The 1099062-nt window shown below is 46.9% G+C and overlaps 2 protein-coding genes across 2 annotated transcripts; both read right to left on the reverse strand.

Annotated features, from left to right (window-relative positions):
* Positions 1-329: 329 nt before the first annotated feature.
* Positions 330-194342, reverse strand: LOC147725882 (long-chain-fatty-acid--CoA ligase ACSBG2-like). The gene is made up of 6 exons (XM_086963382.1): positions 193812-194342; positions 95578-95864; positions 41878-41966; positions 27778-27898; positions 18865-18945; positions 330-524 (listed from the first exon to the last, which is right to left on the reverse strand). The coding sequence occupies exons 1-6, from the start codon at positions 193819-193821 to the stop codon at positions 330-332; spliced, it is 783 nt and encodes a 260-aa protein (XP_086819508.1). The 5' UTR covers positions 193822-194342.
* Positions 194343-233563: 39221 nt separating this feature from the next.
* On the reverse strand, positions 233564-895321 carry LOC147725883 (long-chain-fatty-acid--CoA ligase ACSBG2-like). Its single transcript, XM_086962812.1, has 13 exons — positions 894761-895321; positions 773843-774132; positions 738750-738838; positions 705136-705256; positions 672370-672450; positions 532300-532449; positions 493743-493907; positions 447938-448119; positions 351206-351439; positions 324343-324560; positions 314021-314160; positions 284393-284639; positions 233564-233939 (listed from the first exon to the last, which is right to left on the reverse strand). The coding sequence occupies exons 1-13, from the start codon at positions 894768-894770 to the stop codon at positions 233794-233796; spliced, it is 2073 nt and encodes a 690-aa protein (XP_086818938.1). The 5' UTR covers positions 894771-895321; the 3' UTR covers positions 233564-233793.
* Between the last annotated feature and the right edge of the window lie 203741 nt (positions 895322-1099062).

Here is a 1099062-nt window from a genome sequence, read left to right on the forward strand (position 1 = left end):
ATATGTGTGTGGCTTTTCTGTTTAAAACCCTGTAAAAGATGGTGATTTGAAGATTTGCTTAGAGTTTGCCTTTTTAATTGTTCAGACTCTACGCTAGTCTGTCATTTGATTCATATTTGAGTATTTTCTGGCTTTCTTTTGAAGGCAGACTCCCTAAAGCTGTCTGTCTTTGCTATTTAATAAAAAGATTCCTTGAATTAACATCTCACTCCGTTTTGATGATTGATAGCTCAGTGACCTAAATAGCCATGTAGGTATTCAGATATAGTCCTAATTATTAAGCAGCACACTCTGCATTGCATTCCATTTCTGCTTGCTACATTAGTGTTTTAAAATAATTCTCCAAGGACACATACTTCCAAATTGATACTCACACCATCATGACTCAGCATCACCCCCTTGGGTGGACCAGTTGTCCCTGAGGTGTAGACCAGAGTGCAGCATTGATTGACCCTCTGGGAGGCGATGACGTCATCGAGTTCAGAATCAGGAACTTCAGATCCCAGCTGCATGAACTCCGCCCACTGCAGACAGAAAGAGTCATTGTATCAGAAAAGATAAAGCCATATGCCACCACTGCTGTTGAGAATCCAAAGACAAACTTTGAACAGGATACTCAGAGGGATATGAGGCAAGAGTTCAAGTTATCAGCTTGATAGCTGTCTCAAGAGAGAGTAATACAGAAGGTACTCACTAGAATAAAATATAACACAGAGTGAGAAATCAAAGGGAAAGCACGGACCAAAACACTGACCATGGGGCTGCTGGACAGAGACAAAACCAAAGAGAGGAGTTGGCCTAACGGCTAGGGTGCTTGACCTCGGACCTGGAGAACCGGGTTCAAGTCTCGGTAATGACGCCAAAACATCCTGTGATTCTGGTCAAATCACTTAATCTCCCCTTGCCTAAAAAAGATGAATGTGTGTCCTCATGTAACGTAACTGGTGCTATTTAAAGCGCTCTGATACCTGATTCGGGTCAAGTTTGCGCTATACAAAACTCTGCAAAAAAAAAAAGAAGAACAAATATACAAATGACTGGGCTCTTATTGTGCACTGGTGGGGTAGCCCCCAGCAAATGTCCTGGATTTGGGCCAACAATTGGCATGATCTTGAGCCTGAAACTTTACTTTGGTTACTACTAGGTGAGCCTCTATTCTCAGAGGGTCACCAAACACAAACTTCATTGCAAGATGACCACCAACCATGAACACAATTTTAATATGACCAGCCTCTTCCTGTGAGGTAATTTCCTTTTCTGAGTCAAGCCCATTCCATTCAGGTGCGTCATGGTCAGGGGCCAGCCAATTCCCATCATGTGGTCCAAATCTGGGCCCAGTCCCTTGCTGTCATCTGGTTCCTGTTCTCAGAACACACGGTTCCTCTCAGTTGGATGATGTTTTGTCACTACACTGATCCTCAACCTGCTCAAAAGGACCCACATCACCCAGCCCCTGAGAAACTTCCACTGGCTCCTCATCTAGAAAAGATGCCAATTCAAACTCCTGACACATACCGACAAAGCCCTCCATCAACCATTGCCTGATCTTCCACCAACGATCCAGAAACCTTCGCTCTGCTTCGATCACCCAAAATTACGCATCCACCGTACCCCCAGTGGAGGATACTCCTTCTACCGCCTCGCCACCAAGTCCTGCAACACCCTCCCCCTCCGAACATAGGGCTTACTGACAGACTTTAGGAAGAAACTCAAAACCTGGCTCTTCGACTGAAACCAGCATCCGAGTGTAGTACTCACATCGCAGAAGTGCTAACAGCAATAGACACCATAAATCCCTGAATGGGAAGGATAATCTTCCTGGATGACTTAATAAACCTCTAGGAAAGAGAAGACTACCATTCCCAAGGGTATACACTTGACCTCAGAGTTGCACAAGAGTCAGAAGTAAAGATTCTCTTCCAAACCACCCCACCAATAGTTTACAAATGGCGGGCTGCGGCTCGCAGCATTCGTTATGTGATATACACATTCATCCAATTTCCACGCAGGGGCAATGAGCCCTGAAAACTCTGAAAAGGAAGGACTCCCAGACCAGGATCAGAGGCAATATGGAAGCTGTAGAGGCTTCATACTGGTAAGCTTCTATGCTCAAAATCATTACCTGACTTTACCATTAACGATCAGCTCATGTTTACACTACAATGCACTGATAGAATCAGGGAACTATAATTCCAACTTGATATCTGAGATGTGTTAGAGTCACCTAAAAATGGATTTACAGTTATACTACTCTAAAAAACATATCTAATTTTTTGTGCTTGGCATGTGTCGCAAGGAATGATAACTAACCTGTAACATAGTAATATGTCTTCCAACAATTTCACTTTACAACCGAACCATAATTGTGTCACATACTGAAATATGATGCTTTAACCTTTGTGGCAATCACAAACATTATCCAGTACCAACACCTGAGCTGAGGTGGTACCTGATTCGCAAAGGATAGCTTCTCCGTAGGGAAACCTTCCCCTGTGGAAATCGACTCCACAGGGGAAGAGCAGATATGCTGACTGTATGCTCTCCCAATGTCCTCCTAGCATATCAAGACATGTGGTGGACATGGGTGCTTTAAAAGCATATTCTTATTCTTTCATGCAAACTCAGTGCTAGAGACCTTCTGACCCTCAGCAAGCCCCATCCCTGCACTTACAGTGATTGGCTGCAAAATGTGGCCTACCTCATTAATATTCATGAGGCAGAAGGTTTTACAATCATCTGCAAATAAACATTTTGACTGGCACAGGTCACATCACAAAATACTAGACTGATCACAAAAAATCAGTACACAGTTTGCGCCCATTATTTGTGGCCTCAGCTCTTTGCATTCCTGCCCTCCATCCTACCGGGAGATGTCCTTGTATCCCCCAAGACCAGACCAGCCCTGGTCATCCACCAGTACAGATCATCAGCAATGAAATATCACATTGCAAAGCACCCAGTACCAGCGCTGATCCTTCCTTTGTGTACTCAGGGACCCAGAAGTACTTCTGTAATGCACTGTCATGCCAAGGGAAGCAGTACCTTTAGGCTCCTCAATGAGCTCGCCTCTACTGTAAATACTAAAGACTTTCCTAACAATGACAACAAAGTTAAACATATTCCAACAAAACTCCACTGCACATCAATCTGAAGGCAGCTCCTTAGCTCAAGGCTGGGTTTGTACCTGAATGATATCTGGAGAGATTGTGAATGATACATGGAGAGGGTTTTATCCGGGCAATCGAAACGTTGTGCATGTGATATGAATCAAAAGAGGTTTACATTCACACAGGCTGATTTCTTCTTTTATTTTTTCCGCAGGAATGGGAGGGAGTGCTTCATTTGGTCGCAGGTCCAGCTCGCCCTTGCTTTCTCCTGCTTTTGACTCGTTTTTTAACTGTTTTCTCCTTATTTTCCCCATTTTCTGAGTTCTTTCTCCTGCTTTTGCCTCCTTCTTTTACTGCTTTCTTCTTCCTTCCCCCTCGTTTTTGTGTGTTTTTCTTGCTTTTGTCTCGATTGTTACTGCTTTCTCCTTCCTTCCCCCCTCTTTACGAGTTCATTCTCCTTCTTTCCCGTGATGCAGCTCACAATCCCAGAGCCCTGAGACCCTCATGTTTTATTTGTCGTGCTTTATAAATCCTGATTGATTGATTGATTGATTGATTGATTTGTGTTGGAGGCCTGGCCAATCTGAATGTACAGCAATGTGTAATAGAATCCTTGAACCTATTTCTCATGGTACCGGTGCACAGCCTTGGGAGCCTACAGGGCCAGTTCAAGCATAGCCAGGGACTTCTTTCAGAAAGGTTTGACAGATTCTCAGAAAACACATAAACTAATAGTAAGTAAATACACCCAACCAACCTAAAGCATCGCAAGATATTTGACACTTCAGATGCCAGCTCCATGAAAAGAATATAAAAGTATGCCGTCGCCCTCACCCTGCCCCACGCCCCCATGAATCTTCCTTTTTTTAGCTGCTCAGCCCTCGGTTGAGGATCAAATTAATGGGATAAGCGATTGTGGATCATCGGTTGGGCTGTTGATTGATCTCTTTATCTACTGACTAATCTTCATATTAGATCAAAACCTAATCTACAGACCTAATCAACATCCTGAACATCCTAGATTTCTCAGTGTCACTATCCTCCTATTTTTGAGTGCTTTCTCCTGCTTTTGCCTCTTTTTTACTGCTTTCTCATTGCTTTCTCCCCGCTTTTGAGTGTTTTTTCCTACTTTTGTCCCAATTTTTACTGCTTTCTCCATCCCTTCTTCCCCTCTTTACGAGTGCATTCTCCTTCTAAAGAAAGTCTCCAAAGAAAGTCCCTAAAGTCTCCAAAGAAAGTTCCCAAAGTCTCTTGTCTGAAGATCACATCAGACTCAAAGTTCTTCAAGAGTCTCCATGCCAACACGCTAGACAAATCAGATATTTTGTACCTGTACGTCCTATCAAACTTGAACATTACCCCTCCCTCCCTGCACTTCTAACATCAGCAGCTCATGTCTCTTTAGTTTGACTTTGACAAGACCATCTTAGAAGTCCTCCCTTGTGCTGCCCCTGAAAACTGCTCTACTGCTAGAGCAAGGCTTGCTTCATCCATCATAAAATGGGACCACATTCTGCCCACCCTGTCTGAGATACAGTGGCGCTCCTTCGAAGAAGACTAAAGTTCAATTTAGAATATCCGGCTCACAAAGCTGTTCACCCCAACTTCCCACTCTATCTTGCTTCCACGCCTAAACAGTCAGAGGGCCCCAGAGAAACAAGAAAAGAAGACAGCTTGTTGTTCAATGTACCTGCTCTCAAAACCACACGCTCAGCGGCAAAGCTCCTGAGATGCTGCCTCACTCCAATGGAACTAACAACCAGCTGATCTAAGAGCAACACCACCCTGATTTCTTTCCACAAACACATAAAGTCTCCTCCATTCAAACTAGATCTGTCAAATATAGAATCTCTGCCACTGGCCTCCAGGATCAAATGTCTGCTGGTTGTCTCAGCTCTTTTAATAGACTCTTAAGAGACTTTAATAGACCGTCCTGATCTGATCAGAAGCGGTCGCTCCTCACACTGCTCCCAGCTCCCTGCTGATTGGTATCGTAGCGCCAGACTGCCAGATTAATACTTGCTAGCTCGCATTGCTCACGAAATGAGTAGCGCCTGACTGCTCATTATATTTGTATAATAGCGCTATACTGCGAAAGTGCGCTTTCACGATCATTGTACTGTGCTGTGCTGCCTTTGCCTAATTATATCTCTTGTGCCTGATTGTGCCGGTGCCATTGCCAATTTGATCGCGTTTTAAAGTTTGTGCCCCAATCCTCTTTTGCTTTTGGCTCGCAGCCATCCGTTTTGTTGTTTGTTGTTGTGCCTCCCTGCCCGGCTCTGCACCCCGCTCCCGCCTCCCAGGTGCTCCTCCCTCGCCCCTCCCCCCTCCACTAACCACATATGACAGATGCCTTTGCATGCAGCGTTCACGCGCAGCGGTCGCGCCCCATGTGCGCCAAAGGTGCGCCAAAGTTAAGCCCGTCTACGCCTGTCCGTGCCTGGCCCGCGCCCAGTGCCAGACCCCCTGGTCCTCGCAAAACCCACTCCACCCGCATAACGTATGACGCCGCTACCCTCTCAGCACTCAACCCCGGCCGTCTCAAAGACTGCTACCAAGCTGCCCCAGGACACACCCATGGACCCTTCGCCTGCCACTCCTGCAAGTTCGACTGCACCAAGACCCACACCAAATCCACAATCTCCAAACAGAGCTCCGACTCTAACCACCTAATGTGCATCCTGCTCAACACCCGCTCGGTCCACAGACACTCCATCGAACTCTGGAACCTACTCGACACTACATCGCTGGAAGTCGCCTTGCTTACAGAAACCTGGATGAACGCCTCATCAGCCCCCGACATCACCATAGCCATCCCGGACGGCTACAAAATCATCCAAAAGGACCGCACCAACCAAACGGGAGGAGGAATCGCCATTGTCCATAAGAACACCATCCACATCACGACCAGTACCGACGATAACCTCACATCTGCAGAACACCTTCACTTCCAGATCCACACCGACCCCAAGACCACACTCAGAGGCACCCTCATCTACAGGCCACCAGGACCCCGCACACAATTCAGCGAAGACATCGTTGACTTCATCACCCCACATGCCCTCCCCTCCGAGAACTACATTCTACTGAGAGACCTCAACTTCCACCTGGAAAAGAAAAACGACAACAACACCACCACCCTCCTGGACAACCTGGACAACCTTGGACTCGAACAACTTGTCAATACCCCCACCCACTATGCCGGACACACGCTCGACCCAATCTTCACCTCCAGCAAGCACATCTCCTTCGACAGACCACAGCTGCGTTCACTTCAACTACAAAAAAACCACGACCCTCAACCCCCCACAACCTATTCCCCGAAGAAACTGGAACAAAATTACCACCGACCACCTCTTCACTTCGCTTCACCAAAACCCTCCTGCCATATCATCGGACCCAAACCAAGCAGCCACCAACCTCACACAATGGATCACCCACAGCGCCGACGAACTAGCACCCTTGAAAAACCATCAAATTAAACAAGGTAGCAAAAAAGCCCCCTGGTTCAACGATGACCCTAAGAAATCCAAGAAGTTCTGTCGTACCCTTGAGAAAGCCTGGAGAAAAAACCCAACCACGGACAACCTGGCCACCTTCAAGAACGCCACCCGCAAACACCACCAGCTGATCCGATACACCAAGAAATCAGCATTCAAGGTTCGACTTGATAACAATGCCCAAAACAGCAAGGAACTATTCAACATCGTCAGAGAATTTACCAACCCCACCGCCGGCACCAACGACATCACTCCCTCCCAACACCTTTGCGACTCTCTATCATCATTCTTCCACAACAAAATCGTTGACATACATAACAGCTTCGAAAACCAGTCCGAAGACCTATCCACTCCACTCACCTCCGAACCAAAACCGCACTCTAACAACCTTAGCGCCTGGAACCCAATCACCACTGAAGACACCATCCGCCTGATGAACTCCATCCATTCAGGATCGCCTACCGACCCATGTCCCCACCACATTTTCAACAAAGCAGACTCCATTATCGCACCCCATCTCCGCGACGTCATCAACTGCTCCTTCAACTCCGCCACCTTCCCGGAAAGATGGAAACATGCCGAACTCAGCGCCCTTCTGAAGAAACCCACAGCAGACCCCACTGAACTTAAGAACTACCGCCCCATCTCGCTCCTCCCTTTTCCTGCTAAAGTCATTGAGAAGGCCGTCAATAATCAGCTCGCCGCCTTCCTTGAATCAATTCAATTTCAAAAGCTTTATTCGACAGCATTGTCATAAAAGCATTGACACCCTAACCTATACATCAGTAAATACTATTCTAGAATACAATCACATTTTAAAACACACATTAAATTCAAAACGCTGACGAATCATGACTAAAAGAAACGCATTTACTGCTAAAAACTCAAATTCACTAAACATGATTAATTAAATAATTAATCTACATAAGATCATGTTACATTTCCTCTAACTCCACTGGCTAAAGTGCGAGTGCGAATGATCCATGCCCATCCCAGATATTTTTCTACTGCAATTGCTAAAGGAGGGGAGCTGTTTGATTCCAAAATTCTAAGTGCTTCCTGGCACCTACGTGTCCCTAAATTCTGACACGCTGGTTTTAACCACCTCCTTCTTGGAGAAGCATAAAGAGGGCAGGCAAATAGAAAGTGCGAGATGTCCTCAACCAAGTCTTTGCAATGGTTGCATATATTAACATTACTAGGCGACCACTTTTGTGTGAAAGCGTTAAGGGGCAAACTACCAGCTCTAAATTGGAAGTACAATTTTCTGTCCATAGGTTTTGTAATAAAATTCCAGTATAGTTCACAAAATGGAGCAAATTTGATTTCCAAATATCGGGATGTTAATATGGAATGTGGGTTAGAGGTCAAAACAGATTGCAAAGTCATATCCCAGTACATTTTTTTCACAATCTCCTTTGATGGGAAGGCAGCTGGGTCAGTGTTAGTCCATAAATGGTCTAGATGGAGTTTTGTTAATAGGTTCCGGATCTCGTTGAGCCATGTTATTGTATGGAACCGGTCCTTCTTAATAATGTCAATGAGGGCGGAGGCATAATGACCTAGCTCCGGCGTTGACATTATTCGTCTCCAGAATAGTAATGGGCGCAGTCGAGCCAGTTCCTCAATCTTTTTCCTCCCCAAGTCATACAACAGGGGGATTGTTGGTGTGCTCTGTGGAACTCCAACCAGACGTCGCAGAAACTTGTTCTCAGCAGTGGACAAAATGCTCAAGTTGGCAAAACCCCACAACTCTGAACCATACAGACAGGCACATAGCACCTTCATACTATAAATCTTTAACACAGGATGGATAGGTTTGGTTAATGAAGATTTATGATTAAGTGCTAGGGCCCCTGTTAATTGATGGAACTTTAAAACTGCTGAGTCAATATGGGACTTCCATTTCATATTTCCCTGTAAGGAGATACCAAGATAAGTAAAAGCATCCACCTGTTCTAAGGCGGCCCCATTGAAAGTTATTGTGCCCCTAAATGGCTTAGCTGGATTCATACTCATTAACTTAGTCTTTGAAGTGTTTAACTCCAAGCCCCGGATCTGGCAGAAGTTCCCAAAAGCATTTATTGCCTTCTGAAGGCCACTAGGAGTTTGTGATACCAGCAACGTGTCATCAGCAAACATTAATACTGGTACGGGAGCCCCGTCAAGTATTGGGGCATCAGTAGGGGATTTCTTCAGGTAGTCCACAATGCCATTAATATATAATGAGAATAAGGTGGGAGCCAGGACGCATCCCTGTCTAACCCCACGCTCTACAGGGAAAGTAATCAGGCCCCCCACCTGATCCTAGCGTAGTTATTTTCATGCATGCGGACTAACAATGTCAGTAATTCGGGGCTGATACCAACGTCCGCGAGCACGCTCCACAATTTTTGTCGCGGGACTAAGTCGTATGCTGACTTCAAGTCAACAAATACGGCATACAATGGACCATTGATCAAGGTCACGTTTCTCCAGTATAAAGTTAGAAAGTAAAAGACCTGGTCAATAGAACTTGTTAGGGGGCGGAAACCGCCTTGGAAGGGGGGGAGAACATCCTTCTCATCAATCCAAGCTTGTAGTTTGTTTTGTATCAATCGGCCCATCAATTTTTGTGCAGAATCGATATGACTGATGGGTCTGTAATTGCTTGGGAGTGTCTTATCACCTTTTTTGAAGACTGGGATGATCTCCGCACCCTTCCATGAATTGGGTATGGAAGCTCCATGGGCGATGGAGCATACATCGGCCGGTATTCCGTCCATTCCTGGCGCTCTCCCCCCAAACACCCCATCCAACGCTATGTTTACATAACCCAGGGTAAACACTTCGCCTTTGAAAAAGACCATTGGGGGAGGTGAATAATGGCCTGGGTCCAGATTACATGCATATTGTGGCTTAAAGAAGTCTATCCATAAGTTCTTTGCAACGTTGTTTTGTGGACGCTCTGCTACCCCCCCTGTCCCATTTTACGATTGCCCAAAACTCTTTTTGCTTCTTAGCTGCACATGCTGATTTGAGGTCAAGCCAGTGATTTTCGTCCCAGAGCTTTTTCGCTTTGGTTTGTGCTTTTCTGTAGACATCCCTGGCCTTCCTCACTCCTTCTCTGTTTTGACTCCTTAGCTCAAGACTAAGTTTCTGACGTGCTCTTCTGCATGTTTGATCATACCACCCCTGTTTTGTGGGTGAATTTACCACCTTTTTTTGGCCTACTGGTTTTAGAAAGAAGCCCTGAATTTTAGAAAAAAAACTCAGAGTGTGCCTCCTCCATAAATCTGGAGAAGTTGGGTTTGGTACAATGTTCTTTCATAATGTTAATCTCAGAGACAACTAACTTCCTTAGATCTTCTAACATCTCTAGCTTCTCTATCAGTCTGCCCCCCCCTTACATGGCGTTGGTTATTTGTAGAGATAATATCCAAAGTCACTGTGCCCCTTCCCGGGCTTGGAGCTGGCACCCCCTGGTTAAATTGTATGATCAAGCATAGTGGATTATGGTCACTCTCTAATCTAGATGTGATGCTCATATCTACCAGCCTGTGCCAATCCCTCACATCCACTAGGATATAATCTATTCAACTTTTTATCAAATGTGTGGAGACCCCGTCGGTCAGACGGGGTGCGCCCATTAGCTGCTCTTAAGCCCCTTGCTAAGCACAAGCTCTTGATTTGAATTGCTACCTCAGACCATCTCTTGACCAATGGCAGGTCCAACTGGGGGATTCCCCATTTATTATCCTCTTCTAAGGACATTTCACCGTCCTCCCAGCCCAAAGGTTCGAAGGTCGTATTCATGTCTCCACCCACCAAGATAGAAAGATGAGATGGAAGGAGCTCAAGATCATTATCAAGTGCTGTTATTACCTCTGAGGTTTTTCCCCCTGCAACTCCCCTAGCATATATGTTATAGATGGCCATATCTTGGCCATTGACCCAGGTAATCGTAATTGACAGTATGTCACTATTATTGAGGGATCTTTCCTGGATATTACAATGCAAAGATTGGCGCACCCAGATAATCAATCCCCCTGATGGCCGCCCTTTGGGGTTCTGTTTTGCTGGGACATAAAAATTTAGGAAACCATGCCGATAGACTGGGTTCACTGCCCAGGTTTCCTGAAACATGATTATGTCATGGTGCTCTATGAACTCACACCATTCTGGGGAAATCATTTTGTTAGAAATTCCAGCAAGGTTCCATGATAGGAGGTTTAGACTTCTATTATCTGGTATAGCTATATCCTGGGACGGCACTACATTTTGCCTACTGAGTACTAGGCCAAAATTAGATAATAAACTGCGTGTCCTGTTACTACTGGGATTATTAGAAGTAGATTCGGGGATCCCATCTACGTTATCCGCAACTCTATACACAGAATGTACATTCGCGTGACGTTTCTCTTTGCTACCAAGCAAGACAGGCTCATTGGCCCTTTTCTCAACACTACTTGACTTGGTGTTTGTGAGGCTGGCTGAATTGTGATGAACAGCAACTTCTGTCCCATGAAGTCAGTCACACTCATTGAGATCTGATAGAGCTGAGAATCTATTTCCAAGGGACACACCCCAACTATTTTTTGGACCAATCGTATTTCCCTTTTTTGCCACAGTGTTCCATTTGGTTCTTAGGATTGTAGGATTCAAGATGTTACCTCGTCTGGCATAGAAAAAATCTAATGTTAAAGGGATAATCTCAGCGGTTCGGCGTTGGGGAGGATATATATTCAACAGAATGTTTGGCAGAACTTCCGGATCTCTAAAGTGCAGCACCACGCAATCCCCCCTGAATTTTATATGGCCACCCCCAATCCATTCCACTCTCCTTGCCTTCACTATCTCTTCTGCCAACTGATGCATACCCCCGGGTGAGAATGCCATGTTTTGAGATAACCAGTGCAGGGCCTTACTTACTAGGGAGGGTGTATTTTCTCTTTGACCAGGTTTCAAATGGGGGACATTGGCCAAGACCAACACTAAGGGGGAGGCCTCCACAATTAGCTCTACTGGGCCCTTCTCTGCCCTGGAATCTCCAATCTTGTCCCTTGGGCCTGATCCTGAGGGTGCCCCATTGTCTAGATCCTGACCCTTTCCCCCCGAATGACTAGTAATAGTTGGGAGGGAAGATACATTCTCAGATGACCCCGGCCGGGAAACTGTTGGAATCTTTTTGGTCTCTACTCTAGATACTACTTGAGTAGGGATATTTACCACCTCTTCTAATGTCTTCTGTAAAAGCCCCCCTAATCTATGCACCTCCTCTGTAAGATGGTCAATTTTTTCCAGGAGAGGTTTTGTAATGGTCTTAATCTTAGTATCTAGGATATTTACTAATTTCTTGAGCTGGTCTTCATCCAGGAGTATTTTTCCCCCATTTAGACCCCTTTCATCTTCTACATCCCTTTTGGGGGGTGGGGTATCTAGTCTTTTCTTGCTTGAGCGTAGCCCACCACGCTTGGGGTGGCCCTTGTCCCCCCCTCTAGCGCCTCTAGGTGCTGGGACCGGCACCGGGGGCTCGTCCTCTAATAACACTAACTCTTCTTCATGTGTACTCTCTGTGTCCGACTCTGCTGAGGCCACTATTAGCTGTGTTAATGTATTATTATCGTGCTGATCCTGCAAGAAAACCTCATTGCTATTATCTGGCTCGGGTGTTTCGACAGGCACGTTTTCTACCATAGACAATGACGGGGATAGGCTCAAGCCCAGTGAAGATCTTCTATCATTGTTAATTTTGGCAACCACCTGGACTAGATAGTTGTCGAGGGTGTTTACTGCTAGGGGGGTTTTTGACTTCGACATGCTACGCAAACACAGTAGATGACCTTTTCCCCAAGAGACACACTAGATAATAAACAAAAGAGAAAGTGGGACAGTGTGTCGCGCTAATGTTAGAGAACAATACTCAAAGGGTTACACAATAATAACTAATAACAACAAAGACAACTCACAGCTGGTATTTTGGGCAGCGTTCTTGGCCCAGTCCAGTCTCTGCCAGTCTCGGACTGTCGCAGACTGTCCCGCCCTTGTCCCGGGCTTCTCCCGGGCTTCTCCCGCGCGCTCCCGCGCAGCGGGGTACAGCAGTTCCTAATAACGGAAGGAGGTGGTTGGGGGCGGGGCAACCAAGGAGAGCGTCCAGGTGCAGGTAATGATCACGCAGGGACTCCTGGGAAATGGAGTCCCTGTCCTGGCGATCGCAGCCCTGCTGCTCTACTCTATGCCCTTAGTCGCCTGGTGATGTAGCCTCGGTCCAATGATCAATGCCCCAGCAAGATGAACAATGCGGGACCCGCGCATCGGGTACCGAGCCAGGTTCTGAGGATCTAAGGTTGTGGAAACGGGAAAACAGCAGCCAAATGGAACTACCCACAGCGTCTTTTAGCACAAACGGTAAGGCGTCTCCCAGCAATACAAGAGCAGGCAAGCACTTTTCACTCGGCGGTCGGGGGGCGGGGCAACCAGGGAGAGCGTCCAGGTGCAGGTAATGATCACAACAGGGACTCCTGGGAAATGGAGTCCCTGTCCTGGCGCTCGCAGCCCTGCTGCTTTACTCTATGCCCTTAGTCGCCTGGTGATGTAGCCTCGGTCCAATGATCAATGCCCCAGCAAGATGAGTGATGCGGGACCCGCGCAGCGGGTACCGCGAGGTTCTGAGGATCTAAGGTTGTGGAAACGGGAAAACAGCAGCCAAATGGAACTTTCCACAGCGTCTTTCAGCACAAACGGTAAGGCGTCTCCAAGCAATGCAAGAGCAGGCAAGCACTTTTCACTCGGCGGTCGGGGGCAGGGCAACCAGGGAGAGCGTCCAGGTGCAGGTAATGATCACGCAGGGACTCCTGGGAAATGGAGTCCCTTTCCTGGCGCTCGCAGCCCTGCTGCTCTACTCTATGCCCTTAGTCGCCTGGTGATGTAGCCTCGGTCCAATGATCAATGCCCCAGCAAGATGAGCGATGCGGGACCCGCGCAGCAGGTACTGCGAGGTTCTGAGGGTCTAGGGTTGTGGAAACGGGAAAACAGCAGCCAAATGGAACTCTCCACAGCGTCTTTCAGCACAAACGGTAAAGCGTCTCCCAGCAATGCAAGAGCAGGCAAGCACTTTTCACTCGGCGGTCGGGGGCGGGGCAACCAGGGAGCACGTCCAGGTGCAGGTAATGATCACGCAGGGACTCCTGGGAAATGGAGTCCCTGTCCTGGCGCTCGCAGCCCTGCTGCTCTACTCTATGCCCTTAGTCACCTGGTGATGTAGCCTCGGTCCAATGATCAATGCCCCAGCAAGATGAGCGATGTGGGACCCGCGCAGCGGGTACCGCGAGGTTCTGAGGATCTAAGGTTGTGGAAACGGGAAAACAGCAGCCAAATGGAACTCTCCACAACGTCTTTCAGCACAAACGGTAAGGCCTCTCCCAGCAATGCAAGAGCAGGCAAGCACTTTTCACTCGGCGGTCGGGGGGCGGGGCAACCAGGGAGAGCGTCCAGGTGCAGGTAATGATCACGCAGGGACTCCTGGGAAATGGAGTCCCTGTCCTGGCGCTCGCAGCCCTGCTGCTCTACTCTATGCCCTTAGTCGCCTGGTGATGTAGCCTCGGTCCAATGATCAATGCCCCAGCAAGATGAGCGATGCGGGACCCGCGCAGCGGGTACCGCGAGGTTCTGAGGATCTAAGGTTGTGAAAACGGGAAAACAGCAGCCAAATGGAACTCTCCACAGCGTCTTTCAGCACAAACGGTAAGGCGTCTCCCAGCAATGCAAGAGCAAGCAAGCACTTTTCACTCGGTGGTTGGGGGCGGGGCCACCAGGTAGAGCGTCCAGGTGCAGATAATGATCACGCAGGGACTCCTGGGAAATGGAGTCCCTGTCCTGGCGCTCGCAGCCCTGCTGCTCTACTCTATGCCCTTAGTCGCCTGGTGATGTAGCCTCGGTCCAATGATCAATGCCCCAGCAAGATGAGCGATGCGGGACCCGCGCAGCAGGTACCGCGAGGTTCAGAGGATCTAAGGTTGTGGAGACGGGAAAACAGCAGCCAAATGGAACTCTCCACAGCGTCTTTCAGCACAAACGGTAAGGCGTCTCCCAGCAATGCAAGAGCAGGCAAGCACTTTTCACTCGGCGGTCGGGGGCGGGGCAACCAGGGAGCACGTCCAGGTGCAGGTAATGATCACGCAGGGACTCCTGGGAAATGGAGTCCCTGTCCTGGCGCTCGCAGCCCTGCTGCTCTACTCTATGCCCTTAGTCGCCTGGTGATGTAGCCTCGGTCCAATGATCAATGCCCCAGCAAGATGAGCGATGCGGGACCCGCGCAGCGGGTACCGCGAGGTTCTGAGGATCTAAGGTTGTGGAAACGGGAAAACAACAGCCAAATGGAACTCTCCACCGCGTCTTTCAGCAAAAACGGTAAGGCGTCTCCCAGCAATGCAAGAGCAGGCAAGCACTTTTCACTCGGCGGTGGGGGGCGGGGCAACAAGGGAGAGCGTCCAGGTGCAGGTAATGATCACGCAGGGACTCCTGGGAAATGGAGTCCCTGTCCTGGCGCTCGCAGCCCTGCTGCTCTACTCTATGCCCTTAGTCGCCTAGTGATGTAGCCTCGGTCCAATGATCAATGCCCCAGCAAGATGAGCGATGCGGGACCCGCGCAGCGGGTACCGCGAGGTTCTGAGGATCTAAGGTTGTGGAAACGGGAAAACAGCAGCCAAATGGAACTCTCCACAGCTTCTTTCAGCACAAACGGTAAGGCGTCTCCCCTTGAATCCAACAGATCCCTCGACCCATCTCAGTCTGGCTTCCGAGCCAAACACAGCACCGAGACCGCCCTCATCGCAGCAACAGACGACATTCGAACTCTACTGGACAACGGAGAAACAGCCGCCCTCATCCTACTTGACCTCTCCGCAGCCTTTGACACAGTCTGTCATAGCACCCTCATACAACGCCTCAACAACGTCGGAATACAAGGAAAAGCATTAGACTGGATCATCTCGTTCCTCGCCGGAAGAACACAAAGAGTCTGCCTCCCCCCTTCAAATCAGAGGCCACCGAAGTCATCTGCGGCGTACTACAAGGTTCCTCACTCAGTCCCACCCTCTTCAACGTATACATGAGTCCCCTCGCATCCATCGCGCGCCAACACAACCTCAACATCATCTCCTACGCAGAGGACACCCAGCTGATCCTTTCACTCACCAAAGACCCAAACACCGCCAAAACCAACTTACACGACGGAATGAAAGAAGTAGCCGAGTGGATGAAGAACAGCCGTTTAAAACTAAACTCGGACAAGACGGAAGTCCTCATCCTTGGTTCATCCCCCTCTGCCTGGGACGACTCATGGTGGCCACCGGCCCTGGGAACCGCACCCATACCCATGGATCACGCACGTAACCTGAGCTTCATCCTGGACTCCTCCCTCTCGATGACCAGACAAGTCAACGCCGTTTCATCATCATGCTTCAACATCCTACGCATGCTCAAAAAAACTTCCGCTGGATCCCCACCGAAACAAGAAAGACGGTCACCCATGCACTGGTCACAAGCCGCCTGGATTACGGAAATACCCTTTACGCCGGAACCACAGCCAAACTACAGAAAAAACTCCAACGCATCCAAAACGCCTCAGCCAGAATCATCCTAGACATCCCCCGCCAAGCTCATATTTCCGATCACCTGAAAGACCTCCACTGGCTTCCCGTCAACAAGAGAATAACGTTTCGTCTCCTCACCCATGCACACAAAGCCCTTTACAACCTAGGATGCCTCAACACACGACTGTCCTTCTACACCCCCACCCGCTATCTACGATCATCCAATCAAGCCCTCTCCGATATTCCGCGCATCCATAAATCCACCATGGGGGGTAGATCCTTCTCCTACTTTGCGGCAAAAACCTGGAATTCAGTCTCCACCCACCTCCGCCTTACACAGAACTACCTCTCCTTCAGAAAGCAACTAAAAACTTGGATATTCGATAAGTAATTGTACCCCCCCTCCCTCAAGCGCCTTGAGACCCTCTGGGTGAGCAGTGCGCTATACAAATTTCTGAACTTGAACTTGAACTTGACCCTCTGCCTGTTATCATTAGCTTCAGAGGTTGCCTTTTTAGACTATTCTCTTTGTATTACTTAAAGTTACTATTTTATACTATCCTCAGAATACATTATTATTTGACTGTATATCTTGGTTTTTCCATGCAAAGTGCTCTTGTACCTTTCAGTGCTCAATCCATACTAATATAATAAAGAGAGAGCCCAAACCTTTGAGGCGGGACCACAGCACCAATCACAACACCCAATACAGCGTTGGAAAGAGCAGTTGCAGCAGAAGGACATAGGCTATGCAGGCGCCCACCATATACATTTAAAACGTAAAAGAAGCGTGCCAGCAAAGTAGTCCCTTGTGTGCGTGTCTGCGTTGTTCTGTGGGCGTGTGCTGGGGGCGTGACAAACGCTGGGGGCGTGTAGTACGTTCCTCCCTTCATGCAATGTCTCCTATTGGGTGCTAATCCCACCCTGCTCCATTTAAATACCCCTGCACCCCATAATCATAACCCACCCTTACCGCTTAAAATACCCCAACACCCTTGAACCCTAACCATCTTAACCCTATAAATATACCCTGTACCCCAAAACCCAAACCTATCCCTAAACCCTAAAAATACCCCTCTACCCCAAAACCCAAACCTAGCCCTGAACCCTAAAAATACCCCTGTACCTCAAAACCCAAACGAACCCCTGAACCCTAAAAATACCCCTGTACCCCAAAACCCAAACCTAGCCCTGAACCCTTAAAATACCCCTGTACCCCAAAAAACAAACCTACCCCATAACCCTAAAAATACCCCTGTACCCCTAAACCCAAACCTAGCCCTGAACCCTAAAAATAACCCTGTACCCCAAAACCCAAACCTACCCCTGAACCCTAAAAATACCCCTATACCCCAAAACCCAAACCTAGCCTTGAACCCTAAAAATACCCCTGTACCCCAAAACCCATACCTATCTCTAAACCCTAAAACTACCTCTGTACCCCATTACCCAAAACTATATCTGAACCCTTAAAATACCCAAACACCCTAAAACATATAGCTCAGTACCCCAAAACATATACCCCTATACCCATACTTACCTTATCCAAACATTAAAAAAACATGCTTTTACCATTCATGCATTTACAACGAATTTCGTTGTAAATGTATGCGTGGTAAAAGCATATAAAATGTAATGCCATGCGTTATAATGGCATTGCGGAGTCATGGTACTTTCGTAATGAAAGTATGCGGAGTGATGGTATGCGGAAAGAAGGTTGCAGAATAATGGGCGTTTACCCTCCCCCGGTAAGTACATTGGTGGCACGGCAGTCCACATCTCCAGCAACATACTCATATTTTTTCACCACCCATTTGAAAAATGCACAGGTCTCTCTCATTGATGGCCAGCACCGACATACACTTTTAGACACACCTCCCGCCACAAGTTCTAGAATTGCGAACTTTAGAGCTGGGGAGCTATGTTCGAATCTCGGCATCAGCTCAACATCCTGTGATTCCAGGCAAATCGCTTTGTCACCCTGTGCCTACCACAAATGAATGTGTTCTTCAGTAATGTAAATTGTGCTCCTTCCATGTTGTCGAGTTCGCGCTATATAATATTGCAAGGAAAAATAAAGTAGGGAAACTCGAGTTCACACACTACTGAACACGCACTCTTCAGTGCATCAGCAGTGCACTGTGAATCAGAGCATTTCACAGGCCTGTCACAGATAAGAAATGCTATCAAAACGAAATCTTACAAAACAATATACTACTGGCCGGCAGCAATTCATACCCGGACAACGTCGAGACGAGCTGCTAGTGTAAAATAAACCAGTATTTTAGATTATGAATGATAAGCACATCCAGTTTCCTATGCTAATGCACAAACATTATGAAGTAGCTTTTCATTTATTACTTAATAAGCTATACAAGTATTTATCCAGAATGTAGATTTGAGTCAGTTTGGGGGACAGGAAGAAATCTGAGGAAGATTCATTTTAAATGTATTTGGGGCGGTTGTATCATTTGTATTGAGTCCTATTTTACAATCACGTTTACCCTGTTGTGAAACAAATATTATTTATTAGTTTATTATATGTGCAAAACATTACGAAATATTCAAACATGCTCGTTGTGTTCTAACGAGGCAGGAACGTCTGGTGCAGGTCTTTTTAAAAGTTTATGATGAGTGACACTGAAAGAGAGGGAGACACAACCAAGTGCAGAGGGAGCTCCTTACCGTGTAGAGGTTGGGTCTTTTCTCCTTCAGATCATCGCTGTATTGTACGATGGCCTTCAGATGAGGGAGCTGGTCCTGAACCTACACACAATACAAGGGAAACATAACGCATTAATTATAACACATCCGGCGCATAAGTAAGATCAAGCACAAAAACAGATAATACTCTGAAAGAACTCCTGTGAAACGTAAAATACACATTTGACTACAAACAACAAAAGCACTTAAGGATCAAAGTGAGTTAGCCAAAAGATGAACTATATTAGTTATAGGACAAATGATATAAATTGACAAAACTTGTCATGCTGTTGTCCATATGGACAATATACTTCCTAATTACTATGGAACACGTGTGGTGGCATACTAGGGATCCCCCTCGAGTCAGATGCAGAGTCCTCAAACTTCTTTCACAAATCTGCAGGACTTCACTTGGTTACTTGATGTCCCTCTGGTGTCTGATGCCACAGGGTGGACATTCTGTCATGAAGCTGCAGTATCTCAAGTGGTTACTTGGTGTCCCTCTTGTGGGTAATTCCAAAGATTACAAATTCTTTCATGAAGCTGCAGTATCTCAAGTGGTTACTTGGTGTCCCTCTTATGGGTAATTCCAAAGATTGCAAATTCTTTCATGAAGCTGCAGTATCTCAAGTGGTTACGTGGTGTCCCTCTTGTGGGTAATTCCAAAGATTGGAAATTCTGTCATGAAGCTGCAGTATCTCAAGTGGTTACTTGGTGTCCCTCTTGTGGGTAATTCCAAAGATTGGAAATTCTTTCATGAAGCTGCAGTATCTCAAGTGGTTACTTGGTGTCCCTCTTATGGGTAATTCCAAAGATTGCAAATTCTGTCATGAAGCTGCAGTATCTCAAGTGGTTACCTGGTGTCCCTCTTGTGGGTAGTTCCAAAGATTGGAAATTCTTTCATGAAGCAGCAGTATCTCAAGTGGTTACTTGGTGTCCCTCTTATGGGTAATTCCAATGATTGCAAACTCTTTCATGAAGCTGCAGTATCTCAAGTGGTTACTTGGTGTCCCTCTTGTGGGTAATTCCAAAGATTGGAAATTCTGTCATGAAGCTGCAGTATCTCAAGTGGTTACTTGGTGTCCCTCTTGTGGGTAATTCCAAAGATTGGAAATTCTTTCATGAAGCTGCAGTATCTCAAGTGGTTACTTGGTGTCCCTTTTATGGGTAATTCCAAAGATTGCACATTCTTTCATGAAGCAGCAGTATCTCAAGTGGTTACTTGGTGTCCCTCTTATGGGTAATTTCAAAGATTGGAAATTCTTTCATGAAGCTGCAGTATCTCAAGTGATTACTTGGTGTCTCTCTTGTGGATAATTCCAAAGATTGGACATTCTTTCATGAAGCTGCAGTATCTCAAGTGGGTAATTGGTGTCCCTCTTGTGGGTAATTTCAAAGATTGGAAATTCTTTCATGAAGCTGCATTATCTCAAGTGGTTACTTGGTGTCCCTCTTGTGGGTAATTTCAAAGATTGGAAATTCTTTCATGAAGCTGCAGTATCTCAAGTGGTTACTTGGTGTACCTCTTATGGGTAATTTCAAAGATTGGAAATTCTTTCATGAAGCTGCAGTATCTCAAGTGGTTACTTGGTGTCCCTCTTATGGGTAATTTCAAAGATTGGAAATTCTTTCATGAACCTGCAGTATCTCAAGTGGTTACTTGATGTCCCTCTTGTGGGTATTTTCAAAGATTGGAAATTCTTTCATGAAGCTGCAGTATCTCAAGTGGTTACTTGGTGTCCCTCTTGTGGGTAATTCCAAAGATTGGAAATTCTTTCATGAAGCTGCAGTATCTCAAGTGGTTACTTGGTGTCCCTCTTATGGGTAATTTCAAAGATTTGAAATTCTTTCATGAAGCTGCAGTATCTCAAGTAGTTACTTGATGTCCCTCTTGTGGGTATTTTCAAAGATTGGAAATTCTTTCATGAAGCTGCAGTATCTCAAGTGGTTACTTGGTGTCCCTCTTGTGGGTAATTCCAAAGATTGGAAATTGTGTCCCTTTTGTGGGTAATTTCAAAGATTGGAAATTCTTTCATGAAGCTGCAGTATCTCAAGTGGTTACTTGGTGTACCTCTTATGGGTAATTTCAAAGATTGGAAATTCTTTCATGAAGCTGCAGTATCTCAAGTGGTTACTTGGTGTCCCTCTTATGGGTAATTTCAAAGATTGGAAATTCTTTCATGAACCTGCAGTATCTCAAGTGGTTAGTTGATGTCCCTCTTGTGGGTATTTTCAAAGAGTGGAAATTCTTTCATGAAGCTGCAGTATCTCAAGTGGTTACTTGGTGTCCCTCTTGTGGGTAATTCCAAAGATTGGAAATTCTTTCATGAAGCTGAAGTATCTCAAGTGGTTACTTGGTGTCCCTCTTATGGGTAATTTCAAAGATTGGAAATTCTTTCATGAAGCTGCAGTATCTCAAGTGGTTACTTGATGTCCCTCTTGTGGGTATTTTCAAAGATTGGAAATTCTTTCATGAAGCTGCAGTATCTCAAGTGGTTACTTGGTGTACCTCTTGTGGGTAATTCCAAAGATTGGAAATTGTGTCCCTCTTGTGGGTAATTTCAAAGATTGGAAATTCTTTCATGAAGCTGCAGTATGTCAAGTGGTTACTTGGCGTCCCTCTTGTGGGTAATTCCAAAGATTGGAAATTCTTTCATGAAGCTGCAGTATCTCAAGTGGTTACTTGGTGTCACTCTTGTGGGTAATTCCAAAGATTGGAAATTCTTTCATAAAGCTGCAGTATCTCAAGTGGTTACTTGGTGTCCCTATTGTGGGTAGTTCCAAAGATTGAAAATTCTTTCATGAAGCTGCAGTATCTCAAGTGGTTACTTGGTGTCCCACTTGTGGGTAATTCCAAAGATTGGAAATTCTTTCATGAAGCTGCAGTATCTCAAGTGGTTATTTGGTGTCCCTCTTATGGGTAATTCCAAAGATTGGAAATTGTTTCATGAAGCTGCAGTATCTCAAGTGGTTACTTGGTGTCCCTCTTGTGGGTAATTCCAAAGATTGGAAATTCTTTCATGAAGCTGCAGTATCTCAAGTGGTTACTTGGTGTCCCTTTTATAGGTAATTTCAAAGATTGGAAATTCTTTCATGAAGCTGCAGTATCTCAAGTGGTTACTTTGTGTCCCTCTTGTGGGTAATTCCAAAGATTGGAAATTCTCTCATGAAGCTGCAGTATCTCAAGTGGTTACCAGGTGTCTCCACACGTCAGACCCAACTGAAGTCTTCAAGCCTTTGTCAACCTGGATGTGGATCTATTTCAAATCAAACAAGCAGAATGGCAGTGAGTGAATTATTAGGAGAATGGGATTGCAAGCATGCACACATGGCATGTGAGAGTCAACAAGATGGATAAATGCAGGAAAGATATGAGACAGGGGTGGAGAGAGCACGCAGAAGAACAGCACATTGTTAGATTCCTAAAATAGGGAAATGCAGCCGCAGAATAAGAGAGCACAGGGTGAAGGAGCACAGGGTGAAGGAGCACAGGCTGAGGGCACAGGGGAGGGATGAGAACAGAGGATCAGAAAGAACTAGTGATGAGAGCGCAGAGGATGAAAGTGGGGTGCATGAAGGAGAGACAAATGAGCCAGGGGGGTGGAGAGTTGAATGCATATGACAAGAGAGATAAGGGTGAGAGAGTAAAGGGTGATAGAGCACTGGATGGAAGAGGGCTGGTTGGAAAAGAGCAAAAGAAGGATGAAGCACCTCAAATAAGAGAACACAATTAAAAGCCACAGGGTTGGTGAGTAAGGAATGAGGGAGCATGAGATGGAACAGATTGGGCTGGGAGAGAGATCAAAGAATATAAATGCCACACAATGCCATATAACACTAGATGAGAGAGCTCAGGGTGGGAGAATGCAAGATGGAATAGCGCAGGATGGGAAGGCACAAGACATAAGATGTTAGTATGGGATGGCGTGGGATGCAGTATTATGGTCCTAAATGGAGGACAGAATGGGAGAGACCACACAGCATGGTAAAGAGGAGAATGGGGTGGGAATGGGAGCAAACATGTTTTAGAAGACCAAAGAAGATGCAAGCGCACAGGGTGAGAGAGAACATGTGATGGGTGAGAACTGGGCTGGGCAGAGCCAAGCACATAACAGTAAAGAACAGTTGAAGATGGCACAAAGTGGTAAAATAGGATACAAGATACCCCATGATGGGGAGGGGATATAAGGTAGAAGAGCTCTAGATGAGAGTGTATGTGATAAGCAAGCCTGTGGACAATGCTGACACAAAAGTCACCATTAAAGAAAATGGGCCTGCACCCCTAATGCGAGGCATCTTTGGTATTCAAGGGAATTCCATCACCTCGAGCCAGGTACTGCAAAAGAAAAGGAGGTAGTAATAGAAGAGGGAGATGTATAAAAGGAGAAAGGAGAGCTAAAATGTAAAGATGACAAACAAAGAAAAGATATGTAAGCGATGGAATGAGAAAAAAAGAGTTTGTGGGAAGGTCAGACAGGGACAGCCAAAAGAGTGAGAGTGGCAAACTCAGCAATAGAAGGATAGACTACAGAGGGTGAGACAGAGGGTTGGGTATGCAAGTGAAATGCAGGCCTCAGATTCAAAGGATTTATTGTCATGCAGACCAAGAGAGTGAGGAACAGAGGCCAGTGGGGTGAGACATAAAGAGAGAAAGCAATTCTGAGAGAAACATCAAGGGGTGAGAAACCTTTGGAAATTATTTTCAGATAGGCCAGGACAGAATGACGAAAGAACACAAGTAGAGAAGGCACAGGAGAAGGGCGAAGGGCGAAGGGCGAAGGGGTGGGACGAATTGATGAGTGTCAGAGAGGAAAAGAGAAAAATGCTCAGAATAAATTAGCAGTAAGGTAATGAGTACCAGGGAGAAGGGCTGGAGTGTAATGGGGAGGCAGTGGATTAGGGAAAGGCTAGCTAACACAGGTAGAGAAGATATTGAGGGATGGTTGGAAGGAGAGAGAAAAGAAGACCGAACAAGAGAAACTTGATACACATTTGATAGGTCAGAGAGAAAAATCCAAATCTCTCTCTCTTTTGTTAAAAAAATAGGTTGGTTGAAAGATGTGTCTGCACCAGCACTAACTTGCCTCCCCCCTGTGTGCCCCACTGCTTCTACCCTACAGTCCTCTCCACAAATTCTGCACTGTGCCAGACCTTGACATTACTCACTCCCATGGTGACAGATGTGTCTGTCCTTGACTGGCTTCTTGTTCCTGAGCAGAAGCACCAGGCACTTGAGAGGGAGCACCAACATTAGCATATATGGGCGTAGTGTGAGGAGCTTGTCATTTCTCCAGGGTGACCAGGTAAGGGAGCTCAAAGACGGCCGTCTACACAATCAGGTTGCAGAAGCACAGGCTTTTGCTGATGCTTGGCGTGTGCCTGCACTTCAGTGGCCAAATGTGCAAAACAGTGTTTTCATGGCTGTCGCCTCTTCCCCAATTCCGGAGCCCACAAATGGCCACGCTACACACAGTGCTCTGTAACACACGTTTTTATTCTTTGGCATACAAGCGTTATCTGAACGCACTATGTCATAAACTTTATTGACCACACCCAGATACCTCCTGACTGATGATGTCATTTTGTAAGGAGTCCACTGTGGACCACAAGGGTCCTACTGTGCAGGATCACATGACTCTACATCTCCCCCTTTGTTGAATAAAATTCCAGGCAACATATATATATTAGACTTCCTCAATGAGTCGTGGAGGTGCTCGCATGTATTATGCCACCGCTGGGAAGCCTTCCAATATGGCACCACGTCTGCTACTGAAGCCTGGGTAAGGTGGTATAAGCACCCCTGACTAAGATATAGGTTACCTATATCTACCTTAAATAACAGACACATATAAACCTATAAGTCACTCCTATGGCAGGCCTTGACAATCCTGAAGGCAGAGTGTTGGGTTTTGTGTGAGAGGGTGCCCATGCATGAGCAGGACCCCTCTGCAGCTTTCAGAATCCATCCTCTGAGGCTGTTCTGTGATACAGTCATACCATATACTCTTTCAGCACCGCCCGCCGCAAAGTTAAAAATGCGGGATGCACCCACCACTGTGGCGGGTGCATCCTAATTCGAGGCACGGGACCTCCGCCCTTATGGCGGACGGTCCCTGCCCAGGACAGGATGGCGGACGGACAAAGTCCGTCCGCCATCCTAATGACCCCCTTGGTTTCTCTTTCGCTTGGCAAACCGTTATGAAATGTTTTTCGTTCCCCACAGCCTTTTCATGTCTGTCCAATGGCAGCACATTTACCTTCTTGTGGAAACAAGAGTCCACATCGGAAGCACAATTTCTTTCTTATCTGAGACATCGTCTTATGTGACTCCACTTTATGTTTCAGCTTACTTTTCATGATCAAAGCTGTTTCAGTCTGGGCTGTTCCAGGCTCCATGTCAGAAGCCTGCTGATCTGCACGTTCCTCAGCTCTCGCAGCCATGAGTACCATTTCTAGACTGAGCATCTCTCTCAGCATGCGTTGTCTGAAAGAATCATATAATGAAACATCAAAGATTATGAGACGCACGGTCTCTGTCATTTAATTCACGGAATTTGCAGTGCTTGTATCAAGTCTTTCAACAAAGGCGTATTGTTTCATCACCTTGCTGTCTTACCTGGTTGAAAATGTACCTTTCAGAGTCGACATTCGCCATTGGATTGAACTTGGCTTCCAAGGTTTTTTTTATTTGATGGTACACTACTTCATCAGCTAGTGGTATTTTCTTTCTTTCACTCCATCAGCTGCAAGGTTCTTTAAGTATTTGACAATCTTTTTGCCATCTATTTCTTTTAGAGTATCTATGAAATCCTCAATGTTTCAATCCTTGCAGTCCATCTGGCGCCAATATTCTGTTTCTTGGCGGTGTCGAGTGGTGGTTTCAGAACCTCTGCAGCATCAAAACTTGTGTTGGGACCTACTGCTGTTGAGAGTATCTGCTGTCCCGACGATGGATGCCACTCACTTGGACTTGCACCTTCTGTAAGCATCAGAGCTAAACTTACATCTTGGTTGCCGCACCCAGGCTAAAGTCATACCGTGCCACGGTTTTGTCTCTTGCATATGTTCATTACAACTCTCAACTTTGTGCATCGTATTTGATTGTCATTGCCTTTATCGTTTCTTCATACCTGGCTGTTGCTGCCAATAGAGTTTCTGCTTTGAATGGATGATGGCTGTGTTACACTGTGGCACAGTATCTCTTCTTTCGGCGTTACCAGTAGACTTTCTGACTGTGCTCCTCTGTAGGGCTGCCACTTCTTCGAGGGCCTTGCAAGAGTTAGAGTGGCACTTTTGACTCCACATACACCAACTGTAGACTACTTATTTGGGCGCATGTGGCACGCACAAACAGGTTGCTGGACCCTGGTAAACTCCTTGGGAGAGCAGTCTTATTACTTTGAGGCATGATTCTCCTTCTCGTCACCAGTTGTTGAGTCTTCCCCCGCTCTGGAGCACACAAATTACGACTCCACACAGGGAGTTCTGTAACAGACGTCTTTATTCTTCGGCATGCAAACGTCAACTGAATGCACTGTCATAAACTTTATTGACCACACTCAGATATACCCAGATACCTACCAACCGATTATGTAATTTTGTAAGGAGCTCACCAAGGACCACAAGGGTCCTACTGCGCATGATCATACATACCTACAATGGTCAGAAAGGGACATGGTGGCCTACCTTCTATTGTGAATACAGGATGGCTTACTCTCAGCACCAAAGAATTTCAGAGATGCAGTTTAATCATAGCTCCCTTGTCGACCTGCCTATTTCAGGCTGTTTCCCCCACAAATGCATTTATAGCCAAACAAATGTGCAACAAAGAAATAAAATTTTATTCTAGAGCAGAAGTCACTAAATCTGACTTTGCAGTATGCATTTGTTTATTCTCGCTCTTATGGTCGGACTGTCCTGAAGGGCAATCAGGCAAAGGGAAATCAGTCATTGGCTAGCAGGTTGAAGGAATTATTGCCATCGCTGATACATTTGCTTCTCATATAAGAACATCAGCACAAATAAATTGGCGAGTAAGGGATGACATGGACGAAAAATAGTTTCCTTGCTGCAGAGGAGGCCTTTGATTGGGTGGAATGAGATTATTTATTCAGATTATTAGACTCCATGACTGAAGGGCACAGTTAGAGCTGTGTGAGATCACAGTCCAGATGCTGGTGAGCATTGAGGTGCACTGTCTGAGCATGCTTACCTCTCAGTGTAGGGGATGACTGGATGTGCACTGTCAGAGCACATTTACATCTGTGTGCTGCTCAGAATCAAGGTGCGTTGAGGGAGTAGTAGCAGGTGTGAGTAGAGCCCTGGTCAAGGCCTAAGTGCATTGTACAGTTTCAATTCTGTGTGTTTGGATTGACTTAGAAGTAAAGTGCACTGCCAGAGCCGTATCAGATCAAATTAGTTCTAGGGACTGTTCGGAGTACTGGTTCTAATCACAACTGATAATAACCGGATGAGCTGTGCATAATCAGAGTACTCATGCTGGTCAGTATTCGGTGCACTATCAGAACTGTTTTAAATCTGAGATCTGGTTAGAACTGAGGTGCAATGTTTGAGCACTGTTAGATCTCAGTGCTGCGCAGTACTGAGGTGGGGTGTTGTGTCAGATTGGAGTACTGCTTTTGATCAGGACTAAGGTGCATGGTTAAAGTTTCAATCAAAGAAATGCTGAAGCTCATCAGATACACTTTTATATCTGAAGGTCATGGCAGCCAATTTGTCCTAAAGCTGCTCTGTAAATGTATTGTTCATTTTTGAGGTAAGATGATCTTGGGGTGACCATGCTGAAGGCCATTGAATATGCCTGCTAATAATTTCCATCTTAAGTGTTTTGTGAGATGTGTATAGGAAATGAGAGAGAATGGGTGAACATCTCACCTGCAGAATCTTCTTCAGTTGGTCGTCATCTTCCACTAAAAGGATGCTGGCTTCACTGTTGCTGGCCACGTACTGACAGGCGTCCGCCGAGCTTGTGGTGTAAATTCCAGCAGGAATACCACTGCAAACAAAGGAAGAGGAGAATTTAGAAATCCATGGCTATTGGTTTATGTTGGTGCTTACATATGTCATGAAGGACTGCATGGGTGATTCCAGAGCCCTCTTGAATGACTCCCCACACACAAGATGAAACCACTCGAAGGTCATCACAGTTTAATGGACAGGCTGGTGAAGAACGTGTTTGCTCTCACACCTTGTGTAGTTTGGTTTGCCCTGTTCCCATCATGCACTGGGACAGGAACAGACTAATTTGCATATAGCCATGTTCTGAGCTGGGATGGTGCAGTGAGCTAAAAAACGGTGTTGGATCTAGCCCTGATCTCTTGACTGGGTGAGAGTATTCTGCTTAATTCAGAGACTCTGTCCATCACCACCCCTTGTTGTTAAATATTTTGTCCACCCTAAGCGTGGAAGGGTATACTCAGATGTGAGTCCCTTGCTCATTGCACCATCAGGATTCAAGCAAGCCGGGCCGACGACGGCTGAAATGCCAGAAACTGGTCCCCGGAAGCTTGTTTCCTTCCCAGTGTAAGAATTGGCTTGGTAGTTTGGTTTGCCCTGTTCCCATCATGCACTGGGACAGGAACAGACTAATTTGCATATAGCCAGGTTCTCAGCTGGGATGGTGCAGTGAGCTAAAAAACGGTGTTGGATCTAGCCCTGATCTCTTGATTGGGTGAGAGTATTCTGCTTAATTCAGAGACTCTGTCCATCACCACCCCTTGTTGTTAAATATTTTGTCCACCCTAAGCGTGGAAGGGTATACTCAGATGTGAGTCCCTTGCTCATTGCACCATCTGGATTCAAGCAAGCCGGGCCGACGACGGCTGAAATGCCAGAAACCGGTCCCCGGAAGCTTGTTTCCTTCCCAGTGTAAGAATTGGCTTGGTAGTTTGGTTTGCCCTGTTCCCATCATGTACTGGGACAGGAACAGACTAATTTGCATATAGCCAGGTTCTGAGCTGGGATGGTGCAGTGAGCTAAAATACGGTGTTGGATCTAGCCCTGATCTCTTGACTGGGTGAGAGTATTCTGCTTAATTCAGAGACTCTGTCCATCACCACCCCTTGTTGTTAAATATTTTGTCCACCCTAAGTGTGGAAGGGTATACTCAGATGTGAGACCCTTGCTCATTGCACCATCAGGATTCAAGCAAGCCGGGACGACGACGGCTGAAATGCCAGAAACCGGTCCCCGGAAGCTTGTTTCCTTCCCAGTGTAAGAATTGGCTTGGTAGTTTGGTTTGCCCTGTTCCCATCATGCACTGGGACAGGAACAGACTAATTTGCATATAGCCAGGTTCTGAGCTGGGATGGTGCAGTGAGCTAAAAAACAGTGTTGGATCTAGCCCTGATCTCTTGACTGGGTGAGAGTATTCTGCTTAATTCAGAGACTCTGTCCATCACCACCCCTTGTTGGTAAATATTTTGTCCACCCTAAGCGTGGAAGGGTATACTCAGATGTGAGTCCCTTGCTCATTGCACCATCAGGATTCAAGCAAGCCGGGCCGACGACGGCTGAAATGCCAGAAACCGGTCCCCGGAAGCTTGTTTCCTTCCCAGTGTAAGAATTGGCTTGGTAGTTTGGTTTGCCCTGTTCCCATCATGCACTGGGACAGGAACAGACTAATTTGCATATAGCCAGGTTCTGAGCTGGGATGGTGCAGTGAGCTAAAAAACGGTGTTGGATCTAGCCCTGATCTCTTGACTGGGTGAGAGTATTCTGCTTAATTCAGAGACTCTGTCCATCACCACCCCTTGTTGTTAAATATTTTGTCCACCCTAAGCGTGGAAGGGTATACTCAGATGTGAGTCCCTTGCTCATTGCACCATCAGGATTCAAGCAAGCCGGGCCGACGACGGCTGAAATGCCAGAAACCGGTCCCCGGAAGCTTGTTTCCTTCCCAGTGTAAGAATTGGCTTGGTAGTTTGGTTTGCCCTGTTCCCATCATGTACTGGGACAGGAACAGACTAATTTGCATATAGCCAGGTTCTGAGCTGGGATGGTGCAGTGAGCTAAAAAACGGTGTTGGATCTAGCCCTGATCTCTTGACTGGGTGAGAGTATTCTGCTTAATTCAGAGACTCTGTCCATCACCACCCCTTGTTGTTAAATATTTTGTCCACCCTAAGCGTGGAAGGGTATACTCAGATGTGAGTCCCTTGCTCATTGCACCATCAGGATTCAAGCAAGCCGGGCCGACGACGGCTGAAATGCCAGAAACCGGTCCCCGGAAGCTTGTTTCCTTCCCAGTGTAAGAATTGGCTTGGTAGTTTGGTTTGCCCTGTTCCCATCATGTACTGGGACAGGAACAGACTAATTTGCATGTAGCCAGGTTCTGAGCTGGGATGGTGCAGTGAGCTAAAAAACGGTGTTGGATCTAGCCCTGATCTCTTGACTGGGTGAGAGTATTCTGCTTAATTCAGAGACTCTGTCCATCACCACCCCTTGTTGTTAAATATTTTGTCCACCCTAAGTGTGGAAGGGTATACTCAGATGTGAGACCCTTGCTCATTGCACCATCAGGATTCAAGCAAGCCGGGACGACGACGGCTGAAATGCCAGAAACCGGTCCCCGGAAGCTTGTTTCCTTCCCAGTGTAAGAATTGGCTTGGTAGTTTGGTTTGCCCTGTTCCCATCATGCACTGGGACAGGAACAGACTAATTTGCATATAGCCAGGTTCTGAGCTGGGATGGTGCAGTGAGCTAAAAAACGGTTTTGGATCTAGCCCTGATCTCTTGACTGGGTGAGAGTATTCTGCCTAATTCAGAGACTCTGTCCATTACCACCCCTTGTTGTTAAATATTTTGTCCACCCTAAGCGTGGAAGGGTATACTCAGATGTGAGTCCCTTGCTCATTGCACCATCAGGATTCAAGCAAGCCGGGCCGACGACGGCTGAAATGCCAGAAACCGGTCCCCGGAAGCTTGTTTCCTTCCCAGTGTAAGAATTGGCTTAGTAGTTTGGTTTGCCCTGTTCCCATCATGCACTGGGACAGGAACAGACTAATTTGCATATAGCCAGGTTCTGAGCTGGGATGGTGTAGTGAGCTAAAAAACGGTGTTGGATCTAGCCCTGATCTCTTGACTGGGTGAGAGTATTCTGCTTAATTCAGAGACTCTGTCCATCACCGACCCTTGTTGTTAAATATTTTGTCCACCCTAAGCGTGGAAGGGTATACTCAGATGTAAATCCCTTGCTCATTGCACCATCAGGATTCAAGCAATCCAGGCCGACGACGGCTGAAATGCCAGAAACTGATCCCCGGAAACTTGTTTCCTTCCCAGTGTAAGAATTGGCTTGGTAGTTTGGTTTGCCCTGTTCCCATCATGCACTGGGACACGAACAGACTAATTTGCATATAGCCAGGTTCTGAGCTGGGATGGTGCAGTGAGCTAAAAAACGGTGTTGGATCTAGCCCTGATCTCTTGACTGGGTGAGAGTATTCTGCTTAATTCAGAGACTCTGTCCATCACCACCCCTTGTTGGTAAATACTCACACCTTGTGATGGCATAAGGTGCATGCCACCTTCAAGGACAGCAACAAAGTTAGGAGCAGCTAAATATTTACAAGCAACCTTGTGGGTGTGAGTTCAATCAATCATTTCACTTGTAAAGCTCACTACTTACCCGTGAGGGTCTCAAGGCGATGGGGGAGGAGGGGGTGCTGCTACTGCTCGAAGAGCCAGGTCTTGAGGAGTTTTCTGAAGGTCAGCTGGTCTTGAGTCTGCCGTAGGCGGGGGGGATGGTGTTCCAGGTCTGGCCGGCAGTCGTTCTTTGGATGCGGGGAACTGTGGCGAGGCCAGTGGAGCGGAGCAGAGCTGGCGGGTGGGGGTGTAGAAGCTGAGTTGTTTGTTGAGGTTTGCTGGTCCGGTGTTGTGGAGTGCTTTGTGTGCGTGGATGAGGAGCTTGAAGGTTATCCTCTTGTTGATGAGGAGCCAGTGCAGGTCTCTCAGATGGGGTGATATGGCTGTGGTGGGGTATGTCGAGGATCAGATGTGCAGAGGTGTTCTGGATTCGTTGCAGCTGTCTCAGGAGCTTGACCGAAGTTCCTGCATGCTGGTGACGAGGGCCTGGGTGACTGTTCTTCTCGTTTCGGTGGGGATCCACTTGTAGATCCTGGGCAGCATGTGGAGGGTGTTGAAGCAGGAGGAGGAGATGGCGCTGGCCTGCTTTGTCATGGAGAGGGTGGAGTAGAGGTTGCGTGCGTGGTCGGTGGGTGTTGGGGCAGTTCCCAGGCTCAAGGGGTGGATCCGAGGATGAGGACCACCGTCTTGTCCGAGTTCAGCTTCAGCCGGCTGTTCCTCATCCATTCAGCGACGGCCTTCATTCCTTCATGGAGGTTGGTTTTGGCGATGTGAGGGTCCTTGGTGAGGGAGAGGATCAGCTGGGTGTCATCGGCATAGGACATGATGTTGAGGTCGTGCTGTTGGACGACGTGGGCGAGGGGTGCCATGTAGATGTTGAACAGCGTCGGGCTGAAGGATGAGCCCTGGGGTACGCCGCAGATGATCTCGGTGGCATTGGAGCCGAAGGGAGGGAGGCGATCGCTCTGTGTTCTGCTGGAGAGGAAGGATGTGGTCTAGTCCAGGGCCTTCACTTGGATCCCGGTGTCGTGTAGGCGTGTTTGTAGTGTGTGGTGGCAGACCGTGTCGAAGGCGGCTGACAGGTCCAGGAGGATGAGGGTTGCTGTTTCTCCGTTGTCTAGCAGGGTCCTGATATCATCGGTGGCGGTGATGAAGGCGGTTTTGGTGGTATGGTTGCTGCGGAACCCGGACTGGGAGGGGTCCAGGATGCTGTTCTCCTCGAGGTAGTGGGTCAGTTGTTTGTTGATGGTTTTCTCGATGACTTTCGCCGGGAACGGGAGCAGGGAGATGGGCCGGAAGTTCTTGTAGTCCTTGGGGTCTGCCTTGGTTTTCTTGAGTAAGGGGTTGATCTTGGCGAACTTCCAGCTTTCCGGGAAGGTTGCTGTCTCAAAGGAGATGTTGATTACTTTCCGGAGATGGGGTACGATGGCTGTGCTGGCTTTGTTGAAGATGTGGTGGGGGCATGGGTCTAACATTGATCCAGAGTGGACGGTGTTTATGATCTTGCTGGTGTCCTCGTCGTTGATGCTGGTCCAGGAGAGCAGGCGGTTGGTGTGGGTGGTGGTCGTGGGGGCGAAGGTCTCAGTGGTTGTCGGGGCGGTCATGACGTTGAAGCCGTCGTGAATGTCAGCGATCTTGTGGTGGAAGAAGGTGGCCAGCGAGTCGCACAGGTCTTGCAAAGGTGGGATGTTGTTGGTGTTGGAGCTGGTGTTGGAGAGTTCCTTCATGATGTTGAAGAGATCTTTGCTGTTGTGTGCATTGTTATCTAGGCAGTCTTTGAATGAGGCCCTTTTGGCGGATCTGATGAGGGGATGGTGTCTGCGGGTGGTGTTCTTGTGAGCTGCGTAGCTGTCCGGTGTTCGTTCGCGGAGCCAGTTCTTCTCCAGTTTTTGGCATGTTCGTTTGGAGGCCTGGAAGTCTTCGGTGAACCAGGTGGCTTTCTTGCTGGTGTGGCTGTTGGAGGGTGTCTTGATCGGGGCGAGGGTGTTGGTGCAGTCGTCGATCCACTGTCTGAGGTTGCGGGCGGCGTTGTCGGGTTTGGTGGGGTCAGTGGGTGGGCTCTGGGCGAGGGTGGTGGTTAGCTGGTCTTGGGTGACTTTGCTCCAGCAGCGACGGGGCATCTGTTGGGTGTGGTGGTGCGTGGTGGGCTTCCTGAAGGTGAAGTGGATACAGTGATGGTTGGTCCAGTGGGGTTCGGTGGTGTGATTGAAGGAAACGTGGGGGTTTTGTGTAGAAGATGGGTCAAGCGTGTGGCCCGCTGTGTGGTTGGGTGCTGTCACGAGCTGTCTGAGTCTGAGGTTGGCAAGGTTGTTGATCAGGGAGGGGGAGTTGGTGTCGTGGTTGTTCTCTTGTGGAAGTTCAGGTCCCCGAGGAGGATGTAGTCCATGGAGGTGAGGGCGTGTGTGCTGATGAACTCGGCGATGGAGTCGCTGAACTGTGGTCGAGGTCCGGGGGGTCTGTAGACGAGGGTTCCTCTGAGGGTGGTGTTGGGGTCGGTGTGGATCTGGAAGTGCAGGTGTTTGGCAATACTGAGGCTGTCATCGGTGTTGGTTGAGACTCTGAGGGTGTTCTTGTGGACGATGGTGATTCCTCCTCCTACTCCGTTGGTGCGGTCCCTGCGGGTGACCTTGTAGCCTTCCGGGATGGCTATGGAGATGTCGGGAGCCGAGGCGGGGTTCAGCCAGGCCTCCGTCAGGAAGGCAACGTCTGGGGAGGTTGAGTTGAGAAGGTCCTAGATTTCAACGGCGTGTTTGCGGGCGGAGCGGATGTTGAGGAGGATGCATCTGAGGTAGTTGAGTTCTTTCCTGGGCGGAGGGTTGGCGGGGCAGATACTGGTGAAGCTGCATTTCCGGCAGGTGAAGGGTCCTTGGGTGAGCTTCAGGGTGGCCCGGTAGCAGGCGTGTTCTCATCCGGGGTTGAGTGCGTGGAGGGTGCTGGCATCCTAGGGCAGTCGGGCGTCATGGTGTTCGCGGGGTCCAGGAGTTCTGACACTAGGTGCGGTCCAGGCGCAGACCCGCTTTCCTTCAGCACGCCAGCGGCACGGCCGCACAGCAGCCACCATAAGAAGGGGGGGTGGGAGGGAGGAGCAGCTGGGAGGGGGAGTGGATGTATGGGAGCGGGGCGGGGCTGCAGGGGACACAGCAGCGAAAAGCGGGACCGGCGAGGGAACACAAGGCAAAGCGGGCACAGAGGGACAACGAGGGAAATACAAGTACGGTAAATACAATATTAGACAACCAGAGGGGCACAAAAACAGGCCCAATAAAACGGGCAAAAAGCAAGTACAGAAGCGGAAAAGCAAACCTAAGGCCTACCACTGGCCACCAGGGATGAGGCGCAGGTGGTAGCCTGCGGGTGGAGGCGGGCCTCGAACTAAGCAACAGCTGGGCTGGAGCACAGGTGCAGTCCCGTGGAGCTACGCGGCGTGGAGAGGGACCTGCCTGGCAACAGGGTAAAGGGTCGCTCTCACTGCCGCCCAGCGTCCGCCATAAGAAGGGGAGGTGGGAGGGAGGAGCAGCTGGGAGGGGGGAGCGGATGTTTGGGAGCGGGGGGCGGGGACGCAGCGATGGGAAGCAGTACCGGCGAGGGATCACAAGGCATAGTGGGCACTGAGGGATAACAAGGGCAATACAAGAACCTTAAATAAAATATTAGACAACCAGAGGGCACAAAAACAGGCACAATAAAACAGGCAAAAAGCACGTACAGAAGCGGAAAAGCAAACCTAAGGCCTACCACTGGCCACCAGGGACGAGGCGCAGGTGGTAGTCTGCGGGTGGAGGCGGGCCTCGAACTAGGCAGCAGCTGGGCTGGAGCACGGGCACAATCCGGTGGAGCTACGCGACGTAGGGAGCGAGCTGTCTGGCAACAGGGTCAAGGGTCGCTTGTAGCAACTTGCAGGAACAAGTATGGAAGGCACGAATCAGTAGAGTAGAAGTATTCCTTTATTATGACAAGTAGAAGAAGGAACGAAGAAAACATGCAGCTCAAGTGGAGCTGACTGACCAAGAAATGAATCATAATATTCCTTAACAGTTTACACAGTCACAGAGATTACATGTACAAGATTCTACATATTACATTCTATTCTTACATACACAGTGTTCCTAAAGCATATTCCATAAAGGAATATGCCATTACTACACATCCCCTTTCCTTAATATTTAACACCTTGGCTGCTATGAGTTTTCCCCCTGGGTGCTGCAATTTAATAAATCCCACTTTACATGACAAAGCCAGCTCGTCATAAGCACAGGGCAGGTAAAGCCCATGACGAGCTGGCTTTGTCATCAGCACTGAAGGTGTTAATTGAACAACAAAATATAACAAAAAAACCAAAAGAACATGAAATAAACCTAACCTTAGAAACTGACAAAATCCTGAAATTTCTTTGGAGTGACAACACGTCTTCCACCCCTAGTGGACCTGTTAACAACATCACCATCTGGAACAACCATACCTTTTCCCTATGTAGACTCAACTCCTGGTAAATGAACCTGAGAATCAACACAATGAAACTCACTCCCAATATGGTTGTCCAAACATTTATCACTAGAGGAAGAATCCACAAATACACCACTCAGTGAAGAGTGAGGATCCACTGGACCTTCCAAAGGAATCAGAACTTGCCTTTGGAGCTCTAGATCTTGCCTTTGGAGCTCTACAGGAATTCTAGACTCATCCCCTTTCTCCAAATTTGGTAAAACTTCCAACCACCAGTGATTTCTTTCCCTGACAGGAGAATTCTTCTTTATAACACTATTATCACCAGCCAAAGCAATACGATTCATATGATGTATATTACCATCATCTAATTCGACTGTGTTCCTCATAACCTTGGCAATAACTCTGGGATCCGAAAACTTAGCCTGTAATTTTCCAGACTTCCTACTAGACTTGACTCTAACACACTGTCCAATTTTGAGATTCACCTCTTTAGTACCATGTTTAGTGTCGAAATACAATTTATTTTTACATTGAGATTTAACGATGGACTGTTTCACGTGATCAGGATCCCATTCATACTTTTTACTCCTACCAATACAACCTGGATTTAATCTACAGTGAGGCAATCTTCCCCTCATCAATCCAAAAGTACTCTCTCCACCTGTATCATGTACCGTGACCCTATATGACCAAATCAATCTGTTGAGTTCATCATCCCAATTCTTATTCACTTTCTTTGCCAATTGCAGGACACCTTTCAAAACTCTGTTCATTCTCTCCACCACTGAATTTCCCCTAGGGTGGTATAGAGCCGTAAATCTTTGTTCAATCCCAGTATTACACATACATTTTTTCATTAAATCAGATTTAAACTGCACACCATTATCAGTTAAAATGGAAGCTGGAAAGCCTTCCCTCAAAAAACACTTGTCCAAAAAATTGATCACCATCTGTGTATCCACACTTGTGACCACTTCAACTTCAATCCATCTTGAAAACAAATCAACAAGCACCAAAATGTACTTTGAAATGCCATCTTGCCAAACTACTGGACCCATTATATCCAACGCAATGTGCTCCCACGGTAAATTTGGACAAACCAAAGATGACATTGGTGGATTAAGAGTCTTTTGTGACTTGTCTGCACTCTCACAATGGATACAGTCACAAACATGTCTTTCAATTTCTCTTGGTGCGAGAGACGCCTGGATGTCCTTCATGACCCAAAGTTACTATAATATCTCTCACGCCAGCTGGAGGTATAATTTTCCCAACTCTACACAGAAATTCACCATCAACGCTTAATTAATCACGAACTTCCCAAAAAGGTCTAAGCCTAAAATCCACTTTACCATCTTTACTCCATCCCTGAATGACCTTATTTCTCACAACCTGCAATACCTCATCCTTTTTGTTCTCCTCATCCCACTTATCCTTAGATATACCTGTGGTGTCAGTAAACACTGCAGCAACACACACATCATTCCAATGATCAAATTCAACTTCCTTGAGAGGCAAAGGATGTCTAGTGAGGAAATCTGCAATTACATTTTTAGCTCCAGGAACATATTGCACTTCATGAACAAAATCTTGAATTCTCATTGACATTCTTGTAATTCTCGCAGAAGCTCTGGACAGACCCTCTGTGGTGAGCAATTTTGTTAATGGTTTATGGTCAGACCTCAATAAGAATTTCTTCCCCCATATGAATTTCCTAAAATGTTCCATGGCCCATACACACGCTAATGTCTCCCGCTATATAACCGAATACTTCGCTTCAGCAGGAGACAGCGAGCAGGATGCAAAAGCAATGACCACTTCATTTCCTTTTTCTGTGATCTGAGACAACACACCCCCCAAACCTGTTCCACTGGCATCAATTGTAACAATACTGTCCGCCAGAGGATCAAAACCCTGCAAAGCAGGTGCATTCGCAATGGCTTGCTTAATACATTCAAAAGACTTCTGACAACCCCCATTCCAGAACAAGAGAACCTTTGTTCTTCATAAGTAAACGCATCTCATAAATCTTTTGCGAAAAATTATAGACACATTTCACATAGAATTCTGCCAAGCCCAAGAACGAACGCAATTCATCCTTTGACTTGGGAGCAGGGGCATTCAATATAGCTTCCACTAAGGAACTTTTGGGTTTAATGCCATCGCCTCCAATTTCATGGCCCAAATACAACATATTACATTCTATTCTTACATACACAATGTTCCTAAAGCATATTCCACAAAGGAATATGCCATTACTACATCGCTCCATTCTGACCCACTGCCACTACACACACTTGGAGCTGTGTTTGAGGCTGCACCACCACAAGAACTCCCAGCCACCGGGTGTATACAACCGCAACGCTCTTTACAGTGGCATCTTTTGCAAAGATGCATATAATTTGTCATGCAACCAAAATGCTGGCTCTTCTAGCCATCTACAACACACACTTCTCCTGTGCCCAAATGTAGGCCTGCTAAAGAAATTCACCTACCTCTAAACCAAGAACTTCATGACATCCTTTCATTAAAAACCTATATTTGTTTTCCACATAACAGTCTTTGGGATTCGGAGATTGGCTCAGAAGAAGGACAATTATAGAGGCTGATGAAGCTACATTACTAGGACCTAGAGGCTGGAGGACCAACATACATGTTCCCTAATAACAGAAGTACATTGTTCATCTCTTTAGAGAAAACAGAGAATGGGAAATGTTTTCAGGGCAGATCAGCATAGGGCAGCATGGGCGTTGGAAATTTCCTGTGGTAGGAGATTAAGAGGGGATCCCACATGGGTCTGATCAACCGGTGTACTAGATCCACATACAAATTAACTAGCTGTTTATGGGCCTGTTATGCCTGCAGGTGTGCAGACAAATTGCTGATAAACAGCACTTTTAGGAAATACTATGAGAGGGTTGTGAAGTTTCAGCTGGCATGCACAGGAAAGGAAATACATAAAGGAAAAAAACTAAATAGTGGAAGACGCAGAGAGAGAGAAGCACATTGCAAAAGAATGAGCATAACAGAGAAGCACATCTAAGAAAAAGCAAGGATGAGAGAAAAAAGATGGGTAGATACGAAGGGAAAGAAGAACGGAAGGGAAAAGGAAAGAAGAAAGGAAACATGAATGTAAAGATAGAAGAAAGGTGAAACATACGATGAAACTGTGAAAGAATGATTGAATGGAAAAGTGAAAGCATTAACTGGTGAAATTGTGAATGGATGGAAGTATAGAAGAATGCACAGAAGAACAAAAGAGAAAAGCTGGATGGTTAAAACACAGATGGATACATGAAGATAGAAGATATGGATTGATGAATGAAAAGATGGAAGGATAAATGGATGGATAGATAAAAGGAAAGTAAAAGTAACTCTCTTTAGGAGGGTCACATTTGCTCGCTTCACAGGCTCGCGCTAATTAGAGGTATATTTCAAGTGCAGGGTATTTTAATTTTCTGGCTACTCCCTTGTCAGGCAGCGTCTAAGGGATCTGCTCTTGAGTATCACTCATCACAGCGTTCAAACATTCTGTCTTCGATGCATTTCACGGTCCACTACTGATTACCTTGTTTTTTTTATTTGAGTTTTTGTCTTCTTTGTGACTATTATTTTAACTCGCTATATTATTGTTAATCTTTTGAGGGTGATTACTACCTTGTGATGTTTTCTCTCTCTAGGACACCATTTTCCTTGTGCCTCTTACATTATTGGAGTGAGAATATATTTGGCGCCATACCTCGTGTCTCCCCCTGGTCCATTCAGACATTCTGGAGGACAGTAGTGTGGCTGTGGCACCCAGAGAAGGCTCAATCAATGATAAACATTCCCGCTTACCTTATCTACATTCCTAGATGGAATTTATCCAATATAGTCTGACTCTAATCCCTTAGTTGGTTTTGGATATTTTCCGACTCAGCAACATAGCATCAGGCTGAGGAAGAAGGGGCACAATCATTGCTGTCAATGTACTCAGGGATTCGAGAATTGTCATGTTGTGAAGGTCGACCAAATATTGGGACAACTTGTTATTGATTCCGCTCATTGTTATCTACTGGACAGGGGATGAGTCCATTGGGGATGTGGAAAAAATGCTACTCAAAACTCGCTATATAGTAGGGAGATAGGACCAACATATGTAAATTTACGCCACTTGTTCTATTGGATCAAGAAAAAAAAGCATGGGTAGTAGGTCCTGAAGAAGGTGGTTAAAAGAATTTAATATCCACCGAAACATGCATTGACCACGATCAATATTGTTTGAAGATCCCAGTTCAAGACACAACATTGGAAGATTAATGGGGAGTGGGCTCCTTGTTTGTTTGTTGAAGAATACTGTTTTGAGGGACATGGGAAATGAGTGTATGGAGTGCGCATGAGCATGGCGATGAAAGAGAGAGTGATATATGAGTGGTTGATTAGTCATTTTACTGTACTGGTTTGATTTCATTTTTATTGTTGTATTTATTTGTGGAAAAAATGAATGCTTTTCTGGGGTCTGGTTTAAGAAGAATTTGAAGACAAAAGGATGACTAAAAATAAAATATATGAAAATAAGGAAAATTGCTAAAAAAAAGTAATTTAGGAAGCATTAAATAAAACAAATTTGAATGAATTGTTTTAGGTCAGACAACAATGGATGAATTCCATCTATGAATGTAGACAGGGTAAATGGAATGTTTATTAATGGTTGATGTCTTTTGTACCCCTTGTTCCCAAACCTAATATGGTATATTTTGGGATACCCTTCTTCTTAGAAGCTAGAGAAGATCGCCTTTATCATTCTTTCTCCTGAAAGAGGATTATGAAAAGAGGCTACACCTCCGATCAACAGTGTGTAGGTGACTCCACATTGGACCACAAAACCTGCGAGCAGGGACCCCCACGGTGAGGTGGTGAGTGGAAAGGAGGAGGACGCTTTCCTCAGTTTTGATTTATATATGTTCTTTGTGTACCTAAAGATATGACATTGCATCACCCAACTGTGCATACAGTGATGACATACATTAATAGCTTATCAACAACTCTCTTAATTATCCAGAAAAAGCATTTGCCCAGGACCACTTAAATTATTCCTGAATTTTGAAAAATACTAAAGAAGAAAATGCAATACAGGGTTGCAGGTTTTAGTGGCAGCGATTTGTCGCTGAGTGATGATTTCTGAATAGCTTCTAACTGATGATACAAGGTTCCACCTTCTTCAGTCTGTTAAACCAAGCACACATGTCGCAGATGCTCCAGATTGCCCTCTGAAGAAGTCTAAAACAAAATGAGTGTAGTATCATGTGAAGAACTGCTCACCTAGCATAACATGACTAAATCACCAATTACTAATCATTGGCAGCTCATAGTCAATGACATAAACATGTTCAAGACAAAGCCAACCTTGCAAGCCTACTTTCTCTCACAACCTGGATGGCACCTTACACCCTTTCCCCAGCTTATAAAAGGCCTAAAGAAATTCAACCACATCACCCATACATTGACATACTTAATTTATTCCATATTTATCCTCACACCAAGTACAAAACTAGCAGCAGCATCTACAAGACCATCAGAAATGGAATCCATGCACAAGTGGCTAAGAGAAGAACCACTTCGGGTGGAGAGTGCCACTCCTGGAACCATAACATCAACAGGTGGTGGAGAAATATGATGAAAAACAAGAGGGGCAACCTGTACATCCGGGCACTGGAACAACATCCCCATGAACCTCAGACCTACTGACTCCCTGGAATTCAAAAAAAGTTAAGAAGCAAATAAAATGTGGCGATGTTTTATGTCCCAGGTGACTTACTGAGGCCTTGTATCCCAAGTGCCTTGAGTGATGATGAATGTGGCCTCTACATACAGTGTTGACATGCAGCAGGACTGAGATAATAGTGACTATCTGGGGTGTTAGCTGCAGCATTTATTAGGAGTAAGTACAGCAAAAGGAGGCACTTACCCAGCTATGATGGCTCCTAAGTGGCCAATGAACCACTCTGGGGAGTTCGAGCCCAGGATTCCCACGCCGTGGAAGCGCTCCAGACCGAGCTGCAGGGATGAGATTTAGAAGGTCTTGATCAGTACCAGCTTTTTTGCCATGATCCATAAGTGCAATATAATTATCAATGATTCTATTGGATTAACTTATAAAACTTGCTCTTACCAAGTTAGAATTAGAAAGCCCATTGTGGTCCAGTCACAGCTCAAACGAATGAAAGAAAGCAACAAGATTCTAAGTTCATGTAGTTTCTCACAGATGATGAAACATATTTGCTTGCACAATTTTGAGAACACAAGTTTCAATATATCTGTACAGGTGATCCTATGTATTCCATAAGTGATACGGTGCAGTGCTCAGGTGTATGGTCAAAGATTGTAACAAAACACACAAAATATATTCATATGGATAGAGAAAAAACTATCCAGCTTAGTGTATCCAATGTAGATGAAAATCTGCAACAAAAATCCTTAAATGTTTAGATTTTTTGTTTAAAGGTATGTCACCAGATCCAAACAATTATATGCAGTGGACTACAGGCCTGGATTACCACACGGGTGGCGGATCGGCCATAGGTGGTGACAACACTACGCACACACGTTACAGGAGGGTCTGTGCTGAATATGCTGCAGGGTGCGCAACATTCTGGGGAAGAACCCTTCTTGAGTAACACAGATATTGGTGCACAAGCAATACAGCCTCGCAGCACCGTGGTACTACCCTGCTCACTGCTTAGGGTTTGGAGGGGAGCTGTCGGGCGAACTGGTGGAAGCAGACTGATAGACTATGGGAAGGTACACTGTTTGTGGCTCTCCACCATGCGTCATTGAGGCCTAAAAGCGCGACCGGTGGTGTAGGGCGCATTATCCTGGCTGCAAGCTTGGCGACATGCCTAATCTGGAACCGCCTGCATACATCATACTTCCGCACGTGACAATAAGGAGGATAACCATCCTGTGGTCTGGGGGGACCCCCCTTCTACTACCGCCATACTCGCGGACCTCACTGCGTGCTCTCCATAACTAAGGGATCCAACATGGGGAAAGCAGATGCGCACCAACCTCGTCTCACATTTGACACAAAGAAAAGCACACAACTACAGACATCGGAGGTAGATACTGACGCAAGACCCACAGCCCATACAAGGCGACGATATGAAGGCTAGTAAGTCTAGGAAGTGCGGCAGAGGAAATTCCTATGCCTTTCTTTTGAGCTGGACAAAATCAGAGAGGCAATAACGCAGCTGAAAAACGGGAAGGCGCCCAGTTTAGACGGCAATCCCGCCGAATTTTATAAACATTATATAGATATTATGGCTCCAGTCCATAAGGAAATATACGAAGAATCCTTAGAACGGGGAGTGCTCCCTCCCTCAATGAGAGAAGCGCTGATCACATCCCTTTTGTAGTCTGGCAAGCACCCCGATTCCAGCGACTCTTATAGGCCACTATCGCTTATAAATTGTGACACGAAAATACTAGCTAAAATCTTGGTTCACCGGTTAACCCTTTTAATGGATAAGCTTATCCTCCCCGACCAGTCGGGAATTGTCCACAGACAAGCCACCACCCAAAACCTTCTCACCCTGTTCTCCCTGCTCCAGAATGTAGCGCCTGAATTCCCACTAGCTGCAGTTTATTTGGATGACACTAGGGCGTTTGATTCAGTAGAGTGGGATTATCTTTTCGGGGTATTACAGCGCTTGGGCTTTCCTCCTTTATTCAATTTCTGGATCAGTTTGTTATACCTACTGTGTTGGACTTGGCCCTTCTGGCAGGTTCACCCCTAATCTTTTTGCTTTTAGTTTGTGATCTGTGTTAGTGATTTTTGGACTCTGCGCACATAGGAATGCATGGGGAATGTGTGTGTCCATGTTAATTCCTGATGTGTGGGGAGTGCAGGCTCAAGTTTGGTATGTGCGAACTCGTGAGATAGAATGCTGCGCAATGATGTATGTGGCGTGTATGTGTCTAGTGTGGAAGTGCAACTTCTAGACATTGGTATGTGTGTGCAGTTAGGGTGCTGGCGTGTGATTGGCTGGAGCTGGCTGGTGAGCCTGGCTCAAGGAGTCTGGATGGGTCTGCCCGGTGGTGAGTGGAGAGATTAGCATGAGTGATGTGATGCAGGGGTGCACCTGGGTCCTGAATAGGGCTGGGCTTTCCCCAGACAATGCTGGCTCCGCCCTCTGTAGTGCGTCTAATGACCCTAGCCCTGCCAGTGAAAAGAGTGAGGGGCTGAGCACATCAAGAGTGCTCACAAACCAGCTGTGACTGGTTTTTCCCCTCACCCTGAAGCCAGACAAAGGATTTTACAGTATAAGAAGGGGCTGTGTCCCCCTACAATTTGTTCTCTCCCAGGATCCTATCTGGGGGGGGGGCTGCTGCTGGGAGCCAGGAGGAACGCCACTTGGACTGCCTCCCTGCCTGGAGGCCCAGTGAGCTGGCTCTGGGCCCAGCCTTGCCCCCCTGCCTGCCTCCAGAACTTTATTTTACTTATAGCGCTGAGAGCGCTTTTCTCTTGTCCTTCAGCGCTGGGGAGCGCTGTGTTTCCTTGCCTAGCGCTGAGAGCGCTTTTCTTTGTCCCTAGTGCTTGAGAGCGCTTCACTTGCTTCGCCGGTGCCCACCCGGCATTTGACCAGTTTGACAAAATTTGACAAAATGGCTTCAGGCCAGGATTCAGCACCGAATCCGCCCTGCTGACCACCATTGAAAACGTACAGAACATTTTGGACGCCGGTCAAAGTGCTGCGCTGATTTTACTCGATCTCAGCGCAGCCTTTGATACGGTCTCCCACTCCATCTTATTAAAACGTCTCGAAGCCATAGGTATTAAAGACCTTGCACTAAAGTGGTTCCGGTCATTCCTAACAGACAGATCTTGTCGGGTCTCTGCCCCCCCGTTTACATCAGAGCCTCACCCCACAGAGCAAGGCGTCCCCCAGGGATCGGCGCTCAGCCCGTCCCTATTCAATCTTTATGTCCAGCCTCTCGCCGAAATAGCAAAAGAATGGGACCTGACACTAGTGTCGTACGCCGACGACACCCAGCTTGTCATCTCCCTGACTGAGGGCCCCTCGATCTCAGCGGCGAGATTTAAGAACGGGTTAGAGGCAGTTGCTCGCTGGATGTCACACAACTGCCTCCAGCTGAACGCTGGCAAAACAGAGGTGTTGCTTTTGGGCAAAAACCCTGAATACTGGACTGATCACTGGTGGCCGTCCGCACTGGGCCCGACCCCCCCCCCAAAACAGTGGTAAAAAACCTTGGTGTCTGGGTGGATGCATCCCTTACCTTCCAGACCCACACTAAGAAACTGGCTGCCACCTGTGTGGGCCTGTTGAGGAACCTTCATCCTATTCTTGGCTTTTTTGATCACCATACGCGTCAACTGATAGTCCAATCCACCATCCTGGCTCGACTGGACTACGCCAATGTCCTTTTCCTCGGCCTTAATAAAGCTGAGATGGCGCGACTTCAACGTATTCAAAACTCTGCCGCCAGGGCAGTTGTAGGCCTCCCTCGAAGGTGTTCCGCAAGAAACACCATCCAGAAACTACACTGGCTACGCATGGAAGCCCGAATCCAGTTTAAAGCCCTCACTACGGTCTTCAAAATTCTCAAGACTGACTGTCCTGGTCTCCTGCGTCCACTCCTAGAGCCCTACACCCCTCAGCGGGCCCTACGCTCCCTGGGTCAAAACTTGGTTGTTACCCCACGTATAAGGCTAAGCAGAATGGGCGGTCGCTCTTTCAGAGTCCTGGGGGCAAGGCTCTGGAACTCCCTTCCATTTCACATTCGCTCCATAACTAATCTGCTCGCCTTTCGCAAAGCGATCAAAACATTCCTTTTCTCCCCATCCTAATCTCTTTTGCCCTCTCTGTTCCACCTCCCCCTTTTTGGTTTTGTTATAGTTTAGCGCCGGGACGCCTCGTTGCTGGGGCAGCTGTTCGCGCTCAATAAAACGTTATAACATAACATAACATAACATTGCCAGTTGTACTACTCGATTTATTATTTATTTAAAAAGAGCCGGTGCCCACCCGGCATTTGCCCCGGATTGTGCCTCCAGCTGCTGTCCTATCCGCCGGGCCACCCGCTGCTTGAGACGCCTCGGAAGCCGAAGGTGCCACCCGGAAGTCCCGCCCCCGCAGCACGAGAAGAAGAGAGGCGGCTGGGACTGAGCAGGTGAGGTCCGCGGGGCTCCCGTGCCCGGTAGAGCCCTGCCCAGTCCTGCCTGACACCACCAGAGAAGTCAGAGCAGCCGCCGCGAGACCCGGTGAGTGACCGCGGCTGCGGAGAGAGGCGTCGGAGTCCCCCGGAGTTGTCCATGGTGAGTGGGGCTCAGTTTCACAGTGCAGGGGGTGTTTGTTCATTCTGAGCCTGTCGAGGCTCCACCGGTGCAGGGAATTTTTCTCGAGCCCCGAGGCTCCAACATGTGGGACAGTTCTGCCGAGCCCTGAGAGGCTCCCACGGGACATTGTTGTTTTAGAAACTACAAGAGGCTCCTAGAGGCCATAATTTTGCGAGTCCCCCGAGCGGCACTCCCACGAGGAGCGCAGTTCTCCACGAGCCCCGAGAGGCTCATACCGGCCCAGCCCATTTGTGCAGCGAGGCCTGAGAAGCTCCAGGGGGCATTTGCAATATCGAGTCCCCCGAGGAGGGACTCCAATGTGTGGGGCATATTTGATTCAGAGCCTGCGAGGCTCCCAGGCGCATTCTTGTTCTCAGAGCCCACGAGGCTCCACGCCCGCATTTTGTTATTTAGAGCCCAGAGAGGCTCAGGCGCCACAGCTGTTGTTGAGGAGCCCAGAGAGTCTCCAGGCATACTGTGTTCGAGCCCAGAGAGGCTCAGGGGGCATTCTGTTTATTTTGAGCCACCAGGCTCTTGGGGGACACGAGTCAGTTGGTTAGAGCCCCAAGGCTCCCACGCTGTGTTTGGCCCCATTGTTGTTCTTGAGCCCACGAGACTCCAACGTTGGCCCCATCAGTGTTTTCAGCTGCCCAGCACTTAGTGGGCAGTTTCCACGTTTAGGTTTGTGTTCTTGGCTGCCTGCGCAGCCTGCCCTGACATTCTGGACTGAGGGCATTTCAGCCCTTGCGAGGCCAGTTGGCCTGAGGGAGAGTTCTAGTGTTGTGCCTATGTGCACCTTGCCCAATTTGTGATTTACTGGCTAATGTGATTTCTGCGCAATTGTTATTACCTACACCTCTGAATGTTTATATGCTTCATGTGTTTTGCTTCTTTCCCTTTGCTATGTGTTTGATGCTTAGGTGATTGTTTTTCCTTCTATAGGTCCTGCTAGTAAGATCCTAGGTCCCTGCGTTATTTTCCTAAGGTGGTTAGGGTGGCGTAGGAAGTACTTACCTTTACCAGTAATTACGGGTTGTGTGCTACATGTACTATTTTGATGCTACAGTTATAATAGGTTCTATGTGTTAAGTGTTATACCTACAAGTATTATTATTCCTACAAAGTGCTAATTACAACAAGTGCCAATTCTGAAAAGTGCATACCCCTGACAGTGGTCCATGTGGCCCTCTCCTGTACATAATCCCCTGTAAATTCTGCCTGTGCCTGTTGGCACATTGTAAAGTGTGTGTTTTTATCTAATTTGTTTTGCTATAATACAAAGGCTATTTGTATATATAACCTTGTGTGGAGTTTCCTTTGTGGTGGCCCTTGGGTGTTGTTGCTGGGTGCGCGCGCAAACGCTTTACACATCGCCTCCGAGTTTAGCCTTACTGCTTGTGTCACGTTACCAAGGAGGTGAGCAGGGGTTATCTTGGTGTGTAACTCCCTTGCCTTGACTTAGGAATGGTGATCTCTGACAGACTTTGGTGTGAGCCCTGGCCAGCCAGGGGTCCCGTTTCTAACATACCGCCAAAGTGTTTGATCAATGGTCATCTCTCTCCCGCTCTTTCCATCACAAGAGGCACACTTCAGGGGTGCCTGTTGTCTCTACTCCTTTTCGCTATGGCGGTTGAGCCACTGGCATCCAGGCTCCGACAGCATCATCAGGATAGGGCATTTCATTGCTGTTTGCGCCAAAATCCTGATATCCCTTTATGCAGATGACATTACTTTATAAATTAGGTATCCCCAACAAAACGTAAACCCTATATTACGGGAGTTCCTTGTTTTTGGTAGGCTTTCTGGGGTTAGTATCAACTGGGGGAAGTATCATTTTTTTCCGTTACCAGATTTGCGCATGATTTCCCACTTGAATGGTGTGACACTGACTTACACTACTTTGGTATACAGCTGACCAGAGACAGGGAAAACGTCATACGTCTTAACTATGGCACAGCCATCACACGCCTTGCCGGCAATGTCACTCGCTGAATCTCTCTGCCCCTCTCGTCCGCAGGCCATGCTTCCCTGATTAAAATGGTTGTTCTCCTGCAGTTTTTATATCTTTTCATGAACATACCTTACAATCCTGGTCCCTACTTTTTAAAACTCTACATACTGAGATACTACGACTACTTTGGGGAGATAAGCAGCTGAGGCTCAAATGGTCTATACTTATTAAACCCTATGCTCAAGGCGGCTTTGACATACCAGACTTTGAGGTTTATTTTTTAAGTGCGCTGGCACATTATGCTTATTATTGGATTGATCCCCCCCAGGTACATGCCACAGGTTGCTACAGAGGATTGGCTTGCTGACCCTATACTGTTAGCCGGTCTCATACATGCCCCTGTTCAGACTCACGCGCCACCACCTACCACGACCACGGGCACAGTAGATACATTGAACCGTATTAAAGACCTTCTCGATTCCCCCTTGATATACTCCTCGAGGCTTCCACTGTCCTATCATCCCTGCATGCCATTGTTGCAGGAAAAAGGCTTCCATAAATTGTGCGAAAGGATTCATGTCACTAAATGGGGCGATCTTTTTCACGAGGGCGTGGTCCGTTCTTCGAACCAATTTTTCCAAGGGATTCAGCTTTCGCCTTTAGATTTGTTCTTATATGTTGGACTTAGACAGGGAATACGCTTGGTTGTCCCAGATTTCCCACGGGAGCCCATGAATCTTGCCCCCTTGCACCAAATGTTGGGGTCCACGGATGGCAAACATCTAGTGTCTGGGCTATTTAACAACATACGCATACACCAAACAGACGATACTAGTCCGGCCCGAGGAGGTAACTGCCGAACAATGGACCTACTGTTGTCTCCAGACCTCATAAATTTCTGCCAGTTGAAGACTGCGGGTAATACACTATAAGTTTCTACACCGTCTGTACTACACCCTGGCCAAAAAGTTTAGATATCAACTGTCTGATAATGACCGATGCGAAAGGTGTGGGAAACCGGGAGCTGGATTTCTACATTTAACATGGGAATGCCCGAGGATGCAGGAGTTTTGGGAACAGGTTTACGTGGCACTTGAGAAAATGACGAATAGCACATTAGCGAGAGACCCCCTGATGGCGCTCTTAGGCTAGTCCGCACAGATATCTAAATCACACTGCAAGATCCTGGCCATACCATTCCTCAAGGCAAAGCGATGAGTGGCCTGACGATGGGGCTGGGGGAGGGGCCCAAAGTTCAAGGATTGGCTGCGAGATCTGATCTATTGTCAGGAGCAATTTACCATATATGCTGAAACACTCCCACAAGCCTCTAGGCCCAGGGACATATGGGGTCCTCTCCAAAGCTACATCCTAATGCGAGACCCGGGTGGGTCATATACCCCCCTCTGGAAACCGATACTTAACTGTGGTGTGAAGTTACCTTTTCATGCCTCCTATACTACCATCCTCTATATGACAGATATATGGTATACCTTCTAGTATTGTGGTGGCATGCTCCGGGATCTCCTGCTCCGCCACTATTGCCAGAGAAACCAGGGTGTGAGGCCTGGATGAGCAGTCTGTAGGAGCGTGCTGCCTGTCTGCTGAAATGTACCCCTGATATTCTAGAATACGCTTTTTTTACATGATTCCTCATTTATGGTCATTTGTTGTAATTGCATGGTACCCAAGATATACCCACCTGTTGTTTTTTGATGTTGCAAAGAGTACAAAGAGAACACAATGTAAGATGGAAGCCTGTAACATTTATGGTTATCAGAAGATGTAATGTTTGTTACATGTGATAAAAATAATTAAAAATACAAGTTAAAAAAATAAAATGAAATAAAGTCATCAAAGGCACTGAAAAAGAAGTACATGCTAACTTACCACTGAATTTGATTTACATGTCATTATATTGGTAAGCATGGGCTGCAGTGGTACCCTGGAAGAAGTTATGAAGCACAAGATTTAAGCAACAACAGGTCAGGACATTGACTCTCGCTTGATAATGAAATAGAATATCTACTCCCCAAGGCACCGCTAGGTAGTATCAGGGTCAACAGACATCCACACCTTTTAAGAATTGGTCATTGTTCCTTGTGAGGATACAACAAACAATTGAGAAGGACCCCTTGAGAAAAAGAGAAAAAGATGCTGATCCTGCGAAGAGCAGTCTGCAATGAACTGAGCTGAACCACAGGGACGCTTATCAGCCGGAGATTGAAACGCGAGCCGATGCCTCACATCAGTGTCGACGTGCTCCAGACCGAGCTGCAAGGATGAGATTCAGGGGGGTTTGATCAGCTCCAGCTTATCTGCAATGTTCTCTAAGCACAGCACTCACACTTAAAGCACACAGATCTTGTTACTGCCTCTGGCTAAAGAGTTACACATTGATTTCAACAAAGCTAAGGTGCTGCACATCACCAACACCTTGTACAGACACTTATTTAAAACTGGTAAGACATTCAAACCTGTCCAACTCAGCAGTAAACCAAACAGCAGCCCAAAAATGTACCACAAGGAAATTGGAGCATGTTAACATTTTCCATCAAACATCCCCTCCACAATATGGCACTCAACGCCTTCAGTATTCTTAATGTGTTAATAGCAAAGTCACCAACCTGCATTAACCGCTCTCCATTATCACTGGTGCTAAACCTCAGTAGCTAGTTTTTAACAGGTTACTTGGGTCCACATGAGAGAGTTCAGATCCATTTGGTAGGGGCAAGGAAGCAGAAGAGAGAAAGCTGTAAATGAAGAATCTGTGATCTATTTGATAAGATCCAGGAAGATCCTTGGCTGGTAGCAAAGCAGTGGAAACTTAGTTTGGATGGAAAGAGCTTCGCCTATTACTTTCAACGATGCAGTCCAGTGATTGGTTAATCAATTGAAGGTATAAAATACAAAAGATAAATTACATAATTGTATGAATAAATGTGTTATGATATTTGATTATCTCTTAATAATCAACATAGCACAGATGCTCAAAATGCTTTATTGATTGACGTTTTTTTTGTCCCATATGTACAAACAGGCAACCAACATGCATTTCATTGTATAAGTGGCCTGACGTCTTCACAGGAGAAAAGATGAAAGAACAGGAAATATATTTCAAGTCGAGGTTTCCTGAGTCTGAGTATAAATATAACAATAGACCATAATCTGACTATATCTCCAACACAACACATTTAACCACACTTTGGATCCGTAATAGATGTCTTCTCTCTTCAGCGCCAAGACGCCCTCGGGCAATCGCCCGCTATACAAATAGAAAAATCAAATCAAATCAAAAATCAAATTCTAGGACCACCTTCCGTACTCAAAGCCTTCCCTGGACATGCCCAAGTGTGAAAGAGCAGGAAGAGTAGTAGAGAGGACTTGAAAAGGGACCCGAGGTATGGGAAGGTGGCTCTGTATATACTATACCAAAATAAGTTATAGTGTGCACAGAGTCCAGGGAGTCCCCAGAGGTATAGCAGAGACTAAATTAGGTAAGTACTAACATCTCTCTTTGAGGTAGTGTGGGCAACCAGTTGGGATTATCCAGAGGGTGAGTTAAGCATTTATTGTATTAACTCAATCGAGGACTGATACACACACTCAGAGACAGAATCCAGACCAATTAGGTAAGTATAAAAAAAGTTATACTCACGTTTTATTTTTAGAACTAAGCAGGATTTGGCACAGGTAAGTAAAATACACTTCGCAAATGCAAGACTGTTCAAGGAAATGCAGTTGTGGTTGAATTTGTACTTGCTTCAGGTGTGTATTACTTTGTAATGCAGTTTAAATTACACAGTAATTACTCTTAGATTACTTTCGATTACTTTCTGATTACTTTGAGTACTGGGGTGGTATGCCTAGATACAACACCGTAAGTTTGTGCAATACAAGGGAAGTACAACTTTTTGTACTTTGCAATTGAGTTCACTTCTCTTCATACATATAACAGTGCCACACAGAACATTTTTAGGCACAAAATAACCTGGGTTCCTCTGGGAAAATGGTCATCGGTTTTGAAGGTAAGTACTCAACTTACAAGGGCGAGTATTGGGGGTTAGGACCAAGGTTTCCCAAGGTCTAGATGGGCACTCAAGTTGCACTACCTGTGGCAATGGAGTGGCCGGGTGCGGATCACTGACATAATATCGAATACACAAATATAGAATTACCAAAATATCGAAGAAAAAATATAGAATGCAAAAATATCGAATTCCTATCTACAAACAGGTAAGTACAAAAATATTGAATCAAAAATATCGTTAAAAAAATATAGTTAGTCAAAATATCGAATTTCTTTGAATGTCTTAAAAGTAATTTAACATGAATGAAATAATAAATATAACATTTACTATTACCACTCCAGTGAGTGCAGCAGTGGGGAAAGCGTTGGATAGCGTAGAGGTAAAAATTACTATTCCCACTCCAGAGAGTGCAACAGTAGGGAAAGCGTTGGATAGCGTAGGGGTAAAAATTACTATTCCCACTCCAGAGAGTGCAACAGTAGGGAAAGCGTTGGATAGCGTAGGGGTTAAAATTACTATTCCCACTCCAGAGAGTGCAACAGTAGGGAAAGCATTGGATAGCGTAGGAGTAAAAATTACTATTCCAACTCCAGACAGTGCAACAGTAGGGAAAGCGTTGGATAGCGTAGGGGTAAAAATAGCTATTCCCACTCCAGAGAGTGCAACAGTAGGGAAAGCGTTGGATAGCGTAGGGGTTAAAATTACTATTCCCACTCCAGAGAATGCAACAGTAGGGAAAGCGTTGGATAGCGTAGGGGTAAAAATTACTATTCCCACTGCAAAGAGTGCAATAGTAGGGAAAGTGTTGGATAGCGTAGGAGTAAAAGTTACTATTCCAACTCCAAGGAGTGCAACAGTAGGGAAAGTGTTGGAAAGCTTAGGGGTAAAAATTAATATTCCCACTCCAAAGAGTGCAACAGTAGGGAAAGTGTTGGATAACGTAGGGGTAAAAATTACTATTCCCCTCCAGAGAGTGCAACAGTAGGGAAAACATTGGAAAGCGTAGGGGTAAAAATTGCTATTCCAACTCCAGAGAGTGCAACTGTAGGGAAAGTGTTGGATAGCGTAGGGGTAAACATTACTATTCCCACTCCAGAGAGTGCAACAGTAGGGAAAGTGTTGGATAGCGGAGGTTTAAAAATTACTATTCGATATTAAATTACTCACCTTCAATTCGATATTTTTCACCACTATATTCTGTCCATTCGATATTTTGGTAATTCTATATTTTGAATTCAATATTTTGTCTTGTTACCCCGGGTGCAGAGTGCAGTGGCCCAATGTTAGCCAATAGGGCTAAGGGGGTTTCAGTTAGAGACTGCTGACAAGCAGGCCACTCGGTAGTGAGACCAAAACTCTTGGGTTTAAAGTCATCACTGCAGGGGCCAATAACCAACAGCGGAGTTGCACCAACAAAGGCACTAAGTGAACGGGTGCAGGGTGTAAGTCGGACGTCGAGGACCCTATGCTTTCAAATGGAGACCTTTGGTTTCACAAATCTGCTGCAGGCTCAGGTAGAGAGACATCCTGAAGGCGACCACTGGTTGGAGAGGTAAGTTGGTATCTTGGGAGATGCCTGGACACTGTCTGTTGGGCCACCCAAGGTCGTGGTGCGTCAGGTGCAGGGTGTCTTCTGGCGCCAGGTTTTCTTTCAAGCTCCAGTCACGGTCGGGGGAACCTTTCAGGTTGAGGCTGCAGGCGTCTTCTTGAGGCTTGAGGGAGGTCGGGGATCACCAGATTGCAGGTCAGGATTACTGTGGAGACCTCCTTTGGGTGTTGGGCCACTCGAACTCGGGGCATGGGCATCAGGTTCAGAGTGGTGCAGAATCGCAGAGACACCGGTATACGGATTCTGGAGGTGAGTCTTTTGTTGAGCAAATCCAGTGCTCACGGGTGACAAAGTTTGTGGGAAGGTCGCAGGGCTGGTCCTCCAGGCTCTGGGGGTTGCTGGCTGCTGGAATCGCTGGAGTTCCAACTGTAGTCAGGTTGTAGTCAGACCCGTAGGGCTGGGACCAAGGCAGTTGGTGTCCTCTTCTCTTTCCTGGGTCAGCACAGCTCTTCAGACCTTATTTCTTCCTCGAATCTGAATAGGCAAGGTTCAGGTTGCCCCTAAATACTATATTTAGGGGTGTTAAAGGGGTGTGCAGGGCCGGGACCAATAGGTCCCTTCCTTAGGGTTGGTACACCCCCTATTATGCCACTCTCCAATGGGAGGGGGAAAGAGCCTCTTCCTAATTGGCTGAGTCCCCTCATTTTCAAGATGGAGGGGACTGAGATGTGTGCATCACCTCACCTCCCCCACATGAGGGTTGGGATGGTTGGCAAAGGTGAGCACACCTCTCTTCCTACCTTGGATCTCCCGACAATTCTCCAGCCCAAAGTGAGAGCCAGAACCGGTGGGAATCAGTTGCTGGGGCAACAAAAGGCAAGGACAGCGTCCAAAGGTGGCAGGCCTTTGAAGCTTCCCATTTTTCGGACCCAGCACATCCTGGGGTAAGAGACATAATACATCTGCCCAGAATGGGCTTTGTTTCTGGAACCAGAGAGTAGGGGCTCTCTTCCCAGGTGTCCAGAAATCTGTCTGGTGGTGGCAAATGGCGGGCAGCCATTCAGGGACCACACCAGGGCTGGTTGACTTCCAGGGGGCATCTCTAAGATGCTCTCTGAGCGCATTTTACATTAAATCCCACATTGGCATCAGTGTGGGTTTAATGTGCTGAGATCTTTGCTACCAATCTTCCCAGTTTTTAGTAAAGCCATTATAGAGCTGTGGAGTTTGCAATGACCAACTCCCAGACCATATACTCGTTATGGCTTTACTACACTTACAATGTCTAAGAATGGACTTAGACACTGTAGGGTTACAGGACTCATGCCTCTGTATCCTCACCTTAGGGTAGTGTACCCTGCAAGAGGGGTGATTTACCTAGGCCTCAGGCAGTGGATTGAAGGCATGGCACATAGGGATGCCTGCCAGGTCCACTCTTCACTTTTCACTACACCAAAACACGCAGCCTTCAGTGGCAGTGTGTGTGCTAAAGTGCAAGACCTCTAAGGGGGGCACAATAGGTGCTCCAGCCCTTAGAGGACTTCCCTGGCCATAGTGTCCTTGGTACCCATGGTACCTTTTACAAAGGGCTTACCTGTGGCCAGGGATGTGCCAGTTATGGATACAAAAGTATAGTCTTGGGAAAGAACACAGGCACTGTGAACCTGATTTGCAGGGACCTAGGGCACATCAAGTCAGGTTGTATCAAATTTCAGGTAAAAAGTGGGGGGTAACCATGCAAAATGTAGCACTTTCCTACACAAGAGTAGTTATTTTTCAGTTCATGTGCTCTGAAAACAGACTGTTGAAACTCATTAGCATTACACGAACCTGCAGGCAATGTGTTTGGTGGCAGTCTGGGCGGCGGAGGGCATGAGACTAAGGTAAGAGGGCTGTTGGCAGGCACTACACAAAGTTTTGACTCAAGCACCCAAGACGATTTAGAACTAAGCCAACAGCCTGGATGGGGTAGCTTGTCCACCTCTAGTGGAAACAAATGTCAATAGGTATAAAAAATGCAACCTGCAAAGGGACCTCCAGTAAAGCAGACAATCAAATCCCTCTTTAGTATCCCTTTGTAGTATCAAGTCACCAGAGGCTGCGTGTTCCCACACCTACAAAATATTGCTGGTAGAATCACATTTAGTCAGGTAGCTGAAGTGCAGCTCAGTTCCCATCTGACCGCCTCCTATGGTGTGAGGGAGTATGGAGGCACTCCCATCTGTGGCACCTGCCTCTTTCCCGCTCCCCTAAAAGCCTACCCGCCAATGGCGTGGTGCTTCCCACCCCGATGCCCGGCAATTCCACCTGCTCCATTTACCAAAAGCAGGTGGTAAACGTGATTGTCAAAGATTAACAAAATTAGAAACTGCATACAGATGTGTAACTAATAAAACCAAGCCCATAAGTTATTCCTCATTACAAATGGGAACAACTTGGAGTCCCTTCTGTTCTGACAGGAAAAAAGCCTGCTCTGGGTGGATGTGTTCAGTTCACACCTTCGCCAAGCAGGATAGACGTTCCAGGGCAGGAAGATTCAAAAGCCCTGCTGCCTCTGATATGCAACACTGTGCCTCTGCGGATAGTAATAGGTGCCCACCCCCTTGTACTGACCCCACTTCTGGGCAGCAAGACAGATGGGAAAATTAATTAGGTTAGGAGGTGTGCTGACATTCAGCCAGCACCACTCTAAGGAGGGACAGCTGATCTGGACCCCACTTTTTAGAATCCTCCATCTCGTGTTGCTGAACGAGAAAACTAAGTGCCTGCCTCTGAGTTTTTTTGTTTTTTTAAATAAATGTTTTCTTGGGGTATACATTAGAAGATGTAAAAAACAACTAAGAGAGTAAGGGATTCTCCACTGGTGTGGAAGGGGGTACTCCTGGTCACCTAGACCTCAAGCTATATAAACAAAATGAGGAGTATCACCAATGGACCTGAAGAGGTCCTATTGGGAAAAGAAAATTGTTCTTTTGTTAGAAGACCCCTCACTCACCAACCTGGTTGGTGACATGCTTCATCATCGGGGTCCCACCCAGACGGCTGAATGCCATCTGGGTGTGCTGCGACACCTGATTACAGTGGAGCGGGTAGTTTGAGTGAGTGCAAAGTGAAAAAGTGAGTTAAAAACTGCCTAAGTATAACTTCAAAGAAAAACTTTATTCTGAAGCTACTTGACAGTATTAAAAACAGTATGATGATACTTCCGTTGGTTAGGTTTACAGATAGTATCTATGTGAATGGTCTACATGTTTCAACCTGTAATGGAAAGTGCCAAGTTTTCGCCAGGACCAGGTGGTGGGAGACCTGGGCGGTATACACTCGCTAAGGTGTATCCAACCCTCGGTCCCAGTGTCCTAACTGTGTACTTACAGTTAGTAGTCCTTGATCCAAAATATTAGACAAGGAAAAAAGCGAACCTGTCCTGACGAAAACCTGGCACTTTCCATTACAGGTTGGTGAGTGAGGGGTCTTTTAACAAAAGAACAATTTTCTTTTGGACTTTCCCCTTTTCCCAATAGTATACATTAGAAGTCCAGCACGGTTACAGTTTTCATCCTTATCTCCTCCAACAAACACAGTAATAGCTTTTAAACAAAAATTGATTATATAGCATTCCATATAAGATCTAAAAAAATGATACAAATTAACGCTCTAAAAGGGGGTCATTTATCATACAGCAGACTCATGATGGACAATAACAACAGCAAGATCATAAGACTTATTCTGTAAAAAAAAATACCTATGAGATTTCATGAGACATTAGAAGTTATACAAATTAATCAAAATACGAGATAAAAGCAGCTGCCAGGAAAGAGATAAAAAGAATAAATATATTTAAATATATTTGGGTAATTAATATAAAGTGCTAGTGCTGCGCCTAAATACATATAAAAACAGGAAAAAAAGATAACCAGGGTATAGAAGAGAATGCATATAGTTTGTGTGTTCTCTGTACCACAGGACACCAGAGAGCAAGTTTACGTACTTTACAAATCAGTTTTTATGGTTCGCCCTGATTCAGCTATTGAGAGACTGAGCTTCATATCCGGGGTCCCCATTTTTGCACCTTCCAACCCTTACACTCATAAAACTTAGGGCCAGATGTAGGTGGCCATTTACCGACTGGTAACAGCCGATTTCGGCCGTTACCGACCAGTAAATGGTCATTTGTGATGTAGGGGCCCTATTTTACTGATTCAGTAAATTTACCGATTCGGTAAAATACCGAATCGGTATTTTTACCGATTCGGTAACTTGCAGATGTAGGTGGGACTCTTCTGAGTCCCACAGGCCTTACAGAATCGGTATTTTACCACCCAATTGGATTGGGTGGTAAAATACCGAATACAGGTGTGCATGCACATCTGTGCATGCACACCTGTGCCATGTGACACACAGACATGCCCTTAGGGCATGTATGTGTGCCACATGGCACACAAGCCTGTAATTGGGGTGCTAGAGGGTGTCAAAGAGACACCCCCTGCACCCTTGCAAGAATAGGTAATTACCGAATCGGTAAATACCGATTCGGTATTCCACATTGATTCCTATGGGCTTCAAGGCCCATAGGAATCAATGGGGGATACCGATTCGGTATTTACAGAATCGGTAAATACCGAATCTTATAGATTCGGTATTTACCGAATCAGAATTACCTACATTTCCCCCCCTCTAATTTACCACTTCTTAAATACCGAATCGGTATGATTGGGTATTTTAGAAGTGGTAAATTAGATTTACCTACATCGGGCCCTTAGTTTCTAGAGTATACATTTCTATTCATAAAAAGTGGGGGCTCCGGATTAAGTGATTTTGTAGCAATACACATCCGTATTACTGCCATGGCAATAAATAAAAGATAGCCCTCTTTTTTCACTGGTCTGTTTCCTGCCAAGTTCTCTACTACTCCTAGGAGTACCATTAAAGGGTTGATTGTTATTTGGGTTCCAATCATCTCTTCTAAAAACTTCGCCATATCCAGATATAGGGACCCTAGCTTCGTGCAGCAAAAATACATCTTCCTCCAGCCTCCCCACAGCATGGACAGCAGTCATCCTGCTTCTTTCCCCATTTGAAAACCTTATCTGTCATATAATACAGATCAATTACAGTTTTAAAATGCTGACCCTTCAGGCAGGCCGTTAATAATACTCTATCGCTCATATCCAAATATTCTTGCAAAACCGTTGCCTCCATTTCTAGTCTCCTTTCCCACGTCTCATTCTGTGTATCTAAATCGTCTGTGAGACATTGCATCAGCAATTCATATACAGCACCAATCCGAGCTCTTTTACCCATTCTTTAGATGATAAGTATCTGACTTATTACACCCATGGTCTTCTCACGTCTATTTAAGAAATTGGGAGATATTTAAAGAATTGTTGCGTAAAAATCCCAAATTTCTCCCGTATCTCAGCAAATTACATCATATTATCATTAGATAAGAAAGGGAGACAGCGTTTACAACGCTGTGAGTACCACGCGCGTTGGTAACAACGTGGACGTTACATCGTCTGCGCTGGTGCCACGCATGGCATTACAACGCAAGTCGTTTCGACGACTTGCACTAGGTGCCGTGCAACACCAGGGAATGTGTTGGATTTTAAGTCTAACACATTCCCTGCTGTTGCGATAACCGGAGTAGGAATAGGAATTTATACTATTCCTAAATCCAGCGAGCCATCTAGTGCAAGTCGTAGTTGTAATGCCATGTGTGGTAACAACGCGGATGATGTAACGGCCGCGTTGTTACCTACCGCAATGAACACATAACGTAACGTCACATATTCGATAAGAAATCCTACAACCATTGAATACCTTCCATGCTCTCACTTATTGGATCGTAAAATATTCCTGGGAGGCTGAAAATCCTCCTCAGCAGTGTATAGTAGTTATGCTTTTATTTTTTTCATTACTTGTCACCATACTCTAAATGCCCCCATCAAGACCTTACATTTAGTGTTTTTATAGTAGCTTGGTTCAAGATTTTTCAAAAAAAGTCCTTTGGCTTCCTCTCCCATCATGGGCTCATAAATTGTCAATATTTTGTATATCAACACATGTCCAATAGTACATGGGTATATTAGGCACTCCCCATCCCCCTGATGTTTAGGCAGCGTCATATACTTGGAGGCTCTTCTTACCTTCTTGAACCCCCATAAAAGTCCATACCATATGCTTTCCAATTTCATTAGCCAGTTGCGTTCAATTTATAGAGGCAAGGATCTTAATAGATATATTAATTTAGGTAGAACTGTCATTTTAATCACATTCCCTCTTCCCACCAAAGAAAGATACCAATGGTTTAATTTTCGAAAATCTTGTTCCACCTTTTGTACCGAGGGACTGAGATTTAGTTTAACAATATCATCCAGTGCTGAAGTGATGTGTAATCCCAAATAGTGTAGTGTAGTTCCTATATTCCCAATAGACTCTGCGCATTGGAATAGTGTAGCCTATAGATTTGATGTAGGATTTAGGTCGACTAGGTCTCTATCGAATATACTAAACTTAATAGTGAGTGCCAGCTAACTCAGATGTCACTAGAAACTTTCTCGAATACACAAGAAGGGATTCGTTTCTGACAACCGCATAAACATGACAACTTTGTTTCCCAAGAATAAGAATATATCTCTCAGAGTCCCAGAAACAATAGATAAGTATTTCACCTAGTCAATTGTGCATGCTTAGTTTCTACAGAGTTGCAGAGAAATAGAGAGATGGGCGTTTTCAATAAAAAGGTTTATTGAACAGTCTTCTTTCTCATGCAAGAGAAGTGAACTGCTACAATCGTTAGGCAGACTGTAAAGTATAATGTGTACAGCATAAACAGTAATATGAAATAATACTGTAAGAACATTGTATGGTTTCTAAGTCATATAAAAATATATACATAAATACACAGGCTAAAATACAGAACTGGTGCATCTAAAATACGCCTACCCCAATGTACCTAACCTAAGTCTAGTACGCGGGAAGAAGTAAGTTATTGTGTAGCATAGGTTTAGTTGTTTTTGCCAAGAATCTACCAAAGGTTTCTCTAGGTTCTAATCAGCTCCATACCTTGGTTAGAATAATCGAGGTCTGGTATCTCAGTCTCGGGACTCGATTTCCCAACACCGGGCAAGGGGAGCTTGGAAACACTGGAGCTGGATTCTCGGTAGGAGAAGGGCAGCCTCTTGATCAGTGCGTCAGCTGGAGAGTCGGCTTCCTTCGGCACTTGCTGTAGTGAGCTCCGTCGGGCAAGTAGATAATCGAACTGCTCCGATTCACCGTAGTTTGCTAATGCAAGTGAAGGTATATTTATACCTTGAAGGTGTTTAGGAATGCCACAGTTTGACGTAAAGTCGGGCATATGAACGTCACAATGAACCCCTTGGAAATAGTTGCTGATTGTAAAGTAACTGAGTTCTTGGAGAAATCAATATTCAAGCAAGGGGAAGTTCCCTAACTGCTTAAGCTGGTTTTCCAAGAAATCGTTGTGACGTTTGGTACGGGTGGAAGTAGCCATGCCTGTATTTGGGTAGCATGGGCTATGCCTAAATAAGGGCTTGATTTCTATGCCTATATTAGGGCAATGTGAATTTTACCTATATAAGGGCATGAATCAGGAAAATTCACTCAGAGCCTAAAACGCCACACAACGATAGGTTGCCTCTTTCACTACCCAGGGGTCGAACTGCCCAATGTTACTAGTGCAAACTATTTGAGTTTTCTCCCGATTTAGCTTATACCCTGTTAGACCTGGCACCATTGGCGTGGGTCTCGCTTCCAATTTTACTGTTGCCTCATGTGTTTTTACTGGTGTTAGCTGCTCAGAGCCCTGTGCCACTGCCAATCAGCGCCACAGTGCAAGTGCTCCCTATGTAAAATTGCTCTGTTGATTGGATTCCATGTTTGGCTTATTTGGTTTACTGTTAGTCCCTAGTACAGTGCACCAGGAGTGCCCAGGGCTTGTAAATACAAATGCTGCTGGTGGGCTTGCAGCACTGGCTGTGCCACCCACAGAAGCGGCCTGGTAAAATGTGTCTAAGGTCTGCCATTGCAGAACCTGCGTGCAGTCTGGTACTGTCATGCTGACTGGGCAAGTGCACCTACTTGCCAGTCCCTAAACCTTCCCTTAACTTCATATTAGTCACCCCTATGGTAGGCCCAAGGGCAGGGTGCATTGTAAGCATTGTAGGACAAGCCCTGATGTGTTTGGCATGTCCTAATAGTGAATTACAGCCATTTTCGTTTTTCACTATTGTAAGGCTACCTGTTCTCCATAGGCCAGAATGGGCTGCTGGAATTATTACACTCTATAATCCTAACAGACTCAGAGAACATGGTAGAAATTCAAGTTTAGTATGCCTGAACTCAGAATAATGAAATACATCTTTTAGTAAAGTTTATTTTAATATCCTGTGTTTGCAAATACCACTTTTAGAAAGTTGGTCTTTGCTTCCCTAACCACTTCAGCCCGCCTCTGCTAGGATGTGTATCTGCTGTCTGGTTTCTGTGAGCGACAGGGCTGGGGAATTCCAGGAGACAGGCTAGGCAGCCAGGTGCTGAATAGAGAGATTACATCCAGATGGGTGAGAGGAGTGCACCTGGACTCTGAATAGGACTGTGCCTTTCCCCCACAATGCTGGCTCCACCCCCTGTGGAGCGTCTGATGTCTCTGCCCTGCACACTGAAAAGAAAAGCCAGAGTCCAGTAAACATAGTACTCCAGAACTGGGCTGAACTAGGCAAAGGCCCCCTGGCCTGCAATCACAAAAGAATGTCAGTATATGTATTGGGACTCTGAGCCCAAGAATTTAGATCCTGCTTGAACTAAGCAGAAACCTCTGCCTGAGGAGAAGGAACCGGGAAAGCTGAAGGAGGAGTATTGTCCCTGTCCTGGGGAATTGGACTGCAGTGGTTGCCTTGCTGCTGAAGGAGAGGAAAAGACTGCAAAATACTTTATTCAACTTGTGCTCAAAGATCTCCAAGGGCTTGGAAGCGAGCTTGCACCCTGAACGAAGTCCCAGGACCAGTGGACTTCATCCGCCTCGCACTCCGCTGCTAGAAATGCTGTTTTTAGCATTTACCGAGTCCGGGAGCTGTGTACGCCCCGTACAACCCCCAGCGCACCGTACTCCGCCCGTCCGCCTCAATCAACGCAACTATACACCTCGAACGAGCCGTACTTCGCACCGTGACTGGCCGACGCCGCCGTGTACAATGCTTTGCCGCATCGCATCATCCTGGTTGCAACGACCTGCACACTGCCGCCGAGTTCGAGTTACTGATCACACCTGGAAAGGGGAGTATGCTCCGGACGTCCGCCTCGCACAGCATCCGTGACTGAACTCCGCAGCTCCCACAGTACAGCTTGTACGCCGCACCGCAAGTGAACGCACCGCATCCTGCACCGTCCGCCTCGATCAACGCGGCTCACTGCTCTACGCCTAGTACAGACGACTTCAACGAGCTGGAGCTCGCACCGTGACTGGCCGACAACGCCGCCTGCATCGCCTTCGCTTACATCGCATCATCCGTGATGAACTCTTCAACTAAGGTACTGTGTATGGCTCGAACCCGATCCTCGTATGCACCGGACAGAAGCGTCCGCTGCGCACCATAGACTCTTTGTGATAATTTTTCATTGCCGAACGAGCTGAACCGAGAGAACGAGTCGCACAGAACTTGAAAAGTACGCATTTAACAAGAACTCTCGTTCCTAATTGTATGTGGTCATTTATGTCGTTATGATGATCTTGTGCTAAGCCTTATATAAAAATTACCTATTTTTGATAGAAAACCTGTGTTAGGTCCATTTGTAGTGTTGTCACTGAGTTACTGTATGTGTTCACAAATGCTTCACCTGTAACGCCTCTGAAAATAAGTCTTGTCTGCTCGCGCCAAGCTACCTAGCATGTGAGCAGGGGTTATTTTAAGAGGGTAATGCCCTTATCCTGACTAGAGGAGAGGGTCCCTTCTTGTCACAAGTACCTACCTGTGCCAACCAGAGATCCCCAATTCTAACATACCCCAATAAGGATCAAAATGATTTAGCTATTCCTTCAATATCTCTTAAAGCTTGTTATGGGATTGTGGCCACTACTGTTATGTCGTTCACATATGCACTTACTTTATACTGCCCAGCCACTACCAGATAAACCTGAGTGCTGGGTTCTAGTTCCAGAAATCAGAGGATTAGTATATAGAGCAAATAGTAATGGCGAGCATGGACACCCCTGCCTCGTATCCCTAGAGATATAGATCTCTTCAGACTCTCTTCCCATGTTTTGCAGATTGGCCCTAGGATTTTAATACAGTGATTTAATAGCCCTAATATATCCGGGGCGAAAACCATATTTCCATAGTACTGCCCAAAGCAAGGGCCAGGACACCTGGTTTAATGCCTTCTCGGCATCTATAAAAAAATCAGGCACATTTCCCTCTGGGTGTTATTTATAATGTCTAAAAGCGTGATCACTTTTTTAATGTGATCTGTGGTCCCACGACCAGGAATGAAGCTGTGCTGCCTTAGAGTTACCAGTTTCATGATTACTTTTGCTAGACGAGTTGGTAAAATTTTAGCATATAGATCTTAGTGTCACTATCAATTAGTGATATTGGTCTATAAGATCTGGGATTTAATGGGGGCTTGTTTATTATTTAACTATGTGGGGTTCACCCCATGACGCTGGTGTTTCCTCTGCCTGAGCTTTCCGAAAGACCGTCAACATCTCTTCCATTAATTCCTTCAGCAGTGCCTTATAAAATTCGAACTGAATTTTATCCGGTCCCGTAGCCTTACCAGCGGCGAGAGACCCTATTGCCACATTCAGTTCTTCTGCTGATATTGGTTGCTCAAGAGTCAGCTTATCTGAATCAAGCATCCCCCTTTCAATTAATAGTAATGTCTTGAGGTCCTCCGCTGCTGTAAGTTGCCTATCTTGAGTGTATAATTTGTCATTACACTCTTTAAACACTTTAATAATTTCCCTCATCCTTGATTCCCTCAATCCCCACAGCTACCTCCCTTTGCCAAGTCCGGAGGGCTAACGATGACCCTCATTTTCCTCATATTCATAACATTCCAGTTGCTTTAGGTGATAACTAATAGCATTCTCTTAGTTGACGAACTGTGTTATCTTAACTCTAATCCCTCCTATTTTCCTGTGAGTTTCAGGGTTACTAATATTCTGGTATATCTCTTGTGTCTGGTTTTCCTCAAGGAGGGATAGTTCCTTTAGATAATAACAAATCTCCTTGCGCTTCTTTCTTTCCTGATGTAGGGCAAAGTTTAGCGTCTTGCCCAAAATCCCTGCCTTTAATGCATCCCAAACTGTTGTCTTTTTAGTTGTGCCCTTATTAAGTTCTAAAAACATATGTTCTAGGTATTCCTCATTGCAGGGGAGTTGCCTATCGAAGGTCCACTTAGGTCATGGTTTACACACCCCTTTCAAGGAAAACTCGATGCTCAGAGGGTTGTGCTCAGAAAGTACCATAGGGTAACTTTGGATCCTAGCTTGGTTGGTCAGCACCCTAGATGCAAAAAAGTAATCCAACCGGACTAATTTATTGTGAGGATGTGACAAAAATGTATATCCCAGATTTGGGGCCTTAAGCTTCTCCCATACATCATCCAGCCTGTGGGTCTGCACTAGACGGGTGAGCGCCTTAAATAACATAGGTTTCTTTCCTGTATATGCCTGGGCTATTGGTCTTTTTCACGCTGTAGATGTATATTGAAATCCCCACATATTACCAGCAGGGTTGGCCACTTCAACAACTCAATATTTAAAACATCCAGCATGTTGGCCCTGTAAATTGAACACAATATAAACCATCCTCCTCCAATCTTACAATCTAATATTACCCACCTCCCCATTTTATCTGATAATTTTAGGAATACAGTACAACTAGAACGCTTCCCTAATATAGCTACCCCCCCTAAAGGTAAGGTCTTGCTGTGTATACCATAAAAGGTCAAAGCCAAGATAGGATAGCAACTTTCTTTTACACCAGGGAATGTGGGTCTCCTGAAGGCAGATAATATCGTTCTTACATAGTTTCAGCACTAATTTCACTTTCTGCCTTTTGGCTCTATCGTTTAGCCCACACACATTGAGTGTTACTATAGATGCTCTATCATCCCCAATTTTTGTGATTTTATATTCCTGCTCGAATAATTTTTGCTTAAATCCACCTTATCCTCTGACCTATTCTCATCTGGGCCTGTCCCTAACATTTCTCTCTTTACCAAAACTCTTCCCCCTTTAGAGCTAACAGCTGACAGTACATCCTTACGCCATGTAATTTCCTGCTTGCTGGATTCTGACTATATACCCCCTCTTCCATACCCCTTTACCCCCCCTTACCCATATTCCCTACCTGCCCTACCTTTCCACCCCCACCACCCAAGAAGAAGCAAACGGACCAGCCTGGTCCATCATTGAAGAAGGGCGATGTCTCTCCCCATCCCTCCACTGGAAATGCCCCAACACCACCACAGTGAACAGCAGTATCAGTGCCTGCCCTCTAATCCCAAAAAGAAGAACATTCTAATGACAGACTTCATGCAAAGCATACCCCGCAGGCTTTCCATTCCCCCCCTTTTTTTTAAGCCCAGCTGTGTCTCTACCCCTTATTCTCTATTTCCCCCTCCTTCCCTTTCTGTGTGTCTAGAACTTCTTTGGCCTTAATCCCTGGGGAAAAAATAGGTTTTTGTCTCACATTTGTTTGTTATTTCCCCTTTTACCTTCTTATTTCCCTTTCCTCCCCCTTTTAGAGCCCCAGCTATGTCTCTATCCCTTACTCTTTTTCCTCACCTTTCCTTTCAAAGTGTCTAGAAGTTCCTTAGCCTTAATCTCTGACGAGAAGAAGTAGGTTTGATCTTGTATTGTCACCTTTAGTGTTGCTGGACTAAGTAGGAAGACTTGAGCTCTCTTATTTTGGAAGGGTTGAATCATCAGCCTCAGTTGCCATCTTAGTTTTACAGTAGTGTGGCAATAATCAGGGCACACAAAAAAGGAGCAGTTGTTAAATATACGTTTCTTGTTGCGCCATGCCTTCTTGAATATCAATTGATGAAGCAGCAACTTTTCCAAAGAAAACCAGCATCCCCCTTGGTTTGCCACCTTTTTTCATATGCCATGTTTTTTTTGGGGGGGGGGGGAAACCTATGGACTCTTAGAATTTCAGTTTACCAAGACCAGGCAGACAGTCAGGAAAAGCACCTTTGGATAGCTCATTGATGAATCTCCATGAATCCCCTCCCTCTGCCCCCTGGGTTATACCCAGTACTCTCAAGTTGTTCCTCATGAGCCTGTTCTCTAATTCTTCCATCTTCCACTGGGTATTCGTCATCTGGGCTTCCAGAGATTTCACCACTTTCTTGTCATTCTGTGCTTCGTCTTCTAGGGTACTTAATCTTCCGTGTGCTTTCTGGGAATTCAGTATATGTTTTTGCTACTTTCCTGATTGCTGCCTGTATCTTTCTATTTGTGAGGTGAACTCTCTTGCTCTCCGAGCACGTCTCATACCAATGTGCCATAATGCTTTGGTCTATTATATCCAGGGTAGGAGCGTCCGATTCTCCTGGATCCCCTGGAATCCTACCAGAGGAGTTAGTTCCTTCTAGGTCTGGAGTGCCTGAGTAGTCCAATTGAAGTTCCTGGTGTATTTTCCTTCGCACAATTAAAGGTTCTCCCTGTTGTTTACTGGTTTCTGGGGGTGCTCTTTCATTACTAAGGGTACTCTCATACTAGCCTTGAGAACCTCTCCTACTCGAGTGATCCAGTAAATCTAGATCTTCTACATTTCCATCAGACTGATCGGAGAGTGAGAAGAACAGGTCTCCAGTATCAGCGTCGTAGCACCCCCCACACCCCCAATATTGTTGCTGAAGTCCTGGTTAGCAGATTTCTGCGCATTAGTAGCAACCATTATATGAGAGCCCTCCTTATAGAGGTCCTGCTGTGACCCAGCAATGGTAGTCCCTTTATGTGTGCTTTCCTCCACTTTCTCTAGTGCTGTTAGCCCGGGTGGATCAGTCCTCCCCTGCTCTCTCATTCCCTCTATATTCACAGTGGCTGGGGTACCATCAGTTTCTCCAGGTTGACCAGGTTGAAGTATATCCGGATTCTCAGGTTGGCCCCCTAGTGCTTCAGAAAAGCCAAGTGACTCCTTGGCCGATTGTTGCAGCACTCTTTCTTGAGGGTTTGCCTTTATAAATGTAAATGTAAATGTAGTAGTATTTGTGTGCCCATCTACCGCATTGCCTCCATCATCTAATTTTTCTAATGCAAATTGTGTGCCTGTTATGTGTGTTTTTTATGAATTTCCTGTAAATACTGCCATATAAACTTTGAGTCATACTAATATGAAATAGATCCAACTGTGTAAAAAACTGCTATATATAAAAACAAAAAATATATATTTTTGAAAAATAAAATTAAAGAATACATCCACATTATTGGTGATAAGTCCTTGTGTTGTGGGTTTTGAGTAGCAGTTGTATTTAATCATCTTGGTTTTTTATTTAGTATGTTTACTTGGCTATAGACCTTTTCTAACCTGTAGTATTTGTATAGCGCACCGAATCGACCCCCGAAGGGGTATCTCAGGCGCTTGTACGCATAACGCTGTGGAACCCTTCCTGGCATTTCCTTGTAAAGTGTCCACTCCTGGGCACCCCGAAGGTGAAGCCAGGCATCCTAGCGTTGTTGGGGCCGTTGTGGAGATTAAGCAAGCTATTGCCCAGAGTTGCAGAGTGGGACCCATGATTAGAATAGGCACCGAGGCGAGAATTATCAGGTCCGCGGAAATGGAGCCCAAGACCCACTGAGGCGGGAATTGAACCCTGGTCCCGTGCTAGATCTCTGCATCAGGGTCTGCCGCTCTAACCATTGAGCCACACTTCTCCACTTCCATTGTGGGTGGGTTATGTTCAGCATGCACTGTAGTTGCTGTTTTTTCTTTAAAGAAAACTCTGCCAGCGCTACTGTTTTTTTCTGTAAGTTAGCTGTCTCGTGACATGCCAGGTTCACTGGAGTGTTCTCCTCTGTCACTCGTCTCCCCAATCTGCCCTGTCTTGAAGCTGCCTTCTCGCTGGGGGCAGCTCTCGCTGCTCAGGCTTTGGCACCCCCAACCTCCTTGGGCGCCATGGACCAATATTACAAAACCGCATCTAGGCAGCCGCTCCACCTATGCAGGAGAGCGCCTTATCCTCTGTGCATATACCACACGCAAAGCGCCTGTCCCAGGTGAGCAGCACCAAACCCTTCCTGCGCTGTCCCCCGCAGACTCTCCGATATCCAACCGCAGGGAAACCCGGAGGACAAGCATTAGATTTCAGCAAACACTCGCTTTTCCTCCAACAATACCCAGGAGGTTATTTAGCTCCGTATTCACTCCATACACAAGTGGATTATTGGTATCGGGAGAGGTAGGGGAGACCAGCCGCTCCTGCAACTCACATGATCACCATCTTGCCTCGAGGCCCTACTTGACCACAAAAGTGCCAGCCTGCCTCTGAATTTTAGTGAGAACCCCTGACTGTTGCCTCAAGACTCAACAATCAAGGTGAACTGTCTCATCCTGCTGCTGTGTGCCCTCTGAGAACCTGAGATGACTACTAGCCCTTGCAAGCTGCCCAAGAACTCCCTTTGATAGGGGAGCTACTTTTCTGCAGACCGCAGTCGCCGAAACTGCAGAGTCTGGTCCACCGACTTGCAGCTCCCCAGCTCGACCGATGCAGCAACCGACCACGAATGGGTACTCATGCTCTGGAAGGTCAGTTCTGTCTCCCCACCTTGTGTGGAGGCAGAGCCATGCAGTACCAATTCCCAGGCTACAGGACACCCTGCAACCAAGATCAACATCAAAGAGTCCAATCGGGACTTCAACTGTACCAGAGCTCAGCAGCTGCCAAGGGACATCAGGACACCTGAGACCCACTACGAGAGTCGCTCAGCAGTCTTGAATATGCCGCTGCAGCTATTGGCCCCTGACCGCGGGGAGTATCTTTACGCACCAAAGCCAGCCAACCTACTAGCTTTGCACTCAGTCCACCCGGCCTATGTAACAACAAGCCGGCTGTGGTCCCTAGTCCCGAAGGCCCTTGTGACCCTAGCCCCCATTTGTGAGCTCTTGGACTTGCCTGCAGGTCCACTTGTGCAGCCTATGTTCTGAGGTACCGGGTTTTTAGGGAACCGGCGGTGCCAGGGGGGAACACCCAAAGACCTCTTGAGTCCTTCCTGTTTTGGACCACTGAAGCACAGAGTCTTCTAGGTGATGTCAAGGATCGAGTTTTATTGGCTGAAACCAAGTAACAAGCGTCCTAGAAGTACAACAGCACGGTGTGTATATTCTCACGAGACTGTTCGTTTTTACAGAGCCAGCCTTCTCTTTTTATACACAATATTACACTTCAGGCAAGAATTCCTAGTTTTACAGTTTGGTCATATACATATTTTCACAACAAAGGCAAAGCAGAGTCCTGATGGCAAGCCCATATTTTCGTTTGTCCAGTTCGTGATAGATTACCCAGCAAGGCCCAGAACTTCCATCAGATATCGATGAAACCTCAATAAAATCGGGCACCTCCTCCTTGTAAAACTAGCCATAAAGAAGAAACAGAGACAGGTGTGTGCGTGATTAGCCATTGCTTGTATGCGGTGGATGGTTTATGACATGTTGTGCCTTGATGCTAATCTCGCTCGGCCATTGGGTTGGGGCTTGCCCGAACAAGTTTGGCTGGAGGCATCAGAGTCAGCTCGCCCAGGTCACAGAGGAGTCAGCAAAGGTGTACGTGTCCTTTCAGATCGAATTCGGCCTTGGTCATTTTGACTATGTAAGGGCAACCACAAGATGGATGCCGCTCACAAAATGGAACCCGAGGGTTCAAGACGAAAACTACGATTTAAGGGTGATTTTGTCACTCAATCATGACGCAAATGCAAAGGTATAATGTCCCAATCATTACCGGTCTGCCGATACCAAATTCGTCATGGTATGATGATATTTTTGACACAAGTGTAGAGCCTCGGTACCACATTATAGCAGGGTCCAGAATTTTCAGTACCACAGACCCTCCTTTTGCCCTTATATAGGCAATAACCTATACTCATGCTAATCTGAGTCCAGGTCTGTGTGCATAAAGTCATTGAGATGGTGCTGTAGCATCATCCTGTTACTGAGTTTATCTCTCGATACAGGCTTCCTTACACATGATATAGCAGAGAGGCCACATTTTGCAGGAGCGCACTGTACACATAGGCAGAACATGAACAGAACGGCTAAGACCATCCCAATGAATATCAGAATTTTCCATCCCCAGGCAGATATCAGTTCCCAGAACCACCCCAGCAAGGACCAGTCTCCTTTGTCCAAATGAATGGACTCAGAGATCTTATGCAGTTTGGAGATGGCCTGGTATACTGTCGGAGCGTTATCTGGGATAAAAATGCAGCAACTGGATTGGATCACTTTACATACCCCACCACGGTCTGCAAGTATGACATCTAGGGCAACCCTGTTCTGAAGACTCATAAGGCGGTCCGACTGGAGCTCCGCAGTCAAGTTACTAAGGGCACCAGCCGTTTCAATCACGGCGGATTCAACTACCCTCGTCAATTGGCGAATGTTCCTGCTGTTCACCATAGGCCCCCAAAACGGCAGAAAACCTTTTGCGAAATCTCCAAACTCCTGTTCCGCAGTGTCGTCTTTACTCACAACACCCCTAACTGTCCTTGTTCGATGGTAATCTGCCTCGGCCGTGTAGGTGGGTGGCAACAGGAACGAGATAAAACATGTGCCCGAAAAGTCAGGGGGCAACCATGTGTATGCTCTATCATGGCAGACGAAGTAGGTACCCTTGGCTGCTAAGAATGAAGGAGATGTCTGAGACGAGAAGACATAAGTTTCGGTACAGACACTCTTCCCAAGCTGAGCTCTGGGGTTTTCCCATTTCCCTGCAGACATAGGTGACCTTGGTGGGGTACTATCCAGATTGGGGAGGATTTCTTTGCTCGCTGGCTCTCACTCAAGGAAATTCCATATTTAGTTATATTCCATCTACTGTATGCCTTAAATTCGTCTTTGGGGATCGTTCTATACGTGTCGATATCTCTGCTCATATTTCTGATTCCCGCCACTAATGCCTTGTTGCTCGAGTTTCTTCCTGTGGGACGCTGGGGATATGGTTCTATGGCAAATAGGAACATGGTTTGGAAAGCCCACAGAGAACCATAGTAGCTGAATGGCAGGACAAAATACGGGATACCCTTATCTGTCGTGTGTGGCATAAGTCCACATACCCAACAATTTGTTGTGTTCATTACAACCTGGTGCTGGTGTAGGAGCTGGACGAATGAGTTATTTATGAATTCTAATCTTCTGACAGACTCGTGTTCAGGCAGAGGGTGAAAAGAGTGCGGGGAAACAGTAGGAGGAGGTGTGGGCTGTGTAGTGTATGCAAATGAAACTCGAAAGGTGAATAAAGTATAGCCCACCAAAAACATTATTATACTACACAACATGAAAATGCATATTATTAAAAATCGTGTTTTTGCCATCACAGTGCATATTCTCGTTTCAAACTTCGTTGATCTGGCAGGTCTCTCCATCTTGGGAAACTCCATCCTCTAAGTTGCTGCCCGCGGTGGGAGATTGATTCTACTAAGGAGTGCTTCTGTCAGTTTAGGGCAACTCCCTTAGACCAACCAGAACTGTCGACCTAACCGTCTCCAGCTGCACTCCAAAGACTGTGGCAACCACGACCCTAGCAGCAGAACCGGATGGCGGTTCGAAAATCAAAAATTAGCAAGTTTCCTGGATGAAAGAGCTGCACAATCAAAAAGAAAAAACTTTTTTATTTGTCCATAGTCATAGGTCTTGGCCTCAAGTTATAGCGGTTTCGACCAGGAGCTGTGTGGTCTTGAAACAGGAGTTCAGGCTCAGTAGTGTCCAATTGCATTGACGGTGGCACAGATCCTTGCAGAATGTTATCGCTTTCCTTTTCAGAAGTAGTTCCTTTCAAACGTGCATCACTGAAGGGTAAGAAGCGAGGCACAGTCTCAGTTTCAGAGTCAGCAATTCCCTCCTGGACCCACCGGTCATAAGGCAGAGGTAACGGGACCCTCCTGCAGTAGGCGCCGTACACCCAGTTCTTCTTGCAGTGGACACGTACTGCAGAGCGGGTAGCCAGCAACACTTGGAAGGGTCCGGACCAGCGAGGCTGCTCGTTCTTGTTTCGCTGGAAGTTGCGCACCAGGACCCATGTGCCAGGTTCAATTGCGTGGCCCGGATCATCAGATGCTGGCGGGGAAGAACTGTGGGCCTGTTGGTGTAAAACAAGCAATTTAGTCGTCAATTCGTGCAAATAGTCAAGCAGTACAGGATGCTCAATTTCACCTTGGCACTCCCCATATGTTGGCCGGGCGGCCAAACACAATTTCATGCGGACTAAGTCCCACTCTAGAGTGAACAGTCATTCTTGTAGATAGGCGCGCCAAAGGCAGGGCGTCAGGCCATTTAAGACCTGTGCTTGCTTGAATCTTGGCCAGTTTCAACTTTAGAGTGCCGTTATAGCACTCTACTAATCCAGCTGATTGGGGGTGATTTGCAGCGTGGAACTTCTGGTGTATGCCTAGCCCCTCACACACTCTCTTCATCACTCGTCCCACGAATTCACTCCCATTATCACTCCAGACCATTCTAGGCATTCCAAACCTAGGGAAGAATTCTTTGACAAGGGCTTTAGCTGTGGACAGGGCAGTATTGTCCTTAAGGGGATACGCCTCCACCCGCCTGGAAAAGGCACAAACAACAACGAGTACGTATTTCAGATTGTTGCACCTTTCCATGTGGATGAAATCTAGCTGCAAAACCTGGAACGGATACGTTGGAGGCGCAAAATGACCAGCTGGAGTTGGAGTTCCCTTACCAGGATTGTACTTCAGATACACCATACAGTTCTTGACCACGTTGTCTGCACATTTAGGGATTCCACTATTCTGCCATACAGGAGCTAGCAACTTACAGATCCCTTTCACACTGATGTGAGCCATTCCATGAGCCATTGTCACCACTGCAAGCACATACGCATCGGGTAACAGCCATCTCTGATGCTCTGACAATTCAATCCAACAACCATTCGCATCCAATTTACCCTTGCTTTCTCTCCATTCATTCACCTCTTTCTCTGTGGCTTCGGATTGGATAGACTTCACACTCTCAATCGTGTCCTCACACATACCCACATCACCAATCCATCTTGCAGGACCTGCAACATACATTCGACTCATCACATTCCTTGCAGTTTCTTTTGCAACTTCATTTGCAAACGCATTCCCACGACCAACATCATCCGTCACCTTTTTCTGTGCACTGCATTTCACAATCGCAACTTGTAGTGGCAAGGTCAGTGACTCAAGAAGCTCATTTACTAACTGACCATGTTGGATCTTTGTACCATGCGAAGTCAGGAACCCACGTTCACGCCACAATCGTCCAAAACTGTGAGCCACGCCAAAGGCGTATTGGCTGTCCGTGTACACATTCACTCGCTTTCCTTTTGCCAACACACACGCTCTTGTAAGTGCAATCAATTCTGCTGCTTGCGCAGAATTGTGTGGGATACGTGCAGCTTCAACAATCGTGTGCAATGTTGTCACAGCATATGCTGCAGTCGTATCACCATTCAGCAACTTGAAAATTGAACCATCAACCCATAAAGCATCATTACATTCAGGAAGAGGAGTGTCCTGTAAATCTACTCTCCCTTTTGTCTCTTCTTCTGTCCTAAAACAGCAGTCATGTTTTTCGACCTCATCTGTCTCTGCTGGAATGGGCAATAGCGTGGCTGGGTTGAGTGTATCACACCTCTTTATGTGTACATGACTCGCTAGTAGTGTCAGCTCATAACTTGACAGTCGAGCACTAGTTAAGTGCTGTGTCCTTGTTCTGTTTAGCAAAATGTCTACTGCATGTGGGACCATGACTATTAGGGTTTTATTCATTACTAACCCAGCAGACTGTCGAATACAGACAGCTGCTGCCGCAGTGGCCCTCAAGCAACTTGGTAATGCCTTAGCTACCGGGTCTAAAGTCGCTGAAAAGTACGCGCATGGACGCTGTTTGCCCCCAAAAGACTGTGTCAGGACAGATAATGCACAACCTTCCTTCTCGTGGACATACAACGTAAAAGGCTTACTGTAGTCGGGGGTACCCAACACAGGAGCCGAACACAATGCATCACGCAATTCGTGAAAGCTTTTCTGACACTCTTCAGACCACGGAATGGGTTTCGGTGTATTCTTGCAAGTTAATGCCACCAAAGGTTTGGCCAACAATGAGAAATTTGGTATCCATTGTCTGCAATATGATGTAATGCCCAAGAAAGCACGCACTTCTCTCTGTGTCCTTGGGACACTCAATTTTGCAATTGCCTGTATTCTCTCTGGAGTCAGTTTCCTTCCCTCCTTCGAAAAGATGTGACCTAAGTAGGTCACTTCTTGTCGACAGAATTGTAATTGCCAAAGAGAGACTTTGTGCTTCATATCACATAAATGACGCAACAATGACAAAGTGGCTTGCTTGCAAATCTCCTCAGAATCTGCAGCGACCAGCAAATCATCTACATACTGAATAAGTATCGCGCCATCAAATAGAACAATCGTGTCAAGCTGTGATTTCAGAGCCTGACTGAATATCGATGGACTTTCACAGTAGCCCTGAGGAGCGCGTTTGAAGCGGAAACTTCGGCTTCCTAAATTGAAGCCAAAAATATCTCTGCTCTCCTCGGCAATCGGGATGCTGAAGAAAGCATTCTTCAAGTCTATCACCGAGAACCAAGTGGCTGATGCTGGAACCATAGTCAATAAGGCAGTGATATCAGGAACAACTGGAAACTGTGGCACAACAATCTTATTCACTTCTCTAAGATCAATCACGAACCTATAGGCAGGTGGTTGGGAAGGATCAGTGCGCTTCAAAACCGGCAGAAAAGGACTATTACAGATGTTCCCTCTCTTCAATGACATCTTTCTCAATCAGATCATAAATGATTGCTAACAACGCCTTTTCACCTTTGCTAGATATCTTGTATTGGGGAATACGTGGCGATCTAACATTGGCTCTCAATGTTATAACATATGGCGCTATTTCCAAAAGACCCACATCATTAGAACCAGTAGCCCAAAGTATATCTGGAAGAGAAGACAATTCCCTTGGAATATTTTCCCTTGACAAATACATTGGAGAAACCACTTTCTTACCTAGGGTAAGTTGTACTCCCGAAGGAGAACAGTACAAAGTCGCATATAGTCTCTTTAACAGATCCAATCCCAACAAGTTTTCACCACAACCTGTTGTAAGAATGAGGGGTGCTTCTAATTCACATGGCCCAACAGAAAGGGACATAGGACTAGAGATCGGGTTCCTAACTGGGGCGCCAGAAAAACCTACTGAAACGTTCATTTCGCCAGACAAAGGTGCGCCAGGAAGTTTTGAGTGCATAATAGAACTCTTTGTAGCACCAGTATCCAACAGAAAAGGATCTGACACACCTGATGTAATCACCTCAACATAAGGTCCATTCTGATCTACTGGAACTGAAACAACTCCCTCTCTTTGTCCATGGCTGTCCTAGCAATCATTACCTTCCATATTCTCGTTTTCTGCATAGTAGTCATCAGCATGGTACTGAGCTGTCCTCGAAGACGCATTATTCTGTTGGTCAATGCTGTTCATAGAATTCTGAGGCGGAAAGGGACGAGCGTTCTGGGGGAAATTTCCACTGACCCTACCTCTAGGAGCCTGTTGGACACCTCTACCTCTTGCACCAGTAACACCATTCATACGCCGTAACAAAGCCGGACAACTATTCTTGAAATGACCCTCTTCCTTGCAATACGCACACTGATTCGGACCATACGGTAAACGCTGTTGAGAAGACTCGCTTCTTTGCGAGTTTCTCGAATACTGCTGGTGTTGCTGATAATCGTGCTGACTAGCAGTACGAGGTGGATAAGCTTGCTGGAGAAGGACTTTAGTTTTCAATTCTTTAGTCTTTTATCTGCCTTCTCTAGCTCATCTTTGCGTCTATTCTCATAGTACTGGGCTGTAGCTAAAATCTGCGCTTACGTGGAAACAGCCCAAGCACTCTCTGAATCCTTCAATTTATTACATAGTTCAGGAAGCAAATTATGTACAAACTTGTCAACAAACAATCTCTGGCCACCCTCGGTAGCCATATCCTGACCACTATGATCGACAAACGTCTCTTCAAACCGCGTGAAGAAGTCAGACACATTCTCATCTTTCTTTTGCTTGCACGCAGACAACTTGTCCCAATTCACACGCAATTCGGGCATTAAAGTCTTCATATACGTGATAATTCTACCAGGAAGCTCTGCTACCAAAGGCTCGGGCTTAGAGCCACCAACTTGTCTAGCATCAGCAGCAGCAATATTAACCCATGTATCACCTAACTCTTGGTCATGATCTGCATGACGAATCTTTCCCCATAAAGGCTGTGGAACAACATTTCCAAACAACATGTCTATATCAGCTAGATTCATGATACAGGAGCTGGCAGTCTGTGATAATTCCTTATAATACCCTGCAGGATTTTTGCGGGGATCAGGCAATGTCTGCTTTAGAGCCAAAACCTCAGATCTTTTCCAAGGGACATGTACCCATACACGCTGGAAATGCGGTGGAATTGCAGGATTCGCATTTGCATCACTTTCCCTCCAAACTGGAGGAACCTCTCTCATGGGATACTGTCGCGCCTTTTTCCTACCTGGCATGTCATGCTCAGACAGTGATCGGGAATTGCTTCCCTTACTCCTATAAGACAATAACATCTCAATTGCTTGTTCAACAACGGCACCCACAATCATGCCTTCTGCGAACTTGAATCGCACACAGAATAATTCATTCATGTTGTACTCTCGATCATTTCCCTCCAAATCTTCAGAGAGGAATATACACATTTGTTCAAAAACATATCTCTGTGTGGATACTTCCCACTGACGGAAGACTTCCATGATGGACTGAACGTCATACTTTACAGTATTGGTAACCCATTTACGTGCTAACTCATTCAGTACTTCTCTCTCTTGATAGTCAGGCAGTCGACTCCGCAACTGTCTACGTTCTGTGTTAGGGGTCGTCTTAGGCGACCCAAAGAAAGGTGAGAAAATACCAGTGACAGTATTTGCCACTCTCTGTCGAACAGAAGGAGAAGCTGGCAGAAAGGCAGATGCGCCAGAAAAGACAGGCTGATGTAGAGTAGAAGTCGAGGCAGTAGCAGAAAGAGTATTAGGATAAACAGTTGGAGCAGTAGGCGAAGTCGTAGAAAAAGCAGATGGAGTATGTAGCAAAGGCGGCGGCCCTTGAGAGGGTAGCGCCGGAGGAGTAGAAACCAGCTGAAGAGGAGCTGGTGATTGTGGAAGAAATGGTGTTTGTGCGGTGGGGCGTGGTATAACAAAGCGTTGCGGGGGTGCAGTAGCATTTTGTGCATAGGGAGGTGGTGAACTCAGTAAATGGGACATTAAAGGATCCTTCTCAGGTGTCTCTTTTGATCCTTGTCCTTTATGTGGCAACACTGGGTAGCATTTGTCTACTGCTAACTTCCTACTTCTAAGCGTTTGTTCACTCTCCTCCTGGACCATATCTACAGTAACATAGACAGTCTAACGGTCGAGACTCCTATTCCTCTACCCTGGACCGATCATTTTTTAATACCTTTCACATGGTCCATAAGCTCCCCCTGCACTTCTCAAAATCTCAAAAAGCATTGGGGAAGGAAATGGGCCTCGCTTCCGCATCTGATTGGGAACTAGCTCTCACCAAAGACCCACCTAAGAGGGCGGCTAATCCCAATACTGCCACGACTAACTTTGATAACTGGATCTCCAGTACCCTTGATCAAGTTCTACCGAGGAACCCCCTGAAATCAATAACAAGACCCAAAGTCGCTCCTTGGTACACACCCGCCCTCAGAACAATAAAGAAAAGCCTGCCGCAAACTCGAGAGAGCTTGGAGGCAAGACTGCTCACAACTTAGGAAGACTGAGTACAGAGCCGCAATAAAGCTCCACAAAAATGAAACAAAAGCTGCACAAATCCACTTTTATGACTCAAAAATTAATTTGGCCGCTAACGCTCCTAAGGAAATCTTCAAAATAGTTAAATCCTTAATCTCTCCGTCCTCTGAGCGTCCGTCATCTGACGGCGCACAAACCCGCTGTAACGACCTTGCCACTTTTTTTTCACAGAAAATTCAGGTTATCTATTCCTCATTCAGCACTGTCAAGGATGACACAGAACCCACCATTCCCATAACTTCCGACTCCCCTGTCCCATGTATGTTGGACAAATTTCCACTCCTCGACCCCACTACATTAGATAGGTTGATTCCTAAGATCACCTCTGGATCTCCCAATGATCAAGCACCCCCTCAGACTCTCATTAAGGTCATTGACGTTATTCGTCCGGTCATCTTGGATGTCCTTAATGCTTCCATCACTTCTAAATCCGTCCCATCTCCATGGAAGTGTGCGATGGTTAAAGCTCTGCTGAAAAAGCCCACATTGGACCAGAACAACTTGGCTAACTATCGCCCCATTTCATTACTTCCATGGATGAGTAAACTGCTTGAGAGGCACGTCAACAACATCTTAGTGGACTATTTAGAGTCCAACAGTCTGCTCCGTGCCTCTCAGACAGGGTTCCGCCCGCAGCACGGAACTGAAACCGCTCTCTTAGCGGTGATGGAAGAAGCATGAGCTGTGCTGGACCGGGGAGGAAAAGCCGCCATCATTTTACTTGACCTCAGTGCCGCGTTTGACACGGTCAACCATGCCACATTATTACAACGATTGAGTGGCTTGGGTATGTCGGGCGCGGCACTGGAATGGCTGAGCTCCTTCCTGGATGAACGATTCTTCCAGGGGTTTGAGGGCGAGGCAGTCTCCCCCAAGCATCCACTCAGGTGTGGGGTTCCCCAGGGCTCCTCCCTGAGCCCCACTCTTTTTAATGCCTATATGGAACCCCTAGACAGGATAGTCCATCCCTTTGGTGTTCGTATCGTTACCTACGCCAACGATACCCAACTGGTGGTCTCTTTGGACCACTCTGAGGGATCGTCTACCACCCTAGGTCCCTGTCTAGAGGCTGTTGCCAGGTGGATGCAATCTTCCTGTCTTAAACTCAACGGGGAGAAGACAGACATTATGCTGTTGGGCAACCCCCCCCCCCCTGTCCGCCCTTGCATCCATCTGGCCTTCATGTCTTGGCCTGCCCCCCCCCCCCCCAAACCTCAGATAAAGAGCCTTGGAATCTGGCTTGACAAAGCGCTTGATTTCTCGGTCCAAGCCACCAAGACTGCCTCCACATGTATCGGGCTGATGAAAATGCTACGCAAAGTGCTCCCTTTGCTCCCTTCCCAGGCGAGGAGGATCATGGTCCAGGCCCTGATACTCTCCCGCCTGGATTATGGAAATGCCCTATACATAGGAGCCCCGGCAGCAGTGACCCATAGGCTTCAAGTTATACAAAACTGTGCTGCCCGACTATTGTATAGGAGTTTGAGTTTGAGTTTAAAAATTCTTATATAGCGCTCTTACACCAGCGGTTTCATGGCGCTGTAACTGGCAGATCTCCACAATAGACAAGGAAGGGAGGTCGGATAACAGAGGATTAAATGAAAATTTTGCTGAAGAAGTAGGCTTTAAGTTTCTTTCGAAACTGGGAATATGGGGTTAGGGATCTGAGATCAAGGGGTAATGAGTTCCAAAGGGTTGGGGCAAGGGTCGCAAATTTTGAGCCCCCCCACTTTTTCCGGCGAAACCGGGGAACTATCAGGAGGGATTGGGAAGAAGATCGGAGCTCCCTAGTTGGCAAGTAGGGGATAATCTCCGAAGAAATGAATGCAGGTGCCGTACCCAATTGAGCCTGGTAAGTGATTGATGCAAGCTTGAATTGGATACGTTCCCGAACCGGAAGCCAATGTAAAAGTTTCAGAAGGGGGGTGACATGTGAGGATTTAGGAAGGTTAAAGACCAGCCGAGCCGCCTGGTTTTGGATCATCTGCAACCGCCTGAGACTATATGCAGGTATACCTGCATATTGGGCGTTGCCATAATCCAGGCGGGAGATGACCATCGCAAGGACGATCAACTTCAAGGCCTCAAAGGTGAAAAATCGAGAGACCTTGCGGATGGTGCGAAGAGACAGAAAAGAGGAAGAAACCACAGAACTAACCTGGGAGTGAAGGGTAAGGTGAGAGTTGAGTTTAATACCAAGGGTTTTGACCGAAGTAGAGGGGACCGGAGAGGGGCCAAGGGAAGGGGGCCAAAAGAGTGAAGACCAGGGACTGGAGCAACCACCCGTCAACACCAACTCGGTCTTATCAGGGTTGAGTTTCAGGTGGTTGAAATCCATCCAGTCCCTGATGAAAATCATAGTGGACTGGAAATTAGAGATAGAGGCAGAAGAAGAGGACAGATTGAAGACAAGTTGGAGGTCATCCGCATAGTTGTATACGGAGACCTCCATTTGTTGTAAAGAAAAAATGAGGGGAGAAATGTAAAGATTAAACAGAAGAGGTGAAAGGTAGGAACCTTGGGGGACCCCGCACAGAACTTTCCGAAAGTCCGCAGTGAAGTCACCCAGGCGAACTGCCTGGGTGCGGTCCCTCAGGAAGGAGGACAACCAAACCAGGGCCGTACCCCCGATCCCCGCCGCCGCGACACGGGAAAGTAAGATGGTATGATCCACCGTGTCGAAGGCGGCAGAGAGATCGAGGAGGACCAGTGCCTGGAATTGATTGGTGTCCCTCCCCTCCCTGAGGTTGTCAAGGACCGAAAGGACTACGGACTCCGTAGAGTGTGCGGGGCGAAAACCGGCCTGGCGGGCAGCCAGTACCCCATTTTCTTCCACAAAGGTGCTCAGAGACCTGGTGACATGGCGCTCGAGCACCTTAGCCAAAAATGGTAGAAGAGAAATGGGGCGAAAGTTGGCTGGGATCGAGGGGTCTGCGCCAGGTTTTTTTAAAATGGGTAAAATGATAGCTGATTTCAAGGGGTTGGGAACAACCCCCTGAGAGAGTGAGCTGTTTAGTAAGTGAAGGGGAGGATCAGGGCAAGAGATGTAAATGTGACGAAGTATTTGAGCAGGACAGGTGTCAAGGGGAGAGCCAGATTTTACAAGGGGGATTAAGGATGTGAAAGATTCCTTGGTCAGAAGGGGGAGAGAGTTTAATTGTCCTTGGGAAAGAGGGCACTGAGGATCAACAAAAGACGGGGAAGGTGCAGGGATATTAGCTTTAATGGCAGCAATTTTATCAATGAAAAAGCTGTTCAGAGAGTGACAAAGGGCAAGGGAAGGAGAGGGCTTAAGAGAGGTACGATCTGAAAAGGCTAGGTTCTGAACAATCGAGAAAATTTCCCTAGATTGGTTCTCGGCTGTGAGGATCTTGGAGGAGAAATAGGCCGTTTTAGCGGCCAAGATGGCATTCTTATATTGAGCTAATAGAGTGGTAAAATCAGCTCTTAAGATGGGACAATAATTTCTCCTCCAGGCCCTCTCAGCACGGCGTACCGATAATTTGATGGATTTCAGGTCATCGGTAAACCACAGGTTGGCATCTTTCTCCCGCTTGGAAGTCAGACGTTTCAAGGGGGCAATGGACTCACTGGCTGAGGAGAGCCATTGTTCAATGCTGTTAACCTGAGCCGAGGTGGAAAGCCCGTGTAAGACGGGATAGGAAGCACTTAAAAGAGCTGATAAGTTCGCCGGGTCAACTCTACTCCACGAGCGGACCCAGACATTTTTAGGAAGGGGGGCCCTATCTGGAGGACTGATAGGAAGAACAAAAGAAATTAAGTGATGATCAGACCAAGTGCAAGGAGAAATAAGAAGGGAGTCGACAGGGCAGTTCAAGGACCAAATCTGGTCCAAGATATGCCCCTTGACGTGAGTTGGGGAAGATACGTGAGAAACAAAATTAAGAGATAAAAGTGTGTCTGAAAACTCTCTAGAAGATGAACACTCTGCTGGGTCGGAGGGCCAAAAATTAAAATCACCCAGTAGTAACACCGAAGAGTTATTGACCGAGAGGGTGGCTAACACCTCCTCTCATTTATCGACTGGGGAGGTCGATAAATGAGAAGACAGGTGAGAGGGGGGGATGTGGACGTGGTTCGAATAGCAAGATACTCTGTGGTGGCAATATCGGGGAGAGAGAGCAGTTGAAATGGAAGATCAGAACGGGCAATGACCGCGACGCCACCCCCCGTTCTGCCGGATGAACGATCGGCCCGAAGTGCATAGTAGGGGGCGGGCAATGTAGCTAGCAAGGTGGGTAGAGAGTCATCACAGAACCATGTCTCGGTTAAAAGGAGAAGATCTGGTGCATGATGATCTAACAGCACTGATAGTTCATGTGAATGAGCCACCGCCGATCTGGTATTCAGATAATACGCCTTAAGGGTCTTAACTGGGGCAGTATTGACGGCTTCTGTGGAAAGGGGGACCGGAATAGGAGAAGTGAATGAACAGGAACAGTGAGAAGGAGGGGATAAATCTAGCTGGGATATCCGTGAGTGTGTAAAGGCAGATAGAACCCACGGACCCTGTAGCCTGTGAAGCTGGAAAGGAGTGTAAGAAATGATTTGGGCAGGAAAAATTCCTTATGGGGTAACCCAGTATCCCTAAGAACCTGGGCAATACAACAATAGTTTCAACAATGGTTCCGTCGGGTATGAACACAATTACTTTAAATCATGTATTTATCTTCAACTGAAATCTAAGCATAACATTCCTACTTATTATGCTACCTCTGTTAGGCCATAGAAGTGCAAAACCAAATCCGACTATTGTATAACATCCCCTGCTGGCAGTCAGCCAAGAAAGCTCTAAAGGAACTTTACTGGCTCCCAGTAGCGGCCAGAGTGCAGTTCAAGGCCATGTGCATTTTGCACAAATCTTTTCACCGCACTGGCCCGGCAATCCTACACCCCATAGCTACGCCCTATGCCCCGTCCAGAGCCCTCCGTTCTTGCTCTTTACAGCTAGCAACTACAACTAAAATCAACAAAGCTCGTTGGGGCGGTCGCTCCTTTTCCCACACTGCGGCCAAGCTTTGGAACTCCCTCCCGCTCTCCCTTCGAGAGAACAATAACCGCATGTCCTTCAGAAAGGCCTTGAAAACTCACTTGTTCGCAAAAACTTGTTGATCTACCTTGAGCTCGCCACAAGCATTCAGTCAAAAGCGCTGCGAGGCCTTCGGGTAGTTATGCGCTATATAAGTGTAATTTTTTATTTCATTTAATTTCACTCTCTTGCTCTTCCCTGAATGCAATGGCAGCTTGTACCATTGACATACCTCGTTTATTCTTCTTTGCTAATTTCATTTCTTTCTGTTTGGCTTCTTTGCGCCACAGGCGAAAAAAGTAAAACATCGCCGTCTGGGCTTTCTTCTTGAAAAGTTTCACCTCTAGATTATCTAAAATCTCTGTGTCAAAGCTATGATATTGAGGCCATTTTAAAACACCATCATTTCTGGTGTATCGGATCCACACTTTATTATATATGATAGGGCCTACGCCATGCTTCACATAGAGCTCATATGTTGGAGTTCCAATCGGAGGAACCGGACACGAATCCTACAATCGGGAGTCCCTACTACAACCAAGACAAAACAAGTTTCCAAGTCTGCTAAGACCAGGCATCTTCGCTCTCTTGTCTAGCTTCAAACTTCAAAGGATTATCGAATACGATAGTCTCGTGAATACACAAGTCCCTCAGCTTTGGCGCTTGCAAGTTCCAAATCAAAGCGTATCTCAAGGATACCAAAACTAAGAATCAAACTAAGGACTGGGAGATGCTCCACTTATACTTAACTGAAGTATTGATGATCAATGACGTCACTAGAAGACTCGTCTATCGTTTCGCTCTACCAAGTATCAATGGGTCCAAAACAGGGCGATAGTCAGGGCAGCAGTCCTTCGTAGCCGTCGGGACGCGGGGAACCTCGCAGCAAAGACCTTTGGAACCACGTCGACATACTGGGGTCGCTGAAGTGGCTGGCCGTCCTCTGGAATTTTCACACGAAGCTCCTCACGAACATCTGGCTTGGACCGACACCGCTTGATGCCGCCCCGAGTTGGGCGCCAACTGAGGTACCGGGTTTTTAGGGACCCGGCGGTGCCAGGGGGGAACACCCAAAGACCTCTTGAGTCCTTCCTGTTTTGGACCACAGAAACACAGAGTCTTCTAGGTGATGTCAAGGATCAAGTTTTATTGGCTGCAACCAAGTAACAAGCGTCCTAGAAGTATAACAGCACGGTGTGTATATTCTCAGGAGACTGTTCGTTTTTACAGAGCCAGTCTTCTCTTTTTATACACAATATTACACTTCAGGCAAGAATTCCTAGTTTTACAGTTTGGTCATATACATATTTTCACAACAAAGGAAAAGCAGAGTCATGATGGCAAGCCCATATTTTCGTTTGTCCAGTTCGTGATAGATTACCCAGCAAGGCCCAGAACTTCCATCAGATATCGATGAAACCCCCATAAAATTGGGCCCCTCCTCCTTGTAAAACTAGCCATAAAGAAGAAACAGAGACAGGTGTGTGTGTGATTAGCCATTGCTTGTATGCGGTGGATGGTTTATGACATGTTGTGCCTTGATGCTAATCTCGCTCGCCCATTGGGTTGGGGACTGCCCGAACAGGTTTGGCTGGAGGCAGTGGAGTCAGCACGCCCAGGTCACAGAGGAGTCAGCAAAGGTGTACGTGTCCTTTCAGATCGAATTCGGCCTTGGTCATTTTGGCTATGTAAGGGCAACCACAAGATGGATGCCGCTCACAAAATGGAACCAGAGGGTTCAAGACGAAAACTACGATTTAAGGGTGATTTTGTCACTCGATCATGACGCAAATGCAAAGGTATAATGTCCCAATCATTACCGGTCTGCCGATACCAAATTCGTCATGGTATGATGATATTTTTGACACGAGTATAGAGCCTCGGTACCACATTATAGCAGGTTCCAGAATTTTCAGTACCACAGTTCAGAGGGCCCCCTTCTCAGTAGCGCGCCAGCTACCAACTCCATCAATCCAGGTGGAATTCGGGACACGCCTGACAAACTGTTGGTAGGACATTGGACCTTGACTTTCTGCTACCCTAAAGTCAGAAGGCGAGCCCCTACTACTGTCTGTGCTGTGTGCTTTACCTACTTGTTTTTTCCTTCCCAAGGATTGTATGGTGCGTAATTGTGCACAACTATCTTATCTTTGAAAATTCATAAGAAATACATCACTTACCTTAGAACGTAGTTCTTGGTTCGAAAATATATATAAAAAGAATTGTTATTTTTTTTATTGGTCTCACCTTTATTCTTTCAGTTTATGCTTCACTTCTTGCCTCTGTGAGTACAACAAATGCTTAGCACTACCCTCTGATAAGCATAACTGCTCGACCACACTACTACAAAAGAGAGCGTTAGTATTATCTACTTTAGCCTCTGTAAACCAATTGGGGACCCACTAGATTCTCTGCACATTGTCCTTCTTTTTAGTACACTATATAGAAAGCCAAATTCCTACAATAACCAATCAGGCAACAGCACCCTGCAGAATACTCCAAAGGGGAGGCTAAATCTTTCAGATTTTCTACTTCACATCGTGTAAAGGGAGTCTTCCTGAGCTCTGCTCACTTTTCTTCATCTAGAGACTGGAATGAATCATAAAAAACTACTACTATGTCCGACACATGGAAAAAAGGCTTCTTCAAATACTTCAAAACCTGTGGAAATAAAAGGCTTCCTGTGGAAGACCCACATGAGGACTGTCTCCACTGCCTCTAACCCCAGGACAGGGTAAATGAGTGTAAAATGTGCTGCACTTTTTTCTGCAAAACATTGAAGGACAGGGAGGGGAGGCTCCTTCTGTGGCTACATAAGGCCAAATCTCAGAAATCCACCTCTTCTGAGGAAGACAGTGATACCTCTGCAAGGTCTCACAAGGTCTCACAAGAGAGCTAGATCGTCTGACAAAGAGACATCTGAGGGGAGCAGGAAGGCCTTCAAAACTCATCAGGCCAAAGAACCTCTGAGAAAGAAGAAAACCATGCATATTTCCACAGAGGCTGCTCCTCTAAACCCCCCACACCATCTACTAAGGCTGGAGATCGCCCTCATACATCTTCTTCTGAACCATTGACAACAAGGCACAAGACTCCTCTTAGAGCACCATCGACATCACCATCACCGTCGACAGCAATATCGTTGATGACGGTCACCACTGTCTCCTCTACAAGACCGTTGACGGCAAAGACAACATCTGTAAGCACACCGATCCTGTCAATGAGAATCCCTTAGTCAGCGAAGGCACATCCTACACCCATATTGACGCTACCTCTGCCGACACCGTTGACGATGACTCTGCCGATCGGGGGTGTACCGATAATATCTAAACCCTCATGGCAACCTGACACCATGCCAGTGACCATCGCCTCCGTCAATGATAATAAAAATCACCAACATTTCAAGGACAACACTGAGCAGCTCACAGTCCATCAGAGGTCCAAGTCAAGTATCAGGATAATGATGATATGGAAGAGGAAGAGCAGTACTATGGAAGAACAAATGAGGAAGTCAGTCTGAGCCGTTTCCATCATTGAGTATGTCTGGCAGGAGGAACCCGGCTACAGTGGCTGTGGTTCTGTCTTGTGTGGACAAAAAATACAGGGCTACAGAAGATTTCCCTGCTTGCCTCACAGGACATCCAAGCTAGATTCTGTTAGTTTGTAAGCAGCGCAAAGTTGCTCCAAAAACCCCTCCGCCCCCACCTCTACGCCACCAGACAAAGAGGACATGCAATTGGACAATATAGGCAAGAGGATCTCCATCAGGTCCGCCATCTCCATTTGTGCAGCCAATTCACTGCGATTATGGGTCGTTATGATCAGCAGATGTGATCGGATATCAGCACACCCATCGACTTAGTGCCAGAGGAAAAGAAATCTGAAGCAAGAAAAATCTTGCAGGAAGGCGAGTGCACCTCATTTGAACTAATAAGACTGTACAACGGACATCACCTCCACTGGCTGTGACCAACTGGCAGGGGCAGCAATCTTAAGAAGGCAGGGATGGCTCAAAGCAACATCCTTCAGGCCGGAAGTGAGCCCAAGATCCTGGATATGGCCGATAATGGGTAAACCTTATTTGGAAAACACAGAGACGATGCTCTGCTAGCCATCGAAACAGACACAGATACGGCGAGATCCCTTGGCACGTCTCAGTTCAGAAATGTGCAATTTCGGGGGATGCATGGAAGTGGGTTTTCAACCTACAGAGTTGGATATCAGCGCTCCCAACAGTACCACCCCTTCCATTCTCAATAAAGTTCTTCTTACCAGAAACAACCGTACAGTCAAGCACTCACAGTGGCATATACAAAACAAGGCCCCCATAGCTGCCAAGTTCTCAGATTGCTTATGTGTGACATTTCCATAAATTAAGTGTAATTATGAGTGACAATTAATTACTGTGAGTGACACTTTCTCACAAGCAAAATCAAGCAATGAAGACGAAGGAAATATATATATATATATATATATATATAATGAAGAAAACATTGGTTTCAGGGGCGTTATAGTAAGTAAAATAGCATTTAAAATTTTTTAGAAATTCACTGAAAAATCCATGAGTTTCAGGGACGTTATAGTTGGATGGACATTTCACTCATACAAAACCAGAGAAATTCAGCCGTTATAGTTAGTTGAGCTAACTATATCTCGCACCCGCATAATGCTGATGACGCCACATATTACATCATTCATGACATGGTCAGTGACATCACTGATGACATCCCATATGACTTCACTGATTGACATCACTGATAACATCATCCAGTGACTGTGCGTTTCTGTAAAGTTTACATATGTTTTATATATATATATATATATATATATATATATATATATATATACATATATATATATATATATATATATATATATATATATATATATATATATATACCAAGGTGTGTTGAAGAATGAGTGGGTGTATACTTGTCTGAATGGATGATTTAGTAGGTGCTTGATTGACTGTACAAGTGAGTGATTACACGTGTCTTACTGATTGCATGGGTCAGTGACTAATCTGTGTGAATGTCTGTATCAGTCTGTCAGTTGGTGTGTAAGGGGCTGGCTGGGGTGATGAGTAGCTACATGAGTGTCTATATGGGTTATTGATTGGTTGTCGGAGTATCTGTATGGGTGCCTGAGTGTCTGTGTGGGTGGGTGGGGGTGTGACTCTGTGCATAGATGTGTGAGTGGGTGATTCACTGGGTGTATGGGTTCAAGAGTGCATCTGTGAAGGGCTGTATGTATGGGTTAGCATGTGTATCGGTGTGTTGGTTAGTGAATGGATGTCTCAGTGGTACATGTGTGAGTAACTACATATGTAAAAGGCAGTATATGTGAGTGTTGGCGTATATAAATGGCTATATGTGAGAGTGAGTGATTGTGAGAGGGCTGTATGGATGAGTGTGTGCTTGTATCAGTGATTGTATAAGAGAGTAAGTATGGGTTAGTATCTGTATGAATAAGTGAGGTGGTGTGTGTATAACTGTATAGGTGAGTAAATGGGAGTGTGAGTGATTCTATACATGACTGACTAGGTGTGTGAGTAACTCTATGGATGAGTGGCGGTGTGTGAGTGACTGTATAGGTGTATGAGTGCATATGATAGTGATATATTCATGAGTGACTGCATGTATGAGTGACTGTATGAGTGAATGTGTGGATGTGTTTATAGACCTAGGAATCAGTGAGTGGGTATGTAGTAACTGGTATTGGGGTGTCTATGGTTTTGAAAATGGTAGTCTGTATTTTAGAGTGGGGGTATCAAAGGGTATGTTAGGGTATGAGGAGGTGCATCAGATTATCACGTGGATTACGTCATCAGTGATGTTATTTGAGATGTCATCAGTGATGTCATTTGAGATGTCATCAGTGATGTCATCAGTGATGTCACTGACCATGTCATGAATGATGTGACTGATGTGACTTCATCAGCAGTGAATTCCAGGGGCACGAGTTATAGTTAGCTCAACTAACTAGAACGGCCGAATTTCTTTGGTTTTGTATGAGTGAAATGTCCAACTAACTATAACGTCCCTGAAACCTATGGTTTTTTCATTGAATTTCTATGGTTTTTTAAATGCTAATTTCTAACTATAAAGTCCCTCAAACCTATGTTTTTTCAGTGAATTTCTAAGGTTTTTTAAATGCTAATTCCTGACTATAACATCCTTGAAACCTATGTTTTTTTCAGTGAATTTCAAACGGTGTTTTAAATGCTAATTTCTAACTATGCCTACAGTGGTAGGACATGTGCAGAAAGAGGAAGAAAAGCGCAGAAAGAAGCAAGCGAAATGCAGAAAGAGGCAACAGAAGTCCAGAAAGATGAAGAAAGGTGCAGAAAGAAGCAAGAGATATGCAGAAACAACCAACAGAGGTGCAGAAAGAGACCTTGTTGCAAAGACATCCTGTGCCCCTAACTTTTTGCTGACTGGTATTGGTGGTTGACTCTGACTAACCAGGCCTAGAGCCGGTGCTATGCTGAAAGACACTTAGAATACAGTGAAAACACCTACATGCACTAGGGTACACTATGGGTTGGGATATCCCTGTGATTGGCAAGACCTCCCCTGTAACATAATAGGGCAGGGGGATTAAAGCTACCTCTAAGTTAGAGGTGCAGAAAGGGGCAAGAGAAGTGCAGAAAGAAGCAACAGAGGTACAGAAAGAGGCAGGAGGGGTGCAGAAAGAAGGAAGATGGATGCAGAAAGAGTTAAGAGAGGGGAAGAAAGAGGCAGGAGGGGTGCAGAAAGAAGGAAGAGAGGTACAGAAAGAAACAAAAGAAGTGCAGAAATAAGGAACAGAGGTGCATAAAGAGGCAGAAGGGATGCAAAAAGAATGAAGATGGGTGCAGAAAGAGGTAAGAGAGGTGCAGAAAGAGGCGAAAGGGGTGCACAAAGAAGCAAGTGGGATGCAGAAAGAGGCAATAGAAGTACAGAAAAAGAAAGAAAGGTACAGAAAGAAGCAACAGTAATGCACAGAGAGGAGTATAAAGAAGCAAGAGTGGCTTTGACACCATTAGTACCAATTTAACACCCACATTTAACAATAAGTAACAGGTGACCGTTCTAGGTTTACAAAGGACCTTCCACCATGCTGTAACACTTGTTGCTGCATGTTTGTAACTTTTGAGCCGTTTGAGCTAGAAACAAGGCTTTTTTTCTTCAAATCTGAAGATTAGGCAGCAGACAATGAATTATGTGTCTAATGCAAAAAATGTATAATTGTGCGAAAGTTGGTGCAGCCAAACAGTTGCATAATTGCAATGGCCATACCATACCTCTGACTAGGTCCAGAAGTGCTTCTGAGTGATTTCTTCTTTTTTTTGTCTCACTAAGTTCATAGTTTAGCTTCTATGGAAATGAAGAAGACTAAACCTGAGGTTACCACTCCACAACACAGACTACATACCACAAGATTACTCTCCATAACACATAATCCTACTCTACATAATTCCTATACACTAAATGCCACATACTTTCTATCCACATAATTACACTGCACAACATACCACATATTTCCACTACACACAACGTACATCCACTCGACTCCAAGAAACATTGGTAAAACACTTTTAGATTAACAACACTAATAGCTCTAACTCTTTCAAATGTGTGACCTATTACATTACAAATGCTTCTTTAACTTTTAGTCGTGTTTGCAGAGTGGTGGAGAAAGGGGGCTGGGCCTCCAACCAGAGCTCAAGAATTCTACTGCGTAGGACTTACAGGAGGTACCAGGAGGGTTACTTGGCCACCAAAGTCCCTCAGGAGTAAAGTGGACTTCATCCTCCAACCCGTAGTGTGCCAGGAGGCGCGTTTGCAGAGTGGTGGAGAAAGAGGGCGGTGGCCTCCGAAGACCTGTTTGCAATCCCACTGTGTGGGACTTACTGGAGGTAACGGGAGGGGTAGTCAGCCCCCAAGGACATCTTTGGGGGGCCAACTACCCCCTGTTATCTCCAGGAAGTCCCACACATTAGGATTGTTAAGTTCTCCTAGCAGGGAACACCCCCCTTTGCCCACCACTCTGAAAATGTGCCTCCTGGCACCCTCTTGGTTGGGGGATGAAGTCATTCAAATAACAAAGGAGCAAAGAGGGAAAAATTGGAAAGGGTCGCCCTCCACTCATAAACTATATATCAAACTAAAGACCCAGTCCAATCGCGTGCTATTATAATAGTGACAACCAGGGGGGTATATACTGGAAACCTTCTCCCCACTACACTCTCATAAGCTTTATAAGGAGGTACTGCACTGTAGCTACGCTCAAATTAAAACACCTGTTCTCCCGGGCAACACCTCAGAACATCCACTCACAATGAGCCAACAACAGGTTGGTCACAGACGTCCACTACAAAAATAGACGTTCCTCATAAACGTGAAAAAATATATGATGATGAGACAGGGGCCTGTCTGGAAATTTCATACCAGTTACCCCGATGGTGGTGTTTCCGTGAGGGGTCATTTGCTTCTCGCACATATTTTTTCACGTTTATGAGGAACGTCTATGTATGTAGTGGACGTCTGTGACCAACCTGTTGTTGGCTCATTGTGAGTGGATGTTCTGAGGTGTTGCCCGGGAGAACAGGTGTTTTAATTTCAGTGTAGCTACAGTGCAGTACCTCCTTATAAAGCTTATGAGAGTGTAGTGGGGAGAATGTTTCCAGTATAAACCCCCCTGGTTGTCACTATTATAATAGCACGCGATTGGACTGGGTCTTTAGTTTGATATATGGGGGATGAAGTCCCCATCACTTGTGGGGGTCCCTAAGGGCCAACTAGCCTACCTGTTACCTCCAGTAAGCCCCAACCAGTGGGATTACTGAGGTGGACACAGGCCATGCCCCATTTCTCCACCATTCTGCAAACGTGCTTCAAGGTGCGCCCTTGGCTGGGAGATGAAGTCACGTTGCCTCCTGAGGATGCTAGGGGGCCAACTAGTCCACCAGGTACCTCCAGTAAGCCCCACACAGTAGATTTCTGAGATGTGGTCCGAGACCACACACCCTTTTTACACCACTCTGCAAACGCACCAACTGGCGCACTTCTGCTCGGGGATGAAGTCCACTTGTGTCCTGAGGTTCTCTTGACACAGGAGGGCCTCATCATCCACCAGCAGTGCGCCAAGAGGCGCGTTTGCAGAGTGGTGTAAAAAGGGGCATGACCTCTGATCACCTCCCAGCAATTCCACTGTGTGGGGCTTACTGGAGGTACCTGGTGGGCTTGTTGGCCCCCAGGGACCCTCAGGAATGAAGGGGACATAATCCTCCAACATAGAACACATAAGGGGGCGTGTTTGGAAAGTGTTGCAGGGAGGGGCTGCTTTTTTCTTTGTAAAAAATATTTTTAGAAGGGGTCTGTGTGGCCTCCCTTCTTTTAGTATTTTTTGGGCCCTGGGGACCCCATCCTCCAGGGCCTGAGCCTTTTTTTTTTTTAAAGTGGGAAAGGGGCCACATGGCCTCCCTTCCCTGGGCCACTATTGGCACTGGGGACCTCGTCCCCTGGGGCTTGGCCTCGTTTTTATGAAAAAATAATAATTCCTGGGAGGGAGGCTGTGTGGCTCCCCCTCCCCTGGGCCGCTTTTGGCACCGGTGACCCCATCCCCAGGGGCCTGGCCAGCCTTGTTTAATTTTTTTTGGGTGGGGGGACACCATCCCCTAGGGCTTGGCTAATGCTTTTTTTTAATAGGGAGGGAGGCCGTGTCGCCCCCCTTCCCTGGCTCCTTCTGGCCATGGGGACCCCATCCCCGGGGCCAGCCTTCAAGTTGGGGACCGCGGGGGGAGCCCAAATGCCTGCCAGAGTCAGCATTGCTTTTGGGCAAGGGGAGCTGCTAACATGCAGCTTCCCTTTCCCAAAAGCAATTCTGCTTTGCTTCTTCGAAGGGAGAGCAGTTTTCCTGCCCTGCCCTGCCATAGCAAACGGCAATGTCCTGTGGGTGGGCAACCTGGTACATTGCAGGAGCCCGCCGTGGGAGGGGTGGCAGTCCCCAGGGCCATCGAGGGCTCCAGGGGGGGGGCACGTGGCCCCCCCTCCCATCATTTGCACAGCCTCATGGAGGTGGTGGTTCCCGGGGCAGGGGGTCCACAACGTGCCCTATATTCTAATTTGTGATTGACCCAGGGAAGTGGTGGTCCCTGAGACAATGTGGGGGAGGCAGGAGCCCCCCCACACTTCCTTTAAATTATGTTGCCCTGTCGAGGTGGTGGTCCCTGCGAATGACGATAAGACGGAGGTGCTGGTGGTGGGGCGGGCCCCAGGTGTGTGGTCGTCGACATGGTGGCCCCAAGATCTGGGGTGACACCTATGCCATGTGGTCAGGCAAAAAACCTGGGAGTCTGGTTGGACTCTAGCCTCTCTTTCGACTACCAAACCAGGCGGGTGGCAGAGACTTGCTTCGGGATTCTGAAGGTGCGAAAAACCTTGACCTATTACCTATGGCGGCTAGGAAGACGTTGGTCCATGCACTGGTGACATCGCGCCTAGATTATGGTAACATTCTGTATGTAGGCGCACCAGCAAGATGCCTGCTACGTTTGCAGGGAGTGCAGACTGCAGCCGCCCGCCTCATTTTGAGGCGTCCGAGACGGTCTTCTGCCAGAGCAGCACAAGCGGTGCTTCAACGGCTCCCGATTAGAGAAAGAGTCATCTTTAAAGCACTTTGTATCTGTCACAGGATTCTGCAGAGGAAAGCCCCTCTGTACCTAGCTGATCTTGTGACCTTGTACATTCCTTCACGTCAGCTGAGGTCAGGGGTGGTAGGCATGGTATGTGTTCCTGCTACTAAAAAGGCCAGGATGGGCGGTCGGTCCTTCCGTCTACTGGCGGCTAAACAATGGAATGGCCTCCCGATGGAACTCCGGATGGAGTCCCAGGAGAGATGCTTTAGGAAAAAACTAAAAACATTCCTCTTTCCACAAGGTTAGGTGGCATCTGGCTTGGGCCTTGCTCTCCGGTCGACTTTACCGCAGCGCGGGGACACACTGGCATTAGTGTAACCATTACGCTCTATAAATGGATATTATTATTATTATTATGACACACAAGCAGCAGAGCCCTATCTGGCCTCATCAGTGAGGTGCAGCTTGGATCCTATGACACACAAGAAAAGGAGCCCTCTCTGGCCTCATGAGCGGGGTGCAGATTTTATCCTATGACACACAAGCACAGGGTGCACGTTTGGCATCACATAACTATAACACTAATACCATTAGAAGCATTAGCCACTGGGAGCTGCTCTGACTCTTTTTGCCACTGCAGGTGGGGACTGATCGCCTCAGAGCAGAGCCACCCCCCACGCGGCACTGAATTCCTTGCTTTTGTAACACATCATCAACCAGGCTTCCCTTCTGTGTACATATGTAGATGTTATGTTGTGTTTTTTATTCCATATTAATTGTAATTAGAGTCTGAAACTATATCATCAAATGTACATTTTCTGAGAACTGCTCTTTCAAACTGCCAATAAAAAAATATATATATTGCCAAAAATATGTACAATTGTAAGATTTGACAGTTCCAAACATTGACCATCATGACGGTCCTATTATTTTGTCACTGTTTAATTGAGAACAACCATCTTCCTCTCTCAGTTCCCCACCTCTTAAGAACTGCTGGACTTGCTAGGACCCACCTTCAGGAAGCTCTTGGCTGCTGCCCGGCAGGCCTGGTAGTACTGGAGATAGGTGGTAGTTTGCCACTGCCCGTCTCTCTTGACGGCCAGTGCTGGGTGGTCACCAAAACGCTTGGCAGAATCCCATAACCTCTGGTGTGTTGTGACTGGAGGCTCTGCGGCTGGTCCTGTCTCTTCCATGCGCAGCCTCACCGCTCCATGCCTTACAGTGGTCCAGAAGCTGTCTGCTGGAGCCACATTAAGTTCTTTGGGGCACTTCTGCCCAATGGCACCTGAAGGCTTTTGTCCTGTAAGATATAGAAGGAAGAATGACATTCACTATGGTATGGAGTAAGCAGACAGGCTATGCTGCCACACCTGCTCTGCACCAATGAATTTCTCTTTTCATTGAGTAGTTACATCACCAAAAACTGTGGGATAAAAAAGTAGACAGGTTGTCTGGACTGATGAGCATCGCCAGCCCCTCATGCGAAGTTGAGACCCCTCCACCTCCCATCCACGCTGTAGTGCATGTCCAGTGATACCTTAAAATCAGCCATCGGAGGGGATGCAACGGCGTAGTCATCCGGAGATTATAATAACAATCTATTCTCTATAGTGCTTAAATTACGTTTCTGTGCGTTGTAAAAGTGAATGTTAATGTGTTGTAACTTAAACCTTCTCTTCCTGGCAAAACAGTCAGATAAAGAGAAACACACCAAGACCTTCAAACAGATGGATGAAGACAGCGATGAACTCCCGCTAGTGAGGAGTATGAACGGAACTTTTCAGTCTGCGGGGCTGCCGGGCTGTGTGCAGCTGCATGCATTCAATGAGCTACAAGCTGTGTATTTTTTCCTATGCATTAATATTTGAAAGGCGAGCTATCGTATAAAGGGAAGAGGCACATGAGGGGGGGACGGGGAAGAGCTAGGGGCACTTACTTCCGGAAACTTCCGGTTAGTGAGTACAGGGTTTTCCCAGGGGAGGTGGGGGGGTCTTGGAGGACACGGGGGGTGGTGGGGCACAAGGTAAATAGGAAAAAATACACACTATTGAATGAGCTCCAATCTTTCTACTTTTGCAAATTCTTGAATATAAGTTTTTTTACTCATCGTCGGCAAAATAATATGAACTCATATAAATTGTCAGTCTCACAAAGTAATCCATATTCTCAGCGCTATGAGTAGGCTCAAGTTATTATCCTGGAATGTTAATGGTCTCCGCACCAGGCCTCGTGCTAATAAAATCATGCAATATCTTCGAGATGCCGATGCGGGGATCATTATCCTCCAGGAGACACATTTAATCGAAAGCGAAATGCTTGAGTTAGTTAAAAGGGATAGATGGATAGAATCCTCGATCTCAACATCACAAACATCTAATACACGGGGGTTTCTATTCTCTTCAAGAAATCCGTTAGATTCAAAATAAAACAGCAGAAAGTAGACTCTGGAGGGAGATGGGCCATTGTAGCAATAGAGATAGGAGGAATGAAGCTAACACTAGTAGGCTATTACGGACCAAATATTGATGATCCGTCAGCATTGGAATCCCTATTTAAACACCTGTTGAGATTCCCAGACCCGGTGATCATATTGCAAATGCTACTTACCAGTATGCATCTGTTCTTGGCATGTAGGGCTGCTGACATTCATATCTGTGCATAGTCCGCCACCTAGTGTTGGGTCCGGATGATTGCACATTGTTGTCCTGGAAGAGTCTTCGAAGTATCACGAGATAGGTGGCTCCTCCCCTGGACTACAGTGCGCATGGGCATCGCCTCCATCCCCAGATTGTTTTTAGCCATAGGCAGAGATGGAGTGAAGAAGTGAGTGATGACCATGCTATGAGCATATGTTTGTATATGAATACATACTGCAGCTGCTACAGGCGCCGGGGAGGAGGGTGGGCGATATGAATGTCAGCAGCCCTACATGCCAAGAACAGATGCATACTGGTAAGTAGCATTTGCAGTTCGAGGCATGTGGGCTGCTGAATTCATATCTGTGCATAGAATACATAGCAGTCCCTCCATTAGCGGCGGCCGCCCGTGCCAGCTGCAGCAGTCTGAAAAAGCGTTTTTAGAACAGCCTGACCAACAGCTGCCTGTTGTTTTGAATGCACGTCTACACAGTAGTGCTTAGTGAAAGTATGAGTGGTAGACCATGTGGCTGCTCTACAGATGTCTTCTAAGGGAATGTTACCTAAGAACGCCATAGAGGCCCCCAACTTCCTAGTGGAGTGGGCCCTCGGTGGTATAGTGAGAGTGCGCTTTGCTTTAGCGTAGCAGATCTGAATGCACTTTACTATCCATCTAGCTATTCCTGCTTTGGAGATTGCATTTCCCTTGTGTTGTGTGGCAAAAGCAACAAAAAGTTGTTTGGTTTTGCGGAAATCTTTTGTCCTGTCCACATAATACATCAAGGCTCTCTTCACATCAAGGGTGTGGAGCATCCGCTCCGCCAGCGTCTCTGGGTTTTGGAAGAACACCGGCAATTCAATAGTCTGGTTTATGTGAAACTGCGAGACCACTTTGGGTAAGAACTTAGGGTTAGTGCGGAGCACCACCCTGTTGGCATGTACCTGGAAGAAGGGTTCTTGGATGGTGAGCGCCTGCAGTTCGCTAACCCTCCGTAGCGATGTGATTGCTACCAAGAACGCCACCTTCCAGGTCAGAAACTGCAGCTCGCAAGAGTGTAGTGGCTCAAAGGGAGGACCCATCAGCCTTGTAAGAACCACATTGAGGTTCCATTCCGGAGCTGGTGGAGTCCTTGGTGGAATGACTCTTTTGAGGCCTTCCAGAAAAGCCTTGATAGCAGGGACCTTAAAGAGTGACAGGTGTTGCCTATTTTGGAGGTATGCTGCCATAGCCGACAGGTGAACGCGGATGGAAGAGTAAGCTAGATTACACCGATACAGGTGAAAGAGGTAACATATGATGTTTTGAATGGAAGCGTCTAGCGGGTCAATGCTGTGCTCCCCACAGTAGACGACAAACCTCTTCCATTTAGCCGCATAACAAGCTCTAGTAGTGGGCTTTCTCGCCTCCCGAATGATGTCCATGCAATCGGGAGGAAGATTGAGGTAGCCAAACTCTAGGACTTCAGGAGCCAGATCGCCAGGTTGAGCTGTTGCGGATCTGGGTGCTGAATGTCGCCATGGCTCTGCGTCAAAAGGCTGGGAGTGAGATGAAGCCTTTGATGCGGTACCACGGAGAGTTCCAGAAACGTGGTGTACCATGGTTGGCGAGCCCACGTTGGAGCAACCAGGATGAGCGTCATCGAGTGTTGCCTGAGCTTGCGTGCCACCAGCGGTATCAGAGGTGCTGGGGGAAAAGCGTACGCAAATCTGCCTGACCAGTTCATCCACATCGCATTGCCCTGTGATTGGGGGTGTGGGAACCTGGCGGCGAAGCTTTGGCATTTTGCGTTCTCCTTTGTGGCGAACAGGTCTATCTCTGGATGACCCCACCTTTGGAAGTACGGTTGGAGTACTGATGGATGTAACTCCCACTCGTGCATCTGATGGCTGTGTCTGCTGAGCAGATCCGCCATCTGGTTGTCCTTGCCTGGGAGATGTTCTGCCATGAGGAAGATGTTCCTCTGAATGGCCCACTTCCACATGCTCTGAGCCAGATGAGACAGCTGTGGAGAGTGTGTTCCCCCCTGCTTCTGGATGTAGTACATGGCCGTCATGTTGTCCGTCCGGATCAACAAGACCTTGTTGCACAGATGTACTTTGAACGCCTTTAAGGCCATGAAGATTGCCATCAATTCCAACACATTGATGTGCATCTGCCTTTGCTGAAGTGTCCATAGTCCCTGCACCGTGTAATGGAGTACATGCGCTCCCCATCCCTGGAGAGAGGCGTCCGTTGTCAGGATGATCTGTGGGACAGGCTCTTGGAATGGTCGGCCCTTGCAAAGGTTCAGTGGATTCCACCAATGCAGAGAGTTGTACGCCCGACCGCTCACCAACACTAGGTCTGTCAGTTGCCCATGAGCCTGAGTCCACTGACGTGCCAGGCACTCCTGAAGCGGACGCATATGTAGTCTCGCGTGCGGGACAATGGAGATGCAGGAGGCCATCATGCCTATCAGCTGCATGAATACCTTCGCTGGAAGCGAGGTTTGGGGTCTGAATCTTTGGATCAGCGCCTGGATACTGGCGATTCTCACCGAACTCGGCTGCGCAGTGGCTGCCAGAGTGTCGATTGTCGCGCCCAGATACTGTCGCACGTGGGCGGGCTGGAGATGGGACTTTGGGTAGTTCAGAGAGAATCCCAGATCGTGCAGGAGGTGAATGGTGCGTGACACGTGGTCTACGCACTGCTGTTCCGTCTTTGCCTGAATAAGCCAGTCGTCTAGGTATGGAAAGACATGGACGTGCTGGCGACGGAGATGCGCTGCTACAGTCGCTAGGCATTTGGTGAAAACTCGTGGTGCCGTGGTGACCCCGAACGGCAGGACTCTGAACTGGTAATGCTGGTCTAAGATCTTGAATCTGAGATACTTCCTGTGTGATGGATGCAGGGGAATATGGAAATAGGCATCCTTCAGATCCAGCGTTGCTAGGAAGTCCCCTCGTTGAAGCAGGGGAAGCACCTGCTGCAATGTGAGCATATGGAAGTGCTCTGAGTTGATGTACCAGTTCAGGGGCCTGAGGTCCAGGATCGGCCTGAGTGATCCGTCCTTTTTGGGGATTAGAAAATACAGGGAGTAAACCCCTGTTCCCCGTTCTTGCAATGGAACGAGCTCTATCGCCCCTTTTTGCAGCATGATTAGTACTTCTTGCTGCAACAAGGTCAAGTGCTCTTCGGACATAGCACGGCCTCTTGGCGGTATGTCCGGTGGAATGGACGTAAGTTCTAGACAGTACCCGTACTGGATAAGGGACCTCACCCACCTGTCCGTGGTGATGGACCTCCACGCCGGCAGGAACTGCTGTAGTCGCCCCCCGACAGGTGTCGTGTGATCGGGGGGAAGTGACAAGACGTCACTGCTTGTTGGAGGCGGTGGACCTGGAGGCATTGTTTCCACGTCCTCTGCCTTTGATATTATTGCCTCTGTAGCCACCCCTGCCCTTGTTGTTGTTATACGAGGACTGGGTGTTACCCTTGTAATATTGCGTGGGCTGGGATGCCTGGCCTCTTGAGGTGCCTCTTGAATTGGAGCGGCGAAAGGAACCACCCCGAAACTGCTGACTTTGTAAAGCCCCCATAGACTTGGCAGTTTCGGTATCTTTCTTCATTTTTTCTAGGGAGGCATCCACCTCAGGGCCGAACAGATGGTCAGGATTCACCGGTTGACCCAGTAATGTGGTTTGTATATCGGGCTTGAACCCGGAAATTCGAAGCCAGGCATGGCGTCTAAGTAACACGCTTGTATTGATAGCCCTGGAGGCAGTGTCTGCTACATCTAGGGCACATTTGATGGATGCATTAGTAATGAGTTTACCCTCCTGAATGAGCATCTCCCCCGCCTCTTTGTAGTGGTCAGGCAAGTGTTGTAGGATGGCCTCTAAAGTGTCATAATGGGCCCTATCATAACGTGCAAGCAGGGCTTGGGTGTTAGAGATCCTCCAGATGTTTGCTGCCTGTGCAGCAATGCGTTTGCCTGATGCCTCAAAGATTTTTGACTCTTTGTCTGGGGGAGGAGCATCACCAGTAGACTGCGAATTCGCCCTCTTTCGTGCGTTGGACACCACCAGGGAGTCCAATGGCAAGTGTCCCTTAATATACGTGGGATCCGTGGGCGCCGCCTTATACTTCCTGTCGATGCGAGGATTGACCACCCGCGCCCGGGTGGGCTCCTTGAATACCTCCTGTGCATGCTTCAGCACTCCTTTGAGCATAGGTAGCGTCTTGACTTGCTTCTCGGCTACCGAGAAGGTGTCGACTAAGAAGTCCGCATCCACAGGGTCTGAGTGCAGTTCGACGTCATGGTTCGCTGCAGCTCTCTCTATTAATGCATTAAACGCCGCCGAGTCCTCCGTCGGGGACGTCTTCGCGGCGAAAAGTTGAGTGTCCTGGCCTGACTGCAGGTCATCCGTGTCGCCTCCTGCCGTCCAGGGCACCTGCTCCTCTTCCGGATCCGAGTACGCCGGATAGTTGTACTCGTCGTACTCCTCGTCCACATCAGGCACTGGGGAATGGGCCGGCGAGCGTTCCATGGCTTGTGGAGACAGAGGTTCCATCAGAGCCGGAGAGTCCGCAGAGTACTTTTTGCTCTTAAGTGGAATCCTAAAAGGTTCCAAAGGCGGCTCCGACGTAATCTTTCGCTTGAGGAGCGACAATTTTCCGGTGTTGGCGTCGATGGTCACCTCTCGACGTTCCTCCACCGCGAGCGGCTGGAGCCGAAGCTTCGACACCACCAAGGCAGCTTTCGGCGTCAACACTTCCTGAGAATGTCCGCCCTGCTTAGGCGCGAAGGCCTTCGGCGCCGACTTGGGAGGAAGGGTAAAACGGATGGGCGTTTGTTCCCTGGCAGGCTTCGGCGCCGGCCTAGGCACGACAGTGTCCTGGCTGGGAACCACAGTGGCCTGTTGGATCCGCTTCAAGGATTCTCCCACCTTCTTTGTAAGGGATGCCGAGGGCTGAACCATCTCGAGCGACTCTTCGTCTCCGAGAGCCCGGTCGCCGGCAGACCTCTTCTTCGGTGCCGACGCCCCCTGGCCTGTCGCCCCATCGGCGTGACGCTTCTTCGAAGCCGTTTTCGGGTCCGCGACCCCTTTCGGTGCCGACGCGGCCGCGTCGGAAGTCTTCACCTTCGGTGCCGACCCAGAGGACTTCGGGTCGGCCATTTTGGCGCGGCTCTTGTGGTCGGCCATCTTGGCGTGGCTCTTCGAGTCGGCCATTTTGGGTTTCGTGGAAGTTGACGCCTCCAGAACCTTCTTTACCAACGCCAGTTTCGGTTTCGGTTTCGCATCCGAGGGTGCGGGACCGGTTGGCTTCACTTTCGTTTTCTTGCCAGAAATGTCCGTGACCGGGCCCGGAGGCGGGGACGTAGGACTTAAAGTAAGATCTCGGGTAAGGCCCGAAGGCGATCCCTCGACCTGGGCCGTATGACGGGGGGAAACCCCGGAGTCCGGTTGGGGATGCTCTTCCTCTGAGCTATCTCCCATCGTGGCACAAATCAGTTCGTCGTCCCCTACCTCACCGGAGACTTCGTCGCAGGCCTCCTCGTCCGCGTCGTAGGTCTCTTCCTCGGACGCGGGGCCAGAGTCCGACTCTTGCACGTCGTCCTCCTCCTCGATCGATTCCTGAAAGATGTCATCAGGTGGGGGTGCCGAAGCCGACAACTGTGCCTGGAGTCGATTAGCACGGCGAATCTTCAAAGTTTTCTTACTCCTAAACTTTGAACACGCCATGCAGGTGTCTTCACGGTGATCCGGTGACAAGCATGTGTTGCACACGGGGTGCACGTCGAGGTGCGAATATTTCGAGTGACATAGCGGACACTTCTTGAATGGAGTCCGCTCCATAGCGAATGCGGTAGTGTAGGCCCGTCCGCGTCGAAGCACGTGGAAGGGCAGTAGGAGATTGGAGCTGAGAGTCAGTAAGAGAACCCGAACGCAACTATACCGACGCCCAGCCTAAAGACCTTTTGGTCTCAAGTATAATCGAACAACTATCGGTTCCGAAGGAGGGAACCGAAAACACATCCGAACCCTATGGCGGAAAAAAACAATCTGGGGATGGAGGCGATGCCCATGCGCACTGTAGTCCAGGGGAGGAGCCACCTATCTCGTGATACTTCGAAGACTCTTCCAGGACAACAATGTGCAATCATCCGGACCCAACACTAGGTGGCGGACTATGCACAGATATGAATTCAGCAGCCCACATGCCTCGAACCTGGGGATTTCAACATTACTCTGAACCCACTTCTGGACAAATCTCCTAGCAGTAGACAGAAAATTACCTCTAAATCCAGAAATTGTCTTATAGGCTTAATGAACCAGTATGGATATGTAGATATTTGGAGGTTTAGAGAGGGCCAGAGGCAAGACTTCTCATTTAGGAACCTTAAGTATAGACACAAATCTAGAATAGATTTTATCCTTACCAGTAGAGCTCTGGTCGATGATATCATCTCAGTATACTATATCCCATCACACCTTTCCGATCATTCAGCAATGAAGCTTGAATTAAAACTGGGTGCTATACCTCCTACAAGATTGTGGTCCTTTGATAGATCACTACTCACATCAACAGAGGATACAGAATTTCTACAATCAGAAGCACGTTATTTCTTCATCACTAATACGGGCACAGCCCCAGCAGGCATTGTATGGGACGCATTCAAGTGTACATTAAGAGGCATCGTAAAGAACAAGGCAGCCTATAGAAGAAGACAGTATATGGATGAAGTAACCTATATAGAGGATAGCATCTTAACTGTTCAGACTGACATTGACAGGGATGGGTTAGTAGATAACCATGACCTATCTTCTAAACTAGCAGAGATGGATAGATTAAAGAACACCCTATCAACAATCCTAGAGAAACGTGTCTTACAGAAATGGGAGGCAAGCAAACTCTCACATTTCCAATATGGGGAAGGGGCAGGGAAATTACTGGCCTGGAAAACTAAATCAGATCGGGTCCGAAACAACATCGCCTCCGTCACATCAGAGAGGGGCACCTCTTTCAGTGACGTAGAAATTAGAGAAACATTTAAAACCTTCTTTCAATCTATATATCAAGAAGACCTTAATGTTACCCATAATGACATTGTGAGTTGGTTGGAGGATATCTCCCTACCATCTTTAACACCAGAACAGAGCCGCTCCTTGGAAGAGGAAATAAGTATTGTTGAGGTAGAGAAGGCTATAAGGGGAGCAAAAGGGGGAAAGGCGGCAGGCACTGATGGTCTACCGAGCGAAATATATAAAAAATTGATTTCAGAGGTGTCCCCAATCTTAGTAACCTTATTTAATCAAATCCTGAGAGATGGCTCATTGCCACCTGCATCCTGGGATAATGCCTCTATAACCCTTATCTTGAAGCCAGGAAAACCCCCTTCGGATTGTGGCTCATATCGGCCTATTTCCATCTTAAATGCCGATTACAAAATCTTCGCCACAATACTGGCCAATCGGCTTGGCCGTGTAGCGCCTGATATAATATATCCCAATCAAAAAGGCTTTATAAAAGGGAGACAGCTATTCGAGCTTACTTACGAACTATTAGGTTCCATAGATATAGCTATAAAAGAGGCTATGCCTCTGTCTGTCCTCACGTTGGACGCTACCAAGGTTTTCGACAGGGTGAATTGGCTGTACCTGTCGGAGGCCTTGAGAAAGTTTAATGTTGGGGATAGATTCCGAAGAGCGATAAACCTGCTTTATCGAAGCCCTTCTTCTTCACTCCTGATAAATGGGGGTCTAACGGAGCCATTCAGAGTCACTAGAGGAACCAGGCAGGGGTGTCCCCTATCTCCCCTTCTTTTCGATGTATACATTGAACCCTTTGCCCAAACCTTAAGAGACAATGCACTCATTAAACCTTTTGTTTTCGGTGGCTGGGATAAAAAGGTGGCACTTTATGCTGATGACATCATGATTTTCCCTACAAACTTTGATGTAGCATATCCAGAGATAATTGACCTGGCTCTTAAATTTGGGAAAGTCTCAGGGTATGAGGTAAATGCCTCTAAGACAGAGTCAATGTCCTGGAATATCAATACAACTATTAATAACGAAACATCCAAACCTCAACTACGTTACCTGGGGATAAACATAGTTAAAGATATCAACTTGATTGCTTCATTAAACTTTGCCAAAACAGCAGCAGAGTGCCGAAAACTTATGAGAGACTGGACACATCTCCCGCTTACCATTTTAGACAAGGTTAACTTGGTGAAGATGAGTATCTTGCCGAAGATTTCTTTTTTGTTTAATTCAATTCCACTCTTTTTTGACTCTAAGTTAATTTCAAAGCTACAGAGCACGATTACTAGTTTTATTTGGAATAACAAGAGCCCTAGAATTTCTTGGAAAAAAATTAGACGCCGCAGGGAGAAGGAAGGGCTAGCTGGACCCGATTTTCAGGTCTACGCATGGGCGTTCCAGCTCTCGCATACACGCATGCTACTTAAAACTCCAACAGAGACAGGGATGGGCCGCTTGTTCTCTACCTTATTGGACTGTGAAGGAGTAGGCCAGGTCGGTTTTTTGTTTAAATTTGGAGACCCCAAATTCTTTAAAAAAATAAAATTGAAAGTTTTACAGGGAATCGCATCTACGTGGTACAAGTGAGGCAAGCGATCAAAGTGGGCTATTATTCAGGGAAGGCTCCGCATCTTTCCCCTTTACTGGATTTCAGGACATTGTGGGTTGGTGTACAGTGAGGGAAAAAAAAACGATCTGGAAATAGTCTTTTAAATACTTAAGTGTGCATGACACTGTTGTTACTTATTTAAATGGTATAGAGTCAAAATATCGAGTTTTTTTTATCGACTCGAATAATATCGAGTAAAAAATATAGAATAGACATAATATCGACTAGACATAATATAGACTACCAATATCGACTAGAAAATTTTAATATCGAATAAAATGGACATAATATCGAATCAAAAATATAGAATGGACATAATATCGACTAGACAGAATATAGACAACAAAAATATCGAATTTAAGGTAAGTTAAAATTAATTTTTAATTTTTGTGTAAAATAATACTGTAGCGGGTTGTGGGTTTATAGGGGAATAGGGTGGGAAGTAATTTAATTATAATTAATTAAATATGTTATTTTATTTATTGTTATTTATTTAGAATTAATTGTTAATTAATTATTAATTGGTAATTAATTAAAATATAATTGGTAATTAATTTTAAATGATTAATTGATAAATATGTTAATTTAAAAAAAAAAATTGAAAGTTTTACAGGGAATCGCATCTACGTGGTACAAAGTGAGGCAAGCGATCAAAGTGGGCTATTATTCAGGGAAGGCTCCAATATGGGACTTACCCGCTCCCCCTGCATGGACAATTGATGCACTTACTAATCCACTACGAGAAGCCGGAATCAGCACTTGGGAAGACCTGTTTATGGATGGATCTTTGCTTCCATGGGACTACTTAACCAATAAAGTCGGGCCAAGTCTGTCGAGATTCAAATACATCCAAATCTCAAGCTGGACTCAGACATATAAAGAGCAGTCAACCCAGATTAGTAGTCTACCCATAGACGGTAATAGTGATTTGGTGACTTGCCTATCAGATAGTCCCGTGGCAAAGAAAGAAATATCACGCTGGTATAATAAGATTATCGATGAAATGGATAGGAACTTTTGTTTTTTTTTTTATTCAAAAGATCTTTATTGACAGCAAAGCCATTGACATCACCAGCATTAACACATATGCATGAATGAACTCCGGGATCGGCGCCAGGTTCTCAGAAACTGCTAGATGTAAGTCGTACACAGCCTTAGTGCCAGCATCCCGGAGGCCTGGCGGCGAGGTAGTATAGTAGCAGCGCAATCATGCTAATCGAGGGCTCCCAACATAGTTAGCGTATTGTAGCGGTGTGACAACTGGCAATCAATCTGGCCATATGCTAGTCAGCGATCCAACAACATGTCCCCTATAAGAAATTAAACAGCGCCCAACAAACTGCCCCCCCACCCGCTCGTGTGTGTCTGTGTGTCTGCCTAACCCGTCCCGACTGAACCACCACCCGAGTGATCCTACCCCGTGTCCCCACCCCGTCCCCCCTATAAACCTGCCCCTACTCTACTGTCCTTCAGCAGTCCATCTCCAGGTACTCACAGCCACCCTCAGTCAACCAGAGGCCTCCCCATTCCCGCCTCCCCCGTGTCTCCGAGTTCAGTGCTGGCTACGATCTCCTCAACTCTATCTTGCAGTTCCACCTCCTCCGCGGTGTCAGAGCCGTCCTCCTCACTCCTCTGCTTGTACTCTTTGTAAAGGTCCCAAAAATTCTTGGGCCTGCTTCTGGGCGGAAAAAGGTCACTATACAGTTCTGTCTGGGTGCAGCAGTACTGCAGGTCCCTCAGCCATTTAGCTTTTGTGGGGAGGGGCCCCCTCATCCAGCAGGTCGCCACCACACGCCTTGCAAGGAGCAACGCCATGTCCACCAGACGACGCAGTCCCGGGGCTAGCGGTTTCGAATAAGCAAGTAGCGCCAAAGCCGGGGCACGAGGTAAAGGTTCCCTCAGTATTTGGTCGAGTTCCGCGAAGACCTCCCCCCAGAATGCCTGCACTCCTGGGCACTGCCATGCCAAATGGTAGAAATCAGCTGTCGGAGTCCGGCAGCGTTCGCATTCGGCCGAGGCGCGAAGGCCATATCTATGGAGGCGAGCAGGGGTGTAATACACTTGTTGTAAATATTTGAAATGCACCAAGCGGTGCCGTCCGTTTAGAGATATCTTGCGAGTGCTTGTGCAGCAGTAGCGCCACATTCCATCATCTATGGGGGATTGTAGGTCTGCCTGCCAGGCCTCTCTGGCCTTCGACGGTTGCAGACGCTGCTGTGCCACACCCAGCTTGTTAAGCTGTGTAACAAGTTTCGCTGCGGAGGTGGATTTCAGTATATATGTTAGTTCCGGGATCTCCTCAGGTTCTTCCAAACCCGGGCCCAGTAGTTCACGAAAGGCCGAGCGGAGCCTGTGGTAGTGAAATTTTTGTAAGAGAGTGTGGCCTGCCCCGGCAACTGGTAGCTGGTCCCAGGTTTTGAGTACCCCTCCCTCAAACAGGTCCTCCATTTTCGTTACCCCAAGAGAACTCAGCGCCTTGACTACACCCTTCTCACCGAGCGGGTCAAGCCATAAGGCCCACTCCACCGGTAACAGTGGGGAGTAAAGCAGAGTGCAGCCCCGAGAGCGCACTAGGCAATTCCAGGCGTGATTGGTCGCTTTCAGGGAAACCATCCGACCAGTTGCGCGGTCTGTGGGCAGGCAGACAGTAGCAGGTAGAGGGAGCGGGTCTGCAAACAACCGCTCCAGTATAAGGTGCGGGGTCCGAGGGTCACCATGCACCCATGAGTGTAAGTGCGACGCCTGGGCGACTCTATAATACCGTTCTAGGTCCGGCGCCCCCAGTCCCCCCATTTCGCAAGGTAGAATCAAAGTCTTCCACCCAACCCTGGGCTGTTTCCCCCCCCAAGCTAACCTCACCAACACCGAGGTGAGCTGCCGAAAGAAGGTCTTAGATAAAACCACAGGTAGGTTCAGGAAGAGGAACAGAAATCGGGGGAGTACCACCATTTTCATTAGCGCAATCCTACCCGAGAGGGAGAGTGGGAGACGGATCCACCTATCTACGTCATCCACTAGGTTGTTATAGGCCACTCCGTAGTTGTCTCGAACGAGGACTTCCGGGTCCGAGTGGAGTTGAATGCCCAGGTAGCGAACTGAGTCGGCGGACCAGTGCAATGGGTACTCCATGTCGAACTGCCGTGTCACCGGAGTGAGCGGGAACGCAATCGACTTGTCCCAGTTCACCTTCAGGCCCGATAGCGAGCCGAATCGGACCACTTCGCGGAGCACCGCAGGCAAATTAACTTCCGGCTCCCTGATGTACAACAGCGTGTCGTCAGCGTAAGTTGATATCCCTATCTTATATGTAGGGAAGCTAACCCCCTCTAGGCTGTGGTACTCCCGCATGGCGCACGCCAGGGGTTCCGCCACCAGTGCGTACAGCAACAGCGACAAAGGGCAGCCCTGTCGAGTGCCCCTGCTTATGTCAATCGGGTCTGTTACCCTGTCACCCAGGCGGAGCCTAGCGAAGGGTCGATGGTACAGCGCTCCAACCTGCTGAAGGAATTGTTCGCCCAATCCCAATTTGCGCAGCACCCGAACCATGAAGGGCCATTCGACCGAGTCGAACGCCTTCTCCATGTCAAGGAATATTGCTAATGCGCTATTCTCCTGTTTAATATGTTGCATCGCGCCTAACACAGTTCTGATATTGTAGGTTAAATTCCTGCACGGGACAAACCCGGACTGTTCTGGGGCGACCAACCCAGGTACCAACAGGGCCAGGCGGGTGGCCAGAACCTTGGCATAGATCTTGGCGTCTACATTAAGTAGACTAAGGGGTCTATACGAGCCGCAGAGATCGGGGGGTTTACCGGGCTTGGGTATGGTGATGAGTAGTGCCTCCCGCATGGTGGTCGGCATGTCACCATTCTCGCAGATGGCATCGAACAGGGTGATTAAGTGTGGCAGCAGCAGATCCTTAAATGCCTTATAAAAGCCAACCGTGAGGCCGTCTGAGCCCGGCGCACTGCCCGAGCGCATGCCTGCCAGTGCCTCTAATATTTCGTCCTGGTGGAAGGGGGCCATTAAGAATTCCCTATCCGAGTCCTTGAGGAACGGCATGGCTATATGGTCTAAATAGTCCTCCATCTCACCCTCCACTCCCCGTGTTTTAGCTCGGTATAGCTCCGCGTAATAACTCCTGAACGTCTGGAGTACCTGCTCCTCGTCCGTCACCGTGTCTCCCTCCGGAGTTCTCAGTTCCTCTATGACCAGCGGTCGTCTGGTGCTGCGAACGATGCGTGCAAGAAGTGCCCCAGGCCTCTCACCCTCCCCATATTGTCTCGCCGTGGCGTATTTGCCCATGTACAGGACCTCTCTGTCCGCCAGTGCCTGGAACTCGGACAGGAGTCGGGACATCTCCCCGTCTCCCGCCTCGCCGCCCAGCCGCAGCTGCTCTGCCTCAAGATCCGCCATCTTCGTTTCCAGAGTTGTTAGGTCCCTACGAATGGATCTTAGCACACTAGAATGTTTCGACATCGCCACCCCTCTGATGTATACCTTAAATGCCTCCCATACCGTAAAGAAGTCATCCACTGTGCCTACGTTTGTAGTGAAGAACTGCTCTATTTCCTCTGCCAGTTCCCCCCTGAAGGCCTCGTCAAGTAGTGCAAAAGGCGGGAACCGCCAAGTGAAGGCTGGGATCCCCCTCCTGGGTGTTGCGAGGCGGAGGAGAATAGGGGAGTGATCTGAAAGCGTGCGTGGGAGGACTGTGCATGTGCAGATGTTGTTAAGTACCAGGGGGGGTGCCAACCAGTAGTCTATCCTGGTGTGTACATCGTGAAATGCAGAATAGTGTGTAAACCCACCCGCCCTTGGATGCTTTTCCCTCCAGACATCCAGCAAGTCAGATTTGATCATCTCGGCCGCCATGTACGTGGCCGAGGCCACGGGCCTCCGGGCAGGGCCCGCAGATCGGTCTATTGATGGGTCAAACACAAAGTTAAAGTCCCCGCCCCACAACATCCAGGGCTGTGCGTGCGTCCTTGCAATAGCCGACAGGGTCTTATAGAATTCAGGGTGGTCATAGTTAGGGCCATAGACGTTCACTAGTAGTACGTCCATCCCCTTACCCACACATCTCGCCAGGACATATCTACCGTCCGGGTCTGAATGCACCGGAATGAGCCTCAACTGTGACTTTGGATTGGCCCAAATTAACACCCCTCGGGCATGTGTAGTGTAGCCCGCCGCCACAGTGTTCCCCGACAAACCTCTGGATTTGAGCATTCTGCTGGAGAGTGGTAGGTGTGTCTCCTGCAGCAGAGCTATGTCAACGTGGTGTCTGCTAAGATAGTTAAGGACTTTCCTCACTTTGCGGAAGTCGTTCAGGCCCCGCACATTCCAAGTCAGTAAATTCAGCTCATTCCGGGCGTGCGCATGCAATGTCGGTGTTGTATCAGCCATTGCTAAGTGGGTTCAGAGCATGGATCGAAAGGATGGATAGTGCAGGACACAGTAGGACCCCCCAACTCATTAACGCCCTCCGGCGCTCGCGAACAGGGACAGCAGAAAACCCAATTCACACACTACACAGGCAAACCCCGTCAACAACCCCAACCAAACATCCCCCCTCCCCTCCCCGAGTCTAGCTGCCACCCCGAGTACAGCAACCCACCCACAGCCGACCTCCCCCAACCTGGTCAGACAGACCCCACACTCCCCCCCCATGTACCCCCTACCGGTGCGGTGTCAAATAGTCCGACACCAACTCCTCAGTGAGAAAAAACAACCAAAAGCTCGAGGGCAGAGCGCACCAATGCAGTACACCCCTAACTGTTCCAAAACATTGCGAGTACCGCTCCCCTCTCAGCTCCATTCAAGAGTCAATGCTCAAGGCATGATGAAAAGTGTTACTCAGCACCACTCTGACTGGCTCCCCCGGCTCAGTGTATACTGCCACGAAGCACACACCCCCTTACCAGCACCATAGGGTAACCAAGTTGTCCGTCCCGAAATCGTGGATCATGTGCCATTGCGAGGCCGGGGCGCCCATATTGTCCGGGTCCGTGATCCGACCAGTGTGTAGAGGATCAATCCCCTCTTCAGCCGCCGATTAGTCCTGTTCCTCCATAGACACCTCCTCCTCGTCCTCCCGGCCACTCCGGTTCTCCTTCCTTTCCCGTGTCCAGGTCTTAAGGGACTTATGCAGTTCTTTCGGGTCCGTGAAGTAGTACGATTTCCCACCAGTATTGATTCGAAGTTTGGCCGGATACATCATGGCATAGTCCAGGCCTAGTGTTCTGAGCTGCTTCTTATATGGCGCGAATTGCCGCCGTTCCTCCTGCACCCTGGCGGTGAAGTCCGGGTAGAGGGAGATGTTCATGCCCTCATGTTGGAGTTTGCCCTTCTCTCTCGCCACCCTCAGAGCAGTGTCCCGGTCGCGATAGTTGAGCAGTTTCGCGATTATGGGGCGAGGTGGCAAGCCAGGCTGGGGCTGCGGGCCCAGTGTGCGGTGGGCACGTTCCACAATGAACATGGGGGAAAAAACTTCCTCTCCCAGGAGTGTTTTCAGGAGTTTCTCCACAAATAGTTCCATTTTCCCCGTTTGCGTGGATTCCGCCACTCCTGTGATACGGAGGTTGGATCTGCGAGAACGTGCTTCCAGGTCCTCTGTCTTGTCCCTGATGACTGTCAGGAGTCTGTCGAATTGCTTGCGTTCCTTGTCCCACTCCATCTGGGCTTCTTCGGCCTCAGTGAGCCGGCGCTCCGCCATGTCAAGGCGCTCCGCGTGTTTGTCCACACGCTCTGCCATACGGTCCATGCGGTACGACAGAGCATCTATCTTGGTGCCCACCGCCGCTATACTCTCCTGAATGCCTTTCTCCATGGCTGCCAACATGTCCCGGAGCTCCGTCGGAGCCTGGGTCGGCGCCGCTGCCGCACCCTTCGGCGAAGTGTCCGGTGCCGGGACCTCTGATCCTTTCAGACGGCGCCGTTCAAAGGAGATCTTCCCCTGGGTCGCCTCGTTCTTCCCCATGGTATTACGATGCGTGGCAGCACCGGGCAAAGAAGCTCGCCGCACTGGCCGGTCAGGCGTCTGCTCCTGTCCTCGATACCTCGTTGCCAGCGGTCAGGTATCCGATGCGTGGAAAATGGCGGCGGCAATGGCGGGTAGTACTTCCTTGTCCGCAGGTTCCAGATCGGCCCAGTGCCAGGTAGGGTCAGGTCCTTCTCAGCTGTCCCAGATAATCAGTCCCTCAGCAGAATAAGGGGAGATGGCAGAGCCTCATGCAATCTGTGCAAGCAAGCTGGGTTGCAGCGCCGGGCTCGGGGTCGCCCCACCACGTGGCGCGGCGCTTCAGGTGGTGTGCTCCACCGCTCCGCTGCTTCTCCAGTCCCCTGTCCCACCGGGGCAGTGTGGGGTAGGTGGTGGAGGGCTTTGCAATCCAGGGTCCGTTCCAATCGCGCCTTTGTTTGCACGGTGTGCGACAGCCGCCGGGATTGTGGCCGCACGCACAGTGACGTCGCCCGGCCTCTTTTCCAGGATAGCCCGCTGCTTTCGGCCTAGTCCGCCACAGGCGCGCCACCAGGCACAATGCCCCGGGATGTTCAGGAATTCACGCCCTGCAGCCGTCCAAAAAGATCATCGATCACTGCCCGGGGTGCCAGCCGATGGTTCCAGACAAGCTATAGCCAATTTGAGCACATCAAGGATAGTAAAGCAGGATAATTCTGGAGCTTTGCGAGGAGCCGAGGGCTCACGCGTCCGCCATCGACGCCGGCTAGCTCCGCCCCCCATAGGAACTTTTGTTTACCGACATCACTATGGGCCGACTCAATGCCAGGCATAGACGTGGATGAGCTTTGGACCGCCTCTTGTGCAGTACTCTGGGACCTAGTTAAACCTGTGTGGCTTCGTAGGAACCATCTTTTTACAATACATAGGGCATACTATTCCCCATAGAGGCTGACAAAGTTTTCTCTAACGGGCCCGATCCTATGCCCAAGGTGTGGGCTCACCGCAGCATCTGACATCCATATGTTTTACGAATGTCCAAACCTATCTACATTTTGGGACGCTATCGGTAATAAGCTATCCCAGTCCCTGGGTGAACACATCTCCATAGACCTTGTCCTTGTCATCTTTGGCCTGATAAGCAAAGCCCGCAACGCCGCTACTAATCTGCTATTCTATTCCATCCTGGCGGCACGTAGGGAGATATGCAGACATTGGAAAGATGCCCAACCGCCCACCATGCATGCATGGCGGTCATCGCTTCTTCAGATTTCCAAACTCGACCTGGCCAGGGGAGGGAATCCTAGTAGGAGAGCTTTCTGGACTATGCTAGGGTAGTAGCGATGAGCCTGGGGTTTTTTTTTTTTTTTTTCCCCAGGTCCTATGATTAATGCGGGCATTGCCTACCCTTGCATCCATGACAAATTGCCATGGCGCTATAGGGGCTTCGGTATCCCGGGCAATATCTACTAACTAACAGCCCTAAGCAAGATCTGGTATTGCCTGTGTGAATGTGCTGCTGGGAATTGGTCTCCCCCTCCTTAATAAAATCTCCCGCCAGCTATACGCTGAGATAGCACACAAACACTACCTACTTTTTTTTGCTCTGTGGCAGTTTTTAGTTTTGATAGATTGGAGCCATGCACGCAAATGAGGATAAAAAAAAAAAAAAAAAAAAAGCTGTATTCCCAGGCAGGATTCATTGTGCTGCTCGGTTGTCTCGGTACGGTTTAGGGTTGTCTGCCTTCCCTATGCTGCCGGTGCTGATCCGTTCTCAGCTCCTCCTTCGCTCGTTGTCTGCACAGACAGGGCAGATTGGGAACCAAAAACTGGCCCTGGCAAAGTGCTCGGCCGGCCCCTGAGCTCTTTGCCAAGGCCGGTTTTCGGCCATTTTTGTTACAGGACCTATTTTGCAGCTAAGCTGCAAAAACGGCCCTGTAACAAAAAAGGCCCCCAGGGGCCCAAAACCGGCCCCCTCCCCTTGCGGCACACGACGTATGCCATCCCCTACCTTCACGAACGTTGTCAACTTTCAATTCCTTCCTCAGCTGTACGCACTGAATATAAGGTGCTGTCAAGTAAAGTGCGGGCGGTGTCCATCCGACTACCCTCCGTGAACGCGCAGGAAGCGGAGTGAGCGCGCAACTCTCTTCGGGATTTTGGGAAGTCACCGGTGAGCACATTTTTATTTCTGTTGGCCAAGTTCAACATTTTTGGAACATTTCAAAGACTTTGTGCATTGTACTGTTTGTGTCCGCATCTTTCCCCTTTACTGGATTTCAGGACATTGTGGGTTGGTGTACAGTGAGGGAAAAAAAAAACGATCTGGAAATAGTCTTTTAAATACTTAAGTGTGCATGACACTGTTGTTACTTATTTAAATGGTATAGAGTCAAAATATCGAGTTTTTTTTATCGACTCGAATAATATCGAGTAAAAAATATAGAATAGACATAATATCGACTAGACATAATATAGACTGCCAAAATATCGACTAGAAAATTTTAATATCGAATAAAATGGACATAATATCGAATCAAAAATATAGAATGGACATAATATCGACTAGACACAATATAGACAACAAAAATATCGAATTTAAGGTAAGTTAAAATTAATTTTTAATTTTTGTGTAAAATAATACTGTAGCGGGTTGTGGGTTTATAGGGGAATAGGGTGGGAAGTAATTTAATTATAATTAATTAAATATGTTATTTTATTTATTGTTATTTATTTAGAATTAATTGTTAATTAATTATTAATTGGTAATTAATTAAAATATAATTGGTAATTAATTTTAAATGATGAATTGATAAATATGTTAATTTTAGTAATTTATTTTCTGTAGCGGGTTGTGGGTTTATAGGGGAATAGGGTGGAAAGTAATTTTTTTTTTTAAACAGAATTTATTAGTTTTGCAGAAAAAAAACATTTAAGCCATAATGAAAGGCCGTCATTGCGCAGAAGGCTCATGCCGCCACAGGATAAAAGCAAGCATCCAATACCCATCCCTCCCCCCAAACACCCTTCTCCCTCTCCCCGCCCTCACCCTCCCCGAGCCAGTGTGCCCCATTTTGGTCGATCATAAGTATAGCAGCGAACTACCCATCTATACAGCCGTGTAACCATCTAAAATCAGATGTGCCGACATGATAAAGTTCGTTCACAAGATAGTCAGAGCCCTGTAGCCCCATCCAAAATCGCAAACGCAATCAAACCTGGATCGTCGTTGGGCGCCCCACCAATTCACCCGCACCCCTCAGTCTCTCTCAACGCACTCTCCACCTGTCCGGCGCTGGCAGTGTCCCCCGACTAGCCTCAGTATTCTCCCCTCCATCCTCCTCCTCGGAATCTGCAAATGGGGTCTGCAGTTCGGTCACCAGTGCCTCCCACGCTCTCGCTGTCTCTAACGCCTTCTCATTAGTCGAGCGCCTAGCCAATTGCAGGCGAAGGGTGCCCTCGCTGCTCGCCCAGGTCAAGAAGCTCGTCCACCATCTCTGATAGCGTGGGCCCGTCCTAGACTTCCAATGCTTGGTGAGTTCCCTTTTTGCCATGATCAGCCCCAAGTCGTAGAATTTGCTAGTAACTTTGGTACGGGAGGTATGCGGAAACCAAAGCAGCAAACAAGTAGCCATCCCAGCCTCCAGTGCCCGCCCCGTCACACGATTCAGACACGTAACCACCTCTTCCCAAAAGGACCCCAATCCTGCACAGGTCCAGAACATGTGTCGGAAGTCGGCACCGTCTGCAGCGCATCTCGGGCACGTTGAGTGGGATACCCCAAAGTACCTCAGAATCTTGGCCGGAGTCAGGTACGTCCTATGAAGCGTGAAAAACTGTACCAACTGGAAACGGGGATTGCGCGTACCCTTCCAGGCTCGCCGCAATAGGTCGGGCCACGTCGCCTCCGGTATGAGTCTGCCGATGTCCGTCTCCCACTTACCTTTTAAGGCATCTAGTTGCGATAAGTGTTCAGTCGACAGGCGTCTGTAGAGGCAAGTGATGGCCTTAAAAGTTCCCGCCGCCATTGTGACATACTGGCAGCCCAGCAAGGTCGGAGGTTCCTGCAGCCCCTTCTTCCAGCGGCGCTGCAGTCCCACCACTAACGCAGCATGCAATAAATAGTCTCCTCGTGGCAACCCAAACATGTCTTGTAGATCCTGAAAGGACAGCAACACGCCATCTCTATACAGATCTCCCACCATATGGAGGCCCAGCTCCTCCCAAACTGCCAACGCAGTCCACTTACCCCCGTTGGGGAGGGCCGTACACTCGCCCAACGGTATCTCCGGGGCATACGGGGAGGAACAACCGACTTGTTTCGGACTCCGATTCCAGCCTAGGCGGAGAGTGCGCTCCTCAAGAGTGAGCTGGCTAAGTTCGATCTTTTGTTGGAGAACTATGAAAGACAAGCCGTGATGAGGGATCACTCTGCCACAGGGTCCCTCAGGTCCCTGGAACTCCCAAGCCACCGCCAGCGTAAGCCACTGAAGCTGTGCCGCTAGGTAGTACCATTCAAAATCAGGCACCGCCAGTCCCCCATAAGCCCGTGGACGCATCAGGGTGGTGATTGCGATACGCCGCCTACCCGTACCCCAGATGAAACCCGTAGTCATAGCCCGAATTGTCCGGAAGACCAAGGTCGGATTCCACACAGGCAATGTGCGGAAAAAGTAGAGCAAGTGCGGCAGCGCCACCATCTTTAAGAGTGTCACTTGGCCCGCAACCAACAGAGGGAGAGAGCTCCAAAAGTCCATACTGCCCTTCCGGCCCCTTATCACCTTGTGCATGTTACCGTCCAAGAGATCAGACTGTGTGTGACAAATACGGGTGCCCAGATAAGATAGGCAGCAGGGTTCCCACCTCAAGTCCTTCCCTGCAGAGGGCTGCCTCCCAATCGGGGTCACAGGGAATAGGCAGGTTTTTGTTCCAATTCACACACAGGCCCGACAGTCGGCCAAACTGCTGGAGCAGCGCTCTGGCACCCCGTATTGCCTCGTCTCCTCCGGACAAGAACATCAGTAGATCGTCGGCGTATAGAGAAATGTAATGGGCCTCTCCACGCAATGTCAGGCCCTCATATGACCTCCCCAAATCTAGCATGTGCAGTAAACGGCTCGATTGCGAGAGCATATAGTAGCGGGGGTAACGAGCAGCCCTGTCGGGTGCCCCTCCCCACCTGACAACCCGCCGATATGGTTGGCCCCGTTTTGACCCTGGCAGAGGCTGAGTTGTACAGTAACGTTGTCCACTGTACAAACTAATCTCCCAAGCCGAACTCTCTCAAGACCTGAAACATATAGTGCCATTCCACGCTATCAAAGGCCTTCTCAATATCTACTGAAAGCACAGCGGCATTCGGAACATCCTGGCAACCCCTTTCCATAACTCGGAGCAATCGACGTATACACATCGCCGTGTTCCTGGTAGGGATAAAGCCTGCCTGATCTGGGTGCATCAAGGTCGTCATGTGCTCCAAAAGCCAGGTCGCAAGGATTTTACTGAGTATTTTATAATCCACCGTAAGCATAGAGAGCAGACGGCACGCTGAGCGCAAGCTGGCATCTCCAACCTTCTTCAGCAGCGGTATAATAATCGCCTCTCTGGCAGATGCAGGTAGTCTTCCCAGATCCCAAGCTTCCCTATATACCAAGAACAGTCTTGGCGCTAGGAGATCCACATATTTAACGCAAAACTCCACCAGGAGACCATCAGCCCCTGGTGTCTTCCGCCGCGCCATGTGCTTGATCGCAGTTCGAATTTCACCCAGGGAAATGGCTTCCCCCAACTTGTCCCCCTGAACTGGATCCAAACCTGGGAGCTGGACCGCTAAAAGGAAGTCCTGGGTCTCCTCCGGCAGGTCTGGCATCGTGCTGCTGTAGAGCGCAGTGTAGTAGCTAAAGAACTGATCATTGGCCTCCGACTGCGAGTACCCAAGGTCCCCAGTCGGCGTGCCCAGGGACAGGATCGGAGTGCCCTGGGCCGCCGGATTCGCTAGCCATGCTAATAGAGAACCCACTTTGTCTCTTTCTGCATGGGCCCTCACCTGGGACTCCTTGTAGTCAAGACAACGCAGGCGCTCCACCTGAGGGGCCACCGCCTCACGCGCCTCCAACACTGCCGTCCGGCCAGCCGCATCAGTGTGGCTTGCCCTTTCAGCGCAACGCAGCCGGTCTTCCTCCCGTGTGATATCCCGCAGCAAAGTCTTGCGGGCTCCCGCCGTGGCCGAGATGCACACCCCTTTCATCACCACCTTAAACGTGTCCCCCTCATGGGCTCTACTGGATGCTGTACCTGCATTTTCTGTGAAATAATGTTCTATGCTATTGTTAAACTCAGCACTAAAAATAGGGACTTCGAAGGCCGTGGGATTCAATCACCACGTGGGAATCGCCTGGCACTGCCACGTCCACCGCACCGCAATTAAGTAAGGGTTGTGATCCGATAGTGTCTGCGCCAGATACTCACTGTGAGAGACCATGCCCTGGGCTTCCGGTGAGCACAGGATACTATCTATTCACACATGCAAATCATGCGGTACGGAGTAGAACGAGTAGTCCCTATCTATTGGGTGATGGGCTCGCCACGTGTCCACCAGGCCCCATGTGCTCTGCCATTCCCGCCGCACCTTCGCTATCCTATGCACCAATGACTGGGCCAGTGGAGGATGGGAGCGATCCAAGCCCACATCAGCGACCGAATTGAAATCACCCCCCAAAAACACCGTACCAGTCAGGAGGGTCGCAAGCTTTCCAGACAGGCGCGAGAAAAAAGCCGGCTGTTCCACATTCGGAGCATTCACACTGCACAGTGCCACATCTCTTCCATCCATACGCCCCTGCACCGCTACAAACCTCCCCTCTGGGTCAATCACCGTGGTCAAAGGCTGGAAAGGCACACCCGCACACACCCAGATCAATGCACCTCGCGCATACGCAGAATATGTAGTATAAAACAATTGACCCCGCCATCTACGCTGCAGTGCTCGGCCTTCAGATTGAACAATATGGGTCTCCTGCAGAAAAGCTACCTGGATCCTCCTACGCACTAGATACGCATGCAGCTTATATCGTTTCCTCATGAAGTTTAGCCCTCGTACGTTCCAGGAAATGCATTTCAATTCAAGGCGGGCCCCCATAGTGGAGTACATCAAGGCACAACTTGTCCCTCTCCCAAGATGGCACACTGGCAACACCCCAATACCCCAAACATCCCCAACCAACCCCCCTCCCTCCCTTCCCCAGAACAGGCTCTAAACTGCAGCTACCCATCCAAACTTGGTCCCAAAAGTGGGAACTCTCTGGCAACTACCAGAGTCTCACACCTAGCCTGAGTATGGGGGGTGTCTCCACACCTGAACGGGCTAGGCGGTAATAACACCCTACGCTATCAGCACTCCACCTCCAATGTAGATCCCCTGGGTCCTCAGCGCCCCGCCCCGGAGGGACCCCCCAGCAGATTCCAACAGCGGTTATCTCCTCTTAACACAAATAAACAGTAGGAATATGCACCCATCCCAATGACAGTCCCCCCCACTCTCATCCCAGCAGGGCAACCCAAAGCCAGGCCAACACCCCCTTACTGTACACAAGCTGGGAAGATAAGAGTCACTCGTCCATGAGACCATCAGCAGTTCTTGGCCTGACATGCTGCAGGGCCCGACTGTCCACATCAGAGCCCTCAGTTACTAGGTCCTCCGACCCCTGCTGGGAGCCCAATTCCACCACAGGATCTGCCTCCACTGCCCCCGAAATGTCGGAGACCGCCTGGAGGGCCGCCCGGCAGTCAAGTTCCGTCTGTGAATGTGATGACGTTTGGATGGATGCCATGCGACCCCTAGGCTGCCGCCTCCTACGTGGTTTCGGGCTGGTCTCCGCCGTCCTCTCCATCGCCTTCTCCGTCGCCTCTTCGCCATCCCTGCCAGCCCTATATGTTTCCAGCCAGCACCAAGCATCCTCAGGTGAGTCAAAAAAGTACGTTTTACCATCTACCAACAGTTTCAGTCGTGCAGGGAAAAGGAGAGAGTACTGTATGCCCTCCTCGCGAAAAGGGCACTCTTGACTGCCAGGAAAGTGGAGCGACTGCGCAGGACTTCATATGAATAGTCAGGGTAAATGGACACTGATGCATTATCCACCCGGTAGGGGCCCAGTGCTCGCGCCTTCTGCAGAATAACATCCCGGTCCTTAAAATGCAACAGCCGTGCCACCACAGGCGGGGAGGGCCGCCGACGGCTGGTGGGCGGGCAGGCACTCGGTGGGCTCGCTCCAGAGTGTAAAACTGCGACAGACCCTCAGGAGCCACCACCTCGCGCAGCCAGGTCTCCATATCGTTCCCTCGATTTTTTCAGTCAGGCCCACTACCCAAGCGTTGTTCCGCCTGTTGCGGCCTTCAACATCCTCCGCCCTCTTCTCCAGTTGTTGCACCCTGTGCAGCAGGTCCCCCACCGCTGCATCAGTCGCCTTGTGTGCTGGCTCCTGCACCTCCAAGGTCAGTTCCATGGCCTTAACTCTGTCAGCCAGTTTGCCATGATCCGCCCTCAGTAGGCCCAAGCTCGCGGACACCTGCGTGATGTCGTGATGCAACGCCTCTCTCGTGGCTGTGATGGCTTGTAGGATTTGCTCCAGCTGTTGTTGTTGTAGCCCCGGTGCCTGCGCTCCAGCAGAATCATGATCCTGGCCCACCGACATCTCCTCTACAGGATCGGGAGGTGGCCCCCCCTTTGGTGCCTTCGGCTTCCCCATGGTCCCACATGGTCCTCGCACTCCTCAAGGCCATTCGAGCGGTGGCCGCACAGTGCACTCTTATCCTTGGCAACAAGAGAAGCACGAGGTCAGATCTCCGCTCCACACCAGGCCAGAGTCATATGCCTGTGCAAGCCACCTCACCGCCAGACCGCCCTTTGGACATTTGGGTGTTACAGGTGCGAGGCGTGGTCCCCTGGTATCTGTCTCCCCCGATGGTGCCTCCGGTCCCAAATTGTTAAGTTACCGCTACCGTGCGGCAGCCGCCGTCGCTCCACGCAGTCCAGAGGGGGTGTCACCACCTCCTCAGGCGACCATAATCCGGGGCCGCTCCGCTACTCCAGGCCTCTCCTGCGTGGCCCCAGCTGGGTCGTGCTCCACGCCGTCGCCGTTCAGCACCAGGCAGCAGGGCTATCACTCCCACCAGGGTGTCCCTCACAGACCCCAGCGTGGGGTCCCCGTTTGCAGATGAAGCAAGGTCCGGGCACACCCGTGACGAATTACCGCCGCCGTTCGCCACCCGGTCACCGAGCTGGCCGTCAGGCAACCAGGGCCCAGCCTTAAAGCCCCAACGGCGGATGAATCCGTAGTTGGTGAGGTGCCTCCTGGTCAGGCTCTATCCACGACCACCATTTAGGGGCCCAGCACAATATCAGGCACAGGGATCCACCAGTGAGGCATGTGATCCTATCTCCAAGGCCCAGCCGGAGAGCTCTCTCTCCCCGATGTCACAGGGCCAGGTGGGGGGACCCACAGCCATCCGAGTCCGCCACCAATGAGGGCGATCCCCGCAGCAGCCCCGCTGTCTCTCTGCCGTGGCCGCCGGCTGCGGCAGGAAAAGTCCGATCCGGCCGCAAGATGGCTGCTCGCCTCCCCGCCGGCCTCCAGAATACGCGAGGCCGGGGATGATATGCTGAAACCAGGCCTCACCAATATGGCCGAGCGGCCGAGAACAGGCCAACGGAGCCCTCGCTCCGGCGGCGGCAGCGGGCCTTGCCGGCACACTCTGATCAGCACAGCGGCGTCCCCTGCAGCAAAGGGAGCCCCTCCAGGACCCAGGCGCCATCCCCCCGGCGAGGCAGGCGCGGAGCTCCGAGCTCAAGCAGCCATGCCCGTCTATGGTCAAGCCACGCCCCCTAGGGTGGGAAGTAATTTAATTATAATTAATTAAATATGTTATTTTATTTATTGGTATTTATTTAGAATTAATTGATAATTAATTATTAATTGGTAATTAATTAAAATGTAATTTGTAAATAATTTTAATTGATTAATTGATCAATATGTTAATTTTAGTAATTTATTTTCTGTAGCGGGTTGTGGGATTATAGGGGAATAGGGTGGGAAGTAATTTAATTATAATTAATTAACTATGTTATTTTATTTATTTAGAATTAATTGTTAATTAATTATTAATTGGTCATTAATGAAAATATAATTGGTAATTAATTTCAATTGATTAATTGATAAATATGGTAATTTTAGTAATTTATTTTCTGTAGCGGGTTGTGGGTTTATAGGGGAATTGGGTGGGAAGTAATTTAATTGTAAATAATTAAATATGTTATTTTATTTATTATTTATTTAGAATTAATTGTTAATTAATTATTAATTGGTAATTAATTAAAATATTATTTGTAATTTATTGTAATTGATTAATTGATAAATATGTTACTTTTATTACATTATTTTCTGTAGCGGGTTGTGTGTTTATAGGGGAATAGTTTGGGAAGTAATTTAATTGTGAGTAATTACATTTTAAAAAAATTTTTTTTGTGTCTAACTTTTATTTAAAATTATATTGTAAATTAATTTATTGGTAATTGGTAAATAATTAGTATTAGTAGGTAATTTTTGTTATTAGGTAATTTTTATTTATAATTTTAATTAATTAATTATTATATTTTATAAAATTATAAAATATTGTAATTATTTTGTAATTGGTATTAATATTTATGTTATTTATATTTAAATATGAAGTATTTACTTTCCCTACTATTGCACTCACTGGAGTGGGAATAGTAATTTTTACCCCTACGCTATCCAACGCTTTCCCTACTGTTACACTCTCTGGAGTTGGAATAGTAATTTTTACCATTAAGCTATCCAACGTTTTCCCTACTGTTGCACTCTCTGGAGTAGGAATAGTAATTTTTACCCCTACGCTATCCAACGCTTTCCCTACTGTTGCACCCTCTGGAGTGGGAATAGTAATTTTTACCCCTACGCTATCCAACGCTTTCCCTACTGTTACACTCTCTGGAGTTGGAATAGTAATTTTTACCCCTAAGCTATCCAACGTTTTCCCTACTGTTGCACTCTCTGGAGTAGGAATAGTAATTTTTACCCCTACGCTATCCAACGCTTTCCCTACTGTTGCACTCACTGGAGCGGGAATAGTAATTTTACCCCTACGCAATCCAACGCTTTCCCTACTGTTGCACTCTCTGGAGTTGGAATAGTAATTTTTATCCCTACACTATCCAACGCTTTCCCTACTGTTGCACTCACTGGAGTGGGAATAGTAATTTTTACTCCTACGCTATCCAACGCTTTCCCTACTGTTACACTCTCTGGAGTTGGAATAGTAATTTTTACCCCTAAGCTATCCAACGTTTTCCCTACTGTTGCACTCTCTGGAGTAGGAATAGTAATTTTTACCCCTACGCTATCCAACGCTTTCCCTACTGTTGCACTCACTGGAGCGGGAATAGTAATTTTACCCCTACGCAATCCAACGCTTTCCCTACTGTTGCACTCTCTGGAGTTGGAATAGTAATTTTGATCCCTACACTATCCAACGCTTTCCCTACTGTTGCACTCACTGGAGTGGGAATAGTAATTTTTACTCCTACGCTATCCAACACTTTCCCTACTGTTGCACTCACTGGAGTGGGAATAGTAATTTTTACCCCTACGCTATCCAACGCTTTCCCTACCGATGCACTCTCTGGAGTTGGAATAGTAATTTTTACCCCTACGCTATCCAACGCTTTTCCTACTGTTGCACTCACTGGAGTGGGAATAGTAATTTTTATCCCTACGCAATCCAACGTTTTCCCTACTGTTGCACTCTCTGGAGTAGGAATAGTAATTTTTATCCCTACGCTATCCAACGCTTTCCCTACTGTTGCACTCACTGGAGTGGGAATAGTAATTTTTACTCCTAGGCTATCCAACACTTTCCCTACTGTTGCACTCACTGGAGTGGGAATAGTAATTTTTACCCCAACGCTATCCTACGCTTTCCCTACTGATGCACTCTCTGGAGTTGGAATAGTAATTTTTACCCCTATGCTATCCAACGCTTTCCCTACTGGTGCACTCACTGGAGTGGGAATAGTAATTTTTATCCCTACTTATCCAACGTTTTCGCTACTGTTGTACACTCTGGAGTAGGGATAGTAATTTTTATCCCTAAGCTATCCAACGCTTTCCCTACAGTTGCACTCACTGGAGTGGGAATAGTAATTTTTACCCCTACGCTATCCAACGCTTTCTCTACTGTTGCACTCTCTGGAGTGGAAATAGTCATTTTTATCCCTATGCTATCCAACGCTTTACCTACTGTTGCACTCTCTGGAGTTGGAATAGTAATTTTTATCCCTACGCTATCCAACGTTTTTCCTACTGTTGCACTCTCTGGAGTAGGAATAGTAATTTTTACTCCTAAGATATCCAACGCTTTTCCTACTGTTGCACTCACTGGAGTGGGAATAGTAATTTTTACCCTTAAGCTATCCAACGCTTTCCCTAGTGTTGCACTCTCTGGAGTTGGAATAGTAATTTTTATCCCTACGCTATCCAACGTTTTCCCTACTGATGCACTCTCTGGAGTTGGAATAGTAATTTTTACCCCTATGCTATCCAACGCTTTCCTTACTGTTGCACTCACTGGAGTGGGAATAGTAACTTTTATCCCTACGCTATCCAACATTTTCCCTACTGTTGTACACTCTGGAGTAGGAATAGTAATTGTTAGCCCTACGCTATCCAACGCTTTCCCTACAGTTGCACTCACTGGAGTGGGAATAGTAATTTTTACCCCTACGCTATCCAACGCTTTCCCTACTGTTGCACTCTCTGGAGTGGGAATAGTAATTTTTACTCCTATGCTATCCAACGCTTTCCCTACTGTTGCACTCTCTGGAGTTGGAATAGTAATTTTTACCCCTACGCTATCCAACGTTTTCCCTACTGTTGCACTCTCTGGAGTAGGAATAGTACGTTTTTACTGCTAAGCTATCCAACGCTTTCCCTACTGTTGTACTCACTCGAGTGGGAATAGTAATTTTTACCCCTACGCTATCCAACGCTTTCCCTACTGTTGCACTCTCTGGAGTTGGAATACTAATTTTTATCCCTATGCTATCCAATGCTTTCCCTACTGTTGCACTCGCTGGAGTGGGAATAGTAATTTTTACTCCGACGCTATCCAACACTTTCGCTATTGTTGCACTCACTGGAGTGGGAATAGTAATTTTTACCCCTACGCTATCCAACGCTTTCCCTACTGATGCACTCTCTGGAGTTGGAATAGTAATTTTTACCCCTACGCTGTCCAACGCGTTCCCTTCTGTTGCACTCACTCGAGTGGGAATAGTAATTTTTATCCCTACGCTATCCAACGTTTTCCCTACTGTTGCACTCTCTGGAGTAGGAATAGTAATTTTTATCCCTACGCTATCCAACGCTTTGCCTACTGTTGCACTGACTGGAGTGGGAATAGTAATTTTTACTCCTACGCTATCCAACACTTTCCCTACTGTTGCACTCACTGGAGTGGGAATAGTAATTTGTACCCCTATGCTATCCAACGCTTTCCCTACTGATGCACTCTCTGGAATTGGAATAGTAATTTTTACCCCTACACTATCAAATGCTTTCCCTACTGTTGCACTCTCTGGAGTTGGAATAGTAATTTTTACCCCTACGCTATCCAACACGTTCCCTACTGTTGCACTCACTGGAGTGGGAATAGTAATTTTTATCCCTACGCTATCCAACGTTTTCCCTACTGTTGCACTCTCTGGAGTAGGAATAGTAATTTTTATCCCTACGCTATCCAACGCTTTCCCTACTGTTGCACTCACTGGAGTGGGAATAGTAATTTTTACTCCTACGCTATCCAACACTTTCCCTACTGTTGCACTCACTGGAGTGGGAATAGTAATTTTTACCCCTACGGTATCCAACGCTTTCCCTACTGATGCACTCTCTGGATTTGGAATAGTAATTTTTACCCCTACACTATCCAACGCTTTCCCTACTGTTGCACTCACTGGAGTAGGAATAGTAATTTTTATCCCTACGCTATCCAATGCTTTCCCTACTGTTGTACTCTCTGGAGTAGGAATAGTAATTTTTATCCCTACCCTATCCAACACTTTCCCTACTGTTGCACTCACTGGAGTGGGAATAGTAATTTTTACTCCTACGCTATCCAACACTTTCCCTACTGTTGCACTCTCTGGAGTGGGAATAGTAATTTTTACCCCTATGCTATCCAACGCTTTCCCTACTGTTGCACTCATTGGAGTGGGAATAGTAATTTTTATCCCTACGGTATCCAACGCTTTCCCTACAGTTGCACTCACTGGAATGGGAATAGTAATTTTTACCCCTACGCTATCCAACGCTTTCCCTACTGTTGCACTCTCTGGAGTGGGAATAGTAATTTTTACCCCTACGCTATCCAACGCTTTCCCTACTGTTGCACTCTCTGGAGTTGGAATAGTAATTTTTACCCCTACGCTTTCCCTACTGTTGCACTCTCTGGAGTAGGAATAGTTATTTTTACTCCTAAGCTATCCAACGCTTTCCCTACTGTTGCACTCTCTGGAGTGGGAATAGTAAAGTTTACCCCTACGCTATCCAACGCTTTCCCTACTGATGCACTCTCTGGAATTTGAATAGTAATTCTTACCCCTACACTATCCAACGCTTTCCCTACTGTTACACTCTCTGGAGTAGGAATAGTAATTTTTATCCCTAGCTATCCAACGCTTTCCCTACTGTTGTACTCTCTGGAGTAGGAATAGTAATTTTTATCCCTACGCTATCCAACACTTTCCCTACTGTTGCACTCACTGGAGTGGGAATAGTAATTTTTACTCCTACGCTATCCAACACTTTCCCTACTGTTGCACTCTCTGGAGTAGGAATAGTTATTTTTACCCCTACGCTATCCAATGTTTTCCCTACTGTTGAGCTTTCTGGAGTGGAAATAGTAATTTTTACCCCTATGCTATCCAACGTTTTCCCTACTGTTGCACTCACTTGAGTGGGAATAGTAATTTTTATCCCTATGCTATCCAACGTTTTCCCTACTGTTGTACACTCTGGAGTAGGAATAGTAATTTTTATCCCTACGCTATCCAACACTTTCCCTACAGTTGCACTCTCTGGAGTTGGAATAAAATTTTTATCCCTACGCTATCCAACGCTTTCCCTACTGTTGCAATCACTGGAGTGGGAATAGCAATTGTTACTCCTACCCTATCCAACACTTTCGCGACTGTTGCACTCACTGGAGTGGGAATAGTAATTTTTACCCCTACGCTATCCAACACTTTCCCTACTGATGCACTCTCTAGAGTTGGAATAGTAATTTTTACCCCTACGCTATCCAACGCGTTCCCTACTGTTGCACTCACTGGAATGGGAATAGTAATTTTTATCCCTATGCTATCCAACATTTTCCCTACTGATGCACTCTCTGGAGTAGGAATAGTAATTTATATCCCTGCGCTATCCAACGCTTTCCCTACTGTTGCACTCACTGGAGTGGGAATAGTAATTTTTACTCCTACGCTATCCAACACTTTCGCTACTGTTGCACTCACTGGAGTGGGAATAGTAATTTTTACCCCTACGCTATCCAACGCTTTCCCTACTGATGCAATCTCTGGAGTTGGAATAGTAATTTTTACCGCCAACACTATCCAACATGTTCCCTACTGTTGCACTCACTGGAGTGGGAATAGTAATTTTTATCCCTATGCTATCCAATGTTTTCCCTACTGTTGCACTCTCTGGAGTAGGAATAGTACGTTTTTATCCCTACGCTATACAACGCTTTCCCCACTGTTGCACTCACTGGAGTGGGAATAGTAATTTTTACTCCTACGCTATCCAACACTTTCCCTACTGCTGCACTGACTGGAGTGGGAATAGTAATTTTTAGCCCTATGCTATCCAAAGCTTTCCCTACTGATGCACTCTCTGGAATTGGAATAGTAATTTTTACCCCTACACTATCCAACGCTTTCCCTACTGTTGCACTCACTGGAGTGGGAATAGTAATTTTTATCCCTATGCTATCCAACGCTTTCCCTACTGTTGTACTCTCTGGAGTAGGAATAGTAATTTTTATCCCTACGCTATCCAACACTTTCCCCACTGTTGCACTCACTGGAGTGGGAATAGTAATTTTTACTACTACACTATCCAACACTTTCCCTACTGTTGCACTCTCTGGAGTGGGAATAGTTATTTTTCCCCCTACGCTATCCAATGTTTTCCCTACTGTTGCGCTTTCTGGAGTGGGAATAGTAATTTTTACCCCTACGCTATCCAACGCTTTCCCTACTGTTACTCTCTCTGGAGTGGTAATAGTAATTTTAACTCTCTCACTATCCAACGCTTGCCCTACTGTTGCACTCTCTGGAGTTGGAATAGTAATTTTTACCCCTACGCTATCCAACGCTTTCCCTACTGTTGCACTCACTGGAGTGGGAATAGTAATTTTTACCCCTACGCTATCCAACGCTTTCTCTACTGTTGGGCTCACTGGAGTGGGAATATTAATTTTTAATCTTACACTATCCAACGCTTTCCTTTCTGTTGCACTCTTTGGAGTGTGAATAGTAAATTTAACCCTCTCGCTATCCTAACGAAAAGATATTGTATATGTTTTGTTAACAATATGTATATATATATATATAAGGATTGTTTGATTATATGAACTGCCTACAACACTTACCCAGTTGAACAGCACTCTGGGAGCTGTAGTTGTGAGAGAACAGCAGCCGAGTTACACCATGTGACCTTGGGTCAGCGGATTTCCGCCTACGGCAGTGTTCCTGAACTATTGAAAGGTGAGGGTGGAGTCACTCTTTGCGCAGGCAGCAGCATCTGACGAAGGCAATGGAGCCGAAATGCATTATGCGCAGCTGCAACTGAATAAATTTCTTCCAAAGTTACCCCCTGAGTGGCCTTTCTCCTGTTCTTCGCGGAGTGGGACCAATTCGGATATATATATATATATATATATATATATATATATATATATATATATATATATATATATATATATATATATATATATATATATATATATATATATATATATATGTTTTAAAATTAGATATATATTTTTTAAAGTTACATCAATTATTTATTCATTTTAAGTTTATTTAAGTATTTTAAGTATTTTTAAATTAATTATATTAGTTTTAAGTTACTTTTAAGATATTTAAAAAATTCGATATTTTGACAGTCTATATTTTTTCCTATCAATATTTTTGAGTCAATTTTTTTGTACTTACCTGTTTGTAGATAGGTCAGTCGATATTCAGGCATTCTATATTTTTAACTCTATATTTTGGCAAGTCGATATTTTGACTGTCGATATTCTGTCAGTGATCCTATTTAAATAGGCATTGTCTGTTTTTTTCAACATTTAAAAAAAAAATAAAAGGGGTGGAAGTAATTTCATTCACGAAGTTGATGTTGGTGTATTTTAGTGTATTTACCATTGTACTGTTGCTGTCATTAATTTTGTGCATATACTTTTCTACCTTATTTTTTTTCTCGACATGCAAAGTGTACAGGTTCCTCCTCCTTTCTTACAGCTTCCAGGAGACCCACCTGTGAAGTATAAAGTATGATGTAGGGCCTTTACAGATTATTTAGGGGCCATGGGAGGGATCAGGTTCAGTGCAGAACGTAAAAAACATTTTTTGGAGCACACTCTTGGGCTTGAAGGGCAAGCCGTTCTGGAACATTTACCACCTTTCAAAGTCGTGGAAGGTGAAGAGCCTCTCCATGAGTTTGAACAAGCTGTTGTTATGCTAGAAAAGAATTTGATGTTGAGGTGAGTTTAGTAGTGGCTAGACACAAGTTCTTCACTAGAGAGCAAGTAGCAGACAAGAGTATTGTGTCTTATGTAACTGCTCTGCGTAGTTTGGCGTCCGAGTGTGAGTTTGAGCATTTCACCTCACAGTTGATCAGAGATCATGTTGTGGTACGTTGCAGGAATAGACCAGTCCAAGAAAAGCTTCTCATGTTGAAAAATCCCTCATTACAAGAAACAATTTATATTGTTAAAAGTATAGAATGATCACATAAAGCGTTTAGACAGTTGAAACCTGACAAAGCTGCGATTGGTGCAATAAAGGAGGAGAAACACCATGGGGAAAAACAACTCAGTGAACAAAAGGGGAATGAGTTTCCTATCTTTAGGCCTGAAAAAAATGGTTCAACAAAGGAATCTTCGTCCGAAGTGTGGATTCCCTTCCCATTTCTCCAACACTCGCTTGTGCCCAGCGAGGAATGCTTCTTTCCGAAAGTGTGGTAGACAAGGACATTTTGCCAAAGTGTGTAATTCCAGAGGAAATGCCACGCAGTCTGTGTTTATAAAGATAAGTGTGACATGTCAGTGGATGTTGTTAGTTCCATGAATGATGATTGTTAGGAATATGTTGATCCTAATGTGGATGTGACTGTTGATGGGAAATCCATTCAGTTACTAGTAGACTTAGGGCTCTTATGACAATGATCACTGAAGAATTGTTTGAGTGCAAGTGGAAGGATAAGTTACTGGGACTTCCTGACAGGAATCCTGTTCCGTATGAGGGCAGCAGGAATGAGTTGAAAGGTTTTTTGAAACCAAGTTGGTGTTCAAGGAGAGATGTATCAGTGGAAAGGTGTATGTCGCAAAAAAAGTTCGGCGAGTTCAGCGAGTTCATTTAGAGCACGAGTAACCATGAGGGCCATATCCTGCTTTCCAACATATGGACTTTAGATCCCCTGTTTGAACACTTTTTTCTGGCCCTCGGCTTCCAAAAAAAAGGGATACTATTTTAAGATTGAGAGTCCTTTCTGACACCCTCATCTGGAGTATTACCCTGAACATCCGAATACTTCGAGTTCCGTGTACCATCCCAGCAGAATCTCCGTATATATCCTCGTCATCATCACAAGGAACGAGAGCCTCTTACGATGCATATGATCTCTCTCTCATCTTGAGCTATTTTCTCACTGCCAAAGACAGGTCACCTGAAGGCTTCCAAAGCCGAAACACACATAGTGTGTCACCCACCGCTTTGCCTGTGTGCTACCTACCACGTTGCCTCCATCATTCTTTGTCACATGCTCATCCATGTGTTTGTTATGCAATTTTAGATGTGTTTGTCAACATTATTTGAAACATTAATTGATTATCAATGATATTATAATCTATCCATGAAATGTCTATTTATCTTCTTTAAAATTGTTTTAAAAAAAATGTGTACAAAAAATATATATCTGTGAAAAATAAAATAAATCAGAATACACCTATGCATCTGGTGATTTAGTGCTAGAGTTAGTGGAATTACACAATAGTAGTTTTCATTTATCTTTGGGTTTGTTTTACTAGTTATAGACTTTTTCAAAACGCAAAAAAAGTTTTGAACATTTTGGGGTGGTACCACCAGAGTTTGTTTGGCATTTCCCTTATGCCTGGGACAACGGAACCTGTGTCTGTTGTTGATGATTGTGTGTATGATGATGGCCTTTCTTATTGGGCTACTACGTTCAATAGTGTGTTTGCTGACAACTTAGGGCACATTAATGGGTTCAAACATCTCATCAAGGTGAAGAATCAAGCTGTACCTGTAAAACACAAGTTGTGCAAGGTACCCTTTAGTGTCAGAGATGATTTGGCAGAGGAGCTCAAGAGCATGTTTGAGTCGGGGTCATTGAGCCGGTGGAGTCATCCTTATGGTTATCCCCATTGGTCGTGGCCCCCCCAAAAATGGTAATCTTAGGGTCTGCATTGATTTGCGCAGTTTCAATAAGTAGATATGGGTTGATTTCCACCCCTTACCCCATTTTGATGACATTCTTTCCAAATTTGCAGGTTCTAAGTGGTTTTCTAAGATTGATTTATCCTCTGCGTACCATCAAATTGAGCAGGACACCTCTTGCAAGCATCTCAATGCTTTTGTTTCCCCCGTTGGAACTTTTCAGTTTAGAAGGATGCCTTTCAGGCTTGCCTCTGCAGCATCCGTGTTTCAGCGCATTATGGAAAAGGATTTGGAGGTAATTGAGGATACTGTTTTTTCCAGGATGATATCCTGGCAGCGGGAAAGTGTAAGGCTTCGCACAACAAGAATCTTACTGAAGTTTTGAACAGGTTGCATGAGAAGGGGATTGTTGTCAACAAACATAAGTGTGTTTTTGGTGGAGACTCCATTGAGCATCTGGGCCATTGCATCTCCGGTGAGGGAATTCTACAGAAAGAGGGGTTTATTGATGCTATCATTAAGGCTCCTTGTCCTAGGTCGAAGGAACAAGTGTCTTCGTTTTTGGGGGTTTGTGAGTTCTATACTAAATTTATCCCCAATTTTGCTGCCAAAACGGTTCATCTAAGTGAACCTCTCAAGAGGAGGGTCACCTTCTTGTGGGATCAGGCATGTCAAAGTGAATTTGTTCAGATCAAGCATGAGCTTGGTGTTTGCGAAATTCTAACCCCTTTTGATTCTCTGTTGCAGTGCATTGTCTCTGTCGATGCCAGTTTGGATGGTCTGGGTGGTATGATTACTCAAATCAAGCAGGGTGTGGAGCACACTGTTGGGTTTGTCTCCCGCTCATTGCGTCACAGTGAAACAAGCATTTACAATACAATAGGTCTCGCCATGACATTGTTTTGAGCTATTGTAAATGTTATTGTTTTTTTTCCTTCGTGAAGCATTAATTAAATGGTGTAATGCAAAGTGGCAATAGCTCATTTTGTTGTAATTGTGAAATCTACTGCATTGCATTTGTACTAGTGTGAGTTTTAAATTGTAAATGGTAGTGGCTTTTATTAATGTTTTTTATTTCTCTATTATTCTAATGCATTAAAAATGTTAATACCCACTCATTTTGGAATAAGGACTGTGAGTGGTTATTACATATACCTATGTATTGTTACTATGATTGCAGTTATAGGAGTGAGATCACTATCAGTGCAGATATAGGTGTGATTTTACTATCAGTGTTGATTTTTTGTGTAACGGCTGGCTGGGATAATTAGGTTAAGGGCTGGATCGGACATAGATTTGGCTGTGGGTGCTGGTTGGGTCCATGGATCAGATTAGAAACGGGGATGCATGGTTGGGGAGATTAGGGAACAATTAGGTTTTAGAGGGAGTTGTGTTTCAAATCGGGGCTAAATGCTATTCATGAATACCCGTACTTTATTAAATTTGTGACATGTGGGATAAATATTTAGTTTTGGGAACAGCGGATAGGGAAAACTGCTTGGGGGATTGGGTTCACGGCTGAACAGTCAGTCGACCCTTGGTCTGGTGTACAAAAGGGCACTGTTTTTCGAAGAATCTGCATGTTGATAGTAACTGGGCTGTGCAGAGGAGTGCAATGGGTAAGTGTGAGCGCAAAATCCGTTCCGCTCGCGGATTTCGCGGATTTTCGATAAATCCGCAATCCGCGAATTCCCGCGAATTTACCGAAAATCCGCGAATCCGCGAGCGGCGGATCCGGGGGGGGGCAAAAGTTCAAGCCTTCAAGCTTGAAGTTGTTGTAACTATTTTAGGATGGCGCCGGTAAGCTGCCAGCGCCATCCTAAAATAGTTACTAAGTTAGCTTCAACAGGAAGCACTAATAGATAAAATAAAGCAGGTGCTCGAGCACCTGCTTTATTTTATCTATTAGTGCTTCCTGATGAAGCTAATTTAGTAACTATTTTAGGATGGAGCTGGCAGCTTGCCGGCGCCATCCTAAAATAGTTACAGGATGACGGATGGACAGCTCACTCAAGGGACCCCTGCGCACATTGGTGTGCATAGTAACACACACATGGCCGCTGGAACTAGTGGAAGCTCAAATTCAGTGACTCATTCATCAGCCCAAAAACAATTGTGAGCGTCGTCGAGGCTGGGCAGGTGTGCCTTCTTCCCAAATCTACCGTCGAAAATCAGCTGTGATGCTGGATAGAGGCCTTTGTATCCTTGACTTTCACGAACGCAATCCTCGTGCTGTTCCTGTGACCAGGAGCTTCTTTCTCTTGATCTGCTGCTCTGATCAGTCTCTGACCTTTTATACACACAAGAGGCATGTGAACTCCCATGGAAGCCCCGCCCGTTTGGCCCCGCTCACACACTCGCGATGTGCACCGTCTTTCCGCCATTTGCCCATTATGATGGACAGCTCACTCAAGGGACCCCTGCGCCCTTCGGGGCGATTGCATAGTAACACACACATGGTCGCTGGAACTAGTTGAAGCTCAAATTCAGTGACTCATTCGTCAGCCCAAAAACAATCGTGAGCGTCGTCGAGGCTAGGCAGATTTGCCTTCTTCCCAAATCTACCGTCGAAAATCAGCTGTGATGCTGGATAGAGGCCTTTGTAACCTTGACTTTCACGAGCGCAATCCTCGTGCTGTTCCTGTGACCAGGAGCTTCTTTCTCTTCAATTGCTGCTCTGATCGGTCTCTGACCATTTATACACACAAGAGGCACTTGAACTCTCACAGAAGACCCCCCCATTTAAAAAACCGGCAAAATCCACGAATCCGCGGATTTTGCGGATCCGCGAATACGCAAATTCGCGGATCGTGGCTCCGCGAAATCCGCCCATGCTTAGTAATGGGTCTGCGAAGAAGATGAAAGCATGCTGGGGGTGAACCTATGGCCATAGTTAGGCGCTATAAAAAGGAGTGTTTATATAAAGGGTAATGGGTTGGGCATTGTTTACATTGAGAAGACAGGCAGGGACGGCAACCTCTGCTGTTGCTGCCTAATATAGAACAGGGGTAAGTTATAGACTAAGGGAATTGTGTCTATATTTTGGGGTACATTAGTGATAAAGGCCAACAACACATAATTGCTTTTTTGTTTACAGTACATGTCACGTAGGCGGTCTAAAGTAATACTGAGCACAAGGCATTTCGGGAGGTTCATGAGGAGTGAAAGGGGCTCCGATGTTGCTGAAGAATAAGCGATGTGGCTGAAGAATAAGGGAGGTCTCAAGAAGGGGCACAGTGCGTGAACTCACTGACTTGCTGGACATTCTCCACGCAGCCCGACTCCAGCAGGCGGCTGCCTCGGCGGAAGGGTAGCCAATACGCCAGCAGCGGGTGCTGCGGTAGTCCCTGTGGGGAAGCTGGAGTGGCTCCTGCGGCCCCCCCGAGGCACTGGGGCTGAGCCGGCTGTGCCCAGACCACTGGCGGCACACCTTCCTCGCCACCCAGGCACTGGAAGGAGAAATACATGCATATCTGGCACTCGGAGCGGGGGAAACTTCAGTAGACGATGCGGCACGGGACGGGCTCGGGATGTGGCTGAAGACTCCTCCACCCACTCAAAGGCCCAGCTCTTGGCCATGCGCTTGGCTGCGCAGTCCAGCAACGACTTGGACAGCTGTGGGGGCCTGGCGGCTGGCGAGGAGGAAAAGCCGTCCGGGGGCCCGCGGTGCGGAGCCGGGTACGGCCGCAAACAGAAGCGCTTGGCGGGGCACCGGCAGTTCGACCTCTACCATGGCGAATCCAGGACACAATTGAGGAGGATGGGCCAGTGAGAGTTTGGTGAGATACAGGGAGAAACTTTCACAACAGCCAGCCTTTCACGTGACCCGCAGAGCCACTTCAGGAGGAAAACAAGCTGTCTGAAACATGATCTGCCACTAGATGCCCCCTATAGATAAGAAATTGCTTCAACCCAGCTGAAAGGCAGACAATCCAGTCCAGATGGGCCGGATGAAAAGGAGAAAGGGATGAAACCAAAAAGCCTCTGTTTCAATTAGAGGCCACCGTTTTACATAAACGATGACGCCAGCCAATGAAAAAGCGGGGCGGGGCTTCAAGTCCCCTTCTGAAATCTCCTCATCCACAATATGTCTTGCAGAGCGAGCAGCACATGCGCGCTGCAAGGCTAAGCGAGACCTAAAAAACGACTCCGTTATTGAGAGTCAGCTTCTGGCTTGTTGTTGGGCTGTCGAAAGATTCAAGACCTTTTTGTGGAGGACTTTCAAGTTGTTGACTGATCACACGCCTTGTATCCCATTTTGAATGGTCTTGTGGTGAAAGAGCATAATGCCCCCAGAATTGCCAGATTAAGTTCTAAATTGCTTCAATACAATTTTTTGGTAGATTATATTCCTGGGGGAAGAAGTACTAGATCTGATTTTCTTTCTACATCACTGTTACCTTGCTGTGAGCTTGACTTACCCGGGGGTGACAATGACGAGAAGTATTTAATTGTAGCTGTGGATGTTGGCAGTGTAGATTGTTTCAATGAAAAGGAATGGTTTGATGCTTTGGATTCTGATTGTTTACTTAAGAAAGTTAAGGATTATATTGTTCACGGTTGGCCCAAGGATAAACATCTTGATGGTGAGCTGCAAACGTATTCCAAGATTGCTGATGAACTTTCACTGGAGGGTGGTGAAATGATTTTGCGTGGTGATAAGTTTGTGCCTCCTGTTTGTTTGAGGGCTTGCATTGTTAATGCCGGCCATGAGAGTCATCCTGGACAGATCAGCACCAAACACAGGATTTGTGCTGTCTATTGGTGGCCTTTCATGGATCGCCAAAATGATGATGCAGTCAGAAGTTGCGCTATTTGTTGCTCTTGTGACAAGGTGATCAAACGGTTACTCCTCCCACACAAGTTGTGGAACTTCCCAGTGGACCTTGGATGAAGTTTGCTGTTGATTTTGTTGGACCTTTCAATGCTCTAACTAACAGATACAAGTTTGCTTTCGTTGTTGCAGACTACTATAGCAAATGGTGAGAGGTACATTTTATGGTTGATCCCGACAGTCAAGAAGTTGTCAGAGTCTTTTTGCCCGAGAGGGTTTCCCTAAAGAATTAGTGTCCGATAATGGGGTGCAATTTGTTTAAAAGGAAATGTCTGATTTTCTTGGTCAGTCTGGTATTGTTCATCGTCGTGTCGCTCTTTATCGCCCTCAAGCTAATGGTTTTATTGAGTGCAATAATCGCATTTTGGTTGAGTGTGTTTAATGGGCTGGTTCCAACAGGGTGGAAGTTAGAGAAGTCGTACAGAGAATGTTGTGCGGTCATCGCACTACCCCTTGTTTGGCTGTTGAGAAGAGTCCTTTTGAATTTTTGCGTGGGAGAGTGGCCACTTTTGGTATGTGTCCTGCTTGGATGAGGCGATGGGGTTTGTGTTCTAGGTGTACCACATCTCTGTCAGGTGTGTGTGGGGTGAGCTGAGCAAGCCTCCTGTTGAGGTTTCCTCCAAGGGTGCCAAGGATGTGAAGGAATGGTGTTCTAAGGTTCAAGTGGGTGATTAAACAAAAATCAAACTTCCTCATAAGGTTCCTAAGTAGTTGTCTAAGTTTGGTCCTCATGTTTGTGTGGATGCAGCTTCTCGTTATGCAGTAAGCGTCAACAGAAAGAGTTGGTGGAATCTCTCAAGGATTTACAGGATTCCCAATCAAATTGTACGCCAAATGGGACTGGAAACTTTACTAAAACATTCTTCGGACAAGTCTGATCAAAGTGTTTCCAATTCCAGTGTCTCTGGGAGTTCTGTTCTATCTCCCTTTTTGCGGATAAGTGGTAGAAAGAGAGTTCCACCAAAATGCATGAATCTTTGAATATTATTCATGTTTCTTTCTATGGTTTTTGCATAAATAGATTGCATTATTTGTTGTTGTTTGCTATGAAAGGTTATTTGCCTTGTTTTGAGTTTTTCTTGCATCTTATCGCTTTTGCATCTTTCTTCTTTATTTTTTCTCGTGTTTCTTTGCTTTTTTCCTTGCAGATTGAATCTTTCATCTTCTCTTTTTCACTTGTGCGTTAAAGAAGAGAGATGTTGTAGTAATGATTTACTTGCTTATCACTTTGGTAGCCTGGCTCTATGGCTATGAAATGTTGATGCTCAAACTGCAAGGTACTGTTGTTCATTCCCTGGAAACTGAGGAGATGAACAGTCAATAAACATAAGTTTTCTCTACTTACCTTACTTGGCATGGTCACTTCAAATACTCTAATAAAGAACCATACAATAATCACTCCTCACAGTGAGTGAGACACTGAGATCAAGCCTGTGAGGGTGAAACACTGAACTCACCACTAACAGGGACAGTAATGCTGAAATACCCTACTAAAGAACCATTTAATAATCACTCCTCACAGTGAGTGAGCCACTGAGATCAACCCTGTCCAGGTGAAACACTGACATCACCTCTAACAGGGACAGGTATGCTGAATAACCCCGTCTAGGGCCCAGGTGTGGCAGAACAAACCAAGCAGTGGTTGGATTACGAACAATGCGTTAAGATAGCTTTAGTTAGTTAGTCAGAAGAAGATTTGCTGAATGCAGCAGATGGGGTCTTGCCAAATGCTGCAGATGAACTTGCTGAATGCTGGGGCGAGAAGCTGATGCTGTGAGATACTGATGAAGAATCGATTGCAGAACCTGGAGCAGAACTTTCTATCCTGATTTAATTTAGTTATATCAGAAGATTGTGGAAGAATCTTGAGGAGGAAGAGAGTGTCAGAGAGGGGTACGGAGCAACCGTAGGTATCTTAGAGAGGGTAACTATCCTGTCCTGATTTCTGTCCTGTCTCCTGAATCTATCTCAGGGGACCCCCACCAGCCCTTTGGCCAGGGGGTTGGTCTTCCACACCAACCTTAGTAATTATACATTTCTGTCATTTGCTAAGGTTTTTAATCTTTTCTCTCTGCCCTCTCCCTTTCCGGCATCAATTATTGTAGGAGTCATTGATGAATGCATTGAGTTTATTAACTGAATTTTCTCTTCTATGAATGATAGTGACTGCACTGTAGTTTTGAAATGGTTCACATGTGTTTATTTTACATAAAGATTTAAAACTTTCCTGAGTCTGTGGTGTATTTTATCACATTTAAAGTATAAGTAAGTTAGTTTTATGCTATTCTCACCATCAACTAGTTCAACTAATGGTCCATCGACCAGAGGAAAGAACTTTTTGATCTGTGAAGGGTTAGTTAGTTAAAGGTGAATAGTAGTATTAAATAACTAATCCTAAACATTGTGAAAAATTACAAACTTGACACCAGAGGTTTTACGCACTCTGAGTTTATGGGCCCAGGTGAATATGGTAGTGGAGTATCTGTTGTTGTTGAACCGCTGGATCAAAGGGATGAAGAAAAGAATAGAATTGGGGAGTTTGGTTTTACCCGGTCAACGCCGGAAGTAGCTTTTGGCGCTACAACAGTAGCCCCCTTGCTTAACTTTCTTTTTCTCTCTTTTTTGTGCTTCCCTCTGCCGATGGAATGCGTGACCGGATGAGGGTCTAGCGTCCCAGGTTCACAGGCTTCACCTTGATACATAGGTGAGAGACACTTCATGTGTCCCACTTCTACAGATTTGTGTCTGGATCCTTTTTTTGACTATATGCTAGCTTTGTGCCAGACAGGTCTGATTTACAGGAAGGATGGGGGATTGTGCTGAATAATGGATGGTCGAGACCTTGATTTGTTCTATTCTTATCAATTTCCCCAGCCGGCCCGTCTCTGAGGGCCTAATGGCAGCACCTGTATGCTGATGACAGCAATTCGACTGGTACTTAAAGAACCTGTACGTGAGCCCTGCCCCCTGTATGAATGAAAAGCAGTATAACCTGCAGGGTGCAGAACAAAAGATAGATTTGTGGTGCATTACAATGAAAACCGCTCACCTAGGGAATGTCTGACAAAATATCGACAGACAGAAAATCGACCTACAGAAATATCAACGCAAGAATATCTAAGTCAAGAATATCGACATCCTATCTACAATATGGTAAGTCCAAAAATATTGAGAAAAAAATATTGATGTCAAAAATATCATTGTTAAGAATATCGTTTTTTTTTTTAGTTAAAAACATTATGCAAAATAAAGTAAATAATACATATAATTAAAATAAACATAGTTAAAAATGTTTAAAAATGTGTAAGTGATATATATATATAATGTAAAAATAAATTAAACATATACATATAATATATAATATATAGGCCCATAGCACACAATATAGATGGGGATATAGTCCATGTCAGAAGGATTAACTGGCTGGGTAGCAGGCGAAAAGATATAGAGGGGGACCTAGTGGTGGTTAACTTTAGAGACCCTCGGGCAGTAGATTACATCTTAAACTGGCCACCTGGAAATGGGGACACTCAAATCATCCCTCGGGCCCTAACGTATTTCTATCCCAGGACAGAGGCCCTTCCTCCTAAATACCAAAATAAGTTCCACTCCTATAGGCCACCCCCTACTTTGCCTTACAGTAACATTTATACCCAGTATGGGCAGTACTTTGCCTTGGCGGCCGATCACTCTGCCTGGACCACAGTGCCCCGTAGACATACAATGAACCTCGACACCAGGATGGAACATCTAAGACCTTTTACCCCCTTGGACACTTATAATCGGTTTTCGCAGCTCTCTGGGCTGGAAGATTGTGATTGATGTTCGTTGTCCAGGGGGGAGAGAATTGGTCTGCCTGGTATGGAGGCTCTACGATCACGTGGCAGTATAGATATAGGGCAAGATAGATCCCATTTAACTCAAATTGCCATTACCAACATCACTATCGAGGCTTCTTCGGTAGCCGGGAGTATGGTCAGCACGGCTAGCTGCCCTGCAGACCCTAATCCCTTGGTTCAGGAGGTGAGTAGCTGCATGACCGCGGTGGGTAATAATGGGGGGAACAAGGGGGTCTACACCAAGGTGCCCAAGGGTCGACGGGTAATAAACCTGTTATCTTGGAATGTAGCGGGGTTGAAACGGAAGCTGGATATACCTGAATGGCACACATTCATCGAGAAGTTCGATGTTTGTTTGTTCCAGGAAACCTGGAGCCTACTACCCTTAAATAAATCGGGATACACCACTCACTTTTCGCCAGCAGTAAGTAGAGGGAAGGGTAGACCGGCGGGAGGCCTCACGGTCTGGATAAAAATAGATCTGGACTGGGAGGTCACACGCCATGAGATGGAGTGTAGTGACATACTTCACCTCTAATTTAGGGGACACGTAGAGGGAGGCAGGCTTGATCTATTTAACGTATATGCCAGAGGGGCACCTGGGGATATCGCCTCTTCAACTTTATCAGCTCTGGATTCAGCTTTAGCTAACTGCCCTCCAACAGCGAAAATCATTGTGGGGGGGGATTTCAATTGCACGTTTGAACCCCTCCTCGGAGACGATCCCTTGGGTATTGAAGATGAAGATTTAAAATGGTCCATTCCAACCCTGTCCCTGCCCCCTATTAGAAAATGGTCAGCTAGGGCAACCCAAATCAATGCACTAACTAGGGATCACAAGCTAAGAGCTCTTAACGGTAGGACCACGTCCGACCGGGCAGGTGCACTGACCTTTAATAGGCTCACTGGGCCGTCCCGAATCGACTACATCCTAATGGATGTTAGTTTGTGGGCAGACCTAATTGATATGGAGGGGTTCCCAAGTCAGGACAGCGACCATAACCCCCTGTGTAGCAAGTTTAACTGGGGCATCTCTAAAGACAGGAGGGTGAATGCCCCCACAAAAATAACTAAAGAGATTATCCCATACAATAACAACCACAGATTGAAATGGGACAAGGCAAACCTGAAGGAGGACGATCTAGGGACCATTAAATGCCTGGTGGAGGGCCTGTGCTTGGATCTGGAGGTCTGGGATTGTGAAAATCAGATTAGTATGAATCCGCACACCTCCCTTGACTCAGCTTATAAAGCCACAATAGAGCAAGTTAGTCACTTCTTTACCCCCAAAGGGAAAAGCCATAGGAAAAACACCACACCTCCCATCACAAATAAACCTTGGTATTCGGACCAGTGTAAGGTCAAAAGGAAGAATCTGACAAAAGCCCTACTTTCTAGGGAACCTTTGCTAGTTAGAGCGGCTAGGAAGGACTACTTGAAAGTACTATCGCTGGCTAAACGCGAATGGGAGGAACAGCATTGGCAAGACCTAACTAATGCTGTGAGCAGGAGGAACCCGAACCATTTTTGGGATCTGATTAACAGAGCCAGGCAGGGGAGATCGCAACCATTAGCAGCTCACATAACTAGCCAGCAATGGTTTAACCACTTTTTAGCCCTATATGGCGGTAATGAAGAGATAAACAGTCCCGGGGTAGCAATTTTTGGAGATGGGGATACCACAGGGGCGGACGACCTCCCATTCACGGCCTCTGAAGTAGCAATGGCTATCAGACATCTAACCCCCAAGAAGGCGGCTGGTCCGGATGGGATCCCTGGGGACCTGTTGATTGCGGATCCTCTGGCTTGGTCCAATCTAATCGCCATAATAATGAACTTGATTGCTAGGGGACACCCGGTGCCAGATTCTTGGAAGGGGGCCGAGGTGGTAACAGTGTTTAAGAAAGGGGCAAGGGATGACCCTGCCAACTACAGACCTATTAGTCTGATAGATATAATCCAGAAAGTGGTCGGCAGGGTCATCATCTCAAGGGTTGGCGATTGGATGGAGGAGGCTAGTATCCTCTCCCACCTTCAAGCGGGTTTCCGAAGAAAGGTAGGCACGATGGACCAGGTCTTTCGCTTTTTTGTTATCTATTGGAAGGCAGTTACCATCAAAAAAGGCAGTTTATATATGGCCTTCATAGATCTTAAAACAGCTTTTGACCTGGTCCCCCGGGCTAAATTGTGGGAGATCCTAGGAGGGATGGGATTCCCCAGTAGACTCCTGAGTTTAATCGTAAAACTCCATGAGGGGAATTATGCGAGGATCAGATGGGGTACCCAGGGCCAGTTAACGGATAGGGTCACTGTGAGGAGGGGAGTACGCCAGGGTTGTGTTATGGCCCCGACTCTTTTTTCCCTATTTGTGAATGGAGTGGTGGACCATCTGAAAGGGGAAGAGTCGGATGCCCCATCCCTGGCGGGGGAAAGAATCCCCACTTTACTCTTCGCCGACGACACCTTATTGATCTCCAAATCCCCAGTGGGTCTGCAAAAACTCTTGAATCGATTTAGTTCCTTCTGCACTAACAGAGGCTTAATCATCAATACCTCGAAAACTAAATTGATGGCATTCTCACCCTCCAAAAGATTTAAAAATAACTTTTCGCTTAATGGGGCTCCCCTGGAGATGGTCGATTCATTTGTCTATCTTGGAGTTCGGATAAATAGTCGTATGACCTGGAAGGACCATCTGGCCAAAATGTTGCTCAGCCACCAAAGAGTATCTGGGGTGACTCTGAGGGAGCTTCGTGAGTCAAGTAGTAAACCTGTCTCCCCGGCCATGGCGATTTATGAGGGCCAGATACTCCCGGCGGCATTATATGGCTCCGAGCTCTGGGGGTTCGAAAATGTATCAGATCTCTCCATAGCGGAAAATAACTTTTTGAGGAAGGTGGTGGCTCTTCCCGCTTCCACTCCGTTGATCCCCCTGAGATTAGATTTGGGCAGAAGAGCCCTTAAGGACTTGGTGAGGCTACGCCCATTGCTTTTCTGGACCCGCTTAAGAAGGACTGAGGAGCTTGCTAAATATGCTGAAGGGTTGGATGACCTTCTACTGCTCGACACTGGAAAAAAAATTGGATGGCTGAACAATGTGAGAGACCTGGTCCTTAAATTAGGACTAAGAGACGCATGGGAGTCTCAGATGCCGCCGCCCAAGGAAGTGATTAAAAAGCTTTACTGGGACTGGGTACAGGGCGAGGCACTGAGTGGTTCGGATGGGGGTTCACTTACGGATCGGTTTTTGGAATTTAAATGGGTGAAAAAACTAGAACCCTTCCTAGACCTGATAACCAAACCCCTAGATAGAGCGCTATATCTAAAACTGAGGTACGGAACGCTCCCGGTGCATGATTTCACCATGAGGTGGTCCAAGTCTGGTGCCCCCTTGCGTTCATGCCCAGGCTGTGCAGCACCAAAGGAAACTGTGGCCCACTTATTCTTTGCCTGTCCCGGCTATAAAGTGGCCCGGAAAATCTGGTTGAAACCTGTATGTAGGGAGCTGGGGTTGAGGTGTCATAGTCTGGCATTACGTGTACTTTCCACCGATTCATCATCCACTGTCATGATATGCGGGGTGGCAAAATTTTTGAGTAGCGTTTGGCTGACGCGCTCCCGGTTACTGAAATTGCATTCTAGGTTACCAACGGACTGATGCATGTAACCGAAGATACCTTCACTTAAATTAGTGACTCTGGAGCATTCCTTACCTCAGGATATGTTTTTATGCTGTATTATATTTTATTGTTTTAGCGGGGGAATTGAATATTTATTGTGCATATGTACTCTTTTATGGTGAACAATTTTGCCAAATAAAGATTATTACTACATATATAATATATATACTTACTAATAATTTTTAATAATTACTTTAATAACTTATAACATGCAACATGTTTTAAATATCATATAAATACATCTATACACATAAAAAATAATATAAATAAAAATTAAAGAAATATCTATAAAAAATATTAAAGTTTTTAAAAAGTACACTTTTTAATATTAATTGTATCCCACATAATTAAAATATTAAAACAAATATTACATAGCGGAGGTAATAATATTACTATTCCAACTCCAACAGTGCAACAGTAGGGAAAATGTTGGACAGTATAGGGGTAAAAATTACTATTCCCACTCCATGGAGTGCAACAGTAGGGAAAGTGTTGGATAGCATAGTGGTAAAAATTACTATTTCAACTCCTAAGAGTGCAACAGTAGGGAAAGTGTTGGATAGCGTTGGGGTAAAAATTACTATTCCAACTCCAGGGAGTGCAACAGTAGGGAAAGTGTTGGATAGTGTAGGGGTAAAAATTACGATTCCCACTCCAGTAAGTGCAACAGTAGGGAAAGTGTGGGATCGAGTAGGGGTTAAAATTACTATTCCCAACTCCTGAGAGTGCAACAGTAGGGAAAGTGTTGGATAGCGTAGGGGTAAAGATTACTATTCTCAGTCCAGGGAGTGCAACAGTAGGGAAAGTAATGGATAGCGTAGGGGTAAAAATGACTATTGCAACTCCAGGGAGCGCAACAGTAGGGAAAGTGTGGGATAGCGTAGAGGTAAAAATTACTATTCCCACTCCAGTGAATGTAACAGTGTTCGAAAATGTAGGATAGCGTAGGGGTTAAATTAACGTACTGATTAATTAAAAAAAAAATTGAAAACTAAATAACATATTACAATTTAATTAAATAAGAAATTATTAATAAATAACAATAAAAATACATTTATATTTACTTACATAAAATTAAATTACTTCCGACCCTATTCCCCCATAAACATACAACCCGCTACACATAAAAATAAACATAACTAATTTATTTATCAATTAATAAATAAATAATAATTAATTACCAATTAATAATAAATTATCAATACATTAATTAACAACAAAAACAAATAAAAAATATTACATTATTTATAATTAATATAATTCAGTCAAAATATTATTTTTTTATTCCTAAGAATCATAAAAGTTTACATGTGTACATATTATAAATCTTAATAAAAAAAATAAAAAAAATAGGATTTCAACACATATATCTTCCTCCAGCAACATTCTAACTCCCCATGCAAGAATGTCCTAATTAATAAAATTAATTCATCACATTAGTATTCCACACATAAATATTAAATAAATAATGCTATAAAATCATTTAAAAGCTTAGTTTCATATTTTGGTTCATACCGTTTCCTAATTGATAAGGCAGTTTGAGTAAAGTTAAGCACAGCAATACAAATAGCAGCAGTGGATAAAGAACGTAAGAAATTACAACCCTCCTGATAAGAACAGGGTCTAATATCAAGCAGAGCAGGTTTGATAAAACGTGCCCTTGGGTCTTTATAGAGATTGCAGAACAATACAAAGTGCATTGTGCTTTGTTGGGCTAAATTGTTGCACGGACAGGGAGTTAGTCTCTCACACCAACTCGGCTGAATTGAATTGAATTGAATAGAGATTTGTAAAAGCGCTACTTTCCCTGAAGGCGTCAAGGCACAAATGATGGAATAAAGCCAGTTACAAATAAAAATACACAAGAAATAGAGGCCTAAGAGTAGGCTTCAGTAAAGAGTAGAGTTTTAAGGCCCTTTCGGAAGAGCAGAAGAGATTCCTGGCCCCTGAGTTCCGAAGGGAGCTCGTTCCAGAATCTAGGGGCTAGAGAGAAGAAGGCCCTTCCCTGTTTAGGGAAAGCCACAAGAAGTGTAATGTGCAGAGTCTAAATCTGGTCGTAAAAGACAGATAAAATTTCGGATGGTTTGGGCGCCCATCTACGCAATTGCGTGTTTCACAATCCTGAATGGACATACTTAATTCAGCATAATAGGCATTTTTTATCGTCAATTTCATATTAGGTTGAATACAGTCGGGATTATCATAATAATGCCCTAACCCAATCTTATAAAGATTTTCTTTGACATATCGCAGCCAGGGAATCGCAAGAGCCTTTTCAAGGGACATACAGTCTCTAAGAACACTCCTTGAGAATGATAAGTCCTCTGATGTCCACACTTTTCCCCAAAGGCTCAGCAGTGCAATATTTATTCTATCCCTTACAAAGTCCAACCCCACTTCTTGGTGGCTAGAAGCATTGGAGGAAAGCAGGGATCATTACTAATTTTTTTTTAAATGTATTTTCCAGGGTTCGTAACTGGTTGCTTTTGTGATGTCCCCATAATCCTGCCCTGAAAGTGGCTACTGATAGACATTTAGATTTGTATACGGTTATCATCTCCGCTACTGGTTTATGTCCTAGTTTGTAAGCAAAGCGGAACAGTCCCTCCACTGTTCTGCTAGGGTGTTGGACTCTGGCCACAGTCAGTTGCTCCCAGTTTAATTTATTATTAAAAACATTCCCTAAATAAGTGAAATTGGACACCTTATCTATTATCTTATCCTTCACCACAAAGGTTCTTGTTTTCGTTTTTTTAGGGCCACACACCATAATAAAAGATTTACAAAAATGTACTTTCAAGTCTAATGCCAACATAAAGTCAGTAAAGGCATTCAAAGCTTTTAGAAGACTATTAGCCGTAAAGGTCTTCAGGACAGTGTCACCTGCGTATTGTATTGTATTGTATTGTATTGTATCGAGTATTTGTATAGCGCTAAACTGTCACCCAAAGGGTATCCTGGCGCTTAGACTCTTTAAGACCATACGCGATGTTACACTGCCACAATGTTTACATTTTCCTAGGAAAAAGATACGTTTTTAATCCTTTTTTAAAAGAGGAGAATTCTCCAACGCTTTTAAGAGACAAAGGTAAAGAATTCCACAGTTTGGCTGCAGTGAATCCAAAAGAGCGTCCGCCCATCCGAATCCTCAAAATCTTGGGAAGTACCACCAAGTATGCCGACGAGGATCGCAGAGGTCTGGCTGGCGTATACCAGGAGAACAGCTCCTGCAGCAGAACAGGCCCCTGACCATGGAGGGCCCTAAAAACTAAGCATAATGCTTTGAAATGGATGCGCTGGTGGATTGGCAACCAGTGAAGGTCCATGAGCGCCAAAGAAGAAGAATCAGATCGCAGCAGAGAGAGAGCCAGCTTAGCAGCCATATTCTGTATTCGCTGCAGCTTACCAATCAGGGTATCAGGCGCACCCAGAAGTAGTGCGTTGCAGTAATCAAGCCTGCTTAAGATAATACTATGCACTACCTCTGGTCGGGCACGGGCCGGAAGCATAGGAAGGATCTTGTGTAACGTGTGAAGCAGCATCATACAAGAAGCCACTGTTTTGTTCACAAACGCAACCAGCTGTAAGTTAGATCCAAACATGACACCCAGATTCCGAACAGAATCTGCCGTCACGGCGGTACCCTGAGAAGAGGAAGGCATGAAGTCCGTCGGCAGAGGCCGTGGGGTGCGGTCCGTGGAACAATGCAATACCTCAGTTTTTGAGCTATTGAATTGCAAGGAGTTCTGACGCAGCCATTCCGCAGTGGCCGTTATGCAGCAGTGGAAGGTCTCCTAAGACACAGCATCACTACCCTCAACAGAGAAGATAAGCTGTGTGTCATCAGCGTAATTGATGACCGCAATACCAAAAGACTTAATCAGCCTGACCAAGGGACGGAGATACAGATTAAATAAAATGGGGCTGATAGCCGACCCTTGGGGTACACCCTGCCCTACTTTCTTGATGGCAGTTCTGTAGGGCGGCAAGGCTACCACCTGGTGTCTGTCACCAAGATAGGAGACCAGCCAGTCCCGAGCCAGGCCGGCCACCCTGATTTCCTCCTGTCTGATGACCAAGATGGCATGACTGACCTATCGAACGCGGCCGACATATCGAGCAGCACTAAAAAGCCTACCCGGCCAGAGTCGACTCGCGAACGTAGGTCATCCAGAGCAACCACCAATGCGGACTCAGTGCCATGAGCTGGTCTGAAGCCAAACTGAGCCACATCTAGGCAAGTATTAATCTCCATGAAGCTGGACAGGTGTTTAGTGACCAGTTTCTCCAAGATCTTAATAGGAAAAGGAAGCAACGAAATAGGCCCATAGTTCGCCGCAAAGGTGGGATCCAGTGTTGCCTTCTTTAAAAGAGGGGAAACCACGGCCAATTTCCAGCATTCAGGGACTCTGGTGGTGCTGAGGGACTGCCAGCAGATAGTATAGAGAGGGGGAAAGAGCTCTTCCTGAAACATTTTCCAAAATTTGTGAGGTAGCGGGTCCAGGGGAGAACCTGACGACACACCGTTGGCCAAAGAGCAAAAATCATCAAAGGACGGGAGGGGAAAGCTATCCAGCCGTACCTGCCTTCCAGCTTCCCCACAGATCTCGGAGGTGGATACAAGTGCTAGATCAGGCAGACTATGAGGGCAGGAGGTCGCCGGAGCACAAAGATTGCTCAGAATAATGGCAATCTTGTCCTCAAAGGCCTTTGCCAGAGAATCGCATAAAGATTGAGAGGCCGGGATGTAATTGGTAGCACAGGCAGGACGGGAGAGATCCTTAATGATTTTAAACAGGGTCTGCGATTTATTCGCTGCTTGCAGTAGCGTCTCCTCGAGGAACCTGGCTTTGGCACACTTAATCTGTGCTTTATAGTCCAACAAGGTCTGTTTAAAGAGGACTTTATCTGACTCAAGGTACTGTTTCCTCCAGACTCGTTCCGCCCGCTTACACCGGAGTTTCAGCTGGAGAAGATCTTTTGAATACCAAGGCATGGCAATTTTGGACCTATCCCTAGATTTTCGCAAAGGTGCCATTTGATCCAAAGAATCTATGATTTTCCGACGAAGGATCTCGTAGCTCTCCTCTGCTCTTCCCCCTAGGGTGAATCTCTCTGAAAGCAGAGTTGGCAGGCTCGATTGTTTCAAGAGCCTGGACCAGTGCCTGCTGAGTTTGGTAATAGCTCCTGTGCTGCCACTCCTGACTGTCAGCAGGGAGAAATAGTGAGAAATGGACGAGAGCATGATCCGTCCAGCATTGGGGAATGATGTCCCGAATCGCAGCCTGATTAACATCCGCAAAAATCAGATCTAAGACATGGCCCTTTGAGTGAGTCTGGGAGAGCACCAGCTGCTGCAGATGGACATTGCAGCAGGCCTGGACCAAATCTTTGTAAGCTGTGTCTGCAGGCCCGTTCTGCCATAAGTTGAAGTCTCCCAGAACAATGAACCTGGTATGAGTATTGGAAAGATCGTAGATGAGATCCACCAACTCAGGTATGGCTGACAGTGCATTGGCCGGGGGTCTGTAGCACAGCAACCCAGAATGTCCTTTTAAGGAAAAACCCATTAGTTCACAGCCTGGGACTTCCTTAATCTTCAACTGAGAAAGGTCCAGTTCTTCCCTGAAAATAAAACCTATGCCGCCTCCTCTATTCCCTACACGAGGATTGTGCCTAATTTTATAGCCCAGGGGACAGGCTAAACCCAGTTCCACCATACTATCAGCTCTAGTCCAAGACTCAGTCAGGAAAAGCACATCTAACTCATACGACTCAATGAGGAGTGCAATTTCCACATGGTGCTTGCTAAGCGATCTAATGTTAAGCAAGCCACAGGACAGCATCTGTAACTGACTGGCGGTGGTGTACATCCGACAGCTTGCATTGGAGCGTGGATTCAGACTTATTAGCTCCTCTCTAGAATATACTAGGGGGATAAGAGTCAAAGAGGCAGCATTTCCAGCACCCGGCGCGGCCTTAGCACAAACGGGCACAAACGGGCTTACCTCTGGCACACCTCCGGCGCGCTTCCGCTGCGCGCCGGCGCTGCGCGCTTGAGTACTGGTCACCTTAAAAAACCGTAAGCGCGGGAGTCCTGCGAGGGAACCACTAAGCCCACAACAGTACCCCTGCGTATGACAGCAGGGGTACTGATTTGCCTCCTATGCTTGGAAAATCCAATTGTTGCTCCAGAAGAAAAGCATCCAGGCCATTTGTTTATAAAAGGAATAAAAAAGGAGCCAAGATACATCCTTGGTGAACGCTCTCCGTTGAGACTATTTACCTAGTCTTCTCTCCTCTGGACCATAACGGATAGAAACAGTAGTAGAGGCATGCAACCTCCGCAACAAGGTTATAAGGGGTTCCTCGCAGCTCATTTTTCCCATTAAGTTCCATAACTTCCCCCTGTCCACTGTATCAAATGCGCTGGATAAGTCCATGAAGGCAAGGTGGATTGACGCCCTCCTTCCCTTCATGTACTTGACCATGATAAGGGACAGGTTGAGGCACTGTTCGTTTGTTCCCATGCCCCTTCTGAAGACATATTGAGTGTTGGATATGAGACCAGAATCGTTAGCCCAGGATTCCAAACGTGCAAAAATAACCCTCCCCAATACTTTACACGTGGTATCAATTAGGGATATGGGCCTGTAGCATGCTGGATCATTTCTATTACCTTTTTTTGTAGATCGGCACCACTACAGCCACTACAGTGGAGAAGTGTGGCTCAATGATTAGAGCGGCAGACCCTGATGCAGAGGTCTAGCCCGGGACCAGGGTTCAATTCCCCGCCTCGGCGGGTCTTGGGCTCAAAATTCCACTGACCTGATAATTCTCGCTTCGGTGCCTATTCCAATCATGGAGTCCCACTCTGCAACTCTGGGCAATAGCTTGCTTAATCTCCACAACGGCCCCCACAACGCTAAGGATGCCTGGCCTCCACCATGGGGGTGCCCAGGAGTGGACGCCTCACAGGGAAAGCGAGGATGGGTTCCACAGCGATATTCGTACAAGCGCCTTGAGACCCTTGCGGGTGAGTAGTACGCTATATAAGTATCAATATACATTTACATTTCACAGCCTCTTTCCATGATGAGGGGATCTGTCCCACTAAAACAGCTTTAAAGACATTAACCAACACTGATGCCCATAATTCATGGTTACTTTTAAATAGGTTCAGGGGCGCCCCCTCCGGGCCTGGTTCTTTCGAGGAAATACCCTTTGTTAAGGTGTCTTTAACATTAGTAACAGTCAGGGAGGAGCTAAGGTGATATGCTGTATCTAATTTAATTACTAGTCCATCCCTTTGTTCATCAGGAGTGACGCAGTTTAGATTAAACAATTTTGTGAAATTAAGTTCCTAGGCTTCACCTAGTATTGTTGACTCCATGCTTTTCACGTCGTTTGTGAAAAGGGGGCGATTGATAACCTCCCAGAAACTTTTAGAATCCCTGAGAGCACTAGATCTATTGAGATCTTCCCATGCTTGTATTCTCAGTTCATCCTTTCTCTGTTTAATTACTCGTTTATAAGCTTGCCTTGCTCTATTGATTAAAGTTCGATCACGGGGATTTGCGTGCAAGGCATTCTTAAGATCTTTATGAGCCCCAGTGCACTCAGCATTAAACCATCTTGTTTCTTGAGGGGCCCTCATTTTCACTAGCTTGGTCAAGTCTTTAGCAACATTTTTACAGATTAATTCAAAATCCAGTATAACTACATCTGGGTGGGAATCATGAGACAAACATGACATAATTTTGACTTAAATTGATTTCAACAATGTTCGCCTCAAATTGAGAGGGGTTTATTTTACTCCATTTTAGTCTTACTCCCTGGTTACGGTTATACTTCAGTGGACACTTATCGCCTTTGCCCTCCTGAGCAGTTACATGCACAGAGATAGTAAGAGGATTGTGGTCACTAGCTGGGTTTGGTTCAACCGCAAACCTCGCTACGAGGCAGGCGAATTTTCTAGAAATTAACAGAAATTCAATTGTGCTAGCATTACCCATACCCTGTGGTAAGTTGGATATTGTATTAATGGGGTACTAACCAAAGTATCAGCTAGACATAACTCATTAACCACAATAATAGAGTTCAATGCTTCACCCTGCATGGTGTGTTAAAAATGTGGCACAGGCTGATTCTCAGTATCAGTGAGCCCGCAACCGTCGCTTGATCTATAGCCACATAATGTACAATTAAAATCACCTACCCAAAGTATTACGATTGTAGCAATTCAATTCTCTTGCATGAGAAAGAAGACTGCTCAATAAATAACCTTTTTATTGAAAATGCCCGTCTCTCTATTTCTCTGCACTTCTGGTGAAACTAAGCATGCACGATTGACTGAGTGAAATAGCCATTTATTGTTTGCGCGACTCTGGAGATATATTCCTTATTCTTGGGGAACAAAGTTGCCATGTTATATGGTTGTCAGAAACTAATCCCTTCTTGTGTATTCGAGAAAGTTTCTAGTGACCTCTGAGCTAGCTGGCATTCACAATTAAGTCTAACATATTCAATGGAGACCTAGTCGACTTCAGTCCTATGTCTAAACTATCGTTTATGTTATTCCAATGCGCAGAGCCTATTGGGAATATAGGAACTATACTACAAGGGGCCCAACGTTTGGTAAGGGGATAATTTAACGCTAGATACTAAAGTAACTCAGTCGTGCTTTTCACACAGACCCCTTTCTTGTAAAAGCTCCAATAGACGTCTGGAGTGGGTCAAAGGTTAGTATCCGCCAGAACTAAATAGGAGGAGAATCCTATGTATTAGTTTTTGGTTTGTTCAACGTTAAAGGATACAGTGTTCCACAATATTGTGCAACTAATTATTGTTTCCTTGAAACTTGCTCTGCAAACTTTCATAAAACAATGTCAACTTTCGGCGACAACAACGCAACCGGTGAAGCTGCAGTAGATGCGAATCAACCGGGTTTAGACGTTACAGGGTTTAATGAAAATGACCTGGATGCAATTACCATCCCGATAAATGTAAGAAAGAGTGTAACTTACAAACTAATAAATAGTGGAGTATCATCGAGAGGTGGTACAGTCATAGTTGTGATAGAGGCACATGAGTATCGGCAGACAGAGGTATTCTATTCATGGATAACTTTTCCAGCAGCAAATGCTGTAACACACGAGTTCCACTACTACAAAGCAGGGCAAACTCCAGCGGAATACGTTCCTTTTGAGGACGTTGAAATTCCACTAACTTAACAGGAGCATCAGCTCTGGTTTAATGGCGCCCTAAAACATCAAAATTACATTACTAGGCTCGGTCCACTAGATAGATCAGGAGCCACATGGCCGGTTCTAGCCAGCTATACACCACATCCGGACATTGAAGAAATGTCAGACAGAGAACTGTTAGTTCAATTAAAACAATTAATTAAAATACATAGACAATTAGTCCAATATGTCATGCGGACTTTAACAGTCCAACCAGCAATAAAAATTCCACAGCACACCCCTCACCAGGGGAACACAAATAAAATTACACCACAGACTATACAATCAGTCATTGGTAAATTACCTGCAAAACGGGAACAAATTCCGTTCTGGCTGGCTCAAAAGATTACTCAAATAGAGGAAGTATTCCCTGATAGTACACCTCATGAAAAACACAGAATTTGGACAATCTGTTTACCAATGGGGATCGCACCACATGTGGAGGACTGTGACACTTGGGGAACAGTCTTTGCTTCAATCTACACAAAAACGCATGGTGTTCCGTCTATGGCGGTTATACCAGACGTACTAAGACAGATTCAAAATAAATACGGTCCAGAGCCTGCTTTAAATCTAGGTATGAAATTACTGAAAGACTTTAAGCAAGTCTCGGCTATACTACTAGCCAACATAAAAGGAGAAGCAGCATCTGTGGCGATCCGCCAAAAATTAAAAGAAACAGAAATAGCAGACCAGCCTTTTGAACTTGCCAGAATAATTGAAAAATCCTATGAAGAATTAGGTAGAGATAGTTTGGGTGGGAAACCAATAAAACCTCAACTAACAGAAAATTCTGGAAAAAAAAAACTTTCATTAAAAATAATTTAATTACTCCTAAAAAGAGTAATAAACAGACCACTCCCAGAGAAAAACAGTTTCAGTCCAGAGGAAGGTCTCCCCAAAGGAGAGATAGATCTCCAGAACGAGGGGGTAGGTCTCCACAACGGGAGCCCTCTGAGAAAAGATATAACATTAGAAATAGGGATAATTTGAAAAAACCTGACAGAAGAGGACGGTTAGAACATAAAGAAGAGCGCTTCAAGTCCAAAGACAAAGAACCCGCTCACCAAAGTAAAAAACTCTCAATTTCCCAGAAAGAAGGTAGCAAGCATGAAGATAAAACATGCCGAGGATCCTGAGGATTTTTCGACAAAAAACAACCTAGGCAACTGTTGTTTTGAGACATAAAGTAATGTAGTATATATAAGGACAATTGGCTACAGATTATTACAAAAATACATGTTTTATTATAAGTTTATAAACATTTTAAGAAAACCAATGACACAAATGTAATTAAAAAGGAAAAATTAACAAAGTTTGAATCATATATCACACAATATCAATAGAATTCATACATTCAAAACATTTTAAATAAACAAAGATTTAAAAAGATTAAAAATCTAAGTGGCAGAATAGACCCATTCTGCCACTTAGATTTTTAATCTTTTTAAATCTTTGTTTATTTAAAATGTTTTGAATGTATGAATTCTATTGATATTGTGTGATATATGATTCAAACTTTGTTAATTTGTCCTTTTTAATTACATTTGTGTCATTGGTTTTCTTAAAATGTTTAAAAACTTATAATAAAACATGTATTTTTGTAATAATCTGTAGCCAATTGTCCTTATATATACTACATTACTTTATGTCTCAAAACAACAGTTGCCTAGGTTGTTTTTGTCGAAAGCTTTGTTTTCCCTGACCTAGGAACAATTATATCCACATTTTCAGGGGGTCCTTGTTGAATATACGTCGAGAATCCTGAGGACACAACTGAAGAACGGGGAGTGGGCCCAAACAATGCTAGACAGTGTAGCAGAAGTGACCATAGCTTGCAAGATCCTGATGAATCTTCTGGAGACAGTGGACACGAATGAGTACATTCAGGTGGAAACTGCAGACACCAGAGTTAGTGTACCCCATAAATTATATGAAATAACATTGTGTATAGAAGGGGACATACCTAGGAAAATAAGAACTGTCTTTTGGGAGAAGCTATCTAAAGGCTATGATATTCTTCTAGCTGAGAAAGACTGGCCTCCAGAATTTGCTAGGGAGTGCCCACATGGCGATGAAATGATTATGCCTGCCTTCTCAAATCATATTCCAATTCATAAAAAATACACATATGCAAGAAAATGGGCAGTGGCCCAGGCCCCTGCATTATATAAAAATCATGTAGGATGGGATGAGGAATCCCCTCACCATAAAATCCAGTTAAAAAATCAACCTACTGCACAAAGGCAGTATCCTGTTAAGCAAGAAACTAAAAAACAAGTCAGGGAGATCTTAGATCAACTTGAGCACCAGGGGGTGATTGAAACATGCACCTCACAGATGAACAATCCTTTGTTTCCTGTCTCCAAACCAGACAATTCATATTGTCTAGTATTGGACTACAGACACTTACACTCTTGTTGCAAAACATTTGCAGTACAAAATTCACACAGTGCAGCACTGATGAATAACATTGTGCGCAAAACATATAAAACAACATTAGATATTTCAAATGGTTTCTTCTGTCAAAACATAGCACCAGAAAGCAGGTATTTGACAGCTTTCTCAAGTATGGGGGCCCAGCGGCAATTTTGCCGTCTCCCCCAGGGATTCAAGAATAGCCCAGGATTATTTTCAGCCAGAGTAACAGAGTTACTACAAATGTATGATGATGAGGCATTATCTTATGTCGATGACATCTATCTAACAGACGATGATTTGGACAGGCACTTGAAAAGAGTGAACACCATTATACTTGGGTTCGCATCTGAAGGGTACAAATTCAACTTTAAAAAATCACGGATTGCCCACCTCACTGTCCTATTTCTAGGATATGAGTTATCAAGTGAAGGGAAAAGCCTTGCAGCCAATTTCTTAGAGAAATGTGTGCTGCTCCAAGCTCCAAAAACGCTGAAAAACTTACAATCAATTCTTGGTTTCCTGAATTTTGGAAGAACTTACGTTCTGAATTACGCAGAGAGGGTTAAACCTCTCTACGAATTAATAAAACCTGATTTCAAACAAACTAATTGGACTCAAACACACACAGAAATTTTACGTTCAGTACAAACAGACATGCTAGCAAAAACAAAGCTGCAAACACGCGTAAACGTACGCAACCTGGCAATCCGAGTCATCCCCGGAAGATGCGGATTCACGTACCTGACCTATAACGAAGGTGAATCGGTACCCATAGCTTACAAATCACACTTGTACACACAAGCTGAAATAAAATTCACATCCACTGAGAAAATTCTGACAGCTGTTCAAACTGCTATAGCAAAAGAAAGAGCCCTGGCACAGGGAAAACGCATATCAGTCGTTACACCTATACCTGCCCTAGAGGAAGTGACAAGAGCAAGCATTCCAAATGCTAAAGCTTTACATCCAAGATGGATACAATGGGTTGATTCTCTTGTTGCAACAGACGTTGAATACGTTTTCGACCCTAGCTTGAAAACACAAGAATTTCTCCAATACGAGTACGAATGTCCTCTACCGACCAGAATTCTGTCTCTTGAACATTACGGCTGTATAATATATACAGACGGATCAGCACAGCCCGCAATTGGGGGTAAACAAGCCTATAGTGCTGCGTGCGCGATTGTAAAAGGTCGCTGGCGCGAAGGTAAATTCCGACCTATGGAGCTGAACTACAGGCTTTCAAGATGGCGCTTGAGAATACCGATCGCGAATTCCCCACACTCATAGTGTGCAATTCGTATTACTGCGTCCATTCTTACAATGAACTGGGTTCAAAACGGTTTCAAAGATGCAAAAGGTGGCACAATCAAGCATAAAATGCTTTGGGAACAAGTAGTTCTTTTACAGAAAGAACTACAAAAGACTCACATGATCCATACACTGAGTCATCAACGTAAATGTAAATTGATACTTGTATAGCGCACTACTCACCCGCAAGGGTCTCAAGGCGCTTGTACGAATACCGCTGTGGAACCCATCCTGGCTTTCCCTGTGAGGCGTCCACTCCTGGGCATCTCCAAGGTGGAGGCCAGGCATCCTTAGCGTTGTGGGGGCCGTTGTGGAGATTAAGCAAGCTATTGTCCAGAGTTGCAGAGTGGGACTCCATGATTGGAATAGGCCCAAGGCAAGAATTATCAGGTCCGTGGAATTTTTGAGCCCAAGACGCGCCGAGGCGGGGAATTGAACCCTGGTCCCGGGCTAGACCTCTGCATCAGGGTCTGCCGCTCTAATCATTGAGCCACACTTCTCCACTGATGGCGTTTACATTGCAGGGAATTCATTGGCTGATGAAGCCGCAAAGGCAGCCGTCCACACAGCTTCCGTAGCTGCAATCACTCGTTCAAAAACAAAAATAGACAGCGAAATAATGCAAGCTGTCACTGCTTCAGTAGAAAACAGTGGTAAAACACTCCTGAAAGGCTTTCCAGTAAAGTACTCATATAAAACTGATGCAAACAATGTTCCTTTTGCTCAAATCCCTGGAGTGGGGGATAGGGCAATTCCAAACATAGAACATAGGTTAGGACTAATCTTAGCAGCGCACGAAGGGCTCGCCTCTGCACATGCAGGATTTTCCGCCACAGTATCTTTATTAAAACAGAGATATTGGTGGCCGCTCATGAGGAAACAGACTAGAAACTATGTTCTAGACTTTGAAATATGCCAAAAAATGAAAGTATCAACAGTAAAACATCCGGCGCAGACGCCCCTTCTGATCTCAGATAAACCATTAGCGTGTGTTTACCTGGACTACTGTGGTCCCTTACAAAGGGACTGTAACTATAAATATATCATGGTTGCAGTGGATTCCTGCACGAGATTTATTTGGATGTGGCCCCAGCGCTCGGCTGATGCCAGAACTGTTATAAAAGATTTGCGATACTTTATCGGCACATACGCAATCAGCACTCTACATTCTGACCAGGGTCCTGCATTTAGCTCTCGGGCTTACAAGGAGGCCATGGCCAGCTTGGGCGTTGCATTGCGGTACTCTAGTCCCTTCCATCCTGAGGGTAATGCGGTAGTGGAAAGAAAAAACTGTGACATAAAGCAATCTATAACAGCGAGGGTATTGGGTTCGGGTGATGGGTGGGTCAAACATCTAATAAGTGTCCAACGTAGTCTAAATAATCTGCCAAGAAATTCTCTGGGTGGAATCACTCCGTATGAACTTTTGTTTGGTACTAGAATGATAATCGAAGACCTTGATAGTCAAACTTCAGTGGTGGAACAAAAAACCTTTGATGTCAAAGATCGTTTGGCTGTTATACAGGACTTAAATGAAACAAGAAGAAGTCTGAGTAACACAAAGCTAAAGCCAATGGCCACTGAAGAAAAACCACCTGTCCCAGCAAGACCTGTCTGGATTCCAAAGATTGGGGATCTGGTCAGAGAAAAGATTGCGGTGAAGAAGGAATTTGGGCCTTCTAACAGAAAAGCAGTACCTGTCTTAGCAATCAACGGAAAAAGATCAGTAGTACTACCGCCCCTTTCTGGTAAAAAGGAGAACAGAGTTGTATCAATCGACCTGGTAAAACCACAACCACGTGGCCAATAATAAGTAGTAGGCCCAGTGGACTCCCAAGATGTAGCAGAAGACCAAACCTTGCTACAATTCAAGAGGTTCAAACTGAGAGACTAATCACATTTGATAAACCTGCAGTGAATAATGAAGGACTATGCAACAAAGCCATGGAACTTGTGCCTCTTGAAACCCAAATAACAGTTCGTCAGGAAACACCTGTCTACATGATGTAGCCTTTGACTATACTAATATGACAAAGGAAGAAGCAACTACAAAGATTAATAACAATCCTGATGCGATTCAAACAATTGACAGAACTGCCTCTGGCTATTTCATCAATTTTGATGACTTTTCTGAAGATCCCAGTGAACATGAAGAAAAGCCAGCAAACAAAACATTCAAAGAAAAAATAACAGAACTCTTTCATCAACTTGGAGAAATATATCTGATTTCACCGTGGATTGAATTGTGGATTGTGTGAGGTGTACTTTTCCTCCTGCTCTGGCTCATTTTAATTTTAAGCTTGGGAAGAATGATTAATGGAAAATACAGTACAATGGACACAGCAAGTCAGAACATCAACTTGGTGCTAAAACCTCACAAGTCATCTCATGTTGAAAAAAGAGACCTGTCATCAGTAAACATCACAGCCATTCCTATACCTGGTGGTGTAGCATGGGACGCTACTGATTACAACATCTATGGCCCGGTTGAACTCTTGAAATATCCATATCAGTTCAAGGTTTCATTAAGTGACTTTGTCTCACCAAGCAGTTTCTCTGATGATTGGGACTTTGAGACTATTAATAATATGATGTCTGATTTAGAAATGTCAGCAAAATTTACAAATCATGATTATTTAGAAGGTTCATCTGATTATGAAGAAATGTATTGCTTTAATAATTTTGGACACCACTATATGCATAAATCTGCAAAACCTAGAAATGTTTTAACTTATAATCAATGGGAACATTGTCCAACACAGCCAATAGGCAGCTCGAAAACATTTTATGAGAAATTTCCATACTTATCAGGGTTTAATGTCACAGATCCAGAAACGTTTTATTTCAAAAATGTGAATAAGACAGGAATGAAAAATATGTTGACCAATACAAAACAGATATATTCTGCAAAGTTTTATGAACAATTGTCTACATTTGGTTTTGAATTCTGGAAAAATAACATTGAAACAAAAACAATCTGGGGTTCAAAAGATTGGCAAGTACAGGGATAGAATCATTATTCAGAGCCTCCATGATCCCAGAACAAATAATGTTCCTGAATGACACCATTCAACAAACAACCAGTCTTGGCCTAGCTAAGATAAAAGATTTAAATAACCTGTCTATACCAAAGCCTATGCCTTATAGAAATAGCACTACAGATGAGGGGTTAGACGTGACCAATATTTTACACCAAAACAGAACTGATCCTGATTGGAAAAAATGGTTGATCTGGCCCACAGACACTAATAACTGTCAAGATAGATTCCTGAACAAAACACAGGGGTTCAAACAGAACAGGCCAGACCCAAGATATTCCCAGAGACAACATCCAGGGATAATAACAACATACAGTGTAGGAAAACTATGCCTCGATTGGCTACAGAAATCCCCACTACCTGAAATTAAGCAACACTTGACTTTACTTAAAGAAGGTGCTGACTTGCGAGATTTCTTATTGGGACCTCGCAAACAGCGTCAAAAACGTTTCATATATGCCAGTATATATGCTGCTTACAACAAAGCATGGAAAGTGATGCAACTTGAAACTGCTGGAAAAATACGAGAAATTGACCGTATTAATTTGGAAAAATCACTGTCTGTAGTGGACAATGGGTTAACGACTCTGTCCTCCAGAATTTATTCTTTGGACAGCATTGTATCATCTGCTATTGATATATTAGAACAGGATATGCTAATGTTACAACATGGCCAGTCCAAATTACGTTCTATTGCACAGTTAGGCTGGGCGCTACAAAATCTGCATTCAGGCTATGTGCCTTGGCGTCTAATCAACACACTGCCAATGTTTTCTATCTTTAACCTTACAGATAAACAAATCTCTTTGGCACAAAAAGGAGCAGACTATACGGTGCTGAGCATTGAAAAACTAGAAAGATTACCCTTAACAGTTTCCGAGAATTTATGTCTTACAGATTTAACCCTCTCACCATCACAGGTAACCAAAAGAGTAAAATAAGATTCCTTTTCCTTCTATTTTTTAGAATATGCAGTCATTTTTTTGACGCATGGTGATTTTTTCTTTCACAGATCATGAAAATATAGCTTATTCAAACCCAAAATTATGAGTTTTGTCCATAGAAAATAGGTAAGCTGATAAATACTCATTACCCAATATAAACATTCAGAACCAATCATGAAATACTCACTCCTTGCTTTTTGTTTTTCTTTCAGACCCCTGACGAAGGGGCTTTTTTACGCCCCGAAATGCATTGGGTTTTGTTGATTTATTTGTTATGATTTGATGCTATACTGTTGGTTGTGTATAATAATCAGTATTATTCATGTGAATTCCTTAAATGATTGTTAGAAGTAATGTAATTCTGCACATCATGTGATGGAAGTATTTGATTTATGATATTGAGTAAAAATAAACCAGAACGGTTAAAAGGAAAAGCATTCTGATTGTAGTGCGTGTCAGAGTCCTAGTGTTTCACACTAGGCCATATACATTGTATTACCAGTGAGCAGGCACTAATCTGACAGAGCACACTTATTGTAAGAATATTTCAAATATCAGATATACTTGAGTGCAATACCCTTTTCCATTCATATCTAAACTTACTGCACCCTAAGGGCACTTGCACCAAACCACACATCAAAATGTCATTCGATTCAATTGCCTCAATAACTGACAATCGAGCCAACACAAAAGTATACACGGCGGACGAAGCCAATATAATATACAAGCTTATCAGAGAAGTAAAGACCTTTGACACGCAAGGAGGATCTGTTGAACAGCAACTTAAACAGCTGGAATATCTCACTAGACGGGAATTAAATCAACGTCTGCATGCAACTACTTTGATACAATATCATCGTGTCAGAAGGATTCCTAGGGGACTTAGACTTGCAATTAGACCAATGTTATACAGACTCAACAACAACCCGAAATTCATGGAGAAATGGTTCGAAATACTCAATAAGTGTTCTTTGGACTTAATATTACTATTGGTCGAAGAGCTTGCCAAAACACTAAAGGATTTGGAAGAAGAAATACACAACATTAAGCAAGAGCTTTCAGAAAGACTAGAAGAAGCGCAATGGGAAAGGTTTTTAGAAGATATCAATACGCGTCTTGACAAATACGGGAAGGAATTACAAGAGACCAAGCTGCGCAAATTTAAACGCGACACCATCGACTACAAGTTAAACGAAACGTATACGTGGGCTGAGGTCTACGCAAAGAAAAGATTAACTGGTAGAAGACAGCAACCAACATCTTCTGATGAGAGCGTGGTCTCAGACAGTGAGTTAAACATCGCTAGACAACCCATTACAACTCAACCACCAAAAGCAGGACAGACCGCAGATGCATCATCCATCACACCAGGTACCTCATCTACTTTTTTAGAGAAGGACCAGCCACCCAGCAAACCACCAGATTTAACATTGGCTCAACAAGAAAAAAGACAAGAAGAGGACAAGGAGAAAGAAGCAAAAGAAAAGGAGAGAGAGAAAGAGAAGGACAAAGACTTGCAGAAAAAATCAGGGCTACGGAGTCAGACAAAAACCTTGTCATAAATATTTCCCAGTATCCACTGTCAAGTTTTGAAGAAAATCTGTTAAATAAAGGTATCTCTTTTGTCCGAACATACCAGTCTAACGAGTTTGAAACAGAGATATCTTTTTTCAAATTTATGAGAGTTCTCAGATTGAAATATTTCTTTACCACCTTGGGTCCAATGGAGAATTCGGAAGATCCTATCAGGCTATTCAAGCCTAAAAGCAATTTCGTTCCTCCCACATCACATAAAAGTCTGGATACTTTTGAGACTCTGGTTCGAGCAGACTTAAGTAAAATACATTACAAAAGGAAATTGAACAACTTGACAAGAGCAGAACAAAGCACAATACAACGTTTGGCTAAGAACACCACCATAACAATACAAAAGGCAGACAAGGGAGGTGGACTCGTAATCATGGATTCATCATTCTATAAACAAAAGGGCGATGAGCATGTTAAAGACAGGAATACCTACATGGAGCTACCACAAGATCCTACGAATAACATTGGAAAAGACTTGGATAACATTTTGAAAAAGGCGGAAGAACTAGAATGGATAGACAACTCTACAAAGAGATACCTTCAACAAATCTACCCAAGGAGACCTAAGATATACTTTTTACCTAAAGTACATAAAAATGTAAACAACCCACCCTTCAGACCTATAGTGTCGGGATGCTCCTCTATATTTGAGAACCCGGGAATCTTCATAGACACGCATATGCAGCCGTTCATACAGAAATGGCCTACTTATCTCCAAGACACTTCGGACTTTCTTAGAAGTCTATCAAACATCGACACGACAGGATGCGCTGAATGGACTCTATGTACTATAGATGTCACTGCATTATACACATCAATTCCGCACAAACAGGGCTTAGAAGCAATGGAGTGGGCTCTACTCAGGACTGACAAATCAAATGAAGAAAGAATTTTGATATTGCAACTATTGGAATTCTGCCTCACAAACAGCTATTTCATCTGGCAAAATAAGTACTACACCCAATTGACGGGTACAGCTATGGGTTTCCCCGGAGCCTGTATATACGCAAATATCTACATGGCTAAATTTGAGCTAGATTACATTTTAGAAGATCCATCATGGCAACAAGGACTCATCTACTATAAACGTTTCATTGATGACATCTTCATTATTTGGAAACAATCAACAACTGATTTACTCAAGGTTATCAAAAGTTTAAACCTAGCAGATTCAAGGATTCAATTCACACATAAAGTCAGCAACACAACATTACCATTCCTGGATGTACTAGTTGAAATCAAAGATAGCTCTATAACCACTAAACTGTACAAAAAACCAACAGACAAAAATACTGCACTACTTTACAGCAGTTTTCATCCAGCAAATTTGATCAACAATTTGCCTATATCCCAATTCATGAGGATCAAGCGGATATCAACTGATAATGAGCAGTGTGAAAAAAGCCTCAATGAACAAAAACAAAGATATTTGGAGAGAGGTTATCCCAAGAAATTACTGGAAGCACAATTGGAAAAAATCAAGACCACGTCAAGAACTGATCTTCTGACCAAAACATCTAAAACTCCCAGCACCAGAATGGTGTTTGTGTCTAAGTATTCAACCGCTTCTAGAGACATAAAGAGAACAATATTGAAAAGATGGGAAATCCTTCTAGCAGAAAAAGATTTCGAAACTCTATTTAAGGAACGTCCACTGTTCGCGTATAAGAGATCTCAGAATCTCAAAGAATTGCTTTGTAAATCTACACCGTCACAACAAGAACAACTTTACAAAGGCACAATGAAGTGCTACAATTGCAAGAATTGCAACAATGTAATAGTTGGTAACACACTATTACACCCACGGACTGGCGAAAAAATAGCATTGAGACATACCACAAATTGTGACTCAGAGCACGTTGTGTATTCAATTAAGTGCCCATGCGGCCTTTTGTATATTGGCAAAACAGACAGAAAATTGAAAATCAGACTTTCCGAACATAAAAGTCGAATACGCAACAAGAATTTAACATCTCCTTTAGCACAACATTGGACAGAGCAGAATCACGGTATTGCCCAAATTCGCTTTCAAGTGATAGAACTGGTGCCCCAAAGACTTGGAATGGACAATGCAAAAATATTGATTCAAAGAGAAACTTATTGGATTCGAAAACTGCAAACCCTGACCCCATTTGGATTAAATGACAAACTGGAAATGGCATGCTTTTTGTAAAATAGATAACATTTTCTAACATTTCACACATTTATACACACAGATAAGGCCTAAAAAAAACTCGAAAGTTTCAAAAGAGAAGATATTCGGACTGTTGCTTTAGATTGTATATAGGCAGGTTTGATTCTGATGAAATATTTGGCTTTGATTTATAGTATGCACTTGATGGTTTCTTAGCCACTTAATATAGTGATTTCTGAGTATTAAGTTCCAAGCACAACTTAAAATCAGCTGGCGCTATTTTTATTTGTATGTGACCCACTAAAAAGCGCATATTCTTAAATTCCTGACCACATGCCACGTATGATACACGTCAACGTTTTGATTATAACTGTAGTACTCGATCCAATCACCCTTCTGTCAAGACATAATCAAGGTACAACCATCCGATAAAATTGCTTAACACTAACTTAACTACACTGCGCCGAGATAGAAGAAGGACACTAATAATAGAATTCAATGCAAACACCACATACCATCGTGATTAAGAGATAAAAATATTTCTATCTAGTGTGGCATCCATGCCCGTATATTTATAGTTATGACTTCAGAGTTAAGTCGCCATGACCGAGATACGTGACATTACCCACGTTTAATAAATATATAAACGCGAGTTTAAAAACATGACAATATAAATAGGAACAGGTTTGTTGTCATGAAATAAGCTTAGATCAGCGAGCTCAATAAAGTTTGCACTACGAATACTCGTGTTGAAAAAAGACCGTCCTCCCAGGAAGACGGATGTTAAAATAAAAATAGGACTATCATACAAACATGTACACGGCATTCGTGCGGCTACTGCCATGGCGAGAACTCCGTTTTGAGCACCACGCTCATTGAAACAAGGTAACCGCTAACAACGGATTTATTTGCAACAAACATTTGGTTGTTTGTAACTCCAAAGTCACCATGACTAACGGGCGCTCCCTCCCCTTCTTTTTTAGTGCGGAAAGCGGACATTTCGGCGAGACCGATACTTAAACTACTAGGCTCGCAGGTAAATGTGTGTTTGGTACTATTTTCAAAAAAGAGAGTACATCTATCTTAAACAGCGCATTTACGTGAAACCGCTCTTTTACTACAGGTCCCCCGCGCTATCGACATAACGTCTAAAAATACAGGTGAGCCTGATTAACCATTGGTGTCCTTATCTCACCGAAAAAATAACTAGAAAATAACTAAGACAGTTTTTTCGGATTTATGTCTTACAGATTTAACCCTCTCACCATCACAGGTAACCAAAAGAGTAAAATAAGATTCCTTTTCCTTCTATTTTTTAGAATATGCAGTCATTTTTTTGACGCATGGTGATTTTTTCTTTCACAGATCATGAAAATATAGCTTATTCAAACCCAAAATTATGAGTTTTGTCCATAGAAAATAGGTAAGCTGATAAATACTCATTACCCAATATAAACATTCAGAACCAATCATGAAATACTCACTCCTTGCTTTTTGTTTTTCTTTCAGACCCCTGACGAAGGGGCTTTTTTACGCCCCGAAATGCATTGGGTTTTGTTGATTTATTTGTTATGATTTGATGCTATACTGTTGGTTGTGTATAATAATCAGTATTATTCATGTGAATTCCTTAAATGATTGTTAGAAGTAATGTAATTCTGCACATCATGTGATGGAAGTATTTGATTTATGATATTGAGTAAAAATAAACCAGAACGGTTAAAAGGAAAAGCATTCTGATTGTAGTGCGTGTCAGAGTCCTAGTGTTTCACACTAGGCCATATACATAATGTTACAACATGGCCAGTCCAAATTACGTTCTATTGCACAGTTAGGCTGGGCGCTACAAAATCTGCATTCAGGCTATGTGCCTTGGCGTCTAATCAACACACTGCCAATGTTTTCTATCTTTAACCTTACAGATAAACAAATCTCTTTGGCACAAAAAGGAGCAGACTATACGGTGCTGAGCATTGAAAAACTAGAAAGATTACCCTTAACAGTTTCCGAGAAACCTGTCATTGAATGGATAATACATGGTACCATAACAATACCAATAACGACATTCCAGTTTCAATACTACTTACAGCATATAACAGTGGGCCTGTATGAAAGGTTGGGTAAAGGATACATCAAGTCAACCTGGAATTTACCTTACACACATAGATGTTGGGGTGGGGGTAACAAAGAGGTATTTCTTAGTGGGAAAAATTGTGAAAAGTCACTAAGTGGTACACTTCTGTGTCAAGAAATTAATTTACATGGAGCCTGTGAGGGTTCATCTAATGATCTTTCTTGCCACTTGCACGGCACTCCAGCAACACAAATAGAACCTGTTTTCTGGCAGCTTTCCAACGATAGCTATGTTATGTAAGTGGCCACAGCTGTTGTGGGATGTTGCCAGGAACGCCTTATCTCGTCAGTGTTACATCCAGGGTCACTTGTTGTATGCAAGTATTGTATATAAACAGCAAGCCAGACAAGGAGGCAACAATTTGGCCTTCATTGAACATCTCTTCTATTCAAATTGATACATTAGGCAGAATGAAGGCCATTCTTTTACAAAAAACTGTGCCTCGTCTAGAGAAACGTATGATCTCCAAGTTGCAAGGACCTCAGCAGAGATACATACATTATTATCAACAAACTGCCCCGTACATTTCGTAGAAATGTTAGGTCAAATTTTAAACATGTCAGATACCAGTGGCATCGCATTTAAGACACTTTTTTCGGGACTGTTAGCACCCATCAAAATGCAGTCCTGAGCATTTTCCCGAATTTCGTGCACTCTGTGTTCGGCGGCCTGCCTCTCATTTTGGGAGTCGTAGCAGGAATTCTATTTTTGTTCCTTTTGCTCCGATATGGCAAGTCCAGCCACCAGCGATACCCAGATTACCATGGAACAAGCGATCCAGGCACTGCGGTACCGAAATAGGATAAGACAGGTTCTCGGCTTGGCTCGTCTAAGAGATCTGAATAGCACATGGTTTCTAATATTCAGACCAATCTGGCAAGATTCCATCTTACCTGTTCTACGATGCCTGCTCTATGGAGAAGAATGCGTGTTAGACATCTGTCTCTCACTCCCATCAGCAGTACCTATGGATGTCGATACTTTGCTTGGTTCGGTAACGGCTCATGCAACGTGTTGTCCCCAGCGGCTACCAATTCAGATGACAGCATTCGTTGAGACCTCCCCATTACAACTAGGTGGCGGTGAGGTACGAGATGAAAGCGGCACACAGGTACAACTTTCTGTGAACATTGCTGATCCAGATAACGCTGTAGGTAATGCATCTCACATATGCACTATTTCTACTTTTTCGGAAATGGCCCAACTTTCACCTACTGTGGTAGACAAATTCTTTGCCAGCCTATCTGAGTTAATGTTTTCCCCTAACAACGAGAATAACTCTTAAGAAACAAGCACACAGCGTTCCCTGAACTTTGATTTTGGCCATCAGTTTTGATAAACAGTACTTCTAAAAATTTTGAACTATTTTTTACTACAAAGAAATTATTTTTTTCACTTCCAAAATATTTACCTTTTTTTTGGGTGCAGAGTAATCTGCTTAATGTAGAACTATTCTTAGAGAACAAGATTTCTCATTTTTGATACCTAGAGACAATATTTAAATTTAGCCTCTAGCACATGTACAGTATTATATAAATCTGTGATGAAATGGTCTCGACCTTCTCTTCTGTATTAAGAGCCATTTCATAAATGTAATTTCATGAATCATTCATCCAGCATTTCAAATGTAAAACTATATGCATTGTTTGAATGATACCACTGCTTAGGAAACGTACAGTACAATTCTCATTTTTCGTGTACAAACCATTTCAAATGCATTTTATGTATTTTTGGGGTGGGATTGTAAACACATGCTTAGAAATGTTATAACTGCTTAGTATTTAGTAAAGATGGACATTATACGTGGAGTAGGTGTTGTAACGTATCTAGGGCTCTAGTGTAATTTTCCCGATTCATGCCCTTATATAGGTATAACTTATCATATCCTTATATAGGCATAAGGATCATAACCATATTTAGACACAGCCAATGCAGTCCAAATACAGCATGGCTACTTCCACTAAGCTCCTAGAGTACAACGAGTTCTTGAAGACAGCCAGCCTTCAGCAGTACGGGAATTCCCCCTGCTTCAGTATTGATTCGTCCCAGAACTCCTGAAGCGTGTAAAGAACTTCGAGTTCTTAGTGACGTTATTATGTCCACCCTTACTTCAAACTCGGCACCTTCCAGGTATAAATATGCCAGCATCTGCCCTAGCAAACACACAGTGGTTTTGGAGCAGATTGACTAACTACTTGCCCGACGCTCTGCTGTATGCAAGTGCCGAAGGAAGCCGACCCTCCCGCTGACGCACTGAGGGAGACGCTGTCTTTTCTCCTGCTGAGAAATCCAGCTCCAGTGTTTCCCTGCTACCCTTGCGGGTTACTGGGAGATCGAGTCCTGAGAGAGAGAGAGATACAAGACCTCCTTCATTCTATAACCAAGGTACAGAGCTGATTAGACCCTTAGAGAATCCTTGGATAGATTCTTGGCAGAAACTATTTAACTCAAAGCTACACCTCACTTACTTCTTCCCTTGTACTAGACTTAGGTTAAGTACACAGGGGTAGGCGTATTTTAGATGCACCAGTTGAGTACTTTTAGTCATTATTTATCATTGTATGTATTTTATCTATTTTATGTATCTTATGGCTTAGAAACCATATAAATGCTTTTACAGTATTATTTCATAATACTCCTTTTACTGTACGCACTTTACTTCATAGCAAGTATTACGATTGTAGCAATTCACTTCTCTTGCATGAGAAAGAAGACTGCTCAATAAATAACCTTTTTATTGAAAACGCATGTCTCTCTATTTCTCTGCACATCTGGTGGAACGAAGCATGCACGATTGACTGAGTGAAATAGCCATCTATTGTTTCCGCGACTCTGGAGATATATTTCTTATTCTTGGGGAACAAAGTTGTCATGTTATATGGTTGTCAGAAACTAGGGCCAGATGCAGGAGGCCATTTACCGACCGGTAACAGCCGATTTCTGCCCTTACCGACTGGTAAATGGGTATTTGTGATGTAGGTCGGCAATTTTACCGATTCGGTAAATTTACCGAATCGGTAAAATACAGAATCGGTATTTTTACCGATTCGGTAACTGCCAGATGTAGGTGGGACTCTTCTGAGTCCCAAAGGCCTTACAGATTCGGTATTTTACCACCCAACCCAAAATACCGAATCCAGGTGTGCATGCACATGTGTGCATGCACACCTATGCCATGTGACAGACAGACATGCCCTGTCACATGGCACACATGCCTGCATTTGGGGTGCTAGAGGGTGTTAAAGTGACACCCCCTGCACCCTTGCAGAATTCGGTATTTACCGAATCGGTAAATACCGATTCGGTAATGCCCATTGATTCCTATGGGCTTCAAGGCCCATAGGAATCAATGGGCATTACCGAATCGGTATTTACCGATTCGGTAAATACCGATTTTTACAGATTCGGTAATTCAATTACCGAATTTACCTAAATCTCCCTCCTTCAATTTTATCGATTCATAAATACCGAATCGGTAAAATTTGGTATTTATGAGTCGGTAAAATATACTTACCAACATCTGGCCCCAAATCCCATCTTGTGTATTCGAGAAAGTTTCTAGTGACCTCTGAGCTAGCTGGCATTCACAATTAAGTCTAACATATTCAATAGAGACCTAGTCGACTTCAGTCCTACGTCTAAACTATCGTTTATGTTATTCCAATGCGCAGAGCCTATTGGGAATATAGGAACTACTCTACAATGTCTTTACAAGTTAAAATCTGCCATAACGTGCTAACATGGGATACTTTTCTAGCTTACTAATTTACTAATGAGGGCACTTTTATTTTGGTGCCGGGCCTATATCCCGACCCAGTCTTGCACTGCATGTTAGGGTAATCCAAGGCTGCGATTTTGATTTTGTTCCTGTTTATATTTCACTTGCTTTACTTAATCTGGCATTCCCCAAGAGTGTTAGCTATGTCCAGGATGTGTGTTTCTGTATCTCATTTCACAGCTTATTACTCTTGTATGGGGCACACATTGTGGCAAGTCACCTCCAAGTGTTTATAACAGGGTATCATTGACTGTTTTGGAGTTGAGGCTGATGGCAGTATGACTTTCACACTGTGCCTCCCTGTGGGCCAAAACGGTGTCCAGAATACATGCTCATTCACTACATGGCCTCTCTGCAGAGCACACAGATCAACGGTCCCGTATTCCAGTTGCAGTTGGGATTCTGTGCAAATGTGTGTGAAGGAGGGACTCATCGGTCAAAACAGTAACAGGGTGAATGTACAATACTTTATTGTTGATATTCATTTATCATAAACATCTAAAAACCATTGACGAAACCAATACTCTTGGCTGTTTTCAGATTTAAGTCAATTGTTGTCTTATATTTCTGGATTCAATCACAGAAAGATGAGGGAAAGATGAGAAAAAGAGGAGAGCCTTGTGGGTGATGTCAGCATCAACAAGAAAAGATAAGAGGCTGCAGGAAGATGGAAGGGGAGAGGAAGATATACATGACGTAGAACAAGGAAAGACGTTATGAGGCAGGGGAAGAGATGAGAGTTGAAGGGGAGTTTATGGATAAGATGTGTGGATATAAGAGAGACAAAACCAGCAAGGGAACATAAGCACAGTGGAGAAAGATGTATTTGTGAGAGGTAGATGGAAGAAAGCAGGACCACTGAAAGATGTCAGAGGTTGCGTGGGATGAGACAGAAGACGTGGAAGTTAGAAGGGTCGGAACCAGCAAGAGAAATTTGAATCCTAGAAAAAAAAAAAGACAACCTCCAAAACTCTATCATAAAACTTAATTTACTCATTGACAATGTGCTGGCTTCTGACAATTCTAGGAGTTTGAAGTAGCATGTCTGCTGTGTCCGATGATTTGTGGATTATTCTTGATTGTAAAGTTAGAGCAGCCTTAATACTACAAAAGTCAAGCACCACATTTGACACTGTTTCCAAGTCAGTGCTTATAAATCAACTGGTACAACCTGGAATTTAAGTATCCCCCCTGGTATGGCTTACCTCGATACGAAACAATCCATTCACCACCTATTTCTATTATGTACTAAACCTCTGACTTGTGGAATTTATTGGGTCTCAACTGTTCTATCTATATCATTCCCAGTTAGCCTTACTCATGCAGTCCTTTGGTTTCTTGCTGATATCTTGTGCATTTTGATACCCAAATATCACTTCCCTTAGTGACAATCTGGTCTTTGCCCTAGAACATGTTTGGAATTGTATGCTAACAGTTGATTTCTGAATGAAGACAATTTCATTGAAGCCTTATATTGACAAATCAAGGGTTCTCATTATTAAAGGATCTCATACCATATGGTGTTCTCTTTGGTGGCTGGTGGAGCTGGGTCAATCCCCACATTGGTGGAGTCAAGAAAAAATCTTGGATTCATTTTCCAGCATCTTCTCTTTTTTATTTGGAACAGATTAACCATGTTTCATCCACTTGCTTTTACTACATCCATAAGCAACACAAAATCATCCCTTTTCTCCCCTCTCACTACTGTCAAGCTGTGGTGCAGTCAACTATCTTCTCACTAGATTATGCAAATGCTCTCACTCTAGAGCTTCCCGCCTTTTAAAATTAAGTACTCTTCAAATCATTCAGAACAGTGCTAGGCTCCTCATCTGAGACTGCTGCATCCCCATGCTATTTCTTCTCACCTTTCTGCTTTGTTTTTGGTTTGAAAGCCTACATCTGCAAGGCACTATCCATTTGTCATTGTGCACTGCAATAAAAAGGTTCTCTCTTTCTACAGCAGTACATACTGTTGATTTCAGAATCCTATACTCTGTGCCATCCAAACTCCTGTGCCATCCTAAAATTTAGAGGTCCCTCATTGGAGGCGGGAAACAACCATTACAACGCAGTCATTACAACACACTATCTTTACAACGCAGTCATTACAACGCAACTTCCTTTACATTGCATGCCATTACAAAACAGCCATTACAACGCATGTCACTACAATGCATGCCATTACAACCCATGCCACTACAACGCATGCCATTACAACGCATTCTAAGGTAAGTAGTCATAATTACCACTAAACTATACAACACCTACCCTACTGTTGCACTCACCGCGGTGGAAATAGTAATATTTACCCCTAAACTATCCAACACCTACCCTACTGTTGCACTCCCTGGAGTGGGAACAGTCAATTTTACCCCTACACTATCCAACACTTACACTACTGTTGCACAAAAAGTATTATACGCTGTAATGGTATGGGTTGTAATGGAATGCGTTGTAAGTGTAGTTTCTACAAATGCGTTGTGATGGCATGTGTTGTAAAATCATGCGTTCTAATGGATGTTGCGATGTAAAAAACGTGTTGTAAAGGCATGCGTTATAAAAGTTTGCGTTGTAACGTGTCCTATTCATTGGAGGCAGATCCTTCTACTTTCTAGATGTGCAAGACTGGGCCTCTCTCCCTCTTGAACTATGGTGTGACTCCAATCTTTTAGAAAAACACCTAAAACTGTCCTATCTCCACATTAGTAAAGTTTGCACCTCTCCCTTGGAGCTCTCTTAGCGTCAAAATGCCCGGTTTGCACATCATTTTCATTCATCTCATTCAAGAGAACAATAACTAAGTTCAATTCATTTATTGTATTTCCTCTTATTAAAGATGCAAAATGTATGTGTTTATTTTATTCCAATTATTAATGGTATTTTTAACCATTTTAGTTATATACAAACTAGGTAAGTAGCTTCTTGCAAAGCGGCTTCACAAAATGCCATACAATAAATGCCCAATTGATATTCCCTCCTATGAGTTCACTTCATGCTAGGTTAAATCGTATGCAAATTATAGGGGGCTCACATTCTCCTATTCTACCTGGGACCCCACAAATCAGGACCTAAGTGGATTACTCCAAAGAGGTAGAGTGTCCCGGATACTGGACATTGTTGGATGGCGCCATAAGGTTAGTCTCAGCAAAGCAAGATAATAGCTGGATGCCAGGATTACTAGTGTAACAGCGATGCCTGATTTCTGTAAGGTCTAACCCGTTCTAGATCTTTGGTCATTCTGCAATACATCAGGCATAGTTCTTTGCAGGATTGAGAAACACTGAACCATTTCTTACACAGCCGGCGTGCTAAGCACAGTCCAGCCTTCGCTTTGTGAACCAGGTGCTCTGCTCTTTAACCATAACATAGCTGATCAACATGCTATTTTTTTTCCAGACACAGGAAAACAACACAAGTTCACTCTGCACACAAGTTACATTGTCTGTATGTCTTGTTATACTTTGTGTGTCTCTATGTGTGCCTTTATGTCATTTTGTCTTTCTATTTACAAATAAACATATTTTATAACCTATTTTTTGTTTATATTGTATCTTTTGAAACACCTAATAAAGTATTAAGTTATTAAATTATAAACCACATCTGTCACTTTTATTATATCTGTACTTTTATTTTCACAAAAGCTGGTCAGGTTTGTATGGTTTCCACCTCAACGTGTTCTTCTTCTGTGTGTGTAAATGTATACTACATAACTGCTACATTTTACAAACTCAACACACTTTGCTGAAATAATATGTCTGGCTAATACCAAAGGTTCAAGGATGAAATACTAGAGATGGATGTCTGTCGCCATCTAAATATTTTCAGTATTTGGCATACATGGTGTTACCACCTATAAGGAAGCAGAGATGTGTTACCGGCATTAAACACCTGAAGGGCCTATTTTCGTAGGTTTGTGGGTGTGCTTGGCCAAAAAGCTGTATACCATTTTGCAAGCAGTTCAATGTTATGCCTTTTTTGACTTGCTTTTAATGTTTTCTTGATACTTGTGCTGTAAAATACCATGTTTGGATCTAATTTTTTTCAAGCATTTGTAGTAACTTTATGCTGTAAAATCCACAGTTTGAATCAGGTTTTAAAGCGACCCTTGACCTTGTTAGGTAGGTTGCTCCTCCTCCGCACAGCACCGCCGGTGCGTCCTGACCCTGCCCCAGCTGCCGCTGCTGAGGAAGTTGAGGCACTCCTCCACCCGCAGGCTACCACCTGGGCCTCATCCCTGGTGGCCAGTGGTAGGCCTTAGGTTTGGTTGTCATTTGTCATTTCATTGTATTGCCCTCTCTTGGCGTCTGTGACTGCTGTTGTGTGTCTCCCCCTTATGCCTGTATTCTCTCCTGTACCCTGTGTTTTCCTTCTGTCCTCTTCGTTGCCCCCGTGATTCTGTGCCTTTTTCTCCTTCTGTCCCCTTCATTGCCCCCGTGATTCTGTGCCTTTTTCTCCTTCTGTTCCCTTCATTGCCCCGTAATTCTGTGCCTTTTTCTCCTTATGTCCCCTTCATTGCCCCTGTGATTCTGTGCCTTTTTCTCCTCCTGTCCACTTCATTGCCCTGTGATTCTGTGCCTTTTCTCCTTCTGTCCCCTTCATTGCCCGTGATTCTGTGCCTTTTCTCCTTCTGTTCCCTTCATTGCCCCTGTGATTCTTTGCCCTTTCTCCTTCTGTCCCCTTCGCTGCCCCGTGATTCTGTGCCCTTGTTTCCATTCCCGCCGCTGCGTCCTCCGCAGCCCCGCCCCCCTGACTGCTCATTCGCTACCCCTGCCTGCTGCATCCAGCTTCTCCTCCCTCCCACCTCCCCATATATGGTGGCCGCACTGCTGGCACACCCAAGGCGTGCCCAAGGCAAGCCCGTCTACGCCCGTCCGCACCTGGACCGCGCCCAGCGCCAGACCACTGGCCCAGGGCCCGCCACGACGACCGCCGCCGCTACGATGGCAGCACACTGCACGCCCTCAACCCCAGACCTACCCACATCTGCATAAGCGGCCCCAAAACGCACACATGGTCCCTTCACCTGCCGGAACTGCAGCTACACAAGCCTCAGAGTCGCTGAACCACCCGCCAAGAAAGACCTCAACCGCCTCCGATGCATCCTACTGAACACCCGCTCCGCACTCAGGCATGCCGTTGAGCTGAGGGACCTGCTCGACACATCATCCCCGGACATCGCCTTCCTGACAGAGACCTGGATGAACGACTCCTCCGCACCCGACATTGCCATAGACATCCCAGACAGCTACAAGATCACCCGCAGAGACAGCACCAATGGAGACAGAGGAGGAATCGCCATTGTCCACCAGAACAGCATCAGGGTCTCGATCGGCACCGACGAGACTCTTATCACTGCCGAACACATGCAGTTCCAGATCCACACAGACCCCAATGCCACCCTCAGAGGCACCCTCATCTATAGACCCCCCGGACCCTGACCCCAGTTCAGCGACTCCATCGCCGACTTCATCAGCATGCACGCCCTGACCTCCACCAACTACATCCTCCTCAGAGACCTGAATTTTCACGTTGAAAACAACAATGACAGCAACTCTACCACCCTGATCGACAACCTCGCCAACCTCGGACTGATAATTCAAGAAAAAGGGGTGACCCTGTGTCCCTCAGAACCTGGGTAATTAATGATTAATATAAAAATGGTTCTGTCGGGTGAGAAACATGACTAATTCAGATTGCTGTTAATGTAATAGAAAAGAACAGCCCACTATTAGACAACACAATTCAGGAGCCTTGCAATTAATGAAAAAGGCCCAGCGTCTTATTCGTTGTATTTTTGTATTCATCAGAATTGAATTCACTCAATAAATATTTCAAACAATTCATACAGCGACTGTCAAAGTGAATATAAAGTGCAAAAATCGTGACAATAGTGAATAGTGGTCATATAGTGAAGTAATATGTGCAATGAAGAGTCAAAATCTATACAGTAAATCTATACAAACATATACAATTCTCTTTTCTTTGTCAGAGGCCATGTATTGATGGGTGTCTAGAGATTCACAAAGTTTCTTTAATTGTATGCGGAATCCTAGAGGTAATGGGCCTTTGCAGGATGTTGACGTTCCGACCCTTCTGCGCCTGTGTCTGAGGTCGCAGCGGGTCTTTATCAAGACAGGGATGTGTTGCACGACAGTCCAGAGTTTAACAGGTCGTGATAAATCGCGTGTTAGGATGGGGCACACATTGGCCTTGTAATCCGCTTCCTAGTAGTGGAGGGATTAAATCGCCGGCCGTAGTTCCTTTGATTCGCTGCCATCTGCTAGGTGTCGTGCAACACATCCCTGTCTTGATAAAGACCCACCGTGATTTACAAACTGGGGAGGCAAAACAACAGTAAGAGTCCCTAGGACCGAGGCTCAGCAGACACAGCAGCGCACATAACAAATTCACAGGTGCACTGTGGTCCCTGTGGTCCCAGGACTGAGGCTCAGTGGCTACAGCAGTGCACACACAGATTTACAGTTGCATTGTGGTCCCTGTGGTCCTCTGGAGGCTGGATATGAGCGCTTGGCATCGGGTTGAAAACCCAGATTACAGACAATATGGTGGTGAGCGTTTAAAATATAAATGTTTATAAGTGACGATATAACAATATATAATGATTGTATGATCTGCTGGATATTCTAAACATCGCGGTGGAGAGTACTCACAAAGGGCACTGCAGATTGAAACAAACTGAAACAACCTGAATACTTAAGTGTAAATCAGACTGATAATCATTGAAGGATACTGGGCAAGGAAAATAAACCATAAGACACTGAAAACAGCACGAGGTGGGAAGAGTAGAGGAATGACGGATACCCCACTGGGTAATCGGCTACAGGACCCTCAAATAGGTGGTAGCAGCAGGAAAAGAGCCCTGGAAGGGGGAGTTGGAGAGATGAACTCCTTGAACACTAAAATAGATTTGAATGAGGGGAAAAGCAAGAGAGTTCCTCAAATGTTTTCATCGAAGAAGGATAAGAATAAAACAGTGCAAGATGTGGAGAGCCTACAAAGTCGCACACCAGAAATTGCAACCCAATTAAAGAATGTGAAATTAACAGAGAAATGGCAAGTTGGGAGCCAAGCAGAAAAGTGGGGCTAGGTGACAAGGGCAATACTACAGTCTACGGAAACACCGAATTCTTGCAGTACGGAGAAAACAAGCGCTGGATTGACTGTAGAAAAAGGTACGAGAATAATTTGTGAGAGTGACTCAAGCAAACCCTTCCTCTAACGTCTCATACAGACACCTCAGAGGAGGAATATGATGAAGCACAAAAGGCGGAGTCATTAGATGGTTCATTAAATAGTCTGGCAAGTGAGCAGAATGATTCAGTTATGGACTCAACGTCCGAAGAGTGGACCCCAAATGCTACTATGGTACACAATAAAATGATGGCCCAAGAGACTCTGAGTTTAGATATGTCACAAGCTGGAACAAGCAAAAGCTTAGCCTAGGAAATATCTCTCTCTCCAGAGGCACGAAGTGATCCTGAAACCACCCCTAAGGCAGCAGAGGGAGCAGAGGTAGTAACAGAAGGAGCCTTGGCAGACACACTGACAGTATCTAGTAATCCCAACGAGATATCACTGAATACAATCTATCAACTAATAGTGGAACACATAGCAGAAACTCGCTCAGAAAGCCAGAAAACACAAACGGCCCGCCACAAATTACAGAATGCAGTGGGGAGAGTCGCTAAGACTTGCAGTGAATTTTCAGAAAGGATAAATGCAGCAGAAGAGCGGATATCAGTAATAGAAGATCAAATGACAACACAAAAAACTGACATAGATATGATCTTGGCTGACCATGTGGATATGCAACTAAAAATAGCTGACCTGGAAAATCAACTCCCGAGAAACAACCTCAGGATATTGTCAAGTCAAGTCAAAAATATGTTTATTTAGACCATTTGATCTATAAACCACAGTTCATCCTTTATAATTTAAAATCACATAACACAAATTCATATTCTTAACAGTAAAATTTATCCTAAAAACAACCTTTATACAATTTAAAACCAAATTTCATTTGGATTATAGGACTATTGGCTATTTTGGGTCTCCAGACAGATCAGGAACTTATATACCCCCTGCATATATTTCCCGATAGCTATCGCAATGTCAAGATTTTCCATGTCAACTAAAAGCTCCCGTGCTTTAGTGCGATCCCCAACCTCATATTTTAAAAATATCGGGCGGAGAAACTGTTTACGTAAATTTAAAAACATGTAACAATCCAGCAAGATGTGCAAAATATCACATTTCATTCCTAGTTTACACACACATTTACCATCAGGATGCATTAGGGCAGTTTTTATTGCACTATTTGTAAATATCGGATTAATACCTATTCGTAATTTAAGGACTTCTGTTCTTATCCAACGGTTTGGTAGCAAGTCTATATATGGAAAGTTAGAGTCTTTCTCCCATCCTGAGCTCATAAACTTTACAGAGTCTTTCTCTTTCAGATACATTTGGTCTATCGCCCTAGAAATTTCTTTACCATGCACTTTAAGAACATTCTTTATAACATTAATTTGGAGTGTCATAGGGTCGATGTTCACATTCAGGTAATCACAAATGGCCAGGAGTTTCCTTCTTGTTGCCTTCGCCCACTTTAACTCACTAGTCTGAATTTCTTTCATACACCATTGTGATACCTTAGTGACTTCCCCCTGACCCAAACGGTTCCAGAATCTGAGGAGACTCATCTGCACCTGAACATTCCATGCGGTTAGGCCCAATTCTACTCTAACTGCCTGGATCATTGCCGACCCAGGGAGGGACAGCAAGGCTTTTAAACATTTTCCCTCCTCTTTATCCCAGGTGCTTTTCCCATCGAAGCAGAGAACTTCAGCCCCATATTGGAATTGTGGCGGAACCATAGCTTTGAAGGCAGTCAAGAGAGGTTTATGTGACATATCGCCATAGCTATGGTTGAATCTTTTCAACCCGCATACCGCTAAATGCGCTTTTAGTTTCTGCGCTTCCAAATGGGAATCCCACTTCAGAGACCTTGTGAACCAAATCCCGAGGTATTTATATTCACTTACAGTTTCTAGCTTGGTTTGGCCCAAGTACCAGCTAAACTTCGTGCTCTTCTTCCCAAAACATAGAATTTTTGTCTTATCCATGTTTACTGTAAGTCGCTTTGCGATAGAATATTCATTGAATACATTTAACTTCCTCTGAAGCCCCACCTCTGTTTGATCCATTATTACAAGGTCATCTGCGTACAACAGACAGGACAGATGCTTACCATTTATTTTAGGGCTCGCTCCTCTGGCAGTACCCAGGAGAAGGGGCAAGTCTGCTAAAAATATGGCAAAAAGTAACGGGGCCAGAACACAGCCTTGCCTCAACCCATTATTTATCGGTATTTCCATTGTAAGGCCGCCAGAGGTATCTTAAATCACCCGTGCCCAGTTATGGCTATGCAATTCTTGGATAATTAACAAAAGATCCGCCGGAACATCATACTTTCTCAATGTCTCCCACAAACAGTCCCTATCCACCAAGTCAAAGGCTGCTCGAAAGTCCACGAAGCAACAAAACAATTTGCCCTGCTGCTCCATGGACTTCCTGGCTACAGCCCAAAGTGCGAAGCAGTGATCAATAGTGGAGTGCCCCTCCTTGAAGCCACCTTGCTCTATTGGAACTATTGACTGCCGCTCCACCCATTCTTTCAATTTTCCCAGGACTATTTTAGAGAATACCTTTTCCCCGATGTCTAATAGGTTAATTAACCTATAGTTCTTAGGGTCTTTCTTTTCTCCTTTTTTATGCAAGGGTCTAATTATGGCACCTCTCCAGGATTTAGGGAAATTACCCAAAGCCAGGATTGCCACAAACATGTGGGATAAAAATCCAGCCCACCAATCTATCTGGGTTTTAATTAGGATGGCGGGAAGATTATCTGGACCTGCTGCACGTGATAAGTTTAATTTTTTAATAGTTTCTCTCACTTTCTCTATAGAGAAGTCTGGTATTAAACCTTCTACATCCCTTATCCGAGTTGATCTATTCTTCTCGCTTTCCGAGGACTTTTTAGCATTATAAAGGTTACTTAAATAGTCTACCCATGCTGCCTCCTCCACAACGCAGCTCATAGTACCCGGTACCCTTCCTGCAGCATCCTGTATCAACCTCCAGAATCCTTTTATATTTTTATTTTCAATTGTTTCTAAAAGGTTTGCCCAGCATTCTTCTTTAAAAATCCTTTTCTGCTTCTTTACTAGGGATTTATACTCCTTCTTCAACCCAAGCAAGAGCTCCACATTCCCAAGGTCATAGCTGATCCTCTGGCGTCGCTCTAATTTTCGTATCACACTTTTTTTACTCTGACATTCCTGATTAAACCACTTGGACTTTCCTTTCTTGGGTTGTGCAATTGCCTTGACTTGTTTCTTATCATTTAGGTACACTCTTATACACTGCACCGCCTGTACTATTATATCCTCATACCATGCCACCTGATGCCCTTCGAACCTTTCCTTTGATAAGTTTTGTTGAAAACTTACCAGTTTCTCCACATACTCATCCGTCAGTCTTGTGGACATGCGTTTGGGATACTCCACACTTTGGGGGATTACCCTTTCACAAGTGCCCAATATCCCACCTACAATTTCACAAAACAATGCATTGTGGTCGCTATCTCTGCGCTTAATAACATAGAATTGTTTTACCAATACATAGTTCCACGCCTGGATAAAGATATAATCTATAGGGCAATGTTGGTTTCCCACTCTAAAGGTCTGTGTAGCAGGTCGATCAGTATCCTTCCTGCCGTTCAGGCATATTAAACACTTTGACCCCAAGAACTTCATCCTGGCTAGACGTTGGACATAATGGGAAATTTGCTGGATCTATGTTATAGGCACTCAACATATCCTCGAACCAATGATCCAACCTTCCAAAATTTAATTTGTGATTAAAATCGCCCATTATTACCAAAGTATCCTTCCCATACTTTTCTGTCAAGTCAATTATATCCTTTTTAAAGAGGCTTAATTCTCTCTCATATTCTTTTTGAGACCCCCATTGGATATATACGTTTATGATAATCAGATGGACATCCTTCCCATTGGACCCTAGATGACATACATTACACACCAACAGCCATTTACATAGTGAACTGATTAGTTTGGACTCTTTTACAAAACTGGTTGAAGCAAGTGTTACCATACCCCCTGAGGGGCGTCCAAATTTTTTATTTTTGCTAGCAGGTTTGTGAAAATGAACGAAACCTTCAACTACCTGGGTGTTGCCGCATAGCCATGTCTCCTGTAGACAAATAACATCAACACACTTTGCAAGCTGGTTTAGACTATCCGCCTTTGTTGTACCTCCCAGCCCGTTTATGTTCCATGAAATTAATTTCAGGCTATGCGGCAACTCAGTAACCTAATCGATCTCGCTGAGACACCCTGACTCGTTCAGGCCCCAAGAGCAGATACTGCTGTCCATGTCCCAGCTACCCCCAACTGTACTAGGCTTCACATTTTCCACCGCTATGGTGATATTAGCCATCTCCCCCTGTCCCCTGGTTACCCACCTCACCTGCCTTTCCCCTAAACCTGCATGGAATCTCAAGAAGCCTCCCTTTCGCTGTTTCCATGCATCTACTTCTTCTTCCGAGATCATCCTTATACCTTCTTTTAAGATTTCTTTCTCTGCTTTCTGAATTGCCGCTTTAACAAGGCCTGAGTAGACTAGCACCTTTGTGTATTCTGCACCATTGTTATCACTGCAGAACCCTATCTGTCTCAAGTCCTTCGTCCCAATTTCTTTTAGGGATGGGCATTTTGCAAATGAAAATAGGAGCTGGGAACGATTCAGTGGGACTAACTTTCTTTGTTTTTTCCCTCCAGACATTTGTTCTTTGGGTTTAAAGTAAATCCACATTTTATTATCATTGCTTTTATATGGGGTTTTTGCATCCCAGACACCTCTTCCCTCATGTATGTTCATTCTAGGGCGTGTGTCTGCTATGCTACCTCCAGTTGCTACGCTTCTTGTGGGTACTTTCCCTCCTAACTTGTTATTAATATTTATAGGTCTCACCACCTCCCTAAAGGGGTTATGTATAGTTTTCCGTCGTGCCCTTTTCCTTTCAGCATCAACTACCGCTCCTACAAAGGCTGATTGCCTCCCTATATTGCTACTTTCTCTTATCTTGTTTTTCCGCAAGGCATTTCCTTTAGATATTTCCCTATCATGCATTTGTTTGCCATTCACTTTATTTTGAGCCTTCAGCCTCCCCTGGGTCTGACAAGGCCTTTCATGGGAGTACCTATTATTCTGATGCCTTAAAGTCTCTCCTCGCCTCCTTACCAACGTAGGCCATCTAGAAATATAAACATTATTCTGTGGACCACCTTCCACTACTGGTTCAATGTTCTCTTCAATCTGGTCATCTGTCTCTGGGGCTTGTACTGTTCTAACCATTGTTGGCATCAGTTCCCTTATCCCCTGCAGTTCTTGTATCATTTTCTTAAACTGTAATTCGTGATTATTTAACAGGGTATTATTTAACACAGAAACCTCTAATAAGCCTTGGAGCATTTTTTGTAGCATCAACATAATGTCCAACATCGAGGCAGAGGATGAAGTTGTAGTATCCATACCCAATGTACCATTCCGTAAAATTTCATTTAGAGAGTCTAAGGGTTTTGGGCTTTGAAATTCGACTTCATCCAAACTTCTGTCAAAAATAGTTCTTTCCGAGGGGTTGGACAAATTGGAGCAATCCTCCTTATCTATGGTCCCGCAACCTGCCAAACCTTCCTCCTCTGCCCTTGGCGAAGAGAAAATCCTTGGCGAAGAAGAGAGTCTTGGTTCTATGGGTAACATCCTCTGGTTTAGGTCACTCTGTGTAAGGGAGGGGTCCACAATCTCCACAACCACTTCTACGCTTGGTAGCTCTTTATTAATCTCTTGGACTTCGACTTGGGCTTGAGCCAGGGTTTGGCCTTTGCCTGGAGTAAGTGTTCTCTTGAAGTGCTTACCCACAAAATCTATTATTGATTTAGACACAAGGCTACCATCTTTCTCACTGCCTTGTAATGTATTCTCCACTGTGGGCTTCTTCTTTTTGCTCTCCTTTTTATCATTTATTTCGGAGGGTTTCATTCTAGCCGCTTCAGGCCCTTCTGCGACTGTTATGGCGTCAAACTCGTCGGCTTTTTCCAATGGCTCTGGGTTTGTTTCCTTTTGTTTTACCCTTCTTGGTGCCATATTCAAGCTTCTTGCCTGTTCCGTGGATTTTACCTAAGCCACGTAGATCACACAGGGTAGCCTTTCCTTCCCTCTGACGGGGTCTACCGCCCTCGATTTTTGTAAGGCCCACTAATCCAAATACTTAAAACAAGAAAAAAAATGATTTAAAAAACACTTACCTTCCCTGTGAGCTAGTTTGCTGACTGTGGCAGACCTTGGATCCTCTTATTATCTTGACCCTGCCTGGACCTCAAGGGGCCCCTAGACGGGCGTCTCCCCGGACGTTTAGGCCACAGGCTATAAGTAACTCTGCCAGTACCGTCAAATAGCAGACTTCTCCGTTATCTCCAAAAGCTCCTCCGCGCCGTGTACCAAGGGCTCTGTGCACCCAAACGACCCCGTCCACACCTGCAAACAATGACACAGGCTCAGGGCAGGGGGCGGAGCCCTTTGCCGTGGTAATCACAGAGGCGGCGTTCTCAGCCGATTTCAGCCGGACAGCCCTCCGTCTTCAACACCCCCGGGCCAGCGCTTTCCTCCACAAACCCCCCTGGGGAGGGATTATGACCCGGTGTAAGTCCGGTGTAAGACTGGACTTCGCTCCTCGATCCGGCTTGCACTTTCACTCCGTCTCTCTCCAGTAGGCGTATTCCGTATCCCGCACACGTCCACACGTCAGCACGACCTGGTCACGTCAGCTCGCTACACAGGGAAGGTCAAATTATTAAGGAGAAAGTTCCTTGGGAATATTGGGAATACCCGAGGGGGCAGAAGGGTCATATATACGCAAATTTGTGCAGGAACTCTTTCAGGAGGCATTTCTGGAGCTAACAATGTGGAACTGGGTCAGTGAGTTACAGAGAGCCCATAGATTTCCTTTTAAGCTTTCAGAGGGGAAAAAAGGCTCAACAGCAAAATATCCCAGAGCCATATTGATGAACCTGAATAACTTTCTGGCACGGGAGGCCTTATATGATCTCGCAAGGCCCAATAAAAAGCGACAAGGGAAAGGATTCCAATTCTTCGTGAGACCTGATTTCTGCCACCAAACTGTGGAAAGGCGATTAATTACTCCTTTTCAAAATTAGGGTGCACAGGCTTTTTTACTGAAACCAGCAACCCTAAAAGTACTTTGCAAAGGTCGTATGCATTTTTTTGTATCAGAGATACAAACTCAAGACTATCTGGATACACTTTGAGGCATAAAAACGAATGCGCTCCGGATAGAGACATCTGAAAATACGAACATTGAATAAATAAGCTCCGTATATATTTAATAGGGGATAGGATAATGTGAAATCTATAGAAGATTATTATAATCAGGAACACAGCGATGCTGTGGAATTCTCTTCCTTTAAAATTGCGTGCTGAGACTTGCACACTGCGTTTTCGTAAATGTCTCAAAACACATCTGTTTCCTGCTTGATTGCACCTAACTGGCTGTTTTACTATCTGTTGGTCTCCGGATAAGCGCTGGGATGCCCGAGGGTAACTGCGCGCTATATAAAATTTTAAATAAATAAATAACAATGTTGTTGGTATTTGAATATGGTAATTAAGATTTAAATAACTAGAGTAGAGAGGGGATTGGAGTAAAGCCTCTTCCCATCGATAAGGGCCATAAGCCCTTTTTCCCTTAGTTGTAGGGTGGAGGGTGGGAGTGGGGAGGGGAGGGGGAGCACAAGTGGAGGTGGTGAGAAGGGAGGGGGGAGAGGTGGGGTCACGGAAGGGGGGAGGGAGGGCGGGCAATAGGGATAGCTGGGGTGGGGGGTGGATGGGTAGAAAGAAATAAAAAAAGACGAAAGTCAGACAGATGCAGATGGAGGTACAAGAGGGTATGTTATACCGAACAAAGATGGCATAAGCAGTGGCAGAGGAAATACAAGGTATCCCAAATAGAGAAATATGGCTAAATTCAGAATCTGTTCACCAAATGTTGGTGGTCTAAATGACAAGGCAAAACGTGCAAAGGTTTTTGAAATAATCAATAAATTGAACAACGAGAGGTGTGGCAACATACATTAAACACCGGAGGGGAGCAAAAAGGACTTGGAGCCTAAATGAGTGGCCCAGACCCCTGCCTTAGAGAGAGAGGAAGGGGAGTACGGGCAGCTGGACCCCTCCATTCCCACGGCCCAGGAGGAGGCAAACCCTGAGGGGGATGCCCCGGGACCTACAGGAGAACAGATCGCGGAACTGGGGGATATACCTGAGCTGACCCAGTGGTGGCAAAAGGGTGGGCCCTCCAGGGAAATATTCTGCCAGGAACAGAACACCTGCCCCTCTCTCGTGGGCGAGCGGCAGCAGGCGGCAGTCAGGGTCCCACTTGACCTACTGGGAGAATGGTCTCATATAGTGAGCTAGGTTCAGCCCGTGTGCTGGTGGTACCCCTATGCTTCAGAGACTTCCTACTGGGCCTGGCTCATGATGTACCTTTAGCTAGGCATCTGGGGAAGACAAGACCTACCACAGGCTTGTCAACCATTTCTATTGGCCCCGGATGCGCCAAAAATGTAGGAACCCAATGCAAATCCTGTCAGACTTGCCAGGCAAGTGGAAAGAGTGGGGGGAAGCCCAAGGCTCCCCTGCAGCCCTTCCGGGTGGTCAGTACCCCCTTTGAGCGAATGGGGATAGACATTGTGGGGCCTCTGGATCCCAAGACAGCCATGGGCAACAGGTTCATCCTGGTCTTGGTGGACCATGCCACCCGGTACTCTGAAGCCATCCCTCTCCGAACGGTGATGACCCCCGTGGTGGGGCGGGTCCTGATGGGGATCTTCTCCTGAGCGGGATTCCCCAGTGAGGTAGTGAGTGACAAAGGGACCAACTTCATCTCTAAATACATGAAATCCCTGTGGCAGGAGTATGGTGTCACCTACAAGTTCACCACCCCGTACTACCCCCAAGGCAATGGGCTGGTTGAAAGGTTCAACCGGAGCTTCAAGGGCATGATTATGAGCCTGGAGGAACCCCTGAGGCATAAGTGGGACATCCTCTTACCATGCCTACTGTTTGCCTACCGAGAGGTGCTACAGAACTCCTTAAGGTTCAGCCCCTTTGAACTGCTCTATGGCCACCCCGTCCGAGGACCTCTATGTCTGGTCAAAGAAGGCTGGGAGACAGCCCCAAGGAACCCTCCACAGGATGTATTTAGATGCATACTGGCCTTAAGGAATCAGATTCTGCAATTCAGGGAACTCGCTGAAGGGAACCTAGAAGCCAGCCAGGAAGAGATGATACGCTGGTACGACCAGAATGCCACTCTAGTAGAGTTTAAGCCTGGACAAAATGTATGGGTAATGGCACCTGTAGGTTCTTGTGCTCTCCAGGACAGGTGGACCGGTCCCTTCACGGTGGTAGAGCGCAAGAGCCAAGTCACCGACCTGGCGACGTGCAGTCTCCAAGGAACCCTTTAAGGGTCCTCCATGTCAACCGCCTCAAGCCCCACTTTGAGAGGTCTGAAGTAGGAATTCTCCTAGCAACCGATTATGGAGTGGAAGAGGATACAGAACCTCTACCAGATCTCCTGTGTGCAAAGGAGAAGGATGGATCAGTGGAAGGTGTTATTGTCTCCACCTCCCTGAACCCTGAACAGCACGAAGACTGTCGCCAGTTATTGAGACAGTTCTCTGATTTATTCTCTCTGGTCCCCAGTGTCACAGATTGGTGTGTCCATGATGTAGACACTGGGGACAGCACCCCTGTGCGGCACAAAGCCTACCGAGTCCCAGACTGAGTCAGGGCCTGCATTAAGGAGGAAGTCTCCAAAATGTTTGCTCTAGGGGTAATTGAGTCTTCTGACAGTCCTTGGGCCAGCCCAGTGGTTCTGGTCCCAAAGGCTGCCGTGCCTGGTACCACCCCTGAACTAAGGTTCTGGGTGGACTACCGTGGACTCAATGCCGTCACCAGGACGGACGCACACCCCATCCCCCGAGCATATTAACTCATTGACCGCCTGGGATCTGCCCAACACCTCAGTACTTTCGACCGTGCCTTGAGGTACTGGCAAGTCGCCCTAACAGAGGGGGCAAAGGAGAGATCAGCCTTTTCCACCCCAGATGGGCACTACCAATTCCGATGCCCTTTGGGATGAAGAATGCCCCTGCCACCTTCCTGGGACTGGTCAACCGGTACTGGCGGGGCTGGAGAAATTCAGCGCTGCCTACCTGGATGACATTGCAGTGTTCAGCACCACTTGGGGAGAACACCTGCAACACCTCTGGGAAGTGGTGCTGGCCCTGCGCCGAGCAGGCCTCACAATCAAGGCCAGTAAGTGCCAGATTGGGCAGGGCTCAGTGGTGTACTTAGGGCACCAGGTAGGGAGCGGCCACGTGGCGCCCCTCCAACCCAAGATCGACGCCATCCTGGCTTGGGAACACCCCAAGTCCCAGACAGAGGTAAGGGCCTTCCTAGGCCTTACTGGCTATTATAGGAGATTCGTCAAAGGGTATGGCAGCATTGTGGGGCCTTTGACAGAATTGACCTCCATGAAACAACCTAAGACAGTGAATTGGACCCCCACCTGTCAGAAAGGTATTGACACCTTGTAGACTGCCATGTGCATGACCCCGGTACTTCAGGCATCTAATTTGTTGTCCAGACAGACGCCTCAGAGCATGGCATAGGAGCTGTACTATCACAGCTGGATGAGGAGGGCCTAGACCAACCTGTAGCCTTCATTAGCAGGAAGTTACTACTCAGGGAACAAAGGTGGAGTACCATTGAGCGTGAGGCCTTTGCTGTGGTCTGGGGACTAAAGAAGTTGAGGCCATACCTGTTCGGGACTCACTTCCGGGTTCAAACAGACCACAGGCCCCTCAGATGGTTAATGCAGATGAGGGGGGAGAATCCAAAACTATTGAGGTGGTCCATTTCAGCAGTATTTCAACGCGGCTCATGCCCTACGAGCCTGACGGCAGGTACGCCTTGTACCATCGACAGCCCAGCGGTATTTGAACGCGGCTCGTGCACTACGAGCCGGACGCCAGGTACGCCTTGTACCACCACCTCTAGCCCAGCAGTATTTCAACGCGGCTCGCACGCTTCGAGCCGGACACCGAGTACGCCTCCTACCCACCCCCGCAGACCAGCATCTTCTCATAGCGGTTCCCCAGAACCGACTCGTACTCTCGTACCCCTCGTACCAGCTGATTTCATAACACCCCCGGTCGACTGTGAGTATCCGAGTCGCCCCAACGGCTCGAAATCAAACTGAACTGAACCTCGTGACAACGTACTTGGGGTCGCCTTTTTCTTCAGACTTATTGTAGAATTAATTTTTACTGTGATTAGCCTTGTGATAAATATTATATAAGGGACACTCTATTTTCATATACAACTGGTGTGGTGTCCGTCTGAAGTGTGGTAATATTTTACTGTAACTGGTCATAAATGCGTTACACCCTTACTCGAAGATCAGCCTAAGTGCTCTGCAACACTACTGAGGGGGGGTAACCTTCTACCCTCCCTAGAGGAATCGAGTCCCTGTTTGGTCAGAAGTACCTACCTCTGCCAACCAGAGACCGCCAAATCTAACAACATTTTAGAGTGGTCAGGTGAATCATCATTTTCTACCTTTAGAGCACAGCATTGATTTTAACTTATACCAGGAATACCTATTAATAAAGGAATTTTCTTTGGGTGTGCCCCGAGGCATTTTTCACTTTTTAATTGTTTTTATTCTTTTTTATTGCGAAACGCATACCAAGTATAGTACATTACATCATTATTCTTATAGGCGGTTTCCCCTTTTGATCTGAGCCTGTCCTGTGAAAAAAATACCTAAGAGCTCCCATTTTTATTTGTTTGAGCCCACTGGAGTGGAACTGTCCGACTCCAGTGTGACCTATGATAGGTCATGGTGAGGTGACCTCTCAAATATCTTAGAAGGACCTGTAGTCAGGATCGATGTCTAAACAGGTATAGGACACACCTTACTTGTTCCCTCCAGTACTCAAGTGCCCTCTGTGTTATGGTGTTCTAGTGTGTGGCCTGGTGTAACATCGGTAGAGCTGCCCCTTGCCACCTGCGGTTCAACAAAAACTCTGCAGCTTTAGATCTATTCTCCTAAAAGTGAAATATCCCTTTATAGATGCAACAATTAGCAAATGTGGATGATTCCTTTTTACCAAACGATATGTGAATGGAGGGTTACAATTATTTGTGTGCCTTTGTTTCTGTCCCTGTCTGACTCCCTTCACTCTGCACCACCTGACCAGTACCCTACTGCCCACAGCACTGCAGCTCCACACACACAGCACCAGGTGGCATTACCGTGGACTGCACCACATCACCTAGGTGGCGTTACCAGGCACTGAACCACATCACCTAGGTGGCGTTACCAGGCACTGAACCACAGCACCAGGTGGCATTACCAGGCACTGCACCACAGCATCAGGTGGCATTACAAGGCACCGCCCCACAGCAGCACCAGTTGGCATTACTGGGCACTGCACCACAGCACCCAGGTGGCATTACCGTGCACTGCACCACAGCACCATGTGGCATTAACGGGCACTGCAGCACAGCACCCAGGTGGCATTATCGGGCACTGCACCACAGCACCCAGGTGGCATTACCGGGCACTGCACCACAGCACCCAGGTGGCATTACCGGGCACTGCACCACAGCACCAGGTGGCCTTACCGTGCACTGCACCACAACACCCAGGTGGCATTACCGTGCACTGCATCACAGCACCAGGTGGCATTACCGTGCACTCCACCACAGCACCAGGTGGCATTACAATGCACTGCACACAGCACCAGGTGGCATTACCTTGCACTGCACCACAGCACCAGGTGGCATTACCGTGCACTCCACCACAGCACCAGGTGGCATTACAATGCACTGCACACAGCACCAGGTGGCATTACCTTGCACTGCACCACAGCACCCAGGTGGCATTACCGGGCACTGCACCACAGCACCCAGGTGGCATTACCGGGCACTGCACCACAGCACCAGGTGGCCTTACCGTGCACTGCACCACAACACCCAGGTCGCATTACTCTGCATTGCACCACAGCACCAGGTGGCATTACTGTGCACTGGCCACAACACCAAGGTGGCATTACCGTGCACTGCATCACAGCACCAGGTGGCATTACCGTGCACTCCACCACAGCACCAGGTGGCATTACAATGCACTGAACACAGCACCAGGTGGCATTACCTTGCACTGCACCACAGCACCAGGTGGCATTACCGTTCACTGCACCACAGCACCAGCTGGCATTACCGTGCACTGCACCACATCACCAGGTGGAATTACAATGCACTGCACACAGCACCAGATGGCATTACCGTGCACTGTACCACAGCACCAGGTGGCATTACCAGGCACTGCACCACAGCAGTACCCAGGTGGCATTACCGTGCACTGCACCACATCACCATGTGGCATTACTGTGCACTGCACCACAGCACCCAGGTGGCATTACCGTGCACTGCACCACAGCACCAGGTGGCATTACTGGGCACTTCACCACAGCACCCAGGTGGCATTACCAGGCACTGCACCACAGCACCCAGGTGGCATTACCGGACACTGCACCACAGCACCCAGGTGGCATTACCAGGCACTGCACCACAGCACCAGGTGGCATTACCGTGCACTGCAGCACAACACCCAGGTGGCATTACTCTGTATTGCACCACAGCACCAGGTGGCATTACCGTGCACTGCACCACAACACTCAGGTGGCATTACCATGTACTGCACCACAGCACCTGGTGGCATTACCGTGCACTGCACCACAGCACCAACCTGCAGCCACAGCCCCTACACTTCACAACATTCAGACTGCTCATAAGTACAGATAGACACCTTGATGCCACAGCTTGTCCCTGCAGGAAAGCCAGACCTACTGAGCTTGTCAGCGCGTGTTTGGGGGTCTGTTCTGTACGTCTCTCAGGTGCCGGTTACCTGGCGGGGGCTCCCCTCGAGCTCAGTAACTGGGACTCAGGACTCCCGGATGATGTCAGTGTTTTCATCTCCAGATGTTTCATCGTGTTCCACCTCCAGGCGTTCTCAGCTCTTGTTTCACTAACGTGCTTCCTGTTGTTGCTTGCCTCACATGTTTGCCTGAAGGATATTTTGTGGAGTTCACAATGAAAGGCGCCAGGGGCGCAGCTTCATCAGGGAGATTTAAGGGCCGAGGATTAGTAGTCTACTAAAAACATTCCGCGCCCAGGAGCTGTGAGGCTCACTGCCAGGCAGTGGGGGGGGGGGGGGGGGGGGGGGGGGGGGGGGGGGGGGGGGAGTTGAGGAGGGGGGGGGGGGGGGTTGTACAGGTGTTGACTACTAACTACCTCGAAGCCGCGAAGGGAAGGAGGGCGAGGTTCTGAAATGTAAAACACATTCCTCCGGCCCTTCGACCGTCTTTGAACTTCGCGTGCTCGAAGATTGGCAGCTGGGCTCATGCAATGGAATCTGTCGACTGGAAGGAAGCTGAGTCACCTGCAGGCTGCAGATTTCAATCCCGGCGAGATAGCGCATATGGTTATGTGCCTGCTGCAGCGATCTGTGTGTAAAAACGCCCAGGTTGTAGGCTCCAATGGTTCCAAGGATGAGCGGAGCGCTCTAAAGAGGACATTTGTACATCTTGGCTGCAGGCAGTTTACGTGTTTAGCGGGGCTCAGGGTCTGGGAGTTGTTTTGCCAGTGCCGGTGCTTGCTTCCCTTTGGCTCATATGCACTCACAGGGCAGACACGCGTCTCTCTAAACCTGTTAAGTGCTTGTTTACACCAGCTCCTCTTACTCCCTCTCGCACACACCAAAGAAAAACTATTGTTATGCTGCATCGAGACCGTGCATTTTTAAAATGATGCTTTGTTTTGAATAATACAGCAAATACACTATTTTTTTAACCTCGTCTACCTGCAACTCACTCACAAACTCCCTTATATTTCCCAATTTCTCATCTTTACATTAACACGCAGAGCTCCAAGAGCTTTCCTTTCACCTTCTAATGTTTTAAAGAAACACATAATGCCAAATGCTATCATTCCACACTGGGCTATAGAATACAGCATTATAAATAAAAATGGTCATGTCGCCATACCCAGGTGACCTACCAGGATCCATCACAGCGGCGACCTGGGGTCACAGCCACAGAGTCCTCTGAGGGTCTGTCTCCTTCTCCCCTCCTACAATGGCTGTTTGCGGATACGTCACACTCCCTTGTTGACCAATGGATGGTGAGTCTCAAGCGACAATCAATCCAGCAGCATTTGTATAGCGCAGCACCGGCACCCCTAGAGGTATCTGGGCGCTGTGAGTGCGACGTCTCTGTCGAAAGCCAGGGCTTGAGTTTCTTCCTGAAGTCCACCACGGCGGGTGCTGTTCGATGTAGAGTCAGCACTCTCTGCTCACCACAAGAGCTGTCTTCTTATCTTCTCTGACACCGGCTCCCAGGAGTTTGGCAGACTCACGCTAACGCCTCACCACAGAAAATCATTAAAATTGGCTTCTGGAGGCTCCTGCTGCTGCAGAGCAAATGGTACCTTTGAGCCCTGGAGCGATGTGGACAGGAGAGAGATGAGGGCACACTCCCTGCGCCCACTGCCTTCTTTTAGTTGTACCAAAGGCACAAGAACACCCGCATTCTGTCTATCAAAGCACAGTGTGCCAGCCTCAAGGTGCAGCAGCCAGGGAGTGTTGAGCAACTTCTCATATCCTATGTTGTCTTCTGGGTGTGTGCTTTCCCAGGTGATGTTTCTGACTCCCACGCCTGCGGCACAGGCTCGTGCCTCTCCTTAGAGTTAAAAAGCATCCTACTTCGTATGTTTTCTATTGTGGAATCTTTCGCTCACTTTCCCGTTAGTGGTAAGATGGTATTTGTATTTGTAAAGTGCGACATTCATCCCAAAGGGATATCACGGTTCTGAGAAGTAGGGGTGCAAGGGGTCGGCACTGATGTTGGATATGGCGTTAGTTTTTTGGAAAAAGGTGAGTTTTTTCCCAAAGGTGGAGTAGTCTTGGATCCGCCTAAGTTCTGCTGGAAGTCTGTTCCAGTGCAGTGCCGCGAGATACGAGGAGCTGCATCCCCTGCCCTGGTCTTTTCTATCCTTTAACTTTCAGCTAGAGCTTGCTGATGTGACCTTAGGCATCTGAGAGGGACGTAGAGTCAGACTTTGTTCTGGAGAACCTTGGGGCCAGCGTGATGGAGTGGTTTGTGGGTATGCCCTAAGAGTTTAAATTGTGCCCTTTGATGCATGGGCAGCCAGTGAAGTTGTTTCAGGCAGTCCGAGGCTGAGCTGTATTTACCCTTGTTGCACACCAGTTTGGCTGCAGAGTTTTGTACTACTTGCAAGCGTTTGTAGAGGTAGTCTGGCATGCCCACGAGAAGGGCATTTCCATAGTCCAGCCTGCTAACAAGCATGGCCTGTGAAACTGCTCGCCTGCTTTCCAGGGGGATCCAAGGGAAGAGCCTTTTTAGAAGCTTCAGTGTAGCGAAGCTCTTTCCGCACAGTATCTGTACATGGTCCTGCATAGAAAGTTGGTTGTCGATGTGAACCCCTACATTTTTTGCACACTGCTTAGGTGCTGGGGCATCGCCAGGTGAGTGGGGACACAATGATGCGTCCCAAATATGGTTGGCTCCAACAAGGAGCAGGATTTCAGATTTGTCTGCATTAAGCTTTAAACAGTGATCCACCATCCAGTTTGCCATTTCGGTGAGACAGTTGTTGAGTTTGGTCCTAGTGTCCTCTTGCCCGTCTCCTATGGCTATTGTTAGTTGTGTATCATCTGCATAGGAGCAAACTCCGAAGCCCCACTTCGTCCCAATTTTTGCCAGGGATGAGACATAGGCATTGAATAGAGTGGGGCTCAGGGATGCTCCCCGTGGGACGCCACAGCTCAACAATTTTGGGCTACATACAAGGGTTTAACATTTAAATTATAAACAAAATAAAACTGACGGGGGCCCACCGAAGATGGCCGCCGACTGGGACAGGTGCCAGGCAACTCCCTGCGACTAGTGCGCTACAAGGAACACAAAAGGAGCACAAATGGAGAAGTGAACACAAGCCACTCCAAAAAGTAGAGGCAGAACAGGTGTCTCAATGCACCTTGCGGTGTGAAATCCGCTGCCCCCATGTAGCTGCCATGTTTTTGTAGTCCGCCTACAGGAGAGCATGACTAAATTGCTGAGAGACGAGGGGGCAACTAAAAACAAACTGGAGCCCTAAAGCTCCAATCCTACCTGGCATACTACCCTCTCTGGTGAAGCTACAAGGAAATAAAAACAGAGATTAAAACAAAAATGGCAAAATAAGAGTGCTATAATAAAATCATAAATCAAATAAAACCGACGGGAAGCAACCTAAGATGGCTGCCAACCGGGGCAGGAGCCAGGCAACTCTCTGCGCCTAGTGCGCTACAAGGAATACAAAAGGAACACAAAAGGAGAAGTGAACACAAGCCACTCCCAAAAGTAGAGGCAGAGCGCGTGTCTCAACGTAACCTTGCGGTGTAAAATCCTTTCTGGCGTGCCTGAGGAGGCTTTATATACCTCTATGTTTAGCCTTTGGCCCACAGATGCACTGGGGAGGTACTGCGGCCATCTGCCAAGAGGATAATACGTGCCATTGAAATTGTTATTAGTGTGATTACTCATATAGAGATACTTTTTACATACAAGGGTTGAACAAAGTTAAAAAGAAAACAGCCTCAAATTTATAATTTCTCTTAAGCACCTGTGAAGCGATAACAAGCCCATTGCCTTTATTTCCCTCCAGACAGAGTCAGACTTCAAAATAGGAAGGCTGAGGACCATTTAAGTGAAAAAAGCAAAACCAAAGGGGAAGATTGACGGAGTGCTGAACATTGCAAGCACTCACCCCCAGTCAACTGATCTGGGTTTAATCCATCATCATTCTTTAGCTCACTCCTCCACCCCAGTTCAGACATGCAAATCAGTCTGACCCTGTGCCTCATGGGAACAGTCCAGCCCGAACTGCCAAGCTATGTCTTCCCTGGACCAGTAACAAGCATCCTGGGACGGGTTTCTGGCTAATCAGCCGTCATCCGTCAGGGTAGCTTGAATCCAGTGGCAAAGTGAGCAAGGGACCCACGACTGGCATACCCTGCCAACTTAGGGCGAACAAAGCAAAACCAAAGGGGATGATGGACGGAGTGTTGAACATTGCAAGCACTCACCCCAAGTCAACTGATCTGGGTTTAATCCATAATCATTCTTTAGCTCACTGCGCCACCCCACTTCAGACATGGCCATATGCAAATCAGTCTGACCCTGTGCATCATGGGAGCAGTCCAGCCCGAACTGCCAAGCCATGTCTTCCCTGGACCGGAAACAAGCATCCTGAGACCGGTTTCTGGCTAATCAACCGTCATCAGTCAGGTTAACTTGAATCCAGTGGCAAAGTGAACAAGGGACCCACCTCTGGGCATACCCTGCCAACTTAGGGCGAACAAAGCAAAACCAAAGGGGATGATGGACGGAGTGTTGAACATTGCAAGCACTCACCCCCAGTCCACTAATCTGGGTTTAATCCATCATCATTCTTTAGCTCACTCCGCCACCCCAGTTCAGACATGGCCATATGCAAATCAGTCTGACCCTGTGCCTCATGGGAACAGTCCAGCCCGAACTGCCAAGCCATGTCTTCACTGGACCGGAAACAAGCATCCTGGGACCGGTTTCTGGCTAATCAGCCGTCATCAGCCAGGTTAGCTTGAATCCAGTGGCAAAGTGAGCAAGGGACCCACCTCTGGGCATACCCTGCCAACTTAGGGCGAACAAAGCAAAACCAAAGGGATGATGGACGGAGTGTTGAACATTGGAAGCACTCACCCCCAGTCAACTGATCTGGGTTTAACCGCCATTTAAGTGAGACTTTCATGTTGGGCCCAGTGTAGGTTGCTGCTTTGAACAGAAAACAGACAACTTCTTGTCACTGCTGAATGGGTCTGCAAGTTACAACAGGGCAAATTCAGCATATAATGAGTATCCGAGAGTCCAACGCGTATACCTGAGTCAGATCAAGAATAGTTGCCAGATCTGGGATTCAGATGGAGCCCCCCATTTCCTGCACTGAGTGTGAATTTAGGCAAGGGTCTTCCATAGTGTTGCATGCTAACCCTAACTCTCCCGTTGCTGAATTGTGGGAATTTAGGCAAGGATCTCTTTAAAGTTTCTTGTCTAATCTCAATATTATCACTGACACATGAAGTGAGCTTTGACAATTGAGTCTTTTGAAGTTAACCCAATCCTTGAGGACACTGTTGCGAAATCTGTTTTCTAGAATTGCAATGGACAGAAGCCAGAGAAAGGTCAATCAGAAAAATGACAGCCCAAATAAGTGCTTTTAAACTCAGTAAAACGTGATCAGGGTAAAAGGAGACAAGACAAAGAAAATGAATTCAGTGATTGAGCCAAATTAGCAAGCATTGACAATGCCGATAGGTCTGGCTTTAAAGGAGTCTTGTAAGGTAGTGTGAAGAATTTCAAGCCACGACGAGCACTAACTGCAAGTAGTAACTTAAACAGCATGCTTTTAAATAAATCGGCACCACAAGTCACGTTACATATAGCGCTAAGCTGAAAAATAGGTGACTGTTGAAGACAAAAGGAAAAACAATCTCCCATTTCCTTGAAGGGAAGCCCAAGACCAATTTGAGAATCCAATCACAGCCCTGAAGAGAGCCCCCAAAAATAGAGTGGGAGTTGAAACGCATTGGCACTTCTAACCAACAGGGGAAGAATTTAAATCAGAATGTGTAGCAGCTTAGGGAATATATGTATTGAATACTGTACCCCTTTGTTACCTGAAATATTTTGTACCCCCGTTGTGTGATAACCCCAGTGCTTCTTGAAAATTTGATTAATAGGTTACCTGTTTTTTCTGTTTTAGGACTGGAAACCACCTAAAAAATGTTTTTGTTATGTGTTATTTGTCACTATGTCTCAATTTTGTTTGGTTTTATCTAATGTGAACGTTATGTGTATCTGACCTCTGTCTTGAGGATTTATAAAATGAAATGATTGAAAATGAATAAGTAAAAGTAATAGACCAACTGATTTGTGAATTTGGTCTGAGTCTGAGTAAGAGTTAGCAGCCATCAGCTAGATGTTTTGACTTTTCTAATATTTACTGGCCCAATCTAGCTGTGTGGTATAGGGCCCACCCCTTGCATTACTTTTAGAAAGATAGCATTGTCATGCCTATTTGGTGCCTTCAGCCTGATACTGGGTCACATGACTGGGTGTAGTTGGCTGTTGGACTTTGTTTATTCCTCCCAGACAGCCACACAATAAAGGAATTAGTGGTGTCTGGATGGGCCATCAACTGGCAGAATGGGGTGAGCTGGGCTCAGCCCCACTTGCAACTGAATAGATTGTGCCCTGCCTTCACACAAAAGACTGTTCACCACCACAATGTTCATCCAGCCAGTGTAGTGTAGTTCCTATATTCCCAATAGGCTCTGAGCATTGGAATAGTATATCCTATAGATATGACGTAGGACTGAGGTCGACTAGGTCTCTGTAGAATATACTAAACTTAATAGTGAGTGCCAGCTAGCTCAAAGGTCACTAGAAACGTTCTCGAATTCACAAGAAGGGATTAGTTTCTGACAACCGCATAAACATGACAACTTTGTTTCCCAAGAACAGGAATCGTATCGTATCGTAAGGGGTGCTTGTAAAGCGCACTGACACCATGGGTTTCCTGGCGCTGGTTGGAAGTAAAAGGGGACAGAGAGACTAACCAGGAATATATCTCTCAGAGTCGCGGAAACAATAGATAAGTATTTCACTCAGCCAATCGTGCATGCTTCTTTTCTACAGAGTTGCAGAGAGCTAGAGAGACGGGCGTTTTCAATAAAAAGGTTTATTGAACAGTCTTCTTTCTCATGCAAGAGAAGTGAACTGTTACAATCGTTAGGCAGACTGCAAAGTAAAATGCTTACAGCATAAACAGTAATATGAAATATTACTGTAAGAGCAGTGTATGGTTTCTAAGCCATATAAAAATACATACATAAATAACATAGACTAAAATACTCAACTGGTGCTTCTAAAATACGCCTACCCCAATGTACCTAACCTAACTCTAGTACGCGGGAAGAAGTAAGTATTGTGTAGCATATGTTTTAGTTTTCTTTGCCAAGAATCTACCAAAGTTTTTTCTAGGTTCTCATCAGCTCCATACCTTGGTTAGAATGAAGGAGGTCTGGTATCTCAGTCTCGGGACTCGATTTCCCAACACCCCGCAAGGGGAGCCTGAAACACTGGAGCTGGATTCTCGGCAGGAGAAGGGTAGCTTCTTGATCAGTGCGTCAGCTGGAGAGTCGGCTTCCTTTGGCACTTGCTGTAGCGACCTCCGTCGGGCAAGTAGATAGTCGAACTGCTCCGAAACACTGTAGTTTGCTATAGCAAGTGAAGGTATATTTATACCTTGAAGGTGTTTAGGAATGCCATAGTTTGACGTAAAGTCAGGCATTTGAACGTCATAATGAACCCCCTGGGAATAGTTGTTCATTGTAAAGTAACTGAGTTCTTGGAGAAATCAATATTCAAGCAAGGGGAAGTCCCTGACTGCTTCAGCTAGTTTTCCAAGAAATCGCTGTGACGTTTGGTATGGGTGGAAGTAGCCATGCCTGTATTTGGGTAGCATGCCTAAAAAAGGGCTAGATTTCTATGCCTATATAAGTGTAATGTGAATTGTACCTATATAAGGGCATGAATCGGGAAAATTCACTCGGAGCCTAAAACGCCACACAACACCAGCTTGGAGCCAGGTCAGGCAAGAAACCTCAAGAACTTCAAAGGGAATTCTCTAGAAACATTTACTTCAAAGGAGACACCAGGTATAATAAATAGGACCCTTGGACCCACTCTTCAGTTCACTTTTCGGACCTGTGGAAGGACTCTCATAGGACTGCCTGTTGCTGTGATGTGCTGTGTACTCCAAAAGACTGCTTTGCTGCAAGTGGAAGGACTGCTTGGCCGCCTGGAGCATGCCCATGAATCCTCCGAGGCCTGTCCGGCTGCTTGAGCCCTGCTTGGCTTGTAAAGAAGGACTGGATCCAGTCTAGGGCAGTTCCCTGTATGCCGGCGTCATGGAGTCTGGCGGCTAGCGTACAGTGGGAGAAAGTGTCGAAGGCTGCTGAGAAGTCTAGCAGAATGAGGGCTGCCGCGTGGCCTTTGTCGAGGAGAGTGCGGATGTCTTCCATGGTGGTTTGGAGGAAGCTCTTGGTTATGTTATGGTATTTTATTTTTTATATAGCGCAAATCACCACTGGTCTCTAAGCGCTTCAGAGAAGGAGCAGGTCACTGCATGTCTGCAGGGATGGAGCATTAGACAGATGTCAAAGTCACTCTAAACAGATGAGTTTTTAACAGCTTTCTAAAGGGGAGCAGGGCTGGTTCCTTACGCATGATCTCCGGTAAATCGTTCCAGATCCGTGGAAGGAGGACTGAGAACGCTCTGCCCCCTCCGGACCGCCACTGCTACCTCTAACCCACCGGAAGCAAGCAAGCCAAAACCCCTGAGCTTCATCCTCAGCGTACGCTTCCTACACAGACACGCAATAGAAACCTTGGACCGCCTCAACACCCTATTGTTCAACGTCACCTTCCTCACAGAGACCTGGCCCAAAGCCAGCTGCGCACCTGGCAATGCAACCGCCATCCCCCACAGGTACAAGATCCAGAGGAAGGACCACCCAAACCACCCAAGAGGTGGACTCACCATCATACACAAACACTCCCTCCGACTCACAACAGCCAGCACAAACGACTCCTCGTCCCCCATAGAACACCTTAGTTTCCAGATCCAAATCAAACCCAAGAATGACTGGAACCCTCACCTACGGACCTCCCGTACAGCACGCCACGTTCACCACAACCATCGCAGACCTCAATGCACCCCACGCCCTCGCTTCCACAGAATATGCACTGCTCGGAGACCTGAATTTTCATCTCAAAAACCTCAGTGCTTGTCATGATTCTCCAAAACCTTTCACATGATAGGGCCAGTGACATAAGAACTTATGTTCTTTAATTCTAAAAAATCCCGCCCCATTCCTCTGCACCAGCACCTCATATGAAGCATAAGTGTAAAATGTGCAGAAATGCTTAAACTGTAACTGTTCATTTCATAGTATTAGATGAGGATTTAATGTACGTTTATTTCTCAGTATGTGAAAATATGGCTGCATGTGAAAATATGGCTGCAATAGTTTACTGATGTCAGGGAGTTTGTTTTTATACCACATTTGTGCTTTAGTACAAAGAACTCTGAGAGCGCTAAGATGAAAGGAAACATCTGTGAACGCTGGAGTCTTTTGGTACATTGAAGCCGCTTTAAGCTCTCGGCTCGCAGCGGTTCAACGTGTGCGTGCGCACGTTTCTCCTGGGTGCGGTTCACTATTTAAACCGCACCCAGGCTTCTGGAAAACGCTTTGCCTTCTGCTACTGCTGAGAGAAGGTTCGCGTCTGGAGGCTTTCTTACCTGATTGAAGAATTCAACGCTGGAAACTCCTCTTGAGCATTTCTCAGATCCCAAGTCCTGTGAAGATAAAGAAAAACAAGAGTTAAGTACATTTTTAAGCTTCTAAGGAAAAGCGCCCATCACAAGAAAGATTTACATAATTTTTGGACATAACAGTTTTCTTCAGAAGAGGAAGACAGCTGGAACAAGATTTTGTTAATGTTTTAAAAGAATCTTTTGGACATGATAAAAGTCATTTTGTGCATTTTAATCAATTTCAATTTCAATTTCAAGCTTTATTCGACTATTAAAAACAATCACAAAAGCGTACAATAAAACACAATACAAACATTATAATAAAACAATAGCTCAGAAATGAAGAATTTAGGAAGATTTAAAACACCAAACTTTTCCTATGAGAAATGGCTTTAAGTAAAAAAGTAGCAGTAAAAAAACAGGTGTCTGCAGAGTCAAGTGCAAATAACAATTCCATGGCTTGGGTAATAGTATACACTGATAATCTTAAAAACATAGGTCTGAGATAGAGACGGCGAAGATGCATATAGAGTGGACAAATAAGCATAAAGTGCCGAGTACTTTGCCTAGTCTGACCATCGCAAGGACAGGGGGAATGGCTAGGAACTTTCATCTCAGGGAAGGCAACTAAATTATGTACTATACCAAGTCTAAGACGTGTCAGAACAAACTGATGAGACTGCTTTGTTATGAATTTTAAGTACATGGGCATGCCCTTTCCTTCAAATTTAGTGGTGTGATAAAATACATAGGTAGACATGGTAGAACACTTTACACTGCGCATATCAGACTTAGTTTGGATGAAAACATCTTTAAGTTCCTTTTTCGATACAGTAACGGCACAATAGGGGTCCTTAATGATGTCAAAATTAAATACCTTGTCATAAGTATAAGAGACATAACTTAGCCAGGGAATCTTAAGGACTTTGTCCAACTTCAAACAATCAGTAATAATCTTCCTGGAAAAAGTAGTCTCTTCTTTAGCCCATATTGACCTCCATACCATGAGGGGTCTTAAACCCGTAAGATCAGTCAGATAGTTTAAACAGACTTCGCTATGGCACAGTACAGTAGGAGCCGAGGGAGGTAGGCAAAGCAATCTTCTAAGGAACCCATTCTCGGTATTTTGCAGTGTCCTATGCTGACTGTAGCCCCATATACCGGAACCGTACAGAGCAATAGACGCACATCTATGCCTGTAAATGTCTACCATATCAGGTATACGGCGGCTTCCTAGCTTTGCAGCGAATCGAAAGATACCAGATGAGCTTTTGGCCATTCTACCATTAACATTTAAGATCTCCTGGGACCATGTCCCCTTGTTGTTAAAGGTAACACCGAGGTAGCAGAACCTATCCACTACCTCAATAGTATGATTGTTAAAATGGAACGGCATAACAGATTTCATCCGTTTACCACAGGCCATAATAAAAGTCTTGGTGTTATTTATTTTCAATTTCCTCGCATTAATAAAATCATAAAAAGTGTTCATAAGTTTCTGTAGCCCATTTGGAGTACGCGAAAGGAGCACCGTATCGTCGGCATAAAGCAGAACTGGTACGGGAAGTCCACCGACTTGAGGGGAATCCGCCTGGACCTTTTTGAGTTCAGATTCGATGGAATTGATAAAGAGGGAAAATAACAGGGGGGCCAGTACACAGCCCTGCCTTATGCCTGACTTAACCCTGATTTTCTCGGTACATTCACCCGACGGACCAAAACGTATCTGGGCCGACAGCTTATTATAGAGACGGGCCAGAAAGTGAATGATTGCCTGGGGGGCGCCCATGGCCAATAAAGTGCTCCACAAGAGTTCATGGTCCACAAGGTCGAAGGCGCTCGAAAGATCGGCAAAGCAGAGAAATAGGGACCCTTGTTTCGCTCTCGTATATTTCCCTATAAGGAGATCAAGGTTAAGGCACTGCTCGGTAGTCCCCAAGCCTTTGCGAAAACCAAATTGGGATTCAGCCATGATATTATTTTCTTCAACCCACTCCTCCAGCCTTATAAGGAGAACCCTACTCATAATCTTCAGGGAGGAATCAAGAAGGGAGATAGGGCGATAGTTCTTAGCCTCGCCTCTATCTCCCTTCTTGTAAATAGGTAGAATCAGGGATTCACTCCAAGTAGGAGGGGTGTTCTCCAGGACTGATGCATTAAACACCTGGGTCAGGAGTGGGCACCAGAGACTGGGGTTAGATTTGTACAGATCTACCGGTACCCCATCGGGTCCTGGTGCCTTTCCACCTTTACTCTGGCTTAGGGAGATAACCACCTCTGGTAGGGTAATATCCAAAGGTATCCTAGTCTCAGACATCGGGATATTAGGACCGTTAGAGTCTCTCCCGGGTGGATTAAAAATACCAGAAAAATGGGAGACCCAATTGGCTTCGCTAACCTGCGCTGATAGTTTGGGGGACTCTTCATTAGCAAGGAAAGGACTATTAACCGTAGACCAGAACAGCCTACTGTCCCATAGTACCGAAGCTTGGTTCAGGGCATCCCAGGCAAGTTCCCTTAGTTCCTGCTTCCTACGTACAAGATTGCTTTTATAGGTAAGCCTAAGTAATTTGACGGCCTCCCTATCTCTCGGGTGTTTTGTTAAGGCCAGCTTGAGTTCCCGCAGGGATTGAGTACCTAGGCTATCAAACCAGCCCACATTTTGGTTCCTAATTCGGGCTTTAGTAGTGGTAAGGCACCTTTTTACAGCATCACCGAGTGCCACAAAATTAGTTATAATACACCTGTTAGGGGCCTCAGGATTAAGGCAACTATAGATTTCAGCAAACCCCTCTTTAATAATTCTAGCTTGCAGTTTATCGGAGTTGTCCAATTTCCACTTTATACGGAACCCATTCTGTCTGCATGGGGTAGCATCTTCTAATACCAAATAATCACTCCTAGCACTAGGCCCCCATGCAGAAATAAGCATGGTGATTGCTTGGTGATCACTACCTCCCAGATCAGTAACGACGGGGACTGTACAGTGAGGAGTGAAATGCGTAGAAACCAGTATGTGATCAATGGCAGAGGACGAATTGGGTCCTACAAAAGTTGGAACAGGCATACCATCTACATCTAGGGCCGGGGAGTGGATCATAAGATCCAGGTTCAGCACAAGGGAATTAAAGGAGTCACCATGGGGGGAGTGTACAAAATGTGCTCTGTTTTCCCCGTTGTCTCCATCAAAACCACAGGTTCTAGAAAAGGAATGTGGGCAAGTACGAAGGTTAAAATCCCCACCCCAGATGATCTCAATTGGCTTACTAACATCGTTTCGTAGGTTCTTCAAAAAAGGACCCAGCTCCTCTGCCACCGAGGTATCTGAGGCATTAAACAAATTGTTATAGTGGTTGACCACCACTAGGACATGGCCCTTAGGATGTTCTAGTATTAAAATTTGGGAGTGGTGTCCCACAGGGAGGTAGGAAATCAAACATAGTGGAAGTTTGACTGAAGTAAAAATCACTAAACCCCCTTTAGCCCTACCCATACCTGTCCTTATTGCCTGGTTGTTGTAAGACACAAACCCATCGAGTTCAATATCAGCAGTTGCCCAGGTCTCTTGAAAGCATAAAATATCAAAATCCGAGAGGATCTCTTTCCACCCCAATGAGGCCGATTGCCTGCTCCACCCTGCAACATTCCAGGTAACAAACTTCAGCCCTGGGGAACAAATGGAGGGTTGAATGGACACTGGTACCGTGGTGATTAAAGCATTATTGGCAGGTAGAGGGTCCAGTAATATTGGATAAGTCACGGGGATTATCGGGGCAGATTGGGGCATTGTAAGGTATTGGATGTGAATAGGGCTACTGTCGGGCAATACCGTAGGCTCTTTATCAGAAGAAATAGTGGGGTCTACAGCAGTGGGCAGTCAATCAACACCATTAAGGCCACTCAAACAATTAAAACGATTATAATTATGGAAGGGTGTCATAGGTGGTTGAAAAACAGGTTGTGCTGGATACCCACAGAGTCTACCCCTCCGAGCAACCCTTGTCCATTTGTCCTGAACTTGATCACGATGCATTTGTACAGGAGGGAAGAAAAAAGATACGGGCAGGGTCCGGATGGTGGATTCAGATGATCTATTCGACCCCGAACAGATGTGATGAACAGTCCTTGGGTCTCTAAAGCTCACCAAAATACAGTCTCCAACTATTGACTTCCTGGTCTTGCCCAACCAGGGTACCCTCCTTACCATCACAATTTCATTATTAAAATATGCAGGAAGGGGTCTATTCCAGTTCAACCATTTAATTACTTGGTTTTTTAGTGAGAAAAAATTCTCGCCTTCCCCCATCTCCAGGGGAGGAACCCCGGCCATAACTACCATAAGATCGTTCGCTTCGGGGGGAAGGTCGGGTCTCCGAACTCTAGGGGCAGGTTTCTCCGGTAAAGGGGGTGGAATACCGTCACCATTTACAAGCCCATTGGGATTTATAACAGGGGGAGTAATACCTGCTGGTAGTAGTGGGGGAATAATAGTTTTACTATGGCATGGAGGAACTGGTATGGCCATGAGGGGTTGCAAAATAGGGGTGGCAGAAGTCACCACAGTTGGTTCTGGAATAGCTGGAGGGGGTTGTGAGGTGGGGGGTAAGGTGGGGAGGGACATAGTCTCTGGGGGTCTTCCAAGGGTATTGACCTGCGAATTCAAACTACTTAATGTAGCCTCAAGAATAGTTAGACGGATCTCCACTCTCTTAATACTCTCGGTGATAGGCTGCAGCAGAGATCTGAGTAAGAATTCTAGGTTCCCCTGGAGGGCAACTGGGGGCAGTAAAATAGGCAAGCTATTCATAGGGGGGGGAACAGTACCCGTATCTTCATTAGACTTACCGGGAACAGGAACAGACTTAGTAGGTTTTCCGAAATCGGTATGGGAAAGTTTGGATTTACCCTTACTTGCCCTCGACTTCCTTCTACGCTTATTAGGAGGAGGGCCGTGTAGCTCGGCCACAGTAACTAATTTGGGCTTAGCTTTCCTTGATTTAGAGGTCAGGGTAGGTTGGGATATAAGATCAATAGCCGTACAGCAGAGGCTAGGGGAGGAGCTGGGCACCGGTACCTGACTGGGACTAACAATACATTCCCTCAGCAAAAGAGGGACTCCTTCCTGTGAAAGAGATTCCTCACTAGCAATCAGCGATGTGCCACCATCGACAATATCTACCAGGGGTCTACGTTTCAGATTCTCAATAGAGCGTCGGCGCTCAGCCCTGCGTTCGGCAAGGGCAGTATCCAAATCTCCCTCGTCCTCCGCCATGGAGCGTGGAAAATATGTATCCAGGGTTCTAATCTTAGACCCCCCCAGTTTCACTATGGATTTGTCCAGAACTGGTGAAGGCATTATAGGTAAATGGTATATCTTGGGCAACAAAGGCTAAGTAGAAACCAGTACCAAAGAACAAAGGGGCAGGAAAGTAGGCCCGGCCCGGCCTACTCTGGCCTATGAGGGCCTAAGAGGGTCCGCCCTTAGTCCGGGCTTTGTCCCGGGTGATGTCCCGCACACGCGTCCCGCTGACGCGTAATGACTTCAGGTATTAAGCAAAATGAGGATAGAGGGGGCGGAGCCACGGGAAGAGGCGTCAGGTGTGCTGGCTGGTACACGCACAGCCTGCTGGCCCTCGCAGTCCCGTGCTCCTCATGAGCAGCTCCCCTCGTGATCAGAATGCCCGGCGGCGCTCCTGGCACAATGTAGAAATGCCCTACGGGGCTCCTGGCAACAGCAGCAACCAAGGATCAAGGACTCCTCCACGAGCGGCACCCGCGGAGCAGGGGCCGCGAGGAGTTTTCAAGCAGGCAGGCAGGCAGGGGGCGGAGCCACGGGAAGAGGCGTCAGGTGTGCTGGCTGGTACACGCACAGCCTGCTGGCCCTCGCAGTCCCGTGCTCCTCGTGAGCAGCTCCCCTCGTGATCAGAATGCCCGGCGGCGCTCCTGGCACAATGTAGAAATGCCCTACGGGGCTCCTGGCAACAGCAGCAACCAAGGATCAAGGACTCCTCCACGAGCGGCACCCGCGGAGCAGGGGCCGCGAGGAGTTTTCAAGCAGGCAGGCAGGCAGGGGGCGGAGCCACGGGAAGAGGCGTCAGGTGTGCTGGCTGGTACACGCACAGCCTGCTGGCCCTCGCAGTCCCGTGCTCCTCGTGAGCAGCTCCCCTCGTGATCAGAATGCCCGGCGGCGCTCCTGGCACAATGTAGAAATGCCCTACGGGGCTCCTGGCAACAGCAGCAACCAAGGATCAAGGACTCCTCCACGAGCGGCCCCCGCGGAGCGGGGGACCGCGAGGAGTTTTCAAGCAGGCAGGCAGGCAGGGGGCGGAGCCACGGGAAGAGGCGGCAGGTGTGCTGGCTGGTACACGCACAGCCTGCTGGCCCTCGCAGTCCCGTGCTCCTCGTGAGCAGCTCCCCTCGTGATCAGAATGCCCGGCGGCGCTCCTGGCACAATGTAGAAATGCCCTACGGGGCTCCTGGCAACAGCAGCAACCAAGGATCAAGGACTCCTCCACGAGCGGCATTTTAATCAGAAAGCATTGCAAGAAGATATATTGTGATGTAATTCTTTTGACTTAGATTTATAATTTAGAAGTCAAGTGTCTTGGATAGGGCTATGGAATAGGATGTATTTTCTTCTCATTGTGTTGCAACAGGTTTTGGACACAAGAGAGTTACAGAATCCCACATAATTCATCTTTGAGAATCTTTTGCAAGTAAGTCAAGGTGCTAAGGGAAAATCTAGAGAAAAATAATAATAGAATATTTATTAAAAAGCAACTTTCTTTGTTTTTTTTAGTATTTAATGCAAAGACACAGTTAATCATACACCCGACAAGAACATTTGACGACTTCACTTCATTACAAGACCAAGAAATACTGGACGAAGGACAGAACAACTCTGATCGCAGGTCGACAGCAAGAATCCTCCCACACCATCACGTCCAGTACCAGCCCTCCTCCCAAATGTCTAGTTTTATTCTTAGCTGTAAAATTAGAATCAGCAAGTTTATAGTTAGTTAATTGGGAAGTCGGTCCCTTGCGTCTCTGCGAAATCTTCTACGTCATCCAGAAAGAACTTCAGTACAGTTCAAGGTAAGGGACGACGTAGTTTGGCTTTGACAGAAGGCAAAGCCCACGAGAATTATTTCGCCAAGACGCAATGGATCAAGTAACCCTACAGGAAATAGCAGCTATCTTGAAGGATTTAAGAGATGAAAATGCATCTTTACGTAGGGACATGTCAGCTTTACAAAATACAATCCAGCAAAAACCAGTTTTGAAACCTGCAACTTTTCAAGGTTCATCATCTGAGTCTGGAGTACAAACTCAAATTCAAGTTGTTACTCCGGTTCCCACTCCTTTAGCTCAGCCGGAAAGATTTTATGGAGACTGTAATAAGTTTTCTATATTTATGCAACAGTGTAATTTACACTTTTTAGCTAAAAAATCTGCTTTCCCAGATGACTCTTCCAAAATAGCTTTTATGTTATCATACTTTGGAGGAGATGCTGCTCTTTGGTCTGTTCCTTTGGTAGAAAAGGATGATCCTATTTTATATAATTTTAAAAATTTCGAACGTGCTTTAAAAAAGATATTTGCTAAGCATGTTTTTGTACAGTCAGCTGATAATGAGCTACTTGGTTTAAAACAGGGATCTTCTGATTTACTTCATTACATTTCTCAATTTAATCGTTTGGTTCTTGAAGCTAAATGGCCTTATGATAAAAGGGTCTCTATTTTCTATAGAGGTTTAAGAGATGATTTAAAAGATATGGGGCCAGATGTAGGTAATTCCTATTTACCGACTCTTAAATACCGAATTTTACCGATTCGGTATTTAAGAGTCGGCAAATAGGAAGGGGGCAGATGTAGGTAATTCTAATTTTAGAATTACCAAATCGGTATGATTTGGTATTTACCGATTCGGTAAATACTGAATCGGTATTGCCCATTGATTCCTATGGGCCATGAAGCCCATAGGAATCAATGGGAAATACTGATTCGGTATTTACCGAATCGATAAATACAGAATCCTGCAAGGGTGCAGGGGGTGTCAGTTTGATTCCCTCTACCACCCCAAGTACAGGCTTGTGTGACATGTGGCACACAAACATGCCCTAAGGGCATGTCTGTGTGTCAAATGGCACATGTGTACATGCACAGATGTGCATGTACACCTGAATTCGGTATTTTACCACCCAATTGGATTGGGTGGTAAAATACTGAATCCTGAAGGCCTGTAGCACTGTAAACAGTGCTACCTACATCTGGGTTTTACCTCACCAGACACAGCAGCCCGTCCGGAAGGCACAGCAAAAGTCCCAGGATACAGCAGCACGGCAAGATGACACACCGGCTCACCAACGCCTCCAGAGGAGCACCGCAGCTCCGCAAATACACTGGAACCAAAACGGGACAACAGCCACAGCATCCCACCGTCATCGCCAGAAATGTAATGTAGGAAGTAAGCACAACCACACACAGGTTAGACTGTTCGTCGTCCTGGCCACACCAGGACGTTTTATTGCAAACCAAAACCCCACCCCCAATTAACTAATTACGATCCCTCCCTATATAACAAACAGGTGAGTCACAGCTACCCCTTCGGGTGCCAGAGACAAAAGGCAAGGACGATGACCACATCACACTTGGGTCGGCGCCAACCGGCGGCTGAACCTGGCTCTCATATAATTCAGCTCGGCAGAAATGAGACACTGCTGCCACACAAAATATTAACTCATCTTTTACTCTGGCGAAGCACGGGCCTGTGGGTGAGAAGAGACAATGTGGAATGGAATAGATTTGAATTAGAGTCCCGTGCCATATTTAGAAACAATGATGAAGCCGGTAGCTGTTCCTTTCATTGTGTTACTGAAGCACCGAGTGAGGCTGCAAGAGCCTGCAGGGAGGAGCTCCACTGTAAAAGTGTAGTATTTTATACTCAGGAGCAGGAATAGTAACTCTGCTGCAGGAGCACCAAGCAAAGCTGCCCACAAATCAAATACATTTCAGCAATTCACGTATTTAGCCAGCAGCAATAAGCATTGTAGGAGTTGTCGTTTTTAAACATATGCTAAGTAGTGCTGACAAAAAAAACAAGCGTGAGCGCCTCATGCTGAAAGGAGGCAGCTGGGGGAGGGTAGAGAGGAGGGCGCCTGCATCCCTTGCGGGAGCGAGCAGGAACCATCTGTTAATTACTAACTGATGGTTTTGAAAGCTTGCTCCCGCAAGGGAATCGCCAAACGTGCACGCGTTGCCATTGAAAGCAATGCAACACGTGCACATTTTTGCCTGCACAAGTGAAGCGATGGCTAAAGGACTTTTCCAAGGCAGCGCATGCGTGCTGCGTAGGCGTGACCTAAAAACTGGCAAACTGTCTCAAGCCATACCTTTCAGACTGAGTTTCTCACTAATGAAGTGCATGAAGTGGTACAGTGATGATAGCATTGTGCATTGCCTACTCATGGGTCCTAATTGTTCACACTGGCCAGGGTTCATGTTCTGTAAAGAGTATTGTCTGAGTTTATGGCTTACTTCTGTGGTGAGCAGAGACAATACCCTCTTTCCCCCCTTCCTTTACAGCTTGAGCAGGGGACGTGTCGCTGGGTAATTCTGCATAACATTATACATTCAAGTTCTCATTTATGGTTCTTTAACTGGGATATGATGCTCTGGTCTCCATGACGGTCTTGCAGTGGAATGATCAAAGGATGGAGAATGAAGAGATGGAGAGTAGGGTGGAGAGCGGATGGATGGATACAGAGATGGCTGGATAGAAAGGTGGATGTAGGGGGAATGCAGTTATGGAAGTATGTAGAGGTAGAAGGAAAGAGGGATAGATGTTGCTCCGGATGATGGGTGGAAAGAAGAATGACTAGGGAGAAGGGTGGATGGAAAGAAATGTGAGTGAATGATAGAAAAAGAAGGAAGGGAATATAGATGGATGGGTGGGAGGGTGGGTAGATAGAATGTGAGAAGGAAGGGTGATGGCTGAATAAGTAAGGAAAGAAAAATACATAAAATGGAGATAAGTAAAGAAGGGTGGAAAAGACTATAAGAAGGATGGATGGTTAAATTGATAGACGGATCAAGAGTTAGATAATGGAAAAAGTACAGAAATGATGGCACGATGGGGGTAAAATTAAAGAATTTCGCAATTCCCTTGGGGGGGGGGCACATACTCCTGAGTGATTTCCTGATTTGCTTGCTACAATGAGCCACAGGGGTGGTTCTTCGACCCAAATGTTGATTGCATCACATTCTCTGGCGGGGCACGGCTAGAGGCTATAATTAAAGGAGGTTTAGACAGCATGTGGTCCTTAGCCTTACTGTGGAACTTAGAGTGGTTTATTTAGGTTCACATTTGTGGTTGTAGCGTTGGCGCTGTCGAGCAGGTGGTTAGGTCCCCCTGCACATTGCTGACAAGGATAATACACCATTCCATGACTGTGTACTTCGCTGAAGTGTTAGTGGTGGCTGCAGGACAGCATTTCGATTGCCCCTCTAAGGCCGAGTGATGCAATACTGAAGTGAGGAGGAGGAGAGGAACAATGTGCGCTGGAAAAAAGGTGCTGCAGTCCCAACCAAGAGCAGGAATTTACATCTTTATGGTGCTGAATGTGGTACCCTCTACCCAGTTACATCTGTGAGTAGACATAAGGACGTGACTGAATGCAGAACTCTCAAATTTACAAGGCCCTGATTGTGCACAGTGCTAAATTTGAGCCAGGGGTTTCTGGTGCTCGGCCCCGGCACTTAGTTGTCAATACCGACGCTTGACACAGTCTGCCACAAGATGGCACTGTCTGGCTAATTCAGAGATGACAACAACAGTTAATTATTAATGCAGTTTACATCGTCGCAAGCCGTTATTATAACTTTTGGGGCCTGGAATAATCTTAATTGTTGCACTTGTGAGGGTGTCATGGTTAGTAGTGTGTTGTTACTGTCCTTGGCAGCATCGCATGGGCAAGGTGTCGTGCAACCTGCAGGGGACTCCTGGGGAGAGCCCTGGCACTCATCTTTTTACAAATCAAGCACTGTCTGAGCAGCTCGTGTTCAGTTTTTTTACTTGCATTCTCGAACTTTGAGTCCTACAAGTCAGCCCATTATAAAATTGGGAATACAAATCCCAGGATGCTAGGTAAATATCAGGTCTCAATAAGCTAATCATGCGTGAGGCAGCTGTGCTACCACGTGGAGGCAGATTTAGTATTTAGTTTTACACCCCCTCTCTTCGAAGTTTACCAGCCTCCACTGGTCCGTGCTATATACTGTAGTGTAGCGCTCTAGTGTTCCCGGTCTTGTTGTGAAAGGCAGCAAGTCTTCTTAGACCCTCAATGCTGCCCAGTGCAGGGTTCCACCTCTAATTCACTTTGGGTTTGCTATCAAAATAATGAGGCAAGCGCTGGAAACTGGAAGACAAGAAAAAGGTTTATTTCTCATGAGGAGACCATGTCAACTGCAGACACTGGGATGTCTGAGGGAGGTGTTCTGCCGATAACTCCTTTGGCTCTTCCTTGTATACAGGTTTGACACAATGCATTTGTCCCTGCCCCGGGCAGGTTGTCACACAACCAACAGTAATTCTCCTCCCACCCAGGTCAAACAGACAATCTTATCTTGCAGCTGGACCTTGCTTCAGGGTCTAAAACATGTGAGACTGGCCAGATCTAAGAGTCCATTCTGTTGATAAAAACAGGTCCCATTGTTGGTATAAACAAGTCTTGCTCTTTACAGTGCAATAAACCATGTTGCAAGAGTCTTTTTGGTGCTTGGAACCTGTTTGTGTAACCAGGTGCAGGGAGGGGTAGAGTGACCAAGGGTTTGCCTGTAAACAGAGATGAGAGGAAAAAAGAGTTCATGGCAGCAAGTGGCGCTGAGGTTTGTTGTTGCAATAGAGTTTATAGCCCCCAGCACACATACCAGGTCGGTCAGAGGGTCAGAGGGATGCTTGTAAGGGCAGGGTAAAACAAAGGTGACCAACAGAATACAAAATGGCTGCTGTAGATTAGAATGACTGCAGCTTATGTGCACGTAGGAACTTCCACCAGACAAGATGGCGCAGGTAATGTTCATGATTGTCGTTTTGCTTTAAACAACATGGGTGGCATGGAACGCTGGGAGCGCAGGGAGGAGTAGAGTTCGCGGGCAGCCGAGGGGGCAGGATGTTCTCCCTGCGCTCTCTGTTAGGACGAGAGAAGGTAACAAAGATAATTCCACCACCACCAGTTGTCTGCCTCTCCTTCACCCCCACGCCATATCTCTACAAATTGGCGATGAGGCTGGGGGGAGAGGCCGAGGCACATATCAGGAGTCCCGAGCGCCATTGTCGACACTGACAACGCGTCCTGGAGAGCGCGGCAGAGGGAACGCAAGTAAACCCGCAAAAAGGAGCAGTGGTTTCTGACAGGGAAGACGCCTCAGACCACGTGGCAGCAGGGGCATAGAGCACACTACGGACGGGCAGTAACGTGACCAGCATGCCTCCAGCCTGCATATCGGCAGGTGGAAGCCACACGCATGGGGCGTCACCACCGCAATAGAGGTGAGCAGGGAGCCCCCCCACGCTTTCCGCGCCTGCCCCAGCTAGTCCTGCACCATGCCAGCTGTACTGGAGCCCGGAGGGAGGTTACACAGGCCCCACAGGCAGAAAGCACACAAGCACCCAAGAGCAGGAGCTAGCACCAGAGTCACCTAAATGGGCAGCCCCAAGGCCAGTGACCTCCATCAAGCACAACCGGTCAGGAGCCCGGTACCGCCAAGCCCTCAGGCGGCCTCAGAGACCTTATCCATCTTGAGCAGCAAAGCACTGCACCTAGCAGCAACGCGGGACCCTGGCGCACCAAAATCCAGGTAGCGGTGGAGTAGAGCTCCCAGCACCAGAAGGAGCAACAAGCCCAAAAGGACAACGCGCCCTGGGGAGCCCCAGGGCACAGGAAGAAGCGCCACAACAACCGCCCGTCATGTGCGCAAAAACATTCTCACTCACCAACCCAGTTCCCTTCCTATGTAACCCAGGAGAACCCACCATGAAATGGGAAGACTGGAAGGTGTATTTTCTGAACTATTTATCGGTGTTGGAAAATGAAGGAGGCGCGGAATTTCGCAGTAAGCGGAAAAAGAAGATTCTCCTACACAACTTGGGCCCAGAAGGCATTCGAGTGTATCAGAACCTAGTACAAAAACCCAGACAGGATGGCGACGACGACGTGTTCCAACATGCCCTGGAGGACAGCCATTATCAACCGGTAGTCTGCACAGCCATTGACCTATTCAACTTTTATCACCAGAAGCAAAAGGCGGTAGAGTCCGTAGATGAATACGTAGCAGCCCTGAGGAGACTAGCGGTTACCTGCAAGTTCGGAGCGTTACACGACAACCTCATCAGAGATCAAATCATCATGCACACAGTGACTACATCGATATAAGAGAAACCGAGGGTCCGCGGGCAGGCCCCCCTCAAAGAAATAGTAGCCATGGTCAAAAAGGCGGAACTCTCGATGAGGTACGCAGAAGCCGCAAAAAAAGGAACACGCTAGTACTCCCATAGTGAGCAAAGTAACAGACAACTTGCCCAAGGATTGAGCGAACACAGAGATGAGGGGCTTGTGCCAGCAGAGGAAACACGCGCCCAGAAGGGCCATGACCCATAAAACCCAGAGTGAAGACAAGAACATGTGCTTCCGATGAGGAATCAAGGCGTGCATAGCCATCGACAGACGCTGCCCCGCGTTCAGAGCTAAGTGCCTATTCTGCGTTGTCATGGGACACTTTGAGAAGGTGTGCAGACGTAAACCCCGGACGACGGCGGTGAAATATGTCGCGCAGGAACACGAAACAGAAGAAGGGGCCACAGATGAAGAGGAGGACAATGTACTATGTATAGACGACCAGGTGCTGGGGATAGAATGTACCCGATCGCGCAAGCTGCAGTGCAACATATTCATTGGCGGTATCCAAGTCTCCATGGTGGCTGACTCGGGGTCACCATACACCATTATTCAATGCAGCATCTGGGACAAGGACTTTGCACCGGTCTTAAGGGCTCATCTTCGAACTGCAGACATTCCCCCCGTCACCTTTACAGGTGAACAGATTCCTATGGTGGGGTTTCATCCACTCCAATTCGAATTCAAGGGCCGCACAGCTGAGGGAAAATTGTATGTGGCGGAAAAAGGGCCCTCAGTATTGGGGTGGATGGACTAAGGAGAGCTGGGGATCCAACTAAATCCCGGGGGCAAGACACAAGTGCTGATGACGGATTCAGCACAGGAGCACGAAGCTAACAGATGGAAATCAGGATTCCCCACTGTCTTCGGAGGTTCTATAGGAAAACTGGCAAAGTTCATGCACCGGATACACCTCAAGGAGGGCACCAAGCCAGTGAGCCACAAGGTGCGGAATATCCAATTTCAGTGCAGAGAAGCGGTACAGCAAGAATTGCAGAGATTTGAAGACAATGGAATCATAGAATCAATTGAGAGTGCAGAGTGGCTGGCGCCCCTGGTCGTAGCCAGGAAGCCCAACGGTAAGGTACGCCTGTGCATAGATTTGAGAGAACTGAACAAGAACATCTTGATAGACAAGTTTCCCTTGCCAAGAATAAATGAGATGCAGGCCGTTTGGCTTGGCGTCCGCCGCAGCAGTGTTCCAAAAACCGATGCACGAATTATTCAAGGACACAGAAGGGGTGCAGTAGTTTTAGGACAACATCTTGATCATGGGGAAAACCAAAGTGGATCATGACATCAAGTTAGACACGGTACTACGTATACTAGCACGGAACGGCCTCACAGCGGAGTGGGACCAGTACAAATTTGGAGGGACCTCAGTCACGTACCTGGGCCTTGAGATACAGCAAGTTTGTTCCCCACTTCGCCACAAATCCCACAACCTAAGACAGCTCCTTAAGGAAAAGACCATCTTTACATGGTCAGACGCAGCGCAAGGCGAGTTCCAACAACTCAAAGAGGACATTTGGGAAGCAGTGCCACTACACGGTTTTGATCAACAGGCTTAGTCGATTCTCACGACGGACTCGAGTAACAGGGGATTGGGGGCAGTCCTCATGCAAAGAACAGAGGAAGGAACGACAACAACAGTTAGTTTTGCGTCGAGGTCTCTGACCCCAAACGAAGAGAAGTTCAGCGTGGTGGAGAAAGAGATGCTAGCTGCAGCATGGGCCATGGAGAAGTTCCGCAAATTCCTCTGTGGCTCCGGATTCCTTCTACAAACAGACCACAAGCCGTTAGCGAAGGTGCTTACGTCCAGCGGGCATGTGAGCGCCACGCCCAGAATAGCCAAGATGACGTTAAAACTTCTGGACTACGTGTACAACGTAGAATACATCCCTGGAGCAAAGAACAAAGAAGCGGACTACCTCAGTAGAGCGGCGGCTATGGAAGAAGCCCCAACGGAAGAAGAGGATGAGTCCTACATGGTGGCCTTTACAGAGGATCATGAAAAGGTAATCAGCGCACAGGAGTGGAAAACAGCATATGCCAAGGATGCCTGCCTCAAAGCCCTCAAACAACACATAGCCATGGGATGGCCAGAGAAGAGACACTTAAAGGCTGACCTAAGGAAATTCTATGAAGTCCGGGAAGAGCTATCAGTAGGAGACAAGGACACATTTATACTGCGAGAGGACAAAATAGTTCCCCCCAGCGAACTGACACAACGTATACACGCAATACTACATGAAGGACATCTGGGTATAGTAAAAACCAAACTGCGAGCCAAGCAAACGTACTGGTGGCCAAGGATGGACAGTTGCCTGGAGAGGCGCGTCAGAGAGTGCACACAGTGCAGCAATGCGGACAAGACGCAGAGCAGACTACGACCCCCGCTGGGAAAGTTTGCCAATCCTGCCAACCTGTGGAAAGAGTTGTTGGTGGACATTTTGGGACCCATCCTAGATGCGCAGAGCATACCCAAACACGTCATCGTACTAGTGGACTGGTATTCAAAATGGACTGAACTGATAATATATGCGAGACAGTGGACATGGACGCAGTACTGGCATTCCTCACCTCCACGTTCCTTCAAGAAGGAATTCCAAGAATCGTTACCTGCGTCATGGACCGCAGTTCACATCTGTCAAGTGGAATGCGTTCATGAACAGGAATGGCATACAGATAAGACACACCCCGGTATACCACCCAGCCGGAAATGGTCTGGCCAAAAAACTTAATAGGGTGATTATGGGATCGGTGCAAGCAGTCATCAGTGCAGTAAAAAAATGGGAGATGGAACTCAAAAAAGGGGGAGTGGATCAGAGTCAAACTGGCCCAACAGAGGAGGAAAGGTGACAGCAAATACAGTGGCCCTTCGCAAGTATAAGAAGTGTACAAACGTTCAGCTAAACTGAGTGACGGAAAAAATATGGTCACAATACAGAATGACTAAGTGTAATAAAGTCATAAACTGGGGCAAAGAAGCGGACAAGACATCAGCAAGGAAAGACAAAGTGAACACAGAGGAGGAGGAGAGGATTGCAGAAACTGAAACACTGAGAGCAGCACAGGAATCATAGCATCTGAAGAACCCTGCTTCCGAGGGACGTCGAAGGAGTTAGCGAGTGAGGGGCAAGGTGTGTGGCAGGAAGATCAAGAGGCGAGGGAATCAGAAAGGGAAAGAACAAAGCATGACTCAATCAGTGCCCCCCGCCGAGTACTGCAGGTGACGTAAGAGCGACTACGCCGCCAAGACACACCCGCTCGGGAAGAGTCGTAGTGGTACCAAGAAGATATCGGGAGTTCGAAATAGACACCTGAGTTCCTGCCCCGTGGGACATAGCTGGGTATCCTATGCAGCTGTTTATTGTTATTGTATTAGTGTGGGTAAAGGAGGGAGATATGTATTGTCACGCTCTAGTGTTCCCGGTCACGTGAGTGGCAGGGACCGTTGGGAGTACAGGGAGGAGTAGAGTTTGTGGGCAGCCGAGGGGACAGGACTATCTCCCGGCGCTCTCTGTTAGGACGATAGAAGTTAATAAAGATAATTCCACCGCCACCAGTTGTCTGCCTCTCCTTCACCCCCATGCCATATCTCTACATATACAACTGCAAAAATAGTAAAATACTTAGTCTAACTCCCAATACATTATACTTGGCATTGAAGCCTGTTGGGACTCTCCAGCAGCACGTGGGCAAAGAGGCAGAAGTGGCAGGGGACCTGACGTTGATAAAAGGAGGGCCTGTGAAACCCTACGTGAGTCATGGTGCAGCGCGGGCGTCGTCCCTGACTAGGCCTCCGAGGCCTCGCCTCACGAAGCCAGGTCGGATGAGACAACAGGCTGCCCCCTGCTCCCGCCGGAGCACACCGACCGAACCAATGCCGGACATGCCCACCCTCACCTGCCAGAGGGGACGCTCCGTGGCTCAGGGACTTACCTGTTCAGCGCATCTGGTAGTTGCCATGATGTCCCGCCCACGCGGTGCGTGGAGGGATACACCGCGCGCGGAAGGATCCAAACTCGCGCGTGCCCTTGCGATACCAGCGGAGAGGGTCTTTGACCTCCTCACGTGTGCACGCACGCACGCGCGCGCCCAAAGCGGGAAGACAGAGAGGAATCCACATACCCAAGGCACTTAAAGTTTGAAGAACCTCAGCAGCGGAAGTGCGTCCACAAACTCAAAGTACCTACCGTGCAGTGCAGTGCAGTGAAGACAGTCTCTGAGTAAAGTAATGTCCTCCATTCCGGCGGTATGGATCCCCTTTTGGGATACCTGACACACCAAAGGGTCCAGCTGGATGCTGTGTATGGACAGAATTGAGTCTATGGGTCTGTGGAATGTGCTTTTGCAAAGCCGCATAAAAATGTAGGATTTTCTAGAAGTGCAAATTAATTACTAGATTTAGTGCTAAATGCATTCTTCAATCTTTAACGTGAAGCATTTTCATTTAATAAGTTGTAAGAATCCCTACTTACCACAAACAGCTCCTGAGTTCTGGTTGTTTACATTCTTCGCGCCAAGATTTAGCAGGGAAATAGTAACGTAATTGTGAAGGCCAGGCCCTCAGCACCCTCGCCATGAAGACAATGTGACTGCTTCTCTCCAACCATCTCAGAACAGGTAAGAAGTCTAAAACAGTAGTAATAATAGTAATTATTTGGACTGAATGACACCGCATGGTCTGGCCTGAGGGAGGGTGGGAGGTTAGTGGGTTCATTTTCTTGGACTGTTTCACGAGCAGGACAGTAAGTGCAGGTCCAGATTACTCTCTAGTACTGCCCCAGCTATTTCCTGGCAGAGCTTCTCTATCTGCTACCCCGGTTTTAATATCTGTACTTCCACCCAGTGGCAGCTGCTGCAGTACAGAAGTGGTGAGTAACGGACAGAGGAGTAAAAAGGAAAACATTATTTACCTGCTGGCCACTGCCTCTCCTCAGTCCTCTTCTGTTCCTGTCAACTCCACGAAGTGCACAGGCCCCGGACTCCCCTAAGGCATTCACGGCACTGATTTGATGCTGGTAATACTATTACCAGCATGACAGCAGCGTCATGGGTGACCTGAGCCACCTGGTTTGCCTCTCAGACAGTGCCTGGGACAGTTCTTCACCCGGCTATGCTGCACCGCCGGGTGGAGAAATACTGAGTGCGCATGTCGGTTTGGCCGTTATAAGACGGCTGGCCAAACCAACATGCGCACTCATGGTGCACACCACTTCTCTTCCCTGCTCATCACGACAGCCTCGCCCTACCCTAGACTGGCTCAGACTCTGTACTGAAAAATAAAATGATGATGACTTTGTGTAATTATCATTTTGTTTTTCCTTTTTGCACTGCTGAGGGAGCAGTTGGGCGACGCTCCTTCGCCTTAACGGAGGAGTTGCTTCCACCTCATCCTGTTAGGGAATCATTCATTTCCTTTCTTGCTTAAACTATTTTCCTTGTCTGTACCACCTCCTCAGTACTAATTCACATTCTCAGGCCATTAGAACTGAGTTATGTGGTGAGCTGGCTCTCTCTACGAGTTCCACTTGGATTCTCCTGCTGTTCTGGCGAGCAGTGGAGCAGCTAAGTGGAACTAGTAGAGAGACTCAGAATATGACTTTATGACTTTCATGCTTTTTTATTCTTTTTATTGTTCTATCTCACTCAACAGACTTTGCTCACCGCCATTCACTGGCCTTGTGTGCTCTACTCAAGGCCTCTAATAACGTTCTGCTATCCTTTTTATTGTACAAGCACTAGGTGAAGAAAATAGTCTGTGTGACACTTGCACAGGTGATATGTGCCATTTTACCTGCTTCTCATCCTATACTCTGCCCTATGCACATGACTGTTCTGCTGTAGTCAGTCGCTGCAGTGTGATATTGGAATCTCTACTCTTCACACAACTTGTGTGTTTGAGTCAATAGATGTCACATTTGTCTGTAATCTTACCACGCCTATAGCCTGTGTTTATCATCCTGTAAAATCTTGCACCCTTGTTTTCTCGCACACCTGTACGGTCTCCGGTCTCTGTATTCTCTGACCAACCTTTACGCATGTCTCTCGTTATACTTACACTCCCCATCCTACAGTCTATCAGTGTACCACTTAAATAGCGTAAACAAATAAAAATAGAAATGTCACAAAAATATCAGCTGATCATAGTATTGTGGCATATATTTTGTGACTACAAAGATATTGTGGAATAAAATATTAAAGGTAAGTTTGATGTTATTTAATTGTTTCACTATTATTTCAAAGTTTAAAACACTGCTTACTTTAATATCATATTTATTAAAGTATTTTATTATATTGTTTTTATGTTTTTACTTTATTCTATATATTATGGAAGATATTATTCTTTAAACATTATTGTTATTTGTATTTTTTGTTGTTTTGATTACTGAGGGTTTGGCTGGTTAGTGCTTTTGAAATTTTATACCAATTTATCAATTGGGGAGAGGATGGTCGATATCAAAGCTGGGGAACCAGGTTCGAGTCTCAGCAACGACGCTCAGCATCCTGTGATTCTGAGCAAATCACTTCATCTCCCCGTGTCTGAAAAAAATGAATATGTAACGAAATTGATGCTACGTAAAGCGCTCTGATACCCAATATCTTCAGTCTAGTTCGGGCTATATAAATATAACTCTTTTAAAAAAAAAATAATACTGCATCATGGTGTAATTCTGAAATCTTGCAAAAGGAAATGGATAACATTAAGTAAATTAGGCATAATTAAAATTTTTCCCAGATCCAATTAAGATTTATTTTTATTTTATTGTTGTCCCAGAAGACTAGAGGAAAAGTCTAGCAGCCAAAAGAATTTATAAACTTGCTCACTTTGGTGCAGTAACTTGTCCACCATTTAGCTACTCTGTTTTAGTCACTATCCTAAATGCTGACTTTGCTCCACTTCCAACCTAGACTGATTTCCCTTATAACAAGTGTAGGAGGCTGGCTTAGTATATGGTGCTCACTTATGTAAGTGTAGCACCCTGCACTAATCCAGACAACCCTTATGGTGATTTTAGTGGTCTTAGTAGGCTCTCTAAGTGGTAGATGTGCAGAGCAGCCTTCAGGCTTAGTCCAGAACGAGTGTAATGCAGCTTGTTTTACCTGTACTTAATCTTATGTTATAGGTTAAGTGAAAATGAACATCAAGGTGTAGTTATAAAAAATATGTATTTATCATTAACACTCACTAACACAATATATTATCTCCTACACAGAAATATAATCACAACACACACAATACTTTGTAAATAGAACATGTAAGTAGGGCAATTACACAGTGGTCTCCGGGTTTAAATCAAACCATATATGAAAATAGTGAATTGTGAACCATGACCTAAGTGGAAAACGAACCAGAAGGCATTGAAGAGTCGGGACCCAAGAAACCACCCACGGTGAGTATCTAGGAACCCCACAGAGGTTCTGTTCAGAGTAGGAAGACTGCCATGTACTCCCAAGTCAATGGGTAAGTTTCAGTTGTAATTTTAAAGAAAGACCCTCCCAAGTAGACCCTGAAGAAACCCCATGAACGTTTGCAGAGCCATCCCACTAGTGGATACCATAGGAACCAGGACACTTACACCCGAGAAGATGGACGTATAGGTTGCGAAGTGATGTCGGAAACCGCCATACACCACAATAGAGGAATTCAGAAAAGATGCCGCTGGCGAAGGTGGTGAAAGTGTCCAGTGGAACCCAACGGTGGATTCGGAGAGGAGTTGGCCTAACGGCTAGGGCGCTCGACCTTGGACCTGGGATCTGGGTTCGAGTCTCTGTAACGACGCCAAACATCCTGTGATTCTGGCCAAATCACTTAATCTCCCCATGCCTAACAAAATGAATGTGTGTCCTCCTGTAAGGTAACTGGTGCTATGTAAAGCGCTCTGATACCCAATTCAAGTCAAGTTCGCGCTATATAAAACTCTGCAAAAAAAAAAAACATGAGAGGTACCTGCAAGCAGAGGGGAGTCTATGCCACTCAGGAGTGATCAAGAGGCACGGAAGACAAATGGCCACGGATGTCAGGGATGCAGGAGAGTTGACGGTGCCCTTGAAGCTGCAGCTGTATGGACCGGGCAATGCTGAGGAAGACCAGGAGCCGTACCCAAGCTATTGAAGCCAAGAGGTCAGTGTTTGGCTGGTGCACCAACAAGCTTTGGCAGCATCAACCAACCCAGTCATAGAAAAATGTGCAGTGTCTGGACCAGCAAGGTCCAAGTGACTCACCACGAGCAGGCCCAAGCAAGCAGGGGAGCCCACTGGAGCCAAAGACCCTCAAGAGGATCCACAGGCCGAAGGCGCAGGAATCGCAAAAGGACCATGAGCAGCTCACTAAAGGATGATGGCCCACGATGCAAAGGATGCGGTGCAGGAGAAGATATTGGCTGCATGAGATGCTGGAGCTTCTTGGACCCTGATGATCTCTGGAGGAGAGTCAACAATCCTTGGCAACTGTAAGCCAATGCAGTGCACAGTGGTACTGCTCCAGCAGTGACGACGAGTGATACTGACTTAAAACTTGCTGTGAAGATAGGGCAGGCCTTGAGGGAGTTGTAGAACCACCTCCTGTGTTGCTGGCATAAGAGCTCAGGAACAGCAGACTGGTCAGCTTTGTTGCAGTGCCTGCAGATGCAGGGGAGTGACTCCTTCACTTCATGAGATATTCCTTCAATTGTCTTTGATGCCCACAGGCCCTGTGAAGAACCTGTATGGAGCACAGGCACAGATGTTGCAGAAGACTGGCAAGACGACAAGCCCAGGAGCAGCTGGAGTCTTACCAGTTGCTGTCTCGGTTCCTAAAGCGAAGTCCAAAGTGCCCAGACGTTGAAGTGAAGTGGTTTTGGATCTGAATCTTGTCCCACGATGAATCTAGGGACTCTCCCACAGGTAAGCCCTTGAGTACCCTAAGGAAAGGTTTGGGACAATGATTCAGAGGTCCCTCCCAGAGGAGTGGCTGCACCGTGGGGAGGATACTCTCCTGCTCTTGGTCCAGTTTAGCTCCGGGGCATGGTTTGAACTAGAGTATGCAAGGAGGGCACCAAATGTGCCCTTCAAAACAGTATAGTAGCACTGGCAAGCACCCCCACCCTGTCCCTATACACTAAGTTCTGTCTGTGAGATGGTCACACCACCTTGTGACAGGAAACCTATTGTCCTGCCTGCCCCTGGTCGGCAGCAGCCATAGTTTGTTTTCCGGGTCTAGAATACTGGAACCGGGAGCACTGAGGGCCTCTTGGAGGAGCTTTACAGTGCATGGAATCATACCCCACGCTGTGTCTCATGTGGGGGTATGATTCCAACATTTTTTATACCAAACACGACAGGGTTCATTACAGCAGTTTAGAGTTATCCATCGCGTAGTGATGCATGGCCACTCTATATACCATAATGGCTGATGCACTTACAGCCCGGGAGAATGTACTCCGAGGATTGACGGGGTGTCCTGCTCATGCAGGGGCACTGTTAGAAATGGCGATTTCCGGTTGGCTAAGGCTTGCGACAAAGCCAGGCAGAAACCACCACTCTAGTCAGGGCAAGGAAGTCACCCACCAAGTTAACCCCTGCTCACCCCCTTGGTAGCTTGGCACGAGCAGTCAGGCTTATCTCGGAGGCAAGGTGTAAAGCTTTTGCGCGCGCACCCAGCAATAACACCCAAGGCCCACCACAAAAGAAACTCCACACAAGGTTATATATAAAAATAGCCTTTGTATTATACCAAACACATTAGATAATAAACACACACTTTACAATGTGCCATAGGCACGGGCAGATTTTACAGGGGATTATGTACACAGGACAGGGCCACATGGACCACTGTCAGGAATAGGCACTTTTAGAACTAGCACTTGGTAGAATTAGCACTTGGTATAATTAGCACTTTGTAGGACTAACGCTTAGCACATAGAACAATTGTGGCACCAAATAACAAATGTAGCACACAACCAGTAACTACTGGTAAAAGGGGAGTACCACCTACGCAATCCTAAACACCTTAGGCAAATATCAAGCAGGGAACCATGAACTCACTAGCATCTCCTATACTAGGAAAAACAACCTCCTAAGCATAAACATACATTTAGAGGTGTAGGCAACAAGCATTGCATATGATATAACATCACATTAGGCAGGTAATCACAATTCCGCAAAGATCACATTAGGCATAAACATGCACCCCTCGCAAGGGCACAACACATGGAACTGTCCCCCAGGCCAACTGACCTCTCAGGGGCTCAAACGACCTTTGTCCAAAATGTCAGGGCCGGCTGCGCAGGCAGCCAAAGCAGAAGGATGCGCAAGGGTTCCTGGCCTAAACGAAGCAGCTGCCCACTAAGGGCTGGGCAGCTGGAGGAACTGAGCCTGGCACCTAGCTCTCTTCTGGGGCCCTTAATAAACAATGTGGAAGCCTCCTGGGCTCTGGCACAGCTGTGCTCCAAACACGTGGGAGCCTCGCAGGCTCGAGAAAGAAAATGCCCCCTGGAGCCTCGTGGGCTCTGTATCAGTAACTGGGGCCTCAGGAGCCTTGTGGCTCTGTAATACTGTGCCCCACACTGGGGGAGCTGCCCGCTGCCACCCGGGGCCGCTCTACCCTCTGTAATGCCCCTGAGAATGTTGGAGTCCCTCTCGGGGGACTCAAGTTAACCAAATGCCCCCAAAGTCTGTGTAGCCTCGTGGGCTCGAAATAACAATGGGTCCGTCGTTGTAGTTCCCCCCCCCCCCCTGGGGACTTGGAATCACAAAATGCCCTGCGCAGGTGGAGCCTTGGGCTCTAACTAAAATAATGCCCCCCGGAGCCTCGTGGCTCCAAAACAACTAGGCTCTGGCGTTGGGGGGGGTGACTAAAGGGGGAGCGGCCCGCTGCCTTCCGGGGCCGCCCGAGGAATATGCCTGGGCCCCCACGGGGGCCTTTAAAGAACAATGGTGCCCCCGCCTCGAGACGCCCGCACTCACCGGGCCTCTGCTGGGGCTCCTCTCCACCCCGGCGCTGCTCCTGGGGCCGGGCTTCTACAATGGCGGCGGGCGGGGCTCTCTTCCTCGGGAGAGCCTTGCTGGGGAGGCAGAACGCTTCCGGTTTCTGCTCCGGGCCCGCCTTGCTTCCTGGGGAAGCCTTCGAACTGGGGAACAATCCCAGCGCGGCCCCACTATGATGCGTTGGGAGGCTCGGCAGGCGGGGGCCAATCACGGCGCGGTGCACCGAGGACGTGTCGGGACCCCGATTCTTGGTTCCTTTTGCGAACCCGTCTGGCTGCAGTGAACTCGGAGGGGGTCAAAACGAGGGGTTGGCTCTCTCCAAGTCAAGGTCCACGACGGGGTAGGCACCAGATGCAGGGTGGGCTCCTGCTATTTAAAATATACCAACACGGGCATAATGCAGGGTGGGCACCTGTGGTGAAGGGGGCTACGGGGAATCCCTGCGCTGGGGATTCTCCTTTTCAGGGTTACTAAGGAAATCAGCACAGAGCTACAGAAAACAAAGACCTAAGTCCAGGGCAAGTCCTTTAGAAAGGTAGGCGGGGGGCAAAGGCTCGGCCCAGGGTCCAGCTCACAGAGCCCTCCAGGCAGGGAGGCAGTCCCAGTGGCGGTATCCTCCTGGCGCCCAGCAGCCGCAGGCCCCCCCTCAAGATTGATCCAGGGAAAGAACATTTTGTAAGGGGTCACAGCCCCTTTTTATACACAATAATCCTTTGTCAAGGCTGCAGGGTTGGGGGAAAACCAGTCGCAGCTGGTTTTGAAGCACTCTGGTATGCTCAGCCCCTCTCACCATTCACTAGTCAGGCTAGGGTCATAAGTCACACCACAGGGGGCGGAGCCAGCATTGTGTGGGGAAAGCCCAGCCCTATTCAGGTCCCAGGTGCACTCCTCCCACCCATCTGGCTTTAAATCTCTCTATTCACCACCGGGGCAGACCCATCCTGACTCCTGGAGCCAGGCGCACCAGCCAGTTCCAGCCAATCACAAGCCAGACAATCAATTCACATAAGTTACACAGACATGCCAACTTTTAGAAGTGGCACTTCCGCACTAGACACATTTATGCTGCACACATCATCGCACAGCATTTAATCACATGAGTCCACACATACCAAACTCGACCCTGCACTCCCCATGCATCAGGAACTACCAGGGACACAAACATTCCCCATCCATTCCTATGGGAGGGCAGCCCACCCTCACTACACGCACGCACTTTACCCTGGGACACAGTGATAAAGTGCGCAGAAGCCAAAAATCACTAACACCAGGTCACAATTAAAAGCAAAAAGTTTAGGGGTGAACCTGCCAGAAGGGCCAAGTCCAACATTCACCCTCACACTTATAACCGAGTACCCAGCCTTTAGGATTGAATTAGGGGTGGCTTATAGGTTTTAAGTGTAGTGCCCTCCGATATAAGGAAACATATCTGTCGTAAGTGGTGCTTGCACTAGCTTACAAACGTTGCAGTGGCAGACCTGTAGTCACAATATGAGTGGTCTCCCATTGGTGGCATAATACATGCTTCAGCCCATGGAGGATCCCTGGTGTACCTATGCACTGGGTACCTTGTTACCGTATACTAGGGACTTACTAGGATATACCAGTAGCCAATGTGGAGTGTACCCAAGTACTTACCATGTCAAATTTAGGGACGAAGCACAGAGACTGGGGTACTGATTTGCAGGATCACAGTCAGACTAGTCAATCAATCAATCAATGTTTATTGTTTTAGTTAATTAAAACCGTCACAATTTGTCCCCTATATAAAAGGTTTGACAATAAAAAAATTATTTTCCTTAAAAACCATTAAAACCTTTTGTTATCAATTAAAAATATTCAAATATATACAAGAATGTGTAGTAAACGCTTACTGGGACCTAAGCGTTAGTCCATGTTCCACTGTAAAATTAAAAGGATACATTACTGACATAGTTCTAAATTGGCAGACAATCTCTCAAGTTCCACCCAGCCATTTTCCAGCATTACTGGGCCATGGCTAGATGTTCAATTTTTAAAGCCCGCTCCTGTGAGAAGAGGAACTTTATCAGTTGACAGTTCATTAAGGTGTCAGTCAGATCCAACCCAGCTGTAATAGTGGATCTACAGGTCCTTATTCTTCTGGTGTTTATTACATTCCTTAATGAAGTGACTCGTGCTTTTAAAAGTTTGGGACAGACACAGACACAGACAGATTCCACAACAGGTAACTGATGTGAGTACATTTCTTTTTAAAAAAGAACAAAAATGGATATATAAGTTGAACTCTGATAAAACAGGACTGAACGAAGACATCCTCTGGATGTCCCTATAATCCACGGACAGGGGATTCCCCTCTATATAATATCACGGTCCGAGAGGTTGACTCCAAAAATAAAAAATAAGAGTTCTCTACATCTATTTCTCAGTATATTGTCATGATTGTTCAAGCAAAATGCTATGTGAGTAGGACACAGTGGCTCTGTCCACATGGCACACAAAATCTATATTTTCAATTCATAACATCTAACCTATGAGGCAATCAGATGAACAGCATTCACACACATCCTGGTTGGTTGGCCCTTGATGATCTACTAACACTCGTGACCATGGGTTATATCATAACACTTAACGGCGCTCCAGCACTGAGCACATATGCCACACTAATAACTGATACTCATCTAGGAATTCGACCACATGTTCAATGAGGCTTAGGGACAGGCCGTAGTTTTGAGCTTCTGATAACCATGAGAATGGTCTGGTTAACATCTGATTTATATCAGGCTGTAGGACGGGTATCTTATCCCTGAGGTCTCGTACAGGTTGGCTAATAAGCGTGGAGCTATACGGCATGGCATTTTTAATAATGTAGCCCCTTTCATATTTCAACTGTTCATATTTTCATTTTTATACCACAATTTGAAGCCCCAGCAATATCGCTAAACATTAATAAGTAAAGTGGGGTTACACGTGCTTAGCATAACAAGGCACAATAGATTATTGCATACACATTTCATGAAATCTTCCAACGAATCTGTTTACACAACTACATGTCCCATGATCCTCCGGGACGGTCGCGCTATTATCGAAAGTGACATCATCAAACGGCGCCACAACACAGGATTTAACATCGAGTTTGCGACGGACCCGGTACCTTCCCGAGACGGCCCAGAGGGACTCCCGGAGTACCGACGGTCAGGTGAGCAAGCTGACAGGACTAATCTTAATAGCGCGGTAAGATCACGGTTGTAGGTTTAGGTGCACGAGCGATTCATGGGCACAGAAGGGTGTCAGCAGATGAGCGATCTAATGTTCCCGACATCATTTTACAATCATACAATCATGGCGGTAATATACAATTCCACAATACCGCTATGGTTTGTAGCCTTCTGTCATCGATCCTGAACAGTTCTTAATGGACGGCTAAATATTGCCACCATGCCGATATAAGAATTGTGCTCTCATGGATTGCGCTAATGCAGGGGCATGAGTGAACAATGACATGAATGGTATTCCTCCAAGCCCTATGTGGAGCACTATAACGGGATCAGCTCTACACCATCAGAGCGGCCATGGACATCAGATTAGCCCAGCGGGTTGGTTCTCGTGACTAGATGACCATTGTAATATTATTGATAGTATTACTAACTGATGGGTATCTTCGGGTAACCACGTGTAAAAACACCTGGGGACAAGTCAGTATAGGTGTACTGGCAGTGAGTGTGGATGTGTAGTCCGCAGCTACTAGTGAAATTGCCTAACACTCTCGTTTTTGATATCTTTTTATATATTTCTCTATTAGAGCGGTGCTCCATTTACCTGCGCCATAGCCAGGTGGGGTGGAGTTGTTCTCTCCTGCCAATTAGGTAAGTGAGAGGCCAATATTTGAATGATATATGGGTGTTAAATAATCAAACACCATGGGTGACCTAATAATTGGTTTATAGACACCCCCATTTTGGGAAGGAGTTGGAAACAGTCGCCATCCAAACGCTAATAATTATCTGTTTGTATTCTGTCTGTCTTTTTATGTATCTGACTTCACTCATCCTGCACTTCCGGATGAAACACCTTAAGGAAGGAGAATGGAAACATATGAAATACTCAGGTGATATTTATTTTAATTCCTTTTTTCACCTCTTTTGAGCAGTAGCGACTTATTTGGTCCTGAAGAAAGCAGCGGACACCGACTTGGGTCCACTTAACTGCAGAAAATGTTGACCTTGCACTATGCATAGTAGATATTTGCTTAAACTACTAGATTATCGCACTGGTTTTATTATCTTGGAAGCAGAGAGGTACTAATTAAACATATTTTACTCTTTTCTCTCCAATTTTAGCTTTATTCACTATTTTCCTCATTTTCACATTTTTTCACGCACTGCTGTATAGTTACTTCCACTTGCCCATAAATTGTCAGCTCACTGGGATACCCATTTCTACAACCAAAATCAATGTTTGAATGGGCATGAGCTATTACTCTTCCTGGTGAGAAGGATCCCATATGATGACAAGGGCGGTATCGGTCGTAAACTGATGGGTATTTTTCACAAACGGAAAGTATGCAGCTGATCTAGTGTCACATTCTCCTAAGTCAGGCACATTTCAAGTCGATAGAGTGTGTTTGTTTGACCCACAGCTACTTTGTATCTCCAGACCTGACACAATGTGTGCCTTGAACTGGCATTTACATAAGCATACCTGCAGAGAGGGAACCAATTAGTCATTCTCCTTGCCCTTATCTCTTGGACTGTGAAACTTGCACATATTGATCACCATGGAATTGTGCCAACAAAGATAGGGTTTCAATCCAAGGTCTGGTTCCCAGGGCAAGATCAAAATACAGAAGGAACATTTGGGAAACACATTCGCTATCAGGCTGACAAACATTGTTATGAGTCCTCAGCTCCCATCATATTAACCAAGGACATACCTGCCCGCAGGCCAGAGCATGTGCTGATTTTGGCTCACTGCTGATCGTCCGTTATGACTACTCAAAATCTCCTGTGAAAGAAATTGTACATTCTCCTGTTAGAAGCTCTTTTAGGGGGCCATGTGGCACACGGGCTACTAGACCTAACCCTGGTGGGTAAGGCTTTTTTACTTCTGATGTCCTGGGGCCTGACCTACTATGAGGCCTGACCGCCTAGAAGAGCATCAGGGAAGAAAGCCCTGGCGACGCTCCATTGGCTTCCCATTAAGGAGCGTATTAGGTTCAAAGCGTTATGCATTACACATCGCATTGCCCAAGGGAAAGGGCCGGCATATCTGCAAAAGCTTCTATCCATTCACTGCCCAAAACGCAATTTGAGATCACTAGGGAGCATGCTGTTCAGAGTGCCTCGCATCTACAAGGCAAGAATGGGAGGTCGCTCTTTCAGGTACTTGGCCGGGAACTACTGGAACGAACTCCCTATTGAACTCCGAATGGAACCATCGGAAGCATGATTCCGCCTCAAACTGAAAACTCATCTCTTTCCACGTATCTAAAATAAACAATAGTTGATTTTGGTCATGTCTCAGTGACTTTTTGCTGGTGGCATGCTCACGGGGTTACTGTATCCATAGCGCGGGGACACACCGTTTTGAGTGTAACCACGCGCTCTACAAATGGCTTTATTATTATTTATTATTATGAATCCTGAGCAACGGGGCCAAGTACCACTTCTTCACCTGACTCTCTGTGGTAGCTGTGGACAACCAGGCAAAGGTTGCCTGAGGAGGCAGAGGGGTGTAGATAAGTTCAGTGAGCACGACCCATAACTCAAAATGCACACAACAATGTCAATAAATCAATGTTCATCAAATACCTATTTTTATATCAAAAAGAAGCATTTTATTTCTAAGTGTACTCATTCAAGGAAGTATTATGCTATTCATAAGCAATACCACAATCTCCTTGAGGTCCGGGCTCAGGTGTTTCATTGGCAAATCCCTGTCCTACCCGCCCTTTGTAATGTGGTGGAGTTTATTCCCTATGCACTGTTTGCTGCATTTAGGAAATGCTCACTAGTACTCCTTACACAAAAGTCCTCTCCGACTCGTATAAAACTGTCAAAAGTGCGTATAGTTCTGCAGTACCTTTAGCATCAAGCCCCCAGGAACCGGCAAAGCCCCTAACTAGTCTTACCCACTTCAGCAGTGACAAAGCCTCCAACATCTTGCCCTAACCGCAGTGCTCCAGTCCTGCTTGGTCAGATCGGTCAGCGGGCATGATGCTCAGCATTATCTGGGAAGCTCAGGCTGAGCAACATGATTGACTCAAGCAGCTATTGTAGTTGCTGCTGGGCCTCCATCGACACAGTAAGTTCAGCATTTCCCAAAGACCTGGAACGAGCTTCCAGTCAACATCAGACGCTCCCCAACTCTGCACACCTTCAGGAAGAGCCTCAAGACCTGGCTCCTCGACAGATCTGGAGCTGCATTCCCCCGCGCCTCGAGACCCTCACAGGTGAGTAGCGTGCCTTATAAACCTCTGATTGATTGATAAGGGTACTCTAACCCACAGTGTACCCTAGTGTAAGTAGGTGTTTTCAGTGTATTCTAAGTGTGTTTAACCATAGCACTGGTCCTGAGCCTGCCTAGCAGAGCCCAGGGCACTCAGAGTCAGAAAACCAGCATCTCGGGTCCCAAATAGGGCAAATAGGAGGGGTGACAGAGAACACTGCAAACAGGTCCTGATTTCCAATAATAACGTTCCCAGATTTTAACACAGAATATACATGTATCTGATGGCAAAGATTTGACAGTGTGTTAGGCGGAAGTGGAATTAGAAAGTAACAACAAACAGAAACAGCCAAAAGAAATGAGTCGTGGCTGAAAGACAGAAATTCAATTGTGGGGTCAACTGGAAGAAGAGTGAGTAGTCGGGTTCGTGCACGCATTCTATTACTGAATGAATAATTGACTCCAATTACAAGTACACACTTGCAAAAACATCAAGCTTTATTTTATAGTAACAGAGCTAGTTACAGGAAAATATAATAATCAATGACTTGATGTTCAACCCAGTAGTACATCTCCAGATCTTTTTATACTTTGCTAGACACCAGAAGCAACCAGCAAGAAGATGTCCCGAACCTTAGCTTGATGATGGGCTTTGGGATTCAGCGATGTCCCTTTGAAATCCCAATTCCCCGGGAATCGAAAGACCGTCACAGTTTACTGTTTAATTCTTTATTTCTTTGTGATGCAGCCTTCTGTTTCTTTCCCTGGAGGGATCCTCCCACCTCGTAGAACTCGTCAACAATCGTCTCATACTTTTTTAAGATTACAGGACGCTTCATTTTCATGGTGGGGCCTGAATGTGGGAGAACGGAAGAGGAAAGTTAGGGAGTGGATGGGAAAGGAAAAGCAAAGTATTTCGAGAGCAAGAATACAATCTTTCAAAAATCTTTAAGTCTCAACTCTAGTCAACTAGCTTTTTTCGGTCCTTTAATATTGTGTAAATCTCAGGTAAACGTTTTCTTGCTTGCAAAAGAGGCCCTTGAACTGAACCGTCCTCTGTACGGATCCATTCTTGTTATGTATATTCGATATTCCATAATACCCACATATACTTCCTGACTGTTCATTACCAGGGCCTTCAAGTTCTTACTGAGCCGCTATTTATGGCTAATCCCTGCCCACGTGCCTCATTACAAGAGGCCCCTCTGGTCGACGGAGTGGGTGGGTGGGGAGTATTAACAGACGTTTGTAGATTTAGTGCTACAGCGCTCGTAAAAATATTGCTTCTGGTCACACAAAGATGTAAACCAAAAACTCTTTACAATAATCTTTGCTTCTCTTCTACATAACAAAGACCTAGGTACAGTGGAGCTTAAAGATCATCTGATAAATACAAATATTACAGGTAACAAAATGAGAAATATAGGACATGAGTATGCAAATAGTAACGTCAACAATCAATTTAGAAAAACGCAATGAAGCGAGGAAAATGTATAGACCTTTTCTCATGAAGGTCTAGAGAAGCTCAATATCGTCTCGTGCTGCGTTTATTGCTCAACACGTGGCTTATATAAAACTCTATACATCACAGGCAGCTGTGACATATAGAACATAAATGTATCTATTTGTTTACACATGTATTTATTAAGCACTCGTACCCAAAGCTTCAGGGTGCTGAAAATAACACATAGTAGCCAAGGATTACTTTTGTGACTCCAGCAAAGTTAGCAAAATATTGGGCAAATGCAGTAAATCCATAATTATTTGGTAATCGCTTTAGTTACAGTATGGCATACTTTTGCTGACCTCAGCATTGCCCACTGTTTTTCAAACAATTTATTCAGGAAAGGTAAGCAAAAACTAAGCCTTCTAATTCCAGTGAATGTACATTGCGAGCTGCACTTTAAAGAAACTAGATGGGCAATATGGTCCTATATTGACATCTCTGGGGTTGGACCCAACCCTCGGTGGCCACCCAACGCTCACTGCTCACAGCCTGTGGCTGTGTGCAACACAATTTGCCTGCAGGACCCGACTGTATGCCTTTTGCCCAACTCACACTGCGCATGGTCTTTGGGCATGTACAGGAGCAGTTAACTACAGGGTTTGGCCCGTGGACAGGCATTGCACCCAATGAACCGTGGCAACTCAACACACACTGCACACAACATTTGGCTGTATGCAGCTGGAGTTGACCGCAGTGCCCGGTTGGTGTCCAGGACCTGCTCTCGAAACCACGGAGGCTGCCCAACTCATATATGCATGGCCTTTGGGCATGTGCATCGGCGCTTGACCACTGAGCTTGTCTTGTTACCCGGCTCCGTGCCCAACCACCCTTGGCTACCCAACCCAAGCATCACAAAGCCTTCAGTCATATGCAGGGGGCTTGGCCCAGGCCCTGAACTTTACATCCTGCCTTCCAAGTAGATTCACTTACATCAGTGTGTAGGAGGCTGGTTTAGTGTAAGGTTCTCACTTAAATTTAAGTGAAGCACCCTGAACTAATCCAGATGACCCTTATGGTGATTTTAGTGGTCTTAGACAACCTTAGAAAGTTCTCTAAAGTGGTAGCTGTGGAGAGCAGCATTCAGGCTTAGTCCAGGGAGAGTGTTAAGCAGCTTGTTTTACCAGACCTATTCATATAATGTAGGTTAAACAAAAAAATAACACACAGTGTAGTTATAAAAATAAGTATATTTGTTAATCACACTCACTAACACATTGGTATATCGCCTACCCGGAGATATCAACACAATACACACAATACACACAATACTTCCAATGTAAACAGGTAAGTAAGCACAAATACACAGTGTTCTCCAGGGGGAGACCAAACCATATACTAAAGAAGTGGAATGCGAACTGCGTCCGAAGTTGGGACTTGGACCAGAAGACTCAGAAGAGCTGGGGACCCAAGGTAAATACCCAGGAACCCCACGGAGGTTGTGTGCAGTGTGGAAACACAGTTGTGTACTCAATGCAAGTTAGTGGGAAAGGCACAGTTGCAGTTTTCAAGAAGAAGGACCCTTCTCAGTGAACCCTTAAGCAACCCCTTGGAAGATGGAAGGTTGGAGAGCCACCCCACCCATGTATACCCCAGGAAACAGGATACTACACCAGGGGAGCAGAGTGCATAGGTGCGTAGTGACGTTGGAAACCGCCATAGGCCACAATGGAGGACTCGGAAAAGATGCGGCTGGCGAAGAAAGTGAAAGAGTCTGGGGAATCCAAGGATGGATTCTTGAAGAGGAGTACCTACAAGGGGGATGGAGTCAATGCAAGTTCAAGTTTCAAGCAGCACTTCATTTGTGCCAGTGGTTTCCAGTGCTCAGCACCGGCACTTAATTGTCAGCACCGGCTCTAGTGGCAGTCCACCACATGGTGGCGCTGTCTTTTTAGTTTGAGATGAGCTGAACAAAAGTGTTTATTAAGTCATCATACATTGAGAATGAATAATATGAGCCTTTCATGCCATTATTATAGCTTTGGTTGGCCTGGAATTGTCACACTTGTAGAAGTGTGATGTTTAGGTGTTATGTTGGTACTGTCATTGGCAGTGCTGGCAGGGGATGGGTTGGGCAGGCTGCAGTGGCTTTCGAGAAGGGCCCTAGTACTGAATTGTTTACAACTTAAGCACTGGCTTCAAGTTTATTTTATTTTGCTTGACTAATTAATGCCATCGCAAGTTAATAGAATATATAAAATGGTACAATTAAATATAGTTCCAAAGCATGCCATTAAAAATATATTTTGCTAAGATTTTTTTTTAAATATTGTTATAAATCCATATCGCATGTAAAAAAGTACTTACTTGTGATAAATCAATGATATTGGGCAACAGTAACAAGGAGTGACAATCGCTTGTGAATAAATGAACAATGATACATTATTAATTAAAACTACTAGTATTATGTCAGTTCTGTATAGGCTAACAATGTCCTGTATACATTCTGGTTTTTAAATATCAATCTTTTGCAGTGCAACTGGTCTATAAACATAAACAATCAGGATACAGATTATATTAAACAAGTATTCAGCAGATTAGCAGTTCTTAGCAGCTTGTCGGTTTTATTTAAGAATTTGAATATACTGCAAATAGCTTGAGGATGTGCGTCGTTGAGCAAAAAGTCTACTGCTGCTTGAATTGTTTGTGAACCTTGTATACTCTCAAGTTTCTCAAAGGAGTTTTTCCTGTGGTTTTCAATTAGGGCTGGGCAGATACAGAGAAAGTGAGGTATATTCTCCTGAGATTTACCACATAGCCGACGTTCGGTTGATACTGGACGTGTCGACCATGGCGGTAAAGGATCAAATCATGTAGTTTCCCATTCTTATAAGGCAGTACTTAATTTTATGGTGCACAGCAAAAGTGTCTGTAAGATATTTTTGTATCTTTCTTTCAATAAAACATTTTAGTATGAGAGTCCGACGATCTTGTGCAAATGATGCAACTTGGGTTAAACGGTATAGAACTTTTTCAAAGATATGGGGCCGGATGTAGGAAGCCTAATACCGGTCGGTAACGGACAAAATTACCGAATTTCGGCAGTTACCGACCGGTATTAGGCATTTGAGATGTAGGGGCCTAATTTAAGGAATCGGTAAATTACCGAATTCTTAAACACCGATTTGGTAAATTACCGAATCCTTAATGTAGTAAGCACTCAAGTGGGTGATTTTCACTTGTAAGGATTCGTTATTTACTACCAACTATAGTTGGTGGTAAATATCGAAAACCTTAGAAAAAGCAATTTTGGGCTTTTTTCAACTGTGCCATGTGGCAGACATACATGCCCTTAGCGCATGTATGTATGCCACATGTGCACCCATGCACTATGCAGGGGTGCAACAGGGTGTCAATGTGACACCCTGCCACCCTTGTAGGTCTACCCCCTATTACCGATTCGGTATTTACCAAATCTGTATTTCTCATTAATTCCTATGGGCCTCCAGGCCCATAGGAATGAATGGGGAATACCGAATCGGTAAATACCGATTTGGTAAAATTTACCAAATCATTAGCTACATATCATTTACCGATTCTAAAATACCGAATCAGTAAAATCCGGTATTTTAGAATCGGTAAATTATATTTACCTACATCTTGCCCCTGGTGAGGAAGATTTTGATTCCATAGAGTTGCAAATTTTTTAAGGGGCAGTGCTTCATTCAAAGTGACAGTCCATGAATTTTGGATCGTTGTTTGGTTTAGTAAGGTTACTTCCCTTAAAATTAAACTTTTCGGAGTCCCTTCATTTGCAGCGTGAGTAGCATGTAGATATTTGTGGGTACAAGCTTTGTGAGCCCAGATTTGATTGCATAATGTAAATTCCAATCTAATTTGAGCTGCTGCTAAATGATTCGGAAGTTTGAAAAATGTTCTGAACACTTAGAACTAAGAGATATTCATAAAAGAGCCCAGTTTCCCAGGAAAAGCTACAGAACCATATGCCAACATGGGGATTAATTTGGTGTTTACTATTTTCAGCAGAGGTTCTCAAGTGGGATTCCTGGTGTGTTTAAAAATAGATTGAAATTCAATGAGTAGTGATGCACACTTCAATTTAAGAGTCCATGGGTTAAGTGACTGCGCTTGTCATCCAACCAGCCTTCAAGGTACTTATATCTAGATGTGGTAGATAGACTGTGTTTATTGAAGTACCATGTTCCAGGCTTGTTCTTTTTTTTTTTTCGAAGAGCTCGACATTGGTCTTTTTAAAATTTACTGTCATACCATTTGCAGTACTATGTGTAAATAAAACATCAAGCAGCCTTTGTAATCCTCTGGCTGTTTGGCTCAAAAGAACTACATCATTAGCGTAGGGAAGCGATGCGAGATCTCCCCAGTTTTGGATCTGCGCTGACAACAGCATCCAGTGAGGTACTTGGATCGCTCATCAATAAATTGAAAAGGGTTGAGGCCAAGACTCATCCTTGTTTTACTCCTTGTTCAATTTAATCTTGTTAGAGATTGATAATGTATTTTTGTGTTTGACTTGAGCCTAGTTTTTGGAGTAGAGTAATTGAATGCCACGTAGTAGCGAATCCGGGATGTTCCAGTTCTTAAGTTTTGACCAGAGAAGACCCATGGTACGTGGTCAAAAGACATTGCTGTAATCTATAAAACATTTATAAAGTAGTTGATTTTTCTGTATCTATTTTGATACCAACATCCTGATAGCTACTAGGTTATCTGTTGTTTCCAACATGGGTCTGAAACCAGTTTGGTTAAATGAAATCAAATGATTTGAGCAGGCCCGTACCTCTAGGTCTTCCAGTAGTAAAGCTGTGAAGTATTTGGCTTCCACATCTTGAAGAGCGATGAGATGATAGCTCTCAGGGTTCGCCACTGGGCCTTTTATGTAGATTGAAGGCAAGATTGAACCTTGCCACGAGAGGGGAAAAGTATCAGTGATAAGACAGGTTCTAAATAAACGCTCCAACAAATGCAACCAAAATTCAATGTCCAGTTTATAGACAGAAGCGTGAATGCCATTCGGCCCAGGAGCACTGTCAGCTCTGCTTTTTTAATTGAGGTGGCAATCCTATTTGCCGCGACGTTCTGTGCTAAATCATAAGTTTGATCTTTAACATCCTCTGTACTTTATATAACTTGATCAAATTCAGGTAATAAAGGTTAGGTGGAGGCTCAATTTGGTACAGTGTGCTGATATAGTGAGACCAACTGTCAGCCGTCATGTTATTTTCTTCTAATTGTAAAGTGATGTTTTCATTATTTAGAAGATTTATTATAATCAAAATAGCTTTAGAATTTTTCGTTCGGCAGGCAAGAAATAAGTAACCCCAGCTTTAGCAATTCCTCATATTTCCTTTTAGCCTGCCAAATTTTATGACCCTCAAAGGTTTTTGATCTCTTCCAAGGGGGCAGCTTCTGGACCATTTAGTAGCCGCCTGATCTTATTTATGGCTCTTATAAGATCCTTTGTGAGCCATGGTCATGTTTGAACATAACTTACTAGACCTAAACTCCAATCGGAGATCTGGATAAGAGCTGAAAGGAGTTGTTTCATAATAGGTTCCCAGTCTTTCGATTGTATCAAATGCTGACAATATTTAGGTGTGGAGTGATTTTGTTCCACACCGGGTATTTCCCTGCTGTGTCAGATGACCATTTGATTTGTTTCCAGTGTTGATTTTGGCCTTGCAACCCAATTGTCTCCATTGACTTGTGGGATTTGGCATATGGTCTCTTTCACACAGTACGCATATAACAAAAGATTTTGCATGAGGTAGTAAAGAAATTGAGCAAAACGTATAGTCCAAAATTTCCTAACTATGACTTGTATAATGTGTGTAGTGTCAATATATGAAAAATGGGGAAGTAGAGGTGTTCTGGGAGCCCCACTCAGCTTACAAATACTTAGCACTAAATCAAAAAAGAGTGTAGCTAATAGGGCTCGAGGGATCTGGCAAAAAAATATATATGTAGAAGACCCTCAACAGCCATTTTCCGCCTTTGGTTTATTTATTGCCATTGTCATAATCTTGGTTGATAGCATCATCATCAGGTTTTTTCTTGGCCTCCACCAGGAGGTGATCCTCTCAAACTGCTTAGGATCTCGTTTGTGAAAAATATGAAATAAAAGTACCTCTTTATCATGAAGTGCAATGTATTCTAAAAAATGATAAGGGTAAGATTAAAAATAGTGGATGTAAAAAATGGTACATACAATGTGTCATTCACATCGGTATGTCAACATGTATCAGCCTGCATGTTCCCTTGCTGGGTCGGTGGCTTTCGTCAGGACCTTGTCAGCGAGAAATGATGATCCCCTTAAAATCTTTTACTCACATCAGGTGGAGTACTATCCCCTGGACTTGGTAATACCACTGGTTAGATTCATTCCGGTATGCGAAGGATACATTTCTCCTCTGCTGTGGATCAAGAAAGAAAATTTGTCTTCACTTTTTACCTGAAATCACATCCTATGTTTTATACACCCATTTGAAAATGTGAATTTCATGTCAGTTATAAACCCTAGATGACGATTGCATTTCGTTAAATGTGCTATTTGCCCTTGGATATGGCTAGATAAAAAATGTTGAATCACATGACTCATTTCTCTATTGTTATATTAAAACAAATTCAATCTCATGTTGTTGTCCTTAGATCATGGTATTTATATAGATATGCGGTCATAGTATATTAGTGTTTGTGGGAAATGTCAAGTTATATATCACAAGCAGCAGTTTTTACATACAGTGTCTCTAGAGGTGTGACTGAGTATGCAACCTCTTTTTCGTTGTTATTGTGCAGATCGAGACGCCCCCTTATGTCATATATCAATAAAAAAAAAATGTTCTCAATCTCATTTACAATTTGAAGTATTACGAGATTGTAAGTATTCAATAGTGCGGAATGTGTTGTGATGGTGTAAATAAATCGTTATCTTTTGAGGTGTTTAGGCGTTCTCCAGAGAGTCGTGGGAGAGCAGCCTAGGCTGCCCTCCTTTCGGTTTGGGGGAAATAACAAAAAACAAGCACACGAGGGATTTGCCTAAATATTTTATTAATACTAGGTCTTAGCAATAACATTCCTATCATTTAGATTACTTGTGATGTAGACACGAGCTTCCAGTGCGGTCTCCCAACTCCTGAATGTTACCCAGCTAAAGTGTGCGATCATTTTTATTTTACAGCTCCTCTGATTGGTCCTCGTGAATTCAATGGAAAGCAACGAAAGATCAAAATGTTGTATTGGTAGCTGACTGTTACGCCAAACGTATCCAACCTGGGAGGTCTTTCGTTGCTTTCCATTTAATTCACGAGAACCAATAGGAGGAGCTGTAAAATAAATATGATCGCACACTTCAGCCGGGGTAAAATTCAGGAGTGGGGAGACAGCACAGGAAGCTAGTGTCTGCATCACAAGTAAGTGACCTAAGCAATAGAAATGTTATCCCTAAGACCTAGTACTAATAAAATATTTGAGCAAATCCCTCACGCACTCGATTTTTGTTTTGTCCCCTGAACTCAAAGGAGGGCATCCTACGCCTCCCTCCCACAACTCTGTGGGGAACGCCTAAAAACCTCAAAAGGTAAATATTTATTTACAACAACACAACACATTGCGCACTATTGAATACTTATGATCTCGTAATATTTTAAATTGTAAATGAGATTGATAATGTTTTGTTTTAAAATTGTCATATAACAAAAGGGTATTTACAATAAGGGGTGGTGAGGGACAGAGTCTCTGAATGAAGCAGAAAACTCTCACCCAGTGAAGAGATCAGGGCTAGATCCAACACCGTTTTTTAGCTCACTGCACCATCCCAGTTTCAGAACCTGGCTGTATGCAAATTAGTCTGTTCCTGTCCCAGTGCATGATGGGAACAGGGCAAACCAAACTACAAAAGCCAATTCTTACACTGGGAAGGAAACAAGCTCCCGGGGACCGGTTTCTGGCATTACAGCCGTCTTCGGCCCGGTTTGCTTGAATCCTGATGGTGCAATGAGCAAGGGACTAATGTCTGAGTATACCCTTCCACGCTTAGGGTGGACAAAAATATTTACAATAAGGGGTGGTGAGGGACAGAGTCTCTGAATGAAGCAGAAAACTCTCACCCAGTCAAGAGATCAGGGCTAGATCCAACACCCTTTTCTGAATCATTTTTGTCCACCATAAGCGTGGAAGGGTATACTCAGATGTGAGTCCCTAGCTCATTGCACCATCAGGATTCAAGCAAGCCGGGCCGAAGACGGCTGAAATGCCAGAAACCGGTCCCCGGTAGCTTGTTTCCTTCCCAGTATAAGAATTGGCTTGGTAGTTTGGTCTGCCCTGTTCCCATGATGCACTGGGCCAGGGTCAGACTAATTTGCATATAGCCAAGTTCTGAGCTGGGATGGTGCAGTGAGCTAAAAAACGGTGATGGATCAAGCCCTGATCTTTGGACTGGGTAAGAATGGTCTGCTTAATTCAGACACTCTGTTCATCACCACCCCCTTTTCTGAATCATTTTTGTCCACCATAAGCGTGGAAGGGTATACTCAATTCAATTCAATAACGACTTTATTCGGTAGTTTTATAAAAACACCATAAAAGTTCAGGAAAAAAAAAAAACCAGTTACAAGTTTATCAGAAAAGTTAAAAACTGTTAAGTATGCATTTGTTTAAAAGAAAGCATATTAAAAATAGCAAGCGCTTCTCAATTCCGTTTGTGCAAGTTTTTTCGACATTTATGGTAACATGCAGTTTTCCTATTATCTCAGTTCCTTCGTTTACGCGAAGTAGCAATGTTATTCATACTTATAAATTTGTGCGATGGCGTATACAAAATTTAAGATAGAATACAATCGCTTTAGCATAGTTTTCATTTTCAAGGTACTGAAGTGCCAGATACGCTGGGCGACATTGACGAAGACCCCAGAACTTCAAAATAGGCAATATCCATTGTTTACGAGGCTCAGTAAAGAATTTGCAGAATAACATTGTGTGTATCGTTGATTGTGAGGACACTAGATCACAAGGGCACATAGGAAGTGTGGATGTCCTAACATTTTGCTCTGGGAATGCAACCAATAAATGGAACAGGTCAAGTCTAAAACGGGTGAGCAGCATTCTTTCAAACTGTGTTAATTTAAAATTCAAGTAGGGTTCGACGGTAAACACAGTCTGGACTAGTAAGGAGTGTTGGACAGATGGTTTATGGACCTCGGATAATAAGCGTAACTGACGTAGATGAATTAGGCACTCCCTTTTTAGGTTCTTTTTTGGGATTTCCTTTATCAGCGATGGATGATCAGGGGGGCGTGGCCAGCAGCCGATGAGGACGGTCGCTGCCTAGCGAGGCTCCCGACCCTATGCCCATCATCCGACACTAATCCTGCCTTAGACCCGGGATCCCCGTGGAAATCGGGTAGATCCCGGAGCCAACTTCCAGGTCCGTCCCGGTTGGGGAAACGCGCCGCAGAAATGCACACAAAGGGCGCTGGAGGGCGCGGAGCGCCCGCGACGTCCAGGAACAAGATGGCGGTATCCTGCCTGGCGGCCGCCGGAGTCTAGCGACGAACCTGCCCCTAAAGACCTACTGCCGCTGAGAGGGGAGCCGTGCAGCGCTGGACCGCTGGAGAACAGCTGAGGTTACCCGGAGCGGGAGCGGCGCGCTGGCGGAGCTCCGCCCACAGCCGCGAGAGGCTAACTCTGGACCCCGGCTTTGCGGCCCGTGATCCCCGTGAGTGTTACCGGGGCCTGAACCCAAGCGAAGCGCTCGTGCGTTGCCGGGTCATAGCCGGCCTCGCATTGGGAGATCCCCACGGAGGTACCGGGAGTGGGGGCTGCCCTGGGGAAGCCCAGCCCCGCCCGGACGTGGTATTCGACGGCCTGGCATCGGGGCCTGCGATCCGGTTGGGAGGCCGGCTGACCCTTGCCTGACACGAGTTGTGGCGCCATCACTGCAAGGGGCCCAGGGGCGCATTGAGTCTGGCCACAGTACCGTCCCTCTAGACCTGTGGGACGCGGAAGCGAGGAACCAGGATCAAGGAGTGGGGTGCGCCCGCTGTGGAATTGCGCCCCCTCCACTCCCCGCTCTAACTTTGGGACCGGGATCTGCTTCCTTAGCGAGGGGAAGCTCCAGACCGCCGTTACTGCTGCACGTTGAGGTGGGCTTGAGAGAGTGCTGATCGAGAGGAGTGGCGGCGGGGCCGGCCTGGCAGACCCCGGAGCGGACCCCTGACGCCCGGTTACCGAAGACACTGCGGAGCCCTAACAGGCCACTGGTGCCGTCCTTGATCCCCGCAGCACCACCCCCAAAGACTCGGCTCACCACCGGACGGCGGCTGGCGGCAGGACAACCTTCAGGCTGCCGCGCTGCCTATAGTGAGAGACACCGTCGCCACCGGTTCAATCCAGGGGATCCGGGATTGCTCAGAGGTGCAGGATGGGGAAGCCTAAAGGTCCCAGGGGGGAAGGGAGCCCGGCCGCGGAAACGCCAGGCGACTCCCCGCAACCCCCCACGGAGCTACAACTGATGCAGGACCGGATTCTAGACGCCATTGCTGCCACGAAGGAGGCGCTGCAGCACGATATTGGCCAAGTGGCGACGGGGCTTGGACACTTACGAGCAGATCACGCGAAGCTGCAGGACAGGGTCAAGGCCACTGAAGCTGCCCTACAGGATGTCGTGCCGGCCCAAAAATCAATGGTGGGACAGCTCACGGAAGCGATGGAGCGGATACAGGCCCTAGAGAAGAGGGCAGAGGACGCTGAAAACCGCAGTCGGCGGAATAACGTGCTCCTAGTGGGCCTGCCGGAAAAAATAGAAGGTACGGACATGGTGGGCTACCTGACCGGCTGGCTACAGACTGTGGTTGCCCCGGAGGGTCTATCTCCCTTCTTCACCCTGGAGCGGGCGCACCGCGTGCCTTCCCGACCCCCGCGCCTGGGTCTTCCAACGCGCCCGGTGCTCATCAAATTGCTCCACTATAAGGACAGAGACTGGCTCCTCCAGCGGGCCAGGGATGCGGGCCCTTTTCAGGTGGACAATAGTAAAGTCACACTATTCCCGGACTACACGTTCGAAACCCAGAAGCAGCGAGCTTCCTTCCTCCCTATCAAAAAAGAGCTGCGTACCGAGGGATTGCAATACTCCTTACTGTTTCCAGCCAAGCTGCGAGTGATAGTGGACGACAAGGCACTGTTCTTTGAAACTCCGGCGGACGCATGGACCTGGTGGGACTCCTACAAGGCGGGCACAGATGGAGCTCGATTTAGAGCCGAGGAGGAGCGCCAGAACCACACGATCAGGCGATCGAGAAGGCTCCGAGGGCGCAACCGGGGATCCAAGAAGCCGTCCACATCGCAAACTGAAGAGGAACGGAGAGCAGCGCTCCAGGCAGTTAAAGAGGTGTCGGGATCGGCGGCGGTCCAATCGGCAAGGGAATCTGCATCGGAGGCCCTGGCCACGGGCTCAGACACTGACTTCTCGGGGCTGGATGGGGCTAGGGGCCCGAAGGTCACCCCTCAGACTTCGGGGGAAATCCTTGAGGCCTAACAGCTGTCCGCGGTATCTGAGAGATAAGAACCTGAAGGCGGCGCCTCCATGAACACAGGAACGGACTAATGTGAGACTTTTCTTTTATGAGTCGCATGGTGTATTGTGGGGCGGAGGGGCACGGGAACAAGGCTTGAAAGGTTTAGTAGCCAACCCACGCGCCACAGGGCCCATAAGGCCTCCGTGGTGAAAACTACGGACTACAGGTTTACGTGAGCACGTTTGCTCGCCAGTTTGGATGGGAGCCACTACTTTGCGGTTGGGTCCTGTTCTGGGGGAGGGGGGACCTGGAGAAGTTGGGGTGACTCGAGGTACAATTGGGGACGGGGAGTTGGGGGGGATGTTGGGGGGGGGGAGGTGGTGGGAAGGTGTCTGGTGTCCGGGAGCACACGGTTATTGACTTAATCTGCACTTATTGGGGTGATGGCTAATATGGGTTCGTTGAAATGTGTGTCCTGGAACGTGCGGGGACTAAATTCCATGGCAAGGAGGCATAAGGTACACGCCTACCTTGTCCGCAGAGGGATTCACATTGCCTTTCTACAGGAAACCCATTTAACTAAAAAGGAGGGCGCCGCACTGCAGAGGAGGTGGAGGGGTCACCTGTTCCATACCACATACTCAGCGTTTGCCAGGGGGACATTGATTTGGATCCGGGCGGGGGTTCCTTTCCAGGTCACTAGGCACACTGTGGACCCAGAGGGGAGGTATATGGCAGTTGAGGGTTTGCTCAGGGGTCGTCAGTTAGCACTTTGCAGCGTTTATGCGCCAAATGTGGAACAGGCATCATACTTCACTAGACTGACCAAACAGTTAGCTTCTTATTTAACGGGACCGGTGCTGCTGGGGGGGGATTTCAACTCTGTGGAAGACGCCATTCTCGATAGGTCGCACCCACCCCTACACGCATCTCCAGTTCACAGACTGGCAAAACATAGATCACAATGGCAGGGGATGTGGGACCTGACGGATGCCTGGCGCATCCAACACCCAACTGACAGGGATTATTCCTTCTACTCGGGTATGCATGACCTCCACGTCCGCATAGACGCTTTCCTGTGCTCCCAGTCGGTGTTGCCAATGGTTGCCCGAACTGAGTACCTGGCACGCACGATCTCGGACCACAACCCCTTACTTCTCACATTAGCCTGGATGAACGAAGTTTCGCCAATCCCAACCTGGCGGCTTCACCCAGACACATTGGACGACCCGCCGTTCAGCGGAGCATTAGGAGATAGAATATCCCAATACTTTGCCGAGAATGAGGGAACTGCCTCTTCAAGGGCTGTGGAATGGGACGCGTTCAAGGTAGTGGTGAGGGGGCACTGTATAGGGAAGTTCGCGGGAGTGCGGCGAACGCTCGTAGAAGACGTGGACAAGGCCGAACAAGCCCTGAGGGAGGTAGAGAAACGCCGGCCCAATTGCCCCGACATGCAAGATAGGGTGTGTTCAGCGCGGGAAGCAGTGGCGGTGGAGGTGGAGCGCCTACGCTGTTTTGATCACAAGACATACTTAACCAAGGCACTCGCTGAGGGGGATAAGACAGGGACGCTCTTAGCCTGGTTGGCGAACCCCAGTAGGGGTGCTGCCTCAATACTGTCCCTGACCGACACGGAAGGCGACACGTATAACACCCAGCCGGACATATTGCAATGCTTTAAAGCGTATTACGAGCGGCTATATAGGGGAGGTCCAGAGGATCAAACCGAGAGGTTGGAGGCCTTGTTGTCTGAGATACAATTGCCATGCCTAGAGCAGGACCAAGCAGAGGCCCTCGGGGGCCCGATTGACGTAGCGGAAGTCAGGGGGGCCATAAAAAGAATGGCGCGCAGGAAAACACCGGGGGTAGACGGGCTGCCCGTCGAATTTTACAGTAAATACATAGATATACTTGCCCCACGGCTCCAAATACTATACAATGAAGCGAAAGAGGAGGGGGAGCTGCCCTGTTCAATGCGTGAGGCGATCATGATTCCCTTACTTAAACCGCGTAGGAACAGCTCTGACCCGGCGTCGTATAGACCATTATCGATGCTCACGACTGATTATAAAATCTTGAGCACTATCCTGGCCAATAGGCTGGTGGCCCATATGCAAGACTTGATCCACAGGGATCAGTCGGGCTTTATACCCACTAGAAATACGTCACATAACATTCGCAGGTTGCTGAGGCTGGTGGCGGACCCTCCGCCGTCCGCCAGAGCCCCTATGGTGATGGCAATTGACATAGAGAAGGCCTTCGACAGCCTAGGTTGGAGTTACTTGTCCAGGGTGCTGCGGGGTTTTGGCATCGGGGATGACTATGTGCGGTGGACGGAGGTTCTATATGCATCGGCGGGCGCTAGGGTGCGAGTGGGAGCGTTGATATCGGATAGGTATGCAGTGCATAGGGGTACTAGACAAGGGTGTGCACTCTCTCCCTTGCTATTTGCCCTTGCGATCGAGCCACTGGCGGCACTAGCTAGGAAGGGTGACTCCTACCAAGGGCTGGAGGTGAGCGGGATTCATCACCACATATCGTTATATGCGGACGATCTCCTGCTGTTCTTGGATAATGCAGAGGAGGCGGTGGAGGGGGCGGAAACCCTACTGGCACGTTTCGGAGATGTTTCGGGACTGAAAGTGAATTGGGCGAAGACCTGCCTTTTTCCCCTCCGGAGGGCGGAGAGGTGCCCCCTGACCCGTCCCGAACTCCGCTGGGAGCCGTCCTGTCTGCCCTACCTGGGGGTATATATTTACCACGATCCCGCAGACCTGCTAGAAGGCAACATAAACCGTTGTATCCGAACGCTGCAGGGCAACATGACCTTTTGGGCCACCCTCCCTTTGTCCATGACAGGCCGAGTGTCCCTGCTTAAAATGATCGCATTGCCGCGATTATTGTACTTCTTTCGGACCCTGCCTGTGTGGATACCGAGTGCCGTATTTCAACGACTAAAGTCTCAAGTGGTGTCCTTTCTGTGGGGACCTGGTAGACGGAGAATAGCCTTGGCGACCCTGACCCGCCCGAAGAACGAGGGCGGACTCGCAGTCCCTGATTTCGAGCTTTATTACTTGGCTGCCCAGCTGCAATTCCTCACACAGGAAGTGGCAAGGGTATACCGGGGCCCGGAGCAGGAGAGGGACATTGGCACCCCCCGCCATGTGCTGGCATATATCACCCTGCAGCAGAGGCTAGCACTCAGGGATCTGTCTCAGGAGGAACGAACACTGAGACTATGCTGGAATCGCGTGCAAAAGCGTGCTGGTCCCGGGCACCCGTACGCACCCGAAATCCCGTTGGGTATGCTTACTGCGTTGCCGCATGGCGGCGACTGGTCGAATCTCCAAGGTTGGGAGGAGGCTGGCCTGCAGGTGGTGGGGGACCTCTACACTGACGGAGTGCTCTCGCCGTACCAGTCCTTATGGGAACAATACGACCTCCCGAGAGGGGACTACCTACTGCACGCAGCGGTGGTTCGGGTGATCCAGGCGCACTGGGGTGAGGGACTGATTGAGCCTGCGACGTCGCCTCCGTGTCAGTACGTGATGATGGCCGCGGGAACAGTCAAAGCAGTCACGTGCCTGCACTCCAGAATACTTGCGAGCACCTTGCTGCCCCTAGCGCGCCTAAAGGCCCAATGGGAGACTGACCTGCAGCGAGAGATCCCGGATACGACATGGGCCCAATTGGTTCAGAGGCCCAGGAAGAGCACTAGAAACGCCCGATTCCAATTAATACAGCTCTATATACTACACAGAGCCTACCTTACCCCGAATAAAATAGCACGATACTTTGGAGCAGTGGACGCAGCGTGCCCTAGATGCGCGCAGATAGAGGCGGACTTGCTACACATGCTGAGGGACTGCCCGCACTTACAGGACTTCTGGAGAGAAGTGGGTGACACCCTGAACGAGGTCACGGACAGGGAAATACATTACGATGGCGTAACTACACTCTTACACTGGTTTCCACACACACGTAAGACTAACCTGACAAGCAAATTCATAGACATGGGCCTACTCCTTGCGAAGAGGGAACTCACCAGGGGATGGAAATCTAAGGTAGCGCCGACACACCGGAAATGGCTAGCTGAGTTTCAGAAATGGGCGGCAGCAGAGAGCACGATCAGGTATCAACTGGCACGACGTGGATCTGACGGGAAGGCTCAGGAAGCGGCACTAGCGTGGGAAATTCTAGTCCAGGCACTCAGGGATAGTACAGTGGAGAGTGAAGAGGAGGGGGACGCATCAGACCCGGGGGTTCCCGAGGTGACGGTGCCAATCCCAGCGCCTACCACGGACACACACACTCATTAACCCACTACAGACTCCGCAGGTCACCAACACACTTCAGAATACTGCAAACCGGGCACGGGACACCATAGAACACCAGAGGGATGGGGGGGTGTTGAGAGGCGGGGGGGGGGGTGCAGCATCCCATCGACATCGTATTTTGCAGATCACCCTGACCGGAGGCGGGATGGGGGGGGTAGGGGGAAAAAACTAAAAGCAGACAGCGGTAGATCACTGGATACGCCATTGAGTAATGGCGGCAATGATACACTATGTGAGACAATTGCCACCCGGCCCCAGGGATGCGGGTAATAAGGCTGTGTAAATAATTGTTAGCAGGAGTGTGAGACATTGGGATCCCGCATATACGTACTTGCATACTATCTGTACTACTTAACTTGGAATCTGCAATAAAAATTGTTTTACAAAAAAAAAAAAATCAGCGATGGATGATCAAAGTACTTCCTATATCCAAGATCTGTTAGAAACGCTTTGACATAGGACAGCCATTTGATCTTCTTAGAGTAGTCTAACGTTAAGATGTCTTGAATGATCGCCCTGGTCAAATGGCATTGCTCGGTAACCCATATTCTGCGCCACAGCATTATTGGCTGCAATTTTATAATGTCTGTGATGTAGTCAATGCCCAGCTCAGTATGGCAGGCATAGGTGGAACAAGTTTTTGGCACCGCCAACAAATATCTCAGGAAAAAGTTCTCTATTCTTTGAATTGAGTCCACGTTTGTAAAGCCCCAAATCCCGCCCCATATGTTGCCGTACTTACACATTTTGAGTTATATATTTGCAATAATTCTTTAATTGGTCGCTGCCCCAATCTCTGTGAGAAGGTTTTTAACAAGGATGTCTCTCGGAGGAATACCAATTTTCTTGCGTTGATAGCTGGGGTCCATTTAAATTTTTCGTCAATGACGATCCCTAAATAGAGATAGGTTTTGGTCCTATCCAGATGTTCACCCTGTACCAATAGCTTCCTGTATTTTACATTTCTTTTCTCCCCTGCGTGCATTGTGTAAGTTTTTTTTGCGTTTAATTTCAAATTCAGACTTGCCATAAAGGCACAGTATCTATTCAAGTCCGTCTGTAGTTCATTTGGTGTTCTTGCTAAAATAACAGCATCGTCGGCATATAGGAGTGCTGGTATCTGCCGACGAGCTATTAACGGGAGGTCCTTGCTGCCTTGTAGCATGGCAGCCTCCAAGCCGTTCGTATAAAGGGTAAATAGAAAGGGGGCCAGTACGCACCCCTGCCTGACCCCCTTTTCCACCCTAAAGGTGTTAGTGAGCTCACCCTTCGTCCCGAATCTTACCCTGCCTGTAGTGCCGGTGTACAATTCACGGAGAAAGTCCACAATTGGCGTGGGAACTCCCATTTTCAAGATAGTATTCCACAGCGTTGAGTGTGCCACGCAATCAAACGCTGCGGAGAGATCGACGTATGCCATATGGAAAGAAGACCCTTTGGCTTCCAGATATTTGCCCGCCAGTAGGGACAGGTTTAGGGCCTGATCAACTGTTCCTAGTCCCTCCCGGAAACCGTATTGTAGGTCTGAGATGATTTTGTGATCGGCAGCCCACTCCTGGAGGCGGTCGAGGAGTATTCGTCCTGCCATCTTGCCCAATGAATCCAGGAGGGAGATCGGCCTATAGCATGTTGGACTGTTTCGATCTCCTTTCTTAAAAATAGGTACCAAAGTTGATGTTTTCCAAGACTCCAAAATGCCCACTTCAATGGTGCCGTTCAGGACGTTAGTTAGTAGAGGGGTCCAAAGATCTGGGAGGTGTTTAAAAACGTCAACAGGAACACCATCCGGGCCCTGGGGCTTTAGCTGATTTTGAGGATTTTAAGGCTTTTTGGACCTCTTCGTGGGAAAAGTGAAAATTTAAAGGATAGGCGATGTGTGGCAGAAATTCAAGCTGATCTGTGTCTTCGGTCGGATCTTTCGCAAAGACTTTTGTGAAATGGCTCACCCATTCATGTTGACTTATAGCTACATCAATTGATGGAGAATTGTCTTTCTCTGTTAAAAATGGGGAACGAACTACCTGCCAGAACAAGGCACTATTATTTAGTTCCGAGCTTTGGATCAGTTTTGACCATAGTTCAGCTTTCACTTCTTTTTTCCTGTTGTTTAAGGCAGCTGTGTACTCCTTTCTAAGTCTGATGATTTCAACTCTGTCCCTATGATCACTATTCAGAGCTTCCTTTAAGCGTGTAGATGCTTTGGTGCATGCTGAGTTGAACCAACCTTTCTTTGGCTGGGGCCTTTGTTTGTGCCTCCTGGTTAGTTCTTTTTGTATACTTGTTGTGATTGTCAGGAAGCTTATTATAATTTCGCTTGATTGTGTGGTAGAGTCCAAGCAATTTATAATATCAGTTTGGTTATTTATGACTATTTTTTTAGTTGTTGCTTCTTTGTCAATATAACCCCACTTCAATGTAAAGCCATTCAAAGAGCCTAATTCTAAATCACTTTGATTTAGAGCGGTCAGGATGTCATATGGTTTGTTCGTTATTGTTTCAGCAAGAAACATAATGATGGGAAAATGGTCACTTAGAGGATTGCTAGGGACCTTGAAATCTTCTACGATGAATCCTATGGGTGGTGAAATCAGTATAAAATCAATTAGGCTTATTAGACCTCTTCCGTTGAATGTGGGCTGGAATTGAACAGGTAGAATCTTTATTTCATTAGCAAAACTTAGTTCTAGTTCAGCCATGATTTCGTTCATTGTTTCCCCCACATTAGAATGTGTAAAGTGCGTAAGGTTTGTATCAGCCTCATCACTGATACCGCACTTATTGTTATCGCTATTGCTACACAGATGAAGGTTAAAGTCTCCTCCCCAGATTATTGTGCATGTCTTTTTAATGTGTTTAGTTCGTTGCTCTTGTAATGTTGCAGAGATCTCTGGGAGTAGAGTACTCATATCAGAGTGAGAGAGGTTGTTATAAAAGTTTATAATAAAATAGAGTCTTTGTTTGGTGACCTTTACCACTATAATCTGGAAATTTGTATCTAATCTTAAGGGGATTATCTCATCCACGGGAAGGGTGTTTTTAATATAAGTAGCTAAGCCTCCGCTATTTCTGCCAGAGGTTGATTTCTTCGCAGGTGACCAGAAAGTTTTAAAGCCCAATATGTGTATTGGCCTTATGGCCCACGTCTCCTGAAGGCAGATACAACCGCTCAAATTGATCTGGCTCAGGAAATCGTGGTCACTCTTCTTTGCGGAAAGACCTGCGATGTTCCAAAAAGTAAAATGGATCTGCAAAGTATCTGCAATGGGATCAACGGAATTGCCTGTGTTAGCCAACCGTTCAGCGGCTTCCTGATTAATTGGGGCCGATGTTACAGTTGGCGTAGCATCGTGATTAGTTTTTGAACAGTTGGGATTACTGGGGGTTAGAGGCAGGTACGTTGGAGATGTTTCGAGGATAGGGCGTGAATTAGATAATAGGGTCAGCTCTGAATTAGATGGTAGTGAGAATTCCCTGGTGGAATAAGAATTGGGAAGTCAATCGTTAAAGTCTAAACCGGAGAGAGCATTAAATCTATTGAATGTTGGAATATTAAAAGGAGTAGCTAGTGGGGGGGCTGCTTGTCTCCATCGATTATCTCCATTCTCTTGATGAGGGGTTTCAGAGAGATAAGGATGCGTAGCTGGCGGTATGGGCGTTTGGCTCTGATGCCACTGTACCGAGCCTGTTGGGTATAGGAACTTAGAATTCTGGTAGGAAATGGGAGGGTAAGAAGTTGAGGGGTAGGATCTTTCTGAAAAAGGGTTCATAGAGGTAGGCGGAATATTGTTGTTTGTGTTTAGTAAGTGCCTATAGAAATAGCCCAATGGGAGAAGGGTTGTATTGAATTCCCATGTGGAGGGTGGGGGTGCCTTAGCTAGTGTCTTTTCGGCCCACTGGGGATTTCTAAAGGTAATAGCTACGCAGTCCCCCTCAAATATTTTACGTTGGGGGCCTATCCAGCCTACTCTTTGCGTGTGGGAAATTTCCCCAGCACATTCTATTGGGAAATTGCAGTTCAAACTTAACCAATGAAGTACCTTGTTTTTCAGGGATGATGTTGTTTCACTCTGTTCTTGTTTAAGTCTTGGTACGTTTACCAATACAAGGACATAGGCTCCACATTCGGGGGGAAGGGTGATGCGTGCCGGGATCTGTCTAGACCTATATGGTTGTTCATATGGTATCTTTGGCTGCTGGGACTTTGTGGTCGAATGGTTGGGTTGTGTGGGTTTCTGTGTGGATTTCTGTGGTCCTTTTTGAGATGATACGTGTATGTTCCCTGGTTGTGCGTTGGCTGATTGGGTGTTCGTTTTGGAAGTAAGTAATGTACTGTTAGACGTTGAAGGTTTGTTTGCAACGGTTGTACTGTTGCTATGGGGATTCTGTTTCGGGAGAGTTATTGGCGTAGGTATGGATTTCTTTACTGTGGCTGCCTTGGGATGGGTGGCAGTCATGGGAGCCAAAGAAGCTAGGGTGGTAGTGGGTGGTGTGAGATGACTAGTATTATTGATTAGTCTTGCCATCTGCTTTTCAATATTGTTTAGGGTTCGCTCTATTGGTATTAATTGAGTTTTTATAAGGTCCTTAATTATATCTAGCACTTGTGAGTTAAGCTCAAGATAGTTTGAGTTGGCAGCACCATGACCCCTATGAACGTCGTCAGATGGTACAACTGAAACAGAGGGGTCATCCACATTGACCGACGATGAGTGGCTTGCGTTATTCCGGTAGTTATTGCAGGGCGTTTTTTTGGACCTTGTGCGCTTCGGTAGACTTTTTTGCTTAGTCTTATTCTTAACTACTGGTCTTGTGCTGTCTTGGTTAAGAAAAGGACCCTCCCTTATCTCCTTGTCGGTTTTTGATGGAGAAACTGCTACTGGAGGTGGGGACTCAGTTAAAGATTGCGACCCGGTCAGGGTTAGCAGGGGAATTTGGGTGGTTTGGGTGGGACTAATCACCAAAGTAGGTGTTTTTTCAAGGTCATCCAAAGTGTCTTCCCCAAGTGATAAATGAGTGACAGATAGGTCAACGCTCGTTGGAATGGTGTGGAGTTCAGCACGGGTTTCTCGCAATAATGGGACATTTGTTTCCTGTTGAGTGGGTGTTTTGGCTAGGGCCAAAAGGCCCATTGAGGATCTTCGTGCTGCTGCGAGGTCCTGGGAGACACGTCTTTCTAGGAGTACGATCCCCTGATTGATCGCGTCATTAGCTTTGTTGATAAATTGGTCAATCGGCCCAATTATCGGACCCACTCCTTGTGCCGTCTTGTTCCTCATTGCCCTAGTTGTCATAGTGGCGCTGTAACACAGGTGTAATCTTAAGTGTTATGATCAAATCGGAACCAAGATGCAAATGGATAGCAATACGTAAATGGGGAAGAAAATGGGTTGGCCCAGACCAGACTTGCCCAGGCTTGAACGGGCTTAAACGGGCCCGCCCTTTGCCCGGGCTGCGGCCCGCGCGCGTCCCGCGATGCGCGTTGCTGGCCTCGTTTAAATCAGTAAGGAGTGAAAGGGGGCGTGGCACTGGGAGGGGGCGCGGCTCACGCGGGAAGAGGAAACAGCTGATGGACTTGACGCTGTTCCTCGCAGTCCCGGGGCCGCGCCTCTCACCTCCTCTGCGGCCTCGCGAAGGCTTCCTCCTCCCTCTGGTGGCACGATGGTTTAGGCAATTGAAGAGCTACTCCTTTAGCGTAATGCAGGTAGCAAGGGAACACTCGGTCAGAACCTCAATACGAGCGGCTCCCGCGCAGCGGGGCCGCGAGAGGTTTTAAAGTCCTTGATGGGGGCGGGCACTGGGAGGGGGCGCGGCTCACGCGGGAAGAGGAAACAGCTGATGGACTTGACGCTGTTCCTCGCAGTCCCGGGGCCACGCCTCTCACCTCCTCTGCGGCCTCGCGAAGGCTTCCTCCTCCCTCTGGTGGCACGATGGTTTAGGCAAATGAAGAGCTACTCCTGTAGCGTAATGCAGGTAGCAAGGGAACACTCGGTCAGAACCTCAATACGAGCGGCTCCCGCGCAGCGGGGCCGCGAGAGGTTTTAAAGTCCTTGATGGGGGCGGGCACTGGGAGGGTGCGCGGCTCACGCGGGAAGAGGAAACAGCTGATGGACTTGACGCTGTTCCTCGCAGTCCCGGGGCCGCGCCTCTCACCTCCTCTGCGGCCTCGCGAAGGCTTCCTCCTCCCTCTGGTGGCACGATGGTTTAGGCAAATGAAGAGCTACTCCTGTAGCGTAATGCAGGTAGCAAGGGAACACTCGGTCAGAACCTCAATACGAGCGGCTCCCGCGCAGCGGGGGCCGCAAGAGGTTTTAAAGTCCTCGATGGGGGCGGGCACTGGGAGGGGGCGCGGCTCACGCGGGAAGAGGAAACAGCTGATGGACTTGACGCTGTTCCCCGCAGTCCCGGGGCCGCGCCTCTCACCTCCTCTGCGGCCTCGCGAAGGCTTCCTCCTCCCTCTGGTGGCACGATGGTTTAGGCAAATGAAGAGCTACTCCTGTAGCGTAATGCAGGTAGCAAGGGAACACTCGGTCAGAACCTCAATACGAGCGGCTCCCGCGCAGCGGGGCCGCAAGAGGTTTTAAAGTCCTTGATGGGGGCGGGCACTGGGAGGGTGCGCGGCTAACGCGGGAAGAGGATACAGCTGATGGACTTGACGCTGTTCCTCGCAGTCCCGGGGCCGCGCCTCTCACCTCCTCTGCGGCCTCGCGAAGGCTTCCTCCTCCCTCTGGTGGCACGATGGTTTAGGCAAATGAAGAGCTACTCCTGTAGCGTAATGCAGGTAGCAAGGGAACACTCGGTCAGAACCTCAATACGAGCGGCTCCCGCGAGAGGTTTTAAAGTCCTTGATGGGGGCGGGCACTGGGAGGGGGCGCGGCTCACGCGGGAAGAGGAAACAGCTGATGGACTTGACGCTGTTCCTCGCAGTCCCGGGGCCGCGCCTCTCACCTCCTCTGCGGCCTCGCGAAGGCTTCCTCCTCCCTCTGGTGGCACGATGGTTTAGGCAAATGAAGAGCTACTCCTGTAGCGTAATGCAGGTAGCAAGGGAACACTCGGTCAGAACCTCAATACGAGCAGCACCCCGTGGAAGGGTATACTCAGATGTGAGTCCCTAGCTCATTGCACCATCAGGATTCAAGCAAGCTGGGCCGAAGACGGCTGAAATGCCAGAAACCGGTCCCCGGTAGCTTGTTTCCTTCCCAGTATAAGAATTGGCTTGGTAGTTTGGTCTGCCCTGTTCCCATCATGCACTGGGCCAGGGTCAGACTAATTTGCATATAGCCAAGTTCTGAGCTGGGATGGTGCAGTGAGCTAAAAAACGGTGATGGATCAAGCCCTGATCTTTGGACTGGGTAAGAGTGGTCTGCTTAATTCAGACACTCTGTTCATCACCACCCCCTTTTCTGAATCATATAACAAAAGGGGGCATCTCGATCCACACAATAACAACAAACAAGAGGTTGCGGACTCAGTCACATCGCTAGAGACATTGTATGTAAAACCTGTAGCGGGTGATAGCTAATTCAACATTTCCCACTAACACTAATATACTATGTTCTCATATCTATATATTTCTATAAATACCTTGATCTAAGGACAACATAATGAGATTTAATTTGTTTTAATTTAACAATAGGGAAATGGCAGTCATGTGTGATTCAAAAAAATTATCTAGCCATATCCAAGTGTAAATAGCACGTTTAACGAAATGCAATCATCTGGGGCATATAACTGACATGAAATTCACATTTCCAAATGGGAAGTATGAAACGTATGATGTGATGTCAGGTAAAAAGTGATGACTAATTTTCTTTTTTGATCTACAGCAGAGGAGAAATGCATCCTTCTCATACTGGAATGAATATAATCGGTAGTATTACCAAGTCCAGGGAATAGTACTCCACTTGAAGTGAGTAAAGAATTTAAAGGGGGGGGGGGGGGGGTATCAGTATTTCTCCCCAACAAGGTCCTGACGAAAGTCACTGAACCAGCAAGGGCGCATGCAGGCTGAAACATGTTGACATAGCTATGTGAAGGACACATTGTATGTCCCATTTATCACATCCACCGTTTGTAATCTTACCCTTATCATTTTTTAGAATAAATCGCACTTTATGATAAAACTGTAATTTTATTTCATATTTTTCACAAACGAGATCCTAGCCAGTTTCTGAGGATCACCTCCTGGTGGAGGCCAACAAAAGACCCAATGATGATGATATCAACCAAGATTACGCCAATGGCAATACACATACCAAAGGTGGAAAATGGCTGTTGAGGGTCTTCTATATTTATATTTTTGGGCCAGATCCCTCGAGGCTTCTTAGCTCCACTCTTTTTTGATTTAGTGCAAATGTGTGTAGTGGGCAGGCTGGTCTTCAGGATAATGTCGATTTAGGGCGCGCAGATGCATGTTCTCCAGGGCTGCTAACAGAGCTTGGCCTGTAAGCTGAGTGCTTTGAGGTTCTTTGATCTGTGAGGGAATCAGCCATTGAGAGTCCACGAAAGCAGAAGAAGGATTTAGTAAAGGATTCCCCATTAGGTTTACATTAAAATCGCCTGTTAATAAGAAATTATCTTTTTGATCAGTTAATCTAATATCTGTTGTCAGCATCTCTAAATCATTGATGCTATGCATCTTTTCCTGAAGTGTTGGATGAATGTAGACATTTAACAGTATTAAACTGGTTAGGAGGAGCGTTTGGCTCCAATTTTTAATTTTGATACATAAAAAGTTATGAAGAGTAGTTGGAACCAGCGTAATGATAAGTAGATGGATAGGCCACCCATCACATTGCCTTTAGTAGATCTGGTGGCTGGATTAAAAAATTCTCGGTAGCCTTCAAGTGAGGGTTTTCTTGTATCATTTTCTAACATACCGGCTCCAGGAGGGGTCGTTTCTCTGCACCAGCACAGCGCCACTGGGTCCCTGACGTTGTGGCCGCCCCCGCCGCTGTGCAGCGCCATCGCACGGCCGCGGAGCGGAGCGGACCACAACTCCCAGCGTGCCTTGCAGTTTCCACCGCCCACTTCCTGCTCAAGCGCCAGGAGGCGCAACAAAAGGCAACAGCCCCCTCCGCCTCGCGGACCCGCGCGGGCGGCGCCGGGCGGAGCCTGGGCAGAGGGCGGGCCGTCTGTGGCCGTCAGGGGACGACAGAGGACAGGACAGGCCGGTCCTCTAACACCTCAGTCCAGAAATGGGTAAGAGAAAACTCCAGACATCGCTTACAGGGGGAACTAGCAAAGTAAAAATTGCACGCAAAACCAGTGCTCCCGAAAGCATTTTGACTTACCTAACATCTGCCGTGGGGAAGCTCAATAAAGAAATCGCCCTGAAAGAACGTGAGCTTGGCTTAGAGGGAGCTACGATTGAGCACAACGAGTCAAGGGTACCCTTAGAACCCAATATTGTCGTTACTAGTGCTAGTGATAATATACCCAACGTTCAACATCCTGTGCATCATGAGCAGCCTACAGGGGTACCTGACTCCCCTGTGCCTGCCCAAACCCCGATGGGGGGCGCTAAAACATGTAAAAGTAGGAAAAGAATAAGATCTCATAAACCTCCTCCCTTTCAATACAGAGCCAACATTAAGCCGCGACAATCCTCAGCTAAGCTCGAAGGCTCAATCAAAGACATGATTGAAAGGGTATTAACAGACACTATCGAATCTACACTCATCAAGATCTCGAGTGACATAGTCGAAACCCTTAAAGACTGTGTAGCAGGCATTATGTCCCGTTGTGAGAGGATGAACTCCCTGTTGCTCCAAAAGGTGACAGAGCATCTAGCTTTAGATCCACCGCACGCCACAGGGCAATCAACCCAACCTATGGAGGTGACCAACAACGGAATTATAATGCCCAATCCAGCACCTCTGCCACAGATTCCATCAGTGATCCCAGCAAACAAACCTAAATCTGTCGGAAATATCCCACACCCTGCCAGACAGAATAACTTGGATCCCAACACAAATAATAGCGAGGCAAAGGACGAAGCTGCTGTTAAAACACCACACAATAGAACGGGGAATGGTTTGTATCCCAAGCCTATGGTAAATTTACCCCCTGAGGCTACTCCTTTCGTGGCAGTTCTGGTTAATGTCCCAAGACCAATCCCGGGAGTGTCTGAAACACAATTAACTCTCATGGAAAATGTCAAGAGCTGGTGCGACAAAAACTGCACAGGTCCTAGTGATGTTTCTGCACATATAAGTTTGGCGAGAAGAGTTTCTTGGCTGGGTCCGACGGCCAAACGCTTCCCTGACGATTGCGTCATTATCAATTTCAGGAATCCACACGTCTGTACAAGACTTTTTTGGGATGCAACTGACATTATCCAAGGACAAATACGTGCGGTCCCACTGGGCTTTTTCTATCCCTGCCCAACACAACAAGCCAACCGGGATATAACATTTAGGAATAATACCCCAAGACACAAAGTGCAACTAGCCAACTGGGCCACTCAACCACTTAGCTCCCAGCTGTCCCTAGAGTGCAATCTCCAAGTAGCTCAGACCCCTGGCCTGGAGCTTAGAAACCGTTTTGATGCCCTTACAAACCTTGATACTAACACCTGACTGGGCACCAAGATGGGGCTGCAGGAACCTCCCGGATCCAAAGGGGCTAACAGATCAGTTAAGCTAATGACATGGAACATTTCCGGCCTCCAAGCCAAAAGAGATGATAAAGAATGGCTCCAAATCATTAAGCAACAGGATGTTATTGCACTACAAGAGACTTGGGACACTGAATGTAACTTCTGGGTAGAAGGATATGTATCCTACTTTAAAGCTGCTCAAAAGTCTAATAGGGGCAGAAGTAAGGGAGGCCTAGCACTTTTAATCTCAGTAAGCCACATGGGGGCGATGAAAATTATAAATATCAATTCCCCTAACTGTCTTATTCTGGAGGTCTCGATGAGTATGGGGGAAAAAATCTTATATGTAAATTTTTATAATTCAATAGAAGGGCTACAAGGAAGTGAAAATATCCTAATGTTGGCTGATTTTTTAAATAATTATAAGATGAGTCAATCTACTTTGGTTTATTATATTGTTTTTGGTGATTTTAACACACACCTCTGTCAACTCAACTGTTATGTCGGCAGTTCCTATGATGATGACTATTTGACCCATTTGCACTTCGAACACTCTGCAAAAGGGGGCGCTTTAGAAGAACTGTTGATTGATATGGATATGTCTGAACCCGCCTTCGTGAACCCGAAAGACAGAGTGGTAACTTATAGTGCAAGAGGGAGCAATACCATCATTGATTATATTTTTGGGTCACCTAGTGTTCTCACAAATGTCATCTCATACAATGCCATTATAACGGCATTTAGCGACCATAATCCGGTCGTTATGGAACTGACTAATTCAAATCCAACCATAATAAATCATGACCAACAGTTAACCTACCCCAGTGTCATCCGGGCCCACGACCAAGGTAGACGAGTTAAATGGTCTAGGATTAACGTTGAGGAATTTTTTACTAATTTGTGTGATAAAGTAAGTGTGGAACTAAATATATGCAGGGACCCTTTGACCACAGGAGGAAATGTCACAAAAGCCTTTGAAACCATATGTAAAAATGTTGTTAAGGCCCTTACAAGCAATCCGGCTGATAAGCCACGAAGGGCTCAGGGATGGTTTAATGCCGATTGCTCAAAGGCACATAAAAAACTCTTAGATGCCCTAAAATGTAAGCCACGTAACTTAACTGAAGTGTCAAAACTAAGGAAAGAATATAGGAGTACGACCGAGGCCCGTAAAAGAGAAATAAAACACACAGCCTGGGAAGCACTTTATGACAATCTTACTATAAGGGATAGTGCAAAATTTTGGTCCATAGTGAACTCCCCTTTGTTTAGCGGCAAAGAGAATGAGCCATTAGAAGTTAATATCACTGAGAAGCAATGGCTAGATCACTTCGAAAACATCTACGGAAGTAAGACCATTACCACCCCTTTTACTCCTATAGATCCCTTACCTACAGACACTCCACTTAGGGTATCGGTAAAAGAAGTATTAAACGCAATTGAAAATACTGCCGGCGGGAAAGCCCCAGGCCCGGATGGGGTCCCCGCTGATATGTATAAAGCACATCCCTACATATGGTCTATAGTACTTGCGAATGTTTTTAATTTAGCATGTATGAATCTGTCTGACATTCCGACCACTTGGTCACATTCGGTCATCATTCCAATTTTTAAGAAGGGGCAAAGGGGTGATCCCAGGTGTTATAGACCAATATCGCTACTTGATTCCTCATTTAAAATTCTAGGTAAAGTCATTTTAAACAAAATTAATTTGTGGGAAAAGGAACATGCAATTTTATGCAACACGCAATATGGATTTAGAACAGGGAGGGGGACTGAGGAGCAGTGTCTTAATTTATACATGACTGTTTGTAAATACACTGTCGCATCCAGCGGGTCTATCCACCTAGCTTTTATGGACCTGTCCACAGCGTTCGACCTAGTAAATAGGTCGAAGCTGTGGACGATTCTTGCGGAGCTGGGGCTGGACCGTGCTCTGATTAACTTTCTAGCTTTTTTGCACAGCGACCTGACTGCATCAGTACGGATGACCACAGAAGGCAAGTGTACCACTGGGTTTAGATCAGTAAGAGGGGTTAGACAGGGGTGCATTCTGGCCCCCATGTTATTTTCCTTTAATATTAACTCTCTGTATTCTGTTCTTAAAACAGCTACCCCAGATATACCCAATATGGGAGGGTCACCGTTGCCGGTACTGATGTACGCCGATGACACGGTCCTCATTGCCAGAACCCCCAATGGTCTACAGTTGCTTCTTGACTCGTTTGGGGCCTTTATGAAAAATCTAGACTTGGTTGTAAATATGGAAAAATCGCACGTTATGTCCATTGGGAAAGGTAAAAACACCACAAAAACCCTACGATGCAATGGAGTGATTTTATCCAAAGTCAAAACATTTACATACCTTGGAGTCATCTTCGATGACATGGGTACCTGGACCCCGCAGGTTGCAAATAAAGCAATGGCCATACGGCGGTCATTTGCAGCGATATTGAGTTTTGCTAAGAGACTGGGGGGTAAACCAACTGAAGCCATCCTCAAACTGTATAGAGCCAAAACCCTGGCTCTGGCTAGATATGGGGCAGGGATTTGGGGATTCAGGGACTTGGCACTGATTCAGAAGGAAGAGAATAGGTCCCTGCGCTCACTATTAGGCTTACCACAGTCTACACCCGTCTTCTCTGTCTTAACTGAACTAGGGCAAGGTTACATTGAGGATGCCCTTAACCTGGCCCCACTACTTCTTTGGGTGAAAACGTGGCTGAACCCGAACCTGATGTTAAACCGTCAAATTATTGCTGACTGCATGGGGAGAGACAGAGTTAAAGATATAAAATGGTTAAGCTATATTAAGTCTGTTGCTACTCATTTGGGTCGTCCTGATTTGTATAGTAATCCCGAGAGGCTATGTAAAGAGGATGTTACATGGATTAAAACAAATTTTATAGAGTCTAGGAACATGCTTCGTGAAGCCCAAGAAATAGAGAAAACAACTGTTAGGGCTCACTACACTGTTGTCTCAACCATGACCATCCAGCCTTATTTGAGGGTAGTGAATAGGCCATACCACCGGTGGCTTCTCACAAAATTTCGTTTCAATCAGATGCACCTCCTTCTGGGTGATTATCCAAAATGGAACAAGCCAAGGGATCATGCCCCATGTAAATGCGATTCTTTCTCTGACCAAGACCTGATCCATTTTGTATTTTTTTGTCCTTTTTTTGCGGAGGGGAGAGAAAAATATTTACTACCGATTTTGAGAAACAGGGGATTTATGCAAGTGAAACCCGCATTGCTGTTTTTACAAATTATGGAGACACCTATTGTAATGTTTGGGGTTGCTAGTTTTTTGGTTGCAGCCATGAGAGCTAAACGACTTAGATCACTGAACACCTCATCAGCTGAATGAACCATGTAAATATTGAGATGTAGCATATTATAAAACATATTTCCTTATGATTTGCATAAATAATGTTGCTCCGTATAGTTTTAATTTGTTCTGAATATGGCAATGAACTACCTCTAGAATATAAAAGTGATGTTCTAATCGAGGGATTTGATCTATCCACAAAGTTAAAGTAACACCTGAACCCGATTCATCCTGCATATATGTCCTTTTTAATGTCCTGTTTTAACATCTTTTTTAAATGTATACTACATAATGTACTGTCTTGGTGAAAAATGAATGAAATGTACGCCTACCTTTTTGTTATATGTGTTTCTGTGTTTGTAGTATACTTTTATGATTTTAATTAATCGAATAAAGTATTTTTTGACTTGACTTGACTTGTATACATATGAGGTTGTGTAATAATAAGAAAGATTTTGAGTCCAAATCTGTTAAGATGTTATCCAGTCCGGCCACATTCCAGGATAACAGACGTATAGGTTTAGGCTGGTTCTTCATTTTGTATGATAACGGAACATGATTTTTATCAGTGAATCATTTTAACGGGGGACCAGCCATAGATGCTGCCAACCAACCCCAAAACTCTTGCTGATATTCCAATGTTGGTGGAGCAAGTGTGCAAGTTCTTTGGCCTTGATCGTTTATACACATAGGGGCACATGCATCAAGGTAGGATTTGACGAGTCCTTAATTGCGTTTATTAAGGAATCGCAATTAAGGACCCGCAAAAGTCTATGCATGTAGGAATCGCTATAAAAATAGCGATTCCTAAACATTCCTTAACTGCCACTCGCAAATTGCGAGTCGCCATTAAGAAATGTCTTCCCATTCATTCTATGGCCTTAGAGGCCGTAGTAAAGGGTCCAAAGGTGTCAAAAGCACACCCTGTGGCACCCCTGAAATTGCACTGTGCACCCATGTTGCTCACACACATGCCTCAAGGGCATTTATGTGTGTAACATGAAACTTAGAAAAATGCACTTTAGTGCATTTTTCAAAGTTTTTGCAAATTACCGACCGGTTTAATTTTTGGTAATTTGCTGCCCCAAATAGCCAAATCACTATTTCAAAGCGCTTCTTGCATTGCATTTAAGGAATCGCAATTTGTGATTCCTTAAATGCACTCGCAAATTGGGAAATCACAAAAAATGGTAATTACCGAAATTGCGCATCCCAGAGACTTTTGTGATTGCAAACGGCCAAATTTGTGAAACGCACTGTTTGCGATCGCAAAATCCCTTGATGCATGTGTCCCATAGTCAAGCTTTGTTTGAAAGTGGACGCTGCTTGGTGATGAGAGCCGATAGCATTTCTGAGAAATGTTACAGGGCGTAGACTTTCTTGCCACTTTTTACAATTTGTGTTGCTTCTTAGATTAGGGGGTCCTATTTTAAAGACCTCTCTAATTCTTGCTGCAAAAAGACACGTGGGTATCGAACCTTTGGAGGTAGCGTCAGAATTCCTCATTCCTCTAAGAGTACGATTTTCATAAACTGAATTGGCTGCTGATAAAGTAGTCACAGTCACAGCGGTTGCTTCTTTATGAGTAAATAGGGTGGAAGGAATAAACTGGATAGTCTCAATATCGCCTGAAGTTAGATGTTGAAATTTCATGTGAGAAGCTAAGAATTTAACTGGCACTCTTGTTCAAAACATCGTTTGGTCCTTGAGACATATACTCTGGATGCAGAATTATTGTTTGAATAACTGGTAATAATTGTGAATTGTTTTGAGTAGAAACATTTGACATTGATTTATCCAAAGGTATTTACTGTTTGGTAAGTGATTCGCCATTTTGTTGTTGGTTTGTAGATTGACATATGCCTTCGAGTTGCAGATTGATCCAGTTTAAAGAATGCCTAGATTCATTCTTTAAAGGTATCATTCTGTTTGGCGTTCAACTTAGTTTGTTTCTCTGAAAGAGAGTAGTCGAAGACTTTTTTGACGATTGGTTGTTGGTAGGCTCGAACACCTTGGTCAAAGGGTCTAGTCGAGTAACGGAGGTTTGAGCAATTGGCTCTGAGGTGTCCAGTAGATGTTTCTTTACAGACATGTGAGAAATGATCTTACTGCATGAGGGCATTGTCACTATTTGTGCTAATCAACATCTCTGGGATATTCCAGTATGTAAGTGGGTTCCTTTCTTAATGGACGGAACAAACTCTTTATTTTGGCCGCATAGACTGCTGCCTTCTGTATTTTATCCTGTTTTTTAATTGGTTTCCTTTGTCGCTTTCTCTTTTGCCTTGTTATTTTATAGACGGGGGAGCCAAGGGCCCTAATGGTTGTTTTTTTCCTCTTTAAAAAATACATTTGATCCTGGAGTTACTTGTCGACTTTCATCAGAAATTGACGTTCAGTTTCTGATTCTTAATTGGGGAGTCAAGGCACAAAGGGGCCTGATTGACTTGTGCTTTAAACTGTATTGTGTTCTTAGTCAATTGCTTTATTTGATGAGACGGTGAAGATATCAGCTTTGGACTTTGCAGTATTTGAGGTGAATAGGCTTTTGATGTCGTAGGTAGTTTGGGGCTCAATCCAGCGGTTTTATACTTGTTGATCAGTTTGACTTCTTGTAATAGATCACTTACTATTACAGGAAGAGTAAGTAATTTTTCTAACAAGATCTTACAACTGTGGCATTCAGTCGCTCAAATCGCAGGTCAATAGATGATGGATACTGGGCTAAAGCTTCTAACAAAGACATTTGGATATCAAATTTATTGGAGTGATATTCCAGTGCCCTAACTGTTGAGCCTAAAGTGATTATCAGATGTTGCCAAGGCCACATGCATCAAGCTAATTTGTGACCCGAAACATTGCGAATCGGTAAAAAATGCAGTTTCCGCTCGCAAAATAGCAAGTTCGGATACATTAAGAAAAATCGTAAAAATCTGTGAAATTCGCAATTTTAGCACTTCATAAAATACAGAATCGGTAATACCAATTCTGTATTTTATGAAGCGCTATTAATAAATAGCGCTTTTAATTTCTAATTGGGATGCATCACGTCTTCGCAAATACAGAACTAGCCAAAATTCGTTATTTGCATTGCTTAAACTAGAAGAAATCAAATCAGGTGGTAAAAACTACACATAAGCAAACACAGGTGGAAATCATCAGCAAACTACTTAAACAGTCCCAGAATGCATCACAATGACCCACAATGGCAGCGCTCTACGTTGTGGCGAGGAAGGATGAGGCTGAGAGCAGCAGCACACAGGAGAAAGAGGATCCCGGAGAGATTATTTAGAGTGCGTGTCACATTGCTAGGGCAGACGGAGGACGAGATCTATGACAAATATAGGCGGAATGCTGCAGCTATCTTAGATCTAATAGCTGAGTTAGACCCTATGCTGCAGCGGCAGACCCGTAGGATACATGCCATACCCACCCATATGCAGGTCCTGTGTTCGCTGCATCTCCAAGCTTCAGGGACCTTCCAGCGAGTAATTGCAGCAGCTGGAGGGGTCTCCCAAAGTGCCCTATCGCGCTTTTTTAACAGTTTCCTAAATGCCATGTTGCAGAGGATACACCACCACATCAGGTTCTCCACGACACCACAGGAATTGATGCAAACCAAATTATATTTTTATCTGTTGCACAGTTCCCACATGTGATTTGTTGTATCGATGGGACGCATATACCCATATGTCCCCCTGCAGTGAATGAGTTTATCTACCGCAACCAGAAATTGTACCATTCACTCAGCATACAGGTAACAATCAACTCCAAAACAATCATCACTGACATAGTGGCAAGTTATCCTGGCAGTGCACATGACGCCTACATCTTCCGGCACAGTGGTATACACAGACGTCTACTTGCAGGGGAGTTTGGAGAAGGAGATCTTCTACGTAAATATATGTAATGCTGTATTTCAAAACCGTTCGCCATAGTGACACATAGCAGTGACTAATGTATGTTCATCTCTCACATCCTGTAGGTGATAGCGCATACCCTGTGAGTTCCTACATACTCATCCCATACCTGAATCCGGCCTCACAAAGAGAGTGACGTTACAATCGTGCGCACATTGCAATGTGATAGAAAGGACATTTGGGGGGCTAAAATCACGATTCCGCATCCTACACAAGACCTGGGGTGCACTAAAGTATAGTCCGGAGAAATGGTGTAAGATTGTGGCAACGTGTGCTATGTTGCACAACATAGCCACTAATCAATCAATGAATCAGCAAATTTGTAGAGCGCGCTACTCAACCGCTAGGGTCTCAAGGCGCCTGGGGGGAGGGGGAGTCGCTACTGCTCAAACAGCTAGGCCTTGAGTTGTTTCCTGAAGGAGAGATGATCCTGGGTCAGCCGTATGACAATGACAGCAACACCGCCGCCCTCCTGGACAACCTCGCCAACCTCGGACTCCAGCAACTGGTGAACACCCCCACCCACTACGGCGGTCACACGCTAGACCCCATCTTCTCCTCCAGCAAGCACATCTCCCTCAGCCACTCCACCGGACTACGCTGGAGAGATCACAGCTGCGTTCACTTCAACTTCAGGAGAACCACGACCCACCACCACCCGCAACAGGTTCCCCGCAGAAGCTGGAGCAAGATCACTGCTGACCAACTCACCACCTCCCTCAACCAGAACCCTCACACAGTGGCTCACCAACTGCGCCGATGACCTCGCGCCACTGAAGAACCCTCCCAACAGACCCGGCAGCAAGAAAGCTTCGTTGTTCACCAATGACCTCAAAAACTCGAAGTAAACCTGCCGCACCCTCGAGAAAGCCTGGCGCCACGACCAGACATCGGAGAACATGACAGCCCTCAAGAACACCACCCGCAAACACCACCAGCTGATCCGCACCTCCAAAAAGACAACATTCACAGAACTTCCGGACAACAACACCCACAACAGCAAGAAACTCTTCAACATCGTTAAAGAGCTCTCCAACCCCAGTGCCTGCAACAACGACATCACACCCTCGCAAGACCTCTGCGACTCACTCGCCTCGTTCTTCCACCGCAAGATTGCCGACATACACAACAGCTTCGGCGCACAGACCACGCACCCAACAACCGAGCCAGCGCCCCCCACCACCACCCCCTGCAACTGGCCCCCGTTCAGCACCGAAGACACCACCCGCACGATGAACACCATCCACTCCGGCTCCCCCACCGACCCCTGTCCACACCACATCTTCAACAAAGCCGACGTCATCATCGCACCCCAACTCCGGGACATCATTAACAGCTCCTTCGCATCCGCCACCTTCCCGGAGAGCTGGAAACATGCCGAGCTCTGCGCCCTCTTGAAGAAACCCACCGCGGACCCCACGGACCTCAAGAACTTCCGCCCCATCTCGCTCCTCCCTTTTCCTGCCAAAGTCATCGAGAAGACTGTCAACAAACAACTCTCCACCTTCCTTGAGACTAACGGATCCCTCGACCCCTCGCAGTCCAGCTTCCAAGCAAACCACGGCACCGAGACCGCCCTCATCGCAGCTACCGACGACATCAGGTCCCTGCTCGACTACGGGGGAAACAGCTGCACTCATCCTCCTGGGCCTCTCAGCCGCCTTCGACACCGTATGTCACCGCACCCTGATACAACGCCTCAGCAACACCGGAATCCAAGGAACTGCCTTCGAGTGGATCGTCTCGTTCCTCACCGGAAGAACACAGAGTCCGCCTTCCCCCGTTCCGATCCGCAGCCACCGAAGTCATCTGCGGCGTTCTGCAAGGATCCTTGCTCAACCCCACCCTCTTCAACGTCTACATGAGCCCCCTTGCAGCCATCGCACGCCAACACAACCTTAACATCATCTCCTACGCCGACGACACCCAGCTAATCCTCTCCCTCACCAATGACCCCACCACTGCCAGAGCCAGCCTCCAGGAAGGAATGAAGGACGTCGCAGAGTGGATGAAGCTTAGCCGTCTGAAACTGAACTCCGACAAGACGGAAGTCCTCATCCTGGGACCATCTCCCTCGGCCTGGGACGACTCCTGGTGGCCCCCTGCCCTGGGCACCGCCCCCAAGCCGACGGACCTTGCTCGCAACCTGGGCTTCATCCTGGACTCCTCCCTCACGATGTCTAAGCAAGTCAACGCTGTCTCGTCATCCTGCTTTAACACCCTGCGCATGCTCCGAAAGATCTTCCGGTGGATCCCCACCGAAACCAGGAAGACGGTCACCCAGGACCTCGTCACCAGCCGACTGGACAACGGGAACACCTTCTACGCTGGAACCACAGCCAAACTCCAGAAAAGACATACAGAACGCTTCTGCACGACTCATCCTGGACATCCCTCGTCACAGCCACATCTCTGCCCATCTGAAGGACCTGCACTGGCTCCCCGTCAACCAGAGGATCACGATCAGACTCCTCAACCATGCACACAAGGCTCTCCACGACATGGGCCCTGAATACCTCAACAGCCGCCTCGCATTCTACACACCCACTCGCCAGCTCCGATCCGCCAGCCTCGCCCTCGCCACCGTCCCACAAATTCGCAGATCCACCGCTGAAGGAAGATCCTTCTCCTACCTGGCGGCCAAGACATGGAACTCCCTCCCCACCCACCTACAGTGGCATAGAGGCATACCCTTGGTGGACTCTGATAGCGAGCCAGAACAGGACATCCAGCCGACACAACCACCCCATGCGGCAGGCAGCCCAAATGCAGCAGAGGGCAGACAAAGAAGAGCAGAAATCACGCAACCTTACTTCTGAGGTGAGTAAGCACGTGACCACACAGTATTTGCTTGAAGGTTTAATGTGACAGTTGTGTGGTTGTGTTAATGCACACAATCCCATGTACAGACAATTACTTTCCATTGCCTTGGGACTGCAACTGCAGTGTGAATACGCAACGCAAATCTGGTTGCCTCACCTGATTGTTTGTATGTCCAAATGTCTAACTCCTCCTGTGACACACTCCTGTGGCCCTTGTAGTAGGCCCAGCTACTTCTGACTTGGTGCCTTCTGTGCCTGCCTGACTTCTGCTACTGCGCCTCCTGCTATCTGCCACAGGCTCAAGTAGGCTGCTAAGGCTGGAGGCCTCCTCACTGTCCCCCCCTCCATGCATGAGGTTCCCACTGGCTGCTGATGTCTGTAGCCTCAACAGCAGTGGTGACCTGGATTAAGCCCCCGGCCACATCCCCACAGCAGTGGGCCATCTCAACCTGCATGCCAACTGCACGCCTGTGAAGCTGAGCTGTTGTTGTACTCAGCCTGTTGATGGCCCTGGTGTATCCGCGCATGCCCCCCCATAGAATCTTGGCATTAGAGACCTGCTCAGCCTGGATGACCCTGCACATCTGTTCAATGGCTGTTGCTACACGGTCCAGTTTCTCACTGTGTGCCCTGAGCCCCTCAACAACTGCAGTTGTCTGCTCCTTCATGCAGTCATGTATACCACCCATGTATGTGAAATACTCATGTTCTTTTGTTACAGGCGCTGGACCCTCAGCATCTTGGACTCCAGCACACTGCAGGCAGCTTCACCATCGTCCAAAGCAGACCTCAGAAATGCACTTGGCCTACGCCTGCGGAACGGACTGTGATGTTGCGAGGTTGTTCCCTCTGGTGTTGGGGGTGGTGGTGTATGGGCAGTGCCCTGTGGCTGCGCTGCTGTCTGGGTGTCCTCATCACTATCCAAATCCGGCAGTGGTTGGACTCTTCTCCTGCGACGAGTGGAAACAGGTAGGGGTGAGGATGCTTGCATCTCTAGTTCCACATCTGGCTGTGCTGTATGTCCCTCAGAATCATGGACGTCTGACACGTTACTATCCCGTGCTGCATCTGTGAGGGGAACAGTGCAAGATCATTTTAGAAAAATGAAAATATTGTTTTGCACATGTTTGTTACATTGCGCTTACAGAGGTCTAATAAATTGACTTCTGTGATGTAGAAAGTCTACTGTTGTCAATGCCATGCTATACTCTGATTCAGTTGAGCTGTGCTACTCCCTCCATGCTTTGCCATTACATTTGTATGCATACAATGCCCACAATGCATTAGGGGGTTGCAGGTAAGAGATGGACTGGATTCATGTCTGCTACACTACGCAGGGTCTGCATTTGTGGCAGTTTGGGTTACATTTCTATGAAAATATGCTCTGTTGTGATCTTACCTTGGGAGGTCCCCGCATGTCCTGAGGTGTCAATCTGCATGATCCCGACAACTGCCTCTGGCTGCAGAGTGGATTCCACCAGGTCGTCCAGTGCTGTGTTTACAGACTGAGTACCAACAGTCTTCCTCCTCCTAAGTCTCTCCCTGTGTACAGGAGTGTGGAATCTGGGAATCACTTCCTGCTTGTGATGTCATCTACATGAGACGATTGGCGCTTTCGCATTTACCGATTCTCTAATAGCGAATTCCCAAATACAGATTCGGTAAATAAGTAATCAGTAAATATTTTAGCGTTTTCTTTTTTTTTTTTACAAATCGCTAATATTTACCAAATATTTTGGTGCATTCGGTTTAAGGATTCTTTAATAGCGATTTCTTATTTCTCGCTATTTCAGAATCACTAAATCAATGTTTGATGCATGTGGGCCCAAGTTCTTAAATCGAGAGCTGGAATTGCGCTATCTATTTGATTTGGTGATTCCATTCGGAAGCCACTGCGGAATAATAATTCATGTGGAAGGGAAATTAGAGAGGTTGGTACGGGATCGTTCTCAGTAATTTCATAAATTGACTCTATAACTGATGGTATGGGCTTTACTGTCAGTCATGTGCATTGGGCAAGTTATTTCCATCAAACAAGGGGGCTCAATTGTTTGAGTAAGATCTTGTGAGCTTGAATTATTGCATATTGTTTGGGTCGCAAAGGTTTCGAGAGACTTGTATCTTCATTTCACAAATGGTTCAGCTAATAGAGTAGGTTGGTGAACTGTTTTTTCTGATGACTGAAAAATTGAGAAGGGAGAGTTAGGCTGAGTCCACTTTATTGACTTTGGAGGGATTTGGTGCAAAGGTTGTAATTGTCATTTGTGATATTGATGTATTTCCTTGAATATTCTGTGATGTTATTTGTGATATTGCATTTGTAACTTGATTAACACAATTTTCCAAAACTGTCGAGTTGTGGAGTCAGTGACTGCTGAAGAATAGGAAGCACCTCTCTGATATCCTCTGCAGATGGGTAAAGGATAACATTTTGATCCTTCATAAAAGTACATTTTGATATTTTGCTTTTCTGAAATTTAGGTCATGAATCAAAGGAATTAGGCCCTAGTGAAAATTAACTTCCAAAGATTGCAGAGAGGGTTGTGCTAGGCCCTTAGCAAACAATCTCAGTAGAACTGCCTAATACTAGTGATGGTTTTCATTTAATACACTCCTAGTTTAGCTGGTAAAACAGTGCAGGCTTAAATCCTAACAGCTGCACACCAACGTAGGAGGCTGGCTTAGTATATGGTGCACACTTATTTAAGTGAAGCACCCCGCACTAATACAGATAACCCTTATGGTGATTTTTAGTGGTCTTAGACAACCATAGAAAGCTCTCTAAGTAGTAGCTGTGGGAGTAGTCTTCAGGCTTAGTCCAGAAGGTATGTTAAGCAGCTTGTTTTTCCAGATCTGATCATATAGTGTAGGTTAAGACAGTGTAGTTATAAAAACAATTATATTTATTATACACACTCTCCAACCCATTCCTACCTGGCAATATCAACACAATACATACAATACTTCAAGGGCCAGATGTAGGTAGGCCGTTACCGATCGGTAACGGCCGAAAATACCGATTTTGGGCCCTTACCGATCGGTATACAGCCATCGAGATGTAGGGCAAAGAAAAAAGTCAAAATCGGAGCGAAAACCGAATCGGAATGAGTACAGAATGGGAAAGAATCCGATACGTACATACCGAAAATCGGATATGTAACGAATCGGTAACACACCGAATCGGATCCAAACACCGATTCGGTCCATGTACCGAATCGGTAGTGACACCGAATCGGAAATTATCCGATTCGGTCCATGTACCGAATCAATAGATACACCGATTCGGACATAAGCCGAATCGGAGAACCTACCGATTCGTTTGAATCACCGATCGGGAAATTCCCCGAATCGGACAGATGGGGAGATGTAGGGTGGCACAGAAACACCGATTTCGGCTCAAAATCGGTAGAATTCACTCGGTATTTACCATGGATTACAATCAGGTGGTAACCAACTCCAACCCATAAAAACAGCCCCAAAATGCATTGCAACTTGCAGGATGGCAGCTTTTTAGGTCATTGCGAGGCGGCTACGGCTACAGCAGGAAGGACAGAGGGAATGGCAAAGAAATGAACAGGTCTACAGACAGAGGATAACCCTGTTCATGCTCACAGAAGCAGAGATCCTACAGAGATACAGGCTGGATCTGACACCATTCTTGAGCTCATCAGGGACCTCAAACCATTGTTGGACCACCCCACCCCAAGGGCACACGCCATCCCAGCACACGTCCAGGTGCTATGCAGCCTACACCTGCTTGCGTCTGGCAGCTATCAAAGTGGAGTTGCAGCGGCAGGAGGGGTGACCCAGAGCAGCCTGTCAAGGTTCTTCCACACATTTCTTGACGCCATGATACACAGGATGGACCAATACATCTCTTTCCCTGCAACCCACGCAGAACTGCTACAAACTAAAGCTGACTTCTACCAGATGGCACAATTTCCCCAAATCATTGGCTACATAGATGGCACGCACATTCCGATTTGCCCACCAGCGGACACAGAATACATATACCGCAATCGGAAGTCTACGCACACCATCAACGTGCAGGTGATCTGCAATGCGAAGTGCACCATCACAGACCTGGTAGCAAAATTCCGAGGGAGTACCCACGACTCCTATATTTTCCAACAGAGCGGCATCTATGCGCGGCTGATGGCTGGCGAATTTGGTGAAGGATACCTCCTAGGTGAGACACATCATCAGACCCCCATAACACAAAGTAGCTAGGTGTAATACATGTATGCATGTGTGTAATGTTACCCCTTTCCCTTCCAGGCGACAGTGCATATGCCCTCCGCTCATTCATACTCACCCCCTACCTCAACCCCTCCACACCCAGCCAAAGGAGGTATAACCGGGCCCACAAAAGCACAAGGAATGTTGTCGAACGGACCTTTGGCATCTGGAAAAGTAGATTCAGATGCCTGCACAAGAGTGGAGGTGCAAGGCAGTATACCCCCATCACCTGCTGCAAGATCATAGCTGTATGTGCAATGTTACACAACCTTGCGGTGAAGAAGGGCACTGAGGTGGAGTTGTCTGACTACGAGGACCATGACGACGACGAAGCTGTGCCACTAACACAGCCAGCTGGAGTGTCTACGCCAAGTGATGGCAGATACAGACGTGAGGAGATTACAGAAAACTATTTCTGAGTGAGTACAGATGCACAGACAGGTAAATGGTTGTGGTGAAAAGCACATTTTAATACTGTTGCAACACAGTTACTGCACTGATGTGCAACAAAAAAAAAGTGTAATAGCAAAGAAAACAAAAGTCTAAGGTCCAGGTTGCCTCACCCGCCCTTGCAAGCCTACTTCTTTGAGCGCTTGGCAGCCCCACTGGGGTGTCCCTCACCCCCTTCAGAATGTCCTGCGGCTTCTGCGGAGCGCCTGGTGCTCCTGCGTGGCTCTGACGCAGCGCTGGCCGGGCTGCTGCGGCTGCTCCTGTCCCCAGCATCCCCCAGGTCCAGGGCAGGATTTGCGGCAGTGTTTGAGATAATCATGGCCTCCATTGCTGTGGTGATGCGGGCCTTTCCCCTTGTTATCTCGGCGGTATTTTGGGTGAGACTTGACTCCATGTTGGCACCGCGCTGACAGAGTTGCGCCGTTGCAGCAGCAATGCGGCTTATGGAGCGGTTTTGCACGCGGGCATCCCGCCTGCGCGACAGCTCATGCTCCTCTAGTCTGCCGCATAACTGGGTAATGGCAGTGGTTAGCCTGCCTAGACCTGCTGCTACCTCCTTGTTGGTATCTACAAAGGCCTTGAAACCTTTCACCATCTCCCCCATCTGCAGGTTGTGCTGCAGGAGCTGGCGTTGGCAGGCCATGATGGACTTCGCCTGCTGCCTTTGGATTTTCACCATATTCCCTTCAAGGCCCAGGAAGACACTGCCCTCCGGTGCTGGCGCTGCAGTGCTGGGAATGGCACGGCGCCGGGTACTGCTGCTGCCGGCCTGCTGAGTGGGCTGTGGTGCCACTGGTGTGGGTGTGGTGCTGGCCGGGGCCTGAGCCCCTGCTCCCAGGATAGGGTTTACTGAAGCCACAGCCATAATCGTGGCAGGAGCTGGTGTGAGTGGATGGTGGTCCCTTGTCGGGGAGTTCTCTGGGGAGAACAGCAAGGGGGGTGTGCTCGACATTTGTGGGGAGTGAAGTAAATCATAGTCAAGTGCCAGGTCTCCCTCAATACCCAGCCCAATGGTGTTGTCCTCCTCCTCCTCGGCAGCCTGACTCGTGCTAGGCCCTGCGAGTGCACTGGTAGTTGGTGCTGCTGCCTCTGTTGCCTGTGGTCCTCTGCCTGATGGTGCCCCTAGGTATAAAGAAGCATTTGTAAATTGAGTGCCGATGTATTACAGTCAGTACAATTAAAGCATTGCACATGTCCTTGCATCTCCTTAGAATGTGTTCCACTGTTTCCTATCTTGTGATTCTGCACTGCCATATTTTGCTAACTTCTGCTGACTACATATACCATGATGCTTGTCTCTTGTATGTTGGTTACAGTACTGGGCTGGGGTTTGGCTGTGCATTGTGTCTAATGGGGAGGTGTCTGGTAGGGTGTGTCATGATGCGCATGCTTCTTACCTGTAGCTGTAGCTCTGGCTGAGCTGTCCAGGGTCCCAATTCCCGTCACGCTCTCCCTCTCAATGGTGCTGGACACCAGTTCCTCCAGCTCTGTGAGGGGTGGCGCCTGGTTCCTGCCTCCACCTGTGACTCCAGCTTGCCTCTGGATCTCAGCCATCTTACGTTTGGTCAGGCTGCGGATATCGTAGAAGCGCTTCTTCAGCTCATCAAGGGACCTGGGGGTGACACCTACAGCATTGACCTTTTCGGCGATTTCACTCCAGAGCCTCCTCTTGGTGCTGTCCGGCACAGTGAGGGACAGCTTCCCGAATAGCTGCCTGTGCACCCTCACCACCTCCTCAACCAACACCTGCAGCTCGATGCTGCTGAACTTTGGCTTCCTCTTCTGGCTGGACTTCTGGCTCTCACTCTGGTTTGCCATCTTGCTCTCAACAGTTCTCTACCTCCTACTCCCACTGCTGCTAACTGTGAGTGTTCAGCTCAGACTGGCTCTCCAGAAAGTTCTTAATTAGCTGCACCTGCCAGGGTTGCCACTCCCTGTTTGGGTGGGGGAGGGGGGATCCACCTCATTGGCTGAATCAGCTTTTACCGAATCGGCTTTTACCGAATCGGATTTTACCGAATCGGATTTTAACGAATCGGTAAAATCCGATTCGGATTTTACCGAATCGGTTTGTTCAATGTATTCCTATGGGCTTTTTGCCCATGGGTGTGTTTTCATACCTCCGATTCGGTAATTGCCGAATCGGCTTTTACCGATTCGGCTATTTCCGAATCGGTGGTAGCCGATTCGGCTATTTCCGAATCGGTGGTAGCCGATTCGGCTATTTCCGATTCGGTGGTAGCCGATTCGGTACTTTCCGATTCGGTGGTAGCCGATTCGGTACTTTCCGAATCGGTCCGTGCCGAATCGGTACGTAGCGATTCACATTACCGATGCCGACCGAATCGGTATTATTTAGCTGTTTTTTGCTACATCTCGTTTTCCGATTTCAGAATACCGATTCGGCCCGCCTCGGTATTTTGAATTCGGAAAATCCCTTTTACCTACATCGGGCCCCAAATGTAAACAGGTAAGTAAGCGTAACCAGGTAAGTAAGCACAAATACACAGTGGTCTCCAGGGGAGACCAAACCATATACTAAAAAAGTGGAATGCGAACTGTGACCGAAGTTGGAATTTTGACCAAAAGACTCAGAATAGCTGGAGACCCAAGGAACTCCCCTAGATATTTACCCAGGAACCCCACAGAGGATGTGTGGGAAAGTTTGGTTATAGTTTTCAAGAAGAAGGACACTTCTCAGTGGACCCTGAAGAAACCCAGTGGAAGACAGAAAGTTGGAGAGTCACTCCACCCGTGGATACCCCAAGAACCAGGATACTTACATCAGTGAAGCTGGGTAAATAGGTGTGAAGTGATGTCGGAAACTGCTGTAGACCACAATGGAGAACTTCATGAAAGATGCCGCTGGCAAAGGAGGTAAAAGAGTTGTTTGGAATCCAAGGATGCATTCTCGAAGAGGAGTACCTGCAAGCGGAGGGGACAGAGTCTATGCCACTTGGAGGTGACCAGGACGCATAAAAGAACAATGACAGCTAATGACTGAAGATGCAGGAGTGATGATGGTGACCTTGTCGCTGCAGATGTGAGGACAAGGCGGTGCTATGGAAGACTAGGAGTCATTCTCGAGCTGTCTCACATCGAAAGTCAAGAATCGGGGGGTTGGTGTCTGGTGGGAGCAACAAGCCTTGGCAGCAGCAATAGATGTGGTAAACAAGAAAGGTGCAATAATGGGACCAGCAAGGTCCGAGGGACTCACCAATTGCAGGAAAGTCAGAGCGTGCTCCGAGCAAGCAGGAGAGCCCACTTAAGCCAAAGAAAACCCTCACAAGGACCCACAGGCCAAAGACACAGGAGTCGCAAAAGGACCTCAATCGGCTCACCAAAGATGCAGGCCCACGGTGCAAAATCTTGGCATGAAGAGATACTGGAGTGTATTGCAACCCAAAGATCTCTGGAGTGCACAGTCAGCAAGCCTTGGCAATGGCAAGTCGACATGCACAGGGGTTCTGCTCCAGCTTTTCGGACGAGGGATACTGGCTTTGAACTTGCTGAGAGGATAGGTCAGGCCTCGATGGAGTTGCAGAACCACCACCTGTGTTGCTGAGCCTTACAGAATCTGTAGGACTTCACCAGCATCAAATCGGTCAGCTTCATTGCAGTGCCTGTGTAAGCAGGAGAGTGACTCCTTCACTCCAAGGGAGATTCCTTTGGGTGTCTTTGATGCCCACAGGCCTGGAAAGAAACCTGGATGAAGCACAGGCACAGATGACGAAGAAGACTTGTAAAGCTAGACCGGGAACAGCAGGAGTCTTCCTTGGTGTAGTCTCGGTCCCAGGTGAAGTCCAAAGTGCCCAGACGGTCAAAGTTGAAGTTGTTTCGGGTTTGAATCTTGTCCCACAACGAATCAGAAGAGCAGCCCACAGGTCAGCCCCAAGGTTCCCTAAGGAAAGGGTTTTGAAGATTCTAAGGTCCCTCCCAGAGGAGGGTCTGGACAAAGGGGAGGATACTCCCATATCCTTTGTCCAGTTTCACACCAGAGCGGGAACCAAGGGCTCCCTAAACTATTTCTAACTGGAGCATGCAAGGATGGCACCAAATGTGCCCATCAAAGCCGTCTGGTGGCGCTGGCAAGCGCCCCCACCCCAGCCCAATACACAAGGTCCAGTCTGGGAGGTGATCACACTGTGACAGGAAACCTATTGTTCTGCCTTCACCTGCTCGATCTCAGCCCAGAAGCAGGAGGGCAGAATTGTGTTTAGGGTTGGCAGCAGCACTAGCTTGCTGACAGACAATGAAAGGGTGTTACTGGGAGCACTGGGGGCATCCCGGAGGAGTCCCCTGGTGCATGGAATCATACCTCCAATACTGGTAACAGTATTGGGGTATGATTCCAACACGTTTGATACCAATGCCAATATATAGTTAGCCATCGTGTAATGACGCATGGCCACCTTTGTATCAAAATGGCTGACCGCATTTACAATCAACTCCGGTGTTTGTAGTGGGTGTCCTGCTCGTGCAGGGCATCTTCACACTTACAACCTAGCACCCTGCCTTCAGGGATCAAAAACCTACCTTAGGGGTGACTTATCGGTTTTAAGTGCAGTGACCTCCAATGTAAGGAAACGTATATCGGTCATAAGCGGTGCTGGCAACAAGTTACACAGGCTGCAATAGCAGGCCAGTAGTCACAGTTTGAGTGGTCTCTCATGGGTAGCACAACACATGCTGCAGCCCATGGGAGACCCCTGGTGTACCTATGCTCTGGGTACCTTAGTGCCTTAGAAGAATACACCAGTAGCCAATTGGGAAGGTACCAAAGTACTTACCACAGTCCAATTTAGGGAGAAAGCACAGCCACTCTGGTCCGGATTAGCAGGATCCCAATCAGACTAGTCATGAAACAGAGTAACACCAGCAAAAAGTGGTGGAACCCTTAAAGCAGATCCTACTTTGCTACACAGAGCTGCTTTCTTTACAGTGCCAAAAATTTACAAATCAAAATCCACTGAGATACCTGCAGTTGAGATTGGGTGTCAAGTTCCAAAAACTGCACTTTTTTCCAACTGTGCTCTGGATTTTTACACATCTGTTTACCTATGACCGCAAATATTCGGGGTTGTTCATTCACAGCTATATCAAAAACAATTTCTGATTGATACTTCTTACCATAGATACCTGTTCTGGTAAATATTACTCAGGCGTCAGACTGCATCAGGAAACCCCTAGAAGTACTCCTATGTGCCGGCAGGTGGTGTTGCGTAACTCCGCACCAAAGTCATTGTACTTCAAAAGTGAAGAGAAGTGCCACTTATAAGCATAACACATGCTCACTGACATCAGTCCATTTCTTACCGCTCCTTCAGACGCGGATCTTTTTAGACCCTTAGCAACTTTATTACCAATGTGCCAGGGAAAACGTCTGCCCCCCTAAAATTACAGGGTCTTAGACGTGTAGGGAGTGTCGCAAACATATGTCTGTGGCAGACCCCCATGAAGTATGCCTATGATGCCTGTATAGTAATATTACAGGGTGTGTGATGATTGTGCCCAGATGAACACGATACACAGTACAGCAAGGTAAAGTGTATGTTGCTAAACATTAAAAAACGACACTGGTCTAAGTCAAAATGGAGGTCTCCTCCTGAAGTCATTCCTGCAGCAGACATCATCGCTTTTAATGTGTTCAGGTAAGTCTAAGAAGGAGTATAAAAACTTTAAGCAGTAATCTGACAGTAAGTACGAAATAGCTCAGGAGATTAGGCATCCTTATTACCAGCACAGAAACAACTCCCTTAGTTGCTGGAAACAAGTGTTTTGTGCAACATTGACCCGGTAGAATACAGTCTACAGGTAGCATAGTTAGTATTATCAACCACAGCTATATGGGAAACTCTCATTGAGTAGTGTTCAATCTGTATGCTAGTGTTCAGAGAAAGCCAAAATAGCGAATGCTAATTCCAAAACAAATACCCTACTATGGAGACCTTTTATCTGTGTCAAACGCCTGGCACAATCCAAACCTATATTAAAAAAATAAGTTTATATCAGTAAAGAACTGAGTACTGTAAACAATGTTTACTCAATGGAGAGAGTTCATTTTAACCACACTGATTGCAAACAGTGAACCTCACATGAGATATGCACACCAGCATATTCAAATTAATTGACTAAGAACAGTGTATGTTCTATGCATTAGTTGTCAAATAAGACAGTATTTGCTCAAAAATAACCAAGAACTGGAAGTTTAAAACATCATACTACCTGCACTCTTCATACTATGTTGAAAGCTTTACAGATAGGAAATCTATGAAACAAGGAGTGGTATCTGTCACTAATAATACTTCAACACAAACAATGTTTCAATCACTACATCTTTGTCACATATTATCTGGCATCATCAAGTGATATTCATACTTTGCTACATTCGACAATTAAAGCAACCCTTTACATTTACGCGTTCAGATTTGTTATCCGATGTTAACGTGTTTTATCTGCTGTTAACTGAAACCTGGTAACATTGCAATTTAATCTCGCAGTCAGATTGGCTAGCGTCGCGCATTAACTAACAAACATTCGTTAGCGCTTTAAAACGATGTTCGAGGTTCTAATGCTGAAAAGGTTTAAGTTGCCTCGAGTGGGCTACAGGCATTAAACGTAGCGCGGTAACGTTACTATTTCAACTTACAGACAGGTTAAGTAGCGTAGCGCATTAGCCAGCAAGCGTTCGTAAGCGCTTTAAACAAATACTCGCGGATCCAATGTTAAATGTTAAGGAACCGCGAGTATTTGTTTACTGTAGTAGGCAAGTATTTTGGGGTTGGTGATTTACCCAAAGAAACCGTGGGGATAGAAATGCACTATAATAAGATTGATTAGGATCACTTAGGAGAGATAATATTTTGTTTTGCCATCTGTAATTTTATTTGTACTTTTATGACTATATGCCAGGTGGTTGTCTTGTGGAACCCTAATGCTCAGTGCAATGGGCATAAGATGGTCATGGTGACAGTCAATGATAAAGACTCCAGGCCTGATTGTTCATCGGGAACACTTTCAAGAAAGGCAGTGGACTTGACATTAGTCGTGGAAAGCATATATTAAAATGAATATTTATTGTATGGTGGTTTGTTAATACTCCCACTTAAAGCCTACCGATAGGTTGTTTGTTACATGGAATCCCGCAGATAGTAGGCAAGGGTTGGGGTGTTCGTCATCCACTCTGACAAAAAGTTGGAGTAGAATGTCAATTTGAGTAGTCTTGTTAGGCTTTATTGAGAGAACTGTATGCTGCTTTGTCAACTGTAATTCTGTACATATTAGTAATGTACGCCAGGTTATGCACACTTCTGTAGGGTTGGGTTGTATATAGTGGTGAAGCGTAGAAGCCTCATCAATTTGCTGGGAAGAGTTATATCATATTCCATTGGATGTGATGTGTTGATATTGAAAGTTATGACAAAGAACGTCAGCCTTATTTTCTCATTGTGAAAACTAACTTTAAAGGCAAAGGATTGTAAGGGTGGCTTGTTACACTGCGCTAAGTCTGTAGGCAGGAAGTCTGTTACACTGACTCTCGCAGAATCCTGTAATAGACAAGTGTTTTAGGGTTGGTGACCTGCCTGAAGAAACATGGGGTGAACAATGTACACAATGGTAATTTATATTGGGCTCTATTAGTGGGGATTTTGTAATGTTTTCACAATTGTATTTTGTATACATGTGTAATTTTATTATGGTGTACCTGGTGGATGCCGTGAAGGAAGGCTTATAAACCTACATCGTAGGCATGGGTTGCTTATGGTGACAAGCCAATGACTACAGCTAGAGGCCTTATAGGTTCACTCAGAAAATATTTCCAGTGACATAGGTCTGATCTGTTTACTACAAAAAGTTATGATAAAAGTAGTAGGCCTGAAATAGTGATTGGAAAAAGCATGTGTTAAAGTCAAATTAAATGCTACCAGTGGGTGTGCAGCACGTGTTATGCCACCCAATCAGGTAGCACCTTTCAACATGTCACTAAGTGTTAAATGCTTAAGGGACTGCACTTGGCACAGTTTGCTGATCCATATTAATATGTGCACTGGGACATCAAAAGCAAACAACCCAGGGCCTGCATTTGAGGCACAGCAGCCCCTGCTTGCCCCAGTGCCCCCGTCCGACAAAAACTATGACCCATCTGAACCCTTCAGTTTCATGATGGCATCATAGAGCATGGTTCAGTTTATTTATGCTTACTGATATATTTGCATTTTGTGTTATGACCATCTGCAGAGGAGCACTCTATAACGAATTTCTGTACCATCGTGTATTTTCCTGTGGATTCTCTTGGTGCTCACCTTTCTCTTCCCCATTCATGGAAAACTCAAAAAATGGTAATTCGCACAATGTATAAATATATATATATATATATATATATATATATATATATATATATATATATATATATATATATATATATATATATATATATATATATATATTCATTTGTGCCTTCTGTGGATACTGATCTAGCTCTCCCAATAAATAGAGTGTCATACAGCTAAATACTCTACCATTGTGAATATTCTAATTACGTACTTTGGGCATTCACCTACGGTTCCTAATCAATTATTTATGCTACAGTTGATCACTCTACCATGTGGGTACTCACCTAGTTCTCCGCCTTCTACAGTGAAGTCCTTCTCCAGTATGGCACATTTCTGCACCCTTTGGGCATTGGAAACCGCCCTCTTGTTAACTCGGTCCAAGCCCTCCTGGATGGCCTTGTAGATTGCTGGGTCCTTGGATTTCACCACCTCCGACACCCGCGTAGCCTTGCTGCCCAGCTGCTGGCAGAAACGGATGGCATCGGGGGTCAGATCATCCCCAGGCCCCTCTGTATTTGGATCTGTGGTACACTAAAAGCAGATAAAAAAAAGCACCATATCAAGCAAGAACTTGTTTCTGATAAATTTGTATTTGCTTTATTGCCATTAATTGTGTCTTTCAGAGCACAGTCTTTTCCTACCAGTTCTTGTCAGTTCTTCAAAACAGGACATGCTGCTGACATCTGGCGGGATGAACCTGCCGGCCCACTACCCAAAATCTGGCAATGGCACGGCTGTGATCTGGCTGAGACCCGCACAGATGACTACGCACTGCTGTGCCTGTGGGGGTTGAGGAGTGCTCTTCACCCGGGGGCAACTGGAGACGCTGCTGGCCGGAGAGTGCATGGTTATGAGGTGCTCCCTTGAGGGACATGTTGAGGCCTGAGTGGCAGCAGCAACCTCCCAGACCTGGAAGAGCCGGAAATAGGTAAAACTACCTCCAGGAGAACTGTGAAGGTGAGAGCACATTGCAAGGCCAAGGTGCTCTCCTAGAAATATCATGCTCGCGCCGAGTGGGGCTGATCCAGGGGCTGTGGCAAAGAGACCATATGATATGGCCTGTAGGAAGGTGGATATCTGACTATGGTTGCCCCCAACTTTTTGCCTAGTATTTTGCTGGTTTTTGACATAGTTGGCCTGGGATCCTGCTATCCAGGACCCCAGGCTTCCTGCTCTATCTGTTAAAATAGACTCCATGTACCTTAGGTACATATCTAATTGGTATTGGGTCACTCTTGTAAGTCCTTGTACAGTGTACCATAGGTACCCAGGGCATAAGTGCACCCAAGGCCTACCAGGGGCTGCAGCATGTATTATGCCACCCCTGGCTGGCCATCCAAAACTGACACAACTGGCTGGTAACACAGCTGGGGAAAGGTGGTGTAATCACCCTTTGCTTTAGATATAGTATACCTATATCTAACCCTAAAATGGACACACATACTCCTATAAGTCACTCCTATGGCAGGCCCTATCAATCCTGAAGGCAGAGTGCTTGGAATTGTTATGTTATTGGGCTCTTTTATAGCGCATGACTCACCCAGGGGCATCTCAGCGCTTACCAATAGAAGTCCAGTAAACAAGAACAGAACATGTTATACCATGGCCTGGTTAAAATAAGAACGTTTTGAATTGTTTCATGAAGATCATGTAGGTGTTAGATTGCCGTAAAGCAATCGGTAAAGAATTCCTATATTTGGGTGCAATGTAGGAAAAGGCTCTACAGCCTAATCCGTGGAGTCTTCAGGAGGGCTAGGTCATTAGATCTTAGGTTTCGTTCATGTACTTGTTTAAAAAGTTTGTTATGGAGGTATGCAGGTCCCGCACCTCTGAATGCTTTAAAGGCAAGGCAGCATACCTTAAAAACAGATCTCTTTTTGACAGGAAGCCAGTGTTACTGCCTGAGCAGGGGAAGGGAGGGGGATCCAGACGGCGCATTCAAAACCATTCTGGCCGCGCTGTCCTGTATGACTTGCAGTTTAGCTAGAGTGGTGGTGCCTATTTCTGCCAGCAAGGCATTGCCATAGTCTAACCTGCTCACTACCATGGCCTGTACCACAGTACGGTGATGTTTTAGAGGAAGATAGGGGATGATTCTACTTAACAGGCGCAGGTTATGGTAGCACGTCCCTGCTATGTGTTTAACATTATTTTTCATGTTTAGTGAGGCATTCAGATGGATTCCCAAACTTTTTACTGAGGTAGAGAGTGTAGGTGCTTCTCCTAACTCGGGAGGCCACCATTCCGACGTCCAGAATTGGACATCCTTCCCTAAGAGCATGAGCTCTGTCTTCCCAGGATTCAATTGAAGACCAGCCGAGAAACTAAGTTTCTCGTCCATAATGTTTTTCCTTATGGGAAATAGTAGCTGCGTGTCATCGGCATACGAGACTATCTCGAAGCCGAAGGATTGGACAATTTTTGCCAAGGGGGCTACATGCATGTTAAAAAGAGTAGGGCTCAGGCAGGAGCCCTGTGGTACCCCCTTGTCCAATAAGAATTTGTTTTTAGAAACAAATGCTCCAAGTGAGGTAGTCTGCCATCTGTCTACTAGGAAATTAGTCAGCCACTGAAAAGCTTTACCCCCGATACCACACTCAGTCAGTCTCTCCGCTAAGCGTTGATGAGATATCGTATCAAACGCAGCGGAGAGATCTAAAAGAATCAGGACCGCGGAACCCCCAGCATCGAGGGTACACCTCAGTGAGTCAGTAACAGCCAGGATTGCTGTTTCTGTACTGAAACCAGTACGAAATCCTGATTGGAGGGATCCAGTATGTTATTGACCTCCAGATATTGACTAAGCTGGGTGTTGATTGAGGATTCCAATAGTTTTCCTAATGGAAGTAGCAGAGATATAGGTCTGTAGGTATTCATCTCGTTGGGCTCTGCTGATGGTTTTTTCAGTATGAGGCGGACAGTGGCCTCCTTCCAGGCAGTTGGAATAAGACCTGTAGCGATGGAAGAATTAAAAATCTTTTGAATGATGGGGGCACAAATTGGGGATAGGAGGGCCATTACCCTCGGAGGACAGATATCCCTTGGTGAGCCAGATTTTGCATTTAGCAGTAGGTTGTCTCCTCCTATCGAGTTGTATACACTTATACTCTGAGGGTATAGCAAGGTTGATGGCTGGAATATTAGTGGTAGCCAAGTCTCTGTTAAAAAGCATATATCTGGGGAGAGAGTTGAAATCATATCCCAGATTTCAATGGAATGCTTCACCAAAGAGAGTACATTACATAAGATGAGTTTAAGTGTCAAATGATTTAGGATGGACTTGATAGAAGTATTACTTGTGTCGGGTTCCTCCTGAAGGCTTTGGAATTCTCAAGTAATACATGATATCGGACCCTCCAAATTGGCCGGAAAAGACGGCGTGAACGGGCGCAGACGGGCTCGCCTTTGGCGTACCAGCTGCGCGCGTCCGCTGCGCGGCCGTGTGGGTATGCTCATCATGTAGGGAAGTGAGAGGCCAGGTGTTGTCCCCACAACTAGCCCGCCGACCCTGATCCCACCCAAGATGGCGGCTCCAAAAGTGCCCGGTCCTTCCCCGTGTTCCAGCACCCCAAATCGGCTGTATGGAGGATCGGGAGAGTCGGGAATGGAGGCGAGCGCAGGAGGGTTTCTAGCGGTGTTATGGTGAGATGGTGCTCTAGCATGAGCTGAGCCTGTGTGCAGCTTTCGGAACCAAGTCCTTTAGCTGTTTTCATGATAACGCTATACCATATAGTCTTAAGTGCATTATAATCCTCGCGGTTATTGCTAACTTTGGCATAGCGTTATCAAAACATGTCGTAAGGTGTCATACGAATTGGAATACTTCCCCCTCGCCAGTTCTGGCGACGGGGGTAGCATTCCACCCTTTTAGAGGGACACGACATGTACCTAACTGTGAACCCCGGTTAAAGTTAACCCGAGCCTCAGCATCACAAAATGGATCAATCAATAAATCAATCAAAGCATTTATATAGCGCACTACTCACCCGGAGGGTCTCAAGGTGCTAGGGGAGGGGGGTCCGCTACTGCTCGAACAGCCAGGTCTTGAGCTGCTTCCTGAAGGCGAGGTGGTCCTGGGTCAGGTGGAGGTGGGTCGGGAGGAAGTTCCAAGTCTTGGCGGCGAGGTAGGAGAAGGACCTTCCCCCTGTGGTGGCTCTTCGGATGCGGGGGACGGCGGCGAGGGCGTGGCCGGTCGATCGAAGCTGGCGTTTGGGAGCGTAGAAGTTGAGGCGGCTGTTGAGGTATCCTGGGCCTTGGTTGTGTAGTGCTTTGTGTGCGTGGGTGAGGAGACGGAAGGTGATTCTCTTGTTGACCGGGAGCCAGTGCAGGTCTCTCAGGTGTCCGGAGATGTGGTTGCGGCGGGGGATGTCCAGGATGAGTCGTGCTGAGGCGTTCTGGATCCGCTGGAGTCTCTTCTGGATTTTGGCGGTGGTTCCGGCGTAGAGGGAGTTGCCCTAGTCCAGACGGCTGGTGACGAGGGCCTGGGTGACCGTCTTCCTGGTCTCAGTGGGGATCCACCGGAAGATCTTCCGTAGCATGCGCAGGATGTTGAAGCACGACGAGGAGACGGCGTTGACTTGTCTGGTCATGGAGAGGGAGGAGTCCAGGATGAAGCCCAGGTTGCGTGCGTGGTCTGTCGGTTTGGGTGCGGTGCCCAGGCGAGGGGCCACCAGGAGTCGTCCCAGGCGGGGGGCACCAGGAGTCGTCCCAGGCGGAGGGCGAGGAGCCCAGGATGAGGACTTCCGTCTTGTCTGAGTTCAGTTTCAGGCGGCTGTTCTTCATCCATTCGGCTACCTCTTTCATCCCTTCGTGTAGGTTGGCTCTGGCGGTGGCGGGGTCGTTGGTGAGGGAGAGGATCAGCTGAGTGTCGTCGGCGTAGCAGATGATGTTGAGGTTGTGCTGGCGTGCGATGGCTGCGAAGGGGCTCATGTAGACGTTGAAGAGGGTTGGGCTGAGCGAGGAGCCTTGAGGAACGCCGCAGATGACTTCGGTGGCTTCTGATCTGAACGGGGGGAGGCGGACTCTCTGTGTCCTTCCGGCGAGGAAGGAGATGATCCACTCCAGTGCCTTCTCCTGGATTCCGACGTCGCTGAGGCGCTGCACTAGGGTACGGTGGCAGACAGTGTCGAAGGCCGCGGAGAGGTCCAGGAGGATGAGGGCCGCTGTTTCTCCGTTGTCGAGCAGGGCTCGGATGTCATCGGTTGCTGCGATCAGGGCGGTCTCAGTGCTGTGGTTGGCCCGGAAGCCAGACTGCGAGAGGTCGAGGGATCCGTTCGTCTCGAGGAAGGCAGCCAGCTGTTGGTTGACGGTCTTCTCGATGACTTTTACAGGAAACGGGAGCAGCGAGATGGGGCGGTAGTTCTTGAGGTCGGTGGAGTCGACTGATGGCTTCTTTAGTAGAGCGCTGAGTTCGGCGTGCTTCCAGCTCTCCGGGAAGGTGGCGGTGTCAAAGGAGGTGTTGATGATGTCCCGCAGGTGGGGTGCGATGACAGCGTCGGCCTTGTTGAAGACGTGGTGAGGGCAGGGGTCGGTCGGAGATCCGGAGTGGATGGAGTTCATCGTGCGGACGGTGTCTTCGGTGCTGATCGGGGTCCAGGCGTGGATGGTGGTGGTGGGGGGCGGTGGTTCGGTCGTGGCGTGCGTCGGCTGAGTGCTGAAGCTGTTGTGTATTTCTGTGATCTTGTTGTGGAAGTAGGAGGCGAGGGAGTTGCAGAGGTCTTGCGAAGGGGTGATGTTGTTGTTTCCGGCATTGGGGTTGGAGAGCTCTTTAACGATGTTGAAGAGTTCCTTGCTGTTGTGTGCGTTGTTGTCCAGTCGATCCTTGAATGTAGTTTTCTTGGTGGCGTGGATCAGTTGGTGGTGTTTCCGGGTGGCGAGCTTGAGGGCAGTCATGTTGTCCAGTGTTGGGTCTCTGCGCCAGGCTTTCTCGAGGGCTCTGCAGTTCTTCTTGGAGCTCTTGAGTTCGTCGGTAAACCATGGGGCTTTCTTGCTGCCGGGTCTGCTGGGCGGGGTCTTCAGAGGGGCTAGGTCGTCTGCGCAGTCGCTGATCCACTTCGTGAGGTTGGTGGCCGCTTGGCTGGGGTTCGTCGCGCTGGTGGGTGGGTTATTGCTCAGGGAAGCCGCGAGTTGGTCGGCTGTGATCTTGTTCCAGCTTCTGCGTGCAACCTGTTGCTGGTGGTGGTGGATCGTGGACGCAGCTGTGGTCCGTCCAGTGTAGTCCGGTGGCGTGGCTGAAGGCGATTTCCTTGCTGGATGAGAAGACGCGGTCGAGTGTGTGTCCGGCGTAGTGGGTGGGGGTGGTCACCAGTTGCTTGAGTCCGAGGTTAGCGAGGTTGTTTAGCAGGGTGGTGGTGTTGCGGTCATTGTTGTTCTCCAGGTGGAAGTTGAGGTCCCAGAGGAGGATGTTGTCAGCGGAGGGGAGGGCGTGCGGGCTGATGAAGTCGGCGATGTCTTCGCTGAATTGTGAGCGTGGTCCCGGGTGTCTGTAGATGAGGGTGCCTCTGAGGGTCTTCTTGGGATTGATGTGGATCTGGAAGTGCAGGTGTTCGGCGGGTGCGAGGGTGTCGTCGGCGTTGGTCGTGATGCGGATGGTGTTCCTGTGGATGATGGCGATGCCTCCTCCAGTCTGGTTGATACGGTCCCTCCGGATGATCTTGTAGCCATCCGGGATGGCGATGTCGGGCGCTGAGGAGGCGTTCATCCAGGTTTCCGTGAGGAAGGCGACGTCTGGGGCTGTGGTGTCGAGCAGGTTCCAGAGCTCGACGGCGTGTCTGTGGACGGAGCGGGTGTTGAGCAGGATGCACTTCAGGTAGCTGCTGCTGTTGTTCGCCTTGGTCGGTGCTGGTGTAGTGCAGGTCCGGATGCAGGTGAACTTGCAGGAGTGGCAGCAGAAGGGTCCGTGGGTGCGTCTAGGGGTGGCTCGGTAGCAGCCTGGGGTTCGGCCGGCGTTGAGTGCGTTGAGTTCGGTGGCGAGGTAGGTCCGGCGGGTGGGCTGGTGTCGGCGGGAGCCAGGGGTCCTGGCACTGGGTGCGGTCCCGGCGCGGACGGGCACAGACGGGCTTACCTTTGGCGCACCTTCGGCGCTCAGTCGTCGCGCCCGCTGCGCGTCAACGCTGCGCGTGCGCACAGTCGCCATTTATGGCGAAGTGCAGGGAGGGAGGAGCAGCTGGGAGGCGGGAGCGGGGAGGAAGGGGACGTGTCCACACTCCCGGCGGCGGGGAGCGGGGCGGGTGGGTGCAGGGGGACAACAGCACAGGGGGGGGGACAGCAAAACTTAGCACAGGAAACAAAGTATATCACAAAATACAGTACAAAACGAACGAAGCAACAGGATGGCAGAAATGCGGCCAAACAACAAGCGGGGGCGTGGCCCGAGGACGGGAAGGCTCAGCGAGGCTGAGAGTAGCGGCAGGCGGGGGCACACGCGACAGCTGGTGGCCGTGCGGCGCGGGGGTGTCCTACGAGTAGGTCACACTCACCTGTGCTGCACGGTCGCCATTTATGGCCAAGTGCAGGGAGGGATGAGCAGCTGGGAGGCGGGAGCGGGGAGGAAGGGGGCGTGTCCACACTCCCGGCGGCGGGAAGAGGAAAGCGGGGAGTGGGGCGGGTGGGTGCAGGGGGACAACAGCACAGGGGGGGGACAGCAAAGCTTAGCACAGGAAACAAAGTATATCACAAAATACAGTACAAAACGAACGAAGCAACAGGATGGCAGAAATGCGGCCAAACAACGAGCGGGGGGCGTGGCCCGAGGGCGGGAAGGATCAGCGAGGCTGAGAGTAGCGGCAGGCGGGGGCACACTCGACAGCTGGTGGCCGTGCGGCGCGGGGGTGTCCTACGAGTAGGTCACACTCACCTGTGCCGCACGGTCGCCATTTATGGCCAAGTGCAGGGAGGGAGGAGCATCTGGGAGGCGGTAGTGGGGAGGAAGGGGGCGTATCCACACTCCCGGCAGCGGAAAGCGGGGAGCGGGGCAGGTGGGTGCAGGGGGACAACAGCACAGGGGGGGACAGCAAAACTTAGCACAGGAAACAAAGTATATCACAAAATACAGTACAAAACGAACGAAGCAACAGGATGGCAGAAATGTGGCCAAACAACGAGCGGGGGGCGTGGCCCGAGGGCGGGAAGGCTCAGTGAGGCTGAGAGTAGCGGCAGGCGGGGTCACACGCTACAGCTGGTGGCCGTGCGGCGCGGGGGTGTCCTACGAGTAGGTCACACTCACCTGTGCCTCACGGTCGCCATTTATGGCCAAGTGCAGGGAGGGAGGAGCAGCTGGGAGGCGGGAGCGGGGAGGAAGGGGGCGTGTCCACACTCCCGGCGGCGGGAAGCGGAAAGCGGGGAGCGGGGTGGGTGGGTGCAGGGGGACAACAGCACAGGGGGGACAGCAAAACTTAGCACAGGAAACAAAGTATATCACAAAATACAGTACAAAACGAACGAAGCAACAGGATGGCAGAAATGCGGCCAAACAACGAGCGGGGGGCGTGGCCCGAGGGCGGGAAGGCTCAGCGAGGCTGAGAGTAGCGGCAGGCGGGGGCACACGCGAAAGCTGGTGGCCGTGCGGCGCGGGGGTGTCCTACGAGTAGCTCCTGCTCCTTACCTGCTCCTTTGTCCCGCATCTCGCGTGTGAGTTCACACTCTGCACACGCGTCCCGTGGGCCTCCTGCTCCTTACCTAAGGTTAGGGTAGTGTAGTCCCAGCGATCCTACAGCCTCTGGACTCCTGCTCCTTACCTAAGGTTAGGGTAGTGTAGTCCCAGCGATCCTACAGCCTCTGGACATCTTCATTTCCTCTATCGATTTCCTTATACCATTTACTTAGTATATGGTTTGTCGTGCCCCTAGGGCACCATTGTAATTTGTGCAACTTATCGTATTTTTCTTAAGAGCCTTGTTATGTTCTTCGCCCTCTGATCTCATAAAGAGTTCAGAGGTGTTTGTTAGTAATAAATATATTGTTTATTTTCATAACAACCTGTGTGGTGTCCTTTCATCTGGTATTCGTGGGGTTATATGTGGTAAATGGATGCTGCCACCACAGACACAAGTCTGACCTCCTGCTGCTGGGAGTCCTTCCAGCGAGGGAGGCCTGGACAAAGGGTTTCCTGCCTTGGGAGGCGCTAGCACCACCCCAGACAGGATTTTGTGTATTGAGGTAGGACAGGCTGAAAGGAATGAGACATGCCTGGGGCACACAAGGTGTCCCTGTGCATACCCCGGTTCAAACCAGTTGCTGGGGCACTCCAGCCCCAGCTCTGGCGCGAAACCGGACAAAGGATAGGGGGTGTAACCACCCCCCTTCCTGGTCCCACCCATAGGAGGGACCTAGTCACAGTACAGCCCACTTTAGGAGAATAAAGGTAGGAGCTGGTCCCATTCCAAATTAGATTATCCTGATTTGAAACTCTACAAAGAAGAAACTCTGGACTTCGACGTTCTGCTCCACTGAAGAAAATCTCCATTGTGGCCAAGGAGTGACCACCCTGCACAAGCAGACACCATCAAGCGTCCTAGCGGTTCACTTTGTCGTCCTTCCCGGTGGAACCAGACTTCAGAGCCCGACGAGACCCGTACTTCCAGACCTCTCCGACCTCTACCTACATCTGCAGCACAGCTGAGATCCGTGGGTGCGACGAGACACGTGGGACCGGCCATCTTGGAGAAACTGCACTTCACTTCCAGCACGACTTCAGAGGCATCCTCGAGAAAGGGCTTTGGGGATTGAGAAGCCCCAGCCACGAGCAGCTCCTGCAAGGAAGATCAGCCCACCAGCATCCACGAGATCTGCGGGGGCCCTTTTGCTGGATTGGTGCTCGACGCCGGCTGGCTAGTGGCCTCCTAGACGGCGATCCGCGAAATCTACACCGCTGGTCTGGTTGCTCCAGACTTGCCCTTGCTTCCCTGCAAAAGAGAAGCACCCCGGACCCTCCTGGTCCCCACCAGACACCATCTCCACTCACCGCGTGGGTTGCCTTTGTCAAGGCCTGTTGACTCCGGATCCAACACCGCCGACAGCGAGAGCCTGGGTGGGACAGCTCGTGCCTCCATCCTGGTCGTCGAAGACCCCTCCTGGTCCACATGGCTGCAGAGTCAAGCGTCCATTTTTCACCTGATCGCGACGACAGCATCAGGTTATGCAGCACTCAGCTTCCAGGAGATGAGACAATTGTGTACCTCCAGGAAACTGAAACAGAGTTCTAACCCTACCCTTCCTTTTCTGTTAGGTCTCTTAGAGACATATGATGCTAGAAGGGCTTCTAATCCAGGCCCCTCAGATGCAGCAGATGGAAGCATGCCCCCCTTAGAAGGTGACCCTGAGTCTAACCTCCCTGAAACAGAAAATGTAGATGGTAGGGAAGGTGGGAGCTCATCTGAGGAAGAGGTAGACAATGGCCAAGCTTTAGTCAGCAGACTTACAAGGGCCAACTTAAGCCTACATGGGGATGGAACTGGGGGAGCCCCAGACCTATCCACAAGCAGGCCTAACCTTGGGAACAGAAGAGGTAGATCTCACTCCAGAGATTCTAACAAATCTGTTCACTCCCATGTCTCTCACACATCTTCTCAGAGAGGAATGACTTCCCCTCAGAGAAGAGAACATGAGGCAAAGATGAAGGAAGTTAATCTGAGGATCCAAAGGGAAGAACTTGCCCTTGCCAAGGAGAAACTTGCCTTTGCCAGAGAGATTGAAATTGAGTGGGTTAAACCCCACTGGTGGCAGCATTATCCCTAGAGATAAAGACAGGAGTTTTGATAATAGACACCTGAGTAAGATAGTGCCCTCCTATAAGGTAGGAGATGACATCCACAAATGGATGACTGCTTTTGAGAGGGCCTGCAAAGTACAGCAGGTACCCCAGAGTCAGCGGGCAGCTATCCTGTGGCTCTCCTTTGAAGGTAAAGGTAGAGATAAGCTCCTCACTGTTAGAGATGAGGATGCTAATGATTACCAAGTCCTGAAAAATGCACTGATTGATGGGTTTGGCTTAACAACTGAACAGTACAGGTTGATGTTCAGAGACACCCAGAAAACTCAGTCTCAGGATTGGACTGACTTTGTTGATTGTGCCACTAAGGCTTTGGAAGGCTGGCTACTAGGAAGTAAAGTTACTGATTATACAGGATTGTACAATCTTATTATGAGAGAGCAAGTCTTAAATAATTGTCAGAACCAGTTATTACACCAGCACCTGGTAGACTCTGATCTGACCTCTCCACAAGAATTGGGTAAGAGGGCAGACAAATGGGTCAGAACCAGGATTAGGCCTAAGAATCAGGGTGGTGACCTAAAGAAAGAATCAACCAAACATCAAGAGAAGGGTGGGAATAAATCAAAAGATCAAACCACATCAGGGCCCCAAAAATCCTCTGAAGGGGGTGGGTCCCAGAATCCTTTTAATTCCCAAAAGAAACCTTATTGCCATGCCTGCAAACAGGTAGGCCATTGGAAAACTGACAGCAATTGCCCCAAGGCCAACAATAAGGAAAATATTCCTCCAGGTAATACTCCAACACCTCCTGTTACTACTAGTAGTAATACCCCAGGTGGTTGGAGTGCCCCCAAGAATTTGGTTGGGTATACTTGGGGAAACCAGGTGGACTCTGGCCCAACCAGGTCCCCTACCACAGATACTCCTGTCTGTGAAAATGGCATGGGGTTTGCCAACTTCACTGCTTGTCCCAACACTTTGGACAAGTACAGACAGGAGCCCCTCATCAATGGTCTGAAAGTTGAGGCCTATAGAGACACATGGGCTAGCATCACTATGGTGACTGAGAGCCTAGTCCCCTCAAGGCAACATTTACCTGGAGCCACATACCAGGTGACCAACATTGATGGAGTGCAGAGAGATCATCCCATGGCAGTGGTAAATCTCAGCTGGGGAGGTGTCACTGGTCCCAAGAGAGTGGCAGTGTCATCAAACTTGCCTGTAGATTGTCTACTGGGGAATGATTTAGAGATCTCAGCCTGGGCTGAGGTAGAGCAAGAAACCCATTTTAAAATGGTAAATCTCCATGGAAAGGTTAGTGGGGCTGTGATGGCCACAGCCCCAGTCCAAGATGTCCTCCCTGAACAGGTCAGGAGGGCTGTGCCAGTCACAGCCCAATCTCAGACAGATTCCTTCCCTGAGCAGGTTGGCAGGGCTGTGATGGTAACAGCCCATACCCAAACTGAGTCCCTTCCTGAAAAGGTTGGTGGGGCTGTGATGGCCACAGCCCAAACTCAAACAGATAATAGTGTTGTGAAGCCTGAAACTATGGACCACTCCACTCAAACAGAGAGCATTGAGGAGGAAGAGAAATCTCCCTCCCACCAGACTTTAGGAAAGGATCAGCCTCCTCAGGGAACTGATCTTACCCCTTGTGAAGAAACTGCCCCAGAGGTAGTCAGTCCTAGCCTGGCAGAACCCCTGATGTCAGTGGACCCTTTCAAGGTGGGACCCAGTCTGGAGCAGGTAACCTGCCCCTCTCTAACCTGCCTCAGTCAGCCCAGGGCTGTAGAGGTCAGAGAGGCCAGTGGTGGACCCCAAAGGGCCCCCTGTCCAAAAGAATCTCCCAATCAGCAGATTAAGAACACCAAAGCTAGCAGTCCTAGCCAGGTGGAAATAAAACAAACTCCAGAGGGATCCCCCTTAAACTTAGTTAGGGACCTCCCACAGATGGACACAGTTGGGCACAGCCACACCTGGGACCTAAGGGCCCCAAACCTGACCTGTCCCTGCTGTAAGCCAAACAGAGGGACCCAGCCTCCAGCTTTAGGTAGCCAGAGGCTGACCCTGAGAGTACACTGCAACTCAGTCCTGGAAAGAAAGGCATATATGGTGGATAGTGATTGGAGGAAGTTGAGCCCAACATTAGTGGAGCCTCACTTCAGTACTCCATCCCAGCACCAGCCTTTTACTTTGCCAAAACACACCACGGGTAGAGATTCCCTATGGTGGAGACCCTCAGATACCCTTAGGGTGAGGGATTGCTTAGTGAACCATGAGATAGGGGGTAACCATGCCAGTGCTGTTACTTCCTTATATGGCCACTTAGGCAATAAAGGCTTGCCTGGACAAGGATAGCCTTATCTCCTTTCGTTTGGGGGGTTTATGTAGGAAGGTGGATATCTGACTATGGTTGCCCCCAACTTTTTGCCTAGTGTTTTGCTGGTTTTTGACATAGTTGGCCTGGGATCCTGCTGTCCAGGACCCCAGGCTTCCTGCTCTCTCTTTTAAAATGGACTCCATGTACCTTAGGTACATATCTAATTGGTATTGGGTCACTCTTGGAAGCGTACCATAGGTACCCAGGGCATAAGTGCGCCTGCGTGGGACAGCTCGTGCCTCCATCCTGGTCGTCAAAGACACATCCTGGTCCACGTGGCTGCAGAGTCAAGCGCCCACTCTTCACCTGATCGCAACAACAGCCTCTGGTTGCTCCCTGGTTCCACTCCGGTCACTGGCTAGTGACTGTGAACATTGTCCCCCCTGCTTTCAGGTCTCCACCCTCCTCGATCCACCCTTGGATCGCTCCGGACATCTTCCTCCTGGTCGCCTGCAGCATCTTTCTTCATGGCTCCATAGACTTCGACGCAGAAACCCGACACACTTTCACACTTATGCACCCGCAGCCCGTGGGTGAGGTAACGAGAGCATTTTGGTGCTCAAGAGTAGATTGACTCTCCTAATGTCCAGGTATCCTGTCGTTTTAGTCTTAACCAGTCAGAACTGTCTTTTACTTACCTTTTCGTAATTTGTATTGTCCATTGACTTTGTCCCGCATCTCGCGTGTGAGTTCACACTCTGCACACGCGTCCCGTGGGCCTCCTGCTCCTTACCTAAGGTTAGGGTAGTGTGGTCCCAGCGATCCTACAGCCTCTGGACATCTTCATTTCCTCTATCGATTTCCTTATACCATTTACTTAGTATATGGTTTGTCGTGCCCCTAGGGCACCATTGTAATTTGTGCAACTTATCGTATTTTTCTTAAGAGCCTTGTTATGTTCTTCGCCCTCTGATCTCATAAAGAGTTCAGAGGTGTTTGTTAGTAATAAATATATTGTTTATTTTCATAACAACCTGTGTGGTGTCCTTTCATCTGGTATTCGAGGGGTATATGTGGTAAAACAGCTGGCTTCACATGCCAAAAGAGTGTAGCCTAAGACTGCTTTGTCCATGCTACCATTAGGATAGCTGGTCTATAAGGTTGACTTACAATCAATCACCATAAGGGTTGTTTGGACTGAGACAAGGTGATCACTAGAACTAGTGAGCATCATATATCAGGCCAACTTCTCACATGGTCCATATCATTAACACACCTCGTGCTGAACAAGAACAATGAGGGCGCCCCTCGGCTGGTGTGCCTTCTGAGGCCGGTGGGACTGCCCAGCCCCTGATTCAGTCTGGCGCTGGTCCCATCCCTCAGTGCTCCGTGCGTGGAGCGGTATTGAGAGAAGTCTGCTGGAGCGAGGATACTGCTGTCCCCCCCCCCTCTTTCTCACCATAGAGGACACTGTATAGACTGGTGGGATAAGATTGGCAGAGACAGACACATAATACAAAATGGGCCAAATTAAAGGGCAGTCAACTGACCACGGCCCTGTAGTGTCGTCTGCCTGACCCTGTCTGCATACAGGGCAGGCGGAACAGGATAGGGAGGGACCGGGGGAAACAGGAAGTTAGTTAGGGATAGTAAGAGAAGGAATAAAGAAGCATGCAACCTAGCTCCCGACTCAGAGCGTCATTTGGGGGGCCAGAACAAGACACTGGCGACGAGGGTGGGATCCGCCAACCCACCGCTTGCCCCCCCACTGTGACCGCAGCGTGTAGCTGATCATACCAAGAATCGGCCCGAAAGAGCGCGAAAACGGCGTGAGTGTAATCGCGATAAAACGGCGCCACAGAAGAGCCAACAGCCAGGCATAGCAGCGTTCAGAGAGGGTCAGTCTGAGCAAGTGACTACCCCTGCCAAATAGCTGCCAGAAGTTAGAGCAGTCTGTGTGCAAGTGAAGCCCTGTGTCCCCATTGGCGGCCATTTTAAAGTCGGGCGCTGGCCATAGGATCACATTGGCTTTTATGCGGCGGCCATCTTGAGGTCAGGCAAGTGCCACTAACTCAGAGATAAGGCGCCCCAAGGTCAAGTGAACCCAGAGAGGCACTCAAGATGCCTGGTGAACCCGATACCTCGTGCCCAGAGGCCACTGGATCCATCCAGCAAGTCCTGCAACCACACCCGATGATGATGGGGGTGTCATATCTACGCCCGCCAGAGCCCCTAGAGCTCACGTTCGGAAACAGCATGGGGCCGAAATGGAAGAGCTGGGCAAAGGATTTTGAGGATTTTATGACTGGGTCCCAGGTGCGAGACCCCAAGCAGAAGCTCATAGCACTGCGGAACCTGATAGGAAAGGACATTGTGCAGATCATCAAAGAACTACCCGCTGCCACGACCCTTTCATATAAAGAAGTGAAAGGTTCCCTAGATCGGAAGTTCCTGCACAAACGGAACCTGGACTACGAACGGTACACGTTTAACCTCGCCTCCCAAGAAAAAGACGAACCAATGTGCGACTTCATTGCTCGCATTTGGTGCCTAGCACGGTATTGCGAATTCGACGCATTCAACACCGAAGACGCTCTACGACTGCGTATCATCGAGGGATGCCAATCAGAATCACTGCATCACAGATTGTAAAAGAAACATTACACACTTGAAGAGATCGAAGAACTCACGCGTATCAATGATCAGGCCGAAGACCATGCTAAGAGAATGGAAGCTAGCAAGTCCGAGAAGAAGGAGCAAGCCTTTCGGATGCAATCACACGTGGACCCGAAACGTCATTCACACCGCCGCAAGTCGGACAGGCCGACGCAGAAGACTCGAGCGACCTCATCAAACCATGGAGCTCGAAGCTATCACACGAGGAGACCCGCCTCAAAATGTTACAGATGCAGTTAAGACTACCCACACTCCGGACAATGTCCTGCCTTAAGACAACAATGCCACCGTTGTGGGGGAGAAAATCACTTCGAAGTAACCTGCCAAACGCGCCAGTCAGAAACAAGGACAGCCAAGTCAAGCTCAGAAATCCGACACCACGCCAGAGCAGTCAAAGGGAGGGAAAGTCGTTCCTCCAGCTCATCGAGGTCAAGCACTCGCTCAACTGTTTCACGGAGATCTCGGAGGTCAACGTCTCGAGAATCGTCCTCTCCCACGCCTGTGTCACAAGACAGTGACGAGTATGTTCTCATGGTATCAGACCCCGACAAGCTGAAAAAAATATCCACGACTGAACATTCGATTAGGAAGCCACCCGGCCAAATTTGTACTAGACTCGGGGAAGCATCTTTAAACTACATCTGTGCCATGGAATATAACAGCATGAAGTCTCAGCCAAAGTTAGAACCAACCGCTGTTCGAGTCTACACGTGGATGTCCAGGAAACCCTTACCCTGCCTCGGACGGTTCCACACGACTTTAACGTACAAAAATCGACTGATCCGAGCCTATGTTCATGTAATTGAAGGTCCAGAGACAGCAGACTGCCTCCTCAGTTTGCCGCCAGCGGAACGCCTCAAACTTGTCGAACTATTATACACTGTGGATATTTCCCCGTACATTGTAAACAAGTTCCCCAACTTATTCAAGGGTCTCGGGAAACTCAACCAATTTAAAGTCAAACTGCACATCAATGAGCGGGTGCCCCCAGTAGCACAACACCATAGGAAGGTACCATTTCATCTACAACAGGCAGTAGACGAGGAACTCCAAGACTTACTACGGACAGACATTATTGAAAGATCTACAGGGTCCACCCCATGGGTATCTCCAGTGGTAGTCGTACCTAAGAAAGGTCAAAACAACAAAGTGCACCTCTGTGTGGACATGCGCACCCCGAACACCGCCATCGAGAGGGAGTGACATCCTGGACCTCATATCTGTGATCTGATCGCCCGCCTTAATGGGGCCATGGTGTTCTCAAAGCTGGACCTCAATAAGGGATACCACCAATTGGAACTCCAAGAACAATCCCGGTATATCACCACCTTCACCACGCATCAAGGCCTGTTCCGATATAAACGCCTCAACTTCGGAATCTCCTCCGCAACAGAAATCTTTCAAGAGGCCATTCGGAGAGTCATCCAGGGCATCCCAAATGCCTTTAACTACAGCGACGATATCCGAGTGTTTGGAGAGAACACGACAAGGCCCTAGACCGTGTGTGCCACGCCCTACTTAATGCCAACCTCACACTCAATCCGGACAAGTGTGAATTCCACAAGTCCACGCTCAAATTCTATGGGCACATTTTCTCCAAAGATGGCATGAAACCAGATCCCGAAAAAGTATCTGCCCTCGCAGACACCCCACAACCACAAGACGTCAGCGACCTCAGCTCCTTTCTGGGAATGGCAAGCTACTGTGCCCGCTACATTAAAGACTATGCTACCATCAGCTATCCACTCCGGGAACTCACTCGTCAAGGTCAACAATTTCTGTGGTCATCCGCATGCGGACATGCTTTCAACACAATCAAGGACGCTGTGAGCACCGCCATCAACCTTGCCTATTTTGACACCAAATGGAAAACCGAGATCACAGTGGACGCCAGCCCCGTGGGGCTAGGTGCCATCCTGGCTCAGTATGACAGCGACGCAGATCAACGTCACGTGGTCGCCTACGCCAGCCGTAGTCTTACGGACACAGAGAAGGCATACTCTCAGCCAGAGAAAAAAAGCCTTGCGGTTGTCTGGGCTTGTGAACATTTCCACCTGTTCGTATACGGCAAGCACTTCACACTCATCACGGACCACCAAGCACTCATCACCATTTTTGGCAAACCGCGAGCAACGATGCCTCCACGGATAGAGAGATGGGGTCTCCGACTACAAGACTACATCTACACGATCATCCATAAGCCTGGGAAGGCTGAAAACCAAGCAGACTACATGTCAAGGCATCCACAATCTCACTCGCGTGAACGAGGCTCGGTGGCGGAGGAATACATTCATTTTGTCATCTACAGTGCACGCCCTCCAGCTGTACCCCTAGAAGCCATTCAAACATCCTCAGCCGAAGATCCTACCATCCGGCCATCATGGGTCAAATACATGCTAACTCCTGGAGACACCTTGACACCAGCCGCCACGATGCGGATGCCCAGGAACTGGTGGCATTCAAGCATGTTCAGGCAGAACTCTCCATCAGCACAGACGGTCTACTGTTAAAAGGAGGGAGGATAGTCATTCCCCAACGGCTTCATCACGGGATTATCAATCTCGCTCATGAAGGGCACGTGAGGAGTCGTGGCCACCAAGAAAGCACTTAGAGAACGTGTATGGTTCCCGCCCCTCGACCACATGGTGAAAGCCACACTCCAAGACTGTGCCTCATGTCAGCTCGTTAGTCGGGAGGAACCACCGGCTCCTTTGCAGATGTCTGCGTTACCCGACGGGGTGTGGCAGCAGGTGGCTATCGACTTCTTTGGGCCACTGAAATCAGGCAAATACATCCTTGTCATCATGGACGAATACTCCCGCTTCCCTATAGTGCAGCAAGTGTCCGCCACGAAAGCATCAGCTGTTATTCCCATCATTGATAAGGCGTTCGCAGCCTGGGGAATACCTGTAGGAGTAAAGACAGACAACGAACCACTGTTCAACAGTCACGAGTTCATGAATTTGCAAACCACCTCAATTTCAACCATCGGAAAATCACTCCCCTATGGCCCCAAGCCAACGGCATGGTTGAGCGATTTATGGGAACCCTTAAAAAGACAGTTCAGCAAGCGGAACTTGCTCACCGTGACATTCAGCAGGCACTAAACGAAGTGCTGCGAGAGTTCCCTGCACGAGATTGCCGACATCAAACACCGTCATGCAACCCGACTCGTGACCACCGATCATGACACCCTGGTAAAACTAGACCGTGCAAAGAAAGCCAAAATGAAAGATTACGCTGAACGGCGCCGGCACGCGCGACAGAGAGACATTCATGTAGGAGACTGGATGCTGGTAAGACAAGATCGCAACACCAAAGCAGACAGCCGATACCTTGCCCACCCGGTGCGAGTCTCTAGCCAAAAGGGGACTATGATCACCGCCGAATCAGAATGAAAAAGGATAACCCGGAACATCTCTCATTTCAAGAGATACCACTCGTCGGCCCACGTTCGTTCTCAAGACAGCGGGTCCAGCACGGATTCGGCGAACCATCGAGAAGACCGCGATGGAGCATGTCCCATGCCAGTGAGGCTAGAGGACGCTCAAGACAGGCTTACTCCCGATCAAACACGAAGCTGACACCCAAAGAGAGTAGTCAAGCGACCCACTCGACTCATTGAAGAACTCTGAGAGACAGTAAGCATTATTGTATAAAGGGGGGAGGTGTAGTGTTGTCTGCCTGACCCTGTCTGCATACAGGGCAGGCGGAACAGGATAGGGAGGGACCGGGGGAAAAAGGAAGTTAGTTAGGGATAGTAAGAGAAGGAATAAAGAAGTATGCAAACTAGCTCCCGACTCCGAGCGTCATTTGGGAGGCCAGAACAAGAAAGGCCCCTCAGGGGGAGGCACTAACTAGAGGAGTAGCTGACCATGGATCATCCTTCCCCTGACAAGTTGGGCATTTTCCTTAAAGAAATCAGGGAGACCTGGGAGATGCTGGAACTACTGGGGGCTCCTACCATTGATGTAAGCCTTCTCAGAGCCGACCATTAGAAATGAGCAGTAAATATTAAAATCAATACAATGACACTCTCCAATGTGGCTCCATGGCTTAAAGAACAAATAGAGGTTGTTGCGCAATATCAGAATTGGAAAGCGTAGCTGCAGGAACGAGTCGAAGATGCACAAGGAACAATGTGAGGATAATTGTTTTGCCTGAAAATTGTGAAATTAATAACCCCACCCAATTTATAGAACACTGATTGTGCACCGTGGTGTCCCCAGGAGGCCTTTCTGAGCTGTTTAGTCTGGAGATCGAGCACATGGAGTTCCCACCTGGGGTCGAACGCCAGGAGCGCCACCCGGACCAATCATGGCCCAGATCCTCACTTACAAAGTCACTTTCAAATTCAGGGTGAACCCGGTAATCCACAGGCATCTGGGTAAATAAAGTACTACATAAAGCAAAGTGGTGCCTGGGACACTATTAACGGAATTTATGGTAAATGGTGAGATAGTTCAATTATCTACCCCTACGACAAATAAATTGTCTGGAAACACTATTTTTATATTAGTATAAATAAAATTTCCCATCTCCACAGAGCGAGCACACCATATTTGTTCTCTTATTGATTTTTTATTTTAACTGGAAAGGAATTAGAATTAAATTGGGGCTTGTATGATTTATTGGCCCACTTCAAACAAACGAACACACACGTATATATATTTACACATTACTTTTTACATAAACATATATAAAACACATATATATATATATATATATATATATATACACACATAAATCAGAAGGATGTATTCAAACTATAGTAGCCCAATTTTTCTTTAAACAAAGGATGCTCGCTAAATGTACAGACTCCGCATTCCTCTCAAAGTAAGCTTCCCCAGACCTAACACAAGCAGTATAAATAGTCCATATTTCCTTAGACTATCTACAAAACTTTTTACTCCTTGTGAATAATATTTTTTCATTAATTCAAATAATTTGGCTGGGATCTTCTTCAAACAAAATGTCGACGCGTTTCAGCCATCGTCATTCTGGCCTCATCAGGACTAGGGCTAGTAAATACTTCTGTCTAAAGGATCAAGAAAATATATGTATAACTATACATTTAATCTCAAATAAATCAACATGTACAAACGGTCAGAGGTCTACATACAAAATTTACATATATACAATTATACAAATCTATATATACAATTATACAAATCCAGTTATAAATTAACTAGACATGGTCAGACTGCCAAAAAACACCCTGTGTGTCTTTGTAAAACATAAGTGCACTTTTAGATACTACCTTATAACCCATTCAAACTATGTGTATAAATAAATCAGACGACAACACCCTGTGTCGTGTAAGTCAAAAATAAAGAGTCGCCATCAAGATAACAGTCTTTATATATCTGTGGATAAACTAGTACCAACGACCCATGTGACCAAAGTCAAACACTACCTTCAGAGATAAATATATCCTCTCTTAACATATCTTCTTTAAACAATCCAGTCTGGAAAACACTGAATGCAATCGATTCAGATACTGAAAAGAAACCAGGGACACTCGTCATACCATGGAGTATGTCTCTTTAATCCACTCGTAGTGGTAAGAGCACTTTATACGGGGCTCACCTGTTTCACTTGGCGTGTTGGATTCCTATAAATTCACTATTTGACCAAATTTAAGCCATTCTTATTCGGGACCCTTTGATTCTATTCCCGGAGGTCCAAGTTTACTGCCTTTCTACAGAACCAGGGAAAAAGAGAGGGAGGGTCGGAAACCTGCAGGCTACCTTAGACATACGTACGATTACAAGAATGGCAAGGGCTACTGCCACTTCACTCAAAAGAGCATGCGGTTAAACAGAATAACCCGGGATATGGCCACTTACTCGATAAGTTCGGTGCAACGCCAAATGTGAAAGCACTCGTTCTGTTTGCCGTTTCGAAAATATACTGGACTATCGACGCTCACGTGACGCGGAGGTCACATGTCTTTTCTAAACACGGAGAGGACTATTATGCTCCGTGTTTACATGTAGGAGGACTACCTAATAGAAAAACACTAAAAAGGGACTCCTTATGTAGCGCGCTCACCCGTTCTAACTCACTGCATTGTGGACGTTCGTGAGGCTCATTCGGGAAGGCGGAAAAAGAGAGAGTGCACGTTCTATTATTATTATTAGAAACCAGTGAAAGAAACACCTAAATAAATGCAAATAAATAAAAATAAAATAAATAAAATAATGAAAAAGGTGCCAAATTAATAAAGGAATAATTAAACCAGTCTGCCATTCTTTACATTCTTGTTGTTACAATGTATCAATGCATTGCCAGGAAGTAACAATAAATTTATTCAATATGACAATAGCATCCAAAATTACATCAAAGGAACTGCATCAACAGACCAGAAACAACCTCTTTTTTATATATATAGCAAGGGTAATTTTTCAAATTAGAGCCCAGATTTCATCTCGATCATTTAGACCCATGCTAGCTGTCTTGTATTTCTCGATGAATCTTGCTTCCAACCTGTCTAGTTTAGACTTAATTTCTTCCTGTTTAGTTTTTTCCAATACATATAGGACTGTCCATAGTATGTCACTTTCTGTATGTTGAAGATTTTCATAATGGTGCACTAAAGGGGCTCCCTGAACTTTGCATTTGATCCTAGATTTGTGTTGGAGGATACGTTTCTTTACAGCTTGAGTCGTCTGTCCTATATAGAATTTATTGCATTGACATTTGATACAGTATTCTTTGTGTTGCAATTGGAAAAACTTTTTAGATGGTGTTTGAATCCATTAATTTCAAGTACCTTGGTATCTGTTGTTAAATTACACGCTACGCAATTTTGACACCTAAAGTGTCCTGTAATCGGGGGCAAATTCAGAAGTCTTCGTAAATCTTGTGGTGGAGACTCTACTTTTCTTGTGGCTCTTACCAAGGCTTGTCTGATGTTTTTACCTTTTTTAAAAGCAAACAGGGTTTTTTTTTATCCCTAGATGTTCAATAAGTTTCCAATGCTTTTGGATGACTTTTTGAACTTTATTCACTTTAGGATCATACGTGAGTACACATGTAAGTGGAGTCTCCTTTTCTTTTATTCGTGGTACCAAAAGGGCTTCTCCTAAAGTGTCCTGTAATCGGGGGCAAATTCAGAAGTCTTCGTAAATCTTGTGGTGGAGACTCTACTTTTCTTGTGGCTCTTACCAAGGCTTGTCTGATGTTTTTACCTTTTTTAAAAGCAAACAGGGTTTTTTTTATCCCTAGATGTTCAATAAGTTTCCAATGCTTTTGGATGACTTTTTTAACTTTATTCACTTTAGGATCATACGTGAGTACACATGTAAGTGGAGTCTCCTTTTCTTTTATTCGTGGTACCAAAAGGGCTTCTCTTGGGGTGAACCAAGCCCCTTTTAAGGCGACCTTGACTAACCGTTTGGGGTAGCCTCCGGCTATCAATTTGTTCTTCAAGACCTCTGCGTTTTTAAAGTATTCTTCTTTTTGGCTGCAATTTCTCCTAATACGGAGAAATTGCCCATAGGGCAAATTATCTTTAAGGTTACGGGGGTGACAGCTTGTGAAGTGTAGTAATGCATTGCGGTCTGTACTTTTAGTGTATAAGCCCACTTCTAGGTGGCCGTCCTCACTGAGGATATTGACATCCAGGATGTTAAGTTTCTGTTGATTATTGGACATGGTAAAGTTCAATTCCTGCGTTCTCGAATTCAACCAATTGTGGAATTCTTCTAATAGTGTCTCATTCCCGTGCCAAATCATGAAAATATCGTCAATATAGCGACAGCAAAAATTTACCTCGTTCTTAAAAGGATTGGTGTCGCTATATAACCACTTCTTTTCAAATTCTGCCATAACCAAATTAGCAATTTCGGGTGAAAAACTGCACCCCATGGCCACGCCAGAGATTTGTAAGTATAGCTGGCCTTTAAATTTGAAAAAGTTGTTTTTTAAACACATCGTAGCCAATGACACTAAGAAGTCTTTGGGCACTTGATGAGGACGTTCCCTCTGATCTAGTACATATCTCATCACTGCTATAGCCTCATCTTGGGGGATATTCGTATATAGTGATTCGATATTGAATGTCACTAATATTTGGTTGTCACTATTGAAAGGTCGCTCTTCAACTTTGGTTATAAAATCCATGGTGTCTCTTATGTATGATTGGGTTTCTTTAACTAAAGAAATAAGAAAAAAATCAATATATTTTGCCACAGGTTCTAACATCGAGCCACAGGCCGACACAATAGGCCTTCCGGGGGGCTCAGTTGTGGATTTGTGCACTTTTGGCAAAACATATATATTGGGTATTTTATTCTGTTCTGTGTTAAGGTAATCAAATTCTTTTTGGCATAACCATCCTTGTTCTAAACCATCCCTAGTTATGTTCAGAATTATTTCTTTTAACTTTTTTGTAGGGTCTTCATCTAGTTTTCTGTAATGTATTTCATTGGCTAGTTGTCTATTGACCTCTTCGTCATATTTATCAATATCCCAAAGGACAATTCCTCCACCCTTGTCCGCTGGTTTAACAACCAGGGACGGATTGTTAGAAAGATTTTAGAGAGATATCCTTTCAGCCTTATTACAATTGTAATTGTAATACATTTTCTTAGATTGTAATTCATCTAGTTCCCTAAGGACCACATCGTCAAAGACTAAAATTTCAGGGGGGAGTTGTATACTTTCTGGAACAAAACTGGACTTGTTTTTTAAGCCAATGATGTTTTTAGATTCATTCGATTTCTCTTTGTAAAAAGAAAGCTTTTAAACGAATCTTTCTCAGAAAGGTCAATATGTCTTTTTTACAAAGTCAGGCATACCCTTCTCCGAAAGGCGCCGGAAAATACTCCCATCAAACACGAAAATACCAGTCTCTCTCTATTTTTGGATTATACTATACACTTCAAGCGTCAGCGAGCCTCCTACCAATGGGTCAAGAAACACCTCCTGCTTCCTGCCTGGCTCAAAATCATTCATGAGAATACAAATAACTTCTTTGATAACTCGGAGGTGGCGTGCTCCTGTATGAGCATAGACTCCCACACACACACACACACACAATACACGGCGAAGGCATACTATATCCTTATAGCCCGCCATAGAGGGCTATACTGCCTATTAAAGGCCCTCTAAGGGAGAGGGACTTTAATAGCCGGTATGGCCCAACTACGAAGGGCTATAAGGCTATTAGAACATTCTGCCACAAGAGGGCAGAATGTTCTAACAAAACAAATACAAAGCCTCATGGGAGCGTTAGGGGATTGGAATCCCCTCATGCTCCCTGAAGCCTTTGTTCACAACCAGAGCTGTGAACAAAGAAACATTGGAATGTTGGAGCTCCAGGTTATACCAGCCATTATAAGCCCGGGGCACTCCATTGTTTTCAATGGAGCTACCAACATTCCAATGTTATAATAAACAATGACACACGGCGCGAACTCACCTAGACGGAGCAGATGCTGGAATGTTGACGTGTGGCGCTTCAGACCGCGGCCTCCCTACGGGACATGAGGATACCACTTGAAGACCAGACATAGTCGGGTGGCACAACTCATACAGACTCCATAACCCCGCAAACAGTCAAATAACTACTCAGCTGAAAAAGACACTAGGCTGAGGACTGTGTAAAGGTCTAAACGGGTGCTAACACCAAGTTCGCTTATTTTCCTCAATGATATGCAGGGCATATAGATGTGGCTGATGTACTTGGTGGTCGTCTAAATGTTCCGGGGACCATGACATGTCGTATGGTTAGACTTTGACACCTGTATACTAATGGAACATCAAGGGCAGGTTACGTGGAGAAGTGTGCCTCACTGGTTAGAGGAGGCATACCCTGAAGCAGAGGTCAGTACCGGGACCAGGGTTCAATTCCCGACGCGGCAGGGTCTTGAGCCAATTGTCCACGGACTCGATAATTCTCGCTTCGGTGCCCACTCTAATCACAGGTTCACACTCTGCAACTCTGGGCATTAGCTTGCTTAATCTCCACAACGGCCCCCCGCGGCGGGATGCCTGGCTTTCACCTTGGGGATGCCCGGTACGGGTTATCTCACAGGGAAAAGCCAGGACGGGTTCCCAAGGCAAGCGCCGAGATGCCCTAGGGTAAGTCGAGCGCTATATAAGAACACACATACATACATACATTCTATACGATACTCTTAGCCTACTCGTGGAGTGGGTGGGTGGGTCCTGGACCCGGAGGCCCCTTGGCATAGGATACGTCCAAAGGCCACACAAGATGATGCAGTTGCTCACTATGTCTACTACGACCCCCACAGGCAAACACTCATAGCTCACTACAGAATTACCTTGTTTTTGTTTGGTCGAACACAGTTTACAAGTTGGACTGTGTATTGGGGAGTTTGATGTTTCTTGTTTGGGGAAGCAAAACAGGTTTGCCTTCAGTACTTACATTTACACGTGTCCCGGTTACTACCACATGTGTACACTGCTCACTTTGTGTATGGTTCATATGACTATGTTACACCACTACAATTTCACAACCTGGAACGTAAGGGGGGTGGGCTCAGTCCATAAACACCATCGCATTTATGTCCAACTGCAGACGCAAGTCCCAAATAGTGTTTCTGCAAGAGACACACCTGACGTCTTCAGAGACCCACAAGCTCCGAAAGAAATGGCGTAGCAGACATTCCACACCTCAGACTCTGCGTTTGAAGGGGGCAGCAGTGTGGATAAAAGGAGGAGTTCCCTTTGAGGCACTAGACACACTCCATGATACAATTGGTAGGTACGCATTAATCAGGGGCAAGTTGGATGGTACACCGGTAGTGCTGGACAGCCTTTAGGCTCCAAGCACTGAACAGGACTCTTTCTTGACTCAGGTCAGTGCAGTGCTAGCTGACTGGACAATGTACCCATGGATGCTCGGAAGTATCTACAATGCAGTACTAGACATACACCTGGACCGGTCGCACCCTCCACTGCCAGGTGCAGCGACAGGCTAAGGCCCTCTTACCATGAGTGCCGGATTTGTCACTGGCAGATGCATGGCGCAGTAGAAATGCGGGAATACTCATTTTACTCCTTAACACACACACTACATACTCACTATGTCCTGAAGACGTGTACACCTGTCCCGACTTGAAAACGAAATCCCCTCTTATTGGAAAATGGAGCCTTTCGTGCCCCTATGGCCACCACTATTGATACATATTTCATTCACGATCAATACAAATAGAGCCTCCTGACCCCAAATAGAGTGGGAGGCCTTCCAGGTGGTAGGGACCAAGAGGGGGCGACAATTAGTTTAGTAGTTGGGGCACAACAAACAACACTCCATGACCTAAAAAGTGAGCCTGGGCGCTCTGAAACGGGACGCGGTGGCTAAGGAGGAGCATTTAGCAGACCTCAGGTATACAGAGCTGCTAGAGCGCCTTGGGTGGTGGATTACCGCACATATACTCTGAAGATACACAGGGAGGCGGTTAGAGCTGGCTTGCCTGATCAGACGCCACACCCCCTACTGCCCATACTTAAAATGAATACTCTGTTAGATACTCATGCAGATACACAAAACTGGCTGCGAATTGTCCAAGATGCCCTGAACAAGACGCCGACCTACTGTATGTTATGGTCCTGCCCTCTCCAAATACTATTTTTTTCTGCGGCCTCTGGGATAGGATATCCTCAGGGGCTCAGGGAGAAAGTTTGTTATTAATTTCCCTCCCTTGTTGCCAACACTCTAAATTTGAGGTCCCAGAGCTGTGCATACAGGCAGGAGATAACACACAAGTAGGGTATAGACAAATAGTTTTTTTTCTCCGCCTAAGTGCCTTTATTATTTTTGAGTCCAGGACTGGTGCCTTAAAGAAATGTGGAATAAATCACACGAGCTTGTGAATTCAATACATTGGCTCGTCATTTGAGTAACTTTGGAATTCAAGCTACTGGATACTTTTTTCATATACCAATTACTAGTGGTCCTATCCAGTTAGCTTTGGACTCAAGCCTTTCTTAGGTTCCAACTTTCCAAATACTGGACGCAGATTGCGACTGCATTTTTGCAGGAGGTGGTTAGGGGACGACGCACACGGCAGGGAGTTGTCTTCTGGGCCTGTATCCTCGCCCAAAAGGCTACAAAGTACAATGGATATTTGCAGACTTAGCGCTCATACTTGCGAACCGCCTTATTACTAGACACTGGAAGTAGGCTGCCCTTCCCACCTTGCTTGTCTGAAAGGAGGAGATGGAGAAGAGGGGTGTGGCGGAAAGTGGGGCACTGTGCAGGGTGGAACACCGCAGATTGAGAAAAAGCCCTTTGCCATGAACTGGGACCTTACTAGATATGGTCACAACCTAAGCAACAACAATTGAAAGGCAACGAGACGATTTTTGGCCCCTGTGCACATACTAGCCCTACACTGGACCAAGGCACAGACGACTTTACACAGTTGAGTTTGGACGGAGACTGATGCAATTGAACTTTCCTGCCCACCCCCAAAGCACTCCAATTTGGTAAACTTACGCACTTACACTCCATACTGGCAATAATTACAGACTGGATGGCTCACCCTTTTTCTCTCCTTTATTTTTCACTACAATAGGCGTACCCGTTGGTTGGGAGGGTAGGGGGTTTGATATGATTACTTAGTATGTAGCCCTATTTCTCTAATAATGCTTTGTTGTTCAGAAACATACTGCTAGATCCCCAAACTCCGCTTTGCATGATACCTTAATTTATAAACTAATGAACATGTGCACAAGAGTACTTTACAACTGAGTATCTTGCCATCTCATTCAGTATCGAAAATGTTTTGGACGCATTTCTTTGTGTCTTAATCTTTAGAAACCCCAAAAACATTTGTTAAAAATAAAACAGTAGTGGGTGGGTAGATGGGGTGGGCAAAAACTGTCAAAGATTATTTTGACTTCAGATTGGTATCACAGCCATAAGTGCATATGACTGATAATGTTTTATAATGATTCATTTTGGAAAATGAACTTATTTTATAAACATTTTACTGTGAAAATGAAAAAACTAAATTCAAGTGATATGGTGGAAGTAAAACTGATTTCAGGAAGACCAGTTTACCCTATACAAACGTCAGAGAAAGCACAGAGTGCGCATAAGAAATAACCCTCAAAAAAGAAAGTCGATTGGCCCAAAATGTTCTGGGAAGACACAGAACATAGATAGAAAATAAGCCACAGGAGTGTGTGGAACCTACCACATTTGATCCTAAGAATTACAGATCCAAATAAATGCATGTTTTGAAACTATAACGAATGAGCGGATAATAAAATGACAAACACAGATACAAAATGGGACCAGTAGTCAGCTTGACCTCCGGTAACACAGTGTACCATCAATTCCAGCGCATGGTGAGACATGAACCAGGACATGGGAAGTGCAAACAACATAAATAAAACTGCTTCTTGGGCAAAACCTGCAGCATAGAACTACATGGTAGTGGAACTGTGTGTTTAGGGGTGAAATATTGTTCAGGGGCTGTGTTGTTAGAAACAACCACAGCCTATCTGCCCTTTGGTATTTCTTGAAACACCCTCCTTGGCTTCACTGCTCTAATCATGGATCATCCCTCCACACCGGTTTCGGTGATCAGCATAGAATTGCCTTTTAATCTCATCTCTAGAGTGGTCAGCACAGACAGTGTTCTGATGCCATTTAGGCTTATCAGCCTAGACGAGTGTCTACATACCGATCGGCATGGGTGATCTTTACTCGACTGACCTTTAGAGGAATCACGATGGCCAAGCTGACAGTTTACATCTGCTTAAGTTTAGAGTCATCAACATGGAAGGGTTCTGTCCTTCCTTCTGAGAAGTGATAAGGATGTTTGAGGTTCATGTTCTTACTAGTAATCACCAAGGAGAAGATTGGTGCCACTACCTAAGGCATGATTACTTGGATACGCTCTATCCTCTTGCCTGATGAGTGATCAGCATGGATGAGCATTAAGAAATTCCACCTTCATAATCCTCAGCACCAACAACCTCTGTACTCTTATCTGAGGAGTCCTAAGAAGGCAACAGAGTGGATGAGCACTATCCTTCTACCAGAGGGGACTCAGCATGAACGCGCTGTTCCACCGTATTTGCAGACTGATCAGCATCTACAGGCTCTTTCCTTCTTCATAATGATCAGAATTGACTGCGTCTCCCAGTTTTCTTTCAGATTGATCCACGAGGGAGGAATCACATTGAAACCGTTCAGCATAGCCTCTCTGTACTTACCCTCAGAGTGACCAGTATAGACAAGAACCTCCTCTTGTCGCCTACTAACATGGCGTTACTGATGATGGGCACCTCCTTCTTCAGAGCGTTCTCAATTGGAACTGGGGGAATGTTCTCGCCTCCTGCTGTGATAACCAGTTCTGCAAGCAATCAGATACAAACCAATCATATTTGAGCTGCTACAGAAAGAAAGAAAGAAGCTTGTTCAACTACTCTCGGAACAAAATGGCTCACATAAAGGAAATAAGAGCTATCAGTCTGTGTATGCAACTATGTACATCTGACAGTTCAGTGTTGCAGCCTCAGTTTCTAGATGGTTTAACCCAAAGAGTGCATGATTTTTTGGAAACAATAGTTTTATCTGTGATTATTCCAAGTATAAGATTAGAGTAATAACATAGTAAGAAGCGTTGGCAAAGCCAATAGGTCTGGCATTGGCCAACAGTCTTTTGGCAATTTTGTTTTGCTGTGTAATTGTTTTTGCAAACCTATATTTTTCAACAAGCGAACTAACTCTTGTCAATGTAAAATAGACACTGACTGGGCACAACAATGTTTTTTGATCTACAAAAATCACACATTACATAGTACTCCCTGGCCCTGAAGGGTACTACTTTGTATGTGGACGTACTTCTTGTGAAAGGGCAGCATGTAGTGAAGTCAGCCAGTAGCTAAAGTGGGCTTATGTATTGCTTCATTGCAACCACAGACCAATGGATGACGTCTGGCTGATAACCTCTATAATTAACTCTGTTATATACATAATGTTAATAAAAAACAAAAGGTCTTAGTTATCACAGACTTATCAAAGCCAATCGGTCTGGCATTAGTTGCTTGCCTGTTTTGAGAAAGAAGTCATGAAAGAAAAAAAGAAGGAAAGGAAAAGAAGGAAAGAGAAAGAAGGCAAGAAGGAAAAAGTTAGAAAAATAGAAGGACATTAAAAAAAAAAAACAACGAAAGCAGGCCGAAAGAAACAAAGGAAGACAGAAGGCAGGGAAGAAAGAATGCAATAAAGAAGACAAAGAAAAAGGAATGTAATGAAGGCAAAGAAATACTGAATCAATCAAGAACGAAGGAGAAAGAAAGATGCCAAAAAGCAAGAAAGAATGAAAAAAGAAGGTAAGAAGGGAGAAAAGAAAGAAAGACCAAAGGAAAGGAAAGAAGGAAGGCAAGAAAACAATAAAGGCAAGACAGCAAGAAACACAGAAAAAGTATAGGAAGACAAGGAACAAAAGCAGGAAGGAAAAAATACAAAGTAAAGAAAAAAGTTTAGAAAGAAAGCAAAAAGGCAATCAAAAAGAATGCAAGCTAGAAAGAACAAAAGCAAGAAAATAGGAAGGAGAGCCAGAAATAAAAGTAAGAAAGAATGAAAGGAGAAAAAAACAAAAGAACAGGAGAAGGAAAGAGAAGAAAAGAAGGAACACATGAAATAAGGAATGAAGGAAGGCAAGAAAAAGAAAGCATAACTTAATACAGAACAGTTTCAAACTGACACAATTAGTGGGAAACAAAAGTGACTCCAAATGCAATTTACAATACTTTTGGCAGGAATGTGCCTTGGTAACATTGAAAGCATCCTGCTAAACATCAGGTTCTAAACCCAAAAGCAGCACTAAAGTAATACTAAATAAAACAAAAACATTGACACTGAATGGAACTACCTTGTGTGCAGATGTGCTCCTGTGACAGAGCAAAATCCAGTCACTGAAAGTGCATGTAACCAATGGTTTAATTAGGCTGACCCATCGCCCTAAGATGTATGCTGTAGTGCACAGCTTTCCAAACTGTGTGGCGCGACACATTACTGTGTCGCGCCCCAACCGTAGGTGTGTTGCGCAATGAGATGACTTTTGCCGGGAATCAGCAGAGTCGAGCTGCAGGGGCTCTTAGAAAGGGTGAAACAACAACAAAGCCCTATTATAGGACTTTGTTGTTGTTTCACCCCTTCTAAGAGCCCCTGCAGCTCGACTCTGCTGAGCACTTCACAGGTTTTTAAAGACCTTGCGCATGTTAATAGGGCCTATTAACATGCACAAGGTCTTTAAAAACCTGTGAAGTGCTCGGGTGCGGCTGTGAGCGGTCCCGGGCTGCCACACACGACGGGGGGGGGGGGGGGGGGGGCAGAGGGGAGGATGAGTGGGTGCTGAAGCCCTCTGATGCCAACGGAGGTGGGGGCTGAAACACACTTTACACTAAAGTTTAGTGTAAAATGTGCTTTGCAAATTACACGGAGTGGGAGCCCACAGGGCAGCGATCCAAATGCACCTCTGCGCTGTCCTTCTGTTTCCAGCTCTCCTTCGTGACCTGCATTTTCATGCCAGTCACTCCCCCTTCTGATGTCTGCTGCCTTTATATCCGTGGACGTTTAAATGCATGAATTCCTCTGCCTGGTAGCCAATTATTAAACTTTGCTCACGTGGACGGCTGCTAGCACGATTCACTCCTGTTTAAAACACTTGAGGCCCAGCTGGCTAAAAATAACAGAGCAATCAATCTTTCCCCAGATGAACGTTACCTGAGTATGGTTTGAGAAATCTGTCTGGAATCCGATCCAGAAACTTACACGCACTGCATCTGTAGAGCTGTAGAGCACGACTCTCAGTGGGATGTCCTTGATGCCCAAGATCGTGACGGGCTACTCAATTTTAGAGTTATGGGGCATCTTTATTGACTTTATGTCAAACAATGAACTTGGCAACATCGTCAAGTGATAGGATTAAATAAGTTTCATGGTTAAAGCACAAGTTTAATGACTTTTCCCTGTGGGACTGGTGCTGCCCTAGACTGACGATTCCATTACGAAATAAGCAACTCAGTAAAAAGGCACCAGAAGCAAGGCAAGTACAGCTAAACAAAGGTGCTCAGTGTGGAGGCTATAAAAACAAGCATTTGTGTGTGTGGGGGGGGTGGTGTGTCTGTGGGGTGGTGTGTGTGGGGTGGTGTGTGTGGGGTTGTGTGTGGGGCCTGAACCCACCATAAGTGGTTCGTGCTCGCTCGCTGCCCTTCCTCGCGTTACCGTGTCCCTGAATTTTTTTTCACAAAAAGGTGTGTCACCAACATGAAAAGTTTGGAAAGCTGTGCTGTAGTGGGGGATCACTGACATAATATCGAGGGACATAATATCGACTACCAAAAATATCGGCGACAAAATATCGACAGACAGAATATCGACTTTGTATCTACAAACAGGTAAGTACAAAAATATTGAGTAAAAAATATCGTTTAATAAAATCTAGTTTGTAAAAATATCGACTTTATTAAAAACAATGTTACATTACTAAAATATACTTAAAAATACTTAAATTACCGTATAATAATTAAATAATTAATTAAAGTTATATAAAAAAAGTTACAATCATATTTGTTAAAACATATATATATATAGTAACATAATATAATTAAAAAATATCTAATATTATTACCGTAGGATAGCGGAAGTGTAAAATTACTATTCCCACTCCAGAGAGTGCAACAGTAAATAAGGCGTTGGATAGCGTAGAGGTAAAAACTACTATTCCCACTCCAGAAAGTGCAACAGTAGGGAAAGCGTTGGATAGCGTAGGGGTAAAAATTACTCTTCCCACTCCAGAGAGTGCAACAGTAGGGAAAGGGTTGGATAGCGTAGGGGTAAAAATTACTATTCCCACTCCAGAAAGTGCAACAGTAGGGAAAGCGTTGGATAGCGTAGAGGTAAAAATTACTATTCCCACTCCAGAGAGTGCTACAGTAAGGAAAGCGTTGGATAGCGTAGGGGTAAAAATTACTATTCCCACTCCAAAGAGTGCAACAGTAGGGAAAGGGTTGGATAGCGTAGGGGTAAAAATTACTATTCCCACTCCAGAGAGTGCAACAGTAGGGAAAGCGTTGGATAGCGTAGGGGTAAAAATTACTATTCCCACTCCAAAGAGTGCAACAGTAGGGAAAGCGTTGAATAGCATAGGGGTTAAAATTACTATTCCCACTCCAGAACGTGAAACAGTAGGGAAAGGGTTGGATAGCGTAGGGGTAAAAATTACTATTCCCACTCCAGAAAGTGCAACAGTAGGGAAAGCGTTGGATAGCGTAGGGGTAAAAATTACTATTCCCACTCCGGAGAGTGCAACAGTAGGGAAAGCGTTGGATAGCGTAGGGGTAAAAATTACTATTCCCACTCCAAAGAGTGCAACAGTAGGGAAAGCGTTGGATAGCGTAGGGGTAAAATTACTATTCCCACTCCAGAGAGTGCAACAGTAGGGAAAGCGTTGGATAGCGTAGGGGTAAAAATTACTCTTCCCACTCCAGAAAGTGCAGCAGTAGGTAAGACGTTGGATAGCGTAGAGGTAAAATTACTATTCCCACTCCAGAGAGTGCAACAGTAGGGAAAGGGTTGGATAGCGTAGGAGTAAAAATTACTATTCCCACTCCAGAAAGTGCAACAGTAGGGAAAGCGTTGGATAGCGTAGGGGTAAAAATTACTATTCCCACTCCAGAGAGTGCAACAGTAGGGAAAGCGTTGGATAGCGTAGGGGTAAAAATTACTATTCCCACTCCACAGAGTGCAACAGTAGGGAAAGCGTTGGATAGCATAGGGGTAAAAATTACTATTCCCACTCCATAGAGTGCAACAGTAGGGAAAGCGTTGGATAGCGTAGGGGTAAAAATTACTATTCCCTCTCCAAAGAGTGCAACAGTAGGGAAAGTAGATACTTCATATATTATTTAAAAGTATATATATATTAATATCTATTAAAAAATTAATTAAAAGTAATTACCAAGTTAATATAATATACCAATTAATTCCAAATACTAATTTAATTTAATCATTACAATTAGTTATCTAGTAATACTAATTAATTACAAATTAACAATTAATTAATTTGTAATAAAAAACTTACTTAACAATTAAAATCCCCCAAAAATTAACATATGTAATTAGTTATAATTAAATTACTTCCCACCCTATCCCCCTATAAACCCACAACCCACTACATAAAATAAATTAATTAAATTAACATAATTATCAATTAATCAATTAAATAAAATTAATTGGCAATTAAAATGTAATTAATTACAAAATAAAAATTAATTAACAATTAAGTATATAAAATACCAATAAATAAATGTACACATTTAATTAATTATAATTAAATGACTTCCCATCCTATTCCCCTATAAACCCACAACCTGCTACAGAATTAAATTGCGCAAAATTTAAATAACATTAAATTCATTAATTAAATTACACTATAACATAAATAAAAACTTTTAACACAAAAAAATACACTATAAAAAATTCGATATTATTACATTTTCGATATTTATATTAACCTATATTATGTACTTCAATATTTTGACTATCTATATTTTAAATTTCGATATTACATTACTTACCTTCAAAACGATATTTTTGATGTCTATATATTCTGTCCATTCGATATTCTGTCCAGCCTATATTTTGTACTCAATATTATGTCCATTCGATATTTTGTAGTCGTTATTTTGTCTGTTTACCATTATATATATATATCATTTCAGTAAAAATCAAAACCTCTTCACTAAAGCCAGCCCTTAAAAGAAATGCTTCTAATGGCATCAGCGTGAGATGCATCCGGACATCATTAGATGCTGCGGGAGAGGACGGTCGAGGATGGCAGTGGAAGAGATTCTGCTGCCATCCCCAGTGGTGGTGGGGCGTGGGGGGGACCAGGGTAGCCGTCGGAAACACACGTTCACTGTGGCGTCGGATGGCTCCCGGCTGTCCGATGCACCGAAGGGCCTAATATACATGTTCACATTATTTGATGGGTGATACAATACGTAATACATACAAGGGCTGGGTGCAACAGTTTCCAACATGTATTCCCAAAGAAGATCGGTGCCAGTGTTTAAGATATAACATAATGCATGGTATTAGCAGGGCAAATAGTTGCAGCTTACACGCCATCAGTATTCCAGCATAATAGGTAAAATAAAAATAAGCAGGTAATAAGTACAAGTCCCATAGTGCACCAGGGATCCAGCAGACAATTCAGTAAATGATTGGCGCCAGGGTCTAAAGACAAGTTTAAGGAAAGATCATACGGTATGTATACAGATAGGTGTAGGAAGTTGGCTCTCTATATGTAATGCACTACAATTATTTACACTGTGCAGAGAGTCCAGTAAGTCCCAGATTGGTATACAGAGGCAAAAGTAGATAATAGTAATGCTCTATTTGTGGTACTGTGTGCGAGCAAGGCGGATTATCAGCAGGTAGTGCTAAGCATTTGTTGTACTCACAGAGGCTATACATCGAGCACACCCTCAAGAAAAAATCTGAGACAAATTCATAAAAAGAACACCAATTTTTATGTAATTATTTAAACTAAGAACTTGGTTCTACCATAAGTAGTTTTTAAGATAGCAATTCTCAAAGTTCACAAAAGGTATTACTTTTGTGCGCAATGATGCACCGTTGAAATCAATTGGAGAAAATAGAAACAAGCATATAAATCACACAGTTGGATTTCAAGGTTCACTTTCGGGATTTAGGAAAGTAGCAAGGCTAGGACCAATGACCTCCGATGATTCTTGGGAGCATCTTGGATTCGGCCGGGAGCAGGGTTCTGAGGTCGTTGGTAGCTGATGCGCTACGAAGAAGGGGGCCCACCGCATAGCTGGAGCATTGTTACTGGGGCCGGATGCAGAGCAGGTAAGTTAGCCAGGCGTTGTGCGACGAGATGTCCTCGCGGTCAGTAGCAGGCAGCTTGGAAAGACGATTTGGGGACAGCTGGGCCACTCACGAAGTGGATCTCAGGGGTCTCAACATCACTCAACGAGTGCTTGCTTCCTGGGTAGTTGGAGTCCAGACCAGACTCGTTGCCTCAATAAATGCTGAAGGAGGCTCTATACTATGGGTATTGGTGTGGCACAATTTCAGTAGCTTCTGGTGTCTCCAAACTTGGTGGGGAGACAGATAATCTTCCGAAGCTGTTGTACAACTTTTGGTGTGGGTGCTGTGTCAGAGTCACTGGGGAGCTGCAAGTCAACCAGCTTGACTTTATGGGATCCATGCCTTCGGTCTGCAAAGGAGCAGTACCTCTACTCCAGGAAATTGTGTGAGTTTTAGAAGGCTGGAGGAGCTCCAAGGTTCTTGGAAGCCTCACAGTTGCAGGACGAGACAGCACACCACGATTGTCTAGTCCTTAAGGCAGCAGGAAGGGTCTGTTGCCAGTTCTCTTCAGCACGGCTTCAGTCGTCGGGTTAGCAGCTCTTCTTAGTCCTTTTTTTCTCTTTGTTCATCAAATCTATTTTTGTTTGATTTGTTCATTTATAAAACGCAAACAAATTCCAGAAGGCGTCAAGGCTCTAAAATGTGCACATATAGAGATATAAAAGATTATAATAAGGCCGGAACGCAGAAGTACGCCTGATCACATGCCGCAAAGAGATGAGCATTCAGAGGAAAAGGGGTCAAATCTTTTGTCCCCGAGGGAAGACCCAGTGAGGGACAGGACAAACCAATAGCATGTAGGTCGCAGTGCTCAGGGTCTTAACGTGAAATTATGGAAACAAGAAAAATAAGCAGCTGATAGGAATGGTTTTACAGGAGTAAAATGAGACGCACAATAAGGAGAGTGGTAAACTCATTATGGGTCGGAAAGTGATAAGTAAAGACAGAAGGACTCCGAGGACTGGCAATTTCCGGGATATCCACCCCTTACCTAAGACACATCTTATAACAGTCTGACCAGCACTGAGGAACTTCCTTGAGCATTTAACCAACCACAAGGAGGATCACTTGCTTAAAGTGATGACAAAGGGTGAGAAGTATAGTGTATTGTGAGTTAGAGATGACGGCACCCTTTTGGTTCCTGACGGACTCTGTAGAACAGTGATATGAATGCTAGGGTGTTGTTGATAGAGTTGATGAACTAGAATGTTCATTTCACTGTTACAAGCTGAGGAATTAAGATGTTAAATACCAAGCTCCATCTGTGGCGTGATCATTTAGATACTCTGAGGTGAAGAGGACGTTTCAACTGATGATGATATAGGGGATACATAACCCAAAGAACTGACAGTGCTCTCCCAAAGAGATTGCTGCGGTCCAGCAAACTGCTTGTAAGTGTCAAAAGCGCCTCAGTCGAAGTGAAGATTGCCAGTTGACATATGTGGAGTCAAAGCTCCAGTCTAGTCAGTGCAAAGCTTTTGACGAAAACGAAGACCTTAACCTCTTCAATGCTCATGACGAGCTGAGCTCTTCATGAGCAACGGCGCTCCGGTGCTCATGACGAGCTCGTCATGGCCCGTGGAAAGCTCAGGTGCGGGGAGAATTCCCCCGCTGTGCTGAACGTTCCACGGAGCCAATGCACCTGTGACGAGCTGAGCTCGTCATGAGCACAGGAGCACTGTAGCTCATCACAAGCTCAGCTCGTCATGAGCATGCGGGCTCTGTGCATGCCCTCCTTCCCCCCAGCACAGCAGGGAATTAACCCCCGCAGCGAAGGGGTTAAAAATAAATGTGTGCATCATCGGCCAGGAACTTGCTGGTGAGGCTATAAAAGTTGTACTTCGCCACAACGCAACCCAGAGCCATAAGCCATAAACTGTAAAGCGCCAAGAAGCCGTCTCGGTGTACGTGCGCGGTATACATTTTTTAACATAACATAACATAAAGGCAGTGACCACCAAGTACAGAGAAGTGCAAGAAGGAAGTGATAGCCAGGTCCAAGGAAGCGCTAGAAGAGAAATAGCCAGATCCATAGAAACGCCAAAGGCAGTGGAAAACAATTGCAATGCTGAAGAATGAAATGGTGACAAACACATGCAAGAGATAAAGCAAATACTTACCATAAAAGAGAAGGATGTTGCTGTGCTTCCATTTAGTGAGCCAGACAACCCGAGTTCAAGTACTGGGCCAGTATTTCCAGAAGGTACAGAGTCAGGTACACATCACGCACTGTCTAAACAGCTCATACTCTTACAGTTAGTTAGTTCTACAACTGGTTATAATATAGCCATTTTCCTGAAACCACCGCTTCCGTTCAATGCTGCCTAAAAGCAGGATATTGGCGCAAGATGGACTGTCTGGATCAAAAGCTTTGAATATTTTATTGATGCATTTGAAAAAGCAGATAACAAAAGATAATCTCAATAATCTTGCAGGTGAAGGGGTGTATAGGAAGTAATAAAGGAAATATAACAAGCTGATGAAATCTCACACCATCAGATCAAAGAGGCACTAAATATCAAGTTCAATGCAATGCTAAATGTCAATTACGAAAGATACATTTTCAACCAAAAAAGGCAGAAAGCTGGTCAGACAATCAACAAGTTTGTCAAAAGAATTGATATGCCCAGCAAACATTATAAGTTCACGTCATAGATGGTTAAATTCATTAATACGATGAATGCTGAGAAAACGTTCAGTCCCGAATAAGTACTCATGGCTGTAAGAGCCGTGGAAGATGCAGAAAGACAGGCTGCCGACATGGAGACTGGAGGAGCCCAGAGTGAGTCAGCACTGCACATGGAAAGTAAGCCGAGATACAAGGTCAAGCGCTACAAAGTGATGTCTCCAAACAATAATAAACTGTGTTTCAGATCGAATTTTCTTTTCCACATGAAGGTAAATGTTTCCGCATTGGACAAGTATGCCACAGCTGTGCGAAAGAGAACCGTTTTGTAACGGTTTGCAAAGCGAAAGAACAACTAATTGCATCAGGTTGAGAAAGAAAAATGGACCCCCGAATGTTCCAGAAGCGGTCACCTCAGTTGAGGCAAATGGCAACTAAACAAAGTCGATTATCATCTAAATCTTCATTCAAAAGTTCTTTAACTTCTTTGTCAAGCGACAGTAAAGAATATTGATGTGCATTGTCAACTAAAGAGAAAAGTGCACATGTTGGATTGGCCACATGCCAGGAATAATGTAAGCCGAAGAAAGATAGTCAAGTGAAGTCATGAAATTCATGTAGATACTGTCCTAAAGTTTGGTGCTGACAGTAGTAACTGTGCTTGAACTGTCTTCTGATATATCCTTTTTGTGAAGACTACATATTGCATGTATTTTTTCATTGAAGACCTAATCTGTAGATTTTTTACAAATTTGGAACTTAAATGTATGTTGTATTCACAAGTTAGGTGCATGCATCTTTCTGACATGAGCGAGCAGTCCTTTTCCAGGACAGCAGCCAGCTTTGAGGCAAGTATATCTTTTCTGAGGCTCCTGCAATTAATCGATGCTACTACAGTGATTCAGATTATAACTCCTGGAACGGGTAACGGCAAAGAGCTCTGTTATGAAATATTAATCTGTTCTTCAATGAAACAAACAAATAATTGAATCATTCAGCACTCACCTTTGATTCTCCCAGTAATGTAGAGAAAGCCTTCCTGGTCAAACTTGCCAGTGTCGCCAGTGTGTAGCCATCCATCCCCATCCAAAGCCTCCATTGTTTTTTCAACCATGTTCAAGTAGCCCATAAAGACGTCTCTCCCGCCAAAGCAGATCTCACCATTGCCATCCTGATCTGGCATATGAATCCAGGTCTTGGATCCTGGAACTGTTTTACCACAGCTGTTGGCACATAATAGAGGAATATGATTGTGACAGAAAGAGCCAGTTGTAGTTAACTGTAAAGCCATGGTTAAAGACATTACTTCTAGGGGAGTACAACATTAGCGTAATTTTCTTAAATGCAAGTCCCTTATTTAGCACTATATTTTCCTCTTGTCAATTTTTGATGTGTGGACGCATTTTGCTCTAAAAACGCATGAAAAACATACTGCCATGAGAAACTGCTGTTAACGTTCTGGTTGTTCATATTGATCCAACACTCCAATGCTATTATTTTGCTGTGAACGGTGGCATAGTTAGGCAACATGCTGTAATGGCACATTTTCAGGAATTTGGGGGATTACGCTAGTATAATTAAAGTTTTTCTCAAACCTATTGCCAGTTCGGAGATCTGACTTGTCAACTCTGACTGTCTTTTAATATAGACTATTACTATGTTTTCACTAGCCCTTGCCTCACACTTGCTTCTTCTGCATCACACTTGTTTCCCGCCTCCTTCTCCCCACTTAACTCTTGCATGCTTGACCACCCACCTCTTTCTTACTTGACTCTTAGGTGCTTGAGCACACATCTTCTCCTCACTTCACTCTTAGATGCTTCTTCCCCACCTCCTTCTCCTCACTGGATTCTTAAATGCTTGTTCCCAACATCTTCCTTCTCACTTTACTCGTCGATGCTTCAGCATTTATTTATTTTTTATTTTGAAAGTTTTATATAGCGCGAACAAGATCCTTGCAGATATCAGAGCGCTTTATACATATATGGGAGCAGAAAAGCAAAAGAGTGATTAACAGACATTTTGTGCACAGAGGAGCAGAAGGCTATCAGTGGAGAGAAAAGTAAGGTAGCAAGGTACATAGTTGGTCAGTCCAAACAATGTAGAAAAAGGATAGATGATGAGTCTCGAGAGTTCCATAGCTTAAATTCATGTGAATTTAGCCATGAGGATCGATTAACTTCTTTTTTTAAAGATGCCGTGTAGGAGATAAGTCTGGTTTCTGGAGGGAGGGCATTCCAGATCCTGGGTGCCATCCCTGAGAAGGAGCGTTTATTCGTTTTTTCCTTGTGGAATCTCTGTGGTTTCAAAAGAAGATTTTCTGTGCTTCATGTGGCTCTTGAACCACCTGAAATTGTCACTTTCTGAGTGAGGTAGTTGGGCGAGTTGTGATGTATAGCCTTGTGTGTCATGCAAGCGATTCTCAGATGGATTCTAGCTTCGTAAGGCAGCCAGTTCAGGGATTTTAAGTCAGGAGAAATGTGCGAGCGCTTTTTTGATTCAGCGTTCATAAAGGCTCCTAGTGGTGCGGTTGTTGATATGGGGAGACCACAGAGGGCGACACTTCCATAGTCTATCCGAGGAATAACTAGGGCTTGTACTGCGGTCTGGAAGTCCTTGCTGGGAGGGAGGGTTTAAGCTTCCTCAAAGTATTGATTTGGAAGTTAGCTCCCTTAGTTGCTTTGCTGATATGATGTTGCATATTGCATATTGAGATTGGCGTCAAGGGTTATGCCTAAAGATTTCGCTGAATCCACGATGGTAGGTTGGACGTTGAGTGTAGTAAGGTGTTTAAGCCAAGCCTGAGTAATGGGGATTTTAGCGGGAGGTGCTATTAGAAGGAATTCCATTTTTAGAGCGGTAAGTTTGAGATGATTCTCGGCCAGCCTTGTCTGTGTGTTCCTAAGCGTTGTGTTGAGTAGTTTGATGTCCTCAGGGGATTGTATTTTGAGGTAGAGTTGGGTGTCGTCTGCGTACATCTGAAATTGTACATTAGATGCTTGCAGCAGTGCGGTGAGTGGTTCCATGACTAGATTGAACAATGTTGGGTATAGGGAGGATCCTTGTGGGACACCTAGTGTTACAGGAACGGGTGAGGACATTGTGTTGATCTTGAATCCTATTCTCATGCCTTCTACCCATCCGTTGTCTGTGATTTCTTGGAATGTTCATGCCCTCACCCATTACATAAAACGCAAGAAAGTTCTTTCCTATTTACATTCTAAGCATGTGGATGTTGCTCTCTTACAGGAGACTCATTTGGACGATATTGAGTCTAGTAAACTCAGCAGGGACTGGGTTGGTAAAGTCATACATAGTTCAGTCTCTAAACCTGATCCCGCAAATCCTAATCCTATTCGTAAATGCGGAGTAGCCATCCTTTTTCGGAAGTCACTTCCTTTCACAATTCTAAAGTCATGGTCTGATCCGGAAGGTCGATATGTATTTGTTAAACTGAAGCTTGGCAATTCCTTTATTTGTCTTGGTTCAGTTTACGCTCCACTAGGCTCCAAAAAACAATTTTTTCTTCGACTTAATCGTCTTCTTACGGAAATAAATGCTTCTCAATTTCTCATCGGTGGTGATTGGAATTTGGCACCGGATCCTGCTCTTGACAGAACAGGTTGCATTGACATTAACAACGCTTCGGACAGAGCCATTTTCTGTGACATCCTTACTGACACTGGTCTTGTTGACCATTGGAGATTAAGTCACCCACAGGATAAAGAGTACACTTTTTTTTCTTCTACTCATGGTACGTTTTCGCGCCTTGATTATTTTCTTCTTTCGCAACATTCAGTCCGATTGGTTACTGATTCCCAGATTTTAGAAGCAGCTATATCTGATCACTCCCCTGTTCTCTCTCTAGACTTGGGTCTTATGAGTCTGGGGCGCAAACCGTGGCATTTGAATATCAACAAATATAAAACGCCAGCGGGTAAACTTCTTTTGCAAACCCACTTTTAGATTATCTTCTCAATAATGAAGATTCGGTTTCCTCTAAACGAATGGGATATTCGTCACCTCTCTCAAATATATATTTCGAAACCGACTCTTCAAAATCGTAAGTTATCGGAACAAGCACGCATGGCCCTCAATACTCTTTTTACTTCTAAAGCAGAATATGCCTTGCAAAAGATGAAAGGCCGTCATTATGAACAAGGTGAGAAGGCTGGTCGATTATTGGCAGCGCAGCTACGTCAAAGAGAGGCCGCTATGGCAATTCCAGCGATTAAATCGAGTGGTGGCGATATCCTTACTCTGCCACAAGACATAGTTGAGGAGTTTGCCTCATTTTATAGATCTCTCTACTCTCCAGGCACTCGGGTAGATACGCTAGTGATGTCTACATTTCTAGATGCAGTACATCTTCCACGAGTCTCCGATGATGGAAGAGCTCTACTTGAAGGACCTATCACCTCAGCCGTGTCTGCCTTGCCGTGCCATAAAGCTCCGGGGGATGATGGTTTTCCTCCTGAATTTTTTAAATGGACTGGTCAGAGCATGATTGATACTCTTCATGCTGCCTTTGGGGAAGCCGTGGGGGAGTCTTCTCTTGGTTCTATCTCTAACAAAGCCATCATAGCGTTTCTGCCTAAACCTGGCAAGGATCTTCTCTTGTGTGGTAGCTATCGTCCTATATCGCTCTTGAATTCTGATGTTAAGATCCAGCTAGTATTCTTGCATTATGACTCCGCAAGATTTTACCTTCTTTAGTTCATAACTCCCAAGTAGGTTTTGTTCCTGGCCGTTCCTCTCGCAATCACTTGCGTACTCTCTCCCATGCCTTATGGTCAGCTAAGCATCTCACCGATGATGCCCTCCTTCTCTCTTTGGATGCTGAAAAAGCATTTGACCGCATCGAATGGGAATACCTTTTTACCGTCATGCGTAGATTTGAATTAGGTGATCAGTTCATAGCTAAAGTAAGACTACTTTATGACAGCCCATCTGCTCAAGTTAACTGTGACGGTTTTCTTTCTACTCCATTTCCTATACGACGGGGGACCCGCCAGGGTTTCCCTCTCTCCCCTCTTCTTTTCCTTTTGGCTATGGAACCTCTAGTTGCTGCAATTTGTCAATCGGCCGATGTAGTGGGCACTCCTCTTCCAATTGGTCACTCCAAAATGTATTTATATGCGGATGACATTCTTCTTACACTTACTGATCTTCCCCGCTCTCTCCCTGCTCTCCTCCGTGTCATTGATGATTTTTCTTCTTTCTCTGGCTATAAGATAAACTGGGACAAGAGCGAAGCATTACCTATGTCCATTGGTACTACGAAGAAAGCCATCTCTGGTTTTCCATTTCATTGGCAACCCTCTCGGCTTAAATACTTAGGTATACTCCTCAATAGGGGATTGGATAATGTTGTCACGGACAATTTGACTCCTTTAATTGTGCAAATGCAAAGAGACTTTGACAAATGGAAGGCCCTAGGTTTATTCCTTTTGGGACGGGTTCAGGCGATCAAGATGGTCACCCTACCACGTTTTCTCTATGTTCTGGGTATGCTCCCTTTGACAATTCCTTTGGCTACTCTTCAGTCCATTGATTCAAAAATTAAACTTTTTATATGGGGTACAGCTAAACCGCGTCTCACCCTAGCCAAATTAAAGTCCCTACAATTGCATAGAGGTTTAGGTCTTCCCTCTATCGAGCATTACTCTCTTGCCCTCCATCTTTCCCATCTTTCTTTCTTTTTACCTAAGTCTAATGACATCCCCCAGTGGGTTCCACTTGAACGTCACTTATTGGCTTCTGGCCCTGGTTTATCCCTTTTATATGGCAAGTGTTCCAGTTTTCTTGACCCCAAAAATCCTATATTATTCGCTATGTATAAATCTTGGCAAAGATGTCACAGTATCTTTAAGTCTAACACGCGGCTTCACTTTAATGCTCCTATATGGTCTAACTCGGCTATTCAAGTGCGGGGTCGTACTGTGTCCTGGCCTTTGTGTCTGACTGGGAAAACAAAAGGCAGCAGGAGAGCTCACGCCGTTTCGGCAGATGGCCCGACCGGTGCTGTCACACGGAGCTCATCAGACACAAAGCTCCTGCAGCAGAGGCAGAACAAAGTCAGAAGGAGAAACGAAAGGCAGCAGGATAGCTCGATTCATTTTGGCAGAAGGCCTGACCGGTGCGGTCATAGTGAACTAGGCAGACTCGGGCTGCTCTTGTGTTTTCAATGGTGCCTGTTAGCATATGGAGCTGGGGAATTTGCCTCACAGAAGCCAAGAACAGCCACACAATTTTGGTGCATGGAAGTATCTAGGATTAAACTCTGCTCCGGTCAGTTTTGACTATTTTACAAAGGTTCTTTCCGTAATGCCTGCTGCAATAGATTTACACTGCTAGTGCTACCATCATTGGGTCTCGATACCGCAGGGGTGGGCATTAGACTCCCCCATGGCGGTAGACAGGGCGGGTGGGCGCAGAAGCATCCTAGCCAGGTTTAGGTGCGGCTTGGTCCCCTCTCTTGTACTCTTCTTAAAGTGCTACGCTATGAGGATCATGGAGAGAATCTCCAGAGACAGCACTGCAAAAGACCGGCTAGTAGCAAACTCCACTTGGGGTACAAAGAATCATAGCTGGAATCCTTCTATTGAGGAAATGGAATTTAGGCTATTCAGCGGGTAACCCAAGAGTAACTCCTCCAGCGAGGCATGTGGGCTATAGAAATTCGGATGGACAACAGAGGATTAAAGATCCATCAGCTGCTTGGGGTCCTATCCTAGTTAGGGATGTCTGCAATACCATAGTAACTCCCCCACACGCAGCAAGTCCTGCCTCTCCCCTGTGAATGGTTGCAAGCATGATAGTACCAAATGAAGTTCCAACAACAAAGGTCCTCTCAGGAGACGAGCAGCAGGTAGCATTTCAATTATTTACAGGTCTCAATGAAAGGGATCAGCATAAATCGATCAGTCATAAAACACCAAAGTTAACTGCAAACCTTGACATCTAGGATGAGTGCTCTTCTGGGGAGACCACAGTGAGCTTAATTGCAGGCACCTCCCTGTTTACCACCACTGTGGAGGCTGCAACCGAAATTCCATCCACAATCGTATCCGCAAGTTTGCCGATTTCACAGACTACACCTGCGCCCGAAATTACAAGGAACGTGGATGGGCCGGAGGACTCCACACATACCCTGCTACAACACAATTTGCTAGAATTAAAAAGTATTAAATTGTCACAGGAAGAAGCTCAAAAGAAAACTGAATCACAGTTTTGTTTAGCTGAATCTCACTTTCAACAGCTTACATCACGCATCCCAGATGCAGAGCCGCGTATTCCAGATCTTGAAGACCGCGCACCACGGCAAACTGACCAAGTGACAAAACCACAACCTTAGTTAGCCAACTTGCAAATCAAGGTGGATGATGCGGAAAATCGGACACAAACATGCAACTAATGCATAACCAGAGTTCCTGAAGGTTGCGAAAATGACAAATCAGTAATAGAAGTAATTTATTATCTTATATCTAAATATGTGTGTCCAAAAGTAGCAGTACAGAAGATCGACCTTAGTATCACATGGTTTTTGCAGTGAAGAAATAGGGTCTGGAACAGGAATTTTCAAGATATTCATTTTTTAGATATTTGGGTGAGTGACCGTTGGCAATATATTTCTATATAGTAGGATATGCAAGGGTTTTAGATTTACTATGTTTATTGAATGAGGCTCTAAAGGATGAACTGTTTGATCACAATAGGTGAGATGATTGGAGAAGTCTACCCGAAGAATTGAAACATTTCAAGAAGGGGCATATCCGATGTGGACAATATTAGCTTATTTGCTCACAGGTACATTTATTCATGTTGAGATAGAATTTAGCAACAGCGATGTATTGGGAGTGATTAGAATAAACTTGTCATGGGCTATGTGTGTCTATATAAAATACTTGGGCACAGAGTAACAGAAATTGTAGAATGCATTTTAAAGGGGTTTTAGAGAGGATAAGCTCTCTTTGAAAGGTCACGCTCTACAGTTACTAGGAGTCAGGAAGCTGGCAGACTCCGATTGACTGAACCTTTTCTATTACTAATAAAGTATGGTATTACACTTTTAGATTGATGAAGGTGTATGATTGACCTTGGGAGCCTCCTACATTTAAGGAATTGAAACATTGCAGATTTGGAAGCATCGAAATAGTATTATTTTTAAGGTGAGCCCTATCGTGTTGATTATAATTGAATGTAACCCATATGGCATCATATTTGCCATTAAAGTTAATTCTTAAACAGGTTGCCCATACTATCCCGGTATGTCAAACACATGTAACAAAATAAATGTTTGGTATTTATACGGTACAGCTGTCTTTGTATATAAAAACTCCAGCAAAATCTCTTAATTCTTGAGCAAATGTCATAAAAATGTTTTGTAATATTGTTACCTTATTGGTACCAGGTTGTATGGTGTTGTAACAACACATGTAAATTTTCGTTTTTGTTCACAAATTTAATAAGATGTGTAACTTGACTTATACATATACATTTTGTGTTTACATTTACAGCCCTGATGACGTCCTATCTCCAGGACGAAATACGTCGGCTGTTGGCAGTATAAAGAAATATACTAAGAACACAAGAATTATATTGCTTTCTTGATGAACTGTTGCTTGATAATCATTGATTTGGTTGTGTCAATTGTGATTAAATATTCGTAATTTCTAAAAAAAAAATTGCACTCCCAGCTTATTGTTTGAGTAGCTAAAATTACAGTGTTTAATTACGATGGTGCATAGAGATCATAGAGCCAGGTGGCTTTGGGTACAGATGAGGATTTTCAAACAATTTTTCAATTTTGTGAGCTATTATGAACCCATTGAGGACTCTCCTGTAACACTGCAGTCTCTTTAGGATGTTGCAACTGTGCAATCTGGCTTCTTTGTAATAGGTGGCAATTTATATTGGTTGCTAGACCCAATTATTGACTCTTCACGGCCTCACCAAACGTTGAGAAAACCTAAGTCCGTACAGCTGTGTCAGAATCTAATACGTGATTTTGCTTGGGTCAATTGTTGGAGCGATGAATTCCCAGGTGAGAGGAAGTATACGTGTCACTCAGGGAGATTCCATTCTTTCTCTTGCATTGATTTGTTTCTTATTTCCCATACTTTGAGACTGTGACTTAGATATAGGAAAATCCTTTTTCTGACCACACAACAATTTCATTTAAGTTTAAAATTTAAAAAGCAAGCCAAAACTTGGTGTAGATGTGTATTTGATAAATCCCTTAACTGATGAGCAGTGGGTCACGCTTATGTGCCTGGCATTAGAGGACTTTTTTAAGCTAACTGTTAATACTGCTTTGGGATTTTTGGTATGGGGCGCTCTAAAGGCCTTTTTTAGAGGGGAAGTAATTTCCTATGGGATCTATAGAAGGAAGAAAGAGAATGGAGAAAGACTTAAGCTAGAAAAAGAACTTAATAGGGCAACGAAAACTTACTTAGCCTTACCTACTCAAAAAGGCAAAAATAAGCTCTCTAGAGTGAAATATAATCTTCTAGACCTATTTACATCAAAGAAAATTCTGAATTATAACTCAGCTCTGCAAAAAAGATACAAAGAAAATGAAGATATAGACAAATACTTGATTTGGTCACCGAAGTGTAGGTCTAATGCAAACTGTTTAAAAAAATAATTGAGGGAGGGCGTGGTCTTGCCAGCGATGCGGTGAGACGTGTTTCTGGGGAGCTCCAGCAGTCAGCCACCATTATTTGCAATTAAAGCAGAGCTGGGGTGCTGTGACTGCTGCCCTAGGGGTGGACGTTGACGTGACCACGGGCACCTGTTGAGATGCGGAATTTCAGCCAGCAGTGATTTCCCGGACAGACGACGGAGGGAAGTCGGAGGCCCAGTGGGTGGGACGCCATCTTGCGAGACCACTGGTGGAGCCCGCCCTGCAATTTGCCAGCCTCTTGGGGTCCCTATAGCTCTGGGCCAGTGAACGACGCTGCGTTTCGTGGACGCTGGGAAGCAGCTACAGAGGTCGGACCAGTGGCAGCTCGAGGGACCGCTAGCGGTGACTGGTGACCGAGCGGCATGGTGCAATATACCCTGCTGCACTCGCCTGGAAGTGGAGGCTGTCGCCCCAGGTGAGAGCGCTGCTCGGGGTGATCAGGGAAAACAGTATAGTGACTATGTGGCGCCCGGCAGTGGTTCACAGCGTGGAGTACAACCGGGGAGTGGCGGCCTGCCAGAGCTGATTGCCTCCGTGCGAGGTCTTTGGAAGCGGCCCCCCTGAGGCCTGATGACCCCCTGGGACCACTGAACGTAGGAGACCAAGCAGAGCGGTGGTGACAGGCGTAGCGGAGCTATTGCCCATAGGCGACTGGAGGTGGTTGAAGTGGACGAGCCGGCGATGGCTTGGAGGTTATATTGATAGGGCCCACGTTGGAGCTGACGGAGGGGACGTCTGAGTGGCCGGCAGAACCTACCCTGCAGAGCTTGACTGGAGGATATCAGCGGCAAGGCCCCGGACTGATTTGGCTGCGGACTCTGTCTCCCGGGGTCATCGGGGCCCATAGCAGGTGTAGAGCCCCTGAGACTGGGGACTGCAGGTAAGAGGCGAGGCCAGACGCGCGCTCCCCCGCCATTTTGTCTCTCCACATTGGGCGGTCCTGAGACATTGGGTTCCACGTGCTGCTGCCCCGGAGAACTTGTGCCATATACAGAGCCTCTGCCCCCGTATCACTGCTTGGGGGGGTTCGGAGAGAATCAGAAGGCAGCGACCGTTCACCGGCTGCTGGACGATGGCTGGGGGGGGGCACCTTGCACAGGGAGAGCCTGCCGCCATTTTGAGGCTGTTGAGCGGGGCGGCTTGGAGGCACTAGGCGGCATACCTCAGTGCTGCAGAGGCTTGAATATTACCCCGCGCTGGATGGAAGAGTGGAGGGGGAGCAGACTCTGCCCACTGGGACTATCAGGACAGGTGCTGTGTGGCTGAGACTGGAGGCGGCATGTGAAGGACGAGGCGGGGCGCGTGTGCCTCTGCCATTTTGGAACCCATCCCGCTGAGCAACCTTAAGACTTTGGTTCCTACGCGGTGCTGCACCCAGGGAGCCTGTGCCGTACACAATGCCTCTGCCCCCGGGCGACAGGGGAAGGGACACCTCGAACAGGGAGTGTATGGTGCCATTTTGGGACTGCTGAGCGTTGCGGACTGGGGGCATTGGGCGGTTCGCCACAGCATTGCAGAGGCCGCGAAGGCACAACACACTGATTAGGGAGGGGGAGGCCAGGGCAACTGTACCACGGCAGGGGAGAGGCGGGGAGGTGCGGCTGGGTGGCACGGTGTACTGGCTGGTCAGAGGGTGTTGCTGTAAATGTAAATGTAAATGTAAATGTATAGGCATTTATATAGCGCACTACTTACCCGTAGGGTCCCAAGGCGCTTCGACCGCTGCGAAACCCTTCCTGGCTTCCCTGAGAGATGGTCCCTTAATGGGTATCTCCAGGGTGAGACCAGGCATCCCCGGCGGTCTGGTGGGGCCGTTAGTGAAGATGAGGCAAGCTAATGCCCAGAGTTGCCGAGTGTGATCGCTGATCAGAGTGGGCACCGAGGCGAGAGAATTATCGAGTCCGCTGACCCTGGTCTAGAAACCTGACGCGCCGGGAATCGAACCCTGGTCCCGGGCCGTCCTCTGCTCTCGGGTCTGCCGCCTCTAACCGGTCTGCCGCCTCTAACCGGTGAGCCACACTACTGTTGCTGGCCCTAGAGGGCTTCCAGACTGCTTGTCGCAGGAGGGGAGCATTTCATATGCAGACTGTCTTGGAGTGGTGGACAATCCAGAAGCGGTCACTCGTTTTCACTGGACCGGGACAGTGGGCATTTCAACACCAGAAGCAACCTGCTCATTGGGCCAGTTCTCGAGAGGGTCACAGGTAGTGAACCTCAACAAGGCGTAACTCCCATCCTGGTGGGTTGGGATCTAGGTAGTGGCCCTTACGCATTATGCACCCTTGTGGAAATATCAGACTTTGCAGGAGAGGAATAATAGCGACACGGTTTGGGAGGTGGGCCAAACCGTGAGTGGGATACACTACAACTGTCTTGCAAGGGCCACGCTGCCCGGCTGTCAACGAAACGCTTAGGAACTGGCGATGACGCATTCCAGAGGGGGCAAGGCTGACCCGGCTGGGGCCCCCGGGGACAATTCTGTGGTGGCAATGTGGGGCAAGGCGGGGTCATCTGCTCCTACTGAGGTGACACCACAGGCCCCGGGGGACTGGATGCCGGTGACCCAGGCATTCATGAGCTCTTTCATGTCAGAACTCAAGATGGAAATTGGCTCTCTGCGCTCCGAGGTCCGCTCTTGTGTTAAAGCTGCAAGTAAAGCAGAAGGATTTGGAGAACCGGAGCCGCCGGAACAACCTTCGCATTCGGGGGGTCCCTCTCGGTGCAGAATGGAAGGACATTATGACCTATGTGGCGCAACTCCTCCACGAGGTCTGGGGGGACAAAGACGCTTCTCCGCCGGCTTTGGATCGAGCCCACCGGATCTCTGGGCCCGCGTGGAGGCCGGGGCTGCTCCTTTGACATCTTAACAAGGGTCCACTTTTTTACAGAGAATGAGGCTATCTTCAGGGTGGCACTTGCTAAGCCAAATCTCAGCTACGAGGGGCACAAGATTCAGATCTTTCAGGACTTGGCGCCCAACACCCTTTGATGACGCCGGTCTTTCAAGCCTGTGACCGAGAAGCTGCGGAACATGGGCATCTCCTACCAGTAGGGCCACCCATTTGCCCTCATTTTCCAATGGGAATCCAACCGCAGAGTGTGACGGTCCTACAGCACAGTTGCTTTGTTTGCCGTCGTCGCCGCCGACCAGCCCTTCCCGCTCGCAGCGCCAGAAGCGGGTGCTAGCCAAACCATCTTGGACCACTGTCCATCGCCATTGACGTTCGCTACCTATGGATGACCAATCTGCTTCGCAGACCACACAGGATATCATTCATCATCATTTATTCTTTATTTCTGCTATTTTTAGCCATAAAAGAAGCAATTAAAAAAGGAATACACATATTTTACATAACAAATCTTCCAACAGGTCAGGTACAATGGATTTAGTGGTAGAGATAGTCATACAATTTTTATTCACATGATCAGTTTACGCCATAAAATCTACCCTCTAGTATCATAAATACATTAAAATTATTTTAAAAAATGGGCATTTTATCAATTAAAAGAATTTTGATAGCTATAACTAGTCACATCTTCTAAAGTGCAAGTGTGAGAATTCCTAATCCCAGAGTTCATTAAATATAGGGGTAACTAGAGTTTTAATCCAACCTTCTTCCTAATCAAATACACATTGTGTAGAAATCTACTTGTACAAAATACCACCAATTGTGAGGTATTGGACTACAGTATATGTTCAGCTTCACTACAAGTCCTCACACCCAGATTCCTACACAGCGGTCTAATCCATCGATCCAGAGCAATTTTGTAGGATGGACAAAAGAAAAATAGATGGACATCATTCTCCTTAGCCTTCCGCATACACATAGTACATACATCATTTTCTTCTTTAGAACCCCCTCATCTAGACGTATCTGCTTTTATTTGCAGAATGCCATATCTAAATTTTAAAAATAAAGATTTAGCTAGTGGGGGGCCTATCTCGTCCATAAACCTTCATCTTTAAATGCGAGGAACTTCTGGGTGAGTAACCCCGTAGATGAGCTATGAAGTAATTCATTGTGCATACAGGACCAAAAGGTGGACTTTAAGATCTTCTTGCAGAAAGGTGTCAATCTTAAGGGCTCTTCCCAGTAGTGTGTTAGACCTAGCTTGTTCGCCCAAGATGAATTATGTTTTAGCCAGGGAATGTTCTTATACCCGTTAATCTGCATGATCTCTATCAGGCCATCTCTATAATTAATCAACTCAGGAGTGGTCCATATCCTTATCCAATATAATAAAGGTCTTAAATCTACTTGATGGTCAGTATGTTTAATATTAGTATCCAATAGTACTGGGATTAGCGGTGTTCTGGTTGGGATTTTCAATAATCTCCATATAAAGTTGTTTTCCTCCCGTTCAAAATTATTTTTGCCAAAAGGGCCCCAAATCTCTGCCCCATAAAGTGCCGCTGATTGGGCCTTAGCTTTGAACACTTCCAAGGCAGGTGAGATAGCCTTAGACTGGCTATCTCCAAGCCTTTTAAGTATTGGGAGTACATTTTGACGAAACGTTACCCTATTTTTCTCTAGGTGTCCCTTCCAGGATAATTTGCTATCTAGCATTATTCCCAGATAGTTAAAACATCCCACATGTTCTAATTTTTGATTGTTTAAAACTAGGTTCTTCCTAAACGATTTTTGAGGGTTTATAGACATGTATTTGGTCTTTGTTGAGTTAATTTCCAGACCTTTCTCCACGCAGTAATTATGGAATGAGTTCGCTAAATTTTGTAGACCCTAAGGCGTCTGGGAAATAAGAATAGTATCATCAGCAAATAATAATGCTGTGATACCTTCCCCCCAAGATTTGAGGAGTCATGGATACAATTACCCAGATAATTGGGAATATTATTTACATATAGTGAGAACAGCATGGATGCCAACACGCAACCTTGTTGTACACCCCGTCTCACTGGTATGGCCTTAGATGTTTCGCCCCTTGGTCCCCATCGTACTTTTGCATAATTCCCTGCAAGGAGTCTGGTCAGCTGGACAAGTATTTCACCTGGGACCCCTATATCTTTTAGTGTCTCCCATAGTAGGGTTTGAGGGACTAAATTGAAGGCAGCCCTCAAATCTATCAAAGCAACATACAGGCTGCCCTTCCTTAGAGTGATATACTTCCAGCAAATACATGTAAATCTAAAAACTTGGTCTGTACTACTTGTTCTTATTCTGAACCTAGCTAGATACTTAGATAATACGTGGGTCTCTTCCATCCATTCTAAAAAGTCTGTTTAAAATATTTCTGGCTAAACATTTTTGTAAAAGATCAATTAAACTGATCGGGCGATAATTTCCTGGATCATGCCGATTTCCTTTTTTTAAAATTGTGACCATCTCAGCCCCTTTCCATGAATCAGGAATTGGTGTACCTGCTGCTATTGAGTTACATAAAAAATGTATGTATGGTCCCCAGACTTCTAGGTCGTGTTTTAGTAGATCGCCAGGGATCCTATCAGGTCCTGGAGCTTTTCCTGCTTTAATGGCCTGTATAGTCTCCTCCAGATCAAAATATAGGATAGGTGCCCTTGGTGCTACTTCTATTTCTTGTTCCACTATATGTGATCCCCCTGTGGTATCTGAGTAGAGCTTGGAGAAATGGTCAACCCATGTTTTTTCATCTAGGAAAAGATCCTTTGAGGTCCTGCCTGTCCTGTTTCCCTTGGATATTAAGTTCCAAAGGGTGGCCTGGTCCCTGAGATTTGCTGCAGCAAGTAAATCAGACCAGATTTCCTCATCCCAGGCTTTCTTTGTTTCGATAAGAGTTTTATTACATGCATACCTTCTTTCTCTTATTTCTTGTATGTCCTTATTCTTTACTGCCTGGATTAGGAAGGTCTTAGCTGCTCGACACTCTTTTCTATACCAGGGAATGCCTAGTGCAGGTTGAATATCCTTAGGTCCCTTATCTTTCTCATAGAATATACTCAGGAGGGGTGTTAGTACATCCACCAAATTGAGATGCATGTCTAATGCACCACGTTCTCCTAAGGGGAGATCTTGAAAAGGTGCGACAATGTCAGCAAAGGTGTTATAAATACTTGACATTGTTGCATCGTTAGATAAAGTATATGGCCATTTTAAAGCTAGTCTGTTATTGTTTATTTGAAAATCACCATTGTTCAGATTATTCCCTAGATCCTCTGCTGGGGAAGTTTTAAAAGGCTGTTATTCAAGTGTTAATTGTAACAGAAATTGATCACACTCCGTCCTTGGGTCAATTTTAAAATCGACAATTAAGTGCCACAAACTAATGGAAACCAATATAAAGTCTATATAGCTCTTAGAGGTCCCTCTATAGAATGTGGGTGCTGTTGGGCGGTCTGACTGGAAGCGGCCATTGCATGCCCTTAGGTCATGGCCCACAGTTAGTTGTAAGATTTGGGCTGCTGCTGCCGTGCATTTTACCTCCCCACTACTATCTAGAGCAAGGAAATTGTTTGCCCTATCTTGTTCATCAAATATACTATCAAAACCCAATATTGGTTAAACTTACAATTGAAGTCACCACCAACTACTACTTGGGAACTGGGGCCTAGAGTGTTATGATAGGAGTCGAGCTGCTCTATTGTCTGGGATTCCTTATTGAGTGGATTTGTCCTATTATACACATTTATTAAATAAATGGTTTTTTTACCTCTTGTAATTATTTTAACACCCAATAGATCCTGGGATTGGATACAAAGCGGGATGCTTTGTATTTCTAAAGTTATCTTAATACAAATCACCAAGCCCCCAGATGGTCTCTCTCTTACTGAGGGGCTGGCATTCATACCAAAAGTTTTATAGCCAATTCTATACGGTGTTTCCAATGACCAAGTCTCCTGTAAAAGTATATGTCCCATTGGTCTATTTAGGTACACCAAATCGTGTCTTGGAGATTCTAGTTTAACCCTGATATATTCCAAGATATAAGTTTTACTTCCAGTTCCCCATTTATTAGTGACGCTATATGGTTAGTATAAAAGACAGGGCTCCCTATGCTGTAAGTAACGACCTTTGAACCCACTAATGAATCTTGGCTATTAGTATGTGTCAGTAATACCTGCTCTAGTACACCCTTTTCACTTGACTCTTTTGAGTCTAACTCATCCAACGTAGAAAGACCATCAAATCTATTTACCAAGGGGACAAGAGCAGTGTGCTGCCTGAGAGTACTGCCATACTGTGGCTTATAAAAATAGCCCAAGGGGAGGGCACTGATGGATGTATTTTGACCATGAGCTTCTTCCCTATGTTCTAGTATCCTCCTGACTTGATGTGGTCGTCTAAAATTGATGATCACACAGTCCCCTTGGATATTTTTAACTGATTCACCCAAACACCCAACTCTGCGGACCATCTATTCTCCCTATCTGCTGGGTGGAAATGTTTACATTTTCCCAACCAGTCCACTACTTTATTGTGTAAATTATGCCAGGATTCTTTTTTTTCTCTTTTTAAGGATGGCACCCCTGTTAGTACTAAAACATACGGTAAGGATGCCGGTGGTAGCTGCAGGACATCAGTGCTGGGGATTAGGTCTGTTCCTTTCAGGCTATGCACCATTTTCTACTTAAGATTTTATTCGGGCTTCCCTGGGTTGGTGATCTATGTGTACTCCCAACACTGCGGCTGTTGCTAATATGCATGTTATGTATATTTCCCTCACTTTGTCTATCAATCATCTGCGTATTGAATTTTCTACTTCCTGTCCTTTGGGCCTAGTTTGCAAAGGGACATTGCTCTCACTCAGGTTAATGTTTTGTTGGAGGAGAGTATTGTTCCGTTCCAGATTCCTCAGCTTCTTACACAGAAGCTCTGTCCTTAACCTGGGAGAGGCTAGCCATCAGATTATTTCCTAGCTTGTCCACTTTCTCATTTATTACGGTTTCTAATGAGAGTTTAAGGTTAGCTTCAAGGTTTTTAGTGATTTCCTCGATCGATGAGCTATGAGATGAGCTTTCGCACTCCGTTTGTGTGCTTATTGTTTTTGTTTTAATTCGTACCATTTTCCCCACCACCTCGGAGTTGGGCATATTCTTTTGCAATATTCCCCCAGTTTTCTTAGTATTATTATTGTTCCTCACTGAAGGGTTTACCGTTTTTTTCCTCGAGCAATATCCTTGGCCCCAAGGCTGGTCTTTGATTACGGAGCCATGATACGAAGGCCGGGCTAGTGTTAGGTATATCCTCCTCTGAAGAAGAAACCAGGGTTTTTTTGGGAGTGTTGGATAGACATGAGGCATCTGGTGTGACTGTTATTGGGCTTGAAGGAGTTGTTTGAGCCATGTCAGAAGAGGGCACTGTCAGTATAGGCGGTTGGTCATTGGACACATCTAAATTTGTGTTATCAACAACCACAGCCACATCATTAGCACTACCTGTCCTTTGCTCCTGCCCCTGTTTACTAATATAAACTAGAGGATATAGGTCTGTTACTGGAGATTTGGCTTTACTGATTGCTCCCAGTGATGACCTCCTATAACTCTCGGAGATGCCTAAAGATAATCTCTTTTCCGTCAGGATTATCTCCTTCTGTAGGACGGATTCTGCTCTAAGTAAAAAAGCATCCATTGACCCGACTACTCCTGCTCCCACTCTCTGTACATTTTTTCGATTGGCTGCCATAATGGCCACACAACATGGCCAACTATAAATTAATAATTAAGTCACTGACCAAAGTCTTGTTCTTCAAAGTGGCCTAGGTGACAGAGGGGTCGCCCAGCCCGGCCTAGTCCAGCCCCGGACGGCCACAGACAGTCCCGCCCTTGTCCCGGGCTTCTCCCGGGACGCTCCTGTGCACTCCTGCGGAGCAGGGGAGAACACTCACTTTTATGCGCCTCCTGGCGCGGATTTCCCTATTTGCAGGTTCCGGCCGCAAGGGCAGCCGGGTGTTGGAGTCCTGGCTTAGCGGTCCCCTCCCCCTCTGCGGCCGCGCTAAGTTTGGAAAAGGTGCGGCGGCAGGGGAAGACCGGATGTGGCGGCGGCGGTGCGGCGGTGAAGGGATAAGAACCCCGGGTCCAGATGTCTCCCCAGTAGGGACAAGGTGCAGGCACAAACGGCAAGGCAAGTTAGTTCCAGGATATCATCGCACATATTCGATCCCTCAAAGGGGACAGGGAAGAACCCGCCTCGCGCCCCTCGACTCCATGATAGGTTGAGCAGATACCTGCAACGGATTAGGGAGCACGCACTTGTTGAAATGTACTCTTATCCCTGGGTTTGCTGATTGTTGCGCTATCTTGATCTACACCCCAGCTCCCTGCCAGTCGGGTGGGCGATGCTGAGGCTTTCCCGCTAGATGACCTTGAGGATGACTGCAAACCTACCCCCAACTGTTCTGAGGGAGTGACATCTCTGGGTGTATCCGACTCCTTGGGTGTAGGATGCCCTGTGAAGGGGACAGAATAGTATGCCCCCATTGACCGTTGTTGGTCTCCACTGCTGCGTGGCCAGTTTGGCCACCTTTGGGTTTCTCTCCTTTCTCTCTCTCTCTCTTTCTGCTTCTTACTGGTTTCTTTCCCTTGTTTACTTACCTTTTCTGAGTGCTTCGGGTGGGGGGTCCTGCGGCTGCGGTGCTTTGCACGGGTTGGAGTGGATGGGCTCCTTCGCGCCTTTATGTTTCTGATGAGGCAGGCTGGTGGGCCGTGGATTGGCCCTTTGGACTCCATCATGACTATGACTCTGCCTAGTCCCTTGAAAGTCTTGACGCTTAACGTTGAGGGCCTTAACTCCTCCAACAAACGGAGGCAAACGTGGCGTTATCTCCTCCAGCATAGCCCCGACATCATATTTCTCCAGGAAACTCACCACTTCCAAGCTGACGAGAGGCGCAATGCACACCCAAAATACTCCTCTAATTTTGGGCTGCAGCAGATACCAAAACAGCGGGTGTAGCAATATTATGTAGGAATGGCATCAGGCGGGGGGAAGCTATATCCTTTGGGAGCAGGGGTGGGCACTTTCTTTGAGTAAGTGTGGGGATCGGGAGGCGCCTCCTTACACTGTGCAATATATATGCACCCAGCCATATGCAGGACGGATACCTCCGGACACTCCTGAGGGAGCATGTACCGCAAGGCGACACTTCGCTGATACTGGGGGGAGATTTTAATCTAGTATGGGACCCTGGAGTGGATCGCAGCGAGGCTCATTGGAACGGGGGCTATGTCATCAGCACTACGCACGCAGATAACCAACTTGGGGCTGTTGGACATGTGGCATTACCACTCCCCAGGGCTGAGGGATTACTCGCTCTATTCCCATGTCCACTGCGCATACTCCCGTATCGACTATTTATTTCTCATGCTCTGATACGAGACATGCTGGGAGCATCCATGCCTGATATATCGCTCTCTGATCATGCTCATGTTGAGCTGCTCCTGTAGGACCCGGCCGCTCGCCCCGCCCGCGACGTGAGGTGGCTCCTGCCGCCAAGTATTCTCTGGGACCCAGCCGACGTAGAAAGCATTCAGGCTGCTATTGACTCTTACTTTGCTAGTAATGATCAGCAAAATTAGATGCCTTTTTCATTACCGAAACATGGGGTGGGGAAGCAGCAGATCCAGATTTTGTGTTTGCTGTTCCCATAGGTATCGCTCTGTATAGACAAGACAGGTTACTGCAAAGAGTTGGAGGCCTTGCTTTATACACCGTAGTGAGATCAACGCACACTTCTTAGGGATTCCCACCACAGACTACGAGGCATTTCTTTTTAAACTGTCACTTCACAAACAAGAAACATTCACTGGAATACTTATCTATAGACCACCTGGCCCTAAAAATTATTTTCTAGCCAGTCTTCATTCATTACTAGAAAATGGCATATCTTTCTGGTCATACTGTAGATGGCTTTTTCCCAACAATCCTGCCATTTCTAATGTTAGAACACTGCCTCTGGTTTGGTCAGACCATTGAGCACACTTTTTGACTATACCCTATGTCTAGTAGGCCTTCGCATAAAATAGACCCAGAGGTATTAACGTCTCATCTTCTACACCGCCCCCCAGATATTGGCATGGACACTAATGCATCTGCCGATAATTATACCCTATGGCTCGAGTCTACTTTTGCAAAAACGGCTCCCTTCATCTACGTCCACAAGCATAGAGGGACACCTTCGGCTCCGTGGTTCTGTGAAGCGCTGAGACTTGAAAAGCTAGGAGGCAAGAGAAAATTAGGCGAAAACAATATGAAAAATCCGAAAAATATACATGTAAAATAGCTTTTGCAAATTACAAAAAAAGAGTTATCAATGGAAAAAGCCTCTATTATACACAACAAATTGAAAAAGCTAGCAATTATAATGAAGAATTATTCCTAGTTATTAAAAAACTGACCTCAGCTACAAAAAACAACTCTATTACTGACAATCAAGATTTCTGTGATACACTGGCCCGGTCATTTAAAAATAAGGTTGATATTATCTTTGACCAATTTGACACATCCGATATTGACATTGACCCTAATGACCTGGAAATACCCAATGATCGTTCGATAACAAAATTCACTACATCTCCCTCCCATATAGGACCTCTTCTTTTAGCTGCTAAATCCAGGTCTCCTGCCGATTATTTTCCCCCTAAGATCTTAAAGCTCGCAATTCAGCAAATTGTCTCTCATCTATCTTTAGTTTTCAATTAAATGTTTGTGCACAGGACATTTCCTGTTTGGAAACAAGCCAATATTCTTCTTCTTACAAAGAAACCCTCTCTTGACTCTAGTGTTCCGGCAAATTATCATCTCATTTTAAGACTTCCCGTGCCAACTAAAATGATGGAAAAAATAATTAATGTTGAGCTATCGAACTATATTCCAGACAATCAAATTTGGAACCCAGTCAGTTTGGGTTTAAAGGGAATCACAGTACAGAGACTACACTGAAGAGATAAGAATGGCAGTGGATGGCGGTGGGTCAGCAGCTCTCATCCTGCTTGACTTCACTGAGCTTTTGACACGGTGGACCAAAGATTATTGGTCTGCAGTTTGAATGCCACTGGGGTTAAAAATGAAGGGCTCACTTTACTAACCTCCTTTCTGTCTGAGAGGTCTCAAATTCTGAATTTTGGTCAGTTCAAATCATTCTTTTACTCTGCCATGTGGAGTCCCTCAAGGACCTGCACTAAGCCCAGTGTTCTTTAATATCTATGTTTCAGAACTTGTCCCTCTTATCAAAAGTTTTAATTTGATTCCAACATCCTATGCGGACCACACCAAATTGTTCATGTCTGCTGTGGATAATGTCAACTATTCCCTCATGATTGCATGATCGCCCTAAGCAACTGGATAAGTAGACACTGCTTATAATTAATCTTGAGTAAAACAGAGATTATTCTGTTTGGAAATCTCTCTCCAGTGTGGTCTCCAGCTTGGTGGGCGGACATTCCGGGCTCTCCTCCCGACTTGGTGGATAAAGCTAAAAATCTTGGCTTTATCATGGATGACAAGCTCAGATATGACGCACAGGTATCAAGAGTTGTATCTTCCTCTTTTTTTGTGATAAAAACTTTACGGAAAAGTTTTCCTTTTATTCCTAGAGATAGTAGAAAGACTGTTGTTTCCTCATTGATTTGAACTAAACTGGATTATTGTAATGGTCTGTAAATGAATATCCAGGTTAAATTACTTGATAAACTCCAAGTGATTGAAAATGTACTCGTTTCACGTCATGGGTCCGGTAGGGAGGATCGATGTGCTGATCGGATTTAAACAAGGGGGGCGATATAATGAGTGGTAGGAAGTGATAACACAGGGGGTAGCCAGGAATCCCATCCATAATCCCTGTTAACCTTACTTCTATGCTTGCATACTCCCGCTCCCCTCCTCAGACCGAATGTTGCCGCAAAGCGGCTATCACGGGTAGAAATGCCGACTAGCGGTCATGTGACACCAACGGAGAGCGTATGACGCGCTACGTTTGGGTCACAAGGTGTAAAACTACTACACCGTGCGGGACTGAGAACTTTAACAAACTTTATTGGTCAGCCCAAGGAGACATTGTGGAACAAAAGCAATGTCAAATTGTCAAAGAGAGAATGGTGCATTTGAAGCGATTGTACTTGATATCATTGTTTCCAGACGTGAAATATGAGCAGAGGTCAATACCAATGAAAACCAATCAGAAATTATAATAAAAAAAGGCACCCCAATTTTTTAGCGGGATTGATTGTGGTAAATCACTTCCAGTGCTGGCCAGATAATAGCCCTCCCAGCATATGTGCGAGTAACAATCTCACTCACACTACTACTTCAAGGAAAATATCATTGCTAATGTGAAGGGGAATGAAAACCACCAGTCTTGGTTAAAAACATTTCCTAAAAGGGTACGTTAATCAAAAAGAGACTGATTCATACAGTATAGACCAAGAGTCTAAGAGTCTATAAGTGGGTCAGTCTATGCCCAGAGGATTGGGCTTATGTACTGGATGGCACTGTTCAGAAAGGAGGTGGATGTTGGCATTTAAGAACTGAGCCCCATGGAATATTATTGTTGAGTCCCATGCGATGTGTAGACAAGTGGTAATTCCACTGTTGCTCCTTTTCAAAAAGCGTCTGTTGCGTGTTTGATCCTGCCTTTAGTTGCTTAATGTTAGTCCAACTCAGGTCGATCGTGGTGGGATTGAAAAGCAAGAAATGATCTGTGAATTTTTTGGTATTCTTGCGGCACTAAACGTTGCTATGGTGTTCGCATATTCGTTGTTTTATTTTGCGTGCCATCATGCCCGCATACCTGAGCCCACACGTGCAGGTGATCAGGTATACAACGTCTGTGGAATTGCAGTTCGTCTGGCACCTTTGTGACCATTGTTTTCTCGGTTCCAATGATAGATGTATAGGTAGAGGTTAGGTGGCATACACTACAGGACCCGCATGGAAAGTGTCCTATAACTGGAAGGAGGCCACATGCATTCAGAACTATCTGGTCAGCATCCTTGTCCAGTTTTCTGGGGCGTGTATGTACGAGAGTGTCCTTAATGCTCCTTGCTCTTTTATAGGAGAAAAGAGGTTTCTCCTATTTGTGATTATTGCTCTCCAGGATTCTCCAATGTTTCTTGATGGATTTGCTGACCGCATTGGAGGCTGCGTTATAAGTAGTCATGCAAGTGAGAGGTATGGTCTCCGTGGTTCTCCTCTAGGTGTGCTTCCCTATTCTGATTTCTAGCCCTCTTGCAACTCTTCTTTAGAATCCTGTCCGGATAGCCTTGATTTTTCAATTTTACAGTGAGTTCTTGTGCCTGGGACTTGAAATCTGTTACCTCACTGCAGTTGCGTCTGAGCCGTGGGTATTGGCCGAAGGGGAGATTCTCACGCAATGGGCGGGGGTGGTCGCTGGAGAAATGCAGAAGATTGTTTTTGGTATTTGTTTTATGGTGCGTCCTGGTCCGGAGTTGATTCCCAACTTGGGTAATGACCTCGTCGAGGCAAACCATCTCGTCTTCTTTGTAAGAGTACGTAAACTTCAGTTTGGGGTCACACGTGTTGATCCACCTGAAGAACTCCAAAAGGGTATTTCCGGTACCTTTCAAGATGTTGAGCACGTTGTCTATGTACCTTTTCCACAAGGATACATAGGACGCCTAGGGGTTCCGTGCCGAAAAAATGTGTTTGCAATCAAAGTCATATACGTACAGCCCGGCAACACTAGGGCCAAAAGTGCTGTACATAGAAGTGCTCGTCGGCTGTAGGTAGAGCTCTCCCTTGTATTTAAAAAAGTTTTTCTTAGGTGCAAGGGTTGCACATGATACTACATCTTCCTTGGGTGTGACAAAGTCCCATGCAGTTGTCTCCAATGTTGCCATGATGACTCCTATGGTATCGTCCTGCGGTATGCAGGTATAGAGGCTTTCTATATCTAATGTAACCAGGAATGAGGATTCTTCTGAGATTCCGATATCCTGTAATAGTGAAAGTAAGCTCTTGGTGTCCTTAAGGGAGGTGCTAGTCGCCTGGATCAGTGGCTTGAGAAAGAAATCTCAGTAACCCGACAGGGGGTCAAGCAAAGAGCCGATACCCGATAAAATTGGTCGGCCAGGCAGGGGTGTTCTGTTTTTATGTGTTTTTGGCAAGGTGTAGAAATATGGTATACTACCCTTGCTGGTAGTGAGGAAATCCGCCTCATGTTTTGTGATGTGGCCATGGGTTTCAGCCTCATTCAAAAGATTAAGAATCGTAGCCCAGAGTTCTGTCGGTGGGTGTTAGAAATGGGATCTCTGGCTGGCCAAGGCTTGCGCCAAAGTCAGTCAGAGACCACCACTCTAAGTCAGGGCAAGGGAGTTACACACCAAGATAATCCCTGCTTACCCCCTTGGTAACGTGACACGAGCAGTAAGGCTAAACTCGGAGGCTAAGTAAGTTGCTAAGTAAGTTAAGTGTTTGCGCACGCACCCCCAGCAACAACACCACAAAGGAAACTTCACAAGGTTATGTATACAAATAGCCTTTGTATTACACCAAACACATTAGATAGAAACACACACTTTACAATGTGCCAACAGGCACAGGCAGAATTTACAGGAGATATATGTACAGGACAGGGCCACATGGACCACGGTCAGGAATATGCACTTGTAGATTTCGAATACTTGTTAGAACATAGAATAATAATCACTTTAGCACAAAATAGAAAATAGAGCACACAACCAGTAACTACTGGTAAGAGGTAAGTACCACCTACTCAACCGTAACCACCTTAGAAAAATGTCACGCAGGGAACCAGGACCTCACTAGCCACACCTGTACTAGGAAGAAAAGCCACCCAAGTATCACTATACATCTAGGGGTATAAGCAAGAACATATTACACAAACAGCGCCAACTTGTTGGAGCCCACTGGCTCTAGAAATACCCATTAGGCACTTTTGGAGCCCTCTAGGCTCTGGAAGAACTGAATTGTCCCAGAGAGCCATCTGGCTCTCCAAACATAAAAAGGTAGGAGCCACGGGGCTCAGCACAGGCCCCTCTGGGGGCCTTTCAAACAAACATGGCCCCCCAAGCTCCTCACAGGGACTCTAGGATAAACAATGATCAAAACAGAGGAGCAGCCCGCTACCAGATGGGGCCGCTCTGCGTCTGCCTCTCCCCACCTGACTTCTCACATAACTCACCGGTGGGGGCGAAGGCGGGAAGCTATCTCCGGGGCTCTCCCTTCACTGGCGGCGGGGGCAGCTACGAGGCGGCACTCGCAGGGCTCTCTCCTCATGAGAACCCTGCCGTTGCAAGGTGCCTGTCTTTACCCGGTCCCCCATCTCGGGACCGGGACTTAGGGTGGAGCCGCAAGGCTCCGGAACAATTTACTCTCCGGGGCTCCCTCCTGGTCATGGGAGCCCCCAACATTTGGAGCTCTGTTTCCGTCAGCCCCGGGGCACTCCCCAGGTTACGGGAGCCCTGGGCAGTCATCTCTCGGCCGGCCTCTCTTCCCACCGCACTTCCTTATTGCCTGCGCCACTTCCGTCCGGCGGCCCCGCCCATAACCAGGCGGGCCGGGGACGGCATTTTAACGCAGCTCGGGCCGCGACAGAGATTCTCGGGGAGCAGAATGAGGGGTGGGCACCTTCGGTAAGCAAAATAAACGTAGAAGCGAGGTGGGCACTCTCTAAGGGGGCAGATAAACGGGGTGGCACCCACAAATTATAATAATTAAATAAGCAGGCATTGGGCACAATGCAGAGTAGGCACCTGCAACAAGGCACAAAAACAGCCGCAATGAGGGGCAAGCTCCCCCAATGAAAGGCCAATTAAGACAAGATCACTTCCCAGGCGCTAGGGGAAAAAGGAGACTCACTCCAACAGGGTAACAGGGTCCCAAGAAGTCCTGGACAGCAAAGATGGAGCAAGCAGCTCCCAACAAAGGAAAGTCCACCAGACATCCAGGGGCTGGGCAGGCCCCAGGGAGGCAAGCCTTCCCCTGGGCCCCAGCAGCAGCACGCCCCTGGTTGATTCCAGTCAGAAACTAGAACATTTTGTAAGGAGACACAGCCCCTTTTTATACAGTGAATTCCTTTGTCTCAGGGTGCAGGGTGGGGGAAAAACCAGCCGCAGCTGGTTTTGGAGCACTGTGATGTGCTCAATCACCCTTTCCTTTCACTGGCCAGGCTAGGGACATTAGACGCACCACAGGGGGCGAAGCCAGCATTGTGTAGGAAAAGCCCAGCCCTATTCAGGTCCCAGGTGCACCACTCCCTCACATCACACATGCTAATCTCAACACTCACCACTGGGGCAGACCCATCATGACTCATGGAGCCTGGCACACCAGCCAGGAGCCTGGCACACCAGCCAGCTCCAGCCAATCACACTCCAGCACATTCACTGCACAGACAGCCACACTTCTAGACACAAACACGCTGCACGCATCATTGCGCAGCATTCAATCACACGAGTTCGCACATACCAGACTCGAGCCTGCACACCCCGCACATCAGGAACTACCAGGGACACGTACATTCCCCATGCATTCCTATAGGTGGGCAGGCCTATCTCACCACACGCACTCAGAGTGCGCACGCACTTTCCACTGGGACACAGTGAAAGTGCGCAGAAACCAAGAATCACCATCCCTAGGTCACATGTAAAAAGCAAAAAGTTCAGGGGTGAACCTGCCAGAATGGCCAAGTCCAACAATTGGACAGTGGCAAGGCGGGTGTAACTGACCTGATCATTCAGAAGGCGTCTACATTCCATGTCGTAGGCCACTGCGTCTTGTATAACAATCCCCCCGCCGAGGAAGGAGTTTCATCAATAGCACTGCTAAGCTATGGAACTCCCTCACATTATATCTTAGGTCAGTACCCACTCTTCTTGCTTTAAGAAGGGAACTGAAGACTTGGCTGTTTAGGAATCAGTAATGCACTAGCTTAGTAACTCATTGTCTGCAAGCACCAAGACACCTTTGGGTAGAGGCACGCTATAGAAATGTATTCAACATAATATAACAAGATATAACCTGGCTATTCCAATAGGCTCCAGCAAGTCTGCTGGGTATCCCCCTGGATGATGTGTGCCATGCAAATACACATAACGTAACATAAGAAATTACATGAATATAAGCTGCATAGACTATTGATGGTAGGCTGTTTGGTCACAGATAGAAGCTATTCATCTTGAGGAGGACAGCACATAAAATATTCTTAGAGTTTTCGTCAATATCTTTGAAAAGTCAAATGAAGCAGATATGATCAAAGGTTTGTACTGACCTTGTTATGCGGAAATCACTTGTCACAGATATTGTATGAGGTCCAGAAGACTCACTCAAGCCATAAATATCCATAATAGGAAGATCCAAACCCATAAAAATATCCAAGGTCTCCTTTGCGATGGGAGCTGCTGCTGAGTAAAGCCGGACACATCGATCAAGGCCCACACCAGCCTGTATCTTTTTCAAAACTAGATAATCAGCCATCGAGTCCCCAAGGGGTGCTGCACAATTACTGTTATAAAAAAAGCAGACTGGTTAGAAAATGAAGCATTAGAAGGAGTAAGCATTCATAAATGGGTTGGGATGGACTGGCTCTAAAAACCAAGGCACTGACTAAGATTCATCCATCTTACGTGTCAGGGAAAGGAAACTAAGCAGCCAGGTGACCCATGACCATGTGGAGTTGAATTGAATGACAATAAGATTTATAAAGCACAAACGTATGCCGTGAGGCATCATGGCGTTTACCAAGGAAAACAAAAAGACAGACCAACCAAGCTTACAAGGAAAAGAAAGTGGTGGAAGGTCAAACCTACAGTTGTTGTATCACCTTATGCCAGTATGTTTTTTCTTTTTCAGGCTAATGTATGTTGCATTTTGATACTAATATTTTCTCATTTTTTAAGGGTTATTGACTAAAACAACAGAATGGCGTTTGGGTTATCACGCAAATGAAGAACACCAGCACTTACCAGCCCTAACCATATAGCTTACTTTCTAACTGCAGGAGAACAGTGAGTCACATCTGGGCCAAGAGCACCTCTCAGGGGTGGCCTGCCATCTGCGACTGCCAGTGAAGTAAACAGAAGTGCTCTACAGAAGTTGCACCAACAAAATCGGAAAATTGCATTTTTAACCCTTATATTCTCTTCCGGGGGATCCTCATCAACTTCCCCTGGACATTCGCACTTCTACTAACTATCTGTTCCTCCGAAAAAAACGGAAAACCTTTCTTTTTTAATCACTGCCTAACTTGCCTGCTACTCACTGCCTCCCTCCTAGTCTCGTCCTAACGTGGAGATACCCCACCTGGGGTGATTCTGGCACTTTAAAAATGACATAAATAAATAAAAACAAATAAGCACATGAACATTCACGCCCATGCACGGGGACCCCGGAAAACATATATATATATATATATATATATATATATATATATATATATATATATATATATATATATATATATATATATATATATCCAAAAACAAGGTTGCCCAAAGTGGAAAAGCCTCACATGAGGGGGTATACACACAGTTCGCTGCTGGTAGCAGAGCAACAGCCTGTCAAGACCCATTTCCTTCACGTGCCATACACGTTTCGGGCGTCATCCCGCCCTTGATCACTGGCTAAACAACGAAGGACTCTGCATATTCAAACACACCTGTTTTTATTTTGAAATCACGTCCCACCCAAATAGGTTGTAGCAAAGCATTATGGTCTCTGTAGTGAAAGCTACGGGACTACAGGGTGCCACAGTCCTTGATCGGTGCCAAAGTCCTTGCAATGTTCCAATGTCTATCCCAACTGGGTAAAATGAAGCAAAAAACATCACCATCACGCTGCCAATATATGCCAGCAGCTCAGGCTCCCCTCCTTCTGATCTCCTCTCTCGTTTCTTGAGCAGCGCAGATCCGCCAGAAGCAGCAGCAAGGCTTTTCCGCGAGCCGCTTTAATATCCAAAAACAAAGTTGGCCAAAGTGGAAAAGCCTCAAATGAGGGGGTATACACACAGCTCGCTGCTGGTAACAGAGCAACAGCCTGTCAAGCCCCATTTCCTTCAAGCCCCATTTCCTTCTCGTGCTGTACGCGTTTTGGACATCATGAAGGACTTAGCATATTCAAACACACCTGTTTTTATTTTGAAATCCCGTCCCACCCAAATAGGTTGTAGCAAATGCACTACGGAATCCAACACCCTATATGTGTAATGAGCTGGAAATCCAAAGATCCACTTCACTGACAATGCAGTGGGTAGTGTGCGTTTCACCTTTTTCATCTTCCACTCAATCAACACATCATCCACACATACACACAACTACTTGCTTCATTCCTTACCTATGATTATCAACTATTCTTCTATTTCATATTCCTATTCAAAGTGCAGGTGTTTATCAAGCCTTTTTATTGTAACAACTACCCCGGCCGAAGGCACTGTAAATTTGCACACTTGCTCCCTTTCTTGCCTGAGATTATCAATTATTCTTCAATTTCATATTCTGATTCAAACTCAAGGCCCTTTATCGAGCCTTTTTGTTGTAACTACTGGTCCAGGAATTCTACTCCTACACAGAACTGTGCATAAAGACTTAGGACCTCAGTGAATTACGGTGTACCAAAACCCACCTTAGTACCCAAACCCCCTACCAGACTAGCAATCAGTGACTTGTTGGTTCTTCGTCCTATAGCAAAAACACCAATGAATAGTCAACCCAGAACATGCGACTTAGATTACCGCAAGTAAGGTGGATAACAAGAGCACTCTTTCTTTATAGTCTTACACCAGTCCAAAACAAGCAGCAAGTAAAGACAAGTGCAAGTTTGAAATGTTTATTTCTAACGCCGTAATCTCATGCACAGTACCTTAGATAATACAACCGAACATATTATCAGAAACAAGGTTGTCAGCATTGTTACTATTCCATAAAATACAAAGGGAAAAAGCATCCTATAATGCTAAAGGTAAACAAATTTGGAATATACCTACATTTCACCCTCCCTACCTACCAGATTAGTTTATAACTACAGAAGGTCTCATAGGATTACATGGGCGGACTCATACCTCTGGTACTCAGCAGTAGTGGATCACATTGAGTTCTGCACAAACTGTCAGGATACGAATTTTCTCCAACTGCCTCCACAATGCATTATTAAATGGCCACAGCTGCATATGTGTTATGGGTCGAATGTGCGAGGATCATTCCGAATAACAGACACAGTATCCAAGATAACCTTGATGTTCCATACTCTCACTATACACACTAAACTAGCAAGGCAGTCTAGAAATGTAGCATAACAAATTATTCTCATATGAAGCAAAATAATCAGTCTACTCTAAACAATATCACAAGTGCATGTGGTGTGCACAGCAGAGCAGGAAAGAAAAAATGGCGTTTGAGCTTCTAATAAACCCATGCTAACTTAACACGGTGTGAGTGCAAGGCTCAGCCCACGACACCTTCCCTCGATCGAAGCACGTGATATAAACGTGGACGAATTAGGAACCTGAAAAGCAGAGTCAAGTTCAAATTTGCAAATAAAATGATTCGCTGTTTGATAGAAAACAGTAACTAAAAAATAAAGGGTAGGTAGAAAAATCAAAGCGTCTTAATCCAGCGTATAAGCACAGTATGTAGCAACAGCCTCCAAGAGGAAGTCATTGTTCTCATCTGAAAACATTTCAGTCATCCAATTCAATAGTGAGAATGAACATACATACATGTTCCTCAATGACCGGAGCCTCTATCACCATTGCAGGAAAGCTTGGGTCATCTTCAATGTAACTGCGTGCCAAGAAGTCAAGCACCACTGCAAAAACATTCCAACGTCCCAATATTCCATGTATCGCTGCTAAGGCCATTATCCCGCCACCAGAACAGAGAAAGTCATGAACCACTAAGGGCTTATCAGCTGGTCATAATCTGCGTTGTGAGACACTGTACTGCAGAGACACAAATCCATCGCCCAGTCGAAATCGCAGCTCAGGCAATGAAAGACAGGTTGAACGCATGTGAAAAGGGAGAATCGAAACGATAATCCATAAGCTGCACTCAATGTAGCCAGAGGCCGCGCTCAGTAATAACTAAGCATTCGGTTGTGTAGAAACAACAGCTGGGATATATTCTAGTGTGCTGCAGGATGTGCATCCATATTTAAGTAAACAAATTAATACAAGCACACCGGCAACTAATGCGAGTATTAAGAGAAATCCAACAAAGATGCTGGAAAAAATCAAATGAAAAAATACAGAAAAGACACCAAATATAGTTTGAAAAGAAGTCACATGGCCACGACTTCTAACTTTAAAAAAGTAAGGTAACCCCGTAGTCAAGGACGCATTAAAGCTACTCTGAATTAACTCCCCAAAATGCAGGGCCACGTCTGTATTTAATAAATCATGCACTTCTGTGCGGGTGTTTGCTAAATGAAAGACAAATGTTTCTCTGGCAGATGTAAGAGCGACCTCTTTTTGAGACAATAGGGCTCTTATACGGCTCATTTGATTGACTCTCCTTTCAAGGTCAGAATAGACGGTCAGATGGAAACATCCAGCTTCCCATGCAGAGGAGTAAACACAACTTTTTTATAGGAAACCACACGCTCAGTTACCGTAATCATGTAAGCGATGCCTGCTAACATTGCACAACAATCTGCATTATTTCAAATTAAATAAATCACGTTTCCAGTAAACTGAACGTTGGTATGATAACAGGTGTCGGAGGGCCTTTCAAAACTCGGGCCAAATAAGGCGCATCTTGATTACAAGAGCCGTGCAATTGTATGTGTCTGCAAATTAAGGAGTGATCTGTGCAATCCTCACCATTCAGATAGATTTCTTTTCCCTCCCTCAGGCACCTATATGTAAATGATAATAACCAAGCTTCATGGAGATGAGCGCTACCTAAACATCCATATCTGCCTATAGCAGAGTTCATGCACACCTCAAACTTAAACAGGCTAAAAAGTAACATTATGATACCGTGAATAACCCACATAGCTCTCATAGCGCACCCTGTGCTTTGATTTTACTGTGAGAGAGTGAACGCACCATAGTTTGTAGGCTAATCATTCTCAGCATGCGCTACGAATACGCTTTCACGTTAAGCGTCGCATCAAAGCTTCCGTGTGACGTCATCTACGGTGCCCCGTACGCAAAGACCCGAATGTTCTTAATTGTTTAAAAACATATATTTATGTATTTAATGAACATACTAACAGAAGACATTATCTAGGATAATTATGAAAACTTTTTTTTTAAGTTCCAATAATCCTATATTACTTTTAAAAGCAATTACACAAATCATGGTGGAACGTCATGTGTACTTGCATCATAATAGTACCATAAGCACAGCGTAAGCGTACGCAAAGCAAAATTGACTTTAAAAGAAGAGATTTGATTGGTTCATTACGCTTCCTATTACAACTGTTGAAACTTCTGTCCCATTTTCATAATTCTACTTTCACTTTCTAAGAAGAAGCATCTCTTCTGAGAATCTTGTCAAATAGAACGAAGTTTACCATAATAACAGCAATAGACTCATCTTCCAGCCATTCTTCAGATGGAGATTTCATTCCTGAAGAACGTCCAAAGAAGAGAAAAGAAGCTCTAATTTGGAAGCTTTTTACTTTTACTGAAGGGCAAAAAAAAAGTTATTGCTCCAAAAGTAACCTGTAAAATTTGCCAAAAAACTCTTTCAAGGGGTGATCATTCAAAAAATACTCCTTTGGCACAGCAAATATGGAGCGACACGTGAAGAACTTGCACCCCAACAACTTTGCTCGAGCTGCAACACGGAGGTTGAAGGACAACCCACCTGCTGCTGCACCAAGCACATCAACTGTTGCACCAGCTTTTTCAGCAAGCAGTGCACACCCACAAATTGTTTCTGATTTTGCTAAAGTTAAAATTCTATGCATTTATTGCAATAAACTTTCGTGTAATGGGTTACAGTCTATTGACCTGATAAAACTCAGGAAGCAGAAACATCCCTGTCCTTCACATTATTTTTTTTTCATTCTTTTGTTCCTGTTGGACACTTCCAAGCCCCCCATTATAGAAAAAAATTGCCCCCGGGATTACCCCCCTCCCCGCCCCCCCACCGGGAGTGCTAGTTTTTTTTTTCCTTTTCCACCTCGTACCAGTACCATATGCATACCACGTGTTTTTTTTATTTAAAAAATAAATGAAAAATGTGCGCCTAAAGATCCATGTGGGACCCCCTGAACAGGCCTAGAGGGTCAACGTGTTTCTACCCTGCTCCCTTATTTTTCAACTTTGTTTTACTGTTTTCTTGTGACTCAGTGCTACCGAGGCAAAAGATGGCTGCCAACACTTCCTGGTTTGGAGTGTTGACAGACAGTTGACATCTAATCAGCATGCAGCTCGTGCCCGTAATTGTACGGATTTCAGTACGCGTGCCGTACTTCGTCTCTAGATATCGCTATGATTTTACTTTTGATTTTCTCAGGAACTACTGAACGGATTTACACCATTTAACAAAAAGCACAAAGAACTGAACTCTACCTCTCTGCCAAATTTGGTGTAATTCCGTTCAGCCGTACAGGCTGTAGCCCTGGCTAAAGGTCCCTATGGAAAATTACATGGGGAAAACACGTATTGGGACCCCCTTTTTTCTCTGCCCCCACTTGACGAATCACCCCCAAACTTTCAGTGAAGAAGCGGAGCAGAGCAGGCCATTTTCTTGGAGAAAGTTATTCCAAATAGAATGTTGTGGATTTCCTATGGAAACTAGCTCCTAACTATAACTACCTACTGGCGACCGCCAGTAGGTAAGATATATATATATATATATATATATATATATATATATATATATATATATATATATATATATATATATATATATATATATATATATATATATATATATCCATCGAAGTTTGCCTGCAAGAAAGGAGGAGCCCACAAGCAAGGTTACATTCAGCCTTTTAATAACCTTGTTGGAAGCAGCAGTGAAATGGATGCAAATTTCAGCAACAGCATAGAAGTCCAGCCTGACGAGTTTCGTATCTCTAATTCATCAGAGGCTCGGGCTTGTGTTCAAAGGCAAACGATTTTTGGCAGCTACAAAGCATTATAACTCCCGCCTCAGAGGGCGAGGCCAGCCAAATGGCATCCTGGTATTTGTAGTTACCTGTCCTTCTCAGTGGGTAGCCTGCCCTTGAGCACACGAATTGTTAGAAATAAACCACAGTGGGGTGTGCTGCATCACATCGCAAGACGCAGCTGTCCTTTATCTACCAACAATGGCCATTTGCTTCCTCTCGGTGGCGCTGTTAAGGCGTCTCCCTGGTGGACTAGCACAGCCCCAGGGCTCACTCCGGGGCTCAGTCATGCCGCTCAAAATCCATCGAAGTTTGCCTGCAGGAAAGCAGGAGCCTACAAGCAAGGTAAATATATATATATATATATATATATATATATATATATATATATATATATATATATATATATATATATATATATATATATATATATATATATATATATATTTATTTTCAGCATCAAGGATCAAAAAGACCGCACTCCAGAAAACAGGAACTTTTGTGAAGCTTGTTTATTCAAGCATGATGAATTCTGCCACCATTCACCACCCACCAACGTTTTGAACAAGAGATCTTCTTTGTCACGTTGTAGTGAGTCTGTTTTTAGTATCACCCTTATGTAGTGCATTATAAAAACCAGAGAGATGCATTCTGGTTATTGTAGTCTCAGAATATTCAGCTTATTTACAATTTCAATTCAAACTATCAAATGGCAGTTCAATTTGTTTGAGCATATACTTAACACATAATATTAGTGCCTTGTGTTATTGGTCTTAGCTGTCCATTGCAAAATGTCTACGCATGTCTGAAAAAGTTACATTTGATCATCGTGATATTTTGTACATCAGACTACACATATCTCTCTATGGCATCATTTGTTGAGGTATAGTACCTCTAGTTGTTATCGCAGACTTTCGTTACACCACTAAATAATGTGTGTCATATGGAAAGGCAAATTGTGGCTCATAGACTTTATAGTACCCTTATTTTATTTCTGCCTTTGAGTTATAAGTGAACATACATTTCTTTATCCCCATTCAAACCGAATGGGGTCTTGGTTTTGAATCAAATTATGAGGCGCAATTCCAATTTTTCTCAGTTTCATTGTGCGATTTCCGCCTCTTTCATGTGCAGGTACAGTAGCAAAACCAAAGTATTGGATATTTTCCCAATTGGTCTTATGTTGCAGGTGAAGATGTTTAGAAATTGCATACGTCATGTCTTTATTGTGGATCGCTCGAAGATGTTCTAGTATTCGTTTTTTAAGCGGACAGGTGGTACTTCCAATATAGCGCATCCCAAAAGTGCATTCGATCATATAAACCACATATGGTGTTTCACATGTTATTCTTTCTGTGATTTCAAATGGTTTTCCTCTAAGGTCCTTGATGTTAGATACTGATTTGCCAATTTTGCAGACCTTACACTTCCCACAGTGTAAAAATCCTGTTTGTTTTGATGTTAGTTGTTGGTTTTGATACTGAGAAATGGCTTCTTACCAGTTTGTCCTTTAGAGAAGGAACTTTCAGATATGTTATTTGTGGTTGATCTCCAAGCAATTTTCCTATGTCGGGATCTTTTTCTAATACATTCCAATACTTTGAGAGAATTTTTCAGATCATGAAACTCTCTTTGCAGTAGGTTAAGATCAATCTTGTGGTTTCATCATTTGTTGGCTTTACTTTGTTAATGAGGTGAGATTCCAAAATATCATCTTTCTGCTGTACTTTATGCATAAATTTGTTTGCTGAAACATTTTGCAGATGTACACGTGTTTTCAATATATTGTTTTGTGCATAAAAAGTCCAGACAAATCAACAAAAGATGGAACAAATATGGAATACATTGTTGAAATCTTGGATTTTCTGCATATAACATTGATGTCTGGTATTCAGATGCAGGAATCTGCACAGGTTGGTCATCATATCGTCCTCTTTTTCGTGTGGGAAGGAACTGAGGGAAAGAATGATCTTCCAAGCTTTTTTTTTTTTTTGTTTGAAAATTCTTTATTGTCAGGAGTTTAGAAGAGATATTCATATCGGCATTTTGTAGTTGCAGCGACATAACAGTATTATGATCCCCCGGCGGGGAAAGGATTTCACACAGATTGTATCAGCATTTATCATTTCCATGTAGGGCCCAGTAGTTAAGAAGTGAATAAACAGACATTTGTATCACAAGGCCCAATTTCACCCCTCCTTCTTAACGCCCATCCCGCCCATACTTTTTCGATTCAGTAGGCTGACTTCCCCCACACATGGTATTAGCGGGGACATATAAGAATAAAGAAAACAAGTCTAAAAAACCCAACAACGGTCATCATTTTACCAATACTTGTGTACGTTCATATATACTATCCCACAGGCCTACACATTCAGCATTCTGTCTGCAGTAGCGGTGCACGCCCTCCGCCTCCCGGCCCCCCCCCTGTTTATGCTAGCACATCCATAGCCACTAGTCCTCATCTTCCTCCGATTCTGAGTCCTCACCCTCCGGCAATGCCTCACATGGGTCACCCCTATATGCGTTCCATGGCATCCACACCCGATTCCATTTGCGGGGGCAGGCTCTCAATACATATACTGCTCTCTCCTTTACCATGAGAAGGTCCATGTTTCTTATCCACCCTGCCACCGTCGGCAATTCTGGAGCGCCCCACCTCTGTGCAATGTCTCGTTTGGCCACTGTCACTGCTAGGGTGACCCACAGTTGTCCATACCTGTTTAAGTCCGTAGGGTCCCAAATGTTCAACAGGCATTTACGAGGTTCCGGTAGGACAGAAACATTGATGGCCTGAGAGACTGTGCGCATAATTTGACGCCATAGTTCCCTGATTTGTGGACATTCCCATAACGTGTGTAGGAGAGTCCCTTCCTCCCCGCATCCCCTGAGGCAGTATGGGTGTGGCGCTCTCTGTATTTTGTGGAGTAATGTGCGAGTGTAGTAGGTGCGGTGTAGCACCTTGAGCTGCACCAGGCGGAATCTGGCTGATATGCCCACTTCCCTCGGCGAGGCCAATGCCTCATTCCACTCCGTTTCATCCATGTCGCCCAGTTCGTCCACCCATTTCTCTTTAAGTTTGTGTGTGGGATCTGGCATGTTGTTAATCAATTTTTTGTACGTGAGTGAGGTCGCTTTTTGCTCCATGAATTCGGTGAGCAGCCTATCCTCAAGTGGCGAAGATTCTGGGAGTGTGGTGTCTGGTGGGATCGCTTGCAGTAGTGCATGCCGGATTTGTACATAGCGGTACGTTTCAGTGGGCCCCAGGCCGTATTGTTGCTGGAGGTGCTGGAGGGGAATAACCGTGCCCTTGTCCCAGAGGTCCCCCACTACCGAGATCCCTATGTCGTCCCACCTCGCAAATCCCCTACAGGTCCGTAGGTTACCCAGTGTTTTAGTGTCCCATAGCGGTGTGAGCCTGGTGATTTTACCCTTCCACCCTAGGCGTGATTGTGCCGTATACCAGATTGTCGCTGTGTGGAATGTTGGGCCTAGCAGGGTCTTTACCTGCGGGTAGTTGTACAGCACCGAGAGCATGCCATCAGTCCCCAGTTGCGAGCAGTCCGCCTTGTATGCGGGGTCGTCCCGTGAAACGTGAATCCAATGATTAATAACTTTAAGCTGTGACGCCCAGTAATATAGTTGGAGATTGGGTAATGCAATACCCCCCTCGTACCAGCTCTTCACCAGTTTTGCCTGCGCTATTCGCGCCGGACCATTACTCCACAACAGGTTGGAGACCAATGCCGCTACCCGTCTAAAATACTGTGGGTTAACCACATAAGGGGAGTTTTCTAGCACATACAGAAATCTCGGGAGAGCCATCATTTTATACAGCGCCGCGCGCCCTAGGAGGGTCAGCGGCAGCGTCGCCCAGTATCGGACATCAGCCCGCAATCTTTGCAGAGGCGGTTGCAGGTTTTCGATATAAAACTGTTTAGAGTCCTTCGTCACATAAATACCTAAGTACTTAAAGGAGGAGGTGGTTACTGTGAGAGGACAGTTAGCCGGCAGCACCGGAGCCGGGCCAGTAAGGACATAGAGTATAGACTTGGACCAGTTCAGGGTATATCCCGAGGCCCTGCCGTGTTCATCGCAGATTGCCAATAGGGCGGGGACCCCCTCAGTTGGGCCGGTCATGTATACTAACATGTCGTCGGCGTACAATGAGACTTTGTCCTCCCACCCGTCGCTCCAAGCGATTCCCCGAAACAACGGCGTCGATCTAAGCAGGATTGCCAGTGGTTCCAGTACTATCGCAAACAACATGGGCGACAGCGGGCAGCCCTGTCTAGTCCCCCTCCCCAGTGGAAAGGTCGAGGATATACGTCCATTTGCAACCACCTGTGCCATCGGTTGGGCGTAGAGCAGTCGCACCCATGCCATATATTGGGGCCCGAAGCCCATGCGGGTTAGGACAGCAAAAAGGTATTCCCACTCTACCAAATCAAATGCCATTTTAGCATCTAGGGAAAGTATCACAGCCTGCTCCGTAAGAAGATGCGCCTTCGCCAGTACCCCGTGGACCCTCCGTAGATTTAGCGCTGTGCTCCTGTGTGGCATAAAGCCCGATTGGTCAGGGTGTATTAGGGTACTCAGATGTTTGGTTAGGCGACTGGCCAGGAGCTTCGCCAGGACCTTTGCCTCTGCGTTGAGCAGTGAGATGGGTCGGTATGAGGCACTGTCTGTTGGTGGCTTGGTTGGTTTGGGGATGGCCACAATGGTGGCCGTGCGTTGATCGAGTGGAAGCAGCGCCTTTTTTGCGCTGTCGTTGTACATGTCTAAGAGGGGCTTGGCCAGCACAGAGTCCATCGTCTTATACCACTCCACAGGAATTCCGTTTGGGCCTAGGGCTTTGCCTGACTGCAACGCCTGTATTGCCAACTGGACCTCTCCCTCTGTCAGGTCTGCATCAAGTTCCTGCTGTGCTTCAGGTGTGAGTACAGGGACAGGGATGTGACCAAGTGATTCTGTGGCCTCCCGCTCAGTGACTGGCCGTGTCGGTGTGTAGATCCCCTGGAAGTGGCGAGCTAGAGTCTGGATTATTTGTTCCGGGTGAGTTTGCAGCACGCCGGCCGCATCGTAGAGCCCGTGTATCCCCTTGTTACTGCCACCTCGTTTATCCAGCCATGCCAGCATTTTCCCCGCCTTATCGCCCACATCATAGATTCTGTGCGCCGTGTTCGCGAGGTGTCCTTTGGTGATCACAGTGAGGTGTGCCTGGTGCTGCTGCTGACGGAGCTGTAGTTCATGAAGCGTCTCAGGGGTGGGGTCTGCCATATGCGCAGTATTCGCCGTGTGTAATGCTAATTCCAAATTGGCCAGTGTAGCCCTAGACTCCCTTTTATGCCCAGTAATGGCAGATATGGACGCCCCTCTGAGGACCGTCTTGTAAGCCTCCCACAGAACTGAGGGTGAGGTGACCGACCCTGTGTTCTCAGTGAAATAGTGTGTGGTGGTTAACTTGAGTTTTTTCCGAATGGTAGGGACCTGCAGATAATTGGGATAGATCGGGTACAGCCTAGCCCGTTTACAATCTTTGGTAGAAATGTGAAGGGAGACCGGGGAATGATCGGAGATTCCTGGTGGTAGGATATCAATACTATCCACAGAGCTCAGTCCAACCCCTAGAAAGAAGAAGTAGTCAATACGTGAGAGGCTGTTGTGGGGCGCAGAGTAGTGTGTGTATTGCTGCGCTGTAGGGTTCAGTTGACGCCAGATGTCCGTGAGGCCCATAGCTGACAAGAATCCCGGAAGTGTGGCAGACCCTCTCTGGCGATCCCGCTGGGGAAATGTGTCTAGTAGGGGGTCTGTGATGGCATTGAAGTCACCCCCCAGGATCATGTCCCCCTCTGGGAGATCAATAAGGAATCGGCTAAGTGCCGGCAAGGCTGCAGCATGCAGTGCTGGGGGGATGTATACAGATATCACATTCAAGGCCCTCCCCTCCCACTGGCCTGAGAGTGCTGCGAACCGTCCCTGGTCATCTGTCTTGTGGCCAGTGACCAAGAAGGGGGAATTGTTTCTGAGGAGTATCCCGGTGCCCCTGGAACCTGAGGTATACTCGGAGTGTACTGCCATGGTGTACCCACGCCTGTTCAGAGCCTTACAGGTGGTCCCTGCCAGATGTGTTTCTTGCAGCAGCACTAGGTCTGATCGATTACGTTTAACAGTTTGCAGCACCAGACCCCGTTTAATTTTGTCCCCCAACCCCCTGACATTCCATGTAAGGAGCTTCAGTGGGGGCACCATTGTCGTTACAGGGGTACCCAATGCGGGTGTAGCTCGATCATGTCGTGCCATTTGAGTGTATGAACCGTGTTCTCTATGTGCAGCAGGATAGGGACGCCAGAACGCGGAGGCGGCGCATGCCGCCCATAGTGAGTAGTGTTCCCGTGCCTTGTAAGATTGCAATGATGATGACCATAAAACTTAACTTTAACTTGAACCTCGTAACTCCCATCCCTCCACCCCCTCCCTGCTCCCCTGCACCACGGACGAATTCCCGCCCGCATCCCCAACTTGGCAGAGTGCTTTTGTCCCCCCCCTATCTAGTCTTACTTGCTTGTGGGGTTGGTGAGTCCCCTACAGGCTCCGGCCAAAACCCGCCCTACTCAGTTCCATCGGCCCAAGGTCCCAAGGGCTGTGTCCAGATCTTGGTGCTTCCAGTGTAGCCATTCAGCCCCTGCTAGGCTGACCTGAATCAAACGGGTCCCTCTCGAGATCAGATTCCAGGCCCCCGGCCGCGCCCTGCTCAGTGGCCGGGCTGGCCGCACTGTGTTCCGGCGTCTTCTCATTACGGCGGTCCTGGCGGTCTTTATGTGGGCGGTGAGGCTTGCCCGCCGGTCTCCAGCCATCCAGCCATTCTCGTGCCACCTCAGGATTGTCGAAGAACCATGTCCTCCCCTCGGCCACAATCCGCAGTTTGGCGGGGAAGAGCATTGAATAGGGTAGTTCCCTGTCTCGCAGCGTCTTCTTGACTTCATTGAAGGATTTTCGACGCCTGGCCACTTCGGCCGTGTAGTCTGGGAAGAACGCCAGCGTGGAGTTCAGGAGTTTCACCGGCGGCGCCACCCTGGCCGCCTGCAAAATGGCGTCCCTGTCCCTAAAGTTGAAGAGCCTGGCCAGCACCGGTCGCGGCGCGGCCCCTGGTTTGGGCGTACCCCCCGGGACCCGATGAGCCCTCTCGATGGAGAAGAAGGCGGACAGGCCTTTAGGTTGCAGTCTGGTCTTAATGAGGTCTTCGATGTACAGGTCCATGGCCCCCTTCCCCTCCGATTCCGGAAGGCCTACGATACGGACGTTATTTCTTCTCGAGCGTCCTTCCTGGTCATCCAATTTTTCTTGTAGTTGTTTAGTGGTCCTTTCTAGTCGCTCCATCGCCACCTGAAGGTCTGAAGTGTCTTCAATGAGGGATTTCGTGACCACCTCCACTTGCGACACCCTCTCCGACATTTTCTTAAAATCTGCTCGTAGCAGGTTCACTTCAGTGGAGATAGTGCCTACCGTCGCCTGGACGTCTGTGAGAGTTCTCATTATGGCTTCCAGTGTGACTTTTCCAGTGCCATTGGCGTCAGAGGAGGCACCGGCGGAGTGCCGTCCAGGTCCCTGTGAGTGGCCGTTCTGGGCATAGGCAAATTTATCAAGCTTTGCTTGCGTCGTTGTCATGCTCCTCGTGTTTTTGCCCGTCATGTTGGCTTTCTTGGGTTGACAGTGTCCGGTCCTTCAATTGGTCCCGGCCCGGCCACCCACCGTGTAGGCCTTCCCCTTGGTGGTCGCCGTCGAAGCGGTCGGTAAAGGAGCGGGAGCCGCAGGGCCCAGGTCGATCCCGGCCTGAAGTGTAGCCTTATTGTGGCTGCCGTTGGAGTCAGCAGAAGGGTTCTCGCGGTGCTGTTGGCGGCGTGTGCATCTCTCGCATACCGCACTGTTTCCCCGCTCCACGTGGATCGCGCCGCCGCCTTCTAGGGCTGCAATGGGTAGCCGGAGACTGGCGCCACTACGGTGTATTCGGCCCTTCTGCCCCACGGTGGTCCGGAGTAATGTTCAGTGCTGCGGGGGGACTGCGTCGACCCAGGCGTCCTACCTTGCCGTATTTGTCTGGGCGTCCGCCCGGCAGCGCAGATCCAGGACTGCTTCGACGTTGTGCGGGGCCTCGCTCGCCCTCGATATCTTGAAGTCTTGGGTCAGGGGGACCGGAGGTCGCTCCCAAGTGCAGCGTTATGAGATCGCTGTGGTAGAACTTGGCGCCAGGCGGGGAGGAGCAGGCGCCGGCCGAGGCTGACTTCTTCCGGCCGGGCAAGGTGCGTTTCCGGTCGGCCTGTCTCCGCACTTTAGGCCGGTGCTGCTGAGTGGTCGTAGGCCTCGTCTCGCTGTCGGCGGATGGAGCACTTCCCGGCGTCGGATTTGCGCCGAGAGCGGCTCGTTGTGCGCCGCTTGGTTCCCGGAGCCGATTTCACCCCTTCAGGCAGGTCAGTAGACGGATGTGCATGCGGATTATTGCGCGGGCCGGATTGCCTTGCGGAGCTCCCGAGTTAAGCTGCCGCCATGTTCGGCAGTTGGCCACGCCCCCTTCCAAGCTTTTTTTGCATACAGTAATGGGACTTCCCTTTGCTTCTTTCATTTGCAATAACTCTATAGTATTCCCCATCACTTCTTTAGAATAAAGTGGATGAATACTGTAATGTTCGTAGATTTCTTCAGTTATGGAAACATCCAGTTTTCAATTTGTCCAGATGGGAAGTCAGTATCTTCTACAGTTAATTATTCTTTTCCCACATACACATTTTTTGTAAATTATTTTTTTTATAGCAGATAGAACAGAATGTTGCGTTTTTCACTTTCCTAATATCTACTAATTTTTGCCATATTTTCTTACTCATAGTAGGAACGCCATTGACAAGAATAACTAAATGTTCATACTGTACATTTTCTACACTAATTGTCTGTGTTTTAAGTAAATCAAGATTGTATTGAATGTTTTCTGTAGTGCTAGTGCTCTTGGTGTCTAGTTGTGAACTGTACTGAGCGGAGAATTGATTGAAGGCACTTCTAAGCACACATAGTGAAGAGAAATGTACATTGAAAGCTGAATTAAAGATGTGAACCCCGCTGTCTGTAATGTAGATCGAAGGTACTAATTGATACAAATATTGATGAATGCTATTTTGTACAGTAAACAGAATCTGAGGACAGAGTACAATTGTCTCTACTTTAAGGAAAGCAAGGGTAGATCCAGTGGTGTCCTTAATGTACAAGGAAAGCTGAATTGAAGTTGTGAACCCGGCTGTCTGCAGTGTACATTTAATGGTGGACTGTATCATATGTAATCACGATTGAAATGAAAGATAGAATTTGTAAGGAATGCATTGTCAATATGTATGTTTCAGGGACATAATAGTTCAAATTGTGACCTGTGTTGTCTGTAGTGTAGACTGTCATTCAGTGTTATTTTGGACTTGCCAGACAAATTTTATTATTGTACGAAACCTATAACTGATATAAAAGAAAGTCATGAAATTCAAGAATAATTGATAACCCTAGGCAAGTAAGGTAGCAAGTGTGCAAATTTTTAACTGCGTATGGGTGGGGTAGTAGCTACATCAAAAAGGCTTGATAAAGGGCCTTAAGTGAGCGGAGAATTGATTGAAAGCACGTCTCAGGACACATAGTGAAGAGAAATTTACATTGAAAGCTGAATTGAATTTAACTGTGTTTGGTTGGGGTAGTAGCTACATCAAAAAGGCTCGATAAAGGGCCTCGAGTTTGAATCAGAATATGAAATTGAAGAATAGTTGATAACCACAGTGAAGAAAGGCAGCAAGTAGGTTTGTGTATGTGTGGATGATATGTTGATTTAGTGGAAGATGAATAAGGTGAAAAATAAGAAATGCTGAAGATGTGCAAGCTACCCATTTCCTTGCAAGGGAAGTGGGTGTTTGGTTTTCCAGTTGATTACACCGACGGGGTGTCGGATTCTGCAATGGGTGCCTGAGAAATGGGTACTATATATAAGGAGGCAAGCTAGTGCAGAAAGTACACACACTGTGCAGTAGAAAGGACGCCAGAAAGGACGTCAGTGTGCCAATTACCCACTGCTATTCATGGGTAGTAGTTAACAAGAAGGGTCAATGAATGGCCTGTAGTTTGAATTTCAATTTCAAGAAGAATAATTGATAACGCTAGCGAAGAAAGGCTGCAAATGTGCAAACTTCTACAACAAAAAGGCTTAATAAAGGGCCTTGACTTTTGAATCAGAATATGAAATTGAATAATAATTGATAATCCCAGTAAAGAAAGGCAGCAAGTGTTCACTTTTAGTACAATAAGTACATTAGTAGATAGTGCTCAAAGCTTTAATATTTTTCAACAATAAATTTATTCTATTAATATCTCATAATTTAACAGACATTCCAATGCAACTTCAGCAGATATGTCATTCAGATAAATTTCCTCGTTAGCAGTTTCTGATTTAATTTGTGCTAAAATTTCAACATAGTTTAAAACTGCAGTATCTATATGAAAAAGGCTTCGGACAGGGTAGTAGCTACAGCAAAAAGGCTCGATAAAGGGCCTGCACTTTGAACATGAATATGAAATAGAAAAATAGTTGTTAACCATAGCCAAGAAAGGCAGCAAGTAGGAATGTGTACGTGTAGATGATGATGATGATGTGTTGATTTAGTGGTAGATGAATAATGTAACAAATATGAAAGTTTCCAAATTACCTACTGCCATTCATGGGTAGTAGTTAGCAAGAAGGCTCAATCAAGGGCCTGTACTTTGAATTACAATAACAAACAGAAGATTTGATAACCTTAGACTGTACTGGCTCTTTTTTAATATTGTTAGACTTTTAAGCTTTTGTTTATACATGAACGGTAGGAAGTGCACAAATTACCCACTGCCATTCACGGGTAGTAGTTGCCAAGAAGGCTCAATAAAGGGCCTGTAGTTTGAATTTCAATAACAAACAGAAGATTTGATAACCATAGACTATACTGGCTCTTTTTTAATATCGTTAGACTTTTAAGCTTTTGTTTATACATGAACGGCAGGAAGTGCGCACATTACCCACTGCCATTCACTTTGAATTTGTATTATAAGAAGGATAATTGATAACCTCAGCCAACATTATATCGAGATCGACAAGACTTACAAAAGATTTCACTGATTGAGAGTCTCTTCTCGAGAAGGAAAATTGGTTATTTTTATGATATACTTATGACTTTTCTTCCGGATGATTTACCAATGATTCAACAAAAATGGGAAGTGAAACTGGGGAAAACTGTATTGTTTGAAGAATCAATTGAGTTAGCTAATTCTGTTATATTTACCGGTAGATCACGTCCACAACATTATATGATATTGTTTGATCTGTACTATACTCCAGCTAAGGTAATGAAATGGGGTGCCACAGCTGGTATTTCCTGTAATCGGTGTTCCTTGATTGGAGCAGACACTATTCACATATTTTCTTCTTGCCCCAAACTCACAATATTACTTTCAGAAATGCAGAAATTTATGCAGATTGTATTAGGATACACATTAAATTTAACTCCGGAACTGTTATTATTTGGATTTTCAACTGATACTGTAGGAAAAGAACACCAGTCTTTGATTTTTATTATGATGTCTGTATTTCGAGCATGTATTACACAAGATTGGATCAGTGCAGATTCTCATTCCTTTTCTATGTGGAGATCTCGGTTGTTGGCCAAATTTAATTTAGAATCTGCAATTTATGCAACAAAAGAATGGAAAAAGAAACAAATGGGGAGAAAAATGTGGGCGCCAATATATCAATGGACTCAAGGAGAAATTAATGGACAAATTTAAGACATTACTCATCCATTGAATGCAATTTTTATTTCCTATAATGTAAAATGGTTTCAAATTGTTTCCTTTTATTTTTATTCTCTTTTTTATTCTTTTATTTATTCTACAAATTGAATATGATCTTTAATGTAAATTGTTCATAACGAACATCTCATAGCAAAAAAAGCTAAATTGTTTATCTTTTCTTTTTCATGCTGGTTATCTGACTTATTTGCAATAAAAAGTTATATAAAAAAAAAAGAAGGATAATTGATAACCTCAGCCAAGAAAGGCAGCAAGAGTTTAAATTTCCTACTGCCTTGGGCCGGGGTAGTTGATAGAAAAAAAAGGGCTTGAAACAGGGACTGCAGTTTGAATAGGAATATGAAATTGAACAATAGTATAACCCCTGCGAAGAAATGCAGCAGGTGTGCAAATGTCCCACTGCTTTCGGCCGGGGTAGTAGGTACAACAAAAAGGCTCGATAAAGGGTCACGAATTTGAATCAGAATATCAAATTCAAGAATAATTGATAACCCCAGCCAAGAAAGGCAGTAAGTGTCCAAATTTACCACTGCCTTTGGCCGGGTTAGTAGGTACAACAAAAAGGCTCAATAAAGGGCCATGAGTTTGAATCGGAATATGAAATTCAAGAGTAATTGATAACCCCAGCCAAGAAAGGCAGCAAGTGTGCACATTTTCAACTGCCTTCGGACGGGGTAGTTTTTACAACAAAAAAGCTTGATAAATGTCTAATAACTAATGTTGAGGACAGCGCTGCTCCTGTTTCTTGTTTTTGATGAGGTTGATATAGTGTTTGCATAACGCAAAAGGTCATCACAATAAATGCATAGAAATTTAAGTTTATGAAACTCAAGATCAATATGCAAGTATGGACTGTTTGCTTAAAGATGGTGTTGCAGCTGTTGATGTGCTTGGTGTAGCAGCAAGTGGTTGTCCTGCAATTTCTATGTTACCGCTCAAGCAAAGTTGTTGGGGTGCAAGTAGTTTCTGTTTTGTACTATATTTGATGTGCCAAAGGAGTATTTTTTGGACTGATCACACCTTGAAAGAGTTGTTTGGCAAATTTTATAGGTTACTATTGGTCGGTGTGTTTCAGTTAGTATGTGTTTGGACTTCGCTTGAATGTTTAAGGGACACATTAGGGATTCCATAATACAGAAATACATTGTACTTGGTGACATCCAATTCTATTTTATGAAAAACGGTTGAATTCTACATCCACCTCTAGGACTAGTGGGAGGGTAGTATTTTAAAGTGTTGGACAGGTTACACTACATGTTTCTATGTAGCTAAACGAAAGTTAGCTTGGTTATGTATGGGCATGCTCTCATACAAAACTCAGCAGTCAGCATTCAGGATTGTTAAGGCTTACCATAGGTGTGACTGATGAGTTTACATATGTCAGTTTACAAAAGAAAAAACAAGTACGATTATTTTAAATTAGAGATATACAGACCTGATAGTCTATGTATGTAAATTCATGAAATCTTTTTTGAAGGTTTGGAAGAAAGCAGTGAAAGGGTGTTTAGAAGCAATACTGTCCAGCATAAAAAGTGCATAAGTATTTGGACACTCCTGCAGTCTAGTCAAATTATCTTAAAAAGTAATGTTGAGACACACTTTTTTTCACCTGCTACGATTAACAATGCTTTTAGAGTTGGAGCAGACTTTGTCTAACATTCCTACTTAATTTTTTTTTTGAAATTGAGTAATTATGTTGTTTATCTGTTGAAATATAAATTTAAATCTTCCTCTTTGAAGGTGAAAAAGCAACACTGCTTCTCTACACATTATTGTTGTCTAAAAAGTAGTGGTAATTCCACTATCACCAAGGTAGATCTCTGACAATAAAATTAATTATATTTTTATACCACTATTCCATAGTCCTAATCCAAAAGGTGTGTTTCGCCTCAAGAAAATTAATACATTTTTCCATATACAGTCAGAAAAAGGCAAGTATGATTTACATTTGCTTCTGTGAATTGAAGGTTCTGTCATCTGCTGCATTCGAAACATTGGGCCTGTTGAGAAGAAAGTGAAAAGTACGTTGTAATTAGTATTGCGTTGTTTAAAGGTGAATAGCTTTTTGAAATACAAACTTTATATGTGTTTACATGGTAAACATAGTTCCAGGGTCAGAATGGCCTTTAACTCTTCTCTAATCTTTTGTCATAGTGAAGAATGTTGGAAATTTCTTCCAGACAATGGCATATATCAACCTTCTTCCTGAGTTGGGAAAAAAGGTGCTGGAGGAAAAGTGAATTTGTAAACATTCAGATTTTCGCTTGAGCAAATCTAGACATGCAAATTTGCTCATGTTTAAACGTAGTTCACAAATATTTTGTAACAGTACTATTTCTTGTCCTACTTGTGTACATTTTTGGGAATTCACAAAAGCTGTATAGCTGCACTTAATGCTGGGACATATTCCACGGGTGCACTTTTGAGACTTTCTTGAATATTTGGGCCCCTAATTTGGTCTGGCATTAACCGTGACCTTTTGCTTTTATTACATCTCTCTCTCTCTCTCTCTCTCTCTCTCTCTCTCTCTCTCTCTCTCTCTCTCTCTCTCTCTCTCTCTCTATCTCTCTCTTCCCTCCACTCTCATCCACTCTGCTCTCTCTCTCTCTCTCTCTGCCTCCCCCTCCCTCCCTCCCTCTCTCTCTCTCTCTCTCTCTCTCTCTCTCTCTCTCTCTCTCTCTCTCTGTGTCTTTGTATCGGATGGCTTCACTGTGAGTCACAGCATTATGCTGTTTCACAAGGAGTATATCAGCTCACAAAGTAGTTTTGTTCAGTGCCAGTAACTACAGTGGAAGTTTGTGCTTTTTAAAACCAAAAATATTTTTAGCTTTTGCCAAAGTTTGTTATATTAGTGAGGGTGCAGCAGCTTACATGGCAAATAACGTTTTACAAACACGATGCCAAAACGAGCCACACAATGACAAAAGTAAAAAGGTAACCATCAATTTCAGACCTACTATGTTTGCCAATGCTTGTTGAATTGTGTTTCCCATAATCTTATTGAAAGTAGTTACAGAGATTTTCCTTAATTAATATTTTTGGGAAATACTAGCATGGATGAGCACGTCAATAAATGATGCTTTAAAAAATTGGTAACAGAAATTTTATAGTAGTTAGGCAAAATGTTTTTTTCCTGCTTTCTCTTTTTTATGAATATTTTATTTTGAAAGCAAAGTATTATCAAACTTGCTTTTAAGCTTCTGCAATTATTTGCGTCAAATCGCAGAGTATTCTGGGAGCAGCATACATAGCCTCATAGTGCTAAACTTTGGAAGTGTGTGTACACTTTTTTTTTACTACAGAAACTGTCAGTAGTGCAGTCTGAGTTTACTACATTTATTTGAAAGAGTCACTCACTAATAATAATGACTGCATCAATGTCGTACAAGTTTGAAGGTCTTTAACATATGGACACAAATATTAACTCCGCAGTAGACATTTCTGATAAGCATACGTGGGTCAGGCGTGTTTCAGAGCCGCACGCTTTTGTATACTGGAGCCACTGATAGTTGTGCACTCAAGAGGTTACAACATTTACTTAGAGTGCGCGCCCGAGTAATAAATGCATTCAATTAATGAACCATAAATACAGGTTTGAACAGTATTAATATATGGGCAAACATATTACGTTAACTAAAGACAGTGCCCTTCTCTGACCCAATATGTGGTACTGCTAACTGTCAGCCATAGGGTTTGTGCTGGTGGGAGTTGGGCCTACTTGTTCCAAGGAAAGAATACACATTAAAACTTGTTGCCCTTTACCTCAAACAATATGTGCTGTGCGTCGGGCTATGGGAATTACACATCCTTGATGGTGCATAGTCAGCTTTCAAATATGGTGCACGCAACTCAGAAAAGATTCTTACCATAAAGTTTTCTGTATAAGTTGCTGAAGCTTTTTGTTTGCAGACGCCACAATACTTTTCAATAAACTGTAAATGTAAAAAAGATGTATATTAGGGAATCATATTAGCAATGCTAACCATTGAAAAGGTAGTTTGCAAAATAAATGTTATCCTTGAAAACCCTCTTTGGTATTTACAAGTATTTTAAAGAAGTTGGATCAAGCAAAAAAACGGTCGCAAACAGGCAAATTCTCAGAATCTTTCCATTTGTGACCAGTATTTTTGCATTTGGGATGCATCATCTCAAATGCAAAAATCGCAATTAAGGAATCTCTAAATTGTGATTCCTTAAATTGAGATTACATTTAAGCAGCATGGCTCATGCAGGGCGTTACGCCTGGCGGTGACGTCAGGCAGAGGAGGGGCAGGGTAGGGGTTGTAAAATGCGGCATATGGACGATGTCAGGTAAGTACCAAAAAAATAAAATAAAACAAATTTCGTTACCTGCGCTGCATCGCCAAATGTGATGCAGCGCGGGCAACAAAATTTGTTGCCCGTGCTGCATGACAGCAGATTTTGCAGCCAAAACCGGCCCCCATCCTTGCGGCGCACCGGGGGATTGCTTGTGCCAGCAACGGCCAGTCCAGCCTGCCTGGGACGGCCTTGTGACGCAGAAAAAATAATATCATCATGGACGCACAATTAATAACGGTAGAGGCCTAAGCACATGGCGTAGTACAGAAATACGACACAGAAATTTATGGACGCATAATTTATGAAATTAGAGGTGTATAGGACCTCGTGACGCAGATAGAACTTTTATACTATGTGCATACAATTTAAAACCATTAAGGGTTAGGAGAGCCATATGATGTAGAAAAAAATAGCATCATGCATATACAATTTACAGCGGAGTCTGATGTTGTGATGGTTTCTCTTACCTTTGCTTCTGTCGTCTTTTGTCGTGTCTTCAAAGGCTGCGGTTTTGCTGGGTCTGGGGTGTTTTGGGTGCGGGCGCCGCCGCCTCCGCGCCTATGGTATTGTGGCTGGCCGGCCGCAGTAGTGATACCACGTCGAGTGTCAGAAGTCCTCCTCCGCTCGAGCTGTGAGTTTGTAGTAAAATCGATGACGACACTCTGTCTGTCAACGCAGCAATAGCAGGCAAAAGAGAGTGTGCTCACATCAGTGTTCAGATTATATGGGAACCGCGGGGGCTGAGCAAACCAAGCCCAGGAGCATCATTGGTATCGTTTTCGCGGTCTATAGGAATGATGGCCTTGGGGGACATCACATTGGCTAATGCATTGGTTTCCAGGCTTAGTGATAGCAAGCATGTTAGGTGGTGGCATGTGGGGAGTGTGGGCGGGCGTGCACCGCGCATGTGTGAGTGTGTGCACCAACAATTAACAACAGAGAGAGATGGGGGCGGTGTTATCATGTACGCAGAGGCAGGCCCAGAATCGGATCTCCAATGAGTGACCACTTCTAATCATTCTCGTTCGCGCGCCCTGTGCTCTGATTTGTCACTGAAAGGGTGATCGCACCTTACATGTACTGCTATCGTACTCAGTGTGTACCCGCGCACACAGTATGCATAAGGTTTGACGTTACGCGTCGCATCAAAAGTTACGTGTGACGTAATGAACGGCGCTCTGTACGCGAAAGGTGCCAATGTTTCTACATGCTTAAAAAGATATATTTATGTATTTAATGTACATACTAAGGGAAGATATTATTTGCGATAACTATGATTTTTTTTTACAGTTTTAACAATCATATATTGCTTTTAAAAACAATTACACAAATCGCGGTAGAACATCATGCGTACTGGTATCGAAACAGCTGCGTAAGCGCATCATAAGCGTACGTAAAGTCGTGTGACTTTAAAAGGAGAGATTTGATTAGTGCATAACTTTTTCTATTGCATTTGTTGAAAGTTCTGTCCCATTATAATCATTCGACTTTGACTTTCTAAGAAGAATCATTTCTTCCGAGAATTTTTCAAATAGAAGGAAGATCATTATAAGAGCAATGGACTCATCTTCCAGCAGTTCTTCAGAGGGAGGTTTCATTCCTGAAGAACCTCCAAAGAAGAGTAAAGAAGCTCTAAATTGGCAATTTTTTACTTTTCCAGAAGGCCAAAAAAAGGTAAATGCACCAAAAGTAACCTGTAACATTTGCCAAACAACTCTTTCAAGGGGGGATCTATCTAAAGAATACTCATTTGGCACAGCAAATATGTTGCGACATGTGAAGAACTTGCACCCCAATAACTTTGCTCGAGCTGCAATACGGAAGTTGCAGGAGAACCCACATGCTTCTGCACCAAGCACATCAACTACTACAGCAGAATTTTCAGCAAGCAGTCCACACCCACAAATTGATCCTGATTTTGCTGACATTAATATTGTATGCATTCTTTGGGATAGACTTTTGTGTTATAGGGAGCAGTCTATTGATCTGATGAAGCGCAGGATGCAGGAGCATCGCTGTCCTCAACATTAGTTTTTTTTTCTTCATTCTTTTGTTCCTGTTTGATATTTTTTGACAAAACACAAAAAGAATTGAAAAGTAAAAACAGAAAAAAAACCAGTTCCTTTTAGAACTACCTTCACCGGTCAAAGAAAGAACTATATTTCTATGTTAGTGTCAATAAGTTTGTCAGAATGAATGTGTAGTTTATAAATGAATGAATGAATATATTACTAGTGTATGGAGAATGTGAAAGTGCAGAACTATAAGGAAGTGCTACAGCATAAATCTATAAGGGGTTTACCTATAGTATACTCTAGTATTTCCGAAGCACTTGAATGTAACATATGTACATAAATATGTTACAAGTCTGTGCTTCAATTTGCGCTGCTGGTGAAACTGTCTGGGTGAATTTGTATGTGTGAGGGGCGGATTTACAATCCCCTTGTGCCTCTTTTATACAGCCGTTGCATCAATTTTATGATACAGCGGTGGTGCAAAAGATGTGCCATGGTGTGTTGTATTAAGAATGTGATACATCTGGAGGGTGTATTACATTGTAAAGCCCTGTGCCAGAAGGAGGCTTTCCCATGCAGGAGGGGGTGCAGCAACGCCTCCTAAAAGTGACTGAGTGAAATGTATAACATTTCATTCAGTTACTTTTGAGTTTATGCTGAGTCAAAACCTTGCATATGCTTGAAGCAGGTGTAAGGATTGATACAGCATTGTGAGCATACGGCCCGAGAGCATTGCTGGAGTTGTGTTATGCTTGCAACCGAAGTTAAGCAATAATTAATCCCAAAAATATTTTGCAATTTAGTTTTGTTAGTATTTTATAATGAGAATATGAAATATAATCTAAAAAATAAAATAAATATAAATATTTAGATAAAAAATATAAGACATTTGTATAAAAATAAAGACATATTAATTAATAGTTTTATAAATTATTATTTACAAAACCTTTGAAATTCACTGAAAAAACCATAGGTTTCAGGCACGTTATAGTGAGGAATTAGCATTTAAAAAACCTTATAAATTCACTGAAAAAAACATAGGTTTCAGCCGTTATATAGTTAGCTGGACATTTCTCTCATTCAAAATCATTGAAATTCCTCCGTTATAGTTAGTTCAGCTAACTATAACTCGTGCACCCTTTCTCCTCTGACGCGCAGGAAAGCCATTTGCTTCCTGCGCGTCGGAGGAGAAACAGGTAAGTTTGGGGGCTGGGGCGGGGGGATTAATCTAAAGAGGCATTGGGGGAAAGGAAAGGGTTTTCCTTTCCCTCGATGCCTCTTTAGAGCATTCCTGCTGCACGATCGTGCAATCGTGCAGCAGGAAGGCCCACTAGACATCAGGGACTTTTTTTTTTTTTAATTTGGCAGTGTTTGTGTATTCGGGGAGCGGTCCCTTGGGCAAGGGTCGCTTCCCCTTTTGGGGGCAAATACTTTTTCTTTCTCTGTCCCTCTGGGGGGGGGCAGAATCTTTTTATTTTTTTAATTCTAGGCATTATGGAGGCAATGAACAAGGGAGTGGCCCCTTGGGCAAGGGTCACTCTCATAATGGGGGCCATTTTGTGCAGCCCGACTGTTTTTTTTGTTTGTTTTGGGGAGTGACCCCTTGGACAAGGGTCGCTCCCCTTTTGGGGGCATTAGAATTTACATATTTTATTATTAGAAACCATGTACTGGGGCAAAGAGCAGGGGAGTGGCCCCTTGGGCAAGGGTCACTCTCCTTATGGGGGCCATTATGTGCAGACCTATTGTTTTTTGTTTGTTTTAGGGAGCGACCCCTTGGACAAGGGTCACTCCCTTTCGGGGGCAGTAGATTTTTAAATCTCTTATTATTAAAACCATACACTGGGGCAAAGAGCAGGGGAGTGGCCCCTTGGGCAAGGGTCACTCTCCTTTTAGAGGCCATTTTGATTAGCCCTAATGTTTTTTTTTGTGTTGGGGAGCGACCCCTTGGACAATGGTCGCTCCCCTTTAGGGGGCTAGTTGTAAGCCTTTGGCTGCCCCCCCCCCGAGGGGGATTAACATTTTAGAAAAACAACCATAATGGGACCAGTTACTGCCTAATCAGCCGTTATCAGCCAGGTTAGCTTGAGTCATATGGCACTCACCCTCACCCACCCTCACTCACCCTCACACCATCACCCCCTCACAACCCTCTCACCCTCACCCCCTCACAGCCCCACACCCTCACATCCTCTCCCCCCTCACCCTCCTATCCCCTCACCCACCCTCATCCTCCCACACCCCCTCACCCTCCCACACCCCCTCACCCTCACACACTCCCCCACCCTCACACACACCCTCACCCACCCTCTTACCCTCACATACCCTTTCACCCTCACACACCCCCTCACTCTCACACACACTCTCACCCACCCTCACCCCCCTCACCCTCATACCCCCTCACCCTCACACCACACACACACTCAGAATGCACACACCCTCACACACCCTCACATTCCGCACCCTCACACACCCTCACCCTCACTCACCTTCTCACCCTCATACACCCTCTCACTCACCCTCTCACCCTCACTCACCCTTTCACCCTCTCACCCCCACACCCTCACCCTCACACACCCTCACTCACCCTTACCCACCCTCACTCACCCTCACACCATCACCCCCTCACAACCCTCTCACCCTCACCCCCTCACAGACCCACACCCTCACATCCTCTCCCCCCTCACCCTCCTATCCCCTCACCCTCCGACACCCCCTCACCCTCCCACACTCCCCCACCCTCACACACACCCTCACCCACCCTCTTACCCTCACATACCATTTCACCCTCACACACCCTCTCACTCACACTCTCACCCACCCTCACCCTCACACCCCCTCACCCTCATACCCCCTCACCCTCATACCCCCTCACCCTCACACCACACACACACTCCGAATGCACACACCCTCACCCTCACATCCCGCACCCTCACCCTCTCACCCTCACACACCCTCACCCTCACACACCCTCACTCACCTTCTCACCCTCACACACCCTCTCACCCTCACTCACCCTTTCACCCTCTCACCCCCACACCCTCACACACCCTCACTCACCCTCACACACCCTCTCACCTTCACATACCTCACCCCCTCTCACCCTCACACACCCTCTCACCCTCACACACCCTCTCACCCTCACACCCCCTCGCCCTCACACCCCCTCACCTCATGCCTCACACTGCTGCATGCCTCACACTGCTGCACACCTCACACTGCTGCATGCCTCACACTGCTGCAATACTCATACTACTGCATGCCTCACACTGCTGCCTGCCTCACACTGCTGCACGCCTCACACTGCTGCGCACTGCTGCATTACGCAAACTGCTGCATGCTGCACACTGCTGCAAGCTACACACTGCTGCACGCCTCACACTGCTGCATTACTCATACTACTGCATGTCATAATACTGCATGCTGCACACTGCTGCACGCCTCGCACTGATGAATTACTCAGACTGCTGCATGCTGCACACTGCTGCACGCCACACACTGCTGCACGCCTCGCACTGATGAATTACTCAGACTGCTGCATGCTGCACACTGCTGCACGCCACACACTGCTGCACACTGCTGCATTACTCACACTGCTGCATGCTGCACACTACTGCACGCCTCACACTGCTGCATGCCTCACACTGCTGCATGCCTCACACTGCTGCACGCCTCACACTGCTGCACGCCACACACTGCTGCACGCCACACACTTCTGCACGCCTCACACTGCTGCACGCCTCACACTGTTGCACTCCTCACACTGCTGCACGCCTCACAATGCTGCATGCCTCACACTGCTCCACACTGCACACTGCTGCATTACTCATCCTACTGCATGCTGCACACTGCTGCCCGCCTCACACTACTGCCTGCCTCACACTGCTGCCCACCTCACACTGTTGCCTGCCTCACACTGCTGCACGCCTGACAGTGCTGCACGCCCCACACTGCTGCACGCCACACACTGCTGCACGCCACACACTGCTGCACGCCACACACTGCTGCACGCCTCACACTGCTGCACGCCACTCACTGCTGCACGCGGCACACTGCTGCACACTGCACACTGCTGCATTACTCACACTGCTGCACGCTGCACACTGCTGCATTACTCACACTGCTGCACATCTCACACTGCTGCACGCCTCACACTGCTGCATGCTGCATGCTGCACGCTGCTGCACGACACACTGCTTCATGCCTCAGACTGCTGCATGCGACACACGGCTGCACCCCTCACACTACTGCACGCCTCACACTGCTGCACGCCTCACACTGCAGCACGCCTCACACTGCTGCACGCCACACACTGCTGCACGCCGCACACTGCTGTACGCTGCAAACTACTGCATGCCTCACACTGCTGCATGCCTCACACTGCTGCACGCCTCACATTGCTGCACACCTCACACTGCTGCATGCCTCACACTGCTGCACGCCTCACACTGTTGCATGCCTCACACTGCTGCACGCTGTACACTGCTGCATTACTCATACTGCTGCATGCTGCACACTACTGCACGCCTCACACTGCTGCATGCCTCACACCACTGCACACTGCTGCATTGCTCACACTGCTTTCTGTACACTGCTGCACGCCCCACACTGCTACACGCCACACACTGCTGCACGCCACACACTGCTGCATGCCACACACTGCTGCACGTCTCACACTGCTGCACACCTCACACTGCTGCACACGTCTGCAATTACTCATACTGCTGCATGCCTCACACTGCTGCATGCCTCACACTGCTGCTCGCCTCACACTGCTGCACGCCACACACTGCTGCACACGTCACACTGCTGCACGCCTCACACTGCTGCACGCCTCACACTGCTGCACGCCTCACACTGCTGCACGCCTCACAATGCTGCATGCCTCACATTGCTTGGTGATCAAATCCGGCTCCCCTTTTAATCCCTGTCCAGCCCTGGTCCTCCATACGATGGTGGACATAGTCAACCCCACCATTAACAGCATCATAAACTCCTCATTCCAGCTAGCCTCAGTCCCCGACGAATGGAAGCTAGTAGCAGGAAAACCCCTACAGAAAAAACAGCTACCTAACCTAACAACCCTTTCAAATTTACGCCCCATCTCACTGCTCCCGGCCCTCTGTAAATTAACAGAGAAAGCCGTAAATAAACAGCTCACTACTTTTTTGCAGGCTAATAACATCTGGCACCCAAACCAAGCAGGTTTCAGGGCTCATCACTCGACGGAGTCAGACCTTATCTTTACCTCTGAAACCCTGCGAGCAGCTATGGACCAGGGAAAGAAGGCCATCCTGGTACTCTTGTACCTGTCCGCGGCGTTCGATACGGTCTCACATACCATTCTTGTGGACCGTCTAGCCGCGGCCGGGATAGCTGGAAACGTATTGGGTTGGGTAAAAAAAAATCTTAACTAACAGGCGACAAGTAATCCCATTTCAGGTCGGAAGAAAAATGGCTCTCCTCAGGAGTACCACAGGGCTCCTGTCTGAGCCCCACGCTTTTCAATGTATATATGGCCCCCCTGATATCATCCTTTAAAATTAACACCATCTCGTATGCGGATGATACACAGCTCATCCTGGTATTGGACGACTACACCAGCGAGGCTGAAATTAATCTCAAAAACTGCCTCAAAGCAACGTTTCAATGGATGAGCAATAACCATCTGAACTGTAATTCAGGGAAAACTGAGATCTTGCCATATGGGAAAGATAATCAGTTCAGCTCCACATTATGGTGGCCGGAAGATGCCTCCGTTCCCCCTAACACCATTAGGACAGCTACAAATCTAGGGATTAGATTTGATGCCACTTTGGCATTTAAACAGCAAGCATTAGCCGCGGCAGGAACCTGTTTTAGCATCATAAAAGGCCTAAGAAAATTCTTCGACCTGATACCGCTCTCAGCCCGGAAAATGGTGGCAGTAGCACTCATTACATCGCTACTTGACTACTGCAATAGCCTCTATGCAGGGACAAACAAAACGGTGTGTCATTAGCTACAAATGGTGCAGCATGCCGCTGCAAGACTGGTGTTGAGATGGCATAGGAGGACGTCAGCCACTGCGGCAATGGACGCCCTCCACTGGTTGCCGATACACAAGAGGGTACTTTTCAAAATCCTTTTAATTACTTTCAGGGCCTATCACGGAAGAGGACCCAGCTACATCCAGGGCATGTTTGAGCAGTACAATCCCACACGAAATCTGAGGTCTGCAAAAGCGAACCTCCTCACGATTCCCACTTTAAGATTAAAGACTAGGAGAGGAAAGGCCTTGGTGGTCCTGGGATCAAAGGCCTGGAACAAACTACCACTGCCTCTCCGACAAATTACATCTGAAGAGGCGTTCAGGAAGACCCTAAAAACCTGGATTTACAGTCTACCTGATGCCTTATGCAAAAGTTTTAGTATGATTTAATATGCTTGATCTGACGTACAAGTGACCCAGTGCCGATTGTTTTTCCATCCCTGCCAAGTTTCTCAAAGCGCCAAGATGCTCCATGGAGCAATATGATGAGCTATACAAGAACCCCATTACATTACATTACATAACTGCTCCATGCTGCACACTGCTGCATTACGCATACTACTGCATGCTGCACACTGCTGCCCGCCTCAGACTGCTGCCCGCCTCACACCGCTGCCCGCCTCACACTGCTGGACCACCGCACACTGCTGCACACCGCACACTGCTTCACACCACACACTGCTGCACGCCACACACTGCTGCACGCCTCCCACTGCTGCACGCCTCCCACTGCTGCACGCCTCCCACTGCTGCACGCCTCACACTGCTGCATGCCACACACAGCTGCACACTGCTGCATTACTCACACTGCTGCACGCTGCACACTGCTGCATTACTCACACTGCTGCACGCCTCACACAGCTGCATGCTGCACGACACACTGCTTCATGTCTCACACTGCTGCACGTGACACACTGCTGCACGCCTCACACTGCTGCACGCCTCACTCTGCTGCACGCCACACACTGATGCACGCTGCACACTGCTGCACGCTGCACACTGCTGCACGCTGCACACTGCTGCATTACTCACACTGCTGCATTACTCACACTGCTGCATGTCTCACACTGCAGCACACCTCACACTGCTGCATGCTGCACACTGCTGTATGACACACTGCTTCATGCCGCACACTCCTGCACGACACACTGCTGCATGCATGACACACACTGCTGCACGACACACACTGCTGCACGACACACACTGCTGCACGACACACACTGCTGCACAGAAATATAGTATCCTAACAGGTAGAAGTATAAGGAACAATTTTAGATTAGATATGTGAAAACATTATCTGTAGGAGGGAAAGGAAGGAAACTCAATACATCCGTGTAAAGTGCCAAAGGCATCATATTTATCAAATGAAACCAAGGTTTAGTACAGTTATGACAGCACTGTAGTAAAACAATTAATACAACCCAAATTTGTACTTGGTGCGTGAGCAGTGCAATAGGTGAGCAAGGTGGCAACGCAAGTGACAAACGGATCAGCGTGGACGGCGCAGTGACAGTGGTGTCAATAATGTACAATGTTATAGAAACAATAACAATATGGCTACAAATGATTTCCGAGAAGTATGTTCATGAAGTAGCTTAGGTCCATATTGTGAGTAGCGCCTATAGATGGGCTCAATAGTCAACGGCATTTCGATCCGTGTGAATGTGGATCATCTTCACAACTAGGTTGTGCGTAAAGGAACAGTGCTGTACAAAGAAAGGAAAAGGGAGGGGACTTAAAGGCAGCTGCGGGAGTGGAGGAGGAAAGCGCGGGGCGAGGGGGGGCAAGATCGCACTGGTGGGCACGTGAACCGGGGGACTGTCAGGACACAGTCCCGGAAAGGGATTGAAATATCCAAGATGGGCGAAGGCAGATTGGCACACTGCTGGGTGGAGGCAGTAACCGGGATGACCGGCCACTGGTTGCGCTGGAAGTCATGTCAGGACACAGTACCGGAAAGGGATTGAAATATCGAAGATGGGCGAAGGCAGATTGGCACACTGTCCAGAGCATCATTCGGCATCGAGGAAGGCAAGATCAACATCGAAGAAAAGATCTTTAGAGAGATGCTCATCAGTGCTGGTGACACATAGCCGCTCAATGTCTAGGTGCTCACCATCTACGTCACATCGTTCTTCAAGGCATCGTTCCACTTCCAAAGACCACCCAGAGCCTTCATTATAACCTAGGGGCTTTACTCACCTGAACTCGAAGTCAAGAAGCTCATCTTTTCCGTCTCCAGAACCGCAAGCGCAGGAATCTCAGAGAAGAACTTCACCAACATAAGGGCATAAATTGCCTTCTGTTCATCTTTCTCCAAGGTGGCTTCTTCCACCCCACCATTGGCAGAAAGAGCCTGCAGGAGCAGCGCAACAGCCTGAGGACTATTCCAGTCCACTACATAGATCCCCACTAGCACAGTTGCTGCAAGCTGTGGACAAATCACCTACTATTCTGCCCATAGATCGCCACAACAAATCTCCGGTGCATAGATCTTCTCATACTCACAGTAAAAGGCAAAGATCCCCTTCTTTGTCATCCTCCTCAGACATTCCACCTTCAAGAGTATCACCTATTAATGATATCAATACCTGCCACAATGTGTTTTCCAGAGGAGCGCAGAAACTGAATATAGGGATGTCCGCACCTCAATCATCAGCATCAGTTAGATTCGAAACTCAGCACCACGGTCTGTGTTTAGACCTTTGTTCCATTGGTCCCTGGTCTCCTTCAGCCAGTGATGGACATTTTCCTCACCCCTTCATCGATCAAATCTGCGCCTGCGAGAATCCAGAAGAAATACAAACCTGCTGATCAGGATCCCCCATTTCTAAAATCAAATCCTCCACCGGACTCAGTGATCATCGCAGCAGTGAAGAAAACACATGGAGGATTCCCTTCTTACTCAGTTCCTCCAGACAAGGAGAGAAGAGCCCAAGATTCTTGGGGAAGAAAAGAATGTGGTTCAGAGGTGGCCTCTTTAAAAGTGTCTAGTGATGCAGCCCTGGGCCAGGAGTGGGAAATGTTTCTAACTTTGAAAGGCAACGCAGGTCTTTGGAATTTTACCGGACATTTGTTTATTGAGGCCCACTGGTGGGATTGAAAAATTATTGAAAAGAGAGCAGCTGCGCAGACAACCCATCGAAGGGTGTAAGTTAAAAACTACAAACCGAGTCATGCATTGTTTAAAGATATTCACCTGCAACCCCCTAGAGGGTAATCATTTGTTAACATGTGAGTACAATAGAGGTTGCAGTTTGCCCGCACAGTTGTTTATCACCCATGAAGAAGGAGCTGGGGGCTCTGAAACGCGTTGGTGTTACTGTAATCAAGTTTGCTGGTCCCTCTGAATAAATTATTCTTGTGAATTTGACCTGCTGGTGAGTGCGTCTTTGCTAGCAGAACAACTTTGAGACATATATATATATATATATATATATATATATATATATATATATATATATATATATATATATATATATATATATATATATATATGAGTCAAACAAAAGCCCTCGAGCTCACTCCGCTCTCCCCATCATCCGATGTGCAAGCCTCGCAGTCACCTGCCTTTCTGTGACTTCACTGTTTAAACAACATGGTCCGACGCGTTTCAAGGCTAAGTACGCCTCTTCCTCATGGACAGGCACAGGAGGAAATGAAAACACCTCTCGCTTCATTCAATTATTTTATTAATGAAGAAACGCCCTAAGTGGGCGTGGCATCACATGACAGCCAGCAGCATGCTGGTAATTATAGTCCATGAGAGGTGGTGCTGTGTGTCCTTAAGTAGGTTCAGTCCCCCTGTTGATATGCCAATTGCAAATCCTTAAGTAGGCAGAGTCACTTTTTGGCAAGTCCGATCACCTTCGGGAAAGCAGGCTTCACAAAAAAGGAAAGTTCCCTTTTCAAAGCGTTCTCACCCTCAGACACGCAGCATGCTTCCAGTCTGAAGAGAGAATGGTGCTCCTTTCTACGGCCAAGGGTAGCCGTACGATTAATGAGTCAAACAAAAGCCCTCGAGCTCTGAAAGGGCACACTCCGCTCTCCCCATCATCCGATGTGCAAGCCTCGCAGTCACCTGCCTTTCTGTGACTTCACTGTTTAAACAACATGGTCCGACGCGTTTCAAGGCTAAGTACGCCTCTTCCTCATGGACAGGCACAACGCTGCAAACAATAAGGGGACTGAGCCCACTTAGGAGAATGCATTAAACTCGCCACAAAAGGACCGCAATTACCAGCATGCTGCTGGGTGTTTCAACTTGTGCCACGCCCACTGGGGGCGTCTCTTCCTTCAATAAAAGGTCGGAAAAGATGTGTTGTTGAGTTCCTCTATCCCCTTATGCGGAGTCCATGAAGAAGGGGCGTTCAAGCCCTGAAACGCGTCGGACATGGTTTGTGATCGAAAATGAAGGCCAGTAATGCGTGCTCTCAGGGCATAACAGACCGGATGGTTGGGAGCATGTGAGTAGCCCTCTCGGAGCTCAAGGGCTCATTTGCTTAAACATTGAATCGCACGGCTACCCTTGGCCGTGGAAGAGGAGCACCACTTCGGCATTCGACTGAAAGAAGTCGGAGCACGAAGGCACTTGTGAAAGGGAACTCCTTCCTTTTACTTGAAGTACATGCTGCCGAAGGACATATCAGCACTCATAATTGACTCTCGTCCTACTTAAGGAAATAAAATACAACGCTGCAAACAATAAGGGGACTGAGCCCACTTAGGAGAATGCATTAAACTCGCCACAAAAGGACCGCAATTACCAGCATGCTGCTGGGTGTTTCAACTTGTGCCACGCCCACTGGGGGCGTCTCTTCCTTCAATAAAAGGTCGGAAAAGATGTGTTGGTGAGTTCCTCTATCACCTTATGCGGAGTCCATGAAGAAGGGGCGTTCTAGCCCTGAAACGCGTCGGACATGGTTTGTGATCGAAAATGAAGGCCAGTAATGCGTGCTCTCAGGGCATAACAGACCGGATGGTTGGGAGCATGTGAGTAGCCCTCTCGGAGCTCAAGGGCTCATTTGCTTAATATATATATATATATATATATATATATATATATATATATATATATATATATATATATATATATATATATATATATATATATATATCCACACCACCACGTACTTCCAAAGTACAGCTGCACTCCAACAATGATCTCCGCCACAAAAATAAGTGGTTTTCAGGAAGTCTTTATTCCATATTCAGCCAAACTTTAGGACAAGAAACCCAACGCGTTTCGGCGACACACTCGCCTTGGTCACGGGTTAATTGGTTTGTTTTACAGCCGACATTAAATAAAGAGAAAAGTGCAAAAAAGTGTCAGGAAGTGCAAACATAAACATAGGACTGCTGACTACGTACAGCAACCTTGTCGGCCATCTTAGCATGGTACAATACAAACAAATTCAATGTCATATAATGCAGGTAACTTAATACAAAGAGAAAAATAATCACATTTCCATATTTTCAATTGAAAATATATGAATTCATATTAAATAGCATATGAAAACCAATTCGTTCTATCAAAAATGGTCATACGCATGATACTATAATAAGTATGCCAAATATTCCTAGCGCATTGAAAGCCAACCAGTCCCAAAATTACGTAAACAATCCCAAGTGGGTATTTCGTCACCAATCAGTTTACACCCGTAGTACACGGTGCAGACTCAGGGCAGAGAAGAAATGTTACATTCCCAAGTGGGTAAAGTAAAAATCGATTTGTCAACAAATTAATACGTGCAGAGTGTATACCCAAGTGGGTAATAGCACTCCCCACCAGGCTCACCATATATTTCTCTGTGCCCAATTTTTTGACTATACAGTCTCAATCCATGGAGCAAAAAAGTATTAATAGACCCATATAGTTGTCTTCCAATTAACTACTCTACAGGTGACAGTTCATCAAAATGTGGTCATCGGGGCTGTTGTTCATGCATTGATCAACGTTACAACATTTCTTTCATGACCTGCAAGAGAATGAAATGTCTAGTGATGGCTCAATTTATAAATGTCCACATTCCCAACTAAGTGAATTAAAATATGTGTTAAAAACAATTTAGTCTCAGGCAAGGAATAGCAAAGATAATCAAATTCAACTCTATGTTCCCTGCAAAGAAAAGGATATTGGAACATATGCGGGCCATTGCTAATAAAGATAAGTTGTCTCCAATAGCTCGACACTTTGAAGAGAAACACAATGCTAACCGCAATCTTTTGAGATTTTTGTAATTGACAGAGTCCCCCAATCCAACAGGGGTGGGGACCGTATACGCAAACTGCGACAAATGGAATCTAGACTAATTTTAGAGCTCAATTCCAAGATTCCAGAAGGATTGAATTCCGAAGAGGAAATGAGCTGGTTCCTGGGAGAATGATTGGGTCACCTTTTTCTGAATGTCGTTCATGTTGCTAATGTTGATGTTGCTTCTTAATTCTGATTAAGAGTTCAATTGAATTTGAGTATCTTTGCTATTCCTTGCCTGAGACTTCCATAAATTGTTTTTAACACATATTTTAATTCACTTAGTTGGGAATGTGGACATTTATAAATTGAGCCATCACTAGACATTTCATTCTCTTGCAGGTCATGAAAGAAATGTTGTAACGTTGATCAATGCATGAACAACAGCCCCGATGACCACATTTTGATGAACTGTCACCTGTGGAGTAGTTAATTGGAAGACAACTATATGGGTCTATTAATACTTTTTTGCTCCATGGATTGAGACTGTATAGTCAAAAAATTGGGCACAGAGAAATATATGGTGAGCCTGGTGGGGAGTGCTATTACCCACTTGGGTATACACTCTGAACGTATTAATTTGTTGACAAATCGATTTTTACTTTACCCACTTGGGAATGTAACATTTCTTCTCTGCCCTGAGTCTGCACCATGTACTACGGGTGTAAACTGATTGGTGACGAAATACCCACTTGGGATTGTTTACGTAATTTTGGGACTGGTTGGCTTTCAATGCGCTAGGAATATTTGGCATACTTATTATAGTATCATGCGTATGACCATTTTTGATAGAACGAATTGGTTTTCATATGCTATTTAATATGAATTCATATATTTTCAATTGAAAATATGGAAATGTGATTATTTTTCTCTTTGTATTAAGTTACCTGCATTATATGACATTGAATTTGTTTGTATTGTACCATGCTAAGATGGCCGACAAGGTTGCTGTACGTAGTCAGCAGTCCTATGTTTATGTTTGCACTTCCTGACACTTTTTTGCACTTTTCTCTTTATTTAATGTCGGCTGTAAAACAAACCAATTAACCCGTGACCAAGGCGAGTGTGTCGCCGAAACGCGTTGGGTTTCTTGTCCTAAAGTTTGGCTGAATATGGAATAAAGACTTCCTGAAAACCACTTATTTTTGTGGCGGAGATCATTGTTGGAGTGCAGCTGTACTTTGGAAGTACGTGGTGGTGTGGATGTGACAGGGTTACCTTGAGCCCTGACTTGCTGCACCGACGCGCAGAGTGTCCCGGTTTCCAGTCGAGGAAAGTGCAAAAGTATATATATATATATATATATATATATATTCTCCCAACACAAAGTCCCTTGATCCTCGGGACTAGTTTTCCAAAAAAGAGCACTCTGAGCCTCTCTCGCGTGGTTCGCCAAGATTTATTTACAGTTTTTTTGCAGTTTTAGCAAGGTTACAAACGCGTTTCGGCGTTGCCGCCTTCGTCGGTGTAAACCAGCATATTTTTTTGTGGTGATTTAAATGAAATTCATTGTGACTTCCTGTCACGTGCATAAGACATAAACATAAAAAACGGCACAATTCATGTAATTTAGACATTATTCATATATATAATCGCTCAGGAAGCACCAAACAAAACAGAGGAAATCCACAGGAAGCGCAGTTAAAAAGTGTTCTTTTATTTGAGCAACTTGCCAGCAGTCACCTCACTCAGAAACTGGCATCCCTTGTAGAGCCAGACGCGTTTCAGGAACATAAATCCTTTCATCAGTGGCAGCAAAAGAAATGAAAGTTCGTGCTGCACACGCACAGTTTAAATTGTAAACACCTGCCTCAGTGGGCGTGGCGCTCCTGCAGCCTTATGGTGCTTGTAGTCCGTATGCCCAATAGTCCCCAGTAGGGGTGTTTTCATTCTTAATAAACGCAACATATTAAAACCCATGTGGGTTGATGCCTTATTTCTGATGTTGTGGCCGCCCTCATTTGCAGAAGTCAAATCACACTGGTGCAAGCTCCAACCCTGAAATGGAACTTACACCTCTTCCTCCCGACAATTCCAGCTCCTGGCTGAAGCCAGAACAGGCCCGCATTCCAGCAGTGGGTTTCCCTCAGCGGCTGTGCAAGCCGTTAAACATCCATCGCTCAGAAAGCACCAAACAGAGGAAATCCACAGGAAGCGCAGATAAAAAGGTGTTCTTTTATTTGAGCAACTTGGTGTATTAGTGCCTAATCACGGAGTGCAGTGGCACCCATCTGGGACTATTAACACTCGTGGACTGCAAAGACCAAGGTGCAACAATGCACACGCCCACTGGGGCGACGCCTTACTAGGCGGGACTTTATTAAATGAAAGCAGAGATTCTATGGTGTCAGCTGCTACTCTTTCGACGTGCAAGGCCAGTAAACAAGAGCAGTGGAGTGCCCAAAACGCGTTTGGCTGATGTTATTCACTGCCATCATGAAAACAGAACCCGTCTGCAGTTCTCGAATAAAAGGTTTATAACCCACCGTCTGCTTTGTCTTCATTTGGAGGCAACTTCTTTGTTTAGATTTTGAGCAGCTGCCTCAGCCGCGAAGACGTGCCACCTCTGATTCAGCGGGTCCATAGCATCTGGCAACACGGGATGCTGTTGATGGAATGGTGGGCCCGGTTTGAGGACATCTGTATTGGCACAGATCCAGTTTTTCCAGATTCCAGTAACCCACTAAGGTAAGATTAGGCACTAATACACGGAGTGCAGTGGCACCCACTTGGGACCATTAACACTCGTGGACTGCAAAGACCAAGGTGCAACAGTGAACACGCCCACTCGGGCGATGCCTTACTAGGCGGGACTTTATTAAATCAAAGCAGGGATTCCATGGTGTCAGTTACTGCTCTTTCGACATGCAAGGCCAGTGAACAAGGGCAGTGGAGTGCCCCAAACGCTTTTGGCTGAAGTTATTCATTGCCTTTATGAAAATGGAACCCTTGTGCAGTTCTCGATTAAAAAGTTTATAATATATATATGATCAAGGGTAGTCCATACCCGAAACGCGTCATGCCAGAGGGAGAACTAGGGCGATAATAAACTGACCTGTGGTACTGGATGAACTGTGTGGTGGTCTTTGTGTCCTGCGTGCCGTGCCTGGAGAAGCAGGAAGGAGAGGAATATATATATATTCACAGAAAAAACCATAGGTTTTACACACGTTATAGTTAGGAAGTAGCATTTAAAAAACCTATGAAATTCACTGAAAAAACCATAGGTTTGACACATGTTATAGTTAGCTGGAAATTTTACTGATATAAAACCAATGAAATTCCACGTTATAGTTAGTTGGACTCACTATAACTTGCGCGTGCAATGCACTGCTGATGACGTCACATATTACATCACTCATGACATGGTCAGTGACATCACTCATGACATCACTGATGACACCATCCAGTGAATATGTGTCTTTCTGAAAAATAAATATTAGTGAGTAATGTTTAAATATTTAAATATATATATTAGTGTTTCACTTTGTGTATAAGTGGCTACATGTGTTGGTAAGTAGCTTCATGCGTATGTATATGGGTTATTAGATGTTTCTCTTAGTATCAGTATGAGTGTCTATATGGTTTGGTGGGGGTATTACTTAGCATATAGATGCATGAGTGACTGACTCTCTGTTTGTATGTGTTTTGAAGACAGCATATGTGCAGGACTGTATGGGTGGATGAGTGTGTATATGTGTTTGTTAGTGAGTGAATGACTGTCTCACTAGTGTCTTTATCAGTAACTACATATGTTTTAATCTAGTATATGTGAATATTGATGTATATAAGTGAGTATATGTGAGAGTAAGAGATTGTAAGAGTTCCTGTTTAAATAAGTATGCGTTTCTATAAGTGATTGTTTAAGAGAATAAATATGTGTAATTTTCAATAGAAGTAAGGTGGAAGTGTGTGTATAACTCTATATTCAAATAAATGGATGTTCAATAGTTTATTTGCACGTGTGAGTATGTGTGTGAGTAACTTTTGGATGACTGTCGGTGTGTAACAGGATGTATAGGTGTATCACTTCATATAATGAGTGAGTATATGTATGAGTGACTATATAAAACTGTTGGTGAATGAGTGGATGTGTATATAGATGGTGGAATTACTGAATTGCTTGCTGTAACTGATATGGGTATCTCCATTTTTTTTTTAAATTTCAGTTTCTATTTTTGAATATGTGTTTCAAGGGTTACATTACAGTGAAAGGAGGTCTGTCACTATGTCACAAGGATGGTGTTATCAGTGATGTCATGAGTGATGTCACTGACCATGTCATGAGTGATGTAATATGTGACGTCATCAGCAGTGCATTGCACGCGCAAGTTATAGTGAGTCCAACTAACTATAAGTGGAATTTCATTGGTTTTATATCAGTAAAATTTCCAGCTAACTATAACATGTGTCAAACCTATGGTTTTTTCAGTGAATTTCATAGGTTTTTTAAATGCTACTTCCTAACTATAACGTGTGTAAAACCTATGGTTTTTTCTGTGAATTTCATTGGTTTTTAAAATGCTAATTCAGAAATATGTCGTGTATGCAACCTATACTTTTGTCAATAAAGTTCTGGCAATATTTTTTTCGAAAACAAGCCGTTTTCTTCACTGTTCAAGTTGCATAGAGACTCCTTGTAAAGCGATACAGAATTCGAAAGTCTGTACCTTGCCTTTTTTTGAACGCATTAAAATTTGTCTGTAAATAAAAATAGCCTTACTAAACTTTCGTGCGCGACCCGGTGTGCGCACTCTCGGCAACAGTTGTCAATAAAATGGATATCGCATTTCCAGGCTTTCGTGCGCGACCGAGTGCGCGCACCTGCCTATATATTTCGTGAAAACTTTGCAATTTGAACTTATTGAATTTCTTCATACACCCCTCAAAGAACTTATAGTACGTCAAAGAGACTGTACCTAGACTTCTTTTTTATTCTTATGAAACTTTTCAGTAAATGGAGCCGAATGTCTTTTTAAACTTTCGTGCGTTACCGGATGTACACACCTTGGTATTTTTTTTAGAAATATAACACGTTTCATACTTTAACAATTGTGTGCTTAAATCCAGCTCAGAAGATATACAAAATCAGGATGGTAGTTGGTTCAACCCGGACCGTTTATTAGAGGTAGATCGTCCGACTCCACCGGAGGACACCCCTAATAAAAAGGACATATATATAAAATGCGGACTAGCCGCTGTATCGTGCTAGCAAACTATAACATATAAATCGTTAGAAAAAACAAAAGGAATCGAGCAAAATCAGTAGGCCACTGATGGGATATCTTTTTGACCTCGCTAAAATAGAAAAATTAGGAACAACCCCTCATGAGAAATATGAAACTAGTGAGAGGAACCGAGCTCGACGCCATGATGGCTGCAAGACAGCTCGGCTCCGCCGCCCACCCCACCCAAAATAACGACAAACACTATGCAAATATTATAAATATATACAACACACCAGCAAAGTAACAGGGTAAAACGTTTTATTAAATAACTATTTACATGGCAGCCTGCTGCAACATGAAAACAACACTTTCAATTGGTTCTTAATAGTTTCAATTCTGGAATTTACACGCAGCACTCCACCCACTTCCCTCACTATCTTTTCTACTCTCAAGAGAGAACAACGTCCTACATCTTTCGGAAGACTTTGGTGAAATGGCTACCGTATCTCATTCATCTTCCGAATCTGACCAAAATGATCGACTACCTTTAATAAGAAAAAATAAATCTTTCATCTGGCAATTTTTCACTTATCCTGAAGATCAAAAGAAAGTGAATGCACCAAAAGTAACCTGCACGATATGTGACTTGGTTCTCTCAATAAGAAATCCAGCAAAAAAATATTCCTTTTCCATACATACCATGGTGCGGCATGTCAAACAAGTGCACCCTGTGCAATTTGCAGAGGCAACGACAAGAGCCCTGGCCACGCTATTACCATTAGAGGTGGCCAGCACATCTTCTGATCGACGACCTGTATCTCCATCGAGTGCAGAGATGGACTTGAGATATTTAACTATATATGGTCTATAACCTATGGTTTTTTCAGTGATTTTTCAAGGTTTTTTAAATGCTAATTCCTAACTATATATGGTCTATAACCTATGGTTTTTTCAGTGAATTTCTTTGGTTTTTTAATAGCAAATATCAAAAGCTTTTTTGTGGAAAATGACTAAAATTAGGTATACATAAGCGGCGTTTATTTATGTTCACCACAGCCACTGTTAAAAGTAAAGTGAAAGTTGCGAAACAGTGGCCACCCCATCTAGTCCCTTTTAGGCCCCATCATGCACGTAAGTAACAGCCATTTTCTATGTCATGGCCTCTCTGCCCACTGCCAATAGCCTATGATTGTTCGAAATTGGTTCTCTTTGGGTCATTCTCTGTTCACAAATAAGCACAGAGTTGCAATACTCTGTTTAGTTTTTGCAGATAGTGAAGGATAGGTAGTGCACACTTTTGTCCCCTTTGTAACCCGTCATGCCTATCTCTGCCCCGTTTGTTGGTAGTTGGTTCAACCCGGACCGTTTATTAGAGGTAGATCGTCCGACTCCACCGGAGGACCCCCCTAATAAAAAGGACATATATATAAAATGCGGACTATCTGCTGTATCGTGCTAGCAAACTATAACATATAAATCGTTCGAAAAAACATGAAACTAGTGAGAGGAACGGAGCTCGACGCCATGATGGCTGCAAGACAGCTCGGCTCCGCCGCCCACCCCGCCCAAAATAACGACAAACACTATGCAAATATTATAAATATATACAACACACCAGCAAAGTAACAGGGTAAAACGTTTTATTAAATAACTATTTACATGGCAGCCTGCTGCAACATGAAAACAACACTTCTAATTGCTTCTTAGTAGTTTCAATTCTGGAATTGAACACCCAGTACATCCAGAGGTGATGTCCGACAAGTTGTGTGGGGGGATGCCTTGCTAATGCCGCCACCCCCACCACCTTCTGTAGGAAGGACTCTGGATATGCTTGGTCCCTGAGAGGCTTCGATGTCCCTGCCTTGCACAAATGTCATAAGTTCTGGATGTTGAGTGCCATACTTCAGGGTCCAAGAAACGGCGTGGGGTGCACTAGAAAGGAGAGGCGGCGCAAACGAGCCTCTCCCACCTCCCCAGGTGGAGGTTTCTTAGCTACACCCCAGCGCTTCACTCGACAAGCTGAGTTGCGCCCGCTCCTGCAGCACATTGCCTCGCTCGGCCAGCTGAATTACGCCTGCTCTTGCTATTACAGCGTCTCACCCGCCATCCAGCTGAATTGCACCCACTCTTGCTTGCCGGTGAGAACAACTGATCTGAAGAACGGCTGCCTGCGGTGCCTCCCTGAGCCGCTTGACGGAGGCCCCCGAGGGGCGGTGTGGTGGCACGGACTCGGAGGGGGCGCTTGGCTCCTGCCCCCTCCCCAAGTCTTGTTCCCCTGGTATGGCCTGAGATCGCCCCCGACATAGGCGGCCGGCTCCCGGGGTCAGGCGGAACTTGTTGCCTTTTGATGCCTCTTCCATTCTGGACCTTGTCCCACAATCCGTTTGACCTGAAGACACGTCCTGCGGTGCCCTGGTCCGACCATCACATATACCTGCGCCAGGAGACGGCGTGGGGTGCACTGGAAGGGAGAGGCGGCGCGAACGAGCCTCTCCCACCTCCCCAGGTGGAGGTTTCTTAGCTACACCCCAGCGCTTCACTCGGCCAGCTGAGTTGCGCCTGCTCCTGCGGCACAGTGCCTCGCTCGGCCAGCTGAATTACGCCTGCTCTTGCTATTACAGCGTCTCACCCGCCATCCGGCTGAATTGCACCCACTCTTGCGATACAGCGACAGGCGGCTGCCACGGAGCTCAGGAAATGGCGGTCGGCTCCACAGACTTGGGCCTGGCCTGCAAGGATGGCTCTGGGCAACCCTGGAACTCGGACGCTTGACTGCTAGGGCATGGGCCCCATTCCCAAAAGCGTCCCCTCAGCCTTGAAGATTCTACAAGAGTCACCGAGGCCCCCGACTCCTGCAGACTTCCGGTGGGGAGCGACTGCCATGAATGCTCGCGGAATGGCCACGACGTAGCCACGGGGTGCTCTCATGCTGACGCCAGCTTCAGTCTGAAACATCCAGAAACACTGTAGACTACCAATTCGATCAGTTCCGGTGGAGCCCCAACGACGTATCGCGTTGTTGCGTAATGCGTCATATGACGCGCCGCGTTAGCGCACCCGGAAGTGCTCCGGTGCGCGAGGCGCGAAGCGCAGCTTCCCGGAAGCAATCTGGGGCGCGGCGCGGAGCGCGTAACGTAAGCATTTACATTTCAGTTGGTTCTCCCTCACAATATTTTCAATGTCACATAAAAGTCACCCATCACCCACTGCCATCTCTGGCTGTTTCCATGGTAACACCTCATTCTGCACCTGGCTGAAGGCACGGGTCAAAAGTTCATATCTCAACGTTCTACAGCAAAGTAACAACACTGTTTTCCCTCCAGAAACACCTGCCTATCCACAGCTCTGTTACATGTCATTTTTTTCACACCCAATAGTACTTTTAGTTTTACATAACATTAACATGCAACGTAGTCTTCAATCTTCACGTATTAGAATCAACCAATCATTTTTTGTTTTTCAACCACACCAAGCCTCATCCATTTTTTTATCCTGACTTTCAGCTTCTAACTGCCATTCCACTTCCAGAACCCATCGGAGTACGAGTGCATCTGCCTTGAAAATGAAGGTTTGGCTTTTAGGACACAGCTATATTCACTGGACTGGAAAATATGCAGCAAGCAGACGAATTTCCAACCTTGATTTACCAAATGTGCAAATAACGTGGATTGGCCAAAGAGGATTGAGATGTCACCAATTAATCCCATTGGTGAAAACTTTTATGCATCTCCCAGAACCAGACCTTATAATTGTGCACTGTGGTGGGAACGATCTAGGCACATTGACTGGGGTAGGTCTGGAAATGCTTCTAAAAGACACCTTTCAACAATTGATGACACTTTTTCCTCGAACTGCCTTGGTATATTCCAATATATGCTAAAGACAGAAATGGAATTGGTCCAATCAACATTGTGCACAAATTGAGAAAGCAAGGAGACATGTAAATAAATCTGTTTCTGCATTCCTCAGAGATTATAGCATGGGTTCTATTTACCACAACAACTTGCGATACCACATGCAAGACGTCTATAGGAGAGACGGTGTTCATTTCACGAATGAGGGAAACAGAATCTTCCTCTGCAACATCAGGCTCTGCATCGGTACTTACTTATAAATGCAGAAAACACTCAATTAACACAAGGGCTCTTTTCAGAGCCACCTTATATCTAAGAACTCAAACTTCTGATTTATCTCCATTTTCACACTCTTGTAAATAGGTGTGCGCGACCGGGTGCGCGCACCCCGTATTTTTTTCCGGGGAAAAATTATATCTTTTTGCGTTTAAGGGCCTTACTGCACACCCCGAGAAAAGCTACGCAGCAAAACAATCTCTACCTTCTCCCCTTTCCATGTTTCAACGCTTTGAAATGAACAATATATTTACTCGCAGTGACAAAATGGCGGACAAAACTTCCTGATTTCCTTCGAATCGAACGTTAACAGACGTCACGCAGCCCAAAAAAAATTCCGCTCACGCGCAGCCGCTTGGGTGCGTTGGGTGCGCGCACGTGTGCGCGCCTATAGATATATAATTGGCTTTAACTTTAATTTTCTCAACAACTACTGAACGGATTTACACCATCCCAAAAAAAGCGTAATCTGCGAACAAGACTCTACAGTTTTGGCAAATTTCTTATAAATTCATTCAGCCGTTCGACCTGTAGCCGAGTCTAAAGGTCCTATGGAAAATAACATGGAGAAAACACGTTTTGGGACCCCCCTTATATCTCAGCCCCCACTTGACCAATCCCCCCCAAACTTTCAGGGAAGGAGCGCAGCGGACCTAGCCATCTTCTTTGAGAAATTCGCAAAGACTCATCCACCAGGGCCAAAGTTATTCCAAATAGAATGTTGAGGATTTCCTATGGAAAACAATCCTAACTATAACTACCTACTGGCGACCGCCAGTAGGTAATATATATATATAACCTGCTGGCGATAGCCATTAGGTATATATAGTTAGGACCTAGTTACCATAGGAAATTACGAACATTCTATTGGGAATAACTTTGGCGCAGATTGAGGGATCTGCCTGTAATTTTCCTTAAATTTGCCTCTCTGCGCTCCGCTCCTTCCCTGAAAGTTTCATGGGGATTCAAGGGGGAGCCGAGAAAAGAGGGGGGTCCCAAAACGTGTTTTCCCCATGTTAATTTCCATAGGGACAGTCTGACAAGGCTACAGCTCGAACGGCTCAACGGAATTACACCAGATTTGGCAAAATGGTAGGGACTGGTATGCAGCAGTGCCTTTTGTATGTTTGGTGAAAATCCCTCCAGTAGTTCTTGAGAAAATTGAATTTGAAATTTTTCAAATGGCATTTTCTATGGAACCTTTAGACACGGCTACAGCCAGAACGGATGAACGGAATTACACCAAACTTGGCAAAATGGTAGGGACAGGTATGCAGTAGTGCCTTTTCAAATATTTGGTAAAAATCCCTCCAGTAGTTGTTGAGAAATTGAATTTGAGCAAATTATATATCTATATGCGCTCAACATTCTATTGGAAATAACTTTGGCGGCGATTAAGGAATCTGTGTGTAATTTTCCAGAATTTTGTCCAGTTCCGCTCCGCTCCTTCCCTGAAAGTTTCGGGGGGATTCATCAAGCGGGGGCCGAAAGGGGGGTCCCAAAACGTGTTTTCCTCATGTTAATTTCCATAGGGACCTTTAGACACGGCTACAGCCCGAACGGCTGAATGGAATTACACCAAACTTGGCAAAATGGTAGGGGCTGGTATGCAGATGTGCCTTTTCTATATTTGGTGAAAATCCCTCCAGTAGTTCTTGAGAAAATTGAATTTGAAAATTTTCAAATGGCATTTTCTATGGGACCTTCAGACACGGCTACAGCCCGAACGGCTGACTGGAATTACAACAAACTTGGCAAAATGGTAGGGACAGGTATGCAGTAGTGCCTTTTCTATATTTGGTGAAAATCCCTACAGTAGTTGTTGAGAAAATTGAATTTGAGCAAATTATATATCTATATGCGCTCACCGTACGCTCACCGTACGCGTACGGTGCGCATACCGTACACATACGTGCGCGTACCCTTACGTGAACGAGCGAGTTTCTGATTGGCTGGAAGTCAACTGTCAACATTCCAAACTGTTCAAACGAGGAAGTGTTGGCCCCCATCTTGTTTTTCAGGAGAACTGAGGCACAAGAGAGCCCAAACAAGAGTAGAAAACACAAAAAGGGGGCAGGGTAGAGACCCCCCAACCCTCTAGCCCTTCTCAGGGGGTCCCAAAAGGACCCCCAAGGGCAAAAGAAAAAAGAAAATGCGAAAAAATCGCGGGGTACGCGCACCGTACGCGCACCGTACGCGTACCGTACGCGTACCCCGCGATTTAAAAATATATATTTTTTGTTTTGCACTTGGTGGTCCTTCTGTGACCCCCTGAGAAGGGCTAGGGGGTCAGGGGGTCTCAACCCTGCCCACTTTTCGCGTTTTCCACTCTTGTTTTGTGCTCTCTTGTGTCTCACTTCTCCTGAGAAACAAGATGGCTGCTCAGGTGGTCCCAGAAGGATAATAACATATATAAACATTATCCGCTAATAGAATTAGCATTTACAAAACCTTTAAAATTTATTGGAAAAAAATATAGGTTTCACGCCTGATAGTTAGGAATTAGCATTTAAAAAACCTTGCAAATTCACTGAAAAAACCATAGGTTTTTAAGCCTTATATAGTTAGGAATTAGCATTTAAAAAACCTCGCAAATTTACTTAAAAAACCATAGGTTTCAAGCCTTGTATAGTTAGGAATTAGCATTTAAAAAACCTTCAAATTCACTTAAAAAACATAGGTTTCAGGCCTTATATAGTTAGGAATTAGCATTTTAAAAACCTTGCAAATTCACTTAAAAACCATAGGTTTCAGGCCTTATATAGTTAGGAATTAGCATTTAAAAAACCATTGAAATTGCTTCTATATAGTTAGTTGTACTAACTATATTTTGCGCACCCGCAATCCACTGCTGATGATGTCACATATTACATCATTCATGACATGGTCAGTGACATCACTGATGGCGCTGGGTGTATTTTCTTTTTATAAAGAGAATCCTGTTTCGTGATTTTCTTTTCAAAAATAAAAAATAACTCACATTGGTGCAAGGCTCTGTGGTGTTGAAGGAGCCGTCCAGCAAACTTCAAAAAGCATTGACAGAAACCGCTGTTAAGGCAGTTCAGGCCAATGCTTTAAGAAATTACCTCCTGCTTGGTGGTCATTTCTCAAGATGGCACCTCCGTCAGGGTGATGGAGTAATTTACTCCATCGCCCGTATGGAGAAATGGGCCTCCTCTGCTAACATCAAAGAGAGAAATGTGTGTAAAGTATACAAGAAAGCCTGGGTAGGGAAAACTGGTGCAGACCAAACAAGGCGGGAGCCCAGGCTAGCGACGGAAGGCTGCGACCGTCCTGCCAGCCTGGGAGAGAACTGTGTACAAATGAAGGTATTGGATCCTACTACTAATCAGCCTGGATCTCAACAATTGAAAAACAGAACAAAATTGCTGATCAGGATTGTTTCAAGAGAATTCAAGGTCCACACAGCCAAATCGTACTGCGTAGCCAATGGTTTTATATTTCCAAACAAATTTATTGTTTTTTAGAATCAATTTGCATTAATCCATTGAAAGCATGACATCAAAGGAACTTTCTATCAAAACAGTCAGTTCAAAAACATGCAAGAATATGTACAATATATACAAATATACAGACATTTAAGGTGAAAAATCAAGATTTAGGTGACACCGACAAAAACCTTTGAAACAAATTACATTGCAAAGTAATTACAACATAAACAACCTTTACAGAAAAAACACAATTTATAGGTGGAGAAAACTAGTCCTTTGACTAGAAAACCAGTGGACGGGCGGATGAAGAATGGATTTGCCTGCCTGTCTCACAACACCTGTGGTAGGAAATTTTATAGATTGACAGAAAGGGCCCACACAAGTGGTATTGGGTAATCCCTAACTGCACCCTTCTTTCTTGACACAGGCTGGGGGTCAACGCGTTTCGAACCGTGATAAGTATAGGTTCTCCTCAGGACAGGGACTGGGTAAGCGTTTGCCTTGTCAGCAAGCACAGAGGCTGCACGAGGAATAGAAGTTGAACATCAGGTAAGTATTCTGTTGTGGTATCAGAGGTGTCTGGATACAGAGCGCCCAGGACGCGGTGCGCTGTTCAAGGGGCGGCTCGCATGCTCGTTTTCTTTTTGACTTTTTGATTTTTTGAAAAGGCTGAACCCAAGTTGTGCTCGTATGGAAACGGCCGAGCCGCGGAGAAATCCGGGCAGCGGGCGGGAATCAAACTGCCGCGTACCGTTGGAGCCCTCGAGGGAAGGAGTCTATTATTACACGCGTCTGGCAACAAAGCCTGGGAGAGAAAGCAGATGGCGTGAATGAAACATTGTGGCGCTAACATGATAAGAGGTTTGCTGATTGATGCAGGTAGGGAGAGCTGGGTTAAAAATGGATAGTGTAAGGGGCTGATATCAATCAAGGTTAGTTGAGAGCAGTGGGTATGGTCCGGAGCTACTGGGAGTCTAGTTTGGTTGTAGATTAGGTAAATAATGAATATCAGAATATCAGGAGCTTGATCGGCAAGCAAGCACTGTTTATTTGATGTTCATTCTGGAATCAGTACTTCAAGACTGGTGAGTGATAGCTGTGAGCAGTATTTATTTATTTATTTTATAGTATTTATAAGGCGCGCAGCTACCCACAAAGGGTTTCCCGGCGCCGAAAAGGAGGATCACGAGCCCAGCTAACCAGAGAGAGAATCCAGGGTACTTATAGGTCAAACAACCAGGTCTTTACACTTTTCCTGAAGATCCTGTAGTTTTCCTCTTTGCGTATTTGAATGGGCAGAGTGTTCCACAGGGTTGGACCCAGATGTGAGAATGATCTCCCGCCCATTTTGGCCCGTTTATACCTGGGAACCGCAAACTTTGCTAATGTGGCTGAGCGAAGATTGCGATTGGGAACGTGGAGTTTGGCAAGATCTAGGAGATACTTGGGGGCGGTCCCGGCTTTAATTTTAAACAAATAGCTCAGCGTTTTAAAACGAATCCTGTTTTTGACTCTGAGCCAGTGTAGATCCCTAAGATGTTTTGTGATCCTGGCATGTCTGGGTATTCTGCAGAGCATTCTGGCTGCGGCGTTTTGCACCAGTTGTAAGCGTCTTACTACTGCTTTATTTGCACCCAGGTACAAGATGTTACCGTAGTCAAGCCGAGAAGTTACTAAGGCATTGACTACGGTCTTCTGGGTGGGGAGTGGCAGCATCCAAACAATTTTACGGAGCCATCTAAGAATCGTAAAACAAATGCCCGCTACTTTATTAGCTTGCTGTGACATTGAGAGGTTGTCATCGATGATGACCCCAAGATTTCTGACCTGGGTGGCTGGAGGCGGTAGCTTCCCTAATGCTGTCGGCCAATGGGGATCACTCCATAGGTCCTTATTATTTCCTAGAAGGAGGACCTCTGTTTTGTCCCCATTCAATTTAAGTTGATTGGCCGACATCCAGCGGAATATCTCATGGAGGCCTATTTTGAGTGCAGAAGGAGCCGACGTATCCGACTTAGAAAGAGAAAACACAATCTGGGAATCGTCGGCATACGTCATCAAAATAAGACCAGAATTCTCAGCAAGGTTAGCTAGGGGACGGAGATACAAGTTAAACAATAGGGGACTCAGGATGGATCCCTGTGGTACGCCATGGGGAGAGCAGACGACATTGGAGCTGGCCTCAGCAGAGATGATCTGGAAGGTGCGTAGGGATAGGTATGATTTGATCCATTCTAACGCCCTGCCCTCGACACCACACTCTTCCAGCCTGACAAGCAGTCTGGTATGAGAGATGGTGTCGAAGGCCGCACTGAAGTCTAACAGGACCAGTGCTACCGTTTGTCCATCATCTCTGAGCTCTCTGATCTTTTCGGTTATCCCGAGCAGGGCTGTCTCAGTGGAGTAGCCACTCCTAAAACCCGACTGGGAAGGGTGAAGTAAATCATTTTTCTCCACGTATGAGGAAAGTGCCTCATGGATGTGCTTTTCTAGTATTTTAGAAAAAGCAGGGAGTAACGATATAGGCCGATAATTGGCCAGAATCGTTGGATCGGCAGTCGGCTTTTTTAGCAAAGGGCTGACTATGGCGTGTTTCCATAGAGCAGGAACTGAAGCATGTTCCATAGAGGCATTAAGTGTGTCAATAATAGGCACCATGGTGGAGTCCTCCAGTTGACTCAAAATGCTGATGGGAATAGGGTCGCGCGGGGAACCTGATTTAATGGTTTTTAGAAGTTTCCTCAGTTGGTCAGATGTGATGGGGGGCCAGGTATCGAGATGGCAGTTACTTTTATGGGTTAGAGGAGTGTCATTTTGGTTTTGGGCATTTGGACTGTTCATGTTTATATTTGAGACGATTTTCTCAATTTTGTCAGTAAAGAAAGCCGCCAGGTCCTGACACTGCTGGGGGTTAAGTGGAGCCGCCTCCGCTCTACAATTTTCTCCGGCCAGCTCCTTCACTGTATTGAAAAGCGTCTGGACTTTGTTGACAGCTGTGTTTATAGTAGTGGTCACATAGCTTGCCTTGGCTTTCATACATGATGAATGATAGCTGTTTCTGGCCTTTCGATAGCTCTCTTTTTGTTGCAGGTCATATTTCTTGCGCCACTGCCTCTCTAAGTTCTTGCAAGAAGATTTTTCTTTCTTGAGTGCCTCTGTAAACCAAGGGGCCGGGGGACGATGAACTTTCCCTTTACAGCGGGACAATGGCAGACTGGCGTTCACTGCATCGTTAAGCCATGTTTGTATAGCATCAGCTATATTTTCCATATCACCTTCGATGCTTGGATGGTCTTTATTCAATGCCCTATTGAGATTTTCTAGATTTAAATTTTTCCAATTTCTCCTAAAAGAATCCGAGGGTGTAATAGAAGAGCATTTGGTGGGTTTAAGAGAAATTGAAAAGAGAATGAGAAAATGATCAGACCAGCAGATGGGAGTGGTGTTCATCCATGACAATTCTTTCATATTTGAGATGATGGGATCGAGAAGGTGTCCCGCTTTATGGGTAGGGCCCTTATTTCGTAATGTCATATCTAAAGCCATGAGATCGTCCATGAGATTTTTACAACTCTTGTTGTCTTCGTCGTCCAGATGGAGATTCAAGTCCCCGAGTACTGTAAAGTTTTGAGCTTTTAAATGGTGAGGCAGAATGAAATTGGCTAAGTTTTCTGGCCAAGTAGGGTTATTAGTTGGAGGTCGGTAAATAAGTAGTCCAGAGAAGGTAAAGTTAGGACTAAGAGTAATTTTAAAAGATGCAGCTTCGCAATTCGGAATGTCTGCAGGTGCAAAATGGCATACAAAGTCCCTTTTAAAGATAATGGCAATGCCACCACCTATTTGGCCAACACGGTCCTTCCTTACAATGGCATAGCTCGGGGGAAGTGCCATGGCCACATCTGGGCCGGCACTATCATGAAGCCAAGTTTCTGTAAGAAAGATTGCGCAAGGCTTCTCTTCCAACAGAAGGTGGAAAATATCAAGTTTGTGTTGGGGTAGCGAACGACAGTTCACCAGATAAAAGGTAAAATTACTGGGGCGTTCTTGCTGCCGAGGTCTTATTTGGGAGGGGCCATGAGAAGCATCAGGGTACGGCTGATGATCTGACAAAGAGATAGTGCACTCAGGGCACGTTTTTGTACCACAGGAGGGAATCAATGTTATACATTTGTCATGTTTAGCGGGGCGAAGCGCTCTGAGAGCCTCCCCAGATAGCGCCATACCTGCAAGATGCAAGAGCAGAGGTTTGCGCCCTATGTCCCGGCCTGGCCCGGACGGGCACAGACGGGCTGACTCTGGCTGGACTCCGGCGAAGACGAGGCGCGACCGCTAAAACGCGTCCGCTATCGCGGAGACCAACTGTTTCCTTTTATGGCGGAGACTAGCGCTCTCTCACCGCGCTGTCCCGCACTAAGATGGCCGCCACAGTATTTCCTAATGCTCGGTGCCTTGCCCTAGATCGGCAGGTATCGAGCGAGTGAAACACAAACACTGAGAAGTCTGGGTTTGCTACAGTCTAGCGGTACGCTAGTAAGTGGGTATTTTAAAAAGATGAGATTTTAAAGGCAAATATGCAAACAATTCGATTCAATTTTAAAAACAAATTTCCAATAGGTACAGCTAGAATTAGTCTCTGGTAAGGCTGTGTAGCAGCGTAACAAGCTGCTCGTGTCACTTGGTGAAGTCTGCCAGACACTGTTTGGGGCTCCTTTTATGGCGGAGACTAGCGCTCTCTCACCGCGCTGTCCCGCACTAAGATGGCCGCCACAGTATTTCCTAATGCTCGGTGCCTTGCCCTAGATCGGCAGGTATCGAGCGAGTGAAACACAAACACTGAGAAGTCTGGGTTTGCTACAGTCTAGCGGTATGCTAGTAAGTGGGTATTTTAAAAAGATGAGATTTTAAAGGCAAATATGCAAACAATTCGATTCAATTTTAAAAACAAATTTCCAATAGGTACAGCTAGAATTAGTCTCTGGTAAGGCTGTGTAGCAGCGTAACAAGCTGCTCGTGTCACTTGGTGAAGTCTGCCAGACACTGTTTGGGGCTCCTTTTATGGCGGAGACTAGCGCTCTCTCACCGCGCTGTCCCGCACTAAGATGGCCGCCACAGTATTTCCTAATGCTCGGTGCCTTGCCCTAGATCGGCAGGTATCGAGCGAGTGAAACACAAACACTGAGAAGTCTGGGTTTGCTACAGTCTAGCGGTACGCTAGTAAGTGGGTATTTTAAAAAGATGAGATTTTAAAGGCAAATATGCAAACAATTCGATTCAATTTTAAAAACAAATTTCCAATAGGTACAGCTAGAATTAGTCTCTGGTAAGGCAGTGTAGCGGCGTAACAAGCTGCTCGTGTCACTTGGTGAAGTCTGCCAGACACTGTTTGGGGCTCCTTTTATGGCGGAGACTAGCGCTCTCTCACAGCGCTGTCCCGCACTAAGATGGCCGCCACAGTATTTCCTAATGCTCGGTGCCTTGCCCTAGATCGGCAGGTATCGAGCGAGTGAAACACAAACACTGAGAAGTCGGGGTTTGCTACAGTCTAGCGGTACGCTAGTAAGTGGGTATTTTAAAAAGATGAGATTTTAAAGGCAAATATGCAAACAATTCGATTCAATTTTAAAAACAAATTTCCAATAGGTACAGCTAGAATTAGTCTCTGGTAAGGCTGTGTAGCAGCGTAACAAGCTGCTCGTGTCACTTGGTCAGTAGACTCTATGGCTTGTACGTGCACTTTCTTTGGAGGCTGTGATGACTTTCGCTTCTCCAGGAACGACAGCCTGTAACTGTGATTGCACATCCATCTGGGTTTGCTACTCCTCACAGTAACTGGCATGGGACTATGGACTCTATCCAATTGGCATGAAGAGGGAGAGTCTAAATGCCCAACTTCCAATGCCTCCATCTATGATCCACAGCAATTTGTTTCATTCTTCCCACTTACCTTTCAATCAACAAATTTGGATTTCAACAGCCGTTAGTTGTTTCTTTTCAGATTGGGAAATACATTCTTCTCTAAAACACTGGATTTCAAACCTAATAGTAATTTACTCTCTTTTTTAGGTTTCGCCTGCACACGCTTGCACTGTGCTGGTGAAGTCTTTTGTAAGTAAAATAAAATCTTAAAAGGGGCTTACAGGCGCCCCTACTTGCCATTTGTTTTCCCTTTTGTCACTCTGTGTTCCTTGGCTTTTTTTGGGTTAGGCGTGTTATTTCCTCCTTTCGGTTTCTGGTGCGTTTGTTTCTTTTTCGTGTGTTTTCTATTCTGTGGAGCCTGGACCAAGTACTCCTTCCTTTAGCACATTTAATCCACCTTACTCAAACTACTTTTGTCTTTTTAACCCAGCTTGAGTCCCTACTGCATTAGTCTTGGGGGCTGAAGCTAGAAATCAAGCATGTTCCTTCACTGTGTATTTGTGGCTTTTTTGCAAGATATCCCTTCTGTAACATTGTATACAGATGTCCTCAATTTTTCAGAAAACATCTCTTGTTTTTTGGTCAGGGTATTAGGTGATGTGAAAGTGTGGTGGGTAGCGATGGAGATACTGGTAGGAATGTGATGGGTAGCGAAAGGCCGAGGTGATAGGTGGTGAAGATGAGATGCACAAGTGTGAATCAAAGCTAGGGATAAAGATGTGAGACTGTGCAGAGTACAGATGGTGAGGCTGATGAGTGATGATGAGAATGTCATTAGTAGCCATAGTGAGGCTGTAGCGACTTGCAAAAGAGTAGTCGGAGATGGATAGTGATGGTGAGCCTGTGGTGAATGATTAAAAGTGTCACTAGTAGTGATCTGTGCAGTGTTGGTAAAGTCAATAGCATTAAAGCATGGCCCCAGGCACAAGTAGTAGGTCAGAACCCACTGTGATTTAATTGAGGCTGAAGACACAGGGAATATGCCAGAACAAGGGGATCATAAACGTTTGAGGTTGGGGCAGGAGGGATCATGCTAATGGTTAGGCAGTTACTTCACAGTTGGTTGAGTTCATGAGGGGGGTTCTCAACAATATTTAAAGATGTTCTCACCATTTTGTTTTTATTTATGTGGCTGCAGCTTCACTATATAAGTCACATAACCAGTTCATTCCATGTGGAACAAACAAAGGTAGATTGCCCCTCCTGCTCTTTTAAACGCCACAAGATGTACTGTAATATAAGTAAATTGTTTACATACTGAACTCCCATTGAGGTTTTGGTAAAAGTTGTTAGAAAAAACAAAAATCAGAACAATGTAAAATACAATTTTCACATGAATAGAGATTTAGAAAAATAAGGAGGGATAGGCACTGGTATGTAACCCTCGTTGGATGCGAGCACGTTGATGCAGCTGGTTTATTATTTTATTTCCTAAAACGGCTTTATTACAAAGCTGTTAAGACATTGGCTTTCAGTGTCAATGCATGGGCGTTTATCCACCAAGTCTGCTACTAGGGGTACTAGGGGTAGCAGAAGTGACATCAGACATCCTTTGACCACAGTAACATCATAGGAAGTGATGTTATATGACCTTTGCCCCGAAGTTAAGAATCCTGTAATAAGTAGTACATTAAAGCAGTTACTAACACAAATATGTTTTTTTATACAGCTGTTCTGTAAATTAGGATGGTGACATGATATACTGGGACTGGGGAAACTTTGCACATTTCTTCTGAAATGGAGGATATTGACCTATAAAAAAAAAATGATTGGCTTACTGTATTCCTAGGATTGTTAAAACTAGGGTGGGCAATACATTTCACTTGCGGGTGGAGTTTTGGCCACTCGGTATTACCCTTGTAACGCAGAGTTCCGGACAAACTCTACCAACCGCCGCTGTTGCTCACTGACTGTAAGTTATCTCAACGCGGGCAGTTGCGACCGTTTGTGGTGAGAAAACCTTCACAAGTAGAAAATGTACTCGAGCTGCAGCAAAGAAGCAGCACCCTCTGGCGCACTGCGTGGTGTCATTTGCACTGATTTCCTTGGTGCTAAAAATCAGCGCAAGCAGCATGGTGTGCAGATTTCCATCCACTCGCGGAACTCTGTGGAATCTCACAGATGTTTCCTGAAAGTTCGCTGAATTCCACTGAGTTACCGCCTACCCCTTGTTAATTTTTTTTTTATTCATGATGACTCTAAGCACAAAGGACAAGGCATGGCTTTAACTTATTTTTCATGCTTACACAATAAAGGCATGAGATAAGGTGTTCATCAATGTGTGTTTCCATTTCAATGTTTTGGTTTATTCAGCAGAGTTAAATTCCTCTGCTAAATCTACCTATTTAAAAGAATTAGATTCCAGTGGCAGCGGCAGAAGTAATCCTAGCTCATCAGGAGATGGTTTACCATCTTTCCTGGGACTGCTTTTGTCACCTCACAGGCCAGGGGTTGCAAAGGAAGTACCAGAGGTACAAGGTGAACTCAAAAGGTGTCCAGGTCAATGCACAGACAGTGAATATGTGCTGAAGACACCTTCATTGAAGCACGTAAGGACCTGCGACCCTCGCAGTGCCATTAAAGAGGGCACCTATGTTTTCAATGAATTTTACGGGCATCAGCCTGGGCTTACAGTCTCCGCTTCTGCTTATAAACATGCAACTGAATCACATACTTTGGGGCGGCTCCACTGTGAAGGCAGAGTAGCATCGCCCAACTCTCTGCCAGGGGCCGCCACGAAAATATGTATCCATCCTCAGAGGATTATTATATTAAGGTTATATATTGGTGCGGTGGCCCCTGGGGTTTGGTGACCCTGTGCAGGTGTACAGCTTGCATATGCCTAAGGCCGCCCCTGATACAGGGAGTTGGATTAAACAGTTAAAAGTGGTCAAAGGCAGAGTAGGACTTGAGGCTGGGTATCTAGGTGTATGTTCTGTTAGTGCAGCAAAGGGACAGCAGTGCCTGTGCCATAAAACCATACCATGAGTAAAAATAGAACACTATAGTCGCTTTTGCAATCTCAGACCTTAAGTGTGAAAGTCACAATTAGTAGTTACAAATATTGATAGTTTATCCCCACTTTAAATGCGGAAGTGACCAATGATTATTGCCCTACTATATAGTTTTGAATTGATGAATATGTATATGTACTTCTAAATAGATACGTGGCCTCAGAGTAATGTCATTTTATGTCACCTAGTATATAACATAGGGATAAGTTAAAAGATGTCTTATCTTGTGAGGGATAGGAAATATGGAAATGCTATAAAAGAGAGAATGTGGCCTACAAACTTAGAGCAGCCGTACTCAAAGCTGGGGAACCGGGTTTGAGTCTCGGCAAAGAGGCTCAATGTTAGAAATGGGGTTTCTGTTTGGCTAGTGTATGCACCTAAGCCAGGCAGAACCCACCCCTCTAGTCAGAGGAAGGGAGTAAGACCCTGAAGATAACCCGTTCTCACCCCCTTGGTAGCTTGGCAGAGCGGTCAATATTGTCCCAGAGGCAATGTGTAAAGCATTTGCGCAACACAAACACACAACAGTGACGCACATGGCACACCTCAAAAGAAACTCCATACAAGGTTATATAAAAATATCTTTTGTATTATCCATAAAACACATTAGAACACAATCACATATTACTGTGCCACTAGGCACGGGTTACGACATTGCATAGGCCATAACTCACTTTGTCATGAGGCAATGGTCATAATGTCACATGGACAATAAAGCAATAGGTACAAGTGGCACAGGTCATAGAAACGTTAGGCACATCGTCCCAGTAGGTGCCTTTAAGTAAATACTCATTACTTGCACATTAGTCCACAAACTTTTTGCAGCACATCAGAGCATCAGAAAAAGGCAGCAGGTATTCGCTCCTGCCTATCACTAGATCTAATAGAGTCTCAATCACCACTTTGCACTCTAAATGTACAGCTGCTTCCTTTCCGCTGCCTTCACAGGGAATACGGTATCACCCATCCCAATCGGGACCTCATGCTTTCAAATGCAGAGTGGGCTCCTCCGTTGAGGTTTCTCTATGTCGTGCCATAAGAAAATGTACCCGGTGCCCAGCACACCAAATAAGGGGGCAAGGTGCAACACACACCCATTCTCTGGCTGACACGAGCAGACAATTGCCAGACATTTGAACAGAATCCCGATATTCCCTTTTCTGCCCTCCGGCGTTGCAGCCCGTCTGGAGAGTGGACATCTGTAAGCACTGAGCACGTGGGAAGCCTCACCTCTGTGCCCGGCCTGGAACAGTGAACTTCAAATAGGTGTCTTTGCGGCACGGAGAGAGAAGTGGTGCAGCTTCTCCCAGCCTGGAGAACTTCGTCCCTGCTCTGAGGCTCGACGTGGCGTCCTGTTGGCCAGGGCCGCGTCTCTCTCTCTCTCTCTCTCTCTCTCTCTCTCTCTCTCTCTCTCTCTCTCTCTCTCTCTCTCAGCTGTTTGTGGTTGCTAGACAATGCCTAGCGTCCTGCAATCTCAGCTCCGGACTCGAGCCACAGGCGGTGAGTGGGGCACTGACCCCGGTAGACTTGGTCTCCTCACCTGGTCAGCGCTTTCAGAAGGAAACACCATAGAACCACGCAGGCAGCGCTGATGGCACACAGGAGCACTCTTCACAAGCTTTGTCCTAGCACCAGGAAATAAAAGGTAGCGCTCCACGCGCGCCTTCACCCAGCTACAAGAGCGCTCACCAGGCATGTTATTTTTCCAAGACAAGGGGCGCCCCAGCCCGGCCCAGTTAGCAGGCAGGCACAAGGGTTTTTCAGGGCAGTCCTGTAGTCCTTCAGTCCTTCTTCTAGCCCAATAGGCAGCAGGTCAGCAGCCCAGAGGAATAAAGTCCCAAGGCGGTTCCCCCTGGCAATCGAGCATCCCACTGGGGTTCAGCAGAGCCAGCAGCCACTGGCTACCAGTCCCACGCAGCCTCTTTACTAGTACCCATGTCTTTGTATAACATATTTACAAGTGCACAACACCCCCCTATTCCCAGTGTAGGCCCCGGCCCCAGACACACCGCAGGGGGGCGGAGCCAGAATTGTTGAAGGCAGGAACAGCCCTATTCAGGTACAACTCCTCCCACCACTCCAAATGAAGACCAGGCCTTTTCAGGTGTAAGGGAAAAAATTCCACCACCTACTCTGAATTCAGCAAAGGTCTATTCAGCCTAGCTCTAAGCTACCCAGGCAGGGCAGGACTCACCTCAACTCCCCAGGAACTGACTGAAGTGAAGGCACATCCCCTCTCCCCTGTTAGCCAGAACAAGACGGTCAATACACATCCAAGCAGGGCACAAAGACAATCGGCACACAGAAATGCCCACTTCTAAAAGGGGCATTTCTAAAATAGTAATAATAAATCTACATTCACCAATAAGCATGATTTATTGCTACTATTCCAAACACACTAAACATGGTCATGCTACCCCTCTCATGTCAGGCATTACCACTGAAACACGTGTTGTATATGAATTTAGGACCCTAGTGTAATTTTCCTGATTCATGCTCATATATAGGTTTAAATCACCCTATCCTTATATAGTTATAGAAATCATAACCATATTTAGACTTAGCCTATGCAGTCCAAATACGGCATGGCTACTTCCACTAGTTCCGAAAATCCACAACGATTTCTTGGAAAAACCCGCCTTCAGCAGACGGGGACTTCCCCGTGCTTGAATATTGATTTATCCAAGAACTCATGGAGTTTTCAAAGAACTGAGTCTTTGATGACGTTATTATGTCCAACCTAGGTACCATCAAGGTATAAATATGCCCACACTGGCCCAGAAAAACACACGGTGGTTTGGAGCAGGAGGACTATCTACCTACACGACACAGCTCGCCGCAGCAAGTGCTGAAGGAAGCAAAACCTCCAGCAGACGCACTGAGAGAGACGCTGTCTTTTCTCTTGCCAAGAAATCCAGCTCCAGTGTTTCCAAGCTAACCTTGCGTGTTGTTGGGAAATAGAGTCCTGAGAGAGAGATATTGATATTGATACTGAGTGGTATTTATATAGCTACGCGAAGGCATTCCAGCGCTTTGTAGTAACCAGGGCAGGTGATCATGCGGAATTTAGGGGAACAGCCACGTCTTGAGAGATCTGCAGAAGTAGAGATGGTTGGATTTTGCCATAAGAAGGTGAGGAAGAGCCCTCCCTCATTCTAAAACCAAGGTACGGAGCTGATTAGACCCTTAGAGAATTCTTGGATAGCTTCTTGGCAAAGAGTACTGAAACTAAGCCACACCTCACTTACTTCTTCCCTTGTACTAGACTTAGGTTAGGTACAACCGGGTAGGCGTATTTTAGAAGCACCAGTTGAGTACTTTTAGTCTTTTTTTATTAATGTATGTATTCTATGTATTTTATGGCTTAGAAACCATATCATGCTTTTACAGTATTATTTTATAATACTCTTCGTACTGTACGCATTGTACTTTGCAACCAGTATTACGATTATAGCAGTTCATTTCTCCTGCATGAGACAGAAGACTGTTCAATAAATACTTTTTATTAAAAACGCCAGTCTCTCTATTTCTCTGCACCTCTGTTGAAACGAAGCATGCACGATTGACTGAGTGAAATAACTATCTATTGTTTCCGCAACTCTAGAGATATATTTCTTATTCTTGGGAAACAAAGTTGTCATGTTTATGCGGGTGTCAGAAACGAATCCCTTCTTGTTTATTCAAGAAAGTTTCTAGTGACCTCTGAGCTAGCTGGCACTCACAATCAAGTCTAATATATTCGATAGAGACCTAGTAGTCCTCAGTCCGACGTCAAATCTATAGTATATAATATTCCAATGCGTAGAGCCTATTGGGAATATAGGAACTACACTACATAGCGCCCAACATATGGTAAGGCACTAATTTAACGCTAGATACTAGAGTCACTCAGTCTTGCTTTTCACACAGACCCCTTTTTCCCGTAAAAATACTCCAATAGACGCCTGGAGTGGGTAAAAAGATATAATATCCGCCGTAACTGAGTAGGACGAAAATCCTATATATTAGTTTTTTGGTTTGTTCAACGTTGAAGGATACAGTGTTCCAAAAATATTGTGCACCTTATCTTTGTTTCCTTGAAACTTGCTCTGCAAACTTTTGGTCAACATAATAGACAATGAAAAGGAGAGAGCTGCGGCAGCAGCTCAGGCAGTTTTAGATGAAACAAGCCTCCAACAGAATGACCCGGATGCTATACTCATCCCGGTAAATATAAGGAAAACAATCACTATAAAGCTTATAAATAATGGAGTATTATCGAGAGGTGGTAACGTGATATTTATTATAGAGGCACATGAATATCAGCAGACAGAGGTATTCTATTCATGGATTCTGTGTTCCGCAGCAAATCCAGTAACACACGCGTTCCACTACTACAAAGTAGAGGAACCTTCAGTGGAATACGTTCCTTTCGAGGACGTTGAAATTCCACTAACTTAGCAAGAGCATCAGCTCTGGTTTAAAGGTGCCCTACAACATCAAAATCACATCCACTAGGTAGACCAGGAGCAACATGGCCGGTACTAGCCAGCTATACACCACATCCTGACATTGAACACATGACGGGTCCAGAACTGTTAGCTCAACTAAAACAGTTAATTAAAATATATAGACAGTTGGTTCAATATGTCATGCGGACTTTAACAGTCCAACCTGCTATAAGGATTTCACAGCACACCCCTCATCAGGGGAACACAAACAAAATTACACCACAGACTATACAATCAGTCATTGGTAAATTACCCGCAAAACGGGAAAAAATTCCGTTCTGGTTAGCTCAAAAAATTACTCAAATAGAGGCAGTATTTCCCGATAGTACACCTCATGAAAAACACAGAATTCTGTCAGGACCGGAGGCTTCGGATTATGCTTTTCCTTTCTTCGCTCTTTATTTTATACAAAACTCACAGCAGCTCAGAAAAGCACTACAAATGCTTATTATACCAAAAAAAGGGAAAAAGCATTAAACACTCAAAAAATTTGTTTTCCAAAGACCAAGGAACTACAACTCCCATCATTCCATACAATTATAGTCCAACGTTAGTCTCTCAACAGTATCCACAACATATAGATAGGCCATCCATCTTGATTCCTCTTCCTCTTTCTTCGCTGCTTCGCAGCCAGTTAAGTGCTCTGTGTTTCATCTTTTGTGGTGTATTCCTGCATGTCTTGATTTACGATTCTTAGCGAGTTTTGCGCTATAGGAGGCTCTGTGGGGCATTATCTGCTTGTTTTTATTATATGTTTGCCCCGACAGAGCCCATTATAATCGCGTGAACTTTCCGACGTTCCTCACGAGATTTGCCAGTAATGGCGGCCTGTGTGGCCACTAGAGGGTGCTGTGGCGTCTCGCTGCTCCTCGGCGTGACTTTTCCTCACGCTGAGGAGTGAGTCGCCCCGGAGCCTTGACCCCTGCCGTCTCACCTGAACGCCCAGCTTCTGGATCTGTGCTTGCAGCATATTTAAAAGAACGCCCCGTGTGGGCCCGTATCGTGGTTTCATTCCGGTTTTCAAATGGCCTAATTGTTGGGGGCCTCCGGCCTCCGCCTAATTTGTCTGCTTAGACATCCTTCCTCGACCCATTGTAGAGCTTGACATTCTTTTTTTCAGTTATCTGTGGCCTGGTCCTGCAGTGCACGCGCTGGCAGGCATGGAACAGGAGGGTTTTTATGAGGAGGAGTATCAGTATTTGAATGATGATGACTTCTACAATGCGGTGGACAGCTCCATCTACCGATGTGTCACGGAGATAGTGGGCCCTATGGAGGACCGCCTGTCCGCCGGCATTGTAGAAGAGTGCGCGAAGATGGCGCAGGGTCTCTCCGGTTCGCGGAGCACCAACCCTACTCCCGTGGGGGAAGAGTCCCCTGCCCCGAAGAGGCCCTGTAGGAAGGGGGTCTCTGTGGGGGTGCAGGGTGTGGACAGGGATGCCTTTGAACACCTGCACGATGCGTTTTTGGTCAAGGCAACCACCTCCACCCCTGCGCCACCGTCGGGCCCGGAACCCTCGGTTTCTTAGACGACAGCTCCCTCTTCGCCCTGAGGGGTGTAACCGGCGGACACAGACGACGACGAGCAGTCGGTACGTTCTTGGAGACCGTCCAACTCCGCCACCGCACTGCCCCAGGACAGTTCAGGTATGCTGGACCTGTATGAGATCATCCACCCGCGATCCGCAGCCTGGACCCACGGGACAAGGTGGCGAAGTTTGTGGCGGGACGCCTCCGCAAGCCCTTAGAGAAGGAGGCGAGGAGTTGTCTGAGAGGGGAGTGTCCTCGGCCTACGTTGGAGGGAAAGGTGGCTATGACACCGGAGCTAGATTCCAAGATGGCCACGTTCCTTGCAAAATTTGTAAAGGACCCCCGCAGGGAAATTGACCGTTCCTGTTGTTCCTATCAGGACAAGTTGCTGGACGCTATATGACCCATTACTAAAATTCTTGACATGGCAGAAGAGGCGAAGGAGACAGGGGCCACAATATCTCCGGACGTCCTGTTGAATTCGGCGCAGAGGGTGGTCATCATCCTGGGGAACGCCAACTGCGCCCTCTTGACTGAACACCGGGGGTCACTCCTGATTAAACTGGACCCGAAGTTGGGAGACTTGGCCTCATCCGAGGCCCGAGCTGTGGCCCAAGGAGGACTCTTTGGAGACCCTTTTATTAAAGAATTAGGCAAGTTCATGTCGACCTTTACCTCCCTGGACAAGGCCCAATCCAGCATTAAGAGGGTCTTTCAGCAACGTTTCTCTTGCGGGGCCGATCGCGGTAAGGGCCTCGCGAACGGCCGTGGCAGTCAGAACTTTACCAAGGGTCAAGGCTCCGGGCGGGGACAGTACAACACCTTTGCCAACTACAACAACTTTTATCCCACCAGGGGTCAATGCTTCAGGGGCTGAGGTGGCTTCAAGAACAACTCCGACAACACCAATTCCGGCGGTAAATGTTATTCCTACAGAGCAGGTGCGCATTGGCAGCCGGCTAGCGGCCTTTTCAGGGGCTTGGGCATTGATTACGGCAGACGCGTGGGTCTTGCAGACGATCCACGGTTTCCACATAGAATTTTACGATTGCCCCTACCAAACAAGGACCCCACGGTCTATAGTCTTCTCAGAGGCAGATGCGCAAGTGGTCAACAGAGAGGTCTCGGAACTGCTCCGCAAAGGGGCCATCTGTCGATCGGTTCAGCATCCCACTGGTTTCCTCAGCAACATTTTCCTGGTGGAAAAAACAGATGGAGGCAAACGGCCGGTTATCAGCCTCAAAGAATTCAACGGGTGGTTGGTCTACCCGCACTTCAAGATGGAGGGAATCCATCTACTTCGGGATGTCCTTCTCCCGAACGACTGGATGGTGCGCCTAGATCTCAAGGACACGTACTTGGTGGTTCCCACCCATTCTCCTCACTGCCGATTCCTACAATTCATCTGGAGGGATCAGGTGTTCGAGTTCACGGCCTTTCCATTCGGACTTTCCTCTGCCCCTTAGTGCTTCACCAAGCTGCTCCATCCGGCGGCGGAATTTCTACGGAGCCAGGGTATTCAGATGATTGTCTATCTGGACAACATCCTCTTGATGGCCCAGTGTCCAGTGTAGCTGGCCCTCATCTCCATCAGATAGTTTCCCTGCTTCAGGGATTGGGTTTCATCATCAACAAAGACAAATCTGTCCTTTCTCCCTCTCACAGGGTAGTCTTGGGGTTTGTGGTGGACTCACTCCAGGCAGTTCTATACGTCAACCATCTGGGCGGTCCACGATCCCGAGCTCTGACGGATTTGGCGGAAGAGTTTTGGGACTGTCTGGCTCACCACATCTCCGTGACTGCGGAGTACCTACCAGGTCAAGCGAACCAAGTCGCGGATTGGCACTCCAGACATTTGCGAGATTCCAGCCAGTGGAACCTGGATGTGGGAGTGTTCCAGTGGCTGAACAGCCTATGGGGTCCTTTCTCAGTGGACCTGTTTGCGTCCCGCTTGGATCATCAGCTTCCTCGGTTCTTCAGCTGGAGGGCGGACCCTCTAGCGGATGCCACGGATGCTTTCCTACAGGATTGGAGTCAGGAGGAGGAGGCATATGCGTTCCCTTCTTTTTCAATGGTGGTACGGACGGAAGCCCAGCTGCGCCATCAGAGGGCAGGACTGGCGGTGATCACGCCAGTAAGGAAGTCTCAAGGTTGGTTCCGCTTCTTCTGGAACTTTCTTGGTATTTTCCAACCCTACTCCCCCGATTTCCTAGTCTTCTTCTCAATCCGTACGAGGAGCCCCATCCCCTCATAACTCAGGGGTCTCTTCACCTCATACATGGTGACTTTCAGGCAACGCTGGTCCCTCCCGGGCCTTTCGAGACCAGCTGAGGACTTTATGTCCAATGCCTGGGCTATCAGTACCGCAAAGCGCTGCCGTTCCGCCTGGACTAGGTGGGTACGTTGGTGTCTTCGACGGGACTTTGATCCCCTGGTCGCGGGTGTCGTTCACGTCTTGAATTTTCTGGCCGAGTTTGCATCAGAAGGCCTGGCCTATCGCACCAATAACGCGGTGCGCTCGGCAATATCGGCTGCTCGTTACCCAGTTGAAGGAACTCCGGTTGGTGAGCATCTCCTTGTCTGTAGACTCCTACGAGGTATACGTCTTTCATTACCTTGGAACCACGTTACTCGGTTCTTTGGGACGTTAATGTTGTTTTGAATTTGTTTCTGTCTTGGCAGCCTAATAAATATCTTTTCTTGAAAGAATTGTCCGCTAAGCTAGCCTTGCTTTTGTGTTTGGTGTCTTGCCACAGGGTCTCCGATGTGCGGTCCCTAGATGTCTAGGCAAGGGTTTTTTCCCCGGATGGGGTTACGTTTACTGTAGGTCGTCGCACAAAATCTGCACCGAGGTCAATTTCTTACCCAGCATTTGTAGATACTCCCAAGCTGTGTGTTGTTCAATTCCTAAAGGCGTACGAAGATATGACCTTAGAAATTCGTCCTCCGGGCGAACGTCAATTACTCATTGCTTTACGAAAGCCACACAAGGCAATTTCTTCACCTACCATCACCAGATGGGTGAGATGGGTCATGCAAGAAGCAGGTATTGACACTAGCCTGTTTGGAGCACACTCAGCTAGGGGAGCTATGGCTTCCAAGGCGTTGGCTCTGGGAGCATGTTTGGAAGATTTGATTTGTGCTGCAGATTGGTCTTCGGATTCCACCTTGAAGAGGTTTTATTTTAAACCGGTGGTGGACATTGCGCATTTGGTGGTAAGTAATCTTTGAACTAGCATACTCCGAAGCCTCCATTCCTGACATAGAATCAAAATTTGCCTAGCTTCATAACGGTAAGTTTCAATTCTTTTAAGGACGCGGAGGCGAGGATTATCGCTCCCGAGTTGCCTTCGGAAGACATCCCACCCGAACTGCAGTAAGTAATTCATTCTTGTGATATCTCTGTTTGTGTTGGACTCAAAGTATAATGATGCAGTTTCAGTGTGTGCTTTTTTTACAAAGCTTACGCTGTTGTTTTTTCCCGTTAGGGAATGACGGTGCGAAACAGGATCAATAAGACTCACACGAAGAAAGAGGAAGAGGACTCAAGATGGATGGCCTATCTACATTTTGTGGACACTGTTGAGGGACTAACGTTGGACTCGATTTGTATGGAATGATGGGAGTTGTAGTTCCTTGGTCTTTGGAAAACTGTAATGTTTTGACTATTTAATGCTTTTTTCCCTTTGTTTTGGGTATATAAGCATTTGAAGTGCTTTTCGGAGCTGCTGTGAATTTTGTATAAAATAAAGAGTGAAGAAAGGAAAAGCATAATCCTCACCTCCACGCCCTTAATAGAATTGAAACTTACCGTTACGAAGCTAGGCAAATTTCGATTCTGACAATCTGTTTCCCAATGGGGATCGCACCACACGTGGAGGACTGTGACACTGTGACACTTGGGGTACAGTCTTTGCTTCAATCTACACAAAAACATATGGTGTTCAGTGTATGGCGGTAATAGCAGACGTCCTAAGACAGATTCAAAATGAATACAGACCAGAACCTCCCTTAAATCTTAGTATGAAGTTACTAAAAGATTTCAAACAGGTCTCAGCTATACTATTAGCTAACATCAAAGGTGAAGCAGCATGTTTCCCAATGGGGATCGCACCACACGTGGAGGACTGTGACACTGTGACACTTGGGGTACAGTCTTTGCTTCAATCTACACAAAAACATATGGTGTTCAGTATATGGCGGTAATAGCAGACGTCCTAAGACAGATTCAAAATGAATACAGACCAGAACCTCCCTTAAATCTTGGTATGAAGTTACTAAAAGATTTCAAACAGGTCTCAGCTATACTATTAGCTAACATCAAAGGTGAAGCAGCATCCGTGGCAATCCGCCAAAAACTAAAAGAGACAGATAACAGAGCAACCATATGAACTTGCAAGAATTATTGAAACATCCTGTGAAGAACTAGAAAGAGATAGTTTGGGGGGGAGCCAGTAAAACCCGAACTAACAGAAAATCCTGAAAACATTTTTATTAAAAATAATCTCACTACTCTTAAAAAGAAGTGGGAAAACACTAAACAGACTCTTCCTAAAAAGAAACACTCTCAGTCAAAAGGTGTCCTCTGAAAAAAGGTATAACCTCATAAATAGGGATAATTTGAGAAAACCTGATAGATATCAAGATACTGATACATGTTCCTCTTGCAGAAATCTGAAAGAAGAGGACGATCAGAACAAAATGAAGAACGTGTGAAGTCCAAAGACGAACAGCACGTTCCAAAAAATAAGAAAACTCAATTCACCAAAAAGAAGGTAGCAAGTGTAAAGATCAGTAATGCAGAGGATCTTGAGGACACAACTCAAGAACGGGTAGTGGGCCCAGACAATGCTAGACAGCGCAGCAGAAGTGACCATAGCTCGCAAGATCCTGACGGATCATCTAGAGACAGTGGACTTGAATGAATGCATTCAAGTTGAAACTGCCGACACCAGGGTTAGTGTACCCCATAAGTTATATGAAGTAACACTCTGGATGGAGGGGGACATAACTAGAAAAATAAAAGCACTCTTTTGGGAGAAGCTATCCACGGGTTATGACATTCTTCTAGCTGAACAAGACTGGCCACTTGATTTTGTCAGGGAGTGCTCACATGGCGTAGAGATAATTATGCCAGCCTTCTCAAATCACATGCCAATTCATACAAAATACACCTATGCCAGAAAATGGGCTGTAGCCCAGGCTCCAGCATTATACAAAAATCACATAGGATGTGATGAGGATTCTCCTCACCATAAAATCCAGTTAAAAACTCAACCAACAATGCAAAGGCAATATCCTGTTAAACAGGAAGCTAAAAAACAGGTCAGGGAGATTTTATATCAACTTGAATTCCAAGGGGTGATTGAAACATGCACCTCATCTATAAACAATCCTTTGTTTCCTGTCTACAAGCCAATCAATATATATCGTCTAGTTTTGGACTACAGACACTTAAACTCGTGTTGCAAAACTTTTGTAGTACAAAATGCTCACAGTGCAGCACTGATGAATAATATTGTGCGGAAAAAATATAAAACCACATTAGATATTTCTAACGGTTTCTTCTGTCAAAAAATTGCACCAGAAAGCAGGAACTTAACCGCTTACTCAATTATGGGGACACAGGGAAAATTTTGCTGTCTCCTCCAGGGATTCAAGAATAGTCCAGGTTATTTTCAGCCAGAGTAACAGAGTTACTATAAACGTACGATGATGAGGCATTATCTTATGTCGATGACATCTATCTTACAGACGATGATTTGGACGTGCACTTGAAAAGAGTAAACACCATAATACTTGGGTTCGCTTCTGAAGGGTGCAAATTCAATTTTAAGAAATCATGAATTTCCCACCTCAAAGTCCTATTTTTAGGATACAAACTTTCAAGTGAAGGCAAAAGCCTAGCAGCAAACTTTCTAGAGAAATGTGCGCTGCTCCAACCTCCAAAAATGCTGAAAAACTTAGTCAATTCTAGGTTTCCTGAATTTTGGAAGAACTTATGTTCTAAATTACGCAGAAAGGGTTAAACCTCTCTACAAACTAATAAAACCTGATTTCCTACCAACTAATTGGACTCAAAAACACACAGAAATTTTGCTTTCAGTGCAAACAGACATGTTAACAAAAACCAAGTCTAGACACACGACAACGTGCGCAACCTTGTGATTCAAATCATCCCAGGGAGATGCGGGTTCATATACCTAAACTCTAATGAAGGTGAAAAGGTACCAATAGCTTACAAATCACAGTTGTACACAAAAGCTGAAATGAAATTTACTTCAGCAGAAAAAATTCTGACAGCGGTTCAAACTGCAGCAGCAAAAGAGAGAGCTCTTGCGCAGGCTAAACGCATAATGATCGTTACACCTGTACCTGCCTTAGAGGCAGTGACAAAAGCGAGCATTCCCAATTCTAAGGCTTTATATCCGAGATGGATATAATGGGTTAATTCTCCTGCGGCAACAGACGTTGAATACGTTTTTGACCCCTACTTAAAAACACAAGAATTTCTACAATACGAACACGAATGTCTTCTGCCTACTGAGATTCTGCCTCTAGAACATTACGGATGTATAATTTATACAGACGGATCAGCACAGCCCGCAATTGGGGGTAAAAAAGCCTATAGTGCTGCGTGCGCGATTGTTAAAGGTCGCTGGCGCGAAGGTAAATTTTGACCTATGGTCACAAAAACTTAATCACTCAGAGACTATACAGCTCATTGAGCTGAACTACAGGCTTTCAAGATGGTGCTTAAAAATATCGATCGCGAATTCCACACAGTCATAGTGTGCGATTCGGATTACTGCGTCCAGTCTTACAATGAATATCTGCAGAACTGGGTTCAAACCGGTTTCAAAGACGCAAAAGGTGGTACAATTAAGCATAAAATGCCTTGGGAACAAATAGTTCTATTACAGAAAGAACTACAAAAGACTTACGTGATTAATACACTGAGTCCTCAGTGTGATGGCGTTCGCGTTGCAGGGAATTCATTGGCTGATGAAGCCGCAAAGGCAGCTGTGCAAACGGCTTCCGTAGCTGCAATCACTCGTTCAAAAACAAAAATAGACAGTGAAACAATGTTAGCTGTCAATGCCACAAGCAAAGGCAGCGGAGCTGTGTTACCTCTAAGCTATCCACTCGAGTATACATACATAATTGATGCCAACTCCGTTCCTTTTGCTCGAATCCCTGGAGTGGGGGATAGGGTTATTCCAAACAGGAATCAGAGAGGTGCTTTGATTAAAGAAGCAGATATGGGAGAGGGTCTGACACATCAAGGGATCTCAAAATCTCTAATGGAACTGAAAGAAATGTACTGGTGGCCAGGGATGAATGCCCATATTTATGAATTCGGAATTAACTGTGATACCTGTTACAGAGATCATAGCTTTAAAAGCCACCAGATACCTGACTATAGTGTAGCCAGCCCAGTACAGACACCACTGTTAGACAGAATTAGACTTTCTACACGCAGACGTCGCAATGGATGAATGCGGTCCCACAACTATTAGGACGATTCATTTGGATGTGGCCTCAGCGCTCGGCTGACGCCCGATCTGTTATAAAAGATTTGCGAGTCTTTATCCTCACATACGAAATCGGCACGCTACATTCTGACCAGGGTCCTGCGTTTAGCTCACAAGCTTACAAAGAGGCCATGGCCAGCTTGGGCGTTGCATTGCGGTACTCAAGTTCATTCCATCCTGAGGGAAATGCGGTAGTGGAAAGAAAAAACCGTGATATAAAGCAATCTATAACAGCTAGGGTATTAGGCTCGGGTGACGGGTGGGTCAAACATCTAATAAGTGTCCAACGTAGTCTTAATATTCTGCCAAGAAATTCTCTGAGTGGAATCACTCCATATGAACTACTGTTTGGCACTAGAATGATCATCCAGGATCTTGATCGTCACACTTCATTGGTGGAACAAAAACCTTTTGATATCAAAGACTGTTTTGATGTTTTACAGGACTTAAATGAAATAATAAGACTGAGCAACACAACACAAAAGACAACGACCACTGAAGAAAAACCACCTGTTCCAGCAAGACCTGTCTAGATTCCAAAGATTGGGGATCTAGTCAGGGAAAAGATCGCCATGAAGAAGGAAGTTGGGCCTTCTTACAGAAAACCAGTACCTGTCTTAGCAATCCACGGAACAAAATCAGTGTCACTACCGCCACTTGCTGGAAAAAGGGAGAACAGAGTCGTGTCAATCGTCCTTGTCAAAACCACATCATGTAGCCAATAATAAGTAGTAGGCCCAGTGGACTCCCAAGATGTAGCAGACAACCGAATCTTGATACAATCCAAGAGGTTCAAACTGAAATACTTATCACTGATAATGTAGTGTAGTTCCTATATTCCTAATACGGTCTGCACATTTGAATAATATATACTATAGATTTGACGTAGGACTGAGGTCTACTAGGTCTCTATCGAATATATTAGACTTCATTGTGAGTGTCAGCTAGCTCAGAGGTCACTAGAAACTTTCTCTAATAAACAAGAAGGGATTAGTTTCTGACACCTACATGAACATGTTAGCTTTGTTTCCCAAGAATAGGAAATAGATCTTTAGTCGCGGAAACAATAGATAGTTATTTCACTCAGTCAATCGTGCATGCTTCGATTCACCAGAGGTGCAGAGAAATAGAGAGACGGCCGTTTTCAATCAAAAGTATTTATTGAACAGTCTTCTGTCTCATGCAGGAGAAATGAACTGCTACAATCGTTATACTGGTTGCAAAGTACAATGCGTACAGTACGAAGAGTATTATAAAATAATACTGTAAAAGCATGATATGGTTTCTAAGCCATAAAATACAGAGAATACATACATTAATAAATAAAGACTAAAAGTACTCCACTGGTGCTTCTAAAATACGCCTGACCCGGTGTACCTAACCTAAGTCTAGTACGAGGGAAGAAGTAAGTGAGGTGTAGCTTAGTTTCAGTATTCTTTGCCAATAATCTATCCAAGAATTCTCTAAGGGTCTAATCAGCTACGTGCCTTGCATCTTTAAAAGAAAAGTTCAGGTATCACATGAGATATCTTTGAGATAGTTGTAACCACACATCTAAATTACTTCAACAAACGGCATCTCCTGAGCTGCTGGAAGCAGAAGCTAACCCAACAAATGCAAATACTTTGTGGGTCCTGAGGACTCCGAAGCCCATAATTAGCTCCAAGGTAGAGGGGAGGCCCTCTGTGCAGTGCTATTTAGCTCATTCTAGAGTCCCACTGCGTGGGACACGAAAAGGTTTCTGTGGGGATTGAGGACTCTAAAACCTGTGATCCAGCGTCAGGAGGTGGAGGCGGGGCACTGTGTGCAGCGCTATTTACCGCATTCTAGAGTCCAGTTGGGTGGGATACTCGTGGGGCGAGCCACGGCATGGCCTTGGTAATGACTGTGCCAAGTGTGGGCCTGTCCATGCTCCTCCACAGCCGTACAATGCTTGATTGGGACACCTCCTTTTGCACTACATGCAGGAAAAATAGATAAGCGCAAATTACCAAGAATTTGGCCTAACAATGTAAGACATACAACTATTGAAGGTTTTCTTGAATACACTCTGGGGGTAATATCAAAAGTAATGAAAATTGTGGATAGGGGATTATCTCTTTTCTTTCAAGCAAAGCTTCTGTATTACCCCTGTTCCACACCTCTTCGATGCAAGACATAACCTCAGCGGGGAGGCCCAAGCCCACAGCAATCCTAGTTATCCAGCTGATGAGACTGATGTTCTGCTAAACACAGAGAGGACTCTATTTCTAGCCTGCCCACCCTTGACTGGCATGGGGCCAGCAGCAACATGATTGAAAAGACTACCCAGATATCATAATAACAAGGATCAGGAGAAAGGTTTATTATGACAAGAGTTTTCAAAATCGCATGCAACCTTTGATGTGAGGTAGATCACAGAGATATGCCAAAATTAAAACTCTTCTGGACCCAAGTCCACAACCACTGTAGGCTGTCTAGGAATTTGAGATAATGCTTCTTTTTATCTGGTCATTCCCAAGGTTTTGGACTGATGCTGCTGTTTTTTTAATCTGGGAGTGCACTGAGGCCTGCTAACCAGACCTAAATGGCAATGCCCTGACAGTGAAACCCATCTGTTGAATTGGCTTTTACCCAATTGGCTTTTGCTAACTTACTTACAAGTCCCTATCATATGGTGCCCAGGGTACCCAGAGCCTGTAAGATAGTGGATCACCCCAAGGATTGCAGCACTGTTTTTTCCACCCTGGGTGTGTAAAAGGTAAAAAACATGTCTCCCAGTCTTCCACTGCAGACTCAGTGAACGTTGTGTCACTGCTAGACCAACTTGTCATTTAACAGAATAGCAAAGACCAAACCACCCTTTTTAATATGTGTAAGTAAACCCAGTGTCAGCCTAATAAGCCCTGAAGCAGGGTGCAACATATTTTAAAAGCAGAACATGTATTTTACATGTTCTGGCAGTAAAAACACCATAGCATCATATTTTCTGTGGAAAAGCTTGGTCGCCCAATTGCAGGGTTCCGCGCTGACCCCTCAGTTGTGCTAACTCATAGGCAGTGCGTCCAGAGTTGATACTCCAAGTTATCAAACAGCGCGTACACTAAGGCCGGATTGAATTTTAAGTCAAAATTAATGTAACTTGTAGTTTGCAACTTTTATGACGTTGCCACTTTGTTGCTTTTAGTCTCCTGTGCCCTTATCAAGGTTTGTTCCTGAGAGAGCTTTCGGCCCTCCTGGGTAGGTGTGAAATGACTCCCAGAAAAGTTGACAATAGAATACTTTATGGAAGAATAGTGTTACTTCTCACTTGCAAGAAGCTACACAGGTGTTAGCCCAAAAGGGTAGCTTCAAAGGAGAAGCTGCCTTTGAAAGGCAAAGGGCCAACACGTGGGAGAGGGGCAGCTCTATTGTCTAGGTAGACAGTCTGGCACTAGGGACAGGAAAGGGGAAACCAGTTACCAAACTGTTTTTTTAGGGGTATGTAGCTTCCTTGGTAGCCATAACTCTGGGTTAGGTTTAGGGAGCTCTGTATGCTGAGAGAGAAGTCCTGTCATCTTGAGAGTGGGCAGAATGGTGCATCCTGGGATAGCCAGATGCCACACTTCTCTTCCAGGGGATACTCATCAATAGTCATAAGCAATGAATAGTCCCGCCCACGTGCGGGACCCCGGAACAATAGCCAATAATATGCATATATCTACACATATATATATATATATATATATATATATATATATATATATATGAAAAAACCATAGGCTATAAACCATATATAATTAGGAATTAGCATTTACAAAACCTTGAAAATTCACTAAAAAACCATGGATTATAGACCATATATAGTTAGGAATTAGCATTTACAAAACCGTATTTTACTCACACAAAACCATTGAAATTTCATATATAGTTAGTTGCACTAACTATATATCGCGCACCCGCAATCCACTGCTGATCATGTCACATATTACATCATTCATGACATGATCAGTGACATCACTGATGACATCACTGATGACATCACTGATGACAACATCCAGTGACTGTATGTTTCTGAAAAGTCAAAATATGTCTTACATATTGAAGAATGAGTAGATGTATAAGTGTCTGGATGAAGGATTTAGTAGGTGCATGACTGACTGTATGAGTGAGTGATTAAATGTGTCTCACTGAGTGCATGGGTTAGTGACTAAACTGTCTTAATTTGTGCATCATTATATCTGTTGTTCTGTAAACTGCTGCATGTGTTGATCAGTAGCTTTATGATTAAGTATATGGGTTATTGATTGGTTGCCCAAGTATTTGTATGGGAGACTGAGTGTGTGTGTGGGTGGCTGGGAGGTGTATGACTCTGTGCATAGATGTGTGAGCAGTTGATTCACTAGATGTATGGGTTCAAAAGTACATGTGGAAACAGCTGTATGGGCGGTCGACTGTGTGCATGAGTGTATTGGTGAGTGAATGGATATCTCAGTGCTACATGTCAAAGTAAGTACATGTGTAAAACACAGTACATGTGAGAGTTGACATATATAAATAACTGCGCATAAGAGCCAGTGAATTTGTGAGTGGCTGTATGGATCATTGTGAACTTGTATCAGGGATTGTATAAGAGAGTAAATATGTGTTAGTATATGTTTGAATAAGTAAGGTGTGTATAACTGTATAGTTGAGGAAATGGAAGTGTGATTGATTCTTTGCATGACTGACTAGGTGTGTGAGTAACTCCATGGATGAGTGGCAGTCTGTGAGTGTCTATTTACTCTGAGTGTATGTAAGATTATATTAGAGTCTGAAGAGGTTCACCGTATTATCACATGAATGATGTCATCAGTGATGTGATCAGTAATGTCAAATGAGATGTCATCAGTGATGTCATCAGTGATGTCATTTGAGATGTCATCAGTGATGTCATCAGTGATGTCATCAGTGATGTCACTGATCATGTCATGAATGATGTAATATGTGACATGATCAGCAGTGGATTGCGGGTGCGCGATATATAGTTAGTGCAACTAACTATATATGAAATCTCAATGGTTTTGTGTGAGTAAAATAAGGTTTTGTAAATGCTAATTCCTAACTATATATGGTCTATAACCCATGGTTTTTTCTGTGAATTTTCAAGGTTTTGTAAATGCTAATTCCTAACTATATATGGTCTATAACCTATGGTTTTTTCAGTGAATTTCAATGGTTTTTTAATAGCAAATATCAAAAGCTTTAAAATGTCAAGTACGTGGTAGGTAAAAACATTTTCGTGTTTTAAAGATGGCTCTGGGCAACCGTGGAACTCGGACGCTTGACTGCTAGGGCATGGGCCCCATTCCCAAAAGAGTCCCCTCAGCCTTGAAGATTCTAAAACAGTCACCGGGACCCCCGACTCCCGTAGACTTCCGGTGGGGAGCGACTGCCATGATTGCTCGCGGAATGGCCACGACGTAGCCACGAGATGGTGGTGCTCTCATGCTGACGCCAGCTTCAGTCTGAAACATCCAGAAACACTGTAGACTACCAATTCGATCAGTTCCGGTGGAGCCCCAACGTGACCCGGTAGAGAAGAACTTGCCCTCCCCTCTTTGACTGATGGTTCTTGTTGCCTGTCCCTTCTGTTGTAATTTAACAGAATTTTTTGGACTGCTGAAAGGGGTTGTGTTCCGACCGCTGGTTGGTGGAGACATTTTGACTATATTCTGGATCTGCGTTTTCGCGTAATGCGTCATATGACGAGCCGCGTTAGCGCACCCGGAAGTGCTCCGGTGCGCGAGGCGCAGCTTCCTGGAAGCGATCCAGGGCGCGGCGCGCAGTGCGTAACGTAAGCATAACAGGTCATGTGACTTGTTAATAAAACTTTTCATTGGTTCATTTTACTTTTGTTTTTCTAATGATGGAAGGCTTGGTCATATGACCTAAAAATAACACTTTTCATTGCTTTCGAACATTTTTATTTCCTAAATGATGAAAGCCCCACCTTTTTTTTTCTCACTCTGACCCAGATGCATTTACAGTTTATCACTAACAATGTTCCAGGCTAATGTATTTTCCCGGGAAATTTACAACTGTCCTGCAAGTAAAATATTCCTATTTCGAGAAAAAGGGCGTTTCTTCATCCCATGAGGGAGCCGTTGAACAAAAGAGGCTCAGCCTGCTGTCTTAGTCGCTGATAGGCATGAATATCGGATTCTTATCGATCACTTTATGTTGCAGAAGTGGAAAACACAACAGCCCTTGACCATTTATCTTTACTGCGTTCCTGCGTATTATACCTTTTAACCGTCATGAAATCGGGCTGCTTTATTTCACTTGCCTTTTACTGATTCGAAAACAGTGGCTATTATTCAAAACTTTACCAATCTAGGTACTACTACCATGTTTTGTTTTAAAAACCTTTATTGTGAAAATGTCAGTATACAAATACGGGCCTATAACCACGTGGGCCGGCCACGGAGCAAACTGGAATCGTATATGATGAGGGGACATTTACACTGTAGAAGAACGTAACGGGCGGGCCATTAGGTTGCAAGAACTGAGGTGTCTAACAGTTGCGGAATCGGTGGACGTACATTTTATAATTAAAGTACGACAGGGCCAGTTACAATAAAATTATCTAGATATACATTTGCGGGCAAGTACCATGGGTGACGTTAATTCGAACTTTCAATAGTACAGTAATCAATAACACATCAGAACTTAATATCAATAGGGATGTCCAAATGTTCAATCAGTACTCGTCCCCGCCCGCCATGTGCTTCAAAACTGCATACGTATCTCGTGATATCAAGGTTGGGCAACCAGTACACAACAAGGAGTTACGAGTAAGCATGAGCGGATTTTGCGGATTGGCAATCCGCGAATTTGCGGATTTGCGAACTCGCAATCCGCAAAATCCGCGAATTCCCGCGAATTTGCGGATTTTTTTTTTTTTTTGTGTTCGCCCGTGTTTCTGCCAGTTCGCGAGGGTTTTTACAATTTCGCAATTTGCGAACTTACCTGTCGGGTCGCAAGTTTTGCGAACTTGTTGTTTCTACGTGTCCAACCTGTTTGGGACACTCTTCTTCATCACTGCCACTCTCTGTCACCACTGCCACTCTCTGACTACTCATGCCACCCTCTGGCCCACCCATGCCACCCTCTGTTTCATCACCACACCCTCTGGTTGTCCAGTGTACATTATTTTCGGCAAAGCAAAGCACACCTTCCCTGCCTCAAGTGACCTGAATTAATTTGGGGCTGATTAATGTGTCACAGAATATTTTTTTAGCTGGCACCTGCTTCCTTAGTGCGCCCTGATTAGTGATCTTTTGCACTTGCTAAGTGCTTTCATTGTTGCAAAATTAGTTACAACACCTGCCCTGCCCCAACTGACAATAATGAATTAGGGGCTGATTAATGGATTTTAACTTCCAGCCTGGCTCCTGCTTGTCTCCCTTAGCTGTAATTCATGACCTTTGTGGCATATGTGTAACTATTCTGAGGTTCAGAGCAGGGTCACATAATAGTTTCAACTGGCAACTGAACTCTGGAGGGGCCCCTCAGGAAGCACTACAGGAAATGGCTACTAATGATGTGCCTGAACTTTTGAACCTGGTAAGTAGTTACTTTCAGTTTTGCTTAAATCGTATTTCTGCAATTTCGCACTTATTCGCGGGGCGCGAACTCACGCGAACAGTGCGAGCAGTGCGAGCAAAATCCGCTGCTCGCGGATTTGCGGATTTTGCAGGAAATTCGCAAATCTCGCGGATTGCGGATTTCCCGAAAATCCGCAAAATCCGCGAGCGGAACGGATTTTCCGCCCATGCCTAGTTACGAGTCCCATTTATACCGGCGCCATTTTGGGCGAGGCCGGGCAGGTCCAGGATATAGTCAAAATGTCTCCACCAACCAGCGGTCGGAGGTCCAAAAAGGTTCCGTTAAATGACAACAGAAGAGATAGGCAACAAGAACAATCAGTCAAAAGAGGGGACGCTTTCGGGAATGGGGCCCATGCCCTAGCAGGCAAGTGTCTGAGTTCCAAGGTGTCCCAGGGCCATTTTAGTGGACCAGGCCCAAATCCAAAAAACCGGCCGCCATTTTGAGAGTCCTGTTGCAGCCGCCTATCGCTGCACAGCAAGAGTGGGCGCAATTCAGCTGGATGGTGGGCGAGACGCTGTAGCCGCAAGAGCGGGCACAACTCAGCTGGATGGCGGGTGAGGCACTGTGCCGCTAGAGCGGGCGGAACTCAACTGGATGGTGGGTGAGGCACTGTGCCGCAAGAGCGGGCGGAACTCAGCTGGACGGCGAGTGAAACGCTAAGAGGCGCCCCACTGCAGATGAGGTGCCTCCACCTGGGGAGGCGGGAGAGGCCCGTTTGCGCCGCCTCCCCACACCGTTTTTCGGCGCAGCAATGTAGGATGGCCACACCAGTGCGGCAACTTGCTGGACACCACCTCGAGGCCATCCGGATGTCGGCGCGTTGTGCTGCCTTCGGCCTACTGTAGCAGCAAGTGCGGGCGCAACTCAACTGGACGGCGAGTGAAACGGTAAGGGGCGCCGCACTGTGATGTCATTTGAGATGTCATCAGTGATGTCATTTGAGATGTCATCAGTGATGTCATCAGTGATGTCACTGACCATGTCATGAATGATGTAATATGTGACATCATCAGCAGTGGATTGCGGGTGCGCGATGTATAGTTATTGCAACTAACTATATATGCGAATTTCTATGGTTTTGTGCGAGTAAATTAAGGTTTTGTAAATGCTAATCCCTAACTATATATGGTCTATAACCAATGGTTTTTTCAGTGAATTTTCATGGTTTTGTAAATGCAAATTCCTAACTATATATGGTCTATAACCTATGGTTTTTTCAGTGAATATATATATACATGTATATAAATACCCATAAATACCCATATATATACATATATATATATATATATAAGTCACGAGTTGCCCCCAAATGAGAACGCCACACACAGAGGATGAACGCACACCACCTCGCAAGCGTCAGCAGTGAGACAGGTAGCTCGTGATCCCAAAGGCCATACGCGTTTCGAGCTCTGTTTAGCTCTTGTTCACTGGCAAAGAAGCAGGAAACTGCATTCGTAAGAACAACTGATTTTATTGGATCAAAGGTCCCGCCCCAATAGGCGCATGGCATGCTGGTTAAGGTAGTCCATATATTGCCATCCAGGACCCCAATGTTCATTAACCCAGTGGTTGCAGTCACGCTTCCTTAAAATAACATCCATAATGGGGTGGGAGCACGATGACAAACCTGCTCACCACTGCAAATCTCCAAGCAACTCGTGTTTTTCTATATTCAGCGGCTAGCCTGGCCGCTAGGATGTCCCACCGCTGTGTTGCGGGTCCTTGGCATTCGACATCGAGCGCTGTGAGGAGAGCAGGGGGCCTAACCGCCGGATTTTCATTGGCGGAATCACCAGCAGCCCTCCAAGAGCCCGTGCCCACTGGGGTTGACATTTAGTGAACTTTTCAATTTGAACTGCGGTGCCCAACCGGGTTTTTGAAGGAACTAATTGGTCTAAGCAGCGATGGGCAATACTACATAGACCATGATGCCTTGCTTTGCTGACGCCCATGGAGGCGGGACTAATATTTAAATAAAGGTGTGTTCCACTCTAAAACCGCTGTTCTTGCACAATTTGGGGAGAGCCAGTGATCAAGAGCGTTACCCGCTCGAAACGCGTTTGGCAGTCACATACGTACCTTGGATGGATGACTGGATGATTCTGCTACCGGTGGCTGTGTGCGGTAACCCCTGCTGGTGTGATGTTTTCATTTGGGGCAACTCGTGTTTTTATATATATATATATATATATATAGATAATATGCATATACATATACATATGCAGCCTGAAATAAACCATACGAGGCTGAAAAACTGCCATTATTGCATGTAAAACTTATTACATTTGCCAAATAAAGACATATAAATTACATTATATGATAATGTACAGAAAAAACACTGCCCTGAGTTTCTTTGAAACACACAACCTTTATTTTCAAAGGTAAAAAACAGGCAGGATCATAGAGGCAGATTTAGCCTAGATAGGCTGCATAGTAACAACTGAAAAATTGACGCCGTGCCTTTAAGACCTCCCTGAGCCTCCAGGCTCCCATCATGCACCACCGGTGACAGTTAGGTCAGTTCTTTTTTCCGGCACCTTCTGTGAGGATCCTGGAGCTTTGAGCTCGCCAGTTTGTGATATTTTATCACTTTCTTCTGGTATTTTTCTAAATTTTTCGTCTTTACTCGACGTCTTTAGTCATTGTTTGACTAATTCAACATTTTTTTCCTGGTTTTTGCCTATTTTTCCAGTCATAATGCTGGCCTTATTTAATAAGTGTCCGGTCTGTGGTAAAAAAATGGCCAAGACAGACCCTCATTCAGTCTGTATTGCTTGTTTACCATCTTCCCACAAGCCAGAACTCTGCTGTCACTGCAGTAAGTTTTCCAACAGAACCCTCAGGGAGAGGGAGAAGAGCAGGCTGCAGTCCCTGTATGACAGAGGAACAGTGAGTGGAAGAGAAGATTTTCACTCTAGGAAGACTTCTTCTCATCACAAAGAGCGCAAGGACAAAGGGGAGAAGAGAAAACATTGGTCTCCCACTACGTCGAGGGACAGATCTTCTTCCAAGGTACCTCTGTGCTCAAAATCGGCATCCAAATCACCGTCTAGGCGTCCGTCGACGTCAAAGCATCCCTCACCGTCGAAGAAGATCTCGCCGTCAAAAGAAGGTGAGAAAAGACAGAGGATGAGGTCTACTGCGCGTAGGCGGTCCAGGTCTGGCTCGCCTACGGCGGCAAGAGGTTGGGAGTCGACGTTGTCTTATCGACGTCGACGGTCACCGCCGAGAGGCTCGGAGTCAAGGTCTCCGTCGAGAGGTACCATGTTGTCGACGTCTAACCGGCCAGGAGAGGTTTTGACGTCAAAGAGCCCCAGCCATTTGGCGTTGAGACATAGGACGCAGAGAAAGCCATCGCCGTCGAGGCGCACGACATTGACGCCTAAGAGACCATCGCCATCGAGGAAGTTGTCGCCAAGGAAATCATCGGCGAGAAGGTCGCCGTCGAGGAGGTCATCACCTAGGAGGTCGGCGTCGAGGAGATCGTCGTCGAGGAGATCGCCGTCGGCTTCTCCTACAGCTAAGAGGCCTAGAACGGTGTCTAAAGACCGGTCTAACGTTCCTACTGTGTCCTCTGGGAGTTCCTATTCCTCCCCTGAGCTACAGATTGTGCAGGTCTCTCCAGATCCCTCGAGAGCACCTTCCCCTCTTCAGCCAACGACTAATATCTCGCCAAGGTGGCTGGGAGATATTAAAGAGTGGAAGATAAGGAGAATTAATCTTCCAAGGTCTTCTTCCAGGTCACCTGTTCCTACAAGACCTGCAACAAGATCAAGATCGCCCCCAAGACAGTTGGTGCACTCTCCAAGGGGACGTGAGCGTACTCCTCCGAGAAAATCTCCATCAGAGAGGAGGCGGCCTTCACCCTCTCCTCGATCATCACATTGCCACTCTTCGAGGAGGCGCACTCCTAGATCCTCAACAAAGTCTACGCATTCGAAGAGGAACTATTCTCCGACACTGTGCTTCCCATGGGCCTGTTACCCACTCCGGTGTGGGGAAGTGTTCGTTTTTGCCTGGAAGAGTGGACAAACATCACAATAGCCAAATGGGTTCTGAATATTGTAAGGAATGGATATACCATCAGATTCAATTCCCCCCCCCACCTTCCGTTCCTCCTCAAAAGACTGTGACCCATCGTATTCATCTGTTCAGACAAGAGGTGTCTGCCTTACTCCTAAAGAATGCCATCAAGGAGCATGAGCGAATTTTGCGGATCTCGCGTTCGCGAATTTTGCGGATTTGCGGATTCGCAATCCGCAAAATCCGCGAATTCCCGTGAATTTGCGGATTTTTTTTTTTTTTTTTTTTGTTCGCCCGTGTTTCTGCCAGTTCGCGAGGGTTTTTACAATTTCGCAATTTGCTAACTTACCTGTCGGGTCGCAAGTTTTGCGAACTTGTTGTTTCTACGTGTCCAGCCTGTTTGGGACACTCTTCTTCATCACTGCCACTTTCTGTCACCACTGCCACTCTCTGACTACTCATGCCACCCTCTGGCCCACCCATGCCACCCTCTGTTTCATCACCACACCCTCTGGTTGTCCAGTGTACATATTTTCGGCAAAGCAAAGCACACCTTCCCTGCCTCAAGTGACCTGAATTAATTTGGGGCTGATTAATGTGTCACAGAATATTTTTTTAGCTGGCACCTGCTTCCTTAGTGCGCCCTGATTAGTGATCTTTTGCACTTGCTAAGTGCTTTCATTGTTGCAAAATTAGTTACAACACCTGCCCTGCCCCAACTGACAATAATGAATTAGGGGCTGATTAATGGATTTTAACTTCCAGCCTGGCTCCTGCTTGTCTCCCTTAGCTGTAATTCAGGACCTTTGTGGCATATGTGTAACTATTCTGAGGTTCAGAGCAGGGTCACATAATAGTTTCAACTGGCAACTGAACTCTGGAGGGGCCCCTCAGGAAGCACTACAGGAAATGGCTACTAATGATGAGCCTGAACTTTTGAACCTGGTAAGTAGTTACTTTCAGTTTTGCTAAGATCGTATTTCTGCAATTTTTGCACTTATTCGCGGGGCGCAAACTCACGCGAACAGTGCGAGCAGTGCGAGCAAAATCCGCTGCTCGCGGATTTGCGGATTTTGCGGGAGATTCGCAAATCTCGCGGATTGCGGATTTCCCGAAAATCCGCAAAATCCGCGAGCGGAACGGATTTTCCGCCCATGCCTAGTCCCAAGAAACCAGCGTCGACAAGGCATTTACTCCCGATATTTTCTAGTTCCAAAGAAAGGTCCAAACAAGGAGTTCAGGCCCATACTAGATCTCAGACGTCTCAACAAATTCATTCGGCGAGAAAAGTTCAGAATGCTGGCGTTACATCAAATAATTCCACTTCTGCATCAAGGGGACTGGATGTGCTCCATAGATCTTCAAGATGCTTATTTTCACATTCCAATCGCCCCAAAGCATCGGAAGTTTCTAAGGTTTTGCATCCAAATAAGCCACTTCCAATTCACAGTTTTGTCCTGCTCTTTGATCTCTATCTGACCAGCTGCCTAACTAGGAACTGGCTCAACAAGGTCAGCTTCGGGCAATAGAGTCAGTTCGTTCAGGTCACACAGAAGTCAACTAAAGGTGTACGTGTCCCAAAGACTCGTTCGGCCGTAGTCATCGGCCTATGTGAGGGCAACCACAAAATGGCTGCCGTACACAAAATGGAACCCGGAGGTTCGAACGAAATCCCTGAATATGCAGTGTCCATCAATCGAACATGACAAAAACACTCGTACATACCGCACTCGTTATTTGCGGTCCGCTGATACCAAAATCGTCTTGACACGACGACCTTTATTGAACGGGTTCAGAATCACGGAACCTCAGATCCTGCCTGTTTTTTACCTTTGAAAATAAAGGTTGTGTGTTTCAAAGAAACCCAGGGCAGTGTTTCTTCTGTACATTATCATATAATGTAATTTATATGTCTTTATTTGGCAAATGTAAAAAGTTTTACATGCAATAATGGCAGTTTTTGAGCCTAGTATGGTGTATTTCAGGCTGCATATGTATATGTATATGCATAATATCTATATATATGGGTATTTATATTTATTTATATGTATTTATATACATGTATATATATATGTGTAGATATATGCATATTATTGGCTATTGCTCTGGGGTCCCGCACGTGGGCTGGACTATTCAGTGCTTATGACTTTGATGAGTATACCCCTGGAAGAGAACTAGGATTACAGGTAAGTATCTTATCCTTCAGAGGAAATTGTCATCAGGAGGGAGGGATCCAGGTAGGCTATTGGCCACCAACACATCCTACCCTAAGGGCATTTTCTGAACATAAAAAAAGACACTCCTGGCAACCAGAACTCAGATCTCGTTAGATTAGGGAACTGGACCAAAGAAGTACTGCACCGAGTGGCGTAGCGGGGGTCCACCTCGGGCAGCACGAGATTTTGGAGCGGCAGCATCCCCCTGCTCTTACCTGCCATCTCAGGGTGGCAATCGCTACCCCAGTGCTCTTTAATCGGCTGCCAAGGGTTAGTAAATTGAAAAAATCTCACCAGCTACCCGCCAGGGCGGCAAGCACAGTGACAACCCCGAGCGGCCAATGTGCGAGCTACTCCACTGACTTACCTGCTAAACCTGTTGTCTAGCAAAGGAGAGGGGATTGTGCCTTCTTTGTCCAGTTCAAGGAGAACTTGTTTCCCGAGCCCATCAGAAGCAAGACACTCCAAGGGTCAATTAGTTGACCACGTGTTGACAACAAAGGGTCACAACAGATGTGGAAGCCTGCTGGGGCAAGTTCGTAGCTACTTGCCACAGTGCAGCACCAGACTTGCCTCAGTTAGTCTTTTGACTCCAGAAGGAGCTGAATGGGACTAAAAAAATTGAGTAGATCCACAAATATGGATAGATAAGATTTAAGAGGTCAATTTTTTTCTCACCTCGGGGCTACATATACAAAGGTAATAGTTTATGATTACTAAGTAGCACATGATTGGTATTTTGCAAATCCCAGTGGGTCATAAATAGACCTACCTCATAAATATTGATGAGGTAGGTCTTCGTTTGCGACCCATTGGGAATTGCTAATATCACAATCACACAATTTGCAATTCAGTAATAGGTTACCAAATTAAAAAATAGGGCTTTGTACATGTAAAAAAGCATGTCTGTATTTGTAAACAGGCCGGTTCAGTGAGTCCACTCGTTTGCGACCACAAAAACCTTTGTACATGTGACCCTAAGTCCGTAAACTGATAAACATGATGCCACAAATGTGACTATAAAAGTTACATCAAGCATAAAATTAGATGTTGCTCGTCTCAATATGGTGATTGTATCATTATAAAACAATCCAATAAGAGTACTAGCAACGTTTGAAAGGATTAACAATATCTGAGGGAAATGACTAAAAAGTATGTGATGAATGTGATGTTGATTTAAATGTACTATAGCTCCTATTTGATCTAAAAGTTCATATTGCTATAGAAATCAATGAAAAATGGTCTGTTATTGGACTCTGAATTGAGATCTTGGTCAATTGTTTAACAACATTTGGAGATGAGATCCAGGTCCTTGTGTGGTGTACTAGAAAGGAATGAAGAAGAAGAAATAAACAAAGTGGTCTTTAAGGAATGCTCCACAAAAATTAGGTGGGGCCACCCAACCAGGTGAACTTTAAGGACAGTGATTTAAAAAATGGGTGGGACTGCAATTGAAATCTTATTGATTACCCCTTGTGTTATAGAAGTGACTCCCCATGAGGTTTATGAAGACTACTATGTATTAAATACTCTTTTTAGATGGGATGTAAGTATAACAAAAATAAAGTTGTTGCTATACAAATTGTGAGATTATGTAGTAATGTGCTTTATGAGAAATTGACCCCTTGCTTTTGGTATTTACTGATATGTGAGCCAGGTAGGTTACATGGCTCAGTTGATTTAAACAAGCGCAGGGCCATAAGATCAGAGTAACCAACCCTGTTTTGTTGGATGGAGTTGATTTCGGGAGAGTCAGGGAACGAGTGGAAAGATATCAGTAGGAAACAAAATCATATATGGATAAAAGGAAAGGGAACCCCACAGGTTGTGATTTCAAAATAGGAGAATGGTTCAAAATTAAGTTGCCCTTTGTGTTGGGAAATGCAGTGGTCTGATCCAGTCAAGGTCCTTGTAGCTTTCAATAAGACAATGAACCTTGGGAATGGCCGAATTTATAACCTGAAGAGGGTGTCTGTGTCTGATAAGACGATTCAGAAGAATGGTGGACTGGTTGTGAGAAGTAATGTATGTCAACGTTTTTCTTGATATTCCTTCTGGTAATATTGGGAGTGCAGAATTTGCATTTCTGTGAGGAGCCTGTTTCTGGGAGTTTTGCTAATCTTCCTGTCACTGGTCATCATATGTTTAGGCCCTGTGTCTATATAAGGCGTCCACGTAAAAGGCCAAGGAAATTTGTTCGCTTATGAAGCATTGTTAGTTATATTTATATTTTTGTTAATTAAGGTGGGAGTTTGTATACCCATTAATGGAGAGGTGTGGCGCTGTGGCCAGGGCGACTGACGCTGGAATCCTGGGATCACGGTTCGATCGCCGGCGGCAGATTAGCCCAGCACCATGTGACTCTGGGCAATAGCGTGCTTAATCTTTCCAACTGTCCCCAGCGCCTAAAAAACCTTACGGATGATTGTACACGCTTTACAAATGTGGATTATTATTATTATTAAAGCTATGGAGTCATGATGTTATTCGTAGGTCACTATTTTGTGTTCTCGCATGTATTCTTTCTTCAATTCTAAAATGTACAATGGAGTTAGCAGTCCCACCTGCAAGCTGTGTATTCCTCAGGTTGCTCCATTGTAACATTAAATTTCAGGAACCTGCCTACCTGAGTCGATTCATTTATCAACAAATCCCACATCCCCGAAGACTCACCACTACCAAAGAGAAAATCATGATCTTACCTTGCCCTGGTCTGTGCTCTAGTAGCACTGATATGCCAGTAAAATTAAAACGGTATGGGGAACAATTAATGGTCCTTTTTGGCCTTGGCTAGACAGTGCATTCGCTGTCTCAAAAAGAGGTGTTGTGCGTAACATTCAGCCCACCCACAGGCTACCCATTTGCTTGCTTCATCGCCTGTCTCTTATTCTTTGTCCCCATTTGTCCATGGCATGCATGGTCATGCCTTTTATGTAGCCGTCCCCTAGACCATGGACCAGGTACTTGTAAACATTCACTGCTCCCGTCTTTAGGACCATTGAGGACCTACCTTTTCCCCTGCACATGTGAAGGGACCATGACGGCGCTGCGCCGCTGCAACATGAATCAGATTTCAATGCATGTTCTTTAAATCTGATTTATGACCAAAGTACAATCACTTTCACAAATGATTACAAAACGACATGTTTTATTATGATTTTCTTATAAGTGTGTGCAGTAGAAAAGCTTCCCTGCTAGTCTGTTAAAAGCTCTTCTCTTTACCGTTCCCTTATGCCTTCTTTTATGAGCGGGTGAGGGGGGATGTGGCGTAACTGCTTGATCGGCCCGACTCTGAAGCCTGAGATCCTGGTTTGAATCTCGCGGGCAGGCTTAACATCCGGTGATTCTGTGTAGATCCTGTCTTGTTTTATTATTGCAATGTTTGCTGCTTGTCACCACCCATATTTATTATTTTCACCCTACGCATACAGTGGAGAAGCTTGACTTCAAATTTGTGAAAGGCTTTCCTCGTTACAGTCCCTTTTATGAACACGGGGAGAGGATGTAACGTAACTACTTGAGCCGCCACATTGAAGCTGGGGAAACGGGTTTGAGTCTTGGCATTTGCTCAGCATCCTGTGATTCTGGGCTAATCGCTTTCCCCGTTCCTAAATGTGAATTAATGCAACTGGTGCTCATGTGTAGCGTTCTGATACCTTTGTGTCAACTTTGTGCTTTATAAACTGCAAAAAAAAAAAAGGTGGGTTCTTTCTGAATACTCTGGAATGCATTTTAAAATTTGAAATTTGGCTCAATCTTTTTACTTGTAATGATTTTGCAATTAAAACATTATTACAAGTCCATTTAATTCATACGCTCACACCTACAGCCATTCTACATGACTCACACTTAGACTTAATGCTTTTTAGGGCGAGGTACTATCCGGTTCGTCAGAACCGGAAGTAGCGAGTCTTATGTTTCTTAGTAGGGCTTCTTCATCCCGCCCTCTCTATCATTGGCTGGCTTCTTAAATGGAGGCCAGCCATTGCAGGAGAGAGCCGTCACTCCAAATAGGCTCCGTCCTTTTCGGATTTGGAGGTGTGTTCGGTGTGCTTCTTTCCACTTTTTAGCCACGCCCACCGAACACGCCCCCAAATCCGAAAACACGGAGCTTGCCGGCGGCGCCATTTCGTCCCTCTGCCCTCCTCCGTCGCGCTCTCCGCCTCCCTCTCCCTCCCCCCTCCCTCCCCCTCCCTCCTCCCTCCCCCTGCTGCAGCTCTCCTCCGTCGTGTCCATTAACTTGCTAACTTAGCTGGTTTAATAAACTGTATCACGCGATCAACCTCGAAGCGGCCGCGCTGTGATTGGGTCGCCCTGGGGGGGCTCGACTGGAGGAGCCGCGCTATTATTGGTCCGCCACGAGCCCGGGAACCTCAGGGACATCCCATGACGTCACAGGCAGCGCCGCGCTGTGATTGGAGGAGGCTTTGCACACTGGTGTTCAGCGCTGGTGTTGCAAGCCGTGCCTGTGCGTAGGAGGTAGGCGTCTCCGACTGTTGCTCGCGGCCTGATCTCTCGTTATGTGATAATTAAAAAGTAACACATTGGCTGCAAGGTGAACGAGCTCCTTATGCATCGGAGGTGCAGGAGGCAGAGGCGGCTGTAAGATTTCAAAGGGAAGCATTCATGTCCCCGCGCGCTCCCCTCCTGGTCGCCAAGATGTTATTTCTAACTCACAGGTTAGCCTTTGTCTATCAGTGGGGGTAGCTGGGGTCGAGGGGCTCGCACCTCGTGTTCGAGCCGAGGCAGCATAGTGACATCGGCGACGATCATTCAACGCTTCGTCAGGAGTAGTAAGCGCTATATAAATTCAATTACAATTAAAAGAAGCGACCGAGATGCAGCGTTTTGAAGACCCACCTCTTCAACAAAGCAGTACGTAAGCATACAGCCGATCCCCATACCGGGATCTGTTTTCTACGGTCAACATGCAAGAGTGAGGAAAAAAGTTAGCACCGGAAGGTTACTCCACGGACAGTCGAGATACGGTTTTTGGTGCAAAATCAGACTGACTTCACCAGTTTTTAAGATACTAAGTGAATACACGATGTTCTGTAACCACAGAGGGAGTTTGCCCTGTATGGGTTTCATCAGTATGATGCGATAGAGCAGTGAAGCTGGATGGCTTATATGTAATGCCAGAAAAACTCCCCCGTGCAATGTGCAAGCTACCAACTGATCAGCAGCACAAACATACTGTCGATTACGTCTACGAAGTGTATTTTAAATAAAGTCGTTGAACATTAAGGCAGACTCCTCTGGTGGCTTTTTTTGAAAATGTGACACCAAGAATGTTAAAAGTATTGATTATTTTATTGTAATGATATTTATTAATCTCACATATATTTAAAAAGTAAAATGTGCACACTGCCGATGGCAATCTGAGGTCCACAAAGCATTCCAGTATCCGTTCACGTAAAAACATTCAGCCCAGATTAGAAACATGCAGCATTTGTATATATGAAAATCTGCAGGGCTCGAGTCGAAAACACTGTTTTGGTGAAGCGGGTATTGGCTATTTTGTGGTCATACGGGTTTTTGGTATACAAGGTCTGTCAGGGCGCAGGATCTTTAAACCTCATATTAAAAGCAGAACAGATGAGCGGGGCGGAGACGCACGCAGACTAAGTGATGCAAAGCGTGTTAATGTTCTCCCTGGCCTGTGATGTCTTCATCAGGCAGTCAAAGGAAGCGTCGGTGGCAGCAGCAGGCCCCCGGGAACCCTGTCAGATTCCGTTTCCATGGTTTCTCCTTGGGCAGCCCCACAGGCAGCCAGTGCAGAGCCGGACCTCTGCAACCTCTTCGGCAAGGCGCCTCTGAAGGGAGGCCCCAGAGCGGGCGTCAAGCGAGCAAGCGGCTGCATTCACATAACAGGGGTTCGTTTTTCACAGGTGAAAGGTGCAACTTCCGCTTTTATTTGCTGTCCGCAGGGGGCTGAACATCAGACGGAGCAGCCATCTGAGAAGGGCAGCCGCAGGGACACGCTCCCCTCCTCTGGAAGGTGGCTAATTGTTTTATCCCTCCTCTGATATAACGTGCTTAAGTTTTTTGTCAGCCCCCCCCTTATGCATTTTCATAAAAAAAATTGTAATTTTGTAACAGAACCCTTCCTTTATTGCCTACAATCTTCCTCTCTTCTTTCACCTTCAGGATCACTACAGCTGTAGATAGTTGGAGGAACCTTTCTGGGGGTGTAGTGCAGGTTTTTATCTGTAGACTTTTGCTTTATAAAATGTCAGTATGCTGTTCCAGCTGGTAGGAAGAGAGATGCTTTTTCGATGGAACAATGGACAGTATTTTAGGGGGCGTTGTTTACTTGTACATAGCAAAGACAGGCATAATTAGTATTCTTACAATGAAAAAAAAAAGGTTGTTTAGATTTTGTTTCTTTATTACAACCAAAATACCCATGCAAAGAAGCGTCAGTCACAATTACAGAGTAAAAGGCCACAAAGGCCTGGATTAAGAGTCCCCTGGTTGGCGAGTGCAAAACTTCACACCAGTTAAAATCTAGTAGTCCAAGGTTCAAATTTTAACCTGTGCAAAAAATGTGTATATGACAAGTGTTGTCCTTCAAAATGGGGCATAACATTCAGATGTTACAGCGAGCGAGAATATGTGTGTGTGTGTGTGTGTGTGTGTGCGCAGTGAGTGTGACTGCAGAGTGACAGTGACTGCAGAGTGACTGACTGCAGTGTGTGAGTGTGCAGGGTGAACAGTGTGAGTGTGCAGGGTGAGCAGTGTGTGAATGTGTAGGGGCAGTGTGTGAGTGTGTAGGATAGGAAACGAACACTCAAACTAAGTCCACCACATACATAAGACCACACACACACACATACACCACACACAGGCCTCCGTGGGACTCAGGGCACTCCACCGGGTCACTCCGGAACTGCTGGCTCAGGCTTGTGCGGACCATCCCTGTGTTTTAACTGGGGACTTAGAGGAGGATGTTGAGCGACTGCAGGCCTGGCTCTTAGAAAGGCTTAATGATCTTGCTCCTCTGAGACCCCCCCCCCGCAAACTTGACAAGGGTGCATCCGCCCCTTGGTTTACGGAAGCATTGGCGGCTTCTCGTCGGCAATGCAAGGTAGCGGAAAGAGCATGGCGCGTGAAATACGACTCAACAGCGAAACTCGCCTACAGGTCCTTGGCGAAAGCTTATCATCGGGACATCCTCTCGGAGAAGAAGGCTTATTTTGCGAGAAAAATTGAAGCTGCCTCCAATTCCTGTAAGGAGCTTTTCGCCATTGTACGGGAGTTTACAATTTCACGCGCGGCACCAACTCAGACCCCCCCTCCTGCGCCTTGGGTCAGGGCGATCGCGGACTTTTTCACCTCTAAGATCCAATGGATCCAGGACTCTTTCCCTGTGCAGGAGCCTGAGACGCCCGGTCGGGCGGAGAATGCCGCTGTTACCCTGCCCAGAGCAGGTGTGGACTTGGCAGTTTTTCCGCCTCTCTCCATGACCGCTTCATTTGATCTGATGGCCTGTCTTAAATCAGGTTCCCCCCGGGATGCCTGCCCCGCAAAATTTCTGGCAAAAATGGCAGCCATCATTAATCCATACGTGAACCCCCTGCTGAATTGTTCTCTTGCACAGGGTGTGGTTCCCCAGTCCTGGAAGCAAGCGATGATTATCCCCTTGCTCAAAAAGCCCGGTTTGGATGCGGAGGTGTTGGCGAATTATAGGCCTATCTCGCTCCTGCCTGCTTTTGCGAAGGTCATAGAAAAGCATGTACACAAGGTGCTTGCCGATTACCTGGAGTCCCACGACCTACTGCACCCCACCCAGTCGGGTTTCCGCACCAATCTTAGCACCGAAACAGCTCTCCTGGAAGTCTCGGAGGCGATTAAGGAGGTGCTGGATTCGGGTGGCAGGGCGATGCTGGTGATGTTAGATCTGTCGGCGGCCTTCGACACCGTCCCCCATGAGGGTCTTCTTGCAAGACTCTCAGAGATTGGTCTCCGGGGGACGGTGCTCCAGTGGTTTCGTTCGTTCCTGGCAGGTCGTCGACAAACGGTCTGGGCTTCTGCTTGCTCCGCCGAGATGTCGCCATTGGGTGTCGGAGTTCCTCAGGGCTCAGTATTGAGCCCAACTCTATTTAACATCTTCATGACCCCTCTGGCGGCTCTGGCGGAGTATTTCGGGGCTCAGATCGTTTCCTACGCCGATGACACCCAGCTCCTCTTCACCTGTGAGAGGGGTGCGGATTTCGATGGAGGTAGGATCCAGGGTTGCCTTGAGGCTGTGTTTCAGTGGTTCCAACATAACAGCCTCAAGTGCAACTCGGATAAATCCGAGGTCCTCTTTTTCGGGTGCGTTTCGGATCCGGACTGGAAAGTGTGGTGGCCTGAGAACATGTTTCCACCAGCAAGTTCGTCCCAGGTGGCTAAAAACCTTGGGATTAAGATCGACAATGGCCTCACACTGCGCTCACAGGTAATCGGTCTCACTGGCACCTGCTTTAGCCTGCTCCGGATGCTGCGTAAGTTTCTCCCCCTGTTATCGGAGGAACACAGGAAGATCACGGTGCAGGCGATCATAGGCTCGAGAATTTACTACTCTAACATTCTGTATCTCGGCCTGCCAGAATACCTGCTTCAACGGCTACAGGTGGTCCAGAATTCGGCGGCACGGTCCATCTTTGGATTATCTCGCCGTGCCAGAGCCTCGGGCCTCCTGGAAGCACTGCACTGGCTTCCTGTCCGGAAGCGGATAATTTTTAAGACCTTTACTCTGGCACACAAAGCCTTGCACGCCTCCGGAGCGAAATACCTCCAAAAAAGGCTGACCTTCTACCATCCAACCAGGTCGTTGAGGTCAGAATCCCTGTTTCTTGCGGCGGTGCCTCGTGTGAAGAGAGCACGTATTGGAGGCCGCTCTTTTAAATTATTGGCGCCCCAGTGGTGGAATAAGCTGCCTGTGGCCCTGCGCAGCACTTCAAACCTGTTGGCTTTTAGGAAGGGGCTCAAAACCTGGCTTTTTACTTCTTAGTTTTCTGGCCTTGTCTGCTTCCTTTTTCTCTGCCTTTTTCTGTTCTTCCTGTTATGTTATGAGTTTGGTGCGCAATTCAAAGCGTCGGGACACTCTTCCGAGTAGCCGTATGCTATACAAAACCCCGGTATAACATAACATAACATAACATAACATAACATAACACACATACACCACACACACACATACACCACACACACACCACACACACACTGTAGAGTGCTGTGTGCTGTAGAGTGCTGTGCTGTAGAGTGCTGTGTGCTATAGAGTGCAGAGTGTTGTTGTGTGCTGTAGAGTGCTGCAGAGTGCTGTGTACTGTAGAGTGCAGAGTGTTGTTGTGTGCTGTAGAGTGCAGAGTGCTGTGTAATTTTGAGTGCAGAGTGCTGTGTGCTGTAGAGTGCAGAGTGCTGTGTAATTTTGAGTGCAGAGTGCTGTGTGCTGTAGAGTGCTGTGTGCTGTAGAGTGTTGCGTGCTGTAGAGTGTTGCGTGCTGTAGAGTGTTGCGTGCTGTAGAGTGTTGCGTGCTGTAGAGTGTTGCGTGCTGTAGAGTGCTGTGTGCTGTAGAGTGTTGTGTGCTGTAGAGTGTTGTGTGCTGTAGAGTGTTGTGTGCTGTAGAGTGTTGTGTGCTGTAGAGTGCTGTGTGCTGTAGAGTTCTTTGTGCTGTCGAGTAATGTGTGCTGTAGAGTGCTGTGTGCTGTAGAGTGCTGTGTGCTGTCGAGCGCAGAGTGCTGTGTGCTGTCGAGCGCAGAGTGCTGTGTGCTGTCGAGCACAGAGTGTTGTGTGCTGTCGAGTGCAGAGTGTTGGGTGCTGTAGAGTGCTGCGTGCTGTAGAGTGCTGCGTGCTGTAGAGTGCTGCGTGCTGTAGAGTGCTGCGTGCTGTAGAGTGCAGAGTGCTGTTGAGTGTGTCTGTGTGAGGGTGGCTCTGTGTAGGGTGTAGCTATTGGCATTGTAAATGACAATGCCATTTGTTTAACTATTAAGCTATTGGCAATGTAAATGACAATGCCATTGATGATTTAAAAAAAAAAAAGAAATGTCATGAGCAATGCCAATAGCTCTACCTTTAATGATGCCGAGACCATTGCATTGTAAATGCTTGTTTACTTCCCTTTCAGCCATGCTGAACAGCACATGAGCTTCTATTCACACGGCTAAAAGACATTAACATTGACCTAGCCAATAGCTCCTGGATTTCCAAGTCCTACTGGCTTTGCCAATGCTTGCTTGGTTTACCAGTGCTTTTGACTTTGCCACATATATGTTCTGACTTGTCAAGCTCCTCCAATGCCTGCCTATTTTTGAAGTGGTCATATTTCAATAAATCGTCTCCCCACAACCCCACTTAATAGATGAATTGACAAATCGCTGTGCCTCAGGTCACATACCCATCCTTGTGGTTCAGGCTGGTTGCCGGTCTAGGCTCCCTGGCTGAGATGCTGATGGACCTCTGCATGGATGATGACTTGGATTCCATATCAACCAGCTCTGCTTGAATCTTTTCCCAAATTCTTGGCACCGCAAAAAATACAGTGGGTCGCACCTCCTTCAGCGTGTCAACCACAGAACCCTGCAAGTGGCAAAAGTACAGAATGAAATGTCTAGTATAAAGATGTTTACTTTTTATTAAATAGCTTTTCTTTCATTGGCATACCATTTCTATCTGCCCTGGATTTATAGCTAAAGCTGTTCTTATCTAATACTAGTTTTTTGACCCAGGATAAATGGGCTAGTATTGTGGCCAGTGATGTATAGCCATAAAAGCAAAAACTAAGGCACTAACAATAAATGAACTAAGTAAAGGTGGTAATGCAAAACTCTATCTTCACCAGCATTACTTTTTTTCCAAAAGTACAGAAACATGCCCAAAAGTCAAGCAAGACTGGAAGTTAATTTTCAACACCACTTCTGGAGAGGCCTAAAGTGATTTACATAGTATCCATAGCTTTACAGTTTTCAAACACATTCTCCTGTGGGCTGCATTATCAGGTATAGGTTTACAATCATGGTCTGTTCAATTTATTAGTGCTAAATAACAGAAAAATAATAATTCCGACACATAGATAGAAAAACAACCTGAGCGCTCAGTTTCCCAGAGGGCCAACATCTCTGATTCCTTCCAGTAACCTCACAATTAAGTCCAGTGATTACCTTGTATGTCTCCCTGAATAGGGAATAACGCACAGACCAAATGTGCCCGTCTTTCCCTTTCTGGGGATGTAACAGGCCCACGTGAAGCAGGTGGTAAATGTGTGCAGGGGCTTTTGTGAGGCCTGCGCTGTGGATGTCATGAACCAGAGAGCAGGTGAGGGAGGGGTATCAGTTGCTCTCCGAGTTGATGTTTACAGGGCAGGTGGGAGACCAGGTGCAGTAGCTGTCAGCAGTCCCAGCTCCACTGTGAATCAAGGTCTGGTGTTTCTGGCCCTGGATTTATTCAGTTTTGAGTTTGCAGATCCCATAATTTTGGCCTAGAGACAACATGAAACTTACATTAGTCAAAAGTGTCAGTTACTGTTCCCTGCTAGAGGGCATTGAGGGGGAAACCTGTAGGTATAGTGGAAGCGCTGATCTTCTGACAAATGTGTGACTATGAAGACTGCGCCCCCGCAATGTACCATAAATACCGTAGTATAGCATACCTCAGGTGCTGCGAATAGCACAAGGGGACTGGTAGGGGTTGAGTATTGCCTTGCATGCACAGAGTGTCTATAGCACTAACTATGATGTTTTTTACCCTGAAGAAGACCAGAGACCTTTTCTAGGCTAGCGTAGGGGTCGAAACATGTTGGTAACAAAATAATTTACCAGGGGTTTAGTGATTTATTCGGTTTTCATGCTATAACCCAACATTTGATATTTTAACCATACCTGAGGTTCTCTTTATTAAAGTAGGTTTTGAGTATACCTCTAGGTATTTTTAACAATTTGTTTTCATGCCAAATCCTCGCGACCCCAGACTTTGTCCTGGCAACAGATTTCTAAGAACTCCCATAATGTGCATCAATTGACATGGTAACCCCTGCAAATTATTTAACATAAATAGGTTTATTTTTCCTGAAACTCTGTCAGTCATACATATTTGTTTCCATATCATTCTCAATATTCAGAACACACTAAGACTAAGTCCCTGATATTACCACAAACCTTGGCAGCAGCAAGTAGTGTTTTAATTGAGTGCTGAAGAATACGATTTAGTTAGCCAATAATGCAGGTAGGAATTGGTGTGTGGGGTAAATACATACAGTGTAGGTGTTTAGGAGCTCTCCATATGCCTCATCAGGACATAGTCCTTTTGAAATAAGGAGGGAATGAATACCTTTTTCAAATGATGATTTGGGGTGAATATCTGAATCTAGGAACATAGATTGGTCACCATATGTAATCAAAGAAAGGTTAATAGATGCCCAGAACACATACAAAGCTTATTATAAGAAACAATGTTGTAAGAATGTTCAACTGGCTGTGGATGATGTCGTTAAGGTCAAGCTTCCCGGATTATTGAGGAAGGGTAACAATAGGTACACATACAGGCACATGCATCAAAGGATTTTGCGATCGCAAACGGTGCGAATCGCAAAAATCGGCCATTTTCGATCGCAAAATCTGCTTTTGGAATGCATGAAGGGTGAAGGCACTCACAATTTGAGAATTCTCAAATCTTTGCGAATTCTCAAATTGCGATTGCATTTAAGGAATCGCATTTTGCGATTCCTTAAATGCAATGCATGAAACTTTAAAAAATTGCGATTTCGCAATTAGGGGAAGCAAATTACCATGAGGTTGAACCTCATGGTAATTTGCGAAAACTTTGAAAAATGCACTTTTGTGCATTTTTCAAAGTTTCATGTTGTGCACACACATGCCCTAGGGACATGTGTGTGCACAACATATGTGCACAGATTGATTTCAGGGGTGCAACAGGGTGTCCCCTGCACTCTTGAAATCGCATTCTCAATTTGCGATTCGCTAATTGCTAATCGCAAATTGAGAATGTCTTCCCATTCATTCCTATGGGCCTCTAGGCCTATAGGAATGAATGGGGAGGTATTCCTTAATTGCGACTCGCAATTTGTGAGTCGCAATTAAGGAATATTAAGAAATCGCAATTTATTTAGCGATTTCTTGGTGCATTGAATTTTGCAATTCCTTAATTGCGATTCCTTAGGAGACGAATTAGGATTCCTATTCCAGGATTGAATCCGAAATGGTTAATGGAAGGGGATGAGAAGGTGAATCATAATATGAGTGATCGTTTGGATAATAATGAGAAAGATGGTGATTGATTCATAGGTAATTATATTAGAGAAAATAAGAATCTGGAAGGATGTACTTGAAGATTTGGTCGCATAATTAAAAAAAACTGTCAGATATGAGTGTTTCTTATGTAAAATGGATTAATTCTACAAATATACTCTTGTTGTTCTCATAATATCCTCTATACATCTGTGCATGGGTATTACCCATTATTTGAAAACTGCATATCAGCATTCTATATATATATTAATTGGGGGAGATGTGTTGTGATGAACATTTAATATTCCGGGAGAGGATGTGGCCTGACAGCTACAGCGGTTGACCTCGAAGCTGGGGAACCAGGTTTGAGTCTCAGCAGGGACGCTCAATATCCTGTGATTCTGGGTAAATCACTTAATCTCCATGTGACTAACAAAAATGAATGTGTTCATCTGTAATGTAACTGGTGCTCATGAAAAGTGCCCTAATACCTTTGGTTCAAGTTTGCCTTATATAAAACTCCCCATAATAAAATGTAGTGAATATTAATAGTTTTTCTCACTGTGGGTTGCCATTATATGAAAGCAGAGAGTGGAATGTGCATACTATGCTGTAAGGCAATGTCATGATGGAAAGGGGAGTTGGAAGGGAGAGCTTGAAGAAGAAGTTATTTCTCCTGGGAGGTGCTAGCATTTATTGAGGAATAAAACAATGAACTATCAACTTGCATGTGGAAGCATTATTACAGTAGGAGATTCTTGTTCTGCCACGAATGAGGGGTGCAGTTCACAACATACCACTTTGGGGCTGGCAGATTGACCAGAAGGCCAGGGCTCCTTCTTCGTGAACCTAGCGTGTTATCAACCAATGTCCTTGACTGTGGAGAAATACGTCTACCCCCTGGAGTGAAGATGAGTACCTCTCTTCTCAAGGGAACTGGTAGCACAGTACTTATGCGTTAGTTGTGTGATCAGCAAACCACAAAGGATGCGCTCCTTTAACATGAAACACGGGTGTTTCTTCACTCGTTCATTTTGGTGATGTTAATAATAACTTGTTGAACAGTATAATCAAAAATCCATTAGTCATAAGTTTGTTGGTTACATTTGTTCTTTAATTCGTTTGTTAATTCAAATTAATTTGCGTTGTAGATAATTTATTTTAATCATGAATGATCGTTTGTTTATATTGTGCCCAATGCATTTCAGGTTAAAGAACCCTTCTTCAGGGGCTTGTCAAAAGATAAATGAAAACATACAGGACCTTAAAATTCAGTAACAAACCAAATATATACATATTGGTAGCATTAATTAAAAAATAATAATAACATTGTTAAAGTGCTACATACTCAAAATAGATATAACATGTATGCAGTCAATGGGGTTGTTTAACCAAAAGATAAGTGGTGGCTAACAAGAGGATAGTGACCAGCCAGTGTAAGCGGGGCTTAGGACACAAGGGCGTGTTCGATAGCCTAAAAGAGGAAATTAGTGTGTCTATCCTGTTGGAGAAAACTGCGGAGTGACAAGCAAGTTCGTAGGGAAAGCTAGGAGCATTCGCAATGTGAAGAAAAACTACGAGAGAGAATAGCACTAAGCGTGGGAAAGATTGTCCCAAGCAGAGATCAGACTTAATAGAAGCAACACGTTCTCTTGATTCGTTTCCGGGTTCCGGGTTGGTGGAATAAACTTACAGCCAATCATGAGGCCTCTTGTATCGTGAGTCCGATCACGTGATCGGAGTATGATTTGGCGTGTTTTTAAAAAAAAACAGAAATCGTAACAGAGAAACACAATTAAGTAAAATTGCTGAAAGAACCTAGCAAAAATATGGTGTGTGGAAATCTGAAAGGCGTATCAAATTTACTAAAATTAGCGAAATTAATGCCGGGCGGTAGCCATGGAAACTAGAACGGTGTATAGCCATTGGATAAGAGTTCCGGTCACGTGTGTGTTGATGCTCGAGTGAAATAGAAATAGAGGAGTTTGAATGAAGTTTCAAGAGGTGCCAGACAAATAAAGTTTCGTGAGGCAGTGGAAGAATGTAGAAATGGGCGTGGTCTGTGTAATAGATTAGTGGCTTACTAAACCCCTGCAAGGAATGAAGGATAAGAACTTGGTATGATATCACAAGGAAAGGAAACAAATTAAGACACAGTGAATATTGGAAAGTTAAAAAAGCATCCTATAGGAGAATGAGACAGAATGTGATGATCTATAAACTAAAACAGTAAAAGTCTGTAAAATAGTGTGTGTGAAACAGGTTTGAAGTTAACATACTGGCTGGGTATCAAAGGGTGAAACAATGATAATGGGGGGAAGGAAGTACTCATAATCCTTCAGCTGTGAAATAGTCTGTAATATTTGTAAAATTTTTCATAGGAAACATGAAAGTTCAATTCTGTCATTCATCCCTGCCGGCTGCAGGGATTGTAATTTTTTAATCCAAAAAAATTCTGCCTGTAGACGTTGTTTAACAGGATCCATGTCGCAGCGTTGTGGGAGTATCTCAAGTATAGTAAATCTTAGTTGAGAAATTTGATGATTAGCTTCTAGCCAGTGCATAGCTATGGTAGATTTATTGTTCATAGTACGTATATTGCTCTTGTGTTCTGTCATTCTTACTTTGATTTTACGTTCAGTTTGACCGACGTATGTCTTGCCACAAGGACATTTGTTGGAGTAGATGACATTTTTGAGTCACATGTTCCGGTGTATTGCAAGTCAATCATGTATCCTTTGGTTGGGTGCATGAATGTACTGCCAGTTATAACTTTATTGCAGTGTATGCAATTGTGACATTTCACCATCCCTTTGTGTTGAATTTTAGTTTCTTTAGGAGCAGAAAGAATCTCTTTCAAATTTTTGGATCTTTTAAAGGCGAAAGTCACTTGTTCGCTGTATAAATTCTGAAGATCTGGTTCTGTTTTGATTAAGGACCAGTGGCGATTGATAACTTTTTTGATCCTGTGCGATGCACTGGAGAATTTTAGTACACACACTGTTTTTGCTTCTGTGGCTTGTTTTGAAGGCATCAGTAGACTTTCTCTCGGCAATTTAGCTACTTTTTTCAAAAATTCTTCAAGGATCCCTTTTGGATATCCTCTAGTTATATCTTGTTCTTGTTGTTCCAATAATGACTCTTTGAGAAGGTTTTCATCGGAAGTGATTCTTTTGAGGCGAATGAATTGCTAAGTTGGTAAATGCTTTTTTAAAGTGTCAGGGTGAAAGCTCTGGAACAGTAAACTTGAATTGCGATCTGTGGCTTTTTTGTATACTTTCGTTAGGATTTGTTGATTGACTATGTTGATTTGTACATCCAGAAAAGATATGGTTTCCTCATGTATAGTATGTGTAAATTTGATTTGAGGATTCACTTGATTTAACGCAGTTAGATTGTTGGTAAGTTGATCTTTTTTGCCTCTCCTGATCAGAAATATGGCATCAATGAATCTTTTGAAGGTAACCAGACTGAAGGTACAGTCTGTGTTGTTTAAGATGTGGTCAGACTCGAATTTGGTCATGTACAAATTGGCATACGAAGGTGCCCCCCCAAAACCCATAGAGGTACCATTACATTGATTGTAAAAATTACTTTTCCATTCAAAATAACTATGAAAAAGTGAAAAATGCATCAGTTCAATTAGAAATATCTTGTTCGCTTCACAATCATCTTCTTTTAGTAAGTTCCATTCAAGGGCGTCTAGGCCTTCATTGTGTGGGATTGACGTGTAGAGTGATACTACATCTACTGTGCATAGCCAATATTCTGTGTCATTTTCCAGTGGAATAGTTCTGAGTAAGTTGAGAAACGTCGTGGTATCTTTTATGTAAGTAGGACTTTTTTGTACGATGGGCTGGAGATAGTAATCAACGTATTTACCTATACTTTCAGGTATGGACCCACTGGCTGACACAATGGGTCTGAAGGGTGGTTTCAGTGCATTTTTATGCATCTTGGGTAACATCTAAAGTTTGGGTCTCCGTGGATATTTTATTTCAAGAAATTTGGACGTTTTTTCGTCTATCCATTTCATGTGCAATGCTTGATCAAGAATTGATGTCAAGGTTTTTTGGTATTCTTCAGTCGGATCTGAATCTAGTGGTAAGTATATGTCTTGGTCATTCACATGTTCATTGACGCTGTGTTCGTAGAAGGTAGTATCCATTACTATAAGAGCCTCTCCTTTGTCAGCTCTTTGAAAGGTTAGATCGTTGTCATTGGATAAATGTTGCAGTGTTCTCCATTCTATTTTGCTTAGATTCATTTTGTGAAATGTTTTTAAAATGATTTTTTGTATATCTGAGATAACAGATATTTCAAATGCTTCGATGGTTTTGTGCGAGTATGGTGAACAAAAAGTGCTTTTTGGTTTGAAAATTCTGATGCTAGCAAGAGTGGTTGTCGGTATGTCTTTAAAGAAGTATTTTAATTTGAGTGTCCTGAAAAATTTGAATAACGCAATTTCAGTTTCTGGTAAATTAGTATGATATGTCGGGACAAAAGGAGTTCCTTTATTGAGCACTGCAGTTTGTGCTTTGGTCAACGTCTTAGAAGAGATGTTAATCACTAATTCGTTTTTGTTGTTTTTTGGCTCCTGGTACTCTTTGCTATTTCTTCTTCTGTTTCTTCTGCCCCTCTTTTTGCGATGATTGGTGGTGAGTTGGCAGCCGGGCTTACATCTAAAAAAGCCTGTTTCTTTGATGTGCTGGGTTGTTGTGATTTTTCAATTGGCTGTCTGGATTGAGCGATGTCAGATTCTGAGACTACACATTCTTGTGATGAAGTAGTAGATGATTTGGGTTGTTGTCATTTCTTTTGATTGTAGATCTCTGCCCAGGTGTATACTTCATCATATTTATAGTCTATTGTATCTCTTTTATATTTTCTAACTTTGCGATCATTAACTTCTTTAGCGTATTTATCCAATTTTGCATTCACATCTTGCAAAATTGTTTGTAAATCTGGAAGTTTATCGAGATCTTTCTTCATACCTTCTAGGTCAGCCTCATTTCTTCAGTACCTTTGAAAGTTATTGTATTATCAAAAGAATCAGATCTAGAGAGCATTTGTTGAGGATTTGGTACCATTTTTCTACAAATGTTTTACTATTTTTGCACAGCATCGGTTTTAGGGCCATTCTTAACCCCCTGGGTATCCTTTTGTTTTTGTGGTAGTGAATTAGTGTTGTGGCATGCAATCTTTGGTTAATTTCCTTCCTACTTAGGAGTTGAAACTGTTGTATTAATTGAGCTGTAGTTGAAACGTTAGGACTGAATGTTCTGGTCTCCTGGATGAGTCCATACATTTCTTGCGCTGACTCTGGTGAAAATGCTAGGAGTTCAGCTTGTTTGGTGGTCATCTGGGCTATATATTCGAATTGCATTTTCGTGTCTTGGGTGCAAGGAAAGATTGGTTGGACTGGAGCAAGTAGAATATGATCAATGTTATCTTCGTGCGCGCCTTAGTTTTTAGCGTTGATTAGTAACAAAGTTCTTTTTGGCAGTATCCTTGTTACACTGTGTCCATCAGTGCCTCACATTGAATGCGTTAGTTGTGTGATCAGCAAACCACAAAGGATGTGCTCCTTTAACATGAAACACAGGTGTTTCTTCACTCGTTCATTTTGGTGATGTTAATAATAATTTGTTGAACAGCATAATCAAAAATCCATAAGTCATAAGTTTGTTGGTTACATTTGTTCTTTAACTAGTTTGTTAATTCAAATTCATTTGCGTTGTAGACAATTCATTTTAATCATGAATGATCGTTTGTTTATATTGTGCCCAATGCATTTCGGGTTAAAGAACCCTTCATCAGGGGCATGTCAAAAGATAAATGAAAACATACAGGACCTTAAGATTCAGTAACAAACGAAATATATACATATTGATAGCATTAATTAAAAAATAATAATAACATTGTTATAGTGCTACATACTCAAAATAGATATAACATGTATGCAGTTAATGGGGTTGTTTAACCAAAAGATCTGTGGTGGCTAACAAGAGGATAGTGACCAGCCAGTGTAAGCGGGGTTTAGGACACAAGGGCAAGTTCGATAGCCTAAAAGAGGAAATTAGTGTGTCTATCCTGTTGGAGAAAACTGCGGAGTGACAAGCAAGTTCGTAGGGAAAGCTAGGAGCATTCCCAATGTGAACAAAAACTACGAGGGAGAATAGCACTAGGTATGGCAAAGATTGTCCCAAGCAGGGATCAGACTTACTAGAAGCAACGCGTTCTCTTGATTCCTTTCCGGGTTCCGGGTCGGTGGAATAGACTTATAGCCAATCATGAGGCCTCTTGTATCGTGAGTCCGATCACCTGACCGGAGTAAGATTTGGCGTGTTTTTAAAAAAAAACAGAAATCGTAACCGAGAAACACAATTAAGTAAAAATGCTGGAAGAACCTAGCAAAAATGTGGTGTGTGGAAATCTGAAAGGCGTATCAAATTTACAAAAATTAGCGAAATAAATGCCGGGTTGTAGCCATGGAAACTAGAATGGTGTGTAGCCATTGTATAAGAGTTCCGGTCACGTGTATGTTGATGCTCGAGTGAAATAGAAATAGAGGAGTTTGAATAAAGTTTCAAGAGGCGCCAGACAAATAAAGTTTCGTGAGGCAGTGGAAGAATGTAGAAATGGGCGTGTTCTGTGTAATAGATTAGTGGCTTACTAACACCCTGCAAGGAATGAAGGATAAGAACTTGGTATGATATCACAAGGAAAGGAAACAAATTAAGACACAGTGAATATTGGAAAGTTACAAAAACATCCTATAAGAGAATGAGACAGAATGTGATGATCTATAAACTAAAAAAGTAAAAGTCTGTAAAATAGTGTGTGTGAAACAGGTTTGAAGTTAACATACTGGCTGGGTATCAAAGGGTGAACCAATGATAATGGGGGGAAGGAAGTACTCATAATCCTTCAGCTGTGAAATAGTCTGTATTGTTTGTAAAATTGTTCATAGAAAACATGCAAGTTCAATTCTGTTGTTCATCCCTGCCGGCTGCAGGGATTGTAATTTTTTAATCCAAAAAAATTCTGCCTGTAGACATTGTTTAACAGGATCCATGTCGCAGCGTTGTGGGAGTATCTCAAGTATAGTAAATCTTAGTTGAGAAATTTGCTGATTAGCTTCTAGCCAGTGCATAGCTATGGTAGATTTATTGTGCATAGTACGTATATTGCTCTTGTGTTCTGTCATTCTTACTTTGATTTTACGTTCAGTTTGACCGACGTATGCCGTGCCACAAGGACATTTGATGGCGTAGATGACATTTTTTGAGTCACATGTTCCTGTGTATTGCAAGTCAATCTTGTATCCTTTGGTTGGGTGCATGAATGTACTGCCAGTTATAACTTTATTGCAGTGTATGCAATTGTGACATTTCACCATCCCTTTGTGTTGAATTTTAGTTTCTTTAGGAGCAGAAAGAATCTCTTTCAAATTTTTAGATCTTTTAAAGGCAAAAGTCACTTGTTCACTGTATAAATTCTGAAGATCTGGTTCTGTTTTGATTAAGGACCAGTGGCGATTGATAACTTTTTTGATCCTGTGCGATGCCCTGGAGAATTTTAGTACACACACTGTTTTTGCTTCTGTGGCTTGTTTTGAAGGCATCAGAAGACTTTCTCTCTGCAATTTAGCTACTTTTTTTCAAAGATTCTTCTAGGATCCCTTTTGGATATCCTCTAGTTAAATATTGTCCTTGTTGTTCCAATAATGACTCTTTGAGAATGTTTTCATCTGAAGTGATTCTTTTGAGGCGAATAAATTGCGAAATTGGTAAATGCTTTTTTAAAGTGTCAGGGTGAAAGCTCTGGAACAGTAAACTTGAATTGCGATCTGTGGCTTTTTTGTATACTTTTGTAAGGATTTCTTGATTGACTATGGTGATTTGTACATCCAGAAAAGATATGGTTTCCTCATGTATAGTATGTGTAAATTTGATTCGAGGATTCACTTGATTTAACGCAGTTAGATTGTTGGTAAGTTGATCTTTTTTGCCTCTCCAGATCAGAAATATGTCATCAATGAATCTTTTGAAGGTAACCAGACTGGAGGTCCAGTCTGTGTTGTTTAAGATGTGGTCAGACTCGAATTTGGTCATGTACAAATTGGCATACGAGGGGGCCCCCCCGAAACCCATAGAGGTACCATAACATTGATTGTAAAAATTACTTTTCCATTCAAAATAACTATGAAAAAGTGAAAAATGCATCAGTTCAATTAGAAATATCTTGGTCGCTTCACAATCATCTTCTTTTAGTAAGTTCCATTTAAGAGCGTCTAGGCCTTCGTTGAGTGGGATTGACGTGTAGAGTGATACTACATCTACTGTGCGTAGCCAATATTCTGTGTCATTTTCCAGTTGAATAGTTCTGAGTAAGTTGAGAAACGTTGTGGTATCTTTTATGTAAGTAGGACTTTTTTGTACGATGGGCTGGAGATAGTAATCAATGTATTTACCTATAATTTCAGATATGGACCCACAGGCTGACACAATGGGTCTGAAGGGTGGTTTCAGTGCATTTTTATGTATCTTGGGTAACATCTAAAGTTTGGGTCTCCGTGGATATTTTGTTTCAAGAAATTTGTAGGTTTTTTCGTCTATCCATTTCCGTGGCTACGGGGACCTTCATTCTCAACAGAACCCCACCCCCCTTCCCGTAGGAAGTGACATTCCTGAGATCATCCAAACCCTCGGGTAGAGGATGTCCGGAACATGGGACACTGTGCTAGGGCCCTGTTGGCCCGTCGTGATTCCTATCTCTTCCTGTTCTCTTTGTTTTCCCACTCTGCCTACTTCTCCTACTTTTCTCCCGAACTGTCCCTTTGCTGTCCCCTCTTCTGCCCTCGGGTGGGGTGGCAGTCCCGAGACCCTTGCAGATGCATAACAGGAGCTGCAGCAGTGGTGGCGGAGGGGGGTGATTCTTCCCACCCATGCGGGGTGGAGGGTGCTGGGTGATAAGGCGGCAGTATCCCCCCTAGTGTTATGGCAGTGAATGTACCCAGGCCCCTAAAGATCCTATCGCTCAATGTCAAGGGGCTGAACTCCCCCAACAAAAGGAACCAGGTATGGCGCTACCTTCTCCATCACTCTCCAGACATCATATTTCTGCAGGAGACGCATCTCCTACGGGGGGACACTAAGCGCATGGCACACCCTAGATACCCCACACAATTCTGGGCATCGGCTGACACCAAGACGGCAGGGGTGGCGATCCTGTGTAGAGCGGGCTGTAGGCAGGGGCCCACCAAACCATACAAGAGCAGTGATGGGCGCTTCATCCGGGCTGCGGTGCAGATGGGGGGGTTACAATACACCCTGGGTAATGTATACGCACCCAACCAGTCGCAGGACAAATATCTCCAGTCACTCCTGAGGGCCCACTTCAAGTCTGACGAGCCGCGTACAATCCTGGGTGGCGACTTTAACCTAGTGTGGGACCCAGATATAGATCGCGGGGAAAACGCGGGTGGCGGCGCGGGAGCGATGTCCTCTGCGCTCAGGTCACAGTTCACTGACTTGGGACTGGTCGATGCGTGGCGCTACCACAACCCGGGGGTCCGAGACTACACCTTTTACTCCCACTCCCACCGGACATACTCACGCATTGACTACATTTTCACCTCCCTAGACCTTGCTCGGGACACGCTGCAAGCTGCCATTTCGGATATCTCGCTGTCGGACCACGCGCATGTGGAGCTTACGTTGCAGGACCCCCTGGCGTGCGGCCCTCGGGAGCGACGCTGGACCCTCCCACCGGGTGTCTTCCGAGATCCGGACAATGTGAATAGCATCCGCGAAGCCATAGACTCGTACTTCACCGTCAATGATCTGCCCGAGACACCCCTCCCGGTAGTATGGGACGCCTTTAAGGCCACCATACTGGGGCACATCACCTCCCCAGCGATCGCAAGACGACGGGAGACCCACAAGCTGGAATCTCAGCTTACGGGCGAAATCAAGCAGGCGGAGACACGGGACAGGACTAGATCTTCCCTAGCGTCCAGAAGGGAGCTAGCTAACCTCAGGGGACAATTGCGTCTCCTACGCACTAACAAGGCAGAGTACTCCTTATTAGCGTTGAAACAAAAATATTATGAGGGCGGAGACAAGGTAGGGCATATGTTGGCCAGACGGCTGAGAGCGAGAACAGCCAGAGCCCATATCGCTAAACTCCACTGTCAGGATGGCTCCACGGCCGTCACAGAGAAGACAAAACAGGACGCCTTCGTGGCTTACTACACCTCACTGTACGCGGGGGCACCCACATCGCAGGAGGCGCGAGCGGCGGTCCTTGACGATTACGAGGGGACTCCGTTACCGCCGGCTTGTGCTGCGGAACTGGAGGAGCCCATATTGGAAGAGGAGATTTCGGCGGCCATTAAGGACCTCCCCACCGGGAAAACCCCAGGCCCGGATGGCCTCCCGCTGATTTTTTATCAAGTGTTCCTAACCCAGCTCCGTCCCTATCTGCTCAGGCTTTACCACTCCTTCTCTGACACGTCCGGCCCGTCCTCCGACATGGGAATGGCGGAGATTGCGTTGATCCCGAAACCCGGAAAAGATCCTGCGCTTCCTACAGACCTATCGCCCTCTTAAACACGGATCTGAAGATCTATACCAAGATCCTGGCCAAGCGATTGGACCCCTACATGCCGGGGCTTGTGGACCCGGACCAGGTGGGTTTCATTAGGGACCGACAAGGGGCGGACAATGTACGCCGACTGGCACACCTGGTGGGCAAGGCACGACACTGGGACATTCCGGCTTGCCTTCTCTCGCTTGACACGGAGAAGGCCTTCGACCGGGTGGACTGGACCTTCTTGAGAGCGGTGCTCCGGAGGCTCGGTCTAGGTCCTAGAATGATAACTAGCATTATGGCCCCGTACCTTGGGCCGCAAGCCAGGGTCAGAGTAAACGGCCAACTAACACCGCCGCTTCAAATACATAGGGGTACGAGGCAGGGATGCCCGCTCTCGCCGCTCTTGTTCGCCCTCGCGGTGGAACCACTGGCGGCACTGATACGACGCGACCACAGAATACATGGAATAGCCCACGGGGGGAGGGACAACAAAGTGGCGCTATTTGCCGACGACTTGATCCTCACTCTCACACACCCCAGTGAACCCTTGCCTGCGCTTCACGAGGTACTGTGTCTATATGAACAGGCATCAGGCCTCAAAATAAACCACGACAAGTCCTGGGCGCTCAACCTCACTATACCCGCTGTCGAGCTTCAACCGCTGAAGGCGGCGGTGCCCTACCAGTGGGCGGAGGGCCAAATTAAATACCTGGGCCTCACGCTGACCCCCTATCTGGACTCCTGGTCTTCGGTAAACTGGACGGAGTGTCGTAAAGCGGTTCTGGAGGACCTCCGGAGATGGAGGCCTCTGATGATTTCCTAGCTGGGGCGCCTAAACGCGGTCAAAATGTCGATTCTGCCAAAAATCTTGTACGTTTTTCAGTGTCTGGCCACCCCGATTCCGCTTCACTGCATCCGGAGCCTCCAGCGCGAGATCACTTCCTTCATCTGGGGCGGGAAATGCCCCCAGTTCTCGCAGAAACTCCTTATGGAACCGAGGGAGAGGGGCGGCCTGGCATGCCCCAACTTGGTCCACTACTACTGGGCAGCACACCTGCGCTTCGTAGTAGAGTGGGGTGCTCGTGCAAGTGACAAGCACTGGTTCCACATGGACCGGGCGGTCACGGGACGCACTATATGGGACCTGCTGTGGCTTCCGCGGGCGGCGCGCTCCAGGAGCGCCTACATAGCAGTCCCTACAAAATAGGTCCTGGATATATGGGACAAGATTGCCGTGCCCAGGGGTCTCACGACGTTCCCATCTCCGCACACGCCGATAGTGGGTCACTCGCAATTCCCTCCGGCCCACAAAACACGTGCGTTTGAGGAGTGGACGCAGGGAGAATGCAGAGTCGTTGGGGACCTTTTCCTCGGGGGCCTGCCCAAGACCTGGGAGGACTGCAGGGAAGAGTTCAGACTCCCCCCGTCGGCTGGTTTTCAGCACACCCAGCTACGTCATTGGACCCCGGGTGATGAAGTATATCAGGCGGCCACCAGGGCTTTCACACCCTTCGAAAAGCTGGCGCGCTCTCTCGGGGGGCTGAAGAGACTAATCTCGCAAATATACCACATACTGCAGCACCCTAAGTCAACACCCGCACACCCGTACCAGAAGCAATGGCAGCTGACGGCAGGAGCGGACATCGAGCCCTCCCAATGGAGCAGGCTGTGGCGCGATATCCCCAAAATCCACCGCAGTGTCCCGCAGCAGGAAAATGCCTATAAATTACTCACCCAATGGTACTACACCCCGATGAGCCTTAGCAAAATGTTCTCTAAAACCTCGCCGATGTGCTGAAGATGTAGCTCTGCGACTGGTGACTTTGTGCATATATGGTGGGCGTGTCCAACCTTGACAGTCTTTTGGAAGGAGGTACTCAGCCATATCAGAGGGGTGCTGGGGTTCCCCATTCCTGAAGAAGTGTCCGCAATCCTACTCGGCATTTTCCCTAGCACACTCAAGGCACTTACCCGCAGCGACTGGGTACTCGCACTCCACATGCTAGGTGCGGCTAAGCAACTCATAGCCCTGTATTGGAAACGTACTGAAGCGCCGCCCATAGCATCCTGGTTTGTACGCCTTTGGCAGGTACTCGCGCTGGAACTGCTCACAGCTAGGCTACAGCTGAGAGACACACGCTTTACAGCAGTTTGGAAACCCATAGTGCGATACCTCTGTTCGATACAACATGCACGACACCTGCCCCCTAGACTCCGCACGCTACGCCTCTTTGAGGACGCCATTGCCCCTGCGGACCCTGCCAGGCTGTGTCCTTGAGTGTTAGACACGCTACGGTACCCCGCGCTGCAGAGCAAGCCCCCCCCACCTTGCCCCCAGACACGCCACCCACAGCCACTATCCCTTCCCCTCTCACTACTCTCTGACCTCAGATTCTCTTGCTCCTTATACTTTCTTTCTTCCTACTTGCCGCTCTGGCCTTCGTCTCGCTCGGAGACAGTTGTGCCCTGTTGGGCTGTTTACTACGGTTGGGCTCGTTGCCTGCTCTATACCTCCTATGACTAGTGGGCGTATGCCCGCGTGTGATGAGCCTCTGTCTACTCCTCCATAAGCCTCGCGGCCGGCTCTCCTGAGAGAGTTGTAGGCACGGCGCTGTGTTAAGGCTTTGAGCCGGCTCCAGTTGCTACGCAAGCATAAGAACTATTGCAAACGCGGCCAGCCTCTACAAGAGGTTGTAGGCTTAACGCTGTGTTTCAGATAAATAAATGTGGCCTGTATGGGCCTGAACACAAACTACCAAGTCATGTCTTTCCTAGACCGGAATCAAGCATCCAAGAACCGGTTTCTGGCTATCAGCCTTCCTCAGCCTGGATAGCTTGACTCCAGTGGTGTGGAGAGCCTGGGACTCACCTCTGAGTATACCCAGCACACTCGGGGTGAAAATTGCAAAAAACACAGTTGATGGACAGAATGTAGAACAATGTCATACATTCACCCCAGTACAAGGATCTGGGCCTACATCCATCGTTTTTTTGCACTCCACACCACCCTGGATTAGACACTGGCTATATGCAAATTAGCTCTGACCCTGTGCCTCATGGGAACAGTCCAGTCCGAACTACCAAGCCATGTCTTTCCCGGACCGGAATCAAGCACCCAAGGACCGGTTTCTGGCTATCAGCCTTCATCAGCCTGGATAGCTTGACTCCAGTGGTGTGGAGAGCCTGGGACTAACGTCTGAGTATTCCCAGCACACTCGGGGTGAAAATTGCAAAAAACACAGTTAATGGACAGAATGTAGAACAATGTCATACATTCACCCCAGTACAAGGATCTGGGCCTAAATCCATCATTTTTTTGCACTCCACACCACCCTGGATTAGACACTGGCTATATGCAAATCAGCTCTGACCCTGTGCTTCATGGGAACAGTCCAGTCCGAACTACCAAGCCATGTCTTTCCCAGACCGGAATCAAGCATCCAAGGACCGGTTTCTGGCTATCAGCCTTCATCAGCCTGGATAGCTTGACTCCAGTGGTGTGGAGAGCCTGGGACTCACGTCTGAGTATACCCAGCACACTCAGGGTGAAAATTGCAAAAAACACAGTTGATGGACAGAATGTAGAACAATGTCATACATTCACCCCAGAACAAGGATCTGGGCCTAAATCCATCGTTTTTTTGCACTCCACACCACCCTGGATTAGACACTGGCTATATGCAAATCAGCTCTGACCCTGTGCCTCATGGGAACAGTCCAGTCCGTACTACCAAGCCATGTCTTTCCCAGACCGGAATCAAGCATCCAAGGACCGGTTTCTGGCTATCAGCCTTCATCAGCCTGGATAGCTTGACTCCAGTGGTGTGGAGAGCCTGGGACTCACCTCTGAGTATACCCAGCACACTCGGGTGAAAATTGCAAAAAACACAGTTGATGGGCAGAATGTAGAACAATGGTGCAGCACTGGTTGTGCCATCCACAGAAGCCGCTTGTAAAGTGTGTCTCAGATTTGCCATTGCAAGGCTTGTGTTCAGTCTGTGCCTGCCATGTCAACTTGGCCAAGTTCACCCACTTGCCAGTCTTTAAACCTTCCCTTTGTTTCATATTAGAGACCCCTATGGTGGGCCATGGGCAGGGTGAATTGTTAGTATAAGGAAGGACATACTCTGGTGTGTGTAGCATGTCTTAATAGTGAACTACAGCCATTTTCGTTTTTCACTATTGCAAGGCTACCTGTTCTTCATAGGCTAGAATGGGCAGTTAGATTATTACATTCTTATAATCCTAACTGACTCATGGAATATGGCAGTAATTCAAATTTAATATGCCTGAACTCAGAATAATAAGATACATCTTTTAGTAAAGTTGTTTTTAATGTTCTGTGTTTGAAAATACCATGTTTAATAAAGTAGGTATTTTCTTGCCTAACTGTCCAGGCCTGCCTCTGCTAGGTTATGTATTCCTTGCCTAAATTTGTGAGTGACAGGGCTGGGGGATTCAAGGAGACAGTCTGGGGCAGCCCAGTGGTGAATAGAGAGATCTGCATCTAGATGGGATGGAGGAGTTGCACCTGGTACCTGAATAGGGCTGGGCTTGGGCCTTCCCTCTACTGTACTGGCTCCCCCTCCTGTGGCTTGTCTGATGTCTCTGCCCTGCACTGTGAAAGGAGAGAATGAATCATGTCAACAAAGTGCTCCAGAGCTGAGCCTTTGCTCCCCTTTACTGGCTCCACCTCCTGTGGGGTGGCTGATGTCTCTGCCCTGCACAGTGAAAGGAAGGACAGAGTCATGTAAACAAAGTGCTCAGGAACTGGTTTGGACTAGGCAGAGAACTTCAGAGAACAAAGGATTTTGGGGTATAAATATTGGGACCCTGATCCCAAGAACTTTAGCTCACTTCTGGAACAAGAAACTTTTTGCCAAGGGGAAGAACCAAGGAACCTGCAGGAGTTTTACTGCCCCTCTGCCAGTGTGCTGTTTGCTGGGTTGACCTGCAGCGGTTGCTTTATTGCAAAGGAAAGCAGAAGCATCTTTTTAAGGACTTTCATCATCTACAGAATATTCTCCAAGGGCTTGAACTGTGCTTGTCTCCTGCTGAAGTCTCAGGGACAAAAGAATTAATCTCCAGCTCCTGTGTGAATTTCCTTGCTGGGAATTCTATCTACAGACATTTGCGTGTCACCGCCGCAGCTGAAATCGTCGCATCGCTGGAGAAGCGAGCCTTCACCACATATCCCTGGAAGTGTGTGTTCATCGAAGCTGGCTGCTGTCGCATCACCGAAGAAGCGTGACACCATCGAGAGAGTCGCCACCGCATCACTGGAGAAACGTGTCGCAGGGCCTGTCGTGACTCCAAAGTACAGAGTTGTCGCAAGGCTGCCAGAGTGCCTACGCATCATCATCGCAGCATCATCGCATCGTCGCATCAATGGTGCCATCTTCTCGCATCCCAACCGGATCGTCGCATCGCATCAAGGCGCCATCTTACGCACCGCAACGGGTCCGCAGGCCGAGAACCTACGCATCCCCTCTGCACCGGTAAGTTTCATTATGCATCCCCTACTCTGTGCAAGCATTGAGGCATGACGCATCACTTCCCCCGGATCACGGAACCAACACATCTCCTCTTTTGGGAGCCTGTTGTTTACTTTGCGTTACGCATCCATGTACTTTGTTGAGAACTTTGTCGCATTTATCATCAACTTGAACTCTGTACCTTTGATCATCTTCAAAGCAATCTTAAGTGTAGTATTGTGGATTTTTGACGATTGTGGTCTTGTGTAAAGAATACTTCTTTTTATAAAACCTGTGTTGTGTCCATCCGTAGTGTTTTTCACTGTATTACTGTGTATATTCACAAATGCTTAACACACTGCCTCTGAGATTTTATTTATTTATTTATTTAAGGGTTTTGTAGAGCGCGTAGTAACCCTAGAGCATCCCAGCGCTAGACCTGAATCTCAAGGGGGGTTCAGCAATGGAGGGAATTATGGGTGAGGAAAGAGGAGGGTCTTTAGTGATTTCCTGAACTGGAGGAGATTGGGTTCTGTTCTCAGTATCGGTGGGAGGTTGTTCCAGTGTTTGGCCGTGTGGACCGAGAAGCGGCGGCCACCGGACCTGGCTTTTTTAACTCTGGGGACTGTGATGAGGTTTTCTCCGTTGGACCGGAGGGCCCTTTCCGCTTTGTAGGGGATGATGAATTCCTTGAGGAGGGGAGGGCCGTTGTTGTTGAGGGTTTTGTGGGCCAGACAGAGAGCCTTGAAGGCAACCCTTTCTCTGACTGGGAGCCAGTGGAGAGACTTGAGAGCTGGCTTTGCCGAAGATCTTGCAGGTGTGCCGGTGAGTAGGCGGGCGGCGGCGTTTTGAACTTTCTGCAAGGTGTTGAGGGTGGCTTCGGGAGCTCCCAGGTAGATTGCGTGGCAGTAGTCCAGTCTTGCCAGGATGAGGCCCTGAATCAGGAGTTTCTTGGCGTTCGCAGGGAGCAAGGGGAAGATCTTTCTGCAGGCTCTGAGGAGTCCGAAGCATATTCCTGCCGTCTTTTTTGCCTGTGTTCTGAAGCTCAGGTCGTTTTCAATCCATACGCCTAAGCTCTTGACCTCTTCCTTGGGAGCGGGGGGATCACCCAAGCAGTTGGGCCAGAGGTGAGGCGGCAGGGAGGGCCCTTTGTGTCCGAGCATCAGTATCTCGGTCTTTGAGCCGTTTAGTTTTAGTGAGGAGGAGTTCATCCAGCTGTGGACTTCAGTGAGACAACTGTGGAGGTCAGAGGGGGAATGGTGAGGGTGTGAGAGGGTTACCACCAGCTGGGTATCGTCGGCGTAGTTGATAATTGATACGCCGAACGGACTGACCAGTTTTTCCAGTGGGGCCATGTATACGTTAAATAACGTTGGGCTCAGGGATGAGCCCTGCGGTACTCCACAGCGGAGGGGGATAACGGGTGAGTGGGTGTCGTTCTCCCAGACTTGGAAGGAACGGCCGGCTAGAAAGGATTTTAGCCACTTCAGGGCTGTACCCCTTACTCCGATTTCTCCCAGTCGTTGGATTAGGGTGAGGTGGTCCACAGTGTCGAAGGCCGCACTGAGGTCCAGGAGGATCACTGCCACTGATCCTCCCGTGTCCAGAATGCTTCTGGCCTTCTCCACTGCTGCCAGGAGGGCGATGTCAGTGCCCTGGCCTGGACGGAACCCTGTCTGGGAGACCCCTAGTAGGTTGTTGCTCTCCAGGAATAGTGAAAGTTGTTTGTTCACTAACTTCTCCGTGATCTTACTATTTCCTGGGAGAAGGGAGATAGGTCTGTAATTGGAGAGGTCCTGTGGGTCTAAAGAAGGTTTTTTTAGTAGGCCTTTGACCGCTGCCGCTTTCCAGCTGGGGGGGACTAGGCCCTGCGAGAGGGAGGAGTTGATCAATGCCGTGAGGGGGGGGGGGTGATGGTGCTGGTCACTTTTTTCAGGAAGCGGAGGGGGGCGGGGTCGAGGGGGGACCCACTTTTGATTGAGGCCAGTGTTGCCGCAACCTCTTCTGTGGTGACTGGACCAAAGGCGTCCAGGGAAGGTGAGGGGCTGTCAGGCGGATGGGAGGGTTGGGTGGGATGAATAGCAGGATCCCGATCCATGTGACTAGGTTCGGAGGGGGGAATGGCCGAGAGAATTTTTTGTATTTTCTTGTCAAAGAAGGTAGCGAGATTAGTACATTTGCTTTCCGCTTCTTTGGGGTCCAGTGGTTTGACAGAGGGGTCAGGGGCGTGAAGGAGTTCCTTAAGAACAGCGAAGGTTTCGTGGGCCGAGCATGCAGCGTTTTTGATTCTGCTCTCATAGAATGCGATTTTGGTGTTGCGTAGCTCCCTTTTGTAGGCATTTACGGAGGTACGAAATGTGTCTTTTTTCTCTGCAGTTTTGTCCTTCCTCCAGAGGCGTTCGTTCCTCTTGCATTTCTTTCGCAGAAGGTTGAGTTCGGGGGTGTACCAGGGGGACGGGTTGACTCTCTTAATGCGTTTCAGAGTGCTGGTTTTCGGCAGGATGACATCCAGAGATTGGGTGACCCAAGTATTGAATTCCTTGTCCGCGGCTATGGTGTCTTGAGAGGGGAGGGGGACGTTTTCCCTTAATTTGGCTGCCCATTCGTCTGGGACCAGTTTATGCCATCTTCTTGTATGGGTTCTGATTTTGGGGGGTTGAGGGGGCGGAATGTTGATGGCCCATTCAAAGGGGACCAGAAAGTGGTCGGTCCAGGGGAGGGGGACGTGGTCGAGGGTTTTCAGGTCTTGGATGTTTGTGAATATGGGGTCGAGTAGTTGCCCTCTTTCATGAGTGGCCTGTGGGTTTTTTAGGTCCAGGCCGGTGGAGGTGATGTCCTGTAGCAGTTCTATCGCCTGCTTGTCGACCGGGTCCAGGAAGTGTACATTGAGGTCCCCCAATAGAAGGTAGTTGGAGGAAGACGTGCACTCAATAGTGATCTGATCGATGATTTTGCTAGGAAATTGGGCCAGGTGGCCAGGGGGGCGGTATACCAGCATTCCCGACAGCGAAGTCACTGGGGAGATTTGGATGGCAAAGTGACAGCTTTCACATCCCTTGATGTTGCCGTCCGAGGTTCTGCAGGTGAAGACGTCCTTGTAAATTATGGCTAGTCCACCTCCTCTACCCTCTGGTCTATTCAGCGAGCATATGAGGTATCCGGGAGGGAGTGCAAGGGCTATGTCAGGGCCGTTGTTGGAAGTGAGCCAAGTTTCAGTGAGAAACAGGATGTCTGTGATCTGGTTTGCGATCAGGAGGTTGATTTCATGCGCGTGCTTCACAAGCGACCTGCAGTTGAGTAGGCCTAGTTGTAGTCCACTAGGTGCCGGATCCGGGCCAGCAGGGTTGCAGAGGCTGCACCTGGTAAATGAGTTGTCGCCCGTCAGGGTGCGCGTGCAGGATGGGTGTTTCTGGGTTTTTAAGGCTAGAAGCTTGTCCCGGGAGTAAGTCAAGCATTTCCTGGCTGAAATGGGCATAGTGGGAGGGCCTGGGGCTGGCTGGGCCCGGACGGGCCCAGACAGGCTTGCCTTTGGCGTGCCTTCGGCGCGCCATCGTCGCGCCCGCTGCGCCCGTCCGCTGCGCTTCCGGTAAATGCACATGATGAAGAAGTCGTGTTGAGGGCGGAAGGGAGGGGGGTGTGGCCAGGGAGGTGGGCGGGGCTAAGTTGGTCCTTGGGAAGGCGATCGAGCGGGGACCCCGTTACAGCGTCAAGTCGGCTGTTCGGGGCTTTAAGGTGATCTGTCTGGCTTCAGTGCAGTAAGTAGGTTTAAAAGCACGAAATAAACACAGTAAAATGCAGTTTTTGAATACTAAATGCAATGTCTGGCGCTCTCCCGGCTTCCGCCTCAAGAGGATTGTTTGAGTGGGCTGCGCTAGTGATCAGCGCGCCCTTTTACCTTGCGGGGGCGTGGCCAGCGAGGTGGGCGGGGCTAAGTTGGTCCTTGGGAAGGCGATCGAGCGGGGACCCCGTTACAGCGTCAAGTCGGCTGTTCGGGGCTTTAAGGTGATCTGTCTGGCTTCAGTGCAGTAAGTAGGTTTAAAAGCACGAAATAAACACAGTAAAATGCAGTTTTTGAATACTAAATGCAATGTCTGGCGCTCTCCCGGCTTCCGCCTCAGGAGGATTGTTTGAGTGGGCTGCGCTAGTGATCAGCGCGCCCTTTTACCTTGCGGGGGGCGTGGCCAGTGAGGTGGGCGGGGCTAAGTTGGTCCCTGGGAAGGCGATCGAGCGGGGACCCCGTTACAGCGTCAAGTCGGCTGTTCGGGGCTTTAAGGTGATCTGTCTGGCTTCAGTGCAGTAAGTAGGTTTAAAAGCACGAAATAAACACAGTAAAATGCAGTTTTTGAATACTAAATGCAATGTCTGGCGCTCTCCCGGCTTCCGCCTCAGGAGGATTGTTTGAGTGGGCTGCGCTAGTGATCAGCGCGCCCTTTTACCTTGCGGGGGCGTGGCCAGCGAGGTGGGCGGGGCTAAGTTGGTCCCTGGGAAGGCGATCAAGCGGGGACCCCGTTACAGCGTCAAGTCGGCTGTTCGGGGCTTTAAGGTGATCTGTCTGGCTTCAGTGCAGTAAGTAGGTTTAAAAGCACAAAATAAACACAGTAAAATGCAGTTTTTGAATACTAAATGCAATGTCTGGCGCTCTCCCGGCTTCCGCCTCAGGAGGATTGTTTGAGTCAGATAAGCCTGTCTGGTCGTGCCAAGCCACCAAGGGGGTGAGCAGGGGTTATTAAGGAGTGTAATCCCCTTATCTAACACTATACTTAGGGAAGGGGAACTTCTTCATTCATTATGGACGTGCCAGTGAATGCTTCAAATACAAGTTTTTGAAAACCTCTAGTAGGAATAGTGCTAAGAATACAAGATTGGCTCAAGTCAACAGCCCTCTGTCCTGAGGTGCAAGATGTAATATGTTTTTCAGAAAGAAAGTCATAGTCCATTCTCCTCGGAGGGCATGTTCATATCCCCTGGTGCACATACAGGATAGGCAGGGCCATTGTATAACTCAGGTAATGCATGCCTATATTCATAAGCCCACATATATGATGGTTAAGGATTCATTTGCTCATCAGAGGCACTATTTGATTTAAAATCGACTTCGGAGGCCTTAAATGCTAACAGCGAACCTAACCATTGGTCGAGAGAGGCACCGAAGAGATCCACAGGCAAACCTGCTCTGTCATACATCATCTCCTATTGGGGAGACCAAAGCAGTGCTTAGCATCGTCTCTAGTGCTCATGTAATAAATACATTATGACTTCTGTAGCAAAACAAGCCACAGGCAGTTCAGGTAGTTGTTCCAGTGCTAAATTCAGGAGGATCTCAGTCGGACAATGTATGCACCAGAACACAGGTCTCACCTGTAAAGTGTCCGTTTTTCAGAAAGTTAGTATCCAGTGCTTACTTAGTTCAGAGAGCCAAGAAGGTCCGATGTAACAAGCAAGAATGCCTCTCCATTTTTGTCCAGCTGGATGCATTTGTATCATGATGTTGGTTGACTTGACGGAATAGAAGGAAGACTGTAATACCACGGCAGATGAGCAGTAAAAGTGTCCGGACTCCTCCAGAAATACTGGAGAACGGAGAATGAAAAAATGTTGGCAGCAGTCCAAATATTTCCTTGAACTCAATCTCCAGATGGAATTGACATTCTGAAAAAGATGCACAGTACCATTGGTCGCAGATTAATTAAATACTGTTTGCACAATAGCGACAAAGTGCTTGGGGCACTGCGTGTACAACTGCCTCTGTATTTGTGAAGCAGGTATCGCTGTCCGCAGAACATATATATCAGCCACTGAAGTCAAAGGGACTTCTTTTTGCAATAAAACTGACAATTGTTTATTTAGGTTAACAAACTCATGCCCTTCATACTAATACGAGGCCAAGAAACATTTCTTATTGCATGCTTTGGTAGGGGATACACAGTTATCCAGTATTATGGGTGTCTTTCATAGATTCACATGCCTGAATCATTCCCCATCGTCGAGATGGGAGTCCCCGGTACATAAGTAAAGAGAATAGTAGGCCTAAAGGCCTCACATTAGTAACATATCCATGTCCTTTTGTAAAAAGAACCAAACTCTAGAGCAGAGCCAATCAGCTGCCACCTCCCTCTAGAACCCTCCTGGCAGGAGCCTGGCAGGAGCCTCAGTCTCTCAGATTTTCTACCGCACGTTGTGCTAAGGGAGTCTCCCCTGAGTTTGTTTCTTCACAGCTTTTTCTTCAGCATTTGGAATATTTTCCTGTTTTTCCTCAAGTGACAGCTATATACTATGGCTGACAATCCAAAGAAGGGTCTCTTTAGAGCCTGTGGCTCTTGTGGGAAGAAAAAACTACACATTTATGACCAACATAAGGACTGCCTGTACTGCCCATACCCAGATCATTCTGCTAAGGACTGCAAGGTATGTCGAACCTTTTTAACTAAGACCCTCATAGATCGTGAAGGACGCCTTCTAATCTGGCTCCAAAGGCTTAAAGATAGAGATAACTTGGATTCCTCTGAGCAAAGTAAATGTTCTTCAATCTCCTCAAAATTATCGTTGAAAAGGCCAAGGGTAGCTTCCCCTAGCCCCTTGGACACTCCTCAAAAGAAAACATCAAAAAAGTCTTCAAAAGCTATGTCAAAAACAGCTTCTGAGAAAGAGATTCTCACCTTCAAGAAGCCTGCACCGTCGACGGCGACTATACCGTCGACGACATCTTCAGCGACGAAGAAAGCAGTGTATCCTGCTTATGTGTCTACGTCGACGACGACAGTCTCGACGACGACGGCATCGTCATCATTATCATCATCGACGACGATGACCCAATCGTCGACGGCGGGTAAGGCTTTATCGTCTACGATAGTGATCAAGAGATCATTGTCGACGCCCAACATCCCATCGACGATTGCCTCACCGACGACAGCGTCGACGACGAGATCACCGTGGACATCGACACCGTCGACGAAGGCCCCGTCAACGACGGCCTCGTCGTTGAAGACACCGTCGACGAAAGCACCGTCGATGAAGACATCGTCGATGAAGGCACCGTCAACGAAGGCGCCGTCGACGAAGACACCATTGACGAAGACACCGTCGACGAAGACACCGTCGACGGCACCATCCACGCAGTTGACAATGGCCCAGTCGACGACAGTTTCACCGGCTATGGCAACTGTCGACACTTCTCTGTCGACGATCTCACCGTCGACGGACCCGTTGACGGTGAGTGAATCTGGCTTCCAAACAGCTTCTGTGCATCTAAAGATCACGAGAAAGACGCTGATGCCGGAGTTAACTTCTCCTAGCCGTGTGCAACTATTGCCACCAGCATGTCTCCTTCAAGATAAGGATTCTGACGATGGGGAATGTTCCAGTTGGTAACTAGCCCCTCAGAGCTGCATGTTAAATGCCAGAGCTCAGATGAGGAGGATGTTGAGGAAGAGGTAGTTTGTCCACCACCTACACCTATGGTCTGTCTTCCAGCATCCCTAGTTACAGATCCGCAATACCTCATCCAAGATTACAAGCAGAGGTTTCCAGAATCTCCGACTCCTCCAGCTTCCACGGCAGCTCCATCACTAAGACCGCGATCCCCGCCCTTAACTATTCAAAAGGAACGGGTGGATTTGCCAGGTCCTCAATCTTCTGATGAAGAAGGAGAGGAGGGACAGCAAGAAGAAGGTGAATTGCAGGACGATCAATCTGTCCATGAAGACTGGGAGGTTTACGTCATCCCTTCGCCAGCATCTCCAGTGCCCGCAACCTCGGATTCTCCACCGGTTGACATCGGCGGTTTCCATAATGTGATGGAAAGGGCAGCTAAGCGCTTCCAAATTACTATGGATTTCCAGGAGCAGGACTGTTTCCTGTACGATTTTAAGAAACCTCTCAAAAAATCAACGAGGTCAATTCCTATTATTAATTATCTTTGGACACAGGGGGTTCAGGTTATGCAAAATCCCGCCTCTGTTTCGCCAGTGGTCCCTCGATTGGACAAAAAGTACAAAGCTCCAAATAGTGCCCCGGCCTGTCTAACAGGTCATCCTAAACCAGACTCGGTGGTGACGCAGGCCGCCCAAAAGAACTCCAGAAATCCGTCATCTCCTTTGTAGGCTCCGCCTGATAAAGACGGAAGAAAATTGGACAACATCGGGAAATGGTTTTCCTCAATGTTGGCAATGACCGTGAAGGCAGCAAATGCACTAGCGATTCTTGGGCGTTATAAAAGACAATTGTGGGCAGATATAGCCCCATACCTGTCTGAATTACCTGATGCGTCCAAAGAGGATGTAAAGAAAATACTACTAGAGGTTGAAACATCAGCATCGGAGATTATAGACTGTGTAATGGACGTCGCTATGACAGGATTCCAACAACTAGCTGGTGCACCGGTTTTGAGGCGCCAAGGATGGCTAAAAGCAACCTCATTCCGTCCTGAGGTGCAGACAAAGGTTTTGGATATGCCATATGACGGCCAACTATTATTTGGCTCCAAAATTGACGAGGCTCTTCAAAATATAAAAAAGAACACAGACACTGCAAGATCCTTGGGCACACTCCAATATAAAAATCATTCCTTTCAGGGAAACAGAGGAAGAGTTCAATCTTCCTGCAAAGGAGGTTTTCAATACAGGTCCTCTTACTCTTCCAACCAGAGTAGGCCACAGTACCAGCAACGCCAGCAGCAACAAGGCCAACATTGCTCGTATGGAAAGTCGTCCTTTCGGGGTAGAGGACAAAGGAGAAACAACGGACACAGACAATGACTTGTTTATTCAGCCAGTCCACACCTCCTCTCACTTATTAAAAATTGGAGGAAAAATTACCCATTTTCTGCAAAATTGGAAGTTAATTACTACGGACCTTTGGGTCCTTCAATTAATGCAATTCGGCCATTCTATGGAATTTATACGCACCCCTCCACAAACTCTGCCTCGCCCAATGCATCACAAAAACCTACGGCTGCTTCTATGAGAAATCTCTGTTATGCTACAGAAAGGAGCAATAGAGGAGGTATCACCATCTCAAAGGGGAAAAGGATTTTATTCCCGATTCTTTCTGATCCAGAAAAAAGTAAGAAAATGGAGGCCAAACCTCGACCTCAGGGCCCTCAACACATTTCTGAAGAAGCAGTCGTTTCGTATGGTAAGAATCCAGGAGGTCTTACATCTTCTGGAAGAGGGAGATTTCATGGCGTCACTAGACTTACAGGACGCTTACTTCCATATACCAATTCACAAGAATCACAAAAAGTACTTGAGATTTGCAGTAGCGGGCAGGCATTTCCAGTTCTGCGTCCTGCCCTTTGGGCTCAAGTCTGCGCCCCGCATCTTCACAAAATGTCTTTCCCCAGTGGCGGCATATCTCAGACAGCGCCGTCATCAAGTCTTTCCATTTCTGGACGACTGGCTGATCAAGGTACCATCCTTCGAAGACGCGTCCAGGTCTTCCAACGCCTGTCTGAGTCTCTTCAATTGCCTGGGTCTCACGCTAAACCAGGAAAAATCGACCCTACGACCTTCTCAAACCATCAACTTCCTGGGTGCAACCTTGGACACACGTTCTGGAAAAGCATTCCCATCTCAGGAGGAAAAACAAACTCCTAGCACTAGCGTCTGGAGTAGACTCGAAAATAGTGCTGACGGTCCGCCTCTTCAAATCTATTTTGGGGATGATGTCATTGTGCATCCTTTTGATTCCTCATTGCCGTCTGCGGATGCGTCCTCTGCAGGTGGCACTCTCGAGGCAGTGGGTCCAATATCGCAGGGTTCATTCGACGACCGCATAAAGATGACTTCTCAGATGGTCAAAGCTTTGTGATGGTGGATGTCTTCACGAAACCTGTCTCAAGGATTGACATTCCTGCTTCCAGCGGCTCCTCATGTCATAACGACAGACGCATCCCTAGAAGGGGAACCTTCCTACAGGAGCTGCAGATAAGCGGAAAATGGTCAGCTGCAGAGAAGAAACTCCATATCAATCTGCTCGAGCTGAGAGCGGTCTTCCTGGCCCTGCAGTCTTTCCTACCAAGGATAAAAAACTCCCTAGTGCTCGTCAGGACAGACAACACTACGACGATGCACTACCTCAACAAACAGGGAGGGACGCGCTCGCTGACACTCTCTCGCGAGTCGCAGAAAATCTGGAACTGGCTAATAACAAACAATGTAGCCCTACGGGCGGAATATGTCCCAGGCATGGACAATGTACTCGCTAACTCGTTGAGCAGGCAGAAAACATCATCTCACGAGTGGGAGCTAGATCAGAAGATGCTCAACCAAATCTTCTCCAGATGGGGAACGCCACAGATCGATCTCTCCGCTACAAGGATCAACGCCAAATGCCCACACTTCGCAAGTTGGCATCCCCAGTCAGGGTCTCTAGGGAATGCCTTTTCCATCGCATGGCACAACGTCTTTGCGTACGCCTTTCCGCCATTCCATTTGGTTCCCAGAGTCATCTGGAAGATGAGAGTGGAGCCTTGTACTCTCATTATAATAGCCCCAACTTGGCCAAGACAATATTGGTTCACAGAACTCCACCGTCTATCCCTGAAACTGCCGGTCCGCCTGAAGCAGTGTCCGTCTCTGCTCACAATGAACAACCGGCAAGTTCAACATCCGGATCTCAAATCTCTCAAGTTAGCCGCCTGGCTCCTGAGTTCCGAGAGTTTCGAAATTCGACTATTCCGCAGGACTGTAGAGACATCCTAGCCAGAGCACGAGCGAATAGCACCACCAAAACGTATTCCATGAAATGGAAGAGGTGTTGTGTTTGGTGTGCAGATCAAGGGATACACCCTTTCTCTTCCTCACCGGAACAAATTTTACCTTACCTGTTACATCTGGCAAAGTCAGGCCTAGCCCACTCTTCCATTAAAGTCCACTTGGCTGCAATATCCCTTTATAAGAGAACTTCAGCGGATCCATCCCTCTGGTCAAACAGGTTGATCAAACTATTTTTGAAGGGATTATATAGGTCTTTCCCCCCCAGTAAGGATGTTGCTATCTACCTGGCATCTGAATGCGGTTCTTAATCATCTCATGAAGTATCCATTCGAGCCAGTGCATAGAGCTGACCTGAAATACATGTCTTGGAAGACAGCACTTCTTCTTGCGCTCTCCTCTGCAAGGAGGGTGAGTTTGCAGGCATTTTCAATTCAGGATCCTTTTCTGCAATTTAAAAATGACAGGGTGATCCTGAGAACCAACCCGAAGTTTATCCCAAAAGTTCTGTCAGATTTCCACCTTAATGAATCTGTCGTTTTGCGTTTCTTCTTCCCAAATCCCAGTACAGCAGCAGAGAGATCATTGCATTCTTTGGATCTCAAGCGATGCTTAAAATTTTACATCAACAAAACAAAAGCGTTCAGTAAGTCGAACCAGCTATTTTTCGCTTACAGCAGACCTAGGAAGGGTCTCCCACTTACTAAACAGAGCATCTCACGCTGGATTTCTGCGGCCGTCTCTTTCTGCCATGAACAAGCAGGACAGCCACTACGCTCTAAGGTGCGAGCCCACTCCACGAGAGCTATGTCCACTTCTATGGCACTCTTTGCAGGGGCGGAGCTTATGAAAGATGAAGCGGTGGGACAAGCAGTACTACGCCATCTATTTCACTGAGGTGAGCCTTCTTTCGTCCCTCCATCCTTCTCTTGTATCCACATTGCTTTACTGATACTTGTTGTTGGCGTCTATTGGCTGTTACTAGTCGCTTAATATGTTATTATCTAATGACTTGTATATACTGTACCATCTGAAATGTGCACTCTGCATTGCTTGCTACTCTGATTCAGGCATTTGAATCTATGAAAGACACCCATAATACTGGATAAGAAATGCGTTACTTACCTGTAACTGCAGTTATCCAGTATTGGTGTCTTTCATAGATTCACATGCAACCCTCCCGCCTCCCCTGGAAGGACTCACCTGATTCTCTCAGTAACATGCCTACTTAGCTTAGTGCGTGTGAAAATCTGAGGGACTGAGGCTCCTGCCAGGAGGGTTCTAGAGGGAGGTGGCAGCTGATAGGCTCTGCTCTAGAGTTTGGTCCTTTTTACAAAAGGACATGGATATGTCACTAATGTGAGGCCTATAGGCCTACTATTCTCTATCTGTCTATAGGACATTACTTTATTTATGTACCGGGGACTCCCATCTCGACTACGGGGAGCGATTCAGGCATCTGAATCTATGAAAGACACCAATACTGGATAACTGCAGTTACAGGTAAGTAAAGCATTTCTTCTTCCACAGCAAAGTATTGTTATCAAAACTTTTATCAGGAAGTGTTGGTCTGGCTCCAAGCCACAGCAAGAACACGTAGTTAAAACCAAATAATAATCATTGTTCAGCTGTTTGTGATGTAGAAGTCTGGACATAGTTGGGTTTACAGATAAGATACAGTTCAACCCTGGCATTAAGCTACACATACCATGCAAGTTATGGAATCACACAGGGGGAGTGCCCCAAAGGATTTTTGCAATTAGTGGTTCTGATAAATACAGGTCATCCTTGTTTTCATTTAAACAAATGTGGGAAAAGGGAATCTTCAGTGAATGAAACAAAATGTGTATTATGCATCACTTGGCACCAGCCACAGATTTGCACTTCTGGCAGTTGTGAAAATGAAATATGGAAATAGGTACAGAAATAATACCATGTATCAACCAGGTGATAGATGGAATGTCTCTAACAATGAAAGGGGCCTCGTCTATTTGCTCTAAGTTTAACAATGTGTACGTGGACTCATCGTCTTTGTGCTTTGCATTGATGTCCAATCATAAGGTTCAAAGATGGCTATCGCACTAAGAAGTTTCCAATGCACAAAACCTAATCTAAGAGTTTGTAATTGCCAATTCAAATGTATATTGGCTCGCAATTGATTTAATTTAATTTGAATTTAAAAACATTTCTATAGCGCACTTTTACCATGCGGTTTCATGGCGCTGTTGGATTGTGAGAAGCAGGCAGGAGCAGAGGGGGATTAAGCATTGTAGGCTCGAGAGAAAAGAAAAGTTTTGAGACCCTTCCGGAACTCCATATAGGAAGATGACATGCGGAGTTCCGAGGGGAGGGAGTTCCAAAACGCAGGAGCAAGCACTGCAAATTTCGTACCACCAGTCTTTTTCTTACTGAAGCGGGGGATAGTTAACAGAGCCTGATGAGTGGACCTAAGCTCTCGTCCAGGTATGTAGGGGGTGATGGCAGAACAGATAAATTCCGGGGCGGTGCCTGTTTTAGCCTGGAAGGTGGTGCAACCAAGTTTAAACAGGGCACGCTCTTTCACCGGCAGCCAGTGCAAGGCCTGCAGTAAGGGAGTGGCTCGATGGTATTTAGGCAGGCCATGAATCAGGCGGGCAGCCTGATTCTGCACTAGCTGCAGACGGCGAATGGCGTAAGCTGGAGCGCCGTTGTAAATGATGTTCCCATAATCAAGGCGCGAGAGCACCATGGCCATCACTATAATCTTTAGGGCGGGTAAAGAAAAAAAACGAGAAATCTTTCTGATGATTCGAAGGGAAAAGAAACAGGAGGAAACAACTGAACTGACCTGGGAGTGAACAGAAAGTGAGGGATCCAGGAAGATGCCGAGGGTCTTGACCTTGGGGACTGGGAGCGGGGGAACACCAAGTGAAGAGGGCCAGTGAAAGGGGGACCAGGAACTGCAACCACCTCTGGTCAAGACTAACTCCGTCTTGTCCGGGTTGAGTTTGAGGTGGTTGCAGTTCATCCAATCCTGGATGAACAACATGACGGATTGGACATTTGAAGCAGAGGAGGAGGGGTGGGAAAGGTTGAAGATTAGCTGGAGGTCATCGGCGTAGTTGAACACCGTGACCTCGAGCTGCTGTAACATAAAAATGAGGGGGTAGATGTATAAATTAAACAAAAGAGGGGAGAGGGAAGAGCCTTGGGGAACTCCACATGCGACCTTACGAGAGGCAGCGGTGAAACCAGCAAGATGGACTGCCTGAGCCCTGTCACTCAGGAAGGACTTGAGCCAGGCGAGGGCCAGGCCCTCTATACCCGCCGCCTTGACACGGGTGAGAAGGATGGAGTGGTCCACCGTGTCAAATGCGGCGGATAGGTCTAAAAGAATGAGGGCCTGGGGGACGTTGGTATCAATGCCCTCGCCTAGGCTGTCCATCACTGAGATCACTACCTTCTCCGTCGAGTGGAGGGGGCGAAAGCCCGCCTGCCGGGGGGAGAGGCAGTGGTTGGCTTCCACGTAGGTACTCAGGGTGCTGGTTACGTGGGTCTCCAAGACTTTGGCCAAATAGGGTAGAAGGGAGATGGGACGGTAATTTGAAGGAGATGATGGGTCGGCACCAGGTTTTTTTAGAATGGGGATAACTGCCGCAAATTTATGGGCAGTGGGGACAACTCCAGATTTAAGTGAGTCATTTAAGAGTGTGAGGGGGGGGTAGGACAGTGTAGGAAGACTTCTCGCAAAATACGAGCGGGGGCAAAGTCTAGGGGGGAGCCAGACTTTACCTTTTGAAGCAGAGGAAAGAGTGTAGCTGTGGTCAGAGGGGGGAAGGAAGTGAGTTTGGAAGTGATGACCGGGGGGGAGGGATCTTGTCCGTGCTGTAACAAACCCAGATCTCTCCTCGAGAGGTGTAAAACTGAGTAAAATATATGATGTAATGAGTACTCCTTTGGAAACCATATGCATTCCATTGTCGATAACTTTAAAAACTGCTTGGAGATGTTCTTGGTCTATCTGCCTAATACGCTCTCCAGGCTCATTCTCTGAGTATTTATTTAATTCATTATGTATTGCATATATTCCTGTAACCAGAAATTGTTTCTTTCTGCTAGGACGGGGTCCAAAGAGGAAGTCCGAAAAATCCATGTTGTCTTTAATCAGAGAAAAGCATTCATTCACGGCCGGCAGACTTGAACCATCTTTGGCATAGTTGACCTACACTGTATGTGGTAATTACAGTTACCTGTGCATTATAACACGGATCAGGATAACTAGCATTAGGTCCAGGAGTGTGGGAAAGGAAACAATGAATGCAGACCTCGAAATCATAAGGCCAAACTCTCACTAGAATATTTAGTAGAATTGTAGGTTATTTTTTTAACCATTTCTTTTATGAGAGGCTCAGACTCTTTAAGTTGAAGTTATCATTCAGTGAACAGGGTTAGGTGAACTTTGGGGACAGAGGGTTTCTTTAAGTCCTTTCATAGTTCCAAATTCCAGATAGGTAGTCTGTTAGATAGTTTTGTTAAGAAGTATTACTTATTTGGACTTCTTTGCCCTGGATCTGCCAAAATTTGCTTCCAGAAATGCTTTTCTCGTCAATATTGTTTTTCCAGTTCTCATATCCCTGTATAGCCAAATTCTGACTAAACTCAGTGAAGTAAATCAGTTTGTAAGCGATAATTAAACATTTTTAAACTGTTGTGGCTTCTGTGAAAAATAGAAAGCCAAGGGGTTTGATCTGTCCTTACTTTGAAATTAGGGGAATTACTTCGCTAAGTTAGGGGGACTACCAGGCATGATGCCTCACAACGTTCTTTCTCATTGCTAGTCCGATGTATGTAATAATGTGCATAATGATAGTAGCAATTCATTTCTGGGTAACTATCTGAATTCAGATAAGCATAATTATCATTTACAGTAGAATATACCTGCAAATCAGACTATATTCGTTTAAGTTTCTGTGTCTCTGTCATCTGAAACGGAACGAAGAATCAAAATATCATTAATTGAAACCTTAGTTAAATATGGAAATTACAATGTCCCAGTGGTCCCATAATCTAAAAAAAATATATATACATAAGGGACCTTCTCTCAGGTTATGCCCTCAGGTACAGGACAGGCTGTAATGTTGCCAACATAGAGATCTCTGCTAACTCTGTGGGAGGAAGAATGTGGCTGTAGTTTAGGAACCACAGGTTAGGAAATTGTTCTTCGTAGGAAGAAATGTTCATTCAGTAATAGTAGAATATCTGAAAGAAACAGGTTAGTATTAGATTCCTTACCTTAGAATATCCCCAGGCGTCAGACTGGATCCAGAACATTTTGCGTAGCAGTACCCCTGCGCGTCGGTAGGCGTCGTCTGTGGCTCCTCGTCCGTCGTCGGCATCGTTGGCGCCGGGATGACGTAGCCGGAGTACTTAGACGCAGTTCTTCTTTTTTCCACGCCAGCTAGCGCAGGTCCGGAGAAAGCAGTACCGTAGTCACTTTTTGACTAAAACATTTTGATTTTTTTGATGTCTTCTCGAGTCTTCACGACTCTCGGTGCCGGATGGGAATGCCCGGGGTCAAGCCCTGTACCGACTGCAACCGACTGATGTTGGTTACCGATCCCCACTGCCAGTGCCTGTATTGCCTTGGGGACAACCAGTCGTGCCCCGACTGCCGGGCCTTGACGTCAAAGGCTAGGCGGGAGCGGTCCCGCAAAGCATCTCGAGCTCCAGCAGTCGGCCCGCGCCGCTCGAGGTCCCGGTCCAGAAGGGGGTTGAGGGACCGGTCGCGGGGCCACAGTCATCGAAGCTCGACGAGTCAAAACCATTCCTCAGGCTCCAAGTCTTCAGGTAAGAGGCACAAGAAGTCGAAGAGACGCCATCGCTCTTCTGACTCCCCCCGATGCTCGCGCGCCGCAGCCGAGGGTTCGGGCGACACCGACTTCGCGGCTCCACCGGAGCGGCATGCGCCGCGGCAAGCTCCATACCCGCCAGTCCCTGGGCTGAATGCGACGCCGTAGGAGATTGAGGCCTTCCTCATGGCCATGAGGTCACTCTCTCCTCCGTCAGGTCCCGCGGTGGCTCCGGGCTCCGCGGCCCCGACTGGGAGTTCAAGCGGACCGGGTGCTCCGGCCCCGGCGCCATTGGGTGCTTTGGCCCCGCCCCGGCGCCGTCGACGACTTCGGTCCCCTCGCCGCAAGCTCCCGCTGGATCCGGTAAACCCCACGACCCCGCCGGCGACGACCCCCAGGGTATCGCCCATGTCACCCTCCACGCACGACGCTGTCCCTGATCACTCTCTCGGTCCGGTTTCGGCGTCGGACTGGCATCGACCGACGCCGCATTCGACGCCAGTTGAAGGGCATTTCTTCTCAGATCCGGCTCCATCCTTTGACCCTGAGTTTCAGGAGATGGAGGACGAAGGTTATTGGGAGGGGTCTGAGGACCCTCTGGCATGTGAATGTCAGTCCTTCCAGGACTGGATTGAGGAGCTAGGGGAGGCCAGTGCTCTTGATACCTCCCATGACACTGGCTTTGTCTCCCCTCTTACCGTGGCTACGGAGGAGGGGACTGCTTATAGTGTGGTGCTGACGCGGGCCTCAATGTGCCGAAGTCTCACCTGTGTCCCACTCAGAAGCTCCTCTTCATCTGAGCGGTTCTAGACTCGGTGCAGTTTTGGGTTTATCCTCCCGAACAGCGGGTTCAGGATATTCAGGCTCTGATTCTGAACTTTCAGCCGTTATCCTGAGTCTCGTAAGGTTGACGCTGCAGGTTCTGGGACTGATGGCTTCCTGCATCCTTCTGGTGCATCACGCCCGGTGGCGGATGCGGGCTCTGCAGAGGGACCTAAAGTTTCAGTGGTCCCAGCATCAGGGCAACTTGTCTGACCATGTCTTGATCTCGGAGGGCACTGCAAGAGAGTTGCAGTGGAGGCTCACGGACCGCGATTGGGTCAGTGGCAGATCCCTCTCCCTACCCCAACCGGAGCACGTAGTTGTGATGGGCGCGTCCCTCCAGGGCTGGGGGGCCACATGGGAGAGGCAGAGATCAGAAGACTCTGGTCTTCGGCGGAGTCCCAGCTCCATATCAAAGTTCTGGAGCTGTGGGCGATCCGGCTTGCACTGAAGGCATTCCTCCTCTCTGTCTGGGGGAGTGTAGTTCAGGTGTTCGCGGACAACACCACCACCATGTGGTACTCCAACAAACAGAGCGGGCGGGGTCGTGGACCCTATGCCAGGAGGCGCTGCGCCTCTGACATTGGCTGGAACATCAGGGCGTGACCCTGGTGGTTCAACACCTGGCAGGTTCCCTGAACGCCAGGCGGACGAACTCAGCCGTCGGTGCATGATGGATCACGAATGGCAATGGAACTCGGACGTGGCGCAAGGACTCTTTCAGAAGTGGTAAGAGCCTTGGTTAGATCTATTCGCCACAGAAGAGAATGCGTAATGTCATCAGGTCTGCACGTTGGAATTTTCAAGGCAGCACTTGCTCGGAGACGCTGTTCGTCGCGAGTGGAGTTGCGGTCTGTTGTACGCCTTTCCGCCTATACCACTTCTGCCCAGAGTGCTGAAGAAGATCAGGCGCAACCGGGCCCAAGTCATCCTTGTGGCTCCGGACTGGGCACGAAGATACTGGTATCCCGAGCTTCTCAGCATGTCAGTCGATCCCCGATTCGTCTGCCTTTTCAGGAGGACCTTCTGTCGCAGCAGCAGGGGACGGTCCTCCACCCGAACCTGTCCAGCCTCCAGCTCCATGCATGGAGATTGAGCCATGACATTTGAGGCCATTTGACTTGCCTCCTGAAGTCTGTGATGTCATTCTGGCAGCCAGGCGTCCCTCCACAAAATTGGTATACGCCTGCAGGTGGAACAAATTTGTGGCATGGTGCACAGCAAAGGCTGTGGTTCCCTCTTGACCAGCAGGGCTCTGCTCTGGGCATTATCAAGGGCTACCTTTCTGCCATTTCCGCCTTCTTAAGGCTACCTGATCAGCCCTCTTTGTTCAAGTCTCCAGTTGTAAATAGGTTCTTGAAGGGCATCACTCATATGTTCCCTCCTGTTCCTTTCGTGATGCCTCAGTGGGACTTAAACTTTGTCCTGACTAATCTGATGTGCGCACCCTTCGAGCCACTTCATAACTGTCCTCTTCGTCTTCTTACCCTTAAGACTGCATTCCTGGTTGCCATCACCTCTACCAGGAGAGTGAGTGAGCTCCAGGCCTTTCTTCTAAACCTCCTTTCCTTTCTGTCCATCCGGACAAAGTTGTGTTACAGATGCGACCCTCTTTCCTGCCCAAGGTAGTCACAGCCTTCCACATCGGGCAGTCCATCACCTTACCCACCTTCTTTCGGCCTCCGCATCCCTCGAAAGAGGAAGAGAGGCTCCACCGTCTGGACCCAAAACGTGCGCTCTCATACTATCTGGATCGCACACGCCAGTTCCGGGTGGATGACCAACTCTTTGTTGGTTATGTGGGCGCTAAGAAGGGACGGGCGGTGCACAAACTGGCCATTTCCCGATGAGTCGTCTTGTGCATCAAGGCTTGTTATTCTTTGGCTAAAAAGGAGCCTCCTGTGGGGCTACGTGCCCATTCCACTCGGGCCACGGCGGCTACTACTGCCCTGGGTCGGGGAGTTCCCTTGCAGGACATTTGTCAGGCAGCTACGTGGGCCTCGCTGCACACGTTCGCAAGACACTACTGCCTGGACAGCCAAGTCCAGCTTTTTCGGCCGTTCGGTCCAGGACTTTCTGTTGTGATCATTGGTTCGCTGACCCACCACCGGGGCTGGTATTGCTGGGGTATCTATTCTAAGTTAAGGAATCTAATACTAACCTGTTTCTTTCAGATGCACAAGTTACTTACCTTCGGTAACGATATATCTGTAAGAAACAGTAGTTAGTATTAGATTCCTTACCGCCCCACCCATCCTCCCCGTTCTGCGAACCGATATCTAGGGTTGAGGTCATCCCCTTTCAGGGCCCTAGTTTCATGGCACCAGTGCTGGTTTTTATCATGGCTCTGCGTTGCTGGCTCTGAAAAGCTGTGTATAAGAACTGACGTCAGCGCGCGAGGGCGGCGTCTACAGTATTCCGGTGACGTCATCCCGGCGCCAACGACGCCCACGATGGACGCGGAGCCGCAGACGTAGTGGCAGTACTTTGTGTTGTGCAGTGTTGTTCCCTCATTGTTTAGTATGGGTGCTCTGTGGATGGAACACCCCATCTTTCATACCTTGCACCACTGTGCAGGCTGCAGAGTACTTGCATTTTGTTCCTACCAATGGTTGAGCAGAGCTATCCATTTAAATACACTCTGATAAGTCTCAATAAAATAGATAGATAGGGTAAAATAGATAAAGTAGGAGTGGCATGTAGGTCACATTGGAGAAAATAATTTGTGCAGGGAGTGGAATCATACTTGAACTTTACATCCACAGCACCTAAGGAAGAGGCCCACTCTATCCACCGTGGGTGTAGGGCACGAACATTCGAAATGTTTGCTTTGGTGCCTGCCTCTAGTGCCTGTATGGGAGAAACAAGCCACTATTTTTTTATCATACATTCCTTTACCACAAATTTTGCGGTAAAGGAATGTATGGTAAACCCACCCCCTAAAAACTAAATCAAACCCCTTCCACTCCCTAATACCTGCCTCATAACCCTTCTCCTCCCACCCCCTAAAAACTTACAGGAACCTCCAACCTCCTAAAAGCTACCCAGAACCCCTCTCACCCCTAAAAACTAACACGATCCCCTCCCACCCCATAAAAACTATCACAAACCCCTCCCACCTCCCAAAAAACTAACTCAAACCTCCCCACCACCAAATACTAGCACAAACCCTCCCACCCCCTAAAAACTAGCACGAACCTCCCACCCCCTAAAAACTAACCTGAGACCCCCACCCCCTAAAAACGAACACAAACCCTGCCAACCCCACAAACCCTTCCACCCCCAAAAAACTAACATAACCCGCCCTCCAACCCCGAAACCCTCTTACATGTTCATGTCTGATGCTCCTCTGAAATCCGCCCTGCACCAACACTAGACCAACTTCGACTTAACAACGCACACTTGTGGCTAAGGCTAAGTCGTTGTTCGTGAGGCCCACTGTACCCACCGTGGGTGTAGGGCACGAACATTCGAAATGCTTGCTTTGGTGCCTGCCTCTAGTGCCTGTATGGGAGAAACAAGCCACCATTTTTTTAATCATGCATTCCTTTACCACAAATTTTCACGGTAAAGGAATGCATGGTAAACCCACACCCTAAAAATGAAATCGAACCCCTTCCACTCCCTAATACCTACCTCATAACCCTCCTCCTCCCACCCCCTAAAAACTTACATGAACCCCCCAACCTCCTAAAAGCTACCCAGAACCCCTCCCACCCCCTAAAAACTAACATGAACTCTCCCACCCCCTAAAAACTAACCTGAGACCCTCACCCCCTAAAAACGAACACAAACCCCGCCAACCCCACGAACCCTTCCCACCCCCAAAAAACTAACACAACCCGCCCTCCAACCCCGAAACCCTCTTACCTGTTCCTGTCCGATGCTCCTCTGAAATCCGCCCTGCACCAACACTAGACCAACTTCGACTTAACAACGCACATTTGTGGCTAAGGCTAAGTCGTTGTTCAAGCAAGTCGTTGTTCGACTTGCGTGACTCCAAAATTCGTTGTTCTGGAGTCATTATTGAGGATGTTTCCCCGTTGTAAGATCTCCGTGATGCACATTGCGAATAGAAAAGACAGTTCTTATAGCAGTCAGTAAACGTCAAAATGAAAATTTTACTCCATCAGAACTAAAGGCGGTTAGATATTTACTCTCAGGTGCTATATTTTGACTAAAGAGTCGATTGGAATCATCCAGGGTTGTTTTATATTTTCTCCCAACCAGGTTCATCACTAAACCGGTGCTATGTGCATTTTGCATTGGGTATGCTCGCGTATGTGAATTCAAGTTCCTATAATCTAAGACTATCCTAAAGCCGCCGTCCGGTTTGGAGACGTGAAAAAGGAGCATGTTCATGGAAGAGAGTCTAGGTGTTGTTAGGCCTTTATACTATACTGATCCAGTATTGTTTTAATGTCATACTTGGCTTCTGGCATCAAAGGGTCTCAAGCCTGTGACTGCTTAAAGGAAGAACACATGGAATAGAATCTCTATCCCACCCACTTGGTTTCTGTTTAAGGCCTGCTTTACAGCTCATTCACTGGTGTAAATCTCTCTCTGATGTCTTCAGGCACTGTGGGAGAAAAGGCAACTCCGATGTCTTTCTCCCCCGGGGTGGTTCCCTAACAAAGACTGGAGGCCAGTCTTCTTCAGCTAATAAGATATCATAGTCATCCGATAGGTGTAACCAGAAGATTGATTTAATGGTGTGTGATAAGTTTCCCTCAATCTGTAGGTTTAAATCAAAAACTCTATCAGGAGGATTTACATGTTGGTGTGCAGTTTCAACTCATATATATTCATCAGTTGGATTTGCAGTCAAAACTTTCTGAAGCGTTTGACTTCTGCTGCACTGTCTAGTGCTCTTGACCGAGTCCTCATCCGTAGAACTCGTAGCTGTATCAGCATGTTTTTAAGACAGATCTGCTACTTTCTTCTTTTTTATTGGAGTCTTGGAGGTCGATCCTTTCCCCTCCCTTTTTAGGTCTCGTGACCTACAATGCGCGCAAGCGCATTGAGGGAATGAGAATTCAAGTGGCCAAAATCCTCGGGTTTTCAGCCGCGGTTTTCTTTAAGTTCACGTGAATCACGTGATTAAAAATGCACGCGCATCGGCAGCATTTCTCCTGCAGGCTCGCAAAAGGCTCTCCTCCCTCCCCACATCAAAAGCATCAATCACCCTCCCACAGGCTTCCCCAGTGCTGCCCCACCCCCTGCTTCACAGCCAGGCCATCTGTTCCCTGCCAGACCTCTCACACCTCCGTCACAGCATGCCAGTGTACTTCAAAGGCTTATCACTTCACACGGCCGGCCGCAGGCCGTGCAACCAGAGCACTTCAGTTGGTGCGCACCCCCCTCCCAGCACTGCCTTGTTACTCTCGGCAGCCGTGAGTCCCTAAACACTTTTTATATTTAATTAGCAGCAGCAGCATTTCTCCTGCGCCAGGCCACATCAAAGGCTCTGTGCCACTTTCACCCACACAGCAACACTTACAGACACGCAACGCCACTCACACCCACGCAAGCCCACTATCATCCACGCAACACCACACTCACCCACGCAACGCCACTCACCCAAGCAACACCACTCACACACGCAACCCCACTCACACACGCAACCCCACTCATCCATGCAACCCCACTCATCCACGCAACGCCACTCATCCACGCAACGCCACTCATCCACGCAACGCCACTCATCCACGCAACGCCCCTCACACATGCAACGCCACTCACCCACGCAACACCACTCACACATGCAACACCACTCACCCACGCAACGCCACTCACTCACTCACTCAAGCAAAGCCACTCACACCCACGCAGTGCCACTTTCACCCACACAGCACCACTTTCAGACACGCAACGCCACTCACACCCACGCAAGCGCACTATCACCCACGCAATGCCACACTCACACACGCAACACAACTCACCCAAGCAACACCACTCACACACGCAACACAACTCACCCATGCAACCCCACTCATCCACGCAATGCCACTCATCCACGCAACGCCACTCATCCACGCAACGCCACTCATCCATGCAACGCCACTCATCCACGCAACGCCACTCATCCACGCAACACCACTCATCCACGCAACGCCACTCATCCACGCAACGCCACTCATCCACGCAACGCCACTCATCCACACAACGCACTCATCCACGCAACGCCACTCACACATGCAACGCCACTCACCCAAGCAACACCACTCACACATGCAACGCCACTCACCCACGCAACGCCACTCACTCACTCACTCACGCAAAGCCACTCACACCCACACAGTGCCACTTTCACCCACACAGCACCACTTTCAGACACGCAAGGCCACTCACACCCACGCAATCCCACTATCACCCACGCAATGCCACACTCACCCAAGCAACGCCACTCACCCAAGCAACGCCACTCACCCAAGCAACGCCACTCATCCACGCAACGCCACTCATCCACGCAACGCCACTCATCCAAGCAATGCCACTCATCCACGCAACGCCACTCATCCACGCAACGCCACTCATCCATGCAACGCCACTCATCCACGCAACGCCACTCATCCACGCAACGCCACTCACACACGCAACGCCACTCACACATGCAACACCACTCACACACGCAACGCCACTCACACACGCAACGCCACTCACACACGCAACACCACTCACACATGCAACGCCACTCACACACGCAACGCCACTCACACATGCAACGCCACTCACACATGCAACGCCACTCACACATGCAACGCCACTCACACATGCAACGCCACTCACACACACGCAGTGCCACTTTCACCCACACTGTGCAGTGCACAATAGGTCTCGCAGTAGGAAAGTTGGAGCTATTGGTTTTGTAAATGACAAAGCCCTTTATGTTTTTAAAATGAAAACAAAAATAAAAGGCATTGTTATTTGCAATTGTAATAGCTCCAACTTTCCTACTGCGAGACCTATTGGCAACGCCAGTGCTTGTTATGCCTGATGTCATTCTCGCGTCTGGCTTCACATTTCCTGGTATTCTCTCCCTTTCTTCAATTCTTGGATCAGCTCCCTCTCTCGGTTTGTTTACCGTCAGTGTCCGGGAAAAAACGTGGAGAACGGCCATAAGAATGCTCATGTGTTCAGGCTTTTCCCTGTTGAAGAATGGGAAAGCTCATTGGCTCTCAGCCTGCATTGCTTTCTGTCACACCAAGGCCAAGCTTCCATTCCACTTTAGGGCGAGGGCACATTCCACCAGAGTCATGCTGTCAACCGTGCCACTCTATGTTGGTGTGCCCTTTAAGGACATCTGCCGTGCAGCCACTTGGAAGAGCAGGTATACATTCACAAAGCACTACTGTCTCAATGTGGACATAGAGGCTGATGCAGCCAAGGCACAGACTGGTCTCAGAAACCTGTTTCGTTAAAGGTGAGCCTGCTTGCCTCTTTTTCATATATTTATATATTATAATGTGTACTGCCGGCTATTCTGATTCAAGCAGGTGAATATATAAAATATTAAATGTTTGCGCAGAAATTACTTATTTTCAGTAACTCCAGTTCTCCAACATTGGTATCCTTTACATGTTCACATGCGACCCTCCCCCTTCCCGGTCAGAGGCTTATCCAGTTTTATTCTCACTCTTCTGCTTTGAAATCTGAGCTAATGTGGCCTCTAGGTGGAACTTCCACCTCATTGGTTGATGTTTGGGTTCTTTCAAATGAGATGTTTGTGCTACTAAATATAGAATGTTTGTTTAGGTCTATGGCCATTTTCACTATATACTATTTTTTAATGTACTGTGGATTCCCAGCCTGACAACAGGAAATGATTCAAGCATGTGAATATATAAAAGATACCAATGTTGGGGAACTGCAGTTACAATAATAACAATTGTTTTACAGTGCAATAGTCAACACACAGAGAATTGATTGTATGTGTGTCTCTCTGACCTCTCCCGCCCTCTCTCTTTTGCCCACTTGGTGGACATCCTAATGTGAGTGGAGCTTTTAGTATGTAATATTTGGGTACCTGGGCTATGTTTTAGAGAGCCAATGTTGTAGATCATCCTGGGAGTGCCTAGGTTTCACAGCAGTTGTGTGTTTGTCTCAATAAAAAGGTTTTCAAAACGTTAAATATTTTAGTAGCCATTACATTTCGTAACTCTAATAACTATCAAGATTTTCTGAATGGAGTATATTATGCAAGTTTCACAGAGATTTCCTCTGCTGGTCTCCAGTCTACACTGATGTGAACACCTGCCGATATCAACATATCAGGTACACATATAAGGGGTCGGAGTCTAATATAAACAAATAGGAAAAAACTCTCAAAGTAGTACTTGTTTTCTCAGTTAAAATGCTTTCATATTATCAAAGGCATCAATGTAGCTCAACAAACAAAGAAAGGATTCAATACATTCGGTGCATATTTATTTAGCACATCTTATGTTTATAAACTGCATGAATTTCAACCCAGAGGGTAGGTGATATTGCAATTAATGCATTGGCAATATAAGCTTAGAATCAACACATTTCTATGTCCTTAAATCAACTCAAAAACATGTCAATGCGCTCAAGGTGCATAGAGGAAAAGGGTTAATTAGAAGGGATGGGTAAGTGGGGGTGAAGGTGGGGACCGGGTAAAGGTGGTGTGACTGAGTAGAAATCACAGTGAAAAATGAAAAGCCTTTACAGCCTATATAGATCTGAAGGTTCCAAAAACAATCTCAAACATAGGTTCCGTAGTTATCCATTATTTAGTCCTATGTTTGGAAACATGAGGAGTAATGCTAGTCGACGTTTCGACCCCTGAAAGGTGCGGGTGATTCAGAACCTCAGGATGGGGTCTTCATCAGGACGTTGGATTATAACAGGAGCGCTTCGCATGAGGCCCGTTTGGGCCTACAGCCTGGGGACCTTCCAAGGTTCCTTAGTGATGCGTGAAGTTGGTAGCTTTTCTCAAAGTCGTTCAGACTTGTGGGGTTCTGTTGTTCACTGGACCGGCCGGTCCGTGGTGGAACGCCGTGTGTCTCTGATCGTAGCGCTAGTCTGTCTCTTTACTCTCCTCTGGCTGTCAGCAGTGAAGTGAGCCACCGCATATCAACATGGGCAGAGACCAGACGCTTCCAGAAATACCAGTGGCAGGGACTCTTTATGCAAATATCTGCTGGAAAGAGTGCCATATATTATATGAAAGGAAGCTACCAAGGGATGGGATGACGTAAAGGCTGTTCCTAAGGAATTATGGGCTAATGGATGCTAAGGAGGAAGGTTTATGATACCCAATATTATTTATCAAGCTTGAGCCTCCAATTCAGGCTGTTCAACATTATGAATACATTTAGCTGGTCTGGAGTGGTTTATAGTGGCGGGTACTGGGGTAGGGGTCTTTCAACATTTAGGTGCAAGTTCTGGTAGCAGTTGTTAAAGATACTAATTAATGAGCAAAGGTAGAGCATTAAACACACACAAATTAGACAGTACATTTCTATTCACTACACACACAAATACTGCTTATCATTGAGGTACCTTTAAGGCATCCTTATTTGCAAAATAGATGGTCCATCCATTGCATATTGGTAGCCAGATGTCGAAGAATTGTGCAGCAGCATGGCTCAGTGGCAGGAAACTGACATGAATCTCACATTCTTGCACGCCAGAATATGTGCCAAACATTTTCGCCAACCATGTGACCTGCATGCACAAACAAAGGAGAGAGAAAAATTGAGTAACAGAAAATTTCATAGGAAAAAAACCTGAAGCCTGTCAATAATGTCATTGAGCTGCACTGATAAGATATAGCTAAGCACTTTATCTGTTGTTTGGAAGGTTGAGAAAATATCACTTCCACACATCGCACTCACTCTCTTCCTATGTCTCTCTTCCTACCTCTCTCTCTTGCTATCATGACACCCCAAACAAAAACAAAACTAAGAGAAGATGAGACAAAGAAACTGAAAACAGAATTGGATGAAAACAAAGGAGCAGTACACGCAGGAGGCTAAACCTCTTCAATGTATGGACTGTAATGTTCCCTGTATGGTGTACAGGGGTGTCCTTTCCTCTGAGTGCTTGCCTGCTTGTATCTGTTATTCGGTTTTGATTTTTGGTATTGGCGTCTTTATAATCCAGGGTGTGCACTGAGGCCTAGGCCTGTCCCTGGCTTGAATAGGTCCTGCACTTGTCATGTGAGCTTGAAGGGTGCACCAAGCACGCCCTCATTGACCGATAGTAGACAGCTGTCCCTGTCATGGGTTTGGTATGTAGAGTGTTGGTGGGAGCCTATCGTGTTTTGAGATTCCGTAATGTGACTTGACATTTTTATCTGTGTTTCTGGAGCAGGGTCCTACTGGCCTTTTCATGTAAAGTTACAATGGACCTACCCAGTCCCTATCACTAGCATGCAGACTGCATGTGTGGAGAAGTGTGGCTCCCTGGTTAGAGGAGGCAGACCTGGAAGCAGAGGTCAGCCCGGGACCAGGGTTCAATTCCCGGCTCGGCGGGGTCTTGAGTCCTAAAATGTCCATGGACAATTCTCGCCCCGGTGCCTACTCGATTCACGGGTTCACACTCTGCGACTCTGGGCAATAGCTTACTTAATCTCCACAACGGCCCCTCGCGACGAGATGCCTGGCTTTCACCTTGCGGATACCCTGCCGGGGTTATCTCACAGGGGAATACCAGGACGGGTTCCCTAAGCAAGCGCTTAGAAACTGCTTGGTGATTTGCACTATATAAATTCCTGTACATTTACATTTACATGTTAATATATGCGGCCTGCATAGTACATGCATCATGTGGGAATGAGTCAGATTCTTAGGAGCCAGGGGACTGTAGTTTAGATACCCCAGGCCCAGCTTTACACAAGATAGAGGTGAGAGTTGTGTTTCCAACTTTGAAAGTATACTGCTCAAATATCTGAAGCAAGAAGGCGAGAACCTAGATGCTTTTGATGTCCAGTAATGTATCTTGCTTAGCAAGGAAACCCTATTTAGTCTTCCTGAACAATGCCATTTGATAGACTGTCAGGGTGTGGGGTGGTACTTTTGTAAAAGGTGAGAAACCCTTTAGGCCGCCATTTCGTCTGTTCATGAACTCTCCTTCAGTGGACTGACAACAGCCAGGTGCAGAAACCCCACACCTCTTTGTGCCTCTGTTGTCGATGCTCCAGATTGGAGACCATCCTGCTGTGAGGTAGGAGAGCCTTATGCCTCCTTTTCAGACACACTCCTTTAGCACAGGCGGTAGACAGGCAAGGAGTTGTTAGCTCCGAGGAAAGACGATTGTCCTGTATGGGCCAAGGTTTTTTGGCTAAAATATGTAGGCAAGAGAAGTTGAGTGGATACGAACCAACATGTGTTAAGGATACATCCAGCATTCATTTTAGGTGTGGTATGGGTAGCCACTGAATAAAGGATAATTTCTGGTTTTGCCCCTAGCCATTTTTACCTGGAACCCTGCCCTTGTCCAGAGCACTCAAGCTATTTCGAGCATCCAAAGTTAGTTTTGTCTGCTTGAAGCTCTCTAGGGTGGTAGTACACCTGCCCAGGTGAGGGGAGGTATCTATGATGAAGCACGCCGCCAAAAGACAGATGAAGTGTCTTCGTTAATATCTAAGATATGACTATCTTAAGTATAGTCTTCACACCCGTGTGTATTGCAACAACTACCCTGAGCATAATGCACGCATTCTTACACTCAGGGGGCCAGGTTGGCTGTATTTTGCAGACAGTGCTATTTCGACAGAAATATTGAGCAGTTCTGCTCTCTCTCTTTCACGCAGCTCAGCACTGCATTTTCACTTGCTACGCTGTGTTACTTGAAATGTTTATAAATCCAGGCCTAGAAGCTTTTGCATCTGACTCGAAGAACCTCTAGTCACACCTTGAGGAAATGCTGCTTCGTGAAAAAAATGTCGTTGCTTTTGCATCTGACTCAGGGGGGACCACCAGCATTGGTTTGAGGAACTGTAAGTCTGTGAAAGAATTTCCTAAGATTAAGCATCTGACTCAAGAGGAGTTTGACTTTTTTAATTCAACTCCCAAATCTCAATATATCTATAAATGTTGACCCTTAATTGCTGAAAAACTACTGAACGTATCTACACCAAATCAAAAAAAGTATGTGGGCGCAGGCATTAGTTTCGCTGCCCGAGCTCTTGTGGGTAGGGAAGCTCAGATTGCTCCCGCCAGGCAGGAGCTATGTTGGCTCCCGCTTCACTCGAGATAGGTGCATGCGGTGAGCCGGAGAGGCCACAGAATCCCTGGGGCTTCCTCCTTTGATCCCCAATGTCGTGTCTTGTGGATGCCCTAGGTAAGTAACAGGGCACTCATATTAGGCCACAGGGATAGGGTTTCTGGGACTGGAAAAGCATTGGAAGGTGGGGTCGAGTTTTCCCCTCCTATTAAGAAAAAAGACCCTGGGTAAGTGGTCCCTGAGGTGTCAGGAACCAACATGCAGCATTATCTTGTTCATTATGTCTATGGTCACAAGAGAGCAGATTTAATCATGTTAAACCCTTGGATGTTCCATACATCCTTTTTATAATGTCATAAAGAGTGTAACATTATTATGCGGATAAGGGGTTAAATATTAATTATTTCATGTCCTGGTTTTGTTTTCTCCTTTAAGAAATGTTCATAGATTCACAGATATAATCAACATAATTCTACAAGTATTTTAGGAATGTGCAATACTTTTTGAACAGTCTGTCGGGTTTTTAAATACGTGCTTGTTTTGAAAAACGTGTTCATGGTCCTGCTCAAAGCGCTCTGCAGCTTGATGTCACGTTGCAAGCAAGTTTTCCTTAGTGTGACTGACAATGCCTTGAGTCAAGCTATAAATAGGGGCCATGTCAAGATGCCGCACTTGACTTCGTTACCCTCCTGCTGAGCCTGCCGAGAAGACCGGTGTTTCAGATCCATCGCGTCACAAGGAGAACAGCGGTTCAGGCACGAGGCAACAAGGAGCTTTCATCCAGAAAAAGAAGTCGAGTTCTTTTTCAGGACAGGGCTACGAAAGAGTGACTCAAAAACTACCGCCCCATCTCGCTCCTCCCATTCCCAGCCAAAGTCATTGAGAAAGCCATCAACAATCAGCTCACCGCCTTCCTCGAAACCAACAAATCCCTCGACCCCTCACAGTCCGGCTTCAGAGCCAAACACAGCACCAAAACCGCCCTCATCGCAGCAACAGACGACATTCGAACACTACTGGACAACGGAGACACAGTCGCCCTCATCCTCCTTGACCTCTCTGCAGCCTTCGACACAGTCTGTCATAACACCCTTATACAACGCCTCAAAAACACCGGAATTCAAGGAAAAGCACTGGACTGGATCATCTCGTTCCTCGCCGGTAGAACTCAGAGAGTCCGCCTCCCACCTTTTATGTCAGAGGCCACCGAAGTCATCTGCAGCGTTCCACAAGGATCTTCTCTCAGCCCAACCCTCTTCAACGTATACATGAGCCCCCTCGCAACCATCGCACGTCAACACAACCTCAACATCATCTCCTACGCTGATGACACTCAACTGATCCTCTCACTCACCAAAGATCCAAACACCGCCAAAACCAACCTACATGAAGAGATGAAAGAAGTAGCCGAGTGGATGAAGCACAGCCGTCTTAAACTGAACTCGGACAAAACGGAAGTCCTCATCTTAGGTACTTCCCCTTCCGCCTGGGACGACTCTTGGTGGCCAACGGCCCTAGGAAAAGCACCCATACCGACGGACCACGCACGGAACTTGGGCGTCATCCTGGACTCTTCACTCTCGATGACCAGACAAGTCAACGCCGTCTCATCATCATGCTTCAACATCCTACGCATGCTCTGTAGGAAGGTGGATATCAGACTATGGTTACCCCCAACTTTTTGCCTGGTGTTTTGCTGGTTTTTCGTCTTAGTTGACCTGGGACCCTGCTATTCAGGACCCCAGGCCTACTGCTCTCTCTCTAAAATGGATTCCATGTACCTTAGGTGCATATGTAATTGGATACTGAGTCACCTTATCAGTCCCTGTACAATGTACCTTAGGTACCCAGGGCATAGGTGTACCCAGGGCCTACCTTGGTAGGTATTATGCCACCCCTGGCTGGCCATCTAAATCTGACACAACTGGCTGCACGACAGCTGGGGCAAGGTGGTGTAATCACCCTTTGCTTGAGATATAGTAAACCTATATCTAACCCTAAAATGGACACATGTATTCCTATCAGTCACTCCTATGGCAGGCCTTAACAATCCTGAAGGCAGAGTGTTTGGAATCATGTGAGATGGTGCTCTGGCATGAGCTGAGCCCGTTTGCTGCTTGCGGAACCAAGTCCTAATAGCTGTTCCATGATAACGCGTACCATATACTCTTAAGTGCATTATAATCCTCGCGGTTATTTGCCAACTTTGGTATCGCTTTATCAAAACATGTCGAGTAAGGTGTCATACGAATTGGAATACTAAACCCTCGCCAATTTTGGTGACGTGGTTAGCATTCCACCCTTCTAGAGGGACACAACATGTATGTAACTGAGAACCCCTGTTAAAGTTAACTCGAGCCTCAGCATCACAAAATGGATGCTGCCACCACAGACACAAGTCTGACCGCCTGCTGCTGGGAGTCCTTCCAGCGAGGAGAGCTTGGACAAAGGGTTTCCTGTCAGGGACGGTGCTAGCACCATCCCAGACAGGGTTTTGTGTATCCCAGGTAGGCAGGGCTGAGAGGAAGGTGACTGCAAGTGGCACCCCGGTGCTCACTGTGCATATGCCGGCTTGAACCAGTTCCAGGGGCACACCAGCCCCTGAGCTGGGGAAAGTCCGGACAGGGGAGAGGGGTGTAAACACCCCCCTTCCTGGTCCCACCCATGGGCAGGACCTAGTCGCGTGCCAGCCCCTTTCTTTAGTATAAAGGTAGGAGCGGGCCCCCTTCCCAAAATAGATAATTCTGAATCTTGATGACTTTCCACGAAAGAACTCTTGAACCTTTCTGAAGACTCTCCCTTGTGGCTAAGGAGTAGCCACCCTGCACCAGCGGGCACCATCTAAGCGCATGCGGTTTGCTGCAAGTCCATCCTCCGGATCAAGACTGCCCAGCTCGACGAGACCCGGATTCCCTGGCACCTCTGACCTCTACCTACATCATCAGCCCAGCTGAGATTCGTGGGTGTGACGAGACCTCGAGGGACTGGCCATCTTCAAAACTGCACGACGCTTATCCAGCACGACCACCGAGGGATCCTCGAGTGAGTGCTTTGGGGTTTGAGAAGCCCTAACCCTGAGCAGCTCCAGCACCGAAGTCCAGCCCCCCAGCATCCACGAGATCTGCGTGGGGCCCTTCTGCTCTTTGCTGCTCACCGCGTTGTCCGGCTACTTGCCTGCTGGCTTGTGGCCCTCCTGACGACGAACCACGACACTTCCATCTCTGGTCTGGTGGCTCCAGACTGGCCCTTGCTCCCCTCCAACAGAGGAGCACCCCGGACCCTCCTGGTCCACTCCAGACGCCATTTTGAATCTACCGCGTGGGCTTGCCTTTGCCAAGGTTTGTTGCCCCAATCCTGGGTCCAGCATCGCCGACAGCAGACATCTTCGTGGGACAGCTCGCACCTCCATCCTGGTCACCGACAACGCCTCCTGGTCCGAGAGACTGCAGAGCCCAGCGTCGCCCACTCACCTGGTCGAGGTGACTTCATCCGATGCCATCCTGGTGCCCATCTGATCACTGGCTAGTGATTAAGAACTGAGTCCCCTCTGCTTTCAGGTCGTCTCCATCATCGATCTAGGCTTGGATCACATCGAACTTCATCACTGGTCGCCTGCCAGCAACTTCTTCTTTCAGGCTCCATAGACTGTAACGAAGATTCCCGACGTCTTTTGAACCCTATGCAGCCGCAGCCCCTGGGCTAGGTAACTCGAGCATTTCGGTGCTCCAACGTAGGTTCACTATCTAAGTGTCCAGATCCTTTTTCGTTTTCAGCCTAACTAGTCGGATTCGTCCGATAACACTAACTTTACGAAATCTATCATCCATAGACTTTGTCCCGCATCCCGCGTGAGAGTGCACACTCTGCACCCGATCTCCCTAGGCCTCCTGCTCCTAAACTTAGGGTTCTGTAGTGTAGTCCTAGCGATCCTGAAGCCTCTGGATCCAGTTACTTACCTGCTAGTATTTCGCATTGCACTGTTGTAGTATATGGTTTTTCTTGCCCCTCGGGCATTTGTGTAAATTGTGCAACTTAAAGTATTTTCCTAAGAGTTTTGTTGTGTGCTTAGCTCCCTGACTCATAAAGAGATCAGGGTAGACTTGTTATAAATAAATATCCTTTTATTTTCATAACAACTTGTGTGGTGTCCTTTCACTTGGTGTTCAAGGGGTATATGTGATGGTATAACAGCTGGCTTAACACGCCCTCTAGAGTTTAGCCTAAAGACTGCTCTTGTCCATGCTACTAGGATAGCTGGTCTATAAGGTTGACTTACAACCAATCATCAATAAGGGTCGTTTGGAATGATACATAGTGATCACTAGAATAGTGAGCACTGCATAGCAGGCCAACTTCTCACATGCTCAAAAAAACATTTCGCTGGATCCCCACCGAAACTAGAAAAACGGTCACACACGCACTGGTCACAAGCCGAATGGACTACGGAAACACCCTGTACGCCGGTACCACCGCAAAACTTCAGAAAAAACTCCAACGCATCCAAAACACTTCAGCCAGACTCATACTAGACATCCCTCGCAAAGACCACATTTCCGGCCACCTGAAAGACCTCCACTGGCTCCCCGTCAATAAGAGGATAACGTTCCCTCTCCTCACCCATGCACACAAAGCCCTCTACGATCTTGGACCCGAATGCCTCAACACGCGCCTATCCTTCTACACCCCCACCCGCCAGCTGCGTTCGTCCAACCAAGCCCTCGCGCTGTTCCGTGCATCCACAAAACCACCATGGGGGGAAGATCCTTCTCCTACTTAGCGGCAAAAACCTGGAATTCCCTTCCCATCCACCTACGCCTTATTCAAAACCACCTAGCCTTCAAAAAACAACTTAAAACCTGGATATTCGATAAATAATTCTCCCCCCTTCCTCAAGCGCCTTGAGACCCTCTGGGTATGTAGTGCGCTATATAAATGTTGACTTGACTTGACTTGACTTGACTTTTTACCAACGCTTGTTTTCTTTTGACAACACTGGATTCTAAAAGGAACCGGGTCCAATTTTTATTGAGGTTGCAATTTGGCTTCAGATAGTTTTAAACACAGAAGCCAATCCTGTTTCAATATAAGACATTTGGGACAATGGTAGTAGAGTGTAAATCAAACTATTAGTGACAATTGGAATTCCTTTTGTTATTATTACAAAGGTGTTATTTATCATGATTCCTGTACTAGTGTTATAGATTAAGGGTTTTTTAATTGAAGCTTCTTCCTGACCAAGCATCAAATATCCAGAGCTGAGTTAAGCTAACATAGGTAAAGCACAAATTTCGAATTAAGAAATACTTGATGTAAAGGTTGACAATTCTCTTTGATATTCATTTGATTACCTTACCTTTGTTTTTAGTAATGCATATCAGAAAAACCATTGATGGTAAAAGAAAACAGAAGAGCTAGGTAGTTGCACAAGAATATTACCGCGCATTTAGACCTTTTGCACAACAAGGCAGGTGATAAGGTAAACATTCCTTGATATAGATATTGTACCCATAGTTGCATACTAAGAAGATCTTGACAATACATTGTCTTCCCTTCTACTAACACTTAGGAACAAACTGAAGTAGATTATTCAGTACCCCCCCCCCCCTGAATATTTGCCAGGACAACTGTTACCAAGCTAGTGTATCTAAGAGATATTCAGAGGGGGTTGAGGTACAGTCATCACCCTTGTCGACTTCCTAGATTTCAGGTGAGTGGAGGGATCATACCAACACAAGGCCCTAAATGCTCAAGGAAGGGGGAGTGCACTCCCTCCTCTTTGCAAATTATATGGCCCTGGGGGTTGGGGAACTTGGGGACTGTAAAGCTTCAGGGAGGGAGTCTGCAAACCCCCTCCTCATATTCATAAATAAAAGAAAGCAGTCTGTGTCATAATTCCCTTGGACATTATAATACAACATATTTATAAACACGCAATATAACATTTTATTATAACATATTTTAATGCCTATGGTGCCTCATTTTAATGTTGTGGGCTGGGCATGCCAGGAGGCCGTGTGCAGTATGGGGCTTGTCTGCCTGTCGGAGATTGGATGCAGGTCCTGGTCAAAGGCTAGGGCCTACAGGCAATCCCATGTCATGCTTGGCTGAATATTGTGCACAGCGTGAGGTTGGCTTTACATATGGTAATACAATATTACTTTATGTAAAAACAACTCTTGAAATTCATAAAAAAACAAAGGTTAAAGTGACGTTATATAGTTAAATGAAAATTTCAGTGACATTGTAATGTTTTAAACAAAATAAAACATTGAAATTCAGCAGTTATAGTTATCTCTAGTAACTATAACTCGTGCCCTAAAGTCACTGTAACTTGCACTTTCACCATATACTGCTAATTACCCCACTTATTAGATCACCCATGACATGAACTATGACATGATTGCATTACCTCGTCATACTACATAGATGTAGTTGACGCATGTGCAAAACAGATTTCCCGTTTAAAGCGGTATTAGTCCTTCTTCGATGTTATCTACGTTAGTACATCCATATGCAAGCTTCACTAACCCAAGAATGTTCGTGTGTATGCAGGTTAGTATCCACAAAAATCTTTGAATAACTTATTAGTGAGTTAAACGAGCGGATTGCATCCGAGCAAGTCTCATTTCTCCGAGACCTTGTTCCATCAATCCCTTCTCTGATGGCATTACAAGCAGATGCCAACAACAACAATTCTCAGTTTTTCTCCTTTCCTTTTATATTTTCATCTTTTCCTTTTTTTCCTTCTAATTTCTTCATTCTATTATATAACTTCCATTTTGTCTCTTCCAGCTGAATTTCCTCGTAGTCTGTCTTTCTCTTCTTTCCTTTTCCATCATGTATTCTAATTTTTCCCTTACCCTAGCAACACTTACATGTGATTATTATCATTAATACTATTGTCACCATTACAACTATTGGTATTAATATTTGTTCTATGAAACTTTTTCTAAAGTCAGAAAACCAATTGTTAAATGTTAAATGTTACAAGATTTCTAAAGCACATAGCTGCCCGTGAGCGTCCCAGCGCTGAACAAGTACAGATGGAATGAAGAGGGAGGGAAGCTCATGGGAACAGCCATGTCTTCAGAAATTTCCGGAATGTCAGAAGGTTGGGTTGTGCGCGGAGGTCAGAGGGGAGGGAGTTCCATAGTTTGGACGCGTTATACGAAAAACGTCGACCTCCTGAGCGTGCTCTCTTGATCTTGGGTAGCCGAGTGAGGTGGGCATTAGAAGATCGGAGAGGTCTGGAGGTGGTATAGGGAATCACCAGGTCTTTGAGGATAGGGGGGCTTTTCCATTGAGAATTTTGTGCGTTATGCAGAGCGCCTTAAACTGCACTTTTTCCATGACGGGTAGCCAATGCAGCGCTCGAATGGCTGGTTTGGCTGAACAGCGAATCTTAGTGTTGGTCAGAATCCTAGTGGCGGCGTTTTGAACTACCTGTAATTTAGTTGTAACTTTCCGCGGTGCGCCCAGGTACAGTGCGTTTCCGTAATCCAACCTTGACAAAATGAGGCCCTGGATCAAAAGTTTCCTCGATTGGAAAGGGAGCAGTGGTAGGATTTTTCGGGTAGAGCGCAAGAGACCAAAACAAACTCCAGCCGTTTTTCTTGCTTGGGTTTGCATGGTGAGATTTTGGTCTAGCCATAGACCGAGGCTTTCAATCTCGGGTTTGGGAGTTGGAGGTTTACCCATGCAAGGGGGCCAGAGAGAGTCTGGGTGGAAGTGGGCCTGATTCCCCATCACCATGATCTCCGCCTTGTCGCTATTAAGCTTCAAGTGAGATCTGTCCATCCAGCTGACGATGTCTCTCAGGCAGGAGTAGAGGTCGATGGTGGGATTTTCCTGCTGGGTGAGAGAAACAACCAGCTGCGTGTCATCTGCGTACGTCAGGAGTTTTATCCCATGTGGGGTGACTATCTTTTCCAGGGGGGACATATGTACGTTGAAGAGCGTGGGGCTTAAAGAAGAGCCCTGTGGCACTCCACAACGTATGGGGGTCTCTTTAGATGTGTAATTGCCCTCTATCACCTGGAATGATCGGTCCTGAAGAAACGATTTCAGCCATGACAGGGCGATGCCTGTGATCCCAAGATCGCTAAGTCGCTGGGCCAGGATCTGGTGGTTGACCGTGTCGAAGGCCGCGCTAAGGTCCAGGAGGATCACTGTCACTGATCCTCCTGTATCCATGATCTTCCTGGCCTCCTCGACCACCGTCACCATCGCTGTTTCAGTGCCCTGGCCCGGGCGAAAGCCTGTCTGTGAAGATTTGAGTAGTTCGTTAGTTTCTATTCCCTATTGCAGTCTTTCCCATACACTGTCAACCTCCAGTTTGGTCAAGTCTTCATTAATTCTTGTAATATTCTTAAAAAACCCTCTCATTTCTTTACTTTTATCAGGTATGTCCGTGCAACAATGTTGAACTTTCAACATTCCACAGACTTCTCCTTCTTTTGCTAATAAAATATCATATCAAGAGCAAGACTATTTGTAAAAGCAGAGATGTCATTGCAACCCTTACTGCATTAACCATCAAGAATCCTCCAGCAGTATCAGTTGATACTGCTCCCGGTCAACAAGAGAATCACCTTCCGCCTCCTTACCCACGCTCACAAAGCTCTCCACGATCAAGGCCCGAGCTACCTCAATGACCGCATCAACTTCTATGCTCCCAAACGCCACCTCTGATCTGCCAGCCACGCCCTCGCCGCCGTCCCACGCATCCGTAGAGCCACCACAGGAGGAAGGTCCTTCTCCTACCTGGCCGCCAAGACCTGGAACTCCCTCCCGGCCGACCTGCGCCTGACCCAAGACCACCTCTCCTTCAGGAAGAAGCTCAAGACCTGGCTGTTCGAGCAGTAACGGCACCCCCCCCCCCCAAGCGCCTTGAGACCCTACGGGTAGGTAGTGCGCTCTACAAATGTCTTGATTTATTGATTGATTGATTGATAGACGATCAACTACTGTTGACAATTTACGAATTTTGTGCGGATTCAGTACAACTCCAACTGAGGGTATCAGTGCATCAAATATATCACCCACTATTTCAGAAAAAACTTGCCCTCTTAATCCTTTTTAGTCCAATATATATTTTATTGATTCCATTGGTTCTGTCCACATGATACATTTTTGGAAATACTATCCCAACGTAACAACTACCATACCACCTGTCAGGTAGTCTATAATACGCATTATATATTTGCATACATAATAGATGCCTGGAAATACAGGATCAGTTCCCCCTTTTAGTCCCCATCCCCCTATGATTAGAAAGTTGTGTTTACAGTCACTGGAACCAATGAAAATGTTATTATAGTCTGTCCTTAACCTAATGAGACAAAATGTCCCCTTCTTCACAAAGTCTAGGGACAAGCAGCATGAGTCTCGCTCTTTCCATAAATTCCCTCTTTCCCAACCCATGGAGGTACTTGGGTTTTCTGTTCAACAGCTTTCTTGTTAAAATCCTGTCTCCTTTCATCAACTAAATTAAGAAACTCTTTCCCATGTTAGATTATTCTTGTGTGCCTGTACTATATCTATTGGGCTCATTGTTAAAAAGACTTCACCCATGAACTGTGCATCCTTACTACTAGATACTGGATTCATATTCTTTCAAATAGGTAGTTCTATAAATATGTTTATATTAGAATAACAATACTGTAACTTTCCAATTGCATAACATAAACTTGCTCATACACTACATGACACACCATATGTTAAAGGAATATGGTGATAAGTAACCCCTTCTGATACTGATGTGGGTAATTTCATACAGAGATAATAATCACTAATTTCCATTGTATCTACATATTGAAACAACAACTTAATAAACACATTTAAAGAAGAATCATTATTAGATTTATCATGAAGATACATACCTTAATCTACTTGTTCTAATTCTGTTTTAGTACTTTCCGTCTTACTATCTACTCTCTCATTAGTGACCGTATTGTTTTTATTATTAGCTACCATTATGAAAGGCACTACTACTATCAGACATAACCATGTTAATATTACTAATGATATACTACATAAACAGGCTCTAAAACATTTTCGTTTACAACCTTGGTTGTTCATTTTCAAACAAAGGAAATATCCTTTTCCTCTTTTCTTAATCGGTTTAAGGAAATTATGTGATCTTTATCTTAGGGTGGCTTTAATTTGCTTTCATCAATCTGACTGACAGAGGCTCGCTCTGATTCTTCACGTAAATCTAAATTTTCAAATGATATAGGTCCAATGACTTCTTGGGTCCGGTTTGACTTGAAACCTCATTTACTTGCTCTGAGTCCTTTCTTGTTTTTCTTAAGTAATATTTCAGTCTTTTAACTACACCTGTCCAATTGTCAGCTTTTGTTAATCTTTTGACTCGAACTGCACTTTTACCTACTCTGACTTTCTCCAAAGTTCTTTTGTTTTCATTTTGTCTAGGCACAATTTGCTCTTGTTCTCCCTCACCTTCTGATTGTCCTTGTTCTGTATTTTTTTGTATTTTGTCTTCAACTTCTAACTGATCCTGTTCAGGTCTTACTGTAATTTGATTTTTCTTCTGCCTGAACCTGTTCTTCTACCCCCATCTGGTCCTGTTCAGGTCTTATTTCTGTTTGCTCTTCTTCTGCCTGAACTTGTTCTTCTTCTATCTGTCCCTTCTCAGGATACTCAAAAGATTTGCTTATTTCTTCCTGAGTGTGTTCTTCTTTCCCTGTCTTTTCCTTTCAACTGTCCTGTCTCTCTAACTTACTGCTTCTTCTCATTTTGACAGCTACTTCAGGTATTTTACTCACTGGTATACAGTCTTCTTGGCTTTTACTTGGTTGCTCTTCATCTATTTGTCTATCAGAATTTATCTCTTTAGATTCTTCAGATTCACCACCTTCAGCTTCTGACATGTCAGCCTGTTCAGTCAGTTGCTGCTCTTGCTATTCAGGTGGACTTGGTACTCTTCTGGTATGGCTAGAATGAATCTAATTGGGTAAATCTGCACACTTCACTTCTGTTGTAGTGACTAGTGTGAGCTGTCGTGGTTTATCCCACGTGCGTGCTAGACAAGATGTTCTGGCGCGCTTCTTCACTAGCACCCAATCTTCAGGATTCAAGTCATGCGCTTGACTTGGCTGCCTTTCAACTGCGTCTTTTCCAACCTGATGAGAGACGGAGAACACCAGATCAGCCAATCCTTCGCAATAGTCCAATACCAGGTCAACAGTTATATTCATTAATGTGTTTCCAGGAATGTGTGATTGTCTCATTGCCCTTCGCATCAGGATTTTGTGTGACCTCAATCTTATTTTTCTGTCAGGGATGCTTCTGAGAGCCATCAGTACAAGTGGTAATGCTGCTGGCCATTTCAGCATTGTGGATGCACACCACTTCCCTAATCTTGATTTAATTGTGCCATTATACTGTTCAACTACTCCAGAAGCCTCTGGACGATAAGCACAGTGCAGTATTTGTTCAATTTTAAATGCAGCACAGATTAATATGAATATCTCATTATTAAATGAGGTCCAAAGTCACTTGAAAACCGAATCTCTGTATAACACTACTCTATTTGGTGGTTTATTGGTAACGTCACCATTCTCTACTTTATACCATAACTCCTTTGAGCATACAGTGCACCCAAGCATAGAACCTTTTTGAGAACTTGGTCACAGAATGTACCACTACTCAAGACAAGAATGTCACAGGGAGGATAACTTTTACCTTATTCACATCTAACATATTCTATTTCTAATAATTGTTTTTAACTTCACTAAAATACACTGTTTTAACCTTTATAGATCCCCTGAACACTACTGAACCTTCATTATACTTGTTGATTTTATTCTAAACAGATTAAAATTAATTTATCACAGGACATTAAGATTGTAATGAGAAATTGACAAAAGTGCAGATAACCATTGAAACGTATTCTATTGTATGTCCAATGCAGTGAAAGTTTAGACTGTGTCCTGACGAAGGCAACCTGCCGAAACGCGCATAGTTCAATCTACCTCCGACCCTCCTTTCTGTCTATATTGATCTGGACTCTGTTGTAAATAATAGAGAGAAAAAATATTATATCATTAGAGAACAGCATCCTTATGTTCTAATCTCTTATTCATGTGATTATGTCTTACATGAAGTAATATGTGTTGATGCTTTGTGATTGTAACGTATACAGGATTATATATTTTTGATACTGTGATAAAAATGACAAAACATTATGCAAAAGAAAAGAAAATATGTTTTCATAATAATTAAGCACTATGTCGAGGATATCCTGATATAATTCTAAACATTTATACTTGTTATTAGCTTGTGTTTTTTTCCCCTTGACATAGTTTTCCCTACTAGCTAACAAGTTTTCATTGTGTTATGTAGGGGTCCCCTTATTTTTTCAAACCATCACAATCTATTCACTTTGCTCTTGACTCACACAAGTAGCATCTACTGCTTTTAAGCAGCCAGGTAAAGCTGAAGCCACTGAATCCAAAGAGGCAGAGAATTAAGCCACTGAACGTCAGTTCAGTCCTTGACTCTGAGTCAAGACTGAAAGTGCACAACTCTCTCTTTCACAACAGGATAATGCAAATTCTTTTTTATAATCTGGCATTCCCAAGGCTGGCGCCTCACACAGACAATTTCGCAACTTTACAAATGCTTCCAAACATACATCATCCCAATCAATCGGATCCTTTGCTCTTTTCCGAGTCAGTTGTATCAATGGTTTTGCCAGCAGGGAGAATCCATTGATCCACTGCCTACACTACCCAACCACTCCTCAAAACATTCTCATCTACTTTTGCGTTTGGGGTACTTGCATCTGTATTGATTATTTTTATTCTTTCGGGGTCACTTTTCTAACTCCTCTTTCTATTTTATGCCCTAAATACTTAACATGTTGTTGACAAAATTGCAATTTCTCTGGAGACACCTTGTGTCCTCCTTCCGCCAAATGGTTCAGTAATGCAATTGTGTCCGTGACACAATCTTCACGAGTCTTTGATGCCACCAATAGGTCATCAATATATACTGAACCAGAACAGATTCTCTGGGCATTACTAATGACTCTAGACGCTTTTTCAAGATCTGATTAAAAATCGAGGGACTCTCTGTGTACCTTTGAGGAAATCTGCACCATGCCAACACACGTTCTTCAACCGGAAAGCAAATAAATGCTGACTATCGGATGCAAAGGTATAGAAAAGAATATCTGATAAAGAATCGCTGCTGGATTTGGTACTACTGGACAACAAGGCACTACAATTTTATTACTCTTACGCAAATCTTGCACTATTCTGTACTTGCCACTAGGCTTTTTAGGTCCCATAATTAGCGAATTACAAGGACTACCTACTGTTTCTTTCAGAATTCTTTGCTCAATCATTTGTTCAATCACTGGAGCAACTCCTGCTTGCACTTCTGGACTCATTATTTACAGCTTTGTGTTTGGATAAACTGCACCTTCTTTCACCACTATTTTCACTGGATCAACATTTGTGATTAACGCGATCTCTTTTCCTGAAAAATCACACACCTCTGGATTTACTGTGGTTTTCAATTCTTCTGGCAAGTCATTTTCAGTCAATAATGAATGCATCTCCTCTACTTCTGTCCCTTGCTTGGCTAGCAACATCTTGTAAACAATGTCTTCATCAGGTATTTGGAAAGCAACACCATCAGGAGTACAATAGATTGTGCAGTTCATCTTGCACAATAGATCTCTAGCTAGCAAATTCACTGGACTTGAACCACACACCACAATCTGATGCATGTCTTTAAAATTGTAACTGGGGTTCTAATCTATTTGTTTGATACTCCTACAACTTGGATAGTCTCTCCTGAGAGGGATAGGTTTGGGATGTCTGCTGTTCTCACAGTAGACCTGGTAGCACCAGTGTCCAATAGAAACGTAATGTCACTACCTTCAACTTTCCCATCAATAAATGGTCCTGTCTGATCTACCGGCAAGGATGTGCCAAGCACACACTATTCTTCCTCCCCCCTCAGGCACCGTCATTACACATAGTCTAAGTCATCTTCATCATTCAGTAAAAAATATTCTGAAACCACAGTTTTTTTTTTACCAATTTCTCCGTGAAATCTGGTGTTCGCACTGTATTTTTGAATGTCCACATGGTTTGGCATAGGAGCTTATGGCACCTGATACTGTAGAGTAACTACCTGTTGCTGCTGATGCTGGTTCACAACCACTTCTTTCTGCATCTGCAGATTTAAATTTTGATTTGCCCTATTATTATTCGAAAAATTCTTACACTCGTTCTTCCAATGTACATGCATTCCGCACGCATGAAAAGGACATTTCTTCCTTGCGTCTTCTTCCTTTACTACCATTCGACACTTGTTCACTCTGACTTGCTCTTTCATCTGATTTTTCGTTTGAGCCACTAAATGTGTTTCTTGCTTCTCTGATAACTTCGCTTGTGCCCACATCATTTTCTCTTTTAACTTTCTGTGTTTTACCCCAATGTCGTCACTGAAGTACTTCACATATTTCAATATCTCGTCTATTGATATTGTTTTGCTCTGCGTGTGCTGCTGAATCATCTGACTAATCTCCGGCTTCAAACCATACACAAACCGATACACGAAATGTCCCATATCCTTATTGTGAGAAGTTGGCCTGATATGTGATGCTCACTAATTCTAGTGATCACCTTGTATCATGCCAAGCAACCCTTATGATGATCGGTTGTAAGTCAACCTTATAGACCAGTTATCCTAGTGGTAACGTGGACAAAGCAGTCTTAGGCTAAACTATGAAATGCATGTGAAGCCAGCTGTATTACCATACACAACCCCCTTGAATACCAAATGAAAGGACACCACACAGATATATATTGAAAATATATATATATTTATTAACTACAAATATCCCCTGAACTCTTTTTGAGCACAGAAGCACAAGCGTTAAACAAAACACAGTTTAAAATACACAAAAGTTGCACAATATGGATGAGCCCTAGGGGCCACCTAAACCATATACTAAGAAAGTGGTATAAGAGATACCACTTTCTTAGGGAAACAGGCCTAGGGCCTTGGGAATAGCTGGAGCTGTTCGGGACTAGCAGTGACTAAGTCGGGAAAGGCCTGCGGGACTCGGATTGCAGTGTTTAAAGTGCACGCACTCACCAATACAAAGTCTATGGTGCGTAAAAGTTAGAAAGTTAGTTAGTTAGGAACCTTCCGAGTGACCTAGAAAGTTGAAACTTGAGACACGGGCCCTACCAGTGTGGGAACACCGGCGTTGCTGAGTTACCTCACCCACAGGAAGCGGGTGCATAGGGTCGAAGTAGTGTCGGGTTTCGTCACGCTGGTCGATGGTGCTTGGAGCTGAAGATGCTGCAGGCGACTCGATGTGAAGAGTTCCGGTGGATCCAAGGGTGGATCTGAAGATGTGAAGACCTGAAAGCAGAGGGGACAATGTTCAAAGTCACTAGCCAGTGACTACTGTGGAACCAGATTGGAACCAGGCGATGTCGGGTGCAAACAGGCGTCGAGGTGTAGCTTCTCTCTGCAGCCACGTGGACACCGGGGGTCAAGGACGTCCAGGAGTCAGTCACAAGCTGTCCCACGCAGGCTTCTCGCTGTTGGCGGTGTCGGCAACTTGATCGGAGGAAACATGCCTTGGCTAATGCAAGCCAAGCAGGAGTCAAAAAAGGCTTATCACTCAGACCAGCAAGGTCAGAGCGGGTGCTCCTTTTTACAGGAGCGAGGGCAAGTCTGGAGCAACCAGACTCGCAGTGTAGTTCTTTGGTTTCGTCGCCAAGATGGCCGCTGACCACGTGGCTAGTGGCCGGGATGGCGCGTCGAGTGGCACAATGCAAAAGGGCCCCACGCAGATCGTGGAGATGCTGGGGGGCTGATCTTCGGTGCAAGGGCTGCTCGGTGGTAGGGGGTTCTCAGTCCCCATAGCCCAACGTCGAGGGTGCCTCTGATGCTGCGCAGTCAGCTCTTCGGGTGTCTTCCAAGATGTCCGGTCCCACGTCTCTCGGTGCCTCCACGGGTCCCTTCTTTGCAGGGACTGTGGATCGGGCTGTGAGACATCTGGGAGTCTGGGTCTTGTCAGGCTCTGGGCTCGGGCTCCGGCGGGAGGCGGCGGCAAAGCAGACGTCGATTCGCTGGTTGGTGCCTGTGTTCACAGGGTGGCCACTCCTAGGCCACAAGGGACATGCTCTTCAGTCTTCTGTGCAGCAGAATCTCGAAGTCCAGTCATCTTCTTAGTTTCAAGTTGATTCAGGATGATCTGAGGTGCTCTGGCACTGCTCCCACTCTTATTCCCAATCTGAAGGGTGGATCACCTGCTAGGTCCCTCCTCTGGGTGGGACCAGGAAGGGGGGCGGTTACACCCCCTTTCCTTTGTCCAGCTCCTCGCCAGGCCTGGGTCTGGAAAGTCCCAGGACCGGTTTGGACTGGCTTATGCACGGGGACACCTTGTATGCCCCGGGCATGTCTCAATCTATTCAGCCCTGTCCTACCCAATACACAAACTCCTGTCTGGGGTGGTGCTCGCACCTCCCAAGGCAGGAAACCCTTTGTCCAAGCCTCCCTCGCTGGAAGGACTCCCAGCAGCAGGAGGTCAGACTTGTGTCTGTGGTGGCAGCATCCATTTTGTGATGCTGAGGCTCTGGTTAACTTTAACTAGGGTTAAGGCTACACACATGTTGTGTCCCTCTAGAAGGGTGGAATGCTATCCCCGTCGACAGAACTGTCGAGGAGATAGTATTCCAAATCGTATGACACCTTACTCGACATGTTTTGATAAAGCCAAACCAAAGTTAGCATATAACCGCGAGGATTATAATGCACTTAAGAGTATATGGTATGGCAATATCCCGGAACAGCTAAGGGAGTGGTTCCCGACAGCTGTAGACAGGCTCAGCTCATGCTAGAGCACCATCTCACATATTTCCAAGCACTCTGCCTCCAGGATTGATGAGGCCTTCCATAGGAGTGGCTGATAGGAACATATGTGTCCAGTTTAAGGTTAGATATAGGGATACTATATCTAAGTAAGAGGTGATTACACCAACTTACCCCAGCTGAGTGATCGGCCAGTTGTGTCAAATATGGAGGCCAGGCCAGGGGTGGCACAATACATGCTGCAGCCCCTGGTAGGCCTTGGAAACACCTATGCCCTAGGTACCTAGGGTACACTGTTACAGGGGCCAATAAGGTGAACCAGTTCCAATTATGTATGCACCTAAGGTACATGGAGTCCATTTTAAGGAGAGAGCAATCAGCCTGGGGCCCTGAATAGCAGGATCCCAGGCCAACTATGTCAAAAACCAGCTAAACACCAGGCAAAATGTTTGGGGGTAACCATAGTCAGATGTCCACCTTCCTACACTTATCACCGATGTTTTCAAAGCCACTATACTACTTAAACTCCTGTAACAACCTTAGGTTCTTGTGTTGTTCTATCTATTTTTACCTAAATCGTTTCTTTAGGAGGGATCTTCTCCTTTAAGAAAGTAATCACTTGGTGATACTTCTTCATCACCTCTTCTGATGGGGCTCCTGTTTTGGGATCTCTTGCATACTCCTCACTCGGCCAATCAATTTTAATCTTAAAATCGGTCGATAAATCGGATGGATTACAAAATCAAATAAAGCATCCAAATCTTTCAACAATACCTTTGAAAACTTCCCAAACCTTTGCACTTGCTTGTACTATTCAATAGGTTTCTCTCTCAACATGGGAAAATCATTTGTAAATGACAAAATATCCTGTCTGCTCCTTGGAACATGAACATATCCACCGCCAGGTATCTCCTTAATTGGACATACCCTCTCAATCTTTTCTGACTCCCTTATTGGAAATATAGACAAAGCTTCTTTACCTTGTGCTTCCTCTTTCTTTCCTATCCATCTAGTTCTCCATTTATCAATGTCTCCCCATTTTCTCAAAATGTTCATTAATTCTTTTATCTGCAATCTTTGACCAGAAATATTTATACTTTCTAAATACTTTTAAGTAAACTCCGCTCGATATGGTTTCTGCAACAGCTTTGATTTTGCTATATTTATTCCAATCACTGAAGCAACCTCTGTTAATCTTTGTTCTTCTAGTTCTGCTTTTACACAAAAACAACACTTCCTCTTCTCGATTAAATGTTCCATCTTTCTGTACTTACATTACCAGCTATCATTCTTCCAAGTCCACTTTCAATCTGCTAATATCTAAAACATTTGGTTGTGAATTTCGTTTTTCTATTTCTTGTGCCCTTCTCTCTAAATCCTCAGGAGTAACCATTGTTGAGCCTCCGGCTCCACTAGGACTTGTAGAAACCTTTTCTTTCGCCTTTTCAGGTGTAACTCTCTTTGGGGGTCTCAGTTAAGTGTTCCATAATTGGAAGATCCATTAATGAAATAACTGAATCACTCTCAATGACTTCATTATCAGACATCACTATTTCTTTTCTAAAATTACCTAAGGGTACTGTTACAGATTGTGGATTTGGACTACTCTTTATCTCACTACAATGTAATCACAGGACCAATTGTCACTGGCACTGTCAAAGCTTCAGTATTCAAAGCAACTGATTTATTTGATGTACTCATTCTTATCTAGTTTTGTTAAAAGCTTCTCTCTCGCTCTCTTGTAGCACCTTAACATTTGATGTATCATGAAGAATCTGTGGCACCAATGGTGTTCCCAACACTGGAGCACTCGGGGTGACTCTACTAGGTATCTCTTGATATGGTGGAGGGTTTTTTAATTAAAATATCCTCCAACAATTCATCATCTGATTCTCAATACCCTGAGGCATTCATGTGCTTTGTTTTCTCCTCACACTTGCCTCCGGACTGCTCTTCAACTTTTAACACTGGATATAAACCTTCTGATACAACAGCTCTTTTCCATTGCTTCATTTGATCCTCATATTACTCATATGGATACCTAGGTAAAAATCCTCTAACTCTCTTACCACTTATGAATTCTCCTTGTTCAAATGCCTCAGTTTCCCATTCTTCCAAAGCCTCATACTGAGTTAATCTAGGTCTTAGTTCTAAATCATTCATTCTCATTCTCAAGTTCTGAAGAATTCTCCCTTTAAACGTACCTTGTTCTGGGAAAGCTAGAACACCATCACCTTTTGTATACTCGATCCAATCTCCAACCATAGGCAAGTATGATATCCTCTTTGCATCATCATGAATGAAGCAGGCATTTTCGGTTTTGGAATAGGAAGTCCTTCTCTAGTCAACACAGGTTTATCTTTCTTGAAGAAATTCCTATTTTTGTTTATTAGCTTCCTCTTTTCTCCATACAGTTTGGACAAATGATATATGAAAGTGTCTTCCATAAACCCTCGAACTCTATTACCTATGTCTTGTACTATCTCAGCGCGACTCACACCAAAAATCAAAACAGAGTTCAACATACAATTTCCTTTTAAGCAATCCTAACAAAGTTTCTATCTAGCTACCAATCAAAGCTCCGGCTTGCGCTGCTCATCTAGCCAATACTAGCGCGGCCTTATGGATGTCATTATTGCTCCTTACAACTGACCCTCCCTTTATAATCTGCTCCCTTCTCATGCCCGCTGCTTCAACCAATCCCAGCGCAGCTCTTTGTGACGTCACTATAGCTCCTGCTACTGACCCTCCCTTCACAAGGTAATACAAAAACTTATTTCTTTAACTTTTCTTAATAAAATGTGTTAGTAACAACATAAAAACAGCACTACTCTGTCTGCTCCACTCGATAAAGAATAGATTAAACTTGTTCCGAAGTAAATGAGTACTTCTTTTCCCTGCAAGTAACACCACTGTTTACCCTTCCTTCAAGCTAGGGGAATACCCGTTTCTACTTAAGCAATACCCTTTTTGGGAAATAAGGCTTAGGTCCCTCTGGTAACACCCTCTGCTATCATTCACACTCTACACTTACACAATATAGGGTCATATGTAGGTAGCTAAATACCGGTCAGTAACAGCGAAATTCAGTAAATTTCCCGTTACCGACCGGTATTTAGGCTATTGAGATGTAGGAGTTCAAAAATAAGGATTCAGTAAATATGAATCGGTAAATACCGGTTCATCATTACCGAATCCAAAATTACTGATTCGGGATTACCAATTCCTTATTTACCGAATGGGTAAAAACTAGAAAAGAGATGTAGGTAAATTCGGTAATAACGAATTTCATGAAATTCGGTATTTTAGAGTCGGTAATTAACACTGACTGAATCAGGTGGTAATCAGCCACATGGTATATAAGCAATCCCAAAATGCAACAGTGTGATCACTATGGCGGCTTTCTATGTGATTGCAAGGCAGCTATGTCTACAAGCAGCAGGAGTGAGGATCTGGAGATGGGAGGGGCACATTTACAGACAGCGCATCACACTCTTCCAAAAGACTGAGGCTGAGACCAATGAAAGGTACAGGCTACACCCCCATAACATCTTGGACTTAATAAGTTACCTGCACCCACTCCTTGAGCACCAAACACCAAGGGCGCACACCATACCACCGCATGTGCAGGTGCTCTGTAGCCTACATCTCCTCGCATCTGGCAGTTACCAGGGGTGATAACTGCGGTAGGGGGGGTGTCTCAGAGTTGCCTGTCCCGTTTCTTCAGAAAGTTCCTGGATGCCATGATGCAGAGAATGCATCACTACATCAGCTTCCCACACACTCAAGCGGAACTGCTGAAAACCAAGACAGACTTGTACCAGATGGCACAGTTCCCACATGTCATAGGCTGTATTGATGGCACACACATTCCAATATGCCCACATGCAGCCACTGAGTATATCTACAGGAACAGAAAGTCCACCTACTCCATAAATGTGCAGGTAATCTGCGATGCTGGCAACATAATCACTGACATTGTGGCCAAATTTCCTGGGAACACCCACGATTCATACATCTTCCAGAACAGTGGGATCTACACACACCTGGCTGCAGGAGAATTTGGAGAAGGATACCTGCTAGGTAAATCATTGTGACACTCCCTTATACTAACTCCAGATGAATGTGTATTGGTATATGTGACTAATGGCACTGTCTTTCTCACCTAGGCGATATTGCATATGCCGTGCAGTCATTTATCCTCACCCCCTACCTAAACCCATCAACCCAAAGTGAGAGACGATACAATGTGGCACACAAATCAACGCGCAACGTTGTGGAGCGCATCTTTGGACTATTGAAAAGCAGGTTCCGCTGCCTCCACAAAAGCTGAGGTGCACGTCAGTACACACCCATCATCTGCTGCAAAATCATTGCAACTTGTGCAATGCTGCACAACCTTGCCAAAAAGAAAGGTACAGAATTGGAATTAACTGATTATGAGGACCATGATGATGAATTTGCACAGCCAGAGCCCAACGCAGCAGAAGTGCCACTAGCAACAGATGGGAGACAGAGACGGGCAGAGATCACATGCAACTATTTTTAAGTAAGTAAGGAGACACAGCCAGTTGTTGAATGTAATGACGTAGTTTAATTTCTGGGCACTACGCCACAACAAAATCCTCCAATTTGTCACATCCATAGAAGGAAGTAATTGGTTACTCCACCCAATACTGTCCTGAAAGTGTGGCTGCATCACCGTCTGCGCCCACGCACAACAGTGCTGGATGGCATTGACTGGCTTTCCTCACTGGCTGTGGTACCAGTGGCAGCCCCATGCCGTCTGCTGCTCCTCCAGGTTTCTGTAACAGGGGGGGTAATGCTGCTCCGACTGGTTGTGTCTTTGCTGTCTGCAACTTAGACAGCACCAGTGGTGGCAGAGTGACTCGTAAACAGCACTTCCAGAGCAGTGGTGACCTTTACCAGTCCCCTAGGCACATCAGTCCTGCAGTGCGCCAGCCCCTGCTGCATGGCCACGGAGCGCTGCATAGTAGTGAAGTGGCAGTTGCCACTGGTTCACTGCACTCGTATGTTGCCCCATTTTCTGCCTCTCCCTGAGCCTTGTAACTCTGTCCTCATCCATTTTGCTGCACATCGGCATCACAGAGTGAGATATGTCCTGCATGTCCGCTGCCATCTCCTTTTTTCCCTCTGCCATTGAGTCGATGCCTTTGTCAATGTTGGTCATGTTATCATTGAGGTGCCTCATTTGTCGTTGGACTGACAGTATTGCCTTTCCTTGTGGGCGCTGCACCTTGACCATGGTTGCATCCAGCCCGCCAAAAACACCATGGCTCTCATTCTGTCGAGGTGGACTTGTCACGCGAGCCCTGCTGTGGCGTCTGGCACCTGTGTGTGCTCCTTCAGTCATGACCACCAAACCAGCATTGCTGACATCCTGTGGCACAGTAGGAGTTTCCCCCCCCCAAGGACTCCTCAGAGGAGAACTCAAAATCCAGCAGTCTGGCAACAGCACATCTTCTAGGTCTCACCACTGCAAGTGCTGTTGATGTTGGTGAGGCTGGCTGTGGTGGTGAGGCTGGCTGTGGTGGTGAGGCGGGCTGTGGTGGTGAGGCTGGCTGTAGTGGTGATGCTAGCAATGGTGGTAAGGCTGGCTGTGGTGGTGCTGTGTGGCCTGTACTTGTAGTGGCCTTCTCTGTGGTGTCCTTCTGGGGTGCCCTCTCTCCCTTGTCCTGCGTAGTTCTGCGTGAGGTCTCGCCTGTGGACAGTCATTGTACATTAGCTCTGCAACACTATCTCATTGTCCTCTGCCTGCTTATCACTGATGTGTGTCACTGGCCTTGTTGTCCAGTGCTATTCCTGTCATGATGGGGGTTTCACTGACTACATTTCCCATCGCATTGCTGGTCTGAAGTAAAACCTGTACTGGAGTGGGATTCACATAGCCCCATTGAGGATTTGGGATAGGGGAAGGGGGGGAACAATGCTGTGAATGCTTCTTACATTGTTTTGAAGCAGCTCCGGCAGAGATGTCTGCATCCCCAATTCCACAGACACTTTCTGGCTCAATCGAGACTCCACAAGTCTCTCGAGTTCAGTTAGGGCAGGTGCCCTGTTCCTTCCTCCTCCGTCAGGCTGTCTTGTTTTTTGTGTTCAGCCAACTTCCTCTTGGTGATGAGCCAGAGGTCATACCACCGCTTCTTTAGCACATCAATGTCCCGGGGTTGCACTCCAATGGCCTACATCTGGGACTGGATTCCAAGCCAGATTTTGCGTTTCTCTGATTCTGCTACTTGCAGAGACTGTTTTCCAAAAAGCTTGGCGTGCTGCTTAACTACCTCCTCCACAATGACCTGCAGCTCCTCCTGGCTGAATTTGAGTTTCCTCTTCCTGTCCCCTCCTTCTGTGTCCTGGCTGGGCATTATGCAAGATTTTCAGAGTAAGTTCCGGCAGTGGCTCTTTTGCTCTTCTCTGCACTCCCAGCCTCTCCAGAAGGTTCTGATTGTGTGCACCTCCCTGGATGTGGCCACTTCCTGGTTGGGAGGGGTGGTGGTTGCACAGGATTGGCTGATTCCTCAATTGCTGTGTATTTGAATTTCCAATTCGGTATTTACCGAATCGGTATTTACCGATTCGAAAACACCGATCGGTATTGCGGATTCGGTAAATATTTACAGATTTTTACTGATTCGGTAATATTTACCGAATTATTACGTACATTGGAAATACCGATTTCTAAATACCGATTTAGTAATATTCGGTAATTAGGAATCGGTATTTCCAACTTACCTACATATGGCCCAAAGTCCCTAATGTAACACTGCTAGCCCTCCGTAACTTTTCAGTATTACGACAACAGACAAGTAACCGTCTGCAGTGTGGCTTCTGTCACCACCCGCTATTCAAAATTCCACTCCCGGGCTGACCAGGTATCTACTGTACCTGTGCTTCTAGACAACATAAAACAAGACGCTAACTCTTTTGTTAAACATAAATTGATTTGGGCAAGATGGCCGCCGACAGTCCGTAGGGGGTAGCTGCACTCGGCCACTCTCCTGCAAATCCAGCTTTCTTCATCATTATTAATCACCCTGGCATGGCTCAGTTTCTTGGAAGTAACCCTTTCACAATGACCGCGAGGATTCCCTAGATGGGGATAAGAAGGACAAGAAGGAGCTATGAGCTATGAGGTTGTTTGGTTGACTGCACTGGTGGAGAGAGACACATGCTGGCTGAAAAATTGAACGAGGTGGGCATATTAAGTGCATCCTCTGCAACATCTGCACCCACATCCACATCCACATCAAGAGACAGTTGGCATGCGGGGCTGACTAGGGCATTTTCTAAGGCGTTATCGAAGGTGATCTCAAACGCTAAAGAGCGGTGCCAAAAAGCTTGGAGGTCTGTCAAACGTGTAATGGCCCCTAAAGTGCCGAGGACTACCCAGAGGCAGAGAAGAGAAGAAGAAGAAGCGGAGCCATTCAGTGATCCTGGGACCCCAACTGCGAAGTTACAAACAAAGGCACAACAAAGGGCGCAGACACGAAGAGAGGCAGCTAAAAGAAGAGAAGAAGAGCGTCTCTTAGCAAGCTTGAAGCGAAAAGAGGAGAGACGCAGGGACTTGCCAGCGCTCGATACTGCAACAGAAGCCATACTGCGACAGCCTCTGATCTTCGAGTCGTTTCAGGCAAAAGGATCATCGCCATTTTCATCTCCACCTGCATCAACATTAACAGGCATAGCAAAACTACCTGCATTACCGATATTAGCATATCTCGAGGGCGCCGACATGGAGTCCGCGGCGCTGGAAACCGGGACTGCTGTAGGAGCAGGCTTGGAACAGAGGGGGCATGGGTCCGGTTACGTGGGGGCACAGGATGTTCCAGTAGAAGCAGATGCAGTTGTAGTTGCAGAGGCAGCCAGAGCCCTCGCGACCCAGCAGGTACTTGGCAGCGGATCGAGCGGAGCTGAGAGCGGACTGACTGAGATGCCTTCACTCGCTCTGACACAGGGGGCTGAGACTTCCGCTAATGCGTACACGGAGGCACAAACAGAGGCTGCAGAGAATATAGCAGATAAAGTGGACAAAGCGAGGAATAATCCTTCAGCGCTTGAAGTAGGGGAAGCATACTTAGCAGCGACATCGGCGCTCACTGGAGTCCCCACGCGGCGGGAGATGGAGGCAGAGGCAGAGGCAGAGGCTGGGGCTTGGGCTGGAGCGGAGGTGGGAAACAAGCACGACAATCCTGCTCCGACTGAGGTTACAGAGCATCTGAGCCGGGGAGCTTTTGTAGGCGGAGAGCCCGGCAGAGGAAGAGGCGGAGACCCTTGTGGGGGCGGGGCTAATTTTCCAGAAGCAAAGAATGCAAAGAATGTGGAGCTGGAGGTTATTCCTCACAAGGAAGGAGGCAGCGCCAGTATCGGAGGTGGTGGCGGATACAATGAGCGCAGAGCAACGCCAGGTAATGGGGGCGCAGATGGACTGGATGGGTTAAACAACAGACACATGGGGCACATTGAAGGAAATGAAACTGTAGTAGCAAGAGAGATTAACAAAGAAAATAACAAGGAAAATAAGGAAAAAGCGACGTCTGAAGGTGGTGCTAAATGTAATAAAAGGGATGCTACAAACTCTAGGAATAATAATTTAGAGGATCTCACTAAAGTGCCCAGAACAGCGCTAGAAGTTCCCGAGCCCACAAAAGCTACAAAAGGACAAGAAGGGTGCGAGACTCACGAGGCTACTATTAGCACCACAATAGGATTAAATGGTATCGGTATTGACACAAATAAATCGCAAATGTCACAAAAGGCAGAGGCAGAGGCAGCTAATCGAGGAGCAATTCCCAAGAAAAAGAAAAAGAGCAAGAACAAGATTAGATGTAACAGCCAAACAAAAAATGTATCTCTGCTAAAAACGCCACTGAATAACGAGGATAATGAGGGTAGTAACGATACTGACAATACCGAGTTGTTGGAGGAGGAGGAGGAGGAGGAGGAGGAGAGCGAGGAAGAGGAGGAGGGAGAAGGGTCAGACTCGTTTTCTACTACCTCTGCGGAGATGGAAGACTATGTAACGAGCGACTCACAAGAGACGGACGATCTTCTATGCTCGATGAAGGGGAAGGTAAAAAAAGATCCACAATTCAAAAATGAAAGCAAAACCCACAAGGACAAGGGTAAATACAGAGGCAGATTCCTAGGAAGTAAAAATAGTGAGAGCACAAGTAGGAGTATGAAGGGAAAGTCGCCGGCAAGAGAAATATCCAATACAATTGAGGGTGCTGAAGCTGACCCGAACAAGGACAGATTCGACATCCTACTTGCCACAATGAAACAAATTCAAGGAGAAGCACGACAGGAAAGTCAAAGAGCCAAGCGTGCTAATAAAAAAATACAGAGATCTCTTCATAATTTAAAGGACATGTACTCTGAAGTAACAGGTAGACTAGCGGAGGTAGAACAGAGAACTGGCAAAATGGAGGACGATATGGCAGAGATTCAGGAATTCAGACAGACCCAGGGAAAAACGGAATCTGATATTTTATGGAAACTGGAAGATTTTGAAAATCGCCAGAGGAGAAATAATATAAGACTTTTAGGAGTGGAAGAAGGCAAGGAAGGGAGTGACGCGAGAGCCTTTGTTGTAGAGCTGCTGAAAGGTGCGTTCCCAGAAATGGACACATGGGATTGGGATAAAGAAGTGCAACGGGCGCACCGCTTCCCACTAGTACAGAAAAAAGGCAATGCTGGTTCAAGATCAAGGGCAATTCTTGTCTATGTAGGAAATTATTTGCTAAGGGAGGAAGTGATTATGAAAGCTAAACCTACTAAGAAACGCACATACAAAGACACAACCTTCTTTGCTCGCCCAGACTTTTGCCACACAACAGTTGAGCGAAGATGGCGGATGCGGCAACTCATAGTCCCATTTCAGAATCTAGGCTGTGAAGTTTATTTACTGTTCCCGTCTCGCTTGAGGGTGGGGCTGAATGGACAGTTCAGAACTTTTTTCTCGGAAATTGTTGCTCAAGAATACCTGACTTACCTTCGAGAAGAAAGAAGACGTAGAGAACAAAATGGACAATTGGATCGCACGGATAGTACAAAACAAGTAGCTTCTATCTCAAAGAGATAACTGAGCCTTTTTCTATTTCTTTTTTTTCTCTTTTTCGATGTGATTATACTCAGAGAATGATCCAGCACGGGGGGTGGTCGGGTAAGACTCCCCTGGGAGGACACGGCTGTCACATATAGGTCAGGATTGACCTATTTGCCAGTAAGGGAAAGGGTGGGGTGGGAGGGGAAAGAGGAGGGGGAGGGGGGTGGGAACCACACGGGGAACAGGGCACGGCAGGGGAAAAAATAGAGGGGAAAAAGTTAAAAAAAAATATATTTCTTGGTCAAAGGGAACAGGCGGGGGTGAGAAAAATGAAGGGTAGTAATACAATATGCAACGCTGATCAAAAGTTAACAAAATGGTGGATCACTATGCAGATAATGTATAGCAGAGAGGACAGAAGGGAAGGAAAATGGAAGAACATCGATAATGGGGATTAGAATTGTAACATGGAATGTTTGTGGGTTAAACGACCCCCAAAAAAGAGTGAAAGTAGCATTAATGCTGAAGCAAATGAATCTAGACTTTGTATATATCCAGGAAACGCATATATTAACAACACAAGCTTATGTTCTGTCACAGTTAGGATTTAAGGTACTAGTTTACTCAAGCCAAGGGGTAAAAAAAAGAGGAGTAGCTATCCTAGCTAGGAACAATAACGTTCTAATTAGAAAAAAAGCACAAGATAAATGGGGGAGATGGGCTATGGTTGAGTGCTGGATAGATGGAGGGTGGAAAACACTGGTAAATGTATATGGATCAACAGAGGACGATCCTGATATATTTCAATTCCTTGATGTTGAATTAGCAACCTGGGCACCAAATATTATATTGGGAGGTGATCTTAATATTAATGGTGCAGATGGATTAGGACTGGGTTCTTTTGGAAAGTATGGCGGTAGGAAAAAAAAAGTATTTCAGGCGCTACACAGTCTGGTATTAAATAATGCTCTTTCAGACGTATGGGGGAAAAAAATATTGGATAATAAAGGGTACACATATTACTCTGCACCGCACCAAACATGTGCAAGACTAGACTATTTTTTTATCTCAAGTACAAGTATTTCCGACTCAAAGATTGAAAGGCTGCCACGGATCTTAAGCGACCATAATCCTCTAGTACTTACTATAACATCAAAAATAAGCACTAGACAACACACGAACTGGACTTTTGAAAGAGAGCTACTGAAAGATGAGAAATATATAGAATATATGAATAAATGGATTACTGAATTTTTCTCGTTCAACAAAGATACAGCAGAAATAGGAGTTGTCTGGGACACATTTAAGGCTGGAGTACGAGGCGAAACGATGAGTTATAATTCTCATAAAAGGAAACAAGCTCAGCTGAGGAATCTAGAATTAGCCTCGAATGTCTTGAAGGCAGAAGAAAATCTAGAAAAAGGTGTGGTGTCGGGGCGGGACATTGAAAAAGCATGGGTAGAACTAGTAAAAGCCAAAGGTGAGGCAGAGGGTGAAATTGCTAGTAAAGCGGCGAAAATGTACGACACAAAAAGGGAGAAGTGTTATGAGCTGAGTGAGTCAGTAGGCAGGATACTGGCTACTAGAGCAAGACAACAAGAATCTGTAGGCACAGTGAGGGAAATCAAGGATGCAGCGGGTATGATACATACAGACTCGACTAAAATAAGAGAAGTTTTTAGAATATTTTACGAGAAGCTATATGATGATGAATTACACGGTCGTGACCCGCTAAAAGATAAGGAAGAAATGAGGGAGTACCTCCAGGATATCTCTGTAGATCCAATAGAGGAAGAAGAAGCAAATGGGTTGGAAGTAGAATTGCAGCTAGAAGAAATAAAGCAGGCAATATGGAACCTACCCTCTGGTAAAGCAGCAGGCCCAGATCAAATTCCCATCGAATTTTATAAAGTATTCTGGGATTGCTTGAGAGAAGAAATGGTGAAGGTGATGCAAGGCGCACAACTGGGGATAACATCGCCTAAATCATGGGGGGGTGCAGAAGTGGTCGTAATATTAAAAAAGGATAAAAAACCGGAGGATCCAGGCTCCTATAGGCCTATAACCCTACTTAATGCAGACGCAAAAGTCTTCTCTAAAGCCTTAGCATCAAGGCTGGCAAGAATTATAGATAAAATCGTGAGCAGTTGTCAGCATGGTTTTATACCAGGGAGAGGAACCACCCATCATATACGGAAGGCAATAACCTTATTTGACGTTGCGGCAGTCACAGGGGATCCGATCGCTGTGATGTTACTCGATGCAGAAAAGGCATTCGATCGGGTCTCTTGGAGATACCTCTGGTACGCTCTAGCTAGAACGGGAATTAAACAGGGCTTTATCAAAGCCATACAAACTCTGTACTTAGAACCGGTAGCGACACTACGAGTGAACAGTGGGAACACAGGAAAATTTTTTATAAAAAGAGGTACCAGACAAGGGTGCCCTTGTTCACCCTTACTGTTCGCTATATATATGGACCCACTCATACGTAAAATAGAGGCATCAGCGATGATAACACCAGTTACAACGCTTATCGGGCAATGCAAAATTTTAGCCTACGCAGATGATATCGCTGTTATTTCTCCAAACCCATCTGAAGCTATAGAACATCTTGAGCTTGAGGCGACGAAATTTGGAAGTATCTCGGGATACAAGTTAAATACAACAAAAACACAGATAATTAAAAATTCGTATACTCCATGTTTAGATAATCGAGTAACACAAGAAGGTAAATATCTAGGGGTTATAATAATGGCAGACTTGGATAACTTAGTGGAAAGGAACATCTCCCCTTTAATGAAGAAAGTGGAAAAGGACCTGGATAGATGGGATAATTTGCATTTATCAATAGTGGGAAGATCTAATATAGTAAAAATGATTATCCTTCCAAAATTTCTATATCTTTTTAGGGCAATACCGCTTTTGTTCGAAAATAAAATATTTAAGAAATTAGAGAATATACTAAATAGATTTCTCTGGGCAAAAGGTAAAACGAGAAGGGCTCTCAGATATATGACACTGCCAAGAGAAAGGGGAGGCTGGGGGGTCCCAGATTTAAAATTCTATTACTGGGCGGCAGCTTTACAGAACATGGCTGGCCTAATGGGAGGTGAACAGGGCAGTGGAGGGGAGGAGTGGAGCGATTATGGATCATTAGCAATCTATGGCCTAACTCTGGGAACGGAAGTGAAGGATGTTCTTCTAAAATTCACAGAGCCTAGCTATTACAAGAGGACAAAGTTCAAGATAATAATTGCAGCATTTGAAATATGGAAAAGTTTTTCCAAAAAAATTGGCTTGGGAAAATTTAATTCTTATACGAGATTGTTACATAATCCAACCCTTCCACAAGATATTTTTTCGGGATCCGTAATGGTAGAGTGGGAAAATAGGGGAATCAGAAGTATTGGAGATATTAGGGGGGAACATTGTTTTCTACAATTTAAAGATCTGCAGGATAGATACAACCTAGAAACAAGGCAGTTCTTTAAATTTTTGCAGATCAGGAGTTTCCTCCTGGCAAAGAAAGGTGGTGTTTTGGGATTCAGGCGGAATGCTATAATGGAAATTATTCGGAAAGGAGAGGATTGCACAATTAAAAGATTGTATGCTGAATTGATGAAAGTAAAACAAGATGATCATCAAAAGTGGAGTGAAAAATGGAGGGATAATCTTACAATTAGTTATGAAAGCTTTGGAATCTCACTAGAAATGGGGAAATCATTATTATGTGCAGCACCATTACAGGCTCAGCACTATAAAACACTTTACCACCTGTACTATACACCGGCTAAAATAGCTCAATGGGGAGGCTTAGTGGGCATTACATGCTATAGGTGTGGGAGCTCGGATGCTGACTTGGAACATGTATTTGCTCTATGTCCCCGCTTAGATTGGTTTAAAAAAGAAATTGAAAGTTTCATAAGTAACATTGTAGAAAGCGAAGTTGTTCTAACTCCAGGAACTATCCTATTAGGAGTAAATCTTGAGGATACATGCTCTTTTCGTGGTAGGGAATTTTTGTTTGTTGCTATGGCTATTATGAGACTATGTATAGCCTCTGCATGGATAGATCCTGTACCACCTACCTTCCATAAATGGCTGGCTAAGTTACTAATAATGCATAAAATTGAGAGAGTGATATATGCAAGGAAGGGAAAAAAGGGTAGGAAGCTGGGCGATATAATATGGGATCCTATAACTCGATGGAAGGAAGTATAATAAGGAGAAATGTTGGATCGCCTGTGGATAAGAGATATTAACTTGGTGCAAATACAATCTTGAGGTTGATCAATATGAAAACACATGTTGCATCTATTAATGGTATTTTTTATGACCTAATTTGTGTTTGAATCTAACTTTTGTAATACTACCCTCACCCGTTGATGATTTAGTCATTGTTTTTCTTTTATTTTTGCTTATGAATTAGTGGCATATACTTTTCCTCCTCCAATTTATGGTTTGTATTAAGGATGCCGTGCTTTGTAAATAAATGCAAAAATATTTCAATAAAAAGATTTAAAAAAAAAAAAAAAAAAAACATAAATTGATCATCTATACTACTATTATAAAGAGAGAACACAAACCTTTTGGCAAGGTAAACTCAGGAACCACAGCGCCAATCCACACACCCGATACATTGTAGAAGTTGTCAGGGTGTGCAGATGGACATAGGATATAAAAAATAAAAATAAAACGTACATTTAAAAATATAACTTTAAAAAAAAAGTGGTGCCCTGAAAGTAGCGCCGGCCGCGACGCTGCTCTGGCCGTGACGTAGCGCTGGCCACATGCGTGATGACGAGGAGGAGAGACATGGAGCTGCGGTGAAGTGAGCATGGAGCTATGGTGAAGTGAGGAGCGCGGGCGCGTGATGGCGAAGAGGAGCAGCGGTGAAGTGAAGATCGCGGGAAGGCAGCTCAGGTAAAGTAAATGCTCATTAAAATCAGGGCGGGAGGGAGTCGGGCCGGGAGGGGGGCGGGGCGGGAGTGGGTGTACTGCCCCTGCCCCTTTCTGCCCCAGGCAATGCTGGGGCGGGCTGCTAGTTAATAATAAGTAGGAAAGAAATGGAGTGGTGCACTACCAGAGTATGGTAACGTTCAATGATGAAGCAAAATCAGTTCCTTCGTTGGTATCATCCTTTATTTTAATTTATCCAAAATGTACAAAAACAGAACATCAGCCAACGCGTTTCGTTCAGGAGAGGAACTTCGTCAGGGCAAGAGTATGACAGAATGTCGCATTCATGTAAGAAATGGGGTACGGTATCTTCCCAAATCATAAAGGATCATAGTGATGCAGCGTGTGCCTTCATATTAAGGGCCAATGTGAAGGAGCCTGGAGCAAATGTATACGTGTCCTGGTTCTCCTGGTAGTGATAATAAGTACTTATCACCATACTAGTCAATAATAACCATAGCTCTGCTACCAGAAAACTGATCCAGAGGTTCACCAACAACAGATACTCCACTACTATATACTCACCTGGGCTCATAAACTCACAACATGGATAAACCACTGGGTGGTGGGGGTTTCCAAGTTTTATTACTAATTTCACAGACTTCTTAGAATTAGTTTATTCAATACCTTAATTAAATTTTCAACTAACCCTTCACAGATCAACAAGTTCTTTCCTCTGGTCGATGGACCATTAGTTGAAACTAGTTGATGGCGATAATTAACATAAACTAACTTTTCTACACTTTAAGTAAATCACCACACATTCAAGAAGTTTTCAAATCTTTATCTAAAATTTTAATTGTATGTGAACAATCTCAATACCGTGCTGTCACCATCATTTGTAGGAGAGAAAAATCAATCAACAAACATTATGCATTTATCTCTGACTCAAACAATAATCAATAGCTTAAAGGTAGAGGACAGTGAGAAAAGATTAAAAGCATTTAGCAAATAACAGAAAAATTTATATTTACCAAGGATTTTGTGGAAGACCAACCCCCGGCTAAAGGGCTAGTTAGGGTCCCCTAAGATAGATTCAGGTGACAAAGACTTTAGGACAGGAATCAGGACAGGATAATTACCCTCTCTAAGATACCGATGGTTGCGCCGCACCCCTCTCTGACACTCTTCCTTCTCACGATTCTTCCACAATCTGTGTTAGTAACCTAATTACATTTGGATAGAAAGTTCTGCTTCATGTTCTGCAATCGATTCTTCTTCAGCTACACAGCATCATCTTCTCTCCCCAGCATTCAGCATGTCTCCGCTCACAGCAATCAGTTCTGTTCATTCAGCAAGACCCCATCTGACTCACTAACTAAAGCTATCTTAATTATACCTTTCGTTCTGTATGTCCCACCCATTAATGTTTCATCGGAAAATACTAAATTTAATTTGTCCCGCAAAGGGAGTCTTCATCAAACCATGCTTACATGTCCCAGAATTCAGTCAGACTATTGTTCGCAAACCCAACCCCTTACTGTTTATTCATAATTTTTATTCCCATATACTACATGTATCCATATGGTAACATTTAAACATTACAATGAATAGAACATTTCATTGCTGAACTCTGCACCATCCGTTCCCAGGCTGTGGCACTTGACTTTGGCTTCCGTTTAACTGCTCTGTCATTGACCTTCATGGCTTCATTCAGTGAGCATGCGCAGGCTTTGCGTTATTCAGCTCATTCAGTTATGCGAGAAAGGCCCAAATACGCACTAATGATTAAAGTCAACAGACAGATGTTAATTTTTCAAAATAAGTGTTTTCACTGTATATCACTCACCTCTACTCTATCCCATTTTATTTATTAGACTTATCCCTGCGTTAGCATTAGTAAAATAGCGTGCTCTAATTTCAGATAAGGAGGTGCCATGCATGCAAGTCTTCAAGCCGCCTTGTTAGTAGCTTCTGCTCATGTGCTAAAATTTCTGTCCAAGTGTTAACTCGTCATATTACGTAGATGTAGTTGACGCATACGCAAAACAGATTTCGTGTTTAATGCGGTATTAGTCTTTCTTCAATGTTATCTGCGTTAGTACATCAATACGCAAGCTTCACTAACCCAAGAATGTTTGTGCACATTTGTATTAGTATTAGTCTTTTAATAACTTATTAGTGAGTTAAACAAGCGGTTTGCAGCCAAGAAAGTCTCTTTCCTCCGAGACCTTGCTCCATCACTAGTTTCACATGCATTCGGCAACTGGGCAGGACGGATCAGACTTTGGAAAGATTGTAACTCATATCTCTGTGTGAGGCAAGTTGTACACGTGTTGAACTCAAAGTTTGTTGCCATGGTTTGGATAAAATGTGTTACTGGAGAGAAAGTTAAGGTTCAGGCGACTAAGGTTTAGGTGATCACACCCTGGTGAAGGCTGGATCACTTCATGGTTCTTAGGTTTGTTGAAATATAAAAGTGATTGGGCTGAAAAGGATCACGGTCCTAAAGAAGAGGATTCCTGGTTTGAGAGGCTGGCTGTGGTATTTTATGGGGTTTCAGTGTTACAGTGAAAAGCTAGAGAAATTTTCATTGATCTCTCTATCAATCTGAAATGGTAATATAACAAAGGGATCTGGGTGTATTTTTGGTAAACAGCTCTTCCATTGGCTAGCCAAGAAAGAGATGGAAAACACGCAGTGACATTTCTTTCAACTCCCATAATGCCATTTTGTGGGATCAGCCAGTCGTGTGAGCCATAACAAGTATCCAGGTTATGAAATTAGATTTGGACTACTGCAGTATTAACCGAAGGGTGGCGCTTTACTAGTGCATAATGTCCTGACTGGAGGATGCTCTGCACTGCTTACTTCTATACTGCATCTATGGAGTGTTTTTTTTAACCAAAAAGCTGCTCCTTCCAAGCACTTTTCCTGCACTCACCTTCTGACATGAAAACATTTTTTAAATGTGGAATCTATTACCTTTGTTTTCTCTTTGACAGGTGATATGCCATAGAGTTTTTCTTTCCGAATTGAACTGCCTCGTTTTAAAAAAACAAACATAATTTATTGTTTTTGCAGTTTAAACCAAACACAGGGCCCTTAAAGCCAACAATAGTCCAATTATGGACAACGAAAAAAATCAAAGAAACAAATAAATGTCCAAGCTTTGCCCAGACAGGTTCCAGTTCAATACCCATATAGTCGGCCGATGCCTGCTAAATTTTGGACTGTTTCTGGGGGCATCCTCTAGCTTTATATAGTGCCACTTCCATCCCCATACAATGGTCCATACCATTCTTTCATACCTCCAGCGATGGAGGAGCACATACTTCCACTCCTGTGCTTCGTCTCTCTTTGCCAGGGTCAGGCCTAAATACAAGACGGACAATCAATATTTATTGCTGCCTAAATTGTAGTGAGATGTTGCAGGGTGTGTTTAGGGTCTAAGGGGATCAACCAGGCGAGAACCCTGCCCAAGCAGGTCATCACAGGTCACAAATCCATGCCTATACTTCTGTAGAGCCGGACAGCTACATACTGTGTGTAAAAATGTGCCTTCCTCTGCGCCACACCTAAGAAAAGTTGGGGCCAACTGATTGTTTACATGTGAAGCGGTCTGTCTTTGCTGTTTAGTGAAAAAAATCTTGACTGAATATCTAGGTCCTTTTTGATGGTTGATAATCCAAGGACCTTGATACCCATTTCACTGATTTGGATATAATACTAAACACTAGACAGCACTCTCTGCTTTGTATTCCATTGCAAGCTTGTTGCCCTAAAACCACCTCAAGCCTCTTTAATTGACTACCAGGCACTGCTGCCCCTATATCTCTCTCTTGCAGGTTCCTGCTTTCTCCCTTTATGACACCTTTTCCGTCTTTTTCTTCCACTAAATTTCGGATCTTTGTGTTTGTCCCTCTCTTGCTCTCGGTAAAATATCTGATGTGGAAAGATGTGGAAATAAAGTGCCCCCACTGGCAACCACCTGCTCAAATTAAGCACTGGTATTAGTTTCCCAAGTACACATTATTCTGTGTTGATACTCACATTGTCATGACTCAGCATCACCCCCTTAGGTGGACCGGTTGTCCCTGAGGTGTAGAGCAGAGTGCAGCATTGATTAACCTTCTGGGCGGCGATGATGTCATCAAGTTCAGAATCAGGGATTTCTGATCCCAGTTGAATGAACTCCAACCACTGCAGACAGAAAGTGCCAGTCAGTACAAGCGTTCGGCTGAGATAATGGTAATACATAAACCAGGCCACTCAGTCTGTTGCTTCTCCTACAAGCCAATATCCCCCTTCAATGTGAAAACAAGCTGCAATCTTTTAGATGTGGCATTGCTGCACTTACTGTATGAAATTCACAATTTTCTTTTTCAGATACTGCTCCCATTTTTGGGCATATCAATTACATCCTAGAAACTTCCTATGGGATCAGAGATCTCCTAGAATAGCTCAAACAAATAATTTTAATCCACTTATGAAGGTGGAGTGGAAGCTGCCCTATTCTGTCTTACTACAGAGACTCCCAGTTAGTGATCCTGAATGAGTAGTGGCTTTACACACAAGGAGACTCGACTTTTGCATCCGAAAGTGGGCAATTCAGGGAGTTCAAATATTACATTTACTATACCTAGGAGCGATCAACCCCCCACACACTAAGCATGGGCGGAAAATCCGTTTCGCTCGCGGATTTTGCGGATTTTCGGTAAATTCGCAATCCGCGAGATTCGCGAATCTCCCGCAAATCCGCGAGCAGCGGATTTTGCTCGCACTGCTCGCACTGTTCGCGTGAGTTCGCGGCTTCCCAGTACAACTTCGCGCCCCGCGAATAAGTGCAAAATTGCAGAAATACGATCTTAGCAAAACTGAAACTACTTACCAGGTTCAAAAGTTCAGGCTCATCATTAGTAGCCATTTCCTGTAGTGCTTCCTGAGGGGCCCCTCCAGAGTTCAGTTGCCAGTTGCAACTATTATGTGACCCTGCTCTGAACCTCAGAATAGTTACACATATGCCACAAAGGTCCTGAATTACAGCTAAGGGAGACAAGCAGGAGCCAGGCTGGAAGTTCAAATCCATTAATCAGCCCCTAATTCATTATTGTCAGTTGGGGCAGGGCAGGTGTTGTAACTAATTTTGCAACAATGAAAGCACTTAGCAAGTGCAAAAGATCACTAATCAGGAAGCACTAAGGAAGCAGGTGCCAGCTAAAAAAATATTCTGTGACACATTAATCAGCCCCAAATTAATTCAGGTCACTTGAGGCAGGGAAGATGTGCTTGCGTTGCCACAATAATGTACACTGACTGGACAACCAGAGGGTGCTGTGATGAAACAGAGGGTGGCATGGGTGGGCCAGAGGGTGGCATGAGTAGTCAGAGAGTGGCAGTAGTGACAGAGAGTGGCAGTGATGAAGAAGAGTGTCCCAAACAGGCTGGACACGTAGAAACAACAAGTTTGCGAAACTTGCGACCCGACAGGTAAGTTCGCAATTTGCGAAATTGTACAAAACCCTCGCGAACTGGCAGAAACCCGCGCAAACACAAAAAAAAAAAAATCCGCGAGAATTCGCGGATTTTGCGGATTGCGAGTTCGCAAATCCGCAAAATTCGCGAACGCGAGATTCGCAAAATTCGCCCATGCTTACCACACACTCCCTCTGGACACCAGACTGATATTCAAGATCTGGAGGTACACAAGTAGACATTTTGGATGGGGACAGATGCTAGCTAATGAAACACTTTTGTGGATTATGGAGACTGAGCCATGCAGTGGTGTTAATGGGGCTCAAGCAGTGGGATACCATTGGGATCTCCCAACTTGGAGATGTGGTGATGTGAACGGTACTGAAATCAGTGTCTGATTGTAAATTGTTTGCTGTCTCCAAGATGAATATTCTCAACAGAAAGATGGACTTGGATTAAAATTGATATAAGATTACCTTGCTGTGGTTGGGGCCTCTCTTTGTGAAAAGAAACATAGCGCATCTATAGGGGGGCGAGGGGGCTGGAAGGACCACCCTACACTGGAGGGATGGAACTAAGGATGTAGATCATTGTATCCGCTTTACAATACCTGCTTATCTGGCTAGAGGGTGTCTGCAGAAATATAAAATTTGGAACTACTCTGATCCTTGTGAATCTAGGCTTTGGAAGGCAGAAAATGAAGTCTGTGACTAAAGAAGCACAATATAACAAAACTGGGACTGTTTTCATTGAATCCTCGATCCAATGTAAGACACAAGGGGCGGCACTTGTACAAACAACAGCAACACTCTAAATTTGCTCACCTCAAATGTCTGATTTTCTATCAAAGTCTTTAAGCGTAGGATTAGCACAGTGCCAACCACAATGAGATAGAAAGGACAAAGTATTTTACCATTTCAACAGCAAAGTATTTAAGAATAGGATTATCACAGTGCTATCCATGCCGAGCTGTAAGCTTTTTACCACTGTACAAAGCTATACCTCTCTGAAGGGCTCTAATATTAGTGAAACACGTGTCAGGGGTTGCTTTTATTCATTTCAGGTTGGCTTGGACGGTATTTTACCAATCCAAAGCTGTAATATTGTGCCTGGAGTGGCACCGTTTACCAGGGTCACCGTGTGTACCGCCAGTCTGCCCCACATCGCACAAAATCTGCCATGTGAGTCTTGCATAGCTACCAGCGGACAATACCCCACACTGGCCTTAACTAGGATCACTGTGCCTCTGGATCCTGCCTAGCCATGGCTTCTTAGTTGTTTACGGAGAGAAAGATGTGCATGAGCACTGTCATGTAGAGCCTGTGTAGAGTGTGTTACGTGCATTCTTAGCAGTCATTCCCTGCAATGCCTCTGCCTCCAACCATGGCAGCCCCATCCCACCCGCCTCCCACACCCACGGCCCAATCCTGCAGGTGAATAGTGTCACACATAAAGACCTACTGTTGGTCGAATTAAAAAAACATTTCAAATGTAAATGCAGGTGACATTCCGAACATATCTGCATTGGTAATAATAACCCATTGTGAATAGAGTACATTTTACAGATAACTACGATGAGGGAGCATGGCAACAAAAATAAAGCATCAAAAAATAAAGTTTGAGCAAGAAAGAACATTGTTAAGGGGGTGCCCTCTGGGAAGTGCCCTAGAGAGACCAATCCCGACAGTCAAGACATGCTGTAACAGAGATTGTTCACAGATTGACCTCAAGCCCATTCCTTGTCACTAGAGACCGCGGACGCGGCTTACAAGACGCAACTTGGAAATCACCCGATAAATTATCGTTAAATGGACATTGTTTACAATAATATAAATTGCTGATTAATGAACTGTATTTTTATCTGAAGAATAATTTCGTTGGAATAATCATTTTGAAAGGCCTAATAAATGACTGAAGTTCAATACATTGCTCAAGTCAATTTCCGCCTAGAAATGTATAATCATTAGATTATCTCTATTTAAATTTACTACCATGTATAATAAATAAAAATATTTTTGTCTTTTTCTATATATTAGTGTCACTATTTTCCATTTTTTAATTCATGTATTGTTTTGCTACTGTTGAGCTGTTTATTTGATTGAAGTTGCCCTAGCCCATTTACAGTATTGCCGTCCCTGATATAGAGCAGCCCACTGCAATAAGTCTCAATTTTATTTTTACAATTTACTATGATTTCGAGACCGCTCCACAACACAAACATTTCAACCGCCTCCTTTAAGCTGTTACAGCCTTTATTAGGTCGACTCTGACCCAGCATCCAACTGCACAGACCGCGGCCGCGGCTGTCTGCATCCTTTACTCTCCTTGTACTTGGACAGGACTTCTACTCGGTCTTCACCTGAAACAAACCTCCTCCAAGTCACTCTGACCTGGATGTGGGCAAAATGTATACAGACATACCATTGTTAATGTCCTGATGATGATCCTATATATTTTTTAAGGATCGAAACGCCGGCGACTTGTTGGACGCCATATGCAGCTCTTTATTTATTAGTTAATATGTGTAATGGTGTCTCAACTCTAATTTGTTTGTCCTACCAAAATGTGTCTCATACAAACAATTTACTCTGCCTCAGCCATTTTGTTTCATGTTGTACGTCCTTCTCACTAAGTTGGATACAGGCTTGTGTCCCACTTTATTTGTTTATTGCTGAATTTTGTGTATATTGAAGCAACTATATATTAAAAACACCTGTCCGGCTGGACAGCTGTAAACCATAGAACTGATTGTGTCTATATTTATTGTTTGCTCTCATTAATCCTTGTCTAGGGACCACTGTCTTTAGAAATACTAGAAAGACCATCAGCACACCTCGCAGATGCGAGGGAGCCCGGAAACACAATATTAAGTGGCAGGCTCACCAGTTCCAGCAATGCTGCCTCCACGGGTTTAGTCTGGGTTTGTAAGTGGCCGTGTCCACAAAGGTACTCGCTCTCCACTGGCGTGTAGTATAAAGGGAAACACAGTCTTACCATTTATGTGGGCAGTCAATAACATAAACCTTTCCATCTTTAGTCTTCTTCAGAATTCTGTGAGGATCGTCTTGAGTCAGGGACCAAATCACGCGTTGCGGGCGATCTCCTCCTAAGGTTTTTTAGGAAGTCTTGAGCTTGCTACGGGTTGTTGAAGATGTGTGGCTTCCACAATGGAGGATTCACAGCCTTGCAGACTAGAACTTAAAGTACTGTATGTTGGCTTGCTGGAGTTTCAGCTTGACAGGAAGAAACTTTTTGCATGCTTCCTGAACCGCCATGGTGAAATCCGTATAGATTGAGATACTGTTTCCTTTGTATACCAATTCTTGTTTTTCTTTGGCTAATCTCAGCACTGTATCGCGATATTTGTAATGGAGAAAACGTGCCAGTAAAGGGCGAGGCAGTTCACCTGGTGGCCGCATGTGTCCAGTGGGCCCTCTCCACTATTGAAGTCCAGTTAGTCGGCCATCATGCTTGTCCAATTTTTGGGTGATGAAGCCTGTTCGAACTGGTACCATTGGCGTGAGTCTCCCTTCCATTTTTTACTGATTGCCTCCTCTGTTTTTTACATGTTTTGCTGGTTTAGATGCTTTGGGCACTGTGACACTGCTATTCAGTGCCACAGTGCAAGTGCTCCCTATTGTAAATTCATGTATTGATTGGTGACTCCATGATTGACTTATTTGATTTACTTGTCAGACCTTAGTATAGTGCACCATGTGTGCCCAGGGCTTATAAATCAAATGCTGCTGGCTGGCTTGCAGCACTGATTGTGCCACCTACAGAAGCAGCCTGTGAAGTAAAACTCAGACCTGCCATTGCTGAGCCTGTGTGAAGCCTGGGGCTGCCATGTCGACTTGGCAAGTGCACACATGTGCCAGTCCCTAAACCTTCCCTTTTCTATATATCAGATACCCCTAAGTTAGGCCCAAGGGCAGGGTGCATTGTATGTAAAAGGTAGGACATGCCCTGATGTGTGTAGCATGTCCTGATAGTGAATTACAACCATTTTCGTTTTTCACTATTGCAAGTCTACCTGTCCCCATAGGCCAGAATGGGCAGTTTGATTATAACATCTTATAATCCTTACTATCCCAGGGAACATGGTATAAAAACAATTTAGTATGCCTGAACTCAGAATGAGAAAATACATCTTTTAGCGAAGTTAGTTTTAACATTCTGTGTTTGAAAATACCACTTTTAGAAAGTGGGTATTTTCTTACCTAACCATCCAGCCTGCCTCTGCTAGCTTGTGTATTGCATGTCTGGTGTGATAGTGACCGGGGCTAGGGAGGTTCCGGGAGGCAGGGTGAATCAGCACATGGCTGAATAGACCTATCTGCATGTAGAGTGGTGGGAGGAGTAGCACCTGGGTCTGAATATGGCTGTGCCTGTCTTCCACAATGCTGGCTCCACATCCTGTGGTGTGTCTGAGGACCCTGTCCCACCCTCGCACAATGCACCCAGAACTGGTTTGAACTAGGCATAGGACCCTCAGCCTTCAGAGGACAAAGGATTTACTGGTAGTAGTATTGGGGGCCAGACCACAGGACTTTAAAGCACTTCTGGGAAAACAAGATGAACATTTGCCAAGAAAAAGACTCCAAGGAAGCTGCAGAAGTTTGGACTGCCCCTCTGCCAGTGTGCTGCTTTGCTGGGGTTTCCTGCAGTGGTTTCTTTATTGCCAAGGAAAGGAGAAGGAACTTTTAAGGAACTTTCATCATCTTGCAGAATATTGAACTTGTGCGTGGCTCCTGCTGAAGTCTTAGGGCTACAAGACTTCACCATCAGCTCCCCCCTGAATTTCCTTGCTGGGAATTCTGTCTGCAGAAGCCTGCGTGTCACTGGGAGCTAGTAGCGCAACTCAACGAGAAGAAGCGTGTCGCTGCCGCATCGCTGGAGAAGTGTATCGCCGCCGCAGAGGCCGCCCCCGCATCACCAGAGAAGCGTGTCTTCATCGCAGCTGTTTGCCATCGCATTACCTGAGAAGCATGTCGCCACTGCAAGGGTTACCTGAGAAGCATGTTGCAGTGCCTATCGCGGCTCCAAAATTACGGAGTTCACCGCACAGCCGTCGGGCGTGCACGCATCGTTTTTACGTCGTCGCATCGCATCAAGGACCCCATCTTATCGCACCGGTTTGTCGCATTGCATCGAGGTGCAACCTTGCCGCATAGTTACCAGAATCCAGTACGAGAATCCACGCATCACTACCTCTTTGGTAAGGAACAGACGCATCCCCTACTCTGCGCAAGCATTGAGGCGTGACACATCACCTCCCCCTAAGCAAGGAACTGACGCATCACCCTGCATCACCCTCCCTGCGAACCTTTTGTTTGTTTTGCCTTATGCATCCAAGGTACTTATGTGAGAAACGTGTCACATTTATCATCAACTTGAATTAAGTTACTTCTACCAACTTTAAGTCTATTTTGAGTACAGTATTTGTGGTCTTGTGTTAGGTCTATATAGAGAATACTTATTTTTATAAAAACCTATGTGGTGTCCATCTGTAGTGTTTTCGCTGTATAACTGTATCTGTTCACAGATGCTTAACACACTACCTCTGAGATAAGCCTGTCTGCTCGTGCCAAGCTACTAAGGGGGTGAGCAGGAGTGTAATCTCCTTTCCCTGACTTAGAAGCAAGGGTCCCTATTTGGTCAAAGGTACCTACCTCTTCCAACTAGAGACCCCCAGTTCTAACATTGGTGGTCAGCGGTGAGGATTCTTGACTTGCATTTGTGCCTCATATACAGTGATTGGTGTACACTGCTAGTGAGTGCAGACCAAACTCAACAACATACTTTTTGGTAGTCTTTTTCTCTCCTTGGACTGTTATTCTTTCTGAGAACTGCCATTTCTTCCTGCCATGAGGAGACCAGCATCCATTGCATCTATGGATCTAGATTTTGAAGAAGAGAGGTTGGAAACCTACAATGTGAAACAGCTGAAGCACTTCTGAAAGAAATTTTAAGTTGCTACCCAACTCATTGCCAAAATGGATGAATACCAAAAGGCGCTGAGGGCCTGGGTGGAAGCAAGAAATGCCCCTGATCTGGTGATGGAGCCAGTAGGGGATGCAGATGGGCAGCTGGATAGGCCATTGATTCCAGCCAGGCAGGGGTACCATCCCCGCCTGGCAGTAGTGTCTCTTCCAAGGACCTGTCCCCAAGAGAGCTGGAAGACAGGGAGAGAAATAGGTCGCACAAGCTGGAGATGGCCATGCTCAAGAAGCAGGGTCAAAGGTACCTAGAAAATAGCAGGTTGTCTTTGGAGAGAGAGAGAATGAGATTGGAACATGAGAGAATGTTGAAAGAGATTGAGCTCAAAGGCAAAGGCTTAGAAATCAATCCCTCTGGTGGCAGTGCACCATCTGTACCTGCAGAAGGCAGAGTCTATATTACCAAGGATGTCATCAGAGAATTCCATATGCAGGAAGAAGTTGGGCAGTGGTTTTCAGCTTATGAGATAGCAATGTTGGCCCAGCGGGTCCCTGAGAAGGATTGGAAAGCGGGGTTGCGGGGCAACTTTGTGAGTGATGGGAGGGATACATTGTTAGACCTGCCCACTGAGAATAAGATGTCTTCTGCCCACATGATGGAAGCTCTGATGTCAAGGTATGGTTTAACCCCAGAACTCTATAGACAGAGGTTCAGGAATTGCCAGAAACTGGAGGCAACTACCTGGGTAGAGTGCAGCGACTCCGCAACGTCGGAATCCAGGAGAAGGCACTGGAGTGGATCATCTCCTTCCTCGCCGGAAGGACACAGAGAGCTCGCCTCCCCCCGTTCAGATCTGAAGCCACCGAAGTCATCTGCGGCGTTCCTCAAGGCTCCTCGCTCAGTCCAACCCTCTTCAACGTCTACATGAGCCCCCTCGCTGACATCGCACGCCAGCACAACCTCAACATCATCTCCTACGCCGACGACACCCAGCTGATCCTCTCACTCACCAACAACCCCGCCACTGCCAGAGCCAACCTCCACGAAGGGATGAAAGAGGTAGCCGAATGGATGAAGAACAGTCGCCTGAAACTGAACTCGGACAAGACGGAAGTCCTCATCCTGGGATCCTCACCCTCCGCCTGGGACGACACCTGGTGGCCCCCCGCCCTAGGCAGCGCACCCAAACCAACAGACCACGCACGCAACCTAGGCTTCATCCTGGACTCCTCCCTCTCCATGACCAGACAAGTCAACGCCGTCTCCTCGTCGTGTTTCAACATCCTGCGCATGCTATGTAAGATCTTCCGGTGGATCCCCACCGAGACCAGGAAGTCGGTCACCCAGGCCCTCGTCACCAGCCGTCTGGACTACGGCAACACTCCCTCTACGCAGGAACCACCACCAAACTACAGAAGAGACTTCAGCGGATCCAGAACGCCTCAGCACGACTCATCCTGGGCATCCCCCTTCACAGCCACATCTCCGAACACCTGAGAGACCTGCACTGGCTCCCGGTCAACAAGAGAATCACCTTCCGTCTCCTCACCCACGCTCACAAAGCCCTACACAACCAAGGACCAGGATACCTCAACAGCCGCCTCAACTTCTACGCTCCCAAACGCCAGCTTCGATCGACCGGCCACGCCCTCGCCGCCGTCCCACGAATCCGAAGAGCCACCACAGGGGGACGGTCCTTCTCCTACCTCGCCGCCAAGACATGGAACTCCCTCCCGACCCACCTCCGCCTGACCCAGGACCAGCTCGCCTTCAGGAAGCAGCTCAAGACCTGGCTGTTCGAGCAGTAGCGGACCCCCCTCTCCTAGCGCCTTGTGACCCTCTGGGTGAGTAGTGCGCTATATAAATGCTTTGATTGATTGATTGATTGACGCCCCCAGCGCCCAGAGATCCTTACGGGTGATTGTTCGCGCTTTACAAATGTGGATTATTATTATTATAGCGAGCCTAAGGTTGCTGAGCCTGGGTCAGCCTGTGTGCTGGTGGTACCCCAGCGCTTCAGAGCTATCTTACTGGGTTTGGCTCATGATGTGCTGTTAGCTGGACATATGGGGCAGGACAAGACCTTTGAAAGGCTTGTTACCCACATTTATTGGCCCAAGATTCTAAACAGTTCAGACACTCATTGGAGGACTTGTCAAGCTTGCCAGGCAAGTGGGAAAAGTGGAAGGAAGCACAAGGCCCCTTTCCAACCTTTCCCTATAGTCAGTACCCCCTTTGAACGGGTGGACATTGACATTGTGGGGCCACTGGACCCCAAGACAGCCATCGGCAACAGGTTTATCCTGGTCTTGGTGGACCATGCTACCTGGTACCCAGAAGCCATCCCCATCAGGTCAGTGACGTGCCCGTGGTGGGATGTGCACTGATGGGAATTTTTTCCCATGTGGAGTTCCCCATAGAGGTGGTGTCAGACCGTGATAAAACTTCATATCTAATTATATGAAGTCCCAGAGGCAGGAGTGCTGTGTTACATACAAGTTCACCACTCCTTACCACCCCCAAGGTAATGGGCTGGTTTAGAGATTCAGCCGTACCCTTAAAGGCATGATTATGGGTCTTGAGGAACCTATGAGGCATAAGTGTGACGTCCTCTTGCCATGCCTTCTGTTTGCTTACCGTGAGGTGGCACAGAAGTCCCTAGGATTCAGTCCCTTTGAACTGCTATATGGTCACCCATTAAGAGGACCTTCAAGTCTGGTCAAGGAAGACTGGGAGCAATCTCCCAGGAAACCTTCCCATGATGTATACAGTTACATGCTCGCCTTCAGGAACCAGACTAGGCAATTCAGACAGCTCGCTCAGGCAAATCTGAAAGCCATCCAGGAAGAGATGAAGTGGTGGTATGATCAGAATGCCACTCTGATTGAGCTTCAGCCTGGTAAGAAAGTTTGGGTCATGGCCCATGTAGAGCCCTCTGCGCTCCAGGACAGGTGGACCAGACTATTAGAGGTGGTGGAGCGCAACAGTGATGTCACCTACCTGGTGAACTTGCGGTCTCCTAGGAACCCTTTGCAGGTCCTGCATGTTATCCGCCTGAAGCCCCACTTAGAAAGGTCCGAAGTGGGCATGCTCCTAGCGACAGATGATGGAATGGCAGAGGTGACCGAGCCTCTTCCTGACCTACTGTCTGCAACAGAGCAAGATGGGTCAGTGGATGGTGTCAGCCTCTCTGTCACACTGACCCCTGAATAGCAGCAAGATTGTCGCCAACTGTTGGGACAATTCTCTGATTTGTGCTCCCTGATTCCTAATGTCACTGAGTGGTCGTCCATGATGTGGACACTGGGGACAGTCCTCCTGTTAAGCACAAGGCTTACAGAGTGACTGACAGGGTCAGAGCTTACATCAAGGAGGAGGTCTCCAATATGTTTGCCTTAGGGGTGATTGAGTCCTCTAACAGCCCTTGGGCCAGCCCAGTGGCCTTGGTCCCAAAGGCTGCCACACCTGGTGCCACATCCAAACTGCGGTTCTGTGTGGACTACCGAGGACTGGACTCGCTCCGGATCGGACGCTCCCCCTCAGCTCCCCGACCTCACGCTGCATTCATCTGCTGATCGCACCTTTGGAAGCAGCCTGCAATATCGCGCCACGCATTAGAAATCCAGTGGTATCGTTTTGGCATTTGTCATTGTGCTTGAATTGTGCTTTTGTGACTGGTATTAGATCTACATCGCGTCGCCTGCATTTTACAATATATAGCGCTACCATAGTGCCGCTTGCATCGTTGTTCGGAGAAGCGCGACATTGCTGAGTCTTAGAAGTGCCTGGTGAGACTTTAGCTGCACTCGGTATCACAGTTGTTTTGCTGCCCCTGCCTCGCCTCCCCTTTGACCTCCATTTTGTTTTGCTGCCTCTTCCCTGGCCCACCCCTCCTCCCCGCTAACGCCTCCCAGCTGCTGACCCTCCCACGCTCCGCCCCCTCCACTATCCATTTAAGGTTGATGACCCAACGCGCAGCGTCCACGCGCTACGGCCGCGCCGAAGGTGCACCAAAGGTAAGCCCGTCTACGCCCGTCCGCGCCGAGACCGCGCCCAGCGCCAGACCCCCTGGTTCCCGTAAGGCCCAGCCCACCCTCATTACATACGATTTTTTACATTTACATTTTATGTAGTTTATAGAGCGCGCAGCTACCCCCGAAGGGGTGTCCCGGCGCTAAAATCCTGAGTCACCAAGGGAAAGGGGAGTAAAGCAGGGAAAGCAATGGAGTGGCTAAAGTCCGGAGAAGAGCCAGGTTTTGAGTTTGGCTCGGAAGATGGATTCAGACGGACAGAATCTCAGCTCAATTGGAAGGGAGTTCCACAATTTGGCAGAAATGACACTGAACCCTCTGCCACCAGTTCTAGATAATCTAAAACGGGGCGAGATCAGGAGGCGGAGGTCATTAGATCTCAGGGATCTGGTGGAGCTGGATATCGAAACCCGTTTTTTCAGATAGTTAGGTCCACAGTCGTTGACGGCTCGATAGGTGAGGGTGAGGACCTTGAACTGAATGCGGCTAGCCACTGGAAGCCAGTGGAGTTCCCTCCGGTAAGCAGAAACAGATTGGCGATACTAGATGTTACCGATCAGTCTGGCTGCAGCATTCTGGACGATCTGCAGCCGGCCTATCAGGTACTGGGGGGCACCAGCATAGAGGCTATTGGCATAGTCCAAGTGGGACGTGATAAGGGCTTGGGTGACTGTGCGGCGGGAATCCAGGGGGAGGTAGGGGAGAATTTTTCTGATCATGCGCAACTTCAGGAAGCAGGCAGAGGTGACTTTGTTAACCTGGGTTTTGCATGACAGGGAGTCGTCAAACTGGAAACCTAGATTCCGAGCCGAGTGAACGGGGGAAGGGGCGGGATCAAGCGCCGTGGGCCACCACCACGAGGAGGGGATGGAGGTTCTCTGATTAAAAAACAGTACCTCCGTTTTGTCTGCATTCAATCTGAGGTGATTCGCGGTCATCCAGACACTGATGTTGTTAAGGCATTGGCGAAAATTGACGAATGCGGAGTCCGAGTGGTCCCTGAAAGAGAACACCAACTGTGTGTCGTCAGCGTAAGAGACCACCCTGACTCCGTAGGACTCCACAACGTCGGCCAAGGGGGCAAGATAGACGTTGAAGAACAGGGGGCTGAGAGCGGAGCCTTGCGGCACCCCGCATGACAGAGGTTTTTTCTCTGACTTGAAGGGACGCAACAGTACCCTCTGACTTCTGGACGAGAGGAAGGACTCGATCCAGCCGAAGGCAGTGCCACCAATGCCTATCTGCTTAAGTCGGTCAAGGAGGATAGGGTGAGAGACCGTATCGAAAGCTGCGGACAGGTCGAGGAGGACCAGCATGGCCTCCTCGCCCCTGTCCACACATTCTCGGATTGTTTCGGATACTTCCAGCAGGGCCGTCTCAGTACTGAATCCGGCTCTGAAACCGGATTGTGATCCATGCAGCAGAGAATGATTTTCTAGGTATTCCGTGAGTTGCAGCTGCACGGCTTTTTCCAGGACTTTGGCGGGTTTGGGGAGCAGGGAGATGGGACGATAGTTAGCAAAAACAGTGGGATCAGCGTCCGCTTTTTTTAAAATAGGGATCACCAGGGCCTCCTTCCAGGTGGTAGGGAAGAAGCCATGGTGAAGGGAAGCATTCCAGATGGAGAGGAAGGGGCAGGCAAGTGAAGGCGCTAGTTCTCCCATGATTTTTGCGGGGACAGGATCGGAGGGGGCGCCGGATTTGCAGTGAATAAGTAGTCTGATAGCCTCGTCCTGGTTAAGTTTGTTAAATGAAAGAAAGGACGGTGATTCTGGGGGACTAGTGGAAGGAGGCAAGGTGGCAAGCCCTGTGGGGAAGGAGACACAAAGTTTGTTAATCTTTTCGAGAAAGTAGTCTGAGAGTCCCTCGCACAGAGCCTGACTCGAGGTGTTCTGAGGAGCCCTGGCCGGAGGGTTAATAAAATCTTTAACAATGCTAAAGAGAGTTTTGGATGAGTTTTTGGCTTTATTAATTTGAGAGGCAAAGTGGTCTTTCATCGCGCTTTTTTTTTGTTTAAGGAATTTTCTCAGGGCAGTTCTATATAGGAGTTTGGCTTCGAGGTCGTAGTTTAATCTCCACTTGCGTTCGAGGGCCTTGCATCTGCTTTTCTCCTCACGGAGGGAGGTGGAAAACCAGGGAGCAGAGGGTCGCGACCTAGTGGAGGTGATGATTTTCTGGGGGGCGATAGAATTAATCGCATCAACGAGGGTAATATTCAGCCTAGAAACGTTATCGTCAATGTCCGAGGAAAGGTACTCCGACTGAAAATGGAATAACGGGTCCAAGGTGGCACATGTAACCTTGTGCCACTTTCTTCCCAACTCCTTCCTTGGGGCCAGAGGGGCAGGTTTTCGTCCCAGGGCAAGAGAGAAGGGGATGAGGTAATGATCAGTCCAAGTAAGAGGGAGGGGTGGGAGGACAGTGATATGTGGGAAATTGGCGAATATGAGGTCCAGAGTGTGACCAGCCACATGAGTGGGACCTACGACTAATTGCTTGAGATTGAGGCTATCCATAGTTTCCAACAGGTTGGTTGCCTTCACACAGAGCGGATTGTCTATGTGGAGGTTGAAATCGCCCAGGACAATGAAATATTGGTGTTTGAGAGATAGGTCAGCCAGTTGGTGGACGAGGGCAGTGAGAGAGGGGGAGGTGGCGGGAGGGGGATTATAGACTAATGTGCCAGCCAGAATAACTGCCGCAGAGTCAGAAATGGAGAAGTACATGGCTTTAATTATTCCAATGTTAGTGAGTTTGGTAAAAGTCAGCTGGAGAAGGGATTTAAAAATGACGGCTAGACCGCCTCCAGACTTACCACCAGCCCGGTTCAGGCATTTTATATCATATCCTGGGGGAATAGCCAGATAGATATCCGGAGAGGAGGAGTCTGTGATCCAAGACTCGGTGAGGAAGAGAATATCCCATTCATCGGAAGAGATGGACATCCAGATGTCATTGGCATGCCGGGGAAGAGAACGGCAATTGATCAAACCAGCTTTCAGGGTGCGCTGATTAGAGGAGGGTAGCTGTAACAGGGGACGAGGAGAGAGACAAGGTTGGCAGGGCGGAAGAGTGAAATTGCATTGCGGGCAATGGTAATGAGCGGCCTCCAGGTGGTTTGGGATGCAGCGAGTGCTGGTCAAGCAAGGGCGCGTATTAAGTAGGTGAAGTTGAGTATTGGACCAGCATGTGCGGACGGGGCTAGTGGAAGAGGCAGGGGAACTAGCCCTGGGCCCGGTCCAGGCCCGGACGGGCCCAGACGGGCTTGCCTTTGGCGCGCCTTCGGCGCGCTGACGGCGCGCCCGCTGCGCCCGTCCGCTGCGCTTCCTAGCAAGACACATATTTTTATGTCGGTGTGGAAGGATTCATGGGGGTGTGGCCAGCTGAGGTGGGCGTGTCCGCCGTGGCGCCTCGCCCTCAGTAATGGCGAAATGGAGCGTTCGTTGCAGCGCTAGGAGCGCTGTTTCAGTGCACAGGGAAGTGGTTTTAAAAGCACAGGTATCACACAACAATATTTTTAAAAAGCAGATTCACTCCCGGCTTCCGCCTCAGGAGACTCACGGATCAAAGTGACGCGCTTTCCAGCTGCGCGCACTTTATAGTGACAGAAGGGGGCGTGGCCAGCTGAGGTGGGTGTGTCCGCCGTGGCGCCTCGCCCTCAGTAATGGCGAAATGGAGCGTTCGTTGCAGCGCTAGGAGCGCTGTTTCAGTGCACAGGGAAGTGGTTTTAAAAGCACAGGTATCACACAACAATATTTTTAAAAAGCAGATTCACTCCCGGCTTCCGCCTCAGGAGACTCACGGATCAAAGTGACGCGCTTTCCAGCTGCGCGCACTTTATAGTGACAGAAGGGGGCGTGGCCAGCTGAGGTGGGCGTGTCCGCCGTGGCGCCTCGCCCTCAGTAATGGCGAAATGGAGCGTTCGTTGCAGCGCTAGGAGCGCTGTTTCAGTGCACAGGGAAGTGGTTTTAAAAGCACAGGTATCACACAACAATATTTTTAAAAAGCAGATTCACTCCCGGCTTCCGCCTCAGGAGACTCCCTCCTTGCACTTAACCCCGGCCGACTCCCCAACTGCGCCCAAGCCGCACCCGGACACACCCATGGACCCTTCACATGCAACTCCTGCAAGTTTGACGGCACAAAAACCAATTCCTCATCCACTAACACCAAACATAGATCTGACGCCAACTACCTAAAATGCATCTTACTCAACACCCGATCGGTCCACAGCCACGCCATCAACCTTTGGAATCTACTAGACACCATCTCTCCTGACGTCGCCTTCCTAACTGAGACTTGGATGAACGCCTCTTCAGCCCCAGACATCGCCATAGCCATCCCGGAAGGCTACAAGATCATCCGAAAAGATCGCACCAACCAAACAGGAGGAGGCATCGCCATCGTCCATAAGAACTCCTTCCGCATCACAACCAGCTCGGACGTCTACCTCTCTAGCGCCGAACACCTTCACTTCCAGATCCACACCGACCCCAAGACCACACTCAGAGGCACCCTCCTCTACAGGCCACCAGGACCCCGTGCACAATTCACTGAAGACATCACTGATTTTATCACCCAACACGCCCTCTCCTCCGAGGACTACATTCTATTGGGAGACCTCAATTTTCACTTGGAAAAGAGCAACGACAACAACACCACCACCCTTCTGGACAATCTCGCCAACCTCGGACTCAAACAACTTGTTAATACCCCCACACACCACGCAGGACACACCCTCGACCCTATCTTCACCTCCAGATGGCCACCGGGTAGGAGCTGCCTGAGGGAGCTCCCCGTGCCTGGGGTCCCTTGGCCGGGTATATCCCTGCTGGCAGCAGCCATCGATCGTCTCTGGGACAAGAAGATCAAGAGTGACTGGATGTGCTGGTTTCCACCCGGTGATCACCGTTGTGTCCGGCCGGGATCACAGCGGGAGCCCCGGAGCAGTCTCGGCAGCGTCGGAGAGCGGAGAGGGGCTGCGGATCACGGATCAGCGCGGTGTCCGGTCCGCACCACAACAGAGGAGCCCCATCGGCGTGGAGGGCTGTGGGAGGCTCGGGTCGGTGGTGGTGGATGCCCCGAGGCATCAACGGCCGACACCGGGACCAGGGCGAGACGAACACCGGACCCCTCCCCCCACCCCCAGTCGGAGCAGATGCTGCATCGGGACCGGGGGTCGAGGCAACGACAGCGGACCCCTGCCCATCGGCAGCGGAGTGCACTGGCTCCGGGACCAGGACGTGACGAACACCGGACCCCTCCCCCCACCCCCAGTCAAAGCAGATGCTACACCGGGACCGGGGGTCGAGGCAACGACAACGGACCCTTGCCCATCGGCAGCGGAGGGCACTGGCTGCAGCACCGGGACCTGCGCGGATAGTTGGGGGCATGGGAAGTCTCCCGCCCGCTACGCATCAGAGGCATAGAGGGCAGCCGGCATTGAAAACGAAGGCGAGACGAACACCGGACCCCTCCCCCACTCCCGATCAGCAACAGCTGCGGTTACTATCCCGGGACTGAAGTCAACAACCACAACGGGCTGCGTGAACAGCCTAGGAGCTCTGGCGGACGTGACTCCCGGTTTCCCCCCCCCCCCCCCTCTCATGCTGCTGCAAGGGCTCCAGGAGCAGTGCTACGGAGCAGACCGGCGGACCAACAGCCTTCTTGCGGTGCTGGCGGGGACCGAGGATCGGGCATGGGGACTAGCACGCAGCCTGCCAGTAATTCACCGCATCCTACCTCACCTCCTGAATAGTCCCTGCAAAATGTGATATCGGCAATACTACATCCTAAGCTCTAAGGCGCCACTGAGCTGAAAATAATCATAAGGTACTTTATTTACTCCACTCATTTCACATTTTTAAACCGCCATTGTTCACAAGGGCAGGGGTCACTAACTGAAACCATAAATCTCTGCCGGTACCTCCAGAGGCCCACGAGGCTCCTCGGCATATCTCCTCCACACAGGTCCAAAGCAATAACAACAAACAGAGGACTATGATTCCCCTTTTTGGCGGCCATATTAGACTGTTCTTTCGCAGTGGCGGCCATCATGGACTAGTTCAATCTCACTATTGGAGCAAGAGCTGAGACCAGACACATAGTCTAAGTTCTACTACCGCGCTCCTTACTTGCCTGTATCTTGTGATAGTGTCTGCCTTTTATTGCAGCCTTTCTACATCTACTTGTTTTTGCAACTGTCCTTACCTATAATGCACCGACTGCTACAACATATATTCTTGGATGCTTACAATGTACAACAATTTGTTTCTCTATGTACTGGCCCTATAACCTGTCATGAAATTGTTTCTTACCTGTAACGCACCGACTGCTTCCTCATATATTCCGGGGTGCCCACAGTTTACTCTATTTGGTCTTTCGTAGTGGTCCTATATCCTGTTTTTACCTGTAATGCACCGATTGATATGCTGGGATTGAGATTTCTGTCATGACTTCAAACTAATTAGTTGCAAAGGGGCAGCTGAAATTCCAGGAGCCTAGTCCCAACAGCTCGACGACTTCGGAGGGCTGGAAGTGGTCCCCCGCTACACGGCGGAGGAGGGCACTGGACATCGAATGCTGTCTTATGTAAAGCGCTTTGATAACCTAATAGGTTCAAGATCCTGAAATGTGCAACGTAACTGATTCTATGTAAACTGCTGTGATAACATGTAACGGAACTGGTGCTATGTAAAGCGCTCTGATAACCTAATCGGTTCAAGTTCGCGCTATAGAAAACTCTAAAAATAAAATAAATAAATAAATATTTCCTTCAGTCACACCACAGTTCTCCAATGGACGGACCACAGCTGCATTCACTTTGTTTACAATAAGACCATAACCCACAACCACCCTCCACCTACTCTGCGAAGAAACTGGAACAAAATCACCATTGACCAGATCTCCACATCGCTTCTTCATAACCCCCCTGCCCACTCATCGAACCCCAACCAAGCAGCCATTAACCTCTCTCAATGGCTAACCAACACCGCCGACAACCTAGCACCTTTGAAAAAACGTCAAATCAAACTAGGCAGCAAAAACGCCCCCTGGTTCAACGAGGATCTTAAGAAATCCAAGAAACTCTGTCGCTCCCTTGAGAAGGCCTGAAAAAAAGACCCTAACACCAACACCAGGGACGCCTTCAAAAACGCCACCCGCATACACCACCAATTGATCCGGACTGCCAAGAAAACCGCATTCAAAGACCGACTAGACAAAAACGCCCACAACAGCAAGGAATTATTCAACATTGTCAAAGAGTTTACCAACCCCACTGCCAACTCCAACGACATCACCCCCTCTCAAACCCTTTGCGACTCCCTAGCTTCGTTCTTTCACGACAAAATCGCTGACATCCACAACAGCTTTGGCAACCAACCCGAAGACCAACCCACCCAACCCTCAGCCGCACATTCACCCCCCTTGAACATCTTCAATGACTGGAACCCAATCTCCATTGAAGACACCATCCGCCTGATCAACTCCATCCACTCAGGATCCCCCACAGACCCATGCCCTCACCACATCTTCAACAAAGCAGACTCCATCATAGCACCACACCTCCGAGACGTCATCAACTGCTCCCTCAACTCCGGCACCTTCCCAGAAAGCTGGAAACACGCCGAACTCAGTGCCCTTCTGAAAAAACCCACAGCTGACCCCTCTGAACTCAAAAACTACCGCCCCATCTCGCTCCTTCCATTCCCGGCCAAAGTCATCGAGAAAGCTGTCAACGCCGCCTTCCTTGAAGCCAACAAATCCCTCGACTCCTCACAGTCCGGCTTCCGAGCCAAACACAGTACTGAGACCGCACTCATCGCAGCAACAGACGACATCCGAACTCTACTGGACAATGGAGACACAGTCGCCCTCATCCTCCTCGACCTCTCCGCAGCCTTCGACACAGTCTGTCATAACACCCTGTTACAACGACTCAGAAACATCGGAATCCAAGGAATAGCACTGGAATGGATCACCTCATTCCTTGCCGGAAGAACTCAGAGAGTACGCCTCCCACCATTCAAGTCAGAGGCCACTGAAGTCATCTGCGGCGTGCCACAAGGATCTTCACTCAGCCCCACCCTCTTCAACGTATACATGAGCCCCCTCGCGACCATCGCACGCCAACACAACCTCAACATCATCTCCTACGCCGATGACACTCAACTGATCCTCTCACTCACCAAAGACCCAAACACCGCCAAAACCAACCTTCATGAAGGAATGAAAGAGGTAGCCGAATGGATGAAGCATAGCCGTCTGAAACTGAATTCAGACAAAACAGAAGTCCTTATCTTAGGCACCTCCCCCTCCGCCTGGGACGACTCTTGGTGACCAGAAGCCCTTGGAAAAGCACCCATCCCGACGGATCACGCACGGAACCTAGGCGTCATCCTGGATTCCTCACTTTCGATGACCAGACAAGTCAACGCCGTCTCTTCATCTTGCTTCAACATTCTTCGCAAGCTCAAAAAAACATTTCGCTGGATCCCCACCGAAACTAGAAAAACGGTCACCCACGCACTGGTCACAAGCCGCCTGGACTACGGAAACACCCTTTACGCCGGTACCACCGCAAAACTTCAGAAAAAACTCCAACGCATCCAGAACACATCAGCCAGACTCATACTAGACATCCCGTGCAAAGAACACATTTCTGCTCACCCGAAAAACCTCCACTGGCTCCCCGTCAATAAGAGGATAACTTTCCGCCTCCTCACCCACGCACACAAAGCTCTCTACGAACTTGGACCCGATTGCCTCAATACACGTCTTTCCTTCTACACCCCCTCCCGCCAGCTGCGCTCTTCCAACCAAGCCCTCGCCGCTGTTCCCCGCGTCAACAAAACCACCATGGGAGGAAGATCATTCTCCTACCTAGCGGCCAAAACCTGGAACTCACTTCCCTTGCACCTTCGCCTCACTCAAAACCACCTAGCATTCAGAAAGCAACTTAAAACCTGGATATTCGAGAAGTAATTCCCCACCCCTCCTCAAGCGCCTTGAGATCCTCTGGGTATGTAGCGCGCTATATACATTTCTTGACTTGACTTGACTTGACTAATTCAGTCACCAAGACTGACGCGCACCCCATCCCCAGAGATGATGAGCGCATTTATCGGCATGGGGCTGCACGGTACCTCTGTATGTTCGCTTTAGCGTCTGGGTACTGGCCGATCGCCTTAACTGATGGGGTCAAAGAGAGGCCAGCATTCGACACACCAGATAGGCACTAACAATTCTGGGTTATGCCCTTTGGGATGAAGAATGCCCCTGCCACCTTTCAAAGGTTGGTCAACCAGGTGTTGCCTGGACTGGAGGATTTCAGTGCCACCTACCAGGATGTCATTGCAGTGTTCAGAGCCAGCTGGGAAGAACAACCAGGTGTTGCCTGGACTGGAGGATTTCATCATCATCATATTTCTTTATTTCGGCAATACATGCCATAAAAGACGAGCATACAATCATAAAAACAACATTTGTCATTTCATTAAAAACATTAAAAACAATGTTCAGTTTCAGCTGTCCAGGATCTGTAGGGCATAAATTACCAAACAGTCTATAGCATTTACAAAAATCAATTGGATAGATTTCTTTATAAAGTGCATATGCATTAGCAGTTTGGAATAATGTTCAGCACGCCCCTGCGTTTAAACCACACCGTCGCCAAATATTTAGCAACGGCAAAAACAACTACAGATGACAAATCCGTTTTCAGTATGCTTAGGGCTTGCGTACAATGTGTGATTCGCATGTTTCTACATAAGGGCACCAACCAATACCTTCTCGCTCTCCGATATGCAGGGCAAAAGAACATAATATATACTTCACTCTCAATATCACAACTGCAATTAGGACAGTTTTTCAAAGCAGATGGAAACCAATTGCATGTAAAAGCTCTGATTGGTAGTGTGCCATACTTCCACTGCAAATACAACTTCCTTGTAAAAGCCGGAAAGATAACATCTATGACAGTTTCAAAATAGTAAAAATCCTTCACCTTTAAAAAAGAGTCTGTTAAAGTGCCGCTATGAGTGCTAGATATCGAGACTGTTAATCTGCTTTCATAAAAAAGTTTAGACAGACTTTTTCGTGAGATTCTCGGGCAAGTGATTTCAGGTTTATACCACATTTACCCAACTTGATAAATTCATCTTTAATATAAGCTATCCAAGGAATTTTCCCCGTATTAGTTATATTTAAAATCTCTAATAATTCCTGTCTGTAAACAGAAAGCTCCGAGGTAATCCATAATCTCCTCCAAAACATTAAAGGCTTCAAGCCCACAACCTCATCAATCGGTTTAAGACCCATGTCCAGTCTAATGGGTACCAAGGGGGAGCTAATAGGGAGCGTCAACATTTGCCTAAGGAATGTATTTTCTGTGACAACAATCGCCACGGACGACAGGCGTGCCCCCAGAGCTCACCCCCGTAGGTGACAGCCCCTCTCACTCTTGTTGTATAGATCTCCACTACAGGTCGAATAGGTTTTATTGTGGAGCTGTTACAGAGTTTTAGGATGCCTCCTATGAGCTGGGATTGCCTAAGTTGGGACTTTATTTGGTGAGGGGCCCACGTCATATTTTCATTGAGAGTTATCCCTAAATTTTCAAAAATATGGACTCTTTCCAGCCTGATTGTTCCAATGCACGGGTTGGGTCTAGTCCGTGCAGGGGGATTAAAAATCATAAACTTGGTTTTCATGGCATTGATTTCCAACCATCTATCCTCACAAAATCCCACAAAGCCATCCAAAACCCTCTGAATCCCCATTGGGGATTTTGAAAGCAGCAGGGTGTCATCTGCGAACATTATGGACGGCACCCTGCTACCAGAGAGTTTGGGTGCATCAGTATGATTTATCCCATTTAGGTGGGAAATTACCCCGTTGACATAAAGGCAAAACAGAGTAGGTGCTAGCACACAACCCTGTCTCACCCCCCTGTCAACGGGGAATTTGGCTGAAAGGTGGCCATTTCTTCCACACCTAACCTGTGCGAAATTGTCCTGATGTAGGCCTATTAGAATGTGCAACAAATGATGAGGAACGCCCAATTCGGCAAGAACAACCCAAAGCTTATGTCTTGGGACCAAATCAAAAGCTGCTCGCAAATCTACGAACACAGAATAGAGGCTACCCCCCTCAGACTTAACCGACTTCCAGAATAACATATTCAACCGAATTATCTGGTCCATGGTGGATAATTTGTTTCTGAACCCTGCCTGATATGGGCTTAGTATGGAGTTTTCCTCCATCCAGTCCTGAAGACGGTCCAGTATTAGTCTTCCGAAGCTCTTTTGTGGGACGTCGATCAAACTGATCGGCCTGTAGTTGGCTGGGAGCAGAGGTGAACCCTTTTTGAATATAGGGACAATCATTGCGCCCAGCCAAGTACCAGGCACTGGGGTCCTTCTCTGGACTGTGTTGAATATGACTAGGAGGTATGGGGCCCAAATTGCGGGTTGATGTTTAAAAAGATCACCCGGTAGCTTGTCCAGCCCCGGGGCCTTCCCAGTTGCCAATTTGGATATAGCATTTTCGACCTCCTTTATCGTGAAGTCAATGATATCCGATTGCCGTATCTGATCTAACGGCATCTCCCCTAGGACTCCCTGTGAATGGCAGGTCCTGCTGCGTAGAGGGTACGAAAGTGTTCTTCCCAGACACCTACGGCTATGTTAGCCTCCACAGCTGCAGCTGGCTCTGCTGATCCATTGTTTACAATGGACCAGAATCTTCATAGGTCTCTAGTTGCAAGGGCATTAGATAAGCCAGTCCAATTATCATGGTCCCATTCCTCTCTTGCACACTTCATTGCGTGCTTGTAATTAGCTCTCAGGGTCTGGACTATTGACTTGCTAGCCTTGTTTTTAATGGAAGTAACAAGTGCGGTCTTAGCTCTTCTACAAGTTGAGTTATACCAATTAGGATTAATAACGTTTCGTGGCCGCTTAGCCGTGAAAGGGTGAAATACATCTGAAAAAATATTTATTAACTGTTCATGCAAGGTTCCTGCCTTACAAGAGTTGTCATAGATGGATCCATCATTAAGTGCAACACTAATTTCCTCCAAGATAGGGAGGATAAGAGCATAAAGCTCCGAGACTCGCTCTGGCCTTTCCACTATTTTTGTCCACTTTATTCTTCTCCTATCGTTGGTTAAGATCATTCTCGAGTCTGGGGAGCCATTCACATCCAGAGTCTCCCTTGCAACACCAGGCATAGTTATTTTTAAGCTTAGGGTGTTGTGATCACTGTCATCCCGTGGTATTTCAAAGAAGTCCCTTATTGTGGCCCATGATCTAGTTTCCACAAATATGTAATCCAACCGGGACTCATGGCCCTGCTTATTAAAAGTGCATTTGGGTGGTAGATCTGAGTTAACCCTGCCATTGCATGCCCTGATAGAGTGCTTAAATGTTAGGGACGTGATTTGTACTGCCAATGGTGTCCAAGGCATGGGAGGCAAGGACTCCAGAGTGGGTATAGCCCAGCAAGCATCCTCCTCAAGGAAACCTCCATCTGCAAGCCCTGCCAGCGGCTCGAATTCAGGTCACCCCCAATCACAAACTGGGTGCCGCTGGGTATGGAACTTATAAATGAAGAAAGTTCCTCCACTGTGTTTGACTCCGCGGTGACACTCACCGGTCTGGAGTATACATTTACCAGTGCAAGCTTGGTACCATTAGGCCATTCCAGGACCACACATTGCACATCATCTGATGATGTGTTCAGGGACTTGGCCTTGCACCCAGATTGCAAGGCCCCCCGAGGGGCGTCCCCTCCCACCCCATCTCGCTAGTACAGAATAGGCGGCATATCCAATGCGTGTCTTATCCTCTCTGGCCCATGTTTCTTCGAAAAGACTCACATCATTCCCGTCTATAAATGTTCCCCATTCTGGGCAATCGATCTTATTACCAAGGCCAGCCAAATTGCATGACAAGGTTGTTAAAGTGCCATGGCTGTCAGGATTAGAAGCACTCCTCCCTCCCCTATTACATTCTCCCATAGTGGGCTCCATAATCTCCTGTACCACATCGCAAGGAGAGGCCCCTTGCCTGATGTCTTTCAGAAAGGCTCTAAAAACCTGGCTTTTTACTAGTTAACTTCGCTGCTCCTTATGTTCTGCAGTTATGTCTCCTCGCCCTAAAGGACTTCTTCGCCAAAGCGCCGGGACACTCCTATTGGAGTAGCCGTTGCGCTATAGAAGAATCCGATAACATAACATAACATAACATAAGCTTCCCAGCACTGTGGAGTGGAGAGTTAAAATACAAGGAGGAGTGACTGTGCAATTTAGGGCTGCTGTATTAGTACTTGGGTCCATCCCTGTGGGTTCCTTGGTTGGACAGCAATCCTCGTCAAAATTCGTTATAGAGGGCCCATTATATCTTGTCAAGCTGGAACAGGCCAATGACTCAGCGCCCTCCCGGGACAAATATGGGGGGAGTCAATCAACCATATCCAGGGGGCTGAAACGATTATAGGTCAAACAAGGGCCCGGGGTATAGAAATTGGCCTTCCCTGACCCAGTCCCAATTCTCCCTCCCCTGGAACCCACCTTTGTCCAACCATCCTCCGGCTCCCCTTCGAAAGTCTGAGGGCCAGGCCGATAGAAAAAAGACAGAGGGAAAGACTGGATAGTAGTATCAAGGACTCGATAGGGCCAAGAACATGTATGCATAACTGATCTCGGGTCTCGAAAGTTTACCAGAACACAATCCCCATTGATACTTTTAGTGGTATTACCTATCCAGTGCACCCTTCGTACCATCAGAATCTCACTGAAACATTGGGGAGGGAGAGGCCTATTGCTATTCAACCAGCTAGTAACCTTATTTTTCAATGATTGAAAAGATTCCCGCACTGGGTCCTCCAGCACAGGTACCCCTGTTAATACAACGACAAAGGGGCTTGATTCTGGGGGGTAAGTTGATTACCAGCTTATTGTGCTGTCGGCCAACCGAGCTAGCCTTACTCTGCACGACTGGTGCAGAGTCAGTCTCTGTCCTGGTAACCTCTACTACTGAATGTCTCGGGGCAATAGTAGTGGTGTTACTAGGTAACATTTGTGCTGTGTCTCCCACGCTTCCTAGGGTATTAATGGTATCAGTGTGGCCCCCCCCCTGAGCTTCCTTGACACCATTTGCTCCCTCCCTCAACATCATTTTGACCCTATCCATACCATCTCCAACCAGGGCAGTAGCCTTCTCAATACTAGACAGCCTTAGCTCTATCTGGTCTAATCTAGCTACAAGGGGGTCTAACATGGCTTTACATACCATGCTTAATTTAGTAAACATTGGATCTTCCTCTTGAGTGAAAGAATTTTCACTATTCAGATCGACCATATTGCGAATAGGAGTTCAATCTCTGGGGGGATCTAAATCACCAGCTTGTTTAGCGATCTTGGCCTTACGGCCACATAATTTGTGGTCAGTGCGTTTCCTTTTAGGTATGGGCCCCTCTCGCTGTCCCCTTGTATTGTTACCATTCTATGTCCCCTGAATTGTATTTACAGAGTCAATAGTAACAATAGGCACAAGGTTGGGTTCCATAATGCTTCGGTCATTAGTATTACTGCACTGCGAGGGTGTCCCCCCCAAGTCACCTACCCCCTCATTTACCACATTATCCAACATTTCAATGCAGCTGCTAATTGTAACCACACCCTTGACTGGCGACTTAGCATTCCTAATATGTCCCAGTGACGATCTTTTAGTATTTAACAGTTCTTGAGATAAGCGCTTTTTCCAAGATAAAAATTTCATTGGATATAAGTGAGCTAGCTCTAATAATATAATTTTGCAGAGTTCCTGCTGTGTTGATAATCGCAGGTGTGGTTTTACTCCTGAGCTCACGACCAGCCATCTTGTAGTACAGGATCCCCCAGTCAAGAGAAAAGCTTTAACTTACAGTTCTTATTGCGTCCTCCTCAGATAGATGAATGCGGAAGCCAAGGGGTGTGGCCCGGTCCGGTCTCTGCCGGTCTCAAACGGGCTAAAACGGGCCCGCCCTTGGCCCGGGCTTCGCCCGGCGCAAGCCCGCACGCGTCTCGCGGAGCGGGATGCAAGCCCAATGATATAAGAAAATGGTGGTGGGGGCTTGAAGAGGACGGAACATTGCCACGCGGGCTGCCGGTCTTCGCAGTCCCGTCAGTGCTGGATTGATGCCCCAGAAAAAGTCTCTCCACAGAATAACCTCCGAGTGGCACCCGCAAAGCGGGTGTCGCGAGGCGCAGCCTTTATGGTCCCAGGTACAATGCGGTGGGGGCGGGAAGAGGACGGAACGTTGCCGCGTGGGCTGCCGGTCTTCGCAGTCCCGCCGGTGCTAGATTGATGCCCCAGAAAAAGTCTCTCCACAGAATATTCTCCGAGCGGATTTCAGTGCCGCCTACCAGGATGTCATTGCAGTGGTCAGAGCCAGCTGGGAAGAACATCTGCACCGCCTCTGGGAAGTGTTAATGGCACTGCGAAAGGCATGTTAAAATCTAGTTTGCAGCGTCAACATTATCGGCGCCATCTTGTCCCTTTTTGGGCCCATTCATGCGCGTAAGCGGCAGCCATTTTGAATGCCATGGCCTCTCTGCCCACCGCCGATAGCCAGCGCATCTCTCTCTCTCTCTCTCTCCTGACCTCGCAGGCATCCCCCGCGCGCTGACAGCCCCCGCTCTCACATGCTTGGGCCATAAACCCCTCTTCAGCGCAACCCTGCCTCGGAACCCCATCCTGTTCCCAGCTCAACACCTCCCTCCGTTCCTTTCATGATCCCGGGTCCTTTGATAAAACCCCCCTTTCCTCTGTGCCCGATTGTCCTGCTCATTCCCAGGCCGCCACCTGGCCCTGCGGATGCTGTTTATTGCCCCCATACAGTAGGAAGCTTCTCCCATCAAAGGATCCACGAGCTGATCAAAGCCCCCACCCCATGAGATCCGATCGACCACATGCATTCCGGGAATCGGCGGAATGCCCAGCTGCACGACAATCGTCACCTGTTGTGACCGGGGTGGGGACTTCTACTGTAAATGTGTGTGGGAACGGGTTTGAAGCGGGGATTCCGAGGATGCCTTTCCGTACTTCAAAGTGTTTGCAAGAATGTGCCACATGCAATAAACTGTAATAAAGACCATAAACCTGTGTATAAGATGCCAGGCCTCAGAGATGCGGTTAGAGCACCTCGAGAAGATACCCTGTTGTCTGAGTTGACGTGTTCTGCTCCGTCGGAATAAAACGTCTGTTTCCTGCCTTCCAGTCTCCAGCGCCTGCCACTTTGTTTGATAACTCGAGTGGTATTAGAGGCGGTTAGCGCCGGGCAACTCTGAAAAAGGTTTTTGATCAACATCGGCCCTACCTTTTTCCACAATTGGCGTCCCAAACGTGGGGCCCATCAGTGACTCGTGGATCCAGTGGGAGAGGTCCTGACGACAGAGTGAACGACTGCAACGATCGGGAGAGCTCCTGTCCGATAGACCCTCGTCTGACAGCCGATCATCCGAACTTCACTGGTTCCGAACAGCCCTCTCTCGAGTGATCTACGGTCCTGACTGGGAACCATCAGGAGTGCCGCGACAGTCACGAAGAATAGAGGATGATCGGGCGCTGGATTCGGAAGACAAGAAACTGTCCATGCGGTCTGGGTAAGGTCGTGTAACACGACAAATTGCAAAATGATTGTTTGATTGTTTGGAAAATACTAGTATTACTCTTCGAATTATTGGTTCTTTTGGAGATTCTCTGTCTGCAAACGGAGAAGAATAGATTCTCTCTTCCTTTGCAGGTAGTGAAGGGTAGGTAACGCAGACTTTTGTCCCCGTTGTAACCCGTCGTGCCTATCTTTCTCCCCCACTGATTGATTGTTTGCCCGAACATTGTTGTTCGCGGATTGTTCTCTGGAGATTCTCTGTCTGCAAACAGAGAAGAACAGGTTCTCTCTTTGCAGGTAGTCAAAGAGTAGGTAACACAGACTTTTGTCCCCGTTGTAACCCGTCGTGCCTATTTATTCTCCCCACTGATTGTTTGATTGACCGAACATTGACTGTTCGATATTGGTTCTTTTGAGGTATTCTCTGCTTGCAAATAACGAAGAATAGAAATATTCTCTCTAGTCTTTGCAAGCAGTGATAAGATAGGTAGTGCAGACTTTTGTCCCCGTTGTAATCCTTCATGCCTATCTACTCCCCACTGATTGGCAGTTGGTTCAGCCCGGACCGCTTATTAGAGATGAACCATCCGGCTCCACTGGAAGGCACCCCTAATAAGGACATGGTCATGAAGCATGGATTGATCGCCATAGCCTATAGCAAGCTGTGGCATAAATATGCGAAGAAGGATCAGAAAAGTCAGTGGCCACTGATAGGATCCTTCGATGAAGATAAAATAGGCACGCTAGAAACAGCCCTTGGGAACAATAAGACAACGCCCACTATGCTTGATAGTCTCGGCATGTGGTGCAAAGAAACAGAACAACGTAAAAAGACAAATGAAATTAGGTTAGAGAAAGAGCTACGGAAGGCAGCCCACCTAGCTGCTAGGAAATTAGAAGAAGAGATTAAGGAGAGAGAGGAAGCCAAACGGAAGCAAGAGTCAGAGACATCGAGTCAGTGTCCTGTTAGAACACCCTCTACGCTCTACCCTGAATTACCCTCGAAACAGCGAGCCAACGATGATCTTTTGTTAGATCCTCAGATCATCTACATGCCCCCTCCATATGCCCCTTCCCAACCTTTAGCACAGCACCCGTCGCCCCCAAGCACCAGCGAGAGTAGTATCAGAGCTTCGGTCCCCATGGCCTCCGCGCCGGCCGAACCTCTTGTACTAGATACAGCACAAGCGACAATGTTAGATGACCCTGAGGCCCGAAAGACAGATTCCGCAAGAACGAACAGGTTGAGCAAAGATGAGCGAGCAGGGATTGACAAGATAGTAAGGACACTGGTAGAAAGAAAGGAGAGTGAGGAGCACATCACGGATATGTTCAACTCATATGCTGGGAGCCACAGACGGCACTTTGTCGTACGATTATGTTACCATGCCCTAAATGCTTATGAGGATCGATATCGAGACATAGGTCCCGAGAGCCTAACGACTCTGTATAGAAAGGTTGATATCGGGGATGAGGGCGAGTGTGACGTGACGGACCTCCTTATGCGTACGCTTGAGGTTTTCCGCCACCTCACTGAACAAGAGTCGGAAGCTAAACCTACGACACCTGTAGCGACCAAACCACGAACTGAACAAGCGAGCACCATGATGCCAATAAGAGAGGCTGCCCCCTACTGGGTTCCCCCACGAGGTCTGGGAACACACAATGACGTCAACCACCAAGATGCAAGAGGGAGGGTAGTGTACAACTGGGTCTACCAGCTATGGGATCGGCAAGATATTCTGACGTTCCGGAAATCTCTGCCCGATTTACGTAAAAACCCCACTGCCTTCTACAGTGAATTAGATACAGGCCTAGGTTCAACGATTATCACCCTGGCTGACATCGACTTGTTTTTCGGGTTATGTCTGCCAGCTGATGTGTGGAAGCAAATCCGGAAAGTCGACCACCTTGAGCTGTTTGGACATACCTGGTCACAACTCGATGGCATAGATAGACAACCAGAACCTGGACAGAAGCCTTTGAAATCCATTTTAGAACTCCCAGACAAAATTGTGCAGAAACTAAAAACCCTGATCCCAGAAAAGAAAGTGGACTGGTCGATAGTAACGGCCTGTCGTCAGAAACCCCAGGAAGACGTATCGGAATATTTCTCCCGGTTTGAAACGGTGTTCTCCGATTACAGCGGCCAGGACATGACCATTGCAACCGGACACCATCTGTTTGTCCAGAACTATGTAAAAGGTCTGTCGCAGGAGGTCTCTCAGAAACTGCAGGCCAGCGAGAGTAGTTGGGCAGCCTCCAAACCTGCAGCTATCCTCCAGATGGCCCAATATTACGAGCACCAGAAAAATGAAAACAATAGAGCGACAGAGAAAAAGAAGAAAGACTTAAAAGAGAGGGTGATGATTGCGCAGTTGCAAGGGGCAACTATAGGACGAGAGCAATACAAAGGGAACTACCAGACAAATGCCCCTAGGAACCCACCCCCTAAAGACCGTACTCCGACACCCCATGTTGGACGTAGAGATATAAGCGAGGACCAGTGTGCATTCTGCAAGGGATTCGGCCATTGAAATCCCAGTGTCCGGTTCTGTTGGAGATGAACAGGAATAGGGACCCCAAAGACGTAGCGGGTGGACCGAGAAATAGAGGACAGTAGCGGGGGTCTGCGAATGATACGAATAACGACAGATCAAGCAGACCGAATACATTTGACCGTCCCCGACAGAACCAGTACCAGCAGTCTGACTGCAACGATGGCCGCGACTTCGCATAGGACTGCCTAGGGCAAGGGAGGGATCCAGTCGAGCTCTATGTTGACCAGCAAGGTCCTTATGTCACCGCTAAGGTCCTAGGTACGAAGTCTCCATTCCTGGTAGACACTGGCGCGACACGTAGTGCGTTATCTAAACAACTGATTCCAAGGGCACCCTTGTCTGGCTCGCTTGTAACATCGATAGGTTTCGATGGAACGCCCTCCACTAACCCTTTGTCCACACCGATCTCCTTTGACCTAGAGAACAACACCACTGACACGACGTTTTTGCTTTCCTCCAATACTACTGACGCCATTATGGGACTTGACTTGCTGAAACATTTCCGAGCTACTATTAGATGTTCACAAGATGGAGTTCGAGTTTTTCTGTACGACAACCCAGCTCTGCTCAGACATTGCCCTTCCTGACGCATGTTTTCCATCACTGACACTGACTCGTCCCTACTTGACACTCTGCCTCCGTATCTGTGGGCTAAGACTGATTCGGACGTAGGACGCATGATGATTGACCCAGTGCACATCACTGTTCGTCAGGACGCAATACTCCCGAAACTTCCACAATATCGGATATCGCCCGAGGGCGAGAAGGCATTGGTAAAGATTATTCAGTCCCTGATAGACGCAGGAGTGGTAGAGGAAGTGGTTAGCAATGTTTGCAACAGCCCTATCTTACCCATCATAAAGAAACAAGGAGAGGGAGATGAAAAAGTGTACCGCTTCATCATCGACCTTGGAGAGGTCAACAAAGTAGTTGTACCTCACTACCCCGTGGTCTCGGACATCACCACTATTCTGACTTTGATTCCTTCTACTGCCACCACCTTCACTTTCATTGACCTAAAAAATGCTTTCTTCTCTATCCCCGTCCATCCAGACAGCCGATACCTCTTTGGCTTCACCCTAAAAGCCCGCTCATATAGATTCTGTCGAGCACCCCAAGGCTACACAGAAAGTCCCAGCATCTACAGCCAGGCCCTCAAGAGACGATGGAGTGGTGTTGATACAATACGTCGATGACATCCTTTTGGCGGCCGATACCACTCCACTTGCAGTCACAGCCACCATCCAACTCCTGCACTTCCTTGCGGAAAATGGCCACAAGGTCTCCAAAAAGAAGCTGCAATTCTGCCAACCCCAGGTCACTTACTTAGGCCACCTCTTGTCCAAAGACGGAAGGAAACTTACTCCCGACCAAATCCAAACCATTCTAGAGACCCCTGTCCCTAAGACTCAGAAGCAAGTCCTCTCCCTACTAGGCCTCACTTCTTTCTGCCGACAGTGGTTACCGAATTTCAGCCTCATTGTGAAACCACTGCTTTCTCTGCTATCTAAAGATGTCCCCTTCCCACTCCCTTGGACCCCTGAATGCCAATCCTCCTTCATAGAACTACGAGATGCCCTTTGTTCGGCCCCTGTCCTAGGAACCCCCGATTACACGAAGCCCTTCTCCCTCTACACTCACGAAAGGGAGGGATGTGCTTTGTCTGTCTTGACCCAGTCCATTGGCCCAAAGCAACGACCATGCGCTTACTTCTCTGCCACTCTTGACCCAGTAGCCAGAGCCTTGCCTGCCTGCCTTCGAGCTGTAGCTGCCGCTGCTATCTCTATCCGACAGAGTGAGGGGATCGTGCTCTCGAATTCCCTCACGGTGTTAGTACCCCATGCGGTTGACACCCTCCTGAACCAAACTAAGACGCAACACCTGACGAGTGCACGACTGACTGGATACGAATTGACTCTGCTTGCACCCCACATCACCCTGAAAAGATGCACCACACTGAACCCGGCAACTTTGCTGCCCCTACCAGAGAACGATCCCAATGTGTCCCCTGTACATGACTGTGTGACCCTCACGGACGAACAGACCAGGAGTAGGGTTGACCTCAGAGACACGGCTTTTCCTGACCCTGACGGAGAGCTGTGGGTGGACGGCTCTTGCATCAAACTCCCCGATGGCACCACCTCAGCTGCTTATGCGGTCACCACAGCCCGAACTGTAGTAGAGACAGCCCGCATCACACAAAGATCTGCACAGGCAGCAGAACTAATTGCCCTCACACGAGCATGTATCCTGGCAGCAGGAACCACAGCAAACATTTACACCAACAGCCAGTATGCCTTCGGGGTGGTTCACCATTTTGGGCTCCTTTGGAAGGAGAGGGGATTTTTGACCTCATATGGCACCCCCATCTTGCACGGAGATCTAGTCTCCACCCTAACTGAAGCAGTCTTTCTTCCCAAACAACTTGCAGTAATAAAATGCCAAGCACACATAAAGGTGACAGACATCATTGGACAGGGGAATGCACTAGCCGACATGACTGCCCGAGCCACAGCTGAGAATAGGACGACAACACGCATGTACGTGACCAGGTCACAAGCCAAAAAATGGACAGACGCTAGGGAAACTATTAGGGACATCCAAATGGCCAGCTCACAACACGAATTGACTGAATGGGCACGGGTGGGACTGAAAGACGATGAAGGCTGCTGGCGAACAAAAGACACGAACAAATGGTTGCTACCTGACTCATACCTGATTCCCATACTGACTATGGCACACTCCCCTGCACACATAGGATCAGCCCCCATGATCGAACTTGTCTCCAGAGTTTGGCACAACGACAAAATCACAGACTCCGCCAAACGTCTGGTCCAACAATGCTTGATATGTTTGCAACATAACCCTGGGAAAGGAACTGTAGTACCCCGGGGAGGGTTTGGGGTTCCCAATCACCCATTTGAAGTCCTGCAGATGGACTACATCCAACTAGAAAGATGCCAAGGCCTGAAATACGTACTTGTTGTGGTGTGCGCATATAGCAAGTGGGTGGAAGCCTATCCAACCAGCGACAACACTGTTATGGCCACTGCAAAGGTACTACTAAAGGAATTCTTCCCTCGCTACGGCCTTTGCCAAATTTTATGGAGCGACAATGGCCCCCACTTCGTAGCCGAAGTTATCCAACTCATCTTGAAGGGGTTGGGTGTAAAACGGAAGTTCCACGCAGTCTTCCACCCCCAATCTGCCGGACTCGTTGAACGACACAATGCCACACTAAAACTAAAACTGGCTAAGATAGTGGCTACCACAGGACTGAAATGGCCAGACTCTCTCCCACTGGCATTGCTATTGATGCGTTGCACCCCCACCAAACACCACTTGACACCTTACGAGGTCGTTTTCGGCCGACCCATGAGCGTCTGGTCTGCACCAAAACCGACTTCCATTCATGACGTCCCGGACGTCCTAATGTCCGATTACTTGTATAAATTGACTGAGACACTGTCTGTTATCCACCAACAGGTGCTGCATGCCATTCCTGACGCTTCGAGGGGTCCCGGACACAACCTGCAACCCGGGGATTTCATCTTGATCCGGAATTTCCAGCGTGCCTAGAGTCTGGAACCCCGGTGGACGGGCCCCTGGCAAGTCCTACTCACCACCCGAACAGCTCTTCGAGTGGAAGGAAAGCGCAATTGGGTGCATGCACACCATTGCAAGAAGATCTCCTCGACCCTGACAACGACCGAAGACATGACCACCCAGGAAGAGCTCCTGAACAAAGACCGACCATCACTGAACTGCTATCCTGATACAGAGACACTTGAAGTAGCAAAATTTCCCGATCCTACTGTGCCGTCCAGAGAAGGGTATAACCTGCGACGAAAGGAGGGAGTTTCGGCTAAGCAGACCATTGACTAAGTCATAATTCTCAGATCGGTGGCCTAACACTACAAGGCTGTCAGGAGAGAAAGCCAGACGAAGTTTTTGGCCCGCTACCGAGCTCCCTTGAAGATGATGGAAGCGCCCGATAAGAAGATGATGGAAGCGCCCGATAAGAAGATGATGGAAGCAACCGGACCTCCGAAGATTCACTACAGAAACCCAAAGACTGACAAAATCCACAGTTCAAAGACCATTGCACTCTTTATTGCCCTCCTCTTTTGCCTCCTCCTCATGACCACCCTCTGGATTGTGGAAGAAAGCGCACCCGCTCATGAGACATTCCTGACCACTGCACAGCCTACCACCATGAAGGAACATTATCTGATTTCTCTTTCACCCCAACTCAGAGAAAGGCGAAAGGAGTTTTGGAACAACTCCTTCATGCAACTGCTGCACCAACACAATCTTGCTACCAATGCCACCAACTGCTGGATCCGTGGGTTGCTACCCCACGCCACTGGACATTCAATACCCTTCATCCCTTCACCCTTCTCAATTCACGGCTCCTGCCTTGCTTGGCTGATCCTCTTGTAAGAGAGCTATAGAGCGTAATGCCACCCCCAGCAAAACTATGACACATTTCTTTCATGAGGTCTGGCAGAACAAAACGAAGACACACTTCTGCCCACAGACCTCCAACGACTCTATCCACATGGACATCCCTGTCAAAGAACGAATTGAAATGCAGGTGTTTAACAATCCGACCAGACCCACCTTCTCCTACCTCCGGAAACGAACAGCTGCCACCCTGACTGTGGCCCTATCCATCATCAACGTCACAGGCCTTATGTGCATCGAAGGGCTTGGGACACAGCTGGTGGGCCGCAGCGCTTGCCGCATCACCAGAACTTTGGACTCCACTGATCCACCCTCTTTTGTCTCCTCTCCGAACATGTACTTTGTTTGTGGCACAAAGGCCTACACCTGGCTCCCCAAAGGCTGGGGGGGCATCTGTTTTATCTCCTTCATCCTTCCTCCGACCTATGTGGCCCCAGCGAATCACCATAGACAAAAACAAGCCAAGGACATTGAGCAAGCCGACTCCACCGGAGCACAGTTCCTCGATGCAATGAAGGGACTTGTTCCACTCTGGGGCCTGATGGCGAACAGCCGTGCCATCCGACATTTGACCGAGGCAGTCGAGACAACGATGAACATCACAGCTGGCATCCTTGCAAACAATACAGCTGAGCTTCAAGCGGTCCGCCTGGTGGCTCTCCAGAATCGCCTTGTTCTAGATGTGGTTCTAGCGGATCGTGGTGGAGCATGCCGCATCATTGGGTCCAGCTGCTGTACATATATACCGGACAATTCACCCTCAGTGTACAAAGCCATCGAACATCTCCACAGACTCTCCACAGAAGTTCACCAGGAGCAAGAAGAATGGTCGCTTGGTGGATGGTTCTGGAGTACTGTTAAGAACGGGGGGTGGAGATTGTTTACGATTATCCTGATTCCTGTTGTTGTAATATGTGGGTTCTGCTTAGGAATCCAATGCCTGCCGCTTCTGTGTTCACTATGTGCGAATTGTATCTGCCCTAAGACTGTGGACTTTGAAAAAGAATGCATGGGAGCACTGTATGATGTTGAGGTTAGGAATCTGATGAAGATAGACATCAATTAAACAAGCTGGCTAGATATGTTGAAAAGGGAGGACTGTTAAAATCTAGTTTGCAGCATCAACATTATCGGCGCCATCTTGTCCCTTTTTGGGCCCATTCATGCGCGTAAGCGGCAGCCATTTTGAATGCCATGGCCTCTCTGCCCACTGCCGATAGCCAGCGCGTCTCTCTCTCTCTCTCTCACCTGACCTCGCAGGCATCCCCCGCGCGCTGACAGCCCCCGCTCTCACATGCTTGGGCCATAAACCCCTCTTCAGCGCAACCCTGCCTCGGAACCCCATCCTGTTCCCAGCTCAACACCTCCCTCCGTTCCTTTCATGATCCCGGGTCCTTTGATAAAACCCCCCTTTCCTCTGTGCCCGATTGTCCTGCTCATTCCCAGGCCGCCACCTGGCCCTGCGGATGCTGTTTATTGCCCCATACAGTAGGAAGCTTCTCCCATCAAAGGATCCACGAGCTGATCAAAGCCCCCACCCCATGAGATCCGATCGACCACATGCATTCCGGGAATCGGCGGAATGCCCAGCTGCGCGACAATCGTCACCTGTTGTGACCGGGGTCGGGACTTCTACTGTAAATGTGTGTGGGAACGGGCTTGAAGCAGGGATTCCGAGGATGCCTTTCCGTACTTCAAAGTGTTTGCAAGAATGTGCCACATGCAATAAACTGTAATAAAGACCATAAACCTGTGTATAAGAGGCCAGGCCTCAGAGATGCGGTTAGAGCACCTCGAGAAGATACCCTGTTGTCTGAGTTGACGTGTTCTGCTCCGTCGGAATAAAACTTCTGTTTCCTGCCTTCCAGTCTCCAGCGCCTGCCTCTTTGTTTGATAACTCGAGTGGTATTAGAGGCGGTTAGCGCCGGGCAACTCTGAAAAAGGTTTTTGATCAACATCGGCCCTACCTTTTTCCACAGGCAGGCCTCATGATCAAGGAGAGAAAGTGCCAGATCGGGCAGGGTTCCGTGGAGTACTTGGGGCGACAGGTGAGAGCGGCAAGGTGGCGCCCCTAAAACACAAGATTGATAACATCCTGACATGGATCCCCCAAGACCCAGATGCAGGTGAGAGCCTTTTTAGGACTCAAGGGGTACTACAGAAGGTTTGTCAAGGGGTATGGCAACATTGTTGCACCCTTGACTGAGCTGACTTCCAGGAAGCAGCCCAAGAAAGTGAACTTATTTATTTATTTTTTATTTAGAGGTTTTTTATAGCGCTAGCCAGACCCGAGGGTATCGGAGCGCTTTACAACATGTAGCAGAGGAGACAAAATACAGAACAGTGTCAGGGATAGCAAATATAGAAGAGTTCAAATTTTACAGTTCTGCTGAGTGTCAAAGGTGTGTCGATGAGGTACAGAGGTCGAGGGATCCGAGTCGAAGCCATGAGGTAGAGGAGTCAAGAGGTAGTCTCAGAGCCAAGAGAAGGCAAGTCTTGTGCTGTAAAATTCTCTGTTAGCGGTGTCGGCCCAGTGGTTGAGAGTTTGGGGAGAGGGAATTGGGTAGGTAGTGGCTGAGCGATGTCTGATGGCTGCCGAGTGGGGGCACGATATCAGGTGTCTGCCTGGTGGAGGCGTGAGAGTCACGTGATTGCGTTCGGGAAGGCGCGGTTGAGGTAAAGGGTTTTCAGGAGGCTTTTGAATTTTGGAAAGGAGGGGGTGGTTCTGATGTCGACTGGGATGGTGTTCCAGATTTTGGAGCGTTTCCTGCAAAAGAGCGGGCTGCAGTCTTTTGTTTCCACGTTTTCAGGGGAATGAGTAAGAGGGAATTGGAGCTTCTGAGGTTTCTTGATTGACCGGCTTTCTTGAGTTTGGCAGCAAGATATTCCGGTTTCCCTGTGTGCAGGGCTTTGTGTGTAAGGCAGGCTGTTCTAAAGCTAGCCCGCATTTCCACTGAGAGCCATTTTAGATCTCTGAGTGAGGGAAATATGTAGTCAAATTTTTTGATTCCGGTGACCAATCTGGCAGCTGTATTGAGGGTGGTTTTGAGTGGGGCTAGGTGGGAGCGAGCTGAGCCAGAGAGAGCTGCGTTCCCATAGCCCAGGCTGGACAACACCAGGGATTGGGTGGCTTGTTTGAGGTTGGTAGGAGGGATGTTGGGTTTGATTTTGTTGAGGAGTTTCAGACTGAGGAAAGCGCTCTTGGCAGAGTTCTTGATGTGATTGGTCATGGATAGTTTGTGGTCCAGGGTGATTCCCAGTGATTTGACCGAGGTTGCAAGGGTGAGATTTCCGTTGAGGGCATCGATAGCTTTCAAACAATCAACAATTTGTGGGATTTCTTCCTTGTTGGAGATGAGGAGGATCTCAGTTTTTCCTTGATTGAGTTTGAGATGGTTCGTTGATAACCATTTTTGGACTTCTCTGAAAGTATTGTTGAATCTTCGGATGTCGTTAAAGTAGGAGGTTTCTAAGTAGATTTGGGTGTCATCAGCATATAGATGCAAAGAGATGTTCGCTTTTTTCAGAATGGAGGTGAGGGGTTCCATATATATGTTGAACAGTTGAGGGCAGAGAATGGATCCTTGAAGGACACCTCTGTTCACGAGGAGGAGATCGGAGGAAAAGGATTTGATTTTGACTCTTTGGGAGCGGTTTTGGAAGAAGGAGGAGAACCATTTGAGGACCACTTCGTCTGCACCTTCCCGCTCTTTGAGGTCTTCGATGAGAAGAATATGTCCTACAGTGTCAAAGGCTGCTGACAAGTCTAGGAGGATGAGTAGACAGCAGTGGTCTGAGTCGAGGGAGTTGAAGATGTCGTCCATGATGTTGAGGATTGAAGTTTCGGTGCTGTAGCCTTTTCTAAAGCCTGATTGGTGATGGTCTAGCGAATTGATATTGCCAATGTGATTGTTCAGTTGACGGAGAACACATTTTTCTAGGATTTTGGCAAGGAAGGGGAGGTTGGAGATGGGTCTAAAATTATTCAGGTCGGTTGAGTCTAAACCAGGTTTCTTCAGGAGTGGAGTGACTTGACCGACTTTAAGGCAGTCTGGTATGATGCCAGTTTTTAGGGAGCTGTTTATGATCTCGCACCAAAGTGGCGCCAGGGTGAGTTTCAGCTCTTTGACCATTTGAGAGGGAATGGGGTCAAGGATATGAGACGAAGGCTTGGGGGAGGAGATTAAATTGAGGATCCCAGATTCAGTGATGGGGACGAAGGAAGACCAGGTTGTTGTCGGTCGCCTTCTCGTGGTAGTTTCAATTATTGGGGAGCAGTCTTTGTCGAAGGGGATGAAGGTTAGAGGCTTCAGAGGGCTGGACGAGGGATGTCGCTGGCTTTGACGTTTGTTTTTTGATGATGTCAAAGAGTTCCCTTGGTCTGTTTTTGGCTTTGTCCAGTGCGGAGCAGAAAAGGTTGGATTTTTTATCATTGATATGTTGTTTGTACTTTCTTCCTGCTGCTTTGAGCTCATCGTAATGACTGGAGGAGGGATTCTTTCTCCAGAGATGTTCTGAGATTCTGACTTGCCTTCTTTCCACATTAATGGCCTTGTTAAACCAGGACCTGGAGGGTATGTTCCTGGGTTTTTTCAGTTTCAAGGGGGCTAGTTCATCTAGAATGGAGGACATGGTAACATTGTAATGGGATGTGCGTTCTTCCGTTGAGCGGCCTACCGGGGAGATGGGTAGGAGGGAGGATATTTTCTCTTCTAACTCATCTGTGTTGATCTGCACTATGTTTCTCGACCATGAGGGGGGGACTGAGATGGAGGGAAGAGACAAGATCTGTCGCGGGAGGTGAAATAGGATAAGGTGATGGCCTGTCCAGTCGACCAGAAGGATGTGATCTATAGTGTTTGCGTCATGTTTGGCGATGATGGCATCTAGGATTGCTCCTTTGTTGTGGGTTTCTTTTGAACAGTTTTCTTTTTGAATGAGGTTGTTGGAGTGGAGTAGGTCATTGAGGTTTTGAACTGGAACACTGTTCTTATCATTCAAGTGGAGGTCGCCTAGAATTATGTTGTTGGTATCTCGGAGAGAGCAGTGCGCGATTAGGTCTGATAGGTGTTCCATGAACGTGACGGTGTTGCCTGGGGGATGGTACCGGAGGTGGCAATGCACTACATTATTGTCGGAGGTTTTGATGTGGGCGGTAAGGCATTCAAACGAATTGTACGTGAAGTTATCGTTTTCGGACACCGATAGGTTATTGTTGTGGATAATTGCCACGCCTCCGCCTTTTTGGCCTTTTCTATCTTTATTGATGATGGAGAAACCCGGGGGTACGAGCTTATCCAGGATCGGAGGAGAGGTGTCATCGATTCAAGTCTCGGTTATGAAGGCTATGTCAATGTCATGGTAGAGAATACATTCTGCCAGCTCTATAGCATGTTTCGTGGCAGACCTGCAGTTAATGAGCAGGCAGTTTTGCAGGGTGTCTCTATTTTAGGTTTCGTAGGGATGGTGATGAGGGAGGTTGGGGGTCTGAGGGGTTTCTGGACAGAGCGGTCAGGTCTGATCCCCATGATAACCTGGATTGTGGATTGCAGGTCGTGGGGTGGAGGGGAGATGTAAGAGGAGGCTTGATTGCTTCCTCTGGGGACATGGCTTCCATAGCCCTCTTTGGTCTCGAGGCCTGGGAGTAGAGAGGGTTAACTGACTGATTCGCGATGGGGGTTTGGGGGGCTTAAGGGAGGTGTGGGGGGAGATGGGGCTGGTCTCGATGTTGGGAGGGGGTTGTGTAATGACGCGAGGTGGGTTAGGATAAGATTCAGGCCCTGTAATAAGATGGAGAGTTGGCTTTCAATGCGAGCAAGTCGGCAATCTCTTCTTGACGGGTTGTGGATTGCAGATGGGAGTGATCTCTTCAGCGTGGGGGAGTGCTGGCAGAGTTGTGTTGGCTTTTGTTGTTAGTGGATGTGCCAGTTTGGTTTATGGGGTGTGAAGTAGGATGTGAGGGAATGGTATGAGAAAGTCTATTTTTCTTGCTAGGGGGTAGAAGACGGGGAAGGGGAGGTTTGGGGAGTGGGTTGCGGACGCCTGGGATTGAATGTGGGTGGTTCTGCACCATGGGTTGCTCTGGAGGAAGAGGGAAAATGGGGACTGACACCTGTCAAACGGCTTTTGACGCCCTGAAGACTGCCATGTGGACAGCAACCGTGCTTCAGGTGCCCAACTTCTCAAAGGAATTTATTATCCAAACTAACGCTTCAGAGCATGGTGTGGGGGGCTGTTCTTTCACAGATTAATGAGGAGGTCCTAGACCAACCTGTAGCCTTCATCAGTAGAAGGCTACTTCCACAGGAACAGAGGTGGAGTATAATTGAACGTGAGGCATTTGCTGTGGTCTGAGCACTGAAGAAGTTGAGGCCATACCTGTTTTGTACTCATTTCTGGGTTCAGACTGACCACAGGCTCCTCAGATGGTTGATGCAGATGAGGGGTGAGAATACGAAGTTGTTGATGTGGTCCATTTCCCTACAGGGGATGGACTTCATGGTGGAACACCACCTTGGTACAGAACACGCCAGTGCTGATGGTCTGTCCAGATTTTTCCGCCTTAGTGAAGAGAACTCCCCAGGGGAAGTGTAGTTTTCCCCACATTTCAGATTCAGGGGACACGTGGTAGACCTGTTACCATTGGCGAGAGTCACCCTTCTCTTTTTAGCTGATTGCCTCCTCTGTTTTTGATATGTTTTGATGGTTTAGATGCTTTGGGTACTGTGCCACTGCTATTTAGTGCCACAGTGCAAGTGCTCCCTATTGTAAATTAATGCATTGATTAGTGACTCCATGATTGACTTATTTGATTTACTTGTCAGACCTTAGTATAGTGCACCATGTTTGCCCAGGGCCCATAAATCAAAAGCTGCTTGTGGGCTTGCAGCACTGATTGTGTTGTAGTATAGTTCCTATATTCCCAATAGGCTCTGCACATTGGAATAGTGTATCCTGTAGTGTAGACGTAGGACTGAAGTCGACTAGGTCTCTACCGAATATCCTAGACTTAATTATGGGTGTGCCAGCTAGCTCAGAGGTCACTAGAAACTTTCTCCAATGAACAAGAAGGGATTCGTTTCTGACAACCTCTTTAAACATGACAACTTTCCTTCCCAAGAATAAGATATCAATCTCTAGAGTCGCGGAAATAACAGATAGTTATTTCACTCAGGCAATCGTGCATGCTTCAATTCACCAGAGGTGCAGAGAAATAGAGAGACGGGCGTTTTCAATAAAAAGGTTTTAATTGAACAGTCTTCTTTCTCAAGCATAAGAAATGACCTGCTGTAATCGTAATACTTGTGGTAAAGTACAAAGCGTACAGTACGAAGAGTATTATAAAATAATATTGTAAAAGCATGATATAGTTTCTAAGTCATAAAATACCTAAGATGCATAAAATACATACAGTGATAAATAATGACTAAAAATGCTCAACTGGTGCTTCTAAAATACGCCTACCCCGGTGTACCTAACCTAGGTCTAGTACAAGGGAAGAAGTAAGTGAGGTGTAGCTTTAGGTTTAGTATTCTTTTGCCAAGAATCTATTCGAAGAATTCCCTTAGGGTCTAATCAGCTCTGTACCTTGGTTTAGAATGAAGGAGGTCTTGTATCTCTCTCTCAGGAGTCGATTTCCCAGCAACCCACAAGGGTAGCCTGGAAACACTGGAGCTGTATTTCTCAGCTGGAGAAAGTACAGCGTCTCTCAGTACGTCAGCTGGAGGGTCGGCTTCCTTCAGCACTTGCTGCAGCAGGGCGTCGGGCAAGTAGATAGTCGAACTGCTCCAAACCACTGTGTGTTTGTTTGGACAAGTGGGGGCATATTTAAACCTTGAAGGTGCCGAGTTTGACGTAAGATTGCACATAATAACATCATTAGAGACTTGATTCTCTGAAAACTTCATGAGATAAATTAATATTCATGCAGAGGGAAGTCCCTGGCTCCTGAAGGCGGATTTTCCAAGAAATCGTTGTAGATTTTTGGAACTAGTGGAAGTAGCCAAGCCGTATTAGGACTACTTGAGCTATGTCTTAATATGGTTATGATTCCTATGCCTATATTAGGATATGATATTTTATACCTATATAAGGGTATGAATCTGGAAAAGTACACTAGGGTCCTAAAACGCTATACAACACCCACTCCACGTATTATGTCTAATATTACTCAATCCATAAGCATAAAAACATAACTAAAGCATGTGTTCATAGTCCCACCCAAAATACATGAAATGCAATAAACATGGTTCATACACATACATGAGTATCTGTCCTGCACGCATTTTACAAGCAATAGCTGTTATTAAAAAACGCTATCTTTCAGTTCATGTCTTTATTTCGAATTTTTTCATCATAAAAGACGTGCTTAGTAAAATACAATTATTATAAAATATAAAAACAGGAATTAAGCTAAAAAACAACAAAATAAATATGTATATACACGAAGCCAATACATGGTTCCAGATTAATAAATAGAAAAATTATGAAATTACGTAGGGCGGTCAAGATAACAAGGCTACTTAAAAACCAGCCGGCTGGTTTACACTTTATTCCTGGTAATCCACACCCATACCAAAAACTTCGAAACGGTAATTACAATAGGTTCACTAGTCTCCGTCCTCGTAATCCTTAAAGCTTCCGGCAAGTAGGTTTGAGCCATTTTGCCCATGGTGCTACATACGCTGGGCATTCAAAAAATATAAGTCCGATGGATTCCACGCGGGTAGGGCACCAACGACAAAAAGCACCCTCATGGCCCCTCCATCTTTTGGTAAATAATCCAGTGGGGAGCGAACCGACCCTTAGCTGGTGGAACAGTTTCCTGTCGCTAGGCTTGATGATGGTATCCCAATAGTCCTCCAAGAAAGGGTCGAGTTTATGCTCCAGAAACAGACCGGACAAAGAAGTTGCAGGTGTTTGGCCGATCCGTTTCTGACGAACAGCCGACCAATACAGGCTCTTGAATACTTTCTTGGAAGGAAAATGGGCATTTGCGGGGTAAGTCCACAAATTGCTCAAGCCCATGGTCTCCAAGAGGAGTCTAACCTGTTTAAACCAGTTGATATTACCCGACCCCATAATGGACCTAACATCCAGAATAGATTTTGCAAAAAGAGCCAGTTCAGGGGTTGTCCAAATCCTCCTCCAGAGAGCCACTGGCTTAAAACGAGCTAAATCATCAATGGAATGACTACCCAAATCCATTAGCAGTGGAATAATGCGGCTAGAACTGGGAAGGCCAGTTAACTTCCTAAGGAATTTATTCTGGACTTTAACCAGGGGAGAAAGGTCTGCGAAACCCCAAAGGTTCGCTCCGTACAAGATCGCTGAACCTATCCAGAGGTTAAATTTTTTTAAAGCAGGACCAATCCTTTTCGTCTGCGAAGTTCTCTGCTCTTTAACCAGACACCCTGAGAGCTGGGCAAACTTGAGAGATAGGGTGTCAATCTGGGGTCTCCTCCTCGCTTTACTTTCTAGAACGATCCCCAGATAGGTCATAACATTGGTTTGTTCTAATTCAATGTTATTCATAGTGACATGGCCCACTACGGGTCTGCCTTTTGTAAGGACCATGAACTTTGTTTTAGTTACATTTACCTGGAGGTCATGATCGAGGCAGAATTCCTCAAATTTATTTAATGCCGCCTGCAGGCCCACCTGTGTCTGCGAAAGTAGGAGGGTGTCATCCGCAAAACATAAGTAACGGATATTTCGTGCCACCTGATGAGGGGGCATCTGTCGGAAAGGCTGAGAAGTAGTGCACGACCCTGTTTATGTATAACAGAAACAGGGTCGGCGCTAGAACGCAGCCCTGCGCGACACCACGGGACACCGGAAACCTATTAATGACCTGCCCTTGTTTGCCCAAGGGGACTTGTGCGAAATTCCCCTCATGTAGGTTGATTACAACAGACAGAAGCTCCAGGGGCATCCCCAAGTCACTGAGGATCCCCCACAACTTGCCCCTAGGTACGACATCGAATGCTGACTTAAGGTCAAAAAAGGCGGCATAGATGGTACCGCCACCCAGACTGACTACTTTCCAGTAGATCAGTAGAAACCTAAGGACCTGCTCGATCGTACTTATGCAGGATCTAAATGCAGCCTGCAGGGGCAAAAGTATGTTTTCAAGCTCTATCCAGCTCTGTATTCATGGCCAGGACAATTCTAGCGACTACTTTTTGAATGGAGTCGATCAAGCTGATCGGTCGATAGTTCCCCGGGATGGAACGATCCCCCTTCTTGTGGATGGGCAAAATCTCGGCACCACGCCACGAGTCCGGGATACTAGCCCCCCTAGCAATTGCATTTCCCAGAAACACAATATACGGAATCCAGTTGATTGGGTCGGATTTAAAAACATCTGCTGGAATGCAGTCCATACCCGGGGCCTTACCACATGGGATCTTTTCCAGGGCTGCCTCGACCTCCTTGCAATCAAAAGTAATTGCTTTGGTGTTAAACACAGGACCAAAGCCATGTGGGGGGTCAACGTTGTTTGAGACCATTCCAGAGAACTGAGACTCGTAGTGCTCCACCCAGATCTCACAGGGAACATGGTTAATGGGGACCTGAGATTGTTGGGAAGTACCCCATTTAACTATGTGCCAGAATTTGGTTTGATATTTCTGCTTACTGGCTACTAATAGATCAGACTAATGTTGGGTGTCCCAGTAAAGTTTAGCACGGAGCCGCACTTTGCGGTAGTTCAGCCTCGCTCTCCTAATATCAGGTATGTTTTTGGACTTAATTGCCAATGCCAGGATACCATATGAAACCCGGCAAGATTTTTTATACCATGAGGTGCTCGTAGAATGAGCAGTTGTTTGATGAGACTTACATGGTTTGGAAAAGAGCCCTTGAAGGTCCAGGGGTGGGAGATATCGCAGTACCCCCAAAGCCCTTGATACCATTAGCCTGATCTCTTCAGTTTCCCCGGTATCAATAGCAACTTTCGCCCAACGCACCCTACGTATGTCGTTTGTAAGCAATGTGTCGGCGGTAGCTATCTCCGTCGTAGGATTATATTTAGTACCGCCTTTTATGCGAAGACTCAGTGCAAAAGGGTTGTGATCGCTTTCCGGGCAATCCAAAATCTCCATGTCCTCCAATATGCCCCAATACTAAATTTTCATGAGGATGTAATCAATTCTACTATTATAGGGGCAATTTACAAAGGTGGACTTGCCCATTTTATCAGAGGGGGACTGACCATTCACCGCTCTAAAACCACGCTCTAGGCAGAAACCCATCCATTGTAAAGCTGTTTCCGTCCATTTCTTGACTGGCTGGAGGTCCAGCAGGAGAATATTCCACTGTACATCCTCCTCTGTCGTGAGGGTGTCTCCATCGCAACAAAGGGGCTCAAACGTACAGTTAATGTCGCCAGCAATTAAATCATTGCTGGCGTGCCCATCTAAATTCAAGAATGTATCAAGATCAGCAAAGGTTTTAGAGCCACGACCACCTGGCAGACCCCTGTTATACACATTTACAATGGTAATGTCTTTTTGATCGGGCAGATGCATATTTATAACAAGAAGGTCAGGGCTATCGACCACCAGTTCGGTTGGCCTGTAATTAGCAGACTGCCTAACCCACATGGTTAGGCCCACTGAAGGTCTGCCTTTTTTTCCTCTAACTGCAGGTTTACAGAAATGTAAGTACCCAGGACGGTATATAGGATCCACTGCCCACGTCTCCTGAAAAATCAAGATATCATACTGTTCTATCAAGGCTGACCATTCTACTGAGGGAATTTTACTCTTCAGGCCAGCAATGTTCCAAGAGATCAGCATGGTCAGGTTTAGATCAATAACTGTACTGAGCAGGATAGAAGGCAAGACCCTTTTTAGGACCGGGACACGGGTATTAGTCAACCTAGGGCAGCTGGTTTCTGTCTGAACAAGAGCCACGATCCCCAGCTCAAGATTAGCCAGCTTTTTTTCCGCATCAAGTAACTCACCCATACATGATTTGTGGTTCACACAAACTTGTTTTATCACAGGGGAACCCTCCAGATTGACTAACCCAGTAGCAGCACCATTATTATCTATACTTCCACTGGAGGGTGTAGATGGGTCCATACAAACTGCAACCGGTGGTACCCTCATAGGGCTAGTGTTTTGAATGAGCTCAGACAACAGCTCTATTTACATAACGCCCGACACAGCTGATGTCCCTACAGCCTAAACCCAGTCAGTCCACCCCCTCCAGACCGAGTAAAGACTCAAAACGATTCATCAGGGGGAGTTGAAACTCCTGCCTACTAGTTATGAATGGGCGTCTTTTAGACATCTCCGAAACATACCGCTGGGAGGAGCTTTGGCCAATAAAAGAGCTGGGATAAAAAAATCTCAGGTCGTCCGTTTGTATTTTACTAGTGCCCCTCTACCCAGAGTCAAGACATATGAACCGTACCAATCTGGGGTCCCTAAAATTCACAACTATGCAATCCCCCTGGATATCCTTAGTTCTATGCCGCAACCACCCCACCCTTCTAACATGCAAAATCTCTGCATTCATAAATGCTGGTTGTGATCTATTACAATTGAGCCAGTGAATAACCTCGTTTTTAAGTTCACTATGGGTCTCAAGTCTATCCGATTGGATCCCAGGAACACCAGTGAGAATGACTGTGTAGGGTATTGACTCCGGGGGTAGGTTTATACATGGGAGCTTCTGGGGCGAGCCTGTTTTCCGCATACTGCTTATCCCTCTACTATGTGGGTCTACACTGTGTTCAGGGGCTACCAACTTTGCACTAGTAACACAGTTGGTAGTCACAGATCCCACACTCATAACATTGGTTTTCCCTCAAGCAATCTCAATAGCAATGGGTGATTTGTTCACTTTTTGTTTGTTAGATGCGATCCGCTGGGACACTATCTGGGGATCAGAGAAAACAATAGCCGCTCTCGGAGAGGGCGGGGGCCCCAAACCCTGACTAAGCCCCGCAACATTATCCAGAGTAACTGAATTGGCTATCACAGCTCTTTCAAGTTTCCCCATATTCACATTCATTTGCTTAACCCTTTCAAGTAATGGAAGGAACAGGGATTTTAATAACTGCTCTAGTGTTTCTAAGAAACCCGTGGGAAGTTGGCTTTCAACTGACAAAGGACATTTTTGCACCTTTGGTATATTCCTGATAGTAGGTGTCGGGTTTTCAGGGTTCACCGAGTTGACCCTAGCAGGTATAGGTGAATGCGTTTTAGACACTTAAACACGCCCTCACTTTTGCAATCTTCCCCCTCGCTTTCTTTTGTCTGTGGCTGGTACAGATTTAATAGCAATTCCCGATTTAGGCGAAGCTGACACAGAAACCCGGGACTGGGAAGAAATGTCAAGAGTATTAGAGAGTCGTGGTCCTGTCCCTAATATGGAAATATTATCGGTGGAAGAGCTACTGGACTGGGACCCTACTGAACCAACTGGCCCCGCCTGCTCTGTATTAGATCCCCAGTACAGAATAACATTGACCGGGGGCTACGCAGGTGGGACAGCACCCATAATGGTACCCAAAGAGGATCTCTTCAAAGGAAGAAGCTCTAATGATAATCTTTTTCCGGTCAGTTCTATTTCCCGTTCCAAAACCACTTCTGCTCTAGTGATGAAGTTGTCAAGAGTTCCCGACCCAGACCCCCCAGTGGTACAAAATGAGAGCCTCTTGACGTTCCTTGGACGGATCGACATAACTACACACCAGGGAGTAAAATAACAATATAAAAGAATAAAGACAATATGACTTTTAAGAGTGCCCCGAGGCACGATATAAAATTCCACAAAACCAAAAATAATAATAAGTTTTAGGACATAAAAAGTCTCACTGCATTTAGTTCAAGACGAAAGGGGGGTGGCCCAGCCCAGCCTCCTCCCGCCTCGGACGGCCACAGATGGCCCGCCCTTTGCTCGGGCTTGGCCCGGCACCGCCCGCGCGCGTCCCGCGACGCGTAGGGAGTGCCGGCAGTACAATCCTGCTAGGGCTTGTGGGAAGTGTAGTCCCCCCGCTCGGCGGCCGCTGATGTTCCAATGAGTGGCGGTGGGGGGACTAGTAAGCGGCAGGTGAAGCTCTCCCGGCGTTAAGCAGCGTGACCCAGCAAGAGACAAGGTTCCTTTTGGCAGTGAGTTACTCTCCAGCGGCGTCTCCTATCTAAACATAACATGATAGTTATGAAATGGCTCTAAATTTACAGAAAAAAAAGGTCGAGACCATTCCATAGCATGATATATAAACTGTTATCATTTTCATGCGATAATGCCAAATATTTGTCTATAGGAAGTGTCAAATGAATTCTTGTTCTCTAAGAATAGTTCTACTTCAAGCAGATTACTTTGTGCCAAGGGAAAAAAGTTCTATTCTGAAAAAAGGAAAAAAGAGAAAAAATTCAAATGTAGATTGCCGAAACATACAGTTCCCAAGTTAGAGGGTTTGTTTTGAAAAACCAAAGGCCGAGTTCATGGAACGCTGTGTGCACTTTCAAAAGTTATTCTCGGTTTCGGGAGAAAACATCAAATCATCTAAGCTGGCAAAGAAGCTGTCTACCACAGTTGGTCAAAGTGGAACTACTTCATCAAGTAGATAAAATGTGCATAGATGTGAAGCATCGCCGTCAGCGTCATTCGCATTAGCAATGTTCGATGTTGATGGTACCTGTGTGCCTGTTGTTCCACGTACCTCACCAATAGCTGGATTCGCTGGTGAAATCTCAATGAATGCCGTCATCAGGATTGGCAGCTGTTGGGGGCAACACGATGTGTGAGTCGTAACAGGACCCAGCAAGGTGTCAACATCCGTTGGCCGTGCATATGTCCAACACGCATTCTTCTCCAAAAAGCAGGCATTGCAGAGCAGGTAAGATGCAATCTTGCCAGATTGGTCTGAATGAAAGGAACCAAGTGGTATTCAGATCTCTTAAATGAGCCAAGCCAAGAATCTGTGTAATTCTTTCACGATACCGCATAGCTAGGAGGGCTTGTTCCATGGTAGTCTGGGTATCGCTGGTGACTGGACTTGCCATATCGGAGCAGAAGGAACAAAAATAAAATTCCTGCTACGAGTCCCAAAATGAGAGGCAGGCCGCCGAACACAGAGTACCCGAAATTTGGAAAAATTAAGAGGACTGCTTCAAATGGTGTTAACAGTCCTGAAAAGATCGTCTTAAATACATGTGCGATGCCACTGGTATCAGACATGTTTAAGATTTGACCTAACATTTCTGCGAAATGTACTGGGCAGTTTGTTGATATATGATGATACTTGTAAAGCGCACTGTTACCCCATCTCGGGGTGTCCTGGCGCTGAAGACCGCTGGGGAACCCGTCCTGGCTTTCCCTGTGAGATGGTCCCTTATGGGTATCTCCAAGGTGAAACCAGGCATCCCTGGCGTCTGTGCGGGGCCGTTGTAGAGATGAGGCAAGCTTAATGCCCAGAGTTGCCGAGTGTGATCCCTGGTTAGAGTAGGCACCGAGGCAAGAATTATCAAGTCCGTTGACCCAGGTCCACGACCCTGCCGCGTCGGGAATTGAACCCTGGTCCCAGGCCGTTCGCTGCTTCCGGGTCTGCCGCCTCTAACCAGTGAGCCACACCACTCCAGATACATGCATATTAATGCATGTATCTCTGCAGAAGTCCTTGCAACTTGTAGATCATACGTTTCTCTAGACGAGGTCAGTGGAACAGTTTTTTGTAAAAGAATGGCTTTCATTCTGCTTAAAGTATCAATTCGTATAGAAGAGATATTCAGTGAAGGCCATAACGGCGACTCCCTGTCTGCATTACTTTTTGGATACAATACTTGCATACAATAAGTGACCCTGGCCGACACACTAACAGATAGGCTTTTCTTTGCAACATCCCACAACAGCTGTGATCATTGAGCATAACGCAGCTCCCATTGGAAAGCTGCCTGTCTATCACTGCCGCTGGAGTACCGTGCATGTGGCAAGAAAGGTTATGCAAAGAACCTTCGCAGGCTCCATGTAAATTAATACCTTCACATAAATGTGTACCCCTTAGTGAGTTTTTACAATTTTTGTACTAAGAAATACCTCCTTTCCCCCACTCCAACATCTGTGTGTGTATGGTAAAGTCCAGGTTGACTTAAGGTACCCTTTACCCAACCTTTCATACAGGCCTGCTGGGATATGCTGTAGACAATACTGAAATTTGAAAATAGTAATTCGTGATGGTGTCATGTATTATCCATTCAACGACAGCCTTCTCAGAAACAGTTAATGGTAATATTCCCAGTTTTTCAATGCTCAGCACTGTATAGTCTGCTCCTCTTTGTGCCAAAGAGATTTGTTTATCTGTAAGGTTAAAGGCAGTAAACAATGACGTGGTATTGATTAGACGCCACGGCACGTAGCCTGAACGGAGATTTAGTAACGTCCAGCCTAGCAGCATTATAGAACGTAATTGAGACTGGCCAAGTTGTAACATTCTTTAACTACCTAGAGTGATCCTTCGTGACCCTTCCATTTGGAGCTACATGCCGTAACTAGGAAGACTCATGAGATTTATTCCATTGGACTACAGGAGATTCAGACCCCTTGATCCCATAGAAACACACCAGGAGCCTTGTGAGAGCCCAGCAATGAACTGAACGTTCCCCGTCTCTTCTTATGTCAAGGGCTCTTTTTGTCCTGATGAAGACCACGTTGTGAGGCCATCACTCACCCTCCTCGTCACTGGGGTCGAAACGTAGACCGACGTACTTCTTCCCACATGCTCATAGTACAAAATGTTATAAATTACAGGATATATATGAGCAATGTATATCCATGAACTAATTGACCGACATTTGGCTGTAAAGGTCTACTTGTAAATAGTGTGTATTGTATATTATGGATTAAACACCTTTACCTTGTCCCCCACCTGCCAACTCACTTTCACTACTCCAGTACCTTTCCTCTTTCTCACACTCTTGAGCACTATCAATAAGTACTTGGTAACCAATTAACTAATGCTTTAAATATTAATTGCATCTAATGTTACAAGTATTAGGAAATTAAATATTTCCCTGTTCAAAACATTTTCTCAAATCTGTGGTGATCTTTCTCCTCCATGTTCTATTTTGTGTAAATGTTTCTCTTAAAAGCTTTAGCTACTCCGACCAACTTGTATAACGTACTGCTCTATTGACCCAGGCCGGGTAGTTTTTATTTGGGCTACACCCTGTAAAAACTCAATACATGTTGTAACATGACCAAGTCCTGCTCTATTATGTCAATGGCAGATGATACAATGCTGTCCAATGAATACATTCTGGAGGACAGAGTCGTTAACCCCTTGTCCACTACAGAGAGTGCATTCTCTAAATTATTACTATCAATTTCTCATATTTTTTCAGCAGTTTCCATTTGTGTTTTTTTTCAAGCTTCGTTGCTCGCAGTGTATATACCGGCGTATACGAAATGTTTTTGACATTGTTTACGAGGCCCAAGTAAGAAGTCTTGCAAGTCAACGCCTTCTTTAATTAAAGATAAGTGTTGTTTCATTTCTGGAAGTGTGGATTTCTGTGGCTAATCAAGGCCATAGTTTTTCTACACTGTATGTGGTGACTATCCCTGGATGTTGTCTCTATGAGTATCTTGGATCTGGCCTATTCATTTCGAACCCTTCTGTTTTGTTCATGAATCTATCTTGACAGTTATTCGTGTCTATGGGCCAGATTAACCATTGTTTCCAATCAATGACGGTTTGTTTACATTTTTTATCTTAGCCACGCCAAGACAGGATGTTTGTTGAACTGTGTCATTCAAAAATATAATTTGTTCTGGTATAATGCAGGCTCTGAACAAGGCTTCTAAACCCTGCACCTGCCATTCTTTTGTGCCCCAGACATTTTGTCTCAACGTTGTCTTTCCAAAAGTTATAGCCTAATGTAGACAGTTGAGCATAAAATTTTGCAGAATACATTTATTTAATGTTGGTCAACATTGTTTTCATTCCTGTCTTATTCACATTTTTTTAAATACAACTTCTGGATTTGTAACATTAAAACCTGAGAAGTATGGAAACTTTTTTCATAAAATGTTTTTGAGCTGCCCTTTGGCGGCGTTAAACAATGTTCCCATTGATTATAAGTAAAAACATTTCTAGGATTTATAGATTTGTACAAATAATGGTGACCAAAATGATTATAACAATACAGTTCTTCATAACTTGTTGAACCTTCTAGGTGTTCATGTTTTTGAAATTTTGCTGACATTTCTAAGTCTGACATCATCATATAGACACAATAGATTAATCGGGAGGTTTGGAGGGGTGGCGATTGTGGTCCGGAGATCTGCCTCATGTGTGGTTATCCCTATGGAGACCATTTCCGGCTGCGAATCCCTGGCTTTTTCTATAGCCCTATTATTATTATTATTATTATTATTATTATTATTATTATTATTATAAACCATTTTATAGCGCGCTCTGCTACTGGGGAGTATCCTGGCGCGTGGGAAATAAAAGAGGCAGAAAGCAGACCCTCACAGAGGTAAGGAACTCCTACATAGCACTGTTAAACAAATAAGTCTTCAGAAGTTTTTTAAATGCAGCTACAGTGGGTGTGGAGCGCAGGTGAAGAGGAAGAGCATTCCAGGCGCGAGCCACGACCACCGCAATCGACTGGCCACCAAGTCTGGCACGCTTGAAACGGGGGAGGAACAATTGAAACATAGTGGAGGATCTCAGAGTCCGTGCGGGAACGTAGCTGATGAATCTTTTTCTCAGATACTGGGGGCCTTGATCATGGATAGCACGAAACGCCAGAACCAGTGACTTAAACCGGATGCGCTGTGCAACCGGGAGCCAATGAAGTGTGCGCATCTCCGCACGAACGCTCTTCCATCTAGGAATGTTAAATAAAAGACGGACTGTCGCGTTCTGGATGATTTGCAGGCGTTTGACCAGGTAAGAGGGGATTCCACTGAACAATGCATTAGCATAGTCCAGCCTGGACAGTATAAGTGCTCGCGCAACAGACTCCTTCGCTTCTCTAGGAAGCAAGGGAAAGAATTTGCGAAGCATTTTTAGGGTCGCAAAACAAGTCTCCCCATCTATCTCCCCATCAATCCTTTTCTGGGCTCCTGGTCTACAGACCACCAGGTCAGCTGGGGTCCTATCATGAGGAGCTGCAGGTGCTAGCCTCGGGGCTTTGTCTGAAGACAGAACACTGTATTGTGCTAGGGGATTTTAACATACATATGGATGCAGAGATGGATGGTGACACAATTAAAATCAATGATATCACCGCCCCCCTGGGCCTCATTCCCTACCTGGCTGTTCTGACTCATAACAAGGGCCACACCCTTGATCAGGTGTTCTCCACCATTCTACTTGTTATGGCCAGCCCTGTCCCTGTCCTCTGGTCGGACCATTTTCTGATTAGATTTCAGATTCTGGGTACTAGTACATCCCCCTGCGCTACGTCGAGTCATCCTAGGCAGACTAGTCGGGCATATCTTCGGGTGACCCCTGAAAGTCTGGCCCAGTCCTGTTTGGATCATCCCTGCCCTCTATCAGGAGACCTAGAGAGGGATCTCGATTTTCTACAGAAGTGGCTAGTGGAGCGATTAGACGAATTAGCTCCGGCGATTGCTCCCCGGACAACCTCTAAGCGGACCTCTGCTCCTTGGTTCACGGAGGCTCTTGCGCTGTCCCGGCGCAATTGTAATTTAGCAGAGAGGCTCTCGCGCCAGCAGTATGATCCCGGGGCCAAGGCTGCCTATAGGGCTACCATCAAGGTCTATCATGCGGACATTCTGGTCGAAAAGAAGAACTATTTCTCTGCAAGAATTGAGACTGCTTCAAGTTCCTGCAGGGAAATCTTCACTTGTGAAGGAGTTTATAACTCCTAAGGCTAATGCGTCGCATCATGAGTTTTCTGAGCCGTGGGTGATCTCGCTAGCTAGCTTTTTCACCACAAAGATCAAGCGAATTCAAGACTCTTTTTCTTCTTTGGGCCCGAGTGTTGTCACCATCCCGGGGGACCAGCTGAATTTGACAGCTGGATCTGGACCCTTTCTCTTGGAGTTTCCATCTCTCTCTGACTCCGTTTCTCAGGATTTCCTGATCAAGCTCAAGTCAGGCTCACCCTCTGACCCTTGCCCTGCTAAATTTCTGGCTAGGGTAGAGGAGGTTCTGAACCCGCTGATTAATCCCATCCTTAACCTGTCACTGACTAGTTGTGTGGTCCCCGCGGTTTGGAAACAGGAGATGGTTGTCCCACTCCTTAAAAAGTCGGGCCTTGACCCTGAGCTCTATGCCAATTATAGGCCGATCTCCCTCCTGCCTGCTCTCGCAAAGATAGTAGAAAAGCATGTGCATACTGTGCTTTCTACTTTCCTTGAAACCCATAGCTTGCTGCACTCCACCCAGTCTGGCTTTCGATCCAACCTAAGTACCGAGACAGCACTTTTGGAGGTCAATGAGGCCATCAAAGAAGTGCTGGATGCAGGAGGAAGGGCCATGTTGGTAATGTTAGACCTGTCGGCGGCTTTCGACACCGTCCTTCATGAGGGTCTCCTCAGCAGAGATCGGTTTGAGAGGGACGGTGTTGAGCTGGTTTCGATCTTATTTAGCTGGTCGTCGGCAGGTGGTCTGGGCCCCCCCCATACTCATCCGAAGTACCGCCTCTGGAGGTCGGAGTCCCGCAGGGCTCGGTGCTGAGCCTGACTCTCTTTAATATCTTTATGACCCTTTGGCGGTGCTGGCGGAGTCCTTTGGGGCTCAGATCGTGTCATACGCCGATGACACCCAGCTCCTTTTCAACTGTGGGAAGGGGGCTGAGTTTGACGGAGAGAGCATCCGTGGATGTCTTGGGGCTGTTTTTGAATGGTTTCACCGAAACAGCCTCAAGTGCAACCCAGATAAATCAGAGGTGCTTTTCTTCGGGTGTCAGGCTGACCCAAGCTGGCAGGATTGGTGGCCGGTTAACATGTTCCCTCCCGCGTCTTCCTCTCTGGTTGCTAAGAACTTGGGGGTCAAAATTGACAACAGCTTGTCGCTTAAGTCCCAGATCCTTGGACTGACCGGTACTTGCTATGGCCTCCTTAAAATGCTACGTAAGTTCCTTCCCCTGCTTCCGCTAGCGCATAGGAAGACTACGGTCCAGGCTCTTATTTGTTCTAGGCTGGACTATTCGAATGTCTTATATTTGGGTCTTCCCGAATACCTACTTAAAAGACTCCAGGTGGTCCAAAACTCGACGGCACAGGCGATTTTTGGCCTACCTCGCCGAGTGAGAGCCTCGGATCTCTTACACTCCCTACACTGGCTGCCTATTCGGAAGCGGATTGTTTTCAAAACACTTACGCTGGCGCATAAGGCACTCCATGCTGTGGGAGCTGAATATATTCAGAAACGTCTTGCTTTCTACAAACCAACTAGATCCCTAAGATCGGAATCTCTTGGCCTTGCCATTGTCCCGGCTGTTAGGAAAGCAAGGGTGGGGGGACATTCCTTTAAACGCTTGGCGCACCAACTATGGAATACCCTTCCTCTGTCACTCCGCTGTACTTCGAACCTGCTGGCCTTCAGAAAGGGTCTGAAGACGTGGCTCTATGGACAGTAATTTGCTTGCCCTTTTTCCCCTTTTTGCCCGCCCTCTGTTGTCTGCTGTGGGTTAGAAAGCGCCGGGACACTCCTCGGAGTAGCCGAGCGCTATATAAGACACCCATAACATTAACATTAACATTAACATTATTAACAGTTTCAAAGTCCCAATCATCAGAAAATGTGCTGGCCGAATCCAAGTCATTCAAAGAAACCTTAAACTGGTGTGGAATCTTTAACAGTTCCACCGGGCCATAAATGCCATAATCAGTTGTGTCCCATGCTATACCACCAGGTATAAGAACGGCTGTGATGTTCACTGATGACAGGTCTCTTCGTTCACAAAGAGATGATTTGTAAGGTTGCAGGAGTAAGTTGATGTTCTGGCTTGCTGTGTCCATTGTACAGTATTTTCCATCTATCATTCTACTCAAACTTTAAACAAGAATGAGCCAGATCAGGAGAAAAAGTACACCTAACACAATCCAAAATTCAACCCATGGTGAAACCAGATACGTTTTTTCAAGTTGATGAAAGAGTTCTGTTATTTTTTCTTTGAAAGTTTTATTTACTGGCGTAGTCTCAGGTTCACTGGGATCCTCAGAAAAGTTATCGAAGTTGATAAAATAGCCAGAGGAAGTTCTGTCAATAGTCGGTATTGCATCCGGATTTATTGAGATCACTGGAGTATCTTCCTCTTTTGACATGTTTGCATAGTCAGATTCTACATCATTGTAGACAGGAGTTTGTTGACAAACTGATATTTGAGTATCAAGAGGGACGAGTTCCATGGCTGTGTTGTAGAGTCCTTCTTTTCTCACTGCAGGTTTATCAAAGGTGATAAGTCTTTCAGTTTGAACCTCTTGAATAGTAGCTAGATTTGGTTGTCTGCTACTTCTTGGGAGTCCACTGGGCCTACTACTTATTATCGGCCAGATGATGTGATTTTACCAGGTCAATTGATACTGTTCTGTTCTCCCTTTTTCCAGCAAGCGGCGGTAGTGATACTGATCTTGTCCCAAGAATAGCTATCACAGCTTCAGCTTTTCTATAAGAATGCCCAAATTCCTTCTTTACCTCAATCTTTTCCCTGACTAGATCCCCAATCTTTGGAATCCAGACAGGTCTTGCTGGGACAGGTGGTTTTTCTTCAGTGGTCGTTGGGATTTGTGTTTTGTTACTCAGACTTCTTCTTGTTTCATTTAAGTCCTGTAAAACAGCCAAACAGTCTTTGATATCAAAGGATTTCTGTTCCACCACTGAAGTTTGACAATCAAGGTCCTGGATAAGCATTCTAGTACCAAATAATAGTTCATATGGAGTGATTCCGCCCAGAGAATTTCTTGGCAGATTGTTAAGACTACGTTGGAAACTATTTAGATGTCTGACCCACCCGTCACCCGAACCTAATACCCTAGCTGTTATAGATTGCTTTATGTCACGGTCTTTTCTTTCCACTACCGCATTTCCCTCAGGATGGAAGGGACTCGAAAACCGCAATGCAACGCCCAAGCCAGCCATGGCCTCCTTGTAAGCTTTGGAGCTTTGGACCCTGGTTAGAATGAAGCGCGCCAATTGCGTATGTGCCAATAAAACTTGCAAATCTTTTATAACAGTTCTGGTGTCAGCTGAGCGCTGGGGCCACATCCAAACGAATCTTGTGCAGGAATCCACTGCGACCATGATATAATTATAGTTACCATCCCTCTGTAAGGGACCACAGTGGTCCGATAATTGTTTATCTGAAATCAAAAGGGGTGTCTGCGCAGGTCGTTTCACTGTAGAAACTTTAATTTTTTGGCAGATCTCACATTCTAGAACATAGTTTCTAGTTTGTTTCCTCATGCGTGGCCACCAGTATCTCTGTTTTAACAACGATACTGTGGCTGAAATTCCTGCGTGTGCAGAGGCGAGCCCTTCATGTGCTGCTAAGATTAGTCCTGACCTATGTTCCATGTTTGGGATTGCCCTATCCCCCACTCCAGGGATTCGAGCAAAAGGAACTTTGTTTGCATCAGTTGCATATGAGTACTTTACTGGAAAGCCTTTCGGGAGTGTCTTACCACTGTCTTTTACTGAAGCAGTGACAGCTTGCATTATTTTGCTGTCTATTTTCGTTTTTGAACAAGTGATTGCAGCTATGGAAGCCGTTTGCACAGCTGCCTTTGCGGCCTCATCAGCCAATGAATTCCCTTCAACGTGAACGCCATCACGCTGATGACTCAGTGTATGAATCACATGAGTCTTTTGTAGTTCTTTTTGCAAAAGAACTACTTGTTCCCATAGAAGTTTATGCTTAATTGTGCCTGCTTTAGCATCTTTGAAGCCGTTCTGAACCCAGCTCTGCAAGTATTCGTTGTAAGACTGGACGCAGTAATTCGAATCGCACACTATAAGTGTGGGAAATTCACGATCGGTATTTTCAAGTGCCATCTAAAAAAAGTCTGTAGTTCAGCATGGAAATGGGTGTGGTCATGACGAGATCAGCTCGTCATGAGCACAGGAGCACTGTGCCTCATGTCGAGCTGAGCTCGTCATGAGCACGGAAGGGGTTAACAATCGTGCACGCAGCACTAAAGGCTTGTTTACCCCCAATTGCGGGCTGTGCTTATCTGTCTGTATAATTATACAGCCATAATGTTCAAGTGGTAGAATTGCAGTCGGCAGAGGACATTCTGATTCGTATTGTAGGAATTCTTCTGTTTTTAAATACGGGTCAAAAATGTATTCAATATCTGTTGCAGAAAGAAAATTAACCCATCGTATCCATCTTGGATGTAGCGCTTTTGCATTTGGAATGCTTGCTTTTGATACTGCCTCTAAGGCAGGTACAGGTGTAACTATTTTAATGCGTTTACCCTGTGCTAGGGCTCTTTCTTTTGCTACAGCTGTCTGAACCACTGTCAGTATTTTTTCTGTTGAAGTGAATTTCATTTCAGCTTGTGTGTACAAGTGTGATTTGAATGCTATAGGTACCGTTTCTCCTTCTTTAAAGGTTAGGCATATGAATCCACATCTTCCTGGGATGATTCAGATTATGAGATTGCGCACGTTGTCGTGTGTTTGTAACTGTGTTTTTGCTAACATGTCTGTTTGCACTGAATGCAAAATTTCTGTGTCCAATTAGTAGGTTTTAAATCACGTTTGATGAGTTCGTAGAGAGGTTTAACCCTTTCTGCGTAGTTTAGAACATATGTTCTTGCAAAATTCAGGAAACGTAGAATTGACTGTAAGTTCTTCAGCGGTTTTGAAAGTTGGAGCAGCGCACATTTCTCTAAGAAGTTGCTGCCAGGCTTTTGCCTTCACTTGATAACTCATATCCCAAAAATAGGACATTGAGGCGGGCAATTCGTGATTTCTTAAAATTTAATTTATACCCTTGTTATGTTAGGTTCATTTATTAGGCGCACAGATGCTCCAGCGAAGGAGCGTCCTGGCGCCCGACAAGGTAGCAACACAACACAACTGGACAGAACAAAGCAGGGAAAATTTAAGGAAACAGAAAAGTTTTTAGGGCACGAATCGCAGGGGGAAGAGAGTTCCACAACTTTGCGGCACGAACTTGGAAAGAACGGCCCCCTGCCCTGCAACGCTGAAAGCGGGGAACAACCGCGAGTTCTAAGTCAGAAGATCTTAATGCCCGGGTCGGAACATAACGGGACAGAAGATTGGAGAGGATCATAGCAGGGGATCCCTTGAGGATTTTATAAGCTACACACAGGACCTTGAACTGAATCCTTTGCGCAATCGGCAGCCAGTGCAACATACGCAAGGTGTTAGCGGTTGGACAGAATCTCGGAAGTCCCACGACAGCTCTCGCTGCAGCGTTCTGGACACGCTGCAGGCGGGTGATTTCCGATTGATTTAATCCCGCTAGCAGAGAGCTGGCGTAGTCAAGCCGAGCGATCACGGTTGCTTGAACTACAAGTTGCCTGGTGGTGGCGTCGAAAAATTTAAGTACAGGCCGTAGTCCGCGTAAAATGCCAAAACAGCAGGCCGCCGTGCGTTTGGTGTGGCAGACAAAAGAGAGCGTTGGATCAAGCCAAACCCCAAGGTTTTTTAACTCAGCGACCGGGGTAGGCGTGGGTCCCAGATCTGACGGCCACCACCTGTCTCCCCAGAGTTTTGTTTGTTTGCCAAAGATCATAACCTCCGTCTTGCTGGCGTTCAGCTGGAGACAGTTGGAAGTCATCCAGCTGGCAACCGCCCGAAGTCCATTCTGGAATCTGGGGGCATCCACATCCGCATCCCCGCTGATCGTGACCGCTAGCTGGGTGTCATCAGTAGGAGTAGTAAAGGGGTAGACCCTGAGAACTCCAGGACCGGGGTCCAAATGTCAATACGAAAGAGCAATGGTCCGAGTTCATATGCAACTCATGTACTATATATAAACTGTATCATATAGATCTGACACTCACCACATAATCATTTATCAATAATGCATTCACATTGAAACAATAAATCATTTTTTGAGAATTTTTGAAAATTTTTCTTACTATGCATTTATTGGTGCATAGTCGGTATTGACGCAATAATATTATTTGCGAAGTGTTGACTTATATCATGTACTGTGAAACACACAGAGGTACTTTAAATGCAATTATATAAGCATTACATTTCAGAGTGCTCTCAATAGAAAGGGAAGGGAAAGTGTGAGAATTGTGAGGGACCGGGTAAAGGTGGTGTGACTGGTTTAGAACATCACGTTAAAATCCAAAACGCCTTTACAATCAGCATATCCAAGGTTCCAACATTGCATCAAACATAGGTTAAAACAATCAATTTCTTTGTATCCTATGGTGTGCTGGAGTGGCGTAGTCTACGTTTCGACCCCCGAAGTACGCTAGAAGGGTGATTGCTGCCTCATGTTGGGGTCTTCATCAGGACAATGTGGAATTATTGATAAATGATTATGTGGTGAGTGTCAGATCTATATGATACAGTTTATATATAGTACATGAGTTGCATATGAACTCGGACCAGAGCTGGGTGTCATCGGCATATGACACCATGGACATACCCCAGTGCCTGACCACCTCAGCTAGCGGTCTCACGTACAGATTGAAAAGCGTGGGACTCAGCGAGGAGCCCTGGGGGACCCCCAGATCCAGCTGATGGAATTTGGACTGATAGGGCGGGACGGCCACGCAGAAGGAGCGGTTGGCAAGAAAGTAACGGAACCACTGGAGAGCAGTCCCCGTGACACCAGCTTCCTCCAGACGAAGCAGAAGGATAGGGTGGGACACGGTGTCAAAGGCGGCGCTCAGGTCGAATAGCACAAGCGCCGCCGTTTGACCCGCATCCAGCACGGAGCGTAAGTGCTCCACCATATACAGTAGAGCAGTCTCCGTGCTGTGTTCAGCCCGAAATCCATTCTGCGTGCTGTCCAAGATGTTTTGCCTGGAGAAGATGGTCCGAGAGGCTAGAGTTGACATGCAACTCCGCCACTTTGGCTGGCCACGGGAGAAGTGAAATTGGACGGTAATTCTCGGGCTTACCGGCGTCCAGAGATGGTTTCTTAAGAATAGGCATGACCACTGCCTGTTTCCACTTCAACGGGACCTCGCCGGATGCTAATGAGGTGTTGAATAAAGAGCAAACCGGCGAGAGACCATGAGATGCTAGATCTTTGAACAAAGCTGGCCGTAAAGGATCAGCCGGTGACCCTGACTTGACCTGCTGGGCTGTTTTACTAAAAGTTTCCGGAGTAAGGCTCGGGAAGGATTGTAAAACTTCCAGGGTTAGGGGCTTAAGAGGTCTACCTACAGGAGGTGCAACCGAAGGAAAGGCTCTGTAGATTGTCTGGACCTTTTCCAAAAAGAAAGCCGCCAAAGTTTCACAGTGCGCGGTGGAGCTCAGATGGGTAGCATTCACCTTTTTAGCAATAAGGTCTTTTAGGGCCTTAAAAATAGTTTTGGAGGGGTTAGTGCTGGTACGAAATTGCAGGGGGTAAAAGGCCGCGCGGGTTCTGCAAACTGCACGGTGGTAAAGTTTTACAGTGGCCAAATACAGAACTTTTTTGTCGCTGTTATAGGTTTTGCGCCATTCTCGCTCAGCGCGCCTACAGGTGTTTTTGAGCGCCCGCAACGAATCATCGTACCACGGGCTCAGATCCCTTGACCCACATTTACAAGAGACTATCGGGATAAGGGAGTCAAGTGCCCGAGTAACCCACTCGCAAAAACGATCGTAGCCCACTTCCACGGTCTCGATTGAACCTAGCGGGTCGGTAGACAAGAGATGGAAGAAGTCATCAAGTGTCAATTTGTTCCAACGCCGTCTAGGAATGGAGTGCACCATGGGTTTGAGTTGCAGCTCATGCAGGGGGCACTGGATGCATACCAGATTGTGATCGGTCCAGGCCAGCGGAGATGGAGTAGAGATGCTGACTTCCGCTAGATTGGTGAAAAAAGGATCTAGGGTGTGACCCCCTACATGAGTAGGCTGCGACACCAACTGGACCAGCTGAAGAGCCTCAAGATCAGCGACAGAACTGTATACCGCTGGCATAGACAAGTTGTCATAATGGAAATTTAAATCTCCGAGGATGGAAAAATTGGAGCAGCCTGCTGCCAAGGTGCTGATAGCATCAGGGAGGGCCTTCCTGAAGGCCACGTCGCTACCAGGGGGGTGATAGATCAAAAGGCCCGAGAGAGCAAAGTTGGGCGTAATGGCAATCTTGAACAGCGCGCTTTCACAACCAGTAATTTTTTGCCCTTGCCAAATGCACGGGTAGCACGACTTAACTGCAAGCGCTATTCCCCCACCTCTAGAGGCTCGGTTAAGTGTGAACACCGAGTACTCGGGCGGGAAGGCCAGATTGATAACGGCCGTGTCCGTATCTTGTATCCAGGTCTCCGTCAGGCAAAAAGCATCCGGCGCCTCCTTACCTATCAGAGGCGAACCCAAGTATTATGGTGTTCACTCTTTTCAAGTGCACGTCCAAATCATCATCTGTAAGATAGATGTCATCGATATATGATAATGCCTCACCGTCGTACATTTGTAGTAACTCCGTTACTCTGACCGAAAATAACCCTAGACTATTCTTGAATCCCTAGGGGAGGTGGCAAAATTGTCCCCCATTATGGAAAAAGCGGTCAAATACCTGCTTTCTGGTGCCATGTTTTGACAAAAAAAAACATTTGAGATATCTAATGTAGTTTTATATTTTTTGCGTACAATGTTATTCATCAGTGCTGCACTATGTGCACTTTGAACTGCAAATGTTTTACAACATTTTACAACAAGAGTTTAGATGTCTGTAATCCAAAACTAGACGATATGAATTGTCTGGTTTGGAGACAGGAAACAAAGGATTGTTCATTGTTGAGGTGCATGTTTCAATCACCCCTTGGTATTCAAGTTGATTTAAAATTAAGCATGGGCGGAAAATCCGTTTCGCTAGCGGATTTTGCGGATTTTGGGAAATTCGCAATCCGCGAGATTTGCGAATTTCCCGCAAAATCCGCAAATTCGCACGCAGCGGATTTTTTTTGCGGCGCGCGGCGTTGGTGATACAATTTTTGCGGCGCGCGGCGTTTATCATCGTTTGCCGGGTTGGTTTTCTCGATAGTTTGCGAGTGCTGCGCCATTTTGGATCTTGCTGTGTGATCCCGCGGGAATTGGCGAGCGCGCAACGTCATCGCGGATTGCCAGCGAGAGTTTGTCAACGCGAGTACGGCGAGATCACGTCTCGCGGTACTTCGCAATTGCGAGATTTGAGATGCGGCGAGCGAAAATATAAAATTTGCAATTCTGCACAAGAAATCCACCAGCAAGCAGCATAAACCTTCTAGAAATGATGATTTTTATCTGAATAACTCCTTAGGTTGACATTTGCCTGCACTTTTTTAGCGAGGAGTCCATTTTGGGGAGGGGGGAGGGGGGTGGGAGGAAGGAAGTGCCCCACAGTCTTCAACTTCCTGTTCCTGTTCAGCAGGCTCCTCCCAGTGCTTTGTCCATCTCCTGGTCACTTTTCATTTGGATCTGGAGCTGGAAGGATTACTTTTTGTGGATGCTTCTGGATATTTGGATTTGAGGCCTTTTTGACTTTCTTTGGATCACTGTTGGATTAGAAATGTTACAAGTAAGTTTGTTTGGGGCATTACAGTTGCTGCAACTAAAATTTTGGAATTTTCGATTTTTGGGCTGTTTTGGGGCCTTTTGCCCAGGGGTACTCAGTGGTGGGTGGACTGAGTCTTTCTGTGGGTTGTCTTGAACTTAAACATCATGGAGGCCATGGATGGATTGGGATTGTGCTGATTTTTCAGTGATTTTCGTTTTTTGGGGCTGTACTTGTGGCCTTTTCACCAGGGGTATTTGAGTCTAGCATGGGCCTAGTCTTTCTGTAGGTTGTCTTGAATTTAAACATCATGGAGGCCATGGATGGAATGGGATTGTGCTGATTTTTCAGTCATTTTCGTTTTTTGGGCCTGTACTTGTGGCCTTTTCACCAGGGGTATTTGAGTCTAGCATGGGCCTAGTCTTTCTGTGGGCTAGTTTGAACTTAAACATCATGGATGGCATGGATGGAATGGGATTGTGCTGATTTTGCAGTGTTTTTCGATTTTTGGGGGTGTTCATGGGGAGGGACAGGCCATGTGGCTGGTGGCCATTTTGAGTGCAGCTACAGGCACTGGCCATGTGCTGGCAGGCAAGTGGCCATTTTGAATGCAGGCTTTGTTGTTAGGCCTGCAACCATTTTGCCTACTTTTCAACCTTTATTTATGCCCAGGGGTAGTGAGTCTTGCATGGGCCTAGTCTTTCTGTGGGTTGTCTTGAATTTAAACAACATGGAGGCCATGGATGGAATGGGATTGTGCTGATTTTTCAGTGATTTTCGTTTTTTGGGCCTGTACTTGTGGCCTTTTCACCAGGGGTATTTGAGTCTAGCATGGGCCTAGTCTTTCTGTGGGCTAGTTTGAACTTAAACATCATGGATGGCATGGATGGAATGGGATTGTGCTGATTTTGCAGTGTTTTTCGATTTTTGGGGGTGTTCATGGGGAGGGACAGGCCATGTGGCTGGTGGCCATTTTGAGTGCAGCTACAGGCACTGGCCATGTGCTGGCAGGCAAGTGGCCATTTTGAATGCAGGCTTTGTTGTTAGGCCTGCAACCATTTTGCCTACTTTTCAACCTTTATTTATGCCCAGGGGTAGTGAGTCTTGCATGGGCCTAGTCTTTCTGTGGGTTGTCTTGAATTTAAACATCATGGAGGCCATGGATGGAATGGGATTGTGCTGATTTTTCAGTGATTTCCGTTTTTTGGGCCTGTACATGTGGCCTTTTCACCAGGGGTATTTGACTCTAGCATGGGCCTAGTCTTTCTGTGGGCTGTCTTGAACTTAAACATCATGGACGCCATGGATGGAATGGGATTGTGCTGATTTTGCAGTGTTTTTCGATTTTTGGGGGTGTTCATGGGGAGGGACAGGCCATGTGGCTGGTGGCCATTTTGAGTGCAGCTACAGGCACTGGCCATGTGCTGGCAGGCAAGTGGCCATTTTGAATGCAGGCTTTGTTGTTAGGCCTGCAACCATTTTGCCTACTTTTCAACCTTTATTTATGCCCAGGGGTAGTGAGTCTTGCATGGGCCTAGTCTTTCTGTGGGTTGTCTTGAATTTAAACATCATGGAGGCCATGGATGGAATGGGATTGTGCTGATTTTTCAGTGATTTTCGTTTTTTGGGCCTGTACTTGTGGCCTTTTCACCAGGGGTATTTGAGTCTAGCATGGGCCTAGTCTTTCTGTGGGCTAGTTTGAACTTAAACATCATGGATGGCATGGATGGAATGGGATTGTGCTGATTTTGCAGTGTTTTTCGATTTTTGGGGGTGTTCATGGGGAGGGACAGGCCATGTGGCTGGTGGCCATTTTGAGTGCAGCTACAGGCACTGGCCATGTGCTGGCAGGCAAGTGGCCATTTTGAATGCAGGCTTTGTTGTTAGGCCTGCAACCATTTTGCCTACTTTTCAACCTTTATTTATGCCCAGGGGTAGTGAGTCTTGCATGGGCCTAGTCTTTCTGTGGGTTGTCTTGAATTTAAACATCATGGAGGCCATGGATGGAATGGGATTGTGCTGATTTTTCAGTGATTTTCGTTTTTTGGGCCTGTACTTGTGGCCTTTTCACCAGGGGTATTTGAGTCTAGCATGGGCCTAGTCTTTCTGTGGGCTGTCTTGAACTTAAACATCATGGAGGCCATGGATGGAATGGGATTGTGCTGATTTTTCAGTGATTTTCGTTTTTTGGGCCTGTACTTGTGGCCTTTTCACCAGGGGTATTTGAGTCTAGCATGGGCCTAGTCTTTCTGTGGGCTGTCTTGAACTTAAACATCATGGAGGCCATGGATGGAATGGGATTGTGCTGATTTTGCAGTGTTTTTCGATTTTTTTGTGCTGTATAACTGAACTGATGTTCCTCTGTCTTCCATTGTTTTTAGGTGCACAAGACTCAAGAGAACCACCAGTGCCAGGAAGAAGTCCTGCAGCGGTGTGTGTGTGCAGCATAACGTCACGCGACGTCACGTCTGGCCTCAGACAACTCTACAATTCGTGCAACTGCGGCCTGCTGTCTGACCTGCTCTGAAGAAGATGGCCCCAAAAAAAGGTCTCCGTAGCTCCTCTAGCAAGAAAGTTGCTAGTAAGGAGCAGAAGAAGCAAGTTACCAAGGAGGCTGGTGTGCCAACCGCCAAGTTTTTTGGGAGCAAAAAAAAAAGTACGCCTGCAGCAGCAGGATCTGCTGGGGACCAAGCTGGGAGCAGCACCCCTGCTCCATTGGGTTCAGTGCCTCCACCACCACGCCAACTTAAGTCAAAGCCCTTGAGTGCTTCAGAGGCAGTCAGTGTACTTCTCCAATCACCATCGACCAGTGATGTTGGCTCATCGCAAGAAAGTAGCAGCAATGTCCCTGAATCAACACAGGTTGTTGTAACTCATCCGACAAGTGTTGAACAACCACAGCAGCAACAACAACATGTGCAAGTAGTACAAGCCCAAGTACATGTGGAAGGAGAGGCAGCGCAAGGAGATGCGCAAGCAGAGGTGCATGGAGGGTCACAAGTGCCCACAATAGTTGTTCCTCCCGAAGTAGGGGCACATCAGGAAATTGACAATCAGACCGAGGTATCATTTGAGGAAGCCACTCCTCCTGCAAGGAAAAGATCAAGGGGGGTGTCTACATCTTCTTCAAGCTCACCTCCTACTGATGATCTGGATGACGAATGGGTACCACAACGGCAGCCTGAGAGTGAGGCACACCATGATCTGACAAAGATACCTAAGCGTAAAAGGAAGGTCGTCGAAAAACTCATACCTATGGAGTGTGATGAGGCTCAACAAGAAGTGACAGATACTGCTGGTGATGAAGCCTCTCACGATGACGACGAGCCAGTCATCACAAAGGTAACTGCAGCCCCACCGGGCATGCAGCAAAGAGACATTTTGACCCTATCCCGAGAAGCTGCTGAGCGTGATGATGATGTCGACGAGGAGGCAATGGAAATGGAAACACAACAATCATTAGATTTGGAGTTAAGTAGTACACCAACACCTACCGCTTCCATATTTCTTCCTCGCAAGAAGGTACCCACCTCGACCTCAATTCGTGGTGGTGAAAGTGCAAAACGTACTGAAGTTCGGCAATCCACATCCTCCACTTCATCTGGCATTAGCAGCAGGACCACCACCACCAGTATCGCCGCCTCCTCCGGCCCCCAAAGACATTTCAAGTCCACAGTTTGGGACTTCTTTAGTGTTTCCACAAAAAAGGAAAACCTCGCCATTTGTAGCATTTGTAAGTTGGCAGTTAGTCGTGGTAAGTTTGGTTCCAACTATGGTACCAGAGGCCAGAGAGGTCATCTTGAAAGAAAGCACGCTGTCCAATGGTTTGCGCACCTACAGGTGATCAAGGAAGCCCGAATTGCACGTAATGAAAACGTTGATTTTTCATCTGATGATGACGAGGAGGAAGAAGACGATTCAAACACTTCACTTACAACCAGTACCCCTGTCAGCAGCACACCCCATGTGAGGCACACTAAGAGTGTGGGAGAGAGTGAGACATCAATGCGGAAAAGTTCATCAGCGAGCGTAACTGGGTCGAAGATATCATCATCATCCCGTAAATCCTTGGTCCAGGGCAACATTAAAAAGATGTTGTTTACAGAAGCGCAATATGAACGCAACCACCCACTGACGCGTCTGTATAACACTAAGCTGGCTAAAATGCTAGCTCTGGACCTTCTCCCTTTTTCTTTTGTAGAAGGGGTTGGTTTTCTAGAATTAGTGGCAGCGCTCTGCCCTAAATGGAAGGTTCCTAGCCGGTTCTATTTTGCCCGAGTTGCGGTTCCAGCACTACATGAAGATGTTCTGAAGGTGATTGGGGCAGCTTTGCAGAAGAATGCTGTTCACACTATACATCTGACAACAGACATGTGGACCAGTGGCGCAGGCGCTGATTACATGTGCATCACTGCACACTGGGTCTCTTTTTCAGGGGCTAAAGCAAAGCTAAACACAGGTGTTGACACGGACATTGTTTTTAAAGCTGCTCGGAAACATGCAACACTAGCCATGTTTGGTTTGGAGAAACGTCACACAGCAGAAAACATTTTGGATGTCTTTAACACAAAGGTCCTTAACTGGCTGTCCCCACTAAAACGCCAGGTTGGTTATGTTTCCACGGACAATGGCGCCAATATAGTTAAGGCCATGAGGGACGGTTACTATTTCAGAGTGCCGTGTTTGGCGCACTGTATAAACCTGGTTGTCCAAAAATTCTTGGCTAATAAAGCCAGTGCAGCGTACAGTGTATTGGACACCTGCCGAAAAATGTGCAAGCATTTCAGCCATTCTTTTAAGGCCCGGAAGCAGCTGAGGAGCCTGCTATATCAACGTAAAATGCCAGTGAAAGCACTCATCCAGGAGGTGGTAACACGTTGGAACTCAACCTTCTACATGCTTGAGCGTCTGTATGAGCAGTATATGGAACTCGATCAATATTTCCTTACAGAGGGTACAGAGGAGCTGAGGATGGGTGGGCCGCAATGGAACATAGTTCAAGGCCTGACACGCATGCTTCGTCCTTTTGAGTTCTTCACGCGTGCAGTCAGCAAGGAGGACTCTAATTTGGGAAAAGCTATCCCATTGTTGTACATGCTGGAGGACCAACTGAAGGAGGTGTGTTCTGTGTTTGAAAAAGATGACAAAAACCAAGACTCTTTGCTTCTGGCTGAGCAATTATTAGAGCTCCTACAAGGTGATGAACGTCTTAAAAAGATCCACTCAGAACAGCATTACATTTGTGCTACTATTCTGGATCCACGCTACAAAAAGGCGCTGGCAGGCCAAGCATTCTTTCCTTTTGATGATGAACATGTTCCAAAGTACAAACGTTGGCTAGCCTTGTCAGCCAAGAGGTTTGAAACAGAACGGCTGAAAATTGAAGGAAATGGCAGTACATCAGCAGGCCATCCCCAGTCAAAACAATCTACTTCTGCACCTGTGGCTGTGGCACAAGTGACCTCTCAGCCGTTAAAGACACCGGCAACCGGATCATCTGCACGAGACACAACAGAAACATTGGAGGCTGAAGAGGATTGGCTAGCTCTGCGTGGGTTTGGTTCTCAAAAGGTCAGAGGCACAGCAAGAGCTAAGCAAAGTGGAGGAACCTTGGAAGAGGACCTTGAGTCGATGGTGAAGGACTATCTGAATGACTCAACAGAGGTCTATGTTAATTCTGACCCATTGGCGTATTGGCATGGGAAAAAAGAATTGTGGCCACAGCTCACCAACCTGGCTTTAAACTACTTGTCTTGCCCACTCGCAAGCGTGTCTTCTGAACGGGTTTTCAGTGCTGCTGGTGGCATTGTAACTCCCAAACGGAGCCGCCTCTCGCCCAAAAATGTGGAGAGGTTAACAATGATCTAGATGAATCAGCACCTCATACCACCAGATTTCAGAGTACGAGAAAGCGTGCCGGATGAAGAGGAGGTGGCCAGCAACATAGATGAGGGAATTTCTACTCTGTCAGGTGACACTGAGCTCACCCTGCCTGAATTCGCAGAGTATGATGACGAAGCCTTATTCTTATTCCTGGACCGTGATACCGAGCCCTGAAAATGAGACAACGAATCAATAACTTTCTTTTTCGTCCCTATTCACTTTTATTCCTGTCTGTCTGTCTTTCTTTGTTGTGCACAGTTAATATATTTCAAACTTTAATCAGATAATCACAAAATCAAGCCCATCAGCAGAACTGTCTTCACTGGTTTGCTAATTGATTTGAAGTTGCCGCAGTCTGCATTCCTCAGGTTCACAATTTCAGAAGAACATGCTCCTCTATCCTCCTCCTCCAGACTCCTATTTCCATCAAACCAGAGGGCTGGTTTACGCCCAATGAAGAAAGACTCAGCACTTGTGGGGGTGTTGTTGTACCTCTTTGCAGGTGAGTTGACGGCTCTGGGGCCATTGCTGGGAAGCTCTAATACCGGATAAAAGTGTTTTGGACCAAATCCCAGGCGGAAAATTATTTGTGTTTTTGATGACTTGCTTGCCTTTGAGGTGCTCTTAGGGGGGCTTCCTGGTGTTTGCGGGTGAGTTTCGTGGTCTGGGAGCACTGCTGGGACACTCTAATCTTGATTGCATTTGCTTTTCAGGAAATCCGTCGTGGCAACCCCGACTTATGGCCTAGCTACGCAGCGCGTTTGGACCGAAGGCCGAGAAATATTGCAAGTATGAGATTTTGCTTTTGGCCTGTTTGGGGGTGTTATGCTTCTTGGCGGGTGGGTTGGCGGGTCTTGGGGCATTCCTGGGAAGGTCTAATACCGGGTAGAAGTGGTTGGGACAAAATCCAGGCCGATTTTTTTTTTGGCTATTTCTGACATTTTGCTCAATGTAGCGTTTTCGGGGGCCTGTTTGGGGGGCTTCCTGGTGTTTGTGGGTGGGTTTCGGGGTCTGGGCGCACTGCTGGCTATATATACTTTACTTTGCAAGAGGTTTGAAGCAAATCCATGGTGGTAGAGGGGAGTTAGGGCCTAGCTGCAGAGCGCGCGCGGAGTGATTTGGGAAATTTGTGAAAAATTGACTAAGTCCCCATTTTTGTACTTTTGCTCTTTGGCTGTTTGGGGGTCTTCTACTCGTTTTCTCCTGGGTTGACGGCTCTGGGGCCATTGCTGGGAAGCTCTAATACCGGATAAAAGTGTTTTGGACCAAATCCCAGGCGGAAATTTTTTTGTGTTTTTGATGACTTGCTTGCCTTTGAGGTGCTCTTAGGGGGGGTTCCGTCTGTTTGTGGGTGAGTTTCGTGGTCTGGGAGCACTGCTGGGACACTCTAATCTTGATTGCATTTGCTTTTCAGGAAAACCGTCATGGCAACCCCGACTTATGGCCTAGCTACGCAGCGCGTTTGGACCGAAGGCCGAGAAATATTGCAAGTATGAGATTTTGCTTTTGGCCTGTTTGGGGGTGTTATGCTTCTTGGCGGGTGGGTTGGCGTGTCTTGGGGCATTCCTGGGAAGGTCTAATACCGGGTAGAAGTGGTTGGGACAAAATCCAGGCCGATTTTTTTTTTGGCTATTTCTGACATTTTGCTCAATGTAGCGTTTTCGGGGGCCTGTTTGGGGGGCTTCCCGGTGTTTGTGGGTGAGTTTCGTGGTCTGGGAGCACTGCTGGGACACTCTAATCTTGATTGCATTTGCTTTTCAGGAAATCCGTCGTGGCAACCCCGACTTATGGCCTAGCTACGCAGCGCGTTTGGACCGAAGGCCGAGAAATATTGCAAGTATGAGATTTTGCTTTTGGCCTGTTTGGGGGTGTTATGCTTCTTGGCAGGTGGGTTGGGTTGGTGGGTCTTGGGGCATTCCTGGGAAGGTCTAATACCGGGTAGAAGTGGTTGGGACAAAATCCTCGCGGAAAAGCCTTTTGGCACTTTTTGTAACTTAGGGTTCGTTAGGGTTAGCCCTAGCAGCAGGATTGCATGTGTTTCGGGGTGTTCTCTCTTAGAGCACTCGTGAGAATGTGTAATTTTGGTTGCAAGTCATTTGAAGAAAATCCATGGTGGGAAAGGGGGGATTTGGCATACTTAAAGAAAGCCTTTGCCACTATTCTTAACTTAGGGTTCGTTAGGGTTAGCAGTATTTCTATTGCATGTGTTTGAGTGGGGGGGATTTCGAGTCTTGGAGCGATGCTGGCTATGGCTAATTTTGCTTGGTTGCTTGCAAGTGGTTTGAATGCAATCCACGGTGGGTAAGGGGTAATTAGGAAGGGGGTACTTCGGCCTACTTTTACTTTCAAAGTAAGTTTTGTCACCAGTTTTCTGCTAGGCCTCGTTTTTTGAGATTTGATTGGGGGTCTTCTACATTTTTCCGACTGGCTTTAGTAAGGGTCTGGGTGGGAGCACTGCTAGGAAGATCTAATTTTGTTCTAAAACACAGTTTACAGTACACCTAGCTTGAGGGGAAAGATCCGCTACATTAATTTGCCCATACTTATTTATCCTTTAAAAGGTGACTCAGACAGAGTACGCACTTTCAAAAATATTGTACTGTCTACTAGGAAAATCAAATTGTGACTTTTTGCACTCCACAGCCTACATACCTTATATTTATTTATCAGTGGTGTTGTAATATTATATCACTTCCTGTTTTTCGTTGAATAATTACAGGCCGGGTTTCAGTCTCTGCAATGGGGAAAAAAGGATGGAGTCAGGCTTCACAGTAGCGAGCCACAATTCAGCATCAGGCAGGCAGTGGACAGGGTGTCTTCTGGTGACCAACATCGATGGACGAAGCGTCGGCTGCAATGGAGGAGTGCCGCTAATAAGAGGATTTTTTTTCTGCAGGCAACTTACTTACCACTTCCAACAGGACCACTACAACCACATAGATACAGTATCCCTTGCCTTTTTCTCTGACTGTGACTGCATTTCTTGGATCTCTCTCTGCTTCTAAATTGATCCCTTAACACATCACTTACTCCACTCCACTATCACATCTGCACCACACATAGTCATTTGTAAGTGCTCCTACGTAATTCGCAAGTCGCAGCACGCCCCAGGCCGTAGAGGACTGGGATGGCCCCAATGATGAAGCATGTCACCAAGGGGCAACCCTGGTGAGTGAGGGGACACCTAGAAAAAAAGCAATTTCTCCTTTTCTATCTACTATACCTTCCAGACCAACCCCACTGAGTGTTGTTGTGAATGGATTTATAGTGACCAGCAAGGCTCTCGGGTATCTGGCTACAGAGACCTTATGTTGAATATCGTTATCAATAATTCCACACAGGCCCTGTACTATCACATTCTTTCTTCCACAGTTGTCGAAAGTACTACTTACTTTTCACTGACATGCATGCAGTAGTGCATGCACTTTCAAAGATTGATGGATAGGTTTGTACCCAAAGAATTGTTTATGTTCAGTTGTTTGTCTATGCTGTGCTTTTTTTTACAGGGTGTCTTCTGGTGACCAACATCGATGGACGAAGCGTCGGCTGCAATGGAGGAGTGCCGCTAATAAGAGGATTTTTTTTCTGCAGGCAACTTACTTACCACTTCCAACAGGACCACTACAACCACATAGATACAGTATCCCTTGCCTTTTTCTCTGACTGTGACTGCATTTCTTGGATCTCTCTCTGCTTCTAAATTGATCCCTTAACACATCACTTACTCCACTCCACTATCACATCTGCACCACACATAGTCATTTGTAAGTGCTCCTACGTAATTCGCAAGTCGCAGCACGCCCCAGGCCGTAGAGGACTGGGATGGCCCCAATGATGAAGCATGTCACCAAGGGGCAACCCTGGTGAGTGAGGGGACACCTAGAAAAAAAGCAATTTCTCCTTTTCTATCTACTATACCTTCCAGACCAACCCCACTGAGTGTTGTTGTGAATGGATTTATAGTGACCAGCAAGGCTCTCGGGTATCTGGCTACAGAGACCTTATGTTGAATATCGTTATCAATAATTCCACACAGGCCCTGTACTGTCGCATTCTTTCTTCCACAGTTGTCGAAAGTACTACTTACTTTTCACTGACATGCATGCAGTAGTGCATGCACTTTCAAAGATTGATGGATAGGTTTGTACCCAAAGATTTGTTTATGTTCACAATTGTTTGTCTATGCTGTGCTATTTTTTCTTGTCTCCCAAAACCTTTCCCAAAAACCCCCGTACCCATCCATTTTTCAAACCCTAACCCTCTTCCCCCGGGCTGTGTGGTTTTGATTGATGTGTGACTAAATTACAGCAATAAATCCACACACTTGCTGGGGAGGATAAGGTGATAGCAACAGGCTGGTGAAGAAATCCGAGGATATATTCTTACTCTGCTTGACAAAGAACCATTGCTAATGTGAAAGAACTTCAACCGAATTAGTAGTTATACTTTACCATTTGTTAGGCTACAATGTGGCACTGTTCTACTGTACTTCTGTCACCTGCTATATTCTCAGTTGTACCGTTGAATTGGTCAGGAGGACAAACCAGATTTCATTTTCTTTTTTTTCATAGGCATGCAACTGCCACTGTGTCACACCACTAGTACCACCGCTATGAGGAAATTTTATCGGACCAAGATTGCCAACCTTATTCGCTTTTTCCCGTGGAGCCAGCCCTGGGTCTAGCCCTACTTTCAAACACAAATTACAGGTAAGATAAGCGTTTGGTGGTTTGGGGGTATAATGGAGTATTAGTAGGAGAGACGAGAGACTGAAGGTAGTACTACTAAAGTCCTAGGACTCTTGGATTCACTTCACTTAGTCTGTGAGAGGCACTTAGTGTTGAAAACATTTGGGCATTTACACTTAAAGGAAGAAAATGGAACTAAACTTTCAGGAAAACAAAGTCACTGTTAAACCCCCACCCACCAGGCAAGCAGTAAGAAACGGGTATGCTCAGATAAAGTTTGAAAAAGTATATTTATATCCCTAACAAAATAATCTCCCGCAAGACCCTCCCTAACCCCAACGATTGTCCTTCAAAAGTCCCCAAAAACCCAACTCCCAATTCCCACCCCCGAAAGTCTCTAAAAAAGGGGCAAGGGACACTATGGGTGGATGCTGTCAACTTTTTGGGCCAAGGCATCATGCTCCTGGCGGAGCAAGGCGTGCTCTACGCGGAGCCCCTCCAACTGGTTGGAAAAGTGGTGGAGCTCCTGCTGGAGGCGGGACACCATCAGGGTACTGCGGCGCAGGCGTGCCTTCAATGCCTTGTAGGTGCAACGGCTGTGAGAGGAAGCTGTAGCTGTTGTCCTTGCTACTCGGCGGTGGCGTTTGGCTTTTGCAGCCCGGCTCAGTCTGGGTGGACCACTGTGCTGGGTGGCACTGGCAGCCCGTGGGGGAACGGAGGCCGATGCAGACGACGTAGTTGTTGTGGTCGACTGCACACTTTCTTCGTCCTCCAGGGCCACCAGCCGCCGATATTCGGCCACAGTGGCATCGATCCTCCGTTGCCGGGCCGCTCTAGCCAGCTCCTTCCTCCTTGTTCGTTTGGAAGGAGAACCTATATGAAGAAAGAAAGACATAGTCTGTAACCAATGCTCTTTAAGATTAACTCAATCATTCAGCAGAAATTTGTGTTGCACTACAACTAGCAACTTGCAAACGCATTACATAACTATTGAGGCCAGTATCTATCTAACCTCACACTTCTTCATCCTTGCTCTAACATTAGTGGGAGTTTAAGGAACAAATTCTACGAGCACTATGGACTTCCATTGGAGTCGACTATGAAAGTCCACCAGTCTTATTCTTCTTCTTGTCTCTTGTTTTGGAAAATTGGTAAGTTATCTTCTGCAAGCCGGCATAATGCCAGCGCAGTAAACTTGCACCCGAGAAAAAGAGACGCCCGCCATGCGGAGTGACCTAGACTTGCGTTGCGTTACTGTACCCGTCCAGTACATGCAGGTGGTGAAGCTCTTACTTTTCTATTACGGGTGGCACTGAGAATACTCTGTTACAACTCAAGGGCTACTGCTTAATTAATTTAACTTTCACCCTACAGTGGAAATGAGTACTAGAAATGGAAAATTGAAGAAGATAAATAATCTGATTATCTATCACTTCACATGGGATGTTTTTGCTTATATATGGGATGACTTTAGGTGCTTTGCTTTTTATTGAGTGACCAGTGATACATCCACACATGAATGACTGAGTACTACTAAACTTATTAAGAGAGGTAGGGAGTGGCCACCGTAATAACCGGATCTATGCAGTGCTTGCAATACAAACTACTGCTACTATTGATGGTAGTATTTGGACAAAATTAAAAGTTCTTTTCCTTGCCTTTCCTACACTGGAACGGACGTGCGGGTGCAGTGTTACATGCTCTTCAAAGTTACACTTAGTTCATCCACTGACCGTCTACTCTCTCTAGATCATGGGTACTCACAAACTTTCTCTCAGGGGCTACATTTACAGTGTAGTTTGGGGCCGAGGGCCGCACTGGTGGGGGCGGAGTCAGAGGGGGCGGGGCTAAAGCAAAACGATAACTTGTGACCATGAGGTTGCACACAGGTCCCTGCAGCAGATGCCCTCATCCACTGAGCCACCAGACCCAGCATTTACATACATCTCTCTCCCTCCTGCTCTCCCTCCTGCCCTCCCTCTCCATCTCTCTCTCCCTCCTGCCCTCCCTCTCCCTCCCCCTCTGTCATCTCACTGTGTGTGTGTCTATCTGTGTCAGCCTTCAGCCCGGGTTGAGACCGCTTCCTCAACGCGCACACACAGACAACAACACCAAAGTACTTAACAGGTCTTTAAAAGACCATTAACATATTATTGAGGCTTTGTTTGTTGTAGCGCCCCTGCTTCTCCACCCTGACAATCACTGCTTGCCCGGCCCCACAGAGCAGAGGCTTTGTTCTATTTCACCTCTTTGTGGCCTTGCATCTCCACTCTGCTCTGTGGGGGCCGGGGGAGCAGTGATTGTCAGAGTGGAGATGCAGGGGCGCTAACAGGTGAAATACAAAAAAGCCTCTGCTCTGTGGGGGCCGGGGGAGCAGTGATTGTCTGCAAGGTCTGCGCACCGCCAAGGAAGGCTTGCCGGGCCACCACCGGCCCGCGGGCCGTACTATGAGTACCCCTGCTCTGGATACACATATGCTATCTAAGAGTCAGATAGTAGCATGATCCAGGTATATGGACACATACAGTTTCTGTGTCACCCACCCAGGCTGTTGTCCTTCCACCCATCATTGCTTCATCATTCACCCAGCCATGCATCTCATATTCTTGCCTTCCCAGCTAGTCTTCAATCTCAATAAGTAAGGAATATATAAGAGCTTACCTCTGGCCGCCACCACCACCGTCTCAACTCTCACAGCCGCCGCCTCCTCCCCTGAAGAATCGCCCTCCGCCTCCGTGTCGAGCACCACCACCTCCACACTGGCCCCGCCACCAGATGTTCCACCTACAAAGTACATTTAAGAATGTTAGAATAAAGCACTCACTAGTCTTTGGTCTAGGAATGAAGACATGTGAAAACAATGTAATTTGTGACTGTCTACGTTAAAGTTAAAAAAAATGTCCCTTTTTCCAGGGAAGGTTGTCTTGTTGCACTTTTTGGCACAACTGATGAAGGCTGTTTTTTTAACACGCACCATTTTTCTCCACACAGACAGAAGATGGACTTCTAACAACAAGATCAAGTTGAAACCAGGTGAGAGCTCGGCTCGACCACAAGAAATGTCTTCAATTAATCGTCAGCACTAACCACTTTTCCATTATCAGTTAAACGTTTAGTTTTATTATGACTTCATTTTAATAAATGTGTTTACTTTTAATAAAACTTTTAAACTTAAATACAATCTGTGTTTTTTGGTCCAGACTAGAGTGACTGAGCGAAAGGTTTTGCAATTTTTGCAAGCATGAGTCCAGATAGAACACTTCAAAAGACATTATGGACAATCCCAGATGACTGCACTAAGTTGATAGAGCTATTGCTGACTAGAATCATGGGAGTTTCGCCAACCGTGCAATCTTAGTTAGCTACACAGACAGACTAATAAGAATAATCTAGTAATACCACAGGGAGTCATAGTAGAGGCAGGATAAGAATTTAGATACAGTCTACAAGAAGAGCAAAGACAATTTTGAAAAAAGTCAAATGAGGAACGCTAGGAAAAATAGGTACTAGTCTAAAATGAAAACTTACTGGGGCCAGCAGAGGAGCCCTCGCCTGCCCGATCCTGGCCCTGTTGAACAGCATCCGCCGCCTGCTGCTCCTGTGTCCTCCTCTCGCCCCTGGGGGGAGCTGACGTACAACATGAAAGAAAGAACAGAAAACATGGATGATTGTTGCTTGTCAATGTCAACCAAATCAAACATTTCAAAAGAACAATAACAAAATATTTCCGCGAAATTATATTGATTAGGGTTAGTTTTCATTTATTTGCGGACCTGTGACTTCGAAAGTCACGTAACTCACTAAACAAAGTACTGAAACGTTCACCTAGGACTGGCAGGCAGCAGTCCGCAGGCAAGACGCAAAGTGACAGACAAACTCCATTGTGATTTCAGTCAGATCAGTGACAACACTAACAGTTGCCTGCTACATTACCAGTCATTTAAATAGTCAAACTATCAATCCACCGCCACTATTTTTCTTATTGTCAGGGGTACAAAGGAAGGGGCAGATTTAAGCCCCTTGCGGCTCTTTTGCGCCGTTCTTGCGTGACTTTTGTGACGCAGCAGCTAAACAAAAAAGGGCGCCATGGTGCGGCGTATAATATTATAACAACGTGACGCATTTGGGAGATGCATCCCGTTATAAAGCCCTGCGCCATCAGGGGGCGTTCCGGCGCAAGGGAGGGCATTCCTGCGCTGGAACACATCCTAAAAGTGGCTGAGGGAAATCTACAAAATTTCAATCAGTCACCTTTAGGACAATGATGCGTCACACAAACCCTGCACCTGCTTGAAGCAGACGTACGGCTTGACCCAGCATTGGGGAGATAGGGTACCCCAGAGCATTGCTGGAGCTGCGCCATCGTTGCGACGCAACTCCAGCAGTAAAGCTTCGGTGACGTTTTGGGCCCATGGTGCGCCGCATTGCAAATACGGCGCACCATGTTTGGTGGTGGTAGCGGGCCGCACAATTAATGGCGCATCCCTGCTACTTTGCAGGGATGCGACGGTAATTGCAATTCTGCCCCTTAGGGGCATACTTACTTACGCGTTCTGGCGCATCTCCAGAGATGCGCCAGATCAAATGCGTCACGCAAAACTACCCTTGCGACACGGCAGATGCGCCTCATTTAAAATGCGGCGCGCCCTGGCGCAAGGGTAGGCACTTGCGTGACGCATCTCGTCACGTAAGAGCGGCGCATCGCTGGAGTCACGTCGCCAACGCAATGCAACTCCAGTAATGCTCAGGGCCACCCAATACTTAACATGCTGTGTCAGTCCTTTCGCCTGCTTCGAGCAGACATAAGGAATTAAATTGACGTAGCAGCGTCGCAGAAGTGCCTGCGTTAAATCTTGTAGATTTCACGCGAGCAATTTTGCGAGGCGCACAGCCGCCGGACCGCCCACCCTGCGTACTAGGAACGCACCCATTGTGGTGCAGGCCCATGGCTTTATAACGTGACGCATCTCCCTAGATGCGTCATGCTGTAAATGACTCGCAGGGATGCGGCACGTTTACGCCGCTGTTGCGTCACGCAAGGCAACATAAACGTGGCGCAAGGGGCTTGTAAATGTAATCTGCCCCCTAGTGTCTAGCATTACGCAGTTCTGTAAAGTACACTCATACATAATAGTTACTCAGGCCAATGAGACCACGAAATAGAAAACAAATAAGCATAGTAGCAACGCCACTGAGAAGGAGAGCAGTGCACCTGAAATGCACAGAAGATTTTGAAATATAATTTAACTACAATGTAATAGTCATCAGCGGCATTATTGGCTTGCTCCATGTAAAAAACAAATATTTGCAATACAACAACACAGAGCAGGAGAAAACATCATAGTAGTGAGTGATTAAATGGCTACTACTACTCACCAAGCCCGGGGATCTCCAAGCCGAGCTGGTCCAGCAGGTCGCGCTCGCGGTCCAGGAGGTCCGTCCAGCGATGGGTGACCTGGCTGTAGGTGCGCTGGACCCCGTAGAGGTGGGATATGGCCCAGCACACCTTCTCCCACCGCTTCCGGCGCTCCCGCATGTTGTAGCCGCCGGCCGCGATCCTGCCGCCTCCCGCGATGGTCCTGGGCAGGCGGCGCTGGACGAAGTAGACCAGCGCGCCCACTTCCTCCGGGCTGAATATCTCCCGTCGCGTCACCTGCTCCCCCCTCAATCTCCCGCATGCTGTCCTGGCACTGGGTCCAGCACTACTCCCCGCCGCCGCTGCGGCCCTCAAGTGCCTGGGCAGCTTCACGGCGCCTGGCTTGACCATGGTCTGGGCAGGTAAGGTAGGAAGAAGTAGAAAATTAAGAAAGAATAGGATAGGGAAGAAGAAAAGAAAAGAGTTTAAAAAAGTAGTTTAAAAGTAAAGAAAAATAGCAGAAAAGACAAAAATATACAGCTAGGAAAAGAGAGGGATAGATAAGAAGCAAAATCGTAAAAAAAAAACTGAAAACAAGCAAAGGATGGCAAAGATACCAAGAGGATTAAACACCATGCCCAGACACAGGAAATGAATGAAAAACAAGATGGCCGGCGCCCGTTCACGAGCGCGAAAGTAAGTTCGCGCGAGATTTTCCTCGCGATCTCGTGCGAACCTCTAGATTTCCCGCGCGATCTCGTGCGAACCTCTACTCGCAATGCGCTTACTGCGCGAGATTATACATAGCGGGCGGAAACGGAAATACGTCACGCAAACAAAATGGCCGCGCCCGTACTCGACCTTGGGGTAAATTCGCGTGTTGCGCTGCAAGCGGCTCGCGAATACTGCAAAAAAACTCGCGAAACAACAAGCCGCAAAAAAATAAAATGCTCATTCGCACGAATTGGCGGCTTCCGCGGTCGGTTTCGCACGACGCCGCGCCCCGCGAATAGCGCGAAAAAACCGAAAAACGATTTCAGCAAAAGCAAAAGCAATGAGCAGGTGCAAAAGGTCAACCTCATGATTTGTAACGATTCTCTGTAGTGCTTCCTGAGGGGGCCCTCCAGAATTCGGTTGCCTGCTTGCAACTATTGTGTGACCCTGCTCTGACCTTAACTGTATGCCACAAAGGTCCTGATTTACAGCTAAAGGAGCAGACAAGCAGGTGCCAGGCTGGAACTTGAAATTCTTTCAGTGACACATTAATTAGCCCCTAATTCATTATTGTCAGTTGGGGCAGGGCAGGTGTTGTTAATAAACTAACCCCAAATTAATTCATGTCAGTTCAAGCAGGGCAGGTGGGCTTGCTTTTCCCCCCCCATCTTCTACAGTGATGATGAACCAGAGGGTGGCATTGATGTAACAGAGGGTGGCATGGGTCAAAGAGAGGGTGCCAGTGGTGAAACAGAGGGTGCTGGGAGGCTGTGATGATGAACCAGACGTAGAAACAACATAGTCACGACCGTTGAGAGCCGACAAGTAAGTTCGCAATTGCGAACTAGTACCAAATCCTCGCGAACTGGTAGAAACACTTGCGAACACAAAAAAAATCCGCAAATTCGCGAGAATTCGCGGATTTTGCGGATTGCGAATTCGCAAATCCGCAAAATTCGCGAACGCGAGATTCGCAAAATTCGCCCATGCTTATTTAAAATCTCCCTAACCTGTTTTTTAGCTTCCTGTTTTACAGGATATTGCCTTTGCATTGTTGGTTGAGTTTTCAACTGGGTATTATGGTAAGGGGAATCCTCATCGTATCCTACATGATTTTTGTATAATGCTGGGGCCTGGGCCACAGCCCATTTCCTGGCATATGTGTATTTTTTATGTATTGGAACGTGATTTGAGAAGGCTGGCATAATTATATCTTCGCCATGTGGGCACTCCCTGACAAATTTTCTTACTTTGTGGAACGTGTAGTTCGTCTTTGGACTTCACCCGTTCCTTTTGTTCTGAACGTCCTCTTCTTTCAGATTTCTGCAAGGAAGTCTGAAAGGTACGAGAGGAACGTGTATTAATATCTTGATATCTGTCAGGTTTTCTCAAATCCCTATTTCTAAGATTGTATCTTTTTTCAGAGGGCTCCTGTTGAGGAGATCTTCCTCTGAACTCGGGACGCTTCTGTCTAGGAAGTGTCTGTTTGCTGTTTTCCCACTTTTTCTTTGGAGTAGTGAGACTATTTTTAATAAAAACTTTTTCAGGATTTTCAGTTAGTTGGGGTTTTACTGGTTTCCCATCCAAACTATCTCTACCTAGTTCTTCATAAGATTTTTCAATAATTCTGGCAAGCTCATATGGTTGCTCAGTAATATCTGTTTCTTTTAGTTTTTGGCGGATTGCCACTGATGCTGCTTCACTTTGATGTTTGCTAATAAAATAGCTGAGACCTGTTTGAAATCTTTCAGTAATTTCATACCTAGATTTATGGCCAGTTCTGGACCGTATTCATTTTGAATCTGTCTCAGAACGCCTGGTATTACCGCCATAGATGGTACACCATGTGTTTTTGTGTAGATTGAAGCAAAGACTGTACCCCAAGTGTCACAATCCTCTATGTGTGGTGCAATCCCCATTAGTAAACAGATTGTTCAAATCCTGTGCTTCTCATGAGGTGTACTATCAGGGAATACTGGATCTATTTGAGTTATTTTTTGAGCTAACCAAAACTGAATTTGTTCTTGTTTTGCTGGTAATTTACCAATGACTGACTGTATAGTCTGTGGTGTAATTTTGTTTGTGTTCCCTTGGTGTGGTATGTGCAGTGGAATTCTTACAGCTGGTTGGACTGTTAAAGTCCTCATGACTTATTGAACCCATTGTCTATGTATTTTAATTAACTGTTTTAGCTGTGCTAACAGTTCTGGACCTGTCATGTTTTCAATGTCAGGGTGTAGTGTATAGCTGGCTTGTACTGGCCATGCTGCTCCTGGTCTACCTAGTGGACCGAGCCTGGTAATATGATTTTGATGTTAAACCAGAGCTGATGCTCTTGGTAAGTTAGTGGAATTTCAACGTCCTCGAAAGGAACGTATCCCGCTGGTGGTTCCTCTAATTTATAGTAGTGGAACTCGTGTGTTGCTGCATTTGCTGCAGGAAACAGAATCCATGAATAGAATACCTCTGTCTCCTGATATTCATGTGCCTCTATAACAAATATTACTTTACCGCCTCTTGGTGATACTCCATTTTCTATAAGTTTTGTAGTTATGGTTTTCCTTATATTTCCCGCAATTATTATTGCAGCTGGGTCATTTTGTTGAAGATTTGTGTCATCTAAGACTGCTTGAGCTGCTGCTGCAGCTTTCTCCCTCTCGTCGTCACTATCCGTCATTCTGTTGACCGAAAGTTTGCAGAGCAAGTTTCAAGGAAACAAAGATTAGGTGCACAATATTTTGGAACACTGTATCCTTCAACGTTGAACAAACTAAAAACTAATACATAGGAATTTTTCGTCCTACTTAGTTAAAAGCTGATATTTTATCCTTTAACCCACTCCAGACGTCTATTGGAGTATATTCCGGGAAAAAGGGGTCTGTGTGAAAAGCACGACTGAGTTACTCTAGTATCTAGCGTTAAATTATCGCCTTACCAAACGTTGGGCGCCATGTAGTGTAGTTCTTATATTCCCAATAGGCTCTGCGCATTGGAATAGTGTATCCTGTAGTGTAGACATAGGACTGAAGTCGATTAGGTCTCTACCGAATATACTAGACTTAAATGTGGATGTGCCAGCTAGCTCAGAGGTCACTAGAAACTTTCTAAAATGAACAAGAAGGGATTAGTTTCTGACAACCGCTTTAAACATGACAACTTTGTTTCCCAAGAATGAGAAATTAATCTCTAGAGTCGCGGAAACAATAGATAGTTATTTCCCTCAGTCAATCGTGCATGCTTCGTTTCAGCAGAGGTGCAGAGAAATAAAGAGAAGGGCGTTTTCAATAAAAAGGTTTTTATTGAACAGTCTTCTTTCTCAAACATAAGAAATGAACTGCTGCTATCATAATACTTATGGTAAAGTACAAAACGTGCAGTACGAAGAGTATTATAAAATAATTTTGTAAAAGCATGATATGGTTTCTAAGCCATAAAATACCTAAGATGCATAAAATACATACAGTGATAAATAATGACTAAAAATGCTCAACTGGTGCTTCTAAAATACGCCTACCCCGGTGTACCTAACCTAGGTCTAGTACAAGGGAAGGAGTAAGTGAGGTTTAGCTTTAAGTTTAGTATTCTTTTGCCAAGAATCTATGCGAAGAATTCTCTTAAGGTCTAATCAGCTCCGTACCTTGGTTTAGAATGAAGGAGGTCTTGTATCTCTCTCTCAGGACTCGATTTCCCAGCAACCCGCAAGGGTAGCCTGGAAACACTGGAGCTGGATTTCTCGGCTGGAGAAAGTACAGCGTCTCTCAGTGCGTCAGCTGGAGGGTCGGCTTCCTTCGGCACTTGCTGCAGCAGGGCGTCGGGCAAGTAGATAGTCGAACTGCTCCAAACCACTGTGTGTTTGTTTGGATAAGTGTGGGCATATTTTTACCTTGAAGGTGCCGAGTTTGACGTAAGATTGGACATAATAACGTCATTAGAGACTTGATTCTCTGCAAACTTCATGAGTTCTTGGATAAATTAATATCCATGCAGGGGGAAGTCCCTGACTGCTGAAGGCGGGTTTTTCCAAGAAATCGTTGTAGATTTTCAGAACTAGTGGAAGTAGCCAAGTATATTAGGACTACTTGAGCTAAGTCTTAATATGGTTATGATTCCTATGCCTATATCAAGATATGATATTTTATACCTATATAAGGGCATGAATCTGGAAAATTACACGAGGGTCCTAAATCGCTATACAACAGTGTCACCCACAGAAGCAGCCTGTAAAGTGTAACTCAGACCTGCCATTGCAGAGCCTATGTGCAGCCTTGGCAAGTGCACACACTTGCCAGTCCCTAAACCTTCCCTCTTCTATATATCACATACCCCTAAGGTACTGTTGCAAGGATCCAGGTCCTACACAGAACTGTGCACAGAGACCCAGTACATCAGTGAATTGTGGTGTACCAGAAACTCACCTGAGTACCTAGAAAATCCCAACCAGCTAGCATCAGTGTCACATTAGCTCTTCGTCCTACAGCAAAGTAACCAATGATTAGACAACCTAGAACATGCTACTTAGGAAAAACTCAGGAATGGTGGGAAAGGAGAACATTCCTTCGTTATACTCTCATACCAGTCCAAAACAGGAGTAAATAAGAGACATGGTTAAGGTTAAAATATTTATTTTAACGACGTGCTCTTAGGTGCAGTATATTTGCCAACATAAGCAGACATATGATTAGAAATAATATGATCAGCATTGTTACAATTCTATAAAATACAAAGGGAGAAAGCATCTTACAATGATGGTGAACACAGGTCTTATAGCGCCTAGTTGTAACACCCTCTCTATCTAGGAACTATGTTTTATAAACTAAAGAAGGTCTATTAGGCTTGTACGGGGGACCCCATTACCTCTCAGCTCAGCAAAAGTGAATCACATCAGGATCAGCAAAAGCTGTCTGCATCCCTGAAAACGGAAAATCTTCCAAGTGTGTGAAATTATGGCAACTGTGCAATAATAAAGGCACCAGATTCTCAGTTGGCTCGCAGCTGCCATTTGTTGTGTCTAAAAAGCGTTAGCCGATCAGTTCGACAACAGCTACCATGTTATGATAAGCTTGACGGCTTTAGCACTCACTGTGCAGAAGAGGGTCACAAAGTAAGTCTAGAGATGTTGAAAACAAACCTTTCTCATGCACAGCTTAACTTACAAAAACAGCTATATGCAGTGTCGTGTGCAAAAGCAGCAAAAGGTAAAATGGCGTTTAAGCTTCTAATAAGCCATGCTAACATAACATGTGTGCAAACCAGGCCTAGCCCACACTACAGTAGGCCCAGGTGCAGGGTGCAGTGTATGTAAAAGTTAGGACATGACCTGATGTGTGTGGCAGGTCCTGATAGTGAATTACCGCCATTTTCGTTTTTCACTATTGCAAGGCTACCTGTCCCCATAGGCCAGAATGGGCAGTTTGATTATAACATCTTATAATCCTAACTATCCCAGGGTACATGGCAGAAAAACGGATTTAGTATGCCTGAACTAAGAATAATGAAAATACATATTTTAGTGACGTTGGTTTTAACATTCTTTGTTTGTAAATACCACTTTTAGAAAGTGGATATTTTCTTACCTAACCATCCAGCCTGCTTCAGCTAACTTGTGTATTGCATGTCTGGTTTGTGAGTGACAGGGGCTGGGGAGGCTCCAGGAGACAGGGTGAGCCAGCACAGGGTTGAATAGACCTATCTGCATGTAGAGTGATGGGAGGAGTAGCGCCTAGACCTGTATAGGGCTTTGCCTGCCTTCCACAATGCTGGTTCCATCTCTTGTGGTGTGTCTGAGGACTCTGGCCCACCCTGACAAAGGAAGAAGGTGTACACTGGCATAATGCACCTAGAACTGGTTGGAACTAGGCAATCAACCCTCTGCCTTCAGAGGACAAAGGATTTACTGGTATAAATATTGAGGCCCAGACCCCAGGACTTTAGATCACTTTTGGGAAAACAAGACAAACCTTTGCTAAGGGGAAGAACCAAGGAGGCTGCAGGAGTTTGGACTGCTCCTCTGCCAGTGTGCTGTTTTGCTGTGATGACTTGCAGTGTTTTCTATATTGCCAAGGAAAGGAGAAAGAACTTTTAAGCACTTCATAATCTTGCAGAATATTTCTCCATGGGCTTGAACTTGTCCTTACCTCCTGAATTCTCAGGTCTACAAGACTTCACCACCAGCAACCCCTGAATTTCCTTGCTGGGAATTCTGTCAGTAGAAGCCGTCATGATGCTGGGAGCTGGAAGCGCAAGAAGAAGTGGGTCACCATCGCAGCTGTTGCCGTCGCTTCGCAGGAAATGCGTGTCGTCGCCGCAGAGGCCGCCGCTAAATCACCGGATCGGATTGTCGAACCGCATCAAGGCGCCATCTTGCCTCATCGTAACCTGAACGCAGTATGTGAATCAACGATTCACCTTCTCTTTGGTAAGGAACAGACGCATCCCCTATTTTGGGCAAACATTGAGGCGTGACGCATCGCCTCCCCCGAAGCAAGGAACCTATGCATCACCCTCCCTGCGAACCTTTTGTTTGCTTTACGTTATGCATCCAAGGTACTTTTGTGAGAAACATGTTGCATTTATCATCAACTTGAACTAAGTTACTTCTACCACCTTTAAGCCTATTTTGAGTACAGTATTGTGGGTTTTTGCCGTTTGTAGTCGTGTTAAGTCTATATAAAGAATGCTTATTTTTATAAAACCTGTCTGGTGTCCATCTGTAGTGTATTCACTGTATTACTGTTTGTATTCACAAATGCTTAACACACTGCCTCTGAGATAAGCATGTCGGCTTGTGCCAATCTACCAAGGGGGTGAGCAGGGGCAATTCATGAGTGTAATCCCCTTTCCCTGACTTAGAAGCAAGGGTCCCTATTTTGTCAAAGGTACCTACCTCTGCCAACTAGAGACCCCCAGTTCTTACAAAGGCCATGCGCATATTAATGGCATCCATTTTAGACTCAATGGATGTGAGAGTTTGGCGCATCGTAAGTGGTAATGATTTTATATCTGCGTCCCTTGGGGCAGATGAGTACGGGCACTCTTCCTCCCTTTGTGGATCAGTACCTTCTGCAGTGTTTGAAGTGCTTTTTTGTGCAGAGAAATGCAACTTGACCTGTTTTCCCTCTGTGCGGCCCATGGTGGGTTCTGTTGCGAGTGACTAGCAATCGTTTATCCCCACCTAGAGTTGGCTTGGTGCAATTGGTGGTGCTATTAGTCCTTTAGCATGCGCAGCTCACACCCCTCTGTTCCAGTGTCTGCCTACGCTGCCACGCCCCTGTTAAGACAGGCCCTGGGTTATTCTCTGGCATATGCCTCTGCACCCTTTTGGCGCCTTATCCGGATTTCTGGGCCTGTGTCTAATCTTTGCAGGGTAGCCAAAGGAAGGAGCACCAGTCAGTCACCGCAGCTCGTGATATCACGGCAAGCCCTCACCCAGGCAACCCCAGGCCGCAGGGCCATGGTGCCCCCACGCAGTTCTCTATCTCACAGCTGCCCCTGTGCAGACCGCACGGAGGCCTCCGCACCCACCGCCCAGTGCGCCTGAGCCAATGTCTCACCGCAAAATCCCCGTCTCCCCGTGGGTGCCGATGCTGTTCCTGACTTCCAGCGGCTCCCGTGGGTGGCAGTCCACTCTCCCAGTTTGTCCCGGCATTCTCCTGGGGGTTCTGCGCGGGCGTCTCCCGTCTCCCGGTTGGCTTCAGAAAGGGCACGTCCCAGCCAGTCCCTGCCCCGTACAGCAGCTTCCGATTTGTCAGAGCAGAGCTGCCCACCAGCCAAGAGCTGCGCAAGGTAGTGTCTTTTCTCTAATAGGGGCAACAGCGGGTGCCTTCCCTCGCCACTCATGAATGACTGCATCAGTGAATGCAGGTCCATCTAGGCCGATTCCGCTGCTGCCATCTTTCTCCAGGCACAGGCCGCTCTCAGGGTAATGCATTACAGGTTTATATTGTTGGCGATCCGCGACACAGTGCTCGCTTCCTAAGCACCCCAATAGTTTTCCAAGGGAGTGCTGTTGATCTGAGGTGATATTGCGACCTTAGAACAGAGGCTCATGCAGGATACTGTTCACAGGCTTATAGAGCCTCCCCCAGCCATCTTGTTCGCCGGCTCTCTAGCGCCCCCAAATAACATTAATATAATTGATTTTATCAGCCAGCAGATCAGAACTGCTATCATCTTGGGTGCTGGGCTGGGCTCAGCTGACTGTATTGTAAACAGCTGAGATCTGCCACAGCTGCCTCAGGGGCGATACCATTGTCACGAGGCCTGTCGTTCCTTGCATCATGTTTTATGGCTGTGATACAACTCTGTCAGATGACTCTAACATTGTAGTTGGACAGAACTTACTGAAAGAGCAGAAGTCCCTTGCATGAGGTGGAAGAGACTGCCTCCAGCACAACCCCAACAGCAGCATGAGGATTGCAGTGATTTAGCACAGCTGTTGCATAGTAATGCATTGTGAGACCTGTGGCAGCTATACCATTTACCCCACTTTGGTAATGTTTCTTCCTAGGAGATTGGTTGCAAGTACATCTGTGCGTATTCCTGAATTTGTAATTACAGCATAGGCTCTGCGCACCTCCAAAATATTCATGCTGGAGTTAAGAAGGTGCAGAAGAATAAGGATGCCTTTACATTTTGTATATATCTAGTCAGATTTGCTGCATGTTCAATGACAGAGGTCACATGTAAAGCTATGGCTTATGACAAACCCCTGCTTTTTTTCCTACAAGACAGTTAATTTTTTAACTGAAAAGTTAGAGGATTTTCTTAGTTGAGCGCGGCAATAATTTTGTTTGGTACAAAGAGTGGGAAATGAAACGCTGTAAAATGCCATATTCTCCCTAACACACAACAACATTCAAATACATGTAAATTAGCGTTATAATTTTAAAATAAAATAGAAAGGTACAAGTGAACTTCATTTTTAGAATACTTTTGAAGTGTAATTGAAATGCACATTTTAGTAAGAGCAAAACAAGCACATATTCTGGTATATTAGAATTTCACACATTATCGTTTGCACGCTACATAGGTATGTAATTAAAACTGTTTCTGCAAATTTAGTGTCGTTTACAATTGAAAATGTGCTGCTTGTAACTGACAGTGTGCTACCACACCGAGCTTTAGTAATATTTTTGCAAAGTTTTTTAATTCATTGGTTTTATTTACACGAGGAAGTTCCACACTAAGGGCCCGATTCCGGTCCCGGTCGAAGGTGCTCCTGAAGGCATCCGTCAGTAGCGACTTTGTCTCATACGAGTGATTTTCGGAAGACACCTACCGCTTTACGAGTGAGCAAGTATGATGCGAGGATAGCCTCGTGCTCCGACCGACTTGAACCAGTCAGCGACGCAGTCGGGACGACTCCGACTTCATTGACGCCCATCGCACAATGGGTCCGATTCCTGAGCAACCAAGTACGAGGAGCACGTCGAGCAGCCGGATCGACTCGGCCCCCCCAATCAAAAAAAACTCTGGGAAGTGGACTCTGAGGGTCCCTGGCGGACCCCTCTTCACTCAGGGCCCTACAACTCAGTCACTGGGGGGGCCTAAGGGTCCCCCCTACACATGCATGCATGGTGCAGGTGGGACTTAGGCGTCCCCGCGACAGGGGGCGCCCTTGTACGAGATGTTCGTTTTGTGTCTATTGGAGCCTATGTACGCAACGAACACCAGACTCCCATAGGCTTCAATGGGGCTCCGAGCGACCCGAGTCTGTCAGTGCCGCAGCGCGTCATATTCTGTCACTCGGAGCCCAGGAGCACGAGTCGGTTGGAAAGCTCCACGGGCGCGAGGCGGCCGTAGGGCTCTCGAAGTGAGATTGGAATCAGGCCCTAAATGTTCAATTTTTGGCATTAGATGGTCACTCATAAATATCTTGAAAGCTTGGAAATGTCACTCATAGGCAATCTGTACATTTGGTAGCACCTTTCGAACCCCTGTGCAGCCCTGACACTTTAAAGCAACATCACAGATCCTGAATGAATATGGAGGGACCCACCTCTCACATTTCCTCTCAGTAACATCTCCCCCTGAGGTCCGGATCATTCTATACATGCCATAACCAATTACTTGAAACCTGCCTGCATCTAACGCTGCCAGTAGCGTCCTCGCTGCCCTACATTGCCGCACCTGGTTGTTCTCTTAGGGCCAGCAGCAATCCGATCCCGATTCCTGTGTGGAGTCAGCTTGCCTTGTGACCCTGCCCAGACCTCGGCCGAGCCAATCAAAACAAAATTAATAACTGGCCTGCCCCTCTTGACCACATTGGTCCAGACACCTTGGGGGTAGGCCAGCAGCATGAATCAGGGCCCTCATAGGTAGCACTTTTGCGCTATCAACTAACTGACGGCCCAGCTAAACAATGCATGGGGCATGGGGAACCTTTCCCAAGTGTTGCCGCCCAATCCACACATTTCGACGGATACATCTACCTGTAGACTCCTCACCTTTTGAATTACCCCCAGGTGCTGCATTCCACTGAAACTTTTCCCCTTCGCACTCCCAAGTCGATGAGGACGTCCCAATGGAACGTCATCAGAGCCATAAGAAGACCTCGTTAGCGTGCTGACGTCAGTTCCCATTTTTCTGCGCCGTCAAGGTGTAACAGCGTTTTTTCCAGTGCAACCCTGGGGAAGTCCGGATTCAAGCCATGCTGGGAATGTGGGGTCACATGTCCATTGACCGCCATGAAGATTGTTTGTGGTGTTTCTCGTCCAACCACAATGTCCGTCATGCAGGCGCATAAACCCCAAGGCTTTAAAGGAGTGGGAGGCCAAGCTGCTTAAGGCTGAAGCAGAAAAGAGATTGAGGTCCCGGTCCAAGTAACCGACTCTACATGACTCAAAGATGTCGAAGAAGCATGAAAAAAGCAGCACCATGGATCTCGACTTTGTTTGTCAAAGGGTGAAACACTAAGATCAGGGTCTCCGGCTCCCTGGCGTCATCACAAAGACGACGTTTCTCCTTCTTTTGAGGTTACTCCGGCCCTGTCTCCTGCTCTGAGAGCCGTGACTTCACCGGCACCGCAAGAAACGACGCCTCCGCTGCCAGCTACTCCACCCCGGCTCCAGGGTCTCCAGCGCCGCAACCGAAGCTGATTCTGCTGCCTCCTCGAGCAGTCTCAGAACCCACAATACCAGATCTGGGGTGTTCTGCCTTCTCAACTCTGGGTACGAATCCTCCACCATTCCTCAATGCAATGTTTGGCTTGTTTGCCCGAGTGGCTAAGACTACTTGTGCGCCAGTTGGCCCCATGGGTCTGCTGGCATACTCCATGGGAAGCTTGCCATTTCACTTCCCTCAGGCACCTCTCATGCCTTTAATGCCAATGGCTCTGGGGAGTTGGCCTCTCCTGATGCCGAGGTTCTCAATGCCGGTGCAGTCTCTGGATGGGAGAATGCCGTTGGCGCGACCTCATCCACCGTCGTCTACTATCCCGATGGACCTCCCTTCGACTACGATCCCAAAGCCACTGGCACCAAGCCTGGCACTGCCAACGCCAGTCCAGAGAATGAGGTCTAGAAGGGAAGTGCAAAGGTTGATGGAAGAGAAGGATTATCGAGAGCAGCCTGAGGAGGGTGAGATTGTCGACCCTGATCAAGAATTAGAGGGCCTGCAGGAGACTAGTGGCCAGGATACATCGTCTGAATGAGAGCTCTCCTCTCCAAAATGTCTCCCATCGCAAGAGGTGACTTGGTATGACCCTGTCATTAGGAAGGCAGCTGATCTGCTAGATTTACCATTGTCTACTGCAGAACATCTTAACGGAGATGCTCCATTCCCCTTCTTCTGTCTCAGAGCCTTTGCTTCCTTTCAATGAGGCTATGACTGAGCCTATCATGGATATGTGGCAGAAACCGGTGACTGCTCCTGCGGTGATCAGGTCTGGGGCAAGGAAGAATAAGGTGGCTCTGGAGGATCTATTCACCCAACTGTTGCAGGAGTTTAGTGGTCCAAGCAGCATGCTCCTAAATCAATCTGCAGGGTCATTCCCGTCTACGCCTGTAGATAGGGAATTCAAACGTATTGAGAAATCCACTAAGAAAGTATTCTCTTTAGGTATTATGGCTCAGAAGTCGACAAATGCGACTTGCCTGTAGACGATTGAATCCATGCTCTGTTGGACTTGGCGAGGGAAGTTCTCCCGAAGCTTCTGAAGATGTTCATGACCATTTTTCTGAGGTACTTTCTGATACTCAAGCTGCGGCCCCCCAGGTCATATATTAGGGTTTAGACACTGTGGACTCTGTTGCCATGGTAATGGGTTCCTCTGTTGTGACCAGGAGGCACGCTTGACTACGGGGGTCTAGGTTCTCACCGGACATCCAAGCTACTCTGATGGACTTGCCTTTTGACGGAGCTCGTCAATTTGGTACCAACGTGGACTCGGCACTGCAGCACTTTAAAGCTAGCAGAGCCACGGCAAGATTGTTGGGTCTTCAGTCCCAGTCCAGGGGGTATGGATATCACAAGTTTTGTGGACTTTATCCTTTCTAGCCAAGCAGCAGCCGCAACAGCAGCAGCAGGTGAACCCCCTGTACATGTCATACAGGGGAAAAGGTAGATGTTGTCTTCAAAAGTTCAGCTCAGCAGCAAGTCTCCTGGTCCTCCAACTCCTCCTCTTCTACCCCGCCAACTGGTACAGCAGGGAAGCATCTCTAGCTCCTCCATCCTAGAGCATGCCTGTACCCTGGGAGGAAGGGTATCCCATGTTCTACAGAATTAGAGGTCTGTTACTTCAGATCTCTCTGGATGTTGAAACTTGTAGAGAATGGCTACGCCCTACTCTTCCGAGAGTTCCCCCCTCCTTTCCCACGCATCAGGGTTGGTGCTGAGAAGAGCAACTCCTGCTTCTCCAGAAGGAGGTCTGTCTTTACTACAAAAAGGTGCGATTGAGGTGGTTCCGGAGCGGGTAAGGTGTCAGGGATGCTGCTCCCGGTACTTCCTGATTCCCAAAAAGGAAGGTTGCTTGAGGTCGATCCTAGACCTCAGGTTCTTTTGGCATTGCAGGAGGAAGACTGGATGGTTTTGATTGATTTGCTGGATCCATAGTTTCACATTTCCATCCTGAATGTGCATTGGAAGTATCTCCGATTTACGTTGCGGTCTCAGCATTACCAGTTTGTGGTCCTTCCGTACGGTCTTACTTCCGCACCTCGAGTCTTCACAAAGGTGATGGCGGTAGTGGCAGCACATCTCAGAAGGTTGGGGATTCCTGCTTTTACCTATCTGGATTACTAGCTGCTCAAAGGAAAGTCGCCAATGATGGTGCTGCATCATTTGCATGTAACAACATGGCTGTTGTTCGACTTGGGGTTTTAGAGAAATGTACCCAAATCTAACCTGGTGACCTCTCCGCGCAACCTGTTCATAGGAGCAGTACTGGGCACTACTGTGAGTTGTGCCTTTCTGCCTCTGCAGAGCATTCAAGACATCCAGGGTATGATTTCACTTTTTCAGAATGGAGCGGTTGTTCCAGTCCTGAAGGTCTTGTTCTTGCTCGGTCTGCTTCCTGAATACTGTCAACCATGCACACTGGCACATGAGGGCCCTCTAGGGGTACCTCTGCAGGCAGTAGTTGCAACACAACGCAGATCTCAAGGAGGTGCTCAGGATCTCCAGAGACACTGCAGCGGATCTGTTATGGTGGAGTGTTTCGAGCAACCTGTCTCAAGGGAAGCTGTTTCAACCTCCTTCTCCGGTGGGGACAGTCATAACAAATGCCTCCACTCTAGGGTGGGGAGCTCATCTGTGGGATCTGGAGGTAAAAGGTCTTTGGTATCCAGAGTAACGATTGTTTCACATCAATCTTTTGGAATTGCAGTTGATACGTTTGGCTCTCAAGGCCTTTTGTCCCTCCCTTTGCTGTCAGTTGGTTCAGGCTCTGACGGACAACACTACCGCGATGTGGTACATCAACAAGCAGGGAGTAGTATTGTCCTATTGTCTCTGCAGAAAGGCCCTGCGACTCTGTTCCTGGTCCCAGGAGCATCAGATGTGCGTGATTGCGAAACATCTTGCCGGAGAACTGACTGTACATGCATGGTCTCAGTCAGCAGTACTTGGCTGATCACGAGTTGCGTTTCCATCCAGAGGTGGTTCATCACATTTTCAGGATGTGTGGGTTTCCTCAGTTGGACCTACTTGCCAATCACAACAGTGTGCACTGCTGTCGTTCTGTATTCTCCAGTATCCGATGCAGTGGGTGTTGAGGGGACACGTTTCAGTTAGATTGGGGCTCACAGCTTCTTTACGCGTTTCCTCCCATACCCTTGGTTCTTCGAGTTATGAGGAAGATTCACCATCACCAGACCCAAGTCATATTAATCGCCCCTCATTAGCCGCGAACGGTGTGGTACACAGATCTCTATTACCTCTCATCGCACCCTCTGCTCCATCTCCCTCTCAGGGCAGACCTCCTCTTGCTGTCGCAGGGGCAGGTTCTACATCCCCACCTCCAGAGCCTGCACCTTCATGCTTGGAGATTTAGCAGGGCAACCTGAGTTCTTCCTTTCTCAACCGGATGTAGTGGATATTATTTTATCAGCCAGGAGACTCTCTACCAAATCTGTCTATTCTGGTAGGTGGTACATGTTTGTTGCAGGCTCATTTGTCGGTCGGTCCTGGGTTTATGGGTACTAAGGTGGTAGGATGACTAAGTCCCTATACACCAAGGTCCTATAATCCTGCGCATAGATCTGGTTTTTGGGAAGAATCCCTGCAACATGGTGCCACCAACTTTTGGTCTAGTACTTATTCGCCAGACCCTGTAATAGTGGTTGTACTTGTCCATAATACTCTCTCACCGGTTTCCAGAGAGGTCTGTGGTGTGAGGGCTTAGCCTCTTATATTTGTATTTGATAGATTTTTCAAACTTGAAGTTTAAAAAGTTTTGTTTCTATCTTTCAACCCGGTTTCGCACTACTGTTCTTCTGGTTTATCCTTTTCCATTTTTATTATGGTATTCTTGACTCAACGTGGAGTCCCCAATTGGGGGCGTCCTTTATCTTTGCTGTTGAGGCATACGCAGCTCACCACAGTGGATGGATATGATAATCGGTGTCATGAATACAGCAGCCGAAGTGCTGCGGGCTTATCGCCCTTATGCATCACTTGAAGTTCTGTTGCCAGCTTGGAAGCATACTATCTGGTTTCATGGCGCCCTTCCTCACCTGTTTCTGTGGTCCATTTAGGCCCCTTATTGGTCGATGGGTCCACTTGGTCTGTTTAGGCAGGTTTTACACCGCCTCCAAATTATCTTAATGTTACACTCGCAGAGCTATGTCAGTTACATACATTGCTGATTCCCATACACAGAGGTTTCATACAATTTATGTTGCATGCAATTCAAGTGGCACTGGCTGGACCCGCACCTCCTTCACCAGGACACATCGGTGGCCTTTTCAAAAGCCCAGTCATTGTTAATTTAGTGATGAACAAAGGTCCTCAAAATAGAGTTGATTTGCCATATTGGCTTGCAAGGCTGTTTTTCAGAATACTACTCCTGTTGAGAAACATTGAGTTTACCAAGTGGTAATATTCCCCTTTAGCTGCTTGCACCACCTGGGGGTCGGTGTTTGCTTCAGTGCATACACTGTTCTTTGGCATCCCCTCTGGGGTTCTGCCGAGAGTTCTAAAGAAGGTAAAGGATAAACCAGCCCTTGAATTGGGTATGAGATTAGTGGGAATGTTCCCTATTGTCTCCGATCTGATTCTGGCCAACATCAAAGGTGAGGCAGTTTGCTTACAAGTGAGCAAACGCCTATCGGCTGTGGCGGACGTTGATCAGCAGCGGCAGTTGACGATTACTATTGGGGAAGTGTATACCTCATTGGGACGCAAAAGTTTGGAAGTAAGACCTTTTACTCAGGTACTGAACAAGCTTCTCCATTGAGAAGGAGGGATGCCCAGTCATTCCTAAAAATGGCTTGGAATAAAAATCAGTGGCGGCAACAACAGCCTGGTTCTCATGCAGGTTCACCTCCATTTGACGATTCTGAAAGTAGATATGATTTGCATGACTGCTCTAAAATTAAGATGCCCAAGAGTTTCCAAGTACCTGATCCTCATTCTCCTTGTTCCTTTTAGGAATCGCCGGATCAACAATTCGGCAGAAGAGGACGTCAGGATCGAAGAGAAGGCCATTCTGCTCAAGTAAGACCTGACCCGCAGCGCCAGTTTGATGTAGAATTCAACCAGGGGGAAGCACCTCAATATTGAGCCCCATTTCAGAAGAAAAATGTTGCCGCATTGGCTGCAAAGTATGCCTCGGATGGTGAAAACCCTGCTCCTCGACAGGAGGTGGGCGGTAACTCTCCTGGACAGTGTGGCGGAGGTTTTCATAGTTTAGCAGACACTCCACCAGCGTCAGGAGGCGAAAGCAACTGACACTTTTATTACAGTAGAGACAGTTGATACTCTAGTTGCTCCTGCAGATAGACTTTACTAAGTAACCCTCCACATTGAAGGTGATATTAAAGAAGCAATTAAAGCTGTGTTTTGGGAAAACCTCACTTTCTATGACATTTTATTGGCGGAGGTTGATTGGCCTCCCCCCTTTGTCTTAGCTTCGTATAGAGGTGAAGATATTATTTTTCCTAGTTTTTCGCAATATGTTCCTGATGATGACAAAATGTCGTAAGCCTCGAAGTGGGCGTTGGCCTTAACCCCAGGGTTATACCGCAATCAGGCAGGTTGGCATGAGGGTTCCTGGTTCATGTGATTCTGTTGCATTCTACACCTCTGCCCTAGCCACAGTATCCAATCAAACGAGACGCAAATGGGTCCCTGAGTGAAATCCATACATAATTGGAATATCAGGGTGTGATTGAACCCTGTGTTTCAACTATGAATAGTCCTCTTTTTCCGATATTGAAACCGGACGGTAGATATCGCATAGTTTTAGACTACAGACATTAAAACAGTCACGTTCAGACCTTTGCGGTTCAGAACACACACAGCTCTGCAGTAGTGAATAACATTGTTTGCAAAAATATAGAACCAGCTTGGACATTTCGAATGGATTTTTCAGCCATTCTTTGGCTCCTGAGAGCCGTGATTTGACCACATTCAGTGCGTTGGGCAATCAGCGCCAATATACGAGATTGCCTATGGGATATAAGAATAGCCCTGGAGTTTTTGTGGCATGCATTGTGTCCCTTTTGCATGAGATCGACCCAGATGCCTTCTCGTGCGTTGATGACATATACTTGACGGATGATGAATTACAGCTGCATCTCTTGTGTGTGGACCACATTATCACACATTTTGCAAACTTTGGTTACAAATTGCTAAGTCTCACATCTCCTTCTTGGCAGTACTTTTTTTTGGGTACAACTAAATAGGGGAGATAGGGGGCTGGCCCCCATTTTCTGGAGAAATGTGCTCAACTGCAACCTCCATCTACACTTAAAAAATGACAATTTTTGCTGGTTTTTTTTTATTTTGGGAGATCATAGATTCCTGATTATGCCCAGCGTATCACACCTCTTTACTCATTGATACAACCTTCTTTTTCGGCTTCCTGTTGGCCGAAAAATAAAAAATATGTATTTTTGAAGCATTAACATTGAGCAGGGTCTGCGCAATACATAAACTCCGGATGTGACACCACAGGAAGCAACAGAACACATTTTCATTGTGCTTAACACACAGATAATAATCCACCTTTTTGTTACTGTAAAAACAACCCCAAATAGTGACCTGTGCCAACTTCAATAGCAGGGTAAATAGCACCCCCCTTTTTTGACAACAACGTCTTCATTTTTTACTAATAACGTCTTCATTATTCCATCCCAGATATTTGATAAACACCATCTTTATTCTTATTATATTCCATCTCAGATATTTTGCTTTCTCAGTTTTTTACATTACTCCATCACAGTATGACTATCAGCCCGATTCATGAAACGAAATTGCGCTCGCAAAGGGCCAGATTCTGAGAATCTGGCCCTTTGCAAGTGCGATTTTTGCATTTGGGATTCATCATCCCAAATGCAAAAATCGCTATTTGCGAAATCGCATATTTGCGAGGAATTGGATTTAAGGAATCTCTAATAGAGATTCCTTAAGTGCAATTCATCACCCTATTTGAAATTGCGAATTCGCAATATTTGGTCGCAATTTACCACGAAATCTGACTTCGTGGTAAATTGCGAAAAACGAGTAAAAAGCACTTTAGTGCATTTTTTTCTTTTGCATGTTACGCACACACATGTCCTTTGGACATGTGTGTGCGTAACACCTGTTTGAATTTGCATTTAAGGGGTGCTACTGGGTGTCCTTTGGACACCCCTGGCACCCTTTAAATCGCTATCTTATTTGCGATTAGCAAATTGCTAATCGCAAATAAGGAATACTCCCCATTCATTCCTATGGGCCCTTTGGCCCATAGGAATGAATGGGGAGTAATTCCTTATTTGCGATCAGCAATTTGCTAATCGCAAATAAGGAATGTGTAGGAATCGCATTTAATTTTGCGATTCCTACATGAATCCCGTTTTGCGAGTCTATAATAGCGATTCCTTATGAATCGCTATTACAGACTCGCAAAACGGGTCTTTGATGAATCTACCTGTATGTCTGGTGTTGTCTATTGTTATTTGTTTCACTAACTAGAATCCCACCAGGGACACTCCATTAGCACATTTAGTTGCAGCCATTTTGAGAAGTCACAGCTCTAGTCATTCCAACATGACTAAGCTGTAGCACTTTCTTTTATACCAGCTCCCGTCAGTGAGACGCTAACATGCGATCTCGAGGGAACCCAAGCAGCCTGGAGAGAAGCTATTAAAGTAAGTCTGTTCCTTTTCAGGCACCCAGACCCGGGGCAAACTGTGTCTTCCCAAACACAGTACTGCCCGGGCTGACACTCGAGAGGAGCCCACTACCTATGGAATAGTAATCAAACTTTCTCTTCCGTTTAGAATTCTAGTGGAACTGTCTTGCCCCCTCGTTCGACCATGAGGCATAATACAGCCTTTTGAAAAGTATGTTTGTCATGTTTGTTAATGTCTTATATGTATTATGTGGCACTATCACGAGGATCGGTCTTTTGCTAAAAATGCTTTCTTTTTTAAAACCACTACTGGGACACTGTGCCCTGAATCACAGCGCTGTTTTCCTATTCAGGATTACAGGCGCATGATATTTTGTTTTCAACAGCCTAGTGCATGACACGTTCTTTGTCCTTTCTAGGCACTACAATTGGGGAACTGTAGTATTTGTTTAACGGACCTGCTAAAGGCAGGATGTTTATTCTTAACAGTGTTGTTTTCCTTCATTTGAGATACCTACTGAACATTATTATTTGTCGTATGTATGTTTTTTCAGCTAATGCTTATTAGTCAGCATTTGTAAATATCACTTTATCACGGTACGTTTGGAGTGGTACACGCAGGGCTGGTCCCTGCGGCGTCCTGAATAAGAGCTTTGGGGTAAGCTCGAAACTTGTTGACCCTCTACTAGGACCCATGACTCATTGCAAACCAGGCTTACCTACAGACCCACCCCATTTTTAATATATCAACTAGGAGCAGGAATAAAAGTAAATTCACCCACTAGTTAGGTATTTGTAAATCACTCCAGTCCACATACACCATTGCACTACACATAGTTCCTCACTACAGTGCTCCTTCGTATCCTTGCAAGTCGCAGCACGCCTCAACACCGTGGGGAAACCCCGGTGAGTGAGGGGACTCAAGAAAGAACATTTTCCTTTCCAGATTACACTCAACACATTGATGATAATCTACCTCTACAGCTAGGTTATTTATCCGTGAACTTGTTCATTTAGACACAAAATGATGTTCGTGATTCTAAAGGTAGCGCATAAAACACTTTAGGTTTGAGTGGCCGCACTTAAGGAACGCTTGCCACTCACACATTTTTTCCGTACTTTAGGCCATCAACGTGTGGAAGAACACGTGGTTGGTAATTTGCTGGCTGATGAGGCTGCCAAATATGCAGTAGACACTTGTTCAGTAGCAGCAGTCACAAGGTCTATGACTAAAATTGATGATGACATTCTGGTGGGTATCGCTGCAACGAAGAAGGGGCCTGAGTTTCCCCAAGGTTTTCCTTCACGTTATACATATCACTTGTCTTCTGATCAAGTCCCATTTGCAACTATTTCGTCTGTTGGGGATCGGCTGATTCCCAACATGGACTGCAGACTTTCTTTGATCATTGCCGCTCATGAAGGCGTGGCTTCTACCCATGTCGGACTAACTGCAACAATTTCACTTTTACAGCAGTGTTTTTGGTTGTGTGGTTTATAGCAAGAGGAACGTAAATATGTTCTCTCATGTGAAATTTGTCAACAAATTAAGCCCTCTACTGTTGCACGTCCACCCCACACTCAACCTTACATCTCTAATCAGCCATTTGGCTGCATTTATCTTGATCAACATGGTCCTTTGACGCAGACTACCTTAGCATATTGCGGCATAAATTTGCAGAGTTTGCGGCACAAAAATAGAAATTTAGCTACATTATTGCAGGGCTTTATTTTACTCGTAATCCTTCCTTTTCAGTCTTAAATCACTGAAAACAAACTGTTTTAGTAGAGTATTCCACCTTCAAATAGGCATGTTTAAAGTGTCTGAGAGTATTTGGTTGCTATGCTTAGTGCCCGAGTCCTGTCATGGCTGGCAGCAACATTCTTCTCATGTTGCTGGCAGCCATTCGGAGAACTTGTAGGACTCTGTGTTCTACCGGAGCGATATGGGCCAAGGGAAATAAAGATCCCAGGGCCAATCATTACTCTCAAAGTTTAAATTTACGTGCCCATGAAAGTCTAAGACACTCTTACAAGCCTAAATGCACCCCTGCTGGGTCCTGAAACAAGAAGAGAGGGGATGCGTTGGTACCCAACGCTGCTCCCTGTCTAGTCTCGCCCCAGAACATGGTGCAAGCACCACTACCCTGACCCATGGCATCAACGCTTCCATTCTCTCACTATAGACCCAGATTACAAGCCTACATTATGGTTTGCTGTAATTCGATTCTCTCCCAGCTGCTCATTCACTTAAAACTGCGAAGTAATCAACTAGTTGCACATGAGATTATACTGACTGACCCCCCGGACTTGCCCCCACCTACTACCACCTCCTCCTCCAGGGCACAAGTCCTAAAAAAAAGATGTGGGGGACTAACCAAGTCAGGTAGTTTGCAAGTGACATTATGGCACGTGCCACCATAGTAGATAATGCCACGACGCGTGGCATTGCACCTGAGATAATTGGAATTTATCTCTCTGAAGTGACATCAGATATTAAGACTTCACATATAGGTTTATCAGGTATATCATGAGTACATTTAAGTGCATTATGAGATTTAACAAATTCTATTTTGCTTTTGGCATGCTCCAAACAAAGTGGTGCAATACCAAATCAAAATCTGGATCTCAACTAATAAAAAGTTTTTTTCCAAAGCCTTACCACAAAGAAATTGGCAACAAGGAGTAGCACTGTACTAAATCTCTTACGCTTAATTGGTTGCAAAATCTGAATTTTAAAATATTTTGTGAGGTTAAGGCTTTTGCTACAGAGGTGGCCAGTAATTCTCAGGGAATATTAATAATGGTGAGATAACTCTAGAGATTAAAGCATTTTGTTCGGGGAGTTCTGTGTTTTATAACAGCATAAAAGGTTCTACATGTTCTACCATTTGGTCGTGTAGAATTAATTGTACGTCGAAATTTCTTCAACATTCACTCAACAGTTTACATTACAGCATTTTATTTATTATTGTGGTATTTTTATTTTTAGCATATTTGGAGACTAAACAGCATGCAGCCTCTCAGGAAAAGAAAATCAGAATCAATACATTGATGGACTCAATCAAGTGAAACAGCGTAAACAGTTTTATTTTGTGACATGCATGCGCACAGAACCAACTTGTCCAGGAATATCATTGTATGTGGAGAGCTATGCAATGACGATTGGAGCTTAGGGAGTCTCCACAATGAAGTGGTGATGAAGAAGACTACAGTTTTCAAAGTCAGTGGCCTAATGATAGATTTGTGCTGCGACTTCCCTCAAAAGCTCCACACACACTCACAACTTTAAACTGAAGTATCACAAAAGGTAAAATAAGAAACATTGTTCAAAACCCATAAGAAAACGGATCAACAAGAGACATGAACAGTGAAAAAAATTCGGCCTGGGCAGTCAGATAACCTTTAACAGTATCGAACAAAAAACCTTAATACTAAAACAGAGCAAATGTGAACATATACACCTTCCTGCTATATTGGTTATATGTGCTTAAAATAGAAGCCTGCAAAAAGGGGCCCATCAAAACCTGCCTCCACTTACTTATTTGATGAGTGCTTTGATGAGAAAATTACATAGATGATTTTAGAGGGAAGTTAAATTTATCAAAGTCCGTATACAATTTAGTCCCATGCACTTTCTCACATAAAGGCACTGAACAAAGGCAAAGCATGCCTCTCTTAAGTATCTGTGAAGAGATAACAAGCTGAGTGCCTTTTATTCCTATCCGTGGCATTTACATTTAAGTGAGGATCCAAGCTGCCCCCAGTCAGGATACTTGATTAAAAGGAGCTGCCTGGTGGCCCTTTAACTTGGCCTTTATCCTCATAGCTGGAGGTGACAATAAAAAAGCCCTCCTTGTAGCCTGCTCGTTGTTGCTGACAATGCAATGCAGGAATTGCCCTGCAAGTGTGGCTCAGCTCTTCTTGCAGGAGGCAGGATTGCTGAAGCTTTCTGCCGCCCAGCCATGATTTCGCTGGCAGTTTTGTAAAAAGCGTGGCCTTTTTACAAAAGTGCTGATTTTGGAATTATTAGGTGTAGAGGATTCGTGCACTAGCTTCCTTTTGGTTTGGCCGCAACGTAGTGATGATGCTCTGACTGTCATAAAAGACTTGTGCGTCTTTGTCTGGACTTTTGCCCGTGGCACCTTCCATTCTGACCAAGGTCCTGCGTTTGCCTCTAAGGCTTACCGGGATGTCTATGGGGCCGCTAGTGCAATTTTCGTCTCCATATCAGCCTGAGGGCAATTCTTTTGAGATGAAGCGTGACTTAAAGCAATCTTTGACAGCGAGAGTCTTAGGTGCTGGCAAGGGTTGGCTGACTCATCTCTATGGAATCCAACTTGCACTAAATAATCTCCCTAGAAGATCTCTGGGCGGGCGGACCCCAAGGGAACAGGGGGAGAGTTAGGGATTTTACAAATTGTAGAAGTCATAATCTGATCTACCTTATCCTTTGCCCCTGTCTCACGGGGTATGTGGGAGAAACGAGTCGGGAGTTTAGAACCCGGTACGGTGAACACAGATCAGCCATTATAACTGGGAAAACCCTGTCCCTATGGTCCAGCATTGTATTGATCTACACCATACTGAAAATGACCTCAGATGGCTCTTTTTGGAAAAAGTTAAAGGTATCTCGGGTAAAAATATGGACGATGTACGAAAACGTTGGGAAACCTTTTGGATTTATACTCTTGACTCTGTCGCAAATGGCCTGAATGAAGAAATAATCTGGCAGACAATTTATTAGATAGAGCTATACCAAGTGTACACCCCAGATAGTAAGTTCAGGCAGTCTTCTGGGAGATTTGTAGAGACATCCAGGATATACACTATCAATGAATGCTTGGCCACATGTACTAACTAATATCTACCTGTCAACGTTTATGATGCCTTCACGTAAATATTGAAGTAATATGGGGGAAGCATAATTATGTATTGCAAATAGTGCCCCACACTAAGGGATATCTGGGGCAGTTACAGTAGGCTCACTGGGGCAGTTCTGAGTTTCTTTGCGGGCCCCATGTATTCCCGTTAGACACGTAACATATTTGCATTGTAGGTTTCCTTGCCTCCATAAGGCATACGCTTACAAACCTGAAATATGGATAACCCTATGATGATTATGAGCTTGGATAATTTGGGATTGCACACATGATAAAATATAATATCACTAGGTATGATGAATTGAACATTAACGAAGCATAGTATGTAGATGTGGATAGATATAATTTCTACCTCATATGACTCCACCAGAGGCACATCTAGAATTCCTTAACATTTTAGGCTCCAAGGAACCTCTGACTTCCAAAATACAGTGAGCACAAAGTGTGAGATACTATTCCAATATGGCTCTCCCACAGGCACATTCCGAAATACTTTCTATTTCCACTCTTCGGTCCTCTCCGGAAATGACGTTACCACATACGGCGACAGATCACCAACGGGGAGCGTATCAAGACCGGATAGAGAGTATAAATTGAGAGGCTCTCATGACACATACCACTAATAGACGCCTGTAGAAGTTAGTATCACTACGAGATCATGCCACAGGTGAGGTCTATTATACATTGAAGCAGTCATTTTGTTTCGACCTCTAAGGATCGGGTAGGGGTCGTGATAGAAGACCGTAGATTGCCATAAGAACATTAGTCATGTTAGAAGTGAGCACTTTGCTCTTATTTGTAATCATTGGACATAGACTTGAAATAGGGACGGCAGAGTGTCCGTCGTGCCTTTGGGCCGACTTAGGAGACAATACCGCTTGGAAGCCACATAGTAAGAATAGCCCACACAAGACTTTACCTGTGTGTACATAATTAAAATATGGTTTCGGAGAGTTGTCTTTTCTGCGGATGAGGTCTATAAAAACCACACTATGGAATATTATGCACGTACTGATTGGAGGGGCTTCCATTGATGGATAGGCAGCTTCTTAGAGAAAACGTGTATTCAACAACAGTGCTATATGGATAGTTTTAAAACCCCATGCCCTAACACACAATGCCATTGTTTTTTCTGCAGGACGCGATGCGTCGTCTCTAAGGATTAAGTCAGACGCTAGGAATCATGACTCCCGCGAATTACTTTTTACAAAAACGACCTTGGAGATTAAACTTATTGGAAGTATGTTGTACAAGTATGTGGGTGTCCATGTAATCTTGCTGCAGCATGAATATTCAACACAAACTGACAAGTTAGGGAATTTTAGCATTCTGCTTTTTTGTTTCATATACAGAAACTATCATTGAGTCAATATCTATGGCATGTCAGTGACATAATTTCAACCAAAAAGTTGTATCAGGAATAAAAAGGACCACAATATCGGAATCTAACTTAAGAGCATATGAGTAGGTACACCACGAAGCAAATTGTCTATATTACTTTGTAAAAACACATGGTGTATTACTCCTATATTAGGCGCATATGGATTTAGTAATTTGAATTATGGTATTCTTCCCTCAAAATGCAGAGACCAGTTGGAATAGAATTCCCAACGTATTCCATCATGCAACAGAAGAACTGCAACCCATTGGGAGGAGTTTAAAATCATTAAGATTCCTGATCACACTGGTAGATCAGCAACAAAGGTAACAATACATACCATTAAGTAATCTGCCATAGATGTATCAACCCAGTTACATTATTAGTAAGCGGTAACTGAAAGAATCCCTTTTTCCCACTACTTTGTAGATAACCAGGATACCACTTTTTGTGAAACTTATTTCCGTAATAGGATAGGCTATACTGTAAGCCTGAATAGTGGACTAGTGTGCCTCAGAAAATCGTCATACTTAGTGCCTACAGGTAAATAATCAAACATTTTACCATAGACCACTAACGGTATAGCTCTTTAGGCGAATAGGGTATTAGTTTGTGGCTGATTAGACCAAGGATTATCATACTTCTTTCTGTGCTGCGGATGTGACTACCTCTTCTGACTGAAAAGCCCATATATAAACACTCTCATCTTTTTTGTTTAAATGTTCACTATATTTTACATTATCACTATGAGAAGAGGGGTGTGGGGTAATTTTTCTCCTCCCTCTCTCCTCTGTTGTCTAAAGTTGGCTTGATGCTCTTACACGTTTATATGTTTGTATCTGAAAACTCTGACAAGTTTTACTCCGAGTCTGATACTCTCTTAAAAGCGCTTATACATGGCACATTTGCTTGTTGTAATTTTGTATATATTTACAAGGAGAAATGTAAGATATCTCCTGGGGCTCTTTTAGAATAAGTTAAACCTTAACTAAAAGATTTTTATATCTGTTATCATTACAGAACTTTTTCCCACCCCCCTTCCACCCGTTATAAATTGTAAAATAACAGGTCCTGAAGAAGATGGTGTAGAAATTAATCGATGCCAATGAAACATGAGTTGACCAGCAAGAGTGTGACACCCCAGTTACCTGCACAGCAACCGAGGGTTGATGTGTTCACCCAGACTCTTTTCATCCGTGCATGTAGTGTTGTTACTAGGTGTAGAGTGTGAGAGTTTGGTGTGCAAGGTGTTGTTGTAGAGTAGTCAGAGGTGAGAGTATGTGTGGGGGGGTGTTGATTTATTTATTTTTTGTAGGTAGTTGTGATTCCTAAGATTTTGTTAGATGTATAACATTAGCTGAACTATGAAGATAAAATATTGTGATGTCAAGTGTAATAAGTTATATATTTATTTATAATGTGAACTACAGAAAAGTAATAAAAAATTGTAAGAAAGATTATCTGGTCTGTGTGGAAAATTATGTTTAGTATGCCCCAATTTAGAGCCTTGAGAAGCCAGTAATTTAAGAAATTTAGTTTTTGAGGGTTTACTTTGTTTACATTTTTGGACGGACCCCATATGAAATGCTCTTTGGCATTAAAATGTTGTGCCAGACCTTGATGGTCTAGACTTTGTTGCCGCTGCTGCAACCTTTGACGTAGATAATCATTGTGCTATGTTACATGATCTCAAAAAAGTTTGTGATTCACAAGCAAAAGCCCAGTTTCCCTCTTCTGTGGATCCAGTGGTGCTGATTCCTGTTTCTGGCTGGCTTCCTAAAGTTGGACACCTGGTTCGAGAAAAAATCGAGAACAAAACATAATTTGGTCCATCATACCATGCACCCGTCAGATTCCTTGGTTTGAAAGACACCCGTACTGTGATTCTGCCTCCTTTACCTGGTGGTAAGGAGAATTGTTACATTTCAATCGAATATGCCAAGCTACACCATATGGCCGATACTGAGTAGAATGCTTCCTAGCATTCCATGCCGGGCTCTTCCACTGAATCCAATGGATTTGCTTCTTCGACTACTCCCCAACACATGGAGGGGAAATGGAAACTTCAATTGATTTATTACCTGTTTTTCCTTCCACATCTATGGATATTGAGTACGATTCTCCACCAGTTGAGGTCATAATTGGCATTCCTGAGAGTACCATACCTGAAACATCCAATACAGCACATCCCCACTGTTTTAGCTGGGGTCCAGTGGTTATTATATGGACAGTACTAGCTGTTCCTTTTGCACATCTTCCTCGTTATCTTCTGTGGCTGAGCCCCCTACACGTACCAGTCTTTTCATCTCCTGGTTGAAAAAGACCTACGTAGTCCCTCCATGGACATACGCCTGGATGGTGCTGATGATGGTGTTTCTTTTTGTTGGACTTGACCATTTTTGCAGGGGCATCCCTAAACTCTTTGCCTTTCTCCTAACCTTTTCTCTGACATGGTGTTGGTGGTTTTAGGCTTCTGGGCACTTTAGCACTGCTGTCCAGTGTAAAGTGGGTGTGTTCTCTGTGTTACATAGGATAAGATTGGTCTACACCTGTTTGGCCTTTTTAATTTACCTGTCAGTCCCTTGTAAAGTGGTATCTCATATACCCAGGGCTGGTAGATTAAATGCTACTGGTGGGCTTGCAGCGCTGATTTCGCCACCCACCAAAGTAGCCTTGCAAACCTATCTCAGGCCTCGTCCATTGCAGGGCCTATGCGCTCATGTCACTGCCACTGTGACATGGCACCTAAAGTGTGTGCCATGTCTCTGACCCCTTTTACTACATATCAGTCACCCCTAGGGTAGGCCCTAGCTAGCCCTATGGGCAGGGTGCATTATAGGTAAAAGATAGGACATGTGAACCTTAAGCGTGTAACATGTCCTGGTAGTGACACACAGCCATTTTGGTTTCTCACTACTGTGGGGCTGCCCTCCCATAAGAATGCATTGGGGATTCCCTGATGAGTGTTTCAGTGATAATTCCTGATATGAGAGTAGCAGTGTTGTCAATTTTAGTATATCTGGAATTGTAATGATAAATGCTACTCTATGGTGTACGCAGATTTATTATAACTATTTTATATGTTCCACTTTTACAAGGTAGCGTTTCTGTGTGCTATGTGTCTGCCTGCCTGAAGTGAATTGCATGTCTGGCTTTTGAGTGACAGGGGCTGGGAGGTGTGTGTGGTTCCAGGAGGGGCAGGGTGAGTCAGCGCTTGGCTGAATAGGACATCTACATTTGGAGTAGTCCCCTGACCCTGAATAGGAGTGTGCCTGCCCTGTATAATGCTAGCTCCGCCCCCTGTGGTGTGTCTGATCACCAAACCTTCACCTGACAAAGGAGAAGAGGAGCCTGGTAAACAGAGTGGTCAAATTCCCCCATGAACTATTTTTCGCTGGTTCCCCAAGCCCTGTGCCACTACAGACAAAGGAATGTCTAATATAAATATAGGGTCTGTGACCCCACGATTTTGTGCTGTTTCTGGACTTGTTGGGGGCGTGCTGTTGCTGGAGGCCAAGGAGGAGCTGCCACCAGTGCTTGCCTCCCTGCTGGAAGGCCCTGTGTGCTGGCCTCCCTGGGCCCAGCTTGCCCCTTTAACCTTAAGGACTTTTTTTGCCCCCCTGCGCACTATACTTTTAATGCTGGTGCCCCAGAGAGGGGGACTCCAACCTCGCCAAAGAAAAAGGAGCTCAAGGGCTCCGCAGCGCCGAGCTGCGATATTTCCAGACGACATCCCGACGTAGGGATTCCCCCTAATTGAGGCGGGTGCCCACCCGCATTGTGGTGTGTTTCGCGGGTGCCCACCCCGCATGCCTGCGTGAAAACCGAGCGGGAGCCTATCCCAGATTTGGTTCCTTTAAGGCGGGTGCCCACACCGCATTCACCTTTTGATTTGTGAGTGCTCACCCCGTATTGATGATTTTATTTTGGCGAGCAGGTGCCCACCCTACTCTTATGCTATTTTAAATGCGGGTGCCCACCCCGCGTCTATCTTGAATTTAAGCAGGAACCCACCCTGCATTGCGGCTGAAGATGAGAGCAGCCACCCCGAGTCCGGAGAAATCAGAAGTCAGGCTCCTCCGCCTGACGGTGGGCGGGGCCGCGAGACACAAGCAAAAGCCCGCTGGAAGGGAGGATAAGTGCTGCAGCCGTTCGGCGGGGCTCTCGTGGTGAAGAGAGAGCCCCGCGTGTTGCTGCGCCGGCCGACGTCCTTGGAGGAGACCCAGGAGGGCCCGGTGAGTGGGGCTGGCTGGGGGAGCAAGATCCAGGCACAGTGCCGGTGCCTATTTCCCGAGAGGACCTGCAGGAGAGCGAGACGCTCCAATGTGGGCCACATTGCTTGGAGGGCCCAGGGGGGGGCCAGAGGGCACCAAGGTGCCCAGGTTTGCATGTATTTCCTGAGCGGACCCACAGGAGAGCGGGCTGCTCCAACTTGGGACACATTGTTTTCAGGGCCCCAGTGGGGTCCAGATGGCCCAGGGGGGTCCATGCCTCTTCTGTTTGGCTATTTTTACAGCTGCCCCGCCTGATAGAGGGCAGCTGCAATGTTTAGCATCATTTTGTTATAGAAGTCCCTGAGTTGGACAGGAGAGGCATAGTGGTGCCAGGCCTCTTTGTCACACCAGTGCGGGCGGCTGCAATGTTTTGCTATATTTGTTTACAGAGTCCCAGTGGGGACCCACCCAGATGGCACAGTGAGTGCCATGCCCATGTTTTGTTTAACAGCTGCACCAGAATTAGTGGCAGCTGCAACGTTTAGGCCAGCGCAATTGTGCACTTTTGGATTCTGCTGCATTGGCAGCCTGCCCTGACATTATGAACATAGGGCATTTGGGCCCTGTGAGAAGGCCAGTTGGCCAGTGGGACAGTGTGAGGTTGGTAGGGCGCCAGGCCCTAATGTGATTTATGTGCTAATATGCTAGATGTGTTTTATGCACCATGATTTGTGCCTCTGATGTTTATGTTTAGGAGGTTATTCCGTAATCTGAGGTTTATACGGGTGAGGTTATTCTCTACTGTGATTTATGCCTCTAATCTGTGATTTATGATTATAATAATAATAACAATCCACATTTGTAAAGCTCACAATCACCCATAAGGGTCTCTAGGCGCTGGGGGCCGTTGGGAAGATTAAGCAAGCTATTGGCCAGAGTCACATGGTGCTGGGCTAATCTATCACCGGTGCAAGGAATCGAACCGTGATCCCCAGATTCCGGAGTCAGTCGCCCTAGCCACGGCGCCACACCTCTTATGAGGTTATTTGCATACTGTGTTTATGTTTAGGAGGTTTTTCCCTAATCTGAGGTTTATGCTGGTGAGGATATTATTACCTAATGTGTTTAAGCTTATGAGGTTAGCGCTTAATGTGTTTTACGCCTAATGTGATACTGATTGCATAATATGATTTATGTTGAAGGATATAATGCTGAGTACAGTGTTTTGCCAGTCATTACTGGTTGTGTCCTACATATACTACTTGTGCTTGTGATGGTTCTGACAATTGGCCCTGTCATGTGTATATAATCCCCTGTAAATATTGTGTATATTGTGTGAATACTATTCTAATGTGTTTATGATAATACAAAGGCTATATTTATATATAACCTTGTGTGGAGTTTCTTTTGTGGTGTGCCTAGGGTGTTGCTGCTGTGTGTGTGCAAACGCTTTACATGTTGACTCTGGGATAAGCCTGACTGCTCGTGCCAAGCTGCCAAAGGGGTGAAGGGGTTATCTTCAGCATATAACTCCCTTGCCCTGAATAGATTGGGATTGGTGGTTTATGCCTGAATTAGGCTCAAGCCCTAGCCAACCAGAAATACCATTTCTAATAATTTTCCTGCAGATTGGGTTTATGACTGTGTTTTTCCTCTTGATTAATGAACATTATTTACCTGACTGCTCTGCTGTGAGCTTTGTTGATGGAGTTCTGATCCCTCATACGTCGTCCCATATCATGAAAAGAGACCAAGCTTTTGTAAATATATCAGCGTTCCCTGTTGTTGATGGCATTGTATGGGATAAAGTATCGTGCTATATCCATGTCCCAACAGAAACTTATTCCACGCGTTTTCCACGTTTCCATAGGAGATGTGATTTGCCCGCCATACATTCTGATGACTGGGATGTTCATGCTGTTCATTCATTGTGCTCTGATTTAAAATATTATGCTGCTTTTCACACTGAAGATTTGTATTTGAATTTAGCAAATTACGCAGATTTATTTTGTTTTCAACATTTTTTACACAAGACCAAAACCCAGAGGCCGTTTTTAATTATACTTAATGGTAGCATTGCATGGAAGTTCAAATACCCAACAAAGTAAATGTATGTATTTTTCTAGTTACAGTCAGTCTGACCCACAGCCCTATTTTTATAAATTGAAGATGCCACCCCAAACTAAGTTTTCGTTGACACACAGTAAGTGGCCATCAACTTCGACTGCATGCCAATTACGTTTTTTGAATACGTCAAAGGGTTTTACACATAGTAGAACTGATCCTCGTTTCCTACACTCCCCTACTGTTACCACATATTCTGTGGGTAAATTATGTCAGCATTGGTTGGGACATTCCACACTGTTGTCTGAGAAACAACTTTCTATTTTGTCAGGTGACATCAATCTGGCTGATTTTCTTTTAGGTCCAAAATCACCTCGAACAAAACGTTTTATTTATTCAGCGTATAATGAATTTTGGAAGTTGTCGCAGATGGAAGCTGTTATGTATCTGCGCCAAATTGACCTAGCTAATTTAGAACAAGTTCTTGTGGTAGTAGATAACAGCAATAATACACTGGCTTCCCGTACATATAATTTGGATAATTATGTATCATCCATCATTGACATTTGTTCAACATGAAGTGTCTGTTTTGTATCATGGTTAAAATCAGTTACGTTCTGTAATTCTGTTTGCTTGACCTTGCAAACACTTAAAAATGGAAAGGTGCCATGGGATTATTTGAATGTTCTGCACCTTTTTTGCAGTTTAATTTAAACAGAAATGAATGTCCATGAAAGACGCAACATACACATTGCTACATATTGAAAAATTGGAACAGTTAACATTTTCTGTAGCAGAGACTGGTTCAGCTGTGTGGTTAATCCATGGGGTTATTTCACTGTCTATATCACTTTTTCAGTTCACAGCATGCATGAAACATCATCCCGTTGGTAAATATGAACCTTTGGGCAATCATTTTGTTCATGAATTGTGGTCATTACCTTTTACCTACAGATGTCAGCGCTCAGATAAGGATGTGTTCCTTACAGAGGAGGACTGTGATTCCACAGTAGGACATTCCCTTGTCTATAAACAAGTTAAGCTTCATGGAGCCTGTAACATTTAGGCCCATGATCTGGCTTGTTTTTCAAAAGGTACCCCTGTCCCGGCTCTTATTCCTGTATTAACTTTGCTTTCCAACAATAGTTATCTCATTTTGAATAACCACAATTGCTGCGGCTTACGGGCTAGCATCCCGTATATAGTAACAGTTTCTCAAAGCGTTACATGTTACAGCACTGTCCTGTTTCCATCCCCGCTGGGATTGTAGATAGTTCACTTTGTTTATTTAGTAATCAAGAGGGTAGGGAGGAGGAATGAATGCCCATTTATTTCCCCTGGGTAAGTATAGAGGCAATCAAGTGCAAAAAATGGACACTAGTTACAATTCTAAAACTTTGGATAGAATAACTATGATACCCTCAAAAACTCAATGTTTGTTGGTATTGCGGTATATATCTTTCATCCGCCCATACATTGTAGTTGTGGCAGTTATCATTGGGTACCATAGAATGTGCTGGGTGCCTGCCTCATCCAGAGGCTCCTCTGGTCTAGATTTGCAGTGTCCAGAGATGTTCTAGATTTGCAGTGTCCAGAGATGTGGGGGCATTTTTCATCTCTGGACACTGCAAATCTAGACCAGAGGAGCCTACAAGAAGTTGCTCTCACCTCAGCTCGAGAGGCCTTCGAATTGCAGGTTGCAAGAACCGCAAGTGAGATACAAGCGCTGCTAAACATGAATATCCCACTCCATTTTGCAGAACTAATATACCAAATATTTAATGTGTCTGTTACGGAGGGCCTTGCTCACTTTTTTAAACTTGTGGAATCCGGCCTTGTTTCTTCTTTCAGATTATATTTGGAGTAATTTCGGCCTTTATTCATTCTATGTTTTCCAGCGCCTTTGGAGGGTTTTCCGCTGGTGCTCCTGCAGGTTTGCGGCATTCTGGTTCTCCTATTATTACTTCGCAATGGATGCTCGATCTGTAGAGCTGCCAAACCCGGTCCAGTTTCAACCAGACCGTGAGCGACTGGGCAGCTTTTTGGTTCTATGCCAGTGACGTCTTTTGCCATCGACCACTGGCTGACCTTCCATTATGCCTATTTCACCTGCATGCAACATGTGTTCCACTGCCTCTGGTGCTCTTTTCAATGGGCCCTGGATGTCTGCCTCACCAATACCACACACGCTGCCCTGGAGTACGATCTGTTAATGGGTCTTTTGAAGGCCCATGACCAGGAATGTAACATAGGTAGGTGTTTGATGTGTGATCCTGTGCTTGGACCAACGGCAGACCTGAGTACCTGTGCTCATGCAGCGCCTCTTAGACCGAAGTTTCATTGAAGGTAAAACAGGTTGGCCTGAGATGGTCCGAACCGGTCTCTGGATATGAGGAGCATGTGTGCTCGGTCGACTTAACTGGATGGAATACCTTTTTATTATTGAAGGGACAAACAACATTCTGTAGATCATGGCATTTCACTTTTCCCGCACTATTTCTGTCTCTGAAGAGTAATTATGAATGAATGGGTTTTTGAGTGCCCAAAAGACAAAAAAAAAATCTCTCCTAAAAATATAATCTTGCGGGGGGCGTGGCTACGCAAGCGGAGATGGCGGTCGCAGCCTGCTAGAGCTCCCGCCGGCCCGCCATTAATCCGACGACTTATCCTGGTCCCCGAGCCCGAGACCCGCAACCAAAACGGGGCTAATATTACCGGAGGCTCCAGTGACCATCCGGTGTGTCCGGTGGCGATCCTGCGCTCCCGAGCGGAGCTGGGCGGCGAGGTGAGAGGTGCGGCCTGGTGGACTGCGGAGCAGCCGGGGCCTCGATTTTAGCGCAGCTGTGGAGTGTGTCGTGGCCCGGGGACGGCCGCGGCGTCTGCTTGCCCTGAGGCCGAGTGACTGCTGGCGATTTTTCTCCCGGGGCCTGGCTGGGCCTGAAAGAGGTGTGGACGCGGCGAGCAGACCGGAGCAGCAGAGGCGGCCTGGTGGCCCAGGCGCAGCCGGGACCTCGATTTTCGCGGCCCGGTGTCTATTCCCTGCTGTACCCGGCGCGCCTGAGGGTGATCTTCCAATCACGGACACTGTTCTTTGATACACCGGAGGACCTTTTCAGATGGACAGATGAAACGGTGCAGGTCAGGCCGAATTCTCAACCAGGGCTCAATCCGGGCTCTCCTGAGGGTTCGCCACGGACACAAAGAGACCGGACGTCAAGGCACGGACGGAACAAATGCTCCAAATCACGCAAGCGCGCAGCCTCGGCCGATGGCACACAGGACACTGGTAGAACCGAGGACTCAGAACAATCTGGCACGGATCACTGAAGATTCCGGGGCCTCGGCTCCCTCTTCTGCTGTTAATGCTGTGAATCCTGGATAGGTGCACCTGGTCGCCTGAGACCCGCTGTATCTCTAGCTGTACTGCAGCCTTAAGACAATACTGCTTCTGTCTCCTGATCGTAGATAGGAGTTGTGGGGTGGGGGTTCGGGGACTACATGATAGAGGCTACCACTCTCCCCTTCGAGAGAGGGACACTGAGGGAGGGGGGGTGAGTTCACTGTTCCTTTTTGGGATGTTGGGATCCATTGGTATGGGTGGGCCTGAGCCCTCTGTTTTGGTCTTGGGACTACCCATGCCGCGACAGGTACTTCATAGTTCATTGAGGTATAGGGTGGGGGGAGGCAGGGGATGGGCGGTCAGGGATGTGGCTGCTGAGTTGGGGCTGGGAACCGTTGGGGATTGTGGGACTGGGGGATTGGTGTCTTTTTCTGGGGTAGATAGTAAAATGCATGTGTGTGTCGTAATGATGGTCCGTATGACGTGCGGTGGGTGGCGCTGGAATGGGGGGCTCGCTTGGTGGATTCCAATGGACTATGGCTGAATCGACTCGTAGACTCCCTGAAGACTCTATGCGGGTGATTACGTGGAATGTCAGGGGTTTACTAGACAAGATTAAAAGCGGGGCAGTGCTACGCTGGGGGAAAAAGGAAGCGGCAGATGTATTATTGCTTCAAGAAACTCACATGATGGGCACAAAGGCACTGGGCCTACAGAGGTTTGGTTATCAGCAGGTTTTCCATGCGGGATTTTCCAGGGGATCCAGGGGAGTGGCCATATTGATACACCGCAGGGTAGCATACGTCCATGAGAAGCAATGGGTGGATCCCCAGGGTCGCTACCTGTTTGTTAGGGGCATGGTGGGCACGGAACCGGTGGTGTTTGGGAGTGTATACGCCCTCCCCCCTGCAGTGGGCCCTGGCTGAGAGGCTGTTCGCAGTGTGGGAGGACGTCTCCGGGCCGCTGGCAGTAATTGGGGGAGATTGGAATGACGTGATGGATGTATGTGTGGATCGCCGGAGGCGTCAGGAGGTGACCGGGACCCCCCCCTCTCCCTTCCACCCACCAGATTACGTGCGATGAGTGAGGGGCTGGGCTGGGTGGATGCTTGGCGACATATGCACCCTGCAACCCGTGAGTATACCTATGTCTCAGCGGTACATGGGTCATTCTCACATTTAGATTATGTGTTTCTACCTCGAGAATGCTTGAGCAGGGTGAAGAGCACTGACATCTTGCCGAGAGGCCTATCCGACCATTCCCCAGTCTCAGTTAAAGTAGACCTCCTTCGGAAACGGCAGCCGTTCAGATGGAGGATGTCCTCGTGGCATCTCCTGCAACCGGCATATACTAAACATTTGCGAGAAACCATAGATCACTATTGGCGGGAAAACCTGATAGAGGGAGCTGATGTAGCAGTGGTGTGGGAGGCTATGAAACCTACCATATGGGGAGTGGATATCGCATGGTGCTCGGAGGCCCATCGGCAGCGCCGAGAACAGACTGCAGAAGCGGCTGAGCGAGTGGTGACCCTAGAACAGGAACACCGCGAGGGTGGCGATGAGATCGGCCTACGGCTGCTTCTGCAGGCACAGCAATCGTACGTGTCCCTATTGATGGATGAAGCCAAACAGGCTTAACATATCAATGGGGGGACAAGTCGTGCTCAATGCTCCATAGATTATGCCAACACAATTTCCAACCCCTCATGTTACCGGGTCTCACAGACAATAATGGGGAGGTCCTGGGGAGGTCCTGACCGACCCTAACGAGTTAGCTGCGAGTTAGCTGCGAGCTTCGCCACGTACTTTAAAGCCCAATATGTCTCATGTGACCATTTGCCTGAGGGCGACTTAACCCGGTTTCTCGCAGAACTGCCGCCCATACAGGTTTCGGACGAGACCAAAAAGGCCCTGGATGCGCCCCTCACAGCGGAGGAGCTGGGAGACGCTCTGGGGCAACTCAATGCTGGTAAGGCTCCTGGTCCGAATGGCTACCCGTGTGAATTTTTAAAAAAATTTCATGTACAACTGGGGCCACACTATCGCCGAGTACTTGAGGTGGCACGAACACGGGGTGCACTGCCCCCAGACTGGCGCCATGCTGAAATAGTGGTCTTTCAGAAGCCGGGTAGACCCCCAGGTAGCCATGACTCATATAGACCCATTTCCCTAATCAATGTCGAGGCCAAAATATTGGCCAAGGCCCTGGCGAACCGACTGGCTCCGTATATCACAGACCTGGTCCATTCGGACCAAGCAGGCTTCATGCCCCACAGGGCGACGCGACATAATATCCGACGGGCACAGGCGGCGATTGACGCTGCTGGAGCCTTGGGGGACCAGGCGGCGTTATTGTTGGCCGATATCAACAAGGCCTTCGACTCGGTTAGCTGGTCGTACCTATTTACATTACTATCTTGGCTCAACCTAGGCCCAATCTTCCGGTCGTATATAAAGCTACTATATACAGACATCACAGCCTCGGTGCGCGTCGCTGGGGCGGTGTCGGAGACATTCCGCATTGGCCGGGGGACTAGGCAGGGGTGCCCTCTTTCCCCCTATCTATTTGCCTTGGCCATGGAGCCCCTGGCTGCCAGAGTGCGCAGTGATGCGCTGATATGGGGCTTTGTGTGGAACGCCGCCCTGTCAGATAAGATTGCGCTATACGCGGACGATGTCCTCTTCTTCCTTACCGATTTGCAGCGCTCTGGCCCTCGTGTCCTGGAGGTCATGCAACTGTTTGGGGAGGTTTCGGGCTTATATCTAAACCTGCGTAAATCCACCCTATGGGTGCTATCTGGAGGCACGGTGCCGGATCCCTGGGCCTCGGAATTGCAAGTGGCCACGGCTGGTCTGAAATACCTCGGAGTGTTTCTCTCAAACTCGGCGGATACTGCTTGGGAACGTAATCTGCTGCCCGTCTGGGAACGGGTCCAGACGGATGTCAAAACTTGGTCTCGAATGCCCCTAACAATCTTTGGCCGATCTGCTATTTTCAAGATGGTTGCACTCCCGCGCCTACTCTACCAACTACAGAACCATCCACATCCTATCCCACCCCAGTGGTTTCGGCAGGTCAACTCAGTGCTGGGTTGCTTCCTTTGGGCTGGAGGTGCCGCCAGAGTGGCGCTGCGCACATGCTTTTTGTCCACATACTGTGGGGGTTTGGCCACCTCGGATCTACAGTCATACTACCAAGCCGCTCATCTCCTTGTTCTAAATGAATGGTGGTATGGTGACGGTGGGGATCCAGCCTATGCCCTAGGACGTGCATTGATGGGCGATAACTCGCTCCACACCATCTTATACTCACCCCGACTACGTCGGTCGTTGCCGAGGGTTACTAAACTTGTCTTTGCAATATGGCGACAGGCCTTGCGTCGCATGGGCTGGTGGAGCAGACTGACCGCGGAAACGCCATTATGGCACAACGGCTTACTGCCCGAACTGTCTAAGTTATCAGGCTTCGATGGCTGGGACACAATAGGTATCTCGCAGCTTGGTCATGTGATGTCCGGGACTACTCTCAAGTCCTTTCAGGCCCTCAGTACCGAATTCGATATGCCCCAATCTCAATTTTTTCGATATTTACAATTCCGGCATGCACTGACGCCCAGTATAACCAACCTTGACTCACTCCCTGAATTCAGCCCAATCCAAGCAAAGGTTTTCATGGGTGACCTTGGGGACAAGAAAGTATCACGCATTTACCAGACTATGGTCACGCACTGTTCATCCACCCTTCTTCCACTAAAGACGACCTGGGAGGCGGATATCGGTTCGTTAGATGAGGATGATTGGCGGGAGGCCTTAGAATCCCCGAGGGGTGCGGCTATCGCGATACGGTTTCGGCTCATACAATTCAAGATTCTTCATAGGGCCTACTATACCCGAGAGCGTCTGTGGAAGGCGGGCCTGATTGGGTCCCCGGAGTGTCTGCGATGTGGGGCAGATGTGGGTACGTTGCTCCACACAGTATGGTCATGCTCCAAACTGGTTGGCTTCTGGAGGGGTGTATGGGGCTGCCTGTCGGAGGTGCTGGGCTGGACCCTTCCCCGTACTCACCGTCTGGGCCTATTGCACATCCTGGAAGGGGTTGGTGGTAATATCTATAAGCGACACCTGCTCCTCCTGGGGCTGGTGGTAGCCAAAAGAGACCTGGCCCGAGCATGGAAGGACGTGAGGCCCCCCCCCCTGAGTGCATGGAAGGCTGGTATGGACTTCTGTATGGGTCTGGAAAGACCAATCTTTGAGGCACGAGGATGCCCTCGTAAACATTTTAAGATATGGAAGAGGTGGGCGGACTACAGAGGCTTGACACTAGACCCCCCGGCGGAACAAGAGGAGGACCTGTAGCCCCATATGGTCCGGCGGGACCCATTCCCACACACATAATAGACACGTCAAGAGCTTACGTCAACACAGTTCGTACACACATGCATGGGGTTAGGGCGGGTTCCAGGGAGGGCTCAGGGAGTTGGGTGGGTAGATAACTGAAAAGATGAAGATAGGATTACTGTTTCCTTGTATCCTTGATTGCATTGGTTCCTTGCTTAGACGCTCAGATCTATATTATGATTGTAACAAAAATGCCTGGTGGTATCGTCCTGAATGTGGGATGCCACTCCAATTCATATGCTCATCTTTATCAATAAAATCGTTGTGAAAAAAAATATATAATCTTGCACTGATGAAATGCCATGATCTACAGAATGTTGTTTGTCATGATCTACAGAATGTTGTTTGTCCCTTCAATAATAAAAAGGTATTCCATCCAGTTAAGTCGACCGAGCACACATTCGCTTTTAACCACTATAAATATTTTAGCCAGCATTGTTTTAAAATACTTTTTCCACCTCGGCGCGAGAGTGCTTCGCTCCGAGGCTGCTTCTGAGATACCTGGACACAGCGCTGCTGTTGCTAGGCGCCTGAAAACTTGTTGCTCGATCCAGCTTGGCCGCCATCTTAGGTTGGGTAAGGCTGCCGGTCGAGTTGTTCCTCCCTCCCACCCTCCTCCACTCCCCCGGATTATGGTTAAATACAATGGGCCATCCCGTCCGCGCAGCGGGCGGGCGCAGCGGGCGCGCCGACGGCGCGCCGATGGCGCGCCTAAGGTAAGCCCGTCTGCGCCTGTCCGCGACCGAACGGGGCACGGGGCAGGACTCTATGCCCCCACTGAAAAACCTAGGGAGATAATTCGAGAGGCGGTTCACGAGAAAATCCACTATTCAAATTCAGCTTTACTTGAACTTGGTAAGACCTCTAATATATCCTGTCTGCACACCATAGACCCTAGCATGATGATACCTGCGCATTGTAAAATATGTCATACATCACTTCCCACAGCAAAGAACAACGTTGTCCCAATGACCACATTAAAAATGATGTTGCTTAATTGCAGATCAATGATAAAACATAAAACTGAAATATACGATCTTTTACAGGGGGTGGATTTGATGTAATGTTTCTCACTGAAACATGGTTGGAGGAATCCTCCGCCCCCGATATTGTAGAAATAGTGCCCCCGAACTATAGTCTTCTAAGAATCGATAGGCTAAAACAACATGGCGGAGGACTTGCACTCATTTGCAAAAAAGAGTTAGAATGCACCCTCACTAATAAGGCCATCATAAATAGTGAATGTGGTACTTTCTCTATAAAATTGAACTCATCTATGACCATTAATGGTCTTCTTATATACCGCCCGCCTGGCACTTCAACCCCTTTTTGCAATCAACTCATAGAAGCATCCACCCAGTTAGCTATAAGACATAATAATCTTATGATTCTAGGTGACCTAAATTTGCATTTCGAAGACAAGAATGCAAAAGAGGCGCAGATGCTCGAAACAGCACTGAAATCACTGGAAATAAAATTGTTATCCACCAACTCTACTCACCAACAAGGTCACCTCCTTGACCCAATTTTCGCTACTTGGGAAGGAATTGAAGTTCACCCCCCTATCCCAATAATCTGTTCCGACCACTACATGGTTACTTTTGACATACGTACTAACATCACTAACAATGTGCCCAAGAAATTATTATCTCTTAAGCGCCGTAATTGGAAAAACTACACCCCGGAACGATTTATTAGCGCATTAGAGGAACACTCCCCTTCCGTAGGCCAGTCCCTACATGACACTTGGAATAATTATGAATTATGGCTCGAGAAGGCATTAGACAAAATCGCCCCGTGGACCTCTAAACCCCCTGTGAGAAGAACCAAATCAGAGCCATGGTACTCTGAGAAACTAAAAATCGCTAAAACTCAATGTAAAGCGATAGAACGCAAATGGAGAAAAAGCTATACACCCGACCTTAAGGAAAGATATAGATCTGAACTAAAAAAATACCAGAAAATGGTAAGAGAGGAAAAAAGCGCCTTTTTTAAAACTAGAATTGAGGAGGCAGACAATCCTACGAAGGAACTGTTCCGTATCTACAAAGAATTGACAGACACCACACGCTTAGATACGCAAGACACATATTCCAATGATATATGTGAACAAATAGCAGACTTCTTCGTCGAAAAAGTCGAGAAAATTCATGCCACCTTCCCCAAACCCAATAATTCAGGAAAGGAGGCAATGACTAAAGCCTCAACTACTCAAAACTCCACGCTTACCAAATTCACTACACCTGACAAAAAAGACCTTATCAATATCATCAATGGTATTCATTCAGGCTCTCCCAGTGATGTGTGTCCATTGGTAAAAAGCAAGGACATCATGGAACACTTTCTTATAGATCATATAAGAAACATGATAACCCTTTCTTTTCAAGAATGTAATGTACCTGAAGCCTGGAAAACAGCGCAAGTCATACATCTAAAAAAGAAACCCAACATCCCTATCACTCAGTTCCAAAACCTCAGGCCCATTTCCCTCCTGCTGCAATGTGCCAAGATAATGGAAAAAATAGTTAATAAACAGCTCATGGCCTTTTTAGAAAAGGAAACTATACTCCACCCCTCTCAATCGGGTTTTAGACCTGGCTATTCCACAGAATCAGCTGTGCTGTATTCTACGGAATGTATCCGTAAGATGGTGGACGAGGGAGAGACAGCAACGTTGGTCATGTTAGACCTAAGCGCAGCATTTGATACTGTGCTTCACTCCACGCTGCTGTCCCGACTCTCGGATATAGGAGTGAAAGACCATGCACTACGGTGGTTCGAATCTTTTCTCACCAAAAGATCGTTTCAACTGCACTGCCCACCCTTTAAATCATCTTCTCGTAGCGTGAGCCATGGGGTTCCACAGGGCTCCAGTTTGAGCCCTACCTTATTCAACATCTACATGGAGCCCCTGGCTCACGTTGCAGAGAACTTTGGGGTGGGCATTGTAAGCTATGCCGATGACACCCAGTTGATGTTTAAACTTACCCCAGACACCGAGGAATACGCCACCAATTTCTCCAGCTGCATGGCGGCTGTTGCCACCTGGATGGACAACAATTGTCTCCGCTTAAATGGAGACAAGACAGAGGTACTGGTGGTGGGGAACAAAACTTCGATATGGTCTCAGGCATGGTGGCCTACGGCCCTGGGTGAACTCCCCTGTCCTGTAGAAAAAGTCAAAAACTTAGGGATTATGATTGATTCGGACCTCTCGGGTAAATCCCAAGTTAGCAAAAAACCAGGCAAGTGCTTTGGCACGCTAAAAACCCTGCGGAAAATCATTGATCTTATTCCCATGAGAGCCAGAAAAATCATTGTTCACGCTCTAATAACGCCTCACTTAGATTACGGTAACGTTCTCCTCTTAGGCCTGAACCAGAATCTTTTACACCAGCTGCAATGTATTCAGAATACTGCTGCTCGCATGGTGTTGGGTCTTCCAAAAAGAACCTCTGCCAAGGCGGCCCTTTCCAAACTGCACTGGCTCCCTGTTAGGGAAGGAATCAGATTTAAAAGCCTCTGCTACGCCCATCGAATTGCCCTCAATAAAGGACCTACCTACCTTAGAAGTCTCCTAATCATCCATCGACCGATCAGAGACTTAAGATCATCTGGTATGACACAATTCAAACTTCCCCGCATTTCCAGAGCAAAAATGGGGGTAGATCCTTTCGCTACTTAGCAGTGAAGCATTGGAATGCCCTCCCAGTGCATCTGCGAATGGAATCCTCGGAAACTCTATTTAGAGCTAAATTAAAAACTCACCTCTTCCCGCAATAATTCCTTTTGGTCCTTTCTCCGGTTCCTTCCCGGGAGAGTTGTCTGTTAGCAGTTAGCGCGGGGACACACAGTTTTGTGCAGCCATGCGCTCTATAAATGTCCTATTATTATTATTATTATTATGCTCCTCATATCCAGAGACCGGTTCGGACCATCTCAGGCCAACCTGTTTTACCTTCAATGAAACTTCGGTCTAAGAGGCGCTGCGCATGAGCACAGGTACTCAGGTCTGCCGTTGGTCCAAGCAGAGGATCACACATCAAACACCTACCTATGTTACATTCCTGGTCATGGGCCTTCAACAGACCCATTAACAGATCGTACTCCAGGGCAGCGTGTGTGGTATTGGTGAGGCAGACATCCATTTTTTTGGGGTTTCATGCCTGTCCCAATCGGACTCTGATTAAGACGCTTTGCCTATGCTTACCTTTGATTTTTGCCTCCGCATATGGTTAGCGCTCTGGCCAAGGGGAGGGCGACACGTGGCCCATACTTATATTGTCGTATTTCACCAAGTTAGCATGAGCTTGCCTGCTGCTTTCGCGCATTTTACCATACATCTTTTTTTTGCAATATTTCACTGACTGCTTTCACATCAGAACTCATCACTGTGTTCACTCTCTGCATGTTCCTGGGATTTTGACTGAACCCTATGTGCAAAGTCAAACAACAAGGCCCCTTGTTATGTTGTTCTTGCCAGACCTTAGCCCGTAGCCAAAACATACCGATGCAGCTGTTGTTTGGACAATCTACTTTGATTTTATTGGTGTACACGAATAGGTGACACACAATTGGAGAAGGATCTTTCCAGAGAGATGAGCGAGACAGTACCTATAATGTAGATCTACTATCTATAGTCTAAGGCAGTGGTTCCCAAACTTTTTTGACCTGTGGCTCCCCTGACCTAATCGGCAGTTGGCCGTGGCTCCCCACCATTTTTTTACCGGTGGGTGGGTGGGTGGTGTGTACCTCCTGTTATCTTCCTTAAAGTATTTGGGACGCAATGAAGGTATTATATTGGTTGGAATGCTTGAATTATTAATCTCATCCACTGGCTGCATCCCAATCCATCGTTTTTTTCCCCAACAGAGTACCTGGTCCCAAACCATTATTTATGCCATGCTGCTTTCAGTACCTTTTTGGTACTGAGACCCCGGTCTGAGAAAATGGAACATTGAGTTTGGTCTGTCGTAATCAGTATCCCCAGCCTTATTTTTACACTAAAAAGGTCTGTCCTTCCATCTGTGTGCCCATCTATATCCAAACATATTCAACCATTTGCACACCTATCCACCATATATCCTTCCGTCCATCATTTTACTCATCCATCCCTCCATCCACCCTTTCACTCATCCATCCATTATTCATCTACCCACCATTTCACCCCATCCATGTGTACAATCATCCATGCATCCACTCTTCCACCCAGCCATCCATTCACTTACTCATCCATCCACCCATTCACTTACTCATCCATTCACCCAGTCATTTATCCTTCCACCCATTCACCCTTTCAGTCATTCATCCTCCCTTTCTCTCTCCATCCCCCTTTCACTTATCCATCCATCTACCCACCCATTTACTCATCCATTCATGAATCCATCCATTGATCCTATTACTCATCCATTCTTTCACTCATCCTACCATCCGTTCACTCATCCAGCCATCCGTTCTCTCATCCATCCACCCTTTCACTTCACTCATCTATCCATCCTTTTGTCCATCTACCCCCTTTCACTAACTCATCAATCCTTACATCCACCCTTTCACTCATCCATCCATTCACCATTTCACTTATCAATTCATCCATCCACCCATTCACTTGCCCATCATCTACCCTTTCATTCATCCACCCATCCATCCTTTCACACACCCATCCACCAATTCACTCGCCCATCAGCTGCCCTTTCACTCATCCATCCATCCTTTCACACACCCATCCACACTTTTACCCATCCATCTACCCTTGCACCCATAGATCTACCCTTCCACCCATACATCCATCTATTTACATTTTCTCTCATCCATACTTCCATTCATTCACTCATCCGTCCATCCTTTCTTTCATTATCTATCCATTCCCCCTTTCATTCATGCATTCATCCTTTCAGTAATCCATCCAGCCATTCAGACATTCCTTCACTTATTTACTTACCCACCTTTTCACATTATGAGCTGAGCCTTTGTTTGCAGAGTGGCAGACAGAAGAGTCCCATCAAGAATGAACTAAAGCAAGGGGTGGGCTGGTGGAGAGTTCACTATGCCCCTGCACATAGGCAGACTGAAAACGTAGAAGTCATGCATGATGCACAGTGCCAGGATGTGAGGTTACTGTAACATGGTGTTTTTTCCAGGGCTTTAAGCGGTGTAAAAAAACTGGGGGGTCTCTTCAAAGGGGGTGTTTGACGTAATTAAGAGCGTAGCTTAAAACACCTAGGCTAAAAATATGCGCTTAGCATAGTGTTCTGCCTCACTGGTATTATGTTGTCTCTGTCATTGCATCCAGATATATAATACAGTAAGTATCATTACACCCCAACAAGCCAGGACTATTGGCTTTGTCAATGGTTGCTAGTTCCTTAAAAAAAAAAAAAAAAGGAGCAACCATGGCTTTGTTGAATACAATATTGAAAATACTTCAGTTCTAAAATGACAGGCTAGCCTCTGGTGTTTGACAAAAAAAACCCTCGGACTAGTACACTGGTTGATCCAAGTGAAGCAACTTGCAAATGTGGTTATAAATAAATAAATCACAACACCCACGAATCCAAAAAAGTTGGGTGGTATCTGCTCCAAATAAAATAAGCAGAAATGAAAAGTGACTGGGTTCCCTTTATTTGATACATGTGATTACGTGGTCCTACCCAGCGCTCATTTGGACACAACCTCCCCCTGTCTTATATTCACTTCTGTACTCTGAGGCAGGAGGAGGCCGCCACATGGTGTCACAGTCACACCCCCAGACTGCCCCATTGTCATTCAGTAAGTGGCAATCAGCGGCATACTGAATGACAATGGGCGGGAGGGGCTGCTCTTGTGCTCCTGAAGGAGTGCGAGGCGCCTCCAGCAGCAGGGGTGAGGCCACTCACAGGGGAGCAGCGCTGCTCCCTGTGATGGCCAAGATTACAGATAGTGTGCGCGGCGCCCCTGGCACCTCATTACGGCGCACTGGGGCCCCGCGGCGCACAGTTTGGGAACCACAGGTCTAAGGTATGGGGTCTGTTGACAAAGCACAGATGTCATCTGTTACATAATAATACTTCCTAGCAAGGGGAGGGAGTTTAGGCACTATAGTCTTTTCTCCATTGTCTTTTTATGATGACATTTTCCTTCATGATATACGGACTAGCTGCTATGCTGACTATATTTGTACTATGCATTGTCCTGCTTGTTGTGGCATGTATACTGCATGTTAGGGCACGTTAGTTAAAATAAATATTTTTAACTGTTTCGTGTCTCTGTCAGATCTTATTGTGGACAAGTACAAGAGTGTGAGCGAAACGGTGGGTCTTATTACCGCAATTCCTGAGCGATCTGGGAGTCTTGTGTTCTGGGGCGTCTAATCATTTGTTTCTCTGTTAGTGATTAAGAGAGCAAGTGAGACACTATAGCAAGTCGGTCCTGGGTTTGTGGGTACTAAGATGGTAGGAAAGACCCAATCTCTATGCACCAAGTTTCCATAATCCTACTCATAGTTCTGTAGTTGTGCAGAATCCCTTTGACATCTTGGAATCCAGCCTTGTCTCTTCCTTTCAGACTATTTTTGGAGTATTACCATCCTTTATCCATTCCATATTTTCCAGAGCCTTCAAGGGTTTCCCCTGGGGCTCCTGTTGATTTGCAACATGCTTTTTCTACTATTTCTACTTCACAATGGATGCTCGATCTGTGTAGCTGCCCAACCCGGTCCAGTTGCAACTGTACCTTGATCAAATGCTTTTTGGTTCTATGCCAGTGAAGTCTTGCCATCGACTATTGGCTGACCTTCCGTTTTGCCTACTTCACGTGTGTGCAACATGTGTTCCCTTTTCAATGGGCCCCGGATATCTGCCTCTCCAATACCACACATGCTGCCCTGGATTACGATCTGTTATTGGGTCCATTGAAGGCCTATGCCTAGGAATGTGCCATGGGTATGCTTTTACTATGCAAAGCTCTGCTTGGACCAACAGCAGACTTGAGTACCTGTGCTCGTGCGCATCGCCTCATAGGTGGGATTTCATCAAAGTTAACGCAGGTTGCCCTGGCATGCTCCTAACAGCCTCTGGATATGAGGAGCATGTGTACTCGTTCAATCTACTAAACTGGATGGCATCCCTTTTTACTATGGAAGGGATGGACAACATTCTGGAGTTCATGGCATTCCACTTTCCCCGCAACATTTTAGTTTCCGAAGTTTATTATGAATGGATGGGTTTTGGGAAAATATAACATTGCAATAACTATTTTTCTTTTTTTTGGCTTCATGACCATCCTAAATGGAATATCACTGAGACAGTTTGACTCTGCTTACCTTTGTTTTTTGTTTCCTCATAAGGCTACCAACCTGGCCAAGGAGAGAGTGTCACGTGGCCCATAGTGTCATTGTCGTATTCACTAAGTTAGCATGAGCACTTTGCAGCCTGCCTGCTGCTTTGAGGCATGTTACTACATGCCTCAAAGCATTGCAATATTTTCTATGGCTTCTTTCACATGAGAACTGGTCGCTGTGTTTACTCAGCATGTTCCTGGGATTTTGACTGAACATATTATGCAAGGTCGAACAACAATGACCCTTGTTCTGGCCAGGCCTTAGCCCTTAGACAAAATATACAGAGGCAGCTGTTGTTTGGACAAAGTACTTTGGTTTTTAGTGGGATACACAAATGGGAAACCGACACTTGGAGGGGGACTTTCCTGGGAGAAGAGCAAGACAGCACCTATGATGTAGATCTACCATCTATTGGCTGAGGTGTGGGGTCTGCCGACAAAGTGCAGAGATCTTCTAATATATAATAATACTTCTGAGCAAGGGGAGGGAGGATAGGCTCTATTGTCTTTCAATTATGACATCTCCCTTAAACTTTTATGGACCAGCTGCTATGCTGACGATATCTGTATTATGCATTTTCCTGCTTGTTGTGGCACTTATACTGCATGTTAGGGCACGTTAGTAAAAATAAATATTTTAAACTGTTTTGTTTCTCTGTCAAATGTTATTGTGGACAAGTACAAGAGTGCAAGCGAAAGGCTGTGTCTTGTTACCGTGATTCCTGAGCGATCTGGGAGTGTTTTGTTCTTGGGTGTTTAATCATTTGTTTCTCCGTCAGTGAATAGGAGAGCAAGTGAGACACTCTAGCTAGTTGGTCCTGGGCTTATGGGTAATAAGGTATCTGAAAGAAACACGTCAGTTAGATTCCTTACCTTAGAATAACCCCTGTGTCAGACTGGATCCGGAAAGTTTTTCGTCAGCAGTACCAATGTGCGTCGGTAGGCGTCGTCTGCGGCTCTGTGTCCGTTGTTATCGCCGGGATGATGTTGTCGGAGTACTTAGACGACGCCTTCGCGAGCTGACGTCAGTTATTTTTTCCGGGCCAACAAGCGCAGATCTGGGAAGAGCGTAACCTTAGTCATTTTTTGGGACAAACTTTTTGGAAACTTTTGTCTATCTTTTTCAAGTCGACTTCGACTCTTGGTGCCAGTACGGAAGCCCGGTTTCAAGCCACGTGACGCCTGTCACCGACTGATGTCGGTTACCGACCCCCACCGCCGGTGTCTCTACTGTCGGGGGGGCCGACCACGATGACAAGTAGTGCCCCAACTGCCGGGCCTTGATGTCGAAAGCTAGGCGGGAGCGGTCCCGCAAACTCCTCGAGATCTGGCAGTCAGCTCCGGGCCGCTCGAGGTCCCTGTCGAGGAGGAAGTCGAGGGACAAGTCGCAGAGCCGCAGTGCTCCCCATTCGTCAGGATCCAAGTCCTCGCACTCAGGTAAGTCGACGCATGGTAAAAAAAAGTCGGAGAGACGGCATCGCTCTTCTGACTCCCCTCGGCGGTCGAGCAACTCGGCTGAGGGTTCGGGTGGCACCACCCACGCGGCTCCGCCGGAGCCGCAGGAGTCACTTCCGGTCCCAAACCCTCCAGTCCCTGGACTTCATGCGACTCCGGGCGAGATTCAAGACTTCTTCGTGGCCATGAGGACTCTCTTCCTGCCGTCGAGGCCTGCCGGTGCACCTTCGGGCCCTGCAGGCCCGACTGGGGATCCTAACGAGCCAGCGGCTTCGGCCCCGGTGCCATCGTTGACTTCGGTCCCGACGCTGCAGGCCCCTGTGGATCCAGGCCTGGATCCTAGTCGACGCCAGTTGACCTTACGACTCCTCCACTGGCCGTGACCCCCATGGTGCCGCTTCGGGCGCCGTCCTCGGACGGAGCCGTCCCTGGTTTCAGCCCTGGTCCGGGTCCGGTGTCGGAGTGGCGCTACTCGGCGCCGTCTCCGGTGTCGATGGTTGAGGCCTTCACTTATGACCCGGCTCCATAGTTTATGCCTGTATATCAGGACACGGATGAAGGGGAGGACTGTGAGAAGTCTGAAAACCCTCTGGCACAGCAGTGACAGTTAAGTCAGGACTGGGCAGACGAGCTAAGGGAGGCCAGTGGCCTAGACACTTCTCCTAACAGTAGTTTTATCTCTCCTCCTTCCGTGGCTACGGAGGAAGGAGTGACTTATGCTGTGGTGCTGTGCAAGGTGGCCAAGGCTTTGGGCCTTGAGCTCCCTGCAGCGGACATGAGGACTAACCTCCTCACTGAGGTGCTTCAACCACCAGTAAGCTGTTTGGAGCCTCTGATGCAGTTTAATGAGGCCCTCTCTGACGTTGTGATGGGCACTTGGTCCAAGCCCGCCACAGTCTCTCCTGTGGATCGGAACGTGGCTCGGCGCCTCGGAGTGTCTGGTTATCCAGGCCTCCACGTTCCAGCCTTTCTGACCGCACTGCCGGACTGGGAATCCAAAAGGATGGAACAGTTTGGAAAGAAACTGTTTTTCTCCTTCAGTTTGGGATTGCGAAGCATTAATACCGCATGCCTTTTGGACCGTTACACCCACTCTCTGTGGGAAACAGTGGCGGACGTGCTGCCCCAGTGTCCGGAGGCCAGGACATGGCTCGCCCAAGCTCTTGCTGTGGGGCGGGTTGCAGCACGGTAGTCCATCCGATGTGGACTTGACACCACGTACTTGCTAGTTAGAGCGATGGCAACGACGGTGGCGATTCGTCGTCAAGCCTGGCTGAGGTCCACAAACTTTTTAGGGGATGTCCAGAGCACTGTCATGGACATGCCTTTTAATGGCCGTCGCCTCTTTAGCGACAAGGCAGATAGCGCGCTGGAGCGCTTCAAGGACTCCAGGGCTACGGCCAAGTCCTTGTGCCTGTCGGCCCAGTGCCAGCAACCTTCTGCCTTTCGCCCCTTTCGTGGCCACGGAAGGGGCGCCACGCAACATTTGTCCAGCCACAGGCCGCAGAACCAACCTCAACGCGGACGTGCATTCCGCCGTGGCAGAGCAGGGAGACAGAGAGCCGATCAGTACACATCTGCTCCCGCAGCATCTGCCTCAAAGCCTTCCTAGTCCGAGCTTTCAGGCTCATTCCACGCCAATGGGAAGCAGGGTTCGCCATCACCTGTTCCACTGGCATACCATCACATCAGACAGGTGGATGGTGCAAATCGTCTGAAGGGGCTTATTCCCTCCCCTTCGAGGTGACCCTTCCAGCAATGCCACCGCAGTACCACCCCATTTCGAGGGAATCACTTGCAACTTCTACGGGAGGAGGTTATGGCCCTCTTGGCCAAGGGGGCCATCAAGCGTTTTCCTGGCCCAGAAGTGGGACGGGTTGTTACTCCCACTACTTTCTGCTTTCCAAGAAGGGCAAAGGTAGCCTACGCCCTATCTTGGACCTCAGGAGCGTCAACTGCTTCCTCCGGAAGGAGAAGTTCAAGATGCTGACGTTAGTGCAGGTTTTGGCTACCCTGGAGACTGGATGGTAGCGTTGGACCTGCAGGACGCTTATTTACACATTCCCGTCCTGTCGGCCCACCGGCGTTACCTGCGGTTCACGGTGGGCCACAAGCACTTTCAGTTAAATGGGCTCCCCTTCAGCCTCACCAGTGCCCCTCGGGTGTTCTCCGCAGATCAGGGGTTCCAGTCTTCCCCTTTCTCGACGACTGGTTGTTGAAGGCGGGCTCGCCCCAAACAGTCATCTCCCACCTCCATACTACGGCCGACCTCCTGCATTCGCTGGGGTTCTCCATCAATGTGCCGAAGTCACACCTGAGTCCCTCCCAAAAGCTCCTCTTCATCGGAGCTGTTCTGGACTCGTCACAGTTTCAGGTTTATCCTCCCGAGCAGGGAGTTTGGGAAATTCAGGCTCTGATTCCAATCGTTCAGCCTTAATCCCGAGTTTCAGTTCGGTTTACCCTACGACTGCTGGGTCTGATGGCCTCCTGCATCCTGCTGGTACATCACGGCAGGTGGCGGATGCGGGCTCTGCAGTGGGACCTGAAGTTCCAGTGGGCACAACATCAGGGCAACCTGTTTGACCACGTCCTGATCTCGGAGGGCACTGCAAGTCAGTTGCAGTGGTTGCTCGCAGACCGCGTTTGGGTCAGTGGTAGATCCTTCTCCCTACCCCAACCGGAGCACACAGTGGTGATGGATGAGTCCCTCTTGGGATGGGGGGGCCACAAGGGAGAGGAGGAGATCAGAGGTCTCTGGTCTCCGGCGGAGTCCCGGCTCTATATCAACCTTTTGGAGCTGCGGGCGATCCGACTTGCACTGAAGGCATTCCTTCCCTCTGTTCGGGGAAGTGTAGTGCAGGTGTACATGGACAACACCACCGCCATGTGGTATTGCAACAAACAGGGCGGGGTGGTGTCGTGGACCCTTTGCCAAGAGTCTCTGCGCCTCTGGACATGGCTGGAACAACAGGGCATCACCCTGGTGGTTCAACACCTGGCGGCCGTCGATGCATGATGGATCACGAGTGGTGTCTGAACTCGGATGTGGCACAAGGTCTCTTTCAGTAGTGGGGAGAGCCTTGGTTAGATCTATTTGCCACCGAAGAGAATGCGCAATGTCATCAGTTCTGCGCATTGAAGTTTCCAAGGCGGCCCTCGCTCGGAGACGTTTTTTGTCGCGAGTGGAATTGCGGTCTGTTATATACCTTTCCTCCTATACCACTTCGGCCCAGAGAGCTGAAGAAGATCCGGCGCGACCGGGCCCACGTTATCCTTGTGGCTCTGGATTGGGCACGAAGATGCTGGTATCCCGAGCTACTCAGTCTGTCAATCGATTCCCCGATTCGACTACCTCTTCAGGAGGACCTTCTGTTGCAGCAGCAGGGGATGGTCCTCCACCTGAACCTGTCCAGCCTCCACCTCCATGCGTGGAGATTGAGGGGCGGCAGTTGATGCCATTAGACTTGCCTCCTGAAGTCTGTGATGTCATTCTGGCAGCCAGGCATTCCTCCACAAAAACGGTATACGCCTACAGGTGGAACAAATTTGTGGCATGGTGCACAGCAAAGGCTGTGGATTCCCTTTCCGCCCCTCTTTCTGAGGTTCTCCTCTTTCTTCTTTCTCAGGCCCAGCAGGGCTCTGCTCTGGGCACCATCAAGGGATATATTTCAGCTGTTTCAGCCTTCTTGAGGCTTCCTGATCAGCCTTCTCTTCTTAAGTCCCATGTTGTAAATAGGTTCTTGAAAGGAAATACTCACTTGTTTCTTCCTGTTCCTTTCGTAATGCCTCAGTGAGTCTTGAATCTGATATTAACTTATCTGATGTGTGCTCCGTTCGAGCCACTCCACAACTGTCCTCTTTGTCTACTGACTCTCAAAACTGCTTTCCTGGTTGCCATCACCTCTGCCAGAAGAGTGAGTGAGCTCCAGGCTCTTTCCTCTAAGCCTCCTTTCCTCTCTGTCCATCCGGACAAAGTTGTTCTGAGGACTCATCCTTCTTTTCTACCCAGGATGGTTCCTGCCTTTCACATTGGCCAGACCATTACCTTGCCCACCTTCTTCCTGCCTTCGCATCCTTCGAAAGAGGAAGAGAGGCTCCACCATCTGGACCCAAAATGTGTGCTTTCTTTGTACCTGAACCACAACAACAGTTCCGGGTGGACGACCAACATTTTGTTGGCTATGTGGGTGCCTAGAAGGGACAGGCGACGCACAAACGGACCATCTTCAGGTGGGTTGTTTTGTGCATTAAGGTCTGTTATTCCTTGGCTAAAAAGGTTCCTCCAGAGGGCTGCGCGCCCATTCCTTTTGGGCTACGGCGGCTACTACTGCCCTGGAACGGGGAGTCCCGTTACAGGACATTTGTCAGGTAGCCAAGTCCAGAGAGATGGCTTCTTTGGCCGTTTGGTTCCCCAGGACTTCCTGGTGTGATCTTGATTCGCAGACCCACCACCGGGGTTGGTATTGCTGTGGTATCTTTTCTAAGGTAAGGAATCTAAAAACGTGTTTCTTTCAGATGCACAAGTTACTTACCTTTGGTAACGATATATCTGTAAGAAACATTAGTTAGTTAGATTCCTCACCGCCCCACCCATCCTCCCCATTTTGCAAACCTAGGGTTAAGGTCATCCTTTTCAGGGCCCTATTTTCATGGCACCAGTATCGGTTTCTTGCATGGCTCTGCGTTCCTGGCGCGGAAAGCTATGTACCGAACTGACGTCAGCGCACGAGGGCGGCGTCTAAGTAATCTGATGACGTCATCCCGGTAATCACGACGCCGAGGACGGACACAGAGCCGCAGATGACGCCTACCGACAACCAGGGGTACTGGTGATGCAAACTTTCCGGATCAAGTCTGATGCCTGGGGGTTATTCTAAGGTAAGGAATCTAACTAACTATTGTTTCTTACAGATATATCGTTACCGAAGGTAAGCAACTTGTGTGGTAGAATGACTCAGACCCTATACACCAAGGTCCTTTAATCCTGCGGATAGTTCTGTTTTTGGACAGAATCCCTACAACAGATGAGCATGCCTAATCAAAGCATGCCATTATACTGCAGTTTCAATCACTACAATATCACAGCATTTCGGTGGTAGGTGAGCACATTTCTGTGTTTGGAGAAGCACTTGGACCTAAAATACATTAGCACTCTTCAGCTAGACTAAGAGAACAGTTTGGGTTCTAGAGCCTTTTTGAATGGTTAAATAGGTACTGCTCCCCTACAAATTTCACAGTAGCTGACCTCTACCTCTAACTGGACACAACTGCTGATCTCTTCTAATGTAATCTTTAGTCGGCAAAGAGCTATTTATACAAACAAGTTACTTACATTTGTTAGCAATCTTTCTGGTGGACACTATGGGCCTCATTTACAATATTTTGCTGTAGGGCAGCGCCACAAGCCTTCCTGCTGCGCTGCCCCACATCAAAAGAAAAGGGCAGAAATGTGCTGTATCTATGACATATCGATTTGCAAAAGGGGGTGGGGGTGGTGATGAACAGAGTGTCTGAATTGAGCAGACTACTCTTACCCAGTCCAAAGATAAGGGCTTGATCCATCACCGTTATTTATCTCACTGCCCCATCCCAGCTCAGAACCTGGCTATATGCAAATCAGTCTGTCCCTGGCCCAGTGCATCATGGGAACAGGGCAGACTAAACTACCAAGCCAATTCTTTACCAGAAAGGAGACAAGCTACCGGGGACCGGTTTCTGGCATTTCAGCCTCTTCGGCCCGGCTTGCTTGAATCCTGATGGAGCAGTGAGAAAGGGACTCATGTCTGAGTATACCCTGCCACACCTATAGTGGCCAAAATCGATTTGCAAAAGGGGGTGGTGATGAACAGAGTGTCTGAATTGAGCAGACCACTCTTACCCAGTCCAAAGATCAGGGCTTGATCCATCACCGTTATTTATCTCACTGCCCCATCCCAGCTCAGAACCTGGCTATATGCAAATCAGTCTGTCCCTGGCCCAGTGCATCATGGGAACAGGGCAGACTAAACTACCAAGCCAATTCTTTACCAGAAAGGAGACAAGCTACCGGGGACCGGTTTCTGGCATTTCAGCCTCTTCGGCCCGGCTTGCTTGAATCCTGATGGAGCAGTGAGAAAGGGACTCATGTCTGAGTATACCCTGCCACACCTATAGTGGCCAAAATCGATTTGCAAAAGGGGGTGGTGATGAACAGAGTGTCTGAATTGAGCAGACCACTCTTACCCAGTCCAAAGATCAGGGCTTGATCCATCACCGTTATTTATCTCACTGCCCCATCCCAGCTCAGAACCTGGCTATATGCAAATCAGTCTGTCCCTGGCCCAGTGCATCATGGGAACAGGGCAGACTAAACTACCAAGCCAATTCTTTACCAGAAAGGAGACAAGCTACCGGGGACCGGTTTCTGGCATTTCAGCCTCTTCGGCCCGGCTTGCTTGAATCCTGATGGAGCAGTGAGAAAGGGACTCATGTCTGAGTATACCCTGCCACACCTATAGTGGCCAAAATCGATTTGCAAAAGGGGGTGGTGATGAACAGAGTGTCTGAATTGAGCAGACCACTCTTACCCAGTCCAAAGATCAGGGCTTGATCCATCACCGTTATTTATCTCACTGCCCCATCCCAGCTCAGAACCTGGCTATATGCAAATCAGTCTGTCCCTGGCCCAGTGCATCATGGGAACAGGGCAGACTAAACTACCAAGCCAATTCTTTACCAGAAAGGAGACAAGCTACCGGGGACCGGTTTCTGGCATTTCAGCCTCTTCGGCCCGGCTTGCTTGAATCCTGATGGAGCAGTGAGAAAGGGACTCATGTCTGAGTATACCCTGCCACACCTATAGTGGCCAAAATCGATTTGCAAAAGGGGGGCATTCCTGCTCTCTTCCACAGTGTAGGTGCACAAACGACTGCCTTGTGGCAACTCAGGCACCCTGGCAACATAGTGCAAGGGTGTACACATTGTAGGGATGATTGTTTTTGTGCAGGAAGGGACACATTTGTGCACAAAATCAATCAATGGAGGCGATTTCCACTTTCTATGTGTGCTCCCCTGGGAGGCGTAGGACTTTGACGCATTCCCTGGTTTACCGCTTGTTGTAAATCTGGTAATGTGTCAAATGCCATGGGTGTTATGTGAGAATACCCACCTTAAGGTCCATGGCACGCCCCCCCATTGTAGCGTGAAGCGAAGCAGCGGCATGCGCTGCGTTGCGTCACTCCATATCTTCAAGGCCATGAAAAGCCATGCAGGATGGCTTCATATGGCCTTGTAGATATGGCTAAGTCCTGTGCGCCAATGGATCATCACACAAAGTGACATTCCGGCGGAGCACAGGACTTGTAAATAAGCTCCCATATCATGCTGCAGCTTCATCACCGTGTGAATATTCCTCAGTGTCAGACTTGATCTGGAAACTTTAAAGCAGTACTCCTTCGTGCTTGTAAGTGGCATATGTAGCTCTTCATCAATATTGTTCCACTCTGGAAGTGATGAGTGGAGGTGCATATAATGGCCACTCATGAGCCTTGACATCAGTTGCTCACATCCAGAGCCTATGAGCAAACTGGGATGACACTTGTTCAGATCTGTAAATTGGGACCTTTGTAGATGGTGAACGGAGTACAATTCACAGAATGGGGAGGTGGGAGGGCTGGCGAAGAATCTGGGGTTAGATAGAGTTTCCACCAGAAAGATCGTTACCCAAGGTATGTGACTTGCTCTTTTGAATGGATACTTCTAACCGTAGTACCTCCTCCGTTTGTGACTCCCCAGTTACTTACGGTACTGGGGTGACCTTTATAAAGGTGGCACTTTTCTCTCACTAGAGGATTGTGAAGGATTTATGCCATACACACCCCTAGATATATTCCTGTACTACCGGCTGCAGCAAATATGCAAATCAGTATCTCAAATGTTCCCTGGGGTGACTGTGCCTTCCAAATGTGGAAAGATTACGTGATCATCTAATTACCTCATATCTGGTCTTTATCACACAGTCTAGGTGGAACTGACGGAGGGAGACTTGGTTGGCTGATTGGGCTGGGAGCCTGAACTGACCTTACCTTACCAAAAGAAATGTGGAACGTCTCCTGTACTGCATGGTTTCATGGAGCAGAAGGATATATGTTATGCCTTATGTATTCCTTCAGCATGCTTATCACACCTCTATGAGGGCTCAAACTGGGACAGATGTGCTGCAGCTGGTCTGGTACTGTGATGGAGTACAAACATACTGGCAAACAGGGATGTCTGCCTTGGTAGCTGTGACTGAGGCTGAGGTGCCCCTTGAACCACAGGTTGCACTGCTGGGTTGGGTGAGGGAAGTCTCACTGGAGACTGTTGACATTAGCATTACGATTGGCTACAAGACAATTGGCCTGTTGTTGGGGTAGAGAAAGATGACTCACATTACAGCAACGGCTAGCCTCTGGGTCGATTGTCATGAACGACTTAAATTACACGCTGATTAAATTCTAACTGCTTTTGGACCTAGAGATATATGGAGCTCTTTGAAGACATACTTGCATGCTAGAAGTACATATGTCATGTTTTTAGGGTTTTGTGATAGATGTCAAGTCCTCAATACCCAAACTACTATGGAGAAGGTGGTAACAATTTGCTCTAGTAGGTGGTAAATGGTTTGGAGGGCATCTACAGGTTGTAACAGAGGGTTAGGGAGATTGGTTCAATTGTGAAGTGCATTGCTCAATAAAGGTCAAATTATCAGCAAGGATATGGTAGATAATGGGTATGCTGATAGATGTTGCATTTGATTCTTCAATGAAAAAGGGGCAAACATTGGATGAATGACTGGGTGTCAAAATCAATGGGTAACTGTTACAGTGAATATGATCCTTGCTGATTATTGTGGTCCCTACACCAGACATTCATTCTAGTGGAGGGTTATGAACTGGAAGAAGACGGCTCAGAGCCTTAACCTTCGAAGGAGGACATGTATGTTCTCTCTGGAAAGGTCAGAGTTCATTCTGACTTTCGCTGAAGAAGTTATGAAAGTCTTCTTACTCTGTAGGCAAAATTATATCTTGCTCGGTTGCTGCTGAGATGAAATATGTGATCGCTGGAACCCTGGTTGTTAAGGTTGATTGCAGGAACAGTTCGCGGAACAGTGCACTTGATGCCCGGAGTGGAAAGTAGGAAGCTGGGCACTTCAATGCAAAAATGTATTAAAATTAGAACTTGCAAGGGAAATTAGATTCTTCATATATAAATAAGAAATATTCTTTTTTGGAAAGGTGAACTGAGATAGAGGTCTGAGGGGGCGACTAAGCAGTGTCAGGCAGTCAGGGATGTTAGTGCATTCGGTGCCATCTGCTTTTGACTGGGCTGAGGTTGACCTCTTGCCTTAATCTGATGCATATAAAGGATCAGTGATCGATGGTTGGAATGTATCGAAGCCAAATCCCAACCGACAGAATCCCCGGATTGCGCCAAGAGCCCAATTACAGCTAATTAGAGTACACAAGGTATCAATAGGGGAATTAAGTTGCTGTGTGTGAAATTTTAATAACAATTACGAAATATGCGGAATCCCCAAATTTCATATCCCTTGTAATTCTTGAAAATTCTTTAAATTATCATTGGTGGCTACACCCTACTCTGAAAATGGTTCCAGTATCACATTGATTGAGTGTGAAAATGTCTTCTACTCGAGGCAGACCCCTATCAGTATCTTGCAAAACTTTTTAACATAAGGTGTAACTCTGGTGAAAAAGAAAACAAATTATACTAGCAAATCACATATTGCTGCAAAACTCAATTTCATAGAATTTTCATGAACTTTTGACAAATATTGTGGGGAAAAAATGTGAGTTTGTCGAGCCATATGTAGATTTGTTACTTTGTGTGACAGTAGGATAGAAGGAGATACAATAAAGGGTAGTTGGAGTTCCTCACCGTGTAGAGGTTGGGTCTCTTCTCCTTCAAATCATCATTGTATTGTACGATGGCCTTCAGATGAGGGAGCTGGTTCTGGACCTAAAGTCAACACAAAGGAAACCGAAACAACTCAATTATAAAACGTATGACCTATAAATCAAAAATGCCTGTCCTAAGCTTCTACTCCTTGTGAGACAGAAAGCGCTGCTTTTAAGTATAAAGTACACTGTTTAACTCCAAACAACAGGGAACTCTTAAGGTTGTATGTGAATTGGAAACCCAGGGGATGTCTTACTCACAGACATCCCCTGGATCTGCTGAAGCAACAGCGAAGAACATTGTTCTCCTACCTGGCGGCCAAAAGCTTGGACGATCTCCCCCTGCACCTCAGGACGGCTTTAGCCCTCCGGCAATTCAGGGAAGGACTCAAGACCTGGCTGTTCTATTGAACCGATCACCACGAAGCAGTTAGCAACTCCAGCACATTGAGATCCTCATAGGTGATTTGCTGTGCTTTAAAATCTTTGATTGATTGACAACATCTATACTGACCCAAAACCTGCCAGCCCCTTGACTCTATGGACCTTGGGCTACATTTTAAATCCACACTTGGTCTAGAACTGTCTGCTTGCCTCTGAGGCACACCATGGAGAAGCATCCATCACTGGAATGTCCACCACCATGCTATTCTAGGGTGGAGATGGATCGACCACTGGAATGCCCACCACCATGCTACCTCTAGGGTGGAGAACAATCCACATCCACATTCATATGCCTATACCCCTATGCCTACAACTGTAGGCAATTTGAGGAAAATTCTATCCATAACTGTCCATACATTTATGAAACAGTTGCCCAAGACAGGTGCTGCTTTTAAAAACAATTTTTTATCCTGGCAGGATTTCCAAAGGGGATGCTATCCAACTGAGGTAACTTTATCTTTGTGAATTATTTACCACCCCAATTAGGGGTTTGGAAGAAATCAATGGTTTGCAATGAAGCAGTGGGTGCAAGCAATTCACACATTTAATTCTCTATCGCTAAGATCCCCCCTATCACGCTTCCTGCAATTTATGATTCTGAAAGGGCTCCAAAAGACTTTTTTAGGAGTTTGAAAGATATTTACAGTCTCAAAAAATAGCTTTTGTTTATTTTAGCAAACCTCTTTTACATCTATAAACCCTCTGATTTTGTCAATGCCAGGTGTAATCAAATATATTATAAATCATTTTAGATTTCACTTTGTTACTTTTAACACAACAGAAGAGATAATTATGAATATGGCATTATTATTTGTTTGTAGTAAGTCTTGTTATTTACTTAGGTTGTGCTCCTTGATGTTGTTACTGATTGGTATACACAGTGAGAGGTCATTGCATTGCATTTGGTTTGTGAGATATTGTTTGCAAGGCAGTTGTGTGATTTATGGATCGCGGTAGTAATCATAATTTGTGAGTTTCAGAGTTGTTTTAAATTTAAATTGAAAAAAATAGTTGACATGCACCTATGTTTACTGTTGATTTCTAAACTTGAACATGTATTAGGGAGATATAACTAATGCCAAACATAACTTCACTTTAGCCTGTGGTCAGGTTTTATGACCAATCTTGGGTGTGCAGCCAAAGCCCATTGTACATGACCGAAGGCTGTGCACTGCAGGATTGGCTGCAGGACTTGGCCTACGGCCACACAGTCCACCCAACTGGCTAGCCCACACTGCGCAAAGCCAAATAGCATGCTCCACATGGTTTGGTGGTCAGGCTTGGCCAATGGGCCGATCCTTCTTGATTTTTATAGACATTTTTAAAGTTGCTTGGATGGTCTCTTGGGTTTGCAGATTCTTGTAACTTTTGGACCTCTTTGGACCTGCTGAAGGGTTAACAGATCCTGCACAGGTCTGAGAACCCTGCGACAGGTCAGCAAGACTCCAACACCCCTTATCGGTGGTTTGTGGATCCTTGACCTGGTTCATTGGGTGACAGAAAATGAGAACCTTACTTAGCCTGGAAATTAAAACCAGGGGGTCTGGGCCTATTAAGCGTTGAAGCACCAGGTGAGGACAATACTAGGAAAAGGCCTTTATGGGTGAAAGTTTAAGAGAAAATAGGATTGTGGCAAAAGATCTTCACCACATGCCCCAAAATATAGGCAGAGCCTTGGGCCTCTATTCATTCCTTGCATGTGAAGGGTTTGATGGTGGAGGTTCTGGTCTTGACTGATAACTCCATCCCTTGTTTGGAAGGCAGACTTGATGAACAGAGTGATCGCCTTTGAGCGTAAATGAGCCAGTGAGGAATGAAAAACAAGTAATTAGGAGACAGGAGACAATCACAGATCACCATTTAAGTACCAAGTATAAGAAACTAACTGACTTTATATAGGAGAATGATGTCAGAACTAAACAGGTGGGAAAACAGATCGTGGGTTCTGGGTCTACCTATAGTGCAATGACTGATTTGTCTTTCCTACTGGATCCGGCACATGTTTGGCCAAGATTTTAAGGATAATGCAGCTCTATATAGGAAGAAGGTACAGAATCAAGAGGACACTTGGTGCAACACTGTCCAAGGATGGGATGGGAGCCAGTCTGGTATTCGGAGTCTCATTCACTTAGGCACACTAGTATATTCTAGGTGCAGTTAAGGCAAAGGGGAGCTCTCCTTTGAGATGCAGTAGGCACACCTTTTTTAATTTAAAATTTTTAGGTCATCTGAACTAAAGGCAGAGTGTAAGCAGCCCATTTTTTTATAAAGTGTATGACTGAACCAGCGACAATTCCAGTTAAGACTGAATTTCCTCAGAAGCCATGTCTGAATTTGTATGACCACAATCTCCGTTCACAATATTTTTTAAACTAAGTGAAAACCTAAGTAATTTTGAATCATTTAACATTTTTCCCAGGTGGAATTATAATAAAAAAGGTTACTCCTAGAAGTGGAAACAGCATTTGGGTAATTATTGAATGTGAGGTTATACCAATCCTAATGTGTAGTATTCCACATTTTTATATACGAATATTTTATAAAAACATTTCAATACAAATTATAGCAGGTTGTACAACTAAAGCATTGATCAAATAGTTAGATATAATACATATTGTATTTATATCATATTACTTAGTTAACTTTAGAGATGATTGTTAGGTCTCATCTAGGCAACGCTAGCGCTATCTCTTTGAGACATGCAGTATCTAGGATATGAGCTTGAAAATTCACCAATTTTTTTGTTGGTTCCTGTTGCTGTACTTTAGAAGTGCTGGCTTTTCATTGGAGAATACACTTAGTAATCCCTCCTTTTGGAATGTTGGATCCTCCCATTTGGACTGCCCCTCTTACATGTGTTCTTACTGTTCAGGTTGTTTATACCTAGAGAGAACTCTTGTTTTTAGTTGGCCTGCCCCTTTGGTCGTTATCTGTTCTGTTTACTTGTTTTACATAGACACCAAGCACTATTCTTTCTAATGCACTACCCAATACCTCTATCAATCTGCCATCTATGTCCACTCTCTCATACATCCCAAACTCCATACCACTACTATGATCCCCAAAATAACCCTTACTAGACTCTTTTCTACTCTACCCCTCCTTGCATCATCTTATATCTCGTTTACTATTCCGATTCGCCAAAACAAGCCTTTCAAATCCCTCCCACTGACTCTCCCCCCTCCACACCCCTTTTAGTCATCCCAAGCCTCCTCCTACTGCTATGAGCCCCAAAACAAACATAAATATATATATATTCACTGAAAAAACCATAGGTTTCACACCAGTTATAGTTACCTGGAAATTTTACTGACATAAACCATTGAAATTCCCACGTTATAGTTAGTTGGACTCACTATAACTTGCGCTTGTAATGCACTGCTGATGACATCACATATTACATCACTCATGACATGGTCAGTGACATCACTCATGACATCACTGATGACACCATCCAGTGAATGTTTGCCTTTCTGAAAAATAAATATGTTTTATATATGTATATGTAAAGGTCGATGGAAGAATGAATGTTTAAATAAGTGTCTTAATGGATGTTTTTTTTTTTAAATGATTGGTTAACTGGATTATTAAGTGTATCATAGTGAATACATATATTAGCGAGTATTGTTTCAATATTTAAATGTTTGTATCAGTGTTTCACTTTGTATATAGGTGGCTGCATGGGTTGGTGAGTAGCTACATGTGTGTTTCTATGGCTTATTAGATGTTTTTTTAGTATCAGTATAAATGTCTGTATGATTTGGTGGGGGTGTTACTTAGCACACTGATGCATCAATGACTGACTCACTGTTTGTATGTGTTTTGAAGACAGCATATGTGCCAGACTGTATGGGTGAGTGAGTGTGTATATGTATGTGTTAGTAAGTGAATGACTGTCTCACTACTGTCTTTATCAGTAACTACATATGTTTTAATGTAGTATATGTGAGTATTGGTGTATATAGGTGAGTATATGTGAGAGTGAGAGATTGAAAGAGTTCTTGTTTTAATAAGTATGTGTTTCTATAAGTGATTGTTTAAGAGAGTAAGTATGTGTAAGTTTCTTTAGAAGTAAGGTGGTAGTGTATGTATAGCTGTATATGCAAATAAATGGATGTTCAATAGTTTATTTGCATGTGTGAGTATGTGTGTGAGCAACTTTTGGAAGACTGTCGGTGTGTTAAAGGATGTATAGGTGTCTCACTACATATGATGAGTGAGTATATGTATGAGTGACTATATAGAAGTGTTGGTGAATGAGTGGATGTGTATATAAATGGTGGAATTACTGAATTGGTTGTTGTAACTGGTATAGGTATGTCCACTTTTTTTAAAATGTTAGTTTTTATTTTTCAATATGTGTTTCAAGGGTTACTTTACAGTGAAAAGAGGTCAGTCTCTCTGTCACAAAGATGGTGTCATCAGTGATGTCATGAGTGATGTCACTGACCATGTCATGAGTGATGTAATATGTGATGTCATCAGCAGTGCATTACACAAGCAAGTTATAGTGAGTCCAACTAACTATAACGTGGGAATTTCAATGGTTTTATGTCAGTAAAATTTCCAGGTAACTATAGCTGGTGTGAAACCTATGGTTTTTTCAGTGAATTTGATAGGTTTTTTTAAATGCTAATTCCAAACTATAACTGGTGTGAAACCTATGTTTTTTTCAGTGAATTTCATAGATTTTTATGATTTTTTCAGTGAATTTCAAAGGTTTTTTAAATGCTAATTCCTAACTATAACTGGTGTGAAACCCATGGTTTTTTCAGTGAATTTCAAAGGTTTTTTAAATTCTAATTCCTAAGTAAATATAGGGCCTCAACCCTATTTTTTTTCAGTGAATTTCAAAATTCAATCTCTATAGATATGAAATGTAATATTTTTTTTATTGCCCCAGGGCGCGTACCGATGCGCTCACCGGTACGCGCAGTGCTATGGCGCGACCCGGTGCGCGTACCGGTGAGTGTCCCGTTAGCGCTATTGCCGCGAACGAAAACAACATTGTGACGTATCGCGTAGCCACGTGATGCGTCATATGACGCACAGCGTAAGCGCACCCGGAAGCACGCATACGATCGCAAAACGTTCTGACGCGCTTACGCTACGCGCCCCGGGGCGCGTAGCGTAAGCGCGTCGGGTCATGTGACCTGAAAATAACACTATTCATTGGTTCACAACACTTTTGGTTTCAAAATGATGAAAGCCCTGCTCATGTGACTTGAAAATAACACTTTTCATTGGTTCACAACACTTTTGGTTTCCAAATGATGAAAGCCCTGGTCATGTGACTTGAAAATAACACTTCTCATTGGTCCAGAACAGTTTTTTTTTCCAAATGATGAAAGCCCCCTCCTTTTTTCTTTATTCTAACTTTGTCCTTTGACTGAGGAAGACCTGTTTGGAGATCTGTCTCTAATATATTCTAATTAAAAATGGCTACAGTAGCAGCAGCAGCTGGAGCATCTGCCCCCCCACCACCACCACCATCAAAAAGACCACCAGAAGATCACATTGGTGGTCAAGAAGAAGAGGAGGAGGAGGAGGAAGAGGAGGGAAGCTCAAGGCAGTTCCTGCAAGAAGTTCATCAACCCTACAAACCAAAAGAGCACTTCGTATGGCAGTTCTACAAAATCCCAAGGGGTTTCAAATAAGTCAACGCTGCGAAAGTGAATGGTTTGATTTGTGATGCTGAGCTGTCCACGGGGAACCCTAACAAAAAATATTCCTTCAGGAATCATACCATGATTCGGCACATGATCCGTTGGCACCCAATCAACTATTCTGCTGCAGAGGTAAGGGACCTCTGCAGTAAGCTACCCCCATCATCATCTAGACCCTCAACATCAAAAGAACCAACTCCATCGGGTTCAGAGGCAACAGAGACAATGCCTATCATACAACCCAAATTTAACGATTTTAAAATCATGTGCAAATATTGTGGTAAGTTAATTTGCTATGGTGAGCAAAGTGTTAAACTTATCATCTGTGCTGGGGATAGCCATAAGTGCCTCAAAAAACCCTAATTTTTTTTGCTCCAGTTGAGCCAATTACAATTCCCTGTTTTTTGTTTCTCCCCCAAGAAAATACAAAAAAAATATAAAACTGTTCAGAAAAGCCATAAAAAGTAAAAAATGTTTAAAACAACAATAAAAAAAATATAAAAAAACAAAAAGAAAAAAAAACAGTTCTTTTCAGAACTACCTCCCATTTATATAAAATGATTACATTTTTAAACTCTGCCATTCTCTTTTCTCCCCGGTGCGCGTACCGGGCGCTCCCCCCGCGCAAATCGAAAAAAATATATATTTTTTTGCCCCCCCGCGGGGCCCTTTTATAACCCCCACATGAAACCTAGGGGGTCAGGGGGGCCAACTCTGCCCCCTAATGGTCATTTCCCCCTTTGTTTTGGCCACCTCTTGTGTCTCGATCCGACCGAGACACAAGATGGCGGCCACTCCGGACCGTTTGGAATGTTTACCGACACCCGAGAGCCAATCAGCTTTCTGCGCGCAAGTCGCGTGGCGCGGCCGGTGCGCTCCCCGGAGCGCGTACCGGGGCGCGCTTACAGATATATATATTTTTTTTAACCTAAATTACTCAAAATCCACTGGAGCACATATCTTGAGACATAGCAAAGGCACATCGGGCTACCAGTCCCTACAATTTTGCCAAATTTGGTTGAAATCCATTCAGCCGTTCGGGCTAAAAGTGAAATCGACCGCCCTATGGAATTAACATGGGGAAAACGCGTTTTGGGACCCCCCTTTTATCTCGGCCCCCGCTTGACGAATCTCCCCAAAACTTTCAGGGGAGGACCGGAACGCCGCGAGGCCATTTTGAATTTAACATTGAAAAAAATCCTAACTATAACTACCTACTGGCGACCGCCAGTAGGTAATATATATATATATATTTCTAAATCCTTTCCTCTTCTTTACCTCCACTATCCTTCTCAATCCAAATAACTGACTAACATATCCCCCACTCAAATTACTTTCATATTTCACTCTACTAATTCACCACAAATCCTTTATGGGTTCCGGAGTAATGTACTACTCGTCAGAAAAGTGATTCAACACCCCTTCAGGGTTATCAAGCGCTATATAAATACAAGCCCTCTTCTATCCCTTCACTATCCTTTTCAATACAAATAACAAACTAGCATATCCACCACTCAAGTTACTTTCATATTTCACCATACTAATTCCCCACTAATTCTTTATGGGTTCCAGAGTAGTGTGTTACTTGCCGAAATAGCGCTTTGACGCTTCATCGGGGTTAGTAAGCGCTATATACATGCAATTTCAATTTAATCACAATACAATATAATGTTTCCCCAACCTATAGCCTATTGATCATGTGCAATCAATCTTTAGCACCCCCAGTGCATCTCACTGTTCCCCTTTTCAGACCACATTTGAATGTATACTTATCCAGCCTCAGAAGGCACACTTATGGGATGACTTATCGAATATTTGAATAGAGTCTTTCTGACATGGCAAAGGCATTTTTCCCTGCGTTGGGTGAGTTCATTCTTTTGAAACTGCACCCCTTCAGGGCATAGTGGGGCTCCTGACAGACGCGTATTTTGTTTGTATATAGTAGAGTGGTATAAGTGTCCATTTAACTCCCATGCCATTCAGGTCTTACATTCCACTGGACATTTGCCCGGTGGGGAGGAGGCCAGTTCTGAAATCACAGGGCTGCTCTTCGTGCCTTTATCACTTGCCCCAGCTACTTGAGATTAATTGCAGCAGGCACAGGGAGGCTTCAAGAGACACAGAAAGTGAGGGTGGGGGAAGCTGGAGAGAAAGGGTTCTGAGACAGAGAAGAAAGAGGAAAGCGAAGGAGAGAGAGAATGGATGGATGGCCTGAGGCTGCTTGTGTTACCAGTCCAATGCTGATGCCATTGGTGCATTTCTTCCATCATGTACCAAATCGTTACAGAGAAGTTAAGTAAGCCAACTGGGTGAAACCATGTTTATCTGTACCTTTATGGCTAGTAGAGTACACGCAAGGTGTCACTGCATTGTAATTGTAATTGTAATTGTAATTATATTTGTATAGCGCGGTTGCTGCCCAATGGGCGTCCAAGCGCTGGAATGTGGAGACAGAACTCAGAGGACAGAACTGGGAGTGACAGAGGGTTATGATTAGATGGATTTGGCAAACAAGTATGTTTTCAGTTGTTTGCGGAAGGAGAGTAGATTTGGATTAGATCGGAGATGAGAGGGAAGTGTGTTCCACATCTTAGAGGCGTTTAGGGAGAACATCCTTCCTCCGGACCTAGCTCTTTTCACTCTGGGCACCGTGGCCAGGAAGGCCTCCGTGGATCGAAGGTTTCTCTGTGGGTGGTATTGGCTGACTAGCTGTGAGACGATAGCTGGACCAGACTTCCAGAAGGCCCGGTGGGCAATACATAGCGCCTTGAATGCCACTCTCTGTCGGACTGGAAGCCAGTGTAGGCGATTCAGTGCGGGTTTTGCTGACTGAGTCCGTGGAATTTGTAGCAGGGTGCGGGCTGCACAGTTCTGCACCACCTGGAGCTTACGAAGGGTGAACTCGGGGGCTCCAACATACAGGGCGTTGTTCGAGTCCAGCCGGCAGTGTCTCAATGTAACCATGAAGAAAACGTGTCACATGCTGAAGGGAAAGCGATTTATAGTGATAGCCCATATCTGTGCAACGTATGTGTCCTGCCTGGTGAAGGCATGCTTTCTCCAACTCTCCTGCCTTACTTGAAGCATTGGGGTATTTTGATAAGACAATATACATTGCAGCACTACTTAAGCAATGATGCAGACACCTGCTGTGCAGAGACTAGTGAGGATTAAACATATGGGGGGAAGGTGAGGGGGAGAGTTAGGACAAGGGTTGTTTATGGGAGCCTGAGTCCAAGCAGAATGATTTTGCAAAGCTCATGCAGTAGATTAATGTGTAAATCTGCCAGTTTTGTGGATATTTGAAGCTCTGCATTGTTGACGATTTGGTTTTTGAGACAAGCACGAATCCAAGCTTTCTGTTGCCCAACTATGCACTCAAAAAGTCATTGAACTTGGATATGCCAGTTAACAAGAGTAGTGTGTGAGACTACACCTTTTTTCACTTTGCTGATTGTGTAACTTCAGGAAATGCAGAGCTAAATGGAAAAATGAATTGTAATTTATTTCCATAATCTTGCCACACTTCAATGGATGGTAAACACTCTCAAGAGGTGAGCTACCTCAGCAAACCACTTTATCACTAAAGACTCTCACAGCCAGGCTACCTTCTCACAAAGGTCCCCCATCGGATCAGGCAACCCCCTGCCCTGTCCATACTGAAGTATTTCAACTTTATAACACAAAAATAAACATCTGACCTAATCAATGCTACACTTATGGCTGGCTCTCCAGCAGGTGCTTGCTATAACATTTCTTCAAAACAATCCTACTTGAATCCACCAGCGAAAGCAATGATCAACTACTCCTTATCAGGAGGTGAATTTCTGAATGTATTTAAAAATGCATATATTAAGCTCATTCCAAAGAAATACTGACTTGACGAGTCAACTACATGGACCTATAGTGAATTGGCCCATTTTAGGTAAACACATTAACAATCTTTGAACTGATATGAACATTCAGTAGATAAAACAAAGTACTTTAAATGAGACATAATGTATTCAGACCAGGGTAAGAATGAAATCACCACTAGTCTCCATTTGGGACAGCCTTAAGACTCTATTAAGAATAACACAGTTGCTGCCCTACTGCTACTCGACCTCTCATCAGGTTTCAGCAGAGTTGACCAGAAATTGATAGATCCATGGCTATATAACACCTCCAAGTGTCTACATATGGTCATTCCGTTCTTCACCCTAATAATTGTCCTTGGGGCTCAACTATCACATCATTATTTTTCAATTTTTTTCGCCTTTATTGCTGAACATTTTTAACTTCAACTACTACAAGTGTGCTGATACCACTCAGATCATCCTAAAACCCAAACAACTCCCAGATATCAAAAAGTCAAAACTAGGGGATTACTGTTGCCATTAGCACAATGGATGTTAAACAATCATCTCAAACGAAACTCCTTAAAAACAAAAATACAAAAATGTGGATCATGACAAAACCGTAGCCCAATGTCTTAATAGCTTCATAAAACTACTAACAACTTGCCATGCCAACCAAGGGGAATATCTTGGAGTGCCTTGTATCCAAGAGTTTATTTTCACGTGATAAGAATTCATTGACTTTTTTACCCCTACCTAGGGGTCTCACACAGTATACCAGCATTGATGGCCCTAATTATTTCAAGAATGGATTCTACAAGGGAGTTAGGCAGACCTGAGTTCTTTCCCCAACTCTCCTTTATCAACAGCTGTGTCGGTTACCCTGCGACATTGATGACTCCCAGCACTCGGAGTACTACAATACCAACATTATTATTCGCAGACAACACACTGCTGATTTAAAAACCCCCAATGGACATTAAGTGTTAGACCTGGCACAATTGGTGTGGGTCTCTCTTCCATTTCTGCTGTTGCCTCATGTATTTTTTCTGGTGTTAGCTGCTTTGGGCACTGTGCCACTGCTATCCAGTGCCACAGTGCAAGTGCTCCCTATTGTAAATTGATGAATTAATCACTGGTTCCATGTTTGGCTATTTGGTTTACTTGTCAGACCCTCGTCTAGTGCACTGAGTGTGCCCAGGGCGTGTCAATACAAATGTTGCTGGTGGGCGTGCAGCACTGGTTGTGCCACCCACAGAAGCAGCCTTGTAAAATGTGTCTAAGGTCTGCCATTGCAGAGCCTGCGTGCAGTCTGGTACTGTTATGCTGATTGGGCAAGTGTACCCATTTGCCAGTCCCTAAACCTTCCCTTTTCTTCATATCAGTCACCCCTATGGTAGGCTCAAGGGCAGGGTGCATTGTAAGTATATAAAGTAGGACAAGCCCTGATGTGTGTGGCATGTCCTAATAGTGAATTACAGCCATTTTCGTTTTTCACTATTGTAAGGCTACCTGTTCTCCATAGGCCAGAATGGGCTGTTAGAGTTATTACATTTTATAATCCTAACTGTCTCAGAGAACATGGTAGAAATTCGAGTTTAGTACGCCTGAACTCAGAATAATAAAATACATCTTTTAGTGAAGTTGGTTTTAATATTCTGTATTTGCAAATACCACTTTTAGAAACCTGACTCTGCTAGGTTTTGTATTCCTAGTTTTGTGAGTGACATGGCTGGGGAATTCCAGGAGATAGGCTGAGTCACCCGGTGGTGAATAGAGAGATCTGCATCTAGATGGAAATGAGGAGTTGCACCTGAACCTTGAATAGGGCTGTGCCTGCCTTCCACAATGCTGGCTCTACCGCCTGGGGAGCGGCTGATGTATCTGCCCTGCACACTGAAAGAAGAGAAGGAGTCCTGTAAACAAAGTGCTCCAGGACTGTACTTGCATTCCACAATGCTGACTCCACCTCCTGTGGGGCCCTGCACTGTGAAAGGAAAGGAGATGCCTGGTAAACAGAGTGCTTCAGAACTGGTTTGGACTGGGCAAATGCCCCTCTCCCCTCAGAGAACAAAGGATTTTGGGGTATAAATATTGGGACCCTGATCCCATGAAATTGGATCACTATGGACTACAAGAACAAACATTTACTGAGGAGAGGAACCTGAAGAAACTGAGAGACTATTCCCAAGCTGAAGTGCTGCTTGGGGGATTGGCCTGCAGTGGTTGCCTTACTGCCAAAGGAAGGAGAAAGGAACTTTGTGTACACTTTGCTTTCAACTTGTGAAGGATCTCCAAGGGCTTGCAAAAGAGCTTGCCTCCTGCTGAAGTCTCAGGGACAACAGACTTCACCCCCCAGCTCCCCAGAGTTCTTTGGAAGTGCCTGCTGCTGTTTTTGGCCTTCTGAGGAACTGTGTGTCGCAAGCAGCTTGAAGCGCGACTCAACAAGAAGATGCTTGTCGTTGTGCCTGCCGTCGCAACTCCGAAGGAGGGTGTCGCCACTGGAACAGTCGCACTGCACCACATCGGAGAGAAGTGTGCTGCAACGAAGAGGAAGCTTGTCACTGTCACTGCTGCTACCGTTGCAACTCCGAAGGTGGGTGTCACCGCTGTAGTTGTCGCACTGCACCACATCAGGTGAAGAATCTCGCAATGAGGTTGTGGCGTGTCGTCGTTGCTGTGCCTGCCGTCTCAATTCCGAAGGCGGGTGTTGCCACTGGAACTGTCGCACTGCACCGAATCGACCAAGAGCACCTTACATCCCCGGGAAGCACGCCGCCATCGGAACTGCTGCCGTCGCATCATGGATGTCGCTGCTGTAGTTGTCGCATCGAGCGGAAGCTTCACGCATCGTAGAAGAAGAGCGTCGCCGCTGGAGCAGCTGCTGTCGCATTGTAAGGGTGTCGCCGCTGCAGTCCACGCATCGAGCAGAGAACTTCTCGCATTCCCGAGAAGCGTGCCGCATCTGGAAGATCTTCACATCTTTATTTCTTTGTATGTGAACTTTGCCGCATTTCCCATCGCTGCGACATTGCTTGTTGTGGAAGCGCAACGCAACCTAAGGTACATTGACGCAGAGTGTTGCATCTAAGAACTGAACTGAACTAATCTTAAATCTACCATCTTAAAGTAATCATAGTGTGTATTTTTGTTGTTTATGGTCTTGTGGTAACGCTATATAAAGTCTACTTATTTTTTTATATTTAAAACCAGTGTGGTGTCCATTTGTAGTGTTGTCACTGGGTTACTGTATGTGGTCACAACTGCTAAACTTACAACGCCTCTGAAGTAAAGCCCTTCTGCTCGTGCCAAGCTACCAAGGGGGTGAGCAGGGGTTATTTTAGGAGTGTAATCTCCTTATTATGACTAGAGGAGAGGGTCCCTATTTGTCACACGTACCTACCTGTGCTAACGAGAGACCCCCAAATCTAACATTGGTAGTCAGCCGTGAGGATTCTGGATTTGCATTTGTGACTCATGTACAGTGACTGGTGAACACTACTTAGTGAGTGCAGACCATAACGATACCACATACTTTTTGGTTGATTTCTTTTTGGATTTTTTGTTCTATTTTTGAAAGATGTCTGATTCAGTTGTAGTAGAGAGAGCAGAATCCGTAGCCTCTTTTGATCTTGAATGGGAAGAAGAAAAATTGGAAAACTACAAAGTAAAGTATCTGAAGTACTTCTGCAAGAAATTCAACGTTGCCACTGTTGCGTACACTAAGAAAGAAGAATTCTACAAGGCGTGGAGGGCCTGGGTAGAAGCAAGGAAAACGCCTGAAATTGAGGAGGGAGATGACCAGGCAGTTGTACAACAGGAAGGCCATTGGGCCCAGGAGGAAGGAAGGAACCTTCCCCCGCAGGTAGCATTGGTTCCAACAAAAGTCTGTCTCCAGAGGAGTTGGAGGACAGAGAGAGATCAAGAAGGCATTAGATGGAAATGACCAAGTTCAAGGTTAATAGGCAACTGGAATTAGAAAATAGAAGATTAGATATTGAGGAAAAGAAAATGCAGTTTGAGCATGAAAAAGTTTCGAGGGAGTTTAAAACCAAAAGTTTAGAAGTTACTCCCTCTGGTGGCAGCTTACTGTCAATACATACAGAAAGTAGACTGTGTATTCCCAACGATGTGGTGAAGGAGTTTTACAAAAATGATCTTATTGGTCAGTGAATCAGAGCCTATGAGGTAGCCAGGTCTTCCCACCGTGTTCCTGAGAGAGATTGGGGAGCCGGGTTGTGGGGAAGGTTCCTTAGTGAGGGGCAGGACACATTGTTAGACCTGCGTTCTGAAGTCCACAATTCATACAGCCACATGAAAGATGAATTGATGTCTAGATATGGTTTGACACCTGAGTTCTATAGGCAGAGGTTCAGGAAATGAAAAGTTAGAAAACAGTACTTGGGTTGAATATCTTACTTTCTTTTGCAGAGCATTGGATGGTTGGGTGAAGGGCAGCAAGGTTATTGATTTTCAATGTCTCTTTGATTTGATTGCATGGGAGCACTTGTCTGATAATTGTTTTCCAGAGCTGCGCCAGCATCTGATAGTTAGCAGGCTGACTAACCCTAGGAAGCTTTCTGAGGAGGCGGACCGCTGGGTGAGCACCCAGGTCCACAAGAGTCATGTGGGAGACTCAGCCAAAGGTGGGCAGGGTCAGCCTCAGAGTTCTGTAAAGGGCCCTAAATTAGTCCCCAAGGGAACCCCGTGAAAGGTTCCCAGCCTCCCCTGAGAGAAATCAGGGGACCCGACAGGTAGTCCTGTTCCCCAGGGGCCCCTAAAGTGTTACAAGTGTGGTGACCTGGGTCATAAGGCGAATGATACCAGGTGTCACCTGTTTGGTAAACCAGCACCCACTGGTGCTCCGCCCCGGCAGATGGCCAGTGTAGCCTTGGAGGAGGAGATTGATACCAAGGTGGGTGGGGTCCCGCACTGATGACTGTAGTCTCTTTAGGAGACTGTGAGATGGTCTCAGAAGCTCATCTGCCCAGGAACACTAAGAAATATCAGCATCGAGTGACCCATCAATGGCCAAAAGGTGGAGGCTCTTAGAGATACAGGAGCCAGTGTGACAACTGTCAAGTGTCACCAATGTCTCAAGAGTAGATTGTCCCTCATGCATTTTGCCGAGTTGTTAACGCCAACAGCACAGAGAGTCATTGCCCAATGGCTCAGGTTCCCTTTGAGTGTTGGGGGGTCTCTGGTACTCTTCAGGTAGCTGTGAGGCCCACCATGCCTGTTGACTTTTTGTTGGGAAATGATTTGGAGAGCTCTCCTTGGGAACAGGTGGAGAAAACAACTCACTTGAAGATGGTTGAACTGCCTGACTGGGCGTGCATGACCACCCTGTCAATGTCAGCCAATAGGTGTTCTCAAGAGGACCTGGAGCCTGAGAGGGAGGCCCAGGAACCTGCCGAAGAGAGAAGTGGCGGGGCGCGGGAAACCGGCCCCCGAAGTTCCCAAGGCCCAGGAGGAGGTAGACCCTGAGGGGAATCTCCTGGAGCCTACCAGGAAGAAAGTAGCTGAACTGGGGGACCTGCCTGAACTGACCCATTGGCAGCAAGAAGGAGGTCTCCTGTATAGTGAGCCTAAGGTTGCTGAACCTAGGTCAGCCCGTGTGCTGGTGTTACCCCCTGAAGTTCAGAGTCTTCCTACTGGGGCTGGCTCATGATGTGCCGTTAGCAGGATATTTGGGGCAGGACAAGAACTTTGATAGGCTTGTCAACCACTTTCATTGGCCCCAAATGCTCAAGAGTTCTGATGCTCATTGCGGGACTTGTCAGACTTGCCAGGCAAGTGGAAAGAGTGGGAGGAAGCACAAGGCTCCTCTCCAACCATTCCCTGTGGTCAGTACCCCCTTTGAGCTGGTGGGGAAGATTGCTGAACCTAGTTCAGCCCGTGTGCTGGTGGTACCCCCTGAAGTTCAGAGTCTTCCTACTGGGGCTAGCTCATGATGTGCCGTTAGCAGGATATTTGGGGCAGGACAAGAACTTTGAAAGGCTTGTCACCCACTTTCATTGGCCCCAAATGCTCAAGAGTTCTGATGCTCATTGCAGGACTTGTCAGACTTGCCAGGCAAGTGGAAAGAGTGGGAGGAAGCACACGGCTCCTCTCCAACCATTCCCTGTGGTTAGTACCCCCTTTGAGCTGGTGGGGATTGGCATTGTGGGGCCAATGGATCCCAAGACAGCTATGGGCCACAGGTTCACCCTGCTCTTGGTGGACCATGACACCCGGTACCCGGAAGCCATACCTCTGAGGACAGTGACGGCCCCCCGCGGTGGGACGTGCACTGATGGGAATTTTCTCCCGAGTGGGATTCCCTCGCGAGGTAGTGTCTGACCGGGGAACCAACTTTATTTCCAAGTATATGAAGTCCCTGTGGTAGGAGTGTGGTGTAACCTACAAGTTCACCACTCCTTACCACCCCCAAGGAAATGGGCTGGTTGAAAGGTTCAACAGGACCCTGAAGGGCATGATAATGGGTCTTGAACCCATGAGGCTTTAGTGGGACTTCCTCTTACCGTGCCTACTGTTTGCATACCGTGAGGTGCCACTGAAATCTCTAGGGTTCAGTTCCTTTGAGCTTCTCTATGGACACCCAGTCAGAGGACCTCTGAGTTTGGTTATGGAAGGCTAGGAGCAATCTCCCAGGAAACCTCCCCAGGATGTATATAGCTACATGCTGGCCTTCAGAAACCAGACTAGGTGTTTCAGGCAACTCGCTGAGGCAAATCAGGAAGCCAGCCAGGAGGAGATGAAGCGCTGGTAGGACCAGAAAGCCACTCTGGTAGAGCTTCAACCTGGCCAGAAAGTGTGGGTCATGGCCCCAGTGGAGACCTGTGCGCTCCACGATAAGTGGACCGGACCTTTTGAGGTTGTGGAGCGCAAGAGTCCGGTTACCTACTTGGTGGACTTGCTGTCTCCTAGTAAACCCTTCAGGGTCCTACATGTCAACTGCCTAAAGCCCTGCTTAGGGAGGTCTGAAGTGGACATGTTCTTGAAAACAGATGCTGGGATGGAGGAGGAGACTGAGCCTCTTCCTGACCTCCTGTCAGCCTCAGAGCAAGATGGGTTAGTGGATGGTGTTAACCTCTCTTCCACCCTGACCCAGGAGCAACAGAATGAAAGCCACCAATTGCTGGGACAATTTTCTTATCTGTTCTCCCTGGTTCCCTGTGTCACAGACTAGTGCATCCATGATGTGGACACAGGAGACAGCTTACCTGTGAAGCACAAGTCTTACAGGGTAAGGGCTTGCATCAAAGAGGAGGTCTCAAAGATGCTTGCGCTAGGGGTGATTGAGTCCTCCAGCAGTCCTTGGGCCAGCCCAGTGGTCTTGGTCCCGAAGGCTGCAGCACTGGGTGCCACACCCGAACTCAAGTTCTGTGTGGACTACAGAGGGCTCAATTCAGTCATGAAGACTGACGCACACCCCATCCCCAGAGCGGATGAGCTCATTTATCGGCTAGGGGCTGCACAGTACCTCAGCACATTTGACTTAACGTCTAGGAACCGGCAGATCGCCTTGACTGATGGAGAAAAGGAGAGGTCAGAATTCTCCACATCAGATGGGTATTTCCAGTTCCGTGTTATGCCCTTTGGGATGAAGAATGCCCCTGCCACCTTTCAGAGGTTGGTCAACCAGGTGTTGGTTGGACTGGATGAGTTCAGTGGGGCCTACCTGGATGACATTGCAGTGTTCAGTGGCAGTTGGGAGGAATATCTGCGTCACCTGTGGGAAGTGTTGATAACAATGCGGAAGGCAGGCCTCACGATCAAGGCGAGTAAGTGCCAGATCGGGCAGGGTTCCGTGGTATACTTGGGACACCAAGTTAGGAGTGGCCAGGTGGCGCCCCTACAACTCAAGATTTAAACCATCCTGGCTTGGGAGCCACCCAAAACCCAGACAGAGGTGAGAGCCTTCTTGTGTCTCACAGGGTATTACAGGAGGTTTGCCAAGGGGTATGGCAACATTGTTGCACCCTTGACAGAGCTGACTTTAAGGAAGCAGCCCAAGAAGGTGATCTGGACTGACACCTGTCCGAAAGCTTTTGAGGCCCTGAAAGCTGTCATGTGCATGGCGCCCGTGCTCAGGGCACCCAACTTTTCAAGTGAGCTTATCGTTCAGACAGATGCTTCAGAGCATGGTGTGGGGGCTGTTCTGTAACAGATGAATGAGGAGGACCTAGATCGACCTGTAGCCTTTATCAGTAGAAGGTTACTTCCACCGGAACAGAGGTGGAGTGCTATTGAGCGTGAGGCATTTGCTGTGGTCTGGGCTCTGAAGAAGTTGAGACCATACCTGTTTGGGACTCACTTCCGGGTTCAGACACACCACAGGCCCCTCAGAGGGTTGATGCAGATGAGGGGTGAGAATCCAAAGCTGTTGAGGTGGTCTATTTCCTTACAGGGTATGGACTTTACGTTGGAACACCGCCCTGGTACAGAACACGCCAACGCTGATGGTCTGTCTAGATTTTTCTGCCTTAGTGAAGAGAACTCCGAGGAGTTAGGGTAGTTCTCCCCAATTTTCAGCTGGAGGGGACAAGTGTTAGACCTGGCACCATTGGCGGGGGTCTCCTTTCCATTTTTGCTGTTGCCTCGTGTATTCCTGCTGGTGTTAGATGGTTTGGGCACTGTGCCACTGCTATCCAGTGGCACAGTGCAAGTGCTCCCTATTGTAAATTGATGTATTAATCAGTGGTTCCATGTTTGGCTATTTGGTTTATTTGTCAGACTGTAGTCTAGTGCACTGAGTGTGCCCAGGGCGTATACATCCAAATGCTGCTGGTGGGCTTGAAGCACTGGTTGTGCCACCCACAGAAGCAGACTTGTAAAATCTGTCTAAGGTCTCCAATTGCAGAACCTGGGTGCAGTCTGGTACTGTCATGCTGACTGAGCAAATGCACCCACTTGCCAGTCCCTAAACATTCCCTGCTCTTAATATCAGTCACCCCTATGGTAGGGCCATGGGCAGGGTGCATTGTAAGTATAAGGTTGGACAAGCCCTGATGTGTGTGGCATGCCCTAATAGTGAATAACTGCCATTTTCGTTTTTCACTATTGCAAGGCTACCTGTTCTCCATAGGCCAGAATGTGCTGTTAGAGTTATTCCATTTTATAATCCTAACTGTCTCAGAGAACATGGAAGAAATTCGAGTTTAGTATGCCTGAACTCAGAATAATAAAATACATCTTTTAGTAAAGTTGGTTTTAATATTCTGTGTTTGCAAATACCACTTTTAGAAAGTAGGTATTTGCTTGTCTAAGCATTCAAACCTGCCTCTGCTAGGTTGTGTATTCCTATGTCTGGTTTTGTGAGTGACAGGGCTGGGGAATTCCAGGAGACTGGCTGAGTCACCGGTGGTGAATAGAGAGATCTGCATCTAGATGGGAGGGAGGAGTTGCACCTGAACCTTGAATAGGGCTGTGCCTGGGGGCGTGGACAAGCAGCATGGCCGACAGGACGTAAGCTCTGTCAGCTCCCGGCAGACCGGCACAAAAATCTTGTTTAAAAATCCTCTACAGGCTCCTTGCTCGAACTAAAATGGGGTTCATAAGTCATAGGTACCTGAGGACACATCCTGAGGTGATTTGCGACTGTCCGCTGGGAGAGGAGCCGAGGTGACGGCCCTAGCCGTGAGGAGGCGGACCTGGATGCACGCGAGGCCGGGGTCTGAGGCCTGCTTTCGCGTGATGGCGGCGACCGGTGCTTGGGATCCCTGCAAACATCTGGGCCCCCAGGTCGAAGAAAGAGTTGCTGCAGGAGCGAGGCCCACTGCCATCCGGGGCCGCGGCGGGTAGAAGATCGCTGGGGGGCCTGCCTCAGGTCGCAGAGGCCCCGTGGTGTCCGTCGTGCCGCCTGGTGCAGGTGTGGATAAAGTGGAACCCGCGCTTCGGGCCCTGCAGATATACCCCCGTGTGTAGTGATCCGGTTGCGGGGGTGCCCGCTGCCATCGAGGCCTCCCAGGTGCGCCGGGCCTCTGCGGCCAGCGCAGGGCCTTGAAGCGGTCTGGAGTGCCAGCCCGGGAGGAGTGGAGTCGGGGCCGAAGTTACGGTAGCTCGCGGTCTGCGGCCTATTTCCCCAGGACGGGGGAGGCCCATAACCTCAATACTTACAGCCATTGTGCCCTGGGACGGGGGGACAACTGCCTCGGGAGAAGGGCCCACTGCCATCTGGGGCCCCAGCGTACGGGAGATCAACAGCGGTCCCGCCATCCATCACGGAGGTGCCTGAGGTGCTTGTCATGCCCACCCGCGCTGGAGTGAGGGAGGCGGCTCGCACGGCTCGAGCCCTCCAGTCTTACCCCCTTGATAGCGCCCTGACTGAAGAGGCGCCCGCTACCATCGGGGCCCTCCTGGATACTTCGGACCTCGGCGGCGGGGAGGGAACCTGGAGGCAGAAGCGAGAGATAGCCCTGCAGAGGGGAGGAGGAGCCGGAGGCAAGGGAGGCCGAGGTCTGTGACCTATATACACGTGGAGGAGGCCCATAAGCTGAGCACCACCTGCTACCGGGGCCCGAGCCGAGGAGAGAGCTGATTTGGAAGAGGGGCCCACTGCCATCTGGGGCCCCAGCAAGGTGGGAGTTGTCGGAGGACCCGCCAGACACGACAGAAGGTGCCGGGAGTGGTGGGACAAGCCGCGCACTGCTGGTGCCCTGCGGGCCTGTCCCTTCGAGGGGGGATCCAGCTTTAGAGGGACCCGCTGCTATCGGGGCCCTTCCGCATGATTCGGAACCCTGCAGTTATATGGGACCTCGGTGACTGACTCAAAACAGCAGACGGAGAGGCCTGTGGACTGAGCTGCGGCTGAACCAGCGGTGAGTGAGTGCGGACACTGTAGGGGACTGCTGCGGGAGACCGGGTTGCAGATCGCCTGCAAACACACACAGGTCATTGAGTGTGACTGGTGGAAAATTCCTACCTAGAAAAACACGCGGGGACCTATTGGAGGCTTGCCATGCGTAAGGACAGGATGCCCCGTGCCTCGCAGCCCAACAACATTACGCAATACACCACTCAGTGGCTCCCTTCACAGCGGATCAGTCAGGGCAGGACGAGGGAGGCGAGGCCCCTGACGAGCCGAATTGTTGTAGGCGATCCAGGAATCCCACACTGCATTGGAGCGTCAAATTGAAATGGTGTCCATAGATGTGAACTTACTGCGGACAGATCTGTGAATAGTGGCAGACAAGGTCTCTGATGCGGAGGGGAATATTGTCCAGTTGCAAGGAGAGGTGGCGTCCCTTAAAAAACTTACGGGCATGACGGGGGCACTGGAGTGAAGAGTGGAGGATGCGGAAGGGAGGGCCCGCCGATGTAATATCAGGGTCCTTAGCATCCCGGAACGGGCGGAAGTGGGCAATGCGGAGCGCATGCTGGCGCAATGGATTCGCACAACGCTGTGCCCGACGGGTCTGTCGGAGGTCTTTGTGATCGAGCGGGCCCACAGAGCATTGGTTCCGCCGCCAAGACCTGGCGCTCCTCCACGAGCCCTAATTGCCAAGATCCTCAATTATCGAGATAGAGATTGCATCCTGAGAGCGGCAAGGGAGTCTGCAGATCTCGCCTTTGAAAATGCTACGGTCTCCATCTATTCAGACTATATCCAACAGGTACAGGAGCAAAGGAAGTCCTTCTTGGCAGTTAAACAGAAGCTCCGGGAGTTTCACCCACAGTATATGCTGCTCTACCCAGCTAAGCTTAAGGTCCTGTCGCAGGGAAAGGCGTATTTCTTTGAAACCCCGGAAGAAGTCTGGGAATGGCTGGAGATTAAGGGGGATTCCCTCCCCCCCGGCGAGCGGAGGGGGTCCCGAGGTACTTGGGGTACACGACCACGAGGAGGCGCGCATCAGACTACGACGTTGCTCGGACACTGCTGAGCGCGAGGAGAGGCAGTGAGTTACAGTGGATGATGACAGGGCCCTCTGTCTAGCACCAGCGGAGTCTGAGGGCTTGCCGGAACTATCACAGACTCCCCCTCCGGGAGAGGTACTGGTCCCGGACACTCTGCAGCCCACTACAGATGCGGTATCACCTACCAGTGCTACAATTCCTGAGACAGCGGGAGCCCAGTTGCCTGTCTCGGAGGCCCCATCTTGAGGGGATGAAGCGGTTAAGCATTGTTGTGTGATGCCGGAGTTGCAGGCCGGCCTTGCTGGGCCTTCTCCAAGGACGGAGTATACACACAGGTTTTTGTATAAGGGGGACATAACTCCTTACCGGGGGGCGCTGAGCGGAGGAGATGTGTGCGTTTTTCTTTATATAAGATGGTTCGAGCCCTGTATTAATGATGTGATAGCTGGCCTAGCCGGGAGCTGGGGTGGGGGGTGGGGAGTTTTTCCTTCTTTTTCCTATTTTTGGGTGGTTTTGCCCTGTTATGCGAATGGGGAGGCTGTGCACGTCCTGGCACCAGCATGGGAAGGACATATTGGCAAGTTTTGTTGTTGCAAGTATATTTCTCGTGGGTGGGTGGTGGGGGGGTCTTGGAAGGGGTTGTTGAAGGGAAATGTTTCAGGCATCGCATGTCTTGCATTTCTTGGCACAGGATTGGAGTGTCACCGAGGTAGAGTACTATGGGGGGGCAGGATACATCGTCAGACATGTGATATAAGTTTATGAGTTGGTACGTGAGGGGACTGGGCACATGCACTAAAAGATATAGAGTCCTTTCTTTTCTTCGTAGACATGGGGTCTCAATTGCATGCCTCCAAGAGACCCATCTCAGAGATGAGGGAGCACAGAAATTGGGAAAAAAGTGGCAGGGTGAGGTATTCAACTCCTCCTTTTCAACGAATTCTAGAGGGGCAGTGTTATGGGTGGCGCCTGGTGTCCCGTTCGCTATCCAGTATGTAGAGGTAGACATCCATGGCAGATACCTGCTTCTTAGGGCGAAACTGGATGGTAGGGAAGTTGTCATACTGAACACCCATGCACCCAATATGGATGACCCTGTCTTTTTCCGGGCCCTCCAGGACGTCCTGATTCATGATCTGGGGGCCCCAGTCCTTTGGTTTGGGATTTTAATTGTGTTCTTGACCCGGTCCTGGATAGGTCCCCACTCCGAGAGGGTACAAGGGAGTCTGCAGATCTCGCCTTTGAAAATGCTACGGTCTCCATCTATTCAGACTATATCCAACAGGTACAGGAGCAAAGGAAGTCCTTCTTGGCAGTTAAACAGAAGCTCCGGGAGTTTCACCCACAGTATATGCTGCTCTACCCAGCTAAGCTTAAGGTCCTGTCGCAGGGAAAGGCGTATTTCTTTGAAACCCCGGAAGAAGTCTGGGAATGGCTGGAGATTAAGGGGGATTCCCTCCCCCCCGGCGAGCGGAGGGGGTCCCGAGGTACTTGGGGTACACGACCACGAGGAGGCGCGCATCAGACTACGACGTTGCTCGGACACTGCTGAGCGCGAGGAGAGGCAGTGAGTTACAGTGGATGATGACAGGGCCCTCTGTCTAGCACCAGCGGAGTCTGAGGGCTTGCCGGAACTATCACAGACTCCCCCTCCGGGAGAGGTACTGGTCCCGGACACTCTGCAGCCCACTACAGATGCGGTATCACCTACCAGTGCTACAATTCCTGAGACAGCGGGAGCCCAGTTGCCTGTCTCGGAGGCCCCATCTTGAGGGGATGAAGCGGTTAAGCATTGTTGTGTGATGCCGGAGTTGCAGGCCGGCCTTGCTGGGCCTTCTCCAAGGACGGAGTATACACACAGGTTTTTGTATAAGGGGGACATAACTCCTTACCGGGGGGCGCTGAGCGGAGGAGATGTGTGCGTTTTTCTTTATATAAGATGGTTCGAGCCCTGTATTAATGATGTGATAGCTGGCCTAGCCGGGAGCTGGGGTGGGGGGTGGGGAGTTTTTCCTTCTTTTTCCTATTTTTGGGTGGTTTTGCCCTGTTATGCGAATGGGGAGGCTGTGCACGTCCTGGCACCAGCATGGGAAGGACATATTGGCAAGTTTTGTTGTTGCAAGTATATTTCTCGTGGGTGGGTGGTGGGGGGGTCTTGGAAGGGGTTGTTGAAGGGAAATGTTTCAGGCATCGCATGTCTTGCATTTCTTGGCACAGGATTGGAGTGTCACCGAGGTAGAGTACTATGGGGGGGCAGGATACATCGTCAGACATGTGATATAAGTTTATGAGTTGGTACGTGAGGGGACTGGGCACATGCACTAAAAGATATAGAGTCCTTTCTTTTCTTCGTAGACATGGGGTCTCAATTGCATGCCTCCAAGAGACCCATCTCAGAGATGAGGGAGCACAGAAATTGGGAAAAAAGTGGCAGGGTGAGGTATTCAACTCCTCCTTTTCAACGAATTCTAGAGGGGCAGTGTTATGGGTGGCGCCTGGTGTCCCGTTCGCTATCCAGTATGTAGAGGTAGACATCCATGGCAGATACCTGCTTCTTAGGGCGAAACTGGATGGTAGGGAAGTTGTCATACTGAACACCCATGCACCCAATATGGATGACCCTGTCTTTTTCCGGGCCCTCCAGGACGTCCTGATTCATGATCTGGGGGCCCCAGTCCTTTGGTTTGGGATTTTAATTGTGTTCTTGACCCGGTCCTGGATAGGTCCCCACTCCGAGAGGGTACAAAACCCCGTACGACTACGCAGCTTAGGGAGGTTATGGAAAATAGCGGTGGATATTTGGCGTCAGAGTCAAGGGGCACTCCTCCCACCCATCCTGGTGTAATCTCTCTATTTCCCACCTGGCAGCCCAGACTGTCTCCTGTCACTCACACAAACCAGACAGCAGATACACATAAGAGCAGAGGCGGGCTGAAATGGTTAGGCAAGCAAACACCAGCTTTCTAAAAGTGGTGTCTGCAAACACAGGATATTAAAATGAACTTTACTAAAATATGTATTTTATTATGCTGAGTTCAGGCATACCAAACTTGACTTTCTACCATGTTCCCTGAGCCTGCTGGGATTATAGAGTGTAATAATTCCAGCAGCTCATTCTGGCCTATGAGAATAGGTAGCTTTCCAATAGTGAAAAACGAAAATGGCTGTAATTCACTATTAGGACATGCCACACACATCAGAGCTTGGCCTACCTTATGCTTACAGAACAAGGAGTAAAAGAGGACACATGCATATTGGAAATGTTTATTCACTAATGAAGTGTCTGCCCTTGGGCCTACCATAGGGATGACTCACATGAAGTAAAGGGGAGTTTTAGGGGCTGGCAAGTGTGCACTTGCCCAGCCAGCATGACCGTACCAGACTGCATGCAGGTTCTGCAATGGCAGACCCTAGACACATTTTACAAGGCTGCTTCTGTGAGTGGCACAACGGGTGCTGCTGGCAGACTAGCAGCTTTTGGATTTACAAGTGCTGGCAATCCTGGTGCACTTTACTGGGGTCTGACAGTAAACCAAATAAGCCAATCATGGAGACCAATCACATATACACTTTTCATAGAGAGCACTTGCACTGTGGCACTGATTGGCAGTGGCACAGTGCCCTGAGCAGCTAACACCAGCAAAACACATGAGGCACATCAGCAAAAAGTGGAAGGGAGACTCATGCCAAGGTGCCAGGTCTAACACTATTTTAACCCATGGTCTTATTGATTCTTATGACATCTTTTCGGTTGTTATTCTCGAGAGCCCATATTCATATTGTACTTTAATGTTCTGCTTTATTAACTTTATCAATATTTGGGTTTATGTATTGTATGTTAGATTTGTAACTTTTATGCTCTATGACGGAAATAGAATTTTAAATGGAATCAGATTAAGCAAACGGACTCTACATCACAGTCACCAGAATATCTGTCACCAAACTTCAAAGGATCCATAGCATGGAACATAGGCATATTCTCAAACTAAATTTAAGGGGCTGCAATGAATCCTCTCTGAAGGCACCAACCTAAAGGCAGTGACCAGAAAATATTATTGTAAGACCTTTTCATTTCATATCTAGCAATGTATGGCCTGGGCCAACTTTTCAACAATTTAAACTTCAACTTTACAACCTAAGAAGAAAAATCAGATTAGGAATGTCTTGTTGTCATATAGATATATATAGCTTGTATACTGTGTTAAGTTAGCATGAGCTTTTTAGGAGTTTAAACGCAATTTTACCTTTCTGCTGCTTTTGCACACAACACATAGCTGTTGCTTTAGCTTTGAGCCTAGTAGAATGTTTTTGATTCATGCCAGAATAATATGTTGTTGCTCTGATATCAGCCTTGCTTGGCGAGCTGTGTCTGTACAGTGTGTGCAGAAACCTTCAAGGATATCTCAACACAGTGGTTGTTGTGAGCACTGATCTTCGCACGTTCCTAGACATAACATACATGCAGCTGCAGCCAAGTTCTGGCTTCAGGCGCGTTTTCTATTGCTTTGCACAAGAGCATACAAACACACTTGATGGTGCTTCGCATGCAGAGAGCTGGTTGCTGATGATGTGATCCCTTACCACTAGGATCTTGAGGTATGAGGCCGCCCTGTTAAAACCCAAAGATACCTTCTTAGATATAATATAATATACTAGCTAGGGAGGGTGAGAATTAGGTTTTGTTAAACCCTATTCATTTTAGCATAATATCATGCTTTCACCGTTTGTGTTCTATGGACTAGTGACTATGCTGATTACTTTGTTTCTTATAATATGTTTGCTTGTATTAGCTAAGATACTGCGTTTGAGAACACTTCATTAGTTAATAAACATTTCAAATATGCACGTGTCCTCTTTTACTCCTTCTTCTGGATTGAAATGATTGTATAACGAAAGAGTGTTCATGTGTTCCACGTTACCTGAGGTGTACTAAGTCCATGTTCTGGTTTGTCTAAGCATTGGGAGTTTGTGATAATCAATGAGACACTGTAGCTAGTCTGGTAGGGGATTTTTGGGTACTAGGGTGAGTTTTGGCACACCCTAATTCACTGAGGTCCCAAGCCTCTATGCGCAGTTCTGTCTGAGCACGGAATCCCTGCGACATTGTTACTTACCGGTAATCTTTGTTACACTCATTAGGGTCCTCCTCGTCCCAGTCCTAACAAAGTGAGGCAGTCCTGCCTCCAACTAGCCAATCAAAACACGTAAAAAAAAATCCAAAGGTCACATAAACCCCTCCCAATGCCTATTATCAACAAGTCCCAGACACAAACACAGCGGGCGGGAGGGAGGGATGAGGACTGGGACAAGGAGGACCCTAATCGAGGGTAATGAAGATTACCAGTAAGTAACAAAACATCAGCCTCTCATGGGTCCTCCTGTCCCAGTCCTAACAAAGTGAGGTACTCACAAGCAGATAACCAGGAATAAAAAATGCAGGACACCAGGGATCCATGCAAAAAGTAAAAACTTTGATCAATCAAATGATTAATGAACAGCAGCGTTCAAAACACCAACAGCAAAACTGTCAACAGAGGCATGCAGTTGCAAGCGAGAAAGATAAGGCGGAGCCAGGAGCGGGAATTGAAGCGGAGTCGGAACCAAGAGAAGATTGATAAACCGATCCCCCGCCAGCCGCAACAGGACAGTAAACCAAAGGCGGCAAGGCCAAAAGGGAGCAAGCAACAGTACAGACACACTCTCCCCCCCCCCCCGAAACATCTGAAGCACTCTCTGTAGGAGGGGAATAGGAGGGAAGGCATACTGAAGGCCCGAAGGCCAGGGAATAGAAAGAGCATCCACCGCCCAAGCCTGAAGACACACCACCTCCAAACAAACCCTGGGGAGAAGAGCGTTGTGAGGGGAGGCAAAGAGATCAATACAGGGAGTCCCGGACTAAAGACAAAGGTCCTAGAACAGAGCAATAGGGAGATGGTACCGAACAGAAGACAAATGTTTGCGGGTCAAGGCATCCGCATAAAAATTCAGCTGTTCCAGAATGTACACCGCCCTCAAGGCCAACAGATGAGATTCCGCCCAGGCACATATCATGTAGGCCAGCAGATTCAGAGACATGCACTTTGTTCCCCCCTGGAGGTTCAAGTAACAACTAGCCACCTGCTTGTCATTACGAACCAACAGATTTGTCCCGTGGAGATGAACCAGAAAGTACTGTACTGCCTCACAAATGGCCGCCAACTCCCGCCTGTTCAAGGAATGGACACTGTCTCTCTGAGACCACTGACCCTTGGCCTCCAAGGACCCCAATGTGGCGCCCCGAACCCAAAGACTGCATCCGTGGTCAACAAAAGGGGAGGAGGAGGACAAAACCGCACCTCCTTCTCCAGATTGGGAGTGCAAAGCCACCAGTTCAAGTCCCGAACCAAAACAGGAGAGAGAGGAACCAGAGTCTCGTAATCCACCTGGGAGGAGTCCCACTGAGCCAACAGTTGAGTCACCAACTGATTGAGATGTAGGCGAGCCCAAGGAACCACAGCAGTGGTGGCAGCTATCAACCCCTGGACCCATAACCTAACACGCGCTGGGGCAGAGGGGCGACTCAAGAGATCCCACAACAGAGTTTTCAGGGAAAGGATTCGAATAGGAGGGAGAAACACCACCCCCAGAGTAGTGTCGAACTGGCAACCCGATTAACTGAAGTCTCCGAACAGGAACCAGATGAGACTTGGCCAGATTCAACTTCAGCCCCAGATCCTGGAACAAGGCCAACATAGCTTCCACTGCCAGAAGAGCCTTAGGAAAGGAGGAAGCAGAGATCCGACAATCATCAGTATAGGGAAACACAGAGAATCCCCGATGCTGCAAAACCCCCACTGCAGGAGCCAATACCTTGGTAAAAGTCCTGGAAGCAGTGGAGAGGCTAAACCGCAAAACCTGAAACTAGAAATGCATCCCCTGTACCGCAAACCTCAGGAACCGCTGACTGGCTGGATGGACCAGAATGTAAAAATAGGCGTCTTCCAAGTACAGAGAAGCCAAAGAATCGTCCTCCTGGAAGAGGGGAATGACGGACTGCAAGGTGAACATCCAAAAATTATCCAACCGCACCAACTTGTTCAAAGTCCAGAGATTCAGAATCGGGTGGAAAACACTATCTCGTTTTGGCATCATAAACAAATGGGACTAGAACCCCATGTCCATCTCCTCCACCGTAACCGGCACAATAGCCACCTTTTGACAACAACATGGCGATGCCGGAAAACATGGCAGACCACCTACGGGGTCTCTTGACAACGGAGTAACTTAAAAGATATCCAGCGGGGGAGGAGCCTGGAAGGGAATCTGGTAACCCAGCCTGATGACAGACAGGACCCACTGATCGGAAATCAGAATTGATCAATGGGCCAGAAACAACCGGAGCTGAGCCCCCACCATGGCATAGTCACTTTTGTCCCGCACCTGGGAGATGCTGCTGCTGCTGCTGTTGCTGGCCCGGTACTTATAATGGAACGCGGCCCCCGACCACAGGCCCAACCACGAAAGGGCTGAGAAGACAAAATCCCCTCAAGCCCTTGTTTATTAAAAAAGTACTTCTTTTTAGGCACAGGCTGAAAAGGTTTCAAAAACTTTTTCTCTGCTGACAGCTCCACCATCGTATTCATATCATCGCCAATGGGACAGGGGCCTTAAAAAAGGCAACTTTTGGACCAAGGCATTTTGAGCAGCATCAAGATGCCAAGGCTTGGTCAAGAGAGACCTCCTACCAGCAACCACTGCCCAGGCAGGCGAGGAGAAGGCTCACAAAGATTCAAAAGTCACATCCGAGAGGAATTGTGCCAAGACATGAGTAGGGTCCCCGTAATACTGCAAACAGTCAAACAACTTCTGAAAATCCTTCAGAAGGACCTGCAAAGCTTAGGCCGCATAAGTGCTAGCATGCACCCCAAAATGAAAAGCAGCATAAGAATGCTTGAGAGCTGGTTCCACCTTCCACTCCACCGGGTCCGCCACGGAAGCCTCCTCCGAAGATAGAGAGGGAGATGAAGAAGAAGCCATAGAGGACAAAAGAGAATTGACCAACGAATCCAAAACGCCTCAGCCAGGATCATATTGGACCTCCCACGCAACGAACACATCTCTGGTCACCTGAAAGACCTCCACTGGCTACCCGTCAATAAGAGAATCACTTTCCGACTGCTAACCCACGCACACAAGTCACTCTACGACATCGGACCAGAATGCCTCAACTCACGACTGTCCTTCTACACCCCCTCCCGCCAACTACGTTCTTCCAGCCAAGCCCTCGCCACTGTACCTCGCATCAACAAGACCACCATGGGAGGCAGATCCTTCTCATACCTGGCTGCTAAAACATGGAACTCACTCCCCGCTTACCTTCGCCTTACCCAGAACCACCTAGCATTCAGAAAGCTACTTAAAACGTGGATATTTGACAAGTAATCCTCCTCCCCTCTCTTAGCGCCTTGAGACCCTCTGGGTATGTAGTGCGCTATATAAATTCTTTGACTTGACTTGACTTGACCTTAGGAACCGGAGGATACTGGGTTTCAAAGTCCACAAGGCGATACAGCTTTCCCAGAAAGCAAGGAATTCCTTGCTTATCAACCTCAAGCCACTCCTTAGCCAGAATATCCTTCAGAACAGCATGGAAGGGGAGGTCATCCACCACAGTGGAACTATACAAGGAGTAAAACCCCTCATCAGACAATGATTTAGGGTCAAAACAAAGTACCTCCCGAATATGGTTCAGCATGTCCGAGAAAACCCTGCCCTGAACGTACTTTCCCTTATGGGAATTGTCCAAGTCCTCATCATCCTCTTTTGATTTCATTGCTGCAGGCTCCGGCAGCGCAGACTGGACAGTAGAATTGTTTAACTTCTGCAAATCAGCCCTAGAAATCTGCAAATTGTCATCCTCCTGCAGTTCCTGGGCATTATGATGTTTGGGCAAGGCCTTTGCAGGCTCCAGAGAGGAAGCCCCATCACTCATGTCCAGAGCCAAAAAGAGCAAGCCACACAGGAAGATCCAAACACACACAAGGAAGTGCCTAGCAACTCCCATGAAAGACTGCCCCCAATCAACCAAGTCCTGTGAAACACTTGACTTGAAAACCAGAGAGGGCAGCCCTGCAGTCTCACAGACCAAATCAACATGGCCACAGGGGCCGGACGCTGCTAGAAACCCCCAGTTCCGGAACAACCCAAGGCCAGGACAGCAGGAAAGCTCCCCGCCCCTGTCCAGCACATGCGCGGGGCGTCCTGACCAAGGAGCAGGGGCACAGCCGACCGGAGCACTGGTACGGCCGCGCACAGATACGACAATAAAAATACAAATACAAATGAACAGCAGTTCAAAACTAGACCAAAAAGCATTTTGTTTAAAAACTCAAGGAACCACAATACATCCTGTCAAAACCGGACCATCAACAGGAGACTCGGAGCACCAGCGTTCCGACCACCGCCGGAGCAAGAAAAAAACAGGTATGGCGGTGGGTGGAAGGGGTTTATGTGACCTTTGGCTTTTTTGTCTTGAAGCGTTTTGATTGGATGTTTGGAGGCAGGACTGCCTCACTTTGTTAGGACTGGGACGAGGAGGACCCAAGAGGGGGTAATGACCCCACTGCAGATAGTTCCTACTTACCACAAAACCTGAATACAACATAGCTGTGTCTCAGTTCAGACATGCAAATTATGGAATAAACTGCCTAAGAAAATCAGATCTATCAGCAATTATTATGCTACAGAAGGGCCTTAACTCCTGGCGTTTCCTATACCAAGGCCACAAAACTGACTGATTTATTTGTGCGGCTTATACATCTATCCTCACTCTTCCTTCATGTTTGCCAGAAGCGTAAATTGTGCTCACATGCTGCAACTAGATCAAGTTCGGATCTCACTCTCTGGCCATCACACATGACAACAATACTCAACACTAATTAATGCCACTTCTACCAACATTCTGTTTCCATAAACCCGCCTCACAATCACATTTACTCACCAATGGTCAGAATCTCTTCGAGACCTCCACAAGATGTATAAACGTGCTATAGAGATGCTACAATCCAAAGCTACAATCCAATATTTGATTGGCTCATGTATGTCCTGGTTTGGCAATACATATGTTAAACCAGCTCAGTATTACTGCATCCTTAAACAGGTAGACCCTGCTAGGGGGCAATCAGTCTAAGACAGAGAGGCACTGGTCAGGAGTGAGGTACAGTGTTACAAGTAGGGCAGTAAGAGGTGTGTAAAATCAGGGTAATGATGCTGGTGAGTTGTGTAAAACCAGAGTTGTGCTGATGGTGAGGACTAAGGTCAGCACAGTTTGAGATCTGAGTGCAGGTGACAACTGAGGTGCGCTGCCTGAGTACTCTTATATCTGAGTAGTTGCTCAGGATGAAGGTGAGATAGTAGTATCAGTCCGTCTAAGAAGGGGTCCTTGTCGGGAATTAGGGGCATTGTCATGGCAGTGTTGGACCTTTTCAGGAGCAGCATCAGACCAAAGGAGTTCTTGGGATTGTTATGAGAACTGGCCCTGGTCAGAACTCAGAAAAATTCCCAGATCTCATGCTGGTCAGTATTTGGTGCTCTGTCAGAACGTTTTCCATCTGAGTTCAGGTTAGAATTGAGGTGCAATGTTTGAGCACTTTTAAGTCTCAGTGCGGGGCAGGACTGAGGGGGCTGTTTGAGCTGCGTCAGATCGGAGGACGGCTCCTGATCAGGACTTAGGTGCACAGTCAAAGTTTCAATCAAGGGGGTGCTGAGGCTCATCAGACACACTTTGGTATCTGAAGAACATGCTAATCACCTTGTCCCAAAACTACACTGTTCTTTGTTGAATTAAGGTGACCTTGAGGTGATCATGCAGAAGGTCACAGATTCTGCCTTCTCCTACTCTGTGTCTTAGATATCATTGTGAAATGTGTACAGGGAAGGAGAGAGAATGAGTGAACATCTCACCTGCAGAATCTTCTCCAGTTGCTGGTGGTCGTCTACGAGAACGATGTTGGCCTCACTGTTGCTGGCCACGTAGCGACAGGCGTCCGCTGAGCTTGTCGGGTATATTCCTGTAGGAGTACCACTGCAAACAAAGGAGGAGGAGAGGTTAAAGTCCATGCATTGGGTTTGACAAGACGCCTATGTAGGGCATGACGGACTCAAATGCTGCACAGGTGATTCCCAAGCCTGCTACATCCAAGACAGCAACAAGAGTGGCAGCAGATAACTGTTTACCAGCAATCTTGTGTGTGTGTTGTGCAGATGTTCTCACAGCTGCGCGACCACAGGAACTTCCAACCACTGGGTAAATGTGGCTGCAGAGCTCCTTACAGTAGGGCCTGCAATCCACTACAGACTCCTCTTGTGCCTACAGGTGGGCCCACCACAGTGATCCAGTTTCCTCTAAACCAGGATCTCCACTATGTATTTACATTTAAAGCTTCTATCTATTTTGTACACCATGGTCTTATAAGAAGGGCAACTAGAGGAGCTGGTGAAGCCACATTATGAGGGACTTAGGTGGTTGGAAGCCCCAAGCTCCTGTACACTAATAGCAGGAAATACCCCTCAATTCTACGGGGAATACTTATAACAAGAGTAAGGGGAAAGGTTTTCAGGTTGGAGAGCAGATCAGCTCTGTTCAGTATCTAATGGATCGGATATCATTGCGTTGCAACATTTGAGGATTCGTATCTTCGACACGTTTGATTGGCCACATTTATTCCATTCATTCTCTTGTTTATACTATTTGAGTTTCTTGCTATTTTTGTTTCTCGTGGTTTCACTTTGTTTTCTTCCTATTTTATTTTTAATCCTATGAAATGTTTCCGTGCCTCGTTTTCTCCACCGAGAGTACCATTTTCCTTGTCTACCAGGCACTATTACAATACAAATATTTTTGGCACCGTTCCTGGTGTCTCCCCTTTTCCTTTCAAGGATCATGGAGGACGGGGGGAGGCAGCTGGTGAAGCTCGCCCTCGTCATCTTCGCCCCCATCACCCATTCTCCCAGAAGGGGGGTCATGCAAGAGAAGCAAGACATGCAACTAACGTTAGTATGTAGCTCGACCTTGGACCACAACATCCAAAACAGGGGCCGCATGGTGGGGTGGGGAGAGGAAAGGATGGGACACTTTGAATATACTGACTACAGCTATCTCTGTCTTAAGGCAGCCCTTGTATTTATCAAAAAAGCATTTGCCAAGGACGATTTAAATTATTTGTTCATTCCAAAAAACATCACTGTGTGAAAGCCACACAGAGCAAGGTGGCAGGTTTGAGTGGCAGAGTGTTGCACTGAGTGATACACCTTGAATAGCTTCTAAGTGAAGATCCCTCTGATGCTGTAGTGTGTCATCTGAAGAAATGAATCAAGATGTGTGCTGTGTTATGGGAAGAACTACTTACTTACCATAACATGAATAAATCACCAATGACCGATATCTGGCACTGAATCACTCTCGTAAAGATGTTATCAAACGCAAAGCAACAACATTGCGAGCAGAAGCCCGCTCCCACCTGCACTGCGACAGGGACCTTCTTCGCTCCATATTCGTGCCCCTTCGTGGAATGTTACGTGTTGCCACCAGCTCATCAAGGGCCGGAAGGAATTCAGCCACATCACCCCTACAATGCATGAACGTCACAACTGCCCCCTCTAGCCCCACACCAAAGGTGGCATCATCACAAAGCCATCAAAATAGCCTCTCTACACCCGTAGCCAAGAAACAAACCACCTAAGGGGTCTTCTGTACACCAGGAACAAGACATCAGCATTCTGGAGATGGAGAAATGTGATAAAGAAAATAAAGTGAAGGTGTACCAGGACATATGAGATCTGGAAGAACATCTCCACCAGCCTCACACATACCCTACCCTCCTGCAATTCAGAAAGAAATACTACAAATATCTCTTCAAAGAGATAATTGGGCTCTCACCTGCAGTTAAGTGCTCATCTCACTCACTGACAGCAAGGCGTGTTTACATGACAACCGCTACATAGACATACTCGTTTATATAATGTATTTTGAATATTTTTTTTTATAAGCCCAACTCAAGAATCTTTTTTTTTTTTTTTTATATTTTTATTAATGACATGAAGACAAGATTGCAGTAAATAAAGAACAAACTCATCATACAAAACAGGGAAAGAAATAAAAAAACAAAGAACTGACATTTTTTGGCAAGCAGCATAAGTTAAAACACTTCGATACGTTAGACATAAGGTAAATAATCTTATATAAAAAAACATAAGGCTCGGATTCAAGTTAGAGAAAAAAAAAGAAAAAGAAAAAACATAACTACAAATTACCAAATAAACAATTTCCTTAGCACATTCCTAGACAAATTTTCCCCATATTTTTTTCACTTTGCATAGTGCTCTTAAGCCCCTAACTTTAGCTAATGCGCATTCCATATTATATGTGTCTGTCATATTTGCCCACCATTCTGCTATCAAAGGTGGATCTTGTGCGATCCATGCTCTGGCCATGTTATGTTATAGCACATTTATAACACGTATCAATACTCTCGAGTGTCCTGGCGCGGAAGTTAGCTGGGGTCAGAAGCAAGAAACACGTTAGATGGCCTGACTAAACAGATGCGTTTTGAAATACTTTTTAAAGAGTTGAAACTCTTGGGTAAGTTGAATCTCAGGGGGAAGCAAGTTCCAGGCAACAGCGGCTTTAACCGTAAGCGACTGGCCACCCAAGCGAACTCTGCAAAAGCGCGGGACAATCATCCGGCGGGCTGAAGCAGATCGCAAAGGACGGTTCGGCACATAAAAGGCGAACCTCTTCCTGAGATAGGAAGGACCTGAGCCATGAAGAGACCGGTGAGCCAAGGTAATTGCTTTAAACTGCACCAGTTGGACGACCGGCAGCCAGTGCAGTTCACCTAGGTACTGACGGGTGCTGGATCTCCTTGGAGCATTAAAGAGGAGTCTTGCCACGGCATTCTGAATGATTTGTAGTTTCTGCAGAAGATAGCCAGGCAGACCTATAAAAAGAGCATTGGCATAGTCCAGCCTCGATAGGATCAAGGCGCGGGCAATCGTCTCCTTGGCCGACCGCGGAAGAAGAGGAAAGATTTTCCTGAGTGCCTTGAGAATGCCGAAGCAAACTCCTGTCAGTTTTTTAACAGGGTCCGCAAACCATAAATCCTCACTGAACCAAATCCCCAGATTTTTGGCAGGTCATTGCACATCTAGCGCCAGCCAATATAATGCTTAAGCTTTTTTAAGCTGGGGTCGCAGGATTGCGGCCCAATAATACATCTGAGGCAGTAAATGATATAGATCTATTCAGTTTGTGTGATACGGTCTTTTCCAGAACTCTCCAAAATGGTAATAGTGATGGGCACAAATAAAACATATGCATTAGATCAGCAGCACATAGATCACATTTTGGGCATCTTGCCCAATCACTCCTTGAGTTATTTGATGCCCATTTCGAAATACGTGCAGGGGTATAATAAAGGAAACAAATAGTCTTATATGACTGCAGTCTTAAGTTAGATGAGTGAACTGATTTGTGAATAGTATCCAGTGCAGAAGATATAACATATGGGGTGATATTAGCCTCCAATTTCTGGCTCCAGCGTAGGGCTAGTATCCTACAATCACCCTCTGTATGGGAGTTAAAACTTTTGTATGCAGAACTAATCAGTGATTTATTTTTTGCTAAATGGATACATTCCCATATGCAAGAGTCTGATAATACACTTTAGATTTGAAGTCTCTCGAATGATAAAAACCCAATATTATCGTATAAAGCCCCAAGCTTTTTAATACCCAGTTGTGCCCATGAACTCACCCCCCCCCCCCCTATCGTGAAAAATTCCTGGGAGAGCTGGATTGTCCCATAGAGAGTGTCTGGAATAGTATAACGACATTTGGAATTTGCTAGTAATGGCTCTCCAAAGATAAACTATATCTCTTGCAGTCTTAAATTTGACCCTCTTAAAATAATTCAGATCAAATGTACGATATAAAAACATTTTAGATTCAGTTCCTAACATCAATTCATAATTAAAAAATGGCTCTTTATAGGGGAGTATTATGCTACAAATGCGACCTATAAATGTCGACCACAAGTATGCTTTGAAATCAGGAAAGTCGAGACCACCTTTATCATAAGATAGTTCGATTAAATCAATTGCTCGTCATGCTTTTTTATAACCCCATATGAAGCTGCTTAATATGCCATCTAGGCGTTTAAAGAAGAGATTATTAATGCGAAATGGAATTGTTAGAAATAAATAAATACATTTGGGGAGAATCTTCATTTTAATTAGATTAATCTTGCCAATTAAACTCAGTGGAACCTTGTGTTATTTTTTAAGACAGTAGCAGTGTCTTTTAACAGTAATTCATAATTCAATGGAGCTATCTCTTCTGGGCAGGCAGACATTTTTACACCAAGATAAGTAGCTGTTTTACAAACTCCCTGAATTTGCTCCTTTGGTTTGTAATTCATATTAATTTGCGTCTTATTGGTTTTTAATTTATATCCAGAGACTAAACCAAACGTCCTGGACTCCGTAATAATCCCTATAATTGCTTCATCAATATTTGCTGAGTAAACCGTAATATCATCCGCGTATACCGTCATTTTAAGGGTGTTTAAGCGAGATGAAAATGGTACTATACGTGGATTTTTTTGTATTGCAACTAAAAACAGTTTGATGGATAAATCAAATAATAACGGTGACAGTGGGCACCCTTGACGGGTGCCACGCAAAATAGAAAATGTGTCCGACTACATCCCTGTATAGCAAACTTTTGCCTTTGAATTATCATACAAAGCCTTTATCCATTTAAAAAATGGTCCTTTAATACCAAATCTATCCAGCACAGCCAAGAGATAGTCCCACCCCACTCGGTCAAATGCTTTCTCAGCATCAAGTAGTATCATTCCGAGTAGAGTGGAATTTACCCTGGCAACATCGAAAGCCGTAAAAGCCATATAAATATGAGTCGTGGTATCCCTACCGGGTACAAACCCATGTTGTTGTAGAGAAACCAGGGCAGATATTATTGGGGCAAGCCGATTAGCAATTATTTTGGCGAATATCTTTGCATCAGTATTTATTAACGAAATTGGTCGGTAAGAACTGCATTCGTCTGAAGTTTTATCCTTTTTAAGAAAAAAGATTATTTGCGTGACATTCCATGACTCATGGGCTTTCCCCTCTTGTCCAATATATCCAAGCATTTGACTAAGTGTAGGAGCTAATTCCTCAATACAAAGTTTATAAAGCTCTACCGGGACCGAGTCCTCCCCTGACGATTTACCCGAAGGCAAAGCAGCAAATGCAGCTCTAATTTCTGCTTGAGTAACTTCTTTATTTAGCGCTTCTACTTGCACCATATCAATATGGTTCACTTCATTATTCTGTAAATAAATTTAAATATCGTCAAGACCCGGTCGGCTTTCGGGGGTGTATAATTCCTTATAATATCAAAGAAACTGTTCTAATATTTTAGAGGGATTATTATATTTCAGATTGTTTGGGCCTTTGATAGCCCAAACTTGTGTTTTAGCCTTATTTTCTGCTACCTTATAAGCCAATATCTTCCCTACTGTTTCACCACCTTCGTATTGGGAAAGACTGTATATATTCAGTTTTGCAAGACTCTTTTCTCTCAGTGTCTGTTTTAAATCAGATTTAAGGCCAATTAGAGTAAAGGTTAATTCTTCTAAGTTGGATCCTTGTAACAGCGCTGTTGCTAGTTGTTTTTCCGCAAATAATATTTTCGCTAAGGTATTATCAGTGTCCCTTTTGTTTACGGAGTTCTGCCTAAATATGTATTGCTGAGTAAAGCCCCTGATGCTAGCCTTACAGCAATCCCAAACCATATTATACGAGGCTGAACCAGTATTCATTTCCAAGAAATCTATTATGTGGGCCTTAAATTTCGCTATAAAATCCATATTAAGCAGTAGAGGTCGTGGGAACGAGAAACAGCGGGGGTTAAGTTTCTTCGTTTGTATTTTAAAAGAGAGGATGATAGGGTTATGGTCAGATGTAACCCGTGGGCATATCTCCATAATGCTTGTTTCCAGAATATCATTAGACGCCCATGCCATATCAATACGGGAGCACAGTTTATGCGCAGCAGAATAATAGATATAGCCAGCAACATCAGTGTGTAATACCCTCCAAGCGTCTTTGATATTGTGGATACGCCCGATTTCTAAAATAGCCGCCCTAGTTTTACGCATACTCCTAAATGCCCTCCGTCTAGTAGTGTCAATATTATAATCCATAATACAGTTTAAAATCACCGAATATAAGAATTTATAACAAAAATACCAGTGCACATCCCTTCTAGTTGCTATTATCCAAATGGCATCCAGCCACGGCAATCCAAATTTTTCACTCTCCTTGTAGTCCTCAAAAAGACATGCACAATGTTCGTTATTATTCAATGTCCATTTATTATTGATTTCTTTCTTTTGCCACACCGTCACAGCCGACGCGCGTTTCGCCCTCCGCGGGCTTTTTCAAGGCTGTAATTTACATACAAAAGAGGATGTCACAAAATAAGATCAATACATTAAAATCCACCTTAAACATAAGTGGTTACCTGTTTAACCACGGACTGATAAACATAATCCTAATGTACCCTCATCATGTTCATATTTGTTCAACTAGTATGCTTATTCTTATTGCATTGCTTATTGAGGCTATGTACAGGGCGTGAATGTTAATTGAATGTTCCTATACATTTACAGGACCAATGCTCAACAGGCTCCATAATATTCTGACCCCTGCGAATATATTTTGCTCACCATACAACATTCTTGGTAAGTGAGACCACAGAGTGTTTGAGGAGAAACTATGGTAGTTAAAAATCTGTGTACGGTTGGGTACATCACTCTCAGTAGTTTTACAATAAATTGTCCGTCCATACGTAGTGACCATCTTTGAAACTATCTTGTGTAAACATGTATTTTGTTATGGCTCAAGACATGAGACTAGGTGATCGCACATAGTTTTTCCATATGTTTTGTGTGCAACAACCTGCTAATGAATTTAATATAGGCCTATCAGTTGAACTAATATGGACATGATGAGGGCACATTGGGAGTGTGCATACCAGTTCATGATGAAATAGACAAACATCATTGCTAATGTGGCTTTTAATGCATTGAATTTATTCTGTGAAATCCGCGTTTGTATCTCAACATAAGCATACTAGTTGAACAAATATGAACATGATGAGGGTACATTAGGATTATGTTTATCAGTCTGTGGTTAAACAGGTAACCACTTATGTTTAAGGTGGCTTTTAATGTATTGATCTTATTTTGTGACATCCTCTTTTGTATGTAAATTACAGCCTTGAAAAAGCCCGCGGAGGGCGAAACGCGCGTCGGCTGTGACGTAAGCATGGGCGAATTTTGCGGATCTCGCGTTCGCGAATTTTGCGGATTTGCGGATTCGCAATCCGCAAAATCCGCGAATTCCCGCGAATTTGCGGATTTTTTTTTTTTGTGTTCGCCCGTGTTTCTGCCAGTTTGCGAGGGTTTTGTACACTTTCGCAAATTGCGAACTTACCTGTCGGGTCGCAAGTTTCGCGAACTTGTTGTTTCTACGTGTCCAGCCTGTTTGGGACACTCTTCTTCATCACTGCCACTCTCTGTTACCACTGCCACTCTCTGACTACTCATGCCACCCTCTGGCCCACCCATGCCACCCTCTGTTTCATCACCACACCGTCTGGTTGTCCAGTGTACATTATTTTCGGCAAAGCAAAGCACACCTTCCCTGCCTCAAGTGACCTGAATTAATTTGGGGCTGATTAATGTGTCACAGAATATTTTTTTAGCTGGCACCTGCTTCCTTAGTGCGCCCTGATTAGTGATCTTTTGCACTTGCTAAGTGCTTTCATTGTTGCAAAATTAGTTACAACACCTGCCCTGCCCCAACTGACAATAATGAATTAGGGGCTGATTAATGGATTTTAACTTCCAGCCTGGCTCCTGCTTGTCTCCCTTAGCTGTAACTCAGGACCTTTGTGGCATATGTGTAACTATTCTGAGGTTCAGAGCAGGGTCACATAATAGTTTCAACTGGCAACTGAACTCTGGAGGGGCCCCTCAGGAAGCACTACAGGAAATGGCTACTAATGATGAGCCTGAACTTTTGAACCTGGTAAGTAGTTACTTTCAGTTTTGCTCAGATCGTATTTCTGCAATTTTGCACTTATTCGCGGGGCGCGAACTCACGCGAACAGTGCGAGCAGTGCGAGCAAAATCCGCTGCTCGCGGATTTGCGGATTTTGCGGGAGATTCGCAAATCTCGCGGATTGCAGATTTCCCGAAAATCCGCAAAATCCGCGAGCGGAACGGATTTTCCGCCCATGCCTACTGTGACGGTGTGGCAAAAGAAAGAAATCAATAATAAATGGACATTGAATAATAACGAACATTGTGCATGTCTTTTTGAGGACTACAAGGAGAGTGAAAAATTTGGATTGCCGTGGCTGGATGCCTTTTGGATAATAGCAACTAGAAGGGATGTGCACTGGTATTTTTGTTATAAATTGTATATGATATTCCGTCTCACCTTGAGTGAGTAGGATATCGTGGATTGTTGCTTTCAGGTGGATAAGCACGATACCAGACTAGCACTCCAACAAAGTGTGTCTAATTTACACCATTTGAACTTTCAACAAGGGAAATATTTTTCTATAGATGTGCTGATCAAACAAAGCAAATCCACCGTTTGTTTGTTGTTGTTTGAATTAATTTTGCTGATCGAGCACTCTGTTCTCAATATATATTGTATTTGACTGTTCTATTGTGCATTGCTGTACTAACTAATATTTACTTGTGTCAAATCTTGAAGAAAGGTATTGAGGACCATATACAGAACATAGATTCAAAACGAATATGGCCACCTTTGAAGATAACAGGGATGCTTTACTTGATGACCTGTTTAATGAGAACCCTGGCAAAAATTCCCTACCTAAAACAAGTGCCAATGAGGGTATGAAGCAAAGGTTTATTAGGCTAGAGAGGATAAAAAAACAAGAACTCTCACGTTGGTGGGATGCCACTGTCTTACGTAAATATATTGACAAGGAACAGGTCCCTAGAGGACTACGAGTGTTAATATTTCCCTCCTTCGAGGATTTGGACAGGGGACACCTAAAGGAATGGGAAAAACTACTGTTACATTCCTCAATGGGTATGATGGACATCCTTATTAGGGATGCAGACCTGAAGAGAGAAAAACTATTACTGGAGATCACAAATTTGGAAAAGGAGATTAAGGATATGGGTATGCCTTTAGTGGCGGACAAAAACTGGGCCATTTTAAAAGATCAATTGCAGAAACATCAAATATGTCTAAGAGATAAGAAATCCCAGAAAATTAAACGTGATGAACGGGATTATAAATGCGGAAGGGTTTATACTTTCGCAAGAAAATTTGACAACATTAAACCCCCTAATAACAATAGAAATGGCTCAGACATTACCTCACAAACAGCGGGGACTACCAGCATGTCTGATATCTCTAGCATAAGCAGTGTGACTAGTATAGAGTCAGCAGGTGAAGAAGGAGGCGAACAGGGCCCTGTGCCAGATGCGTTTTTTTTTTTAGCTACAACGCTTCAGACAGGGAAACAAGGAAACATTTCAAGAAAGATACAAACACAAAAGGACAAGGAGGGGGATCAAGAGAACAGGATCAAAAAGGAAGGGCGGGTGTTGCAACAAGATCAGTGACACGCAATCAAAAAATGTAAATGAATGTGCTGAAATTTGTAATGAAATTGACATTGTAAATCTCTCAGACCATGTGTTGACACAACCAGAAATAAAAATATTGAGCAAAGGATTAGGTTTCTGTCCAAGTAATATACCGGATTTTACGTCTTTTCACATCAGCTGTTTCAAATTCGTCAGAAATATTAAATTGTTTGAATTCTTTGTTGATAAACATAACATACAGTGTGGGGTAGCGAATGCATTCATGAACAGTCCTAATCCCACAATCAGAGAAGTTAGAGACACCCATCTACTATTCAGCATTAATGATGAGGAAGGAACAGAAAGCATAGAATCAGTGGCAGCTAACCTACAACTAGATACATTCACTGAGATCAACAGTGGTCTTAGAACAAAATCCAGATTCACACCGCAATTGCAAGGGAACAACAACATAGACAGATTTCAGCATAGTGTAGTGCAAGATCTCTACCGCTTAGAGGACAAATATCTAAGCACACAGTGGCATAAAACACAAAAAATCACCCATGAAGAACGTAAGGCAGTGACAAACTTAAAAAAGAGAGACTCCCTTGTCATCCGTGAGGCTGACAAGGGAGGAAATATAGTCTTGATGAATCGCAGTGACTATATGGGGGAGATTGATAAACAACTTGGAGATCTGAACACATACACCAAGTTGAAAGTCAACCCCATAAAGGAAACAAAGGAAATAATTCTTGATCATCTCAAGATATGGAAGGAACAGTGTTTGATCTCAGAAATAGAAATTAAATATCTATACAATGATTCACCGACATATCCCTGTATATATTGCCTATCGAAGGTACATAAGAAAAGCGACTTCCCTCCGGGAAGGCCCATTATAGCAGGTATTGGATCCCCAACTGAAAAAATATCAGAATATATAGACCTTTTTCTGCAACCACTTGTTGTGAACCTACCCACGTACATCAAAGATACTGGGGATGTCCTAAACAAAATTGGAGATGTGGATTGGGTTGATGGACACTTGCTAGTCACGTTAGACGTATGCTCGCTATATACGAGCATACCTTGTGACAAAGGGTTACTGGCGGTACGTCGTTTTTTGGACAGTAGACCCATTGAGACATATGCCCATTCAAACATGCTGATGTCAATGATCCAACTGGTACTTGCGAACAATATATTCTTACGTAATGGAGAATGGTACCGCCAAATAAAGGGTGTGGCAATGGGGGCGAAATTTTCGCCCTCATTGGCCAATCTGTACATGGGATATTTTGAATTGATCCATATCAATATGGAGAAAATGTCCAGTCAATCTAACGGAAAATATCTTATATCTAGGCAGATATATAGATGATTTTGGACCGGCAGCAGGGATGAAATAGACATGTTTTTTGATCACCTAAATGACAATCCTTTTAACTCAAGTTTACACAAGAGCAAAGCATGTCAAAAGTTAAGTTTTTGGATATCACTATTGTGGTAAAGAACAACAAACTACATACTGTTCCCTATAGAAAGGACACCGCATGTAACTCCTTATTGCATGCTCAAAGTGCACATCCTATCTCACAATTTAAAGCAATCCCCTATGGGGAAATGCTTAGAATTAAAAGAAATTGTAGTGATGAGGAAAGAGTAGACACAGAGCTGAGAGCGGTGGAAAGGAGATTCCTGTCTAGAGGTTACAATAAGGAAACAGTAACCAGTGCAAGAGATAGAATCAACAAATTAAACAGAAGCTCACTGCTCAAGTATAAACAACACAAACCAGCTAAGCATAAAAGAAACATAAGATTCATAACACCATACAGCACAGTGAGCACAGATCTCTATAAAATATTAAACAAACATTGGCATCTGCTGATGGAGGACAAAAGTCTACATGAGAAAGTAGGACAAAAACCCTCCATCACTTTCAGCAGAGGCAGAACACTAAGACAGGAACTGTTTCCAAGCTATATTCCCCCATTAAAAGCACAGAATTGGTTGCCCACTGCTCCCAAAGGGTTTTATAGATGTGGCAGCTGCTGCATCTGCTGTTTTGCATTAAACAGGACAATCAACTTTAGATACAATAGCCAAAAACTGCATACAATACATCAATTCATTAACTGTAATACTACCCATACAGTGTATTGTATAAATTGCATATGTGATTGGATATACATTGGCAGCTAAATAAGGCCCTTAAAAGAAGTAATACAGGAGCATATTCGTGCGATACGTAACAATAATATGCAATACCCATTTGCGGTACATTTTAACATGAAACATCAGCAGAATGAGTTACATAGGATCAGATTCCATGGAATCGATGTGGCAATGGCAGGGAATAGGGGAGGCAACCGTGAACGCAAATTGCGACAATTGGAAAGTAAATGGATAATTTCATTGAGAGCAGGCGAGAAGGGGGCTAACATTGATAAAGAGATGTGTGAGTTTCTGTAGAAAAAGAATGGTTACAATAACATGCTTGACTTGTGTGCTGAGATGATCAAGTAGTATGTGACATGAAAACCAATGGTTTAATTTATGCAATAACTCCCTTTTAAATGTGCCTTCTGAAAAGAAATATAAGTGAAATGGTACAGCCTATGTCAGCTGAAATTGTTTGGTTATACTGCATTGTTTTTATGTGCAACTGGGAAACCTGATTTAAATAATTTTCTTATATTTTGTATGTTGTTTTTTTATAATCAGTCAAATATGTGAGAAAGTATAAACTAGGTGCGATCATTTTAGATGCATACACATTTCACCCTCTGTGCATAAGATTACCTTGAACCTTTTTCATATATATCCTATGGCTTATAAGAGCGGCTTTTGACACTTTAAAATGGCCACGACGCTAATGTGATGTGGTCGACAAAACTTGCTAGATAGTCCGTCTTTGCTAGTTACTTAAATAGACAGGAAGGGAGATGTGAGGGCTGCTGCAAAGGTGAACGTTGAATGAAGGACTCCGCACGAACGCCGTAGTGACACGCCATGGCGGTAAGTTCAAAAATTAGAACATGCCCTTGTCCGTCACTTGGACAGCGTTATATAATGCCAGCACGCGTATTGTTTAAAAAATAGATAAACAGCCATCTAAATGGTAGTGGGGTGCGGCGTTCTCTGTGTCGGACACAAAGAAACCAATACTGCCGAGACTGTTGGGTATATTTTTGATTAAGATTAACGGGGAGCTTAATTCCGCATGCCGCTCCTTGCGCCCTTAACTTTCTTTTCTTTATTTCTTTATTTCGGTCATATAGACCATAAAAGATACAATACAGCAATTAATAAAACATTGATTTAAGATAAATAAAAGCACATTTCCTACAATCTTACAATTATTTCCTCCCTATACAAGGAAGAAGGAGGTTAAAAACAAGCCATATCAATGTCCACACATTAAGGAGGTTTTTTTTTCCTAATCTGCCAAATTGTCATTAAATATTTGGCTACTGCAAACACAATATGGGCCAGAGTGCTGGTTTTCATTATTCTAAATGCATGGGTATAGTCACTGAACCCCAGATTTCTGCAAAGGGGCGCTAGCCAGTACTTTCTGGGTTTGCTGTAGGCAGGGCAGACAAACATAATGTGAAGCTCATCTTCCTTATAAGTATTACAGCTTGGGCACATCGTATCACCACCATTGTGCCACTTGTGGGTGAATGTTCTGGTGGGCAGAGTACTTAGCCTCCATTGTACGTATAATTTTCTTGCAAGGATGGGAAAAATAAGGTCCATGAAGCTTTCAAAGGCATAAGAGTTTTTAAATTCCAGAAACCGATTTGTGAGGGTGCCGCTATGTGGCTCATTTAGCAGGATAGAGAGTCTTTTTTCGTTGTACATTTGGACCAGTTTTTTGCGTGGAACCCTTCGACAGCTCTGTTGAGGATCCTCCCAGAGTTCGGATAAGTTCATGAGATGCAATTCCTTTTTTATAAAAGCAAGCCAGAGAATTTTGTCATTTTGATTCAGGTTCATGACATGAAAAAGGTCCTGCCTGTAGTGCTGAAGTTCATTAGTGGACCATAACCTATGCCAGAACCTCACCGGCTTTGACTCTAACTCCTCAGTAATAGAGGGAAGTCCCAAGTCTAGTCTCAGCGGCAAGAGCGGTGTGCCTCGCGGGAGAGCCAAGTGCGTCTAACAAAGTTGTTTTCCACTCTTGCTAATTCTTGGCCAGCTTTGTGCCCCCATAATTCGCTCCCATATGTCGCAGCTGCCTTGGCTTGGGTTTGATACAGTTCAAGTGCTGGGCTAATGGGCTTATAGGTTGAGGTGTTTACTACCTTCAATATTGCACCCGATAATTGGGACAGTTTAAGGCGTGATCTCATTATCTGGGGGACCCAGGATAAGTTTTCCTGCAGCGTTACTCCCAGATACAGAAAGGTAGTTACCCTCTCAAGGCTGGCAGTGCCCAGGGTGGGATTGGGTCTGGCTTTTTTGGGGGGATTAAATATCATGAATTTGGTCTTTTCTGTATTGATCTCAAGACCGTGTTGGCTACAGAAAAGACCAAATCCGTCCAGAATCCTCTGAATTCCCATTGGAGATTTGGATAGGAGGAGGGTATCATCGGCAAACATAATTGCCGGAACCCTCCTTCCTGCCAGGCGTGGGGCATCATTATCCTTAACCCTTTCTAGGTGAGATATAACATTGTTAATAAAGAGGCAAAACAGGGTCGGTGCCAGGACACAACCCTGCCTCACCCCTCTACGAACAGGGAACCTGGATGACAGTCTTCCGTCCCTCCCACACCTAACCTGTGCATATGTATTATCGTGGAGCCTGATTATAATATTTAGTATCTGAGCAGGTACCCCTAACTTTTTAAGACCTCCCATAGTTTCTTGCGTGGGACTAGGTCAAAGGCTGACTTCAGGTCTACGATCACCATGTACAGCCTTCCCCCTCTATCCTTACCGTCTTCCAGTAGAGCAGGACGAGGCGGAAAATCAGGTCCATGGTGGACGTATTTTTCCTGAAGCCAGCCTGGAGGGGACTCAGAATATCATTGGCCTCCACCCAATCCAACAGGTGGTTCAGGATGAGACGAGCGAATAGCTTTTGGGGGACATCTATAAGGCTGATCGGCCTGTAGTTGGCTGGGAGCAGAGGAGAGCCCTTTTTAAATATAGGGACGATCTCTGCCCCCAGCCAAGTACAGGGGATCGCCATACCTCCTAAGATGGCGTTGAATAGGATAAGGAGGTACGGGCCCCAGATCTCAGGATGGTGCCTGAAGAGATCCCCCAGTAGTTTATCTAGTTTATCTAGTCCCAAAGTGGGCCTCCCAGACAGAGGCGGCAATATTGGGCTCCACTGCTGATTTAAGTTCCCCTGTCCCATTATTCACCAGAGCCCAAAATTTCCTGGAATCTTTGGCATCTAGGGCATCAGACAGATCATGCCAGCGATTCCAATCCCACTCTGCCCTAGCTTTTTTCATCGCCCCTCTATACTCCCTTCTGAGTTCTGCAACCTTGCCTCTATTAGACTCTTCTTTTATAGTGGCAATTAGCTCAGACTTAATCTTCCTACAGGAAGAATTATACCAAGTCGGGATATGAGTCTTTTTCCTACGCGATGGTACCTCAGTATAGAAAACATCCGCAAGACCACTCACAAGTTCCACATGGATTTGCGCTAGTTTCTTGTTATAATCTATGGGTCTCGGTTGGTCTATAAGATCTTCCACTTCTTTGAACTTGGGGAGTGCTATTTCATATAAATTATTCATGCCACCTTCCGCATAAAGCAGCTTCCCCCATTTAGCGCGACGCCTATTTGTAGTGAGAACCAAGTTCCCAGGGTCATCGCCAGAGGTGGAAGTGAAAGGCCCATTTACAGGTGCCGGATATTGCACCTCCAGCAGCAGCGCATTGTGGTCACTATCTATTCTGGGTAACACCTTAAAATCCTGAACTTTAGGCCACATGCTGATGTCTATGAGAATGTAATCTAACCTAGACTCATGCCCTTTCCTGTTGAAAGTACACACTGAGGGGGTATCGGACGGAGTACGCCCGTTACAAGCCCTCAATGCAAAATTCAGGGTAAGGGACATGATCTGTACAGCCAGAGGGGACCAGGTTTTGGGGTGTGGAGATGAGGATGGTGGAACTCCCCAGAAATCGTCCTCAGTAGTGAGGGCGCCCTCTTTTAGATCTACTAGGGGTTCAAAGTGGCAGTTAAAATCCCCACCTAACACTATTTTATAATCACCTGGCAGTTGGCCCAAAAAGGATGATAGGTCATCTAAGGTGATGACTCCTTTGCCGCGGCAACGGGCCGTGAATATACATTAATGATTGCCCAGGTTAATGGGCCAGGCCATCTGAGCAGCACACACTGGATGTCCTGCGAAAGCGTAACCATACTTACCGCCTGACACCCAATGTGTGTTGCTACCCATACCGCCAGGCCGCCCGAGGGCCTTCCTATACCACTCCACTTAGCCGGAATTTCGAATATTTCATACCCTGTTCTACTCAGGGGTTCCCTCGCCCATGTCTCCTGGAAAAGGCAGACATCACTGCCATTTAACAGGAGATCCCAGTCAGTTGTGTTCACCTTATTTACAATCCCCGCCACATTCCAAGGGAGGACCCTCAAAGGTGGGGTGCGTGATGTTCCTGCCCGATCAGATGTAGTGGATTGAAAGGCTATGGGAGGGTCGGGGATATCCGGAGCAGTTAAAGGTGCCAATGTCAAGGGCGGGAGACACACAGCTGCCGGGGACAGATTCGTACCCGCCGGTCTCTTTAAGGAGTTGACTGCTTGTCCCTTGTGGCTTCCAAATGATAGCAAATTTTTATTGGGAGAGTCCTGCAGCCAGGTGTTAGTGTTGGGGGCTGGTCTCGTCACCCCACTGCCTACCTCCCCGGTAAGAGTTTTTTGGTGGGAATGTTGGATAGGCTCCTTTTGTGGTCAGTCAACTTGATCAAGGCAAGAGTATCTGTTTGGGTGAAAGAAATTACCATAGTTAGGGAGTGCATTGTGCCTAGGCCTATATCGTGAGCCGTCCACTGCAAAGCCAACTCTAGTCTAACCCTCATCCCTCCTCATGGCAGAATTGTGTGCATTTGGATAAAAGTATGAAAGGGCCACTACTTCAATAGACGTATTACCAGCACTACCGAGCCAATTGCAAATATATGGGGCGCTCCAGCTGAATCAGCTGGTGGCACAGCCCACCCATTCAGGGGGACATACCCTTGATCCGTTTTTTACTAATCTTACGGAAGCCTGCATTACCAGCTACACACCCTTAGCATGGACTGATCATTATTTGATACAGATCCATTGCCCTATTTCGGCTACTCAACCTAAGCCAGTGGTGTGCTCGGTTCCAAGACGACGCTGGAACAAACTTAAGCTGGATGAGTTTTTCCATCTCCTATCGGCTGACCCATTTGACATCTTGGGATCGCCTGATCAGGTTTATGACAGGTTTTGCAACTGGGTATCCAGGGCTTTGGACACCCTTATTCCCTTGGTAAGCTGTAAAACTGGAGCTGGTAAAGCCAGCCCCTGGTACGACGACTCACTGCGGGCACTGAAGGTCTCTTGTAGGCGTGCAGAGCGGGCTTGGCGTAAAGCCTATAACAGCACGAAGAAAGTTCTCTACCTGTCGACTGTGAAAGTGTATCATCGGGCGGTATGTAGAACTCGTGCCGCATTTTATGCTGCACAATTTAGGAGTAGTTCGAACCCGTCTAAGGCTATCTTTAAGGTATTGAAAGACCTTACTGCCAAAAATGTAACAACGACACACCAGAGCTCTGTTGAGCACTGTGAAAAGTTGGCAGAGTTTTTCTTGGAAAAGGTAAATGCCATTTATCGGGCCTTTCCTCCGGCCACTCCCTCGGCTAATCCATCTCCTAAGCCATTACCATCTGAGGGATTGCATTCCTTACCTATGTTAACATCGGATAGCCTTGACACATTGGCCCGCCGAGTGAAGTCTGGGTCCCCAGAGGATCCACTTTGTCCAGATGTGTTCAAAGACCTAGCGGCACATGATAGCTCACCGCTATGTTCTTTGATCAACTCGTCGCTAACATCTGGCGAGGTCCCACTGAAGTGGAAGCGAGCCATGGTTCGGCCTATACTTAAGAAACCCAGTCTGGACGGCAGCAAGCCTGAGAGCTATCGGCCGATTTCACTCTTGCCGTGGCCGGCTAAGGTTATGGAGGCGCATGTAAACGCCGTCCTCTCGGAACATCTTCGCCGCGCAGACATCCTCGACGCAACGCAGAATGGGTTTAGGGCTGATCATAGCACGGAGACGGCTCTGCTTTATATGGTAGAGCATCTTCGCTCCGTGCTTGACGCGGGACAAACGGCAGCGCTCGTGTTATTAGATCTGAGCGCTGCCTTTGACACCGTCTCGCACCCGATCCTTCTGCTGCGCCTAGAGGAGGCTGGTGTCACCGGTATCGCTCTCCAGTGGTTCCGGTCGTTTTTAACCAACCGGGCCTTTAGCGTGACCGTCCTACCTTACCAGTCCAAATTCCATCCGTTGAACCTGGGGGTCCCCCAAGGCTCCTCGCTGAGTCCTACGCTGTTTAATCTGTACGTAAGGCCGCTAGCTGAGGTTGTCTGACAATGGGGCATGACGATGGTGTCATACGCCGATGACACCCAGGCAGCTAGCGGTCACGATCAGCGGGGATGCCGAAGTCGATGCCCCCAGGTTTCAACAAGGTCTGCGGGCGGTCGCCAGCTGGATGACGTCCAACTGTCTCCAGCTGAACGCTAGTAAGACCGAGGTCATGGTCTTTGGCAGACGGCCGGATCTGTGGGGAGAGAGATGGTGGCCTGGGGAGTTGGGTCCTGCTCCCATCCCAGTCGCCGAGCTTAAGAACCTCGGGGTTTGGCTGGACCCCTCCCTCACGTTTCCGTGCCATACCAAACGCACGGCAGCATGCTACTTTGGCATCCTGCGCGGGCTCCGTCCTGTGCTTAAGTTCTTCGATGCCCCCACCAGGCAACTCATGATCCAGGCCACTGTCATCTCCAGGCTGGATTATGCGAGTTCCTTGCTGGCTGGTCTGAATCAGGCAGAGATCGGGCGCTTACAAAGGATTCAGAACGCCGCAGCTAGAGCGGTGGTAGGCCTCCCAAGATTCTGTCCTACCTCTAGTACCCTGCGGTCACTGCATTGGCTCCCGGTGGCCCAGCGGATCCAGTTTAAGGTCCTCTGTGTCGCCTATAAAATTCTGAAGGGGTCCCCAGCAACGATCCTTATGGCCCTCCTTACCAACTACACCCCTAAGCGACTCTTAAGATCTGCGGACCTAGAACTGGCGGTTGTGCCGCGCTTTAAGCGGAGTAGAGCCGGAGGACGCTCGTTCCGAGTGTGTGCGGCGGCCCTGTGGAACTCCCTGCCCCCAGCGATTCGCGCTATGAGAGATTTGCTTTCCTTTCGCCGCGCGGTGAAAACCTTTTTATTCCCTTAGTTTGTGTATATACGTTTGCTTTTGTTTAGTTGTGTTGTGCAGCTACCTTGTCGGGCGCCAGGACGCTCCTTAGCTGGAGCATCTGTGCGCCAAATAAAAACGCATAACATAACATAACAACCTGCGGACTTTTAAAACTAACAATTATGCAATCCCCCACACATTTTTTTGGAGTAGACCCAATCCAAGGGACCCTTCTGACCATAAGGACATCTCCTTTTAGATTGGGTAGGAGAGGCCTATGGATATTTAGCCAATTACCTTATTGCGTAAGGAATCCTGCGATTCCGTTATGCTGCCGGTAAGCTCCGGTACTCCCACCAGAATCGCGGTATAAACTACTGCCTCAGGGGGCAAATTGACTGTTCTACGCCTGGTGTTGGGGCTAATAGGACATCCAGTTTGCCCACTCAGTGGTCTCTCCTGTCCAGGTTGTTGTGACGGAGCTAGTTGTTTTGATCTTCTAGGTGCAGGTACCGGAGGCCTCCCTGTTTGTGGCGCTGAAGGACCAGGTTGGGGGACGGAAGCATTCAAATTTCTAGTGGCTTCCCTCGGCTGAACTGCGGGGGGGTTGGGGGCTGAGTAGTTTTTACTAGGGACAGATGACTGGTTCTAGCACTAACCCTTGGGCCCTTTGAGAATTTGTGCCCGACCCAGAATCAACGCTATTGGCCGTACAAAGCTTTTCTATGGCCGTCAATCTGGCCTCTATAGAGTCTAATTTTACAGACAGAGGATTCAGAAGATTTTTTTAAATATCCATAAATGAGCTAGTGAGCGAATCTGTAGTAATGGGGGGACCCCACCAAAAATAAATGGCCCGGTACACACCGGTAAGGATGGCACTAGTGGGGAACTTGAAGGTTCTGTCCTATTTCTCGTGAGTGGAAACCCAGGAGAGGCCACAATGTCTATGTTATCATTTTGAGCGGGCAGTATTGAATCAACTTTAGCCCTTTTGGCTTCCTTGACCTCTTCCTTTTGGACGGATGGTCCCCCCTACTGCTCTTGTATTCAGATGAAGCTGCGTCTGATCCGCCCTCTTGCGTCTCTATCTCTACACAATCAGCTTCCGGGGAGTAGTGGGTCTCTATCCCTATGAGAGGTTGATGGTGTCCTCAGTTGTTGTAGGACTGATTCGATAGTCTGATCGATGCTGTCCATAAGTGATAGGTGGGTGGCATCAAGCAGTAGTGGTGTACTAGCATTGATTGAGGAACCTGGTGAAGCCAGGAACAAATTATCTGTACCCTCTTCCGATTGTCTTTCTAACACGGTAAGTCCTTTGTTGACCACAGCATTGGTCTTCGTGAGGAATTTTTCCATAGTGCCTGATATCTGTTGGGCAGCCTTACTTCTAGATTCTCTGGTAGCCATGTATGTAAGGCGCCTCTAGCACACAAACCAGGGCCGGTCTCTAACGGCCTCAAACGGCCCGGTCTTCGCCCGCGCGCGTCCCGCGTTCGCGCAGATGGGTGGGATTAAGTGGGAGGAGGTGGAGTGAGCGGGAAGAGGCAGCAGGTGTGCGCGATGGCCTGGCGCAATCACCTGTGGGCCTCGCAGTCCCGCTCCCCCTGGAGTAGTCCTCAGAGTATGCAGGGGCTTAACAAAACCCGGAATGGAGCACGCCGGCTCCCGCTGTTGCAAGCAGTTCCACTGAGGCAAACCTTCAGGTTAAATGGATCACAGGTCCCGGGCTCGGCAAGGAACGACTTCGAGCGGCTCCCGCGGAGTGGGGGCCGCGAGTCGTATTTAAATGCCTTCAGGGAGGAGGGAGCGGGAAGAGGCAGCAGTTGTGCGCGATGGCCTGGCGCAATCACCTGTGGGCCTCGCAGTCCCGCTCCCGCTGGAGTAGTCCTCAGAGTATGCAGGGGCTTAACAAAACCCGGAATGGAGCACGCCGGCTCCCGCTGTTGCAAGCAGTTCCACTGAGGCAAACCTTCAGGTTAAATGGATCACAGGTCCCGGGCTCGGCAAGGAACGACTTCGAGCGGCTCCCGCGGAGTGGGGGCCGCGAGTCGTATTTAAATGCCTTCAGGGAGGAGGGAGCGGGAAGAGGCAGCAGTTGTGCGCGATGGCCTGGCGCAATCACCTGTGGGCCTCGCAGTCCCGCTCCCGCTGGAGTAGTCCTCAGAGTATGCAGGGGCTTAACAAAACCCGGAATGGAGCACGCCGGCTCCCGCTGTTGCAAGCAGTTCCACTGAGGCAAACCTTCAGGTTAAATGGATCACAGGTCCCGGGCTCGGCAAGGAACGACTTCGAGCGGCTCCCGCGGAGTGGGGGCCGCGAGTCGTATTTAAATGCCTTCAGGGAGGAGGGAGCGGGAAGAGGCAGCAGTTGTGCGCGATGGCCTGGCGCAATCACCTGTGGGCCTCGCAGTCCCGCTCCCGCTGGAGTAGTCCTCAGAGTATGCAGGGGCTTAACAAAACCCGGAATGGAGCACGCCGGCTCCCGCTGTTGCAGGCAGTTCCACTGAGGCAAACCTTCAGGTTAAATGGATCACAGGTCCCGGGCTCGGCAAGGAACGACTTCGAGCGGCTCCCGCGGAGTGGGGGCCGCGAGTCGTATTTAAATGCCTTCAGGGAGGAGGGAGCGGGAAGAGGCAGCAGTTGTGCGCGATGGCCTGGCGCAATCACCTGTGGGCCTCGCAGTCCCGCTCCCGCTGGAGTAGTCCTCAGAGTATGCAGGGGCTTAACAAAACCCGGAATGGAGCACGCCGGCTCCCGCTGTTGCAGGCAGTTCCACTGAGGCAAACCTTCAGGTTAAATGGATCACAGGTCCCGGGCTCGGCAAGGAACGACTTCGAGCGGCGCCCTTAACAATTGGGACTCGTGTTTAAATATTAAAATCGTTTCTGACAAAGTGCAACGATTTAAGAATGAATGCGGCTTAACGGAGGAACGCCGCATTCACTTTTCTATTGTAAACAAGGCGGCTCATTAATGAGGGACTGACTTGAATAACAATGTAGCAAAGTGGAAAATGTATCGTAATCGGCTGTGCTCACGATATTCAATTGGATGAATCGTTTGCCTTTCTCGCCTTACTGTGATTTACAACATGCTTAAATTCCTGGTTGCTCTCACTTCATTAAAAGGACATTTATTGTCCTCGTTTTGGCTGTACATGCACGAAGATTACATTAAGCAGAAACTTGTTTAATGTGATATAACGACACACTGTGGTCATGTCCAGTACTTAATGTTTACACTTTCGTTTTGGGTTATAATACTCACGCTTAGCCACAGTGATTAATACTGTTGGCGTTTGTAGTAAAACGGGTGAAATTGAATAATAAATAGTTATAGAACTCTTAAACAGAGATTTGAGAATATTTTTTTTAAAAGTGCTTTTCGTATCTGACCAAATAGATTAATAAAACGTACGATAAATACTTTATTACAGATGGAACGTATCAAGGCTCCATGTAGTGCGCAATAACCGGTTCATTAACAAAAGAACGGATTATCGACATATGCTCAATACTCATAACTTATGGTGCACAAAGTAAAAGGCCTAAAGGTAAGCCCAGTAATCACACTCGTATTGGTGAACTAGCACGACAACAGCTTATTGAGGCTATGTACAGGGCGTGAATGTTAATTGAATGTTCCTATACATTTACAGGACCAATGCTCAACAGGCTCCATAATATTCTGACCTCTGCGAATATATTTTGCTCACCATACAACATTATTGGTAAGTGAGACCACAGAGTGTTTGAGCAGAAACTATGGTAGTTCAAAATCTGTGTACGGTCGGGTACATCACTCTCAGTAGTTTTACCATAAATTGTCCGTCCATACGTAGTGACCATCTTGAAAACTATCTTGTGTAAACATGTATTTTGTTATGGCTCAAGACATGAGACTAGGTGATCGCACATAGTTTTTCCATATGTTTTGTGTGCAACAACCTGCTAATGAATTTAATATAGGCCTATCAGTTGAACTAATATGGACATGATGAGGGTACATTGGGAGTGTGCATACCAGTTCATGATGAAATAGACAAACATCATTGCTAATGTGACTTTTAATGCATTGAATTTATTCTGTGATATCCGTGTTTGTATCTCAACATAAGCATACTAGTTGAACAAATATGAACATGATGAGGGTACATTAGGATTATGTTTATCAGTCCATGGTTAAACAGGTAACCACTTATGTTTAAGGTGGCTTTTAATGTATTGATCTTATTTTGTGACATCCTCTTTTGTATGTAAATTACAGCCTTGAAAAAGCCCGCGGAGGGCGAAACGCGCGTCGGCTGTGACGGTGTGGCAAAAGAAAGATATCTCGTGTTTTTAACCTGTCGGCTGTGACGGTGTGGCAAAAGAAAGATATCTTGTGTTTTTAACCTGTAAATAACTTGTGATTTGTGCTTTTAATACTGCTCCGACCTCACCCCGAGCTCCTTTCAGGCATAACGCCAAGCAGGCACCCCATAAGCAGCGGAGCTAGCGCTGCTTAGGGAAACAGTTGTTTTGTAAGCCGCCCTCGCTGCTCACGCGAGGCCACGCCCACCTGATAGGCCACGCCCACCCCCGCCTATTAGAAGCGCTGAATTATAGCGCGCTCGTCAATTTCCACTACCTCTGAGGCGGAAGCCGGAGGCGATTTGCACTCGTGTTTTTAACCTGTAAATAACTTGTGATTTGTGCTTTTAATACTGCTCCGACCTCACCCCGAGCTCCTTTCAGGCGTAACGCCAAGCAGGCACCCCATAAGCAGCGGAGCTAGCGCTGCTTAGGGGAACAATTGTTTTGTAAGCCGCCCTCGCTGCTCACGCGAGGCCACGCCCACCTGATAGGCCACGCCCACCCTCCGCCTATTAGAAGCGCTGAATGATAGCGCGCTCGTCAATTTCCACTACCTCTGAGGCGGAAGCCGGAGGCGATTTGCACTCGTGTTTTTAACCTGTAAATAACTTGTGATTTGTGCTTTTAATACTGCTCCGACCTCACCCCGAGCTCCTTTCAGGCATAACGCCAAGCAGGCACCCCATAAGCAGTGGAGCTAGCGCTGCTTAGGGGAACAGTTGTTTTGTAAGCCGCCCTCGCTGCTCACGCGAGGCCACGCCCACCTGATAGGCCACGCCCACCCCCGCCTATTAGAAGCGCTGAATGATAGCGCGCTCGTCAATTTCCACTACCTCTGAGGCGGAAGCCGGAGGCGATTTGCACTCGTGTTTTTAACCTGTAAATAACTTGTGATTTGTGCTTTTAATACTGCTCCGACCTCACCCCGAGCTCCTTTCAGGCATAACGCCAAGCAGGCACCCCATAAGCAGCGGAGCTAGCGCTGCTTAGTGGAATAGTTGTTTTGTAAGCCGCCCTCGCTGCTCACGCGAGGCCACGCCCACCTGATAGGCCACGCCCACCCCCGCCTATTAGAAGCGCTGAATGATAGCAGGCTCGTCAATTTCCACTACCTCTGAGGCGGAAGCCAGAGGCGATTTGCACTCGTGTTTTTAACCTGTAAATAACTTGTGATTTGTGCTTTTAATACAGCTCCGACCTCACCCCGAGCTCCTTTCAGGCATAACGCCAAGCAGGCACCCCATAAGCAGCGGAGCTAGCGCTGCTTAGGGGAACAATTGTTTTGTAAGCCGCCCTCGCTGCTCACACGAGGCCACGCCCACCTGATAGGCCACGCCCACCCCCGCCTATTAGAAGCACTGAATGATAGCGCGCTCGTCAATTTCCACTACCTCTGAGGCGGAAGCCGGAGGCGATTTGCACTCGTGTTTTTAACCTGTAAATAACTTGTGATTTGTGCTTTTAATACTGCTCCGACCTCACCCCGAGCTCCTTTCAGGCATAACGCCAAGCAGGCACCCCATAAGCAGCGGAGCTAGCGCTGCTTAGGGGAACAGTTGTTTTGTAAGCCGCCCTCGCTGCTCACGCGAGGCCACGCCCACCTGATAGGCCACGCCCTTCCTTTCCCTAAATGTGCCAACCACGCAAGCGCAGCGGACGAGCGCAGCGGGAGCGCCAAAGGCGCGCCTTAGGCAAGCCCGTCTGCGCCCGTCCGCGACCATACGCGGCCCAGGGCCCGTCCCCCTGGCCATACCACCTCAGACCAGTGTGGGACGGCAACCTATACGAGGCAGGCGTTACTACATCTGCGCAAGGTGCTGCCGCGGGAATGCGAACACACGCTGCACGTGGAGCAATGGCCCCCGAAGTGTGATGGTTGCGGCTATACTATCCTCCGAGACCAAGAGACGAGTAAGGAAGGTAACGATCTTTCTGCCTTGCTACTGAACTGTCGATCGTTGAAACGTCATAGCTTGAACATTTATGACATGCTGATAGATGACAACCCTGACTTGGTCTTCTTGACAGAAACATGGTTAGATGAGCAATCCCTCCCTGATATTATAGTGGCCCTTCCCTCCAGCTACAACATTCTCCAAATCAATAGGGGGATTCAGAGGGGGGGGGGGGATAGCTATTGTCCATAAAATCGAGCTGTCATGCTCTCTTGAACCGACTGCCATTAAGAACTGTGAAGCTGGACTATTTTCCATCTCGATTGGCCCTAATTGCACCATTAAGGGCTACCTTATCTATCGCCCTCCTGGTGCGGCGACCGCGTTCATTGAGAGCCTCCCGGAGGCTCTAACGCAATCTGCTTTACGCCACAATAAGTTCATGATTGTAGGAGACCTCAACGTACATCTGGATGATGCCAACTGCAGAGAGGCTGTATCCCTGATTAATGCACTTAGAGCCCTTATGTTTGTTTTGGCCGATAACAGAGCCACCCATCAAGCGGGGCATTTACTGGATCCAATTTTTGCTAATTGGGAAGATATAAGCGTATCTGTCCCGATTAAGATCCTGTGGTCTGATCATTATTTGATCCCTTTTAAACTTAGAAGATTGCCCAAAAGGGGGCCTATACAGAAACCCCCCGCCATTAGGCGCAGGGACTGGAGGAAATTCAGTCATGATAATTTCAGTCAAGCCCTAGGACAGGAACCCCCTAAGATCAGCGACAACTTAGCGGAGGCGTGCAGGATGTATGATGTATGGGTTGAGGGTGCACTGGATAAAGTTGCCCCCTGGACTCAAAGAGCCATGGCACGGAGCACGAAATCCGCTCCGTGGTTTACCGCGGAGCTACGCGCCGCTAAAACCAAATGTAAGACTCTGGAGCGTAGATGGAGAGTGGAATATGCCCCCCAACTACGTGAAGTCTATAAGAGTGAACTAAGGTCTTATCACAGTCAGATTAGGAAAGCTAAAAGAAATTACTATAATAAGAGGATTGACGTGCAGAGAATACATCTAAAGAGCTCTTCATGATTCTGAAGGAACTCTCCGCCCCCCTAACCAGTCCAGGGGAAGTCCCCCCCTCGACAGAGTCATGCAATGAGATTGCCGACTTCTTTGTAGGGAAGGTAGAAAAGATCTATGCTTCCTTCCAGGTGAATCCTGAACCCACTGATTCGCCAGACCCTAACTGTGATAATCAGGTTATAATAAAACTTAGGAAGTTTGTGGTCCCCCAAGCAGAGGAGCTAATTAAAATCGTATCGGACATTCACTCTGGCTCTCCCTTAGATGCGATCCCAGCGAGGATTCTTCGCAGTCATCTTCCCCTGGTAGCGGAGCACATAGGTAACATGGCTTCTCTTTCTTTCCATGAATGTCTAGTTCCGGACATCTGGAAACTGGCCCAAGTTGTTCCGATAAAAAAGAAAGCCCATATAAGCTTAACTCAATTAGACAACCTTAGAACAATCTCCCTTCTTCCCTACTGTGCGAAGGTAGTAGAGAAATTGGTTAACCGACAACTGGTGAGATTTGTGGAGGAAAATAAGCTCCTCCACTCGTCTCAGTCGGGATTCAGAACCAAACACTCGACTGAGACCGCTCTCCTCCTATCGACAGAACTGCTGCGGTGTAGGGCGGATGAGGGTCACACGGCCGCACTGGTCCTGTTGGACTTAAGTGCGGCGTTTGACACCGTATCGCACTCAGTATTACTGGACCGTCTGAGTATGAAGGGAATAACCGGGCCTGCCCATGAGTGGTTGGCTTCCTTCCTTAAGAACAGAAGATTTCAAGTGCATTGTCCACCATGTAAATCCAGTATAAGATGTCTTAGACAAGGGGTTCCACAGGGCTCAATTTTGAGCCCCACGTTATTCAATCTGTACATGGCACCCCTTGCCAAACTGGTGGAGTCATACGGTGTTGACATAGTCTCCTATGCAGACGATACACAACTGGTGATCAACTTGTCCCGTGATCCAGTTGTGGATGCTGAGAATTTCTCGGCCTGCTTGGTGGCACTTGATGGGTGGATGAAGCATAACTATCTCCGCCTCAATGGTAATAAGACGGAAGTTCTTATCGTTGGTCCCTGTCCCTCCATCTGGACATGTGCCTGGTGGCCCATAGAACTGGGATCTGTCCCTGCCCCAGTGGACACAGTTAAAAACCTTGGCATTCTTCTTGACTCCAATCTAGCCTACACAAATCATGTTGGTAATGTGGCCGGTAAATGCATTTTGAAGGTCCTGAGGAAAATCCTGGACCTACTGCCCCCCAGCACCAGGAAAACAATGGTACATGCCTTGGTCACCTCCCATTTAGACTATGGGAACTCCCTACTCTGTGGACTCAGCAAAAAAGGCCTAGCACAGCTGCAACGCGTCCAGAACGCAGCTGCCAGGCTTGTCCTGAACCTCCCCAGGAGGGCATCTGGGAAACATGCATTACGTTCCCTACATTGGCTTCCAATAAAGGAACAAATTAAATTTAAAACTATGTGCATTACCCATCGTATAGCTCACAAAAAAGCTCCTCCATATCTCCAGGATTTGCTCCCAATCTATCGTCCTTCACGCCATCTTAGGTCAATGGGCAGCATGCTATTAGTGGTTCCGCGGATCCACAGAGCAAGGATGGGAGGACGGTCCTTTAGACACCTTGCCAGTAAAGACTGGAATGACCTACCCATCGAATTGAGGATGGAACCATCTGAAACAAGGTTCAGACAGAGGCTGAAAACCCATCTCTTCCCCAAAACATAATCAATACTGTTTCCCCTACTCCTGAGTTCATCCTCTGTGAGCTAAGCTGAAGAGATGTTTAGTGGGATTGTCAGCGCGGGGACGCACTGTTCCTTGTGCAACCAGGCGCTTAACAAATGCCATTAAATTAAAATTAAAAATAATAAATGGACATTGAATAATAACGAACATTGTGCATGTCTTTTTGAGGACTACAAGGAGAGTGAAAAATTTGGATTGCCGTGGCTGGATGCCATTTGGATAATAGCAATTGAAGGGATGTGCACTGGTATTTTTGTTATAAATTGTATATGATATTCCGTCTCACCTTGAGTGAGTAGGATATCGTGGATTGTTGCTTTCAGGTGGATAAGCACGATACCAGACTAGCACTACAACAAAGTGTGTCTAATTTACACCATTTGAACTTTCAACAAGGGAAATATTTTTCTATAGATGTGCTGATCAAACAAAGCAAATCCACCGTTTGTTCGTTGTTGTTTTCACCAAATATAAGAAGCTCCCCATCCCATTCAAGAAGTTCAATATTTATCTTATCCATAAAAGAAGGATCGTCTATATCTGAACCATAGACCACACAAAACGTATATTTCTTATTTTCTATAATTAATTGGGCAATAGCCCATCTCCCGTTTTTGTCTGTCAAGATTTTAATTGTCTCAGCCTTGAAAAGTTTATTCTGTAAGATAGCAACTCCCCTAATTGACATATTTAGGTCAGAGCTTATGACAATATTGTATCCTAATTCTTTAAGTACATTACGATCCTTATGGCATATATGATGGACCGGTGTAGGATGCAAGATGGCGGGTTGAAGCCTCCATAGAGTTGCAGCAGGATCCCTCTCTCCTAATCATGCGGAGTATGCAGAGCACGGAGTACGAAATTCGGGGGTATTGACGTATTGAGAGTCCAAACATACAAAGAGACTTATTTCGAGGTTTACCAGTGGGTCTGACCGCTCTTACCGGACCTGACCGGGGGTCTGAGCTGTGCCCTCACCGCGGAATTAAGAGTCACCATCTTCAACACAGCGGTACACGCAGGAGCAGGGCGCAGGCACTTGTGCGAGAAGGGAGCTGTCAGTCGCAGACTCACATTACTGGAAGTGGAGCGCGGAGAAGGTGAAGTGCGGAGGACTGCAAGTTCTGTGGCTGATGTCTGCGATTGTGTCGGAGGCCACAGGACAGAGGCCGAGGCACCCTGCTGAGATGAGGGGGCACCGTGCAAAAGAGAAAGCAACATGAACAACGCGAGGGACAATCTCAGCGAGGGGAAAACCGCTAAGAACGGTGACGGGCGCTAATGCCACGGCAGTGACTCATTGGAACCTGAGATCTAAGGAACCGGCACCGACGACCGGAGACTGATCCTCTAAGATACCTGATGTGACTTTGTTGCATTGCTATTGCAAAAAGGCATAATAAGAAAAGAGAAATCTATACATGCTTTGAAAACGGGGACCGCAGATATTGTGTGGCGGTGACCTGGCTGACTGATAGAGGTCACCAGTGGAGTAAAGGAGCTCCTCTTTATTCACTCAGAATGCTTTGGATCACTGGGCCAGAATTGTTGCCAGAACCTTCATAGTGGTACTTGGTTTGGTGTATGACATAGCTATGGAATTAACGCTTTATGGTGAACTCGGCTCTCTACTTGACTTGGAGCTGATTCTGAGCTTCGTAAACTGTATAAAGGTGATCCGATGGATAAAGTCAGCGGAGTTCATCTTTTTTTTCGGTGCTTTATTTTGGACACTCTGTCTCAGTTGATCTGGGATTTGGGATCTAACATACTCCAAAGAACAAAATATGTGGAGGGTCCGAGGGGAAGTAATGTTTATAGACCAGCTTGCATCCTGTCCCCCAACTAAACAATTAGACAACACAAGAAAGATGCCAAGGGTCTCTGAAAATACTATAGGGATACTGAACACTCAATTGTAGTGTGTAGAAAGGATAGTCTAGAGGAGAGAAGGGAGTGTCAAAATACCCATCAGCCCACCCATTGGCGGAGCCTCGTCATCTGGGTTTGAAATTAGAAACTGGTATCCGCTAGACACCTCATCAGATCTCTTTCGAGGAGTGCTAGTATCGGATCCTCTCCTCTAGACTATCCTTTCTACACACTACAATTGAGTGTTCAGTATCCCTATAGGATTTTCAGAGACCCTTGGCATCTTTCTTGTGTTGTCTAATCTAACATACTCCGACAGATCTGCTCACACTTATTAAGTGGCTCAGAATAGGAATTGAGATAAGAGGAAAAAGAAACCCTCGGATGCTGCGACTGAAAGGCAGTCGTGTGTGGTTATTATTACGAGCAAAACACCCTTCTCTTGCAAAGATCACAGGCCATTTGGAACCAATCCTGCTGGCTTCTATTGTAATCTATCCAGTCTCTTGCCTTGTAGAGACTAATACAGAACAAGTCACACAGTCAAGGATACTATATTCTAAAGTCACTGCAATGGCACCTAAAGATCCGGCATGGTCTACGAGAACTGGTAAGAATGTGGTAACCGAAGAATCTAATAGATGTGTTAATGAAACATTAGCATATAAAAATGCAGGCTTGCCTTTGATTAAGCCTCCAAAGCTTTTGCTTCCTAAAACGACCATAGATCCGGGCAATAAAACTAGCAGCGGGAATATACAAATGCCTATCAGCCGCAATAATGTAAGCCCAACTTTGAAGCAGGGTAGCGATGTAACTTCTAAAGATGTAACTTACAATACTACCCCTGCCTTACTCCCAACCCAAACTCAAACCCCTGCTAAAAAGTCAGTGGTAACAACTGGGGAACCGACTAGCGCAGTGACACAGGCTGCTGGGAAAGAAGTAGAGGTAGCTGGAGATACAGTTGGAGTCATGGACAATGTACTGTTTATGAATGTAACAAATACAACCTCAGCACCTCCTGCAGCTAAAGATTGTTCTGGTCTATCTGAGACTGTATGTGGGGGTGATGTGATTATCTGCCCGGATGTTACAATATCATCTATTTGCACTAATTACGAACAACCTCTCCCAAATAATTCTGGTCTAATTATGACGCATAAGTTGGGAGATGAACTCTGCATAGCTATAGACAAGCTACCGGAGGGGAGGATTCACAAATTGACTGTAAACTTAACGAAGACTTTGAAGATATGGATGAAACCATTCCCGGAAAAGCTTATAATATTAATAAGGGCTCTGCTACAAAAAAAGCTAAAGGAAAATCTCAAAACAAAATTATAAAAAAAAACAACAATGCATACGCAAATTGGGGTAAAAACAAAAACAATGGCGGATAATAATCCTTTACGAAAATGGGTGCAGGCCTAAGGCGGGGTAAAGTCGATGGTACAACGGATGTCAGGGAACAGCCCAGGGGAAGATGTACCTAAAGAAACCCATCCTAAGAATCTTAACATATCTGACAAGTGCATGCCAAGCACACCTGATCAAAGTTGCTCTCAGATTACACTAGATTCTATGTTGTGACTGATGATATTGATCATCTGAATACAAGCCCGATTCAAACAACAGTTCAATCACAGAATATACGTAATATTGGGGCAACTAAAGAAGACGCATCACTTAATATGATTGTACAACTCCTCAATGAACAGAGGATTGAATCTCAACAACATTATATGCAGATGTGGGCAGATAACGATAAAATGCAGCAGTCCCTAAATACTCTGGAAAACAAGCTAGGGGGTCTCACGCAAGAGGTAACAGAGCTACAACAAAGGGTTGTAGATACGGAGGAACTCTCTAATCGTACACAGACGTATGTGAACAAACATGAGATTCAGATTGCAAATCTGCTAAATAAAATTGAGGATATGGAAAATCGTCAAAGGAGACAAAATCTACTAGTATTCGGTATACCAGAAGGGGCTGAGGGTGGAGACCCGAGAGCAAATATGGTGCAGCTATTCCAAAAAGCGTTCCCGGACTTATCAGATTGGGACTGGGACTCACAGCTACAAAGGGTTCACAGATTACCGCTAGTTCAGCGCAACAAAGATAATCAGTATCCCCGACTCTTTCTGATTTATATGGGTAATTTTCTGTTAAGACAGGCGGTGTCGCTGAAAGCACGACCTAATCGACCAGTCACCATAGAGTCGTTAACTTTTTTTATCAGATCAGACTTGAGTAAAATTACTATGGAGAGGCGCTGGAAGTTACGAAAATTCATAGACCAAATTAAGGCTATGGGGGGGGGTCAAGCTTTTTTGCAAGAACCAGCTTGCCTAAAAGTTTTTAAGAATGGTCACAAATTTTTTTTTATGATGAAATAGAAGCAGAAAAAATTGTTGAAAAGTGGCGGAGAGAACATACTGAGAAATCAGCAGAGTACCAAAATTTAACAAAAGTAGCAAGAGGAAAAAAAAAATGTGTGGGTAAATATGATGATTTAGTATGATTTAGTATGCCAAGGAGTATACCAACTAGCTTCAAAAGATATAGTTAACAGATTTATAAATTGCTGAAAGCGGGATTTTCTATCGCTGCTTTTTTCTTTGCTCTACTTTCTCTATGGTTTTAGGAAACTGCTTTAGGACCATGGGTAACGATGGAATTTTCTTTCTCTCTTTTTTGCTCTTGATTTACTTTTGATGCTTTACTGTGCTAACCATAACCGCATTGAAGATACTGTTTTTTTTCCCTTTTTTTTTCTTCCTCTTTTTGGAAGAGAGGGTTTGGAACTGCTGCAACTTTTCAGGGCCGCCCAAACCAGCAGCAGCTGGTTTGAGAGAGGATTCCTCCTCTACGAAGAATCAGAGGGTGGGTGAGGGTGGTAGGGATGATGTGGGGTGGGAGTAGGGTTCAGGGGTAAAATTAGAAAAATTGACATGAGGCGAGTTTTGAAACAGACATTTAGTGGCGCAATGTTCTGCGTATGTTTGTTTTTTTGGTTAAGGGGAATTGGCCAGGTGGAGGTGCGAAAGATACTATTATGGACAAAGTAAGGTTTCTTGCTTGGACTGTAGCAGGGCTGAATAGTAAGAATAAACAACGTTTAGTTTTTGAGGAACTAAGGATGTATAGCCCGCATATAGTTTTACTGTCTGAGGCACATATATGCCATAAGGACCCAAATCAAGTATCAAATAAAATTTGGTGAGGTTTTATGTCCCAGGTGACTTACTGAGTTGTTACATCTCAAGATCCTGGAGCGATGATGAAGGTGGTCATACAGCGTTGACTTGTGGCAGGACTGACACCCGTGGACTGGCCGACAGTGCCTGTCCAGGGTGTCGGTTGCACCTTTTGTTATGTGTAAAGTAGGAGTAAGTAGAGCAAGAGGAGGCACTTACCCAGCCATGATGGCTCCAATGTGGCTGATGAGCCACTCTGGAGCATTGGCGCCCAGTATCCCAACGCCGTGGAAGCGCTCCAGGCCGAGCTGCAAGGAAGAGATTCAGAGAGACATGATCAGTAATAGTTCTTCTGCCATGGTCCATAAGGGCAGCACTTACACCTTACCCTCAAAATGCACAGATTCTCTCCTCATTACTGACTCTAGCATGAGGGTTTCCACGTCGATTTGAACAAAGCTGAAGTGCAGAACATCATCAACACCTAGTTAGGAACTACAACTTTTTTTAAAACAGATACGACATTTTGTCCTGTCCAACTCATCAGTAAAGCAAACACCAGCCAAACTCTTAGCCAAAAGGAAACTGGAGCAAGAACCCAATATTGCCCTGGGGACCCCTTCCCCCAGGGCCACATATATTTTCAAAGGGAGGGGTGTTACTTGGCCCCCAGCTCCGAACCTCATTAGGCCCTGTGGACCCTATACCAGGGCCTTATTTATTTTAAAGGGGAGGGGGTGGAGTGGCCCCCCTCCTCAAGCCTTATGAGGCCCAGGGGACCACATCTCCCAGGGCATAAACTTCAAATAAAGGGGAGAGAGTGGCCACACGGCCCCCTCCCCGAGCCTTGTTAGACCCTGGGGAACCCACCCTTATGGCCGTTTTTAAAATGTTTAAATGGGAGATCACTAGCTATGTCCTGCCCAGCCCTCCTCCCCATAGAAAACGCGTTGGGCCCCAGAGTATGGGGTCCACAGGGCCTGAAGTAGTCTGGGGAGGGGTCCAAATGTCCCTCCCCCTCAAAAATATGTCCGGCCCCAGGGAATGGGCTCACTGGGCTGTAAATGGCCCAGGGTGGGGGGTTGCCCCTTCCTCCTGAAAAAGATATCGGCCACCGGGGATGGGGTCCCTGGGGCCAAATTTGGCCTGGAGAGGAGGGCCGTGTGCCCCCCTAAATAAAATGTTGGCTTTGGAGGATGAGGTCACCTGTGCCAAATTGGCTAATTTTTCTGGCCACCATGATTTTTTTTAAAGCAAGCACAATAGCCCACAAATTCACTGCAAATTATTTTTTTTAACTGTTTTGCCCCAGCCAGGCCTAGGGGGGGCAAGGTATCCCTACCCTGCCCCCTGCTGTATTTTTTTTCTAATTTCTTTTTAGGACTCAGGGCTGAGTCCCAAATCCTACGATAGCTGCCACCACTTCCTGGCTGAGGTGGTGGCAGCCAATCAGATCTCAGCTTGAGATCAGTGGGGGTCTGTGGAGAATCCACATCCCTAGATATACAAAGTATTTGAGCAATAACTGCTCAGAAATTACTGAAAATATTTACACCAAAATACAAAAAGCACTCTTCCTGGACTAAGATTTAACTTCCTGCCAAATTTGGTGTAAATCTGTTCAGTGGTTTGGTCTGTAGCTATGAATAAAGTTCCCCACTTTCTTCTTGTCCCCAGTTTAACAGATCACCCCAAAACCTTCCAAGTGCGAACTTGTCAAAAAGTAGCACTTCTTCGGAAAGATTTCTCAAATGGCGCCAAAGGTATTAGCAACACAAAAAATACATTTCCTATAGAAACGCTATCGTAACTATTACTTTTGATGCTTGATACTTGTCTTCCTTAGACATAGTGCACAGTGGAAAACACAAATAAAAGACTTTCATTCAAAGTAACAAAAGAAATAACTTCTATAATAGCCATAATCTTTCTTCGAACCGCATGTAATCTTGTTGCACAATCATCAAATAATAATTTATGGATGGCTATCAATATGCTTACTCAGTGTAAACTATATCAGCTTTCACTTTATAACCATTCATAATAGTTAATAATGTCCGCACTGGTAACTCCTGATTCTTTGGCATGTATTATAGCACAAACAGTTATCACATGTGATGCTAAATTAAATGTAAAAATCATAAAAGTAAAAATAGAAATAAAAATTGTAGATCGGGAGATCCCATTAAAAAGTTCCCCGTAATAGTCCACACTTCAACTAACACATCATTATCCTATCATTATATGTTACTGTTTCATACTGCCCAATTGGGCCCATTCATATGGTTCAGTTGTCCGCGTGCCCTATAATTCCGTTATTGAGTACATGTGGAAATCATTATCACATTTAAAGGGCAATTGAAATATCATATCAATCCTAAACATAATTATTATGGGATAAAGAGATTCATCATTCGTGCCCCTGTTAAAGTTCACACAACCATTCCCACATTGTGGGATATTGGAGTGCCAGCAGACAGTATTATGGGGGCGGAAGGCTTGTCAGAGAGAGCTGATGGCCTGTGAAAAAGGAGTCTTGGATGGGATATTGAAGAATGAGGAATGTAGGAGGTTGTGATAGTGTTGTAGGAAGGTGGATATCTGACTATATGGTTACCCCCACTTTTTGCCTGGTGTTTTGCTGCTTTTCGACTTAATTGGCCTGGGACCCTGCTATTCATGGCCCCAGACTATCTGCTTTCTCTATAAAATTGTCTCCATGTACTTTAGGTACATACCAGGTTGATTACTGGTTCACCCTTGTGAGTCCCTGTATAGTGTACCATAGGTACCCAGGGCATAGGTGCATCTAAGGCCTACCAGGGGCTGCAGCATGTATTGTGCCACCCCTGGTTGGGCTTCCAAACTGACACCACAGGTCAGTTCACACAGCCTAGGTAAGGAGGTGTAATCACCCCTTACTTGGATATAGTATATCTATATCCACCTTATATATAGGCACATAGTAACCTATAAGTCACTCCTATGGCAGGCCTTATCAATCCTGGAGGCAGAGTTCTTGGTTTTATGTGAGATGGTGCCCTAGCATGAGCTGAGCCCCTCTGCAGCTTTTGGAACCACCTCCTTATAGCTGTTCTATGATATTGCCATACCATATTCTCAAGTGTATTATAATCCTCGCGGTTAATGCTAACTTCGGTTTGGCTTTATCGAAACATGTCGTGTAAGGTGTCAAACACTTTGGAATACTACTCCCCCACCAGTCCTGACGGCGGGTGTAGCATTCCACCCTTCTAGAGGGAGAAGACATGTATTTACTGGTATACCCGGTTAAAGTTAAACAGAGCCTCAGCATCACAAAATGGATGCTGCTGCCACAGACACAAGTCTGACCTCCTGCTGCTGGACCAAACTCCTGCAGGGGAGGCTTGGACAATAGGTTTCCTGCCTAAGGAGGTGCAGACTTGGTGCACCTGCCCCAGACTTTAGTGTATTGGGGCAGGTGGGCTGCATGCAGAATGCCTTTTCCCGACACTGCCTAGGGCACACAAGGTGCTCCATGCATAGCCCGGTTCAAACCAGTTACTGGGGCACTCCAGCCCCGCACTGGCATGAAACTGGACAAAGGGGAAGGGGTGTAACCATCCCCTCCCCTGGTCCACCCATAGGAGGGACCTATCAGGTAGTCAAGCTCCCAAACTTAGTATAAGTATAGGAGCTGTGTCCCTAGGACTGTAGATTACCCTGGATGAAACTTTGAAACATAAATCCTGGACCTTCGACATTCCATATCGACTGGAAGACGGAAGACATCACCCTTGTGGTCAAGGAGTGACCACCCTGTTCAAACAGGCTCCAAGAAGCATCTTGCCCGTCTGCACTGTCAAGGCTCCCGCTGGATCCTAAAGTCTCTGAGACACAGGACATGGACTTCCAGATATCTCTGATGCTGCTCGACATTCCCAGCAAAGCTAAGACCCGTGGCAGACACGAGAGACGTGGGACCAGAAATCCTGGACACCCTGCATTTTGCAAGCTGCATCTACTTCCCGAAGAATTTGGAAGTTGTGCTTTGGGGTGCTTGAAGCCCCAGAAGCGAGCAATATTTGCACTGAAGCTCAGGCCTCCACACTCCACGAGTGTCCCGTGGGGCTCGCTCCTGCATTTCAGCTTGATGCGTCTTCCCGGTTCCTTGCTCGTTGGCTAGTGAACCCCTGGAAGATTTTTCTTTAAAACTAAACTGCTTTTCTGGTTGCTCCAGGCTTTCTCCAACTTCTCCCCAAAAGAGAAGTTCCTCAGATCTTGCTGGTCTGCACCAAAGCCAATCTTCACCTCCTGCGTGGGTTGCGTTTGCCAAGGATTGTTGGGTCCAATACGGATACCAACAACGCAGTGAACTAGATCCTTCATGGGACAGCTCAAATCCAGCTCTTGGTTGTCATCGACGCCTCCTGGTCCTCGTGGTTGCAGAGACAAACTTCACTTCTTCACCTGAAGTCACCCGACATCGCCTGGTTCCTTCCTGGTTCCTTCCTGGTCACTGGCCTGTGACCCAGACTCTGTCCCTTCTGCTTTCAGGTTCTTCAGATCTCCGATCCACTCTTGGATCCACCTGAACACTTTTCCTCTGGTCGCCTGCAGCACTTCTTTGTAGCTCTCCATTGGAATCGACGACAAAACCCAACACGAAAAGACACAGTGCGGTCCAGGAACCCAGAACTTGACCCGCTAGCGATGAGGGAGCGCAGTAGTGGCGGTCCACCTAGAGAAGTGTGCCCAGTGGGGATAGCGACCTCTTTCATCAGCGCGGTCTCCCCGAGTGATTGACTTGTGTGGCTGATCCCATGGTGGTGCTGCGGGGCAAAGCAGTGGGCGCCTGAATGCAGGACAGAACTGGGGCCACAGGGATGCAAAGAGGTACAACACGAATGCTGAGTCCAGGGAGCCCCCGGCGGGCTCAGTATCTGCAACATGACTCCCCGCTACAGCTCTCCCCTTGCCAGAAACCCGGATGGAACAGACCGCGGGCGGTAAATCAACTGAGGGTGGGAGAGCGCAACTCAGGCTGTGAGATGGTGCAGCATGAAAAAGCATCATATATATTAAGGACACTGCCAAAACCTGTCTAATGAGGTGCATACAGTGCGAGGGCCCCTGGATATGATCTGAGTTGGGTGGGGTCTATGAGGTTTAGAGTAACCTGAGTGGAAGAGAGTCCCGCCGCCAGTGAGACAGGGTAGAAGCCACCGGAATTGCAAACGATTAGAGACACTGACACTACTCGAACACTGAGGCACATAAAGTGGGTGGCCCCCTGACTTAGAACAAGGTCAAACACCAGCTCCGCTTGCCTTCGGAGGTTCCTCAGCATCGCTATGCGCTGTAGAACAAAGTGCCCGACTTAGCTCTCAAAAGGCGCTTGCCTGTCCATTGCCTGTTACGTGCATAGCCCTCGCCCGACTCATATGCCCTCTCATAAGTGTCCAAAGTCTCTGCTTGCACGCTTTGGGTTCCAATGCAAGCTCATTGTGATGGCCGCCGTTTTCAAGTAGCGTCAACTGGGACCTTGTAGTATCGGTTTCAGTTTCTGTTGTGGGTCGGGAGCCCACGACTATACACAATGGTTTCTGATTTACCCCCTCATTGCATCTTAAGGGGGTCGCGATATGCCTAACCCGCCTCTGGCTTGCAGTTTCCGCGCAGGGTCCTGCAGCGGTGGGACACGATTTGTGACCACCATCGCTGTTGCTGACCCACACAGTCTCCCACCCTGCCGCTAACTGCTATACGTTTTTTCTTTAACCTGTGGTGCACAATGCTCACAGTTGTTGGGCGTTGCTGTTCCGGTGGGGTAAGCAGTATGCCTTCGGTTCTCACACATCTTCTGCCCGTTCACCTCTGCACAGACCTCGGCATGGGAGACAGGAAGTGCGGGAGCGTTCGGTCCGCTGCTCCTCCCTCCACGCAAGCCGAGCACATCTAGTTCCGGGAACAGAGGTTCCTGGGAAGAGCTTAGAATCAGAGACAACAATATACGCCATTGCAAATCTCAGACCCGGTAGCATTTATTCTTATTTAATGCATTTTTATATAGCTCAGACTTTACCCGAAGGTGTCAGAGAGCTGTACAAGCAAAATGGTGGGAGCAGCTCGGATAAGCCCGGTCCTTTTTCGACTGGGGGGTGGGTTTTTGTTGAGTGACTGAAGATGTCACGGAGAGAAAGGACAGCAAAAAACACGCCCCTCAATCCGAAACGAACAGGGCTTACAGTGACACACAAAGCTCTTCTCCAATGGCTGGCCGCCGTTTTGGAAGGCAGCCAATGGAGAAGAGCTAACTCGTTTACCCCTGTACTAGAAAACATAAAATCTCGCCAGCGAGACTGTGCAAGCGCAGCCTACGCTATGCTAGCCGAGGACTAAAAACTTTACTTATATTATAATGCCTTGTTCTGATCAAAAAAAGCATAATTACAGATATAAGCAATATGGTAAAATGAGGGCTATGTATGTAAATGATATGAATGATACTATGATGCTATTGTTTAAAATATATATATATGTAACAGGTTTGGGGCACCACTGGGTGTACGGGCGCACAATTACTCAATGTGCACTCGCAGCGGGACACACAAAACCTGGCATGGATCAGTCCTGGGAGCAGCGCATGCAGTGGCTACACAGCAGAGGATGAGATCAGATCATACTACAATAGGAGTGGACCGCTGAATTTTCAAATAAGCCTCCTGGTGGAGTATCGCTGTTGATGTGGAACTGGCACTGAGGAAATCTGCAAGGCTAAAACACGTCTGCCCAAGTGTTTCACGAACACAGCATTTCAATGCCATGCGCCTGATGGTATGGCAAAAGAGATCATTTGATGTTTCCGAGCAAGTGTTGGACCCGTTCTTTTGTGAGTGGGGCTGGACTTTATGTCAGCAGGCACTGGTTCCTGTCACACCCTCTTGTTCTGGAGTAAAGCGCCAACTTGCAAATCTTGGACTTTGTATAAAAATACAGTGTGTCGCCCCTGCAAGCAGATAGGAGTTTCACTGGATAACACTGCTGCAAGGGGAGAGAGGAAACAGGTAACAGACAAACAATTTACCATTGATGTCTCCCCTAGATGGGCTGCCGTGGTGATTGTGAGGACCGTGGCCAACAGGTTTGGGGCACCACTGGGGCACCACAGAAGTAGAGAGCCCTGTGCACGATTGTCAAAGTTTTGAACATGATCCTTTTATTGATCGGTAGCCAGTGTAGGTTATTCAAATGGGTCATCATCAAAGCTTGTCTGGGTAGATGGAGTACCAGACGATCTGCTGCATTCTGGGCGGACTGCAATTTCTGCGGCAGATATTGTTGTAGTCCTGTATAAAGAGCATTGGCATAATCTAATCTGGACACTGCAAGGGCGAGTAGAATGGCTGCCCAAGCAGGTAGGGAAAGGACTTTTAATAACCAAAGCAAATGCTAACCACAAAGTGGCAAAGACCAAGGATGAGTATTTTTCGGATCTGAGGAAAATTGTATTTGTTTTGCTTTGTTATTTTTTGTCTTTTGCATGACACCAATTTATTCTTGTTGTAATTCTTGATTTTCAGACCTTACTATACTAACCACCTGTTGTGATTTGATAAGCATATGTGGAATTTAGAGTTTGGCAAATGGGTTTGCGTCACAAGTGTAGCAGATATGCAGTCCACCTTATAACAAGTGCCATAAGCTGTAGTAGGTATTCGACAGACAGAATATCAGTCAGGTTTTAATGGAGAATCCCATTCACCGAACTCTGAATCTAGAATTTGGGATAGAAGAGAATCAGAATCCATTGCTCAGGTTAAAAGATAACGTGGTCTGGCTATCTGCCAGAATATCTTAACCTGAATCTTGGATCCGGAGGGAACGATGAACATTCCCGCACTTTACCTTATCTATGGACAGCCACTCACAATAGGACTCTGAGGGTTAATAGCGGACCCAGGGGCAGGGAAATGGGATTATTGAGAAGACACTTACACTAGATATCACCAGCCTCACCCTTCACTATGCTAGGGGTTTTTATCTGCATGGGTCAAAGTGGATCACCTAAAAACAAGATTGCACTTTTAATATCATGTCTGATTGATTAATTCATTATCAATACTCTATGATGTATGATATACCACAAGAAGATCTCTATATCTGTCCATGAGCTGGATGCGCAGTTGATCGGTATGTAGCAGCAGGAGCTGAGGGAAGGATGCTCTCTCTTGAGGTTGAGGGTGGCAGGTTGAGAGAATTTGGTTTAGGGTGTGGATAACAGTTACATGGCAGCCCTTTTAATGTGGGCTCCTTTATCTTGGGGCTTCATAAGCTAGTGTTATTATTATTCATATACTAATAGGGAACTGACGTAGGTTAAGTGTGGAATGTTTGTATTTTGCAATATCAAGGATCCAGATATACACAAACAACTTGTTTAGTACATGACTGGCTTGTCAGAAGATTGCGCTGAAGCCTCCTGGCCACTCTTGGGTAGTTCCGGGGTTCAGAGAGGAGCTCCAGCTGTTTTCCACCATTCTCCGTCTGACTGTTTACAAGATCAGGTCCATCGAACAGAAAGATGACAGAGAGGACAGAAGTGATAGCGGTAGTGGTGGAATCCTGAAGTGAGGGTGCCCATCATTAGGCTAAACACTGAGGAGTGCTGGAAGTGAGAGCAGAAGATGCTGAAGGATGATCCCAATGCAGCAAGCTTCATTTTCTTGAACATCTGGAGAGGGCTGAGGGAAATTCAGTACATTTGTGTCCTGGAGAAACGTATATTTCTATCTTTGCAGCCTAAAGGTCTGTCTAAGCCCTTTTCAACAGCGAGACGTTTCAGTTCCAGCACTGAAGCCCCTCTATGGGCTCTCCTGCGTGAGGAAATAAAGCGATGGTGCAGTGTGAGGGTCTTATGATACATGTGTCCCAGGATTACACTCAATGCAGTCCTTCCAAGCAGTGGAGGGTAGACTCAGAGACATTAGCCTGACCAACATGTTACTTTAGCCTGTGGAACTCTGAGTGATTCGAGATGGCAACCTGCCCCTCTTCCTCCCCCCTGAGGTGAGACTAGTTGGACACCTGCTGGAAACCATGGAGGAGAAATAAACCAACCCAGGTGCAAATGAGAGCGACTCTGTCACAGGCCAACGTGGACACTGTTGTGATAGAAGATGAAATGGTACTTTGCATTCTGCCAAATGAACATTGGTGAAGGACAATGGTTCCCTGTCTACTGTCAAAAGTGCTCTGCAGCACGATGGGAAGGATGTCTTTGATTCCACAAGGATATTGTCAGTGTCTGAAAGTATATATAGAACATGGGAGTATGCAACAGCTGGGGAGCACTGACCCTCCCTCTGGGGCTGTAGGGCTTTCCTGGGGGCCGGGGGCTGGAGCTCAGTTTGATTTAGTTTGGTATTTTTGGGTAGGAGGCCAAGTCTGAAGCAAGGCAGGTGGTGTTTCTTTCCTTTGACTGATGATTATGTCGGGTGACAGGGAGGATATGTAATGGATTTCACCCTTCCATACATCTGGGGGCTTTGTTTGTTATATTCTAGTTTGACAGAAGGGCAGGATACCGTTACTGGATGGTGTGAGTGTAATAGTGTTGTTGGTGGCTGGGTGTATACTGGAGGCCCCAGTCGGCTCCCTGGTGCTCGATTGACTGTTATAAAGGATGCTCATGGCTAGGTCGGTTCCATTGGTGGCATGGAACGCCCTCTCTCTACCTCCGAACACCCCCCTCGCTGGCGAACTTCAGCAAGAGACTCAAGAACTGGCTGTGGACTCAGCACAGCAACGCAGCGCCTGGAAACCCTCATGGACGATAATCCAGGCTCTACACGTGCTGAGGGACTGGTTACATTGGTGCTATGGAACATGAGAGCTTTCAATAACTTCAAGAAAAGTCATAGGCTCCTGTTGTCTTAGATGTCAGGGGGATGGAGCAGCATTCCTACAGCGGGTGCGACTCAATGCTCCAGAGGATGCCCGCCTGGCGAAGAGAGGGGCAGGGTTTGTAGTCAGCTTCTTTCTCTTCTTTCTCCAGGGGTGTGTCCGTCTAGGGTAACAGTCGTGTACATCTCAGGGTATTAGAGGCGGCCTAGCAGGGCGGCCCCTCTGGGACTTTAGATGGTAGTTGTAGGAAAGCAATTCTGACCAGGGAAACCCCCAAGTTTTTAAATCCTATTTTAAAAGTCTGGAGTGTACACCAAAGAATCAAATGGAAAGACACCCCCTCAAAGAAAGCCTCCAGCGGCCTTAAACTGCATCCATCGTGGGCTCAAAATGGAGGGGCTTATTTACAAGCCCCTTGCGCCACTTTTGCGTCCTTTTTAACATGGGAAAAGTGACGCAAAAGTGGCGCAAAGGGCTTGTAAATAAGGTCCTGATTATATATTATGGTACTGGCGGCCCCAGACGGACAGAAGCATCACCAGCAGACTCCTGGCGGTTAGGGGGCTCATAGAAGCAGAACGGCCACCCATTAATAGCTCTACCAGCTATTAAAAAAGGGGAAAGCATTGGGAAATGTGAGTGTAGGCAGGCTTGCTTTTAGGATTATTCTTGAGCTGTTTTTTTGTGCCTGGAAACAGGCTGGGATCTATTGAGTTGTGGGGAGCTTGTTTAACCCCTTCGATGCTGATGACGGCCCCCAGCCGTCATGCACTACGGTGGGCGTGTACTGATGACGGCTGGGGGCCGCCATAAACCCGCCCACTTCACAAAACGCGCACAGGCGCAGAATCGCGGCCAGGCCCAAGGGGTTAAAAGTAGAAATGTGATTCTTCATAACATCTTCAGTGTTAAGCAATACACATAATTTAATTAAGACATGTCAAAGGCTGTAGTTATAACTTTTCAGTTGTGAAAGAATGGATGTTGGCAAACGATGACATCTTGAAATATTCATAGGTTTTGAATTGCTTATATTTCATTGCTGACATTGTATAATTCCATACCACGTGATTGGCTTTAGGCTCAAAGGGCCTCAGCTACAAAGCCCTTTTGGAATCGCAAGTGAGGCAGTGCCTTTCTGATCCTATCTGAGAAAACGTAGGAGCACGTTATAATCATGTGTATGCAGGAGTCAAACATATTTAGTGTAATTAATGATACCAATGGAAGTGGTAATATGCATATTTAAAGTATTCCGCAATGAAATATTCATGCATAGAATGTGATTAATGAAGTTACCTGACAATTTACGTAATAATGTGACGAGAGAAATCAACATGACATGTCTTATTGTGAAATTATTAACTAGGGCATATGCAAATGTAACGTTTTACATGTAACCAGAATTATTCATCTGCAGGTGCACTTACAATGACATGTTTGTAATCCATTGCAATTATTTGTGCATTAAGAAGTTGCATTTATTTTATGTGTAGAATTGTGCACGTTTTCTGTAACCCTGAGCGCACGACTGTTGGAAAGTGGATTTTTGGTAGGGGCAAATGTAGGTCTGCCACTGGCAATAATGCCACTAACACAGTATAGGGCTCATATAGGTCTTAGACCTCAACCCTTGGTAGCTTGGCTGCGAGCAGGCAGGCTTAACTTCAAAGACAGGTATGTAAAGCATTTAAAAACACCAATTCAGTAAATAATTAAGACACAATGCATAATACAAATCCAACACCAATTTATATAAATAGGGAATATTTCTATCTTTAAAATGACACCAAAATAACAAACATCCAATGTAGGGAACCGGAGATAGGAATTTTTTAAAATGTGTCCCAATATAGCACTTAGAAACATATACCACCATATTGGGATAGACGGGCTTAAAGTTAAAGTTTCAGGCCGACCGGGATAGAGCACTGAGCAGCTAGCCCTCGTGGTAGGTTCCAGTCACTGTTTTTACATTAGGACTTAGAAACTTTTCTGGAGCTTTTTCTCGCAGGGTCCCTCGATGCTCTTCACCAGTCCGGATTCGGAACGGGTTTGCCGGCCTAGGATTTCTTCTACTCCCAGAACTCTAGAAGTCGGACCTACAGAGCTTTTAGCGGGACAAACCTGGATGCCTGGGCCGAATCGCGGTTGAAGGCAGGCGGCTTGCTGACCTGGTTGAGTCGGTCCCCTTATGGAGACTTTTTTTCAAAGTTGCTCCAAAGTTCTCCAAGCTTCTGGAACTTATTCCTGGAGTTCCCCAAGGGGCCCTAATCTGTCTCAAACTCATTCCAAGGGTCTGGGAGCTCCAAGATGGTCCTTGAAAGTTGAGAACTTCAGTTCCCACAGTCTACTTGGACAAAACCCTTACTAATCCACTGGTAGTTCTATAGTTTGAGGATCCTTGGTGGTGAAGCTCCAGGTGAGCTCTGTTAACCTATAATTTGCAGGGAGTCCACTATTTAGTTATTTCACAGCAAAGTAATCCACTGGGCTGTAGTTTCGGCTGGTGAAGTCTTCAGAGGGCATGCCTTAGAATTTGCACTCCAACTTCTTAGCATGGCAACATCTAGCTTTCTTAAGTTTCAAGCAGAAGATCTGAGAGATTCTGCCCCTCTCAGATATTATTCCAAGTTCTCTGGGTCAAGCAGGAGGTCATTCCTGACCAATAGGAGCAGGGCAACTCCCCAAGGATATGACCACATCCTGTAGAGTGTGGCATTATTATGTCCCAGAGTGCACCAAATCTTCCAAATTCATAATGGTCGATTTTCCAGCAGGGAGGTAAGAGCTGGCTAAACACACACTTTCCATAAACTCTCCCCCTTGCATCTGCTCATTCTTGCCTTAATCCCAGCTCTGGCTTTGGGTCTAAAGAGTAGAGTTGTAAATGACACTGCCCTCCCAGCTGAGCTGGTTAACCCCAGGGGCTCTTTATCACCTCTTCAAGGCAGCCTGGCTAATCCACTTAACTTTGACCATTCAGGAAAGACCACTGGAAGGCTGAATCTGTACTTACAAACAAGAAAGTCTTATAACTTGTGTAGATTTTAGGAGAGATTCAACAATATGATATTGTTGGAATCATTGCTACTATTCTGGTAAGTCTTTGAATGGAAGTTCTATCATTAGCCTATCAGGAGGTATTAGTTAATAACGTCTTGCCATGTTAACCAATGTGGAATGGAATTTGCAATGGAAAAACTACTTGGACCATTTTTTCAGCACCAGGACTTACAAAAACATATTTTATAAGTACTGCGCTTATATCTATAGGACCCCCACCACATGGAACAGCAAGGGCACACATTGGGGGTTCTGAATCTGTACCGATATTGCAGATCCTCTCTCCACAGTGTTCCTAGCATCAAAGTCGAAATTGGGCAGCACTTTATCACAATGTGGGGAGTGAAATGTGAAATTTCACTTAACCCAGGGTATGCAAAATCCATTTTATAAAGGTCTACCTTATGAATACCTGACCCCCCATCCTTGGGACACCTATGGGAGACTCTGGGGGTTCCTAATATGCCAAAACATTGTAGGTTATCCATTGCTAAGTGCCCTAAACACCAAAGCCAAGTTTGGGCACACATTACTTTTTAAAAGCAGTCCAGCCACGAGGGCTACTTTTAAACTGACCTCAGGCTTCAGCAGTGCACACACGCAACTGCAGAAAAAGCCGCTGGCCTCTAAACTGACATGCCCAATTTATACTATGGGCTGATAGGTCATTTCAATCCCCCTGCCCTAATATGTACTAGGGCCCTTGGGGGTAGGTCATGCCAATCACAGGGGTGCCCCATACCATAGTGTACCCTAGTGTATGTAGGTGTTTTCACTGTATTCTAAATGTGTCTCTTTAAGCATAGCACTGGCCGTGGGCCTGGTTAGGCAGAGTCCACAGTCAGTCAGAGTCAGTTATCACCAGTACCATTCAGCAAAAAGTTGGGGATGCCCAGGGCACAGGATGACTTTGCAACAGTGGTAATTTAGCAAAACTAGGCTGTAGGAAGCTGGCTCTGTATATACTATACAAAAGTAAGGTATTGTGTGCGCAGATGCTTTCTTTTGTATCGTGTGGTCGAGCAGTTAGGCTTATCAGAGAGCTGTGTTAAGCATTTGTTCTACACACGCCAGAAACGGCCTTCTTTTATGTCAATTACAAACATGACATCAACATTGGTAAAAAGAGAATGGACAAACATTTTAGCCGTCATCTTACAATGTGCAAAATGTGTCGTTATTCTTAATAGAATTATGTGATAACTGATCAAATATATACATAAATACATATAGAAACTTTATTGCATGATTTAAAAAGAAAATCTTTGCAAGTTACTAAAGATAAAAATGTACGCATTAAAAGAAAATCGAACCACAGTTCTTTATAGTTAAAGACCCTCGGGCCCCCGATTTTCAAAGTATGCTTGTGGTTGGCCTGCCACCGATACATTAATAAAAATTCCTTTAGGGCATTTGTGGTCGTGTCCAAGATTTCAAAATGGAGTCCCGGAGTAAGCCAACCTGTGCGCTAAGCCACTTTAGTCTGTTACTTTGGTGACTCTGACAATTATTTTTTCCTTTGTCTGAGTGCCTGCAGGAAGTCAGTCAAGTCAAGTCAAAACATTTATATAGCGCACTACATACCCAGAGGGTTTCAAGGCGCTTAGGAAGGGGAGGTGGATTATTTGTCAAAAATCCACGTTTTAAGCTGCTTTCTGAACGCTAGATGGTTCTGGGTGAGGCGAAGGTAAGCGGGGAGTGAGTTCCATGTTTTGGCAGCCAGGTATGAGAAGGATCTGCCTCCCATGGTGGTCTTGTTGATGCGAGGAACAGTGGCGAAGGCTTGGTTGGAAGAGCGAAGTTGGCGGGAGGGGGTGTAGAAGGACAGTCGAGAGTTGAGGCAATCTGGTCCGATGTCGTAGAGTGATTTGTGTGCGTGGGTAAGCAGTCGGAAAGTGATCCTCTTATTGACGGGTAGCCAGTGGAGGTCTTTAAGGTGACCAGAGATGTGTTCGTTGCGTGGGATGTCTAATATGAGCCTGGCTGAGGCGTTTTGGATTCGCTGTAGTTTCTTCTGGATTTTGGCGGTGGTACCTGCGTAGAGGGTGTTTCCGTAGTCCAGTCGGCTCGTGACTAGAGCATGGGTGACTGTTTTCCTTGTTTCGGAGGGGATCCAGCGAAATGTTTTTCTGAGCATGCGAAGAATGTTAAAGCAGGAAGAGGATACGGCGCTGACTTGTCTGTTCATTGAGAGTGAAGAATCCAGGATGACGCCAAGGTTCCGTGCGTGGTCTGTCGGGATGGGTGCATTTCCGAGGGCTTCCGGCCACCAGGAGTCGTCCCATGCAGAGGGGGATTTACCTAAGATGAGGACTTCTGTTTTGTCTGAGTTCAGTTTCAGACGGCTTTGTTTCATCCATTCGGCGACTTCTTTCATTCCTTCGTGTAGGTTAGTTTTAGCGGTGCTGGGGTCCTTGGTGAGAGATAGGATCAGTTGAGTGTCATCCGCGTAAGAGATGATGTTGAGGTAGTGTTGGCGGGCGATGGCTGCGAGGGGGCTCATGTATACGTTGAAGAGGGTGGGACTGAGTGAGGATCCTTGTGGTACGCCGCAGATGATTTCAGAGGCCTCGGACTTGAATGGTGGGAGGCGGACTCTCTGGGTTCTTCCGGTGAGGAACGAGGTGATCCATTCCAGTGCCTTTCCTTGGATTCCGATGTTTCTGAGGCGTTGTAAAAGGGTGCTGTGGCAGACTGTGTCGAAGGCTGCAGAGAGGTCGAGGAGGATGAGGGCGACTGTGTCTCCATTGTCCAGTAGAGTTCGAATGTCGTCTGTTGCTGCGATGAGGGCGGTCTCAGTGCTGTGTTTGGCTCGGAAGCCAGATTGTGAGGGGTCGAGTGATTTGTTGGCTTCGAGGAAGGCGGCGAGCTGGTTGTTGACAGCTTTCTCGGTGACTTTGGCCGGGAATGGAAGAAGCGAGATGGGGCGGTAGTTTTTGAGTTCGGTGGGGTCTGCTGTTGGTTTTTTCAGAAGGGCGGTGAGTTCAGCGTGTTTCCAATCTTCTGGGAAGGAAGCGGAGTTGAAGGAGCAGTTGATGACGTCTCGGAGGTGAGGTGCTATGACGGAGTCTGCTTTGTTGAAGATGTGGTGAGGGCATGGGTCCGTGGGGGATCCAGAGTGGATGGAATTCATCAGGCGGATGGTGTCCTCAGTGGAGATTGGGTTCCAGGCGTTCAGGGTGTTGACGGGGGGAAGATGGTCAGCAGCTGGTAGGGTGGGTTGGTTTTCGGGTTGGTTGTCAAAGCTGTTGTGGATGTCTGCAATCTTGTTGTGGAAAAAAGAGGCTAGGGAGTCGCAGAGGGTTTGAGAGGGGGTGATGTCGTTGGAGTTGGCCGAGGGGTTGGAAAATTCCTTGACGATGTTGAAAAGTTCCTTGCTGTTGTGGGCGTTGTTGTCAAGTCGATCCTTGAATGCTGTTTTCTTGGCTTTTCGGATCAGTTGGTGGTGAGTGCGGGTGGCGCTTTTGAAGGCGTCCTTGGTGCTGGTGGTTGGGTCTTTTTTCCAGGCCTTTTCAAGGGAGCGGCAGATTTTCTTGGATTTCTTAAGATCATCGTTGAACCATGAGGCCTTCTTGCTGCCTGGTTTGCTTTGCCGTTTTTTCAGTGGTGCTAAGGTGTCGGCGGTGTTGGATAACCATAGGGTGAGGTTGGCGGCGGCTTCGTTGGCGTTAGAGGAGAGGGCTGGGGAGGTTTGAAGGAGTGATGTGGAGATCTGGTCTGTGGTGATTTTGTTCCAGTTTCTTTGTAGAGTTGGTTGGAGGTGGATGATGGGTTTCGGCTTGTTGTAGGTGAAGTGAACGCAGCTGTGGTCAGTCCAGAGGAGATCTGAAGTGTGGCTGAAGGAGACATGGTTGCTGGAGGTGAGGATGGGGTCGAGTGTGTGACCTGCGATGTGGGTGGGGGAAGTGACCAGTTGTTTAAGTCCGAGGTTGGCGAGGTTGTCTAAGAGGGTGGCGGTGTTGCGGTCGTTGATCTTTTCAAGGTGGAAGTTGAGGTCTCCCAGAAGGATGTAGTCTTTGGAGGGGAGCGCGTGTGGGGTGATGAAGTCCGTGATGTCTTCACTGAATTTTGCGCGTGGTCCTGGTGGTCTGTAGAGGAGGGTGCCTCTGAGTGTGGTCTTGGGGTCGATGTGGATCTGGAAGTGAAGGTGTTCGGAATTGGCGAGGTTGGCATTAGAGCTGGTTGAGATGCGGATTGTTTTCTTATGGACGATAGCGATTCCACCTCCTGTATGATCGGTGCGGTCCTTGCGTGTGATCTTATAGTCATCAGGGATAGCGATGGAGATGTCAGGGGCGGAGGAAGCGTTCATCCATGTTTCCGTTAGGAAGGCGACGTCAGGAGAGATGGTGTCTAGTAGGTTCCAGAGGTCAATGGCGTGCCTGTGGACCGAGCGGGTGTTGAGGAGGATGCATTGTAGGTGGTTGGGGTCGGGAATCTGTGGTGTGGTCGTAGTGGAGATGTTGTCGGTGCCGCAGAATTTGCAGGAGAAGCAGGAGAACGGTCCATGGGTGCGTCCAGGAGCGGCTTGGACGCAGTTGGGGGCGCGACCGGGATTAAGGGCTAGGAGGGTGGCGGCATCGTAGGTGACGCGGGGGGGCTGGGCAGTGCGAGGGCCAGGGGCTCTGGCGCTGGGTGCGGTCCAGGCGCGGACGGGCGTAGACGGGCTTACCTTTGGCGCACCTTCGGCGCGGCCGTAGCGCGTGGACGCTGCGCGTTGATGCATCTGTCATAAGTGGAGAAGTGGAGGGGGCGGAGCGTGGGAGGGGGAGCTGGGAGGCGGTAGCGTAGGGGGAGGGACGGGCTGCAGGCACAACAAAATGGTGGAGTCAACAATAACAAGGACAGCAGGACGCTATGGGCGCAAACAATCAGGCAGCACACAATATTGATGAAATCACAGAAAAAAGAAATGCGGAGCGCTATGCCACAGATCGGCTTCCAAGTCAGTTTCAAATTAAGTTTAAGGCAGAGGGGAGAGGCAGCGCTGCGCACAAAGGTCAGTAAAATTAATCTAAGCACTGGGAGCAATGCGAGGAGAGGATGAGCAGCGTTATGCACACAGGACGAGTGAAGTCAGTTTCAAATTAAGTTTAAGGCAGAGGGGAGAGGCAGCGCTGCGCACAAAGGTCAGTAAAATTAATCTAAGCACTGGGAGCAATGCGAGGAGAGGATGAGCAGCGTTATGCACACAGGACGAGTGAAATCACAAATAACGCAATGCAGGCTCAAAAGATGAATGGCAGTGTGGACAGGCAGCGCTACGATACCACTATAGCGCTTGCAGGTCGGGAGGAAGGCTGGAGCGACCGCTTCACACGGTGGAGGTTTCTGTTAATGGACGCCTCCCCTAGTTTTTTTGAAAGCGCACTCCATAAACCTCACTAGAGCACAGTTTAAATTGATGATTCATGGGTCAAAGCAAGTCAGTACTGCGACTCTTCACGATCTGACCTCATTGATGTTCCAGCCTCTCCGTAAAAGGGAAAGGTGAGAGTACCTTCAAGGGATTTTTTTAAAGTTAGTTGAAGCTTAAAGCTTATGATGCTAGTTAGTGACCAGCCACAATTTAGGTCAAGAGTGTAGAATTGCAACAACAATAATTCATTTATTCTAAAGCAGTCACAGTAAGTGATCAGAGAAAAAATAGTAGAGGTGCCGGATTTATATGGAAAATTGTATTTAATACTCTAAAATGATTAAAAACAGGGTACAAGGGGCGTGGCCAAGATGGCTAGGTGAGCGGACGCACTCTCCGCGAGCTCCTCCGACCTCGGAGCCCTAGATCGTGAATAGCTGCCGATCTCCCCCCCCGCTTGGCACCGGGGCAGTGGCGGACACAGAAGGACCGGAGTATGCACTTCTGCTGACCCCCAGAGCGGTGCTGGGGCTGCCTTTCGGAGTCCTCGAGAGCGGTGGAGTCGGGGGTCGGCCATCTTAGCGGCCTACCTGGCAGCCGACCGAGGCACCGCGGTGCTCTACCCCAGACGAAGTGGCGGCGAAGCTCCTGAGCGGCCCAGTGGCGGTCGCTGGCGTGGCGACAGGCGGAACCCGGGGGTTTGTTGACGCCCCGCGTGGCGCTGGGAGCGGCCGCGAGAGAGGAGAGAGGCGGAGTCCCCTCACGCTGACCTGACTACGAGAGGCCGGGGACACGGCCTAGCCCGAGGATTCTCCTGGCCGCTACTGAGGGCCGGACTGCTGGGCGGCGACTGTGGCCGCCGATGGATGGTGGACGGACCGCAATGAGTCTCAGGGCCCGGGTCCGGATTGGGAGCTGAGGGCGGCCGGGAGGTGACTGGCGGAGCTCACGCAACGCAGGCGGCAGAAGAACAGCCGCGCAGAACTGGGATCGCGGCCTGTGCGCCGAACACACGCAGCCCCGCCACGAACGGGCTACCAAGGAGGGCCTGGCGGGGGAGAGACCCGGACAGTCAACGGACGCCAGCGAGGGCGCATAGCAGCGGAGGACCGCCTGACACCTCGGCGATCTGGACCTCACCGAAGGCACGTCATACTTGGCCGGGGAGCAGGACTGGTGGTGCTCGGTCGCGGCCCCCGGCTCTGTACGAGGGCCGAACCGCGGCGGGGTGGCCGCCGGAGCAGATCGGACCCAAGAGAGGGGTGAGGAGAGGGGACCCGGGTGGACCCAGGAGTGACTGTGGCCTAGTGGCGGGACGCCTTCCGCACCTCGCCGACGGACAGAGGCCTGAGAGCACGCACCCGCCTCCGCAGGGGATCAGAGATCAGCGATAGTGGATCTTGAGTCGGCGGCGAGGTGGAAGAAAAGCAAGGCGGAGGACCCGGGGCCAAGATTGGGAATGGTTCTGCTGGCTGGGCCTGGAGAATGGGCTGGTCACTACTGCACTTTCCTGCGAGACGCAGCTTGCCCCGAGCGCCTTCCTATTGGGCTGGTGTCTCATTCGGTGTGGCCCGTCTGGTCTGTGGGGTGCGGGCCCGTGTTACCTGATCCCGACGCCCTAGAACTGAACCACTGGGATACACATCAGATTTCCAGGCCGGGGAGAGCGGCTTACCGGGACAAGGGAGAGGGAAGCTGGAGCTCTGAGTTCCCTGCAGGATTGGGCCAGGCTGGCCAGGAACTCTTACCTTCTTTCACGGAGCTGTACCCGGTGAGCAACTTTGGGGGTGTCATGGCTGGCAACAGAGGAAATAAGAAGGGGGATCGGACTCTGCAAGACATGCTTACCAGAAGCCCAGCGAGGCAGGATAGGGGACAGCAATCATCAAGCCCCACGAGCAGCTCCCAGGGGGCTGTGGGAGGTGAGCCCCCAGTGACCAGGTCTTTTCTGGAATCTCTTTTTAGCTCGTTCAGGGACGATTTCCACGCACTGAAACAGGAGGTGGCAGGAGAGGTGCGGGAAGTGCGCAGAGAAGTCGATGGCTTGGGCGAGACAGTGGCCACTGTAGAGGTGGCGGGACACACCCGTGACGAAGAGATCACGCAACTGCAGCAGGAGGTGCTGCGCCTGCTGGACCAACAGCTTGACCTCCAGGCACACAATGAGAATCTTGAAAACCGATTTCACTGCAACAATATCAGGGTCCGTGGCGTTCCATCCGGAGAGGAGGGTGAGGACGCGGTTGGGTATCTGCAGGACCTCTTCCGAGAGATTTTGGGGGAGCTGACGGACTTTGCCATTAGGTTAGACAGAGCACACAGGGTGGGACCGCCACGCCGACCCTCAGCCCCTCCCCCAGATATCCTGGCTTTCCTGCTGGACTACCCCTTGAAGGAGCGGATCCTCCGTGAAGCATAATGGCAGCAGTCCCTAAGTTTCCGGGGACACCGGGACGCCCTTTTTCAGGACCTCTCGGTGATCACGCTTCAAAAGCGCAAGACTTTCAAAATTGCAACGGATTTCTTGAGGGACCACAACACGCAATATTCCTGGGGCCACCCTTTCCGGCTCATCTTTAGGTGGAATGGAGCGCGCCACCAACTTCGCTCTCTGCAGGATACCTGTGGGGTCTTGGGGATCACCGCGACGGATGACGTTGTGCCCACTCCACGTAGACGTCGCACCACCAGGGATGGTTGGCAATCAGTGCCAAGGAGGCGACCCTCTGTGTCCTCAGCACGGCCGGACTCGCCCACCATCAGAGCGGACATGGCTGAGGCAATTCAGGAGGTGGACAGGTCCACTGTAAGCATGGGCGAATTTTGCGAATCTCGCGTTCGCGAATTTTGCGGATTTGCGAACTCGCAATTCGCAAAATCCGCGAATTCTCGCGAATTTGCGGATTTTTTTTTGTGTTCGCGCGGGTTTCTGCCAGTTCGCGAGGGTTTTGTACAATTTCGCAAACGCGAACTTACCTGTCGGGTCGCAAGTTTTGCGAACTTGTTGTTTCTACGTGTCCAGCCTGTTTGGGACACTCTTCTTCATCACTGCCACTCTCTGTCACCACTGCCACTCTCTGACTACTCATGCCACCCTCTGGCCCACCCATGCCACCCTCTGTTTCATCACAGCACCCTCTGGTTGTCCAGTCAGTGTACATTATTGTGGCAAAGCAAAGCACACCTTCCCTGCCTCAAGTGACCTGAATTAATTTGGGGCTGATTAATGTGTCACAGAATATTTTTTTAGCTGGCACCTGCTTCCTTAGTGCTTCCTGATTAGTGATCTTTTGCACTTGCTAAGTGCTTTCATTGTTGCAAAATTAGTTACAACACCTGCCCTGCCCCAACTGACAATAATGAATTAGGGGCTGATTAATGGATTTGAACTTCCAGCCTGGCTCCTGCTTGTCTCCCTTAGCTGTAATTCAGGACCTTTGTGGCATATGTGTAACTATTCTGAGGTTCAGAGCAGGGTCACATAATAGTTGCAAGTAGGCAACTGAACTCTGGAGGGGCCCCTCAGGAAGCACTACAGGAAATGGCTACTAATGATGAGCCTGAACTTTTGAACCTGGTAAGTAGTTTCAGTTTTGCTAAGATCGTATTTCTGCAATTTAGCGCTTATTCGCGGGGCGCGAAGTTGTACTGGGAAGCCGCGAACTCACGCGAACAGTGCGAGCAAAATCCGCTGCTCGCGGATTTGCAGATTTTGCGGGAGATTCGGGAATCTCGCGGATTGCGAATTTACCGAAAATCCGCAAAATCCGCGAGCGAAACGGATTTTCCGCCCATGCTTAGTCCACTGCAGCTAGCGAGGTCGCTTTGACAGCTTAAAAGGACTCCCGGGGGAGATCGATACAGCATTACTGGAGTTGCAGGTTTGGAGGTCCGGGGGAGGGCGGTGGCGGGTGAGTGGGTAGTGGCCGGACGTCCACTTGGATACCTTTCCGCAGACTTGTCCGTTCCGGACTGGACTGGGACAATGGGTCCTCGGGCCCGACTGGGAGAGGGGGGGGGAGAAGGGAGTTGTTGGGGTTGGGTCGGTTGTGGTTTGCAGGGGTGGGGGAGGTGGGAGGTTGTTGGGGAGTTTCTGGAGGGGTTTGGGGAGCAGGGAGGGGGAGTTGGGAGGTGGTTGTGGGTAGGGAGGGGTGTCCATCCAGTGCTCTTGGTGCCTTCACGCTGCCCTGAAGGGGGCTCCCGGGCTAATCTGGCCCAAGATCTGCCACTTACAGATATTGATCAATTGCTCTTGCCACTTTGGTTTGATTACTTATGGCGACCCTTAAGGTGGTGACCCTGAATGTTAAGGGGCTCAACAATCCGGTTAAAAGAAGAGCGGTCCTGTCTCTATTGGAGGGTACACAGGCGGATATCTGCCTTCTGAAGGAGACTCATTTACTGACGCGTGATTGCCATAGGATGCGCTCACGTAAGTTCCCCACACAGTTTTTTTCCTCGAACACCTCCAAAAAGGCAGGGGTTGCAATCCTAGTGTCTGGGTCCTTTCGGGGGGAGGTTCTCCACAAACTCGCGGAACAGAAAGGGAGGCTTTTGGCGTACAGGTTCAAACTGGGGTCACTGACGTTTACTATAGGGATGGTATACAGCCCGAATGACCACCAGGAACGCTTCCTTCACTCTGCGCTGGTGGACATAACAGCGTCCCCAGACAGCCACTTCATTATAGGAGGGGACCTGAACATGGTGCTCAATTCCTCTATGGACAGATCAACACAACATTACCCACAGACGGGGGAACTGTCGCAAACTGGAAAGGCCCAATTGGCGGATCTCGATCTTCACGATCTTTGGCGCCGATTTCACCCCACAGATAGGGACTATTCCTACTATTCACATGCACACAAAATTTACGCAAGGCTGGACCACATTATAGTCACTGGCCCAGTCCGTGACTTGGCCACGGCTTCTGAAATTGGGGTCCTCTCTCTATCAGATCATGCACCGGTCTCGGGAGTCTTCACGCTGCCGCCGACGCAGGCTCCTCGCGGGGTGTGGCGACTCAGAGATACTCTCTTGCATAAGAAACCAGTGGTGACACGCATAATGGAGTCGATCAAAGAATATCAGTCTCATAACGACAATGGAGATACCTCGCTAGCAACTCAGTGGGCAGCGCTTAAGGCGGTCTTGAGAGGTGAATTCATTGCAATCTCCTCTGCAGAGAATAGGGAACGGCGTCAAAAACGAAACGAACTGACGCAAAAGGTCCGGGAACTTGAACAGGTGCATCACCGTACGGGAGCCCCCAGAATCTGGAGGCAGTTGAAGGCAGCGAGGAAACTCCTGTCAGCATTGGACATGGATAGGGCCGAATATGCGGCGCTGAGGTTGCGGCACGTGTATTATACGGGAGGGGACAGGTGTGGCCGACTTCTAGCGAATAAACTAAGAGAGTCGCACCAATGTCGCCGAGTGAAAGAGATTGAGGTTGGGGACGGAGTGACGGTTTCGGACGATGCTCAGATAGCCGAGGCCTTCCGGCGATTCTATGCCGAGCTATATACGGAGGACCTCCTGGAGGAGGGAAACGCGGAGGATTACTTAGATACGATCACCCTCCCATCTTTGGCACCGGCACAGGCGGAGTATTTGGAGAGAGAAATCCGGGTCGAGGAGGTGATTACAGCTCCAGACTCAAGCATGGCAAGGCCCCGGGCCCCGACGGGTACTCCACGCTCTTCTATAAGACGTTCAGTGACTCGCTGGCGCCCATTCTAGCTAGACTCTTTAATTCGTTCTCCACCTCGGGAGCTATTCCACCCGATCTTCTACAGGCGACGGTGTCAGTCATTCCTAAACCAGGAAGGGATCGGACCAAATGTAGCTCGTATCGGCCGATCTCTCTACTCAATGTTGATCTCAAATTATATACGGGGGTCCTTGCGGCTAGATTGGCGCTCCACCTGCCGGGACTGGTGGAGTCGGACCAGGCAGGCTTCGTACCTGGGAGGCAGACGGTGGATAACACCAAACGAATAGTACACATCTTGGAGAAAGCCTCCCGAATTCCGGGGGAGCGAATGCTGTTATCGGTCGACACCGAGAAGGCGTTTGACCGGGTGCACTGGTCTTATTTAGAAAGAGTGTTAGAGAAAATGGGGATTGGAGAAAAGTTCCGCTCTATGGTATTCAATTGCTATAGGTTCCCAACAGCGGTGGTACGGGTGAACGTTGTAATTCCCAGGGATTTAACATCGAGAGGGGCTGCCCGCTGTCCCCGCTTCTCTTCGCTCTGTATATGGAACCGTTCGCCCAGAGAATACGCCAGAACCCGGACACGACAGGCGTAAAAATGGGTGGATACGTCCATACGGTCAGCCTTTATGCAGATGATGTGATACTCTCCCTGGACCACCCGAGGCGAGCTCTCCCCGCGTGTATTAGCGAACTGGAGGCTTTCTCGTCGGTGGCTGTATTCCAAATGAACATGGGGAAGTGGGTGGCATTAGATCTCTCCCTAACGGCTGCCACTCGATCGGAGCTACAGGGTCTCTTCCCTATGCACTGGTCATCACACCAAGTACAGTACTTGGGTATACTGTTGGCACCCACGTTGCCGGCCACGGTCACAGCTAATTATGAGGCTTTAAGTAAGAAGATCAGGGAGGAGCTGGGGAGATGGGGCAAGGGCATGATATCCTGGCTTGGCAGAGTGGCGGCGGTCAAGATGACAATCCTTCCCCAGGTTCTGTACCTGTTCCGGGCACTGCCACTCCAGCCGCCTAAGGGGTGGATCCAGCAAACTCAGGTGGACCTGGCCCGTTTCATTTGGCAAGGCCGCAAACCACGACTTAAAAGAGAAGAGTTCTCTCGACGCTGGCTCCTGAGTCGGGGGGACTGGGTGTCCCGGATCTGCGCACGTATTTTCAAGTGGCGCAATTGCGGTATCTGGTGGAGTGGAGTAAATGGGAGTCGGACAAGCCCTGGCTCTTCCAGGACCAGGCGGTCGCCCGCTACAGGAGGTGCCTTTTCTGCGTAGAGCTCACCGCCCTCCTAATCTTTACGCGTCCTTTGTTACGCAGGTCCCACTGAAAGTTTGGGACGCCACCTACAAGGTCCACAAGCTCACTACGTTCCCCTCCCCGTTTACGCCAATAGCGGACAGCCCAGACTTTACACCAGGGTTGGAACCAGGAGCCTTTACGCATTGGCGCACAGCCGGATGTAGGGCGCTCTCACAATTGTATGATACGGATGGGGTCCTTTCTCTTCGGAGACTCAAAGAGGATTACCGGCTGTCTGAATCGGACAGGATGCGCTATTGGCAGGTGAGGCACTGGGCGTCACAGCCACAGGTGAGGGGGTTGGCTGACAGGAGGTTGTTGCCGTACGAAAAATGGTTGATTGCGCGCAAGTCCGACACTGAACACATCACTGATCTTTACAAAATGTTGCAGCCTCCACCCTTCCACTTTCACAACCCAGGCAGGGAGCTGTGGAATTGAGAACTGGGCAGAACGATGAGCCATAAGGAATGGGACCAGATCTCGTATCGGGCTAGGCATTCTGCATACCATATAGGGCTCACCGAAACATTTACCAAAGTATCGACATATTGGTATTATACTCCAGAAAGATTACACAAGATGAATCGTAATGTTGAAAACACCTGTTGGTGAGAGTGCGGACAGATAGGCACACTGACACATGTTTTATGGGACTGCGCCCTGCTAGACTCCTACTGGAAAGAGGTGATTGACGAGATCGACACACACTTTGGGATAGAGCTCCCCCGCTTCCCAGCTTACACCCTGTTAGGCCTCCCAAATGGGTTGATGTACCCCCTGAAATCCCATAGGGGAAGGCAAATTGCAATAGCGTTGGGATCAGCGGTGCAAAACATCTTAATACACTGGCGCTCGACTGTCATCCCCTCCACCACGGGTTGGCTTCATAGATTGTGGCATGTCCTGGGTATGGAAAAACTATCACTTATGGTAGCTGGGGAGGTGGAACAATTTGAGGAATTGTGGCAACCATTTCATGCACTACTAACCACGGAATTTAGGGAGCTCACATGTCCAAGGTACCTCCGATTATTGAGACTCACACCGCCATTGGCCCACACTGCTTAAGGACTCACTATTTGGGCATGGTCGGTGCCGATGGGCAGCGTTATGGACATGACACAGAAGGCGGGCCAAGCTCTGGATGGGGTGGGTAGGGGACGGGAGGGATTGGGGAGGGCGAGGGAGTTGGGTGGGTAGTTCTGCAAAATAGGAAAGAGTACAGAGGGATTGCACTATCTTTGTTTTGTATTATAATGAAACTTTCTGAATCTAGGCGGAAGGGGGCTGTGCTGAACGGACTTAGTGAATGACGCACTCATCTGGGGAAGCCCCCTGGCGTATTGCGCAGTCATTTCTGCTTGTATGTTTATTTTTTCTTTCTCTGTACTCATTCAATAAAATACTTTAAACATAAAAAACAGGGTACAAAATCAATGTCAACAATGTTACAAGAAGTATATGATAAACAATCAAATGAACACTTCTTTGGAAAAATTGTTCGCGCTTTCCTGCCTTATTACAATCGATCAATTAATCCAGGTAGGAAAAGCGTAAGTCGACGTTTCGGTCTCCTATATATTCATTGTTGAGACCATCTTCAGGACAAAGGACAAAATCTGAAGACCCTGAAAATATTATAATCCTCACCGTGGAGCGTATTGATTTACGTACGGAATATATTCAGCTTCGGCAAAATCAATATTCGACCTGCTGCGTGAGCTTTTGTCCTCTAGACGTTCATTTGTTTAGATGAGGTTAAAACCAATAGACTTCTCTTTAGAAAATGTCAAAAAGACGGTTGTTTAGATGAGTTCAAATTCGTTATTCTTAGTATAAAGCTTTTAAAAGATCATCATCACCGCATGCATTCACGCCCTGACGTTGAATCAGCGAGTTACAGGTTACATAGTTACAACTGTTTGAATCAAAGAATCACAGAGGGGGGGGGGGAGTGAAGGAGACACGAACGGGGAGAAGAGGAAAACAATGTCAGATGACCGGCTGGGTAGGTGACGGCCGACCTCCAGGGGTCTTCCATTAAAGGCACTACTACTAGATGCATATTGTTAATTTAATCCCCATCCCTTTTCAGCCATATAGCCTTGCGCAGACTCTGACAGGAGGGCACGAAAGCAGGGGGGATAGGTGCGGCGCCACTGAACGCAATCTGACACCTCATGTAGCTTCCACTGCATCCGAGAAGCACCCTGGGTGTGACGAGAGCCGACTCACACGGGTGGGAGTTGTCCAGGAGAAAGCAATAAGCCCCAGCAGGTCATCTCTGACTGCGAGACTCCACCGGCTCCGAGAATGGCACTTCAGACGCCACCTATCAAGTTCAGGCAAGAGCCGTGCCGTGACCGGTGCACATGATGAAACTTTTTAACGATGCCCCCCTAGGCAGAATCTAGAACCTTCTGTATGTACTACGGTGCCCGAGCAACCTTTGGCCGATGACAAGTGGAGCTGCCCTATGCAGCGAAAGAGGAGTTTGGCTTGGGTTCACCCCTCGGCCGTCACCTACCCAGCCGGACGTCGGACACTGTTTTTCCTTGTCTCCCCGTTGTATTTTTTACCTCCTCCACCCTATGTTTATGCTAAGCTTTTGTAACTCATGTAACTATTCTCCAGCACATATTTAGCCGTCACCTACATAGCTTGTCTTCTGACATTCTTTTCCTCATTTCCCCGTTTGTGTCTCCGTTCCTCCCCCTCCTCCTCCCTATTTTGATCCTTTGATTCAAACTGGTGTAACTATGTAACCTGTAACTCGCTGATTAAACTGATGTAAATTACAAAACTGTTTGTACCTACCACGGAGCCTGACCAACCTTGGCGGATGCCTGGTGGAGCTGTCCTATGCAGCTATAGAGGAGTGTGCCCCCTTGGCTGACACCTACCCAGCCGGTCATCTGACATTGTTTTTCTATACCAAATCTGTTTGTACCTACCGCGGAGAACGAGCAACCTTGGCCGATGCACGGTGGAGCTGTGCTATGCAACCTGATTGGCTAAAATCTAGAAGCAGGACCATCTTTGGGTACCTCCCTGGAACTCATTCAAGTGCAAAACCAACTTCGTTTGTTTTTCTCTCCCTCCCCTGCACTGTTTACCTATTTTTCATATTGTATTTTTTTATTCTCTGTTTTGCTTCCTTACTGCCTTCCTACTATGAAATGCAATTTCCTTCTGTTTTACAGTGTGTATGTAAAGCGCTCTGATACATACAGGTCAAGCTAGTACTATATAAAACTTTTCATATAAAATAAATAAATAAAAAACGAAGCACCAGAATACACCTGATCAACATTCATATATGCTGTCTGCAGGTACTACACAGCGGAGGTGATCATTCGGGAAACTTGATTTGCTGGCTAATATGAAGGGGATGATCTGGAGATGCCATTTAAGAAGGATGGATGCGGATGAGGCAGTGTCACATGAGACTGTTCACTCAGCCAGGAATTATGCTGGCTGTGAAGGACCACATGATCATTAAAAGGCCTATGAATAGGTGCAGTTCTGCATCACTCTTGTCTAAGAGGTGGGAGGAACTGCATGAACACCTCACTGTGACAGAATTAGGGTGTGCACTCGAAGCAAAGCAATCGAGAAATAGGCTAAATTCAGATCGCTTTCCAATAGAATTGTATCAGTGTCAAGAAACATGTTATAGCCTGCTGAGGGCTGCACTGTATGTTAAAAGACCTGAGCTGAGATACAGACCTTAGCTGTGGTGTGAGCCGGCAAAGGGGGAGAGGGAGTTTAAAAACTTGTATAGCCTGATGAAGGGGGCCTATAATACACCAGCCGGGTCTGGTGGCTCAGTGGACCAATGCGTCAACTGCAGGAGCTTGTGTTCAACAAGGCTGAAAATCAAAAGACTGCCACTGAGGTAAGTGTTATCACACACTGCATTTATCATGTTGCATTGGGGCTGGGATGTGGGGCAGTGTGCTCCCACCCTCTTTTTGTTTGATACGTAGTCTGCTTGAGCCATGAATTGTGCATGTAGCATGCAGCTAACATATGTACATTTTGAGGGGCTCATTTAAACGCCCAGTGTGCCACTGGAACATCACTTTTTGTGACATTCTGGTGGCGCACTGGCCATATCTACAAGGCCACATAAAGCCACACTCAGTGACTTTTCATGATCTTGTAAATATGGAGTGAGATAACACAGCACAAGTCCCTGCAGTGCCTCACACTTCGATGGGGAGGCATTCCATGGCCATTGCATTGGGTACTCCCACTTAACACTCATGGCAAGCAACACATTCTCAGATTTACAACAAGCTGTAAAACCTGGCAACGCGTCAAAAGCCTGCGCCTCCCCAAGGGCGGCATAACTAGGAGAAATAATATCACTTGTCCTCCTTTATTCCTATTTTATATGTGTTCTTCATTCTGCACAAAAACAATCATCCCTACAACACAGACAGCCTTGCAACATGGTGCAAGGGTGCGTGCATTGGTGCATATGTTATGTTATGTTATGTTACTCAGTGTTTTGTATAGCGCTCAGCTACTCAAACAGAATGTCCCCAGCGCTATTCAAGACCCAGCACAGCAAAAGCACGGAAATCGGTGGAATCATTTGCCAAACAGCCATGTTTTGAGATCCTTTCTAAATGACAGCAAATTATCTGTCTTCCTCAAAGACAAAGGCAGTGCGTTCCAAGATAGGGCCGCCAGATGACTGAAGGAGCGACCCCCAATGCGAGCACGCTTGATTACCGGAACCATAGCCAGCGCCGATGATGCAGAACGTAGAGCTCTGGACGGATGGTGAAAGCCGATTCTGTTCCTCAGATATCGGGCACCAGTGCCATGCAAAGCCTTAAAAGCCATTATGAGCATTTTAAAGGCAATGCGTTTCCGTATAGGCAGCCAGTGAAGAGATTTCAGAAGTCCTGCAGCGCTAGATCTTCGGCTGAGGCCAAAAATTGCTCGCGCAGCAGAGTTTTGTACCATTTGCAGGCGCGAAAGAAGGTACTCTGGGAGGCCTAGATATAGCACATTGGGGTAATCCAGCCTTGAGCCTATCAGGGCTTGAACTGCAGTCCTCCTATGGGCCAAGGATAGAAGTGGAAGAAATGTTTTCAACATTTTTAAAAGACCAAAACACTGTTTAACCAAACCCAAAACCTGAGGTTTAAAGGTAAGACCATTGTCCACCTTTATTCCAAGATTTTAAGCAACCACGTTGTCAGTGGAAGGAGGAAACATAGCCGCCGGCCACCAGGACTTCCAACAGGAAACTGGAGGGCAGCCGAAAAAGAGAACCTCTGATTTGTCTGAGTTGCACTTCAACTGGTTCAATTGAAACCAAGAAAAGACGGCTCTTAATGCGCTCTCCATCGAAGTCCAAGTTCTTTCCACACGTGAAGAGAAGCTGTGTGTCATTGGCGTATGAAACAATCTGGGCACCATACGACTCAGCCGGCGCCGCCAACGGGGACATATAGATGTTAAAAAGAGTGGGGCTCAGGATAGACCCCTGAGGAACTCCCACCTCCAATGGCGGCACTAAGGCCGAGTAGGGAGGGGCCCAGATCGTCTGTTGGCGGTCAGCAGGAAAAGACTCAAACTATCTGAGCACCGTCCCGCCCACTCCGATCTCCGAGATCAAAAGCCGCCGAGAAATCTAACATCACCAGCATAGCTTTTCCTCCGACATCCTGGACCTCTCTAATGGCTTCCGACACCTCCAGTAATGCTGTTTCCGTGCTCATATTCGCACGGAACCCAGACTGGGTGTGGTGGAGGACGTCATGCGTCTCCAAAAAATCCGAAAGAATGGACTGCACATGCTTTTCCACAACCTTAGCAAGAGCCCGGAGAAGGGAAATAGGCCGATAGTTGGCATGAATACTGGAGTCAAGGGTAGGCTTCTTTAGGAGCGGAAGAACAAGAGCCTGTTTCCAGGCCTGCGGCACCATACCCATCTCAAGAGATTGATTTAAAACAGGGTTGATTATCGGGTGGATAACGTGTGCTATTTTGGCCAGAAACTTGGCGGGACAAGGGTCCAGCGGGGAGCCGTATATCAATTTGGATAGGAAATCCAACAAAGCTTTTGGCAAGAGAGTCGGAAAGTTAGACAGTGTTGGCCACTCCAAGGCGGACAAATGAGAAAGAGGCAATGAATTGGAGGCCACTGCTGAGGCAGCATACAAAAAAGATGCCTGAATGCTTTGGATTTTATTAGCAAAAAAGTCTGCCAATTGAAAGACCCATGGTTCCGAATGAGAACACTTTGGTGTGATGGAGGAAGGCGACGTGAATTCCTTCACTATCTTGAAAATTTCCTTACTGGTGTTAGTAGCATCATCAATCCTCTTAGCGAAGTAGGATTTCTTTTCCAGATAGATTTCTTTATCATAGGTCTTAACGCACTGCCTATAAGCTTCCTTCAGTGGTTCATCGTAACTTAGTCTCCAGGCTCTTTCAGCCTTCTTGCAAAGCCTGTGGCTGGTATTAAGTGCCGGCGTAAACCAAGGTGCCGAGGCACGGGTGGAAATTTTACTAGCCGCTTGGGGGGGGTACTAAGTCATCAAGGCACTGCACAAACCAGGTTTGAAAGAGCTCTAAATCTTCCTCTAGGTCGCCAGTGAACAAGCACGGATGTACCGTCAGGTATTGTGCTATCATGTCCGCCGACACCCGGTGGAAGGCACGGGAGGCCTGGGATTGACGGCCAGGACCCCTAGTAGTGGACCTGGATGTATGAGGAATATAATACATCACCAGATAGTGGTCAGATGCACAACACTGGTTCAGGTGCGGCTGCTACAATAGGAATGGTTGAAAAAATGTGATCCAGTGTGTGGTCTTTATTGTGGGTGGGAGTCGCAAGATAGGGCACCAGGCCCAGTGGATTTGTGGTATCCCGGATCTTAATGGTGTCAATAGCGTCGGCCACATCCATATGGATGTTAAAATTGCCCAAAAGTAGGCAATGTTTAAACTTCACACTAAGAAAATAAATAAACGTATGAAGCTCCTCGTTAAATGAGCCAATTGGACCAGGGGTTCTGTAAACCAGCAATCCCGCGCATGATTGATAAGGTGAGAGTGTTAAGCAAAAGCCCAATGCCTCTGCCCCATGAATGTCTTCCGTCGGGACAATGGAGCAATCAAACCGTTTATCAATCACCAATGCAACCCCACCTCCCTTGACAGTTCCCCGATCCTTTCCAAGCATAAAATAGTTAGTGGGTAGGGCATTAGCAATATCCGGACCCAATGACTCATCGAGCCAGGTCTCAGTTAAAAAAAGACATGCAGGTTTGCACTCTGATAGCAGGTTAAAAAGATCCAGAGCGTGCTTACCTAACGACCGAGTATTAAGAAGTGCACAAGTGACATTTTTTCCAAAGACCCCACGCCCGACATCGGAGCCCAATGGTTCTCCGACTCAGGGGGGGCCTTCTTGATAAATCCCTTAGTCAGTGTCCATCCACAGCTAGGGCAGCAGAAATTGTCCATAAAGCGGTGATGCAAAGCTGAACAGCAGCCGCTGATAATTCCCCTCAGTCTCATGAGTTGTGCTGAGGTGCACATTAGTGTTTTACCTGGAGAAGGATTCGAGGAAACGTCCGCCCGCCCGCCTACGACCGCCTCCGGGACGCTGACGGGTGCAGACGGGCTTTCCTTAGGCGCTCCTTCAGCGCGGGGAAGGCGCGTCCGCTGCGCAGAGCCATCGCCGTATTCATTTATAGCGTCTGACCATGAAGCAGCAAGCCTAGTCCGCCGACCAGTGAGCCTGCCTCTCCTAAGATGGCCGCTAAAGTTGCACGCAGCCTCCTTATCCCACAATACACCTCAGCTCCTAGTCAGCTGAGTGGGGGCAACGAAGGCAAAATGCGGCAAAGGTTGGCGAAAATGCGGCGCAGCAATAAGAAGTGGCAAGGTAGGTGTGACAGTGCAAAATAAAATACAATTTAAAGATCTAGCGCAAAGTATCGTCTCCCAGCTTCCGCCTCAGGAGAAAAAGAAGAGAGAGCAGAGATGCGGTTCCAGTTAAAAGCAAAGAAACCAAAGTAATAACAAAGTGTCAGTTTAAAATGTAAGATCTCAGCACAAGCAGCTCGCCCCTCCCGGCTTCCGCCTCAGACGTGGTGTCGTAGATGCAAGGTCTAACGTGAGTCCTGTACGGATGCTTAATTTATAGCGTCTGACCGTGAGGCAGCAGGCCAAGTCTGCCGAGAAGTGAACTGCCTCTCCTAAGATGGCCGCTAAAAGTCCCACAATACACCTCAGCTCCTAGTCTGCTGAGTGGGGGCAACAAAGGCAAAATGCGGCAAAGGGTGGTGAAAATGCGGCGCAGCAATAAGAGGTGGCAAGGTAGGTGTTACAGTGCAAAATAAAATACAATTGGGATATTAGCCAATTGAGTGTCAGTTCATGGAAAGAGGACATGAATGCCTGGTGTCTAATAGATACAGCAAATTGCTGCCCTTTTCTTTTGCCGTAGGGCAGCACAGTAGGAAGGCTTGCAGCACTGCCCTATGACAAAGTATTGTAAATGAGGCCCTGGGGTCTTTCTTAACACTCGCTTATGGATGTTTTTACATGTGACTGATGAGATCTATCGGAGGGGTGGCTATTTATACATTTTCTGCCTTTGGATTAGAATTTTATCACTTTCTTGTGTCAAACAACTGATATAAAGTAGCTTTAGCTGCTGCCTAATAGTTTGGATGGTTTCACCAATTAACGCCTTCGACGCTCATGACGAGCTGAGCACGTCATGAGCCACAGCGCTCCGGTGCTCATGACGAGCTCAGCTCGTCATGGCCCGTGGAACGCTCAGGTGCGGGGAGAATGACCCCGCTGTGCTGAACGTTCCACGGAGCCAATGCACCTGTGACTAGCTGAGCTCGTCATGAGCACAGGAGCACTGTAGCTCATGACGAGCTCAGCTCGTCATGAGCATGCAGGCGCTGTGCGTGCCCCCCTCCCCCCCAGCGCTGCGGGGGAAGAACCCCCACAGTGAAGAGGTTAAATATTTTCTTGAATTCATTTGTGAATGATTGTAAAAGTGTTCTCTTTGTGTGATGGTTGCCAGTATCCAAAATGTGTGTTGTATATGGGGAAATTACAAGTTGCCTGCCCACAAGTTGAATGGGAACTGAACTGGACTGTTTGGTCTTAGACATCATCATCACTTATAATCTAACAGTGACTACTTTTGGTACATTATCATGTATACTTTGTAAGTGAAGTTCTGCTTCACAAGAAACTATCAGCCTTGTTGAGGTGCTGCTCAGATTCTACAGCACAACAAGCACATGACTCATGTCGGAGTGCATCCACTCCACATGAGGCACCACATTGATACAGCAATAGGTGTCAGGTGGAATAACTAGCAAAAGTCTTCTCAGAACGGGAACACAAGCAACTCAGACAACTATCAGACTTGTTGTGCCTCATCAGTGCGATGCAGCTCCGATTCCACCGCACAACAGCATGTGACTCACTCAGAGAACACCCACTCCACATGAGGCATCACATTGATACAGCAACAGGTGGAATAACTAGCAAATGTCTCCGCCACTGGAATCCCTCCAGCCATCCTTCACTGTTTTGTACATATATATACTGTGATTTGATGCCAGGTTACATTGTAGTGGGAATCTGAAACTATATTGGAATGTTGTAAATTATCATTAACATTGTCTTATCTATTTACTGACAGTATTGAATGCATGTAGTTTTTCTCTTGTAAAGTGCTTCTAGACTCCAGCATATGATACCTGCTATATAGTACTACAAATTAATAAATTAAAGAAACATGTTTCCCCAAAAAAGTGTAAAAATGTACTATACTACAGGTGTAAGATTTGACTGTCACAAGAATTTGTCCATCTTTGACAGCACTATTTCTGATTTCATGCAGGAACAAGCATATTCTTCTCTCATTAAACTCCTTAACTCTTAAGAACAGTTCAACTCACCTTCAGAAAGCTCTTGGCTGCTGCCCGGCATGCCTGGTAGTACTGGAGATAAGTGGTAGTTTTCCACTGCCCATCTCTCTTCACGGCCATCGCTGGGTGGTTGCCAAAATGCTGGATTGAATCCCAGAATAAATGGTGGATGGTGACTGGAGGCTCTGAGGCTGGTCCTGTTTCTTCTGTGTGCAACCTTACAGCCCCATCCCTTTCAGTTGTCCAGAAGTTTTCTGCTGGTGCCAGATTCAGCTCAATGGGACAGTTCCTCTTTCCAACAACACCTACAGGCGTTTGTCCTATGAGTGAATGACATGGAAATTGGACAGTAATTCAAAGACGGGTCTTTTGCCAAACATGCCCTGGCACCTATGATGGCCATGGTTTACTATTCATTAGTTACATTACCAAAAGCTGTAGGGTGAAAAAGGGGCCACTTTGAGTTAGCAAAGGACCCTCCAGGCCTCCCATCCTCATTGTTTTGTATGTTGGATGACAGTTCATGCACTTATTGTGTACACATAGCCATTCTTTATAGAGATATAAATCAGACCATCTCCAGCATGGATGCTTTGTTAAAGTTTTCTACCTTGAGCCCACCTGCCGGAATTGGAATCACCTCGTGGACCCTATGGACTACCATCCAGCCATTTCTCTTCACAGTCTTTACAGCATTCCAGGATTGACCACCATTGAGATCAATTTTTTCATGCATCTCTCTCCCTCTGCTCCCTCCTCGATGAACTCTTTTTGCCCTAGCCCATCCATCCCTCTTTAAGCACTCTCTAACTTCTAACGCATTATCATGTGTGATGAACATCTCTCTATCTCTCCTTTCTCACCCTCCTCTGGACCCTTTTTCATCAGGCAAAAACACCAACAGTCTGGTCCATAGCCGACTTTCACATCTCCGCTTTTTACAGATCTAGTTCTTTTTCTTAAGTAATAGTCTATCGATATCTCCTTTTCTTTTCTTTGTAATCAGTGTATGAGGTAACATTCCTTTTCAAGAATAACTATGTTGGAATGAGTGATTGTGTGCAGGAATGAGCGGAGCTGGGATAAACCCTGCTACTTTTGTGGTGTCCTGGAGAAAATAGTCATAACTCTGTCTTAATAGGAAGCCATTTGTTTTGCCGAGTGGTTTGTAAAAGTCAGCAGAACACAAAAATGGCAATACTTATCTATATTTTATATGATATGCTCTCACCCAATTCTTTGGGACTGATCTAAGACTACAGCTAGAGACGTCATTGTTTCTTATGTCTCCAAAAAAGAAAAAATGTAAGTCACAAAAATCAATAGGATTTATGAAACATATCAAATCACTAGAAAATCTGTATTTCACTACTAACTCCAATGCTCACTTAGTTGATTAAATCTAAGCAAAATATCAATTCAATAAACTTTCAACAGATAATGCTTCCTCTTGCTTACAGATAGCACTAAATATTATGAAGCCCAGAATAAAATAGGTAAGTAAGTTATTGATGAATTATCTTAAAATTAAACATGATCAAGTTAAAATAGAATCTATTTTGCAGGATAATTCCCCTCTCATTTTCAAAGATGGTGAAATCTTAGAGGAGTTCACAAAATATTATACAAATGTCCATACTCCTGACTCAATTCCTCAACAAGAAAATATACCTTATTATTTATTGTCAATTAAAAAATAATTAGATAGGTATACCGACTGCTTCCCTTTGGAAAAGAATATCTCTCCAAAAGATAATATCAGAGCAAGTACATTGATTAAAACAGGGAAAGCTTCCGGTCCTCATGGTTTTCCTACTGACTTGTTTCTTCATTTCTCAAAGTTATTAGTTCTTAAAATTTATCAATTATTTTCCTAATTTATAAATAAGAAATCAACAAGGTGAAAACTTCCAATATGCGTTAATTCGTCTCATACCTAAAGATAGTAGACACCCTAAGCCATGTAAGTATTATAGTCCCTTTTCCCTAGTCAACTCTGATTACAAAAGGTTTGCTAAAATCTTTGCTCTTCATCTTGACTATTTTGCCATCCTTTTTAGGAAAAGATCAATCAGGCTTTATCAAAGGTAGACATATTTTAGATAATACCAGGCAATCGTTAAAGTTTTAAGTAAATACCAAGCTTATATGCAATAGTTAACAGCTGCTATCTCAATAAATGCTGAAAAAGCATTTGACCGCATGGACTGAAGGTTTTGGTTTTTAATTTTCTTAATTTGGTTTTGTTCCAAGATTGATCAATCTATTTTCACTTCTATATGCCCCACTCAAAGGTTCAAATGTTTTAGTGGCTTAATCTCCCCTTTCTACTCATTACACAGAAGTGTTTCCTTTACTTTTCTTTACTCTTTATTCCTGCACTAGAACCTTTTTGTGCAAAGAAAACCAACAAAACCCTAATATACATGATTTTTGTTACAGGGATAAAAAAAATTATAGTTTATGTTTCTGCTGATGGTATTCTATTCAACACAGATTCCTCTCTACCAGTGCTTCTAATATAAGTTAAAAATCTTGCGACTCTATCTTGTTATAAACTTAATTTAGATAAATGCGAAATTTTTGCATTCAACGTTTTATGCTTTAAACAAAACCTAATTCAATACAACTTTGCTTGAAATACTTCTAAATTCAAATATGTAGCCATTTGGTTTACAGATTCCATTACAGAACCAACCTCTTAAAACTTGAACGTAGTTATAACTAAATTAACATCTTAACTTCCAATAGGCAACCTTTATTTCTGTCCTTGTGGAGTAGACTTGACTCTATTAAACATAATGCCTGCTCTTATTGTCCGTTTTACTCTCTCTGCAATCTCTATGAATACTCCATCTCATTTCTTTAAAAAAAAATATTGCTCCATTTTATCTTACTTTCTCTGGAATAACAAAAAAACGTGTATGTCTCCTCTCAAACTCAAGCGAAATAAACTAAATAGGTGTGCATTTTTCCAGATTTTCCAACCTATCATAATGCTTTCTGTTTCAAACAAGCCTCTCATATTTGTCAGATACAAATTCAGAATCCTCCTCTCTTTAGCTTGATATTGAATCATTGTTTATACATCGTTTCTTCTTTAGAGAATGTTTGTATTTCACCCAAAATCATGCCTCTATGTTCCTTCCTATCCATAAAAAATAATTGCAGACTATTATGAATAATCTTATTCTCTCACCTTTCAGACAATTATCAGTTTCTTAATTCAAAATTCATGAAAAAATAATTCAAGAAGAATTATTTTAAATTCTTTGAGAGAGAAGGTTTTACTTTACACCTTATTCAAAAAAATTGTTGTTCACTTTCATTAAACACAATTAAATGTTAACTTTCCCCATCTGATTATAAAATATTCAGATCCTTACTTCATGCTATCTAACCCACCCTTCCTACACTCCCAACACCTAATTCCACTATCCCTCTGTGAGGAACTGAGTACACAGTAAGGAGCGCCAAGCGTGGACCATTTTCCCCATTACCTTTCCCCGTCTTCTCTCATGTTCTTTCAGAGTGTGACCGAGGACCACTGGCCCTTTAAGGCGTCAGGCTTCTCGGAGGAATCGCAGAGGTCACGTGGACCGGAGTTCTTCAAATCGAGTGGTCCCGAGGAAAGCAGGGGTTCCCTGAGACCAACGGATGGAGAGCGCGAGGGGGGTACACTCACGGAGACGTCCTCGGTGCTGCCATGGAATAAAGCAGGAACACGGCACGAGGAGGAAGGTGACTCGTCGTCGGAGAAGTACCGGAGCAGAGCTGAACTCGAGAACGTAACAGACGGGCAGCCAGACCCTAGCTGGCAACGCGACAACTCAAGTCACGGCCCTGGAGGGACGTGGCCTCACAAGGTATGGGGCGCATTTCCTCAGTCTGGGGCCGCGCATTAGAGGGAACCAAGGGCGGGGATAAAGTGGGCGAACTAGATGTAGGACCGTCCTCATCGTAATAAAGCAGTGCGGCATAAAGCACTGCAGCGTGAACCATTGGTGGCGGTAAAGGTGACAGTTCCCCACACTTCCCCGATATCCTGACAACAAAACCCTCTATCTGAACCACCCCCTTACAGGGTTCTTTTGTTTTCTTATTTTCTTTCTGGGAGCGCTGACCATCTCCTTGACGAGCAAGACCTAGCCAATCAAGAGGAGAAGCGCTGCAGTGGACTACCAGTACCAGAAGCCCTTGCACCTTTAAGAGTGATTACCTTTGATTTAAAGACTGTTCTTGTTTATAAGACTATAGACATGTCCTATACACCTTAAGTGACAATAAATCCACTAGAAAAGAAACTCCTGTATCCTGGTCTGCTTCTCCACCACCCCACACCATCACGGTTCTCAACTGTCAAATTTGCTTTTAACATTACCTGCGGAGTCTCATATATAAAGAGTTTGAAGTGCATTTACAGATTGCAGCTATGAACTAGAAGTTGAATTACAATGGGAGGGTGACTTCAACTTATCATGGCGAACTACATTATGGCAGAAAATATTGTTTAGACATTGCAAAATCTCCTGATCAGCTAAAAGAACTCAGACCTTATTTTTTATACATATTACAGATACCATTCTACTTTCCTGCTGGTCATGCAACATTACTTACTATGATCGTGAACATATTATTTGCTGCTCTCCTTACACGCAAGGGCTTTAGTTGAAAATATGGAAACAAGTTAACACTATTTTTAACACTAATGTATGTTTTTCCTTTGGAAATATATTTATAGATTAGAGTAGTTATTCACTCAATAATGTTATTGTTGATTTGTCACTTGTGATTGCCGGTCATAGGATAACTAATAACTGGAAGAGCTCCTTAAATAGCTCTTTCAAGCTGTGTGATATGGCATATGCTATAATCATAGACTTTATAAATAATATATTGCATTTCCTGTCAAAAGAGTTATTATTTATTCCTCAGCCACCAGTTTTTTTTTCTCGTTCATATAGAGTTGTATTTCTCATTAATCTTTAATTGAAGAAGTTCCTAAATCCCCTTGAATTCCTATATACTGTTTTTCACTTTACGATTGTAATGTATCATGTTTGAATTATTGCATTCTTTATTTGCTTTGCTATTTTCTATACTATTTTCTATCTTTTTTCTTCCTCTTTCCTTAAATTTCTCAATTATTTATAATGCTCAATACTCTTTATTTCAACAGTCGCCATAAAAGAACAAGCAAATAAAGACATACAAAACAGAAAGGCAATACAAATAGTAAAAGGTTATAATTATTCATAAAACTCGATGTGGAAAAGGATAAAAAATAACCGGGCAGCCTCCAAGAGAATACAATAACAATACATTTAAAATGTAATAACACTCTAAACTCCATAATCTCACAATAAGTCAGGTAGATTGTCAAAAGGCTCTGTTAAAAAATGTGAATCATAAAAACAGCATGATGCTGAAAGGAGGCGACAGTATGATGAGTGCATAGTTCATTGTCAAAATAATATACAGAGAGACATTCGCACTTGGTAATTTAACATTGCAGAGACTCATCTTCTCCATCCATTCAAATGGCTTGTAGTAAAATTTTCTTTTTTCCTAATTCGCCACATTGTAAATCAGTACCTTGATATAGAGAATACTATGCTTTTGCTGGTATCCGATTCTAAGATTCTATAGGCCTCAAAGTGCTGTGTGGTTTCAATGTTCCTGAAGATTGAATTCACCGTTAAGCCCTGGCCTTGCTATACTCTGATTAAAAAAAGAGGGCAGGTACCACAGTTTCAGCGCCAAGTCCACAAGATGGGCAATCCTGCTCTGCAGGACAATCAGAGCATGCCCATATGCAAGTATTCAAGCACAGTGATATAGATAAATATTTAAATAGCACATAAAGCTTTCTAGCCAGGTTGGGTTAAACTTCATAAAGGAACTGCTCAGCTTTGTAGCAATATTTTACCTGTAGAAAAGTTTCCCAACATAGCCAGGGTTGAACTTGTTATAAGGGTACGTAATTTAACATTTTTAAGTAAGGATTATTTATTTAGCATCAAATTTCACTTACATGTTATGTTGAGATGAGTTATGATGTTCTCTTTAATTTCACTGTATTGGTAATATACTATAAGATTATTTATTTGTTAATGCAATTTATTTAATAAAGGTTTCTTTTATCAAACTGAAAAGAACCTGTATGCTGGCATAAAAATAACACAGATTTGATATTTTCAATAGCATGGTTGTTATACAAATCACACAAAGGATCATCAGCTTGACACAATTTCCATTTAGACGTAAACATGTCAAACAAAGTTGTAAAAGAATATATAACTTGTCTTTTACTTGATTTTTTTTAAAACATTGGTAAAAAATAACCATGAAAGCTTTTTAAATATATAAAATATATATGTATTAGAAATGTCAACATATACATTGAATAAGTATTGAAACATTTATATGATGATCACAAACTGTCATTTACCCTTTAGTAATATAAACAATGAAAATATTAATGTATATGAATATTACAATATAAAAGTTTTACATCTAATACTTACTCTTTATGAAACTATCTCATGATAAACATGTTATACATTATAATAATAAATGAACTACTTCTTACTTTGAAACCAAACTAAAGAGGCCAAAAATACTATTTCCACTCCAATCTAACTTATTCATGGGAAGGTGTCGGGCGCTAAAGAGGTGAGATTTACTATTCCCACTCCAACCTAAACCAGTTAGGGGAAGTTGTTGGACACTAAAAGAGTGACATTTACTATTCCCACTCCAATCTAAGCTGGTCAGGTGAAGGTGTTGGATAATAAAGACATAACATTTACTATTCACACTCCAATCTAAACCACTTAGGGTAAAGTGTTGGGCACTAAAAGGGTGATTTACTATTACCACTCCAAACTAGACCAATTAGGGGAAGTAGCTTGTCACTAAAGGGGTGACATTTACAATGCCAACTCAATTGTGGAGAAGTGTGGCTCAATGGTTAGAAGAGGCAGACCACGAAGCAGAGGTCAGACCCGGGACCAGGGTTCAATTCCCGACGCGGCAGGGTCTTGAGCCCAAAATGTCCAAGGACTCGATAATTCTCGCTTCGGTGCCTGCTCGAATCACGGGTTCACACTCTGCAACTCCGGCAATAGCTTGCTTAATCTCCACTATGGCCCCCGCGGCGGGATGCCTGGCTTTCACCTTGGGGGTGCCCAGTACGGGTTATCTCACAGGGAAAAACCAGGACGGGTTCCCAAAGCAAGCGCTTAGAGACCGTTGGTGATAATGCGCTATATAAATTACAATTACAATTACAATTCTAAGCCATTGAAGAGAAGGTGTTAAAGAGTAAACAGGTGAAATAAACTTTACCCACTTATTCCTAATAAATTGAATTAATGTAATTAACACAAAAAATATGAAAGCACATAAATATATTTGCAAAATATTCTTACTATTTAGAAAGATGTTATTGAAAAGAATGTATCAACCACATCAACATAAAATAATAAATTGCCTAAAAACATACATTAACATAACATATATATTTTTCTCAAAAATATTTAATACGTATATAACATATATAATATAGACTCATTCACCTAAAAAGCACAATATAAAAATATTTTGTAAAAAAGAAAATAGTAAAAAACATAGATTTTGTTTAAAGCAATTTATTATTATTCCAAAAACTATAACACTAAAAATGATTTAAATGAATTGAACAGAGATTATATTTTACACAACATAGTAAAAAACAAAATCAATAGAGTAATCATATAATAAAAATTATCATAAATTGTATCAAATTTATATTTACAATTTAACAATCATTTAAATATTATCAATGATAAATGTGTTGAAAATTCAATATTTTTATGCAACAAATAAATATTTAAAATTGTATCAAATTAGTTTATTTCATAAATAATGTTTTGTAAAACACTAAAAAAATACACAATCAAAAAAATTGCCTAATTAATAATACATATTTATTTTACATAAATATACATAATTCATACAAATTTCTTTAACAGTTATTTAAAAATAACAATGTGAGTACAGCTTGGCATGGGCAGCCAAGATGGTGACAGCCTTTTAGGTCAGTTCCGACAGCCACTGGAATACCCTGAGCCATCCTTGCCCAACAGCAGTCCATGTCACAGTGCAGCGAGGAGACGCTGGGGGCCTGGTTTTCTTCTCCCCGACCGTCTCTACTGTATCACATGACACTGATGCCATAACTTGCAGGCGCTCGCCGTGATTCCTGCCACAGGTAGTGTCCCCTAGGCGGCTGTAAATTCGCAGCCACAAGAACCCCCTCTGTTTTTCACTTTTGTGGGCCATCCATGGATCATTGGTGCCCAACTCTTGTGGTCTTCCACTTATACACTGGATAGACATCAATTGCTGTAGAGGAAAATGCATGAGTGCACCATGATTTGACTTGATTCTCTCCTTGCACACCTAAGTTGGTATATGGGTGACCTCCCGGCTGCACTGTCTGCTCGTCCTACATTACTAAATTAAGCAGAACACTGCGAGTACAGACGCCCATTCCTGATGACATCAATTGACGCACAGTTGGTGATGGGGAGAAACAGTCCGGCACTGGCACAGACTAAGAGAGATCAGTATACCAAGCCTACCTATGGTGCTCATGGGACTGCTGGGTCTCCCCCTCAAAAGGGCCCGCCATTGCAGTTTGACCTTGACATTAGCCCTAAGCAATTCAGGAGTCCAGACAGGCTGTTGAAGCTATGTGGGGTAAGGTCCACATAGACGTGTCTATGCTGTGCAGAGACCTCCGCAACTTTGCTGGGCGGGTGATGAAGGCCGAGACCGGGGTGTCTTTGGTAAAAGACGAGGAGGCCAACCTCAAACCTTTGGGTCTTTAAATTGCCCTTGACTACAGCAACCTTGGAAGAACACAGAAAACTGTTGCAGAGAAACAACCTCCAATTTCTTTTTACGTCAGGCACTGCTAGAGGACTGGCTACAGTCTTAGATTCCCTCTGACAAACTTCCCCAGTGCTTCATGGAGGAAAGGGTGCATCAGTCCCTGGCGGTCACCCCCCACTGTGCTTCTCCTTGTCCCGTCATAGCCCTTATCCTCAACCACTGAGACCGGGGTGTCATTCTCCGTGAGGACAGACAACACCAAGATCATTGTCTCCCAGACTACATCCACACAGTTCAGCAGCGCAGACCCTTCTTCGGAAATGTTGAGCCCTCAACCTCCAATATATACTTCCATCTGGATTAAAAGTGATACCTAACTCCTTGACCTATTTCTTGGGCACTTTGGAGCAGGCATAGGAGTGGGCAAATGAACAACGTGAAGATCAGAGGAGGTTGAGTCATGGATGGGGAAGGTGGCTTCCAGCACTTCTTCTTAAACTCCCCAGAGAAAGTGCACTTGCTCCTGGAATGCTCACTTTAGCCCACAGACTATGCACACTTCACAGAGCATAACACGCTACACTGTTGGAATTGGCACCCCTGATCCAGACACCATACTGTTGGGGACCCGAGACCCCAGACCTCTTCTGATCCTGAGATGATGATGCAGAGACACTCTCATGACATCCGGATCACAGACCTAAGCAGAGCTGCTCTGGTGACTAGTACATTGCAGAGACTATACTACCCTGATGTGCATGCCTTTTGTTACACCGTTTGGGGTTGGGACGCTGCTTAATCATTTGTCACATTGTATATTGAGATTGCTGTTGGGCACTACCATCCTTCTAAGGGAGCAACTGGTAGCCTCCAGGTGTCTCGAGGTCCCATTTGACTATTACTATGTTCGGTGCAACAAATACTTCAGGGTTGGAAGTGTGGGGTGGGAGGGCAGTTGGGGAGGATAGGTTGTTTTGGTTGCTTGCTTGAATTTGACCACACACAGTTGATGTGCTCATTGCACATTACACACATGGGTTACGGCCCACTACTCTCCGCAGTTCTACTGTGACAGTCTTTCATTGAAGGTCTTGGCAACTCTCCTTCGAGAAGGTCACCCCATTGGCCCGCCTCGTGTCAATGATGGTCAAGGTTTTATCATGGAATGGTAATTACCTACTAGATTGTATTAAATGATCAGCCGTTTTACGATATGTGAAACGCTTACAGCTGGAGGTGGTTATGATTCAAGAGACCCACCGGCTGGGCACAGAATGTCCCTTTTTTGGTCGCTTTGGTTATGACGGGGTCTTCCATGCTGAGTTTTACAGAGGAGTGGGGATTTTGCTACAAGAGGAGTTCCCACTAGTGGGTTCTGCCTCCCATAAAGACCCCCCTAGGGCATTACATGGATTGGAGGCAACTGGAGAGCAGACAGTGCAATTTTCTATCAACCTATGACCCTCAGCAGCAACTCCAGATGACGCTACAGGCGCTTTAGGATCTACCTCTGGCCCTTCCTTCAGGTATCACATTCATAGAGGTGATATTAATACCATCTCTGACTCATTCATGCTGGGCCGTTGAGCATGCTCCGCACAGCTCTCTCTGTGGGTTGACCCGATGGACCTTTGTGATGCCTGGTGAATATTGCACCTTCATGTACGCACATCCACGGCACACAGAAAACTGTGGCACATTGACCAGGTCTGGCCCCCGGTCTCTGACATCCAACATCTAACACGAGTACAGATCCTTCCTCAAGGTATATCGGATCATGTCCCCCTCCTTGACCGTCCTGCTCTACACAGACACGGTCGCTCCAGACGCTGCCTCCCGCTCTGTCCACCACCCGACCAGCTTATTGCCTCTTCACCTCGCTCTGCCTCGAAACCGCATATTTTCTGCCTGATTTTACCGGTACCACAGCCATCAAAGTAGCGCTTTTCACCTCGGTGCCCCATTTGCGCTTTCGATTGTGGCTGAGGCCATTTTGTGCTTGTTGTTGTTGATCTCTATGCCTTCCCTCTGTGCCTGCCCTTCTCCCGCCTCCCAGCTGACCATCCCTCCCACTGACACCATAAGCCCCGCTCCCACGTTGCAGCGCTATGACCATCCTGCTCTACACAGACACGGTCGCTCCAGACGCTGCCTCCTGCTCTGCCCACCACCCGACCAGCTTATTGCCTCTTCACCTCGCTCTGCCTCGAAACCGCAAGTTACCAGTAGCGCCAGATTGCCTGAGAGGCTGCCGAGCATTGCATTATCGTAGCGCTTGTGTTTTGCCTATCTACGCTGTAACTTAGATTGTTTAAATTGCTGTGCTGCCTGACTATCTATTTGCTACCTGATTTTACCGGTACCACTGCCATCAAAGTAGCGCTTTTCACCTCGGTGCCCCATTTGTGCTTTCGATTGTGGCTGAGGCCATTTTGTGCTTGTTGTTGTTGATCTCTGTGCCTTCCCTCTGTGCCTGCCCAGATCTCCGCCCAGCTCCCGCCTCCCAGCTGACCATCCCTCGCCCCTCCCCCCCACTATCCATTTATGACTGAGGCTTTTGCGTGCAGCGTTAACGCGCAGCGACCGCGCCCCAGTCGCGCCGAAGGTGCACAAAAGGTAAGCCCGTCTACGCCCGTCCGCGCCTGGACCGCGCCCAGCGCCAGACCCTCTGGCCCCCGCAAACATCACTCATCCCGCATAACGTATGACGCGGCCACCCTCCTAGCCCTGAACACCGGACGCACATCTCAATGCTACAAAGCTGTCCCAGGACGTACCCACGGTCCCTTCGCCTGCCGCTCCTGCAAATTTACCAGCATCAAGACCCATACCACATCCACCAACCCTAAACACAACTCCGACTCTAACCACCTGAAGTGCATCCTGCTTAACACCCGCTCGATCCACAGACACGCCACCGAACTCTGGGATCTACTCGACACTACATCACCGGACGTCGCCTTCCTTACTGAAACATGGATGAACGCATCATCAACACCTGACATTGCCATAGCCATCCCGAACAATTACAAGATCATCCGAAAAGACCGCACCGTCCAAACAGGAGGAGGAATCGCCATCGTCCATAGGAACTCCATCAAAATCACGACCAGCTCCGATGACAACCTTGCAAACGCCGAACACCTTCACTTCTAGATCCACACCGACCCTAGGACCACACTCAGAGGCTCCCTCATCTACAGACCTCCAGGAACCCGTAAACAATTCAGCGAAAACATCACTGACTTCATCAGCCCACATGCCCTCGCCTCCGAGAACTATATTCTACTAGGAGACCTCAACTTCCACTTGGAAAAGAAAAACGACAGCAACACCACCACCCTTCTTGACAACCTGGCCAATCTCGGCCTCAAACAACTTGTTGACACCCCCACCCATGTAGCCGGACACACGCTCGACCCAATCTTCACCTCGAGCAAACGCATCTCCTTCGACCGCACCACAGCTCTCCATTGGACGGACCACAGCTGCGTTCACTTCAGCTACAAAACCACCTCCACCCACAACCCCCCACAACCTATTCCCCGAAGAAAATTGAACACAATCACCACCGACCAATTCCTCACATCGCTCAACCAAAACCAAAACCAATGTGCTGGACTGATCATGCTCTGATCAAATTTCATATAGTAGGTAGCAGGTCTGGCAGACCGGCATTCCACGGTCATATACCTCCGTACAGAGACTGGAAGGCCCTGGACAAACTCAGACTGAATGGCCCAGTGTTTGAAGTAGAAGACAGTTTCTCCATTACGCAATCAGTGGAGGCCAACTATCTATCCCTTTGCTCAAGGATTTCCAGCACCTCGGAACGCCTCGTCCCTCTGAAAAAGGGTAAACCCCAGAGACGAGCACCGGCCCCATGGTTTGATGACTCCCTAAGAGCTCTCAAACTAGCATGCAGACATGCTGAGAGAAAATGGAGGCAGGGTTACTCTGACACTCATAAAACCCTCTGGAAAACACACCTCCGGGAGTATAAAACTGCCATCGCCCTAAACAAAGCCAAACATTATTGCTCCATCATAACTAATGCCACGAACAGTTCAAAGAGTATTTTTCAAATACTCAAAAATCTGACCAACCCGGACTGTGTTACCTCTACACAGCCTCCCACCCAAGCCCTCTGCGACAATCTTGCAGTGTTTTTTATCAATAAAATAAACACCATTATTCACAACCTGAAAACACCACCCTCCTCAGAAACTCCTAACTTGCTGAGACCAGACACCAGCCCGCGGAACTTGTCGCTCCCTGGCTCTGTCCTTCTGGCTAGACTGGGGGAATTCCCTCCGATCCCGGCCGTCGAGTTTGAAAGACTTGCGCTTGGTATCACCTCGGGTTCCCCACTTGACCCCCTACCTCCAAAAATATGGAAAAATTTTGGTATGGAACTTTTTGACACCATGCGCCTAATATGCAATCAGTCCTTGCAGAGTGGCTTTGTTCCAACCCCTTGGAAACAGGCACTAATCACTCCTCTTTTAAAGAAACCCTCCCTGAGCCCAGACTGTCTTTCCAATTACCGACCCATCTCTCTGCTGCCTTTCCCAGCGAAGGTCGCCGAGCGTTGGGTCAGTTCATGCCTGTCCACCCACCTGGAACAAAATAACCTTCTTGACGATCACCAGTTCGGGTTCCGTCCTGCCCACGGCACAGAAACAGCAGTTTTAACTGCCATGGAGGATCTTCGAATGCGTGCAGACAGGGGCCAGCCAGTGGCATTGATACTGCTGGACCTGTCTGCCGCATTCGACACGGTCAACCATGCTAGGCTGCTGCAGAGACTTAGGGAAGTGGGAGTGGAAGGCACTGCATTGCTTTGGTTTCATTCCTATCTTCGGGACAGAAGACAGGCTGTCTCTCTTCCCCCTTTTCAATCCGCCTTTGCAACAGTACCCCAGGGAGTCCCTCAGGGCTCCTCCATCATTCCCATCCTTTTTAATGTGTATCTCATCCCGCTAATCAAATTGATCCAATCCTTTGGGGTCAAAACAATAAATTACGCGGATGATACACAGCTTATTCTCTCATGGGAAGGTGAAGATGCCATTCCTTTTTCAACCTTCCACGACTGCTTAAGAGAGACGGCTGGATGGCTACATAGTAATTCCCTCCAGTTCAACTCCGCGAAAACGGAGGTCCTGTTCTGTTCAGGCACTAAGATACCCCGTCAGTTTCCGAACGAATTCTGGCCCCCGGAGTTCAGAGACAAACCTCTGCCAGTTCCTTCGGTGCGCAACCTGGGAGCCATGCTGAACAACACATTAAGTATGGAGACCCATGTGACAAAAACCGTGGGGATCTGCACTGCCCTGCTTCGATCACTGCGGAAAATCATGCCTCTTCTCCCGGCACAAGCCAGGGCGTCGATAGTCAGGTGCACGATACTCAGTCGCCTTGACTATTGCAACGCCCTGCTCCTGGAGTCCCCAGTCACGACACTGGACCGACTACAGCGAATTCAATCTGCCGCCGCCAAGCTGGCCCTTGGCTGGACGAGAAGGGCCTCAGCCACAGCAGCTCTGGCTGAGCTACACTGGCTACCCCTAAAACAAAGAGTGGCATTCAAGTCCCTCTGCATTGTCTTTAAGGCTCTGCACGGACTTGGACCTAAACCTCTGCAAGCCCTGTTCCGGTGGTACACTCCTGCCAGAGACCTACGTTCATCTTCTGCTTGTCTGGTAAAGGTACCCAGATTCAACAGAACTAGAACAGGGGGCAGATCATTCAGTGTAGCTGCGGCCAAGCTGTGGAACAGCCTGCCCACTGACATACGTCAAACATCACAGCTTCTTCCCTTCAGGAGACGCATTAAGACATGGCTCTTCCCCAAATAAACTGCCCGTCTGACTGTTCTTCCGGTTTACCGTTAACAGAGTAATTTCCAGCGCCAGGAAGCCTGCAAGGTGTCAGTTTGCGCTTTACAAATTCTCAAAATAAAATAAATAATAAATAAATAATAAAAACCCACCCGCCCCCCCATCGGACCCAAACCAAGCTGCCATCAAATTCAAACAATGGATCACTCACAGCGCTGACGAATTAGCACCCTTGAAAAACCTTCACACCAAACAAGAAAGCAAAAAGGCCCCCTGGTTCAACGATGACCTTAAGAAATCCAAAAAGCTATGCCGTACTCTCGAGAAAACATGGAGAAAAAACCCAACCCCTGACAACATGACCACCTTCAAGACAGCCACCCGCAAACACCACCAGCTGATTCGATCCACCAAGAAATCAGCATTCAAGAATCGACTCGACAACAACGCACATAACAGAAAGGAACTATTCAACATCATCAAAGAATTCACCAACCCCACCGCAGCCTCAAACGACATCACTCCCTCCCGAGACCTCTGCGACTCGTTATCCTCCTTTTTCTACAACAAAATTGCCGACATACATAACAGCTTCGAAAACAGTTCCAACGAACAATCCTCTCCACCCCCCTCTGACCCTAAACCGCCCTCTAACAACCTCAGCGCCTGGAACCCAATCACCACTGAAGACACCATCCACCTCATGATATCCATCCACTCTGGCTCGCCAACCGACCCATGTCCCCACCACATCTTCAACAAAGCAGACTCCATCATCGCACCCCATCTCCGTGATGTCATCAACTGCTCCTTCGACTCTGCTACCTTCCCAGAAAGCTGGAAACATGCCAAAGTCAGCGCCCTCCCGGAGAACCCCACAGCAGACCCATCTGAACTTAAAAACTACCGCCCCATATCCCTCCTCCCATTCCCGGCCAAAGTCATCGAGAAAGCCGTTAATAGCCAACTCGCCGCCTTCCTCAAATCCAACAATTCCCTCGATCCCTCACAGTCGGGATTTCGAGCCAAACACAGCACCGAGACCGCACTCATCACAGCAACAGACGACATCCGTACACTACTGGACAACGGAGAAATAGTGGCCCTCTTTCTACTCGACCTCTCCGCCGCCTTCGACACTGTCTGTCACAGCACCCTCATACAAAGACACAGCAACATCGGCATAAAAGGAAAAGCCTTGGACTGGATCATCTGGTTCCTAGCTGGAAGAACTCAGAGAGTCCGACTTCCCCCTTTCAAATCAGAGGCCACGAAGTCATCTGCGGTGTACCACAAGGATCATCACTCAGTCCCACCCTCTTCAACGTTTACATGAGTCCACTCGCCTCCATCGCGCGTCAACACAACCTTAACATCATCTCCTACGCTGACGACACCCAGCTGATCCTCTCCCTCACCAAAGACCCCAAGACCGCCAAAACCAATCTTCACGAAGGCATGAAAGAAGTAGCCGTATGGATGAAACACAGCCGCCTAAAACTTAACTCAGACAAAACGGAAGTGCTCATCCTAGGATCATCCCACTCTGCCTGGGACAACTCATGGTGGCCCTCGGATCTGGGCTCAGCACCCATACCCACAGACCACGCACGCAACCTTGGCTTTATCCTAGACTCCTCACTCTCGATGACCAAACAAGTCAACGCCGTATCATCCTCCTGTTTCAACGTACTCCGTATGCTCAAAAAAATCTTCCACTGGATCCCCACCGAGACAAGAAAGACCGTCACCCACGCACTGGTTACGAGTTGACTAGACTACGGAAACACCCTCTACGCCGGAATGACAGCCAAATTACAGGAAAAACTCCAACGCATCCAAAACGCATCAGCAAGACTCATTTTGGACATCCCTCGCCAAGGATCACATTACCAGCCACCTGAAAGACCTCCACTGGCTTCCCGTCAACAAAAGAATTACATTCCGGCTCCTCACCCACGCACACAAGGCCCTCTACAAACTAGGGCCCGAATGCCTCAACACTCGTCTAACCTTCTACACACCCACCCGCCAACTAAGATCCTCCAGTCAAGGCCTCGCAGCAGTTCCGTGTATCCAAAGATCCACCATGGGAGGTAGATCCTTCTCCTACCTGGCAGCCAAGACCTGGAACTCTCTCCCCACTCACCTCCGCCTTACCCAGAACCACATCTCCTTCAGAAAAGAACTTAAAACCTGGATTTTTGATAAATAATGATCCCCCTCCCCAAGCGCCTTGAGACCCTATGGGTGAGTAGTGTGCTATATAAATTCTTGAACTTGAACTTGAACTTGAGATGTGTTCCCCTAAGATACACTTGAGACCCATGTGCCAATATAATGCCTGGTATATCATGGATCAAGAATGTGCTGAGTTTGCAGAGGCAGACATCCAATCGTTCTTCAAAACAAACCATAGCTCAGTGGCATTTGCCAGGCGCTCTACGTGGCAACTCCCACGCCGCCACGGAAAATCGTGTCTCTGATACTATGGGACATTCCCCTTGCCATCTATTTCTCGGTCCTTGGCCCACGACCTCGACTAACCTCTTATGATTGAGGAGATTAGCGAGGCTCTGCATGCTCTGGCTCCAGGGAAGACCCCAGGTCCAGATGAATTCCTGATCAAGCTCCTTAAGTGTTTTTGGTCTCTTCTACTTTCCCACCTCCTAGCATTATAAATGGTGACGGAGGACCGCGGGTCGTTTCCCATGGAATTAGACATGGCAACTATTGTCGTGATGCCCAAGAAGGGTAAGCCCAGAGACCGCTGCTCCATGTATAGGCCTATCTCCCTTAACACCGATGTCAAAGCATTTGTAAAGGTCTTGGCTGCCCAACTCAGCCGGGCTCTACCCTACCTCATCCGCCCGGATCTATGTGGATTCATGACAAACAGTAGCACACGCCTCTGTATCCACAGAGTGCAAATTGCCCTATCTCAGGTACATTGGATCAGCAACCCTATGGCTCTGTTCCTAATAGACTTTAAGAAGGCCTTTGAGACCATTGGCTGGGCCTTTCTAGAGGTGGTGCTGCAGAGGGCGAGCATTTGGCCTTTCGTCTGCAAGCCTGTTTGCCTCCTCAATACCAACCCAACTGCCTAGATTCAAGTTAACGGGACCCTCTTGCCACCCTTTCCAATTCCCAGGCGCACCCTCCAGGGCTGTCCCTTCTTCCTTCTTTTATTTGCTTTGGAGATTGAGCCTCTGGCTTGCTTCTTTTGTTGTGATGCTTGGCTGTGCGGATGGTCCTAGAGAGGGGGACAGGAGGAGCGTATAGCTCTGTACTCTGATAATATCTAGCTGTTCCTGGAGAACCCGCTGTCCTTGGCCCCTTGCTGCCTGGAGATTCTTTGTCTTTATGGAGACACCTCCAGGCCAACAAATCCAAATCCCTGTTGGTGCTACTCAATGAGAAGCAGGCATACAATCATGGTGTGCCACAATCCCGCTCGCCATCTATCCTTTACTTCCTTAAGCAACTACATCTCCTGACACCCGGCATTAGTGCAGTCTTAATATTAATCCCCTGACAGCTGGGCTAAATAGAGAACTGCAGCACTGGGGTCAACTGCCCTTAACTCCCCTTGGGCACATACCTTTCTTTAATGATGAGTCTTCCATGTTTTCTATACATCTTTTTGAACTCCACCCCGACCCCTAGGAAATGGTTCAAAGCAGTGACCTCGAAGGTTGCCGTCGTTCATTGGGCAGAAGGACAACATCGCATGGCCTTTGTCAATGGCTGGCTTGCCCCCTACGATGGGGGACTGGAAATGGTGGACCTGTATTGTTACAGCCTAGCTGCGCAACTCGTGATGATCATTGATTGGTTTAACGGGGGTGGGACAACTCTACTTACCAGACAGAACTGAGCCTAGCTTTACAGACTTCTGGGCCTGCTCTATTAGGCCTCAATCTTCATACATTCCCTGACTGTACTCAGGTGACCCTGCTTTGCTGACGGGTGGCACTCCGATTCATTAAAGGGGAACACAAATTCACTGGTATGACACCCCACTGTAGCAAGGGCCATGGCTACACCATACTGCTATCCTCCAGGGCTTTGTGGGGTGGGACAGAATAAGGGTTACCCACCTGGGGGATACCTGGCAAGGTGACACCATGTTATCATTCCAGTAAATGCAAGAGTAGTACCAGCTATCTCACAGACGGTTGCTTCAAAACCTGCAATTGCGCCATGCTCTGTCTGTGCATATTTCAACGGGCACACACATTCCAGAATTTCTTCCTCTGGAAGCTAATATCTTGATAGGAAGGCTGGGAAAGGAAGCCATCTCTAGGATCTACCTTTCTATAGTCATTAATGCTTTAGACCGCATCCCCGGGGTACGATTGAGGTGGAAGACATGGGTGGGCGACCTTGAAGATGATAACTTCTGTGAGGCCAGGCCGGTTTCTAGGGAAATTACTATTCCCTGTTGACTCTGCATACTCCAACTTAATTACCTACATCGTATCTATAGGACTCCTTTGTGACTGAGCGTGGCTGGCAGAGCCTCCCAGGCCCAATGCACACGTTGCTCCCTGGCAGATGATAGTTTTTTCACATGGTCTGAGCCTGTCCCAGACTGATCCCCATTCTGGAAAGAGACAGGGAAGGAGTTCTCTATGGTTCTGGGCCACCAGATTGATCTTACCCCCAGGATTGCACTGTTAGAAGAAGGTGAGGGAATGGCCAAGCGAGACATTTCCCGCAAATGAAAGTACACAGAACCCCCCGCGGTAGCCGAATGGAGGAAGGGGATGGAAGCAAGGAGCTGCCAATATACAAGGTGCGGGGATAACCTTGAAATTATGACAAGATCTGGGGCAAGTGGGGGGACTACCATGATCTGGTTGAAGGCCCTTAATGTGTGTAACTTGTCTTCTGCCTTTATCTGGAATTGGTAATACTGTGTTATTACCCTTGTAAAATCAATAAAAATTTGTTATGAAAAATGTAAGTACAAATGTATATAACAAATTTAAAGAAACAATCCTGAAGCCCTGCGGGATGGGGTGTGTGGGGCCACAATAGGTTTGTGGAGGAGGGCAAACACTCCCTTCCCCTTTATTTGAAAAAAGCAGGACTCTAGAGATGGCATCCCTGGGGCCCATTGTGGCTAAGGGAGGAAGAGTGTGTGCCCCTTCCCTTAAAAGATATGTTTTGTCCTTGGGTATTGGGTCCCGGGGGCAACCTCCTCCCCAAGCAGCTTCGAGCCAGGGGACCCCCTTCTGGGGCCCTTGTTTTGATAATGGCAGGGGTTCTGCCGCTCTGCCTCTTAGGGTCCCCATGGACCACATCCCCCAGCCCTTTTTTAGGTCTCACCTACGCCGCGCGCATTCGTTGCATTGGGAGGATACCTCTTGAAATCGGTTTGGGTTTTCGCTTTAAAACGTGCACGTGTTGCATTGCCTTCAATGGCAGCGCATGCACGTTTGGCGATTCCCTTGCGGGAGCCAAAGGCGCCATGTGTTACCAATTAGTGCGCTCGCTCCCGCAAGGTGAACGCTGTGTGTCCACTCCCCCCACTTCTTTACCCAGCGTCAGTGGGCTACGCCGAGAGTAGGACGCATTTTTTTAACTTAGACCAGCCACACCTGATGCACGCCTGTTTCCTTGATATTTAATGTTTTTGCTCTTTCTAGCTTAAGACTTTGTACTGCATGTTCGTGTTTTTTTGCTCCCCTCCAGAAAGCGCTTTGTGGTTATCAATTTGACTGTGTGTGTTGTCTGTGTAGTTAGCTGGGAGGGCCTTATTAGTGCTGGCGGATTAGATTTTCAGCAGCCGCCCTATGGTTGGTTCCTGGCTCTGCAATGCTATTGGCCTCTTTCTGGTGTATGTTTCCTTACCCTCTGCATCTGTGGTCGTGGATTGTCTCTGTAGGTGTGCACGTGTAGTTACGTCTGCCATAGGCTCTTGATGGTTGAGGCGGGCAGATAATGCAAGTAGTTGGAGTTTGTTACACTCCAGATGAGGAATTGTTTTTTCAATTTGATTTATGTGGAATCAGTTGCTGACATTCATGTGTGAGGTTAGGGAGTCAAAGGAGTTACGGTATCTATTGCAGGTGCGCACTGAAGTGGGGGCATGGTGTTTGTACGTTTGTATGTACGCACGCACGTATGTATGTATATATGTATGCGTGAGAGACTCGCATGTGTCTAGGGTTGTGACTGGACCTCTGGACTTGACCTGTTACGTATGTCTGCAGCTCCCGGAAGACCGCTTTTTCTGCTGTAACTAATGGGTCTGCTGAAAGGTAGCTAAGAAGTAGAACGTGTACTTCAGTTTTTTTTATCTAGTTTGCTCTGTTAATGTTTATCTAGCCATAATGGCAACGATATTGTTGTTAGCTGTTAGGGGAGGTTGGAGACTCACTGCTGGTTACACAGTAACAACAGCGGTAATTTTCTCTTCAGGAGCTCTCCAGCACCGTGAACAATGGGCGAAATTGTTCCTCGTCTGTCTCCAGACACATTTTCTCTTGGTTTGAATGCACAGCTGTGCTTTCTTTTAAAGAAATCCTAACCCCGATATTCTGCCTTCATCTCCTCCTCCAGAAACATGAATTATAAACCGGTAGAAGTACGGTGTGTGCTTGGACGATACAACTTCAGGTCACTTAAGAGATTTATTTGCGTGGGTTTGTATCCGAAAATGTGGAGGGAGAGATGTGTTGTGGTTAATATCCGTAGTTTGCATTTTTTTCCAATAGTTTCTATAATCTTTGGGCAATCTTTGGTTCCAGGGATATAAAATGGGTAGTTGTGCTGCAGAAGTGCATGATGTGTGGGCAGTGTGGTTAGCTCAGTTTTTTGTGCTAGAAGATACACATAGCCTGTGGCTGTGTTGATGAAGGTTGTGCTCCCACACCTTCGTTGGTTGAGTTTGATGATTGTGTCAGTGGTTGAATATATGAATGTTGTTCTTGAGAGGTAGTGCAAGATCTTACAACTGCGGCCCCATACTTTGTCCCCACTTCTCTCTCACTGCTTAACCTCTTCTCCCTGACTCCCGTGAGGGGACATGGCTGTGTACCACAGAGTAAGTAGAAGTGACCAGTCACTACTTTCTCGTGTTTCTCCCGTTTCCTTCATGCTAGTGTGCACTTCTTGATTCTGAAATAGACAGATTAACACAAGCAGCCTAAGACCGGTTTCTGGCTTTCAGCCGTCTTCAGCCAGGATAGCTTGACTCCAGTGGCTTAGTGAGCACGGGACCCACGTCTGGGCATACCCTTCCCACATAGGGTGAACAGCAAAACACACAAGATGATGGACGGAATGTTGCACAATGGCAAAACATTCACCCCCAGTCACAGATCTGGGTTTAATCCATCATTATTTTGCTCACCAAGCCACCCCAGTTCAGACATGGCCATATGCAAATCAGTCTTGACCTTGTGCCTCAAGGGAACAGTCCAGCCTGACCTACCAAGCCATATCTTCCCTGGACCGGAATCAAGCATCCTAGGACCGGTTTCTGGCATTCAGCCGTCTTCAGCCAGGATAGCTTGAATCCAGTGGCTTAATGAGCAGGGGACCCACATCTGGGCATACCCTTCCCACATAGGGTGAATAGCAAAACACACAAGATGATGGACGGAATATTACACAATGGCAAAACATTCACCCCCAGTCACAGATCTGGGTTTAGTCCATCGTTATTTTGCTCACCAAGCCACCCCAGTTCAGACATGGCCATATGCAAATCAGTCTTGACCCTGTGCCTCAAGGGAACAGTCCTGCCTGAACTGCCAAGCCATATCTTCCCTGGACCGGAATCAAGCTTCCTAGGACCGGTTTCTGGTTTTCAGCCGTCTTCAGCCAGGATAGATTGACTCCAGTGGCTTAGTGAGCACTGGACCCACGTCTGGGTCTGGGACCCTCGACACAACATCACCAGACGTCGCCTTCCTCACGGAAACCTGGATAAACGCCTCCTCAGCACCCGACATCGCCATAGCCATCCCGGACGGATACAAGATCACCCGGAGGGACCACGTCAACCAGACCGGAGGAGGCATCGCCATCGTCCACAGGAACACCATCCGCATCACGACCGACTCCAACGACACCTTCACCGCCGCCGAGCACCTCCACTTCCAGATAAACACCGACCCCAAGACCACCCTCAGAGGCACCCTCATCTACAGACCCCCGGGACCACACACCCAATTCAGCGAAGACATCGCAGACTTCATCAGCCCGCACGCCTTCCCCTCCGCTGACTACATCCTCCTAGGAGACCTCAACTTCCACCTGAAGAACACCAAGGACTGCAACACCACCACCCTGCTGGACAACCTCGCCAACCTCAGACTCAAGCAACTGGTGAACACCCCCACCCACTACGCCGGCCACACGTTTGATCCTGTCTTCTCCTCCAGGAATCACATCTCCTTCAGCCACTCCACCAGACTTCATTGGACAGATCACAGCTGCGTCCACTTCAGCTCCAGAAAAACGACGACTCACCACCACCCGCAACAGGCTCCTCGCAGGAGCTGGAGCAAGATCACCACCGACCAGCTCACCACTGACCAGCTCACCACCTCCCTCAGCCTGAACCCTCCTGCAAGCGCAACGGACCCCAACAAAGCAGCCCGCACCTTCACACAGTGGCTCACCATCTGCGTCGATGACCTTGCTCCACTGAAGAACCCTCCCAGCAGACCCGGCAGTAAGAAAGCCTCCTGGTACACCGACGAACTCAAAACATCCAAGAAAAACTGCCGCACCCTCGAAAAAGCCTGGCGCCACGACCAGACCACAGAAAACAAGACTGCCCTCAAGAGCGCCACCCGCAAACACCACCAGCTGATCCACACCACCAAAAGGACAACATTCAAAGAACGACTGGACAACATCACCCACAACAGCAAGGAACTCTTCAGTATCGTCAAAGAGTTCTCCAACCCCAACGCCGGAAACAACGACATCACACCCTCGCAAGACCTCTGCGACTCACTCGCCACCTTCTTCCACCACAAGATCACCGACATACACAACAGCTTCAGAGCACGGTCCACGCACCCAACGACCGAACCAATGCCCCCACCTCCACCCTCTGCAACTGGACCCCGGTCAGTACGGAAGACACCACCCGCACGATGAACACCATGCACTCCGGATCACCAACCGACCCCTGCCCCACCATGTCTTCAACAAGGCTGACTCCATCATCGTACCCCAACTCCGGGACATCATCAACATCTCCTTCAACACCGCCACCTTCCCGGAGAGCTGGAAGCACGCCAAGCTCAGCGCCCTCCTGAAGAAACCAACAGCGGACCCCACTGACCTCAAGAACTTTCGCCCCATCTCGCTCCTCCCTTTTCCTGCCAAAGTCATCGAGAAGACCGTCAACAGACAGCTCGCCGCCTTCCTCGAAACAAACGGATCCCTCGACCCTTCGCAGTCCGGCTTCCGAGCCAACCACAGCACCGAGACGCCCTCATCGCAGCCACCGACGACATCAGATCCCTGCTCGACAACGGTGAAACAGCGGCACTCATCCTCCTGGACCTATCTGCGGCGTTCGACACTGTCTGCCACCGCACCCTAGCACAACGCCTCAGCACCATCGGTATCCAATGGAAGGCCCTGGAGTGGATCATCTCGTTCCTCACCGGAAGAACCAAGAGAGTCCGCCTCCCCCGTTCAGATTCGAGGCCACCGAAGTCATCTGCGGCGTACCACAAGAACCCTCACTCAGCCCCACCCTCTTCAACGTATACATGATTCCCCTCGCAACCATCGCACGCCAACACAACTTCAACATCCTCTCCTATGCCGACGATACCCAGCTGATACTCTCCCTCGCCAACGACCCCGCCACCGCCAGAGCCAGCCTACATGAAGGGATGAAAGACGTCGCCGAGTGGATGAAGAACAGCCGCCTGAAACTGAACTCAGACAAGACAGAAATCCTCATCCTGGGATCATCGCCCTCCACCTGGGATGACTCCTGGTGGCCCCTTGCCTTGGGCACCACCCCCAAGCCAACGGACCACGCACAAAACCTGGGCTTCATCCTGGACTCCTCCCTCATGATGACCAGACAAGTCAACGCCGTGTCTTCATCGTGCTTCAACACCCTGCGCATGCTCCGTACCATCTTCCGATGGATCCCCACCGAAACCAGGAAGACGGTCACCCAGGCTCTCGTCACCAGCCGACTGGACTACGGGAACACCCTCTACGCTGGAACCACTGCCAAACTACAGAAAAGACTCCAGCGCATACAGAACGCCTCCGCACGACTCAGCCTGGACATCCCTCGCCACAGCCACAGCCACATCTCGACCCACCTGAGAGACTTGCACTGGCTCCCCGTCAACAAGAGGATCACGTTCAGACTCCTCACCCACGTACACAAGGCTCTCCACGACATGGGCCCAAAGTACCTCAACAACCACCTCACTTTCTACACCCCCACCCGCCAGCTACGATCGGCCAGCCTCGCCCTCGCCGCCATACCACACATCCGCAGAGCCACCGCTGGGGGAAGATCCTTCTCCTACCTGGCGGCCAAGACATGGAACTCCCTCCCCATCCACCTACGGCTGAACAGGAACACCTCTCCTTCAGGAAACAACTCAAGACCTGGCTTTTCGAGCAGTAACGGACCCCCCCCCCAAGCGCCTTGGGACCCTACTGGGTGAGTAGCGCACTATACAAAACTTGCTGGTTGATTGACTGGGCATACCCTTCCCACATAGGGTGAATAGCAAAACACACAAGATGATGGACGGAATGTTGCACAATGGCAAAACATTCACCTCCAGTCACAGATCTGGGTTTAATCCATCGTTATTTTGCTCACCAAGCCACCCCAGTTCGGACATGGCTATATGCAAATCAGTCTTGACCCTGTGCCTCAAGGGTACAGTCCTGCCTGAACTGCCAAGCCATATCTTCCCTGGACCGGAATCAAGCATCCTAGGACCGGTTTCTGGTTTCCAGATGTCTCCAGCCAGGATAGCTTGTCTCCAGTGGCTTAGTGAGCACGGGACCCACGTCTGGGCATACCCTTCCCACATAGAGTGAATAGCAAAACACACAAGATGATGAACGGAATGTTACACAATGGCAAAATATTCACCCCCAGTCACAGATCTGGGTTTAATCCATCGTTATTTTGCTCACCAAGCCACCCCAGTACAGACATGGCCACATGCAAATCAGTCTTGACCCTGTGCCTCAAGGGAACAGTCCAGCCCAAACTGCCAAGCCATATCTTCCCTGGACCGGAATCAAGCATCCTAGGACCGGTTTCTGGCTTTCTGCCATCTTCAGCCAGGATAGCTTGACTCCAGTGGCTTAGTGAGCACAGGACCCACGTCTGGGCATACCCTTCCCACATAGGGTGAATAGCAAAACACACAAGATGATGGAAGGAATGTTGCACAATGGCAAAACATTCACACCCAGTCAGAGATATGTTCCCTTTGTGTGGCATTGAATTAAATACATCAGTGGTCACAGCGGTTTGTTCCCGTCTAGACATAAATCAGCACGTACAGTTATCACCTATCGCTCCATCACTTAAGTTTCAGGGATTCAGAGTGGTAAGCAGTTCCACTCGCTGTCTCAAAGTGTAGCTCAAATGACTACTGTTCTGTTCATCCGCTAGCCTACGCCCAACTGCTCATCTTACAGCTGCGCAGTTGGGGCATAGGCGGAGTAGCAGTATGCTTAGGAACCACCAGCCTACCAATGAACCATCAATCCTTTCCTGTTGTCTTTACCACATCACTAGCCCTTCCCCTTCTCTGGCACTTTACTGTAACTAATATCTTCGTGTTTCCTTCCCAGGTAGTTTGCTTCATTATTGCTCCCTCTTCCCGTGCTGCTTAGGGTGCGTTGAAAGTAAGCGCTTCTTTAGTTCTAGCCTGTTGTATTTGCTGGGCCGTTGAACTACCACATCTGCAGGTTCAGCGAGTCTCTATGGTTGATTAGCTGTGCTGTTACTAAGTTCCTTTGCAGAGGGCTGTTGATTGGGCTGAGCTGGGCAGTGCATAGGCAGTAGTTTGAAGATACTGAACTTTGAAGGCTACTAATGCCTCCAGGTCGCTGAGCAGTTGCACTGGCTCTCCCAGGTGCCTAAAACACAACCTGTTGTATTTCGTGGGCAGCTTGCACATTATGGTCATAATGTGGCCGTGCTAAATCGCTTGAGCATAATGTCTATGCAGTCGATGTTGGCTGATCGTAACAAAATTGATTCTCAAACACAATTTGAAAGTGAGTGGGGAGACAATAAGTTTGTGTACTGCCATTTCTTTCTTTCTTGGAGTGACTGGTTTCTATGAAGCTCCACTGCCACTGTTCTCCTTTCATTCTTAAGAATATGGAGCGATCAAACCACATGTTTGTGGTTGTCAGGTGTACACAGTGTCTTGCCAGGCACACCATGGTGAATTACTGACTGCAGCAAAAGTCCAATTTGACTACCATGAATATCTCTGCATGATGTCATATGAGATGTCGCTCCGTCAGTCACTCATGTACCCCCTTCCTTTATCCTTTGTGTTCACGAACCTTGCAGTTGCCTAATGCCCTGAAATCTTCCGTCCCACTTCTGCTATTGCTCGCTGTGGGCCTGTTAGATCCAGCTTTGTGGGATGCTGAGCCAGTGGGTGACAGTATATCTGTATTACCTCTGCTATATGTGTAACACTTATCAACAGATTTTTTTGCAAGATAGCTTTAACATTAAATCTGCAATTTTCATTTAGTTTCAAGCTTTGGAGCCCTCAATAGGTCTCGCCTTTAGGACCTTATAAGTGTTTAGCCATGCAACAGTTCATGTTGTTGCACCAAGGATATTGTGCTGGATAACTAAGCACTTATAAGGTTCCAAAAGCAAGACCTATTGGCTATGCCAATTCTTGTTATATTAGGGGAAGGGGTGCCTGGCCCCCTCTCTAACCCAAAAGGTTTGGGGTCCCTGAGGCCTGAAGTGGCTTTGGATAGGGAGCTGCACCAAGGGCTTAGACACACGGTCTAGCTGCAGGCTAGACCCAGTGGCCAACCCAGCGGTGCCCAAAGGGCCTGCGTGTTAGGGAACAGGCTTTACATATGGTAATAAAATATTACTTTACATAAAAAAATAGCCCTGGAAATTCACAGAAAAAATGGAAAGGTTAAAGTGACGTAATAGTTAGGTGAAACTTTCCATCACAATGTAACACTTTAAACAAAAAAACACCACTGGAATTAACCAGGTATCGTTATCTCTAGAAATGAATAGCTATGACTCGCTCTTGCCATACTCAACTAATTATCCTGCATATTACATTACTCATGACATGTTTTATGACTTCACTGATAACATCACTGTAAAGTTACCTTAGGGCACAAGTTACTAAAAATCAATAGAACTGGATAATTTCAGTGTATTTTTTTGTTTAAAATGTTACCTTGTCATTGAAATTTTTACCTACCCATACCATCAGTGTAACATTTATTTCTGTGAATAGCAATACACCTCTGGGTTCATATTCGTTTTTTTTTTTTTTTTTAAATAGGGGTCACCATTTAAAAATAATGTTGATGCTGCAAGAGTGCCACATCTAGGAGCAATTTTTAAAAAACATTTAGCCCCAAAAGGAGTATTTGAGCTCAAGGTATCCCTAAACTTTTCCCTTATATCTTTAAACAAAAAAAATTCAGAACAGGTGACTAAGTCCCTCAGTCCTGCAATGGGGACTGCAACATTTATGTTTATGTTGCATCCAGGCAGTCAGAGCACTTGCTCCTGTAGGAGCCTCACTCCCACAAGGCAGAGATAACGCTCCATTATTTTTAAAGTTGAGGGTGCGGGAATCTCTCATGAGTTCTTTGATCCCAACCGTCCAGATATACAAATATGTTTGTAGCTAAATATCTCAAAAACTACTCAATGGATTTATAACAAATCTCAAAAAGCACGCTTTCAGGTCCAAGATCTAGCTTTCTGCAAGTTTGGTGTAATTCCTTCAGGCAGTTTGTCTGTAGCTCTGTTCAAAAATCCCTATTGAAATTGGATTTTTTGTTGTGGGACGCCAGTCCCTTTTTCTCTACTCCAGATAGACGAATCAACCCGAAACTTTCCATGAAAAAAACTTAAGAGGCAAACAGCTTTTTTTGGAAGGTTTGTGAATATTCGTCAAGCGGCGGCAAAGTTATTAGCAAACCAAAAAAAGATATTTTCTATGGAAACACACACACACATATAACGTCCCTGAAAACTGTGTTTTTTTAGTGAATTTCTAAGGTTTTTTAAAGGCTAAACCATAACTATAACGTCCCCGTGAATATATATCAGGGACTTTATAGTTATTTGGACCTTTCACTGATATAAAACCAGAGAAATGCGTCCGTTATAGTCAGTAGAGCTAACTATAACATACGCCCCCGCAATGCACTGCTGATGACAGCACATATTACATAACTTATGACATGGTCAGTGACATCACTCATGACATCACTGATGACTTCTTAAATTACATCACTGATGACATCACTCTGGTTTGATATGAGTGAAATGTCCAACTAACTATAACATCCCTGAAACCTGCGTTTTTTTCAGCATATTTCTAAGGTTTTTTAAATGCTAAGTTCCAACTATGCCTACATAGGTAGGACATGTACAGAAAGAGCAAGAAAGAAGCAAGAGAATTACAGAAAGAGGCAAGAGAGGTGCAGAATGAGGAAGAAAGGTACAGAAAGAAGCAAGAGAATTACAGAAAGAGTCAACATAAGTCTAGAAAGAGGATGAAAGGTGCAAAAGGAAGCAAGAGATGTGCAGAAAGATCCAACAGAGGTGCAGAAACAGGCCTAATTTGACTGTACCTTACAACAGACACATACGAAGTAGCCTAATCACTAAACCTTCTCCGAAGATGTCTTAAACCTCACTTTTCTCTTGAAGTTTCACTATTATTCGACTGCTCAGAATGTTAGGCTGACCAAACATAAAACAGCAATCCTAAGCATATCACTGTTGTGAGTCTGACCAAGTTTGTGAAGGTATGCATGCATGTCTATGCTTTTACCTAGTGACATGTTAAATGTAAATAAACATACAAACACTTGGATACATGTGTTTCAAACAGCATTCTCTGTACATTTGTGTCAAAAAAGGTGTATGCATTTTTTTGCTCACAATTCAGGGCACATGGGTATTCAGTAGTATATACGAGGGACTATATGGCACATATATACATAAGACATGTCTGCTTGTGCAACCAAATGACTGAGCAGAACTGAGAAGATTTGACCACCTATAGGAGAAGCATAACACATGCAAGAATACATATACAAGTAGACATATACGTCAGTCACGAGAACACAAAGACCTTTAAACTTGACAGCTTGCACTTTCCATTTGAGTACAGAAAAAGGCGAGAGAAGTTCTGAAAGAAGCAAGAGAGCTGTAGAAACAATCAAAAGAGGTACAGTAAGAGGGAAGAGGGGTGCAGACATAGGCATGAGAGATGCAGGAGGGAAGGAGTAGAGAAGGAGGCAAGAGGGGTACAGAACGTTGCAAGAGAGGTGCAAAAAGGAGCAGGAGCAGTGCAGAAAGAACTAACAGAGGTGCAGAATGAAGCAAGAGGGGTACAGAAAGAGGCAAGAGAAGTGCAGAAAGAAGCAAGAACAGTGCAGAAAGAACCAACAGAGGTGCAATAAAAGGCAAGAGGGGTGTAGAAAGGGGTAGGAGAGGTGCAGGAAGAGACAAGAAGGGAGCAGAAAGAGGCAAAGGGGGTGCAGAAAGAAGCAAGAGAGGTCCAGAAAGAAGCAAGAGCAGTGCAGTGAGAACCCACAAATGTGCAAAAAGAATCAAGAGGGGTGTAGAAAGGGGTAGAAGAGGTGCAAAAAGAGGCAAGATGGGTACAGAAAGAGGCAAGAGGGGTGCAGAAAGAAGGAAGAGAACTGCAGAAAGAAGAAAAAGGTGCAGAAAGAGGCAAGAGAAGTGCAGAAAGAGGTAAGAGAGGTATAGAAAGAGGCAAACAGAGTTGCACAAAGAGGGAAGAGGGGTGCAGAAAGAGGCAAGAGGGTTGCAGAAAGAAGAAAATGAGGTGCAGAAAGAGGCAAGAGATGTGCCAGAAAGAGGCCAGAGAGGTGCAGAAACAGGTAAGTGAAGTGCAGAAAGAGGCAAGAGAGGTGCAGGAACAGGCAAGAAAAGTGTAGAAAGAGGCAAGAGAGGTGCAGAAGGAGAAAGAAAACAGAACTGTAGAAACAGACAGAGTTGCAGAATGAGCCAAGTGAGGTGCAGAAGGAGACAAGAGAACTGCAAAGGGGCAAGAGAGTTGCATAAACAGGCAAGAGGGATGCAGAAAGATGGAACAGGTGGGCAGACTGAGGCAAGCAAGGTGCAGAAAAGGCAAGAGGGGTGTAGAAAGAAGCAACAGACGTGTAGAAAGAGGTAAGAGGAGTATAGAAAGAGGCAAGAGAAGTGTAGAAACAGAAAAAGAGAGGTGCAGAAGCAGGCAGAAGAGGGACAGAAAGAGGAAACAAGGGTGCAGGAAGAGGCAAGCGAGGTGAAAAAACAGGGAAAGGGGTACATACAGAAGCAGGAGGGGTACAGGATTAAGCAAGTGAGGTGCAGAACGTGGCAACAGAGGTAAAGAAAGAGGCACAAAGTGGAAGAGATGAGCAGAAAGAGGCAAAAGAAGTGCAGAAAAAAGAAAGATGCAGAAATAGGCAAACGAGGCGCAGAAAGAAGCGTGGTTTATTTATTTATTTAATTCATTTATAGAGTGCATGGTTACACCACCGGTGTTTCCCCGTGCTGAGAGCTAAATCTGAGAGAAACGTGCCAGGTCTGTAAAGATGTGTGTCCATTTCAGGTCCTATGCTTGAATGGGTTGTCTAAACAGCCAGGTCTTTAGCTGTTACGAAAACTGTTTTCACATGGTTCAATTCTTAAGTTCATCAGAAGGTTATTCGAGATTCTCACTGCGCCGTGTCTAAAAGAATGTTCCCCCAATCTGGCTCTGAGGATTCTTGGTACAATCACCAGAGCTTTTTCTCATGATCTTAAGCTGCGTCCTGGTGAATACTTGATAATTAGAGAATTCAGATATGTGGGTCCTTTCTTTTGCAAAATGCGGTGGCTGTGGCACATTTCCTTAAACACTACCCTCTTTTCCACTGGAAGCCAGTGTAGGTCTTTCAAGGCTTTCTTAGTGTAAGAGCTTCTCGGTAGACCAAGTACCAGACGTGCCGCCTCAGTTTGCACTCTGTAATTTGGACAGCCTCTTTTTTGAGGCTCCAAGGTTTAGGACATTCCCGTAGTCCAATTATGATGTTTTTATTGAGTGTACGATGGCTTTCCTGGCACTCGTTGGTAGGAGATCTAGTACTTTCTGCAGCGTTTTCATGGCCCCAAAACATTTTCCAGCTATCTTTTGTATTTGATTCTCAAATGTCAGCTCTGAATCAAACCAGACTCTGAGGTTTTTCAGTACTGATTTCGGAGGTAGGTAGTTGGCCTAATGTGTCGAGCCAGGATCACTGACATAATATAGAATGCCGAAATATCGACCTACCAAAATATCGAGGTAAAAATATAGAACGCCAAAATATCGACCTCCTATCTCCAAACAGGTAAGTACAAAAGTATCGAATCAAAAATATCAATGTAAAAAATTATAGTTAGTCAAAATATCGAATTTTTTTAAATGCTTTAAATTAATTAAAAATTAATGAAATAATAAATATAATGAACTTAAACATACTTAAAATACTTAACCTTAAAATTAATAAATAATTAATGTAAGTAAAAAAAAACATACAAATCGATTTGTTAATACATATATATATATATATATATATATATATATATATATATATATATATATATATATAAACGTATTATTAATAAAACAATTACAATATTTTTGCCGTAGGATAGCGGAAAGGGTCAAATGTACTATTACCACTCCAGTGAGTGCAACAGTAGGGAAAGCGTTGGATAGCGAAGGGGTAAAAAATACTATACCAACTCCAGAGAGTGCAACAGTAGGGAAAGCGCTGGATAGCGTAGGGGTAAAAATTACTATTCCCACTCCAGAGAGTGCAACAGTAGAGAAAGCGTTGGATAGCGTAAATGTAAAATTTACAATTCCCACTCCAGAGAGTGCCACAGTAGGGAAAGCGTTGGATAGCGTAGGTCTAAAAATTACTATTCCTACTCCAGAAAGTGCAACAGTAGGGAAAGCGCTGGATAGCGTAGGGATAAAAATTACTATTCCCACTCCACACAGTGCAACAGTAGGGAAAGTGTTGGATAGCGTAGGGGTAAAATTACTATTCTCACTCCAGAGAGTGCAACAGTAGGGAAAGCGTTGGATAGCGTAGGGGTAAAAATTACTATTCCAACTCCAGAGAGTGCAACAGTAGGGAAAGCGTTGGATAGCATAGGGGTAAAAATTACTATTCCCACTCCAGAGAGTGCAACAGTAGGGAAAGCGTTGGATAGCGTAGGGGTAAAAATTACTATTCCCACTCCAGAGAGTGCAACAGTAGGGAAAGCGTTGGATTGCGTAGGGGTAAAAATGACTATTCCCACTCCAGTGAGTGCAACAGTAGGGAAAGTAAATACTTCATATATAAATAAAAATAAAATAAATAATAATACCAATTACAAATTAATTAAAATACTTAACACTTGTATATAATATATTAATTAATCAATAAAAAATGCAAATAAAAATAATTAATACAAATAATTACCTACTAATCCAAATTATTTACCAATTAACAATAAATTAATTAACAATTAGAAAATAATAAAAAATTTGATAAAATAAAAAAATAATTAAATTACTCCCCACCCTATTCCCCTATAAACCCACAACCCACTACAGAAACTAAATTAATACAATTAACATAATTATCAATTAATACATTAATTAAAATTAATTACCCATTATATTTTATTTAATTACCAATTAATAAATAATTAACAATGATTTCACAATAAATACAAATAAATAAATTAACATAGTTAATTATTCATAATTAAATAACTTCCCACCCAATTTCCCTTTAAACCCACAACCCGCTACTAAAAATTAATTACTAAAATGAACATATTTATCAATTAATCTATTAATTTAAATTATTTACCAATCATATTTTAATTAATTACCAATTAATAATTAATTAATAATTATTTCAAAATAAATACCAGTACATAAATTAACATATTTTATTAATTATAATTAAATTACTTCCCACCATATACCCCTATAAACCCACAACCCGCTACAGAATTATATTACGCAAAAATTAAATACCATAAAAATAATTAATTAATATAAATATTAAAATAAATATACACTTTTCAAACATATACTAACATAAAAAAACACTTTAAAAATTGATATTAACTTACTTACATCAAATTCGATATATTTGTAGTCTATATTCTGTCCCTTCTATATTTTTGTACTCTATATTCTGTCCATTCTATATTTTTGTAGTCTATATTCTGTCTATTCTATATTTTTGTAGTCTATATTCTGTCCAATCTATATTATGTCCATTCTATATTTTTTAATTCGATATTAATGCTACCCTATTCGATATTTTTGTAGTCTATATTCTGTCCAGTCGATATTGTGTCCATTCTATATTTTTTAATCTATATTAATGCAAATCGATAAAAAAAATCGATATTTTGACTGTATACCATCAGGCCACCATGCAGTTGACCAGATGGAAGGTGTTTTGCCTCCTATCAGTACCTCTGTTTTATTCCCATTTAACTTGAGACAGTGGTTACACATCCAATCTGCGAATTCTTTTAAGCATTCAGAGAAGTGTAAAGCTGCTTGGTCCTTATTCTGTGAGAGCAGCACGATAAGCTGCATATCGTCAGCATAGGAGACAGTGGACACCTTGTATTTCTCTACTCTTTCTACCAGTGGTCCCACAAAAATGTTAAATAAAGTAGGGCTCAGAATTGAGCCCTGTGGGACCCTCTTAGGCAAAGAAATACTGTCAGATAAAAAATGTTGTTGTGCGACTTGAAAGCTTTGTGCTGAAAGGAAAGAGGCCAGCCAGCTTAGTGCCCACTTTTTGACTCCACACATCTCTAACCTGTAGAGGAGCAATTTATGGGAGACAGTATTGAACGCTGCACTGAGGTCCAATAGGATCAGTGCGGCCGTTTGTCCTTCGTCTGCGTACTTTCTCAGTGTTTCTGAGGCCAGCAGTAGCGCAGACTCCATTGAGTGAGCTCTCCTGATGCTCTCCTGAATCCTGAATGGGAAGGATGCAGGATATTATACCTACTTATATGGTCTACTAGCTGTTTGTTACTTTATCTGCTATTTTCAAAACAAACGGTAGCAGTGAGATCAGGCATAGATTTTCTAGCACTGTTTGGTCTAATGATGTTTTGTTTTTGAGTGACTTAATGATGGCCTGTTTCCATTTAATGGGGACTATACCAGTTTGGAAGGAGTGCAGGATGAGCTCCGAGACATAAGGCATGATTACCATAGCTCCCTCCATCATTATTTTATGTTTAGCTGGGTTCAGCGGAGATCCCGATTTAATTCCTTTAGCTATGGCTGTAAGTTCCTCTATGTCCGGGATCTTATTTTTGTCCAGTGTCAGCCCTGCAAACATGATCTGGCTATCGCAGGCTAGGCATGTTCCTAGTCTGGCTGCGGTTATTTGGATGATCTGTAGCTTGGAAAGCAGGTCTTCATTAAGAGCCTAAAAACAGGTTGTTTCCATAATCAAGACAGCTAATCACAAGACCTTGCACCAAAGGTTTTCTCGCTTCAATGGGTAGCCACTTAAATATTTTGCGGAGGTTTCGCATAATCCCGTAGCAGACCCCTCAAACCTGATTAACATCGGTTTTCATAGACAGAGAATTATCGAAGGTGATTCCTAGGTTTCGCACTGCTGACTTAGGAGAGGGACATGTCCCTAGTTCCGAGGGCCACCAAACTTGCGCCCAAAGGTCCTCAGCTCTCCCAAACAGGATGATTTCAGTCTTAATGCCATTTAATTGTAACTTGTTTATACTCATCCAGTTGTTTATTTGGACCATACAGCTCTTAATACGAGATCGCGTACCAACGTAATCAGAGCCACAGGTAACAAGCAGTTGGGTATTGTCGGCATACGACATGTTCTCAAAAACATATGATCTAATGATACCGGCCAGGGGTGTTAGATATAGGTTAAACAACATGGGGCTTAGAATGGAGCCCTGTGGGATCCCAACTGTAACTGGATGACTTCATGAGACTATTGAGTCCACAAGAACAGTAGTAGAACGGTCCGCCAAATAATTCTCGAACCAGTCTAAAGCCTTCCCTCTGATACCCACCTCCCACAGTCGATGTTTCAAGATACTGTGGGAGATGGTGTTGAAGGCAGCAGACAGATCTAAGAGAACCAGGATTGCTGATTTTCTTTTTTCCTGTGTGAGCCTGATGTTATCAATAATCTCAACAACCGCAGTCTCCGTACTGTGGGCGGCCAGAAAGCCAGATTGGGAGGGGTCCAGGAGACCATGGTTCTCTAGATGGGCAGTGAGATGCTTATTAACTAGATGTTCCAGTACCTTCCTAAAGTAGGATAGCAGTGAGATGGGACAATAATTAGCTGGTAGATTAGGGTCAGCCAGAGGTTTTTTAAGAATACGTTTGACTTGAGCATGTTTCCATCTCTTTGGAACTTTGGCTTGCTCTAGTGACATGGTAAAAATTACAATTAAGACATTAGTAAATAGGGGCATGATCTTAGTGCAAGATCGGGGTGAAAAAGGGTCTGCTGGAGAACCTGATTTAGTCTTGCTTAAGCCTTCTAATACTTCAGTAATAGTTATGGGTTCGAATTCCATTAACAGGGGGGCATCATTTGTTTCCGGAGTTGGAAGTGCCATAGACTTATTGCTAATAAGGTGATTGGAATCTATGTCATGATGAGGAGAATAAGAATAGATGGTTTTAATTTTATCATCAAAGAAGGACAATAGATAATCTACCCACTCTTGAGTAGGAGAAAAAGAAGACTGTTCAACCCGAGGGGAAGTGAATTATTTCAATATTTTATAGAGTTCCTTACTGGAGTGTGCAGCATTGTTTATTCACTCAGTTAAGTAGGTCTTTTTAGCCAATTTGATGTTTTTTATATAGTTAAGATGAGACTGCCTGTAGGTCATGCAGTCATCGTCAGTTTTGGTTTTCCTCCACTGGTGTTTGGCTGTTCTACTCTTTTGTTTGCTGATTTTCAGAGCCACCGTAAACCAAGGTGAAGCTTTACTTTTTATTTTAACCTTGGTCAATGGCCGACCTTATCTAATCCAGCTATAATGGAGGTTTCTGGAAAGCTAGTGGCCTGTTCCACAGTATCGGATTGGCATATCTGCTGTGGCTTGGAATGGGATAAAAAAGTGTCTGGAGTTAATTTACGCCAGGGCCGAATCAAAGCACTTCTATTCAGTCCTGGTTTCCCATGAGAGTTTAAGGACATGCCAAATTTTAAAAGGTAATGGTTGGTCCATAGTACTGGAAGCGGAGGTACGATAGTCAGGTTGGAGGAGTTCGTAAATACTAAATCTAACACATGCCCGGCTAAATGCGTTGGGCTGACTACCCTCTGCGTCAATCCTAGTGTGTCCATTGCCCCAGTTAGGTGGCAGGAATCAGAGTCCACCAATAGCTCTGCAAGATAGTTAAAGTCTCCAATTAGAATAGAATTGTCAGCAGCTAGTACATGTGGCACTATGACTTCCAACAAATGGTCGACAAATTTCGTTTTTGGGCCAGGAGGTCTGTAAACTAGGGCTCCTCTCCAGGTTTCAGAATCAGAAATTTCAATGTTAAAAATCAATATCTAAAGCATTGCAGTGGAAAAGGACTCTAATACATTGATCTTGAAGGGGGCCTTAGTGGCGACTGCAATACCTCCTCCTCTACCAACTTCCCTATATAGACTTGTTAAATGGTATTCAGGGGGGAAGGCTGTTGTGACATCAGAAGAGGCCTGACTGTGAAGCCAGGTTTCCGGGATGAAAGAAATGTCTGGCTTTTCTGCCTCCAAAAGGCTTCAAAGTTCAAGTGCATGCTTAGGTATGGACCTAGCATTAAGATATAGAGCCATACGTGGTTTAGGGACTACTTTTAAATCAATAGCACATGTATCAGTTATAATGTCCGCTGATGCATTCATCTTTTTGCCATTAGGGGCGATGGGCTGATGACTGTTAACGGGCTCAATCGTATGAAGAGACTTTACGTGGTTTTGTAGACTCAAGGGGTTCAAAGATCACAACTCCACAATTGAGTAGCGCAGCATTATATTGGATGGGATTACCAAGAGATTATGAAGTAAATTTGGCAGGGGTTCTGGCGACTGGCGGCGGTCAGTCGCGGAAGGGCGTAGACGGGCTTGCCTTTGGCACGCCTTTGCCGCGCCGCTGCACACATTAGCACCATGATTGGTGTTAAGTAGCCGGAGGCGGCGGGCCAAATGCTGTGACGCTACCCACCCAGAAGCGTGTTCAATCTCAGGGGTAGTGAAGCGGAGGAAAACCTCGAGTAACTCCGTTCAACCGGCCCAAGCCGTGGCGGACAGGGGACAGGATGATCTGATGTGCAAAATAGCAATATAGGTAAGTAAAGTCTTAAGAGTTAAAAAGTAAACAGTAATCACAGAGTTAAAAGTTGCAGAACATAGGCGCTAGCAAAGCCACTAACAGCCACTAGCCTTAGGACTGAACATTTGCTGCGCGCGTCCATGCCCTGATCATTGTTAAGTACCGGGAGAGGGCATGGCCAAATGCTGGGACGCTGCCCACCAGGAAGCGTGTTCAATCTCTGGGTTAGTGAAGCGGAGTAAAGCCTCGAGTCCCTCCGCTCAACCGGCACAAGCCGTGGCGGACTGGGGACAGGCGGATCTGATGTGCAAAATAGCAAAACAGGTAAGTAAAGTCTAAAGAGTTAAAAAGTAAACAGTAATCACAGAGTTAAAAGTTGCAGAACATAGGCGCTAGGTCGAGCCACTAACAGTCACTTACCCTAGGACTGAAAATTCGCTGATGTGCAGCGGTGTTTGGGTAGTATAGGGGGTCATGCTGGGGCTAGTGATTTAGGGTTTAGGGTAGTGCAGTGGTGTTTGGATAGTGTAGGGGGCCATGCTGGGGTAGTGTTTTAGGGTTAGGATAGTGCAGTGGTGTTTTTGTAGTGTAAGGGGTCTTGCTGGGGGTAGTGTTTTAGGGTTTAGGGTAGTGCAGTGGTGTTTGGGTAGTGTAAGGGTTAGTGTTTTAGGGTTTAGGGTAGCACAGTGGTGTTTGGGTAGTATAGGGGGTCGTGCTGGGGGTAGTGTTTTAGGGTTTTTGGTAGTGCAGTGGTGTGTGTAGTGTAGGGGGTCGTGCTGGGGTAGTGTTTTAGGGTTTAGGTTAGTGCATTGGTGTTTGGGTAGTATAGGGGGTCGTGCTGGGGGTAGTGTTTTAGGGTTGAGGGTAGTGCAGTGGTGTTTGTGTAGTGTAGGGGATCGTGCTGGGGTAGTGTAATAGGGTTTACGGTTGTGAAGTGGTGTTTGTGTAGAGGTCGTGCTGGGGGTAGTGTTTTAGGGTTTGGGGTAGTGCAGTGGTGTTTGTGTAAATGTAAATGTACATGTATTTATATAGCGCATATCACCCACATCGCAGGCATCTAAGCGCTTGCTTAGGGAACCCGTCCTGGTATTCCCCTGTGAGATAACCCCGGCAGGGTATCCACAAGGTGAAAGCCAGGCATCCCGCCGCGAGGGGCCGTTGTGGAGATTAAGCAAGCTATTGCCCAGAGTCGCAGAGTGTGAACCCGTGAGTCGAGTAGGCACCGGAGCGAGAATTATCGAGTCCGTGGAATTATTGGGCCCAAGCCCCGTCGAGGCGGGGAATTGAACCCTGGTCCAGGGACGATCTCAGCTTCCGGGTCTGCCGCCTCTAACCCCTGAGCCACATTGTGCTGTGGTAGTGTTTTAGGGTTTGGGGTAGTGCATTGGTGTTTGTGTAGTGTAGGGGGTCATGCTGGAGATAGTGTTTTAGGGTTTATGGTACTGTAGTGGTTGTGTAGTGTAGGGAGTCATGCGGGGGTAGATTTAGGGTTTAGGATCGTGAAATGGTGTTTGTGTAGTGTAGGGGGTCGTCCTGGGGGTAGTGTTTTAGGGTTTAGGGTAGTGCAGTGGTGCTCGGGAAGTGTAGGGGTCCTGCTGCGGTAAGTGTTTTAGGGTTTAGGATAGTGCAGTGGTGTTTGGGTAGTGTAGGGGTCATGCTGGGGTAGTATTTTAGGGTTTATGGTAGTGCAGTGGTGTTTGGGTAGTGTAGGGGTCATGCTGGGGGTAGTGTTTTAGGGTTTAGGGTAATGCAGTGGTTTTGGGGTAGTGTAGGTTAGTGGTGTGGTAGATGTAGGGTTTAGGGTAGTGCAGTGGTGTTTGGGTAGTGTAGGGAGTGATGCTTGGGGTAGTGGAGTGCTGTTTGTGTAGTGTAGAGGGTCATACTGGGGGTAGTGTTTTAGGGTTTAGGGTAGTGCAGTGGTGTTTGGGTGACATAGGGTGTTGTGCTGGGGGTAGTGTTTTAGGGGTTAGGTAGTGCAGTGGTGTTTGTGTAGTGTAGGGGGTCATGCTGGGGGTAGTGTTTTAGGGTTTAGGGTAGTGCAGTGGTGTTTTAATAGTGTAGGGGGTAATGCTGGGGGTACTGTTTTAGGGTTTAGGGTAGTGCAGTGGTGATTGTGTAGTGTAGGGGGTCGTGCTGGGGGTAGATTAAGAGTTTGGGGTAGTGCAGTCATGTTTGTGTAGTGTGGGGCATCATGCTGGGGTAGTGTTTTAGGGTATAGGGTAGGGCAGTGGTGTTTGTGTTGTGTAGGGGGTCCGGCTGGGAGTAGTTTTTTAGGGTTTAGGTTAGTGCAGTAGTGTACGGGTGCTGTGGGGGGTCGTGTTAGGGGTAGTGTTTTAGGGTTTATGGCTGTGTGGTGGTGTTTGGGTAGTGTAGGGGGTCAGGGTAGTGTTTTAGGGTTTAGGGTAGTGCAGTGGTGTTCGGGTAGTCTAGGGAGTCATGCTGGGGGTAGTGTTTTAGTGTTTAGGGTAGTGCAGTTGTCTTTGTGTAGTGTAAGCGTTTGTGTTTTAGGGTAGTGTAGTTGTGTTTGTGTAGTGTAGGGGGTCATGCTGGGGGTAGTGTTTTAGGGTTTAGGGTATTGCAGTGGTGTTTGGGTATTGTGGTGGGTCATGCTGAGGATAGTATTCCAGTGTTTAAGGAAGTGCTGTGGTGTTTGGGTAGTGTAGGGGTCGTGCTGGGGGTAGATTTAGGGTTAAGGATAATGAAGTGGTGTTTGTGTAGTGTAGGGGGTCGTGCCTGGGGTAGTGTTTTAGGGTATAGGGTAGTGCAGTGGTGTTTGTGTAGTGTAGGGGTCCTGCTGGGGGTAGTGTTTTAGGGTTTAGGGTACTGCAGTGGCGTTTGGGTAGTGTTGGGGTCCTGCTGGGGTAAGTGTTTTAGGGTAGTGTAGTGGTGCTTGGGTAGTGTAGGGGCTGTGCTGGGGTAGTGTTTAGGGTGTAGGGTAGTGCAGTGGTGTTTGGGTAGAATAGGGGGTCATGCTGGGTATAGTATTTTAGGGTTTAGGGTAGTGCACTGGTGTTTTTGTAGTGTAGGGGTCATGCCGGGGTAAGTGTTTTAGCGTTTAGGGTAGTGCAGTGGTGTTTAGGCGGTCGTGCTGGGGGTAGTGTTTTAGGCTTTAGGTAGTGCATTGGTGTTTGGGTAGTGTAGGGGGCATGCTGGGTTTATTGTTTTAGGGTTTAGGGTAGTGCAGTGGTGATCGGGTAGTGAAGGGGTAGTGCTGGGTGTAGACTTAGGTTTTAGGGTAGTGCAGTGGTGTTTGTGTAGTGTAAAGAGTCATAAGTATAAAGTGCCTGTATTTTAAATCGTACCCCTATAACATACTATTGCATCTTTTTCGTGCTCCTGTAGTATTGTGCCTGCGTTTACTGCCCCATATCATCCTCCGTGACCCTGTGTTTAGCGTGCCTCCATTTGTTTTCATCCCTCCTCGGCCACGCTTCCTGCTGCTGCTCCGGCCCCACCCCCGCTCCCCCCAGCTTCAGCGCTACCATCCCCACTCGCCACCCCGCTCCCGCCTCCCAGCTGCTCCTCCCTCACCCCGCCCCCCTCCACTCTCCATTTACGGCAGAGCAACATACGCGCAGCGGTCGCGCGCAGCGGTCACGCGCAGCGGTCGCGTCTTATGCGCGTCGAAGGCGCGCCAAAGTTAAGCCCGTCTGCGCCTGGACCGCGCCCAGCGGCAAACCCCCTGGCCCCCGTAAAATCAACTCCACCCGCCTAACGTACAACGCCACAACCCTCTCTGCACTTAACACCGGCCGACTCCCCGACTGCCACCAAGCCGCCCCAGGACGCACCCATGGACCCTTCACCTGTCAATCCTGCAAGTTCTGCTGCATCAGGTCCCACACTGCAACCACTACCACCAAACAGAACCCTAACAACAACCACCTAAAGTGCATCCTGCTCAACACGCGCTCGGTCCACAAACACGCCATTGAACTATGGAACCTACTCGACACCACATCACCGGACGTCGCCTTTCTTACAGAAACCTGGATGAACGCCTCATCAGCGCCTGACATCGCCATAGCCATCCCGGACGGATACAAGATCATCCGAAAGGACCGCATCAACCAAACAGGAGGAGACATCGCCATCGTCCACAAGAACACCATCCGCATCTCGACCAGCTCTGACGACACCCCCACAGCCGCCGAACATCTTCACTTCCAGATACACACCGATCCCAAGACCACACTTAGAGGTACTCTTCTACAGACCACCAAGACCCCGCACACAATTCAGCGACGACATCACCGACTTTATCAGCCCACACGCCCTCCCCTCCGAGGACTACATTCACCTAGGAGACCTCAACTTCCACCTGGAGAAGACCAACGACAGCAACACCACCACCCTCCTGGACAACCTCGCTAATCTTGGACTAAAAAAACTGGTAAACACCCCCACCCACCACGCCGGACACACGCTCGACCCAATCTTCTCCTCCAGCAAGCACGTTTCCTTCAACCACGCCACAGGACTCCACTGGACAGATCACAGCTGCGTCCACTTCAACTTTAGAAAGACCACCACTCACCACCACCCACAACAAGTCCCCCGCAGAAACTGAAACAAAATCACCACCGACGAGCTCACGACATCGCTAAACCAAAACCCCCCGCCATATCATCGGACCCAAATAAAGCAGCCATCAATCTCGCACAATGGATCACCCACTGTTCTGACGAATTAGCACCCCTGAAAAACCATCACAACCACAAAGGTAACAAAAAAACCTCCTGGTTCAATGACGACCTCAAGAACTCCAAAAAGAACTGCCGCACCCTCGAGAAAACCTGGCGAAAAAACCCAACCACAGACAACATGACCGCCCTCAAGGACGCCATCCGCAAACACCACCAGCTGATCCGATCCTCCATGAAATCAGCATTTAAGGATCGAATCGACAGCAACGCCCACAACAGCAAGGAACTCTTCAGCATCGTCAAGTATTTTACCAATCCCAGCGCCGTCTCCAACGACATCACTCCATCTCAAGACCTCTGCGACTCTCTGGCCTCATTCTTCCACAGCAAAATCGCTGACATACATAACAGCTTTGGCGACCAGTCCACCCCCCCTTACTACCGACTGAAGCCCCCCGCCACCACCCTTTGCGCCTGGAACCCGATCAGCACCGAAGACACCATCAGCCTGATTAACTCCATTCACTCCGGATCACCAACCGACCCATGCCCCCAGCACATCTTCAACAAGGCTGACTCCATCATAGCACCCCATCTCCAGGATATCATCAACTGCTCCCTCAACACCGCCACCTTCCCGGAAAGCTGGAAACATGCCGAACTCAGTGCCCTACTAAAGAAACCTACAGCAGACCCCACTGAACTTAAGAACTACCACCCCATCTCCCTCCTCCCTTTCCCTGCCAAAGTCATAGAGAAGACCGTCAACAGTCAGCTCGCCGCCTTCCTCTAGTCCAACGGCTCCCTCGACCCCTCACAGTCCGGCTTCCGAACCAAACACAGCACCGAGACCGCCCTCATCGCAGCCACAGACGACATCAGAACACTACTCAACAACGGGGAAACAGCTGCCCTCATCCTCCTGGACCTCTCAGCAGCGTTTAATACGGTCAGTCATAGCACCCTAGTACAACGCCGGGATACAAGGAAAAGCATTGGATTGGATCATCTCGTTCCTCGCCGGAAGAACCCAGAGAGTCCGCCTCCCCCTTTCAGGTCAGAGGCCACTGGAGTCATCAGCGGCGTACCACAAGGATCATCGCTCAGCCCCACCCTCTTCAACGTCTACATGAGCCCCCTCGCATCCATCGCACGCCAACACAAACTCAACATCATCCCCTACGCTGACGACACACAGCTGTTCCTTTCCCTCACCAAAGACCCAAACACAGCCAAAACCAACCTACACGAAGGGATGAAAGACGTAGCCGAATGGATGAAGAACAGCCGATTAAAACTGAATTCTGACAAGACGGAAGTCCTCATCCTAGGATCATCCCCCTCCGCATGGGACGACTCATGGTGGCCACCGGCACTGGGCAGCACACCCAAACCAACGGATCATGCTCACAACTTGGGATTCATCCTAGACTCCCCCCATTCGATGACCAGACAAGTCAACGCCGTCTCATCATCATGCTTTAACATACTACGTATGCTCAAAAAGATCTTCTGTTGGATCCCCACCAAAACAAGAAAGACAGTCACCCAAGCACTTGTCACAAGCCGACTGGACTACGGAAACACTCTCTACGCCGGAACCACAGTCAAATTACAGAAAAAACTCCAACGCATTCAGAACGCCTCCGCCCGACTCATCCTAAACATACCCCGCCACAATCACATATCCGGTCACCTGGGAGACCTCCAATGGCTCCCCTTAAACAAGAGAATAACGTTCCATCTCCTCACCCACGCACACAAAGCTCTCTACGACCTAGGACCTAAATACCTCAATACGCGCCTGACCTTTTACACCCCCACCCGCCAACTACGATCGTCCAATCAAGCCCTCGCCGCGATTCCACGCATACGAAGAGCTACCATAGGTGGAAGATCTTTCTCCTTCTTAGCGGCCAAAATCTGGAATTCCCTCCCCACCCAACTCCGCCTTACACAGAACCACCTCTCCTTCAGAAAAACACTCAAAACCTGGCTGTTTGACAAGTAGCGAGCACTCTCCCCTTAAGCGCCTTGAGACCCTCTGGGTGCGTAGTGCGCTTTACAAATTTTAACTTGACTTGACTTGCTCAGGGTAGTGTTTTAGGGCAGTGGAGTGGTTTTGGGTAGTTTAACCACATCCGTGCGGGTAAGATTTACCGCCGGTGCTGAGCCCTAACGAAAACGGGCGTGGTCATGACGAAACGGTTCCGTCATGAGCACAGCTCAACCGATGCTCATGATGGAACCGTTCCGTCATGAGCATCGAAGGGGTTAAGGGGTCGTGCGGGGAAAGTGTTTTAGGGTTTAGGGTAGTGCAGGGGCGTTTTGGTGGTGTAGGGGGTCGTGCTGGTGGTAGTGTTTTATGGCTTAGGGTAGTACAGTGGTGTTTTGGTAGTGTAAGGGGTAATGCTGGGGGTAGTGTTTTAGGGTTTAGGGTAGTGCAGTGGTGTTTGTGTAGAGTAGGGGTCGGGCTGGGGATGGATTAAGGGTTTAGGGTAGTGCAGTGATGTTTGTGTAGTGTACGGGTATCATGATGGGGGTAGTGTTTTAGAGTTTCGGGTAGTGCAGTAGTGTTTGTGTAGTATAGGGGATCGTGCTCAGGTAGTGGGTTTGGGTTTAGGGTACGTCAGTGGTGTTTGTGTAGTGTAGGGGGTTGTGCTAGGGATAGTGTTTTAAGGTTTAGGGTAGTGCAATGGTGTTTGTGTAGTATAGGGGGTCCTTCTGGGGGTAGTGTTTTAGGGTTTAGGTTAGTGCAGTAGTGTTTGGGTGGTGTAGGGGCTCTTGTTGGGGGTAGTGTTTTAGGGTTTATGGTAAAGTAATGGTGTTTGGTTAGTGTGGGGGTCTTGTTGGGGTAGTGTTTTAGGGTTTAGGGTAGTGCAGTGGTGTTTGGGTAGTGTATGGGGTCATGCTGGGGGTAGTGTTTTAGGGTTTAGGGTAGTCCAGTTGTGTTTGTGTAGTGTAGGGGTTCGTGTTTCAGGGTAGTGCAGTCATGTTTTGGTACTGTAGAGGCTCATGCTGGGGTCGTGTTTTAGGGTTTAAGGTAGTGCAGTGGTGTTTGGGTATTTTAGTGGGTCATGCTGGGCATAGTATTCTAGGGTTTAGGGAAGTGCAGTCGTGTCTGGGTAGTGTAGGGGGTCGTGCTGGGGTAGTGTTTTAGGGTTGTGCTGTGGTGTTTTGGTAATGCAGGGTATCATAGTGGGGGTAGTATTTTAGGGTAGTGCAGTGGTGTTTGGGTAGTGTTTTGGGTCGTGCTAGGGATAGTGTTCTTCAGAAGAAGAAAAATCAACAACAATAGATCTCGCTAAGCAAGACCTAAAAAGCATTGCACCAAGATGGCTGCCAACACTTGTATTGAAGTGTTGGCAGCCAATTAGAGACGCCCGGATATATAAAGATTTTTTTCCTTTAATATCTTAAAAACTACTGAACGGATTTACACAATTAAAAAAAAGGTCTCTTTCTGAAGCAAGGGCTACCTTTTTGCCAAATTTGGTGTAATTCTGTTCAGTAGTTCGGGCTGTAGCCATGTCTAGACTTTCCTATGGGAAATTCATTTTCCAACCTCTTTTTTAAAAAAATTCTCAGGAACTACTGAACGGATTTACATTATTTAACAAAAAGAGTTCTTTCTGAAACAAGGGCTAACCTTTTGCCAAATTTGGTGTAATTTGCGCTGTAGCCGTGTCTAAAGTTTCGTATGGAAAATAAGATGGCGAAAACACGTTTTGGGACCCGCCCTTTTTGCTCAGCCCCCGCTTGACAAATCACTCTGGAGCTCCCAATGAGTTTTGAAAATTTTGAGATTTGTCATCCGGCGCCAAAGTTATTGGGAAAACAAAAAACGCTTCTCCTATGGAAACTAGGTGCGCCTTTATAACTATCTACTGGCGACATCCAGTTTATTATATATATATATATTTATATATATACGCTTTAACCTATTGGGGTTACCCACATATTGATGTCTAGCATTTGTGCAAGTAATAGCATTCCTCTATGCCATAAAGAACATAGCCAAGTCATGTATAACGTTTTTTCGACTGGGACAGACATCACATAATATAGGCCAATTTATTTGTATAGGGCATTCAGGGTGAATATACATGAAATGAGAGAGCAATCTGTACATAAAGGGGAAGTAACCTGTGCCAGCATAAATCAGAATGTGTATTGCGACTCGGGTATTTGTACGAGGATAATAGATTTTAATTAACAATGTTTATATATATATATCCATACAGTAAGATTGGAGGACGACTTCCTGCGAGATTATATATATATATATATATATATATATATATATATATATATATATATATATATATATAATATATATATATATATATATATATATATATATCTCTCTCGCAGGAAGTCGTCCTCCAATTTTACTGCATGGATATACAGACGAGGCAAACCCAGATAGATGGTGCAAATTATTTTATTCCGTTGTGCTCAACAACACCACTGCCACAACACATTTCAGCCCGTGTAGGTCTTTGATCACAAGACATGTAGGAGGGGTCGCCACAGTTTAAAGTGCAAGTGCAAGTAAGTACTTCATTTCTACATCATAGACATAGACAACATACTATGTTTTAGGAACTGCATAAATGCTTAAACTTCCTATTAAATACATATTTGTGCAAATCTTGTGCTAAAATTCATATTTGAGAATCTTAAGCATGGTTGAAAACATGTTGTATTGAATTATACAACATGTACAGAACATAATTTCATCATCCAGAGATATATACACATATAAATATACATATATATAAATAAATAAATATTTAAATATTTCCTAAATACATATATATAATATATCATAATTATAAGATCTTATTCACGTATATACAATTAAATATACACACACTTGTAAAATACCTGTTTTTTTTCAAATGAATTACATTAGCTCTGTTCATATTGACAACCACCAAGATAACATTGCACAAAATAAAAGCATTAATTATTAAGAGTTCTAAGTCTGTATGGTTGCAAAAAAACAGCAGTTAAAATATAGGTTCTACATTATTCGTATCATAGGGTTAACCAGCTGCCTATAGATAATCTTTCTGGATCTACCAATAAATTGTCGACGGTCCCTGAGTAATACCTCTTTTGTGGTCCTCTGACCAACTTCATTTCTGCATCCAAATTATATCAGACTTCAGGGACCACTCAAAAAAGGGTGAAGAAATATTATGCTAACCCTGTGTAAAATTATAAATATAAGAACAAATCTAATACAGAGATTAAAATCAGGAAATCTTCTTCTAGAGAGAGAGGTGACTGTTCTGGGTGTTCTCTAATCATTTATGTATAACATTAATTCTAATGAAGATAGGTGTAAAAATCCTCACTAGTGTTTAAACCGTGAGGCACCTTACAATCTGACAGAACGATGTGCCTCGTTTCCAGCTTCCTCAGTTTGGCCTCACGGTTACCACCTCTTCTTTGTAGCGGAACTGTGTCAACGACAAAATATCTCAAGCCTGAGACATTGCCATTGTGTACTTCTCCAAAGTGCCTGCCCACCGGGTACGTTGTGTCGCCGTTGTTGATGGCCCGTATGTGCTGGATTACTCGCTTGTGCACCTGCAGCTTAGTGCTTCCCACATAGCGCAGGCCACAAGGGCACTCAAGCACATACACCGCGTACTCGGTTTTAAAGGTCAACTCACTTTGTATAGTTATTGGATTGGTACTCAGTGGAATTATATATTGAGTTCTGCTTTCTCCAAATTTGCATGCCTTACAAACGGAACATTTTATAAAGCCTTTGCTGCTATTTAACCAGTTCCTATTGACTCTCACCTCATGACTACTGGAAACCAGGTGATCACCAAGTGATCTTGCTTTTTTATAAGCAATACTGGGTGATGAAGTAATTACCTGGTGATTAAGCTCCAATGCTTAGTAATTATTTTACGGATGCTTTTGTGCTGGTTGTTGAATGTCATGATTAAACAAGTTTCATCTTTTGTTGATTTAGTTTGGGTAGGCAGATTGGTTCTACTTATAGATCTATTGGGATCATTAGTTTTCCTTATGGCCTCATCCACCACTCCTGGTCGATACCCCCCTCCTCAATAGTCTTGCCTTACACTCAGCTTGAACCTCTGCACAGTCCACATCATCACTACAAATAGGTTTGATGCAAAGCATTTCCCCTTAGGGAATACTTCGAATCAAATGAGTAGGATGATGGCTTGTAGCATGCAATATCGCATTGCCCGCATATATGACCTGGTACGCAGATCATTCTCATATATATAAATCTCGACGTCCAAAAAGCATATTGAGCTACTGTTAATCTCACTGGTAAACTTGAGGTTGAGATCATTATTATTCATGTTTGCAAAGAATTTTTCAGCATCATCCATAGTCCCTTTCCAAATGATGAAAAGGTCATCAATAAACCTGTACCACCTTATGATGTTATTTTGCATGACCTCTGGGAATGTTGGTATGAGGACCTGTTCCTCCCAGTAGCCCATATGCAAAAAGGCCTAACTAGGGGAGAAACAGGCCCCCATAGCAACACCCCTCACCTGCTGAAACACTTGACAAGAAAACAGGAAAAAGTTATGCTCTAAGCACAATTTGATCATAGTTAGTAACATTTTGTTGCGCTCATAAAATTTCATAGGTCTCCTGTTTAAGAAGTACTCTACTGCCCGCAGACCATCCATATGGTTGATACTGGTATATAAGGTGGAGACGTCCAGAGAGATCAACAAATAGTCCGCTCTCCATTGCATACCTTTCAACTTGTCCAGCAAATGACCAGTGTCTAAAATGAATGAGGAGAGGCCTCGAACATGCTCTTGCAGAAAAAAGTCTACATATTTGCTATTGTTCTCCATTATTGAGTTGCACGCCAAGATTAAGGGTCTGCCTGGGGGTTTCACATTATCCTTATGGATTTTGGGGATACAATATATTTGGGGCATCACTGGGTGTTCATTTTTAAAAAATGTATACTCCTCCATAGTGATCAAGCCCTTACTCCTCCATCCCATCAAGTTGGTATACAATGTGTTCCAGGCACCCTTCCACTGTTGGATCTTTTATAGCAGTTCCTATCATTCAATTGTCCAAAAGCCTTTTCCATATACATTTCTCTGGGCCATAAAACAAAATTTCCGCCTTTGTCGGATTGTCGAACTATCACATTGGTGTTGCTGTGAATTTTCATGATAAGCTGATGGTATGCCTGATCACGGTACTGATATTTCTTATGAACATTGATTTTTGTCAAATGCAATTGCTTCAGGTCAGATGCCTTTTTTTCATGAAATGCATCTATGTTGTTAACCATTAATGGGCAAAAGGTTGATTTTGGTTTAAAATTGGTAGGTGCTGTAGCCATCATATTCTCATTGGCTGCCGATTAAACAAAGGCCGGTTTTCAAGATATGTTGCCTCACTTTCAGCGCACTGCATGGTCAAGGCCCTCAGTATCTCCAGGACAGACTAGTAAGATACACTCCATCTCGCCTGTTAAGATCCGGCTCATTGCAGCTACTTTAGGTACTCCGTATTAGACGACAGCGATCAGGAGGCATGGCATTTTCGTACATTGCCCCTAAATATTGGAACAGTCTCCCCCAATCACTACGAGAAATCCCCTCATATCTTAGTTTCCGGAAACACTTAAAAGCATTTCTGTTTTAACAAACTCCTGCTCCTCCAATGAGGTGACCCAGGGTAAAGCGCCAAGATGCCCCCCGGTAATTTGTGCGCTATAAAAGAGAGAATAACATAACATAACATAACATAACATGATATAGGTTGTCTGGTGTTTGCGTGCTTTCAGCTTGTATCTGCCACACATCCTTATACAATTCCACATCACCTGGTACCAAGGGCGGAAGACTGGATCTTGGTGGCTTACTTGTCACTACAGCTTCCGGTCTGTTTATTGTATGATATTTCTGGAGCTTCAATTTACAGACATATTGATATACGTCTACACAGGTCCCCGCATAATCAAAGTTATTCTTGGCACTATACGACAAGCCCAAGGCTAGAAGATCGGTCTCATTAGGTGACAGTTTCAAATTGGTGAGAATCATTTGAAACAGTGCCACTTACTTGCGTTTCCATTGCTTGCGCTGTTTTTTTCTGTGTTCGTCATTTCTGTTTGTGACATTTCCGCCTTGCGCTGCATTTATAGTTTGCACTTTGTTTCCATTGGCATTTCTGGCACTTGATCGCAGGGTCTGCTTGCGGTCCTGGCACACACAATCCAGTTCTTGTGCCAGTGTAAACTTGCAAAACCCCACCCTTTGTGCCCTTTGCTGATCACCACCCCAACTTCAGGTTGCACCAAAAGAGAAAAGCTTCAGGAAACACGTTTGAAGTTCATAATCTTTAATGTCAACAACTTGCCAAACTTCACCTCGCCAGGAGCAGGCATCCAATATCTTTAGCCAGATGCGTTCCAGGAGTTGAAATCCTTTCTTCAGTGGCAAGATAGAAAAAATGAAGGGTCGTGCTGCAGACGCACAGTTATAAATTCCAAACACCTGCCCTTGTGGGCGTGGCGCTCCCACTGCCTCATGGTGTTTGCCCCCCTTTTCATCCTCTGCCAGGGAGTTATCAACAGGAGTCCCTCAGGGCTCCACTTTGAGTCCTTTGCTTTTTAATATCTATTTGACTCCGTTAATATTCCTGGCTAAAATCACCGAGCTTCTATTTACTTGGAAAGGCTCCGACCTGAGTACTGGGGTTGCACAGAGGTTCCTCTCAGCCGTGTTTACATGGCTGGTGCAGGCTAAAATCAAGTGCAATGAGGAGAAATCCGAGATACTGTTGTATGGCCAATTTCCTCTGTTTTTTCAGAGAAACCCAGTGGCCTCCGGATTTTCCCTGCCGACGATCTGAAGGTGGCCCGACAAAGAACTTAGCGGTATGGTTTGGAGGGGATCTCCGGTTCTCTGAGCATAATAAAAGACTTACAGATGTCTGTTTTGGCATAATTAAGACACTGAGTAGGTTTTTTCCTATGCTAACGCAGCCGGCGAAGGAAATGGTGGCGCGGTCACTCATCCTGTCCCGGCTGGACTATACCAACGCGTTATTCATCAGTATCCCTGGATACTTGATGAATAAACTACAACTGGTTCAGAATGCGGTGGCCAGACTCTTATTTAACATCTCTAAGAGATCCCGTGTGAGGTCACACTTATGTGACCTACACTTGCTCCCCGTGGCCCAGCGGGTGAAGTTTAAGGCTCTTACTCTAGCCCATAGAGCCCTGCATGATTCAGGACCTTCCTATATCAAGAAGTGCTTGGCCTTTTACAATCCTCGCCGCTCTCTATGCTCTGCTTCCCACTGTCTGATGATTACTCCCCAGTTCCGCCAATCTAGAATGGGGGGCCAGTCGCTTTCGGTAATGGTAGCCACCTTATGGAACAGTCTTCCTGACTTACTGCGGCATACTCAGGATTTCGATATTTTTAGGAAATTACTTAAAACTCATCTTTTTACCCAATCCATTTAATTTTTCTCTGCCTTCAGACCTCAGTTCAATTCCGAGCCAGGACACTCCTGAATATTTGTGCACGCTACAAGTCATATATAACATAACATATAACATAACATATAACATAACATATAACATAACATGTACCTTCCATGTACTTGGATATGTGTGTCTGTTACCTTTCTCCTGAAAAAGCATATCCAATGCACTACCATAGTTGTCATTCTGTACCTATATCAATATCTTTAATCTATATCTACTTACCTCCTTTATGCATCTATATACTTTCAATGTACTTATAGTTCTACATATTTATTACTTTCTTCTAATTTAGCATTTCAAATGCACTACCCTATTTCTAAGCCTATACTTCTCTCTCTATGTCCTCTGGCCCAACCTTCTGACTCATCTCAAACTTCTTTCTACTACCCTCTCTCTCACCCTTTACATTTATCAGTATATCTTCTACATCCCCTCTCTCATTTATTCCAAACCCCATACCACTACTATGATCCCAAAATAAGCCTTTCTAGACTCTCTCCTACTCTACCCCTCCTTGCTTCATCTGACACCTATTTTACTATACCGATCCCCAAAACAAACCTTTATAAACTCTCCCCTCTGACTCTTCCCCTCAAAAACCGCATTTTACTAATCCAAAAGCCTCCTCCTACTGCAATGTCCTAAAAAAAAGGAAAAATCTCACTCTTTCGTCCCTCCACTATCCTTTTCAATCAAAATAACAGACTAACATGTTCACTTTTCAATTTACATATTCCATTATACTAATTCACCACTAATCCTTTATGAGTTCCAGAGTAGCGTGCTACTCGCCAATGAAGCGTTTCAACATCCCATCAGGGTTACCAGCGCTATATAAACGCAAACCTTTTTCCCTTTTCTACCCCTCCCTAACTCTTCTCAATCCAAATAACTGACTTACATATCCACCACTCAAATTACTTTCATGTTTCGTCATACTAATTCAACAGTAATCTTTATGGGTTCCAGAGTAGCATGCTACTCGCCAATAAAGTTCTTCAAAACCCCATCAAGGGGTATCAAGCGCTATATAAATACAAACCTCTTTCCCTTTTCTATCCCGCAACCTACCCTTCTCTATCCAAATAACTGAATAACATATCCACCACTCAAATTACTTCATACTTCACTATACTGATTTTTAACACTAATCCTTTATGGGGTCCGGAGTAGCATCCTACTCTCGGGAAAAGCGCTTCAACACCCATCAGGGGTAACAGGTGCCACATGAATGCAAACCTTTCGTCCCTTTTATCCCTCTGCTACCCTTCTCACTCCAAACAACTGACTAATATCCACCACTCAAATTATTTTCATATTTCACCATTCCAATTCAGCACTAATCTTTTATGGGTTTCCGGAGTAGCGTGCTTCAACACCCCATCAGGGGTAACAAGCGCTATATACATACAAACCTTCTTTTTCCTTCTATCCTTCTGCTATCCTTTCTGGATCCAAATACCTGACTAACCTATCCACAACTTAAAATGTACTTGTAAGTTTCACTATACTAATTCAACATTAATCCTCTATGGGTCCCTGAGTAGCGTGCTACTCGCCAAAAAAGTGCTTCGACCCCTCGTCAGGGGTAGTAAGCGCGATATAAATGCAATTACAATACAGTACAATATATCAGTGGCTGCATTGATAAGTGATTGCATGAATGAGTAACTGTATGAGTTAGTGAGTAGATGTGTGTGTAGACCTATGGATCAGTAAGTGGGTACGTACTAACTAGTATTGGTGTGTCCATGGTATTGAGATTGCAAGTCTGTATTTTAGAGAGGCAGTATGAAAGGTTATATTAGGGTGTGACGAGGTGCATCAGAAATTAAGTGGATGATGTCATGAGTGATGTATTTTCAGATGTCATGAGTGATGTAATATGTGATATCCTCAGCAGGGCATAGCAGGGGCGGGAGATATAGTTAGCTTAAATACCTATAACGGCTGAATTTCTCTGGTTTTGTACGAATCAAGTGTCCTACTAACTATAATGTCCCTGAAACCTGTGTTTTTTTTCCAGTGAATTTCTATGATTTTTGAAATGCTAACTTCTAATTAAAACATCCCCGAAACCTATGTTTTTTTAAGTGAATTTCAAAGGTTTTTTAAATGCTAATTTCAAACTATAACATCCCTGATACCTATGGTTCTTTTCAGTGAATTTCAAAGGTTTTTAAATGCTAGTTTCTAACTATAATGTCTCTGAAACCTATGTTTTTTTCAGTGAATTTCTAAGGTTTTTTTAAATGCTAATTTCTAACTATGCCTATATAAGTAGGACATGTGCAGAAAGAGGAAAAAGGCACAGAAAGAAGCAAGAGAAAGGCAGAAAGAGGCAACAGAAGTCCAGAAATTTATTTATTTATTTATTTATTTTAGGCGATTTTTAAAGCGCTGCAATTACCCGTAGGTGTCTCGGCGCTAGCAGCTAAAGGATAACTAACCAGATAATAAACAGTGAAACAGTGGATAAAGTGATCTACAAGGATGTCATTGAGAAAACAGCCAAGTCTTTAGCTGCTTTCTGAAGACAATCAAAGATGGACTGATCTTTATATTAAGGGGAAGAGAGTTCCACAATTTCGCCGCTGCTATGGTGAAACGTCTGTCTCCCCAGGTCACTTTTCTTGTTCTGGGAATCTGAAGCATGTGAGCCGTGTTGGAGCGCAACGTTCTAGGGGTTGCCAGGGGTTTAAAGGAACTTCTCAGAAATCTGGGTCCCATGTTATTTATTGCCTTGTAGACAGTACAGAGGGTCTTGAACTTCGTACGACTTCTGACTGGGAGCCAGTGCAGTTGGTCGAGATGTCCAGAGACAGAACTGTATTTGGGAATGCCCAGTAGGATTCTGGCAGAGGCATTTTGTATTAGTTGCAATTTGGAAATAACCTTTTTTTGAGCATTGAGGAAAAGGGAGTTGCAGTAATCGATGCGAGAAAACACCAGTGTGGATATGAGTGTTTTTCCCATAGCTATGGGAAGATACGGTAGTAGTTTCTTTATCTTCCTTAAGATGTTAAAGGAAGATGACACTACCGAATTCGCATGATGATGGAAAAGGAGCTTGTTGTCGAATATCACTCCCAGATTTCTAACTTTACTGACAGGTTGTGGTGGGGTTCCTAATTCCTCAGGCCACCACGAAGGGGACCACTCAGGTTGAATGTTTCCAAAGAGCATAACTTCTGTCTTAGCTGAGTTGAGTTTTAAACAGTTGGAAGCCATCCAACTGCTAATGGCCCTCATACCGTTCTTGAAATTTGCTGCGACCGTGGGTCCATCTTTGTGAATAGACAGCACCAGCTGAGTATCATCAGCGTATGTTGTCAAATTGATGTTGTGCTCCTTTATTACCCTCGCTAAGTCCGAAACATAGATATTAAAAAGGGTCGGACTTAGCGAGGAACCCTGAGGGACTCCACAAGGAAGGCTGAAAGTGGGTGAGGTAAAAGTACCCAACTTGACCGCTTGGCTACGATCCGCCAAGAATGATGCAATGAGGTCCCTAGCTTTATGTTTAATGCCGATGGCCTCGACACGGCCGACCAGAGTTACATGATCGACCGTGTCGAAAGCCGCCGACAGGTCCAACAGTATCAGGACAGCCTGTCCACCCTTATCCATTGTGGCCCTGATTTCATCTGCCGCCTTGATCAGGGCAGTCTCTGTTCCATGGCCTTGCCGGAAACCAAACTGGGTTTCGTCTAGCAAGTCATTGGTATGAATGTAGTCAGAAAGTTGTTTGTTCATGACCGATTCAAAGATCTTGGCAGGAAACGGCAGAGATGCAATGGGACGATAACTGGAGGGTAGTGTAGGATCTAGGGAAGGTTTTTTAAGAAGCGGCCTGATAATGGTGTTTTTCCAAATGGTAGGGTAAGAACCAGTGGCAAACATACTGTTACAGATACGTGCAAGTGGCATAGAAATAATGTCTGGGATATTATTGAGTATGGATGGATGACAGGGATCCAAAGGGGAACCAGATTTGATTGACTGAATTAATTTGTAAATGTCATGTGGATTTGTGCTGGTAAATTCAGTAAGTTCAGTAGAAGCTGTCAGAGTCTCATGTAGCTCAGAGTCAGAGGTATCGGAGGTTAACACTTTAGGGCTGAAATCCTTAAATATAGATGTGACCTTTTCAGAGAAAAAGTCAGCCAGTGTGTTACAGAGATTTTGGGACGTTTCCGTCGGGGGGTTAGAAGGTTCAGCAAGATGGTTGACAACTTCAAACAGTTTCTTCATGCTGCATTGGGCTTGGTTTATTTGGGCAGTATAATAGATGTTTTTCTCAGATACTATGCTCTGCTTATATCTGAGAAGTGCCGCTTTATAGGCAGTCTTGTCTGCTGGGTTGTAATTTTTACGCCAATGTCGTTCCTTGTTACGACAATATTGTCGTTGGAGTCTGAGGTTTTCGGTAAACCATGGGGCCGAAGGGGTCTTCCTGTTGCATTTGCGTGTTTTAAGGGGGGCCAAGGTGAGAAAAGCTTCTTCCAAAATAGAGGTGTAAGTGGCTGCTGCAATATTTGGGTCATGTATAGTGTCTATACTTGCAAAGTCGTCAGTAAGAATCTGTGCAAGTTGATTAAAATCAAGGTTTTTCCAATCCCTGTAGGTAAAGTCAGAATTTACAGACGTGGTGTAGGGGGCTGTAGTTTTTGTTCGTATATCAAATAAAATAGCAAAGTGGTCAGACCAAGTTAAAGGAAATATAACGTTTTTGATAATGTGGGGGTCATTAGTAAATATACCGTCAAGCGTATGGCCAGCTTCGTGGGTTGGCTCTGTGATCAGTTGTTCAAGACCTACAGCAAGCAGATCATTAATAAGCTGATCAGTATCTTTATCTAACAAAGAATCGAGATGAAAATTAAAATCTCCCAGGAGAGTGAAGTGTTTGTGATCTGCAGATAGCTCGCTCGAAATCAGAAGAAAGGTGCAGAAAGAAGCAAGAGATGTGCAGAAAGAACAAACAGAGGTGCAGAAAGAGGCCTTGTAGCAAAGTCATCCTGTGCCCTGGGCACCCCACAACTTTTGTCTGACTAGTACTGGTGGTAACTGACTCTGACTGACCCTGGGCTCCGCCTAACGAGGCCGGGAGTCAGTGCTATGCTGAAAGACACCTAGAATACAGTGAAAATACCTACATACACTAGGGTACACTATGGGTTGGGTTACCACTGTGATTGGTATGATCTCCCCTGTAAAGCCCTATTACATAATAGGGCAGTGGAATTAAAATTACCCCTACGACCCTAGCATATAATAGGGCATTACAGTTTAGGGGCCAGCAGCTCTTTTCTGCAATTGCATTTGTGGACTCCTGAACCTGAGGTCAGTTTAAAAGTAGCGGTGTGTGCAGAAAGAAGCAAGAGAGGTGTGGAAAGAAGCAAGAGAAGTGTAGAAATAATCAAGAGAGGTGCCGAAAGAAGCAGGAGCAGTGCAGAAAGAACCAGCAGAGGTGCAGAAAGAGGCAAGAGGGTGCACCCCTTTCTGCACAAAAGAGGCAAGAGAAGGTCAGAAAGAAGCAAACGAAGTGCAGAAAGAGGCAAGAGGGATGCATAAAAAGGCATGAGCAGTGCAGAAAGAATCAAGAGAGGTGTATAAAGAAGCAAGGGAAGTGCATAAAGAAGCAACAGAGGTACAGAAAAAGGCAAGAGGGTTGCAGAAAAGGCAAGAGAAGTGCAGAAGGAAGCAACAGAGGTGCAGAAAGTAGTAAGAAAAGTGCAGAAAGAGGCAAGAGAGTTGCAGAAACTGGCAAAAGAGGTGCACAAAGAGGGAACAGGGGTGCACACAGAGGCAAGAGAGGTACAGACAGAACCAACAGAGGTGCAGAAAGAGGCAAGAGGGATACACACAGAGGCACGAGGGGTACAGAAATCTGCAAGAGAGGTGCAGATAGAAGCAACAGAGGTGCAGAAAGAGGCAAGAGGGGTGCATGCAGAGGCAAGAGAGATGCAGACCGATGGAAAAAAGAGGCAAAAGGGGTGCAGACATTTGCAAGACAGGTGCAGAAAGAAACAAGAGCAGTACAGAAACAACCAAGAGAGGTGCAGAAAGAGGCAATAGGGGTGCAGAAAGGGGCAGGAAGAGTGCAGAAAGAGGCAAGAGAAGTGTAGAAAGAACCAACAGAGGTGCAGAAAGAGACATGATAACTGTAGAAAGAAGCAAGAGAGTTGCAGAAATAGGGAACAAGGGTGCAGAAAGAGGCAAGAGAGGTACATAAAGAGGGAAGAGAGGTATAGAAAGAGGGAAGAAGGGTGCAGAAAGAGGCAAGAGGGGTGCAGAAAGCAACAGAGGTACTTAAAGAGACAAGTGGGGTGTAGAAAGAGGAAGATAAGTGAAAAAAGAAGCAACAGAGGTGCAGAAGGAGGCAAGAGAAGTACAGAAAGGGCAATACTATTGCAGAAATAGAGCTGCAGAAAGTAGCAGGAGCAGTGCAGAAAGAACCAATGGAGGTGCAGAAGGAGGCAAGAGGGGTACAGAAAGAGACAAGAGGGGTGCTGAAAGATGCAAGGGATGTGCAGAACCAGGCAAGAGAAGTACAGAAAGAGGCAACAGAATTGTTGAAAGACGAAACAGAGGTGTAGAGAGAGATGAGAGAAGTACAGAAAGAGGCACATGAGGTGCAGAAAGAGGCAAGAGAGGTACAGAAAGAGGGAAAAGAGGTACAGAAAGAGGGAAGACGGGGCAGAAAGAGACAACCGTTGTGCAGAAAGAAGCAAGACAGGTGCAGAAAGAAGCATGGGAAGTGCAGAATGAAGCAACGGGGGCAGACAGAGACAACCGTTGTGCAGAAAGAGGCAACAAAGGTTCAGAAAGAAACACAACAGGTGCAAGAATAGGGAAAAAGGGTACAGGAAGAGGCAATAGAAGTGCAGAAAGAGGCAAAAGGGGTCCAGAAAGAATCAAGAGAGGTGCAGAAAGAAGCAAGAGAATTGTAGAGTAAAGCAACAGTTGTACAGGAAGAGGCAAGAGAGGTTCAGAAAGAGACAAGAGGGGTGCAGAAATAAGCAAAAGAAGTACAGAAAGAAGGAACTGAGGTACAGAAAGAGGCAAGAGGTGTGAATACAGAGGCAAGAGGGGGCAGAAATTTGGAAGAGGAGGCAGAAATTTACAAGATAGATGCAGAAATAAACAAGAGCAGCACAGAAACAAGCAAGAGAGGTGAAGAAAGAGGCAAGAGGGGTGCAAAAAGACGCAATAGGGGTGCTGAAAAAGGCAAGAGAAGTGCAGAAAGAGGCAAGAGAAGTGCAAAAAGAAGCAAGATGGGTGCAGAGAGCAATAGAATTGTTGAAAGACGAAACAGAGGTGTAGAGAGAGACGAGAGAAGTACAGAAAGAGGCACATGAGGTGCAGAAAGAGGCAAGAGAGGTGCAGAAAGAGGGAAACGAGGTACAGAAAGAGGGAAGACGGGGGCAGAAAGAGACAACTGTTGTGCAGAAAGAGGCAACAAAGTTTCAGGAAGAAACACAACAGGTGCAAGAATAGGGAAAAGGGTACAGAAAGAAGCAATAGAAGTGCAGAAAGAGGCAAAAGGGGTCCGGAAAGAATCAAGAGAGGTGCAGAAAGAAGCAAGAGAATTGTAGAGTGAAGCAACAGTAGTACAGAAAGAGGCAAGAGGGATGCAGAAAGAGGCAAGAGGGGTGAAGGAAGAGGCAACAGAGAACCAGAAAGAGGCAAGAGACCTGCAGAAAGGTACAGGAGAGGGGCAGAACAGAAAGAAGCAAGAGCAGTGCAGAATGGACCGAGAGAGGTGCAGAAAGAAGCAAGAAGGGTGCAGAAAAAGGAGAGAGATGTGCAGAAAAGGGGAAGAAGGGTGCAGAAAGAAGCAAGAGAAGTGCAGAAAGAGGCAAGTGAGGTGCAGAAGGAGGCAAGAGAGTTCCATTAACAGGCTACAAGTGTATAGAAAGAGGAAACATGTGTGCAGACAGAGGCAAGAGAGGTGTACAAAGAGGGGAAAAGGGTGCAGAAAGAGGCAAGTGAGGTGCAGAAAGAGGCACAAGAAGTGCAGAAAGATGGAATACGAATGCAGAAAGAGACAACAGTTGTGCAGAAAGAAGCAAGAGAAGTGCAGAAAGAGGCAAAAGGGGTCCAGAAAGAGGCAAGAGAGATGTACAAAGAGGGAAAAAGGATACAGAAAGAGGCAAGGGGGTGCAGAAAGAATCAAGAGAGGTGCAGAAAGAAGCAAGAGAATTGTAGAGTGAAGCAACAGTAGTATAGAAAGAGGCAAGAGGGGTACAGAAAGAGACAAGAGGGGTGCAGAAAGAGGCAATAGTGTTGCGGAAACAGGCAAAAGAGGTGCAGAAAGAGCGAACAGGTGTGGAGACAAATGTAAGAGAAGTGCAGAAAGAGGGAAGAGCTGTGCATAAAAAGGAGAGAGATGTGAAGAAAAGGGGAAGAAGGGTACGAAAAGAAGCAAGAGAAGTACAGAAAGAGGCAAGAGAGTTCCATAAACAGGTTACAAGGGTGTAGAAAGAGGGAACAGGTGTGCAGACAGAGGCAAGAGAGGTACAGAAAGAGGGGTACTGAAGGAGGCAAGAGGGATGCAGAAATTTGCAACAGATGTGCAGAGACAAGTAAGAGCAGTGCAGAAAGAACCAACAGAGGTGCAGAAAGAGGCAGGAGGGGTACAGAACGGTGCAAGTAAAGTTCAGAAAAAGCAAAAGAGGTATAAAAAGAGGCAAGAGACAACTGCAGAAAATGTCAAAGGAGGTGCAGAAGGAGGCAGGAGACGTGCACAAAGAGGCAAAAGGGTTACATAAAGAGGCAAGATGGGTGCATAAAGAAGTAAGAGAAGTGTAGAATGAAGCAACAGGAGTACAGAAAGAGGCTAACTAATATGTAGTTGTATTTCTAATTATTTATTACATAATATAAAATTGGTTATTAATTTCAATTAATGTTTGATTGCTATTGATATTTAATTTATTTTTAATAATATATTGCAAAAAGAGGCAATAGGGGTGCAGAATGAGGCAAGAGTAGTGAAGAAAGAGGCAACAGAGGAGCAGAAGGAGGCAAGAGAACTGCAGAAAGAGACAAGAGTGTTGCATAAACAGGCAAAAGAGGTGCAGAAAGAGGGGAAAGGGGTGATGACAGATGCAAGAGAAGTGCAGAAATGTACCAGAGAGGTGCAGAAAGAAGCAAGAGCAGTGCTGAAAGAACCAAAAAAGGTGCAGAAAGAAGCATTAGAGGTGCAGAAAGTGAAGATAAAATTGCAGAAGCAGAAGAGGCACAGAAAGAGGAAGGAGGAGTGCAGAAAGATACAAAAGCAGTAAAGAAAGAACCAAGAGATGTGCAAAAAGAGGCAAGAGAGGTGCAGAAAGAGGCAGGAGATGTGCAGAAAAAGGTAAGAAGGCTTCAGAAAGAAGCAAGAGAAGTGCAGAAAGAGGCAAGTGAAGTGCAGAAGGAGGCACGAGAACTGCAGAAAGGGCTAAGAGAGTTGCAGAAACAGGCAAAATGGGTGTTGAAAGAGGGAAAGCTGTACATCAACGTGTAGACGTAGGAGCGGGGGTCAAGATTATGGTCATAAAAAGCTTTGTCGTCTCTGTTCACAAAGATACCCAAGTATTTAAACCCTTTTGTCACTATAGGTACCACGCAGCCTCCGGCAGGGTCGGTGGATTGCCCGAGAGTACATATAGCACTTTTGTCCCAAATTATAGTATAGCCAGAGTATTTATGGTATAGCTAAAAAATAAGTAGGATCCTGTGGAGCAAAGCTCTTGTGTTTGCTATGTATAACAGGATATCATCCGCATATAGCGAGATTCAATCTTCCCAGTCTGGTGCCCATCTCAGCCATTGGATTAGGGGGGGGCCCTCTCATCCATACTGGCAGGAGCTCCAACACCAGGGCAAATATGATCAGTGAAAGAGGACACTCCTGTCTCGTAACCCGTCGCAGCTGAAAAATCTTCAAGATGCTTTTTTTGACAGTCACTTGGGCCAATGGGTGAGAATACAGCAGGCTAATCCATGATAAGAATCGTGGCCTAATGCCGTGTTTTTCTAGTACTGCATATATTAAAGGCCATTCAATCATATTGAGAGCCATGTGTGCGTCCTGTGAGACTATTGCTGCATCTTCTCTAATACTAGCCAATCTACCCAAGACTCCATGTAGCCTTCTCAAATTGAGCGACTCGTTTCTTCCCGACATAAAGCCAAATCGGCCCAAATGAATTAGAGACTGCAGGTCACTGGTCAAGGGGGTTGCTCGTAGCTTGACCAGTCTTTTCACCTCAGCATCTAGAAGTGAGATTGGACTGTAGGAGCCTCAGTCTTCTCTGGGCTTGCCCACCTTATGGATCACTACTAGATTAGCCATTCGCTGGTCTCCTGGCAACACACATAGTTTATGACTCTCCTGAAATATTTGTAGGAGCAGTGGAGCAACCTTCGATGCCATTTGTTTATATAGCTCAAAGGGTATGCCATTTGGGCTCACTGCCTTTCCTGACTTCAGTGTCCTAATTGCCTGAATTATTTCAGCTTCAGTCAATTCCTGGTCGAGAAGGTCTCTGTCTTCTGCTGTTAGTCCTGGCACCTGGAGGGTAACCCACAAGTCTTGTGCCGCCTCTATTGTGGCAGTACTCAACGGCATGTTCAACCGAGTATAATATTCTGCGAACCTATCCGCAGTATTCTGCCTGTGTCAGATTGTATTGCCATCCTGCTGTTTCATCACTTAGATCCACCCCAGCCTGGAGATTCAGTTATAGTGGAGAATCAAGTTTGGAAGAATTGCTTACATCCTAGGTGGGAAGGTCCCTTATTAGATCCTACTGGTTATGAACACTGCTGTGAAATGCGAAAAGCTGTTGACCGGGATGCACACATTACATGCAAAGAAGGTGAAAGCATCAGCGGAGGGTAACAAAGGGTAAACAGTCATAATATCTATTCCAAAATATAGAATGGACATAATATCGAAGTAAAAATATAGAATGGACAAAATATCGAATGGACACAATATAGTGGTTAAAAATATCGAATTTAAGGTAAGTAATATCGATTTTCAAAATATAGAAGTCAAAATATCGAAATATACAATATAGGCATTAAATATATCGATTTTTTAATAATATACATTTTTTTAAAGTGTTTTGTATGTTAGTATATGTGTGAAAAGTGTATATTAATTTTTGTAATGTATGTTTAATGTATTTTAAGTAATGAATTTTATGTTATTTAATTTTTGCTTAATTTAATTCTGTAGCGGGTTGTGGGTTTATAGGGGAATAGGGTGGGAAGTAATTTAATTGTAATTAATTAAATATTTTTATTTATTTATTGGTATTCATTTTGAATTTATTGTTATTTTGTAATTGGTAATTAATTTTTATTAATTGCCAATTAATTTGTATTAATTGATTAATTGTTAATTATGTTAATTTTCTATATTTTCTTTCTGTAGCGGGTTGTAGGTTTATAGGGGAATAGGGTGGGAAGTAATTTAATTGTAATAAAGTAAATATTTTTTTTCATTTATTCGTATTGATTTTAAATTTATTGTTAGTTAATTTTTAATTGGTAATTAATTTCTATTAATTGGCAATTAATTTTTATTATTTGGTAATTATTTTATATTAATTAAATATTTGATAATTATGATAATTGTATTAATGTATTTTCTGTAGTGGGATGTGGGTTTATAGGGGAATAGGGTGGGAAGTAATGTAATTGTAATTATTACATATTAAAAATACTTTTTGTGTATTGATAATTAATTTACTGTTAATTTTTAGTTGGTATTAATTTTTATTATTAATTAGTTTGTGTTATTTAAAATTAATTCGTTGTTGAATAATTATGAATAGGTTATTAATTTTTAATAACTAATATGTAGTTGTATTTCTAATTATTTATTACATAATAGAAAATTGGTTATTAATTTCAATTAATGTTTGATTGCTATTGATATTTAATTTATTTTTAATAATATATTAAATCATTACTTTCCCTACTGTTAAACTCACTGGAGTGGGAATAGTAATTTTCACCCTCCCGCTATCCAACGCTTTCCCTACTGTTGCACTCTCTGGAGTGGGAATAGTATTTTTTACCCCTACGCTATCCAACGCTTTCCCTACTGTTGCACTCTCTGGAGTGGGAATAGTAATTTTTACCCCTACGCTATCCAAAGCTTTCCCTACTGTTGCACTATCTGGAGTGGGAATAGTAATTTTCACACTCCCGCTATCCAACGCTTTCCCTACTGTTGCACTCTCTGGAGTGGGAATAGTATTTTTTACCCCTACGCTATCCAACGCTTTCCCTACTGTTGCACTCTCTGGAGTGGGATTAGTAATTTTTACCCCTACGCTATCCAATGCTTTCCCTACTGTTGTACTCTCTGGAGTGGAAATAGTAATTTATACCCTTCCAATATCCAACGCTTTCCCTACTGTTGCACTCTCTGGAGTGGGAATAGTAATTCTTACCCCTACGCTATCCAACGCTTTCCCTACTGTTCCACACTCTGGAGTTGGAATAGTAATTTTTACCCTCCCGCTATCCAACGCTTTCCCTACTGTTGCACTCTCTGGAGTGGGAATAGTAATTTTTACCCTTATGCTATCCAACGCTTTCCCTACTGTTGCACTCTCTGGAGTGGGAATAGTAATTTTTGCCCCTATGCTATCCAACGCCTTCCCTACAGTTGCACTCTCTGGAGTGGGAATAGTATTTTTTACCCCTACGCTATCCAACGCTTTCCCTACTGTTGCACTCACTGGAGTGGGAATAGTATTTTTTACCCTCCCGCTATCCAACGCTTTCCCTACTGTTGCACTCTCTGGAGTGGGAATAGTAATTTTTACCCTTACGCTATCCAACGCTTTCCCTACCGTTGCACTCACTGGAGTGGGAATAGTATTTTTTACCCCTACGCTATCCAACGCTTTCCCTACTGTTGCACTCACTGGAGTGGTAATATTAAATGTTACCCTCCTGCTGTCCTACGGTAAAATATTGTACATTTTTTATTAATAACTTAAATTAATTATATCTTAATTTTAGGGTTATTTGAGTATTTTTAAGTATGTTTTAGTTAATTATATTTATTATTTCATTAATTTTAAATTACTTTTAAGACATTTAAAAAAATTCGATATTTTGACTGACTATATTTTTTACAGACTATATTTTGGATTCGATATTTTTGTACTTACCTGTTTGTAGATAGGAATTCGATATTTTGGCATTCTATATTTTGGTGACTATATTTTGGTAAGTCTATATTTTGTCATTCTATATTATGTCAGTGATCCGTAACAAAGACCCCAAGATTCGTGAAACAAACTGTTCCAGTCAAGAAATTTAACAAGTGTCAGCAAATGAAGCAAGCAGCCGAGTTACTAAAGGCGGCAAATAGGATTGTTGCAATAAATAGAAATACAAATGGAGAGTCAGGGTCAGAAGATAATCTTGATCATCATGGGGGCTTCATGTGCTACTTGCACAGTTGGACCAATCTTGACATTGCTGGTACAGATGATTCATCGGATCAGGTATGAGAGGTCCGCCACCACAAGGACATGCTGGGAAACTAAGGAAAATTATGAAAATGACAAGCACACCAATCATGAAAATGAATACAGTGAAAGCACTTATGTCAAGCTAGTCCAGACTTACTTTTCAGCTATGAATGGTTAAAATTGTTGAGTTTTGATATTTGGTATGTCATATACCTGCCTCGCTAGAAGTAGAATATAAATCAAACCCTGATTCCCCTTTACCTGTGGTCTCAATGGTAGGCACAGAAAGAACCATCGAAAGTTTGACGGTCAGACATCCAAATGCTTGATTGGTGTCACTTGGACATTCGATCAGCCTGAGATGATCTAGCATCACCAAAGCAGCTGAGTGAGTCAGGATTGTTCTCGGTCTAATTAATGAACGCAGCCTAGAAGGTCAGCACTTACCAACTGGTATTAGCTCTTGAATTACCGCAATTATCCAGGTAACAGATGGAGTGATCAAATAAACCATAACTGATTTAATGAGCCATTCGCAGATCACTACTGTGCCGGCCATGTGTACTTACATGTGCATGGCTTAATCTTCAAGATGAGTATACTCTTCTGGCGGGATCAACCAGGTAGCTGCACATGCTGGTGTAAGAGTGGCATGCCCATCCCAGACTGACTGTAATACTTCTTAGGAGCCTGCATGGGTAGGGAGGCCTTGCTATCTGCAGGGGTTAGGCGGGCAGGGCAATCCCACAGCTACTGGCGGACCTGCATCCTCTGTCACAATGGAATGGTGAGGCAGGGTCTAGTTGCAACCAATTTCAAACACAGAGGTTCTGGCCTCATCACCTGCATGACCCAGAGGTGGCACCCCACAGAACAATCGTTTCTAGCTGCAGCAGAAATGCATTGGGAAGAGAAATGGCAATAGTGAGGCACACAGGCCTGAACCACCAGGCTGCATCCAGGTCTAGCACCACCCAACCCCTCCATGCACTGAGGTTAGACTAGTAGAAGGCAATCGACCAGGCTGCTTAGCCTCTACTCTTCTGGGCGGTGAGGAACACATTAGAGGAGGGCTTCCCCAAAAGGCACATTCTTGAGCAGATAGTACCAGGCAGGGTGGAAGCTAATTTCTTGAAACAACAGTCAAGACTGGCCAAGCAGTCCTTTCCTGAAAGGACGAAGTATGCGCATTTGCTCATACTACAGAGCTGGATAGACCATCTGCAAGTAGGCCACCATACCTGGGATGTCTACTTAATGTCCCTGCCTGCTCTCTTAAAAGGCTGGCTCCAGGACAGGCTCCTTTGGCAGGCTAGCCATTTCCTTTGCGGTGCCCATGGAAAAGAAACAGATGCTGAGCAGGTCCCAAGCACCGTATCCCTACTAAGCCATAAGAAGGCCAGTATTCTTTCTTGTAATGTCTGCACACAGGGTGACAGAGAGACCACTCAGGCAGATGCATCCGATCTGCTGATGCCCTAACTGGTCTAGAAGCTTCAATTGAGCCCTTGTCGTAACTTTCAGGACAGCCTAGCAATCTTGTTCTTAGAGCCCTGACCTGAGGCCTGGATACACATTTTGACTCTGGCAAAGCAGAGGAGAATACACAGTGCAAGCGGATCCACGTATATGGGTGCTTTGCAATACAGTGGTCTGGAGAACAGAGCCCAAGGCCAGAGTCTACTGTGTCCAGGCAAGCTGGACCTTCGACCCAGGGCCTGGACAGAGCTTCTTAAACCAGCCAAGCACAGTAGACCTCTGCAATATCCTTTCCAGCTCTGTTGTGACACAGAGGCCCAGAGAATGAAGCCCAGGCCCAAGGTCTTCTACCCCTGGGCAAACCAGAGCTCTGGCCCCGGGCATGATCAGAGCTTCTAATCGCAGCCAATCATGGTAGCCCTCTCTAGGCCCCAGGAACCTCGCCCTGGGTACTTTGTGACATAGAAGGTCGGATAATGAGCCCAGGAAATTAGGCTTCTACTCCTTGGCCAACTGAGCATCTTACCTGGGGCTCGGTCAGAGATTCTTGACACAGGGGAGACATCCATGGGCTTGCAGCACCCCGTCCTGGGCTCCAAGTGACACAGATCTAGGGGCATATTAATTTCCCGAGGTAAGCTGAGCTCGGTCCCAGAGCCCCAGTCAGAGCTTCTTAACCCATCCAAGCAGGGGAGCTCTCCAAGTGCCTGCAGGACCCAGTCACAGGCTCTATGTGACATAGCTGGCCAGCTGATGGACCCCTGGGAGGCCCTGTAGGAGCTCTGTCTTGGTACCCTGTCAAAGCGTTCTAATGTACCCAAAGCAAAAACTGGGCATCTGGTCACTTGTAAGGGGCTTCCAGTATCCTTGCACCATGTGGAGAGGGCAACCAGGTCAACATCAGGTTACTCAAAGGCTTGCCTTTTTAATAGGAGCCAGACCACTAGCCTTTCTTGTCATCAGTGTATACCAAGTGACAGAGGGAGACATTTGAGCATATGTATCCGACCTCCTGGAGCCCTAACTAGGCTTGAAACTTCAGATGAGCCCTCTCTCCAGTCTTCCAAGGCAGCTAAGCACTGAATCAGACCCAGAATTGGCTTGTTTACTTCATTTATTTTCAGAACAAGTCACCACTGATGTTGGCATGGCACATTTTGCACCACCCATGTGGGTGTGGTAATTGTCTCACAGACATGTATTTATACAAGAACATAATAAGAATAATTAATAGAAGAATTACTTAATCCTGGGTTTTTCTATCCACTGTATAAGATCTCCAAAGCCAGAGGCAGTAGGTACTAATTAAAGGTGTTTGCCCAGGTGATGACAGAGCCTCTCTTAACAGTTTATTCTGTAACTTTCACCCTGCTGCCACTACCCCTCCTCCACACTCAGCCCTTGGAATATAGGCACATGGAGCTTCTTGCAACACTACACAGCAGCAGGTCAGGTGATTTAAAAGATGGATGCATTACAAACAAAAGAATAACTAAGCTTATAACTTTTAGGAGGACCACATAAAATTATACACTGGCCCGGGAGCAACGGGCCACCTGTGGATATAGCCCTTGGCTGCCACTGCGCACACTTGTGTAGCCAGCTGGGATGGCCGTAAAATGTATCTTCCAGATGTGTCCTGAAGCAAGATTTCAGTGCGAAACAATGCATCTGCCTGTGGAAGTCGATCAGCACTCTTGACTGGCACTTGGTATTAAGTTACTTGTGTCACCACGGGTCATACAGGAAACAGAATTCTAAATCTAAACATCTCCTGATGCAGTGAATTGCAACCTAGATGTCTCTAGTCAGGTTGTAGTGTAGTTCCTATATTCCAATAGGCTCTGCGCATTGAAATAACATATACTATAGAATTGAAGTGGGACTTAGGTCGACTAGATCTCTATCAAATATATTAGACTTAATTGTGAGTGTGCCAGCTAACTCAGAGGTCACTAGAAACTTTCTCGAATTCACAAGAAGGGATTAGTTTCTGATAACCGCATAAACATGACAACTTTGTTTCCCCAAGATAAAACGTATCTTCAGAGTCGTGGAAACAATAGATAGATATTTCACTCAGTCAATCGTGCATGCTTCCTTTATTCCAGAGGTGCAGAGAAATAGAGAGACGGGCGTTTTCAATAAAAGTATTTATTGAACAGTCTTCTTTCTCATGCAGAAGAAATGAACTGCTACAATCGTAATACTGGTTGCAAAGTATAATGCGTACAGTAAGAAGAGTATTATAAAATAATACTGTAAAAGCATGGTATGGTTTTAAGCCATAAAATACATACATAAATAAATAAAGAGTAAAAAGTACTCAACTGGTACATCTAAAATACGCCTACCCCAATGTACCTAACCTAGGTCTAGTACGAGGGAAGAAGTAAGTATGGTGTAGCATATGTTTAGTATTTTTGCCAAAAATCTGTCCAAGATATCTCTGAGGGTCTAATCAGCTCCATATCTTTGTTGTAGAATGAAGGAGGTCTGGTATCTCTCTCTCAGAACTCGATTTCCCAACACCCCGTAAGGGGAGCTTGGAAACACTGGAGCTGGATTTCTCGGCATGAGAAAAGACAGCATCCTTCTCAGTGCGTCTGCTGGAGGGTCGGCTTCCTTGGGCACTTGCTGCGGCGAGCTGTGTTGGGTAGGTAGATATTCAAACTGCTCCAAAGGTATGCACCTGTTACAACGCATTTTTTACAACGCGATACTGTAACAACGCATCTATTACAACGCAGATACTGTTACAACTCATGTTTTTACAACGCATTTTTTTACAACGCAGGTACCTTTACAACGCATACCATTACAACGTAAGTATTGGTAAGTATATAATTATATTTTAAATGTTATATGTTTGGGGTTAAGGGGTATTTTTAGGGTTTAGGGTCAGTTTTTAGTTTTTGGGTAAAGGGGTATTTTTAGGGTTCAGGGTCAGTTTTCAGTTTTTGGGTAAAGGGGTATTTTTAGGGTTCAGGGTCAGCTTTTAGTTTTTGGGTAAAGGGGTATTTTTAGGGTTCAGGGTCAGTTTTCAGTTTTTGGGTAAAGGGGTATTTTTAGGGTTCAGGGTCAGTTTTTAGTTTTTGGGTAAAGGGGTATTTTTAGGGTTCAGGGTCAGTTTTCAGTTTTTGGGTAAAGGGGTATTTTTAGGGTTCAGGGTCAGTTTTTAGTTTTTGGGTAAAGGGGTATTTTTAGGGTTTAGGGTCAGTTTTGGGTTTTAGGGTAAAGGGATATTTTTAGGGTTCAGGGTCAGTTTTCAGTTTTTGGGTAAAGGGGTATTTTTAGGGTTCAGGGTCAGTTTTCAGTTTTTGGGTAAAGGGGTATTTTTAGGGTTCAGGGTCAGTTTTCAGTTTTTGGGTAAAGGGGTATTTTTAGGGTTCAGGGTCAGTTTTCAGTTTTTGGGTAAAGGGGTATTTTTAGGGTTCAGGGTCAGTTTTCAGTTTTTGGGTAAAGGGGTATTTTTAGGGTTCAGGGTCAGTTTTTAGTTTTTGGGTAAAGGGGTATTTTTAGGGTTTAGGGTCAGTTTTCAGTTTTTGGGTAAAGGGGTATTTTTAGGGTTCAGGGTCAGTTTTTAGTTTTTGGGTAAAGGGGTATTTTTAGGGTTCAGGGTCAGTTTTTAGTTTTTGGGTAAAGGGGTATTTTTAGGGTTCAGGGTCAGTTTTTAGTTTTTGGGTAAAGGGGTATTTTTAGGGTTCAGGGACAGTTTTTAGTTTTTGGGGTACAGGGGTACAGGGTAAAAATAAATTAAAATTAATTTTAAATTAAATTAATTAATTGAAATTAAATTAAATTAAATTACATTAAATTATTTTTGGGGTTGAGGGTCAGTTTTGAGTTTTTGGGGTACAGGGGTACAGGGTAATAATAAAGTAAAATTAATTTTAATTTATTAAAATATTTAATTAAATTAATTAATTGGAATTACATTAAATTAAATTACTTTAATTTATGTTTGGGGTTGAGGGTCAGTTTTGAGTTTTTGGGGTACAGGGGTACAGGGTAAAAATAAAGTAAAATTAATTTTAAATTAAATTATTTAATTGAAATTAAATTAAATTAAATTACATTAAATTATATTTTAGAAAATTAATTTATGATTATAATATTAATATTAATATATACTTACCAATACTTATGTTGTAATGGTATGCGTTGTAAAGGTACCTGCGTTGTAAAAAAATGCGTTGTAAATACATGAGTTGTAACAGTATCCGCGTTGTAAAAGATGCGTTGTAACGGTATGCGTTGTTACAGTCCGCGTTGTAACATCATATATCCGCTCCAAACCACCGTGTGTTTGCTAGGGCAAGTGTCAGCATATTTATACCTTGAAGGTGCCAAGTTTGACGTAAGATTGGACATAATAACGTCATCAAAGACTCGCAGTTGTTTGAAAACGCCATGAGTTCTTGATAAATCAATATTCAAGCAAGGGGTAGTCCCTGACTGCTGAACGCTAGTTTTTCCAAGAAATCGTTGTGGATTTTCGGAACTAGTGGAAGTAGCCATGCCGTATTTGGACTGCATGGGCTAAGTCTAAATATGGTAATGATTTCTATGCCTATATAAGGATAGGGTGATTTATACCTATATATGGGCACGAATCGGGAAAATTACACTAGGGTCCTAAAATGCTACACAACACCCACTCCACTTTAATATGTTCAACATTACTAAATAATAAGCATTTAAAACATATCTAAAGCATGTGTTTACAATCCCACCTAAAATACACAAAATGCATTTCAAATGGTTGCACACGAAAAAGTAGTATTTGAACTGTACGCATTTGAAAGCAGTGTTTCCATATGGAGCATATAGAATGAAACATTACATTTATGAAATGGCTCTGTATTACAGAAAAAAGGTCGAGACCATTACATAGCTGAATAACTAAACTGTTTTTGTTTTGGGGTCAAGGCCAAATATTGTCTCTAGGAAGTATTCAAAGAATTCTTGTTCCCTAAGAATAGTTCTACTTTAAGCAGATTACTTTGTGCCAAAAAATGTTCAATTTTGGAAAAAGTCAAATACAATTTTGTAGAAAAATAGAGTTCCCAAGTTAGAAGTTTTGTTTTGAAAAAGTGATGGTCGAATTCAAAGTTGACAGAACGCTGTGTGCTATTTTCAAACATCATTCTCGTTGTCTGGAGAAAACATGAAATCTTCTAAGCTGGCAAAGAAATCGTCTACCACAGTAGGTGAAAATTGGACTACTTCATTAAGTAGGTCAAACGTACAGAGATGAGAAGCATCGCCGTCAGAGTAATTCGCATTAGCAATGTTCGAAGAAGATGGTACCTGTGTGCCTGTTGGTCCACGTATCTCATCTTCCACTGGAATTACCGGTGAGACCTCAATAAATGCCGTCAGCAGTATTGGTAGCCGCTGGGGACAATACGGTGCATGAGCCTGTTACCGAACCAATCAAAGCATCAACATCCGTCCGTAGTGCTGATGGGAGTGTCAGACAGACATCTAACATGCATTCCTCTCCACAAAGCAGGCATCGTAGAACAGGTAAGATGCAATCTTGCCAGATTGGTCTGAACGAAAGAAACCGTGTGGTATTCAGATCTTTTAAACGAGCCAAGTCAAGAATCTGTGTAATTCGGTCACGATACTGCATTGCCAGGAGCGTTTCTTCCATGGTAATCTGGGTATCGCTGGTGACTGGACTTGCCATATCGGAGCAGAAGGAAAAAAAATAGAATTCCTGCTACGAGTCCCAAAACGAGAGGCAGGCCGCCGAACACAGAGTGCACGAAGTTTGGAAAAATGCTCAGGACTGCTTCAAAGGGTGCTAATAATCCCGAAAAAATCTTCTTAAATACATGTACAATACCACTGGTATCAGACATGTTTAAGATACGACCTAACATTTCTACGAAATGTATGGGGCAGTTCCTTGATAATAGTTCATGTATCTCCGCAGAGGACCTTGCGACTTGCAGATCATACGTCTCTTTGGACGAGGTCAGTGGCACAGTTTTTTGTAAAAGAATGTCTTTCATTCAGCTTAAAGTATCAACTCGTATAAAAGAGATGTTCAGTGAAGGATATAGTGGCGACTCCACGTCTGTCTTACTTTTAGGAAACAATACTTGCATACAGCAAGTGACCCTGGCTGACACAGTTACGAGATAGGCTTTTCCTGGCAACATGCCACAACAGCTGTGATCATTCAACATTATGTAGCTACGGTTAGATAGCTGCCTAAAAACTGGATCTATCACTGCTGCTGCAGAACCTTGCAAGTGACAAGATCAGTTGTTAGCAGAACCATCGCAAGCTCCGTGTAAATGAATACCTTGAAATAGAAGTGTGACGCTTAGTGATTTTTTACACTGTTCACCATATAGAAATACCTCGTTTCACATTCCAGAACATAGTTTCTCGTTTGTTTCCCCATGCGTGGCCACCAGTATCTTTGTTTTAATAATGACACTGTGGCAGTAATACCCGCATGTGCAGAGGTGAGCCCTTCATGTGCTGCTAAGATTAGTCCTATTCTGTGTTCCATGTTTGGAATTACCCTATCTCCCACTCCAGGGATTCGAGCAAAAGGAACATTATTCACATCAGTTATATAGGAGTACTTGAGTGGAAAGCCTTTTGGAAGTGTTTTACCACTGTCTTTTAATGAGGCAGTGACAGCTTGCATTATTTCGCTGTCTATTTTTGTTTTTGAACGAGTGATTGCAGCTACAGAAGCCGTTTGCACAGCTGCCTTTGCAACTTCATCAGCCAATGAATTCCCTGCACCGTGAATGCCATCACGCTGATGACTCAGTGTATGGATCATGTAACTCTTTTGTTGTTCTTTCTGTAATAGAACTACTTGTTCCCAAAGCAACTTAAGCTTGATTGTGCCACCTTTTGCGTCTTTGAACCCGTTTTGAACCCAGTTCTGCAAGTATTCATTGTAAGATTGAACGCAGTAATACGAATCGCACACTATGAGTGTGAGGAATTCGCTATCAGTATTTTCAAGTGCCATCTTAAAAACATGGAGTTCAGCTCGCTGAGGTGCACATTTTCCGAGAGATTGAGTTTTTTTGACTATGGGTCTAAATTTACCATTGCGGCAGCGACCTTTAACAATCGCACATGCGGCACTATAAGCTTGTTTACCCCAATTTCCGGGTTGTGCTGATCCGTCTGTATAAATTATACATTCGTATTGTTCTAGAGGCAGAATCTCAATAGGCAGAAGACATTTGTGTTTGTATTATAGAAATATTGTGTTTTCAAGTAGGGGTCAGAAAAACGTATTAAACGTCTGTTGCAGCAAGGTAATTAAACCATTGTATCCATCTAGGATGTAAAGCTTTAGCATTTGGAATGCTCGCTTTCGTCACTGCCTCTAGGGCAGGTACAGGTGTAACGACCATAATGCATTTTCCCTGTGCTAGGGCTCTTTCCTTGTGCTACTGCAGTTTAAACCGCTGTCAGAATCTTTTCTGTTGAAGTGAATTTTATTTCAGCTTGTTTGTGCAAGTGTGATTTATAAGCTATTGGTACCTTTTCACCTTCATTAAAGGTTAGGTATGTGAATCCGCATCTACCTGGGATGATTCGGATTACAAGATTGCGTACGTTTTCGCGTGTCTGTAATTGTGTTTTTGCTAACAAGTTTGTTTGCAATGACACAAACTTTCTGTGTGTTTTTGAGTCCAATTAGTAAATTAGAAATCAGGTTTGATTAATTTGTAGAGAGGTTTAACCCTTTCTGCGTAGTTTAGAATGTAAGTTCTTCCGAAATTCAGGAAACCTAGAATTGACTAAGTTTTTCAGCGTTTTTGGAGGTTGGAGCAGCGCACACTTTTCTAAAAAGTTGGCTGCCAGGCTTTTGCCTTCACTTGAAAGTTCATATCCCAAGAATAGGAATGTTGGACTTGGCTCTTCAGCAGGTTCACCCCTGAACTTTTTGCCTTTAATATGACATTAGTATAGTGATTTCTGGCCTTTGTGCACTGTAGCACTGTGGCGCAGTGTAAAGTGCGTGCGCTCTCTGAGTGCGTGTGTGAGAGTGGCCTGCCCTCCCGTAGGAATGCATGGGGAATATGTGTGTCCATGGTAGTTCCTGATGCGTGGGGAGTGCAAGGTCGAGTTTGGTATGTGCAAACTCGTGTGATTAAATGCTGCGCGATGATGTGTGCGTATTTATTGTGTCTAGCTTGGAAGTACCACTTCTAGAAGTTGGCATGTCTGTGCAGTTAATGTGAATTGACTGTCTGGCTTGTGATTGTCTGGAGCTGGCTGGTGTGCCTGGCTCCAGGAGTCAGGATGGGTCTGCCCCGGTGGTGAATGGAGAGATCTCCATGTTGATGTGAGGGAGGAGTGCACCTGGGACCTGAATAGGGCTAGGTCTTCCTTCCACAATGCTGGCTCTGCCCCATGTGGTGCGTCTGATGTCCCTAGCCAGTCCTGTGAATGGGAAGAGGGGCTGAGCACAACAGAATGCTCCAGAACCAGCTGCATCTGGTTTTCCCCACCTGCACCCTAGAGACAAAGGTATTTGGTGTATAAAAAGAGGCTGTGACCTCATGTTAAATGTTCTTGTGTTCCTACTTGAATCTACCAGGGGCGTGCTGCTGCTGGGGCCCAGGGGATGGCTTGCCTCCCTGGGCCCTGCCCAGCCCCTGGATTGCTGATGGACTTTGTTGCTGGAGGACTTCATTATTTGCTATTCCTAAAACCCCTTTGGCCTTTCTTCCAAGACTCCAGGACCTTTTTGTAAGATGGGAGCGCTGGGCTCCTTTTCCTCATGGCCCTGTGAGAGGGAACCCCCAGTGTAGGGATTTCCCCCGTGGCCCCTTCATCGCAGGTGCCCTCCCTGCAATATGCCCGCATGTGATATTGCTAATTACGGGTGCCTACCCCATTTATGTTGCTTATTTAATTATTTTTACTGCAGGTGCCCACCCCGCTTATTAGTGTCCCCAACGGGTGCCCACCCCGTTTCTACTTTTATTTTATACCTCGAGGGTGCCTAACCCTCTCTGTGCCCTGAAAATCACCACCGCGGACCTAGCGCCGAAAACAGGAAGTCAGGCACCGTAGTGCCTGACGTTGGGCGGGACTTCCGGTTTGAAAGGGAAGTCCCACCCCCGCCGCGCTCTGATTGGAGGAGCTGCTCAGGAGACCAGAGAAGGGTCCGAGTACTCACCTCCCGCGGCCGGGGGCTCCCGTGAGTTGGGGAGAGCTCCGGGGCCGCCAGCAGGAAGCAGCCCGAGTGTTGCGGGCTCCCTTGTGCTGGAGGGAGCCCCAGAAGAGGAGTCCTGCCCCTAGCCGGAGAGATGCCGGAGAGAGTCGGTAAGAAGGGGGCTCTAGGGTGTCTCCTGCAGTTAACGTGCAGGCGCTTCACCGAGGGGCCTCTGAGGTTGTCGGCCCCCATTGCTGTTTTCCCTTGAGCGGGCCGCTCCCTCCTGGGCCGGCTTAGTTTTTGTGCCAGTGTGGGCCCAAGTCAAGAGCGGCCATGGGTGCTAAGTGGGCCGCTCCCCCAGTGGGGCATGTTGCTTTACGAGCCCGGTGGGGCTCCAAACAGGCCCTATTTGTTTAAGGAGCCTGTAGGCTCCCACGACGCCCGATTAATTTCAAGAGCCCCCGGAGACTCCAGCGTTGAGCGCATAGTTATTTTAGGAGCCAGAGTGCTCCCGGGGGACACGATTATTTTCAGAGCCTGCGGACTCCCACGAGGCCCCATTGATTTTCAGAATCCCCATGAGGGACTTGGGACACAATATTTTCAGAGCCTAAAGGGCTTCCTAATTGCGCATTCTTTGGCCCAGAGCCTAGAGGGCTCCAACATTTGACCAGGATTATTTAATGGACTAGAGGGACCTGTGTTCCCTCCAACGCTTTGCCCATTATTTTAAAGAGCCCCGTGTGGCTCTAACATTGGCATATTTGTTCCTAAGGGTCATTGAGGGCCCCTGTCGCCGTTTGCTTCTCAGCTGCCCAGCAAGTAGTGGGCAGCTGCACCGTTTAGGTTTTTCTTTCTAGGGACATGTCTTTGGACTCAGGAGTGAGTTGCACTCCTTTGCCCCTACACTGGCCTTCCACAGCTGCGCAGCACTTAGTCCCAGCTGCAGCGTTTAGGCCCTGTTCTTGTCCTCAGCTGCCCAGCAAGTAGTGGGCAGCTGCTACCTTTAAGTTTCGGCACAGTGGCACATCCTGGACCCTATTGTGAATTATGTGCTAATGCTTGGTGTTAGGAAATGTACTGTGTGTAGTATGTTTTTCACACCCTGTGTTTTGATGCCTCTAGATATGGTTTATGCATAGGAGTTTGTCCTACCTGTTTAGGTCTGTGTTAGGGAGATTATACTTCCCTGTGTGATTTACGCCCCTAGTGTAAGGTTTTACTTAGGTGGTGAGGGTCTAAGGTAGTTAGACTGATGGGATACTGTGTATGATGGACTTCATGGCACAGACTGTTGCAAGTGCAGTGATTATCAGTGTTTACTGACTGTACGTTCTACGACCTATTTTTACTTGTATGTTATAGTTCACCTTTACCAAGTTCACTTTGTGATGGTCCTGACAGTGGTCCATGTGGCCCTGTCAGGTGTACATAATCCCTTGTAAATATTGCCCAGTGCCAGTTGGCACAGGGTACATAATGTGATTACTATTCTAATGTGTTTGGTATAATACAAAGGCTATTTTTATATATATATATGATATCAACAAGGACTAGCCAATGGTGACCTATGTAGGACTCTAGGTTGTATTTATCAGCAGGCACCTAGTAGGTGTTCATAAAGCCCTCACCCACCAACCTAGTTGGTGGCATGCTTCATCATCGGGCCCACCCAGTGACACCTAGCGTGTCCCGGGTCTGCTACGACGCCTGATTACAGCGGAGCTGGTATGTTACTGAGAGTGCAGTGTGGTGAGTGAAGAAGTGAAGATTAAAACGGCTTAGGGTGATCCCAGTACCCGAGGGTAAATTACATTTTAATAACTGGGTCTCCGTGGGCGGTTAAAAACAAGGCAGTGGGACGTTGTGGTGGTGAAGTTAAGACCACCTACGTCCAGTGTAGGTCGACATGTTTCAGCCAGTGCCTTAGTTATGCTGGCTTTCCTCAGGACCATAGGATAGTGAGTGCAATGATTAAAATTATTTAATTCTATTACTAAGTGAGTGTTATTGACTATATGTCGCACTCGCTAAGGTGCTCTTAGTGTATGAGGGGATTCCCTCATCAAGCATACCTTAACATGTAACATGTAGGACAAGACATGTAGGACATGGAGGGGACATACAGAAGAGTCAATTAGCATATGTATTTAAGGTCACTAGACATTATGGCCGGTTTATAAGTGCTTTGTGGGGAGGAAGGACTATAGCACGGCGAAAGTGTAACAGCATGGGTGGTGCTGTTAGTGATTTTATCGTGAGATCATGGCATGGTGAGGCTAGAAAGCGAGCATCACACACATAGGTGGCATGAGCGTAAGTAAAAGGTTTTCTCACGGGGGTTGGATCCATTCCATCAAGGAGGGGGTCTGTCGAAGAGCCAGGTTTTGAGGTTTCTTGCGAAGATGGGGAGCGATGTTGTCTGTCTGAGGTGGAGCGGAAGGGCGTTCCATGCTTTGGCCACGAGGAAGGAGAAGGAGCGGCCTCCCGATCTGGTCTTTCTGGTGCGGGGGACCTCGGCGTAGGAGAGCTGGGTTGATCGTAGGGTCCTTTGGGGTGCGTGGAATTTGAGCCGGCTGTTCAGGTATTCTGGTCCGGTGCCGTGGAGGGCCTTGTGTGCGTGGGTGAGCATCTTAAAGGTGATTCTCGCCTTGACGGGGAGCCAGTGGAGTGTGCGCAGGTGCTGGGAGATGTGGCAGTGTTTTGGCCGGTTGAGGACCAGTCTTGCGGCGGCGTTCTGGATGTTCTGTAGCTTGCGGATGAGGTTTTTGTTTATTCCAACATAGAGTGCGTTGCCGTAGTCGAGTCTGCTGGTGACCAGGGCGTGAGTGACTGTCTTTCAGTGTTCGAGGGGGATCCATTTGAAGGTCTTACGAAGGAGGCGGAGGGTGTGGAAGCAGGAAGATGAGACAGAGTTGATCTGGCGGTCCATCTTGAGCTCGGAGTCCAGGATGATTCCCAGGTTGCGTGCGTGGTCTGTGGGGGTTGGCGGGTTTCCGAGGGCGGTGGGCCACCAGGTGTCGCTCCAGGCGTCGGGGTTTGGTCCCATGATGAATACTTCTGATTTGTTGGTGTTTAGTTGTAGGCAGCTGTTTTTCATCCATTTGGCGACGGCTTCCATGCCTTCTCGAAAGTTGCGTCTGACGGTGTTGGGCTCGTTGGATAGGGAGAGGATGAGCTGGGTGTCTTCTGCGTATGACACGATGTTGAGTCCGTAGGTTCTGACGATGGGGGCAAGTGGAGCCATGTAGACGTTGAAGAGCGTCGGGCTGAGGGAGGAGCCCTGGGGGACTCCGCAGGTGGTAGGTGTGGGGTCTGAGAGGAAAGGGGGGAGTCTGACCCGTTGCGTCCTGCCGGAGAGGAAGGAGCAGATCCAGTTGAGGACCTTGTCCTGGATTCCTGCGTCGTAGAATCTGCGTATTAGGGTGTTTTGGGAGACTGTGTCGAACGCCGCTGATAGGTCTAGGAGGATGAGGGCTACTGTTTCTCCTTTGTCCAGTAGGGTGCGGATGTCGTCTGTTGCGGCGAGGAGGGCGGTTTCCGTACTGTGGTTTTTTCTGAAGCCGGATTGGGAGGAGTCGAGGATGTTGTGTTCTTCAATGAATGTGGCGAGTTGGCTGTTGATAGCTTTCTCGATGACTTTCGCTGGGAAAGGGAGCAGGGAGATGGGTCTGTAGTTTTTGAGGTCGGTGGGGTCCGCTGAGGGTTTCTTCAGGCGGGGGTTGACCTCGGCGTGTTTCCAGTCGTCGGGGAATGAGGCGGTCGCCAGGGAGCGGTTGATGGTGTGGCAGAGCATGGGTGCGATGGTGTCAGCGGCTCTGTTGAAGATGTGATGGGGGCAGGGGTCCGTGGGGGCCCCTGAGTGGATTGACTTCATTGTCTTCAGTGTGTCTTTGGTGGTGAGGGCTGTCCAGTCATCAATCGCTGGTTTCCGGGTGTCGGGGGTGGTTGGTGAGGGTTCAGTGTGTTGTTTGTCTTCGTCGAAGTTGTCGTAGATGCTCTTGATTTTGTGGTGGAAAAAGGTGCCAAGTTTGTCGCAGAGGTCTTGTGAGGGAGGGATGTCGGTAGACTCGCTGGTGGGTTGGGCGAACTCCTTGATGATGCTGAAGAGTTCCTTGCTGTTGTGTGCGTGGGTGGAGATTCTGTCTTCAATCGCTTTTTTCCTCGTTTCTCTGATGAGTTGATGGTGAGCGTTGGTGGCGGCTCTGAAGTTGTTGTGGGCTTTAGTGGATTTGGTGTTTCTCCAGGCCTTTTCGAGGAGGCGGCATGTGTGCCTGGACTCTCGAAGTTCGGTGGTAAACCATCTGGCTTTCTTGGCACGGGTATTGTTGTTTTTCTTGAGGGGGTCTATGGTGTTGGTGCTGTCCGAGATCCATCTATGCAGGGTTCGGGCTGCTGTGTTGGGGTCGTCGTTTTCCGCGATGGTTGGGGTGGAGTTGTTGAGTGAGGAGATGAGCTGGTCGTCGGTGATTTTGGTCCAGTTTCTTTGTGGAAGCAGATGCTGGTGTCTGTGGATGGTGGGTGTTCTGAAGGTGAAGTGGACGCAACGATGGTCGGTCCATGGGAGCTCGGTGGTGTGGCTGAAGGTGATGGAGTTTCCTGTAGTGAAGAGGGGGTCGAGGGTGTGTCCTGCTGAGTGCGTGGGCTCGGTCACGATCTGGCAGAGTCCAATGTTGTGGAGGTTGTCCAGGAGGCATGTGGTGTTGGGGTCCAGTTGATTGTCGAGGTGGAAGTTGAGGTCTCCCAGCAGGGTGTAGTTGGTGGATGCGATAGCCTGCGGGGAGATAATGTCCGTGATGGAGTTGGCGAAGGGTCCGCGGGGTCCAGGGGGTCGGTAGATGAGGGTTCTTCGGAGGGCGGCAGTGGGGCTGGCCAGTATCTTGAAGTGAAGGTGTTCCATCAGTTCTGTGGACTCGTCAGGAAGTGTGCTCAGGCGGAGGCTGGATTTGTGGACAATGGCGATTCCTCCTCCTGGGTGGGTGGGGCGGTCCTTCCTGTAGATCTTGTATCCTTGGGGGATGGCGATGGCGATGTCCGGTCCTCAGGTGGCATTGGTCCAGGTTTCGGTGAAGAATGCTACGTCCGGGGTGGTGCTGTCGAGGAGGTGCCAGATTTCTGTGGCGTGTTTGTGGAGGGATCGGACGTTGAGGAGGATGCATTGCAGGGTCTTCGGTTCGCTTGTGTTCTTGTGGGCGGGTTGTGCTGGATCCGTGTTCTTGGCGGTGCTGCATTTGTGCAGGCAGTGGTGACAGCTGAAGGGTCCATGGGTGTCGGCTGGTGATGCTAGCTTGCAGTTGTTGTTGCAGCCTGGATGGAGTGCTTGGAGTGCTGCTGGGTCATAGCATTGACGGGGCGGAGGTCCAGGGTTCCTGGTGCTGGTCGCGGACAGGTCGCAGACGGGCGCAGACATGCTTGCCTTTGACGCGCCTTCGGTGCACCAGCGGCGTGCCAGCAGCCCGCGGCCGCACATCGGCCGCGCAGTGGCCACCATTAAGTAGGGGTCGGGGAGGGCTGGACAGCTGGGAGGCGGGAGCGGGAGCGGGGAGAGGAGCTGGATTGCGTCGGTCGCGCTTGGAGGGGGAGGGGCTGCGGGGCAGCAGCATCGGGGAAAGGTAAAGGGAGGAAAGAAGGGATAAAGAAAAAAGGGAAAAAAAGCAGAAATAAGGTACAAAAGAGCAGAGATGCAGAAAAGGGCAGAAAGGTGAAAGATGGAAAGGGTAGAAAAACAAGTGAAAACGAGTGAAGGAGCAGAGGGAGAGAAAGGGAAAATGGTCAGAATTAAGGCACAAAAGAGCAGAGGTGCAGAAAGGTGAAAGATAGAAAGGGTAGAAAAACGAGTGAAAACGAGTGAAGGAGCAGAGGGAGAGAAAGGGAAAATGGGCAGAAATAAGGCACAATAGAGCAGAGATGCAGAAAGGTGCAGAAAGGTGAAAGATAGAAAGGGTATAAAAACGAGTGAAGGAGCAGAGTGAGAGAAAGCAGACAGAGGTCCACTGGACCACCAGGGATGAGGCGCAGGGAAACCTGCGGGTGGAGGAGGGCCTCGATCACTAACACTCAAGAATGCAGGGGCAGGGGCACCTCACTTAATGGTGAGCTGCGAGGGTGGGAGAGCAATTTCACTGACAATGAGTCAGTGGTCTTGCTACGATGTGTCCCCATTGTTATGAAAGCGGTCAAGTACCTGCTTTCAGGTGCAATGTTTTGACAAGAGAACCCGTTTGAAATATCTAATGTTGTTTTGTATTTCTTGCGCACAATGTTATTCATTAGTGCTGCACTGTGTGAATTTTTTACTGCAAATGTTTTGCAACAAGTGTTTAAATGTCTGTAGTCCAAAACTAGACGATATATAGTGTCTGGTTTGGAGACAGGAAACAAAGGATTGTTCATGGACGAGGTGCATGTTTTAATCACCCCTTGGTATTCAAGTTGATCTAAGATATCCCTGACCTGTTTTTTAGTTTCTTGTTTAACTGGATACTGCCTTTGAGCAGTTGGTTGAGTTTTTAACTGGATTTTATGATGAGGAGAATCCTCATCCCATCCCACATGATTTTTATATAATGCTGGAGCCTGGGCCACGGCCCATTTTCTGGCACAACTGTATTTTTTATGAATTGAAACATGATTTGAGAAGGCTGGCATAATGATTTGTTCGCCATGTTGGCACTCCCTGACAAATTCGGGTGGCCAGTATTTTTCAGCTAGAAGAATGTCATAACCCTTAGAGAGCTTCTCCCAAAAGAGAGCTTTTATTTTCCTAGTTATGTCCCCCTCTATCCGGAGTGTTACGTCATATAACGTATGTGGTACAGTAACCCTGGTGTCAGCAGTTTCTACTTGAATGCAGACATTCAAGTCCACTGTCTCCAGATGATCCTTCAGGATCTTGCGAGCTATGGTGACTTCTGCTGCGCTGTCTAGCATTGTCTGGGCCCACTCCCCGTTCTTGAGTTGTGTCCTCAAGATCCTCGGCATTTCTGATTTTTATATTTGCTACCTTCTTCTTGGTGAAATGTTTTTTCTTGTTTTTTGGAGCATGTTGATCGTCTTTGGACTTCACGCATTCTTCCTTGTGTTCTGATCCTCATCTTCTTTCAGATTTCTGTGAGGAAGTCTGAAAGGTACGAGAGGAACGTGTATCAGTATCTTGATATCTATCAGGTTTTCTCAAATTATCCCTATTCTTGAGGTTATACCTCTTTTCAGAGGGCTCCTGTTGAGGACACCTTCCTCTGGACTGAGAATGATTTTCTTTGGGAAGTGTTTGCTTAGTGTTCTCCCATTTCTTTTTAGGAGTAGTTAGATTATTTTCAATAAAGACCTTTTCAGGATTTTCTGTTAGTTGGGGTTTTACTGGTTGCCCACCCAAACTGTCTCTACCTAGTTCTTCATAGGATTTTTCAATGATTCTGTCAAGTTCATATGGTTGCTCAGTTACATCCATTTCTCTTAATTTTTGGCGGATCGCCACGGATGCTGCTTCACCTTTAATGTTAGCTAATAATATAGCCGAGACTTGTTTGAAATCTTTTAGTAATTTCATACCAAGATTCAAGGCAGGATCTGGTCCGTATTCATTTTGAATCTGTTTCAGGACGTCTGGTATGACTGCCATAGACGGAACACCATGTGTTTTTGTGTAGATTGAAGCAAAGACTGTACCCCAAGTGTCACAGTCCTCCACGTGTGGTGCAATCCTCATTGGTAAACAGATTGTTGGAATTCTGTGTCTCTCATGAGGTGTACTTTCGGGAAATACTGCCTCTGTGGTGTAGTTTTGTTTGTGTTCCCCTGGTGTGGGGTGTTGGACTGTGTAGCAGGTTGGACTGTCAGAGTCCACATGACTTATTTTACCAATTGTGTATGGATTTTAATTAACTGTTTCAGGTGAACTAATAGTTCAGGCCCTGTCATTCTTTCAATTTCAGGATGTGGTGTATAGCTGGCTAATTCCAGCCATGTTGCTCCTGGTCTACTTAGTGGACCGAGCCTGGTTATGTGATTTTGATGTTGTAGGGCGCCTTTAAACCAGAACTGATGCTCTTGGTAAGTTAGTGGAATTTCAATATCCTCGAAAGAAACGTATTCCGCTGGAGGTTCCTCTATTTTGTAGTAGTGGAACTCATGTGTTACTGCATTTGCTGTAGGAAACAGAATCCATGAATAGAATACCTCTGTCTGCCGATATTCATGTGCCTCTATAACAAATATTACCTTACTACCTCTCTGTGATACGCCATTTGTCATAAGCTTTATAGTGATCGGTTTTCTGACATTTGCCTGGGTGATTATAGCATCCGGGTCTTCTTGTTGAAAACCTGTATCTTCTCAGCCTGGTTGGGCTGCTGCTGCTGCAGCTTTAGCCCTTTCGTTGTCACTCATTTTGTTTTATGAAAGTTTTGCAGAGCAAGTGTCAAGGAAACAAAGATATGGTGCACAATATTTTGGAACACTGTATCCTTCAACGTTGAACAAACCAAAAACTAATACATAGGAGTTTTTCACCTACTCAGTTATAGCGGATATTTTATCCTTTTACCCACTCCTCACGTTGATTGGAGTATTTTACGGGAAAAAGGGGTCTGTGTGAAAAGCACGACTGAGTTACTCTAGTATCTAGCGTTAAATTAGTGCCTTACCAAACGTGGGGCGCCATGTAGTGTAGTTCCGATATTCCCAATAGGCTCTGCGCATTGGAATAACATATACTATCGAATTGATGTAGGACTTAGGTCGACTGGGTCTCTATCGAATATATTAGACTTAATTGTGAGTGTGCCAGCTAACTCAGAGGTCACTAGAAACTTTCTCAAATTCACACGAAGGGATTAGTTTCTGATAACCGCATAAACATGACAACTTTGTTTCCCCAAGATAAAACGTATCTTCAGAGTCGTGGAAACAATAGATAGATATTTCACTCAGTCAATCATGCATACTTCGTTTAACCAGAGATGCAGAGAAATAGAGAGACGGGCGTTTTCAATAAAAGTATTTATTGAACAGTCTTCTTTCTCATGCAGAAGAAATGAACTGCTAAAACCGTAATACTGGTTGCAAAGTATAATGCGTACAGTAAGAAGAGTATTATAAAATAATACTGTAAAAGCATGGTATGGTTTCTAAGCCATAAAGTACATACATACATAAATAAAGACTAAAAAGTACTCAACTGGTGCTTCTAAAATACGCCTGCCCCAATGTACCAAACCTAGGTCTAGTATGAGGGAAGAAGTAAGTATGGTGTAGCATAGGTTAAGTATTTTTGCCAAAAATCTGTCCAAGATTTCTCTTAGGGTGTAATCAGCTCTGTCCCTTGGTTTTAGAGTGAAGGAGGTCTGGTATCTCTCTCTCAGGACTCGATTTCCAAACACCCCGCAAGCAGAGCTTGGAAACAGTGGAGCTGGATTTCTCGGCAAGAGAAAAGACAGCACTTTTCTCAGTGTGTCTGCTGGAGGGTCGGCTTCCTTCGGCACTTGCTGCGACGAGCTGTGTCAGGTAGGTAGATAGTCGAACTGCTCCAAACCACTGTGTGTTTGCACGGGCAAGTGTGGGCATATTTATACCCGAAGGTACCGAATTTGAGGTAAGGTTGGACATAATAACGTTGTCAAAGACTCGCAGTTCTTTGAGAACTCCATGAGTTCTTGGATAAATCAATATTCAAGCAAGGGGAAGTCCCTGACTGCTGAAGGCTAGTTTTTCCAAGAAATCGTTGTGGATTTTCGGAACTAGTGGAAGTAGCCATGCTGTATTTGGACTCCATGGGCTAAGTCTAAATACGGTAATGATTTCTATGCCTATATAAGGCTAGGGTGATGTATACCTATATATGGGCAAGAATCGGGAAAATTACACTAGGATCCTAAAATGCTACACAACAAAGTGAACTTTGAGAAAGACCATAATTCTACCCTTTTTTGTCATTTTTATTTCGTCTATCCATGATTCACCTTTCTCCCTGATAGAAAAGGTGCAGCAGAGAGGGGCACCATGTGACCCGCGTGAGGCCGAGGTTAGGACTGGAGCTACTCCGCAACAGAGGATGATGAGAGCTGAAAGGATGCCACAGCACCCCTAAATGACCATGCTGGAGCCCCAAATGTTGATTAGCATCAAAGATGACTTTAAATGTTCTTTATATCTTGTCACATGTACTCTGTGTTCAAAGACAAAGGTCAAATGTCAGGCTGTGTGTTCTGATAAATTGCTGCTTATACTTTTAACATGGAGACTGGTGTTTACTTTTCTTTGTCTTACTGCAAAGCGAGAGGATTTTTTAAAGTGAACCACGTGCTAATCTTGCTGGTGGGAAAGGAAAGGCTGTAGGATGTTGTCTTCTTCTAACACGTAAAATGTACCTACAAATGAACTGTACAAATATTTCCAAAAAACGAGTTAGAAAAGCAAAAATTAAATGTTTATCATAAATCTGAAGTGTGATGAAACACAGATTATACTAGGTTCAAAGCAAATCAAGACACTCATACTTTGTGATACTTAAATGGCAAATATCGCCTGAAATCCAATTTCCACTCATTATCATTTATACACTGTATAGTTTTATCAGTAAAACTATGTATGCAAATTTTGTGGTCATTTTAGTGGAAATGTACTTTCTGTAAATAACAGTGGCAACCACACCATGCTTTATTAATATATTAATGATAGTGTGCTCCAAAATACACCACTGGCTGTATACCATCCCCTTACCACTCTTCTGCTGAATTGGCTTGGCTGATTTGCGACACTTGTTCTTTGTGTGATGCTTGGATTTTTCACAATCCCTATGACTTCAGGGACATAACACTGATGGCAGGAACCTACCCCCCCCACCCCCACCCCCCACACACACTCTGAAAATTGGTGCAGCACCACTGCGGGTGAGATGAGCGCTCACCCACTTGGTGTGTCAGTGGGCACCGAAGGCCGGCCAGGGGAGCATGCAACGGAAATATATGAATATTTGAAGCAATACTGAAAAACAACAATTGACGTAAGATCTTTCATATACCAAAAGCGTTTACAAAATTGTATGACAACGTAAATTAATGTACTGCAGCACAAGCCGGATTGTACTACCCTCCTTAGTGTACCGTCTTTGAAATGTGCCAGTTTAATTACTTCTTCTAAGTGGGACATTTTGATTTGGGGACAGCAATAGACATGCCCCTGTACCCACCATAACACCACATGAACTGTGGGTAATAAGCGCAGCCGCCTTCAGCAGGAGAGTGGGTCATTAAAGTATCCATAAGATTGGTACTAGCTGGTGTCTGGTGCTGTAAATCTCTGTCCTGAAGTTATACAGACGCACATACAAGGCCCATCCTCCATGACCAGCCCCACTTGTGCCACTGGTTATCTCTGGATTACATAGCTAGAGTGTCAACTTCTGTCACGTTCACTCCTTCCAACATGGCTGACGGTCACTGCCTGAGACACTGTAATGAACAACTTTCCAGGATGTGGCCTTGGTATTTAATATATTTTCATCTCATCCGTTCCCCCAAAGATGGCAGCCACACACTCAGATTCTGGGTCAAGGTACAGACCTGCATTTGGTGCTCTATACTATATCATTCCTTCCATAGATACCTTAACTTACGTTTAGCACATTACACATTCTTACTGTGACCTACCCATCCAGCGCATGCCGTTATGCATATGTGTGTATATATAGTTTTATATATATATATATATATATATATATATATATATATATATATATATATATATATATATATATATATATAAAATCACTTAGTGCTATTTTTATATGGCATGGTGTCACAGGGCTAGATGATTAGACCACTAACGTTCTCCTCTCTCACTGTGGATGGTTGAAACAACTATGCCAAGCGGAAATAAAAATACTGGAAGATCTCATGATCTTCTTCAAGCAATGCACTTGTCACAATCCCCGAAAAGGAAACGTTATTGAGTGAGCTGGGTGATCAGCAGTAGCGGCACACCGCTTCACATAGAGCTTAACTACTGCTTCACCCACCCCCTCACATACCACATCACATAACACCTCACATACTGCTTCACATACCGCTTCACATGCTGTCTCACATAGCGCTTCACATCCTGCTCATATACCGTCTCACATACCACTTCACATCCTGCTTCACACACCGCCTCAAATACCTCTTCATATACCGCCTCACATACTGCCTCATAATTAAGCATGGGCGAAATTTGCGAATTCGCGTTCGGTGAATTCGCGGATTTCCCCGCGAAATCGCTAAAAAAATCTGCGATTTTGCGGGAAAATTCTCGAATTTGCGGATTTTCCTGCGAAATCGCAGGAAAATTTTGCGATTTGCCCTGGAGTACTTTCTACTGGCTAATCCAAGGCCTGAAGATGTGTCTCCAGTGACCATGTGTGCCTGTAACACAGGCACAGGCACACATGGTCACTGGAGACACATCTTCTGGTCCTTTACGCAGCTACAGTGTAGTAAAAGCACTATGGGGCAGAGTTACAAGCCGCTTGCGCCTCTTTTATGTGCCGCAGTTGCGTCACTTTTGTGACGCAGCGGCAGCACAAAAGGTGCGCCATGGTGCTGGGTATTAACAATGTGACGCATCTGAGAGATGCGTCACGTTGTAAAGCCCTGCGCCATCAGGAGGCGTTCCGGCGCAGGAACGCCTCCTAAAAGTGGCTGAGTGAAATCTACAAGATTTCACTCAGTCACTTTTAGGCCAATGCTGCGTCAAAACCCTGCGCTGCTTTTACGGCACAGATGCATGACCATCTGTGCCGTTTTTGCCACATGGTGCACCGCATTGTAAATGTGGCGTACCATGGGTGGCGGAGCTGCGGCGCACAATAACTGGCGCATCCCTGGGGATGCGCCAGTTATTGTAAATCTGCCCCTATACATTTAGCCAACGAGTGAGCACTTACTGATTAGACAGTAGAAAGTACTCCAGTTGAGTAGAGGTATTGCACAAAAAGCTGGCATCTTTGTGGACAAACACGCAGGGCGGGATTCATTCTGCCCCCTGTTAGACTCGTTTTTTGTGCCTTTCTGCCCTCTGTTAGACTCGTTTTTCCCTTGTTTTTCTGCCCTTCTGCCCTCTGTTAGACTCGTTTTCCCCTTGTTTTTCTACCCTTCTGCCCCCTGTTAGACTTGTTTTTTGTGCCCTTCTGCACTCTGTTAGACTCATTTTTCCATTGTTTTTCTGCCCTTCTGCCCTCTATTAGACTCATTTTTTGTGCATTTCTGCCCTCTGTTATTCCCGTGTTTTTGTGCCCTTCTGCCCTCTGTTAGACTCATTTTTTGTGCCCTTCTGCCCTCTGTTAGACTCCTTTTTGTGCCTTTCTGCCCTCTGCATCACCACATCATCACTCAGGCCTACCCCAGCATCACTCAGTACCACCACATTATCACTCAGCACCACCACATTATCACCCAGCACCACCACAGCACCACTCAGCAGCACAACAGCATCACTCAACACCACCACAGCATCTCTCAGCACCACTACAGCACCACTCAGCACCACCACAGCACCACTCAGTGCCACCACTGCATCCCTCAGCACCACCACAGCATCACTCAGCACCACCACAGCATCAATCTGCGCAACCACAGCATCACTCAGCACCACCACAGCACCACTCAGCACCACCACAGCATCAATCTGCGCAACCATTCAACAACAACTGGTTCAAATATGTTCTCTCAATGTTTCAAGCATTATTACAAATGTCACAAAAAGATGTTAATATTTCACTTCTGTTCTTGGATTTTCGTCACAATAAAATACACTGAACATAATCTTCGCAAAAGTTATTTACGAAAGTTTAAGCTGTTGCCATTATAAATTAAAATCACTTTTATTTAAGTATTAATTATTCAAAAAAATCAAAAGCCATTGTAATTTGTAATATAAATACATCTAAGTCCCGTAAATACAAAACATGTTGCATTACAAATGCTATAGGTGTCACATTTGCGAAAGTTATAACTATTGGCATTGTAAATGACAAAGCTATTAATTTAGCTATTTTCAAAGCCAACACATAAATAAAAAAAATTGTCATTTACAAGACCAATAGCTCAAACTTTCCTAATGCGAGACCTATTGCATTGCAAATGCTTGTTTTTATATCTGTCAGTGTTTCCTGTTGAGGTTTAATTTTCGTGACAGGCGCCTCATTGCCTACTTGTAACTATTCTCTGACCCTGCTTCAAGGGTCAGAGCAGAGTCAGAGAATAGTTGCAAGTAGGCAACGAGGTGCCAGGAAGCACTTACAGGCTTACAGCAGCAGGTACCCAAGTTGAAGTTAATTTCTTTGTAACCCTTTTGTAAAAGGTTACAAAAATTAGCTTCAACTTTTGCACCTGCTGCTGTAATCCTGTAAGTGCTTGGCTGAAAATGTGTCCCCGCTGATTTGCTGATTTTACAGCGATTTCGCGAGATTCGCGGATCGCAAAATCCCACGAGCGGAACGAATTTTCAGCTCATGTGTTTCAGAGGTTGTGAGGGTCAAATACCAGTCCACAAGAGCATGGCGTGACTATTCTTATCAAAATTCACTCCCACACCGGTCCTGAAAGCTTTGACCGATCCTGACGGGAGTCAGTTCTTCACAGAATTAACGCCTAGCTCAGAAATACTCTCAGGCCCTCATTTATGGCATTTGGCATAGGGCACTGCACTGCCCTATGCCAAAGTGAAGGACGGACAGGAATGCACAGTATTCAAGCAATACAGTGCATTCCTGTCCTTCCTGCCTGCGATGGGACGGTTTCTGCAGCCTAGAGCCAATGTAGAGACCTTTGCACCATGGTGCGAGGGTACCTCCTGCAGGATTGTTTTTGTGCAAGAATGTTGACCTCACTTTGTAAATGTGGCACAGCATCAAATCCCATGGGTCTTGCTTGGGAATACCCACTGCAATGCCTATGGAACACTTCCTGGGCACAGACTAAGGCAACACAGTGATTTGCGCTGCGCCGCCTTACTCATGATTTAGGAGGCCACTCGAAGCCATGCAGGGTGGCTTTGTGTGGCTTCATAAATCTTTGTGAGATCCCTGCATCATGCTTGTGCCACTTTACGTGGCTCAAAAGTGATACAGGACTCTCATAAAGAAGCCCCTGGATATTTGCATGTGGCTCCCAGGTGAGCAGTGGCTTTGTACTGCTGGTAAGCAGAGGGATTAGGGGTAATAGGGCAGCCTGTAAAGCCTGAGGGGCCCTCCTGGGATATTTCTGTCACTCTTCCCAAAAGCTGCCAAGAGGGTCCCATGAGCAGCTACTCTTTGTTTATATTTACAGGTCAACGGGAGACAAGGAGCTGCAGCACCTGAAGGTGTCACACTCAGCTTGTGGACACTAATGAGGAGGAATGTCAACAAGAGCAGTAAAGCACATACAGCTAAGAGGTCTTAAGCAAGAAAAGGAGTGTCTCAAAAGAAGAAAGAGACTGCCCTTAAACCTTTAACAGATTGAGTTAGTTGCTGGTTAAGCAACAGGTGATACCTTTCGAGACTCCTTGTTAAGCAGATTAGGCAATTTTCTTTTCAGTAAAAAAAGTTCACAACTTTGTGACTCCTGGAATTTATTTGCCATCACTAATGAATTCGTTGGAAGTTTGATATTTTCATTCAGCTTTATTGTCATCATAACTGCAGAAGATACTTAGGGGCAGATTTACCACTTTTTCATGCAGTGCAGCAGCTGCAAAGGCTGTGATGCGCTGGCTGAAAAGGACAGAACAGGAGAGTGCCAAATTTACTGACATATGGCACTCTCCTCCCGTTTCCCTAGCAGCAGCGCTTAAATCAGTTTCTGTGCGCCACAGGGACACTTTTTCGCTATGGTGTAAATGTGTCTCCGTGAGTCTAGCAAAGGTTTTCTACTGGAAGGTTACCCTTCCGGGTCAAAATACTATGCATAGAATGACTTTAACCATTTTACCTCTTTGTTTGTGTGCCGTACAGTGCAGCACACGTACAAAGTTGGAAAAGGAAGGAGAAATGAAAGCATTTCTCCTTCCTTGCGCCTACTCAAAAGGGCTCCGTTTTCTGATGCCAAGCCCTATCTACTTTATTTAGTAAATTGGGTTTATCATCAGAAACTTTTGGTGGTTGCAGGGGAATGCCCATGCTCCCCCCTGGTACGCCGCCTTGGCGTTAAGTAACGCTATGCGCTGCTTTGCGTTACTTTCAAATTATTTCCAGTGCCAAACAAGTTTAGCACTGGAAAGTAAATAGGAATAAAAAGATGTTGCTCCAATTTACGTCAACTTTCTGATGCAAACACAGTGTAAAATCTTAGTAAACCTCCCCCTAAATATAGAAACCAGCCTTTAAGGATGGAAGGCCGAGCCTGCATTTTGAGGATTCGAATACATGACCTTCATTGACCTTCATTGATCTCAGGGAGCCTTCCTGCTGACTAGAAATTGTGATGGCATTCATTCATCAGGGATGGTTGCAGTCCTGGTCATCACCTCTCAGCTCTCTCACATTTAGACTGAAAGCATGATGCTAGCATACTGATGTATGAATGAAAACTGCACTGAGGCTTGCCCTGGGAAAATGTCTGTTATGCTCAAGGCCTGCACTCAGCCTGTTTCATAGTTCCCATGCAAGGAGACAAAGGCACAGAAATAAGAAAATAAGTTACTTAACTGTAACTGCAATTATACAGTATTGGTATCTTTCATAGATGCACATGCCTGAATCATTCCCCAACGTTGAATTGGGAGTCCCACGGGTGAAATATTTCAGCTGTGCTTTCAAAACTTCATAGGGTATAATGGCTTTAAGCCAAGTAAATAGTAGCCTATCTATGTCCTTATTAAAAATGGGCCAAATGTTGGAACCTAGCCAATCAGCTGTTAGCATCCTCTAGAACACTCTCAGTAGAGGCAAGTTCTCTCAGATTTTCTAAGCACCAGTGGGAAGTAAGAATCCCAAAATGTAAAGAGAACTACCTCTCCTGAGAGGAGGAAGGGCTGCATACAAGTCTTTGAAAGATACCAGTACTTGATAACAGAAGTTACAGGTAAGTAACTTATTTTCTTATCCAGTATTAAGGGTTCTTTCATAGATTCACATGCCTGAATCAGAATAGCATGCAGTACCGAAAATTGTACTGTTGTTAGAGAAGGAGGGAGAAATGTAAATCATAACCCCCTAAGCAATGGGGTCTTCGTTGCCGACGCGGAGACTCTAATAGACAATATTCGTGCCTCGATTGCTGTCGTTGTCACTGTTGACGGTGTCCTCGATGTAACACTGAATGCCTTTGACGTGTGAGGGAGCGCCGTCGACGATGATTTTTTGAGAGCTTTCTCACTCACAGGATCTGATTAGGAGGATATAGGACAATCTCCTTCCTTCCTGGCAGACGTAGAGAATAAAGATAATGTCAGCTCAGAGAAGTGTTTAGCTACCATCACTTTTTTGAAGCCTTGGAGTCCTGGGAAGGCTTGTGATGTTTTCTACCTTCGCCTGAGGAACTGTCCTTTGATCTGGCCCCATTACGGGTTGTGGGGTCTCTCTCATCAGAAGAAGGCAACTGGTGTTTAATGGTCTGAAACCATAATAACAACCCTCCCTCTCTGTCCTTGAGGGTTTTTTGTTTGAGAAAGTGCGGAAGATCTTACATTCTCCCACCTCATGCCTTGTATAAAGGCAGTAAATACACTTAGTATGTGGATCATCCACATGGACTCTTTTCTTGCCACAGGTTTTACGTAAGCGGAAAAGGCCTTTTTTCTCTGGCATGATGCCAAGATTTAAGAAAGCTGAAGAAAAAACTGAGTAGCGCTCAGAGAGACTCCCTTCAGCACGATGTGAGGTGAAAATCTGAGAGAACTTGCCTCTGCTAAGAGTGTTCTAGAGGGTGCTGATAGCTGATTGGCTAGGTTCCAACATTTTAAAGGAAATAGATAGGCTACTATTTACTCGGCTTAAGGCCATTATAGCCTATGAAGCTTTTAGGATTAAATTGGTTTTTATTGGCAATATACTCGACAAATAAAGTACAGTGCGTTAGCGCTTACAACCCAGTGGGCCGGCAAATGTGCAAACAAGCAGTAGAGGGCATAGAAATGGAGCATCGAACAATCCTATCTTTACGTAGCACAGCATGCTGCCTACAACCCATCTCGGGCCGGCTGTGTCAAATAGCTTAAAAGGATTGGTGAATATAACAGCATATGAATAAAACCAGTACTAGGTCCTAGGCACCACACTTACTTACACAGTCATGCCCTTAGAGCACTCGGCGGCGCTTATAGAACTAATATGCCAGCATTTAAGGGATAAACTAGCAAAAGAAACAATAAAAAGGGAAAGAGGAAAACCAACTGGACTCTAAACGTCCAAACCAAACCACAACCCTCCACCCCCCCCCACCCTTCCTCCGCCCTCGGTGAGCCACCCATGGGCCAAGCCTACACAAATGTGCTTGCGAATAGAATAGCAGTCCCGTGTAGAAAAGGGGCAAGTGCATCCGGGGCCATTGTCCTATTATGGAGCAGTTTCAGGAGACGCAGATAGGCAGGGCAAGTTGGTTCCAGGACTTTAGCAGACAAAATCATTATGAAAGGAGCCCAGAACTTAGAATATTCAGATTTGTCCCCTAGCGAGGCCATGGATAGTCGCTCCATACCTAGAAGGGACCACAACTGGAGCAGGCGCAGATAACGGTCGGGGATCCTGTCAGTCTTCCAGGCCGCCAGGATAACCCGGTGTGCAGCATTCAGGACTAGGGTGATCTGCTTGCCTTTGAGTGAACGCAAGGGGAAGGTCAGTGCATTTTGAAGTCCTAAGATGGTGTACGCGGGAAAGCTTGGAATGGTGACGTCAAAGGCCCAATCAATCTTGTCAAGGATTGTGTCCCAGTATTGTGTCAATTTGGGGCAGTTCCATAGCAGGTGAAGAAGGGTACCCGGACTCCCACAGCCACGCCAGCAGAGTCCATCATTTTGGGAGTTCCACCTAGCCAGCCAGGCTGGGGTATAGTACCAGTAGGATACTATTTTATATGCGTTTTCCGTGTGTCCCATGGAGTGTGCAAAGTGGTGCGTTCTGTAAAAGATGTCCTCCCACTCCTTATCCGTCAAGGTGTGGCGATCTCTATTTCCCATTTTCGCTGACCCGCAGAGCGAGCAGCCCTCGGCCCAGGCAGGAGAAAGGCGTAGAGCTCGAAAACAAGCTTGTGGTCATCCTTTTTCAGGAAGAACCACTTCTCGAATGGGATTAGCAGCCTACTGACAAGGGGCTGCACCAAGGGGCTAGAGGTCCAGTGGCGCATTTGTGTATGGAGGAAAGCGTCAGAGTCAGTTAAGCAATAGTCCTCCTGCAGTTCTTTTAAAAGGGATATGACCGTGCAAGTCAAACAACTTCCCCACCTGTTTGCTTCCTCCCTCCACCCAGCGAGATCCTACACCTCTGTCCAGTCCAGGAGGAAACTCGGGGTTCGAGAAGATGGGAGACATGGGGGAGGGGTAAGTGGTGAGGCCTGCTCATTGAGACACCTTGTCCCAGGCTAACATGGTAGGGCAAGTAACTGGTGAGGAGTAGAGACCCCATGCGCGCACTGACCTGGGCAGCCAACACTCCCTCCAGATATGCCGACCTGCTACAGACTGGTCCATGAAGACCCAGTGTTTCTCCGTCAGAGGGCGTTTCCATTCTACAAGGTAGCGTAGAACCGAAGCCTGGTAATAACGAGTAAGGTTAGGTAGGGCCACACCCCCATCTTTCTTAGGACGTTGTAGTAGAGCTTTCTGCATTCTGGGGTAAATAGGACCCCAGATAAAACGTTCAATCTCTGCCTGGATGCAGGTGAGCGCACCCGTCGGAGGCAGCTTGGAAGAGTCTGAAATACATAGAGAGCCCTGGGTAAGACATTCATTTTTATCGCAGCCTGTCTGCCAAACCAAGATAGGGGTAGCTGCTTCCAATGAGCAAGGTCTTGCCTAATGCGAGAGAGTAAGGAGGAGTAGTTTGCTTCTGCTGTTTTAACCAGGCTAGTGTGCAGAGTCAGTCCCAGATAAGTGATGCCCCCTGTCACCCAGTCAAAGTCAAAGACGAAGTGGGCCTGTAAATCTTCCACTGTGGCAGGCCGTGCAGTACGATTCATCACCTGTGATTTTTGTAAATTTATTTTGAAGCCAGAGACCTGGCTGAAGGCCTGCAGGGCTGCCATTATGGGCGGCATGGACGTAAGGGGGTGCGCTACAAAGAAGATAACATCATCAGCGTAAAGGCTGATAAGGTGGCGATCGGCACCAACAAGAAACCCCTGCTCTTGCGGGTTGGGCTCCATATATAACGCAAAAACCAATGGGGAGAGAGGACATCCTTGTCTGGTGCCCCTCTCCACCCTTATGCCATTGACCCTGAGGAGCATTATTGATACTTGCCGCCCACTTATGAAACTTATGCCTTATGCCAAAGCGTACCAATGTAGCAAAGACATACGGCCAGTGCACACAATCGAAGGCTTTCTTGGCATCGACCGCCAGCAGTAGCGCCTCTTCCCCCGACCTGTGCACCTTATCAATTAAGTGGCAGATTCGCTTTGTGTTATCTCTGCACTGCCTCACCGGAATGAAACCCGACTGATCCGGGTCGATCAGACCAGGCATAAGAGGGTTGAGCCTATGGGCTAGGATGCTTGAGAACAGCTTCGCGTTAATATTAAGCAAGGAAATGGGGCTATAAGAGCTGCAAAGCACAAGATGTTTCCTTGGTTTGGGAATAACAGAGATCGTGGCATGTAGCATCGACTGCGTAAGGATGCCTGTGTCTAAGAAAGAGTTGAAAAGCCGAGTCAGCACTGGTGCCAGGTCCGTGCAAAATGTTTTATAAAAAAGGGCGCTAAACATATGTGGGCCAGGCGCTTTCAAGGGTTTCAACCGGGCTATATCCGATATCACCTCTTTTATGCGGATGGGGGCCTCTAGGCCTTCGTCTTCTTGCTTCGGGAGGGGGGTAACTTCCGCGCCCCATAAGTACGCGAGAGGGTCCATAGGCCTAAGGAGGACTCAGCAGAATAGAGCCCCGCATAAAACGCCCAGAAGGCTGTGGCTATAGTAAGATCATCAGTCACCTCTGCTCCCTGTGCTCCTCGGACCATTTTCACAGCCCGGGCCTGACGCTGACAGCGGAGACAGTGCGCTAGCATGCGGCTGCCCCTATTAGAGCCGACATAGTACTTGTGCTTCAGTTGAAGTTCCGCATATTCGGCTCTGTCACGGTCCAAGCGATTCAATTGTATTCGCTCCTTCTCCAGCTTGCGCCATCTACGGGGGCACCCGTGCGCTTGTGAATGGTTACTTTCAAGTTCCCTCACCCATTCCTCAAGATCTTGGCGCTTCTCACGCCTCATTTTATTATCATGGGCCGCCCTGGAGATTAGAGCCCCTTGCGCAACTAGCTTAAGCGCCTCCCAGACGGATGCCAAGGGAGTGGAACCATCATCATTGTGCTTCAGGTAATCTGCCACGGTACTTCGGAGACAATCCACCATGGACGGGGACTGCAAAAGTGAGTCCTGTAGGCGGCAGTGGTGGGGGGAGGACTCTGTGTGTGGGAGAAGTAGCATGAGGGTGATGTGGGCATGGTCCGAAAGAGATCAGGCCTCTATAGAAGAGACGGATGTATGTCAGTACAACGTGGTCTTTTAGATCGCGGTACTTGACCTCGCGGGCATTACAACGCAAGTCGTTACAACGACTAGCATTGGAGGGCGCGGATTTTGGAATATTATAATTTTATATTCCAACACCAGTCCACGTAACAGTAGGGAAGGTGTTGGAATATAAAATTACAACATTCCTTGTCCAACAGCGCCATCCAGCACAAGTCGTAGTAACAACTTGCGTTGTAATGGCATTGTTGTAAAGGCACTGCGGTGTAAACACCGCGTTGTAAACGATGCTCCCCGAAGAGACTTGGGTGCAGGCCCTAGCAGCTTGGGTAACAAGGAAGTGGTCCAGTCGGACGTAAGTCTTATGCGCCGCAGAGTAGAGCGTATAGTCCTTTTCATCTGGGTGGAAGCATCGCCAGGCATCTCTAAACCCGCAGTTATCCAGCCAAGCCCTCCCGACCCCCGATAGGGTGCCTGCACCGTCGGTTCTCGCACAAGAGCCATCTAACCGTGCGTCCATAACCAAGTTCAGGCCCCCCGTCACCACAAAGGGGTCAGGTGTACATAATACTTTGGCCAGAGCATGCAGCATGCAGCAGGAATTCCTCTTGGTGGTCATTAGGGGAGTAAAGAGAAGCTATTGTGAAGGTAGTGGACCCTATGCAAGCCGTATCGCAAGTAGTCGCCCTGGTATCTCTGCTACTGTACCACAACTGAGCCCCGAAAGCGCGTGGAAAGTAAGATGGCCACCCCGCCAGTTTGTCATTTCCCTGAGGAATAAAATTGCACCGGGAATGCCCTGTGTTGCACGCGGTGGGTGTCACTGTGGAGGAGGTGCATTTCTTGAAGGAGGCACACATCTCCCTGCATGTTCTCAAGTAAAGATAGCACAGCTTTCTGTTTTGTAGGATTATTAAGGCCCTTGACATTGTAACTAACAACTTGGACCTCCATCATTGGGAAAAGAATCATAGGGTACAACAGTTAAGACCCAAGAGTCCTCGTCAGGGTTGAATTATTGCACAAACAATGTGTATATGCGTTGGTAGGTAAAACATAGTGCATCTGGTATGACTAAAAAGGCTCTCAGCAGGAAGGACCCACCCACCCCAGAAACAACAAGAAAATCAAACCCCAGAACAACAAAACAGCATGTGAATGTTGGGCAGTATTTAAAGTAGACTGCCAAGGAAGTGAGGGTCCTTTCCAACCGTAGAACAGGGCAACCCGCCTGCCCCCCCAGGCCCTCAAAAGTGGTAGGAACCCGAACACACATTAATCTCAGCCATTAGCGTCCAGCTAGTCCCCCTCTGCTCCCGCCAAGGTTCCCAGAACAGCTGAGCGCTCCTTGAAAATGGTGGCCGGGTCAGGGCAAAGGCGAGCTGCGTTCCAAGTGCCCCGGGGACCACGATTCTGGGATCTTTGTGAGCCCTGTGCAGGAGCATCTGGAGAAGAGGGCAGGTTGTCGAGGGACAGCTTCAGCACCCCGCCCGCCTCGGATATGGAAGGGACCTGAATGAGCTTCCCGTCAAGGCGAAAGATAAGGCAAAAGGAATGGCCCCATGCACAGGAAATTTTTTGTGATAGTCTCATCTCTTTTGGAGTGTACTGGCTGCCAAATCCTGAAAGAGCTGTGGAGTGTGATCCCGGAATTGGAGAGGTTGACTGATACGGGCCACTCTGAGAATCTCCTCTTTCACCGTGTAGTCATGGATGCATATCAGGATGTCTGCAGGTCGGCGGTTCGGCTGACGGGGGGGGGGGCCAACCCGGTGACAGCAGTCTATCTTAACTGAGGAATCCGACGAGGCACCCAGGATCATGCGGAAAAGGTCTTGCACATATCCCCTAAGATTTTTACCCTCTGCCCCCGTAGGGATCACACAGATGCGAATGTTGTTCCTCTGGGATCTATTTTCCAGGTCTTCTGCATGTGTTTGGAGGTCCAAATGTTGGTCTCGTAAGCGCAGGACCTCCTGCTGAAGCGTTGTGATCTCCTCGTCTATCGCCGATGTGGAGTCTTCCAAGGCGGCAACGCGCTCTCCCACCGCATCCACATCACGCCTGACCTCACGAAGGTCCACCTGTAGGTCTCTTTTGATGGCCAGGATGTCCTCCCTTTGAGAAGCAAAGAGGGACTCCAGGAACTCCCTGGTGACGGCACTATCCGAGCCATCCCCCTCTGGTGCCGCTCCAGAGCCCAATGCGACTCGCGCCGCCTACAACAGGAGATCCCGCACCGACCTGTCTTTTCTACCTTTTGGGGCAGCCATTGCAGGGTCAGCAAACACCGGCTGAGGTAGGTAACCGTGCTTGGTGGCAATATGAAAACTCCAGAAAGTAAGAACAGGAGGGCCCCTCCGTAGCCCTGTTGCAGCAAGGGTCTGTTAACCGCCCACACCAGTTAGGGTGACACCAGCCGCCAGACCCCTCACCAACCCTTGGGGCAGCTTGCTCACAGGAAGAATGTCACTTGGCCGCCCTAATCACAGAGTCCGGCGCTCCAATGTGCCGTGGGACAGCGGCACACCCTCAATGACTCTCGCCCTCAAATGGATGGGCTGCGTGATGCGGGCTCTCCACAGGCCAGGTCTTGATGTTGTGGCAGTGGGCCGTCCGTAGATTGACAGGTGCAAGTCCCGAAGGTGGCGGCCCCGACAAGTTGTTGTAGCGTCCCCCCAGGGGGAGCGAGTCACAGGGGCACTGGCGCGCAAGAGGCCCCAACCATGCCCAAAGTAGGCCGCAGGTAGGCCGCCAGCAGCAAATAATTGAAGGTGGGGCCCCTCGGGGGCCGCAAGGGCAGGCAAACGAAGAGGGGGCCCAGCGGGACACTTGCCTGGTTTCACGGGATCCTGGGCGTACAACCACCACCGCAGCAGGCCCAGGACAGCACCGTTTGCGGGCCCCCAGCGTGACGCACCTCCTATCTGGCGCAGGCTCCTTCAAGCCCAGGGACGGGCGCCTGCCCAATGACTTGGTGAGATTCTGTGCTCTACCTTGTTGCAGGCAGGGGCGCGAAGCAGCTCACAGGACCCCCAGCGAAGCAAGGGGCAAACAATGGCTGTGCTGTCCGCCTCCAGGGCCTCGCAGCCGCCCCCGCAGCCCCCGAGCGCTCTGGCGGCTCAGCAGCAAGGCCCGTTCCTCTGTTCTCAGCGCAGAGGCCACGGGCCGGTCAGGAAACCCTATTGTTGGCCCGTCGCGGGCTGTCAGCACGGCTCCGCAATCTCTGGTACGCAAGCTGGGCAGGTCCCGGGACCGCGATCTGTGATCGGTGATCTGGATTCCGGGTGTGCTGTAGAAAATGCTGTTGGGCCCGGCGGGAGTGGAGTGCAAGGAAGACGCATCTGCTCACTCCACCATCTTGGTCGCGCCCCCCCCATGAAGCTTTTAAAGCACTGCTTAAATATGTTACCGTGGGACTACGATCTCGAGTATGTGGAATGATTCAGGCATGTGAATCTCTGAAAGATACCCCAATACTGGACAAGTTAATTTTTATTGAAAACGAAACAATTCCGTCAACTGGACTGATTGTTTCAGATGAAGCACCACTATTTGTCACATCAATGATCACAACTGATGTACAGCCCTCTGAGGCCTGAACCACCCCAGGCCGGTTTAACATTAGAAAACGATTTCCTGAAACATGCAAAAGATGTTTGAATAATAAACACCCGGAGATCATCCCCAAAGACTCAAAACAGTTCAGTGGCCAGAGCCAGGCTCCTAAACTTGAACCAAGTTGAATCATGTCTACACGACGTTTGGGGCCAGTCCACTCCACACCTCTGGCACACACAGTGGCACACCTTGCTGATCCCTTTATCCACTGGAATCACTGACGTCAATAATGTAGAAGATACTCTGACTAATTAATCTACAAGGGAGTGCTTCATCCTTGTCAATGAGTGTGGATTAATAGAGCTTTGGGAGACAATACTGATCAGGTATTGCAAGGTCTGGAAGGATGCTTGGGCTCCGCCCTAATCCATACTCACAGGCCCCAGATAGCAAATACCCACCGTGTGCGCTGGATTTAAAGCAGCAGCTTCTGCCTATACTGTCTGTTATTTGAGCATTCGTTATTTCTTTCAACAATTCTGTTTATTGCAGGAAAGAAAAACAAAGTGCAGCAATGACAGCGGCTGTCTACATACCCAATAATGAATAGAACAATACAATAATGACACCGCCTCTTTAGAAACATTATTAAGTGTCCCAGGTATTCTCCCCTGTTCGCTCCTTCTCAGCCACGCCATCTCTTTCTGTTTCTCTGCTCTGTAGCCTCCTATTCTTCCTTTCCCTCTGGTGTGCACAGCATCCCCTTTGTTCATTCCAGCGACCCCATGTTCCATTTTGCGGACATCCCCTCCCTTCGTAGACCACCTTCTCTGCTTGCATACACCAATTGATGTCGCATTCCCAGTCTTGCAACGTCGGTGCTAAGGCTGATTTCCACTTTTTTGCTATATCACGTTTAGCTACAGTAAACCCAAGGCTATTCATTCTTGGAACTTACTAACTCCACAGAATGTTTGGATTGTGAACCTTATATGAGGCGCACATCCTGATCGCCGGTGCCCTGGCAGCTGGGACTCGACTGATGCATCCCCAAAAGTAGTGGTCCAATCTAGGGATACAGGTTTCCTCCAAGCGGCCCACAGGCCCACCCTGATGGACACAACGATCATCATGGGGTTGGTAACTCATGAGCAATGATGGCTCATCGTTGGCAGCCTCGCTGGCAGGGGCCAAGATGTGCCTCCCGTCACAGTGTCATCCAGGGACAGAGCTGGGACCACTGGCCTCTTGTAAACAGTTGTTTTGACTGATGATGAGGTCTCTTCCTGAGCAGGTAGATAGGCCCTTCTGTGCCATTGAAGTTTTCATCATAACTTTCTGACCAGGACCGCTGAACCTCATATGAATGGGTGAATGTCGGGAAGCTGTACATATCCTCATGTGTTGTATCTGAGGTGTGACCTGATATCTCAAGAATGGATACAGGAGACTCAACGTTATATAAGGGCGATCATAAGGCAAAGAATTGCCCTCAGAGCTGGACCAATAACCTTTGCCCCACCTATAGGCCGTTACACAAAGGGGGGGTTTGAACCCATGCAGTCACTGGGACCTGGGCGCTATGTGATACATGTAAATAGGAGGTCCCCGCAAGAAAGGTGTGTTGTACTCGCTACACACACTGACAATACTTCAATGGCTAACAAAAAACAAAGTCAAAACAGAAAATCAACAATTTCAAAAATTTCAAAAGTATTGCAATTTATTTACAACACCAGACAACTACAATAGTAGTTGTCTGGAATTACTTCATATTACTTCATATTAGATGAATAGCCCCAGAGGGGGAGGACCAGCAGACCCCAGCCTCATCCTCTCCATCACTCACTGCTTCCTATACTGGTACCTTCTGGGCAGACCCTAGCCTCATCCTCTCCATCACTCACTGCTTCCTATACTGGTACCTTCTGGGCAGACCCCAGCCTCATCCTCTCCATCACTCACTGCATCCCCTACTGGTTCCTTCTGGGCAGACCCCAGCCTCATCCTCTCCATCACTCACTGCATCCCATACTGGTACCTTCTGGGCAGACCCCATCCTCATCCTCTCCATCACTCACTGCTTCCTATACTGGTTCCTTCTGGGCAGACCCCATCCTCATCCTCTCCATCACTCACTGCTTCCTATACTGGTCCCTTCTGGGCAGACCCCAGCCTCATCCTCTCCATCACTCACTGCTTCCTATACTGGTACCTTCTGGTCAGACCCCAGCCTCATCCTCTCCATCACTCACTGCTTCCTATACTGGTACCTTCTGGGCAGACCCCAGCCTCATCCTCTCCATCACTCACTGCTTCCTATACTGGTCCCTTCTGGGCAGACCCCAGCCTCATCCTCTCCATCACTCACTGCATCCTATACTGGTCCCTTCTGGGCAGACCCCAGCCTCATCCTCTCCATCACTCACTGCATCCCATACTGGTACCTTCTGGGCAGACCCCAGCCTCATACTCCCCATCACTCACTGCATCCCATACTGGTACCTTCTGGGCAGACCCCAGCCTCATCCTCTCCATCACTCACTGCATCCCATACTGGTACCTTCTGGGCAGACCCCATCCTCATCCTCTCCATCACTCACTGCTTCCTATACTGGTTCCTTCTGGGCAGACCCCATCCTCATCCTCTCCATCACTCACTGCTTCCTATACTGGTCCCTTCTGGGCAGACCCCAGCCTCATCCTCTCCATCACTCACTGCTTCCTATACTGGTACATTCTGGGCAGACCCCAGCCTCATCCTCTCCATCACTCACTGCTTCCTATACTGGTACCTTCTGGGCAGACCCCAGCCTCATCCTCTCCATCACTCACTGCATCCTATACTGGTCCCTTCTGGGCAGACCCCAGCCTCATCCTCTCCATCACTCACTGCATCCCATACTGGTACCTTCTGGGCAGACCCCAGCCTCATCCTCCCCATCACTCACTGCATCCCATACTGGTACCTTCTGGGCAGACCCCATCCTCATCCTCTCCATCACTCACTGCTTCCTATACTGGTTCCTTCTGGGCAGACCCCAGCCTCACCCTCTCCATCACTCACTGCTTCCTATACTGGTACCTTCTGGGCAGACCCCAGCCTCATCCTCTCCATCACTCACTGCATCCCATACTGGTACCTTCTAAGCTGACCCCAGCCTCACCCTCTCCATCACTCACTGCTTCCTATACTGGTACCTTCTGGGCAGACCCCAGCCTCATCCTCTCCATCACTCACTGCATCCCATACTGGTACCTTCTAAGCTGACCCCAACCTCACCCTCTCCATCACTCACTGCTTCCCATACTGGTTCCTTCTGGGCAGACCCCAGCCTCATCCTCTCCATCACTCACTGCTTCCTATTCTGGTCCCTTCTGGGCAGACCCCAGCATCACCCTCTCCATCACTCACTGCTTCCTATACTGGTACCTTCTGGGCAGACCCCAGCCTCATCCTCTCCATCACTCACTGCATCCCATACTGGTACCTTCTAAGCTGACCCCAGCCTCACCCTCTCCATCACTCACTGCTTCCTATACTGGTACCTTCTGGGCAGACCCCAGCCTCATCCTCTCCATCACTCACTGCATCCCATACTGGTACCTTCTAAGCTGACCCCAGCCTCATCCTCTCCATCACTCACTGCATCCCATACTGGTACCTTCTAAGCTGACCCCAGCCTCACCCTCTCCATCACTCACTGCTTCCTATACTGGTACCTTCTGGGCAGACGCCAGCCTCATCCTCTCCATCACTCACTGCATCCCATACTGGTCCCTTCTAAGCTGACCCCAGCCTCATCCTCTCCATCACTCACTGCATCCCTTACTGGTACCTTCTAAGCTGACCCCAGCCTCACCCTCTCCATCACTCACTGCTTCCTATACTGGTACCTTCTGGGCAGACCCCAGGCTCATCCTCTCCATCACTCACTGCTTCCTATTCTGGTCCCTTCTGGGCAGACCCCAGCCTCATCCTCTCCATCACTCTCTGCTTCCTATACTGGTCCCTTCTGGGCAGACCCCAGCCTCATCCTCTCCATCACTCACTGCTTCCCATACTGGTTCCTTCTGGGCAGACCTCAGCCTCATCCTCTCCATCACTCACTGCTTCTTATTCTGGTCCCTTCTGGGCAGACCCCAGCCTCATCCTCTCCATCACTCTCTGCTTCCTATACTGGTCCTTTCTGGGCAGACCCCAGCCTCATCCTCTCCATCACTCACTGCTTCCCATACTGGTTCCTTCTGGGCAGACCTCAGCCTCATCCTCTCCATCACGCACTGCTTCCTATTCTGGTCCCTTCTGGGCAGACCCCAGCCTCATCCTCTCCATCACTCTCTGCTTCCTATACTGGTCCCTTCTGGGCAGACCCCAGCCTCATCCTCTCTATCACTCACTGCTTCCTATTCTGGTCCCTTCTGGGAGGACCCAATCCTCAGACATTCCTATTTGGTTTACCTTTGCCCTAAAGTTTGTGTCTAGCTGAGGGAGCACAGGACATGTACTGGCATGGGCCCACCTGGGGGCATATGAGCAGACCCTGGAAGCCTACAGTCAAGGTGGGGTCTTGTGGCACCGTGGGGGAGTGAACTGCTGATACGTAACAAGTGTGCCATAGACTCGGGTGAAATGAAGGCAATCCTTCCCTGGTGCACGGCCTGCCTGTGCTCTGGCTGACTGAGCAGTGGTGCTGCTGTGCCTACAGGGCGGGGGTGTGGGTCCGTGCACGGTGATGCCAGGCTGTGGACGGTGTGGAGTGGCAGAGATGTGTCAGCAGAGCACCCATCAGGTGGTGTAGAGCGATTAGAGTCAGACAGGGAGGGACAGAGAAAAGGCAGACAAATAATCCCAGCCGCCATTCCCACCCCCAGGGGTAAAAAGGAAAGAATCCTCCCTTGCTGATTGGTGCGCCTTTGAAAGGATGCGTCAGTGCCCAGACAGATCTACAGCTGCAGACTGGGATTGAAGCCAATAACGACAGACAGTCGCCTAGATGCCGCAGCTTGCCCCTGCAGGAAAGCCAGACCTACTGAGCTTGTCAGCGCGTGTTTGGGGGTCTGTCCCGACCATCTCTCAGGTGCCGGCGTCAGCAGCTGAGGGGACCCTACCCTCGAGCTCAGTTGCTGGGATTCAGGACTTCCGGCGGATGTCAGTGTGTTCATTTATTTATTGAATGCATTTTCATGAAGCGCGAACTGTACCCGAAGGTGTCGGAGCGCTGTACATTAGAATCAGTTACGTTACATGAGAGAATTGTTAGAAAATGGAACACACACAAACAGCAGGCCGTAGAATCAAAACCACGCAGGCAAAAGGAACACAATTTCAAACACAGCAATCACAGAATGGAGAAACAGAAATATAAATATATATGATACTTCATTTCAAAAATCTTTATTTCGATCACAGATCATAAAAGATACAGAACAATATGTACAATTAAAAGTTATTAAACACAGTGTGATCCAAATTTAAGAAAATTAGTTTAAATATTGAGTAAAACAGGGGAAAGAACCGCTGATGGTGTCCATTATACCAGTCTTTTCATCATTCGACTTCGGGTGAACCACAGCGAAGTTAAAAATTTTGAAAGTGCAAAAACTACAGGAGGAGAGAGGTCTGATTTTAAGACTCTATAAGCGGTTTGGTAAGATCTAAATCCCAAGTTCCTGAGCATCGGAACTAACCAATATTTCCTGCTCCTCTCGTAACCCTTGCAGAAGAAGACCGCGTGCATGTCATCCTCCTTCGGGTGTGCACACATTGGGCAAGATGGTACGGTGGAGCATGATGTTCAGGACACTGTAAACGAAGCTAGAGGAAGGCATCCATAGCGCCATTGTAAAAACAATTTCCTTGTTAGTGCAGGGGCAATCTCATCTAATGTTTTTTCGAAGGAATAGGTGTCTTTCATTTTCAGGAATAAACTTGTCAGGGACCCCTCTCGAGTGTCATTAGAGGCTCTAGTGAGCATCATGGCATAGTAGGCACTCGCGAGTACCTTTTTTGGGATCTTGGTACATGAATTAGAGGGATCGGTCCATAGTTCCGGGAAACCCATTTCCTCGAAATTTCCCTTGACATAAGTCAGCCAAGGAATCCTCTTTATGTTCCGCAGTTCCAGAAATTCCTGTAGTTCCTCTCTATAAGTAACCAGGTCTGGGCTGCACCACAAACGCCTCCAAAATTTCAGGGGTTTGAGTCCTAACACTTCTGAAATGGGTTTGATTCCTAGGTCTAATCTGAGTGGTAGTAATGGGGTGCTCTGGGGGAGGGCAGCTACCTGTCTCAAAAATTTATTCTCAGTGGACTGTAGCTTAGAATGCTGAGTGTAACCCCACAGCTCACCCCCATATGTAACCCCTGCCCTGGCTTGTGTTTTGTATATGTGAATAATTGGGGTAAGTGGTCGATAACTTGATTTATTTGCCAGGCGCAAAGTGCCACCCGCCAACTGTGCCAGTTTGATGGTCACTTTAGCCTGGTGCGACGTCCAAGTTAAGTGTTCGTTTATAGTAATCCCCAGGTATTCAATATTATGCACTCGTTCTAATTGAACCGTGCCTAGCTTAGGGGGGGCTCTATTTCGGGAGTTGGGATTTAGAATCATGAATTTTGTTTTTTGGGGATTAACCTCCAGTCCCCGGTCAGAGCAGAAGTCTAGGAAGCCATCCAAGATGCGTTGGATCCCCATCGGGGATTTAGACAGCAACAGGGTGTCGTCTGCAAACATAATTGCAGGCACCCTGTTGCCAGTCAACTTTGGGGCGTCAGAATTGGCGATCCTGTTTAGGTGGGCAACAACCCCGTTCACAAAGATACAAAACAGGGTGGGTGCGAGCACACAACCCTGTCTTACACCTCTGCGAACGGGGAACCTTTCGGTTAATTTGCCACCTTTGCCACACCTTACGCGGGCGTAGTTGTTACAATGGAGCCTCATCAGAATCGCCAAAATATCTGCGGGGACATTCAGCTCTTCCATGACTCTCCACAACCTTGCTCTGGGCACCAAATCAAAGGCGGCGCGTAAATCTACAAAGATGGTGTACAGACTGCCGCCCTCGATTACCGCTGTTCTCCAATAGAGCAGGTGTAGCCTGAATATTTGATCTGTAGTGGATACACCCTCCCGGAATCCTGCCTGGTATGGGGATAGGATATCCATTTCTTGAATCCACGCTTGCAAGCGATTTAAGATCAGTCTGCCAAAAAGTTTTTGGGATATGTCAATCAGACTGATAGGTCGATAGTTGGATGGGAGCAGGGGGGATCCCTTTTTATAAATTGGGACTACCTCTGCTCCCCTCCAAGTATCGGGCACAGTCATTCCCCCCTGGATGGCATTAAATATTAATGTGAGGTACGGTGCCCAGATCCCTGGTTCCTGTTTGAACAGGTCCCCCGGGACCCCATCCAATCCCGGGGCTTTTCCGGCAGCTAGGCCTTTGATGGCCTCCCTCACCTCTTTTTCAGTAAATGCGGCCCCATAGAAGGTGGGTGTAATCTGAGGTCTCTCACTACTGAGATCCCCACCTCCCTCTGCATACAACGCTTCAAAGTGGGCCTGCCATACTAAAGGAGCTATGTTGGGCTCTATTGCTGAGGATAACTCAACCGTGCCATTTGCTACTACACGCCAAAATTTACGTGAGTCTTTGGTTGACAGTGCTTTCACGAGGTTCTCCCAGTAGTCGTAGTCCCATTCCGCCCTAGAATTCACTAGAAGGGATTTATACTTATTCCTCCTATCACGGATTTCTTCCCTGCTAAGGCGTCCCTTAATGGCAGATAGCAAATGGGCCTTGGCCTTCCTACACGAGGCGTTATACCAAGAGGTCTTTGGCTTGTATCCCTTCCTTTTCTTAGAGCTTGTGAACAAGTCTTGTTCAAGGGAGTCAATGATGTTTTTGTGTATTAGTGCTAGCTCTCCTCTGGTGTCTTCATCTTGGTCTTTAGTGCTTAGATGGAAGGCACTCTCCAATAATGGGATTAGCCTTTCATAAAGGCGGGGTATTTTGTCCGCGCTGCTAGCCAGCTTCTCCCACCTGACTTTCCTACGATTGTTTTCGAGTAGGAGGCCCGACTTGTCTTTGCCAGATCCCTGTGATATTTCCTCATTCCCGGGAAGGGAGTAAGTTAGTTCCAGGGAATTGTGGTCACTATCCGATCTTGGGCACACTTTAAAATCGACTATTGCTGGCCACATAAAAGTTTTGACCATGATATAATCAAGTCTGGATTCACTACCAGGTTTGTTGTAAGTGGGATTACTTGGTATATCCGAATTACAGCGGCCGTTACATGCCCTGAGTCCAAGATTAAGAGTAAGGGCGTTTATTTGTAGGGCTAGGGGAGTCCAGGCCCTGGGGGGTGGTGCCGCCCTCTCTGGTATGAGCCAGCAGGAATCTTCATCTAGGGAGGGACCATCACGTAATCCAGGCAGAGGTTCATAGTGGGAGTTGAAATCGCCCCCTACCAGACAGGCAAGATCACACGGAATGCCCTCTAAGAACCTCGCTAGCTCGTCTATAGTGGACGACTCTTTGTGCATTTGAGTCGGCCTAGAGTAGATATTAACAACTAGTAGCTTCGATGAATCAGGCCATTCTAGTAGGACAGCCAACAGATCATCAGAAGCGGTCTCCAAGTTGGAGGCTTGGCAGCCTAGATCCGTTGCTACTCCTATCATTAATCCCCCAGATGGTCTCCCCTTTCCCCCCCACTTGGCTGTTTTGGCGAAAGAGGCAAAACCGGGTAAATCTATTGTTTCTCGCGCCCAGGTTTCTTGTAGGAGTATTAAATTTTTAGAGCTGATATAGGAGCCCCACTCTACACAGTCTAATTTATTAGAGAGCCCTGCCACATTCCACGAAATTACTGTTATGTGTAGTGATTGGGCACGTGGCGGGCTCACGGCGATGTCGATGGGCTCGAGGTGGGCCCTGTGGTTTGGGGAGGGATGTGTCAAACCCAATGGACTTATGCAGTGGGTGAGGAAAGGTTCATCATGCCTAGAGTCTGTATCGGTTCGCCTGAGCTTACTGTCGATGAATCCGCCAGTATAGATGTATTCATGTCAAGTCTAGGAACTGTAAGTGTTTTGCTGCCACTTGGGGAGGTTGCGGAGGCAACATTCCCCTTTCCAGCCACCTGTCAATCTACCATATCTAAATTACTATATCAATTTTGTGTTTGTAGAAAGGCAGGGTAATGAGTTCTATATGGCCCGGGAATTCCCCTCCTATAGCCACCACCCCCCCTCCTCCTCCTGGTGACGGTTTCCCACCCAGCCTCATCCCCGTAACCAGGGAAGTACTCAGTTGGTCTTCCCCTGTGTGAAGGGTAATTGTTGGTCTCTTTGGGGCGAGTTTCCCAACCCTCCAGTAACTCTTGGTGGTGTCCCCACCTGTGATCCTCTGAGTTATATACATTGGAAGGGTAGAAAAATGAGAGGGGAAGTGTTTGGATGGTGTTACCAAAGTCCTCATCAGCAGCACAGGAGCAGATATATGCAGCTGTGTTGGGGTCTCTGAAGGAGACCAGGATACAGTCTCCTCTGATGGATTTCCTAGTGTGCCCCACCCATGCTACTCTCTTGGTCGTAGAGATATCACTCGCTGTACCTCTCGGAAGTGGTCTGTTTACCGAGAGCCAGTTTATCACTTTATTCTTGAGTGAAGTGTATGATTCAAATGTGGGGGGGTCGAGTTCAGGAACCCCAACCAAAACTACGGTGTAAGGGGCAGCTTCTGGTGGGAGGTTTACAAACTGTAATTTTCATTTGGTGTGTAGTTTCTCTCCCTCAAGTGGGGGGTCGTGCTTAGTTTTTGTCGATGGCGTAGGATTTGATTTTAATAAAGGGGCAGGTTTAGGAGTAGCAGTATTTGGTTGCTGTGTGGGTGTCGGGACTTTGTGTGCAACTATGGGTTGTAGTGCATTGATTTTTGCAGGTGGGGCGGATTTGGTTTTTGAGTCTTGTGGTTTATTGTTTGTTACAACCTGTGGATTATTGCCTTTAACAGGTTTAAAGCCTATACCCTCCTTTGGTATTTTGTTCCCACTATTGTCAGTTTTCCTAGCATCAGCAAGTTGCACAGTTGCCTTTTCAATACTCACTAGTCTTGCTTCTATCTTAAGAAGAAACCAAGTTGCAACAAGCACCCTCTATGGAGTCTGGAATTAGTTATGTTTCTGCATTACACATTGGTTATTTCACCACCTTTTCATCAGTTTTAGACACAAGTTCATGAGAAGTAAATGGGCTTCAAAGTATGGATCCAAAACCGTACGTAGTGTCTTCAAAAATCTTTATTTTAAACACATTAAAAAGTTCTCCAGCTCTGCACTGCCGACACGTGTTTCGCCCACACAGGGGCTTTTTCAAGGCAATTTCATTCAGGATGGACAGGTCAGATTGTCGGGAAGGTCAGATCGATGTGTCGTAGCATGAGTCGTACAGAAATGTTAGGAATCCTATTCATTTAAGGCGTTGGCGATTGCGACGTCCAAGATGTATGTTCAAACATGGAAAATTAATAGGTAGGCGAAAGTCACTTGGTGGAGATCAGTTCTGATTTTCACGTAGTGTAGTGATTTTGAAGACCTTAGTAAGTCTGTTGGAAAGTATATACGGGAGCCCGATCTCCACTGCTCAGCAGTGCAGAGCTGGAGAACTTTTTAATGTGTTTAAAATAAAGATTTTTGAAGACACTACGTACGGTTTTGGATCCATACTTTGAAGCCCATTTACTTCTCATGAACTTGTGTCTAAAACTGATGAAAAGGTGGTGAAATAACCAATGTGTAATGCAGAAACATAACTAATTCCAGACTCCATAGAGGGTGCTTGTTGCAACTTGGTTTCTTCTTAATTATTTACACGGGCATTAAGTTGCTTTGTATCACACCCCTGGTGGTGGGTGTTCCACCAGGTTCGCAGTGCACCTCTACCCTTGAAATATTTACACGTAAACTTGATCATTGAAAATAGTCGGTAACAGAAGGTGCGGACGTTTTCTCTTTCTGAGAAACGCTACCACCAACATTGTTGTATTATTGCTTCTATCCTAATCAGTCTCGCCTCAAGGGGACTTAAAAGAGACCTGAGCAGTGAACCTATATCCTCCAAAGTGATGTCATCTGAGGAGGTGTCTAATTGGGCGTTGTTGGTAGATTGTGGGAGTGGGGTTAGTTTGGGTGGTCTGGAAGTGGTCGGCGTTCCCGATCTCTCCACCGTGGGAGCAAGGGCGGTTAGTTTTTTCCCCTTACCTCTGGCTTGTTTGGATTTGGGAGTTTTGGACCTAGGTTCTTCTAAGGTTTGTGGCCCTTGTTTCTTTTTTGGAATGGCCCCCTCTCTGGCTTATTATTATCACTATTGGGTTCTGCAGTTAGAGCTATCTCTATGTTCTGCGATGATATAGGCTGGGTATTTTGGGTAGTGGGTAAGACCAGAAGGCTCATGTCCTCTAGATCACTTGGGACATCAATGGTGAGTTCTGGACTGGTTGTTAAAGTGTCCGTGAGGTGGCGTGATGCCTGATCAGAGCTATACGTGATGGGCCTACCCGAGCTGTTTTGATACATTTACGACTCCAGGCGTTCCCAGCTCTGCTTCACTGGCATGTTTCCTGTTGTTGCTTGCCTCACATTTGTGTCTGCAAAAGAGTGTGTTTATTTCACTAGAAAGGCAGCAGGGACGTAGGTTAGGCGGTGAGGTGGGGCCTCGAGGTTTCCCGACCACCCCTGCGATGCACCCTGCTCAAAAGATGCTGCGTCTAGAGGGTGCTGAGGGGCTGAAGGGCAGGTCCTGGCAGGCAGGAACCTAAGAAACGTCTATTTGACCATCTAGTGCTGGAGAGGGAAGAGATTGATAATAGGAAACAGAACTAGTGAGCTGGTCACTGCCATGGACTCGGTCATCAAGATGATTATACTCCAAACCCCAGCTGTTTCCGGGCATTGGCACCCTCGGTATTGTATTGTATTGTATTGTATTGCTACTTGTTAAGCGCAGCTGTCACCCAAAGGGTATCCTGGCGCTGAGACCACATCATTCCATCTGGTGAAACACACTACATTGCTCTAGGAAACAAATAGGTCTTAAGGTCCCTTTTGAAAGAAGTAAGGTCTTGTTTACTCCTCAGTGTCAGAGGCAGGGGTATTCCACATCGTAGCAGCTGTGAAACTAAAGGCACGGCCACCCATCCTCGCTCTACTAATCCTGGGGACCGTCACTAGAAACGCTGAGGAGGATCTCAAAAGTCTGGCGGCTTGATACCAAGAAAAGAGATTTTGAAGCGGTGTCGGTCCCAGTCCATGCAGAGCGCTGAAGACAAGGCATAAAGCCTTGAAGGCAATCCTCTGCTGGACAGGTAACCAATGAAGGTCAGTCAATGCTGCAGATGAAGAAGCAGAACGTGGACGGGATAAGGCCAATTTAGCGGCCATATTTTGGATCCTCTGTAACTTTGAGATCAAAGTTTTGGGGGCTCCCAGAAGTACTCCGTTACAGTAGTCTAATCTACTGAGAATAGAACTACGCACTACCTCTGTTCTAGCTTCCAGGGGGAGTAACAGCAAAATCTTACGTAGGGCGCGGAGCAAGCCTATACAAGTCGCCGTGGTCCTGTTCACAGATGCATCAAGCTGCAAGTAAGGTTCAAACAGGACTCCCAAATTGCGAGCCGAATCAGCAGCCTCTACTGTGCCTGGGATAGAAGATGGCCAGAAATCGTCCGGCAACGAACGAGGAAGGCGGTCTAGGGAGCAGTGGAGAACCTCAGTTTTTGACCCGTTAAATTGAAGCGAGTTGACTCGCAACCATTCTGCTGTTGCCGACATACAACGGTGAAATGAGTCCCTCGACACTGTCTCTGTGCCCTCGGTGCCAATCCCAGGGAGGTAGCTCACATGGTCGAGTGTCTGCTGCAGCGGTCTCTGTGAAAAATCTTTCAGGTAGTAGGTTCCAGTGCGGGTAAGGCAGACGAATGTGCTATTCTAGCTCCTGTATCGATTAAACCCAATTTATCATAGTGTAGAGCTACCCTTGCGCCACGCAATGTAACACAAGGGCAACGCAACACTAACAATAGATTCCTCAGCAACGCAAGGCCACTTGGCGTGGCCTTGCAGTGCTTGATAGATGTGAAGTAACGCGAGTCAGCTCTAGGTGTTACTTTGTGTTACTCTGCCCGGGGCGGTGTTCCCACACATTTACCGATGGATTTTGGCGCATTCTCGGATTGACCATTTGTGGTCGACTTGGGAATGTGTTGAAATGCTGCTCCTTCCCAGGGGAGGCGTATCGAGGAGGAATATCTTTATTTCTCCTCGTTCTTTCCTCTTTCCACATGTGTTCTACTCTCCGGCACACATAGAAAGAAGTAAAAGCCTCAGAGGATCGTGTTTGTGCAGGAAGGTGTCTCTTGGTGAAGGATGCCTGAACAAGGTAGCCCATTTTGTGCCAGTGCATGGAAAGGACAGGAATGCGCTGCATAATGGTAAATATGACGCATCCCTGCCCTCTCCCTTTCACGCAAGCGGCGCTGCAATGTGTCTTGCTGCGTTGCATGAAAGTTTGATAAATCTCGACATTTGTTTTTCGCGGGCTAATGTACCTCCCGCCGAGAGAGTTTTTAATTATCAGGTGTTTGTATACAATGAACCTAATTTCAAGGAACAGTGGAAGGCTCTAAAGAGCACATTTTTGACATCTTGGCTACAGGAAGTTTAAATGTTTAGTGGGTTCCAGGAGTTGGTTTTGCCAGTGCCTGTGTTTGCTTCGCTTTGGCTCCTATGCACTCACCTACCTGACTTGTGCAGCATCGGTCGCTCCCCCAGGCTCCCTTAACTCTGGGTATCGTAGCGCTTTGTTGTGATTGCCCGCAGCTGTGTTTGTTGTGCTCTGCACTCCGGTAGCGACATTGAGCTGTTAACCTAACCCACATCGCGCGAGTGACAAACTAATTTGCCTGCTGCGATATTAATTAATTATAATTGAATCTGCCTGCTTGCACACTTAGAGGTGCCTCTGCCCACGCTTATTATTTCATTCCCCACTTTTGCCGATCTATTGGTGCTTCGCGCAGTGTTTTTGCGGCCATTTTCTCTGTTGTTGTGCCTGCCAGCCCGCCCCCCACCCCGATCACACCTCCCTGCAGCCCCTCCCTAGCCCTTCCCCCTCCACCATCCACATATGACAGATGCTTTCGCGTGCAGCGTCCACGCGCAGCGGTCGCTCCCCATTCGCGCTGAAGGTGCGCCAAAGGTAAGCCGGTCAACGCCCGTCCGCACCTGGACCGCGCCCAGCGCCAGACCCCCTGGCCCCCATACCACCCACCCCACCCGCATTACATACAACGCCTCCACCCTCCTAGCCCTAAACCCCGGCCGACTCCCCAACTGCACCCAAGCCGCTCCTGGATACACCCATGGACCCTTCACATGCAACTCCTGCAAATATGACGGCACCAAGACCAACTCTTCATCCACTAACACCAAACAGAAACCTGACACCAACCACCTTAAATGCATCCTGCTCAACACCCGCTCGGTCCACAGACACGCCATCGACCTTTGGAACCTACTAGACACCATCTCTCCGGACGTCGCCTTCCTAACAGAAACATGGATGAACGCCTCCTCAGCCCCGGACATCACCATTGCCATCCCGGAAGGATACAAGATCATCCGTAAGGACCGCACCAAGCAAACAGGAGGAGGCATCGCTATCGTCCATAAGAAGATCCACACCGACCCCAAGACCACACTCAGAGGCACCCTCCTCTACAGGCCACCAGGACCCCGTGCACAATTCAGTGAAGACATCACTGACTTTATCACCCCACACGCCCTCCCCTCCAAGGACTACATTCTATTGGGAGACCTCAATTTTCACCTGGAAAAGAACAACGACAGCAACGCCGCCACCCTTCTGGACAACCTCGCCAACGTCGGACTCAAACAACTTGTTCATACCCCCACTCACTACGCAGTTCACACACTCGACCCTATCTTCACCTCCAGCAAACATATCTCCTTCAGCCACACCACAGTTCTCCATTGGACGGACCACAGCTGCGTTCACTTTGTCTACAAAAAGACTACAACCCACAACAATCTTCAACCTACTCTGCGAAGAAACTGGAACAAAATCACCATCGACCAGATCTCCTCATCACTCCTTCAAAACCCCCCTGCCCACTCTTCGAACCCCAACCAAGCAGCCATTAACCTCACTCAATGGCTAACCAACAGCGCCGACAACCTAGCACCTTTGAAAAAATGTCAGATCAAACTAGGCAGCAAAAACACATCTTGGTTCAACGATGACCTTAAGAAATCCAAGAAACTCTGTCGCTCCTTTGAGAAGGCCTGGAAAAAAGACCCAAACACCAGCACCAGGAACGCCTTCAAAAACGCCACCCGCATACACCACCAACTGATCCGGTCTGCCAAGAAAGCCGCACTCAAAGACCGACTAGACAACAACGCCCACAACAGCAAGGAATTATTCAACATCGTCAAAGAATTTACTAACCCCGCTGCCAACTCCAACGACATCACTCCCTCTCAAACCCTTTGCGACTCCCTAGCTTCATTCTTCCACGACAAAATCGCAGACATCCACAACAGCTTCGACAACCAACACGGAGACCAACCCACCCAACATTCTGCCGCTCCTTCACCCCCCTTGAACGTCCTTAATGACTGGAACCCAATCTCCACTGAGGACACCATCCGCCTGATGAACTCCATCCACAAAGGATCCCCCACAGACCCATGTCCCCACCACATTTTCAACAAAGCAGACTCGATCATCGCACCCCATCTCCGCGATGTCATCAACTGTTCCTTCAACTCCGCTACCTTCCCGGAAAGCTGGAAACACGCCGAACTCAGCGCCCTTCTGAAAAAACCCACAGCTGACCCCACCGAACTCAAAAACTACCGCCCCATCTCACTCCTTCCATTCCCGGCCAAAGTCATCGAGAAAGCTGTCAACAACCAGCTCGCCGCCTTCCTCGAAACCAACAAATCCCTCGACTCCTCACAGTCCGGCTTCCGAGCCAAACACAGCACTGAGACCGCACTCATCGCAGCAACAGACGACATTCGAACTCTACTGGACAATGGAGACACATTCGCCCTCATCCTCCTCAACCTCTCCGCAGCCTTCGACACAGTCTGTCATAGCACCCTGTTACAACGCCTCAGGAACATCGGAACCCAAGGAAAAGCACTGGAATGGATCACCTCGTTCCTTGCCGGAAGAACTCAGAGAGTCCGCCTCCCACCATTCAAGTCAGAGGCCACTGAAGTCATCTGCGGCGTGCCACAAGGATCTTCACTCAGCCCCACCCTCTTCAACGTATACATGAGCCCCCTCGCGGCCATCGCACGCCAACACAACCTCAACATCATCTCCTACGCTGATGACACTCAACTGATCCTCTCACTCACCAAAGACCCTTACACTGCCAAAACCAACCTACATGAAGGAATGAAAGAAGTAGCCGAGTGGATGAAGCACAGCCGTCTAAAACTGAACTCGGACAAAACAGAAGTCCTTATCTTAGGTACCTCCCCCTCCGCCTGGGACGACTCTTGGTGGCCAGAGGCCCTTGGAAAACACCCATCCCGACAGACCACGCACGGAACGTGAGCGTCATCCTGGACTCCTCACTCTCAATGACCAGACAAGTCAACGCCGTTTCATCATCTTGTTTCAACATTCTTCGCATGCTCAAAAAAACATTTCGCTGGATCCCCACCGAAACTAGAAAAACGGTCACCCACGCACTGGTTACTAGCCGCATGGACTACGGAAACACCCTATACGCCAGCACCACCGCAAAACTTCAGAAAAAACTCCAACGCATCCAGAACGCATCAGCCAGACTCATACTAGACATCCCGCGAAAAGACCACATTTCTGGTCACCTGAAAAACCTCCACTGGCTCCCCGTCAATAAGAGGATAACATTCCGCCTCCTAACCCACGCACACAAAGCACTTTACGAACTTGGACCTGAATGCCTCAACACACGAATTTCCTTCTACACCCCCTCCCGCCAGCTACGCTCTTCCAGCCAAGCCCTTGCTGCTGTACCTCGCATCAACAAAACCACCATGGCACTTGTTTTGGGGTGATAAAACTGCTCAGGAAGTTCTTTGACTTGCTGCCCCTCGAAGCAAGGAAAACAGTCACGATTGCATTAGTTACTTCTCGCATTGACTACTGCAACAGCCTGTATGCTGGTACTAATAAGGCGGTCACCCATAAACTTCAGATGGTACAGCATGCGGCGGCAAGGCTGGTTTTGAAATGGCCAAGAAAATCCTCAGCAACCAAAGCCCTCAATATACTACACTGGCTGCCTATAACAAAAAGGGTCCTGCACAAAATACTGACAATCACCTTTCGTGCTGTACACAACTCAGGCCCTCTGTACCTAAGGAAAAAATTTGTAAAATACTGCCCAACTCGAGCACTCCGGTCCTCGAATGCAAATCTTCTGACCATCCCAGGGTTCAGACTTAAAACCCGTAGGGGTAAATCCCTAGCGGTATTGGGTGCTAAAGCATGGAATGCCCTCCCCCCACCTTTAAGAGCAATGGACAAGGAATCTGATTTCCGCAAACAACTGAAAACCTGGATTTACAATCTCCCAGACTCAACCGCCAGAGCACTAGTGTGACTCCGGTCCTGGTCTCTTTAAGCAGTAAGGCAACTTTTACATCTGGTTGTCCTTTATTGGCGCCGAGATGCTCCCTGGAGCGATTGTTAGCGCGGTATAAATGAGCTTTACATTTACATTACATTTACATGGGAGGTAGATCCTTCTCCTACCTGGCGGCTAAAACCTGGAACTCACTTCCCACTCACCTTCGCCTCACTCAGAACCACCTAGCATTCAGAAAGCAACTTAAAACCTGGATATTTGAAAAGTAATTCCCCCCCTCTTCAAGCGCCTTGAGACCCTCTGGGTATGTAGCGCGCTATATAAATTAATTGACTTGACTTGACTTGACTGGGCGGACACGCGTCTCCCTAAACCTGTTAAGTGCTTCTTTACACCAGCTCCTCTTTCTCTCTCTCGCACACCACGTCAAAGATGAAGAAAAGCTATTGTTAGGTTGCATTGAGTCCTCACATTTTAAAAATGATCTGATGCTGTGTTAGTTTGTTTTGAATAATATTCCAAATATACTACTTTAAGGGCCAGATTTATGAAGCCTTTTTCACATTCGCAAATGGGCCAATTGTCAGAATTGGCCCGTTTGCGAACCTGAAAAAGACTTTCGGGATGTATCATCCAAAAAAGGCCCATGCAAAATTGGGAATCGCAAAATTTGCAATTCCCTATTTTGCGAATGCATTTAAGGAATAGCAAATTGGGATTTGTTAAATGCAATTCTGGAAGCACCCAAGTTGGGCGATATTGCCTTAAGAAATCGCAAATTAACACCAACTTCAAGTTGGTGGTAATTTGCGATTTCTTTGAAAATGCACTTTTTTGCATTTTTCAAAGAGCACACATTCAGATTTCAGGGTTTCAACAGGGTGTCCTTCTTGCACCCTTGAAATTGCATTCACATTCGCAATTTGCGAGTACCCAGTGAATACTCGCAAATTGCAAATGTTTTACCATTCATTCCTATGGGTCTATAGGCCAATAGGAATGAATGGGAAGAGTTTCCTTAAGTAATTTGCAATTCACAACTAAGGAATATGTAGGAATCGCAATTATTATTGCGAATCCTACTTACATTCCATTTTACGAGTCCTTGATAGAGATTTGCTAAAAATCGCTGTTAAGGACTCACAAAACTTTTTTTGATACATATACCCCTAAGAATCCATCTACTTGTATCTTATTCACAAACCCCCTCATATCTGCTGATGTCTCATCTTTACATTAACATGCAGAGCTCCCAGTGTTCGCCTTTCACCTTCTAATGTTTAAAACAAGAACACAATGCCAAGTGCCAATATTCCACACTGGGACATAGATTACACCTTGGAAATAAGAATGATTATGTTACGATACCCGGGTGACCTACCAGGATCCATCACAGCGGCGACCTGTGGTCTCGACAACAGAGTCCTCTGAGGTTCCGTCTCCTACTCCCCTCCTACAATGGCTGCTTGCAGATACGTCACGCTCCCTTGTTGACCAATGGATGGTGAGTCTCAAGCGACAATTAATCCATCAGCATTTGTATAGCGCAGCACTGGCACCTCTAGGGCTATCTGGGCGCTGTGAGTGCGACGTCTCTGTTGAAATCCAGGGCTTGAGTTTCTTCCTGAAGTCCACCACGGCGGGGGCTGTTCGATGTCGAGTCAGCACTCTCTGCTCACCACAAGAGCTGTCTTCTTATCTTCTCTGACACCGGCTCCCAGGAGTTTTGCAGACTCCAGTTAACTCCTCGCCTGGGAAAATCTTTAAAACTGGCTTCTGAAGGCTCCTGCTGCTGCAGAGCAAATGGCACCTTTGAGCCCTGGAGCGATGTTGGGAGCTTAGAGCTGAGGACACACTCCCTGCATCCGCAAAATTCCTGTTAGTTGAACCGTAGGCACAAACACAGCCACATTCCTCTCTGTTCGTTAAACCACAGTGTGGAAGCTTACAAGGTGCAGCAGCCGGGGCGTGTTGAGTATCTTCTCATAATCTATGGTGTCATCTGGGTGTGTGCTTTCCCAAGGGATGCTTCAGACTTCTCTGCCTGGGGCACAGGCTCGAGCCTCTGCTCCTACTTAGTATGTTTCCTACAGTTGAATATTTTCTTCACGTCCCATCAGCGGAATTATGGTACCTTCAATAGTCGTTTCAGATAGTGCAGACCATGTGCTGTGTCACGTGCATGTGGGTAAGTAAGAAAAGGTGCATAGAGACATCTGAGAAAGATTCCTGCACTCTCAGGCAGTGTGTCTGAGGGCCAGTGTGATCTGAAATATAACCTCTTTCATCTTGTGTTATTAACAATGACACTTGATAGCACATTGTAGCACATCCTTCCGCAGTGTTGGACCTGGTTCCGGTGCCACCAATTCACGAGTCCATCAAGTTATGTTGTATCTATCACAATCATGCTCCATTTGTGTGTAAATATATTTACAGCCTTAACAAAGCCCCAGGCATGAGGGTGAAACACGTTTTGACTGCTCTGTTTGTTTGACTGGTTCCAGGAATGTTACTACCTTATATCAAATTCAAGTACAGGAGTGAATCCCTACTGGACCACATAAAGTGCATTATCCACAGCTTCCATGTTTTGTTTTCTTCTCAAGAAATACTACATCTAAAGGCCATAATAAGCTGTAAAATGTATACTTGTATGTTGGGTACCCTACGTCTGTTGAATGCATATTCTTATGCAGCACCTGTGGATATGGTATCTTTACTGGGTTAATAATTAGGCTCGAGAACCCCCAAGGATTGGGGGGTCACTAGGTCAGGTTGGTAGCAACCAAAGCAGGAGTTCGGTAGCTAAAGTCCCTTATACACTTGTGTGGGTGGGAGAGGTTTGGGCAGACCTGATACCCCCCAATATTCATCTGGTACATTGATAAGTGAGGTGGACTTCAGGGTTTCTCAAATAAACAAGCATTAGAAATGCATCTTTTTGAGTTAGAGCTATTGGCGATGTAAACGTCGATGCCTTTTCCCTGGTGTTATGGCGGGATGTATTGGGTTTAAATGGATTTATGTGTGTTCGATTGGAATTGTTAATTGTGTAATTGCGTGGCGTGGAATTGTCTAATGTGGAGTGAATTTGTGAAGTGTATATATGTGGCATGATGTGTAGTAAAGTCCCAGGATGCAAAGCGCTGTGACCTTACAGGCGAGTAGTGGCAGAAGATGTCACATGTGACAAAGGCCACTTGCATGTTTTGTTTTCACATTAAACTCGCTTGTGAAATAAAGAAGACAGTAATCGAATGATAATACATTTGATATCGGGTTGCGCTGGTGTCATCTCTGACATGTTGCATCATTGGCGCAAACTCTATGGATGGAATGGGACACCTCGCACGGGTCTGGTCATGAGCTGCTGTCTGGATGGACATGTCCAGGCTGCAGCGGTCCATGTTGTGTGAGTGTTGCTGTCCGAGGTGGGGAGGGATGCGACACGTGAACCTATAATGAGGCCGATAACAGACACGTCCAGCGAATGTGCCCCGTGCACACTCCTCAGGCCCGGACTGGCAATGCCAGGTACCCGGCAATCCCCCGGTAGGCTGCCAGGGGTGGGGCCGTTTTTTGGGCCTGGGGACGGTTTTGTTGCTGGGTGAGGCGGGGGGCCGATTTTTTGTACTGCATTCAGTACAGTAGTGAAGTCACTAGTCACTTACAACTGTGCGGCTGTGTCTGCTCCTTCTCACTGTCTCCTCGCTCTGTGGAAACAAAAGCATCATTTAATTAATCTAAGTGCAGCAGTCTCAGGGCCATTTTAGGAGGTGGGCCGGGTGCGCAGGCCGAGCGGCGCGCAGATGTCTCCAACGCTGCCACTATGTCTGCGCGGCCTGCTCAGTCTTTAGTTTAGTTAGTTAAGTTCACCCACCTTAGGGGGGTGGGGGTGGGCGGGCGCGGCTGTTATTGGTGGTGAGACATGCGCATTGGGGCTCGCGCAATAGAGTGCGCGTGACCCCATTCCAGAATCCAGAGAGACTGTGATGACGAGAGGCCCTCTCTCGTAGTCGCTACCCTGCCCATAATTTAATTATTTCTGGCCTAGGCCCCCCACGCCCCCTTGGCACTGCCTATCACAGTGTGCGCGTCCACAGTCCCTGGCTGCTGCTGAAGGTTTGCCAGTGCCGTCCGCCGCCAGGTGAGTCAAGTGTTATTTGCATTTTGCAATCAGATAATCTCGTATCTGCGCACTGTGCATTATCTCAGATAAATAATGCACAGTGCGCAGATACGAGATGTGATGCATGTGAGATAAATTATCTAGATAAGAGGTGCAACTTTGAGGTAATTGAAATTTTTATGGTCAAGTGTGTCCCCTAACGTGTACCCCAACGGCTCCATGTACGAGTTTCAAGTACATGTAATTTCCCTCCACAACCGAATCTGAAGACGCAAATACATTTGCGTCCAACGTTAACATGTCCTCTATCAGATCCACTATGAATGGATCGATAATTCAGTTCCTAAGTATGCCGTGCCACCGTCTTTACATGGTGCACTTTCACGTTTTCCTGGCTCTGCCGAGCTAGGCCTTGATTTCTGTCTTCGAGCCACTTCTGCCTCTGCCTCTGAAAGCTGCAGCATGGAAATGCATCTCTGACCTCTGCCTTACTTCTTGCCAAGCGAAGCGGTGCCTGGCTCGGCCTCGCCTGCCTGCCAAAACAGTATTTTGCCTTCAAGTTATCAGCGTAGCCAGCTCAGCCTCCTCGAAAACACATTCCTGTCTAGTGATTTAGGTAAACATATCCCCGGCTGCAGAGCAAAGAGCAAGTCTCCCTGTCTCCGTGCAAGTAATTTACAGTTCCCGTTGCCATAGTAGGCCCATGGCCCCGCACGTAGACACGTAGACACATCTGCACGCACTAGCATTCAGTATAGTATAGCCTCTGCCCGAGAGACCTTTTACTCCAGATAAAACATCCTCCAAACATAAGATACCAGATATGTTATAGGTCCAGGTCGTACTGACATCCCAGACTTCTGTCTCCTTTACTAGTGTTAAAGTTCTCCCCAGTTACACGTCTATGTCACGTCATGCTAGTTGCGCGCGCATCCGCACTTCCTGCTGACTTTGCAGAATTCTCTATGCACCCACCCACTTATAACACTTTTCTGTGACGTTTCCAGCACACGCCTCCGTGCACACCCTTGTACACGCCTTTTTGCTACGCACATGTGTTCTTATCATATACGTTTCACTAGCCACGCCTACTGTATCCATTGCCATTGTGTCATTTTACTATATATGTCATGTACTGTTAATAAATCGTTGACATCTTTCTGCCATCATTGCATACCCCGATCCCTTGTATTGATGGAATTGATTTCCATGGCTCGAGTCATTTTGATTAAAGCCCTTATGACTCAGACACCACGTACTCTGCCTCTCATTTGATTGAGCTATTCTTTTACTTGTCTGAAATTATATGGCAAACTCGTATACGGTAAAATATATTTACCACAACTTACTGGGAAGCGCCGCGCACGTGAACGCTTCACAAGAAATGAAAACTGGCCATTACTTGTTGGCAACCATAGATATCCGCCCCTTCTCTGACTCCGGGGGGGATTGCGGGGAATGAGATTTTGATATCAATTTATGATCAATTTAATAACTTATCTCATTCATCTATTTTGGACCGATAGTATCTGTCATTGAGTAAAAGACAACCCCCGCATAGGTTAGACAAACCCCATTAACTGACGCCACTCTGAAGAACCACTTACAACTGATAAAGTTTGAAAGTTTTATATAAAAGTCAAATTTATATGCGATACAATCCACTCAGGATAAAACCTCAAAGTATACCAAAGAATACAAAATCAATTCCAGAATCTGCAATTTAAAACTTCGATGTGAAGTGGTTCCTTGGCGTCATCTACAGAAAGAGAAAAGTATCACGTTATCTCTGTCCCTACTCTATACTATATGACATCCCTACTTCGCAAGTTCCTTCCCTAAAAAAGATGTCAGCAGTTTGACTCCCAAAGAAGTTCAAACTCTCTTAGCCTCTAAAGGTAACTTAAGTTTAAGAAGCAGTACCCTCTCTGCCTACCCATCCGCTCTTCTTAAGGGTCCTCGGCCTACTGCTCTCTTGCGCTCTGATCTCTCTCAGCGCATCTGCTCAAGTCATCTACGCTTCGTCCTTCTCTCTCTGAGCAATTCCCTTGCTGTTCCTAATCTTCAATTGCTACCTCCTCCCCGGGGTGCTGTCCCTAAAATACACAATCACAGTGTAGGTGGAACGCCCCTTGACGCCCACCACGGACTTTCCCCGATGATGTCAGCTTCTGGCTTCTTCCATTGCTTCATCTCTTTCGTCGTCCGTTAAGTTAACCTTTCTTCTTTAGATGTCATCTTCATCTTCTTATTGGTGACTTCAACTGACACTTTCAAATCACGAGTCATATGAACTTAAACAAGACTTTAACTTACAACTGCTATTCTTTGACCTTCTAGGTCCTGTGAATGGTCATTCAAAAACAAGTTTCAAATTCTAAGCGCTTCTCATCACGTTCAGGCCATAAACCTTGTCCAGCGTTGTCACCTTAAATCTAACAAGTGCTAGACTTCTTGGCTCTCACGTCCACATCAAGCTATTTACGACTCCTGTAAGTCCGCTAAATTATATACATTGGACTGTGCTCCTGCTAACCCTTGGTCAGTCAGGTTAGAATCACAAATGACCTAAACCTCTCTAACATTCCTACAAAAAGCCTTCTACACAGTATAACCTTTAACACACATTTATATATATATGTTCGTATTTAGCAAAAGTCTTGATTATACTTGAATACAATTTACATAGAATATAACTACGTAGAGTATAACTTATATTCTCATTCGCTATCTCGTGTTATATATGATCTACACATTTCCTTACGTTTCATTTATCGCTGCTTCTCCATTTAAAGATTCACACGTACATGAATTCGACCTTGCACGTTCTACATTTCGTAAGCATTTCTACACATTTCTACATCAGCCCACTACGTATACGGGCCTTCTAAATCTAACACATATTCTAAAGTGAATACAGTTACATTTCCTATATTACTTTTAGATTATATTGGTTATCTATATGCTATAACTGTCACTTCACATTACGATATACGTTTCATTCCTACGTTATTCAATGTGCTTGTAAATATGCCCTATACATATTTTTGATTCAAATTTGCGCTCTCTCAGTCCCCCCTTTGATGACTTCTAGGAGTCATCACTAAATGCAATTTGAATAATATCTCTAAACAGAACTAGTTACGATATTCCCTCTTTTCATCGTTTCGAGAGCTCCTAAGCTTTTGTACTGTTGATCTTGTAAAGCAGCTAATCTCCTTTCTTGCTCTTTCATTGTTCGTTGTAACCGGTTCGATCTATACCATTTATACAATTTTACTAAACCTAACAATGTGATTATACAAATTAATACTATCAATACAGGCTTTATTATGTACCATACTATGCTTTTACCAAGGTTGGCAAACCAACTCCCAACCTTTCCTACTCCATGACCAACTTTTTCCCAAACATTTATTTTTGATAAATCTTCGATCTCTTGATGAATCTGTGTAATATTCCGTATGACTTTCTCAAGTGGTTTTGAATTATCAGGAATATAAGTACAACATTCCTGGACCTTCAAAGCCTTACAAACTCCGCCTTCTTTTGCTAGCAGTACATCTAAAGCAAGTCGGTTCTGAAGAACCATTGCTCTAATCGACTGCATCTCGCCTTCTACTAACATTAATGACCTTGCAGTACTTGCAGATAATCTATCCACAACTGTAGCTAGTCTCCTGATCTTAACATCATTAAGTATTAAACCTAACATAGGAAACATTGCTCCAAATACATCTCCTACTACTTCCACATCTCCTACTTCCCTTTTCGCTCTCCTCGAAGCCTTTCCTTCTATTATCGCTACATCCTTTGCATGATATATTTTGGGGAAGACAATTGCCAAGTAACACGAACCATACCAATTGTCAGGTAGTTTTACATAGGCATTTCTTCCACATACAAAATACACATTCGGAATAGCTTGCATCCCTTTCATGAAATCTTTTGTATAGTACTCCAATCTAAAAGCATGTTCGCAATTTACTTCACCTACAAATACACTCTCGTAATACGTTTTGCTTCGAGTTAAACATAACTTTCCTTTCTGCGTTCTATCCAATGCTATTGGACCATTGCTACCTTTCTTTTTATGTGCTTTCTCTTCTTCGGTCCAATCCGTTTTCCATTGTCCTGACATTTTTAGAATCTTCTGCCTTCTGTATCTATCATCTACTTGTCCAATGAACTTCTTCTCTACCTCTGATACTTTGCAAGTTAGATTATTTCTGCGTGCATATGATGTATCTAGTGTATCCCAAGGAAGAAAGAATTTAGCCAGTCTATCCTCCTTTTTGTAATAGTCCCACTTATTCATTTGCTTATAATTCGGAACTTCAGGCAGTACCGAATCATAATTTGAAAAGTAGTACTCAAATCCTTCTCTACCATAAACTATACTAAGCAGTAAACTACATGTTATCCCATAAGTCAATGGGAGATGATGATATCTAATGCCTTCGTCTACAGAAGCCGGCAATTGCATACAAACGTAGCAATCTTTGGCCTCCATGGCATCGATATACTCGTACAATAGTTTAGCATATGCGTTTGACCTAAAGTTTCCCTGTGACTCGTCTACATGTAATCTACGAGCTTCATCTGCCAATAACGCCTTTTCACGTATAACGTTGCTCTCCTCCTTTTTTCCCACAAGAGCAGGTTTCAAAGTCATTATAGGCTTTACATCTGCTGTTTCTTTATCGCTTTCATGTTCTATTATGTATGATATTGTCACTACTGTTATTATGAGAAAAATTACTACCGCTATTAGTGTACCTGTTATACATTTAGCTTTTCGGTTTGGGTTGCCGTTCTCCATGTTATCAAAACAAATTCCCTCCTTCTTTTGCGAAAAAGTTTGTCCTTCGGTAGTCTTTGTTTGCTTTATTTGCTTTCTCAATCTTTAAAGTGCTTTTTATCAACAAAGTCTCTTTTTCGCAACAATGTCTTTTCTCTTTTAACAACAGACAACCCTAACCCTTCTCAGTCCTCTAAATGTAATCCCTAATTTTATTCTTCTTTCCACTCGGTGCTAGGTTATCTTCTTCTTTATAGCTTATATACAAAAGTCTCTTATGCATCAACAATTATTCTCTCACCTGCAGCTTTCACAACAATTTCCAATAATTCAAAACGAATGACTTTTTCTTCTTCTTCTGGAATTTGATGACCAAAAGTTGGAAATTGTAATCTATTTAGCACTAGATCTTGAATTTGACTCAAATATGGGGGTATGGGAAGTGTGAAAGTCAGTAATCCCTCAGTCTCGAGTCCAGGCGTCAACATCCATATCTTCACTGCCACAAATGGATCGTGATCGATTACTTTCACTTTCTTCACTCTCCCAGATTTCTGTCCCCAAGACATCTGCTAGATAAGTCCACTCTGGGGTGGCGTACCTTCTGCAGGGCACGCGTACCCTCCTCGATCTCCTTGGACTTTCAGTTCCTGAGTCTGTAGTTTCCTCCTCCTGGTCTGATTCTTCTGCGATCGGAACAAGAGTTCTTTCTTGCTTTTCTTCTGAGCTTGGCCTTTTCCTTCTCTCCAGCCAACTGGCTTTGTCACTTCTTGTCCTTCTGCTCCTTGTTCTTGGACCTGTCTCTTGGTCACTCTCTGTTTGTTCGATATCTGTATCGGACTCCCAATTACTTTCTTCTCCTGAGGCGACTTCGGTCCCACTGATGTCCTGACCTTCGTCGACCTGTTCCGTCTCAATCTCAGCCTCTTCGCTCACCTCCACAGCTTGGCTTTCCCCCTCTATGGCTTCTCGGCTTTCCGCTGGATTCTCATCCGAGAGAGGAGCTGTTTCTTCTAGAGGTGTTGGCACTCTTCGGGTGTGTGAGGCATGTATCCAGTTTGGCAGACCTCCACACTTTACTGCGGTATTCGTCACAAGTATAACTTGAAACGGTCCTCTCCAGCGCACGTCTAAGCAGTTCTTCCTGACATGCTTCTTCACCAGGACCCAGTCTCCCGGACTCAGGTCATGGCACAAATCCTGTGCTGATGGAACCTCTGCAGCCTGGACCTGGAGGGACACAGAATTAACGGCATCAGATAGTCCCTTGCAGTAGTCCAAGATCAAATCGTCTGTGATGTTCACTGCAGTCGGAACCGATGGCAATCTCATAGCTCTCCCCATTAGCACTTCATGAGGAGAGAGGCCTGTTTTCCTATCCGGTGTGCTACGTATGCTCATAAGAACCACTGGAAGTGCGTCTGGCCAACTCAGGGATGTTGCTGAACAAACTTTGGCAAGTCTGGACTTGATTGTGCTGTTGATTTGCTCTACAATCCCTGAAGCTTCTGGTCGATAGCTGCAGTGTAACTTCTGATCGATACTCAAAGCTGAACATAGCATCTTTACTATTTCGCTGTTAAAATGAGTTCCTCTGTCCGATTCCAAAGAGGACGGCACCCCAAACCTCGGTATTAACTCTCTAAGTAACAATTTTGCTACTGTAAGTGTATCGCACCTACGTGTAGGGTAAGCCTCAACCCATCTAGAAAATATGCAAACAATCACTAAAACGTATCTGAGTCTGTTGCATTTAGGCATTTCTATAAAATCAAGCTGCATCCTATTGAAAGGCCCCCCAGACCTCCCAATGTAACTCAATGTAATTGGTGTTCTCTTTCCCACATTTAGTTGCTGACAGATCGTACATCGCTGACACACAGCTTCTGCCGCTACTCTAAATTTGGGATTAAACCACGTTTGTCTGAATACTCTCACCATAGCATCTCTTCCTATGTGTGCTGATCCATGCAATTTCCTTGCCATTGGACTAATAAGTTCATTTGGTAAAACTGCTCTCCCATCTGCGGAGATCCAGAAATTCATCTCGCTTCAAGACTTTTGCTAAATACGAACATATATATATAAATGTGTGTTAAAGGTTATACTGTGTAGAAGGCTTTTTGTAGGAATGTTAGAGAGGTTTAGGTCATTTGTGATTCTAACCTGACTGACCAAGGGTTAGCAGGAGCACAGTCCAATGTATATAATTTAGCGGACTTACAGGAGTCGTAAATAGCTTGATGTGGACGTGAGAGCCAAGAAGTCTAGCACTTGTTAGATTTAAGGTGACAACGCTGGACAAGGTTTATGGCCTGAACGTGATGAGAAGCGCTTAGAATTTGAAACTTGTTTTTGAATGACCATTCACAGGACCTAGAAGGTCAAAGAATAGCAGTTGTAAGTTAAAGTCTTGTTTAAGTTCATATGACTCGTGATTTGAAAGTGTCAGTTGAAGTCACCAATAAGAAAATGAAGATGACATCTAAAGAAGAATCCCTGAAGCTTCTGGTCGATAGCTGCAGTGTAACTTCTGATCGATACTCAAAGCTGAACATAGCATCTTTACTATTTCGCTGTTAAAATGAGTTCCTCTGTCCGATTCCAAAGAGGACGGCACCCCAAACCTCGGTATTAACTCTCTAAGTAACAATTTTGCTACTGTAAGTGTATCGCACCTACGTGTAGGGTAAGCCTCAACCCATCTAGAAAATATGCAAACAATCACTAAAACGTATCTGAGTCTGTTGCATTTAGGCATTTCTATAAAATCAAGCTGCATCCTATTGAAAGGCCCCCCAGACCTCCCAATGTGACTCAATGTAATTGGTGTTCTCTTTCCCACATTTAGTTGCTGACAGATCGTACATCGCTGACACACAGCTTCTGCCGCTACTCTAAATTTGGGATTAAACCACGTTTGTCTGAATACTCTCACCATAGCATCTCTTCCTATGTGTGCTGATCCATGCAATTTCCTTGCCATTGGACTAATAAGTTCATTTGGTAAAACTGCTCTCCCATCTGCGGAGATCCAGAAATTCATCTCGCTTCAAGACTTTTGCTAAATACGAACATATATATATAAATGTGTGTTAAAGGTTATACTGTGTAGAAGGCTTTTTGTAGGAATGTTAGAGAGGTTTAGGTCATTTGTGATTCTAACCTGACTGACCAAGGGTTAGCAGGAGCACAGTCCAATGTATATAATTTAGCGGACTTACAGGAGTCGTAAATAGCTTGATGTGGACGTGAGAGCCAAGAAGTCTAGCACTTGTTAGATTTAAGGTGACAACGCTGGACAAGGTTTATGGCCTGAACGTGATGAGAAGCGCTTAGAATTTGAAACTTGTTTTTGAATGACCATTCACAGGACCTAGAAGGTCAAAGAATAGCAGTTGTAAGTTAAAGTCTTGTTTAAGTTCATATGACTCGTGATTTGAAAGTGTCAGTTGAAGTCACCAATAAGAAAATGAAGATGACATCTAAAGAAGAAAGGTCAACTTAACGGACGACGAAAGAGATGAAGCAATGGAAGAAGCCAGAAGCTGACATCATCGGGGAAAGTCCGTGGTGGGCGTCAAGGGGCGTTCCACCTACACTGTGATTGTGTATTTTAGGGACAGCACCCCGGGGAGGAGGTAGCAATTGAAGATTAGGAACAGCAAGGGAATTGCTCAGAGAGAGAAGGACGAAGCGTAGATGACTTGAGCAGATGCGCTGAGAGAGATCAGAGCGCAAGAGAGCAGTAGGCCGAGGACCCTTAAGAAGAGCGGATCCCTCTGTTTCCCAACTCTTTTTCTCATCATCTGGTGCATTTTCCTGAACACTTCTCAATTCATCCCACGTATCAACAGTATCTAACAACATGGTCAATTCAGTTCTTTCTTGGACTCCCCCCACCTTTACATTAGTGTGAGAATATCCCTGCTCTGCGCAATAACGCGCTACTTCATCCGCGTAGCGGTTACCTAGTGACACAAAGTCAACATTCTTTGTATGCGCAGCGCATTTAACCACTGCTATGGCTGTCGGACCTTGCAATGCCTCTAACAAAAGTCTCACGAATTCTCCATTCCTAATGGGAGAACCCGAGGAGGTCATGTAACCTCTTTGAGACCATAACTGCCCGTAATCATGAACTACCCCGAAACCATACTGGCTATCGGTGTATATGGTGACTCGAAGTTTGTCGCCTGCTAAGCAAGCACGAGTCAAAGCCACAATTTCAGCTACCTGAGCGGAGTGTACTCCTTCCAGGCAAGCGGCTTCTATTACTCTCGTAATTGTGCAAACTGCATAAGCTGCTCTCAGCTGACCGATATTGTCTCTTACACATGAACCATCAACGAAGAAAATGTCATCGGGGTCAGTCAATGGCTCATCTACAATATCGGGTCTCGGTTTGGTGCATAGTTCAGTCACATCAAGGCAGTCATGATCTGTACAATTTTCATCATCCACCTCATTCGGAAGTGGCATCAAAGTTGCAGGATTCAAGACGGAGCATCTTTTTAGGGTCACATTCTCGGCAGCCAGTATGACTTGCTCGTAGCGTGTGAGCCTGCTATTTGTCAGATGCTGAGTCTTCGTCCTGGTCATTAACAATTCCACCGAATGCGGCACGTACACCACTAACTGGTGTCCCATCACCACGCTTTCCGATCTTTCAATGCTGACACCTGTTGCGGCTACGGATTTGAGACATCCGGGCAACGCTGCGGCTACTGGATCTAATGTAGCCGAAAAGTACGCTACTGGTCTACGCGCATCTCCATGGATCTGAGCTAAAACTGCTAAAGCGCATCCCTCTCTTTCGCAGCAGTAAAGCAAAAATGGTTTTGTGTAATCTGGCATTCCCAAAGCCGGGGCACGACATAAGTCCTCCCTCAGCTGCAAAAACGCCATCAAACAATCTTTGTCCCATGGTACCGGATCACTTACTCCTTTGTGCGTCAGTTGTAATAACGGTTTTGCCTTCAGTGAAAAGTTAGCTATCCACTGCCGACAATAACCGACCATGCCTAGAAACATCCTGACTTCTCTTTGTGTTGTAGGCACGTTCATCTTCATAATCGCCTCTATTCTGTCTGGAGACACCTTCCGTTTTCCCTTTTCAATCCTATGGCCCAAGTATTGCACTTCAGTCTTACAATATTGCAACTTACTTGGAGACACCTTGTGTCCGTTCTCGGCCAAGTGATTTAACAAGGTTATGGTGTCTTCTCTGCAAGCTTCCTCAGTTTCTGACGCAACTAGGAGGTCGTCTATGTACTGGACTAGAACTGAATTCTTGGGCAGTACTAGACTTTCAAGATTTCGTTTTAATAACTGGTTAAAGATCGATGGGCTTTCTGTATACCCCTGAGGGATACGACACCATGTTAAAACGCGATCTTCCAGCTTAAAAGCGAAAAGATACTGACTCTCTTCGTCTAAAGGTATCGAAAAGAAAGCCTGGCACAAATCTATCACTGTAAACCATTCAGCTTGGAACGGTATCTGAAATAATATCACTGATGGATTCGGTACCACTGGACAACATGAGACAACAATGTTATTAATCTTCCGAAGATCCTGCACTATTCTGTATTTTCCACTAGGCTTCTGCAAACCCATAATCGGGGAGTTACATGGACTTCCCACGATCTCCTTCAGTATTCCCTGTTTAATCATGGATTCGATCACAGGCTTTATTCCTGCAATCGTCTCTGGAGTCAACTTGTATTGCGGGGTTCTTGGATACTCAGCATTGGATCTTACCAAGATTTTTACTGGTTCTACTCCTTTAATCAGTCCTATTTCTTCTCCAGTAAAATCCCACACCTCAGCTGACACTTTCTCCCTCAAATCCTGTGGAAGTTCCTCCACTGTTAAGGTAGGATATAGTTCCACGCACTCTTGCGAGTTTACAACTTTAAAATCGGCATCCTCATCATTGGTCTGTACTTCTACTCCTTCAGGTGTACAATGTATTGTGCAATTCAGTTTACACAATAGATCTCTTCCTAGCAAACACACAGGGCTAGAATCACAGATCACAAACTGATGTTCGTCACTGTAATTCCCTATCTTCACTGTCACTGGTTCTGTCAAAGGATTAGTCATCCTCTTGTTTGCAACTCCTACCACCTGAATCGTCTCTCCCGATATTGGCAAACCTGGGACTACCGCTGATCTCAACGTAGATCGAGTGGCACCCGTATCTACCAAAAAGGTTGTAGGACATCCAGCCACTTCAGCCTCTACGTATGGTCCTCTCTGATCTACTTCCAGGGCTGCTCCTAGAGTACAGTCTCTCATTCATCTATTTTGGACCGATAGTATCTGTCATTGAGTAAAAGACAACCCCCGCATAGGTTAGACAAACCCCATTAACTGACGCCACTCTGAAGAACCACTTACAACTGATAAAGTTTGAAAGTTTTATATAAAAGTCAAATTTATATGCGATACAATCCACTCAGGATAAAACCTCAAAGTATACCAAAGAATACAAAATCAATTCCAGAATCTGCAATTTAAAACTTCGATGTGAAGTGGTTCCTTGGCGTCATCTACAGAAAGAGAAAAGTATCACGTTATCTCTGTCCCTACTCTATACTATATGACATCCCTACTTCGCAAGTTCCTTCCCTAAAAAAGATGTCAGCAGTTTGACTCCCAAAGAAGTTCAAACTCTCTTAGCCTCTAAAGGTAACTTAAGTTTAAGAAGCAGTACCCTCTCTGCCTACCCATCCGCTCTTCTTAAGGGTCCTCGGCCTACTGCTCTCTTGCGCTCTGATCTCTCTCAGCGCATCTGCTCAAGTCATCTACGCTTCGTCCTTCTCTCTCTGAGCAATTCCCTTGCTGTTCCTAATCTTCAATTGCTACCTCCTCCCCGGGGTGCTGTCCCTAAAATACACAATCACAGTGTAGGTGGAACGCCCCTTGACGCCCACCACGGACTTTCCCCGATGATGTCAGCTTCTGGCTTCTTCCATTGCTTCATCTCTTTCGTCGTCCGTTAAGTTGACCTTTCTTCTTTAGATGTCATCTTCATTTTCTTATTGGTGACTTCAACTGACACTTTCAAATCACGAGTCATATGAACTTAAACAAGACTTTAACTTACAACTGCTATTCTTTGACCTTCTAGGTCCTGTGAATGGTCATTCAAAAACAAGTTTCAAATTCTAAGCGCTTCTCATCACGTTCAGGCCATAAACCTTGTCCAGCGTTGTCACCTTAAATCTAACAAGTGCTAGACTTCTTGGCTCTCACGTCCACATCAAGCTATTTACGACTCCTGTAAGTCCGCTAAATTATATACATTGGACTGTGCTCCTGCTAACCCTTGGTCAGTCAGGTTAGAATCACAAATGACCTAAACCTCTCTAACATTCCTACAAAAAGCCTTCTACACAGTATAACCTTTAACACACATTTATATATATATGTTCGTATTTAGCAAAAGTCTTGATTATACTTGAATACAATTTACATAGAATATAACTACGTAGAGTATAACTTATATTCTCATTCGCTATCTCGTGTTATATATGATCTACACATTTCCTTACGTTTCATTTATCGCTGCTTCTCCATTTAAAGATTCACACGTACATGAATTCGACCTTGCACGTTCTACATTTCGTAAGCATTTCTACACATTTCTACATCAGCCCACTACGTATACGGGCCTTCTAAATCTAACACATATTCTAAAGTGAATACAGTTACATTTCCTATATTACTTTTAGATTATATTGGTTATCTATATGCTATAAGTGTCACTTCACATTACGATATACGTTTCATTCCTACGTTATTCAATGTGCTTGTAAATATGCCCTATACATATTTTTCATTCAAATTTGCGCTCTCTCAGGATCATTTAGTTTATTCTGAAATAGCTAACCGCCCCCTCGTCCTGGAGCGCCAGCTGGTACTGCTTTTCAATTAGGTGTGGTGTCTGGTCTGTAGTGGTAGGTGATCATGCCGCCGTCTTCGTCCCTTGTACACATCTCTATTTACGATCAGCTGCTGTCAATCCAATCCCTGTAACTCTTTCTCCCTCCACCTCCCGCCTGTTTTCTCTATCATTTCACTTTTCTCTTTCTCCTACCGTTTCTGTCACACAGATTAAGCTTTCCGCTTCTCTACCCTGTTACCTTTCTCACCCGTGTTTTTCCTTCTCTTTCTTCTAACCCCTGCAGTTCCTCCTCTTCCCGTATATTATCACTCCCAAGCTTCATGAATCTGATGCCTTTCTACCCATATTTAGTGCCTAGAGGTCCACTCACTGGGGCAGGAAGCCTCTCAGGCCACCAGGAGAAAGGAGACAGGTTCTTCAGCACTCACCCAAACACCCGCAAGAGAAAGGGTAGCCGGCGAACCCCACACCGCCGAGGCCCCCAGGGAAGGGGTGGTGGCTGGATTCCCCCGGAAAATGTGCAAAGTCATTGCTTCCAAAAGAGGGTTGCAGCAGGCCGGGCCCCTTTATGGCAGAAGCTCTTTCGAATATAAAGATCATTGCAGCCTTACAGCCTCGCTTGCAGTTTTCATGCTCTTGAGGGAAGTGTGCTCCGAGCAGTGCTGGGTGGCTGGCCACATTGGAAAGTGGTAAGGCGCAAAAGCTGCTGATCTAATGTGTACTGCTTCACGGGGGCTGTATGAGATGGCCAGGGCCAGGTCAGAGGCAATGGGAGAAGGAGGAAGAACAGTGAGGAGCTTCATCCCCAGGCAGCACCCAGGCCAGACCCCATCCGATCTGCTATCAAGACGAAGCAACACTACAACATAAGGAACACAATACACCTGAAACAAGAAACCAGGGCTGAAACCGAAAGAAATATTGGGTCCCCAGTATTGCAACCCCAGCCCCACTCATGTCTCAACCCTCACAGAGAGCTCAGAACATTCACCATGTGAGTCCTTGTGCAGGGCTGGACTGGCCATAACGGGCACTGGGCATTTCCCTGATGAGCAGCCAGGGTGGGGGGCTGGTTTTGGACCCCTGGAAGGCCGTTTTTCTTACCGGGCCAGTTTTGCAGCTGCGGTGTTTTCAACCTGCAACCACTGTTTCCGCACCAAAAGGGCTGGTCCGACCAATTGCCAGGGCTGGTTTGAGCTCCCAGTCCGGCGGGAGAATGACATGGCCAAAGCGCCGAGAAAGCATGCTCAGGTTGTAGAGGTGGAATAATACACGCCATGAGTTGTAATACGTGTTAACCAGTGGTCTGTATAGTTCTAAATCATGCCAAACACTCTCTGACGTCATCACGGATTTCGATTAATAAAACTGAACCTTCTGAAATTAAATAATGAATAGGAATTAATGTGAGAAAGTTATAACTGAGGGCATTACTTATAACTAAAACGATTCACCTGCTCTACTATGATGATGTTTATACATGTAGTATTGTCTCAAAACCATCTTTATTCTCTTTGTAACGCATTATTGAATAATGGAAACTCAGTGCAAAACTATGGTATGAACAGCTCGAGAGCTGAACCTTCCCTGACACAATCCTTATATGTGTCAGTTTCCCTAAAACGATACAAATGATCTAACGTTTGCAGAATTGGCACACGTACATGTTTCCTAATGCAGTAATAGACTATACTTGCTATTGAATATTTTTATTCGACAATCTATGACATTGACTACTTTGACACATGTATGAATGGAATTACATACGCCTATGCTACATGTATTTATGCCCTCAAAGTGATCTATAATTGAATGAATGCATTAGCTCAGCCTTACGCAATCTCACGATGTCTGAGAGAGGGTAGTGTCATTTCAGCTTTTGCTCTTGCAACATTCTTGTTTATTCCCATACCATGATTGTAGCATAGATACATATTATAATAGAGAAAAGTAACTCGCCATGGGACTGTCCTTGGCGACTAATGGGCCTTTGAGTGGACTAACCTGTGCCTGAGGAAATGATCGTTCACATGTCTAGTGTGGGATATTTTGTAGATGTTGCCATGTTTGTACCTTTTGAGGGGGAGATCACCTTATGGCTGTCGGACGATGACGGTGTGACGCAGTGGATGTCCCCTCCGAACTGACGAACTATACTACTTAAACATTTCCCAGGCAGAGGAGAAGGTGTGCACGCGCAGAGAGAGAGGAGAACGTGTGGACGCAGAGAGAGAGGAGAACGTGTGGACGCCAGAGACAGAGGAGAACGTGTGGACGCCAGAGAGAGAGGAGAACGTGTGGAGGTCTAGAGAGAGAGGAGAAGGTGTGGACGCAGAGAGAGAGAAGAACATGTGCACGCCCAGAGAGAGAGGAGAACGTGTGGACGCAGAGAGAGAGGAGAACGTGTGGACGCAGAGAGAGAGGAGAAGGTGTGGACGCCAGAGAGAGAGGAGAACGTGTGGATGCCCAGAGAGAGAGGAGACCATGTGGACGCCAGAGAGAGAGGAGAACGTGCGCACGCCCAGAGAGAGAGGAGAACGTGTGCACGCCTAGAGAGAGAGAGGAGAACGTGTGGACGCCAGAGAGAGAGGAGAAGGTGTGGACGCCCAGAGAGAGAGGAGACCGTGTGGACGCCAAAGAGAGAGGAGAACGTGTGGACGCCCAGAGAGAGAGGAGACCGTGTGGACGCCAGAGAGAGAGGAGAACGTGTGGACGCCCAGAGAGTGAGGAGAACGTGTGGGCGCCAGAGAGAGAGGAGAAGGTGTGCACGCCCAGAGAGAGAGGAGAACGTGTGGACGCCAGAGAGAGAGGAGAAGGTGTGCACGCCCAGAGAGAGAGGAGAACGTGTGGACGCAGAGAGAGAGAAGAACTGTGGACGCCAGAGAGAGAGGAGACCGTGTGGACGCCAAAGAGAGAGGAGAACGTGTGGACGCCCAGAGAGAGAGGAGACCGTGTGGACGCCAGAGAGAGAGGAGAACGTGTGGACGCCCAGAGAGTGAGGAGAATGTGTGGGCGCCAGAGAGAGAGGAGAAGGTGTGCACGCCCAGAGAGAGAGGAGAACGTGTGGACGCCAGAGAGAGAGGAGAAGGTGTGCACGCCCAGAGAGAGAGGAGAACGTGTGGACGCAGAGAGAGAGAAGAACTGTGGACGCCAGAGAGAGAGGAGAACGTGTGGACGCCCAGAGAGGGAGGAGAATGTGTGGACGCAGAGAGAGAGGAGAACGTGTGGACGCCCAGAGAGAGAGGAGAACGTGTGGACGTCAGAGAGAGAGGAGAACGTGTGGACGCCCAGAGAGAGAGGAGAAGGTGTGCACGCCCAGAGAGAGAGGAGAACGTGTGGATGCCAGAGAGAGAGGAGAACGTGTGGATGCAGAGAGAGAGGAGAACGTGTGGACGCCAGAGAGAGAGGAGAACGTGTAGACGCAGAGAGAGAGGAGAACGTGTGCACGCCCAGAGAGAGAGGAGAACGTGTGCACGCCCAGAGAGAGAGGAGAACGTGTGGACGCCAGAGAGAGAGGAGAACGTTTCGACGCCCAGAGAGAGAGGAGAACGTGTGGACGCCCAGAGAGTGAGGATAACGTGTGGACGTCAGAGAGAGAGGAGAAGGTGTGCACGCCCAGAGAGAGAGGAGACCGTGTGGATGCCAGAGAGAGAGGAGAACGTGTGGACGCCAGAGAGAGTGTAGCGTTCTAATCTAGCACCCTGATCGATACTGTGACCTTATGCCCCTATTCAGCTATAAATCCATTTATTCCCTATATTGGCATAACCGTTCAAGTGCGATATTCAGAAACTCGTCTCTGGCCTCACACGAACAGAGCCACATTTCAGAATCGCTTTCTCTGCCACTTCCTTTGCAACCAATTAGTGCAATGACATAGCAGAAGTTACTATCTAAGATTCCTAGATTAACACTCCGAGTTCTTCAACAAGATAAAAACTCAGCAACCTGGAAATCCCCGCTTGCTATGTTTTGATTAGTAATAGAACTCTAATGATCACTTCCTAGTGACATCTTTATTGACGTCTTATGTCCAAAATTGTACGTCAAACAAGGCACCTTTCAGGTATAAATATTACCAACGTTGCCTTAAGCAAACGCTGTCTCGCTGCTGCTGAAGTTGCTGTTATGCTGATGATACCATAGCTGCTATCGCTACTGCTATCGCTGCTAACTAGCGAACGATGGTGTGGTGAACTTGGGAGCTGAACAGCCGTCCCCTGCAAGAGCCCAGCAGATGCAAGCTGCCCGCGGACGCTGCCCCTCCTCCTCCTCGACGCGCTGAGAGAGACGCTGTCTTTTCTCCTGCAGAGAAATCCAGCTCCGGCGTTTCTAGTCTACCCTTGAGGGTGACTGGGATATCGACCCCCTGAAGGAGATACCAGACCTCCATCATTCTATTCCAGAGGTATGGTGTTGACTAAACCCTTAGAGAGAATTCTTGAAGCAAACCTTGGCAAAACCAACTTAACTTAAAGCTACTTACTTACTCCCCTCCCAAGTATTAGGCTTAGGTCAGGTACACTGGGGTAGGCGTAGTTAGAAGCACCAGTTGAGTATTTTAGCCGAATGTATATATGAATGTATATATATTTTATTCATTTTAAACCATTGTATGGCTAAGAAACCATATCAATGCTTTTACAGTATTATTTCGCAATACCCCTCTTACTGTACGTACTTTTTATAATAACAAGTCTTGCAATTGTGGCAATTCATTTCTCTTGTACGAGAAGAAAGACTGTTCAATAAATGTTACCCTTTATTGACAAACGCCCGTCTCTCTATTCTCTACATATTGTGAAAGTAAACCTCACAACCACTGACTGAGTAAAATAACTGTCTATTGTTTCACACGACCCTAGAGACTGACTCTGATCTGAGGAGCAAAGTTGTCATGTTGCACGGTTGTTGGAAAACTGAATCCCTTCTTGGCTGGGCCAGGGAAGCTGATCACTTCCTATTCAGTCAAGAAAGTTTCCAGTGACCTCTGAGCTAGTTGGTAACAAACCCAATTAAGTTTAGCATAGTCAGTGGAGGCCTGGAAGAACCGCACTTCTACGTCGATACTACTGTTTATGTTATTCCAATGCGCAGGGCCTATTGGGAAAATAGGAACTACACTACATGGCGCCCAAACGTTTGGTAAGGCGATAAACTAACGCAAGGCGTTAGAGTAACTCAGTCGTGCATTTTTCACACAGACCCCTTTCTCCCGTAAATACTCCAATAGACGTCTGGAGTGGGTGAAAGGTTAAAATCCGCCCGAACTCAGTAGGAAGAGATTCTTATGTAAAGCTCTGGTTTATTCAACGTTGAAGGATACAGTGTTCCAAAATATTGTGCACCTAATCTTTGTCTCCTTGGAGACCTGCTCTGCAAACCTTGCATTTATACAATGCCAGGAGAAAACGGAACCACTGGGGCCGCAGCAGATGCGACTCAGCAGGGTCCCGACGACACGGTACCGGGTGCAATAATCATCCCGGCACATTTAAGAAAATCTATAACTTTAAAACTTATAGAAAACGGACTGACACCACAAGGTGGTACAGTAATTTTCGTGATAGAGGCACACGAATATCGGCAGACAGAGGTATTCTATTCATGGATAAACTTTCCAGCGGCAAACGCTAGAACAAAAGAGTTTCACTATTACAAAATAGAGAAACCACCGGAAGAGTACGCTCCTTTCGAGGAGACTGAAATCCCACTAAAATTCCAAGAGCACCTGCTCTGGTTTAATGGCGCCCTAAAACATAATGATCATATTACCAGGCTCGGTCCACTAGGTAGACCAGGAGCAACGTGGCCGGTTCTAGCCAGCTACACACCACATCCGGACATTGATAAAATGTCAAGTGAAGAACTCTTAGTTAACATAAGAGAATTAACAAAAGCATATAGAGAGTTAGTAAAATTATTTATTAAAAATAATTCAAACACTCCTAAAAAGAGCTGGGATGGAAATAAACAATCCACTCCCAAGGAAAAAGTTTTCCAGTCCAGAGGAAGGTCTCCTCGATGGAGGGAAAGAACTCCGACTCGAGAACACCAGTCTCCCCAGAGGGAGCCCTCTGAGAAAAGATATAACCTTAGAAATAGGGATAATTTGAAAAAGCCTGATAGATATCAAAGTATTGATACACGTCCCTCTCGATCTTTTTCGCAGAAATCGGAAAGAAGAGGACGGTCAGACCCAGGAGAGCACACCAAGTCCAAAGACAAGGAACCTGCTCAGAGTAAAAAATCTCAATTTCCAAAAAAGAAGGTAGCCAGTATTAGAGTAATCGAACATGCCGAGAATACTGAGGACACAGTTGAAAAACGGGAAGTGGGCACAGACAATGTTAGACAGTGCAGCAGAAATCAGTATAGCCCGCAAGATCTTGATGAGTCATCTGGAGACAGTGGACACGAACGAATACATTCAGGTTGAAACTGCCGACACCAGACTTAGCGAGCCCCATAAGATATACGAAATACCATTACGTATAGAGGGTGATAAGACGAGGAAAATAAAGGGTCTATTTTGGGATAAACTCTCAAAAGGCTATGATATTCTGTTAGCTGAAAAAGATTGGCCCCCAGAGTTTGTCAGGGAGTGCCCTCGTGGCGAAGAAATGATTATGCCTGCCTTCTCGAATCACATTCCGATTCACAAAAAATATACTTATGTAAGGAAATGGGCATTAGCCCAGGCACCGGCATTATATAAAAATCATGTAGGATTGGATGAGGACACACCTCCTCACAAAATCCAGTTAAAAAGTGAACCAACTGCCCAACGGCAGTATCCCATTAAGCAAGAAGCTAAAAAACAAGTCAGGGAGATCTTAGATCAACTTGAATACCAGGCGGTGATTGAAACATGCACCTCTCAAATGAACAATCCTTTGTTTCCTGTCTCCGAGCCAGACTATTCATATTGTCTAGTTTTGGACTACAGACACCTTAATGCATGTTGCAAAACTTTTGCAGTACAAAACTCGCATAGTGCAGCCCTAATGAACAACATAGTTAGGAAAAAATATAAAACGACATTAGACATATCTAATGGTTTCTTTTGTCAAAACATTGCACCAGAAAGCAGATATTTGACCGCTTTCTCCGTAATGGGGTCTCAGAAAAATTTCTGTAGGCTCCCACAGGGGTTCAAGAACAGCCCAGGACTATTCTCAGCTAGGGTAACAGAGTTACTACAAATATATGATGATGAGGCATTATCTTATGTAGATGATATCTATCTCACAGATGACGACTTGGATACTCACTTGAAAAGAGTGAACACCATTATACTTGGGTTCGCAGCAGAGGGTTACAAATTCAACTTTAAAAAGTCTCGAATTGCCCATCTGACAGTATTATTTTTAGGATACGAATTATCAAGTGAAGGAAAAAGCCTAGCGGACAACTTCTTAGAGAAGTGCGCTGTACTCCAAGCTCCAAAAACGCTGAAGAATTTACAATCCATACTAGGTTTTCTGAATTTCGGAAGAACATACATTCTAAATTACGCAGAGAGGGTTAAACCTATCTACGAACTAATTAAACCTGATTTTAAACAAATAAATTGGACTCAAAAACACACAGAAATTTTGAGATCACTGCAAACAGACATGTTAGCAAAAACAAAATTAGATACACGTGACAACACACGCGATCTTGTAATCCAAGTCATCCCAGGAAGATGCGGATTCACGTACCTAACCTCTAATGAGGGAGAAAAGGTACCAATAGCTTACAAATCACATTTGTACACAAAGGCTAAAATAAAATTCAGTTCAACTGAGAAAATTCTAACTGCGGTTCAGACTGCTGTAGCAAAAGAAAGGCCCCTAGCACAAGGTAAACGAATAATAATCGTAACACCTATACCGGCTTTAGAAGCGGTAACTAAAGCAAACATTCCTAATGCTAAAGCTTTGCATCCGAGATGGATTCAGTGGGTTAATTCTCTTGCTGCAACAGACGTAGTTTACGAATTTGATCCTAACTTAAAGACACAGGAATTTTTACAATATGAATATGAATGTCCTCTGCCAATTGAAATCCTGCCTCTCGAAGAATACGGAAGTATTATATATACTGACGGATCAGCACAACCTGCAGTTGGGGGTAAACAAGCTTACAGTGCTGCGTGCGCGATTATCAAAGGTCGTTGGCACAAAGGAAAATTTAGACCAATGGTCACTAAAACACAATCTCTAGGAGATTGCTCAGCTCAACGAGCTGAATTGGTAGCATTTAAGATGGCGCTAGAAAATACCGATCGCGAATTCCACACACTAATAGTGTGCGATTCTTATTATTGCGTACAATCTTATAATGAATACTTGCAGAATTGGGTGGAAAATGGTTTCAAAGGTGCAAAAGGTGGCACAATAAAGCATAAAATGCTTTGGGAACAGGTAGTTCTTTTACAGAAAGAACTACAAAAGACTCACATGATACACACTCTGAGTCATCAACGTGATGGCGTTCACGTTGCAGGGAATTCATTGGCTAATGAAGCCGCGAAGGCAGCTGTGCAAACCGCTTCGGTAGCTGCGATAACTCGGTCACAAACAAAAATAGACAGCGATATTCTACAAGCTGTCAGTGCGTCAGTAAAAGATGATAAGAAAACACTCCCAAAAGGCTTTCCAGAAAAGTACTTCTATTCAACAGATACGAATAATGTTCCTTTTGCTCGAATCCCTGGAGTGGGGGATAGGGTAATTCCAAACATGGAACACAGGTTAGGACTAATCAAAGCGGCACACGAAGGGCTTGCCTCTGCACCCGCTGGCGTTTCCGCAACAATATCACTATTAAAACAGAGATATTGGTGGCCTCGCATGAGAATACAAACTAAAAAGTATGTATTAGAATGCGAAATATGCCAAAGGATAAAAGTATCAACAGTAAAACGACCAGCGCAGACACCCCTTCTCATCTCGGATAAACCATTTACATGTGTTTACCTGGACCACTGTGGTCCCCTACAAAGGGACGGCAACTATAAATATATCATGGTAGCAGTGGATTCCTGTACGAGGTTCATATGGATGTGGCCCCAGCGCTCGGCTGACGCCAGAACGGTTATAAAAGATCTGCGAGTCTTTATCGGCACATACGCAATTGCCATGTTCCATTCTGACCAGGGTCCTGCTTTTAGCTCTCAAGCTTATAAGGAGGCCATGGCCAGCATGGGAGTTGGGTTACGGTATTCTTATCCGTCACACCCCGAAGGGAATAGTGTGGTTGAAAGAAAAAACCGGGACATAAAGCGATCTATAACAGCAAAGGTATTAGGTTCAGGCGCTGGGTGGGTCAAACATTTAATAAGTGTCCAAACGAGTCTTAATAACTTGCCAAGAAATTCTCTAAAAGGTTTCAGCCCATACGAACTATTGTTCGGAATTAGAATGAGAGTTTAGGACTTAGATAGTCAATAATCAGTGGTACAAGATAAGAAAACAACAGACTTTGACATCAAAGATCGTTTGGCTGTTTTACAGGACTTGAATGAAACAAGAAAATCCTTAAGCAACATGAAGTTAAAGCAACAGCCAGATACCACTGACGAGGCACCACAAGCAACAGCCCCAGCAAGGCCTGTCTGGATTCCAAAGATTGGGGATCTAGTCAGAGAAAAAATAGCGGTGAAGAAGGAATTTGGGCCTTCTTACAGAAAAGCAGTACCTGTCTTGGCAGTCACCGGAACAAGATCAGTAGTACTACCGCCCCTTGCTGGTAAAAAGGAGAACAGAGTTGTATCTATCGACCTGGTAAAACCACAAGTATGTGGCCTATAATCAACAGTAGGCCCAGTGGACTCCCGAGAAACAACAGAATACCCAAACTTGCAATAATCCAAGAGGTTCAAACTGAAAGACTAATCACATTCAATCAGCCTGCAGTGCACAGAGAAGGACTATGCAATAATGCCATGGAACTTGTGCCTCTTGAGACACAGATTGAAACAGTTCGTCAAGAAACACCAGTCTAAAATGATGTGGCATCAGAAAGTGCTACCAAAAGACAAATTGAAAGAACAATCCAACCAATTGACAGAACTGCCTCTGGTTATTTCATCGACTTCGACAACTTTTCCGAGGATCAAAGTAACCCTGAAGTGATGCCAGAAACAAAAATGACTTTTAAAGAAAAAGCAACTGAACTCTTTCATCAACTGAAGGATATCTACCTTATTTCCCCTTGGTTAGAGTTCTGGTTCGGTCTAGGTGTATTTATCCTCCTGCTTTGGCTCATCATGGTACTTTGTTTGGGAAAATTCATTGAGGGAAAATATAGTACAATGGACACAGCAAGTCAGAACATCAACCTAGTCCTCAAACCACACAGATCATCCCACGTGAAGAAAAGAGAACTGTCAACAGTAAAGGTCACAGCCATTCCAATACCCGGTGGGGTAGTATGGGAGAAAACTGACTATGAGATCTATGGTCCGGTCGAGATCCTGAAGTATCCTCATCAACTGAAGGTTTCCTTGAGTGACTTTGTAAAACCTAGTACATTCTCTGATGATTGGGACTTTAACAGTATTAATGACATGATGTCTGATTTAGTAATGTCAGCTAGATTCACAGAACATGATTATTTACAAGGTTCGTCTAGTTATGAACAGTTGTTCTGTTATACACATAATGGCGATCATTATTTGCATAAATCTGCACAGCCTAGAAATATTTTTAAGTATAATCAATGGGAACATTGTGCTACACCACCTAAAAGCAGTTCTAAAACATTCTTTGAGAAATTCAAGTACTTCTCAGGGTTTAACACCAGTGATGCAGAAACGTTTTATTACAAACTGTTAGATAAAACAGGAATGAAAACAATGCTGACAAACACTAAATTAATATATTCAGAAGCATTTTATGAAAAAATGATGACATTTGGTTTTGATTATTGGAAAAATAACATTGAAACAAAAACCATTTGGGGTACGAAAGAGTGGCAGGTACAAGGCCTAGAAGCACTATTCAGAACCTGCATGATACCAGAACAAATGATGGTTTTAAATGACACAATTCACCAAACATCCTGTCTTGGCCTAGCTAAGATCAAAGACCTAAACAAACCGTCTATTCCGAAGCCAATACCTGAAAATGCAACAACAGATATTGAGATAGACGTAACAAAAATTTTACATTTTAACAGAACACATCCTGATTGGAAAAAGTGGTTAATCGGGCCTACTGACACAAACAACTGTCAAGATAGATTCCTGAACAAAACACAGGGGTTAAAAATGACCAGACAAGACCCTAGATACTCCCAGAGACAACGTCCAGGGATAGTAACAACATACAGTGTAGGGAAACTCTGCCTCGAATGGCTAGGATCATCCACACTGGCTGAAATTAAGCAACATGTATCTTTACTTAAAGATGGTGCTGATTTGCGCGATTTTATTTTGGGACCACGCAAACAGCGTCAAAAACGTTTCATAGCGGCCAGCATCTATGCTGCGTACAACGAGGCTTGGAAAGTCACACAAATTGAAACAGCAGAAAAAATACGAGAAATTGATCGTATTAATTTGAAAAATCACTTTCTGTAGTGGACAATGGATTAATGACTCTGTCCTCCAGAATATATTCGTTGGACAATATTGTATCCTCTGCCTTTGATATAATAGACAGAGACTTGCTAATGTTACAGCATGGCCAGTCGCAATTACGTTCTATTGTACAATTAGGCTGGACGCTGCAAAATCTTCGTTCAGGCTATGTGCCTTGGCGTTTAATCAACTCAACGTCATTATTTTCCATTTTTAACCTTACTGATAAACAAATCAGCTTGGCACAGAAAGGAGCAGACTATACAATCCTGAGCATCGAAAAACTTGAGAGATTACCATTGACAATGTCAGAAAGTCCTGTCATTGAATGGATAATACACAGGATTATCACAATTCCGATAACAACTTTCCGATTTAAAAAGTGCCTTGAATACATACCTACTGACCAGTATGAACGATTAGGTAAAGGACATGTTAAGTTAGCATGGAAATTACCATACACACATTCATGCTATAGTGACAGTGACAAAAATGTATTTCTTAGTGGTGAAAACTGTAAACGTTCACTAAGCGGTATACTTTTGTGCCAGGGTATTAATTTACACGGAGCCTGTGAAGGTAATTCTAACAACCTTTCATGCCACCAGCTTGTCACACCTGCAACGCAGATAGAGCCCTTCTTTATGCAACTCGCGAATGGGTGTTACATTCTAAGAACGGATCACAGATGTTGTGGCCTTGTGCCAGGAAAAGCCTATCTCGTAAGCGTAACTTCCATGGTCAAATGCTGTATGCAAGCATTGTTCCAGAGCGGGCCTGGAGACATAGAGACTCCCATCTGGCCTCGTCTGCATTTCTCTTCTATACGAATTGATACTTTAAGCAAAATGAAGTCTGTGCTTTTGCAGACAACAGTGCCCATCACGTCATCAAAAGAGACGTATGATCTCCTAGTTGCAAGGGCATCTACGGAGGTTCATGACCTTTTATCAACAAATTGCCCCGTGCATTTCGTAGAAATGTTGAGCCAACTCCTTAACATTTCTAGTGCCACAGGCATCCCAGGCATATTTAAGACGATTTTTACGGGACTGCTTACACCATTTCAAGCAATTCTGGGAATCGTTCCAAATTTTGTCCACTCTGTTTTTGGCGGCATACCCCTATTTTTGGAACTTGTAGCAGGGGTTTTATTTTTGACCCTCCTGCTTCGTTATGGCAAGCCACAGCTCAGACATGACTCCTATGGGAATGGAAGAGACAATCCTAGCAGTGCGCTACCGGGACAGAATTACTAGAGTCCTTGGATTGGCCAGGCTGAGAGATCTAAACATGACCTGGTTCCTTTCTTTCAGACCGATATGGCAAAATTGCATCTTACCGGTATTTCGATGTATGCTATGCGGAGATGAGTGCGTATTGGACACCTGTCTTTCACTTCCATCAGCAGTACCAATTGATATCGATACTTTGCTAAGTCCGATAACGGCTCACGCATTGTGTTGTCCCCAGCGGCTACCAATCCTAATGACGGCATTCGTTGAGACTCCTGTGCTACGACTAGGTGGTAACAGTGGAGCGAGTGACAAAAGCAACATCACCCAGGTACGACCTTCTGTGAGCATTGCTGATCCAGCCTTTGATGACAGCAATCATTCTCACACTTGCCAAGTTACAGCACTATCGAATTTGGTCGAACTGTCACCTGATTTTGTAGACCAATTCTTTGAGAGCCTGTCTGATATGATGTTCTCACCCGAACAGAAACAATAACTTTAGAGAAGCATTCCGACACACAACGTTCCCATGAACTCTGAATTCGGCCTTCAGTTTTGAACAACAAAAACTGCTAAAAGCGTTGGAACTCTATTTCCCCGTTCAAGCAATAATTCTTTTGAATTGAAAATTTTTTTAAATTGACCTTTTTTGGCACGAAACATTCTTTGCTTAAAGTAAAACTATCCATAGAGAACAGAAGCTTCAACTTCTATTTCTATATACATCTAGAGACATAATAACTTTACACCAGCCTCTAGCACATGTTACTGCAATGCATTTATATGTGATGAAATTATCTCGCCCTTCTTCTGTATTCAGAGATATTTCATGTGTAATTCTTTTTGCATAATCGTTCATTGATTTCATATGCATAATTTTTGAATGATTTCTATGCTTCAAAAACGTACAGTACCTAAATTTTCACGTATTACAAATACGCCTATTTCAAATGCATATATGTATTTTGGGGTGGGCAATGTTACACATGCATCTTATTGCTTTAGTTTTAGTAATTTGATGGACATGAATTCGTGGAGTGGGTGTAGCGTTCTAATCTAGGACCCTGATCGATACTGTGACCTTATGCCCCTATTCGGCTATAAAACCATTTATTCCCAATATTGGCATAACCGTTCAAGTGCAATATTCAGAAACTCGTCTCTGGCCTCACACGAACAGAGCCACATTTCAGAATCGCTTTCTCTGCCACTTCCTTTGCAACCAATTAGTGCAATGACATAGCAGAAGTTACTATCTAAGATTCCTAGATTAACACTCCGAGTTCTTCAACAAGATAAAAACTCAGCAACCTGGAAATCCCCGCTTGCTATGTTTTGATTAGTAATAGAACTCTAATGAGCACTGATAGACGATCACTTCCTAGTGACATCTTTATTGACGTCTTATGTCCAAAAACTTACGTCAAACAAGGCACCTTTCAGGTATAAATATTATCAACGTTAACTTAAGCAAACGCTGTCTCGCTGCTGCTGAAGTTGCTGTTATGCTGATGATACCATAGCTGCTATCGCTACTGCTATCGCTGCTAACTAGCGAACGATGGTGTGGTGAACTTGGGAGCTGAACAGCCGTCCCCTGCAAGAGCCTAGCAGATGCAAGCTGCCCGCGGACGCTGCCCCTCCTCCTCCTCGACGCGCTGAGAGAGACGCTGTCTTTTTTCCTGCAGAGAAATCCAGCTCCGACATTTCTAGTCTACCCTTGCGGGTGACTGGGATATTGACCCCCTGAAGGAGATACCAGACCTCCATCATTCTATTCCAGAGGTATGGTGTTGACTAAACCCTTAGAGAGAATTCTTGAAGCAAACCTTGGCAAAACCAACTTAACTTAAAGCTACTTACTTACTCCCCTCCCAAGTATTAGGCTTAGGTCAGGTACACTTGGGTAGGCGTAGTTAGAAGCACCAGTTGAGTATTTTAGCTGAATGTATATATGAATGTATATATGTTTTATTCATTTTAAACCATTGTATGGCTAAGAAACCATATCAATGCTTTTACAGTATTATTTCGCAATACTCATCTTACTGTACGTACTTTTTATAATAACAAGTCTTGCAATTGTGGCAATTCATTTCTCTTGTACGAGAAGTAAGACTGTTCAATAAATGTTACCCTTTATTGAAAACGCCCGTCTCTCTATTCTCTACATATTGTGAAAGTAAACTGCACAACCGCTGACTGAGTAAAATAACTGTCTATTGTTTCACACGACCCTAGAGACTGACTCTGATCTGAGGAGCAAAGTTGTCATGTTGCACGGTTGTTGGAAAACTGAATCCCTTCGTGGCTGTGCCAGGGAAGCTGATCACTTCCTATTCAGTCAAGAAAGTTTCCAGTGACCTCTGAGCTAATTGGTAACAAACCCAATTAAGTTTAGCATAGTCAGTGGAGGCCTGGAAGATCCGCACTTCTACGTCGATACTACTGTTTATGTTATTCCAATGCGCAGGGCCTATTGGGAAAATAGGAACTACACTACAAGAGAGGAGAACGTGTGGACGCCCAGAGAGAGAGGAGAAGGTGTGGACGCCAGAGAGAGAGGAGAAGGTGTGGACGCAGAGACAGAGAGGAGAACGTGTGGACACCAGAGAGAGAGGAGAACGTGTGCACGCCCAGAGAGAGAGGAGAATGTGTGCACGCCCAGAGAGAGAGGAGAACGTGTGGACGCCCAGAAAGAGAGGAGAACGTGTGGACGCCCAGAGAGAGAGGAGAACGTGTGGACGCAGAGAGAGAGGAGAACGTGTGGACGCCAGAGAGAGGAGAACGTGTGGACGCCCAGAGAGAGAGGAGACCGTGTGGATGCCAGAGAGAGAGGAGAACGTGTGGACGCCCAGAGAGAGAGGAGAAGGTGTGCACGCCCAGAGAGAGAGGAGAACGTGTGGATGCCAGAGAGAGAGGAGAACGTGTGGACGCAGCGAGAGAGGAGAACGTGTGCACGCCCAGAGAGAGAGGAGAACGTGTGGACGCCAGAGAGAGAGGAGAAGGTGTGGACGCAGAGACAGAGAGGAGAACGTGTGGACGCCAGAGAGAGAGGAGAAGGTGTGCATGCCCAGAGAGAGAGGAGAACGTGTGGACGCAGAGAGAGAGGAGAACGTGTGGACGCCAGAGAGAGAGGAGAATGTGTGGACGCCCAGAGAGAGAGGAGAACGTGTGGACGCCAGAGAGAGAGGAGAACGTGTGGACGCCCAGAGAGAGAGAAGAACGTGTGGACGCAGAGAGAGAGAAGAGAACGTGTGGACGCCAGAGAGAGAGGAGAACGTGTGGACGCCAGAGAGAGAGGAGAACGTGTGCACGCCCAGAGAGAGAGGAGAACGTGTGCACGCCCAGAGAGAGAGGAGAACATGTGGATGCCCAGAGAGAGAGAGGAGAACGTGTGGACGCCAGAGAGAGAGGAGAACGTGTGGACGCAGAGAGAGAGAGGAGAACGTGTGGACGCAGAGAGAGAGGAGAACGTGTGGACGCCCAGAGAGAGAGGAGAACGTGTGGACGCAGAGAGAGAGGAGAACGTGTGGACGCACAGAGAGAGAGAGGAGAACGTGTGGACGCCAGAGAGAGAGGAGAACGTGTGGACGCCAGAGAGAGAGGAGAACGTTTGGACGCCAGAGAGAGAGGAGAACGTGTGGACACAGAGAGAGGAGAACGTGTGCACGCCCAGAGAGAGAGGAGAAGGTGTGGATGCCCAGAGAGAGAGGAGAACGTGTGGACGCAGAGAGAGAGAGGAGAACGTGTGGACGCCAGAGAGAGAGGAGAACGTGCGCACGCCCAGAGAGAGAGGAGAAAGTGTGCACGCCCAGAGAGAGAGGAGAACGTAAGGACGCAGAGAGAGAGAGGAGAACGTGTGGATGCCAGAGAGAGAGGAGAACATGTGGACGCTCGAGAGAGAGAAGAACATGTGGACGCAGAGAGAGAGAGCAGAACGTGTGGATGCCCAGAGAGAGAGGAGAACGTGTGGACGCCAGAGAGAGAGGAGAAGGTGTGGATGCCCAGAGAGAGAGGAGAACGTGTGGATGCAGAGAGAGAGGAGAAGGTGTGCACGCCCAGAGAGAGAGGAGAAGGTGTGCACGCCCAGAGAGAGAGGAGAATGTGTGCACGCCCAGAGAGAGAGGAGAAGGTGTGCACGCCCAGAGAGAGAGGAGAAGGTGTGGATACCCAGAGAGAGGGGAGAACGTGTGGACGCAGAGAGAGAGGAGAAGGTATGCACGCCCAGAGAGCGAGGAGAACGTGTGCACGCCCAGAGAGAGAGGAGAAGGTGTGGATGCCCAGAGAGAGAGGAGAACGTGTGGACGCAGAGAGAGAGGAGAAGGTGTGCACGCCCAGAGAGAGAGGAGAAGGTGTGCACGCCCAGAGAGAGAGGAGAACGTGTGGACGCAGGGAGAGAGGAGAAGGTGTGGACGCAGAGACAGAGAAGAGAACGTGTGGATGCAGAGAGAGAGGAGAAGGTGTGCACCCCCAGAGAGAGAGGAGAACGTGTGCACGCCGAGAGAGAGAGGAGAACGTGTGCACGCCCAGAGAGGGAGGAGAAGATGTGCACGCCCAGAGAGAGAGGAAAAGGTGTGGATGCCCAGAGAGAGAGGAGAACATGTGGACGCAGAGAGAGAGGAGAAGGTGTGCACGCCCAGAGAGAGAGCAGAACGTGTGCACACCCAGAGAGAGAGGAGAAGGTGTGCACGCCCAGAGAGAGAGGTGAAGGTGTGGATGCCCAGAGAGAGAGGAGAACGTGTGGACGCAGAGAGAGAGGAGAAGGTGTGCACGACCAGAGAGAGAGGAGAACGTGTGCACGCCCAGAGAGAGAGGAGAAGGTGTGCACGCCCAGAGAGAGAGGAGAACGTTTGGACGCCAGAGAGAGAGGAGAACGTGTGGACGCAGAGAGAGAGAGGAGAACGTGTGGACGCAGAGAGAGAGAGGAGAACGTGTGGACGCCAGAGAGAGAGGAGAACGTGCGCACGCCCAGAGAGAGAGGAGAAGGTGTGCACGCCCAGAGAGAGAGGAGAACGTTTGGACGCAGAGAGAGAGAGGAGAACGTGTGGACGCAGAGAGAGAGGAGAAGGTGTGGACACAGAGACTGAGAGGAGAACATGTGGACGCCCAGAGAGAGAGGAGAACGTGAGGACGCAGAGAGAGAGAGGAGAATGTGTGGACGCCAGAGAGAGAGGAGAATGTGTGGACGCAGAGAGAGAGAGGAGAACGTGTGGATGCCCAGAGAGAGAGGAGAACGTGTGGACGCCAGAGAGAGAGGAGAAGGTGTGGATGCCCAGAGAGAGAGGAGAACGTGTGGACGCAGAGAGAGAGGAGAAGGTGTGCACGCCCAGAGAGAGAGGAGAACATGTGCACGCCCAGAGAGAGAGGAGAAGGTGTGCACGCCCAGAGAGAGAGGAGAACGTTTGGACACCAGAGAGAGAGGAGAACGTGTGGACGCAGAGAGAGAGAGGAGAACGTGTGGACGCAGAGAGAGAGAGGAGAACGTGTGGAGGCCAGAGAGAGAGGAGAACGTGCACACGCCCTGAGAGAGAGGAGAAGGAGTGCACGCCCAGAGAGAGAGGAGAACGTTTGGACGCAGAGAGAGAAAGGAGAACGTGTGGACGCAGAGAAAGAGGAGAAGGTGTGGCCATAGAGACAGAGAGGAGAACGTGTGGACGCCCAGTTAGAAAGGAGAACGTGTGGACGCCCAGAGAGAGAGCGTGTGCATGTCCAGAGAGAGAGGAGAAGGTGTGCACGCCCAGAGAAAGAGGAGAACGTGTGGACGCCAGAGAGAGAGGAGAACGTGTGGACGCCAGAGAGAGAGAGGAGAACGTGTGGACGCCAGAGAGAGAGGAGAAGGTGTGGACGCAGAGACAGAGAGGAGAACGTGTGGACGCCCAGAGAGAGAGGAGAACGTGTGGACGCCCAGAGAGAGAGGAGAACGTGTGGACGCAGAGAGAGAGAGGAGAACGTGTGGACGCCAGAGAGAGAGGAGAACGTGTGGACGCAGAGAGAGAGAGGAGAACGTGTGGATGCCCAGAGAGAGAGGAGAACGTGTGGACGCCAGAGAGAGAGAGGAGAAGGTGTGGATGCCCAGAGAGAGAGGAGAACGTGTGGACGCAGAGAGAGAGGAGTAGGTGTGCACGCCCAGAGAGAGAGGAGAACATGTGCACGCCCAGAGAGAGAGGAGAAGGTGTGCACGCCCAGAGAGAGAGGAGAACGTTTGGACGCCAGAGAGAGAGGAGAACGTGTGGACGCAGAGAGAGAGAGGAGAACGTGTAGACGCGGAGAGAGAGAGGCGAACGTGTGGACACCAGAGAAAGAGGAGAACGTGCACACGCGCAGAGAGAGAGGAGAATGTGTGCACGCCCAGAGAGAGAGGAGAACGTTTGGACGCAGAGAGAGAGAGGAGAACGTGTGGACGCAGAGAGAGAGGAGAAGGTGTGGATGCAGAGACAGAGAGGAGAACGTGTGGACGCCCAGTTGGAGAGGAGAACGTGTGGACGCCCAGAGAGAGAGCGTGTGCACGCCCAGAGAGAGAGGAGAAAGTGTGCACGCCCAGAGAGAGAGGAGAACGTGTGGACGCCAGAGAGAGAGGAGAACGTGTGGACACCAGAGAGAGAGGAGAACGTGTGGACGCCCAGAGAGATAGGAGAAGGTGTGCACGCCCAGAGAGACAGAGACAGAGGAGAACGTGTGGACACCAGAGAGAGAAGAGAACGTGTGGACGCCCGGAGAGAGAGGAGAAGGTGTGCATGCCAAGAGAGAGAGGAAAACGTGTGGACTCAGAGAGAGAGTGGAGAACGTGTGGACGCAGAGAGAGAGGAGAAGTTGTGGACGCAGAGACAGAGAGGAGAACGTGTGGACGCCCAGTTAGAGAGGAGAACGTGTGGACGCCCAGAGAGAGAGCGTGTGCACGCCCAGAGAGAGAGGAGAAGGTGTGCACACCCAGAGAGAGAGGAGAACGTGTGGACGCAGAGAGAGAGGAGAACATGTGCACGCCCAGAGAGAGAGGAGAACGTGTGCACGCCCAGAGAGAGAGGAGAACGTGTGGACGCAGAGAGAGAGGAGAAGGTGTGCACGCCCAGAGAGAGAGGAGAACGTGTGCACGCACAGAGAGAGAGGAGAAGGTGTGCACGCCCAAAGAGAGAGGAGAACGTTTGGACGCCAGAGAGAGAGGAGAACGTGTGGACGCAGAGAGAGAGAGGAGAACGTGTGGACGCAGAGAGAGAGAGAGGTGAACGTGTGGACGCCAGAGAGAGAGGAGAACGTGCGCACGCCCAGAGAGAGAGGAGAAGGTGTGCACGCCCAGAGAGAGAGGAGAAAATTTGGACGCAGAGAGAGAGAGGAGAACATGTGGATGCAGAGAGAGAGGAGAAGGTGTGGACGCAGAGACAGAGAGGAGAACGTGTGGACGCCCAGTTAGAGAGGAGAACGTGTGGACGCCCAGAGAGAAAGCGTGTGCATGCCCAGAGAGAGAGGAGAAGGTGTGCACGCCCAGAGAGAGAGGAGAACGTATGGACGCCAGAGAGAGAGGAGAACGTGTGGACACCAGAGAGAGAGGATAACGTGTGGACGCCCAGAGAGAGAGGAGAAGGTGTGCACGCCCAGAGAGACAGAGAGAGAGGAGAACGTGTGGACACCAGAGAGAGAGGAGAACGTGTGGACGCCCAGAGAGAGAGGAGAAGGTGTGCACGCCCAGAGAGAGAGGAGAAGGTGTGCACGCCCAGAGAGTGAGGAGAACGTGTGGACGCACAGAGAGAGAGAGCGTGTGCACGCCCAGAGAGAGAGGAGAAGGTGTGCAAGTCCAGAGAGAGAGGAGAAAGTGTGGACGCAGAGAGAGAGAGGATCACGTGTGAACGCAGAGAGAGAGGAGAAGGTGTGGACGCAGAGACAGAGAGGAGAACGTGTGGACGCCCAGTTAGAGAGGAGAACGTGTGGACGCCCAGAGAGAGAGCGTGTGCACGCCCAGAGAGAGAGGAGAAGGTGTGCACGCCCAGAGAGAGGAGAACGTGTGGATGCCAGAGAGAGAGGAGAACGTGTGGACACCAGAGAGAGAGGAGAATGTGTGGACGCCCAGAGAGAGAGAGAGGAGAAGGTGTGCACGCCCAGAGAGACAGAGAGAGAGGAGAACGTGTGGACACCAGAGAGAGAGGAGAACGTGTGGACGCCCAGAGAGAGAGGAGAAGGTGTGCACGCCCAGAGAGAGAGGAGAAGGTGTGCACGCCCAGAGAGAGAGGAGAACGTGTGGACGCACAGAGAGAGAGAGCGTGTGCACGCCAAGAGAGAGAGGAGAAGGTGTGCACGCCCAGAGAGAGAGGAGAACGTGTGGACGCAGAGAGAGAGAGGAGAACGTGTGAACGCAGAGAGAGAGGAGAAGGTGTGGACGCAGAGACAGAGAGGAGAACGTGTGGATGCCCAGTTAGAGAGGAGAACGTGTGGACGCCCAGAGAGAGAGCGTGTGCACGCCCAGAGAGAGAGGAGAAGGTGTGCACGCCCAGAGAGAGGAGAACGTGTGGATGCCAGAGAGAGAGGAGAACTTGTGGACACCAGAGAGAGAGGAGAACGTGTGAACGCAGAGAGAGAGGAGAAGGTGTGCACGCCCAGAGAGACAGAGAGAGAGGAGAACGTGTGGACACCAGAGAGAGAGGAGAACGTATGGACGCCGGAGAGAGAGGAGAACGTGTGGACACCAGAGAGAGAGGAGAACGTGTGGACACCCAGAGAGAGAGAAGAAGGTGTGCACGCCCAGAGAGACAGAGAGAGAGGAGAACATGTGGACACCAGAGAGAGAGGAGAACGTGTGGACGCCCGGAGAGAGAGGAGAAGGTGTGCACGCCCAGAGAGAGAGGAGAAGGTGTGCACGCCCAGAGAGTGAGGAGAACGTGTGGACGCACAGAGAGAGAGAGCGTGTGCACGCCCAGAGTGAGAGGAGAAGGTGTGCAAGTCCAGAGAGAGAGGAGAAAGTGTGGACGCAGAGAGAGAGAGGAGAAGGTGTGAACGCAGAGAGAGAGGAGAAGGTGTGGACGCAGAGACAGAGAGGAGAACGTGTGGACGCCCAGTTAGAGAGGAGAACGTGTGCACGCCCAGAGAGAGAGGAGAAGGTGTGGATGCCCAGAGAGAGAGGAGAACGTGTGGACGCCCAGAGAGAGAGCGTGTGCACGCCCAGAGGGAGAGGAGAAGGTGTGCACGCCCAGAGAGAGAGGAGAACGTATGGACGCCAGAGAGAGAGGAGAACGTGTGGACACCAGAGAGAGAGGAGAACGTGTGGACGCCCAGAGAGAGAGAAGAAGGTGTGCACGCCCAGAGAGACAGAGAGAGAGGAGAACGTGTGGACACCAGAGAGAGAGGAGAACGTGTGGACGCCCAGAGAGAGAGGAGAAGGTGTGCACGCCCAGAGAGAGAGGAGAAGGTGTGCACGCCCAGAGAGTGAGGAGAACGTGTGGACGCACAGAGAGAGAGAGCGTGTGCACACCCAGAGTGAGAGGAGAAGGTGTGCAAGTCCAGAGAGAGAGGAGAAAGTGTGGACGCAGAGAGAGAGAGGAGAACGTGTGAACGCAGAGAGAGAGGAGAAGGTGTGGACGCAGAGACAGAGAGGAGAACGTGTGGACGCCCAGTTAGAGAGGAGAACGTGTGCACGCCCAGAGAGAGAGGAGAAGGTGTGGATGCCCAGAGAGAGAGGAGAACGTGTGGACGCAGAGAGAGAGGAGAAGGTGTGCACGCCCAGAGAGAGAGGAGAACGTGTGCACGCCCAGAGAGAGAGGAGAAGGTGTGCACGCCCAGAGAGAGAGGAGAACGTTTGGACGCCAGAGAGAGAGGAGAACGTGTGGACGCAGAGAGAGAGAGGAGAACGTGTGGACGCAGAGAGAGAGAGGAGAACGTGTGGACGCCAGAGAGAGAGGAGAACGTGCACACGCCCAGAGAGAGAGGAGAAGGTGTGCACGCCCAGAGAGAGAGGAGAACGTTTGGACGCAGAGAGAGAGAGGAGAACGTGTGGACGCAGAGAGAGAGGAGAACGTGTGGACACAGAGACAGAGAGGAGAACATGTGGACGCCCAGAGAGAGAGGAGAACGTGTGGACGCAGAGAGAGAGAGGAGAATGTGTGGACGCCAGAGAGAGAGGAGAACGTGTGGACGCAGAGAGAGAGAGGAGAACGTGTGGATGCCCAGAGAGAGAGGAGAACGTGTGGACGCCAGAGAGAGAGGAGAAGGTGTGGATGCCCAGAGAGAGAGGAGAACGTGTGGACGCAGAGAGAGAGGAGAAGGTGTGCACGCCCAGAGAGAGAGGAGAACGTTTGGACACCAGAGAGAGAGGAGAACGTGTGGACGCAGAGAGAGAGAGGAGAACGTGTGGACGCAGAGAGTGAGAGGAGAACGTGTGGACGCCAGAGAGAGAGGAGAACGTGCGCACGCCCTGAGAGAGAGGAGAAGGAGTGCACGCCCAGGGAGAGAGGAGAACGTTTGGACGCAGAGAAAGAAAGGAGAACGTGTGGACGCAGAGAGAGAGGAGAAGGTGTGGCCATAGAGACAGAGAAGAGAACGTGTGGACGCCCAGTTAGAAAGGAGAACGTGTGGACGCCCAGAGAGAGAGTGTGTGCATGTCCAAAGAGAGAGGAGAAGGTGTGCACGCCCAGAGAGAGAGGAGAACGTGTGGACGCCAGAGAGAGAGGAGAACGTGTGGACGCCAGAGAGAGAGAGGAGAACGTATGGACGCCAGAGAGAGAGGAGAAGGTGTGGACGCAGAGACAGATAGGAGAATATGTGGACGCCCAGAGAGAGAGGAGAACGTGTGGACGCCCAGAGAGAGAGGAGAACGTGTGGACGCAGAGAGAGAGAGGAGAACGTGTGGACGCCAGAGAGAGAGGAGAACGTGTGGACGCAGAAAGAGAGGAGAACGTGTGGATGCCCAGAGAGAGAGGAGAACGTGTGGACGCCAGATAGAGAGAGGAGAAGGTGTGGATGCCCAGAGAGAGAGGAGAACGTGTGGACGCAGAGAGAGAGGATTAGGTGTGCACGCCCAGAGAGAGGGGAGAACATGTGCACGCCCAGAGAGAGAGGAGAAGGTGTGCACGCCCAGAGAGAGAGGAGAACGTTTGGACGCCAGAGAGAGAGGAGAACGTGTGGACGCAGAGAGAGAGAGGAGAACGTGTGGACGCGGAGAGAGAGAGGAGAACGTGTGGACGCCAGAGAAAGAGGAGAACGTGCACACGCGCAGAGAGAGAGGAGAATGTGTGCACGCCCAGAGAGAGAGGAGAACGTATGGACGCAGAGAGAGAGAGGAGAACGTGTGGACGCAGAGAGAGAGGAGAATGTGTGGATGCAGAGACAGAGAGGAGAACGTGTGGACGCCCAGTTGGAGAGGAGAACGTGTGGACGCCCAGAGAGAGAGCGTGTGCACGCCCAGAGAGAGAGGAGAAAGTGTGCACGCCCAGTGAGAGAGGAGAACATGTGGACGCCAGAGAGAGAGGAGAACGTGTGCACGCCCAGAGAGACATAGAGAGAGGAGAACGTGTGGACACCAGAGAGAGAGGAGAACGTGTGGACGCCCAGAGAGAGAGGAGAAGGTGTGCACGCCCAGAGAGAGAGGAGAAGGTGTGCACGCCCAGAGAGTGAGGAGAACGTGTGGACGCACAGAGAGAGAGAGCGTGTGCACGCCCAGAGAGAGAGGAGAAGGTGTGCAAGTCCAGAGAGAGAGGAGAAAGTGTGGACGCAGAGAGAGAGAGGATCACGTGTGAACGCAGAGAGAGAGGAGAAGGTGTGGACGCAGAGACAGAGAGGAGAACGTGTGGACGCCCAGTTAGAGAGGAGAACGTGTGGACGCCCAGAGAGAGAGCGTGTGCACGCCCAGAGAGAGAGGAGAAGGTGTGCACGCCCAGAGAGAGGAGAACGTGTGGATGCCAGAGAGAGAGGAGAACGTGTGGACACCAGAGAGAGAGGAGAACGTGTGGACGCCCAGAGAGAGAGAGGAGAAGGTGTGCACGCCCAGAGAGACAGAGAGAGAGGAGAACGTGTGGACACCAGAGAGAGAGGAGAACGTGTGGACGCCCAGAGAGAGAGGAGAAGGTGTGCACGCCCAGAGAGAGAGGAGAAGGTGTGCACGCCCAGAGAGAGAGGAGAACGTGTGGACGCACAGAGAGAGAGAGCGTGTGCACGCCAAGAGAGAGAGGAGAAGGTGTGCACGCCCAGAGAGAGAGGAGAACGTGTGGATGCAGAGAGAGAGAGGAAAACGTGTGAACGCAGAGAGAGAGGAGAAGGTGTGGACGCAGAGACAGAGAGGAGAATGTGTGGACGCCCAGTTAGAGAGGAGAACGTGTGGACGCCCAGAGAGAGAGCGTGTGCACGCCCAGAGAGAGAGGAGAAGGTGTGCACGCCCAGAGAGAGGAGAACGTGTGGATGCCAGAGAGAGGAGAACTTGAGGACACCAGAGAGAGAGGAGAACGTGTGAACGCAGAGAGAGAGGAGAAGGTGTGCACGCCCAGAGAGACAGAGAGAGAGGAGAACGTGTGGACACCAGAGAGAGAGGAGAACGTATGGACGCCAGAGAGAGAGGAGAACGTGTGGACACCAGAGAGAGAGGAGAACGTGTGGACGCCCAGAGAGAGAGAAGAAGGTGTGCACGCCCAAAGAGACAGAGAGAGAGGAGAACGTGTGGACACCAGAGAGAGAGGAGAACGTGTGGACGCCCAGAGAGAGAGGAGAAGGTGTGCACGCCCAGAGAGAGAGGAGAAGGTGTGCACGCCCAGAGAGTGAGGAGAACGTGTGGACGCACAGAGAGAGAGAGCGTGTGCACGCCCAGAGTGAGAGGAGAAGGTGTGCAAGTCCAGAGAGAGAGGAGAAAGTGTGGACGCAGAGAGAGAGAGGAGAACGTGTGAACGCAGAGAGAGAGGAGAAGGTGTGGACGCAGAGACAGAGAGGAGAACGTGTGGACGCCCAGTTAGAGAGGAGAACGTGTGCACGCCCAGAGAGAGAGGAGAAGGTGTGGATGCCCAGAGAGAGAGGAGAACGTGTGGACGCCCAGAGAGAGAGCGTGTGCACGCCCAGAGAGAGAGGAGAAGGTGTGCACGCCCAGAGAGAGAGGAGAACGTATGGACGCCAGAGAGAGAGGAGAACGTGTGGACACCAGAGAGAGAGGAGAACGTGTGGACGCCCAGAGAGAGAGAAGAAGGTGTGCACGCCCAGAGAGACAGAGAGAGAGGAGAACGTGTGGACACCAGAGAGAGAGGAGAACGTGTGGACGCCCAGAGAGAGAGGAGAAGGTGTGCACGCCCAGAGAGAGAGGAGAAGGTGTGCACGCCCAGAGAGTGAGGAGAACGTGTGGACGCACAGAGAGAGAGAGCGTGTGCACACCCAGAGTGAGAGGAGAAGGTGTGCAAGTCCAGGGAGAGAGAGGAGAAAGTGTGGACGCAGAGAGAGAGAGGAGAACGTGTGAACGCAGAGAGAGAGGAGAAGGTGTGGACGCAGAGACAGAGAGGAGAACGTGTGGACGCCCAGTTAGAGAGGAGAACGTGTGCACGCCCAGAGAGAGAGGAGAAGGTGTGGATGCCCAGAGAGAGAGGAGAACGTGTGGACGCAGAGAGAGAGGAGAAGGTGTGCACGCCCAGAGAGAGAGGAGAACGTGTGCACGCCCAGAGAGAGAGGAGAAGGTGTGCACGCCCAGAGAGAGAGGAGAACGTTTGGACGCCAGAGAGAGTGGAGGAGAACGTGTGGACGCAGAGAAAGAGAGGAGAACGTGTGGACGCAGAGAGAGAGAAGAGAACGTGTGGACGCCAGAGAGAGAGGAGAACGTGCGCACGCCCAGAGAGAGAGGAGAAGGTGTGCACGCCCAGAGGGAGAGGAGAACGTTTGGACGCAGAGAGAGAGAGGAGAACGTGTGGACGCAGAGAGAGAGGAGAAGGTGTGGACACAGAGACAGAGAGGAGAACATGTGGACGCCCAGAGAGAGAGGAGAACGTGTGGACGCAGAGAGAGAGAGGAGAATGTGTGGACGCCAGAGAGAGAGGAGAACGTGTGGACGCAGAGAGAGAGAGGAGAACGTGTGGATGCCCAGAGAGAGAGGAGAACGTGTGGACGCCAGAGAGAGAGGAGAAGGTGTGGATGCCCAGAGAGAGAGGAGAACGTGTGGACGCAGAGAGAGAGGAGAAGGTGTGCACGCCCAGAGAGAGAGGAGAACGTTTGGACACCAGAGAGAGAGGAGAACGTGTGGACGCAGAGAGAGAGAGGAGAACGTGTGGACGCAGAGAGAGAGAGGAGAACGTGTGGACGCCAGAGAGAGAGGAGAACGTGCGCACGCCCTGAGAGAGAGGAGAAGGAGTGCACGCCCAGAGAGAGAGGAGAACGTTTGGATGCAGAGAAAGAAAGGAGAACGTATGGACGCAGAGAGAGAGGAGAAGGTGTGGCCATAGAGACAGAGAGGAGAACGTGTGGACGCCCAGTTAGAAAGGAGAACGTGTGGACGCCCAGAGAGAGAGTGTGTGCATGTCCAGAGAGAGAGGAGAAGGTGTGCACGCCCAGAGAGAGAGGAGAACGTGTGGACGCCAGAGAGAGAGGAGAACGTGTGGACGCCAGAGAGAGAGAGGAGAACGTATGGACGCCAGAGAGAGAGGAGAAGGTGTGGACGCAGAGACAGATAGGAGAACGTGTGGACGCCCAGAGAGAGAGGAGAACGTGTGGACGCCCAGAGAGAGAGGAGAACGTGTGGACGCAGAGAGAGAGAGGAGAACGTGTGGACGCCAGAGAGAGAGGAGAACGTGTGGACGCAGAGAGAGAGGAGAACGTGTGGATGCCCAGAGAGAGAGGAGAACGTGTGGACGCCAGAGAGAGAGAGGAGAAGGTGTGGATGCCCAGAGAGAGAGGAGAACGTGTGGACGCAGAGAGAGAGGAGTAGGTGTGCACGCCCAGAGAGAGGGGAGAACATGTGCACGCCCAGAGAGAGAGGAGAAGGTGTGCACGCCCAGAGAGAGAGGAGAACGTTTGGACGCCAGAGAGAGAGGAGAACGTGTGGACGCAGAGAGAGAGAGGAGAACGTGTGGACGCGGAGAGAGAGAGGAGAACGTGTGGACACCAGAGAAAGAGGAGAACGTGCACACGCGCAGAGAGAGAGGAGAATGTGTGCACGCCCAGAGAGAGAGGAGAACGTTTGGACGCAGAGAGAGAGAGAGGAGAACGTGTGGACGCAGAGAGAGAGGAGAAGGTGTGGATGCAGAGACAGAGAGGAGAACGTGTGGACGCCTAGTTGGAGAGGAGAACGTGTGGACGCCCAGAGAGAGAGCGTGTGCACGCCCAGAGAGAGAGGAGATAGTGTGCACGCCCAGAGAGAGAGGAGAACATGTGGACGCCAGAGAGAGAGGAGAACGTGTGGACACCAGAGAGAGAGGAGAACGTGTGGACGCCCAGAGAGATAGGAGAAGGTGTGCACGCCCAGAGAGACAGAGAGAGAGGAGAACGTGTGGACACCAGAGAGAGAAGAGAACGTGTGGACGCCCGGAGAGAGAGGAGAAGGTGTGCACGCCCAGAGAGAGAGGAAAACGTGTGGACTCAGAGAGAGAGAGGAGAACGTGTGGACGTAGAGAGAGAGGAGAAGTTGTGGACGCAGAGACAGAGAGGAGAACGTGTGGACGCCCAGTTAGAGAGGAGAACGTGTGGACGCCCAGAGAGAGAGCGTGTGCACACCCAGAGAGAGAGGAGAAGGTGTGCACACCCAGAGAGAGAGGAGAACGTGTGGACGCAGAGAGAGAGGAGAACATGTGCACGCCCAGAGAGAGAGGAGAACGTGTGCACGCCCAGAGAGAGAGGAGAACGTGTGGACGCAGAGAGAGGGGAGAAGGTGTGCACGCCCAGAGAGAGAGGAGAACGTGTGCACGCCCAGAGAGAGAGGAGAAGGTGTGCACGCCCAAAGAGAGAGGAGAACGTTTGGACGCCAGAGAGAGAGGAGAACGTGTGGACGCAGAGAGAGAGAGGAGAACGTGTGGACGCAGAGAGAGAGAGGAGAACGTGTGGACGCCAGAGAGAGAGGAGAACGTGCACACGCCCAGAGAGAGAGGAGAAGGTGTGCACGCCCAGAGAGAGAGGAGAAAATTTGGACGCAGAGACAGAGAGGAGAACATGTGGACGCAGAGAGAGAGGAGAAGGTGTGGACGCAGAGACAGAGAGGAGAACGTGTGGACGCCCAGTTAGAGAGGAGAACGTGTGGACGCCCAGAGAGAAAGCGTGTGCATGCCCAGAGAGAGAGGAGAAGGTGTGCACGCCCAGAGAGAGAGGAGAACGTATGGAGGCCAGAGAGAGAGGAGAACGTGTGGACACCAGAGAGAGAGGAGAACGTGTGGACGCCCAGAGAGAGAGGAGAAGGTGTGCACGCCCAGAGAGACAGAGAGAGAGGAGAACGTGTGGACACCAGAGAGAGAGGAGAACGTGTGGACGCCCAGAGAGAGAGGAGAAGGTGTGCACGCCCAGAGAGAGAGGAGAAGGTGTGCAAGCCCAGAGAGTGAGGAGAACGTGTGGACGCCCAAAGAGAGAGCGTGTGCACGCCCAGAGAGAGAGGAGAAGGTGTGCACGCCCAGAGAGAGGAGAGCGTGTGGATGCCAGAGAGAGAGGAGAACGTGTGGACACCAGAGAGAGAGGAGAACGTGTGGACGCCCAGAGAGAGAGAGGAGAAGGTGTGCACGCCCAGAGAGACAGAGAGAGAGGAGAACGTGTGGACACCAGAGAGAGAGGAGAACGTGTGGACGCCCAGAGAGAGAGGAGAAGGTGTGCACGCCCAGAGAGAGAGGAGAAGGTGTGCACGCCCAGAGAGAGAGGAGAACGTGTGGACGCACAGAGAGAGAGAGCGTGTGCACGCCAAGAGAGAGAGGAGAAGGTGTGCACGCCCAGAGAGAGAGGAGAACGTGTGGACAATCCTAGCAGTGCGCTACCGGGACAGAATTACTAGAGTCCTTGGATTGGCCAGGCTGAGAGATCTAAACATGACCTGGTTCCTTTCTTTCAGACCGATATGGCAAAATTGCATCTTACCGGTATTTCGATGTATGCTATGCGGAGATGAGTGCGTATTGGACACCTGTCTTTCACTTCCATCAGCAGTACCAATTGATATCGATACTTTGCTAAGTCCGATAACGGCTCACGCATTGTGTTGTCCCCAGCGGCTACCAATCCTAATGACGGCATTCGTTGAGACTCCTGTGCTACGACTAGGTGGTAACAGTGGAGCGAGTGACAAAAGCAACATCACCCAGGTACGACCTTCTGTGAGCATTGCTGATCCAGCCTTTGATGACAGCAATCATTCTCACACTTGCCAAGTTACAGCACTATCGAATTTGGTCGAACTGTCACCTGATTTTGTAGACCAATTCTTTGAGAGCCTGTCTGATATGATGTTCTCACCCGAACAGAAACAATAACTTTAGAGAAGCATTCCGACACACAACGTTCCCATGAACTCTGAATTCGGCCTTCAGTTTTGAACAACAAAAACTGCTAAAAGCGTTGGAACTCTATTTCCCCGTTCAAGCAATAATTCTTTTGAATTGAACATTTTTTTAAATTGACCTTTTTTGGCACGAAACATTCTTTGCTTAAAGTAAAACTATCCATAGAGAACAGAAGCTTCAACTTCTATTTCTATATACATCTAGAGACATAATAACTTTACACCAGCCTCTAGCACATGTTACTGCAATGCATTTATATGTGATGAAATTATCTCGCCCTTCTTCTGTATTCAGAGATATTTCATGTGTAATTCTTTTTGCATAATCGTTCATTGATTTCATATGCATAATTTTTGAATGATTTCTATGCTTCAAAAACGTACAGTACCTAAATTTTCACGTATTACAAATACGCCTATTTCAAATGCATATATGTATTTTGGGGTGGGCAATGTTACACATGCATCTTATTGCTTTAGTTTTAGTAATTTGATGGACATGAATTCGTGGAGTGGGTGTAGCGTTCTAATCTAGGACCCTGATCGATACTGTGACCTTATGCCCCTATTCGGCTATAAAACCATTTATTCCCAATATTGGCATAACCGTTCAAGTGCAATATTCAGAAACTCGTCTCTGGCCTCACACGAACAGAGCCACATTTCAGAATCGCTTTCTCTGCCACTTCCTTTGCAACCAATTAGTGCAATGACATAGCAGAAGTTACTATCTAAGATTCCTAGATTAACACTCCGAGTTCTTCAACAAGATAAAAACTCAGCAACCTGGAAATCCCCGCTTGCTATGTTTTGATTAGTAATAGAACTCTAATGAGCACTGATAGACGATCACTTCCTAGTGACATCTTTATTGACGTCTTATGTCCAAAAACTTACGTCAAACAAGGCACCTTTCAGGTATAAATATTATCAACGTTAACTTAAGCAAACGCTGTCTCGCTGCTGCTGAAGTTGCTGTTATGCTGATGATACCATAGCTGCTATCGCTACTGCTATCGCTGCTAACTAGCGAACGATGGTGTGGTGAACTTGGGAGCTGAACAGCCGTCCCCTGCAAGAGCCTAGCAGATGCAAGCTGCCCGCGGACGCTGCCCCTCCTCCTCCTCGACGCGCTGAGAGAGACGCTGTCTTTTTTCCTGCAGAGAAATCCAGCTCCGACATTTCTAGTCTACCCTTGCGGGTGACTGGGATATTGACCCCCTGAAGGAGATACCAGACCTCCATCATTCTATTCCAGAGGTATGGTGTTGACTAAACCCTTAGAGAGAATTCTTGAAGCAAACCTTGGCAAAACCAACTTAACTTAAAGCTACTTACTTACTCCCCTCCCAAGTATTAGGCTTAGGTCAGGTACACTTGGGTAGGCGTAGTTAGAAGCACCAGTTGAGTATTTTAGCTGAATGTATATATGAATGTATATATGTTTTATTCATTTTAAACCATTGTATGGCTAAGAAACCATATCAATGCTTTTACAGTATTATTTCGCAATACTCATCTTACTGTACGTACTTTTTATAATAACAAGTCTTGCAATTGTGGCAATTCATTTCTCTTGTACGAGAAGTAAGACTGTTCAATAAATGTTACCCTTTATTGAAAACGCCCGTCTCTCTATTCTCTACATATTGTGAAAGTAAACTGCACAACCGCTGACTGAGTAAAATAACTGTCTATTGTTTCACACGACCCTAGAGACTGACTCTGATCTGAGGAGCAAAGTTGTCATGTTGCACGGTTGTTGGAAAACTGAATCCCTTCGTGGCTGTGCCAGGGAAGCTGATCACTTCCTATTCAGTCAAGAAAGTTTCCAGTGACCTCTGAGCTAATTGGTAACAAACCCAATTAAGTTTAGCATAGTCAGTGGAGGCCTGGAAGATCCGCACTTCTACGTCGATACTACTGTTTATGTTATTCCAATGCGCAGGGCCTATTGGGAAAATAGGAACTACACTACAAGAGAGGAGAACGTGTGGACGCCCAGAGAGAGAGGAGAAGGTGTGGACGCCAGAGAGAGAGGAGAAGGTGTGGACGCAGAGACAGAGAGGAGAACGTGTGGACACCAGAGAGAGAGGAGAACGTGTGCACGCCCAGAGAGAGAGGAGAATGTGTGCACGCCCAGAGAGAGAGGAGAACGTGTGGACGCCCAGAAAGAGAGGAGAACGTGTGGACGCCCAGAGAGAGAGGAGAACGTGTGGACGCAGAGAGAGAGGAGAACGTGTGGACGCCAGAGAGAGGAGAACGTGTGGACGCCCAGAGAGAGAGGAGACCGTGTGGATGCCAGAGAGAGAGGAGAACGTGTGGACGCCCAGAGAGAGAGGAGAAGGTGTGCACGCCCAGAGAGAGAGGAGAACGTGTGGATGCCAGAGAGAGAGGAGAACGTGTGGACGCAGCGAGAGAGGAGAACGTGTGCACGCCCAGAGAGAGAGGAGAACGTGTGGACGCCAGAGAGAGAGGAGAAGGTGTGGACGCAGAGACAGAGAGGAGAACGTGTGGACGCCAGAGAGAGAGGAGAAGGTGTGCATGCCCAGAGAGAGAGGAGAACGTGTGGACGCAGAGAGAGAGGAGAACGTGTGGACGCCAGAGAGAGAGGAGAATGTGTGGACGCCCAGAGAGAGAGGAGAACGTGTGGACGCCAGAGAGAGAGGAGAACGTGTGGACGCCCAGAGAGAGAGAAGAACGTGTGGACGCAGAGAGAGAGAAGAGAACGTGTGGACGCCAGAGAGAGAGGAGAACGTGTGGACGCCAGAGAGAGAGGAGAACGTGTGCACGCCCAGAGAGAGAGGAGAACGTGTGCACGCCCAGAGAGAGAGGAGAACATGTGGATGCCCAGAGAGAGAGAGGAGAACGTGTGGACGCCAGAGAGAGAGGAGAACGTGTGGACGCAGAGAGAGAGAGGAGAACGTGTGGACGCAGAGAGAGAGGAGAACGTGTGGACGCCCAGAGAGAGAGGAGAACGTGTGGACGCAGAGAGAGAGGAGAACGTGTGGACGCACAGAGAGAGAGAGGAGAACGTGTGGACGCCAGAGAGAGAGGAGAACGTGTGGACGCCAGAGAGAGAGGAGAACGTTTGGACGCCAGAGAGAGAGGAGAACGTGTGGACACAGAGAGAGGAGAACGTGTGCACGCCCAGAGAGAGAGGAGAAGGTGTGGATGCCCAGAGAGAGAGGAGAACGTGTGGACGCAGAGAGAGAGAGGAGAACGTGTGGACGCCAGAGAGAGAGGAGAACGTGCGCACGCCCAGAGAGAGAGGAGAAAGTGTGCACGCCCAGAGAGAGAGGAGAACGTAAGGACGCAGAGAGAGAGAGGAGAACGTGTGGATGCCAGAGAGAGAGGAGAACATGTGGACGCTCGAGAGAGAGAAGAACATGTGGACGCAGAGAGAGAGAGCAGAACGTGTGGATGCCCAGAGAGAGAGGAGAACGTGTGGACGCCAGAGAGAGAGGAGAAGGTGTGGATGCCCAGAGAGAGAGGAGAACGTGTGGATGCAGAGAGAGAGGAGAAGGTGTGCACGCCCAGAGAGAGAGGAGAAGGTGTGCACGCCCAGAGAGAGAGGAGAATGTGTGCACGCCCAGAGAGAGAGGAGAAGGTGTGCACGCCCAGAGAGAGAGGAGAAGGTGTGGATACCCAGAGAGAGGGGAGAACGTGTGGACGCAGAGAGAGAGGAGAAGGTATGCACGCCCAGAGAGCGAGGAGAACGTGTGCACGCCCAGAGAGAGAGGAGAAGGTGTGGATGCCCAGAGAGAGAGGAGAACGTGTGGACGCAGAGAGAGAGGAGAAGGTGTGCACGCCCAGAGAGAGAGGAGAAGGTGTGCACGCCCAGAGAGAGAGGAGAACGTGTGGACGCAGGGAGAGAGGAGAAGGTGTGGACGCAGAGACAGAGAAGAGAACGTGTGGATGCAGAGAGAGAGGAGAAGGTGTGCACCCCCAGAGAGAGAGGAGAACGTGTGCACGCCGAGAGAGAGAGGAGAACGTGTGCACGCCCAGAGAGGGAGGAGAAGATGTGCACGCCCAGAGAGAGAGGAAAAGGTGTGGATGCCCAGAGAGAGAGGAGAACATGTGGACGCAGAGAGAGAGGAGAAGGTGTGCACGCCCAGAGAGAGAGCAGAACGTGTGCACACCCAGAGAGAGAGGAGAAGGTGTGCACGCCCAGAGAGAGAGGTGAAGGTGTGGATGCCCAGAGAGAGAGGAGAACGTGTGGACGCAGAGAGAGAGGAGAAGGTGTGCACGACCAGAGAGAGAGGAGAACGTGTGCACGCCCAGAGAGAGAGGAGAAGGTGTGCACGCCCAGAGAGAGAGGAGAACGTTTGGACGCCAGAGAGAGAGGAGAACGTGTGGACGCAGAGAGAGAGAGGAGAACGTGTGGACGCAGAGAGAGAGAGGAGAACGTGTGGACGCCAGAGAGAGAGGAGAACGTGCGCACGCCCAGAGAGAGAGGAGAAGGTGTGCACGCCCAGAGAGAGAGGAGAACGTTTGGACGCAGAGAGAGAGAGGAGAACGTGTGGACGCAGAGAGAGAGGAGAAGGTGTGGACACAGAGACTGAGAGGAGAACATGTGGACGCCCAGAGAGAGAGGAGAACGTGAGGACGCAGAGAGAGAGAGGAGAATGTGTGGACGCCAGAGAGAGAGGAGAATGTGTGGACGCAGAGAGAGAGAGGAGAACGTGTGGATGCCCAGAGAGAGAGGAGAACGTGTGGACGCCAGAGAGAGAGGAGAAGGTGTGGATGCCCAGAGAGAGAGGAGAACGTGTGGACGCAGAGAGAGAGGAGAAGGTGTGCACGCCCAGAGAGAGAGGAGAACATGTGCACGCCCAGAGAGAGAGGAGAAGGTGTGCACGCCCAGAGAGAGAGGAGAACGTTTGGACACCAGAGAGAGAGGAGAACGTGTGGACGCAGAGAGAGAGAGGAGAACGTGTGGACGCAGAGAGAGAGAGGAGAACGTGTGGAGGCCAGAGAGAGAGGAGAACGTGCACACGCCCTGAGAGAGAGGAGAAGGAGTGCACGCCCAGAGAGAGAGGAGAACGTTTGGACGCAGAGAGAGAAAGGAGAACGTGTGGACGCAGAGAAAGAGGAGAAGGTGTGGCCATAGAGACAGAGAGGAGAACGTGTGGACGCCCAGTTAGAAAGGAGAACGTGTGGACGCCCAGAGAGAGAGCGTGTGCATGTCCAGAGAGAGAGGAGAAGGTGTGCACGCCCAGAGAAAGAGGAGAACGTGTGGACGCCAGAGAGAGAGGAGAACGTGTGGACGCCAGAGAGAGAGAGGAGAACGTGTGGACGCCAGAGAGAGAGGAGAAGGTGTGGACGCAGAGACAGAGAGGAGAACGTGTGGACGCCCAGAGAGAGAGGAGAACGTGTGGACGCCCAGAGAGAGAGGAGAACGTGTGGACGCAGAGAGAGAGAGGAGAACGTGTGGACGCCAGAGAGAGAGGAGAACGTGTGGACGCAGAGAGAGAGAGGAGAACGTGTGGATGCCCAGAGAGAGAGGAGAACGTGTGGACGCCAGAGAGAGAGAGGAGAAGGTGTGGATGCCCAGAGAGAGAGGAGAACGTGTGGACGCAGAGAGAGAGGAGTAGGTGTGCACGCCCAGAGAGAGAGGAGAACATGTGCACGCCCAGAGAGAGAGGAGAAGGTGTGCACGCCCAGAGAGAGAGGAGAACGTTTGGACGCCAGAGAGAGAGGAGAACGTGTGGACGCAGAGAGAGAGAGGAGAACGTGTAGACGCGGAGAGAGAGAGGCGAACGTGTGGACACCAGAGAAAGAGGAGAACGTGCACACGCGCAGAGAGAGAGGAGAATGTGTGCACGCCCAGAGAGAGAGGAGAACGTTTGGACGCAGAGAGAGAGAGGAGAACGTGTGGACGCAGAGAGAGAGGAGAAGGTGTGGATGCAGAGACAGAGAGGAGAACGTGTGGACGCCCAGTTGGAGAGGAGAACGTGTGGACGCCCAGAGAGAGAGCGTGTGCACGCCCAGAGAGAGAGGAGAAAGTGTGCACGCCCAGAGAGAGAGGAGAACGTGTGGACGCCAGAGAGAGAGGAGAACGTGTGGACACCAGAGAGAGAGGAGAACGTGTGGACGCCCAGAGAGATAGGAGAAGGTGTGCACGCCCAGAGAGACAGAGACAGAGGAGAACGTGTGGACACCAGAGAGAGAAGAGAACGTGTGGACGCCCGGAGAGAGAGGAGAAGGTGTGCATGCCAAGAGAGAGAGGAAAACGTGTGGACTCAGAGAGAGAGTGGAGAACGTGTGGACGCAGAGAGAGAGGAGAAGTTGTGGACGCAGAGACAGAGAGGAGAACGTGTGGACGCCCAGTTAGAGAGGAGAACGTGTGGACGCCCAGAGAGAGAGCGTGTGCACGCCCAGAGAGAGAGGAGAAGGTGTGCACACCCAGAGAGAGAGGAGAACGTGTGGACGCAGAGAGAGAGGAGAACATGTGCACGCCCAGAGAGAGAGGAGAACGTGTGCACGCCCAGAGAGAGAGGAGAACGTGTGGACGCAGAGAGAGAGGAGAAGGTGTGCACGCCCAGAGAGAGAGGAGAACGTGTGCACGCACAGAGAGAGAGGAGAAGGTGTGCACGCCCAAAGAGAGAGGAGAACGTTTGGACGCCAGAGAGAGAGGAGAACGTGTGGACGCAGAGAGAGAGAGGAGAACGTGTGGACGCAGAGAGAGAGAGAGGTGAACGTGTGGACGCCAGAGAGAGAGGAGAACGTGCGCACGCCCAGAGAGAGAGGAGAAGGTGTGCACGCCCAGAGAGAGAGGAGAAAATTTGGACGCAGAGAGAGAGAGGAGAACATGTGGATGCAGAGAGAGAGGAGAAGGTGTGGACGCAGAGACAGAGAGGAGAACGTGTGGACGCCCAGTTAGAGAGGAGAACGTGTGGACGCCCAGAGAGAAAGCGTGTGCATGCCCAGAGAGAGAGGAGAAGGTGTGCACGCCCAGAGAGAGAGGAGAACGTATGGACGCCAGAGAGAGAGGAGAACGTGTGGACACCAGAGAGAGAGGATAACGTGTGGACGCCCAGAGAGAGAGGAGAAGGTGTGCACGCCCAGAGAGACAGAGAGAGAGGAGAACGTGTGGACACCAGAGAGAGAGGAGAACGTGTGGACGCCCAGAGAGAGAGGAGAAGGTGTGCACGCCCAGAGAGAGAGGAGAAGGTGTGCACGCCCAGAGAGTGAGGAGAACGTGTGGACGCACAGAGAGAGAGAGCGTGTGCACGCCCAGAGAGAGAGGAGAAGGTGTGCAAGTCCAGAGAGAGAGGAGAAAGTGTGGACGCAGAGAGAGAGAGGATCACGTGTGAACGCAGAGAGAGAGGAGAAGGTGTGGACGCAGAGACAGAGAGGAGAACGTGTGGACGCCCAGTTAGAGAGGAGAACGTGTGGACGCCCAGAGAGAGAGCGTGTGCACGCCCAGAGAGAGAGGAGAAGGTGTGCACGCCCAGAGAGAGGAGAACGTGTGGATGCCAGAGAGAGAGGAGAACGTGTGGACACCAGAGAGAGAGGAGAATGTGTGGACGCCCAGAGAGAGAGAGAGGAGAAGGTGTGCACGCCCAGAGAGACAGAGAGAGAGGAGAACGTGTGGACACCAGAGAGAGAGGAGAACGTGTGGACGCCCAGAGAGAGAGGAGAAGGTGTGCACGCCCAGAGAGAGAGGAGAAGGTGTGCACGCCCAGAGAGAGAGGAGAACGTGTGGACGCACAGAGAGAGAGAGCGTGTGCACGCCAAGAGAGAGAGGAGAAGGTGTGCACGCCCAGAGAGAGAGGAGAACGTGTGGACGCAGAGAGAGAGAGGAGAACGTGTGAACGCAGAGAGAGAGGAGAAGGTGTGGACGCAGAGACAGAGAGGAGAACGTGTGGATGCCCAGTTAGAGAGGAGAACGTGTGGACGCCCAGAGAGAGAGCGTGTGCACGCCCAGAGAGAGAGGAGAAGGTGTGCACGCCCAGAGAGAGGAGAACGTGTGGATGCCAGAGAGAGAGGAGAACTTGTGGACACCAGAGAGAGAGGAGAACGTGTGAACGCAGAGAGAGAGGAGAAGGTGTGCACGCCCAGAGAGACAGAGAGAGAGGAGAACGTGTGGACACCAGAGAGAGAGGAGAACGTATGGACGCCGGAGAGAGAGGAGAACGTGTGGACACCAGAGAGAGAGGAGAACGTGTGGACACCCAGAGAGAGAGAAGAAGGTGTGCACGCCCAGAGAGACAGAGAGAGAGGAGAACATGTGGACACCAGAGAGAGAGGAGAACGTGTGGACGCCCGGAGAGAGAGGAGAAGGTGTGCACGCCCAGAGAGAGAGGAGAAGGTGTGCACGCCCAGAGAGTGAGGAGAACGTGTGGACGCACAGAGAGAGAGAGCGTGTGCACGCCCAGAGTGAGAGGAGAAGGTGTGCAAGTCCAGAGAGAGAGGAGAAAGTGTGGACGCAGAGAGAGAGAGGAGAAGGTGTGAACGCAGAGAGAGAGGAGAAGGTGTGGACGCAGAGACAGAGAGGAGAACGTGTGGACGCCCAGTTAGAGAGGAGAACGTGTGCACGCCCAGAGAGAGAGGAGAAGGTGTGGATGCCCAGAGAGAGAGGAGAACGTGTGGACGCCCAGAGAGAGAGCGTGTGCACGCCCAGAGGGAGAGGAGAAGGTGTGCACGCCCAGAGAGAGAGGAGAACGTATGGACGCCAGAGAGAGAGGAGAACGTGTGGACACCAGAGAGAGAGGAGAACGTGTGGACGCCCAGAGAGAGAGAAGAAGGTGTGCACGCCCAGAGAGACAGAGAGAGAGGAGAACGTGTGGACACCAGAGAGAGAGGAGAACGTGTGGACGCCCAGAGAGAGAGGAGAAGGTGTGCACGCCCAGAGAGAGAGGAGAAGGTGTGCACGCCCAGAGAGTGAGGAGAACGTGTGGACGCACAGAGAGAGAGAGCGTGTGCACACCCAGAGTGAGAGGAGAAGGTGTGCAAGTCCAGAGAGAGAGGAGAAAGTGTGGACGCAGAGAGAGAGAGGAGAACGTGTGAACGCAGAGAGAGAGGAGAAGGTGTGGACGCAGAGACAGAGAGGAGAACGTGTGGACGCCCAGTTAGAGAGGAGAACGTGTGCACGCCCAGAGAGAGAGGAGAAGGTGTGGATGCCCAGAGAGAGAGGAGAACGTGTGGACGCAGAGAGAGAGGAGAAGGTGTGCACGCCCAGAGAGAGAGGAGAACGTGTGCACGCCCAGAGAGAGAGGAGAAGGTGTGCACGCCCAGAGAGAGAGGAGAACGTTTGGACGCCAGAGAGAGAGGAGAACGTGTGGACGCAGAGAGAGAGAGGAGAACGTGTGGACGCAGAGAGAGAGAGGAGAACGTGTGGACGCCAGAGAGAGAGGAGAACGTGCACACGCCCAGAGAGAGAGGAGAAGGTGTGCACGCCCAGAGAGAGAGGAGAACGTTTGGACGCAGAGAGAGAGAGGAGAACGTGTGGACGCAGAGAGAGAGGAGAACGTGTGGACACAGAGACAGAGAGGAGAACATGTGGACGCCCAGAGAGAGAGGAGAACGTGTGGACGCAGAGAGAGAGAGGAGAATGTGTGGACGCCAGAGAGAGAGGAGAACGTGTGGACGCAGAGAGAGAGAGGAGAACGTGTGGATGCCCAGAGAGAGAGGAGAACGTGTGGACGCCAGAGAGAGAGGAGAAGGTGTGGATGCCCAGAGAGAGAGGAGAACGTGTGGACGCAGAGAGAGAGGAGAAGGTGTGCACGCCCAGAGAGAGAGGAGAACGTTTGGACACCAGAGAGAGAGGAGAACGTGTGGACGCAGAGAGAGAGAGGAGAACGTGTGGACGCAGAGAGTGAGAGGAGAACGTGTGGACGCCAGAGAGAGAGGAGAACGTGCGCACGCCCTGAGAGAGAGGAGAAGGAGTGCACGCCCAGGGAGAGAGGAGAACGTTTGGACGCAGAGAAAGAAAGGAGAACGTGTGGACGCAGAGAGAGAGGAGAAGGTGTGGCCATAGAGACAGAGAAGAGAACGTGTGGACGCCCAGTTAGAAAGGAGAACGTGTGGACGCCCAGAGAGAGAGTGTGTGCATGTCCAAAGAGAGAGGAGAAGGTGTGCACGCCCAGAGAGAGAGGAGAACGTGTGGACGCCAGAGAGAGAGGAGAACGTGTGGACGCCAGAGAGAGAGAGGAGAACGTATGGACGCCAGAGAGAGAGGAGAAGGTGTGGACGCAGAGACAGATAGGAGAATATGTGGACGCCCAGAGAGAGAGGAGAACGTGTGGACGCCCAGAGAGAGAGGAGAACGTGTGGACGCAGAGAGAGAGAGGAGAACGTGTGGACGCCAGAGAGAGAGGAGAACGTGTGGACGCAGAAAGAGAGGAGAACGTGTGGATGCCCAGAGAGAGAGGAGAACGTGTGGACGCCAGATAGAGAGAGGAGAAGGTGTGGATGCCCAGAGAGAGAGGAGAACGTGTGGACGCAGAGAGAGAGGATTAGGTGTGCACGCCCAGAGAGAGGGGAGAACATGTGCACGCCCAGAGAGAGAGGAGAAGGTGTGCACGCCCAGAGAGAGAGGAGAACGTTTGGACGCCAGAGAGAGAGGAGAACGTGTGGACGCAGAGAGAGAGAGGAGAACGTGTGGACGCGGAGAGAGAGAGGAGAACGTGTGGACGCCAGAGAAAGAGGAGAACGTGCACACGCGCAGAGAGAGAGGAGAATGTGTGCACGCCCAGAGAGAGAGGAGAACGTATGGACGCAGAGAGAGAGAGGAGAACGTGTGGACGCAGAGAGAGAGGAGAATGTGTGGATGCAGAGACAGAGAGGAGAACGTGTGGACGCCCAGTTGGAGAGGAGAACGTGTGGACGCCCAGAGAGAGAGCGTGTGCACGCCCAGAGAGAGAGGAGAAAGTGTGCACGCCCAGTGAGAGAGGAGAACATGTGGACGCCAGAGAGAGAGGAGAACGTGTGCACGCCCAGAGAGACATAGAGAGAGGAGAACGTGTGGACACCAGAGAGAGAGGAGAACGTGTGGACGCCCAGAGAGAGAGGAGAAGGTGTGGACGCCCAGAGAGAGAGGAGAAGGTGTGCACGCCCAGAGAGTGAGGAGAACGTGTGGACGCACAGAGAGAGAGAGCGTGTGCACGCCCAGAGAGAGAGGAGAAGGTGTGCAAGTCCAGAGAGAGAGGAGAAAGTGTGGACGCAGAGAGAGAGAGGATCACGTGTGAACGCAGAGAGAGAGGAGAAGGTGTGGACGCAGAGACAGAGAGGAGAACGTGTGGACGCCCAGTTAGAGAGGAGAACGTGTGGACGCCCAGAGAGAGAGCGTGTGCACGCCCAGAGAGAGAGGAGAAGGTGTGCACGCCCAGAGAGAGGAGAACGTGTGGATGCCAGAGAGAGAGGAGAACGTGTGGACACCAGAGAGAGAGGAGAACGTGTGGACGCCCAGAGAGAGAGAGGAGAAGGTGTGCACGCCCAGAGAGACAGAGAGAGAGGAGAACGTGTGGACACCAGAGAGAGAGGAGAACGTGTGGACGCCCAGAGAGAGAGGAGAAGGTGTGCACGCCCAGAGAGAGAGGAGAAGGTGTGCACGCCCAGAGAGAGAGGAGAACGTGTGGACGCACAGAGAGAGAGAGCGTGTGCACGCCAAGAGAGAGAGGAGAAGGTGTGCACGCCCAGAGAGAGAGGAGAACGTGTGGATGCAGAGAGAGAGAGGAAAACGTGTGAACGCAGAGAGAGAGGAGAAGGTGTGGACGCAGAGACAGAGAGGAGAATGTGTGGACGCCCAGTTAGAGAGGAGAACGTGTGGACGCCCAGAGAGAGAGCGTGTGCACGCCCAGAGAGAGAGGAGAAGGTGTGCACGCCCAGAGAGAGGAGAACGTGTGGATGCCAGAGAGAGGAGAACTTGAGGACACCAGAGAGAGAGGAGAACGTGTGAACGCAGAGAGAGAGGAGAAGGTGTGCACGCCCAGAGAGACAGAGAGAGAGGAGAACGTGTGGACACCAGAGAGAGAGGAGAACGTATGGACGCCAGAGAGAGAGGAGAACGTGTGGACACCAGAGAGAGAGGAGAACGTGTGGACGCCCAGAGAGAGAGAAGAAGGTGTGCACGCCCAAAGAGACAGAGAGAGAGGAGAACGTGTGGACACCAGAGAGAGAGGAGAACGTGTGGACGCCCAGAGAGAGAGGAGAAGGTGTGCACGCCCAGAGAGAGAGGAGAAGGTGTGCACGCCCAGAGAGTGAGGAGAACGTGTGGACGCACAGAGAGAGAGAGCGTGTGCACGCCCAGAGTGAGAGGAGAAGGTGTGCAAGTCCAGAGAGAGAGGAGAAAGTGTGGACGCAGAGAGAGAGAGGAGAACGTGTGAACGCAGAGAGAGAGGAGAAGGTGTGGACGCAGAGACAGAGAGGAGAACGTGTGGACGCCCAGTTAGAGAGGAGAACGTGTGCACGCCCAGAGAGAGAGGAGAAGGTGTGGATGCCCAGAGAGAGAGGAGAACGTGTGGACGCCCAGAGAGAGAGCGTGTGCACGCCCAGAGAGAGAGGAGAAGGTGTGCACGCCCAGAGAGAGAGGAGAACGTATGGACGCCAGAGAGAGAGGAGAACGTGTGGACACCAGAGAGAGAGGAGAACGTGTGGACGCCCAGAGAGAGAGAAGAAGGTGTGCACGCCCAGAGAGACAGAGAGAGAGGAGAACGTGTGGACACCAGAGAGAGAGGAGAACGTGTGGACGCCCAGAGAGAGAGGAGAAGGTGTGCACGCCCAGAGAGAGAGGAGAAGGTGTGCACGCCCAGAGAGTGAGGAGAACGTGTGGACGCACAGAGAGAGAGAGCGTGTGCACACCCAGAGTGAGAGGAGAAGGTGTGCAAGTCCAGGGAGAGAGAGGAGAAAGTGTGGACGCAGAGAGAGAGAGGAGAACGTGTGAACGCAGAGAGAGAGGAGAAGGTGTGGACGCAGAGACAGAGAGGAGAACGTGTGGACGCCCAGTTAGAGAGGAGAACGTGTGCACGCCCAGAGAGAGAGGAGAAGGTGTGGATGCCCAGAGAGAGAGGAGAACGTGTGGACGCAGAGAGAGAGGAGAAGGTGTGCACGCCCAGAGAGAGAGGAGAACGTGTGCACGCCCAGAGAGAGAGGAGAAGGTGTGCACGCCCAGAGAGAGAGGAGAACGTTTGGACGCCAGAGAGAGTGGAGGAGAACGTGTGGACGCAGAGAAAGAGAGGAGAACGTGTGGACGCAGAGAGAGAGAAGAGAACGTGTGGACGCCAGAGAGAGAGGAGAACGTGCGCACGCCCAGAGAGAGAGGAGAAGGTGTGCACGCCCAGAGGGAGAGGAGAACGTTTGGACGCAGAGAGAGAGAGGAGAACGTGTGGACGCAGAGAGAGAGGAGAAGGTGTGGACACAGAGACAGAGAGGAGAACATGTGGACGCCCAGAGAGAGAGGAGAACGTGTGGACGCAGAGAGAGAGAGGAGAATGTGTGGACGCCAGAGAGAGAGGAGAACGTGTGGACGCAGAGAGAGAGAGGAGAACGTGTGGATGCCCAGAGAGAGAGGAGAACGTGTGGACGCCAGAGAGAGAGGAGAAGGTGTGGATGCCCAGAGAGAGAGGAGAACGTGTGGACGCAGAGAGAGAGGAGAAGGTGTGCACGCCCAGAGAGAGAGGAGAACGTTTGGACACCAGAGAGAGAGGAGAACGTGTGGACGCAGAGAGAGAGAGGAGAACGTGTGGACGCAGAGAGAGAGAGGAGAACGTGTGGACGCCAGAGAGAGAGGAGAACGTGCGCACGCCCTGAGAGAGAGGAGAAGGAGTGCACGCCCAGAGAGAGAGGAGAACGTTTGGATGCAGAGAAAGAAAGGAGAACGTATGGACGCAGAGAGAGAGGAGAAGGTGTGGCCATAGAGACAGAGAGGAGAACGTGTGGACGCCCAGTTAGAAAGGAGAACGTGTGGACGCCCAGAGAGAGAGTGTGTGCATGTCCAGAGAGAGAGGAGAAGGTGTGCACGCCCAGAGAGAGAGGAGAACGTGTGGACGCCAGAGAGAGAGGAGAACGTGTGGACGCCAGAGAGAGAGAGGAGAACGTATGGACGCCAGAGAGAGAGGAGAAGGTGTGGACGCAGAGACAGATAGGAGAACGTGTGGACGCCCAGAGAGAGAGGAGAACGTGTGGACGCCCAGAGAGAGAGGAGAACGTGTGGACGCAGAGAGAGAGAGGAGAACGTGTGGACGCCAGAGAGAGAGGAGAACGTGTGGACGCAGAGAGAGAGGAGAACGTGTGGATGCCCAGAGAGAGAGGAGAACGTGTGGACGCCAGAGAGAGAGAGGAGAAGGTGTGGATGCCCAGAGAGAGAGGAGAACGTGTGGACGCAGAGAGAGAGGAGTAGGTGTGCACGCCCAGAGAGAGGGGAGAACATGTGCACGCCCAGAGAGAGAGGAGAAGGTGTGCACGCCCAGAGAGAGAGGAGAACGTTTGGACGCCAGAGAGAGAGGAGAACGTGTGGACGCAGAGAGAGAGAGGAGAACGTGTGGACGCGGAGAGAGAGAGGAGAACGTGTGGACACCAGAGAAAGAGGAGAACGTGCACACGCGCAGAGAGAGAGGAGAATGTGTGCACGCCCAGAGAGAGAGGAGAACGTTTGGACGCAGAGAGAGAGAGAGGAGAACGTGTGGACGCAGAGAGAGAGGAGAAGGTGTGGATGCAGAGACAGAGAGGAGAACGTGTGGACGCCTAGTTGGAGAGGAGAACGTGTGGACGCCCAGAGAGAGAGCGTGTGCACGCCCAGAGAGAGAGGAGAAAGTGTGCACGCCCAGAGAGAGAGGAGAACATGTGGACGCCAGAGAGAGAGGAGAACGTGTGGACACCAGAGAGAGAGGAGAACGTGTGGACGCCCAGAGAGATAGGAGAAGGTGTGCACGCCCAGAGAGACAGAGAGAGAGGAGAACGTGTGGACACCAGAGAGAGAAGAGAACGTGTGGACGCCCGGAGAGAGAGGAGAAGGTGTGCACGCCCAGAGAGAGAGGAAAACGTGTGGACTCAGAGAGAGAGAGGAGAACGTGTGGACGTAGAGAGAGAGGAGAAGTTGTGGACGCAGAGACAGAGAGGAGAACGTGTGGACGCCCAGTTAGAGAGGAGAACGTGTGGACGCCCAGAGAGAGAGCGTGTGCACACCCAGAGAGAGAGGAGAAGGTGTGCACACCCAGAGAGAGAGGAGAACGTGTGGACGCAGAGAGAGAGGAGAACATGTGCACGCCCAGAGAGAGAGGAGAACGTGTGCACGCCCAGAGAGAGAGGAGAACGTGTGGACGCAGAGAGAGGGGAGAAGGTGTGCACGCCCAGAGAGAGAGGAGAACGTGTGCACGCCCAGAGAGAGAGGAGAAGGTGTGCACGCCCAAAGAGAGAGGAGAACGTTTGGACGCCAGAGAGAGAGGAGAACGTGTGGACGCAGAGAGAGAGAGGAGAACGTGTGGACGCAGAGAGAGAGAGGAGAACGTGTGGACGCCAGAGAGAGAGGAGAACGTGCACACGCCCAGAGAGAGAGGAGAAGGTGTGCACGCCCAGAGAGAGAGGAGAAAATTTGGACGCAGAGACAGAGAGGAGAACATGTGGACGCAGAGAGAGAGGAGAAGGTGTGGACGCAGAGACAGAGAGGAGAACGTGTGGACGCCCAGTTAGAGAGGAGAACGTGTGGACGCCCAGAGAGAAAGCGTGTGCATGCCCAGAGAGAGAGGAGAAGGTGTGCACGCCCAGAGAGAGAGGAGAACGTATGGAGGCCAGAGAGAGAGGAGAACGTGTGGACACCAGAGAGAGAGGAGAACGTGTGGACGCCCAGAGAGAGAGGAGAAGGTGTGCACGCCCAGAGAGAGAGGAGAAGGTGTGCAAGCCCAGAGAGTGAGGAGAACGTGTGGACGCCCAGAGAGAGAGCGTGTGCACGCCCAGAGAGAGAGGAGAAGGTGTGCACGCCCAGAGAGAGGAGAGCGTGTGGATGCCAGAGAGAGAGGAGAACGTGTGGACACCAGAGAGAGAGGAGAACGTGTGGACGCCCAGAGAGAGAGAGGAGAAGGTGTGCACGCCCAGAGAGACAGAGAGAGAGGAGAACGTGTGGACACCAGAGAGAGAGGAGAACGTGTGGACGCCCAGAGAGAGAGGAGAAGGTGTGCACGCCCAGAGAGAGAGGAGAAGGTGTGCACGCCCAGAGAGAGAGGAGAACGTGTGGACGCACAGAGAGAGAGAGCGTGTGCACGCCAAGAGAGAGAGGAGAAGGTGTGCACGCCCAGAGAGAGAGGAGAACGTGTGGACGCAGAGAGAGAGAGGAGAACGTGTGAACGCAGAGAGAGAGGAGAAGGTGTGGACGCAGAGACAGAGAGGAGAACGTGTGGACGCCCAGTTAGAGAGGAGAACGTGTGGACGCCCAGAGAGAGAGCGTGTGCACGCCCAGAGAGAGAGGAGAAGGTGTGCACGCCCAGAGAGAGGAGAACGTGTGGATGCCAGAGAGAGAGGAGAACTTGTGGACACCAGAGAGAGAGGAGAACGTGTGAACGCAGAGAGAGAGGAGAAAGTGTGGACGCAGAGACAGAGAGGAAAACGTGTGGACGCCCAGTTAGAGAGGAGAACGTGTGGACGCCCGGAGAGAGAGCGTGTGCACGCCCAGAGAGAGAGGAGAAGGTGTGCACGCCCAGAGAGAGAGGAGAACGTATGGACGCCAGAGAGAGAGGAGAATGTGTGGACACCAGAGAGAGAGGAGAACGTGTGGACGCCCAGAGAGAGAGGAGAAGGTGTGCACGCCCAGAGAGACAGAGAGAGAGGAGAACGTGTGGACACCAGAGAGAGAGGAGAAGGTGTGCACGCCCAGAGAGAGAGGAGAAGGTGTGCACGCCCAGAGAGTGAGGAGAACGTGTTGACGCACAGAGAGAGAGAGCGTGTGCACGCCCAGAGAGAGAGGAGAAGGTGTGCAAGCCCAGAGAGAGAGGAGAAAGTGTGGACGCAGAGAGAGAGAGAGGAGAACGTGTGAACGCAGAGAGAGAGGAGAAGGTGTGGACGCAGAGACAGAGAGGAGAACGTGTGGACGCCCAGTTAGAGAGGAGAACGTGTGCACGCCCAGAGAGAGAGGAGAAGGTGTGGATGCCCAGAGAGAGAGGAGAACGTGTGGACGCAGAGAGAGAGGAGAAGGTGTGCACGCCCAGAGAGAGAGGAGAACGTGTGCACGCCCAGAGAGAGAGGAGAAGGTGTGCACGCCCAGAGAGAGAGGAGAACGTTTGGACGCCAGAGAGAGAGGAGAACGTGTGGATGCAGAGAGAGAGAGGAGAACGTGTGGACGCAGAGAGAGAGAGGAGAACGTGTGGACGCCAGAGAGAGAGGAGAACGTGCGCACGCCCAGAGTGAGAGGAGAAGGTGTGCACGCCCAGAGAGAGAGGAGAACGTTTGGACGCAGAGAGAGAGAGGAGAACATGTGGACGCAGAGAGAGAGGAGAAGGTGTGGACACAGAGACAGAGAGGAGAACATGTGGACGCCCAGAGAGAGAGGAGACCGTGTGGACGCAGAGAGAGAGAGGAGAATGTGTGGACGCCAGAGAGAGAGGAGAACGTGTGGACGCAGAGAGAGAGAGGAGAACGTGTGGATGCCCAGAGAGAGAGGAGAACGTGTGGACGCCAGAGAGAGAGGAGAAGGTGTGGATGCCCAGAGAGAGAGGAGAACGTGTGGACGCAGAGAGAGAGGAGAAGGTGTGCACGCCCAGAGAGAGAGGAGAACGTGTGCACGCCCAGAGAGAGAGGAGAAGGTGTGCACGCCCAGAGAGAGAGGAGAATGTTTGGACACCAGAGAGAGAGGAGAACGTGTGGACGCAGAGAGAGAGAGGAGAGCGTGTGGACGCAGAGAGAGAGAGGAGAACGTGTGGACGCCAGAGAGAGAGGAGAACGTGCGCACGCCCTGAGAGAGAGGAGAAGGAGTGCATGCCCAGAGAGAGAGGAGAACGTTTGGACGCAGAGAGAGAAAGGAGAACGTGTGGACGCAGAGAGAGAGGAGAAGGTGTGGCCATAGAGACAGAGAGGAGAACGTGTGGACGCCCAGTTAGAAAGGAGAACGTGTGGACGCCCAGAGAGAGAGCGTGTGCATGTCCAGAGAGAGAGGAGAAGGTGTGCACGCCCAGAGAGAGAGGAGAACGTGTGGACGCCAGAGAGAGAGGAGAACGTGTGGACGCCAGAGAGAGAGAGGAGAACGTGTGGACGCCAGAGAGAGAGGAGAAGGTGTGGACGCAGAGACAGAGAGGAGAACGTGTGGACGCCCAGAGAGAGAGGAGAACGTGTGGACGCCCAGAGAGAGAGGAGAACGTGTGGACGCAGAGAGAGAGAGGAGAACATGTGGACGCCAGAGAGAGAGGAGAACGTGTGGACGCAGAGAGAGAGAGGAGAACGTGTGGATGCCCAGAGAGAGAGGAGAACGTGTGGACACCAGAGAGAGAGGAGAACGTGTGGACGCCCAGAGAGAGAGGAGAAGGTGTGCACGCCCAGAGAGAGAGGAGAAGGTGTGCACGCCCAGAGAGTGAGGAGAACGTGTGGACGCACAGAGAGAGAGAGCGTGTGCACGCCCAGAGAGAGAGGAGAAGGTGTGCAAGTCCAGAGAGAGAGGAGAAAGTGTGGACGCAGAGAGAGAGAGGAGAACGTGTGAACGCAGAGAGAGAGGAGAAGGTGTGGATGCAGAGACAGAGAGGAGAATGTGTGGACGCCCAGAGATAGAGCGTGTGCACGCCCAGAGAGAGAGGAGAAGGTGTGCACGCCCAGAGAGAGGAGAACGTGTGGATGCCAGAGAGAGAGGAGAACGTGTGGACACCAGAGAGAGAGGAGAACGTGTGGACGCCCAGAGAGAGAGAGGAGAAGGTGTGCACGCCCAGAGAGACAGAGAGAGAGGAGAACGTGTGGACACCAGAGAGAGAGGAGAACGTGTGGACGCCCAGAGAGAGAGGAGAAGGTGTGCACGCCCAGAGAGAGAGGAGAAGGTGTGCACGCCCAGAGAGAGAGGAGAACGTGTGGACGCACAGAGAGAGAGAGCGTGTGCACGCCAAGAGAGAGAGGAGAAGGTGTGCACGCCCAGAGAGAGAGGAGAACGTGTGGACGCTGAGAGAGAGAGGAGAACGTGTGAACGCAGAGAGAGAGGAGAAGGTGTGGACGCAGAGACAGAGAGGAGAACGTTTGGACGCCCAGTTAGAGAGGAGAACGTGTGGACGCCCAGAGACAGAGCGTGTGCACGCCCAGAGAGAGAGGAGAAGGTGTGCACGCCCAGAGAGAGGAGAACGTGTGGATGCCAGAGAGAGAGGAGAACTTGTGGACACCAGAGAGAGAGGAGAACGTGTGAACGCAGAGAGAGAGGAGAAGGTGTGGACGCAGAGACAGAGAGGAGAACGTGTGGACGCCCAGTTAGAGAGGAGAACGTGTGGACGCCCAGAGAGAGAGCGTGTGCACGCCCAGAGAGAGAGGAGAAGGTGTGCACGCCCAGAGAGAGAGGAGAACGTATGGACGCCAGAGAGAGAGGAGAACCTGTGGACACCAGAGAGAGAGGAGAACGTGTGGACGCCCAGAGAGAGAGGAGAAGGTGTGCACGCCCAGAGAGACAGAGAGAGAGGAGAACGTGTGGACACCAGAGAGAGAGGAGAACGTGTGGACGCCCAGAGAGAGAGGAGAAGGTGTGCACGCCCAGAGAGAGAGGAGAAGGTGTGCATGCCCAGAGAGTGAGGAGAACGTGTGGACGCACAGAGAGAGAGAGCGTGTGCACACCCAGAGAGAGAGGAGAAGGTGTGCAAGTCCAGAGAGAGAGGAGAAAGTGTGGACGCAGAGAGAGAGAGGAGAACGTGTGAACGCAGAGAGAGAGTAGAAGGTGTAGACGCAGAGACAGAGAGGAGAACGTGTGGACGCCCATTTAGAGAGGAGAACGTGTGGACACCCAGAGAGAGAGCGTGTGCACGCCTAGAGAGAGAGGAGAAGATGTGCACGCCCAGAGAGAGAGGAGAAGGTGTGCACGCCCAGAGAGTGAGGAGAACGTGTGGACGCACAGAGAGAGAGAGCGTGTGCACGCCCAGAGAGAGAGGAGAAGGTGTGCAAGTCCAGAGAGAGAGGAGAAAGTGTGGACGCAGAGAGAGAGAGGAGAACGTGTGAACGCAGAGAGAGAGGAGAAGGTGTGGACGCAGAGACAGAGAGGAGAACGTGTGGACGCCCAGTTAGAGAGGAGAACGTGTGGACGCCCAGAGAGAGAGCGTGTGCACGCCCAGAGAGAGAGGAGAAGGTGTGCACGCCCAGAGAGAGGAGAGCGTGTGGATGCCAGAGAGAGAGGAGAACGTGTGGACACCAGAGAGAGAGGAGAACGTGTGGACGCCCAGAGAGAGAGAGGAGAAGGTGTGCACGCCCAGAGAGACAGAGAGAGAGGAGAACGTGTGGACACCAGAGAGAGAGGAGAACGTGTGGACGCCCAGAGAGAGAGGAGAAGGTTTGCACGCCCAGAGAGAGAGGAGAAGGTGTGCATGCCCAGAGAGAGAGGAGAACGTGTGGACGCACAGAGAGAGAGAGCGTGTGCACGCCAAGAGAGAGAGGAGAAGGTGTGCACGCCCAGAGAGAGAGGAGAACGTGTGGACGCAGAGAGAGAGAGGAGAACGTGTGAACGCAGAGAGAGAGGAGAAGGTGTGGACGCAGAGACAGAGAGGAGAACGTGTGGACGCCCAGTTAGAGAGGAGAACGTGTGGACGCCCAGAGAGAGAGCGTGTGCACGCCCAGAGAGAGAGGAGAAGGTGTGCACGCCCAGAGAGAGGAGAACGTGTGGATGCCAGAGAGAGAGGAGAACTTGTGGACACCAGAGAGAGAGGAGAACGTGTGAACGCAGAGAGAGAGGAGAAAGTGTGGACGCAGAGACAGAGAGGAAAACGTGTGGACGCCCAGTTAGAGAGGAGAACGTGTGGACGCCCGGAGAGAGAGCGTGTGCACGCCCAGAGAGAGAGGAGAAGGTGTGCACGCCCAGAGAGAGAGGAGAACGTATGGACGCCAGAGAGAGAGGAGAACGTGTGGACACCAGAGAGAGAGGAGAACGTGTGGACGCCCAGAGAGAGAGGAGAAGGTGTGCACGCCCAGAGAGACAGAGAGAGAGGAGAACGTGTGGACACCAGAGAGAGAGGAGAAGGTGTGCACGCCCAGAGAGAGAGGAGAAGGTGTGCACGCCCAGAGAGTGAGGAGAACGTGTTGACGCACAGAGAGAGAGAGCGTGTGCACGCCCAGAGAGAGAGGAGAAGGTGTGCAAGCCCAGAGAGAGAGGAGAAAGTGTGGACGCAGAGAGAGAGAGAGGAGAACGTGTGAACGCAGAGAGAGAGGAGAAGGTGTGGACGCAGAGACAGAGAGGAGAACGTGTGGACGCCCAGTTAGAGAGGAGAACGTGTGCACGCCCAGAGAGAGAGGAGAAGGTGTGGATGCCCAGAGAGAGAGGAGAACGTGTGGACGCAGAGAGAGAGGAGAAGGTGTGCACGCCCAGAGAGAGAGGAGAACGTGTGCACGCCCAGAGAGAGAGGAGAAGGTGTGCACGCCCAAAGAGAGAGGAGAACGTTTGGACGCCAGAGAGAGAGGAGAACGTGTGGATGCAGAGAGAGAGAGGAGAACGTGTGGACGCAGAGAGAGAGAGGAGAACGTGTGGACGCCAGAGAGAGAGGAGAACGTGCGCACGCCCAGAGTGAGAGGAGAAGGTGTGCACGCCCAGAGAGAGAGGAGAACGTTTGGACGCAGAGAGAGAGAGGAGAACATGTGGACGCAGAGAGAGAGGAGAAGGTGTGGACACAGAGACAGAGAGGAGAACATGTGGACGCCCAGAGAGAGAGGAGACCGTGTGGACGCAGAGAGAGAGAGGAGAATGTGTGGACGCCAGAGAGAGAGGAGAACGTGTGGACGCAGAGAGAGAGAGGAGAACGTGTGGATGCCCAGAGAGAGAGGAGAACGTGTGGACGCCAGAGAGAGAGGAGAAGGTGTGGATGCCCAGAGAGAGAGGAGAACGTGTGGACGCAGAGAGAGAGGAGAAGGTGTGCACGCCCAGAGAGAGAGGAGAACGTGTGCACGCCCAGAGAGAGAGGAGAAGGTGTGCACGCCCAGAGAGAGAGGAGAACGTTTGGACACCAGAGAGAGAGGAGAACGTGTGGACGCAGAGAGAGAGAGGAGAGCGTGTGGACGCAGAGAGAGAGAGGAGAACGTGTGGACGCCAGAGAGAGAGGAGAACGTGCGCACGCCCTGAGAGAGAGGAGAAGGAGTGCATGCCCAGAGAGAGAGGAGAACGTTTGGACGCAGAGAGAGAAAGGAGAACGTGTGGACGCAGAGAGAGAGGAGAAGGTGTGGCCATAGAGACAGAGAGGAGAACGTGTGGACGCCCAGTTAGAAAGGAGAACGTGTGGACGCCCAGAGAGAGAGCGTGTGCATGTCCAGAGAGAGAGGAGAAGGTGTGCACGCCCAGAGAGAGAGGAGAACGTGTGGACGCCAGAGAGAGAGGAGAACGTGTGGACGCCAGAGAGAGAGAGGAGAACGTGTGGACGCCAGAGAGAGAGGAGAAGGTGTGGACGCAGAGACAGAGAGGAGAACGTGTGGACGCCCAGAGAGAGAGGAGAACGTGTGGACGCCCAGAGAGAGAGGAGAACGTGTGGACGCAGAGAGAGAGAGGACAACATGTGGACGCCAGAGAGAGAGGAGAACGTGTGGACGCAGAGAGAGAGAGGAGAACGTGTGGATGCCCAGAGAGAGAGGAGAACGTGTGGACACCAGAGAGAGAGGAGAACGTGTGGACGCCCAGAGAGAGAGGAGAAGGTGTGCACGCCCAGAGAGAGAGGAGAAGGTGTGCACGCCCAGAGAGTGAGGAGAACGTGTGGACGCACAGAGAGAGAGAGCGTGTGCACGCCCAGAGAGAGAGGAGAAGGTGTGCAAGTCCAGAGAGAGAGGAGAAAGTGTGGACGCAGAGAGAGAGAGGAGAACGTGTGAACGCAGAGAGAGAGGAGAAGGTGTGGATGCAGAGACAGAGAGGAGAATGTGTGGACGCCCAGAGATAGAGCGTGTGCACGCCCAGAGAGAGAGGAGAAGGTGTGCACGCCCAGAGAGAGGAGAACGTGTGGATGCCAGAGAGAGAGGAGAACGTGTGGACACCAGAGAGAGAGGAGAACGTGTGGACGCCCAGAGAGAGAGAGGAGAAGGTGTGCACGCCCAGAGAGACAGAGAGAGAGGAGAACGTGTGGACACCAGAGAGAGAGGAGAACGTGTGGACGCCCAGAGAGAGAGGAGAAGGTGTGCACGCCCAGAGAGAGAGGAGAAGGTGTGCACGCCCAGAGAGAGAGGAGAACGTGTGGACGCACAGAGAGAGAGAGCGTGTGCACGCCAAGAGAGAGAGGAGAAGGTGTGCACGCCCAGAGAGAGAGGAGAACGTGTGGACGCTGAGAGAGAGAGGAGAACGTGTGAACGCAGAGAGAGAGGAGAAGGTGTGGACGCAGAGACAGAGAGGAGAACGTTTGGACGCCCAGTTAGAGAGGCGAACGTGTGGACGCCCAGAGACAGAGCGTGTGCACGCCCAGAGAGAGAGGAGAAGGTGTGCACGCCCAGAGAGAGGAGAACGTGTGGATGCCAGAGAGAGAGGAGAACTTGTGGACACCAGAGAGAGAGGAGAACGTGTGAACGCAGAGAGAGAGGAGAAGGTGTGGACGCAGAGACAGAGAGGAGAACGTGTGGACGCCCAGTTAGAGAGGAGAACGTGTGGACGCCCAGAGAGAGAGCGTGTGCACGCCCAGAGAGAGAGGAGAAGGTGTGCACGCCCAGAGAGAGAGGAGAACGTATGGACGCCAGAGAGAGAGGAGAACGTGTGGACACCAGAGAGAGAGGAGAACGTGTGGACGCCCAGAGAGAGAGGAGAAGGTGTGCACGCCCAGAGAGACAGAGAGAGAGGAGAACGTGTGGACACCAGAGAGAGAGGAGAACGTGTGGACGCCCAGAGAGAGAGGAGAAGGTGTGCACGCCCAGAGAGAGAGGAGAAGGTGTGCATGCCCAGAGAGTGAGGAGAACGTGTGGACGCACAGAGAGAGAGAGCGTGTGCACGCCCAGAGAGAGAGGAGAAGGTGTGCAAGTCCAGAGAGAGAGGAGAAAGTGTGGACGCAGAGAGAGAGAGGAGAACGTGTGAACGCAGAGAGAGAGTAGAAGGTGTAGACGCAGAGACAGAGAGGAGAACGTGTGGACGCCCATTTAGAGAGGAGAACGTGTGGACACCCAGAGAGAGAGCGTGTGCACGCCCAGAGAGAGAGGAGAAGGTGTGCACGCCCAGAGAGAGAGGAGAAGGTGTGCACGCCCAGAGAGTGAGGAGAACGTGTGGACGCACAGAGAGAGAGAGCGTGTGCACGCCCAGAGAGAGAGGAGAAGGTGTGCAAGTCCAGAGAGAGAGGAGAAAGTGTGGACGCAGAGAGAGAGAGGAGAACGTGTGAACGCAGAGAGAGAGGAGAAGGTGTGGACGCAGAGACAGAGAGGAGAACGTGTGGACGCCCAGTTAGAGAGGAGAACGTGTGGACGCCCAGAGAGAGAGCGTGTGCACGCCCAGAGAGAGAGGAGAAGGTGTGCACGCCCAGAGAGAGGAGAGCGTGTGGATGCCAGAGAGAGAGGAGAACGTGTGGACACCAGAGAGAGAGGAGAACGTGTGGACGCCCAGAGAGAGAGAGGAGAAGGTGTGCACGCCCAGAGAGACAGAGAGAGAGGAGAACGTGTGGACACCAGAGAGAGAGGAGAACGTGTGGACGCCCAGAGAGAGAGGAGAAGGTTTGCACGCCCAGAGAGAGAGGAGAAGGTGTGCATGCCCAGAGAGAGAGGAGAACGTGTGGACGCACAGAGAGAGAGAGCGTGTGCACGCCAAGAGAGAGAGGAGAAGGTGTGCACGCCCAGAGAGAGAGGAGAACGTGTGGACGCAGAGAGAGAGAGGAGAACGTGTGAACGCAGAGAGAGAGGAGAAGGTGTGGACGCAGAGACAGAGAGGAGAACGTGTGGACGCCCAGTTAGAGAGGAGAACGTGTGGACGCCCAGAGAGAGAGCGTGTGCACGCCCAGAGAGAGAGGAGAAGGTGTGCACGCCCAGAGAGAGGAGAACGTGTGGATGCCAGAGAGAGAGGAGAACTTGTGGACACCAGAGAGAGAGGAGAACGTGTGAACGCAGAGAGAGAGGAGAAAGTGTGGACGCAGAGACAGAGAGGAAAACGTGTGGACGCCCAGTTAGAGAGGAGAACGTGTGGACGCCCGGAGAGAGAGCGTGTGCACGCCCAGAGAGAGAGGAGAAGGTGTGCACGCCCAGAGAGAGAGGAGAACGTATGGACGCCAGAGAGAGAGGAGAACGTGTGGACACCAGAGAGAGAGGAGAACGTGTGGACGCCCAGAGAGAGAGGAGAAGGTGTGCACGCCCAGAGAGACAGAGAGAGAGGAGAACGTGTGGACACCAGAGAGAGAGGAGAAGGTGTGCACGCCCAGAGAGAGAGGAGAAGGTGTGCACGCCCAGAGAGTGAGGAGAACGTGTTGACGCACAGAGAGAGAGAGCGTGTGCACGCCCAGAGAGAGAGGAGAAGGTGTGCAAGCCCAGAGAGAGAGGAGAAAGTGTGGACGCAGAGAGAGAGAGAGAGGAGAACGTGTGAACGCAGAGAGAGAGGAGAAGGTGTGGACGCAGAGACAGAGAGGAGAACGTGTGGACGCCCAGTTAGAGAGGAGAACGTGTGCACGCCCAGAGAGAGAGGAGAAGGTGTGGATGCCCAGAGAGAGAGGAGAACGTGTGGACGCAGAGAGAGAGGAGAAGGTGTGCACGCCCAGAGAGAGAGGAGAACGTGTGCACGCCCAGAGAGAGAGGAGAAGGTGTGCACGCCCAGAGAGAGAGGAGAACGTTTGGACGCCAGAGAGAGAGGAGAACGTGTGGATGCAGAGAGAGAGAGGAGAACGTGTGGACGCAGAGAGAGAGAGGAGAACGTGTGGACGCCAGAGAGAGAGGAGAACGTGCGCACGCCCAGAGTGAGAGGAGAAGGTGTGCACGCCCAGAGAGAGAGGAGAACGTTTGGACGCAGAGAGAGAGAGGAGAACATGTGGACGCAGAGAGAGAGGAGAAGGTGTGGACACAGAGACAGAGAGGAGAACATGTGGACGCCCAGAGAGAGAGGAGAACGTGTGGACGCAGAGAGAGAGAGGAGAATGTGTGGACGCCAGAGAGAGAGGAGAACGTGTGGACGCAGAGAGAGAGAGGAGAACGTGTGGATGCCCAGAGAGAGAGGAGAACGTGTGGACGCCAGAGAGAGAGGAGAAGGTGTGGATGCCCAGAGAGAGAGGAGAACGTGTGGACGCAGAGAGAGAGGAGAAGGTGTGCACGCCCAGAGAGAGAGGAGAACGTGTGCACGCCCAGAGAGAGAGGAGAAGGTGTGCACGCCCAGAGAGAGAGGAGAACGTTTGGACACCAGAGAGAGAGGAGAACGTGTGGACGCAGAGAGAGAGAGGAGAGCGTGTGGACGCAGAGAGAGAGAGGAGAACGTGTGGACGCCAGAGAGAGAGGAGAACGTGCGCACGCCCTGAGAGAGAGGAGAAGGAGTGCACGCCCAGAGAGAGAGGAGAACGTTTGGACGCAGAGAGAGAAAGGAGAACGTGTGGACGCAGAGAGAGAGGAGAAGGTGTGGCCATAGAGACAGAGAGGAGAACGTGTGGACGCCCAGTTAGAAAGGAGAACGTGTGGACGCCCAGAGAGAGAGCGTGTGCATGTCCAGAGAGAGAGGAGAAGGTGTGCACGCCCAGAGAGAGAGGAGAACGTGTGGACGACAGAGAGAGAGGAGAACGTGTGGACGCCAGAGAGAGAGAGGAGAACGTGTGGACGCCAGAGAGAGAGGAGAAGGTGTGGACGCAGAGACAGAGAGGAGAACGTGTGGACGCCCAGAGAGAGAGGAGAACGTGTGGACGCCCAGAGAGAGAGGAGAACGTGTGGACGCAGAGAGAGAGAGGAGAACATGTGGACGCCAGAGAGAGAGGAGAACGTGTGGACGCAGAGAGAGAGAGGAGAACGTGTGGATGCCCAGAGAGAGAGGAGAACGTGTGGACACCAGAGAGAGAGGAGAACGTGTGGACGCCCAGAGAGAGAGGAGAAGGTGTGCACGCCCAGAGAGAGAGGAGAAGGTGTGCACGCCCAGAGAGTGAGGAGAACGTGTGGACGCACAGAGAGAGAGAGCGTGTGCACGCCCAGAGAGAGAGGAGAAGGTGTGCAAGTCCAGAGAGAGAGGAGAAAGTGTGGACGCAGAGAGAGAGAGGAGAACGTGTGAACGCAGAGAGAGAGGAGAAGGTGTGGATGCAGAGACAGAGAGGAGAATGTGTGGACGCCCAGAGAGAGAGCGTGTGCACGCCCAGAGAGAGAGGAGAAGGTGTGCACGCCCAGAGAGAGGAGAACGTGTGGATGCCAGAGAGAGAGGAGAACGTGTGGACACCAGAGAGAGAGGAGAACGTGTGGACGCCCAGAGAGAGAGAGGAGAAGGTGTGCACGCCCAGAGAGACAGAGAGAGAGGAGAACGTGTGGACACCAGAGAGAGAGGAGAACGTGTGGACGCCCAGAGAGAGAGGAGAAGGTGTGCACGCCCAGAGAGAGAGGAGAAGGTGTGCACGCCCAGAGAGAGAGGAGAACGTGTGGACGCACAGAGAGAGAGAGCGTGTGCACGCCAAGAGAGAGAGGAGAAGGTGTGCACGCCCAGAGAGAGAGGAGAACGTGTGGACGCTGAGAGAGAGAGGAGAACGTGTGAACGCAGAGAGAGAGGAGAAGGTGTGGACGCAGAGACAGAGAGGAGAACGTTTGGACGCCCAGTTAGAGAGGCGAACGTGTGGACGCCCAGAGAGAGAGCGTGTGCACGCCCAGAGAGAGAGGAGAAGGTGTGCAAGCCCAGAGAGAGGAGAACGTGTGGATGCCAGAGAGAGAGGAGAACTTGTGGACACCAGAGAGAGAGGAGAACGTGTGAACGCAGAGAGAGAGGAGAAGGTGTGGACGCAGAGACAGAGAGGAGAACGTGTGGACGCCCAGTTAGAGAGGAGAACGTGTGGACGCCCAGAGAGAGAGCGTGTGCACGCCCAGAGAGAGAGGAGAAGGTGTGCACGCCCAGAGAGAGAGGAGAACGTATGGACGCCAGAGAGAGAGGAGAACGTGTGGACACCAGAGAGAGAGGAGAACGTGTGGACGCCCAGAGAGAGAGGAGAAGGTGTGCACGCCCAGAGAGACAGAGAGAGAGGAGAACGTGTGGACACCAGAGAGAGAGGAGAACGTGTGGACGCCCAGAGAGAGAGGAGAAGGTGTGCACGCCCAGAGAGAGAGGAGAAGGTGTGCATGCCCAGAGAGTGAGGAGAACGTGTGGACGCACAGAGAGAGAGAGCGTGTGCACGCCCAGAGAGAGAGGAGAAGGTGTGCAAGTCCAGAGAGAGAGGAGAAAGTGTGGACGCAGAGAGAGAGAGGAGAACGTGTGAACGCAGAGAGAGAGTAGAAGGTGTAGACGCAGAGACAGAGAGGAGAACGTGTGGACGCCCATTTAGAGAGGAGAACGTGTGGACACCCAGAGAGAGAGCGTGTGCACGCCCAGAGAGAGAGGAGAAGGTGTGCACGCCCAGAGAGAGGAGAACGTGTGGATGCCAGAGAGAGAGGAGAACTTGTGGACACCAGAGAGAGAGGAGAACGTGTGAACGCAGAGAGAGAGGAGAAGGTGTGGACGCAGAGACAGAGAGGAGAACGTGTGGACGCCCAGTTAGAGAGGAGAACGTGTGGACGCCCAGAGAGAGAGCGTGTGCACGCCCAGAGAGAGAGGAGAAGGTGTGCACGCCCAGAGAGAGAGGAGAACGTATGGACGCCAGAGAGAGAGGAGAACGTGTGGACACCAGAGAGAGAGGAGAATGTGTGGACGCCCAGAGAGAGAGGAGAAGGTGTGCACGCCCAGAGAGACAGAGAGAGAAGAGAACGTGTGGACACCAGAGAGAGAGGAGAACGTGTGGACGCCCAGAGAGAGAGGAGAAGGTGTGCACGCCCAGAGAGAGAGGAGAAGGTGTGCACGCCCAGAGAGTGAGGAGAACGTGTGGACGCACAGAGAGAGAGAGCGTGTGCACGCCCAGAGAGAGAGGAGAAGGTGTGCAAGTCCAGAGAGAGAGGAGAAAGTGTGGACGCAGAGAGAGAGAGCAGAACGTGTGAACGCAGAGAGAGAGGAGAAGGTGTGGACGCAGAGACAGAGAGGAGAACGTGTGGACGTCCAGTTAGAGAGGAGAACGTGTGGACGCCCAGAGAGAGAGCGTGTGCATGCCCAGAGAGAGAGGAGAAGGTGTGCACGCCCAGAGAGAGGAGAACGTGTGGATGCCAGAGATAGAGGAGAACGTTTGGACACCAGAGAGAGAGGAGAACGTGTGGACGTCCAGAGAGAGAGAGGAGAAGGCTTGCACGCCCAGAGAGACAGAGAGAGAGGAGAACGTGTGGACACCAGAGAGAGAGGAGAACGTGTGGACGCCCAGAGAGAGAGGAGAAGGTGTGCACGCCCAGAGAGAGAGGAGAAGGTGTGCACGCCCAGAGAGAGAGGAGAACGTGTGGACGCACACAGAGAGAGAGCGTGTGCACGCCAAGAGAGAGAGGAGAAGGTGTGCACGCCCAGAGAGGGAGGAGAACGTGTGGATGCAGAGAGAGAGAGGAGAACGTGTGGACGCCCAGTTACAGAGGGAAACCTGTGCACGCCCAGAGAGAGAGGAGAACGTGTGCACGCCCAGAGAGAGAGGAGAACGTATGCACGCCCAGAGAGAGAAGAGAAGATGTGCACGCCCAGAGAGAGAGGAGAACGTGTGGACGCACAGAGAGAGAGGAGAACGTGTGGACGCCAGAGAGAGAGGGGAACGTGTGGACGCAGAGAGAGAGGAGAATGTGTGCACGCCCAGAGAGAGAGGAGAACGTGTGCACGCCCAGAGAGAGAGGAGAACGTGTGGACGCCAGAGAGAGAGGAGAACCTGTGGACGCCCAGAGAGAGAGGAGCACGTGTGGATGCCCAGAGAGAGAGGAGAAGGTGTGGAAGCCAGAGAGAGAGAGGAGAAGGTGTGCACGCCCAGAGAGTGAGGAGAACGTGTGGACGCAGAGAGAGAGGAGAACGTGTGGACGCCAGAGAGAGAGGAGAACGTGCGCACACCCAGAGAGAGAGGAGAAGGTGTGCACGCCCAGAGAGAGAGGAGAACGTGTCGATGCAGAGAGAGAGGAGAACGTGTGGACGCCAGAGAGAGAGGAGAACGTGTGCACGCCCAGAGAGAGAGGAGAAGGTGTGCACGCCCAGAGAGAGAGGAGAACATGTGGACGCCAGAGAGAGAGAGGAGAACGTGTGGACGCCCAGAGAGAGAGGAGAAGGTGTGGACGCAAAGAGAGAGAGCGTGTGCACGCCCAGAGAGAGAGGAGAAGGTGTGCACGCCCAGAGAGAAAGGAGAACATGTGGAGGCCCAGAGAGAGAGGAGAACGTGTGCATGCCCAGAGAGAGAGGAGAACGTGTGGGCGCCAGAGAGAGAGGAGAACGTGTGGACGCCCAGAGAGAGAGGAGAACGTGTGCACGCCCAGAGAGAGAGGAGAACGTGTGCACGCCCAGAGAGAGAGGAGAACATGTGGACGCTCAGAGAGAGAGCGTGTGCACGCCCAGAGAGAGAGGAGAAGGTGTGCACGCCCAGAGAGAAAGGAGAAGGTGTGCACGCCCAGAGAGAAAGGAGAACATGTGGAGGCCCAGAGAGAGAGGAGAACGTGTGCATGCCCAGAGAGAGAGGAGAACGTGTGGGCGCCAGAGAGAGAGGAGAACGTGTGCACGCCCAGAGAGAGAGAAGAACGCGTGGAGGCCCAGAGAGAGAGGAGACCGTGTGGACGCCCAGAGACAGAGGAGAACGTGTGGATGCCCAGAGAGAGAGGAGAACGTGTGGACGCCAGAGAGACAGGAGAAGGTGTGCACGGCCAGAGAGAGAGGAGAACGTTTGGACGCAGAGAGAGAGGAGAACGTGTGGACGCCAGAGAGAGAGGAGAACGTGCGCACGCCCAGAGAGAGAGGAGAAGGTGTGCACGCCCAGAGAGAGAGGAGAACCTGTGGACGCAGAGAGAGAGGAGAACGTGTGGACGCCAGAGAGAGAGGAGAACGTGCGCACGCCCAGAGAGAGAGGAGAACGTGTGCACGCCCAGAGAGAGAGAAGAACGTGTGCACGCCCAGGGAGAGAGGAGAAGGTGTGGACGCACAGAGAGAGAGCGTTTGCATGCCCAGAGAGAGAGGAGAAGGTGTGCACGCCCAGAGAGAAAGGAGAACATGTGGAGGCCCAGAGAGAGAGGAGAACGTGTGCATGCCCATAGAGAGAGGAGAACGTGTGGGCGCCAGAGAGAGAGGAAAACGTGTGGACGCCCAGAGAGAGAGGAGAACGTGTGCACGCCCAGAGAGAGAGGAGAACGTGGTCACGCCCAGAGAGAGAGGAGAACGTGTGGACGCACAGAGAGAGAGCGTGTGCACGCCCAGAGAGAGAGGAGAAGGTGTGCAGGCCCAGAGAGAAAGGAGAAGGTGTGCACGCCCAGAGAGAAAGGAGAGCATGTTGACGCCAGAGAGAGAGGAGAACGTGTGGACGCCCAGAGAGAGAGAGGAGAACGTGTGCACGCCCAGAGAGAGAGGAGAACGTGTGCACGCCCAGAGAGAGAGAAGAACGTGTGCACGCCCAGGGAGAGAGGAGAAGGTGTGGACGCACAGAGAGAGAGCGTTTGCACGCCCAGAGAGAGAGGAGAAGGTGTGCACGCCCAGAGAGTGAGGAGAACGTGTTGACGCACAGAGAGAGAGAGCGTGTGCACGCCCAGAGAGAGAGGAGAAGGTGTGCAAGCCCAGAGAGAGAGGAGAAAGTGTGGACGCAGAGAGAGAGAGAGGAGAACGTGTGAACGCAGAGAGAGAGGAGAAGGTGCGGACGCAGAGACAGAGAGGAGAACGTGTGGACGCCCAGTTAGAGAGGAGAACGTGTGCACGCCCAGAGAGAGAGGAGAAGGTGTGGATGCCCAGAGAGAGAGGAGAACGTGTGGACGCAGAGAGAGAGGAGAAGGTGTGCACGCCCAGAGAGAGAGGAGAACGTGTGCACGCCCAGAGAGAGAGGAGAAGGTGTGCACGCCCAGAGAGAGAGGAGAACGTTTGGACGCCAGAGAGAGAGGAGAACGTGTGGATGCAGAGAGAGAGAGGAGAACGTGTGGACGCAGAGAGAGAGAGGAGAACGTGTGGACGCCAGAGAGAGAGGAGAACGTGCGCACGCCCAGAGTGAGAGGAGAAGGTGTGCACGCCCAGAGAGAGAGGAGAACGTTTGGACGCAGAGAGAGAGAGGAGAACATGTGGACGCAGAGAGAGAGGAGAAGGTGTGGACACAGAGACAGAGAGGAGAACATGTGGACGCCCAGAGAGAGAGGAGAACGTGTGGACGCAGAGAGAGAGAGGAGAATGTGTGGACGCCAGAGAGAGAGGAGAACGTGTGGACGCAGAGAGAGAGAGGAGAACGTGTGGATGCCCAGAGAGAGAGGAGAACGTGTGGACGCCAGAGAGAGAGGAGAAGGTGTGGATGCCCAGAGAGAGAGGAGAACGTGTGGACGCAGAGAGAGAGGAGAAGGTGTGCACGCCCAGAGAGAGAGGAGAACGTGTGCACGCCCAGAGAGAGAGGAGAAGGTGTGCACGCCCAGAGAGAGAGGAGAACGTTTGGACACCAGAGAGAGAGGAGAACGTGTGGACGCAGAGAGAGAGAGGAGAGCGTGTGGACGCAGAGAGAGAGAGGAGAACGTGTGGACGCCAGAGAGAGAGGAGAACGTGCGCACGCCCTGAGAGAGAGGAGAAGGAGTGCACGCCCAGAGAGAGAGGAGAACGTTTGGACGCAGAGAGAGAAAGGAGAACGTGTGGACGCAGAGAGAGAGGAGAAGGTGTGGCCATAGAGACAGAGAGGAGAACGTGTGGACGCCCAGTTAGAAAGGAGAACGTGTGGACGCCCAGAGAGAGAGCGTGTGCATGTCCAGAGAGAGAGGAGAAGGTGTGCACGCCCAGAGAGAGAGGAGAACGTGTGGACGCCAGAGAGAGAGGAGAACGTGTGGACGCCAGAGAGAGAGAGGAGAACGTGTGGACGCCAGAGAGAGAGGAGAAGGTGTGGACGCAGAGACAGAGAGGAGAACGTGTGGACGCCCAGAGAGAGAGGAGAACGTGTGGACGCCCAGAGAGAGAGGAGAACGTGTGGACGCAGAGAGAGAGAGGAGAACATGTGGACGCCAGAGAGAGAGGAGAACGTGTGGACGCAGAGAGAGAGAGGAGAACGTGTGGATGCCCAGAGAGAGAGGAGAACGTGTGGACACCAGAGAGAGAGGAGAACGTGTGGACGCCCAGAGAGAGAGGAGAAGGTGTGCACGCCCAGAGAGAGAGGAGAAGGTGTGCACGCCCAGAGAGTGAGGAGAACGTGTGGACGCACAGAGAGAGAGAGCGTGTGCACACCCAGAGAGAGAGGAGAAGGTGTGCAAGTCCAGAGAGAGAGGAGAAAGTGTGGACGCAGAGAGAGAGAGGAGAACGTGTGAACGCAGAGAGAGAGGAGAAGGTGTGGATGCAGAGACAGAGAGGAGAATGTGTGGACGCCCAGAGAGAGAGCGTGTGCACGCCCAGAGAGAGAGGAGAAGGTGTGCACGCCCAGAGAGAGGAGAACGTGTGGATGCCAGAGAGAGAGGAGAACGTGTGGACACCAGAGAGAGAGGAGAACGTGTGGACGCCCAGAGAGAGAGAGGAGAAGGTGTGCACGCCCAGAGAGACAGAGAGAGAGGAGAACGTGTGGACACCAGAGAGAGAGGAGAAGGTGTGCACGCCCAGAGAGAGAGGAGAAGGTGTGCACGCCCAGAGAGAGAGGAGAACGTGTGGACGCACAGAGAGAGAGAGCGTGTGCACGCCAAGAGAGAGAGGAGAAGGTGTGCACGCCCAGAGAGAGAGGAGAACGTGTGGACGCTGAGAGAGAGAGGAGAACGTGTGAACGCAGAGAGAGAGGAGAAGGTGTGGACGCAGAGACAGAGAGGAGAACGTTTGGACGCCCAGTTAGAGAGGCGAACGTGTGGACGCCCAGAGAGAGAGCGTGTGCACGCCCAGAGAGAGAGGAGAAGGTGTGCACGCCCAGAGAGAGAAGAACGTGTGGATGCCAGAGAGAGAGGAGAACTTGTGGACACCAGAGAGAGAGGAGAACGTGTGAACGCAGAGAGAGAGGAGAAGGTGTGGACGCAGAGACAGAGAGGAGAACGTGTGGACGCCCAGTTAGAGAGGAGAACGTGTGGACGCCCAGAGAGAGAGCGTGTGCACGCCCAGAGAGAGAGGAGAAGGTGTGCACGCCCAGAGAGAGAGGAGAACGTATGGACGCCAGAGAGAGAGGAGAACGTGTGGACACCAGAGAGAGAGGAGAACGTGTGGACGCCCAGAGAGAGAGGAGAAGGTGTGCACGCCCAGAGAGACAGAGAGAGAGGAGAACGTGTGGACACCAGAGAGAGAGGAGAACGTGTGGACGCCCAGAGAGAGAGGAGAAGGTGTGCACGCCCAGAGAGAGAGGAGAAGGTGTGCATGCCCAGAGAGTGAGGAGAACGTGTGGACGCACAGAGAGAGAGAGCGTGTGCACGCCCAGAGAGAGAGGAGAAGGTGTGCAAGTCCAGAGAGAGAGGAGAAAGTGTGGACGCAGAGAGAGAGAGGAGAACGTGTGAACGCAGAGAGAGAGTAGAAGGTGTAGACGCAGAGACAGAGAGGAGAACGTGTGGACGCCCATTTAGAGAGGAGAACGTGTGGACACCCAGAGAGAGAGCGTGTGCACGCCCAGAGAGAGAGGAGAAGGTGTGCACGCCCAGAGAGAGGAGAACGTGTGGATGCCAGAGAGAGAGGAGAACTTGTGGACACCAGAGAGAGAGGAGAACGTGTGAACGCAGAGAGAGAGGAGAAGGTGTGGACGCAGAGACAGAGAGGAGAACGTGTGGACGCCCAGTTAGAGAGGAGAACGTGTGGACGCCCAGAGAGAGAGCGTGTGCACGCCCAGAGAGAGAGGAGAAGGTGTGCACGCCCAGAGAGAGAGGAGAACGTATGGACGCCAGAGAGAGAGGAGAACGTGTGGACACCAGAGAGAGAGGAGAACGTGTGGACGCCCAGAGAGAGAGGAGAAGGTGTGCACGCCCAGAGAGACAGAGAGAGAAGAGAACGTGTGGACACCAGAGAGAGAGGAGAACGTGTGGACGCCCAGAGAGAGAGGAGAAGGTGTGCACGCCCAGAGAGAGAGGAGAAGGTGTGCACGCCCAGAGAGTGAGGAGAACGTGTGGACGCACAGAGAGAGAGAGCGTGTGCACGCCCAGAGAGAGAGGAGAAGGTGTGCAAGTCCAGAGAGAGAGGAGAAAGTGTGGACGCAGAGAGAGCAGAACGTGTGAACGCAGAGAGAGAGGAGAAGGTGTGGACGCAGAGACAGAGAGGAGAACGTGTGGACGCCCAGTTAGAGAGGAGAACGTGTGGACGCCCAGAGAGAGAGCGTGTGCACGCCCAGAGAGAGAGGAGAAGGTGTGCACGCCCAGAGAGAGAGGAGAACGTGTGGACGCACAGAGAGAGAAGAGAAGATGTGCACGCCCAGAGAGAGAGGAGAACGTGTGGACGCACAGAGAGAGAGGAGAACGTGTGGACGCCAGAGAGAGAGGGGAACGTGTGGACGCAGAGAGAGAGGAGAATGTGTGCACGCCCAGAGAGAGAGGAGAACGTGTGCACGCCCAGAGAGAGAGGAGAACGTGTGGACGCCAGAGAGAGAGGAGAACCTGTGGACGCCCAGAGAGAGAGGAGCACGTGTGGATGCCCAGAGAGAGAGGAGAAGGTGTGGAAGCCAGAGAGAGAGAGGAGAAGGTGTGCACGCCCAGAGAGTGAGGAGAACGTGTGGACGCAGAGAGAGAGGAGAACGTCTGGACGCCAGAGAGAGAGGAGAACGTGCGCACACCCAGAGAGAGAGGAGAAGGTGTGCACGCCCAGAGAGAGAGGAGAACGTGTCGATGCAGAGAGAGAGGAGAACGTGTGGACGCCAGAGAGAGAGGAGAACGTGTGCACGCCCAGAGAGAGAGGAGAAGGTGTGCACGCCCAGAGAGAGAGGAGAACATGTGGACGCCAGAGAGAGAGAGGAGAACGTGTGGACGCCCAGAGAGAGAGGAGTACGTGTGCACGCCCAGAGAGAGAGGAGAAGGTGTGGACGCAAAGAGAGAGAGCGTGTGCACGCCCAGAGAGAGAGGAGAAGGTGTGCACGCCCAGAGAGAAAGGAGAACATGTGGAGGCCCAGAGAGAGAGGAGAACGTGTGCATGCCCAGAGAGAGAGGAGAACGTGTGGGCGCCAGAGAGAGAGGAGAACGTGTGGACGCCCAGAGAGAGAGGAGAACGTGTGCACGCCCAGAGAGAGAGGAGAACGTGTGCACGCCCAGAGAGAGAGGAGAACATGTGGACGCTCAGAGAGAGAGCGTGTGCACGCCCAGAGAGAGAGGAGAAGGTGTGCACGCCCAGAGAGAAAGGAGAAGGTGTGCACGCCCAGAGAGAAAGGAGAACATGTGGAGGCCCAGAGAGAGAGGAGAACGTGTGCATGCCCAGAGAGAGAGGAGAACGTGTGGGCGCCAGAGAGAGAGGAGAACGTGTGCACGCCCAGAGAGAGAGAAGAACGCGTGGAGGCCCAGAGAGAGAGGAGACCGTGTGGACGCCCAGAGACAGAGGAGAACGTGTGGATGCCCAGAGAGAGAGGAGAACGTGTGGACGCCAGAGAGACAGGAGAAGGTGTGCACGGCCAGAGAGAGAGGAGAACGTTTGGACGCAGAGAGAGAGGAGAACGTGTGGACGCCAGAGAGAGAGGAGAACGTGCGCACGCCCAGAGAGAGAGGAGAAGGTGTGCACGCCCAGAGAGAGAGGAGAACCTGTGGACGCAGAGAGAGAGGAGAACGTGTGGACGCCAGAGAGAGAGGAGAACGTGCGCACGCCCAGAGAGAGAGGAGAACGTGTGCACGCCCAGAGAGAGAGAAGAACGTGTGCACGCCCAGGGAGAGAGGAGAAGGTGTGGACGCACAGAGAGAGAGCGTTTGCATGCCCAGAGAGAGAGGAGAAGGTGTGCACGCCCAGAGAGAAAGGAGAACATGTGGAGGCCCAGAGAGAGAGGAGAACGTGTGCATGCCCATAGAGAGAGGAGAACGTGTGGGCGCCAGAGAGAGAGGAAAACGTGTGGACGCCCAGAGAGAGAGGAGAACGTGTGCACGCCCAGAGAGAGAGGAGAACGTGGTCACGCCCAGAGAGAGAGGAGAACGTGTGGACACACAGAGAGAGAGCGTGTGCACGCCCAGAGAGAGAGGAGAAGGTGTGCAGGCCCAGAGAGAAAGGAAAAGGTGTGCACGCCCAGAGAGAAAGGAGAGCATGTTGACGCCAGAGAGAGAGGAGAACGTGTGGACGCCCAGAGAGAGAGAGGAGAACGTGTGCACGCCCAGAGAGAGAGGAGAACGTGTGCACGCCCAGAGAGAGAGAAGAACGTGTGCACGCCCAGGGAGAGAGGAGAAGGTGTGGACGCACAGAGAGAGAGCGTTTGCACGCCCAGAGAGAGAGGAGAAGGTGTGCACGCCCAGAGAGAAAGGAGAACATGTGGAGGCCCAGAGAGAGAGGAGAACGTGTGCATGCCCATAGAGAGAGGAGAACGTGTGGGCGCCAGAGAGAGAGGAAAACGTGTGGACGCCCAGAGAGAGAGGAGAACGTGTGCACGCCCAGAGAGAGAGGAGAACGTGGTCACGCCCAGAGAGAGAGGAGAACGTGTGGACACACAGAGAGAGAGCGTGTGCACGCCCAGAGAGAGAGGAGAAGGTGTGCAGGCCCAGAGAGAAAGGAGAAGGTGTGCACGCCCAGAGAGAAAGGAGAACATGTGGAGGCCCAGAGGGAGAGGAGAACGTGTGCATGCCCAGAGAGAGAGGAGAACATGTGAACGCCAGAGAGAGAGGAGAACGTGTGGACGCCCAGAGAGAGAGGAGAACGTGTGCACGCCCAGAGAGAGAGGAGAACGTGTGGACGCCCAGAGAGAGAGGAGAACGTGTGGACGCACAGAGAGAGAGCGTGTGCACGCCGAGCGAGAGAGGAGAAGGTGTGCACGCCCAGAGAGAAAGGAGAACATGTGGAGGCCCAGAGAGAGAGGAGAACGTGTGCATGCCCAGAGAGAGAGGAGAACGTGTGGGCGCCAGAGAGAGAGGAGAACGTGTGGACGCCCAGAGAGAGAGGAGAACGTGTGGATGCCAGAGAGAGAGGAAAACGTGTGGACGCAGAGAGAGAGGAGAACGTGTGCATGCGGAGAGAGAGAGGAGAAGGTGTGCACACCCAGAGAGAGAGGAGAAGGTGTGCACGCCCAGAGAGAGAGGAGAACGTTTGGACGCCAGAGAGAGAGGAGAACGTGTGGACGCAGAGAGAGAGGAGAACGTGTGGACGCGGAGAGAGAGGAGAATGTGTGCACGCCCAGAGAGAGAGGAGAAGGTGTGGAAGCCCAGAGAGAGAGGAGAACTTGTGGACGCCAGAGAGAGAGGAGAAGGTGCTCACGCCCAGAGAGAGAGGAGAAGGTGTTCACACCCAGAGAGAGAGGAGAACGTGTGGACACAGAGAGAGAGGAGAACGTGTGGACGCCAGAGTGAGAGGAGAACGTGTGCACGCCCAGAGAGAGAGGAGAAGGTGTGCACGCCCAGAGAGAGAGGAGAACGTGTGGATGCCAGAGAGAGAGGAGAACGTGTGGACGCAGAGAGAGAGGAGAACTTGTGCACGCCCAGAGAGAGAGGAGAAGGTGTGCACGCCCAGAGAGAGAGGAGAACGCGTGGACGCCCAGAGAGAGAGGAGAACGTGTGCAAGCCCAGAGAGAGAGGGTAAGGTGTGCACGCCCAGAGAGAGAGAAGAACGCGTGGAGGCCCAGAGAGAGAGGAGAACGTGTGGACGCCAGAGAGAGAGGAGAACGTTTGGACGCCAGAGAGAGAGGAGAACGTGTGGACGCCCAGAGAGAGAGGAGAACGTGTGGACGCCAGGGAGAGAGGAGAACGTGCGCACGCCCAGAGAGAGAGGAGAAGGTGTGCACGCCTAGAGAGAGAGGAGAACGTGTGGACGCAGAGAGAGAGGAGATCGTGTGGACGCCAGAGAGAGAGGAGAACGTGTGCACGCCCAGAGAGAGAGGAGCAGTGTGCACGCCTAGAGAGAGAGGAGAACGTGTGGACGCCAAAGAGAGAGGAGAACGTGTGGACGCAGAGAGAGAGAGGAGAATGTGTGCAGGACCAGAGAGAGAGGAGAAGATGTGCACGCCCAGAGAGAGAGGAGAAGGTGTGGATGCCTAGAGAGAGAGGAGAACTTGTGCACGCCCAGAGAGAGAGGAGGACGTGTGGACGCAGAGAGAGAGGAGAACGTGTGGACGCCAGAGAGAGAGGAGAACGTGTGCACGCCCAGAGAGAGAGGAGAACGTGTGCACGCCTAGAGAGAGAGGAGAACATGTGGAGGCAGAGAGAGAGGAGAACGTGTGCACGCAGAGAGAGAGGAGAACGTGTGCACGCCCAGAGAGAGGAGAAGGTGCGCACGCCCAGAAAGAGAGGAGAATATTTGGACACCAGAGAGAGAGGAGAACGTGTGGACGCAGAGAGAGAGGAGAACGTGTGCACGCCCAGAGAGAGAGGAGAAGGTGTGCACACCCAGAGAGAGAGGAGAACGCGTGGAGGCCCACAGAGAGAGGAGAATGTGTGGATGCCAGAGAGAGTGGAGAACGTGTCGAAGCCATAGAGAGAGGAGAACGTTAGGACGCCAGAGAGAGAGGAGAACCTGTGGATGCCAGAGAGAGAGGAGAACGTGCGCACGCCCAGAGAGATAGGAGAAGGTGTGCACGCCCAGAGAGAGAGGAGAACGTGTGGACGCAGAGAGAGAGGAGAACGTGTGGACGCCAGAGAGAGAGGAGAACATGTGCACGCCCAGAGAGAGAGTAGAAGGTGTGCACGCCCAGAGAGAGGAGAACGTGTGGACGCCAGAGAGAGAGGAGAACGTGTAGATGCCCAGAGAGAGAGGAGAAGGTGTGAACGCCCAGAGAGAGAGGAGAACGCGTGGACGCCCAGAGAGAGGAGAACGTGTGCACGCCCAGAGAGAGAGGAGAATGTATGGACGCAGAGAGAGAGGAGAATGTGTGGACGCCAGAGGGAGAGGAGAACGTGTGCACGCCCAGAGAGAAAGGAGAACGTGTGCACGCCCAGAGAGAGAGGAGAATGTGTGGACACAGAGAGAGAGGAGAACGTGTGGACGCCAGAGAGAGAGGAGAACGTGTGGACGCAGAGAGAGAGGAGAACGTGTGGACACCCAGAGAGAGAGGAGAATGTGTGGACGCCAGAAAGAGAGGAGAACCTGTGGACGCCCAGAGAGAGAGGAGAACGTGTGGGCGCTCAGTCAGAGAGGAGAACGTGTGGACGCCCAGAGAGAGAGGAGAACATGTGGACACAGAGAGAGAGGAGAACGTGTGGACGCAGAGAGAGAGAGGAGAAGGTGTGCACGCCCAGAGAGAGAGGAGAACGTGTGGACGCCCAGAGAGAGAGGAGAACGTGTGCACGCCCAGAGAGAGAGGAGAACGTGTGGACGCAGCGAGAGAGGAGAACGTGTGGACGCCAGAGAGAGAGGAGAACATGTGCACGCCCAGAGAGAGAGGAGAACGTGTGCACGCCCAGAGAGAGAGGAGAACGTGTGGACACAGAGAGAGAGGAGAACATGTGGACACCAGAGAGAGAGGAGAACGCGTGGACGCCAGAGAGAGAGGAGAACGTGTGGACGCACAGAGAGAGGATTACGTGTGGATGCCCAGAGAGAGAGGAGAACGTGTGCACGACCAGAGAGAGAGGAGAACGTGTGCACGCCCAGAGAGAGAGGTGCTGCTCGTTGCTTTGTGGACTCTTCGACCAGACCCCGTGCCAACGCTGGGAGAAGTTTGCAGACTTTTCCCTGCCATTGTGGATTGCAGGAACCCCTTGTTTAGCAGACACACCCTGGACTCCCCCACCGAACGATAGCTTTGCAGATTCCTGCTAAGTTTCCCTTTAAAACAGTCATTGCTAGACTCCATCCATGAGTTGGCCTTTGCTATAGGCTCTGAGAACGTTTATCCCTTAGGCTCTGTTTAATATGCAGTTTTATACTACACTTGTAACCGTTTTATTTGAGACTCTTGACCGAGCTTGTCAAATGTTGATTGTTGCATTGTTTACATGTGACTTAATATCATAAACTTAACTTGAACTCTCTAATGCCTGAGTGGGTTATTTATGAGAGCCCTGCATCACTTTTGCACCACGTAAAGTGGCACAAGCATGCTGCAGGGATCTCACGAAGATTGTTGAAGCCTTGCTGCGCTGCCCTATGCCAACATGCCATGAAAGAGGCCCTGAGTCACTTGAAGTTTTATGAATGTTCTTTCTACAAGGACTGTGCTGGGGATACTCAGGTTACTAATGTACAGCAGAGCTCATCATAACACCAGGTTCTGCTGCTGCTGTCCTGTATTGCGACAGCAGAGTTCTTAGTCTGGGTGACTCTTTCTTGTTTCAATTTTCTCAGGAGGGCTAGGGCTTCCTGTTGCCTTCCTACACCTTTACAGCATGGTCTTGTTATATATCTGAACCTAATCTCTCATTTGTCATTTGGTTACCAATTCCTGGTCCTCATTGGGTAGCCAAATGTTTGAGCATCTTAGTTTCCTTCACCCCTCGCTGCGATGAGCAAGACCCATCGGAGGACCAAGAGAGAAAAGATTAGAATTTTATTATTAATCGTTATAAAGTTTTGTTGGGGCCGATAAACGCAGGATCAATGCTGATGGCCTTGAGGGTCTGCTATAATGTGTGGGGTGAGGGTACTGAGTTATAGTTAAAGGGGAAGTATTGTTTGATTTGTTCCCCGATTGGTTCACAGGTTTTTTCTTACTAAGCCATCATGCGTGTATGCACAACTTACCTTATTGTTTGGGCATCGGTACACCCAGAGTCATTTAAAGGGGTGCTTAACCGGATAAACTACAAGGGTGAATATGGCACAGAGTTGGTCATTATTGGCGGTCGGGAGAAAGAAGTAATTCAATCAAGAGAGGACTTATGTGCATTTGGAAGGAATGTGTACTTTGAAGTGTAGGATGTAGGTGTTGCCAAGCGTCACAGAAGGGAAGGACTGCAGATCTAAACCATATAGCTAGTCCCCTGCAATCTGGGGAAACATCCACCAGGCATTAATCCTTGCAGGGCTTCGAGCATGAATGTATCCAAGGAGTGGAGACAGTAGGATGAGGTGCACCCTCTAAACAGGGATATAGCAGTGATATGAAGATTAGTACTGCAGGGGGCAGATGCACCCTGTATGGTGAAAATCAGATCAGAGCGGTGTTACAGCGCGCCATGGAAGCCCACTGCAAGTGGGTCTAGCGCCTGGAGGCCACGAGCATCGACACAGTCTTCATGGAAGGACCAGCGGTGAGTCAGGACTGGAGGAGGCACGAGGGGGCTTGGCTCAGGGAGGTGTCAGGAAGTTGTTGAGGACAGTGTCGAAGTCGACCCGGTCTTTCCCTTGTGGTTCTGCGGCCTCCTTTGTAAGGTGAATTGTTGCAATGAGACGGACCATATTAGGTTGATCGTAGGTCTTTGCAGTCTTCTCCCCAGTCCCATGCTGCTTCTGGTGTGTCAAAGAAGAGAGCCTTTCATTTGTCGAGCTAGAGGAGCTTGTATTTAACATTGAAGACTCATTGTTTGCTTTTGACTCCTTTGAAGGAGTTTCTGTGATACTTCGCTAGTCTTGTATCGCCTGAGATTATTCACATAATATGTGATTCGTGTTTGATTTCCCCAAGGGTACGGACAGTTCGGAGGATTGCATTGTGGGCTTTGTAGTTAACAATCCTTGTGATAATGGCTCTGGGCAGGGAGCCAGCTAGCGGTTTCTGGGCCAAGGATCATTGAGCTTTCAACAGCGGCCGGCTGGTGATACCTGCCGGACCACGGAGGACTACTGAATAGGATCAAAGCGGAGCATTCTGCATACACAAATAGTGACAGGAGTGACTCCCCCTGTGCCCCGATTCTCTGGATCTTCATAAGTAGCAATGATTTTTTCGCTCCCCAGAATGTGCCTGTAACCCACAGGCGCGCCTTCCACCACCTTTTTTCCACACACCTTAGCGCGTGTGTAGGAGATTAAAACACGTGGCCTTTCCTTTTGCCACTCACTCAAACTGGTCCTGAAGAAAGTCCCGACAAGACTCTACAGGGACTGAAACATGTAGACCGTTATCAAGTCAACTAAGTAATCATAAATGCATTTACTATTAGTTGCAGCACATAGTTTTTAATTGACACCCTGGGCCGACACAAATAAATTACCAGGCAAGGATTCCCAGAGGTGCATTTTAACATTCACCTTCATCCACTTCACACTATTGCACGACACCCGCTCCGCTGTAGTCAGGCGTTGAAGCACAACCAGGCGGCATTCGGCTGCCTGGTTGGACCCTGATGATGAAGCATGACACCAACCAGGTTGGTGTGTGAGGGGTTTTTAAACAAAGACTGCTTGTGCCCAGCTGACACAGCTACATTTACAGGTGACATGGGATACTAACAAAATAAAATAAAACAAAATAAAACATCATCCCATTGAAGAAACTAATTTTAAATAAATGATACCAAAAATGTAATTCTATGTCAGGATCGGAGGCTTGGATTAGGCTGTTCTTTCTCCACTTTATTTTCCTCAGCAGCCATTAGAAACAAACTACATTTCCCATAATTCCTAAGGAAATGCAACAACAATTGTATCTACATCAGCAATGTCCAATCAGAGTGTCAGAGCTCCAATGACTTCCCCCCAGGATGCTGTATTCTCCTCTTTCTCCGCTGCTCGAGCATCCCTACACTAAGTGTTTTCTTTGTGCGGCTGGTTATGGCGTTGTTTCATGAGAACTGTTATTGAAAGAAAAAACTAAAATTCAAGATCAAAAAACTGTGTGTGTGCTGAAATTTTCCACTGAATCGAGTAGGATAAAACTAATCATTAATAACCAATGGCCACTGATCAAATCAGAACCTGACCTCATCGGTTTGTATAATGACAAAGTCAGATTTGCGTTTCAAAGATCAAGAAATTTAAAAGAACTTCTCAATGCACCTAAAAAAGAGGATGTAAAATGGCGAGGCATGTTAAGATGTCAAAATTGCACACATTGCAGTAATGTTATAACTGGCAACAAACTGACACATGCAACGAAAGGTCACCAAATTGAATTATATCATACAAGTACTTGTGACACTACCAATTGCATCTATATGATCAAATGCCCCTGTGGCAAAACATATGTGGGTCAAACGGAGCGTAAATTGAAAGTACGTATAACGGAACATAAGAGTGATATAAGACTTGCTAATAAAAAATCCACAGTAGCCAGCAATTGGAAAGAAGCAAGACACCAAATTTCTCAATTACGCTTCATGGTTTTGGAGACCATACCGCAGCACCGTGACAGGGATCCTGTCAAACAAAGACTAAGAGCCGAATATTTCTGGATCAAAAAATTTAATTCTACCCTTCCCATGGGGTTAAATGATCGGATAGAATATTCTTGTTTTCTTTAATATAATGTCACTTGAACTCGACATTGACTTAAGACTGATTCTGTGTTCCTCACCAACATACCAGAATCTACCATTAATGCATTTATTTCATGTTTACTAAATTTGAGCTGTTTTGATCGTACTATGTTTTTCCTATGCATATAGAATCACTTTTGTTTTTGTTGTTTTTATTGTTTTCAATGATGAACACCTTTGCCACTACACGTTGTCATATTGCGCTTCAACATACCTTTCTTTATGTATTAGTGTTCATTTCCGCATTAATCCAATACACCCTCATCACAGGACAAGTGTATTTCGCGTCCCTCGTGTCTCAATTGGTAGTTACTCCGGTCAGGTGATCGCTTGCAGTCCATCTTTTACTATTCTTTAACTTGCGCTGCATTGGCTCCCCGTCAACAAAAGAATCACCTTCCGTCTCCTCACCCATGCACACAAAGCCCTACACGATCAAGGCCCGAGCTACCTCAACAACCGCATCAACTTCTACGCTCCCAAACGCCACCTCCGATCAGCCAGCCACGCCCTCGCCGCCGTCCCCCGCATCCGAAGAGCGACAACAGGAGGAAGGTCCTTCTCCTACCTGGCCGCCAAGACCTGGAACTCCCTCCCTCCCGACCTGCGCCTGACCCAAGACCACCTCTCCTTCAGGAAGAAGCTCAAGACCTGGCTGTTCGAGCAGTAACGGCACCCCCCCCTCCCCCCCCCCCCCAAGCACCTTGAGACCCTACAGGTAAGTAGTGCGCTCTATAAATGTCTTTGATTGATTGATTGCGTGGAAACTAACTTCCTGAATGCCATTATTTTCGAGAGGAGTAGAGACACAGCTTGTTCCAGTGCGATGTAAGTCATTTCAGTCAGTGTACTCGTATTGTTATATACCTCGTGCATTAGTACATGTCGTAGTGATTAATTTAAATTAACGTTCGCCTGTAAATCGTCGTAATCCCGCATGTCTCGTATTTAACCATATTGGTTTGTGCATGCTAGTAACCGCACCACGTCCCTCCCGAGCACATTGGTTGCGTTCATTTAAGCGATTCACAGAGAAAATCACTGCCTTATGAGTTTGCACCTACTTATTCACCCGATCAGTTTCGGCAAGGTTGTCACACAATTCACTTTGGGCATGAACATAGAATTTATTTTTGACATTTTTTGACACACATTGTTTAGTGGAGTACGTTATCAGGTCCTGTTTCATTTCTTCACAGACCCCTGACGAAGGGTCCTGCTTTTTTGACCCGAAATGCATTGGGTATTTTTGAAAAACTGTGAACAGCATTGACTACTGCACCATAAGATGATGATTATGCCTGCATATGTCGTTGAATTTGAACGTTGAGCTGAATTAAGTTCTTTCATTGGATTAAAAATGTTGAACTGAATAAAATTGAACTTTGTGAAGAAACCTGAGAGTTTCAAGATATATTGTGTGCACATTTTTGGTGGGCAGGTGACCCCCCCCCACATCACGTTTTGGTTGTTTCATATTTGAACACAAAAATTAGGGCTTTTGCAGCACACCAATTGTCCTTATTTAGTCTTGATTACATTTATCACTCCTCTGGGTGTAAATCATCATCTACTACACATAGAGACAACTCAACAATATTAATCAGACTGGTGATCAGACTGGTGATTCCGGCATTTTACATTACTACGCAGGATGAATTCTGGTTCATTTACTATCCTGGCTTTTGAAGTCATTGTTCATGCCTTGAAAAAGTGTTAGAAAAAGACGAAACACGTGTCGGTAAATCGTGTGCTGGGAGTTTTTTTTACATTTTTCTATATATGAATAAAAGACTGCTGAACAGCAAGAAGATTGACCTATCTGGATTTCTGTTTTGATTAATATTGTTGAGTTGTCTCTATGTGTAGTAGAGGGTTATTTACACCCAGAGGAGTGATAAATGTAATCAAGACTAAAAAAGGACCATTGGTGTGCTGCAAAAGCCAACATTTTTGTTTTCAAATTGGTTGCACATTTAGTTGTGCCTATAACACCTTTAGGTAGTAGGTGTTTGGTGTGAACCTAGCACCTGTGTACAGTTACATAGTAGGATACCCATATTTCTCACGCTCTATGATTGCTAGATTACTGTTTGTTCAGTGAATGTGCAGATGCTTCCCTTTAAGGGAACACTACTACCTGTATATTGTTTCATGTTTGTTAGTGTTGTTTATGCAATGTTTTCTAACATTTACAGATGCATTGTGCGCATTGTTTATTTGCGCTATCATTAACCTCATTTGCGTTTCAGCACGGCCGCGGGAACGTTCTCGTCCTTTTCGTGGCCGTTCTCCCTCATTCACAGGCTTCACCTGCGGTGCAGTCTTCTGACTGCTATGGTAATTGCAATCAGCAATTACGCATCTATCGTGTCCCCCCCCCCCCCGGTCGGCTGCAGTGTCCATCTTCCGCTTCACAGAGCAAGTTGACACACGCACGGCTGCCGTGCCTTGGACGCGGAGGAGGATGAATATGCTCTAATTAAGCTTTGAGCCTGCACGGAGCCCCCTGCTGGATCGAAACACCAGCGCTGTGGGTAAGACTTTTACTATTAATAAGGTAACGGTCCAGGCAGGGCATTACCCTCGAAGCAGTAGAAAGCAGAATTCCCGGGCCTGAACCCTGAACGATTTTAACTCCTGGGTAACCAGATATTGTAGTAACCTTTGTGTGATTACTGGGGGGCATCCCCTATCTACTACCCCTCAAGCAGCAGCTTCTTAGGCTAACCTACAGTAATGTAAAAGTTTGAGGACTACTATGAGGAGGAGGAAGAGATAGCACACCTCCCCATTCGTGACAACTTTTGTCGAGTGATTGGTATGTCCATCCGCAAGGGGGGTGTAGTGTTGCTGACAGTGGGGTGTACCACTGCAGCACACGCCCCCTCCCACTGTTCATGAATGATTTACCCCTAGAGCGTAAGGGGTCTGTGGTACGGTCCAGGCGTAAGCGTGGACACGCAAGTTAAGGAATAAAAGGCCCAGGGCTCTGGGCGTGGTCAGGCTAGTTACTGCCACCAACAGCACCACACGTGTCTTGTGTCCGTCTATCCATAGGCCCCGACTGCGACACTACACTGGCGACGAGGTGGCTATTCGTCTGGCCCACTGCGTGCCCAGCCGCCTCCACTCACGGTGCCCTTGGCTGCCAACCTCCAGCCTGCGTGGCGCTCTCCCCGGCGCCCCCCCCTTTGTCGCCGACGGCCCGGCGTGGCCACCCCAGCGTCGCCGCCTGCCTATCTGAGCTGCCTGCTACGACGCCTGCCGGCGCCCCAGAGCGCCTTCTGCCTGCCGCCCCTGCTGGCCGCGGACCTCTGCTGCAGCGTGGCTTCTGACGCCACAGACAGGTACATCGGCCCCCCTGCTTTGCTGCCCGCAGCCTCCGGCGCCCAGGCCGCATCTCGTCCCCGGGCCCAGCCCCGGCAGCTCCCTCGCGAGGCCCGCGCATGCGCTGGTGCGCCCCGCGCCACGTGACAGACGCGCTGCGCGGCCTCCCTGCACATGCTCAAGCATCTCGCGTGACCACTGGCCTACATAACCTCACGCATCTGGCGGAATGGAGCCAAATAGCGTTCTCCAGGTGCCTGTTTCATCCCCTGGCAGTTTGCAAGGGTTTGCAAGGACTTACACGGCCTTAGGCATCACGCATACAGCCCATCAAGCCTCGCTTCAGCCACCATGGCCAACGTGCCGCCCTTGGAACCCTTCTCAATCACAGGAACGCCCCCCTCACAGGCTGCCAGATGGAGAAAGTGGGTAGAGCGGCTCGAAAATTATTTCATAGCGGCGGACATCGCGGTGGCACGGCATCGCGCAATGCTTTTGCACCTAGGAGGAGAGGCTATTCACGACATCTCCAAAGACATTACGGAGGGTGACCCGCCCCACACATACAACACCCTACGGGACGCCATCACGAGGTACTTCGAGCCTTTTACCAGCGCGGATTATGAACGTTTCCTGCTCCGACAAGCACGCCAACTCCCTGAGGAGTCGGTAGATGTATTCTAATATCGGCTCAAGAAACTAGCCAGCACGTGCACGCTCCCGGATGCCGAAGATGAAATTTGCGCCCAATTCATACAGGGATGCGCCTCCCTGAAGCTACGGGAGAGGGTGCTAGAAACGGACGCCATGCCCATGCGCGACATCCTAGCCCTAGGGCAATCTAAGGAACTTTCCAAGGACCGCAATGCCCACATGGAGCCAAAAACTGCAGTCACAGTCAAGACGGAACCGGTATGCGCCGTCAAATCGCAACACCCTGACAGTCGGACGAGACCTCAGAGAAAAGGGCGTCCGAAACAGACCCAGTCCACCCACGATCAAGCCTGCATGTGGTGCGGAGGTACCACTCCCCACAAAGGCGCCTGCCCAGCCCACGGCAAAATCTGCAGCGCATGTGGCAAGGCCAACCACTTTGCGAGCGTCTGTTTGTCATCGCAAAGGAAGAAGCAGAGTGGCCCACCCAGGAGGGCGCGACAGGTGGCGCCCTTACCGAACACGTCAAACAGCAGCGACATGGACGACGACGAAGAAGACGCCGCATCAGTCCACGTGGTGCGCATGCTCAATACACTAGCAGCCGCATTTTTGACCGAACCGATGTGCACCGTCCAAGTACATGGCCAAGCAGTCAGAGCACTCATCGACACCGGCGCCACGATAAACCTCATGGCCGCCAGCGTGTACCGATGCCTCGAAGACGCCCCCACACTTCACCCCACAAGAGTGCAGGTGTTTGCCTATGGAACCCGGCGCCCGTTGCGCCTGTGCGGAGTCTTCCGGACGACTGTGGCCCACGACTCAACGCAGCTACAGACAAAGATCTACGTATCCCATGAGGGATCAGGATTCCTTCTCGGTTGCAAGACAGCACGGGAGCTCGGGCTCATACACTTTGCCCTAACAGTGCAAGCCCAAGGACTTGACTATCTAGTTGCAGAGCATTCCTCGCTGTTCGAGGGCATCGGATGCCTACGAGGGCCCCCCGTCCGGCTCCACATTGACCAGTCGGTAGCACCGGTAGCTCTCCGGCACAGACGGATCGCTTTTCACCTCCGGCCCAAAGTCGAAGCGGAGCTAAGGATGCTTGAACAAGCCGGCATCATCGAGCGAGTGACTGGACCCACGCCGTGGGTATCTCCCATCGTTGTGGCCAAAAAGCCAAAGCAACCCGAAGCAGTAAGGATATGCGTGGACATGCGCCTCCCCAACCTAGCAATTAAGAGGGAACGTCACCTGACGCCGACCATTGACGACATCATCGGGGAGCTCGCAGGGTCCAAATGGTTCTCCAAGATGGACCTGCGGTCGGGGTACCATCAGATTCCTCTTCACCCAGACTCGCGCCCAATCACGACCTTCTCCACCCACGCAGGCCTGTGGAGATACACGAGGCTTAATTCCGGAATCTCAAGCGCAGGGGAGGTGTTTCAAAACATCATTCACAATGTCCTCCAAGGCCTTGACGGTGTGCTCAATGTGAGCGATGATATCCTGGTGCATGCCCCCACCTTGGAAGAACACATCAGACGCCTCCAAGCAGTGTTCAACCGGCTAAAGGAGAGAGGACTAACTCTCCACAAGGACAAATGCGAGTTTCTACGCAAAGACATTAGTTTCTTTGGATACAAGTTCTCCGACCAAGGAGTGGGCCCGACCCAGAAAAAGTCAAGGACATCCACAACGCGCCAGCCCCCACGTCTGTGACAGCCGTCCGCAGCTTCCTAGGTATGGTGACGTACTGCGGACGTTTCATCAAGGATCTGTCGGATTTGACAGGGCCCCTCCGCGACCTCACCAAGTCAAATGCCGCCTGGATATGGGGCCCAGAACAGCAGGAGTCGTTCACGAACACCAAGGCAGCCCTGTCAGCTGACTCAACCCTGGCCTATTTCAACCCGCAACACGAGTCACAACTGCTAGTTGACGCCAGCCCCACCGGCCTGGGAGCGGTCCTATCGCAGCGTCAGACATGCGGAGAATGGGCCCCCATAGCGTACGCCAGTCGCACGCTTACGCCTACCGAACAACGTTACTCACAAATTGAACGGGAGGCGATCGCCATTCTATGGGGATGCCGCCATTTCCATATCTACCTCTATGGACATCCCTTCTCAGTAATCACTGATCATAAGCCCCTCATACCGCTCTTCCAAGGCTCGTCCTCTCGCCCACCACCGAGAATCGAAAAATGGGTGCTGCAATTGCAGGAGTTCCAGTTCACAGTGGAATACCGGCCCGGAACGCGGAACCCCGCAGATTATCTGTCAAGACACGCCCGTCCAGTTACTGAAGCGGAAGCAGCTGAAGCAGCAGCCACGGAAGAGTACGTCCGGCTAATCGTCGAACGGTCAAGGCCACGTCCCATGTCCCTGGAAGAAGTAGCGAGTGCCACTAAAGACGATGACTGCCTCCAGCTCGCGATCCATGCCATAGAATCCTGCGACTGGAAGGCGCTGCAAAGCTCGGCATCCTTTCGCACTCAGGACGCCCAAACGATCCTGAAGGCCCTGTACCAAGTCAAACACGAACTATCCGTTTCAGCCAAAGGATGTCTCCTGAGAGGCCCGCGCCTTGTACTGCCCAGCAGCCTCGCCCAACAAGCTGCCTTGCTGGCACATGGATCGCACCAAGGGATCAAGTCCAAAAACAGACTCCGAAGCAAATTGTGGTTCCCTGGGCTCGACAGAGCAGTCGAGGAAGTGGTTCATAGCTGCCCGGTGTGTCTAGCGACGAGCCTACCTAACCCTCCAGCACCGGTGATCACCGAAGAAGGGCCAACATCCCCGTGGGTACGAGTGAGCGCAGACTTCGGCAGCCTTCCCGGAGGCAAGTACATGCTCGTCGTAGTGGATGACTTCTCTCGCTACCCCGAAGTAGAAATTGTGACATCGACAGCAGCATCTGAGGTGATCCCAAAGTTCGAAAAGATCATAGCCACCCACGGGATCATGAAGGAAGTCCGCACAGACAATGGACTCCCGTTCAATGGCAGCAAATTTACAGAGTACCTGCAGAGCCATAGCGTCAAGCACAAACGGATAACACCAAGATGGCCGCAGGCCAACGGAGAAGTCGAAAGGCTAATGAGAACTTTAAACAAATCAATCCAAATTGCAATCGCCGATGGCCACTGTCTGGAGCTAGCCATCTACCAATTTCTCTGAGAATATCGCCAGACCCCACATTGCACTACAGGAGTCTCCCCAAGCCGACTCTCCTTTAACCGAGCTATTGCGGACACCATCCCACATCACCCCATGTTTGATATTTGGGGTTTGTATAGCGCAACTATCGCTCCGGAAGGAGCATCTTGGCGCTGAGCATGCAGAAGAACCAGCTCGGTGAGGCGTGGATCAGATGGCTGCGAGAACTAATGAGTCGGGCTGTGGGAATATCCAGGTCTTCAGGAGTTTCCTGAAAAGGCTTTCTGTAGGGGCGTGCCTGAGGTTGAAGGGGAGGCTGTTCCATGCCTTAGCCGCTAGGAATGAAAAAGTTTTTCCTCCTTTCGGTTTTAACTTGATTCTAGGAACAGTGACCAGGTTGGCTCCTGATGACCTCAAGTAACGCAATGGGGTGTAGTGCAAAAAGCGCTTAGAGAGGTAGAATGGGCCTGTATTCCTGGTGGCTTTGAAAACCGTGACGAGGAGTTTAAAGAGGATTCTTTTGTGGAGAGGCAGCCAGTGAAGGGTGTTAAGGGCTGCTGAGGCCGAGGACCTTCTTGGGAGTTTGAGAACGAGCCTGGCCGCCGCGTGTTGAACGCTTTGCAGTTTCTTGAGAGTGGACTTCTTTACTCCTGCCAAAAGGCCATTACAATAATCTAGCCGGGATAGGATTAAGGCCACCGCGACTGATTTCCTGGCTGAGATGGGAAGAAAGTCAAAGAATTTCTTCAACTGTCTAATGAGACTGAAACAGCACCCCGCAGTGATGCGCACATGGTCGTCAAAACTGAGGGACGAATCAAATTGGACACCCAGGTTGCGGGCCGAGGAAACCGCACTCGGCGGGGCTTCAGAGTTTTGAGGCCACCAATCTTTTGGGGAGAAGAGGATGTCTTTACCTAAGGGTATAATTTCCGTTTTGGCACTATTGCACTTAAGATGGTTATTGTTGAGCCAGGAAAAGACTTGAGAGAGACAATTCTGAAATCTGAGGGCGGCATCAGTGCATTTTTTATCTATGGTGACGACGAGCTGAGTGTCATCAGCATAAGATGTAACGAGGATTCCGTGGGATTCAATCACTGTGAGAAGGGGGGCCATGTAGATATTAAAAAAGAGTGGACTGAGTATGGACCCCTGGGGCACTCCTGATGTGGTGGGTCTTTCGCCGGAGAGGAAGGGGCCTAATGAAACTGTTTGAGATCTGTTAGATAGGAAAGATGTTATCCATGTTAATGCTGTACCCGTTACACCAATCTCGCGCATTCTGTTAATGAGAATGGCATGTGAGATGGTGTTGAATGCTGCGGTTAGGTCGAGCAGGATGAGTACAGCTTGTCTCCCCTCATCCTGCAGGAACTTGATGGAGTCCGATAGCTCGATCAATGCAGTTTCAGTGGAATGGCCAGGGCGAAAACCTGATTGCTGTGGGTGCAAGATGTGATTGTTTTCCACAAAGGCTTTTAACTCCTCGTGTACTAGCTGCTCTGTAATTTTGCCTAGTGCCGGAAGTAAGGAGATTGGGCGCATATTGGATAGGTCTGTCGGGGATTTGTTTTGTTTTTTCATTAGGGGCTTAACAATGGCCTTTTTCCATTCATCGGGGACAATGCCTGAGCTAAGGGATTCGTTGACAATGGCATTGATTGTGGGGTTGACAGCCTCGATGAGATGGTGGAGGATAATCGGGGGGCAAGAGTCCGTGGGGGCTCCCGATCTACAGGTCATAATAGCCTTCTGTGTTTGCAAAAGGGAGACTGTTGAGAAGCTACCCAAGGTGGGTGAATTGGTGACGGCTTCCTGTGTGGGGATTAGGGGGGGGGGGAAGTCCTTGTGAATATTGTTGATTTTCTCGATGAAAAAATCGGCTATTTGATCGCAAAGGGTTTGGGATGGAGGAATTTCGAGTGCGAGGGCTTTGGGGTGGGTGAAAGACTTGACTATATTAAAAATTGTTTGCTGTTTCTGTTTAGCTTCCTCTATGGCTATGGTAAAGAACTCCTTTTTAGCTTTTTTTATGTTAGAGAGGTATCGTTTCCTCTGCAGGATATATAGGGTTCTGGAAGTGTGGTCGTAAGTTTTCCTCCACTCTCTTTCTAGGACCCTGCACATGAGGTGACTTTCGGTGAGGGCCTGGGTATACCAGGGGGCATTGGGCTTTCTTTTGCGATGGACTGATTTTTGACTATTTGGGTTGGAATTAACCGAGACCACTTTATCGATCCACGTGTGAAAGTTGTTGGAGTCTAACGATACGTCTCCAACAATAGTGGGAGGGGGGGTTGGAGGCTGGGGGTTCAACTTAATGCGCTCGGCCACTTTCTTCCAGTTGGTCGAGAAGGGGGTGGGGGAACACTTAGTGTTCAGTTGCGCTGAGGGTTTTGCCTTGATAGAGAAAGGGATGAAACAGTGATCGGTCCATATTTGTGGGATCGGGGGAGATACGAATAGAGTGACTAAATTTGTACAGATGCCGTCTAACGTGTGGCCGGCCCGGTGCGTTGGGGGAGTGACCAGTTGAGAGAGGCCAAAAATATCGAGTGATTGTTGGAAACTTAAAGTGTGAGGGTCTGCGCAGGATTCTAGATGAAGGTTAAAATCTCCGAGAAGGGTGAAGGTAGGGTAATGGGTCATAAGTGACCCGAGGGTCTCGTCAAGAGAATCCAGGAATGGCGTGGCGTTTCCAGGGGGGCGATAGACAAGTCCTCCTGAAAAGGAGGTGGAGGAGTTGATTTGGATCACAAAGCCTATGCCCTCACTGTCCTTGAGGTGGCCCAGATCGAATGTGTGGCACATAAAGGATTTCTTGGTGATGAAAGCTATCCCCCCTCCCCTGCCGCTGGGTCTGTCCCGCCTATGGATGGTAAAGTCGGGAGGGAGGGCGATTGCCAAGTCAGGGTTGGACGCGTCATTTAACCAGGTTTCGGTGATAAAGAGGGCGTCTAGGTCGTGAGAGAGTATAAGGTCATGAATATCTTGTCCATGACATGCTAGAGACCTGGCATTAATAAGCCCGCCTTTAAAGGTGATGAGCTTGTGTGTTGGTAAGGGGGGTGGGTTGGAAGTTACGCAGGCGGGTCCCAGAGACGACCATCTGCAAAGGCGGCATGAAAATGGGCCCCAGAGACGATCAGTAGGGGGATGTCCCTTACAGCTATGACTGGCCGTTATGTGGCGCAATGAGAGAAGCTCGTTAGAGTCGTACCTGATGGCTAGATGGTTTTGGACAGCATGGCCCGCGCCCGGCGCAGTCCTGGCGCGGACGGGCGCAGACGGGCTTGGCTTAGGCGCGGCTTCGGCGCGCGACCGGTGCGACCGGCGCGCCCGCTGCGCCAGCCCGCTGCGCCGTCTGGACGCCTTACACATTTATAGGAAGGAAGGAGGGTGGGAGGACGGCGCGACTAGAGCGCTGACCTCACCTGCCTCGCTCAAGATGGCGCCCACCGCCGCCGAATGTTGGCAGAAAACGGCTGGGCTGAAAGGAGAAGAATAGTAGGTGTAAGAAGTGTCAGAGTACCTAAAACTCAATTCCCCTTATGCTGACAGCCCCCAAAGGTGAAAGTACGGCGATTTTAAAAGCGGTTAAAAAAACCGCTCAAAATGTAATGCTTATTACGCTAAAATAAAGTTTCCATAAATCGCGATTCTTAAAAATCTCCAGCAGCTCGCAGCCCCAGTTCCCCTCACCAGGGAGAGCTTCTGAAAGGCACAGAGCGCTGGGAAGGGCTCACCTAAATACACCAGGAGGTCGGGAGGACGGCGCGACTAGAGCGCTGACCTCACCTGCCTCGCTCAAGATGGCGCCCACCGCCGCCGAATGTTGGCAGAAAACGGCTGGGCTGAAAGGAGAAGAATAGTAGGTGTAAGAAGTGTCAGAGTACCTAAAACTCAATTCCCCTTATGCTGACAGCCCCCAAAGGTGAAAGTACGGCGATTTTAAAAGCGGTTAAAAAAAACCGCTCAAATTGTAATGCTTATAACGCTAAAATAAAGTTTCCATAAATCGCGATTCTTAAAAATCTCCAGCAGCTCGCAGCCCCAGTTCCCCTCACCAGGGAGAGCTTCTGAAAGGCACAGAGCGTTGGGAAGGGCTCACCTAAATACACCAGGAGGGCGGGAGGACGGCGCGACTAGAGCGCTGACCTCACCTGCCTCGCTCAAGATGGCGCCCACCGCCGCCGAATGTTGGCAGAAAACGGCTGGGCTGAAAGGAGAAGAATAGTAGGTGTAAGAAGTGTCAGAGTACCTAAAACTCAATTCCCCTTATGCTGACAGCCCCCAAAGGTGAAAGTACGGCGATTTTAAAAGCGGTTAAAAAAAAACCCCTCAAAATGTAATGCTTATAACGCTAAAATAAAGTTTCCATAAATCGCGATTCTTAAAAATCTCCAGCAGCTCGCAGCCCCAGTTCCCCTCACCAGGGAGAGCTTCTGAAAGGCCATGTGGGAGCTAGCCCCTAAGCCCAGAAACCGGTCCATGGAACAGCGCACCAAGAACAACCAAGAGGCATCCCGAAGACGGAGGGCAGCAGACAGCCCCATCCAAATCGGGGACGCAGTTCTTGTAAAAGACCGCCACCCTGGCGGGAAGTTCCATCTGCCATTCGAGCTAGACCCCTGGAGGGTGACAGAGGTTAACGGGACAATGGTCACGGCTGTCAGGAATGGGGAAGTAGTCACAAGGAACATTTCGTTTTTTAAACGAGTGCCCGAGAGAGGAGAAGATCCGGAACAAGATGATTGGCACCTGAACCCCCCGCGCAGAACATCTGTAACAACCGGAACAAGCACCACGACCGCGATGCACCTAACGGAAGACTGCCTCGAGCAACACGGAGCCAGAAAGACCAGCCGAAGAGCCCAGCGTCAACGAGACTAGAGAGTCAGAAGAACCGACCCCAGTCGCGGCGGAAGGTCGTAGCCAAACAAGATACAGTCTACGTCCGTGCCCCAAACCTTCCCAGAGGTACCGAGACTTTGTGGCCCAATGCTGGCGGTGAACTGATCGAGATGGCTGACCCCGCCGAGAATAAAGTAAGACTGTTCTGTTTTTGTATCTTACCTGTTATGGTTTTGCCAGTACATTCAGAGACTGCACCAGAGACTGTTTGGTGAACTTTGTTGAGAGTAGCAGAGTTAACGGTCACAGCACCCCGCTGACCAGAGAGACATTTGGGTGCACCTGTATTTTTCCAGTTTGTTTTATCCCTAGGTAAAGGAGGAATGTAGTGTTGCTGACAGTGGGGTGTACCACTGCAGCACACGCCCCCTCCCACTGTTCATGAATGATTTACCCCTAGAGCATAAGGGGTCTGTGGTACGGTCCAGGCGTAAGCGTGGACACACAAGTTAAGGAATAAAAGGCCCAGGGCTCTGGGCGTGGTCAGGCTAGTTACTGCCACCAACAGCACCACACGTGTCTTGTGTCCGTCTATCCATAGGCCCCGACTGCGACACTACAGGGGGTATGCAGATGGTGGCTTCCTTTGACAAGAAAATTCTGCAGCTCCAGGCGCAATGCCTAAAAGCACTCAGGCAGAGGGAAGATCGTTCTGAGGTCCAAGACCTGTGGAAAAAGGTAGGGCTAGGACCTTTCTCAAGATTTGCCCGGCGCTAACCGCCCTTGTACCATTCAAGTTTACCAAGCAATGAGGCAGGCGCCGGAGACCAGAAGGCAGGAAACAGAAGTTTATTCCGACGGAGCAGAACACATCAGATCAGACAACAAGGTATCGTCTCGAGGTGCTCTAACAGCCTCTCGGAGGCCTGGCCTCTTATACACTGGTTTATGGCATGTGACCTTTCTTTATTACAATCAGAACATTGTAGCATAAAGGAAAAGACATCCCCGTAATCCTCGTGTCCATCCCACCCCCATGTATCCCCACAATAGAGGTCCTCAACCTGCTGATAAGAGGAGGGGGTCATCACGCAGCTAAGGGTTCCGTCGAGTCTTAGGATGTGTGCGCCTGATCAAATCACAGGGGGTGGGGAGGCCTGGATCAATAGAGGGTCCTTTGAAGGAGAGCGACCTCGTGCAATAAGGGGCAGTGAATGATATCTGCCGGCTTAGGCGATGGCCTCAGACCTGTGTGGACAGCTGGACACGGGGAAAGGGGTCATCAAAGGAGTGGTATTCATGCTGCGTGGACAATCAGGCTGAGGGAAGGTTTATCAACAGAGGGGCATTCATAGGAGGAGAGGAGGTGTTGGTCAGGCGCTGGCGTGACTCCCAAGGACAGGGTCATGCAGAAGGGTCACGCTCATGAGGGGGAGGGAGGGGGAGCCAGGGTGCGCGGAGGCTGCTTGCTGGGTCAGAGAGGCGTGCTGGTGATCGATCGTGGACAGGGAGACCATGATATCTAAAATGGCTGCCGTGCACGTAGTACATAGGTGACAAGCTGGCGCAGATGATGTTCAGATCGCAAACTAAAATTCCACAGTCCTCCCTTTTAACATGTCTCGCCAACTTGTCAGTTCGGATTTATCCCCATAAGGCCACGTATTTCTACTTCATAGAGGGGGCTCATGTGCTCATTTCGGAAGTCCAAAGTCTTTGGGCACATACAGTTAGAAACAAGGCCGCACAAAGGGGGCAGACATTGGATACCTAAGCAACACCCACATAATATCACAACAGGTATCAGCACGAAGGAAAACAACCTCCAACCCCAATTTTTCAAAGTGTCCCAAAACCAGCTCCCAAGCGACCATCCTTCCTGTTCTTGGTGAACCTCTGAGGACAGTCTGTGGAGGTGTTCAATGGCTTTGTAGACCGAAGGCGAGTTGTCTGGCACGTAGGTGCAGCAGCTGGATCCGATGATGCGGCATGCTCCTCCTCGGTCGGCTAGGACCACGTCTAAGACAAGACGATTTTGAAGGGTCACAAGGCGGACCGCCTGAAGCTCCGCAGTGTTGTTGGCGAGGATGCCAGCCGTGATGTTGATCGTTGTTTCTACTGCCTGGGTCAGGTGTCGGATAGCACGACTGTTTGCCATTGGGCCCCACAGAGGAACGAGGCCCTTTGCTGCATCCAGGAACTGTGCTCCGGTGGAGTCGGCTTGTCCAAGGTCGTCTGCACGCCTCTGCCGGTGATGGTTGGCAGGGGCTACATATGTGGGTGGAAGAACGAAGGCAATGTAACAGATACCTTTCCAGCCTCTCGGGAGCCAGGTGTAAGCTTTGGTGCCACACACAAAGTACATGTTTGGAGAAGCAACAAAGGAAGGGGGGTCAGCTGAGTCCAATGTTCTGGTGATTCGGCAGGCGCTGTGACCCACCAGCTGCGTTCCATGGCCTTCGAGACACACGAGACCTGTGACATTGATAACGGACAGGGCCACAGTTAGAGTGGCAGTAGTTTGTTTTTGCAGATGAGTGAAGGTGGTTCTGGCTGGATTGTGGAGCACCTGTACTTCGACTCGTTCTTTGGCTGGAATGTCTTTGATGAAGGTGGCGCCTGCGAGCGCAGGACACAGGGCAGCAGGGGTCTTTCCTGTTTTGTTCAGCCAGAACCCAGAGTAGAAGTGTGACACTGTCCGGCTGGAGGTGGCGTTGTCCTTGTGGCTCTCTTGCATGAGGATCAACCAGGCGAGGCAAGAGCCGTGAACTGAGAAGGGTGAAGGGATGAAGGGGATGGAGTGTCCAGTGGCATGCGGGAGCAACCCGCAGATCCAACAGTTCGTAGCATTTGCAGCAAGGTTGTGTTGGTGCAATAGTTGCACGAAGGAATTGTTCCAGAATTCCCTGCGCCTTTCTCGGAGCTGAGGCGACAGAGAGATTAGATGATGCTCTTTCAGGGGTGTTGGCTGTGCAGTAGGTAACAATGCCTCATGAGCCGGTGTGCTTTCCTCCAGAATCCAGAAGGAGGTCATGAGGAGGAGGCAGAAGAGGAAGACAATGAAGAGTGCAATTGTCTTTGATTTGTGCAGGTTGTCAGTCTTTGGATTTCTATACTGGGTATTTCCCGTTGCTTCCATCATCTTCTTGTCTGGCGCTTCCATCATCTTCTTATTTGGCGCTTCCATCACCTTCAAGGGGCTCGGTAGTGGGCAGAACCACAGACTTTGTTTAGCTTCTCTCCCGGCGACCCTTGATTGTGTTTAGGTCACCGTTCTGAGATTTAACTTAGTCCGTGGCCTACTTAGCCGAAACTCCCTCCTTTCGACGCAGGAAATACCCTTCTCTGGATGGCACAGTGGGATCAGAGAATTTTGCAAGTTCGAGTGCCTCAGTATCGGGATAACAGTCCAATATCGGTCGGTCTTTGCTCAGGAGCTCTTCTTGGGTGTTGACGTTTTCTGTCGTGGCCAGGTTTGCAGAGACTTTCCGGCAATGATGGGCGTGCAGCCAGTGCTTCTTCCCCTCCACTCGAAGCGCCGTTCGGGTGGTAATCAGCACTTGCCAGGGGCCCGTCCACCGAGGTTCCAGACTCTTGGTTCGCTGGAAATTTCGTATCAACACGAAATCTCCCGGTTGGATATCATGGCCGGGGCCCCTGGAAGCATCGGGGATGGCCTGCTGCACCTGTTGATGAATGACAGACAACGTTTTAGTTAACTTGCACAAATAATCAGATAGTAGGACGTCCGGGACGTCATGAATGGAGGTCGGTTTGGGAGCAGTCCAGAGGTTCATTGGTCGCCCAAATACAACCTCGTAGGGGGTCAAATGATGCTTGGTGGGAGTGGAGCGCATCGATAACAAGGCCAGTGGGAGGGCATCCGGCCAGTTAAGTCCAGTGGTGGCCACTATTTTTGACAATTTCAGCTTTAGTGTGGCATTATGGCGTTCCACTAGACCGGCGGATTGGGGGTGGAAGACCGCATGAAACCTTTGCTTCACCCCCAACCCTTTTAGGATTAGTTGGATAACCTCAGCTATGAAGTGGGGGCCATTGTCGCTCCATAGAATTCGACAAAGGCCATAGCGAGGGAAGAATTCCTTCAGTAGTACTTTGGCAGTAGTCATGGCAGTGTTGTCACGGGTTGGATAAGCCTCTACCCATTTGCTGAAGGCACATACGATGACTAGTACATACTTCAGGTTTTGGCATCTCTCTAGTTGGATGTAGTCCATCTGAAGGACCTCAAAGGGGTGATTGGGGGTCCCAAACCCTACCCGGGGTACCACAGTTCCTTTCCCGGGGTTGTGTTGCAGACAGATAAGGCACTGCTGAACTAGGCGTCTGGCTGAGTCAGGGATTTTGTCGTTATGCCAGACTTTGGAAATGAGTTCGATCATGGGTGCAGATCCTATGTGTGCGGGGGAGTGAGCCATTGTCAGTATGGGGATCAGATATGAGTCGGGCAGCAACCATTTGCTTGCATCCTTCGTTCGCCAACAGCCCTCCTCATCCTTCAAACCCACCCTTGCCCACTTAGTCAGCTCGTGAGGGGTGCTGGCCGACTGTATGTCCCTGATCATTACCCTCGTGTCACTCCATGTTTCTGCTTGTGACCTGGTCACATACATGCGTGTCGCTGTCCTATTCTCAGCTGTGGTTCGTGCAGTGATGTCGGCCAATGCATTCCCTTGTCCGACTAAGTCTGTGACCCTTTTGTGTGCCTGACATTTGATCACCGCTAATCGTTTGGGGAGGAGAACTGCTTCAATCAGAGCGGAAACTAGATCTCCGTGGAGGATTGGGGTGCCGTGGGACGTCAGGAATCCCCTCTCCCTCCACAGGAGCCCGAAATGGTGGACCACTCCGAAGGCATACTGGCTGTCCGTATATACATTCGTGGTGGTCCCTTCGGCTATGATGCATGCTCGAGTGAGGGCTATCAGCTCTGCTGCCTGGGCAGATCGTTGTGTGATGCAGGCTGTCTCAACTACTGTTCGGGCTGTCGTTACTGCATAGGCAGCTGAAGTGGTGCCATCTGGGAGTTTGATGCATGAGCCGTCTACCCATAGCTCTCCATCGGGGTCAGGAAAAGCAGTGTCTCGGAGGTCAACCCTACTCCTAGTTTGTTCGTCCGTGAGGGTCACACAGTCGTGGATGGGAGGAATGTCGGGGTCATTTTCAGGCAGGGGTAACAATGTGGCAGGATTCAAAGTCGTGCATCTTTTTAGTATGATGTGGGGTGCAAGTAGCGTCAGTTCATACCCTGTCAGTCGTGCGCTAGTCAGGTGTTGGGTCTTTGTCTGATTCAAGAGGGTGTCGACTGCATGGGGCACTAGCACTGTGAGGGAGTTGGAAAGTACGATTCCCTCGCTCTGACGGATAGAGACAGCAGCGGCGGCTACTGCTCGAAGGCAGGCAGGCAAAGCTCTGGCTACAGGATCAAGAGTGGCGGAGAAGTAGGCACAAGGGCGCTGCTTAGGACCAATTGATTGAGTTAGGACAGACAATGCGCATCCCTCCCTTTCGTGGGTGAAGAGGGAGAAGGGTTTGGAGTAATCCGGGGTTCCTAGGACAGGCGCTGAGCAGAGTGCATCCCGTAATTCCTTAAAGGAGGCTTGACACTCAGCGGTCCAAGGAAGCGGGGAGGGGACATCTTTGGTCAGCAGAGCAAGTAATGGTTTCACAATGAGGCTGTAATTAGGCAACCACTGTCTGCAAAAAGAGGTTAGGCCAACCAAAGAGCGGACCTGCTTTTGTGTTTTTGGGATGGGGGTGTCTAGGATGGTTTGGATTCGGTCGGGTGTAAGTTTCCTCCCTTCTTTGGACAGAAGATGGCCTAGGTAAGTCACCTGTGGCTGACAGAACTGTAACTTCTTTTTGGAGACTTTATGGCCATTTTCTGCAAGAAAGTGTAGGAGTTGGACGGTGGCTGTCGTTGCAAGCGGGGTGGTGTCAGCCGCCAACAGGATATCGTCAACATATTGGATCAACACCACTCCCTCTGGTAGCTGGAAGGCATCCAGCTGTCTCTTAAGGGCCTGGCTGTAAATGCTGGGACTTTCAGTGTACCCCTGGGGAGCTCTACAAAATCGGTACGAACGGGATTTTAAAGTGAAGCCGAAGAGATAACGGCTGTCTGGATGAATGGGGATAGAGAAAAACGCGTTCTTAAGGTCGATAACAGTGAAGGTGGTGGCAGTGGACGGGATGAGGGTCAGAATGGTGGTGATATCAGAGACCACAGGATATTGGGGTACAACCACTTTGTTAATATCTCGCAAGTCGATGATGAAGCGGTACGCTTTCTCATCTCCTTCACCTTGCTTCTTAACAATAGGTAGGATTGGGCTGTTGCAGACGTTGCTAACCACCTCTTCAACCACTCCTGCATCTACCAGAGACTGAATGATCGCTACCAGTGCCTTCTCACCCTCTGGCGATATCCGATATTGTGGGAGTTTCGGGAGCATAGCGTCCTGTCGTACAGTTATGTGAATAGGATCAATCATCATTCGCCCCACATCAGAGTCATTTTTGGCCCACAGGTACGGAGGCAGGGTGTCAAGCAGGGACAGGTCAGCGTCAGTTATGGAGCACATGTGTCGTGGGGGAGGGGATCTGGGCATGCCTGGGTTGTCGTATAAGATGACTCGTATTTCATCTGGGGAACACCTAATGGTAGCTCGAAAATGTTTCAGTAAGTCAATACCCATAATGGCGTCAGGGGAGTTGGAGGAGAGTAGAAATGTTGCGTCAGTAGTGTTGCTTTCTAGGTCAAAGGTAATAGGTACGGACAGGGGGTTAGTGGAGGGCGTCCCATCGAAACCTATCGATGTTATGTGTGAGCCAGACAAGGGTGCCCTTGGAATCAGTCGTTTTGATAACACACTACGTGTCACCCCAGTGTCTACCAAGAATGGAGACTCTGTACCCAAGACCTTAGCGGTGACATAAGGACCTTGCTGGTCAACACAGAGCTCGACTGGATCCCTCCCTTGCCCCTGGCAGTCCTATGCAAAATCGGGGGCATGTTCACCTTCGGACAGCTGATATTGGTTCTGTCGGGGACGGTCAAACGTGTTCAGTCTCCCTGATCTGTCATTGCTGGTGTCGTTGGTGCTCCCTCGTCCTTGTACTCTATTTCTCGGGCCACCTGCCACATCCCTGGAATCCCTATTTCTATTCATTTCTAGCAGAACCGGACACTGGAATTTCCAATGGCCGAGCCCTTTGCAGAAGGCGCATTGGTCATTGCTAACGTCTCTACGTCCAGTGTGGGGTGCTGGGGTGTGATCTTTAGGAGGTAGATCTCTGGGGGTGGTTGATTGGTAGTTCCCCCTTTGGTGTTCCCGTCCTAGCGCTATACCCTGTATCTGGGCTATCATTACCCTTTCCTTTAAATCTTTCTTCTTTTTCTCGGACGCCCTATCATTCTCATTCTTTTGGTGCTCGTAATACTGAGCCATCTGAAGGATAGCTGCGGGTTTGGAGGCCCCCCAACTGCTCTCACTCGTCTGCAGTTTTTGGGAGACTTCTTGTGTTAACCCCTTTACATAATTTTGCACAAACAGGTGCTGTCCGGTTGCGGTGGTCATGTCTTGGCCACTGTAGTCGGAGAACACGGTCTCGAATCGGGAGAAGTATTCTGACACATCCTCCTGGGGTTTCTGTCGACAGGCCGTGACTATCGACCAGTCTACTTTTCTTTCCGGGACCAGGGTCTTTAACTTCTGGACCAGCTTGTCTGGGAGTTCCAGTATGTCCTTCACTGGTTTACTCCCCGGCTCTCGCTGTTTATCTAGTTTACCGAGTTGGTCCCAGGTATGTCCAAACAGATCCGTGTGGTCAGCCTTCCGGATTTGCTTCCACACGTCAGCTGGCAGGCATAACCCGAAGAACAAGTCAATATCTGCTAAAGTCATTATTGTCGAACCCAAGGCTGTGCCTAATTCGGTATAAAATGCCGTCGGGTTCTTTCTTAAATCGGGCAGGGTTTGTTTGAAGGTTAGGATATCCTGTCGGTCCCATGGTTGGTAAACCCAATTGTACACAACCCTCCCCTTTGCATTTTCATTATTAATATCATCATTCGTTCCCTGGCCCCGTGGCGGGATCCAGTAAGGAGCCGCTTCTCTGATAGGCATCATAGTATTGGCTACTGCTGCCGAGGTTGTTTCAGGGACCGTAACCTTGGCTTCTGGTTTCTGTTCCGTGAGGTGGCGGAAGACCTCAAGCATTTGCATGAAGAGCTCCGTCGCCTCACGTTCAGTCCCATCTCCAACATCAATCTTCCTATACAGTGTTGTTAGTTTAGCGGGACCCTTACTCTGATACCTATCTTCATACGCGTTCAGGGTGTGGTAGCTGAATCGCAAGATGAAATGCCGTCTGTGGCTGTCGGCATGTGAATTATATATGCTCATTGTGTATTCTTCGCTCTCCCTTCGTTCTACCAAGGTCTTTGCTATTTCGTTGATCCCATCCCGCTCATCTTTGCTTAACCTACTTAACCTGGCTGATGATTGTTTGCTAGCCTCGGGGTCGTTTGACGAAGTTGTTAATGTGGCTGGTGCGGAGGCCGTAAGGGCCGGTGCACTAGCACTAGGGTCACTTTCACTCACACTCGGGGCTTGCAGGTTTCGTTGGCTGGGAGCATATGGAGGGGGCATGTAGATGATTGGGGGACCTAGCAGTAACTCATCGTTTGCCCGTTGTTTGGAGGGTAGTTCAGGGTAGAGTGCAGAGGGGGTCCTAACAGGGCATTGGCCTGTTGACCCTGATTCTTGGTTTTGTGTAGCTTCTTTTCTTTCTTTTATTTCCTCTTCTAGTTGCTTTGCGGCTAGGTGGGCTGCCTTTCGTAATTCTTTCCCTACTTTTGCTTCTTCTCTTTTCTTTCGTTGTTCCGTTTCTTTGCGCCACATGCCGATACTGTCGAGCATGGTTGGCGTGGTCTTATTCTTCTGGAGCGCTATTTCTAATGTTCTTATTTTATTTTCATTAAAGGAACCTATCAGTGGCCACTGACTTTCAGGGTTCTTTTTCGTATATTTATGCCATAGTCTAGTGTAAGCTATAGCGACTAGTCCATACTTAGTGAACATGTCCTTATTAGGGGTGCCCTCCAGTGGAGCTGGATGGTTCATCTCTAATAAGCGGTCCGGGCTAAACAGGCTACCAACCAGTGGGGAGAAGATAGGCATGACGGTTTACACCGGGGACAAAAAGTCTGCACTTACCTATCTTATCACGGCGGGCAAAGACTAGACAGAATATTTCTATTCTCCGTTGTTTGCCGGCGGTGAATACCTCAAACGAACCAATACCGAACAATCGGTCAATCAAAACAATTCAGTGGGGAGAATAAGTGGGCACGAAAAGTTATCGTTACCCACTCTTTCTCTACCTGCAAAGAGAGACCTTGTTCTTCCCTGTTTGTAGACAAAGAATCTCCAGACAATAATCCACGAACGATAGTTCGGGAAACAGTGGGGGAGGAAGATAGGCACGACGGATTACAATGGGGACAAAAGTCTGCGTTACCTATCCTTCACTGTTTGCAAAGAGAGAGCCTGTTTGTTTTTCCCCGTTTGCAGACAGCAAATCTCCAGAGGTTTCAACAAAGCGTAATACTAGTATTATCCAAACAAACAATTTTCCTCAATTCGTCGTGTTTACACGACCTTACCCGGACCGCATGGACGGTTTCCTGTCCTCTGGATCCAGCGCCCGATCGTCCTCTCTCCTTCGTGATGTTCGTGGCACTCCTGATGGTTCCCAGTCAGGACCGTAGATCACTCGAGAGAGGTCTGTTCAGAACTAGTGAAGGTCGGATGATCGGCTGTCAGACGAGGGTCTATCGGACACGAGCTCTTCCCGATCGTTGCAGTCGTTCACTCTGTCGTCGGGACCTCTCCCACTGGATCCACGTGTCGCTGATGGGCCCCACGCTTTGGGACGCCAATTGTGGAAAAAGGTAGGGCTAGGACCTTTCTCAAGATTTGCCCGGCGCTAACCGCCCTTGTACCATTCAAGTTTACCAAGCAATGAGGCAGGCGCCGGAGACCAGAAGGCAGGAAACAGAAGTTTATTCCGACGGAGCAGAACACATCAGATCAGACAACAAGGTATCGTCTCGAGGTGCTCTAACAGCCTCTCGGAGGCCTGGCCTCTTATACACTGGTTTATGGCATGTGACCTTTCTTTATTACAATCAGAACATTGTAGCATAAAGGAAAAGACATCCCCGTAATCCTCGTGTCCATCCCACCCCCATGTATCCCCACAATAGAGGTCCTCAACCTGCTGATAAGAGGAGGGGGTCATCACGCAGCTAAGGGTTCCGTCGAGTCTTAGGATGTGTGCGCCTGATCAAATCACAGGGGGTTGGGAGGCCTGGATCAATAGAGGGTCCTTTGAAGGAGAGCGACCTCGTGCAATAAGGGGCAGTGAATGATATCTGCCGGCTTAGGCGATGGCCTCAGACCTGTGTGGACAGCTGGACACGGGGAAAGGGGTCATCAAAGGAGTGGTATTCATGCTGCGTGGACAATCAGGCTGAGGGAAGGTTTATCAACAGAGGGGCATTCATAGGAGGAGAGGAGGTGTTGGTCAGGCGCTGGCGTGACTCCCAAGGACAGGGTCATGCAGAAGGGTCACGCTCATGAGGGGGAGGGAGGGGGAGCCAGGGTGCGCGGAGGCTGCTTGCTGGGTCAGAGAGGCGTGCTGGTGATCGATTGTGGACAGGGAGACCATGATATCTAAAATGGCTGCCGTGAACGTAGTACATAGGTGACAAGCTGGCGCAGATGATGTTCAGATCGCAAACTAAAATTCCACAGACCCTCTACCTCCGGGGCAGCCTTCCACCTCCTCCTCAGAGCCTAAGCGCAAGTGTGCAGAGGAGTCAGGGGTGGACGCTGACTCATTGGTACATCTAAAACAATCCTTTATAGAGTTGCAGAATTTATCCAACCCCACCTCTCATCTGAGAGTCTGGGGGGGCACCCCGGGGGTCTGGTCCACTCCCCTACTGGGAACTCAGACGACTCGCCCCCAGATGTCGGATGGGGACAGGGATTAAGGCCTTGGTGCCCGCAGACAGCTGGTCCTGAGATGGAACCCCACGAGCTGGGCGACATGTTAAACCCCGACGACTTGCTGCACCCTAAGGTGGCGTTGTCTATTGCCGCTAGGCTTAGGAAGCCCTTGGATAAGGAGGTGAGGAGCTGCCTCCATACTGAATGCCCTAGACTGGCATTGGAGGGCAAAGTGTCTCTCACACCAGAAATAGACACCAAGATTGCCACTTTCCTTAAGAAAGGGGTCAATCCCCCTTGGCAATCCTGCCTAGACAAACTGATGGATGTGGTTAGCCCGCTAGCTAGAATTCTTGATATGGTGGAGGACACAAAGTCTTCAGGAGCCCTCATCTCTTCAGAGGCTCTCTCTAGTTGGGCCCAAAGGGCAATTGCGCACTCTGCAATTTCAACAGAGAGATGGTGTTCCCTCTTAAAAAAAATAGATCCGAAGTTGGATGAGCTTGCCACTTCTGTGGCAGGACCTATAGTGGAGGGCAGTCTCTTCGGGGACCCCTTCGTGAAAGAGTTGGCGAAGTGCGTAAATACTTTCAAGTTTTTGCAAAAGGTTCAAACCTCAATTAAACATATTTTTACACACCCATGTTTTTGGTGGTGCTGGTCGTTGCAGGGGGTGCTCGACTGGCCGTGCTTACCAACAAGCCCCCAACCGAGGCAAAGAATCCCACAAAGGACAGTGGCAGGACCCAGCCAAGTTTGGGAATTTCTACCCCACGCGCTCATACCCAAGAAGGCCACGGGGTAAAGGAAGAGGCAATGGCTCTTTCAACGCCGAAAAGGTAAGAGTTCAGAATTCAGTGGAAGTAAGAGTAGGGGGCTGGCTGCAACTTTTCTTTCAAAAACTGGGCAGCCTTGACCTCGAACATGTGGATTTTGCAGACAGTTGTGGGTTTTCAGAGAGAATACTACGACTGCCCCTTGCAAACCACACGCCTCAGCCCAATTGTTTTTCTTCCCAGTACAGATGGTCTTAGTAGACCGGGAAGTCTTTGACCTCTTAGCAAAGGGAGCAATCGTGCCTTTGACCGTCCATCCGGCTTCTTCAGCAAAAGCGGATTGTGGCTGCCGTCCAGTGATAAACCTCAAAGAGTTCAACTGGTTGCTAATTTATTGCCACTTCAAAATGGAGAGGATTCACCTCCTCAGGGAACTTTTACATAGTCACGATTGGATGGTCCGTTTGGGCCTCAAGGGTGATCATCTGACGATCCCGCCATTTCCCCCAGTTTCATAGGAGGTCGCCGATATTCGAATTTTCCTCCATTCCTTTTGGTCTATCCTCTGCTCCCTGGTTCTTCACCAAGGTAATGAGGCCGGTGGTGCAGTACCTCAGAGCTTTTGGGATCAGGCTAATAATTTATCTAGACAACATCCTCGGTGGTTGATGTCTCAACTCCAAGTAACAATTGGCCTTTTAGAATTTTTTGGGTTTCGCGAGCAACGGATCAAAGTCCATGCTGCCCCCCTCTGAGAAAATGTAGTTTCTGGGCTTCATGGTGGATTCGGCGGAGGCCACCTTAAGGCTTCCCTCTCGCAAGCTTTCCAAGATCAGGCACTTACTCAAGCGAACCTTAGCCAAGTCCTCAGTTTCCTTTCGCCACCTGGCCAGAGTGGTGGGCCTCCTCTCTTGCTCAATTCAGGCCATTTTCCCGGGCCCTCGGCACTACAGGGAGTTGCAGAGAATCAAGAGCTCACACCTATGTGAAGGGCTAACATACTCCCAGTTTGTTCCTCTCTCGGAGGAGGCGAAGACTAAGTTACAATGGTGGATCTCCCACATGGAAGCATAGAACGGGCAATCCATCTTCAGTTCGCAGCCAGACTTCAGATCGAGTTGGACACTGGTGGTGCAGAATCGGGGCTCAATATGGCGACATATCTACCGCAGAAGATGGTCCTTAGAAGAACCACAGCTTCACATAAATTGTCTAGAGATGATGGCGGGGTCCGTTACAGTGAAATGCTGGACCAAAGACAGGCTGCAGTGTTGTGTCCTTTTAAATATGGCAACGTTTCAGCTGTCTTTTACGCCAACCACCTAGGTGGGACGAGGTCAAAAGTTTTGTCGGATCTAGCCAGAGAACTATGGGATACTGTCTAAGCCTTCACATCTCACTGTTGGCGACACACCTCCCAGGTTCCTCCAATCAGGTCGCGGATTGACATTCGCACCACTGTCTGCGAAAACTACATCCAGGGGTATTCCGAGAGCTTCATGCTTGCTGGGGTCCTTTTACTATCAACCTCTTTACCTGTTGTCTGGACAACCAGCTGGTGAGGTACTGCAGCAGGCGCCCGGAACCGGGAACAGCAGCAGTGGATGCATTTTTCCAGGACTGGAGCTCAGAGAGGGGCTACACATTTCCACCCTTTGGAATGATTGTGCGGCTGTCTGGCCAGGTTTGCAGACAGCAGGGGGATCTGGTGGGGATAACTCAAGTTTGAAGATCTTAAGCTTGGTTTCCAGTTCCGATGGGGCTTTGTTGGGATTTTTGCAATCCGTCTACCTCTTTTTTGGGGTCTCCCTTAGGATTCCCACAGGAACTCTCAATACCTGCTTCTTTTGGGAGCTCTTTATCCCATGGCATAGTGCATTTCAGGGAATGCTGGAAAGTGCCAGGGCTTTCTGCAGAAGCTGCCACCCTTCCCGCCAAGTCATATGCTGACAGCATCAATAAGAGATACCGCTCCGCCTGGACAAGATGGGGGAGTGGATCCAAAGGGGGTCGTGGTTTTCCATATCCTGAATTTCTTGGCCTCATTGGCTTTAGAGGGCCTGGCTTATAGGTTAATTAACACGTTCAGGTTGGCCATCATCGGGGCATGTCCCAGTCGATGGACATCCAGTAGGGGAGCATCCCCTGGTGTGCAAGTTCTTGCAAGGTATTCGCCTCTCCACTCCCCCAGAGCCTAGGTACTCCACCCTTTGGGATGTGAACAAGGTCCTCAACCTCTTTAATTCACGGCCTTCTAATAAATATCTTTCCAGGAAACAGTGTTCTGCAAAGTTGGCAACCTTCCTTTGCTAGATTTCATGTCGCAGGGTCTCGGACGTACGAGCGCTGAACCTTACACATAGAGTGTATACCCTAGAGGGTGTCACTCTTCATAAATCGAGACGGACAAAGTGCAATTCAAGTTTGGTATCTTATCCGTCTTTCCTAAATATCCCCAAGCTGTGCATGGTATGAGCGCTCAAGGCTTATGAAACTTTAACGGAAGAGTTCCAACCACATGAAATGAAATGCCAGCATTTGTAAAGCATACAGCAACCTCCGGAGAGGTGTCCAGGTACTGGGTGCCATCAGGAAGATTAAGCGAGCTATTGCCCAGAGTCACATGGGGCTGGACTAACCTGCCGCCGGCACCGGGGATCAAACCGTGAATCCCATGGTCTGGAGTCAGGCACCCTGACTGCTGCGCCACACCTCTTCTACTGCTGTCCAGCAGTTATTTATTGCCCTTACTAAACCACACTGTGCGGTCTCCTCCCCAACTACAGCCAGGTGGGTCATTTGGGCCATGCAAGAGGCAGGGATAGATGCTTCCCATTTTGGAGCCTGCTCGGTAAGAGGGGCTTGGCATCTAAGGAGGTCTGCCTGGCCGTGCGGCTAGAGGACATCCTGATTGCCGACCACAGACTGGTCTTCAGACTCTACCTTTAAAAGTTTCTATTTTAAGTCTGTTCCATGCTTGGCATCCGTGGTGGTGGACAAGCTTTAAACTAGCCTAATCCAGGCCTCCGATACTCACATAGAATGTAAAATTTCCTAGCTATCGTAAAGGAAACTTTTAATTCTATTAAGGACTCGGAAGCAAGGATTACCCCACCCTGATATGACATCATACCCCTATACATCTTCGTACTGAAGTAAGTAAGGTTTTCATCTGTTTACTGTCAACCAACGCCGCAGTTTAAGTCACTTCTCATGTATCTGTGATGTTTGAAGATTTGATGAGCAGGGCAGTTGTGTTCAAGTTTCTCATTGTCACTTTGTGTTACAGGGACAGACTCTACTAAACAGGATTGAAAAGGACCTTTACCGGCTATGTTTGCAAGACAAAAGAGTAGGATAGAGCGTCCTCGGGGGAAGTCATTGGAGCTCCTGCCCTCTAATTGAACATTGCTGATGTTGATAAAATTGTTGTTGCATTTCCCTAGGACTCATGGGAAATGTTGTTTGTTCTGTGTTTCTAATGGCTGCTGGTGAAACTAAAGTGGAGAAAGAACAGCCTAATCCTCGTCTCTGAGTCGTTAATAGAATTGAAATTTTCCTGTACGATAGCTAGGAATTTTTTCATTATGCATATATATTAAGTGCTAAAAATTATCTATCATTATTATTAAAAATGTTGAAATGTAATAATAAACTTAATTTAAATATAAGCATTTAATTTATTACGAGATTCCGAAATATATTAAACACATAACTTAACAAAATTTGCAAAAAAGTAAACCAAAATGATAGTTAATGTAGGACTTATTTACATTTGTTGTTCAATGCTAAGCCATCCCAACAGAGGCGTAAAAAAAAATATCTTTAGTTCTCCTTGTTATTGCTTCGCATTCTGCAGCACACATAGAAAGATGAAAATACCTCTAAAGATTGTTTTTATGCAGGTAATTGCCCCTTCCAGCTCAAAACAATTTGTAATGCAGGCACCCTTGCACATTGCTGAGTTGGCGCTAGGCAGCACACATTGCCAGCTCAAGGTGAGAACAGAAATGGTTTATTTCTATGTATATTGGGAGTATTTCTGGTCTCTCCCTTTCCTGCAAAGCAGCACAGTAACTTTTATTGCTGCCCTGCATTGCATGACATTTTTTAAATGTGCCCCCCAATGCCCAACACCCATGGAAAGTCAAGAATCCAAAGTTTACCCAGATATCCAGGAATGGTTAAAATCCAAAATCACCCTGATGGTTGAAATGCACCACAAACATTTGGTACATGAATGGATGATGGGAAAGTTAGTGACATCACTTCCTGTGCCTTTAGAGGATGGGAGATCCAGTAATCACTTCCTGTGCTGATGGGTGATGGGAAAAGGCTAGTTTAGTTACTGCACAGGTCTGCCTCAGAATCCATTGTCAGCAAGATATATTGGACAAGCAGGCAAACAAAACAGCTGAAAATAAAATGATGCCAACAGCTAATTCAATTCAATTCAATTCAAAATATTTATATAGCGCGCTACATACCCAGAGGGTCTCAAGGCGCTTGAGGGGAGGTGGGGAATTACTTCTCGAATATCCAAGTTTTAAGTTGTTTTCTGAATGCTAGGTGGTTTTGAGTGAGGCGAAGGTGCATGGGAAGTGAGTTCCAGGTTTTGGCCGCTAGGTAGGAGAATGATCTTCCTCCCATTTTAGTTTTGTTGACGCGGGGAACAGCAGCGAGGGCTTGGTTGGAGGAGCGCAGTTGGCAGGAGGGGGTGTAGAAGGAGAGACGTGTATTGAGGCATTCGGGTCCAAGTTCATAAAGAGCTTTGTGTGCGTGGGTGAGGAGGCGGAAAGTAATCCTCTTATTGACGGGAAGCCAGTGGAGGTTTTTCAAGTGACCAGAAATGTGTTCTTTACGCGGGAGGTCTAATATGAGTCTGGCTGATGCGTTCTGGATGCGTTGGAGTTTTTTCTGAAGCTTTGCGGTGGTACCGGCGTAAAGGGTGTTTCCGTAGTCCAGGCGGCTTGTAACCAATGCGTGGGTGACCGTTTTTCTAGTTTCGGTGGGGATCCAGCGAAATGATTTTTTGAGCATGCGAAGAATGTTGAAGCAAGATGAAGAGACAGCGTTGACTTGTCTGGTCATCGAGAGTGAGGAGTCCAGGATGATGCCCAGGTTCCGTGCGTGATCCGTCGGGATGGGTGCTTTTCCGAGGGCTTCTGGCCACCAAGAGTCGTCCCAGGCGGATGGGGAGGTACCTAAGATAAGGACTTCTGTTTTGTCTGAATTCAGTTTCAGACGGCTATGCTTCATCCATTCGGCTACCTCTTTCATTCCTTCATGTAGGTTTGTTTTGGTGATGCTAGGGTCTTTGGTGAGTGAGAGGATCAGTTGGGTGTCGTCAGCGTAGGAGATGATGTTGAGGTTGTGTTGGCGTGCGATGGTCGCGAGGGGGCTCATGTATACGTTGAAGAGGGTGGGGCTGAGTGAAGATCCTTGTGGCACGCCGCAGATGACTTCAGTGGCCTCTGACTTGAATGGTGGGAGGCGTACTCTTTGAGTTCTTCCGGCAAGGAATGAGGTGATCCATTCCAGAGCTTTTCCTTGGATTCCGATGTTTCTGAGTCGTTGTAGCAGGGTGTCATGACAGACTGTGTCGAAGGCTGCGGAGAGGTCGAGGAGGATGAGGGCGACTGTGTCTCCATTGTCCAGTAGAGTTCGGATGTCGTCTGTTGCTGCGATGAGTGCGGTCTCTGTACTGTGTTTGGCTCGGAAGCCGGACTGTGAGGAGTCGAGGGATTTGTTGGCTTCAAGGAAGGCGGCGAGTTGGTTGTTGACAGCTTTCTCGATGACTTTGGCCGGGAATGGAAGGAGCGAGATGGGGCGGTAGTTTTTGAGTTCGGTGGGGTCAGCTGTGGGTTTTTTCAGAAGGGCGCTGAGTTCGGCGTGTTTCCAGCTTTCTGGAAAGGTGCCGGAGTTGAGGGAGCAGTTGATGACGTCTCGGAGGTGTGGTGCTATGATAGAGTCTGCTTTGTTGAAGATGTGGTGAGGGCATGGGTCTGTGGGGGATCCTGAGTGGATGGAGTTCATCAGGCGGATGGTGTCATCAGTGGAGATTGGGTTCCAGTTATTGAGGGTGTTCAGGGGTGGTGAGGGATCAGTAGAACGTTGAGTGGGTTGGCTTCCGAGTTGGTTGTCGAAGCTGTTGTGGATGTCTGAGATTTTGTCGTGGAAAAATGAAGCTAAGGAGTCGCCGAGGGTTTGAGATGGAGTGATGTCATTGGAGTTGGCAGTGGGGTTGGTGAACTCTTTGACGATGTTGAATAATTCCTTGCTGTTATGGGCGTTTTTGTCGAGTCGGTCTTTGAATGCGGTTTTCTTGGCAGTCCGGATCAATTGGTGGTGTATGCGGGTGGCGTTTTTGAAGGCGTCTCTGGTGTTGGTGTTTGGGTCTTTTTTCCAGGCCTTCTCAAGGGAGCGACAGAGTTTCTTGGATTTCTTAAGATCATCGTTGAACCAGGGTGCGATTTTGTTGCCTAGTTTGATTTGACGTTTTTTCAAAGGTGCTAGGTTGTCGGCGGTGTTGGTTAGCCATTGAGTGAGGTTAATGGCTGCTTGATCAGTGTTCGATGAGTAGGCAGGGGGGTTCTGAAGAAGCGATGTGGATATCTGGTTGATGGTGATTTTGTTCCAGTTTCTTCGCAGGGTAGGTTGAGGATGGTTGTGGGTTGTGGCCTTATTGTAAACAAAGTGAACGCAGCTGTGGTCCGTCCATTGGAGAACTGTGGTGTGACTGAAGGAAATATGTTTGCTGGAGGTGAAGATAGGGTCGAGAGTGTGTCCTGCGTGGTGTGTGGGGGTATTAACGAGTTGTTTGAGTCCGAGGTTGGCGAGATTGTCCAAGAGGGTGGTGGTGTTGTTGTCGTTGCTCTTTTCCAGGTGAAAATTGAGGTCTCCCAATAGAATGTAGTCCTCGGAGGAGAGGGCGTGTTGGGTGATAAAATCAGTGAAGTCTTCAGTGAATTGTGCACGGGGTCCTGGTGGCCTGTAGAGGAGGGTGCCTCTGAGTGTGGTCTTGGGGTCGGTGTGGATCTGGAAGTGAAGGTGTTCGGCACTAGTGAGGTTGTCGTCTGAGCTGGTTGAGACACGGATGGTGTTCTTGTGGACGATAGAGATGCCTCCTCCTGTTTGCTTGGTGCGGTCTTTTCGGATGATCTTGTAGCCTTCCGGGATGGCTATGGTGATGTCTGGGGCTGAAGAGGCGTTCATCCAAGTTTCTGTTAGGAAGGGGACGTCTGGGGAGATGGTGTCTAGTAGATTCCAAAGGTTGATGGCGTGGCTGTGGACCGATCGGGTGTTGAGTAGGATGCATTTTAGGTGGTTGGCATCAGATCTATGTTTGGTGTTAGAGGAAGAGGAATTGGTTTTTGTGCCGTCAAACTTGCAGGAGTTGCATGTGAAGGGTCCGTGGGTGTGTCCAGGTGCGGCTTGGGCGCAGTTGGGAAGTCGGCCGGGGTTTAGCGCAAGGAGGGAGGAGGAATCATAAGTAATGCGGGTGGGATGGGAATTAAGAGAACCAGGGGGTCTGGCGCTGGGCGCGGTCCAGGCGCGGACGGGCGTAGACGGGCTTACCTTTGGCGCACCTTCGGCGTGGCCGAAGCGCGTGGATGCTGCGCGTTGGGACATCCGTCTTAAATGGATAGTGGGGGGGGGGTGGAGCGTGGGAGGGTCAGCTGGGAGGATAGGCGGGCCAAGGGAACACACAACAAACCAGACACCAAATGGAGAATGGAAAGTGAAAACAGAGCTCGGCTAAAACTAATTTCTATTTCCAAGTAATGTACCCAGTAAGGCAGCGTTAGAAATTCACAGAGCAGATGGCAGCAGCAGCCACAATTACGTCAACTTTCTATGTAATGCAGTCAAGCGTTACCAATGTAAGATGTTACCAGTGAAAGCAGTCGGGCGCTAGGTATGAAACTTGCTTTTGAGACACGCGCTAAACTTTTCAAGCAATGCAGTCTGGCGCCAAATAGTCACAACAAGGCAATTAAGCGCTAGGTTTCCTTGCGCTACGTGAATGAATAAAATAAATTGAAATACAATTAAGCGCTCTTCAAAAAAGCTACACGCGCGCTATGCTGTGATAAAAATACGATTAGGCGCTATGTCAACAGATGAATTAACAGCGAAGATTCTATGGGTAACGATACCAAGCAGTTCGGAAGACGCTTTAACAGCTGGGAAAGCGGGCTGATTTAGTGGTCAGAGAGCGTGAGGGGAGCGACCACTTAGATGGAAGTCCAGGTAAGCTAACAGGCTGTCACAATATTGCTTCCTCAAGGCCAAGCACTCCCAGCAACTTACAAGCTTCAACAGAAGAGAATCAAACGTAATTAGAGAAAAGTGAGTCAGGGAGCTAAAGGAAGAAAATACAATTAATAGGAAAGGAGAAGTGAGGGCCTAACTTCCAGCTAATTTATTTTGATGAAGACATGCATTTACCAGATAATGGGGCATATTATCAAGCCTGGGCGATAAAATTATCTCCGCTTTAGCGTCAGGAAACTGCCGCTAAAGTGGCGATAATGGGCTTGAGAATATGCTCTATGGAATTCCAATCAAAGCTCATGCTAGTTGTCCTTCACATCTATAATAATGTGCTCTATAGAAGGGCGTGGCTAGCAGCCCAACATGGCGGACGCGATCTGGTAGAGCTCCGTCGACGGGGCCCTAAACATCCAGAATTTATCCAAGGTGTACTCCTGCGAGCCAGACTGTGCGGAGCTGGCGTGCACAGATCCAGAGGGCTTACTGGGACGCAGAGCGGCTTGAGTTGCGGCGGCAGGACAGCGAATCAGGGCCGGGGCTGCGGCGCTGCTGTGAGGCCATCAGTGGCTAGAAAGGCATCCGCGACCTTGGCGTCCCAGGAAGCCCGCCGCGGCATAGTGGAGGCCGCGCTGAGCTGTGGGGGATCGTCTCGCCCAGAGCATCAGAGCACCGAAGATCGGACGAGTGCAACCACTGCGTAGGGTGAGAGACATCACTGCGGGCTGCGTGCGGAGAGTGCCCGGGGACGTCCGGAGTGAGATCGGGCCGGCCTCGCAGCCGCATCTGGAGGTGTAGCGGAGGCCCCAGTGGAGCGACCTGGGGGGGGCTGCGGCAGCGGACAGCGGCGCATTGCGACACACTGCATGCCCCCTGGTGAGGTCTGAGACTAGCAGTGAATTGAAGACACAGCGACATATGATGGCGGGAGGTGGCTGGTAATACCTGCAGCAAGCGACGCCTTAAGAGGCCTCCATGTGAAGTGAGGGCCTCGCTGAGCTATTGACACCTCCCACATCGGGAGCCTCTTTGCCTGCTTGTGCTGCCCTGAATGGGAGACGGATTGTATTCGGATTGCTCTGGTGCTGCCTGCAGTTTGAGTTCCCCAAGGCACCCACGCCCCCAGCGTGAGCACCACAAAATGGTGCAGACTCCCTGAACCACCTAAGGCTGCACCTGGGATTGCGCAAAGACCCAGAACCCGTCTGGATCTGATGGGACCGCCACCCTGCATGTGCGCCGGCGCCTTTGCCCTGGTACACCTCGTGGGGGCATCTCAAAAGACGGCATAAAGGTGTTGAACCTCCGGCTCCTGTCCAAACGTCCGCACGTACTCCTTGACCAGAGATAGCCGAGCGACTGAGGAGCCAGTCAATCCTGGTCCGGGGGAGCCTCTTGCTGCAGCTGCCCCTCCCCTACTGACCTTCGTCCGATAGTCATTGGCGAGGTGGCACGGGAACTGGCCCAGTTGGTTTTCACCTCAACCACGTGTAATGTTGCCGGACCAGGCAGGAGGCTCCCCTACATCCGCTGTGGGACGTCAGGCGCGGCGCGCGGATGCCCACAGCACAGCAACTTGTCATGGGCAGGCTCCAGGACAAATTCCAGTTGAAGCAGCAGAGGGCGAGCAGTCCAGGCCCTGGACAGGAACAAAGGCGTGAGGACATGGAGCCAAGAGCCGCTCTGGCTGCCAAAATGGACACGGTTCTGACAGTGGTGCAGCAAATTGGAGCCACCTTAGCGCAAACCTAGACCTCTCTAGAAGTAAGGATTGATAAAGTCACGTCTGACTTCACGCTGCTACACGTGGACCACCGTAAGCTATCGGAGTCAGTTGCCACGCAGCGCCAGTCGGTCCAAGAACTACAGCCTGTAGTCCACAGCCATGCCTCAGCCCTACAAGACCTGATCGACAGAGTTCACGCGCTGGAGGACAGAGCGGAGGACGCGGAAGGGCGCTCTCACCACAACAACGTCCGGGTGGTCGGCCTGCCAGAGGGAGAGGAAGGCAAGGACCATGAGCACTACATGGAGGTGTGACTGTGATCACATCTGCCGGCTGGAACATTATCCGCGCACTTTGTGGTGGAGAGACCGCACAGGGTGCCGGCGCAGGCCCAGAAGCCCGGGACTCTTCCCCGTCCATTCCTTTTCAAACTCCTCAACTATCGGGACCGGGACGCGGTGCTCCGCGAAACAAGGAAGATGGGTGACCTCAAAGTGGGCAACAGCCACGTGATTTTTTTGCCCAGATTATACAGCAACAGTGCAGAGGAGACGAAGCTCGTATCTCGCGGTGAAGAAACAGCTGCGGGAACTGGAGCTGCCTTACTCAGGGTGGTCACCAAGGAAGGCACGTGTTTCTTTGAGGCTTCATCGGAGGTCTGGGACTGGCTGGAAGAGACGGGGCAGTGGTCGGGGACGAGACCTGTGGGCCCAGAAGAGGGCGGATGGCAAGAGCAGCGCTCCAGGAGGCGGAGGAGGAGGAGGGGACCCCGGAGAGAAACAGGCCTGGGTCAGGCTGCACCCAGTCTGGAGAAGATGCGGCAAGAACGGCAGGAAGCATTTGAGGCGGTTGTGACACTGGGAGCGGTCAATACCATCAGCTGCCCGGACTATGGGCAGCAGAGGGAACTGGACGCGAGTGGTTCATCCTCCTCTTCCGCCGTGATGTCAGAGGACACTTTCCTGCCGGTGGTGATGCCCCAAGCAGCTGTCTTCATAATGTGACTGGAAGCAGACTTGTGATGAACTGTTGGGATCACTATGTTCAGCACAATGTTAGATGTATCCTTTGCGTGCTTAATACAGCGCGACACAAGAGTAGCTGCTGGAGGACAAGGCTAGGGCCGACCTGGAATAGGGCATCACTAATAATACTGCAGACGCGCACCTAAGACCTAGATTAGAAGACGTTTACCGTCTGCCGCGCGGGGTGACCCCAAGGAGGCGGCTCGCGCCAGCTCTGCGCGATCTACTGATTAGCTCTACCTAAACACCTCCCAGAAGCCTGGAGGCCCTAGGATGGGGGGCACCCTGATTTGACTATTGGCTGTGCGCTTCACCGCACACACTTTGCGTTGCGGACACGACACATTAAGGGGTAGACTTATTACCTAGTTTGGACGTATGCCCCGTTGGGTAATCGCCTTCGTTGTTTCGCTGTTAATTTTGGTTGCAACATTTCAGAAGCGGCGTACAGAGTTACCCCCTGAGAGTCCGCCCCTTAAACCTAGGTTGCACCCCCCCGGCCCCCCAAGCGGCTGCACTACAATCCCGAACATGGCAAGCACTAACATTATGACCTGGAACATCCGCGGCATGCACACCCCGTCGCGAAGATACTCTGTTTTTGCCTATATGCAGTGCCACAAGGTTGGGATCACGCTCTTACAGGAGACGCATATGTCTCGAGTAGAACTGGAGAGGCTCCGGAAGCGCTAGAGGGGGCAGGTCTACGGTACGACATACTCAGCGCATGCGCGTGGCACCTTAATTTGGGTGAGGGCAGGCGTCCCGTTTATATGCGCAGATACTCAAGTGGACCCGGAGGGGAGATACTCCCTTGCAAGGGGGAGGTTAAACAGGCAGGAGGTGCTGCTGGGATCCATTTACGCCCCTAGTATGGATCAGCCCACCTTTCTAGCCAACATGAATCACGTGCTTCACCAGTACATGGGCCTTCCTTGGCTGTTGGGCGGGGACTTCAACATGGTTCTTGACACACACCTGGACCGTTCCTTCCCACCCCTTCGTGCGGCGGAAGCAACATCGACGGCGCAGGCTCTGCGGGACTGGCTGCTACACTGGGGGCTGCATGATCTATGGCGCGCACAACACCCTACAGACAAAACGCACTCCTAGCTAGATCGGAATACCTAGGCAGAACGCATTTAGATCACAATCCCTTATGGTTCCAACTTAGCTGGGAGGCGGACCGATCCCCGGTGCCCACGTGGCGGCTGTAGCCAGCCGCGCTGGAGGACGATGAATTTAGATCCTCGCTGGGCACGGCAATACTAGCCTACTTTGAGGAGAACGCGGAGTCAGCAAGCGACCCCATGGTGGAATGGGGTGCCCACATGGTAACTATCCGTTGGCACTGCATAGGTGCCACTTGGAACATCCACGCCCCAGTGTCCTCTTCCCTGACCCGAATAGAGACCGAACTCCTGCGCTACGAGAGGGAGGGAGAGGGGACTGGTAAGTAATCGGCCAGGCTTGAGGACTTCCGTGGGGAACACGCATTACTTATAGAGAGGCTGTGATGCCACAATTATGCGGCGCATGCGGCCAAGACACATGCTACAAAAGCAGATAGAGCCGGCCGTCTGCTGGCCTGGCTAGTGCAAAAGACGGAACAAAGTACCCCGATCAGTGCCATTCGCACAGGGGAAGGGACAGTGGTATATACGCTGCACGAGATACACATGGCGCTGACTGACTACTACCGTGACCTTTATAAGGCACGAGTTACCGGTCATGAGCATATACTAGCTGAGTTCCTGGAGTCGATTTAGTTGCCCACAGTCACTGAGAGCCAAAAAGCTGTGCTTAATGCACTGCTCACGCTAGAGGAAGTGGGGGAGGCGATCCAGGCGCTAATGACGGGGAAAACCCCATGGCCGGATGGCCTGCCAGCCAAATACTATAAAGCAAACAGGGAAATCCTGGCGCCCCAGCTCCTTCAGGTGTACAGGGCAGCGATTGATGAGGGTCAGTTACCACCATCTTTACGGGAAGCATTTCTTGTGTCCCAGGCCTAATCCTGACAGAGAACCTATGGCCTTGGGCTCCTACCGGCCATTGGGGATGCTTTACACCGACTACAAGATATTCGCCAAAATTCTTGCAGAGCGTCTGGCACCAGCGGCCTCGCACTTAGTACACCCGGAATCAAAATGGGTTCATCACGGCGAGATCTGAACCTTCAAAGATATTTCAGAGTAGCGGCGGAAGCAACGAAGGCCTGGCCTAGAGCGGGATGTCTAGTATTAGGCCTAGAAAAGGCCTTCGACTGCCTTCAGTGGGGCTACCTGTCGTCAGTATTGGAAAAGTACGAGCTGGACGTAAACTTCCTGCTGATGGTGGACCTATTGTACCAGAACCCCGTGGTCCGAATCCGACTGGGGCCATACATTTCGGAGGCAGTTGCGGTGCGCAGAGGCACCCAGCAGGGGTGCCCCCTGTCCCCGCTGCTGTTCGCCTGGCCATGGAGCCCCTGGCTGCAGCCATGAGGCAAACTCTAGCAGATGGTATCCCCCTGGGGGACGGCGTTCACCAGGTGTCACTATACGCTGATGACCTCTTGGTATTCGTCAGGGATGTGAGTCACATGCCGGCGCTGTTGGTCCCTCTGCTAGCCCGTTTCGCTGGACTGTCGGGGCTCCGAGTAAATGCGGGCAAGTCCTGCCTTTACGCATTCAGTAGTGAGGTAACAGACCCAGAATACCACCTCCATGGCACGCGAGTCTAGTGGAGAGCAGACACGTTCAAGTATCTGGGGATTCAGATCTATCGTCAGCCGGCAGACCTATTTGATGGAAACTTAGGAAGAGCGGTAACGGAGGCTCCCCCTGACACCCACAGGCAGAGTGGCCCTTGCCAAAATGGTCATGCTCCCTCGCCTTTCATACCATTTCGCAAACCTACCCTTGTATGTTCCTGCTTCCTTCTTTTCCACGCTTAATAAGATCCTGCAGGACTTTATTTGGGGCGCGTCCAGGCACAGACTGCCGCTCAGGAAATTATTCCTACCAACAGACAGAAACGGATTAGCTGCACCCTGCTTTGAGCATTACTACCTGGCGGCGCAGCTCCAATGGATAGCCCGCTGGTTAGCGGACAGGGGGAGAGAGGACACAGCCACAAATGAGCCGCCTTACACCCTGGAGCGGATCACCTTGCTATTCCACCCACTAGCGGCCCCACACACCCAACCCCATCACTGTTGGCGGTGGCATACAAGTGCTTCCGCAGGGCACTGCTGCTCACGAGGGCGGTGCTCCCCTATGCACCTGCGGTGCCGATAGAAGGCTCGCCAGGCGGTGAGGGGGTCCTTACGCGCCGCAACCTGGAGCAGTGGCAGGAGGCGGACCTCCAGACGCTAGGTGACCTATATAGAGATGGAGCACTGGTACCATACGAAAAACTGGTCACTGACGATGGGCTTCCCCCTGGGGGGTTCCTGATGCACCTCTCCCTCACGCCCACATGGCGGCTAGAGGGGGCGATGTTGCAGTGGAGCCCGCGCAGCACTTGGCCATGCAATATTTACACATCATGGGTAGGGGCAGGCATCTAATAAAATGGTTTGCTGCATCCTTGAGGGCCCACACAGAACTGGCCCTAGCCCATCTCCGCGGAAAATGGGAGCGAGATCTGGGGCGAGCACTAGCTGGTAAAGAGTGGGAGAAAATACTCAAAAGCCCAGTGCGTATCCCCAGAAATATGCGCTTCCGCCAAATCCAAGTCTATATAGTCCACAGGGCCTATCTCACTCCCAAACTCATAAATAAATACTTTCACAGAGATGACACGTCCTGCCCTAGATGCGGCGAGGTAAATGCAGACCTGCTCCACCTTTTGTGGCATTGTCCGGGGCTCGGCACTAACTTAAGGGACATTAGTGGGTTGCTCATGCAGTGCACAGGTCGTACCATTCCTTGTAATTGGCCTGAATACTCCTTGCATTTATTTAAGAGGTCACCCAAAGACAAGATATAATCCCGCTTTCTGGACCTGGGGATGATAGTGGCAACGCGCCTCCTCACGAAAAGGTGGAAGGCGGGCGACCCGCCTAGCGTGCCGGCATGGGCTTGGGCGGAATGGACTGCCATACTGTCAGAGGAAACAATAGGGCTCTGTAGAGAGCCTATGGCAGACCACTGGGAGCACATGCTTAGCGCCCTACAGGCAGCAGGAAACAATGTGGACGGAGGGGGGCGGAGGACTAGGCAGGCACATTGGGTGACTGGCGAGATCCACAGCGGGTAACACGCTTGACGCTCAGGGCTGGGCACAACACATGCATGCAGTGAGTGAGCAATGAAAGTTGGGGGCGTGCTCGCATGGGAAGAGAAAGAAGGAGGGGGGTGAGGGGGAGGAGGGGAGGCCGGCCGGGGGATGGGGATGGAGAGGGGGTTGGGATGTACTGTAACTCTATGATAATGCCGCAGGTTGTTGTTCCATGACCTTTTATAGTTGCTTCATACATATAAGACTCCTCTCTGTACACAGGGCTGGAGCGTCTAGGCTCTTTTCATACTATGGACATGCCCAGGTGCCCAAGATTGAGATGTTTGCTATCTTAGTGTAAAACTACAACGTCACACGGCAAGCTAACCTGTTTGTGTACCGCTAGTCACTCATGGTTGAAAGACTGTATTGTTTTGCAATGACGCAATTGATGTAATGCTAAAATAAACAAGCACCAATAAACAGATTTGACAAAAAAAAATGAAAAGAATAAATAATTTGCTCTATTGAATTCCATAGAGCATATTATCAAACCCATTTTCGCCACTTTAGCTGCAGTTTGCTGCCGATAAAGCGGCGATAATTTTATCGCCCAGGCTTGATAATATGGCCCAATATTCGTAAGCCTAGTTAAAGACATTCTTGTTGAATAAAAAGTATTGTCAAAATCTGTCAAATTGTGTCATCAGGTATTCTTTAATGAAAACACATACGTCCACATTATCTTAACTGCTAGTAATACAATATAAGCATAACATTGTGATAAACATGTCATAATGGGAAAAGCAGTTGCTATATTTCAGTGGGTGGGATCCAAGTCCATACGTCAGAAGTCACACACAATAGCAAATCAGTCTTGACCCTAATCCTTATGGGAACATTCCAGCCCAAACTGCCAAGCCAGGTCTTCCCTGGACCAGAACCAAGCATCCTGGATCCAGTTTCGGGGGTTACACCCCTCATAAGCTAGGCTAGCCAATCTCCAGGATAAGATAAGCAGTAATTTGTAAAAAGACATATGCAGACATGTGACCTCTATCATTGAACAGAACGCAAATGAGTCAGGATAAAAACAAGATTTAAAGGTATTTTAATTGCTCATTCCTTTTTGAATGAACAGAACCCCTACTCCTTCCTAAATTGAATTAATGTCCCAGAACGGATCAGTAGGCTCTAAAAATAGCTCTATCTGATAACATATGAATGCCATAGCAAGTGGGCTAATAGATTTTCAAGGTCTGCCTTATCACCCTTCCCATTACCCACCAGACACAGCTTTAGACACTCTGGTGCTGACTCAGTGGTCCGGCCCTTTAGCAAGCTCCCTTAGGTCAGTGAGGCTTCTCTCAATTGGATGCTGGCGCAGCTCTGTAAAACAAATATAGAACACATGCTCTCTCAATATCAGACTAAACAACCCATAAAATTATCAATTTTGCTGACCCACGTCTAACCATTCAGCCCCTTGATGCATAACCAAGAAATTCCACCCAAGGCTGGTTCTGCATCCTTTGGATTTCCCTGAACCTAATGATGTACTTTTCTGGGGTGAGTCCAAACTTGTTGACAAGAATGGTTTTCATTGGGACATGCTTCATTTGGTTCCCCACCTCTAGTATTCCTCCCCACTGGAGGCATGTGTTTCCAGATTGTGACCCCCCACCTTCTCTTGTCCATCTGAAGGTCCACCTCAACGATTGAATCCAGTGGCAAAGTGAATAAGGGACCCATGTCTGGTCAGACCCTGCCAACTTAAGGCAAACAAAGCAAACACAAGGCAATCACACGTCCATTTTCGGAGATAGGTTTGGGGTGTTTGAGGGTTTTGAACATGGGATTGGTTTAAGACCTGATAATGATCCGGCAATGCACAAGAGTTGTAAATGAACAAGGGTAAGTTGTGTAATGACATGCTCATTGAGCCTGTTGAATCTTCTCAGTGGATTTCACCCATAGTTGTGGCATTAAAAGAAAAAGGAGAGTTGATACTTTGGTAGACCTCTGTGTGCTTAACAAACACACTCTGGTTGATTGTTTTCCCCTTCCTAAAATTCAGGCTATGTAGGCACTGTTGGGTGGGTGGAGGGCTTTGTCTCTACAATTTATCTTAGGGCGCTTACCATGAGGTGGAATTAAAAGACGAGTCACGTTGCCTAACTGCTTGCAACACTCCATATGGAGTGTTTAGGTTTTTGTGTATGCCGTTTGGCCTAGCCTGAGCTGCATCAGTTTTTCAAAGATTAATGTTCCAACTTCTTGGGAATGGAAAATAGGTGTTAGCTTAGTAGCATTATATTCTGATATTTTCGAACACTCAATGTGATCGTTTAGAAATACTGGATATGGTGCTGGGATTCCTGAGTGAACATGGCATTATGCTCAAGAAAGAAAAGTGCACATTCCTCTTATAGGAGGTTCAATAAAAGGGTCATAAAAATATCTTCTTGAGGTATTGAGCCAAAGGAAAATGTATTGCAGGTAGTTGATCAGTGGTCCCACCTAGTGACAAGGATCAGTTGATATCCTTTTTAGATCTATGTGAGTATTACTTATTGTTTGTAGATAGCTTTGCACTGCAAACTGAACCTATGATAAAACTGTTGAGAGGTGGGGTCAAATTTGCTTGGAAGTAAAAACAAGAAATGGCTATTGCAAATGTAGTCACAGTTGATGCCAGAGCTCTGGGGGGAGGCTATGGTAAGTCAAATTGTTGATGGAAAAAAGCATACTATAATGTTTGCCTCCAGAAGATTTGTCAAATGCAGTAAAAAGGTGTAGCACACATGAGAGGGAGTCTCTGGCTTGTGTATGGACAACAGAACATTTTGCAACATACCTGTAGGAAAGGGAATTTATATTGGGCACTATTCCTAAGCCTTTGGGGTTCCTTTTGGGAGAGAAGGGCATCAGATATTTAAGCCCAAAGCTCGTAAAACTGCTTTTAAAAATGTATGATTATAAGTGCAAGGTCAGATACATTCCTGGCGGGAAGAATAGTAGAGCTGACATTCTGTCTAGGCGCCCTTTATCACTAGAGCATGCTGGTGAAGTTTCGGAACATAATTCTGGAGAGAATATTGAACAAGTGGTTGGGTTGATTAATGGTTTGACATACGCTGGTCAAGTGATTTTGTTAAAGGACTGGAAAGAGAATGTAGAAAAAGATGGATGTCAATGTATGTTTATTCAGGGAACTGTTTTTAAATTACCTATAGGAAAACAGAATACAATGAGCTCTAGAAATTCACCACCAGATCTCTCCTGCTTCTGAAAACTGTTGTTGGCCCTGAACCCTACCTTTCTGTTGGTAGACACCATTGGGAAAGATCAGATTTGAGCAAATTTCACTTAGGCTCAATACATTCACTTTTTGCTTACCTCCCGGCCACTTTGAACCCAAATCGATTCTTATGATGGCTGCTCCTTTCAGACCTGGCAATATTCTGTGGTCATGGATTTTTATGCCAAATGTATCTATCACCACTTTTAAAGTTCAGGGGCTTACACCAGTTTCGGATGTCTTTTCTGTATTTACAGCTGTTCTCTTATTTATCATAATGTGATGTTGGCTGAAAGGTGCCTTACACTGGAACAAAATCATGAATGTTTAAACAGTTGGACAGCCCTTTAACTTTAAGACCAGCTGGACTTATTTTATGATGCATCGTTTTGAATAGTTTGTTCAGAGTAACAGTAGTATTTATTATTAATATGTGTGGTTTTATATGTTTTTATCTTTCATGATTATGCTTTATATTCAAATAAATATTCATTCATGTATTTAATGTATGCCTAAGGAATTCATCAGTCAAGGATGGCCTAGGGAAAGTTTGTTTCTGCAGGACTTAATACTTTTTTATAAGGTCAAAGTGGAATTGAGAGTGGAAGACAGGTTGAATTTTAGGGGAAATATGTTAATTCCAACAGGACATTTAATATGCATGTTGGTTAATATGGCTCACCAGAGTCATATAGGAATGACAGGTAGTAAGAAGAAATTGAACCAATATTTTAGTGGCCAGGCATGTATTCTGAGGTAGATATGTTTGTGAGAGGATGTAGTAAGTGTAATTATACAGATAAAATAGTTTATACTTATAATATCCCCACATGTCCGGTAGAGTACCCTAGCCCGCCATGAGATTAGCTTGGGACTTCATAGGGTCTATGTTTTAAATGTATGAGCACATGAGGTCTGATTTAGTGGTTGTGGATTATCAATTGAAATGGCCCTCTTTTCAATTCATGATGGTGCCCAAGGCAAAGAATGTGATTGCATTATTGAGTGAACTGTTTAAAATGAGGGTATTCCCTCCGTGTTGGTCACTGAGAATGGTATTATATTTAAATCACATGTAATGGATTAATTTCTGCGTAGGTTTTAGTGTTAAGCCTGTGACCACTGCATATTATAACCAGCAAAGGAATGGAATGGTGGAAAGAGTGGATCGCATGCTAAAGGAAACTATACAATTGGCTATCTCATCGGAAGCAAACACACAAAAGGCTCTTAGGGAGAGTATTTGGAATTATTACAACACTCCGCACTCAACCACAGGGTTGGCTCCATTTGTATTGCTATATGGTAGATTTTGTTCCAATGTGGTGTCACCCAGTTGGTTTCTCGATAAGACGAGAATGAGGAATGCTAAACCTGTTCCACTGGAGGTAAAAACAAGAATGGAAGAAGTGCAGTCCAAAAGTAAGTTAATATAATATAAAGAATTATTCATTTGGTCCTTCCAGCTAGGATTCAGCCAACACGTGTTTCGTCTAACATAGACTGAATATCTTAAAAATGTTGATTTTACCAAAAGTACTGTATTTGTATCGTACAATTCCACTAGAATTCCAACCGCTTTGTTTTAAAAATTTAGAAAGAAGTACTTTTCGGTTCTTATGGGGTTATAAACGTCATAGAAAAGCATCAAAGAAAATGACATTGAGTATTGAAACGTGGCGGATGGAATGTCCCTTATTTTCTTTTTTATTATTTTTCTGCCGTATTGCAATATATAAGCCCTTTAATCTTGGGAGACAGAGTAGAAGTGCTGAATTTTCAGACTCCATCAATCTACGAAATGATTATGGGCGAGAAAGTCAAAGGCAGCTTTCTGAGGATTGTAGAGCCTAGTTACAATAAAAAAACTAAATATAAGATACTGAAGGCGGCTTTTGGAGTCTGGCAAAAAGTTCGAAAACATTTGAAATTACGTAAATTAAACTTTTATACTCCCCTTATATCAAAGGACCTTTTTCCTGAATTTTTTTGTGATTTAATTATGTATAGATGGCAACAGAAAGGAATATGCTACTTGGGAGATCTGTTTAATAATGACCAAATGCTTTCATTTCAGGATTTAATGAACATATTTTCTGTGGGAAGATATGACTTCTTTAAATTTCTCCAACTACGAAGTTTCCTACAGATTCATTTTAAGTTGCATTGTCATTGTTGTCTTCTATTATAGTTTTCATCTTGTGTTATATTATGAAGTTTTCCGTAGGTTCATGTTTTGTAAAATGTATTTTATCTTTAGGTAGGTTTTGTGAGGGGAGGGAGGTGTTGTCTAGGCTGTTCTTGTTAACTTTAGGAAGTTCATAATATTTCATATGGAATGTTGTTCAGGAGGGAGGTGTTGTGTAGGCTGTTCTTGTTAACTTTGGAAAGTTCAGATTTCATATTGATTGTTTTTGCGGTGTTCTGTTTGATGTTTTAGTGAAGATGTGAAACAGTCAGTTGCTGATCCTGCTTGGAAATCTTCACTAAGAGACGCTGTATGCCAGCTGTTCATACAAATAAAAGACAACTCTTTTTCTAGATCACCTCATGTCCTTGTAAACACTCCATAAATTGTAACCAGAAAGTTTTGAAACTTTGTAAAACTTTTATGAAGTTGTGTCTAGCTTTTATGGCCCGCTCTCTGTGGCCCACTCCGGCAGGAACTGTAGGACAGTTCTAGGTTCTGTGGGAGATCCGCTATAGACTACAACAGAGTGGTCCTGATGCAAGAGATACAGGAAAATGCTTCAGATTCTAAGGATACTGTGTGGTCAACTAGGGGATTTCTGAGGCTACTCTTCAGTCCACCGTCCAGGTGGGGTGACTTTTGCCACAGAGGTAAATGTCACTGGAAGTCCTCTTTGATCGAGCAAAAGTCCAGTTGCCACTTGATTACTTGTGTCTGGTCAAAGAAAAAACAGTTGTTCCCTTTGGTGAAGACTTGTGTCCTCTTTGTTGACCAAACTGCACTCCAAGAACTTTTCCACATCCAGCAGACTCGGGTGCAACTTTTGAGTGTCAGGACTTGGTCTGGCCAAAACAGGCTTCTTCCGCTTTTGTGTCCCTGTTGCTGTAACAGGAAATGAGCCAACTGACACTTGTAGTTCCCCTCTTCTGTCTGGTGCTCTGGAGTGACTTTTCCATGGTTCAAGCACCACAGGCACAGTCCTCTATTTACTAGCCTAGGAGCAGTAGTTGCAGCCCTTCTTTAGTGCAGCCTCTCTTTGTCAGGACTAGGGAACAGCAGGTCCAATGAACAGTAGGGCTGTTCTTCTTCAGTCCTCCCTCCATTCCAGAGGTGATCTGCGATCTTGGTGCCAGGACTGCCATATTTATGCCCAGAATGTGCCCTTGGGGATGAAGCAGTCACTAGCCAATAGGCGACCAGATCCCTTCCCTGCTGATGACTTCCTCCAATATGTGGCTTCTAGGTATCCCAGAGTGCACTAGCTTAAGGGCAGAGCACTGGCACTAAGGTCTGGTACCAGGCCGAAGTGCACTCTCAGAGGCAAAAAAACAGCAGCATCACTCCGTCTGAAAGTTTGGGGTTGATCATGCAAAAAAGATGCATTTCCTTAAAAGGACCTATTTCTGGGCATTTTTCTGTGGGTATGAACTGCATTTGTACAGAGCCCCAGCAAGTGTAAACCACAAACCAGCATTAAAAGGAACCAGTCATAAAATGTGAACATTTGTCATTGTGCAATTTAATAAGAACATGGAGAGCTGCATCAGACAGGACGGAACTGAAGTTGGTCTGGTGGAAGTACTTTGTGAAAGGGTATTGTAGGTAGAGGCAGCTCTTCAGGGTAAAACTGGGTAAGGAAGATACAAAGTAAGGGGGGTCTGATGAATTGTGATGGGAGTGAGAGCATTGTTGTTACATGGTTTTAAGTGTTGTTTCGTGCAGTGAAAACTGTTAAGGGTTATTCACAATCAATTAAGAGAATCCTACTAATGTTTTGCTTGGCTGTAAGGAATGAGAACATTCTTGAAAGAACAGCCTGCTCAGTGGCTCTTTAGGGGTGTACCCAGTAGTGTAACTAAAGATGACTCAGAGAGGTCTGTAAGAACCCTTCTTTCCCTTGACACCCTGGGTCAGGCAAGAACAAACAATTGTGGACTATATGGGGTCCAACCAGAAGCAGGCAAGGGAAACCCACTCTACATCTGCGCAGGTTCATCTAGAAGCAAAGGTTAGAATAGAATATGTGCATTGGAGAAAAGCCCAACAAGTGTACAAGTGGGAAGGCACACGCTGGGCCTCTGGTAAGAGCTGGGATTTCTGGGTCTTGCCATACCACAACAGGAACAAAGAAGGGGGGCACTCATAACTTCTCTCCCTATACCTAGGTGCCGGGACTGAAACCCTAGGGAAGGGTCATAGATAGTGAGCACTTGATCTCAGCTGACTAATCAGGTGCAGGGAATTGGATTAGAGGCAGGAGTGGACAAGTGAAGAAAGATTAACCTTAGAGTAAGCAAAAACAGTACAGCCAGCAATGCAAACAAAATATTGAGGAAAAACAATCAATTCGGATTATCTAGCACATCTCATTTAGGGATCCTTGGAAGTTTTATGGCTTGTGGGATTACTTCCCACCACCTGGTTTGGCCTAATATGGACCCAGACAAGTCTGTAAAGATTGCTCCATTCGCAAAAAAAAAATCTAACAGCGCTTTAAAAGCATTAAAGTTCTTTCCAATCAACCATGGACTCTGTACTGGTATGACAGTTCTTACTACTCAGAAAGGTCAATGTTAAAGTAGGTATAGCAGCATAGAAGCCAGAACTACACTTGCATGGTTTTGGGGCTTCCACTGGACCAAAACTGGAACTTAATTTTGTGTTGAGCTCAATTTCAATTTCAAAATGCAATAACTTCTGAACTATATGTGCTATACGCATCGTTCAAACAGTTCATGTGCCAGAGATGCCAACGGAAATTCTACGAAGAGGAAACATTTCTGCATTCCTGGTAGAATGATGCAGATACTAAGCCCCACAAATAATAGAAGGGAAAGGGCTGAGTAGGCACGATTCAGACTAAGGCCTTGATTTAAGGGGGGGCGCTAGAGGGCGCACGGCAAGATGGCCGCACCTCTATGAGGCTCTGCCTGTCCAAGCCAACATCCGACAAATATCTGCTGCATCCATAAGCTTTTTGACTGGCTACTGGTGGGAATAGCTATCCTGTGACCTGCTGCACTGATCTGCGCTGTTCGTGGCGTCCGCCGACCCCGTGGGCCGGCCTGTGGTGAAAAGACGTCCTGACTGCAAGGCTCCTGTAACATGGCGGCCCGTCCTGGGCTGAGGGCCTGGCCTCGCATCTTGCCCTAGCTGCTGCGGTTCCCGCTATCCTTCTGCCTCCCCCTTGGCGTTGGTACTTGTGAGTCTGCTGAGGGGTGCACAGTGACGAGTGGACCTCCCTGAGATCCAGGTGCCCTGTGACGCCTGGTGGAGCAACTGGGCCGGAGCGCGACAGCAGGCGGAGAGACGGAGGGCTCACCCGGGACTGACGATTGCCGAGGCGGAGCTGCCTGCATCTGCCGCCGTGGGCCCTGTGCTATCCCCGGTGCTGATGGTGGTGAGTGGGGTTGGGGCCTGGCGGCGGCCGGGGTCGCGGAGGCGGTGCCGGGCCTGGTGCCGCACCAACCGCAGCTCCCCGCGAGCTGCGGTTGGTGCGGGGGGGGGCGCAGGTAGCGGCGGCACTGACTGGCTGCATCCGGGGGATAACGGTGGCTCTCCTCACGGCGATGTGATTGGAGCTGTCAGCTTCGGCTGTGGTGACTCCTGTGCGGGGCTCCGGGGGTAGGCCGCGGATCCCCGGCCTCAATTAGCAGTGGTCGGACATTGGGCCTTGTGAGGCTGCCTGCTTCCCACATCGACTGTGGCCGCAAAAGCTGGAACCCGAGATGCCTGTTTCTGTGAGTGGCGACTGCCTCATTGGGAAGACGTGCAGGGCTGTCCCTGGACTGTGTGGGCACTGTTGGTGATAGCGGATTATTTTGTGGGCTGTAACACTTGTTTTATTGGCAGAGAGGTGCCTTCCATGTAGAGGTCCCGGGGCCCTGCAGAAACGGCGTGCAGTGTGGACACTTGTGACATTCCCCAAATCATTGGCTGAGTTGGTTGGGGACCTGGAGTGACGGACGGTGACCACACTTGAGCAGGGGAGATAATAGTGACCCCGCTTGGCATTTGCATCAGGGGACCCTGATACCTTGACCTCATCTGCTGCTGTCCTGTGCTTGGAGCCTCATCATGGGCCAGACTGACAGAAATCAGCCAAAGATCACCTTTGAAGCCGACGGACGCCCAAGTCCATGCAGAGGGCCGCCTCGGACTCGGAGACTGACACGGTGGCGGGGGGTCCGCCCACTCTGGAGGCCACACTGGTAGCAATGCAAAAGACACTGCAGTCCATTGATGGTGCCATGACGGGGGTTAATCAAAGGCTTGACCATATGTCTACCCAATTGGAAAGGCAGAATACGCGTATGGGGGAGGTGGAGCAGAGGGTATCGGCCAAGGAGGATGGTCTGTCGACGGTCTCTGATAAGGCGCTAAATATGGAATGGGTCCTTTCCATTATTTAAGCAAAGAATGAGGATTTGAAGGCGCGGTCCCGACGGAATAACATCTGCGTCACAGGCCTGCCAGAATCCACGAATCTGGGTGAAATGGAAGTGTACATGGAGTGTCTCATTGTGGACATTTTTGGGGCAGAGCAGCTGTCTAACATGTTTATTGTTGAACGCGCTCATCGGATGCACGTCCAGTGCCTGGTGCACCTCCGCGCCCTATAATAGCTCGCATCCTGAATTGTAGGGACAGGGACGCCATTCTGCGCATGGCAAGAGAGAAAGGGACCATTGAACATCAAGGGAACAAGCTTACGTTCTTTCCGGACTTTACTGTTATAGTTCAGGCTACGTGGAGGGAATTTGGTACTGTGAAGCAATTTCTTCGTAAGGAGGAGGTCCCTTACGCTATGTTGTATCCTGCCGGGCTTCGCATTGGCGCAGCTGCAGACAACAAGATCTTCACTTCCCCAAAGGCAGCAATGGATTATGCCAAGAAGCTGAGGTGTAGGAAGTGTGACTCGGCTGGGGCACATGGGGAGGAGGAACCGGGGGAGGAGGAGAGCTAAGTGTTTTGCTCAGGCAGTTTGGGGACATTACCTGCTGACTTGTTGCTTAAGAGGACCGGTGATGTGATGTGCCTGTATCCTGCTTTAATGGTTGGGGGTGGGGTGGAATAACCCTGCTTATATATTGCCTCGGGATTGCAAACCAATTTGAATATGTTACTTTTCTTGCACTGTTCATTGTGGCTATTGTTAGGCTGTAGCATCACTCTGTTCTTCTTTGCCTAGTGCAATTCCCCATGAAGGTGGCTGGGGTCTACTGCCCGCTGTACTTGGCCCAAATGGTCCGCTTTGGACTGCCAGTAGGCATATGTTTCATTTTGTTGCATTTGGATGCTATACTATTGTCACTTGGTCACCTCCTGTTATATGGGATGCTTACGCATCTGCGCCCCTTCATATGGGTGTACCCCAAATCTTGGATGAAGTTGGATGGGGGGGGGGGGGGTTCGGTGGGGCCTGGGGATGGCTTTGGCAGGTTTGGGGTGCTGAAGTGAGAGGTGGGCTGATGGGGATGGGTACGGGGCTGTGGGTTTGTTTGTTACTTTTTGCCTGGTGGGTGGGGAAGTTTCGTGAGTGCAGCTGTGGACTGAGTGCTTGTAAATTCTATCACAGGAATCTGAAGGTGTGCTACTCGAATATCTGTTACAAGTTACTGCTTTATGATTTTTAATGGATAAAGTGGGCAAAATCACTTGCCTTACATGGAACGTAAGGGGTTTGAATAGCCCAAAGAAGACCAGGCAGGTCTTGGCATATTTGACTCGCCATAATGTTCAGGTCTCTTTCCTGCAGGAAACGCATCTCACAGAGTAGGGGTACTCATAGTACGGCCCGCAGGCCGGTGGCGACCCGGCAAGCCTTCCCTGGCAGCCCGCGGACCGTCCAAACATCGTATCCGTGTTTTATTATATACATATATTTTTTAATAGTGTCAGCAAACACCCCTGCGGCAGCGCGAGTCAAGAGACTGCTGCTCTGTGGGGGCCGGGGCCGGGCGATTCCTTGGAGCTGCAGGGGCCTACGAGGTGAACAAAGCCTCATTAACATGGGAATGGTCTTTTAAAGACCTTTTAATTGCTCGGGTGCGGCTGTGTGTGCCCGGAAGCTGTCTCAGCCCAGGCACACACAGGCAGGATTTGAAGACAAAGGTGTGTATAAATCTGGTAGGCTTTGTGCTTTAAACAAGGGGAAATCTAGTAGAGATTGATGCTAGCTATACCAACTATAGTTTGGCTTCCGAATCTTAAAACATCTATATTTGGGGGCAGATTTATGTTGCCTGACCCATCTCTGCAAATCGGCAGAGATGCGCCAGGAAAGATATGGCACGCAAGTTTATCCTTGCGCCACCCATGATGCGCCGCATTTACAATGCGGCGCACCATGGCGCAGAAATAAACAGATGCGTGTCGCATCTAGGGCGTAAAGTTGGCGCAGTGCTGAAGTTGTGTTGCGTGCGGCATGCAACTCCAGCACTATTCCAACTTGCCCTATCTCTAACGTGGTGCGTCAAACCTTACGCCTGCTTCAAGCAGGCGCAGGGTTTTGACGCATCAGTGTTGGGAAAGTCACTCAGTGAAATCTTGTAGATTTCACGGAGTCACTTTTCAAGGGCGTTCCTGCGACGGAACGCCCCCCCTGTGTGGAAACGCCCACATGCAACCTGACGCAGGTTTCTTTGTGGCGCAGGGCCTTACACCGTGACGCATCTCCATAGATGCATCACGATGTAAGTATGTCGCAAAGTGGCACAGGGTTTACGCCGCCGCTGAGTCACAGAAGTGACGCAACGGTGGCGCAAAAGTGCTGCAAGTATTTTTGAGCAAACCGGCACTATGGGGAGGATGGATGGCTATCTGGTCTTAAAGAGGTACAATTCATCCCCGTCTGCCAACCTACCAAATGACGCCATTTGAAAGTCAGGGGGAGCTAGGGTAGAACCAGTCACTGGTCAGCCTTGCATCATTAAGGGAAGGAGGGCTTTGGACGAGTGAGACCCTGTAAGGCCGACGGGGCTGGGCCAGCGTCAGCCACACTTGTGCAGCTAAACGGTGAAGAAAGACTACTAGGCTGGTCACTGCATTTTAAAAGTGCAGAAAGGCAGATGTATGCAGTAACATTATATCTATCGTCTCACCTTCAACACCTTCTCGGTTTTTACTGATAAATGACAACTCAGCTGCACTGTTTTTGTTATAGACATTCACGGACTATTTTCTCAGGTTAGGTCCTAGCTGGAAATCAAATGAGGCGGGGCGGAGTCAGTCACGTCATGTTATTAGGTTGGCATAGAAGGGTTTGCCATTCTGTTTGTATCTGGAAGAAAATGGAAAATGAAACTATTTAAAAAGGGAAAAAGTGTTCCAAGAAATGGCACACGTTTTTAAGAGAAGACAAAAGCAAATATATGGTATATTAAAATATCTATATATGGAGAGGAATTTGAGTTTGATCCTTAGTCTAGATGGGGCTAATGAGTTTTAATTAAGGGTCTCAGTTAAGGTTTGACGGGTTGGGCACCAAACCATTGGGCTGGGGCTTAGGACAGATACACATCTCCTTTCCCCTGTCATACACTGGGGTGAGTGTTGGGGGGCTTAGGACAGACACACATCTCCCTCCCTGAGGGAGAGCGAGGGAGAGCCAGACAGAGGGAGAGCGAGGGAGAAGCAGACAGAGGTAGAGCAAGGGAGAGCGAGGGACGGAGACAGCAGCCGAGGGAGGGAGACAGAGGCAGACAAAGTTAGAGCGAGGGAGAGCGAGGGAAAGGCAGACAGAGGGAGAGCGAGAGAGAAGCAGACAGAGAGAGAGCAAGGGAGAGCGAGGGACGGAGACAGAGGCTGAGGGAGGGAGACAGAGTTAGAGCGAGGGAGAGCGAGGGAGAGGCAGACAGAGGGAGAGCGAGGGAGAGCGTGGGAGAGTGATGGAGAGCGAGGGAGGGAGACAGAGGCAGACAGAGGGAGAGCGAGGGAGGGAGACAGAGGGAGAACCAGACAGAGGGAAAGCGAGGGAGAGCGAGGGAGAGTGAGGGAGGGAGAGCAAGGGAGAGCAAGGGAGGGAGACAGAGACCAAGGGAGGGAGACAGAGGCAGACAGAGGGAGAGCGAGGGAGAGGCAGACAGAGGGAGAGCGAGGGAAAGGCAGACAGAGGGAGAGCGAGGGAGAGGCAGACAGAGTGAGAGTGAGGGAGAGTGATGGAGAGCGAGGGAGGGAGACAGAGGCAGACAGAGGGAGAGCGAGAGAGGGAGACAAAGGGAGAGCGAGGGAGAGCCAGACAGAGGGAGAGCGAAGGAGAGCAAGGGAGAGCGAGGGAGAGGCAGACAGAGGGAGAGCGAGGGAGGGAGACATAGGCCAAGGGAGGGAGACAGAGGCAGACAGAGGGAGAGTGAGGGAGGGAGACAGAGGCAGAGCGAGGGAGAGCAAGGGAGAGAAAGGGAGGGAGACAGAGGCAGACAGAGGGAGAGCGAGGGAGGGAGACAGAGGCAGACAGAGGGAGAGCGAGGGAGGGAGGCAGAGCGAGGGAGGGAGGCAGAGCGAGGGAGGGAGGCAGAGCGAGGGAGGGAGACAGAGAGAGGGAGGGAGACAGAGCGAGGGAGGGAGACCTCAGAGTGAGGGAGCGGGAAGGAGAGATAGGGAGACAGAGAGAAGGAGGGAGAGGGAAGGAGACAGAGGTAGACAGAGGGATGGAGGGAGAGGGAAGGAGAGAGAGGGAGAGGGAAATAGAGTGAGGAGAGGGAAACAGAGAGGGAGAGGGTAACAGAGAGAGGGAGAGGGTAACAGGGAGAGGGAAACAGAGACGGAGACAGAGAGAGAGTGAGACAGTCAGAGTGAGTGAGACAGAGGGAGTGAGACAGTCAGAGTGAGTGAGACAGTCAGAGTGAGTGAGACAGAGGGAGTGAGACAGTCAGAGTGAGTGAGACAGAGGAAAAGTGGGAGTGAGAGGGAGTGAGACAGTCAGAGTGAGTGAGACAGACGGAGACAGAGAGACAGAGGGAGAGAGAGGTAGAGAGAGGGAGGAAGAGGGAAAGAGAGAGGGAGGGAGACAGAGCGAGAGAGAGAGAGAGAGACAGAGAGAGAGAGAGAGAGAGAGGCTGACAAAGAACGAGAGAGAGATATGTGTGTATGTTGGGTCTGGTGGCTCAGTGGACGAAGGCGTCCGCTGCAGGGACCAGTGATCAACCTCATGGTACCAGTTTTTTGTTGTTGCTCGAGCCCAGCCCCTTCCCCACTGACCCCGCCCCCACCTGTGCGGCCCTCGGCCACAAACCACACTGTAAATGTGGCCCCCGAGAGAAAGTTTGTGAGTACCCATACTGCTGCATCTGTGGCCAGGCAGTGGGCTGGGGTTCGCCTTGCCTCCACTTATTTGTCCTATGCTAGGAGGGTCATGACATTGATAAAGAAGAATGTCCCTTTTGTGAGCACGTATGAGGAAATTGATAAGGAGGGTAGGTACATCATGCTGCAGGGGAAACTCTGTGGAACCTTGCTCACAATGATAAATGTGTACGGGCCAAATGTGGATGACCCTGAGTTTTATACAGTACTGTGGAATAAGGTCTATGCGTTACCAGTCTCTGCCATTATATGCGGGGGGATCTGAATGTGGTATTAGATCAAGAGATAGATAAGAAGACATACCACCCGGCTCATGACAAGAAAGCAGAGCAAGTGGTACGAGATGGCATGATTGATTTGGGATTGGTGGATGTGTTGCGCTTGTGGCATCCTGGTTTGAAGGAGGGGACCTGTTACACATATGCGCATAATACATGGTCCCTCTTGGACTAATGGTTGTCGACCAGGGATGTCAATGCTTGGGTGGTGAAGGCCGTGCATTTGCCCCGCACACTGTCGGATCATGCACCTGTTATGACAGACACGTTTCTCCCAACATATGCTCCTGCCCCATTTACATGGGAACTGCAGCCCACGGCGCTCTTAGACTTGGTGTTTCGCGAAGGCATACGAGAAGCTATAGAGAATTACTTTACAGTGAATGTCGGGTTGGTAGAGGATATGGGCACCGGTTGGGAGGCGTTCAAAGTGATCATACGGGGGGCGTGCATCAGCTAGCAGGCAGGGGTGCTTAAATCATTACGAGATTCTATGGGTAGGTTAGAACGTGACTTGGTGGGGCTGGAGCATCAATATGGGGGGGCACCGGCAGAGTCCCTCCTGGCTAATATACGGTTGAAAGTGGATGAATACAATGAGTTGGCTGAGCAAGAGGTGAGGCATTTAGCGAAACAAAGCAGAGCCCACTATTATAGTGAGGGGGGCCAGCCGGGCCTGGGTTGGCTGACAGGATCACAGAGCCCTGGGCTAAGTACTGCGGGGTGCAGGAACTCACGGAGGGAGATAGGTCTGTGACGGATACTGCTGGTATATTGAAGCAATTTGTTCACTTCTACAAAGAAATGTATGGGCATAGGGAGACGGCCAGTGAGGAAGAGATAGCACAATACCTGGATGATGTGGCCTTGGTCTGGCTGTCAAAGGGGCAGCAGGATTTTTTAATGCACCATCAGACGGCGGACGAGATTAAAGATGCAATTGCTGCGCTACCGAATGGGAAGGCGGCGGGCACTGATGGTCTTCCCTCTGAATTTTACAAAGAATATGCTGATCTGTTATTTCCCCACCTCACGGCCATGTTTGCAGAGGCGTTCAAGCAGCGACGGCTCCCAGCCAAGCTCAGAGAGGCGTTGATAGTTGCCTTACCAAAACCGGGCAAGCCGCCAGATAAGTGTGAGTCATACCGACCACTATCACTTATGAACACTGATGTTAAAATCCTTGCCAAGGTTCTGGCGACGCGATTGCGCCTGCTGCTTCCTGTTATGGTTCTTCCGGACCAATCAGGGTTTGTTCCCACACGCTCCACGGCCCACAATCTGAGAGCTCTATTCGCTGTCCTACACTTGCTCAAGCCAGAATTATCGGCGGCAAAGCGTTCAATTCGATCGCATGGAACTTCATGATTGCAGTGCTCCGCCGAATGGGTGCCTTTCTTTTTCACTGACTGGATTAAGTTACTCTATACAGACCTGGTAGCTCTGGTGCAGGTTAATGGGCACGTTTCGGAGCCCTTTCCCATCAAGCGGGGCATTAGACAAGGGTGCTCACTCTCGCCCTTATTATTTGCTCTTGTGCTAGAGCCGCTGGCGTGTATATTGAGGCAGAGGCATGCTGACTCGGCGCTTCGAATTTTTCAATGACCACTGGCAGTATCAATGTATGCTGACTATATGGTCTTATACGTAAGGGAGCCGGAACAATATTTGGAGGGGGTAATCAGGGAATATGTCCGCTTTGAGTGGTTTTCAGGCCTAGCCATTAATTGGGATAAATCAATAATACAACCGCTCACATGCAGTACCGTAATGTTTGAGCTGAATTTCCCTTTGGAGTGGGCCACAGAACCTGTCCGGTACCTCAGCATCTGAGTGCATAGGGACCCGCAAGAAGTTATTAGGGCTAACTATGTGGTGGCTGTGTCCAAACTTGAAGACCAGGTGTCTCGGTGGGCGCGTTTACCCTTGCCTTTTGCGGACAGGGTCGCACTAATCAAGATGGTGGTGCTGACTAAGTTTTTATATTCATTTGTTAACGTTCCGATTACCCTGACGGCCCATTTTTTTACCGCGCTTCGCTCTTTGTTAATTACGCTTGCATGGGGGGGGGGGGTAAAAAAACGCGTATACGATGGGATACGCTGACAAAGCCCTATGAGCTGGACAGGTTCTCGGTCCCAGACATGCATTTATATTATTTATATGCACAAGCACACCTTGCTTCATACTGGCTATCGGCGCCACCATTCATGCCGCATGTGGCGGTTGAGGCTGGTGCGGTCCACCCGTTGCCCCTTAAAGCCATGATAGTGAACCCACACTCAGTGTATGAGAAAGGTGAAGTGGATACGGTGCAATGTACAGCTCGAGCGTGGACTGAGCTGGGGAAGTGAGCAGGGCGGCTGCCATTGTACGCTCCTACAATGTCCTTGTTGCATCATGCCGACATATCGGTGACGAGTGAAGCGGGGGCGCTTCAGATTTTGCAAACTGCCGGGGTGCAGGTTATGGGCGATGTCTTTAACAATGGAACATTCATCACACTGCAGGGTTTTTAGAGAATGGGGGAAATACAGCTATGGCCACCTTCATTTATGCCAGGCTCCGGGCCGCGATGCGTAGCCTCGATCCGACCTTTCCTATGGAGCCGGTTGCTTTGGAGGCCTTACAACTTCTCTATACAACCAATAATAGAACGAAACTGGTTTCCCGATTATATCATACCTCACAGTTGGATGAAGGCGCTGCAGTGCCGCGCTCCAGAGGTAAATGGGATGACAGCCTTCCACAACCGCTAACGGATGAAGAGTGGGAGGAAAGCTGTAAAATGACTAGAAGTTTTGCTGTCAATGGCAATTTCAAGCTTATACATTACAAATATCTCCATCATATGTACTACACCCCTGCACAGCTATATAAATACGGACTGAGAGACTCTGATTGTTGTGTGCATTGTGGATCGGAGGGTGCTGATTTTGTGCACCTGGCATGGGCTTGCACTAGAATATTTGAATTTTGGATCAGCGTGACCGAGGCATTGTCTGCTATGACCGATGTTCAGATTGGGTGTGATCCCAAGGTGTGTTTGCTAGGGATAGTGTCCAAAATACCGGCAGGAGTGCGCAAATTGGTAGTGCTGTCTTTGCAGTTGGCCAAACGCAGGGTATTTCTGTGCTGGGGAGGGAGGCGGGTGCCTGACTTGAAGCACTGGCTGCAGGACTTGGCATATTGTCGTGACCAACTTACCTGTTATTACGAGGGATTGCTGTCAGCGTCCCGGCTGCGAGACATCTGGGGACCTTACACTTCATATATGCTGACACAAACGGATGCTGTCTGATTACATGATGATGGTTACAGGACCCTTTTTTTTTTAGTTGCATTGTTCACACCCGGAGTGCCCTATTTAGTGAATGCTGATACTGTACTGCTTATAGTGGAAGTGGTGACCTACGCAGATGATACGCAGCTGGTTGTGGCCCTGACACAGCCGGCTGAGCAGGCAGCCAGCAATTTTGCATCTTGTCTACAAGATCTCTTGGCTGGATGGCCCATAACTGTCTCAGACTGAACAGTGATAAAACGGAGGTGCTGATTGTGGGTAAGGCTCCGTCAGTCTGAACATCGGCCTGGTGGCCCCAGTCTCTGGGTCCTTTACATGCGCCTAAGGATCAAGTTAAAAATCTTGGAATCTGGATCAATTCTAAAATTTCTTATGAATATCACACCAGACGTGTGGCCGGGACTTGCTTTGGCATTCAGCGTAGTCTTAGAAAGACGCTGGACCTGCTCCCTGTTACAGCAAGAAAGGCCCTAGTCCATGCTTTGGTTACTTCCAGGCTGGACTATGGGAATGTCCTCTATCTGGGAGCTAATGTGAAATTATTGTCAAAAAGAGGGAGGAAGGACAAACGATCACTTGATCATCAGACACTATTTACCACTCAGGGTGGTGGAAGGTCCAGTCACAGCGTGTGTCCGTATCTAGTACTGAGAATACAAAAGGGGGTTGCTGAACTGTTCCTATGAGGAGCTAGGGAAGATTTAGCTGGCGTGACCAAAGGTGTTAGAGTAACACCCTGGGGCATCCATTTTGTTGGATGGAATTGCCTCACACACCCAGAAGGGTGTCATGCTTCATCATAGGCGGTTGCTCCTCGTCGGGGAGGCGGTGCAATCCCCGATGGGCTCACCTCAAAGAGGGGCTCTTTGGCGGAGATCTTTTTATCCAACAGCCTTATGGTGAGGTGGGGGTATGTGGGCAGGATGGTGTGTTAATGTGGATGGGATATTAAAATGTAGCAAGGGGTACCGGAATTCACTTTATTCTGGGGGTTCCCTGGCTGCAATTAAAAACAAGGGGCTAGCTCGCTAGGTGTCAACAAGTTAGGTCAGGTGACCCTAGATGAGACTAGGAGTGAAGGTGGTCGACATGTTTCTCGCAATGGGTTATAAGCGCCCGCGATTCATCAGGACCTTAAAAAGGTGAAGAAAAACATGCTAGTGTCATGTGTGTGATGGTGTATGTTACCTCTGTGGGTTCTCCTATGCCTATACATAGGGAAGAGATAAGGAAACAATGGTTAGATACAAGTTTGCAATAAGTAAAACAAGTCACGTCATTCCCGGGGTGTGTGAACAATGTGGCATGCTGTTGGTACTGTGGAAAACTGAACACAACCACTGCATGCCTTGTAAATTGCGTGTGCAAAGTGCAAAGGGTGGAGCACACACAACAACCGCTGAGTCTGTGAGGAGGATTGTGGTGGGGGAAGGTGCTGGCTAAGAGCAATAGTTAAAAAGGTTAAAATGCAGCAGTCGAGGCGAGATGCACTGTTCATCTGGTTTCTTAACATGAGCAGGTATTGTGAAAAAGACACCGTTTGTAACATACTGTGGCTAGGTACAAGCACACACACACACTCTGTGACTTGAAAAGCTCTAGGGTTGTAAGGCTCGCGTTCCCTACTCACCTACTGGTCAAGGACTATATGCCACATGAGGGGTCGGCGGGACAAAACATCAGGGATGAGCCCTTGGGGTTCAGCTAGAGTTGGAGCATAAATAGCGCCAATGGGTTACTATTAATAGCACAATTGGTTAAAGGCAAAGAGGTTCTAACCTCCCATCCCTCATTTTCCGCTGTTTCACTCACCTCGAATCACCTGTGTCCGTGTTGTAAGACCTACCCTTCTCCGCCGAGCTCGAGTAGATGTGTGAGCTCGGCGGCCGGGGTTATTTAACCACAACAAACAGATCGGCGTGTTACACGCCGATCTGTTTGTTGTGGAAAAACGAGGGATGGGAAAACGAGGGATGGGAGGTTAGAGTGAGGGAGGGAGAACAAGGGAGAGCAAGGGAGGGAGACAGAGACCAAGGGAGGGAGACAGAGGCAGACAGAGGGAGAGCAAGGGAGAGGCAGACAGAGGGAGAGCAAGGGAAAGGCAGACAGAGGGAGAGCGAGGGAGAGGCAGACAGAGTGAGAGTGAGGGAGAGTGATGGAGAGCGAGGGAGGGAGACAGAGGCAGACAGAGGGAGAGCGAGGGAGGGAGACAAAGGGAGAGCGAGGGAGAGCCAGACAGAGGGAGAGCGAAGGAGAGCAAGGGAGAGCGAGGGAGAGGCAGACAGAGGGAGAGCAAGGGAGGGAGACAGAGGCAGACAGAGGGAGAGCGAGGGAGGGAGACAGAGGGAGAGCGAGGGAGAGCAAGGGAGAGAAAGGGAGGGAGACAGAGGCAGACAGAGGGAGAGCGAGGGAGGGAGACCGAGGCAGACAGAGGGAGAGCGAGGGAGGGAGGCGGAGCGAGGGAGGGAGACAGAGCTAGGGAGGGAGACCTCAGAGTGAGGGAGGGGGAAGGAGAGAGAGGGAGACAGAGGGAAGGAGGGAGAGGGAAGGAGACAGAGGGAGACAGAGGGAAGGAGGGAGAGGAAAGGAGAGAGAGGGAGAGGGAAATAGAGTGAGGAGAGGGAAACAGAGAGGGAGAGGGTAACAGAGAGAGGGAGAGGGTAACAGAGAGAGGGAGAGGGTAACAGGGAGAGGGAAACAGAGACGGAGACAGAGAGAGAGTGAGACAGTCAGAGGGAGTGAGACAGAGGGAGTGAGACAGTCAGAGTGAGTAAGACAGAGGAAGAGCGGGAGTGAGAGGGAGTGAGACAGTGAGAGTGAGTGAGACAGACGGAGACAGAGAGACAGAGGGAGAGAGAGGTAGAGAGAGGGAGGAAGAGGGAAAGAGAGAGGGAGGGAGACAGAACGAGAGAGAGAGAGAGACAGAGAGAGAGAGAGAGGCTGAAAAAGAACGAGAGAGAGAGAGATGTGTGTATGTCGGGCCTGGTGGCTCAGTGGACGAAGGCGTCCGCTGCAGGGACCAGTAATCAACCTCATAGTACCAGTTATTTTTGTTGCTCGAGCCCCGCCCCTTCCCCACTGACCCCGCCCCCACCTGTGCGTCCCTCGGCCACAAACAACACTGTAAATTTGGCCCCCGAGTGAAAGTTTGTGAGTACCCATGGTCTAGATGAAGATTCTGTATGTATGTTTTGTTTCTAAATTGCAGAAATACATTATAACACTGAAATACGTTCCGGGGAAAAAAATAAATCAGTGCAGACTGTTTGTCTAGGATGCCAATTGTGAAGTCTGATAGTGATTGTGATAATATTGATGATACTGTTGAATGTGTAGTTGCACCCATTGATACCACTGAGAGGAGTACTGGAGTTTGTACTCAAGTCGAGTGACGTAATGCTTCTGAACACAATGTGGTACTTCAACAGGTCATCCAGTATATTTGGAAATGTAGGCCTAAAGTTAAAAAACTTCTTGTAGAATATGAAATTATTGCACAAATACCCTCAGAGCTAAGTCTGGAAAATTAAATTTTGCGAAATAATTTATTTGTGACTTCTAAGAGTTATTCACGAGAGACACAAGTGTTAAAACTACATGAAAGCAATGCTTTCAAATTTATTGGTGGCCACGCGTGGGCCCTCAAGTGTGCAGATTCATTGATATTTGCAAGGATTTTTTATATTCAGATAAACATTGGAAGACAGGCGAAAAACAGTTTATTCCAGTACCATTTTCTAGAAGATATTGGGAAAAGTTGTCCATGGATTTGTCATGTCCATTTCAACTTTTGCCAAGTCACATGAAGTATTTGATTGTTCTGGTAAAATATTTTTCTAAATGACTCTATACCTTTGTGGATTCAACAACTACGAAAAATATGATTTTGTTCTTAAATGAAGTTTTAAAACTGGGAGATCCCCCTGCTTATCTTGCTACCAACAATGGTACTCATTAATGTGCACATTTCTGAAGGACACTGATGTTAAACATCTCAAAGTAGCTTTGTACAGCCTAGCTTCAAACGGCGTAGTGGCACAAACAAAGAAGGTATTCAAACAGAATTATTCTCTGGGCAAGACGTTTTTTAGCTATTAAGGTTTTGCCATATCAAACCTTTCCACATTCAATTACGGGAATGACACCTTTCAAACATTTGAGGATAAGAGATCCATTGACTAAATTATTACCCTCTTGGATATGTAAATCGTTCAGGGATCATAAGAATGTTCTTGTTGATGTAGATATGCAAGAAAATATATTGGCAAAACAAATGAAGGGGAAACATACTCAGATCTTAAAAGTGGGGCAAAGGAAGTTAATGTTAATGTGGGATCTTGGGTACTTTCATATCAGTCTACTGGGATTCTAAGTTTTCAGTGCCTGCTTGTTTTTAAAAGTTACTAAAGCTTCTGTTTTACTTGAAGGAAAAGGGTAGTGGAACAAGAACAGTATTGTTCTAATTGTTGTTCAGAAGGCAGAAATTATTATTAAAAAATTCTAAGTTGGTTCTCACAAAAGAAATGTGTTACATTTGAATTCTATCTTAACAACAGATTCGGTACCCATATTATCGAATGGAAATCAATCTGATTCAATTTTGTTAAATGATTCAGGTTCAATACTAAATGAAGTGAGTGAAGGTATTAACCCTTTTTCAAATGATTAAGTGAGTTCTCGTTCAAATTTATATATGTATATATTTTGCAATTTTATATAGGGCAAACTCGACCCGAAGGTATCAGTGTGCTTTAAATGAGCAGCAGTTGCATTACAGATGGACACATTGATTTTTTATTTGGGCACTCGGAAGATTAAGTTATTTCCCCAGAATCACAAAATGCCACAGCCTCCCGCCAGACTTCTTCCACTACACGTTGTTCACATTTTGTGTTGCAGTGCCAAAGGGCCAAAAAAAACCTAGGAGAAAGTTTCTCAATGTCACCATCTTATGAAATTACCAAGTAACTTTACAGATTATGTAATGTGTTAAAGTTTAACTATGATTTTTTTAGGTGGGGGGGCGCTAGAGGGCGCACTTCGGAATGGCTGCCTTCTGAGACAGCTCCGCCGGCCGGGTCCAAAATGTCTTGAAAAACGATTATTTTGCGGACAAGAAATCGTGCTAAGAGGGCTGGAACAGGCACCGGAATGCCTCAGCTCTGATACGAATGCAACACAAACCTGTAACAACGTCCCTGCAGCCAAGATCTTTAACGGCGAAGGTGGTGTACCGGACGAGACAAGCTCGGAACAAAATGGCGGCACCCTGATGCAGTTCTGTGTCGGAGCTTTCACAGTAAACTCCTGAATGTGAAGCGCTCAAAGAACTAAATATAACACTGCTGGCGAATCACGGCAAATAGCGCTACTACTCATTGGCCTGCATGTTAAAGATTGCAGGGATTTGTTAGCATTAGCTGAAAGCCATTTTGTATTTAGCAATCATTTTAGGTAGCCATTTGCTCACCATTAAGCATGGGCGAATTTTGCGAATTCACAATTCGCGAATTTGCGATCTGCAAAATCCGCGAATTTGCGGATTCGCAGATTTTGCGGATTGTGTGGGTAAAGGGCAGGCCGGGCAAGAAAACGGTGCACATCGCTAGTGTGAGGGGCAGGACCAAACGGGCAAGGCTTATATGCGAGTTCACATGCCTCTTGTTTGTATAAAAGGACAGGCACGGATCAGAGAAGCTCGTGGTCACAGGAACTGCACAGGGATTGAGCTCGTGAAAGTCAATAATGCAAAGGTCTCCATCAAGCATCATAGGTAATTTCCGACGATAGATATGGGGAGAACGCACACCTGCCCAGCCTCGACAAAACTCACATTTTTGGGGGGGCTGATTAACTTTGCCATCACACCGAAGAGCACCGGGGTCCCTCGAGTTCACATGCCTCTTTTGTTCATAAAAGGACAGGCACGGATCAGAGAAGCTCGTGGTCACAGGAACTGCACAGGGATTGAGCTTGTGCAAGTCAATAATGCAAAGGCCTCCATCAAGCATGATAGGTAATTTCCGACGATAGATATGGGGAGAATGCACACCTGCCCAACCTCGACAAAACTCACATTTATGGACTGCTGTAACTATTTTAGGATGGCTCCGGCAAGCTGCCAGCGCCATCCTAAAATAGTTACTAAATTAGCTTCATCAGGAAGCACTAATAGATAAAATAAAGCAGGTGCTCGAGCACCTGCTTTATTTTATCTATTAGTGCTTCCTGTTGAAGCTAACTTAGTAACTATTTTAGGATGGCGCTGGCAGCTTGCCGGCGCCATCCTAACATAGTTAAAAGTTCAACAGGCTTGAACTTTTTCCCCCCAAATCCGCCGCTCGCGGATTTTCAGTAAATTCGCGGGAGTTCACGGATCGCGGATTTACCGAAAATCCGGGAAATCCGCGAGCGGAACGGATTTCCCGCACATGCTTACTCACCATGTGCTGTTTCCCTCTTCAGAGCCTTGCACATGCTCAGAAGGGCCTAGCTAGTAGAATGCACCTGCTTCTCTTATACAACTGTCAGGCTATTTTTGCTGCTGTATGGAGAAGTAACTCTCCTCCCACTTTGTTGAGCAAGCAGATCTTGTATGCCCATATTAGGCATTTTGCATGCTTACATGAGCCAGGACCTCCCATTGGTCTTATGCTGACTATGTAACTATAACATATATTGTAGTGTAGTTCCTATATTCCCAATAGGCTCTGCGCATTGGAATAATACATACTGTAGTTTAGACGTAGGACTGAGGTCTGCTACCAAATATATTAAACATAATAGTGAGTTCCAGTTAGCTCAGAGGTCACTAGAAACTTTCTCGAATTCACATCAAGGGATTTGTTTCTGACAACCGCATAAACATGACAACTTTGTTTCCCAAGAATAAGAAATCAAATCTCTAGAGTCACAGAAACAATAGATAACTATTTTACTCAGTCAATCCTGCATGCTTCGTTTCAACAGAGATGCAGAGAAATAGAGAGACAGGCGTTTTCTATAAAAGTATTTATTGAACAGTCTTCTTTCTCAAGCATTGGAAATGAACTGCTACAATCGTAATATTGGTTATAAAGTACAAGGCATATAATACACACAGTAATATAAAGTAGTACTGTAAAAGTATGATATGGTTTCTGAGCCATAAAAGTGCATAAAATATATAGAATACATACAGTAATAAATAATGACTAAAGTACTCAACTGGTGCTTCTAAAATACGCCTACCCCGGTGTACCTAACCTAAGTCTAGTATGAGGAAAGAAGTAAGTGAGGAGTAGTCTAAGTTTAGTAGTTCTCTGCCAGGAATCTATTCCAAGAATTCTCTAAGAGGTCTAATCTGCTCCGTACCTTGTTTTTAGAATGAAGGAGGTCTTGTATCCCTCTCTCAGAACTCGATTTCCCAGATACCCGCAAGGGTAAGCCGGAAACACTGGAGCTGGATTTCTGGGCAAGAGAAAAGACAGCGTCTCTCTCAGTGCGTCAGCTGGAGGGTCGGCATCCTTCGGCACTTGCTGCTGCAGGGCGTCGGGCAATTAGATAGTCGATCTGCTCCAAACCACCGTGTGTTTGACTGGGCAAACCTGAGCATATTTATACTTTGAAGGTGCCGAGTTTGACGCATGTTTGGACTTAATATCGTCACTCAAATGCTAAATTCTTGGAAAACGTCAGGAGTTCTTGGAGAACTTAATATTCAAGCAGGGGGAAGTTCCTAGCTGCTGAAGGCGGGTTTTTCCAAAAAATCATTGTTAATTCTTGGAACCTAGTGGAAGTAGCCATGCCGTATTTGGGCTGTGTGGCTTAGACCAAATAGGGTAGTGATTTCTATGCCTACATAAGGATAGGATAAAGTATACCTATATAAGGGCATGAATCGGGAAAATTACACTAGGGGCCTAGATTCAATTACAACACCCACTCCATGATCTTAAGTTCAATTAGGCTATCCCTAATAAGCACTGAACATATCTAAAGCTAGTGTTTACAATCCCATCCCAAAAAACATAAAAATGCACTTGAAATGGTTTGTACATGATAAGAATATTTAGCATTTACACAGTACGCATTTTAAGGAAGTCATGACATTCTAAGCATATAGTATTGTATCTGAATATTCAATCGGAATGTATAAAGAATTTTACATTTATGAAAATGGCTCTTAAATACAGAGAGAAAGATCGAGACCATTTCATAACATAACATATCATGTCACTGGTTATATGAGGGCAAGGCTCAAATATATTTTCTAGGCTGTGTTTCAAAAAGAAAAGAATTTATTGTTCTCTAAGAATAGTTCTACTTTAAGCAGATTAGTCTGTGCCAAAAAAAGTTCAATAGTTTTGGAGAGAAAAAAATTCAAATGGTTGTGAAAAAACAGAGTCCCAAAGTTAAATTTCTTTGTTTTGAAAAATTGAAGGCCAAATTTCAGAGTTCAGGGAACGCTGTGTGCATGAATCAAAAGTTATTCTCGGTGTTAGGAGAAAACATTAGATCATCAAGGCTGGCAAAGAAATTGTCTACCACAGTAAGTGAAAGTGGAACCACTTGATCAAGCAGATCAAATGTGCACAGATGAGAAGCATTGCCGTCTGCGCCAGGTGCCGCATTAGCAGTGTTCAAATCAGATAGTACCTGTGTGCCTGTTGGTAGTCGTATCTCACCCTCAGTTAGACTTACTGGTGAGACCCCAATGAATGCCATCATCAGGATTGGTAGCCGTTGGGGACAACACGATGCATGAGCCGTTACAGGACTTAGCAAGGCATCGACATCCGATGTCAGGACTGATGGAAGTGTAAGACAGATGTCCAACACTCATTCCTCTCCGCAAGGCAGGCATCGTAGAACAGGTAAGATGCAATCTTGCCAGATTGGTCTGAACGATAGAAATCAGGTAGTGTTGAGATCTCTTAAACGAGCCAAGCCAAGAATCTGTGAAATCCTTTCACGATACCTCATGGCAAGGAGGGTTCCTTCCATGTTGGTCTAGGTATCGTTGGTTGCTGGACTTGCCATATCGGAGCAGAAGGAATAAAAATAGAATTCCTGCTACGAGTCCCAAGATGAGAGGCAGGCCGCCAAACACAGAGTGCACGAAATTTGGAAAAATGCCGAGGACTGCTTCAAATGGTGTTAACAGTCCAGAAAAAATCATCTTGAATACATGTAAGATGCCACTGGTATCAGACATGTTTAAGATTTGTTTTAACATTTCTGCGAAATGTACTGGGCAGTTTGTTGATAATAATGCATGTATCTCTGCAGATGTCCTCGCAACTTGCAGATCGTACGTTTCTTTAGACGAGGTCAGTGGCACAGACTTTTGCAAAAGAATGGCTTTTATTCTGCTTAAAGTATCAATTCGTATGGAAGAGATATTCAGTGAAGGCCATAATGTAGTCCCACTGTCTGTCTTGTTAGTTCGATACAATACTTGCATACTACAAGTGACCATGGACAGCACACTAATGAGATAAAGTTTTCCTGGCATCATGCCACAGCAATTGTGATCATTCAACATAACGTAACTGCCATTGTATAGCTGCCTGAAAATGGGCTCTATCATAGTCGAGGGAGTACCGTGCATGTGGCAAGAGAGGTTATTTGCAGAACCGTCGCAGGCTCCGTGTAAATTAATACCTTTGCACAAAAGTGTACCACCTAGTGAGTTTTTATCATTTTTTCCACTAAGGAATACCTCTTTTTCCTTGTTCCAACATTTGTGTGTGTAAGGTAAAGTCCATGTCGACTTAATGTATTCTTTACCCAACCTTTCATACAGGCCTGCTGGCATATGCTGTAGACAATACTGAAATTGGAAAATCGTTACTGGTATCATGATGGTGCCATGAATTATCCATTCAATGACAGGCTTCTCAGAAACTGTCAAAGGTAATCTTTCCAGTTTTTCAATGCTCAGCACCGTATAGTCTGCTCCTCTTTGTGCCAAAGAGATTTGTTTATCTGTAAGGTTAAATACAGCAAACAATGACGTTGTGTTGATTAGACGCCATGGCACGTAGCCTGAACGAAGGTTTTGTAACGTCCAGCCTAACTGCATTATAGAACGTAATTGAGAATGGCCATGTTGTAACATTAGCAAGTCCTGTTCCATTATGTCAATTGCAGAGGATACAATGCTGTCCAAAGAATATATTCTGGAGGACAGAGTCGTTAACCCATTGTCCACTACAGAGAGAGTTTTCTCCAAATTAATACGATCAATTTCTCGTATTCTTTCTGCAGTTTCTATTTGCGTTATTTTCCAAGCTTCGTTGTATGCAGCATATATACCGGAGTATATAAAATGTTTTTGCCGTGGTTTGCGAGGCCCCATTAAGAAATCTCGCAAATCATTTCTTTCTTTAAGTAAAGATAAGCGTTGTTTGATTTCCGGAAGTGTGGATGTCTTTAGCCACTCAAGGCATAGCTTTCCTTCACTATATGTTGTTACTATCCCTGGATGTTGTCTCTGGGAGTATCTTGGATCTGGCCTGTTCAGTTTTAACCCCTGTGTTTTGATCAGGAATCTATTATGACAGTTATTGGTGTCTGTGGGCCAGATAAACCATTTTTTCCAATCAGGATTAGTTCTGTTTTAATAAATGGTACATCTACCTCCTTTTCTGTAGTGTCATTACTTTCAGAAGTGGGTTTAGGTAAAGACGGTTTATTCAAATCTTTTATCTTAGCCAGGCCAAGACAAGAAGTCTGTTATACAGTATCGTTTAAAAACATTATTTGTACTGGTATAATGCAGGCTCTGAACAAGGCCTCTAAACCTTGTACCTGCCATTCTTTCGTGCCCCAGACAGTTTTTGTCTCAATGTTGTCTTTCCAAAAGTCAAAACCTAATGTAGACAGCTGAGCATACAAGTTTGCAGAATAAATTTGTTTAGTGTTGGTCAACATTGTTTTCATTCCTGTCTTATTTACATTTTTAAAATAAAACATTTCTGGATTTGTAACATTAAACCCTGAGAAGTATGAAAACTTTTCATGAAATGTTTTTGAGCTACCTTTTGGTGGCGTGGGGCAATGTTCCCATTGATTATATGTAAAGACATTCCTAGGATTTGCAGATCTGTGCAAATAACGGTGACCATAGTGATTGAAACAATACATTTGTTCATAGTCTGATGACCCTTCTAAATAGTCATGTTCAGTAAATTTTGCAGACATTTATAAATCTGACATCATATTATTAATAGTCTCAAAGTCCCAATCATCAGAGAATGTGCTGGGTGATACAAATTCACCTAAAGAAACCTTGAACTGGTGGAGAATCTTCAGCAGCTCCACCGGACCATAGATGTCATAGACAGTTCTATCCCGTGCTATACCACCAGGTATAGGAACGGTTGTGATGTTCACTGATGACAGGTATCTTTTTTCACAATGGGATGATCTGTGAGGTTTTAGGACCAAGTTGATTTTCTGACTTGCTGTGTCCATTGTACTGCATTTTCCATCTATCATTTGTCCCAAGCTTAAAACTAAAATCAGCCAGAGCAGGAGAAACAATACACCCAAACCCATCCAAAATTCAATCCATGTTGAAACCAGATATATTTTCTCAAGTTGATGAAAGATTTCTGTTGTTTTTTTCTTTGAGAGTCTTCTTTGCTGGCTTTTCTTTCCATATCCAATGAATATAAAAAAGCCATTCTTATGGCCAAGACCAACTACTTCTCCTCAAAAAGCCTCTCGGCTGAAAACCAACCCAGGGAAATTTTTGCTACCGTCCATGAGTTGGCTTCCTCAGACAGAGCCACCCTTAAACCCTCCCCTTCCCAATCCCTCAGTGACTCTCTCAATGAGTACTTCATTGAGAAAATCGTTGCCATCAAATCCAACATCTAACCGCCCCCCGTCCTTCACTGACCCCCAACCCCTGTCCAATCTGTCTCACCTGGATCACATTCCTCCTCTGACCAGGGAAACCTTTTTGGCCTTGATTACCAGAGTCAAGTCAGGATCCCCCTCCGACATTTGCCCGGCATACATTTTAAGGGAGATCTTTTTGGCTTGTCCCTTGCCCCTTCTCACCTTTCTCAATGATTCCCTGACCCAGAGCATCGTCCCTGGCCTTCACAAATCAGCAATCATTAACCCTATTCTTAAGGAGCCTGGCCCCGTCCCGACTTCCCTTCCCAACTACCGCCCCATCTCCCTTCTCCCGTTCTTGGGTAAAGTCCTGGAAAGCCACGTCACTAAAGTTCTGAGTGCTTTTATGGAGGATAGCGGCAGCTTAGCCCCCTGCCAGGGGGGCTTTCGTCTATCACACTCCACTGAAAAGGTAGTTCTTTCCATCATGGAGAAGCTCAGAGAGGGGATGGATGTCAACGTGCCTCAGGCACTGGTCCTACTTGATCTGTCCGCCGCCTTTGACACGGTTGATCATTCCATCCTTCTTTCCCGTGTCGAGGCGGCCTGCATTAGGGGACATGCTCTGGCCTGGCTTACCTCCTTTCTGAGTGGCCGCACGCAGGCCGTCCATCTGGCCGACTTTTCCGCACCCCCACGTCGGGTTCAATGTGGCGTTCCTCAGGACTCTTCCCTTTCCCCTCTCCCTTTTAATTTATACATTTGTCCTCTCATTTTTGGTTTACAGCAGATGGAGGTCACGGTCTTCAATTACGTGGACAACCTCCAGTTCATCTTTAACCTTTCTTCCTCCCCTGAGTCCATTCAAAATTTCCAATCGGTTATGATTTTTATCAGGGACTGGATGAACTGCAACCACCTTAAGTTAAATCCAGAAAAAACTGAACTACTACTCACAGGTGGCAGCTCCAGTCCCTGGACCCAATTGTTTTGGCCTCCTTCCTTGGGTACCCCTCCCTCACCTTTCTCCTCAGTCAAGACATTAGGGATCACTCTCAACAACCACCTCACTCTTCATTCCCAGATCAGCTCAGTGGTGTCATCCTGCTTTTTAGTTCTTCGCACCATTCATAAGATATCTCGGTTTTTATTCCTTTTCTGCTCTCAAATTGATCCTATTGGCCATGGTCTTGTCACGCCTCGACTACGGCAACATCTTGTTCAATGGGGTCCCTGCCTATGATCTTCGGGGCCTTCAAATGGTCCAAAACCAGGCTGCTTGTCTCATTTATGGCCTCCAGAAATTCCACCACGTCACTCCTTTACTTAAATCCCTGCACTGGCTCCCTATTCGGGTGCGCGCCCTCTTCAAGTTGGGTTGCACGACCTTCCAGGCTCGCGCTGGAACTGCTCCAGACGTTATTAATTCGGCAATCAAAATTTATGCTCCCAGTAGGGAGCTGCGCTCCTCTACCCAGTTCCTTCTGACTGTACTCCGTTTCAGGAAGAAAAAATCTGGGGGCGTGAAGTTTTCCATCCTTGCACCCACCTTCTGGAACACCCTTCCCTGCACCATTAGATCCATGCTCTCCTATCTTGACTTTTGTAAAGTCTTGAAGACTCTACTCTTCTCACAAGCTTTTCCATCCTAAGCATCCACCCTTTGCCCTCCTGGGTCTGCATCCATAGCGCCAAGGAACCGCCTGGTAGACGTGCGCTCAATAAATACTTTAACTTCAACTTCAACTTCACTAGGATCCTCAGAGAATGTATCAAAGTTGATAAAATAGCCAGAGGCAGTTCTGTCAATTTATTTATCAATCTTTATTTCGGCCGATTTGACCATCAAAGACATACAATAAGAACATATTACAACCATTATAAAATCATCAGAGTAAACAACAAATACAAATTTGTGCAATATAAAATCGTTCCATTCTAGAAAGTAAGTACTGCTAGAGTTAGCACATATAAAGACCATACATTTAAAATTTGTTAGACTTAAAATTAGGTGGGAGCCTGCGACTTTAGAATACGGGTGCGAGTATGCCAGACATTAGTAAGAAATTTTGCTAGTGCAAACACAATTGGGCTCGAAACATCAGTTTTTAAAATTCTATACTTCGGGAGGTACTCCCTACAACCAAGGTTTCTAATAAGTGGGAGGAGCCAGTATTTCCTAGCTGCCTTGTAAGTTGGGCAGAACAGGACCACATGTAAATCGCTTTCCTCAGCACCAGTGCATGCCGGGCACTGCTTGGTGGAGGGCGGTGTTGACCAGGAGCTAGTAAAGGATCTCAGAGGCAGTGTGCCATATCTCCATTGGAGAAATAGCTTCCTGGCCAGCACCGGGGACATAGCGTCCAAAACCCTCTCCAGCCTGTATGCGTCCTTGCTTTGCGCAAATACAGATGTTAATGACCCCTCACCCTGAAAGTTCAAGGCCCTGGCTAGTTTCTGCTCATGGTAAACATTGACCAAAGCTCTCCGTGGGATATTTAGTGAGGCATTAGCTGGATCAGACCAAAGGTCAGGGAACCCCAATCTCACACAGGATTTTTGTATATATTTTATCCAGGGGATCTGTAAAGCTTTGGGATGGGTTAGAAACTCCCTCAGTTCCGCCCTATAAGAAGAGAGTTCTATGCTACTCCATAGCCTTCGCCAGAAGATTATGGGTCTGAGCCCTAGTTCATTAGCTATTGGTCTCAATCCCAGATCCATCCTCAGGGGAAGGAGCGGGGTGCTAGGCGGAAGTGCAACTATCTGTCTGATAAAGTTGTTCTCCGTTATAGTCAGACAGCAGGAGGATGTGTGGCCCCATAATTCCGCCCCATACATAATAGCACCCCTGGCCTGTGCCTTGTAGATCTGGATGAGCGGCCCCAACGGACGGTATGTGGAGCTTTTCATCATCCGAGCAATGCCCCCAGTGGTCTGTACTAATTTAAGGTTGGCCCTAGTCTGATGTGGTCCCCAGGACATGGTTTCGTTCAAAGTTACACCAAGATATTCAAAGGTGGAGACTCTCTCTAGCCGTGACGATCCCAGTAAGGGATTTGGGCGCGATTTTTGGTTTGAGTTCAGGACCATGAACTTAGTTTTTGCAGCATTGATTTCTAAGCCCCTATCTGCGCAAAAGGCCACAAATGAATCGAGGATCCCCTGTATCCCCATGGGGGTTTTGGACAGCAGCAGGGTGTCATCTGCAAACATGATTGCAGGCACCCTGCTGCCGTTCAACCTTGGGGCGTTAGTATATTCAGTGCCATTCAGGTGGGCGATTACCCCATTGACAAAGAGGCAGAACAGGGTCGGTGCCAATACACAACCCTGTCTAACCCCCCTGTCAACGGGGAATCTGTCCGTCAATTCCCCAAATTTCCCGCACCTGACCCGGGCATAGTTGTTATGGTGCAATCTCTGTAAAATTATCAGGATATCCGGGGGGACGCCCATCTCGGCCAAAACACTCCAAAGTTTCCCTCTGGGCACCAGGTCGAAGGCGGCCCTCAGATCCACAAATATTGTGTATAAGCTGCCACCTTCGAGTATCGCTGCCCTCCAATACTTAATGTTCAAGCGAAAAACCTGGACAACTGTAGAGACTCCCTTTCTGAAGCCCGCCTGATACGGACTAAGGGCACCCGTCTCTTCTGCCCAGTCCTGTAGCCGGTTCAACAGTATCCTACCAAACAGCTTCTGTGACACATCAATTAAACTGATTGGTCTGTAATTGGCTGGGAGCAGAGGTGAGCCCTTTTTGAATATGGGAACCACCTCTGCCCCCAGCCAAGTACTCGGGATTTCCATGCCGCTCAGAACTCCATTAAACAGAACGGCAAGGTAGGGGGCCCAGATGTCGGGCTCATGCTTGAACAAGTCCCCGGGTATGCCATCCAATCCTGGCACCTTTCCCGATGTCAGTCCTGCTATTGCTGCCTTAACCTCCCCCACTGTTATTAGATCCCCATCGTACTCGGCCAGTCCAATACCGATGTCATTCATGGTTTCTCCCAGCTCAGGGCTATAAAGAGACTGGAAGTGTGCCTGCCACACCCCTGCTGCAATATTAGGCTCTATTGCCGAGTGGAGACTCCCCGACCCCCCGTTAACTACTCTCCAGAACATTCGGTGATCTCTTATTACGAGGGAATTAGTTAGCTCCTCCCATTGGTTCTCCTCCCATTCAGTTTTAGCATGGGCAACTAGTTTTTTGTATGCCCGTCTACTTTCTCTTAGCTTCTCTCCCCCTAGGCCCTCCTTGATGCTTCTGAGAAGTTCTCCCTTTGCCTTTCTGCAGGCTGTATTATACCATGAGGATTTGTGTTGCTGTCCCCTCCTCGGATTCTGTACCTTACTAAAGAGGTTGGGGGCCGCACCCTTCATGAGGTCCTCGTGGGCCTGATATAATTTATCTTGGGAATCTTTTTTGCCCACCTCATTAGCTAAATCTCCCACTCTTTCCAAGATAGGGATTAGCCCTGCATAGAGCCTTGGGAGTTTCACTTGGCTCGTGGCTAGTTTTTCCCACCTGATTCTTCTCCTGTTGTTACCCAGTAGAAGTTCAGGTTTGTTCTCCTCCTCGGTTGTTTGAGAGGCTTGAAGACCGGGGTGAATGAGATCAAGTTCAAGGACGTTATGATCACTATCTAGTCTTTCAGTGACCCTAAAGTCCAGAATAGTTGGCCAGTTCTCTATCTGTACCAAGACATAGTCCAAGCGAGATTCTCTTCCCGCTCTGTTATAGGTGGTTTTGCTTGGTACATCAGACTTGATGCGCCCATTACAGGCTCTGATTCCATATTTTAGGGTGAGAGCTGTGAACTGCAATGCTACCGGAGTCCATGCCTTCGGGGGGGAGCTACTACCGAAAGTACTGACCACATGGCCTCTTCTTCCATTGGGAATCCCTCTAGGAGGCCGGGCAGCGGCTCGAAGTGGGAGTTTAAATTCCCTCCCACTACATAGGGTAAATCTCTTGGTATTTCAGCTAAGTAAACTGAAAGCTCATCTATGGTGGAAGATTCCCTGGCAACTCCCACTGGCCTGGAGTAGATGTTTATCAGGGCAAGTTTCGCTTGGTTCGGCAAGGACAATAGAACCACTAGGATATCATCAGATGGCACCGGTAAACGTGAGGCCTGGCAGCCTAGGTGGGTTGCCACCCAGGTTGTAAGTCCACCTGAAGGGCGACCCTTGCCCTCCCACCTGGCCGGGATGGAAAATGACAGGTAGCCCTGGTGCTTATATTCTTCCCTTGCCCAGGTCTCCTGGAACATGCAAACATCCCCGGACTCAATATAAGTTACCCAGTCTTGAGTGCCCAGCTTATTAGCTAGGCCTGCCACGTTCCACCAAATTAATCTCAAGTGCCCAATAACAGCAGCAGGGGGGGTTGCAGGGTTGGAACTGTGGGGGGAGCCAATGCCAGATGCTATACCAATTATTACATCAGGTACATTGTCAACGGTAGGTCCAGTTGGCTCAGAGAGTTCACAGGGGCCGTTGTCCGAGGTCACAAGGTTGGGGTCAGGATTTGAGGGCAGTCAATCAACCCCGTCCAGTCCACTCAAACAATTGAAACAATTGTAATGTAAAAAGGGTGTCTCCGGGGGTTGGTAAACTGGACGTGCAGCATATTCCTTATATCTAGATCTCCGTTCTACCCTTGTCCAGTTGCCTTGTGGCAGGTCGTGGTGCATACCTTTGGGGGGAAAGAAAAAGGAGACTGGCAGAGACTGTATGGTGGAATCCAGTGATCTGTTTGACCCAGCGCAAATATGTAATACTGTCCCAGGGTCTCGGAAGGACACCATAATGCAGTCCCCTATTATTGTTTTCCTCGTCTTCTCCAACCATGGTACCCTTCTCACCATAATAATCTCGTTGTTGAAGTGGGCTGGTAAGGGTCTGTTCCAATTCAGCCATTTGATGACTTTCCTCTTGAGTGATTGGAAGTTTTCATTTTTGCCCGTTTCAAGAGGGGGGGCACCCGCCAGCACCACCATAAGGCTATTAGCTTCCGGTGGCAAGTCGGGTCTCCGTGGTCTGGGAGCGGGCTTGCCAGGGAGTGGGGAGGAAATACTAGCGTTTGGTGGAACCCCGGGGTTTGTACCAGAAGCTAAGCTGTGGGGAGCTGGGCCTACTATCTGAGGAGGTAGGGTGTTAGGAATATTGGGTGGGTTTGGAGCTGGGTTGGCCATGAGTGGCTGCAAGGAGGGAGCAGCAACGGCACCCAAAGGGGGTCCCGCCTTAATGGAAGGGTTTTGTACGTTGGGGAGGGTTCCTATAGGTAGGTTGGGCCCGGTGGTTCTGGTCTGCTTACTAGCCGAGGTTTTCAAGCTGGTTAGGGTTGCCTCTAGGATGGTAAGCCTGATCTCTACTTTCTTCAGACTCTCGCTAATGGGCAACAGGAGTGATCTAAGTAGGAATTCTATGTTCCCCAAGGATGTGACGGGGGATGCTATGTTGAGCTGGTTGGCCCCTTGGTCGCTAGAGACAGCAGCGGTAGTAGTGTTGGTACCCTTAGGGGGTGTAGCCGTGTGCTCCTTCTCTGTGGACCTGTCTGGGATGGGTTCAGACTTATGATTTTTACCAAAATCAGAATGAGGTAACTTGGTCTTCCCCTGCCCACCCCTCGTCTTCCTTCTGCGCTTGTTAGGTGGAGGGCCATGCACCTCTACTGCAACAATTTGCTTGGGCTTGTTTTTCCTGGTTTTGACTGCGGGGGGCGTTTGGGTGACCAAGTTAACAGCCATACTACTAGAAATTGGGAGTGGGGTAACCTCCGTGGTCTGCTCGGGGGATGGGCCAGGGTTGGGAATGCTATCCCGTAATAGTAGGGGGACGCCTTCGTGGGATGGAAAATCCTGACTACCAATAAGGGGGCTTTCCTCTTGGGAGATAGGATAGGGGATTATCTCGCTGAGAGGCCTGTTTTTCATGTTTTCAATGGAGCGGCGACACTCTGCCCTGCGCTTATCCTAAGAGCTTTCCTTTCCCCCGTCGCCCTTGGCAGATTTAAAGTAATTATCCAAAGTCCCGGTGTTGCCTCCCCCCGCCCTTACTGGGGTTTCGCCTAGGGCCGGTGTGGGCATGTCCGTAGCCTATACCGTGGTCCAACTGAAATCAAGGTAATGCAAGCGAAAGAGAGTGGGCCCAGCCCGGCCTCCTTCGGCCCCTGACGGCCACAGACGGTCCCGCCCTTGTCCCGGGCTTCTCCCGGCACGCTCCCGCGAAACGGAGGCAGTGATCGCCTTTAGAGTCAGATGCTGCTAGGCAATTGGTTGAAGGACAGGGGGGTGTGGCCAGCGGGGAGAGCAGCCCAGGTGTGGTGAAATGGGCACGCAGGGGCTCCTGGACACTGGAGTCCCTGCCTGTATGCTCGCAGCCCCGCCGACGCTCTCACCTGCCCGCGCCTCCTTTGATGCACTCCCACACAACCAGCCACCTCTGGCTGTCAAAGCGCTGCGGGACCCGCAAAGCGGGTCCGGCGAGGTTGTGCACGCTTTCCGCCGCGGCGTCCTCAGGTGCAGGGAATCCACTTGAGTAGGGTCTCAGCTCCAGGAGAAGTTCTGCTCGCAAAGGGTCCCAGAGAACGGATGAGGGAGGATGCTTTTCTTTCCGTTAGGCGGGGGCGTGGCCAGCGGGGAGAGCAGCCCAGGTGTGGTGAAATGGGCACGCAGGGGCTCCTGGACACTGGAGTCCCTGCCTGTATGCTCGCAGCCCCGCCGACGCTCTCACCTGCCCGCGCCTCCTTTGATGCACTCCCACACAACCAGCCACCTCTGGCTGTCAAAGCGCTGCGGGACCCGCGAAGCGGGTCCCGCGAGGTTTTGCACGCTTTCCGCCGCGGCGTCCTCAGGTGCAGGGAATCCACTTGAGTAGGGTCTCAGCTCCAGGAGAAGTTCTGCTCACAAAGGGTCCCAGAGAACGGATGAGGGAGGATGCTTTTCTTTCCGTTAGGCGGGGGCGTGGCCAGCGTGGAGAGCAGCCCAGGTGTGGTGAAATGGGCACGCAGGGGCTCCTGGACACTGGAGTCCCTGCCTGTATGCTCGCAGCCCCGCCGACGCTCTCACCTGCCCGCGCCTCCTTTGATGCACTCCCACACAACCAGCCACCTCTGGCTGTCAAAGCACTGCGGGACCCGCCAAGTGGGTCCGGCGAGGTTTTGCACGCTTTCCGCCGCGGCGTCCTCAGGTGCAGGGAATCCACTTGAGTAGGGTCTCAGCTCCAGGAGAAGTTCTGCTCGCAAAGGGTCAATTGTTGGAATTGCATCCGGATTGTTAATAATCTTTGGAGTTGCTTCTTCCTTTTTCATATTGGTATAGTCAGAGGCTACATCATTGTAGACAGGTGTTTCTTCACAAATTGTTATTTGGGTCTCAAGAGGTATGAGTTCCATGGCTTTGTTGCATAGTCCTTCTTTTCTTACTGCAGGTTTATCAAACGTGATAAGTCTTTCAGTCTTAACCTCTTGGATAGTAGCAAGATTTGGTCTTCTGCTACATCTTGGGAGTCCACTGGGCCTACTACTTATTATTGGCCACATGTTGTGGTTTGACCAGGTCGATGGACACGACTCGGTTCTCCTTTTTACCAGCAAGGGGTGGTAGTACTACTGATCTTGTTCCTTGGATTGCTAAGACAGGTACTGCTTTTCTGTAAGAAGGCCCAAATTCCTTCTTCACCGCTATCCTTTCCCTGACTAGATCCCAAATCTTTGGAATCCAGACAGGTCTTGCTGGGACAGGTGGTTTTTCTTCAGTGGCTGTTGGCTTTTTTGTTGTGTTACTCAGACTTCTTCTTGTTTCATTTAGGTCCTGTAAAACAGCCAAACGATCTTTGACATCAAAGGGTTTTTGTTCCACCACTGAAGTTTGATAATCGAGGTCTTTGATTATCATTCTAGTACCAAACAGTAATTCATAAGGAGTGATTCCCCCCAGAGAATTTCTTGGCAGATTGTTAAGACTACGTTGGACACTTATTATGTGTTTGACCCACCCATCACCCAAACCTAATACCTTAGCTGTTATGGAATGCTTTATGTCACGTTTTTTTCTTTCCACTACCGCATTACCCTCAGGATGAAGGGACTAGAATACCGCAATGCAACGCCCAAGCTAACCGTAGCCTCCTTGTAAGCTCGAGAGCTAAACGCAGGACCCTGGTCAGAATGTAGCATGCCGATTGCGTATATGCCGATAAAGACTCGCAAATCCTTTATAACAGTTCTGGCGTCAGCCGAGCGCTGGGGCCATAACCAAATAAATCTTGTGCAGAAATCCACTGCGACCATAATATATTTATAGTTGCCATCCCTATTTAAGGGACCATAGTGGTCCAGGTAAACACATGCTAGTGGTTTATCTGAAATCAGAAGGGGTGTCTGTGCAGTACGTTTCACTGTAGAAACTTTGATTTTCTGGCAGATTTCACATTCTAGAACATAATTTCTAGTTTGTTTCCTCATGCGCGGCCACCAGAATCTCTGTTTAAATAATGACACCGTGGCGGAAACTGCCGCATGTGTGGATGCGAGCCCTTCATGTGCTGCTACAATTAGTCCTAACCTATTTTCCATATTTGGGATTGCCCTATCCCCCACTCCAGGGATTTGAGCAAAAGGAACATTATGCGCATCAGTTATATATGAGTACTTTACTGGAAAGCCTTTCAGGAGTGTCTTACCACTGTCTTTGACTGTAGCAGTAACAGCTTGCATTATTTCGCTGTCTATTTTTGTTTTAGACCGGGTGATTGCAGCTACGGAATCCGTTTGCACAGCTGCCTTTGCGGCATCATCAGCCAATGAATTCCCTTCAACGTGAACGCCATCACGCTGATGACTCAGTGTATGTATCACATGAGTCTTTTGTAGTTCTTTTTGTAAAAGAACTATTTGTTCCCAAAGCATTTTATGCTTTATTGTGCCACCTTTAGCATCTTTGATGCCATTCTTAACTCAGTTCTGCAAGTATTCATTGTAAGATTGTACGCAGTAATACGAATCGCACACTATGAGTGTGGGGAATTCGCGATCAGTATTTTCAAGCGCCATCTTGAAAGCCTGTAGTTCAGCTCACTGAGCTGTACAGTCTCTGAGTACACTATGAGTGTGGGGAATTCGCGATCAGTATTTTCAAGCGCCATCTTGAAAGCCTGTAGTTCAGCTCGCTGAGCTGTACAGTCTCTGAGTGATTGAGTTTTTGTGACCATAGGTCTGAATTTGCCTTCGCGCCAGCGACCTTTAACAATTGCGCATGCAGCACTATAGGCTTGTTTACCCCCAATTGCGGGCTGTGCTGATCCGTCTGTATATATTATACATCCATAATGTTCCAGAGGCAGAATTTCGGTCGGCAGAGGACATTCGTGTTCATATTGTAGAAATTATTGTGTTTTCAAGCTGGGGTCAAAAACGTATTCAACGTCTGTTGCAGCAAGAGAGTTAACCCCTTGTATCCATCTCGGATGTAAAGCTTTAGCATTTGGGATGCTTGCTTTTGTCAATGCCTCTAAGGCAGGTACAGGTGTAACGATCATTATGAGTTTACCCTGCGCGAGAGCTCTTTCTTTTGCTACTGCAGTTTGAACTGCTGTTAGAATTTTGTCAGTAGAAGTGAACTTCATTTCAGGTTGTGTGTAGAAGTGTGATTTGTATGGTATTGATACAGTTTCTCCCTCATTAAAGGTCAGGTACGTGAATCCGCATCTTCCTCGGATGACTCGGATCACAAGGTTGTGAACGTTTTCGCGTGTCTGTAACTGTTTTTTAGCTAACATGTCTGTTTGGACTGAATGCAGAATTTCTGTGTGTGCTTGAGTCCAATTCGTTGGCTTGCAATCAGGTTTGATTAGTTCGTAGAGAAGTGTAACCCTTTTTGCGTAATTAAGAACGTAAGTTCTTCCAAAATTCAGGAAACCTAGAATGGACTGTAAGTTTTTCAGCGTTCTTGGAGTTTGGAGCAGCGCACATTTTTCTAGAAAGTTTGCTGCCAGGCTTTGGCCTTCACTCGATAACTCGTGTCCTAAAAATAGGACATTGAGGTGGGCAATTCGTGATTTCTTAAAATTGAATTCATACCCTTCAGAGGCGAACCCAAGTATTATGGTGTTCACTCTTTCCAAGTGCCTGTTCAAGTCGTCATCTGTAAGATAGATGTCATCGACATAAGATAATGCCTCATCATCGTACGTTTGTAGTAACTCTGTTACCCTGGCTGAAAATAACCCTGGACTATTCTTGAATCCTTGGGGGGGACGCCAAAATTGTCTCTGCGTCCCCATTATTGAGAGAGCGGTTCAATGCCTGCTTTCAGGTGCAATGTTTTGATTGAAAAACCCATTTGAAATATCTAATGTGGTTTTATATTTTTTGCGCACGATGTTATTCATCAGTGCTGCACTGTGTGCATTTTGCACTGCAAAAGTTTTGCAACAAGAGGTTAAGTGTCTGTAATCCAATACTAGATGATAGGAATTGTCTGGTTTGGAGACAGGAAACAAAGGATTGTTCATTGACTAGGTGCATGTTTCAATCACCCCTTGGTATTCAAATTGATTTAAAATCTCCCTGACTTGTTTTTTAGCTTCTTGCTTAACTGGGTACTACCTTTGTGCAGCAGGTTGATTTTTTAACTGGATTTTATGGTGAGGAGAATCGTCATCCCATCCCACATGATTTTTATATAATGCAGCCCATTTTCTGGCATAAGTATATTTTTTATGAATTGGAATATGATTTGAGAAGGCCGGCATAATTATCTCTTCGCCATGTGGGCACTCCCTGACAACTTCAGGTGGCCAGTCTTGTTCAGCTAGAAGAATGTCATAGCCCTTGGAGAGCTTTTCCAAAAGAGTTCTCTTATTTTTCTAGTTATGTCCCCCTCCATCCGGAGTGCTACTTCATATAACTCGTGGGGTACACTAACCCTGGTGTCTGCAGTTTCAACCTGAATGTATTCATTCAAGTTCACTGTCTCCAGATGATCCTTCAGGATCCTGCGAACTATGGGGACTTCTGCTGCGCTGTCTAGCATTGTTTGAGCCCACTCCCCGTTCTTGAGTTGTGTCCTCAAGATCCTCGGCATGTCTGATCTTTATGCTTGCTACCTTCTTTTTAGGAAATTGAGCTTTTTTACTTTGGTGAACGGGTTCTTTGTCTTTGGACTTGACGAGTTCCTCCTTGTGTTCTGACCGTCCGCTTTTTTCCGATTTCTGCGAGGAAGTCTGAAAAGATTGAGAGGGACGTGTATCATTATCTTGATATCTATCAGGTTTTTCAAATTATCCCTATTCCTAAGGTTATACCTTTTGTCAGAGGTCTCCCGTTGGGGAGACCTACCTCCCCTTTGGGGAGATCTTCCTCTGGACTGAGAATGTTTCTCTCTAGAAAGAGTCTGTTTAGTGTTTTCCCACTTCTTTTTAGTAATAGTGAGATTATTTTTAATAAACACCTTTTCAGGATTTTCTGTTAATTCAGGTTTTACTGAATTCTTCATAAGATTTTTCAATAATTCTAGCAAGCTCATACGGTTGATCTGTTATATCTGTTTCTTTTAACTTTTGGCGGATTGCCACGGATGCTGCTTCACCTTTAATGTTAGCTAATATTATAGCTGAGACCTGTTTGAAATCTTTCATTAATTTCATACATAGATTTAAGGCCGGTTCTGGACCGTATTAATTTTTAATCTGCCTCAGAATGTCTGGTATCACCTCCATGGACGGTACACCATGTGTTTTTGTGTAGATTGAAGCAAAGACTGTAACCCAAGTGTCACAGTCCTCCACATGTGGTGCTATCCCCATTGATAAACAGATTGTCAGAATTCTGTGTTTCTCATGAGGTGTACTATCAGGGAATACTGCCTCTATCTGAGTAATTTTCTGAGCTAACCAGAACGGAATTTGTTCCCTCTTTGCGGGTAATTTACCAATGACTGATTGTATAGTCTGTGGTGTAATTTTGTTTGTGGTCCACTGGTGAGGGGTGTGCTGTGGAATCCTTATAGCAGGTTGGACTGTTAAAGTCCTCATGACATATTGAACCAATTGTCTGTGTATTTTCATTAACTGTTTCAGCTGAGCTAACAGTTCTGGACCTGTCATTCGGTTAATGTCAGGATGTGGTGTATAGCTGGCTAGTACCGGCCATGTAGCTCCTGGTCTACCTAGTGGACCAAGCCTGGTAATGTGATTTTGATGTTGTAGGGCGCCATTAAACCAGAGCTGATGCTCTTTGTAAGTTAGTGGAATTTCAACGTCCTCGAAAGGAACTTATTCCGCTGGAGGTTCCTCTGCTTTGTAGTAGTGGAACTCCCGTGTTACTGGATTTGCTTGTGGAAAAGTAATCCATGAATAGAATACCTCTGTCTGCCGATATTCATGTGCCTCTATTACAAATATAACTTTACCACCTCTCGATGATACCCCATTTTCTATAAGTTTTATAGTTATGGTTTTTCTTATATTTGCCGGGATGATTAAAGCATCATCGTGGTTTTTTTAAACCCTGTAACGTCTGAACCCGGTTGGTTCGCATTTACTGCAGCTCCACCGGTTGAGTGGTTGTTGCCGTTAATCAACATTGTTTAATTAAAGTTTGCAGAACAAGTTTCAAGGAAACAAAGATTAGGTGTACAATATTTTGGAACACCGTATCCTTCAATGTTGAATAAACCAAAAACTAAAACATAGGATTTTCGTCCTACTCAGTTTTGGCGGATATTATCCTTTTACCCACTCCAGACGTCTTTTGGAGTTTTTATGGGAAAAAGGGGTCTGTGTGAAAAGCACAACTGAGTTACTCTAGTATCTAGCGTTAAATTATCGCCTTACCAAACGTTGGGCGCCATGTAGTGTAGTTCCTATATGGAATAATATATACTGTAGTTTAGACATAGGACTGAGGTCTACTAGGTCTCTACCGAATATATTAAACTTAATAGTGAGTGCCAGCTAGCTCAGAGGTCACTAGTAACTTTCTTGAATTCACAAGAAGGGATTAGGTTCTGACAACCGCATAAACATGACAACTTTGTTTCCCAAGAATAAGAAATCAAATCTCTAGAGTTGCGGAAATATTAGATAACTATTTTACTCTGTCAATCATGCATGCTTTGTTTCAACAGAGATGCAGAGAAATAGAGAGATGGGCGTTTTCAATAAAAGTATTTATTGAACAGTCTTCTTTCTCAAGCATTGGAAATTGACTGCTACAATCTTAATACTGGTTATAAAGTACAAGGCATATAATACACACAGTAATATAAAGCAGTACTGTAAAAGCATGATATGGTTTCTGAGCCATAAAAGTGCATAAAATGTATAGAATACATACAGTAATAAATAATGACTAAAAGTACTCAACTGTGTTCCAAAAATACGCCTACCGCGGTGTACCTAACCTAAGTCTAGTACGAGGGTACAAGTAAGTGAGGAGTAGTCTAAGTTTAGTAGTTCTCTGCCAGGAATCTATTCCAAGAATTCTCTAAGAGGTCTAATCAGCTCCGTACCTTGGTTTTAGAATGAAGGAGGTCTTGTATCTCTCTCTCAGAACTTGATTTCCCAGATACCCGCAAGGGTAAGCCGGAAACACCGAAGCTGGATTTCTCGGCAAGAGAAAAGACAGCGTCTCTCTCAGTGCGTCAGCTGGAGGGTCGGCTTCCTTCGGCACTTGCTGCTGCAGGGCGTCAGGCAAGTAGATAGTCGATCTGCTCCAAACCACTGTGTCTTTCACTGGGCAAACCTGAGCATATTTATACTTTGAAGGTGCTGAGTTTGACGCATGTTTGGACTTAATATCGTCACTCAAAGGCTAAATTCTTGGAAAATGCTAATATTCAAGCAGGGGGAAGTTCCTAGCTGCTAAAGGCGGGTTTTTCCAAGAAATCGTTGTTAATTCTCGGAACCTAGTGGAAGTAGCTATGCCGTATTTGGGGTGTGTGGCTTAGACCAAATAGGGTGGTGATTTCTATGCCTATATAAGGATATGATAATTTATACCTATATAAGGGCATGAATCGGGAAAATTACACTAGGGGCCTAGATTCGATTACAACAATATAAGGCCTCAGTTTTCTGTACTCCTTAGACTGCCTCATTCATTTGCTAAGGCTTTTGTGTGACGTAGTCTCCCTCATTTGAGGTTATTGAAGAAAGATGTTACCTCTATATTACAGCTTCTGTGCCAATTTCTTCTTTGTTGGTTTAAAAGGACCCGGTATCAGTGAGACCCCTGAGAAGGTTTCTATGTTCTTCAAATGGCGCTCCAACGTGGAGTGATCTTGACAGGAGACAGGAATCTACTGAGGAGGAAAGGACAGGATTCTACTAAGGAGGTACTCTGTGCACAGAGATTCTGGGGATTCTCTGTCTCTGCAACCCAGTAGTTTTCTGGTCTTCCTGATTTTGAGCCTCCACCTGTTTACCGCTCCTGACTGAGAACCTTTTTTGCGTGAGTATTCTAAAAAAAAAAAGACCGTTAGGTTATTCAGAACTTGGCAGTTAGAATCTGGGCACCAAGTGATTGGTAAGCATTGTTTTGATGCAACACTTGCTGTTGGTTTTTGATGCCTGGGAATGTTAAGGTAGTTTAGTAACGCTTACTGTGGCTTTCGAATTTTGGAATTTGTGTTGGCCAACTTTGGATTTGTATGGGTTGATATATGAATTGCAATTTGTGTAGGCAGGTAATGAGGAGATTTTTCTCTGTTTTGAATTAATTTGAACGGCACAACGTACTAGAGTACCTCTAGTGCTACTTTGGTTATAATATTTGCATATGTTGCACTATTTTTGCCATGCCTGTTTCAAGCACACATCGAAGAATGTGTTGCTTTTTGGAGGTACCATAGTGAGATGTGAAGTAAATTAGCCGGCTCCCCTAGAGGGAATACCTAATAGGCTTAGGTATAAAAACATATTTCTTCCTTGGTGACTTTGTATCCCAATGGAATTAAAATATGAACATAATACAAACAAGGATCCTTTTCTGCGCACTCTTAAAAATGGAGATATGCAGTGCGAATTTTTGGTGTTTTGCCAGCCAAAATACCCTCAACTCACTAAATTGAGGGTATTTTGGCTTCTTGAAAATAAAACAGTCTGTTGGGCTGTTTTTGCAGTCTTTTGGAATACTATTGAGAAGCTCTTCTTGTAAATATGACTTACAACTGGTATTTACAAATGTTTTGGTTTAAGTAAAGTCTGTGATCTGTCCTTTGTTTCTGTCCTAAGTGTTGATCTGTGGGTTAAATGTGTGTTTAAATGTCTATGTGGTTCGTGGTTTCACATTAGTGGTACTTCTGTGAGTAAATAGCGATTGCGCTCTTTGTGTAATAATGGTTAGCCTTAAGCGCGCTGTATTATGTGTTCTGAGTGTATGACCCTGTGAGAAGTTGGCCTGATATGCAGTGCTCACTATTCTAGTGATCACTATGTATCAGTCCAAACAACCCTTATTGATGATTGGTTGTAAGTCAACCGTAGACCAGCTATCCTAGTAGCATGGACAAGAGCAGTCTTTAGGCTAAACTCTAGAGGGCGTGTTAATCCAGCTGTTATACCATCTCATATACCCCTTGAACACCAAGTGAAAGGACACCACACAAGTGTTATGAAAATAAACAGTGTATTTATTTAGATCACAACGGCCCTGTACTCTTTATGAGGACAGGATACTAAGCACACAACAAAACTCTTACGAAAATACTTTAAGTTGCACAATTTACACAAATGCCCGAGGGGCACGAAAAACCATATACTACAAAAGTGGAATGCGAAATTACTAGCAGGTAAGTACTAATCTCATAGGGTTTGGAATCGCTAGGACTGGACTACTGAACCTTCAGATTACTAGCAGGAGGCCTAGGGGACTCGGGTGCAGAGTGTGCACTCTCACGCGGGATGCGGGATGCGGGACAAAGTCTATGGATACTAGTAAATGCAAAGTTAGTGATATCGGACGAATCCGACTAGGTAGAGCTGAAACGAAAAAGGATCTGGACCCTTGGATAGTGAGGCTATGCTGGGGCACCGAAATGCCGAAGTTACCTAGCCCAGGGGCTGCGGCTGCATAGGTCTGGAAAGACGTCTTTGCAGTCTATGGAGCCTGAAAGAAGAAGTTGCTGGCAGGCGACCAGTGAAGAGATTCGGAGGGATCCACGCCTGGATCGAAGATGGAAGACACCTGTAAGCAGAGGGGACCAAGTTCTGAATCACTAGCCAGTGATTAGATGGGCACCAGGATGGCACCGGATGGAGTCACCTCGACCAGGTGAGTGGGCGACGCTGGGCTCTGCAGTCTCACAGACCAGGAGGCGTTGTCGGTGACCAGGATGGAGGTGCGAGCTGTCCCACGATGGTATCTGCTGTCGACGTCGCTGGACCCAGGATTGGGACAACAAGTCTTGGCAAATGCAAGCCCACGTGGTGGACTCAAAATGGCGTCTGGAGTGGACCAGGAGGGTCCGGGGTGCTCCTCTGTTGGAGGGGAGCAAGGGCCAGTCTGGAGCAACCAGACCAGCAGTGTTGATGTCGTCGTTCATTGTCGGGAAGGCCACCAGCCAGCGGGCTAGTAGTCAGACAACGCGGTGAGCAGCCAAGAGCAGAAGGGCCTCACGCAGATCTCGTGGAGGCTGGGAAGCTGAACTTCGGTGCTGGAGCTGCTCAGGGTTGGGGCTTCTCGGACCCCAAAGCACTCACTCGAGGATCCCTCGCCGGTCGTGCTGGGCAAGAGTCGTGCAGTCTTGAAGATGGCCGGTCCCTCGAGGTCTCGTCGCACCCACGGATCTCAGCTGAGCTGACGATGTGGGTAGAGGTCAGAGGTGCCAGGGAAGCCGGTTCTCGTCGAGCTGGGCAGTCTTGATCCGGAGGAGAGACTTACAGCAGACCGCGATGCTTGGATGGTGCCTGCAGATGCAGGGTGACTACTCCTTAGCCACAAGGGAGAAATCTTGAGAAGAAGTCGAGAGTTCCTTTCGTAGAAAGTAGTTTCAGGATTCAAAGATGATCTAATTTGGAAGGGGGCCTGCTCCTATCTTTATACTAGGAAAGGGGGCTGGCACGCGACTAGGTCCTGCCCATGGGTGGGACCAGGAAGGGGGGTGGTTACACCCCTCTCCCATGCCGGACTTTCCCCAGCTCAGGGGCTGGTGTGCCCCTGGAACTGGTTCTAGCCGGCAGATGCATAGTGAGCACCGGGGTGCCACTTGCAGTCACCTTCCTCTAAAGCCCTGCCTGCCCAGGATACACAAAACCCTGTCTGGGATGGTGCTAGCACCGCCCCTGACAGGAAACCCTTTGTCCAAGCCTCCCTCGCTGGAAGGACTCCCAGCAGCAGGAGGTCAGACTTGTGTCTGTGGTGGCAGCATCCATTTTGTGATGCTGAGTCTTGAGTTAACTTTAACCGGGGTTCACAGTTACATACATGTCGTGTCCCTCTAGAAGGGTGGAATGCTAACCCCGTCACCAGAATTGGCGAGGGGTTAGTATTCCAATTCGTATGACACCTTACGCGACATGTTTTCACAAAGCGATACCAAAGATAGCAAATAACCGCGAGGATTGTAATGCACTTAAGAGTATATGGTACGCGTTATCATAGAACAGCTATTAGGACTTGGTTCCGCCAGCTGCAGATGGGCTCAGCTCATGCCGGAGCACCATCTCACATGATTCCACGGACTCTGCCTTCAGGATTGTTAAGGCCTGCCATAGGAGTGACTGATAGGAATCTATGTGTCCATTTTAGGGTTAGATATAGGTATACTATATCTAAAGCAAGGGGTGATTACACCACCTTGCCCCAGCTGTCGTGCAGCCAGTTGTGTCAGATTTAGATGGCCAGCCAGGGGTGGCATAATACATGCTGCAGCCCCTGGTAGGCCCTGGGTACACCTATGCCCTGAGTTACAGGGTCTGATAAGGTGGCCCAGTACCAATTAGATATGTACCTAAGGTACATGGAATCCATTTTAGAGAGAGAGCAGTGGGCCTGGGGCCCTGAATAGCAGGGTCCCAGGTCAACTAAGTCGGAAAACCAGCAAAACACCAGGCAAAAAAAGTTGGGGGCAACCATAGTCAGGTATCCACCTTGCTACAGACCCCTTCTGTACATGTCTGGAATGAGCTCAATGTGTTTGTTTGTGTTATTTTTTGCTGTCATCAGTCTTGTTATGCAAAATGTCATTTAATTAATATTAAATAAAAATTAAATAATAATCCAGAAATGAACCATCATTTGATATGCTAAATAACTATATGTTACTATTAAATTGATAGAGTAAGCAATTATGCACATGTACAAACGGCCACAATGCTAAAAAGATGACATTAGAATTCATATTGAATAGAAATAAAATAGGCCTCAAAAACGAAATTGTGTGTTTTGCAATAAATAAACAATTATAAACTGTTACAGCATTTTATTTAGATACATTGTGTTAGATATTAACAGGCAAACACATCATCTGAGTAAATTGGATGTTGCTGAACTAAACACACATTATAGAACTTGAAATGCCTGTTTTAAATCGACTGTCACCGTGCTTACATTTCAACACTAAGAAAAGCTTCCCAGCAGCTGTGTTAACTGTCATTGAGAAACAGCTGTTGTTTTGATTGTAGGCCAAGGAGAAGCTAGGATTTTCTCAGTGCAAACACAGGGTAAAATCCAGCATTTCAGACTGCTGTTTTAAAAAGTTACAAAAATCAGGTTCATTATTTTAAATACCAGGAAAACATTCAAAGTAGGGATTTCCATTCTTAATGCCTGTTTACATAAGCACATTCTTGGTTCTGAAGTTAAATAATGACTGTCCTTTTATAAAGTGGCGCAAAATGTTTCCTGTTTCAAGTTAGGCTTCTGTGCTTAGGCTTATGAATGAATATGTCTAAATCTGATAGGCAAGGAATGAAGCTTGCTTTTCCTATGTGGAATTTTCAAAATGATTAGTTTTGTTAAAAAAAAAAAATTATGGAAAAAAAATATTAAAAAATAAGTGCTTTTAAATTCGTTTTTTAATATTTATAAAGCTTAATGCTCATACTGTGACCTCCTGGCATCATAATTAAATTTAAGTTATGTTGTACCACATAATGAGGAAACTTGCATATGAAATATCACTCTGCGCAGGCGTAAAAAACTAATTGTTATAAGGGTATACATGAGATATTTCCAATGTCCCATCTCTGGAATGTGTAGAGAACATTCTGAGGATTCCTATTATGCAAAACAATTCTAGGATATTCATTTTTAAGTGCCCCAAATATCAATGTCGAAATTGGTTAAAATTCACTAATTTAAAATGCAATGCTGCCACTTAGAGCAGTTTTTAAACTGCCTTAGGCTTCAGTTAATGCATACATTTAGGTATAACACAAACAGCTGACTTCTATATTGTTAGAAAAGTATACTGCACACTGCTTGTAATTGAAAATATGCATTAAAAACCAGTAGAAGTTATTCTCTTAACTCTAAACTGAAAACAGGGGAATGGGTCTGCATTCCAGCTTTCTGTTTTCAGGGTGACTTTGAATTGGGACAGCCGCATGGGAACCCTTGCATACCGAATAGGACCGCTGGGAAGGGTTAAATGTCAGTTGTAGATTTAGAAGCCTAGCATGGCTCCCAAAGCAAAGTTTGCTTCGACAGTTTGACCTCTGAAACTTTTTGAAAGACGACAGGGGAGAGAAGGAGAAGTTTTAACTTTTTTTTGGGAAAAGCAAGCACTTTATGTACTCATATGATAAAAAACTATATAATGATACATTATCTTTTGATTAACAGAAAGCTTTGCCATATTTATATACAGCACTAATGCTTTTAGTCTGAGGATTACTGTACAAAAGCTGAGGCAATGAAATTTAGTTTGACTTTATGTGCCCTCATGTTACACTTGTACATTTGTTAAAGGGATTGGCGGTAAATTATTCTTGTTCTTTATCTCTCTTAAATTTGCTATGTAGCTCCTATAACTTTGTTTATGCCCAGTTGCTACAAACAGGGGTTGATAGTGTTGGCAGAAGTGAAACCTGTTTCAGGTTTCCTACTGTCAAAATGGGGGAAGGAGGCTGGCTCCTCAACAAATTAAGAGAAGGCAAAATGTATGTTTTTCTCAATTTATTTAGCCTGTCTAAGCTGTCTGTGAAATAGCAATGAGACATTTAATTGCCTATTCAGTAATACTGTTTTAAACATTGTTAGCATTAATAAAATGAATAAATATATATATTATGTTACTGCCCATCCTGTTTGATGAAATTATGACAGGATCAGTAGTCTAGATTATTGTTCCCTTATTTGATCTTTATGGGGAACTAGATGTGGGTAGTTTTTGTTCTACAAGTCTTAAGGTGATAACACAATTATTGTATGTTATTCTCATGCTACATAGTTTTGCAAGGGCATTGCTAGTTTTTTATTAGCTAGTCTGTGCAAATAAACTGACAGTCCTTATTAGAGCTGATGTTGCATAGTTTGGATCATGAAAAGTAGAACGGAGGGAAGATGCCCATGTGATCCTTGGAAAATGCATACAGTAAGAAGAGTATTATAAAATAATACTGTAAAAGCATGGTATGGTTTCTAAGCCATAGAATACATACATAAATAAATAAAGAGTAAAAGGTAATCATGTTTTAAAGGAAATATTGTTTTATAGATAAGAACCCCTGTTAAATTAGCAGTTTTAGATGTTCCTGTTTCTCCTACACCACAAGAGCATGGTCCTAAGCGTACAATGTAGGTGCTTTTATAAAGAAGAATCATTTTAGAAGTGTATGCAGTCCTATACAAGTAATGTAAAGTTTATGAGCAAAAGTGTAGAACATTTCCTTTTTTTGTCTTGAGGGTTTTCAGATTAGTACACATGAATACACCAATGTAAGGATTTAGGGTATGTATGTGTTGTTTTTCTCTGTTCCACTGAGTTTAGTAAATGAACACAGACTTCCTTGGCTGCTTGGGATTGGGTGATGTATTACTCGTGTCAATTCACCAAAGAGTTTCTTTTACACTTGCCAATAGGTCCAGGATGTTGTTTTTTTTACTCTCACATAGATAAATGAAGTGGTTCTTGGGTGCCTTGCTAATATATGGGGCGTCCCATGACTAGGAAATATTCTGAGACTATCCTCTCTGTTGATAGACTGTTTCTGTGCCTTGTCTAAAGACCTTTTGTTCTGTCCACCAATAGATATTTGCTGCCTTACAACCATTGCCAGAGGGGCCTGGACATCAGATTCAACCTGGGGAGTCAGCGTCAGCACCAGTCCAGTTTGAAGCCAAGGTGAAGGTAACCAGCACAGGCATTGCTGGCAACTAGGACCTCAGTGAAGGCGGAAGCCCTGAGATGAATTGTGTACCCTTGCCACTATCTTGGGCGAAAGACGGGGTCACAAACCAGAAAGGAGAAATCGTGGATCAAGTTTTTGATGCCCAGCTGAGAGTTACAGACCGACCAGAATGGCGAGGAGGCTTTGCTTGAGGTGACCCCTTTTGAAATAAGGGTTGCTTCAGAGATCCTAGCAACAGGCCTCTGAAACCTGATCCCAAAGTGAATGCAAGTTTGCTCCTTTGTTTGTTGGTCAAGAGGAGCCTGAGCACACTGGACAGGATCGCTGAGAGCATTTGCCCTGGTGGGTGACTACCCTATCCTGAAAGAAGAGACTTTTTCCTTGAAACTGGGCTGTGATTCTTGAGTTGTGAATTGTGCAGCTCCACCGTGGAAACAACAAGAGCCTGCCTGTGAGGCTCAAACGGACACAGGGAAAAGACTCCCCTCTGGTTGGTTGTACAGCGGCTTCAATTTCCCCAAGGACTTCTTCTTTTTCTTGTTAATAATGTACGCCTTTAGTCGTCCCATTTATGAGGATGAGCAGCCCTTTGCAGCTCTTTGTCCTAATTCCTATGGCCCTGTGTGGTCCTCCTGGTCCCAAATATGATGAATGTTCTAGCCCTCATAAAAGGAAAATGTAAAAGTCAATTGGAAAATGTTTTTATTAGATATGTGCTGTTGGCTATTCTGAAATTGAAATGGATGGTCATTGAAATGCATAGGAGCCCTTAAAATGTTTTTACTAGATGGTTCTAGGATTTGCGTAGGACTAGGAAAAATGATAATTCTGTTTGTGATCATGGTCATTACTCTCTCCTGCTATCTGTATGTTAATTATGACCCATTGCTTTGTTCCCTTTGTATTCCTGCTTATACCTTATATATACCAGCTTAATGAAATGTTTAGAATGGAAAATGCCCACCTAGCAATGAATTAGGATATTGATGAATTTATGAAAATTAATGTGAAAATATGTTCTATGTTCCTACTGGATCATAGGAATGTCTTTAGCTCATGCTAAAAGGACTATCTGTTAAAGATTGCAGGGATTTGTTAGCATGAGCTGAAAGCCATTTTTTATTTGGAAGCCATTTTAGGTAGCCATGTGCTCGCCATGTGCTCTTCAGAGCCTTGCACTTGCTCAGAAGGGCCTAACTAGTAGAATGCACTTGCTTCTCTTATACAACTATCAGGCTATTTTTGCTGCTGTATGGAGAAGTAACTCTCCTCCCACTTTGCTGAGCAAGCAGATCTTGTATGCCCATATTAGGCATTTTGCATGCTTACATGAGCCAGGACCTCCCCTTGGTCTGACTATGTAAACCTAGCATATATAAGGCCCCAGTTTTCTGTACTCCTGAGACTGCCTCATTCATTCGCTAAGGCTTCCGTGGGACGTAGTCTCCCTCATTTGAGGTTATTAAAGATCTTACTTTTATATTACAGCTTCTGTGCCAATTTCTTCTTTGTTGGTTTAAAAGGAACAGATATCAGTGAGACCCCTGAGAAGATTTCTATGTTCTTCATGCAGGCTTGAATCGGAGGTGCCGGGCGGCGCGGTGCAGATATCAGAGCTACGGACCATGTGGTACTAACGCAAAATTGCGACTCGCACTGGCCACGACGATCGCTAGTATACAGAGGTGTGTTTGCGGCTATGGAACAGTCACGTGAAGCTAAGCCTACATCCTAATATCGTCCCCGTGTCCCAGAGTAAAAATCCGCCCACCCACCATATGAATGCAGGCTTTTAGAGGTGCGAGAAGACACCAAGCAGGACATTCAAATTTGGGTCAGGTGAACGGCGCGTGTTAACTGGCACCCCCACAGTGTGCTGAACCCGGGGAGATGCCATGTTGGGCCTACAGCGGGCACTGCTGACTGTTGTAGTGGTGTACAGTACCCATGGTAGATCCCATTACATGCATGATACTAGACCGCATGCTTCTATCCTGAATGAGGGGTTCCGGTTCTGCCAGGAGTCATAGGCTGCGGTCCTGATTGTCGAGGAGTCTCCCGCTATGTAAAGGTTGGGTGCAGAGCCTATTGCTGGGTTGCGTGTCTGGTGTGGCAACCCGCAATTACACTGGCACCTACCTATGGCTGCTCTCTGCCAACGGACATCCACGAGTCCTGCTGAGATCTATTTGGGGAATAGCGGCTACTGTGCTAAACGAGGTGTGTCAATTCTACCTGACCCCAATGGGTACCCTACTACGCACCATCCCCATTCTACTGTTCACTGTTGCCCTCTCTCCGACCTGATAACAACATGTAGCGCGGCAATGGGAAAGCAAGAGAAACAGCAGTCCAAGCTGTCGTTCGAGGCGAGAAAGCACACCAAGGGTGGAACGGCGCACTCGGACACTGGGTTGGACAGTGAAGCGACGACGACTAATGGCATGGAACACGTGCTACAGACCATACAAAAGAGCCTGCAGGATATAAATGGAAAACTGGACACTATCACGCAAAGGGTCGCCAACATGGCGGCTAAACTGGACAAGCATGGGGAACGTCTTGTCGAGGCCAAAACCAGAATCACTGCAGTGGAAGATGAATCTCATACTACAACCCAAAAATGCTCAGAAATAGAGAAGCTCTTGGATGTTATTAAAAACAAAGCGGAAGATTGAGAAGCGAGATCTCGCCGCAATAATGTCCGTATTGCAGGTGTTCCAGAGTCCACCAACACCGGTAAGATGGAAACATACGTAGAAGAAATGATTCGCAACATCTTTGGAATGCAGCACTTCTCGACAGTTTTTCTGGTAGAGCACAAAGATCCCTCGCTCCCAGGCCGAAACCTGGTGCAACACCTCGACCCATTGTTGCTCGCATTCTAAATTATAGAAACCGGGATACCATTTTGAGACTGTCTAGAGAGAAATGGTACATAAATTATCAAGGCAACACGCTGGAGTTCTACCCAGACTTCAGTGTGACAGTACAAATGGCGTGCAAGGAGTACAACCCGGCAAAAAAGAAGCTACGTGAGTTGGGGATTGAATATGCCATGCTCTTCCCAGCGCGATTGAAAGTAACGCATGATGGCCGCTCCACGATTCTTCAGACACCGAAAGATGCACAGGACTTTCTGAAGCAATTCAATCGCAGGCGCAAAGAACGGAACCGTGACGAGCAGACTCAGGATTCGGCATGAATAAACTCTGGTGTGGTAAGAAGCACGATGACCCTGTGATTCAGTGACTGGTAAGGCATATGGGCAACATTTTGATGAGCAAGTGAACTATTGACATTCTCAGACAGCATCACAGGCCCATACACTTGGAATCATTCGGAGTTTCACCCCCGGCTGTTGTGGGTGGTCCTAAAGATCGCCGGGCACAAATGTACTTGTGCCTGTACCAGACACTCTGGGTTCTAATTGATTGCAAATGCCACACTATCATTGCTATCTGTATTATGCTGGGGCAGCGGAGGGCCAAAAGTAATGTCCAGTAGGGCACTAGTTTACGTATACTATTAGTGCTTGTTAAGGGACACTGTACTCAATCATATAGCTTTGCTTTCCACCCTTGTGCCGCTGGGCACTGAGATGTTTGTGGGAGGAGGTGAATACACCTGAGCAGTTGTGTATTGTTTACATTGAACATGACCGTCTGACATTCTCGCTGCCAACAGTTACATCTAGACCTTGACCAGTCCGCATAACTACTGTACACCTGGCCACATCCACTGTGTTGGATGCAGATGTGTGCACCGGGCGGACCGCCTAAATGGGTGCTCCCCAAACAAAATTTGGTTCTAGTTTTTTTTCTGGAGGAGTATGTCTTTGGCATAGTTCGGATGCTGAAGTGGGTGGGGGGTGGGGGAGACGACGTTGGGTTTTGTTCTATGGGCCAATGCACTTGAGAAGCATTGCTGAAATCCAGAGTACTATTGTACTGTGTAAAGTTATTAATTTCTTACAGATTACTGTATGTGTCGTGCATGCTACAAATAACATGCTGTATTCCATAAGATGTTTCCATAAGACCTATGCTGACCACTGAGAAATTACAACCTAAACATTTAAATTTGCTGACTTGGAACGTTAGAGGGTTGAATAATCCGAAAAAGATCCGTCAAGTTTTTGGTTATTTTGACAGGCTAAAGATTGATATAGCCCTCCTGCTGGAGACGCACATTGCCCCTTATGCAACTAATAATATTGGTCGCAGATGGGCGGATTCAATGCATAGTTCAACATATTCCTCGTATTCCAAGGGGTTCCTCATCTTGATAAGAAAAGGCCAGAATGTAAGCGTCAGTGATGTCTTCACTGATGTCGAGGGTCGTTATGTAATAATAACCGGGGTCATAAGAGGGCAAAACTTGCTTTAATAAATATGTATGGCCCAAATATAGATGACCCTACCTTCTATCACAGAATATGGCCAAACGTAATGACTTACAAGACATCCCATTGCTTTCGGGTGGGGATTTCAATATTGCCCTGCAGGACGTCCTAGACAGGTCTGGGATATCAACAGAACCTCACAGAAGAGCGCTTGGTACATTGAAAGATATTATGACTGATTTGCACCTTAGGCCCGATTCACAGAACTAACTTAAGACAAAATCCTAAACTTACTACCATTTTGGTATTCACAGAAGGCACTTACTCATTTTGGTATTCACAGAAGGCACTTACTCATTTCGGTATTCACAGAAGTTAGGAGTCCTAACTTTAGGACTCCTAAATGCTTTCTGTGAATGCTGAAAGTCTTAAAATTAGGATTTTTCTCAGTTTAGTAGTAGTAAAGTAAGGACTCCTAACTTTAGGACTCCTAAATGCCTTCTGTGAATACCGAAAGTCTTAAAATTTTGATTTTTCTCAGTTTAGTAGTAGTAAAGTTAGGACTCCTAACTTTAGGACTCCTAAATGCCTTCTGTGAATACTGAAAGTCTTAAAGTTAGGATTTCTCACAGTTCAGGAGCCCTAAAGTTAGGAGTCCTAACTTTAGGACTCCTAAATGCCTTCTGAGAATACCTAAAGTCATAAAGTTAGGATTTTTCTCATGTTCAGGATAAGTAAAGTTAGGAGTCCTAACTTTACTACTCCTAAACTGAGAGAAATCCTAATTTTAAGACTTTCAGTATTCACAGAAGGCATTTAGGAGTCCTAAAGTTAGGAGTTCTAACTTCTGTGAATACCGAAATGAGTAAGTGCCTTCTGTGACTACCAAAATGGTAGTAAGTTTAGGATTTTGTCTTAAGTTAGTTCTGTGAATCGGGCCCCTAGAGGGTCCGACATCCTGAGTGTCAAGAGGCCACATACACATCGGCAGCGCACAATAGCTGGTCGCGCATAGACTACTGGCTAGGCACTGACGACATATCACTTTGGACACGTTCTATCACGCACTTACATCGGACATTATCCGATCATAACTGGGAATTGCTCTAGATAACTATACCACATTATGTCCTCCACCGTACAGTTGGAGATTAAATGCACAAACATTATTAGACTCAGTATACACTGACACTATCCGCAAAGCAATAACTTACTATTTTGACTTGAATGCCCCAACTACTGAAGACCCAGGCCTGTTGTGGGAGGCCTTTAAAGCAACCATTAGAGGGGTCTGTATAAGCACCACCGCTGGTATTCTCAAAGATATAAGACAGCAACTGTCCATGCGAGAAGACAGATTGAGAATGTTAGAGTGAGATTATGAACATACACAGGATACCAAGTTGCTAGGGGAAATTAGGACTGTAATAACGGAATATCAAACATACGCAGACGATGAACTAAAATATGTCTCGAAACGGCAGGTGGCGCGTGCTTACGGGGAGGTGTAGTGTAGTTCCTATTTTCCCTATAGGCCCTGCGCATTGGAATAACATAAACAGCAGTGTAGACGTAGGAGTGCGGTCTACTAGGTCTCTGACTATGTTAGACTTAATTTAGGTTTGCGCCAGCTAGCTCAGAGGTCACTGGAAACTTTCTTGACTGAATAGGAAGTGATCAGCTTCCCTGGCTCAGACAAGAAGGGATTCAGCTTCCGACAACCGCATAAACATGACAACTTTGCTCCTCAGAATAAGAGTCAATCTCTAGAGTCGTGTGAAACAATAGACAGCTATTTCACTCAGCCAGTTGTGCAGATTTTACTTTCACCAGGATGCAGAGAATAGAGAGACGGGCGTTTTCAATAAAAGATATTATTTTTTGAGCAGTCTTCCTTCTCATGCAAGAGAAATTAATTGCCACAATTGCAAGACTTGTTATTATGAAAAGTGCGTACAGTAAAAGGAGTATTATGAAATAATACTGTAAAAGCATTGATATGGTTTCTTAGTCATAAGATGGTTAAAATGAATAAAATATATACATTCATATATACATTGGCTAACGACCTCAACTGGTGCTTCTAACTACGCCTACCCCAGTGTACCTGACCTAAGCCTAATACAAGGGAGGGAGTAAGTAGCAGTTTTAGTTAAGTTGATTTTGCCAAGAGTTTGTTTCAAGAATTCTCTCTAAGGGTTTAGTCAGCACTGTACCTTTGGAATAGAATGCAGGAGGTCTGGTATCTCCTCTCAGGACCCGATATCCCAGTTACCCGCAAGGGTAGGCTGGAAACGCCGGAGCTGGATTTTCTCGGCAGGAGAAAAGACAGCGTCTTTCTCAGCACGTCAAGGAGGAGGGGCAGCGTACGTGGGCTTCTCGCATCTGCTCGGCTCTGCAAGGGACAGCTGATCTGCTCCAGTATTCACCACCACCATGTGCTTGCTTAAGGCAACGTTGGTATATTTATACCTGAAAGGTGCCGAGTTTGACGTAAGTTTTTGGACATAAGACGTCAATAAAGATGTCACTAAGAACTGGTCGTTCTTACAGTGCTCGCAGGAGTTCTATTACTAATCAAAACAAAGCAAGCAGGGCTTTCCCAGGTTGCTGGGGGGTTTGAGATGTCGAAAGAACTCGGTGTGTTATCTAGGAATCTAAGGAAGTGGCTTCTGCTGTGTCATGGACTGTCATGAGCTGCAGAGACGAGTTACTGAAATATGGCTCTGATCGTTTATGCCATTATAGGGATATGTATTGATTATAGCCGTATAGAGGCATGAGGTCACAATATTGATCGGGGTCCTAGATAAAACACAACACCCACTCCACAAATTTATGTGCATCAAATTACTAAAAACTAAAGCAATAAGAAGCACCTGTATTCCTACCCACCCCAAAATACATTTTGCATTTGAAATGGTGTATATGAAATACATGGAAATTAATTGGTACTGTACGTTATCAAGCATAGTAATCATTCAAAAAAATATTGCATATGTAATCATTTGAACGATTTTGCGAAGAATTACACATGAAAAGTCTCTAAATACAGAAAAGAAGGGCGAGACTATTTCATCACATATAAATGCAATTTGCTGTAAAATGTGCTAGAGGCTAAGGTAAAATTTTGTCTCTAGATCTACTAAAAATAGAAGCTCTGTTCTTTTTGAATAGTTCTACTTTAAGCAAAGGACGTGTGCCATGAAAAAAGGTAAATATTTTGGAAAAATTAATTTCATGGTGAGCGGTGAAAAAATAGTTCAAAACGCTTTTCAGTAGCTTTTGTTTATCAAAGCTGAAGGCCGAATTCAGAGTTCATGGGAACTTTGTGTGCCAGAATGTTTTTCCAAAAAGTTATTGTTTCTGTTCAGGGGAGAACATCATTTCAGACAGGCTCGCAAAGAATTGGTCTATATATTCAGGTGACAGTTCGACCAAGTTCGATAATGCTGTAACTTGGCAGTTGTGAGAATGATTGCTATCATCGATTTCAGGATCAGCAATGCTCACAGAAGGTCGTACCTGGGTGATGCTGCTTTCATTTCTTGCTTCACTGCCACCACTAGTCGTAGTGCAGGAGTCTCAACGAATGCCATCATCAGGATTGGTAACCGCTGGGGACAACACGATGCGTGAGCCGTTACTGGACTTAGCAAAGTATCGACGTTCATTGTTATTGCTGATGGTAGTGCAAGACAGGTGTCTCACACGCATTCCTCTCCGCATAGAATACATCAGGTCGTATTCAGATCTCGTAGCCGAGCTATCTCAAGGACTCTAGTCATGTGGTCCCGGTAGCGTATTGCTAGGATTGTTTCTTCCATCCGTGTCGGAGTCATGTTGCGTTTTGGTTTGCCATATCGGAGCAGGAGAGTCAAAAATAAAATGCCTGATACGAGTCCCAAAAGTAGTGGTACGCCGCCAAAAATCGAATGTACAAAATTTGGAAAGATACCCAGGACTGCTTCAAATGGTGTTAACAGTCCCGAAAAAACTGTCTTAAATACATTCAAGATACCACTGGCATTCAACATATTTAGTATTTGGCTGAGCATTTCTTTGAAATGCACCGGGCAATTTGTTGATAAAAGTGCATGTATCTCTGCCGCCGTCCTTGCAACTTGGAGATCATACGTCTCTTTTGATGACGAGATGGGCACTGTTGTCTGCAAAAGTACAGACTTCATTCTGCTTAAAGTATCAATTCGTTTAGAAGAGATATTCAAATTAGGCCAAATCGGAGTCACTGAGTCTCCAGGGTCGTTTGGATACAATGCTTGCATACAGCAAGTGACCATGGAACTCACGCTTAAGAGATATGCTTTCCCTGGCACCAAGCCACAATAGCTGTGATCCGTTATTAGAACGTAACTCCCGTTAGAAAGTTGCCTAAAGAATAGCTCTATTTGTGCTGCAGGTGTGCCATGTTGGTGGCATGAAAGGTTGTTTGAAGTACCCTCACAGGCCCCATGTAATTTAACACCTTGGCACAAAAGTATACCGCTTAGTGAATGTTTACACTCTTTACCACTAAGAAATACATTTTTGCTGTTGTTACTATAACATGTGTGTGTTTATAAGGTAATTTCCATGATGACTTAAAGTATCCTTTACCCAACTTTTCATATTGGCCTGCCGGTATATTTCAAGGCAATTTTTAAATTGGAAAGTTGTTATCGGAATTTGGATAATCCCGTGTATTATCCATTCAATGACAGGTCTTTCTGACATTGTCAATGGTAATCTCTCAAGTTTTTTGATGCTCAGGATTGTATAGTCTGCTCCTTTCTGTGCCAAACTGATTTGTTTATCAGTAAGGTTAAAGATAGAAAACAATGACGTTGTGTTGATTAAACGCCATGGCACATAGCCTGAACGAAGATTTTGCAACGTCCAGCTTAGCTGTACAATATAACGTAATTGGGACTGGCCATGTTGTAACATTAGCAAGTCCTGGTCTATTATATCAATAGCAGATGATACAATACTGTCCAGTGAATATATTCTGGACGACAGAGTCATTAACCCATTGTCCACAACAGAAAGTGATTTTTCCAAATTAATACGATCAATTTCTCGTATTTTCTCGGCTGTTTCAATTTGAGTTTCTTTCCAAGCCTCGTTGTATGCCGCATATATGCTGGTCGCTATGAAACGTTTTTGATGCTGTTTGCGAGGTCCCATAATGAAATTGCGCAAGTCAGCACCATCTTTAAGTAAAGACAAGTGTTGCTTAATTTGTGCCAGTGTGGATGTTTGTAGCCATTCAAGGCAGAGTTTCCCTATACTGTATGTTGTTACTATCCCTGGATGTTGTCTCTGGGAGTATCTCGGGTCTGGTCTGGACATTTTTAACCCCTGTATTTTGTTCAGGAATCTATCTTGACAGTTATTCGTGTCTTTAGGCCAAATTAACCACTTTTTCCAATCAGGATGTGTTCTGTTTTCATTTAAAATTTGGGATACGTCTATCTCAATATCTGTGGTTGCATTATCAGGTATTGGCTTTGGAATAGACGGTTTGTTAAGGTCTTTAATCTTAGCTAGGCCAAGACAGGTGTTTGTTGAATTGTGCCATTCAAGAACATTATTTGTTCTGGGATCATGCAGGCTCGAAATAATGCTTCTTGGCCTTGTACCTGCCAATCTTTTGTACTCCAGATGGTTTTTGTTTCAATGTTATTTTTCCAGAAATCAAAACCAAATGTAATCATTTTTTCATAAAATGCTTCTGAATATATCAATTTAGTATTTGTCAGCATGGTTTTTGTCCCTGTTTTATCCAACAGTTTATAATAAAATGTTTCTGCATTACTCGTGTTAAACCCTGAGAAGTATTGGAATTTCTCATAGAATGTTATTGAACTGCTTTTAGGTGGAGTAGCACAATGTTCCCATTGGTTATATTTAAAAACATTTCTAGGTTGGGCAGATTTATGTAAATAGTGGTCTGCGTAATGTAAAAAACAGTACATCTGTTCATAATTAGATGAACCTTGTAAAGAATCATGTTCTGTAAATTTTGCTGACAGCACCAAATCTGACATCATATCATTTATACTTTTAAAGTCCCAATCATCAGAGAATGCACTTGGTTTTACAAAGTCACTTAATGAAACCTTGAACTGGTGAGGATATTTCAAGATCTCGACCGGGCCATATATTTCATAGTCTGTCTTGTCCCAAACTACCCGCCGGGTATTGGAACGGCTGTGACATTTACTGATGATAGTTCTATTTTCTCGACGTGAAATGATTTGTGAAGTTTCAGGACTAAGTTGATGTTCTGACTTGCTGTGTCCATTGAACTGTATTTTCCCTCAATGAATTTTCCCAAACAAAGTACCATGATGAGCCAAAGCAGGAGGAAAAATACACCTAGCCCAATCCAAAATTCTAACCATGGAGAGATAAGATAGGTTTCTTTGAGTTGATGAAAGAGTTCTGTTGCTTTTTCTTTAAAAGTCTTTGTTTCTGGCGTTATTTCTGGGTCGCTTTGATCTTCAGAAAAGTTGTTGAGGTTGATGAAGTAGCCAGATGCAGTTCTGTCGTATGTTGGAATTGTTTGTCCCATTTGGATTTCATTAGCACATTCTGATGCCACATCATTGTAGACTGGTGTTTCATGACGAACTTTTTCAATCTGTGTTTCAAGAGGCACAAGTTCCATGGCATTTCTGCATAGTCCTTTTTTATTCACTGTAGGTTTATCAAATGTGATTAGTCTTTCAGTTTGAACCTCTTGGATACTTGCAAATTTGGGTATTCTGTTAGTTCTTGGAAGTCCACTGGGCCTGCTGTTGATTATAGGCCACATGATTGTGGTTTTACCAGGTCGATTGATACAACTCTGTTCTCCTTTTTACCAGCAAGGGGTGGTAGTACTACTGATCTTGTTCCGTTAATTGCTAAGACAGGTACTGCTTTTCTGTAAGAAGGCCCAAATTCCTTCTTCACCGCTATTTTCTCTCTGACCAGATCCCCAATCTTTGGAATCCAGACAGGTCTTGCTGGGACAGGTGGTGTGTCTTCAGTGGTCGTTGGCTGCTGTTTTAACTTTATGTTGCTATGGGCTTTTCTTGTTTCATTTAAGTCCTGTAAAACAGTCAAACGATCTTTGATATCAAAGTCTTTATTCTTATCTTCTACCACTGAAGCAAGACTATCTAAGTCCTGAACATGCATTCTAGTTCCGAACAATAGTTTGTACGGGCTGAAACCTTTTAGAGAATTTCTTGGGAGGTTGTTAAGACTACGTTGGACACTTATTAAATGTTTGACCCACCCATCACCCGAACCTAATACCTTTGCTGTTATAGATTGCTTTATGTCTCGGTTTTTTCTTTCCACTACGCTATTTCCCTCAGGATGAAATGGACACGAGAATCGCAATCCAATGCCCATGCTGGTCATGGCCTCCTTATAAGCTTGAGAGCTAAAAGCAGGACCCTGGTCAGAATGAAGCATGGCAATTGCGTATGTGCCGATAAAGACTCGCAGATCTTTTATAACAGTTTTGGCGTCAGCCGAGCGCTGGGGCCACATTTTTAAAGTGAATGTAGTCTTAAACAATTAATAGGATGCTGGATTGCATGTGTAGATAGCTCTATGCTACCTTCATACAAAGCCATGGCATTACTCCGCTCGACTCGTTACTGCGGTCTCTGTCGCAGTCTGGACAGTTCTTTACAAATTTATAATGGTGCAGGCTCATCCCCGGCCACTAGCATACTGCTTGTAATTCGGTCAGAGATTCCTTCATCTGTTTGTGCCTTGGACCTTCACCCATGTGTGCGTCTGCTATTAATACCTTTCTCTGGTTCGTGTTTGGAATTACCCTATCCCCCACTCCAGGGATTCGAGCAAAAGGAACGGAGTTTGCATCAATTACGTATGCATAATTGAGTGGATAGTTCACAGGTAGTGCTGCACAGTTGCCTTTTGAAGACGTTTTTACTGCCAGCATGGTTTCCCCGTCTATGTATTTTTCTGAACGCTTTTTTGTGGCTACGGAAGCCGATTTACTTGCTTCCGCTGTGGCTGTATTAGCCAATGAATTCCCTGCAACGTGAACGCCATCACGTCGATGACTCAGAGTGTGTATCACGTGAGTCTTTTGTAGTTCTTTCTGTAAAAGAACTACTTGTTTCCAAAGCATCTTATGCTTGATTGTGGCACCTGTGTCGTCCTTGTAATCATTTTGAACCCAGCTCTGCAAATCATTATTGTAGGAGTTGACGCAAAAATGCGAATCGCACACGATTAGTGTCGGGAATTCACGTTCAGCATTTTCAAGCGCCATCTTTAAAGATCTGGTTTTAGCTCGCTGAGCCGAACATTTTCTCAGTGATTCAGTTTTTGTTATTTTCGGTCTGATTTTACCGCAGAGCCAGCGACAGGCTGCATCGTAGGATTTATCTTCTACATTGTAATGCTGTACAAATCTGTCTGTATAGATTATACAGGAGTACTGTTCTAGAGGGAGAATTTCGATTGGCAGAGGATATTCTTTTTCATATTTTAAATCATTCAGTTTTTTCATGTGCGGGGCGAAATAGTATTTCACGTCTTCTGCAGCAAGAGAATTTTCCCACTGTATCCATTTCGGATCCAGTGACACTGTAGGCAGGTTTACTGGGCTGAATAGTGCCTCGAAGGCGGATTCTGCTGTAAGAACAGTGATCCTTTTGCCTTGTGCTAGTTCTCGTTCCTTTGCTATAGCAGTTTGCACGGCCTTCACAGTATTTTCTGTGATACTGAATGTTTTTTCTGCTTGTGTGTACAAATGTGATTTGTAAGCTATTGGTACCGTTTCTCCCTCATTAGAGGTCAGGTACGTGAATCCGCATCTTCCTGGGATGACTCAGATTACAAGGTTGCGTGTATTGTCACGTGTTTCTAATTTTGTTTTTGCTAACATGTCTGTTTGCAGTGATCTCAAAATTTCTGTGTGTTTTTGAGTCCAGTTGATTGGTTTAAAATCAGGTTTAATTAATTCGTAGAGAGGTTTAATCCTCTCTGCGTAGTTTAGAATGTAAGTTCTTCCGAAATTCAGGAAGCCTAGAATCGATTGTAAGTTCTTCAGCGTTTTTGGTGCTTGGAGTACAGCGCACTTCTCTAAGAAGTTGTCCGCTAGGCTTTTGCCTTCACTTGATAATTCGTATCCCAAAAATAAGACTGTTAGATGGGCAATTCTTGATTTTTTAAAGTTGAATTTGTAACCCTCTGCTGCGAACCCAAGTATTATGGTGTTCACTCTTTTCAAGTGAGTATCCAAGTCGTCGTCTGTGAGATAGATGTCATCGACATAAGATAATGCCTCATCATCATAGATTTGTAGTAACTCTGTTACTCTGGCTGAGAATAGTCCTGGGCTGTTCTTGAATCCCTGTGGGAGCCTACAGAAATTTTTCTGTGACCCCATTATTGAGAAAGCGGTTAGGTATCTACTTTCTGGTGCAATGTTTTGGCAAAAGAACCCATTAGATATGTCTAATGTCGTTTTGTATTTTTTGTGAACTATGTTATTCATTAGTGCCGCACTTTGGGAATTTTGTACCGCAAATGTTTTGCAACATGAGTTAAGGTGTCTGTAGTCCAAGACTAGACGATATGAATCGTCCAGTTTGGAGACAGGAAACAAAGGATTGTTCATTTGAGAGGTGCATGTTTCAATTACCCCTTGGTATTCAAGTTGATCTAAAATCTCCCTGACCTGTTTTTTAGCTTCTTGCTTAATTGGGTACTGCCTTTGTGCAGTCGGTTGACTTTTTAACTGGATTTTATGAGGAGAGTCCTCATCCCATCCTACATGATTTTTATATAATGCTGGTGCTTGGGCTACTGCCCATTTCCTTGCATATATATATTTAGTGTGAATTGGAATGTGATCTGAGAAGGCAGGCATAATCATTTCTTCACCATGAGGGCACTCCCTGACAAACTCTGGGGGCCAATCTTTCTCGGCTAACAGGATATCATAGCCTTTTGAGAGGTTATCCCAAAATAGACCCCTTATTCTTCTAGTCTTATCTCCCTCTATACACAGTGTTATTTTGTATATCTTATGAGGTTGGCTAACTCTGGTGTCTGCAGTTTCTTCTTGAATGTATTTATTCATGTCCACTGTCTCCAGATGACTCATCAGGATCTTGTGAGCTATGGTGATTTCTGCTGCACTGTCTAGCATTGTCTGTGCCCACTCTCCGTTTTTCAGCTGTGTCCTCAGTATTCTCGGCATGTTCGATTACTCTAATACTGGCTACCTTCTTCCTTGGGAATTGTATTTTTTTACTTTGAGCAGGTTCCTTGTCTTTGGACTTGGTGTGCTCTTCCCTTGGGTCTGACCGTCCTCTTCTTTCCGAAGATCGAGAGGGACGTGTATCAATACTTTGATATCTATCAGGCTTTTTCAAGTTATCCCTATTTCTAAGGTTATATCTTTTCTCAGAGTGCTCCCTCTGGGGAGACTGCTGTTCTTGAGTCGGAGTTCTTTCCCTCCGTCGAGGAGACCTTCCTCTGGACTGGAAAACTTTTTCTTTGGGAGTGGACTGTTTATTTCCATCCCAGCTCTTTTTGGGAGTCTTTAGATTATTTTTAATAAATAATTTTTCAGGATTTTCGATTAGTTGGGGTTTTACTGGTTTCCCACCCAAACTATCTCTACCTAATTCTTCATAGCATTTTTCTATAATTCTGGCAAGCTCAATTGGTTGATCTGTTATATCGGTTTCTTTCAATTTTTGGCCGATCGCCACAGATGCTGCTTCTCCTTTTATATTGGCTAGTAATATAGCCGAGACCTGCTTGAAGTCTTTCAGTAATTTCATACCAAGAGTTAAAGCAGGTTCTGGACCGTATTCATTCTGAATTTGTTTTAGCACATCCGGTATTACCGCCATGGACGGAACACCATGTGTTTTTGTGTAAATGGAAGCAAAGACTGTACCCCAAGTGTCACAGTCCTCCACATGTGGTGCGACCCCCATTGGAAGGCAGATAGTCAGAATTCTGTGTTTCTCAATAGGGGTAGTATTCGGAAATACTGCCTCTATTTGAGTAATTTTCTGTGCTAATCAGAAAGGAATTTGTTCCCGTTTTGCGGGAGTTTTTCCAAGACATGATTGTATGTTTTGTGGTGTAATTTTATTTGTGTTCCCCTGATGAGGGGTCAGCTGTGGAACATTAACAGCTGTTTGGACTGTTGCAGTCCGCATTACATATTGGACTAACTGTCTATGTATTTTAATCAGTAATTTTAGCTGTGCTAAAAGTTCTTCTCTTGACATTTTTTCAATGTCTGGATGTGGTGTGTAGCCGGCTACAACCGGCCACGTTGCTCCTGGTCTACCTAGTGGACCGAGCCTGGTGATGTGATCATTATGTTTTAGGGCGCCTTTAAACCAGAGCAGGTGCTCTTGATATTTTAATGGGATTTTAATCTCCTCGAAAGGAGCGTATTCATCCTGTGGGTCTTCTATTTTATAATAGTGAAACTCGTGTGTTGTAGCCTCTGCCACTGGAAAGTTTATCCAAGAATAGAATATCTCTGTCTGCCGATATTCGTGTGCCTCTATCACGAAAATGACTGTACCACCTCGTGATGTCAGTCCGTTTTCTATAAGTTTTGAAGTTATAGATTTTCTTATGTTTGCCGGGGTGATAATAGCACCCGGTTCATTAATCCCTGTAACATCGGGACCCTGTTGATTCGCATCTACTGCGACTTCATTGGTTCCGTTGTTATTGCCATTTACTGACATTGTATTAATGAAGGTTTGCAGAGCAGGTTTCCAAGGAAACAAAGATTAGGTGCACAATATTTTGGAACACTGTATCCTTCAACGTTGACTAAACCAGAAACTTTACATACGAATCTCTTCCTACTAAGTTCCGGCGGATTTTAACCTTTCACCCACTCCAGACGTCTATTGGAGTATTTACGGGAGAAAGGGTTTGTGTGAAAAAGCACGACTGAGTTACTCTAACGTCTTGCGTTAGTTTTATCGCCTTACCAAACGTTGGGCGCCATGTAGTGTAGTTCCTATTTTCCCTATAGGCCCTGCGCATTGGAATAACATAAACAGCAGTGTAGACGTAGGAGTGCGGTCTTCTAGGTCTCTACTGACTATGTTAGACTTAATTTAGGTTTGCGCCAGCTAGCTCAGAGGTCACTGGAAACTTTCTTGACTGAATAGGAAGTGATCAGCTTCCCTGGCTCAGACAAGAAGGGATTCAGCTTCCGACAACCGCATAAACATGACAACTTTGCTCCTCAGAATAAGAGTCAATCTCTAGAGTCGTGTGAAACAATAGACAGCTATTTCACTCAGTCAGTTGTGCAGATTTTACTTTCACCAGGATGCAGAGAATAGAGAGACGGGCGTTTTCAATAAAAGATATTATTTATTGAGCAGTCTTCCTTCTCATGCAAGAGAAATGAATTGCCACAATTGCAAGACTTGTTATTATGAAAAGTGCGTACAGTAAAAGGAGTATTATGAAATAATACTGTAAAAGCATTGATATGGTTTCTTAGCCATAAGATGGTTAAAATGAATAAAATATATACATTCATATATACATTGGCTAACGACCTCAACTGGTGCTTCTAACTACGCCTACCCCAGTGTACCTGACCTAAGCCTAACACAAGGGAGGGAGTAAGTAGCAGTTTTAGTTAAGTTGATTTTGCCAAGAGTTTGCTTCAAGAATTCTCTCTAAGGGTTTAGTCAGCACCGTACCTCTGGAAAAGAATGCAGGAAGTCTGGTATCTCCTCTCAGGACCCGATATCCCAGTTACCCGCAAGGGTAGGCTGGAAACGCCGGAGCTGGATTTTCTCAGCAGGAGAAAAGACAGCGTCTTTCGCAGCCCGTCAAGGAGGAGGGGCAGCGTCCGTGGGTTTCTTGCATCTGCTGGGCTCTGCAAGGGACAGCTGATCTGCTCCAGTATTCACCACCACCGTGTGCTTGCTTAAGGCAACGTTGGTATATTTATACCTGAAAGGTGCCGAGTTTGACGTAAGTTTTTGGACATAAGATGTCAATAAAGATGTCACTAAGAACTGGTCGTTCTTACAGTGCTCGCAGGAGTTCTATTACTAATCAAAACAAAGCAAGCAGGGCTTTCCCAGGTTGCTGGGGGGTTTGAGATGTCAAAAGAACTCGGTGTGTTATCTAGGAATCTAAGGAAGTGGCTTCTGCTGTGTCATGGACTGTCATGAGCTGCAGAGACGAGTTACTGAAATATGGCTCTGATCGTTTATGCCATTATAGGGATATGTATTGATTATAGCTGTATAGGGGCATGAGGTCACAATATTGATCGGGGTCCTAGATAGAACACAACAGAGGGAGGCAGACCTGGTATGAATTTGTTGTCAAAATATGCACGGGACATGCCCCACAGGTGGTCCGGGCGATTAGGAACATCGACGGGGTTCTGCAGTATGATGCACAGAGACCTGCGTGAATTTATGACAGCGTATAGCGAATTGTATTCTTAACATCCCACCGCCATCACAGAAGAAATCATGGACTATCTTTCTGACCTATCGATAGCCTGGCTGTCAGATGCACAGAGAGAATACTTATTGTTAAGCAAAAGTAGGCACAAAGTTCCCCGGAAAGGCTGAGATGGATGAGTGTGAATGTGTATAGGGAAACCAAGAGGGGGAGGAAAGGTGGGGGAAACCCCTCTTGGGAACTAGAACCCTCACACACCCAGCAAGCTAGGTGTCATGCTTCATCATATGGGTCCTGCTCCTCGTCGGACTGGCGCTGCAATGTCCGACGGGCACCGGCGAAGGGGCTCTTTAGCGGAGATCTTTTGTTCCTGCCATATGGTGCATGTGTGTGAGAGGGCAGAAAGGTGTAGTCGTGAGAAGGTGGTGATGTTAAAAAAGGTAGGCCAGTCCACAAGGAGTTTTATTAGCGTGGCTGGACCCCTTGATTATAATGGTGGGAGGGGAGATAGAGCGCTTTGCTAGTTTAAGGCGGGACTATCTACAACCCTCTGGTGTGGTCGACATGTTTCATGCTAAAACTAGCAATTCTTCAGGACCATGGTGACTAGTACTACACAGTGAAATATAAAGTTTATATACAACCTTAACTTGGTTGGTCTGTGGAGCAGGCCAATTGGTCCTGCTTCGAATAATGCGACCTAAAAAATGGGAGAACATACAAGGTTCACTATTAGTGTAATTCTCTTCTGTAAATTAGGTGCATTTCCCTATAAAATAGGTGCATTACCCAACGGATAAAGCATACACACTAAATTTATCTATAGGACTCAGCCGAGTTAAAAACAATTGAAGAGCAGTGGAAGATTGGATAAAAACGCTTACCCTGGGGAGATCCCTAAGGTGCCCCGCAGTCTGCTCCTGTGGGACCTGCACAGGGGAGTCAGGGATTATAGAAGGAAGGAGGAGATCGTTAATTTCCTTCTAAGGCAAGCGGTTGACAAAGGATAAGGGAGAGTATAATCATACCCGGGCTAGACTTGTCAACTCTGCAGTCAAAGCCCCATAGCCTTCCTCTAGGGTGGAAACCGTAATAGTCATATGGCTTACAATGTGGGCCAGTAGATGCCACCCTGCAGTTGGTGAATGGCATACAACAGGTGAAAACGCGCGGAGCGCTCACCCCACACCCTCGAGTCCACAACGTCTAGGGATTAGGCAGCCATGGTCCTGCGAGGGGCGTTGGAGCAGTACCCGCGCAATCCCCCCAGAGTATCATGCACCGGGAGGTGTGAACATCACTACCAACATCAGTCCACATGCCCATCAGTGGACCCATTATAGTCAAGGCATGAGGCAGACTACGCGAGATTGCTACCTATACCATTGGTATTGAATTAAGGCTCTGACCCCACCTATGAGCCGGGATATACGTGGGAAACTTACCCCAACGGCGTGCGGTCTCAGCCTGCAACACCTACCCCCACGTGGATTCCGTGGCGGATCCGGAGCGACTGGTGGCGAGTCCATCGGTGAGGCCGTGTATTAATGCCAAACGCTTCCTGGTTCCGTTTGGTGTCGGAGTGGGCGTGGCCTCGCATGCTGAGTTTACATTACTAAAATTGGCCAACCATAGTTCCTTTCTTTGACGAAATACTTATTGTTGCCTGTCACGGTGGAGGAGGTAATTGTAATTATTAAATCATTGCCAAACGGAAAAGCGCCGGGCCCAATGGCTTCACGTGCGAATTCTATAAATCATTTGCGGATCAGTTAGCACCCCATCTAGTGGCGATGTATGGGGATGCCCACGATAAACAACTACTGCCACCAACTCTTCAAGAGGCCATGTTAATTGCCCTTTTGAAACCAAACAAAGACCCGGAATATTGCGATTCCTCTAGACCCCTGTCCCTCATTAACGTAGATATGAAGATCATAGCCAAATTAATTGCTACACGCTTACAACCACTGATGACCAATCTGATCCTACCGTACCAATCGGGGTTCATTCCATCATGATTGACAGCCCATAATACTAGAACACATTATCTAATCTCTAATACCAAAGCTGCTGTGGTTTTATTAGATGCGACTAAAGCATTTGATTCCATAGAATGGTCGTACCTACACACGGTTCTACTACGAACGGGCTTCCCTCCTATTTTTTTTACAATGGGTAAAAATTTTGTATACCGCCCCAATGGCACTTATTAAAGTTAACAAATATATATCTGACCCAATACAAATTGCTAGAGGGACGAGGATAGGTTGTCCACTGTCTTCATTATCATTTGCGCTTGCACTCGAGCCATTGGCGTGCAAAATAAGACAGGGGCACCACTACTTAGCGCTTCAATTCCGACAGAGGCCACTGCATATCTCGTTATGTGCAGACGACATGATGTTATATGTCTGTGACCCCGCACAACATCTAAATTCTCTGCTGAGGGAATTTATAAAATTCGGGCAACAATCAGGACTTAGAATAAACTGGTCCAAATCCCTCATCATACCGTTGACTGACTCCACATGTCCGCATTCAATAGACTATCCGTTGGAATGGCAATCGGAACCAGTGAAATATCTGGGAGTCTGGTTTCACCGAGAACCGGAAATTGTCATCCACACAAATTATGGTAGAGCAGTAAGTGCGATGGAAGAGAAGATCAAGAGATGGAACTGCCGTTATCGCTAGCTGATTGGTTGGCCATTGTGAAAATGGTAATCCTACCTAAGTTTTTGTATCTTTTTAATAGTATCCCAATCAAACCACCGACTGAGGTGTTTCGTAGGATTTCTACCATGGTATTAAACCTAGTATGGGCGGGAAAGCAAGCCCGTATCGAAATGTGAGCTCTCACATTGCCCTATTCACAAAGGGGGTTCAAAGTTCCCGATTTTTTGATTTTTTACTTATGCGCACAAGCACACTACGCGCATTTTTGGTATCATGAAGTTCCTTACCTTACGCATGTCACAATTGAAGAGGAACATGCACTTCCGATTCCACTAACGGCTATCATAACACACAAACGACCCCCACTACACATGCGATACATCAGCACAATAGATGCGACAATTGTTGCCTGGCAGATAATTGGGCGGAAAGCACACAAGTTACCAATATACGTGCCTGCACTGCCCCTAATTCATCACCCGGAGCTGTCAGGCACTCAAGAAGCGGTGGGTATGGGTTTACTCAAACAAGTAGACATAGTTACCATGGGTGACCTATATCATAACGGCCAGTTCAAGTCACTTGACAATCTCTCCTTCATAAGCAATCAAACAATGCTTTTTAAATTCACATATCATAGACTACAGGGTGCGATAAAGAAACTGTATCCACCTTACCCCGAAGAGCCACAACAACTGTCCTCATTGCAATTTTCGATCTTTACTCCCACACTGAAGCACCAAGTGTCTAAACTGTATACTAAACTGCAAGAGGATATAGCGGCCATTGCACAAAGAGCGCTATAGAAATGGAACGCTAGTCTTGACACTCCATTGACAGAAGAGGAATGATCCAACCATAACCTGCACACTAACAGGTTTGCTCACTCCCAATGGGAACTTACGAATGTTACATGATAAGTACCTTCACCAGACCTATTATACACCTGCTAGGCTCTACAGATATGGCCTACGTGTAGATGTGAAATGCCAACGATGCAGCGCTGAAGTAGCTGATTTTATACACCTTGAATGGGCTTGTCCAAAAGTAGCGGAATACTGTGGTAAGGTGATAGAGATGCTGAGTGCCATGATAGACACACCCATTGAATGTACTGCTCGCACGTGCTTACTGGGTCTGGTGCCTGACATACGTGCCACTAAGCGCAAATTTTGTGTAATTGCACTACTCATGGCTAAATGTACAATTTTGATAGGCTGGTGGTAGAAAGGACCCGTCGACCAAGCAGTGGCTTCTAGACCTAACTTATTGCAAAGACACCCTGCTAACTTATGAGGAGGAATTACCTGCGGGCTCAAGACCCAGAGAATACTGGAAATACTTAATTGGATACTTAAAACTGTACCAAGTTGACTAATCGTATGTACCAGCTACACAACTGTGAATGTATATGTGAAGTATAATGTAATATTATCAAAACTGGATGAAGGATGTTGTTGTGCATTGTATGTCTTGCAAATTCCAATAAAAAAAATAAAGATTTCTTTAGGAATGTCCATGGTATGTACCATCATTGTTAGTGTTAACCTTTCATTTTACTTACCCATTTTATAATGGTTCAAACCTGGAGCTTCGTGGGAGTTGAATGATGCGTGATCATGCATTGGACGCTTTACTGTTGCGGGCCACTGGAGAGCTGCCAGGAGTTTTCATGGCTGTGGCCACTTTGATGTATCTTTTTCAGGATTAACAACTTCTTTTTTGCCGTATCTGTTCCGACGTTTGTCAGGGATCCTCCACCTTGTGCTTCAATCCTTAGAGCATGTACCCACAAACAAAACATTTTTTAGGCTGTGCTATTGATTCAGCACTCTCAATAGGCAGTCTCCTCCTACAATGGCGCACTAACTGGAGCCACTGTCTGTTGTGATAGGGGTTAGCCTTCAGGA

Source organism: Lissotriton vulgaris, chromosome 3_1 (genome assembly GCF_964263255.1).
Source record: "Lissotriton vulgaris chromosome 3_1, aLisVul1.2, whole genome shotgun sequence".
Classification (NCBI taxonomy): domain Eukaryota; kingdom Metazoa; phylum Chordata; class Amphibia; order Caudata; family Salamandridae; genus Lissotriton; species Lissotriton vulgaris.

Excerpts from the sequence above, each read along its gene's own strand:
- LOC147725882 (XM_086963382.1), bottom strand. Across the intron at positions 41,967-95,577 it reads CAGCCAAGAGCTTCCTGAAG|CTCGGTCTGGAGCGCTTCCA; the intron begins GTGGGTCCTAGC and ends TCATCCCTGCAG. Across the intron at positions 18,946-27,777 it reads AACTGAAGAAGATTCTGCAG|GTTCAGGACCAGCTCCCTCA; the intron begins GTGAGATGTTCA and ends TATTGTGTGTAG.
- LOC147725883 (XM_086962812.1), bottom strand. Across the intron at positions 738,839-773,842 it reads CAGCCAAGAGCTTTCTGAAG|CTCGGCCTGGAGCGCTTCCA; the intron begins GTGAGTTGAACT and ends TCTTCCTTGCAG. Across the intron at positions 314,161-324,342 it reads CATTACTGGGAGAATCAAAG|AACTGGTTATCACAGCAGGA; the intron begins GTGAGTGCTGAA and ends GATTGCTTGCAG.